The sequence below is a fragment of the Tachypleus tridentatus genome, chromosome 9, assembly GCF_004210375.1.
Source record: "Tachypleus tridentatus isolate NWPU-2018 chromosome 9, ASM421037v1, whole genome shotgun sequence".
In the NCBI taxonomy this organism is placed as follows: domain Eukaryota; kingdom Metazoa; phylum Arthropoda; class Merostomata; order Xiphosura; family Limulidae; genus Tachypleus; species Tachypleus tridentatus.
Window position 1 is genome coordinate 130,954,943 of NC_134833.1, and position 1,153,433 is coordinate 132,108,375.

A 1,153,433-nucleotide genomic window follows, 5' to 3' on the forward strand; every position below is an offset into this window, starting at 1 on the left:
CACATCAGATAAGTTGTATTTTCAAAGAAGGGGCATTCTAATGTGAAGGTCAATCTCAGTATTCGCTGATAAAAGAGTAGCTGAAGAGTTGGTGATGGGTGGTGATGACTAGCTGTCTTCTCTATAGTCTTATGCTGCTAAATTAGGGACCGCAAGCGCAAGTAGTCCTCGTGTAGCTTTGCGCGAAATTCACAAAACAAACAAACAATCGACGATTCTAAAATAATTGTTAAATTTTGAAATCAGCCAATAAAACATGTTGCTTAAATTTCTAACATGACAGTTCTTAGAAACATTTATTCCATTAAAATATCAAGTGTGATAGACTTTAAACACTCCATTGAAATACAATATAATGAACTTCATATACAACATCAGAAAAAACAGGAACAGTTACTGTAACCTTTCAATAACTATACTTCTGTTTGTTTGTTTTTTGAATTTCACGCAAAGCTACTCAAGGGTTATTTGCGCTAGCTATCCCTAATTTAGCAGTGTAAGATTAGAGGGAAGGCAGCTAGTTATCACCACACACCGCCTACTCTTGGGCTACTCTTTTACCAACGAATAGTGGGATTGACCGTAACATTATAAAGCCCCCACGGCTGAAAGAGCGAGCATATTCGATGTGAGCGGGATTCGCACCCGCGACCCTCGGATTACGAGTCGAACTCATTAACCCACTTGGCCATGCCGGGCCTAACTATAATTCTCATTACAAAATAGTTTTACACATAAGTAAAGAGGAATGGATAAGTTTGAAAAATTGAAACTTAAAATGTTAATATTGTTCTTTCTAAATTGTATTATAACAACTTCGTATTAAAAAAATATATTTAAGAAAGGCAGAAAAAATTTTGAGTGATTCGATAAAATTCGTGAAGTACATCAGGATCCTAGTGACACTAAAGAGGCAAAAATATGTATTTAAATTAAGAAAATATCACGTTTTAACTGGAAAATGATATTTAAAATTTAGACTATGAATGTTTTGTGTACTTCCTAAAATTCACTAAGAACGATATCCGCTAAGACTTGTAGTTTCAAATGTAGGAACTTATAACCGTGCTTTGGTTGGTCTTTTAAATAACTTACTGAGGTTTTTTATACTTCTAATAAATGCGCCTTAAAAGATATTTTTGAAATTTTTGACGAAGTATAACAAATGAAGTTTAATAGCAAGTTTTATTTTGCTGAGTTTGATTTTGAGTCTTTTTCTGAAAATGTACCTTTAGAAGAAACCTATACAGTTAAACCTATATAGTTAAGTGCTGATTTGATTTTTAAGAATTTTTAATTTTCTAAATTTGTATTTTCGAGACGTTAATTTTGTAAGTAAAGAACAGCAAGTTTTGCTTGATGGCGATTTTTGTGATCAAGTTAAATGGATAGCTATGGGCTCTGCTTTTAACCAATCATTTTCTCTGTTATCAAGAAAAGTGATTGTTAGCAGTCTCTTTAAGCTATTTTTGGTATGTGGATGATAATACTGCCTCCGTTAGAAACTCTGATTGCTTGTAGCACTGGAATATGATAGTATAACATTTACTGCTCAACATCAACAAGATCATGATAATACTGCCTCCGTTAGAAACTCTGATTGCTTGTAGTACTGGAATATGATAGTATAACATTTACTGTTCAACATCAACAAGATCATGATAATACTGCCTCCGTTAGAAACTCTGATTGCTTGTAGTACTGGAATATGATAGTATAACATTTACTGCTCAACATCAACAAGATCATGATAATACTGCCTCCGTTAGAAACTCTGATTGCTTTTAGCACTGGAATATGATAGTATAACATTTACTGCTCAACATCAACAAGATCATGATAATACTGCCTCCGTTAGAAACTCTGATTGCTTGTAGCACTGGAATATGATAGTATAACATTTACTGCTCAACATCAACAAGATCATGATAATACTGCCTCCGTTAGAAACTCTGATTGCTTGTAGCACTGGAATATGATAGTATAACATTTACTGCTCAACATCAACAAGATCATGATAATACTGCCTCCGTTAGAAACTCTGATTGCTTTTAGCACTGGAATATGATAGTATAACATTTACTGCTCAACATCAACAAGATCATGATAATACTGCCTCCGTTAGAAACTCTGATTGCTTGTAGCACTAAAATATGATAGTATAACATTTACTGCTCAACATCAACAAGATCATGATAATACTGCCTCCGTTAGAAACTCTGATTGCTTTTAGCACTGGAATATGATAGTATAACATTTACTGCTCAACATCAACAAGATCATGATAATACTGCCTCCGTTAGAAACTCTGATTGCTTGTAGCACTGGAATATGATAGTATAACATTTACTGCTCAACATCAACAAGATCATGATAATACTGCCTCCGTTAGAAACTCTGATTGCTTTTAGCACTGGAATATGATAGTATAACATTTACTGCTCAACATCAACAAGATCATGATAATACTGCCTCCGTTAGAAACTCTGATTGCTTGTAGCACTGGAATATGATAGTATAACATTTACTGCTCAACATCAACAAGATCATGATAATACTGCCTCCGTTAGAAACTCTGATTGCTTGTAGTACTGGAATATGATAGTATAACATTTACTGCTCAACATCAACAAGATCATGATAATACTGCCTCCGTTAGAAACTCTGATTGCTTGTAGTACTGGAATATGATAGTATAACATTTACTGCTCAACATCAACAAGATCATGATAATACTGCCTCCATTAGAAACTCTGATTGCTTGTAGCACTGGAATATGATAGTATAACATTTACTGTTCAACATCAACAAGATCACAAGTTCCCATTTTTGGATTAAAAACAGTGATGGTTGCTTTTAATATTAAGTATAACAATAAAAAGGTTCAGTGACTTGTATTTTAACTTCACAGTTTAATATCAGTTGTGTACGTGCGTGGTATTTTCAGGTGAACTGCGGTTCTTTAATAAAGTAGTGTGGTACAGGATGTTTACTGAATTATCCTAATCGTAACTTGACAGATGGATAGATTGGGCAGGTTTTAAGGGCAGTGAAACGATGTTTGTTACACGTTCAACAAGAACAACAAAAAGACGAGAGTCTACCTGCGTATAAAAATGGATGATCCCGTCTAATGGATCAGTAACCAGATCTTTTTTTTTGATTTGAATTTCTACTGAACCAGCCACAACGAAAGCTAAGTAGGAATGATTTCAAAACTAAGTTCCACGCTCACACAAAACCTCTCGTTTCTCTGCCTTGCTGTCACCACATGACATATCACTATCTTTTAACAGTTTTAGAAATTCTAATGTCGTTTTCTCGGCTAACGGAAGGATATATCTACATTTTTACAGCAGACAATACGAAAACTGTAGAAAGAAGCAAAGAGCAGAAGATCACACTCGAATGAAACTATTTAAATAGTTTTCTGGACCACTGTTTACATGTCAAAATCACATAGAAATAAACTGAAAGAAAATACGTATACCACTAAAGTTTATGTAAAAGTACATGATTTACTTGTATATCGTGTTTAAAAAAATGTTTAAAACCATGATAAAATTTTAAGTATGTGTGAACTTTTGCATAAATATTTAAATAACATTAAAGAATTTTTCATACAAAAATGTTTTTCCTATACATGTTGTTTATCCAATATTTAGTAACTACCGGATAAGGGAAAATATTATCAAATCACCTGTGTGTTGGGAAGTACTTAAACACCCCTTAGCTCTGATTTGGGTCCGGCATGGCCAGGTGGGTTAAGGCGTTTGACTCGTAATCTGAGTGTCGCATGTTCGAACCTCCGTCGCACCAAACATGCTCGCCCTTTTAGCCGTGTGGGCGTTATAATGTTACGGTCAATCCCACTATTCGTTGGTAAAACAGTAGCCCAAGTAGTTAAATTAGGGACGGCTAGCGCAGATAGCCCTTGTGTAGCTTTGCGCAAAATTTATAACAAACAAACAAACACGCCCTGATCTGTTACTAACCATACTGCATGATGTACTTCTTTAACTACAGATGAGATGTATGTTCAAATCTCACTGTTACTTACAGTATTGTTCTCCTGGAGTGTATCTCCCTTCACTGAATCGTCAGATGTTTATAACTGCATCTGTCCTTTTGGTAAGCAAGGTTATATTGGTTCTACTATAAATAAAAAGTTAATTTGTGTGAAGGAACGTGTAAATGTAAGGCCTTCGAATAGATCAAATGGAACATGCCATAGGTTAACGTGACGTAGTCGTTCACTCACATTACTTTAAGATCTTAACAAGGGCCAATTATGAAGAGGCTGTAAATAAAAGAGAGGTTACTCACACACAAACAGAGGCCAAAGATTAAACAAGTAACTCTGTCTTTAAGGTACTTTATGTACACAGAGCATGCACAAGGGTGGGGTCAGGCAAGGGCCCAGAGCCTAGTGACTATACATATGGTCTCGGTCATGTTGATGAGTGTAGTGCGATTTATATATATATGGTGAATATACATGTGTTGATATGGTATATATACGTGTGTGTATTTAACTTGCCTTCTCCCAGTAGTGGCCAAATTAAAATTATTTGTATTACATTTCTACTTCACTCTTACTCCGGTTGTATTCAACCAACACAACGACTTACACTCAACAGGTATAAAGCAGTGAAAAGATTCGAAAAGCTTACAGGCTTTCCTCTCTTTAATCAGCAGAAGTTAGTAAACATTAGGTATAAGATATATTTGTTCGCAGGCCTAGGATCTTGCTATTCTGTCGACCTGGAATAAAGTTTCTGTCTGGTAACTACCTCCCCCTCCAAGGTTTACTTTAAGCTGAGCAACACAGCCATAAAGATCGGCCCGACATAGCTAGGTGGTAAAAGCGCCCGACTTGTAATCTGAGGTTTGTTTTGTTTTTGTTTTTTGAATTTCGCGCAAAGCTGCACAAGGACTATTTGCGCTAGCCGTCTCTAATTTAGCAGTGTAAGACTAGAGAGAAGACAGTTGGTCATCACCACCCACCGCCAACTCTTGGGCTACTCTTTTACCAACGAATAGTGGGATTGACCGTCACATAATAATGCCCCCACGGCTGAAAGGGCAAGCATGTTTGATGCGATGGGGGATTCGAACCCGGGACCCTCAGATTACGAGTCGAATGCCTTAACCCACCTAGCCATGCCGGTCCTATAATCTGAGGCTCGCGGGTTCGAATCCCCGTCACACCAAACGTTCTTGCTCTTTCAGCTATCTGTAAAATAATCTCAAAACAATTTACATAAAAACTGTCGTTTGAAAACACCTTAAATTTCAAGGTTCCTGTGTCTCAGTTGTATTATTCTAGACAATACAATAAGATTCCTGTGTCTCAATTGTTCTATTCCAGACAATACAATAAGGTTCGGCCTGACATGGACAGTAGTTCGGATGCTCTATTCGTAATCTGACGGTCTGGGATTCGAATCCCAATCACACCATACAAGTCGCCCTTTCATCCGGGGAGGTATTATACTGCGATGGTATATCTTGCTATTCGTTGGTAAAAGAGTAGCCCAAGAGATGGCGGTGGGTGGTAGCTAAATTGGGGACGGCTAGCGCAGATAGCCCTCGTGTAGCTTTGCACGAAATTCAAAACTAAAGAACCATAAAGATATATAAATAATTTTTTTTTTAAATTGGAGAATGAAGCAAATATACAGTAACAGTTAGCACGTAATTACCACAACAGCTCAAAATTTGTATAGGTACAAAAATTCACTTTTCTTCTTTTAATGGAAAAACCTCTTTTTTCCATTATGAAAGGTAAGAAGCAAAGTCTGAAGAATTCTTGCTCTCCAGGACAAACGTACTTGGAAACAACAATGCTAATCTGTTGTTGCTCATTTAGTTCCATACTCGTACACTTCTTTTGGAGTCATTTTAGTCGCACATATCTGTAACTCTGAAATCACTTACCTTGCCACCTGATAATCCGAATTTTAGATCCATGTATGTTATCATTAGTCTCTTGTGCAACGTGAAATAGGAAACTGAAGAAATGAGCTGTGTCGACGTCATGAAAAAATTGACTTCAAATATATTTTGTGTGGATCGGGTATAGGATCAATGCATTTTTGAATGAAAATTATATCTTTTATTTTAATTTGAAAAGTGAGCTGTTCTTGGGAAAATATTCCAGTAAAGTGCGTTTTTTTTACAAATTCCCTTGAGTCCATTACTTCAATGGTGAAGCCTCCATTACTACACTAATGACAAAGGAACCATTTTGTTTTGTTTTTTTTGCAGCTATGGTATAGTCGAGAAGAGCCGAGGTTACCCACTATCCTACAGTGCTTGTTGGCTTAGAATGATCTCGCACAGGCTATAGAAACTCGTGCTGTGCTACAAGACAAGTCAAGCTTGAAATTCTACATTTTAACAGCGATTGCTTTCACTTCAGAAAGAATTTGCTCGAATGGCTTCTGTGAGGGCGTTATATTTTGTATTGTAGACCAGAGCTTCTTAAGCCTTTTTTCAGCTGGCATAGAAGTCCACGAACAACATCAATTGTACCTTTCTATCACGTGTGCCATTAAATAATTCTACAGTTATCTAGAAAATATGTCGTAGTAAAACTTCCAGACGATCGGTCGAAGTGTAACAGTAGTCCCATATGTTTTGAATACAGTCAGAGAATATAACTTCTTGGCCTAAACATTTAGTTACATCGTTCAGCACACAATTAAGAGAGAATACATTACATGGTATAAATATTCTCTTGTATTTTTGTCTCTTTTCTTTTTAAGGGTCATTGTTCTTGCATTTCATGTTGGCTTCATTTTTCGTTACCCTTATCTCGTAAGACTTCAATGAACAACACCATTTATTCGAACTTCGTCAGAAGTACTTTGGCCATACGTGAGTCTTTCACCACCAAAAATTCTATATAAAACTTATTGATACTGACCTAAACTTTATCAGTCTCCAAATATTTACCCCAGTGACTGTGACATAACCAAATTATCATTGTCGTCTGTTCTGCGTGTCCTGTGTCTGGAGTGCAATCGAATAATATTTGGCAACTTTGTAGGGAGAGAAAACACATGTTCTCTGTAGCGGGTGTACTCAACTTGTGGAAACACAACAAAATAAACAGTTTTTAAGCGTACAAACGAATTCATTTATAAATTATTTTCATATAGCATACTCTTCACTGTGCTGTTATAGGCAACTGCCTGCTAAGCCTATTCCATAACTCCTGTCTATTGTGTTTAAAATGCTTACACTCTCCTAAAATTACACTTCAAAGGCGGGTGTTTTTGGATTTTACTGTTTATAATATGCACTAGGTTGATAATTATATGTCATGTTACAACATTTTTGTTTTTGCTGTGCAATAAATAGTTTTATATTTGTAAAGAACTGCTGTCGTTTCAAGAGTTTTATTTATTCGTTATCTGCGCAGAACTACATTTGTGCAATAATGGCTCTTACGAAATGGTATACACAGTTATTGATCGCCTTCTACTTCTTCAAAGTTTTTTCCATACTCCGTAATAAGAATGTTTAAAGGTGATGTTTTTGGGTTGTTTTCCTTTCGCTATGACGGGATTTATTAAAACTAGACGTTTCGACCTAACCAGTGCCTTCTGCGCATGTGAGTTAAAGGCCTCTAGAACTCGGACTTGGCACTTCCTAATTTTGAATTACTGACGAGAGGAAGGGAAGCTATCCAGCAACACTTTCCGTCACAAGGGCTATGACCAATTCTTCAAACTGAATAACGGGATTAATTAACTCCTATATTATGCGCCCACAGTAAAAAAATTTGAGAATGTTTGTCGAAACCACACATTGAACCTTGGATCTTTAAACAGTAGCCCGAGACGTAACTACCAAGTCACGCCCGATTCTGGAATACAGTTGAAAAAGTGACCTATTAATCGCTTCATGTGATTTATATAACCGTTTACCGTTCGAATTTAATAACGTCGATCGATCTGGTTTGCAATTTGTAGACGAATGTAAGTAAATTAACAACTGTACATTCAACATTATTTTGAAAAGACGAAGATTGCTGTTCAAATTCCTCCTGTACACTAATTCTTGTTGGCTGATGTGAGATATTTTATTATTAAGTTGCACACAAAATATCTGAACTTAGAAAACTAAATTCGTGCACATCATGATTTTTTATATATATACCCTTGAAGCTAACAAGTAAACATCTACAGAGACGCACAATCGTAAACGTGGTACTATCACAGATTCCTATCAGAAACTGTATACGCTCTGCTGTCCAAAGTCCAGAGGACTGGACTGCGCTGACGATGAGACATTAAGTTCATCTGTAAATATGACACATGAGCCAGTGCTGACACTTTTTGTTATATATCACTAGTTAGAACAACTGAAACGTTTACAATGTTTGACTTAAGTTTTTATGTTAAAATATTTTATGTTTATGAAGAATATTCTTTCATGTAAGCTGTGCATTTAGCGTCGTAAAACACAGGTATCCGTGTTTTTAAACGTTGTCGCCAAAATCCTAAGAATGTCTGAAATGACACTGTGAGAAAGTCAGCCAATTTTGTGGTAGTTGTGTATCTAAAGTAACACTTTGAGAAAGTGAACCAGTTTCATAGAAGCTAAGGCAACCGATTTATAAAAATAGAGCTGTAAGAGATAATCTATGATACTAAACGTTGTTATGTAGATAAAGGCTTTCCCCACTTGTATACGTTGTTTTTATTGTACTCATAGAATGATTTTATTTATCATTATTAACAAGAAAATGACGCGGATTCGAATCTCCGTCGTATCAAACATGCTCGCCCTTTCAACCTTGGGGGTATTATAATGTTACGGTTAATCCCACTATTCGTTCGTAAAAGAGTAGCCCAAGAGTTGGTGGTGGGTGGTGATGGCTAGCTGCCTTTCCTCTAGTCTTACACTACTAAATTAGGGACGGCTAGCGCAGATAGCCCTCGTGTAGCTTTGCGCGAAATTCAAAATAAACCAAACCAAGAAAATGAGTTGTGCCATTTTTGAGAACATAAATGCTTTCGTTTGGGGCCCCCTCTCAGCCGTGGGGGCGTTATTATGTGACGGCCAGTTCCACTATTCGTTGGTAACATAGTAGCCCAAGAGTTAGCGGTGGGTGGTGACGACTAGCTGCCTTCCCTCTAGTCTTACACTGCTACATTAGGGACGGCTAGCGCAGATAGCCTTCGTGTAGCTTTGCGCGAAATTCAAAAACATGCAAACACACCAGTATTATATATACAGAATATTCAAGATTTTCGTTTTTTTTAGAATAGAAGTCTATGAATTCTAATCGTGGACATGAAATATTATTCTATTTTTAGTTAATTATGTACCAATATGGTGTCGGCACTAATATGTTATTCAAAGAATGTTCAAACGTCGTTATTATGTGACTAAAGAGCACAAATATAACGAAACTTTCCACTGATATGCTAGAATAATGCACTTTTGTTCAGTGTTCTGTTTCTTGCAAAGATTTACAACTGGTTACATGCTCTGTGTACACCATGGATCTAGGTTTTAAGTTTCAGTATTAAAATCTAACACCTATCGCTGAACCACTGGGGAAAAAAATTATGCATAAGAGCAATACGATCTGTTTCATGCTTTTGAATGGTATACCTGAAAATTTGACTTTTAAATAATGAAATCATAATAAGCTAATTATAAGAAACAACAAACTTATCGTGTTTGTAATTTTTTGCTGGTAAATATTAGTGTAAAAAAAGTTTGATATGTCGGAAAAATATATAGAGTACTAAGTTTTTATCCATCAATAACTGAATGTTATTGTTTGTTTTGAATTTCGCGCAAAACTACACGAGGACAATCTGAGCATCCTCTGCTGGTACAGCGGTAAATTTACGGATTTACAACGCTAAAATCAGGGGTTCGATTCCCCTCAGTGGGCTCAGCAGATAGCTTGATGTGGCTTTGCTATAAGAAAACACACACACGCGCTATCTGCGCTATCCCTCCCCTAATTCAGCAGTGTAAGACTAGAGGGAAGGCAGCTAGTCATCACCACCCACCGCCAATCTTGGGCTACTCTTTTACTAACGAATAGTGGGATTGAGTATTATAACGCTCCCATAGCTGAAAGGGCGAGCATGTTTTGTGTGACAGGGATTCGAACCCGCGCATTACGAGGCGAGCGCCTTAACCACTTAGCCATACCGGCCCTTACTGAATGTAAGGTTAGAAACTATGCCTTTATAATTTTCTGTGTGTATTGCATGTCAGTTTACTGATCTGTTTTATTTGTCTTTATTAAACTTGATGTACAGTAAACTAGAATATAAGCGCAAAGAAAAATAATCCAAATGTTTAAATTCAATATGTGCGGAAGTTGTATAGAATTTTTTACTGAATATTGTTGTTGTCGTTACTAAACCTGATGCACGATAAACATTGATATGAGTGTTATCTTCATCAAAGAAAACAAAGAAAAAATGCTGTTTACCTTGAATGACTTTTGAAAGACGACTTCTCGTCTCTGACACTGTTTAAATGACGTGTTCGTGAACGTCATGGATTCCATCCGCGTCACATGATACAAAAGCAAATCAGAATATCATTTATAATTTCCTTTCTCTACGTTCAAATTACTGAATCCATTAGGTGTATTTATGTGTATATTAGTAAACCAATGTATAGAATGTAATACCTGGCTACACATGAAAGCTTTACTGCTCCAACTATTTCCAGGTTCATAAAGTCACATTGCATGTGAAATAGACCATACATGAGTGAACTGTTCGAATATATTTAAAAACGGAGGTATGTTGTAGAGACATAAAGATGAGGTATTTTATACAGATGCAGAATGGTGAAGAATTAGTTTATAATTTTAAAAATGTACATTTTAAATTAACGGTCAAGTAAATCTTGTTCTTCCTTCGCATCCTGTGGTTCGATAGAAATAAAATCTAATGAGGGGGGGGAGTCTTTCGTCGAAGGTCTTAAACACATTTGAACTTTAGAATCAGAATTTTATGGTAACTGTATACCAAAAAATAACTTGCTAGTAAACCACGTGTCAGTATTCAAATTATACGCCTCCACGTGGTCGTTATAGGTGTTGGATTTTAAATGCCAGTGTCTTGAGTAACATTTTTGCCAGCAACGTTTTTTTTGTTTGTTTTTTAAAGAGAAAGGTGGTATTCAGTCTGGGAATTTATATGGCACTATGGTAGCATCGCTTCTTATTTCATAAGCAGATAATAATTTAATGCCCATGGTAATGGTTTCGTGCACGTTTCGTTTCTTGATAGCAGTTGAACAGTTTATGAAGAAGTACAATTTGTGTGCAGGTATCACGATACGACTCGAGATTGCTGTAGAATACCGTGGCATTTTATGGTACGTTTTAATTCCTTTCTAAAGACATTTCTTAAATATTTTCAATAAAGTTTGCCAAACATGTTTTGTCACGCGATGCGCCACCAGTATTTTGTTTACAAATCTTTCGTTTGGTTACTTAATGCATTAAGTCTAATGTGCTGGCTGCTTTTGCAAGTTTTCCAAACAAACAACCCACATATAGTCTGATAACAAATGATTGTAGTGGTGTTAGAAACGGCACGTTTGACACTAAGAAAATTTCTAACGATTTAAGAACGAAGTACTATTCGAGTATTGTTGTATTTGAATTGTATTTTGTTATGAGCACCACACTGTATCAGCACTTTTACACCTGATATTTGTAATCCTACGACTACAGACGAGGTCCTTTTTCTGTACAAGATTGCGTATGGGTCCACGACTTTGTTAATTACGAATTGCATTATAATATGTGAATCACATATAAACATGTAATTAAAAATGCCATCATTATCACACGTATTTCGAGTAGTTACTGCTGGGGACCGTTGTTTAATTAGCATGTTGTAAGATACTGATATAAAAACGGACTCCAGCAGCATATTATAACAGGCAGAAATATAGTATTATTCAATATTTGTTGCGATATCTATACCTCACTAGTAGTGACTGATGTAGCAACAAATCTGTAAATTGAAGGTTAAAGTATCTTTGTGATAAGGTTAATGATCCTCCACGATCGAAATGCAGTGTCAGGCGGTGATAGTAGAAGGAAGTAGAATTTGTTACAATACGTAGCTCTGTGTGAGCTACAGCACGAGACTGACAATACAGACGTAAAGTGACATTGTGAAGTTTTCCATTAATTCCGGTGAAACTACTAAATCTTAATAAAAGCTACGTTTTAGCAGTACAGTCTGGCGTAGTCTAGAGGTTGAGTTTGAAAGCTGTTCATTATTTGATTCAGAAAGGTAAGAAAATTGTGATTCTAAGTTACGACAGATACTTGACGAGCAGGAGTGCCTTCAGAGTATAGTTTAAAAAGTGGGTTACAACAAATCCCTCGGTAAAAATACCTAGAACACAGATTTTATTCTGATTTGTGGTGGAGATATTTACGTGGTAGGGTATTGTCTACTGACATCGTTGGTGAAGACTTTGAACGTTTTTAATAATACGTTCTTTGAATAATCATGCAAATATTCCTCCATGACGAAAAAGATATGTCGTTTCGTTCTATTACCCTGAAGGTTTTTATGCCTCGCCCTATTTGCTGATAGTTGGCCTCTGCACGTGTCTTAAGTACAAAGTTATTTATGTAAATAAACATCCGCGATTTTGATGTTTGTTTTTTGAATTTCGCGCAAAGCTACTTAAGGGCTATCTGCGCTAGCCGTCCCTAATTTAGCAGTGTAAGACTAGAGGGAAGGCAGCTAGTCATCACCACCCATCGCTAACACTTGGGCTACTCTTTTACCAACTAATAGTGGGATTGACTGTCACATTATAACGCCCCCAAGGCTGAAAGGACGAGCATGTTTGGTACGACCGGGATTCGATCTTCGGAGTACCAGTCGAACGCCTTAACACGCTTGGCCATGCCGGGCCCCGCAATTTTGATGTCCATACAAGTACTTTATGTGGGAATAATAACTGCTTCATAAAAATAAACTATATGACTAAATTAAACTCACTTGTGTTCTCACGAGGGAAAGTCTTGTATACCGTTACGAGTAAATTTTACGTTTATATGTATTACAACGAAAACAGATAATATATTGATATATAGTAACGTTCGTTGCATGTTCTTGCGTTCATTTTTTATTTACAAAATATCAACGTTTTATACTTTGTAACAATATCAGTTTAATTAATAGTTAATCGCTGTCACTACCCTTGTACGGAAGCAAAATAAATATATATCAGTGAATACTCAAGGCATGTGTTACTGTAGGTCGTCTTCCACACATTTAACCCGCTGTGTCCATGTGGCTCAGCGACAAGTCCAACGACTTGTAACACTAAATATCAGGTTCCAATATTTACAGTCGGCAGAGCATAAATAGTAGCCAATGGATAACTTTGTGCTTGAAAACAAACAAGGCCAGGTGGTTAGGGCGCTCGACTTGTAATCTGAGGGTCACGGGTTCGAATCCTCGTAACATCAAACATGTTTGCCCTCTCAGCCGTGGTGGCTTTATAATGTGACGGTCAATCTCACTGTTCACTGGTAAAAGAGTAGCCGAAGAGCTGGCGGTGGGTGGTGATGACTAGCTGCCTTCCTTCTATTCTTACACTGTTTAATTAGGGACGGCTAGCGCAGAAAGCCCTTGAGTAGCTTTGCGCGAAATTCAAAACAAACCAAACCAATCTTATGTCTACATTCACCGCACCAATGACATGTTTAATATACTTGAATCTTTGTTCTTGCGACATATGTAATCAGTTGCAACAGTCACATTTGAAAACTGAAATGTAAAGGATTCATCCTTAACTTATGTTTAAAGCTAGCCACGCACATGAAACAGAATGAATATTAACTGGCCCCAATGGTATAGCATATATCTGTGGTGAGCAAAGCACAACTAGCCCATTTTGTAGCTTTGTGCTTAACAATTTTTTTTTTTTTTTGGAATTTCGCACAAAGCTATTCGAGGGCTATCTGTGCTAGCCGTCCCTAATTTAGCAGTGTAAGACTAGAGGGAAGGCAGCTAGTCATCACCACCCACCGCCAACTCTTGGGCTACTCTTTTACCAACGAAAAGTGGGATTGAGCGTCACATTATAACGCCCCCACGGCTAGGAGGGCGAGCATGTTTAGCGCGACGCGGGCGCGAACCCGGTGCTTAACAACAAACAAAGAAACAAACTATTAACTGAATACACAATATAACAAATTTATTACACTGATCTACTGCAGAGCTGAGTACTTTATATCAAAGCGATTTTCAGTGTGCAAAATAAAGTTACGGTGAAACGGAATGTATCCGAACTACATTATGATATTGTTTGGTGGTTTTTGGAAGGGTACGTAATATCAGCATCACTCTGATCATAAAGATGAGTTCAGATCGGGGATAAAAAACTTCCAAACCAGGGATATCCTCGTACTTAAGGGTAGTAAAAAGAAAGGATTGTGTGTCAGGACAATAAAAAAAAAACATGCAAAAGTTGTGCCCCAGACGTCTCAAGAAAAGCGTTGTGCTTCTTGGTGAGAATCAAATGGCAAATATTTTTTATGTGCCCCAAGCAATATAATAAAAAGAAAGATTTGCGTCTGGAAAAGCGACACAAGTCACTCTTATGATAAACTTACTCAACCCTCACATATTTCAAGAAGCTGGAGAATAAAACAAGTAATCCTGCTGTTCCACAAGATTGAATACCAGACAAGTCCCCGACCCAGCGTCTATGTATTCTGTGTGATCGGACTGTTGAAACGGTGCTGGGTAAATGTCATCCTTGTAGTCATAACGAATTATGGAAAACAATGAAGGAGTGATATTGTACTTTGGACAGCATCTAGTTACAAAAGATCCTTTTGCAATGAAAATTACACTGTAAGGCTATTTTAAGATCCAAGGTCATCAACTGGAACTTTACAAAATGTGGCGACATGGACTTTAGTAACGTAATGAGGCCCCTAAATAGTTTTACTCTAACGTATTCAAACTTCTGTAAGAGTATTTGTATGATGTCATAAAATAACAACTTCTAACGATTAGAATATTGATTGATCATTTGGATGCCCTTGCTGTTATTGGCATTTCCGTCCATAATTTTAAAAATATTTCACGAAGTTTAATATGCTTAGAAGTCTTAAGTTAGTACTAACTCCATCTACTGAGCAGTTATGCAAAATAATCCTTGTACATCGAAAATTATAAAATATATTTGCTTGTTTCATGATATTCACTCAAAGCTACTCTTAGGATAGCTGCACTAACTATCTCTAATTTTTGATCTCATAGATCACAGATAAGGAAGTTGATCAACAACATCCTCCGCCAATTCTTGGGCTACTCATTTCTGATCCTTATAAGTATGGAGGATGATTATATTTGGCAAAAATGTGAAGCAAACACTGTACCCTCTGATTTGTGGTCTTATATAATAGCCACTTGACCACGTTCGGCCAATTAATACAATAAATAATATAATAAATAAATAAATAAATAAAATGTTCTGAGATGTGAAGGCTCTTGTTTTGTTTTATAAGGGTGACTGTGTTTAGAAGCGGTGGTCCGATTGGGTGAAACAACATAATCTTTGACATCAGTTTGTGTTAGAGCGAACCATTTATATCTTTACATTTAAAATTGTATTTAAATTGATGCATTTACTTCTTTACTGTAGTAAAAAAACTTTGTGACAGAAAAATCCAAATATTTTAATGAAACTGTTTCGCGATTGGAGAAGACCACATCGTTTTAAAAATTTCGAATAAAACAGCCAAATTGGTCAAAAATACCACGTGCGTATGTTACAACAAACTTGAATAACTAGGTGATTCTTCAATACTTAAAACATTGTCCGTTCAGGTAGGGACTAGAAAGTTAGGTTAGATGTTGCATTTTTAAAATTTTCAATCGAAGTCACATTAGGCTATCTATTAAGTCCACTGCAGGGAAGTGGATCTCCGAATTTGTTTTGCCTTGTAATTCCGCTGTCCTACCAGGATACGATAAGATAACGTGGCGATTATAGACTTTTATAATCGTTACTTAATGATTCCGGATTCCAAACTCTTGTATTCTCAGCACGATGTGACTGACAAGCTGTAACCTAACAGGTAGAATAGTGAACTTTGTATTGTCGCTTCACAGTTCCTTTAATTAATATAATCTATGGTTAGAAAAAAATGTAGTGTAACTCTCTTGTATTGAATGTAGAGAGGATTTTAATCCAAATTAATGTTTATGAAGGAATGTGCTCCGAGTAGAAATATTTTGCGGTATAACCTTCAAACTTGGTATTCATGTTTTATTTTTGTTCAGGCATTTCCTCCAATCCATGACACCGGAACTCTGCATGGATGTCTGTTGTTGGCGTCTCATTGTGAGAGCTTCAGTACAGGAAAAACCATAAACATGAATAAACGATATACGTTTCATTAGGATGCCAACTAAGTAAGGTGGGTAGGTCTACGAGTTGTTTAATAAGGTTCCTGAACTAAAGCAGTGTTCCAGGTGTTTTACCTGTAAATACCACATACGTAACTCTTACACGTGATAAAGAGTTTATGATGATCAGTAAAGAAACTAAGAGAAAATGAATGACTTTTCAGGCCTAAGAGGTTTATGTTATTAGTTGTTTGTTTCTCCTAAACCATCTATTCACTAATCAGTCTGGATCACTGACTTCATTGGTTACAATACCCCTAATAATGTATGAATTAGGCTTGTTGGTTTGTTTGTAGTGGGGTACAAAGCTGCACGTGAGCTTTTTGTGCTCTGCCCATCATGGGTATCTAAACCCAGTTTTTAGCGTTGTAAATCTAAAAACATAGAGCAGTGTCACAGGAAGGGGGCGCAAAACATTTGAATAAAAAAGCTATTAATCTTAATAATTACTGCTAGCGTTCTCTTTGTGTTTTGTACAGAAAATGAAAGGTTTCATCCAGTTTTAATTTCTTTACACCGTAATGGAAAAAAAACACCTTATAAAATATGATACAATATATGTACTCCACTGACAGGAAACGATGCAAAAAAATACCCTCCGTATTTGCTGCTACTATTCATGTAAAATACGTAACGTCGTCGCACGAGGTGCCTAGTAAATAACAAAAACAACAAAACCACTATTTAAGTGAACCGAAAGAACTGAATGAACACAAAAGTTTTTAACAAAGGCAAAACAAAAGGAATTAAATCCTGTAAAATTTTACAAACAAAATGAGAAATAACAAGCTGTGTTTTATTTGTTTCTGAATTTCGCATAACGCTACTCGAGGGCAATCTGTGCTAACCGTTCCTAATGTAGCAGTGTAAGACTAGATGGAAGGTAGCTAGTCATCACCTCCCACTGCCAACTCTTGAACTACTCTTTTACCAACGAATAGTGGGATTGACCGTCACATTATAACGCCCCCCACGGCTGAAAGAGAGAGCATGTTTGGTGCGATGGGAATACGAACCCGCGACCCTCAGATTACGAGTCGCCCGCCTCAACTCGCTTAGCCATGCCAGGGCCCACAAGCTGTGTGTTTGAGAAAACGTAGTTGAATGTTTCTTTCATTTGTTAAATGGTGAATAATTGCTAATATACATGAGATTTTCAAAACACTTTGTAAAATAGCTCATAAGATCTGGAATGTCGTTGTGAGGTCTACATCCGTTCACTAACCTATTACACCTACATAGCAGCACGGCTTAGATTAGATGTTCTTGTCTGGACCTTCAATCTTTATGTTTTTCGTTTCGACGTTAATATCGATCGAAAGCCTCAGAAACTTAAGTAAATGAGAGAAAAGTCTCGAATCGGATTGTACATGTGAGAACACAAAGACAGGACACACCTTGCGCGTGTTAGGGAATCACGTGATTGATACTAAAATATTAATCTTAAATAGCTCGTAAAGTTTTGGAATTCTGTTTTCATTTAATTACACGATCGTTATAAAGCTGATGTGTACGTCGAAAAGTGTTGATGTTTCTCAAGTTTACACATCTGGTTTCATCCTTCCTCTCCACACAAAATGTGAAAAAAAACACGTTATTCTTTTTTTTCATGTAAAATGGACACTTTATTCAATTTTAGTGTCTCTTCATTAGTAAGAAATATGGTTGCAAAAAAATAAATTATTTGTTTGTTTTTGAATCTCGCGTAAAGCTACACGAGGGCGAGCCGTCCCTAATTTAGCAGTGTAAGGCTAGAGGGAAGGCAGGTAGTTATCACCACCCACCGCCAACTCTTGGGCTACTCTTTTACCAAAGAATAATAGGATTGACCGTCACTTTATAACGCCCACACAGCTGAAAGGGCGAGCATGTTCGGTGTGACGGGGATTCAAACCAGCGACACTCGGATTACGAGTCGAGTGCCTTAACCACCTAGCCATGCTGGGCCTCGTGTGTAAGAAAAAATCTTTATATAAAAAGCTTGACCGTAAAATAGAAGTCAACTTAATCTTCAAACACGATTCCCAAGTATGAATAACATTACGATAAAAATCTGAACAAACTAGTCCTCTAAAACGATACAATCCACATTATCCTTTTACAAAAAAAAAACCAAAACCTATCATTATAGTACATTAATTCAGTTCGGAACGAGTGCAATGAAGTGTTAATTACAGAATCTATTATTAGAAATCTAGTGAAATTAATAAGTTTTGAAACATAATATATAGCGATTTTATTCATGGTATAGGACATAAAGTCAAGTTGTTTGTTCGTTTTTGTACTTTGAAGCTAATAACACATACGATATTGTTTTACAGATATTGTTTTTAAAGCTATGAAATAAACATCTGATGTTGTTACTTTGCATACGTAAACATATTATTCGTAAAGCTATCTCAATTAAATTATATAGAAATTCGTCAGAATAAAATTATCGTAAGTAGTGATAGCGAAAAAAATAGAATGTAGAACGAAACTTCCAAAGGTTAAGTCACGCTCGTCACGATTAATGGGTGTGTCGAAATCATTATTTTGTATTTAATGCTGATTTCTCCTAAGCCTTTTCATAAATATTCGAATTTTGAGTGGAAAGGATCACAGTAATAATTCGGTTACTCCGTATTATATTAAATGATATAAAAGTTGTCAGAATTTGTCCTTCAATCCAAATGTTTGAAACAAATTATTTTTAATCGTAATAAAGAATTCAATGCAAATGTTGAGTGGCTGGTTATTTTTAAATTATTAAATTATCGTATACTGTACTCTGCAGATAACACACAATAAGGATTTTCATTCTATTTGCAATGATTTTTCTGTACACTGCACATAGCAGACAATGAGGATTTTCATTATTTTTCAATTATTTTTTGTACACTGCATATAGCAGACGATGAGGAGTTACGTTCTTTTTTCTATGATTATCCTATATGCTGGAGAACAGCAAACAGTTAAAGTTTTTAAAACGAAAGAAAAATGAAAACTTTCTTAAAACATTCAGTTCTTGTAAGTAAATACATTGATGATCAAATAAAGCCGTTTGGAAAGAGGTTGTAGATGACAGTTGTGTTTTTTTTAAGTGAAAAAGTGCAAAGTGCACACTACTGGGATCAAATCCCTAATTTTAGTTTTGTAAAACCCCAGAATTGCTATTGAATCATTGAAATTTCAAAATTTTGCACGTGTTACATAAGAAATATCAGTGTACGTACAATGAAAATAAGACAACCGATATCAGTAGCACTGGTTTAGCTTGTTTTGAATTTCGCGCAAAGCTACATGAGAGCTATCTGCACTAGTTGTCACTAATTTAGCAGTATAAGACTAGAGGGGGGGGGTAGCTAGTCATCACCAACTCTTGGGCTACTCTTTTACCAACGAATAGTGTGACTGACCGTACCATTATAACGCCCCCACGGCTGAAAGAGTAAGCATGCTTGGTGTGATGGAGATTGGAACCCGCGACCCTCGGATTACGAGTCGAGCGCCTTAGCCACCTGGCCATGCTGGGACCTACAGTCCACCGCTCGTCATATATGAAAAAAAAATGAAGCCATGAAAACATCTTTAACAATTAAACTCTTGTACAATTAAAATGTATCCCAGTTCATTTTGTTTCATTAGGTATTTTCTTTATTAGAATGAATGAAACGGAAAATTATAACAAGCCCTTAGAAAACTGATATAATAGTTATAAAACATGCAACTAAATACCCAATATTTCTTTCTTCCTGCGTTTCACCGCATACGTTTGAGAGATCTCTACACGGCGTTTGAGACGGCGCAATAAGCGAATAGTTATAAATCTTTGGCCTGGCATGGCCAAGCGCGTAAGGCGTGCGACTCGTAATCCGAGGGTCGCGGGTTTGGCCCGCGTCTCACCGAACATGCTCGCCCTCCCAGCCGTGGGGGCGTTATAATGTGACGGTCAATCCCACTATTCGTTGGTAAAAGAGTAGCCCAAAAGTTGGGGATGGGTGGTGATGACTAGCTGCCTTCCCTCTAGTCTTACACTACTAAATTAGGGACGGCTCTGTGCAGTGGGCTAGCATCCTACTCAGTTAAATACCTGTTGAAGAATCCGCAAGTGATTGCGGCCCTATGTTCCTTCATGGAATCTAATGGTGATAACTAACTAACTATAAATCTTTAGATTAATTTGAGAAATATATCTTGAGACATAACTTTAAATGTGAAGTTTAGCATCTGGTTATGTGTCCTGTGTAACAAATGATTTATGTGAAAGCTTGCAGAGCAGAAAATGTTTAAATCACGTAGAACTAGAATAATAGTAGTGTAAAATAAAGTTTCACAAACTTGAAGTTCCAAGGAAAGCTAATTTCGACGATAAGGACTTTTGTTTCAATTTCGTGCAAAGCTACACGAGGGCTATCTGCGCTAGCGATCCCTAATTTAGCAGTGAAAAACTAGAGGAAAAGCAGCTAGTCATCACCACCCACCGCCAACTCTTTGGCTACTCTTTTACCAACGAATAGAGGGGTTGACCGTAACATATACACTGTTGGCCAAAATCTTAGGGCCAATGAACATAAAAAATATGCATTTTGTTAGACTCAACCACTTATTTGAGTAGAGCTTCGAAAGATGAAAATAAGAAAAGGGAAAATAAAAATAACAAACGTTTTTAGCATTTAATAGGTAAAATGTGACCACTATGAAATTATTCTAAATACTAGTTGGTAGATAGTTTAAGACCATACCAATAGGAAGTCCTAAACAGGGTATGAAATGCTCAACAACAGGTCTTAGAAGTGAGTTGCACGGCCGTCATTGCGAATAACTTCAAACATTCGCTTTGGCATGGTCGATATAAGCGTTTGCAAAAGGCTGAATGCAATGTTATTCCAAGTGGTGAAGATGGCTTCACGAAGACCATGCACTGTTTAGAATTGACGTCCATTTCTATAGACTTCCTTTGCCATCCACTCCCAAACATTTGTAATGGGGTTCAGTTCGAGCGAACTCGCTGGATGGTCCAAAATAATCACGTTATTCGCCATGAAAAAGTCCTTTGTCCGGCGGGCATTGTGGATTGCAGCGTTATCATGCTGAAAGATTCAGTCATTTCCACACAAGCGAGGGCCTTCATTCAATAAGGATGCTCTCTCCAACAAGCCAATGTAGCCAGCTACTGTTTGACGCCCCTGTATAAGCTCCAATGTTCCATGGAAGGAGAAAGCACCCAAGATCATGATGGAACCTCCTCCACTGTGTCGTGTAGAAAATGTCTCTGATAGGTTATCCTTATCGTGCCAGTAACGTTGGAAGCCATCTGGACCATCCAGGTTAAATTTTTCTCATCAGAGAACAAACCTTCTTCCAATTTTCTACGTCCCATGCTTAGAGCTTCTCGGCAAAGTTTAACCGACCTGTTTCTTGGTGTGGAAGGAGGCGTGGTCTTTGAAGACGTTTACTGCTTTTAAAGCCTTTCTTTCGTAGATGCCGTCTAATTGTTCTTGGGTTGCATTCTGCGTCCGTAAGGGCCTTAATCTGGTTCGACGATCGACTGGTGTCTTGCCGGACAACCCGTCAAATCCTCCTGCTCAACGCCGGCGGAATTTTCTTGGGCGGAACACTTGAAATTCTCGTTCCGTATATCTCAGGGTCTTTTAATAAATTTGCAATTGCAGTTTTACTACGCCTAATCTCACCAGCGATGGCTCGTTGAGAGAGACCTTGCCACGTTCAAACTCTGTCAACGTTTTAGCCTTTGCCATGTTTTTACCCAATGTAACACAGGAAATGTCAGTGGCATGAGTTGACAACGCTAATTCTTGAACACTAATGACTAAATTTTGTTACAAATTCACCGATTAAGCTTCGTTTCAGTATGGTCTTAAACCTTTGGTCAACTAGTATTTAGGCAAATTTCACAGTTTTCATATTTTCCCTATTAAATGCTAAAAAAAGTTTTTTATTTGTATTTTCCCTTTTCATCTTTCGAAGCTCTACTCAAATAAGTGGTTGATTCCAACAACGCAAAATGCATATTTTTTCTTTATGTTCATTGACCTTAAGATTTTGGACAGCAGAGTATATATGTAGCTATATTTCTTCGGACTAAAGATGCTATGAAATTGGTTTCTTTCTATACCAGTGATTAGAAGATCACAGACAGTCCATTGTGTAGCTTTGTGCTTAACTTCAAACAAGGAAAGAAACAAAGCAACATAATAAATTTACGTTTTTATGAAACCTTCAAAAGTATTTTTTGTTTCGTAAAATTATCATGAAGTTCCAGGCGTGGCATGACGGCTTATAAAACGGCTCCGAGTTGTTGTTTTGCTTTTTTCTTTCAAGTACAAATTTTTGGGTCCCTCGCTGGTACAGTGGTAAGTTTACTGATTTACAATGCTGAAATCAAAGGTTCGATTCTCCTCGGTGGACTCAGCAGATAGCCTAATGTGGTTTTGTAAAAAGGAAAAACACACACACCGTTCTGGCTCATTGCTTCATCATCTCTTCACTGATTTTAGATCTGGTTACAGTTTTAGATTCAAAGGGTCACACTGTTTCCATTAATGTATTTAACCATGTCCAAGGTCTCGCAGATTAAGTTACTCTAATCTTGTCTAAAAAACAATTTGGAATTTAGGATAAGCTAGTAAAGGTTCTAATGAGTAATGAAATTGAATCGGATATACGAGGTCCACAAGCTTAGTATTTGTTTGTTTTGAATTTCGCGCAAAGCTACTCGAGGGCTATCCGCGCTAGCCGTCCCTAATTTAGCAGTGAGGGACTAGAGGAAAGGCAGCTAGTCATCACCACCCACCGCCAACTCTTGGGCTACTCTTTTACCAACGAATAGTGGAATTGGCCGTCATATTATAGCGCCCCACGACTGAAAGGGCAGTATGTTTGGTGTGACAGAGATTAGAACCCGCGACTCTCGGATTACGAGTCAAGTGGCTTAACCACCTGGCCATGCCGAGCCTAGCTTGGTATTACTGTGCACAAAAGCACAGCTGATGGAGAGGATTTATAAAAGGTATCACATATTAACTCACTCTAATCCTACCTAAACGAATTTCAATTGCCATAGTTATTAAGGCCCCCCGCTAGTCCAGCGGTATGTCTCCGGATCTACACCGCTAAAATCAGGGGTTCGATTACTCTCGGTGGGCAGAGAAAAGGTCCTCCTATTTGGGGGTTATGTAGTAGACTAACAACCTACCCACTTAAAAAACCAGTCTGTTACTGAAACCACAAGTGATTGCGGCCCTATGTTCCTTTATATATAGGAATATAGTGGCACATTATTATAGTTATTAAGGATTCCCTGTTGTTTTCTCCTAAAATATTGAAAAGGAAGAATATCGTAGTTTTTTATCATTATTTCATAGGCTGTGTGCACAATGTTTATATTATAGGACGTAAGTTTATTTGGTATTCCTTTTACCACACACGTTTGTTTTTAATTAATTCGATAAAAGAGGAACTGACACCATTTCCCCGGCATGGCTAGATGATTAAGGCGCTCGATTCATAAGCTGAGGGTCGAGGGTTCGATTCCGCATCACACCAAATATGCTCACCCTTTCAGCCGTGGGTACGTTATTAGGTGACGGTCAATATCACTATTCGTCGGTAAAAGAGTAGCTTAAGAGTTGGCGGTGGGTGATGATGACTTGCTGCTTTTCCTCTAGTCTTACATTGCTAAATTAGGGATAGCTAACGCAGATAAACCTCGTGTATCTTTGCGCGAAATTCATAATAAATAAACATGAATCTGTTATAGCACTATTTTCTTTAAATAACTTTAAGTTGTTTTACATATATGAAGAGCTCGAGCCTCATATGTCTGAAAGATATAAATCTCGTTTTCATATAAGAAAATAAGACTTTTCTATCTCCTTGGTTACTTTCGCAATACGAAAGAATAAAGTAATGAATCACTGTAAAAGTCCCAGTTTCCGTTCGTCAAGTAGATATATAAAGTTATATAAAAAAGAAAGTATTAAACTTATGGCCTATTGTGATTGTGGACTCAAGCCAACTTCCATTTCGTTTTCTTTTGTTTGTTTTTCAGTGCAAAGAATATAAATAAGGTTTACATTTCCAAAAACTCTTTTCAGTCATATCAGACACGGCCAAACACCTTCAACTTTATTTATAATATTTGTGCTTTTAATTTAGGTACCCCTAAACCTTTTCGCCTCCCAGTGGCTTTTTACATAACTAGAGTCAACAATTCAAACATTTTCAGTAACAAATACTCTCACACCCCCTTCTTTTAAACCACTTGTAACTTTGATTAGGGACTTGAAAACCTTTATTTTCAAGGTAAGCGATAGGTGTTTTAAGACTTCTTTAATTTCTGTGTGAACAGCTTTAGATAAACTAGATGATATATCTCGCCACGTTGTATTGATACACACACTAACTGTTTGTTTGTTTTGGAATTTCGCACAAAGCTACTCGAGGGCTATCTGTGCTAGACGTCCCTAATTTAGCAGTGTAAGACTATAGGGAAGGCAGCTAGTCATCACCACCCACCGCCAACTCTTGGGCTACTCTTTTACCAACGAATAGTGGGATTGACTGTCACATTATAACGCCCCCACGGCTGGGAGGGCGAGCATGTTTGGCGCGTTGCGGATGCGAACCCGCGACCCTCAGATTACGAGTCGCACGCCTTAACGCGCTTGGCCATGCTGGGCCCACACTAACTGTGAGAAGGTCTGTGCGTGGTTACGAAAACCCCTTATATTCATGTTATGTGCAAAATAATAGCAAAAATAAATCTTTGATTATATATATGCAAATAAAACAGGTTATTTTTATTTATTCTAGTTGTTTTTGCTTTGTTTTTAAATATAATATCCAAGTTTTTAGTTACTTATTTACCATGTTTCTTAATGAAATCATGGGTTTTTTGGCAACTTATTATCAAAAGTAATTATTTTAAGGTGAACCATATCTTGAAAAACAACCAAAATGGTTTGGAGAAAAGATGAAACGTTTCTTTTCAAATGGAACTTTTTAATTTCGCACAAAGCTACTCGAGGGCTATCTGTGCTGGCCGTCCCTAATTTAGCAGTGTAAGACAAAAGGGAAGGCAGCTAGTCATCACCACCCACCGCCAACTCTTGGGGTACTCTTTTACCAACGAATAGTGGGATTGACCGTAACATTATAACGCCCCCACGGCTGAAAAGGCGAACATGTTTGATGGGGGATTCGAACCCGCGACCCTCAGATTACGAGTCGAACGCCTTAATCCACCTGGCCATGCCGAGCCGTTTCACAAGTGATTAACCAATGATAGTATATGAACCATTTGTTTCACAAATAACTAACCAATGATATTGTATGAATTATTTGTTTCACAAATGACTAACAAATCTTCCTTATTTTAAAGCTCTAATCCCGTTGCTTGGAATTAAACAACAGAAGTTACAGTAGTGATAGAACTTGACACATTGTTTACATATAAACAAGTATTATTGTTATTTAGTCTAGAAATATTCCACAAGTTAGTTTGAGCTTCAATAATTTGAGATTAATTGATTTTTCTTTTAGCATTTTGTTGTTGCTTTGTGCAATTATTTAAAATTCTACTATATGTGTGGAATATTTAAAGTTGTTTGCAAGCTTCAACTGGGCCATCGTTGGTATCAGATGATTTACTAAAGAGTTGAGATTCCCTTGAATTATGAAGGTCTGTAACAAGACGAGGTGAAGTACCTCGGCCATACCACCTACATCAATTAAGTCATTCAATGATGGCACTACTTCACATGTTCCAGAATGTTCTGTATGGTGCATGTGCGAGTTGAATTCCATAACTTGCACCGCAAGAAGGTTGTCATTGGTTAGATTAGCCTCCAACGGCACCCTCAGATTTACTAAACTAATTAAATCATCTTATAAGATTGTGTGCCATGTCCAAATCATATGAATAATTCTATAGATGGATGTTAGTTCAACATGACCATTTATCAAACTGTTGAGGTGTTTTCTTTCTGTTAAGAAAATAAAAACCTTTCAAACGTAATGTATTTAAAACCACATGTGCTTTGAAAGATATGAGCTTTTTTTACGTAGGGATTGAAATTTGGCCTAGGGTCGATATTTTGATTTTGGTAACATTAAATAAAAATATGACGAAACAAACAACGCGAATGTTCAGGATATAGTGATTTTGTTTCTCACATTAACCTAAGCTTCAGAATTCAATGACAAACGGTTCAAAGCTACTCTCGCACTAAGTTCTATTCTTTTATGTTTTATGAATATGAGAGATATACATTATAATAAAATAACAGTCTTTTTAATTATGTTGCTGTCCTTATATCTGGTTTGCTAGTCTTATTGTTAAGTTTTTACATTAAAACTATACGGCAAGTATGAGCTTTAATTAACTTTTTTACATATCTTGTTTCACACCGATATCTTATTTTAAAAATTTAATTAAGATTTAAATATACCGAAATTATAAGTTAAATGGGATATAATTTGAAGGGTTTTGTTTTGGGGGAAGAACGGATAGCCTAATCAACTGAATAGTTAAAGGAATAAGCTTTTCTTTAACTGCAGCTTTCGTAATGTATTTGACCGATTTGTTCGATCTTCTCTCTAACTTGGGCGAGTAAGTGAAGTCCTCTAACGACTGAAAACTAAGCACTGTTTCTAATGAATAAGATGGGCTAATGGTTAGACTGCGAATCGAAGAGTCCAGGATTAGAGACACAATGCCACCAAATATGCTCCGCTCTTTTAGCTGTGAGGGCATTATAAAAGTGGCAGTTAATTTCATTATTCGAGTCAAATAGTTTGACAAAGTCCTTATTGTGGTAGAAACTGCTGGCTAGCTGTCTTTCGATCAAGAGCTAAAAATTAGGGCTAATCTTGTAGGGCTTCTGAAGTGCTCGTTTATCCAATATTGAGATTTCCAGTTCTACAGTTTTCGATAGAACAGGGTTTTCTATATGTTATAAAGAAGATTATGAAATTATTACTCTAACTATCACAATAACTAAACTGATGTAGATAAAACTATCCAATTGTTAAACAATAAAGTGCTAAAGTTGGTGAAACGAAAAGGCGCTTTCACCTTAAAATTACAAATAGACTTCATGGAACCTGTCGCCTTTTTTAAAAAACACATTTTTATATATTTGTTTTTGAACATCAAGTATTCACTCGAGATGTATAAACGTATTTATCATGCATTATAGAATTAAATCACAGAAATAACTAAAACAATGGACTATTTACATGAAAGTGAATGATTACCTGTTCAATTATCTCGTGAAATACAAAAAAACAACTTTGCAAAATGAATTCTGTCTGTCGGTATGGCTAGGTGGCTAAGACATTACACTCGCAATCTGAGATTCGGGGATTCAAATCCCCGTCACACCAAATGTGTTCGCCCTTTCAGCCGTGGGGAGCGTTATGTTGTGATGACTAATCCTACTATTCGTTGGTAAAAGAGTATCCCAAGGGTTGGCAGTGGGTGGCAATAACATGTTTTCTTTATTCTAGTTTTATATTGCTAAATTACGAACGGTTGGCGCAGACAGTCCTCGTACAGCTTTGCGCGAAATTCAAACAAACTGCTCCATATACTCATCTAATAGTAACAAATCTGACATTGACTTCTTATCGCGAATTTATGGGGATCATAAAAATGTTTAATTACAGTTGCAACATTGAAACTAAAGGTGATTTTCTCACATATTCATATACTAAACTGGTCAATGTTTTGATATAGAGTGGTTACTTACAACATTTTCAATAGAAAGGACTTTAATGTTTATATAACGAAACCAGATAATTTATGCCAAACTATACTTAAACAAGACGTCGCAGGTATTTGAATTACAACCATAGTTTTTAAAGATGAGTTTCCTTTAATAAAAGTCTAATTTATATATATACATATATATACATATAGCTCGTTTGTCTTTTTTTGACTTATGCGCAACCCTACACGCCGCAACCTTAATTTTGAAATGAAAGCAAATACATTGTTTTTTGAAACTTACTGTCGTTTTTGATAATTCTACTTTTTACGCATTGTTTTTTACGTAATGTGGTGTCTTAAGATTTTCGTTTTTTCTCTCTGTTACTTTTAGTTTTACGTGTTATTTGCATTTTTTGTGTTTGTATCAAATTACGCGTTTTCGGGTTTTTTTGGAAACGTACTATATTTTACGTTTTTGGTGTTTATTACGCATTGTTTTGCCATATTTTACGTGATTTGGCGTCTTTGTTGTTGTTTTTACGATGTATTTGCATCTTCTTTGTGTTTATATCGAATTAAATTGAAAGCAAATATCCAACAGTACATATCACCAACTCTTTTTGACCGAATATTGGAATTTAACCATTACTTATAAGGCGCACCCTCGAACCCATAGCACAGATCGAGCCATGAATTCATAATCCTGACTCTCCAGTGGCACAGTGGTGTGTTTGAGGACTCACGCTGCTAGAAACCTCAAAATTAATTCTTCAGAAAACTATTTTAACAGGCCCTCTATTGGCAGTTTTAATATTTGTTATATATATATATATACGTCCCTTTGTCTCTACACAGCAGTGTAACTAGTTTTGACGCCGACCGCACAGAATCGACTTTAAAATATTTGCAGGTAAGAAAATATAGAAACAAAGATTTTTTATCCTGGTCTTTAAAAATAAATTCATGGTTGAGCCTATATCGCTCCGTCAGAAAAGTGTAAACTGAGTAACCGCAGCGCTCCAAACAGCATATTTAATAGCAGGCAATTATGTGCTAGTGCTCAAGTAGCCTGCTCTGTACACTTTCTGTTTATGTGTACAAAAGCTTGAATAGTAAGTAGTGTCATTGATAGTCTTATGTTTAATACATAAAATTTGTGTTACATAGTGTAATAATTATGTAACAAAAATTTTTTTCCTGGATAGTATATGTTGTTTCTCAATTTGCTTATGTTGTAAAAGTGCAGAAAATGGCCATTATTCCCTTCAAACTTTGATTTTATGACCTAGATAATAATATTTAGAAAGTAACCTATTTTCTATGTAAAAATGGACAAATTTGCACATTTTCATTTATGTAAGGTCTGAATAAAACAACATATGAATCAAGGTTTACATGTATTGACATGTAAGTTATACAAAAATGTTTAGAAGTGAGTAGTTTTTCGAGATTTGCGGCAGTAATGGAAATCACTTTCACGTACCAGCCTCATATATAGTCTCCCATTATATTTTCATTATACGCTCCTTGGTAGCGACGTTCAAAGTCCAGTATATCTTGGTGCAAGCGCTCGCCTTCTTCTTTGAGGGGCACCAAATGAGCCAGGGGAAGAGACGAATACTTATTCCCTTTATGGAGCAGCACAGCTTTAAGACTTCTGGATGAGCTATCAATGAAGAGGCGCCACTCGTTCGGGTTACAGGCGATTCCATTTGCCTCCCACAGACCGGATGCATTGTGGCAGAAGCAGAGCCCATATTGACGAGTGAAGAAGCTTGAAAAATGTCAATGCCGCTTCCTCTGACTTGCGACTTGCACACTTTCATCTAACAAATCCCACTTCTTGAGCCTAGATGTCAAAAGCTCGGCATTCGACTTTGTTAGACCAAGATCTCTGATCAGGTCTTTGATGTCTCTTTGGTTGGGGTAGTATGAGTTTCTCTCACCAACTGCACCTGTGAAATTGTAATCTGGAACTTCAACGTCTACGTCCTCTTCTGATTTGCTGCTCTCTTCTGAGGATGGCTGCTATCTCTCTGGCGGAGTGGGTACAGGGAGCTCAGGGCAGTGTGGTACTGGGGCGACGGATGATTTAAGGTTTGAATACCTGATGCATTTTTGCCGGCGCGACGTTTCGAAGGGTCCACCCTACTGAAGTACCAATTGCTTGAATGGTCAGTGGGCTCACGTCACGTTCTTGGAATAGCAAACTTCATGGCTTTCTTTTCCTCTCTGTACCATCCTGTAAAAGAGCAATTTTTATTTCAGCCACAACTACTGTGTAAGAGGTTCATGCAAATAGTTTATATGTGATATATTTTCTATACTATTGAAAATTTAATAATAATAATAATAAATTAAAAGTTATTTAAATTTTAAAAGGTCTAAAATTTGTATAATATAAAATCTTATTAATCAAGCAAGCAAAAATTGTCCGTCTTACCTTCTAGAGTTTTTATGTAGTGCTCGCAGGTAAAATGAGGGACCCAGAGTTTGTTTTGATCCCTGACAGGCATGTTGAAATATACCTTGTAGGCTTCACACATTTTAGTAGATGCTGTCACAGAGTACTTTCTAGCTCTTGTCTTGATAAATTGGCCACATACATAGCATAATGCATCTGGAGCGTACTTGCAGCTTCTTGATGCCATCTATGATAAAATCAGATTGGTCTATGTGTTCACTTCGGCAGCTAAAACTAAACCGAAGTGATGAGTAGTGAACCCCTGTATATATATTAATATGGAAAGTTCTCAAAATTTTCTCTGAGCTACTTGTCATTGAATCTTCCTGGAATGTTCTGGAAAATGGGTAAATTTGAAAATTTCATTACTTTAAGCATAAGAAATTGAGTGATAACACTTTCTGCCCAGGAACAAGAAAAAGTAAACATTTGGTTACATAGTGTTATTTATTGGAGCATGTTTCCTCATTTCAAACAATTAATATTCATTTCTTATTTCCTTATATTTGTTACGCCTCTTAATTTCCCTTTTACTTCACTTTGTCACGATAAAAAAAAAGATAATTTAATTTTAAAGTCGGAAAATATACGTTTTTAATAGACACAGAAATGTGATTTTTACAGTATTCTTCCTTATTGTTGTTGTTTTGTATTAAGCACAGAATAGGCTACCTATGCTCTGCCCACTACGAACCCCGGTTTTTAGCGTTGTAAGTCTGCAGACATACCGCTGAGCCACTGGTGGGGTGAAGCATATTCTTCCTTATTGTTGCATGTACTTAAACAGTGCTTTAGTGTTATGGGTGTTTCAGGATTGTTAGAGGTGTAAAATCTATTCAAACGTACGCCAGGAAAATAAATATACATGAAGGTTAGATTGTGCCATGCCACGAAAACATCATTTTTATTTTACTAGTTCTGAGATATGTTCTGGTTCGAAACGTAATCGTAAGGTTTTTAAGTTAAAACATTTGTAAAATGTACTATACATGTGAAATATCAACGCAGTTCAAAGGCGCCTTGTAATTTGCGTAGAGAAAGAGAGGCTCCATTGTACTGATGAAGCTTTTTCATTATCCTTCGAGATCTAAACACGTTAGGTCGCGCTAGCTTCGACTAGATGCATGAAGACAGTTTCATAAATGGCGTCCTTCCAATTCTTAGGGGTACCAAGAACTCATAGTTTGATGCTAGATCCAAACTCGGCAACCCTGAAAATCCAATCCTTAACCCATGTCTTCTGGGCGACCGACCATGCGTTTTATCCAGTGGTAGAAGCCTACACCATACAGAAAAGAACACAATCCTGGATGCCATAAGTCTCCCTGTCAAGTCCAGTCCTGCTGACTCCAAACTGTACAAGCAAATACACAAAGTGAATTAATATATAATTAAATGCTTTGTTTCGCTGTTAATGTTTTGTATCAAGAGCTTCTCTCTCAAACTAGTTTTTGGTGATAGTAAGTTTTAATGGTGACTTTTATGTTTGACAAACCAACAATAAAAGTATTAAATAATATTTTACTTGTTTCTCAAATAATGTATTGTGTCTTAGCATGTCTTCCTCTACTGTGTTCAGTTTTTCTAATATCTCAACGATTCATTCTTCCGTTTCCGGTTAATCTTGTTGTTTTTATGTTTCAATTGTTTTGTTTTTGAATTTCGCATAAAGCTATTCGAGGGCTATTTGCGCTAGCCGTCCCTAATTTAGCAGTGTAAAACTAGAGGGAAGGCAGCAAGATATCACCACCCACCGCCAACTCTTGGGCTACTCTTTTACCAACGAATAGTAGGATTGACCGTCACATTATAACGCCCCCACGGCTGAAAGGGCGAGCATGTTTGGTGCGATGGGGATGCGAACCCGCGACCCTCAGATTATGAGTCGCACGCCTTAACACGCTTGGCCATGACGGGCCTAGAACTTTCATTCCCATGCCGGGAATTGAACCCAGGCCTCCTGGGTGAGTTATGTTCTTCAAGACAACTAATAGCTAGTTCATTCCCCCGGAAAAGTTATTGACTTGAATAAATTGCATTTGTTTGAACACAACTGGAAGTTAACATCTTGCTTTCACACCTCATAAACTTTTTAGCCCGGCATGGCCAGGTGGGTTAAGACGTTCGACTCGTAATCTTAGGGTCGCGGATTCGAATCCCTGTCGCACCAAACATGCCGTGGGGGCGTAATAATGTGACGGTCAATCCCACTATTCGTTGGTAAAAGAGTAGCCCACGAGTTGGTGGTGGGTGGTAATGACTAGCTGCCTTCCCTCTAGTCTTACACTGCTAAATTAGGGACAGCTAGCGCAGATAGCCCTCGTGTAGCTTTGTGCGAAAGTGAAAAAAAAAGAAACTTCTTCATATGTTTAAGTGTAATCACTTATTTGAATGAACCTTCGCGAACAGTACACAAACACCAGACTATTTCAGATGTCACTACTATACAATATCACAAAGAAGAAACATCTTGATTGCAAGCTATAAGCTCCCAAACATTTATTAAAGTGTTCATTTAAATCTGTGTCTTGGTAACTATTATCAAACCAGTCGCCAGATGGCGGAGTTCAGATTTCATTACGTAACAATGTAGGGTGTTTGTTTCATCTTCTTTTCATATTATTGAATAAGCAAAAACAAATTAAAATCTTTATTTGCTTAACATTTTCTTCTATACGTACTGAAATAATTATATGTGCATCAGCGTAACAATATGTTTAACAGTTAAACACGTCCTGACTGTAATACAGTTTTTGAAAACTAAAGACAATTGAAGACTTCCCTTTATTACGCTTCTCCTTACGTATGTATTAAACTGCACCAAATTAAATACAATTTTCCACGTGACAATACGGAGGTTGCCAGTTAACACAACTTGACGATGACATATACGTTAGCACTTCTTATCAGTTAACTATATTTGTGAACTTATTATGTTTTTAAATATAGACAGCTGTTATGCAGCACGACTGAATCATATCTCCAATGGTATTACGACTCTTAATAGTCAACTAATTTACTTCAATGTTAAAAACAGTCGGCTGTTGTTAGTGGCTGATATTCAGAGGATCATTTTCATTTTTCTTACACTTGTTTTTCACTTATTTTTAACTGTATTGTCAAACTGGGATCGAATATATTTAAGTAAGTACTTAAAAAGGTCTGTGCTATCGCAAGTCCCGCATTCTCTTCTACAATTGTGGAGCTCTCTGACGTCATTTGTATGTTGCAGATTAAACTTATTGTTTCTGTTTTTCAAACCAATGACTAGTTAGTTTTATTCTAAAAAATACTAGCATGGATCAATCGCATTTAAATATTGCTGCTAGACCCAAATTTTAGCACTTTGTACTGATACTTTCTCTGATAAAATGTTTAATTTTGATGAAAATTAGTCGTCTGAAAGTTACAAAATTACTCACCTCAATCAATATGAAGTAAAATAATAACTCTGTGAAATATATTGTAAACTAAAACTTTCGTGCGCCTAGAAAATGGTTTATTCGAGTCGTAACACATCTAGAAACTAAATTCGTTCTCTAAGTGTATTTTATTTATCAATGATTAACAAACTGAAGACGTTATTATGAGTTTAAATTCTGGCAACATTGATTTTTTAAACATGTACGTTTACGTACTTCAGTAAAAAAAAACAATATTTTTGATAACAATAGAAAGTTTGTTTGTTTGTTTGTTTTGGAATTTCGCACAAAGCTACTCGAGGGCTATCTGTGATAGCCGTTCCTAATTTAGTAGTGTAAGACTAGAGGGAAGGCAGCTAGTCATCACCACCCACCGCCAACGCTTGGGCTACTCTTTTACCAACGAATAGTGGTATTGACCGTAACATTATAACGCCCCCACGGCTGGGAGGGCGAGCATGTTTGGTGCGAACCCGCGACCCTCAGATTACGAAGCGCACGCCTTAACGCGCTAGGCCATGCCAGGCCCAACAATAGAAAGTGTTAAGTGGGTATCTTCTACCTTCTTCGTTTCTAAAGTGAACTCTTAAAGTTTATATAATTTCTTTTCAAAAGTGCATAAAGAGTTAAAGTAGAACATTGGTCAAAGACGTTTCTAATTTCCTTTTTCAGTATTTACTTATTGTTCTGGGCAATTCCGATATGATATCACGCGAGTTTTCTAGTGAAAACGATAGCTGTTAAGTATAACACACTATGTAAAGGCAAACAGCAATTTTTTCAAATGATTGGTCAAGTGATCCCTTGATATTACATCATTTTTTTATTGCTGACGTAGGTAGCATGCACACACCCTTAGATTGATAATAATATAGAAGTATGTTTATAATGCTGTGTTTTCTCAGTATGGAATAGATCTTTCATCAATTTTAACACATTTGCAAAGATCTGTAGCTTTTGAAAGTTACAAAGTTATTTCTATTTCTTGTCACCCAACAACAGTATAAAGTTATTACTTTATGACTGACTTTATCAAAACCTTTTAAATAAGTGAGATAAGGCGTAACATTTCTAAATACCAGTTTGCCTGATAGCCTTCAAAGAGATACTAAAGAAATTAAAACTTATAGAAGTATTTACTGGCAGATATTCATTCTATCAGACTACACCTGACCTTTATTTTTGTCATGCATGAATTAGTATGTTTTCACACTTTATCACCTCAGTAGTACCATCTTGATGAGCCCAGCATAGTCAGGTGGGTTAAGGCGTTCGACTCGCAATCTGAGGGTCGCGGGTTCGAATTCCTGTCGCACCAAATATGCTCGCCCTTTCAGCCGTGAGGGCGTTATAATATTATGGTCAATCCCACGATTCGTTTGGTAAAAGAGTAGCCCAAGAGTTGGCGGTGGGTGGTGATGACTAGCTGCCTTCCCTCTAGTCTTACAATGCTTAATTAGGGACGGCTAGCGCAGATAGCCCTCGTACAGCTTGGCGCGAAATTCAAAAACAAACAAATAAACCATATTGATTAACTTAAGTGATTATAGTGAATTACTAATCGATCAAAGGTCCGTCAGATTTCATAAATAGCTAAAATAAGGTCAGTTCCATAAAAATATATAGTTAGATAAGGACTAATACTGACTTAGCAGTCAAGTTTTAAACAACTGTCAAGAAAGTGGACTGAGTCAGTTTAATAGCCATATACGCATAGTGATTCACTTGGAGTGTTGTGTAGGTAACTTATTCATTCATTAATCAGTGTAAATGTTCAATTTGGTTAGATATTTATCCTCTTGGAAATTATTGTATTTCAATTGATATTCAATAAAGATATCCTCAACCATAGTGATAGGTCAGTTTGGCTCGGCCTTTATATAATAATAAAAGGATAAAATGTGAATGAAAAGTGGACGTTCATGAAACATTTCTGATAAGGGTTGACCTGAGCTAATAAAATGTCACTGAAAGCAGCTCAGTTCGACCAACATTCTGAAACCGTTATCCATTGTAAGGGTCTAGATATCCAATAACTGCGGTGTGGAACTACCGAGTTTGGCCAATAATAAAGCTAGAGATTGGCATTAACCCATTGTATTTTCACTCCGTTCCAATGAATCTCTTTGCTTGTTCATGTGTTAAGATATTTCAAACCACAAACGAACTCTTTCGACCACATTTTGGTAGAATGCATTTGTGAGATAGAGTTTAATTAGTTGCAGTTGTAGTGGGAATATATAAAGACGATCTTTCTTGTTTTCATGTACAGGAACTTTAGAGATACACGCCTGAGATGACAGTTAATACTTTTGTTCGTATGACGACACGCCTCCAGTAATACTTGATTGGAACAATGACCGCAGTAGCTCCACTTTCACCTGTATCTGTGGGTACAGGCCTCAACAACGACAGGGCGGACATCTTTATCACTTCTGCGAAAACGCACGTGACCCGAAGCTTGGAAAGAACGAGGAGTCTCCGCAGTTGGCAAAAGCCAAGTGAAGAAGAGGGAAGCGAAAGTACGTTATGAAAAATAACTTGACAGTTAAAGTAGAATGGCGACTTCCTAACATATTTATGGTTGTTCAACTATTCTTCAGTTTTATTTCGTGTGTTCTATCATTAGGTAAGAAATAAGCTAAATTGAAACAAAAGAAACATCATACGACCAGTTAAATTCATGGATGATAGGGTCATTTGTTACTTACGCGTCACTTATCAATAAAATGTCTTTTACATGTCTCATTCTATAGCACGTAGAGTGTTATGTGTTAAGTGAGGTCTGTGATAGCACGTAGTGTTATGTGTTAAGTAAGGCCTGTGATAGCACGTAGAGTGTTATGTGTTAAGTAAGGTCTGTGATAGCGCGTAGAGTGTTGTGTGTTAAGTAAGGCCTGTGAAAGCACGTAGAGTGTTATGTGTTAAGTAAGCCCTGTACCGTTTTATGCTCAACAGATACTTACACTATATCTATCTCCCAATAAATATTAACATGTTGTCTGTTTTATTGTTATTTTATTGAACACATGTGGAAACAGCGGTACTTTTACTGGTGATGTTTCCTTACACAATTCTGAACTGTGTGTTATTTAAACACCATTTTCTGTTTAAATATAAAAAAATCTGTGATACGATTCTCTTCTGAGAATACAGAGCACTGAATACAAGGGGAATAGTTTTGTTACTAATGCCTTCCTGAACTTTCGCGCTATTGTACAAAAATAAATATCTACCCTATCATACATTTTCTTATTCCTTTCCTTGATTTAATTTGGTTTGTTTCTATTGGCTAGTTTAATTTGAGATTATGTTTCTTTTTTTTTTTTTTGTTAAGCGGAAGGGTAATGTTCATGTTATTGGATAAATTTGGATTTTCCAATAATGTCTTCAAAAATGAAAGCAAAATACTCACTGATGAGCGATTTCAGAACAACTATAGAAGCTCTTTTCAGGATTATATATTTAAGATGATGATTATTCAGGGTTGTGTTCATATAGTGGTTGTTCTTTAGGACGGTGTTCTAATGGTGATGATTCTTAGCAGTTTGATTTGTTGCGATCCTTTTTGTAACTGCTTCCAGTTCAAGTGAAATGGCGTTTCTATGGCATCGTCTATTACATCAGAATAACCTTGTCAATTCCTTTTTGAACAATAGGTTGTCTTGTGTCATTTTTCTCCCTGAATTTCGCGCTGAATTATTTCAATTCCAATGATCTGATCACGCAGTTGGAACAACAAATACTTTACATTTATACCTCACTTGTTTGTGAAATGAAACATATAAAAGCTTCTGCTATCCATTTCTAAATCAGTGGTATTTTTTCTATTTTGTTAAATGAATCCATACAACCGAAGTAACTTTAATTTGCTGTTTTGAATTGAGCATATAGCTACACAATGAGCTATCTATGCTCTGTCCACCACGGGTATCGAAATTTTAATTTGACACTAGCTTTGTTTCCAATTTCAGTTTCAATTTTTACTGTTACAGTTCTAATTTCCTAAATTCTAAAGCCCCGCTAGTCCTTATTACACTCTCACATCACACCATTTGTAACCTTTTTATTTACTCTAACTGTGATACTGACAGTTTTACCTATAACGCATCTGCTTACAGTTGCAATATTTATCGATTTCACTTTTTTTTTACCAAAATATATTTATTGTCTTTTTAGCGGACCTCTAGATTAACAATTATAGTTATTCTTATATTTTTCTAGTTTCGCCAAATAATGTACGTCACTCCGACATTTTAAATGGAACGTCTGAAATGGCAGGGCCTAGTGGTTAGGGCCCTCGACTTGCAATCTGCGGATTGCGGTTTCAAATCCGCATCATCGAACATATTCGCCGTGGGAGCGTTAGAAAGTGACGGCCAATTCCACTATTCGTTGTTTAAGAAAAAAGAGGCAAGAGTTGGCGGTGGGTGGTATTAACTAGCTGCCATCCCTCAGGGCTACCACTACTAAAGTCCCTTAGTGTGACAGCGCTAAGTCTTCGAGTTTACAACGCTACAATCAGTGGCTCGATTTCTCTCGATGGGCACAGCACATGGCCCCATGTGGCTTGGTTATAATAAAACACACACATATTAATGCTAAATCAGAAACTGTCTTAAGCGAAATTCAAAACAAAAACCGAGATATTTCTGGTTCTTTATCCTGTGGTTTTATCACACATTCTAATTAACTAACCAGTTGCACTGCCTAAAAGGAAACTCGCCGAAATACCATCCTGAACTGAAATTTCCTTAATTAATATATCTTCTAGAGAACAAACATCTTACAACGCTAAAATTCGTGGTTCGATACCCTGCGGTAGACACAACATATGGCCCAATGTGGCTTTGCTTAAACAATAACAACGTAGACAGACGGTAAAATCAAATAACATAAACCTTGATATACCATGGTGATAAAAAAAATGGTGCCATCTCCACAGTGGCATGAAATTCTGTAATAATGTGTCATATTAACCTTGAAATGGTTTTATTTGTTTCAGAATATTTTCCCTGTATATTTTAATTGTCTTTTGTTAGTAATTTCTTACCAACTCATTTCCGGCGTATGCAGACATAACAATAGCTATATTGTACCTTCCAAGACATTTTATGTTAACATTTGAATTTCTTAAACTTGTTTACAGTCTTACAGTTCGTGTATTTAATAACGTGCTAAATTTGCGAGTATTTTAGTTGTCTAAAACTAGTGCGTTTTAAAGGTGTCAGGCGCCTTTATATTTAAGAACTTTTTTTAAGGGCCCGGCATGGACAGGTGGTCAAGGCACTTGACTCGTAATTCGAGGGTCGCGGGTTCGAATCCCCGACCAACCAAACATACTTGCCCTTTCAGTCGTGGGGGCATTATAATGTGACAGTCAATCCCACTATTCGTTGGTAAAAGAGTAGTCCAAAAGCTGGCGGTGGGTGGTGATGACTAGCTGCCTTCCCTCTAATCTTACACTGTTCAATTAGGGACGGCTATCACGGATAGCCCTCGTACAGCTTTGCGCGAAATTAAAAAACAAACTTTCTTAAGTTTTGTTGTTGAAACTTATGTCTCGTAAATGAGAAAATGTTTTGTTTCTCTGAAAATAACAAGTATTCTGGCATGTGAAAACCTGAGAAACATTAAAATTTTAATCTAGTGTATCGTGAGAGTTTTTACGACTTTAATTTTCATATGTCTGAGGGTGTTCAAGTCTTAAAGCTTATGTGTTTGAGAGAATCTAAGTATAGTGTGCTTAGAATATTTATGTTTGATACGTTTAAGAACATTGTAACCAGATGATTTGGATAGTTAAAAAGTGCCTCATTAAGAGTAGCTAGGAGGTAACCATTTATCTTGGGTGGTAGAACACTCGCTGAGAAGTGTTCGGCTCTATCCTGGGACACACATATGTACGAAGTTAATTACCACAGAAAACTTAGCTTTTAGCTAGTGGTAATCTGACAACCCTGAAAGTGGGCTCTGAAAAGAAAGGGTCTTGTTAGTTGAAGAAGGAAATGATGGGTTGTTTGCAATCTCAACACCTAGAATGTGACTTATTAGAAGTGACAAAGGGGTTAACCCTTTAGCTCAGGCGGTGGTATCCTCTCTAAGTGTTTTAGAGGTTTTGTATATTGGAGAACATTTTATATTGTAGGTTTGAAAATACTGAGTGTTTAAATTTCGGGTAGTTAAAAACTTTGACTTTCATATACATGAGAGAGTTTTTTTTAAGTAAATCTTGCTGTTGATTATTAATTTTAGCAAAAATCAAATAGGTCTTATAACCTTGCATGCAAAAAAACTTTCAAATGAATTTATATTGTTTCTAGAAGTGGTGACATGACCAGTGACATGTAGCATAGTTTCTATTGCAAATTGTTCTGTTATAAGGCTTTCATATCTAAAACACACCTTTCCTTCCGACATGATTTCCATACCATACTCGATCAAATCTATGGGAGCAGTTTTGTCTCCACATTTCAACTGTAAAAAATCTATAGGCGCTTCATCCTGCCACATGACGAGCACGTCTTCGTAAGGAATAGCATGATTACTAGTTTCATTCTCAAGCTTTTTCAGGTAAGCAACAGTTGAGCGGACATTTACTGAAAACAATGTCACGTTTTCAGAAGGAGTTCTCTCGTCATTATGTTGCAAATCGAGACACATGAACAGTTTTTGTCACTGATCTTTGTATTCGAGAAATTTCATTTGTTACAAGAGGGCGCATTTTATTTATCACGGCTGGAATACGACTTATTGCCAGTCCCTTTCTGAAAGATCCTTCAACCAAGTTGATACATATTCCTTTTTTTCATCAATACAATTAAGTCTAAGGAATGTCTCTATTTTGGAAATTATAATTCCCCGATTATGTACACCTTTATGATCTGATGAATAAATATTTTGATTCGAAAAGGACTATTACATATCCTTTCTAAGAGGGATCAATTTTCGATTGCATCACACTACCTAATAAACTCCAAATAATGTCAAAATGTAGTTCTGATACATCCCGTTCCTCTACGACTTTATATCAGTAATACTTGTTACGTGACTCGTTGATTTGTTTATATGAAATCGTTTTAATATAAGGTACTTCTGTAAGCTATAATTTTAATATTTTACTTTAGATATTTGCTAGATGGTTAACAACACAATATCTAGAAATTTCATGAAAATTAAAAATTTGGAAATTTCGCGTAGTATCAAGAACCAATGGTGCAATATGAATTAATTAGTGAAAAGTCAATGAGTAATCAGAGATTCAGTTCAATGTCAGTAGTGAGAGTTATCGCGTCCATACAGTTACTTCAACGATTAGCTAAGGAATTCTGCAAGTAAGTTTATAAGTTACGTTATTACCAATTAGTTTTAGAAGTTCTGTTGAAACGTCGTTTGTGAACTTACTCCTATAATTTGTGTCAAATTCAGTGTAGCTTGTACCAAACATTATTGAAGAATAAATTTATTCGTTACCATTACGTGGACTTGATCTGACATTACGCTTACAACAATCCAAAAGAACCCGCCTAACGATAGAACACGTTACAATAGAACTCAGCAGTGTAGTTTAGACATTTTAGAAGTGTAATGATATGCTTCTGTTTATTGATATATGACAAACTACTACACAGTGTTAAAAATAACTCCAAAACAAAGAGTACTACAATATTTCGTGGTAATTGAAGATCGAATGGAGTTTGAATGGTCTTATATTCACAACTTTCAAATAATTTAACATGTAGACACAAACCTGTGGAACAACCTTGTTGTTGTTTGTCATCAGAGAAACAGGTAGAAACAGAAAAAGCTTCTGTTTAATGCTAATTAAATGATGTAAACGTTTTGGCTGAATCCACATAGGTCATATATCACATTATCGTGTAATCTTACCTGAACTCTTACCAAGCGTAACGTACATGTATTGTTTTATTATTACAGTTCAGGAAGCTGCTCAAATTGTCGAGATCTTGAAGAGAAGAGTCGCTTTCCTCTCTGGTAAGTTCCATGCTTTGATTGGTTGAAAGGTAAGATATATATATCACTAACTATTTATGTTTGTGCGTCTTTCAGATGAGTCACGGGCCATTGTTTCACCGATGTTAGGAGAGTGGTTAAATAATTAGAGTAAAATACGTCAATCTATTTAGGCTGTGTTTGTATACAATCAAGGTGCTACACACTAGTTCAAGGACAGGAGGTAATAGTTTGTCAGTATTGTGTTCTTCAATTCTTATCTTGTTTATTTATTATCTACCTTTCAGTTTTATAGTCATTAATTAAAAATGAACTGAAAATACTTACACTGATAAAGTAAGTTCCACCTTAGAAGAATTGACATTAAAGAATCAAGTACGGTCGATGTAACAAGTTTTCTTCGAATTTCTTTAAGGCCTCTCAGTCTATGGACTTACAGCGCTAGAAACCGGGTTTTGATACCTATTGTGGGCAGAACACAGATAATCCACTGTGTAGCTTTAATCCAAAACAAACTTATTTCAGTGGCGGATCAAGAGAGGAGGCAAAGGGTCTGCCCCTTCTCCCTTTTTGGGGACAATAAAACATTTTTGTACAAGGATTCATTTTATGTATTTGCAACCTCGTCACGACCTTTTTTGGTTTGCATTAATTTGGTAACTGAATTCCTTCAGCTGAAACAAACGTATGCTGAACAAAGATGGCGGAAGGGTAGAAAGAAGCCAATATAATCCCAGACCCTCCCATCAGCACACCCGAGTCTCTGTTGTTGTCCCTCTTTCTCTCGAACAACTGTGGATCCGCCACTGTTTCTCGTTGTTCTTGGTTTCCACAAACCTTCATCAGGTCAGCATGGAGTCCGAAGCAAAGAAAAACAGCAGAGGAAGTCCACAATATTGTCATTTATCTGAGGGTTCCTTACCGTACTAATTATATATAATAATGAGTGTCTTATTTATGAAGTGTTTCTAGATTTATGAAAACAGAAAAGAATAAATATTCTTCACATTTATGAGAACCGAATAGTTCTATTCTTTCTTTTAGTTCGTCATGTTATTTCTAAGATAGATCAATTTTGATTAAACTTATACAAGAAATATTTGGCGGGAAAATTTATATTCTATTAACGCGGACGTTCAAAGTCATGCTGGGGCTGATATAGCCTGATTGTTGGGACGTTCAAAGTCATATTGGGGCTGATATAACCTGATTGTTAGGACGTTCGACTCGTCACCGAACATACTCGCTCTTTCAAACTTGAGGGCGTTATAATGATGTAACGCTCAATACCAATATTTTTGGGAAAAGAATAGCCCAAGAGCTGGTGGTGGATGGTGTTGAGTAGCTGCATACCTTCTAGTCTATCATTGCTAAATTAGGAATGGCTAGAGCAAATAGCCATCGATTAGCTTCGCACGAAATTTAAAATAGACCATACATGTCGAAGACACTGCGTTTGTAAACTTACAGGCTAATACATTTTAACACGTAAGCCAGACTGGCAGATTTTTGTATAAGTTTTCAATACGATTTTTGAGGAATTACTTATGCCAGTCGAAGACGTAATGAATTTCACACATTTTCAAACTAATCGATAAAAGCATTTAAAAGAAGTTACTTAAACTTACATGCTACCTTCCTACAGCGTAGTGACGTTTGGTTTTAATACTGTAGTCTAACACTAACAAACGTAGCCTCATTACCAGTATGTTTTAGTGTAAATATAAATACAATTTGTATATATGTGTGTGTATACAAAGAATCTGAGTTGTAAATACACAAATCTGGGAAACCTGCAGGTGGTGTAGACAAGAAAGGTCGACCTATATTATCCATCCCAGTGTGCCCAAGAGTTACACTTGAAGATCTAGCGGCTGTATTGAAATACCTAGGTTCCTTGCTTAGGTAAGTTTAAGTAGCTTGGAATCATCACAAAAATATGTCCTTATAATGTTTTAAGAATCGATCATTGACATTAAAACTTCAGTGGTACATTACGGAGGAAGAGGGCGTTCTTTCCATACTTTACATACAAATTATTTCTCGTGTTGCTTTTTGTTTTACAGTGTTCCATCTTTGGGCGATTTCTATCGTATTATTTGGAGAAACGAACAACGGATTAAACTGTTTATTCTATAATGTTTGTCACAGGTTGTGTTCTCACTTTTGCACAAATTATAGGTCTAAGTTTTCAAGCAACATTTTCATTGTTAACGGTTACTGTGAAAGTAATGTTAGCTACACCAAACTGAAAACTAAGAACTTTCTAGCATAATTTCCTTAAGCAACGTACAAGGAAGATTAAAAGTGCAGGGGCAAATTGATATAAAGGGTACTTTTTAAACGTTGTAGGGCAAGCCCCTTATTTTGGGAAAGGGTGAAGTGTTATGGGTTGCTGTTTTATTCTTAATCAATTGATCCTATAAACACATTTAAAATCTAAAATTAAAGAGTAAATTATTACATCTTAACGCTGAATAGCATATAACAAGTATGTTTTTTTTTCTATAGAGACCAACAAATCCCAGTGTTCCATTCATTTTACAGCTGAATTTTTTTATTATTTTTTTACCTAATAACTCGTATTAAGGAAAATGTGAAACCAGGTATATCTTTCAGTAGTCGTGAGTTAATTTTATGACTGACGTTTTCGCTAATCGATCGACAGATCCATCAGTTATCATAATCTAACACTGAACTGAAATACTCGATGATCATTTAATCTTAACACACTGACTACTCGTGTTTATAATGTACTATTGTTTCTCCAGATTCTACGAAATTTCTAGATTATTACATCAATATGAAGGTTTTAGGCTTTTAGGCCTACTTTCATGAACTTTTTTAGATCAAACGTCTTTGTCAAGATTAGCAATACCATCTAGCGAAAAACTAACTTATAACAATGAAATATTACTTTAAACACTTTATTATACAGAGTGTTCGAAAAGTCACTGTGCACTTATATATGTATATGATTACAAAACTGCACAGTGACTTTCCGAACACCCTGTACACTCAAAGTGCAGATCGACGCATTGTAACCACATCTATAATATGAAACACTGTATAAAGAATGAAGCATTTAACACTAGCTGAATTTCGCTGACTTTGCATATACTGATACTTTAGAATAAGAGACCTCAAACATTTTTTTTTTTTTTTAGAATTTCTAGTTAAGCAGAAAACACGGATAGCCATATTAAATAATGGATATATCCTGATAGTCCTGAACTATCCTATTAATATTAATAGAAGAGAAACTTGTTCCTCGTTTTCAAAATGATGTAGGTTTTGGAAGTTGACTCAGGTTTACTTAATGTTTTTTTAAGCCTAAATTTGAATAATGTGACAAAAGACGAATAAGAATTATCACGTACTGAGCAAAGAATTTTTCTTTCGTAAAATATTTTGTCGTTGTTCTTATTGTTGAAATTCATAGAATGAACTATGCTGGAATCTGAATTATACTAATAATGTTTTAATCTCGTTTGCTTGTTTTCAGAAAAGTATACAATAATACAAATTTATTAAAAACGTAAATAAAACTACATGTACGAAGTGACCATCATCAGCAAATAAGTTTAGGTTTTGTTTCTAGAAATTTTTTCTCTTTTTTTTCTATGTGACGTCAGCACCAAATTGTTAATTTGATGGTTGACTGTAAGGGAAAAAGCAAAATAATCAACCATCAGGTTTAGTCTCAGTCGCTGAATCACCGATCTAAAAATTAAAAAATATCCAAATTTCGAAGGAAAATTAATGTGTTCATGATAAAAATTAATCCATATCAATGTCTGATCAAAGCATTACCCAATGTTCTTGTCATTCAAATTATTTTAACGTCATTTATAATGTTTGTTGTAACATATACGCATCAGATTTGTAAATGAAACGATTCATAGCGAGAGGGACCTGTTAACTGTGTAATTAGTGGTGTATCTTATTACTTTCTTCTCGGAGATATTTTTCAACGATTGTATTAAAGTTAAAACTCATATTGAGCAGTTTCACAAGTTTTGGTGAATTAACGCAAATTAAATCAGTCTAAGATTTGACTCTAGTCGTTTTTATAATGTTTTTACTCACGTTATAAGAGGAGAAAAGGGCTAATAAACTTAGTTTGATTTAAACGTACTATCTGCTTAACACGTTTCCGTACAGAAATAACACTCGTGACAGGAAAACATTCGTGTTTCATATTCACAATCTTGCTGTAAAAAAGTAATTAGTAAACATCATACTATATAATTATCTGGAGAAAACAAAATGTAATCTTGTAAAAAAAAAATGTTCTCTTCACTGAAGATGATGAACTACAAAGAATTTAGAGATAGAAAGTTAGGTCATTATTTTATCTTGTGAAATATATACATTTCATTAGATAAAATTCTTAGACCTCCCTGAAGCTGATAAATGAAATAGAACAGAGATAACGTGTGCACTGACAGAAACAGAAACACACACACGAATGAGCTTTTAATGTATTTAATTGTTTTTCCGTACTCTGGAATGACCTGGAAGTTCTGAGTCTTAAAACTTTTGCGATGACACTTTTGAAGGTGCTAGCTCAGATACACTGAAAATGTATAACTTTATTTATCCTGATGGAGTGTGTATTCTGATTATTTTGGAAAAAAAGTAAGCTGAGGTAAGAGTAATTTGAAAAATTGGGCAAATTGTTAAGTGGGCCCAGCGTGTTAAGGCGTGCGACTCGTAATCGGAAGGTCGCAGGTTCGCATCCCTGTCGAGCCAAACATGCTCGTGCTTTCATATACTATGGAAAGTACACATTTTTCAACATTGTAATATTTTTAATTATTTGATTCTGTAAAGTTACTGGCCATTAGGCGTAACTAAGTCACAAAATAACGAATAGCTATCGAGAGAGCGCTTTCGTAAAATCGCACTACAAGTTAAGTCATTAAATTGTATTGTTTAAATGCATTTGCCACACCGTTTGACTTATATTTCATTAAAGTGTTTTGACTTCTTACGCCTATAGAAAGTTTTAGAAATTAATGTAGCACTCTGTCAAAATGTTTGCGAATTGCAAATTTTTCTAATGAATTATCAGACCAAACTTTGAGAACCTTGGGTCTCCTGGTGAGTCACCGTTTAATGTGTGATTTTCAAACGCTTACATCTGAAATTCCATTTCTCGATTGTTTTGTGGAATTTCGCACAAAGCTACTCGAGGGCTATCTGTGCTAGCCGTCCCTAATTTAGCAGTGTAAGACTAGAGGGAAGGCAGCTAGTCATCACCACCCACCGCCAACTCTTGGGCTACTCTTTTACCAACGAATAGTGGGATTGACCGTCACATTATACGCTCCCACGGCTGGGAGGGCGAGCATGTTTGATGGGGGATTCGAACCCGCGACCCTCAGATTACGAGTCGAACGCCTTAATCCACCTGGCCATGCCGAGCCGTTTCACAAGTGACTAACCAATGATAGTATATGAACCATTTGTTTCACAAATAACTAACCAACGATATTGTATGAATTATTTATTCTTGGTAATGTTTCTCTGAAAAAGTGATTAATAAAAAAAAAAAAACACAAATGTGGAAAAATAAACCAACGAAAAAATTGACATTAGCTGAAATGGAATGAGATAATGATGTTGTAGTTTATTTTACTGGTAGTGAAGACTCCAGGGATCTGGGATTCATAGTCATCATAGACGGACACGGTGAAGGTTGGAAGCAACTTAAAACATCGTTCATAGCAGTACACGTAAGTGTTTGGATCTTAAACTGTAACCTTTAATCCAGTAAGAAACAAAACAACCGAGCATGAACTTTCATAGTTAGCTAATCACAAACTAAAAACCAGATTATCGTTATAATATTTTTGTAAATACATAAAAAGGTAAGGAAGTATTAGTTCTTATTATTTTATCAAATGCCACCTGTTCTTAATAATCAAAATATATTTTATTCAATACTTCATATAGAAAACACAAGTATACCAAAAACTAAACGCTTATATTAAATATTAAGAAAAAATTATATATTTATAGCATATTTAAAGAAAATGAACCACAACTAGATTAGCATTTGATCTGACAACACAACAATTAGCTAGTTGATCTGACAAATCAATAGTTATTTATATTTAATGACAGTTTGTTTGTTTAGAATTTCGCGCAAAGCTACACCAGGGCTATCGGCGCCAACCGTCCCTAATTTAGTAGTGTAAGACCAGAGAGAAGGCGGCTAGTCATCACTACCCACCGCCAACTCTTGGGCTACCCTTTTACCAATAAATAGTGGGATTTACCGTCACATTATAACGCCCCACAGCTGAGAGGGCGAGCAAATTTTGTGTGACGGGGACTCGAACACGCGGGCCTCGGATTACTAGTCGAGTGCCTTAACCGCCTGGCCATGCCGGACCGTTTAATGACAGTGAAATAAATATCAAAATGTTTCATTTAAAATTTTGAATTCATCTTCGCTTATTATTAACAATTGCATAATTAGGGGTAAAATGTGTGTAGATCTAATAACTGTTTACTGTATTCTTCTCTTGAATGGGACGATTGTTTATATTAGAAATGCTGATAATGATTTCTTTGTTTAAGAATTAAAATAAAAACTGTCACTTGGATTTATCAGTTTTCAACATTTTATTACTTAAGTTAGTCATACTGCTATCGAAATCAACTTGTTGATATTTGTAGTATACTGTTACAAGTTTGATACGCGTTCACTCATTATATTTGTTAATGTTTGTACCTTCCCTCGTTATAGGTCCGGCATGGCCAGGTGGGTTAAGGCGTTCGACTCGTCATTTGAAGGTCACGGGTTCGAATCCCCGTCGCACCAAACATACTCGCCTTTTCAGCTGAGGGGGCGTTATAATGTAACGGTCCATTCCACTATTCGTTAGTAAAAGAGTAACCCAAGAGTTGGCGGTGGATGGTGCTGACTAGCTAAACTTCCCTCTAGTCTTACACTGCTAAATTAGGGACGGCTAGCGCAGATAGCCTTCATGTAGCTTTGCGCGAAATTCCAAAAAGAGTTGTCTGTTTTTTATCCTGTAGTATTTTTATATTGCAGTTGTTTCTATACTATTTTTAGCATTCGGGTAATTACAGAGTTATTTAATGTAAGAATGGTATTATCGAAAATTCGTATTTCTTTCTTTTTGTTCTCCGCTGGGACAGCAGTAAGTCTATGGATTTATAACGCTAAAATTAGGGGTTCGATTCCCCTCGGTAGATACAACAGATTGCCCAATATGGCTTTGCTATAAGAAACACTCACATTTATTTTTATCAGTCTCCTGGTAGCACAGTGATAAGTTTGAGTGCTTAAAACGCAAAATCGTGTATTTATACCATTTTGGGCAGATTACAGATAGCCCATTATGTAGCTTTAACCTTAAATACAAGCATTCTATCATTAATAAGAAAGTATTATTAGTAAAAAAAGTTAAAATAATTGTAATTATTCACAGATACGTTTACTAACCCTCGTCTTTTTGTTCCAGACATCATTGGAAGATTTTGTGAGCGCTGTTTATGTCATTAAACCCGACGGTTTGCTGGACAGACAAAAACCTGTGGACCTAAAAAAAGAGAAACTGTTTTTAGACTTTCAGGTATGATAGTTGGAAGAAGTTTTAAATATGTTAGTTTCCAACATGTGATGTAAAATGGTAAAACAAATATCCAAACTCACAGAGATCATACCTCAGGAACTAGCTTGTTATTTTAATGCGTTGGTTCCTAAGCCTATTTTGCCAATACTTTCCAGGGTTTCACCAGTCATTTTACAGTTCCTTTTTTCTAGAAAGAGTGTATATATAGCCATTGTGTCCCAGCCAATATGTGGCCCTTTAAAAAGAAAATAGAGCACGAGTCACCGGTGGGTCGTGTGGGAACCAACGTGTCAACATAAAAAGAACAAAAAATTACCACTCTGAGAGTTGCGGGTTCGAATCCCAGTCCTAACAAAGATGCTTGCTCTTTGGGACGTTCATATGTCATGATCAATCCCACTATTCATTGGTAAAAGAGTAACCCAAAAGTTGGTAGTTAGTGATGACTAGCTGCCTTCCCTCTTGTTTTACACTACTAAATTAGGGACGGATAGCTCAACGAGCCCTTGTAGAGCGTTGCGCGAAATTCATAACAAATCAAACACAAAGGACATATTGACAAATCCCCCCCCTAATACAGCGGTAATTCTATGGATTTACAACGCTAAAATCATGGGTTCGATTCCCCTCCGTGTACTCAGCAAATATCCTAATGTGGCTTTGCTATATGAAAACACACACACACATATTGACAAAGCCCAAAAATCAAACAATGGTATTATTTCTTTCTTTATTATTATGTAATGAAATGAAAAGGAATTTTTTCTTTAAAAAATAATAGTTCCAAAATTTATTTTAAAAAAGTGAAATCTAACGGTTAAAATAAAATTAATCCATATGGCTCAGAACTTTCAAAAACATATCTAAGACACAAGTAGAAAATTTTTATGAAGATCTGATACGCAGAAGCTCAGATGAGTACCTTGTATTAAAATCATTTTGAATATGTAAACTAACGGCTCGTGTCACAACCACAGCTGATATAAAGTCATGGTAGAACGGATTGTATTAGAACTACATTTTAATATTGGTAGGCATTTAGTAGCTAGTGTTATGCCTCTGAAAACTGATCGCTTTGAAGAAGATTACGTAACAGCCCTTTCCGACTCAAAATACTCATAGACTCAGATCATAAAGATGTGTTCAGATCAGAGATTTAGAATTTCCAAGACTTGGATATCCTATGTACTTAATTGAACTGGAAACAAAGAAATATATAATAAATCGAAGCAAAGGGAGAATCCAGAAAGAGACGTGCAACAAGGCGTACTCCAGCTATTGTAAGTAACACGCGGTGTTTTGTAACAAGCGAGAATAGAGGTCAGTGGCAAAAACTATTCAAAAGCCTCAAGTAACAATATGCAAGATAATCAAGAAGGATCTTTACCTGAAAACGTAACACAGAGCACGTGTGCACAAGTTGCTTCCACGACATATCTGTCTGAACGTCGTATACCTCAAGCATCTGGAGAATAAAACAGTTTTCATGCTATACCATGCTTAAAACATACCGGATATATCGTTAAATGTGGTGTCTGCGGATTTCTTCATGATCTAACTGTTTAAAGTCCTCATCGTGCAACATAAAGTACTATGAATATAACACAGGGTGGAGTGGTGTGCTTTGGACATGATAACATTACAAAGGAGTCTTTTATAATGGAATTTTCTCTGGAAGACCATTGCTATTGTTGTCAGATACAGAATGACTGGACGTAGCGAAATGGGTTTTAATAATGTGGTTAGGCTCCAAAATAACTCTCACATATTAATTTCCATCTCTGTATCTTGTATTTCCCTTAGTTGTCATGGTGACACATATTCCTTCTGTGGTAAGTTTATCACTAGTTATGCATTCCACACTCCTCTTCATCTTTACCCACTTACAAAGACAATGAAGAAATTGTACATTCTAACTCAAAGAGAGAAGGTCAGTGTGAAATTGGTAGTATTTGTTAGTATTACTAAAAGCATAGTAAAAAAAAACTAGTTTCCTGCTTTAACATTGATTAATTTACTTTTTAAATATATGTATATATTACTTGTGTGTGTTCATCGTAAAGTGAGCAGCATTCCTCCAAGTTTCTTTAATTAGCAATCGCTTTGTCCTTTATAACAGAAACTGATAAACGTTAAGATGTAAACAATGGTCAGTACAAGCAACTGGTGGACTGAAAAAAAGAATAAACACGCCTTTTATATCTAAGATTTTCTCTTGCAGCCCCAGTACATCACCTTGAAAAATCTCCACAAATTGATTTCTCCGAGTCAACTGACTTCAGATTTTGGTGGCACCTACTCATATGATCATGAACAGTGGCTGCATAAAAGACTGGTAAGATTTTAAACTTTGAGATGAGGATCGTAATGAAATATCATAGTGATGATATTAAAATTGTAGTACTTATGATAAGAATTGATCAGTTGTGCAATTTTTGCAATACAAATTCAAATCTCCAACAGACTGCAAACAGCATGTGAACAAAAGTTTATAAGCACTTTATACACACACTGTTGAGTGGCAAATAGAATAACTGCAGAGTAACAAGACACTAAAGTGTGTGAAAAAGTCAGTAGAGTAAAAACAAAATTTTCACATAACCACAAGTCTGACTACACGACTGACTGTCTAAATGCGTTTTTCTTTTAACCTTGAAAATAACAATAGCTATGATGCAACACTGTTAATAAGCTAACAATATACTGGTAATCATATTCTGTAATTACGAGCACTCTCTGTGACTTACCAAGTAACAACCTGCCCTCACATCACATGAAGGTGCAGGATTGTTTGTGATCATCCTGTAGCTGTATCAGCTAGATAAAAAAAACAAAAAAACATGAAATATATAGATTCTTTAGGTCTAGGTTCTAACTGTGAATCCACCTTTGAAATTTGATTTTTAGTTCTGTAGATCTGATTCGAGGGTTCTGTGTTGGATAAAGCAATTTTATCATAGCAGTAGGTACCTACAAAATGAGTCTCCTACGTGAGGATTAACGCTACCAGTACCTAAGTCTGACAAGACTGTGTTCGAGTGCTCTGAACTGAAAACAAGATTGATAAGTAGCATAATCTACTCTTGCATTGTTTTCAAACTAAGTGTGACCTATTGATATCTAAAGTTGTTGTTTTTAAAACATACTTTTCGAGGAAATAAATCGAGAAAAAAGGAGAAAAATCTTATGTTGGCAACCCTGAAAAGTCTTTGTCCTAGCAAAAAGGGCATTAGTACAAAAATAGACATGAGGCTAGAACAGTAATGCTGAATATGCGAAACAAGCCTTAGGCACTAATACAACCAAACAAAAGGCTGCTACTCTGACTAAAGGAAAAACCAAAAACTATAGTCAAGCTCTTAGAAAAACTGGGAAATGTTAAGAGATAGCTCTAAGAAAAGCTACGAAAACAATAGGCCTATATCTCAGTCACTCTCGAAACATAGCACTAGGAAAAGATACAACAAATATAAGCCTACAGTCCAGTCACTTTTGAGACTTCGTACCAAAAATTAGCTATGGTGCAAGAATAAAAATTTAAATAAAACAATTAGAAAGTAGGTATGGGAGCACCAAAAAGTAAGGAAACAAGGTAGGAATGGGTGAGTAAACATTAGAAAATAATGATTTTTGTAACTTGTGCAATATAAGAATATGTAGTTTCATATCTATTTCCTTAACTTTTATGTTGAAATTTTCTTTTTGTTTAAATTGACCAACAATTGACAGTGTGTTTTTATTTTACATGGTGCCACCTTAAAGTGGGTGTGGCCATCGTTCCGCCTATTCCTAGTTCGTATTTTACTTTGATCCAATTATCGACTTGAATTGAGCTTTATTAGTGGTTAATCTTTCCTAAATACTCAACAAATTTAAATATTTCGAAAATCACTGGTTTAGGTCCTTTTCCTTTGGTCCATTGGTCACCAGTCAGACAACTATAATGTCCCCTTACGTAATTTGACTAAATACACGTATCTGTTTTTGGTTGCTGAAACAAAGTGTACAACAGAGAAATTTACCTCTACGCATTCTTCATTTAGTTTAAACAATTACCAAGTTATAAAATAACACAAAGTAGAACTGGGTGGAATGATGGCCACAGCCACTTAGAGGCTGCACCGTGTGAAGAACCATCAAATGTTGTAATATTATCACTCCCATTTGTTTCCTTACCTTATGGTGTTCCCATTCCTACTTCTTAAATTGTTCTACATAAAATTCTTACCCTTGTTTTTAACCAGTACAGCATGAGTTTTAAGAAACAGGGTTGTCTCAATCTGTACTTTCAACTATGCTTGTTAATTGTCACTAGTTGTTTTAGCTTGTCAGAAATACAGCTAGAAATTACTTACTATGTTAGCGTCATCTGTTGGTCATTTTAAACAAAGGGAAATTTTCAACGTAAGAATAAGGAGATAGACATGAATTACATATTCTTATATTGTAAAGTTTATGTTATGCTGAACTTAGAACTTGGAAAAAGTTATATTAATATCAGCAAAATATTTTACACATTTTACCGAAAAACGAGTATATTGTTTTAATGTATAAACTTCGATTTAAAGAGACCCAATTTTCAATTGTTTCTATTTCAACCTTCAAGTCTTTGACCTCTGTGTTTACAAGTTTTAAATTATTCACAGTACATAGTCCTTCGTGATAAATATAAATACGTTGTCGTGATGAAATGTCTTAAAATGTTATATTAGCACTGAAACGTAAAACCTGTCATTTTAGTAAGTTCTATTCCATATAGATTATTTACCAAAGTAAAATAATTTAAATATGTATTGAACCGTTAATAGTTTCAAGTAAATTTATTCATTACCGTTTGTTTTATCGTAAGATTTTATCCGTTTTAAAAACTTCAACCCCTGATGTGAAATTTCAGTTCTAGGTTAGTTTTACATTTCCATATTAAATGATGAAATAAGAACGTCATAATTTTGATATGTTGCAAGGCTTTAGAAAGATATTTGAAGGCGTCCACTGCGGTTCTTAGGCACTTGGATACTTCCTGTGTTCTTTTAAACACTCACACAAGGAATCTCACTCAAGACAACATGGCTGACGCACTCCAACATCTTCGAAAATTCTACGACAATGTAATGACCGCTCCTAACACTGCTTTGAAGAACGGTAAGCCTTCCTGCAAAGGCCTTCAAGATTTAAGTTTTTATTTTAGAAGATAAATATTTTAATATCAGTGATATTTTAAATTGTGATTTACTGTGGGAAAGGTAAGTGATTTATAGTTCTTTATAACTGATTTTTATACGAGTTTCCCTTTTAAATTTAAAACTATCGAGAAGAAAAACAGATGCTAAATTCGAGGTTGGTCATGATGAAAAGATAAAGGAAAAATAATAAGGTGTTAACCCTTCCAACCTGCGCCGTACCTTTCACCAAACATGAACTTCAACTGCATATCGCAGCTTAAATTATGATTCTTTCAGCACAACAGCTATCATGGGTCACACCTGGTCTCACAATGTATAAGAAACAGTACACTATACATATACGAATAATAAAGTCTGCTCTTTAATGATTTTATTTATTTCATACATTATGATAAAGTATTATCTTATATATTTTTTTTATCTTCAAATGCTATACAGAATTACTAATTATTCTATAAAAGTGTAAAAAACATTTTTCCCTAAAAATAATGTTGCTCTGTGTCATTCAAACCCGATAACTTTGCTGGCCTAATATTCTTTGTCTTTTAAGATAATATGTAATTAATGTCACTTATATTGAATTGTTACTGACAAAAGTACAAGTTATGATATACTGTTTATTATCAGAGAGCGAGGACACTTCACTCGTCACTGAAGGACGTTAAACGTATTTCTCTTTATTTTAACCTTCGTGACTTCAATTTATGTGTTCACTGTCTTTGAATTAATCATGTTATTTGGCGTTTGTCTCACGGTGGGACAGCAGTAAGTTTAAGAATTTAACACTAAAGTACGGGGTTCGATTCTCCCCCAGTAAACTAGGAAATAACCCAAGGTGGCTTTGCTCTGAAACAAACACCAAATACCTGGTTTTGTAGGATTCTGTTTACAATTATAACACTTAAGTCTACAGCTTTAATAATGATAAAATTTAAGATATTTGTTTTAGGACAATGCTAGTGGTATTTAAACTAGGGGATATTTATATCACTCTTCCGGGTATTATTCAGAGCCTTGTTTTAGGAATAGCTTACTCCACTTGTGTTGGTTTATTTGTCTCATTTAAATTACACTTTCAAGTCAGAAAGAATAACAAATACATAAGTAAAGATACCTTTACATAATCGTATAACAGAGGTTCTTTCTTATATTATTTCTTATCGTTTCTTTTTCATGTTTATGAGCGAATGCATGTAAAGAAATATTATAGTGAGGCCCGGCATGGCCAAGCTTGTTAAGGCGTGCGACTTGTAATCTGAGGGTCGTGGGTTCATAGGGGTGTTATAATGTTACGGTCAATCACACTATTAGTTAGTAAAAGAGTAGCCCAAAGGTTGGCGGTGGGTGGTGATGACTAGCTGCCTTCCCTCTAGTCTTACACTGCTAAATTAGGGACGGCTAGCACAGATAGCCCTCGAGTAGCTTTGTGCGAAATTCAAAAACAAACAAACAAACAACAAACAAATATCATGGTGACATCTATCTTCAATTCCACTAAGATTTAAAAAAAAAAATTCAATTACCAATTTACGACTAGTGTATATATTTATATATATTTAACTCTGAAACTATGGGTCCAAATATTCCTTTATTCATAAATATTTTAAAGTTATTAAAAATTGTACATAACTTATATACACATATACATTGCTGACCAAAATCTTAAGGCCAATTTACATAAAGGAAAAATATGTATTTTGCGTTGTTAGACTCAACCGCTTATTTGAGTAGAGCTTCAAAAGATGAAAATAAGAAAAGGGAAAATAAAAATTAAAAACGTTTTTAGCATTTAATAGGTAAAATGTGACCACTATGAAATTAGTCTAAATACTAGTTGGTAGATAGTTTAAGACCATACCAATAGGAAGTCCTAAACAGGGTATGAAATGCCCAACAAGAGGTCTTAGAAGTGAATTGCACGGCCGTCATTGCGAATAACTTCAAACATTCGCTTTGGCATGGTCGATATAAGCGTTTATAGAAGGCTGGCTGGAATGCTATTCCAAGTAGTGAAGATGGCTTCACGAAGATCATGCACTGTTTGGAATTGACGTCCATTTCTATAGACTTCCCTTGCCATCCACCCCCAAACATTTGCAATGGAGTTCAGTTCGGACGAACACGTTGGATGGCCCAAAAGAATCATGTTATTCGCCATGAAAAAGTCCTTTGTCCGGCGGGCATTGTGGATTGCAGCGTTATCATGCTGAAAGATTCAGTCATTTCCACACAAGCGAGGGCCTTCATTCAATAAGGATGCTCTCTCCAACAAGCCAATGTAGCCAGCTACTGTTTGACGCCCCTGTATAACCTGAAGCTCCAATGTTCCATGGAAGGAGAAAGCACCCAAGATCATGATGGAACCTCCTCCACTGTGTCGTGTAGAAAATGTCTCTGATAGGTTATCCTTATCGTGCCAGTAACGTTGGAAGCCATCTGGACCATCCAGGTTAAATTTTTCTTATCAGAGAACAAAACCTTCTTCCACTTTTCTACGTCCCATGCTTAGAGCTTCTCAGCAAAGTTTAACCGACCTGTTTCGTGGTATGGAAGGAGGCGTGGCCTTTGAAGACGTTTACGGATATAAAGGCATTTCTCTCGTAGATGCCGTCTTAATGTTCTGGGGTTGCATTCTGCGTCCGTAAGGGCCTTAATCTGGTTCGACGATCGGCTGGTGTCTTGCCGGACAGCACATAGAATCCTCTTGCTCAACGCCGGCGAAATTTTCTTTGACCGACCACTTGAAATTATCGTTCCGTATCCCTCAGAGTCTTTTAAGAAATTTGCAACAGCAGTTTTACTACGTCCAATTTCACCAGCGATGGCTCGTTGAGAGAGACCTTGCTTTTGCAGCTCGACAATTCTGCCACGTTCAAACTCTGTCAACGTTTTAGCCTTTGCCATGTTTTTACCCAATGTAACACAAGAGATGTCAGTGGGAGATGTTGACAACGCTAATGCTTGAAAACAAATGACTAAATTTCGTTAAGTGCTTATCAATTGACGCTTCGTTTTAGTATAGTCTTAAACTTTTGACCAGTTAGTATTTAGGCTAATTTCATAGTGTTCACATTTTCCCTATTAAATGCTAAAAAAGTTTATTTTCCCTTTTCTTATTTTCATTTTTCGAAGCTCTACTCAAATAAGTGATTGAGTCTAACAACGCAAAATGAATATTTTTTTCTTTATATTTATTGGCCTTAAGATTTTGGCCAGCAGTATATATATATATATGTATATATGGAGAGGGCACATATCTACAAAGACCCACAAAAGATGTTCTTCAGAACTTTTTCAAGAGCTGAAAACTTGTATTATTTTTAATATTTTTATCGTGTTTTTATTTGTTGTTTTTCTTTTGTGATCGATATATTCCACACTCGTGTTTTTTGTGCCCTGTCTGTGGTAGGTTTCAACCATTATTACCTACGTTCTAGAAACACCTTTGTAAATTTCTTTAATTTGCTACAGCTTCTTCTGATAATAATAATAATAGACTTGAGTGAGCATCTAAACTTAATCGCTTTATGCTTACATCAGTAATTCTACAAGAGGGCGTGTTGTGTTTATTTCAGGACAGGATCTTCTTGAGCAGCTGGAAATGGACCTGAATAGTGGGTTCAAAACTTTGTCAGGAAATGAACCACCAGAAGAAATTCTGATAGCTCAAAACCAGGTCAGACATTGTTGAAGCACCTTTCTGTAACCATTAGTGTCTTCTTATTTCCTTGATCGGTCATTAGATGTTAAACACAGTAAAATATTTAGATATGAATGTCTTAGTACATGGATTCACGTCAAAGTTTTAAAAACTGTCTTCTCCGACTTATTTATAAAAGTATAAATTGATATATGCGTGCTGTTACAGTGATAATAGATGTGGTGTAATAGTAACTACCGGATATCATATCGTAACATTAATATAGGTTAGGAATAAAATCAAGGAAATTCAAAGTCAAGAAGAAAAGTTCACACTGTTATGGAGAGACTGTCAGCACCATATTCGACATGTGGCCGACTTCATGGAGTTCGAGACAGGAGTTAAAGAGGTAAAGTCTATAAGCTATATCAATTTTATAAATCTACTAAGATCTCTTCATGTTTATATATTAAATTATTCAAAAGTAACAAAATCTTGTGTCAAAGAAACACAATATATCTGAACGTGTTTCTTTAGCTATTTCTTCCTTCCTCTTGGTGGGCTCAGCAGATAGCCCGAGGTGGATTTACTTTAAGAAAAACACACGCTTGATATGATAGTATAATGTAGCCCTCTAGTGATGTATATGGGCCCCCTTTTCAAACGTTTTTAAATGGACGAGCTTCAAAAATACTAAATGCACTATTTTACACTTTGTGTCAAACTAACAGATTTACGTTTGTGTCAAAATAATTTTGACAATGTCTGAATGAAGATATTTAATACGTAAAACATACCTACGTTTAAACTGTAAAATACATTAACTGTCTTACAGTTATACAAACCTACGTTTAAACTGCAAAAAAACATTAACTCTCTTGCAGTTATACAAACCTACGTTTAAACTGTAAAATACATTAACTGTCTTACAGTTATACAAACCTACGTTTAAACTGCAAAAAAACATTAACTGTCTTGCAGTTATACAAACCTACGATTAAACTATAAAATACGTTAACTGTCTTGCAGTTATACAAACCTACGTTTAAACTGTAAAATACATTAACTGTCTTGCAGTTATACAAACCTACGTTTAAACTATAAAATACGTTAACTGTCTTGCAGTTATACAAACCTACGTTTAAACTGTAAAATGCATTCACTGTCTTGCAGTTATACAAACCTACGTTTAAACTATAAAATACGTTAACTGTCTTGCAGTTATACAAACCTACGTTTAAACTGTAAAATACATTAACTGTCTTGCAGTTATACAAACCTACGATTAAACTATAAAATACGTTAACTGTCTTGAAGTTATACAAACCTACGTTTAGACTGTAAAATACGTTAACTGTCTTACAGTTATACAAACCTACGTTTAAACTGTAAAATACATTAACTATCTTGCAGTTATACAAACCTACGATTAAACTGTAAAATACATTAACTGTCTTGCAGTTATACAAACCTACGTTTAAACTATAAAATACGTTAACTGTCTTGAAGTTATACAAACCTACGTTTAGACTGTAAAATACATTAACTGTCTTACAGTTATACAAACCTACGTTTAAACTGTAAAATACATTCACTGTCTTACAGTTATACAAACCTACGTTTAAACTGTAAAATACATTAACTATCTTGCAGTTATACAAACCTACGATTAAACTGTAAAATGCATTCACTGTCTTGCAGTTATACAAACCTACGTTTAAACTATAAAATACGTTAACTGTCTTGAAGTTATACAAACCTACGTTTAGACTGTAAAATACATTAACTGTCTTACAGTTATACAAACCTACGTTTAAACTGTAAAATACATTAACTATCTTGCAGTTATACAAACCTACGATTAAACTGTAAAATGCATTCACTGTCTTGCAGTTATACAAACCTACGTTTAAACTATAAAATACATTAACTGTTTTGCAGTTATACAAACCTACGTTTAGACTGTAAAATACATTAACTGTCTTACAGTTATACAAACCTACGTTGAAACTGTAAAATACATTCACTGTCTTACAGTTATACAAACCTACGTTTAAACTGTAAAATACATTAACTATCTTGCAGTTATACAAACCTACGATTAAACTGTAAAATACATTAACTGTTTTGCAGTTATACAAACCTACGTTTAGACTGTAAGATACATTAACTGTCTTGCAGTTATACAAACCTACGTTTAAACTGTAAAATACATTAACTGTCTTGCAGTTATACAAACCTACGATTAAACTGTAAAATGCATTCACTGTCTTGCAGTTATACAAACCTACGTTTAAACTATAAAATACGTTAACTGTCTTGAAGTTATACAAACCTACGTTTAGACTGTAAAATACATTAACTGTCTTACAGTTATACAAACCTACGTTTAAACTGTAAAATACATTAACTATCTTGCAGTTATACAAACCTACGATTAAACTGTAAAATGCATTCACTGTCTTGCAGTTATACAAACCTACGTTTAAACTATAAAATACATTAACTGTTTTGCAGTTATACAAACCTACGTTTAGACTGTAAAATACATTAACTGTCTTACAGTTATACAAACCTACGTTGAAACTGTAAAATACATTCACTGTCTTACAGTTATACAAACCTACGTTTAAACTGTAAAATACATTAACTATCTTGCAGTTATACAAACCTACGATTAAACTGTAAAATACATTAACTGTTTTGCAGTTATACAAACCTACGTTTAGACTGTAAGATACATTAACTGTCTTGCAGTTATACAAACCTACGTTTAAACTGTAAAATACATTAACTGTTTTGCAGTTATACAAACCTACGTTTAGACTGTAAGATACATTAACTGTCTTGCAGTTATACAAACCTACGTTTAAACTATAAAATACATTAACTGTTTTGCAGTTATACAAACCTACGTTTAGACTGTAAAATACATTAACTGTCTTACAGTTATACAAACCTACGTTGAAACTGTAAAATACATTAACTGTCTTACAGTTATACAAACCTACGTTTAAACTGTAAAATACATTAACTATCTTGCAGTTATACAAACCTACGATTAAACTGTAAAATACATTAACTGTTTTGCAGTTATACAAACCTACGTTTAGACTGTAAGATACATTAACTGTCTTGCAGTTATACAAACCTACGTTTAAACTGTAAAATACATTAACTGTCTTGCAGTTATACAAACCTACGATTAAACTGTAAAATGCATTCACTGTCTTGCAGTTATACAAACCTACGTTTAAACTATAAAATACGTTAACTGTCTTGAAGTTATACAAACCTACGTTTAGACTGTAAAATACATTAACTGTCTTACAGTTATACAAACCTACGTTTAGACTGTAAGATACATTAACTGTCTTGCAGTTATACAAACCTACGTTTAAACTGTAAAATACATTAACTGTCTTGCAGTTATACAAACCTACGATTAAACTGTAAAATGCATTCACTGTCTTGCAGTTATACAAACCTACGTTTAAACTATAAAATACGTTAACTGTCTTGAAGTTATACAAACCTACGTTTAGACTGTAAAATACATTAACTGTCTTACAGTTATACAAACCTACGTTTAAACTGTAAAATACATTAACTATCTTGCAGTTAAAATCGTTTCTTTTTATTTTACGATTTTCCTGTCTCCTGTAAGTTAAACAAATATATTAAAACCAATAAAATAAATACCAATTTATCGGATATGCCTTTTTCAGTTTCTTATGAAGAGAAAAAAAACTCTTCCGAATGAATACAACTACTTCCAGTTTTTAATTCTTAAGGCAATAATTAAATTTGTATCACAACTAACGTACGATTGAAATAAGACATTGGAACAACCTCTTAACAAAAAACAAGCACATTATCTATACTATATCATATATATCCCATAAATCTGTTCAACAGTTTGGCAGATAAATTGGCATACTTGAAAAATATGTAATGTTACAACGACTTCAAGTTAAGAAATATTTAACGAAAAAAAATATATATACTTTTACTGCTTTTCCAGTATACGCTTCAACCATAGTGAAACTGTAAAAGAACGTAAGAGCAAATAAATTTTCATACGAGGTTTGTTTATCTTTTGTTAAACATAGAGCTACATAATAACCTATTTTGTGCTCTACCTACTGTAGGTATCGAAACCCGATTTCTAGCAGTACACACTCTCAGGCTTATCTAGGCTTATCTTTGAGCTACAGAGGAGCTCATAAAAGATGCAGTGTCTCTTACTGTGGGGATGAACTTTAGAACAAACAAAACTATCATGAACAAAATCAGAATTTTTCGTCTGGAGTTTTAGTACATTTTTTCATTACAGGGAAGCTGGGCGTGACTTAATAGTTACTCTGCTCAGACTTTCAACACGAACAATCAAGCTTTACATCCCATTTCTGCAAAAACGCCATCCGCACATTGGGGCCTTGAGTAAGCTCTAAGAATGATGTTTAAATACCAGTATTTTGTCAGAAAAGTGTAGCTCAATAACTGAAGATGGATGCGAAGTTAGCTATTTTCCCTCTAGTATATCAATTCGAAGTTAGGGGCAACTACCCGCAGACAGCTCTTGCACAGATTATACGAAAATTCTAAATTAACAATCTTTCCACAACGTTTGAAAATGGTGAACATTATTTGCCAAAGGCTCGGAGGTTACTGTCTCCCACTCCAACACGGACATATGTTTTTGCACTCCATTCCACTGTTATTACAGTAGGAGTGCAGACAGATCTTGCTGTACCTCTGACAGAGTCGTTCTCCAACCACTTGGAGAGTCTTTTATCTTCCATGGGTAAAAGAGTTGACGAGTCAATGTCTGCTCTCATCTTTGTTCCTACCACACCATCCAGTGGCTCCCTGGATCCACTTCCTTTGGCTCTGGCCTCTGGCATTTTTGCAGGTCCATCTTCTTCTTAGGCCCCGAAATGCAGAACCATTATTCATTCACGCTCTCACTCGCTGGAACCTATGCCAACCGACAGAAAACTAATAATCCGTGATGACGAGAAAACCCATTTGTAAAGAATTATATATTTACAAACGGCTGGTATGGGCAGAAAAAGCACTAGTAGAGGAGCCAACAACGTTTCGACCTTTTTCGGTCATCGTCAGGTTCATAAAGAGAGAAAGGGTTACTTTCAAAGAATGTCGAAACGTTGTTTGCTTCTCTACTAGTGCTTTCTTTACCCATACCAGCCGACAGAGAACTGCTCACACAACCTAGGACAGGATCCATGGAGGTCCACAGACCTCCTACCACCAAAGAAATGTGACGTGGTCGAAAACAGAAGTGCTCTCTTCCCAATTCTCCTCCACCTAAGTGAAAATGGCCACTTTGATACAATGGAACTGTCGAAGTTTCCATTCAAATATGGATGACATTAAGGCTTTGATTGATTCTTATTATCCTGTGTGTGCTTTCCTTATAGGAAACGTTTTTGAACCTTTCCAACACAATCACCTTTCAGCAGTTTTCTTTGTACCATAATGACAGGTTGTATGATAAACCAGTGTATGGAGAGGTGGAGCTACTGGTTGTCCAGCACGTGACCACTCTGTTCTTGTCACTTGATACACTCTTGAAAGCCGTAATCATCCGTATTTCTTTGGATCATACCATCACTGGTCCTCTCTCTACCTGTTTCCTGGAGAGATCAATCAGACTTTGATGCTCTCTTTGAAGAGTTGCTTTCTCCTTTTTTTAACTATGGGGGACTTTAAAGGGCATAATCCCTTCTTGGGTGGTGCCAGTATTGATAGGAACGGTCATTCTGTACAGCATATGCTCTCGAATCACAACCTTTCTCTTCTTAATACTGGTTCTTATACTTATTTTCATGCATATAGTCAGTCTTTTACTGCTATTAATATCTCTATCTGCTCACTTTCACTCTTCTCTCATACTTCTTGGAGGGCTGACAGAAACTCATGGGGCGGTGATAATTTTCCTATCATTTTGAGAGAAACTGACCGTTGTCGATGCTGAACCAGATCAACAGGCCCTCTTTTACTGCTCTCTCACAACTTGATTCTGCCATCATCTGTAAGCAATTGATAGGCGACTGCCTAGCTGTATTGTCCAAGCAGCTGCTCAATTTATTCCTAAAACCCCGACGTGTTTTTTACGGTATTCTCGTCCGTTGTGAAGTACTGCATGTCAAATGACACAGAAGGCTCGAAATGGGCCTGGGACCTTTTCAGCAGACCCGTGCACATTCTCGGCAAGTAAGACGTCAAAGCCAGAAGGAATCTTGGATTAAGTTCATAACTGGTATCTCTTCTACCACCAGTTCCAAAATCATATGGGACAAGATTCGGAAGGTCAGTGAGCAGTGTACTTCCATCTTTCTAAATGGTGGCCTGGAAACTGCTAATGCCCAGAGCATGACCAGTAATCTCGGTGAAAACTTCTCTCATGCATCTAGCACTTCTGTTTCGTCCCCCATCTTTATGGCCAACAAATCTCGAGGAAGATGATTGTCTCTTTCCTTTCGGGCCAGTTTTCTTATTGACTATAATCATTTATACTGGTGAAAATTGAACTTGCTTTTCATTTGTCTGGCGTTACATCAGTCAGACCTGATGATTTTCACTAAGAGATGCTGCTCCATTTCTCTCTCCTGTATCTCTTGCTATTCTTCTGGCTGTTTTCAACCTAATCTGGCAGGAGAATATTGTCCTTATGCTTAGCACTGAGCTATTGTCCTCCCTTTCTCTAAGCCTTAGAAGGATGCCAATATTCCTTCAAACTATTGTCTCATTGCTTTGACCAGCTGTTTTTGTAAAATTTTAGAGAGGATGGTTAATACCCGTCTTATTTGATTCAAGAAACCAAGTGTGGATTGAAAGGAAGAAGTTGTGCTGACAAAGCTACGCATTGGTCACAGTTTTTAACACATTGTTTTATTTTATCTAGAACTGATCCATCAATATGTGGCCTTTGTTTTACTCTCGTTTGTCATTACGACTCTGAACGACGGAACTATTTTAGACATGTTTTTACCATGGGTTTACCCTTCACGTTAGATATCGTCATTGCGATGGTGACACTGTCCACCTTACTTGTGTTTTTTAACTTTTTAAAGGCCATTGATCTTTTTAAAGTTTTTATTCGAATTTGGCCATTGATTTGTTTTAACTTAACTTTCTCTGGCACGTTATAATAATTTTACTTTTATTTTATGTATTACCGGTTGTTTGGCGCAGATAGCATAGTTGCGTAGTTGTTTTGCGCGCCAAAACGCCGACCTAGCAACCATGCTCAGTTTATTTATATTATGATAGTGCACTAAATAGTTTTGTAAATCTGTTATCAGACTGGTTAAAACCTTTTTATTACATATGTAAGATTAAATGGTCTGTATTTTTGAGGAAAACAACACAACAACAATTGACTTGGCAGGCATTTTGGTTCTGAGATCTAACAAGCCTTGAAAAGGGCTTGAGAGGCAACAAGTGATGCATAGAAACAGCTGTTTTTTCTTCCCAGAAAAAACCTTATCACACCCTTTAGAAATGGGGAATAACATTAATAGTTCTCGAGTCTCAAAGAATATTTCCATTATTTACTGATCGATAAAAGATTTGTAGGGGATAGGAGAAAATAGAAAAACAGATTTAGTCTTTGATAATCCATTTTGCAACTAAATTGGAATTAGGACAGTAAACAAAGTTAAATCATATGGCTTATGACGCACTGGAATACCTGTACTTTAAATATTATCATTTTCATTTTGATTGCTGTTAACAATTCCATTAACTAGTACTTTAACGTTACAGGTGACAGAATGGATTCTTGGATCTGGAGACAAAATGCTGAGTTTTCAAGATGATATTGGCGAATCTCTGTTGAGATCAGAGGAGTTACTTCAAGAACACAGTGATTTAGAAATCAGCTGCACTGTAAGTTTCTACTGGTATTCTAATGTAAGTTCAGAGTGTTTAGCTGAGATTATTCATCCTAATTTTTAAAAAAGAGTAAAGTATCTTTTAATAGTTTGCACATTTACAAACTTATGAACAGAAAGAAAGGATGAGTTTATTTTATTGTTGTCATGTTTACAAACTTGATCTTTCCTTTCTTATTTAATATAAGAAATGAATGGATTAACGAGATTCCCACTGTCCCTATCTACTATCTAGCGAAACCACAGCCAAAGGAACGGGCTTGAAGAAATCAGGACCATTTTTGGCTTATTTATTAGACACAACTTCAACTATGGTGAATGGAGAGTGGCTTTCCATGTTTACAAGGAAAATTATAAAAAATATGAAACAATCAGGGCTCGACACCCATGAAAAGCATAACACAAATAGCCTATTGTGGATCCTTGCGCTTAAATACAAACAAGTTAAGCAATAATTATTAACATCTTTGTAATGTACTATTGTAAGAATACATAAAGCAAGTTTCTGGAGGTCGTTTTGCAACAAAATAGGACACGTGTTGACTCTATGGTGGAAGTCTGGATTTTGGATTTGACGAACCTGGTTTGAATTCATGCAATACCACAATATTTTGCTACCACTTTAAGCTGTGAAAGTGTTATTTGAGTGAGAGTGATATTTTAGAGTGAATGGTGGGCGATAGAGTACTACAAACTGGTTACCTTTTTTCTAGTCAGTAGTTCAAAATTAGAGACAGCGGGAAATAGCCTCAATACCACAAATTGACATTTAAACTGACTGGTATTATAGGAGATCTAGAAGATCACAGAATGTCAAGAAAATTAGTCAAATAGTAACTCTGGGCATCCAAAAGGTTGTATAAAAAACATTTGGCTGAAAGCATAATATTAACAGTAAGGATTTTTTAAAGTACATTACGGGTAAGTAACATATTAGAATGGAGATAGAACCCTTGGGGTATGACAAAGGAAGGCTTTATTATCTTTGTTTATATATCTTTGTTTTTTACTTTAGAAAACATACGGACAATATGCCGAGCTACGTCACAAGGCTGAAAACATGCTAAAACGTGAGCATCCTCTTTCAAAAGAAATTGAGGCTCAAAGAAATTACATGGACAACGTCTGCAGGGCTTTTGCAAGTCGATTGGAACGCCGCCGCAGTCTGCTAACAGCATCAATGAAGTTTCATCGCTTATTGGATGAGGTAATATAACTTTGTTTAGAAATGGGGGAAGTCTTGTAATTTCTGCATGATTAAGTGGCACACTCTAGGATTTCATGCGACTAATTTTGAAAGGGTGAAAGAAAACATCTGCCCTCGTATATTACGTTTATGGACAACATTGACTTGTTATAGATGTATGCTAGTTTAGGCCTTCAGCATATTTGGGCTCTGGCATGGCCAGGTGGTTAGAGCGATCGACTCGAAATCTGAGGGCCACAGGTTTGAATCTCCGTCACATCAAACACGCCCTTTCCAGCTGTGAGGACGTTATAATGTTACGGTCAATCCCACTATTCATTGGTAAAAGAGTAGCCCAAAAGTTTGCAGTGGGTGGTAATGACTAGCTGCCTTCCCTCTAGTCTTACATTGCTAAATTATGGACGGCTAACGCGGATAGCCCTCGTGTAGCCGAAGTTCAAAACAAACAACCAAATCAAAATATCTGAATTTCTAGTAATAAGAATAAGACTAAATGGCCACTTACATATAATCACATTTCGTAATATATTAGAATTTCACTATTAACTAGTGAGAGAAGAAGTAAGTATTCAGTTATTGTTGTTTCCAATTAAACTTTCACTCACGTTCTACAAGGGAACAGACAACGCTTATCGTAGAATTACTCAATTTAAGCTTTCTACGTTTAGATTACACATTAAAGAAAGCGAAACGTCACACGTGAACTCACTGGTAAACGATCTAGTTATGTGGTAAATGTGTGTTCTTGGTTTGAACGTTACTGTTCTTTATTTCATTACCGTGAAACATTATCACATATAAACAAAAAGAACAAAGAAGTGAGTTCTGCTGCGACATGATGGCGACTTCTGCTTACACTTTTATTGTGCACATGACAATTTGAAAAGCAGTTACGCTTAACAGTGACACGTGTTTCATAAGTTTATTTCATTTGGTTACCCTCATCTATGTAAATGGTATTTCATTTTCTCAAAACATGTCACCTTTGACCCCTGTGTTAATTTTTTTAGGTACTTATCTTCTGTAAGTCACTATATTACATTTTAAACAACTTTCTTTACAATATTTGAAGCTAACGTCTCATCGTAGAAGAACGTTTTTTAATTGTCCATAATTTCTTATCAACCCTTAAGTGTAGTTTATTGTTTATAAATTTAAAAAACAAACGATTCTCATGCTTAAATATTATACAATAAACGTTTACCGATACGAATTACAAGTGTCTCTGAGTTTTAACTTCTTTGTTTGTTTTTCGAATTTAGCGCAAAGCTATATGCCCTTCCTAATTTATTAGTTTACGTAAGACTAAAGGGAAGGCAGCTAGTCATCACTACCCATCGCTAACTCTTGGACTACTCTTTTACCAACGAATCGTAGAATTAACCGTTACTTTATAATGCTCCCACAGCTGACAGGGCGAGCATCTTTGGTGTGACAGGGACTCGAACTCACGACCCTTGGATTATGAGTCGAGAACCCTAGCCACCTGGCCATGTCGGGCCTTTAACTTTTTAAATAATTGTAGCAATTGTGTTAAAATATATAATGTGAAATATAGTAAAAATAGATATGCGTATTGGAAACTGTTATTATATTAATAGATATTGAAAATTTGTGGCTAGCATGCCGGGATGTGGATCGGAGGGTCTGCGGTTTCTTCTCCGTTGCCAACAAAAAATAAATGACACTCAGAAATATTTGGGCCGTCCGGGCTTTTTAAATAAAACATTTAAATTGCGCTATTTGATTAGAGCAACCCAAGAGTTGATGGTGTTTGTGTGTGTGAAAGGGAGTTGGATAATTGCCTTCCTTCTAGTTTATGACGTCAAAATTATGAACGTCTAGCAGAGAGACTTTTTCTGAAATCTGATTTGTATTTCCGTCAGCAAGGTGGTTATGCTTAGTTTTCTGTTCTTTGTTGTGTAATTGGAATCAAGCTTCAGAAAAATCAATATGAATTTTAAAAAAACAACAACATCTGTAGTTTTTAAGTTTTCTAATTCTCCCCTACTGAATCAACTTGAACAAGTAGTTTGAAGGATTTATAAGGACTATCTGAGTGAAAACTGAAGAAATACACCAAGTGTAAGTTCATGGATTGGCCGCATGAACAATAACAGTAAAAATATTAAATACGTTTAATTTTTATTTGCTAATATACATATTATAAGGGTGTCAGTGATGACGTTCCTCAGAACCTTCAGATATAAACTGTAAATGAAACTTGACTCAGACAAAATAAATACTTTCAGTAGGAAGTAAATGATTTTTTTTATATTTGAATCTGGAATAATGGTAAAGAAAAACAATAGTGCAGATATATATATATACCTTTAACCTTTTGACCAGCTAGGCTAATTTCATAGTGTTCACATTTTCCCTATTAAATGCTAAAAAAATTTTTATTTTTATTTTTCCTTTTCTTATTTTAATCTTTCAAAGCTCTACTCAAATGAATGGTTGAGTTTAACAACGCAAAATGCATATTTTTTCTTCATGTTCATTGGCTTTAAGATTTTGGCCAGCAGTGTATGTATTAAAAGTTGTAATTCGCCCTCTAGTGCACAGTTAGAGTTATTTTTTAATGGGGTTTGTAAAATTTTTAGATAGGTTAGAGCTAGAAAATAAAACCAACGCTTTATATAAGTGAATCTTAAATTTAGGTTTTGGAATATGATCCTGGTATTAGTACCTCAACTTTACTTGATCCATGTGGGGTAAGACCATTGGCTCCACTCCCAATAATTACTGCGAGTTATGTATTTTTACTTTGATGAGATATTTAAAAAAAAAACTGATTCTGTCAGGAATTTTATGCAAAAATATTTGTATAAATGTTTCAGTTCATTCTCCAAGATGTTAATACCCCTTCCCCCTTCAGTAGCACCGGCCAGGGAGATGCTTTGTCTGTCTGACACCGTAGGCTGACATCCACAACTTGCTTTTACTAGTCGGAGATGACAGTTATCATAAATAGCGACAAGACCACATACTCTTGCATAACATCGACGTTTACAGCATTTGGTGGTGAGATAAACAACTTATTGCAAGAAATTCGATGAGAATACAATTCAAAACATGCGACTCCCGCCAAAAGCAAAAAAAAAAAAAAAGGCGTCTATAAGATTAGTAATTAGCTCTTTCTTCACTGATATTGACTCTCTTATTTATCTTTAAAACCTTGTAAGTCTTTCACCATGAAGTAAGTCCACACAATTACAACCATCTTCTCGGACCTCTAGTGACACAGCGGTATGTCTGAAGATTCACACCGCTAGAAACTGGGTTTCGATTACTATGGTGGGCAAGGAACAGAGAGCCCATTGTGTAGCTTTCTGCTTTATTCCAACCACTAAACAACAAAAAAAACAATATGTTAATAACTCATATTCCATTAATTTAGTTCAGCATGAGTAGGGCCCACCATGGCCGCGTGAGTTAAGGCGGTTGACTCGTAATCTGAGGGCCGCGGGTTCGAATTCCCGTCGCACCAAACATATTCGCCCTTTAAACCGTGGGGGCGTTATAATGTGACGGTCAACCCCACTATTTGTTGGTAAAAGAGTAGCTCAACAGCTGGCGGTAGGTGGTGATGACTGGCTGCCTTCCTTCTTGTCGTACACTAGTAAATTAGGGACGGATAGCGCAGATATATATATGCAAAACGGCTCGTTTGGGTTGAGAAAATATTTTACATAGAAGACCGAACAACGTTTCGACCTTCTATGTAAAATATTTTCTCAACCCAAACGAGCCGTTTTTGCATATATATTTCTCTACAAGTGGGTTTTCTCGACATCACTGGATAGCGCAGATAGCCCTCGTGTAGCTTTGCGCGAAGTTCGAAAACAAACAAAAAACAATCAGCATGAATAACCTTGGTGATGGTAAAAACTGAATAGTTTAGAACAGTTTTCTTAAAACCTAATTAAAACAAGGGTAACTTACTGACAAGTGAAAAGAAGGAATTTAATATATTTTCTGTCAAAGTACTGGATAGTTTATAATACTTTTTAGTCGCGGTAGAGCTGCTCATACAATGGTTCCAAGTTTCTTTGTTATTCATGAACGAACGTTTAGCTCATAGCTCCGTCATCTCTTGACCAATTTGAGATACAATTACAGTTTTGGACTCAGGAGGTCAAACCTTTTTCATTGATGTATTTGACCAGGAACATTGTCTCAGTGATTAATTTACTCAAATTCTGTCTAAAAGAATTTCAATTTAAAGGTAGGCAAGTGGAGATTCTGATGAGTAATAAAATCGAATCTGGTATACGTGCGTTGCACACTTGCTATTTCTGGCGCTCAAAAATATAATTAATGAAAAAGGTGTGTGTGTTTTCTTATAGTAAACCCACATCGGGCTACCTGCTGAGCCCACCGAAGGGAATTGAACCGCTGATTTTAGCGTTGTAAATCCGAAGACGTACCGCTGTACTAGCGGGGGGCAGGAAAAAGGTCTCATAGATTAATTTACTCTAATTTTGCTTGATATCATTTTACGTACCGCAGCTACTGAAGATTCCTTCTTGTTTCTATTAGCCAATATATAAAAAACACCGTTATCTTAAAGCCTGAATCTTGGTTTCTTACTTTATTTGGTTATATTAGCCTGTGAAAAATATTTCTATATTGATTGTGTAATTAACTGAAATCCTCAAAATAAGATATTGAATGAAAAACAGAAAAGTACCAGGAGACATGTAAACAAATATCAGAGAATAAAAGGATCATAGGCCCGACATGGCCTAGCGTGTTAGGCGTGCGATTCGTAATCCGAGGGTCGCAGGTTCGCATCCCCGTCGCGCCAAACATGCTGGCCCTTTCAGTCATGGGGGCGTTATAATGTTACAGTCAATCCCACTATTTGTTGGTAAAGGAGTAGCCCAAAGGTTGGCGGTGGGTGGTGATGACTAGCTGCCTTCCCTCTAGTCTTACACTGCTAAATTAGGGACGGCTAGCACAGATAGCCCTCGAGTAGCTGTGTGTGAAATTCAAAAAAAAAAAAACAAAACATGGAATGGTCATATGTCAAAGAGAATAATATAAAAGAAAATTATGATTGACGAGAACTATGAAACGAACTAGAGAGCGTACCTCTGATACGCAGCGTTGATCATATTTGGTTCTCAAAAAATACGAAAGTGTGTCCATATGTCCGTCGTCATCGGCAGATACGGACCATTTGTGGCAGGACAATGATAAATAATATACTGCATTTGTCTACCAAGTTTCACCAAAATCCGATAATTATAGAGTAAAAATAATATGAAAAATCGGTGCTCATGTTAACAGGTAGGAATTTTTGGATGTTTGTGACCTCAATCTTCGTTTCTCCAAAAAGTAATCGACACCCGCTAGCACTGCAGTCAGTCTATGGATTTACAACACTAAAATCAGGGGTCAGATTCCTCTCGGTGTACTCAGCAAATAGTCCGATGTGGGTTTGCTATAATAAAAACACACAAACCCACACACCAAAAACTAATCACTTCTAAGTTGAGTTATAGCTTCAATGTATACCAAGTTTTGTCAAAATCCATTCAGCAGTTTTTTGAGGAATCTTGCTGAGAGACAAACACACACACAAAGGGGTAAAAACATAACCTCTGTCCACTTTCGGTGGTGGAGGTTATTATTTTTCTATAGCAGTGAAGTTATCAGGCAAAATAACGACTAGTTACAGGAAAAAACATGATAACAGATGCTTTACTTAATGAGTATTTTACAAAAATGGAACAAATGTTTGCTCACTTAATCCTAGTAATTGGCACTTCCCTTTCAGAGTTTGGTCTAATGGAGTGTATTTTCCTAAAGTGAGGATTGTGAAGCCTTTTCTGGGACGCCTCCAAAGAGTGGGCAGAAAACAAAGATACTGAATCAATTTTAAATAAACAATAAGCCTATCAAAATTATACTAAATTAATTAAATATTACAGTATATCGAAAGGAGATGTTGTCCTTTTTATTAGGACACTACGTTTAAATCACCATACTGAAATAATAGGTTAGGGAGGCCTCAGACTTTTTTGATTATTTACACTAAAAATAAAATGCTCATTAACAACAACCTTAACATGTATGCTGTCATTCATCCATTCAGTTGTTAGTTCACACTTGGAAGGGCACAAGTTACTCATTCTTATACTTGACTACGTGCTGTTAGGATAGAGATGATTCGCGAATAGGATATCCTAGTGAATTATGTTTGTCAATCACCTCACGACTTCACCTCTTGTCATGAACGTAAAAATACTTGTTTGTTTTTCAATTTCGCGCAAACCTACACAAGATCTATCTGCCGCTCGCTGTACTTAAGTTAGCAGTGTAAGACTAGAGGGAAGGCAGCTAGTCACTACCATCCAACGCCAACTCTTGGACTACTCTTTTATCAACGAATAGTGGGACTGATCGTCACATTATAACGCCCCCACGGCTGAAATGGCAAGCACGTTTGGTGCGACTAGGATTCGAACCCGCGACCCTCAGATTACGAATCGAACGCCTTAACCCACCTGACCATGCTGGGCCGCGTAAAAATACTTAAAATGATGCAATTGTAAATCTAACTATATTCAAATATTATACTAACAAATTAATCAAATTAAGACCGTGTATTATCAAATTAAGTACCTGACGTCAGACAATGTTCAAAAGTCTTACTTTATGAAACTTTAAAGTGTTATATTTTAATTCATTTTAATGGAATTTTATAATTAAAAATACAAAATGTTTCTGCTTTGCATTATCAATCTATGTAGCCTATTACAATAGCAATTGTGGCCTACTTGACTGCAGAAGAGACAGTTTGAGAAGAGAAGGAACCTTGCTTTAATTTTTAACATTTAGTGTTCTATTCTTAAGAATAAATATATTTATCTCAAACCTGTCGTAACACTATTATGCAATTTAAATCGTTCATATGGTATGCTTAAACCCATTGCTATTATCATAGTAATCCATGAAATAGGGGACACGTTTCGGGGTGTTTTAAGTAAAACATCCAGTGCTTCCTATGATAAATTCTTTACACACCAAAGCAGAACCATAACTAGCTGTACACAATATTATTTTATCACACTTTGATTTGTTACAGCCGCTATCAGAAAACGTTTTCTCCCTCCAAAATAAAGGAGCGCCATTTGATACTGACGAATTCTTTACTGGGAACCCAGGTTCACGTCCTATTGTAGTAAAATCGTGCTACATACTTTGAATTCGTGGGTATATCATAAAAGTGACAGTCAGGTTCCATTATTAGTAATAAGTAACGTTGATTAGCTGTCTTTCCTTTAGCCTATGAGTTCATACATAGTGACGGCCAACGCAGAAAGTCCCTCGATAACATTGTCCCAATATCCGTAAACAAGCAAGTTTTTCTCAGGATTTCTCAAGGCATTCAATCATTAGAATTTATTTTGATTTTCAACTGATCGGGCGGAAATTGTAACTATTGTAAGCGTGTCCGAACAATATGAAGATTCTGAGGTTATACGTGTTTGAATAAATTGTTTGTTTGTTTGTTGAATTTCGCACAAAGCTACTCGAGGGCTATCTGTGCTAGCCGTCCCTAATTTAGCAGTGTAAGACTAGAGGGAAGGCAGCTAGTCATCACCACCCACCGCCAACTCTTGGGCTACTCTTTTACCAACGAATAGTGGTATTGACCGTCACATTATAACACCCACACGGCTGAAAGGGCGAGCATGTTTGGCGCGACGGGGATGCGAACCCTCGACCCTCGGATTACGAGTCGCACGCCTAAACACGCTTGGCCATGTCAGGCCGTTTGAATAAACAGTGACGTAGAAAATCCAGGAAATTACCAACTGATTTGAGCTTTAAGTATATTTAATAAAACTAAAAAAAAAAAAAAAAAATACTGTGCCTTGTAATCCCTTTACTTCCTTAATAGCGGCTTCTGTTTGTTTTTAAGCACAAAGCTACCCAATGAACTAATTGTGCTGTGCTCACCAAAGGGATCGGAACCTGAATTTTAGCGTTGTAATCTGTAATACTTAACGTCGAGCCATCTGGAGACTAACCGGTCATATATAAAAATAGCTAAAAAAACGCTTTACAAAAAAAAATTGAAGTTGCACTTACAAATTCCCAAAACGTTTTATACAGTAAATCACGATAAGCATATGGCGCTAAAAATTGTGGTTCGAATCCCCTCGGTAAATACAAGCATAGCCCAGTGTGACTTTTCTATTAGAAGAAGAACACAAACGAAGCACAGATAATTAATTTGAAATAAAAATCAGTGTTTTTGTACTTTAGGCATAAATTGTGGTACTTCACAATGCCTGTTGTAAGCAAACTTTTAGTTAGCTTACAAGTTATTAACATTTATATTTTTAAGGGATATATATGTATTGTTTACTTACTTACTGTACACACTGATTTGCTTGAAATACTTAAAAATAATATAAACTGTCTAAATGAATTATTACTTTGGCTAGCTGCATATAAGCTTTCTCTAAATATAAATCTAAATAGCTCCCCAGTGGCTCAGCGGTATGTCTGCGAACTTACAACACTAAAATCCGGGTTTCGATACCCGTGGTAGGTAGAGCACAGATAACCCCTTGGGTAGCTTTGTGTTTAATTCAAAACAACAACAACAAAAAATATAAATAAAAAAAATATATTAATTTCGGCAAAAACATTAAAGTTTCTAGCAAACGTATTGATTGGCACTGAAATTATCGAGCCACTGAATGTGATCATCCGTTCAGGTTTTATTAATGAGAATTTAACTTTGCATGTAATGAGATAAAAAGGTAATTAAATAAAAAACACTCAGATATTTCGATACATTATTAAGTGTAATACATGTTGTATTATAAACGATAATTCTTCGTTACTAGCTCTTGACCACTACTAACCTTTTCATGGCTAGGTGGTTAAGGCATTCGACTCGTAATCCGAGGGTCGTGGGTTCGTATGCCGGTCGCACCAAACATGCTCGCCCTTTCAGCCTTGGGGCATTATAATGTAACGGTCAATCCCACTATTCGTTGGTATAAGAGTAGTCCAAGAGTTGGCGGTGGGTGGTGATGACGAGCTGCCTTCCCTCTAGTCTTACGCTGCTAAATTAGGGACGGCTAGCGCAGATAACCCTCGTGTAGTTTTGCGTGAAATTAAAAACAAACCAAATAAACTAACGAACCTTTCACACTCTAACGGACTTATAGAATATTCCTGAAAAATATTTCGGAGCATATAGACCTATAATACAATATATAATATATAGGTATGAATGATTCTTCTGTATGATATCTGTCCTCGCACTAATGATTCGGGACCAGTGGACTCTTGTGGTATGGAAAACATTCACATAAATTTATGTTATATCATCCTCATTGCCTTTAGAGCATAGTATAGAATGAAAATATTACTGTTTGTGTACAAGGGTACGAATGATATATTACCCAAGCTAATTTTTTATTACAAAGAATTATATACATTATAATTATACACGTAGTTTTCAATGACTTCATATTCCATATGATAGTAGATATACGTTAGGCATTGTAATTTCATGACCGAGAAACCGTTTGAAATCACTTGACGAATTAAAACATGATTCTAATATGTTTATCTACCGAAATAAAAGTCGCCCGCTGGTACAGAGGTAAGTCTAGGGATTTACAACCCTAAACTCAGGGGATTCACTTCCCTTCGGTTGACTCAGTACATAGCCCAATGTGGGTTTGCTATAAGAAAACACACACACCAAAAGTAAATAAATTAATTTTAAAATAAATATATCTAAGGACCATAAATGTTGTGTAATTTTGTTAACTATTCGCTGATGTGAATTATTTAACATTTATTATTGTTGGCGCTATAACACGGTTAATTGCTTGTAAAAAACTAACGTAGATATAATGACATATTAATACTCATTACGTTGTTCTTTAGGGTGTAAATGTCACAATGGTCTGTTTCTGTTAATAGTGTTTATAAAAATGTATTCAATTAAACAAATTTGATTTTGATTTGTAGCTATTGGTAACGGGAAGTAATTACATTTGATTCTATGAGTTTAATGGGTGAGAACACAAGAGGTTTTTGAGGTTAGCTCAATGTGGATGATTTTTTATGTAGGACTTCAAGAAGACAGAAGACGTGAGGAAAATGCTTCTAACGGACAAAGAAATAACAGACACTCACGAAGTGCAGCTTATTGACACCCAACTTCATCACGCTTTTAACCGTCTTGGTGAGTCAGATAACCTAATTTTCTCTCGAAAATCTGGGGATCGCGGGTTCACATCCCCGTATTATGTTTGTTTGTTTGTTTTTGAATTTCGCACAAAGCTACTCGAGGGCTATCTGTGCTAGCCGTCCCTAATATAGCAGTGTAAGACTAGAGGGAAGGCAGCTAGTCATCCCCACCCACCGCCAACTCTTTTACCAACGAATAGTGGTATTGACCGTCACATTATCTTTATCACAGTGATCTCTAACTCTCTTCAACTAACTCTACAGTGTGAAGAGAAAATGCAACGATGTCTTAGAAACTAGGAAAAACAAAGCAATTTATTCCACAATCTTTGGCTACTCTATTTTTCTGCAGAAAACTGGGCCTGGCATGGCCTAGCGCGTTAAGGCGTGCGCTTCGTAATCTGAGGGTCGCGGGTTCGCGCCCGAGTCGCGCCAGACATGCTCGCCCTCCCAGCCGTGGGGGCGTTATAATGTGACGGTCAATCCCACTTTTCGTTGGTAAAAGAGTAGCCCAAGCGTTGGCGGTGGGTTGTGATGACTAGCTGCCTTCCCTCTAGTCTTACACTGCTAAATTAGGGACGGCTAGCACAGATAGCCCTCGAGTAGCTTTGTGCGAAATTCAAAAACAAACAAAACAAACATTAAGGGTATGACTGATACAATACCAAAATCAAACCACCCACTGGTTTCAAATGTCCCGACAATATCTATATTCCGTATCTTAGAAAACAGAGCTTGTAACTAAAGCAAATTGAACTAAGGTACTACACTCACTCTATCCTCTACTTTAACTAAGAGTACTTTTCAAGCCTAATTTTCACGTTAAACGGCTTATCATTCACTGTATTAGCGCTTATTGGTCATGAACAGAAACGCGTGCGGTGATTATATAGCAATGTACGTTGGTAGCACTAAACGTCACCTCTGTGCAAGTCTGTGAACATGACCAGGTCTCTGTGTAAACTGGATAACCACAGTTCATCCATGTGCATCTCCGCCATTCGTGCATACAAAGACAACAGCAACCACTTTTAACTTTGAATAACTTTAAAAATCTCCATTTAAACAAATCTGACATGGATTATCAATCGAAAAAACTTATTTGATGAATACATATCGATATACTTTTAATTACATTGCCAGATTCTGTGAACTAAAATTCCTCTGTTTCATTTTCTGTTGTTGTATTTTTCTCTTTTCTCTCTCTTTCTCTGTTTATATATATGCGTGTGTGTGTATGTATATATATTATAACCATAAATTTTTAAGCCATAAAAATACATTGAAATTAAACAAAATACGCTGCATGCTTTTAAAAGAGATCCTAGAGTACAAGCTACAACATGGGATTATAAAATGTATCCTAGGTTTTGGAGGTGACTGAATACGTAGGACCCACACTGCGGTGGGTATACACCGTCTATCAGTCTTAACCTACAATTCGCTAGTCTCACATAAGAAGATTAGAAATTTAGAAATTAGGAGAGCGAGATGTGGGACGTCATCATCATACTTCATGAACTAGTAAAATATTGTTAGTCATCAAAACTGAAGAGAAAAGGCAGCATTTCTGTATGAAAACAAATTTAAAACAACTAAACTAATGTTCGTTTTCACGGAAACTTAAAATAAATGTTAATAATAATGTTTTACCTGTTTCTAAATAGTTTCCGAGAAAGCTAAAGTTCCCAAAGAGAGTCATCGACTGCTTGATTTGATTTTAACCTCATTCAAACATACCTCAGGAAAAGACACCTCTCCGAAGACCGAGTGGATTAAGTTTCATGTTCAGTACAATCTGGAGAAGGTAGAACAGCAAAAACAGGAACTGTTGGATGTCATTAAACTGAAACGTCTCAAGTTAGAACAAGTGACCCAACTACTCCGATGTGAGGAAGATGCTGAACAGGTACATTTAACGTGATTCAGTTTCTTCAAGTAAAACAAGTGGGGTTAAATTAGCAGCAGGATTTTGTTTTCGTGTTTTACTTGTATTCAACTTATTTGGTGTGAAGACATTGTTCAAATATAATATTTCTAAACTATAATAAAAACTCTTAAATTAACAGTCACATACTTGTTGAATTCCTTCTCAAATTACTGTTCTTCATATAATACACGTACACTCAGTTACAACGTGCTGACGTATTGTTGTTATGAAGATACAACTGTTTCACTGATTTTGTTAATACGGTGAATCAAGGGAACTAAACATAAACATTCATGTGTACAATAATAACGTGCTGCTGCATTGTCTCTTTGGTGAAATATACTCTTCAAAAAAAGAAACGCAAAAGGCAAAATTTGAGACATATTGTTAACAAGTTTATTCCCGGTAGTTCTTTATGACATGTGTGAAACTTTGCACATTCACTGCTGAACATCCAAAGTCTGCAAAGGCAAAGTCCACGCTCACTAGGTGAAGTTTAACGTCACTCAACGTCAATAACGAGTATGCCCCCAGTGAGCATCAATAACTGCTTGGCATCTCCTGCCCATGGAAGCGATGATATGACGAATCACATCCTGTGGAATGGTTGTCCACTCAGCCTGCAAAGCTGCTGCAAGCTGAGGTAGAGTCTGCGGTTGAGGTTGTCGCTGTCGCAGACGTCGGTCCAACTCGTCCCAAAGATGTTCGATGGAGTTTAAATCTGGTGATCTGGAGGGCCAGGGAAGAACGTTGATGTTGTGGTGTCTCAAGAAGAAAGTGGTGAGTCGGGCTGTGTGAGGACGGACGTTGTCATGTTGAAAAACGTCGTTGACGTTCACCACGATGGGTTGCACATGGGGCCTAAGAATCTCGTCGACGGTTGCGTACGGTCTGATCGGAAATCCTACGCAGCCCTGGTATGGTTGAGGCAGTAGACGTCGCAGTGGTGGTCCTAAAGGTGACGTAACCGGATGTTGCGATCTTGTGCGGGCGTGGTCACACGAGGTCTGCCAGATCGTGGACGGTCACGAGTTGATCCATGTTGTTGGTGACGATTCCATAGCCTTGTGATGGTGCTTGGGTGGACATTCACAGCTCTGGCAACATCTGATCGAGATTCGCCTGCTCCCAATGGACCAATGGCGTTGTTGCGTTGTGCTTCAGTCAGTCTTGGCGTAACTGTATTGCGTGTCGGTGGCTTAACACTGAGCTATGGAAATCGAGAACCCGTCACTTTTATAGGGATTTTGCACATGTTGCACTTGCAGAACATGCAGATCTCTCAAACAAATTTATTGGACACGAATGCGTTTTGGCGAAAAATCCGATGTTTTCCTCCGTTTTCAAAGTGCACAACTTTTATTGTCATTTTGGTCTGACAATCAGTGCCTTAACACGTATAACATCACATACTCTGAGCTCGTAACGTGATTACATATATTTCTCTTTAAAATAACAAAAATATTCCTTTTGCGTTTCTTTTTTTTTGAAGAGTATATATTGTTTCATCATTTTTGTTAATTAATAGAGTGTTAATCGCAGTTCTTGTGAAACTCAAAGTGAACAATCAGTGTTAATAGTTTATGAAATCTAGTCAGAGTAGAGTTTTGGTTTCAATGACAGCTCCTGTCTGATTTTAGAGGGGGTTAGGGAGATTACAGAACTGTCCTACTCCATGTCTGTAGCATTTATCAATTTTAGTTGATTCAAATTAAGGATTTATAGATTGATAACATAATGCAGACACTATTTCCAGGCTTTTTAGTGTCTCTAGTTGTAGGCTTGGAAATATAATCTTTGCATTTTGGTTCAATTTGTTCCTGTAATTTTTGACTATCTCTATGCTAACATTTCATTAGATTTACAGTTTTCACTTCTATAATTAATATATTGTATATCATAATCTACATCTATTCGCCCTGAAAACAGCATTGATTGAATTTTCTGTATAATCTATACAAAACACTAAATGTGTATTCATGGAATTATATTTTTCAATAGTTGCAGGCTACATACATAAATTCAGTATACTATATTATAACTTTACTCTATAATGAATAAAATACTCATAAACATCACAAATTTTACATTTTCAAGTCAGTTGTACTTTTAATTATATAAAGCCCCAATATTGTTCGATACAGAATATTGTTTAGTGTAAGCGTTGTTTAATTTATTTTGTGATTTAATATTTAATAGTTATTTGCTCTTCATAAAAGAGAATCGAAAGTAATTATTTTAAGGGCGATAATTACGACAAGTTTGGTTGTGTGCTTTAGTAGGAGTCGTATGTTGTGTGTGTGGTTCAATTGTTGCAGTATTGTTGACCCCACGTTATTTTTATCGTCTTATCCGCCCAGTGGCTCAGCGGTATGTCTTCGGACGTATAACGATAAAATCCGGGTTTCGATACCTGTGGTGGGCAGAGCACAGATAGCCCATCGTGTAGCTTTGTGCTTAATTCAAAACAGCAACAACAACATCGTTACTTTAATGAGCATTGTCACGTTGTACGTCGCTCGCATACTTTGTAGAAAGTTCGAGGCCTCAGTGAACACTGTATATATATATATATATACACAGGCGAACGAGTGAACGCAGGTCACGTAAAATTTAATCACAAAAAAGTTAGAAAACGTAAAGTTGGCAGGTGTGGTTAGTGATTAGCCTTAAGGGACGATATTTTAAAGTGAGTTTTACAGTTTAACAGAGATAAGGAAAATAAACTGTCTTGTCAAAAGTGTTCTAAAATAATTGAACCCGTCTGTGTGGACTTTGACGGAAAGATAATTATTTAAAGTTCGAGATACAACTGTGGTAAGCCACGATGTACCGTAAGTGAATTTATTGCAAATTGTATGGTAAGAAACAGAATAGAGAAAAATAATTCGTCATGTCAGTTGAGTTCTACAGTAAATGAGCTATCCTCTGTGGACTTTTAGCAGGAAAAGAGAATTATGTGGAGTTTTGTAATCAACTGTGATATCCTAGAGAGTAAATACGTTTTTGTACATACATTAGACTCGTTTTGAATGTTGTTTTTTAAATGGATTGTTTGCTGTCCATTGATTGTTTGAATTTATCACCAACAAGTCTACTGTAGAAAAATCTCAGCCTACCCATATAAATAAAAACTAATATAATTAATATATATTAGCTAAATTAAGACTTATTGAGACTGAAACAAATATTAGCAATGCACGTTTTACAAAATTGTATGGTGTTTCTACTGACAGACAGCATTACGACACATCTGTAGGACTGCATACAGTTTTCAACTTGCCTCGGTTTATGTTTGTATAGTTTTATTTATACATCTAATTATATTAGATGTATTTTACAAAGGTGGATGGTGTTTCTATAGGTAAATAGTGTTACTAGCAAAGTTAATGTTTAGTGGTATGTGATTATAGTTTTCATTTCTATATTGAATTTGCATAATATACCTTTTGCATTTTTTACTTTCCATATAAAATATATCGCTAATTCGTTAGTTTTTATTTCTTTAAGTAATACATATATAACATGCTTTTGCATCTACTCATCCTGAAGAGGACGCTTATTTAAATGCCTAAATAATATACAATAACTTAATTTTCATGTTTATCTTTATCAGTTGATTTGCTAAACGAAGGTTTAGCTTTAAATGATCTATGTAAATAACTATGTTTAACTATTACTATTGTAGAAAATTATATTCTTACCTTTCACAAAGCTTTGTCTAGAACTTCTTTCTCGCTGGTTGAAACTTTACGCATAGTACTGACTAAAACTAATTGTATATAAGCATTCTATCTGTCTCTATCTAATGTTAATGGCGTACTCCTCACCTATCCTTCACTTCATCCTAACTAGTTACAGGTCTTATGGAATAGATAGTAAAAACAGTGATACGCAATTAAAATATTTTGCCGTGTTATTATGGTACAAGTTTACCTGCTTTACTGATTTAGTCAATACAGTGGCTCCAGGACCTTACAGAATTGATGGTAAACACTCATATACAGCTTGGACGCTCAGTTCAGGAGGTGGAATCAATCAGACTTGAGCACCAGAAATTTGAAGAAACTGCAAAGGTAATGGACAACATGTTCATCTTTGTATCTTAAGAGCTTCTATTGTTGTACTCAAAGCTACACAGCTACAGCTTGAAATATACATAAAAAGTCTAGATTTATCTGCCTTTAATTTAGTTGTATTGTCAGTGCCATCAGTTTTACAAAGTTGTCATTACAAAGTTGTCCAGTTATTTTAAAGGTGGGATACATATTAAACATTCTCCATATTTATAAAATATCTGTTATCATGAAGAAAACACGACTTATGTTTTTCAGTTTCCTTTTTCTGATATGTTTTAAACATGCTATACATTCTTACCAATGATTAGCCATCATTAAAATTAACCTGAAGTCAAAAACCACCAGAACAACAATTCAAACTAAAAGTATCTTCAAATGTTATTAGGCATTTATTATATACAGGAGACAGGATGTGGCTTTTAATAATATTTTCTACAAAAGTACAGTTCATCACAGAATTAAACACAACTATGAATACGCAAGCCTACCTATAAGGTGGGCAAAAAGCAGAGTTTACCTCAAATATTCTATTCGCTAATCAAGCTATGCAGGGAAGCGATAACTGAAAGTATCGTTCGAAAGAAGTAAAAGCTATTTTTAAATTGTGCTTTGATTAACTTTCGCATCATAATCGTTTAAGAATAAACTTGTCGACAGCTTAAGGTAAGAAACTACATCCTATTAAATGCATTATAAATTACACTCTTTAAAAAAGTAAAGTTTTAAGAAAAGAATAATTATTGAAATATGTTGAAGTACAAGAATTAATGAAGGTTTGTTTTCATAGGTTGGTAGTTGACAAACCTATACTGCTTACGAACAAAGAGTTATTATGACGTCAAAGTCCATTTTTGTTATTACATGCTCGACCACATATGTTTTAGCCAAATAAATAATCTCACTGCACTTACATCACTAATTAGTCGAATTATCTTGTTTTGAAATTGAAAATTGATTATATTGTCACTAAACAACGATTATTTGAAGACTTAATTGAATATCAAAATTTATATCATAACTATAAAATCAAATCGATATTACAGTCAAAATACATGCTTATCCATTACAATTGGTACGATAGACCTAACGTATTATATATTACACCTGTGGGCTTCAAACCATCGAACACATTTCTGGTGAAATCACTATTACTCCTCTAATAACACAATATAATTTACTTCTTTTACGCGCTTTCATGTTACAAGTTACACGATGTCTTTCCTCTGAGGACCACCTACTAGGAGGCATTCTATGGATGTAATTTATAGGTTAGTTACTTAGTATTTATGTGTATTTTGATAAATTATCGCAGGATTCTTTGTATTATCCTTGTTCAGTAAAGCAGTTTCTTCAAGAACTTTGAAGAAAGTATATTCATCAGTATAAAGTATAATAACTGTTTAAAATTGGCCATAAATAATTTTATAACACAGATAGAAATTTGTTTCAGTTTCTATGTATGGACTGCAAAACTACTGTTCGAAAACACTGTTTCGGGAATTAGTTCAATAATTTTATATGATGAACAAGAAAGTTAGCAAGGTGTACACACTAAAGGACAGGTCAAGTGTTACACATGTTTCAAATAAAAGGACAGGTCAAGTGTTATACATGATTCAAATGAAAGGATAGGTCAGGTGTTACATATGTTTCAAATGTCTTTTTATGTCTGTATATAAAACCTATTCAATTTTGTTTTGGTCCTTATGAGTCCAGCAAAGCTGCATACTTTAGGGTTTTCCAAAAAATAGAAAAGTGGGAAAAAATTACAACGAGTTATTACAGATAAAACTTGTCAATAAAGAAGGGCAAAGTGTGTTAAGGCGTGCGACTCGTAATCTGAGGGTCGCGAGTTTCGCATCCCCATCGCGCCAAACATGCTCGCCTTTTCAGCTGTGGGGCGTTATAATGTGACAGTCAATGCCACTATTCGTTGGTAAAAGAGTAGCCCAAGAGTTGGCGGAGGGTGGTGATGACTAGCTGCCTTCCCTCTAGTTTTACACTGCTAAATTAGGGACGGCTAGCACAGATAGCCATTTTGTTGATTTGTGCGAAATTCAAAAACAAACAGATAGCTTTGTGCTTAAATGCAAACAAACATCTCTTGCTCTAACAAAGCCTGTATTGTTCTGTAAGTCATGCATTTAAAAGATGATGAGTGTTACCTACAGATTTGGTTTGTATCGTTTTAATATATGAATTAGCTTTGCGCGAAATTCAAAAACAAACTTTATTTTGTTTTTTGCAGCCCTTTATTTTGGCTGCAGTATTTTTACTGTTGTCAAACAAAGTAAAGGAATGTATTTGTAAGCATCTTTAACCCTAATATTACCGATTGGGTTTCTTAGCTTTTTATACATATTTTATAAGCTATTTATGCACCTGCTTACTTATGAGTCCATGAATAAGTTGGTTTTAGGGTTCTTAATAATATATGAGTCACATAAAATTTACAACAGAGAATACTAATTAATCCCAAAAGTTACTACTGAGATTCCCTAATTATTGTGTTTAGGAAGTGAATGATTTCATTCATTTATTAAGTTATTTTTTATTTCTTTGCACTGAGTGTTATAACAGGCAAATATAACAAAATTACTCAATATCATGGTATATGTCAATCCCCCTGATGACAACAACAAATCAGCAACACATTAAGGGTTATTTCAACTGTGGCAAGAGTTAACTGAGCATGAGTCAACCAATTTTTACCGAAAGACTGTATCCGATTAATCAGAAGAAGGCAAGCTTTACTTGAAAGACCCATTGCCTTGATAGAGTTCCATAAAAGTGTATGTCTGTTTCTTTTTAATTTTGCGCAAAGCTACACAATGGTTATCTGCGGTAGCCGTCCCTAATTTAGCAGTTTAAGACTAGAAGAAAGGCAGATAGTCATCACCACCCACCGCCAACTCTTGGGCTACTCTTTTACCAACGAATAGTAGGTTTGACGTAACTTTATAATGCCCTTACGGCTGAAAGGGCAAGCATGTTTGGTGCGACGGGGATTCGAACTCGCGACCCTCATATTACGAGTCAGACGCCGTAGGTTTGACCATAACTTTATAACGCCCTCACGGCTGAAAGGGCAAGCATGTTTGGTGAGACGGGGATTCGAACTCGCGACCCTCAGATTACGAGTCAGACGCCGTAACCCATCTGGCTATGCCGGACCGTAAAAGTTTATGAAATTCGAAATAATGCTTTTCACTGTTTTTATTTGTTTACAGTAAAGCTACACAACAGACTATCTGTGTTATGCCCCTGCTAGGGGTATCGAAAAAAGATTTTTACCATCGTAATTCTGCAGCCACTGGGAGGAGGACTCTTCATGAAAATCATGGGAATCTTATCATGCCATGAAACAGATATTTTCTGGCATTTGTTGAGTATTTGACGAGGTTTGAACATATAATGAAAGATCAACTCAGAGGAACTTACTCGTAAGAAATTCATAAACACCAGAATGAACTGACTCATTGCTGTTCACAGCAGACAAATTGACTTCCGCTAAAAATACCACATCTTAGTCCATTGTACTAAAGATACACAGATAAAACGACAATGATTAGTCATAGCTACAGAGGCAGTTGGTACTGAAGAAGTTGATGTCAGTATAAACGAATTGTGCCTTGGATTTTTACAGCTGAAAATCTCAAGTAATTTCGATATGACCGAAATTTTTCTGAACAAACTTAAACTAACGCTGCAAGTGGAAAACTTGCGAGACTAAATGTTATGGTAATGGAATGAATATAAAAGAAAGAAAACAACAAAAAATGAAATACTTAAAAGTACTTTTTTGGATTATTAAATGAACATTTTTGAGTTTGGAGATTAAACGATATATCACTGAAGTAATGTCGTTCTTGAGTTTAACTCACGCTCGGCATGGCCAGGCGGATAAGGCGCTCGTCTCCTAATCTGAGGGTCGCGAGTTCGATTTCCTTTAGGGGTGTTATAATACTACGGTCAATCCCACCATTTGTTGATAAAAGAGTAGCCCAAGAGTTGGCGAAGGGTGGTGATGACTATCTGTCTTCTTTCTATTCTTATATTACTAAATAAGGGACGGCTAGCGCACATAGCCCTCGTGTAGGTTTGGGCGAAAGTCAAACAGTTTGACTCACGTTGTATACGTCGGCTTGTTTGCTTCCTCATCCTTGGGAAGTATTCAAGTTAAGGTTCAAGGTACAACTTATGCTGTTCGTGCACTTCGATACCACGTGGAAGAAGTAAACCAAGCTGCTGAAGATACCTTCCTCACAGAAGCAAGTAGAGAAAAATCAATCGACGATAAAATACTAAATTTCAAATTTATATCTCGCCCTGTGGTTGGGTGAGGCATTTCTAATATATTGAACTTAAATAAGAAATTGTATGATTTCACTTTAATAAAAGCAAGAAAAGTGACAATTTTCTCAGTCTTTAATAATACATAACTTTCATGTGATTTGTTGTCTACAATGTTTTTTGCACACTAAAACTAAAACTGGAGAGAAGAGAAAGAGACGACATATTGAAAACTTGCGTAGAGTGGCAAAATAGTTATAGCTCCGAGGCCATATGTACAAATATGTATAATTTAAAATGTTCAATCAAGAAGTGTGAAACCTGATAAGCTTAGGAGGAATGAGACTGGCATGTCTGGTTTTATATTTCAGGTTAAAGATACTTGTGTGATTTAAATTATCATATAATGGATTTTTCTTATACCTCTTGTTACGTCAGCTTTAAAACGCGTGAGCTGTTCACTAATCGGCGAATAAAGAAATAAAGCCTTCTATTAATTTCCATGTAACATCATGGGTGTACGATAAAAATTTAAAACATAATCATGTCTCTCCATGTTCTACAGGGTACTTATGATTATGGAAGACAGTTGCTTGAGACAGCCCTTCAGATTCGACGCTCCTGCCAATACAGCTTACAGCCAAACAGCCAACTAGCGAATCGACTCTTTACAACCTGGAGAGTGTTTCTCCAAGGTAGTCAAGAGAGGGCGACACGACTGAGTGTCTGCTGGAGATTTCATAAAAATTTCCTAAATGTAAGTTGTTGTTTTTGTGTGTGTGCACGAAATTATACAAACAATAATTCTTCAAATGTTACAGGTAACAGCTTGTTTTTGTATTCTGATAATAAAGTGTAAATAAAACGACTTAATTACTGGCCGTTATATAAAATATTTCGTTACTGATAAGAAGTTCTATACTTTGAATTTTTCTACGTACTGGATTTGACTTTTAATATTCTACAATTTATAAAACTAAAATAACAATTCTATCACAAGTTTTTCTGGCATTAAGACACTTTTCTTTTCTCTTGTAATATACACGATACTCTTTGTCTTACTTCAGGTAAATTCCTTGAATTCGTTCCATTCGAAAATACAATCTTTCTTGATAATTAAGAAAGGCCTGTGTTTTTATTATGGGCTTCAACTGATTTGGAAGAAAAATGATTCAGGTCGAATTTTTTATGGTTTATTGATATTAAAGAAAAACAATCAAGGACCTTAGAAACTTAGTCCATAATTTTGCTTTTGTTCAAAAAAGATAACAAGTTTATAGTTTGATAATTATGTGTGCTTTTTTATTAGTTGCTACAAAAGAAAATACGCGTGTTTGTTTTCTGTTTTCATCAATATTTCAATGGCGGGAAAAAGACGTAGCTGTAACAGAGAATTATATCAAACGGTAAAAGGCATCTTTAAGAGACACCAGAATATGTTTATATATTGTGGTGTTAATTGTTAAACTTCAGATATATTATTGGAATACGCCCTCGCCTCCAGTTGCTCAGCAGTAACTCTGAGAGCTTATAACACTAAATACGAGATTTCTATATCGGGAGTAAGAAGAACGCAGATAGTTCATTGTATATGACAGCTTATAACGCTAAATATCAAGTTTCGAAACATGCGACGGGCAGGACGCAGATTATTCATTGTATATCTTTGCACTGAACAAAAAACAAATACTGAAATACATCTATTTGTTACTATGGAGAAGTAAAGTTCTTGTTCAATGAAAAAATCTTAAAGAGAGAGGCTTCAATTTTGCAACAGAGAAAATATTAACGTATTAAAACTTATTATCAAGTGAAATCATATACAATTACTTCTTTGTACGTCGCTTGACCAAAGCTTTTGTTGGGATTTACATTTACTAAAACATAAAGTGAATGGCGGAATGAATGTAATATGTTTAAATGATAATATGGACGATTTAGTGCAAAGATCCTGTAAGACTAATTTGGCTCATAAACGTAAAGTTAACATTATAAAGCCCAATCTTTGATAAAATTCAAACTGAAACGGCATGGTCGTAAAGACGTTACGTTGAACGTACAGTTTGTTTACGATTCTATTTGGTTAATGGGTTCGATTGAATGCAACGTTTGTCCACTAGGAGAGAAAAGTAAAATACGATGAAAATAAGAGTACACTGTTCTGGTAAAGATAGGATAAACAGTTTGTTACACTCGAGTTTCTAGCTACAAACTAATGTTTACCACATTAGGTTATGGAGAAGCTTGTCCAGTTAGAAGATGGCTTACAGGAAGAATTTAAAAGCTTTGGTTGGATTCGAAAAAACTGGATCGTTCGTAGGTACAAGGAAAGGTGGATCAAGGTGGTAACCATGTTGACGAACACTATTTGTATGGCACGTGCTTTGCTCACTCGCATGGTTAAACCAGTGGTAAACAGTGGAGTGAGGTATGTATAAGTGTCAAGTCAATTACATTAAAAATAAAATCCGATAAAACCTTTCGTTTCGAAAGGATAAATTATTAGTCGAGATATTCACATAGGTGTTGGTTAGAAACACAAAGAAAGACACTTTGTTTTTTATTTAAACAACTGATTTCTTATTATTTTTAATCTAGCATACCAAATACGTTAGTCTGCTTGTCTAATTTTTATAACATGAATAATGTTAGAGAGTTTTAGTCTACTGTGCGCTAATTCATATGACATTTAGAAGAAAAGAAAGCGAATAAACTAGAGCTGACAATAGAACTAAATATGCTTATAATAAAAGAGTTTATATGTTTGGAATTTCGCACACAGCTACAAGAGGGCTATCTGCGCTAACCGTCCCTAGTTTAGCTGTGTAAGACTAGAGGGAAGGAAGCTAGTCATGAACACCCACCGCCAACTCTTGGGCTTCTCTTTTACCAACGAGTAGTGGGATTAACCGTCACATTATAACGCCCCTATGGCTGAAAGGGCGAACATGTTGGGTGTGACGGGGATTCGAACCCCCAACCCTCAGATTGCGAGTTAAGCGCGCTAATCATCTGGCCATGTCGGGCTCAAAATAGAGATTAGATGCACAAAGAAGTAACAAGAATAAAACATACAAATAACATCTTATGACTGACAGAAATAAAAGTCGTCCATGCAGGATTAAATGCAACTCATAACTAAAATTATAAAAATACATATAAAATAAATGCAAGCTTTTTAACTTCTACTCTTAAAATTATTTTAACTCTTAGCCTCAATATTATTACTTATTATTTGTTATATTTCTATCTCTCCTCTCCCAAGTGGCACAATGGTATGTCTGCGGACTTACAACGCTAAAAACCGGGCCTCGATACCCATGGTGAGCAGAGCACAGATAGCATTGGGCCCGGCATGGCCAGGCGGGTTAAGGCGTTCGCCTCGTAATCCGAGGGTTGCCGGTTCGAATCTTCGTCACACCAAATATGCTCGCCCTTTCAACCGTGGGGGCGTTATAATGTGACGGTCAATCCCACTATTCGTTGGTAAAAGAGTAGCCCAAGAGTTGGCGGTGGGTGGTGATGACTAGCTGCCTTCCCTTTAGTCTTACACTGCTAAATTAGAGTCGGCTAGCACAGATAGCCCTCGAGTAACTTTGTGCGAAATTCAAAACAAACAAACAGATAGCTTTGTGTTGCTTTGTGCTTAACTGTGCAAATAAACAAACCTCTCTCTCTCTCTCTTACAAAGACTATAATGTTCTGTAAGTCATGCATTTAAAAGAAGATGAGTGTTACCTAATGCTTCGGTTTATAACGTTTTAATATACGAATTACCTTGAGTTGTATATTAAAAAATTAGTTCATAGCAACAATTTTAGACCAATTCATCAGTGGATTTGAACTACAGTTTAAAATTAGTTAATACAGTATTCTTTGTTTAATAAAAAGAAATAAAGTGAGAGAGGCTATGTTCACAACAAGAGAAATATATCCTCAATAAGGATACTGTTATCTTTGCTTCCTTACGCTTTGTGATCGCTATTTGCAAGTTTATAAATTCCAAACTTTTTATTTATCTTGTTTGCTGGCTTTTTCCCATGCTCAACTATGGGTAAAATATTACTTGATATGGTAGCTAACTTCATATATTGTAATAATAATAAATATAACAAGTGGCTAGCTGAAACAGTTCATGAGGATTTACTGTAGCTACTGACTATGTTATCACATTAGTTTGAGATGTAAAATGTTGTCATGGAGATTTGTTTGAGAACATTGTGAGCGTTTATAATTTCTTTGTAACTATATTCTCTCCATATACTACACAACAATGGACGAAAACATGCCTAGACTGAGACAAAAACCCCTCTGAGCAAGCATACATTTTTTACCAGTAGACTTTTAAAATAAGATATATTCGTCTAAGACATCGCTATAATTAAACTTTAGTGTATTTTAAAGTAATTATTCTGTGAATGTGTATAATAAAGTTAACGTTAAGCGCATTGCCTTTGTTTTACTTTTTATTTACTCACTTCGTATATCAAACATGGACACATCGATTGCATAGTGTACAAAACATTGTGTATCTATATCTTACAATCATTTAATGTTCATCTGTTATTGACTGGTGATTGCTGTTTCACTCTGTACTTAGATTTTTTAAAGAAACAACACATATTAGTAACGAAGCTAATTTTAAGGGTTAATGATAACCGCATTTTCACTAGAAATATGATGCTTTTAGTTTTTGTAAAATACAGAAAAAATAAATCAGTTTTTCAATGTCCCCAAACCTGTCAAACCGCTGGAACAATTGTTGCCAAATCTAGCATATACATTTAGCTCTTCCCCCCCCCCGAGAGAATGCTATTTTGTTAATCTTACGCACCCCTCCCCCACCTGCCGAGAGTGTCATAAAGGGGTTGGTGTTCAGAAGCTTTACTGTTTACTTGGTCTACTGCCCCCCAGTGGCTCAGCGGTATGTCTGCGGACTTACAACGCTAAAAACCGGGTTTCGATACACCTGGTGGGCAGAGCACAGATAGCCCATTGTGTAGCTTTGTGCTTAATTCAAAACAACAACAACAACTTGGTCTACTAGTGAGAGTTCTCGCAAATGTTTCCTTCTACCCAAAAATCAAAACAAAAGCTTAATGCAGATATTAATCTTATTATTGCCTGAATATGATTAAAGGTTTTAGAATATTCCGACAAGGTTATCATGACGAATTTTCATCTTTATAGTAAAGTTTTTTTCCTCTCCAACCAGAAAACAAATAGTATCACGGATGGTAGTGAACTTAGCAACAAACTTAGGACATCTATACAACATGGCTGCTCATAGTGATCTGACAGATAACCCTTAATTTGTTATTGTCAACGTAACTGACCAAAAATTGCTATTTAGTGTTAATTTACAATTACATAGTAAAAACAAATCAATTTTGACTCTATTATTCCATTAGGATTTATTTTTATTTAAACTTGAGTGGTGTTAAAAACTCAAGATTTTATGAAATAAGACATGTATTATTAATTAATTGTTTTGTTGTTGTTTTTTGCCTTGAACTATAAATACTTAAGTAATAGGTCTTAACCACTCTTGTGAAGGAGAGACTAAAATGCAAAAAAACTTCTAACTCTAGACTTTATAAAAGACTTGAAATAAAGTATGTTTTACGAAATAAATACTAAACGTGATGTATGGATAATGATAGGAAAGCTTCGGTTTAATAAATTAGCTCTTAGAAAAAGAGAGTTAAATAGAAACTGTCAGAAAATTTTTAAGAACGTTTTGTAGAACACCCACCAATCAGAGCAAGAATAAAAATCCATGATGAGGTTATGTCTCCAGTTAACTTTAAAACCGATTTGGTTAACGTAATTCTAAGCTCTTTACGAAGCTTCTGTCATTGACCTTGTAAGCACTGAAATTTACGAGTAACTACTGGTCTCCCCATTAGCATGTCTTCTAACTGTGGCAGAAACAAATATGTTTTCTCATAGTGCCACAAACAACAAATTGGCGGGCTTATATAACATTTGGAATAAAACAGAGTTCACAATGTCATTGACTTCTGGTTTGCCAAGGTTAGGGAACTGGATAGCGTCTACTTACCAGACAAGGGCAAGAGTACAGTTGCCAGAATTCTTTCTTTCGTTTAGAAAAATTTGGACATAACCCAGAAAAAAGTTGTTGTTTTTCAAAATAAATGCAAAAGTTAGGATAAAAACTTGCTCACTGAGTTCGTTCATTCATCCCATACAAATTTTCATGTTCTCCAGAATTACGTTTTTGTAATTTTTAGAATATTCAAAAACCTTTATTGAAACCCAAATCTGATACTCAGAGAATAACTGAAAAGCTTGGTACATGTAAATTTTGAATGAGTCTGTTGTTCAAAAAATGAGGGCAGTCTAGTCGTTAGTTCGGCGGACTGTGGATCCGAGTGTTCGTGGTTCGCCTCCCGTTACCGTAAAATCGAGTTTCGCACTTTAAATCTGTGGACGCGTTAAGAGAATAATAGTCATATCCTACCATTCGATTAAAGTAGCTCAAGAATTGGTGATGGGTGCTATTGACAAGTAGTCTTTCCTTTAGTCTGTCACTTCAAAATTAGGAAAGGCTAGCAAAGATAGCTCTTGTGTAACTTTGCACTAATATGTGAAACAAATAAAGATAAATGAAGAGTACAGAGTTTACAAAACTGACGTTTGGGGATAATTAACGTGAAATTGAACTAAGATGGGGCAGAAGGTTTGAGTAACAATCTGCATTCTTTTATAGTGTTCATGTTTCTTGGCCACTAAAAGTTTATTTATTGCCATGAGTTTTCTTGTTGTCGGTTTCTTGTTCGTGTTTCTGATATCGAATCTTATGTGTAATATAAGTACGTGTTTTTTGTCATTTCATATAATACGTGCTGATAAAAAATCATCTTTGGAAAACTGAACTGTGATTAAGTTATTATTTACATAAAGACATCTGCTTTCAATATACCTTCTGCATATTTAAAATAAATATCTGTAAAAACAACAAATCCAAACTTCTGACTAATTATATTAGTTTGTTATAGCTTAAAAACACAAGCCGAAACAAGAATAAATTAAACAAAAAACGCTGCACTAATTGAAAAGATCCCAGGATACAAGCTATAATGTAAGATTATAAAATGTACCCAGGTTTGGGAGGTGACTACTGAAGTAGGACTAACATTTCGATCGGGATACACCGTCTATCAGTCTTATACATATATTTATATATATACCAACAATATCGAAAACTCCAGTTTATACACAATAGCAAATAATCTTTCAACCAATGGCCGAAAGGATAAACAAATAATTTAACAGAAACATATACCTGTTTAATTAAAGCTAAAATCTGATATTTTGAGTTATCTTATAGATCTCTGTTTTCATGATTCTATAAACTTTAAAAGTTGTTATCGTGTTGTATATTTGCTAAATGTATCTTCAGAAAATTTGTTTTTTTAAATTAAGGAATCGCCTTTATTCGTAATTTTTACTTTATTTGGTGTCTAACATATGTTAGAGAAAAAGAAATCACATAAAAATTATTTGTCATTGATTGCTCGAAAGTAATTTTTTCAGAATCAAAAAGGCCGCTAAAGTTTTGAATTGCTCTTAAACACTTATAACAGTAGTCCGTAAATAAATAACTCATTTGTGTTTGCATACAGGTATTAGCTTGCTTGGGTCTTGCAATCAATTAAGGTGTGAAATTATTATGTTTTTATAGAATATGCTATATGACATCTCTCAGACGTAATAAATCAATTTTTATATTAAAAGATTCTTAATTAAGGACTATAGGTTGTACATCTTCTTTACGAGAAAAGCAAGTCGAGAAATCAGTGCTAACAGAAAAGGGCGCAGGAAATCATGCTGAAAAAGATGTAACAAACATATGTAGGATACCAGGGGGCGCTTGAAATAGACTGATCCTCTAGAACAGATGCTAGGCCTGAAATATTCAGCACCTCTACTCTGAAAAATACTAATTAATACAAAGTAAGTGGGACCTGACATGATCAAGTGGTTAGAGTGCTTCACTCGCAGTCTGAGGGTCGCGGGCTCGAATCCCTGATCCCCCAGTCATGCTCGCCCTTTGAGCCGTGGATGCGTTATAAGTGAAGGCAGTCTCTCTATTGATTGACAAAAGAGTAGCTCAAGATTTAGCATTGAGCTGTGATAACTAATCTTTTATTGCTAAATTATGGACGGCTAGGGCAGTTAGCCCTCGTATAGCTTTGCGTGAAATTCAAACTAAACAAATTAAGGCCCCTTGAGCACCATTCGAGAGATGGAGCCAGCTGCGGTAGCAGACTAACAGTGTACTGCATGTAATTACTTTGGCTGCTCACCTTTTTTATTATATATATATATCTGACCTCTCTGTCGATTATGAAGACGGGTAAATAAACAGCTGAATTACAGAGTTCGTTTTTACATCGGGTTGCATCATTGAAAGTTGGACGTCATCTGACTTCTGTGACTGACGTGGAGTAATAATCAACTTACAGAAGTCTCTAATACAGGGTGTTCGGAATGTCACTGTGCAGTTTTGTCTGTTAATAAATATATAAGTGACATTCCGAACACCCTGTGGTTTCTTAATACCCTCCACGGCCCGGCATGGCCAAGTGTGTTAAGGCGTTCGACTCGTAATCCGAGGGTCGCAGATTCGAATCCCCGACCCCCCAATCATGCTCGCCCTTTCAGCCGTGGAGGCGTCATAATATGACAGTCATTCTCACTATTAGTTGGTAAAAGAATAGCCCAAGAGTTGGCGGTGAGTGGTGATGACTAGCTGTCTTCCCTCTAGTTTTACACTGCTAAATTAGGGACGGCTAGCGCAGATAGTCCTCAAGTAGCTTTGCGCGAAATTCAAAAACAAACAAACAAATACCCTCCACTTCCGTTATAATATTTAAAGAGTACCTATGAGCACATAGACTACATGAACAATACTGTATTTAATCCATAAACTATTTACATGCCGGAAACTTCTATGATAAGGCATGAAACATTAATGAGGTTGTGTGAGCACCGACTGTAGAATAAAGCTTCTTTTATGAATGTAGAGTATCAGAAACCAATGATATGACTTCAAGACTAAAAATTTCTCATTGACCTAAACTGTGTTGAAATGGTTTAGAATTAATTGTTTTGTTTTTGTTTTTTTTTGGAATTTCGCACAAAGCTGCTCGAGGGCTATCTGTGCTAGCCGTCCCTAATTTAGCAGTGTAAGACTAGAGGGAAGGCAGCTAGTCATCACCACCCACCGCCAACTCTTGGGCTACTCTTTTACCAACGAATAGTGGGATTGACCGTCACATTATGCGCCCCCACGGCTGGGAGGGCGAGCATGTTCAGCGCGACTCGGGCGCGAACCCGCGACCCTCGGATTACGAGTCGCACGCCTTACGCACTTGGCCATGCCAGGCCGGTTTAGAATGAAAGTGACATACATCGTAGTAATTTTAAGCAACAAATGACTTTTAAAATGGTATTAGTTTTGTTATTTATTTTTAAGTTCAATATCAAAAAGTGGTTTAAAATGATATTTCTCAGTAAGGTTCATGATGTTCATTTTATTATTCTAAACGTCACCTGTTGAGGTTCAAAATATGAACCAAAATAATATTTATAGATTTTTGCATTTGGTTCTTGTTTTGTTTTACCATGGAAACGTATTGTGACAACAGAAAAGACAAACTGTTTAAAGAAACCGAGTTTTCGTGGTACCAGTTTTAATTTGTCTTGGGACTGTTATTCTTCAGAGGTCAAAAAATATGCCAAATTGCTCTATGTACTGCAGTCAATACTAAATATTTATATTTATAATTCCAGTGTAACTTTTATGTAGTTTTTAACCTAAAGCGCACAGCAAAGACTTTTACATACGAAGCCCAAACACTGTTAGGTTACAGTATTACAGTTCCAGCAGTTTTTGGAACAACTGTTGGAATACCGTTACAGTTCCAGCATTCGTTATAATAACTATTGGAACACTGCCACAGTTACAGCAATTGTTATCACAATGATAGGATGTTAAGTTATATTAGTACGATTTTGGTGAGATTGTAATTGGTGATGATACTCATTAGGGTTTCAATTACAACTTTATTTTGACGACTTTTTGTAGGTTTATTATTTTGTCATTGGTAAGGAGAGTTCGTACTGACAATATACAAATAATTGTGTCGTACACCACATTTTAATATAATCATTATTCTCCTAGGTAGTAATTTAGAACGAATCTTATCGCATATAATTATAATCAGACATCCCTTAATGCATGTCAGTGTTTAAATGTCACCATAATATGGTAAATTTGCGATATCTCGTTCCATATTTTACCACAGGATTGTTCTAATGGGTTTGATTTCAGTTGCCATTGTCTTCCAAAACCTTGTAGATACGGGTCACTGCAGGTAAAAAAAAAAAATGATAATTTTGTAAAGTCACTCCCCCTTCATCTTAAACATCTTTAAAACCCTTCGTTTTACCATTTAATCTCTTATATCCCATCAGATCTTCTTTGCCCCTTGTTGCGTGTTTTGGAATTGTTGATCACCGAATGTTTGAACTATTAGTTTTTAATTAAATTTCCTGTGGGAATGAACTTTGAAAGTCTTCTAAATCCTATAATGTCCATAATAAACAATTCGGTGTGTCTATAGCTAATTGGAGCTTGTCACGTATCTTACAAATAGTTCACTTGTAAAACAAGGCAGAATACACGAAATAAGTGATACTAGGGAATAAATGTAAATAATTCTTTACTCTACAAAGAGCGATATGTTGGACTATGAATTACACTTGAGCACAGTGGACAAAGATAATAATTATTACAATTCAAAGTCAAAATGTTTCACAAGCTTTCAAAGTTTGATTAGACTTCCAAATCGAAATATTTCACGAATCTTTGCCCTGTGAAACTCTCGTGGTTTTGTTATTGTTCCAAATCCATTTTCTTTCATTCTAATAATTTTCCGCTATACACAAACATAACCAATTAATTATTTTATTCAGCTATCTTTTAGTTGTTTGCTTGTTTCTTTTTAAGAGAAGTGGTGTTTTGTTTTATTATTTTCTTTCTAAATGGAACAACGAGTTTGATTTTTGGTACACAATTTAGCCCAATTTAAAAAACATTATTACGTTTTAAGTTTCAAGATCGAAGACAGCAAAAGCGAAGATTTAAAATGTGTGCACGGCTGTATGGAATATCTGTGTGTCAAGGTTATCTGGAAAGCGAACGTTTTAGCAGAATAATTTTTGTCCAGTTACGTGGCACACTTGCTCGCTATTGTTTACCAGTGTTTTTGTACTTATGCAAAATATCTGTAAAACTTGAAACACAAATTAAAATTTTAATGTGGAGACCACAGTTTGAAATAGTTCTATTATGTATCACCAGTCACGCGTCTGAAGACATAGCCGAGTCTTCAGTTTTGTTTTGTTTTATTTGTTTTGAATTTCGCGCAAGGCTAGCTACACAAGGGCTATCTGCGCTAGCCGTCCCTAATTTAGCAGTGTAAGAGTAGAGGGAAGGCAGCTAATCATCACTACCCACCGCCAACTTTTGGGCTGCTCTTTTACCAACGAATCGTGGGATTGGCTGTCACATTATAACTCCCCCACGGCTGAAAGGGCGAGCATGTTTGGTGTAACGGGGATGGTCTTTGGTCGGTAACACATTTGAAATCCAGGAGAGGAAGAAGGACACAAACATACGACAAGTGAAAAATTACAGAATGAAGCATAAAAGTTTAAATAAGATATTTTACCTAAATTGCAATTAAAAGTTCAATGGTGCTTTGCCGATTGTTTATGTTTGGCTTCTTTTGAAGGGTTAGAAGAGTCTTCTTCGCCACTAACATGTCTTGTTTTTGACTTTACGGATTACTTTCAACGAACTGGGGACTACATCACATTCACTTAGTACATGCTGAACAACATGATTGTGTTCTCTGCTGTGACATACTACACTGCTTTTCTTTTAAAATAATATAATAACGTAAACTCAGATATCTTCGTTAGATGGCGTCGACGTCACAAATAGCTTTATTGTGTGGTATAAAGCTAGCAAATGTCACGGCCTGTTCTTGTAGCCCAATATAGCTACAAAGTTTGGCAAACTCTAGGCTAGAGGCTAAGACCCTTGCACGCTTGTAATTCCTTCTCCACCCATCGCCAGTTTATCTCAGCACTTCACGAATATATCCGACGTTCTGTTGGGTCTATCTGTATTTAGCGTGTTTCAAACCACAACCTAGCCGTCTAGAGAGCAACTGGCAATGAAAGCGAGCTGAAGAGTCCTCGACAAACCGAACAGTTTTTCTACTAGGCCTTTCTCAGTTTTAATTTATCCACGTGGGGCGGTTTCTTCTCGAGCATTTATCGTCGCAAAAGTAAGTACTTTGTAATGTGTTTATTTTGGTTTGTTTTTGTTCTACAGGACATAACTAAGAAGCAGTGTGAAAGTGGAAGATTCTGAACATTAAGTACACAAAGATTAGGAGATGAAATGTTACGCCTAAATGATTAAAATAAGAATTTTAGCTTCATTAAATAACTCAAGCATCAATTGTAAATGTACTTTTCATTGTTCAACAATATACACTTTTACATTTTATGACAACTTTCGCGTTGACTAACTGCAGCATTGCGCTGTTACAAACGCTGCGTTGTGAGTTATTTTTATTTTCTCTGGCGCGGTTTCTGTTTATTTTGAATCTGTAAAAAAATACCTTACTTAAGCATCTAACCCTATGATTTTCTGCTAACCATTTACATTTCTTTTGTCTTGACTTTCGCTCAAAGCTACACAAGGGATATCTGCGATAGCCGTCCCTAATTTACCAGTAAAATAATAGAGGGAAGGAACTAGTCATTACTACACACCGCTAACTCTTGGGCTATTATTTTATCAACGAATATTGGGTCTGAGCATTATGACGCTCCCATGTCTGAAATAGTGAGCAGAAATGATGGGATAGGGATTCGAACCCGCGACCCCAGATTGCGAGTTGAGCGCTCTAACTATCTGGCCATATTTAGGGTCATGCTAATATTACATACTAGAAATTCTACAGGGGACACAGTAACTTACAGCTGAGCTAAAAACATCCTCATTAGTACAACTAATACTCAAAATCATTATTGCCGTTAACGGTAATGATTAGTTTGTAATTTCTGTCTGATCTCTCCAGATCTGATATCCGAAGTCTGGCGTGAACTGCTTTCTTTTGATCTAAAGGCGAGATACGCTACAATTTGTAAACTGATCCTCGGTTACATTACGTTTTTTTATATTTGTCTGACGTAGTCAGCTGCATTGCCCAACTCCATCCCCATCCCGAACAGAAGTCTCAATTACGTTTAAATTATCTTCCGAATCCCCTTACTCGAGGGATCCAGTAGCTGTTGTTGTTGTTTTTCTTCTTTTAGACGTTAATCACTGGTAACAATATCCCACGTGCTTTTTGTTCAGTCACGAGCTATTTTGAGCTGTTATAAATATTATTACAATGTTATTGAAATGTTTATTATGTATCAAAACATCTCATTTTGACATTAAAATATGGTGAGCAAAGAAGTCGAAATATTTTTTTAATAAACTGAAATTAAAGTCTATTGTGTAAATCGTTAATAAAAACACTAAAATATATATTTTAAGAAAACCACTAGCAAAAAATATATTTTTTATGCTGATTGAGTGAAGTTCCATCACTCGACGACACACACATTACCATACTTGTTAAACTTTAGGAAAAGTGTTTGATTACCACATTATCTTTATCACTTCGAGAATCTTTTCGAAACACCTTGTCAAATAATAATGTAACACAAAGGAACTAGCATTAAGGTCATAATCACGTACAGAAATCTAAGTTTAGCTACATTTTGATGTGAGGAAAGTGACAGGAAAGCTGACAGGAAAAAAAAGATTTTTTTTTTCCGTGTTAAAAATCAAAGTACATTTAGGCTGATTCATTTACTTCAGAATCCAATTAATAATAGAAACTTTTTTTCTCTACTTGTATCACAATATTATCAGGAAGGATGGAACCAGGACGTGTTCTCAAATGTCCAAATAGTTCGTTATTCCAGGCCTAGCGTCACTCTCATCTCGTTCTTTTTTGACACATCGGTAAAATTGTTTATACATTGTTGTTGTTGTTGTTGAAAATTACCAAGGTTTATTATTTCTCCAAATAGATGTGAGTTTTGTTCCAAAATAAATCCTCAGTATAAACATATCAGCCTTCTAAAATGAAACTAAACTGGAAATAAAGAGATTACTTTCCCTCTTTAACCTATTAGCTCAAAATTAGGGAAGGTTTGGTTTATTTGTATCGGAATTTCGCGCAAAGCTACACCAAGGGTATCTGCGCTAACTGTCCCTAATTTAGCAGTGTAAGACTACAGGGAAGGCAGCTAGTCATCACCACCCACCTCCAACTCTTGGGCTACTCTTGTACCACCGCATAGTGGGATTGACTGTCACATTATAATGCTTCTACGGTTGAAAGGGCGAGCATGTTTGGTGAGACGAGGTTCGAACCCGCAACCCTCAGATTACGAGTCGAACGCTTTAACCCACTTGACCATGCCGGGCATTAGAGAAGGATACGCATAGATATCCTGTGTATGTGTAGCCTTATGTGGACATTTTAAAACAAACAAACTCTCCTCGCCACACATATTTGACTTCCCACGTCTATGCTAAATCAGAAACAATATGTTTTTACTGCAATGTATATTCCATAATCAAAGCGAAGTGAATAATTCAAGAGGCTGCACATGGGCAGTCTCGAGTTTTACTGTTTCGCTCAATACAATATTATTCAAAAGTGTTTTTTATTAAACTCAACTATCAAGTGTAGTCCATAACCACGGTATTGCCCTATCTAACTGTTATCTGGTTATCGAAATTCAATGCAAAAGAACTTTTTAAAACAATAATGAAGTAGAACAAAATGTGTGGTTGCAACAGTCAAAGTCTCAAAAAAGTGGTAGGCATAAAATAATAAAAAAATATTTGATGATCTGCTACAATCATTTTGATTGGTAATTATCACAAACATATAAAATGATTTCAGTAAAAACGTATTGGAGTTTAGCACTTATGTAGCAAATAAAGATGTTTACTTTTATATGACACCCAAGACAGGACCTCGGCAATTAAAACCATTACGAATAATTGTGTTTTTATCGTCGTCTTGTAAATTGGTTCGTTTGTTTTCAGCACAAGGTTACACAAGCAACTATCTTCTGTCTGTCCATTAATCGAACCTTGAAGGTTAGCGTTGCAATTCAGTAAAGTTATCGTTGACTCATCAGGGGAACGTCTTGTAAAGTCTTCTAAAGTAACCAAATACAATAGTTCCCAGCATATTTTGTTTTAACCCAAAGCCATATTGAGCTGTCTGATGTGTCCACTAGAAGGAATCGAACCTTGAATTTTAATATTGTAAGTCTGTAAACTTACCGCTGATCCACCGGGAGGAAAATATTTTGTTAATTGTAAGAAGAGACATAAAGTGTTTTAGTTTAAATAATATGTTTAAAGGTTGTTTTTCTTGTTGTTGTCATTTTTTTCTTCTACACAGAATGTGTTGAGAATTTGGGTGTTAGCAGGATATTCATGCATGAGGATTTGTAGGAAATTAGGTCAAAAATTACACCTGAAGGCTAACGAAGTTCACTGTAACAATATTCAAGGTTTGTTAGTTGTGTAAGGCTAACGTCATTACGTTGGTGAGGAGACCCTATCCTCTGCTCTAATGTGCAAGATATGTTTCGTTGTGGGCCATCCTATTGGCATAGTGTGCGGACTTATACTGCTAAAACCGGGTTTCGATACCTGTTGTGGGCAGAGCACAGATAGATAGGCTTTGGTGTAGAGTTGCGCTTAATAGCAAACAACAACTATTTCGTTGTACCACAATGTAATACTGATCTTTAATTATGTGTGCTAAGCTTATGATTCAGACGTGTCGCTGTGAGATAATGACCTATACTCAGTTTTGCTAATTTTACCTTATTAATTTACCCCTGTTAACCTGCTAAGGAGTAACAAGTTTTTATTCAACTGTACTTTGATTACCCCATGACGCTTCGAAGGATTGTTTGTTTGTTTTGAATTTCGCGCAAAGCTACTCGAGGGCTATCTGTGCTAGCCGTCCCTAATTTAGCAGTGTAAGACTAGAGGGAAGGCAGCTAGTCATCATCACCCACCGCCAACTCTTGGGCTGCTCTTTTACCAACGAATAATGGGATTGACCGTCACATTATAACGCCCCCACGGCTGAAAGGGGTGAGCATGTTTCGAACCCGCGACCCTCGGATTACGAGTCGAACGCCTTAACACGCTTGGCCATGCCAGGCCTCCTTTCGAGGAGAAACTGATATCTACTTAACTGTCTTCACTTTCTGTGAAATGAATCTATTCATACATTTGGTACTGTCAACACACGTCTACAATAGTGATAAGTTTGATAAAAAACAACAACAATGTAATGACTTAGTTTCTAGAGGGAGAAAATGCCATCTTGTAAATATTTTGAAAATGTCAATTTTTCCTTCTCGCTTTTTACTTTAGAAAATATGGGTATGAACCATTATCAGCTTTGTTAAGATGTAAAAATGAAATCATAGTATGTATATATATATACATATAAGTGATATTAATATTTCGATGATCATAAAGTTTACATTCATTTCATTTGGCGGGCTTTATAAATTTCCCATAATTTCTTTATGCATTGCTATTGGTGTTTCGCTGCAAAGCTACCGATATAAATTAACAGTAGTAAATTACTGTTTAAATGTGTTGTCTTAACTTAGAAACAGCTGATCACGTTTTAATCTATCTTTGAAAGCACAATATTTTCGACAGTAAGACTTATTATAATTTTTTGATATCTTTCCACTCAGTTTCATGTAGTTAAATGTTAACTGAAAATAATTGTAGTTCATACTGTAATCATTTGATATTTTAAGCTTAACTGTTCATTGGAGTACTTAACTGCTATTGTTCACCAGTTGTCATTTCAATAAAGGCTTGTATAATTGACTGGAAGATAAAACGCTGCCATCTTTGATCATTTGACTTTCCAATAAAGGTTTGGATTATTGACTGAACTACTGAACGTTGTCATCTTTGATCTTTTGATACTTCAATTAAAGACTTGAATTATTAATTGGGCTACTGAACTCTGCCGTATTTAATATTTTAACACTCGAATAGAAGGCCTGACCTATTGATATAACTGTTTAGTGCTGTTATTTATGTGTAATATTTAAATCTAACGTAGTTTGTACTCGGCAAAAGTTTCTCATCACGAAGTGAGATATAGAAAAACTGCAGAGCTAAATGCTATTTCAAGAACTGATAAAGAAAAGCTTTGTCCAAAATTTCCCTGTGTGGCATTTTTAGCAAGTTCCAAGTTCAACGTGCTTTACTCATTCTTTAAAAACTGCCACCAGAGTTCGTCTAAAATGAATGACTTGGAAAGAAGCCAGAAAACAAAAGATACCGAAAGATAACTCAAGCCTCGAAATGGTTGACAGTCCGAAAGTGAAACTGATCACTTACTTTCATAGACAATTAAGTCTAACATATCAGTAGCTAACTAGTGCAGAACTATAGGTAATTTCAGTTAAAATATGAAATGCTACGTTTTCTACAATAAAAAAACGGTTGTTGGACAATAGTGATGTTTCATTTTAAAGGTTTGTGATTTTCTCAAATTTCATACTGATGTTCATGATGTGGCACAACGTTTGTATGGTGTTCAAGTTTGTTTTTTTTTAAGAAATAAAATAAACTATTTTATAAAATCCTTAACATGGCACATGAAGGTTTCTAAAGCTCATTCAAACGTACGTGAAGTTCAAATATTTGTTTTAACGACCAAAACACTGGTGGTAATATTTCATTCGTGTGCAAAGACAGACAACCCCAACCTAAATAAAACACATGAGCTTAGTTTGAAATCTAATTATCCTAAAATGATTTTTACATGAATTTCTTAGTACCTGCCCTACAATTTCAAACAATTATAGACAATTATCTTCAAATATCGGATTAGGAATATTTCGTACTTAGCAACTGTCAAGTTTGTTTTACAGTCTTCGTGTGCGCTTCAGTTATGTTTTGAATCGTGTAGCTGGGGGATGACCTGCTTTGGTAGAAGAGTTAGACATGTTTTGGTGAACTAAAGGGCCCGGCATGGCCAAGTGTGTTAAGGCGTGCGACTCGTAATTCGAGGGTTGCGGGTTCGAATCTCGGTCGCACCAAACATGCTTGCCCTTTCAGCCGTGGGGGCGTTATAATGTGACGGTCAATCCCACTATTCGTTGGAAAAGAGTAGCCCAAGATTTGGCGGTGGGTGGTGATGACTAGTTGCCTTCCCTCTAGTCTTACACTGCTAAATTAGGGACGGCTAGCGCAGATAGCCCTCGAGTAGCTTTGCGCGAAATTCACAAAACAAACAAACAAACAAACAATCTTGAACTAAATTTTAATCTACTTGTCGCATTAGATTCTGTTTGGTAATATATGTTTAATGGTTATCTATTTAATCCATAACACAAGACGTTACTTAATGGTTGGCTATTCGGTCTACAACACAAGGGATTACTTAATTGGTCATTATTCGGTATTACTTAATGGGTGACGATCTGGTCCATAATACAAGGCAGTAATTAATGGGTGACAATTCGGTCTACAATACAAAGCATTACTTTATGTGTGACGATATGGTCTATAACACAAGGTACTACTTAATAGGTAGCGATTTGGTCTGTAACACAAGATATTGCTTAATAGATGACGATTCCGTCCAAAGCACAAGGCATTACTTAATGAGTAACAACTTGGCCTGTACATAAGCCATTACTTAATGGGTGACGATTCGGTATGTAACACAAATCTGTACTTACTGGATGAAAACATCTTTGCTTACAACACAAGATATTACTGAAATGCATTACGGTTCAGCCTAAAGTATAAGGCACAACTTAATGGGTAAAGATCTGTCCTATAATAAAAAACATAACTTAATAACTGACGATTTAATTTACAACACAAGCTATTACTTAATGGGTGATAATTCAGTCCATAACAAAACATTACATAATAGATGACAAAAATTTTGCTTACAACACAAGGCATTTTTAACACATGACAAAAATTTTGTTTACAGCACAAGGCGTTTTAATAGATGACAAGATTTTTGGAACATTTTGATAAGGTGTACAAAGTGTCCTAAAAATGTAGAAGAAATATTCTGAGTGTTTTTAACAAAATTAACCTGTTATCAAAACCGTCTTATATTATCTAGTGGATACATCATTTATTTATGAAGATGCGGCCCGGCATGGCCAAGAGTGTTAAGGCGTTCGACTCGTAATCCGAGGGTCGAGGGTTTGAATCCCGGTAGCACCAAACATGCTCGCCCTCCTAGCCGTTGGAGCGTTATAATGTGACGATCAATCCCACTATTCTTTGTTAAAAGAGTAGCCCAAGTGTTGGCAGTGGGTGGTGATGACTAGCTGCCTTCCCTCTAGTCTTAAACTGCTAAATTAGAGACGGCTAGCACAGATAGCCCTCGAGTAGCTTTGTGTGAAATTCAAAACAAACAAACAAACAAAAAATTTATGAAGATTGCTCAGTTCTCGGGCGTATAGAAATCAGCACACCCGTGTTTTTGTTGGCATAGGAAGCTCAATTCTGAAACTTGTATGCAACAAATTATGTTTCTATTAAATATTTTACTTGGTTACTTAGGAAACTCGATTTTAAGGCATCTAAAAAATCTTTATACTGACGTACTTGGGAAACGCTGTTATGCTGATTAGAAAATCAAATGTGCAGATATTCACATTTTTAAAAAAAATAGATAAGAAAGAGTATTTGCCTCTGGATTATATTATTCAAAATTCCTTTTTATCCAATGCAGCAGACAATGAGTAATTACGTTCAAAAATGCAGTCACTGTCAAAATGCCAAGCAGGCAAGGCATAGCATGGTGTAAAGTTACTCTGTAGCAGGTCTATCATGGAACTCAAGTTAAATGTGTGTAACCCACGAACAAGATCATCAAAGAAAATCTATTTTATGTTTTAAAACACACGCTTAACAATTGTGTAGTAGAAACAAACCATTACCTCCTTTTTGTAGTTATCTCTTCTTAAACATTTAATCTAGAAATTTAAAAACACTATATTTAAATTCCAAAAATGCCACGCGTGATTAATCACTTATGAAAAATTAAATTAAGTCCGTAATCCTGATTGAAATAGAGCAGGTTTACTGTAAATGGACTTATTCCAAAAAAGTGAAACATGTTGCAGTAAAAAAAAATTAATTATTTTGGAAAAATAAAGCACGGCTTTATTTTATACTAATGAGTATAGCGATGGAATATTATTTAAGTCTACATAAACACAGTTGTTCCAGAAAAAATTAAACATACTGAACCTATAAGATTGTCCAGTTTGATATTGTTGTAAAACTACCCAGTTTGATAATAAATCTATAAGATTATCCGGTTTTATATTGAATCCATAGTATTACCTTCCTTGATGCTGAGTCCAGGCTGATCACGTAGCGCATGCGCACAGTCGTGCACCTGCAGGTGATATGAGAGCGGTTTGTTACGTGGCAACTAACAGAGGATGTTCGTAATCATAGAGTATCGCTACTAGTGTATTGTTAGCTAGTTTGTAGTGTTGCAAAATGGTTATTGCTACTACTTGTTATCACCAAAGTTATAAGTTAAACTAATAAAATCGCTTTTAGTCAAGGTAGCGTAATTCAATCATGTGCTTTTGGATTTGCCTAAGGTGAAGGCAGGAGAGAGTTATGTTTTTCTAACAACATCAGTTAGTCAGTCATATGGTCAGACTAACAAATTTGTAGTTTTGTAAAACTTTTATTTTTACCTTACCGACTTTTTCAAGTGATTTGGTGTCTTGTTACTCTACAATTGTTGTTTTTTTACTACCCAACATTGTGTGCACAAAGTGCTTATAAAGTTTTGTTTACATACTAGTTGCAGTGTGTTTGAGATTTTAGTTTGCATTGTAGAAATTGCACATCTGACCCATGCCCACTATAAATATTGCTGTACAATAAAATGCTTGCAGACTATTACAGTATATCAACGTAGGTATACGAAATACATAAAATGTATATATATAGTTATATATAAGATTCTTTGTAATAAAAATCACAGACTGTTAGGAGTAAATATGACTATACATGTGAAATACACACGCAGTAAAAGGGAGTTTCTAGAATGCAACAAAAGTTTTATTTCCTAATTTAGCTTTCTCAAGAAACTTTAAAGTTAACTTTAGGGTACAATGAAATAAGAAGTAAATAACACTTCAATTTTCACGTATTCCTAACACGTGTAAAAATTATAAAGTTCACGAAAATCGAATATTTCTCTTGTTGTTTCTGTTAAAGTATTGGTACTCACTATACGTCTATGAATTGACGCAAGTCTGATTAAGCTCTGCGAGAGGACCACAGAATTGGGCGAAACCTTAATATCGTTTTAATTGGCCAGGAATAGGTATATGAAATATACCTATATATGAAATAACCAGAAAGGGAAGCACTACCTTATTGAACGATTAAAAAAATATTTTAATTGAGACACGATATGGGGTTCCACTTCAACTACCATCCGTGGGATTATGACTGAATTGCCCGGCAAAGCCAAGCGTGTTAAGGCGTGCGCCTCGTAATCTGAGGGTGGCGGGTTCGCATCCCCATCGCGCCAAACATGCTCGCCCTCCCAGCCGTGGGGGCGTTATAATGTGACGGTCAATCCCACTATTCGTTGGTAAAAGAGTAGCCAAGAGTTGGCGGTGGGTGGTGCTGACTAGCTGCCTTCCCTCTAGTCTTACACTGCTAAATTACGGACGGCTACCACAGATAGCCCTCGAGTAGCTTTGTGCGAAATTCAAAAACAAACAAATAAACATCCACTTCAACTGGATATTTTAAGTAAATTTATTTGTTTGTGTTTGTTGTTGTTGTTTTTTTGCGCAAAACCTTATAATTAGCTCTCTGTGCTCTGTCTGGTGCGAGAAACCGAAACCCGTATTTTTGTAAATCTTGAAACTTATCGCTAACCCACCAGAGGAATTTAATCAAAACAATCTTGATTCTTTTGTAAGTATTTGAGCCTAAAGACAATTGTACAATTTACTATGAAAAGAGTTAAATGAACATTAACAATGGATAATTTCACAACAAACATCCAAACTTATGTAAACTAAAACTTATTTAATTGTTACAAAGATATAAAACCCAAGTTAGTTCTTTTGTTTATAGCAAAGTAAATGGCATGCGGTTTTACTTCAAATGTATTTGGTGATACAAAATCACATTTTTTTACGACTAGTTGTTACGTGGACCTTTGAAGAGTGGTGCACGTTAGAAACGAATCGCTTTTCACCTGTTGTTATGTAGTGTTTGACTTTCATTTTATGAGATGTATTCACTTATTAATATTGTTGCCGGCATACAAATTATATAAAATTCAACCCATAAGACTATGTATATACCAACACTTATTTTTTCCCGTTAGCCCACATTAATCTTATTGTTTTGAATTTATGTTGTGGCTATTCAAAAACCAAGCTTGTGTTAAAAGAAAAACGTTTTTAACACAACTATTTAACAGTGAATTTATAAAAATTCATGCCTTAGATCATTAGTTCCTCCGTACTTTCTACGATTAAACGTTCAGATATCCTTAAAGCGGGATTTCACAGAAATTGTAATAACCATTTTAACTAATCTAGGAAACAACACTATAAATGACGGACATTATTCACTATAGGTGTACATTACGGTTTCGCTGACTTTCCAGTCTATTATAGTAATTATATTAATTCATCTTTGTCCAATAAAAACATAAGATGTGAATCTTTAGTAGCCCATGATACTGAGATACTCAGTTCTCAACGACTCGATACTGGTTGATTTTACTTCGCGATTAAGGACTCAGTATAATTATATATTATAAAAAAAAAAGACAAATTTGTTGGTTCAAATGATTTCTATACTGAGAGTTGTAATTTTAGGAAGTTGGGAGTGATGGTAAAGAGGAATATGTTGTAATATGTCAATCACTCTAAATCTGCCTTATTGAGAGCCGATGAGGCTTTTCCGTCGACTCATCAGACCGGTTGAGATACGACAGACATAGTGGTGGTCTAAGCGCTAATTATACCAACAACTTTCGAAAACAACGACTGTTCTGATGTGAAATGGATTAAGTGAGCAAGTTTTAATTATTATCAATTTCATTTTAAATATTTTACAAACTAGGTTTTATGTATAAGGATTAATTAATTGCACTAAGTGTAGATATACGAGCAAAAGCCCCCCATTGGCTTAGCGGTATGTCTGTGGATTTACAACGCTAAAAACCGGGTTTCGATACCCGTGTTGGGCAGAGCACACATAGCCCATTGTGTAGCTTTGTGCTTAATTCAAAACAACAACAACTACGAGCAAAAAATATAATTATTTTTCAGTTCAGTTTGACAGTGAATACTTTACAAATATTTATAAGACAACGTGTGATAATGAAGTTATTTTTGTTTCTTAACAGGGCTGACAAATACCTGGGGGATGAAGCAGCTGCAGAAGTTATAAGGAGAAAAATGGAGGAAGGAGAAAAAAAAGCCACAGACGTAGAAAGAAAATTCTTCGACGAAAATGCATCATTAATTCGATCAGAACTGGCCAAGTCTGGTTCCTTGTCTCAGGATGAAGATTCTTGGGCCCATACGTCTTCTTGCACGGAAGACTGGTGGTCTTGTGCATCAAATGGCACTTCCGGCGAAGACTGGAAGTCGGCTGACGAAAGTCAATCAGATGGCACAAGATTTAGGGCAAAGACGAGATACCCTTCACTGACGATTCAGGCTCCCCTAAATTCCCAGTGTGGGAAGTTATCGGAGGAAGAGAAGAAATGGACACAAACCAAAGAAACGCAAGAAATGTCACAAATTCAGTACACGAAAGAAATGTCTGAAGCTTGCACAACGACCAAGTTCAGTTTTCAACACGTGTACGAAACACGACAACCACAAAGCTTGAATGCTGCGGCTCAAACCACAGCTCCTAAGCTACCAGAAAGGTCAAAGTTCTGGCCTAGTATAGATAAAAAGAAAGGTCCATCTCCACAAACTGATGATACTAAAAGAGGACAAGAAGTAGTTCGACTAATAGAAAAAACGAATAAAACCGATGTAGATTACACCGACCCACTTCTAAAGAAAATGACAGAGGTGAGTAATGTTATTAACTCAATTCATTTTTCTTTTTTTCTTAAAGGAAGGGTGAGTTTTTAAATATATTGTTTACTCGTTCGCATAAGCGAAATGCTTCGTGTAGCTAGCGTGGAAAAGAATCAGTTATCTAAATGTTAAACAGAGATATAATCACACCAAACTATATTTTAGAAAGAGATAAGCGATAATTGTCTCTCTTTTTTGTTATTTTGGTAAAATATGCAAACTGTTCATTACATAAGCTGTAAATTACATAACAAAAAGGTCTATTCGTGTAACCTTTGGATAAAAACTCATGCTTTAAGGATAAATTGGGCTGTTTATGTGATTACTTGACACGTATTAAACACTTTATAGAATGGACGATCTATTTGAATAGGTGTTACTGCTTTAAGAGGAAGGGGGGGTTTATTTGACTACTCATTTGATAGAAATACATGCTTCAGGTAAGCTTATTTGTTTGATGTTTAATTATTAAGGTGAGAATGGTGAATCTGTGTGAACTTTATACAGAAATTGATCATTTTACTGAATTTTGATATGATATACAGATCGACTTTATTTAAATTAAGCGACGTACCAGGAGATTGCTTGAATGATACAAATTTACAAATGTCAAGACAATGGATAAGAGCAATGATTTTTCTGACTTTCAAAGGAGTATGATAGTGTAATCTTTTCTTTTTTTTCAAGATGTTTTAGTGACCAAAGGGCTTTTTGTTTTTGGCTGGTTTGAGACGTCTGCTTCTAAGAAACATTGCAGCTGCCAATTGTTAATAGCTGCCAACTGTTAATATTTGTTATCTGACATAGAAAGGAAATAAATGAAAAAGCTTGTAAATTGAATCAGACGTCAGTCATTCAATATTCACTAGTATTCAACTATATTTAACAATATTATGCAAGAACGATACGAAACAATATATGGCAGTCAACAAACAATATTAAAAAAAAAAAAACTATTACCTCACATGGACTCAGGAAAGCAAGGATTCAGTGGTGTTTAGAAAACAAACCTTAGGCTGAAAGCTGTGATGCGGTACGATGAATCTAATTTTATCTCTATCTGTGTAGCATGTTGAGTTAAAGTTTGAAACACACGACATTGTCTGTGTTATTTTGACAGTGCAAGCTATTGCAGTGGTATGATGGTGAGGGGTGATGTTATCGTGACAAGAGTTCGTCCTTTGATTTATTCAGGCGACCAGATAAGATCTACAGTTTTCTTGGATGTTGTTACATCCGCAATAATGTATTTCCACTTTGATGAAGAAGGACGATTTTGTCAAAAATAGTGCAATAATCTACTGTACCTGTGTCATCCAAAGTCACTTAGAAGAACATGATGGAGCCAGTGGTTAGTGGGTACATACATTTTGATGAATCCTGGATTGAGTTTCGCTCTCGCAAAAACGTGTTCCACACATTGGCACCATGGGTTCTGTGTAAAATTGACTGTCAAATCTCGCTATTCTGTCAGACAAGAGTAGCCCAAGAGTTAGTGGTAGGTGATGTTGACTAGTAGCCCTTCGTCTAATATGCCAGTTCAAAATTAGAGATGGCTGTCAGGGTTTTAGTATATGGACTGGGGTTCTTCTACAGTAGGCGTCTGTGACTTATTAGAGATAAAATCGAACGATAGAGGGACAACACATAAACGACTCATTTTAAAATAATACATTCAAAACAAGTCAAATTTATGTATAAAAATTACTTACACTACAGGAAATCGCAGTTTTATCTAAAACTGTAAATAATTATCTTTTCCTATCAAAAGTCGGATTCAGTTTAGAACAACCTTTGAGAATACAAACTATTCTTATTATCTCTGTTAAACTGTGAAACTCACTTTAAAATGTCGCTCGTTAGGGCTAAAGTAACATCAAGCGGTCCAACTTCACTTTCACTAACTCAACTTATATATATATATATATATATATACACTGTTAAATGTAACCCTAAAACTTTATAGACTCTAAGTGACGGTATGGTATAACAATACTCACTTAAGCTGTGTGTGTGTTTTTCTTATAGCAAAGCCACATCGGGTTATCTACTGAGCCCAGCGCGGGGAATCGAACCGCTGATTTTAGTGTTGCAAGTCCCAAGACTAACCGCTGTACTATCGAGCGTTCTCACAGTAACAACACAAATGCATCATTTAAACCACACACACAACATACCACTCCCACCAAGTTACCTAACGAGATTTGTCATAACTATCGCCTTTAAAATAATCAACTTTTTAACACTCTTGTTATAAAAAATGAATAATCGTTAAATATTAATTCACTAAACGAAGCAAGTATACACTTGTATACACTAAACAGTCTTGTATATCCAACAGTAGCTGTGAGTAAACATTTTAAAACACAGCACAACAAATTTTCGCTAACAACCGCGAGCTCTCAGTCTGATTTAGCACCTTTTGAAATAATTGGAACATCACATTTCCCACCATAATCCTCTGTCGATGTTTATGAACCATTTGTAGCTCGGACAAATAGTGTTATAACCATGAGCTCGTATGAATCTATACCAAAGATCCCAAAGTGTGGGTCAGGACCCTAGTAAGGTCACGTTACGTTGAACTGGACTTTAAGCGCTCCGGAAAATATTTTTCTTCATAGTTTACAAAACAAGCAGTAATTTCTATTTTATTACATTGAACACAATATGAATGAAGTAAAGTTATAACAGCTCATTATACAGCATCACCTGTTAAAGTCTCTGTAATTCGGGATTTTCCTTACTAGTGTCACGTGAGATATAGGACTATAGTCGAGTGAGAGTCGCAGAAACAGAACTACAGCTTACAACTATATAGGCTCGGCATGGCCAGGTGGATTAAGTCGTGCGACTCGTAATCCAAGGGGCGCGGGTTCGTATCCCCATTGCACTAAACATGTTCGCCTTTTCAGCCGTGGGAGCGCCATAATGTTACAGTGAATTCCACTACTTGCTGGTAAAAGAGTACCCCAAGAGTTGGCGGTGGGTGGTGATGACTAGGTGCCTTCCCTCGTGTAACTATAAATTTAAATAAACCAATACTTTATGGCTCCCTTATAAAGTAGCTAGTCAATGTACAAATGATTCCTTTAAGAGAGCTTTAATTTAATTAACTTTATATGGTTGGTAAGCATAAATTATTTTATATTAATTTGTTTGTCTTTTTATTTTGTATTTGTAGAGAAATAGTTGGTTTACTTACGTCGTTGTTATGTTTTTGTTTGTTTTGAATTTCGCGCAAAGCTACATGAGGGTTATCTGCGCTAACCGTCCCTAATTTAGTAGTGTAAGACTAGAAGGAAGGCAGCTAGCTAGTCACCACCACCCACCGCCAACTCTTGGGCTACTCTTTTACCATCTTAACCACCTGGCCATACCGGGCCTTCACTTTTCAGTAGAACTGTTATATATATTACATACACCAGAATAATTGACTCAATACGTATATTCACAGTATTTACCTAAGTTAAAACATGAGCAGGCGCTAAATAATGCGTTAAGGGGAAGAAAACATATTCATGAAGGAACTGTCAACAGCCGCAGCACTTGAAATTCTTTTAAGCAGAATTAGAGTAAATTAATGTATGTGTGTGTGTGGTTTTCTTACAGCAAAGTTACATCAGACTATCTGCCGCGTCCACCAAGGGGAATCGAACCTCTGGTGTTAGCGTTGTAAATCTAAAGACTTACCGCTGTACCAGCGAGGGGAGGGGCGAATTAATGTATGATACCATCCACTTTTCATTAGCTATATTTTTGTGCGCTAGTAAATACCAAGCGCGTGGCGCGCGTGCACCCGCTTGCATTCTATTGCTCATCACAATCTTTACCAGCCTACCCTCAAATTGAAATTCTTTTAAGCAGGAATAGAGTAAATTAGTCTTGAGATATTGGCCTTAGTCAAATACATCAATAGAAAGAATTTTACCTCCTGAGTCCAAAGTTATAATTAGATCTCAAATCGGTCAAGAGGAGATGGAGATACGTATGAGCTGAAAGTTTGCACTTTAAAACTTGCATCCATTCTATGAGCTACAATACCGCGACTGAAATAAACAAAAGTCCGTTTTCTATACTGTGTTCTAGTAGCCCAAAACGGAAACGTTAGCAGTGGGACAAAATATATTTCGAGCTAGACTTTTGTGTAACGTCGAATTGTAGATATTTTTTCCTTCATTATTTTTTAGTATATCTACTACATACACAAACGAAAGTCTGCCATAATATATTTAAGAACTGTTTAATTTAAGCAACTAATTTTCATCCTTATTTGTTATACAAGTTCATCCAAGTTACATAAAACAATGGACGAAAATTATTATGATTAACTTTTTAAAGTAGAGAGTCTCTACAAATTTGTGTAATATGGATTTCTCTCTTTTTTTTAAAAGGCTTAATGTTCGGTTTATAGGTATGTTTACTTCTGTTAATAAACTATAAAAAGATTCATACAAATCATTATGCTAAGAACCAAACACTACGTTTATTTTTTAATTTCGCGCAAAGCAACACGAGGACTGTTCTGCACTAGCCGTCCCTAATTCAGCAGTGTAAGACTAGAGGGAAGGCAGCTAGTCATTACCACCCACCGCCAACTATTGGGCTACTCTTTTACCAACGAATAGTGGGATTGACCATCACATTATAACGCCCCCACGGCTGGGAGGGGGAGCATGTTTGGTGCGACCGAGATTCGAACCCGCGACCCTCATTTTACGAGTCGAACACCTTAACCCACCTGGCCATGTCGGGCCTAAACACTACGTTCCTCAATAAAAACAAAAGACCTTCAACTATAATTGATATCATGAAGTTCGTCAATTGAAAAAAGTTAAAATTGGCTAAGAAAATACATTTATCTTTCATTTTTTTATTTATGCGTTTCCCAACATGGTATGGTATTTTGAGTGTAATTTTAACAATGTTATAGTTGTTTCTACCCAAAAATAGATCACTGTCCGTTCGGAAACAGCGAATAAGAATATCTTTGTAGATAAGTATTTTCATTGAGATTACAATTCGGTATTATTTCAAATATTTGAAGTTCACCAAGAGCTCTGTAATCCCAATATAGAAAATCTAACATACAAATAATGTTAAATTTACCCATTGGAACAGCTGAGATTCAATTAGTAAAACCAGTATTGGAGTTATTTAGCGATTAAAACTGTCACATTTAGTAAAAAATAAAACTGTATGACACTATAAAAACTATTTTGTACTTTATCCTATTGCCACGGCATATTTAGTTTCATAACTGCACACTAGATGACAGGCTAATCATTCGAAACTGAAACTGGACTCCAACATATGGAGTAAATATCTTCGTACCTTATAAAATGTAAAATGTATATTTTATGTCGAGTTAAGAGTAAACTGTAATACGATGATAAAAAACACCAAATTATTATGATATTACAAACATCAAAAATATAGTATCATATTAAAATACACTTAAGTATAATTATAAGTTTTCCCCTTAATTACAGTCCTGTATTTCTTCCACGAATGAAATAGTTCGTGGTAAATCATTTTTCATATTTGTACTTCCTTATATAAAACCTCAGTTGATTTGTTGTGACAGCCTGTCTTGTTGTGTGTAGTGTGGTGTGCGACTACTTTGTGTGACTGTTTTATTATGTATAGTGTGGTGTGAGGAAATCTTGTGTGACTTTTGTTGCTACATATAGTAATAGTGTGAGGTTACTAAAACTTTTATTAAAGTAAAAGTCCCCCACTGCTACAGCGGTAAGTCTACGGATTTACAAATCTAAAATCAGGGGTTCGATTGCCCTCGGTGGACTGAGCAAGTAGACCAATGTGGCTTTGCTTTAAGAAAAACACACACACACATATTAAACTAGATAACAAAGTTTTGCCTTTGTTAGGTCATCTTCAGGTTAACAAATGAATGAACTATTGATCAATAGTTAAGGCACTCGACACCAAACATGCTCGCCCTTTCAGCCGTGGAGGTGTTATAATGTGCGGTCAATCCCACTATTCGTTGGTAAAAGAGTAGCCCAGGAGTTGGTGGTAGATGGTGATGACCCTCTAGTCTTACACTGCTGAATAAGGGACGGCTAGCGCAGATTGCCATCCTGTAGCTTTGCGCGAATTTCAAAAACAAACAGTAATTGACCAACAGAAAGTCCACGTTTTGTTGTATCTTAATTATATATAAGTAATATTTCCATATACTCAATCTTACTAGAAATGAGTACTAATAACTTTGAAAAACTTATAAACTAAACAGTAAACTAACTTTGTGAACCTGACGATGACCGAAGAAGGTCGAAACGTTGTTCGCTCTTCTATGTAAAATATTTTCTCAACCCAAACGAGCCGTTTTTGCATATAGATAACAGCTTTTTGCTAGTAACCTTCCGACGTAAAAAATAAATTAAAAGTTTTTAATTATTTTTGTTCTAATGACTTGTTATAGTCAATATAGAATGCTTATGAAACTAAACTTAAAAACCTTGAACCTTTGACCTTAACATATTCTATCACATGTAAAGAATAATCCAGACGTTGCGTTGTACGATACTACGTGTAGATTTCTGTAGTAATAAAGAGAACGAACTGATAAGCACTTCTTACTGTTCTATTCACAAGCGTGATCTGTAACGTGAATAAGTAAACATGCGTGCAGATACAAGTACTTGACGAAAGCGCTAAAATGTTTTACGCGTGTCAACGTTTTTTGTTTTTTCTTTTGTCTTGCATGTAAATATTAGTCACTTTCGCCAGTCGAAGGCTTAGCAGGTAGTTTGAGGGCTTCATACAACGTTTAATTTTGGGGTTTTATACCTGTAGTTGGCACAGCGCAAACAGTCCATTGTGTAGCTTTATGTTTAACAAAAACCATAACACTGTATTTAATATTGCAGTTGTCATATGAATAATTCATTACGGCTGAATAAGTGTGTTCATGCTTGGACATATTTTTCATGCTAAATTATGATGTCCACAATATTTGTACTGATTATTTCAGAGCAAATTATATTACAAGTTATTAATAATTAGATAATTCTGATAAAAGGTCATTGTACATTAATTAAACATAAAAATTAACTTTGTGAGTTGCGTATTTGTTTGAGCACAACCCCCAGTAATAATTTAGCCACCATATTTGTTTAGTTATTAATATTAGGTACGAGAAGGTGACGTTAGAGCTTTAACTGACACCTCTTTCTATTACATACATGAAAATAAGTCTATGTTGCCATATTGACGGCCATACCTGGCAAGTTTCCCAACATGACAAATGTGAACGGATAATAATAGGACACTGAATTAAAACATTTTTATTTTTGCATAATTACGAGTGCTTCCTGAATCAAAAGATAGTGAGAACGAATGCAGATCGGGTATAGCTGAAAGATAATGCCTTGTGCTTTCTCTGATTGTGTGCGTGTTTTTCTTACAGCAGAGCCACAGCGAGCTATCTGCTGAGCCCACCGAGGGGAAACGAACCCCTGATTTTAACGTTGTAAGTCCGTAGACTTACCGCTGTACTGGTGGGAAGCCTCTGGTTGTGTAGGATTTTATTAGATTATGTTAATTAAAACTGACGACGTACACAGATAAGAGTCACGTTGCCGAAGACACAATTATATATTTTTAAAGCTTATTTTCTTAAAACTTACATTAAGTGCATATTTTCAGCAGGGTTACATGAAAATAATTTTGAATAAAATATTTGAAAAATACCAAGTAATTCTGATGAGAAAATACGTTTTCTTGAGTAATTATGTATTTTAATGCCAAACAAAATCTGTTTCTAGCTATGTTGCAGAATCTGACTGTACGATAATTAGTAGAGAAAGTAAAGCTTACGTTCACGCCCCCTACAGGTTTATATATATAAATTGCCAATAAATTAAAACTTAGATATTTTTGAGATAAGCTGATGATACATTCTCTTTAAAGTGATGGTGGAGGTAATAAATAAAACTGCACAACGAAAATGTTTCTTGTTCCAGTTTTATAGTTTATTTAAAAACATAAACACAAAATTTAGTTTTTAGAAAGTTATTTAGGTAAATAACTGAGCGCATGTTTCATAAAAAATCTTCACTTTTATTTTTTCTGTATAAAACTTGTGCATTTCTTTCACATACAAGTTTTACTCCTTTACAAGTTCGAAAAAGTTATTTTTAATTACTTAACTATTATAGAATTGTATTTAATTATAATAAATAATTTTATTGATTCGTAAATCGTTGTTTTGAAGTTGGATATGTTTGTGTTGTTACTGTTACCAAACTAACTTTTCTTTGAAATATTGCTTCCTTGAGTTGAAATGTGAATCTGATTCGAGTGTAGTTCATAAATATCTGAATTTTCTCTACAAATTACGAGTAAACGTGTATTTTTAACTATAGTAAAGCCTTGTTTTATACATATAAAATTAATATAATATAATGTGACAATTGGAAACAGCCGTTTGTTGAGAGTTACAAATTAGTCTTGTATGATCGTACTATAAACTATTTCTGCAAACATATGTACGTTAGTTTAATGTGATATTTTAAGTTTACGAAAGGTTTGGTTGTTTCAATCAGTAACGTGTATTGAACGTCTATGAAATATTTTGCTTTTATATTGTAATACATAATCTTTGCGGTTTTCTGCTGCCATCTAGTGAGAAAAGTTTTCGTTTGTATCAAAATAGAAGAATTTAAATGTCCTGTTAAAAATTACAGAACTTAAATTTCGTTTTATATGATTTTTTAATTTTTCTTATTAAAGTCAATGAAAGATTGTATCCTTGCACACACACCATTGTTTTTCTAAAGCGCAAAATAAACGCAATATATAAATTTTTTATATCAAAATCCCGAAACTTTTGTGATAGAAATTCTGACTCCAATAATTCCATTTTTGTTGGTTTATTCGAGCCTGTCGCCGGCATGGTGTACGATAGTATTTCGAAAAGCTATGGACGTTTTTTTTTTTTTCTAGTAAGCTTTATTTTGTATTCTCGAAACTGAATTAAACACTCAGGCTGTCGTTAACTTTGTGAAAAGAAAGTAATTGAAATAAGTTATAAGTGTTCATCGATAACAAAAAATTTAGTATGCATGTGTTGTTTAAAACTGTGTTCACCTTATCTAACAGGAAGAGTAGTCTTTATTGCACTGCTTCACTTCACGAAGACATAAGGGCCCGGCATGGTCAGGTGAGTTAAGGCGTTCGACTCGTAATCTGAGGGTCGCGGGTTCGAATCACCGTCACACCAAACATGCTCGCCCTTTCAGCCGTGGGGCGTTATAATGTGATAGTCAATCCCACTATTCGTTGGTAAAAGAGTAACCCAAAAGTTGGCAGTGGGTGGTGATGACTATCTGCCTTCCCTCTAGTCTTCCACTGCTAAATTAGGGACGACTAGCGCAGATAGCTCTCGTGTAGTTTTGCGCGAAATTTAAAAACAAACAAAACAAATGAAGACATAAAAATCTCTTATTTTATATTGGTTTTCAATAATGGTGATAACTCTAAATTGTTTGAAGACGAGATAGATGATGGTTTTTTTTTTTTGGAATTAAGCACAAAGCTACAAAATGGGCTGTCTGTTCTCTGCCCACCACAGGTATCGAAACGCGGTTTCTAGCGGTGTGACTCATCAGACATACCGCTGTGCCACTGGGATGCGAGAGGACGGCTATAATTGTGTGGATTTATTTCATGCTTGAAGACTTACGAGGTATCAAAGATAAATAAAAGGGGTCGATATCAATGGGGTAAGAGCTAATTACTAATATTATAGAAACGTTTCTTTTTGGCGGGAGTCGCTTGTTTAGAGCTTTATTCTCGCCGAATCTTTTGTAACAAGTTGCTTATCTCACCACCCCACGCTGCAAACGTTGATGTTGCGCAAAGAGTATGTGGTCTTGTCACTATTTATGATAACTGTCATCTCCGACTAGTAAAAGCAAATTGTAGGTGGTATTTCTCAGCCTACGGCGTCAGACAGATAAAGCACCGCTCTGATCTGAAGGTGGAGTGGGTGCTAGTGAAACTGGTCACTTTGGTTTATATTCCATACGAACATCACTTCATTAATACTAACTAGTTTGTTGCTTGGCGTAAGATGTAATTTTAAGTTAAATACGCATTTCGAAAACTAAGCTTATGGCAAAATTTCGTCTGGGAAATTCCATTGTTTCTTTCTTTATATATATATATATATATAACGCAAACCTCTCAAAAAAGTACTAGCGTTCTATCCGTAGCGGAGAATGAGCCCTGGATTTTAGCGTTTTGAATCCGTAAACTTACCGCTAATCCACCAGACGACTTTATTGTATTCGTAAAATAACGAATTTGTCTGATGGTATTATGAATATACTTGGATCGTTATTTTCCACGTTTGCATTATCACGTAAATACAGAGGTTTATTATGTCATATCTGGTTTAACTTTTACCAATTGTTGTAAAACCTAGTAGTTATCTCACCCGGCCTGTGAATCTAGTGATTTCAGATTTGTCTCCTATTGCTGACAAAACTCGTTCTGTACTTTGGGACTGTTGGTGCTGTAAGAGAGTGACAGTGAAATCACACTATTTAGTCAGATTAGAATAACCCAAGGTGGGCGCTGTTCACAAACTGTCTATCCTTTAGCCTATCTATACAAAAACCATTTGTGTAACTTTGCGCGAAAATTCAACACACACACAAACAAACCACTTACAGAATATGAGAATATAACGCCACATTATTTTTGATATATGGGCTTGAAAGTATATAGACAACCTATTAATACGACTGTGAACATTCACTTCCTTGTCCAGAAATAATGATAGTTATTAGGTACATACAATCAAGTTAATCGTTAATTTACTGTTTAAAAAAATATATCAATGGATATAACTTATGAAATATTATATCTTATATATGTGTAAAGAAAAGATGAATTTAACGCTGTAAGTTAGTGATTTGTGAAAACTGTTTCTGATAAAATTTAAATAGAAACACCTCCATGTTTTAAAATGTTCTACTTAGCCCAGGAATAAGACGACAGTTCCCTGATGGGTTAGACTCCCAGCAGTGGCTTGGACGCATATAAATCATTCTATAGCTGAATATAAAATAAAGACATAAATTTTGTATTAGTTTGTCAGTTAAGCTGGCTTAGGAGATTTTTCGAAAAATTTTGTCATTGGTTTTCCGATAAGAATCGAGCTCGGCATGGCCAAGTGTGTTAGGTAGGTCCGAGGGTTCGATGCTCGCCCTCCCAGTCTCGTTATAATGTGACGGTCAATCCCATTATTCGTTGGTAATCCAAGAGAGGGTCGCGGGTTCGAATCCCTTGAGTAGCTTTGTGCGAAATTCAAAAACAAACAAACAAACACACAAACCGATAACAAGCTCAATTGGATATACAAGGCGAAGCTGTTAATATAAGCAGATTCTCGTTTTGTCCACCAGTGGCTCACACCACTAAAAATTGAGTTACGACATTCGTGGTGGGATCTTCACATTGTGTAGCTTTGTTTTTAACAAAAAGCAAACTATTCGCGTTTGCACAAATGTAATAAAAAAGATGGTGGACTTTTATTTAGCAGTGCGCTTTTTTGCTAATAGTAAAACTAATATAATTTCAAAGTATGTTTGTAGACATATCGATTTTGTTTGTTTGGAAATTTCCCACAAAGCTACTCGAGGGCTATCTGTGCTAGCCGTCCCTAATTTAGCAGTGTAAGACTAGAGGGAAGGCAGCTAGTCATCACCACCCACCGCCAACTCTTGGGCTATTCTTTACCAACGAATAGTGGGATTGACCGTAACATTATACACCCCCACGGCTGGGAGTGCGAGCATGTTTAGCGCGACGCGGGCGCGAACCCGCGGATTACGAGTCGCACGCCTTACGCGCTAGGCCATGCCGGGCCAAGACATATCGATTACAAGTCAAAAGTAATAATTACGTCTCTGTCAGGTTACTATTTACGCCCTTACTTGGCATAACATGTTCATTTTTGGTCAGTTTTTTTTTTTTTTTTTTTAAAGATGTTGATTTGTTATAAAAGGTTCAAAGGAGGGATGCTGAGATGATTTTGCAGATGGAAAGATTAACTGATAGGAACAAGTTAAGATTTCTGAAGTTATTTTTCCTGGAATAAGTAAGGGTCTTATTGAAGTTTACAAGGTTTCCTGAGGATCGATAAGTTAAAGACCTCTGATTTCTTTATACTATGATGCAAATAAAATGAAACAAACAAAATGACATAAGATTAAAACTTGGAAGAAAAAAAAACAAGCTGAGCTCCATCAAGATAGTTTTACTTTTCTAACATGATCATAGGCTTACGAAACTAGTTGCCACCAGCAATCATCGAAGCCAGCTCTTTAATAGATATTAAGAGCGGAATTTATGATTTATGGATAAAGGGTGGACTTAAATTGTTAACTTCCCAAAGGTTTGCTGTGCGACAACAGCCTTCAAAGACCTAATGGTACCTTGATTCCAGGGTGTTATGTTTTAATCGCCTCTGTTGTATTCAGTTAACCATCATAGAACAGAAATACTAACTTTGCGTCGTTCATAAATCTATATCAAAGGCTTATATGGAAGTCATGTGAGTTTAATACCTAAAAATAAAACAGTAGAGAGACGTATAAGTCATGTAACTTTAACGTCTAAAAATAAAACAGAAGAGAAACGGGTAAGTCATGTGATTTTATTACGTAAGAGTAAAACGGTGTGTGTTTTTCTTATAGCAAAGCCACAAAGGGCTATCCGCTCAGCCCACCGAGTGGAATCGAACCCCTGCTTTCAGCGTTGTAAATCCGGAGACATACCGCTGTACTAGCGAGGGGCTAAAAGTAAAACGGAGAAACGAGGAGGTCATGTGATTTTATTACTTAAAAGTAAAACGGATAGATTATGTGACTTTATTACTTAAAAGTGAAACAGAGAAACGGATAGGTTATGTGACTTTATTACTTATAAGTGAAACAGAGAAACGGGTACGTTATGTGACTTTATTACTTATAAGTGAAACAGAGATAGGGGTAGGTTATGTGATTTAATTATTTAATATGAAACAGAGAAACTTGTAGTTTATGTGACTTTACTACTTAAAAGCGAAACAGAAAGACGAGTAGGTTATGTGATTTTATTATTTAAAAGTAAAACAGAGAAACGGATAGTTTATGTAACTTTATTACTTACGAGTGAAACAGAGAGATGGGTAGGTTATGTGATTTTATTATTTAAAACTGAAACAGAGAAACAGGTAGGTTATGTGACTTTATTAATTAAAAGTAAAACACAAAAACGAGTAGTTTATGTGACTTTAATACTTAAAAGAAAAACAGTGAAAAGGGTAGTTTATATAACTTTATTACTTAAAAGTGAAACAGAGAGACGGGTAGATTATGTGATTTTATTACTTAAAAGTGAAACAGAGAAAGAAGTGGGTTATGTGACTTTATTACTTAATATTGAAACAGAGATACGGGTAGATTATGTGATTTTTTTTACTGAAAAGTAAAACGGAGAAACGTGTAGTTTATGTGATTTTATTACTGAAGAGTAAAACAGAGAAACAGGTTTATGTGACTTTATTTCTTAAAAGTGAAACAGAAAAACGGGTAGTTTATGTAACTTTATTACTTAAAAGTGAAACAGAAAGATGGGTAGATTATGTGATTTAATTATTTAAAAATGAAACAGAGAAACGGGTAGGTTATGTGATTTTATTACCTAAAAGTTAAACGGAGGAAGAAGTACATTATGTAATTTTATTACTTAAAAGTGAACCACAGAAAATAGTAGGTCATATGAATTTATTTATTACTTAGAAGTGAAACAGAGAAACGAGTAGGTTATGGGACTTTATTACTTAAAAAAGAAACAGAGAAACTGGTAGTTTATGTCACTTCATTACTTAAAAGTAAAACAGAGAGACAGGGAGGTTATGCGACTTTATTATTTAAAAATAAAACAGTGAAACGGGTAGTTTATGTGACTTTATTACTTAAAAGTAAAACAGAGAAACGGGTAGTTTATGTGATTTTATTACTTAAAAGTAAAACAGAGAAACGGGTAGTTTATGTGATTTTATTACTTAAAAGTAAAACAAAACAGTAAAACAAGTAGGTCACGTGATGTTATAACTTTAAAGTAAAACAGCAGAGAAAAGATAATTTAAAAAAGAAACTGATCATAATGTACTATCTTCTTAACAACTATATTTCTATTCACGATGAGAAAAAGAGAAAATTACAGTATTAAAGCAATAATCAATAATGTTTAGTTTTATTTGGAAGAAAACGTACGACTTGATTTTGAGGTTACTTTGAAAATTTTCTGTATCAAAATGTCATAGAAAGAGATTAGCTCTTTCCAGTAGTTCAGTGGTAAGTTTGAAGGCTTATAATAATAACAATTGGGTTTCGATACTCGTGATAGGCACAGTAGAGATAAACTATTCTGTAACTTAGCGCTTAACCACAAGCAAACAAAAGAAAATGCGGATATGCTAACATAAGATTGGCTTATACTCCTGTAAACTCCACCGCGCGAAACTGAACCCCGTATTTTAGCATTGCAAGTCTGTTAACTTACCGCTGATTCTTCAAGGTGACGTCAACTGTTATTACATTTTAAAACCCACAACCAAATTCAAGGTGGATTAATCAAAACACTATTGCAATTTATGGTTGAAACACTATATTCTGAAGTTCGAAGTTTTAATAATAAAGAACTAAAGTACAGGATGTTTGGCGCAGATAGCCTAGCTGCTTTGTGCCATAAAACACTAAATCAACCAACCAACTAAATTCTTAAATCAAATTAGAATAAGAATAATAAATTGTTTCCAAAGCTTCCAGTTTGTCCTCTTAAATGTCGTCTACTCGTAAATTTAGGGTTTAAAATAAATGATAAAACAACAACAACAAAAAGGTTTAACATTATGTGAAACATGTGCTTGGTCTACAGAAAACAAGGTCAAAGTAGAAACGTTGCAGTGATTTTACTTGATATTGGAGACAACATGGTTCCGCATGTAAACGAGCAATATAAAACACACCTGCTTGCAATCCAGAGTTGCCGGGAGGGATTTCCACGAGATTTGCAATGAGGGGAGTTTTAATCTTCTTCATTATGTGTTCCACATACCCCTAAAAACCTGTTCTGAACAGCATTTGGGAAACTGGTTAGAAATATCACGTCTAAAGGGGCTGTCTCTAAGTTTCAATTCTTTTAATGAGTTTATCCACCCCAAACTGCATTGGGCGCTTTTCATTACAAACTTATGTTAGGCTTAGAAGACGCAATAAAACCTAGTTAGGTTCCAAGAAACTGAATAGTCTTAAAATACGTGGAAATGATGTGTCCACTCGGAAACAAAGGGGCAGCTGTTAGCGTTTGAAAGAACGAGCTTTTACGTTACTCGTTTCAGGATTATTTCGAATGATGTTGACTGTATAAGAAACACCAAAGAAGTAAAATCATTAGTGCTATTACTTTGGACAGAAATTTTTGTGAGAAAGTTATAATGTAGGTTACATTATAGCCTTAACTACGAGTCAGCATATCTTACGGGTTTTACGCCTAACTTGCACATACGGGATGTTATCCGTCCTTTTTTGATTTTACGAATGGCAAATTGATTTTGGTAAGGAAGATGTCGCTACAAAAATATATTGGTAATCCCAATGAAATGTTTTATTCTTACTAAACATTAAACCATTTATCTAAAGGGCTAATAATGGAAAATTGCTCTATCTGTTAGCAGATACAGAAATGTAAATAATTCCATATATAAACCACTAATATGGTCGACAAACCTATGTCAGCATAAGAAAGAAAAGAAAAACATCTAAAGAAATGTTTTGTAAAACGCTTTCATGAGTAATATATATATAATGCTACTAAGAGCTATGCGATTCTTTATTTTATTTAGTGGATTTGGAACCATAACTACAGTAAAAAAACAACAACAACAACATGAAAACACTTATTCAAAACCCGAGACCTCTCACCCATCAACTGAGAGGTCTACTACCTGAGCTCAAGAGTTAACCCACAAGCACGTTTTTTAGTAAGACGTTCTTTAAGAATTCCAAACTACCACCTTGTTTCAGTTCTTGCAACCACAGCTTGTACTCTAGCCTTATCTCAGGATCGTCGGATGACAACTATTTGGACATCAGTTTCTTCTTCCGCTAATTTGTTTTTATATTATTTTTTTCGAACTTGGGACCTATCGCATGCTAGATGCTCTAGCAACTGATCTTGCTAATAAGGCTCTTTTTTAACAACTCAAATTACCATAAATCTATGAAGTCCTACTTACTCAGTGCCTTTAAAAATAATTTGTTTCTTTCACCGAAGATAATACCCAAATAAACTATTTCTGCTGATTTTTTAAAGAGAAACTAAGGGCGAGTAACACAGCTGTTAAAAATCAAGCCTTACATTCACGATATTTCTCGAACACTAGGTGGTGCTCTATCAACTGCTAACGGAATAACATACTAGCGCTTGCTAGTAAGGTACTTCAAACAATTCAAACTAACACAGATATGTGAAGCCATACTTCCTTGGGATCCTTAAAAATCCCTTCATTTCTCTCTAAAATATTAATAAAATAAAGTACTCCTACTGGAATATTGCTTCTTTTCAGATAAAACTAAGAGCGAGCAACACAACTATTAAAAGCTAAGCTTAATTTTTATAACATTAGCTGTTTTTTTTTTGTTTAAATTTCAATGTGGAATATGATTTTGTTAAAGTTATATGCTCTATACTTTATTCTACGAGCTTAGGTTTCAAAATTGCATATTCTAAATTAATAAATTCTGCATATTACACCTGCCGAATAATGTTTATTTTTGTCTTATGTATTAATAACAAAAAGGTACAAAGTTTCGGTGTTGTTGTTTATTTTAATGGCTGCTTCCAGGATGTTAACTTAAATAGACGGTACGTTTGTGCAGTATTACGTACTATAATAGGTCGTGTTAGCATTATCTCTTGGTCTGATTGAAGACGATAACAAGAACAAAATGTCACAAGTTTCCTATCTTTATTCTTTTCTCGATTTCCAATTTAATAATCCCAGTCAAGCCTTAATGTTGTTTCCTTATTAAATATTGTGCATTACTCTTATTAACTGTGTATAAATGGAATTATTCAAAGAAACAAATAAGTTTGTTTAGTCTCTAACTTTCGAACTGGTAAATAACCCCTAACGAAGAACTGTCCATGAGCCCTAAAGCTGGGAAACTAAATTAACCGTTTTTGTTTGAAGGCCTTTCACTGTAACGTTATTTTCTTTCTTTGTGATATGCCTAAAGAATATCAGCTTTCTGGTCATGACCTGTGCAAGAAATTGCGCTCCATGTTACTTGATAACTGATGTGCTGGTCTTTTAGAATATCAGCTTTCTGGTCATGACCTGTGCAAGAAATTGCGCTCCATGTTACTTGATAACTGATGTGCTGGTCTTATAGAATATCAGCTTTCTGATCATGACCTGTGCAAGAAATTGCGCTCCATTTTGCTGGATAACTGATGTGCTGGTATTGTAGAACATCAGCTTTCTGGTCATGACCTGTGGAAGAATTTGTAAAAAAATAAACCATTTTTATGGATATATTTGTAATTTTTCAAAATTAGGTCAAAGGTTTCAGATCTGTGTATATAGTTGGGTGGTAAAGGGTGCGCTGTATCAAAGAAATGAGCTAGTAACATAAAAACATTTTCTCACGCCCATCATGTTAAACGCTCCTACGTAAAAACAGTTACACTTAATCCCCTAGTGACAATAAGTGACATCGTTATTTTCGTTTTAGGGCATTGTTAACTAGGCAGTCCAGAAAAAAATGTCTGTCAATTTAATGGTGTTTTTTACTGAAGCCTAACAAACCCATCCGATATTAAAAACTGTAATAATACAATTGGTAATTCTGATCTGTTTTGAAGAAAATGACCTTGAATATGTTCACCAGAATTAAAATACTGATGTTTTTAAAAAGTAAGAATATAATTTCTTAAAGATTTAAAATAACGTTTTATAGCTCTCGTTCAACTTTCGTCTTGTTTGAGCAAAGTTATTATCCAAAGTTAAATATTTTGTATAATAGTTTTGCCGTTTCTTGTACAGATTGTTGTGTATGTAGAGAGGCAAGCTTGTTTCCTTCTATAAAACCTTAATGGTCACTAGTATTAAAACAATTAGACTAATACGTTTTGTTTTGTTTTTAATATTAAAACAAATGTGTGGATATTGGACAATAAATTCAATATGAACCACCAGCTGAGAGTTGAAGCACAAGGCTAGTGACAGCGCCATCTAACCCAGATCAATATTTCTTGGTGTGAAAACTTAGTACGCTTATATTTAAACCAAACCTAAACCTTTTGTTATATATACTATAGTTTTGGTTTTATAACAACGCGAACAGTAGCAAAGTATTAAAAAGGTTGTCAAAAACATTTTATAAATATGTGCAAGATTATGAGATAATAATTGTTAAGTAGCAACTTATTTCTGTTTCGAAAAATCTTTGGTTGGTTGGTTAAGGGATAATATATTAAGTGATAAAGTATTTTATTTAGGGAACTTTCGATACCATATAACTGAGTGATAATAATAACTAATATATATATATACACTCATACATGTGTTTGTGTTTGTGTTCAAATGCATGTATAAAGACTGCGTGTATATGATTATTTATAACTAAACGTGACAATATATATATTTGTAACTTTCCATGTAAATCTAACCCACATAAAAGGCAGCGTATTTCAGGTCACGATTGATTTCTCGAAATATGAGGACTCGTAAAAGTTTGGTGTTTTACGGCGCAAAGTAACTGGGCTATCTGCGCGAGTCGTAAAAGCCAAAGTGCATCCATCCAGATAGAACAGCTCGATGTCTGCCAGTTACGTTTTCGACAGGGGTGCAAGGAGGCCGTGAGGGTCTCTATGTGTGACGTGAATCTTTATAAGTGTAGCTAGTGTTGGTATCATAGGCCTTAAACAAAGACGTAGTGTGGGATGACGTAGCCTAGAGCTAAGTGTATTAAACTTATGATGAAAGTAAAAATGCTGATTCAATTTTAAGATTAAAATGTTACTGAAATAACTATATTCTGTTATATCATCAGTGTTTTTCTTAAAAACAAATCTCTTTAATCAGCAGAGACTCTAAATTAAGAAATGAACAAATATTTTTCCAGTTTTGTTGTTTATCTATTTAATTTCATATTTTCGGTACATAGACTAATAACAATATCAGGTTATATATTTGTTGCTAAGCAACACGGCGTAAAAGGCATTGTTGGAACGTAGCGTTACCAAAATGTACTGGCTTTTCTGTAAATTAGAGTTGTTAATCTAACTGAGTTTTATCAATAATTATGCTTTGGATATACCACGAATTAATTTCATAAATGATCTTAAATTTGATTGCGTCACATAGGATTTTCCGAAGTTTGGTTAACTTTTCTGTCTCTTTGTTGGTCAAGAATGATTTCGCAAAATATCTTAGTTAGCTATGGGGTGGGGGTGGTACTACTTGCCCCATGATTTTAATGGGTTGCTATAAAGAAGTTTATTTCTCTTATGTATTACTAAACATGATAACGTATATCTGTGTTTATGTGTAAATACATCTATAAAGAAGACGTTTATTGGACTTTATATATTATTAAACGTGATATATTTGTCACATAAAAACGTATTCATGCTGGAAATATGATAGTATTTCAATGTGAGATGTATTTGAAAACAAATTATATAAGTGACGGCCTTTATTTTACAATTATCCCGTTCGCTTCCAATTGTAACCAAACATAAATATGTTAAAACGCAACCTTATACGTTACACTTTCTAGTATACGCCTACTTTTTAGTATGATTAATAATGTTTTTATATTTTTGAGCTGACTATAAACCAGATATTAAAAAGGAGTTTACCCTAGAAAACTTAAAAAAAACACACCCTGTTTTTATCCATTAATTTAGTTCCTGCATGACGCAGGGTTCCCTTGGTTTTACTATTTCTGTTTTATAAATATCGGACTTTAATCTTAATTCACTTTCGGTGTGTATGATACATGACTAGACGAATATTCAATCCAGTCGTGCCAAATATGGTAATCATATGAGTAAGTCTTCCTTCTCAGCATTGTCCTATAAACCTCAAATCGCCTATGAACTGAAAAGACTAGCCCTAAGATTTTGTGTCAGCGTTATCAACTGTCTCGTGATGGGACAGCACCACAGCGAATGCATACACACACATAAACAGCAATACAGCAGAAAGGTGGGCCGAGGAGGCGCGGGAGCATGCACGTGAACGGGCTGTTGTGCCACAGCATTATGACGTAGCTTTTCCTCTGGTTGGAACAACTAAGGAAGAGAACATAAGTTTAAAGAAGAAGGAAACCGCGGCAGGGTACAGGCTGAAAATGAATCCGTAAAATTCTGTTTGACAGTGTGGGGGCGCAAGTTGAGCTCGTGCGGGCCGCCTAAAGCAGGCATCCAGCCAGAAGTTATAAAGAGAAAGTGAACTCAGAATAAACGCAGAATTTAGAGCCGTTTGGAAATTTGCGAACAGGAAACTAGGTTGCCCGTCTCCCCTTCTTGCTACCATCGTGACGGCTTCGGGAGTGTGTGTTGACCGACTAGGGCCTTTCAAACTACTGTACCTGGAAGAATAGGGCGTGGCCGGCTTGTTTTGTGAAATGATATGAAGTTTTATAATTTTTGTCACTGTCGGAATGAAGTCAACATATAAGTGATAGGAGTAAAGAAAAAGAAACAGTACTGTTTAAACAGTTATTTAGGATTCCTTTTTTTTATTTATTCAAGTTATGGATACGTTAAACTTTTAAGGATTCAGATGTCAACTTCACCCGAAGCTGGGAGCCTAGCACTGGCCAGCGAGGGCGTGGGCCAGGTGAACACAACTGAAGAGGCCCCTGTGACCACAACAGTTAGCACTATTGCGGTCCAGTCGGGCAACACTCGAATTGTGATTGCGTTGTTACAAGTAAGTAAAAAAAACCTATAAACGTGTAGTATCAAGACGTAGATAAATACGTCATGCGAAGTGCCTAAACGTACATGACTTTATTTCATTTAGCAACCATAACAATTAAAACACACTTAAAATAATGAATTCTGTACTTGCCCACTTCTCCAGTTGCTCAGCTGTAAGTCTGAAGGCTTATAACGCTAGAAAGTGTTTTTCAATACTGTGGTGGGCACACCACAGATAGCTTGAGGTGTAAGTTCGCACTTAGCAACAAACATTCTGTATATGTTTTCCTAACTGAATGTGGATCACACCAGTCTGTTAGTAGTTACGAATGCTAACTAAATGTTTGTTTCTGTCTAAAATTATACAAAATACTGAAATAATATGTTTTATGTATTTCAAAATGTTAATAATTCAAACTATGCACCATAAAGTTAAAGATTCCGCTTTAATTAATTAAAGAAGAATAAGAGAACCTCGAGCGGTGGCGCTTTTCACGTTTCTTAATGTATCTATAAAGGGTAAACAAGACTAAATCTGTTTGTTTTAGAGTACACTACTGTTTTAAATAACCGTGATGTATTTAAGGCTTAGGCCCAGACATATCCTGGAGGTAATTAAAACATTTCGTTAACGTGATATTTTATTTCCAATATTATACCAAGTTCAAGCTTTTTTCTTGTTCTATAAAATATAATAAATTCATTAGTGCTAGGATGTTTTAGGAATGCAGTTTCATTTTCAGCAATCTTGAAGCTTTCCCTCCATTTTAACGTAAAGTTTCGTAGTTGTGGCTCCAAATAAGTTTTCTAAACTTGTTCTTTGGTTGTATGTGCAAAAGAACGACATAGTTAATTAAGAATTCGTACCCTTGAGGATTATATATATTTTTTATTTTATGAAGCAGTTTTTGTTTTGCTTTTCAAACAGCAGGTAAACATGTTTTTGAAAAAAAAAATTTCGTCCACTAAATACCTCGCTTTTTCGAAATCGTCATTAATGAAATTATTGTTTGTGTCAGTTTGTCTGTATATCTTTCGTTTACCTTCTTAGATTATTTTATGTGTATCTATCAGTAATAATCTTTTATCATAACTTCTATTTATACATTTACACCTTTCTTCCTATTGTTAAGTCTAACTATTGTATAATAAAACGTACTTTTTAGAAGCTTCTGTGTAACAGTTTTATTGGATTACATTGTTTTATGTTTTCATTCCACACGATGGCTTAGCCTTTAAAATATTATGTAAAGTGTTTGTTTGTTGGATTTATGCGCTAACTGTCCCTAATTTACAAGAGATAGGAAGACAGTCAACCTCGCCAATTTTTGGGTTACTCTTGTCAGGCCAGATAGTGGGATTTGACTGTAACCCTTATAACACACCTCTGATCTCAAAATATGGAGTGTTTTATTTTCTCACGGCAACAGAACACGAACCATAGAGTTTCGGCTCCACAATCCGGTGTTCTAACCACTGATCGGACTACCCTCGGCCCATTTAAAATATTGAAAATTTATAACTCAGAAACATTATTTGGTATTTAAACTTTATCAGCTTATGATATTTTAACAATTTAATTCCAAAATTGTTATTGAAAGAGTACATACGTCTATCTGTAAGGCGAGATTTTTTTTTTTTACAGAATTCCTTTACCTTCTCATAACAGAAATGTGGAGGACCAGAAGACGTAAGAGGGAAGGGGAGGGGTCTTGTGGATCGACGACATTTATGTAACAGCACTCAGGGTGGCTTTTATCGGCCTCTCCATACCCACAACAGAAATTACTTTAAACTTAACTGCTCAGTTACTTATTGATATTTCCGTTTAAAGAGGAACGAGGAGAGGTAGGATATGTGTAAAACGCTTTATTATCCAAAGGGACCAGTAGGAATAAGTACCCTAAAAAATGTATTAATACATTTACATTTGGCTTTCAGACCAGCTCATAAATACAGGAATGCAATTGATGCATGGTCCATTTTTAACGCCTTTTCCTTTTGTAACTCCTATAGTGTTTATTTTACCTTTTCCAAAATCATAAGTTTCGGTTTATCAATGAATAGTCATGATATTAGTCCAACAGGAGTGGTAGCGAATAATAGTCTTACAACAGTCTACACGTGATAGCGAATAATGGTGTAACAGCAGTTTACGCATATTAACCAAAATTGATCGAACAGCAGTTTACACAAGGTAGCGAATAATGGTGTAACGTCAGTCTGCTTGTGTTAACCAAAAATAATCTAACAGCAGTTTACACGTGTTAGCGAAAAATTATATAACAGCAGGCTACAAAAGTTTGCGAATAATGGTGTAACAACAGTCTACGCGACATGTGTTAGCACTGTGTTTGAGATTTTTTTTTAGTGTTTAACCACAGAGCTTCTCGATCTTAAAATCACGAATATCAAAATTTGGTGTTTATGTATAAACCTTTAAGTTTACTGTTGAACATTAGAGTAGGTCGGAATCTGGTAAATACAAAACCGCCAACCGTAATTCTAATCTCTTAGGATGCATAAATACAAATAGAAGAACAGAGTCTATTAGCCATCTTACTATGGCTACCGTTTAAAGCTGGATTATGATGAGGCATCAGAAGGTCTCATATTCGTAAAGACTGAACGATGCCAGTCGAGTAACTCATTACTGAATGGAACACGTGTGGATTTTGACTGTGATTAGTAGCCACGCTGTGTTGTATATACTATTTTCACACTTCTCCCTGATTTGCTTACAGTTTTTTCTTTGCGTTAGAGCACGCGACTCCAAATATACGAGTTCGAATCACTTCACTAAACACGCTCACCCTTTCAGCCATGAGGGTTTTGTAATGTGACAGTCAATCCAATTATTCGTTGGTAAAAGAGTATCCCGAGAGATGGCAATGAGTGATGTTGGCTAGTTGCTTTCCTTCTACACTATCATTTCAGAATTAAGGACGGTAAGTGCAAATAGTCCTCAAGTAGTTTTTCGCGAAATTGAGACAAACGAACCTTATCTGTGGATATATTACTGGTAGTATTTTGACATTATGAGCAGATTTCGTCAGTTGGAGCTTTATTTTTTCATGTTTAGAACCAATCTCATAATCTCCACGTTTTATCACGTGAATTAGTGTTTGAAGTGACTGTTTACCAATTGGTTAAAAGAGTATTTGTAGCAACGAATATACTCTGCGAACTTACAATTCTGGGTTTTGATAACCGTGATGGGCAGAGCATAGATAGTCCATTATATAGCTTTGTGATTAAGTACAAACACACAATAAACTCTGTGCTTTATCCGAGAAAGCGAAATTTTTTTATCTAGTTCAGTTTATTTCTAGATGCAGATTTTTGTTTATGATTCAGTTGTGGCTTAATTGTTTACGTGACATCCTTCTGTGAAGACATTTGCGGTAAAAATGACTCAGTATTGGTACTTTCAATCTGAACAGAAATTTACGCAGCACAAAGACTAAACAAACAGCCAGGAGAGAGATAACTTTTAGTCGTAACCATCCCCAAAACGGAACTACTGACTAGAGGGAGAGCAACCATTATACAACACCCATCGCATATATAACTACGATTTTAACCAAATAGCAGGGTTAACTTTCCACAGTTATAACTTCTGCACAGTTGGAATTTCGAAGCGTGTTCAGCGATATATCATTGCTCGAGCTTTAAACTTTTGTTTAGCCAACCCAGCACGTTAACCACTGGGGCCAAGTCTAACATTCCCCTATTGGAGTCATGGTAAAAAAAAAAAAAATTAAGCCCATCAAATTCAAATATCTTTACATAAACGTCCGGTCTTTCCTTTCTAGTTTGGTGAAGTTCACAATATAAATGGGTACTGTTGATTTTGTTGATCGTAGAATATTTAATGGAATTTCTCACTTGTAGGGAATGAATATCTATGCAAGTATGAACTTTTCCTGCTTTCTAACTTGGTATTATGCAGTAATAATTAAAATATTCAACAAAAATATGACGACAACAAATGTCTCACTTAAGATCAACGTAACTGTATACGTCATTAGCGAGTCTACCAAATAAGAGCTTCCTTTCGAAAGGTCACATCCGTGGTCAAGTCTATATCTAGGAGAGAAACCGCGCGAACAATTTTCGTAGGTACAATAATGCTAGCTTATCATGGCTCAGCAGTAGGACACCAAAAGTAAACGGCGAATAAGTGATATTTCTTTTCGTAAATCAACTCCATTGAAATTATATACGAGTGTGTGTTATACTCAAAACGATTCACGAATCAAACTTTTTCTGTTATGTATGTTTGTCTTTACATTACAGTAAATGAGCATTTATTAACTGGTGCATTTTGTTTATGATTAAAACAACAACAAATTAAAACAGAGAATTTAAGAGTAACCATTATAGCTAATACTGTAATATCAAAGTGTTGATACCGACAACACACTTTTATAAAGTCATAAGTATAACTTTAAGTATTTACTGTCTGACTAAGAAATAATAAGGATATAAAGCTGTAGTCATTTATTTCTTTCGTATGACTTACTTATGACCTGTCCTGGGCATGCCAAATATTGGAGGTCAAAGATAAAAGGTGTTAGTGCGGAAATATGACGCAGGTCAACTCTGTTGGTCTTCAATTTTCGACAGGAACCACATTTAAAAATATATGGTTATTAAATCATACTATCAACTCATACAAAATATATGGTTATCAGATCATACTATCAACTCATACAAAATATATGGTTATCAGATCATACCATCAACTCATACAAAATATATGGTTATCAGATCATACTATCAGCTCATACAAAATATATGGTTATCAGATCATACCATCAACTCATACAAAATATATGGTTATCAGATCATACCATCAACTCATACAAAATATATAGTTATCAGATCATACTATCAACTCATACAAAATATATGGTTATCAGATCATACGATCAACTCATGCAAAACCCAAACAGGATAACATGGGGACAGTTCATAAATACTTTTATATAAAATGTAGACAGTCGGATTGTATAGATTTACTCCGTGCGGTTATTTAACATATTGAATATTTCAGAACAAAATTCTTGCATGCGTGTTGTTGAGTTCTTTCTTTTGTAGGTCAGGATATATATATAATATATTTGGAGCATGCTCAGTTTTCAAGTAACCTACCATTATTCAATAGTTCTTGAACGCCTACGCTATTTGGGCCGTTGAAATGAAAGATATAACTGGCCGGCCTTTCGTACATGCTTACGTATATCTATTGTGTTACTAAGTGGGCGGACATGTAACGACATGGCTTCTTTCTTATTGTTCTGTTCGTGTAAAGTAAAGAAAGGAAAAACTCAGTGTAGCTGATACCGTACAACAAATTACGTAGAGAGAGGCCAGCTCTGGAATGCAAACAAACTGCATTCAAATATGCTGACGTTCAACAGTACAGTTTTAATTGAATAAAACAAATAAAATAGTTATCTTAGTGTATGAAACAACTGTTATATTTAGTAATTACAAATCCCACAGGTTCAGCTATTTCAATTAAACATATAAACTAACGAGTTTATTTAATGAAGCAAAATGTTTTACCTCCTCATTTGAGTTTTGTCACAAATAGTTTTTCCTGGGTTTAATATATGACTTCCATCCGTGTCATTTATATCAATAAAATTGTTTGTTTTTTTTATTTTGTGATGAACCGCGAACATGATGACGAATGAAAAGGGCATAAGAAAACGAGTTACACATTTATTTCAGCCATTTAGACACCAGTCTCATTATGTTCCATGCTATTCCCATCTTAATACGTTCTACCTTCATCCTTATAGCTTTCTGTTCTCATTGTAGTACTTGTTATTTCCAGAGTAGCCCAAGAGTTAGGCGGTGGGTGGTGATGACTAGCTGCTTTCCCTCTAGTCTTACACTGCTAAATTAGGGACGGCTAGCACAGATAGCCCTCGAATAGCTTTTTGCGAAATTCAAAAACAAAAACAAACAAACTTGTTATTTCCATCCTTACAGATTTACTTTAACCATTATATTAGAGCAGATAGCTCTCGTGTAGCTTTGCGCGAAAATTCAAAACAATTCACCCAATTGTAGTGCCTGTTGTTTACACAGTAATTAATACATTTTACGTTTATCCTAATATGCGTTATGTCATCGTGCAACGTACTACTTTTGTTACTAATTGTGTTAACATACAAACTGAGAAAACATTTATCTTCTTATCTTTACAATGAGAGATTCTGTGGTTTATTGTTGAAGTACGAAAGAAAAATAACAAAAATCATTAAGACAATGCTCTTATTGGGTTAAATATAATCAAGATATATATTTACTCAAAGTTTTAGACAGATGTAAAACAATCAGGGTTTTTTTTTATATTTCAAATTTCATGAGTTATTCAAACTCGACACCAAATATGCAAGCAGCTTTTTTTTTTCTTTCTTCCACGATTCGTTGGCTACCGAGTTCATCAGCGCTCAGTTACTATAAATGGCTATTAGCCCATAAATGCGCTCTTTCCCTCTTCCAATAGGCTTCCAACTTCAGTACTCTGTTGTGGTTCAGTGGCGCCTCGTATCAAATTTCATCTGACACAGCTGCCTTTTATTTCTGTTGAACTATCATTACATCACATGAGCTTATTTAGTATAAAGGTTGTCCTAGTTTGTAAGCTTCAGGTTTCTCTCCAGCATCCTAAGTGTTGTCAAGTGTTATAAATGTGTTTAAATGCGGTGTATAGATATCGAACCCATGAACCGTCAAAGGTAGGAATGGTGTGACACGTCCTGAAAAAACAAACAAAAACCAAAGAACTTTGCACTGTTTCAATAACCTCTACTTCTCTCCTCAAAAGCAGGGTGGGTGGGGATACCAAGTCATATATTTCTGTATACATGTGTGTATGATATTTATACTAGTCAGTGGTAGAAAGAAAGCAAAACAATGATACTTATAACAATGGTCAGAGATAATAATAATACACAAAACAGTAATATCTATGAATAACACTAGACTGCGATACATATATAATATCAATATTAGGGTGTAATATTAACACTGAAAAACAATTTAGGTTAGGTTTACGAAAGAAAATGTAACAAGAGAACAACTTCCAACGTGATTATGTAATAATGAAATATAATAAAAAATAGTATAGTGTTAAAATAAATAAATAATTATCCTCGTTTGAATTTCTTGCGAGTGCCGTGAATATAATTGAATAAAATTTCACTTGATTAAAAAAATACATTTTACATCTTTACACTTGTGCTGAAACGACATGCTGATATAAGTAGCGTCTTGGATACTTCTTGTACTCCAATTGGCTTGAAAACACTCGTATTGGGCGAAAGGCCTCGCCGGCTCTGGAAATGGTCGTGTAGTTGACGTATTATTATACCTTTTTCTTCACGTTTATTTAAAACTTCTAATTTATTATATCATCAGGCTTTGTCGATTTTGTGTCAATGAGCTTTTATGTATCTTACATCATAGAAACTAGCGTTCACAAATGCAAACTGTAATGCTGGAAATTAATTAGTGTCTGAAAGTAACTTACATTTACATTATTTAAAATGTGATCTTTTATTGTATTATATCTATGTTTTTCAACAACTTGTGTGTTGTTCGAAGAAAATGCCATCCTTAATTCAGCAGTGTAAGACTAGAGGGAAGACAGCTAGTCATCACCACCCACCGCCAACTCTTGGGCTACTCTTTTACCAACGAGTAGTGGGATTGACCGTCACAGTATAACGCCCCCACAGCTGAAAGGGTGAGCATGTTTGGTGCGACGGGAATTCGAACCCGCGACCCTCAGATTACGAGTCGAATGCCTTAGTCCACCTGGCCATGCCGGCCCATTGTACATCATACCGAATTAAAATTATTGAAAACATAATCAAACTAAACTACAGTCATGATAACGTCAAGATTATATAGGTTTTTGGCATCTTTAGGAGCTGTAATAAAACGTTTTAGCTTGTTTGGAATTAAGCACAAAACCATACAATGGGCTTTCTGTACTTTTTCCATCACTGGTATCGAAACCCAGTTTCTAGCGTTATACGTCCGCTGTGCCACTGAGGGGCAACTCATTCTAGATTTGCTAATATGTCACATTTATTTGCAGACACACTAAAATAATGGTTAAAGTGCTTGATGGCATTACGGATCTGGTTTGTACTAATATCTTATATACTTGAGTAAAATCATTTGTGGCCACATTTCGTTAACAAGCAGGAACTTTCTCAAGCAAAGACCTTATTTACTAAATCGAATGTTTTGCTTCTGTCTACGTACGGGTCATGGAGTTTCCACTGGTCTCCAGCGTAAACATTACTTTATTTTAATGCGCATAAGCAATCATCACTCAGTCGTTATGAAGACATAACCATGAGTGGTAGCTTCCAAATTGAAATTTGTGAACCGAAAGCCCAATTAGAAATTAGAAATATTTCATGACATCAGATGAAGCAATACTTTAATCAATCATTTGATTATCTCAATAAGCATGGACACAGAACGTCTTTTTATGCTTGAGATTTGCTTAAAGAAGAAATTGCTATGGGAATAAGGAACCGAAGAACGGCCGTTGTTTATTAGTTTCTGTTAAATCTTTAAGCGAGGGCCTTCAGCCAGAGTACCTATGATCTTGCGAGGCCCCAGGCTAAAAGATTTGGTAGCTGCTAGTTTTAAAAAGCAGAGATCAAATTCATGATAGCTTTCTAAATATAAGGCTCATGATTACTTTCTAATTTCAAAAACTATCTGTAGGGTGTTCCAAACATTTCTCAAATGTTCGACAGCTGTATGCTTATATATAGTACATGTTCTTACCCCCTTCCCCTAATCCAAGCTACACATGTCGCGGGAATATAAGTTTATAGTGATCTAGGTATCCTAAACTGGTGTTTTGATCAACTATTAGCTGGCTATATAGATCTGAACCAGAATATTCCATATTAAATATAATCTATATAATAAACTGACTAAAGCCTAAAAATCAATCAATACAGCAGAAAACTAAAATAAATACGTAAGTACATCAACTGTTTGCCATTTACACCATAAATCTTATTAATACACGATGCACCAACATACTTGTAAAGTTCGTTTGTTTGCAGTAAGTGTATATTTTAACACTGAAAGCTAATAGATGCTCCAAAAATGTTCGAAACAAATGTTTGCTATAGCTGCCTATTTACAAAAAAAACATCGAAGTACTGTCATCGACTCCTTCCATAAACCTAGCAATTGTATAATCAAATTTCTATATAATAATTCTCCCGACTTTCGGCTGTGTGACTTTTAAGTTGAAAAGCAAATGTAAACAGCCTCTTACATGCTTCTGTTTAACGACAGAACCAACAACAGGGAGTTGTAGAACTTTCCAAAAATCTTGAATGAAGTAAAACCTATTATTCCTATGATAACAATAGAATATTGGTTCAATAAATTGCAAAATACAATATATTTTGCTAAGTTAAAGTAATACAGAAAGTAACAGAACGGACTAAATTTAGCGTAAATAGAACGACAAAACGGTTTAAAACAATTAATTAATATTGTTACATAAATTAATTATTATCCCTTCTTGTCTTCCACTACGTGACCAGGGTGAAAAATATGTTTGGCCTAATTCAATTCTTAATTGGATCAGGCGTAACTGTGTTACTTAATTTAAGTAGGTATTTAAATTAGTCGTTCAACGTCTGGTTAATATTTTCTAAAAGCTTAAATAAGCTATTTCTAAATGTACAGGAATAAACAAATATAAAGGAGTTTTGTTATCTACAAAATAAAAATAGGGCAAGATAATTATGTAGCAATCACGTGACATAATTCTGCTAACTTCCTTCGTTTTACATTTAAAAATATCAAAAATGTTTAACATGTTTATTCACATTGTTGTTCTTTATAAACAACGCGAGTTTTATTACCTTCACATTCACTAACAATTCATATTACGATAAGTCGTTTAATGATAATAAAACTTTCTTGTAACATCACTTTTAGTCCAAAACGAACATGTTTGTACTTTCTGCTTTTACATTTATTCTTTGTAACAGGTCTGTATTCCACGTTTCCAACCATTAATAATTAGAAGAAGAAAAAAAGATTTGGCTACTTAGTTTAATCTTAAGAGGATATATCACAATTTATGGAGTGTAATAAATATTATATATATATAATTTTGATGTGCTGTACGAAACTATATACAGTCAACAGAAAAGGTTAAGGAGGGTTGTTCCTCCTGGTAACATAACAAGCTGCACCTACAACCATAATTAATTCCGTTCAGTTTATCTGTCATCCACCTAGCTAAGGTTATGGAACCTTATATTGATCAAAATTATAATTCTCAAATTATCCTTGTAGTTGTCATAGAATGTGCATTGGTATTTGTTATCTCAGTTGCAAAGTTTAGCTTTAGCCATTCGTGGTAATTCATTAAAGATGGTTGAATGTTTACAGAAACGTATTATGAACGTTTTGACTTGAACATGAATATGACCTTTTAATATTTTGGCAAAAAAAATGTATTTAATTCTGCAGATTCTATGTGGAAAATCAGAATTACTGTAAACTTTGTAAAGAGTAAATTGATTCCTACTCTTAAGAAGTTGTTACGTTTCTCTCCCCGCTAACAGACGTCAGCAAATGACGTGACAAATTTATACTGAAATAATATGTGAAGTTATTAACAAATTATTATGTCCAAATACAAGCACTGTAACCAAAACACTGGATCTGAGAAAAGAATGTATTCTACTAAGAATCTTCGTCAACGTTTTCCGATTGAACATTCCTAATTTAAAGAGTTTCTGCAAGTTAATTATAAGCTTTCTTTGCTGATTAAATAGCATTACCTCTAACAGGATCGTTCAGTCTTTTGCTAGACTGTAGAATGTGCAAATACTGAAAGGGCATAATTTGTTAGTTAAATGACCTACTGGAAAGGAAATTTCCTATTAAAGACTTACTTATGAATAACATGTTAAAGTTGAACTTTATCTTATGATTCATAAGGAGTATGCGAAACCAAATAAACTTCTTAAGGTCAGTTGTAACCATCCAGAAAAATCTACGAGTTTAACGTTATTCTACGCAAAATATACTATTTGTCGAAATTCGGAGAAATATTATATGAATGTACTTCAATAAATATATTCTGTATTAGGTATTGAATGGTGACTGTTTTAGACATTACAATTCCCCTTCATTATATCAGATGTGTCCTAGCCCTGTACTTTAAAATTCACTGGTTGCAAAATGTGGTAATCATTTTCCTCTAGTAACTTGAATGAGAAAAACAAGAATTATTAACATATTAAACTCCAGCACCCGGTTAATCAAATCTTAAACAAAACACAGCTCAAAATAATAACCATAACTGAAAAATCAAAATGTGGATCACAATCATAATACAACAAAATAAACCACAACAAAAACAGAAACGGCCGGTTACTACAAAATAAAATAAATTGCGAATATGCAAAATAAATTTTATTAAGACAAATATTAACATCTAAAATACTAAATAAACTTGAACAGAAAGCTTATAAATAATTCAGTGTAATATGAAATAATCAGAACACAGTTTATAACGAATTCAACAACTAAGAATGTATACAATGATCCACAATTGGTTAAGCCTCTGGAACTTTTCAAACGTTTCCTCGTTGGTGGGATCATTTCTTGAGGTCTCTGGAAGGGAATTCTCAACATCTACCACTGATTCATAACACAGCATTAATTCATAAGGTATATGCTTAACAGATGTGCCATTCATGTTGTTACATCGCGCTGGGCTGTGGTCTTTGACCTGATGAGTGGTTCATCATAGTCCTCTCCTGTGTGAATTAAATTGTCAAAACACATAACTCCATTAACATGCCAGTATTATTTTCTGAATCAAAACTACTCAAAACTATATCCACACTATGTTGTCATAGTTGGTGAAAGTTTTAGGTCCAGAATATTGCCTTTTCTTGACCATTGTATTTTCCTTGTTTTAGCCGTTAGTACTAACTACGTGGCCTCAGAAAATTACATTCTACAATAGCACGATTTGCAAACTTTACTGTACCAGAGAAATAACAAAAAATAAATACGTATTAAATAACCTCTGCAGTAACAATCATACTGAAATGGTACTAGTTGTTATTTAAGGTACATTGTTGTCCAACAGACAAACCGAAAATTTCCGAAAAAAGGCACGATTGTTAAAGAAAGAACAAACTAAACATAAGGAAAACAGTTTTACACAAACGTAAATCAAACATAAAACTATTTACTAAACAAATACAGTGTCATGTCACTTAAACTGACCAGTTTTCTTCTTGTTTCTCGTCTGTCTACTTAGAATGGATTCAAGAACAAAATGGAGATTCATAACTATGAAAATATTCACTTAAATAATCTAGCGAGACGAGAAAATCAGCTACATAAGAAAATTATGTACTAGAACCAGTAGTCAACACCAAGCCAAAAGTACAGGTTTTTGTATTGCATTTAACATAGAATATATATTCCAAGCCACACGGAAACACTAGCTTGAAACATAAGAACAAAGGTAACAAACAGCATGTAGCCTTTACCTGTATAAGATAATTAGCATATGGTTAACAACCTTGAAACATCCGGTCAACAAGAATGATTAACAACATGCAGAAAATGCGTGAACCTCTAGATACACATTACATGAATGTACCTGAATAAAGATAAATTATACACTAGTTATAGGAGGGTGAAAATCGTGACTATTTCAGCCGCAACACCTATACAAAAAACTATGTGCGCTATAATACTTATTTTGATTGAAATGTAATTGCATAATACACAAGATCAAAATTCCGAGGTTCTTTTTAAATGTTAAAAAGTAAAAGAGAGAAAAAAGTAAAGTAACATTTACGAACGCCGTGTTTAAGACAAAGTAAGTTTAATAATTATGGTAACAGCGTGTCGCTCACGTCTGCCCATCTTTATGGATACGAGTATTTAAATAGGAGTAAAAGATGTAACTTCCTTAATTTAATGAAGTTTAGATGAAGAAAAAAAAGATGAATTGTCTTTCACGCAATTCTGTCATTTGTGGTCACCGATCTTTGTCACATACCACTGTAATATTCGAGTGCCACCCACGTGGTTAGAAGTATTGTCTGCTTGTGGTCATTTGAGTTGGAACTCGAAGATATAATAAAAGACCCACATAATTTGAGGTTGTTGCTTGAACATAATTTAATCTAGGGGAAGAGTTGTAAAAAGAAAATAAAACTAGATAATGTTACTGACTGTTACTTTGTCGACTATATCTCTAATTTAACATTTATTAGTCTACTGTTTCTGTATTTATTCCACGTTCATTTGTTTGTAGGCCTAATACTTTTAAGTAGGTCTCGTATTTTGAAAACAGTTTTAATTTCATTGAAAGTCACAGCTGTTGTTTCCCAAACCTTCAAACAACTGTAATCATTGAATTTTGATTCCTTTGTGAAGAATCGTTTTACTACCTAAAGGCAAATAGGTCTTGGATGAACTGGGGACCACCCTCGAAAACCTATCGAGTTTCAAGGTTGTTTTCTTTTTTATCTTTAGTGCTTCAGTTTGTTATCTAAGCTTTTCACACGAGCTGACGCCTGAAAGTTAAATATCCTCATTTAATAACCTCACTCGAAAATAACATAATGTTTATCGGTCATTCACATTTTGTAATACTTATAAATTTTCCAACATTCTGACGCCTTAAAGTTGAATATCCTTATATACTAGCGTTCACTCGAAACTAGCGTAAAGTTTACTGGTTATTTCCATTCTTCACACACATTTTCACTCGTAGTTGGTCCTGAATATGTAATGTAAGATAACATTCTTTCCTTTCACACAGTTATATATTATCACACATTTTAACGCTTGAAAGTTGAATATCCGTATTTACTGACGTTCACCTTAAAGTAACGTTTATATGTATTGACGATTTCCTTTTCTAGTTTTCCATATGTAATATTTGACAGTGATGATACGCTACTGATAAAGAAAGCTGCTGTGTCCCCGCATGACTCAAAACCGCCCACATCTTGTTTTGCTAAAATTCCTTGAACTTAAAAAAGTGTTTATTGAAACATAGAAGTACGTTGCTTGGTAACTATTCTAGTTTTCCGCAGACTACGAAAACGATTAAAAAAAGTATTTGTATCAGTTGATATTACTTTAGAGATAACAACTGAATCAATTTTCTTAATAACTAAAATTGCACATAAAGACTACAGGCATAAGAATCTAAAATTTGGACTTTTGATGCACATCTGTATTAGCGGTTTATTTATTCCATCACCACAAATACAAACGTGTGTTACAGCTCTCCTAGTATCCGGTGTGTATGGTGAAAATAGCTCTTAATAAAATAACAAAACCAGAATCCAAAAATTCTCATGTTCGTCCATCCTTAAGACTATTTATTGAGCCCTGCATAAAAACAGACAGAATAATACTTTGACCACTAAGCCAGATACCGAGATGTCTTTCTTTTATCGGCTTATAACTATTGTACTTTAATGATATATCTGGCATTGTTTCTTCGCAAAACAGTACTGGAGATTCTTCTTTAATCAAGGGTACATTTTATGTACACACATATATTGTTGTAATGTGTTTTATCATTATACAACTTCTTTTGAATTATTTGGTGTAATTAATACGAAGTTTAGTCCATGTAACGCTAACGAATTAATTCGTTTCTTCTATTTTGACACAAATTATAGGCTTAAATTCACAAACAACGTTTGAACAAAAATTCTTCGCTAGTGGTATCGATGTAGCTTAACTTTGATCGATAAACAAAGATGTAACTCATGAAGGAACTGAATAGAAGGATAGACATAACTCTCACTATCTAACATTAAAATGAAACTCTCCCTGAATGCTTATAAACTTCGTATTACTCATTACTCGTATTTATAATGCACCCTTCATCTCGGATACATAACTTTCTTAAACCTTAACATTCGCGAACATTTTACTGTTGAATATGAGTCGTCATGATTAGTAGCTTCCTCTGGTATAAAAGCAAAACATTTAAAATACAGCTTAAAATAACATAATATAAACAGTTTTATCTTTTCATCAAAGAAAATTTAAGTCCTATTATAATAACTCTTATTACTAAATTACTTGCACGTGCACTGGATGAACACGTTTTTTTAGAATTAGTTTGGAATAAATATGCTTTGAATTGAGCATTGATTGTAATAATGGCCAAAAAAAAATCGGCCGGTTTTGATTTTTTCTGTTTTATTATTACAGCCAGTAATTAGTATTAAAATGACTAAGTGAAATTACCTTTGAAAATTTATATTTATCGTGATCTGTTAGTATCTAATTACCTGTATAAAAATGACACAATTAATTACGTGTTGGAAGTAAGTAAGGTAACTATGATAGAGATATAATAAAACACTAACAGAATTGAGACCTAAGGAGGGGAGACCGAGAGACAGTTTAGAGGGCGCAGGGCAACCACATATCGCGAATGGTATAATCATAGTGAACAAGGACTATCTTCTTAACTTGATCACAAAACTAAGACCAACTAGATATTGTTCAAATTCCACAAAATTTCTAATATGAGACATTTGTTTCTACTAGTGGCTGCAAGTTGCTTGCGAGGCCAAACTGTTTGATTGGCTGCCCTAAAGAGCCTTTCCCAACTGCTTAAGAAGTCCTCTGAGTGTTAATATTACAGCACGTGTTTCAGCGCTAGAGATAAAGGGGTCATGCGCACATCATCAATAATGTTAAAGGAATTACTTAATGCCTCGCTGTCAAGGTAAAGATTTGAAAACAAGTGGCACAGTGTATAATTAATGATAACCAGTTTACGCTGGAAGTGGAATCCAAACGTTAATTTATTGAACTTGTTTGTTGTGTTGCCCCTGCTTGTTATTTTCTTATCAGTATACCTGTAGCCGCAATGCATATGTAGCTTTCAAAACACTATAATAACTTATTTGATTGTTATGGTCACGTGAATTTATAAAATATTGTTTAAGTCAACGTATTTTTCGTATACATAGAAAGAAGTCACAGATCGCGTAATCTTCATAGTATGATATATTGATATTAGTGAAGTGTGTATTAAATAACTTTTCCAATAACCAAGCTTTTAATAGTTTCAAAAAATCACTAGTTGTTTCTTCTTTATAAGTAGCACGTGCCATAATTTATTTTTAACTCATCAACTCTCGGAATACAGCATTCACGGCATTTTGTTGGAAACAATAGCTATATGTATGTGCGCGTGTGTTCATTTTTTTAATTTTTTAAAGTACGAGAACTGTTTATGCTTATTTCGTATATTAGAGTGACGCAGTGTGGACGTAAAACACGTGTGTGTAGCTAGACTATCCTGCAGACAAATTACGTCCTTTGAATGGGCGTGCCAGTCTGTGACGTCACTTCCAGGATCAAAACATTACCTTTGATGGACAAAGGGAGAGTTTAGTGTTTTCTTCAACGTGTGGGGTTTGTTTGTGTTGGGCGGGTATGTTTTCTACATTGTTGTACATAAACAGGTTTCTTTCATTTTGTTAAAAGTTTACCACTTCCAAATCCGGCTGTCACTGTCAGCTTTGGGATACAGTATAGAATGGATGTTTACAAAACATATGTACATGTACCACTGGGAAATATATATTACACAGAGAGTGAACAACAAAATTAAATGCGACTGTATCATGAAAACACAAGGATTACTTCAGATGCAAACCGATCTGGAGGAAATTCAAAATTCCAAAACCAGGTTTCGACGTTTAATAAAATTTGTTTGTTGGCTTGTTTGCAGTTAAGTACAAAACTACACAAGGAACTATGCATGTTCTGCTCATCACGGATATCTAAACCCTGTTTCTTGCTTTATAAGTCCTCAAATACACCGTTGTGAAATTGAGGTGTTTTTTTAGGGGGGGGCTTTAATCTCAATAATAATAGCTCACGAGGTTTAGTCAGTTTACGAGAGCTGAGTTGTTCCTAAACCCATAAAATAAATTAACAGTGAAAAATAATTATAATGATAAAAATATAACATAAATATATTGAATGTGTTAAATATTTTTGCTTATTATATTAATGAAACTAATATAAAATATATAACTTTCAAAACTCACAAAAAACTAGTTGTTTGTTTCATGTATTACAACCACCTATTCACTGTTCCTTGAAAAGCTGCGAAATATGTTCGCGTTACTCGTCGTAAAGACTATCGCGTCACACATGATTTGGCTGAGTCAGCGATCAAGTTTGTTGTGCTACTTGCGGTTTTGTTTTCTTATATTAATGGATTTATCATAGTGTATTATGTTTACAGTATGAGATTGAGTTATTTAAACACTACCGCAAATATGCTTTAAAACCGCTGAAAGATATTTTCAATCACTGACCGCAACTCCCGCACTTACTGTTCTTGTCATTATCCTTCTGACGTAAAATCTTGACCGTTCTGACATTGAGTCAGATTTGGTTTTGACTTGTTTGGAATTAAGCACAAAGTTACACAATGGGCCATCTGTGCTTTGACCACCACAGGTATCGAAATTCGGTTTCTATCGGTGTGACTGCGCAGACATGCCGCTGTGCCACTGGGGTGCACGTTGAGTTGGATTCCCCTCGGTTTTGCTATTGTTCAATGTTGCTTATGTCTTTGACCACTTGTGGCACCAAAAAACGTGTATTTGTTACTCTAAAATTCTGTCCAACAATTCCCTAAAACTCTCTTTGAAGTACGGTTCAACTACCTTTTAAAGTTAAAACACCAAGATAGACATTTTAAAATACCTTACATATACAACTACCGCTTCACTTTATCCCGTGGTTTGATTTGTGGAGCTAGTTGACACGATAGATGTCGCTTGCTACTCATAAGAGGCAGTCTAACTAGTACTGTAACTGTCGTAATTTGAGTGATAGCTAGTTAAAGTAGGTTGTATTGTGTTATATTTTGAGATTTGAAAGAGACAGTCTTCTGTGGTGAGCTTCACATTCTGAAAATGGTAATATATCATTGTGACTTAAGTAATACACTCACCTTACCTCCAGTGCCTATAGCCAAAAAGAAAAAGAAAAAAGGGAAGACCTGTAGTTGAAACAGTAAACATGCCAGCGTATATGTAAATGTATATATATGTGTGTGTGACTGTGGATTATGTACTTCGAAATATATATAAAACGTGTTTACAGTTTATAATTCAACCTGTAAATAAACGCCAGATCTTAGGCTTCAGATTCTGAGATTAGAATACTGGTTTGTTTTGAATTTCGCGCAAAGCTACTCGAGGGTTATCTGCGCTAGCCGTCCCTAATTCAGCAGTGTAAGACTAGAGGGAAGGCAGCTAGTCATCACCACCCACTGCCAACTCTTTTACCAACGAATAGTGGAATTGACCGTCACATTACATCGCCCCCACAGCTGAAAGGGCGAGCATGTTTGGTGCGACCGGGATCAGAATATTTATTCTGTGGATCAGTGATTCTTAATGTTTCAGACAAAATCCCTTTTTTTGTCTGTGGTATATATACACACATGTTCATTTAACCGTGAGAAATATACCACTGCCACTAAATATTGAAATACTGTAGTGCACCGTAGATTCAAGCAGAAAAAAGATATGCGTGTAAGTATATAGTAATTTAAATTTTATGTGAAATACTGCTTATCTGTTAGTAAAGATGTCTGATTTATTCCTTTCGTATACATTTCGCGCCACCCCTTACGGAAAGGACGGGCAGTTTGAGGACCACCACTGCACATCACGTTCCAGTTTGTACCTGCCTCATACTGTTACTTCCTAGACAACTAACATTACTGTAATGGTATATGATGTTGTTATATTCAAGTAACAAAATAAATGTAGTATTACTAAATTATCATTGAAGAACTTTATAACTTGTAACCAATAAATTTGTCGTATCTTTTACGCGCTTTGGTTTTGACGTATTTGTTATGTTTCTAGTCATATCGATTTTACTCTTATGATAAATATTAGAAGTTATTGTAAGTTGTCATAATAATAAACTTAAGAGGTATATTTAATTTCATTAGAACATTACGGAAATCAATAACGGGTCAAATAGACCCGACGTATGATATGAGAGCTACTATTGTTTTTTTCTATCAAAAATCAACTATGATAAAAATCTGAACTGACTTTTATAAGAAGGTACGAAACTAGTCCATTTTTGTACACGTAGGGTACAGAAAACGATTTGACTAAACTAGAATTTTCTCTCAGAATGACACAAACGTCCCTAATTTGAAACTAATGGGTTAAAGGGAAGACAAGTAGTTTGTTTGTTTGTTTCTGAATTTCACGCAAAGCTACTCGAGGGCTATCTGCGCTAGCCTGTCCCTAATTTAGCAGTGTAAGACTAGAGGGAGGGCAGTTAGTCATCACCACCCATTGCCAACTCTTGGGCTACTTTTTTACCAACGATTAGTGGGATTGACTGATACGTAATAACATCTTTACGGCTGAAAGGGTGAGCATGTTTTGTGTGGCGGGGATTCGAACCAACGATCCTTAGATTACGAGGCGAGTGCCCTAATCACCTGGCCATGCCGGTGCCGGCCTGGGCAAGTAGTCAACGCCATTCACTGCAAACCGCGGAGACACTACTTTTACCTGACAAGACAGAGAAATTTCGCCTTCACTCGTAGAACACACGGTGTCAGTATACGAAGAGTATTCTCGTGGAAACGGAACGCGAGTCATTTACTTACGGATTGTCTGCTTATGCACGCTAACCTCCAGGCTACGAACGGCCTAAAAAACAAATAAATACAACTAAAGCCTATCTTAAAATACAGAGAAATGGTTAAAGTTGCAATGATATAAAAATAATAATTTGCTCATTATTTTGGTTAAACGACATTAATCTGGAACCCGTGAAGTTCATTTAACCGAAATATTAACCACTTTTTCTCTCTTTGATAAATTTTATTGTGTGTCGTCACTTCATTCTATCTCCAGTACAAACAACTGGCGGGCCAGTAGAGGGCGTGCCCTCTCTTTGGATAGAAGAAGCAAAACAAATGTGGGAAACTGTTGAGGAATTTGAATTATTTATTTGTATTTATTGAATGTAATACGTTTTATGAGTTAAGCAGTTCCGTTTCAAGAGAGCTTACGTTTTTCATTAATCCTTAATATACTTTAGTGTGAAAACCATGTTTTTACAGTTGCGTAAGCGATATTTTAACTAGACGTTGGTAGATAAGGTGTTAGAAAACTAGGTGGCATCTCCCTGACTTCCCTCTTTACACTTCTTTTAGGTAGTCATGAAGACAAACCCTTGTAACCTACCGACAATAGTGGATTACGTAGTAATTATATTTCCCTACATTAATCAGTTCAGCTTCGTTCAGTTACACGAGTTTATATAACCAGCGTATCTGATGAATGGGTAACACTTTAAAATAACATTTCTTTTCTAATTGCCACTTAATATTTGCGAATATAAGCACTGAAATGTAGTGCAGTATTGTCACCACTCATGCTAGATTATTTGTCTACCGATCAACTCTTGAGTTAACTGGAAATGGCAAAAATATACCATAAATACTTATAAGGGTATTATTTTATATAAAAAAATATATAGATAAAAAGGAAGATTTTTAATCAACTGACGTTATTTATAGTTAATTAAAAGTTATATAAAATTAGTACTTCAATATTATGTATTTTGCTCTCGAAACATATTGTTAGGCCTAACTAAAAGGATGGATCTAATTACGACGAAATTAAATTGTGTTTTCACTAAAACACCATTAAGTCCAAAATTACGAAAATTATGCTAGTTATCAGAGGACATGGAAATACAATATCAAGAAAATACAAATCTCATTGCAAAGCAATCAATATCAAACGAAGAACAAACAAGTGAAGAAACATTTCTTTATATGGTGTCTAAAAGTAAATAACTTTGTAACTTTTTACTGTCTTCAATAATGAGTATCTATTTTTCAGACTGAAATATTAAATAACTGTGTGGAAATATATATAAAAATATAGAGTTGTTTAATACTGCATCATATAAAATTATATACTTTTTTCGGCGGGGGTTGAAAGAATAATGTGACCATACATTTTCGGTTTCCGAGGGCAGTACCTGAATAAGGAACGTTGTCCTAGTGAGAAAGAGACCTGTAAAGTGTCCCCGTTTCGACATACCCTTACATCCTATTTTTTATATCTGTATTGTTGGAGACTGTATAAGAAATACACTAGAGATAAACATTTAGCCAATTATTATAATCAACATTGGTTCCATAGTTACAAACATGAATATATCATAGAACGCTTTCTTGTTTTGTGTGTTAGCATAATAAAATCCAAAATCAGGTATACTCGTCAGAGAAATACAAACGTCATTGATGCAGGAAACTTCTACAGTACCACTTACTGCAGGAACAAGTTTGTAAACAAATGTTTTCGGTTTTAGTTTATAAAATATAATCGCCTTATGCTACAGCCTGTTACAGTAAGGTGCAGGTTGAAACACCACTTTCTACTCCTACAAAACTCGGGACCCTTTTTTATATTCCATATCATAATCTGTGTTCTGTGGGTATTTTTAAATTATGCAACATCTTTAATATAGTTTTTGTTGTTTGGTTCTGTTTTATTCATTCAAATGTTGTTCATCACTGACTTAGATTTGTTGGTTTTTATGCAGTCCTTCCTTTTGATGTCAATTTTTGCTTAAGTATATAGAGGGCGTGGGTATCAGCCTGTTTATCTTAGTCCTCCATTAAGGTATATCGCTGTATGATATATGTGAGCTTTACTTAGCACTTTGAAACCTAGTTGTCATAATATTAAGAAATATAAACATTATTAGGGCATAAATACAGAATGTATTTCAATGGAAAGCTTCGGAAATCATTTTTTTCTTGAAAGTTATAAAAACTGGAGATACAGGAATGTCATACCTGAAGAACATTCCTCTAGAACACAAAACGTATGCATTATCTTTGATTTATGTTTCACACCTTAGTAATAATAATTACTTTCATAGTTTTGATAAACAAGGTGACTATAGACAAGCGTTTTGACAAACTCAATTGAATGTTATAAAATAAGGCGAGGTATTTGGTTCACTAGCATATAAAATATATTTAGGAATATTTTATGCAATTTCTAAGAAAATACCTTGTTAAGCGTATTATTTGTTTACGCATAATATATGCCGTTAAGTTATAGTTATGTATGGTACAAGTTAAGAGCGTCTCATCAGAATTTTGCTATTTATCATTATCACATCTACACAGTAAAATGTTTATATTTAACAGAGAATTATCATATTCATAGTTGTTCCACTGTTTTTACTTTATGGATAAAAATGTTCACGTGTTTCAAAAAAATGCTTCCTTTTGTTTGGAATAAAATGAACTAAAAACTGATACATTTTGAAAGCTATGTGTATTTATTTTTATTTTAACCATCTGCTTTTTATGAGATATTATTAAATTTAAAACATATCTGAATAAGAATAAATAATATTTAGTTAATGAATATTCGAACCAAAATTTATTTTCGAGTATTCAGTTGTTTTTGTTTGTTTGTTAATATGTCATATTTTTGAGGACTTTCCTTGTGTTTTAAACAACCCGGATGTCATTTAGAATTTTGAACACAAAGCGTAAACAAATTCTCACCAAAATACAAATTACGAATACGTATTATTATGTCTGTTTATTAACCATCAAAATGTTAAATGGCGCTTTAATTAACATACCTACATGCAGTTCAATATTCACTGCAGTATATTATGTTTACAACACGAACGTTGCGGTCATGATGTATTTGCACAGTGATTGAAATTGAATTATTCCCTCAGAGTTTAACCTCCCCTTCTCCACACATGACATAGTACGCACGTGAAACAATAAATCTGAGATACTTGAAAGAGATGGAAAACGTTTTAGGTTAAATAACTCGGATTATATGACGTTATAGATATTTACATGTAGTAATATATGTCTTCATTGTGCCTCGAAACTCTAAGTGAAAAAGCTAAGAATGCTAAATATAGATAAATACAAATGTAAGGCTGACTTGAGATAAATTTTTCGACAGCACCAACAAAGAACAGAAATGGCAAATTAAAAAAATGAAAATTAGAGCCGAGTTTGGCACAGCCAAGTTAAATCTAGGTCGATCTCAAGTATATATAGAGTAGAGAGGGTGATGGTAGCTTTAGTGATATGTGTATAATCTTGAACGCAGGTAATTTTGAAGTTGGAGCCAATACTGGATGTTAGTTCATAACTCTAAACACTGTCTTGTGTACAGTCTGTTCATTTTATTACGATACTGTGAGTAATTTATTTCAATTTATGGTAAACAATGCTCTGGCCCGGCATGGCCTAGCGCGTAAGGCGTTCGACTCGTAATCCGAGGGTCGCGGGTTCGCGCCCGCGTCGCGCTAAACATGCTCGCCCTCCCAGCCGTGGGGGTGTATAATGTTACGGTCAATCCCACTATTCGTTGGTAAAGAGTAGCCCAAGAGTTGGCGGTGGGTGGTGATGACTAGCTGCCTTCCCTCTAGTCTTACACTGCTAAATTAGGGACGGCTAGCACAGATAGCCCTCGAGTAGCTTTGTGCGAAATTTCCAAACAAACAAACAAACAAAGTAAACAATGCTCAACAAACGTAGAAAAAAATATTGTATTTTAATTTTTTTATTGTTGAATAGTTTAATATTATTCGAATAGTACCCCAGTGACCTGTACTGCTAGAAATCGGGTTTTGATACCCATGGTGGGCAGAGCACAGTCTCTTGTGTAGCTTTGTTCATAATAACAAAACAAACAAATTATTCGAATACGGGTAACAAATTCTATTACTCTAGGTATTACGTAAGATAAAAATGACGATAGTCCAGAAGTTATCCAGTGCAATCCGATGAGGTGAAATGATATTTTATATTTAATAAAAAAATTTGAAAGAGGAATGAGTGAATGTTTGATTTCTTTCTTTTGGATTATCAAATGCTTATATACACGTACAAACACACACACACGCGCACACACATACTACTACAAATTTTCATAACTTTTCAGACTACAGTTCACCAATTATTTTCTAGGTTTTTTGTTTTGTTTTGTTTTTTCTTCTGTGACCTGTTTCTTTCTCTGACAGCAATATTTGAAGAACTGGTTTGTACTTTTGATTAATAGGCCGCTAGAGGGCAGACAAAAGGATATGAAATTACGACTGGACCCTTATGTCAATTTTTGCGACTGTTCTTTTGAAGGTGCACACGTGTGGTGTAATATCGTTAGTCATAGGCTAAGGAACCATTACATGCTTAATCGATTATAATTGGATTCGAGATTCGACATTGCCAAAAAGGCTTCGCTTTAAACTATTACTCATTGTATTGAATTCAGGTTCTAATAATAACGTTACTAGCGCATTAAGTTTTATAAGTGATATTGATTTCTTATTGTGTATAATTCATTTTACTTCATTATCCCCACATTTTATTGTTTACTTCTGTCCCAGTGAACTCTGAACAGGAAATTTGACATCTTCTAATTCGAGCGTTTAATTACATCTACATAAAGAAAAAGAATCTTACGTTGGGACAAACTTAAAGCAGTATGTTTATTACAATCCATATAGTGTTTATATTTAATATTTCTTATGAGTCATGAAGGCGTTGGTTTAGTTGTACTGTTACCTTAATTAATTCGTTAAAATAAAAGACCTATAGCTGTTATTGGTCATGTAACACATAGACCCCGCATAATCGGGTGATTAGGACACGCGACTTTCAATCTGCGGATCGTGGCTTCGAATCCCCGTCACACCAACATGCTCGTCCATTCAGCTGTAGGAGCATGATGCTGTGACGGTCAATTCCGCTATTCGTTGCTAAAAGAGTAACCCAAGAGTTTGCGGTGGGTGGTGATGATTAGCTGCCTTCCGTCTAGTCTTACATTGCTAAATTAGGGACGGCTAGCGCAGATAGCTCTCGTGTAGCATTGCACGAAATTCAAAACAAACACAAATCCGTTGTTCCGGATTGACTTTGAATATTATTGTAAGGTGTTACCGCTTAAAATACTTTGCTTGTTTGTTTTTTTTAATTTCGCGCAAAACTACACGAGGGCTATCTACGCTAGCCGTCCCTAATTTAGCAGTGTAAGACTAGAGGGAGGGCAGTTAGTCATCACCACCCACCGCCAATTCCTGGGCTACTCTTTTACCAACGAATAGTGGGATTGACCGTCATATCCTAACGCCCCCACGGCTGAAAGGGCGAGCATGTTTGGTGCGACTGGTATTCGAACCCGCGACCATCGGATTACGAGTAGAGCGCCGTAACACGCTTAGCCATGCAGGGCCTGCTTAGCTTTGCGACTTTTTTCTCATTTCTAGAACATACTCTGTGTTTATTCGGTACTGTTGATAGCATGACGCTGTTAAAGGTAGAAAAACGTAACTACGTTAGCATATGCACGATTAACCGTCTGCACTCTTTGATAGATTTATAATTTTAATTATTACTGTTGGGTGTTAAACAAACTACTAGGTTATAGTTAACGTGCATTAGACGTTATTTAGAAAGGCTCTCAGTGAACTAGACTTAGCTCCCATCACAAAATCTAATAGTAATATAAAAGTAAAAGAGGTGATGGCTGTAGTATGTATTCCTTACATATTTTTCACATACAAAGAGATTCTCATTGTGACCATTTACAAGTGCTTTTACAATTTAATTTTTGTTAAATACTTAATTTATATACATTTACTACGAACTAGTGTATCTGTGTTTGACCTATGGCCTTGTTTGTATTTACGAAGGACGCTGGCTATTTATTGCTTGGCGTCGTTTGTAGTAACCTCGATACTGTGCATTTAATATAACAACTGACCACCACAGAACAAGACCAGAAGTTTAACATGTTAATTAGTAAAATGCTTTTCATACACTACAACGTTTACCTGGTCACATTTTGTTATTGGACAACAAGTATGTTTATTTTGCCGTGCGCATGGCTACACTTTTAAGTGATTTGGTTTGGTTTTTCATATTCTTTCTGTCTTTATCGTTTTTTTTCTCGTATCACTTCTCCAAAATTTTGAATAACTATAACAAAATTGGCAAATAGCTTTTGAAAATGAATTCCCGATTCAGCTCATGACACTGCCAACATAAATAGTTTGCACACTTTTTTATCCCCCCATATTTTTAGAAACTCGTGTTGCTCTTCATCAGAAATAAAAATATAAGCAAATATTTTTATTATTCAAAAATTCACCACAGATGCTAAAAGGTCGGACATTTTTTTTGCAACCTAAGTATTAGATGAATTATAACTAATAATTTTTCCCTGAAGGGTTGTAGTTCCAGAACAGGCTTAATGTGAAAGAAGACGTATGCTATTTGCCAAGGGTTTGGTTAAAAATACCCCCCATTACTCGTATCCGCCTGGAACCGAAACTCTTTTATCCCATAGACTGGTGAGCCAGTTTCGCTGAATAAGCTTCCTTCTTTACGAAGCTTTTATCGTAAGACATGTGTTTTGAAAGTTACTGAAAATAACAATGTTTGATTTCTAAAGAGAGACCATTGGCGCTGTTACTAAAAGCATTCTATGTGGAGTACATTCCTGGCTTTCAAGTGCAGTTTAATTTAATCCAAATATCCACCGATGTTGCGTTTCTGTTCATGTTCACATAATGCGAATGATACACAACATTTATACGAATTGGGTGCATACAGATATCTTATTCAAAAGTCGTCTTTTTTTATTATTATTATATAAAGTAATAGATATGTATCTGTCCGTTTTATGTTGGCATGGCGAGGTAATTAAAGTAGTTGACTCGTAATCTGAGGGTCGCTGGTTCGAATCACCGTCACACCAAACATGTTTGCCCTTTCAACCGTGGGGGCGTTATAAAGTGACGGTCAATCCCACTATTCGTTGGTAAAAGAGTAGCCCAAGAGTTGAAGGTGAATGATGATAACTAGCTTCCTTCTAGTCTTATACCGCAAAATTAGGGACCGCTAGCGCAGATAGCCCTCGTGTAGCTTCACGTGAAATTCAAATCAAACTTTTTTATGTCTTTCAGAAGAATCAAAAGACGCATAATAGTGTTTTTGTTCAGTCAGTTATTCCTTTTTTTCTAAATAAAGCTAGCGGGTACAAAAAAGAAAAGCATGTTTTCCAACAACTGTTCTTGGAAAGAAAGACCAACTAATAAACCATGGAGTTTCCATACTGCAATAGGAAGTACATCAGTCAGTCTGCACTTACTACATTCGATATAACATCTTCGCAGTTTATGGATATTTCTCTCAATGTTTTTTTTTCTCTTTTTCACGTATTTATGAAACAGAAAATTAACTTAGATTATTTTTATAATACCATGCGAAATAAGAGAAAATCTTCAGACTAATTTAGAGACCTTATCAACCGACTATGTGAAACTACGCATCATGACAGTATGTGACATGCTTCACAACTGTAGAATACTATGGTTTGTTTGTTTTTTGAATTTCGCACAAAGCTACTCTAGGGCTATCTGTGCTAGCCATCCCTAATTTAGCAGTGTAAGACTAGAGGGAAGGCAGCTAGTCATTACCACCCACCGCCAACTCTTGGGCTACTCTTTTACCAACGAATAGTGGGATTGACCGTCACATTATAACGCCCCCACGGCTGAAAGGGCGAGCATGTTTGGCGCGACCGGGAAGAATACTATGGACAAATCCGCTGAGGAAGTCAAATTCTGGCTCAATCTATTCTTAATTTGTTTTTATTCATTACAAGACTACTTTACGACTATCTGCGCCAGCCGTCCCTAATTTTGAAGCGACAGACAAGAGGGAAGACAGATAGTCGATATCAGCCAATATTAACTTTTAGCACATTGTATAGTCACATTATAATATTTCTGTGCCTAAAAGGACAAACTTTCGGTTACGGGAATAGTACCTCAGATTCCTAGACTGCAAGTCGAGTGTTTTGAACACTTGAGCACACCAGGCCTCAAATTTCTTGAAAGTTGGATGAATTGTGTTGAGCTTGATATTACAGAAACCAAGATGATAGCGCTACTGACGTTGTTTGTGTGTAACTAACGCTGTCCCAATCTATTTAACGCGCTGTTATAACTTATTGTTTCTGTAAAAACAGACTGTAAGGCATAGTTTAAAATGGACGTTTTTATTCAAACCCTAATATTCACGAACATTTTATTTATCCACTGCAGTGTTTACGTCTGCCAAATCGCTTTGCACATGAAATGATGACGTATTTATTTTTGTAACTTTTAACATAAAGGATGATCCAAACTTTTAAACAAAAACAACATATATGTGTGTGCGTAATCTACATAAGTTTGGTGGGTTTGAATTTTGCTCAAAGCTACACAGGGCTATCTGCACTAGTCGTCCCTAATTTAGCGGTGTGAGACTAGAGGGAAGGCAGCTAATCATCACCACCCACCACCAACGAATAGTGGGACTGACCGTAACATTATTACGCCCCCAGAGCTGAAAGAGCGAGCACGTGTGGTGTCACATGGATTCTAACCCGCGACTCTCGGATTACGAGTCGAGTGCCTTAACCACCTGGCAATGCCAGACCATTTACGTAAGAAATTATATTATCGGAAAATCCTGCAATAGATTCTTTAACCAACTGTAGACATAAACGTCATCGATTACATAAGTCCTCTCGCTGACAACGTTCCGGACTCTTTTGCTGTGGCAAAAGGACGTTGCCCTCCTGTTACAGTTTTTTTTATAAGGTTTTGTAAAATATATCTTTTGCGTGATCTATTATATTTTTTGAAATTCCTGTATTAATTTTACAGTCCCCTGTTATTTCTAGGCAGTTGGATGCTAATGTTTATTCTGTAAGAATGATTAATATATCTACACCTTGCTTATTTCGTAAACATAAATCGAGATACGCCTGCCCCTAAGTGTCTTAACAGTTTCGTTTGATAGCATTTTATGGTTTCGAATTTATCATTCATGACCGAGAGAAATCGAACTCCTGATTTTAGCGTTGTAAATCCGTAGTTCGATTTCTCTCGGTGGACTCAGCAGATGGCCCGATGTAGCTTTGCTATAAGAAAACACACATCCAACACACACACACCTAAAACACTGTGACTTGAAAAAAACATAATTTTCTTATACTGAACTTATCAAACAGTTCATTTATTATTTTGCAAAAATTTCTCAGAATATAATTTTAAGTAATTTCTTAACATATCTTTGTGGCTGGTGCCGAAACTTTGAGAAATTTCAGGAATAAATGTATCTTTACATGTTCTTTTACTAGTCTTGGGAAAAAGAGAATAAATTCATTCCTAATGTTGATAACAATGCTCACATTCACATAATTTATGTAATTATGATAGACTTGAAGGACTGAAACTAAGAATTAATTATTGACAAACACTACACGACTTTTAATTTAAAGTTCCATTTTTTGTTTAAAGCTAAGCCACGTTAGACTATCTGCTGGGACTTCCGCGGAGTATCAAACCCCGGATTTTAGCGTTGTAAATCCGTAAATTTACCACCGTCCCACTGGAGGACTAATTATAAGTAAAAATAAATTATGTACTAATGTTCGATTTAGCAGAACTCTACCCAACTAATCTCGTGGAACAAGTGGGCGTGTCCTCAAATGCGTGTATTTTTTCTGTGTCCACTGTTTGCAAATACTGTGTTTTAATGGCGCAGCTGTAGTATAACACCCTAGTTGTAATGCACGTGCTAGTTAACTGCTCTCGCTCCAGCAACGCTCGTCAAGTTATTTTGTTTGCTGACATACATTAAGGATAAAAAAACAACAACAAAAACATCAAGCTAAGGGGAGCTCTATGTCTTACGCATGTGCATCTATTTTCATGTATTTTTTTCTTTTTTCTTGTGCTCTGTGCACAACGTGAATATTTTGTGTGACAGTCAGTTAATTTCACGAATTAATAATTAGTTTCTTCTCAATCGAAATGATCCGTATATAGTGTTGCTTTTCATCTATTAATTGTAAAGTTAACAACAACAACAAAAGGCAATATACCTGCCATTACTTCCTTAAAAAAATGGTTCATATTGATATTATTTTTTTCTGTTTGTTTCCAAGACTTGCGTTTGTCATATGTGCTAATTACCAGAGAAGTGAAAACAATTACAATGGCACAATTGCAACTGATTAAGTAAAGCGAATAATGTGAAAAGATAATACAGTATTTTCCTGAAAGGGGAGTATATAGTAAAATCGTATGCTTGTTTTTTAAATTTCGCGCAAAGCTACACGAGGGCTATATGCGCTAACATATAGCAGCTATTCATCACCACTCACCGCCAACTCTTGGGCTACTCTTTTACCAACGAATAGTGGGATTGACCGTCACAGTATAATGCCCCCACGGCTGAAAGGGCGAGCATGTTTGGTGCGACAGGGACTCGAACCCGCGACCCTCAGATTACGAGTCGAACGTCTTAGCCCACCCGGCCATCCCGAGCCATACTGTATGCTCATGACATTTGAGTGATCAAATGTGTTTTTACTTTGCAGTATTAATAAAGATACTTTCATTAGTACCATTCACTCCCATTTTTTACTTTTATTGATAACAATATTACGATATACCGAGAGTGCAAATGGTTAATACGAAAGTCGAGTTTTCTCGCCCAATTAGAATCTCTTGTTAGAATTAAGGATTGAATAAGTGAAATAAAGTGTCCTTAAAATTAGAAAATGAGTCACTTGAAAACGTTTGGTTTGGAAGGGTTTGGTAAACTATTAATAATTTTTAAATCTGACATATTTAGCTTTTGTCAGTAATATCAAGTTAATATAACTGTGACAAGAAACTGAACGTACAAGCATTCTTAGATTACATTTATTGGAAGCGTGATCGACTTACAGTATAATTATTTCTCTCCCTGTTAAGGACCTTCAAGGAAGATACATTGGAAAATTAAACAATATAATTATTATCCTAATAAGAAAAATTATCCTCTTCAGTGGCATTGGGAATATTCTAACACCGCAGAGAAAGAACTAAACTTAGGTTAAACTGCACGAGGAAGTCTGCTTAAATAATATATTACTTTAAATTGCAATTCCAAACATCAAAAAAGGTTCAGTTGAAGAATCGGTTCATCCTTGGACTCAGCTAATAATAATATTTACTCGTTTAAACGCCAATTGTAAACGTAATGAAAATTGTCCGCGTCTAAATATTTACATTATGTTAAATAAGATACAAAAACTTGCTTAAAATATTCATCTAAAATTGCAAAAATTATATTCACTTCACTTTTTATCGGTCACTATAAAATGGGCATGTTTCTAATAGAAATGCTAATTTGTTTTCATGACGCAGGTATATATATAAGTTATGTCATGGAAAGATGTCATTCGTGTCATTATACATATATATATTAAACATGTATATTAATTTTAACTGAGTCCTTCCAGGCACACTTCACCCAAAAGAGTTTGAACCCTACTCGACATCGTTTTTTTTTTTTTTTATGTAAAGTTGTTGTTGTTTTGAATTAAGCACAAATGGGCTATATATGCTTTGCCCACCACTATATGAAAAGTAATGACTGATTTTTACACTGCTTATGGACCTCCTTTAGAAATATTCCAACTGAATGTTCAGTTCTTGTCGAAGGTAATTGGAATCTTAAAATATTGTAAAAGGCTGAACATATAAATAAATTATATAATGAAATTTATAAACGTAAGTACTAGAAGAAAATTAGTGGCTTTTTTTGTTAGAGAACAACATATTTATGCATGCAAGTTATCTAGTTTATAGTTTTTGGTCAGTCGAGTTACTGAGGTTATACGTCTCCTGACTGACGTTTCTGAATGATGTCGGCTTTTTTTTCTTTGTTTGTTTTACTCACACATCTTATTGTATTGGAGTTATATTTGGAATTCGCAATTTCGTTCAATTTTTGGTTTAATTAACTACCAACTGAAGTACTCGTTCCCTGGAGGGAAGTTTTGTAAATTCATGATTAATGAAAGTTTATATTAGGACGTGGAAGGTTGCTTACCTTATATATAATTCTACAAAACGCAAAAATGTTCATAAGAACGGAAAAACATAAAATGTGAAACCGCAAAAGTCCATGTATTTTTACATGGACCCAACAAACTGTATTGCCAAATTTGATTAATAGACCTCAACAAGGGGCGAAGTATTAGTAAAACAGATACAAAAACGCCCATAAAACTGAAATTTTGTTTGTATCTCCCCATGGACCCAATGAACTTTCATACCAAATTTGGTGAAGATCCATTGACACCCCGCGAAGTAGTTACACGAACAGATAGTAATATTACATTTCTGTAGATATGTATACATTACATTCAGAGAGATTTGTCAAGTTTGAAATTCTCCTTTCTTCGTTTTACGTTAGTGTGTTTTATAGGTTTTTCACTAAACGAACATACAACTGAAACGATTGGTGTGTGCTTATTTGGGAAAGGTATGCGTTAGGGTTAAGCACGTTGCCACTCACCGACCAGTTGAATTAACAATCCAGCAGTTTATGTATAAACATCATCACCTTCCGGTTCCCATTTTAGCAACATCTTTCATCCTTACAACTCCCAGCGTCTGCATTCATACGCGTGTATGATTCTACTCGTACATATGTTTCATTTCTCGAGACTAATGGCAGATGAGGAGTATAATACATCTATATTTTACTGATCGCAATTTCTATTTATTTAATACGAAAATATAAATATTAAAAAAAATACTATGCTGTAAATATTGACCGAATGAAGACAATTTCAAAATAACAAACAAATGTTTTAAAATAATATCCTTCTGTAAAGATTAACCAGTTCCTCAGCTCCTCCTGATGGAAAATTAGGATTTCAATGTTAAGAATGATCTTATAACCCTTTGTTAACTTAATGTTGGGCGAACAATAAAAAATATATATTTTTTGATATTATAGAGTGACATGTGTAATGATGACGTCGATTATACTAAATGGTACATGAGGTTATAAAAACCGTTGTTTGAATTATGTAAACAGTTGTCTTACGCGTGATCAAATTGATCTACATATCGAGTTTCCCAGCGTTGTATCCATCGTTTTCCAGAACGATGGTAACCACCGTTCGAACAGTGAAATAACTTTTGAGACTCTTGGTATCTATCTATCTATGCGTGTGTGCGTGCCTAACTAACTAAAAAGTAATTTCGTTTACTAATGGTGTCTGTGCATATTTATTTGATGCAATAAACATAATTACCTCCTGATGCCCGCGGTAGCTTAATGGTATATCTACGGGCTTATAAAGCTAAAATCGGGTTTCGATACTTGTGGTGAGCACTACACACGTAACCCATTATGTAGCTTTGTATTTATTCTTTGTTTGGTTTGAATTTTGCTCAAAGCTTCACGAGGGCTATCTGCGCTAGACGTCCCTAATTTAGCAGTGTAAGACTACAGGGTAGGCAGCTAGTCGTCACCACCTACAACCAACTCTTGGGCTACTCTTTTACCAAAGAATAGTGGAATTGACCGTCACATTATAACTCCCCTACGGCTGAAAGGGCGAGCGTGTTTGGTGTGACAAGGATTCGATCCCGCGACCCTCAGATTACGAGTCGAGTGCCTTAACCACCTGGCCATGCCTGACCAGCTTTGTACTTAACTGCCACCAAATACCACCTACTTCTACTTGTTATTTTAATGCCATATTAAATCTTCGTTTAGTTATTATCAACATAGTTACCTTAGAGTTTCGTTGTTATTTAACTACTTGGTGTATTTTTGTATTATAATTTAATCTTAATGTTGTTTTTCAAAATTATTATCTTGTCAGCTATCTTACGATATTGCGACTTGTGTTTCCACTTGAATAAACTTTTATAAATTTTAATACAAGTTTATAATAACATTACTTTAGCCATCGATACTTGTACTAAAGTACTAAAATTACTCGTTTTTGTTGCTGTAAGAAATTAATATAGAATGTATTTATTTAAAGTTATAAATCTTTACTTTTAGCGACTAGCTGCCTTCCCTCTAGTTTTACACTGCTAAATTAGGGACGGCTAGCACAGATAGCCCTCGAGTAGCTTTGTGCGAAATTCAAAAACAAACAAAAATAAATAAATGATACAAAAACCTTTTTTTATTTAAATTTCACACAATTTTTTCCACATATGTATTTCTAATTTTATCATACCCTAATTTTGGAAATTTTTGAACAATATTCATGCTCTCTAAATGCTTTAAGAATGATTTTTGACAGAGATGAGTCTTTAATCTCCTTGACATTAATAAAGGAATTTAAATTCCCAAGCAATTAGCCCCATTTCTTGGATATTCGTCATTCTTAAAACCACCAACCGCTTTTCTTGATGACATATGTCAGTGGTAAAATCCATCCTCTTGGAATAGATTTTCACAAGTTTAATTTTTAGAACAACTGCACAAACTGTTTCTTATGGAAGCATCCATATTAGTTCATTCTGGGCTTCATGGCTCAAATAATAACGACTTGTTTCTTTATTTATGATTCTATGAATCATGAAACTTTGTCATCAGTTCTACTTGATCAAAAAAAATCCAATTCCAGAGTAATTTGACTTATCAACAGTTTCTCGAAACATTTTGTTTCTTTCTAGTAAATGCATAACTACTGACATTATTCTATTAAATATGCTTGTTGTAAGTTCTCACTCCATTTTGATTAATGTTTAACCGGTACCACCTACTAAAAATTCGTTTACAACCTTTGTCAGTTAGCTGCAATTTCTTGTCATTAACAGCATATCAACCGAGGACACGGTATGTCTTGCATATGTCTAATTTTCCAAAAATAGTCATCCTATGAAAGTCCAGACTAATATTTGTTAAGTGGAATAATAATGTATTTAACTTTGTACATGGTCCGTGTTTTACTAATGTAATCTTCGTTCAGTGGTCTGCATTTTGTGGTCACGAAAAAATATCCTTTGAGGTTCAGGTTCCAGTATCTTGTTCTTATTTTTATTAATTGTTTTTGCAAAATGTGAAAAATATTTTTTATTACTTTAATGTTCTTTGCTCGATACTTATCTACTTTCTTTTGGTTAGTGTAAAATACCCACACTTTACTTTAATGAATGCATATCATGTTTGGTCCTGCTAGTTTTGAATGGGACTATGAAAGTTTCAAACCAAGGATCTCTAAGAATGCTGTGGACACAACATCTGATGCTAGATTCAAGTTCAGCGTCCCTGAAAACCTCCCCCTACATCCCATTATACCTTGGTGCCCTTATAGATACATTTTGGCTCCATTTGCAAACCCTGTGCACAGGTGCTACAGCTATCGCAAATGGGAGTTTGTATTTAAAAAACCTCCAAAAGGATACCAGTCTGTGGCACCTGAACACGTCTGCCCAATTTTGGCCTCGCTAGTTTGTGAATGTACGACAGTGATGTAAATATTTCATATTAAAATAAACCGCATGTTTTAACTGAAACAAACTGATAAAGTTGAAATCTTGGATATGCATATATGGTTAAACTCTAAAAGTTCATATTATTTCGAGATGACTTGAGATAAATTTGGTTGCACGATTATTGAAGAAGGCCTACATGAAGAGAAAGTTGTTTTAAAATACTTTTTACGTTAAGTTTACCGCGTTATTGCTTACATTATCTTTCTCGTTTATATAATGTAATTTTTCACACTTGTCCTAATTGCAGTTATTGGTTTCTGTTTATATAAACTTAAGTGGTAACTAGGCCTATTTTTTATTATTTCAAAATTTGAAAGAAATTTCGAGGAATTTGTTGATTCATTATTCATAACATTGCATATTTTACACTTTTTTAAAGATAATACAGTTACGAAACATACAATTTATATGTGTCTAACATTTTCATTTTAAATATACGAAGTTTTAATTAAGCAATGGTTGCGAATAAGTTTATTCAAAGCTCAGGAAACCGACTGTTTTGGGAAATAGAAATTTTAATATCAATCAAAAATTAGTGTTTTGTGCTTGATATCGGTATTGTATGCATAGTGACAGTTAAATGACGTGTCTAACTGTGGGTTTAAGAGGGACGTCAATGAATTTCTAAAAAATAAAGGATAGGTTTGATTTTTAAATTTCTTAATGGTGAGTTTGCCATACAACTGTGTTGGATTAATTGCCTATTGTGGTTCATACGTTATGTAAATCAGGGTAAAATTATTCTAGTTCTTTAACTTTATATCTCTAGTTAATTACTTCTTGTTATTTTATGAAAACATCAAACACGTAGCTTTAAACCTGATTGTATTGACATGAAAAGTATGTTAATTTTCAGAGCAAGGAATGGATGCAATTAAAGATTCAAGAAATATACCCATCTATGACAGAGGTAGGTTCTACTCTGGAGGAAGCCATGGAGCTACAACAGCAACATGAGCAAGTTCTAGAAAAGTTACAGGTAAGGAGAAAAGAACGTAAACTTTTACAGTTTTAAAGCCTGTCATACGGCATTAAACTATTAATGAGTTTGGGGTGATACAGACTGCATTTTTTATTAGTAGCAAAAATCTAAAAAATAAATAAAAGCAGTATTTTAAACCAGTTATATATGTAACTGTGTGTGTTTATGTGTGTGTACACATGCACAACTTTATAGATAATAAATGGAAAATGATAGTTTTTGTATTTGCTGCCAATAAGATAGTTTGTAATGTAGTTGATCCTTCCTGTAGTGTTTTGGCAAAAATGTGGTTTTGAACTCGGACAGAAACTCAGAAGTTATACTCATGAAATTCTGGAAGTTAAATTAATCAACTTATTGAAGTAACTAAACAACTTCCTAAAAATCTTTTCTTACCAAGTTTGCCACTTCTTCAGAATTGATGAAACTACTTTTATGTAAAAATTGGTTCAAAAAACTCTGGATGCATGCCAGTTTATCAGGAAAAAATTATTCCAAACTCCAAAGAGGAATAATCTTGCCTAGGAATAAATCCTCATAAAATATTCAAGTTTCCATTTTAATAATTATTTATCCACAATTCAGAGACTTCTAGTATTTAACCTGGCCAAACTCTTAACCATTTTGAATATCTGAATCATATTTTTTGTGCGTATCTTTGTTTAGTGGGAATTCATATAAGTGCTCAGTGTGTCTTCATTAGTTCAAATAACTTAAAAATCGGTGCTATTTCAGGGTCTAGTTTTACATGTACTGAATATTGGTAGCATTATCTATTTTATTGACAATATCCAGTCATATTTCATTATAGTATTAAACCACATTATGGAAATACATTGCTTACCACATTATTTGTCTTGCAGTAACTGTTGGAGTGGTTTTAACCAAATTATGAATGATACAGTAAAAATTAAATAAAGGTATTGAAACCAAAAAAAGTACTGTTTATGTTCTGTCTTCGTGTAAGTGTGTTTATTACTGTGTTGGGATTCTTTTTAGCTAAATCTTCTGTTGATGGTTGAATCGACAATTTTTTTTTCTATAATCCCTTTCTTCCAACACTGTCTTCACGTGACTATTCAAAACCAACTTTTTCATTGTTAATTTGTATCTCTACACTCTCGATTGGAATATTTGAGTAATGGCCACAAGTATTCAGAAGCTCTCCAATAAACAGATTTTAAACTGGTTGATAAAAAAATCCTTTGTAATCTGTATGTCATGTGTTTCAATGTGATGAGAATAATAAAAACATTTTGTGATTGAAATATTCTGTGGTAGTAAGACTCTAATTTCGTGAGTGGTCTTAATGGCTGGAACACATCTATGTGCTATTAATAGCCTTATTGTATTTATGTTAGTAGACACTACAGGGGATTAATCTCTTGTCATGCTTATTTGAATACCCTTTTGAACTTCTCATGTAGTGTAGCCTTGTGTTATAATGATTTTAAAAATTAGTGGGTTAGTGATATTATTCAGATAATTCTATTTTAAAAAAATCAACAAATATTTCAGTTTATAGCATAACAAATAGTGTTTTTGTCCATTTTTATGTTGCTCTCATTAATTATAATGTGTAGAATGTTCACTGATTATTTTGTTTTATTAATGTGATTATTTTTCATTGTTAGCTTGGTATATGCATTTAGAGGTAACATAAAGTTCCTAAGCTGACTATATCCCATGAGGTATTATAGAGCTTAAAGCCAAAGGTATTGCTTACAAGGAGAATACCCAACTGTTAAAACAATGCACTGTAATCCTTGTAAGTAAGAACATAAAAAAACATAATATTTAATTTGCTACATCTATTATCGACTTGATTTTAAGTTTTGATCTAAGTAGGTAACTTGCTTTGATTGGAAGTTTATAGTAATTTCTTGAGCAAATCATTCCAGTCGTGTTATCTTATTCATTGAACTAATTGTGTTCATCATGAAGAAAAGTTTGAAATTAAAATCTGCTAAGTGAACTAGTATTTTGTTGATTATAAATTTTTTTATAAGTGTCACAAATAGAAGGTTTATATAGGTAATTTTTAAAAATATATTTTCAATTTTAAAATGAGTTTTATTGATTTAAATTGATATTTATTTAGTGAACACATTTTACTGACTACAGTTTCCTTGTATGTAATGCTTTTAAACCACCATTTTATAGCTTAAGTAGCCATCTAGAAATTATATAATGTAAAAACACTTCATAGGCATATATAATAATTAAATAAAGTTAATGGAAGAAAAAAATACTGTTCTAGTTATGTGTGTATATATGTATATTTGCTATATTGTGAGGCTTTTTTAAGTTGCAGTAAAACTTCAGTTGATGATTTAGTCAGCAGTTTTAGGACGCATTCCAAATCCTTGCAGCTGATGCATATACTAATCTAATTATATAAAATTATTAGTAATAGTTGTATAAAAGTATAATAGTAGTAAAAGATCTGTGCTGAAATAAGTTTCACTTGTTATTAATAAATTGTTGTTTTTTTTAATACTGCTCCAAATGGTTTGAATTTATGATTCATTTTTAATTTTTATTGTTTCTTCTCTACAACAGTTGAATCATCAGACATTGCTGTTGTCTATTTTTGTCAGTGGTGTGATAAATGTTTAACATACTAGCTCACTGGTCTGTGGACTTTGAGTTAATGCACACATTGTTAACCTATGTGCTAACCTCCTGACTGAGATAGTTATAGTTCCTACTACTTCAAACCCTTCCATAATATTGCTTCCAAATTTAGCCCTGGAGAAGCTTGTCTCAGGACCTTATAGGGATGTCTGCAGTGTTTTTACATTCACGTATACTTGAGATAATGTTACACATTTACTTGAAGATAAAGTTGTGATATTTTAAATTATTATTATAACAAGATGATGTACTCAGCTGTTTATCAAGTAAATTATAAAATAGGTAAACTGTATGTGTTGTTAGGTATTGGCTTTCATTGACACCTGTTTTTTTTATTTCTTATTTCTTAGGTCTGCTTTCAACTGATCAATATTATAAACAAGCTCAGGACTTGTATCTGTATGTTAATATACAGGTTTATTAGTGTGTTTCGTAGCACTGATTGGAATATATCTAGTTTTATTTTCCCTATTTGATACTAAATGGGAATATTGCTTTGCAATGATTTTTCATCTTCATTTGTAATTATTGTTGTGGGACTCTTTTTCTAGTCTAAAATTGACATTGTTTTAAAAATTTGGATTTCTTACAAGGTGGTTAGGGTGTTTCTTTAGGTTCTTATAAACACATTTTTTGAACATTCATGTTGCATGCTTAAAGAAAGATTTTTTTAGTTTTAAAATTGCTGAATTTGAATTCTTGCAGCTCATTTACTTCACAATCTAGAATATTTTGTTAACTACATTATATATACTTCCTAAAGTTACTTCTTTACCAAGCAGTATAGCTTATATCTCATTCATCATATCTTTAAAATGTACTGTAAATTGTAGCTTCAATACAAGCACTTGTAAAAAATGATTAAATGGGCTAAGTAAATATATTTTTTAAGTAGGATTGTTTTTGCTAATTATTCATTAAACATTCACTGTTTAGCTTATATTAACAAAGGTTGTCAAGGTTGTTCCTTCAAAAATCAAAGAGTCCATATTTTTATTCATGAATAAAATTGTCTCTCTATCTTCCTCTTCATAATGATTAACATACAGATTTGATATTATGATGAACATAGAGAGACAATTTTATTCATGAATAAAATTGTCTCTCTATCTTCCTCTTCATAATGATTAACATACAGATTTGATATTATGATGAACATATTTTCAATAAATGTTTTGCTAGAAGCAAATAAGTAGCACTGCCAATAGGAGAATGAATACTAAGAAATCACTGTGAGTCCTCAATACTTGGTGAATGTTACTTTTTATAACTTAGTCACTTGTAGAATATTTCTTGTGCAATCTACAGATACAAATACACATGCAATTGTTAATTCTTTACTTGTATCTACAGATAGAAGTACACGTGCAGTTGTTAATTCTTTGCTTGTATCTACAGATACAAGTTCACGTGCAGTTGTTAATTCTTTGCTTGCATCTACAGATACAAGTTCACGTGCAGTTGTTAATTCTTTGCTTGTATCTACAGATACAAGTTCACGTGCAGTTGTTAATTCTTTGCTTGCATCTACAGATACAAGTTCATGTGCAGTTGTTAATTCTTTGCTTGCATCTACAGATACAAGTTCACGTGTAGTTGTTAATTCTTTGCTTGCATCTACAGATACAAGATTACGTGCAGTAGTTAATTCTTTGCTTGCATCTACAGATACAAGTTCACGTGCAGTTGTTAATTCTTTGCTTGCATCTACAGATACAAGATCACGTGCAGTAGTTAATTCTTTGCTTGCATCTACAGATACAAGTTCACGTGCAGTTGTTAATTCTTTGCTTGCATCTACAGATACAAGTTCACGTGCAGTTGTTAATTCTTTGCTTGCATCTACAGATACAAGTTCACGTGCAGTTGTTAATTCTTTGCTTGCATCTACAGATACAAGATCACGTGCAGTAGTTAATTCTTTGCTTGCATCTACAGATACAAGTTCACGTGCAGTTGTTAATTCTTTGCTTGCATCTACAGATACAAGTTCACGTGCAGTTGTTAATTCTTTGCTTGCATCTACAGATACAAGCTCACGTGCAGTTGTTAATTCTTTGCTTGCATCTACAGATACAAGTTCACGTGCAGTTGTTAATTCTTTGCGTGTATCTACACATAAAAGTGCGTGTGTAATTGTTAATTTTCTACCTGTACTTCATAATTAAGGTAATCTATTTTTTAGACAAAACAAAGCCCAGTTGAAGAATTGCTCAATCAGGCAGATGAACTGATCTCAAACCAGAAGCCCAAAGCTGAGGTTTATGCAGCAATGGCTGACAACTTAGGCCTGGCCTGGAAAGACTTAAATGCTCAACTGGAACAAAGACGTCAAATCTTAGAACAAGCTGTTAATTTTTATTCAAGAGCAAGTGAAGTAAGAACAGTTTTTCTTCAGAACTAGAAATTCAGTTTTTATTTTTTTACATTAAATTTTTCCAGAAATTCTCTAAATATTTACATATAACTATAAACAAACAGAATTTAGTGTTGAACTATAATGATATGACTTATAACATCACAATGTTGTTCTTATATTATCAATAATAACAACATTATGGTGTTATAATGCAGAGATGCCAACCATTACGATTTGAGCGTATTATTTTAGTGTATACATTATGACTATACGCTCATACAGACAAATATAACAACTTGTCGTAACTCCCAAATTATTATATATTATATAGGCCTATACAATAAAGTGATAAATTGTTCCCCCAGGGCTTGAAAGGGGTGAAAAGGAAATTTCTAGTGAGATACAAATAAATTTTGATAATAAATAAAAGACATAGTCCAAATGGCTACTTGCAATAATCATGCTTGTGCTTGAAATAATAAAAAAATATTTGTATCTCCGACGTCTACCAGTAGTTTGAGTGAGGTGCTTCTCCATACTGGGTACATGGGGGAATCCTTAGTTACGTCATCATTGCTTGTCAGCCAATCAACACTTGTGAAGATGGGTATTTTTCGTTTTCTAAGGCATAGAAACACCAATTCGATCGTACACAAGATGGAAAAAAAGAGGCCTCGTTCACCAGATTGTCTTGTTTCTGGCAAAACTAAAAGGACTAAAACTGTGCATCAAAAATTTAGGAAAGAGTATAGTGCAAAATATCTGGTAATTGCATCAAAAGTTAGTGACAGTCATGCATTTTTTACAGTTTGTCACATCGATTTTTCTGTGGCGCATGGTGGGATAAACGATTGTTCCAGCCATACAAAATTGGCATCTCACCAACAAAAGGTTGATGCTAAGAAAAAACGATGCAGATAACGACATTTATGAGTAAGAATTCAGAACATGAAACCATAAATGCAGACGTGATGTTCATGCAATTTGTCATTGCTCATAATTTACCTCCAGCTGTAGCCGATCATGCAGGACATCTATTCAGAAAAATGTTCCCAGACTCTGATATAGCAAAAAACATATGGCTGTGCTAGAACCAAAACTACAGCTTAGAGACATTGGTCAAGCCTAGTAGCTGCAAATGATAAAGGGCTCTGTTTACAGTCATTACGCTCAGTCATTTGAAATAGTTGGCATCTCTGATAATGTTGTTTATTTCTAGTAATAAAGTCAAAATATGTTTTATATCTTATGTGCAGATCCATAGATAAAGAAAAGTCTTTATTAAGTCATCATAAATATAAGTTATGTGATAAATAAAAATTATTTATAGCAAACATAAAGTGTAAGCATTCAAAACAATGATAAATGTGAGATACAATTTTAAAATAAAATATTAAGCTGAAAAATAGTACTGTTCTATAAAAGAAGTGTTAAACAACTAATCACCATGACTTTAAAAAACAATCAATATTAACAATGAGTCAGGATGATGAGAAATCTATTCTGATTGGCTTAAAATCAGGATATTAAACCTCACATTATTTTCCATTTAAACAAAGTGCATTCTTAGATTGTGAACACACAATACAGTTAATACATCTCCAGGATGTAAATACATTTCACCTATCCTCCAGTCAAAATGCTAAGTCTTGCACTTTTATGGAAAAAACCCATAAGTAATTGTAGTTTTTAGGAAATATATTCATATAGTAGTTAAACTATTAATGCATTAAAGATTCAAAAGTGCAGCAATTTCATTTACCTTTGTTAACTGTTTAAGTGTTGCATATCAGTTGTCTGTCTGTTGTATATATTAATCTAAAGATATGTATACTGTTTATAAATATAGAACTGGGTAATTAGTGGAATTTATTAATAAGCTAATTCTCAGACTTGTGATCAGTTATGTTTAACCAATCAGTTAATTCATAATAGTTGAATAATTGGAATCATTGAAAGTACTGTTAACCAGCAACACTAATTTTTGATTCATTATTTATTTTCTTGAGTTGTGACACTAGGTGATTTAGCCAAACAACCTTAATTTAATCTTTGATACATCTATATATATATATAAAGCACAAATACCTGTCTGCCCATCTAACTACAACTCAACCAAACTTTGTGGGATGATAGTTTGGAACAAGGGGCATGTTAATGGTGGGTTAACAACCATATCCATGACTCCATTATTGCTTTTATTGAGCACTTATTATACTTGATGTAATTTAATGTGAACTACATTCGTACATGATACCAGGTATACAACAAAATATTTTTATTAAATTTTGTATAAAACAACATGCACATAGTGTGAGGGGAGGACACACAAATGTCTTATATCTGGATCTAAGAGCATGTTTGCTAGCACCCTCTATGGGGGGAATGCAATGAAACAAATGGCTATCACTATTGCAGTAATACATAAATTCAGCCAAAGTTTCTACTCCAACAGTCACCATAATGGTGATATGAAGAACCATTTCTTGAGTTATACCCATTATGTACTTTGATTCATGACATTTCAATTTTAACCTGTAAAACACTTCTGCAACAGAAGAATGTAATTAATTAATCATGTGAAACACTGTGCAAGGACATTAAGAGCTGGGTGTTGGAAGTGGGTAACAGAAAACACCCCCTCCCATCTTGACCATCACACAATGTATATCATCTAAGTATACACATATTAAATTCTTAAAACTTACCTAAAACTTTTAGTGATGTAATAATGAACAGTTTAATAATATGTTAGAAATAAATTGTGGAAAGTTAAGATTTTTGTTTTATTTATTATAGCATCCACCCCCACATTTTACCAAGTTCATATCCTGGAAAAGGGAGGGTTACTTTAAGTTGTGTAAAAAGAATAATAATGGAAAATCATAATAAAAATATTTTGGTTGCTTGGGTATTTGGAATATTGGGAAAAAACTCTTACCAGCAGATGTCGTTTAGTTGTTTATTTTTGTGACGATAATGAATTTAATCATAGTTTTGCTGAATTGATTATTTTACATGACACAAAGCAATGTAATCGATGTTTGTAAGTACATTATTAATCAAGTTAATCATCTGACTCTATGCCCCCCATGTATATATAATGAAATAATTCATAGTCTGCCATTTGTATAAACCTATAAAATAAAATATGTGACACTAGTGACAAGATGCATGTACCCGTGTGACATTTGACATTTGTGTAGGTTAAATGCTTAAAGAAAGACATTCTTAATACTAGAAGATGATTCTCATCCTCAGTTTAGTTCATGCTAAGGTTTAAGTTATTGAATAACATTTTGAACAATTCTTTTAGTGAGTGTTGTTATTTTAATAAGAAAATTTGAAACAATTTAACATTTTCTTTCCTCTGATATATCTTGCTTAGTCATTGGTTACTGACCTTTATTTTTAAAGTTAAAAAAACTAAAAACTTCAACTTAGTTTCATATATGCATATTGTAGTTTCTTACTACATTACTCAAGAATCTTACTGATGAACACCAATGTAATCCTTCAAAATATTTTGAATTACTTTTTAACAGTTTGTGGAGAGAATGGACGTAACTCAGAAAGAAACTTTCGATTCGTATTTACCATCTGATACTGAAACTTGTAAATTGCTTTTACAGCAACATCATGATGCCAAGAAAGGTAAGTTCTGTGAATTTGGTCAAATTAAATATTTTATTAGGAATTCAAGTTCCTGTGAAATTTCAAGGATGTGGTACTATAAACATACACAATGTGAATTTGAAGTAAATTGTCAAATGATACTTGGTGCATGTAGTAATAGGAAAAGTGATAATCAGGAAAGCTATTCAGAATGGTAGAATTAAGCAACAATTTTTACAGGAGTTTAATAAAAGGTTGATGAATATTTGGAAATCCAGGAGTGGATTCAGTGATGGCTGAGAGTCAGGATATTTGTTATAAACCAAAAGCCCTCTTGGCATCCTACATTTATGTATTTATAAGATAGTGGGAATGTAATTTTGCTAGGAATTTGTTGTATCTGCCTAAGAGCTATTAATAGTGTTGTTTTTTATATCAGTTTATGGTATATAAATACTGTGTTATTGTCTCTAAGTATCTAATAGAAAATTGATGGGTGCACTCCATTTTTTTATGTAAATACTACACACAACTGTTTTTTATATAAAAAATTAAGAGATTAAACTTGTGAAGATTAGTAAAGGCTTAAAAAATATGTAGCATAGGCACTTCTAAAATTGTCAAAAATAGTAAGTGGTAAAATATTAAAGGATAAATGTTTCCAGTTTTTAAGCCTAATAGAACATTCTCAGAAGAGTGTTTTACAATTTTTTTTACTGTAAAGATTAAAGAAATGTAACTGTCATATTTTAGGCATGTTGGAAGCCTCCATGCATACACTAAATGAAGGCCAGTCTCTGCTAGAGTGCCTAAGAGAAGTTGGCATTCACAGCATGGGAGATTCCAGACCTGAACACATGAGACATGCTGCTCAACAAGCCTGTATTAGAATAGAATGTTACATGGAATCTCTGCATGACAAAAGACGAAGTCTCGAAGCACAATGGCTGAAGCGAAAAACACAACTTGAACAATGCCTGCAGTTGTGTCTGTTGTACAGTGACATGGATCAGGTTGGTTTCAGTTTTTTTTAAGGAGTTTTAATTTTTGTTCAAATTGAAATTATAAAGATTTTAAAAGCCTAACCTGTAACTCATAACAAGATTTTCACTCTTCTACTTATCATAATTAGATCTTGCTTACAGCAAAATTATCAGAATTTGTTATCATATCTTAGATACATCTAGTAGAATTCCACAGAAATAAAATACAAATATCTTAATTTCTTTAATTTTTCAATTACCATACTAATCAAGACCTGTTTTTTAAAGGAATTTAGCAAATGTTTCTATAGTTGTTGTTTTTTTTAATTTATCAATAGATCTGCCTATGTATTTGTAAAACAAATGTAAGATGTAAGCCTTATCAAAAAGTTAAAGAATTTGTTAAGCACTAATAAAATTCATTAATGAAATCTTGAAAATTCAACTTTGGCTTAATGGTATTATGATTTTAATGATTAGCTAATTGTTGCTCCTGGCTAATAAATACATACATAATAAATAAATACATACATGTTTTGTTTTTACAGCTCTAACATGCATTACACACACACACACACACACACACACACACACACACAAGTTGCTTTTGTTACTGTTGAGAAACCACCAATAATTTGTCAAAGAAAAATATTTGATAAAATAGTACTTTCTGTTCCTGTGTGGAAACCTGTAGGTTGATCATCTTGTATGGTTATTTCATAACCACATTAGCATTTGTTTGCTTGTGAACTCTAATTTTTTGATGGCAGCTCATTGTAATCATCATGTAACAACTTTTTTTTTCCCTTGATAAAGTGTTTGATGAGTTAATAAGGTAGTTTTTTACAGTGTGCAAAAATATGTTTGTAAAATTTATCTTTCTTCTCATATCTATTGTCATTAAAACCAGCTGACTGGTTTGCATGTTATTATAAAATCATGACCCTAATGATTTTTTCTTTTGACCAGGTGGAGAACTGGGTTAAAACAAAAGGTAAAGAATACCTGAAACAGAATAATCTCGGGGACTCTGCAGCTGGAGCAGAAATATTACTTCATGAGCATCAAAAGGCTCTTACTGAAGCAAAAGTGAGTGTTTAAAGAAAACAAAGGATGTATACCTTTTACTAAAATTTCTGGACAAATTTCAGAGCAACTCTCACTAATGACAAGTACACTTAACAGAAACTTCCATCCTGGTATGTGACTTTTATCTGTAATGTACTTATTTAATAATCACTGCTGAATGTACATATTGTTTAAGTTTAAAGCAAATGTTATGATTCAGATAGTTTTAAGTGTAGTTTAGTGTTAAATTTATTTATTTTTACAAGTGCTAGTTTATCGCATATTAGTTTAAATAACTGTTTGAATCATACATTGTCTGGTTCAGATTTTATGAGTTGGTGTTTGTGTTATTGCATCATAATATCTCGTGGTGTGTGGAATGTTGTATGTCTTAATCAGGGTAAAAATATGTGTTCAAAATGTAATTTGAGTTAAATAGTTAGTGAAATAGTTAGACCTAGACTGCCTAATTGTGAGTTTAGCTATAAAGAACATACAGTAGCAATTTATAAAGTAAAATTATCACAGATTATATTGTAATAATAGAGTTTAGAAGAAATAATTTGTCTTGTGAATTCTGTTCTAAATGTAATTGAACCAGACTGTGTGGACTTTGGTGGAAAAGAGAGAGTTATTTATAGCTCTGGATACAACTATGATAAACAACAGTTACAGTAGTGTTTTTAAAGTTAAATTATCACAGACTGTAGAGTAATAGCAGAGCAGGAAGAATAATTTGTCTTGTCAAATTGCATTCTAAAGTAATTGAATTAGCTCATATATGGAATTGGATAAAAAAAAAGTTATTTAAAGCTCTGGATACAACTGTGCTAATTAACGATGTTATGAATAATTGTATGTATATTTAACTTGTTTTGTTAAACCATCATCCTTCAGCGGATTGGAAGACAAATAACTAATGCTGCCTGTTTCTGGATCGTAGTTGACCAACCAGTTATGTTATGATGCGTTGTAGAGTGCTACACCATTTAGCACATCTAATTGCTTGCATATTTGCTTTTTTACCATCTGATGTAGTGACACATATTCTCACAATTGGCAGAATGTATACATGATTACTTTTTCAAAGGTGTATTCCCCTACAAATAGATGCCACACTCCATGGGCTCTCTTTGGATGCTTTCTGAAGGGTATTTACCTATGTAAATGTTGTACTTTTCCCTCCACTAGATCAATGTGGGATTCTAGCTGTTATGTGAGAAAATATAAGATCTTGTGTTGACAGCTCTAATTTTCATAAACTGAAAATTTATTTCCAATCTGTACTTACCTCTTCTAACAGTTCCCAACCTGCCTACCCACTTCTGGTCTTTTTTTTGTCTATTTCAAAGTGAAGATTGAGCTATATAGTATAGAAGGAGCCAGCTGCACCAGTAGAGTGTGTTGCACTGATGAAGGGTTGTTGCATGCTACATTGCAACTATACTGTATTAAATACCTTTGGAATGTGGAAGTACCAGTGCTAGTGGCAAGCAAAACATTTTGATTTTCCTTTTAAATGAATGATGTTGAAAGAAGTATTATAACTGTTGAGGTTTTTATGGTGTTAAATGGGCTCAGAAGAATATAAATCATTTATAAAGTTTTTTAAACACAACAAAGATTAGCACAAAATGAAGTTTTATGTGCTTTTGTATGATTAAAATACATTCCCAACTTCTAACATGTTTACAAATAGATGATAATTGTAAACAATATACAGTAGGTAATTAATGAAAATTAGTAATGTAGATATATTAATTTTAATAACAAAATATTAATTATTTTTACATCTGTTCAAATACCTCCATGTAGATGTGATTGAACAGGACATTTAGATTTAACATTGAAAAATGTTTTGTCTGTTTAATATATTAGAAACTTGAAGGCTTTAATATTGTGATTTAGATACAGATGTGTTGACAAAATTAATAGAAAAAATACCCAAAGGAGCTGAATATATATATAGATGTGTGTGTAGGCTTGTAAGCATATTTAATGTTACATTCCAATTGTTTTTGTTTCAGGAAGCACAAGATCGTGCTGTTCGGTTATTAAAAACTGCAGAACAGCTTGCTAATTCAGGACATTATGCAAGTGAAGAAATAAAAACTAGAGGCTATACCTTGCTTTCTGACACTTCTGATATTTTAGCATCTCTAGACCAGAGAAAAGAACATCTATCCATGTCACTGTCCTTCTTTAACATGGCTCAAACGGTCAGTATACTGAAGTAGACACATTGTGTATATGCCAGAAACAATCCTTTACATATTTTACAAGCACCATTTCTCACATATTTTGTAAGAATTTATTAAATTAGTTTATAAAAGAACTGTGTGTAAATACTGAAATGATGTAATCAACTGATTGAACAATCTGGTTATATTTACAGGCTAATAAATGGCTTAACTTGGAATGAATTTTTGTGTCATTTTTGAAAATTAATGCTGTGATCTTTATGAAACATTAAGATAACTAAAAACTGGAAGAAAAAGTGTTTCTTTAAGTAACTGAAAAAATGCAAAATCTTCTGTAGCTTATGAAAATGAAAAAACATAGGATAAGCATGCATATCTTCTAATATTAAGTTATCAAAAGTTTTCAGTTCCTTGATTCTTTATGTCTTCAATGTGGCACAAAACTGTTGTTTACTTAAATACCATTTCTAGTATTAATCGATGATTTGCTGTTTATTACCTGTGTTAATAGGCTCTAAATAAACTGGACCAAATCGAAGTTCAATTAACGACTATCGATCTTCCGAGGAGCAGTGCTGCACTAGTGCAGCAGCATGCTCAACTAGCACATGCTATTGAGGATATTACCAGTCCTGCTCTCCATGAGGGTCACGTCCTGCTTCAGAGGGTCGGCAGGAATGATTCTGGTGCCACTGGAGTAGCCAGAAAGGTAAAGATATTTATAATTTGTTTATACTTCCAAATAATTGATTAATATGTTTTTTCTACCAAGAAGCAATTTGTTTAAAAATTACTCTTAGCTAAACATTTCACTGCTGTAATTAGTAAATGATAATTTTCATTATAAGTACAGTTTTGGGGCAGAGATGTTTCATTACCATTCATAACCTTGTGTTACAGATATTGATTATTTTATTTCTTGCACATAGTTCACACTACTTTTAATTTTGCTACAATAGATGTATATTCTGACTAATATTGGAAGTTTATAAACATTTAGGAACCAAAAAAAAAATTTCCATTAACACTCAAAACTGGTCACAACTGTAAATTCCACACACATTGAATGAAATTAGAAATGTTTTTATCTTAAATTCTAGATGCCTGTGTTATTTCAATTTGAAATAGTAGATATGAACAATCTTATCTGTTTTAGGTCAGTAGTATTTGAAATAAAGATAATTTTGTTTTAAATAGAAAAATCAGTTTAAACTGTTTTAATATTTTATGCTTATAGATTGCTGAACTGGAGGACCGGCGACATCACCTCAGTAGCCTGTGCACAGCACATCGAGCTGAAAACCTGGAGAGGAGTGCTGCCTTTACAAACTTTTGTGAAAAGTATGAAATTGTAAGTTGATGAGTTCCACAGATTTTTTTTGCTGTACTTTATTTATTTTCATAACTTATTTGACAGCTATTAAAACTGCATTAGTTAGGATGGAAACTGAAGAGTTTTATTTCTAATAAAAATAAGTTTTAATGATCTTTAATAAAGTGTTTTATGTAAAAGGAGAATCATTTATTAGACAGTTTCTGTTACGGTTTGTTTTGTATGCAATTTTTACTTAAAAGAGATGAAGTGAATTATCACTTGACAGAGTAAAAAATCAATAACAGAATCTAAAACATTAGCTATTTTTATGTGATATACATGCTAAGGTTCTTCACTGAATTAAATACCAGATTCATACATAATGTTTTCACACCATTCAGCAAAATAAGGCTGAAAATGTATTTTTGGTGATGTGTGAAGTAAGACACCATATCTTGTGTGAAATGTAAATAGTTAAGACTAATGAGTTGATGGTGTTTTAAAAGGAAAAAACTTAGTTTATTAGAAAACAAAGTTATCGGACTATTATTAAAATTACTTTTGTAATAATAGAAAACAAAGTTATCGGACTATTATTAAAATTACTTTTGTAATAATAGAAAACAAAGTTATTGGACTATTATTAAAATTACTTTTGTAATAATAGAAAACAAAGTTATTGGACTATTATTAAAATTACTTTTGTAATAATAGAAAACAAAGTTAATAGACTATTACCAAGAATACTTTCATAATATGACTGTATGCAGGTTTATATTGCATATCATTCTGTGTACATTTCTTTCAAAATATTATTTGGTTTAAGTTCTGGGAAAAAAAAGATTTCATGGACTGTTTCAGTGATTAAAGAAATGTTGCTGTTTAGTAGAGAAATATCCTTTAGTAGAATTGCAGGAGTGTTTTTCTTTCTATTAATGCCCTTTGAAACTAAAGGAAATGTATCAGCTATTCAGTCAATAGGTTGTTGTTGAATGTAACCTTGTGTGAAAGTTATACCCTCTGTTTTTTTCGTTTATTTTCATAAAGTTGTATAACTGGATTCTGAGTGCAGGCCTAGCTTTTCTCCAAGGTCACCAGGATATGGGCAGTGTTCTCTCCATGGCTAAACACTTTTTACAAGAGCATGAACGACTCCAGAATGAAGCTCAGGTGACCTTTATTATTTGACTCTTATATGTTTTTTTAGATTCTTTTTATACTCTTTGTGTTTTATAATATTTCTTATTAAATTCTGAAAAGTTGTACTGTGGACACTTTTATATTGTTGTTTTTTTATAGTTTATATAATTTAAGTAAGAATTTGAAAATATATTTCATTTAATATTCTATACAAATTGTGAACATGTTGCTTCGAAAATGGAAAAATTTTAAATCATGCTGTGTTGCTACGTAAACAGTTTACTTGAAAAAGTCAGTCATTTTTAGTGCTTTATAAATTTAGTAACAGAAAATATTTTTATCAATTTACTTAACTTTGAAAAGAGTTTACAAAAATAAGTATTATTTTTGAAGTTTTATACCTCAGTTGTGACTGCATGAAGTTCTGTTTTAACTGAAGGAAAGATGAAAGAAATTCAGACCTGCTTTTAATAAAACTTACAGTATGAAAGGTTAATTACTTAGGGTGATACACATGACTCAGTAGAAAAGCAAGAGAGTTTTTTGGGTTTCTTCCTTAATAATGCTAACATTTCAGCTTACACTATTCTTACTTTTCTTGTGTACATTTATATTAATTTTTGTATGAAGGTGTATGGATTAGTAGTTGAGTAAAGCATCTGTTTAAGAGTTAGTACAGTTTATTTGATTGTAATAGATTGAATGATCGTATTTATTGTGTACTTTAAGAATGATTCAGTTTGCCTTTTGTATGAAATGAATTGTTACTCCACCTTGTTGACTGTTATTTAGTTGTAATTATTTGTAAATACTGTATGTTATAGATGAAAGGAATCGAAGTTCAAGCTCTGTTAAGTATAATCCCCCCACTCTTGAGTGCTGGGGATGAAGAAGCTGAAGCAGTTCAGCAAAAAGCGAAAAACCTGAGATATCAGTGGAGTGAAATGAAATCACTTCTAGAAAACAGAATAAAACTATCTCAACATTATGTCTCATTTCACAAACTTGCTGTTCAGGTATTCTGTAATATTATAATATTATACAATTGAATGGTATTTAAGAATTAGCCTAAATTTAGGTTTACAGAATTTGTATGATATTTAATTTATGTGTTCTATTCAGTTAGATTGTAAAACATATGTGATATCCTTCTGAGCATTAAGTATAACAAATTAAAATAGTTATTTGAAAGTACTTTTCATACTGTTTATATTAGAACCATGTGGTTGCTATCAAGTTCTGTATAAATAGTAATGTTCTCAGATTTCAGGTGATCTAAACAACTAAGTATCAATACATGTCTTTCATTTTACAGGTTATTTCATATATTTTGACAATTATAAGAACTATAGTTTGACAAAACTAAGAATTTGTAAATATGAACCCTTATAATTGTTGCAAATGTATTTCAGCACATTAATAAAAAAAATAATCGTTACATTTTTATTTTGTATATTTTTAGTTAGCCAATGAAATGGATGTTGTTGAAGAAATGATTAGAGAAAAAGAACCTCAAAATGAAAGCATAATGAAACAAATGGAAGAGAAGTGGATGGCCTGTCAGCAGATTTTCTTACAGCTAAATAATACAGGGAAAAATTTTATAGAGAATGCTACACAGGTATACAAGTATATTATGACGATTTTTTTATGTATGTCAATAATATTCTCACCAGATGATAAGGAAGTTTGTTTGAAACACTTTTTAAGTTATAAAAAATGTAGGCATGAAACACCTTTATTTGAAGACGTTATTGTATGTCATTGTATAATTATTCTTGTGTAATGTTAATCTTTAGCTACTTGAAAGAGATATTTGGGAAGTAGCCAGTGTAGTGTTATAGGCAATGCATGCACTCTGAAAAAAATCTCTATGTGGTAAATGTTTTATAGTAATGTTTTTTTATGTGTACATCTTTGCTATTAATACTTTTAAAGTTTATTAAGGCATTCAGACAACTTATGTTGGTAACTGTGCATATACTTTGCACTTTGATGTCATTCTTACATTATAGATATTGTAGAAAGTATGAAAGAGTTTGTGTTTTACACACACAAACTTGTTCATATAAACACTGTTGTCTCTCTGCAACTGCTTTGAGTATTAAACTTGTAATTTTCTGTATTATAGTAACTTGAGTTTAAGATCTTTCTATTTAAATCAAGCCTGTATAATGTTGTTGATTTTTATTATACAACTAGTGTATAGCTCATTAAAAATTATGGGTAAAGTACCACCACTCTCACTCCATTATATACTCTAACCTTACATTTCACACCTAACTAAAATAAATAAATTTTGCAAAATCAATCATGACTAACAAAGAAGCAGAAAAGTGCAGTTGAGTTAATCGTAAGTTGGAAATTCCTTTGTGAGCCAATCAAATTAAGATCATTCATGAAATTAATTTGTAGCATATTTATAGCATAATTATTGTTAAAAATCAGTTAGATTAACAGCTTTTAATATATAGGAAAACCAGTATGTTTTGCTAACTGCATTCCAATGATGGCTTTTATGTCATGTCACTTACCAAAGAAAGTACAACCTGATATTGTTGTTAGTCTATGTATTGAAAGGTTAAAATTGAATGTACAGACAACAAAATTGGAAAATATTTGGTTTTTTAATTTTAGTATATCTATTGTTTAAAAGAGACTTTTTTTAAAAAATGTTGTCATATTACAGAAAATAGCTTAATTCAGAAATAATTCAAATTATAAATAATCATCATTTTTACTTCCATGATAAATTTTGTGCACTTGGCTCTAGGCTAGGTGATTCCACGCTATGCCTTTGATTTAAGATTATTATACCAACACTGACTACACTTATAAGGTCGCATGGCATGCATATACACTCCATCATGGCTCCATTGCACCTCTTCACTAAAATTATAATGGGCAGACATTGAGCTATTTTATTTGGATATATGCATTTTGACTTTTATTACTCCTCCTATCTCAAGAAATCAAGTGTGACATGAAGTGACACACGCACTGGCTTTTATATAAGTTGTTTAATTTTACAATAAATTGGTAGAATATAGTTTATTTCTTAAATTTCTATTGTGATTACTTGTTTTTGAAACATTTGAGAAATTTCTTCAAAAAATGGGTAGTGTTCTGTTTTTGTATGTTATTGGTAGCAATTTAATCTTATGGTGCATTCCTGAAATATTTTACACTGTTCCAGTGGTCTGATCTAGAAGAGCTATAAAAGCATTCTTTTACATTTGCTAAAAAAAACAGATGACTGCTACATAATATTTGTTACCAAATTATTGTCCATTAAAAGTTGTGTCAGGTTTCTTGGACCTAGGTCTAAATACTAGGTTTAAGGGCTTTGGTTTGTTTTCATGAAGGTGGATGATAAGCATTTGGACACCAAAAGGGCAATTCTATGTGTGGAAACAATCTTGGAAGACTTCAAAACACGAAAGGAGAAACTTAGTAATTTGTGGATGTCTTGGCAGACACAAGTCAGTGCTGGAAAAGAACAGAAAATACATTGGGAACAGTTTCTTAAAGATGCTCAAAAGGTATTGTTTTTTTTTTGTGTGTAAACATTGTATTATACACATAGAAGAATTATTAGTACATTAAAATAAATGTATATCTTTGTATAATGTATGCATTTATAAAATTTGGTTAAATGTTCTTGTTATCTTTATGTTAGTAGTATGCATATTTAAAATTAGTCCAAAAAAAGATATACTACTAGGCCAACAAATTAATTATCTTTAATTATCAAATATCTGGAAACCAGGCCAATGTTTCATGAAGTATCCAATTAAGAAAAGTGTATTGAATTTCTGTTAAAATTTTAGTTAAAATATTAAAAATATTTCTTGTGGAATAAGAATTTCAAAAAGTTTGTGTCTTAAAATCAGGATTTGAAAATGTGAAAGAATATGGAATATGCAACAATATTCCTTGTATTTTGATGTTTTTTAGTGATAAGTTTACAAAGATTAAGTTTGATTGGAAAATCTCTAGTAAACCTGTGTTAGTTGTACCAGAAGATATAATATCCAGTTGTTATGTGTACTTTGGTAAAATGTTTTTCAATATTTAATTGTACATTTTTATTCAAAGACAATTGAGTCAGCAAAGGATATGCAAGAAAAGCTGTATCCCATTATTCCTCGAGAATTGAACAATGCTGAAACGATAGCTGAATATCTGGAGAAATATCAGACAATATCTGTTCCGACAGCAAAGGTCAGAATTATGATATAACCTTCCAGTAAACAAAGTTTTATTCATTGGAAATTCTCCTGTTTTTGTTTTTTTTTTCTTTTATTCTTTTAGCTTAGTGTTATTTTACAAGCAAGATGCTGTTTGTAATGCTAGTTTGAGAATTTCTCAGCACACACAACTAATATGTTTCTATATGTGCAAAATAGAACAGTCAAAAACATATTTAAAAGTATATGAGAGAGAGAGAGTGTGTGTGTGTGTGTATAAACACACACTCATGTATGGGTATGTTGGGCAAAGAATCCTTCTACAGTAGATTTCTGTGACTTATTGACAATAAATTTGATGATAAATGAACAGTATTTAAGATACAACTATGATATACAAAGTGTAAATAATTTGTGTAAGTACTCAAAACAATTTAACTGTATGATTTTAAACAAGCAGTATGTATTCAAAACAACTTATATGTATGTACAAAAATTATTTGCACTTTGTATATCATAGTTGTATCTTAATTACTGTACAATTCTCTTCTTGTCAAAAATCCACTTGAATTAATTCAATTGTGTCAGAATTCAGTTCACAAGCTCAACTATTTTTCTCTGTTTTCATTTATTAGTATCAGTGTATAATTCATTTACTCTTGCTTATGGGTTACCTCAGTTGTATGCTGAACATCCAATACTTGCCTACTTTTACATATTTAGGCCTAATTCCAAAGAATCGTCTGGTTTTTGTCACAGTCCATGCAGGCAGGTTCAACTGCTTTAGAACAACACCCTTTGACAATGTAAATTATTCTTTAAAATCTTGGAAAATGTTTAGTCTCACTTTAACATATTATGCCTTAAGTTATTTGCTCCTTTGATGGTTAACTTAGTTTTGGTCAGGAAAATGGTAGAAAACACTTTCACTTAGCTTTACTTTTGACTTTTTACCACTCTCTAATCTCTCTTGTGGCCATTACTATTTATATTTTTTACTGAAATATTCTAGAAATCTCTGTAGACTTGATAACAATAACTTACAACTTCCAATAATTGTCTGCTTTCAAATTTCTTGTTATGAAAAAAACTACACAGTCATGAAATATTAACTCGGAAAATAAATTAATAATGCTTACACTAAACAGTCTTTTATATTTAACAAAAATTTGGACTGAGTTGTGGGTAATTGTTAATATGAAGAATATTAACTGAATAATATTTAAAGCAGCACAATGATATTTTTTAAATTTTTAATTGGAAATTATTATCTAACTTTAGTCTTTTGGTCTTTTTAGGTATTAGTGTTATGAGCATTATATTTGATTTTAGTATTAAAAAGAGCATTTACTAGAATTATCAATTTTAAACTTTTTCTGCTCTTAAACTGTCTAATAATATACTTGTTAAACTTGCATGTGCTGTGTGTGTTACTTTTATATTTAAAACATTCTATAGTAGTAATTTTATTTTGATTAATAGAGAGTTCTTATGGAAGTAGAGATGAGATTAAAGACAGCAGAAACAATCCAAGTCTCACCAAGTTTTCAGAACCAGAAAGATAGTCTTGTGAATCAGTTCACTAAGTTACATCAGGAACTTAATAATAAGATTGCAGAGTTTCATGTCTTGCTAACAATGATGGTCACACTTTTTCACAATTTTGTAGAGGTAAGCGTTACAGTAATTACTCATTTCAGATTATGATGGTACAAAGTTTATATTGGCCGTGCTTCTGAAAAACTTTATTATGATACATGGAACATTGTATGTTTAAAGTTTGTTGATATGTATAAAATGTCTCTTGCTGTTTATATATGCAATATGTATTAAATTTCTGTTTATATTTGATAGATATAATTTTGGAAATTTCTAAGGTTGAGTTCCCTTAACCATTTTGTAATGGATACCCCTTTATAGGCTTTTCTTTGGATGTCACTGTATCACATTCAAAATTCAATTAAACACCTACACTATCTATGTATGTGAATAAAATTAATATTATAATGTTTGTTTTAAATCAAGTTCTGTTTCTTCTAAGTTTGATTCTTTTATTTCTGTTATTTCTTAAAAGATATTCTACAAAAGGTTAAAATGTATTTTTTCTGTTTCTCAATTTTAATTATTTCATTGCATTATGTATTGATTATAATAGCTAAAGTTAGTGATACAATAGAGAAAATGAAAAAATAAAATATAAACATTTACCTTAAAAAACATTTGATAATTTTTAGGAGGTTCTAGACATTATGCAAATAAAATATGAAAACTTTGAATAAAAGTGTTTTTATACTTAAAAAATACCTTGCACTCAACTTGTTAATAGTTTGAGTGCAAGTGATTATAATAGAAAACATATTTTTTAGTAAAAACCCTTAATTATAATAATATCAATTTGTTTACAAAATACTTATAAAATTTAACAAAATCTTGCCAACTTTTGAGAGGATATTTTAAAAAATCTCTGAGTTATTTCTGCTTGATTTCTGCAAATTGCTTGAGCCCAAGGTAAAAGGGTTAATTTTATTATAATTAATATTGTATCATGTATTATGTATATATGTATTTTAAAGATATTTAATAAAACTTGTACTTTCTGTGAATTTGCAATTAGACAACATACAGTTTTATGTGAGAGTTATTTCTGCTTGATTTCTGCAAATTGCTTGAGCCCAAGGTAAAAGGGTTAATTTTATTATAATTAATATTGTATCATGTATTATGTATATATGTATTTTAAAGATATTTAATAAAACTTGTACTTTCTGTGAATTTGCAATTAGACAACATACAGTTTTATGTGAGAATAGTAAAAAATACATGTAAGAGAAAGTTTATAGTTGTTAATACATTCATAAGCTAGTTTTATATAAATACTCCTGGATAAAATCACTGCTGTTTGAAGAATTTTTTTCTTATAAATTAAAAACAAGCAGTGATTTGGGAAAGAACATAAATGTCTAACATTTGTGAAACAAATGCCATTAATATAACCTCCTTTATTTTTACTAACTAGCTGGAGAAGTTGGTGGAGAAGCAAGAAGTGCAGTATGTTACTGCAGTTTTGCCTAGTGGTCTGGATGAAATGGAGAGAATGATGAGAGAACATGATGCCAGTAAACCAACAATTCTTGAACTTTTCAAGTTTACTGCCAATGAAGCTCAGCAAGTAATCAATAAGATCTCTCAAGTGGTGGGTTTTCAGTAACTTTTGATTATTTACTAACTGATTGAAGTGTTTAACTTTCTTCATAGCTGCAGTACTTGAAACTGTTATTTACTGGTTTTAAAAAGTAAGTTCAACATTGAAATAAGTTGTAAACGACAATTTTGAATTAAGACTAAATTTTTATATTAAAAAAAAAAGAAGAGTTAAAATATTTATTTATAAGTAACTTCTTTTAGTGCTTATATTTTAAACTTTTTTCAAGTAAATGAGCTTAAGATGTAATGAAATATAATTCTGTAATATAATCATGAAGTAACTGTTGTATAATATCTACTAATAAATTTTGCACAATGCTGTAATATTGCTCACATACCTAAATTAATTTATGTCACTAAATGGTTAGTTAAAAGGACTTAATAATTCCATAAATATTATATACCATTATAAGAGACCTTTTGAATTTCTTTGATTTGCTGACTCAGGCTGTGCTAATGAACCTTGAATGGGCAAAACTGCAATCTACAGCAGAAAGTATGGCAAGAAAAAGAATATATTAGGCCTAGATGTCACAGATTACATATTCATTTAACTTTGGTGAAAATAAATGTTTTGTCATCATTAAGCAGTTGGTATGTTGCACAATGCCAAATAAAAAATGTACAATGGTTCAGTATTTTTTACTTACTACAATATTTTTCACTTACCGAAATTAATTTGGTTTCTAACTTGTGGGTTAAAATTAATTAAAAACTGTCATCTTCAAATATATTTTTGTAACAACTCTTTGTCCTGACATGGCCAGGTGGTTAAGGAACTCAACTTGCAATGTGGATGTTGTGGGATCAAATTCATGTCACACCTAACATATCACCCTTTCATCTGTAGGGGTGCTATAATGTTATAGCCAATCCCACTAATCATTGGTAAAAGAGTAGTCCAAGAGTTGGCAGTAGGTGGTGATGACTAGCTGCCTTCCCTCTAGTCTTACACTGCAAAATTACGGACAGCTAGTGCAGATAGCCCTCAAGTAGCTTTGTATAAAATTCAAAACAAAACAAATCAATCCAAAATGAAAAAACAAATAAATTTACTACAATTTTTAAACCTTTAAACAATGCCAAAACATCTTCATGATTAATGTTTTCTTTTTGCAAAATTTTGAATTTTCTGCTTAATGTTTGTTATCATTTGAAGTTATATTGTTGATTTCTTTAAAACTACATAATTGTTCTCTTTACAAAGTTACATGTCATTGCCAAATATTTGCTCTTAAAAGAATAATTTTTTGGGAGTATTTTTATTAACTTGTAACTTATTTGTTATCATGTTGGGTCCCAAGCCTATTTTGCTGATACACTTCAGGGTCCCACGAGTCATTTTGCAATTACTTTTTTAGAAAGAGTGTATATATAGTTATTGTGTCCCAGCCAATAAGTGGCCTTTTAAAAAAAGAAAATATACCACAACTCACTGGTGGGTTATGTGGGTCTTACTGGAAGACTATCATGACCCACCAGTGGGAGCCAACGTTTTAAAAAGGGAAATACAGGGGGGGGAACAAATTATGCTTTGGATTAATATAAAATTTTGTACTTTTTTTTTTTTGTAGGAACCATTACATGTTGCACCAAAAGACACAGAAAAAATAAAGATGGTAGATGGACGTAAAAAACATTTTGAAACGGCTTGGGAAGAGCATAAAAGGAAACTTGAGCAGCAGTATCAGTTTTGTTTATTTAATAGAGATCTACAACAGGTAAGATTAGGAAGCACTTGTTTCATCAAATTTGTAAATTATGTGTAGTAATGAAACATCTTGTAGCACCTATTAATTTCTCTAAAACCATGTGAATTAGAAATAAAGATAACAATGAGGTTAAAATTTTTGATAAAAGTTATTACTTTTATTTTAATATTATTTTTTGTTTATTAAAGTAATATTTTTAGTGAATAATTTGTATTTTATACAGTTATAAATGTGTAAAATATTTTTAGTATTTTTACTACAATTTTTCTCCATAACAAAAGTATTTGATTACATGTATGCATTTATAAGAAACTGAGTTAGTAGAATGTGTTGTGCTTGCCATCACAAATATTTGAAATTTTTTTGGATAATTATTAGTTTATGTACCTTAGTAACACTGAAATTATATTAACCTCTAAACAAACAGTTTGTTTTTTTAACCTTAGATTAACTACCAGTTATCTGAACTAAGCAAGCACTTGGAAGACATGCGTGGAAACTATGGGGAGTCATTACCTGGAGCTAATGCAACTTCCCAGGCATTTGTACAATTTGAAAAGACAATTGAGGTAACATAACATGTTTTCTCTCTCCCTTTCCAAAGATAACATAAATACCATGCACTTTAAGCCTTGATTTTTGATCCTTGGTTTAATATAATGATTGTGACATTTTCCCTGGGATTCACATTTTTATTAAACAGAGGTAGTAGTGTACTTTCCAATTTAAAGTACTAATAAAGTAATTTTTATTAGCTGACAAACAGAAAGCTTTTCAGTTTTTCTATGATGTTTAATTACTATGTTTGTCTTAAAGATTAAGCTGTTTTTAATTTTGTTAATATTACCAAGCAGTTATAAGATATAGTATTTTATTAACAATTAATTATTAAAAATTAAATATTGTATCATTTGGAAATATGTTAAAAATATAATTTGTTTTATAAGCTTTAAATATACTGACAACATAACTTATTATCATGGGTTGTATATTTTAAGAAATGGACTAGTTCTCCTGGAATGATGAAATAATGCTACTAAATATTGGCAAAACAAAGAAAATCATGATGTTTGTTTTTTATGATTCTCATGAACAATTTGAATAAAACATAAATTTAAAAGTGAATTTTGTGCTGAATTTGTTTTAAATGAAGTTTTAATTTTTATGTTGCTAATTTTTAAAACTTAACTATTTCAGCAAAGTTGCTCTAGATGTACTTTCTACATTTTTAGATGAACAAAAATGTTTAGATATCATGATTAATGGAGTGGATAAATAAAAAAACATATTTTCTAGTTTAAGAGAGATATAACCTATTTTTTATGTTTCAAATTTTTGAAGTTGTTAATTTTGGTAACACTGAACAGCTTCTGGAGAAGCGAATACAAACTTTCATCAGTACAGCTGAGAAAATGCTTATTGATCAGCATGCTGAGTCAAGTCACATTAAAACAGAAATTCATTCACTTCAAAACAAGTGGTCAACATTTCATATGAATATTGGCGAAAATCGTCGTCTCATTGATCTATCCATAGAGTACTTCAGTTTGATAGAAGAGGTGAGCTGTTACTTCCACTCATTTAAACATCTGGAGATTTTGTTTTTTAAAATGCAAATAATTGAAATGAACTTATTCTGTTAATTTTTAAACTTCAAATTAATTTCATGTAGAAAGACAAGTAAAAACTTAGGCATAGATTATTTCAGGAGTGATCTTTTCTATAAAGAGGTTAAAAAATCATATAATGTAAAACTAAAAATCAAAATATCTTTGTGAACATTTTGAAAGTGGAAGTTTGCTTTATATTTACTTATATCAGTTTACTTTATGAATGACTTACTCTAATCCTATACTGCTAAGCTAAGTCTTATTTTGGAATTTTTCTGTAATAGACAATTTAAAAGATTTTGTAGTAAGTATAAGAAATTTTTCCCAGCTGATCTGATGAATATTTCTGATCACTGCCATAAAGTAAATGTTTTTAAAAACTAAATGATTAGAAAGTTTCATTAATTTCATATCAGAAAAAAAAAATCGAAATGTATATGTAGTTCAGTGCTTTTACTATGTTAACACCAGTTATGCAAACGTGTTTGACTGTAGGCCGATGAATGGTTCAAAGAGGGAAGCACAATTTTAGTCTCTATTGCTCGTAAGTCTACAAGCTGTAAGTCACCGAATGATGCTAACAACCTTCTTGATGAAGTAAGAAATTTCCTTAAACCTGGAGAAGTCAAGCAAGATGAAAGACTACGTAAAATATCAACATTAGCCACACAGCTTTATGGTTAGAACTCTATAGATAAATGTGTTATATTTACATCAAGTTGATTTCTGTGTTATTAAACTAAGAATATTCATTAAACCTGAAGAAGTAATATTAGCAGAAATTTATGAGCACAAATTACATCAATGAAAAATCTGCATAATAAAGATAACAGATGAAGATGTTACCAAACACACACACACACACATATTTTGATATGGTACTGATCTTCCTCACAAAATTCTCTATTTTCGTTTAGTGCTGCCCTCTATATCCGAATTTTTTAGTTACACGTGCCACAAGTTTTTTTTGCTCCTTTATTGGAATTGAAACATTTCAGCTTATCTCTCATGCAAATCATCGTGTATTACTTCTCCATATAATTCCCTCTATACTCCTTTATTAAACTATTAATTCTCATTTGGCAACACTTGTATTTGGACATGCTTCTGGTTTTCTCAGGATTCATCTTTTTAAGATTCCCCATGAAGTTATTTTCTTTAATATATTTAATTTTTATTGAGACAGTTTCTTAACTTAAAAATTATCAATTAGTTCTAGTTGCATTACACTTTTTCATTGCTTGATATTAGTGGACTCTTCACTATGAATTATGAAATTCATGTTACCAAATCTGGGGGTTGCAGTGACAACTAGTGTTTTCTTTCAGCCCTCAGGTGTGGTCAGTCCAATGGTGCATTTATCCATGTTTATCCATCAGGAGATCAAATGTTTTGTGGGCCAACCTTTTTCTTTGGATCTCACCCCAGTTCCTCCCAAACAGGCTGAGCCTGTTCAGACTGATGGTGACTTGGATTGTCTGTTTCTGCCTCCTGATTTTGTTGTACCTTCGTATCCTCCAATTTGAGAAATCAGTTAGACTTAACAAAGTCTTCTTGGATTTTGTTTCTCAAGTATGTGATGGTTTACCTCTTTCTCCTTTTTCTTATAAGTCACATCTTTCTTTATTACATAACCAATCTTCCCACCCCTTTTTGTTTTTTTCTTTTCTAATATACAGGTTCAAGCTGATCAATTTGCATCAAATTGTTATCTCAGCAGGCCATCAAGCAGGTTTTTATTCCTGATACTTGTTGTTCCCAAGAAAACTGGGGACTTGAGGCTGATCATAGATTTATTTCATCTCAATCACTTCAGTTAGCTGCCCAGGTTTATCAGAAGTCTTTCCTCACCCTGAGATGAGCATTTCTTCTGAGTTTATAGATGACCAAAATGGATGTTGCCAATGCTTATCTCCATATACATATATCACTTTGGTCTAGTCTTTATCTTCCGTTTATCCATCTCAGGGGTGGGGGTATCATTTTAAAGGTCCTTCAGGCTTGCTTCAGTCCCTTATATTTATCTGTTGGGTAGTATAAGCATTTACTCGACAACTCTGTGTTCTACGGTTGAATTTTTACTATTACATGGACTACTGGCTTTTTTCTCATTCCAAATTGAAGTTGGCCAGCCATACTCAGCAGCTCCTTTCATTTGGCTGCTTAAGTGGGCTGGTAATTCAAACTGAAGAAGTCTTTTTTTTTCAGCCATGTTCAATATTTAATCCTTTTGGAGGCCCTTTCTGACACTTGTATCAGTTAGATCCAGCTTCCTCCTTTAAGACATTCTATGGAACTGTTGGTTTGTTACACTCTCTCAGTTTCATCATTTACTGCTTACTAGGTTATTTCTTTTTTGTGGATCTAGTCTGCACTGACATCACTGGTTCCTCTTAGTTGTGCCCATTCAAAATCCCTTTGTTCAGCTCTTCACAATCAGTTGAATCTTACGTGAGATACTCTTTTTAATTCCATTACCCTTCCTCTTACTCTGCATGATGATCTACTTTGGTGGTTGGATGAGACACGTACACCAGTCCAGATCTGCATGCTGTGGTGCATGGGTCAATCACCAGGATGCTTCAGGCTATTAGTTTGTAGATGAAAGTACTTTGTACATTAATGTTCTTGAACTTCTATCTGTACGTCAAACATTGAATTACTTCCTTCTTCTTATCCAAACTTCTCTGGTAATAGTTCATTCAGACAGTTTTACAGTGGTGGCACATTTCAACCACTAGGGGGACACCCAGTTGAGGGGTCTGTTTTTTTGGACATTGGATCTCTTATACTGTGCCCACATGCAATACATTCATCTTGTGGAGTATTATTTGTTGGGTTCTTTCAATCTTGTTGCTGATAATCTTTCCCACCCAAACTGGACATAGACAGTGGAGTGGTCCTTAGATCCCCTTGTTTTCAGGGAACTTTCCAATTGATTGATACATTTGCTACAAACCTCAATCAGAAGTTACATCTATTTTGGTTGCCAGTCCCTCATCCTCAGGCTCTGGTAGTTTGTGCCTCCAACCAAGATTTGTCCCACATGTTTATCCACTTATACAATAGACTCATTGAGTTATCTCTCTCATCCACACCACTCCCTATCAAGTCCTTCTGATTGCTCCTTATTGGCCAGCTCAGCCATGCATGATTTCTGCAGTTACAGCACCTGCTATGTGCTCCTCCTACATCTTTTCTGTTGTCTCCCTTCCTCCTTTGTTAACCTCAGTTGCTATGTGCATCTTCATACGTGGTTTTTATTGGGTCCTTAATGAGGAGATCTGTCTTCTCCCATCAAGTCACTTTCTTTTTAGCTGATTCCATACATCCTTCTTCCATGAGGTGTATCAGCAAACAGAGAAGATATTCCATAGTTGGTCTACAACTCTGGGACTTCCTGCTGACCAACTTACTGTTGCTTGGATGGTAGAATTTCTTACTTCTAGGGGTTATTGGGCAGCCTTACCCCATATCTTTCATTTTTTCCAATACTCTGGAGTTTTCAGTTTACCTATCCTTACTATGCTTGTGCATTTCTTCTGGATGCTTCACCTTCCCAGTTGACCTACCCTTCCAGATTGGGATGTTATTGTGGTACTCTGTTTCCTCAATTTACCTCCATTTGAACCTCTTTCTTTGTGTTCCATGTTTCAATTTTCCCTTTCCTCTTAGCCTATAGATGTGGAAAGCCAAATTAGTTTGCTATTGACATTTCACATACAATTTACCACTCTACTTACCTTCTTCTTTATTCAGATTATTTTTTACTCCCAAAGACCTCTGTGGATTGGGAGGGTAGCTGCTTCTTTTTATCTATTTCTTTTCATTCCATTTCTCATCTTTACCCTTTTGACCAGATCTTAATCGGCTTCTGTGTCTGGTTAGGGCTGTTTGTTGTTATATTACCCATATGGCTACTTACTGTGGTACCTATTTCTGACTCTATTTCCTGGCAATATTATTCCCTTTGTGATCTTTCACCTTCAACTCTTATTAATTGGGGCCAAATTTTTATCAGATTGGCTTGTTCCTCCTTTTTTTTCTTTCTCCTGGAATTTATTCTGGTTGTCTTCCCCTCAGACATCTCACCTTTGCTTCTTGTTTTTATTGTTTATTGGAAGAAATTCTATGATCAAGTGTGTGGCCTATGCCCAGTATATTTGTCTTTCATTTTCTCCTTGATATTGTGATTTCTTTTTCATTGTATTTTCATCTTCCACTTGTTGCTGTTCTTCAGGATTTGGTGTGACTCTGACTGGTAAGTTTCTATTCAACTTCTTTTCTTCTCAAGGGCCTTTTCTTCATTCATCATTATATGGATCTTGTTCTATCACAAAGTGGTGCCTGACCAAGTTTTCTTTAATTTGAAATCCTCATTGTACAGTCATGTTGACTTATGTCTCATATTCTAGGGCTTCATAGTGCTTACCATAGAAATAGGGTGTTCCACAAACTTGCTTGTAGGTAAATAACCTTGCAATATCTTGCTTCATAAGCATGCATGTCCTGGACCATACCACCCACGGACTGCATGGGTAAAGCAGAAGAGGACTGCTGCCCATTTTTGCCATGCTTCTAATGAATAGTTCAGTATTATCTGCTTACCAAAATAGGGTTTCATGGTTACCTATTGCACTGTCACAGGTGATGACATTTCTTCTAACTCTCCACTACCTTTTCACCTTTCTTTCTTTTAGTGGAGTGTGGGAATCTTACCACTTTTCAGTTCTAAGCTACTGGGGTGGTCGATCATGGAAATACCTTTTTGGATGGGTTTCACACAAAAATGTCTATAACCAATCAGTGCAAAGTAGGGAAGTAGTGTTCTGTAGGTGTAGATGACATAAGGTCCTTGTCTTTGTGATATAAAATTACAAAAAAGTGATGCATCTTAAAAAAAAAATGCAGTTTACCCTTTTAATTGGTAGCCTTCATCCTACCTCTACATATCTGCTTGCACTCTGCAGGTGTATTTTGGATTTAGAGTAGAACCAATCAACATAAGTTCTTACACACATATCAGGTTGTCTGTCTTCTTTCCTTCATTTTCTGCATGTTGTTGGTCACAGACAATGTACATGCAGCTGTTATGGTTTTGTCCTTTGGCTCTCTGTTGCTGTATTTTAATATGGGGATGTTATTACCTTTTGGACAGTTCCAGTAAGTTCTGGTTGGGGGAATTGATTGCATGTGATAGTCATATTTTTGATACTAGATTTTGGGTCCCTGGATTGATAGCTCAGTAACAGTACTTGTTATATACCTGGAAGATAACATGCTTTTCAGTCCTCTGGTCTCTTAGGTTTGTTTTGAAGGTGGCATGATCCTTATCCTACCCCTTGCAGATGTCAATTCCCAGCAGCATGGATTTTGGATATAGTGGACTCACCAAGTATGATCTTTTTCACCCTATCCACTCTACACTTGAGGACACATTCATTGTTTTACCCACTTTTCTATTCATGGGATTAAGTTATATTTATTTGATATGGTTTGGAACAATGGTACAGCTCTCTCCCACTTAGATGTGCTCCTCTCCTTTACTGCCCTTATCTTATTCACATTTCACAATGGGCCAAAGAGTATACCTGTTTCAAAAGTGTGGTTTTCCTCATTAGGTCTTTGGATCTGATCCTCTATTCCCTCACACCTGTTCCTCCTCCTGTTCAATGTAGGATTCTAACTGATTTTGTGAGTGAAGTTACGTACAGTATTGATAGTTGTAATTTTCCTGTATTGAAAATGCACTGTTCATTGGTACTTATCACCTCTCATATTTCCCACTTTATTCCAGTACCCACGTCTTTTGCCAAACTTAAAAGTGAGAGTTCAACAGAGGAGTATAGAGGGAGTCACATGTGTGTCATGTGAGCATGTCATGCTTCTATTGGTGGAGAAGTGATGCATGATGATTTGCATGCGAGCCATGTTGGAATCTTGGAATTCCAATGGGGAAAGCAGAATGTTTATTGTATATGTATAGAACAAATTGCATATATAGGGCAGTACTCAATGAGAATAGCTAATTTTGTGAGAGAGTATACCAAGAAAGATGCTATTCTGAAACAAAAATTATTTAATTCTTTGAAAAATTAATTTAACTGTTAAAAAGCTTCATGAAAAGAAAATTACATATTTTATAGTAACACATTTATTTATCATAATTTTGAGTGAAACACTACATCCATCCAGTAGGTTCAATGAAGATGATCTGCACCTCTTCAAAAATAGGATTTAATAAATCTTAGTATACAATGATATAAATTTTTGGACTTAGTTCATGAGGTATTTATTGAACACAAATATTGCATTGTTTAGTTTTCAAGATTATGGTGCAGAGCTCATAAATGAACTTGTAAATTTTGTATTCAGTAAATATATAACGGAGCTATTTCAAAAATTTCTTTAACTTTTCCTGGTTAAAAATGATTTAAACTTAATGTATAATAGTTTAGATAACACAATTAATCAAAATGTTGATTCACGTGTATCATATACATTTGGCACATCGGTCTGTGATCGTGTATCTCAGAAGAGCTGGTATGGATATCAACACTTTTATTGTTCTCTTCTTATCAATAAAAGTGTTAATACCCGTACCAGCCGTTCTGAGAAACATTTTTATTTCAAGTGGGTTTCTCATCATCAAGAATTACTTCATCAGTGTGTGATCAATTTTTTTGATACCTTCAGCCAGAAGAGTAAAATATTGTACTGCTAATGGTTTAAATGTATTTTGGTAGGACTGGATCATACACCAATGAGTATGCAGCAGGTTTCAGGGAAAAACAAGGAAATGTTAGAATCATTCTCAGTCATCAATGATGAATTGTCAAGCTTGGCAGAGAGCTTGAAGGAAGCAGAACAGGAAAGGGAGAGACAAAAGAAAGAAAAGGTTAGAAATGATAGATACATTTAAAACTATAAAAATCAAAAGATTTATGTAAGTGGCATTCATATATATGATTTTGGTATACAAAAATCAAGAAGGAATTATAATTTTAATTTTTCAAGACTGTTTATTAATAGCAAGTTTTGGTTTTCAGTAATTGATGTTTAATTTCCAACTTCATGCTGTTTTGTTGTCAGCACTATATTGGTTTGCACTACACAATCTCTTGTGTGTGTTTTTTTTTTAATACCTAGCATCAAACTATAGTTTTTTTACAGACATTTCTTTTCATATCTATAATAATAGTGAATTATTGGTTATACAGTATCTCCGTGAGTGTTATCTTTATGTATGAACAATGGTCGTAAAAAATGCACAAAAACATTGAAAAGGAGAAAGGATTGAATTTGTTCTTCAAAAAAGTTTAAAGGAGAGACAGGAACAAACAAAATTTTATTGAATCACCTTTGACCTACTCAGTATCAGTTCAAAAAAAAAGTGTAAATTAATGAGAAACAGTGATGATTTTATAATTAATAATCATCAAATATTATATAATAGAAAATATTTTACTTGTAAATTGCTGAAATAAAGATACTGTGTTGTTCATTATCATGAATTAGGACCTGAAATGAAAGAAATTGTTTAAATTATGGAAAAAAGTATAAACATAGTAAGAATTCAGTGAAACAGATTTTTATCCACGTTTTTGAAGTTTATGTGTAAAAGATCTCATGTCTTTCATTCATTTGTATTTCTGCTGACTAACATTTTATGTAGATCTATACTTAAACAGTATTTCAACCTGATACAAAAATTAGTATTTGTTTTTTTCCATCCTCATTTAGTTAGTCAGGCATTGTGCAAACCCAGTCCATTACACAAACATCCTGAACCTCCATTAGATAAAGTGGTAGTACATTTATAATTTTCACATATACACCTGGTATGCTGATCTTGACGTTCTGCTATCCCTTCTGTCAGTTAACTTAAACATGTTTCATAATTTACTATCAAAAAGATGATGTGTTACAAACACAATGTTGTTACAGGAGGAAGCTGATGCTGCAGTGAAAGCTGCACAGGCTGAAGCAGCAGCTGCCAAAGCTGCAGCAGCTGCTGCCCAAGAAGCTGTTAAAGCTGCCCAAGCTGCAGCTAAGGCTGTTCCCGTGAAGCCAGTACCATTAGCAAAAGTGACCATTGACCAACAAGAGGCAGTTCCCATACCCATAGAAACTCAGAATGCCCACATTGAAATAACTAAACCATTGCAATTTGATGTTCCAAAACCTAAAGCACCAGTATTTGTTGTTCCTCTCATAGATGCTGAGGTCATGGAAGGATCAAAATATACATTTATTTGCCAAGTTGATGGATTCCCACAACCTGAGGTATCACAATTGTTTAATATTTTGTTGTTTTTTAGAGAGTGAGTTGTTATGTAGTAAATAGTGTGGAAAGTTTGTTCTTGTTTGCATGTTTCTTTGTGATAGTAAAAATGTCAAAACAACTTTTACAAAAATAAATGTATGAGGTAACCAAGGTAAACAAATAGAAGTAAAACCCAGATATAAAACTTAATTGTTGATAAAATCAAAAATGAAACAGTTTCAAATAATTTCTCAAAAATCAGATATATATCTTATTTTCTATAGTATTGTTTTAGGAGAGTATTTCTGAACTACAATGAAATGAAAATTCTTTTACTGATATAAATATTTCAAACTGAACGCTGCTGTACAAGTTAAAACACCTCAGCAGATTAAAGTCAAACAATAAGCTTGTGTTTTTGTTAATTTATTTATATGAGCAAATGCAATTTGTATTTAAAGTTGTTTTAAATTAAACAATCTATTATTTGTTCAATATGTGGTTACATATCATTATGTTGCTTTCCATATGTTGATACCTTTTGTATCATATTTTGATTGATTTATTTAGTAAATGATAGGAGTATCTCTCTGTGAATGTGGTTTTCATTTGAAGACTAAATTTTATTTGCCATTCAAATATAAAACACACATTTTTATTGAGGTAATATGATGTGAGACATCCTGTGCTGTGTTATTGTTTTATCAATTTTGTGCTAACAAAAATATATACATTTGGTAATGGTTATTTATTTATTTATGGAATACTTATAATATGCAAACTGAATATTTACAAGATTCTCGATAAATAATGTTTTCTTTTGTAATTAGAGGTAAAGGTTAACTGACATTATACTGTTTTCTATAGTATTGAAATATACAGTTTTGTCATAGTGTTTTAATGAGACTCAGATGCTTGTAAACCTTAAAACAGTCTTGTAGGTTATTGTTAATGATTTTGGTCTGTCAAAACTGATTGAAATTTGAAGCATTGAAGCAAAATGTAATTGAAATATTAGTGGGATGGTAAATGGGAAAAGGAGGTTTTAACATCCTTATAACCTTCATGTTTTAGTTCCTTAAAGTACATTATTTTAACTTGGAAAAAAATAGTGAATTTTATCACTATGACTTGTTACATAATTAGAATATTAAACTATCATTTAATGTTATAAATTTTACTTTTTTAACATAATATATTTGGCCCAACATGGCCAGGTGGTTAGGGCACTTGATGCATAATTTGAGGGTTGCAGTTTCGAAACCCCATCACATCAAATATGCTTGCTCTTTCAGCCATAAGAGCATTATAAAGTCATGGTCAATCCCACTTTTTGTTGGTAAAAGAGTAACCCAAGAGTTGGTGGTGGGTGGTGATGACTAGCTGCCTTCCCTCTTGCCTGACACTGCTAAATTAGGGATGGTTAGTGCAGATAGACCTTGTGTAGCTTTACATGAAATTCAAAAATACCAAATCATAATATACCAATTAGTTATTGAGCAGTATTTTGAAATCTATCATTGTTTCAATAGGAACCATCATTCTGCTTTTTTTTTAAATGTTTTTGTGTCTCAGAGTTGCACATGTTGTACTTTACATACAGATTACTATTTTATGCTAATTTATTGTGAATAATACATTTTGTGTTTTAGGTCCAGTGGTTTAAGGACAGTATATTAATTCAAAACAACCCAGACTATCAGACAACTTACGTTGATGGAATGTGTACCCTGACAATTGAGGAGACATTCACAGAAGATTCTGCACGTTTCTCCTGTAAAGCAGTGAATCCTGCAGGGACAGCAGAAACCCAGGGATTATTGACAGTCAATGGTAAGTCACATATTTCTTATCTTATTACTTTGGCAAAAAACCTGATTACCACTAATTTTTTTTAGGTTTGTGTAATCTAACAGTCTCTACATTGTTAAAATATTAAGTGAAATCTCATAGTACATTTATTCATGTTGCAAAGTGGTATCATAAAGTTTCATTATACAGAATTAAAATATTATAAGTTTATAAACTCTGAATAAAGTCTTATAAATAGCTGCACTGTGTAAGCCTTCTTTACTTGATGTTTTTCATGTGTACTTACATGAAATTTTCTAACAACTAAGAAGTCAACTTTTTATTTCAGTGAATTTAATACAGTTTAGAAACATACATATAACTCTCAGATATACTTTAACTATTGTAAGTTGTAAAGTAAGTTATTAAAAAGTCATGAGATGAGAAATTTAAATCTTTATTTGGTCATACAATTACATAAAAACTACTGTTAGGAAGCCACATAACTCTTCTTTTACCATGCAGAGGTTCACAGTAGTACATCTATGATTCATTTAAGAATGTTTCACTTCATTGGAAAATTTACCTTTCAGTAATGCTAGATATTGTGGTATCTTCTGTGATTTTCAGCAGTTACATTTAATAGAGCTACCTTAATATATACTATTTAATTTGTAAATTACTTTCAAATAATGACAGTAGTATCAGATTAGGTTTGTAACAGACTTGGTCAAAGTGCTACCAAGGTCCAACAGAAAAGCAATTTATTAAACTGTGAAAACAATAGAAGCCCAAAATAAAAATTTCAAATGATTGGAATACAAGTTTTAACACTTGCAAAAGTAAAGCAGTTATTAAATATATGTCTGCCTTGGACTTGATGCAAACGTTAATAAATACTACTACATAAATAACAATGTTATTAGATTCAATAAATAAAGGTTTGTTTTGAATTTTGAGCAAAGCTACATGAGGACTATCTGTGATTTCCAATTCTAATTTAGCAGTGTAATACTAAAGGGGGGGGGCAGCTAGTCATCATCATCCACTGCCAACTTTTGGCTACTCTTTTACCAACAAATAGTGGGTTTGACTGTCACTTTATAATGCCCCCACAGTTGAAAGGGTGAGCATGTTTGATATGACTGGGATTTGAACCCATGATCCTCAGATTATGAGTCAAGCACCATAACCACCTGGCCAGGCTGGGCTTTTAAATAAAGGAATTAGGAAAAAGAACTAAAAGAAGAAAATCCTAATTCCGAACAAAAAATCCAAAATTAAATCACCATTCAAGATCAGTAACAATATCCAGCAACACTCCAGCAATAATTCATTCTAACTATATCTCTTGCTGATATGTGATCAAGGAATGGTTTTTATTTAGTGGTTAGATCACAAGCTTACATCTCATGTGACTAGCTAATTTATATAATCTTTCACAATGTTAATATCTGTACATCATTGCTAGGAGAAGCTCGTGTCAGTTTCATAATACAAACCTACTCAAATTACTCTAACTAGAAGGTAAGTTAACATTTAAAAAAAATAACAGGTCATAATTGAAATAAGCAAAATAACGAATTCTAAATGACTTGTAAAAAAATTAACAAATTAAAAGTAGTAGACCTTGCTGTCTAATGGGATGTCACTTGTTTTGCTTCCCATTCATTCCACCTTTTAATGTATTTTTCACTGCAGAATCATTAATAATCCTTCCCTCTATGACATTTTCCAATGTCTTTTCCAGAGTCGAGGCCACACGAAGAATTGATTCCTCCACACTTTACCCAAGAATTGCAGGATGGAGTTGTTCAAGAAGGGAAATCCTTCCAGTTTGAATGTGTAGTTGTTGGTAACCCTCTCCCTCTTGTTTCCTGGTTTAAAAATGACATCTGCATTGACAATTCTCCTGATTATGCCATCACAAACAACAATGGGCAATGCACTTTGAAAATAGAAGAGGCTTATTTAGAAGATGAGTCAAGATATACCTGCCGTGCTGCTAATCAGGCTGGACAGGTCGCTTGCAGTGCAAAATTGACTGTGAAACGTAAGCAGGAAAGCATTTATGAAGTTTATAAGAATATAGTGTTTTTTATAGCTCGGAAGTAATTTGCTAAACGTTACAAGAAATTTCCCATCCACGTTCTTATTGTACCTACAATATTTCAGGTTACTGTAAAATGACTGCAATTTATGTTCATTATTTCACACCTCTGCAGATAAATAGCTTAACAAATTTAAAATGTTTTTTAAGAAAGAGCACAAAATGTTCATACCTGAAATAATAATATTTAGGGAAAAAATACATCTTTTGTTGTCAGAGTGTGATGAAATTACTATTGTAAACATGAAAGTGTATCGTGAACATAATTTTTGTTTCGTTAGGGAATCTGTATGTGAAATTGAAGGACATTGAAGTAATGAGATTTGTAACTTTTGGAGTCAGTTGTTAAGAATACTTTTGACCTATGTTTATTAATTATTAATATTCTTAATTTTAAGTTGATTTTTTTCTATTTGTAATATTAACTTTCTTTTTAAATATGTTAGAATTTGGTGATTATTTTGTATATATTTAACTCTTAATTGTTTTGTTTCTTTTAATGTTTGTTAGCATTAGAAGCAGTTGAACTTCCTAAGTTTCTTACGCCTTTATCAAATGTGATGGCTCGTGCTGGACAGAAGCTCAGACTAGAATGTAGAGTACAAGGTCAACCAGAACCTGTGCTATCTTGGTTCCATAATGGAAAACCTATTACTAATAGAGAGGTAAAGGCTAAGAACTAAATTCAAAAGCTTGAGCAAAGAATATTTCTGTATCTATCTTAGATAATTGAACATCAATAGATTAATTATTAGATATATTTGATTTATAAATCAAATAAGATATGTGTTCTAGAATTGAAAGTTTATTTTTGCAAAAAGAAAGGTTAATTTATTTCTTTTTCTAGGAATTTGTTAATTTTGTGCTTAAAAGTGATTGTTAACTGAAGCTTATATTTTCTAGAAACTCTGGAATGATAAGAAAATGTTTGGTTATGTGTGTATGTGTACAATTATTTTAAAATATTTAATACAAATCTGTTTATATGTATTATTTGATGTTAAAAACCAATGCTTATACACCTGATATATTAAAAAGCAAATGTTAACTGATATTATCAAAAATATATACTAATATATCATAAAACAATTTGTGTGAGTATTCTATGTCAAAATCAAGGCCTAATGTTAAGGTATGTTTGTGTATGTTAAAAACCATTTCAATAGTAAACTTTTAATATATACAAATGATGTAATGCTTAAGAAATGTTAACATTCTTATACAGAATGACTTGGGTTGAATGTTTCTACAACAATGTTATTTCTGGTGCTTTATATAATAAATCATAATTTTTAACTTTTACTTTAGCTAAATCTTAATTGTTAATATTTCTTGATGTTGGAGATATGTAGTTTTAGAGTAAAAAAAAGACTTGAATAATTGTAATTGTGATGTGTATGAATTTACTCATGATATTCAACAATCTATTGCAAACAGATGCATTACGATGGCAACAAAGCAACATTATTCATCATAGAAGCCTTTCCCAAAGATGCTGGAACTTATATGGCAGTTGCTAAAAACCAGGCTGGAGAAGCCACATCATCATGTAATGTGTTAGTGAAAGGACGACTTCCTATGGAAACTTCGTAAGTAGAACTTGTTTGGGTTTTATGCAATGAAAGGTTTTCTTGAAACTGTTTGCAGAATTAGGGTTTCTGGACTTAGGAGCTTATCAAACTTAGAGTGTTATTTTCTTATCTGTTCTGTTGTATGTCTCTGAAATTGCTTATGTTACTGTAGTAACATGCTATATGCTTTGATGAAGTGGTTTAAGTTTACTGATAAGTTTTCAATCAATTTGATGTGAGATTGGTGAGAAATAAATGAATGGCTGCATCAGTGCAAGTATTGTGAAGTTACTATTATGAAGATTTCATTTATAGCCAGTTATAACCAGATCAGCTTCAGGAGAGTATCCTTAATTTTTATTATACATTAATTAAAGATCATAGAGTTATTTTAAATGTATAAATATGCCCATGTATGAGAACATGAGCATATTTCATATGAGCATATATATCTTATACTTCCTATAAGATTCTCTTGTTTGTTATTGCAGATGCTTTGTTTTGTGGAAAAATGACAAAATAAAATCCTCCAAGATTGTTTTAAGGTTCACAAGCATTAAGGTCTCATTAAACACTGTGACAGAATTGTGTATTTAAATGCCATAGAAAACAGTATAATATCAGTTGACCTCAACATCCAGTTACATAAAACAAATACTGGTCACACGACTTTATTCACTTTACATTGACAAAAAAGTCTTTAGAATCTGCTCTATCCAATGGTATTAAAACATTTCCTTTGTTGTTTTCAAAGCTGAGCTTTATTGGTAGCTCTTCAAATCACATGATGTGCCATAAAAGGATGTGAATTATTATGTTTAAAAAAATTTCCTTTGCAAATTATGCTAATTGTTAGAAAATTATAATGTATCATTATTAACACATCTTTTAAGTTAATAAATAGAATTAGATTCATTATTTGTACTTAAAATTTGATATGTAGGTGTGCACTTAACCCCTGAAAGGTGGCTACCAGTTTTATATGAGTATTATTTTCAGTCTGTTTTACAATCTAACATTTTGAATACACTTTCACTTCAGTGATTCAGAATTGGCTTCAGACATGGAACCTGTGAAGCCCAAAGTTATGCAGCCATTGAAGAATCTCACTGTTGGAGAAGGAAGTACAGTTAGGATGGATTGTATCATTGTTGGACAACCAGAACCAGAGGTGAGTTTTAATGTGAGGATTATTTTACTTCTTGATTATCTTATCACCAGATCCAGAGGTGAGTTTTAATGTGAGGCTTATTTTAGTTCTTGATTATCTTAGTACTGTATCATGAAATAGTTAATAGTTTGTAAATCCATTTAGGTTTTGTTTTCATATATATTTGTAAACTGAAATGTTTTAGATTTTGACAGCATGTAAGTGTTGTTGTTTTTTTATCTCAATTTTGAATACATGTTGAAAGTTGTACATGTCTAAATTTGCTTAAATAGTATTTTTTATTCAGTACTGATAAAGTAACATAAATTGTGTCTCCATTTTGATAGTAATCATAGAAAAACTAATAAATCAAGCATTTGAATAGTTTTATTTCAACCTTGCTGTTAACAGAATCTTTGTATGCTTCATTTACTGTGAGAAAATATATTTATTCATGTTTCAAGTTAACTATTTCATATAGACTAATATGATGTTATTTTATACTGTTTTTATGCTCCTTTCTCATAGGAAAAAAGTTTGTTACCGAATCTGAGAATTCTATATGCAAAATTGTTAAACATATTAAGAAAATTTTATTAAATTTGTATCTTTGGGACATTGAATTAAAAGAATTGATTTAGAGAGTTGTTTTTATAAAATACACAGATGCACTATTTTTTGTACAAATTAAAATATGTACTTCGGCTAGTTATCATGCACTGTTTGTTCAATGAAATAATTTTTATTTTGTGATTTATTTTTTATTTTTAAATTGTGTGTACCATTTTTATTAGCAAGGATATTAAGTGAACATTAAATGTACCAGCTAATTTCTACATATTTTAGTCTTAAAATAGCTGTTGATAACTAGTTATTATTCCTTTAATTGATGTTTTTCAGGTGTACATAATTTACATTGTTAATGTATGATATAAAGTTTGAGAGTGGGTTTTGTGGTCGCCAGGTTTGTTTTCAAGAATCAAATGTTTTTCTACATTTATAGGTGATTTGGTATCACAATGAGAAACCAGTGAAAGAGTCCAATGACATACAGTTACTGTTTGAAGGTGATAAATGCTCTCTTATTATACACGAAGCCTACCTGGAAGATGCTGGTACTTATAAGTGTGTAGCTATAAACTCTGGTGGAGAAGCCTCAAGTACAGGCGTTTTGACTGTTGAATGTATGTATGTTTGTGTAATTGTCCATTTGATTTTTGTTTTCTCATTTGTCATTAGATTTTATAGGTTACAAGAATTATTTGATTTATTGTAAGATTTATGTTGACTGACATCTATTGTAAAATTAGATTTTCTTATTTGTGTAAACCGCATTTTAATTTCTAACCAGTATTTAAAAACTGTATGATCTCTTAAATGCTTGTACAATTCTAGAAAAAGAATATTTTGACACTGGTTATGTAACTTATTGCTTTTAAAATGTTTACTGCTATACAAATTTTTTGCTATGTGATGGTCGACTTTAACATTTTGACAATGAAAAAAAATTTTTTTTCTACATTATTTTTTTATATTATATTAGTGGATAATGTAATTTTCAGTTTTATATTATTTTATTTTTATATTATTTTACTGGATAATGTAATTTTTAGTTTCTTTCCTTCTCACTTTTTCTAAAAAATATTGTATTCATATTAATTATATTCTGTAATATTATGTAAAGTACACATAAGGTAAAAACATATGGTACAAATTTCACATTTAGTTTTTAATATGTTTCTTTTATGTTTAAGAAACTGAATGGCTTCTGATATGGTACATTATATTACACACATTCTTTTTCACTGCTGCTCTGTATGTGCAAAAAATATTCATTTTCATTAATTTTTTGTTATATTGAAAATGCTCATTACTTTAACTTGATTTCCCACTTTTTCATTTTTTCATGTTGCATTTGCATTTGTCTATAAAACATTTTTGTTTGATTCATGTTTCTTAAATGAATTCTAAGGTTCATGTTATCAGTCCATGTATCATACCTCCAACAAGCATTCTTTCACATCGTTGGATTTATCTGTCTTTTTTTCACCAAAACTTTTATCATTATATGGATCAGTCATTTTTTCTGGACTTATCCAACTTCTTCCTGAACATGTGTAACCTGTTCAAGTTGATACAATTTGGATAGCCTTTTTTCACTATCAGATTTTGCCATGTATTCCTAAGCTCAGACTTCAGAATCATCTAATACTATTTAATATGGTATTTTTTGACGATTTCTCAGGTATGTGATGTTTTAGCCATTTCCACATTTTTGTGAACAGTTATTGTTGTGTGATAGTTTTCCTCTCCATATTTAGTTTTCTCATCCTCTTCAAATATTAGGGTTCTTGCTGAGCATTCTGCTTCACAACTGGTTGAGGGTATCAGCATGCCTTGCCTTCTGTGAGTTACAGGTCAGATTTCTTTGGCCAACCATCAAGCTTACTGCCATGTTTTTGACTGTCAGTAGTTGTGGTCTATTTTACCTTTGTGGAGAGTGATCTGTGATTTTCTTGTGCATTTAACCCATATCCAATTTTCATCCCTTCATTGTATCTTTGCTTCTTCGGTGTTTATCTACCATCCAGCTCCTTTCTGAGGCAATACACCAAGATCCTGAAGGTGTTTCGAGGGACATCCTCTCTCTTATTATCTCCACATTGGCTCATTCTTTATACAGGTGATTTCTTGGTTTTTGGAATTTTCTGAGTTGTGATGTGTCCCAGGTTTACTTGCCAGCCATTTATCTAAGGAATTTACATGTGCCCCTTTTTCTTTGGCTTATGTTTTTGACTATGTACTTGAGACTTTGGAATCACCTGTGAAGTTTGTACATCAACATTACCCTATCCTCTTTGGAAGCTTCTTTGTCACATTTAGAACCACAACAAAACCCTGTTCCTGTTTCCCATCTCAGCTCTTCTCAACTCTCAGCTGTTCCTCATCTCCTCATTTTATTTTATGTAGATGGACACATCGTCAACAGTATCAGTGACCATGTAGTGTGTTTCAGTCTGGTACCTGTTTCTTTTACTACACCTCATAGCATTCGTAAAACGTTTTTTTTGCATATAGAGGGCAGCACTGAATAATATTAGGTATTTATGTGAAAGGGCGGGCATAAGAACCTGTTGGAAATACATTTTGATGTAGGAAAATTATAACTTTTCAATTTTGTTTGGAATTTTTGTGATATATTCATATTAAAAACACACACACACACATATACGTGTATATATATTTAGGTTATTTATATGTGTACCAGTTTTTACAATCAGAAAATTAGCAACAATGTGATATTTCTTTTAAATTTTCATTTATAAATTTCTACAAAGCTCTGTTAAATTGTGAAGAGAACTTGGCGTTAAGTCGTAGTATGTGTTTCAGTAACTTGGGTTTGATTTCTCATTGAATATTTTTATATTGCAGCTCTAAGTGAAGTGAGTGACATTGAAAGAAGGTAAGTTTTTCAATCATTGCAATGTGTACTGTGTTTCAAGTTTAAATTCTATTTGTTTTGTCTTGCATTAAATTGGCTAATTTTCTTCCTAAACTACGTTAAATGTTTTAATCAAAGTATTTCAATCATTAATTTAATGCAATTTATTTGACTTAATGTTAATGGTTACTAAACTTCAACACTTATTTAGATGTTTTTGTCATTTGTTAAAGTTTAAAAGTTGTAAGAGTGTTACATTTTTTCTACCAATTTATAAAATTATTTTAAATGATATTCTGTTTTAAGTATGAAAAATAATTTGTAGCATTTTCATGTTTTCTCTTATTTTGCAATAAAGTGCAGCTTTATTACCCTTTTAGCCACAAAGATATAATATTAAGCATTGAGAAGGCCACTGCTCCGAAGTTTTCCAAATTGCTCATGGATACGTCTGTGATTGAGGGACAACGGGTAAAGCTGGAATGTCAAGTGACTGGTGAACCTCAACCTTTTGTTTCATGGTATAAAGATGGCAAGCAGATTGATGCCTCTAATGATTATCAGGTGTGTTGTGTATGCACAAAAAGTAAATTCATATTAGTCAATATAATGTTAAAACAAAAAAAAAAGGATCAAAATATGTCACATATTTAGTACCACACTAGTTCATACTTAAGGTAGGTGTGAGGATTTGGGCTGTAACTTCCACAAGCTAACTTATGGCTAAATTGTTAACTATGAGGTTAGCTGACTAGCTTGGTTTAGCTACAACTTTTAAAATATTTATTTATATTACAAGCATTACTGGTCATTATATAATAACTTTGTTTTATGGTATTAAATTTGTTCCTTCTGGAATGAGATGATGCATAATGTAGCTAGCACATTGTCTATGGAGTTGTTCACAAGAGCTTATTGTAGTTGATATAGTATTATTAGTAGAAGTAGTAATATCTATGATCACTGACTGTTTGTCTACAACCCAATTGACCAAATGTCATCTTTGCAATTGGTATTTCAGTTTCTTTTCATAATAGGTTTTCTCAATGTTTTGTTTAACAACATGTCCTTTATATGATCTCATTTAAGATTCTGAAGATTTTTCAACTCACTGGTGTGCTCTAGCATACCATCAGCTGTCCTAGAATAATAAATATTCTTACATTAATTTTACAGCTAGTAGAAAAATAACTTACTGTCACTGTATATGTGCTCTTCCAAACCAAGCTATTTTATATGTGAATGTTTCATCATTTTGTTTAATGCTGAGTTCCAGTGTATTTTTAATGGTAAAATCTTAATATTTAAAGTTTCAATAATAAGTAAAAAAAAGTCCTTAAAGAAAAAATAATTTTCACATTCATTTTTTATTTCTGTATTTTTTCCCTAATTAGTTGCATCACATCATATTTTATTGTATTTTTTTATTCAAAATAATTTCATTTTGAATTAAGGAAACATACTTTTTTATATCGGGAACTGGTGGTGTTTCATTTGCTACTTTAATAATATATTTTTATTTATAAATCCACTTTTCTTTTATCAAAAATTATTTAAAAGTTTTTAAAATTATGTTTCATGATCTATTTTTGTAGTTTTTCTTTTATTCATTCACCTCTTGTTTTCATTTAAGAGACAAGATTATAATTTAGTAATTTCATGTATTGTATCTGACCAAGATATATCGTCATTCTCAGTTACACAACATACATCTCTCTTTCTTTGTTTTTTTGGTATTTGAGATGTTTCTAGTCTGTCTGAATTAATATAAATTCATTATAATTATATAGGGCTGGACTGTTTGAACATAACATATACTGAAGCTCAGATTTTCCCTGGGCTTGTATTCTAATATGTGTTATCAAACTTATTTCAGATCACCCATGATAACTCTGGTTTAATCTCCCTCACTATTCCTGAAGTATTCCCAGAAGATGGAGGAAGCTACACAGTTAAAGCAACAAACAAGGCTGGGGAAGCCAAATGTTTCTGCACATTGAGTGTTAGTCCTAAAAAAGCAGAGCCAAAAGTGCAGTATAAGCCATCTGTTCTTCAATTTCCTCCAAAGTTCACTCAGCACTTGATGGATACACATGTTGGTAAAGGAAAAGAAGCAAAATTTGAATGTAATGTCACTGGAACTCCAAAACCAAAAGTAAAAAGAAAGATTTTATTTATTTATATTAATTGCACATATCAAAAAAATGAAATAAATTTACATTACTTAGGTAAAGATTCAGTTCTGTTTAAACATTGCTAATGAAGTAAAAATATTATCATTACTATGTTTTTTTTTATTGTGAATTAAATAGTTTGTTTTACAGAAATATATAAATTACTTTTAGAGTAAATAATTTGAATTTATGATTTATTGCAAATGTGTAAAATTTCCCAACTTTAAAAAATAAAAAATGATTATTAAATGTAAAATCATATGCAGTGTTGCTTGATACTGAGGTTTTTAAGGTTAAACCATGTGTAGTGTTGTTTCATTTAAAGTTATGTTAAACCATCTAAAGTGTTAATTATCATTAAGTCACCTAGTGTTACAACCAGTGTTGTGTTGCTTTACCATGTGTTGTGTAAGGTAAACATATAGTGTTAAATTAAATGTAGTAGTGCCTTTAACTATGTTGTGAATTAAACCATAGGTATAGTGTTGCTGCAGATCTAAGTTGTAAAATGGTAACCAAACTGTTGTTTCATATGTAAAGATTTAGTGTTTAACCAGATTTGACAGAAGAATAAGAATAACTAAATCGCTGTTCTCAATCCCTTGGCTTTATAACAGAAATTTAAAAAAAAGTGATGATCATGGCCTTATGTTAAAAAATGCATTTAAAGAATTGAGTCGACACTGTAATAAAACATGTTCATGTTTGAATTGTACAAGTTTTCAATGAATAACCCAGCTTATTGATTTATAGCTTTTCAAATAAACTAGTAGGATTAGACAATGAACCTTAAAACTTTTTTTTTCAGATACAGTGGTGCTATAAGGGTTGGCCAATCACTGCTGACAAGGACCACAAGATCACAGCTGATGGAGATAAACACTGTTTAGTTATTCCAACTATCTCCTCCTTTCACAGTGGAAGATATTCAATTACAGCTGAAAATCCTATTGGTAAAGCTACCTCCTCAGCTCTCTTAGTTGTTGAAGGTGAGAAGTTATCTTGTTTAATGAAAACCACACAAAACTATCAGTTACTGTCATTTTGACTGTGGAAATAGTGCTAAAGATAGCAAAGCACAGTAGCACCTGTTTAGGCTATAGGATATGATAGACATGTTGAAATTACATACTATTATGTTGTCAACTGCCATACTCTAGATGTTTGAAGATAGAACTATGCATTAGTATAAATATGATTTTAATGGCTATTTCTTTGCTGTAATACAATTGGTGAGAAGGCCAATCAGTTTTAAATCTGCAGTATAGTTAAGGTCAGTGACTATAATTTTATCAGCAAAACCTTTTAGGACAAAATACAATATTAACCATACAGTATTGGTAGGAAGCTGCTTTTCAATGTTTTTTTAACTTACCCATGATTATCTAAAAAAATAATACACTTGCGTTTGTCTGTCTGGAACTGTTCTCACAAATTTCTCAATCAAACACTATAAATCTCATATCATTAAAAAGACATTTGTCAAGGAGTCTATTCAAAATCAGCTGTTTTTCGCTGAATCAAACTTTTTAATGAAACAAGTATGTTACACAATGGCACAATGTGACAACTGGTCTCAATTTCAACTTTGATTTTTTTTATTTTCAAAGTATTTCACACATGCAACACTTCATGTGCATGTAATTTTCTTTAAAAAAACTGAAACAAACATTACCATCATTTCAGCTAAGTTTGTCTTTATTACAGCCTTATATTTACTTTATGTTGCAATAACTTAACTTTCATTCATTTCATAGACTGCTATAAACACCTTTTTAGCTATATTTTTATTAGTGCTAGTTTTATTCTTCATTTTTGTAAGTTTGTTTCAATTTCTAAAATTGTTCCAACAGTTCATGCCCATAATTGTTTCATGCTATATACACTATTATAAATACAATTATTATACTTTAAGTGCAGTTTTATTAAATTATATTTGTGTGAGTTTGTTTCTCTGACCACGTAAAATTCTTTCAAATAAACCAGGATTTATTGACCTAACACATAATGCTTGCAAGAAAGCATAGCTTAAATGCTGTGTGTGAAAATTAAAGAATAAGTGAAAGAAAATTCAACTGAAGTGCCCAAAAAAATTACAACAAATGTTTTGACTGTCATGGCTATTATTAACTAATTGTTTTGCTCACTATTTCTCTTCTAATTTTTCTGTTAGTAATATATCTCAGGACGACTGGTATTGGTATTAACACTTTTACTAATAAAAACAGAGAACAACATTCTGACCTTCTTAGATTCTCTTCACGTTAACAAATACCCATACCAGCTATTCTGAGATATATTTTTACTTCAAGTGGGTTTCTCATCATCACAAATTTTTCTGTTACTGTTCTTATGCAAAATAAGTTAACTCTGTAGATTAAAACCAAATGACCTATAAACAAATGAAGCCAATTCCCGTATGGTACTTCCCTCCTCTCACGAGATTAGTTTTTCCATTTTGTGCTGCCTTCTGTGTGAGAACATTTTATAATGCATGCCACAAGCCTTCTGCACCCCACTCTTGGAATCAACAAATGCGACATCTGTCATGCCAATTAACATGTCATCTCTCCACCAGTAGGAGAGCACCACTATCACAAAATGCATCTGATCCCTCTATTCATCACTAGTAAGCAATCACGTCTTTTTTGGCAGTGCTTACGTTCAGATGTCTTTTCATTTTTCCACTTGTTCTGTGAAGTGCTTTACCTTAGTTTAACTTAATTTTTATTTCATTTTATTTTCAAGAAATTTTCACTTTCACTTTAAAAACATTTATTTACCTGTGTTTGCCACCATGTCTTTCATTTTTTGTTTTATTTCAAGCATGAATTCCAAAGTTAATGTTACCACTTCAGGTCCATATCTTTTGTCTGATGCCATACTTCATTCCTGTTGAGGAATTTATCGGCATTTGTTTGCAAGGAGATTGAATATTATGTGAGACAACCTTTCTCTCCTTTTGCTGCTCCTCTTCCTTCTGAGCCTTTCAATCCAAGTTATGCTGACAAAGACTTTACTGTGTCTTCCCACACCCCTCCTGAGGATTCTATTTGTCTCTTGTCAACTTCTTCAGATTTGATTTCTCAGATAGCTGATGTTTTGTCTATTGCTACAATTACTTATGAACCAAGTATTTTGGTTTTACATGATTCTGTCTCCCAACCTATTTTGTTTCCCCATATCCTAATATTTGGGCTCATGCTGAGATTTTTGGTTTCCAACTGGGTGGCAGCATTAATATACCTGGTATCCCATGACCTTTGCATCAGTTTGCTTTCTATTATCACAGGATGTAATGTCATTATTTGAACTAACAGTTTTTGGATTCAGTTCTGCCTGTCTGGTGTTCAGGTCCCAAATCTTCCTTTCATCTAACAGCTGCCAGGTATTCCTGTCTTTGTCTTACCATGATGACTCTATTCTGGTATCTTTCTTTAATCCTTCTCCTGTTTAAGGCTCTTCATAGGAACCCTGATGGGTTTACTGGGGGCATCCTTTCCCTCCTCACCTCCATGTTAGCCAACCTATCATTTTCGGCTCTTGGACTGCATTTGTGGTTTCTTTGTTTTTGGGACATTTTGGGTCGTCATGCCATGCTTTCATGGTCCTGTCTCCTCGCTCCTTCATATGGTCCTGTTTTTGAGAAGTTACATGTTTGACATGCTTCAGGTGTCTTTGGAGTTAAATGTATTTTCAGTTCAACAACAATCCACCCTTTCTCATCTGGTGGTGCATTTGTCCCAATCAAATCTGAGTGTGGCACTGATTTCTGTCTTCCAGCTCAGCCCTTGCCTGTTTCTTCTTCCTGTAAGCTAACAACAGTTCTAGGAGCTTATCTGGTGGCCTTTGTGCATAGGCTTAGCCCTTTCATATCTTACATTTGAGTTCACAGAGTGTCCTCAGAAGATTTTGTCATCCCATTTCTCACTCCTCCCTTATCCAGTGTGCCTATTTCCTTTCCTCATCCTCAGGATTCCTTGTCGTGCCAGCATCTTTCTGAGGTGGTACAAGACCTCCTTACACAACAAACCTGCCTTCTGTGGTTTAGGGAGGTTTATTCCTACATTTTTGTGGTTCTCAAAACAAATGGGGAACTGAAGGCTGGTCATTGTTCTATCCCATTTCAATCAATATGTTGACCCCCATGATTCATCATAGAATCCTGTCTTACTCTTCAATAGACTTTTTCTCTGGGTCTTTGGATGCCCAAGATAGATGCCTCAAATGTTTGTCTGCATATTTCCATCTCAGAGTGTTCTTGTCCTCATGTTTGGTTTGCCCATTGTGGGTTTGTGTGCCAGTTTTGCACCTTACTCTTTGAGCTGACATTGACACTGAACATTTCTTTTTGGGTGTTATGAATCTTTGCTCTACATTTTAATGCCCTGGAGTTGTGCTTTCGTTTCTGTATAGACGACTGGCTACTTCTCACTCGTTCTGAACAGGGGTTGGCCTGTTATGCTTATCAGTTCATTTTTGAAGCTGCTCAAGTGGGCTGGGTGATCAGATTAAAAAATCCTTCCTTCATTTTACCAAGTACGTTGTTTATTTGGGTGTTTTCTTTAATACCCATTTCAGTCAGGTGCAACTTTCTCCTTTCCAGCTTAGTTCTGTGAAACTAGACATTTGGAATATCCTGTCTGCTCATGGGTTTCTATTGCTTTAGTGGATGTGGTTTTTAATGATTCCTCTCATACTCCTTGGCAAGGCTCATATGCAGTCCCTTTAGTGGGTCCTCCATGATCAATGGAATCTTGCTCTGGATCCTATGGATCTTCCCAGCAACCTTCCTTCCTCTTATCTCCAGTGGTGATTAGACAAGGCTCATAATGAAGGGGGCATTATTCTTCCTCCTCTGTGAACACATTTATATTTGTTCAAGGATGCATCACTTCAGAACTGGGTTGTGTAGATCAACCACTGAGAGGCTTTGGGTTGTTGTCTGTGAAGGAACATTCTCTTCATATCAATGCCCCCAAAGTCCTTACTGTTCATTGGAATTTGAATCATTTTCTTCCTATCTCTAAGGTGCAGTTGGTCATTATCCTCTCCAACAATTCAACAGTGATGGCTCATATCAGTCACTAAGGAGGTATTTGGTCAAGATACCTGTGTTTTCTCACCTTGGAGCTTTATTTTGAACCCATGGTCATCACAGTTGTTTAATAGATTATCACATACCAGGCACTTTCTATCTGGTGGTGAATTATCTTTCCTGACCTACTGGATTTACCTGACAGTAGTTTTGTGATCAGTGGAGTATCTCTCATATTGATGTATTTGTCACCTCGTTCAATGACCAGGTACTTTTGTTTTAGTCCCCTGTTCACCATCCTTGAGATTTGGCTGAAGATGCCTTCAGCCAGGATTGGTCGAACAAGTTCCTTTATTTTTATTCTTCTATCCAATTACTTCATTGACTAGACTCCATCGTTCATACAACTCCATGAATAGTCCTACTAGTTGCTTTTTGCTGGCCTACTCAACTATGATTTCCTCACTTACTCCTGTTACAGTTGTTGCCTTATGTCCCTCTCCTGTTATTTCCCAACCTCCTTTATCAACCTTGCTCCTTAGTTGTGCATTCCACACTTCACATCCTCCATTTTCATATGTGATACTTTTGTTCAGACCATAGCAAGGAACTATGGTTTCTCACATTGAATGCTGTTTTATTTAGCTCAACCCATTAGTCTTTCATCCGTGGCTGTGTTTCAGGAAAAATTGAATGTTTTTTGGACCACAGTGCAGCTTAGGGGATTCCAGTTTCTCATCCAGTAGTTGCTTGTGTCTCTCGAGTTTCTTTCATGGCTTTTTGAGGAGTCTTCAATCTCCTCAATATCTGTGTATTGGACAATCCTATCACATACCTTCTATTTTCCTTTTAACTGCATTGTCTTTTTTTCCCCTGCCCTTACCTTTTTGATTTTTTCTTTCCTAATATGTTGGCCACCTAGGCTTCTGGTACTTCCAGATTGGGTCATTAAGTTGTACTCCATTCCCTTACCTTACCTCTATTTGAGCCCTTTGTCTCATATTCATTGTTTCACCTATCCTTTAAGGCATATTTTCTTCTTCTCTTAGCCTGCAGGTGGCATTAATTAGATACATTTACTATCAACTGTATCACCCAACATTTTTCTTCTTTATCCTTCGTTCCTTCTTTTCCTCCTAAAAGCTTAATGACGTGTGAGGTAACTCTTCCTTTTCTATTTCTTGTCTCTTCCCTTGTCCTGTTTTGGATAAACTGCTATGCCCAATGCTTACCTTTCATTGTTATATTGCTTGCACAGCCTCTTTCAGAGGCTTCTCTTCCCATATATTTATCACCTGACAACCCTCTTTCTCTTAGGATCATTCTACCTTTATCCTTACAATTGGGTTTAATGTTTAATCTGGTTGGCTTTTTCCTCTTTGTCCTCTTCCCAAGAAAAATAATTCCATATTATATACTATTCAGTTTTCTTCTCCACCTTTTTTCCTTTCTTCTTGTCTTGGTTAGTCTTTGAGGAGATTCTATAGTTAGGTATGTGGGGACCCCCTTCAGACATTCATTTCTTACTATCTTCATCATATCATAGTTTCTGCATTTTTAGGGTATCACCTACTACCTGTGGATATACTGCAGTCTTTGGTGTAGTTATGATACTAGGTAGGTCTTTATTAATGCTTTCTTTTCTTTCATAAGCCCTTGCTTCAATTTTCATCTATTGGATCCTGCTCTATGGCAAGTGGTGCCTGACTAGGTATTCTTTCAACAGAGATCTGCACTGTTAGCTTGTGCACTCTTTTTATGGCTCCACATGCTTACCATTTGTTTCACAGTATCTCTAGAGAGTCAATAACCTCATGGTTATACACTTCATAACACCTTTGGATGGTATTGGTAAAGCAGAAGGAGATATTTGCTGCCATGCCTTGATTAATCCTTAAACAGCAGGAGTGTTGTAGGTAGCATCATCAGTTGATGATGGCTGCCATGTTAGGGTTAAGTACATTGGTGTGGTCTGCTTTTCAAAATAGGGGTTTTTTGATCACCCATTACACTCTCTTGGATGTACCAGTCCCTTGAGACTCTTCAACACTCTTCCTCCTCCCTTTCTTCCAGTGGAGTATGGGAGTCTTTACTGCTAATCAGTTCCAAGCTACTAAGGTGGTTGATCAGGGAAGCATCCTGCTGGATGGGTTCTACACAGATGGCTGTAACCATTCAGTTCAAATTAGAGAGTATTGTTCTGCCCATGTAGAAGGCATACCATCTTCTGAACTTAATGTCACATACAACAGAAATAGACATCTCAATGGAGTTCAGACTTTCATTTGAGTGCCCTCATCCTGTCTTTGCATGAATGTTATTACCTTACAAGCTAGTTTTGGATATTGAGTGAACAAGCGAACATAAAAGTCCTTACAGATGTTTGAGGTTGAACATCTCCCTTCCTCAGTTCTTCCCTCTTATGTTGTGAGCCACAGAGGGTATACATGGGTTGTTTCATTCTATGTTCTGTGCATTCTCTCGTTTTCTCTTGTGATAGTAATATGATTGACCTATTGACATTTTATACCAAGCTCACAGCTGTGGGAATTTATTGCATACAATGAAATTTCCTCGGATACTGGATGCCACATTTTCAAATTCCTGGGTCAATGAATAATTTGTTATGCTCTGGAGTTGGTCATTTTCTAACATCGACAACTTATTGATCTTCACTTTACCCTCACAGGGATGTTGGTACCAGGGATGTTTTGAATGTAATTGACTTTCTGAGTATGGTATGCTGCATCTTAGCCATTCTATGCCATGGGATGCATCTTCCTTCAGGCACTTTCTTTCTGTTGGATTGAATTACTCATTAAATTAATTGAGATCACTTTCTTGACTTATCCTCTCCAACTTAAATGTGCTTCCTCCCTTTTCTGTCACATTTTTTTTAACTGTACATGGTGAGAAGATACCTGGTTCAGAAGTGGTGCAGTGCTCCTCCTCAGATAATCTGATTTGTTTCTCTCTTATACGGAAGTATCATTCAGATGCTTTTGGGAGGTACATTTATTCTTCTCTTGTACCAGTCCCTCCTCCTTTTCAATATGGGCTTTCTGCTCATCTTGTGATGGAGGGAAGTACTGAATTGGAAGTTATAATTTTCCTAAACTGAAAATGTATTTCTAATAGATACTTCCCTCTTCTCACACTTCCCACCCTTCTTGCCACAATTTTCTGGTCCTTATGTATTCTTCCATACTTCAAAATGATGGTTCAGTAGTGGCACATAGAGGGTGTTGTATGTGTCATGTAATGGTGGTGCTTTCCTATTGGAGTAGTGATGGCACATGTTGAGTTGCGTAAGAGACATGTTAGAACCTGTGATTGCAATGTGGAGTTGCAGAATGCTTGTGGCATGCATTATAAAAAAAAATTTGCTTATAAAGGGCAGCACAAAATGAGGAAGTACCTATGAGAAATATATTTTCAATTTAGGAAAATTATAACTTTTATAAAGCAAACTGACAAGTACATAATGTAGTAGATCATTGCATAACCAAACTAAAACCCATAATGATCAGAATGCATTGAATCAACATTTGAGTGTCTTTGCTATTAACATAATTTTTATCCATAACATTTTTTGTGAATCTTTGAAATTTACTTGATTTAATCAGAGGAAAACATGTGACATCTATATTTATAAATAAACAACTATTCCAGTACTGTGTGTATTTTTAGATTCACAATAGAGAACAAAAAGCCCCATTTTCTTTTATGTTTCATTTCTTACATAAAACTTGAATTAGCAAACTTTGTGAAGTTAAAAATGAAAAACATCTTCTTATGGTGATAAAAATTTCAAACTCGTTTAGCAGGAGTGAACATGCATAGATACATAGCAGTGATAAAGTTAGAGAGAGAGAGAGACATGTTACATATTATATGAAATAGTTTTGAAGTAATTTGAATTTAGAAGTGAATTAAGTGTTCAGATGTCTCAAATTTATGATATTTGCCAACAAGTGTGATATGCACACAGTTTTCTTTCTTAATACAAATATGCAATTTATATCAATGATTATTACAAGTAATGATTTATATACAAAAGTTTTACAAATGTACAAACTGTATTAAGTCTTCTATCTGATCTGGAACTTTCTTGAAATCTTACTGAGTGTTCACCATTAGTTAATTTTAAGTTGATACAGGCACAATTCATTTAGTGAGGAGCTACCTAGCTCTTCAGTGATCACATGCAAGTTTTTCACAATTAAAGTTATACAATGTGTTTTTTAAAGGTATTAACATCTGATGTTAATATGCTGAAGTCAAATTATTTGTAATGTTCAAAATCTATAAACGTTCCTGGTTGAATGTCTGCAGTTTCCTGATTAATAAGTACTAATCACAGTTATAGTTCCTGAAGTGTATAGTTTACTGACTAGAACAAATCTACAATATATACTGTCTCTTCATATAACATTAGTTACCTTTTATTAGCTTGAGAGGAAATTTTCTAGAAATTGCAGCTAAGGCAACAATACTGGCAATCACTAATATTTACATAAACAATCAATTGTTGATTCTCACACACAAGAATCTTCTAAAAATTTAACAGGAATTTGGCAGTTCACATTTAACAGTCTAAGTTACACACATTTCTAAATATATATTTAACTGAAACTTCAATATTAAAATAAATATATAATAGTAAATTCACCACAGGCAATACAAGTTAATTTCACATTCAAGTACAAGTTTTACCTACAAAATATTATTGTAATATGCCAAAATAGAATTTGAAATAATTCTACATAAACTAAAAATGCCTTCCATTAATATTACTTGATATTGGTTTTGATTTCTATTATGAGTGAGGTACTCTAACTAAATTTTTTTATGAATGTCAGTTGTGTGAATTTTCACACATCATTTTATTTACTGTATTTGAATAAATTTCTATTTATAGTTTAAGTCAATGTAATTATGTATCTTATGTGTATTTTACAGAACCATTTGATGACAAAGTAATGTGGGATGGATTTGGAGAACCAAAGTGAGTAGCTTGTGCTAATGAAATTTATTGACTTACATATTTGTTTTTATGAGTTAGAAGATAACATATCAAACATATTGCTACTGTTCTGGCATTTTAAATTGGTCCTGCCATTTTGATTTCCCTTTTCTTTTTTAGTTGTCTTTGTGATAAAGTAGTGTTATTTAGAGATTAAAATATAGTGCATTACATAGTTCTACCAATTGTGATCACTAATTAACCTTGAAATCGTAAGAGAAGGATGGAACATAAATATTTTTAAGTTTATCTTCTAATTATTTCCCTTTTGACTTTTATGAAATTTTTGTCTGGTACAACTTAATGATTTCTCTAAGTTTAAAGATATAATTTTAATAATAATAGTAATTTGTGACCAATCAGAACAAAATGTACTTTTTCATCTTTTTAAGCAATAATAAATAAAAGCAGAGTGTTAAACATCGTAAAGTTTCATCAAAACTCATATTAAAAGAGATAGAAAACAGAACATGACAATATTTTGACCATAGGTGCACACTGAAACACAGTCAGCTGCTGCTTAGTAGGTTTGGTTACCATTTGTTCAATGACAGTTGGCTGATAAACATTGAACTTATTAATTATAAAAACAAACCTCTAGCATTACAGCTCCCAACCCACCCCTCCTGGTAGCTCTGTGTGAAGTTTGAGGACTCATGAGATAAAAACTGTTTTTTTCAATACTTGTGGTGGGCACAGCACCAAACCATATCCAGTATTATTCACAAGTAGATCTGTTGACATATTCCATAGTAGAGTAAAACTGAATAAGTAATTTCTTATAATACAGAATTTTATTCTCAGAAATAAATTAATATAACTAAAGTATAACTTATTATTTCATGTCTGTTTTCTTGGATTATTAATGTATTACTTCCTCTCCATTGTTTTTTTTACTTAAAATGTATTTACATTTTTTTCTGTCTTCATTCAGAATTCAGTCAATGGTAATGATGAAGAAGACTACAATGATGCAAACTAGTACTTTATCTAAGTCTGGAGGTCCTCAAGAAAATGGTGGATACAGCATCAGTCAAAGCTCAGCAGTTGAGGAGCATGGCTATAGGAGAGTAGGAGAGGCATTACCTGAAGAGTATCACAGCTCTGAGAAGTCTGTTGTTCATGAGGTAAGTTTTATCCACATTTAGTGACATCACATTTCATTACATATCTAGAACTTGAAACTGGTAAACATTTACTTTTTTATTGTAATAAAAAAATTCCAAACTTGCACATCACTACTCTAGAGGTAGGAACATAGAAATAGCTACAGTAATGAAAGAGTTAAAGAGGGAAACAATGCAAATTTAATTTTCATCTTAATATAAAATTCTTAGATAAACTAGTACACACACATAACATGCTTATAAGATGTCAAACTAGAAATTGAAATAATGCTGCATGAAAAATGAAAAACAATTCATATTTGATATACTCATCATGTAATGTGCAAAAACAAATTGATAATTCAATCGTCAGTCAGATTTTCAAATAACATGAAGTACTGATATTTATAACTTTTCACGTAAGCTTTATCTTAATGGACAATGTGAAGACTGAATGTGTCCAAAGCTGAAGGATAAGGTATTAAGTCAAGAAAGAGATCTTGACATATATACTATAATTTCTAAAAAATGTAAAGTCCCAGAGTATGGAACTTAACATTGGTGTTGTGTTGGTATAATAAATTCTATATTAATGTACTTTATTTCCTGTTATGTTACATTTTAATTAAAAATTACCATTTTACCTTTGTTAGTGAAATGTATCTTTTGGCATGCAGGTGGACCGTATTACACCAACAAAGACAGTTGTTACCACTGCAGTTTTAAATATGGATACACCAGCAGTCACAACTGGACCTGCAGCAGTTTGGGGTAAAACCTCTACTAGCACACCTAAATACATAGCACCTCGATTTCTGAAGCCAGTTTCAAGTACTCTAGTTGAAGTTGGAGAAAAAGTATATTTAGAAGGGCAAATTGAAGGTAATTCTTTCCATCTTATTAATAGATAACTTCACAAAAATGTCTCCATTTTTTATACTACACTCACAATTACAATTGTCTGGATAACTTGACAGTTTCATCATTTTATATTGTTCTACCAACAATCCAGTATGTAGTAATGTGTTAGGAATGTTAGCATTGAAGACTTTGTGTAAGGTAGCTGTGTTATTTCTGAATACTTTCATAATAATACAAAACTCTGTAATAAGCAGTTTATGTTTTTTACCTTGTTGTGTAATTCTTGTTTACTACTGTACTTAATTGTAAAATTGTAAAATTTTTAAAATAGCATTTTAATATATAACTTATTTTTCGTTTTAGGAAATCCAGAACCAACTGTCAAATGGTTTAAAAATAATTTGGAACTACGCTCTAAACCAGAAGTTTTGATATCTTTGACTAAAGGAAAAGCATCTCTGCTTATACCAAAGGCAACTGAAAGTGATTCTGGCAGATATTCCTGTTCTGCCACCAATGAAGCTGGACAAGCAACTAGCACGGCAGAAGTTGTTGTTAAGCGTAAGTTAAACAGATATATAATTAGCAAAGATTTCAGTTTTGTATGATGTTAACTTTGTACGTACCTGACTGTTTGAAAAGACATTATGTTTTTGTTGTTCTTTCCCAAAGAATAAAATCCTAAAATATATACAAAAAGAACAGATTTAAATATTTAATATCAAAATTGTAAATGTTATATTTACTTCATGATATAGCATAGCATTTATGGTTTAGAAAAATGATAAGGTAACTTTGTGGTTATAACAAATAAAACATTAAATTTGTGGCACAACATATGTTGCAGTAATAAGAAAATTTGTTCAAATGAAATAAACTAATGTTGTTGAGTTTTTGTAAGGTTTTCAGACTTTTTGTGAAATAAACTGCTAAAAAAGTACTATGATACCTAGTCTCCAGTTATTGACTTTTCAAATATTTAAGAAATATAACTTTTATTTTATTTATTAGTAAAAGGTAACCTAGTATTACCATTCCAATGTTTTCTTTACACAAAGATTATCTGTTTTGGATAAAGATTCTGGTTAACTTCACAGAGTTTGTTATACTGAAGGTTACTGAATTACAATTTATGCTTTATGTATACATTTATAATGTTTTTATAACCTTATGCTAACATTCACATTAATGAAAAATAGTACTAATAGTATTAAGTAAACTCATATTAGTTCCTGTTGCTTCACAGTGTTAATAATTGCCACTCTGACTATTTCAGCTCACAGAGTACCACCAAAGTTCATTAAACGGCTCCAGGCTTGTGTTGTAAAAGCAGGGGAAAAAATCGAACTTGATATTGAAGTAGCAGGTGATCCTCTCCCAGAAGTAACGTGGTACAGAAACAATGAGCTTGTTAAAAATTCGCCAGATTTTAGACTCAAGTCGGAAGGAAGTAAACATTCATTAGTTATTCCAGAGGCTTTCCCTGATGATGCTTGTATCTTAACTGTGAAGGCTACTAATTGTGTTGGGGAAGCACAGAGCACAGCAAATTTAATTGTGGAAGAAGATCTCTGTGAAGTGGATCAGAAAGTGACGTATAAGGAGTTCTCCGTAGTAGAACAAAAGAAAGAGGTGAGGCTGCCTGCAACCTATCACTGGACTTATTTCAAATAGTTTATTATGGATTCTAGGCTTCTTTAATATGATATTGCTTGTGTCTTCAAAGAAAAAAATATTGTGTTATTATCATCTTTTAACTGTTCTATCTGTGACATATAGTTGGAACTGTAGTGCATGCATCAGGTGTATGTTGTATGTTGGGTTTGTACAATAAAAAAAGCACTGCACATGGGTTTCTTTTTGTCCTTTGTTTTTCTTGGGAATGTGCTGCATGGATCCTAATTTCATACCACTGTGGTGGATGTAACAAACTGTAACGTTTGCACGAGGAATGTTTTTTTGTTTGTTTTTTTCCTTCGTAGCTGTAGGTGTTGAAGTTATGTACAAATTTTATTTTTCAGCTCACACTGTAAAAAAGTTTAATTGTAGTCTGTCCAAATACTTTTTACTGTGACTTTGAAGCCTAGGATGTTGTCATTAAACAAAAATGTAAAAATTGATTCTGCAGTTTTGTGCTAAACCTGATAAAAACTATACAACTAAAAAATAACAGTATGATTTATCATCTCTTGCATAAAGAACTTGAGTGAACACTGTTAATACAGCTAGGATTTAGTTACTAGTTAATACCTTTCCATATTATGAGAATGACTACAATATTATAGTTTTGTGCTTTTCTGTACTCCAGTGAAAATACTTATCTTTAAAATTATCATGAAATTTAAATTATTAAATAGACACAGATAATGGCAACATCTGACAACTAAAAAACAAAACTAGTTGACAAGTATTTAATGCTGTGTTTGGGAGTGAAAAACATTCATATTAATTCACTTTTAACTGTGTTACTAAAATTTAGGATCATACAAATTCTACCCCATTTAGGGACAAAAACTGAGGGAAAAAGATGTTACGAAATAATTTAGTATGGCTAAAAATATTTGCTCTTCTAAAAGTATTATACTAAAAAAACAAGAAAAAAGAATATACCATTAACATCATTTACACAATCTATGCAAACTAGCATATATGAGTTGGCATTAGCTGCAATGAAGAAAAAGGATGTTAATATACAAATGACACGTTCATCATCATGCGACAGCGCGTGTAGGTTAACCATGTGCCAGTTTCTAATAATACCTTTAGAGGATTGGTTACATATTTAAAGAATAAAGCTTATTTGTTACAAAGATGTATGGTTTTTGTAAATAAAAATACTTAGCTGATGAATAGGTGTAGCTTCACATTTATGCCTAACAAGATAAGTTCTAAAGCTATTAAGTGTCTATGTTATAAGTTCTAGATAGTTACCGTCATTGCTGCAAAATTACTTTGGAACTTCTTAATCTTCTGCATAATTATTAGGGTTTTTTTTACAGAAGAAACTGGAAACACATCCTATATTAGCTTAATATAAAGATTCTGAATTAGAATTTTTTCAAATCATTCATCTGAAAAATAAGAAAAACATTGCATTTTACTACAAATCATGGCAAAATGCTACTTGGATGTATTAGATAGAGTAAGTCTAAGGTTATGTTTAAAAAATTTCTTCTTAAGTTGTACTAATTGTTATGTTTGGGGTTATTAAAATATGCATTTTCTATAAACAAAATCAGTTTTGTTTTTTTTGGTAGTAATTGAAAAATAATTCTTTTTTTCCATTGACACTTTCACAAAAGATTGTCATAATATGAGGCAAAAGCAAGATATATTTTAAAAGTATGCTTTTTAAACAGTGTTACTGATTATTCTGGAAGGGAGATTTATTGAAACTTGCTCAAGCAATCATTAACTTATTTAACATGTGTACTAATGTAGTGAACAATGAATGAGTTTTGCATGTATGAATGGCATGCCATTTCTTCTGCTTTTTATCTTGCTATTCTTTAACCTCTAGCATTATAATAACACTTTTCCACTTCATGATTTCTTTTATATTGCATATTTCCATTCTCAAAATCAAACATGCACAAATGCACACAGACATACCAATAATGCACCAGGATATACCACAGAATAAATACTTTAGACATTTCAATTTTATTTACTAGTTAATATCTTCTTTTAATAGAAGATAAATTGATGTCTACATGTCATTAATTAATATATGTATTTTTATATTTGGCAGGTTACTTTTTTCACTTTAAATTTAAAATTTTTATAAGACTCTCATTATCTAAACAAAGAACACTGGTCAAATCAAGTTTCTTTTGAGCTCTTAACAGCTTTCTTACATCCTACTCTCTCTAATCTGTCCTCACTCTGTTTTCAGCTAGTCACTAAGGTCTCTGTGGCACAGTCTGCTGGCCCTGAGCCTCTACAGCTGCCATCTGTGACTGCACCCCCATCTCTTCCTGTTTCTGTACTTTCTGCACCCCCTCATACTGCTGGGATTCACACTAAAACAGTACCACCTACTTCATCCCCAAAACCTGTTGCTTCTAATGAGAAGTTTTGGCCTGAAGGCATGCTTGAAAAAGTTGCTTCTCAAGAAACTGTGAAAGTCGTACATGCACTCCCACAAAAACTTGCAATGGTTGAGAAACCAAGGCATGTTGATGAGTGTAAGAAACCATTCTACATGAAACCTCTACCAACAACACCAGAAAAAGTGTTTACTTCCCAACCAAAATTTGTTCCAGTAAAAACTGAAGAGGATGAGCAAGAGAAGTTACCAATACAGAAACCTTTACACCGGGTAAGAGAACCCAAACCACTTCCCAAGGAAACAATATTTGGGCCAAAGGTTGAAAGTAAGGTTTCAGGACCACCTACACCTGCAAAACCTCAACCAGTTGAGAAAGTAGCAGATAGTTTGGTCCCATCTCCTGAAGTTGAAGCTGTTGGAGCACCTAAAGCTCAAGAATTTGAAGAACAGAAACATAAGCCAGCAGTCATTGTTCCTGTAGTTGAAGAACCAAAAATACCACAACCCTCACTTCCTTTAACACAAAAATTTCCAGCTCACTTAAAACCTCAGCCTGAAGTAATACCTTCCAAAGTTGTAAAAACTGAGCATCCACTTAAATCACAGGCTCATGTTATTCCTCAAGCAGAATTTCCACCTCCTATAACTCCACAAACCTCAAAATATATTGGCCCACCTCCCCCTAAGCCTTCTAAATTTTTCCCAAAAGTAGGTACCACAGAAGAAAAGGAAGACCAACCACTGAGGCTTATTCCTATTTGGAGCCCAGGTAAACAACCAGAAAAGACACCAACATGGAAGTCTGTACAACCTCCAACATGTAACCAGAGGAGACACTCTGCTCCAATACACTCTGAACCACCAGCACCTTCTACCTTTTCTTCTTCTCCTCACTTACCTACTCAGCTTAGTAAGGCTGAACACACACCAAATATCCCAGCTACTATACCTCGCCAAAAACCTAAATCTGCTTCCATATGTGTTGCTGTTTCTCAAACAGAACCTGTTCTGAAACCAGGTCCTTCTCCCAAATTTGGTTTTGTTGCTCCCCAAGAATCTCAGAAATCCTCCCTCCCCTTACAGAAAGGAATCTCTCATTCATTACCTAAACCAATAATCAAGAAGGAACCACCACCTGAACACATAGCTCTCTCTGACACAGAAGCTGAACCCAGTGTCTCTCCCATACCTCCAAAGCCGAAGAAAGAAATCTGTTTTGAAGAAGCTCCAGTGACTGCAACTGAAGTGAAACCTCCTGTATTTATTCAAGTAAGCCCTAAGTATTCATCTTAGAATAAAACTTGGGTAATTATATCTTTCACAAACCATCGCAAAAGAGAACTTTTAATGAAGACAAACGTTTAAATTAGTATTCATTAGAAACGTAAGAATACATTAAATAATACGACCTACTTAATTACACCGCTCTATTTAATAGCTAGAAATCTTGGAGTTCAATGCAATTACAACGTTTTAATTGAAGTAGTGCTTATAATTCGCAAGTAAAATTATTTAATTGCATCTCTAATTAAAGAACTTGGTTTGGTTTTGAACTTTGTGCAAAGATAAACGAGGGCTGTCTTTGCTAGCGATCCCTAATTTAGCAGTATAAGACTAGAGGGAAGGCAACTAGCCATCACCACCCATCGCCAACTCTTGGGCTGCCCTTTTACCAACGAATAGTGGGATTGATCGTCATATTATAACGCTCCCACGGCTGAAAGGGTGAGCATGTTGGTGCGACAGGGATTCGAACGCATGACCCTCGGATTACGAGTCGAAAATTACGGAATTAAAAACGCAAAGAAAAATATCATATTACCATATGTATCAAGTATTTTTTCTTGAAGAAACTTTGAAATTGTATACAGTTGTTTTTGTGAAATTCAGTCCCAAATATTCAGCACAATATCGCAATAAGACGCTACTAAGCCTGAGTAAAGAAATTACTTTAAAATATTTTCTTTCGTTTACTTCCAGCTATGATATCTAATTCTCCGAGAAATATCAAAACTTTTTATTCTATACAGAACACGTGCTTTTAATTACACGTGGCCTGCAGTAATGCTATTAAAGTAGTTCATATAGAACTACTAATTTAACGTCCAAAGCCATGAATCGCATGACTGTTAAACTATTTCTAAGAGCTAGTGTGTACTTCCAGATAAATTTAATAAATTTGTTTTTTTAACTGAGTAGAAAGCGACTTAATGGCTATTTAAGCTCTTGCCCCTAATTTTGAAGTGATATCTCACACCTCCGAGAGATGGGCTACTCTAAGCGGATAGTGGGATTTGATTGCCATTCTTATAACGCACTGAAGAGTAAATGATTCGCATCCTTTCAAGCAAATAAAAAAAACATCACATTCCGCACTTTGGTCCTGTGGGTGCATTATAAAAGTAACGGTTAGGTCCGACAATAGGTGCTGTTCAGTGAAGTGTTCCTGACGTCCGTCACTTCAAAATTAGGGGCTGCTAGCTCAGATAACTAAGCCTTGTGCAGCTTTACGCTAATATACGGAACAAACTTAACCCTAACTGTCATTGTTGGTAAGCAGTTTAACACACACTTCCTGGTCTGCAGGTAACTTTAATATTTATTGTACGCTAACAAGGAGTACTTAATTATTACAAATATTTATTTCAATTTTATATACAGGCTTAGAATCGAGATTCATTTTCAGTTTGCTTGGAATGCGAATTACTCTTGTCTTTTTTTCAGTGCTGTTGTGAAGTCAAACATTTCTATATGACAATGATTACACGAGAACATGCCCCATTGTTCTCCAGAGTTAAGTAAATTAAACTAAAATAAGATAATATCGCATTATCTCAGGATCTGACAGATTGAACACGTTCGCTTATTCCGAAACATTTTTTGTTAAACCTCTAAACGGCCCGGCATGGCCAGGTGGGTTAAGGCGTTCGACTCGTAATCTGAGGGTCGCGGGTTCGAATCCCCGTCACACCATGCTCGTCCTTTGAACCGTGGGGGCATTATAATGTAACGGTCAATCCCACTATTCGTTGGTATAAGTGTAGTCCAAGAGTTGGCGGTGGGTGGTGATGACTAGCTGCCTTCCCTCTAGTCTTACGCTGCTAAATTAGGGACGGCTAGATTAAAAAAAAAAAAAGCCCTCGTGTAGCTTTGCGCGAAACTAAATAAAACAAACAAACAAAACCTCTAAATGAATAAAAACAATCAGTTTCACCATCAGGAGCAAACTTGTTATATAAATTTGGACAACTTTGTGAGCCAACTTTACGTTTACTGACGCGTGAATCTACCATTTAGAAAGCCTCGAAATGACTGTATTTGATACGAGTACAAATGGCAGTGTTAAAATGCAAGACGTGAGCACGAAAGCCACTTAAGTTACATTACTTGACCTCGACTTATTCATATTCAGGGCATGAGAGTTCTGTCATCTTCATCGTGTTTGTAGTCGAGTCTAAATTCAACTAATTTTTTTTTTCTTTCTACATATAAAGATCATTCTTAAATAAGATTTATTATAGTCCAGTCAGGATGTAAGAATTAATGTCTAGAATGACCCACAAAATAGATCAAAGTAGTTTTTATGGGTGCCACTCACTCGACTTTGGATTGGAAAGCACTACTCTCATTTCGCAATCAAACGCGGCACCCCAGGCTACAAAATGTCGTTGATTGGGCAAAGGACTCGAACTACGTGTTGTCCTAGTTAGATCTGGTCTCACGACAGCTACTCGGAATAAAACAAGAAGTGAAAAGATTACATAACGCTCTAACAGTGCGGAATTTTCAGTTTGTGTGTGTATAGTGACTGATATAATCATTTGCTAAGTAAAGCCTGAATTTCATGTGATTTATAGGTTCGATATTCCTGTTTTGTTACAGAGAAGCCTTTAAGTATTTCCTTAAAACTCCTGCTTTAGCACTGAACATAGTGGCGTATTTACGTATGGGCTAGAGGGGTCTCAGCCCCAGGGCCCACACAACCTCAAATCCGCCACTGACTGAATATGTTTAGTGAAGTAAAATATAACAATCAACCTTCAGACTTACATTGATGCTATTGTTTAATAGGCATAATGATACGAGGCGAATTAACCAAAAGAAACCAATGACCCGAGAGCTTTCAGAAACCAGAGTCACCCTAAGCAAAATTGTGGCCTCTACAAACTTTATATTAGGCGGTTCTGCCCCTGTAAAACTGATAAGAACCGCTAACTGCAATTTATTTTGGTGCCCCTTCGGCTGAGGGCACACGCCACCCATCGTAAACCGGCCCTGTCGGAAAATCTATTTATCTTCTTAAACCCTAAAAGGAGGAAGGCTTGTTTTGTGTATGCTTGATGTATCTACTTTTATTGTTCAATGTGTGAACTATACCCACGCGATATTGTTCCTGATTAATAATTTTAAGTTAATTCGTGTTAATTTTGAAAATCGTTCTTTCTTATTGTTGTTTATTATTAAGCACAAAGCTACACAAATGGCTATCTGTGTTATGCCCACCACGGGTATCGAAACCTAGATTTTAGCAGTATAAGTCCGGAGACGTACCACTGGGGTGTGTCGTCCTTTCTTCAATAACAGCTATATAATTAAGTGAAATCCAAGCCACAAGTATTTAGAAAATGTCAGTGAAGACATTCTTGCATAAATTATTTCACATTTGAGAAAGTGAAAATGCTACCAGAAATACTATAAGCAGAAAATCAATTTTGAATTATAAATATTTTGTAAATAACATATTGTGCGTTCTATAGATAAAACGTAGAGAAAAAATATTCAGTCATTACAAACTTTTTACGAAAACGAACTTTAGAAACAGACGTTTCAAATACAGAGAAAAAGTAGATAAGCATTCTTACTTTTATATCCTAAGTGGCATAGCGGTATGTCTGCAGACTTTTAACAGTAGAAACCGGTTTTCGTTATCCGTGGTGGGTAGAACACAGTCCATAATGTAGTTTTGTGCTTAACTTCGAACAAACAAACAAACAATATTCTCTGTTTCAACATTTCGACGAGTGTTAGGTTTGACATGATAGATCCAAATAAGATCTAGTTATGACATTTTTTTATTCGTTAAAAGCTACACATGGGCCATGTATAGTATCCCTAATTTGAATTAATAGACAAGAAAGAAGGTAGTTTTTTAACAGCATCTACCGCGAACTTTTGGGTTATCCTAATCGAATATAGATATTTGATTGTCATCTTTATAACGTATCCATGGCACTAGTTTAAACAATAAACAAACACAAATCATAGACCATCGGATTCAAAGTTAGGTCACGCTAACCTCTATACTAGGCCTAACCTATTCAAACAATGGAGGACTAGAAATAATAAAAAGAGCATGTGCTTTTAAGCAAAATGTGTTCAATACGCATAGCATGAATGTGATTCTGTGAACATTGTAATACAGTCAGTACGACCAAGAAGAAAAGATTTAAAAACTAAACAACAGAAAATAAGTTGTATTTTTCCCTATATTTAAATACGTTTCATTTCTTTGTTTCAGTTATTTATGACTGGGTTTGGTGTGAACTTCGCGCAAAACTACACGAGGGATATCTGCGCTAGCCGTCCTTATTTAGCAGTGATATAGACTAGAGGGAAGGAAGCTCATAAAACACCACCCACCGACAATTCTTGGGAAATACTTTTGAAAATAAATAGTGGGATTGACCATTACATTATAAGATACCCATTGTTGAAAGGGTGAGCAAGTTTGATGACGGGAATTTGAACCCGCGACTCTCTTACTGCGAGTCTAACGCCTTGACCACCAGACTATGCCAAACCTCATTTACGATTAGACCAATACTGCAGTTGATATTAGCAAGGAAATACCGGACGATTGGATTTTTATTAACCATAAATCCTTGAAACAACACCAGGGTCGTTCACAGATATTAATAAGGATTTTTCGTAGTAATCTATATCTTTCATTATGAAATGTCTACAACTCTGTGTAAATATATATAATGCAACAATGGCACATAAAATTGGTACATGTGTATATATATAACCTTCAAATTCATGTTGAAAAAGTAACATTGAACTTACAAAAGAAAACGAACTTTGAAAAGTTTATTCTGTGCATGTTTTGTGTAGTTTTTCCACATATGATTCAGGCATTTGAACCAATTCGCAACTGTTTTGAAAACAAATTATTTCATTGTTAACTTTCTGCAGAAAGTACACAAATACTGTCCATATACAAAATAAACGTCAATACATTGATAAAATTATAACATATAAAGAATATACACACAAAACAAGACGTTATTTTTATTTTTTCGAAGTATTTTCTTTTGAAGGAGGATAAACCTTATTAGCTACCTAATGCACTCGACCTGCTAATCAGTACATGCAAGTCTTTCATGTTTCAGTGAGTAGCAGGGAGACATCTTTTATTTATAATTATTTATGAGAGCAAAAGTTTAATAAAACTTGTATAACAGAAGCAGTGGAATAAAAATAGTAAATATATAGTACAAATGCAATTTGTAACTGTGAATATGAAATAGAACTTGGTTGTTATTTTATATGTGAGGCTTAAATCGTGTCTTGTACATTACAGCCTCTGGTTGATGTCACTGTGAAAGAAAAAGGTCGTGCTGTGCTCCAGTGTGAAACTACGGGTACTCCGAATCCTGTAATTAAATGGTTCAGAAATAATGTCCAGATTACATCGTCCTCTGATTACCATCTAACCTACAAAGACGGATTCTGTACCCTGGTCATCCCAGAAGTATATCCAGAGGACAGCGGAAAGTTCACATGTACTGCCACTAATATTGCTGGCACGAAAACAACGTCCGCCCATCTCAATGTGGAAATAGATGTCACAAGTAAGGGATTATTTCTGCTTTATTGACGTATTTAGTTCACAGAACGACTGTTCCGCTTCTCTTTTGATTATTTAACGGGTTACCTAATCGAATGAGAGTCCCATACATACGTGAAATTAATTACATGCCCCTTATCAACACAGGTTAAACCACATCTGGAATACCAATATCATTATTAAGTAAGTTTAATTCCAATTTCAGTTAAAAGTGACACGGGATTTAAAAAAAGAAAAGAAAGCCTATTTCATGGCACCGTTTATGGGTCGGGCACTAGCCTAGGAAAAATGATTGAAAACTCGATATATTTCTTCGCCCCATATTTTCCAGCGCTTGAAGCTAACCCATGTCACGATTATTGACCACAAAAGGACGCACGAATTACAAGGAATCATCAACCAAAGCTCAGCTCATCAACTCTATAAATGCAATAATTAGCTGGAGTTAGAATTTTCAACCTCAGCGGCACTTATGTGAACATTGACTAAACAATCAGGTCACAGAGAAACTCCTAGGGCTTAGAGAGTCGGTCTTCACTCAGTTTTTCCAGTTGGTGGCGCTGATAACCAACTGGGTTATCTTTCTCTCTCTTTTTAACGTGTTTCCTTTGCTCTTCTATCTCTAGTAATTGGACTGTATAACAAAATCTCACAACTTAAGGTTATAAGTAGTTTCAGTGCTGTGTTAGTTTTAGTTTCTAAATGCAGACTACCGGGTATTGTGTGCAAGGCTGTAATAATCCCGGGGGGAATGTTTTTCCAAGATCAAAGAATAAAAAAAGACTGAAACTTTGTATTAAAATTTCAAGCACTCCGACGACGGGATGTGAATTGTCTCAATGAATATAAACCGAAACTTGCCACTGAAATAAGAACAGTATGCTTAATATTATGTAATTTCAGAGTGTGTTGTACCAAAAAGTACATAAAATATGACTAATAAACAGCTTTGTGAAACAGAATTACTGGGTGTAGTTTTTATGTTCTTTTCTGAACTGTGTAATATTATTAAAACTAACTTGTCTCTTTTCAACATAGTACATTTAAGCGAAATTATACTCATGTGGCTTGTAAAATTTATCATCTGGACCAGCTGACCTAAAACAGTTTTATGAAAATGGGTCCAGTTTTTTTTTGTTGTTGTTGTTTAAATACTGAATAAATAAATTCGTTATTTATTTCAATACATGTTCCAAGTAGTACAACTGTATCTCCTGCGGATTTACAACACTAGAAACCGGATTTCGATACCCGTGGTGGGCGGAGCACAGATCGCCCTTTTTTTAGCTTTGCGCTTAAGTACAAACAAACAAAATTGGCCCGGCATGACCAAGCGTGTTAAGGCGTGCGATTCGTAATCTGAGGGTCGCGGGTTTGCATCCCCGTCGCGCCAAACATGCTCGCCCTTTCAGCCATGGGGGCGCTATAATGTGCGGTCAATCCCACTATTCGTTGGTAAAAGAGTAGCCCAAGAGTTGGCGGTGGGTGGTGATGATTAGCTGCCTTCCCTCTAGTCTTACACTACTATATTAGGAACGGCTAGCACAGATAGCCCTCGAGTAGCTTTGTGCGAAATTCGAAAACAAACAAACAAAATTAAATAGATATATAAATCTTATCAGGTATATTACACAATTAGTTACGAAACATAAAGTTGGACTCAAACTTGAAAGAAATAGTAATGGTTCTGATCTAGCTGTAACATGATCTACACGTGTAATTTAAGATAATTACATAATATGGAGTGATATCTTCGTGCACTGTAAGGACATTTCACCTCTAACAGAGTGCTACAATCAATGATTCGGGAAGGAATGGTAATGACATACGGGTATATTAGACAAACAACAACTCCACATTCCTCTGTTTGTTTGTTTTTCTCTAGTGCCTTTTTCATATTTTCCTACTGCCGCACTCCCGTACCTTCAGGAACACTGTAAGTCCGGCATCTACTGGACTTCAATTAGCTTCCTTGCAGGGTCGATGTGACGTATTGTGTCGCCCTGTGCAGTCGTTAATTGTGCTGTTCTGCACCTACCCCCCCATCCCCCACAGCCGTGCTGGTCCTGCTTCTTTGTTAGCTAAGGTATATTTTTGTGTGGGAGGATAACCTCAATATTTGACCAAAGTAGTTTGTAGCCAGTCTGCAGGACCTGATCACTAGCCATAATTTGGTGCGATTTCTTTTGAAACTCTCGCAGAGCTACACGAGGGCGATCTGCACTAATCGCCCCAAATTCAGCAATGAAAGAGTAGAGGGAAAGCAGACCACCCAATGATAACTCTTGGGCTGCTATTTTACCAACTAATAGTGGGATTGACCGTAACATTTTAATGTTCCCACGGTTGAAAGGGCGAGCATGTTTGGTGGGACGGGAGTTTGAACCAGCGACCCTCAAATTGCAAGTCAAGCGTCCCAACCATTCCCATACCAAGTCCCAGAGTTGGGAAGTTGCTTTTTCACGTATCAGTTCTTGACTACATTATATAGTTTGGCGTTTAAAAAGAAACGGTTAAATGTTTTAATACATCGTTATACAAAGTTCACACAGTCAAAGCTTTCTGATCTATAACGAACTATGTTTGTGAGTTGTAGATGAAGACAAATTAATTTTACTGAAAGGTTTGTTTGTTCACATCATTTTCTTCCTTTTTTTTTTTTTTAGTTCTCTCAGTTAGGGTTGATTTTACTTCTTGCCATTTTCTTGTTTTAAAGGCCCGGCATGGCCAAGCGTGTTAAGGCGTGCGACTCGTAATCTGAGGGTCGCGGGTTCGCATCCCCATCGCGCCAAACATGCTCGCCATTTCAGCCATGGAGCGTTATAATGTGACGGTCAATCCCACTATTCGTTGGTAAAAGAGTAGCCCAAGAGTTGGCGGTGGGTGGTGATGACTAGCTGCCTTCCCTCTAGTCTTACACTGCTAAATTAGGGACGGCTAGCACAGATAGCCCTCGAGTAGCTTTGTGCGAAATTCAAAAACAAACAAACAATTCTTGTTTTAAAGCTCTACAAACGTGATGTTCGTAATATCACTGTAGCAAAATATAAGCTTGGAATAACCCAGTTTAGTATCGCAGTCAACAGTCGTACCTCATTCTGAAGTAAAGACCTGAGAGAATTGTACCCGACAAAAATAGTTTTGTCCAGCCATTTGAATAACGAAATTCATTGTCACTTTTATAACGCGCTCACAGCTGAAGATGCAAATCGTAATCACCGATATCGCGTCTCGAGCCTTGTATCTTTAGGATTTATAAGATACTTGTTGCAACGGTCGGAAATGACCTAGTGATTAGTACGTTAGTCTACAAAAGTCCAAAGTTCGAGACGCGATTCCGCTGAACACGTTCCGCCATTTTAACTAACCTTATTGGTCGTCGCCAGTAGTCCAGTAACTGTAACTCATGTTGAGTTTTACTGATACATTAGAAGCTCTGAAGATTTTTATTTTGTTCTTAACCATAAAAAACATCACAATGGTCTATTGTGGTGTGCCTATCGTAGGAAGTGAACTCTGAATTTTAATATTATAAAATCCAAAACGTACCACTGAACCATCAAGGAGCAACATTTTATTGAAAAACGCATAATTAACAATAAAAAAAACAACTGATTTTAACTCGAAACCATAAAGATGGAGCACAAACAAAATAAAATAAAAGGTGTTGGTAAATATTTGTCTACCTATTGCACTCTGTTCCTTTCAAAGACTGGACATGTTCAAACAAAGAGACAAGTTTTTCCAATTTTAATTTTTATGTATTGACTTACGGAGGGTCTTCTCTATCATTCTTCTGTTTGTCCAACCTGTATACTCATGTGAATTTATTTCTTTGGTTTCTATTATGTTCTGTGAGACATTTATGTTAATTATTTTGTTAGAACAGAAAGTCGTTCATATTTAATGAACAATAGTTACAATGGAATTTGATCACTCCTTCCTTTTTCCCTTTACGACGTTTTTTCTGTAGTATAAATACAATTTTATACCAAGATATATATGTATACACATACATACATCCGTTCCTTGCCTATAGTTCACACACACACACACATACAACCGTTCTTTGCCTATAGTTCACACACACACATGTATACACATACAACCGTTTTTTGCATATAGTTCACACACACACACATATACAACAGTTCTTTGCCTATAGTTCACATACGAAAAGGTCGATCACCTTTAACGCAGGTGTGTCGTATCTTATACAATACAAATCAAAACTAGAAAATTAGCTACATTAACGAGGTTCTGGAACTGTTGTAAACATTACTACTGTTCAGTGTGATTATTAAAGATATATCAGATGTTAAAATTAATATTGGTGTAATACACAAGCGGTTATTTGAGAATAATTCTGATTTTCCGAATGTTGCTCAACTTTATGGGAACTTTTAAAAAATATGACATATAAAAAATATACTGAATGGTCGTTTTCAAGGAGGCTAAAACAGAAATGGTAAATACTATTTTAGGGCAAATGGTTTACATTTTGGACCCTTTTCAGGTACCAAACTCCTATCAGAATGGTGACGTTCAAATATAAAACAACAGCATTGTGTGGACTTACTTTCATTGATATAAAAATCGTTATTCATAAAATACAACAAAATATTAAATACACTAATCACTATAGAGATCGATTTTAATTATTTCACATATATGACAGATGTTATACAGTATTGTATGCGTACTGTGTACTCCAAGGTCGTCAGAAGATTGTACGGTCGATTTCGGGCTACATGTAGTTGATACTAGATGGCGCTGAAACAAACATTACAATTCAAGAAAGCGAAAGAATCTCATTGAAAAGCCTCTAGTGGCGCAGCAGTGAGTCTGAAGACTTTATAACGTTATAAATTGGGTAGGCACAGGTTGTTTATTATGTAGATTTATGTTTAACAACGAACTCTCTGTCTTATCTTTATCAGATAAACCAAATTAGTTGTGAAAACTTATGCTTATCAAAGGAAAGCACACATTGCTAAATAATAAAGATTTTAAAATAATGAGGTAAGAGGACCGGCATGGCCACGTGGTCAAGGCGTTCGACTCGTATTCTAAGGGTCGCGGGCTCGAATCCCAGTCGCACCAAACATGCTGTGGGGGGCGTTATAATGTGACCATCAATCCCACTATTCGTTGGTAAAAGAGTAGCCCAAGAGTTGACGGTGGGTGGTGGTGACTAGCTGCCTTCCCTCTAGTCTTACACTGCTAAATTAGGTACAGCTAGCGCAGATAGCCCTCGTGTAGCTTTGCGCGAAATTCACAAAACAAAAAAACAACAACAAACAGTTAAAAGAAAAGTGGTAGTATTTATTTACTAATTTATTTCACACTATATTCTAACTTACTAGCACAGACGTTGTCCACTACATTGAAAGTCTGACCTAGTTACGTTAACAGATGTCAAATATATCCATATCTTAGATTTTTAAGTTTATGTCGGCAATTCTTGTCGACCCAGCCTAGTAGAACCTGTTCTAACAAGGAGTACTATTTCAACAGGTTGCCCCTCCTTTCTTACCGTCTATCCGTCAGTGATATAGGTCTGTCCATACACCAACGCACCTGTAGATTGAACTTAGTGTTAGGAAAGTAGCGTATCGTTGAGCTTGTTTTCGCACGCGCTAACCCCAGCGGTATTCCCTAATATCTTAGTTTAAACCAAGTTTATTTATCTTATTAGTGCTGTGTTACCACTTATTGTTTTCGTTAATTACTCCATTCTACGCTTTCGCTCTATTTTAACGAAGACATAAGCAACTTTACTGAGCTAGTGTGTTTTCGGTGGGATTTTAATATATTCTTCTTGGAACACACACTGCTAAGAAGTTCCAGTACCTAGAGATATATTTTGCTTTTCTTATCTGAACTACTTTTTAGAAGGAATATATCGACGTTTTACAACAAACAGCACTACAGCTGGAGTCCATTCATCACATCAATGTGACCAACAAGCTAAAGCGGTCATCGCTACGTTATATAAGTGACTAAAATTTTCATCATCATAGTGACTAAAGGCTACTACAGTAGCTAACAGTATAAAGTGGTCATCACCACAGTGATTAAGAAGCTAAAGTGGAAGGAAACATGATGCTCTAAGGTTTGATGTCCTTTAATTTTAATTAATAAGAATACCATTTTCTAAAAGTTTTCTTCGGTTTTCTGAGTCTTAAAACTGAACGCCCTTTTATCCAATGCTAGATATTTGACATTTTGTTGTAAATAAACAAATATGAATATTCATATCAACAATGTAATAAGAAACTGGTTAATTTTTTAGAATCTTTGGAAAGTCCTGTTCTCATCCTACTTCGTAAGACAGGTACAGAAAGATTTTCGACAAAAATTGTTTAAACTTCCCTGGAAAATGATAAATTCCACGAACCTTTTTATATTCAGTGTATAATCACATAAATGTCAGGGAAGGATATATGCATTTTTTTGTACTGTACTTTTATGCCAATTTATCGTAATATGTTTTCGAAAAAAAATGTAAGTTTCCAAAATCAGTGTTAATTTATCATTTGCTAACGCTGTAATCCAATATTTTACACTTTCTAGTCATAATTCCATCATAGCTCAATACAGACAGTTAGTTATTTCAAAATATTTCAATTTCGTAGTCATTCTAAGAAAATTAATATCATCTTTAAATGCTATTCACTTTTTAATTTTTACAATTCCTGCTAAAAAAAGGACGTTGTATGAATCAGTTTAAAATTTACATCACAATCTCTTTAGCTCTGTGTAATTAGCAAAATAGTTTTATAAGCAATATAAAATCTTTGTGGCTTCTCAACATCCACAGTCTTAAATCTTAAATAAGTAATTCTGGTAAAAGCGTTTCATTTGATCGTTGTTTTGGTCACGTGATCTGGAAGGATCAGGTACATCCTGAACCTCTACTTCCCTCATTGATTCGTGGTGTCGTAGATAAGTATAATATTCAAAGTTAAATCATATATCCTGCCTAAACATTTGTACCGTAAAATGTTACACTTTACGCAGTATATTGTAATTTAAATCCTGTAATCGACGCTGAAAACGAATCTGTTAGCAACGTTTCGAGAAAACAAAAATATTAATTTAGCATTTTTGTTTGTATTTAAGCACAAAGCTATAAAAGGGGCTGTGTGTGCTGTTCCCACAATTGGTATCGAAATTGGTTTACACACTTGCAGCACTAGACTCCAAGGTTCGACTCCCTACTGCCGACACAGTAGATACACCAATCTGGCGTTGCTTTAAAACAATCAAACCAAATAAAAGCATTTTCTGCAATTATAAATAACTTCTGAATCTAATCAAGCTCAACGGTTAGGTGAAATAAACACTGAAATATATTTAAAGAAACTTACTTTCGAAGTGTTGATTTATCAGTAATGCACTAATAATGAACACCAAAATACAAACATGTTGGTCAAACTTAATAACAAATACTGAGCTTATAAGATTTCCCAGTAAGTTTAAAATAAAGGTTAATTTAGACGGTAATGCGATTAATAACGTGAAATAGTAATACTAATAGGCCTGCATAACGAGGCCAGTACCACTATAATACCTGAATTAATAAATTAAACATCAATGTAAAATAACGTAAAATAGTAATACTAATAGGCCTACATAACGAGGCTAGGGCAACTATAATACCTGAATTAATAAATTAAACATAAATGTTAAATGATAATTTTAAATCATTTATAGTTGATAAAATTATCGAAGTGGTTTCAATACGAAAAACGTTACCATCTACCTAATTAAAAAAGAGAGAGAAGAGAAAATCCGAAACTGTAATTGTTGCATCGCAAGAGTCCATTTTTCTCCAAGTCCTCTTTTTTGTTTACTCAACGTATTGAAACGTTAACCACAGATATATACGAGTCGAAAAATTAACGAATTTTCATTATGACAATACAGAAACAAATAAAATTTATTAGCTTTTCACTTTAATGGGAAAACATGCAACGTGACTTATCTTGTAACGTGCCTAGATGTCGGAAAAAAATGTTACCAATATAAATCATGGAAAATATTATTAAACTTTTTTTTTCTCTCTCGAAGGGAAAAAATGTACAGAAAAATTATATTTTATAACCCTAATAATTCTGTCGTTATTTTGCACTTAGCTCTGATCGCTAAAATTTGATCGTTGTGGGATAGAGGGCGCTAAATTATTTAAGTTAATATATGCATTGATTTTACTTATGTTTAAGAATGTTCCCCAAGTTTGCATTATTAATAGTACTTTTTTTTTTATAAGTGTCATTTTTACATGATTATTTAATAGTGGTTTCATATTATTTTGTCACTTTTCATTTTTAATTGTATCATTTTTACAGTAGCTAGTATTATCGGTTGTCTCTAAAGAAATGACATAGAATGGTTCGAGAAGCGAACATACATCGCATTTTTTGTTTACGTATAAAAATCGCAAAGTTATTTACAAATTGTTTCTCAACATACGTCAATAATTTAATATAAAAACGACCAACCCCTTTTCATGTTATTTAAATTTTTAAAAGTTGAAATAATTATTTTCTTATAAGTAAATTAAACACTTTTGGATTATTTAAAATAGTTCAAATGTATATAATGGTAAGGCTAGAATTATTCGAATTTTGAAAAGAGCAGCCACTATGTTTTATTTATTCTTGGTTCTTTGGTGAGTAAAAATCAGCTGATGATGAAAAAGGAAATAAAATTATGAAGAATAATTCATCTACGGCACGAGGTGATTGCAAAGACTTGTAAATTGCGGTGGTCAAATCGTAATCAAGATTAAATGAGATTTTTTGGTGAATTTTCGCCAAAGATAGAATACTAAATGCTATTTATTTGTTTTCTCTAAAATAATTCAAATTTCAGGAAAGCCTGATGCTACAAATTTAATCAATTTTTCGAAAATTAAAGTATACTTAGAACTAAAATATTCAATAAATATATCATGAAGGCACTGAATTGTATAGAAGTACCGGTTGAATATGAAACTATATAAAGACGGTCGAGTACGTTATATGAATATGATTTTGGAGCTTCACGCTGTTACAGTTCGTTTTTGGCAATAGCAAACCAGCGCAATTTCCACTGTAAAAGGCTCGTTATTAGGTTGTCATACTAAAAGACTACCAATCTTCTTTAAGGGTTTTCTATAATTCATCTTGTGTAAGAAGACGGCAGTTTCCCAGCACACATTTAAACAGTTCAAAGGGCGACTTGACTTGTATATCTTCCCATGGAATAACATGAATACTCGTTTCATTCTCCAACTACTTGAGGTATGCGACAGTTAGACGAAAGGTATGACTGGAAGTCTTATCTTGGCGAATACATACCCTGTTGGTCTTGTTTCCAAAAGGAAGTCATTTTGCCATTGATCTTTAAGTCCCAAGGTTCTCACCCGTTACAATATGTCGCACGTTGCTTACCACGGCGAGGGTACGACTTGTTGCAAGTCTCTTTCTGAATGGTTTCTGTTTCCTCAACTTGATTCACATTTCCTTGTTTTGCAGATGCCATTAAGTAAAAGTAATGCACCCATTTTGGAAATTATAAATTGCAAATCTTAGAATATCTTTATTATCTGAGTTTATTGATTGTTTAGCATCGAAAATGATTGGTAATTATACTTCCCATAAGCGATTTATTTTGGATGATATCACATTGTTTACTGAAAGTCGAAACATTTCTAAATATAGTTCTGATATACACCATTACACCGCTATTTCGTATCGACTGTTTATTCGTACCTTGCGGATTTGCATATTCAGTAGCATTTTAATATCCTGTGCAGCCAATAAAGTCTTGTCTGTTTTAGATCAAAGCTACATTGGACTATTTTTTGTCTCCACAGCAGGAATTGAATCCCGGGTTTTTTAGCATTTCAAGCCTGTAGATTTAAAACTGTTCAACCGATGCACCCATTATAATCACTTAACTCGTATTGTTATGTGTATATGATTCTTTGTGACAAAACACATTGTTTCTTCATAATAGGAAGACGAAGAAATAAAAGCCCGGCATGGCCAGGTGGTTAAGGCACTCGACTCGTAATGTGAGGATCGCAGGTTCGAATCCCCATCACACCAACATACTCGCCCTTTCAGCCGTGTGGGCGGTATAATGTTACGGTCAATCCCACTAATCGTTTGTAAAAGAGTAGCCCAAGAGTTGGCTTTCCCTTTAGTCTTTGCTAAATTAGGAACGGCTAGCGCAGATATCCCTCGTGCAACTTTGGGCGAAATATTAAAAAACAAACAAACGAAGGAATAATCAATAAAACTTATAAAACCTACTAACTAATGTTACTTATAAGCAATCGGACACTATGATTGTTTTTGAGACTTTGAACTAATTATGTAAGTAATAATACAATACTGTCTTCAGAAAGTCCAACTTAAAACATTTTTAGCAACATGACTTGCATCGCTATGTGCGCTCATAAGGCATCGCTTTTAAATTTGGATAGTGACTAAATATTCAAACCAACCAGGCATCCAAAATTAACTGTCTGTTGCGCACTTTTTGAAAGGCGTGAGAGATGGCCGTTTTCTAATTTTATCTTATAGACTAACTGTTGACCCACCAGGGGACGAGCTCATGGGAATAATCAGGCTCGAGTCTTGCAGTCTTCGAAAATCTACCATGATTTTTCAAAACCTTTCAAAGATACTTTGTTGCAAAAAAATCTTGTTTGATTTCTATTTTGCTTACTTTGTGTTTGAGTGTGTGTGTGAAAACTGTTTTTCATTTATTGTACAATTCACACGGAAAACATGTTTGGCAGTCCAATCGGATATCTCTGCTTAACTTACCATGAACGTCGTCAGTTCAGAATGTTTATTTTGCGGGCTAAATTAAGAAAGTCAACCGAAGTAGTTGCGAAATAGACACACCTGTTTAAGTGCTGCAGTGCAGAGAATTTCAGTATTTTTGGAAATAATCCAAACATATGTATGTTTAACGTTTATTAATTAAACAAATGTAAAAAAAAATTACCTTATGCATTTTATAGATTTACTGAAAGTCTATGATCTTCGAGATCGTCGAAACGGTCAGATTAATTTTATATTACTGTTTAACCTTCCTTTTTTGTCTGTTTATGTACTTCTCCCATTAACTTCGTTAGTTTAAACAGTAACACAAAAGCGAAGATACACTGATTTTCAACACCATTTTGCAGAGGTTGCACATTTTAGTTTCCGGCGAAGAATCACCAAATTTAGACTCTGAGCCACACGTGCATAAAAAAAAACACGCATCATCACGTCGAAAGTCGTTAATGTTAGTGTACACGAGTGCTAAGTGAAGAAACATCTGAAAACTGTAGAAAAAAAATTCTGCTTCTTAAAATCGATATTATCATGGCCTCAACTGGTTTCCATGTTTCTGGACATATATTAGTAGCAAATGCATTTGTCGCAGGTAAAACATAGGGTTACATGATGTGACGAAGAAGGAGTGTGGCGTGTGTTATGGCACTCACTTTATGTCATGACTAGAGTCTTTGGTGTTTTAAGATGATTGGTCTGTAGGGTGTTCTCTTCTTATTCCAGCCAGCTGAATTCAGCCAGTGCTGTAAGAGAGTTGAGATTCAAAGCAAGGGGACCTGCTCCAAAAATGGGAGCTTGAAAGTCGATCCATAGCAGAGGTCTGACTGACTGTCTAAAATTAGTTTCCTTTGCGTTGCGCATTTTCTCGAAATTTAAAGTTCTTTGCTAACTCCTCTAGTATGGAACCGTCTTCCTTAGGGTGAGTTTAATCGCATTTCGACGACTCTCCAGGCCTATGTACAATAAACGGTAGGTAGTCTCAGATTATTTGTGACTTAAAAATGACTTTATTATTATAACTAAAACTGTCATTTCATATTTCTTAGGAATAAATCTATTTTAACTTTTCCTATCTCTATATCAACTGATATAGAGAAATGTATTCGAAAATTAATTATATAATTTTTATTTACCCCACATCTTTAGCATGTGCGAGTTTCAAAGCCCCTGAATTTAATTTCTATTTATGATTTAGTTAAATATTTTTTCAACAATAATTCTTAGTGATAGATTGTCATCCTCTAAGAGGTTCGTGCTGAATTGTCATGATTTATAGGATGTTTTCAAACCAAATTTCAACGATGTACGAGACATTTCACTTGATGAACTATTTAATTTATTTTTAGAGCTAATTCATTACGCCACGTTTCTACTTATACTTTTTCATTAATACTTTCTGTTTCAGTTGTGTTTGGTTGCAAGGGATTATATGAACAGAGAAGTTTGTTTTACGTAAAATATTGGTTTTCTCATCTCTGTACTCCCCCAGGCCTCTAACGTCCTGGAACGTTTACTATAAATAAACATTTAAAGTATAACCTGTACCATATTTCTCTATGGGTGAACTTGTGCTATCTGTGTGCTGAAAGTCAGTTTTTAAAAATAAAGAAAAATATAGTTACTGACCCATTGAAGCTATCTTTCTGTCGAGTTTGTCTCTTCCTTGTTATGTGTATATGATTTACTAAATATATGTTTAAGTTTATTTTTGGCTAATTTTTTTTAAATAGAGGATCACAACTGACGCTTTCTGTTTGTGTTTTCTTCTTTTAGTATTATTCATAAGTTCTACCTTTAGTGTTTTGTACGGTTCTATCGTGATAATATGTCTTTTTTTATGAAGTAGGAATACGCTGAGGTACCGAAAAGAAAAAATAATTCTAATTAATCATTAAGTAGGCTTATTAATGACGCATGTTTCTCTCGTACGATATTTAACATGTAGGAATATACAGTTGTGCGATAATAAAATAACTTTCTATCGACTATCAGTTATAAAGTCTTAACGTATTACAATGTTAATCAACACGAGTTAGTGTTGAGTTTGACAAAAAATGTCATTTTGCTCATATACGTCTATGTATGTAAATGAATAATCAGATATTGTAACTTCTTTGAAAGAATCGTATCTATGGTGATTATTATAAGTCCTGGTTAACCGTTTCTAGTGAAGTCATTGTAAGTAGTTTGAGTCTTTTTTTTTTTCATACGGTGTTATTTTCAAAAATGTATTTACAGTTGATAATAACGATGTATCTGCCTTTTATGGTGTCTTGTTTGCTTCATTACGCACTATTCTTTATCTTACGACAGTTAAGATTAAAAAAAAAATTCTATGTTAAAGTCCGTTGCACACACCCTGGTATTTCCTTTCAAGACTTGTATTAGGGTTTTTTATTAAGAAATGGATAAAATCACTATTATATTTCAGAATAACTTTAAAACTCGCTATTTTATTCCTCTTAGTTCCTCCAATAAGTTGTAAAAACCGATCCATAGTAAATGTCATTTTGCTCATATACGTCTATGTATGTAAATGAATAATCAGATATTGTAACTTCTTTGAAAGAATCGTATCTATGGTGATTATTATAAGTCCTGGTTAACCGTTTCTAGTGAAGTCATTGTAAGTAGTTTGAGTCTTTTTTTTTTTCATACGGTGTTATTTTCAAAAATGTATTTACAGTTGATAATAACGATGTATCTGCCTTTTATGGTGTCTTGTTTGCTTCATTACGCACTATTCTTTATCTTACGACAGTTAAGATTAAAAAAAAAATTCTATGTTAAAGTCCGTTGCACACACCCTGGTATTTCCTTTCAAGACTTGTATTAGGGTTTTTTATTAAGAAATGGATAAAATCACTATTATATTTCAGAATAACTTTAAAACTCGCTATTTTATTCCTCTTAGTTCCTCCAATAAGTTGTAAAAACCGATCCATAGTAAAAATGAAAACATTTAAAAATATAAGAAATATTAGATTCGCTGTTTGGGCCTGACATGGCTTAGTGTGTAGCGTGCATAGCTGTGGGCCATAAAGTTCAAGGTTCGAACTGCAATGCCGATACACTTTCAGGTGTAGGCACATTATAAAAACTGATAGTTAATCCTATTATTCGGTTTAAAGAGTCGAACAAAAGCTTTATGATGTCGCGTGCTTTTTACTCTGGTCAATATTAGAGACAGCTATAAATGAATCCTGGATGACCTGGCTGTTAAGACCATGTTTACATAAGACGTCGTTCTGGTTGAAAATATCAGCGTCAAATGAAACCGTTATAAGGGGAAAATAATTAAGTCAGCCTGTGTCTACTGTTTATTAAAAGTCATATTAAACTGCCAATATTTGTCATAAATATTATGCCTATTACGTGTGTGTGTGTATATATAGATATATACACAAATGTTATGCCTACTGATTCCAATGATTCATGAAGTTTCACTTTCAACAACATATATTTAACGTTCAAACTCTGAACTACTTTTTTTTCCTGCTGTAAGGATATCCGCAATTTTTTTTTAAATTTTCAGATTTTTCTATAACCATGTTTGTTTGTTACAAAACGAGCAAGACTTTGGATTTAATAATAAGTAGGAAACTTTTAATAAAACAATACCAGGAAACTTTTAATAAAACAATACCAGCATGATAAATGGACTAAATATTTTTACTCAACAATCAGAAGGTCGTGCAACTATTTCATATTAAATTTTAAGTGTAAATGTTGCATCCAATTATCAACAAACGTCAACATTCCAGCAACTGGCTGTTCAGCCTATGAGTTATAACATTCAAGTCCTATAAGAACAATTCGCAAACTGTATGAAGTTATTAAAATGGATTATATTTCTTTATTTTCCTGAATGACCGTCCTCCGCTAGTACAGCGGTAAGTCTACGGATTTGCAACGTTAAAATCAGGGGTTCGATTCTCCTCGGTGGGTTCAGCAGATAGTCCTGTGTGGCTTTGCTATAAGAAAAACACACCCTTCCCGAATGACCGCCATTAGGTCAGCGGTAACTTTACAAACTTACAAGGAGAGAAAGCAGGTTTAGCTTGTATCACTTTCATTTTTTCCTAAGAGTTCATATTATACTTATAAAATTGTTTACGAAGCTGAAACTAATTCCCAGAATAGTAAAAGAAAATGCTACAGTCAATGTGATTTCGCTGAGAGGTGTACTAGTTTAAATTTACTAATAATTAGACTATTTCACTTCTTATAACTAATATAACGTTTAAAATTTTCAGTGCATATATCTACTTATTAAATTTTGTCTTGATATGGTATTTTGTTTTCTCGAGCCATAGCATGTCATATACAACGACACTAGTTAAAACAGAATATGTAATTTAGCGAAGAAATTATGAGAAATACATATTCGCCAGTTTAAAGCTACAATAGACAATAAAAATTTTGACCTAAATATGTTATTCTATCTATATCTCTTCATCTCCTACTCTCAGTTACGTTTCAACTGCTTCATTCTTTTTTCTTCGACATTTCCAGTCTCAGTTTCTTGTTTTAAATTTTTACCTTTTGACATGGTTTTTTTATTATGTTCTGTTTTTAATAATTTCTTTTTGTTTTTCACTTGTACTCTCAAGTCTTTCATTCTCTCAAACACTTCACTTATGTTTTATTTGTCAAATATTTTCTTTCTATCTATCTATCCCTTTTCTTTCTTCTGTCTCAAATTTTCAAAGCTCTTTTATTTTTATTGCCTTTTAAATATTTCATAACTTTCCTCATTTAGCAGCGCACTCGTAATTTTCATTTTTCATTATTTCTCTCAGTTATTGTACAATTTATCTTTGTTTTATTCTATCAAATAATTCTTTCTCGTTTTTTTTTCTTATCTTCTCAAATCTGCACTCCTTTATAATCATTTGCTATTTCCAACATTTCTTGTCCTGTCATACACCTAACTTTTTCAGCATGATTTATTGTCCTCACTTTTTTCAGGATTTTTTTTCATTAATAGTTTCGTGTGTGTCTGTCCTCCTCTCGCTCGCATAATTTCTATGTTATGCTTTATTTGTACAAACCAGCTTGGAAAATTAAACATAATAACATAGAAAATAAATAAATAAATAAAGTAGACACTTGACAAGACTTCTAAACAATCACCAATCAAAATTTATGATTATCCTGAGTTGGCAATAGGTTAATATTTTTATGGTAGTTTTTAGGATTTTTTAAAGAAGTGAGTCACTAAATAATTTCCTGTCGTGAAGATCAAATAGCCCTTTTTATTAGTTGACCTTTCTAGAAGACAAGATACATAAATGTTTCATGTGTAAATATTTAGTATATATATCAAAATGCTATTATTTTCTTTTTCAGATCAGGGAATGGTGATCCAACCACACCCAACGTAAGTTTATAAATAATTTATTCAGTACATAATTATTTTTGAAGGGACGCGGCCATCCACATTTATGTAACGTAAACTTAACACTTGATTGTGTTTGTTGTTGAATGTTAACTTTATTTGACTTAAATTTAGGAGTTAATTGCTTTTGTTAGCAAATAGATGTTTGAACCGATTGATAAATGGTTAATTAGTCTCCCTTTATTATATCTATTTTTATAGATTTCTTATTACATGTGATTGAAACACCTCGAGCGTTTGGCTGTTCAAATTCTCACGATGTTTCATTCAAAGATGAATTCCTTATTTTTATTAATTATGTTTCAGTTCAGTTTTGTCACAGAAGCGCACTCTAATTAAAATGAACTAAGAACAGAATTTTGCATCTTAACAAAAATAAATAGAAATTTAAGTTATTTTATTGTAATACAACTAATAAATTTATCTGTATAAGAATTTATTAAAAATTCACGCTAGAGGAACTAGAGAGAAGGCAGCTAATCATCACCACCCACCATTAACTCTTGGGCTACTCTTTTAACAACGAATAGTCGCATTATAGCGCCCCCACGGCTGAAAGGACGAGTATGTTTGGTGCGACGGGATTCGAACCCGCGACCCTCAGATTACGAGTCGCACACCTTAACCCACCTGATCATGCCGGGCCTGGGTAATGTGTACAGACAGTCTACATGCAATTCTTAAATGTATACATAAAACATTTTTTTTTCTCGGAAGATGCAAACAACTCTTTAGTATTTGAAATTGTGTGCCTTATTTTAACAAATGCAGTGCAACGCTTTTAGCAAAATTTTGTTGTGATTTTCTCTTTTAACATATTGAGATTCTTAGCTTTTTATCAAGTTTAATAGCTCTTTCAATATTATTTTGCTGTGATTTCAACCAAAGCTAGCTGAGTTTAAACAGAATAGTTGCTGATGCGATCTCAAGCATTAACTGCGACAACCATTATTTTTAAAGCAAATTATGGTTTAATTGCTATAACATAAGGTATGGTTGCTGACAAACACTCACTCAAGTTTGGTGTTATTTCACAAAAGGAAAGGAACACAAAAAGCAGATACGTTAATTTTGCAAGGGCCCAATGTAACATGTCGATCTTGTTACGCGTGGACATTAAATAACACTCTTATTTAAAAAAAAAATAATCAAAGATTGCCTGGTAGTATCATTTACGGTGGCCTGTATACATTTTACTAAACTGTGGTTGACAATCTTGTATATTGTTGCAAACACTTATTCCTAATGACATCCAAAAAGTGTTGATTGGCAATGTAGTAAGGAAACTAATTAGTTAGCATAGTGATATATTTACATGATTATATATATATTTTTACACACGTAACTAAACCCAAAGACTTTCATAACAAATAAACAGAAATGTGAGTAACAAATAATTAATTATTATTGTCTCACAAGTGAGCATGTTAAATTATAAAAGTATTGAAATGCTAAGACAAAATATACTACAGATGCACAGGTATATAGTGTACAGACTGAAAATATCTTTTTAAAATTTGAGATTACTATGCGCGTATATCCTCTGTATAGTTTCGCGCAAAAGTTCTCAAAAAACAAATGATTTGTTTGTTTGGGAATTTCGCACAAAGCTACTCGAGGGCTATCTGTGCTAGCCGTCCCTAATTTAGCAGTGTAAGACTAGAGGGAAGGCAGCTAGTCATCACCACCCACCGCCAACTCTTGGGCTACTCTTTTACCAACGAATAGTGGGATTGACCGTCACATTATACACCCCCACGACTGGGAGGGCGAGCATGTTTAGCGCGACGCGGGCGCGAACCCGCGACCCTCGGATTACGAGTCGCACGCCAAACTATCTATTGATTAGTGATGACATTTTGAATAAGTTTTGCACGTGGTATTTCCGTTTTTTTTTAACACTCTTAGCAGTTTCGTGTTGATGTAACCTTCAAAGAAATTTAACGTTTGCAATCGTGTTTGTTCATTTTCTTATATATATATATATATATTGGAAATTTGTGACAAATAACACAAACTGTTTGATTTAAAGAATAAATAAAAACAGCAAAAACGTACATATAAACTCAGGCATAGTTTACACCAGCAACCTCACCAAGTATCGTTAATATGTTGCACACGATATTTTTTTCTTGTTTTAAAAAAATAATGACAGAATAAAACAAAATCTGCCATCGAGTTGGCGTAGTTTACAAAATGCGAGCCAGCCAAGAAACAGTCTTTTCCGGGTTGCTAGATGTAGCTACTGTTTACACTCCATGGTTTCTTCATCTTGTGTCTCCTACTGTTTCTAATTATAGCAAGAACGTCTTCTTGTTGATTACAAAGCAAGCTGTATAAGAGTTCTATAAATGACTCTGAAGGAGAGCGTTGACACTAATGAAAAAAGAACAATGTTTTTGTAATATTTATTATGTGATTATTAAAATGTTCACGAACCGTTATATAATAATCACTTTCGTAAGTGTGTGTCTTTGAAGAAATGATGAGACATGTTCTATGTCATTGCGTCTTGGATAATCAGATTAATTCTGATTAAGATAGCTGGTTGATATTCTACTGTTCTGAAGGTTATTCTGGGTGTATAACAGCTTGATGATAATAATTTTATATGTGACTAAACTTCATTTTATTGTTTGTTTGTTTGTTTCTGAAATTCGCACGAAGCCACTCGAGGGCTATTTGTGCTAGCCGTGCCTAATTTAGCAGTGTAAGACTAGAGGGAAGGCAGCTAGTCATCACCACCCACCGCCAACTCTTGGGTTACTCTTTGACCAACGAATAGTGGGATTGACCGTCACTTATAACGCCCCCCACGGCTGAAAAGGCGAGCATGTTTGGCGCGACGGGGGATGTGAACCCGCGACCCTCAGATTACGAGTCGCACGTCTTAACACGCTTGACTATGCCGGGCACCTTTATTTTATCACTTAGATATAAATTGCGTTAGAAGTCTGCAGACATACTATTCTGCCACTGAGGGGCGTTACTAATGCATCACTTTCTTATATATATATAAATATATTTATCTATGGCTGTCTATTAAAATCAAACTCATTAGAAATATCGTTTTATGTGCTTCATGTGTATATACTACAAATCTGTTCAGATAGGTTCAGTGGCATTATGCATAACGCCAGTATCGACGTCACTATACACAATACACTGATATATTAAATAGAGAAAAGGAAAAAAGTCTTAACGTGCGACTCTAATGATTTCTTGTCGTTTACTGCTAGTATGCACCAAAATTTTATTCTTACATTGTTATAACAACTAATATGAAATTAAAGTTAATAATGACTGTTCCTTAAAAATTAACTAACAAACAAAATTTACCGCAGCTGCTTTTACAACAATCTTCACAACACACGTTTTTAGTTTCCAACTTCACAACCAACTTTCACGAAAATGGCTTTTAGTACGAAACTTCGCAAGCATACATTAAAATAAACCTGTCAGTATCTAAATTTACGGCCCGGCATGGCCAAGCGTGTTAAGGCGTGCGGCTCGTAATCTGAGGGTCGCGGTGTTCGCATTCCCGTCGCGCCAAACATGCTCGCCCTTTCAGCCGTGGGGGCGTTATAAAGTTACGGTCAATCGCACTATTCGCTGGTAAAAGAGTCGCCCAAGAGTTAGCGGTGGGTGGTGATGACTAGCTACCTTCCTTCTAGTCTTACACTACTAAATTAGGGACGGCTAACACAGATAGCCCTCGAGTAGCTTTGTGCGAAATTAAAAAAAAACAACAAAACAATCTAAATTTACAGCCTGCTGCAACGAAAACTGCTTTTAATACCTAAATTCACCACTAGACGTTACGAAAACTCCTTTTGGTACGTTACAACACAATGTTAAACAACTTTTGGTACGTTACAACACAATGTTAAACAACTTTTGGTACGTTACAGCACAATGTTAAACAACTTTTGGTACGTTACAACACAATGTTAAACAACTTTTGGTACGTTACAATGCAATGCTAAACAACTTTTGGTACGTCACAACACAATGTTAAACAACTTTTGGTACGTTATAACACAATGTTAAACAACTTTTGGTACTTTACAACACAATGTTAAACAACTTTTAGTACGTTATAACACAATGTTAAACAACTTTTGGTACGTTACAACACAATGTTAAACAACTTTTGGTACGTTACAACACAATGTTAAACAACTTTTGGTACGTTACAACACAATGTTAAACAACTTTTGGTACGTTTCAACACAATGTTAAACAACTTTTCGTTTCAGATATTTTCTTTTAGTAGCATTGTTATTTGTCAAAATCCACAAAGTTTCACAAAGGGCTAGTTATGCTCTGCCCACCACGGGTATCGAAACCCAGTTTATAGCAGTATAAGTTCCCGGACAAACCATTGTACCACTGGGGAGGAGGGGGGAGCTTTTAATAAGGAGGTACAAATATTGAATACCCCATCGAAATGTTACAATTTTATCCGTTGATATATTCCAGATGGTCGAATTATTGACTTCCTTTTATTTAAATTGATTCAAACAGAAGCATGTAACGACTGTAAAATATCACTACAGTATTTACAATTAATTTTACAGTTGAGTAGGAATGGCTTATGCGTTACCCAATACGATTAATGAGATATTTTTATTAAATAAATTTGGTTATAACAAACACATTACAGGATCATTATCTTAATATTTTTTGTGCAGAAGGACAAACCCAAATATATACACGTGCCTATATATCAACAAATCTTCATTTCATTAAAAAAAATTGCTATATGACAACCTTTTTATATAGGTTTAAGGACGTCTTTTGGAGGCAAAAATCACAGATAAACAAGCACATAGATGTTTTACTTGGAGTTTAAAATCCATTACATTTATCGTGAACGAGAGTAGCTTGGAGATACTATTTTGATAGGATTTTTTGAAGCACACTGGTTACATTCTTGCAATATCAGGTTAAGGTTACTCACGAGTGATGTCATTAATTAAGGCGCGTAGGAGCAATAGAGTCCTATTCTTCGCTCCTACAGAACAGCTGCAACATTCTATTTTAGAAACACTGATTTTCAGGGTATTTAAAGTTTATATTACTTCAGAGCTGAATCAGCTTCGATCCTTGCTCTGTTCAGCTGTGTGATGCCATCGCATATTCAAGACGTTTCTTAAATCGTTTCTTCTCATTGTTAACAACAGTCGTTACGAATTGTTTTTTGTTCTTCATTGCTATGACAACACTTTTCGGTCGTGATGAATATGCTATATTTCTATTTTTGAAAACGACCTATGTAAAGCATTTGTTTTCGCGCTAATTTAAAAACTGATATTGTTGAGTTAGCTTTTTCTTTATCTGTGATTGTGTGCTATTATTTGATTCTGTTCTTAACTTTTAAAGTTAACAGCCCTTCTTATTCTTTTACTCCCTTTTTTTTTGTAGTTTTATTCCATAACACTTTAATTTTTTTTCCACAAATTACAATTTACCCAGGCCCGAACTTTCGAGTTTTTTTCTATTATTTTTATGGGCCCGGCATGGCCAGGTAGGTTAAGGCGTTCGACTCGTAATCCGAGGGTCACGAGTTCGAATCCCCGTCGCACCAAAACATGCTCGCCCTTTCAGCCGTGTAGGCGTTATAATGTTATGGTAAATCCCACTAAGCGTTGTTAAAAGAGTAGCCCAAGAGTTGGAGGTGGGTGGTAATGACTAGCTGCCCTCCCTCTAGTCTTACACTGCAAATTAGGGACGGCTAGCGCAGACAGCTCTTGAGTTGCTTTGCGCGGAATTGAAAACAAACAAACAAACAAACAATATTTATATTTATACTCTATTAAAAAAGCAAAAATAAAACAAATTATGAACATAATTCTGAAGTTCCTTTTATGTTACAAATCTTTTGGAAGAATACAATAATTGCTCGTTTGGAAGTGCAGTTGAAAAAATTACGGAAACGTTAAAAATACACTTCTGCCAGATAAATATATGAAAGTAGATAATTTCCTGACCCCAGTAACAGAAGTATTGACGAATTAAGAGTCTAACTGTAGTTTGGAATCCTTGACTCCTTTAGACGGCTAATTCCTGTGAATTTGTAACAACTTAAGTCATAATAAGCAAGAAGTTCAAAGTCAGAGCTCGAATTATAGAATAATTTATTTGTTTCATATTTAATGTCCAACCGGTGTAATTGAATTGTCACTTGTATTTCAATGAAAACTTATCAAGTGTAACATAATGAAATATTGCGATGTACAGTTTTATTCTTCATGGCTGTAGAATTCTTATCTCACATTTATATAGACTAGAAGTTTAATTTCTGCCTTTATAAGTTTTGAAAATTCTATTCCTCATTTTATTATACGGTTACGAGATTTTGTTTTTGGTTTGTTTTGAATTTTGCACAAAGCTACACGAGGGCTATCTGCGCTAGCCGTCCCTAATTTAACAGCGTAAGACTAGAGGGAAGGCAGCTAGTCACCACCACCCAACTCCAACTCTTGGGCTACTCTTTTACCAACGAATAGTGGGATTGATCATCACATTATAACGCCCACACGGCTAAAACGGCGAGCATGTTTGGTGTGAGGGGGATTCGAATTCGCTACCCTCGGATTGAGAGTTGAGTGCCTCAACCTCCTGGCCATGCCGGACAGGTTACAAAAATAACTACGCAATTCCAGGTTTGCGAGGAAAATCTGTGACAGTCAGACTCTTATGATGATTAAAAGTTTTATCTCCCAGCTACCGAAAACTATGGATATTTTTGTAATTTGCTGTTGACAAACATAATGCTATTGTTTTTACTTTTCCTGTATTATATCAAACCTTTTCTTAATGCCCGGCATGGCCAGGTGGCTAAGGCACTCTACTCGTAACCTGAGAGTCGTGGGTTCGAATCCCCGTCACATCAAATATGCTCGCCCTCTCAGCCGGGGGGTTGGGGGCATTATAAGGTGACGGTCAATCTCACTATTCGTTGGGAAAAGAGTAGCCCAAGAGTTGGCGGTGGGTGGTGATGAGTAGCTGTCTTCCCTCTGGTCTTACACTGCTAAATTAGAGATGGCTAGTGCAGATAGCTCTCATCTAGCTTTGCGCAAAATTCGAAACAAACCAAAACCTTTTCTGAACTGTTAATCAGAATTTCCTTATGGTTATTTCTGTGAAAATGATAATTTTGTATTTTCTATCATTATTTTACTCTTTGGTACTAGTGAAAATGGTTTTGTTTAGTTAAATATTTTCATATCTTTTAATGCCTATATATTTTTTGGATCACTAGTCAGGTTTCAGCTTTAATCTAAAGGGTTAGTTTCTATTTTGTAGTTATGATTTTATTGGCTGCCATTGAAAATTAATTTTTTCGTGGCTAAAAATATGTATTAGTTTCTGTGTTGTTGTTTTTTTTCAACTGGTTGTGTCTCACTAGTTTTAAATTGTGTTTTAAAGAATTCGTATTACTGTTTGCCTGGTTTTTCAGTCAGAACTGGCCTGGCATGGCCAGATGGTTAAGGCACTCGACTCGTAATCCGAGGGTCTGGGGCTCAAATCTCTATTGCACCAAATATGCTCGCCCATTCAGCCGTGGGGGCATTATAATGTGACGATCAATCCCATTAATCGCTGGTAAAAGAGTAGCCTAAGAGTTGGCGGTGGGTGGTGATGACTAGCTGCTCTCCCTCTAATCTTACACTGCTAAATTAAGGACGACTCGTGCAGATAGCCCTCGAGTAGCTTTGCGCCAAATTCAAAACAAACAAATATTCAGAATTTTTTAATTTAACGTCGAAACGCTACACTGTATTAATTAATTGTAAATTCAGAAATACCACGATGTGTGAACATCAGGTGATTAAAAACGCGTAAATAAATAACACATTAATATTTGCGCAGAAACATTCTTAAAGTTAAAGTTACAATAATTTGGTTGCTTACCTTTTGTCGTGTAAACATATATCCATAGTTAATATATATCAATGTTTGTTTCAGTAATTATTTGAAAATATTTAACGTTTGTTGTTTTTTTTGTGTGTATTTGTTGTTTGCAATTGTTCTTGAAGTGTGGTGAAGTGATAATCATTTAATTGTTGAATCTTTAGTATTTGTACGTGTTTGTATTTTAAGTGATCTAACCTTTCCAGTGGCCCCTTTGCCCGGCATGGCCAGGTGGGTTAAGGCGTTCGACCCGTAATCTGAGGGTCGCGGGTTCGAATCCCGGTCGCACCAAACATGCTCGCCCTTTCAGCCGTGGGGGCGTTATAAAGTGATGGTCAATTCCACTATTCGTTGTTAAAAGAGCAGCCCGAGAGTTGGCGGTGTGTGGTGATGATTAGTTGCCTTCCCTCTAGTCTTACACTGCTAAATAAAGGACGGCTATCACAGGTAGCCCTCGAGTAGCTTTTTGCGAAATTCAAAAACAAACAAACCAGTAGTCCCCACAGTGGCATATGTGCGGTCTCTCACCGCTATAAGTCGGGTTTTGATACCCATGGTTGGCAGAGCACAGACAGCCCATTGTGTAGCTTTGTGCTTAGTTCTAAACAAACAAACACCATTTCCAGTAAATTTACAGCACATATTTATCACTAGAGGGCATACAATTATACTATTTCTGAATACTAAGCACAGAACTGAATCCCACTTTAATGTTTCTTTCTCTATATATGTATATATATTAAATACGTTACATATATTTGCCAGTTTAGAATTAGATTCGTGTAGAATAAAATATATTTTTAAGAATAGCGAACTTCAAAAATCGTCTTATTCAGAGTATCGAAATATTGGTAAAAAAATATGAAATTGAGAACGTGTTAGTTACGTTGACATACTCTTTAAGAAAGTCTTACTTTTATCAGTTTATGTTTGTGGAAACTATTAGTAGCTCTTAAGACACGTTTCATACAGTGAATGTTATGTCGGAGAAACGGGCCCGGCATGGCCTAGCGCGTAAGGCGTGCGACTCGTAATCCGAGGGTCGCGGGTTCGTGCCCGCGTCACGCTAAACATGCTCGCTCTCCCAGCCGTGGGGGTGTATAACGTGACGGTCAATCCCACTATTCGTTGGTAAAGAGTAGCCCAAGAGTTGGCGGCGGGTAGTGATGACTAGCTGCCTTCCCTCTAGTTTTACACTGCTAAAGTAGAGACGGCTAGCACAGATAGCCCTCGAGTAGCTTTGTGCGAAATTCCCAAACAAACAAACAAACAGTCGGAGAAACGAGACATTTGTTTACTTGATAGTGTATGGTTTATTGTGTCACCAGAGGTAGGCATATTTGAATAAGTTGTCAGCTACTCACATATTTTGTTTTCTTTTTTGTAATGAACTTGGCACATTTGGCTGCTTTGATTTTAATGATAAATGAAACGAATTCCATGAAAAGCATAGCCAAAATTTAAAGTGTGTTATGCTGTTTTTTTAAACTAATGAATGGTTGGTGCCTTTTATGATATGTAGTTATTGCGTTTATATGTCAGATCACTTTAATACAGAGGACGTTATTTCGATATTACAGGCAAAGATATGGCATGTTGCCAAACACAATAGTTTATAAAAGTTAACCGACTTGGTATTTTTGTTAGCATGAGTGATACAACAGAGCGAATGTTTGTGACATAAATAAAACCATAAACTTGCATATTCACGTTTTCATACACGTAATAAATTGCAAGAAAAATGCGTACTAGTATTACATCTCGATATACAATGTACATATATATTACAAGAGTTAATACAGTGCAGTTTCATATAAAGTAGTGCATGAGGAGTAAAACGAAGGAAAGTTTTAGCGAAACACTGTGACCAATTATTTTTTTTTATATTTATATTTGTATCTATAAGCAGTCAGTTAGTAAAACCGTTTTATTTGTAGTCTAAGCTACGTAGGCCCGGCATGGCCAAGCGTGTTAAGGCATGCGACTCGTAATCTGAGGGTCTCGGGTTTGCATCCCGGTCGCGCCAAACATGCTCGTTCTTTCAGCCGTGGGGACGTTATAATGTGACGGTCAATCCCACTATTCGTTGGTAAAAGAGTAGCCCAAGAGTTGGCGGTGGGTGGTGATGACTAGTTGCCTTCCCTCTAGTCTTACACTTCTAAATTAGGGACGGCTAGCACAGATAGCCCTCGAGTAGTTTTGTGCGAAATTCAAAACAAACAAACAAACAAACTGACTAAGCTACGTAGATATTTTTTTAGCAGTCAGTTTGTAAAACTGCTTTATTTGTAGTTTAAGCTACGTAGATATTGTTTAGCAGTCAGTTAGTATGATTGATTTATTTGTAGTCTAGGCTACGTAGATATATTTTAGCAGTCAGTTTGTAAAACCGCTTCATTTGTAGTCTAGGCTTCGTAGGTATATTTTAGCAGTAGTGAGAAAAATACTTTATTTCTAATCTAGGCTACGTAGATATTGTTTAGCAGTCAGGTAGTAAAACTGCTTGATTTGTAGTATAGGCTACGTAGATATTTTTAACTGGAATTTTTTGTTCCACTATATTTCGAGTTAGATGAAATCTTAAATTATTTTAGATCATTTTTATTTGTAACATATATGTATGGCAAACTTACTAAGATTACCCTAGTGGACCAAAGGTAAGTTTATAGATTTTAAACACTAAAATCCAAGGTTCGATTTCCTCTTGTAGGCAGAGCGAAATAGCCTATTATGTAGCTTTGCATTATAACAAACGAACAAGCTACTAAGGTTATCTGTCATTGTCCCTAATTTTGCACTACTGACTAAACGAAGAAAATCGTTCAACATCACCCTACCACTCACTATCCACTCTAAGGAATTGACTGTCACTTAAAAAAGCACTTACTGTTTGTTTAAAGTACGGGAAATAATTTGTGGTATCATACAGATTCGAACCTGGACCGTTAGTTCTGAAATCCTGAGGAAAGCAAATCACAAGGTCCAAGGTCTATGCTCCTCCCTCCACATTACATACACACCTACTCATCAAAACTAAAGTTAATCATACTTGGTACTATTTAGTGCTGATTCTATGATACTTTGTGCCGCAAATTTGTGTTATATTACAACTAGACTTATGGAGCAATTTTTATGAAGTAGCTAACTTCGCAACATTCCTACCCCACTGACTTTAGTCCATATAACACTTTTCACACTAAACATGTAGCCCATTGTGTAGTTGTAGTTTAATATAATAACAACAACTTTTTCTAATTAATCACCACCAATAGACTGATTTATTGTCATTCTACACCAGTTAGAATTTGCACAACGTCTACAGTATGATTCAAAATATTTTCCTGTAACTCAAACATGCTCGCCCTTTCAGCCGTGGGGCATTATAATGTGACGGTCAGTCCTACTATTCGTTGGTAAAAGAGTAGCCCAAGAGTTGGCGGTGGGTGGTGATGACTAACTGTCTTTCCTCTAGTTTTACAGTGCTAAAATAGGGACGGCTAGCGCCGATAGTCTTCGTGTAGCTTAGCGCGAAATTAAAAAACAAACAAGAAACAAAATACTTTCATAACTGTAAAATAGTACTAATAATAGAAAAAGAACTAGATGCATAGGTTCCCGTACTTTTCCATTTTTATTATTAAGTTCATGAGTTCTTCAACGGAGAAAAAAATCATAATAGGTGAAGGGGAAGTTAATCTTTAATTTAAAAAAAAAAAGGTTTCTGAACATGACTTTACAAAATTGGATGTTGTCGTAATCATTTACAAGTATATTTGTGTTATATATACGCAACTAAAAACTATGACATCGACATTTTTAATATGTTACACTACGTCCTGTAGGTAACCGAATGATTTGCATGTTGTACATCATGATGTTCACCCAACAAAATCAGTTTTGTTTATAGTTTTGATGGCGAATCAAGCACTCAAACCACGCTGTCATGACGTGTCGTTTTAGAATATGGTACAACCAGTAATTGAAATGTATAACAAAATGCTTAAGGAGTTTCTCTCAAACAAACAATAATTTACTGAAGGAAATCGTTTGGCAGAAACAAAGTAATTTTCAAGTATTATATTATCGCTACATATGTTTGTTTTACATAATCGCCAGCAAGAAACTGTCACAAAAACTAACTTACATGAATTTTACGGAAAGAGACGTGTATTACAAAATTATAGAACAGTAATTTCAGATATTATAAAATATCAGAGGTATCTTTAAGTTTTATAACAAAGCTTCTGTGACTATTAAACAATCTTATTGTCATTTCTTCATCAAAGATCAAATCTATATTTTTCATTGAATGCAAAACCCTATAACATCATTTCATAGTAAATCTGAACTGATCTTCTAGGTCACGAACATTGTGCCGTAAAATGTATTTAAAAACAAGCTAAAAGGTTTTGTCGCAAACTACCTTTTAGTAGTGTATTTTATAATGGGTGTGTTGGGTTAAGCATTCTTTTACCGTAGGTGTCTGTGATTTGTTGGCAATAAATATGACAATAAACAAACAGTATACACTCCATTTGTTTTAAAAATAATGTATATGTTCGAAACAAGTTAAATGTATGTGTTTAACTATTCACATTATAGTGGTCATAATTGTATCTTAAATACGATACAGTTCTCTTCTTTTTATCAAAAGTTCACTTAGACCAGCTCAGGTGTTTAAGAATTCAGTTAAGAAACCGAACTATTTTTATCTATTTTTATCGCAGTAGTATCCTGAACTTCCAATAATCGTCTGCCTTTTGTCAAAGTCCACACAGGTGGGTCCGATTAGTTAAAAACAATTATTTGATGAGGCAAATTATTTTATTTATCTCTGTCAAACTGTTAATCTCACTGTTACATATAAACTGTTAGGCCATTGATTCTCATGACGGTTAACATTACCTTTGCTAAGATTTATCTGATCTTATTTCTCGTGACTTTACTTTTACTCTGTTTCCGTTCGTTTGGCCACAGCTATTTATCTATCACTTAAGCTTTCTAAAGATATGTATAGCCTCGACGTTAATGGGTTACAAACATAACCTTTAATCGCCTCACTATCATTGAATTACAAACACAAAATAAATTAATTAATGACACTCCTTGCACTAAACAGTCTTATATATCTGATAAGTTTTAATTAAATCATATAACGGCCCGGCATGGCTAGGTAGGTTAAGGCGTTCGACTTATAATCTGAGGATCATGGGTTCAAATCCCAGTCATATCAAACATGCTCGCCCTTTCAGCCGTGAGGGCGTTATAATGTGACGCTCAATCCCACTATTCATTGGTAAAAGAGTAGCCTAAGAGTTGGCGGTAGGTGGTGATGACTAGCTGCCTTCCCTCTAGTCTTACACTCCTAAATTAAGAACGGATAGCGTAGATAGCGCTCGTGTAGCTTTGCATGAAATTCGAAAAACAAACAAACAGATCATATAAAATAGTGCAATTTATATATATAAAAAGACAGAAACACAAAAATATAAAAGTCAACAAAACTAGTATAACCTATACTAAAAATATTTGAAACCTTCTATTGCTGTGTTCACCATGGGGAATCTAACTCCGAATTTTATCTTTTTAAGTCCGTAAGCTTGCCGTCTTCCCACTGGGGGATCAAAGAAACAAAGTTGTAAAAAAAGTATTTTCATATTAAGTAATTTATATGCGTATTTTTGTACTTTTTATCATACTTTTAGCGTTTTACTGTGTTTGAGAATAACACTTACGGGGACATTAGTCATTTCAAGAGTATAATATTCGAAGTTTTTGGTTTTTTGTCAAATTTTAATCAAAAAACGTTCTACTTGGGTGCTTTGTTCATTTTAGAAACGAGAGAAGATAGGGCAAAGACTAAAAATTTCGAGTTTAAAATATCTATACATGAGAGTCACAGTCACTATAACGTTGCAGTGAAACAGCATGTATCAGAACTACATTTTGACATTTTTTGACGCTATTACATGGGTAGTATATTGCAAAAACAAAGTTATCACTTTTGGGAAGAATATGTTACAGCCCTTTTCGACGCAAAATATTCATTCACTTAGATCATAAATATGTGCTAAGGTCGGAGATTTAGAAATTTTAAGATGTAGACACCCTTTGTACTTAGTGACAATATAAAACAACCAAGGAATGTAGATCAAGGTGTTTCAGGACTATTCAGAAGGGAACTTGCAACAAGTCATACCCCATCGTCTTAAGCAAAGTGCGACATCTTATAAGAAACGACAACCCAATAGCACAAAAGCCACAGTCAAATAGACACTAGTGTCTTGTACGCTTTGTTTATCAGCTGCTTTCTATCTAGTGATTTTGTAATCCATCTAGGTTAGAGAAGGCTATGCGCAGGTAGAACTCGTATTGCTTTGTGCAAAATTCTGAAACAAAACAAAATTTCTTGTTATTATTTTACTGTGGCTAGAATACTAATAATTTCGGACTCATTCCACAGTAAAAAAAATTCTATTGTAACTTTCTATTTTTGTGTTGAAACAATGAGTAAACGAAAGTGAATAAACAGTAAGCATGTTACATTTTACGAAATAATACGCATGATAAGCAGTGGCGTATTTAGGTAAGGGCTCAGCCCCAGAGCTGATGGTCTTAATGGGGCCCTATTGATAATTTCATTTTATGTAAAATTATACGGGATATAGGGCCGACAAAAATTATTAATTTCTGGGCCAACAACATTTAATTAAATCCGCTACTAAAATGAAAAGTGGGTCTTTCTAGTTCTTATTCTATTTTTTTCCACGATAACGTGAAAACAATGCGCTCTCCATTGATAAGTTTAAGGGCTTATAACATTAAAAGTCGGGATCAATACCTGTGGAGGGCACAGAGTATGTAGCCCATTATGTGGCTTTGCGCTTAAAAAATACACGCTAAAACACATACAGTTGTTAGCGATTGTTTTGTAAGTGTGTTAGATTAGTTAATGTCCTTTACCTTTCACCTAAGATTTGTCGTTCTTACTGCAACTATTTACACAGTAAATCTCGTGACATTTTGGATTACTCAATTATTTTTTAATAACTTTACGTGTATTCATTTCTCTGAATGTTGGCGTTATTACATGGTGTAAGTTAATTTATCCGGAGGCATTGGTATTTGCAAAAACACAAGGAAATACTTCTGTGTGGTAAATGGTTCATTAAAGGTGGAAAACAACTGGTGCAACTCGGATGTAAGTTTTATATGATGTAAAAATAATATTAGAACTGCTTGCAATAATTAATCAAAATTTCACTTTATGCAGTTGAGAAGAAAGCCGATAACGCTGCGTTATATTTTGCCTTACTTTTTAAGCCTAATCTCAATTAATATTGTATTCATAATCAAGACAGCTGACAGATATAATGAAAATTGTTTTTACGCCTTCTTGTCACTATGCAAAAATAAACAAATTTTTGAAATACAACATTTTTGTGAATATAAATAATTATGCAGATCTCAGTATATATTTTGATTTACACTTTTAACTTCGTGTTGAAATTTTTTAGGTACTGTGAACATATACGCTCGCGCACACACTTACGTTGCATTCTGACTGTAGTACCGTGTGTAAGACTCGTAATCTCACGTGAAAATTACCAAGTATGGAAATAATAGTAGGATCTATCAATTATTAGCAGAGCTCGCCTATATACATAATAAATAGATTCAGATAATTCACTGAAATAATTCAAACGTCAGAAAACGTGACTCTTTTCATTTGGTATATGAGTCAGAGAACATCTGCCCACAATCTGCATGTTTGGCTTAACAATATTTCCACCTACCGAACTTAGAACCAGATAAATAAGTTTGAACTGGCCAAGTCTGTTACTGGCCTTGAAGATTCAATACAGTGTTATTGTCCGCTTTGCTGGTTGGGAAGGATTATTTATTTGTGTCCATCTGTATATTTGTGTGTGTTTATATTATAAAATGGCATATTTTCAACAAATAGGAATGAGGGATTCGCAACTTGGTTAATCAAAACCGTAAAGAGCTTAGGTTTCCGGTCAAACATTTAGGCGTAATATGCCAGAAGTTTTGTATGTTTTGCTATACTTTTATTAGGATATGATTCACTTAATATTAGTGTGTCATGTCCAAGGCTGCTGATAATAAATATTTAAGGAACAGAACTATTCGATTCCACCCGAAAAAAACTGCGAAGAAGCTGGGAAAATATCAGGGTACGGTTAACAAGAAAAAAAAACAATGATTTAAAGTTTACAAAGGCTTACAAACCATAAATTCACAAACTTCTAACAACACCTCGAAATCAGCAACTATTTCCATGGCAAAATGTTTGAACAAACTATAATCACAACAATTGTATTTCACCCCATACAGGCCAGGTGGGTTAAGGCGTTCGACTCGTAATCTGAGGGTCGCGGGTTCGAATCGCGATTGCACCAAAACATGCTCGCCCTCCTAGCCGTTGTAGCGTTATAATGTCACGATCAATCCCACTATTCGTTGGTAAAAGAGTAGCCCAAGAGTTGGCGGTGGGTGGTAATGACTAGCCGCCGTCCCTAATTTTCCTGTGTAAGTCTAGAGGGAAGCTATTCGAAATTCAAAACAAACAAACAAACATCCCATACATGTTAAACTCCATTGGAGGATCTATGGAAAGAGGTTTCACAAAACCTTATGCAGAAGCTTGTAATAATGAAAATTAGATGTCAATCAATAGTTTACAATAAAGATCACCAGGATGAAACCGTCGAAATTCCACAGAAATTAATATATTAAGTTCAAGACTACTTATATGTTAGCCAATTATGAGGGTCAAGTTCATTTGAAATTTTAAATCTTCATTTTATAACATAGGTTTATAGCACAAGTTGGCATGGGTCTTCCAAATTTGATACTTTTTAGCAAAATATTTGTATTTTAAGAAAATAGTCTAAGATTTAAAAATAATCGATATATGTTGGCAAAGATACTTGTACCATTGACTAGAAGTCAGATAATTTGTAGAAATCCATTTTATTATTTTGTACTTGACACATGGCCTGGACAAGTACTATAAGATTTAGGCATATTCACTCCTGATTTAGAATATAGAGTCGTTTTAAGACATATATTAATGACAATGTTTATGAGAGAGAGAAAACAAAATGAGAAAAGACGTCTATTTACATATCTGTATTTTTACGCATGTATTGATTTTATGCAATGTTTAGCCACAAAAAAATAACGCTCATTACTTTCTAGAAAGCTTGAGGAGAATTTGTTTTTAGAAACACGGCAATGAAGTATGTGGAACTGGAACTCATACTTTCTCGTACATGCGCCATCACTATCAATTATTTTTAGTCTTCAAGGACATAGGAAACATAAAGAGCACTTTTAAGATCACCAGGCTTAGTTTTCGTTTCTAACTGCACAATTCATGGTTAGAAAAAAATGCTCTTTGTTGTTTGAAATAATTTAGTTTTTACGTAATCATTCCAAAACTACGAAGACTCTTTATTGATCTAGGTAATAAATTTGGCCATGCCTAAAAAAATTCCAAAAATAAAACAAGAGAAGCTCTGTTTTAGAAAAGCCATAGAGAATAAATAAAATGGCGGAACATACTCAACGCTTAAAATAAACGTGTACTTAATTGCGCATACTTCCAGGCTGAACGTCCACTGTTATATGTACAAAATTGACAAGAAACAGAATGATCAAGAGATTAGGTCCGGTCATGGCCTTGTTGGTAAATCGGCGGACCTATACCTTAGCAATAATGGTTCCATTCACGTTGTCGCAAAGTCGCATTCTACACTTTAGTGCTGTGGGTGCGTTTAAAAAGTTTTGATCAAATCTCATTATTCGATTCAAGTAGCTCAAGAGACGGCGGTGGGTGCTATTGACTATAACAGAAAGTTCTTGTCCAGCCTTTCATGAATAATGGAAACATGTTAAAATGTTTTATTGCGTCTGTATTATCTTGCCTGACGTTTCGAATAGAACTTACTCGTCATTTAGGGAAAAAAAATTGCAATAAATGTCTCGCTTTTGGACTCAAGATTTTTAATATTTCTGTTTATTATTACATTTTGCACGTAAAAAAGGGGTCATTTTGTTTGAAACGTTCATGCAAATGAATAATGTTTCAAGCAGTAAAGATATTCAATCATTACAATGTTATATAGCAAAATTATCACTGTACTCTGTAAGAGAATAGTATTTTCACATAAAAAAATACTATTTAATGCGACTTTTTATGCTCTGTGCTTAGTGTGATATATAACAAAGCTGAAAAGTACTTTCCATTCCCCGGTGGGTCAACGAAATGTTGATGGACTTACAACTATGATATCCGGGGCTCGATTCCCCTTGGTGGAAAGAGCTGGAGCACATAGCCTTTTGTGTAGCCTGGCGCTGAGACAGAGTAACACAAATAAAACACTGTACAACAACAACAAGAATGGGTAACTGGTAGTAGCACTGAGCAATAATTCGTGAAAAAATCATAAATCAATATGAATTTCTGGCGATACTGTATTGTTTTCAAGCTTCTTCAAATTTGGTGAAAGTACAACAGAAACAAACAGAAATTTGCTACAATGTTACTCATTTACGATGTTGTGTTCTGATCTACGAAGTTTTTCGTGTTTTCTTTGTCACTTAAACTTTTTTTTTGTAATTTTGTCATTTGATTATACTAAATAATTTTAGAAGTACAACTTTTGGTAAATTAAACTGTAGGACTGACCTAGTATTTTTTTTTTTATTTTCAGGCTTATTTCGAAGAGACGACCACCTAACGCAACCCCACCCATATTTGAAAAGCCCCCAATAGGCGGACGATTTATTGAGGGTGGTGATGCTAGCTTTGAATGCCGTGTGCGGGGAAACCCGCCCCCTGAGGTCACATGGTCCAGAAGGGGTATGCCAATAAAGAATGACCAGAGGTTGGCTCGTTTCCATGCTATTAAAATTATGTCAAATTCTGTTTTAAAGGGTTTTTAAGCTCACACATTGTTTCATATTTTCTACGTTGTATGTTGAAGAACTATTTGAGTCTGTCAGGGTGAACCACAGCGAAATTATGATTTGCATTCATTCAATATTTTAGATCAAATTGGTAAATCAAGGTCGCCAACTTTACAACAAATCTTTTCCATAACTAGAAAATTTCATTTACACATCATGAACACAACTTAAACTATTCTAATTTATATATGCCATAGAATAAACTACTATAATCGTATTTTTTACACAATTGTAAATGTAAAAAGGTCACACTATAAACTTATTCAATGGTATTTTAGGTTTAACTTTTACAAAAGTATAAATAAGAAGTTGTTTTTCCTTACACCTACAATATTTTTTATTCGTCTGGTTGTGTCTTTCAATTCCCTCCTTTGTCAGGCACTGCCTACTCTACCTGAGTTACAAGTATTAGATGCCTCTTTTACTCTTATCCATTCCTTTCAGACTGACTTTGACTGGTGGTTGAATTGGAAAAATACTACTGTGAATGTACCACTTACTCTTCATCTGGTATTCCACATTTTATAGATGTTTCCTTTTCTGGTTGGAAGATGTATCTCAACATCTAGGAAGTTTTGGGCTATTAGTTCTCTCTCAGTATAAATCTTTTGAAACTTCATGCTGTTAATGTGTCTTTTCTTTATTTTTTGTTGATTGTTAGGTTGGTAATAATTTACTTCGATGTTTTTATAGTAGTCTCGTACATCGCTGGTAAGGGGCACTCAATCAGACCTCTGATTTCAAACATTAGTTATAATGTGTTGAGATCACAACTATCCCATTATTTTGTTGGCAGGTCATAATCTGAGTACCCTGAATTTGGTTACAAATTGGTTATTATGCCATCACATGATTTTGTCTTTACAGAGTGCTCTTTGGATCTACCCATTTGGATACTTTTGTGACTCATCCCAATACACCACTTTCCTAATTTTAGTATCTTGTTCCTTATCTTCTGATGGAAGTAGTCAGTGCTCTTAGTTAGAATTGCATGAATTGCCACCTGTATGCATATCCTATTATTCCTTTCTCTCCACATGTCCTTGCCATACTTCAGACTACTCCATATAGTGCCATGCTGGTTGTTATATATTAGCCATATCATATGCAATTTTAATTGCTGCACTGTTTTTTGGTGTCACATTTCTTTCTCTAACTTTATCTCTGTCAGCCACACTCCAGCATGTATCATACATACATACCTGCAGTCCATTTTCATGGGTGGCTTTGTCTGATCCTTTGTCTGTTGGGCCCAGATAGTCACGTGAAGCATACATTGTTTTTCGTTCTGTTCATTTTTCTCGACAGTGACTTATGTATGTGGCACATGTACAACCTTTAGTAAATTCTAAGGGGTATTCATCCTTATCATCCTACTATTTGAAAAGGGAGTTTAAATTTCCTCTGTTGTGAGCTGTAGGATGACATTATCTGCTATTTTTCAGTTTTATGATTTTGGTTTTGTTTTCCAGTTGCCAGTCTCGTCCATGTTGGTTTCCTTCCTTATTTTCCCATTCTACCTGCTCTGCTTCTCTTCCTGATTAGTATCTCTCTGTGGGTTTCCATGCTTTTCCCAGTCCTTCAGTGGATATTTTATCTTTGTGCTCTTTAAATCACTTTTTCTTGAAGTTCCTTTTTCTGTTGTTATTGGTGTGTGAAAATTACCATCTGATGTGTTTGCAATTGATGTTAGTTGTATTTTGTGAATATAGGAATATTCTCCTCTTTCCTGATCATTCATTTATGTCCTAGAATTGGTTGCTCAAAAGGGTATTTTTCATCACACCTTTTTCCTTTCTCTCATTTTGCCATCTTTATTACTGTTCTAATACCACTTTCCAGTTCTTTGCCTGGTCAGAGTTCTCTGTTGGTATATGATATGATTGGTTCCCAAGTCCATTTGTTTCTTTTATGAAATCCCCACTTCTTCTGTGACCTTTTTTCATTATCATTCTGGGTTGAATTCACTAGTTAATTCACTTGGTGCTTTTCTTCTCTTTCTTTGGATGATTGTTGCCTTTTCATGTTTTCTTCCAATCAGATCCGTCACCTTACCATGCTCCTGGCTGCATATTTTTACATTTCTTTTGGAGACATCATTTGAATTCTGCTCTGTAGGAAGTGTTGCCAGACCAGGTATATGTAGTCTTAAATTCACACTGTATAATCTATGATCATATACCATGCTAGATGACTGTAACATTGAGGCTATTCATATCAAAGACCTCATGTACAATTCCAAGTGCTGCCAAGTGTTGATTGATCAACTCTATGAATGCCTTCCTCTAGTCTTACACTGCTAAATTAGGGATGGTTAGTGCAGACAGCCCTCGTGTAGCTTTGTGTAAAATTCAGAAACAAGGAAGCCAAGCCTCTGTGCATCAAAATAAAACATCATAATATGTCCTAAGGTTATTTTACGCAGGCCATGAAAATCAAGTGTTTTATAGGAATATTCGTAGGTATATCTTGTGGTCTGTTGCTTTGTAAATATGCTCCTCCAAGACAGTACACTCATTGACTAACATGAGTAAAGCAGATAGGGATTACTGTCCATCTCTGATGTTCCTTGGAGTTGAGGCTTTTTCTAGTGCAGAACTGATGTTTAATTCCAGATATTGCCAGGTGTTGGTTAATTGACTTTGTTGACATGATTGCTGTGCATTTTAAAAAGATTATTATGGTAACTTGTTGCACTGCCTCCAATGCTGTGGTTCTCTGGAATCTCTAAAGCATTTTTTTTTCTCCTTCTAGTGGAGTATGGTAGTCTTTACCACTTAACAGTTCCTACCCATTGGAGTAGTGGACTATGGAGGTCCATTCTCTTCAGGGTACACAATACCACAAAGTTGAAAGTAAAATGGTGGCATTCTACTGGTGTGGTGCTCTTCTTACTGCAGACCTGTTGTTTAATTCCAGATGCCACAAGGTGTTATATGTAATACTTCACCACATGTTGCAGTTTGCCCCTCTGGCTGAGACACCTTCCTTCAAACCATTTGCCATACTTCATTACCCAGGGATCAGGTGTTAGTTGGGGCTGGATTAGCCACATAAGTTCTAATACTTGGTTAGATTATACCTTTCTCCTAATGTGAACAAGACAATAAATTTCCAATGATGCCAGGTTTTAGACTGGAAAACCAACCCCAAATAGTGTTCTCTCTTTCCATAGTCCACAGGATACTGGTTCCCAGTGGATCTGGTGTTGGTTGTAGCTGGATGAGACATATGAATCCCACATGTGTAAGGCTGAGTACCCTCCTCCTGCTGCAGACTGGATGAAACATTCTCAATGCCACCAGGTTCTGGACTGTAGAGAAACACCTACCTGGTCTCTCCACCTTTGTAGCATCTGTCAGTTGTTGGTTCCCAGTGAATCTCATGTTGTTTGTGTTGGAAGTGCATACATGCAGAGGCAAGTTTTTGGTACAGAAGCTCCTGTTTCCTACCAGTATCCATTTTTGAGGTTAAAAGTGAAGGACCTTCTTCCTCCCACAGACCTAATGTACAGCTCCAAATGCCACCAGGTGATGGTTTAAGTCAAACTTCCATGTATTTCAAGTACGATCAGTCACACTCTATCTACTCTACATCATTTTTTCTTGGGGTTCCTTCATGTTTTCTCCCATTTTGGTGACACATTACTAAATGGTGAACAGTATAACTGGCTCAAAAGTAGTGTAGTCTCCCATGGGCTTGTTGTTTATCATTTCTTCTCACACCCTACAGTTTTCTTTTGGGAACTTCCTAAATAAAGATCATATTTCCACCAGCCCTCCACTGGTTTAATGTGAGATTCTGTTTTTTTTGTGAGAAGAGATGAGATATTGTATCTGAAATTAATATTTTCCAAAATTGAAAATGTATTTATGATAAATACTTATTGACTCTTACATCTTCCACCCATCCTCCTCAGTTCCTGTGTGGTTTGGTGTGATCTGAATAACCTTGAAGTGGTTAACAGCTGCAAGATCAGAGAACACTTGTTATGGCAGGAATAGTGTTAGACTCTTGTTGGTGGAGGATTGGTGCATAATCATTTTCATGCTAGTATGCAGAGATAATTATGAGTGTCAAGGTTAGTGGAGAATGGGAACTTATAGTGATAGATGACAGTATACGTTTAGAAAGCTTTTTATGAGAGAGGTAAGAATCTATTGGAAACACATTTTCAGTTGAAGAAAATGTTAACTGTCTGTGTAATCAAATCCCATATTTAGGTTCAAATATGTTTTACAAATAAGAGTAGTCACACAGACTGAGCTTATTATTATTCCAAGACCTAACTATTAATTGGTCTAAAACACCAGCAACCAGTGTTTTGTCATGCAGAGAAACTGGTCAGTCATGACACGAAGCTTTGTAAACATCATAGTATCACTGTAGTTTGATATACATTTGGTATCTTATACATTATAGTATCTAATTAAACTATTGCATTTTTTTCTCTAGCATTCACATTATTTCTTGTTGAACACAATATACTTCTTGTGCCGAGTGCCATGTCTCATTTGATTGACAGTTTCATGTTCTGATGTTTTGCCGTGATACCTAAGTTAAAGTATCATGAATTGCACCTCTTCTTATTTTAGAAACTTCTTCGTTTAAACATATAACTAACTGTATGAAAATACAGCCTTTTTCTTATGTTTGAATTAATTATGAATATGTTTTATTATTTCTGCCTTCTAGACGCCAAGTTTCATACAACCCTGACACTGGCGTATGTAGTCTGCACATCAGAGGGCTCACTGCCGAGGATGATGGTGACTATACCTGTACAGCAGTCAACTGTGCAGGCGAAGCCTCCCTTACTGTCAGTATTCAGAGAGAAGTTCAAGGTACAGTAGGCATTGTTTTAAGTTCTTGAATCTTATAGGGTTTTAATGCTCTTCTTATTTTATCGGTTTAATTTATTCAGTTTAAACCTTATTGTTCTATTTGAATGCTACTGATTTTACTTATTTTTATTCTTTCTTGAATGCTTTGATAACTTTTTGTGTAATAATTCATAAACAATCCATGTTTGTTGCAGATTTAGAAATCCTGTTATGCAATGATATGTAATGAACTTATTTTGCAACATTAGCCTTATTATGAGTCTTCAAAGATATTGTGTTATGAAGATTATTTCGATTGCTCTTTGTAATTGTCTGTAAAAGTTTAGCTGTTATACATCTATAGTGTATGGTGGAATGTTTTACACAATAATAATACTAGTTTGTTGGAAAAATATTATCAAAATGCTAAATAGAAAAATTTGACTGTATTATTAAAGAATTAAGAATTATAATTGAACTGAGTTTCTCAGTATATTATTGGTTAAGTATTATATCTGGTTTAATGAATATATTGGCTTTGTTAACTTTTAAGATATTCAGTTTTTATGATATCAAATCAATAACAGAACTTTAGATCAGTTACTTCTGTGTCAACAAATTGTGTAACAGAATGAGATTGGATGTGATTGGGATTATAGTTATTATGAGATTGGTTACCTGTTTCAGTTTGTCAAATGTTGTTCTTAATGGAGAAATTCTCTTAAACTGTGAAGGTTACAACAATTCCATTTTTATCTTCAATTAATCCCCATGTTATTATAACTAAAATTCTGTGAAACCTTAAAATAATTTAGTGGACAATTTTTTTTTTGAGAATGTGTAAAGAAAGGTTGATGCTGCAGGGTATTCTTGCACAGTGAAAGCTAAAATAAACTAAAAAGTAATTTTATTTTTATCTTTATAGGTCAGGTGTACAGGCAAACACAAGAAATGTTTAAGACACATCAATTCACACAACAAACAACTTTTCAGCGTGCTTACCAAACATTTGGTCAAGAAAGGGTTCAACAACCTTCTGATCAACAAGTAATTCAGCCAGAGCAAGAAGTAGAACCAGGCAGTCCATTTTATTATGGTGTCCCTGAGGTTAGTAACTAGTGTGCTTTACTTGAAATACTGTATTGTACTGGTTTTGTGACTCATTAGCTTCTTCTTTAATTGTTCCTTTTTATTTTTATTTTTTGTTAGACAATATTTTACTAATTTTTTTAAAATGATTATGTAAAGCTATCAAATACTTTCTTTCCTTACAATCTTCCTAGGTTAAACCAAACTTATAAATTTGTATCCATCATTCCTCAGCTCCACTCCCTAAACACTGGGTTTTCAATACTTGTAGGGGACTCGGAACATATAGCTCTTTGTGTAGCTTTGCACTTAACAAAAACAAATGAATTATAGTTTCTCAAAACCAGTATAATAATTTACTTTTAAAAATAATGGTAATGTTGTAGATAGTGTCTTTCAGATTTGTTTTCTTGGGGATACTTACATGACCAAGTGTATAAAATGAAGTCACTCAATACAACAACAGCTTATCATGATGAAAGGTTTGCTGTGTTAATAATTTAATGTTTTTTCCTCGAGGGTTTGCTGTGGCCTACATTATATTTTACTGAATCTTTGATTAATTATGTGATACCTGTAGGTTCCAAAGGGTTTTCACGTTTGAGAGCTTACCATTTACTTAATATTATGGTGGTTTACAAATTCATGTTACAAAAGATTATACTTTTTAATTTGACTTCTAGAGCAGAATTTTATGAAAATTATCATGAAATGAGCAAAAACTCAATTAATACTGTCAATATATTGTTTTTAAATAATGCCACAAGAAGGAAGATTACTGGGTTATTCCTTGTTATAGTAATATAAAGTAGATAACAATAGTGTAAAATTTTTATGAAGTGATTATAAAGATTATTTTGAAGTATTCTTATGTGCACTGTTATTTTGTGTGTAGAGCTTGTCTTAGCTACATTTGGTGTGTTTGCTTATAAAGTTTATATTTCTTTTTTAATTATAATTTAAATATAAATAAATTTTGATACATTTCCATTTATACAATTTAAGACCTGTATTTAATTGATATTAATTATGAGGTATTTGCATGAAACTGTTTTCATTATTGCTGTTCTTGGTAATCCAGGGCTTTAGAGTGGACACATTTGAATACCGTCTTCTACGAGAAATTGAATTTCGAGAATCTTCCATAAAGCGTCAACAGGGTGAGCTGGAACCTCCACCATCAGTAGTTTCAGATAAATCCAGACCACCTTCTGCACCTGAAATATTTCAGCATCCTCGCAATAGTAAATTGCTAGAGGGAGCTGATGCCACATTCCAAGCAAAGATCTCAGGCAACCCCAGACCCACTGTATGTATCAATTTTTATCCTTACAGTCAAAACAAACATTAAGTTATATGAACTTAGGGAATATAATATAAATTCCTTTTTCATGAATTATGAGAAATATCAAAGGCTTTTGAAGTTTCATTTGAAAATATTAATATTAGGAATATAAATATAATTTTAAGTTAGGAAAATGTGTGAAACTAGAAGTGCTTTTTAGCCAGTGCAGAAATCTCAGTTATAGCTTAAATATTATTCTGTAATAATTTAGATTTTGACTCTTAATTTAAGGTGACTGATTTTTTTATGTATTTTAATGTTTTCAGTATTGTTCAATTGATGTGGTACTCTGTTAAGGTTCACTGATTTAGCACATGCTTATTGCTTTCTGAAGAAACTGTATAATTTAATCACTCTATACATGTGACATTTTGCACTGAACCTATTTTTGGATAATAGAAAACTGAGGATTTTTTCTCTTTATTTCATTTCCATATTAATTTTTAAATGCATGAAAAACGTGTGAAAATATTGTAATTGTACAATAAAAATAAAGTAATTTAAGTTAATTTAAAACAAAGAAAGATAATTGAATTTGTGAACTTATTTTGTTTTATTTTGTATAGATCACTTGGTTCAAGAATGGTCAGAAGATTGTTCAGTCCCAGAGATATACCATTCATATACAGGATAATACAGTCACTTTGCATATTCATATGGTTCTCCCAGAAGATGCTGGATATTACACATTGTTGGCAGAAAACCCCTCAGGTCGAGTGGCATGCTCATGCCACCTAGTCATTGAAGCCATGGGAACTGTCAGTGAAACCAGATATACCAGCAGCCAGCGGCTGGAAAGTTTTGATGGACAGCAGAAAGGGTAATATATTTTTTATCTTAAAAGTATAAGTTATTCATAATTTTACTTAAAAATAATTCTATAAATGAAATTTTTGAACTAACTCAAAACAATGTTTCTCTGTTATATGCTGATTTATCAGTAAAGTTAGTAAATAATGTTTGTCAGTTTGCTGACTTCTTCCAAAAGACATGTAAAATGTTGGTAGTTTTTCCATATGATAGGTAAGCATAACATTTTGAATTTATGAGTAATGTGTTTGTCTGTTTTTAAATTTTTATTATCAATAAATTACAGTTCTTGGAGGAAAAAATATTGTAAAGTTACTTTTAATTGGTTCATGCATATTTTTACTGGAATAATTAAATATTAATTTTTTCCCTGTAACTTTGAGGTTATAGAGAATGTATCTGTGACATCTAATCAGAGCAAACTACCTACATTGATCACAAATAAAAATTAACTTGTTAAATATTGTAAATAATTAATGTGATATACTGGTTTAACTAAGAGTATGCAATATCATAAAACAAAAACTTGTAATGGTTAATATGCATTGTTCATGAATTTGATTCTCTTGGTACTATTGATATTTTTGGCCAAAATCCAGTTTTTCTCATCATAATCTTGCATGCAATTTTATTTTGTGCAAACACAATTCTGATATATTGTAAAAATATTTAGACACTGTTTTTCTAACATTTTATCATCACATGATTACAGAGAACCAAGACCAATGAGACCTATTCGTACAAGCATGGTAGAAAATGATGTTGAAATAACTGCTCCCAGAACACTTAAACCTAATTTTATCAAAATTCCAACACAAAAAGAAGTAACAGAAGGTAAAATGGTCAGGTTTGATTGCCGAGTCTCAGGCCGACCTTTTCCTGAAGTGTTATGGTTTCACAATGGGAAACAAATTATGGATGATGCCACACACAAGCTTCTGGTCAATGAGGGTGGCATGCATGCCTTGATGATCACTGTAACTAATAGAAATGACTCTGGAACATATACTTGCATTGCAAGAAATAAAAGTGGAGAATCTCGCTTTGAAGTGAACTTGACTGTGATAGGTAAGCAAATATTTGTATATTTGATGAAGTATTAGTTTTTAGTATGAATTCAATAGTTCTGTATATCATACTGTTCTTCTGTAATGCAGCATATAACTTTATTGCTGATTTATGTGTTGGTTAGAATTCATTGAATGTGTGAAACAGAGTTGATGTTTGTTTTATATTTTTATGACAGTATCTGACAGGTACTGGTCAAATTTATCTTGAGACAGAAGACAGGTGTTATCCAGTTTTACCAAATGTAATTTGAGAGTTTTAGCATGAGTGGAAATTTACATGTATTAAAAATTTACTGAAATTTGGTAATTAAATTTTTCAAAATTGTTAATGATTATATCATGGTACATTTATACTAAAATGGTGTGGTTCACTACTCAGGTGATTAAATATAAAGATTTTTATTCTTGTGTCTTACATATGGCCAGAAGTTTTTGTTTGAATGGTTTAAATTTATAATGATAAAATCTGCTATATTTATTGGTATCTTCAGGTTCTAATAGCCACTGTAATAATAACTAAAGATCAAATTATACTGTTAACATTTATTTGGTTATTGCCATTTTCATAAACATTTTCTTGATTAACTATGAAACACAACACTTTGGTTTCCTTATAGAAAAAGAACAAGTTGTTCCTCCGAAATTTGTTGAAAGATTTCAGTCTACACATGTTAAAGAAGGGGAACCTGTGACTTTGCACTGTCGTGCTGTTGGGATTCCAGTACCTCGCATCACATGGCAGAAAGATGGTGTTCAAATCTATTCTAATCCACCAGAAATGGTCATTGGTAAGTATCGAAATATTTCTTTTTAAAACCTTATTTTTCATTGTTATTAAATTGTAATCAAAATTAAAAAAAAAAAGATATATCTGTGTGTAATATGTGTGTATGTGTGTAATACATATATGTATTATAATCAAGTTTGGTAAGTACAGCTGTGTAGTCTTTAATCATGTCTAGCAGTGTGTTCTCTAATATTCTAAATCACAAAATTACATTAGCCAAGTTGTTTAAAGGTTATGAACAAAATTTTAATTTAAAATGCTCAACTAGTAGATGGATTAATGAAATGATATTGGTAATAATACTTAGTATTGGTGATACTGAATATGTAGTGGTTTGGACATTGTAATAGTATTTCACTTCAATGAAGATATGGTTAGATGTAATTATTTCCATAATGAAGTCACTTGTAACTTTTTATAAACTAAGGCTACTAATTTATACACACATCTTAACTTTTTGTTGAACAGAAACCCAAGAAGGAAGCTCCAGCTTATACTTTAGTAATGTCACAGTCAATGAATCAGCATGGTATCAGTGTACAGCACAGAATCAAGCTGGAAGTACTGCTACTCGTGCACGCCTCTATGTTTCTAGTGAGTACTAGATTAGATTGAGTGTAATTTAAATCCTTCCGTAAACTTGGTTTACCCAACCGAAATAATCAATTCTAAAAGTTTGTAGGTGAATATCTTTTCGGTATTTATTGTAATAGGATATTGCTTTAGTGTATTTTTAGCTCTTACTGTTCGTCTATTATCTATCTAATCTATATATATATGTAGCTGTCTGTTAGATTGGGAAAATAAATTAGATGAGAGAAAGTGAGAATTAAACCTAATTACATTATAATTAAAGCATGTATCATTTTTCCAGGAGACTGAAGTAATACATGTTTGGATACACGTTCATACTTGTTAGTTTGTGTAATAGCTTTTTAACAGAATTTTGTTGAAAATTAATTTTTTTGTTTTAATTAGGTGAGCCTCAAATAACTGGCGAACCTTGGAAGTTAAGTTTACCTAGACCAACAAAAGTTATACGACCAGAGTAAGTTATTCTGTTATTGGATATCTTTGTGTGTTGAATGACTCTCAATTTCAAATAATTTTTGACTCACTTTAAATCGTAGTATTTACATAACAGAAAAGGTTCTCTTGAATATTTTTTTGAATCACTGAAATTACATGAGTGAAATATAATAAGATTGGTTGTAATTTTTAATTATTAAATTGTGAGTTACATTAAAGTAATAGGTAACACACAATATTAAAATAGGCACACAATTGAAAACATTTCAATTAAAATCAAACTGTAACTACTAAAAAGTTAACTCTGTTAACATCAACAATTGCAACATCAACTTCAGAAGTGAGTTGCAGGACATACATGTGTCTTATTTGTAGTTTGTTTTTTTGTAAAAGGTCATTTGACCAAATTGCAGGTTTACATTTCTCACGTGAATTTTTCAGAGAAGGTCATTCCACATTTTTGCATAAATATTCACTGGGCATTTATCTCTACTTTGTAATGAAAAAAATGTTTGACATTAAGCTTGGAAATACAAAAACTATTTCTTTGCATTGTATTTTGTTTATGAAAAGTATGAAAATCTATGTATACCAATTGATATGTATTCATTATTTCTTTTTGACTCAGAAGGTTTTGCTCAATGAAATGGTACAAAAAAAAGAGTATCTCAATTTTTACTGGTTTATTTTTGAAATTATGTATGCTGTGAAATGTATGTATACCAATATATTAGTGTGGATGTGGCCGTGAACCTCTTTGATTACCATACATTTTTTAATGAAGTGATTATGGATTATTTTACCCAAAATATGTTTCTAAACTGATAAAGATTTTTTTATGGTATCTACATACTTAGGCCCCACATGACCAGGTGATTAAGGCATTCAACTCATAATCTGAAGGTTGTGGGCTCAAATCCTCATCACATCAAACATGCTTGCTCTTTCAGCCATGGGGACATTATAATGTGATGGTCAATCCTGCTATTCATTGGTAAAAGAGTAGCCCAAGAGTTGGCAATGGGTAGTGATAACTAGCTGCCTTCCCTCTAGTCTTACACTGCTAAGTTAGGAATGGCTAGTGCAGATAGTCCTAGAGTAGCTTTGTGCAAAATTCAAAACAGACCAATAAACAATATACTTACTTTCTGAAGCTTATTCCAGTGATCAATCTTGATTCTGTTGTAGGGGTTCCCCACCTCGTGAGACCATTTGGTTACGTCATGTTGAACGTTCCCATCCTCATGTTTCTCATGAAGAAGAATCTAGACCACCTCAGAAACCAGCATTTACCACTCATCTCAGAGATTTGCATCTGCAAGAAGGAGATCGAGCTAGTTTTGATGCTCGTCTCATTCCTATTGGTGATCCTTCTATGGAGATTGAGTGGTTTGTGAATGGACAATTTTTGGAAGCCAGTAAGTTTTAAAAAACATTAGTAAGGACATAATTCCTCTACCTGTCATAAACATGATTTTAGAGGATAACATAAATTAATATGAAGTTAACGTAAGTTAAATATAACATTTTATGCATTACGAAGATAAATAGTTATATTAAATGCTTCTTTTTACCATTAAAAAGATGTGTAGTTACATTTTTATTAATTAAAAACTTCTTTTTGGCTCTCACAAATATAACTAGTTACTTTTAGAGTAAATGGGCAAATTGGAGCTAACTATAATGATTGTATAATGTAAGAGCTTTTTAAATACTACATTCTCCCATATTTGATGCTTAATAATACCACTAGAAAGTCATCTGAAAAGGATGCATGCAAAAACTAGAAGAATATCCTAAGATATTTCTCATAAATTCCTTATATGTACTAATTTTCTTAACCTTGTGCTCATCCCTTTAAATGCCCATTGGCTATTAAAAGGTTATAAGTTCCTTTTAACCCAAATTCCACTTTTTCTTTTTCTGTTACGAAAGTAAACATTTACTTTTAAGTTAAAATTAAGTAAGCCTTGTGATAAGTACCAGAAAAAACACACGAAAAAACAGTTTGTTAAATTCCAACTACAACCTTTCTATCTCATCTACCCTAAAACCTTTTTGTTCGTGTTATCACCAGTGCTTAAAGAGATTGAAACAAGGTTCATAAATATATATTCCATTTGAGGCATAATTGGAAATGTGTTGAAGCTTCTTGTGGTCTGTTGGGATCACAGACCATTACACGTGTGTTGGAGAGTGGGTTTAATTACTCTCATCAGAAAATGCTGGATTCAAATAATTTGAGTATTAGAAATTCATAGCAATTTCATCCAAACAGTTATAATTCAAATACCATTAATTGTTTTAGTAGAGCTATGTACTAGAAACAAATACTGTAAAAGGTAACAAGTCACTGCTTCACTTTGTAATAGTTCATCAAAATTCTGAACTTTTGTTCATATCTCTATTCTTTGTTGATAATACTAACTCTTATTTAATTCACATGAAATTACACTAAATTATGGAAATCATTGAAACGGTTTGGAACTGTGATTATATAAAAAATAGCATTAACTCTTCAACATTGTATGAGTAGTTTTATTATTATTGTTCATCTAAAGTATTCCCTAGTGTTTGACTTTAAACAAATTTATTTCCCTTTTACGACAATAATATACTAAAAACTTTCTAAAGTTCTTTGTAAATGTAATTCACATATATATATATATATATATATATATATTATTTAAAGTAATGCTAGAAGTTCTGAAAACAAAAATTTGTAAATTATAGTAATATATTGTGTTACCGAATATGCTGATTCATTAAATCATTAAAAAGTTTTTTTAGGCAGGATAAATCCAAATGATATAATTATTTTTGGGCAATATTTTCGAATTATTTTAATATTAATCATTATAATTAAATTTTATTTTGTTTAAATATCTATAATCACAATTCAGTTTGATAAAAAATTAAACAATGAGAAATATTTTGGTTCAGGTTTTTTATTTTGAATTGTACAAGGAAGGAAAGCAAAATAATATGATTATTTCATAAAAGTGAGTGAAAAGGATGCCAAAATATTTTAGTTTTCTTGAATGCTTTATTGTGTCTTTTATACTCAAAACAAATATTAGAACAAATGCATACTCATAAATAAATTCATGTAATATATATTTAAATTTAGAATGAAGCATTAGCACTTGATTGAAAACTCACTTTCAAACAAATTTATATCTGTAATGCTTGTATATATATGTTGGGAAAGCTAGTATGGCTTTGGCTTGTTTTTCAAGACTTGTAAAAATGAACATATTAGTAAAAGGCTTAAATTTACTGTAAATTATTTTGCTTTGTTTCTTGATTGTGGTGAAATTTTGGTTTTTATACTGAGATCTGGCATAAATACAGTAAAATATCATTCTATTCAAAAAATAAGACATGTGTTGTCCTTTAGAACTCAAAGCTATCCAGTATCTATGTAACCTAAAATATCAACGAAAAAAAGTAAAAGATATATTGGTGGACTTCCCGAGTTAAATGTGAAAATATATTATTATGTTATCTCTTTTAATGCCTTCCATATTGAAAAACTAGAAACTTAAATTTGTATGGAATTGTGAGATGGAGGAATTACAATAGCTTCATAGTTAATGTTTTCAGATTTCAGAATTGATTAATTTTTAATATTAACATCATTATACATAAAATCAAAATAAAGTCAATAATAAATTGTTTAATCTCAAACTCTCAGGTTCCAGAGTGATGACCATTGAGAGGTTTGGCTATGTGGCACTGACATTACTACATGTTAATGTTGAAGATGCAGGTGTTTATCAGTGCCGAGCAAGCAATGAAGCAGGAGAAGCTATTACTACAGCAACTCTTCATGTGAGCCGTAAGTATTGTCTCTGTTTTTTTCCTCTTCACTTGCTTTTTTAAGTAGCTTATATATGTATAAAGAAAACACTCGAGTATTTAACAAGTACATACAAAGTGCATCACAAATAATACTTTGTAATAATCACTATTACTTCACCAGAAAATGCAAATATTGACTTGGAACTATTATATTTTATTAAACAATGTTTTTCTACTATATTTTTTGTAAATTATTTATCATATCATGACATGTCATGATTATCATATCCATCATCATTCACCTAAATAAACAAGAGGGGCATATATATATGTAAAAACGGCTCGTTTCACATGACGATGACTGAAGAAGGTCGAAACGTTGTATAAGTAAAATATTTTCTCAACCCAAATGGGCCGTTTTTACATATATATTTCTCTACAAGTGGGTTTTCTCGACATCACTGAAGAAGGGCATATGTTAGTGGACTCTGTTTGTGGACCTTCATGTCATACCTATAACATCATTGACTCACACTAGCTTTTGTTATGCCTATGGCTATGACTTTAAATGCTATACATTTCTCTATATTTTCAAATTTTAAATCTATTTTTAATTTTAAACTTAAAAAAATATTAATTTTATTTACAAAGCAAAAAGCATATGGATAAAAGCTCAGAATTATAGTGATATGTTCTGCTTATATTACTAAATTAAGATATAATGTGTGTGTTTTTTATACACTTTACTAATATCTTTTATTTTCTACATTTTTCATGAAAACTTTGTGCTATCAAGCAGACATGTAATTTCATTCATATTTATACTATTTCAGTTAGAAATAATACAAACCTAAAAAATATGTGAGAATCATCCAAAATTAGTGGTGTGTGCATTACGAAATAACAGTGGTTAACATAATTTATTGTCAATATGATGGAGTAGAAAGGTATTTAACTCAAATTGAAACATTGATTTGGATTATTAGAACCTGCCTGAGTATTTTATAGCTGTTAGAAGCAGACATATCTGTTCTATGCTTTTGAGAATTTAGATAATTATATGTATTGTATTGATTGGCTATTATGCAATTTTTGTAAACACATTCATTCATCAGTTATCATGAGTTAGGTTTTTTTTTAATCGTGTGATAGTAATATGTTGCATGTTGTTCCATGTTTCATTATGCTTCTGTACAGGAAAAATCAGTAGTATCTGCTTATGTTTTGGTTGTTGCAAAACTCAGGTTCTAAAACTGGCTTATAAAGTTAATTATGAAAGAAATATTCTTATTAGAAATAGAATAAGAAAATATTTAATGATTGTTTTGCAGGTCATAAGAAATGTAAGCCATTTATAGTTGCTTTAAGGAAAAGGAGTGAAACGTTTTCATAACGTCATTCAAACTGACTAAATGCTAGGGAATAAATATTTTTTTAAGTTGAGTATTTCACTTTCATAATTGCATCAGGGGCAAAACTATAGAAATGAAACACTTGGACATGAACAACATTTGGTTATTTTTAATAAAGATATAACAGTATACATTATATTATACCAATGTCATTCCAAAATCCATTCACCCTAATAAACTAAAATAAGCTTCATATATTATTTGTTCATGAGAATCAGATTTAAGTTTATTTTAAATATCAGTAAAGTTCTTGTTTAATCCATATTTATAGTCAAATGTAGTGAGTACCATACATTTCAACAAAAGGAAATGTATGAGACATGGCATTGTTTAGTGAGGTATATTGTATATTGCTCTGCCGTATTATTATCCAGAAAATTATTTTAAAAACAAATGGTTAACTTTTTATCATTTCCATGAAAGAGAAAGAAATACAATATGTCATTAACATTTGCTTTTTCTGCAAGGCAATATAATGTGAATGTTTGAAATTTAAGTGACCTATATTAATATCTGAGCATTTTGAGCTCATGTTACTTACTTTAATGCATTATAGAGTAAATATATAATTACATTCACATACACTCACCTATATATAAATTTTTCTTCACAGCTCGTGCAATGATCGAAAGTAAGGTCCAACACCCAGAAAGCTGGGAAGCCATCCAGCAGTTAGAAGACTGGGAACGTTATAAGCGTTATGAATCAGTTGAGGAATCTTTATGTGCAAATAAGCCAGTTTTCATCAAACCGTTGAATAATTTAGAAAACCTACAGGAGGGAGGCTTTGCACACTTTGAAGCTCAAATAACACCTGTGAATGATCCCACCATGAGTGTTGAGTGGTATTTCAATGGACAACCACTGACAGCTGGTAAATTGAAATCTTCACTAAGATTCGTATTTGTATAAATTGCTTCGAGTATTTATTTTGTTTGCATTTAGAGACAGTTCAATAATTTTTATTCTTTAATGTAAAAGATGAAGTGTATTTTTTTCTTATTTTTACTAATTTGGTGCATTTGTTGGATTTCAAACTTGAGAAACTGTACAAATGAGTTATGATGGTAGTAGCATCTTTTATTTATATTTCTTGTATACAAAGTACGAAGTTTCTTTATCAAAGATATAATTGGTAGTTATAAATAAAGAAATCTAATTTTGTAAGAGGAGAGTAGTAGCATAATCAGCTAGAACTTTCATAACCCCATTTTTCTAGTAACATACATAAATCTGTTTTCCTATCATTATAGGAACTCGTGTAAGCACAACTTTTAGCTTTGGGTATGTAGCTTTAAACATCAAGTACCTTCGAGCTGAGGACTCAGGGATTTATATGTGTAAAGCAATCAACCAGAAAGGAGAAGCCTTATCAACAGCCACATTGAAAGTGACTAGTGAGTATATTGTTTTTGTTTTAATCTAGTTTCATTGGAATTAGTAAAGTAGGAAAAATAATTCTTTGATAGGTTGTTTAGGCAGAGTGTTCATGATGAAACTTCGTAGAATGGACGGCAACTTCTGTTGTGGAGACACAAGTGTAGAGGATGACATTTCAAAAGTCTTCCGTCTTTTGTCTTGAAGATGAAAAGCGGAAGACTTTTGAAACGTCGTCTTCTACACTTGTGTCTCCACAACAGAAGTTGCCGTCCACATATGAAGTTTCAGAAGAAATGATGATTTTTTTTATAAACTGATTTTCACTGACATATATTTAAGTTAGCTTAGTAAATAATTTAGTAATTAATAGGAATTTATATTTTTATAAGCTGAGAAAAACGCCTATTTATGTCTAACACTGACGTCTTTTTGTCCATTTATTTGCAGTAAAACTTTCATCTTTCACTTAGAAATGAAGTTGTTGAGAACTCTTACAGTTTTGCTAAAATCATAAATAGAACTCTTAAGTTGGTAATTTGATAAATAAAATAAACCCTAAAAATTACTGTAATGATAATGTTTGTTTTAACTTGTGTTTGGATATTCCAGTATCTGTATAATTCAGTAGAAGCTGTGTTCATGTATATTTTCGTTTTTATTTGCAATTCATACAAAATTCTGTATTTTTTTTAATGGTTGAAATGAATGAAATTATTAGATACGAAGATAATTTGTCTTTTCCTTTTCAGCTATGGGACAAGTCGTTGGTGATCTTGGCTTCCCAGAGCAGCAGAGATATCAAGAGAAGATTCAAGAGTTAGAGTCCTGGCAACAGCAACAACGCCAGCAAATAGTGGTAGAGGAAGCTGTACCGCAGACAGCACCTGTATTCCGTTCTCCTCTAAGAGACATAATAGATATTCAAGAAGGTAAAATTGCTCGATTTGAAGCACGTGTTGAACCAACTGGAGACTCTAACATGCGAGTTGAATGGCTGAAAGATGGGAAGCCCCTAGAAGCTAGTAAGTATTTTTTATCCTCTTGTAAATGTTGCAAGAAAAAAAGTGGTGTAAAAATGACTGTTCTATCTTTGGAAAATCTTTGCATATTCTCAGTTACAGTTTTAACACAATCTATTTGTTAGATTATTTTTTTGTGTTGAATTAAATTAAAAGCTAATATAAGAATCCAAATGTAGCATTCAGCATTAAATTGTTATTCTTAAAATATTAATATCTTAATTGGTTTGTGTATGCTATGCTTGTATATATTTTTCCATTTGAAAATAATCATTTTTAAAAAGAAAATTATAGTTTGTAATGAGAAATTTTTTGAATGATATTTAACAGGTTCCAGAACAACAATGTTCTTTAATTTTGGCTATGTTTCTCTGACTATTCGTGGAGTTGATACTCGAGATGCAGGCTCATATACGTGCATGGCAATCAATAATATTGGAACAGCAAAATCATCAGCAACATTAACTTGTAAAAGTAAGTTTATCATATGATCTATTACTGTGATATTAAAAAGTAAAAGATTTCCTTAGTTATGCATATTAATATAAAACCTCACTGACATTGGCTCAAATTAAATATTTTAATATTCTATTAATAAATATTCTAAAACTTCAAACCAATACCAGATTTAAAACACATTCAGAGGTTTAGTACATTATATTAAAATGATTGTGGAACCTCACCATGTCCATAAAATTTATGCCATTATGTCTGATGACTCTGCATCGTGCCAATAGTTCTGCATTGTAGTTCCATAGGTGAAGGTTCTATTGCATAGCAGGCATGTAAGAAGCACAGCATTACTTTCTTCTTGCTTTCAGTAGTTTATCTAGTGTACGAGAACAATGGTTTCTGAGTATTTGTTTCAACAGTCTTGTTGCTCAAACAGCTGAAGGCAATTTCACAAGTTTATCTTGGAATGGAATAGTATGAATTCCTATTTCATTCTCCAGATGCTTGAAGTATGTGACAGTTGAACAAATATATTGTGAAGCAACTGGTATATATATAACTTGTTTCACATTTTCAGGTGGAAATTCTTCTTGATTGTGTTGTGTTGTCTAAGGAACCAATGATTGTTTCCAATGACCTTTGCATACATGGATTTTAACATCACATGTTTTGTTTTGAATGTTTCTAATGCCCTAAGTTGATCTATAATTCTTTGTTTTCCAGTACTTTTAAGTAGAAGTAATATCCTTGTCTTTTTAATTCTAATCCTTTGATCTAAACATATCTTTATGATCTGGATTTAATTCAGTGCATATGAAATGCCAAAGATTATTAGTATTTAGTAGTCACACTACTTACAATAAAGCATATAATCTCAAAATGTAGATATAAGTCATCTACTGTGATTTTATGTTGACTGTGGTTGTCACCTGATGGGCTGATTTGCAAATCAAAATTGTTTTAGTATAACATACTCAATTTTGTGTAGTACTTCTTCAGACTGCATATTTTTCTACAAAATTCATTCATGAAGTCAGACAAAAAGTAATAATTAGACAGAGGTACTTTTGGAAACAATTCTTTTACAGTTTAACTATGCATTATAAAATTAATGTATGTGTTTTTTCAAAAACTTTTTAATTTTTTTGGTAAGTATTTTTTGTTGTAATTGTAACAGTTGTTATTGAAACTGTGTGTATAAATTAAATTTTAATTTATGTTACTTATAAAGTAACAAATTGTTTACTCTAAACTTTAGACCCCCAGTGACTCAGTAGTAAGTCTGAGGGTTATAACACTGTAAACTGGGTCCTGATGTCCTTGGTGGGCACAGCATGGATAGCTCATTGTGTAGCTTTGTACTTTACAACAAACAAACTGAACTTCAGAATTTTAAGAAAATATTATCAGATAAGATAGGGAAAATAAGACTATTGTTGTTTTGAATCTAAAGAATCAAATGAGTGTACAACATATATAAAAATGATATTATTATTGTCTTTAGTCACTTACCTAATAAATCATTATAGAGTTTCACACATGCAACAAAAACATACAGTTCTAGTACTAGTAGTAAGCAGATTAGGCAGTTAAGGTCCCAAGCAGCTGAAGGAGCCACTCATTTGCAGGAATTGTTCTTCATCATAACTTCGATTTTTGCCTTTCTTAGTGTTGTACTCATTAAAAAAAAAGTGTTTACAATGAAAGCAATCCAAAAACACATATCTCAGTAATGGATGGATGCTTCAAAATTGTATCAGTGAGGTATTTCTCTGCCAGATACTTATGCAGTGCATGAGTGCTGGGTGGTTTCTAAGTGTAGTATGCACATAGTGTTAATGATTTGAGAAAGATACCAGCATTGTGTTTTTATGTGAGTGAAATGACTTTTCAGCATATTTATAGATATTTTTATTGGTATATTTTTAGTTTGTTGGAATATTACAATTAGTATTTTTTAGGAAATGTGTGAATAATCCAAATATATTTGTGCCTAGAGTCTCCAGTGGGCTAGTACTACCCATGAGAGACCATTGTTGTTTTCAACCAACTGTCTAATAATACAGAGTAGTTTTTCAACATATGAAAATGAGAGAAATCTTGGTGTAATGATGATTTCTTGGACGTTTTTGCATTTAATTGTCTTGTTTTAAAGAAATGCTTTACAAAAATTAGCTGCAAAGCAGTGAATATTCTTTATAGCATATTTGAAGTAAATGTGTAATACATCTTTCACTTTCTAACATTTTAGCTAAACAAAGTGTGGTCCTGGAGACCCACTACCCTGAAGGCCTGGAGAAAATTCAGCATTTCGAAGATAGTTCTCACTACCAGCGGGCAACTTATGAGGAGACTATTGTCACTCAGCGACCACAATTTATCGAGCCTCTAGTAGGTAAAGAGATCCTGGTGGAGGGGCAAAGTGCCCACTTTGAAACCCGACTAGAACCTGTTGGTGACCCAAACATGATTGTTGAATGGTACTTTAATGGATACCCTCTTACAACTGGTGAGCCAAATATAAAATTTAGTTTTTAACTAATGAAATAAAGAAATTTTGAGGCTTCATGAATAGATTTTCTGGAAGTGGAAATTATGGTTTTACTTTCAATAGAATATTTTATAACAGTTCTAATTATGTATATTGATAAATTCAAATTATTCTTGTCCAATGCAGCATACCTATAAAATGCCATACTGATTCATGCCGTTCTCATAATTTATTTACTAACTTGTATTTTTTATGACAAAAGGATGTTCTGAGATGATACTTCACCTCTGTAAACAGCTTGATTTTTTTGCATATCTCCCTGTGAGACATTGTGGGACCAATAGAACATTTCGTGGATCTGTTGTTCTTGGTTATGTATATTTTTTATCCTCTTTTTGAGGACTTGTTGTGACAGCTCAACCATGCCAATATCAAAATAGAAGTCCTCTTATCTTTCCTCCAACAGAATCTCAGTCCCTTCACAGATGCTTCTGTGTTGGGCTGGAGTGCATCTCTGAAAAATGGCATGGCTTTGGACATTTGGATTTGAAGATTGTTTATTCCATATCAGCATACTCAAACTTTTCACTGTCAATTGGATATGTTGTACCATATGTTAGGGGATATCTGCTCCAAGAATTTTGCTTCTGCACATTGGACCAGCTGTTTTGGGCTCTTTTCCATCAGGTTTATCTCATGGTATATCATGTAATAGGGGTTCTAAACTTGTTGGTGGGTTGCCTCTTATGCTAAGACAGGATTTTACATATGAAGTAGTCTCTCCAACTTCAGGCGTTTCATTGAGTTTGCTCTTAGTTGGGCACATCCCTTATTAATACCTTTCCACTTCTGTAAATCCCAAATTTCCCATGTTCTGGACTCACATTCCTCATCCTTTGATTATGGCAGTCAATATTCTAAGCCACAACTTGTCTCAGCTTTTCCTATATGCCAATCTTCCTCTTCATCCTGTAACTTGCATCCAAGATTTGATACCTGATACTCCTTGTTGGATTTTGTTGTTGATCCTTCTTTGATTGACTTAGACCTAGTTTTTCTGTTTTGTCAATTGGCATCCAGGCTTCCATCTTTTTCTGTCCCATTACTATTCTTTCTTGCTCAATCACACACATCTCTCTTTCACCCAGTGTGAGATTTATCCAGTTCATTTTGTATATGACCATGCAGGTTTTCTTAACTCATTTCTGTCATTCTCTAACTCTGTTTATCAACAGAAGTAGTAGGTTTCTGATGTTTGTCTGTCTACCACTCCCCTCATCTGAGCCATATTACTGTGGCCTGTGTTTTAGCCTTTTTTGCTTGGTTGTTTGATCATAGATTGCTAGTTTCCATTGTTGCTAATTATTGGGCAGCTTTATCAACTACATTTCACCTTTCCTGTTATTGGCAGTTTTTCTTCCCCTGTCCTCTTTGTGTTGTTCATCTCCTTCTTTCTTTACTGACCCTTCTCATTCTATTCCTAATTTGGACCCTAATATGATTTTACATGATCTTACATGTGCTCTCCTTGAGCTGTTAGTTTCATGTCCTTTATCCTATATTTCTGTAAAGATATATTTCCAATGGTGGTGCCAGGATATATTTCCTTGGATGTTGTCACTCTCATACTTATTCACATTTTGTTATATCAGATTCATCACCTGTTTCAATGTTTTTTTTATCTCACTTTTTCTGGCTCTTGAAGAAGATTCTTCAAGTTGGCATGTGGATAACTTTGCACACATTTTTCTTCTGTTATCTTTATAATTTGGTTGCTTCATTTCTTGTGGAATTTCAGTTCCCTCTAGTTATTGTTCTTCAGTCTACACACTATCTTTGAGAAAGATAAGTACATGTTCTTCTTTGTAATCCCTTTTCCTTTTATATGATTCCACCAGGTGACTGTTGCTTCCCAGGATATGCTTCTTTCCCAAAATTTACATTGGAGTAAAGGTAATGGAAAGCACTCAAACTATCCACCTACTGTTGATATAAATGTTCTACAAAACCATAAAGTTATTGTTGTGGCATTAATTTTACTCAATTATTCAATCCAGATTATACTTCCAAGTATAACCCTGGAAAAAGCTAGCACCAGGAAAGTGACTGCCCATTTCTTTGGCTCATACTTGTTGGCAGGCATCCATTGGGAATATGGGTGTTTTTCTGAGTCACCTGAATGCAAATTTTTCCTTTTCTTCAAGTAGGGCACAAGAAACTCTTGTTACTTACCAGTTCGTAATCATTTGGGTTTAGCCCTTGGAGAGTTCCTCACTGAATGTGTACAGCAAAATACAGTGAGAAGTAGAATGATGGTAGTACTGGCTGTTTAGTGCAGGCCACCCCTCAAACAGCTTGTGTGCCCTTCTCCTTTAGAAGGATGGGTTCTTCATCTCCATCCCAGTCTGTCCAGTTGAGTTTAAGTAAAACATATTGTATAGTCTAAATGAACCCTAGCCACCCTCTTCCTGGCTAATTCCTCTTCTTCCTTATGAGCTCTTACCTCAAGTATACCCCGATAGAGGCAAGATATAGTCTTCTACAGGTATGTCCCTATAGAGCCTCTGCCATTGAGTGTCACATTTTCTGGGCTTTCTCAAAGCATATGTCTAAGTTTAATGTTTGTACCATGCTCTTCTCCACTTCACTATGGATTCTAACTGTTCTGTGTGAAAAGGTGAGGAAACATCTGAGAGGTTAACATTTTCCTTACTTGAAAATGTGTTTTTGATAGATTCTCATCTTCACATATTTTCCCACTTGTCCTTCACACTTCTGGTGTGTTTTCTTCTTATCTCATTTAAGAATAAGGTTAATTTGAGCACAGGTGCTCAAATTTCATTATTTTTATTATTATTTCATTTCTTTTTGTATTTACTTATTTAAAACATGAGATGAAGAATTCCTAAAATTTTTCTAAAGTAACTACTGTTTTAAAAGTTACAGTTTACATGCCAAACTTATCAAAATATTAGAAATCAATATCCTTAAAACTTATGTTTAAAATCAGGTAAATTATAGATGTTGTTTTGCACACCCATCTTAATCTGTTCATTTTGGACCAAAAAAACGGATCAGAGGCAGGTAAAAATAGCATTTGAGATATATTTTTTGTTTTCTATAAGTTACTGCAAAAGAGGTTTTTCATTCAATAACAGAATTTGTCAGTTGGGCTGGATAATGAAAGACAAAATTTCATTGGAACTATTTCTATATATACGATCTAATACTTTAGAAATTATGGTTTGCAGTGTAAATGAACCTATCTTCAGGTGATTTTTATCACAACTTACAGGCTTATTGGTTTCTAATGCTTTGCCAGCTTTTTGCATGTAAACTGTAACATTAAAGTATTATTCTGCTTGTATAACTTTCCAGAGAAACGTTTTTCTTACCATCCAGTCTAACTGTTGAGTCCTGGTAATTATTCTTTTGTTTAACCTGTATGAATTAAAGTTATATGAAGTTTTTTAGTTTAACATTTATTGTGTCATATACAGGTCACCGATTCAAGACGTACTTTGATTTTGGGTATGTGGCCCTGGACATATTGTATGTATTCCCAGAAGACAGTGGAAATTTTACAGTCAAAGCCAAAAATGCTCTAGGAGAAATCACCCAATCAAAAACAATAAGAGTTCAAAGTAAGGCGACCTTAAAATATTCTGATTAATTTGAAAAAATGATAATGCATTATTAAGGTGCATTCTTTGGCTAGAAAGTATTTTTTAAAAGTAGTTTTGCAGTTTTTGGAACCTTAAGTTGTATTTCAACCTGTGTTTTGTTGTTGTTTTTTTACCAAATAAAGCAATATTTATTTTTTAGTTTACAAGGAAACTACAAAGTACATTAATAAATATTCTATATTAAAGGGATTTAATAATAATATTTTGTTAGTAAAAACATATTTTTCGTTGGCAAATGAAACTGCTAAATACCCTTCTAAATGTAAGTGGAATTTATATGCACTTTGGATATTTATTCACTAGAGTTAATAACTCATGACAACATACAAATAAAATTTTAAAAATATCTGCATAGCAGCAGAAATTTAAAATCCTTATACAATGTTACTATTAACTCTGTATGATATTATCAATGAAACTACATCTAATGGGATATACTTGATATATTCCTGATAGCTTCTTTTATAGATACACATTTTATCATATATTTAGGATGGTTTAAGGTCTTTTTCCATATTTGATTTAGCAGTATTTCATACCGAATTGTTAACATTTTTTGTTTACTTTTCCTCCAAGTCCTAAAGATTGATTTATTAGTAGATTCAGTTTATTTATATAATCATAATTCTGATAAAGACATGCTATTATAATATTTGTTTTCCTTAGGTAAAACTGCTGTTGACACAACAACAATGCATGAAGTTGGGTTAGAACAGATTGGGTACTTGGAGCGACCCCACTACCAGGAACCTCAGCACATGATCGAAGAAAAATCCAAGTCAAAACCCATTTTCACTCATCCACTTCACAATCCTAAACCCTTACGAGAAGGAGAACGAGTTCATTTAGAATGTCGATTAGAACCTGCTAATGACCCAACAATGAAAGTAGAATGGTTCTTTAATGGAAAGCCTCTAAAATCAGGTACAGCTGTGTTTTATAAAACTGTGATTGTAATATTTGCGTGTGTTCAATAGATCGTATTTTTTATAGGCAACCTGGATGACTTATGCTATTTACTTTATTTTTTGGAATCATTGAGAATGTTTCAAGTGAGAAATATTTCAATCCACGACATATGTTTAAGTTCTATCATTTCATATCGAACATATTTACATTCTGAAGCATATGATAAGTACGTGTATGTAGTTTATTGATTTAACCAATTTAAGTAAGCTCATCTTGTACAGTTTTTGTCTCTGAAGAAACGTCAGTCACACAACTATCAATGAAATGAGTAAGTGCTATTAATCTGGTTTGCATGTACAGGGGTGAGCTGTCATGTAAGTGACCTGTTAATTGGTCCTATCTTATTTATCTTACCTTCATATATACACAGTTTACAATCAAAATAAACACAACCACAGCTTTAATTGTATTAACAAGATGGTTGATAACTGGTCATCAGCTGTTGCTTGTTGCAATTTTGAAAATGAACAGTAATCAGCAATCAACTTGAATATTAGTACTAAAATACAGTGGAGTGCCATTAAGCTGCGGACCAGTAAACCGCGAAATCGCTTAAGCCGCTGTAGCAAGTCTTGTCCCAAAATTTTTGATGTATTAAATCTACTACCTGGCTTTTTAAAGTTTCTCACACTCTCCTTGTCGTTGACACTGACATGACAAATGTGAGTGAGGGTTATCGGGGCTCACCACTAATTTAAGAACGTGTAAAAATGCGGCTTACGAATTTAATCCTGGCTTTATAACTTCAAGGGGATATTTAAAAAGGATTTGCTTTAATTTGGGAAATAAATAAAATTTGGTCGTTTGTGTTAAAACGACACTTGTCAATTGTATCTGAATAGTCTATACATTAATATTATAATGATCACGCAATGGCCCGGATGAGGCTCCTCGGCGGAGCTGACAGCAACTTTGGCTTTTCAGTCACAAAGGTTTAAGCTGCGGACCACTTAAGCCGCAGTTAAGCAGGTTGACCCCCCCCAAATACCGTGGCTTAACGGCGCTCCACTTCACATCACATTCACACTTGTTCTAAATATTTCAAATTTTCACTTTCAGAATTTGACACTCAGAGGTATTTGAACTCTATTTCTGAAATACTATGGATAATTTTATAGTTTGTATTAAAACATATATAATTTCCTAGAAAGTGTATTTATTTTAATTAAAATAACATTTTTTATTTATGGAAACACTTGTAGATATTTGATTATTTTCTTATATTTTAACAGGTAGTAGATTCCAAACACGATATGACTTTGGATTTGTGGCCTTAGATATCTTAACAGCCTATCCTGAAGATGCTGGAGAGTATACTGTAAGAGCCACCAATCAACTAGGGTCCTCCCACACTAGTGCTATTGTAAAAATTTATGGTCAGTGAATTTTTACTGAAATAATAAAATATCTAAAACAATTTATTGATTTTAAGAATGTTGAAGAAGATAAAATTCATTGTAAATATGGCAAACGTGTTAACCTCATCTATAATATAACCATTTAATTGTATTATTAATGAAAAATATACTATTTTTCTTAACTATGCATGTAGTTTCGGTAATATCTTTTCTTGATATTTAACTTTAAAGTGATAGATAATGTTGATACTGGAGAGGCTTATATATATTAACATCACTCATCTGTTACTAACCTTAAGAGATGAGTGCAGCCCAGTGGTTAATATGCCGGACCATGGGTCTGAAGTTCTGCAGTTTGTGCCTTGTTACAGCCAAAATAAAAAAAATTGTGCTTCTCATTTTGGGGCTGTGGATTTTTGCAAGAGAAACAGTCAAATTTCACTATTCAGTCTGATAGAAGTAAAATAAGAGCTAGGGATGAGTGATGATGACTAGTTGCCTTCTCTTTAGTTTATCACTTTAACAGCTAAGAGAGAAAACCTTTGTGTAGCTTTGAAGGAAGGGGGTTATGTATATTTCACTCATTTGTTACCGACCCTAAGATGATGGTTACACTTTATACTGAAGAACTTATACCTTATCCATTAAGGACACCTAGTTATTATTTATAAGAGAAAGATATTTTTAATATTACAACTGTGGATGTGAAATTGAACAAATTCAACACATTAAGTATTGTTTTTTTTATGAAATAAGAAAGAGGAGTATTTTTAGAATGATAATTAAAATAATTAATATAAGAAGAATAAACATTTAAATTTTTTTCTTTTTTTAAAGAAACCTATGGATATGTAAATATTAACTATATGCTTCTGAAGAATTTGAGATGTACAAAATAACCTTTTTAGCTCAGTTATTGGGATTCTTTGGGATTTAATGAAAATTTCCAAATTTTTTATAACTCAAAATATTCTTAATTCTGATAGGAAAATCTGCAATAATTTTGGAATCTCAGCATCCAGAAGGATTAGAAAAGATTCAGCAGTTAGAACATGCCAGTCGCTATCATCGTGCCATACAAGAAGAAACCATCATCACCCAAATGCCAACTTTTACTAAGCCATTACATAATATTGAAGTAATTGAAGGCACTAACATTCATTTGGAGTGCCGTTTAGTTCCTGTTGGGGATCCTACAATGAAAGTGGAATGGCTGATCAACAATGTTCCTATTAGGATAGGTAAATAAAACCTGTATAAGTTTGCTTTTAAATTGAAAACTCAAAGAATTTTCCAAATTTATCTTAGCACCTGAGAAAATTATGACTAGTGCAAGCATGTTGATGCACCAGTCACAATGTAGAGAAGCTTTGCTTTAAATGATATACTGTTGAGAGTCATTAATAGTTAAAGATTAAAGTCATTGCACCTGGTAAACTATGGTAAAAAATCAAAAGTGAAAGGATGTGTAAAACTCTTAATAAAAGCATCAGGTGTGAAAACATTTCAGTAGCAATAATAAAAAAAACATTTAATTGATTCTTATTTATTTTGGAATAAAAATATACTGAAAAATTTATTTTTGGCCTCAATTTAAATTGATTTGAATGTTGAACTGGATTATTTGACTTTGGAGCTGTCATGAGAAAAATTAACTTTATGAAATTATTTTATGAGTGTACCATAAACAGAGATTGATATATTTTATTATCAGGTTATTAGAATTAAAATGCATTGCTTAAATTTCTTTGCTGTATCATTTTATGTCTCAATGTGTATATATACTTTTTATGCTAATATTGTGGTTTCTCAAATTGAAAAAGCTAAGATGGAATCTTTAAATGAAAGTAATGTAAAAAGCAACACAGTTTTTTCAGGTGTCTTTGTATCCTATGTGTTGTATGCATTGTACCTCTACACATAGATTAGTGTAGAATTTTGCTGATTCTTTCTAGTTACGTTTTATGTTTAACCACTAAATAAATTGTTTTATTCTTGTTTTAGGACATCGATTCCGACCAGCAACTGAATTTGATTATGTTGCATTAGATATTTTAAGTATTTATCCAGAAGACAGTGGAGTCTATACCTGTAGAGCCACAAGCAGTTTGGGACAAGCTGTCACATCCTGTTCTGTCAAATGTATAGGTAAGTAACCAGACTATAAATAAACAGGAACTGTGCCAGTAGCATAACATAAAATTCTGCCCTTCTCGTACGATATATGGTAGTGTGTAGCTTAAGTTAATCAGTGCAGGTAGAGTCTTTTCTCATGTAGCACTTTTTAAAAATAAGACTCCAAACAATATTTAGGCATCTACTACTCATCACAGAACATATTTCATTTTTAATTTATATCAAAAATAAATAACAGTTACTTTAACAAGATCATTTCAATTGTTTTTACTCATTTTCTCCCAAGTAATGAAAATATGTAAATTCATTATCTGATCTTTAGCATGGAACTGTTTTCCATAAAGTAGTTCTCGTCTGTCTGACCAATGAAGACCCAAAAAACTAGTTCCTGCTTAGTGTTTTAAGACTGAAGAATAGCACACCTTTTTACATAATAATTTTTTTTTTATTAAAGATAAGGTTGGCTTCTTATAATTGTTTGGGGTGTAAATACCTTTTTTAAGGTTTTTCATCCAACTCATGCTTGTTCCTACTCTGTATGTAATGTTAACAGTTTTGTTAGTCTTTCCTGGGTCATAGAACTCCTAATGTGGTACGTTATCAATTTCAGTTTTGAAAAGGACCTTTTTGTATGCACCATCTAATCTACTAGAGAACAAAGGGCGAGGCTACTAGTGTAAAATAATATTAAAAACTCTGGACAATGTTTTGCTACCATGACAGTAGAAAAACTGAATAATCAATAATTTCAAATAATTTTATATTATTCTAGAAGGTAGAAAACTCATGATAGGCTCACAAATCACATTAATTTGTGATATTTGCAAAGTTCATCAAAATATTTTTTTGGATGTTGTAAGTGCTTTTTAATAAACTTGCACTCAATGTCTTGTCTAGTTGCAAGTGAAAGTGTGATAGCTTTAATTTGTCTATACTGCTTTCTAAAGCTTGTAAAGATTTTGTTGCAACATTTATCATAATAGCAAGTAGAAAAAGGTCCATGTCCTTAGATTGAAAACATTTTGATATAGTGTTTACAGATGTGATATTTTCAAGTGAACTAATTTCCCTATAACTCCCAGATAGTCCACTTAATAACAGCAGATTTGACCAGAAATCTCTGTTTGATAACTTGAAGGTTATAAATTGTGTGAGAAATGAACAAATTGGAAAGTTTCAGGCAGGATAGACATTATGTGTTTTGGAAAAGAAAGCAATAAGAACAAGGTAATCTGGATAACTTTCTGGACCAGGTGTTTATGCTGAAACTGGACACAAACTAAATAAACAAAACATTCTATATCACTAAAGCTTGTAGAAATTGTATGATATGCTTACAAACAACATAACCTCTATCACTTTGTATTACACCACAACCATGAGCAGAATTCAAAGGTCTCCATGCATTTTGCAGTGAAATTGTTTCTGAATATCTATCTTTTTAGGCTTAAACATGAACTTATTTGGTTCTTTCATTACACCAGTAAAATGGAAGCATGAAATTGGAAGAACATCACGTTTGTACATCCAATATGTTGAATCCCGTTTTTCAGTGTATGGTGGAGAGCACATTGCTTTTTATAATTGTATAATAAATAAAAATAAAGAATTCTCAGACACAAAATTTAAATCAATCATGATTGATTTCTAGTCAGAGTTTTTCTAGAGACCTAGGGAATGAAGACCCATTGTACAAGTCGTCTTTGTATAATATATTATGATTTCTGTTGATTATTGCTTGTAAATGCAATAAGACCTTTCCTGAACATTGCAAAACATAGTGTAATTAAAAAAGAAATTAAAGTGGCATTTCTGTATGCATTATAGATAAAAAAACAAAAAACATGGTTGCCCTTTCAGCCATTGAGGCATTATATGTGATAGTCAATCACATACTATTCGTTGATAAAAGAGTAGCCCAAGAGTTGGCAGTGGATGATGATGACTAGATACCTTCCCTGTAGTCTTACACTGCTACATTAGGAATGGCTAGTGTAGATGGCCCTCATGTAGCTTTGTACAAAATTCGAAAACAAACAAAAGAATTAGATAATAAAGTGTGTGTTCCTTTTTTTTGGAAACATTGTTTATTAATGCAAAGAAAGAAAATAATAATTTTTTTAACAAATTAAGTTTAAATATCGTTTAAAACATACTTTTATTGTAATATTCAATTACATAATTAATACAGTTATGAACTGGTTAATAATTTTATTTTTGTTTAGCCAAAAGTCAAATTATATTTGAATCACAACAACCTGAAAGCTTAGAAAAGATACAGTACCTGGAGGATACAAGCCGGTACAAGCGAGAAACCATGGTTGAAGAAGCCATAAAAGTTATTCCAAAGTTTACTAGCCGTATGCATGATCTTTCTCTGCGAGAGGGCCAAGAGGCTCATCTTGAATGTCGTCTTGAGCCAGTTAACGATCCATCTTTAAAAGTTGAATGGTTCCGGAATGGAGTTTCTCTTCCAACAGGTAGATGCATCTCAGTTATTCCTTACATGAGTTATTAGTTTGGAAATTAAATTTAAAATAGACTGTTATGTTTTAATAATTTCTATTTCAATTTTGTATGCTTTTCATTTGTTTATGCAGGTCACAGATACCGTCCTTTCCATGACTTTGGATATGTAGCACTGAATATCTTGTCTTTAGTACCTGAAGATTCAGGAACGTATACTTGTAGAGCTACAAACAGCATGGGAACAACAGACATATCTTCCACCATTAGATGTCAGAGTAAGTTTTAGTGTTGAAGTGTTTGAAAAATTGCTGTAAAAAGTACATACAAAATCGATATAAAGTTTTACAAAATATAAGAGAAATAAAGATTATTCTCTGACAGTTTTATTGAAATAGTTAATTTTGTATTGGATAACTGTTATTTAATAGGAACATTAAAGTATTTCTTCAAGTAATATTGGATCACATTAAAAAAATAACTTTGTTACCTGTCAACTTCATTATATTTATGAAAGGATCATGACAAGGTATTAGTTGTTAAACATGAAATATAAACTTTATTTAAAAAATGACAGTTGAACTGAAAACAAGTTACCATTCTGTTTGAAGTGGGGAGAAAGTGTATGTAATATATCTTACCACATAAAGAGAATATTTAAATGCTTTTAAGGTGAAACAATCATATCTATATATATTTTACCAAATAAGAGAACATTGCTTTCAAGATTAAACAATAGTTTTGCTCTATAATGTAAAAAAAAAAATTAAAACATCAGAAATGAAACTTCGTTCAAGATAATTTGCAAGTATTGTATTAAAAGCCTGGAACTTACTATAGAAATGTGTAGAGGTCGTTTTTTATAGGGTTAAAGAAGAGAGAAGAATGAACATAACTCTGTATTTTTTAACTTCAGGTAAAACATCAATAATCTCAGAAACTCAACATCCTGAAGGCTTACAGAAAATTCAGAAATTGGAATCGTATGCAAAGTGAGCTCTGTTTTGTACATAAAATGTTTATCTTTTTAAACATGAAAACAATATAACAGGAAGAACATTGATCTTGGAAAATAAGTTGTAAGACATAATATTGAATGTTGCTCTTATTTTTAGTGTCTTCCCAGTGGGACAGCAGTACTTTTACAAACTTACAGTGCTATAATCCAGGGCTATTTTTCATACAGTGTACACAACAGATACCTCAGTGTGACTTTGTTTGAAAACAACCAACTTTGGTTTTAGTTAATGAGTGACACATAACTGCACGCTTGTGCCTTGTACTTATTATAGTCTATAACAGAATACTTATCTATTTTATAGTGCTAAAAAAACCAATACAAATTTGTGTTTTGACCTATAGTCAACATAAAACTACTTTACTAAAAGGATGATAAAGTTTTAAATTAAAAAAGTTTTAATTTTTCTTTGTAAAGAAAGTTTAAAACTGACATATCAGTCCTCATTAAGAAAGTGTAATATGCTTTCTTTTTTCTTACTTATTACAAAACACATAAAGCTATGCAAATGGATGATGTTTTAATATGTATACTTTGTTTAGTTCTACATAATTTTGATTAAGTGAATTTATTATAAAATAGCTGGAAAATATTACTAGGAATTCCCACTGAAGAGTTTGTGTTTTGTTTATGTTAAAGGTTTACAAGACAGGAAGAAGAAGAAGCCACTACTCAGGCTCCTGTGTTTACCAGTCCACCTCGTAGTGTGGAAATAGAGGAGGGTCAACGAGTTCACTTTGAGTGTCGTTTGATTCCTGTTGGTGACCCAAAACTGAAAGTTGAATGGTTTCAAAATGGAAAACCTGTTAAAATGGGTAAAACAACTTCTTAGTTATATATATGCAAATTTTTTGGACAAATTTGTTTAAATTACATATTATATAATTACAAATCTAACTTTAGAAATGTAAACTGTTTGATACAATGACTGTAGAAGAAATACATTAATAAAAGGTTATAGATTTAAATCATATGATAATATCCAAATTACTTGTATTTATTTATTTGTTATATGTGAGATATTTTTTCCAGTAAAATATGCAGTACTTATTTTATATGATATATCATATAAATGTTATTCTTCTCTGTGGCTGTAGTGTTCATTGTTTATAATAATAACTTACATCCATCCTTATATCATGAAAAAAAATTAAGTGCATTTTCAGCTTTAAATTGATGTATATGAGCATGCTTTTCTATATGTGTTTATCTGCTTGAACTCCTTCCATCAGTTATCATAGTGAACTATTTAAACACAATTTCCAATGTCTTTTGTAAGAATATGATAGTATGTACTTAAAAAGGAGTGAAAATAAATTTAATGTAATTTGGGGCTGGACGTAGCCTAGTGGTTAGCATGCAGGACTCTGAATCTGAAGGCCCTTGTTTATTAAGATTAATCACATAAAACACAATGTTTATCTGTACACATCTTAAAAACTTTTGTCAAAAGCTATACGTGTTTTGATATGGAGAACTTGTCGAAACATGTAGAGCGTTCTCAATATGTTTTTAAACTTTGTACAGATAATCATTGTTTTGTTTAATTGATTTTAACAGAAATATATAAGTCTGATTATCAATGAATAAAGGTGGTGATACTTAATTTTAATGAATTTGTTTGAATCTTGTTTTTGAATTATAAATTACTTAAATATTTAAATTCAAAATATTTTTTGTCTTCAAGAAAATTGTAAAACAAAGATGCTTATGAATTATAATTTTGTTCCAGGCTCACGTTTTATTGAGACCCATAGTTTTGGTTTTGTGGCACTTGATATCATGTACGCTTATCCTGAAGATGCGGGAACTTACACATGTAAAGCAACAAATGCTCTTGGAGAAGCTGTCACATCTGCTCAATTACGATGCTATGGTAAGTCAGTAACTAAAACATGTAGTAAGAACAAGGACATTTTTTTTTTATATTTGTTATAATAGAAATGAATGTTAGGCATAATCAGAAAATGTCATTATTTTTCAGAATAAATTAATTATTATTTGCTGTTGAAATTTGTTTTTCAAAGTACTTTTTGAGGTCTATTTGTAATTCTAAGATAAATGTTTTTGTGAAATGAAATATCACCAAATAAATACTTCCTGATTTTAATCTCCAAATAAATAAATATTTTTTTTTATTGTGCTTTAATGTATTTTGCTTAAGAATATGATTTTTATAAATCTAAGCCTAATCTATGCATGGTAGACAATTAGCTGTAGATTAGGCTTTCTTAAAGGATATACCCATTCACACAATCTTATAAAAGACTTAAAGTATAAAATGCTATGTTTAGGTTACTCATATCAACTTTTCATTTTACCAAATATACACATTAATTGAATGGAGTGACCTCTATTGGAGAAGTAATATTAGCTGTAATCTGAATTAATAAAGTGTGCTTTCATGAAATGTATCAGTTTTAGATGTGTCAATAAAATTTTTGCTCAAAAAGTTATCGGTGAAGTGGCAAAATTAATTAGATTCAGACCCTTACAAATTTGAATGTGAGGTATCAGACATTTTCTCTGCTTTAACATGAACTGTTGTGAAATCAGTAATGTAGGGTAACATGAAAAGTTGATAACTGTGACATCAAATTCATAATACCACGTTAAATGACTCTCAGTACAAGGTTGGGGAATGCACACTTTAACTCTCATCTATGCACATAGGGTTAAGCAAATTATTTATTATATACTTTGAGTTAGAAGTATTATTGCTTTTAGGAGAAGTACTTACTTGAATGGGGAAGTTGTTAAAATGATTTGTTTCTGTCTGAATTTTTAAGTAATTCAAATTTTTTTCAGAAAAAGGGAAACTGGTCCTTGAATCTCAACAGCCAGATAGTTTGCAGAAGATTCAAAAACTAGAAGACAGTGGTCACTACCAGAGGACTGTTTCAGTGGAAGAAGTTACTACTCAGGCTCCAGTGTTCACACAACCCATGAGAAACTTGCAGTTACTAGATAACCAAAGTGCTCATTTTGAATGTCGTCTTATCCCAGTTGGAGATCCCAAATTGAGGGTGGAATGGCTTTTTAATGGCATGCCTCTTATGCATGGTTAGTGTCTTATTTATTTATGAAAGGATATACAAAATATTTTTGTTTTATATTTGTTAAAACAATATTCAGTTTTCAAGTACATTAAAAAGCATAATTAAATATTTGCTATAAAACTGTTGAGTTGTAGTGTGAATGTGATTGTTTTTATACTTATAAATATATATGTAAACAAATTTTAAGAAAAGGAATAATTTAAAACATGACTGGATACGTAGTAGTTCTATGTTTTCTCTGAAAAACCTATTTAATTTTTTCAGCTTCTCGTGTTACCACTATGCACGACTTTGGATTTGCTGCATTAGACCTATCTTATGTGAAACCTGAAGACAGTGGTACATACACATGTAAGGCAACAAATGATCTAGGACAAGCCGTATGTTCTGCTACTTTAACTGTGAAAAGTAAGTTACCATATTTTTGAAAAAAACCAACAAAAACTGTTATTATAAATGTAAAATGGACTGCTCCAAATTGCATGTATCATTAAATTTTAGGGTGGTATACTTATGTAAGAACAGGTTTAATTTTAACTGTTAATTCTGTGGTAGCAGTTTACTTAAGAATCGAAGTGACTGAAGTGTTTATTGCTGTATAACTTTCAATAATATGAGAGTCTTTATGTCTATTGACATAATCTATGGATTAGGTAAAATCACATCAAGGTTAAATACTAAACAATATAATTTTAAAGCCAGATGACACATGAACGTAAAGATAAGACTGAAAGCTAAAGTAAAAAAAGATAAAACGAAGAAAATTGAAAACATAGATCATTTATATTCCAATTAAATTGCCAAGTGAAAAACTGATTGACAGAAATTCTACAATATACATTATAAGAAAAGAGTTTACATAAATATTTTAAAGTTTAAAGATATTTCAGTTTTGACTCTTTCGTTTTTTATGTCCAGGTAAATTTTATGTCCAGGTAAATGAGACTTTATGTCACCCTAGTAGGAGGATTGCTGTTTTTGAGTAAAAGGTTTCAATGAAAGTGAAATATAGCAGACAAAAAATATTCAGCTATTATTTGTATACGATTCTAATTGAAAATTTAAATGTGCTATCTAGAGATTTATGATCAAAAGATAGCAACAACAGTCTCTTATAATATTTCTTCACTGACTGTGATTATGAGTCATTTTACTTTATGAGGCTGCTTAAAGTAAACCCTATCATTAGATATTCCTTTCTGGCCAAAACAGTTTTGTTTTAGTTTAGTTGAGAAACATTATATTCCATACAAATGCAGAGCTGATGTTTACTTTTGCTGTTCATTATTCAGGATCAAGTAGCTTGCTGCTAGAACCACAGCAGCCTGACAGCCTACAGAAGATTCAGTATCTGGAAGATTCAACCAGACGTCAAAGGGCAGTTACAGAAGAAATAATGGTCTCCAGTAAACCAGTATTTGTTACACCACTACGGGGACCTACTAAGCTTGCAGAAGGCCAGAGTAGTCACCTAGAGTGCCGAATTGAACCATATCCTGACCCGACCATGAAAATTGAATGGTTTTACAATGGTCAGATCCTGAAAACCGGTAATTTAAAAACATTTAATAATTTTATATTTTGAATCACATCTAGCAAAGTGTAAAACAGTTTAAACAGTTACAACTAATAGCGAAATTCAAATGAATTACTCTAATTGTAAGTTGTATTTCACTGCATGTTTTGCTTGTCAGACACAATCTATCTGTGCAGAAGATTCTTATAAACTCATCAAATTGATGTTTATGTGTAACTAAACAACAGTGAAATATTAAGTGGTTTTAAAGTTTGTTAATAATCTCCTAGGCCATCGCTTCCGTACAATGTATGATTTTGGATTTGCGGCTTTAGACATTCTTTCAGTTAATGCTGAAGATTCAGGTGAATACATGATCAAAGCAACTAACAGCTTGGGCACCTCTACTTCAACTGCAGTTATACAAGTAACAGGTAATGAGTTTTTTTTTTATGGAAAAATTTTTACTGTTATTATAATTGTTAAATTAAAAACAGCAAATGTTTCATCACTTATCTAGCTTGATAGTTAAAAATAATTAACGTTTTTCATATCAAAAATAATAGTTTCATTATTGTACTTGATTAAACATGATAAGATAATGTCAAAAAGTCTTATGTTTCTTTTTAATTAAAGAATTTAGCTTCATATATTTTGAGTTTTTAGGCACTTTTTTCTTCGTTATTTTAATTTTAAGGATATCAGTCAATTTATCTTTTATAAGCATGCACATAACGTTTATTTGTAGGCAAGAGTGGATTAATTTTAGAACCACAACAACCTGACAGCTTGCAAAAGATTCAGTATCTGGAAGATGCTAGTCGCTTCCAAAGAGCTACAGTTCAAGAAGTCGTACATGATGAACGTCCAGCTTTTGGTAGACCACTTTACAATTTAGAAAATTTAAATGAAGGACAGAAAGCACATCTCGAAGCTACACTGACTCCAGTTACTGATCCTAATCTAAAGGTTGAATGGTACTTCAACGGTCGTCCAATTCAACAAGGTGAATAGTGGTCATTGTGTATGCAGTATTTAAACATTTAATTTTGCATTAAATTTTTCATCTTCTTTACATTCTCTAGGATGAAATAATTATTGATAAATTTGTTTTTATTGGAAAATCAAGATTTCAGCATCCATGTAAGAATAAATTAATGCTTGATCAAATCAGATCTAATTGTACTTTATGAAAAAGTGAATTAACTTATTTAAATAATACAAAAGACATTTTAAATTAGCTTAAGAAAGAAAAGTGCTTACTATTCTTTTTTTTCAGGTCATCGCTTCAAAACAACTTGTGACTTTGGATATGTAGCCCTTGATATTTTGTATGTCTTACCAGAAGACAGTGGTACCTATATGTGTAAAGCCAGAAATAATGTTGGTGAAGCTGTAACGACATGCTCTTTAAGAGTCAAAGGTAAGGGCTGCAGTAATTATCAGATTTAAATATTCTATTACTTTTCCTTGACCCAGCCATAGCGAGGTGATTAGGACACTCAACTTGTAATTAATGAGGGTCGCAGGTCTGAATCCCCATTACTCCAAACATGCTCGCCCTTTCAGCCATGCAGGCATTATAATACGATGGGCAGTCCCACTATTCATTGGTAAAAGAGTAGCCCAAGAATTGGCAGTAGGCAGTGACAACTAGCTATCTTTTCTGTAATCTTTCATTGCTAAATTAGATATGGGTAGTGTAGATAGCTCTCGTGTAACTTTGTGCACATTTCTAAAAACAAAGAAACAAACAATACTTTTCCTGCTTATGTTTTGGGTGAGTAAAAATTAGTGAATGGTTTGATATGAAGCAAAAGCTGCTGCTTAGAGACTCAGAACACAGCATTCTACTCAAAACATAAACTTTTTCTGTTTAGTCATTGCAGATTCTTATGTATGTATGCAAAGAAAAATAATTTATAACCATTATTTACTTTTATATGTTTTGTTGTATTCAATGTACGATATTGCATTTCTCCTTGAAGTTAGAAAATAAGTCTTTTGCATGTAATATGAATATCTCTTGCTAAATATAACAATATGGTGTGCACTGTTTTGTTACATCCAATATTATATTTATAGTTCTTGAGTGCTTTACAAGGGGATAATAGATTCATTACAATAAATTGTTAAATTAGTCTGTGAATTACATCGATGAATTATACTTAAAAAATGAAATTACCTTGGCATTCTCTGATGTTTTAGGCATTTTACCCTCACTTTGCAAGTCACGTGTTCAAAGCCTCATTGCAAAGATGCTTGTCCTATATGGTTGCCAAATGAGCCAGCCACCTGGGTGTAAATATTGTTGCCTCACAAAATTACTGACTGATTTGAAATTATTGGGACTAGAGTCATAATGAAATAAAAAAGAAAATAACACGTTTGAATTCAGATATTGATTTAATGTTTTGAAAATATTTGGTTTTGTGTTCAACTAACTGATTTTCAATAACACATGTATATCTATTAATCATTTATGATATTTTAGACATAATTCTGAATTACTGAAAGTGTTATTACTATGCTGGCAGTTTATATATTTGTTTATATGTTTTTACATTATTGTTATCTATTGTATGACCAGTGCTACAGTTTCTTATATTTTCTTTGTTTCTTAGGTAAAAGTGGAATAATTATGGACACTTTGCATGAAGAAGGTTGGGAGAAAATCAGAGAGCTTGAAACTTCCTACATAAAAAAGGCAGAGGAACCAGTCACACAAATTAGCCGTCCCGTGTTTTTAACTCCACTCACTAGCCAAGAGAATATTAAGGAAGGCCAACCTATTCACATGGAATGTCGTCTTGAGCCTATCAATGATCCCAAGCTGCAGGTTATGTGGTACATCAATGGCATGGAGATTAAAGCAGGTTGATAGTTTTTTAGTTTATGTATTAGCATCATTGACTTTTCAATGCAGTGTTTTATGTTACATATATGTAATTTATAAAATTAAACTTTGGAAGTAATTGTTTTTATTATTACCCACCTAATACGTCTGTATAGAGAGTGTGTAATATATATGCTTTAATAAAACATATTTAGTTTAAATGTGTGTTGTTAGAAGTTTTATGTAATCTACAATAATCAATTTATCAAGACACTTTTATTTTCAGTAGACTTCCCAGAAATATAAGCAATTATTCTTGAATGTATTTGTATTAGCCATATTATTTTCAAATAATAAAATGAAAAGATAAATAGTTACTGTTTTTTTGTCCTGTTTTTCTTTAAGGTCATCGATTGAGAACAACACACGATTTTGGATATGTTGCACTAGATATTCTTTATGCTTATCCAGAAGACACAGGAACTTACATGTGTAAAGCTGTAAATGAGTTAGGTGAGGCTGTTGTGACATGCTTCATCAAAATTCAAGGTAAATATCTGTGTACATTTTTTCTAGTTCCCAAGAGTTTATTTTTGAAAAAATAAAAAAAATTTTAATGGTATTAATAATAACAATAATAATAATAATAATAACAGTAGAAAATTTCATTTTTCTAGCTACCTATTAAAGAATGTGACTTCTCCAATACATTGTATGTTATCTCCTATGAATGTTTCATTTAAACATCACAGACACATAGAAAGTGAAGACTTGGAAACATCACAATTACATCTCATGTTAACCATTCAAAGACTTAATTGAAACTTAACTAGATTTGAAAAAATGCGGTTGGTTTCTATCTATTTCTCAATAAAAACATACACATCACATATCATTGAGTAAAAAAAATTGTCATTCATCTGTAATAGTACATTGATAGGTAAAAAATACTGAAAGATTAATGCTCAGATATATTATAAAAGCACAGTATTCAACATATACACAAAATTCTAAACTAGTGACAGTAGGTCAGTACAAACATGCAAAATAAAAATAATATATATTGTAAATACACGTGCTCTTGAAAGGGGAAAAATATCTGTGAATTATTGCATTGTGTCAGCATAAAAATGGTTTACACATTTGTTCCCTTTACATTAGGCCTTATAAAGGAAGATAATCGATGTGATTTCAATTTGTACAAGTATATTATAGGTATTTACTAACTAGAGAAATCGCAGAGTGCAATTTATTCATTTTTTTTCTATGTATAAGAAGTTTCAAAATTATTACATCTGTGTATTTCTGTAAATCTATGACATTACAAAAAAGTATTTCTTACACCAAAATTAGTTTACAAAATTTGAATGTTGGAAGAAGACAAATTTTAATTCTTATACTTTATAGTAGGGCTGTTTTGTTTAATTAAGATGACTTCTTTTATTTTGCATTTGTTGATGTTTTGTTTTTGCTTAAAATTACAGTGCTTTGAACAGACATACTGTTATTTTTTTGAGTTGGAATGATGATAAACATGGCAGGTTGCTTTTATTTTGTTCAGTGCCTCTGCTTTCTAAGCTTCTTCTAGTTTCTCTAGAGTTTTTGGACAGTCACAGCTGTCATCTTTATTGTATATATAGTATGTTCTGCTAACTAGCAAGTATTTGTTATATATACATGTATATAATGTCTCACTTACATCTTCAAAAAATGCTCAAGATAATGTGGTACCTGTGACCATTCAGAAATATATACGACATATTATAAAAATGACATAACACAAGCACCAAATTGTGATCATAAAGTGATGTTACAGATATGTGTCGTTTTTGTTGGGAAGTTCTAGAAATATGATTTTAGTTTCCATAAAAAGGGATTCAATTAAACAATGCTCCAAAGTAAAATTAGTTTGAGATACAAATTAAATTCCATATTTATATACTTTTTTGTATCGACTGTAGGTCGAAGAAGTGTGTATTATGACACCCAACATCCAGAAGGATTGGAAAAAATCAAGGAACTAGAATGTCAGCCTAAGTATCAACCAGTAGAAGTGGAGGAACAACCAATTTCATGCCCATACTTTACACTTGAACTAAAAGGGACCACAGAGCTTGTGGAAGGACAGAATGGGCACTTAGAATGTCGGGTAGAGCCAGCTCATGATTCAAACCTTCAGGTGGAAGTGCTACATAATGGCAGACCTCTAGATGCTGGTGAATACCTTATATTATTAGACGCTTCAGTTTTGTACATATTACATTGTAAAATGAGATGTTATTTAAAAATTTCATATTTAACTACCATGAACTAACTTCTTATAAAATTAATTTTTTCAGCACAGCTAATTAAAATTAAATGAGAGAAATTCTAGTCATAGTTTCAATAATGCAAGTGCTAAATTTAGATCTCTGTTTAGTATCACGTTATCATAATGCTGTTTCAGGCAGATAAATTATGCTATGAAATTATCAGTAGATTATGTGTTCATTTTATTGGTGTGTGTGTAATATGAGATTCTTGTATTTGTTTTGTTGTTTAGTCTTGTTTGTAAAAACCTGTTTTTTTTTATGCAAAGTAACAGTACGTGTACCCTTGTGCATTATTGTAATAACTTTCTACCTATTTATTGTATAACAGTACTTGATATTTATTTATTAGTCTACATGTAACGTTTAAAAATATGCTTTTGTTATGAAATTTAATTGCTTATTTTTACTTGTCCTTAGGCTCTCGTTTTCATGTGACCTTTGATTTTGGATATGTTGCCCTGGATATTAAACATGTGCTGCCTGAAGACACAGGAATATTTACTGTAAAGGCTAAGAATAATTTTGGAGAAGCTACCAGCTCCATTAACATCAACGTTCAAGGTGGGGTGTTAAGTAATGTTTTTGTATTTGAATCTCAATGAATAGCATTTAAACTGTGTAAGTTTAAAAGTTACTTGCTTTACTTGTTATGATGAAATGTTAATTAATTGGTCAATTTTCATGTTTGCCTTACCAGCCTTACTCAGGACACAAACTGTTGATATAGAATGCAAGGTGTATAACAATTTTTATGTTTTGTGCTAAATTTCTAAAGAGAAAAGAGTAGAAAAACACATGTAAATGCATACAAATAAGGTTATGAAACATTTTAGGTAAAATATACAAATCTCCATAAATTTGTGATTGTTAAGAAAACTAATGCTTGATACTTTATATTATTTTACAATATCTTAAGTCTTTATTTTTCTATGTCATTAAAGACATTCTAATATTTTCTTTGTATCTATAAATATATGATAGAACTTAAAATACAATTTGCAGCCTTCTTCAAACTCGTGGTTTAACCATGGACAGTCCTTTTTCATGTGTTCTCACCAACACATTTATGACCCATATCAAAATGCAAGCAGTGAAAAACACATTTCATCCTGGTACTGATATAACAATGACGCTTTTGTTGGTTTCATTTCTATTAAATACATGCACAATTTCTTTGAACACTTAAACTCCATTCACCCTAACATTATGTTCATCATTTAGTACAAAAATAATAATCAGTTATGATTTTTTTAACATCAACATTTTTATATCTTACACACAATTCAACACAAATATTCAACAAATATCCATTCACAGGCCTTTAATTTCCCTGGAATTCTACCCACGAACCCAAACAAAAAATTGATACCTTTTAAACACAGCTTCAAGACGTTATTCAACTGACTACATAGATGAAGGAATCAACCTTATAAACCATTCATTTATTCACACCAATTAATTTCCATCAAGTATTGTTGAAAAAAGTTTCACATAACCACCAGTACAAAAACCTCAAAATGCAACTCACAAACAAAATTTACCCTAATAAACCAAACAACGATACATTTACTCTGCACATTTTAATTCATCATGAAATCAGCTCAAAAAGAATTCAAACTTGGTAAAAAACTTATGATTAAATATAAAATTCTTATTGACTTCAAATTCACAGAGAAACCTAAACTAAGACCATCACTAAATAAAAATTGTGTAGAATCACACAGTACTAACATGATTTATAAAACGGCATACAATAACTGTCCAGAAACTCAACAGAAACCAGAAGAAACTTGGAAAGCAGATCCACTGAACATAATAAAAAAACCCTGTCATGTTTACCATTATTGCAACTCAAAAAATTAACAGTATGTCTGTTCAAAGCACTCTAATTTCAAGCAAAAACAAAACATCAACAAATGCAAAATAAAGGAAGTGATCTTTAAACAAAACAGCCCTACTCTAAACTGACATTCCATGGTACCAAGATACATTTACTAAGCTGGTCATCTGACCTCTCTTTATCTTTCTGTGTCTATGTAAACGACTTTTACCTAATAATAACAAAGCTTGTCAAAATATTGTATGTTTGTAATACTTTCTTTCTACCTATTCAAGCTGACCCTAAACTTTATTAATTTACAGCTTATTATTAAATCCTGTAAGCTACCTGTTTTCACAAATAAATGGTGGGATTTTGTGTCAGTATTTCTTTTTATATCAAGGAAGTTAGCCTATTTAAAAATGATAGGTTTATTATAAACTATATTAATTGCTGTGAAATATAGTTTATGTTTCTTATTTTTAGTTATTGATAGTAACATAAATAAAAAAACTGGTACAGTTACAACAATGATAAAATCTGAAAATACAAATTTGTTTGAAATATGGTGTAATGGAACAAAAGAATCACGTGTTCAGAGTTTCAGTCAAGCCTTTTTCATAAGATCAAGCTGGAAATCTTAAAATTCTCTGCAAAAGTTATGAGATGAAACTTTGACACAATTTTACTGATTTTTGTATTGTTAGTTTTAGTCACAGAATGTATATATTTTTTCTATTTGAAAAATCATGTGTTATTGTCTTACATACATCAAAGAAATGTTTGGATTTTTTCTATGTATTAACAGTATGTAAAACATTGTGATATTTGTGTATGTTTTAACCCTGATAGAAGTGATATTGCCATTGACGTTTTGTTTAATCATGTTTTATTAAATTGTATTCCCTAGGACTTTGTTGGTTATAGGGTCCTTAGTAAGGTATGAGTGTTATACAAAAAATATAAACAAGCATAACACTAGTATTCTCATTAATTGCACTAGGGGCACTTTTTAATTTTAACATAGAGAATAAATTTATTTCACCAGACATTTTAACCAAGTTCATTATACTAAGTATTTTAACAAGTGTAAACATAAACTTACTCAATAAGATGCAATATCTAAAACCCACTATTAAAGAATGATATAAAAACAAGTCGCAATTATCTTATATCATGGTTATTTAGGAAAGACCAGTATCATTATGGAAACCCAACATCCCGAAGGTTTAGTGAAGATCCAGGAACTGGAAGATGAATCTCGTCAACGTCGTGATGTGTATGTTGAGCCACGAACATTTCAACGACCAGTGTTTACAGCTCCCTTGCAAAATTTGGATAACCTTGTGGAAGGACAAGAAGCACATTTAGAGTGCCGCTTAATCCCTGTTGGTGACCCCACACTAAAGGTGGAATGGTTTTGTAATGAGAAACCTTTACAACCAAGTAAGTAAACAATCTATTATAGATATATCAAATAACAGAAGTTTAGTTTACATTTGAAGGTGAAGAGAGTGAACTAAATACAAATTCCTGTGACTACTGAAATTCTTAAAACCTGCTTCTAGAAATCTTTTTGAAGATTTTGCACATAGTGAATAGGAACCATCAGCTTGGTTATTGTGTTAACTTATGTTATCTTCTGTTGTGTAGTATTATTTGAACTATTATTTTACATTTGATACTTCTCTATTTATGCACAGAGTATCTCTAAACATGGAAAATATTTGATATAGTTAAATACAAACAAAGAACATTGTATTTAGATAAGATGTAATATATTGGTAAAAGTCCACTTTATAGAAACGTAATGCATTCATTAAGAAACAAACACTGGACTTTCTTATGTGTAATTCGTTCTGTTATTTTCACAGAAATTAAAGGATATACTTTTCCTATAGTGATAAACATTACATTCATGTATTTTCACATATTGTAATCAAGCGTCAAGATGCTGCAAAGTATTTTTGTTTTCATGTTTAGGGTCTTTTTTGTTTCTGTAAACTAAAAGATATAAACAGTGATAAAGAATTCGTTTAAACTTGACATATGGATGATTAATAATAAAATGATAACTATCAGTATAAGTTTGTACAAATAGATATTTGTTGTTTCTATATTATGCTTGTAATTCCCCAGGTTCTCGAGCTAAGACAGCTCATGACTTTGGCTATGTAGCTCTTTATATCCAATATGTACGGCCTGATGATACAGGTGTTTATATGTGTCGTGCATCGAATGAACTGGGTGAAGCTGTCACGACTGCATCAGTCAAAGTCAAATGTAGGTACAGTTTTTAACTCTTTGGTTTGGTTTTCATTTTGAACTAGATATTTATGCTTATAAATGGGCCCTGAAATATTGGTATTATTTAAAAGCATAAACAAGTGTATTTAATGTCTAACCTTGATAGAGAGTTGGCTCAGTTCAGCCAAAGGTTTATGTAGTGGTGTAAAACAACTACAACTAAACTAATGGTAGATGTGTCTGGTCAAATCTATCTACTTCAAAAGTGTAAAACTAAATATACTTTTTGTGAAACGTTGATTTGCAAAAGAAAATTTAAAATTTGTTTTTTTATCTTTAATTTTTTCAGCTAAAACCTCAATATTGTTAGAAACACAACATCCCGAAGGTCTTGAGAAGATCCAGGAACTAGAAACTGCCAAAATTCGAACTGGCCCAGAGGAACCAGAAAGAGTTTTTGAGAAGCCTGTGTTTACCATGCCTCTCACTGGTCCTCAAGAGCTTGTTGAGGGACAACCTGCTCACTTTGAATGCCGAGTTGTACCTGTTGGTGATCCTAATCTGAAATTTGAGTGGTATGTGAATGGAATGGAACTCAAGACAGGTTAGTTACCTGCATTTGAAAATGTATCTTTAGTTTTAAATAAATTTGACTTGCTCATACCTTTTTAATTTTGTGTAGCAGATATTTTGTTAATTATCAACAGTGTTTCAATTTGCCCCTTGTTTTATGCAGTTAAGATACAAGGAAAAATCACTGACAAAACAAAAGGAACAAAATTATAAAAATAGTTTTCACTTTACTAGGTATACAGTGGCTGATATCTAAACTATTAACACTTATCAAGGATCTTTTCTTGGAAAAATCTCATGATCATGTCAGTTTGTGTTTCCTAAAAATATTATTAAAACTATTGTTTTATGTCATATTTTAATAAGCAGTATTCTTTTCAATGTGAAGAAATTAAGAGATTAGGAAATGTTCATATGTGTGGATGTGTGTATATATATATTCATCATATTAGTTTAATACATAGAATAAATCAACTGAGCTGTTACTTAGATGTATGTATATTTGGCTTTCACATTATACCATATGTAGTGGTCTTCATGAGAAGGACTGAAATTTACTAGTAGTAAACTGTATTATATTGGAAAGATGATAATCAGTTTTTTTTACATGCAGTCAAGAAAAATTTACAATGTTTCAGACTGATTGTCTGTCAATACAGTTATCATAGTTTACATTTTCGGTAGACTTCACATCTTCCGAGATTTATGTCAGAAACAGTTACTTCAGTACTAAAAGAATTTTTCATTAAAAGTTCAACAAAGGTTATTTGTATTGATTTGAATAGGTACCAGGATTCAAGAGACTCATGATTTTGGGTTAGTGAGCCTTAATGTTATGTCTACAATCCCTGAAGATTCAGGAGTGTACATGTGTAAAGCAATCAACTTAGCAGGTGAAGCTGTCACCACGTCTTCCATCAAAGTGAAAAGTAAGCCACACATATCATGCTTTATGTTGGTAAAACAATATAAGGTTTTAAACATTTTTTTTATACTTTTGATATTTATTTTATCTCCTGCAGAGAACTGTGAAAACTAATTTCAAAAACTTCCTTTTTCCAAGGTCATTAGTTGTGTTTGAAAAGTTTAATTGAGACAGGTATGAGCTTTAAGACTAATTCATCTGTTCTTCAGATCATTATGTGTTAAGTCAATTTGTCAGATGTATAATGTGTGTGGAATACAATAAATATTTATTCTATCCTTTTTTTATATAACATACATTATGATTAAGATTCACATTTTCAACTTTTATGTATTTTTGAAGCATTATTTGTTTCAACACAGTTCTACTTTTGATTTCTAGGTCGTCAGAGAGTTCTTGAAGAAAGCCAGCATCCCGAAGCTCATAGAAAAACTCAAAAGTTTGAGCTTGATTCATCTCGTATTCCTGAAGTTTGGTGGGATGCTGGACCTGCTACAAGACCTGTTTTTACAAAACACTTGATTAACCAAGAAAAACTTATAGAAGGGCAAAATGTCCATCTTGAAGCCAGGGTAGAGCCTGCAAATGATGAGAAACTGAAGGTGGAATGGTACAAGAACAGTAAAGCCATAATATCAGGTGAGTTGTTTTTTCTTAATTGATAATTCTTTTAATGTTAAAATTTTCTTTGGCATAGATATGTGGTAACAATCTGCAATATGTTAAATCACACTAACACAGAAACTAGGTGTAAATTGAATAAAGAAAATATAGTTTTCAAGTTTTGTATAAGTAAATTAAGCTTGCATATTCTAACCAGGAAATATAAGCATGCTTTACCAATCCTAAACATTTTCATTAAAATGACATAGAGGCATTGATACCTGTTGAAGTTACATGTGTAACATCTAAGGAACAAAACGTTAAGATTATTTATAAGCTATCAGGGTTTTATCAGTAATATTAAAAGGCAGAAGTTATATCTACTTCATTTGAAATATTTTTAGGCACAAGAATAAAAACAACATTTGATTTTGGTTTTGTATCATTGGACATCATTGGAATAAGGCCTGATGATTCTGGTATTTATACTTGCCGAGCAGTGAATGAAGCTGGAGAAACTATTTCAACTTGCACTATCAAGGTTGAAGGTACTTGTTTTAAAGGTTCTTTACTGAACTCAAATCTCTTTGTGGTTTTTAATCATTATTGTATAATATTATACACATCAGCTCAAATTAGGTAGTAAAACTCATGCCTTAGCCAGTTGAATATCTAGTTTTTGAGCTATGTTAGCTCTCATCAACCCAGTTAAGTTGATGGTGAAGAATATCACCAAAGTGAGGAAGCAACATATTCATAAGTGGCTTATTAGATTCATATTAACATGAGAAATAGTGAATTGTATGAATTTTAAACTATTCCAGGATTTTCAGTAATTTTTTTTGTAAATTAAAAATTGCACTGGATGTGCTATGTATAGTGTATTACATATTTCAAAAGCATATGAAGCATAATTGTCTTCTACTTAATTACATTATGGAAATGTTTGTAAATTTTCTGACTAGCTTTCTCTATTATTATTAACATTAACATCTTCTGCCATTATTTCAAGGTCGTGAAGGAGTTTTACTTGGAAGCCAACATCCAGAGAGTCTCCAGAAAATCCAACAGCTGGAAACTAGTGTCATGCTTGAACCTGAGTTTGTGGAGCCATTGTTTGAAGTCCCCGTATTTACAACACACTTAAATAATCTGGAGCATAGAGAAGGAGAATCAGCACATTTCCATTGTCGGGTGGAACCGGCCAAAGATCCAACTCTCACGGTTGATTTTCTAGTCAATGGAAAACCTCTTCCAGCAGGTAATAAAACTTACCAACAAATATATGATTTAATGAATTATCCCTTTTTATTTTATTGTGTAGCTATAGTCAATAATCATATAATTTTTTTAGAAACACTTCTGTATGAATAAGATGCAAATATATTTTTTCATGTGTCAAAGTATCTTTTTTTTGAAAGTGGTAATAACCATTCATTAAAGACCAGTTGTTATAAGGATGATATGACTTCATGTGACAATGACACCGTGATAGGGTTGTGAAATAGTAGTATACTGTAAAAAATGTAGTCTTTCAATCAGTAAAATAATTAATATCGAAGTAAAGTTTTCTGTAAATTTGCTAAGTTGTTGAAAGCAATGTTTTAAATTAGTGATATCAGATGTAATCATAATCTTCACTCTGGAATTCAAAAACAACAGCAGAGGGTTTCAGGGATACGTTTTCTATCACAAAGTGGATAAAAGAAGATATGTTATTTGTGAACATTTAAAGAGAGTCAATTAAAGATTTAAGTTTTGCATAACTTCAATCACTGTAAAGTTTATGCACTGAAACAGTAAATCATGTTTTTCTTAGAAAATGAGTTTTAGGTACTGAGTATGAACATTCTTCCTCATAAAGAATTTGATAACATTGCAAAATTTCTGTATTTCTCATACATGTGTTAAGTTAATGTTTCAGAAACACTTTCTAGAGGCAAAAAACAACAGTTGCTATTCCATTTTTTTAAGTAATGATGTTTTCAGATATCTCAGAAATGTACTGTCCATTTAAACTAGAAGTAACAGTACAGTTTAAAAATGTTTTCTTGTATTTTGTTTATAAATTAGTATACACTGTTTCTTGTAGCTGCAAAATTCATGGTTAAAAGGACTTTGGCTTCATTACACTGGATATTTCTTGTGTCTACACCAGAGATGCTGGCATTTACACATGCCGAGCTACCAACAGCAAAGGCCAAGCTGTCACTACAGGCTCACTAAAAGTTCACGGTTAGTAACAGTTTATTTTGAGGAATTACTTTAATTATTTATGTATAAAGTAACTAATTATATTATGTTCTTTTAAATATTAAGAAGTACAAAACAGAAAAGTTTCTTTCAGTAATCCAGTTAAACCTAGTGTAACATTAATGGTTAATGCACATTAATTATCATAATTATTGTTTGTTGAAGCTGCAAGTCTGGCTGTTTAAGAACAAGCTTTCTCTATTCCATACACAATAAATTGTTTAAAGTATTTAAGCTTCTTCATTGAAACCGTTTCATATAGTATGTATATATACATTTGTGCAAAATAGTTTTAGAAGTAAACGTTTATATTGGTAACGTGTTTTCTAAATGTTGTTTTTATAAATACTCCCTGACAAAAGTTTAGTCTAAATCAGTGAAGTTATAGATTCACTGTCATATAGCATGCAGTAACAACTTGTAAAAAGATGAAATAATTATTTCTTAATATATAGGATGTTGAAGTAGTAGTAGACTAAAACTTAGTATTTTAATCAGTTCTGTTCTGTGTTAAATGTTCCATTTACATGAGTAAAATTGTTTGAACATTTATGGAAAAAAGACTAAGGGGTCGAGCAGTGGTTGAAATTAAAATTTAAATGCAGCTTGACCAAGAATTTGTAAAGCGTATATACAGAATTATCATTTGTTCCTATGAAAACGTTTTTTAAGAACAATATTATTCATCTTTCAGATATATGTGTAATGTAATCCACTGATTTCTATTGTTTTATTGTTTTTAAATAACCACAGTTACAGTACAATAAGTCCATTTATACCCCTATATACAGGTAAAGAAGATATTATCTATGGAACTCAACATCCTATGGGTGAAGTTGGGTTATCCCGAGTGCAGCAAGTGGAAGAAGCTTACCTCAGTAGATACCAGGTATATAATAAATAAAACATGGTTTTATATAGAACTATTGCTAATTCATTTGTTTTTCATATTAACTGTTATCATTATTCTATGTAAAAAAGTATTTTCTCATTTGGGTGGAATATTAATGACATGTTGATATAACTTAATTGAGAAAAAATACTGAAATCTACAATGTTTTATATCTTTGTGTGTGAAGTAAATTTACAGTTTTAATACCTCTCCAAAGGTACATGTTTTTAAAAGCTGAATAAAGGGTGTAGTTTAATGAAAAATACAGCCTGTGGAACTGTTTTTGCTACCATAGAAAAAGTCTCACGATGCAAAAACATCTTAAACTTTTATACAGAGAATTAATGCAGTTTAACAGTAGTACCCATTTAGAAGTAAAAGTTTATTGTAAGGAAAGTAAATATTATATTTTTATTGGTTGTTCAAAGTAAATGTTTTTGTAAAATAGAATTTATTTTCTTCATCGTTTATGTGGTTAGTTTTTCCCTTTTTCTTTACTAACACTTTGGAAGTAAGGGAGGAATATAGGCATAGTATGTATCTTTTATCCTGTATTTTTACTTTCACAATATTACAAAATTATTACTTGATATTTGTTAGATAAAAATAATAATTACTTTTACTAAATAAAACATTACAATTTGAAAACTCTAAACTATATTGAGAATTGGTCAAGCTTGGTCTAAATCTGATTGCTTGCAATACTTATAAATAGCAATTTTTTAATAAAAAGTTTTAATGGTATTAAATGTATTTGTAACACAGACAGACAGATAGGAGAATTGAGTATGTAATTTTGAGGTCATTTTTATTTGACTAGAAGTAAACATTAATACAGAAACATAAAAACTAGTGTGAAGTACAATTCATTTTGCTTGAGTATATTTTGGCTTTGCCTTGTCTGAAACTGTATGAACGTACTATAAAATATGCTTATTTAAATCTTTATAATTTATTTTATAGGGAGAACTAGTGTGTATCAGTATGTGATAAGTACCAAAATTTGGCTTTAAAACAGTTGTTAACTTTGATACAGGCACGTATATATTTACTTGCACATTTGAAAGCTAGTCTTCATTTATATTTTCATCTTTCATTTTCTTTTTTTCGTCAGTTTCAAATTGTACACATTCCATGTTATTGATTATTTCCACCTCTTACTTGTGTATAATGTTGGTATTAACTGGTCAGAAGGTTAAGTGAAATCTGGTTGCTTTCTTATCAAAAAAAAACTTTGTCATTTCATTCACTCAATATCATTTTTTATGGAAATTAGGTTCCAATGGAAGAGGTAGAGCAAGTGTTTCCAAAGCCTGTGTTTGTTGAGCCGTTACAAGCTAACTTCAATGTGAATGAAGGGGAAGGGCTTCGACTTCAGTGTCGTTATGAGCCCTCTGCTGACCCCAAACTTGTAATCGAATGGTTCTTTAATGGAAAGTCTTTAGAACTAGGTCAGTTATCATAAATATAAACATACAAAAATAATGTAGATTTTCTTGCTTGTATTTGTTGTATGCTGTGTAATAGAAAAGTACTACAAAGCAATGGTAGGTTTAAAGTAGCTAATCAGATTCTGTTAACAATATTCTAAAATCTTCTAATGTTTCAACTGTTAGTCTTAGGGATATTATAAAATTGGGTTTGATACTTAACAGACAGATTCTCTACATGTAAACTTATTTGGAAGATAATAATAAAATGAAGTACCTAGAACTGAGTCTGTTTTGATAAGAGTTAGTGTGAATGAAATTTTATATAGTTCTTATTTATGGATTTTATTGTATTGAGCTATAGCATTTAGCATTTAAAAAGTAGTTCTATCCTATAATATACTAGAAGATGATGGAAGTGTTACTTATTGTCTGTCATCACTTCAATAATTTCATGAAGATAACGTTCAAAAACTTTTCCTTGTTATTTTAGTTTTTCTCATTCCTTCTATATATAGTACAAAAATAATTAGAAATATTAATTTTAATTTGGAGTACTTAATATTTTTAAGGAACTGTTAGTCAAATAGCCTTTAGTAAACATCATATTGTATGAAAACTTTGCTTTGAATAATTTGTGATATTAAAAATTTGAACTTTAATATTACATCTCAATATTATATTCCTAGTCTAAGAATGCAACTGTTGTTTTGATCAAGAGGGAATTTACTTTAGGTTTAGATAAAGGTTTAATAGTATTATATTTTTGTGATAAAACATAGAGGCACTGCTCAGCTCTACTTTGTTTATGAAAAAATAGTGATCAAAATTTTTCTACATGCAAAGTTTGAAAAAATTAACACTTCTTTTTTTCTCTTAAACATTAAAATTTTCAACAATCATTGAATTAAGTGACTTAAATGAACATGAAAACATTAGCTCTTCACAATTAAGAGAAAAAACTATGGAGGTTAAATAAAAGGAAAGTTATGCATTAATAAATGTTACAAAAAACATTACCTAAATTAACAAGCTATTTTAGTTGGTAATAGGTAACACTATCTTATTTAGGAATAATGAAATTTGTATAAAGAGAAGTTTTTGAAAATGATGCTATTTTTATTGACTATTTCAAATTGTTTATTGTTTTAATTTTATTTTTATCTTTAAGATGAATGAATTGACCAATGCCCACATGTAATAATTTACAAAAATGCTGATGTTGGAGAAAAGGGTCTATGTTGAATTTTCAGCTTAACCTTTTGTTTTTCTAAGTGAATTATTAATTGTTAATGAAGACTGTAATGATGTAATCTTAATCCATAAATGAATGACATTGTATATTTACCACCTTGCATGTAGCATCTCGTTTCACAAGTACCAGTGATTTTGGACAAGTCACTCTAGCAATATCGGACCTCTGGCCAAGAGACTCAGGTGTTTATACATGCCGTGCACATAACAATGCAGGTGAAGCCTTCACATCGACAACCATTCAGTGTATTGGTAAGTTTTCATTTATTATGTAACAGCATTCTGTTCAGCTATATTTCCAAAGGTTTTGATTTATTTTGTGGTCATTTCAGATTCATCATTCTTTGAAAAAATATTTGTGGAAGTAACATATCACCTTAAAATATTACTCAGTTGAAGTATTAGAAGCAATATATTAAGATGATTTTATATCTTCAGGTGTATCTGAATAATTTTTTGTTACATTGTTTTTGTTAAATTCTTGTTGCTTCGTAACATACAAGGTTAATGTTACTGATAGTAACTGACCTGGTCAATTTTACCATTCTTTAAATATGCAGTTGTATTAAATAAGTTGTTTCTGCAGCTAATAAGAAAATACATTTCAATAATATTTTTTATCTTACTCTTTGTCTTTATATCTGTCTGAATTGATTAGTAACATAGTGTTTTGGCAGTGCTAGCACTGAAGGTATATATTGTAGCCAGAATGTTTTAAATGTTGGAAGTCATCATACTTTACTGCTGGAATTACTTAATGAAATTTTAGACACAAGCAAATGTGCTGAACATTTTATACTATTTATGAACTGGTTACTGAGTAGTATAATGTCCTTTGTTGATTTATGACATTTTACCAGTTTCCTGTTTGTTTAATTTCTTGTTAAGCACAAAGCAGCATAATGGGTTATCTGTTCTGTACCCATTGCAGGTATCAAAACACAATTTTTTAGCATATTGAATGATAAGTGTTACTGCTGAGCCATTGTAAATATAAATTTCCTATCATTTCATTTTCAATTATTTTCTTGTGAATGGAAATTATATATTATGCTTATATATTTTAATTGACAACATATGCAAATCTAGCTTATATAATGTTTGGTAGAAAGGAATTTGAATTTCTAAATTTCTACAAACATTCCTTGTAGTAAACTGTTACATGAAAATTCTAGTTAACTTTTCAAACAGATAAGAAATAAATGAATAAACACATTATTTCTTTATATTTTTTGGTAGAATTTTTACTTAATGAACATATTATATTTTGTAGAGGTAGAACATTACTAAACAAACACATTTTATATTTTTAAGAGATACAAGTGAGAAACCTTGCACAACAAACAGAATCTATTTTGTGATGACAAGAAATCCACTTGAAGTAAAAATGTATTCTCAAGATAGCTGGTACGGGTATTAAACTTTAATTAAAATAAAGTACAGAATAATGTTTCAACCTTCTTAGGTCATCTTCAGATTAACCAGCCATCTTGAGAAAACAGAATATATCTTTATGCTATGTGTAGGTGGAACTTTTAAAGAACAACTCTATATTATATTTTCAGTTTTGTACAAATAAAAATTTGATGAAGTGATCACATTATGTTTTGTGCAGGTAGAACTTTTACTGAGCAAGCATGCTATATGTAGTTTTTTTATTAGTTTAATGTTTTGTATTAGCTCATAAACCAGTCATTTTATGAAATTCTTTTATTAATCCAATGTTTTAATAGAAAAGCAAAGTATATCATTTACCATGAATTAAATGCTTCACTGAATGGAAGCTACTATGTAGCTGCCAGCAGTTTTTTTTTCCCTTCTTTTGAATAAACATTTTTCACTCTTCAAATAGGAAAAAGCTTTATCTATGAAGGAACACTCCATCCTGAAGGAGAACGAGGACTTGAGAAGATCCAGGATCTGGAGGAGTCTCTGGCTAGACTACCTGAAAGAGCACTTTCTGTGGAGGAGGGACACTCTCCTGTCTTTACATCTCAGTTCCAAAACTTAACAAATCTCAGTGAGGGAGACATTGCTCACTTTGAGGCAACACTAACACCAGCAAGTGATCAAACTATGGTTGTGGAATGGTTTTTCAATGAAGAGCCCCTTAAAGCTGGTAAGTTTTGTATAAATTTCTTATATTTGACATAAAATCAGTTTTTTAAAATTTAATCGTAAGAGTGTATGGGTGTTTTAAATAAAATATTATTGATTATAACACATTCTAAGTACTTATTACTTCTGAATTTTGATGCAGGTTTATTTCTTTATGTTTAAGTCTCTCTTTTTAATAATGATAATTGTTTGGTTTGCATGGAAAAGATAATTTACAAAGAAAAATTAATTTTTTTGTGTGGATATTTATAGTCAATTTTATAAATAAACTTGGTTCCTCACACATTTTACCTATCTGAGACAACACCAGGTGAAATGAATAAAGAAGGAACCACTGTATCTTCTGTTATTTTTTAGTATTTTTTAAAAAATTAAGTGTAGAATTAAAGTAAATTCTGTTCATACAGAATACATGTTGCTAAAATGTATTAGTATGTTTAGAGTTGATAGAGCCAACAATATTTAGATCAGGTTTTAGTAATTACATCATACATTTCTGTACATATTCGTGATATAACATGTTTTACTTAAAACACAATATATTTCATGGCATGGAAATATATTTAATTTTAACAGAAATGTTTTTATTAAATATATATAATTGATTTTTCCACATTAATTGTGTCTTTCTCTTTTATATTTATGAGATTTTTCAATTCTCTAGTTTCATTGAACTGTTAATTTGACTTTTGGATATTTATGCATTTTGAATTAAATATTGAAATAGGAAAAAGGTAATTTTAAAACGTTTTTCCATAATATTTTTCTGTATTTTACATCCTCTTATCAGGCCATCGTATCCGCACAGTCCATACTTTTGGTATGGTAGTTTTAGAAATACTAGGTGTTATTGCTGAAGATACAGGAAGGTATACTTGTCGAGCAACCAACAAGTGGGGAAAAGCTGAAATCACTGTTGTCTTGGAGACTGTTGATCGTTCTCGAGGACAGAAACCTCATTTTACCACCCCATTACGGAACATTATAGGATTGAAAGAAGGTGACAGTGCACACTTTGAATGTACTCTTGTGCCAGTTGGTGATTCTGCCATGAAAATAGAATGGTTTCAAAATGGGCAACCCCTCAGAGAGAGTAAGTGTTAGTTTTTGGTAATCTCATTTCTGTTCAATGTTGTATAAGCATTGATCTAGTTTAGTGAATTTTCCTTTAATCTTGTGATTAATAGGCCACACCTACCAAACAACTTAGCTTATGAGGAAAAAAACAATTTTGTACTAAGTTTAAAATTTTGTTTTAGAATATACTACATAAAGTTGGCTAGAAATCATTAAGTAAAGTTTTGTATCCCATTAAAAAAAAGGTTAATAGATACTGAAATAAAAATACCTTCTATATTTTTTTATTTCCAGAAGTTATCATTTACAAAGGTAAAAACTAATTTTTTTTTTCCATGTAACATAAACCAACTCTGTTAACTGTCATTGTTACTAATTGTATGATATTGGATTTTTTTTTGCATTTGCTATTCTGTTTTGTATGTTACCACCTTATTCGTGTTTTTTTTTTTAATTTTGTGAAAACAGTTCTCTTTCAGTTTGCTTAATTCGTTCTTATTTGTAAAATAATGTAACATAATCAAGTTTATTTTATCATCAGGTTCCCGTATCAAGACTGTTAGTGATTTTGGTTATGTGGTGATGGATATTTCATTTGTCCATGTTGAAGATGCAGGGGAGTACATCTGTGTTGCCACCAATAAGTATGGCTCTGACACCACTCGATGCTTTCTCGAATGTGCTGGTAAGAATGGTTGAAATTAAGGTTATAAAGGAGTGTTGATTGTATTGAACAGCTCAAAGTTTTACTATTACAAATAAATTAGCACACTGCTCTCACTCTTTCTAGAGTTCATAACTGAAAGAAAATTATTTCTACTTTGTCAAAGGTTATTTCTCTGTTATAACTATCATATTATTTTGCATTTATATTTCGTGAAATTAAAATTTTCATTTTTCAGGAAGATTACTTTGACTGTTTTAAATAAATAACTGAATGTAATTTTTTTCTTTCAGTTGAAAAGAGAAATGTTTAATGAATATGTGTTAATATTCTTCAGGTCATGGCAAAATTTTCAGAGATTCATTACAACCACAGAGCTTAGAGAAGATTGCAGCACTGGAAGGTTACTCTCATTATCAGACAACTGTGCTAAAGGAGCCATTGATTAATGAACCTCCTAAGTTCCATAGTCAGATTCAACCTTTAGTGAATTTAGTTGAAGGACAGAGTGCTCACTTTGAAGCACAGCTGACTCCATTAAATGACCCTAACTTAAGGGTTGAGTGGTTCTTTAATGGTCAGCCTCTTAGGCATGGTAAGTTTTTTTTTTTAATCATGATAAAAAATAGAATTTTAAATTCTGTGTTAATTGTTAATTTATAATATATACAGGGCATAGACAAAAACAAAGTAGCTACTTTTAAAAATGTTATTAATTTATTATATCTTTTATTAGTTAACAGAAAAATTTGTAAAACGATATTTTCTTAGACAACATTGAATGAGTTCTGTTCAGATATGAACACTAGCCTTCATAGATACCTGAACTTTTTAAGATTTTAGTTATGTATTCTCATCAGTTTCTTAGATCTTCTTATTTGTATTAGGCTACTTGTCGTGTGCATTTTAAAAACATATAGTTTTACATATTTTTCTGTTATCTAATAAAAGATACAGCATATTAACAACATTTTCAAGGGGGCGACACTTTTTGTCCACTCCCTGTATAATTCTCTCTTTCAGAAACCAAAACATACTTAAAATTAAGAAAAATCAAGGAAAGAAAAAACTGACAATCAATACCAATTTATAATTATATGAAAAACTTACTCTTCAGTAGAAAACACTGTCAATCAAGTTCAATAATTATATATATATATATATACACACACATCCAATATTGTTGTTTTTTTCAGGCCACCGCTTCAGAACTTTCCATGATTTTGGAATTGTCATTTTGGATATTCTTTACTGCTATGGTGAAGACAGTGGAGAGTATATGTGCAGAGCAACAAACCGTATAGGCACCGATGTCACTAAAACAGTGCTCAAGTGTAGATGTGAGTCCTTATGCATGCTTTATAATTAGACAGAAGTGGTGTCATATTTATATGGTACAGGTATTGAACAGTTGAGGTATTTTAATGTAGGAACTTTTGTAGGTTTATTTCATAAAAAGTGTACATAGAATTTTAATGTTATATTAAAATTATTTTGGAGCCTCACCACCTTATAGTTCATGCTGCCACATCCATTTATTCTGTGTCTGATGACCTTGCATCTCGACAATGCCTTGAGTGCATAAAGCTGTCATGACCAGAAAACACCACTTCTCACTGCAGACTTACCATAATCGATCTAGTGCATGAACAATTTAATTGCACAAAAGTCTATAGGTGCTGCTTCCATTTACTTGATTGGTTTCTGTGCCAAATAGGATGAACACCTGTTTTATTCTTTATCTGCTTGAGATATGTGATGGTTGAACAAGAGGTATGGCTTGAAGACTCACCTTGGTGAAACCATACCCTATTAGATTCATTTCCACATGGAAATCTTGATTATGTTGTGTATTATTGTTTGGGATACATGTATGGCATTTTCTACTGACCTTTGTATTTGTGGATTCTCAACTGTTACAGAATGCTACACTTTGTTGGCTATGACTTGTTGCAGGACTCCTTTTGGATGATCCTGAGTTCCCTAGCTGATACATTTTTCTTTGTTTTTTTAATGATATTTAATATGAAACGAATCTCCTTCTTAGAAGTTCTGAACCTTTGATCTGAAAACAACTGAGAAATTGAATATTTTGCATTGGAAATAGCTGTTACATACACTTGTGATGAATATTTGATGGCTTTATACTGTATACAAAATGCCAAAGAGTATCATAATATAATTCTGATACATGCCATTCCACTGTAACTTTATACAGTCTGCATTTGTCAAGTAACTTTTTAATTTGAATATACAAAATTGTTTTAGGATAACATACTCAGCCATTTGTGTTTAATAATAATTTAAGCAGAATATTGTTTTGAAAATACAGCAATTTATCTTGTTGTGTGAAAACTTCCTGTTATTTCCACATTTTTATTACAGCTAAAAGTTCTTTGATCCTGGAACCACAGCTGCCTCCAGAAATGTCTGGTGGTACTGAAAGAATTATTGAACTGGAAGAAGCTTTGCATCGTTCTCGAATGGAAGTATCAGAAGAAGTTGTTGGGGAAGCTCCTCGGTTTACAAAACCATTAGATAACCTAACAAACATACGAGAAGGCGAGAATGCTCATTTTGAAGCTCGGCTTACACCAACTGATGATCCTGATCTTACCCTGGATTGGTTTAAAGATGGAAAACCACTTCGTGCAGGTAAATTACATGGAGTGATTATATACGCCTCTGAACCTGCCACAGTTTCTTTTGTGTTTATTAATAAAATGTATTTTTTATTGAAGAGTATTTTTTGATCAAAAGAACTGTTGTATTTGTGTTAACGTTTTCAATGGAATATCAGCAGTGTTTTAAATAAGAAAGTAATAATTAATCCCATAGCTTTACATATCTTTCATTGATTAGCTGATAATGATGAAAACTTGTATCTTTAATTTATAAATTGAAAATTAATCAATGATAATCTTTTGTTTTTCAAAAAGGGACTCGGATACGTACCATTCATGATTTTGGCTTTGTAGTTCTTGAAATTAGCCCAGTTTATCCAGAAGACAGTGGTGTTTACTCCTGTCGTGCTATCAACAGGCTTGGTGAAGCAGTTACCACTTGTACTATGACATGTGAAGGTAATGTATGTTTATATGTGTTGTATTTTTCGACATACACCCTCAGTTTTAGGATATTGTTTGTATCATACATTTATCTATCTTCAGATATTTAAAATGAGTTGTAATTAATATTCCATACCCTGTACATATAGTTTCAAAATAATATGTTGTTGTTTTCTTGATGCAAAGCTACATAATGGGCAGTTTGCACTCTGTCAACTGTGGATAATTAAATCCCAGATTTTAACATTATGCGTCTTTTAAATTATTGCTGAACTATTTAGGGGTGGAGGGGAATGCAAAAATTATATACTGTTTTTATTGTTGTTGCAAATTAAAGAGTAATTCTATTTTACCATATGGCTATAACAGAATTTACTGAAATTTTTGATAACCTCAAAGTAATATTGGCTGTATTTCACTGTGTGATTTTTATATTGCATTCATTTTCAAAGTTCACTAGACACCATTTAAGTGAAAAGTATAAAATGTACAAACTTTCACTCAATGTCTCAAAAATATATTTTGCTGTTGTATAATTTTGCAATTTTCTGAAATTAATATTTAAATAGGATCTTTACTGTTTTCCTTTTGCTAATTTTGTTGTGAAAATACTGCCAACCTGAGGGGTTTCAAAACAGTGAACATTTTCTGTCTTTTTTTTTTTATAGGGAAACGAGGTATAATATTGGAAACTCAGTTGCCAGAGAGTATGGAAACAAGTATGGAAAAAATTGCTAGGTTTGAAGATATATCAAGTAGTCGTGTAACAGAAACTTGGATGGATATTGATGTTGCACAAGCTCCTAAGTTCACTACAAAACCACAGGACATTTCTCTCCCTGAGAACTCTCTGGCTCACTTTGAATGTCGTCTAATGCCAGTTGGAGATCCAACTATGAGAGTTGAATGGTTCCACAATGGAAAACCACTTATCACAGGTATTGTGACATTGGATTTGAAGCTGACAAATTCTAGTATATCTTTTAGTGAAAGAAAAAACAAAATACTTCCATCTAACTTATGAATTTCACTGAATTATTTTTTCGTTTAGAAATTACTATTTCATTTTGAAACCATTACTAGCATTAGTAACTAGTAGAACATTTATGATTAATCAGCAGACTTCCATAAATATATTTATTTTGCAATTACAAAAGTAGGATGTTTAATGATGTTTAAAATGTGCTTGTAAATTAAATAGAAAATTTTCTATCATTTAATAATTATTTATTAATCAAGTGGCATGAATTAATGTGTGTTCTTTCAGTGATAGTATAATGTGATGTTTTTTAACTTTCCAGGAACAAGAATCAGAACAATCAGTGACTTTGGCTTTGTGATCTTGGAAATTGCTGGTGTCTATCAGCGAGATATTGGTGTATATACATGTAAAGCTATGAACAGAGTTGGAGAGGCTACTGTTTCAGCATCCTTAAATGTAAAAAGTACGTATTCAGCCTGTTTATAAACAAAGCAAAAGGTAGAAGATTTAATGCATCATTAAAATTTTTAGTAAATAAGACTGAGATTTTGTTATGTATTGTAAGTGGTGTTGCAGTGTATTATTTTGTTATGTATTGTAAGTGGTATTGTGTTATTTTTCATCTTTATCATAATGTAAATTATAAATTTGTTTACGTTTCCTTTATGTCATTCTTCTACTGTATCCTCTCTTTTCATTTGATGTATAGCTAAGGCATATGAGAGTTAAATAAAAATAAATTTAATCAAGAACCAGTAAAATGATGAAATTTTTGTTGTATTTGTTTCAAACTTCAGGCAAAGCCTCTATTATTCTGGAACCGCAACTTCCTGAAGACTTCCGATCTGGAACAGAAACTTTACAGCGTCTGGAAGAATCTCTTTACCAAACAAGAGAGGCTTTCATACCTGAAGAAAAGCTACAACCTCCTCGATTCATTACACACATCAGAGACGTACCCAACAAGGTTGAAGGAGACTCAGCTCACTTTGAGTGCAGACTAGAGCCACAGGGAGACCCAACACTCACAGTTGAATGGTATCACAATGGAAAGCCACTGATAACTGGTATACCCCATATTTAGATTCTATTGTATATTTGTTGGTCAAACATAACTCACACTTAAGTATTTATAGTTTTCTATCCTAATACTAAGGTTAATTTCAATAAAGTAATAATTTTATTTAGTGTCTAACAAAATTAAGTCTTGTATAGGCTTGTAAACATTTATTATTAAGTTGACCATAGTTGTGCTCATTTCTAAACATTGCCATTAGTGATCAATATCAACATTTGATACAGGTAACATGAAAAATGAACCAGTGGTTATAAAGTTGCCACAGTGTGATATAATGAAATACAGGCTATAATATTAGTAGGTCTACATATAGTAGGTCGATTAAAACATCTTAAAGGTTCCTGTCATACTGTATTTTTAAATGTAAATGTATTGAAACATGATAATAATCAAGTCAAAAAGAAAAATGTAACTTAAATAGAATATTACTTATTTAAGATATAATTTTATTACTTGTAAGATGGTTAATTAGACAATCCAGAAATATCATGTGATATTCATTTTCATCGATCAAAACAAATTCCTTGTTTTGTTTAATTTGTATTTTGCCCAAATGCTTTATTTTTTCTTGTTCAGTATAATGTTAAATAGGACCTTATACGTTTTTAAATGCATAAACTATTTAAGGGATATAAAGATAATATTAAAGTACTAACTGCATTTGATATACAGAACTAAAATTAAGTGTGAAAGTTAGAACTATATAAAGGTTTAAAGAATTAGTGCATATTTGGCATAAAACCATGTTTTTTTTAGGTTCTCGAGTTCACACCATAAATGACTTTGGCTTTGTTGTGTTGGAGATTGATTGGTTGTTTCCACGAGATGCTGGTGAATATGTTTGCCAAGCCATCAATAAGTGTGGAACGGACTCTACAAAAGCAGTGCTGAAAGTTAAGAGTAAGCATCTGAAATCCTGGTTGAATGTTAATGTTTAAAGTCTAAACTGAAATATACTAAATATAATACTTTAGAAATTGAGTGGCTCTTTTTCCTCCTGCAAGCATCTTATTTTATATATTGAATTAATAAAAAAGAATTTGTATTTTATCTGAATTTAAAAAAATATATATATTAAATACTGTAAGATTCTTCAATGTTTCTATTTTTGTACCCTCTCTATTTATTTCATAAGTTTATGCATGTATAAAAAGAACAGATAATGCCTAGTTAATGTTTTAATTCATTGTATTATAAATATTGGAGTGGTTAAATGTGGTTTTAATTTTAGGCTTTTATGTTGATTAATGAGGTAGTGAAATGTTGTCAGGTAAACGAGATATCATCATAGAAAGCCAGCTCCCTGAGGGTATGTCTGCTGACAAACTACGGGAACTAGAATATCCATCCATGCTGGAGGAACCTGTGGAAGAGATTACTCTTCAACCTCCCCACTTTATCACACATATACAACCTCAGGAAAATCTGAATGAAGGAGACAGTGCTCACTTTGAATGTCGCCTTGAACCCATCAATGACCCCAAGCTTCGGGTAGAATGGTACCATAATGGCCAGCCTTTACGATCTGGTATGTTTTCACAAATAACCCATAGTAATAAGAAAATTTTAATGACTGCAAGATTAGCTCATAATGGTTATAATCTGTGAAGTCAACACTTTTTAAAGTCTAAATATTGCATTGAGTTATGCTACGTTTGTTTATCTGAGTATAATAAATGAGAATATATATGTTCATAATGACAAGTGCTTCGTCAGAGTAACATAATCTCTTAATTAGAATTTATGACATTAATAGGCAATTGCTAGATCATAGCATAAAGTATACTGTTTGCTGAAAGCCTGATTAACTTAACTAAGATGGAAATGCTCTTAGCAAAGAAAATGTGGCAAGTGATAGAAATATGATTTATTGGTAGTAAGGTTCTATATTAGTTTAGATAGCTGTATGCCTTAAGTAACACATTTCATTTTTTCACAACAAGTTGATGTGTTTGGTAAAATACATCAAGAATAAACAAAATTGATATAATTGACATATTCTTTTTTGTATTTGAACAGGTCATAAGTTTAAGACAACCCACGACTTTGGCTTTGTAGCACTGGATGTACTTTACGTTTACCCTGAGGACTGTGGGGAGTATATGGCAAGAGCCTTTAATGATTTAGGAGAAGATGTAACAAAATCTACTTTGAAGTGTAAAGGTAAAGAAACCAAATGGAACAACATACTAACAGGAACTTGTGGTCTATTATTATTAATTAATTATTGTCTATGGGAGAAGAGCTTTTTATGTTATCTGTAGTTATGATAAAATGGAATGAATAAATGTAATATTTTCTATGATTTTTTTTAACTTAGCTTATAAAGTTTTGTGCATAGAAACAACTGTTCATTCAGGTTGATATTAGATAATTTTAACACACAGAAAATAGATGAAATGTACTGAAAAATATGGACAGTATGTAGAATACAAATTTTCACTTGAATAATTCATTTAGAAAAATGTTTCATTCCTAATTTGTAAGGTTTGTTTTATTTCCGTTGTTTTGAAACAACAAGTACTGAAAATCTTTTTCACTTTAGGCAAGCCATCTCTTATCTATCGAACCCAGCTGCCTAAAAAGATGGAAGGTGGCGTCCAAAAAATAGCAGAAATGGAAGCTGCATGGCAGAGGTAAGGTTATGTTGTTATCAATGTTTTTATAATGGATAATAAATTCTGCCAAAGTTTGAAACAAAACAGTGCTTATTTGTGTATATAATCTTTGGAATACATATGTATTCAATCTTGGAGATTCTCAAACTTTTTTAACACAAGGGTCCCCAGATCCTTCTGTATTCTGACTGAGTCCTCCATCCAGTAAATATGTAGGTATCGATTACCTTAACAAAACTGAGTATATGCTGAACCTTTCATATAGTATCTAACAGGCATATGCTAAGTCACTGAAGATTACTTTGAAATGTGCTAAAAGCCAAAACAAGCATGACTTAATTGCTATGTTAATAAAACTTACTATTTTGCTCTGTTAGCTTTTGACATTTGGTAAAAAATTTCTTTAAAATTATTGCATTTGAACTTTTAACAATATTATATAATAGTTACTGTGAAACATTTCAAGTATGTTTTATAAATTATGGTGTGGAGAACCATAATGCTTAAGTCGTCTAACTACATGGTCTATGTTAGAAAGGAAGTACTCCAGCTTCTGTAACATGCAAGTAACTTAGAAATTAATAAACTTTTTGTAAAGATTAGAGAATATTAGTATTAGATGATGGAGGTCCATATATGTGGGAGGAAAATTCTAAACATTCATCAGAAATATTCTGTGAATAAAAATATTGGATATTTTTAAGTCTATTTAATGATTGAAGTATTAGATATTGTTGTGTTTTATGATTCTAGTTTAGTATTATGGTAGCAGTATAATTATTGATACTGTGATTATTAAAAATAATTATATCATCACCAGTATTTCTGTATGTTAAAGACAATGAATCTGAATATGAAGCTATTTTTTTCATAAAGACTTTTTTAAGGTATGTATGCAATATTAGAAGAATAGTTAACACTCAAAATGATACAAGCAATTTGGTATTAGACTTTATATTTAACAGAATAGAAGTCAATTAAAATTCAGAAATTCTAACAAATCACTCAAGATAAGGATAATGCTATGTCTTTTTTCAATCAGATGTTAAAATTAAAACGGTTGCTTTATCTATTTATCACTATCTGTTTTTATATAGCAACTACAAATCTTTTAAGAAGTAACACATTTCATTATGCAAAGATATTTACCATTAAACTAAATAAAACCATATAAAGTAATGCCACATGCACAACAATATCCTAGGGTCGATGATATTGAAGAAATGCCTCAAGAGAAAACAGCACCAATGTTTGTAATGAAACCAGAACCACAAGTGGTGCTGGAAGGTGACTGGGCCAAATTTCAGTGCAGAGTAACAGGAAATCCTCGTCCTCGATTGATGTGGATCCTGAATGGACAGACTGTAGTCAATGTAAGTCATTCATTTCAAAACTTTCCTACTTATATCAGTGTTGTAGTTTTGGCTGACGTACTACTGTTTATACTATAAGTTTCATTTATAAAACATTCTCATATAGCATTGATAACTTATATTATTTAGTTCTAAAATATTTAATTACATATTAGTAATGTAATGTTTTTAGTTTATAATGTATGTGAAACAACATTTTGTTTCATCATTAAAGATTTTTGACGTAAGTAAAAGAATAAATTTACCAATATCTAAATCTATAAACTTTAAAAATCCAGACTAATATCAAATTGAAGGATTTCAAAATATTTATTGAAACCTATCAAAAAATTATTTTAAAATGAACAAAGTACTCATTATTTGTTAATATGCTTTAAAGGGATCCCGATATAGGTTAACATACGATGGTATCTTCCATCTTGACATTCCTAAGAGCAGACAGTATGATCAAGGAAAGGTTGAGGTCATTGCACGTAATGCTTTAGGTCAGGCCTACTGTTGGACTACCCTGGAAGTCAAACCACGGTTTGATGATTATCGTGCTGTTTTGAAACATTCTCCTAAACGTAAGTGGTTTTAACTAACCTCTTTGGGTATTTGTGCGAAAGTACTTGTGATTGCTACTAGTAGATGACACTTACATCAAAGTCTTAATTGTAAACTAACTCTTTTGTAATAGTCTATATTTTGTAAATGCTCCACTGCAAACATAAATGGCATTGCATTATTTTTAATAAATATGAAAATAAATAGTTGTTATAAAAATAAAATAAGTAAGTATTGTAAGGCTAAAACAAAGAATGATAAATAATTGATGAAATGGCTTTTTCTAAGAGCTCTAGCTCTTAGTTGTGTAATTTTTTATTCTATTTATTTCATCATTGTTTCTAACAGAAGACATTAATTTCTATGCTGAAATATTTAGGTACAGTATGATATTATTTTATTAATAAAAATGACAAGTATTAGTTAACTTTTAATTGGTCTAAAATTTTCTTCACATTTTTTGCTTTGATGAGATTCCACATGTTCATATTACAAGTGAGAGTAATGTCTCACGAGGTATCAAATACACAAAGACACCATAAGCAATTGGCAGTCATATTTCTGTAATTAAATATATTTTACAGAAGATATGTTACATTCAGATTTTTCAGAGTTGTTAGTTTATAAGAACTTGTAAAACTCTATAAGTAATTGTGTAATTAGACATAACCTATTAATATTTATTCGTATAGCTTGGTACGATTCAGAAGTAAAACGTTATCAGAAAGATCGAAAAGAAACTGAACTTCATAAAGTTTTTGAAGAAAAACTAACACCTGGTGGAACTAAAGTTGATGTCTGGAAGACACATGAGACTGAAGGTGGGTCTAATTACTTTTGTGCATAATCATTTCTTATGAAAAATGTACATTGTTTACCAAACGACAGTTTGGTACGTGATGTCATTAGTATAGTTGTGTTACTTGTGGAGTATACAAGTGTAGTTTGGAAACTCCAGTTTGTGATTTCTACTGAGTGGTGGTGTGTTTGTGAAGAACAAATATTCAAGTTTTATTAAAGTCTAGGCTTTGGTTACAGCTGAGAGTGGGATGATGGACTTTTATGAAGATTCTTCTTTTAGTTTTTATAGTTTCTAATGGTATGCAGTGCTGTAGGTATGTTGTTGATTCCAGTTGATGGTATGGTCAATGTTATAGTAACATTTGGATAAAAGTGGCATTGGTTTATTATTAATTCTAGCTGATGGTATGGCTAACATTATAGTAATACTTAAATAACAGTGGTATGGACTTATGGTTGGTTTCAATGGAAGATATGATTACTGTTAATGTGTCAAAAGTAGGGTTGGGGATTTGCTGTTGATTCCAAATGATGTTATAGACAGTATTATAGTAATATGTGGATAACAGTGATATGGATTTGTTGTTAATACTGATTGATGGTATGGTGAGTTTTATAGTGATGCTTAGATAACAGTAGTGTGCAGCTGTTGGTGGTTCTGGCTAATGGTATAGGCAGTGTTATAATAATGTTAACATAACAATAGTGTGGATTTTTATAGAGTCCACTTGATGGTATAGACAGTGTTATAATAATGTTAACAATATCGTTTATTTGTTTTTGATTCCAGCTGGTGGTATAAACAGTGTTATAATAATATTAACATAACAATATTGTTGATTTGTTGTTTATTCCAGCTAGTGGTATAAACAGTGTTATAATAATGTTAACATAATAATAGTTTGAATTTTTTTGTTGCTTCCAACTAATTATACAGTCAGCATTATAGTAATGATTAGATGGGGTAGATTTTAAAGATTTAATATTCTGGTGGCATATTAATATTGTGGTAGTAAATAGAACCTTAGCTTCAAACTTCACATTAGTGACAGATAAACCAACAGCATAGCTTTTTTAAAATAATCAACAGAAAACTCAATTTATTGTCCACTTCCATAAAATGAAGTCCTTTAAATTTTAAAACCAATACAGTTTACCTTGAAAAGCTTCATCCAACTAAAACTAAACATTGAGAAAGTAGTCTAGGTGAATTTCTTTGAATAACAAGCTTTTGCTTTTAACTTATGTGCTGCATATGTTCATAACAGTTTTCTTATCAAGTGATAATATTTGAATTTTATAACAGGGAAGTTTTCAACCATTCATAACTTATGAGTAAAATATTTGTGATATATTTTGATTTAACATAACATAATGTCCTGAGAAAACATGGGATCTATTGGTTCATCTTGGCTGTTCCATACTCTAAACTAAATTAACTTAAAAAACAACAACTTTAAAGTCAGCCCTTATTATTCATATACTTAGCAAGCTTTCTTTCTTAAATTGATTTAAATTTACTGGCTCTACAATATCTGAAGGCAACCCTTTACAAGGGCCATCCACCCTGTTAGAAAAATAAAACTGTCTCAGCTGAAGATGACTCCTACATTGCCAGAATTTATACTTGTGTCCACTAGACCTACTATTCTAACTGTTAAATATGAAAAAGATGTATCAACACTATCAGTCCTCGTTACTCTCTTAAACATCTCAGAATCATCCTAACTCTTCTCTTTTCAAGAGAAAACAGTTTGAAAAAGTTTAGCCTCTTTTTATAAGACATCCTCTCCATTCCAGTCACCATTATATTAACCATTCTCTGAATCCTTTCCAACAATACAATGCATTTCCTAACGTAAGGAGCCCAAGGCTGAATGAAATACTTCAAATGTGGCCTAACCAGTGACCTGTACAGTGAAATTATAACCTCTTTAGACTTGTATTGAATATTTCTGTAGATACAACCGAAAATCCTATTTGGCCTACCACTAGTAACATCACACTGTTTTGGATGGCTTTAGATACTGATGGACTATTACACCAAAATTTCTTTCTTTTGTAACATTGTTAATGCTATTCCCATCCAATTTATACTTATAATTCAAGTTATGATAACCCACGTTCACTCTTTTATTTATTATAATTAATACTCTTCTGTCATTTATTTGCCTAACTCACTAAATGATCTCAATCCTTTTGTAAATCAGCAGCATATCCTTCACATTTATCAACTACATCTGTATATTATATCAGAAAGATTAAATAAGTTTTAATACTTGTGTGTATATTTTTAGCAATTAATTAAAACAGTATTGTTCAATGTCAAAATGAATTTTGTAAGTAATTTATGTCTGAACCCAGTAATGCTTAAAATAATTTTCAAATATTTGTTTCTGTTTCTATTGTAGGAGAACGAGTAAAAGTGAAACAGAGATTAGAAGAAGATACAAAGAAAGTCCAGCCTGAAGTTAAGAAATACAAAACTGATGCATTTCCTGTAAGTGATTAACTTTATTAATTACCAGAGTTGTGTGAATATAAGAAAAAAACTAGTAAAATGATTTGTGGTAATACATCTATTACAAAATGCCATAACATTGTTATTTAATTAATCATTTAAAGTTATGAGACTGATATTGTGCATGTAATTTTCAAACATCTCTTATAAAAAAAAAATATGTGTTTTGAATATCTTGGAAAACTTACAGAGTGTAATGAATGTATAGTAATGTAACAAGTAATTTTATTTTTTGCAAGCTAATTTTTTGTCAGTTATCATTATATATTGTTCTTTTGTAATTTATGCACTACAATACTAATATTGTTCCCTGATGGGACAGCAGTAAGTCTATAAACTCATAACACTGAAATCTGGGATTCAGTTCCCTACATAGTCACTGCAGATTGCCCAATGTGGCTTTGCTCTAAAACCAGTGGCATAGCTAGGGCGGGCAAGGGGGTACATCTGTCCCCGGGTGGGGGGCACCAAATTGATGTTACATATGAGGGCTGTTCAAAAAATACGCGGACTGTTTGAATTGCGCGGCTCCAGTTGGTTCCAGGGGAATCCGCTTGGTGTTGCTAGGTTCGCACAGATCAGCTGATTACTATGCCATTTCCCGATTGCAGATATCTTCATTTGTGTATTAGCTACGCGGTTTTAAGTGATTTGTGCGTTTGGCGGATTTCAGAATGAATGACCTGAAGGAACAACGACTTGCTGTGAAATTTTGTGTTAAACTTGGAAAATCTGCGACTGAAACTTTTGCTATGCTTAACACGGCTTACGGTGATGTTGCTATGAAGCGTACGGCATGTTTAAAGTGGCATGAACGTTTTAAGGATGGTCGATAGTCCATTGAAGATGATGAGCGTCCTGGACGTCCTTCCACGTCAACTGACGACCCACACGTCGACAAAATCAACACCCTGGTGCGGGCAAATCGACGTCTGACTGTCAAGGAGCTTGCTGAAGAGTGTGGGATATCAGTTGGATCTTGTTACGAGATTTTGACCGAAAAATTGAAGATGCACCGCGTTGCTGCGAAATTCAGCCCTCAGAACTCATGAGTTTTTGGCCAAACACTTGATCACTGTTCTTCCCCACCCCCCTACTCACCTGACCTTGCTCCTTGCGATTTTGTCTTGTTCTCCAAACGCAAAAGACCCTTGAAATGAAGAAGATTTGAGACGATTCCCGAGATTAAGGAAAATGCGACGAAGGAGCTGGAGGACATTACAAAAGAAGCGTACCAGGACTGTTTCAACAAGTGGAAACACCGTTGGGATAAGTGTGTGCGTTGGGGAGGTGAGTACTTTGAAGGGGTCCCAGACTTGGAACTTCTAAATAAAGTACATTTTGTTTTATGACGTCAGTCCGCGTATTTTTTGAACAGACCTCGTAATTAGGATTTATGGCTTACATTTTGTCACGAGGGGGTGGAAAAACTGACTTTGTTCCCGGACGCTGAAAACCCTAGCTGCGCAGCTGTCTAAAACAGGCCAACAGAGTGCTTATGACATGGACCATCAGTGGTGAAGACCAAGCTGTATACATACTTTAATTGTTAGAATTGTACTTAATTTTTTATTAATAACCTCTCATCACAAATAAGTTAACTGTGCAGAACAGAACTAAAAATAACTTATAAATTAATAAATCCAGTTCAATATAACAAATGACAAGAAACACTGTTATTAACTAGTATGTAAGAATGCTAAAACTGTAATCATTAAATAATCAACCTTTGATGTGACTTGGACTTTTTAACTTTTCTCTTTCATTTGCACCAAATCTATTTAATGATTTTGAATCATACTTTTATATATGCCCACAAAAATTTGTATAATATATTCCTGCCAACAAAAGTGGCATAAATATGCATATGATAGAGCTTTAAGTTCTTTATGCAGTTTTGAATTGTTGAATATGTATATATAACTTATTAAAGTGAATTTTAACTATAAAGTTAAAAGAGAACTTCTCATGGAAATCTTAATCTATTCTATAAGGTGTCTTTTTTAAATATTGTTTTTGAAAGTCAAAACATTTTTTAATTATTTTTTGTCTTGTGAAAGTAGTTGGATGGTCTTGCTTGTAAAGTTTAAGTGTACATGTCATCAGTAACTATTCTGTTTGTAGGTCACTATTTGTTTTGAATTACATTAGATTGACAGTACCACAAGTGAAAAGAAAATAGAGGAACAACCACCTCTGGTACCCTGGATTACCAGAACATATAAAGACAAAGTGTAAGTATTACTTGTGCATGACTTGTAAGTGTTACTCGTGCATGACTTGTTTGTAAGTCCCATTTGGACATCTTTATTGAAGAAATGTTTCTTAGTTTAATGGCAGTGCTAAAGTTTCAAATTATTTTAAAGAAACCATGTTTTCTTCTCATTCAAGCAAGTATCTGGTTGTTAACAATATATTTTGCTGCTGTAATAACAATGATTCAGATACTAATGGCTTAGAGAAATAACGAGAAATAACCATCTTTTTTCTATATATCAGAAGCTCATATGCTTGACCAGATGGAGTGTTTATGTAATAACAAGTACAAAAGAGGGAAAATAAACAATTTTGATGAACATAATTATTTAATGTTTATTCTATAGTGAACAGTTACTTCATTTGTCTTGCATGTTTAAAATGATAAAATTGAAATGAATTTGAAAACTGAAATTAAAATATAGCAAATACAATAAATAATCTATAGAAAAACACAGCACTTTACAGTATTTCTTGGCCCTTTCAAAGCAAAAGTTAACGTCTCTCATGATCCACATTTTCTATCCATAGCTTACTAATCGCAAATAGGAATCCATAGGTATCTTTGATATAGGACACAATAAAACTATCCTATGAAACAGGAGATAGCTTCTGTGATGGATTTTTATTACAGCAAACAAAAGCTAAGGCTGAATTGAGTGTGTGATATTGACCATGTTTAGTGTGTTCTAAATTAGAACTCTAGAATATTTTAATTAACTGGCTACAAATGAATTACCACAAGGCTATGCAAATATTGTCAATATAACTCACTAGTGGTGTGTAGTTCACAAAGTGTTTAAAGTTTGTAATTTTTTTTCAGAAAATTGTACAATCAAGTATTTTTATTTTGCTAATTACATACTCAAGAAACATGAAAACTTATTTATCTAGTTTTTTAGAATACTTTATAGCTTATTAAGAACAATGCCAAGTAAAACACACTAATATCCTATATTTTCCAAATGACATATATATATATATATATATTTACCCATATGTTAAAGCAGTTTGTTGTTTGCTAGTGTAAACACTAGCAACTTTATTATTTAATTCTTTATCAAAGATAGTAGGTTTGATACAAAAGATGTTTTTATTTTTAGAAAGTTAGTATGTTAGAATATTCTGAATAAATAAATTTAATAAGAGACAACAGATGCAGCATAGATATTAAGGAATGCAGTCGTTATTGTTCATTAAAATCTATTTTCTTTGCTATTTTTGAAAGAATGCAATTACTAGAATATGTGGATAAATTACTATTAGTGTGTATGATTGTGGTGATCAAAATTGTTATATCTGTTGTAACAAAATCCATGATACTAAACTTTATTGTTACCTTTCTTTTGTAACATGTAACTAAAACTTTGAGTTTTATCTTACAGAGATCATGCAGTCCAACCTCCTACCTTTCCTGAAACAATTGTTCATGGCAAGGAGGTACATGTATCTAAGCAAAAACAGATTCAAAAGGAAGTGAAGGGACAATGGGAGGTCACTCGTCACAAAACTCTGACTGAAACTATGGAACAAGAACACAAGGGTGTCACTCAGGAGAGGAAGGTCATAGGCTTAGTGGTATGTTCTTCATATACCATGAAACAAGATTGGTTCACATGCAGACAGGTTCTTGTCCAGAAATAATTGGATATAGATAGAAATTAGTTAAATGAAAATATGATTTCTTATGAATTAAGGAAGCCATCAAAATAGAAATTATGTAATGAAATTTATTTCTAAGGTCTCTTTTTATATTAAGAAAGCTATTGAAATAGAAGCTATGTGTATTATGACATTTAATTGTTAGCTATTGATTATCAGGAAGAAATTTTGGAGAAGAGTGATATGAGATCTATCTAGGTAATATACAAGCAAACAGTAATTTTCTTGTTATGAGTTCTCTCTGTATAATGCAAGATAGGTGTGAAAATATTTAAACCTGTTGTATTCTATTTACTTAGAAATGCATTCCTTCAACTAACTGAATTTCAAGTCATATATAACATGTTTTTAGTTGAGAAGTGAAAATTGAATTTCTATGAAGTTCTTTAGTCAAGAGAGTTATCCAATTTCTATTCATTCAATCGCCTGTTAAATTGGTAGGAATGTTGACTTGAGTTCCACTTTGCAAGTTTTTTCACACTAGACTTCATCCAAATTTGAGGATAAATCCCATGAAGACTCAGTCTTTCATCAATTCTGTTTATGCTTAGTACAGAATAAGAAGTAATTTCAAGTCATTATTACTCTCATATGTATTAGTGTGTGTTTGAAGTATTCCATGTATAAAGTAGAGGTATCATCAAGGACAGAACAGTTTGCAGAAGATGAACATTATGAGTGGATAAAATTAAATGGTCTCAAGACAAATTTCTTTCCACTAAAACAAAGATTTGATTAATATTTATTTTCACAACTTTTCTTTCTTCACAGCCTGAAACAAAACCTCCAGTTTTTACCAAGAAGATTCAACCCTGCCGAGCATTTGAGGGAGAATCTGCCCAGTTTGAATGTATTTTTACCGGTACACCAATCCCAACCATCACATGGTACAGGGAGAACTTCCCCATCACCTCTTCTCAGGACTTCATGGTATGCTTAAATTTGGACACTGACTTGTGTACGAGTATTTAATTATTTTGCATATAATTTAAGGACCTGAAATCTTTCAACACTTAATTCAGTGTTTATATAGATAAAATTATGTAGAAAAATTTTAAAATCTTACTTCTTCTATATTTCCCCTCAGTCACATGGTGGTATGTGTGTGTGAACTTACAATGCTAGAAACTGGCTTTCAGTACCCAGCATGGACAGAACACAGATAGCCTATTCTGTAGTTTTATGTTTAACTACAAACAATAAATAAACAACAATCTTCTATATCATTAGTCAAAAAAGAAACTATTCATTAAGAGACAGTTAAACCTTCACTTTAGTATATTATAATGATTATGGAATTGTCCCCTGTAAGTTTAAACTGTAATACCTTTGATAAAATACACATTGACGACAATGAGTATATGGTATTATGCACATAACTGAACCATAATATATATCTATATAATCTTTCTGGTATGAATATAAACTAGCTTAATCATAGTTAGTATCTTTGTAGAAAATGGACTAATGTATCATAGATTTTAATTTTAATTTGTTTTTTGTTCTTAAATTATGTCTTCTTTTAGCTACTTATATTTATTGATTTGTATATACCATTATTTTCTTGTAGGTCAGTACAACTGATAATACTTCCACACTTACAATTCGGGAAGTTTACTTAGAAGACAGTGGCATATTCAGTGTCAAGGCAGAAAACAGAGGAGGCACTGCTAAATCATCCAGCAATTTAGTTGTTGAAGGTATGATGAAGGAACTAAACTGAATTATAGTTTTATTTTTATTGACAATTATCATCAAAGCTATTGTGGTAACTCTTCAACATGTAATATCAATCTAGTGTTTCATACTTGAGTTCTACTTATAATTAGATATCAAAATTAAACAAATTTCCAAAAATTGAATATTGGAAAAGTAGTTCTTTATTCTGTTTTTTAATAGGAAGACAAGAAGAGTGATAAGTTATTACAAAAATGTTAAAGTTCATTATTAAATGTAAAGTAGAATTGATGTGATTGGAGGTTATATACACTGTTGTGGTGTGCTTTTTTTTTTATGGAATACTATATGAAAAGTCTCCTCATCAGTAGCTGTTGAATGGTATTTGAAAGTGATTGTGAATATTCTTCATCTTGGTATTTTTTGTTTATTGCAATTTTGGTTCAAATACTACCTCTGAAAAAACTTACAGCACACATTCATGACACTTATAGAAAATCTAAGAACCTGGAAGATAGCAAGTTACATAACCAGTAATATCAAGTGTTTGAATTATTGGTTATAATAAGGAAGACATGCATGACATTTAAGAAAAAAATAGAATCATAAAATTAGTTAAATGAATAAAGGATTCTTCTAAGTGAAAGTTTTGGAAGATGTTTCAGCCTTCACTTATCCTGTACAAAGAAATGTATTTCACCAGCAGTGACAGAAAACGTTAATGTGTTTCTTGTTTTTACTATGATTTTATAGCTTTCTGAATTTTGAACATGACTTTTTTTCCAGAGAGGAAAGAGGAAATAAGGGGTCTTGTGCCTCCAAGTTTCACTAAAACACTTCAGGAAACCTCTGCCAAGTCTGGTCAGTTGGTACGGCTAGATGCTCGTGTTTCTGGATCCAAACCATTAGATATATACTGGTTAAAGGTGATTTTATAGTTCACTGAGTATTTAAGAAAATATGCCATTTAATAGTGATAAAAATATGTAGAAAGATTGCCTTTATCTTAATAATGTTTACTTCTAGTAAAAAATATTGAAATTAAATTACTCCTTTCTTCACGTAATGTTCAACATAGTTTAGAATGAAGAAACAAAACAGCAAGTGACTGTAATTTGAAAACATGATTTTGTCTAATCTAGTAAACAAGTTTACACAAAGTTTAAAGACTTACGGTTTAGTAATCTTTACTAGAAAACAAACAGTTTGTTTATAAAAAAGGCTCTTCAAGAAGTACCTTAAATACACTTTACTGGAAAACAAATAGTTTGTTTATAAAAAAGGCTGTTGAACAAGTACCTTAAGTACATACAAAAGTGTCTGCTTCAGGTCTCGTGCTGTTCCACACAAATGAAAAAATTGTTTTTTGGTTTTTTTACATTTGCTATTACAGTTGTTTAATATAAGTTATAAACTAATCACTTAGTTTGAGCCTTAATAAAAATATATTTTTATGACAGTTTTTCGAACTTTGCATAATGGAATTGCACATTTATTAAAACTGGCTCTGGACCTATCACAGTTAGCTCTAAATAACCCACCTGGATCAATGATATAAACTAGAAGTGGATTATTTTCATGACTTTAAAAAAAAAAGGCCTAGAATAGTTTTTGTTAACATACACAAACACTTTATACTTTCTCATTCTCAATTCTTTTAAGACTGATTGGACATGAATAATATTTTTGCAGAATGGAAAGAAAGTACTTCCTGACATAACCCACAAGATGCTAGAAGAAGATGATTTGTGCACACTTTTAATTCTTGAAGCTGCCCCTGAAGATACTGGTACTTATGAATGTGTGGCTCTCAATAAAGTAGGAGAAGGTCGCTGTCAAGCCCAAGTAAATGTTGAAGGTATCTGTCCACATCTTTTAAAACTACTTTAAACATGGATATTGTGTTAGTTAAGAATACTTTACTTTTGTTTACAGGTTAAACTTAATGACGAATTTTTAAAACCCGATCACTAGATCAGGACAAAGGTCCAAAGTCAGGAAACTTCCACCTTATTGTGAGAGCTAACAAGTGTGTTTTGGTTCAAAGTTTCCTGACTTTGGACCTTTGACCTGATCTAGTGATCGGGTTTTAAAAATTCGTCATTTCTACCAACCATAGACATGTACATTGTACACAAGTTGTTGTTTTTTTCTGGAAACCAACCAATTTGCATAAATGTAATTAACTTTTTTGTCCATTAAAAATTTCCTGGTAAACTTCAGTCAGTTGATTGCTCTCTGTAGCAAAACCAGTAGTTAATTAAAAATGAATTATAGTTATACAAACTTATGGAAATTACCAATTTTTAAAAACCAATCTAATCTACTGGTCAGGTCAAAGACCCAAATTCCAGAAACTCCTGCCCAAATCATGAGAGTTGGCAAGTATGGCAAAAAAAAAAGTTTTAATACAAGTTACTTTTACATGTATTAGTGTTTTTATGACTTTCAAAGTTTGGCAGTGTAGGAATTATCTTCAGCTAAGACAGTTTTATTTTTTTAATGGGGTGTTTAGCCTATGAAATGGGTCAGTTTTAGGTGTGGTGAATGTAGTTAATTTCAATGAGAAAGGGTCTCGCTGAGTGTTTTATTTTAAATTTAAAATGTATTTTGGTGATGGGATGGTCTAAGTGGACCAACATGTTTTTTGTAATCCTTAAGTTATAATAAAATATTTAAAATTATGATTAAATGATAAATGTTAGAGTAGGCATTACATGAAATTACGAAGTTATTTCTAAGTCATACATACTTTGTTGCCTTTGATGTTACGTAAGTATGTTTGGGGAATATTTGGGTTTAAGATTTCAGATCATTGTCATGTTTATGGTACTTAAAAATGTAAATTAACTGTGCAGCTTGCATTTATGACTTTTGAAAGAGCTAAAATTACCTAAACTTTTATCTTTTCAATACAAAGTTTTCATTATTCTTTAATGGGAATTAAAAAAAAGGTTTGAGTTGGTTGTTTTTTAATGCAAAGCTACGTAACAGCTGTTATTTGTGCTGTGCATACCACAGGCATTAAAACTTAGTTTTTTTAGCTGGCCACTGGGGGTATTAAAAAAAAGAATTATCTCATGATTTTCACTTTTCTTGAATCAAGAGTCTTAATTACTGACATTTCAATGTATAAATATTATATCTATTATAAGTAATTGTGTTTCAAGAAAAGTATTGGTTATATTCACATTCTGTATTTTTTTCTCATAAACTTTATTGTAGGGCAATAATGTTAAGGCAGTTATTTTCATTGTTACATACATAATCTAAAATTAGTATATTTTGATCAAACTGTGAAGCAGTAAGATTTTAACATAGTGATTTTTTTATTTTAAGCAAATGAGATTTAGGATAAAAATACTAAAAGCTAAAATAACCTTTTATTTTAGCTACTGTTCCTAAAGATAAACCCATTTCACCAAAAGAGGCACCAAAAGAAGTCAAAGCACCTGAACTCTTGGAGCCATTAAAACCTGTAACAGTGAATGAAGGACAGCCAGCAGTTTTCAAATGTCGAATCTCAGGGTCGCCAGGTTAGTTGCTAACTAAGAAATCAAAGTATAAAAATATAATAATGGGGCTTCTGCTAAAAAGGATAAAATATGAAAATAAAAGTTACAGAAAAGGGAATTATTTGGTCAATGTTTTGGAGAAATTATGCTTACAATACTTTTTTTATGAAGTTTTGATGGATTTCTTGTAATTAAGAGAGTGATAAAATTTCCTTTTTTATTCTTATTTAAAAAGAAATATAAAAACCTTTCTACTACACTATCTTAACAAACTTAATAAATCACAAATAGTTGAGAAATGTTGTGATGCAGGCCATTCATTTTAAATATAAATACTTTATGGTAACTACATCGAGGGAGTTGTCAGTTTGGTGGCCTATGTCATACTTAAGTGTAATTACAAGTTAATTTCATTTTTTAATAACTAAATGTTAATTACTAATTAGTTTCTCACTTACATTTAGACAGCAAATCTTCTGACATTTTCTGTATTGGCAGTGGCTGGGAACTGATCCTAAATATAGGATTTAAGTAGAATGCAAACTATTATATACTGTGCATAAAAAAATTTTGTAAGTGTTTCACAAAAGTTTTTTTTCTTTAATTCTTTAAAGCACCACGAGGAAAGTGGTTCCGAGGAGATACCTTGATCAAACAGTCTCGCTACTTTTGCATGTCTGTTGAGAAAGAAGTCTACTCTCTGCGAATCTCTGAAGCTTTTCCAGAAGACAAGGGCATCTACAAATGTGTAGCTGCTAATTCTACTGGGACAGTTTCCACAAGTGCTAACTTAAATGTTATTGGTAAGCATATTATTATTTTTCTTTATTTTGTATTTCAGACCTTATAAATTACATATAGATATATTTAAGTTTGTGGATTGATAGATTTTCTAAGTGATTAGTGCTGAGAAAATTTATATTTGTACAAATATACTAAATGATGTTTCTTAATATATTACAAATATCGTTTCTACTAAGATGAGAGTACATAAAAATGGGCTAAGTTTTTATTGTGGATGAAAGCCTACATGTTTAGTAAACATATATCTTTAAGAATGAATACTGTCAACACCACTCCAATCATTATATCCAACTTGCAGTAATATTATGTGATTGTTTCTCTGAGTTCTAAGTGTTTAAACGATGTAGCGTCCCTAAACCTTAAATGGCTTTCTATATCATCATGTTTGGCATTATTTTAATAATTTTTATATGTATTCATGATAAGAGTTGTTACTAATCTATTTATCTGATAGATGATATGATAATAGCTTTTACAAAAACAACCCAAAAAAACAGCCAAAGCCTACGAAAATCAACATTTATAATTTCATGATATTAGTGATATTTCACCATTATGTTTCATAAGGTCATTGAAACAGAAATGAAATGAAAAATTGAAATGAAAAAGTCATTGAGTTTACTAGTTACTATCTGCCATTAACTTTCTTACCTACTGCTCATATTTTTAACTGAGCAGTTATCTCAGGAATGTCATTAATTTATGGTGATTTTTTTTCATAATTTCCTTTATATATAGCTCCAGAAGTGACAGAAGTTCCTCCGTCCTTAAGTCCACTAGCTGACCTCACAATACCCGAAGGATCCCCAGCAAGGTTTGTTACCAGTGTTACTGGGGTTCCAACCCCTCAGATTGTTTGGTATAAAGAAGGGACCATGATCAAGCCATCAAGAGATTTTCAGGTAATTGTATAACTTTAAGTTTATCATTTTTGTCAGCTAGATAATATTTATTGTGCTTTGAAACACCTCGAAAATTACAGAATGTTTTTTGATAAACTTACAGCTATAGTATTATGAACTAAAATGAAAATAATACGTTTCATGAAATAACATTTTAATTCGTAATAAACTTTTGCTTCATAATTTGCTCTTATTTTAATTATAAATTTTAAACTGCCGAGACTCCTGCTTTGGCTTCTACAATACTTCTGGATGGCACATGATGACTGGAGATCTCACAACTACATGTCTGCTAGCACAAGGTCATCAAAATCATATATTCAATACATTTCGAAATTGGTAAAATAGAAATTGTGAAACAAGTAAAATGAAAAATTCATTACATGACTTGAACGAGGGACATGCGTATTGTTTAAGACAATTAATTGTGATACGTTTTGTTTTAAACTGACCCACGTATTTTTTATTATTTCAGTTTCTATACAGAGCACAGCAATCGTATGTATTTTTTAACACTGTATGTGACACATTGTATATGTTCCTTTTTATATTCAGATGGCTCAAGACACTGGTTCATGTTCACTGGTAATTCGACAAACTTATCCAGAAGACGAGGGCATCTATACCTGCAAAGCCACCAATACCAGTGGACAAACAGAAACCTCTGCTCGTTTGACAGTTGAAAGTAAGCACTAGAGTGCTCGTGTTCCCGATTCCAGATTCTTATTTTAGTGCTTCATAACATGCACGTCACAAATAACATAATATTGCCTGACATTTGTAATGGAAGCTGAATAATGTTCACTGAATTCGTAGCTATGAAATAACTTCCAAAATAGAGATGGACTATTAGTAGTCAAATGTGAAAGTTTCATTTTGTTATTGGACTGTTTGTTTGTGTCTATGAAACACTAAATCAATTTTGTTTACTGTTTGCATGTATTTGTTTTGTGTGGCTTAATGTTTCTGTTATTTTTATTATAGTGTTTTGAAAGTTATTAGTGTTGTTGCTCATTTGTGCTTTAGTGATTAAAAGATTACTTCGTGAATTGCAATACTAAACATGCTCACCAAATTACGTCCCCTCGTTACATTAAAAACATCGTATATTCAACGCGTGTTTTAATATAATCTGATAGTATAACGTAACGAGTTTTTTTGGTGCATGTTTTCTTGTAGTGTTTGTTAAAATGATCTGCGTTTTATATGTTTTAAATACATGAAATCAACTCGGAACACTGAACGTCCAAAACAACGAATTTAACAAGTGCGTTTATTTAAATTTATAGCTCTTAAGCCTTGTTGCTGTGGTTAATGTAATCTGTTTAATAAATTCATTTTTTGTATATCTGAAAACATGCAACAATATCGAAAACTGAAGGAATTCATGAAATAACTTAACAATTTTTGAAGTATTATTAAAAATGTTTTTAAAATGAACGATTTTGCCCATCGATTTACTGTTGCATGCCTGATGACGAGAAACCCACGTGAAATAAAAACGTATTCTAAAGATGGCTGGTGTGAGTATTGAAACTTTAATTAAAATAAAGTGCAAAACAATTTTTCTTAGTTCATCTTCAGGTTAACAACAACAAAAAATCTTGTTTTTGTTAACCTGAAGTTGACATAAGAAAGTCGAAACGTTGTTCTTTATTTTAAAGTTTATTGTATTTTAAAGTTTTAATATCTATGCTAGCCGTGTTGAGAATACATTTTTGTTGCATGCCTTGTTCAACAGAAATTCCTTTTTTTATTCACTATGTTCAGATCCCATGCATGTTTTGTAATACCAGCGAAGATGACAGTAAATTTTCTGTGGAATTTTGCTGCATATTAATGATGTAGATAGAATGAAATTAATTTCATCTAAATGATGGGCATTTAAACCCAAATAATTTTTTAGTTCACAAAAGTTCTGTTTTTATATTATTTTAAGCATCATATTGTTCCTTTTATTTATTGCACGTAGATAATATTTATTTCGTGTAGTTGTTGAACTTAAATATTAACTTGGGTCTGCCTGTAACACGTAAATAAAACACTATTACCATAACTTGTTTAATATATTAATGTTATTTACCTGTATATATATAACTGAAAGCGGGTTTTCCTGTTTGTTTGTTTTTTTTAATTCTTAGATTCAGAATACTTTACAAATGTGTTTGTTATTATAGGAAATTGGATATTTTGGGCGTAATGGGGCCCTATTTCCTAATTTAGAAAACTTGCCGGAACCCGAAATACTTTTCTTTCAAAGGACAAAAATAGCTCAAGTGTTTTCCTGATTTGGTCTTGCGAATGGGGACTGGGTATGTAGTTCATTCCCAGAATTATCCGCGAAAGCATATCGGCTTGCAAGCTCTTCCACGTTAACGCCTAACTTTAGGTTTCTTCACCAATGAAGACAGGTTCATATGTTTATTGTTACAGAACAGACCCCAGTTTGAAAATTTTTACAATTCCCTTTGTCTCTCGTATCAGTTTAATTCATTCATTCGTCAAATTTATGGGCGAAAATCCATTAGAAACTTTTTTTTCGTTATACTTGAGACACTGTGGAAGGTAACCTGTATCGATTTTATACCATTATTGTTGTCACAAAATTTGTATTGTTATAGAAATGTCAATAAAGCTTTCGCTGTTGTTGAAATCATTTTTCATTAAAATGTGTGTCCTCGATAAAAGTATTTTGTCAATTATAAATTGAAGGTTTGAAGATTTTAAGTTTAAAATGCTCGTAACAAACTGTAAAGTCTAATCTTAGTTGATTTTTGATGTATAACAAATAAATTGTGAACCATCAAATACAACATTTGTCCTTCCGAAAAACGTATTAAGTATTTTAATCCCATATACAATAGTTACTCGAAATAGAATAGCTTTAAAAATAAAAGGATTGTGCGAAAAATCACCAGATTATTGAAATGATGCGAAAGTGTTTGATATGTCTTTTCTTTTTTTCCACTTATTTCAGGTTGCACAGACCTCCTAAAGTTAAGATCACGATATATAGCAAAGCGATTACCATTGTAGAAGTTCCACCTATACAATAGTATTTAGGCTATTTAAATAAGAAGCGAGAAAACCAGTAAATTGTGTGTGTGTGTTTTCTTATAGCAAAACCACATCTGGCTATCTGCTGAGCCTGCCGAGGGGAATCGAACTCCTGGTTTTAGCCTTGTAAATCCATGGGGGGGCATTAAATTGACTGGTTTATCTGAGACTCGAGTTAAAAACCACGTTAGGCTAGATAATTTTTACAATGTTTTATCAACATTGGAAAACTTTAATTTTTATCCAGTAGATTATTTAAATATGTTGTATACTTGTCATGTATAGGTCTTTGTTTTGCTGTTGAAAATATTTTTCTAAGTACTAAGTTTTGTATTTTGTTTTTTTCGCTGTTACATTTACTTCTATCAATTAATTCATTTAATATTATTAAACAAGCATTATACAGTAATATCGCCAAAAGATAAAAAGTTTCGTACGCTCTTATGATGAGTCCCATTAACGATCTGAAATGAAGAACTCGCACAGAATGAAATTTATATCTATTTGTAAGGTAAAAGTGTAAACGTTGTTAGATTATTATTATCCATGCAATATGATAACTGTGCGGTCAGTAATACAAAATGTTAACATCAGTCGCAAAAACACTATGAATGAGAAGGATGCATATTAACTTGACGCGTTTTTGAACTATTATAGTAAAAATAATCAGATGTTCGAAGAAACCAAAAAGAGGTTTAATGGGGAAAAAAAAGTACATTTTTTCAGTTTTGAATAAAATCAGAAACGGGGAAATGACTGACATAAATTTTGTTGCGAATATTTATTATTAATAATATTACTATTTATTATCTATAATATTAATATTTATTGTCAACAAAATTAATATTACTGATAATAATAAATATTAATGTTATTATTATTAATAATATTTATATTTATTATTAACAATATTAATACTTATTATTAATAATATTAATATTTATTATCAATAATATTAATATTTATTATAAGGCAAAATAGTTTCAAATGCTTCGCAGTTTTTCGTTATTTAAATTCGTAAAATGAAATGAAAAAAAGTAATATCAATCGGTTTACATAGTATATCAGTGTTAATAATTTACATAGTACATCAGTGTTAATAATTTAAATATAGAAAAAATAAAATAAAATAAGTTGCTATGTATATATATATACATTCTTTAAAACACAAAAATTACATTTCATGAAAAAATAACACATTTTGAGCCAATCAGTTAACTCAATGAAAGATTGTTTTAAAACAGAGAAACTGCATTTCACTCTAAAAACAAATTCTTGTCAGTCCTATCAGGGTTTGGAATGTTTTAAATAAGTTTTCGTCTGGAAATAAACAATATTAAAAAAAAAACAACGAAATTAAGGCATTTCATTATAAAAATTGCGCTCCGCATTTGACCGTAAGTATCAAATGATTTTTAGTTTCAAAACGATGTTACAAAGAAATATTGGACGAAACATCGAAATAATTGGTGAAATATTATATTATTGACAGCACATAACTTGTCAGTACACACGTTGCTTATAAACTTTCATTTTGTGTACCTATAGTATAGTCTACCTGTTTAATCAATCAATCTTTTGCATCATTTATTGAGCTTTTATGGATAAATTGACGTAACGTATGATATTTTTAGGGTTTTTTTTCCAAACTTTTTGGAAACATAACATATTTGTTACGTTTGTATAAAAGTATAAATTACCCCATATAAGGAATGTACGAAAGTCTGATAAGAAATTAAAGAATTTGAAAATTACCCAGTCAGTTCGAACATAATGATTAAATGTCTCAAATGCGTAAACATTATGAATTGAAAACACTCGCAACGTCAAATACTGACAAGGAATGTACTGTTAAGTTATTTTTACAACATTACCCAATAGATAAGCTAAAAGTACGGCTGTAATGAGTTACAAATGTGGCCTAACATCACAAAATTCGTCATTTTAAACTAGTTATAATAGAAACATAAAAATAACAGGACAGACTTTAAGGTTTAATGGCTTATCCAAGAACGTTTTATAGAAGAGTGATTCGTACAATAAAAACATTTCAAAGCCACAAAATTCATTCTTTCACTCTAAACTACAAACTATTTGTATGGTCTGTGGGTTTAACTGATCCAAAGTATTAAGTCATCAGTCAGAATATTAGAAACTCTATGACGAACAGAAAGCAAATTAGTTGTTTGTTTTGAATTTCGCGCAAAGCTAACTTAAGGGCTATCTGCGCTAGCCGTCACTAATTTAGCAGTGTAAGACTAGAGGGAAGGCAGCTAGTCATCACTACCCACCGCCAACTCTTGGGCTACTCTTTTACCAGAGAATAGTGGGATTGACCGTCATATTATAACGCTCACATGGTTGAAAGGGAGAGCATGTTTGATGTAATCGGGATTCGAACCCGCGATCCTCAGATTACAAGTCTAACCCCTTAACCCACCTGGCCATGCCGGGCCTAGAAAACAATTTAACATGCTTCATCATATCCATGCGAAGATTTAAAAATATGTACATTAAACTTCAAAATCCAGTTTACATAATTTAGAATTACAATATTGTGAACCTTAAACAGCACAGTCTTAACTTTGATGTTAAGTTACCTTCATGTGACCGTCACGAACTCTTAGTAACTGTAACTATAATCCCCTATTCTTTAATAAAAGAGTTACAATAATGATAAATTAATCTACCAATGCATCTTGAATATAGAGATATAATGATATAAAAAACGTGGCTCCATCTACAACATTCAAAATCAAGGATAACAACTTCAGTTGTATGAAATATACATTTACTATTATGTTTTCCAAAAGAAAAAATATATTAATCAATCACATCCTTCTTAAAATCAAAATAGTTGAATTTGTTTGCTATTTATAATGCAAATATCAACCTTCTAGAAATAGATTGAAATTCGATGTGATTTGTTTTTATAATTTCAAACATTTACATACCTATACACATGTATATACATTTTTCTAGAAAAACCTTCTCAACCTGAAGAAATGAAAGCTCCAGGTGTGACAAAAGCCCCCCCTGCTCCTAAAGAACCTTTCTGGAGACAAAAGGAAAAGAAGAAGCTCCCCGAAGAAGAACATGTCATCCCACCTAAGTTTATCAAGAAACTAAAGCCACTAACGGTTAACGAAGGTAAAAAGGTTCTATTTGAATGTAAGGTTGAAGGATACCCTCCCCAGAACTCACCTGGTATTTTAACGAACGTCCATTGCAGCCGTCAAAAGACCTCAAAATAACCCACAGGAAAGATGGCACAGCGATGATGGAAGTTAAACAAGTGAGTCCCAGTGACTCCGGAACGTACACCTGTAAGGCAATCAATAGAGCAGGGGAAGACACGACTACTTCTGAACTTACTGTCAAAGGTAATTAAACATTAAATATATCTTAATATCTCAGTACTTTTTCCCTTCTGATTCTATTCGTTGATGTTTCTAAATAACTTTCAGATACGAACACCTAAATTTTAAGAACTGATAACAATTAAAATTATTCTGTAGACACTAGAAATACGTTTTCGAGTATTTCAAGTTCTATTTTGTAGAAATATATCTCCTCAAAAAAACAAAATTATATACGACGTAAACACTGTGTTTCTTGGCATTATTAGTTATTGTTCATCACAAATATAGATATTATAGCCTCTTCTAGCACTTCATGGGATATTTCTCTGCTAATCTTTCAATGCGATAACGTTTCAAATTCGAATTTGTGGTAGCACTTAACGTTGTTGTCACTTCAGTGCATCATGCTTTTCCCTAACACACGTCTTTTCATTTTTTAAGCAGAACAGCCAGTTCTTCTGAATTGTCATTCATACAAATAATACAAAATAATTTACTAAAGATTCTATTTAACTGTCAAAGTAAAACTTTCCACTTGTCATATAATTGCATTATATTTCTGTTATGCACGAAGATAAATGCATTTTCACCTATTAATTAGTTCTTCAAGCAAATGAAACATGCAAAAACAATAACTGTTCTACAGGCTTAGACTATTACCTCGTCGTAGACTCGTTTCATAACCATCACAATCTATAATAGTAAACATCCTGACGAAGTGATGAAAACCGATACCGAATGAAGATTCTAACATACATTCTTGTCTCTCGAGTTGTTACATCAGTGAACCAAATTATTAGTCCCAAAAATTCAGAATTCCATAGGTTAACGACAATATTACTTACCCAATAAGTATGGCTGCGAGTTTTAGTTCTTCAAGGTTTCATTTTTTGGTTTCTCTAAGGCTTTCACAGTTGTTCAAAACGTTCACAGCGGGTCATTTTTCACGTACAACTCAAGAAGGACTAGTGTGCCACCTACACTTTTGCCTAACCGAAAGACGTTGCATAGAATGTTGTCGCTAGTAAGAATGTTAGCAAAGGGCATCGACTTACATTTTTCCTGATAATCCAAACCTCCCATTCGCTTTGCTGATGATAAAACACTAGGTGCAGCGAGTTACCCTACTAAAAATAACGTCAACCTCATCTTGCCCGACTCTAAACATAGTTGTCTAGGTTAGAAAATTTTCTTCAAGAAGGGTTCAACATTGTTGTGACGTTAATAACCGTACAGTGCACAGGGTTAATGGGAATGAGATATTTTACGTTATATGTAAATTTTTAACATTCGTGCATTGGGAATTTGAAGCAGCAAGGAAAGATAAATATTTACGTTATTCAGATACTTGTTTATTTTAAACACAATAAACACAAGTTTAGTGAATTCCGTTTAATTAATGTATGATCTGTTTTCTTATGATGATTTGCTTCAACCCAAATAGATTCTTTTAGTATTTACCAAGCTTTTAATGGTTTTAGCCTGGTTGATATCTTATTTTTAGGCTATCGCCTCTTTCTAATTATGTTTTATAATCACTGCATGTAAATGTTTACAAGAGCAAAGCTAGGATGTGTTTTAAACAAATCATACATGTCACGATATGCTGATCATTAGTTAAGATGTACGTATTTTTTATAATTTTAAAGTCTGAGACAGACGATTCAGTCTTTATTTTAGATGGTTTTCTTTCTGTTTCCATCTGTCATTCAGTTCTACAGTGTCCCGTTTGTTTATTTTACTTAATTATTTCTAAACGCCTGAAAGGAAAAGAAAAAATGCCCGTTAGGCTAAAATAGACTTTCATTATTTGGATTGTTTTGAATTTCGTGTAGCTTTAAATGAGGGACGGCTAGCGCAAAGGCTAGTCATCGCCAACCACTGCCAACTCTTGGGCTACTCTTTTACCAACGAATAGTGGGATTGGCCGTCATATTTATAACATTCCCACGGTTGAAAGAGTGAGCATGTTTGGTGCGATGAGGATTCGAACCCGCGACCCTCAAATTACGAGTCAAACGCCTGGGCCATAACAAAAACAGCATTCTATAGTTCACGTCTTAACTTAGCTTGTAAAATATAACAAAAGCTTATTTGAGCTTTAGTAAATATACATTTTATGTTGATCTATGTAGGTAAACATGTTTTTATGCATACAAAACAAACAAACATAAAACAAGAAACATTGCCTCAATGAAGGACCAACCACAAGGAACATTACCACAATGAAAACTCAACTGTAAAAAACATTGCCTCAGTGAATAATCAACAGTAAGAGACATCAGCACTCTGAACATCAACCTTAAGTGACATTACCGCAATTAAAGATCAACTGCAAAAAATATCACCGCATTTCAAAATCAACCATGAGAGATATCACCAGAATGATAGATCAACCACAAGGATTCGTAACACAGTTATTTCTAAAAACCAATTACTGAGAATGTTAAACCGAGTAAGAACAAATGAACGAAAACAAAGACGTTTCGTTATTAACTGTAAGCACTCTTAATGATGAGAAATTAACATTTATTCTGAAATGGTTTTACCCTGATTCCTATATTGGATGTCGCTTTTCTGAGGAAGACTCAAGTTGGAATCTGAAATGCCTTCCATTATAAGAACATAATAATTAGTATTCCACAGTAACTTCTTGGCAAACAAGGAACAAAGTAACCATTTAATGTTTTTAAACGGTTTTCATCTTGATCTATCGTTATTTCGTAGATTAAACTCGTAAGTTTACGAAGAATAGGTAAATACGAATGATGTTAGTTGCATAGAATTGTTTGTCTTGCAACAAGTTTGGTGCTAATTACAGTGCTTCGGATTCACATAGGGAGTACTTGTATTTTTTGCTCTGTTGTCTGTCTTACTTTCTTACAGTATTACAAGTCACTAAGATTATTATATAATTCGTTATGTTTTAGCATATCGCCTCATTTTAACTGATCAAACTGTGCTCACGACAAAACGGTCGTTTCTCAAAAGCATTTAACTTTTCAATTTAAGGCACTCTGTTTCATTGTTTGATATAGAAAGATTCTTCTAGGGTATAAATTCACTAATGGCTACATATGGTTTAATATATATATATATATCGTGAGCTTCTCTCAGATACAATTACCTGTTGTAGTCTTTCTCCACTTTAAAATGGCTGGAAAAGTCATCATAAGAATTGACAACTGGACAACAGGTTCTTGAGAAATGTCTGCTTGTATTCAAGAGCTTCGTTGTGTTATTGATCTGAGTCGTTATAATGTGACCGTTAATCCCATTATTCGTTGGTAAAAGAGTAACCCAAGAGTTGACGGGTGGATGGTGATGACTTAGTGTGATTCCTTTGGTTTTTTTTTTTTGTTTGTAATTAATCACAAAGATACACAATATGCAATCTGTGCTCTGCCCACCATGGGTATCGAAATCCGGATTCTTGCGTGATGAGTCCTCAGACATACCGCTATGCCACTGGTGGACCCCTCTAGTCTTACACTATTAAATTATTGACGCCTAGCGCAGGTAACCTTCTTGTCGCTCTGCGCGAAATTCAAAACAAAGAAACAAACAAAGTGTTATTAGAAACATTTGACTAGAATCAAGTGTTATAAAAACCCATATCATTACAAACTGGTGTTATAGCAATGAATCGTATAGATTACTGTGATAATGTTTAGCATGATTTATAATTCGCTGAGGAAATGTTTCTTACAGTTGAGTTTTCATTGTGGAAATGTTTCTCATGGTTGATCATTTATTCTTTAAAAAAGGTTCAGGAATGTTTGTTTGCTTTGAATTTCACACAAAGCTACACGAGGGCTATCTGCGCTAGCCGTCCCTAATTTTACAGTGTAAGACTAGAAGGAAGGCATATAGTCATTGCCACCCGCCGCCAACTCTTGGGCTACTCTTTTACCAACAAAGAGTGGGATCGACCGTCACATTATAACGCATCCACGGATGAAAAGGTGAGCATGTTTGGTGCAACGGGTATTTGAACCCGCGACCCTCAGATTACGAGCCGAACGTCTTAACCCACCTGGCCATGCCGAGCCTTGAACATGGGAAATATCTCTTAGAAATTTTCAACTCGTCCTGACAGAAAGCGTTTACATGTATTTCTTACACCGTGCTTAGTAGCTGAACAAACAACACAATACTAATTATCTCAGCTTTAAATAGTTGGAATCTTAACACCACCTTCATTAATTCAATATTTAAATATATTATTCTGGTACATTTCTTAATGATATAAAGCATTTTGAGTACAAAACAAAATTTAGAGAATTGTTACCACACATCGAAATTAATTTCTAAATACCAATACTTTGGCATACTTTTAATTGGTTGGTTTTCTTTCTTTCTTGGCCCAGCATAGCCAGGTGGTTAAGGCACTCGACTCGTATCTGAGGGTCGCGGGTGCGAATCCCCGTCATACCAAACATTCTCGCCCTTTTAGCCGTGGGGCGTTATAATAATACGATCAATCCTACTATTCGTTGGTAAAAGAGTAGCCTAAAGAGTTGGCGGTGGATGATGATGAGTAGCTGCCTTCCTCTAATCTTACACTGCTGAATTAGGGACGACTGGCGCAGATAGCCCTCGAGTAGCTTTGGGCGAAAATCCAAACTGAAACCTTTCTTTCTTTTTTGTTATTAATAGATCTCTTGCACTTCCATTATTTTATTTGAAGATATTGTCTTATGTCACTCAACTACGTCTAACAGAACTACTATTTATTTATTTTTTGTGCAGAAAAAGGTGCTCCACCTAAGGTTCTTCAACCTTTAAAGCCAACATCTGCAACGGAAGGCAAGCAAACAACCATACAATGCGTAGTGAAAGGAACTCCGCCTCTGGACATTAAATGGTTTCACGAACAGCGCGAAATCCAGCCATCACGGGACTTTCAACCAGAGTATAACCCACAAACAGGAGTGGCCACTTTGACGATCCAAGAAGTATTTCCAGATGATCAAGGAAACTACACCTGCAAAGCCACTAATCCGTTTGGAACGGACCAGACAGTGGCGCCACTAATTGTCTCAGGTCAGTGGGAATGGAATGGTAGTATTCAAAGGTCTTTGTTTATCAGGTCACAATGTTCTAAAATATCCTTGTAAAAAGAAAGTAACAAAACCATTTATATTATCTTAAGTACTATACTGTTTTTTTTAATATGATTTTATTTCTAAATAGTGATTGTTTTTGTTTTTACTTTATGTTCAATATTATCTATTGAAGCATATTGTCTTTGAATAAAGTCAGTGATTTATTACTGAGCTACTGATGCGTCAGAGGGCTTGGTCATTGAGTTTGTTTTCGCCTAACTATTTATATTAATCATTGTGAAAAAATAATATTACTACTTCGTGGTTTCCTAGTGGAATTAAAAAAAAATGTAAGTGGTTAAACATGTACGATATTACTAGACTACAACAACATAATCCAGTATGGTGATCATAATCGTTGTCCTATAAGTGAACATTATTAACAGTAAAGGCTTGTCTCTTAATAACCTAAATTTCGAAAAGATGATTTTTAAGTCATAGGTGGCAGCACTGGGTAAACGGCGTCCCAAATTAAGAACCAGTAACAAAGGGTCTATTTGAACGTGAAATAGAGAATTATGTATAATTATCAAGGAAATTTGCTTCGAATTAAATTGCCTCAGTTAACATAGCAAATAAAATGTTGTGAATCTCCTCTCCCAAATTCAAATTTGTTCCACACATAGGTGTTCAGGTAATTTGAACAGATAAAGGAAGAAACATGTACAATTGTATTCTTATAATATATATATGTATATGTATATATATATTAGTTAAAACCTTTTCTGTACGAATTTTAAATATAATGTTTTTTTTTTTAACAGAAGATATAGAATTTATAGAGAAACCCGAACCCTTGATTCCTCCTCAGTTCACGAAACCCCTTCAGCCACTAACGGCACCTGGAGGAGAACCAGTAGAAATGAGTGTTGAGGTTACTGGGACTCCTGAACCTACAATTACATGGTATAATTCATCATTTAAAATTTTGAGTATTAACTTGTATCAGTAATTATGATCTAAGTAGTATTAAACTTGATGTAGTGTATTTAATCACGGTTCATGATGTAACAGTACTTATTCCAAGAAAGCATGCTATTTTGAAACTGTGTCTGGAAAGTAAAACATCTGTAACATAAGGAATAGCGCTGTGACGGTTGTTTCTTAAGTTGAAGAGTAACAGAACAAATGTTTCTTTTGGGTTGCTTGGTTTTTCCTGCAAGAGCTAATAAACAATGTATGGGAACTTCGTACGTACATAATATTAACTGAGCATACTTCCACAATTTCCCCAAATTTTCTTTTTTTTTTTTTCAAGAGCAAATAAAATCAAAATTGATAAACATTTTCATTTCCTATTTTTGAAGTTCATGTCTTATGAGCTGTTGTCGCCTACAGAGTGCAAAATACTTTTCCTGGTTCATGGCATGCACACATTTTACTGACCTCATGACAGTATAAAGTGCAACGTTAAGTGTTCCTTTTGTGACATCATTTTAGTGTCTAATGACTGACTGACAGTTTGTTCGTTTTGGATTTTGAGCTGAGCTATACGACGACTATCTGTGCTACCCTTTCCTAGTTTAGCAGTGAAAGACTAAAGGAAAAGCAACTAGTCATCACCATATACCGCCAACTCGTAGGCCACTATTTCTTACCAACGAATAGTTGTATTGACCGTAACATTACAAGGCCTCCAGGCCACATCTGACTGACAGACAACACACTAGTATATAGTGCTACAAGTGGTTAAAACAGATGACCTCACTAGGAGGCCTTCGGTAAAGAAAGCATTAACAAGAAGAAACAAACAAACTTCAGAAATCTAAAAATATTGGTTTGAAATTTTACATCTAATATCTGTTTGAAACTTGCTTGTCATTTTCTCCTAAGTTAATTACTTGAAATACCGATACCAGGTATTCTAACAAGACTTTAGAGAGTAATGAGATGATTGTCATAAGAGACTTATATATCAAACATCAACCAGGAATATGTGCCATACGATAATTTTTAAAAAATGAAACTAGGAATGGCATGTTTCGTTAATGGTATTACATATAGGTATATATATATATTTCAATGTAGTTTCCTGGTATGAACAGTTCCCAAACATTTGTATTTTTATGTCACACTATTTAAAAATAGTTTAACACTGTGTGCCTATCTAACGAACTCACTTGTAAGTTTTCTCTAAGTAACAACAAAAACAAAGTTGGTCGAAAGAGGCAGTCTTCAAGAAAAGTTACACCTATACCCTGACATAATTTCGGGACAACAAACAAATTTGTACTTCACAAAAAATATCGTTATCGCAAAAATAGTACGATACGGTCTTTTTAATACCGTACGAGCGGGTACTTTTTTTATATAAGTACCAAATATGTGTTTCCAAAGAGACAATAAACAATCATCGTATGTTAAGTAAACTGAGTTATCCTTGCGAGTATCTGCACAGTTTACTGTATTGTAAAAACATTGGCTTAAATATGTCATTGCTTTTTGTTTATGTTTAACAAGACACTAAAATGAATATTTTATATAATTAATGTAACTCAAAAAATGTTAAACGTATGTAGTGAGAAAATTGGTTTTCATTAAGAGTAATTTTCAACATGTTTATTATAGCTTGAGTTTCTGAATTTTCTAGGCTTTGTTTGTTTGTAGGATGATACTCAGAGTGATAATTTTGTAAAAGTTTTGTTTCTCACATGATTAAATTACGAAGCGCTTTTTTTTTTTCACGTTGGTAAGTTTTAATTATAATAATGAAATGTTCCGTAGGTTCTACAATGGGAAGGAGCTCAAACCTACCCGTGATTTTCAATTAAAGACAGAGGGCAAAAAATCCACTTTACTAATTATCGAGGTGTTTCCAGAGGATGCTGGGACGTACGAAGTTCGAGCTAAAAACACAGCAGGTCAAGCCACAACTATCTCCAATCTTACAGTAGTTAGTAAGTATCCTGTAACTGTCTTTCACTTATGTTGCTAAATATGAATATTTATAATATGAATAAATGATCTTATAATATTATGTATTAACGACAAACACCTGACATGTCTTTAAGATTTAGTTTTAAAAATTCAAACTGAAAGAGATAGCTTACCTTGTTAGACTGCGATTTAATCATTTCTAAAGTAGATTAAAATTTAAATTACCAATTTGCTGCCATTTTTTAAAATAACTTTCAACCAATCAGTGTGATAGCTTTGTATGAAGAAAAGAATGCTCACTATAATGTATTGAAAAAATAATTAATAATAATAGTCGGTTTTGAAATTATTTTTGATGACCCAAAACTCCCCTACTACGTACCACAAATGACTGACGAAGGAGAAAGTGAGCTAAAGTTAACTTTCAAATGTAGATATGTTTGTTTTGGAATTTCGCGCAAAGCTACGAGGGCTATCTGCGCTAGCCGCTCCTAGTTTAGCAAGGTAAGACTAGAGGGAAGGAAGCTAGTCATCACCACCCACCGCCAACTCTTTTTTACCAACGAATAGTGGGATTGACCAGCACATTATAACGCCCCCACGGCTGAAAGGGGGAGCATCTTCCAACCCGCGACCCTCAAATTACAAGTCGAACGCCTTAACCGACCTGGCCATGCCTGCCCCATGTAGGTATGACTAATTAAAAATGGATATAACAATACAAGAGTTTAACAAAATTGTTAGTTATTTTTTTACGTATGTGTGTGCCCCCACTTTCAATGGTACAGCAGTATGCCTGTGGACTTGCAGCACCAGAAACTGGATTTCAATACCCGTGATAGCAGAGACAGATAGCCCATTGTATAGATTTGTGCTAAAATACAAACGAACAAACGTATGTTTGGGCAGAATTCTTTATACGTAATAAGTGTCTCTGACTTGCTGGTGATTAATTTCAACAATAAATGGACAGCACACACTCTGTATGTTTTAAAATAATACACTCGAAGCAAACTAAATATATATACAAAACATTCATTACACTATTAGTTGTCACCGTTGTATCTAAGCTTTTCTTTTCTTGTCAAAAGTCTTCACATGCCAATTCAGTTACTTCAGAACCCAATTAGCAAGATAAATTATTTTTTCTTTCCTCTTTTATTTCAATATGACCACAATAAATTATCTTACGTTACCCCTTGGGTTACCACAGTTGAAATAAGAACTTTAAATAATTGCATCTTTTTCGTTAAAATCCACACGGGCGGGCTCAATTAGTTTAAAACACCCTTTGATAAGACAAATTGTTCTTCTCTATCTCTGTTAGTACAATACAAGCTATGAAACTCACTTTATAAATCACTCGTTGTAATTAAAATAACAAGCAGTATAACTTCACTTTCACTAATTTTCTTTTTCTAAGCACAAACTTAGTTGCCCATATATATATATATTCTGCCCGACTGAGGCCTAGGAGTTTCAACAAATTGCAATGTGTTATGATGTAACAATACTTATTTAAAAGAACGAAAATATTCAGAAGTTTTGCGTACCATCAAGCCAATTCACAAAAATTGAACTACACTCACGTAAACAAAAAAATTGCGACAAGTTATTGCTTCTAAAAATATTAAATTTAACACTTGTGCTTTATAGCTATTAAAATCATAACTGTTTTATTAAATCTAAATGCAACAGTCGTGTATATTTAACGAAAAATCTCCCTTATCAGGTTATAAGTGTGAACACTTGAAAGTTAACTAGAAAATCAGTATATGACTGTTTAAAGTTACACATGTTTAAAAAACATCTTACTTACACCACACTTAAGATTTAGGTGTGAGTTCATTTCAGATCATGGATAAGAACAGCTTGACCCCACATACTTAATATTTTTAGCCAAATTCAGAACGAGTTTGACTCTGAAGTTTCAAACAAAAATTCTTCAGCTTATTATAGCCACTCGTCTCAGTGGCTATAATGAATTACCCTACATGAAATTGTTTTTCTGGATCTGATACGTTAAACATGAAATAATTTAACGTGTTTTTGTCACATAACTGAGTGCCAGCCATTACACGAACTAACTTTTTCAAAGTTGAATTTTAAGCGGCAGTTATGAAATAAAAATTTATCATTTTAGTATATTTTTATATTAATTTAAAAAAAATCTATTTTTTGGGGTTTAATAAATATACACTTCTATTAACAATAGCCGAGGAAGAAGTCCCGAAAAAGCCACCCAAACCACCAACGTTCATAAAACCTCTCCAGTCTCAGCTTGTTCCGGAAGGAGAACCTGTGGTGATGGAAGCAGAAGTTACAGCTGAACCGGAAGCAACGTTCAGTTGGTTCTCAAATAAGCGACCAGTCAAACCGTCCAGAGACTTTCAGATCACAAGCGAACACAACCGCACTACTCTCGTCATTAACGAGGTATTCCATGATGATGGAGGAGAATACACTTGTAAAGCAGAGAACGAGGCTGGAACATCTACCTCCACAGCCACATTGACAATAGAGAGTAAGTGGTATAACTCAACTCAGTACATGTGTTCTATACATTTCCCTAGTAAACTAGAGTCGTTCCTTCCTATCCTGTACACAAAGCTTGTTATTAGTTTTTTATATATTTTAGGGTATTGGCTTACCATTACTTACTACCAGTTACCTGAATATTAGCACATCATTAAAATTATTGTAGCACTAAATCGTATAGAATACACCGAACTTATAAAACATGATGCTTGGAACTCAATGATCTAAGTATATTTAATAATTCACAAACTTTAAATACGCTTATATGTATAATTTTAATGTTTGTGAAATATTTCACATTATTGTTGGTTTTTCTTATACATAATAAAAATAAACATTTTTTGGGTGTAATAATATTGTTAAACATGAATTACACAGAAAAAAGCCTTCCTGTCATAAAGACGATGTGAGAGCAACATTCTCAAAGTTTTTCATGTTATATGTGAACACAACAAGAAGAGTAAAGTATCTGATATCCAATGAAAAACGAGTGACACGTAGTTTTTTTTCTCCTGTGTTTGAAAATGTATATTGTTTTTATCTTACATTCCTCTTGCTATAGATTTCAATATTAGTTTTATACAATAACATGTACGAATTATTACATTCCAGAACTTTCTGAGTGCAAATATTTCTTTTCAGGAACTGCAGAGGGCCAGTTTGATTTTAATGAAAGATATATTTTTTATAATATTATTAGCTCAGGGAGTATGTTTCGGTACCTCTTGGTTTTCATCAAGCTGCAGATGCAAGTTCATCGAAACGTTTTTTGTTATTTGTTTCTCAGTTAAATGTATCAAGACAGTATTCTTGTTTAAAGTAAACCCTAAGCCAATTAGTGTTAAATAATATATTGAATAATGAATTATCTAAAGCTTCACCAAAGGTATTCAAGGAAATGTAACGGATGACTTTTGTATAAAATAGGTGAACCAGAAGAAGACATCGAGGCACCACAGATTGTTGTTGACCTTACGCCTCAGACCGTGATGGATGGAGAGGAGGCTAAACTATTTTGCTATGTTAGTATCCATCTTCATATGTCTTCACTCTTCAAGTATTTATCAGTTTATTTAGTTGCCATTGTTAAAATCTTATTAGACATATTCGTAATCTTGCAGAAGGATTTGTAACATTTCACTTATTTTTCCATTTCAGAGAATAGAAAGTCATTGATTCTAAAATACTAGAAACAAGTATTATATATTCCAGACTGACATATTAACCAGACTGAATCGTATAATATAACTGTGCTAGATTCGTTATGAAGCATATCTAATACACTTAAAAAAAACTAGGTTGTTTACATTGAAAGAACTGGAGAGTGTATTTTTGTGAGTGGGAAAAAGTCTTTGATTAGTACTAACATGATTGGCGAAATTAACTACTTTTCAAATAATATATTTTCTAGAAAAATCTATGTCGTATCAAGTTTACATAATTAATGGAAAATATTTAACATGTTGTATAGGTGACTGGAAAACCAACCCCAAAAATTACATGGTACCACGGGGATAGAGAAGTAACGGAGAACAAGGACGTCTGGACCACTGTCCGTAAGGATGGCTACTGTGAACTATTTATTTCAGAGGTGTTCCCGGAAGACATGGGAGAATATATTTGTAAAGCTGTGAATAAAGCAGGCGAAGCAATTACTAGGTCGACTCTAAATGTCGACTGTAAGTAGAATAAATATCTTTTTGTAACTTCATAAGGGGTTAAAGAAATTTCATTTTGATGAAGAATATTAATGATTAGGTTGTAAACGACATAATGATGTTATATTTATGTTTACTCAATATAAATTACTATTATTAATTACATGATGATTATGTGTCCGAGCAACAGAAATGATTAGCTTGTAATTCATCGGTGGTTATATTTAGCAACTAAACGATGATAGAAAATCGTTTGCCGCTTATTTTTATCCAATATTTCTTAACTTTTATCACTGTGTTTTATATAAGTACACCCAAGTTTTTATGCTGTTTCGTTTTTGAAAGGCGTTATTAATGGACTGTATCCATATAAAAAGTCTTTATAGACGACGTTTCAGATCGCTAGCACAGCACTTTAATCATGTTACTAGCAGCTCAAAACGTCAAGCCCAGAACTTCCTAGAAAAATGCGGTTCATTATTAATGCTTTCAAGTATGCTCTTCTCTGTTTAGACCTTCTTTTTACAAGTTTAACTTGTTTGCTACTTCCATTTTCTCAACTGTGATTCTCATGGACTCTTACAATGGACCTCACAATTCTTTTAGCATTTGATGTAAGTCTTATGTAATTGTGTTGTAACGTATGCTAGCAAAACATAACGATTTGAGAAACGAAGAAGTAAAAGGATAACAAATGGAATCAAACATAGTAGGGTGATTTAGGTACTCGACTCATAATTTGAGGGTCGCGGGATCGAATCCCCGTCCCATCAAACATACTCGCCCTCTCAGCCGTGGGGGCGTTATAATGTGATGATCAATCCCACTATTCATTGGTAAAAGAGTAGCCCAAGAGTTGGTGGTGGGTGTGATGACTAGCTGCCTTCCCTCTAGTCTTACACTGCTAAATTACGGACGGGTAGCGCAGATAGCCCTCGTGTAGCTTTGCGCGAAATTCCACAACAAAACAAACTAAAATATAATTTGTTGGTCAAAGTTTCTGATTTTCTGATAAAGGGGCACATTTTATCTTTTCTGCTTTTTCAGCTTTTGAATACATCCCAGACTCTGAGATTGCTTCTATCAGCTTGGACAAGGCTTCTGATGTCACCATTCCGAGTGAAGAGGAACATCCAGAAGAGATAGTAGAGCCTCCGGTCGAAAAGATTTCTCCACCCCCGCCTACTTTAGTGACGAAGAAGGACGTTCCCTTCAAGAAACAGGAACCTAAAACTGAACCAGGGACTGCGCCCAAGTTTGTTACTAAACTAACTGAAACAGAATCTCGACCCGGCTATCCAGTCAGGTATAATACAAATAGTAAATCTTTTTATAAAGTGTTAGTAAAAAAACAATTAATGTTCAAATCAAACAGTATTAAACGTGTTCAAATTAGAGCAAGCGAGTATCAAAATATCTGTCTTAGCGACTATCGGCATTCCAAGCAAGATTTTCCTTTATTCGTAGACAGAAGTATTTTGATCATTTTTATATGTCATTGTGTTTGTAAAGCAGAGGTATCGCTAGGTGTTTAAAATATTCAGGGATCAGTCCCAGAAGCGCGTGAATGTTCAGCGTTTTAGTATGAAATTGATCATGGTTTTCTGATCCTATTTTTTAAGACATCAACTTGGAATTCGGGATAATGTCAAATAAAATAAGGGGACAGGCCATGTGTACCAGTAACTAGCGATGTCTCTGTTGTAATGAAATAGTAATATTTATTTTGTTGAATTCCTAACACGCTGCCCCAGGTGGTGTTACGAAAGAAACAATTAAAAACCGAATTAATTTCGATTACAAATTTTTCATTAGACTGTTTAAGTATAAAAAAAAATAATAATTTATTTCAATATTTTCCCAAATTATCATCAGACAACTGTATGATACTAACAGTTAGAACGATCTATGATTGTTTAATATTGTAACACTACATATATATATTGTTTTTGTGAACGACGTTCATACTGTGACCTACAAAGCCTGATTTTTAAACAATACAATTCTATAATGTTGGTTTAGAGACTTTATTAGAGCTCTGCTAATTAAGTAATTGCTTCTGATGACTTTATGGCAACTATTAAGCTAGAAACATATGCATAACATAAAAGTGTGTTCTTCATAATATCTTGTAATCTATTTGAGTATTGTTTGGTAAACGGAAGGCGTCGGTAAGTAATTAGTTGAAAAACTATTTAGTACGTGTGTCCTTCGCACAGCTGGAAAATTGAAAAACTAGTTAACGAGTTATATTTTATAAATTATTCAAATGAAATTAAGCAGTTTTGTAGATTTTCTCCAAACTCAAAAGAGTTCGTAAAATAATTATTTTTATTACTGAGGTAGTCTAGTATCTAACTTGTTATTGTGTTATGAAAAATCAGTCATTTAACCTGTGACCTCACGCAAGATTTCTCGAAATAGGACAAGTCATAAAAGCCCAAAAGCATTTGTCTAGATAGAATAATTGGATGAATGTTTGCCCATTACGATTTTAGTGATGTGGGTGCAAAGGGAGCCGCGAGAGGGGAAGATGCCTTGGAACCTTATAAGTGTAGTGACTGTTGGTAAAATAATTATAAAGACGTAGTGTGGAATCACCTAATCTAGAGCTAAGTGCATAAACTTGACAATGAAAGTAAAAACATCGATTCAGTTTTAAATTTAAATCGTTTCTGAATTAAACTATTTTCTATTGTATAACCAACGTTTTTAATAGTAAAAACCAAACAAACTTCTTTAATCAACAGACTCTAAATTAATAAATCAATAAATATTTTTTCCTGTATTGTTGTCTATACATTTAATTTTATACTTTCAGTACATTGAATAACAACAATATTAAGTAGTATTTTTGTTGCTAAGCAACATGATAATAATAAAAAAAAAGTTTTGGAACATAATATTACCAAAACGCAGTGACTTTTCTATATATTAGAGATTGTAAATCTAACCGATTCTTACCAATAATTATATTATGAATACGTCACGAATTCATTTCATGAATGATATTACTTTTGATTGGCTTTACTAACGTTCAACTGCCTCGACTGCACTTTTCTGCTTCTGTGTTGGCCAAGCTTGATTTCGTAAAAATTATTTATTTCAGTTAGCTATGAAATGTTAGGTTAAAGTACACTATAGTGTGGGGGTGGTAGTACTTGTCCCATTATTTTTGACGGACTATATGCTAGTAAATGTAATAAGTAGAATTTGGAACATAATTTTTTGTTATTGTCAAGGTTGGAATGCAAAGCTACGGGGACTCCACGACCGAAAATTACCTGGTATCGGCATGGTAAGATATTAAAACATTCACCACAGTACCAACTGGACTACCAACCGAACGGCACTTGTACTCTCGTAATTTCACGTTGTGTGATAGAAGACACGGGCGAATATCTTTGTGAAGCTATGAATCGAAACGGTGTTGATGTTACTACATCTAAGGTTACAGTTCAAGGTAAATATTAGCCAATTTGGTTATATCTTTATGAGAAAATTATCATATTCAATACAGCGAAACATTTTGCAATTATATAATTACATTTATTATATATTACAGTTTATATGTGACTAAAATTATTTACTTCTTATGTAGGTTAAATAACAATTTGTATATTATCGTAATAGTACAGGCATCCAGCAAATACTGTAGGAGGCCCGGCATGGGCAGGTGGGTTAAGGCGTTTGATTCGTACTCTGAGGGTCCCGGGTTCGAATTCCGGTTGTACCAACCATGCTTGCCCTTTCAGCCGTGGGGGCGTTATAATGTGACGGTCAATCCCACAAGAATTGTTCAACACGAATGAATCACTAAAATAATGCTGTTTTTCAGTTTGTAACTCAATACTTTTTGACGACCGGTAGATGTGATTACGTCATATAATTACAGTCTTTACGCTTTCCCATTTGTCCAGCAAATAAGATTGTCCAGTTGTTTAAGTCATGTCGTGCCCAGAAATAAATATAGTTTCTAAAAAAAGACCGAGTGATGAACAAATTTTTATTCCTATTCAATTTTTTTAATTCATAGAGGACTCTGTCTATTTCGTTTTTATTTGGTGCACGATGTTTTATAGTATTTATATAAAAGATTCTATACTATTTCGTTATTACTTCATTCTGGTATTCTGCTTTACAGAAGTGAAACTTTTACTTAACTTAGATTTGTTGTCCACAAGTAAAATTATCTGAATACAAGCGGATAAGAATGGCTCAGTTCGAAAAAAAGCTTTTAATATTATGAATAATCTCATGACTTCGTCATATTTCACATGTAATCAAACACAATGCTTCTCTTCTGTAATATAGTTCCAATATTTCCATATGCGAAAACGTCACTAATGTTTGTTTTATATATATATATAAAGATAGTGACCAGAACTAAACATCAGAACCTGAAAGATGTTACTTTTTTGTGGTTTTCCAAGGGCGATGAACATTCGTAACAGAATAGAGAAAGCGAGGATCTTTATCAAAACCACCTATAAAGAAATATTTCATTTTACGTTGCATCACATAACTTCTTGTATTCCACGTTATGCAAAAGCGTAGCAAAAAAGAATAAATTAATAATATTACAATTTACTTGTCTTATTATTGTGCCACGTGCCTGTTAGGTTTGTTTCAATAGTAAATTAAACTTGTTTATACTTTTCAGAATACAAACCTAAGCCTCCTGTTCGAGTTGAAATCAAGAAGATAGAAGGTAAACACATTTTTAATACAGCATCAAATAAGTTTATTAATTGTAACTTTTGACTGGACAATAAGTGAAAGTTGACTACTAAATCAGCATGAATTATGTGAACTTACAATAACAAATGGTGAAGTTAAAAATGGAACCCTTTCAGAAAGTTTTGTTTTTGTTTATGTACTAGTGTTGTGCAATAACCATGCATGTAATAAAGATTGTACATAACAGAGAGACTTGAATTCTGGAGTTATAGTTTATAAGGCCTAGGGACTGCTAGTGATATGCTAAATATGTGTATCCTTAATTAATTAATCATGATATAAACTGTAACGATCCTGAAAATGATTTGGTTTGTCCTGTGCTAAGAGTATAATAATTAAAAACTCTAAACTAATATTCCCAAAAGCTCGTGAAACTAATGATTTGATTTGATATTTTAACCGTTGTTTTGCTTTCTCAGTGTATATATAGCTTATTTTGAAAAGGAAACAAACAAGAAGCCAGAGAAAGGTAAGCTTTTGAAATACAGTTTTTTTGGTATCGTGTGAAAGAACGAAGAGCACCCAAAAGAAAGACGGTTACTGATATTTAGTCAATACACATAATATCTGACCTGTCACAAAATGTGTATGTAAATAAATATCACACGAACGCTTGTACACACCCATACTGCAACACTCGCACATAACATACCACCACTGTAAATGAGGGGAAGTTTATGTAAACTTGTTGGGTCAGAAATTTCGAATGAAGTACTTATATGTCTTTTCATGTCATTATTAAATTGAAGTGCAAAGTGTTTGGATAATTAATTTAAATATACCTGGTAGTAAGTAATACATCTATGAGATTATTACACGAGTCTTTATAATAATATCATTTTCAAGTATAATTAATCAATTTATATATTTTTTTTATCTATACACACTTTGTATTTGCTATGAATATAGGTTAGCAGTTTTGTATTTAATTAAGTATCATTTTACAGGTAGATTTGCAAATACTTTTCTGTAATGCATTCTAATAATAAAGGCGTATAATGTTTTGTTGATTGGTAAGTAAAATATGCTAAGAATACACTTCAAACGTACTTTAAAATGACGAGTAAGATCTTACGGTTCTCCGGTAAGACAGCGGTAAGTCTTCGGATTTACAACGCTAAAACCGTAGGTTCGATTCTTTTCGGTGGGCATAGCAGGGAGGCCTCTGTGGCTTTACTATTAAAAACATATGTCATGGCGATAAGCAAGTTAAATCGTCTGGTTCTATACAAGGACCTTTGACGGGAAGTAAAAAGTATCTGATAATTGTCAAGTAAAAATACGTGAAAACAACTGAGTAAACTTATCTGGTAACTGAGAACTAAAATATTTTACAATGAGCAAGTGAAAAATAATGTGACAACAAGTTAACACAAATCGTATACTGGTAAGCCAGAATTTTGTAAAATCAAATCTCAGAAAAATGCCCGTAAATAGTAAGGAAATGCAAGTTTACAGGTTTTTCATCTAGTAATTTCGAGTTGTTGTCTTTTGACATCTAACATGATTGTAGTAATGTTTTGTGAGTTGTAACAACTAATATTTGAAACTGCATTGTCGACTAACGCTACCGTATGATTTTGCGTGAACTACTTCAAGTTAGGGAAAATCCTTAAAGGTTGACACCTATTTCACATTTTATTTAAATCTATGTCATAAAATAAAATAACTGTTTGTTAGTTTTCTAATATTGATATTAAAGAAATGAATAGAATAAATTAGTAATGTCTATTTCTGTTAAAGTTTCTTGTTTATTTATGATGTACTTGCAATTAAAACAAAATGGACGTATATTAATCGTTATTATACACGTTGCATCAAGAGTTGTAGCTCTGTTTTAAATAAGATAACAACGCTTTTTTCAGAAGAAAAACCACAACCACCATCTTTTGAAACAACTCTCCATGACGTATTTGTAAAAACCCCTGGAGGAAAAGCCACGTTTGAATGCTTTGTTCGAGGGAAGCCTAAACCGGAAGTTACTTGGTATCATAATGAAAAGAAGATTGATTCTACTTGCAAGAAATACACAATTATAAACCAGGAAGATCGAAGTACCCTACACGTTACCAAAGTCACTAATGAAGTCGGTGGGCGATATACGTGCCATCTGGTGAACGTACTTGGCGAACAGACTTCTACGGCTTATCTCTACATTGGAGGTATGACAGAAATAAACTGTCATTATTTATAAATTGCGATTTATAATTTTATCACAAAAGGATAACAAGCTTGTAATAGGCCCCGCCTTATATTCGAATATGCTTTACTTTAAAATAAATAGAAGGCGTTAAGTTGCTCGTGATATGTTGGCGCGTTATATTCCCATATATTTTTTAATACGAAAATACACAATCCCTAAAACTATTTGAGTAAAATGCATATCATTTTGAAAATGACAATAAAGTAAATGATCAAAGTTAATGAAAACTTTGAAAAACACATTGGCATTTTAGTTTTAAAATGTCGTCAGCGAGAGATGTTGTTAGTAACATATGAACCTCGTTCCCTCGTGACAAATGTGGTTTCAGGCAAAATTGCAGCGCCCCCTCCTTTCCATTGTAAAATAGCTTATTAGCCTCTCTATGTATTGAAATGTTTTATACTTTGTACCAGGGGTAGGCAAACTACAACCCATACGAAGGTTTTATTCTGCTCTCGATGTACTCGAACATTTCCAGTATATTACACTTTGCGCCTCATACACTCTGAAAGATAGCAAATACTTGTTGCGTAGCCTACCTAACTATTACGTTATTCTGCTTTTCGGTAAGTACAGCGCCATGTATAATGTTATATCTTGTTCTGATCTGGTTTTAATATTTGGTCAACCTTTGTGATAACGAGAAATCTACTTAAAGTAAAAATGTATTCTCAAGATGGCGGGTATGGAAATTAAAACTTTAATAAAAATAATGTACATAACAACGTTTTGACCTTCTTAGGTCATTTCCAGGTTAACAAAGAGAGTTTGCAAATACCTCTGGTGGGAGGAAATCTCTTTGTGTAGCTTTGTGCTTATTACAAACAATCGATTAAAATTGAATATTATAGTTTTTAAATCATTTTAAAATTAAACTATGCTGCATAGCCTTGATTTATGAACAAAAAAGATGTTTCAAATATAGGGAAAATTTATTCAACTATTTTTATAGCGAACTATACAATACAGTAGTGGCTTTTGAATTCCAGTGTTATCGCTCAGCATTTTTAACCATAGAGTTACTAAAAAGACTTGAATAACGTTATTGAAATTTGCTAATAATATCATAAACGCAAAACCCCTTCACCCATTTCTGTTCGTAATAAGTAACACCTGTGATCTGGTATACTATAAATTTTCCAGATAAAGTCTTGATAACGATCTAAAATCCGTGATGAATTGTTCGATCTTTGGAATTTTGTTTCTAAGAATTTAGGTTGGATCTTTCTTTTTCTCGTAGACTCTAAGATAAATGCTCTGAATTTTTTAAAACTTTGGTAAAGAATTGATGTCAGGTATGTTGTAAGTCAACACAAATAAATTATATTAGATGGCAACACCATTAGAGGCCTGTTGTTCTTACCTAGGTCGATAAAAAGGAATAGAATAGGCGGAGCTTAGTCTTATTATGACACACACTCATCTCTTATTGCGATATATTTGCTGAGGCTGACCTTCTAGTCCTATCACTTATATTATTGTATCTCAGAACGGCTGGTATGGTTTTTGATAAAATTAAACACGATAACGTTACAGTAGGTATTGTAATTAGCTAGGTAATGCACTTTCTAGTAGTATGAACTCTTCAATAATAAAGCCAGGACGAGGGTTAAATATATAAACATACAGTAGATCTTATCTAAGATTTACTTTATGTTAAATGATTATATTGAACTTATGTTTGTTAGTTGTTTTTTTCAGATTTAGTGACATTTATTTTTAATAAGTTATTAAAGTATGTTGACTATATCCTTTCATTTTGAGAACCACTGTTGCTAAGCAGAATATTATAAATTTTCTAGTTACAAAAGAAGAACATGAAGCAAAAATCCGAGAAGAAAAACCAAAGGAAGAGACAACGAAAGGGCTCGAAAAAGTGAAACCAGTCACAAAGAAGCTTGATGTTTCCTTTGCAACAACAGAATCTGTCTCTGTGATGGAAACTCGCACAGAAAGTATGACACGGACTTTAAGAATGGGGAAAGATGTAATGGAACGCCTTCCTGGAGTAATATTTTCGACACAAGATCATATTGGAGTAGAACAAATTGAGACTGAAGAACATCCGAAAGATATTAAGCCATTAAAGCACGAGGAGCTTAAAGCCGAAGAGAAAAAAATGGAAAAACCTACCTTGAAAAAAATAATAATAACACCTAAATCCGAAATAGGTAAACCTAAAAAGCCAGAAGAAGAAAAACCAAGAGAACTGATACCGAGGTTTGCACCGCATAGAGTACGTGAAGAAAAGCCGGATGATGTAGTGGAAAGTAAATCATTAATATCACTTAAGAAACCAGATGTTGTTTTTAAACTGAAACCAAAGGAGGAATTTGTAGACGTAACAGATTCAACTGTAGAGGAATCAAGAAAAATAACAGTAACAACTGGAATGAGGAAAATAACCGAACAAACGACAGAAATATCAAAGACACCGCCTGGTTTGAAAGAAATCATTATTGAAAAAAGACCCGTAGAAGAAAGAAAAATCACTTTAGAAAGTATTGAAATACCGAAACTTGAAGTAGAGACCAAACAGAAAAGAGAAATTACTTTGGAGAGTAGAGAAACAGTTAAGCCAAAAGAAGAGAAAGAGAAGCCAGTGAAACAAAAATTTATCCCTGAAGAAAAACCAAAAGAAGAAAAACCTGAAACAGTTGAAACGAAGTTAACCATAAAGAAGAAAGAAAGAGAAAAACCGAAAAAGAAACCAGAAAAAGATATTCCAAAGGAGAGAAAGGAGGCTGAAACTATATTAGAAGAACAAAGAGTTATGACGGTTGAGAGCAAGAAAAAACTTACAAAGGAAGAAGTAGAAAAAAAAGATGTAATCAAGAAACCAGAATACATTACAAAAGCGCCAGAACTTAAAGAAATAATGATTGAAAGAAAACCTGTTGAGAAAGACAGAGAAATTAAGTTAGAGAGTCGTGAAATACCAGACATAGAGGTAAAGGAAGATAAGAAACGAGTAATAACTATAGATAGCAAAGAACTTTATAAGCCTAAGGAAGAAGTTAAGCCAAAAAAGGTAACGAAAGAAGAACCAAAAGAACAAAAACCTGAAAAAGTTGACACGAAGTTAATAACAAAAAAGAAAAAGGAAGCAAAACCAGAAAAGGCTATTCCAAAGGAAATAAAGGAGGTTAAACCTATATTAGAGGAACAAAAAGTTGTGAGGGTTGAGAGTAAGAAAACGCTTACAAAAGAAGAAACAGAAATGAAGGAGGTTGCCAAGAAACCAGAATACATTGAAAAAGCACCAGAACTTAAAGAAATAGTGATTGAAAGAAAACCTACTGAAAAGGACCGAGAAATTACGTTAAAGAGTCGTGAAATACCAGACATAGAAGTAAAGGAAGATAAGAAACAAGTAATAACTATAGATAGCAAAGAACTTCCTAAGCCTAAGGAAGAAGTTAAACCAAAAAGGATAACAGAAAAAGAACCAAGAGAAGAAAAGCCTAAAATAGTTGAAACAAAGTTGTTTCCAAAGAAAAAAGAGGAAGTGAAACCAGAAAAGGCTATTCCAAAGGAAATAAAGGAGGTTAAACCAATATTAGAGGAACAAAAAGTTGTGACGGTTGAGAGTAAGAAAACGCTTACAAAAGAAGAAACAGAAATGAAGGAGGTTGCCAAGAAACCAGAATACATTGAAAAAGCACCAGAACTTAAAGAAATAGTGATTGAAAGAAAACCTACTGAAAAGGACCGAGAAATTACGTTAAAGAGTCGTGAAATACCTGACATAGAAGTAAAGGAAGATAAGAAACGAGTAATAACTATAGATACCAAAGAACTTCCTAAGCCAAAAGAAGAAGTTAAGCCAAAAACAGTAACAGAAGAAAAACCAAAAGAAGATAAAACTGACATTTCTGAAACTAAAATGAAAATTCCTACAAAAGAAATAGCAAAACCAGACGAAAAACCCAAACTAAAATTCATTAAAAAACCAAAATCAATAACAGCAGAGGAGAAAAAGATAGAAATAGAAAGTAAAGTAACAATGAAGAAAGTAGACGAAATTGAAAAAACTACAAAAGAATCAGTGTTTAAGGAAATTAAACCTGAAGAACAACATGAAGTTACTACAGCAGCTCGTCAAATTCCAGAAATAGAAGTGAAGCCACAAAAGAAGACACATGTTACAGTGGAGAGTAAAGGGATACCTAAGAAAAAAGAAGAGAAAGTGGAATTAAAACCAACGAAAGTATCGAAAGAAACATTACAGGAGGTACAACTGCTAGAAGCAACAAAGGTAACATTAAAAGGGATAAAGAAACAAGAAGATATGAAGCCAGAAGAAAAGCCTAAACTATTGGAGAAAAAACTAGACGAAACAGCAGAAATTACCATAGAAACCAAAAGTCGTGCAAAACCAGAAACTAAAAAGCCTGAAGAAAAACCTGAAATCAAAATAGAAACTAAAGATCTACCAAAACCAAAAGAAGAAAAACTAAAGATTACAGTAGAAACTCGAGAATATCCAGAAGTCGAAGTTACATCTCGGGAAAAACGAGAGATTTCCATAGACACTAAAGAAATGAAGCCACGAAAAGTAGGTGAGATACAAGAAGAAACTAAGAAGAGCTTACAAGAAAGTATTGCTGGTATTTCTATTATTAGGAAAACTGAAAGTAAACCCAAACCTACACCAACCCAAAAACAAGAAGAAAAAACTGAGGCAATTGAAAAAACAGAAACACTAGAAAGAAAACCTGAAATATTTTTAGAAAGCAAAAAAGTACCAAAGCCTAAGCCTGAACAGGTTCCCAAACCTAAAGAAACACGACAAGAACTTGAAATGACGATCAAGAAGAGAAAAGATATCGAACAGAAACCAAAAGAAAGGGTAGAAACTGGTTTAATTATAACTGAAGAAGCCAAAGTGGAGGAAAGACCTGACGAACAAGTGGAACAGATGCCACCATTTGCAAGAGAATCTTTCAGGGCTAAGCAAGATATTTTAACTAAAGAAAGTGTTTCAGTAATGGAAGTAACTTCAGAATCAAGAGTGACAATGATGACTACAGAAGAGAGACATTATCAAACAGCAAGTTTCAAAACTAGGTTTGCTCCAAGGCAAACAGTTATCATTTCGGAAATTGGCACTGAGCAAATTCCAGCAGAACTGAAACCACAAAAGCCTGATGATGTACATGCAATAGTCGAGTTTCCAGAGAGTGAGTATGTTAGTGTGTATGAAACAAAACCCGAAGAAAAGCCTGAGACGTTTGCTCCAGGTGTTACTCCAGGCCAGGTTTCAGCCCAGAAGAAGTTCACACCACAAGAATCTGTAACAATAGAAGAAGTTACAGCAGAAATTAAAACTGAGGAACTAAAGCCTGAAAAGAAAATGCCAGAAAAGCATGCTGTAATAGATCTCACTTCACAGGAATCATTCGAAATTTCGCAAGTTACATCTGAAGAAAAGCCAGGAGAATTTGCACAAGGAAGTCTTCCTGGAGAGGTAAAGGCTGGAGTTCGCTGGACACCAAAAGAATCTTATGCTGTTTCTGAAATTATAACAGAAGGAAAGTCAAAGGAATTCACAACTGGTGAAACACCATTCAGTTTCAAAGCTACACAGCAAATTACATCAAAAGAATCCCTCTCTGTTTCTCACGTAGTTACAGAAACAAGAACAGAGGAATTTCAATCAACACCAATGCCAGAAAGTAGAAATATTGGCTTTGAAGTAACTCCTCAAGAGACATTTACAGTTTCTGAAGTAACGTTGGAAAGTAAACCTTCAGAATTTGCTCCAGGACAAGCACCATTCACCCAAAAAGCAAAAACAGAATTTACTTCCAAAGAAACTATCTCTGTGTCTGAAGTCACAACCGAACAAATTACAAAAGAATTATCACCAGACAAGAAGCCAAAGGTTCAATCTCTTCAACCAGAAATTCTAACACAGGAATCTATGGCTGTATCTGAAACAACAACACAAATGAAAGCTTCCGAATTTGCTGCAGGAGAACTTCCTAATCAGGTAACAGCAAAAATTGATTACTCTCCAAGAGAATCACTGTCAGTACAAGAAGTTCAACACGAAGAAAAGTCAAAGGAACTTACTGTTGAGAAGCCTGAAGAAAAGAAAGCTCAACTGGATATCACTCCAAAAACCTCTTTTACAGTATCAGAAATTAGTAGTGAAATGAAACCAAAGGAGTTTGTTCCAGGTGAGTCTCCACTTCAAAAGAAAGCTGAAATGACTGTAGCACCTGAAGAATCTGTAGCTGTGTCTGAAGTGACTTCAGAAATTAAACCAGAGGAGTTTATAACACCTCAAGCACCTAAAAAAGGAACTGCGGAAGTAAGTTTTGCACCTCGAGAATCAGTAACTGTTTCTGAAATCACCGCAGAATCAAAACCAAAAGAATTTGCTCCAGGGCAAGCACCTTTTACCCAAAAAGCAAAAGCAGAATTCACTTCAAAGGAAACTGTTTCGGTGTCTGAAGTTACAACTGAACAACTTACTAAAGAGTTAGTACCAGAGATAAAACCTATAGAACAGTCACTTCAGCCAGAACTTTTAACTCAAGAATCTATGGCTGTGTCTGAAACAACAACGCAAATGAAAGCTTCCGAATTTGCCCCAGGTGAACTTCCTAATCAGGTGACAGCAAAAATCGGTTATTCACCAAGAGAATCTCTGTTTGTTCAAGAAGTCCAACATGAGGAAAAGTCAAAGGAACTTACTGTTGAGAAACCTGATGAAAAGAAAGCCCAATTTGATATCACTCCAAAAACCTCTTTTACAGTATCAGAAATTAGTACTGAAATGAAACCAAAGGAGTTTGTTCCAGGTGAGTCTCCACATCAGAAGAAAGCAGAAATGACTGTAGCGCCTGAAGAATCTGTAGCTGTGTCTGAAGTGACTTCCGAGATTAAACCAGAGGAGTTTATAACACCTCAAGCACCTAAAAAAGGAACTGCGGAAGTAAGTTTTGCACCCCAAGAATCAGTAAGTGTTTCTGAAATAACAACTGAAACAAAGCCAAAAGAATTTGCCCCAGGGCAAGCACCTTTTACCCAAAAAGCAAAAACAGAATTTACTTCAAAGGAAACCGTTTCGGTGTCCGAAGTTACAACTGAACAAGTTACTAAAGAGCTAGTACCAGAGATAAAACCTACAGAACAGTCACTTCAGCCAGAACTTCTAACTCAAGAATCTATGGCTGTGTCTGAAACAACAACGCAAATGAAAGCTTCCGAATTTGCCCCAGGTGAACTTCCTAATCAGGTGACAGCAATGATTGGTTATTCACCAAGAGAATCTCTGTTTGTTCAAGAAGTTCAACATGAGGAAAAGTCAAAGGAACTTACTCTTGAGAAACCTGATGAAAAGAAAGCCCAGTTGGATATCACTCCAAAAACCTCTTTTACAGTATCAGAAATTAGTACTGAAATGAAACCAAAGGAGTTTGTTCCAGGTGAGTCTCCACATCAGAAGAAAGCAGAAATGACTGTAGCACCTGAAGAATCTGTAGCTGTGTCTGAAGTAACTTCCGAGATTAAGCCAGAGGAGTTTATAACACCTCAAGCACCTAAAAAAGGAACTGCGGAAGTAAGTTTTGCACCCCAAGAATCAATAAGTGTTTCTGAAATAACAACAGAAACAAAGCCAAAAGAATTTGCCCCAGGGCAAGCACCTTTTACACAAAAAGCAAAAACAGAATTTACTTCAAAGGAAACCGTTTCGGTGTCCGAAGTTACAACTGAACAAGTTACTAAAGAGCTAGTACCAGAGATAAAACCTACAGAACAGTCACTTCAGCCAGAACTTCTAACTCAAGAATCCATGGCTGTGTCTGAAACAACAACGCAAATGAAAGCTTCCGAATTTGCCCCAGGTGAACTTCCTAATCAGGTGACAGCAAAGATCGGTTATTCACCCAGAGAATCTCTGTTTGTTCAAGAAGTCCAACATGAGGAAAAGTCAAAGGAACTTACTGTTGAGAAACCTGATGAAAAGAAAGCCCAATTGGATATCACTCCAAAAACCTCTCTTACAGTATCAGAAATTAGTACTGAAATGAAACCAAAGGAGTTTGTTCCAGGTGAGTCTCCACATCAGAAGAAAGCAGAAATGACTGTAGCACCTGAAGAATCTGTAGCTGTGTCTGAAGTAACTTCAGAAATTAAACCAGAGGAGTTTATAACACCTCAAGCACCTAAAAAAGGAACTGCTGAAGTAAGTTTTGCACCTCGAGAATCAGTAACTGTTTCTGAAATAACAGCAGAGTTAAAGCCAAAAGAATTTGCTCCAGGGCAAGCACCTTTTACCCAAAAAGCAAAAACAGAATTTACTTCAAAGGAAACCGTTTCGGTATCCGAAGTTACAACTGAACAAGTTACTAAAGAGTTAGTACCAGAGATAAAACCTACAGAACAGTCACTTCAGCCAGAACTTCTAACTCAAGAATCTATGGCTGTGTCTGAAACAACAACGCAAATGAAAGCTTCCGAATTTGCTCCAGGTGAACTTCCGAATCAGGTGACAGCAAAGATTGGTTATTCACCAAGAGAATCTCTGTTTGTTCAAGAAGTCCAACATGAGGAAAAGTCAAAGGAACTTACTCTTGAGAAACCTGATGAAAAGAAAGCCCAATTGGATATCACTCCAAAAACTTCTCTTACAGTATCAGAAATTAGTACTGAAATGAAACCAAAGGAGTTTGTTCCAGGTGAGTCTCCACATCAGAAGAAAGCAGAAATGACTGTAGCACCTGAAGAATCTGTAGCTGTGTCTGAAGTGACTTCGGAAATTAAACCAGAGGAGTTTATAACACCTCAAGCACCTAAAAAAGGAACTGCTGAAGTAAGTTTTGCACCCCAAGAATCAATAAGTGTTTCTGAAATAACAACTGAAACAAAGCCAAAAGAATTTGCCCCAGGGCAAGCACCTTTTACCCAAAAAGCAAAAACAGAATTTACTTCAAAGGAAACCGTTTCGGTGTCCGAAGTTACAACTGAACAAGTTACTAAAGAGCTAGTACCAGAGATAAAACCTACAGAACAGTCACTTCAGCCAGAACTTCTAACTCAAGAATCTATGGCTGTGTCTGAAACAACAACGCAAATGAAAGCTTCCGAATTTGCTCCAGGTGAACTTCCGAATCAGGTGACAGCAAAGATTGGTTATTCACCAAGAGAATCTCTGTTTGTTCAAGAAGTCCAACATGAGGAAAAGTCAAAGGAACTTACTGTTGAGAAACCTGATGAAAAGAAAGCCCAATTGGATATCACTCCAAAAACCTCTCTTACAGTATCAGAAATTAGTACTGAAATGAAACCAAAGGAGTTTGTTCCAGGTGAGTCTCCACATCAGAAGAAAGCAGAAATGACTGTAGCACCTGAAGAATCTGTAGCTGTGTCTGAAGTGACTTCGGAAATTAAACCAGAGGAGTTTATAACACCTCAAGCACCTAAAAAAGGAACTGCTGAAGTAAGTTTTGCACCTCGAGAATCTGTAACTGTTTCTGAAATCACTACCGAATTAAAGCCAAAGGAATTTGCTCCAGGGCAAGCACCTTTTACACAAAAAGCTAAAACCGAATTTACTTCAAAAGAAACTGTTTCAGTATCAGAAATTACAACTGAACAAATCACAAAAGAATTAGCACCAGGTATAAAACCCAAAGAGCAATCACTTGTACCACAGATGTTAACACAAGAATCTATGGCTGTGTCTGAAACTACAACACAGATGAAAGCATCTGAATTTGCTCCAGGTCAACTCCCTAATCAAGTAACAGCAAAAATTGATTACTCACCAAAAGAATCTCTATCCGTGCAAGAAGTGCAGCATGAGGAAAAGCCAAAGGAACTTACTCTGGAAAAACCGGAAGAGAAAAAGGCTCAGTTTGACATTACTTCAAGGAGGTCTTTCATCGTATCTGAAGTTAGCAGTGAAATGACACCTGAAGAGTTTGTTCCAGGTGAGTCCCCACATCAGAAGAAAGCAGAAATGACTGTAGCGCCTGAAGAATCTGTAGCTGTGTCTGAAGTGACTTCGGAAATTAAACCAGAGGAGTTTATAACACCTCAAGCACCTAAAAAAGGAACTGCTGAAGTAAGTTTTGCACCTCGAGAATCAGTAACTGTTTCTGAAATCACTGCAGAATTAAAGCCAAAAGAATTTGCTCCAGGACAGGCGCCATTTACACAGAAAGCAAAAACAGAATTCACTTCAAAAGAAACTATTTCTGTGTCTGAAGTTAGAACTGAACAACTTACTAAAGAGTTAGTACCAGAGATAAAACCCAAAGAGCAATCACTTAAATCAGAAATTCTAACCCAAGAATCCATGGCTGTGTCTGAAACCACAACAGAAATGAAAGCTTCTGAATTCTCAGCAGGTGAACTTCCTCGTCAGGTTACAGCAAAGATTGGCTACTCTCCAAAAGAATCTCTCTCTGTAGAACAAGTTCAACATGAAGAGAAATCGAAGGAATTAATTGTTGAGAAACCTAAAGAGAAAAAAGCTCAATTTGATATCACCCCAAAGACATCTTTTTCTGTGTCTGAAGTTAGCAGTGAAATGAAACCAAAGGAGTTTATCCCAGGAGAATCTCCTCACCAGAAGAAAGCTGAAATTATCATGGCTCCAGAAGAATCATTAGCCGTGTCTGAAGTGACATCTGAAATAAAACCAGAGGAATTAGTGACGCCGCAAGCACCTAAGGAAGGAATTGCTGAAGTCAGTTTTGCACCTAGAGAATCTGTGGCTGTTTCTGAAGTAACACCAGAAACGAAACCAAAAGAATTTGCTCCAGGGAAGACTCCCTTTGGTGTAACAGCTCAGATGGAAATTTTGACAGAAGAGCATGTGGCAGTGTCTCATGTTACTGTACAGTCAACCACTCAAGAAATAGTTGAGACAGAACGACGTGACACACGTCAGGTACTTTTGTACCTATTTAAACTACATATCTATTATAAAAAGTTGCATATATTTTTCTATTTTAGAGTTTTTAAGCTTGTCGACATTTTAGTGAAGTTTTGTTACAAATATGGCATATTTAATGTAGTACATCTTTCTCTTTAACAGGCGGATTTAACTTTGGCACCGCAGCATACAGTCAGTGTGTCTGAAGTGCAACCACAGGAAAAACCTAGGGAGCTGAAAACTCACGAATTACCTGACAGTCGCACCGTGAATATCAGTCTTCTGTCTGAACAGGTAGCTCAAGTTTTCCAAGTTCAGGCTGAAGGTGGTGTAGAAACATTGGAACTAGGTAAACTACCTTGGGCTCGAACCGCTGCTCCAGGAGTCACAGAAATGCCCTCCGTTCAGGCAAGTAATCTGGTGTTATTTTATGTAAGGTAATGACTCTTTTTAAAAATAGTTTCCTTTTGTTAGTCATGGTCAGATCTAAGTCCTCATAACATGTCTCCAAACTATATATGAATCACTGAAAGTACAACAATTGTCTTCAGTCGCAAGTACAGTAGGTCTGTTTTAGCAGTTAAAAAGAGCAAAAGTCTATTTTAAATATCACACAAAAGTTTTTAGCATTGGTTTAACATTTAATTCTGCCTGCTTTTCTATTCAAAATACTAAATAGCTTGACTTAAGGTACATGGGAATCATTTGCTCAGTTTTAAATTAATTATATTAAACTAATCAGTAAATGTTGTGTTAAGATAACATATTCAGTTTTATGTTCGAAGATGTACCAGCTGAAACATTTCTCTTTCTTCTTTAAATAGAGAATCGTAATTTTTACTATTGTACATAAAGATACAAATTGGTTGAAATAACTTTCCAGTCTGAGATCTATAACTACAATATGAAACTATGCACAACGCTTAGCTTGAAAACAGTAACAATGCACGAATTTCCCTGCTTGAATTAAAGTGATGTAATTTTGCAGGCAGTTGAAACAATAGCATATCTAAGTATGTACAAATAAGATGATTTATTGGAAGTAATCTGCTTTTTAATTGAATATGTTTAGGTTTCGGAAGTGACACCTGAGCACGGATTGGGTGAGATGACAGAGACTAAGCCATTAGAAATAAGATTGAAAGAAATTCCTGTGGAAGAGCTTCCTAGGGCTTATCAAGAAGAAGCGGCCGAAGTACTTGGTAAGTTTTATGACCAATGGTATACATTTTTAAACCATTTCTCTTGTTTAACAATTTCATAAACATTTTATATCCAGAATATTATTATATTTATGTTATATTATTAGATTTCTCATAATACTGATACAACTATGTGGATCTTCTGCTATTAAAAATAAATAAAAAGAGTAAATCAACTGTTGTCAATGGCCAATCTGGTCAATCAGTCTCTTGTTTGTTTTCAACTATTAACCAGTGAAATGGCAGTTGTCAGGGGGTAACTAATGTCATATGAAACTGGATAAATATATTTCGTTTTGTAAGTTATTCTATTTAAAAATTATCCAATAGAATCAATATACTTCATACGTCAAGCTGATCGACATTTTTGTTATTAAATTTATGCCAAAATAAGCCTGACACACAGGATTAACTTTTTACTTTGTAAAACAGCTGAATTTTGAACCTTACTGATGTTGTTCAGTTTTTATGCGATTTGAAAAGATAAAGTAAATGAAATTTGAATTACACATTGATCTCTCTTTCTTCAAAATGGCTGGCGTATTGCATATTTTATAATACACTGCTGGCCAAAATCTTAAGGCCAATGAACATAAAGAAAAAATATACATTTTGCGTTGTTAGACTCAACCACTTATTTGACTAGAGCTTCGAAACATGAAAATAAGAAAAGGGAAAATATTTTATTTTTAGCATTTAATAGGGAAAATGTGAACACTATGAAATTAGCCTAAATACTAGGTGGTGAAAAGTTTAAGACCATACCAAAAAGAAATCCTAAACAGGGTAGGAAATACCCAACAATAGGTCTCAGTAGTGAGTTGCACGGCCGTCATTGCGAATAACTTGAAACATTCGCTTTGACATGGTCGATATAAGTGTTTGAAGAAGGCTGGCTGGAATGTTATTCCAAGTGGTGAAGATGGCTTCACGAAGATCATGGAATGTTTGGAATTGACGTCCGCTTCTATAGACTTCCCTTGCCATCCACTCCCAAACATTTTCAATGGGGTTCATTCAGTTCAGATGAACTCGCTGGATGGTCCAAAATAATCACGTTATTCGCCATGAAAAAGTCCTTTCTCCTGTGGGCATTGTGGATTGCAGCGTTGTCCTGCTGAAAAACATTTACAGTCATTTCCACACAAGCGAGGGCCTTCAGTCAATAAGGATGCTCTCTCCAACAAGCCAATGTAGCGAGCTGCTGTTTGACGCCCCTGTATAACCTGAAGCTCCATTGTTCCATGGAAGGAGAAAGCACTCCAGATCATGATGGAACCTCCTCCACTGTGCCGTGTAGAAAATGTCTCTGATGGGATATCCTTATCATGCCAGTAACGTTGGAAGCCATCTGGACCATCCAGGTTAAATTTTTCTCATCATTCTTCCACTTTTCTACGTCCCATGTTTGGTGCTTCTCAGCAAAGTTTAACCGAGCTGTTTCTCTCGTAGATGCCGTCTTATTGTTTTTGAGCTGCATTCTGCGTCCGTAAGGGCCTTAATTTGGTTCGACGATCGGCTGGTGTCTTGCCGGTTAACTCGTCGAATTCTCCTGCTCAACGCCGGCGAAATTTTTTTGGGCCGACCACTTGAAATTCTCATTTCATATTCCTCAGGGTCTTTTAAGAAATTTGCAACAGCAGTCTTACTACGCTCAATCTCACCAGCGATGGCACGTTGAAAGAGACCTTGCTTTTGCAGCTCGACAATTCTGTCACGTTCAAACTCTGTCAGCTTTTTAGCCTTTGCCATGTTTTAACCCAATGTAACGCAGGAGATGTTGACAACGCTAATGCTTGAACACAAATGACTAAATTTCGTTACGTGTTTACCGATTAACGCTTCGTTTCAGTATGGTCTTAACATTTTGACCAGTTGGTATTTAGGCTAATTTTATCGTGTTCACATTTTCCCTATTAAATGCTAAAAAAAAAGATTTTTATTTTTATTTTCCCTTTTCTTATTTTCATCTTTCGAAGCTCAACTCAAATAAGTGGTTGAGTTTAACAACGCAAAATGCATATTTTTTCTTTATGTTCATTGGCCTTAAGATTTTGGCCAGCAGTGTATGTATGTAGATATTCTATGGACGTTAGAAATATCTGACTTCGTAATGGAAGAGCAGAAGTTAAGAGAGATGTTATGATTTTACTTTTTTTTTGTACCATTTTCATATAAAGTTGAATTTCTTAGGGTCATGAAGTTGTCATACGGGAACAATAATTTTCAGGAAAATTCTTTTTTACCTATTTCCACGACATCTTTGTTCACACCGTACGGAGTAATTGTAATTTCATTCAAATTAATCGATAATATAAACACTCCTTCCTGAAATGAATAAAAATTTTCGTTTTAAATATTTGAAGATGAAAATAAGAGAGCTTAAAAAAGAAAAAAGAACTAAAATAGGGTTAGGTTATTTTTCTGAATTTCTAAATGTCTTTAAATCATAAAAAATGCGTTGTATTCACTCCCCACCCCGAAAAAAAAAACAATAACAAGAAAGTCAATTTTTCATAACCCATTTCTTGGGAACAATTGTTTTGTTACGCCATGTTTTAAACGGGGCCGTTAAACAAAGCTTAAAATCTGAATAATTAAAATTACTGTGTTGAAATGTTAAATAATTCAATTAATGATAAAGATTGGCTGAATTTCATAAACCGTTTTAGTAAAATCTAACACAAATGTCCATAGAGGTTCAAACTGATCCATGCGCTCAGAAATTCTATTTCAAATATATATTTAATTTATTTATTGTATACTGTATTGTTTTTTCGAGTATAATTTATTGACCTATTTTATAAGTAAACAGTTTTCTGAGGACCGAAGTATTGACACGACCAGGGTTAAAATGTTGAAGAGAGGTAAGGTGTAATGAAAGTCTCGCCAGTCTGCTTATATACTAAAATAATATCTGATATACTTTCTAATTTTATTATTAATTCGCGTGTGATAACATCGGGAAAATATCGCTTTATTAACTTAAGTTATAATTTCTTTTTATTTCTCTATAACATTGCATATTAAAAATTGCAGCTCTTTCTAATAGCCTAAAATATACTAATTTATAAAATATAAAATATACTAATTTCGAATTTGTACTGCTTTTTTTACTCCTTTTATCACTCTAATTCTTCTCTGCTTAAACTGAGAATTGCATCTTGCGAATATTAAAAATAGTATACGAGACCTGAAATGAGATTTTTTGTGGTCTAATAAAACAACAAGTTGATGTACTGACCCGTACTGTTGAATATTAACCGTGCTATAATAAAACAATAAATATTACGTAAACAACATATTAATACTTAAATCGAATAGTCTAAAACAGTGCTAAGTACGTGGATGCGTACCCTGTTGCTTTTTCTAATTTGTTGAACGCGACCTCATGTGAAGATCCAGACTTACGTGTTAGAAATTAAACATCGATGAATCGTGTGGTTGAAAGATTGCATAGAAATTACTACTCCGTTCTATACTTCACCACATAAAAATCACTTATTATGTCTTCTGCTTAAACTCTTTTTACTGTTTGATGGAATTATATTTAAAATCATTTCTGAAATATATTTTAAAATTTAAGATATTTAAGTTATTGCCTGTAATATTGAATAACAAAAATACGCTTTTTTGTGGTCTTAATGGTTTTGAAATTGCAAGAGCCTTCAGAAGGACTGAAATAAACGTAAATCGTTGTCTTTTGACCGGAAATTTGGAGCTTGTTCTTCTTAAGGCCTTCTTGTGGGAGGGAATAACCCAGTGGACTATGAACTAATAATTTCTGGTTTTCGACCCATTATCACGAGACACTCGTCCAGCACTTTGGGGCTGTTAATGCTCTAAAAGCGTTGCTGGCCAAATTCTATTATTGGAACAGACAGAAGTAGCCAAAATGTTTGCAACGGGTGATGTTAATTATATGATACATCCTTCTTCTGGTTTATAATTGCAAAGTTGGGGACGAATGTGTATTTATAACCTATGTGTAGCTTTGCGTGAAGTAGTGAAGCAAACAAGCAAATAAGATGCCAGTTAACAAATACCCTCCTCCCATTTCAACAGTAATAAAATTAATAACTTTGAAAATCAGGGATTGTGTATTTCATAGAAAAATTCTTTGTAATCACATTTTGTATTTTCACTGTTTTGAAAAGTTATTAAATATGCGGAATTAAACTTATTACGGCAATCTAATGAGAAAAATAAAATTTATGATTTGCACTCAATAGTATTGTAAAACTTATTTGTTGAAAAGAACAGTCACAGATTTCACGACTGACAGATCTTTGTTAATTTGATACATCTCTAACCTGAAGACTCATCAAGCAGTTTCATCATATTAAATACAGAGGTTAGTATAAAAGACTCTAAAGTCATGTTACAGACAGTGCAAATTCGATTTGGTGTGGTTTAGTGCTTTTTTTTTCCAAATTGTAAATCAGAAGGGCCAACGTCCCGTTGCCGCAATATCTCCCTTCACGCTCATAATGTAAACACGGCCCCAGAGTGAAGGTCAAACCTTACTGTTTGATACTCCATTCAAGTCTGTCACTATCAGTTAGGGACGGCTAGCGCAGATGGCGCTCGAGTAGCTTTGCACAAATAGAAAAAAAACGATCTGGTCTTTCACTTCAAACTTAGACACGGCTAACGCAGATATCCCTTGTATAGTTTTGCGCGAATGCTTGAAAGAAACAAACAGTGATGATACTATGAATTTGGATTTCAGTTTTGACATGTTTAATATGGAATTAGCCTTGCAATACAAAAGAAAGAAACATTTACTTCTGGCTGTATTGTCACTAACAATTAAAGTACTATACCGGTGGTTTCTTTTTTATTCGAATTTTCAGTTTTTACTAAATTCAGTTGACCTGTTTAATACTGCAAAGCTCAACGCCATATATTACCACGGAAATGTGTTCGCGCAGTTCTCTCTCTCTTGTATAGGTATTTAGGTATTGATGTTTATCTACCCAGGAGGATCAGGTTTCGTTAACCTCTTCCTCCTTCCTAGAAATTTTGGTTTTACAACTGTCAAGTGTATTTATGTATGGTACATGAGGACCAGAGTAACCCACACTTACTCAGGCCCCTTTCAGGGCAATATCTAGGCACAATCTACACATACAGTTGGTGCAAATAAAACATTTCTCTTATAGTTCCAAAAATTATTTGCACTTTCATTATTTAGGTATTAACTATAAAACGTTTACATAAAAGAAAACCTTTCAGTGTTTAGTAATTAATCCCTACTCTAATGTGGAGTCTAGTTTATAGGTGGCCTTTTATTTATTTAGAAAACGCATATTCACTGGAGAAAGGTGCTTAGGTCTATCCTCATCATGTTTACAGTACCTGTCAAGTTCGCTTACTAGTTCATTTTTGTCTCCAATTTTTGTCAAAATAGTTTATTGTATTATGTAGGAGTCTATCTGCTATTGTTTCCATGTGTGCGTATTTATGCATGGATTCAGATGATGTTGTTCTAGGTACTTTATAAGCTGTTGTGAGTCGTGTATTTTGTATTGTTTGTAGTTTTGTTTGAAGTAGTTTTTTGCTTATATTTATTTATGCAGGAGCTGCGTAGTCAATGACGGGTCTAATGTATGTTTTATATATTTTTTTGATGTTGTCTACCGTAGCTCCACTGTTTTTGCCAGTTAGACTCCTAGCATAGTTTGTTCTTCGCCAATTTTTTGTTCTAATATATATTGTTTATGTGGTTTACCCACGTAAGTTTTGAATCGAACGTAAGTCCTAGGAATTTTGCTGATGTAGCAATCTGGAGTTGTTCACCATTCATATAGATCTCTGGTTGTGCTTTTTATGTTTAGTTAATTTTGTGAATACTACTAGTTGTGTTTTAATTGTGTTTATTCTGATTCTGTTTTTGGCAATATTCACTTATTCTATTTAATTGTGGTTGTATGTTTGTGGCTGCTATTGCTGGTGTTGGTGCACTTTTCCAGATTGCTACATCGTCTGCGAACTGTGATGAGTATCCATTATTTGGATCTTTTAGAGGCATATTGTTCACGTACATGATGAATAGGATAGGGCTAACTACCCATCCTTGAGGGACATCAGCTTGTGGAGTGAAACTCTCAGAAAATGTCACTTCAATATTTATTCTACACGATCTGTTTTCCAGAAAGTTTGACAGCCAGCGAAGACTTCCCCACAGTAGTCCCATTTCTTGCATTCGGAACCGGAGATCGTTATGCCATACAGTGTCGACTACCTTCTCAATATCGAGAAAGCAAGCGACAGTACATTCTCTGTTATTAAAACTATCAACAGTTGCTTCGGTTAACCCGACTAAGTGGTCTGTTGTTTGTCTGAACTTTCTGAAACCATTTTGTTCTTCTGGTAATTTTGATGTTGTCTCCAGGAATGTGGAGAGTCTGTTACAAATTATTCTCTCTAGAATTTTGCCAACACAGCTGGTCAGGCTGATTGGTCGGTAGCTGTTTGCGTTATTGGCTGGCTTTCATTCTTTATGGAACGTTAATACATTTGCATGCTTTCAAGAAACCGGAATATAACCAGAATATATTGATAAATTAAAAATTGCTGTGAGATGTTCAAATAATTTCGGAATGCCTTTTTTTAAAGAATTGTATACCATCTTTCCTGGTGATTTATTTTTGGTGTTTGTTATTGCTTCTATGAGTTTTTTGTGCTTAAATTGTGTTTGTAAGCATTGTGTTTGTGCAGTCGTTTATGTTGTTGATTTGATAGTTATTTAAGTCTACTAGGAAGAGTGATTTGAATGGTTCACTCTTATTCATTGTAAAGTTATTTGCTTTGTTATAGAAGTTTGTGTTCATCTGGGTCGTTATGTGTTTTAAACGTGTTTTGAAGTTGTTTGAATATTTCGGCTTTTTCTTTATATGTATATGCTGTGGTATTATTGTGTTCTAGTGGTGGGTATTTTCTTGTTGTTGTATCTCCATTTGTGAGTCTTTCAGGTGTGTACACAATTGTTTCGGATCTGTTTATTCATTAAGTTTGGTGCAGAAATCGTCCCATTTTTCTTGTTTTAATAATTTAACTTCTGCTGTGATTTGGTTTCTTATTTTATTTATTTGTGTTTTTAATTCGCTGTCTCTTGTTTCCATGTATTGTCTTCTTAATTGTCGTCTGTGCTTGATTAGTGTTAACAGCTGTTTATGTGGTTTCCATGTATTATTTATAGTTTTATGTTGTTGTTGTTTTGGTATTGTCTGATTTGCTGTGGTTTGTAGGCATACCGTGATTATTTGACAGTAGTTATCAATACCTACCGTGATTATTTGACAGTAGTTATCAATACCTACCGTGATTATTTGACAGTAGTTATCAATACATACCGTGATTATTTGACAGTAGTTATCAATACCTACCGTGATTATTTGACAGTAGTTATCAATACCTATTTTATTTTTAGCTGTTGTTATAATTTTGTTTGGCAGTCGATGGTCTAATTGTTTTTGGTATTCTTTCTAAGTTGCTTTTTTGTAATGAAATTTTTCTTTTCTACGTATACTATTTCTATGGGAGGGTGAGATCGAAGACACACCATATAGGTAAATGGTCGCTGTGTACATCGCAGTAAAGGAACATAAGGTTTGGTTTGAATTTCGCGGATAGCTATATGAGAGATATCTGCGCTAAACGTCCCTAATTTAGCAGTGATTGTTTGTGTTTTGAATTTCGCGCAAAGCTACTCGAGGGCTCTCTGCGCTAGCCGTCCATAATTTAGCAGTGTAAGACTAGAGGGAAGGCAGCTAGTCATCACCACCCACCGCCAACTCTTGGGCTACTCTTTTACCAACAAATATTGGGATAGACCGTCGCATCATACTCCCCCACAGGTGAAAGAACGAGCGTGTTTGGTGTAAGGGGACCCGCGATATCCTAATAATCTGGTCATGCAGAGCCAAAAGAAAAACGTAAGAACTTGCCAAACCACGTTTGGAAATATTTTATTTATTTATAAATATTAATATTATTGTTGATAAAGTGTATATTATATTTTCCGTGAGGTTTTAATGCGTAGATTTATTATAAGAAACAGCAAGTTTTGTAACTAAATATTGAAAATGTTTAATAATTTTTAGAAACCGAAAATATTTTCAAGTATAATAGCCGTGGAAACGTCAATACGCATTACTGAATACGAGCAGGCTTAACTGATGCTAAAATTCTTCACATTATACTTGTTACATGTTTATTTAGCTTTACGTTGAATAGTCTTTCCCAAGAACGCATTGGAAAAATGTAACTAGACTGAATTCATAAAAATTATATACATTTGTCGTTTCTTTCTCGTAACATACTAGAATTAACCGTTTAGTTTTGTAATCATAAAGTCGAACAGAAGTCTGTACTAGCAGGTATCATCTGGTTCAACAAAATTTTAAAGATTCGTTCAGTTGTTGGGTAAAACATTACCTGATTAGAACTTACGATGATTAAAAACAATCTAATAACTAATAATCTAACCAACTAGTGAACAGGAGGACCACACGTCTATGAACGCTATGCAGATTTCTGTTCTAAGCAATTTTCCGTTGAACCTGCTATTTTTACGTGCGTAACTTTTTGGTCGTCATTAAAACAGTGAATCAGCCTGCAACTGAAGCCACTGAGCAGATATCTGCTGATGAAACCTCTGCTGTTGCTGAGGACGAAATTAATGAAGGACGAGCACTATGTAAGACAGGTTGGACTAACTGTATATATATATATATAAAGGCATGAACTTACCAAGAATTATACATTTCTCTTATTGAGTGCTTTTAATTGTATATAAATTATACAAATAATATTTGTCTGTTTGTATTCGCTATTAGACAACTGCATATTTTAAGTTTAATATTAAAAATGATGTTTGCCATTAGGCCTACGTTTTATATTTTTATTATTTGATAGCAACCTTTAATTTCATCAAAGGTTTATGAAAATTAATGTTTACTTAATTTTTCTTTACTTGCCAAATTATTCAATGATTGCGTTTAACTTATGAACTAATGTAAATGGACCAGCTTTCTAAATAAACTGTTTTTCTTTCATCTTTAAGATTAAAAAAAATCAAAAACGATTTTCCAACACACAATTATTCTTGACAATTTTGTTGTTGTTTTATTTTTTGCATGAAAATAACTTGAAAGCATGATGCATGAAACTGCTTATGCAATTTGCAGTTTAAACATAATATTAAATGATAAAGAAAGTCAAATTTGTCTTCTCTACCAACAAAGGTAAGTGCACAAACGGGTAAGTGAATGTTCACATACTTCTTTGATTGTTTTGTATACCTTTTCCTTGGAAAATCCATGTCTATCTTTCTTTTTTGTGTGTCCTTTCCACCACTGGTTATGGTTTAGTTTCTTTCCCTCAAAAGCTGAAAGAATAATTTATCATGTTTTGTATTTTATTTATACAGAATGGCCCCGAGAGGACTCCAAGAAAATTCTCACAGGAGAAGAAGGTTTGATTACATAATTGTCTTTACAGCAGATGTATTGTTTCATTAACTTCTATTTTACAGCAGTTTTCATATTGCGCGCTGCAAGCTTAGCTTTTGTTTCATCAACATTTTGCTCTTACGTTTTTGTTCGTTTTTTTTAATTATGTGCTCTTAACACAATTTACAATATCTGGCTTCAACTCTTAACTCAGCAGGACATCAGATAATCAAAGGACCTGAACTACTGTTTGATGATATCATCAGTTAATATCGCCTAACGAGAGATAATGCTCTTTTGGTAACCACATAACCACGCCATCGCCATCTGGTGACCGTCGACTGAAAAAAACACACAATCTTACATCGATCAGTGACTTGGGAGTTGCTTCTGTGAACATTACCTTCATGCAAAAATATAATTCGATTTCGAATTGGGAGAAAAACAATGCCGATGATTTCGAATAAAACAACAACAACGATAACGAAACGCTTAAATAATTGCATTCGAACGTGAAGAAATTAAACAATTAAATTATAAGCCTAAAACGAAAAAAAAATCCTAAACTTTTACTGGCATTTTCTTAGTAGTGATGTCTGAAAACGGAAATACAGTATTACGTTCTATTTTTTCTAATTTCCTTTCAATTATCTTTAAAAAACGAAAATATCTTGTAGATGCAAAAATGTATGACAAGGAGTAAGGATAAAAATGGCGATCGGTAATAGATACGAAGATACACATCACGATTTTAAAAGGTACTTAAACTGGTAACTAAAATAAATGAATAAAACCAATAATCGCTTGTTTCAAAATGATAAATGTTTTCTTACATATTTTTCTTGTGGGTACCACTCTAATTTACTTTACCTAATAAATATTATGTCAACGTGGGCTTCCTAAAATTGAAAGTCTAATTCTGGTGACGTGCAATTTAATATCAATTGCTTCAGAAGACACGAATTAATTCACGACAGATGGACGTATTCTAATTAGCTTATTAAAAATCAACTAAAATATAATCTAACTAGCTGTCTTGTTTTTTTTTAACGTTTTCTAAACGACGCTTCTTAAATTATACACTTAATATTTTTCTTTTGCCTAACTTCCGCTTTGACAGCTTCCGGTTTAACCAGCACTGAAAGCTATGGAAAAAAACAAAAACTTCGCTGTAAATGGTATTAATATTTGTCTTTATTTTTCTAAAAAAATGACTTAACTAAATGTTAATTTTGCACTAACGCTTGATAAATAACATATTTAAAAATTGTCAACTGTAATTTTTAAAAAAATGTTTAAAATGGTAATGGAAAATACGCTTAATTATAATGTAAACATATTTGTTCGTATGTTTAAAATATTATACCACGTGGCTGTTTCCTCTTGATCTTACAATCTCACAAATAATATATTAGATGAGTAGGTAATTAATACCTGACACATAGTTTAAGCATTTAGTTTTTCCTGTTTTTAGTTTAATTAAAAATTATTATCAGTATTAAATATTTAAATAATTGACAAATAGAGACTTGGAAGTTATGTTGTTTAAATTTTTTTCAGTAACGCAACGTTTTTATATGATTATACACTATGTTATTTATATTCACCTCAATTCCAAATTTTGTGCCATCGTGTCAATTAACAACAAAAGTATTACCACCATTGTCTGAGTGATGATGAAATTATATGTATTATTCACGTGTAGATTGTGTGAAACATTAGCTACTATTAGTTGCAAAATATATAATGCACACTAATTAACAATGCTAGGTACAAGATATGCAAATATCACACGCGGCTTGTCTGTATAAGATACTGTTAAACATAACCTGAATGTCTGAAATTTGCAGTATCATATATAACGTATCAGATAAGATATATACTATTATACATAATTTGTACGTCTAAAATTTACAATAACTGTATAAGATACAAACTACTATATATAGGTTGCACGCCTAAAACTTCCTATACCACATGTGGTCTGTTTGTATAAGTTACACGATATCATACAGAACTTGATGTTGCAAATTAATGATATTATAATTAGATAAGTAGAAACATACAAAGGTGATAAAGTAAAAAAAAAAAAAAAAAAAGACATTTAGCCTGTCGATTAATGGCATTTACTGAAACGTTGTAATTACCATTAACCATTTGTTTCTGGTTTGAAAAAGAACGTTTGCTCGGAATGTCGCCAAGTAAATAAATTAATACCATACATTTTTAAAGAGGACTTTTCTCTAAATGTTTATTTTATAATGTTGTAGGTTACCTGTATGTGTACGGTATATATATATATATATATATATATATATGTTATTATACATAACATAAATGCCTGAAACTTACAATATCATAAGTTACTTATTGTATAAGATATTTGACATTATACATAAGTTGTATGTAGATTTGCCGTTATACGTGATTTGTTTATTCAAGACATAAAAGTCAATATTTTATTAATATTTTACTTTTTAGTGTGAGATATATCATGTAATATACTGCTTTTTATTGTAAGATTTATAGTGTATTACTGTTCAATGTAAGATGTATAATAATATCATATTTTACCTGTTAGTATTAGGTATTGTTGTTTGTTTGTCGGTAAATATTACATTACTGATGTATGATAAATTACTTAAAGGAAATACATCAAGTTAAAAGTAGTATTATGCATTGGGCAGGAATACGTTGTGAATATTAAACACGTTTATTCCTACCTGGCAGAAGTACATTATTAGGATCAGATATGCTTATATGTTGGTTGAAGGACATTTTGAAGATCAAATGTGTTTTGTTTATTCATTGCTCGGGAATGCATAACAAGTATCAAATTTGCTTACTGATTGGTCAGTGGTATATTTTTAAAATAAACAACACTTATTTTTATGGCAGTAGCGTATTTTTATGATCAGAAATGCTTGATCGTTGATGAGATGGACATTTTTAGGATCAGATCTGTTTACTAATTTTTCTCTCAGGTGTACGTTGTGAGGAATGTGCTTACTCATTAGTAATTTAGTGTATTGTTAGGATGGCAGTGTTTTTTTTTTTCATTTGTAAGAAGGACATCATGGGGAAGGAACAGGCTTATTGATTGCTCAGTTACTACGTTGTGAAGATGAAATTCCTTGTTCATTTGTCAAAATATTACGGGGATCAAATCGGCTTGTCGATTGTTCAGTTGTCAGGTGTTCGTTGCAAGGATAAAATACATCCTTATTCGCTAGTTAAGAGTACGTTGTGAAATTAAAATAAGTTTATTCGTGGATCAGAAGCTTTTTTAAAAAAAGATAAAATTGCTTATCCATGTTTCAGGCTCTAGCTTGCTACACGATTCATATGTTATGAAATATACCCAGTCTACAACAGAAATATCGTTGAACGGTATTACGAACATGTACTACTGCTATCTTTTGTTAGCGGACAAAAACTCTTAAACTTACATAAATCACACCCATTTTAAAAGTGGAGGTATATCACAAGGTTACTACTTGACGTACTCATTCATCGCACAGAGATGACATAAGTGGGTCCAAACGGCTCTTTTACCTTTATAAGCGGGCACAGACACAGAGGTACATATTTCCATGTTTGTTATTATATGTACTAAATTAACATTACCATTTTATAATCAAACGCCAAATAATTCATTGCACACTTTTATTTTGTCTTTAACACGTTAAACGTTTTTCCATTTATTATATGTGTATGTGAATTAGATTCATACATTTTTATCGGGACCAACTTTAATATACGAAGTGGTTATAAAATGAATGTTTTTTTTTTAGAAAACTTTTTAATACGAATTAATGAGAGAATTTGTGATCGTGATATATAATAATAAGTGATTGTAGTAACTGTATTACAATGATTTCTGTAAATTACACTAGGGGAAGCCACTAGCAACCGTTCTCCTTGGTGGTGGTATTAGACATTACAGCGCATAACATCTTCCAATATTTCTGTTGCGATTACACCCTTGAAGGTAAAACAATAGAGTTGAATATTGGAATAGCTCCATAATCCGTGATAAATAGGGATGAAGCCGGGCTGGACAGAGCATTATGGGTCAATTATAGGTTCTCTACAAATTAAATGGGTTATAACTAGGCTTACTAGAGACAAGATCAAGTGTCTCTAGCTAAACTAGACAGCAGGATAAATTCAGTGTGTAACTAGGCTTATCAAAATGTGTAAACCTAATGTATAACTGAGTTCGTTATACAGGGTAAATTAAGTGTGTCTTTGCTCTTGTTAAGCGTTTGTCAATAGCTTCTGATAAAAAGTAAGCTAATTCTATGGATCGCAACTAAAATGTAACTTTGCATTAGTAAAGCCATTTCTAGTTGACTAGAAATAGATAGTATCATAAATCAAAACGTAAGAAAAAGAAAACAGAATAATTAGACTTATTTATTCAGCAAATAAGTGGCCTCGTTTGTTAACCATATTTTCAGCGTTGGATATTGATGTAGTTAAATATAGCCAAAAGTAAATATTTTAAGTACTAGTCCCTTAATGGCACAGTGGTATGTCTGCGAACATAGCCTTTTGTGTAGCTGTGTGCAGAATAATAATAATAAACAAACATAAAGTTTTGTACTGTTTTGGTTTTACAATAAAATAACTTAGACATCTATCGAGCCGGGGATTATTTAGACATAATGTACATAAGGATTTGAGATTAAATTAAACCAAACGGTCATTCTGTTTGTGTGGAGTTTTGTGTCGATATTTCATTACACACGAAAATGTTTGTTTGAGCACATAACGTTTCTTGCCGATTTTAGCTTCAACTTTTAAAACTTTCAAGTTTTGGAATTTTATATTTAGTGCGAGAAAGCATTTAACTTCCGTTTAATGGCCTGGCATGGCTAAGCGTGTTAAGGCGTGCGACTCGTAATTCGAGGGTCGCGGGTTCGCATCCCCGTCGCACCCAACATGCTTGCCTTTTCAGCCGTGGGGGCGTTATAATGTTACGGTTAATCCAACTATTCGTTCGTAAAAGAGTAGCCCAAGAGTTGGCGATGGGTGGTGATGACTAGCTGCCTTCCCTCTAGTCTTACACCCCTAAATTAGGGACGGCTAGCGCAGATAGCCCTCGAGTAGGTTTGTGCGAAATTCAAAAACAAAACAAACAAACCGTTTAAAGTAGATAAGATAAAATATTTTATTTTATTACTTGGAGAGAATAATTATGTATTCCTGTGCGCATCAATGTATGTCAGACATATGCTACTGATAATATTGGTTGATTGTTCATGCTGCTGTTATTAAAATTTTCGCTAAACGTTTAAAAAAAAAACGTTTTTGAAATTTTAAAACATTTATGATTCCTACCTCTTTTACAAACAAATTTGGATCAAATGGAAACAGCTATTTGGTAATTACTAAAACGTGAGTGCTTGATGGACCGTAAAATACTAGTTCCTTCTATTTCAGAAGAAGAATCTCAGGTGGAAGTTACGGTCAAGAAAGCCCAGGAAAAGTCTCTTCCTAAAACGCGTAAAAAAGTCACTAAAATAGTTAAACAAGTAATAGATGAGGATGAAACTCCTGACAGAACAGACATTACAACACTTACATTACAGAAAAAACAAAAAGGCATATTAGACATTGAAAAGAGACCAGACGTAACAGAAGACACAGAATTAACACAAACAGAGATGACCATTAAAACTGGAATTAAGAAAGCTGACAAACTGACAACCATTAGCACAACTACACAAGAAGAAGAAAAGCCGCTTCTGCAAGAAATGATTATAACCAAACCACAAAAGAAGGACGAAGTTACAATTACAGTAGAATCAAGTGAGCAACCAGAAGTAGAAATGCTGATATCTCAGAAGAAACCACAAGAAATCGAAATATTTTCCAAGGGAACTCCGGAGGAGAAGGAATCTACCAAAATAATCATGACAAAAACTTCTGAACAAAAGCCAGGAAAACAAGAAATTGTAACGACAGAAATTATTCCAAAACGTCCGGAGAAGATAGATGTAAGTGAAACGTCTTTGGATCTCTTATCTAGACAAGAAAAATATATTGAATTAACTCAGCAAAAAGATGTAATAAAGGTTGCTCCAATGAAAGATGAAAGAGAAGAAGAAATTGTTGAGCGAACAATTGACGAATTGGAGTTAGAAAAAGATATTTTGAAACAAAAACGAAAAACAGAAATTGAGTTTATTAAGCCAGAAGAAGTTACGATAGAAATAGATTCACGTAAAAAACCACGTAAGAAAACTAGTATTGATATTACTCGAAAAGCCGTAAAAGAGATTAAAATTGAAGAAGAAGAAAAACACAACCCGAATTAATTTCTAAACCGAAAGAGGAAGAAACGATTGAAAGTGATAAATTATCAAAGGAAACGTTACAAATAAAACCAAAACCGGAAGAAGAAGACAAGGAACAAATAGTCATAGAAAAACGTGTAACTGAAGAAGAGATAGATATAACGACAAGAGCGAAAAAGAAAACACGTAAAGATATTGTGCCAAAACATAAAGAGGAAATATCACTGGAAATTACCCGTGAGGAAAAGAAAGTTGGTGAACGCAAAATGCCAATGTTTATCGAAGAACTCGCTCCAGAAATCATACCTGAAAGCCACCCTCAGAAAAGCAAGGCTAACATGTCTATGGTTCCCCGGAAATCTTTGAATGTCGAAATCATAAAGCCCGAAGAGAGTGAAAAACTTTATACAGTAGCTAAAATAGATACTAAAGAGGCCACCCCTGCCTATCTTACTCAAGAAGCAATGGTTATATCTGAAATATATTCAGATTTAAAAGAAGATGCTTTGAAGAAGTATGTGCAACCGGAAAGCCGCCATGCTAAGTTAACTCTTTCTACACAAGACAGTGTAAGTGTAAGTGAAGTTAAGACAGGTGTACTTGAAGAAAAGCTCGTCAGTACTTCGGAACCGTCACGAAAGGCAAAACAAATTTTACTGCCAACAGAATCTTTGACTGTAGAACAGGCTGACGTTTCTGCAATAACAGCTGACATTCAACCAACAAAACCGATGTCAAAAGATGTCAATGTTTCATTTACTCCTCAAGAATCAGTTTCAGTGGGAGAAGTTCAGCTAAGCTCCAAAGAATCAGAACTTATATCAGAGTCTAAGCCGGAAGGACAAAAACTTACTCCAATTCTGACAACACAAGAAACGTTGCAGGTAACAGAAATTAGTTCAGAAAGTACACCCCAGGAATTAAAACCGCAAGAACGCATAGAAAAAATAGCAAAGGTAGAAGTAGTTCCCCAAGAAGCTATGACAATTGGAGAAACTGAAGAAAAATACAAAGAAGAGGAGCTGAAAATATCCGAATTGAGAACAAAGAAAGCAAAGCCTACTGTAGAATCTACTGAAAGTTTAGAAATATTTGAAGTAGCACCGGAAATGAAAGAGGGTTCTTTTGAATCAACTTTGATGCCAACTCCTAAAACAGCGGAAAAAGTTTACAACGAAGAAATTCCTGTTCAAATACTCGAATTAGCTACTTTTGGTAAAACAAAGCAGTTTATTGAAGAAAAACCACAAACAGAGACAGCAGTTGCAGAAATAACAACAATGAAACATGTGATCGTAGGTGAAATAAAAGCAGCGTTATTAGAAGGTGAGATTAAACCGTTTTCTAAACCACGTGGTATTAAACCTCATGAGAAGATTACTCCTGAAGAGGCTATAATTATTGAAGTTGTAAAGGCTGAAGATAGTGAAAAAGACTTTCGTGCCTTTCCTGTTCCAAGCTCCTTTAAAGCCACATCAGAATTTTCCAAAGAAGAGGCCATTACTGTAACAGAGATTTTAGAAGGTCATACAGAAATAGAGCTTCCATCTTTCATTGGAGCTACAGAGAAAAATGCGCAGACGGTGCTTTCAACGGAAGATGCGCTTATCATCGAGGAACCTCATAGTGAGCTTACAGAAAAAGAAATTGTGGAAGCTGCTAAACCAGAGGAAGTTCAAGCTGCTGCTGTCTATCCTTCAAATATAGCTGTTTCAGTGCTAGAGACTGAATCTAACATTCGAGAAGGAAGTCTTTTACATGAAAAACTAATAGAGGTCTATGCTACAAGAGAATTTGAAAAGGAGGGTAGTTTGGTGGTGTCAGAAGTGACCCCCGAAGACAAAGAGGAAACCTTTGTTGAAAAAGTTCTTCCACTAGGCAGAAAAGCAAGACCAATATGTCAAGAGGAAACACCTGTTGAAGTCTTTGAAACAAAGACCCTTGGAGAAACAAAAGAGATTGTTGTGCAAGAGAAAGATGAGGTATTTGCTAGAATAGGCATGATCACACAAGACTCACTTTCTATTTATGAGACTGATTTTAATGTTGGGGAAGAAAAGTTGAAACCATTTGTTAAGCCAGAAGGAATAAAATCTACTCCAGAGTTGACATCTGAAGAAGCAATAGAAGTATATGAAGTTAAGCCTGCAGACACAGAGAAAGAACTAAAACCGTTAAAATTACCAACTTGTGTGACAGCAAACACCGATTTTACTTCTGAATCAGCTGTTACTGTCACTGAAATAGAAGGTGGTCAGGTCGAGGAAGAGTTTATTCCACAAGCTCTTCCCTCAGGCAGAAAAGCTAACTCTATTTGTTTAACTGAAGAAGCAATTACCATTGAAGAAAGTAGGAGTGAATTTAAAGAAAATGAGTTGAAACTCCCAGAGAAACCAAAAGAAACTCAAGCATCTTTTGTTCATCCAGCCAATTTAGCCATTTCTATTTTAGAGACTGAGACAAACTTAAAAGAAGAAGATATTAAGGAAACCAAACCAAGTCTGCATTCAGCAACACCTAATATTCAGGCAGGTGAAAGCAAGATAATTATAGAAGTATTACCAGAATTAAAGGAAATCAGCTTAGATACTAAGCCTCTTCCATGTTCGAGAACAGCCATAGAAACAGTGAATGAAGAAACATCTATTAATGTACACGAATCACTAATTCTTGGAGAAACAAAGGACATTCTTGAACGATGGCCGAGTAAACAAGAAGCGGGTATTGAATTTACAACTCAGGATCATCTAGATGTGAGTGAAATTACCATTGCTAGCAGAGAAGAAGGTTTGAAACCTTTCCTAACACCATCAGGTGAAACACCAAAAACTGAACTTACTCTTAAAGATGCTCTAGTAATAGAAGAAATAAGCACAGGTGATACAGAAGGTGTCTTTAAACCAACAGAGACTACAAATAAGTTAGAAGCCAATGCTGATTTCATAAGAAAAGAAGCTGTTAGTATTGTGGAGGTACTAGACAATTACAAAGAGGATAATTTTCTGTCTCAGCCTTTGCCTTTAGGAAGAAAAGCAAGACCAGGTTTTCCTATAGAAGAAGCCATTATAATTGAAGAAACAGGTAGCGAAATAAAAGAAAATGATATGAAAGTACCAGATAAGCCTAAAGATGCTCAAGCTCTTCAAGTTCAACCCATCAACTTAGCATTGTCAGTTTTGGAAACTGGAAGTATTGTGACTGAAATAGAATTGGTAGAAACAAAACCTAAACCCAAATCTGCTGTGCCAAAAGTCACTACTGGAGAAAGTGTTGTGATATCTCAAGTAACAACTGAAGATAAAGAAGACGTTTTCCATTCCATTGCTCTTCCACATGCACGACATGCGCAGAAAACAATTAGTGAAAAGGAATCCGTTGAAGTTACTGTTTCTCAACTGATGGGAAAAGAAGAAGATATATTTATGGAAATTCCACAAAAAGATACTGCCAATTTTGAGCTTGTTTCTCAAGAAGTTTTCTCAATCGGAGAAATGACAGCAGCAATAGGAGAGGGTGAGTTGAAACCCTTTATCACACCAAAAGGATTAAAACCTAAAGCTCATGTGACACCTGAAGAAGCTGTGCAGATTGAAGAAGTTGAGGTAGCAGAAAATGAAGACAATTTATTACCTAAAGAGAAGCCTAATGCAATAATTGTAAGGCCTGATTTCTTAAAAGAGGAAGCACTTGCTATTACAGATATTTATTCCGTAGATAAAGAAGAAAAATTTGTTCCTATACCATTACCCGATGAAAAGACAGCCAGTTCTAGTTTATATATTGAAGAAGCTATTATGGTTGAAGAGCATTCAAGTAAAATAAAGGAGATGGATCTTGAGATTCCAGAAATACCACAGAGTCGCTCTGCTGTAACAAGCTATTCACCTCAGCTTGCAAAAACTATAACAGAAACAGAGACCTCAATAAAAGAAGGTATATTAACAACTGAGAAACAAGAACCTGTGTCAGCGAAATCTGATTTTATCTCAGTTGAAGCATTACTTATAGAAGAAACAGAAACTGGTTCTAAAGAAAATGTCATGAAACAGAGAAAAGCGCCAGAAGGTATTAAGCTAGAAGCAGACTTTGTGAAAGGAGAAGCTTTGCAGATAGAAATGAACGAAGCCTCTGTCAAAGAAGATAATTTCGTTGCAGATAAAGTACCTTTAATTTCTGCAAATATTGATTACGAAACTGGACAAGCTGCTGTTCTCGTTAGTGAAGCTAGAAGTGAAACACAAGTTTCTAATCTAGATCTTCCAGAAACACCTTATGAAAAAAGGGCAACAATTGCTGTGTCTCCGCAGATGGCAATTTCAGTAGAAAAAGCTGTTTTAAACATAAAAGAAGGTACTTTTTATGATGAAAAACTAGTTTTACACTCAGCCAAGAAAATTTTTCCAGAAGAAGATGCTTTGAATGTTTATTTAACTAATGTTTTTGGAGGTGAAACTAAGCTTGCACCTGATATACGACCAGATGCTAAATCTGCAGTAGTTGCATATCCAACTAAAGAAGCTATTAGAGTTGAAGAGGTTAACACTGCAGTTACTGAAACAACTTTAGGTCCTGACAAAAAGCCAAGTAAAAATAAAGCAGTTGTTGGTCTGTCAACTCAAGAAGCTTTGGAAATTTGTGAAACCACCTTACGTGATCAAGAAGAGAAATTAAGTACTGAAACAGTACCAAAATCTAAATTAGCAGACACATCTTTGATAGAAGAGCAAGCATTTGAAGTCAATGAAACAAATACAAGTTTGAAAGAAGGTACATTTCTGCCAAAACAAACACCGGAAGGAATTGTACTGCCACAGAATACTGTTTTCAAAGTAGAAGGAGCTGTAGAGGTTTCAGAAGTACAATCCTCGTTGAAGGAAGACACGTTAACACTAACTAGTCTCCCTCGTGGGCGAAATGCCATCTTAAATATCTCTAGTCAAGAGGCTATGGAAGTTACAGAATATGATACAAACCAAAAAGAAGATATTCTTAAAGAACATAAAATGCCCGAAATTACAGTTGCAGAAACAAGTATAGAATCAGAACAAGCTATGATTATATCTGCCACTGAAAGTGAAATGAGAGAAGCATATCTTTCAACAGAGAAGATTCCAAAAGTCAGACATGCAGAAGCATCTTATATGACTAAAGAAGCTTTGGACATTATAGAAATGGAGTTAGCTATCAAAGAAAGTGAAGTAAAGCCCGAAAAACTACCAGTTACTTATCAAGCCTCCTTCTCTGTTCCAGTAGATGAAGCACTTGAAATCATACAAACTGAAACAGCTTCAAAAGAAAAATCGCTCAAAGTTAGCAAGCCAACAAGTATTACTGCTAAAACCACACTTTCTACAGAGAAAGCTATAGAAATTTCTGAAATTGAAGCAGGAGAAACTGGACATCACTTTACACAAGAGGTAAAGCCATTCCAACAAACTGCATTGGAATCATTTTTACCGGGAGAATCACTTACAATACAGGAAGTAATGTTATCTGGAAAAGCAAAGGAAGGTGTAAAACAAGACGAAAGTGTTCAAGTGAAAGCATCTTTAGGTTTTGAAGAACATAAATCTGTTTCCATAAATCAGATGGATTCAGGAGAACTAGAAAGTAAATTACCAGAGTTTGTATCTCCGGTAATGAAAAAAGCAAAACACTCTGTTCCAGAATATGATGCTGTAGAGGTGATACATACGGAGACGCAAGAGCTCGAGAAAATACTTTGTCCAAGTACTATGCCTGAAATGCATACTGCTAACACATATTTCAAAGAAACTGAAGCATTTTTAGTTGAAGAATCTGCACTACACTATCAAACAGCTGACATGAAGCCTTCTGAGCAACCTAAAAGTGAACATCCAGGTTTCTCCCTGGTTTTACAACAGCCATTGGCCATTTCTGAAATTACTCTAGGGAACACTGAAGATGATTTATTTGTAGAAAGCTTGAAAACACCTCACACTGCTGAACAAACTGTTACTGAAATGCAAACAGTTGTAATTAGTGAAACAGAAACAGAAATGCAACCTGAGACATTTAAACCTACAAAACATGACATCCACACTGCTGTACCTTCTGTTTCATCACTTGGAGAAATTGCAACAGTTTCTGAAATCACTACAGCTGAAGAGTTAGACATATTTGTTAAAAAAACAAAACCAGACGAAAAAGACGTAGGTATATCATTTGTGCCGACACAGACAGTTAGCATTTCAGAATTGCATATACATGACAAAGAAGACATGTTGACACCAACAGTTTACCCTGACTCTAAAACAGCACAAAAATATATTGTACCACAAGATGTTCTTGAAGTAACAGAAATCACAAAGACATTTAAAGAGACTGAGTTTCATCCTAAAATTAAACCAGAACTAAAGAAAATACAACCTACGTTGAGAGAAGAAGATTCTATTATAGTGTGTGAGATTGTTGCAGGAGACCAGACTTTTTCATTCGATGAGGTTCCAATTCCTTTGGGTGTAGAAGCTGAAGTGAAGATGCCAGAAAGGCAACCTGTCGTTGTTTGTGAAATATCCTCAAGTACTCAAGAAGAAGAATTAAAACCCGAGCAAATACCAACTCCAAAACATCTATCAACAGTCATTTCAACAGAACAGCCAGTAGAAATCTATGTAATTCAGCCAGAACAAAAAGAGGAAAACTTTCTTCCAGAGATTATTCCTCTTAGTAGAACTGCCAAACAATCACTTCTTTCCTCCGAAGCTGCAGTTTCAGAAATTGTGGTAGCTGAGTCGTCTTTTAAAGAGCTGTCTGAAGAAAAACTTGTTTTTGGAAAAGCTGCTTCTATTATTGGTGAATACCAGCATGCAGCAGTTTTAGAGATTAATCCTGCCCACCAGGAGGGCAAATTTGTCCCTGAAACTCTGCCAGAAGTACACAACACTGATATATCACTTCAAGAAGAGCAAACTGTGGTTATTTCTCAAGTACAGACAGATGACTCTGAGATGGAGCTGAAGCCAGATATTAAACCAATATGTAAAAAAGCTCGAACAATGTTACCATCTGCACAACAGGCTTTAGAGGTAGAAGAAGTAACTATTTCCTCTAAAGAAGGTACTTTAAAAGATGAGAAGGTAGATTTGGAGCACATGGTTAATGTTGAACTTCTTACACATCAAGCTACCTCTATTACTCAGCCAGTAGCAGAACATAAAGAAGGAGAAATAATCCCACAAATAACTCCTATACAACACACAGCACAAGCAAAATTTCCTAGAGAGGAAGGCTTAGTTGTATCAGAAATTGTGCATTCTGAAAAAGAATGCGACTTAGAACATTTCCATAGGCCAGATAGTAGGCTGGCAATGTCTCTTTTTTCAGCAGCAGAAGCACTTTGTGTAGGAGAAGTTACAGCAGAGGCTGTTCCTGAACAGATATCTCCAACAGATGTGAGTAAGTTAGAACAACAAGTTAATTTTCAATTGTTTACTAATCAATCAGTATCTGTTTCAGAAACGGCTGTGGCAATGAAAGAAGAAGATCTTCTCACAAAGGCCAAACCAGTAGAAAAGCAAGCCAAGGTAATTATACCAGAAAGTCAATCGATAATGGTTGAAGAGCTATCGACTGGTGGTATCCCAGCAAATATGAAACCTGATGTCAAACCTGATGAACACAGAGCAGAAACTGAAGTTGTACTACAGCAGTCTGTTGTAGTAGCAGAAACAGAACTGAGTTACAGAGAAACTGAGCTTTCTATAGACACTCCAAAGTTACAAGAGGCAAGCAAAATATTACCTCAAGAGCAAGCTGTATGGGTTGCAGAAGTAGAAGTTGCAACTAAGGAAGAGAATTTGAAATCAGATATCTTACCAAAATGGCATCAAGCAGATATGACACTATCGCCTGAGGAAGCTCTCACAGTATCGGAAGTTACAAGCATAGACAAATCTTCAGAGTTAGCAATAGGTAAGGCACCAATAACAGATGAAGCCAGTATGTCGGTTTCTGTTCAAGAAACATTTGAAGTAACAGAAATTCATATCCCTGAAAGTGAAAGTATTATGCAGCCAGATGATAAACCACATGGAAAGACAGCAAAAACGATTTTACCTCTTGAAAAATACCTTGAAATTTCTGAAGTCACTCCAGCTGCTCATCATGAAGAGCTCAAACCAGATGTAACGCCAGCAAGTAAGACAGCCTTTGTAGATTTTACTTTCCGAGAAAGTCTTTTGGTTTCACAAGTAACATCAGGCTCTTCTGAAGAGTCATTGATTCCTAAGGAGACACCAAAAGAACACTTTGTTTCGACTGATATTTCACAGCAAGAGGCATTGAATGTTTATCTCACAGAAACAGAAGTTAGAGAAGGAATATTCACTCCTGAGCAGTTACCGAAAGAAAGTTCAGCATTAGTTGGAATCGATGCTGAAGAGCATGTCATTATATCACAAGTTACTGCTCCACAAAAAGAAGGTGTATATATACCAACGACAAAGCCACAAAGTATAACAGCGCCATTCACAATGCCAACACAAGAACACATTCTCATATCTGAGATTGATGCAGCTATAACTGAAGGTGAATTCGTTGCACCAATACTTCCAAATGAGAAAAAAGCTGATTTTACTGTCCCTGTGGATGAGCACGTTATAATTTTGTCAACACAAATTGAACAAAAAGAAGAAGAGTTACCAGCTGAAATAAAACCAAAGAAAGGAAGTGCTAATGTATCTGTCCCAACGGAAGACCACGTTGTCATATCAGAAGTATCAGTAGAAGATAAAGAGAGTATTTTCGTCTCGCGTAAACTACCTAAAGGTGCTACTGTAGGAGTTTCAATACCCACAGATGAACATATTTTGGTATCAGAAGTAATATCGGATGTACAAGAAAGTGAGTTTCTTCCAGAAAAACTACCACCTGAAATTCAACCCTTATTTTCTGTGCCAACAAAAGAACATGTTTTCATTGCAGAGATAGAGTCTTCTGACAGAGAGCTCGATCTCAAACCATATGATAAACCAAAGGAGAGGACAGCAGGTCTGTCATTACCTGTAGAAGAACATCTAACAGTATCAGCCGTGGAATATGGAATGAAAGAAGATCAGTGTAAAGCTTCTAAACTACCTGAAGGAGTAGTAGCAGGGTTTTCAGTACCTACAGAAGAACATGTTGTTGTTGCTGAAACTGGATTAAATGAAATGGAAGAAATATTTGAATCTGAAAAGGTTCCAAAAGGGTTAACACCTAAATTTAATGTCCCTTCTCTTGAACATGTGATCATATCATCAGTAGAGGTATCTCAAGAAGAGGGTGAATTAGCGCCAGATAAGAAACCAAAGTTAGCTTCAGTTACTCCTTCATTAGGAACAACAGAACATATTATTGTGTCAGAAGTTAAGCTTGAAACTAAAGAAGAAGATTTCACTGCTACAGTATTACCTAAACAAAGGACAGCTGGAGTAAACCTACCTGTAGAGGAGCATATTGTAGTGGGACAGACAGAAACAGAAGTAAAAGAAGGTGAATTCAAGGAAGAAAAGAGACCAGAAGGGATAACAGTAGGGTTTAGCATTCCTACAGAGGAACATGTGTTGGTTTCAGAAGTAACTACCGATCATAAAGAAGGAAAGCTTGTTTCTGGTAAGCTACCTCACTCTGAAGTAATTGATTACACTTTACCTACTGAAAAACATCTTTTTGTGTCAGAAACTCCATTCCAGTTGAAAGAGGGAGAATTTAAACCCGAACGAGCACCAATCTTAGTGGAAGCCAATATTTCTGTACCCTTAGAAACATCTTTAATAGTATCTCACGAGGAAGCTTCTTTGAAAGAAGGCGAACTCTCACCGTATAAAATGCCACCAGAAATGACTGCAGGCATTTCTTTGTCATCAGTGGAACATGTTCTTATATCTGAACCCTATACAGAGGCTAAAGAGGGAGAATTTGTTCCTGGTAAACTTCCAAACCTTTTTACTGCAGATACATCTGTACCTAGTGAAGACTATGTTGTTGTGTCAGAAATTCAAACAGAACAACGAGAAAGTGAACTTCCTGTTGATAAAAAACCTGTTGAGGTCACAGCTGGTATTTCTGTGCCCACAGAGGAACATGTACTAGTGTCACAAATTGATACCATAACTAAAGAGCAAACTTTCACTCCAGGAAAGCTACCTATTGAGATGAAAGCTGGTGTTACAATCCCATTAGAAGAACATCTTTTGGTTTTTCATACCGAGAGCAGCGTCAAAGAAGAATACATTGGACCTCAAAAATTACCAGCTGAACGTACAGCCCATTATTCTGTTCCAACAGAAGAACATGTTATTGTTTCTAAGGTAGAAACAGAAAGTAAAGAAGGAGAATTTATTCCTGGTCGATTGCCTCTTGAAGTGACAGCCTCATTTAGTGTTCCAACAGAAGAACATGTTGTGGTTTCACAGACAGAAACTGATTTAAAGGAAACAGAATTAATCACAGAAAAAACGCCAAGGCTTGTTAGTGCTGAAATGAGTATACCAACTGAGGAACATGTTGTTGTGTCAGTAACTGAATTAAAGACCAAAGAAGGAGAATTTGTACCAGAAAAACTACCACTTTCATTCACTGCTGGATACTCAATACCTGTAAATGAACATGTAATAGTAGCTCACACTGAAACAGAAACAAAAGAAGACAAACTTATGCCAGAAAAGAAACCTGTTCAAATGTCTTTAGATTACACAATACCTGTTGAACATCATGTTCTTGTGTCTGAAACAGAAACAGGGAGCAAAGAGGACTCATTTGTGCCAGGTAGATTACCTGCAGCAGTAAGTGCTGAATTTTCTGTTCCTGTTGAGGAACATGTTGTTGTGTCACATACTGAAACAGAAAGTAAAGAGGAAGAATTCATTTCTAAGAAATTGCCTCAAGAAGTAACTGCAGGACTAACTATCCCGTGTGAAGAGCATATTCTTATCTTCCAAACAGAAACAGAAACAAAAGAGGGAGAATTTAAACCTGGTAAGTTACCACCTACAGTGGCTGTTGATTATAGTGTACCTGTAGAAGAACATGTTGTTATTTCCCAAACTGATACTGAAACCAAAGAAGAAGAATTTGTCCCAGAAAAATTACCCAGTGATGTGGTTGCTAGGTTTTCAGTACCTACTGAAGAACATGTGCTTATCACTCATACTGAAGCTGAAATAAAAGAGGGAGATTTTGTACCTGGTAAATTACCTCTTGAAATTACAGCTGCTTATTCAGTGCCTACAGAACAACATGTTGTTGTATCACAGACAGAGACAGAAACAAAGGAGGGAGAATTTATTCCAGAAAAACGTGCACACGAAGTTACTGCAGGATTCACTGTGCCTTTTGAAGAACACATTGTTGTTCACCAAACTGAGACAGAAACAAAGGAAGGTGAGTATGTAGCAGGGAGATTACCACCAGAAGCTCGAGCAGGATATACTGTTCCAGTTGAAGAACATGTTGTAGTCTTACAAGCAGAAACAGCATTGAAAGAGAGTGAATTTTTCCCAGAGAAATTTCCAAAAGAAGTATCTGTTGATTATTCTGTGCCTTTGGCAGAACATGTTGTGATTAGTCAAACAGAAACAGAAACTAAGGAAGGAGAATTTGTTCCTGGTAGGCTTCCACCTCAAGTTACTGCTGGTCTTACAGTGCCAGTAGAAGAACATGTAGTAGTGTCAGAGACCAAGACTGAAACAAAAGAGGGAGATCTTCAGCCTATAAAAATACCTCCTCAAGTTACTGCAGATGTTGGAGTTTCGTTTGACGAACATATTGTTATCTCTGAAACTGAAACTGAAAGCAAAGAAGGTGTTTTTGTTCCTGGAAAACTTCCACCAGAAGTCACTGCTGGTTTTAGCATGCCTCTTGAAGAACACTTGATTGTCTTAGCAACTGAATCTGAAGTCAGGGAGGACGAACTTCTTCCTCAGAAACTTCCTCCTGAAGTATCTCCAAACTTTTCTGTTCCAGTTGCCGAGAGTGTGGTTGTTTCTGAAACAGAAACCGAAACGAAAGAAGACGTTTTTGTTCCCGGAAAACTACCCCAAACAGTAACTGCCTCATATTCAGTTCCTCTTGAAGAACATATTGTTATATCTGAAACAAAAACTGAGACAAAAGAAAGTGAGTATAAACCAGAAAGATTTCCTCCACACGCTACCGCTGGATATACAGTACCTGTTGAAGAACATGTAGTTGTATCACATACTGAAACTGAGACTAGAGAAGGAGATTTTGTGCCTTCTAGACTTCCACCACAAGTTACTGCTGGCTATAGTGTACCGGCACAGGATTATGTTGTCATTTCTCAAACAGAAGCAGTAACTAAAGAGGGCGAATTTATTCCAGAAAAAGCTCCACCAGAATATGTACCAAATGTGTCAGTACCTGTGGAAGAGCACCTTGTAATTTCGTTGACTGAATCTGAAACAAAGGAGGGTAAATTTATCCCAGGCAAACTTCCCCCAGAAATTACTGCAGATATGTCAGTACCCTCGGAACAACATGTTATTGTTTCTGAAATAAAATCCATTACAAAAGAAGATGAATTAATTACAGAAAAAATGCCTTCAGAGGTTAAACCGTCATTTACAATGCCTGTTGAAGAGCATATTTTGATATCTCAGACAGAAGTAGAAACTAAAGAAGGAGAGTTTGTACCTGGCAAACTACTGCCAGGAGTGAATGCTAAATTTACTGTTCCTGTTGAAGAACATGTAATCGTGTCTCAAATAGATACTGAGATGAAAGAAGGCGAATTCGTCCAGAAGAAACGTCCAACTGAACTGACAGCTGACATATCTGTTCCACTGGAAGAATATGTTGTCGTTTCACAAACTGAAACAGAAACAAAGGAAGGAGAATTTCATCCAGGAAAACTTCCTACAGAGGCTAATGCAGGAATATCTGTGCCTGTTGAAGAGCATCTTCTTGTGCTACAAACAGAAACTGAGTCTAAGGAAGAGGAGTTTGTTCCTCAGAAATTGCCATCAAAGGCCAGTGCCTCGTACAGTGTACCTGTAGAAGAGCATGTTGTTATTAGTCAGACTGAAACTGAAAGTAAAGAAGGGATATATATACCAGGTAGGTTACCACCGGAAGTAACTGCTGGTGTTAGTGTACCAGTCGAAGAACACGTGATTGTGTATGAAACAAAGGCAGAAACAAAAGAAGGTGAGTTAATTCCTGAAACGATGCCCCAGAAGGTTTCTCCTGGTTATTCTGTACCAGTTGCTGAACATATTGTTATTTCGCAAACAGAACCAGAAGCCAAGGAAGGGGAATTTGTTCCTGGAAGACATCCTACTGGAATTCAAATAGGATTTACTTTCCCTGTAGAACAGCATGTAGTAGTTTCTCAAACTGAAACTGAAACAAAAGAAGGGGAGTTTCGTCCAAAGAAACTACCTATGGAAGTGAGAGCTGATTTTAACGTTCCAGTGGAAGAGCACTTAACAATCTACGAAACAGAAACAGGAAATAAAGAAGACATATTTATTGCTGGGAAAGAGCCCTTGACTTTTAGTGCTGACTTTACTGTTCCCACAGAAGAGCACCTTGTTATTTCAGAAATTGAAACAACCTTTAAGGAAAAGGATATGAAACCTCAGGTTAAACCTCTGGAAGAAACTGCAGGTTATAGTGTGCCTACTGTTAGCCATGTTACTATATCTCAAGTAGAAAGTGAAACCAGAGAAGAAGAATTTGCTTCAGGTAAATCACCAGGAGAGATAAATATTGGATTTACTATACCAACTGAACAACATGTTATTGTGTCTGAAACACTCAGCCAACAGAAAGAAGGAGAGTTTGTTCCTGATAAAAAACTTCCAGAGTTGTGTGCTGAGTTTACAATCCCAACAGAGAAACATCTTGTTGTTTCAGCAGTTGAGTCTCAAAGTAAAGAGGAGAAACTAAGTGTCAAAACTCTACCTTTTCAGGTGAGAGCTGGGTTTGATGTTCTCGTGGAAGAACATGTTGTTGTTTCAGAAACACAAACAGAGGTGAAAGAAACGTTTTTTGATACTGAACAAAAGCCGAAAGAACGATCAATTGCTTTCAGTGTACCTGTTGAAGAGCATATTGTTTTGTCTTCTGTAGAAGCAGGAATAAAAGAAGGTGAATTCATTCCAGAAAAACTACCAGAAGAAATAACAGCTGGTTTTACAGTTCCCACTGAGGAACATGTTCTTGTATCAGAAGTTGAAATAGATACAAAAGAAGGAACATTTACATCTAGACTCTTACCAGATGAAAAAACAGCGTTGTTCACTGTGCCAACTGCAGAACACGTACTTGTATCACAAGTTGAAGTTGATACAAAGGAAGGTACTTTTGTAGCAGGAGAATTACCAAATGAGAGAAAAGTAGATTTTTCAGTTTCTACTGAAGAGCATGTTCTTGTATCAGAAATTGAAATTGATACAAAGGAGGGCATCTTTGCACCAGGAAAATTGCCAGATGAAAAAACAGCAGACTTTTCAGTTCCTACCAAAGACCATGTAGTTGTTTCACAAGTTCAATCAGATCTGAAGGCAGAAGATTTCAAAACTGAAAGAAAACCCTTACAAGTTACTGCTGACTTCTCACTTTCGTCAGAACAACACATTATTATTGAACAGGTAGAAACAGATACCAAAGAAGGGGAATTTGCTCCAAGAACTTTACCTCAGACAGTTACTGCTCCATTCAGTGTCCCTGTTGAAGAGCATCTCGTAGTTTCAGAAATTTCTGGTGAATTAAAAGAAGGAGAATTTGCTCCAGAAACTAAGCCTTCTGGAGTAACAGCAAAGTATCTTATTCCAGGGAAAGATCATGTTTTAATATCAGAAGTTGAAGCAAATATCAAAGAAGACATATTTTTACCAGGGGCTCTTCCTGGAGAAAAAACAGCTAGGTTTTCTTTCGATACTGAAGAGCATGTAACTATATCACAAGTGGATTATGAATACAAGGAAGGGGAGTTTGCACCAGACAAATTGCCAGGTGTTATGCAAGCTCCATTTACACTTCCAACGGAAGAACATGTTATTGTGTCTGAAATAGATGTGCAGCAACAGGAAAGACAACTTGAAACAGAAAAACCTAAAGAGAGATCTGCTGGGTTCAGTATACCAACAGAAGATCACGTAGTTATATCTGAGGTGGAAACTGATGTTAAAGAAGGTGAATTCGTATCAGGACGTCTACCAATGGAGGTAACAGCTGGATTTTCAGTGCCCACTGAAACACATATTGTTATTTCAGAAGTAGAAACAGATATAAAGGAAGGAGATTTTGGTCCTGGACGATTACCTGACGAGCAACATGCTCCTTATACTATACCAACAGAAGAACATGTTATAATCTTTGAAACGAAGTCGGAAATTAAAGAGGGTGAATTTGTTTATGAGAAAAAAGTTACAGAATCTAAAGCTTCATTAAATGTTTTAGCTACAGAACCTGTTCAGGTATTAGAGATTACAAGCGAATTTGAGTCAGCAAAACTACCAGAGACTGTGAAACCAAAGGAAGGTAAAGCAACTACTGTATTAACGGTTGAAGAACCCATTTCCATAGAGGAGGTAACTTCAGAAAATAAGGTAGAAGATTTCACAAGCAAAAGACCACTTGAAAGCAAAGCACATAAAATTTTACCTAAGCAAACATCGTTAGAAATAATAGCTGTTGAACCTGAAGTTAAGACTGAAGAATTGCAGTTTAAAATGCCAGAAGTTACCAAAGCAGGTATGACAATCACAGAAAAAGAACCCATTACTGTTTCAGAAGTAAGTGCTGATTTCAAAGTCAAGAAATTAGAGGAAGTTACTAAACCTATTGAAGAACACGTGGGCTTTGCTTGGGATGAAGAATATTCGGTTGTAATATCAGAAATTCAAGAAGACAATGTAGCTAAGGAATTTACTGTAGAAAGTTGGCCAGAAAATTTTGCTCATGTGATCATTAGTGAGGAGTTTCCAAGTTCATTTACTGAAAAACCAATAGAAGTTTTACTGGAAGAACAAAGACCAGAAGACGAAGGTGTAAGCCTTTTAGACACTGAGGTAAGTCAGAAGGTTACTGAGGCATCAACAAGTATGATTATTAAACAAAAGACTGTTAGGTCTCACACAGAAGTCAGAGATGGTTCCAAAGTCATACAATACACTGAAGTCCACGAAGTTTTCAGTACTGGTGACTTTCCTGAAGAGGAATTTTCTCGTCCTATTATCCAGGAAATTACTGATGAAGAAATGATCCCTGAGGAAGTTCCGAAAACACCAATAATAGAAGAATATGAAGAGGTACCAAAGAAGCCACAGGAAGAAATCCCCACTACTCTAGAGGTTAAAGAAATCACAGAGGAACCAGTAAAGGAGGAAGAACATGCAGAAATTAAAGTCAGTTTAAAACCAAAAAAGAAATTAAAAAAAGAAGAACCTATAGAATTTGTAGAAAAAGTACAGCCTGAAGAAGAGACAAAGATATCTATAAAGCAACGCAAAAAACCCGAAGAGAAACCCGAGGAAGTAATTTTGGTTTTAGATAAGATAGAAAAAGAAAAGGATAAGGAAGTCATTTCAGAGGAAGAAATAACCCTCAAGCTAGATGAAGAAAAACCACTGGAAAAAGAAGAAGTTAAAGTGACTTTGAAGCCGAAGAAAAAGTCAAAGGACGAGAAACCAAAGAAAGAACTTCCAGAAGAAGTTCAGCTACAAGAAGAGACAGAAATAACAGTTAAGCCGCTTAAAAAATCGAAACCAGATAAGACGCTTGAAGATATTGAACAAATTTCTATTGTTTTGGAGAAACCAGAAAAACCAAAAGATGACGTTTCACAAGTAGAAGTATCTTTCAAAATGCCCGAGGAAGAAGTTTCAAAAAAGCCTGAAAAAGTAGAAGAAAAGCCAGTTGAAAAGGAAGAAGAGGTTCAATTAATTCTGAAACCTAAGAAAAAACCAAAAGAAGAAAAAGAACAACAATTGCTTCCGCAAGAGATTCAACAAGATGAAGAAACAGAAATAAGTGTAAAAGCGTTTGAAAAGCCTAAGCCAAAAAAGAAACCCGAAGAAACTCAAAAAATCGATGTTGTTTTCGAGAAACCAGAAAAACCAAAGGATGTAGAAGATATCTCACAAATAGACGTCACATTTAAAGTGCCTGATAAAGAAATTCCAAAAGAAAAGCCTGAAGAAGAAGTAGTTGAAAAAGAAGAAGAGATTAAAGTAATTTTAAAGCCCAAGAAAAAGCCAGAGGATGAAAAAGAAAAAGAGAAAGTTCCGGAAGAAATTCACATGGAAGAAGAAACAAAATTTATCTTAAAGACGTTAAAAGAAGTAAAACCTAAAGAAATTGAGAAACTTGATATTGTTCTGGCAAAGCCAGAAAAACCAAAAGATGAGAAAGACACTTCGCAGGCAGAAATAACTCTTAAATTTCCTGAAAAAGAAATTTCAAAAGATAAACCTGAAGATATTGAAGAAATAACAACTGTTGAAGACGCTGAACAAGATTTTAAAGTAACCATAAAGCCGAAAAAGAAACCAAGAGAGGTGAAAGAGGATTTGGAGAAAACTGAGGTTTCTTTAACTTTTCCTGAAAAATTACCAGAGAAAGCTCCAGAAGAAATTTCTGTTACCAAGGGTGAGTTACTTTACAAATTATATAACTGTTTATATAACCAACTAAAATATATATTGTGAGAGTAAAGTTGAATCATAAATTAAAAAATAATATAATCAAAGTAGTCATAAAAACCCGTTTCAATCAGCCTATTTGAAATTATGTAACATAACAAAGTGAATCTTCGAACATTGCTTACTCTTTAGACATAATTTTAGTATACTTTGCTCCGTTAGAGTTATTATACAGATTTTTATTTATGGGTAAAACGTTATACAACTGTGTGATTTTTATCGATGTTTATTAACTATTTCTTTTACCTTTTTTTGCAGTGGGTAAATCTAACAACAGTAATCTGTTACAAGTTACTGTTCATCAATCAGCTATCACTGACACCTCAACGCTTTTTTCTGGAAGATTTTTTGTTTGTTTGTTTGTAAATGGTATGGCTTTGCTAATTTTCCTATTAAACCAATCACTACTAAAATTTTCCCTATATCCTCATGCTCTTTCTAATGTAGAACTTTTAGATCCTTGTATTTGGTATAAAAAGGTATTTTATTTTGCGTGGTCTGTGCATAAAGAAAGGTAAGATAAAACTTTTTTTATGCAGTTTGCATGATATATTTTTCTTTACGTACATTATTTTATTATTTATAAAAATAATTAATTTTTATGTACGAATAAATGAGACCATTTATTTTTCATAATCCTGATAGACACAGCTATTACCTTAAAGAAACCTGAGAAACCAGAAAAAGATGATGAAATAAAGCCTGTTGAATTAACAATTGTAGAAGAAAAACCTAAACAGTTAGTAGAAGACGATGTTACAAAACCTAAAGAAGCAGAAAAAGAAGAAGAGAAGAAACCAAAAAAGAAAAAAGTTCCAAAAGTTAAGGAAGAGGTACCAGAAGAAGTTGTTGAAACAAAAATGAAGCTGCCCAAAAAGAAAGAACTTGAGGAAGTAGAGGAAGTTACCAAGATCATATTACAGGAAAAACCAGAGGAAAAAGCTGATAAAATAGAACCTGTTGAATTAACAATTGTAGAAGAGAAACCCAAACAGCTTGTAGAGGACGAAGTTACAAAACCTAAAGAAACAGAAAAAGAACCTGAAAGAGTAGAAAAACAAGAAGAAAAGAAACCAAAAAAGAAGAAAGTTCCAAAAGTTAAAGAAGAGGCACCAGAAGAAGTTGTTGAAACAAAAATGAAGCTGCCCAAAAAGAAAGAACTTGAGGAAGTAGAGGAAGTTACCAAAATCATATTACCGGAAAAGCCAGAAGAAAAAGCTGATAAAATAGAACCTGTTGAATTTACAATTGTAGAAGAGAAACCCAAACAGCTTGTAGAGGACGAAGTTACAAAACCTAAAGAAGCAGAAAAAGAACCTGAAAGTGTAGAAAAACAAGAAGAAAAGAAACCAAAAAAGAAGAAAGTTCCAAAAGTTAAAGAAGAGGCACCAGAAGAAGTTGTTGAAACAAAAATGAAGCTGCCCAAAAAGAAAGAACTTGAGGAAGTAGAGGAAGTTACCAAGATCATATTACCGGAAAAACCAGAGGAAAAAGCTGATAAAATAGAACCTGTTGAATTAACAATTGTAGAAGAGAAACCCAAACAGCTTGTAGAGGACGAAGTTACAAAACCTAAAGAAGCAGAAAAAGAACCTGAAAGAGTAGAAAAACAAGAAGAAAAGAAACCAAAAAAGAAGAAAGTTTCAAAAGTTAAAGAAGAGGCACCAGAAGAAGTTGTTGAAACAAAAATTAAGCTGCCCAAAAAGAAAGAACTTGAGGAAGTAGAGGAAGTTACCAAGATCATATTACCGGAAAAACCAGAGGAAAAAGCTGATAAAATAGAACCTGTTGAATTAACAATAGTAGAAGAGAAACCCAAACAGCTTGTAGAGGACGAAGTTACAAAACCTAAAGAAGCAGAAAAAGAACCTGAAAGAGTAGAAAAACAAGAAGAAAAGAAACCAAAAAAGAAGAAAGTTCCAAAAGTTAAAGAAGAGGCACCAGAAGAAGTTGTTGAAACACAAATAAAGCTGCCCAAAAAGAAAGAACTTGAGGAAGTAGAGGAAGTTACCAAGATCATATTACCGGAAAAACCAAAAGAAGAAAAGGATGAAAAAGTTGAGGACGTTGTCCAGTTAAAAATCCCAGAAAAAGAAAAAGATGAGAAACCAGAGGTAGCCCAGTTGGTTTTACCACAAAGAAAAGAGGAAAAACCTGAAGAAATTGTTGAAGTTACTACAATAGCAGTTCGAAAGAAAAAAGAAGAGAAAATTGAACCATCTGAAGAATTATTTGAAGTTCCTTTGGAGAAACCAAAACCTGAAGAGACAACCGTAGATGAAACTTTTGTAATCAAAGCTCCGGAGGAGAAAAAAGAGCCATTAGTTACATCTCCTGTAGAAGAAACATTTGAAGTTACTCTAAAAGAAAAGCCTACTTCAGAAGAAATAACAGATATCAAATTGCCGAAGAAAGAAGAAAAATATGTTGAAGAAGAAGCTGAAGTCACAGTTAAGAAATTCATAGATATTGAAGCTCCAGAAGAGAAACCAGTAGAAAAACCAGAAGAAATCACGGAGACAAAAGTGATAAAAAAGAAAAAGAAACCGAAAAAGCCTATTGAATTGCCTGAAGAAATCAAGATACCCAAAAAGCCAGAAGAGGAAAAGCCGGAGATAGAAGAATCATTCAAAGTTCCGTTAAAAGTTAAGAAACCTGAAGAAGAAATAATTGAAGCTGCTGAAGTTGAATTATCAAAGAAACAGGAAAAAATAGAAGACACCATTGTGGCCCAAGAAACATTTAAACTTTCATTACAAGAAAGACCAAAACCAACTGCACCTGTCACTGAAGAAGCAGCTGAAACAATACTTCTGGAAGAAATGAAGCCTTTAGAAACAAAGGAAAAAGTGAGAGAGACAGTTATAGAGGTAAAGAAAGAAGAGCCAGAAGAAGAAATTGAAGAAGTGGTAAGACTAAGAAAGAAGCCTGTCAAGGATATACAAGAAGTATCAGAAGAATTAAAAATTCACAAAGACGAACCTAAGGAAGCTGAGTATCAGATAACAGAGGAATCCGCTGAATTTGCAGTTAAAAAACCTAAAAAGAAACCTAAACCAAAACCTGGAAGAGTAGTAGAAGAAACTGCTGAAATCAAACTTCCTGAAGAAGAAACTCCCACAGTTCCAGCTGAGGAAAAGTTTGATGTTACTCTTCCGACTAAACCCACTCCAGAGAAACCTGTTATAGAGGAAGTTGCTGAAGATGTCATCAAATTACCAGAAGAGAAAGAAGAAGAATACAAAGTCACTGAAGAAGAAGCAGAAGTAACAGTAAAAAAAGTGGTTAAGATTGAAGGCCCAGAAGAAATTGAAGAAAAACCAAAAGAGGAAGAAACTGAAGAAATAGTGAAAATTAAACGAAAGAAGGATATTAAAAAGGAAGTTACTGAGGAAGCTAAAGTCGTGCTAAAGAAAGAAGAAGAGAAGAAGTACGAGGTAACAGAGGAATCCGCTGAATTTGCAGTTAAGAAACCTAAAAGAAACCTAAACAAAACCTGAAAAAGTAGTAGAAGAAACTGCTGAAATCAAACTTCCTGAAGAAGAAACTCCCACAGTTCCAGCTGAGGAAAAGTTTGATGTTACTCTTCCGACTAAACCCACTCCAGAGAAACCTGTTATAGAGGAAGTTGCTGAAGATGTCATCAAATTACCAGAAGAGAAAGAAGAAGAATACAAAGTCACTGAAGAAGAAGCAGAAGTAACTGTGAAAAAAGTGGTTGAGATTGAAGGCCCAGAAGAAATTGAAGAAAAACCAAAAGAGGAAGAAACTGAAGAAATAGTGAAAATTAAACGAAAGAAGGATATTAAAAAGGAAGTTACTGAGGAAGCTAAAGTCGTGCTAAAGAAAGAAGAAGAGAAGAAGTACGAGGTAACAGAGGAATCCGCTGAATTTGCAGTTAAGAAACCTAAAAAGAAACCTAAACCAAAACCTGAAAAAGTAGTAGAAGAAACTGCTGAAATCAAACTTCCTGAAGAAGAAACTCCCACAGTTCCAGCTGAGGAAAAGTTTGATGTTACTCTTCCGACTAAACCCACTCCAGAGAAACCTGTTATAGAGGAAGTTGCTGAAGATGTCATCAAATTACCAGAAGAGAAAGAAGAAGAATACAAAGTTACTGAAGAAGAAGCAGAAGTAACAGTAAAAAAAGTGGTTGAGATTGAAGGCCCAGAAGAAATTGTAGAAAAACCAAAAGAGGAAGAAACTGAAGAAATTGTGAAGATTAAACGAAAGAAGGATATTAAAAAGGAAGTTACTGAAGAAGCTAAGGTCGTGCTAAAGAAAGAAGAAGAGAAGAAGTACGAGGTAACAGAGGAATCCGCTGAATTTGCAATTAAGAAACCTAAAAAGAAACCTAAACCAAAACCTGAAAAAGTAGTAGAAGAAACTGCTGAAATCAAACTTCCTGAAGAAGAAACTCCCACAGTTCCAGTTGAGGAAAAGTTTGATGTTACTCTTCCTTCTAAGCCTACGCCAGAGAAACCTGTTATAGAGGAAGTTGCTGAAGATGTCATCAAATTACCAAAAGAGAAAGAAGAAGAATACAAAGTTACTGAAGAAGAAGCAGAAGTAACAGTAAAAAAAGTGGTTGAGATTGAAGGCCCTGAAGAAATTGTAGAAAAACCAAAAGAGGAAGAAACCGAAGAAGTTGTGAAGATTAAACGAAAGAAGGATATTAAAAAGGAAGTTACTGAAGAAGCTAAGGTCGTGCTAAAGAAAGAAGAAGAGAAGAAGTACGAGGTAACAGAGGAATCCGCTGAATTTGCAATTAAGAAACCTAAAAAGAAACCTAAACCAAAACCTGAAAAAGTAGTAGAAGAAACTGCTGAAATCAAACTTCCTGAAGAAGAAACTCCCACAGTTCCAGCTGAGGAAAAGTTTGATGTTACTCTTCCTTCTAAGCCTACTCCAGAGAAACCTGTTATAGAGGAAGTTGCTGAAGATGTCATCAAATTACCAGAAGAGAAAGAAGAAGAATACAAAGTCACTGAAGAAGAAGCAGAAGTAACAGTAAAAAAAGTGGTTGAGATTGAAGGCCCTGAAGAAATTGTAGAAAAACCAAAAGAGGAAGAAACCGAAGAAGTTGTGAAGATTAAACGAAAGAAGGATATTAAAAAGGAAGTTACTGAAGAAGCTAAGGTCGTGCTAAAGAAAGAAGAAGAGAAGAAGTACGAGGTAACAGAGGAATCCGCTGAATTTGCAATTAAGAAACCTAAAAGAAACCTAAACCAAAACCTGAAAAGTAGTAGAAGAAACTGCTGAAATCAAACTTCCTGAAGAAGAAACTCCCACAGTTCCAGTTGAGGAAAAGTTTGATGTTACTCTTCCTTCTAAGCCTACGCCAGAGAAACCTGTTATAGAGGAAGTTGCTGAAGATGTGATCAAATTACCAAAAGAGAAAGAAGAAGAATACAAAGTTACTGAAGAAGAAGCAGAAGTAACAGTAAAAAAAGTGGTTGAGATTGAAGGCCCTGAAGAAATTGTAGAAAAACCAAAAGAGGAAGAAACCGAAGAAGTTGTGAAGATTAAACGAAAGAAGGATATTAAAAAGGAAGTTACTGAAGAAGCTAAGGTCGTGCTAAAGAAAGAAGAAGAGAAGAAGTACGAGGTAACAGAGGAATCCGCTGAATTTGCAATTAAGAAACCTAAAAAGAAACCTAAACCAAAACCTGAAAAAGTAGTAGAAGAAACTGCTGAAATCAAACTTCCTGAAGAAGAAACTCCCACAGTTCCAGTTGAGGAAAAGTTTGATGTTACTCTTCCTTCTAAGCCTACGCCAGAGAAGCCAGTTGTAGAAGAAACTGCTGAAGATGTGATCAAATTACCAGAAGAAGAAGAAGAAAAATACAAAGTCACTGAAGAAGCAGCAGAAGTAACAGTAAAAAAAGTGATTGAAATTGAAGGCCCAGAAGAAATTGAAGAAAAACCAAAAGAGGAAGAAACTGAAGAAATAGTGAAAATTAAACGAAAGAAAGATATTAAAAAGGAAGTTACTGAGGAAGCTAAAGTCGTGTTGAAGAAAAAGGAAGAAAAGAAACAAGAAATCACAGAAGAATCGACTGAATTTGCTGTTAAAGCTCCTAAGAAGAAACCAACAACTAAAGATATTCCCTCGGACACCGAAGAGTCTTTCACGTTGAAGGTAAAACTAGAAAAAGAGAAACCTTTGCTAGAAGAGGTTGAAGAAGCATTTGAAGTTAAAACGCCAAAGAGGAAGAAGAAGAAACCTAGAGTAACTGAAGATGAAGAAGAATCTCTTAGCTTGAAAATTCCAAGTAAAGAACCAGAAAAGAAGACAGAAGTTGAAGGTAAGTGCAGTATTCAGTGAGGTATATTTATAAATATATATTCTGCAATATTTTAAAGTGCATAATATTATAACTTTCACTTTAGTGTCAAAATAGGAAATTAGAAGATAAAATCAGAGCTTTTTTACAGATAATTTTAATGTTTTTTTTATATGTGTGTTATTAAAATCCTTGAAATTGTTTTCTTTTGTTACTATGTTAACTATCTAATATTTACTGTTATAAATGTGTGTACATAAAACACGAGAAAATACATTTTATGCTTTTTGTGCTTTTCAGAAGAAGTTAAAATAATAATTCCACGGGAAGAAGCCCCAGAAGGTGAGTAGCTTGTTTTTACTTGCTGAATTATAATTCGTTGTGATAAAACTGTAGGGTGTAGTGTTAACTCAGATGTGACGATTATCTTAACGAGAAAGGTTAGAGGTAAATTGTTTACACAGATTATTTTAGTGGAAGGGGTTGCAGTTAGTTCACGTGCACAGATTATCTGAGCAGAACGGTTTGCAGCTAGTTCTTTTGAGTGCGTAGGTTACCTTAAACGAAATATCGGTACGTTAAGAAGTACAGGTTGATACAGGATACTATACAGGGTGTTCGGAAAGTCACTGTGCACTTATATATTTATTAACAGACATGTTTCAATATAGAATTTAGTAGGTAAATATGAATGACAATTATAAAAAATGTTGAAAGTGACCCCCGTTGGCATCAATACAGGCTTGTTTCCTTCTTATTTTGTTTCTAAACACTGCTATCAGTTGCTGGCTTGAAATAGACTGAATAAAATATGATTACAAAACTGCAGAGTGACTTTCTGAACACCCTGTATAAGACTGAAACTCGAATTTCTATTCTAAGTTAGTCATTAACCATAATCAGTAGAAAGAAAAGATCAAACATATTAAAAATCGTTGAGGAATTAGTTGATGCTAACTGATCTGCTGCAGTAGAAATATTAATATAATAAACTCAGATATTTTTATTCAAGTTATGATATTATATTACATTTACTCATTATGTCCTAAAGCAATTGTCGTGGCTAATGTTTTCTGTTTTTGTTTTAGTATTTCTCAGGCATTTGAATAATTTTCTGCTTATTTTGTATTATAAATAATAATGGATGTTCCCTAAATAATACTCCTAAAAAAAAAAAAAGACCAAAACATTTTACTCATTACTTTCGAAAAACAATAGATTTTATTGATAATGGCAAAGCAAGTGATTACAATATAAAAAAATGCAAAACATACACACGATAGCGGATATATTTTTGGAATAGAGACTTCTTTGACTAGAAATTTACGAAGTCGAAAATCACGTGAAAACTAATCCTTTAATTCCACTGATACAATTGAAACAAAACAGTTATTGATTAATGAAGACACTTTCTAAAACAAAGCAAAAACACCATAGAAATTATATCCAGTTAACGAGGTAATGAAAATTTAAGTGAAGTACAATCAAAACTGCAGCTGCATCATTGTGTGTGTCACTACAAATTGACGAAGTTTTTCATTTGTGTAAAATTAATATCAAAACCCAATAGACTACATGATGTTTTAGCTTCATACAGTATATTTTAAATGCATTCAGAATAAGGTTATATATAATTGCAATGCTAGTTATTTATATCTATAATAATAAAATAGCCTGTTTGTGTGAGAGACCATCATAGCTTCAATAGGAAAAAAAAACACACCTAGAAACCTGACACTTTGTACAATACTAAAGGAATTCTGAAGGGGTACATCTGGGTATTATTTTGTGATTTGACCAAAATATTTTAGTCACTACTTCCTTTATAGTTTTACCTTCCTGCTGGTTTATTAGAGGAGTGTCATTTTGTTTTTCTAATTATCATTTATTGAATGTTAGTCACTACTTCCTTTATAGTTTTACCTTCCTGCTGGTTTATTAGAGGAGTGTCATTTTGTTTTTCTAATTATCATTTATTGAATGTTAGTCACTACTTCCTTTATAGTTTTACCTTCCTGCTGGTTTATTAGAGGAGTGTCATTTTGTTTTTCTAATTATCATTTATTGAATGTTAGTCACTACTTCCTTTATAGTTTTACCTTTCTGCTGGTTTATTAGAGGAGTGTCATTTTGTTTTTCTAATTATCATTTATTGAACGAACAATATATGTAGGTTTTCTGTCAAATATTCTTTGTCAACTCAAAGATAGAAAGAAAAATACAAATATGAGAATTAAAAAAAAATTGAACTAAGTTTGAGGAATGAAACAAAGAGTACTGAAGAATTTGTAGAAGGAAAAGAATCTCAAATAAAAACACAGGAAGGAAAAACGAATCTAAGAAGCCAAAGTAAAACTATCTGGTTTTTAACAAAAGAGTTGAATTAAGTTCAGACAATGGAAACTGACAAATCAGTTAAAGAGTTTGCGTATTAAGGTAGATAATTATAGAAGTAATTGGCCCCCAGTGGCACAACGGTATATCTTCTGACTTACAATGCTAAAACCCGGGTTTTGATACCCGTGGTGACCAGAACACAAGTAACCCATTGTGTAGCTTGGTGCTTAATTCTAAACAACAACAGAAGCAATTGAAGTACTGGAGACGCTTGACTGGTACATTGAGCCCTCTATGAATCACGAGAGGGATCTTAAAATCCTGCAACGGAGGGTAGATATGTTATGTAGTGGTTAATACCCATTGCCACATCAATCTTTATGTAATAATATCCTCATCTATACTTAATATTTATGTAGTGATATTCTCATCTATACTTAATATTTTGTAGTGATATCCTCATCTATAATTAATAATTATGTTGTGAATCCTCATCTGTAATTAATATTTATGTTGTGAATCCTCATCTGTAATTAATATTTATGTAGTGATATTCTCATCTATACTTAATATTTTGTAGTGATATCCTCATCTATAATTAATAATTATGTAGATATCCTCATATATAATTAATATTTTTGTAGCGATATCCTCATCTATACTTAATATTTATGTTGTGAATCCTCATCTGTAATTAATATTTTTGTTGTGATATTCTCATCTATACTTAATATTTATGTTGTGAATCCTCATCTGTAATTAATATTTATGTTGTGAATCCTCATCTGTAATTAATATTTTTGTAGTGATATCCTCATCTCTACGTAATATTTATGTTGTGATATCCTCATCTATAATTAATATTTATGTTGTGATATCCTCATCTATAATTAATATTTATGTTGTGATATCTTCATCTATAATTAATATTTATGTTGTGATATCCTCATCTATAATTAATATTTATGTTGTGATATCTTCATCTATAATTAATATTTATGTTGTGATATCTTCATCTATAATTAATATTTATGTTGTGATATCCTTATCTATAATTAATATTTATGTTGTGATATCTTCATCTATAATTAATATTTATGTTGTGATATCTTCATCTATAATTAATATTTATGTTGTGATATCCTTATCTGTAATTAATATTTATGTTGTGATATCTTCATCTATAATTAATATTTATGTTGTGATATCCTCATCTATACTTAATATTTATGTTGTGAATCCTCATCTGTAATTAATATTTTTGTTGTGATATTCTCATCTATACTTAATATTTATGTTATGAATCCTCATCTGTAATTAATATTTATGTTGTGAATCCTCATCTGTAATTAATATTTTTGTAGTGATATCCTCATCTCTACGTAATATTTATGTTGTGATATCCTCATCTATAATTAATATTTATGTTGTGATATCCTCATCTATAATTAATATTTATGTTGTGATATCTTCATCTATAATTAATATTTATGTTGTGATATCCTCATCTATAATTAATATTTATGTTGTGATATCTTCATCTATAATTAATATTTATGTTGTGATATCTTCATCTATAATTAATATTTATGTTGTGATATCCTTATCTATAATTAATATTTATGTTGTGATATCTTCATCTATAATTAATATTTATGTTGTGATATCTTCATCTATAATTAATATTTATGTTGTGATATCCTTATCTGTAATTAATATTTATGTTGTGATATCTTCATCTATAATTAATATTTATGTTGTGATATCTTCATCTGTAATTAATATTTATGTTGTGATATCTTCATCTATAATTAATATTTATGTTGTGATATCCTTATCTGTAATTAATATTTATGTTGTGATATCTTCATCTATAATTAATATTTATGTTGTGATATCTTCATCTGTAATTAATAGTTATGTTGTGATATCTTCATCTATAATTAATATTTATGTTGTGATATCTTCATCTATAATTAATATTTATGTTGTGATATCCTCATCTGTAATTAATATTTATGTTGTGATATCTTCATCTGTAATTAATATTTATGTTGTGATATCTTCATCTATAATTAATATTTATGTTGTGATATCTTCATCTGTAATTAATATTTATGTTGTGATATCTTCATCTATAATTAATATTTATGTTGTGATATCTTCATCTGTAATTAATATTTATGTTGTGATATCTTCATCTATAATTAATATTTATGTTGTGATATCCTTATCTGTAATTAATATTTATGTTGTGATATCTTCATCTGTAATTAATATTTATGTTGTGATATCTTCATCTATAATTAATATTTATGTTGTGATATCTTCATCTATAATTAATATTTATGTTGTGATATCCTCATCTGTAATTAATATTTATGTTGTGATATCTTCATCTATAATTAATATTTATGTTGTGATATCTTCATCTATAATTAATATTTATGTTGTGATATCTTCATCTATAATTAATATTTATGTTGTGATATCTTCATCTGTAATTAATATTTATGTTGTGATATCTTCATCTATAATTAATATTTATGTTGTGATATCCTTATCTGTAATTAATATTTATGTTGTGATATCTTCATCTATAATTAATATTTATGTTGTGATATCTTCATCTATAATTAATATTTATGTTGTGATATCTTCATCTGTAATTAATATTTATGTTGTGATATCTTCATCTATAATTAATATTTATGTTGTGATATCTTCATCTATAATTAATATTTATGTTGTGATATCCTCATCTATAATTAATATTTATGTTGTGATATCTTCATCTATAATTAATATTTATGTTGTGATATCTTCATCTATAAATAATATTTATGTTGTGATATCCTCATCTGTAATTAATATTTATGTTGTGATATCTTCATCTGTAATTAATATTTATGTTGTGATATCTTCATCTGTAATTAATATTTATGTTGTGATATCTTCATCTATAATTAATATTTATGTTGTGATATCTTCATCTGTAATTAATATTTATGTTGTGATATCTTCATCTATAATTAATATTTATGTTGTGATATCTTCATCTGTAATTAATATTTATGTTGTGATATCTTCATATATAATTAATATTTATGTTGTGATATCTTCATCTGTAATTAATATTTATGTTGTGATATCTTCATATATAATTAATATTTATGTTGTGATATCTTCATCTGTAATTAATATTTCGCTCTAAACAACTGTGGACTCCTTACTGTTAAGCCCATCGCTAGTACAGCAGTAAGTCTATGGATTTACAACCCTACAAGCAGGGTTTTGATTCCCCTCGATGGGCAGATAGCCCGATGTGGCTTTGCTATAAGAAAACACACACACCTTATCGTTAATACTTTCGTTAAGTATCGTATGAGTAATTGAATTCAAGATTAATGTTTGTTAATCCTCCTACTAGTACAAAATACGTGTTACAAATAACTTTACAAAATGTGTTTCTTTGTCAGTATCAGTTAACATTTATTTCACATTAACTTCTCATGTTATATGATAATGTGCAATGTTTTAAAACTTATCTTCCTTTTATAACAAAACAATATTCATTTAAGTTCAGTTGTCAATATTTTTGACTGAAGGAAATTGTCTACAAAACGTTTGTTTGAAAATTTCACGGTCTCATCTTTTCTTTATTGTTATTATTTTTTTAGAACCAGAAGTTCAAGAAGAGATAACGGTAAGACGAACATGTTATGTAAAAACTACGCTCATGCTAGTGTGTATAATAAATACGTGTTAGTGTTCTTTTATCAGAATCACTTTGATGTGTAAAATAATCATGTTTTATACATTTGATTAACCACTGTGCTTTAGAAAATGTATCGACACACAGACACATATTTATATAGACATACTGGTAGAGATATGAAAATAAAAGTCTTTCAGTAGAAATATTTAAGCAAAACCATATAAACATAAATATTTAGAAAGATATATATAAATAGAAATACTTAAGTAAAGATATACAACTATAGATATTTAATTAACTTGTGGTGTCCAGGTATGAATACTTAATAAAGTAGAGGTATATAAGTAGAGACATTTAAATAGAAATATTTAATTAAATATAGACACACGATTAGAGACATACAAATAAAATTATATAAATATTAATGTATAAGTAGAAGTAAAGAATTTGGAGTATTTAGAGAAGATGTAAGACCTTTGTGCTCCGTTAGTAATGAAAACTGTTCTAATTGTAGAAGAAATATTGAAGCTATATTTGTTTTTATTTTAGCACCTTGTCCTAAGAAAGTACTGCTCTGTAACTTAAGGAATTCCAAGGGTTTAATTTCAATAATCTGACGCTTTCTATCTACTCGTAATTATATAGTGTTACAGACATCAAATACTGAGTCGTAAGGGGTAAATAACTAACTATATATACTGAGGATGCATTGTCTTACCAACTTTACAGGAAGAAATTGAATATGTTGTTGTGAGAACGTATGTCTCTGAGAAAACAGATGTAATGTCTGTGGTTGAAGGAGAAAGGGTTTACGTTGTTGAGAGGACGAGCAGTGATTGGTGGTTTGTAAAGAAACACCTGACGCAGGAGAAAGGACTCGTTCCTGTGGATATCCTGAAGGATGTACTGACGTATACTCACTTCCTCAAGGAGAAGATTGACGAGAAGGTTAAAAAGCTACCTGTTTTTGGAAGTAAGTGTTTATCAATATGAGTTAATTTAACATAAGTGAAGTCTCGCTCTTGTTGTATTTCTTCTCTGTAATGTCATGTTTGTTCATAAAGAAATTACTGCTCAAATTACTATATAAAAGATTTAACTTCAGGCGTGCTTATGCCACGAAGCTTCAGTTTTAGTTACTAGAATAATTTAAACTTTAATGGACTGTGAATCCGAGAATTTCAGCTCGCGTCCCATTGCCTCAAAACCACCATCCGTACTTTGGGACTTTGTGTGTGTATATACTATGAGAGTGATTTATTGGTAAAATCCAAACTGTTTGATATGAGTCGCCCCAGATTTGTCAGTGGTTGCTGTTGACTACCCACCTTTTTTCTAGTATATAAATTTAAAATTAGAGACGGCAATACCTAAGTACCTTTCGCATTGCTTTACGCTACATTCTGATACAAGCAAACAAAGCTGGAGATCATGAAACTCGGTACCAATCATTTGTGGTTCGAAAGACACAGAAAGAATCATAGTAATGGTATTATTTTTGAGAAATCGTAGTAACTACTTATTAACTGTATCTGCCCCCTACCTCCTCCCAGTTGCATAACGGTATGTCTGCAGACTTACAAAGTTATAAACTGGATTTCAATGTATTCTAATGATTGCTGGTATGAGTATTAAAACTATAATTAAAATAAAGTAAAGAACAAAGTTTTGACCTTTTCAGGTCGTCTTCAGGTTAACAAAGACAGACCTTGTTAACGTTGTTTCTATACTTTATTTTAATTAAAGTATTAGTACCCATATCAGGCGTCTTTAGAATACATTTTTCCTTCAAGTGGGTTTTTCGTCATCATGAAACCAGGTTTCAGTACCCGAAGTGGGCAGAGCACAGATAGCCATTCCATTGTGTATTTTTATGCCTAACTTCAAACAAACACTGTATTTGCTTGTCTGAGAGTTGTGGACTTGTTACTGGTAAGAATGAAGTAGGAATACGAGGGTTTTCACTTGTCCTTTCAGAACCCAGACCAGGAGAGAAAATGGCGCCACCAAAGTTCGTTAAGAAGCTTCAACCTCTTTGTATTCCTGATGGTCAACCTGCCACTTTTGAATGTCAAGTAAGTGGCCGTCCACGTCCGACCATCACATGGTTCCGACAAACACAGATTATCAAACCTTCTTCTGAATTCCAAGTAAGTCAGCTACCTTTACGTTTATTTTGTGGCAGTTCATCTTTAAACATATAATATAATCATACAAACAATTCAGCGATATTTAGATAACAAATATGTGTCCGGCATGGCTAGGTGGGTTAAGGCGTTCGACTCATAATCTGAGGGTCGCGGGTTCGAATCCCGGTCGCACCGAACATGCTCGCCCTTTCAGCCGTGGGGGCTTTATAATGTGACGATCAATCCCACTATTCGTTGGTAAAAGAGTAGCCCAAGAGTTGGCGGTGGGTGGTGATGACTAGCTGCCTTCCTCCAGTCTTACACTGCAAAATTATAAAAAAAAAAAGCAAAGATAATAAATATGAAAAACGAAAGACGTATTTAAAGTTTGTACAGCCTGACCATCTGGACTTTAAAAACGAGTTAAAAGTTTGGTATATAGAACGGAAAACTATGGCCTTTTATCTTTTCTTTTTACAAAATAGAACTAAAATCTATACAAGAGCTCGTAAAAGCAAAACATCGTTGATTGAGATATTAAACAGAGAAAACCTAATAAGTGTTTACACTTAGAATATTCTAAAATTTTTTCACTAATTTTCACGTTTTATTCACGATATCAAATTAAAAAGTATATAAATCAGCTGTGTAAAAACAGATAAGTTAAAATTAACGGAATAACGGTTATCCACGAACTAAAGAATCAGAGTCATCGTAAATTTAAATCAAACACTTTCCCAGTTTCTAGGCATTCAAACAAACTCCGTACGTTTTCAGATATTCTACAATGAAGAAAACGTAACAACGCTCGTGATTAGGGAAGTGTTTCCAGAAGACGCGGGCACGTTCACAGTCGTTGCTAAGAACCCCGCTGGATTTTCAACCTGTTCTGCAGAACTTCTGGTTGTCGGTATGTAAAGTACTTCCTCTTTTCATTTGTTTTTTTTTCTCTTTCGCTTATGGATAATACATTTTTGGCATATGTCTAGAATATGCTTTAAAGTTAGATAAATGATGTTTTAAGAGAATGCGAAATATACATAATCCTAAAGCAATAACATTGTTTGAATAATCATTCTTTACTTCAATATTCTGGCCTCTTTCTCGCTGGCCCGGTATGGCCAGGTGGTAAAGGCACTGGACTCGTAATCCGAGGGTTGCGGGTTCGAGTCTCAGTCATACCAAACATGCTCGCCCCTTCAGCCGTGGGGGCGTTATAAAGTGTTGGTTAATCCCACTCTTCGTTTGTAAAAGAGTAGCCCAAGAGTTGGAGGCGGGTGGTGATGACTAGCTGCCTTCCCTCTAGTCTTACACTGCTAAATTAGGGACGGCTAGCGCAGATAGCCTTCGTGTATCTTTGCGCGAAATTAAAAGAACAACAGGTAAACTCCTTTTCCTAAGCCTGTGTTGAAGATATGTTTGTTTACATAACAATTCTTGGGGTAAGATTTTTATTGAACAACTTAAGTTTTGTTTAATCGGGAAGATAAAACGTTATTTACAGGGAAATTGGATTAACGTCTTTTTGTTCAACAATAATGTGTTCGTGGGCGAAGGAATGTGTGAAAAGTGGAAAGATAGCTAAAATATAATATATATATATCAAAGTTAAGAGATTTATTTTCAATCTATTCCTATCGTAGTTAAACATAACTTATTTTTATTTTTCGGTAGAATTTACAGGCAGAGTATTCATGATGAAACTTAGTTGAATGGACGGCAACTGCCAAGACGAAAGGTGGAAGACTTTTAAAATGTCTTACACTACACGTGTGTTTCTACAACAGGCAGTTGTCGTCCGTTCAACTTGATATTTTTTTCAGTTCTTATTTTTATGAAATCTTATATATATATATGTAGTGAAATGATCATTTCTGAGAAACAGTTATTTGCAAGTAATTCGTACGTCCAAAATATACTTTTTACACAAACACATATAAGTAAAGCATTATTTATTTTCATAGCTCCACTCTCGGATCACGGAACGGAAACGACTCCAACTTCCCGTCGTAGTCTCTCTCGTGAATCCTCGCTGACAGATCTTATAGAGGGCGTTTTACCAGTGTTTTCACAACCGCCAGAAGAAAAGACAGTGGAAGAGAATGACACTGTCGACCTTACATGTAGTGTCACTGGAGTACCAGAACCTACGGTAAAAATGCGACTTTATTATTATTACTGAGTGAATAAATTATTGAAGTACATAATATTCAAATTAGTATCTCTTGTGACTCCTAACGAGAATTTTTTAAAAGCTGATTTGTGTCCTACTTCTCCACCCCAACTAAGTGCTTATGAAGGTATTGGTTTCTATGTTCAAAATTTGAGTTATAACTATTTTTAGTATAACTCACTGAATAATTGTTTGATACTATCTGTGGGAGGAGGGGGTAATGTGAAACATTTTTGAACTATCCATTCTCAGTTTTTCCTATAATAGTTCATACTAATATCTTCAATGCATTTGTTGTATTACAAAAAAAAATTATAGGTTTTTACTTAATAAGCAACTTTACTGGCTAGTATTACGTGTTTTAAGTGTTGTTTGTATTCTCGCTGATGGCTTATATATGTTTACTTAATAAGCAACTTTACTGGCTAGTATTACGTGTTTTTAAGTGTTGTTTGTATTCTCGCTGATGGCTTATATATGTTTACTTAATAAGCAACTTTACTGGCTAGTATTACGTGTTTTTAAGTGTTGTTTGTATTCTCGCTGATGGCTTATATATGTTTACTCTTTGAATAATTATTTTGTTTTTAACAATTAAGAAAATTCTGATTTATTTCAAATGCTATTGTTTGTTATAAAAACGAAGGTTTTAAAGAAAGTATACATTTAGAATTACAAAAATTCCACGTGTCTCGGAAAGTGTTAATACAGTTATCTTCTACTAGTAGGTGTTATTTGGTTAAATGTGCATTTCTATATATAGAAGTAATATTTAAATAATCGACTCCACTGACTAGGTTACATGGTATCACAAAGACACCGTGGTTAAAGAAACTGAACACACAATCATAAAGACTGTATCAGATGTTGATATGGTACACGTGAAAGTCACCATTAAAAACGTTACAAAGGAAGATTCTGGAACCTACAAAGTAATAGCAAAGAACACTGAAGGAAAGACAATTACCACCACAGCCCTAAACGTTAAAGGTTAGTTCCATGTTTTACTAAAAATAAGAAACTTTATTTATTTAGTAAATTCTAACATCTGAGTTACTATATTACGTCTACACAAACTTTAGTCTCGGCTGGGATTGTTTGTTTGTTTTTTAGTTTAGTGACAAATTACTGAATTCGAACAACAGCCAAAAATGTTTTGGTATGACGTATTCAACCACTAAACATCATCTTAATATTACAGAAAAGCCTCAGCCACCGAAGATAAAGAAGAAACCAAAATCCAAGAGGGTAAAGCCGTCAGAAAAGGTAGAATTCCACGCAACAGTAATTGGAAAACCAAAGCCAACTGGTATGTTTTACATATATTTCCTGGCCATGATATTTCACCTTAGAAATAAGTTTACCGAAAATATGTTTACAGAAAACAAAAAGTGCTTCAGATTCAGGACTTACGTTATTTCTAAGTTCTAAGTGTTATAACTGAAATGTAAATTGTTGTTCATCATTCATAATACTAGTTCAAAGACTGAATCCAACAATGAGATCACTTCATGCCCATAGGTAATAGTTGTCACAACACAAGTGATATTCGTTACTACATATAGAGTCTCTTTAAAAAACAGCACCATAAGCTAGTCGTTACTTTAAATGTTTATTATTAAACCTTAAGTTAAGTAAACTTTCTCAGCACTTTCTTCCTCGATAACATGTTATTTTTTTCTTGATAAAGAATGTAGTATAGCTTGGCTTGCTTTGTTTGGCCTTTCAATTTGTTTTTATCCTATTTTAATCACACGTAAAATATATATATATTTCAGCAGGTTTAAAAATCTGTGCTGTGTATAAAAACTAGAACTACGGCTGTTTGTCATTTGTCGTTACTATATAACAACGTTTCTATTGTAGAAACTAGAGATTTACACTTTTATTATCGATACATCCTTTCATTCAAAAAAGAAAACGTTGTTATAATTTGATATAAATGACTTTCATTTCTAACTAAAAACACATTTCACTTCAGACCGTTCACTTGTACAAAAATTAGTTTGCAATCAATTCTGTTTTACAAAGATTATAGTTTCCTAACGATTCTGTTTTATCAAGATTATAGTTTTCAGAAGGTTCAATTTTTGTATAGGTTATAGTTTCCAGAGAGTTTAATTTAAAAAAAGAAAATTATTTCTGGGCAGTTCAGTTAACCAATATTATAGCTTTCAGACGACTCAGCTCTAAAAGGTTATATCTTTCAGATCAATTTTACAAAGGTTATCACTTCTGGAAAGTTCAGGTTTATAAAGGCTATAGCTTTAGGCTATAATAAGTTTTTCAGATTTCACTGCTTTAGTAGGATTAAGTGTAGAAACTTTCAAAAAGTTTCTTCTCTATAAGACTGACTCAATGAATCCACAAAATTATACGTGAGCCAAACACACTACTTTGAAATATCCCAGCAGGACATGCTAGAATTCTTTTCTTATGTTTCAAACCAGCAAATTTTCATTGACACTGTGCTGTATTACTGTATCGTTTAATTCTAGTCAAATGGTACGTCAACGAGACAGAGGTCAAGCCTGATGATAGACGCCAGATAACTGTTGAAAACAACACTCATACCTTAACAATAGACCCTGTGGAACCTTCTGATGCAGGTCCGATAATAGTTAAAGCTACAAATCTTGCTGGAGACGATACAGCTACTACAGAACTCACAGTTGAAGGTAAGTTTAGATCGAATTCAGATGATCTAATTTACCCTAAAAATTAAACAATAAAACATTCAAAACTTAATTACATTATATTGGTTTGATTAAATAATTTAAATTAAACAGTGAACAGTATATTTGTATCACGACTGTATGAACAATTGAAATATAGAAATCTGAAAACATGACTTAAGGTTAGAAGGGGGAAAATGTTGATTGCGAACTTTTTTCTTCGTGTTTAGAACCTCCTAAAGATGAACCTCCTATGTTCACGCAGACTTTCAGTGACGTGGTAAGTCTCGAAACTTCTCTACTTTTTTTTATATCATAATATTTTGACATCTTAATATTTTCATGAAACGTGACAAAACTAACATTGGAGTTAATATTAACTTTTATTTTATTTTGGTATGTAAGATGTACAGAATAAGTAGGCTATCGTGACAAAACTAACATTGGAGTTAATATTAACTTTTATTTTATTTTGGTATGTAAGATGTACAGAATAAGTAGGCTATCGTGACAAAACTAACATTGGAGTTAATATTAACTTTTATTTTATTTTGGTATGTAAGATGTACAGAATAAGTAGGCTATCGTGACAAAACTAACATTGGAGTTAATATTAACTTTTATTTTATTTTGGTATGTAAGATGTACAGAATAAGTAGGCTATCGTGACAAAACTAACATTGGAGTTAATATTAACTTTTATTTTATTTTGGTATGTAAGATGTACAGAATAAGTAGGCTATCGTGACAAAACTAACATTGGAGTTAATATTAACTGTTATTTTATTTTGGTATGTAAGATGTACAGAATAAGTAGGCTATCGTGGTACCAGTGAAGCGACACTTGTCAGTAACCCCTTGTTTGATCAGTTGTTCAATCTTCACTATTACAGTCCTTCAGTTAATTAACTGGTAATTTTAGACATGAAGAACTAGACGAACTTACAGCGGTTTCCTCTGTGCATCCTTCTAGTAAAGTTAGGATTACAAATAACGAAAACGTTCTGGAATGTTGTCTGTACTCTGCTGGTAATTCTTAGAACTAAAAATTCTCATTGTTTTAACACACTATCGTGTCATTCTTCATTCATTACAGATAATTTTGATATTTGAAAATCATAAAGACAGTTGTTAGTTGTGTTAAATTCGCAGTGCTCTGTTGATAATACTACTTTAACGTCGTGGAAAGTGACAGAATTTCCTGATGTGTTACGATTAACGTGATGTACTGATATCTTACGTGTGGCTCAATGATAAAAGACAGTTGTTAGTTGTGCTAAATTCGCAGTGCTCTGTTTATAATGCTACGTTAACGTTATGGAGATCAGCATGGCGGTCTGATATTTTACCTACATTTGTTATAATTGATTAAACTAAAGCTTATAAATGGGTTTCTTGATCTTGGCAGTCAAAGATTCTTAAACAATTTTATTCAACGCTTTCGAAGTAGATCTATTCCAAAACTCATTGCAAAGAAATTGGTTTTATAATTTCATTTTCAGGTTCAATCGTTTTACCAAAATTATAAATACTCTTTTTGTGAAGCAATTTCATGAAGACTTTCATCATTTCGTCTAAGTTGTGTAATATATTTTATGAAATGCACGTGCATTTTACAAATATATGTGCTATTTCATATCATGTTGAAAACGAAAGCGTAACTAAATACTATCCACGTAAACATTTACATTAAACTCTCGTAGGATTACCATGCTGAAATGCTTAATTTTCTTACGTTGTTTTTGTACAGATTGTTACTGAAAAAGATACTGTTAAACTGACAGCAAAAGTGACAGGAAAACCACCACCGGAAGTGACGTGGTACAAGTAAGGAAATGTTTCAGTTATTTGTTTTAATGCTGTGAAAAAAATTATAATGACTTATTTTAAAATCTAAAATGAAAAATAAATTTAAAATATTTGTTATAAACTGCATTGGGAAAAATTTAAAAGCTAGAAGAAAATAATATTTGTCCCTTAAAGATTTAGAAACGAACGTTTATGTTAAAAAAATGGTTAGTTGGTATAGTTTGCCTTCAGCATAACTGTCCATTCTACGTGAAATATTTTCTTAAGACTTGAAATTTGCTTATTATGAATAAATGTTAGGTGTTTTTCAATGAAACGATTATGTTAATTTTATATGATCTATAGGGATCATTTATATGTATATTTCAATTGGCAGAAATGGGAAGAAACTGAAACCTACCAAGCACGTCAAACAAACTTACGAGAATGACGTGTGCACTTTGGAGATTCCAGAGAGTTCTCCCCAGAAGGACACTGGTGAATATAAATGTGTCGCGACCAATCCAGTGGGTGAAACTGAGCACCTAGCAAAGGTCATTGTTCAAAGTAAGTAATTTGTAAGCTTTGTTGGCAGATGTTTGATAAAATATTTCCCTTTTTTATATATGAAAATAAATCATATAAACGCACAACTTGGATATATTGTGAATATAAAGTTTTCGTGTATTGTCTGTTGTGTTTCTCAGAAAACAATAACCATGATAAACGGCGAATAACTCTATCGTGTTTACTTTTCAAAATATATAAATAGAGATTTACCTCAGAAAATCTCAGTTCAAACGTCTATGATAAATTCATATAGATGTATTTTATTTGGCTCGTTTTATCACTGGATGTGTGAGTCCAACTTAGACATTTTATCTTTTTCTCCTTCAGAAGCCGACGTTGAATTTTTGGAACCAATACAGGATGTCGAGGTGAAAGAAAGAGATGTGGCATTATTTGTTACTAAAGTTTCTCAAGAAGATGCAGAAGTCACATGGCACAAAGATGGCGAACAGATCATCGAGGGAGATAAATACACGTTCATAAAGGAGGACAAGTTCCGAAAACTGGTAATTAATGATGCCCAAGTGAAAGATGAGGGAGAATACACATGTTTACTGGGAGACAAAGAATGCACAGCGGATCTTGTTGTTGTCGGTGAGTAAAGTGTGTTGATCCTCAGACCTGGATTGTTGTTGATGGTTAATGGTGTATGTTGATCCTTGGACCTGGATTGTTGTTGGTGGTAATTGTGTGTGCTGATTTTCAGACCTGGATTGTTGGTGGTGGTGAATAGTGTATGTTGATCCTTGGACCTGGATTGTTGTTGATGGTGAATGGTGTATGTTGATCCTTGGACCTGGATTGTTGTTGGTGGTAATTGTGTGTGCTGATTTTCAGACCTGGATTGTTGGTGGTGGTAATTGTGTATGCTGATCCTCAGACCTGGATTAGTTGCCTTTTAATTTTAAATTTTACTCTTTAATTACAAACACTTGGTATAACGTCCAGTGTTATAAAAGTATAATTATTATACTACATTTGAACCATATCCTTTATAAATAACCCAACTCTATCTGTTTTCATTTCTGTGAATGTACAAAATTATAACTGAAACAGCTGATAAAGAACCCAGCTCCATTTCTTTAAGTACACAATATTATAAATAAAACAGCTGATAAAGAATTTAGCTCCATTTCTTTGAATACACAATATTATAAATAAAACAGCTGATAAAGAATCTAGCTCCATTTCTTTGAATACACAATATTGTAAATAAAACAGCTGATAAAGAATTTAGCTCCACTTCCATGAATACACAATATTATAAATAAAACAGCTGATAAAGAATTTAGCTCCACTTCCATGAATACACAATATTATAAATAAAACAGCTGATAAAGAATCTAGCTCCATTTCTTTGAATACACAATATTATAAATAAAACAGCTGATAAAGAATCGGTCCATTTCCTTGAATGCACAGTATTATAAATAAAACAACTGATAAAGCGATTACAACGTTGGTAATAATTCCAGAATTTCAGCTGTTATAATCCAAACGGGTTGATTAGAAACCTTTACAAATTGCTATAGTGTCATTATTTTTAGCTTTAGCCTTACATTTGATAAACATTCTTCTTTGTTTTTATCTTATTCACACAGATAACTTTCCCAAGGCACAACACATTCGTCACTGAGATTCTTTAGATATTAAACAAGTTAAAAGTTAAACCACTATAGCTTCATTTACAAAATCATATAGTTTATTTTTAAACACCATATAATTGAAAAAGATACTGTTCAAAGAAATTTACTTTCCGAATTCGTTACTATAGACTAATTACTTGCAAGCAGTACAGCATGTCCAATCACAGCGACAACAAATAATAATTCTGATAATTTTAACTATTGGTTAAATGTTGAAATATGTTCTGTACTCTCTGATGAAACACCCCTGAATAAAATATATAAAGATTATTACAATATAGAAGATGATTGGTGGAAACGTTTTTACCAGTAAATTTCAAAATTACTCTTAGTTTACTTTACGCTTTTGTTTCAGAGCTTCCTCCAGAGATTAAAACAGAAATGGTAGATGTAACAGTGACCAAAAGCGAAGCTGCTACTTTCCAGGTGGAGCTGACTAAAGGCGACGCGTTAGTCAAGTGGTACAAGGATGGTACGTGTTTTAACTTATTGTGTATACCAAATTATTGTATACTAGTTAAAACATTTTAAACACCAAACTGTCGGATAAAGAATTCTCTTTTTATGCAATAAGTTTTAGTTTATTTCAAAGGAAATTACCCATAACTGATTAAGAATTGGTTTTTAAGAGGAACTTGTCTACAAGTATATTCCACGGAATGTTATTTTATCTTTTAACTACATAACATATATCAGCGTAATGCTTTAGCTACACCAGTTACATGTTCGGCTGCAATACGTATTGATTATAATATAATATTACATTGTATCCACTAGCGTCTAGACTCTAGAGCAGTGATAGCGAATCTTTTAGAGATTGCGTGCCTCAATTGTGACCCAAAATTATTTTGTCTATCCGAACGTGCCAGGATTTTCATAAAAATGACAGTTACTTTCCAATAAAAAACCGACTTTTTGATGAGTATCTTTATTTTTAAAAAAGTCGAATTACAAAAGTTTCAATGAAACTAATAAATAGCCTTGACTTAAAATTTGTATATTTTGTCTTGAATTTTATTAAATCAATGCAAAGTTTTTCTATCTTTCGAAACTGCATAAATCTGTTACTAAAATTCTCCTTCGCTACCGCGATAATGCTTGAAAATTCTTTGGAGATTTCCTGTTTGCTTAAGGAACAGTCCGCAAATGTTGTCGAGTTTTCTAAATGCATTTTCAGATTTGGAAAATATTTGAGTTCCCCACCTTCGATGTCTTTTTCAAAAACTTGCAATTTTCTCTCAAATGCCTTTATATCCCAGAACATTCTTTCTGCTGTTTTTCCTACTCCTTGTAGTTTTGTGTTCAGTGCATTGAAGTGTGATATAAAGTCTGTAAAGAACATGAGGTTATTAAGCCAAGCCACATCAGTGAGCTGTGGAAAGTCTTGTCCTTTTTCATGCATAAAAAATCTAATTTCGTTCAAGCAAGCAATAACTCTTTCCAGAAAACGTCCTCTGCTCAACCATCGGACATTGTTATACATAATTAAAGTACTATATTGTGCTTGAACCTCATCAAGAAGTGTTTGAAACTGACGAAAATGAAGCGCATGAGTCATAATGTAATTCACCATTTTGTAACATCTTTGAGTATATCATCTAATTTTTGCTACTTTCTTTTGCACAAAGAGCTTCTTGATGTATAATACAATGAAACTGGATGACTTGATGCTTTATTTTGTTCTCAAACAACTTTATGAAACCAGATGTTGACCCAACCATACATGGTGCTCCATCACTAGTGATCGAAACTGTCTTTTCGGGCTTAATACTTTGTGTCAAAAAACATTCCATCACAGCATTGTAAATATCTACTCCTTGTGTTCTTCCGGGTAAAGAAATCAGTTTCACCAATTCTTCCCTCATGGAGTCACCAACAGCATAACGCAAAATTACTGCTAACCTTGCATGATTATTTATATCCGTACTCTCATCCAAACACATGGAGTAACAAGAAGCCTTTTGTAAATCAGTACTGAGTTGTTGATTGACATCATTTGCCATACGTAAGATACGATCTTTCACGGTATTTCTGCTAAGTGGTACCTCACAGATTCGTTGTAAAATTTCACGTTTATTTGAAAAATCACTAAAAAGGGAATCACTTCCAGCTAACATAGTCGTTTTTATGAAATCTCCATCAGATAGAGACTTACCATGTTTAGCGATACATAACGAAATTTGAAAGCTGGCCTTCGTCAAATGATTAGGTTTAGAAAGAAAGTTTCCAAGATTAAGACATTGAGAATGATATTTCCTCAGTTCGTTTGCAAGAAATTCCTCCTTTTCTGTTTCATCAAGTTCAGCAACATTTTTGTGGTTGGTTTCAAAATGCCGTTTGACACTTGAAGTGCGACACACAACACTTTCACCACATAAAATACATAACGCTTTTCCGTTGCGTTCAATGGTTCCAAATAATATTGTCCAATTTTCTTGAAATAATCGTCCACTATCCATTAACTTTGCCTTCTTTCCATTCATTTTTGGTATAACTTAAACACACAAAAGTAAAGTTTAATGAAACAAACTTTTAAAAATTTACTTAAACAAAGAACAGTTAAATATTTAAACAAATTAAATTGGCCCGTTTCGTTAATGTAGCTTTTTTAATGCCATGATAATGTGGAGTGCAAAATTTAAAACTAAACACGATTGGTTGAAAAATATTCTCAAGTTAATCAATAGTTTATAATGTTTTGCATTTTTAGCTGCATTTAGCTTGTATTATATTCAAATTTTCAATAAAATTACAAAGAATGATTTATGACAAGTTTTCTGTTTTTTGTATAATTTTTCATGACTGCAGAATAATAAGTAACCGATATAATTATTTATTCATATTGGTTGAAGACCAATACGAATAGATGTAATGACTTACGATGCCACCCCCGTCGTTCAAAAGATTCGACATACAACCTGTAGGGATAATATCCCTAATATATTCCTGGGATATATTATAGTATTAATCTAACCCGAAGTAGAGACAAGGGCTGATGTTAAGGGGCATTAAACTGGGAACAACGATATCCAATCCTTCTCATCGATCCTACCGGGAATATCCCTAGTTCTAGTATTAGCTACACTTACGCGCATTGCCTCCTCTGCACCACGAGGAGGCCCTGAAAATCGAAGTACTTGAACCCTAGTGCTCTCAGGTCATGCCACCTCTCATAATTACCTAGCTCGCTACATACTTCTTAGCAAAGATGCAGGAATCCTATCACGTGCCAGCAATCGTGGCCTTGCGTGCCACCTCTGGCACGCGTGCCATAGGCTCGCCATCACTGCTCTAGAGGATGACTGCTTTAATCTTTGACTATTTCTTAATCAAAATCGTCTTCAAACCAAATAGAACTGAGAATAATGGACTTCCAATAGCTTGTTCTAAAATGTCCTGTAGATTCATGACGTGATTGACATGAGGGGACTGTGTAGACCAGGATAGATGTTGGAAGTTTGTATCAAGTCCTGTGGACCAATCACAAGAGATTTTATTTCTTTTACTGATGACATTTATGTTCCCGAAGCAACTATCCCTTTTTGAGTAGAGGTAGAACCACGGTGCACCTGGTCAGCTAGGTAGTCAAATATCCACGAGATATGGGCATGCAGAAGCACCAGGGGACCTAGATCACCATGCCATGTAATGTAATCTTATAATATTACATAGTTTACAGAAGCTTGTACAGTGGAGGCCATGCATGATAAGGCCACAACTCTAGACTTACCACCACTGAAGAACACTATGAAAGGTCATTGGTATGACCACACCACACATTTGAATAAGACAAAGGCCTGATTTTAATAATGTAGACACCACTGAAGACCTTTTTTTCTTCTATTATTGACAGAGATGAGTGATTTGCATGATGGGCACGATTACCAAAGTAAATTTCACGCAGATACATTCGCGCTCTTCTGATGGAAATGGATGTTTTAACACCATTTTCAAAGTTATCCATTAATTCACGAAAAATTATACCACTGCTAGCTCGAATAATCTTTGATATTTCCTTCCTATTCTATCCGATCAAAGTTTTCCTGTTAAATGGAGTTTTAGTTATAATTACTATGCAATGCAGATTCGGAACCCAATGGGATTTTGTTTTCCAGAGAACTCGACTGTCATCGTAATTGAAGCATCCTTCAATCGAGCCCCAAGAATAACACGTCGTTGAAAATTCGATAAATATCCCTTCCTCCCCCACCCCATTGTAGCGATATATGACGTCATTTTACAATGTTTTGTATGTACTTTGAGACCCCTGATGGTTTAACATCTTTAGCGCTTTATACACAAACTGAGGATCAATTTATTTTAGAGGTTTCTAATATTTTACTGTGTGGGATACGTAACAGTTATCAGCGAATTACATTTTTGCATTAACAGTATAATATTTATTAACAATGCTCTTGACTATGTTTAAATATTTGTCACTTTACTTTTCAGGGAAAGAAATTCAGTTCAGTGAGCACTTGCAACTGAAGATTGATGGCAAAAAACAAAAGTTGATGATTTATAACACTACATTCGAGGATGCTGGCACTTACACCTGTGTTGTGGGTGACAAGAAATGTTCAGCGACGTTGAATGTGGAAGGTAAACCATTGAACAAGGATAAACAAAACATAGTTTGTTATAAAAAATAGAATAATGGTATTTATGTCTAGTATGTTTGTGGAGTATGCGATACACTCATTATCTGATTCTTGTAAGGCATGTTGGGGTCCAGAAGAAATATTAATAATTGAAATATACGTCCTTATAACACTAAAATGTTGTCTTATTTGATTAAGCACTCAAAGCTTGAACATTTGTACTGTAAATTTCGATTCGTGTGTTTCAGTGAACGCTCGTGAAGAAACTTTAAAGTGAAACGTTCACTGTATAATTAAATAAAAACAACTTTTTTGTTATAAGTTCGTTTATTTCTACTATTAATGTGTGATATAGATAGTTTTTCAGTAAATTTTTGAATAATATATTTTTTCAATGCTTTCGATTTCTTTCTTTTTTCTATGCTCCTAATATAAGGCAAACCAGAAAGAAAGTAAACCCTTCTGGTGAAGTCAGCTCTTTGCCACTATATTAAGAACACGTAATACTGTTTTAGAAACGATTATCTCAGTTATCTCACTTGTTTGTCTGAGAGGTGATTCTCCTGAAAACTAAATTATATTACTTTGTTCATTTATTGTTATTTACCGGTTTCTTTCTGGTTTAGAAAACGGCTTTTAATTTATTTATTTATGAACTTATTTTTTCTGTTTGTACTGGTTATTCTGGTTGTAAAATTTCATGTTAGTTTTTCTCTAAGTTCGTTAAATGACTCAACAAAAATGTTATTTTTCTCTCTCAGAGGTTAAAGTATAAAACAAGAGCTGGGTTGCGGGCCCTGTTCCTAACCAATATTCTTGGAACTTTTAAAACATTACCTATCCAGTACTTCACTGTATTAAGTATATATTGTATATCAGAGAACATAAGCTCACCATCATTTGTAACAACAATGAGATGATTTGAGAGAAAAGATAAAATATTCGCCACGCCTACTGCTTCCGGATCAACCGAATTTAAAGTTCAATCTCAACCGGAAAAATACACTTTCACCTGTAATCATATGCTTCACATTGTTTTTGTCTCCGGAAACTCCCAGTTATCCTATAATATTGTTTAAGTTCCTCTTGAGCCCTTGTTTTGTATAATAATGGGTTCTTCTTAGCGAGTGTCTTAGCTGGAGTGTATAGACTGGGTCACTCTGGACCCACTCTCACTCTAACCATTGCCTTCTCTCATTTTGAAAATAACAGATTTTTTTATATCAGTGTATAAATTACAATTAAATAAGTCGGATGTTTAATTAAACAACAAACTCAAACATTTATCACAAACGTGTTTGTTTCATGGTGCAATATTGAAAAACCTCATTCAACGTTTTACACTTTCTTTGTAGCTCCTTATGTGGAATTCACTGCTAAACTGCCAGAAAAGACTTCTGTTCCTCAGGACACCGACGCTACATTTACGGTGCAGCTGTCACAACCCGATGCTGAAGTTCAGTGGCTAAAGAACGGAAAACCGGTCCAGGCGGACGCGAAGTTCCAACTTATCAAGGATCAGAACGTTCGAAAACTTGTTGTGAGGGGGGTATCAAAGGATGATTCTGCTGAGTATACCTGTGTAGCTGGCAACGTCAAGACGTCCACGAAATTACAAGTGGAAGGTATGGATAAAGTACACTGTAAGGCTCTTTGTTATGAATATAGAACAATAAAACAACACAAAACACACAAAAAAGAATGAATCCCAAGGCGTCAACTAGACAATTAACAAATTCTGTATTTGTGTGATTTATAGGGTATACTTTAGCTAAAACAACTAGACAATTAACAAATTCTGTACTTGTGTGATTAATAGGGTAGACTCTAGCTACAACATCTAGACCTTTAACACGTTTCGTACTTGTGTGATTTATAGGGTATATTCCAGCTACAACAACTAGACCTTTGACACATTCCGTACTTGTGTGATTTATAGGGTAGACACTAGTTACAACATCTAGACTTTTAACACATTCCGTACTTGTGTGATTTATAGGGTAGACTCGAGCTACAACATCTAGACCTTTAACACATTCCGTACTTGTGTGATTTATAGGGTAGACTCGAGCTACAACATCTAGAGTTTTAACACATTCCGTTCTCCTAAGATGTATAGGGTAGACTCGAGCTACAATATCTAGACTTTTAACACATTCCGTTTTCCTGAGTTGTATAAGGTAGACTCTAGCTAAAACATCTGAAATTTCTGAAAACATTAGAAAACTAGAAGTTATACAAATTTTATGAATCTTTAGCTAACGCTGCAGTCAACAATTTTGGAATTTCTTATTGTAATATGTTTCTCGCTAGCTAGTTTTGAATGTTTCTGATAACCACTTCATTAAAGTAACTGTGATTTTATTTCGTATCTGTATCTATACCTCCTTAGTTAACTAATTTTTATCTAGAATTCGACAGCGTACACTTTCAACAAACCATTTATTATTAGCTTGTTATTGAAACTTCTAACATTATTAATACTATTTACATAATCTATGCTATGTTTTTCATTGGTGTTTCTTATTTACCTGTAGTACAAAAATGGCTAGTTTTGATTTTATTTTCTGCTAATCTGATAACGACGGCCCGGCATAACCATGTAGTTAGGGCGCTGGGTTCGTAATCTGAGGGTCGCGGGTTCTAATCACCGTCGCACCAAACATGCCCACCCTTTCAGCCGTGGGGGTGTTATAATGTGACGGTCAATCCCACTGTTCGTTGGTAAAAGAGTAGCCCAAGAATTGGCGGTGGGTGGTGATGACTAGTTGCCTTCCCTCTAGTCTTACACTGCTAAATTAGGGACGGGTAGCGCAGATAGCCCTCGAGTAGTTTTGCGCAAAATTCAAAAGAAACAAACAAACTTATAACGACACCTTCGAATTTAATGAGAAGTCACTTTTCAGCCTCAAATCACGTACGCTGTTGAATTATAACTTTAGTTTTGTCAAAACAACGTATTTCCATTCACTTGTTCCTGAGTTTTTCTTTCTCGACAGTAATTACTTGGAAATGAAGAATTTGAATTCTAAACTGATAGTTATAATAGAGTTTTTTTTATAATTTATATTTATCTTTTAGAAGTGTCAGCTGAATTTACTTTGAAACTGCGTGACGTCATCGTACGTGAGAGCGACACTGCAACTTTATTGGTGGAAGTGACAAAAGACACTTTAGAAGTTCGGTGGTTTAAGGATGGTGAAAAACTGACGCCATCAGAGCGTATCGTGATCGAAACCGAAGGTAAAACCCGGAAGTTGGTTATCAGAGAAACGTCAGTGGAGGACAGAGGCGTGTATACCTGCACATTACTGGACCAAGAATGTTCGTCGACTGTGACCGTAGAAGGTTGGTACCAGACGAGAGAAGACCGTCCAACATTAGAGTAAAACTGTAGTCCGTATAAGTAACGTCAAAGCTAAAATATTTTTACCAGACCTGTCGAAAAACGTCTAAATCACAACAACGTCTTTCAATGAATTCGCAAAGAAACACATAGAAACATTTGTTTAAAATAACGGTTTTTTGTTCATAGGTTTATAACATAGGAAACAAGGGTAAAGCAACACAGCTGCTTATATTATTGGTATAAAAGGAAGAAGAATTATTTAACCTGTTTCAGTTTCTTAATGTTTTTAACTAATAAACTAAATGATAATGCTAACACCATATGGTTGATATGAAAATACAAATATATTATAACAGTGTGTATTTTATTTTCCGTTTAAGATTAATAATATTGTATTATATCACTATCTGTACAGCGCCACCTCGTGTAACGACGGATCAACGAAAGTTTAGCGTCAAAAGAGGAGGCTCTCTTACTTTAGAGATTCCGTATAGCGGGCTGCCAGTTCCTAAAGTAGAATGGCATTTCAATGGAAAGCCGCTTAAACCAACAAAGAAAGTTACAACGGATACCATGAAGACCAAGACGACGGTTTCCATAAAGAAAATGGATGATCCAGAGGTCGGGACGTATACTTTGAAAATGAAAAATAAAGTCGGAGAATCCACGACAGACTTCATCGTTTCTATTATAGGTAAATATTAGTCACTGAGTTATTTACAAAATTGCCCAGGTGGTTAAGGCACGCGATTCGCAATCTGAGGGTCCCGGTTTCTATTCCCCACCATATCAAACATGCTCATCCTAACAGCCGTGGGGGCATTATAAAGTTACAGTCAATCCCACTATTCGTTGGTAAAAGAGTAGCGCGAATGTTGGCGGTGGGTGATGGAGATTAACTATCTTCCCTCTAGTATTTCATGCTAAATTAGGGACGGCTAGCACAGGTGACTGTTATCATATAACTTAAGTTGATACAGGGCGGTAGACCAATCTTCTAGGTGACTGTTATCATATAACTCTAGGCTGATACAAGGCGGTAAACCAACCTCCTAGGTGACTGTTATCATATAACTCTAGGCTGATACAGGGCGGTAGACCAATTTTCCGGGTAATTGTTATAATTTAACACCAGACTCATACAGGGCGGTATATCCAAACTTCGAACCCAAACCAGTGAACATGTTCTGCGCTTTCAGTGTGATTGAGCCCTAAAAGTGACAGTCAGTCACTTAAAACCCATACCAGCTGTCCTTAGAATACATTTTTATTTCCAAGTGGGTTTCTCGTCATCATGATAGTCAATCGAACTATTCTGTTTGAAAAGTGGTATAAAGCCTTTGTGAGGGCAAGTGCTAGTTCTTGTGGTCAGTAGTCCAAAATTAAGAATGGCTATTCGTGAACCTTGTAGGTGTCTTTGAACAGGAAACTTGTTCCATGAACGCATAAGGTGCCAATCAGGTTGAAAATACCAGTAGCGATTAAGGCTAGGGCCTGGGGGTATCATCTGTGGGAGAGAAAGGGGAGGCATAAGGATGGACGTTTGCAACCCTCTCCAAAAATATTAGACGGACATAACAATAAAATATCAGTTTTACACTTTTGCTCTATGTGTTGTAAAGCTAACTTACAATTTCATTACCCAGACGATGTATTATTATATTTTCACTTTATAAACATTTAGGAGCTCTCAGTGGTACTGAATGTCCACTCGAATTTGCTCTTTTTCCCTCCATTTAAATCTCAAATAACTGTGCTGCTAGACTGAATAAATCTCAAAAGATGGACTTGATTGTCATTCTATAAAAACGTCAAGTGTACTAAAGTACTACATAAATTATCAAAACGAAAGCAATTAGCGGTAAAATATAGTGCTCAGAAAAATTTTTTTTTATTAGAATGATAATTATATATATATTTGTAAACCTTCCAGATAAGCCTAAACCACCTGGTACACCTGAAGCTTCAGAGATTACCAACGAATCATTAATACTCAGTTGGAAGGCACCTGAGAGCGATGGTGGCGCCCCCATCACTAACTATATTATTGAGTATCACGACAGAGACACCTTACGATGGTCGACATACAACGAGGATTTTACAGTGCCAGAAAGGCATCACAAAGGTTTGGTTAAATGAAAATTTATCAACTTTCACATCTTTGATTTTTTTTAAAAAATATTCCATCTATTGAATCGTTTCTATCTTAACACCATCACGTCAATACTAGCTCTTTTGCTTTGTAATAGAGTTAACCAATCTCACAGATAGCACTAACTGTTCTTCATAGAACGAGAATGTTGTTGATAATTATTGGAATTATAATTTACTTTAATGAAACGGGTACAAGTATTAACGGCTGATAATGAATAATACACGAAACATAGTTGATATAATAAGTGTCTTTGAAAACGGATCAAATATTTGGATTCTATACACAGAATAACGTGTAGAAACAACCTCAGTGCCATTTGAAATATGGTGTAAGTCACAGTGTTCGAGGCACAGTTTATCAGCTTAAACCTTTTGTTTCTGCCTGGTATCATGAAAAAGATTGTATTTTATATTCTTTTCTTCAATTTCAGTGACTAACGTGAAGGAAGGTATGGATTATATGTTCCGTGTGATCGCTGTGAATGACGCAGGAAAAAGTGACCCGTCTCCAGGGACCAAATACATCACTGTAAAAGAAGCTAAAGGTAAATCACGTAAACCCTACTTGTTGTAATAGAAGCGTGGATTATGCGTCGATAACGTTTATCCTTACTTAGTTATATTCTTTAAAATAGGGAACATATATGAACCAATGCAAACTGAACCAGAACTGGATAAGAAATCTAAACTTTCTGTGCCAGGTAGCTTAACCAACTAAACTAAGAGTTTTCAGTTTTCTGAAACTCAAAGCTCACTTGGCCCCGGCATGGTCAGGTGGTTAGGGCGCTCGACTCGTAATCTGAGGGTCGCGGGTTCCACTCTCCGTCACACCAAACATGCTAGTCATTTCAGCCATGGGTGATTATTATGTGATGGTCAATCCCACTATTTATTGGTCAAAAAGTAGCCCAAGAATTGGCGGTGGGTGGTAACGACTAGCTGCCTTCCCTCTAGTCTTACACTGCTAAATTAGGGACGGCTAGCATAGATAGTCTCTGTGTAGCTTTGCGCGAAATTCAAAAACAAACAAAGCTCACTCAGTTTTTTGGCCCAATATTAAAGACCCCATATGCAGTTGATGACTCGATAGTTTAGAACAACCAAAGTTATATCAGTCCGACGCGGCCCATAATTGTCTGAGAATCACTATAAATCAGTGATTCTAAATATTTTTTGTCTGCGGACCATTCGGCGAGACAATAGACTCGGTGGACTGCTTGGAAGATCTTCATGAACCAAACTTTGAGAACCACTGACGTAATTAAACTATCTATCATACCACGTCTCACAAAATTTTAATTCTGATCAAACGTGGTATAGTGGTTAGCCTACTCGTTTTGATCTGGTTTCGAATTTCGCGCAAAACTACACGAGAATTATCTGCGTTAGCCGTCCCTAACTTAGCAGCGTAACACTAGAGGGAAGGCAGCTAGTCATCACCATCCACCGCCAACTCTTGGGCTACTTACTCTTTTACCAACAAATAATGGGATTGACCGTCACGTTATAACACCTCAACGGCTGAAAGGGCGAGCATATTTGGTGGGAAGGGGATTTGAACCATAGACGCCCTTATTTCGAGACAAGTGATCTCTTGGTCATGGCGGACCTACTATATTCGGACTCTGAATCCTAGGTATCATGGTTTGTAGCCTGTTACTAGAGAAACGTGCTACGCATATTCGAACCATGGATACTGTAAGATCAAATCCCATTATTCGATGAGATGAGAGTAGTCCCAGAACTAACTGTTGGATAGCTAATTACCTTCCCTATGACTGTCAGTTCAAAATTAGGGACAGCTAAGGGCACATAGCACTTCGTATAGGTTTACGTGATTTTTTTTTTTTGTAAAATAACAACTTTCAGTTTATTAGTTATTAAATAACTTCCAAGTCCTCTGAGCTGATTCAATCGAATGTTGTCCCGTATTTATTTTTTTATTTTTTCACGTTTCTAACTTTACGTAGTGATGTGCTACTGCTAAATATTTGTAAAATTAATGATTACTTTATTTCAAACTATTAATACTTTTGTTTTGTCTGATTAACGTACAAAATGTCGTTTATATGATGGTAACAAAAATACAGTAACTATTCTAAGATGTCATACTTTTACACAGCAATAGTCAATGTGATCTGTAGAGTTTATCAGTATGACGTATTTGATGTAAGATTATACCCGATATAATGTCATTGCTGTTCTCAAGATGTTCAGTGATCATGTTTTTCCAAGATCAAAGTAAAAGTAACATAAGGTGCTACACTTTTCTTGTGCAGCCGGTGAACCTCCTGTGGTAGTCGAACACCTTCAGGATCTTGCTGTGGGACTCAAAACTAAGGCCGTTTTACAAGCAAGAATCACAGGCCAACCTCCGCCTACCATCAAATGGCATGTTGTTTTTATACCATTTATTGTAGAATATTAATAATACATTTACAGTTTTAGAATGTGGTTTCTCGGGAACTTTCCTTTTATTTTTCCCACGCTGAAGTGGAGTGAGTTTGATTCTCCATTTAAACGTTTGGAGCTAATACTGTAACTCTTTTAATTATATGGGTTTAAAGGTTACAATTTATATGTTTTGATGTGGTTATAGTTAAACAGAAGTGTTCAATATAATAACATTGTCTTCAACTCTTTTTACTGACACGTTTATGTATAGAACTTTCTCAGTGCCAGACTTGTTTTTAAATACACAAGTTTTGATGTTTCATTACACATCTGAAATTGGTAAACTTTAGGAAATTTGAAGAGTAATACCCATTTTCGATAGTAATTCAAAATTAAAAATTCACATGTGGTTAATATCACAGTTTCAAAAAGTAAAACAAATTGTATGTAGAATGTGCTATAGAGAGGCACATGTGTACTAATGGTAGTGTTCTGAAGGGGAACCTGTATGTACCCTTGACAGTGTTATAGGGGAACCTGTATGTACCCTTGACAGTGTTCTGAAGGGGAACCTGTATGTACCCTTGACAGTGTTCTGAAGGAGAACCTATATGTACCCTTAACAGTGTTATAGGGGGGAACATATGACTAACGGTGGTAGTGCTCTAGGTGGGAACCTATGTGTGCTCGTGACAGTGAAATAGTGTAACAATTTATACCATATGATAGGCAATTTTTTAACTCCATATTTTGTTTTGAAGTGCAAAAGGATGTTTTACTGGTGGATATATAATAATTGTTGAATAGTATAAAACTCAAAGAAACGTATCCCATAATTTAAAAATAAGATAATTTAACTTCAGAGTTCAGCAATTAATCCCCATCTCTCTATGTTAGTCGTTCTGGGAATCGAAGTATCAGAAAACCGTAATCTTATATGGAGTAAACTTTCGTGTTTGTTATCTAGATTCCATACAATGGTTCTTTTGCTTCTATTTCTATTAGGCTTAAAAACGGAAAGGATCTCCTGGTGTTAAGGAACATTACTACAACTTATGAGAACCAAATAGCATCATTAACCATTGGTGAAACAACTCATAAATCTGCCGCAAAATACACGTGCAAGGCAACCAATTCCATGGGAACAACGGAGACGTCGTGCACATTAAAGGTTCAAGGTATCTATCTCATACCATCAACTTTGTCATTAAATATTTATTTGCCCTCTGACGTATTTTGAATTTTTGTGAAGTCTAAATGTCATTTATGTGAACCTGTGAGACGTTCTCATCCATCTTGCGATGGAACAGCGGTAATTTTACACATTTTTACCGTTAAAATTCTGGGATCACTTCCTTGCGGTGAGAAAAGTGGCTAACATAGTGTAGTTTTTTTATATCAAACAAGCAAATAATTAATATATAACAATATATGGGTCTATATAAAGAAATATTGCAGTTACCAAATTGCATAGAGAAAAATCTTTGTACCAATGAGAAAAGAAATAGGAACATGGTTACGTATGATAGATAGAAGACTTTAAATATATTAAAGTTGTTTAAATTATACTAACATTCCATTATAATAAAGCATTTGTTATGACTTTTTTAAAGTTAAGGTAGACAATGACAAAAATACGAGACGAAAAAGTTAGGTGATTATAAATTAACTGAAGTACAGAATAATTAAATAAAAAATAGATTATCCAGTACTAAGGTTATATAATTCAATTCCAAGAAATGTAATGGACATTTGAATATTCACCAATGTTAAAAGACCGACGAAAGGTTGTTTAATAACGAAACATTAGTTAATATTATTAATTAAGATATATGTAGTTAGAAACATTTTGATTTATGTGTTGCATTACATCATATTTATAATACTATCGTATTCTACCATTATTGTGTCGCTAGATCTAATTAATTTTAAAGAGCACATTTTGTTTAGTGAGCTGTTAAGTTTCGCCGGGTTATATGTAAATATATCATTTTGTTTGGTTTAAAAAATGTCTTACGTATAGGAGAAACCCCACGCTGAAATTTCCAGCTAGAATAGAATAAAAAAGTACTTTTGCTCTAAAGTTCAAAAGCTGTAATTTTTTAATATGCCGCCCCTTTCTGATTGTGCGTATTCTACTTTTCAGAACCGCCATCTGCTACATTTGATGAGAATATGAAGAAGGTTCGTTTACGCACATCTTCAGAGTACGTTTTGAACGTGACAACCCATGGATATCCAGTTCCAGAAGTCGTATGGGAGCAAAACGGAAAGCTTCTAGAATCCACTAAACATACACTCGTCCAAACAAGGGATAATACTACGTCTATAATCATCAGAAGTGTGGAAAATAGTGACACAGCGACTTACACGCTTAAACTTTCCAATGACGCTGGAACTCAGTCGTATGATTTTAGGCTCCGAGTGTTAGGTAAGATAAGGACAAAGAGAAGTTAAAATCAAATTATTTTAATTACATTGTCAGCCTCGATCTCCTCGATTGAAATGGCTTAATTTGTGACATGTTAAACAAATAACATGGTGTGAAAGTGAGTGTACTCATTGCATGTTTAGTTTGAGTCAAGAATTATATGAACGAAATATCAGAGACAAATATTACTAATTTATGAAACAAAATCATGTTAATGTCATAGACCACAGACGATGTACATAAGATAATTCATGTTAAAAAATGTAAGATAATAAATCATAGTAAAATAGTTTAAAATAAAATATATTAAAAGGTTTTAAGACAAACCATACTAAACATGTTTAGTATTTGGATCCGTCTAGTGCCAGGATAATGAACTAATATGTTATTTAGCCAGAGCGAGTGTTTTGTTGCAAAAGTGACTGTCAGTTCGACTGAATTATGAAAACGAGACTACACAGGTTAACCATTCAGAGGACATTTTCGATTAAATATCATCATACGATTACAAAACGTGAGATTTTGAAAGATAATTATATGTATTTTTTAATTGTAAAAATCACTTTATTTAATCTTGTATTTTCACATTGTGTCAAGCGTTATATCTTTTGTTTATTTCTGTTATTGTCGAAAGGTCTCGTCGGCACTGGATATGACATATATAGTGTAATTGACATATTATTATATGTCCTTCTTTGCTTTCACTCGTATATTCTTAGATTACTTAATAGTTAGATAGGATGTTTATAGAAACGTATGTGTGGTTAGAAAAAATAAGTGGAAGCACGTGCTAATTATGGACTTATATAATTGGCTGTTACGTTTCTTCAGACATTCCATAGCGGTTTTTATTGGTTATTTCTATTTTTTTTATAACCAATTATCTCCCTTTGAACAGATAAACCTGGACCTCCGCAAGGCCCAATCACATTCCCCAAAACTGATAAAGATCAAATTACCGTGACTTGGCAACACCCCTCTGATGATGGTGGTTCTGACATTACGAATTATTTCATTGAACGATGCGATGCTAGAAGAAAAGTATGGTTAGAGGTGTGTACTGTATTTGTAATATCTAAAGACAACAACAACCCCTATAGTAAATTATAATAGGTATTAGATATTTCTTACTATTAACAAATGTTACATCCTTGTGTATCGCTATTAACCAGTGATGATCATGTATCGATATCAGTGCTTCGTTAAATTGAAAAAAAAAAACAAGACAGACAATACCTTTGCTATAAAGGTTTTAGGTTTTAGTTTCCTTTACGAAGTATGTTTTTGCACGAAAAAGAATAATTGATTTTACTCTAATTCTCCGAGTGCACTGTTTGATGTTGCTCGAAAACTCATGGTTTTAACTAGTACTGTGGTATCACAGTTGTTTTTTTAACCCCAAACATCGCGAAATAAATGTAAGAGGAACTATTCTGTGGCGACTATGTCATCTCAATGTTTACTATTTTACACGTTACATTTTTCTTAATAAAATCGAAAACCTCACTTCCAAATATCACTTATACCTCAAACATTTTGGTTAAAAAAAACAAACTTATTTAAGCCACAAAGTTTAGTTATTTATACTATTTAAAACTACACGTTTTTCCTTTTAAGGCTCAAAATTTGTTGGAAATTAAAGTAATCTGCCATAATCTGGAATTCCATTACATTTGTAGCCATATTTTGACACCATACGCTCTATGGAAACAAATAAAATAGTCTTATTGTTATCTGTGAATTCCACAATACTTGTAGTCTTCGATTATCACTTCCACACAGTTATAACACTCGTTATAGTTGTTATCTGTTAATTCCATAAAATATATCCATAAAGCTATTAGGTTTGGAGAAATATTAACTTGAAGTATGATCGTATTTTATTTCCACTGTGGTAGGTGACAAGTGTCCCACCTGACACCACGTCCTACACAGTAACAGACTTAGAGGAAGGTAGCGAATATATGTTCCGTGTGTCAGCGTCTAACGAGTACGGACGTGGAGAACCATTACAGTCCGAACCAGTCACAGCGAAGAGTCCATTTGGTAAGTTGGATTTTGTTGTTAGCAAATAAATCCATGCCTACATGAGTATAATTGACTTCTGCATCTAAAACGAAGAGTATGCGCGGTTTGTTTTTAATTGATTAATTTAGTAAAGTTATAGGCTGTATCGAATTTGACATTTTTATGGACTGCACACGCTTGGAGTGTAGAAATGGAAAACATCTTGGTTTCTGTTCACTCCTACACATGAGGCATTTTCAATTCATAAACACCTCATAACCAGTACAACCTGATATAGAAATGGACAACATCTTTGTCTCTGTTCACTCTAACACTTTAGGCATTTGAAGTTCACGAATACTTCAAATCCAGTGCAATCTAATATCTTTGGTAGTCCTCTAAAACGAGAAATGAGCTATGATGAATATTGAATATGCCTTATTGCACACAAATTACCAATCAAGTAATCTCATTTGTATACTTCTAGATGTTTTCCAAAAGCAACTGATTGTTTATTATTTCAATAAATCCTTGAATGTACTTATTTTCCAAAATAAAAATATTTAATGGTATTGTAAGAACAATATAAAAAATAGTTATTGAACTACAGATTTGGAGTTATAGTGAAACATTGTGTGTTTTTTCCTCATCTCCCAAAGACAAACCATCAGCTCCTAAGGGACCGCTTCAGACTTCCAATATGACCAGCACTTCCTTCACACTCTCGTGGCAGGCTCCAGAGAGTGATGGCGGTTCCTCAATTATAGAGTACGTTGTGGAAAAACGAGAAGTTGGCAGGAAGGCTTGGCAGAAAGTTGGCACTACGGATGGAAAATCTTTGACTATGGAAATCACGAATTTGAAAAAAGAAACTGCCTACAACTTCCGTATCGTCTGTCGTAATGAAGTAGGCACCAGTCCACCATTGGCACCAGAAGAACCTATTACTCCTGGGGCCCAAATTGGTAAGTGTGGAGTAACAATATTGTCTTTTAAAACAAAAATTCCCCATTATATATATTACCAATAATCCATTACAGCTGAAATATGGATTGCTATCTAAAATTTTATTTACTGTTTTTTAGTTGTAATTTGGTAGCAAAACTTTATTACCGATTTTCATATATATACATTATTATTAAGTTTTCATATTCAACTTCCGTTTTGTACTTAGTTCCACCCTCAGCGCCCTCTGGACCCCTATCTATTATTAGCATGACCAACAAGACGCTAACTTTGTCATGGAAACCACCAGTTTCGAAAGGAGGGACTGAGCTGTCGTCGTACATCATTGAAAAAAGAGAAACCCACGTGGAAAAATGGGTTAGGGTTGAGACCATACTACCAACCACGACGTGCCACACTGTCCAGAATTTGTCGGACAAATACGAGTACTTCTTCAGGGTGTTAGCTGAAAACTCAGCTGGTCTTAGCCCACCGTTGGAAATGGAAGAACCCGTGCGTCTCTCAACGACAGCAGGTGGGTTGTATTTCTGTTTCACAAAGAACAGTTATGAATAGTTAGTGAGTAAGCCTTCTACTCTTTCTGTCTTATATAGAACAGTTTACTGATTATTACGAAAGAAAAGATAGTGGACACAACTGTTACTTCTGTAAAAAACTGATACATTTTAAAGGAACAGCGAATATATGTGACAAAGAGCTTAGTTTTCTTAGAATGAGCCTATCAGATATTTATATTGTACCACACTTTTGATTTATGTGTTATTTACATATAACAAGTTATTACAATAGTCAACTGATGAAGACAAATTAAATGAAGACTCTGATAATGGATTATTTGTATTATTTATTTATATTTCAATGTCGTTTCTATTAAACTTTACTCTTCAGAACGACCAACACCACCAACTGCACCTCTGGAGATGAGAGCTACTGGTCCCAGTTCAATCATGATCGAATGGGGCAAACCGGAGTCCGATGGTGGTTCTCCCTTGTTAGGGTATAACATTGTCATTCGAGATATCAAAAGAAAAATGTGGATGGAGGTAATAATTTATTCTCTCTTTTAAATTTTTTGTTTAACTTAAGTCGTTAACGTTAAATATAGGCTTAAAAAAAGGTTATTCTTAATATGTATCTCTTACCAGAAAACTGCAACTGTGGGTTATTTTAATCACGAAAAAAATCAGAGTTAAAGTTAAGTAGAAGGAAGCATATCTTTTGTCGATAAAATAATTATAATATTTTTAACTGCTCTAAGATACAACTGCTAGGTTTTAATATCTACTGTTGCTGTTTAACGAAAATTAATAAAACATATTGTAAAATTAATTAGTTACAAGGTGAAATGATTCGTTTAGAGATGTTCTGTTCTGTTGAGGAGTGTACTTTGAAATATGTTGGTGTCGGTTATTTCTGTAAGTGTGCGTTTTCGTTACATATCGTGTTTTCTGTGAATGGTAAAATGCATTTTTGAGAAAACATCGATAGGCCATTGAAATTTTTGAAATATATTCAAGTGAGTTTAGTGAGGATTAACAGACCTAAGCCTCACTAAAAATGTCGCATTCTGACGAAAGTGAACAAACCTTGACCTCACTCAAAATAAATGTTAGACCCTGATGAAAGTAAACAATCTTGACGTAACAAAAACAAATTGTTGTGTCGCACTAACCGAATTAGGATGACCAAACTTTGGTCTTACAGTTTTTATCGGTAGTAAATTTTGTCTTGAATTGCATACTGCAAATAATATAAAGATAAAAACAATTTACCAAATGTTTATAGAAGTACAGAGGAATATTATAATGTTGTTTGTTTTTGGTTTCATATACTTTATTCAAACTAACTGTTTATACTCATAGTTACATCTTCTGGAATGGCATTAAGTTGCTTTGATGGTAGCTGCAAACAGAGACAAGAAAAATAAGAGCTACAAAACTACCAATTGCGAGCCTCTAGCTACATGGCTACCTTTATATAATTTGTTCTGGCTATTTCATCCGAAGTGTTGCGTTTATATAACAGACGAATATGAAACATTACTAATCTAGGAATGAAAATGTTCCCCAAATTAAGATTTTTTTCTAGAGATGAAAATTGGACGCGACGCATAACACCTAATGTTATTTAAACTTTCTTCTGAGGATACATATAATGCTAATATTTTACTCACTTCTTATGTATGTGCTTGAGAGGAAACATTGGAAAACATTAAAACATTTGACCAAACACCATCCACGTGTTCAAGTAACCTAATGTGAAAAGCTAGTTTGACGTCTCGTGGTGATACGTTAGGCCTACTGTTTCCCTGATGGATTAACTTCGAACTTTTTTTATTTCTTCAGGTGGGCCAGGTAGATGCAGAAACACAAAGGCTTCAAATTCGGGACCTTCAGGAAGGCCACGAGTATTTGGTGCGGATTATGGCTCGTAATGAAATAGGAATGAGTGACGCATTAGAATCCGAAGAACCTATTAAAGTCGTCTGTCCTCCTGGTAAGTAACGAATCAATATAGAATCAAAGCAATCGGTTAAACCATTCTCTCTCGTAGTTAGTATAGACATTTGGGTTTGGAAAACACTTTTTAAATTGGATACCCCCTCCCAGTAAGCATTCAATTGCGAGAGGAAATAATTTATTCAGAGATTTAAATAAAAACGTAAGTCATTTGCACTGCTCTTTCAGGTAGAAAAGATACAGTAATAGACATATCTGAATTTCCTAATCAAACCCATGGAAGGGGTGTTTCCTATTTCTGTGTTTTACATTTTCGAGATCAAAATTTTGTCCTTAAAATGGGAAGTACTCATAAGTTAGAACCACATTTTATTTGTAGCTAGTATAACGGGTGTTTAATTGTTTACCTTAATACGATTCAACGGCCCAACATGGCCAGGTGGGTAAGGCACTCGACTCATAATCAGAGGGTCGCGGGTTCAAATCTCCGTCACACCAAACTATGTCCGCCCTCTCAATTGTTATAGTCCCACTATTTGTTGGTAAAAGAGTAGCCCAAGCGTTGGCGGTGGGTGGTGATGACTAGCTACTTTTTCTGTAGTCTTACACTGCTAAATTAGGGACGGCTAGCGCAGATAACCCTCGTGTAATTCAAAAACAAACAAACATACGATTCAACAGCAACTGATACTAATGCTTATTTATTATTATCCTTCAGGCTTCCTGGAGGTTCCTCCAATGGAAATGGAAGAACACACTGCTTCATTGAGCTTCAGCACAGAAACCTCGTCGTCATGGATACGAGAAGCCAACGTGGAGCCGTTGCTACGTAGTTACACAAAACACGATTTGATTGGTCGAAACGAATACTTCTTCAGAGTTTGGCACTACGCCGAGAGTTTGTTTAAGTGAATTTAACGTAAGCATTCAATATAAAAAAGAAAGAAAGAGACTGTTTGCGGTAGAAGTTACTGAACCTAAAATGTGATATAAAATTGAAATTCATGATAAATTTTATCAACGTGTAAATTATTTACAGTAAACTTTTATAGGGAAAAAAAGGGAGTTAGCATACGAAGAGCTAACTTTAAAATTTATCATGAATTTTAATCGCACTTGAAAAATCTTAATCAAGTGTTTCTGTATCTCCTGGATTGTACAATACTTGTAAAGGAACCTTTATGTAACTATGAAAAACAGGGCAGGAGGTCGGACCAGTTCTGACCACTCCCAAATGTTGAATGACATATTCTCATTATATTGACTTATGGACTTGGAGAGACCCTCGTTTCCTTATTTTATTGTGTGTCGCTTGGTAGGCTTTGTGATTATTTGTTGTGTTTTTTGGCTACCCTCAGGCACAAGCGAATATATAAACGAATTTCGTCCGTGCTAATCGGCCCTTACATGCCTTTGTGCAGCCAAAAGCTGTCCAAAAGATTTTTTGATGTGAATTTTTGCTGTTTTCTTGTTTTATTACTTATGTAACAATTAACTTTATGCTCAGCTGTAGAACAATATGTAACTGACAGATTTGTACTATGTTGTTTAAACTCGTATAATTCAAATACAGTTTAGGTTTAACAATAAAATATTTTTAGTTCATCACGTGAGACTATTGAAGTTTTTGTTCGAGTTACATTCATACACGAGTTGATTATCTCGTAGTTTCTGATGTTTTTCGTGCTAGTCCTCTCGTGACTTTACAACACTCACACGTCGAAATGAAAACAAGTGACACAACGATAGTATCAATTGGAGTAACACGTTACAGTAGCTATTATTCCAGTTATTTGTTGCTACAATGAATAATAGAAATTTTAATGGTTTGAAATTCAGCTGTTGAGGTGACGTATATTTAAGTTGTCAAACATATTGTTGGTGTATGAGTGTTCTTTGTATCATAGTTCATTTATCATTTTATTTAAATTGCTTATGAGAAACTATCAATCAAACATAAGTGCATAACTGAAAAATAAGTTAATTTTTTAACAAACTGATTAGAAATACTTAACAGACAACTGAAACCTAGTGTTAGATACCTTCGCCCTTGACAATATTTTCGGCCATAGTCCCAAAAATACCTAAAAATTTTCGGCCAGTTTTGGATGTACAGGTTAGTCCTCAATCCTCATACTAAAATAAAAAAAAAGCGGTATAATGGAAGCTTTGCTTCTCAAATAGCGTGATTATAACACTGAATATTCTACTTTGTCAAATAAAACATTTCTGAACATGCAAAGCTTCAGAGTTTAGTGTTTCCATCATAGTCATATTTGTGATCGAAACGGTCACTTCGTTGTAACGAGACTACATAGCTATCTCTACAAGAGATGATAAAATTAATTTTGCTAAAGTATAAAAAAACCGAGACTTAGGCCCGGCATGGTCAGGTGGGCTAAGGCGTTCGACTCGTAATCCGAGGGTCGCGGGTTCGAATCCCCGTCTCACCAAATATGCTCGCCCTTTCAGCCATGGGGCGTAATAATGTGATAGTCAGCCACACTATTCGTTGATAAAAGAGTAGCCCACAAGAGCTAGTGATTAGTCGCCTTACGTTTTTTGCTACTAAATGAGGGACGGCTAGCCCATGTGAAGCTGTGCGCAGAATTCCAAACACACCAGACCTTTTACTTTAACTGGCTCAGTGTGTTGCTTCTGTAGTGTTCATTTTTCGAAGTAGCCACATTATTATGGTTTGTAGTGTTGTTGTTGGTTTGTTTTTGTTTGTTTTTTCTGCCTCTTATTTATCTGAACTAATAGCGTTAGTCGTTCAGTCCGTTTTTAAACATTAAATACCAACCGAACCACATCCATTTCCTTGTGCTGTTTAGTCTGCTTTTAGAGATTAAATATTAACCAAACCACGCCCATATTCTTGTGTTGTTCAGACTGTTTTAGAAGTTAAATACTGACCAAACCACATCTAGCTCCTTGTGCAGTTTATTCTTATGTATAGAGGTTAAATATTAACCAATCATTACCCATCTCCTTACGCTGTTTGGCCTGTTTTAGAAGTTAGATATTACCAAAACCAAATATTGTCTAAAAGATTCATAATTAAAACACGCCAAATGAGATTCTGATTTAATAATTTTATGTAAGACAAAGTTTTAGTGTTACAATACAAGATATATATATGATACAAGAGAATTCGTAAAGTACACTGTACCGAAACTTGCAATAGTTAGGAATAGTTACCGGTTAAATTAAATCTTTTCACATATTCCATAAACGACAGTTTTTATTTGTTCTTTCTATAACGTTCGTAGAATGCAAATATTGATTATCTTACTAGATTTTAAATATAAAACTATATCTCTTGATAGCTTGTTATCCACGATATAAAAATATATTCTTGAATAATATTTCTCTTGATTTATCCCAGATACAGAGCGTATTTATACATACTTGCATTGAACTTTTAAATAAATAAGCAAAGCAAGTGAGTGTTCAGGAAAATACTCAGATATTATCCACTTTCATCAAAGGCCTTATATTAAAACAGGAAAAAAAAATGTAATATTTCTCATAACGTTACGCATAAAGCCAAAAACCAGATATGAACTTATGACACCTTTTATATCTTTAACAGTGAATGGATCACCGGTTTGGGCCATAAAACTGGAATCCTTACTGAAAATTATCGAATATTTATTTTCTAATCTGTTTCATCTTCTATACAGTTATTATTTTTGTCTACCTTTTTCCTTTTGGCACATGTAAAAGACATACATTTTCTTCAAAGGGAGATAAAGGAAAATATTATAGTTTCAACCATAATAATTTAATGGCTTTAAAATATGTGGTCTTAAACTGGCTTTATTTGGACTTCTTTTTTGTTCCATACTGGATTCAAAACATTATATGAATACTGGCATCATGTGGTACTGCATTGACTGATCTATTTAATGATCATTCAGTTATTCTATACACGCAATTATTCATTTTGAAACATTCTTTCATGATACTGATAATCCAAAGAGGAATATATCCAAGAGGTATTCTAAACACTGATATTTCCATAATGATACATAACAGATAGCTGATATAAATATCTGCTTTTGTTTCTATCAGTAAGCCCTGTTTATTCACTTCGAAACCGTATAAAACACCAAGGAAATGTATACTCACCGTGTTGATACCTCAATATAAAATGAATAACAAAAACCAAAACAGCAAAATTGGGATGTGGTTAAAAATTAGCACAGAGCTGCACAAGGTTCGTGTTGACAGTTCGTAAACGAAACAATAAGCCTTCTGTTCGTGCTTATTTTTAACCATGTCTCATTTTAGCTGTTTTGGTTTTTATTAACCTCATCTTGCATTCCATAACTGACACTGTCGTATAGAAAGCTGCTACACTGGCAAAGGCTGAATTGTAAGCTATTACCTCTGATTAGGTAAGGTAATCCACTCCATTATACACTTCTATTCATTATCGTCAGTACGAAAATATCACTGTGAAAAGACGCTTTATATAGATTAGCATTGAGAGATTTGATAATAATATTAAACCCTTTATATAAATAAAACATGTACAATACAATGTTCATTAAAAACAAACAACGTTGGCGAATCCTATGCTTCAATGGTCGATACACCACATATATCGTATCATCTTTTCAGGATTGTTAAAGATCCACGACACTTCTGTTCGCCCATGTTGTTTTTTATAACGCAAATATACTCGCCACGATCGGTCTGACAGCAATTATCAATCTCTAAAGCATACACGCCGTTTGACAGGCGGTGTTCTCTGTGTCTTGAGTCCGTATTAATACGTTTGTCACCAATGAACCATGCGACGCTGGGTTCCGGATTCCCGTCCACCTGTACTTCAAGACGAACGCGCCCACCTTCACGAACCTGCAATTCATTTTTCATCTTTTTAATAAAATAAGGAGCTTCGAAAGACGATGAATCCTTTCCGTCAGTTTTAGGCCTAACTTTTCGAAGTGTTTGGTCTAAAGTCTTTTTCATTCGCACCGAGGTTTTTTCACCATTAACAGATTTGCTTCCACGTTGTGAGTCCATGAAATCATCATTTTTCGTGCAATTGTCTCCACTAAAGTAAGCTTCCTCTTCCACCTGTTCTTTTATGATCCACGGAGCAACATTTTCCTTAATAGTTTTAGAAGGATAGAAGACCGAAGATAAAGAACTGTCGCTGTCACTAAGGCTTCCATAGCTGCTCTGATAACCAGAGCTACTTCCCACGGATGATCGGGACGCACTAACTCCGCTCAGTGTTACCATTCGACCCAAGGCTCGAATTGCATTACCCGTTTTCTAAAAATTGAATTCATAAAAAGAAAACACATATCAGTAAAGGTAAATATCCAGATTATGAAAATAAGATTTAAAAAAAAAAGATAATGAAAAGCTATTAAAACACCTATCAGAATTCGGAAGCGGTCTGAAATATATCTTACCACATAAAGTAATATCCTAACATGGCGTCCACTTAACTAAAACTATGTAACACAATTTTTACTTTTTCTTCTTTCTGGGCAGAAAGTGTTATTTCCCAATTGCTTATGCCTAAAGTAAATGGAAAAGACTTATTTTTCTCTTCAAACTTTGCTTTTGTGACCTGGATAACGAAATTTTCAAATTTACCCATTTTCCAGAACATTCCAGGTAGATTCAGTGCTGAGTAATTGATAGAGAATTTTTTCGAACTTTCTAGAATGTTGTAGAACTTACGAGAATTTTCAAGAACTTTCCATAGTAATTTACACTGCTGGCCAAAATCTTAAGGCCAATGAATATAAAAAAAAAAAATATATGCATTTTGCGTTGTTAGACTCAACCACTTATTTGAGTAGAGCTTCGAAAGATGAAAATAAGAAAACCGAAAAAAACCTAAGCTGTCTGAGGCAAAGGTCAAAGCTGGTGTTTTCGTTGGACCACAAATAAAGAAGTTCCTGCAGTGCACAGAATTCTCCAAGAAGCTCAGTAGGAAGGGAAAAAAGCTTGGGGCAGCTTTGTCTCAGTGGTTCGGGGCTTCTTGGGCATAATTCGAAAATTATGTGAAACTAATTGAAGCTCTGGTGAAGAACTAGGGCAAAATGGGCTGCAGGATGTCCCTGAAAGTCCATATCCTTGACGCTCACCTTGATAAATTCAAGGAGAACATGGGAGCGCTTCCACCAAAATATACTGGACTTTGAACACCGCTACTAAAGAGCGTGTAACGAAAATTATTCACTTCTAAACATTTTTGTTCATTTTTGTATGGGTTTAGTATAAATACATGTAAATTTTGATTCATATGTTGTTTTATTCGGTCTTTATGTAAATGAAAATGTCCAAATTTGCCCGTTTTTACATAGAAAACAGGTTAATTTCTAAATTTCATTATCCATGTCACAAAAGCAAAGTTTGAAGGGAATAATGGCCATTTTCTGTAGTTTTACAACATAAGCAATTAAGAAATGACACGTACTATCCAAGAACAAAATTTGCATTACATAGTGTAATTAGGTGAATAATGGAATTTGGTTGTGCATGAATACCATAAAAAGTAACATTTTAATTTTCTTCAATACAAGAAATAGGGTTAGTGTTAATTAATCTTATCAAACCCACCTGCCATTTTCGTCGGATTATAAACTTTTTCAGTTTATCTGTAGGCAGCTGCACACTTTTCGTCTTTCGGTCTTCCAGTTTGAGCCACTTGTGGGACAAGCACTGTTCGGCAGTTAATCGCCTACTGTACATACATCAAAGAAAAAAATATACACTTAAATAAAGTTTTCACATAAAAACATTCTGTTACTTTCACACAGAAACTAACTTGTCAGATATATTATGCATGGTATATTTGGTATTTTCAATTTAAACGGCACTTTATGTGATACTTGGACTAACTGGTCATGTTACAGGTTCTCCGGGGTCATGGCTCATGTATAATCGTACCTAACTTTGAAATGCTGATCAGAGGAAAGTTAGCCAATCAGATGATCCTCCATCACAGGCTTCATCTGGCTTCAAATCGAATAAAGTACTAATTGTCACTCTTGTAGCATTGTGTGTTACACGTTTAGCAGCATTACTGCCAATAAACAGCGCATTAAACCACGCCCGTCCGAATACGTAATATATTAGCATATTGTACCGAGTTAGGTAAAAATTAAGTTTATAGTAATAAATCGGTATTATTTATTGTCCGTTTTTATCAATGCTTTGTATAACTTGTAGAAGTCACTTCTTTCAACCATTTTCTCACACTTGTTACGCCTCAAGAATTTTGTTTATATGATGTCTCAAACCTTTTTAACGTTATTTAAACAAAGAAATTTTATCTTTATACCCTTCCATATGTTATACGAACTGACGAATAAATAACCAAGATTTCCCCATTATTATTATTATTTTTATTATTATTTAACAAGAAAACTTAGCTACTGTGTTACCTCTTTAATACTCTGGTTTATTTCAAAATACTAACCTTATTATAACTTAACCATGTAATAGATTTTTTCATCATAAATTTCTCTATTATTTTCTAAGCAGCTTTTTTTAACAGTAAATAACAATTACAATTTAACAGCTTACATTGAATCGGTGTAAAAACTGTACGTACTTTGGTCGTTTGACCAACAGTTGAGAAATGAAATCCTTGGCATCTTGGGTTATGGCATCGAACGCTTCGTCTTCAAAATCAAACTCTGCCTTAGTGATGTTTGTAAAAGTCTCAGCGTCATTTTCTCCCATGAATGGTGAAAGACCCGATAAGCTAGGGTTAAAATAGGGAGAAATGTGACAATTGTATTTTGCCTTTTAGCGATATTTCTTCTTATCGAAACTTACCCAACAAAAAACATGCAGCACTAGAATGATTCGACAAACTAAAAGTTTGAGAAGAATTTGATAAATTAAGGTCTGAATTTGTTCCCATAAGTTATAAAGAGATTTATGATTTACAGAAATTTATCATCAAAATAGAAATGACAAAAGTGTTTCATGTGTTGAGTACAGAGAATTCATAATGCTCTTCAGGTCTGTTTACTTAACTAAATCTAATTGCAAACATTTATGTGCATTTGTGTTTAACATTATACCCTAATATATATATAAACATATTGTAACGAGACTGTATTCTTCCTGACCTCCTTTGTAGCCCAGTTAGTTATAAGGCGATGTTCTTTGATTAATAATTACGATATACAATTCATGGTCGCCTTATAATCGAGTCGACCACAGTCTCCTTCGCCCTACTCAAGTCTGTTGCATTCCTCAATGTACAGAGCACCCGCCTACGCATGTGGACCAGATGTTGGCTCAACATCATTGCTAATTCTTGCAACTAATCCAACTGCAGACTGTTGAGATATAACATTGATTTTGGGAACCTTATTTTCTTTTCAAATAGTTTCTGCAAATGGAGGTCGCCTTATACACGAGATCGCCCTATAATTGCGCCAATACGGTATTTTATATTAAAGTATCTTAAAATAAATATACTCATAATAACAGAGCTCAAGTTTTATAATAAGTAATGAGAAATGAATCGGAAGTTCAAGCATCGTACATACACTGCTGACCAAAATCTTAAGGCCAATAAACATAAAGAAAAAATATGCATTTTGCGTTGTTGGACTCAACCAATTCTTTGAGTAAAGCTTCGAAAGATGAAAATAAGAAAAGGCAAAACAAAAGTAAAGAACGTTTTTAGCATTTAATAGGAAAAATGTGAACATTATGAAATTAGCCTAAATACCAGCTGGTGAAAAGTTTAAGACCGTACCAAAAAGAAATCCTAAACAGGGTAGGAAATACCCAACAAAAGGTCTCAGTAGTGAGTTGCAAGGCCGTCATTGCGAATAACTGCAAACATTCGCTTTGACATGGTCGATATAAGTGTTTGAAGAAGGCTGGCTGGAATGTTATTCCAAGTGGTGAATATGGCTTCACGAAGATCATGGAATGTTTGGAATTGACGTCCGCTTCTATAGACTTCCCTTGCCATCCACTCCCAAACATTTTCAATGGGGTTCATTCAGTTCAGGTGAACTCGCTGGATGGTCCAAAATAATCACGTTATTCGCCATGAAAAAGTCCTTTCTCCTGTGGGCATTGTGGATTACAGCGTTGTCCTGCTGAAAAACATTTACAGTCATTTCCACACAAGCGAGAGCCTTCATTGAATAAGGATGCTCTCTCCAACAAGCCAATGTAGCCAGCTGCTGTTTGACGCCCCTGTATAACCTGAAGCTCCATTGTTCCATGGAAGGAGAAAGCATCCCATATCATGATGGAACCTCCTCCACTCTGTCGTGTAGAAAATGTCTCCGGTGGGATATTCTTATCGTGCCAGTAACGTTGGAAGCCATCTGGACCATACAGGTTAAATTGTTTCTCATCAGAGAACAAAACCTTCGTCCACTTTTCTACGTCCCATGTTTGGTGCTTCTCAGCAAAGTTTAACCGAGCTGTTTCTCTCGTAGACGCCGTCTTATTGTTTTTGAGTTGCATTCTGCATCCGTAAGGGCCTTAATCTGATTCAACGATCGGCTGGTGAGTTGCCGGACAACCTGTCGAATCCTCCTGCTCAACGCCGACGAAATTTTCTTGAGCCAACCACTTAAAATTCTCGTTCCTTGTCCCTCAGGGTCTTTTAATCAGTTTGCAACAGCAGTTTTACTTCGCCCAATCTCACCAGCGATGGCACGTTGAAAGAGACCTTGCTTTTGCAGCTCGACAATTCTGCCACGTTCAAACTTTGTCAACGTTTTAGCCTTTGCCATGTTTTTTCCCAGTGTAACACAGGAGATGTCAGTGGGAGATGTTAACAACGCTAATGCTTGAACACAAATGACTTAATTTCGTTACGTGTTTACCGATTAACACTTCGTTTCAGTATGGTCTTAAACTTTTGACCAGCTAGTATTGAGGCTAATTTCACAGTGTTTACATTTTCCCTATTAAACGCTAAAAAAGTTTTTAATTTTATTTTCCCTTTTCTTATTTTCATCTTTTGAAATTCTACTCAAATAAGTGGTTGAGTCTAACAATGCAAAATGCATATTTTCTCTTTATGTTCATTGGCCTTAAGATTTTGGCCAGCAGTGTATAAAAAAAAGAACGTAAATGTTTTTATTTGATTATTTCTAACAGATTGATATCACCATTTTCAAAGGTTAATAAATATTATACAATGATCCGTTTAGTTTGAAAGTTGGTGTTTCACTGTTTGTAAATAAGCACCAGAGTCATGAATAAAACGTTACTTGTGTTTAGTTCTAAGGGGTGCTCCTAAAGTCTTTTTTCAGTATCAAAAATAAGTGAGAAATTAAATTTACTGGGATTTATTTGGTCTAAAAAACATCATAATAAAAGTAAATCGCACAATGCGATAAAATAGAATAAGAAAAACAGAATACTCCGATATCTAGATGATACTTACAGTACATAACATATTACTCCTACACTCCACATATCACTTAATGGACTAACAGGTTCGTAGCTTATGATTTCCGGAGCTACGAATTCTGGAGTTCCAAATAAAACTCGAAGGTCTCCATTAGGTGAATACTCCCTAGCCAGTCCAAAATCAATCAGTTTAATCTACATAATGGAGAAATAAAAACCACAATGGAAAGTCATCTTTTATTGCAAGTTTTTACACAGTACCATATCTGAAGTGAAACTTTGGTGATAATTGTTGAAATAAATGTTGATTAATCATTAACACTAGTGCATGTGGGGCTTTTCTTATTCATCAAACTAAAAACAATTTCATCTGTGATAACGTATGCAGATTAATAAATGGCGCTAATACCTACAGGTTCATTAATCAGCCACGTTTCAACCCTCATGTGTTTTTCTAACTCTAGTTTCTATATACAGGTTTGGCCTGGATTATGATTGTTTCAGCATGCAGCATATTGGTGAAACATTTAATGAACTAATTCTATGAAAAATACATTTGAATATTCTAATTCCATAGTATAATTATCTATGAAAATATTAACTGGTCACAAATAGAAAAAAAAAAGGCTTTGAGGTTATTTATAAATAAATTAAACTCTAATAATACAACCTTTCGTTTATTGTAAATGCAATGACTAATAAATGCATAACTGTAATGACAAACTCAGTGTGAAGTCCAATACAAGATAATATAATTTTGTAGAAGTCGAGATAACGAAAGACAAAAAGTATTAGATCTACCTTCTATTCAATTCTCAATGAAGTGATTTCAGAAATAAAAAATGTTCAACGTTAACTTAGAAGTTGGTAAATACGTGCATGAATTAATTACATGATGCCCGAATGGAGATAATTATAAGTTCAACAGGTAGGGAAGGAATTAATAAGTTAATATTAGGATTAAATTTTGTAATACAAATGAATCGACTTTATAAGTAGTTGAAACCTTATATTCGTTAATGTTGTTAGTCATAGATGATCTATATAGAAGATCAATCATTAGTCCTTAGTTTTAGACTCTTTTGTAATAACCAGATTAGTCTTAATGCACAGAAGTTTGTACTCCATGCATTTGAAGAATGTGATCATTTATCAGATACAAAGATATTACTTGTGCAACTTTCACAAGAAATGTCAATAACAATAAAAATTATTTACTGCATAAAATAGAAAAACTAAAAACTACTTATGATGTAAACTTTAAAACTGTGTTTCATGTTTTTGTTTATATTTTCTAAGTAAGAAAATTTTCAGTTCTCATGATCAGAGCTTAATTAGAGTGAACATGTCATTATCTCAACTTAGAAATTCCAAATAATTTGTTGTGCTTATACATGGGAAATATCCTTTCCATCATCTGTACTCGAGAACAGGTGTTTTTTTATATAATATAGAAAGTTAGAGCTTATTAGTCAAAAGGTTCGAATTGAATAATAAAAGTATATTGATTTTTACCTGATGGCTCGTTTGTGTCTTGCAGAGAATATTCTCCGGTTTCAGATCTAAGTGAATCACATTGTTCTCGTGCATGTAGCGAACACCATCACAAATCTGTCGCATAAACAAAATACAATCTCTCTCCGTTAGCACAAAATCATCCGCTATTACCCTCTCAAAGAGTTCTCCACCAGAAATACTACAGAGAAAAAGAGAAGCCCCAGAAATACATTCGTTTACAACGTGGAAAACATGAACAACTTTATACTTAGAAAAATACCTACAACTTTCCTCTTTACGCATTGCTGCCATCTGTTGTTCAACGTTCTTAGCTTAAAGCTGAGAGTATTAACCTTAACAGAACTCATATCACCAGAAACACATAGGTAACCTCCTTAATATTTGTAGCCTAGTCATATAAGTTATTAAAATGATTATGATACTTCTTACTATTACGATCCAAGTTATGAAATCTATTTTATTTTAATGTAAATTCTGCCCTGTAATGGCATGATTACATTTAGTAATAAATTATAAACTACACGTTTGATGAATGAAATATGAATAATAACACATACAATAAAATAAACAAACATTATTCGACTGAAATAAACAACTAAAGTGATTAAAATCCGATGAAAAATATTTAAGTTAATACTTCTGTAAAATAGTTACTTATGTACAGAAACATTATTTTAAAAAATGCATTAATATCTGAAAATAATCCAAGTTCAGGTTCATTTTTTTTTCTACATAAAATGTTGCTGAACTTGAAGCATGCTTAAGTTTTTAAGAGTCCTGTCCACTGGTGTGGTACTAAACTGAAAATTCAGATCTTGACATTATGTAGAATCTCGTTGGTGAGCAAGAAACTAAAACACTCGAGGAAAATGATAAGAATGCAATGTAAGGAACATTACTTATCTGAGTTGAATTACATTGTATTAAATAGTTATCCTATTATTTTGTTCAGAGATAATCCAAGTTGAAAACGCACTCTCAAACTATTTATACAGTTAATTTCAGCGGTAATCCAATTTGATATACACTGTAAAGTGTAGTTGGATTCAATGACGATCCGAGTTCAAACACACTAAATGAAAGAAGGGTTCTGATAAACGAGTTTAAGCAATAATAAAAATCATTTGAACTGGGGGATATTTAATCTTTAAATCCACTAATATATACTTGTAAATGATTAGATTATAGTTTTCATCTACTCTATAATTTTCTATGCCATAGTTTAAAATCGCTCCAGAAAATTCTATTCAATGGAGATTTGTGTGTACACGGTTTTAAACGAGACAAACGTATTCTAGCTAACAAAACTTTTTCACACATATTATGTGTGACAAGATTATTCCAGTCAATGGAAATTTATGCATGTATATTTTAAATGTAAAAAACATTATTAAATTCAGTGGAATTTTGTATACATAACAGTTCAAATGAAACAGGATTATTCAAATAGAATGAACACTCGCACACATGTTTTACGTGTTAGAAGGTTATTCTATTTTAAGGAAATTCGTGTCCACACGTTTGAAAAGAGACAAAATTATACTATTTAATGAAAATTTGTGAACACGGATTTTAAATGTGAAAAGACGATTTTAAAGAAAAGTGCCACTTGATGTCTTTATACTGATTTGAAAGTTGACAAATTACTAACACACACACACTCACTCTAATTTGAGTAAATACTTATGAACAAGCGTATAAAGTTTATAATGTGAAATATTCCAAAGTACATATAGCAGCATTACTCCATGTACGTTAGATATGCAGATTTCATGGAACTTCTATCTCAGGTTCAGATATTAATTTCATGGAAAAGTATTAAAATTGGTTCATGGTTTCATGGTACAATGCTCAGAGATCATCCTTATGCGTTTCTTGGTTTATCATGTTGAGAGTAAGTATAATGTTTGATCCAAAAGTTTTGAAGCTATGAAACAATTAATGTCTTCTTTCCGACAGATAGCGCCAAAACTTCACAGGTATGTGAGCAAACAACACATATTTATGGTAATGGAGGATTTTCGTATCACACTGTAAATTAAGATATGTATCATTCTTATTGCAGTAACACGTGGTAAATATTCCTCCAAGCACACATCTCATTTGTTTGCTTGTTTGTTTTGCGCAGAGCTACACGAGGGCTAACTGAGCTGGCCGTCCGTAATTTAGCACTGTAAGACTAGAGGAAAGGCAGATAGTGATCTGCCACTAACTCTTAGGCTACTCTTTTACCAACGAATAGTGGGATTGACCGTACATTATAATGCCCCCACGATTGAAAGGGCGACGGGGATTCGAACCCGTGATCCTCGAATTACGAGTCGAGCACCTTAACCACTTGGCCATGCTGGGCTGTGTATCAATTGATTTACTATTAATCAAATGCTGTCAGCTTCACAGGTTTATATAACTTAATAGTACCACACAAGGGTTAGTAAAACATTTCATTATTATTTATATTTCATACTTACTATTCCATGACTAATACAGTTTCTTTTGTGTTTTCATACGCAGCAGTTAACTGAAGTAGCTTTGGATGACGTAACTTGTTCATGACGTTAATTTCTTCTCTAACCTTTTCCTTATCTTTTGACTTGACACAACGAACTATTTTTGCTGCTCGTTCTATTCCCGTTGATTTTTCTATGCATCGATAGACAGTTCCAAAGCGCCCTCTAGAGAAAAAGTCAGAATCATTTAAAGGACACTCATAGGTGCACTCAAAACATTTTACACATAGGGTTCCATATTGAGCTTGTGATAGAAAAAATTCAAAACATGTATCAATATATTTTATGTACTTGGAGTAATTAAAATTAAAATTACACACACACAGATATATATATATATATATATATGTGCTTCATCATCATCTGCCACTCGATTCCTTGAAGGAACATAGGACCGCAATCACTGCGGTTTCTGTAACAGGTTTTTATGTGAGTAGGTTGTTAGCCCACTGCACCTAGCCGTCCCTAATTTAGTAGTGTAAGACTAGAGGGAAGGCAGCTATTCATCACCACCCACCGCCAACTCTTGGGCTACTCTTTTACCAACGAATAGTGGGATTAACCATCAAATTATAACGCCCCCACGGCTGGGAGGGCGAGCATGTTTGGCGCGACGCGGGCGCGAACCCGCGACGCTCAGATTACGAAGCGCACGCCTTAACGCGCTTGGCCATGCCGGGCCATATATATGTGCTTACAATGCATAAAAGACCTCAACATCAATACTTTTATGTGATTGTAGTACTATAAATGGAGTTATTTTTTGTCCATTTCTTTTCAGGCATTGATATTGTGGTACAAAATTAACTTGTTACAGAACCGGTAAATCATGTAAATATTGGATTATCATCCTCCTTAATACAACTTGCGTCTTTAATGAATCTAAACTTTTTACTAGTTTTAGAAACTAAACAGTATCACGAAATGACATCAATCAAAATAAGTTGTAATACACATTATTACGCGCTTTTAATTACGAGAAGACTTAAGTTAAGTAATAGTTAAAAACCATCAGCTATAGAATATAAAATTTATAAAACAAGAACTGGTTCCGCTTATAAGAATCTTACTTTCCAACTTCTTCTTTCAGATCGAAATGTTCATAAAATCCACACCCTTCTTCAATTTGAACTTCTGGATAATTCAGAGGTTTGAAGTCTGTATGAAGAAAAAACAAAGTACCCACTTCAAAGATGTGACGATTTCATTTAAAAATCGATAATTTTGACATAACTAACCAAACAATAACTCAACTGTTTTCACTCGCATTCTGAACAAGACATCAGCATTTTCATCTGGTGGTTATAATCAAGTTATTTTTATCAATTTCTATTTATCTTCAAGGTTAAACCCCTTTATCAGATGAAACTGTGGGGCGTTTTAGAACCACAATATTAAATTGCATAAGTTATTGTTTTAATAGAAAATTTAGATGTTTTCTGCAAAAAATGCTATTTAACATTGAATAAGATTCACACTATTATTGGAGTAATTTTTTTTATTACATATGTACAATATTCACTCAAGATATATATAAGCTACACTTAATAAAACCCGTTTTATTTTAGAACACTGGAATTATGTAAATAAGGCTATTAAATTTGTCTTCCATGTGTAGTAAGCCTAAAACAGATTTTTAGGGTTAGATTTTAAACTTAATTTAAACTTTAAATTTAGATTTTGTTTTGATTTTTCTACAGATAAAATTGGGAATTCTTAATTCTATTTTCACATTGCAACAAATTAGTTTGTGCTAAAATTGTTGAAATCTGTGAAATATCAAACCTTCTTCGTCTTCCATATCTAGGTTTTCGGTAATAAATACGGGCTCCGATTCTTTGCTGGGCTCACTCACGCCGTGTACATTTTCTGCGCGAACGCGGAAAGCGTAACGACGTTCTGAAAGCAGATCCCTAACGACGTAGGAAGTGCTATGACACGCTGCTGTAATCCTACTCCACTTTTTATCCGGTAGAGTGCACATCTCTACTATGTAGCCAGTAATAATACTTCCTCCATCAAAGGTAGACCCATACCAGCTGAGAACCAACGAGTGACTAGTGACGTCAGAAACGTTGGGTTTACCTGCCGGAGGGTCAGGTGGACCTGCAATTTTATAGGGATTTATATTATTAGTATGTGAAATATTGAAATCCACATAAAAATCTATAATAACGTAATCTTATAATAAAATGCAAGCTGTAAAAAGAAATATTAGATGCTTAAAATATTTTTATGTAATCTGAAAAATTTCCAGTCTATTTCATGTCAACGATCTGTATTTTATGTTTATTTATAATGCTAGACATGTATAAGTGGATTCAGTTCTTAGTTGACAGTATCCTTTCTAATGTAAACCACCTGTCTTGTAGAACTCTTCTCGACAATTCATGTAAAAATATGTACTTAACTGTTTCTATGTTATAAGAAATTTTAGGACATATCGGTTATGGAACATGCAGAGCCATCTGATTCCAACACCATTCACCTCGAACAGTAACTGATGCAAAATAAAAATTTTCTAAACTATACACAACAACCGCATTTCTCCCTATCCATGATCTCACCTTCCACAGCAACTGATGCAAAATGGCAGTCAGATCCTCCACTGTTCTCCACAGCAACCACGTATTTTCCACTGTCATCAGCAACTAAGTCCTTGATGGTTACTACAGAAAGTCCCTCGTAGCGTTCGATTGTCTTTCTTTCGTCCGTTTTTAGAATCTTACCCTGTATGAAAATCTGGTTACTTTTATATGACCGTATAGTCACTAATTTCGTATGGCTTTCTACTTATACCTTACAGCTTTAATAAGAATAATAACCTATCTTTCCAAACACTACTTACAAACAAAACAGTTTTAATATCATGCTGTTATAATACTTACTTCTATGCACACTGTATGAAAATTAAAACCAAAACAGAAACCAATTAGAAAGAGATACATACACACAGAATACAAGTAGCCTAAAAACGCATACCTAACAATTTGCATGTGTGTTGGATGCAAACTATTACAGCATAACAAACCTACAAAATCATTTTATCTCATTTTGTTCGTTTGTTGTTTTTATTTTGTGCACAAATCTTTACAATGGGCCATCGCTGTGTCAACCGAAGAAATCAAACCCCGAATTTTACAGTGATAAGCTCCTAGCGAAATTAGCGCACGTGCCGAAACGCGGTATTAATTCTTGTCACCTGAATGTCTTTGTTTTTCATACCAATCGTTAAAAAGCTATTTTTCTTGCTCAGAAACTGAACTATATTATTTTTTCTTGGAATCAACCAAACATATCTTATTGAATAACGTTTTACGTTTCTATTTTGTTATTAGCCTGCAGTTAGTTATTTTTAATTTCATATTTAGTTAAAAAAGAAAAAAAAATTCTTAATAACGACCTGTAGGTGTGTGTTTGTGTGTTTTTCTTATAGCAATGCCACATCAGGCTATCTGCTCAGCCCACCGAGGGGAATCGAACCCCTGATTTTAGCGTTGTAAATCCTGAGAAATACCGCTGTACTAACGGGGGGCCAACCTGTAGGTGAAAAAATTACTTACATCTCCATGTTTTTGTCCTCTTACTCCCAGTTTGAAATATTGCCTATTAACACTTGATAACCTATTAAAATTACTATTTTTACTATGAAGATCCGCAAGCAAGATGTGTTATCAGGTTATCTTTTGGTATACGTTGACAATTTTTGTGAATGGGTTTATTTTTAGTATCGGACATCTGATATTTTAAGATATAAATGTGTTATATTTTAAGCATTTATTTTACAGTGATGGAAATAGAAGTACTTAATAATTGCACTTACCTTGACATTCTGTGCAAAATGTTTGTGTGATAAAAAACATCCATGTCTTTTATAAATATACAACTTTTTTGATCTGGTAAAAATTAAAGGAACTTCTTAAATGACAAAAAATGTTATTTATTATAAAAAAAATAGTTATCGTAGTAAAAAAAAACATTACCCCTTTTATCCATGTAACAGAAGGGGGTGGCGAGCCAACAAAATGAGCCCTTAATGTAATTGTGTCCCCAACAAGTACTGCTACACTTTGGGGCCCCTTTAGAATTTGTGCAGGAGTTAGTCGTGGAAAAGCAGTCATTTTTGACCTGCCGGATCTGTTCACTGTCGGAGGGAAGCATTCTGTTTCCTGTTCTGCTTCAAAGTTTCCATTTGTTTCCACTGGAGGACGTTGCCTGTAAATATTAAAATATGAAATGTTCATGGACCATTAATTATCTGATAACAATTAGAATTATTATATATTTAGAAACAGTCTCAAGAAATTTACATTTATTGACCTCTCACTGCTTAACTTGGTATTCACCGTTTTGTAAGCAAACGCCAGTTAGATCCAACTTTCCACAAACTAACAATAAGCATTACTGTAGATTACTCATGTTTAAACTATGTAATTTATTGAATTCATTTTGATTTTGAAAAAGACCATTTCAGTAACAAAATAATTTGATGCTATAATTGTATGTTAAGCTTTCACATTGTTATTTCACTCTCCAGGGGGTTTCTAGTTCTCGTTTTGTCATAAAGATAATTTATGACAATTTATATGGTATTACTTGTTTTTAGGAATCACACGTATTTCTAACGAGTCTCCGTTAACTCTGTGTCTTTTTTTAACTTAACTGTGCATGATCAGTAAGTGCTTGCGTATGTGCAAACAATGACATCACTTCAAGAACTAGTATAGTTTGTTCGCAAATAAGTTATATTTTACAGTGAATTCGATTTTAAAAAAAAAAGAAATACATCAGACTTCTGATGCCATATTTTGAAATGAATAGTTCGTTAAGACAAACATGGCGACTGGAGGAAAACAGTACAAAGTTTCTTGTGAACCGTATCGTCTGATACGTCGTCACAAGTCTTAATGATTTCCACCACCCCGAAAAGAAACAAAAAACAATGTCTTTAATTCTAATATTACATATTACAACATAAGAATAAAAACTTAAGAATCTTCCTTGATCGCGTGATAAACTGATAAATTCCAATTGATACTTCATTAGAAAACGAATGACGTCATAGTTTAAGAAGTTCCGAGCGGTTGACATTCTAGACATTTTACGATAAATTCTGTAGCTCGTTACGTAACACATTAGACACGCTAAGAGATATCAATGCATCTAGTGTAGTTTTATGAACAGCACTTTGTTAAAATATGTTTGCGTGTGTTTCTACACGAGTTAGATTTCCGAATTCCGATTATTTTTAATTTCACTCAAAGAAAAACGAGATTTCAAGACTGAAATCCTGCTTTTGAAAAAAAAAAGGTGTAGTGTTACGTATTTTTGTCATGAAACATGAATAAACAGAACCACTAGTTTTTTTTTAATACTATATCTTTAAACATTTTACGATGAGCGCTTTTATAATGTAGTGAATTATACAAATCACTTAATTGCTTATATGTGGATTTTTTTCTTATATCAAAGCCGCATATAATTGCTTATCAGTTCAGTTACGTTGAATAGTCAGTTTTGTTCTTTCTTACTGCGTATCTATTATAATTTATTAAGTTTCAGTTTATTTACATTTAATTATTTTAATTTATACTTTAAGATTAAACATTAATTCATCCAAGATTAAAACTGTAGTTAAAGATTTTTGTGACGTAATTAACTAATATTTAAATATCCCTCTTTCGTGCTACAAATATATTTATATTTACAAAAACATACATATATATATACATACACATGTGTAAGCTCAATTAAAGAAACATTTTCCAACCTGATTCGTCCACTCTCTGTCCTGTACACAGCCGTTTTTATTAAAGCTTTCGAATCATTTCGTCTTGGAGGTTCCTTACATTGAAGGGTGGTAACAGACTGTGGTCTTTCACCAGCGTCGTTAACTTCTTTCCTCTTATAAGATAAATTATTTAAAGGTTTACGAACATTATTTCTGTTCTGCATAGAACTAAAATAAATAACAATCGTACAATAATCTTAATGTTACATGATTATCTAGGCTTCAGATTTCATGGAATATTATAAAGAAAAACTATCAAAACTATTTCAGAATTTCATTGGCACTATGTGAAAGAGTAAGAATATTATTATTCTATGGGTGTGAATAGGCATGATAAACAATATACCATTGGTTATTTGGTGCTCCACATTGCCTGACTTTTTTATTTGGAACTACTTTTTGTGACACTCTTGTAGACAACCTCTTAAATTGAGGTTTCTTTATTACAGCTAACCAGAAGATACTTTAATATTTTCATAAAGCACTAACTCCTACTTTTTAAATGAACAAATAGTGTAAATTATTGTAATGTGAAATATATCAGCTCACAATGAACTAATGCCACATTCAACTGAGACCTACAGACAGACAGGTGCTGTGTTAAGTTCTCAGTTTCATTAATGGAAGACAATAAAGGACATCAACTAATGTCAGTGTTACAGACATATTATCTCATTCTAGGTGGATTAGGAACACCAATATTATGACCAACTGGAATTAGAGACTCAAGCAGCATTAGCTATAACAAGTCAAACTAGGCTGATAACATGAAATCATACCCCAGTACCTGAAAATATTCTAAAACACTCTTAAAAATTGGAACTTTTAACCTGAGTGAACAAGTCAGATATCTCTATGGTTCAGTTATTGTCGTTTCTAATTTTCAACCATTGACCAAAGGAAGGAAAGTCAAGCATTAAAACCCACAGTTACAGGGACTTTGGTCTTCTCTTTGAACTTAATAAAGGAATTAACTGTCACTTTTATAATACATCTACAGCTGAAAGTATAAAGCATGTTTAGTGGCAACATGTATCAAATCTTGGATTCTTAAATTTACAGATGTACATGCTAATCGATAAGTCATTGCCTGTCCCAATTTTTAAGAATGAATTGGCTTTTGTAGGTAGATTTATAAATAAATACCCCATTAAATAGAGCTTTGATAAATAAAGAAATATATAATATATAACAGTTTTGGTTAAATGTAGAAAAACAATAAGTATAACAGCCATTTTCCTCGAATATATATATATGTATATGGGTGTTAAAAGAAACTATAGTGACAAAATTTGTTCATGTCTAAGTTATTTTGAACTACAAATATTTAATGTACTTTTTCTCATGTAACAACGACGACCTACATTAAGAAATAAAAAACAATAACTATGTACTTCAAAATTCATACAACCATTCAAACAAAGTATGTTTAAGTGCCCCCCGTATGATTATAGATTATTTTAGGGTTGTTGAGTTACATTTGTTTTCACTATTCCTGAGAATTCTTGATTAGTTTTACTAATCCTGAGAATGCTTAATACATTTTCATAATTCCTGAGGATGTTTGATTTGTTTTCTCTACTTTTGAAAATATTTGATTTCTTTTCACTGTTTATAAAAATGTTTTATTTGTTTCCACTATATCTGAGAATGTTTGATATGTTTGTTATAAGTTAGAGAACTGTCATAATTTACAAATTTCTTACTTACAGGATCTCTGAATTATGCCTTATTTTAGCACTTTTCTAACCTTCAGAGTAATTTTTTTATTATATTTTATGAGTAACTTTTGTGCTGTAAAATAAATTTCAAAAGTTTAGTTTCATATGGTAGTTTGATGGTTAAAACACTAGTAAATTTGAAATGTGAGTTTTTAAAAATGTACACAAGTCATTAGTTATACTGTGCCTAGTGAATATTTGGTTTGATTTGTTTGGAACTAAGCACAAAACTACACAATGGACTACCTGTACTCTGCCTATCACGGGTATCTAGCAGCGTGAGTTTGCAGACATAGCCCTGTGCCATAGGGGAAGGGGAGCCTAGTGAAGAGTTAATGAACTCATTACCAATAACATTTACATGGGACATTTCGAAGATAACAACATCCTCTTTAAAACTCAGAATTTGGGTCAGATATGTTGAGGATACATTTGTAAAATGGCTAAAGGCCCAGACAAGATTCCAGAATTCATGAACCACCTGGAGATACAGCGTCCTCTGAATCAATTCACGTTAAAAACAAAATATAACAAGTGATTGTTACAAAAACAGAACACAACTTGTATATCACAGGAGCTTAGAGGAGACCCATAGATACAAGCACGTAACCAAACCACCTCGACCATGAAATGCTTGATTTTCAGATTGAACACGATTTGTAAAAGTGAAGATTCCACTAATATTTAATCATCTTTGACAATGGATACTTTGAACGTTTGTTAAACAATATAAAGAACAAGAATAAATGAAAAGTAAATTTTCTCATGTCAAAAATGTTTAACAACAAACAGATGGGATGTGAACAGCGTGAAATCACTACTGTATTCAGGAGGCATAACACAATACGATTACAGTTAGTATACACCAAATAACGTAAAGAACCGAAAACAACGTTTAAAACACACTTTTCGAATGAGGACTCCAATAACTATTTTATTTATTTTGAATTTCGCGCAAAGCTTCACGAGAGCTATCTGCGCTAGCCGTTCCTAATTTAGCAGTGTAAGATTAGAGGGAAGGCAACTAGTCATCACCACCCACCACCAACTCTTAGGTTACTCTTTTACCAATGAATAGTGGGATTGGCCATCACTCTATAACGTCTCCACGGCTGTTATGATGGGAATTCGAATCCGCGACCCGCAGGTTACGAGAGGACTCCAATAAAATGTAGAAAAATGACAAAGAAAAGCAAAATTGATATACATTATTCTGCAATATCGCTTTGTCTTTAACCATTATACCAGAAGTAAAAGACCATACAATATAATAGAATAATACAAAAATAATGAAATATACACCACACACGAGAAGAAAACAGACAAAAAAATTCTTCTTTCTACTTCTAATTGATAACATACTCAGTTAAGTTAATATCGGTGTCAGCAAAACCTCTTGAAAACATAGTTGATTAAATTCCTAATGGGCGAGAACTTCGGCAGGTGAGATAGCACACTAGCCTTACTGTCAAGAAAATCCGGAACCGAATTCCGGCACCTGCCACCAAAAGAAAAACAACACAGTCCTTCTCAGAAACTCTCCGAATACGATAGCTGAAGATCTGCAGCGTAAGGTATAAACTAGTGACTAATCAGCATCTAGTAATAATAAAAATCAGCTAAATAGTTATGTGATCAAACAAGCAGTTAAACATGACAACAATTATTAAACTATTCACACACATGTATAGTTAGTAGCATGTTATTAAGAATCTAGAAGTTGTGCTTTTAATCTGATGGACGTCTTATGGGCTAAAGGTAAAAGGTCTGAGGCCTAACGGCCAGTTATATCCTTCCCCAATTTAAAACGATCAGACGTGCAGTGGGTCGGTAACACTAAAACAACGAGTGTTTACCTGATTCTCTAACACAATAATTAGATTGGCTGTTACTGTTCTACTCCTTATGGCTATAAGTGCTGAACATTCTCAGAGTTATATTCTTGCCCGAACCAAGAACCTTTCATTTCAAAACCCAGTGACAATACAAAATTGGATAGCAAACGGGTTTGTTTGTTTTTCCGGATAGAATTTGTAGAGGCAATCTTGTTCTGGTTATTACTATTTTTAATCTTTACAAACTTCGGGCATTGAATATCTAAATCAGTGACGATTGTTATTTACAATTCACTTAGAAGAAACACACACACATACGGAATGTATTTATAAAAACTTTGTTTAAACCATTCGTCGCTTCTTTCGTGTCTCTTTCCCTTCGGACATTTCTATCACTGATGTACGATTACTAAAATGATGCAATGGATCTTAATATCTGTTGTATCATGTTAAAATTCATCTTAATATCTATTGTATCATGCTAAAAATTATCTTAATATCTGTTTTGTCATGTTAAAAGTCATTTTAATATCTATTATATCATGCTAAAATTCATCTTAATATATCTCTTGTATGATGCTAAAATTCATCTTAATATATCGCTTGTATCATGCTAAAAGTCATCTTAATATCTGTCGTGTCATGTTAAAAGTCATCTTCATATCTGTTGTATCATGTTAAAAGTCATTTATTGTTAACTTCGGTCATAAAAGATTGTAAACTCACCCATTGTTTCTATTTACACACAATAACGAGCGTACTTAATTGTAAAGTCGTATATAAAATTAAATTGATAGATCTATCTGTACGGTCTGTTATACCGTTAAATGTTTGCTCATATTCCGAGGGGTCTGGCATGGCCAAGCGCGTAAGGCGTGCGACTCGTAATCCGAGGGTCGCGCTATACATGCTCGCCCTCCCAGCCGTGGGGGCGTATAATGTTACGATCAATCCCACTATTCGTTGGTAAAAGAGTAGCCCAAGAGTTGGCGGTGGGTGGTGATGACTAGCTGCCTTCCCTCTAGTCTTACACTGCTAAATTAGGGACGGCTAGCACAGATAGCCCTCGAGTAGCTTTGTGCGAAATTCCAAAACAAACAAACAAACAAATCATATTCCGAGATAAAAACGCAGCAGAATTTTGTATATATAGAACCACAATGCCCATTCTATCAAAGATTTTCACATTAAGTAAAGAATTCGAACTCACTTATAAGTATACAAGTAATCTATACTGATTACACTCATATTGTAATGGATCATTCACGCAGTTTCCTTTTCAAGTATGAATTCTATATTCGGTTATTTGCTTATAATTAAGCACAAAGCTACACAAAGGGCTATCTGTGCTCTGTCACCACGAGTACCGCAACCCGGATTCTAACGTTGTAATTTCGCAGACATTCCGCTGTGCTACTGGTTGGGGCTTTATATTCGGAAAGGTTTGTTAAGATCCGTTGTTGTTGTTTTTTTAACACTGTGCGAGTAAGATTTTTTAATAACGAAGTATTATTGTAAAGTAGACACAATGCAAGTTAGCAGCTAATAGTTTACCAGATGGAAAAAAGAGAAAAACATCTTGTTAGTAAACATGAAACTCTACAAAAGATAATCGTAAATGTGTGTGTTTTATTATAGCAAAGCCACATCAGGCCATCTGTTGGGTCTACCGAGGCGAATCGAACCCCTCATTTTAGCGTTGTAAATCCGTAGACTTACCGCTCTACCAGCGGGGAACTTAAATAAACGGTTCAAATCAAATTCAAGGTAAGATAGAGGAAATTAAAAATGTTGACGATATAATAATAATTACGACAATAATTTGAAAGCGAAATTTTAATGTAGTTAAGTTTGTACATTTATTCATCTTAGCATAGAGTTTGGCGTTTTTTAGTAATTCTTTTTACCTTTCTCACAGGGTGATATTGGAATATGTCTAAAATGGTGTTCAGTCATTTGGTAATATGTTCTTAACAGTTCTGACAAACGAAAAGTTATTAACATTAGAAGAACTAGGTTTTAGTGCTAACAAAATGTCATGCCGTTCCAACATAATGTGTTTTTACAGTTCTGGTAACTGTCAAATTGTCATGGTTTCTTACGTCTCAGAATTTCTGGCAGAACATCTTTCTTCTGCTCGGATAACTATCACGTGTTCTTTGTTTATGGTCTTTTACGTTTCACAACTGTAACAGAACCTGTTTTTAATGCTCGGTTAACTGTTACTTATCCATGTCATAACTTAGCGTATGGTTTACTGCTCTCATGACTCGTAGGTTTCACTTGGTTGATTCGCAGGCTCTATAACAAGTTATAGATCTATTGACAGACAATATTTAACATGTTTCTGTTCCAAGTACATACCGTTTCGTGAGCTTCTAACAACAACTACAATTTGTCTGTTTCTGATCTGTTTCGTTTAAGGAGCTACGAATAGGGTCTACCTGTGATTGTAGTTCTCACATTAGAACAATCACGTTTTATCTTAGTCTTGACGTGTTTGGTTCAATGAGTTGCAACATTATGTGTGTGTTGTTTTCTTAATGCTCAATGAGTGACTAATTTTTGTGGGTTCTTGGTGTGTTTTTCTTTCGTGAGATCTAACAGCATCTGGCTTTACTGCTCGATTAACATCCGATTTTCAGGTCTAGATGTATCCGGTTTCCTGAAATCTAATAGAATGTATTTTTACTCTTTGTTAACGGCATAGCTTAATAGGTTTTTTGGTGCATTTAATTTCGTGAGGTCTAACAGCATGTGTTTTTACTGTTTGGTTAGCGGTCAAGTGTATTAGGTTTTTGGTGTGTTCGGTTTCGTAAGGCTTATCAGCATGTGTTTGTACTGTTCTTCACTCATCACTGACACGACAATTCGCTGTATTAAACCTGTGGATTTGTACGTACATGCTCCAAGAATGTAGTCGGCAAAAAAATATTGATATTTTCTACCTGAACGGACTTTACGTGCACTTCAGCTAAATAAAGAATTTAGCGACACCTAGGATGCAAGTATAGCTATTTCTAATTTTGAAATACCGGTCACAGAAGGGCAGTTAGTCAACAAAATCTGCCGCCACAAAGGCTTCATTCAGCATCGGTGCCCGAATAATGGAGCTTGCTATCACTTTTATAAGAGCACACACACATGAAATTACAAATAATGTTCAACGGAATCGCGGTTCGAACCTAGGACCTTCTGATTTGCAGACCAGAAATTTAATCACTAAACCTACTTGAAAGAAATAAAGATGAAAAAGTTGTCAACCAATATACTAACACGTTATGTATCACGAGTTTGTAAGCTTGATTTTAAGGTTTTGATATATCTGGTTTTCTGAAATCTAATACAATGCATTTTTACTGTTTATTTAACGGCCTAACTTATAGATTACACAAACTACAAAAAATATAAAGTAATGAAAGAACATTAAGATCAAATAATGTATTCGACCAGGATAAGATTTGGCTGTTTTACGTCACAGAAAGAAAAAAAAAATAGAAATGAAAAACTCATTAGCCTATATTAAAGTATTCGTATAGGCCAGGTCTAATGTAGGATGTGATCACAATAAATCTCTGTTATTTGGCATCTGGAGTTCAAATATTATGACGTAATGCTCATAACTTAGATGTTTCATACGCGAGCACAACCCACATAAGCTGTGCCACATTTACGTCAGATACGCGTATTTGAAAACTGACTCACCGGTGTGGAGATTCGAGGAGACCTGACGCCGTTAGTGGTCTTGTTATATAACTCAGTTGAAAGTTCTGGTAAACAGAAAGCACGTTCCTGATGGGAGGCGTGTCCAAAAGCACATTCCTGATGGGAGGCGTGTCCATTTTCAGTAAAACGTTCTGTAAAAAAAAAACAATAAACAAATAAAAAAGTTATCCGTTTTAGGCCATACGTGGCACATTAATCTTCCTTGGCAAGTAGGCAGTAAACTTTTGGAATGCCTTGTTTGAAGACCTACAAATGACAAAAAAACCATGTGGTAAAACAAACATAGGCGGTATAAATCAGTGTTTATTTTCTGAGTCCTGTGATAATAAAAATAAATGTGTAGTGTTGACACAGTAATGGTAAACACAGAAAATCCTATGGAATTTCAAAACTGGATCGTCAGTACACACTTCAAAAGCGTTACAGATTTGGATCGAAACTAAATAACTGTGTTCTTAAATAAAGAAATAATTTTGCTCACGTAGTAAAATGTTCATTATTGAACTCAAATGCGGCCAAAAAGTTTGACAACACTACACTTTTATCTAGTAAAAACAAACAAAACTGGCACGAATTCAACAACAGAAAGTCACTCAGAGTAATTTGAAAGTCAGTGGAGTGCTTAAATTATCCAAAATCTGTATTAATAGAAGAGTTTGTTTGTGTATATATGTTGAGAATTTGCTAACACAGAGACATGTATATAATCATTAAACAGTTGTTTGCTGTATAACACCGAATAATGAATTGGACGAAATGTCATATTATCCACACACATAAATCAATTTAGGTTATTAAACAAACTCATAGGTGTGTTTGTTTGTTTGTTTATATTTCGCAGAAAGCTAATTTTGGGATATTAGACCAGAGGGAAGAGACCTAGTAAACACTACCGATCGCCACTCCTAGGTCTATTGTTTTCCAACAAACCGTGGGTTGACCGTAACATTGTAAAGCGTCCGCTGCTGAAAGGACAAGCATGCTTGTTGACGGGAATTTGACCCCAGGAATAACGCGTTTTGAGTAGAGGGCCCTGACCACCAAGCTATGTCAGGCCTAGTAAACGGTTTGGGTTTTCTTAACTATAACACTCTCTCGTGCAATTCAATTTAAACAAAAAAACTGAAAATATTCTTATGATCGAAATAAATATTGCCTAATATACACATACTAAAAGTGGTTTCGTGGCTGGTCCTGGCTGGTTCAACGTCTTTCGTTCTGTAACATCGTATTCAATATTTGAAAAGGAAGAGTTCGTGTTAAGATTATGGCCAAATATATCGGTAACTTTCTTTCATCAGAAGTTACTACTGGCTGCTTTAACGATGCGAAATGGCTAGGAAATGCAGTTTTCGTTACTTCAGAAATGTTTCTGGTTTACATTTAAAAAAAAACAACAACTCACATTTTATGTTCATTCTGAGCAAAAACTGTTAATGAAATAAAAAGAAATTACTGTAAATATGCATGTGTAACCACATGAATGTATAGAACAAAACCTCAAAATGTGGGTGGGCATTAGATAAGTAGACGAAACCTTAACTGCACAAGCTTATGTTTAGTTCAGTAGTTATGGGAACCGACTGTTCTACGTTCTAACGTAGGTCTATCAAAACTAACTGAGAAGGTGTAAAAAGAAACAAAATATATTTAAGCTTCGTCCAAATGATGTTTATTTTGCAGCGTATAAAGCAGACTAAGCCTACAAAGTGGCTGTCGTAAGTATAGAAATATTGACTTAAAGATGTAAGTAACTTCTTTAATATACATAATTTACTACTTGTGTATGATCTAACCGTTTTAATTAATAAATCATGTGTAGGATAAAATGTGTTATTTCATTAACCATGTGTGAGCTAATATTTACCTTTATAGCTTATGTAGTGTGGTTGATAAATTATTGTTTGTTTACTGCTAAGCGCAAAGCTACACAAATAGCAACTTGTGCTGTGTTTGTTTTGAATTTCGCGCAAAGCTACACCAGGGCTATCTGCGCTAGCCGTCCCTAATTTAGCACTGTAAGACTAGGGAGAAGGCAGCTAGTCATCACCACCCACCGCCAACTCTTGGGCTACTCTTTTACCAACGAATAGTGGGATTGACCGTCATATTATAACGCCCCCACGGCTGAAAGGGCGAGTATGTTTGGTGTGACGAAGATTCGAACCCGCGACTCTCGGATTACGAGTCGAGTGCCTTAACCACCTGGCCATCCCAGGCTCTGTACTGTGTTACCTGCGAATATCAAACCCGATTTTTAGTAGTTATAAAACGAAACCTACAGCAGAGTTAAAAACTTATACTTTTCTTGACTTTTGCTTGTAAATATTTACAATTTATTAATTTATTAGTTCATCTGTAATCTGATTCTAGCTATTTAATTAACTATTTGTGGTCTGACCTTTGTTATTTAATTAAACAGGTGTGGTATAACCCCAGCTATTTAATTGACCATCTGTGGCTTGACTTGCTTATTTAATTAACTACGTGTGACCTGTGTATTTGTTACTTAACTTGATTAATCACTCAAGATCTGACCCTTGACGTATGTTATTCAAATAGCAGTTGTTAACCTCAACCTTTGTAAAGCAGGCGAAGAAAAAAAAAAGTCTTACGACCCAGGTGTGCTTTATATATAACATTCTTTAGAGAAAACTCGTACAATTCAAATCTGATGACGCAACTTCAACAAGTTATTATTTGAATAATGGTAATATTTGAATATTTTACTTTAGAGGCTTGAATAATCTAATTCCTGAATGTATCACACACACACATACAAAATGTACTTATTATTCGCATGAAGAAATTGAGCTTACACTCACATGGTTTCTTCTTTAAAAAAAACTTATAAAACAGAAAACAAAATAACAGTCTTAAGACTTCCATAAACAAAAATATAAACCAAGACTTCTAGGTTTTGAATTTCGCGCAAAGATACACGAGGGCTATCTGTGCTAGCCGTCCCTGATTTAGCAGTGTAGGAAAAGAGGGAAGGCAGCTAGTCGTCACCACCCACCGCCAACTCTTGGGCTACTCTTTTACAAACGAGTAACGGATTGACCGTCACATTATAACGCCCCCACGGCTGAAAGGACGAGTATGTTTGGTGTGACGGAGATTCGAACTCGCGACTCTCAGATTACGAGTCGAATGCCTTAACCACCTGGCCAAGACCCTTAGAAACACAGTTTATTTCAGAACAGGATCAACCTGAAGTTTCCTGGAAAAGTATGTAAGCGTGATATATCCATAGGAATCAGAACAGTAGTTTCAAAAAGCGTTAAATGTTAAAAGTGGTTTAGTGCCATGTTTTATAATTGTAAGTCACCACAACTTACCAGACCATTAACTTCAAAGTAACGATTTCTAATTTGTGTTCGTTTTCTTCCGTCTTCATGTAAATGTATAGTATATTTCGCAACTCACCTAATTGCAGCATAAATATTGGGTGCCAACGAGGGTCATACTAATCAGTTCTGGATCCAACGCAGGTACATTGTTTAGGTGAATATGAATAATCTCAACCCATGTTTCTTCCACATTGTCTGCTTTCAACGGAAAATTCAGTCACCTATCTGTACAAAGTATTGTCCGTCTGTCTAATGTCACAAGTTTTTATGAGTAACTGGCTGAACCAGTTTCGATGAAAACTGGTAGAAAACCTCAGGTGGGCCTCCCCCCCACACATGAAAGAAGTTCGCGTTGAAATCGATAAACAGGTGGACGAGTGGTTCAGACTTGGCAGCCACCTTAATTTTTACCACCTTCATATAGCGAATGAGGACTGAACTAAGCACGAAAGTCGACAGCTAAACACATAAAGCCGACGCCTTCCCTGATTTTCAACTGATAAATTAGAGGAAGTGCAGCTAGTCAACACCATCCATCATCAACTCTTCGGTAATTCTACTCGAATAGTATAATTTGATTGCTTCTCTTATAGTGCACCCACGGACTCAAATTACGGTATACGATTTTCGGCAATGGGACGCGATTCGTAGATTATAAGCTTTAGAGTCCAAGTCCAACACGTTTAATTCTGCCTGTATAATTTGTTCCTGGGGTGCCTTTATGTCGAAAGAACGATTCATGTGCTACGGCTCGAAATAATGGAAGAGTGAAGCCCTAATGCCCTTTCGCGGCGTTACTTTTTAAGAAGGCCCGGCATGGCCAAGTGGGTTAAGGCATTCGATTCGTAATCTGAGGGTCGCAGGTTTGAATCCCCGTCGCATCAAACATGCTCGCCCTTTCAGCCGTAGGGGTGTTATAATGTGACGGTCAATGCAACTATTCGCTGGTAAGAGTAGCCCAAGAGTTAGCGGTGGGTGGTGATGACCTTCCCTTTAGTCTTACACTGAAAAGTTAGGAATGGTTAGCGCAAATAGCCCTTGTGTAACTTTGCGCGAAATTTCAAGAAAAAGAATACTTTTTACGTTCAATATTTTATAATTACCATAAGATATAAACACTTCTTACATTGACTGAATAGGCCGTTTGATTCATTATTTTACATTATTTATTTTTAAAAATATATACTAATAATATGATTGCGAAAACAAACGTTATAGAAATTATAAGATGAACGCAAATTTTGCATCTAACCTTTAACTGATAGTTTACAATTTGTCTCATCTCCTCCATAAACATTATATGCTTCGCAGGTATAAAGTCCAGCGTCCTCGGGAAATATGTCAGCAATGACTAGGTTGTGTGTGATGCCATCTGGTGACGAAACATAACGGAAGTCACTGCAGTTTTTGATTTCTTGATAATTATGAACCCAGGTAATTTCGATTGGAGGCGTGCCTAGAACATAAAATAGCGCGTTTGAAGAAGAGCTTTAGTGAAAGCTTCTATATTAAGTATTTTAAATCTAGATAACAGTAAGGTATCTGAGGAGACAGGTACTCAACTTATCTTACAACCAAGTTATTTAAATTTGGGAGAAGATTATTGTAACTGGATTAAACAAAATAGATTTAAATGTTCGTATTGTACAGTTGGATAACAAAACTTCGAGTAATTGTGAATCATTTAAAATAAATTTACAAATAAATACTAACCTCCCCAAGAAAAACGAAATTAGGCCTATAATAGTGTCCCAAAAGACAAAAGTTTTATCTATAATAACAGGAATTTGCAATAGATTAAGCAAAAATTAAAAAACAAATATTAGTTCACTGGCTAAGATGCAACGCTTATGACTTACAAGTCGAGTTTGTTATTAACCAAGCAAATTTCAATGCATTAAATAGCGTATTAGTAACGCCCTTATAAAGATATTTTTAAATGGCCATATTTTTCTAGCGTAACAGTTCTTCATACTTGAGCAAATTTTAAAAGTGAAAAATACTATGAGAGCACTGCGTTTCTAAACTGTTTACAATATTTTCTTAAAAGAAAAACTTTAAAACATTTCTAACCTTTGACGCGAACAGTTAAAGTGACAGAAGCGCCATCTATTACTTCCAGATCTTCTAAGGTTTGGGTGAAAACTGGTGGTTCTCCCTCTCCAGCCACCTGCTGAAGGCCTTCGAAATTTTCTTTTTAAAAAAGAGGAACCTTTTATATTGGTTGTCAAATATATTTATCTATATTATCTTCTACATCAATGAAAACAATGCACAAGGTATATTAATAAACCCGCGACTGTTTTATTTTTAAACTAACTTAGTGCATCAATCTGTAGAACGTTTTTTAATTACTACTTTCTGTGTGTTATTCATGCACGTGACGAAATGTATAACTAGAAATGCGTATGCATCCAAAAGTAAAACATATGGTTTAGAACATATTTTAGTAAACACAACTATCACACAAGTTTTGCGTATATGTATATATGTGTGTTAATAACAGGCTACACCTGTAGATTGTTATGTACATGTAATTTTTCAGTGTATGTATGTTTAAATGCGCGATACTAAAATACATTTACATAGATAGATATAAACAGGCGAAGATTGAGAGCCACGAATATTACACTCCTATATCTTATAATAATTTCCGTAAGGAGTGAAATAAAGTCTTTTGGAACATTCCGTTACTTAACTGAAAAACACAATTTAAGTTACAGTATCTTAGATCAGTAAAAAATGCAATGCATATTAAATTTTTGAACAGTTGAAAAAAAAATAATGAAATTATTTGTTAATAATCCATTTTCCCTTAAATTATATGGGATATTTGCTCTTGTAAGCATAACGCGTAAGTAGAGGAGAAATACTCGTTGATGAAAATGTAAACATTTTAATTGCCCTGTTATTATGAACTAAGAGAAAGGTCCATGAGGTGGCGTTGCATCACTTTTTTTTGCGCTTTATGGTGAAAGTTGTTCATAGTTAGATATCTTCCATACTTTAATTTTTCACCGTGTTATGATTGCGAAATTCTTTTATTTTTTGTCAGCGCACGTTTGTTACACCTATTTCTATTTTCAGTTGTTGTAACTATAAATTTTTATTTGACGAAATCGAACAGAAATGATAATACAGTAGCGTTCTACCATATTGAATTATTAAAAAAACACTTTGGGAACTTGTTTGTGAAGTCGTGCTGTTTTTGCTCGTATCCTTCTTTATTTAGTATTTCGTGTGTGTGTGTTTGTGCTGTTTATATTTATATTTATGCTTGAACTGAAATCATGAAGTAGTTTTAAGAAGAATTCGAGCAGCTAGTATAGTTACTAGTAACATAATTATATCCCTCATATCCGGGTCATTAAAGAGAAAAATTCTGAGTTTCAGTTTCAAGTTCATAGCTGATACCAGATATGACAGGAAAAAAATAAAATGACATGAAAATATGAAGGAACGTTTTGCAACAGCTCATGTTTATTTAAGCAGTACATAACTGATATAAACGAGTCAAGTACTTTGGAACTGACAGTCAAACGAAAAATGTGACGTCACGTTTTTAAACCGTGTGAAAAAAGACAGGTCCTCGTCAGTATGTTTGAAAGAGAAAGCACGTGAAAACTTGAAGTTATCCAGAATCATTCCTGCGCTATTACCCCCTTCCTAGTCAACCAGTGGTAAAGTGTTAAAACCACATTATCTAGATTCTAGAAGGTGCCTAGAAAACCAAACCAACTGCGTTCTCTGGTTACAAGTCACACGACATTTTAACTACATACCAATGATACGAACGTGATAAAAAATGTTTAATGCCAAGTAAGGGAAGAAATTATTTAGGAAATTATCCACTACATGTTACTTTTCTTCAGTTAAAATGTCACTTACATCACAATATAAGTATTTGTTTGTAAATCTCCCAATTCTAATTAAAGCAGTTTGGACGTTATCATTGTTAATGTCGTCAGTATTTCTGTCCGAGGGTTGCGGGTTCGAATCCCCATCGCACCAAACATGCTCGCCCTTTCAGCCGTATGGGCGTTATACTGTGACGGTCAATCCCACTATTCCTTGGTAAAAGAGTAGCCCAAGAGTTTGCGGTAGGTGGTGATGACTAGCTGCCTTCCCTCTAGTCTTACACTGCTAAATTAGGGACGGCTAGCGCAGATAGCCCTTGAGTAGCTTTGCGCGAAATTCGAAATAACAAATAACAGTATTTCTATTGGAATAATACACACCATGCATACTATTAATATTCTAAATTACCCATTTATACCCTCAAATATATACCTTATATCATCCTTTACAAACAATCCTCCTCACTAAGGTCGGTTGATCCTCCGCGTACACTGTATTATCTGTTACAAATTTTGCTCCTCCGAATACGTACTCCATATCAAAACTTTCAAAATTTGCTTCTCCTCATTCTTATGCTGTATTCAGATTTACAAACTCTATTTCTACATATATTAAGGTACTCCTAAGGATGTGCATACTGTATTGTATTTCATAACCTTTCCTCCTCAATCTGGTCAGTTGCTCCTCCGAACATCTGTACTGTACCAACATTTACAAACTTTACTCTTCCATTTTCTTAGTTGCTTCTAAAGACGTACATGTTGTATTGTATCATGTTTCAAAATATTTGATCGTCAATCTGGACATTCACTTCCTATAATGTGGATACTGTGCCATCGAGTATATGTTGTGTGCACCTCAACCTTGCTATTTACTTCTAAAGACGTACATGTTGTATTGTATCATGTTTCAAAATATTTGATCGTCAATCTAGACATTCACTTCCTGTAATGCGTATACTGTGCCATCGAGCATATGTTGTGTGCACCTCAACCTTGTTATTTACTTCTAAAGACGTACATGTTGTATTGTATCATGTTTCAAAATATTTGATCGTCAATCTGGACATTCACTTCCTATAATGCGCATACTGTGCCATCGAGCATATGTTGTGTGCACCTCAACCTTGCTATTTACTTCTAAAGATTTGAACACTGTATCATTTTTCATAATCTGTATCCTTCAACTGTAAGATGTCACAGTATTTGTTCCACACCTCGGTCAGTTGTTTTTTCGTGTAAAAAACTGTTTAATTCACCAGTGAAAACATCTTGTTGAATACTGTATGCGCCAAGCACGGTTAAGTAATCTCACTTAAAGTACCACGTGCAATCAAATTTCCCAAAAAAGACTGATAATTAATAAGAAAACGTCACCATTAACTGTTTTAATTATAAATATAGTTTCAATAAAGACTATGTTTACTATAATCCTCCTCTTCTGAGAAGCCACAGTACTATGCGACTAGCAGTTGGCCTACAAGAAAAATTGGATTAGATACAGATGTGTGCCTTTTAATATCTGTTCCAGGTTATCTTTATGGTTTTTACGAACCATTCACGATGACAGCACAAAGGCCTAATAATGAAACATGAGGGAGCTAGTCATTTTTAAGCAAGAAAAAAAATTATTTTTATTTTTGTAGTATCTTTACCATTCATTTTTTTCTCAATATATTTACTCAACGCCCCCTATATTCCTAAAAGTACTAAAATAATTTTTAGAGGTGTTAGCATTTAAAAACTAAATATATGTATTTGTTCGTAATATCATTTGAACAGTGTAGTGTTGGAACATAAGTTCTTATGGGCAAAGCTTATGGAACAGAATCTCGATTATAAAACATCTCATGTTTACCGCTGTGACGTCACAATATCATATTACGTCATATCGTGGTTTCGTGAAATGTTTAGTAGAAATAAAAAGATATGAAAAAAGGGTAGTTTGCACTTATTGAGTGGTTATAATTTAAAGTCTTTAGTTAAAAACTTTCTAGGAATATTTGTTTATTTTTTTTAATTTGGCGTTAAGCTACACGAGGGTTATCTGCGTTAGCCGTCCCTAATTTAGCAGCGTAAAACTAGAGGTAAGTTTGAAAGTCTTGTTTATTTAACTTAATATTGAATGCTTATGTTCTCTATGAGTGGCCTCATTCCTAATGAAGGTATAAAACGAAACTTCGAGTAAATTCGAATACGTTTGTATCTCTTTTGAATTACGCACAAAACTACACGAGAGATATCTGTGCTAGCCGTCCCTAATTTAGCAGGTTAAGACTAACTTTTGGACTACTTTTTTACCAACGAACGCTGAGGTTGACTGGAACATTATAACGTCTCCGCGGCCAGAAAAAGGAATTCGAACCAGCGCCCTAGTTACCTGGTCATACCGGACCTTTCTAGGAACATTATTATCTATTCTAACGTTTCAATCCACTGTAAAAATGATGCATATTTGCAGGCGTTAAATGTTAAGTAAATAAATGATAGTTAATTTCATAACACAAGTATTTTTAAACATCTAATTATCATAATTCAACTGTGATGTTAAATTGTTATATTTATTTGTTCTCTCCAAACATACGATTTTGTCCAAAGAAAACAGACAAAAGAAATACTGAAAACCAAACACACTATTAACAATTAAAATAATAGACGTATATTTTTAATTCCCGTAAGTTTCTTGTTTAGATTATTTAACTGCAGGAAGGAGAGAAGTTCGACATGTAGGTAAACGAACTTTGTTTCGGAAATTCGCGCAAACCTGTGTTTAGACCACCTGCGCTCAGCAGTCTTTGATTTTAAACTGATAAATTAGGGGAAAGCAAGTGTCAACAGCATCGGGCGCCAATTTTTGGGCTTCTCTTATCAAACAGTAGGATTTCACTGTTACTTTTGTAACGCACTCACAGCTCTAAAAAAAAATGTGTGGAGTGCAATTTTTTGTCAACGGGACGCGGGCAAAGATTTATCGGATTCACAGTCCGGTAAGCTAACAGATATGTCATGTCCAAATCCAGATATTAAATAATAAATGACTTGCAGCAAGAGTGAAACGTAATAAAGAATAAATATTAATGACTGAGTTTGAAAGCAGACAATTTCACGTTAATAACATGTTTTTATAGGATTTAGTAACGTATGAATTATATTACCTAAGGCTGAACCTAATAGATGCAGTACAGTGTTTTATGGAAAGTACTTTCTTAATGTATAACGTCAAAACAGTTATGTGCAAAGTTCTCAGAATTACTCATTAGGCTATTTACTTACCTTTTACCATAAGGATACAAGAGGTTTTAACCTCGCCTTCATTATTCTTAGCAACACATTCATATTCTCCCTCGTCTTCGGGGAAAACTTCCTTGATCGCCAACGTAGCCGTCTGCCCGTCGAAGATGAGTTTGAAGTCTTGGCTCTGCTTCAGCGGTTTTCCGTCCTTGTACCAACGGACTGAAGGCGGTGGAGCACCAGTAACTTCGCAAGACAGTGTATATGGCTTCTCGTCTTCAGCGGTTCCGTCATTCAGTGGACGTATTACTTTTGGAGGTGTTGTGGTTTCCTCTAACACTACGTAGGCACAAGAGACAAATAAACAGATTCAATAAAACGTAAAGAGTTTTGCAAGTAACTACCGGAAATGACGCATGGTTACTGTGGTCCCCTTAGTAGCATACGTGCCGGGAAAAGAAGAATCATCCCCATAACGTACACAAAGTTTATAACTACAATTTCCCTGTACTAACAGTTAACAGTTCGGTTCTCCAGACCCTGACCCAGGTTTGACATTCACGAATACGTGTGGTAAGAGTTTCGAAAAACCAAAACACAAGATTTACGCTTATCCACGAGACATTCACGAGGACGACATGCAGACCTGGTACTAAAACATTTTAACAACATGGTGGGAACTTCTAAATTTCTTCCAGGGAAGAAAATTTGACTCCATTTTATTAGCCTCTTTGCCATCCAAAATCTGTTATAAGTCTGGGTAAAGTACCACTTTGTCATTTCAGTCTTATAATTTTTATCACGTAATTTATCTTATCTGCCAGAAGAAGTGCACAAGCAAGTGGAAAGCTGTCAGTTTCAATTTCTCTCAGCCTGCTTAGTCATCTAAATACCTAGGTTCACTTGGAACACTCAACTTACTAGTTTTTTTTTTCCTATAGTTAAATACAAATTCAATCTTTTTGTGTATAGCATGATTTCAAGGTACAATCTGCTTTATTTGATTAACTAAAACCTTTAAATATTTTTTTTTTTTATAAATTCAGAAACTGTTTATTCAAAACAATGCTAGATGTTTCAAAAAAGATTTATGCTAATAATTGTTATTCTAGCTAAAACTGTGGAAGAGTTGAACACACAAATATTTTAAAATGTTTCTGTATTTGTAAGAATGATATTCGGATTATTTATTGCCGTCCCTAGAGGGGAGGTAGTTGCCGTTCTGTTCACTCGGAGGAATCGACTGTTACTTTTATAACGCACCCGCAGCTTAAAGAGTGACGAATATTTTGTGGCACGTACAGATTCGACCCTACTTTCCATGACTGAAATCCATAGCTCTATGACAGGGCCAATCCGTGCCCTTTAAATTTCCCCAAATCAAAATTATAAAACAAAATTCCAAAACACTTGCAAATAAACACGAACGTTGTTGTTGTGAGTGTTAGAGGTTGCATTCTTTCACTCGTGGTTAAATATTATGTTTAGTCTTCCTTACCAAGCGCGTAATATACAAATAAAACCAATTCTTATTCTAAGGTAAAGACTTCTCAACCATTCTCGTCTAATCCCCTTTATTGTAACCCTACAATTCTAATATATGTTACTATTTGTGTAAGTCTCATTTAGTGCCAGTTTCACTTTTTAATATTTTAATCATGAGCACGTTGCCTCAATCATTGATTAAAGAGTAACTTCTATAATGTTTTAGGCGTTTTGGTAAAAGATTCAAACCTGTTTGGTTAGGTACACGTGCACTGTGCTAGGACTTATCCAGTCAATCAAGTAGCTCTTTTAACGTATGGTGGAAAAATATTCCTAAAGAACTCTCTGTATCTTTATTTTAAATATGAAAGTAAAACATTACAGTGAACTGTTAGTAACAAAAATTACTACAAAAAGTATAGCGAGAAAAGAGAACAAAATACGTGTGATGAACATCAAGAACAACAACGACAACAACAACAAAAACCGTTGAAAAGAAGGAGTGGAAATATATACTCTTTCGGAAACATCCTATACATACGTGTAAGACTAAATGATCACGTGCACACCCTTAGATAAGAAACTGCTCGCTCTTATTGCTGAGGTGCGAGTTATCTTTTTCTCCCTTGGTTACAATCTTTCTATCGTAGCACAACAGCCGCTCAACATTTATAATAAACAAACTATAAAAAGAAAACGTTTAAAAGGTTTTTATTAAAATGCGTTAATAATCACAACAAATATTAATAAAATTTGAGCTTTAGATTATTATTAAATACTATGACAACATCACAAATACCCCAAGTCTACGAAATACCACAAACCAGAATCAGTAAATGGAATACAACAATTTCATAAAGTTTTATTTGTTTGAAGAGAAACACACGGCGGTCTGATGGTACGGGGTCTGTGAAAGTTTGAAACATGCGTTTTGTGCACACAGCCAAACGTGATAAAATATATGCATTTACGAACAACCGTGTGGCAAGAACATTGAACTGTCACTGAACTTCACGTGGTGTTCTTAAGGCATTATAAAAACAAACTAACTTAAAACTTAGAAATAACATGGATGTGATAAAAGTGTAAACTGTTAATAACAAAGTAGCTTCCCGGAAACACAATGTTTTAACTACGTCTGCCCACTTACTATTTTAACTCCTAAAACTATATACTAAAACTCACCTAGCTATATCACCTAGCCTTTAGTAAACATGTTGTGGGTGGCATAAAAAAAAAGCCAACAAATTTTGTGCTTATAACTGATATAACGACTGCAACTATTTAATTTTGTTGACAGATTTTATGAAGTCAAAACGGAAACCACATTTCTCGCTTAGCTAGCAAGTCAAGTACTAGAGTGGGAAAATGGAAGCCTGCTAATATACCAATCACATGTATATAACATCAAAATTAAAACCTATTAGCGCTATTAAATAGTACAAAATTCAGCAAACCTAATGAAGAATTATTTTATAAATTCCACGAATATGTCTTGCAGATTCTACAAATATGAGTTATAATTGCCAGTTCTACGAATACATCTTGTAATTTCTTTGAATATGTTTTGTGGTTTAAACCACTCTGGTCCCCCGCTGGTACAGCAGTAAGTTTATAGGTTTACAACACTAAATTCAGGAGTTCAATTCCCCTCGGTAGACCCAACAGATAGCTTTATGTGGCTTTGCTATAAAAAAAACAACACACACACACATAAACGACTCTGTCATGTTTATTCGACGAATATGAATTGTGAATTTTACAACTCTGTCTTGTGGATATTTAAGTGAATTTGTTAATACCTTGTGAAACTTAGTGATAAGTCGTGTAGATAGATTTTACAAACAAGTCTTGCAAAGTGATCTAGCAGAAAGAATTGTAGACGTTTTTCAATTATGTTCTCTTTTTTATAGCATTTTTAATTATACTTTTGTAATAGTAAAATATCTGAAAAATCTGGGACATTATATACTAATTTAAATGACGTAGTGTTTCTTTGTATGAGAAAAAAACAAAGAAATAACATTTCCTTAAAATCATGTGCCAGCATTCTAAATATAGTGAGTTTTCTCCAAATTATCAGTTTTATGAGATTTTACAAAGTAGAGTCATTTTAATAAAATGATCTGATATGATAACAGAGATCACTTAACCCTCCTATCAGATATGAAACACATGCACATGACCAACATGATTTATGTACGCTTATCTCTTGATTGGTTAAAGTTATATATTTGTGGAAAATGCAAAAAAAAAAAAAAAAAATTTAAATGATTATATTCTAATTAATTATTACAACATTCTGAACAAACAAATATGCATCCTTGTTAGTAAAACCTATTGTGGATAATCTACCAGTATTGGTAATAAAATAGTTAAAGGAACTATTTTAAAGTTTATTATACTGATTTCATTGGAAGTTGAAAACTTTTCTGTTTTTAGTACAGTGATGTGATTGCATAGTGAAGGCCTTTAGTAGACTGATGTGTATGCATAGTGAAGGCCTTTAGTAGACTGATGTGTATGCATAGTGAAGGCCTTTAGTAGACTGATGTGTATGCATAGTGAAGACTTTTCTATTTTTAGTAAACTGATGCGACTGGATAGCAAAGACTTTGCTGTTTTTAATAGACTGATGGATTTGCAGAGAAAACTTTTTGTTTTAGTGGACTGATGTGATTGTGTAATAAAGACTTTTCTATTTTTAGTAAACTGATGTGACTGGATAGCAAAGACTTTTCTGCTTTTAATAGGACTGATACGACTGCTACAAGTCCTCTCTTCCTGCCTCTTTCCTGGTATGAGTAGTGATACAATATCTAGAAAAGCAGTAAACTGTCTCGTAAAGATACTTACAATTTTATCTTCGTAAGTAACATGTACACGTAGAAATTCTCTGGTTGGAACCTTAACTCTTTACAGAACTTGTTTAGAATAAGCAATGGTTTCGCTTTCGCCTTCTGCGTCTACAGCGAAAATTTATGACAACTCCTATATCAGATTAATGAGGCAGGCTCTGTTTGTATTAAGAAATATTACCTGCCTATGTGCGTAAGGGGGGGGGAATAGTTTGCTCATAGGCTACTTTAAATATAAAACTTATCATGCGTCGATGAGAATTATCTTTTCTTGTTTTTGATTGACAGAAGCGATTTAGAAAATAACGAAATAGTTGCAACTGTCCAACATTATTCACAGATTTCTTTAAAAATGATGGTAGTTTTAAACGTTGTGTTATATGGCCAAGAACTAACTTTTTTTTTTCATTTAAAACAGCAGATGTTATTAAGACTTGCCTGTTTGTCTGTCTGTTTTTTCTGTTGATATTCACTAATTTGTTTTTGATTTGCTTAGTTTTAACTCAAACATCTAATTATATCATATTCGTAATGATGAGAAATTCATCTGAAGTAAAAATGTATCTCAGAACGGCTGGTATGGGTATTAACATTTTTACCAAAATAAAGCAGAGAACAACGTTTCGACCTTCTGAGGTCATCTTCAGGTTAACCAGCCATCCTGAGATACATAATAAGTATATCATAGTATTTTATGTCCTTATATATCGTAATATAATTGATGTTGCCTGAATAAAGGATCAAAATATATATAACATAGAATTAAAAACCTTTACAAAAGTGTCATCTAAAAAAAAAAAAAGAGACAACCAACATAAGATTATATTTATTTGCATAGTTTTCTTACCGTTAATTTCGAAATAATTAACAGAAGTATAAAAATGTATTGTGCCAGTTTTTCTTACCCCTAACTTCCAAATATGCAAATGCTTCTGCTGTTCCCAATGAATTCTTTAATTTTACAACGTATTTTCCAGCATCTTGAGCTTTTACTGGACGGATCTCCAAGGTATGGAGACTCTCTTTTTGGGAGACAGTGATGTTGTCTCCTGAGCTAAGATCTCTTCCATTATACTGCCAGACCACTGTTGGTTCTGGACATCCTACAGCAGAACAAAGAAACCTCACACCTTCTCCCTCGTTGACGACTTTGCTCCTCGGAGGAAGAAGAAATTCGGGAGCCTTAGGACGTCTTCGAATGCTGTGTTGAGAGGAGTGTTTGGTGAGTACGCTCGGGTGTGCGACGCTAATCTCGCTGACGTCGCTTTGACCAGGAAAACTCCAATTCTCACATACAGGTGTCGCTGGAGCAGATACAGAAGAATTCTTACAATAATTAGGGATGGAGGACGTTGATTGTGAAAATGATTTTGAAGGCCCGGATATCAACCAGGAAGCTGTTGGTAATGTGGACGGGACCTTGGGCGATCCTTTAGACTTACTGATGCTACTCTTATTGGAAGATGAATCACCTGATCTTATATTTTTGACTTCCGAAGAAGAGGTCGAAACCAAGTCATTGGTCAGTGGAGAGGAAGAATTTGTCATTTTGTGGTTGGACCTAAATTCAGGATCGTGTTCGGTAGTTGTGTTTCTGTTATCATGAAGTGGCTTTGATTCTGACACCTCGAAAGAAGATTCATGCATATTTTGCTTGTCTTCTATTGTTTTAGACGATTCTTTTGAATTTGGTAATTTGGGTTTATTTTCAAAGTCAAAGGAAAATTTGCAGACGTTACGTATGTTTTCAGCTGCTTTTTTAACAGGTTCTTCTTGTACAGAATTATACGAGTCGAGTTTATTTACACTTGCATCTACAGGTTCACTTGATAAAGAGTTACGCAAGAGAGGCCTGTTGTTGTCTGTTCCCATTTTTACAGTCTCGTTTGATGAAAAGTTGGACTTATCCGTTCTTATTCTTACGGATTCATCTGACAAACAGTTCCGTAACTCACATACTGTTGTTTTCGATTTTGTAAAATCAACCGAAGTAGAGTCATTTACGTTACGTTTATTTGTTATATTTTTTGAAATTTCATCTAAAATAGATTCAAATGAATCTACCTTGTTTTTTATCCTCCCTGGACCTCCAACTGAAAAATCATATGAACTATGTGTGTTTTCTGTGTTTGTGTTCGATTCAACCGAAGATGTAGAACGAAGATTAAAACGCTTTGCTAATTCTGTCGTACCAGGAGATTCTTGGATGTTTTTTCTGTCTACCAAAGTTTTTTCGGGCATTATTGAAAAAGAAACACCCGATTTCTTTCTGTTTTCAATGTTATTGATATGGTCTACGCAAATAATTTTTCTTTCATTTAAACATTTTGAAGAATCATCTAATGGACGATTAGCTGCACTTTCCAGGAAATCTATATTTTTGAGTACTTTGACAGTAGCGAAGTCAGCTTCATCCTGCTTATTAACATGTCTGGTTTTGGAAGACTTGAGTGATGAAGCGTTACCTGATGAAACAAATTTGGTAATCTCTTGATTGCTGATCAAATGATTATCTTCAGGTTTCTGTGGCCTACAAGAACTTAAGTTAGAACTAGATGATTTTTCTCTACAGTTTGCGGGCAAAACATTTTTTGTCCTGGCTAAATGCGTGATTGGTGAAGTCGTTGTCTGTTTACTAGTAGAAGTTGCTGATTGTTGGAAGTTACCAGTAGGTTTTCTCAACTTCTGATGAATACTTAGTTGTTCTGAAGCCACAGAAGAGCATGGTTTGTTGGTACTTAAAATAGTTTTAGACTTGTTTTGTGCATCAGAATGTTTGGGGGTACTAGTTATAATGGGGGTTGGTTGTGGTTTTCTTGATGAAAGAGTAGTCGACGGTTTTGATAAAGTTCCAGTGGAAGGATGCAGTGATTTTAGTTTCACAGTTGGCTTTGTCATTTTATTAGACGGCCCCAAAGGTAAAGATCTGCTGATTGGTACAGAAATACTATCTGAATTACTAGAAGTAGACGTACTGTTTGTATATATTTTTGATGTGACAGAAACGTTTGAGGATTTATTGGACGGAACAGGACCTCTCACTGATACACTATTTAGAGAAACAGTGGAAACCTTTGAACGAGTTTGCGCAGAAAAATCGTTTGTTTTACTTACGGGTACCATTTTTGATGGAGATAACCTTACTTCAAGCACAGACGTGCACTTTGGCTTGGCAGAATCTTTATGAGATTTGACAGACTTCACTCGAGAGGTGGCGCTAGGTACTGGACCGGTACTTTCAACGGCTTTTTTTTGTTTAGCCGAGTTTATAACATTTTCTCTCCTGTGCATTGTTCGGGACGTTCGCTCTTTGTTCTCTGGTACATTATTTTGACATTTTGTTGGAGTGATATCAACTTTTTGTACCCGTGGAGATGAAACTAATGGTTTAGGAGAACTAGATGAAGACCCACAAACTAGTTTACTTCTTACTTCACATGGTGAAGGTGTCCGGGTAGGTTTAACAGGTGAAAGAGCTAAAACATATAAAAAAGAAAATATTTGTGACGCAAGTAATAAATATAAAACAATAGATGGTATTACAAAATATACTATAGTTTTAAGTTTTGTTGTATCTTTGTTTGACCATCAGTGGTTTATTTTTCTAACTTGCGATTCACGATTCAGTTATGAGGGTCCTATTAAGAACACAAACCTTAAGAATAATTACGTTTGTTTATTTCGAATTTCGCACAAAGCTACTCAAAAGCTATCTGCGCTAGCCGTCCCTAATTTAGCAATGTAAGACTAGAGGGAAGGCAGCTAGTCATCACCACCCACCCCTAACTCTTGGGCTACTCTTTTACGAACAAATAGTGAAATTGACTGTAACATTATAACGCCTCCACGGCTGAAATGGCGAGCATGTTTGGTGCGACGGAGATTCAAACCCGCACTCTCGGATTACGAGTTGAGCGCCTTAACCGGGCAGAGTTAATATGCACGATGGAGGACTGAGTGAGCTCAAGCCTTTTTTTTAATTGTAAAAAAATGTCCATAACTATTAAAATACACGCCTGATTGCCCTATATGTACCGTAGACAAACTGCATTCCTCATAGCCTCTCCCCTTCTCTCCTCCCCTGATAAAAAGTCTCGCCTTGCGATGCTTAAAAAGTAACATTTTTTGTCAATAACTAGTTTCTAATATGTCAAAAACAATATGAAAATTAAGCTTTTTCTGTTTGAAATGGTAGATGATGTCTAGAAATTATAATCGTGCTCTTTTTTTTTTAACCTGTTGACTGCCAAGCATTTCAGGTCCTATGGCAACTCCGAACCAAGTTCAAAATACAACTCTAATGCTTCTTCATTTTGTAACCTTTTCGTGACGCCATTTTGGATCGAAAGTGAAACAATTTGTAAGTAGATCAAATGCATGTATGGTGCTGACATCTAGCGTTGAAGTTAGGTATTATTGAGAACGAATTAACTCGTCCGTGGCACTATGTTACCGAATAATTAAGGTGAATAATGGGTTGACCACGCTGGTAGGAAGAAGAAATCAAATATGAACAAAGAGTACATATGTCAGAAACAAACACTTTCGGAAAGTAACATTTTCCTTCTTTATGAGTAAAGTGGAAAGTCCTGTTTTCGACAGCTCTCATGCAATTGGCTTTCCTGGTAACATTAATTCCAGCCATAGTTTGAATATTAGCTCATCCTGAACGCTAAAATTCAGAAGGATTTCCCTTAACTTTAACATACTATATTAGTAACAGTTTTTATAACTTTAGAAGTGGATTTTAAAAGAAGTGACATAAAAGACGCACTTGCAAAAAATTTTGTTAAACTTAGCAGCTAATATAAAAAACGTGGGTCGTTCATAGAAGAATACACTCACTTCGAAACTTCGAGTCAAAAATGTTGATTAGAGTTGTGTTATAAAGTAGCGGAAAGCAAAACCTAATCCTTGTTCTTTCTTATTGAAACAACTTATTTTTCTGTTGTATATATGTATTTAAGTAAATTGTAATACACACAAGACACGGATACTTATTATTATAATAACAATACATACTGTGACAAATGATTACAAGTGACATTACTAGAGCATAAATACAAAATAAACATTTTTACCTCGACGTGTTGTAGAAGAGTATTCGTTTCGACCACCTCTGGATAAAGTTGAGGATTTTTCTGTATTAATAAAAATGATTATTTCACATTAAAATATTACATTTATTTATTTTACAATGCTTATATCAATTTTAAAAGCATGTCAAAATATTTAAAGTTAAAAGTTGCTTTCTGTAACACACACTTTGCATGTGTTTTTAACGTTTATAAAATCAACCAATGTTGAAACATCGAAGGATTGGTTTGGTTTGGTTTGTTTTTTAGTTTCGCGCAAAGCTAAACGAGGGCTATCTTCGCTAGCCGTCCCTAATTTAGCAGTGTAAAACTAGAGGGAAGGCAGCTAGTCGTCACCACCCACCGCCAACTCTTGGGATACTCTTTTACCAACGAATAGTGGGATTGACCGTCACACTATAACGTCCCCTCGGCTGAAAGGGTGAGCATGTTTGGTGTGACGGGGATTCGAACCCGCGACCCACGGATTATGAGTCGAGTGCTCTTACCACCTGGCCATGCCGAACCCCAAACGTTTTAGTTCGTAGAACACTGTGTTCAGTAATATAGGTTGAATGAGCACAAATCATACAATCAGTAAGATCGACAGATGCTTTGGTGTGACGGGGATTCGAACCCCTGACCCTCAGATTACGAGTCTAATGACTTAACCACCTGGCAATGCCAAGCGGACAACGAAGGAAATTGGGATACATTATTGCACTATGACTGATATAATTTTTTTGTATCACACAAATATAATCTTACAAGAATGTTCCGAATTATTTTGAAAATAAATGACACTGAATCATTGTACTTGAGTGAGTCAAGTAATTAAAATTAACAAAGACGAAACTGTATATACGTAGGTCCAAAACTTTAAGCAAAAACACCTGAATAACCACACGCAATTTGGAGAACTGAATGACAGTCTTACCAGAATCACAATGTACAGTAAATATCGACCTCGAAGTGTTTCTCACTTTTGAAATAAAGAAAACTACAAGTTACTAAATCAAACAGTAACGAATACAATTTCTGATGATAGGAGGTTTCCAGATGCAAGGAAAGAAAAAACTGATGGTATGAACTCAACCCTAGTGTGAATAACAATATGGATTAACAACACGAATTAACAATACAAACAATTGTATTAACGAATAATAAAAAAACTTAACAGTGAAAACAGTTTGAATGAACCTATAAAACAATTTACATTAACAATGACAAACAATTTGAATTAACAATAAAACAATTTGAAGTAAGAAGTAAATAAATTATTTTTTCAGTTAAGGCTTGAGGTCATGCTATTGTAAATTATTTTATTAATTAAGGCTTTGAGTCATGCTATTATAAATTATTTTATTAATTAAGGCTTGGAGTCATGCTATTGTAAATTATTTTATTAATTAAGGCTTGGAGTCATGCTATTGTAAATTATTTTATTAATTAAGGCTTGGAGTCATGCTATTGTAAATTATTTTATTAATTAAGGCTTGGAGTCATGCTATTGTAAATTATTTTATTAATTAAAAGGGTTGGAGTCATGTTATTGTAAATTATTTTATTAATTAAGGCTTGGAGTCATGCTATTGTAAATTATTTTATTAATTAAAAGGGTTGGAGTCATGTTATTGTAAATTATTTTATTAATTAAGGCTTGGAGTCATGCTATTGTAAATTATTTTCTATGGGTAAAGACATAAATGAAATGGTAAAATAGTTACATCTGTCCTAACTTTTAGCTTTAATTCTTGTGATGGAGAAGATAATTTAAACTTCATTTGTAAAAAGCACAGTGTGTTTATGTATTGATATTTTTTTACTTGCAAATAAATGTTTACAGTGCATACAGTAGAAGTCTGTATTCAGTATGGTTAATTAAGTATTCTTAAGCTCAGTTTGAGCCCTACAAACAACCCTTAAGGACTCCACACCTTCTTCACAGCATTAGGTGTGATCACTGAGTTGTCTTTAATTCAACCTGTATCTTACAAACAGCTCTTATAAAGACTTCACATCTTATTAATAGTTTTACAATAGAGATGTGTATTGATTGTGACCTACTAAGTAGTGCTGAACTCGACCTGTATCGTACAAACAGCTTTTACAAGGACTTCACACCTTGTTTATAATTTAAACACTAGAAGCGCGTATTGAGTGTGATCCAGTAAAGAGTGTTGAGCTTAGTGTGAATCCTACCAAGTTCTTCTCAGGACTTCACACCTTGTTTATAGCTTACATATTAGGGGTGTGTATTCAATATGATTCATTAAATAGCGTTGAGTTCAGTATGACTCCTACAAACAGCTCTGGTTTATGTCTCGTATAGAAAAGGCGCATATTTAACGCGATTCACTAAATAATATGCAAGTCAGTCTTGGTCTCACCAACTTGGAAACATATTTCTATGTAGAAAGTTTGAAGCAGAACGCTCTTTCACGTTTGTATTAAAGTCCCAAAATTTAAAATAAATTATTGTTCTGCTTAATACGTTCCTCGTTATTATATCACATTCGGGACAAAGTTTGTTTTTTTCCCAAATCTTATAACTAGTACACTTTAGGTTTACATTAATGTGATAAAATAGTTGTTGTTCATAAAATATAGCTGTGAGATTTATCTGTGGCTCTTGCATAACGTAAGACTGTATAATTTTCTAGCGTTAAAAACAACACGCACACTGTTATACTGCTTAACATTAACTACAAAGCTCGTAGTTGTTTAAATGAAATAGTGAACAGAATAGGGTGCTCATAAATACTGAATTAGCACAGATGATAAAATGAGAATATTAATCTCCCTCTGCTTCTTCTTTCGCACATTTCTCACTTTAACGCTTTAACTCTCTTTAATGACTTGGCCATGGGTTATTGTTGGTCTTTTGTCTGTTGTAAATAACACATAATTGTCATATTGGATTGTTGTAGCAAAACGCGTTTAATTCGCAAGCGAGTACAACCTTTGTCCCACGGTGTGAAATAGCAAATGGAGACTACGCATCAGGCCACCTAGCGATTATAGTTAAGAAACACGAAGCGACGTCTTGAATACAGATTTAAACCAAGTAGGATATACTCAAGGACAGGGGTTACGTTCCATAATATACCTTCTACTCGTTTAGTTAATTAAACCGTTTATAATGACCTCCTAAACAAAGAATATCAACCACAGTTGAGAACGATAACAGCTATTATAGGAACAACTATAGATTCCGAGGGCCAGATTAAAATGTCATCAGTGATTTGCCTAAAGGAAAGATCACATGGTGAAACCATTATGCCACCTATAGTTCCATTGTAATAAAGGTAATTATTTATTCATTGTTGATGTTGTTTTGTTAACAAATAATAACAATGTTCTTTATTAAAGCGTCATTACACTGTGTATTATGTAAAAATGAGATGTATCGTGCTGATAACTAATAGATCATCCATGACAACACGGTCTTGTGGATGTTTTAACTATAAAAACATGGTTCTTTGTTGTATCTTGTGGATGTTCAAGCTATAAAAACATGGTTTCTTGTGATATCTTGTGGATGTTCAAACTATAAAAACGTGGTTCTTTGTAGTATCTTGTGGATGTTTTAACTATAAAAACATGGTTTCTTGTGGTATCTTGTGGATGTTTTAACTATAAAAACATGGTTCTTTGTTGTATCTTGTGGATGTTCAAACTATAAAAACATGATTTTTGTGGTATCTTGTGGATGTTTTAACTATAAAACATGATTTCTTGTTGTATCTTGTGGATGTTTTAACTATAAAAACGTGGTTCTTTGTTGTATCTTGTGGATGTTTTAACTATAAAAAGACGGTTTCCTGTGGTATCTTGTGGATGTTCAAGCTATAAAAAAAAGTGGTTCCTTGTATATACGCTGATGCTTCTCTCTAAAAGAACTATCAACTTATTTTCCATTGTTTATGTCATGTCCTTTAATGCCAGCGTATCAAAGTTAAAGCTTGTGAAAAATGCTACACATTTTTAGACTCACAACGTTACCATCATAAATAATACTGAAGCAAGAATATTCTAAGCTCCACACACAAAAAAAACGTTATAATAATGCTCAAGCAAGAATATTGTATCTAAGCTCCACACCAAAAATTCATAATACTGAAACAAGAATATTCTAAACGCCACAAAAAAGTCATAACAACACTTAAACAAGAACATTCTAAACTCCACACAAAAAACGTCATAATAATATTGAAGCGAGAATACTCTAAGCTCCACACAAAAAACATCATAAAAATACTAATGCAAGAATATTTTAAGCTCCACACACAAAAATGTCATAAGAATACTAAAATAAGAATATTCTAACTCTACATAAAAAAGTGATAATAATACTGAAGCAAGAATATTATAAGTTCTACAGAAAAAAAACACGTCATAAACAATATGGCTAATTCCTACTAAAGTAGTATATACCGGGTTTTTCAGAAGTACATTGATAGATAAATAATTTAAAATGCAGAAACACAATCATACTGAATGGTGTTTTGGACCTACCCTTTGACAGTATCACTGAGATCATTCAAGGCCATATGACGTTCGAAACGTTTTTATTAATATGTATCATACACTCACAACGTGAGTGTTTGTTTGTTTGTTTGTTTGTTTAAAATTTCGCGCAAAGCTACATGAGATGTTCCTGCGCTAGCCGTCCCTAATTTAGAAGTGTAAGACTAGAGGGAAGGCAGCTACTTATCGCCACTCACCGCCAACTCTTGGACTACTCTTTTACCAGCGAATAGTGGGATTAACCATCACATAATATATTACATTCCCACGGCTGAAAGGGCAAGCATGTTTGGTGAGACGGGGATTCGAACCCACGACCCTCGGATTATGAGTCGAATACTTTAGCTACCTGGCCATGCCGGGCTGGAAGTGAAGTGAACAGTGTTACGAAACAGAGGTAAACAATTGATTTCTGTGTTCAAAATTCTTGCTAAAATATGACAAATGCCAATGTAGCATCTTCATTGTCAATACTGTTCTTTATCTGGATCACGTTGTATATGGTTAGATGAGTCTGTAGTTCGCAACCACTGACATTGACAATCATTTGGAAATACTTCAGAAAAACAGTTGGTAGCAGCTTAGACATTCTGATGGCACTCTTCATACAGAAGGGTCATGTAACATGAATACTATGCCATTATTCAGGTGAATCCTGAGGCCTGCGAAATTAAACTTTGTGAAAGTTGTTTTGGATTTAATAATGGATTTTCCATAATTCAGCAATAAATTTCCAAATTAATATTCACTTGTTTTCTATCACCTAAGGATGGTTTTACAAACTGGGAACAAAAAAATCTCTTACTTAGATCAAATTATTTTGCTTACCATAATTAACATTTTTTTATTTTTGTGTTTGTTAAAAAATACAAACAAAATAAATAGAATGGAAGAGCATTGACACCAAATTAATAAGGATTCGTCCCCGCTAGTACAGCGGTATGTCTCCAGATATACAACGCTAAAAGCAGGGGTTCGATTCCCTCGGTGGGCTCAGCAAATAGCCCTATGCGGCTTTACTATAAGAAGACACACATAATATGCGTTCTGATTTTTTTTGTGAAATCTACGTCTTTTAGTCTCAAAACTACTTGTTTTGTTTTTTTATGTATTGTGTCCGTAATATCTTGTTTCAATGATCAGCAGTAACCAGCCATCATGCTGACGTCACACCTTTCCTGATATCTTTTAACGAAACCTTTCCCCGTTGTCTTGCTGAGGGCACAAAAATATTTAGAGAAATAGTCAACGTGCGAGTGTAAGGAATGAACGTGAAAACTCATATCACGATCCAACTCTTTGAATTTATGGAGCATGTTATTGACAATGTTTTCATAATTTGGATTGTCGTTGTTTTCGAAACAAATGTGAATAACATCTTTAACAAATCCTCGCTTCTCTTTCAACTATCCTCATTGTCCTTTCGAACTGTTCATCCGAAGTTAATTTCTTACTTTTAAGTCATGCATAGACAGATGCTACCTGGGCATTTAGGAATGCTACAGTGGGGACCGTTATTATAAGGCAACAGTAACGTTTGCAGCTTATTTGTTAATTGTAAAACATCGCGTGTGTTTGTGTGTTTTCTCTTATACCAAAGCCACATCGGGCTATCTGCTCAGCCCACCGAGGGGAATCGAACCCCTAAATTTAGCGTTGTAAATCCGGAGACATATCGCTGTACTAGCGGGGGAAATCACTATGTTCATGTCACAAAGAATATGTTGTTATTTTTGAATTAAGCACAAAGCTACACAATGGGCTATTTGTGCTCTGCCTACATAAAACATCGCCTTAAAATCGAATCTGTACGATAAAAGCATTTGTTCTCTTTGGAAGAATAATTTCCTATTTGTGTTGCACACACACAAGTACTAACACGGTCTCAAGAACATGCACTCGAAACAGACTAGAAAATTGACGGTTAAACATTGATTATGAGAACAAAACAGTTGAAGTGCAAATAACATTTTTTATTTGAAAATAAACTTCAAATTACATGGTTGAAACTGTGGACAAAAAAAAAGGAAAAACAAGAACTTTTGAATGGTAAATTTTGAATCATCATGCGTTTGACCTCTCTTAAGCTGTGTGTTAGCATTTTACAAAATATGTAGAAAAACATTTCATTTGATGAATTTTGTCTTCAATGTCCTACTTTTACTTTTTTACATTATACACAACATACGTCCATATTTGTCAATGCTTTCTTCTGATCTTGCTTTTTTTTTAATTTCGCACAAAGCTACTTGAGGGCTATCTGTGTTAACCGTCCCTAATTTAGCAATGTAAGACCAGAGGGAAGGCAGCTAGTCATCACCATCCACCGCCAACTCTTGGGCTACTCTTTTACCGTCACATTATAACGCCCCCACGGCTGAAAGGGCGAGCATGTTTGGCGCGACCGGGATGCGAACCCGCTACCCTCAGATTACGAGTCGCACACCTTGACACGCTTGGCCATACCGGGCCTGAATTTGTTAAAATCAATATTTAAATAGTTTTGGAGAAAACTTGAAAACGTGCCATATATTTGAACAAATGTTGTTAAATGGTTGTGTTTATAGGGAAATGAAAACCGTTAACTTGTTATTATTGTTAAAATAGATGAAATACTATATTTCTAAAACTAATTTACTCGGAAAGCTTGTTCTCTAAATTATAGAAAAGAAATTCCGAAACTCTTAATGTATTATTCAATTGTCATATTAATCAGTTTCTAGTTCATTTTATCGTTAACTGATAGCAGTTAACGGATAGCCCATCGTGTAGCTTTGTGCTTAATTCTAAACGAAGAAACAAAATATCTTCAATAATTAAAAAAATAAGACAGATGAAAAGATAGGTAGTTGAAATAAATGAAAATACCCTAAAGATTAATAACAATGTAATTAATCATACTGATTAGTACGGAATGTTTAACTAAAAATAATAGTTCTATTTATAACAAAGGTGATACATTAAAATAATTCAACCAATTAACATTCCAGCCCAAGTTTGAGTTCGGGGTCAGTAAACTGAAACCCTTTAACGTCGTCGGATCATTGACCCTTTGCATTAATGTTCCAGAGAAAGGAGAGCGAGTTAGGGGCTTTTAATACCTAATAAACCAATGCACGGCTGCTATTCGATATCGCATATCCATTCACCCTGTCACACTCGGAACCCCAGCTGATCTGAGATAAAGGTTTCTCTGGGAACTTGCAGTATATTTTATTAGCGCTTAGTTGTAAACTAGTTCGGGTTATTGCCTTTAGGTTGATGCCAGTTGCCGCGACATGACTCTACTTTTACTTGGTACGTTTTTTATTAGGATAATTGTTATATATCCTTTCCATAGTATATATGACATGTTAATTTGTTAACTAAAGACAGCTTTCCGACTTTCTCGTATTGACAACGTCATTAAGTATTGCACTGTTTTGCAACAGCATATATAAGCGCGGCCCGGCATGGCCTAGTGTGTTAAGGCGTTCGACTCGTAATTCGAGGGTCGCGGGTTCGAATCCCGGTCGCACCAAACATGTTCGCCCTTTCAGCCGTGGGGGCGTTATAATGTTATGGTCAATTCCACTATTCATTGGTAAAAGAGTAGCTCAAGAGTCGGCGGTGGGTGGTGATGACTAGCTGCCTTCCCTCTAGTCTTACACTGCTAAATTAGGGACGGCTAGCGCAGATAGCCCTCGAGTAGCTTTGCGCGAAATTCAAAAAACAAAGAAACGATATATATGAGCGCGAATGTCTCTCTTTCTTTCTCTGGGTCTGTTCCTTACGCACGGCTACATCTTTAAAGTTACAATCTGCAAATCCGGGTACAGATACAGTTTTGTTGGGGTAAGAACATGGGCCAGACTGACCGATACAAAATTTTGTGACAAACGCCACATCTTTAAAGCTACGTGCTCCAAAATCAGGATACACAACATAAATTTGTTTGGGAACAAGCATAGGCTAGGTGGCCACGGCCTCAGAAGCCGTTTTGAGGTCTGAAATTGATTGAGGTCAGTGACTAATATAGAAATGTTTGGCAAACACAACGACCAATAGGCCTTAACTTGAAGCGGATATTTTTCATTATGTCTGATCAAGAGGGCTATTATTTAAGTTTCTTTTCTGGTTGAGGTTTTCTAATCATGATAATCATAATGAATACAAATATTAAAATTTGGTTAAAACATTTTCTTCAATATACTTTTTTGATATCGGAAGGACCTTTAAAACCCTTTTGTTTAACGAAAACGATCATGTATTTACCATAATGTTCTTCAAAAGACTATTCTGCTGGCGAATTTTTAAACCATTTAAAAGTCCATAAAAAGTGTTTGGTAGAAGTAAACTGACAAAATTGTGTTTTTCTCTACAGATCTTTAAATATTCAAATTATTATTATTTGATTATTGCCAAATGTTTTAACAAACCTTAACGCCCCCCGCTAGTATGTCTACGAATTTACAACGTTAAAATCAGAGGTTCGATTCTCCTCGGTGGGCTCAGCTGATAGCCCAATGTGGCTTTGCTATAAGAAACACACACACAAACCTTAATGTAATATATATTAAAAAAACAATAATAATAAATGAAAGAGACCAACATTCGTGAGTGAAGGCAACATTTCTCCGCTACTCAATCCCAACATGACCGATTTTGACATAAGAAAAAAAATCGTGGAAACACTAAAAATGGAAAACTGTCTATATTACCCTTTGAAACCTGCAAGAAGATATTTTTGTGCCAATTACTATGTGAGTTGGTTGTCGTCCTACACGTGAATGGTGTACGAAAAACCACAAATTGCACTTTCCTCGGTGAAAAATTGAGCAAAAAAGAAGTATTTCAAAACTGGTGATAACTCAATTTAAGATCCATGTACTAATAATCTCCACGTGATTTAAGATCCCGCGAAGAATATCTCTGTACTAATCTCCATGTGATTTGATCGAAACGAGGCTAAGTAATAAACCAAACACCTTAAAATCAGGGGTTTATTTAATTTAAATAATTTTGGGGTTGTTTGACTTTTGATCCCATAATATCATCAAAAAGGCTTAAATAAAAAAAATGTTTGTTTCTGAATTTCTCGCAAAACTACACGAAAGCTATTTAGCAGAGTGAAACTAGAGGGAAGGCAGCTAGTCATCATCACCCTCCGCCAACTCTTGGGATACTCTTTTATCAACGATTAATGGGATTGATCGTCACATAATACTAACCCACGACTGAAATGACGAACACATTTTGTGTGACGGGTATTCGAACTCGCGACGTTCGGATTACAAGTCAAGTGTCTTAACCACTTTCCCATGCATGCCTGAATTCGTTTGGTTGTGTGTGTGCTTTTTTTTGTTTTTTCTTATAACAAAGCCAGATGTAGCTATCTGGTGTGTCCACCAAGAGGAATCTAAACCTTAATGTTGTAAATTCATTGTCTTACCGCTATCCCAACTGGGAACTAAGAAAAAGTGAAAAAAAACAATGTTTCGGTGTATTGGACTAAGTCTCAAATTCAAAGCGAGATAAAGTAATGGCGCTCTGTTGAAAAGTTTTTGGAAAAATAAAAATAAATAAAGAGGTAAATATAGAAAAACGACAGACAATGTAGAAACCATAATTACATTCTGGGTGGTTTTTAGAATATGTTACCTGATTATCGCTTGACTATTCTACCTACGCTATCAAAAATTATAAAATAATTTGTTTGCTCTCCCATTGAATGAATTATTCAAAATTTTGTTCGATAACTACCATATGATATTTCTTATTTAAATTATATATCGCAAGGATTCAAATGAGAACAATTTTGATATTTATTACAGCTCTTTGTGTTTCTAAATAACTTTATTTGAAGATTGTTAGACTTCTCCGATCCCCCAGGAGGAATTGTAAAACAAAAATAGCACTTAAAAACAAAACCTTTGTAAACGTACTGCATTGTTCGAAAATGAGTTGCTTGATAATCAATTATTGATTATTAACAATATCCCGGAAAGAAATTCAATAATAATAACAAAAGGAATAATTAATATTTAACAAATTCGGTTGTAAAGGTAGGCACTGAACATAAAATATTTACCAGGTTTATGAATGGTGGTTGGGCTCTAACAACATCAGAAGAACAATAAAAGTTTACCAGCTTTTTCTAAATTAACTAGATATTCCCGATCAGAGTTTCTTCCAGTTTCTGGTTCATGAACATTTGTTATTGTTTCAAACGAACTTATATTGCTTTGGTTTTGAATGTTTCTTAAGTGACCGATTGTAATTACCAAAACAAATAAAGAATCTCATACCACAAAGTTAATCTTATTAATTTTGTGCTAGACTACCACGTTTATTAATTTTATCCTAGACTACCAAGTTTGTTAATTCTATTAGAGTTTACAAAATTTAATAATTCTATCCTAGACTACCAGGTTTACTAATTCTATCCTAGACTATCAAGTTTGTTAATTCTGTTTGTTTGTTTTTTGAATTTCGCAAAACGCTACACGAGGGCTATCTGCGCTAGCCGTCTCTAATTTAGCAGTGTAAGACTAGAGGGAATGCAGCTAGTCATCACCACCCACCGCCAACTCTTGAGCTACTCTTTTACCAACCAATACTGGGATTGACCGAACATTATAACGCCACCACGACTGAAAGAGCGAGCATGTTTGGTGCGACAGGGATTCGAACCCGCTACCCTCAGTTTACGAGTCAAATGCCTTAACCCACCTCGCCATGCTGGACCTTTTATTAATTCCATCTAGACTACCAAGTTTATTAATTCTATCCTTGTCAACAAAGTTTATTGATTTTATTTTACACTACTAAGTTTATTAATTCTACTCTAGACTACCAAGTTTATCAATTTTATCCTAGACTACCAAGTTTATTAATTCTATTCTAGACTAACAAGTTTATCAATTCTGTCCTAGACTACCAAGTTTATTAATTCTATCCTAGATTACAAAGTTTATCAATTCTATCCTAGACTACAAAGTTTAATAATTCTATCCTAGACTACAAAGTTTATTAATTATATCCTAGACTACAAAGTTTAATAATTCTATCCTAGACTACAAAGTTTATTAATTCTATTCTAGACTACAAAGTTTATTAATTTTATTCTAGACTACAAAGTTTAATAATTCTATCCTAGATCACCAAATTTATCAATTCTATCCTAGACTACAAAGTTTGTTAATTCTATCCTAGACTACAAAGTTTATTAATTCTATTCCAGACTATAATGTTTATTAATTCTATCCTAGACTACAAAGTTTATTAATTCTATTCTAGACTACAAATTTATCAATTCTATCCTAGACTACAAAGTTTATTGATTCTATTTTAAATTACCAAGTATATTAATTCTATTCTAGACTACAAAGTTTATTAATTCTATTCTAGACTACAAAGTTTATTAATTCTATCCTAGACTACAAAGTTTATTAATTCTATTCTAGACTACAAAGTTTAATAATTCTGTCCTAGACTACAAAGTTTATTGATTCTATTTTAAATTACCCAGTTTAACAATTCTATCCTTGACTACAAAGTTTCTTTATTCTATTTTAAATTACCAAGATTATTAATTCTATTCTAGACTACAAAGTTTACTAATTCTACTAGACTACAAAGTTCTAGACTACAAAGTTTAATTCTATTCTAGATACAAATCTATCCTGTCCTAGACTACAAAGTTTATTGATTCTATTTTAAATTACCAAGTTTAATAATTCTATCCTTGACTACAAAGTTTCTTGATTCGATTTTAAATTACCAAGATTATTAATTCTATTCTAGACTACAAACTTTACTAATTCTATCCTAGACTACCAAGTTTATTAATTCTATTCCAGACTATAAAGTTTATTAATTCTATCCTAGACTACAAAGTTTATTAATTCTATTCTAGACTACCGAGTGAAACATGAATAAGGAAGAAGACTTCAAGCTTCTTAAATGGATTAATTAATTAATTAATTCAGAAATTAATCAATGTAATTTATGTTGTTTCTAAAAAAAATCCTTGTTGCCAGTGATGAATCTACGTGTTTTCAACGCTAAATTTCAAGTTTCGATAAGCATGATGATCAGAGAACGGACAGACCACTGTGTTGCTTTGTTCTAAACAGGAAATCAACCACTAAAAATTAAAATGATATACAAGACCAAGGAGCTTAATTCCACTTGGTAATGGCTATTTCTATCACACTGTGGAAGAATTTCGATGTTAATATACACATATGACGAAGTAAGACAACTCTGATGTATCAGAGGATGTGTATTTATACGTGTAATTTAGTATGAATGAAACGAAGATAAGAGTATCTCAAATGTTTGATACAACATCGCTGTTTATCGTATCTCATCTTTAAAAAATTATAAGAAATTATATGAATATTGCGACTCTTTCTTTCTGAAGACCATATCAAAGAAACGTATTGTTTCAGAACTTTTGCACAAAGGGCTGTCTCCACATAACTGTTCTTAAGACAAACTGATAGACTACAAGAAAGGCTGCAAGCAAACAGTATTCACATACAACTTCGAAACTACTATAACGTTTCCGGACTCATAAGTCTAAAGCAGGATGAGTGGTTTTTTTGCAGTACCGGGGCGCTAACCATAGATTCTCTGTCTCAAAACTTGTGCAATCTAATTTCGAAACTACATCTGGTCCAACGAAATATAAAATGAAGCAAATATGGATGATTAACAACATTGCTTACTTCCAGTTTTCTAGGACGTGTTTCCTTGTTTTATTTATTTTTGAATTCCGTGCAAAGCTACACAAGGGCTATCTGCGCTAGCTGTCCCTACTTTAGCATAGCAGTGCAAGACTATAGGAAAGACAGCTTGTTTGTCTGTGTTTGCTTATAGCAAAGCCACATTAGGCTATCTGCTGAGCCCACCGAGGAGAATCGAACCCCTGATTTTAGCGTTGCAAATCGTAGACTTACCGCTACACTAGCGGGGGGCCGGAGAGACAGCTAGTCATCACCAACCACTGCCAACTCTTGAGCTACTCTTTTACAACGATAGTGGGATAGACTGTCACATTATAATTCCCCTAAAGTTGAAAGGGCGAGCATGTTTGGTGTGACGGGGATTCGAACCCGCAACCCGTAGATTGCGAGTCGAGTTCTAGTGCGTGAAAACAATTTTCATGTCAGCTCAAATGCTCAGCAGTTTTCTATGGTGTCACAAACATTTGAAATATATCACAAAATAATAGAATTATGATAAAATGCTTTATATCACTAGTCACAAACAATTTTAAAAAGGTTTGAATTCTGTAGAATTCTGAAGAAAGATCACTTCGGACAAATAAAAAAAAAACCTCCGAGCCTGCCTAATATCACAAACAAACTCAAAAACAGCAATCTTCAAATAAATCATACCAAGTTCTGGAATAGATCAATAAGCATTCGTTATAGACTAAAAGTTTCATCTAACCGATACCAAGAGAGAATCTTCAATAGCCGCAGCACTTGAAATTATTTTAGGCAGAATTAGAGTAAATTAAAGTGTGAGACTCCCCCCTGTTTTTAGGTGTATTTTTTGTAAATGTGGGGCGCGTGTTTACCTAAATCTATTTTATTATTCATCATGATCTTTCGCCGCCTACCCTCGAACTGAAATTCTTTTAAGCAAAATTAGAGACACTTAATTTAAGAAACCGTGGGCGTGGTCAATGAAAAGAGTTTGACCTCCTGAGTCCAAAACTATAATTGGATCTCAAATCGATCAAGAGATGACGGAGCTACGAGCTAACAGTTTGTACTTGAAAAACTCAGACGTTGTTTTAACCGTTATGCCGTGGCTGAAACTTAGAATAAACGGTCATCGATCAAAGCTCTGTAATAAACTGTGTATTGCCACTTCTATTGTAAGGCGTATTCCTCACTTTGGTGACAGAGTCAAATTTCTTATTTCAACATACCAATGATGTAAATTCGTGCTTAATTAATAAAAACAAGATAAACTTATAATTTATTTACCAATATTTCCAATGAATTAAAACAACACATTATCTCCGCACTGTTTGATTTAAATAGTACTTTTAGTCATTACATATTACTTGCTGTAATAAGGATAGATCCATAACGACTCAACCGAAATAAGGTACACTTTGGTCTCACACATTTAGGCATCATTAGCTAACATTAAAATGGTTTGCGTAGTAACTTAACCATTGTATGTGTTAATGTTTTTTAGCAATGTTAGTATTATGTACTCACCGTTAAGGAAAACATTCGCCGTGGTCTGCGAAGATCCGGCTTTATTGCTAGCAAAACAACAATACTTTCCTTTCTCATTTATACTGGTGGATTTTATGTGTAATCGACACCTTAAAGTGGCAGAAGAAAAATACAAACATTAATCAGCTGCGAATTATAACTTTGTAAAGAAAAAAAACTGTCATTAACGATTTACAACTCTATTAGGCTTAACCTAAACTTTTTTTTAACATCTGGCTACAAACTGTTTCTGCGCTTTATTAACTAAAGAATATTGACTCAAAAAGCAAAAACAAAACTGTAGTTAAAGTCTATGCTAATTAGTTACCGAATACAGAGTTACTGGTTTAACTTTGCTTAATTTAATTAGATCCAGTATCAAAGCGAAACGATACTAGTTATGAATTTCACAAAAAAAACGTATTACAGCGATAACTATATTTAATGTAGTTTTAGGTGGGTAGATGAAGAAACAGAGAGCTAGAAATAAATACATAAATCATACTCACTTTTCTCCTGAGCGTTCTATGTGTAATTGCCTAGAGGAACCTATTTTACGACCTGACCGTTCCCACCAGACATGTGGAATAGGATAGCCTCGAACGCAGCACTCTAGAGTGACAGGCTCTCCTAGGGCAATGTATACATCTCTTAGTGGTCTGGTGAACGTTGGTGATGAGAATGACCCACTGCTGTCATAAAACGAACAAGTAGAGCATGTGAAATCCATAAATAAATGTATATATATATCACTGAATTCTATCTTCACTTGAACTAACTAGCCTGTAGGTAAAACTGCTAAGGTTATAAATGTCTAACGCAAATTAATCCATTATATCTTTTTTGCCATCAACAGTAACGGAATAAAAAAATACAGGCTATAAAACATTCTAGCCATCAATTTAACAACTGGAATACGAAGTATCGTGCCAATCATTAGGCAAAATTAGACACGAGATTCCAAAGGAATTGGAATGGTGAGCTGGTGTGTTGTGGGTTTTAAATATCTTTTGCGGCAAACATGGCTTAAAATATATTGCAGCGTCAAATCCAATAATCTGTAATAACTGGTTTTGACGAGTGAGCTCGTAAAATTTGGTGAAATACTAACACTAAGTAGGAGCTGTTATAAAACTTACAAAATCATGTGGTGTGTTTATGAAAAATATTTTTTCCTGTTCCGGGTTTACTAATTACAGTAAAAAGAAAAGTTAAGAAATAAAGAATACAATTTTATCATTACATAGTGAAGTTCTAACAGTTTTCACATGAACATTTTTTTTCTTCTCTATACCCAGCAAATCCGTTTGCCGTGATCCATTTCATGATTTCTGATTATGACATAACGAAACACGTTAAAGTTCCGCACGAGCGAAATAATATAACTTACAGTTGAATATGCTCCGAGCTCAAATGAACTGAAGTATGTACATAGAATCTTCTAGAAACTTGGTTTGATTTGAATTTCGCGCAAAGCTACACGAGGTCTATTTGTGGTAGACGTTCCTCATCAAGCAGTGGGAGATGGCTAGTCATCACCGCCCACTACTGTGCTACTCTTTTCCAACGAATAGAAGAATTGACCATAACTTTATAGCGCTCCCAGACCTTAAAGGACGAACATGTTTGGAGAGGGGGACCCATGTTTGGAGACGGGGAATGGGGATTCGAACCAATGTTTGGAGAGGGGGAAAGGGGAATTCGAACCCGAACTCAAGACCCTCAGATTGCGAGAATAAAGCGCCCGAGCCACTTGGCCATGACGGGCCTCATAATGTTACTATCATCACTAAATGTTTTTTAGCTGTGGCGTGTGAAACAGTCCAAAGTTGGTCTTTATTTTAAGTAGTTTTCTTTAATTTGAAATCATTCAGATTATATCTTTTATTAGTTAAAACGTGAGAGATTTCAGTAAAATAATAAAAAATTACATATTTAAAAGACTATAGTTTATAAAAGCTAGATATTTTGTAGACCTAGAACGTCGAAAAAAACGAACAAAATTCTTGTTTAATTTTGTTGAAACTTATCATATTTTATTTAAAAGCTTGCATTGACATTTTGAGACTGATTGCTATTTTGACTGTATTTGCATAATACAATCTTTCAAATACATATTTATAAAATCAAAATAATTTTTGAAAAGTAATTAAAATCTCAGGCCTGGCATGGCCAAGCGCGTAAGGCGTCCGACTTGTAATCCGAGGGTCGCGGGTTCGCGCCCGCGTCGCGCCAAACATGCTCGCCCTCCCAGCCGTGGGGTCGTTATAATGTGACGGTCAATCCCACTATTCGTTGGTAAAAGAGTAGCCCAAGAGTTGACGGTGGGTGGTGACGACTAGCTGCCTTCTCTCTGGTCTTACACTGCTAAATTAGGGACGGCTCGGTGTAGTGGGCCTACTCACTTAAATACTTGTTGAAGAATCCGCAAGCGATTGCGGCCATATGTTCCTAGATGGAATCTAATGGTGATAACTAACTAATTACAATTTCATACCATTTCCAGTATCTTTAGGCACTATTTTCGATTGAGGAAGTAAACTGTAATTAACTCTTAACTTGAATATTCATTATCTGCTCTTCAACAATAATTATGCATTACCTACGTAACTTATGTTGGAAATCATAAATTATTATTCACATGGAAGACGATTTAGATTCTGGTCAATATTTTTATTAGAAAGAAAAAATAACTTATTCATAATATGTATAAGATGTGAAACGGTATACACTAAATTAAACTAACTTTTAGTATTTTAAATGTCATACAAAACTACACGTTATCCAAAGTTAATACGTTTGAAAAGGTAGTTAATTATCTGTAGCATTTTTGACATAAAATATCAAGCTTGTTATTTAAAAACTAACTAATATATATTGTTAATTAACAAAAAATAAAGAGAGAGAGAAAGCGAGGAAGGTCACTTACCAATTTAGATTATTTCGAGAAACTGCCATCTGGTGATCACTGTATAAAAATAAATGAAATATGCAATAAACAGCTGAAAAAAATATTTGTAATTTATATTGATATTCAGAAAAGATAAAACAAAATAATCGTGGTATACGGATGATATATAGGGATGACCCCTGTTGCTCAGTTTTTTTTCAGGTATCAGATTCATGACGTGAGATGTCAAAAAAGGGTGAAGAACAGAAATGCCATCGAGGCAAATACATTTTAAACCAAACAAATCATCGACGACATAATATCTCATCAATACCTTCTATAATAGTTTAAGAAGCTGTACAGCTTTAAATCACTAGAGGGCATTTTTCACTGACGGCGCCAAGCCGGAAACGCCTTTCTGGTTGGCCTACGAATACATAAACGCATGTCAAAAGTGTGACCCGCCCAGACAATTAGAATAATTGACAATTTTTGGGAATCATTAGTGACGTGCTTGATCCAGACTAATTATTAGGGTTCTTGGCGAAATATTTATCGATAGTATCTGAAGGGAAAATCTTTCTTTGGCGGTAACGCCCTTGTTACTGTAACAGTCAGCTTCCACTGTAGTTCCTGTCAGTTATATTAATAGCTTTCAAATACCCGTATAATTTAGTTCATTATGCACTAAAGTGCTGCTTGCAGTTGACCTCGACAATAGAATACCGTCCAGCCTTAAGTTCGTTTTCTTCTAACGAAATTCACTAGCCTAAAGTCACAGTTGACCATTTAATGAATTCACCCTTTAATTATTAGAACAGTCTATGGTCATCAAAAAAGGTTTCAAATCCCGATACTGAATGAATATGTTGTAATGCATTGCATGACAAGAACTAATACGTTTTATTTTTATTGTTATTAAAAACTTATAGTCGAACATGTTGATATTAATAACTTAGTAAATTATGAACAATGTTTCTTTTAAGAGCTGAAAGAACTAATTTGTTTTATCTGTTTTTTCCTACCTATATACACTCTATATATTATATTTAATTCTTTGCATACTCCAACATTTTTACATCTACGCAACTGGTCCAATTTTATTTTAAAGCTGCATTCATATTAATATTAAGATTCTACTATACATAAATTCAAACATGTACAAACTTATTAACCTTTGAACGTTTCGCTTTTACTTTCAAAAAATTAGATGGGGCTGAGAGATATTGTGCGATTTTTTTCACATTGATATAGAAGATCAGAAAAAAACAAAAAGCATTCTTCATACTGTAAATGATAACCTGAAATATTTATCGTCTAAATACCTGAAAACACTCTAATCATCATTATTTGAAACTTGTAGAAACAGGTAAGTAGGAGGTCGATAGCCATGCATCTTTATATTGAAAATGCATAGCATGCTTCACTGTGATAGAGGCCATGCCTAGCCAGGTGGGTTAAGGCGTTCAACTCGTAAGCTAAGGGTCGCAGTTTCGAATCCCCGTCACACCAAACATGCTCGCCCTTTCAACCGTGGGGGTATTATAATGTTACTGTCAATCCCACTTTTCGTTGGTAAAAGAGTAGCACAAGAGTTGGCGGTGGGTGGTGATGACTAGCTGCCTTCCCTCTAGTCTTACACTGCTAAATTAGGGACGGCTAGCACAGATAGCCCTCGAGTAGCTTTGTGCAAAATTCCAAAAAAAACAAACCAAACTAACAAATTTTTGTGTGTTTAGAAGATCGTTCAGGCAACTAACAAACGTTGAAAACAACATTTTCATACCTGTTGAAGTTTTCTCAATCAATTCTGAATTAAAAGCGAGTTTTTATGTCGATAAATATAAAATAGATGGCATTTTTCTTTGTGCAAAAAACTAATTGCTTGTTTTTTTTAGTTTCGCGCAAAGCCATACGAGGGCTATCTGCTCTAGCCGTCCCTAATTTAGCAGTGTAAGAATTGAGGGAAGGCAACTAGTCATCACCACCCACCGCAAACTCTTGGGCTACTCTTTTACCAACGAATAGTTGGATTGACCGTCACATTATAACGTCCCCACGGCTGAAAGGGCGAGTATGTTTGGTGTGATGCGGGTTCGAACCCGCGACCCTCAAATTACGAGTTGAACGCCTTAACACACCTGACAATGCCAGGCCAAACTAATTGTTTAAAGAAAACTCGAAAACTTGCATTATATTGTTTATATTATGGGACGAACGCGTGCCACGCGTACAATGGTTGTACTAATGTCAATTGGCTATCAAACGCTTTTTTTGCCAAAAATTTAAAGAATAGATAAAGACAAAATTGAATCTCGGACATTTCGGAGACACACGAGCCAAAGCCCAAAACTGTTTTTCACATATGCCACATTATTAAGTGGAATGCTGTACATATGAGAAAGGTATACGTATTAAATAAATGAATCATTTAAATATTGCTGTTGTTGTATTATATAGTTGGATATGAATGAAGCATAAACCTGAGAAGCAGAATATCTAGTTATTGTATTTAGATTTAAAATAAAGAACTTTGAAAACATTGAATCATTATCAACGAAATATATTTTTGTACACAAAATATTTTGTATTATTAATACATTGTATTTGAGAATAATCGCCATCTTTAATAAGGTCTTAATATTTTGTTCTTGATAAGGCGGGGCTATAAAGTAGTAATTTTTTTTAATTGTGGTATCAAGATGTGTCAAAATAAGCTGTCTTCGTCTGCCGCTACTTCGTTTTTTTACTTCTATAATGCTATAAGCTTTTTTTTTTATAATATCCTCTAAAATATTAACAAAGGCATCAGATTCACTACCACCAGTAACGAAAATAGTGTAACAAGTCGTTCTTTGCGTATGAAGCGTATTTAAACCTAAGACCTATTTAAGGCGAACTGTCGATTTTCACTCGTCTGTATTGAAAAAGATAGAAACCTATCATACTTATAAACTAGTTAATTTTAAAAATTATGGTATTAATAAATGCAAAACACAACTGTCGTCATGTTTTGTTTTTTAGTGTGTGATTTTGTTTTTGTAAATTTCTTTCTGTATGCATATGTCTAAGTAACATTTGTATATCATAGGAAACCTGTAATTATTTCCCTTTGCTCAATGTGGTAGTTGTAGTGCATCGAAAAGGAATACAATTGTGGCAGTGATTATTAAGGCTAATCGCTGTTGATTATATAGCAAGTAAACTCGTGCTTCGCTTACAAAACGTATTTAAAGTTTAGGCCTAATTGTCGATTTCTAGACGCCTGTTTGAATTTATATTGGGATATCATGGTATTTTACGGAAAAGTAAATAACTAACTTAATGTGTTTCCCTGCATGTTGTTTATGTTAGTGCAGTAATTGCCTTCATGTTAATACTATAGATGATGTAGTTCTGAATTCACGTTAAACGTCGTTCACTTTTGTACTCGCATAAATGTGGAAGTACTACTGTATAATTAGCCAATGGGAATATAGGGTTTCCATATGAGCTAGCATACATACATGCATGTTCTAACTGACACACACTGTTCTTTTAATTACATTCGTTATACGTGCAATAACAGGGAAAAATGGTAATACAAGATGAATAACAGAATATTGTACATATCATATAAACAATTAATTCAACTAAATGCGTTACCTGAGAAAATGGAACTGAATCTTGCAAAATTAATTAACATTTATATTTTATGTCATACAAGTTAACACGAAGAAAAAGAGCACAAAATTCAATAGCTTATGTTGTATACCATTAACAGGAAAAATAGTTGAACATTTAGTTGTTGATGTTGAATATCATCAAAAACATACAACAGGAAGAAGGGTTGAACGAGATTTAACTGTTGATATTATATACATATATATAATCAAACCCATAGAAAAGGGAGAGTGGGTGAACAGAATTTAACTGTTTTTGTTGTGCACTATCAAAACCATGTAAAAGGTAAAAGAATTCAGCAGGTTTTAACAGTTTGTAGTGTAGCTTATCAAAAACAATCAAAACGATATAAAATTGTTCAATAAGATTTCTCTGTTTACGCTGTCTATCATCAAAACGATATAAAATTGTTCAACAAGATTTCTCTGTTTACGCTGTCTATCATCAAAACGATATAAAATTGTTCAACAAGATTTCTCTGTTTATGCTGTATATCATCAAAACGATATAAAATTGTTCAACAAGATTTCTCTGTTTACGCTGTCTATCATCAAAACGATATAAAATTGTTCAACAAGATTTCTCTGTTTATGCTGTATATCATCAAAACGATATAAAATTGTTCAATGAGATTTCTCTGTTTATGCTGTATATCATCAAAACGATATAAAATTGTTCAATAAGATTTCTCTGTTTACGCTGTCTATCATCAAAACGATATAAAATTGTTCAATGAGATTTCTCTGTTTATGCTGTATATCATCAAAACGATATAAAATTGTTCAACAAGATTTCTCTGTTTACGCTGTCTATCATCAAAACGATATAAAATTGTTCAACAAGATTTCTCTGTTTATGCTGTATATCATCAAAACGATATAAAATTGTTCAATGAGATTTCTCTGTTTATGCTGTATATCATCAAAACGATATAAAATTGTTCAATAAGATTTCTCTGTTTACGCTGTCTATCATCAAAACGATATAAAATTGTTCAATGAGATTTCTCTGTTTATGCTGTATATCATCAAAACGATATAAAATTGTTCAACAAGATTTCTCTGTTTACGCTGTCTATCATCAAAACGATATAAAATTGTTCAACAAGATTTCTCTGTTTATGCTGTATATCATCAAAACGATATAATATAGAAATGAACTGTGTGAGATTTTACTATTAATAATATATTTCATCAAACCATATAAGACCGAAAATGACTAAACAAGTTTCAACCCCTCATAACGTGCCTCAAAGTATATAAATGGGTGAAGTATTGAACAAGATCTATTTGTGTATGTTGTATACAGTAAAACCATGTAAAACCATTTGTGTATGTTGTATACAGTAAAACCATGTAAAACCATTTGTGTATGTTGTATACAATAAAACCATGTAAAACCATTTGTGTATGTTGTATACAGTAAAACCATGTAAAACCATTTGTGTATGTTGTATACAGTAAAACCATGTAAAACCATTTGTGTATGTTGTATACAGTAAAACCATGTAAAACCATTTGTGTATGTTGTATACAGTAAAACCATGTAAAACCATTTGTGTATGTTGTATACAATAAAACCATGTAAAATCATTTGTGTATGTTGTATACAGTAAAACCATATAAAACCATTTGTGTATGTTGTATACAATAAAACCATGTAAAACCATTTGTGTATGTTGTATACAATAAAACCATATAAAATTAAAAGTGGTTAAACAAGATTCAACTGTTCATGATCTGGGTATCACCAAATCCATAAAATAGGAGGAAGGGGTAAACAAGGTTCCATATGTTTATATCTTATCATAATCATAGAAAAAGTAGAAGGGTGGAAGAACAATAAGCTGTTTATGTTACATACCATTAAAATCATATAATAGGGAAACGGTTGGAGAAGGTTTAGTTACTTATATTATATCTTATCAAAACCATACAAACAGTAGAAGGGTGGAGAAACGTTCGACTGTTTATGTTCTATATCATTGAAATCACGTAATAGGGAGACGTAATATATTAATCATATAATAGGGAAACGGTTGGAGAAGGTTTAGTTACTTATATTATATCTTATCAAAATCATACAAACAGTAGAAGGGTGGAGAAACGTTCGACTGTTTATGTTCTATATCATTGAAATTACGTAATAGGGAGAAGTGTTAAACAGAATTCAGCTGTTTGTATTAGATTTTATCATAACCATATAATAGGGACAAATGTTTAACAATATTGAACTGTTTATATTATATCTTATCAAACTACAAAGAAGGTTTGAAGAAGATTCAGTAAGTTGCTCTTGTTAGATGATGTGCAAAGTGCAATTATTTCATGTTTTACTGAACTTGACCTGCAAAAGGATATTTACCTGATGTAAAAGAGAAAAAAAAAGAGACATGAAAAATATCTGTTCTTAGAGAAGTAACAAATGATGTTAGGGATGGGGTTTTACCATTTTTTCTTGATTATCAAAATACAAAATATTTAGTAGTACATGGACTGTTTAATGATTTCTCATATTTTGTTCTGGTTCTTATAAACACAAAGACTTTTATAACATAAATAAAAAACCGACTCAATTAAAATATATATATATTTATATTTGTTCCAACCTGTTATTTACATCTTTCTGTAAAGGCCATAGCTGGTGAAAAAGAGCAAAGTTTGGTGGAATGTGCCAGAAAACAAAGACAACGTGTTATTAGATGCTTTTGTGGGTGAAAATATAACCTTGGTATTTCTGCAGCTTTTGTTTTCTACGTGTTGTGCAGCTGTTCAACTTGTGTAGCATATAACGCACAATAAAGAAACTCGTTTTCTTTCAATGTTAATGGAATGAAACGTTGTATTTATACTTGAAACAAGTTTTCTTTGAATCGCTATATCAACTTGTTTCTGTAACTTTCAAGGCGTCATATTTCGTTTATTTCAACTCACTTTTTGTAGCCAGCTTTCAACTCTTGGCAGTATAACCACACGTAAACTCTTTTTTTTGTATGTGTTAGGGGGGAGATTTATCAAAAGTTATATATTTACTATTTCACAGTTCAAACTCTGAAAGTGGCTCGCATTTAAAAACTTTGCAGTAGAGTGTACGTAGCCAGGCAACTGGTAGCTGAAATGGTTTAATCATCTGTCATTTTGAATTTTGCGAAATATTACACGATGGCTATCTGTGCTAGCCGTCCCTAATTTAGCAGTGTAAGACTAGAGGGAAGGCAGCTAGTCATCACCACCCATCGCCAACTCTTGGGCTACTCTTTTCCAACGAATAGTGGGATTGACCGTAACATTATAACGCCCCCACGGCTGAAAGGGCGAGCATGTTTGGAGCAACGGGGATTTGAACCCGCAACCCTCAGGTTACGAGTCAAATGCCTTAACACACTTGGCCATGCCGGGTCTAACGTCATATGCACTTTTGCATAAATAAATCACTTTCATTGAAATTGGATCACATTTTGTTGTGCTTAAAATATTGACAACCACTGGCTATAGATTTCTCTAGACAAATCGCGACGTCACAACCTTATCGATCGTTCTAGAACCCAAGCATAACAAATATGACAATAAAAATGCTCTTTGTAATAAACAAAATAACAGTATAACTGAGTTTTTTTTCTTCCCGATTTGTAAAAAATCCTTAGGTTATAAAAAAAATATTATTTTCATAATCTACATAGCTGAATTATGGAAAATCTGTTATTAAAGCCAAACAAGCCCATTTTTAAAAGCTTAAATTCACAGGCCTTTCTAACTGAAGGCATATACAAGTTTGGATGCCTATAAACATTTTGTGGCAGGATGTGCGTCAGACTGTGGAAAGCGCACGACTCGTGAAATTAAGTAACCTACTAGAAGATAAATAGCTGTTACAATAACGACTAAACTGGACCTAGGTGTGTTCTAGTCAATCATTATTTGTTTAGCAGTATTTCACGTGTGCTGACGATTGGCATCTTTCAAAATTAAGAGGGGATGGACTTGTTTTTGAGGCTGTTTGCCAACATTGCTTTCGTTTATTACATGTTTTAGGCTTAGAATTTAGATTCACTTGTTTAACGACATAACGCATAGGTTCTAAAGTTAACATCTGCATTTGCCTTAAGTAGGCTCTGTAGTAATAGGGCTTTTGTTTATATCAACATATGTTAATTTATATGTTTAGAATGCGACAGGCCTAGGCCTTTAGGCAAATCAAAATGATAAGAGCAGAAAAGTTCCCAAAACTTTACAACTAATATTTTTTTTTAATATATGATCCGGTCTAAATAAATTCACATTTTTTCATGAAACAAGCACAGCAGTGTATCCGTTACAGACCTCCTAAATACGTTTATACAGGGTGTTCGGAAAGTCACTGTGCTCTGATATATTTATTAACAGACATGTTTCAATATAGAATACAGGAAGTAAATATGAATGACAATTATAAACAATGTTGAAAGTGACCCCCGTTGGCATCAATACAGGCCTGGATCCTTCTTATTTTGTTTCTAAACACCGCTATCAGTTGCTGGCTTGAAATTGAATGAATGCTGTTATCGCTGCTTTCAAAACCGCACAGTGACTTTCCGAACACCCTGTAATTTCTGAAATTTTATTTTTTTTAATGTATATGTAAATATATGTGTAATTAAAGTGGATGTCTAATTATTTCTTCAATCTTCATCGGCTGAAAATCTGTAGAACAACAATTACGGATTTTTTTTTTTGGTTGTTTGTACAACCAACAGCGACACACCCAATTGGTGTTATCACACGACTAAGTTCTAAGCATGCAGCTGCTAGGTTCACCCTGATCAACGAAGAAGGAAGAGCTCCTTTTTAAGTGAATTGTATCTACATCAACTCGTAATTAATTTCCTCATCGTGAACCCTCGATAAGATAATAAGGAAGTGTCCTTCCAGTGGCACAGCGGTATTTCTGCGGACATACACCACTAAAAACAGTTTCCATAACTGCTGTGGGCAGCACACGGATAGCCCATTGCACAGCTTTGTGCTTACGTCCACACAAACAAATCCAAGGAATTTACAAACCAGATAGACGACTCAGAATTGTTTATAAAATCTTATACATAAATCATTATTTGACATAACCGTTATTACAAATTGTGCTATTGTTTGTGCAAAAAATATATTTGTATTAAAAAAGAAAACTGTATGTATCATTTTTGTCGACAAATATCATAAATTTGATACATAAATATCTATTTAACTTGTAAATCTAAGTCATCATTTAACTCACTTTCAGATTATTTCAAATTGTAATACATAATACAATTAATATTATTTTTTTACAGAAACAAAGGACCCAAAGAAGGATAGAAGTTATATTGGAGTACAAAACAAACAAAGGACCCAAGGAAGGATAGAAGCTACGCCCTTGTGCAAATTAATTAAAACAAATGGTCATTTTACAATATTTTCAGCATGGCGGCCGGTGTAGGCTCGCTGGATCCGCTGATTTCCTTTAATTGTCATTTTTTCACACAGACGGCGTCATTAGCTGTGTTTTGCAGTACTGTCGATCTATTTTTGGGATATATGACGAAATTTTGAAGCGTATTACGTCATTCGAAATTGCATGAGAAGGGCAAGGAGAGCAGTCAAAAAAACAACTTCTTACCAACTCAATGAAGAAAACACGGTATCAATGGGGTTTGAAATACAAGAACTGGACGCAAGAACAATGAAGGAAGGTGTTATTCAGTGACGAGACTCATTTCTTTGTACAGGGTCAAAGAAGTCTGCATGCTCGCAGCTCTCCAGGTGAGAAACTTCGAGAATCTCACATCAATCACTTCGTAAAACATCCCTTGAAGAAGATGTTTTGGGGCTTTTTCAGCTACTCTGTCGTCGGAGGCTTACATATCGTAGAAGGTGTGATGCGAGGACCACAGTACATCGAAGTTTTGCAGAGAAGAGTCGTTCCAGAATTGAAAAAGAGATTTCCAGATGGATCTGGCATTTTTCAGCAAGATCTGGCTCTGTGCCACACATCGAAACTTGTGAAGAATTTTATGACTACAACGCGAATAAAGGTGCTGGACTGGCCTGGAAACTCTCTGGACTTAAATCCTATTGAAAATCTTTGGGCGATTTGTAAAGAAAGACTTTGGGGAAAAGACTGTACTACGAAAGATAAGGTAATTGAGACCATAATTAAGGTGTGGTACCGTGATCCAAAAATGAGTAAAAATTGCAGTCAACTCGTGGACTCGATGCCAAAGCGGATTAATGATCTTCTGAAAAATAAAGGTGGTCATACCATGTATTAATTTGTGAGTAATTTTTGGATTCTCAAAAATAAAACGCAAAAAATTGAAAAAAAATCGTAATTTTCCGTCTTGTTTCAAGTAATTTGCACAAGGGTGTATATTGGAGTACAAAACAAAGGACCCAAGGAAAGATAGAAGCTATATTGGAATACAAAACAAAGGACCCACCCAGCCAAGAAGATAAACTATACTGAGGTACAAAACAGATAAGAGTAGAAAGTATACGTATTTGAGAACAAAATAAACAAACGGCCCAGTTAAAAGTGGAAAACAAAACAATTCACACACAAATAATTATAAAATAAGAGTTTATTTTGCTTGTTGTTATGCATAAAACTACACTTTGCCAATAAAAGGTATCGTAACTATAATATTTTATGTCTTAAGTTTGCACATTTATCGCTGAGCTACTGGCGGGAAGAGGAATATAAAATAAAAAAAATTAGCGAAAATAGGTATGAACCCCAATCTTTCATTATATTCCCCATTTATCACCAAATAATACTGGTTTCGGGGAATTCCACCTCTCCTCAATAATTCTAACCAAAGGCAAATTCAAAGAACATCACCAGTCTTCTTATAGTTGCGAAATGTATTTTGAACTGTCTTCCGTTCACACAGTGAATCCATATATTTAAGCCTATAAAAATTTATATTTATTGTGGTGAACAAACGAAAACTTAAAACATCACACATCTACGTAATTAGTCACAATTATCATATTATACTGAATCTATTTAATACATCAAGGTTATTAAATACTCATTTTTAACTTCGTTCAATGTAGCATGATGTTTCTATAGGCATTTTTAAGACACCTGGGCTAAATGGCCACATTAAGGACACCAGTGAACAAGCTTAGCTGTTCCTAATTTCGAGCTATTGACCAAAGGAAAAGTGGGTAACCAATTAGTAGCTCCTGCCACGTGCACGGCTGCTCTTGATACCAAATCTGGATTGGTCGACGCTTTCGTAATGCGCCTACAGCTGAATGTGCTTAGCAACTTTGGCGAAGGGGGATAATATTTCCCTGAGCGTCCCGGTTTAGGAAGGTGTAACATCTTCCCTTTTAAAACCAAATATTTGCCAATATATATATATATATTACTTAGTAACATTCGGTGAGCTTCAACCTTGGTTCTTTGTTTCTCAGTACCGTAAGCTAACTATGAAGATACACCCAGCCTAGGAGTTCAGTTTGTCTACAATAAAAGATTAAAACTTTACAAAAATCAACTGTATGACTTCCTAAAAGTTATCACGCCACAAGAGCTACACAGTTATTGTCTTTTATGGAAAAAGATTACAGTAGCTAATCTGCTTTCTCTTCGCCACGTGTAGTCAAAAGCCTCGTTTTAGCATTGTATATATGGAAATTTTTCCTAAATAATCAAAGGACAGCTAAATAGAGTTCAAAAATAATTTTTGTAGCAGTATTAGAGGTTACAAAGAGTTCTTAGAGTCACTTATTACGACACATGGTTGAATACGCGGAGCATTAGTGAATATTTTTATACCTTTAAATAATTTCTTAATAATACTTTTGTGTACCAAATTTTGTTTTGATTATTGTAAGGCTCTATCATAAAAAAGTCTATATGTTGGCCTAACATGACATAGTGATTAGGGCACTCGGCTCAAAATCTGTGGGTTGCGGGTTCGAATTCCATCATCGAACATTCTCGCCCTTTCAACCGTGGGGTAATTATAATGTTATCAATCCCACCATTCGTTAGTAAAATAGTACAACAGTTGACGGTGGGTGGTGCTGATTAACTGCCTTCCCTCTAGTCTATCACTGCTAATTTAGAGACGGCTAGAGCAGATAGCCCTCGTGTAGCTTTGCGTGAAGTTCAAAACAAACCCAACTGTACATCTTATTTCCATTTCGGTCTAACACTTTTTCGTGGCAGATTTGCTAGATCTCCTCTAAGATGTAGCTTTGGTCTTGGCTTTAAGTGGTAGACATTAAAAACTTACTAATGAACATTCGAAGATCGTATCCTTCCTATGGTTGGAAAGGCTAGGCCTATATAATGTAGTTTTTTTTAAAATGCTTGCTAGTGAACCTTCGAAGATTATATCCTTTCTATTGTATAAAGGGCTAGGCATTAAAAATTCGCTAGTGAACATTGGAAGCTTACATCCTTCCTATGGTTGGAAGAGTTAGTCCCACATAATATAAAATTGTTAATGGAACTAAAAGTGTCGATTCATCACCGTTTCTCGAACTTAACAGTGAGAATAGTAGTAATAATGAGACACAAGTTAAGTATGAAGTAGTAATAATGAGACACAAGTTAAGTATGAAGTAGTAATAATGAGACACAAGTTAGGTATGAGGTAGTAATAATGAGACACAAGTTAAGCATGAGGTAGTAATAATGAGACACAAGTTAGGTATAAGGTAGTAATAATGAGACACAAGTTAAGCATGAAGTAGTAATAATGAGACACAAGTTAGGTATGAGGTAGTAATAATGAGACACAAGTTAAGTATGAGGTAGTAATAATGAGACACAAGTTAAGCATGAAGTAGTAATAATGAGACACAAGTTAGGTATGAGGTAGTAATAATGAGACACAAGCCAGGTATGAAGTAGTAATAATGAGACACAAGTTAGGTATGAAGTAGTAATAAACGAGATCACCGCCAGGGTATGAGTAGTAATAATGAGACAATAAGTAACGAGTAGTAATAATGAGACACAAGCCAGGTATGAGGTAGTAATAATGAGACACAAGTTAAGTATGAGGTAGTAATAATGAGACACAAGTTAAGTATAAGGTAGTAATAATGAGACACAAGTTAAGTATGAGGTAGTAATAATGAGACACAAGTTAAGTATGAGGTAGTAATAATGAGACACAAGTTAAGTATGAAGTAGTAATAACGAGACACAGTTATGTATGAAGTAGTAATAATAGAGACACAAGTTAATGAGGTAGTAATAACGAGACACAAGTTAAGTATGAGGTAGTAATAATGAGACACAAGTTAGGTATGAGGTAGTAATAATGAGACACAAGTTAAGTATGAAGTAGTAATAATGAGACACAAGTTAGGTATGAAGTAGTAATAATGAGACACAAGTTAGGTATGAGGTAGTAATAATGAGACACAAGTTAGGTATGAGGTAGTAATAATGAAACACAAGTTAGGTATGAGGTAGTAATAATGAGACAGACATGAGGTAGTAATAATGAGACACAAGTATAGTATGAAGTAGTAATAATGAGACACAAGTTAAGTATGAGGTAGTAATAATGAGACACAAGTTAAGTATGAAGTAGTAATAATGAGACACAAGTTAAGTATGAAGTAGTAATAATAAGACACAAGTTAAGCATAAGGTAGTAATAATGAAACACAAGTTAGGTATGAGGTAGTAATAATGAGACACAAGTTAGGTATGAATCATCGTTAGCTAAGACTTGCTTCTCTAACAGGTTGGCTGCGAGGTCTTTAGCATGGATTAACTTATCATATAGTGGAAACAGTAAATATAAGGTTATTTAAGGGAAAGCTTGATAAATATTTGAATGATAGGGGCTGGCTTCAAGATTATATAATGAACATATAGTTGCTTTAACTGAGTAGGACAATCTTGTTGTCTCTAAATATTACGTTATGTAAACTACACACTGCACTGCTGTACTCTAACAATAAATCTGATTATGAGAGACAGGAAACTAGATCGCTGTGTTGTCACATACCTTGACTTAACAGGTAAGATGTTATGATAACACGTTTTACTTTCTTCACTATAAGCACTTTCGCAGTTTATTTTATCAAAGTTGTTCTTAAAGTATGGTCATCCAGATTTGATCCATTAGTATTAATATTTTAAATCTTAACTGAAAGATTTTTACTTTCACTCAATGAATTATATAACTAGATATTTGAGATACCATAAAGAACTGCGTGATAAGAGTAAGAATAGACATACGAAATTCGAAGAAGATCAAGGAAGTGATGAATAAGTTGAACAACATTATATGTACATGTTAACCACAGTTAAATAGTTTATACTTTAGTATTAGTAAGGACGCACTCGTTACTGTTGTTGAACTTGTATTCGTTCGGTAGTACTATTTAAATGTGAATTATCATAAAATGATTAGCATTTTGTACAGAGTGTAACCTAGTATCTAACAGAAGTTTGTAAAATATATAAAGATAGTCAAAAGGTAAACCAAAACTGCATATGTTTAAGAATTGTTGGTTATTTTTAAGGCAAACTATATATTTGATGCGCATTATTTAAGGTTTTTATTATTATAAGTAGATGGACTAGCTAAATAAAAATATTATGCTATACAACTATAATAGTAGTTGTGTATCTGATTACATGAATACAACTAATAATACATTAGCCTTGTTGGACTTTTGCCAGTAAAATTAAAATGTTTTTATTTGACGTTCACACATTTTGTAAAACTGAACAGTACCATCTCTGCCACGTAATACTGACCTCAGCACGGATAGCCCATTGTGTAGCTTTGCGCTTAATTACAAACAAACAAAAACACTGGCCTCATACTGGCCCGTAGTGAACAGTGTTTGTTTCACTGTCTGTCTTGTCACACTTGACTCAAGTGCATGAGAGTGAGGAAACGGTAATCTCGTTTATTTCCAATGTCACGAAACAGTGTGATTCCAGTACCCTAAGGATAAAGCTAGTAGTGGCGATGCTGCCCTACGAGAATCAGCTACAGTGAATAAGCAATTAATAACGAGAATAGGTGAACACAAGAACAAATTTTGTTACACGGTTAAGGTTATGTAAACTACACGCACGCATACGCAACAACAAAGTCCGTTAAACAGTCAAAGTTAAGTAAACTGTATATGTATTCAACAGGCTCTATTACACGATCAGTTATGCAGATTATGTACAAGAGATAAACAAAAAGTGCCCCCCCCTGAAAATGTTAATTTGTTAATAGTTTCAATCTTGACTGAAAGACTTTCAGTCAATAAATAACTTGATTGGGATGAGAGAAGAACTACAGCAAGTGCACTACGCTTTTTATGAGAATATGTAACCTAAATCATGAAAAGTTCAGATGTTTACGAAATACAGTGTTAATATCAGGATTTGATATCGTATTTGAAGCGATCTCGTTAAGTTTATTCTAAGAACACATAGTTTGATATTATCTAATAAAAGAAATATAACAAATAAACAACATTTTCAAGAGAGAACACATTTTTTTGGTCCACCCCTAATATATATCATATTTTGTTACAAGAGTAAACTTATATAAACTGTATATATATGTATCTAAAATGATAAAACCACCGCAAAATTTAAGAGAGGTCACTTATTCAAGTCATTAACCAGACAAAATTGGTTTAAAAAATGGAAGCAACTATTTCACTATGAAAATTTCAGGAGGCGGAACAAGCAAAATAATTGGATAAGCTGCTTTAATGACTGAAAGACGTTAAGTTGGCGAGGTATTCCGCCTTGAAATTTGTTCTTAAATTTGTTAAATTAAAAATGATGTAACAACGTTAGTTGAGGGTTTTGGCTACTGAAGCCATCAAACTGATATGAATATTGATTTTAGTGTGTTTTTGAGCACTTTTTAGAAAACACAAACATTACTTATCAAGGTTTGTAAGAAACTTTATTAAACTGTTATTTTTGTTTTCAGACTGACCTGGCACTGAGTATAAATTTACTCGTGAAAAGAAATTGGAAGTGGTATTATTACTACAATAAAAACAGGATATATTGTTGTTGTTGTTTTGAACTAAGCACAAAGCTACACGATGGGCTATCTGTGCTCTGCCCACCACGGGTATCAAAACCCGGTTTTTAGCGTTGTAAGTCTGCAGACATACCGCTGGGCCACTGGGGGGCAAAACAATAACTTTCAAAGAATAATAAATGAAAACAGTTTTTAAACAAAACATTACTGAATACGAAGACACTACAAACGCAATAAACTATTTAATGAAGATACATTTGTGGTGTAGAACACGTTTAATACAAACGTTTTCCAAATCACCTTTGTAATAATGATTAGTACATTAAAGAATGTCCTAGAATTTACGAGCATATGACCCGTATTTCGCGAAATTCATCACGCTTTGAAAGTGTATTATTGCATTTAAGGGACCGTCTCGATTAATCTTTTAACTATGTTAGTTATTGATATATTGTCTCAAAGAGGCACATTTCAAACGAGAAGAAACTGGTTACAGAGAAAAAGTACGTATCATGCGAGTGTCAAATGCATTCTTAACCTAAGAACAGGTAAGGTATTTATGTCACCTGTTGCGATACCAGCTAAATAATTAGTTACAAATGCAACACGTGAGAATAGAGAGTAAATAGCTTAATATAAGCCTTTAATAAGGCTTATTGTATTACTGTTTCTTTCTATACTCGTTACTAGTACGGAACAATGACCGCATTAATAAGACAATGGAAATTAATTGTACATAAAAAAAACTATTGATTTACCTAACCATATCGTGACACCAAGGTATTTTTGTTACGAGCAGAAATTGTAAATGAGCTACAAACATACACAGCTTGAAACAAGTTTAATGTTCGTTATGTGAAAATCTAAACTCACGATACACGTCTTGGCTTTGTATTGATTTGTGTACTTCTCGTTAGGGAAATGAAATGTTTACTCTAATCTCCAGAGAGGTTCCTTTATCGCTTTGTTAATACTAAGAACATCAGTCATCGAACTGACGAGTAACTGATGTAATACGTATTAGGAGCGCAATAAAGATGTGAACGTAAACATTTCATATTACTGAGAAGGTGAAGAGTACACGTTTGTAATATGGATCAAAATGACGTTTCTTTGAACAAAAAATCCAACTTTGAGATATATATTAATTAATATTAATTAATCATTTATTTATCAGTCCTTGCGATAACTTGTGAATTTTGACATATACACGTAATAACTGGACGTAATGCTACAAACAATACTCTTACCTTTAAGTGTGGTTTTTAGTGTATTTGTTTTGCACTCGTATCTTTAATTTCTAGCTCGATGTGTACAAACGATATTACATAATTGTAGTTTATGCTGTTTGGTTTGTAATATTCTTTGTCAGCAATAAGTGTCCATAGATTTGTATTAACTTACTTGCTTATTAAATAAAACACTAATCTTACACTGCTAAATTAGAGGAAATGAAGCCTGTCATCACCATCCACCACTAACTCTTGAGCTACTCTTTACCAACGAATAGTGAGATTAACCGCTACATTATAACGCTCCCACGGCTGAAAGGGCGAGCATGTTTGGTGTGACGGGGATTCGAACCCGCGACCTTCAGTTTACGAGTCGAGTGGTTTCAGTCGATATATAATAACGGCAAATAATATCACAATTGGTTCTGAGTACTGGCATAAATAGTTTTTTTTTTTTACCAAATTATGTATGTCCAATACGGTACCGCAGCACAATTTCAAAATACTTACTATACTGTTAAATTATTGAAAAAGAAAGTTTTAAATTAAATTATCGAGTTTGTATTCACGTGCCTGCATCGCAGGTGTATGGTGTACCGTCATAATAATTCTTCAGAGTGTAACATCATAATGTTTTTCAACTTTTACTGATCCTGGTAACTGTAAGTAATATCCTGAATATCATGCTTTCATGTTCACTAGAATGCGTTAGCATATATGGTTTATTCCACGTTGACATATGTGTGTGTGTGTATGTATATACATATAATCAAGCTTACAGGTCTAATAAAAATTATAAGCTTATGAAACACATTAACACAAATACATGACATAAATAAATAAAGGTGTTAGGTTCTATCCTATAATCATACGAATGGCGTTTCTAATGTCTTTTTACAGAACCAGTGGTGGTCTTTCGCAAAACCGGTCAAACTTGAGGAGCGAGTCGAAACAAAAGATAACATAGCCAGACATTGGTAAGAAAAACACCTGCAAAGTTTAGATTATGCTATAAGCGATTTTATGAATATAATAATTTGATTCAGAATAATTTTATTAAGGATAATTTGTAGTAACTTCGTAAATATTAATAACAAATAAAAGAATGTGTAATAATAGGTCAGCCATACTATGTCTGCTATATCCAATGCCAATCAGGTCTTTCACCCAATAGTGGAAAGCTATTTATATTAGAAAATCGCTTGAGAACTGTTTCGGTGCTAACCGGGTTTTCTTGATGAATTGTAATACTCCACCAATTCCATTTATCTCACAAAATATATATCAGAATTGGGTTTGTCTAATATCTATATATACTAGCTTCAAAACTATTAATTGTATTAATTACATTGGTTGTAAATAGGCTGTTAAAATCAGCACTATTCAACAATAATACATTTAATATAAATTAAGCCTTAAAGTTATTGTTTTTTTAAAATTTCAATACCATTTGTCCAGTCGTAACCTTAAATTCATGACGGAAATTGTCTGTGGTGATTGCACCCGGAAACGTTGGAAATATTCCATCCATCAGACAAAATCTAAACACAGGTGAAAAACTAGTTGACCCTGCATGGCCAGGTGGGTTAAGGCGTTCAACTCGTAATCCGAGAGTCGCGAGTTCGAATCCCCGTCGCACCAAACATTCTAGACTTTTTAGCCGTGTGGGCGTTATAATGTGACGGCCAGTCCCACTCTTCGTTAGTAAAAGAGTAAACCCAAGAGTTGGCAGTGGGTGGTAAGACTAGCTGCCTTCCCTCTAGTCTTACACTGCTAAATTAGGGACGGTTAGCGCAGATAGCCCTCGAGTAGTTTTGCGCGAAATTAAAAAAACAAACAAATTAGTTAGCAGTAGGAGTTGAGACGTTGTGAGTATAAACACTCAAATCTGCATTCTTATTTGGTTTTCCACGACTGTTAACTTTTTTTTTTTTCCATGTGTGTTTTGGTTTTTTCTGATAGATGGGATACTCCCAGCACTTTTGGGTACTATCACGACAATCAATTTCCGCTATTACTTTAATGCTACGACTGGGAAATTTGCAATTGGAGTTTTAAAATAAAAATCATTGTAAGGCTTAATGTGTGTGGGTGTATAGTTTTTAAATGATAACATTAAACACGTTATTTCCTCTTTTCCCACTTTATTGAATACAACATCTATAAACAGAAAGTTTTCACAAGAGAATTAAGTAACTAAGAAGATAATTTATTTTGAATATGTCTGAAATATCTAAACAAATAATTTCAAGTTCCTAATGTTAGCATAACGTACATAGCAATAGTATAGACTGTTTCAATCACAGATTGAATCTAGCAAAACCTCAACAGTAACTTACATAATTGTCCTGGATGAGATATTCAGTTATCCGTATATAGATTTTTGAAGCAGTTGCTTTATGTAAAACAGCTGAAACTTCAAGACGTCATTTTGTACTATTTCTGTTTAGTTTTGGCTTCCACTAAAATAAGTGAGTTTAGTTTCAGGAAATCTTTACAATAGACAAACTTTTTGATCAATTAACATAAAGTTATTCAGACAGTTATTCTCGTCTTTATTATGATAGCCAAGTGGTTAGAGTGTCTCTAATCGGAATGGAAGGTTCGAATCATGGTAATTTTGGCTGTGACGCGTAGAAAATGCCCAATATAACACCTAACGACGGCTGGAAAGTTCACTAGTGAACACGTTGTCAAAATAATAATTCACATAGTAAAGACGAAAATAATTATACCATCAGTATTACTAACACTTTATGTCAATGATTCCACAATACCAATGAAAAGCATTTGCTATAAGTCACGTACTAGAGTATGAATTTTAAATATTTTTAATTTGCAATGTGTAATACATGGTTGAAATTCTGTCATTGCTCGCTGAAACTCTGAACTGAATATTTTTTGAATTTCAAATGAAATTTTGCTTCTTTTTTATTTTGATTTTATATTTCTTCGCAACTAAATTTCAAAATTGCACATAGAAGTATCGCTAGCTTGAAGAAAAAGTGACACTTTGTGGCCAGACTCTAACCACGCACAATATTAGTGGTAAAATGTTAGAAAACAAGAATTCTTAAGTTTCAGTTTAACCTGTTACAAGGCCCGGCATGGCTAGGTGGTTAAGGCATTCGACTCGTAATCTGAGGGTCGAGGGTTCGAATTTCTGTCAAAACAAACATGCTCGTCATTTCAGCCGTGAGGACGTTATATAGTGACGGTCAATCCCACTATTCGTTGGTAAAAAAGTAGCCGAAGAGTTGGCGGTGAGTAGTGATGACTAATTGCCTTCCCTCTAGTCTTACACTGCTAAATTAGAGATGGCTAGCGCAGAGTGCCCTCGTGTAGCTTTGCGCGAGATTCAAAAACATACAAACAATTAACGTGTTACACCTGGTTTTATACTGTTTGTATTACACTCTTAACAACTTTTACGATTACCTTGATGGACTTTGTTTGCAGTCAACAGAAAAAATAAAACAGAAACAGTCTTTAAAAAAAATGTTTCTTAATAACAACCTTCAGAACAGCTTTTTACAACAATCTTCTAAACACAATATTTAACAAAACTTCAGAATATAATATTTTACAAGAACTTTCAAAACACAGTCTTTCACGACGATTTTCAGATAAAAATCTTTCACAACAACATTTAGAAATAAGCCTTTTGAAACAATTAATAAAAGAGTTATTTTACTTTATGGAAACTATCAGTTCATGAATATTACATTTCTCTGCACATCTTTTTGTTACTAAACGCAAAGCTACATAATGGGCTATCTTTGCTCTGCCCGTTGCTTTTCAGCGTTATAAATCCTCAGACTTATTGCTGAGCCACAGTGGGGAAGGGAGTTTCTACGTCTCTCTGATATAATATTATGAAAATATCTTTGCTCCCAGAATGTTGTTTCACAGTTTTCAAAGCTAATATATACCAAAACTTCATTGTAAGAAAAACTGTTGGCTCGCGTTTGTAAGTGTTTAGGAAACGAACATTATCCCATATTCTAGTTAACCTAGAACTTAATGGTTAAAATACTTGTTGACTTTGTTAAAATGACTCCGTTTTCTAATTGTGAAAAAAGTGTAACAGTTTGTATGGCTTGAAAAGCCATACCTTCAAAGTGAAGGTCTCGTTATTACATAAAAACACTGGGTAAAGAAGCAAGAACACCTAATTGCAATAAAAATAAACTTACGAGATTTATAAGCGCAAGTTTAAAACATTCAAAGTAACCATTAAAGTTGCAGAACATCAAAAATGAAATTCTGAAAGACCTTAATCATATACAGATTTAGTATTAACAAATTGAATTTCAACCACATAATAAGTTCTACAGAATGAATATTTAGAGAGTTTATATATGTCTTTATTATGTTTATATTAATTGGGCATCAAATCTGAATACTGGTTTTCTGTTGAAGAGAGCTAGACATAAATGTTTTTACGTGTCGAGCTGAATATCAAAAGGTCCAAGGTTATAACCATAAAACGTTGAATCTACTTCACACTTTTAGCTATGTAATAGTTACAAAAGTGATAATCAAACCCGTTATTTGCCAAATGTTATTGAGTGGTTGCTTTGTTTCCATTCAGTAACGGCCTGACATGGCCGAGCGCGATAAGGCATGCGCTCGTAATCTGAGGGTCGCGGGTTTGCATCCGAGTCGCGCTAAACATGCTCGCCCTCCCAGCCGTGGGGACGTTATAATGTTACGGTCAATCCCATATTTCGTTGGTATAAGAGTAGCCCAAGAGTTGGCGGTGGGTGGTGATGACTAGCTGCCTTTCTCTAGTCTGACACTACTAAATTAGGGACGGCTAGCACAGATAGCCCTCAAGTAGCTTTGTGCGAATTTCAAAAACAAACAAACAAACCATTCAGTAACTCAGAACTAAAAGTACTTGATTGGAGACTTATGAGAGGCTACACATTTGCCTTAGAAATCTCTTACCAGGTACAGTTTTACCTGCATAAACTTTCTCTTAAAATTATGGAAGGCTTTACCTGAACACTTGGAAACTTTGGCCTAGCCATTTTCCCACTTTGTTACGTGAGGTATCTCTCTCAGGTTGAAAATTCAGTTCCACTAAAGGTCTCAAAAACATGTTTCTGACTTAAGTTTTGGAAAAATATTTTTAGAAAGAATAGCAAAAAAGATAGAAGTATCTCCGTAAACTTGGAATATTTTAACAGTAATTTAACTGTACGAGATACAACAGACGTTTCGCTTATAAATGTATTCTTTGTCATAGTTTATTCACGACTGTCTCAGAATTTTTCTTGATCTTCGCATATGAGTAGTGAGGCACGAGGAAACTGGTTGTAATGGATTGGTTTGGTTTTGAATTTCGCGCAAAACTATACGATGACTGTCTGCGCTAGCCGTCCCTAATTTAGCAGCTAGTCATCACCACTCACCGCCAACTCTTGGGTTACTCATTTACGAAAGAATAGTGGAACTGACCGTTACATTATAACGTCCCCACGGCTGAAAGGGCGAGCATGTTTGGTGTGACGGGAATTTGATTGAACCCGCGACCTTCGGATTACGAGTCGAGTGCCTTAACCACCTGACCATGCTGGGCCTGGTTGTAATGGAAACCCTACAATTATACACTACAGGGTGATCATGCATAACATGCAAACACGCAAGTATCATTGTTCACTGATCTATGTTTCTTGTATAGTTTTACCCGTTACAACTTCTTCGTACAACCTTCGAATAAAACGTATGGCAAACAGTTGTATTCGTTAAACTTTTAAATTCACTTGTTTATAAACGAAAACTACGCGGCTGGTTTTATGTGATTTATTATTCGCTACTATTGAAAATGGATTTCAATTCCTTTTTAAGTCCTCAGACATTGCTGAGCCATCGTGGAGTGGGATGGATGGGGGAAGAGAATTCGTACCTTCTTCCAAACCGTATTATTATATGGTCATTTCACTAATTCACTTGTACTTACATTCTGTCTTCTTTCCTGCTGATTACTGGACTACACGTAATATATCTATAGACACATGAAAGCCGATTTCCTTCTTCTACCGTGTTAAACACTTTTGAATTATTCAATTCTTCAGACTCAGTGATGTTAAGACGTTTTCGAAATATGACTTTACGAAGAATTAAAATATATTTCGTCATCTAAAACGTGGTAGAAATCTACAAAGATTTTACCAACTCGATTAACTCCTAGGTGATTTCTCATTTTTTAATAAAAAACGACGCCATTGCGAAGATTTATATTTCTCTATATTTTATCAACAAAAAATCTAAGCAGACTTAGACTCACAGATGGGAAGAATCCAGTCCTAGCCTGATACGCTCTGGGAAGCAGTCTGGCGAAAACTTGACCGAAACGACTCTCATTATCAGTATTTTTTTTCTAGCCTACTTTAGAGGTTACGTCAATATTTTCTGCAAACCCAAAACATCCCATCCCAAATTGTTGTTGCTGAATTAACATTAAGTTTTCTAGAGAAATAATTTTATTCTAAGAAGTTCCTATGATGTCAGCAATAACTGATTTTTAAATTACTGTCGGATATATATTGGTCTCTGAAACCCTATATAGTGCAGCTTTTCGATTCCTCGAAAATGTGCAATTGCTTCAACGTTTATCGAAGATGTCATCACTAGCAATACTCAAATATAGAAGCATACTGGCTCACAAAAATCTAGTTCTTAGATTATGTGTATACATAATATACATAGGTCTAGGTTAGTAAGTGAAATGAATGCAAATGAAATAGAAATGAAAAAACAAACTTTAGCGTGAAGTAGTCACGTGTATACATGTTGTACATTAATTCAACATTTAGTATAACTGTTAAACTAATATTTCCCAGGAATATTTTCACCAAAAAAAAAAAACTAATTTTGCTGCTTTCTTAATATTTTATTTGCTCAATTCATTGTTGTTCTGGGAAATAGTAATATTCAATACAAACATATTATGTATACGCTGGCCGAATGGGCACGTCAGACACCCCTACGGTTAAGTATAGCACCCACGTAGGTGTTCCTACTTTCGAATCACTGAACAGAGGGCAGATAGAAAGGGCTTTCTTCGTATCTTAAGATGGCTGGTATAAATATTAAAACTTTTATTAAAATAGAGTAAAGGACAACGTTTCAACCTCCTTAAGTCATCTTCAGGTCATCACGAAGGGATTTCTTCGACTCTTTGAACCGAATAATGGAGTTGTTGGTCAGTTTGATAACGCGTCTTCAGCTAAAAGTGTGTCTAATGACATTTCAAACCTTAACCCTTTAATTTATAACTTCGATAAATGGTAATAACGAATTAATTTATACGTATAAGTGACAACGTTTTCTAGATTGTCTTGTATGACGTTTGAAGCAGACGGTCTTCGTTTGACAATAAAAACCGCGTTACAATAGAATTAGGCTTCTTTAGGTGTGGCAGTTATTTCATTATTATAATTTATTCAAGTTTTCTTCCAAAGTTTTGTGGAATAACGTTTCATCGATCTGTATCCCGGCAAGTTTCATACTAGGCCACGACCTGATTTAAAAACAAAACATGTGCTTCGAAAATGTCTAAAAACAACTGAGAAATCTAAAGCATAAATGAAAAAATCGACCAAACTCTAGTAGTAGAACAAGCACAGAAAGTTATGTTGTTGTTTATTAATTTGGTCTGACGTCTTTGTATTATTTGTCAGGTAGTTCGTCTAAATATTATGTTGATAACTTCTGACGTAAACCGTACATTTACAATGTTTGCAATGAATCTTTCCTCCTGTTAAATTCAAATTCAACAGAAAATACGGGGCTAAAAAAACAAATAATAACAAATATTTTTAACCTTTTGAATCTTTAATAACGTCTTGATTAAAACTGGCACAAGTGACTCAGTAGTAACGTCAACATAATTTCCATGTTCTACTTTAACGTCATTCTATTAATGTTTCACCATTTAGTTAATAAGGGCAACGGCTACACAGCGCCTCTCTCAACAGTCACATCACTCACAGAAATTCACAGGAATTTATGTTCACGAATTTGTAATAAACATTTTTGGTGAATGATGCATATCAGTAAAAGTGTCTATGGGCACGAGCTTGAATATGGGCACGAGCTTGAAAATAACCTCAATGATGCCATCACTTGATAGGCCGACAACGTGGTTAAGGCACTCGACTCGTCATCCGAGGCTCGCGGGTTCGAATCCCCGTCACACCAAACATGCTCGCCCTCCTAACCGTAAGGACATTATAATGTTACGATCAATCCCACTATTCATTAGTAAAAGAGTAGCTCGAGAGTTATAGGTGGGTGGTGATGACTAGCTGCCTTTCCTCGAGTCTTACACTGCTAAATTAGAGATGGCTAGCGCAGATAAACCTCGTGTAGCTTTGCGCGAAATTCAAAACAAGCCAAATTAAATCGACAACTCATGCATACATTAATAGTTATATTCCAATCTGTTTTCACTTTTGAATTACATGTCTGTCAAGGAGATTCTGAACAGCCTTGTATAGTAGTATTTCTTTATACAGATTTTGTTTTTACTTTAATACTATTCCTCTAGTGTTTCATTAAACATTATATATTAAATATAACCTTTAAGGAGAGCTTGAAGTTTGAAGCTTTGGGGTGAAGAAGTGCAGAAGCATCTCTGAAACGTACAATGAGCATTTCAAAGTGGAGAGTCGTGGAAGATTCAGAGCAACAGATATTATAACACTCCTTCATGACTTCACGCTGACTTTTCTTATCTGTGTTCTTGGGGTGTTAGTTTTGAGCTAGTAAAAAAACACACATTATCATTCCCTAATCTCGTTCCGTTTGGTTTGTTTTGAATTTCGCGCAAAGCTACACGAGGGCTATCTGTGCTAGCCGTCGCTAATTTAGCATGGCAGCTAAACATCACCACCCACCGTTAACTCTTGGGCTGCTCTTTTACCAACGAATTGTGGGATTGACCATCACTGTATAACGCTCCCACGGCTGAAAAGGCGGGAATGTTTGGTGTGACGGGGACTCGAACACGCGGCCCTCAGATTACGAGTCGAGTGCCTTAACCACTTGGCCGTCTCGCTCCGTACAGAATATTTGTGGAAAGAGTACTTACATTTTTTTTAACAAGTTTACTTATATAATTTCCAGGTCCCTATCGTGATATTTTAATGAATCAATGCATCACATGTTGTTAGTTTGTGTGGTGCACTTTTGTTATAGTCACCCAAAAAACCAACAGACACACACAACGAATCGTCATTATTACATTACATAACTTACAAAACAAAGATGCCATATTTAGTAGCTATTTTAACTGAATGTAACTGGTTGTAGTTAAATAAGAACTCATAGACACTTATGTTGCTGTTAGATAAGGATTAAACACCACACCAAAGATACAACATCGTACGACAAGGCATATTTGTATATAATAACGCGTATACCACTTGCAACCGTCTCACAGTTCAGGACCTTAAGAAATGAACCGCGTATCGTGCGTGAGTAGAGTTAGAGGTACCAGCTGAAGGAGCATGGAAATATATTAAAGCAAAATTATTACTTAGAACTACTGTTATACAAAACAAACATTCACATGTTCCAGCGGTTGTTTTGCCAGGGTGGCAATAAATGTGTAAACCTGTGCGTGATAGCAGGTTTTTATTTGAAGGTCACACTTTGCACAGCTTGCTACAGAGCAGTCATTACTTCGAGTCACTTGTTTAAAACATAAAAGGTATCAATTGTTATTACTGCACGCGCAGGATAAAGACTTAGTCAGGAGGTCTGATATTCTACGAAGGTCGGCACGTCGTTGTCAAAACGAACCTTATAAATTCTTTAGCACAATAGAAAGATAAAAATTGGCCGCTTATCAAGGAAGCCTATCTTATCAACTATTGGTTTGCTTGGGTTACCATGTTCTACTGGCCGAATTTTAACGTGTTAAGAACAGTGTTTACAATCGTTTTCTCGACTATATAGCTGTAAATATTTTCTAACAGTTGCTTATCAGAAGTTGACAACTGATTTCCAAGGGAGTTCTTCATAAGTGTTACGTTAAATAACGAGATCCCAATAATAGCGCCACCTATATGGATAGACCTGGAAGGCTTTCTGTCTTCTACCTAAACTATAACATTTTAGACTTAAAAGTAAAAATCTCAAGGGGATAAAGAGACAACTAAAGCTTGTATTAACAGATGGTAGTGTATAAAAATGAAATTAATTGGTTTGTAGTAACAAACAATGGCATCATATTGTATGTCTATCAACTGAAACAATACATGCTGACACACAATGATATCATAATATATAGTAATCAACTGAAGCGATTTCATTGACAAAAAGTGGCTTTATAATTTATATAAACAACCGAAATGATTTGTACTTCAAGCATGAATCAGTGACGTAAAACCACCAGTTGAAACAGTTTGTAGTGCCAAAAGATAACTTTATGAAGTATATAAACAATTACAAAGGCTGATTTCTGCTTAAAAGTTGTAGTCTTGTTTGAAATATATACACAAAGTCCATTATATAGAAATAGAGAAATGCATACTTTATACCGAAAAATCGTCCGTTTATTAAAACCTGGAGAAATATGCCAGCAAAATAACCGTAAATAAATACATATAACCTAAATAATGATTTGTACAACAGTAGTAATAGTATGATTGTGAAATTATGGTTGCTATGAAAGTTAGTATTTGATTTTGGTGTTCTTGTTTGCTTGTTGCCAAATAAAAAGGTAAACAATGGGCTCTCTCTACCCTACTCACCAATATTTAGGGTTATAAGTTATCATTGAGCCATCAGGGTGTGTTGGTGTGAAATAATAGTAGAGTAAAATCGAGCTTATTTGATAATGAAATGTTTTAACGATAAAAAGTGAAAACTTATCTCGTGCTTTTAGCTTGAAATAAGTGATAACTAGTTGTGTTTGCGTTATCAGTAATTGTTCATTTCAACAGATAGAGACACAAAACTAAACAGCCTAAAGGACCTAAGCTACACGTAGTAGTTGTAGATAAGCTCGTTTACGCATTGTGTAACTCAAAAATACACATTCTTATATCTCTAAGATATCTCCCATTAGACGGCACCAGGTGGCGCCTCTTGGGTTATAAGGATGAAATAAAACACTTTCAACTAAAAAATCGAAATCTGACCCATGAGCTGATTATCTTCGAGAGCTGCTAGATTTCTAGTAATGCTGTTACCTGCTTTTGTATCTTGGTGGGACAGCAATACGTCTGCTGACTTACAGTGTTGAAATTCTGGGTTAGATTCTCCGCGGTGGTCAAATCAGATAGCTCAATGTTTGGACTGTTTCAAACTACATGTATTATGGCAGTCCTGACTTAAGTGAGCTGCATAAACGACACAAGCCACTGCTTAGAGCCTATGCATTCAAGGTTTCTCATTACTGAGTTATAGTGAACATTTAAATATTAAAGTGCATTGGTTATTTTTATTTCTCTATAAAGTACAACAGTATGTGTGGTGTTTAATCCCAGTTTGGCACATAATTTGAGTCTTAATTTCTAAAAAGATTGTGTGGCTATAAGCTAGTCTGTTGGTGGTCTATATGATCTGATTATCCAGCTAATCGAGGTCTTGCGTTTGCTGAGGTTGGAACTGCATAATGTAATCTAGTCGATAACGTTCCCAGACTGTGAATTCAAGGATCGGTGGTTCACATTTTGTTGCACTAAAATCGAGCTCTTCTCTGTGGAGTCGTTGGTGCAATATAATAGTGATGGTAAAATTCTACTATTCAGTCAGAAAAGAATAGTCCATAAGATGGCGGTGGGTGATTCTCACTATCTGCCTTCCTTCTAAGCTATCAGTTCAAAATTATGAACGACTGTACACAAATAACAATTGACTATCTTGTGTCTAGATTCTGAATGAGTGGGAATATTTTTACAAACTATTATTACTTCATACAGTAAATCGTTACTTGAGCAGAGGTCTGTAAAAACATCCATAAGTGGCTTCAACTTAAAACATCGCAAAAAACACAAATATATTGAACTATTGTCTAAAAGGTCATAACAAGTCACATATACACATGTGAAATACGATTAAATGACACTTTTCTCATGAGAAAATTAATGGCTATTAGTAATTCTGAAATCCAAATTATTTTTAATATGCACTATACGATACCAAACTTGTTAAATTCCTTTAAAAAAGGAATAACATATTTTTAACCTTGAATATCGTATCTTTTACTTGTTTTGTTTTTGGAATTTCGCGAAAAGCTACACGAGGGCTATTTGCACTAACCCTCTTTAATTTAGCAGTGTAAGACTAGAGGGAAAGTAGCTATACATCACCACCCACCGCCAACTCTTGGGCTACTCTTTTATCAACGAATAGTGGGATTGACCGTCACTTTACAACGCCCCCACGGCTGAAAGGTTTGGTGCGACGGGGATATCTCTTAGTTATCGTAGAAAATTCTACAGTATTTTGATAAAGTATTTTAAAACACCTTTTAGACGTATGGCATCAAACTCATGATCAAGTTTGTATGACTTATTGCTGCTGATGTGATATTTTAAAACACCTTTTAGACGTATGACATCAAACTCATGACCAAGTTTGTATGACGTATTTCTGGTGATGTGATATTTTAAAACACCTTTAGACGTATGGCACCAAACTCATGACGAAGTTTGTATGACGTATTGCTGCTGATATGATATTTAAAACACCTTTGGGACGTGAAGAAATAAAATCACAACCACAATGAACGCAAAAATTTGAAATGAATTGCTTTTGTGTAAATGTAACTCAAATAATAACCACTCATTGCGCATTCCAGAAGCTATTTATAGCAAATGTGTTTATTAGGGTTACGGCCCTTGATTATATGGAAGGTATGGTTGAAGGAGCTTCATACCTTCAGGGTAAGTCAGGTTACTTTGCTTCTTTTTATCTAAGTTGTTAAAGTATCATAGCTGGCTTCAGGGATTGGAAGACCAAGAGGGTGACGTCCTTTGAAACTTTGAAAACTTGTATACGTTGATACACTGAGACTCAAAAAAGTGTGTTTTTTTTTGGAATGAGACAGTGTATCACTCAAACACAATACAGATGTTATTACACCCTATTGCAATAGAATCCAAGGATAACTCACTTTTATATTTTAACGCGGTAATCTCTTGAAAGGTTAAAAAAGATTAAAACGTTTTCTCTTACTGATATACATCATCATACGTAGAATATTTTTCTTTTATGTCCCCTTGAGCTTTAGTGATAAAGTGTTTGGCTTATGATTCGGCTGTCAGTAGAAAATAAAGTAAGTAAAGGGTTTAAGCAATGGTTCCATCAGTATTCATCTGGTCGTTGCAACGTACACAAACCAGATATTTAATGAAGAAACTGAGAAAACAGGACATATTTTCACCACAGTTTGCGAAAAATATATCCCCCTAACATAAAATAGCAAGATTAACAGTTGTTCAAACAGCCAAACATTTATTTGGAGTTATTTTTTTTTTAAATCATGATAAATAAAGATTAGATGATATTTAAAAGTGGTGCCAATGGAGTTTCATATCCTCAAATGAATATAACTTAAACCTGAAGTTGACAAAAGAAGAAAATCATATCCTGCCTAATATTAGTTCACTTCATATCTAGTACTGAGAGGAAAGTGGCGACATAAGAAAACCATTTTCTAATTTTTACCCTACTTATATATATAACGATGGGCCACAGGAGGAGAATCATAACCATCCCGTGTTTAAAAGTAATGACCCATACAAATATTTTACCACTTTTGTGATTCTGAGAATTGAAAAAAAAAAATGTCATAAATCCCGCCAATGTCCAAAATTGGTGTAAATCATATCTTGCATTTATCTTTTCATACAATTTAATTATTTAGTACTGATGAGGGAAGTTAAGTGTCCTCAGCTTGTCTGAATTCAAAACACTTTACTATCCTCTCGTTTCTCTTTGTAAGTCATGTTTTCGTGTTAACCATCGATCTTAAAATCGATCTTTATGCTTTTACTAATAAACGAAACGTTAAAGTGTCCACTTTCAAGCCTTTTACGTCTTGTGTTAACATTTACTGATATCAGAGATGCTAGTTGGAAGGTGCTAACAGGTAACATAAGGGATAACTCCAGATTTTTTTTTTTTTTTTTGGGGGGTCAAACTGCAATCTCTGTGCAACATTTCGAGTAAGGCCAAATTAACATATGTGTGCAAATTATACATATCGAAAGGCTCCCAGGTGAATAAGGGGCCCATACAAGGTCAGCCTTTCTAGCCCTCTCCCTCCCAAGCCATTGATAAAATGACGCATATAAGTGACAAACGTAAACTCTGACAGTGTTAGTCTATTCAATACATTCAACAGGTGGCTTTAGTTTGTACTGATCGCGGTAGCTTGTCCTGAACTGATAATGAATTCATCAGTCTTTAGAAATAGATTGATGAATATATTTCTGGATGTTATAAAGTTTGGTATGATTTCTATATAAAGCTATAACGTTGGAGCATGACATTTGGTTTGATCTTGCTTGTTTGTTTGAAATTAAGCACATAGCTACACAATGGACTATGTGCTCTGCCCACCACAGGTTTGATTTTTAATTTAAAGATATGAAATTGTTCACCAGTTCTTTAAAGATGAACCAATCATTGAACTTAGGTGAAAGACTGGTTTGTGTTTTTAGATTTAAATTCAGTATAAGAAATCTGTTTTTTGTCTCTCTCTTTACATAACAAGTTTCCTGTTATTTCTTCGAGTGTGATGTGTTCTGTTTTGTTCAAAAATATTGAAAATACTTCTACATGACTATATATTCAAAGTAGCTGATTAAACATCACATTCCTGTTACAAATATAATTAAGTCTATCATTTCTTCGGCGTATATTTTTAGATGTTGTTTCATAAGTATATTATTCCAAATACATCTTGTATGTAGCAAATCACAATTCGTTGTCCTGTGAAAATATACTATGTTGCTTTGTATTGAGATAACAACTAAGATGTAGCAAAAAAGAAAAAACGCAACAATCTATAGAGATAGCAAAGATGATAAAACAATAATATAGAGAGATAGCAAAGATGATAAAACAATAATATAGAGAGATAGCAAATATGATAAAACAATAATATAGAGAGATAGCAAAGATGATAAAACACAACAATATACAGAGATAGCAAAGATAATAAAACAATAACATAGAGAGATAGCAAAGATGATAAAACAATAATACAGCGAGATAGCAAAGATGATAAAACAATAATACAGCGAGATAGCAAAGATGATAAAACAGTAATATAGAGAGATAGCAAAAATGATAAAACACAATAATATACAGAGATAGCAAATATAATAAACACAACAACATACAGAGATAGCAAAAATGATAAAACACAACAATATACAGAGATAGCAAAGATGATAAAACACAACAATATACACAGTAGTGCAATAATTACTGAATAGTTATTTCACTTACACTATAGTTTAAGTTATTACTATATTACTGTAACAAATAACTGGTTTGGTTTTAACTGTCATTGTAACATTTACTGTAATACCAACTGTTCCAACCGTGCAGCACAGATTGAACAGTTATTATTTGTGTCCACGTGTTGTGTGTATTTTAGGTTCATTGATCTTTCTATTTCTTTTAAAGTTCCTGTAATTTTTTCCAGTCTTCCGGAGTATCTACAGCACAACTTATTGATGGTTTTTGTAATAAGCAATAACGTTTTTTTTTTCTTCTTACCAAACAAATGCTATGACAACACTAGTTTCTCAGGTAGTTTGATAAGCTAAAAACAATATAATATATCTACTGTCTGACAGGACCTGAAAAGGGGATGAATGTGTTAATAATGTTGCTCTTGTTTGTTTTGTTCTTTTTTAAGAAAACACAATTTTCTCCTTCCCTACATTATGTCTACATACGAAGAAGAAAGAAGGTCAGAGAAAGATATAATTAGTTTGCATGTATTTTGGTTTTTATCTACACTGCATTGCGTTTTGTTAAACAAGTAATTTATCAAATATGACAGCTAAAGCTGAGAACATGTTTTCGTCGATTTATCATTGTACAATTGGATATTTTAGTAATGAATTCAACGCAGACAGTGATATTCTATCAGAGTAATGACACTGTCTCAGATCGCAATTTGTCTTAAAGATTCACAGCTTACCAAGTTTTGAGGTCAGCCTAGAAATTTTAAACTATATTTTGAAATGTATTTAGTACGTATAAAATGTAAAAAATGAACCAATCAGCATCTCCACGATATGTTTTGAAAAAAGTTATGGCTTATGCATAGGACTACGGAACAAATGCTAGTTGAATGATGTATTCATGGCGTTTATTTCCTTTGCTTTAGTGAGTCATATAGAGACGGCCTATATTCGAAGAAACCGGAAGGAAGTCAGATGATATCTAAAGATATGTAAATCTCTGTATGTTTGTAACATTCTGCAAAGAAATTTAAATATTGGAACGCGAAAAGATTGTAGCATAAAGGTTACGGTATAACAGCTCTCTTTGTAAATTATATCACTACTGAAATAAGTGAATAGTGCTATGAACTATGTACAGAGTTAATTTTTATATACGCGCTTATTTGACAAATGGCGTGGACGTAAATTTAAGTTGAATTTTAAAAGTATAATTTATTGTTCCGATTCCAGTGCTCAGACATACTATGTAGATAAAGCTCATTTGGTAATAATTATTTCCTTTGCATCATTACAGAGATTAGCAATATGTACTTATTTTCTAAACGCGTATGTTTATAAAATAAAACGTTTGGTGAGTCGAAATTTAAATCAGCGGTCTTACCTCAAAACGAAAAGAACGAGAGATGAATCCGTTCACCAATAAGGTGGGTTTGACTATGTATGTTGGAAAGTAACCTGTTTGGACGTAAAATGTTGACGTGTCGGGTTTGTTACTCCCATTTCTTAAACCCTAAAGGACTTCTTGGTAAGAGCGAACTGAATACCCTGTAAATTAGAAAAGAATCGAACTTCTATTACTGAATTGAGAATTAAAACACTTGTTTCTAGTTTTATATCTTAATAATGTTATGGGATCGCACTACAAGTTCATTCTGCGTGAAGTAATTTTGAATTAGAAAATTACAGCATTTTTATTTTTATAGTAATTTTCCTATCACGCTAAACATCGGGCGTTGTCTAATGGTTAGCGTGTTGGGCTGTGTATCAAAAGATCAAACGTTCGAAAAATGATGCCGTTGAACGCAACCCGCATTTCTAACTGTGACGGTTGTTCACAATTCACAGAGCCGGACAAATTCTTTAAAGCTGCTGACCACATTATTTATGGTCAGTAGATCAGATTTAGGCACAGCTAACCTGACCTCCAAAGAGTTTCTGACTGCATTACTTGAGGTCAGTAGATTAGATTTGGGGACAGCTGTACGTGACCATCAATAGTCTCTGACCTACTCTCTTATCTTCGGTGCACATATGTAGGTTCTTTAAGATTGAAAATTACTGTTGCTTAAAGTGTAAGAAATCTGACATTGCAACTAATTAAACTAATGATACTAAAACCTACATATATTTTTTAGTTTAGTTAGTGAGCTTTTCTATATTAAAAACTAATACATTATAATTTATTATTAGATTTTTACAGTTTTGAAACTATACATTTCCACCAGTTGCTGATCTTACGACTGACTGAAGATGGTATAACAAGACAGATTGTATAATTCAACTCGAGTTATTGATAGAACAGCTGATGAACACAGAACCAATGAAATTGTATTTCTCGAAGTAGGTCCAAAAATTTTCAAATCCATGCACAATGTTATGCTATGTCAGAAGAGGCAAAAACATTTTATTTAACATTCATATCTCATAACGAAGACAGTCGTATAAATTTTTCACCAACAATTTGTTGTTCAGATAGAAATAGACAACGAATTATAATCCCACGTTTCTCAGAAATGACTCTGTTTCGATCGTCTTGTTGTTCTCGTTATGTTATTATAAAAATATGAAACAACACGCATACAATAGATTCTTATAATTTGACAGCAAGTTATTAAATAAAATTTTTGCAGCATTTTGTTTTATTTATTGTTATCGACAAATTCTAAAGAGAGTTAGAAATACTTCTTACTAAAAGAGGGCTGGGTGTATTTGTTTTTTTAATTTCGCGCAAAGCTACTCGAGGGCTATCTGCGCTAGCCGTCCCTAATTTAGTAGTGTAAGACTAGATCATCACCACCTACTGCCAACTTTTGGGCTATTCTTTTACCAACGGAAAGCGGGATTGACCGTAACATTATAACACCCCCACGGCTGAAAGGACGAGCATGTTTGGTGCGACAGGGATTTGAACCCGCGACCTTCGGACGCCACCTAGCCATGACGGGCCCATTCAGCAGATAATTTAGTGGAACTCAAGTAAGAAAAAAATCACATTGGAACCCTAAAATCACTTCTATACATATTAATTATGTAAATTAGCTTTAGAAAATGTAACTATTATGTTTTCAAATGAATTTCTTCGCTCGAAAACAAAATTGCGTTTTATAAAAATCTCAAATGTTTTTTTGGAAAGTATGTGTATTTGGTTTTCTGTGAAGAAACGAACGATTATAATACTCACAGACGCGACATCTAGCGACATGATACAAATAACTGTCTATTAATTTTGCGTGATTCAGTTAGTACTGTAACGAAAATTTATTAATCTCAGCATTATAATTTCTAGAATGAATAGGGTTGAAGACTGCATTTGTTATATTTTGTTTACAACTATGTTATTAGGTAAAAGAGGCACACAACTAAAAATGCTTATACATATTTAATTAAAAAATAACTGTAAATGGTGTTGTGTTCTTTCTGACAGCCTCTTGCGAGACAAAACTATTTCATTTTTAAACAGTCGTAAAATACATCTCTAGTTACAACTTCAAGAGACACTTCCACTAACTAATAATAACTTAAATATAAATGCCTTCAGAGTGTTTGGTCTCAAGCTCAAATAGATCCACTGGGGTTCTCAACAAGCCTATTTAATAAAAACAGAAGTTACAGAACTGAGGCGACGTCTCTACTAATATCTACCAGTTACCATTTATCACCATAGGCGGCGCTTTAAAGAAACGTCCAATCTAATAATGTTTCCTTCTACTCGTAAAGAAAAATCATCTACGTTGCTTTGACCGTTTGCTTCTCGTTGATAGTGGTAAAGTATAGCGAGGGTTGAGGCACATAATCCAGAATTACTAATGATGCCTCTAAAGAATAACCAGAGATAATGAGCTCACCAAGATCTTGTCTTTGAAAACTTCAGTGTGTGTGTGTGTTTTTCTTATAGCAAAACTACAACGGGCTATCTGCTGAGTCTTTTTTGTTTGTTTGTTTGTTTGTTTTGGAATTTCGCACAAAGCTGCTCGAGGGCTATCTGTGCTAGCCGTCCCTAATTTAGCAGTGTAAGACTAGAGGGAAGGCAGCTAGTCATCACCACCCACCGCCAACTCTTGGGCTACTCTTTTACCAACGAAAAGTGGGATTGACCGTCACATTATAACGCCCCCACGGCTGAGAGGGCGAGCATGTTTAGCGCGACGCGGGCGCGAACCCGCGACCCTCGGATTACGAGTCGCACGCCTTACGCGCTAGGCCATGCCGGGCCATCTGCTGAGTCTACCAAGAGGAATCGAACCCCTGATTTTAGCATTGTAAATTGTAGACTTACCGCTGTACTAGCGGGGGAAAAAAGCCTTCAGTGAATAGCCTAAAAGTGTGCATTCACTTCAACTGGTATGTCTGTGGTTTACAGAAAACCAGAAATTATTATTTGTCTCCAACTTGTGTATTTGTGATTAAAAATAAATAAAAAAAATTATCCATATACCTTAATTTGTATATTTACGGCTTAGAGAATAACCAAATATTGTGTATTCATTTCGAGTAGTCCATTTGTATCCATTTTTCACTCAAGAGCCACGAAGGTAAATCTTAATCAAGCTTGGTATGCATATCAATAGTATATAAGATATATCGTCTTCATTTTCCTTTTCTGAAACTGTGTCGTATGATACGAATGTGTATTATAATTTTGAATGTACTGAAAATGCTACAATATATCATAAATATAATTAAATATAACAATATACATACCTATCATCATATCTATTCTTTTCGATTTACAGGAATCTCTCAAAATGGATAAACTGTTTGAAACGTGGAACCGGCATACATTTATTAATTTTATCAGGAAAGTGACTGTCTCTAACCGGAAAATGTATCAACATTTATCAGAGTATCGTTTCATGGTGTCCTTTTTACAAAAACAGTTTGCGATTTCCTTTGTTTAAGAGTCTGACCGTTTTTTTCTAATAGAACATCTAAAACTTACAAGTAACCTAAACATTCAGTATTTTCATTCTCTTAGTGCTTGTATTGAATTAATGAGAATAATTTCAGCACTTTTAACCTTCTCGAGTTTATTACTGTGGTTAAATTTAAAGTTTTTGAGCTTATTAAAGTTTGTCCATTAACGTTATAATTAAGTTTCTTAACCTCTCTCAAAGTTCTTCAGTACGAGTAAAAGCTTTAACACCTCAAGGTTTTTTAAATGAGGCTAATTTTCAACAATGTTTTAACGTTTCAGAGATATTGTGTATGTTTTGAATAGCGGAAGAAATCAGAAATGACACAATTTCTAAGCGACTGAAAGGAAAGAACTGGGGAGTTTACAGCAAATTGGTGTTGGTTTGTTTTGAATTTCGCGCAAAGCTACTCGACTCGTAATCCGAGGGTCGCGGGTTCGAATCCCGGTCGCACCAAACATTGTCGCCCTTTCAGCCGTGGGGCGTTATATTATAAAAGTCACCCCACTATTCGTGGGTAAAATAGTAGCCCAAGAGTTGGCGGTGGGTGGTGATGACTAGCTAGCCGCCTTCCCTCTAGTCTTACACTGCTAAATTAGGGACGGCTAGCGCAGATAGCCCTCGAGTAGCTTTGCGCGAAATTCAAAACAAACAAACGAAAACAAATAAAGCCATTATGGTGAATTATAAATAAGGTGCGATTTATTAGTATTCATTTTGGAAGTATTAACGTATGCTGTGTGGTCTTACCAAACGTCCGAAAACAAGGGTGTTAACAAAATTAACATCAAATTGTTCATTATTTCAAATATAATATAAAAACCTCGTCACCTACACAACTTTATGGCTGCCAACTGTTTTATAACAGACACATTTCCGAATAAAAAAAAAAACATATTTTAAAAATTTTGCAAAAACTAACAAAGCTCGTTCTGGGCGACGCACACTTATATAAAAAAATAATAATAATCATATAAATTACAGACAACCCCATAATAACTAGTGTGCCATTTTTTTCACAGCAACAAGTAACAAGGACAAAGCTTGTTTAAACACATACCATAGCTTATGTAATAATATTAGAACCAAAACTGGAAAACACTAAAGATAAAAAGCGGTTATCCAAGGCCTTGCCTAGAAATGGCAACGTTCGCGCCCAACCTCTGCCCTATTAACGTCACCCATCACCCGCCGATCCGGGGTTAGCAGTTAATAGGACCCGGGCAGCTCCATAAACAACACCTGAGGCGCCGGGGAGACGGCGAAAAGTGGTTTTTATCAGCTGCTTTACGGGCAGCGCAATCTTTTAGCTGTTCTCCTGTACGAACAGGACTTCCACCATGCAGGAAGGAGTCACTCGGTTAGTCCTTCTTCTCTACAGGATATACCAATAGAATTTTTGTATAGGACTACGTATAGGAATGCATTTACATGTACATACTGAGAAGAAACTATATGCCCAGGAAGTTTGTTTTTTTACAAGTAAAATGAGTCACACTGCTCAAACGCATTTGTTTTTGTTACACCGATAAAACCTAAATTATTCAACTGTAACATTACATGTACTTTAATCTGAACTGTGTGTGTGTGGTTTTCTTATAGCAAAGCCACATCGGGCTATGTGCTGAGCCCACCGAGTGAACTAGTTGTTGTTTCACAAAACATATTTTCCTATATGTTTGTATAGAAAGTATTGTCTTACAATTAAATTAAAATAGTTTTTGACCTCACGCGCAGTGTTATATATTTATCTTTTACAATCCTAATCTCTAATATTGGAAACTGTTTCATGATGTTCAACCACAAATGGTGAGATTTCAAAAATAACTCGTACCATATAATACACATTCTGTTCATGCAGTTGTATGCTTAAGACTCGCACACACACAAAAAAAGCCTTTTCATCAAAAGCGATAGTGGATAACGTACAGAAAAAAAAAACATACGGGATAACATTCTATGGCGTGAAATCGTTTCAAAGTTCTCAATTTTTATTCAATGTAATTTAATGAAGTTTCTCAAAAAAAATCCAACAACAACTGAGTATATTAAACCACGAAAACTTTCTAGTAACTCTACATATCGGGTGTTCTCAAATAACGTTAACGGTTTTTTTTTTAAAACTAATTTGACTAAAATTCTTGACATAATTTTCGGACACCTTATCTCTCTTTCTTTTCATATATTTATGCCATAATTTAAATTTCTAGGCAGACAAGTTTTTGCAAGTCGGAAACAAACAGAATCCACTGACACTAAACTATTAAGTCATGGTTTGACTTCTAGAGCCCACCATGGCCAGGTGGTTAAGGCACTCGACTTCTTATCCGAAGGTCACGGGTTCAAATCCCAGTTACACCAAACATGCTCGCCCTTTCAGCCGTGGGGGCGTTATAACATTACGGTCAATTACACAATCCGTTGGTAAAAGAGTAGCCTAATATTTGGCGGTGTGTGGTGATGATTAGCTGCCTTCCTTCTAGTCTTACAATGCCAAATTAGGGACGGCTAGCGCAGATAGCGCTTGAGTAGCTTGCGCGAAATTCAAAACAAACCAAACCAACCAAAGTTTGTCTTCTGTAAGAGACAGTTCATGTGGACTTCCTATGGCTCATGCTGCCGTGATATTAAATTAAAATTATATATCTTGTGTTATATGGAAGGGAACTAACAGAATGGCAGGTTACGCTATTTTAGACATAGCTAAGGTGCTGTCTGAGAGCAGCACCTTTGAAACAGTAGGTTTTCAACTGTTTGTTTGTAATTAAGCACAAAGCTGCACAAAGGGATATCTGTGCTCTGCTCACCACCGGTATCGAAACTCAGTTTCTAGCAATACAAGTTCGCACTATGCCACTGGAGGGGGAGCTATTTTTTTAAAGCACGTGTGATTTGCACACTGAAATGCATACTTCCAAGATAAAACAGTAAAGTGTATTTAAAAACACTAGGCTCCACGTTGAACCACTTTCTAATTCACATCAAATTTAATAGTAATAGTATGATTTTTTTCGAGAATTTCTATTTCCCGTGTTTGTTCTAAGGGCACTAAATAACTGGTTAAAACAAAACACCTTGGACAGTAGTTAGAGACCACAATAACAAATCGGTAGAAAATTAGTTTAATATACATCGAACATTAAATGCGATGATTAATTGACGGCTACACCGCCTTTACCACTGAATCTAAAATTCTCCGCAAGCAAAAAACGGACAAATTTCGGTGCACTAAATATGTATATATATATATATACGTTATAACTATAAATTTTTAAGCCATAAACAAATCAAATTTAAATTAAATAAAGTACGCCGCATATTTTTTAAAAAAGGTTCTAGGGTACAAGATACAACGTGAGATAGTGTATTCTAGGCCTTGGAGGTGACTGCGGTAGAAGGACCCACATTGCGGTGGGGATACACCGTCTATCAGTCTTAACCTCCAATTCGCTTGTCTCACATAAGAAGATTAGGAGTTTAGAAATTTGCAGCGTAATTTGTTTAATTTTACTGTTTTTTTATGGCTTAAAATATATGGTTTAATATAATTAATTAGAGGTTGGAATTTGATGTTTTTAACGCAGTACTTTATTTGGCTTTATTTGAATGTAATTATTTAATTTCACTATACACACACACACATATGCATTATGTTGGTAATATATAGCAGATACTTCGAAAAAATGTCTACCTAATTAATTTACTGTGTGATTGAGTTCTGATAATTTACTGTGTTGGGGTTCTCATAACGTAAGAATTTGAAGAATTATTTTGTCTTTAATAATGCTTCCTCAGTGCACAAGTTAATAACACCAGTCTCAGTTATCTGTTCAAAGGAACCGATCAAACTTCTTACAGAAACAGTTTGAACTAAACTTTGTTTTGTTTTTGTTTGTTTGTTTGTTGCCAAATAAACTATCCGGCGCTTTCTCTTATTATTACTCGAAGCGAAACATGGAAAAACTTTCATTCGCGTACGTGTTCATGTATCCTGAAATATAAAATATTTTTCCAGTCTTGCTCTTATATAACCGTGTTCATCCTCTTTAAGGAAGCTCATACTAGAGTAAAACTGAAATCAAAGTCTCGTCTTGAAATCACGAATAAGGTCACTCAAGGATCCCCTAAATTAGATCACATAAGAATGAAGCTTTAAACCATTACTTGGAGAAGTTCTGTTGTCGCTAAGATAATAAAAACTTGAAACGACTGAATTTCATTTCTGATTATATTATTACCTTGGAGGAAAAACTGTTTGAAAAATAGTTACCTTTGGTTTAAGTCTACACAAGCAGCCATATTTACTGTTGAAATCATTGTTTCAGTCATAATCATATGCAAACGTTTTAAATTTATAAACCAGCTTATAAAAGGCTTGATAACTAATGACAAGACCATAAGAACAAAGTCTATGTACACTCACACACACACACATCTACATATATATATAGATTATTCATTTCTGATACACTTACTGACCAAACAGGATCTCTAAAACGTCAGCCTTAGGGAACTGTAACAACTGTCGTGTTCCATGTAATCACGTGCACCAATGGAATGAATTGTTTCTTTTACAGATGCACGTTTCACTTGTTAACAATGGTGGCACGATACGGCTAGAACAAAGCCACAAGAGGTCTTCATCATGCTCCAGTGATCTTTTTTTTTCTCTCATTATAACTGTGCCTTTTGAGTGATCCTTCATTATGCAACAGTATTCAGAGATCATGAATTCTAATAAACGCATTCTTTTTCTGTCATTTTAATCTGTACTGAAGAAATCCTGTAATTGCAAGGATGATAATATGAAATGATCCTCCGCAATTCAGGACTGTGAGCGCGTTATAAGTGTGACGGTCAAATCCTACAGTTCTGAGTAGTCCAAGAGTTCGGAATGGGTAATTTGGCATGAACTTACAAAACAGTCAAGCAAACTTTACATTTAACGCAAGATATCATTACATTATGTTCACAAAAATATTTATAATAATATTTATATAAATCTAAACAAATAAAGCAATTCGCAGCTTTCTTTCAATTTGAAATTATAAAGATTCCAGCAAGTTAAAAAAATGTCTAAGTTTAGTATATTTTTACATATAATACATAAAAGCGATTTTGTAACTAATGAATAATATACAGTTATAAAAGAACAAACTTGTCCACTAATATAAAATAATACTTAGCCAGTTTTACACACGAACTTATATCGAATATCTAGTTTCGTAGAATAAGGTTAAAAATCTTAGTTTTATGATACACAAAGTCATGGTTACTAACTAACATGTCATAAGTTAAAGTTAACTTTAGGGCTAGAATATACTATAGTTAAAAATAAATAAATACTAAATTCAATAAAGGTAAGTGAGATAATTTTTCTTGACAATTTCTACAACTATACTACGGTGTAAGAAACTAATGGCAGCCATTACAATATCTCTCTCCTTTATGAAATTCAGAAATGAATGGCGTTGTTCCATTCTTTAAATAAATAGTTAATATTATGTAGTTTTATGACACTGCTAATTACTTTTCATGTCGTAACACTCCTAACATAGGTATGTAATGTTAATCACAACGTTCCAAAACAGGCCCGGCACGGCCAAGCGTGTTAAGGCGTGCGACTCCTAATCTGAGGGTCGCGGGTTCGCATCCTCGTTGCGCCAAACATGTTCGTCCTTTCAGCCGTGGGGGCGTTATAATGTAACGGTCAATCCCACTATTCGTTGGTAAAACAGTAGCCCAAGAGTTGGCAGTGGGTGGTGATGACTAACTGCCTTCCCTCTAGTCTTACACTACTAAATTAGGGACGGCTAGCACAGATAGCCCTCGAGTAGCTTTGTGCGAAATTCAAAACAAACAAACAAAACAGTTCCAAAACAATGTTAGTTTTGATTGCTTAACCCAAGACGCCCGCCCTTTCAGCCGTGAGGGCGTTATAATGTTACGGTCACTCCCACTATTCGTTGGTAAAAGAGTAGCCCAAGAGTTGGCGGTGGGTGGTGATGACTAGCTGCCTTCCCTCTAGTCTTACACTCCTAATTAGGGACGGCTAGCGCAGATAGCCCTCAAGTAGCTTTGCGCGAAATTAAAAAAAAGACAACCCAACCCAAGGCGACATCAAATTTTTTAACTTAATTATATAGTTAATTATATAGTTCCAAGACTCAATGTTAGTTCTGATCGCTTAACACAAGGTTACACCTTACTTTCGACGTAATATTAATCACATAGTTAGGAGACGCAATATTAGTTCAAATTGCTTAACGCAAAGTGACACCTAGTGCTTAATATAATTTTAGTCACAAAGTTATAATTTCTTTATAATAATAAAATATCTACTTAAAACATGACTTACATGCTTCTGTCCATTGGCATACCAGTAATGTGTCAGCTTATGAGACACAGATGGAAAATAATCCATAAAAATGTCTTTTTATTTGAGGTGTACTCTGGAGCCGAGCCAGAACAAGGTGAGGAACTTAACCTTATCGGTAGATTAATCAGTAATATTCCTGACAACGTAGCGACCTCTAGTTGTGAATTACTGTTTACACTCCGTTTATCAAGCAAAATTAGCTCTAAAGGTTGATTTTTTTCCGAATCTACAATCCCGCAGCCAGAGTTCGTGGGTGCGAGCCCCCCCCTCCTAGCACAGATACGATCGCCTATTAACATTTATTTTTTTTTTCTTTGATGATGGCTTCTTATTATATAATAGCTTTTGTAACAGTGTACATATATACAGAAATAGCATTTCCATATGTATCATAGGAAATTTACCAGAAATGTTTATTTATAATAATAATAAAGAACCATTACATATTTCGGTTGTTTTTGGATATTTTTCGTCCTTAGTCTCTTAAAGTTATACATGAAACGAATTCCACTTGAACCATAAAGACTCCCTTTTTTCCAGACCTGGTTACATTCTTGAAGTTCTCCACACTTCGATAACACAACTGAACATTCAAAACTTTCTATAAAGTATCATGGAAATAAGCTTTTTAAAACTCTCACAATTGTACTGCAAGCTCAACGACCAAAACGGCATATAAGGGTCAAAAGACGTTCCTAAAAAGAACAACTGAGTCTTTAATTTGTTTTCAGTAAAACCAATAACAAGAGACTCGAAATAAAAGAACATGAACCATGTGTTTATACCGAGCATGACAATTGCGGCTTTGTGTTTATGATTTAGAAGCATAGTTTGTAAACAAACAAAACAGATGCCAAGCACACGCACACACACAGATGGTCGTCTATATGAACCAAGCCTTGTGGTAATCTGTACGTATACGTAAATATGTGCATGACGGACCTAAGACTAATATAATCACTTGGACATGCACGTATAAAAAAAAAATCCGTATCTCTAAGATTTAATTGCTTTGTGAAAGCAAGGTTTTTGAAAATGGTTTAACATTGATACCTAGAAAAATCATTTTAGGCACGTTACCACCGTACAATCATTTACTTTGTAAAATATATAAAGCACACAGCACTTATTTTAGGATTGTATAACGAAAACGTTATAAATTGAAAACAGAAAGAAACATTGGTGGTTTTATCCCTCATGATGTGAAACAAAACTGTTCTATCAGTGTACTATACAGTACTTTAATTCAATTTTTTCTCTCTAGGTTTTTTTTTTGTGACAGTGACTTAGCATAACTGAATGAGTTTATGAAACATTATGAAGTATCATTATACAAGCTGTGAGAGTCAAACAATCAGCTCTGTCTTTATTACCTCATTAAGTTTAAAAACTAAAACAACTAATCTCGATCAACAAGTGTCTATGATACGAGTTTATGAAATGTGACTCCAACTGAAGTTACTTTTTAATGCAAATATTGAAAACAACGTACACGATGTAGCAGCTCTTAAGTAACTAGCGTGGAAAGTAAAACAATACGATGTAGCAGCTCTTAAGTAACTAGCGTGGAAAGTAAAACAATTCCAGCTAGATGCAAGCAAAGAGTCTATAGGTGTCGTTTCTATCACTTATTTCTTCTGTACTCTTTCTTTGATATGTAGATTTTAATTAGCTCGTACATAAAGCACTGTTTGTAAATGCACATGTATTTCGTAGAATTAAAAAAATATATTAACCTACAACGTGTCCTGTATATCTGGTGTATTTCTTTCACGAACTGTTTTGATAATAGGTTCATTGCTAAATATATTCGATGTTGTTAAAACTCTCTTCTAACAGAAGTTTTATTTGATCATCACCTTCAGATTAAGAAACATTTTTGACGGATAATGAGTGAATGAACTCTAGAAATAGAAGTATGATCGCCCCCCGCTAGTACAGCGGTATGTCTCCGGATTTATAACGCTAAAATCAGGGGTTCGATTCCCCTCGGGGGCTGAGCAGATAGCTCTTTGTGGCTTTGCTATTCGAAATACACACAGAGGTATGATCAAGTAGTATTGATTTTGTAACAATCGCCTGTTCTTCCTCATAAATTAAACAAATTACCTTTAATTTCACGAATAAAGAGTTGCATTGGTTTTATGGACGAAAGAATGTCCCAGTGTTTTGGGACGGAAACGGAAGCTGTTAACACATCTAAACAGCAGTTTCGCCTCTACAGTTTCGCTGTGTAACAAGACAAAAAGCGTTTTTATGTTCAATAACGTACCTCAGTTTCTGTTACGACGCATGAAATAAAAAAAATGAACATTCTAAAACTTTTCTATTAAGTGATGCATAAGAAAACTAAGGCCATAAATAAAACAATAATGGATCACACTTACCCTTAACATGCCTTCCACAACATGTAATCAAGCCTTGTTGTACTCTGTTTACTGCAGTTTGCTACTCTTGTTTAAACTCTTAGCATTTGGCGATCCAAGGTCATTTGAAGAAAACTTTTCAAGCAGTGAAATTATTGCTGACTGACAGCTAGAATTTTCGAAAAATAAGCGATCTCGTTCGATCACGATCGTCTACATACGACATACCCGTCGTGCGCGCGTGCTAAGTGCACGTGGGGCTTTTCCTCGCACAACTGGCAGTCAGAAGAACCAAGCGGTTAGAAGTGCCGATCTCAGTACGCATGCGTGGATATATGTTTCGGTGCAGCAATAAAGAACTTCAGTATCAAAGTTCTAGCATTACGATAATATTGTTTATTCTACAGATAAGTAAGTCCTAGTGGCTTACAAATTAATAGATGTTGTCTTCAGAATGACGTTAAACTTGAATCAACAAAAGTTAGTAATGTTTGGAAAACGATGAATAAAAAAAACAAGAAGAAATAAAACTCAATTTATACGAAAAATTTAGATTTTTTTACTATATTCTTTCGAAATAATGATTACTCATACACGACTCAAATTTACATGGCATAGATATAAAATATTAATGAATTGTGTAGTAAATATACGTAGGATCCAACAGCACAGAAATTTTCATGAAATGAGTGAGCACATGTTCTTCACTGGATTTAAAAAAAAACCTTTACAGTTCAGTCTTTTACCTATCTTAATGTAATGGTATTTTTAATATCCAACGTGATTCTTACATTTATTGTAAGCAAGATTGTGTACTGTGCTAAGTCATGTTGGAATTTCTTACCACGTCACATTTGTGTGTTTTTGTTATTTTTTAAGGATTTTCTCAGCCAATCATGGGTAAAATTTCCGCAAGCACATTCGAAATAAACTAATATTTGTTTTATTTAATTTAGAAAAGACGTCATTTATACTCAATAATATATTTTGTGTCCAATTTCATTTTGAACATAAAATATGTGTTGTTTTTTTGTTTAATACTAAAAAGAAAAGACATATTTTAAGTTATAATATACATATTGTGTTCAAGTTTATTTTAATGTAATTTTAAGGAAGTTTATTGGTGGTAGAGAATCAAATCTGATTTCTGTAAAGAAATTTAATAAAATAATATCAATATCTGTTACTTTTCAATAAATTATAATTATTAAAAGCTTCAGGTAAGTAAGTAATCATTATTGAAGTGAGAACTTCCAGCAGGTAGTTTGATAACACAATCTCTGAAATCACAGCAGTCAGAGAAGAAATCTGGAAGCTGCTTCTCAAAATCACCAAATGATACACTATACGCAAATGCTTTATAAATAAACTCAGTAATACAATCTTAATCATCACTTGAAATTTGTCTTCTTATTTCCAACCGGTATCTAAACGAGTTGTGAAAATGTTTTCATTTATTTTCGGAACCTTATTTTCATTTAGTTAAAGACTTTTGCATAGGGGTTTGCAAACGTATCAGATTTATTTTTTCTGTTGTGAGTAATGTTATTAGGCAAGTTAGATTTGCCTTCAAAAGTATTTTGTGTTACGGTATAAATGTATAAATATTAATACAATGTTAAAGAAATGGATTCTCATATGTACGTTTTAGGTTATATACGAGGGCTGTTCAAAAAATACGCGGACTGTTTGAATTGCGCGGCTCCAGTTGGTTCCAGGGGAATCCGCTTGATGTCACTAGGTTCGCACAGATCAGCTGATTACGACGCAATTTCCCGATTGAAGATATCTTTATTTGTGTATTAGTTACGCGGTTTTAAGTGAAGTGCGATTTTTTCGTTTGGCGGATTTCAGAATGAATGACCTGAAGGAGCAACGACTTGCTGTGAAATTTTGTGTTAAACTTGGAAAATCTGCGACTGAAACTTTTGCTATGCTTAACACGGCTTACGGTGATGCTGCCATGAAGCGTACGGCATGTTTCAAGTGGCATGAACGTTTTAAGGATGGTCGACAGTCCATTGAAGATGATGAGCGTCCTGGACGTCCTTCCACGTCAACTGACGACCCACACGTCGACAACATCAACACCCTGGTGCGGGCAAATCGACGTCTGACTGTCAGGGAGCTTGCTGAAGAGTGTGGGATATCTTGTTACGAGATTTTGACCGAAAAATTGAAGATGCAACCCGCTGCTGCAAAATTTGAGCTTCAGAACTCGTGAGTTTTTGGCCAAACACTCGATCACTGTTCTTCCCCACCCCCCCTACTCACCTGACCTTGCTCCTTGCGATTTTTCTTGTTCCCCAAACTCAAAAGACCCTTGAAATGAAGAAAATTTGAGACGATTCCCGAGATTAAGGCAAATGCGACGAAGGAGCTGGAGGTCATTACAAAAGAAGCGTACCAAAACTGTTTCAACAAGTGGAAACACCGTTGGGATATGTGTGTGCGTTGGGGAGGAGAGTACTTTGAAGGGGTCCCAGACCTGTAACTTCTAAATAAAGTACATTTTGTTTTATGACGTCAGTCCGCGTATTTTTTTAACAGACCTCGTATAGATGTTTATTTTTGTTTATTAAGATTTATTAATTATGACCATTTTGACGTATCAAAATGTCCTTAATAAACTAGAAAGATGAAGTAATAAGCAAAGTATCCTTTTACAAATTTGAAAACTATAACCTTCATTTTGTCCTAAAAGCGACACAAGATTCTGCAATTCTATCTAGAAATTTTGCTTGTTTTTGAATTTCGCGCAAAGCTACTCGAGGGCTATCTGCGCTAGTAGTCCCTAATTTAGCAGTGTAAGACTAGAGGGAAGGCAGCTAGTCATCACTACCCACTGCCAACTCTTGGGCTACTCTTTTACCAACGAATAGTGGGATTGACCGTCACATTATAACGCCCTCACGGCTGGGAGGGCAAACATGTTTGGTGCGACCCGGATTCGAACCCGCGGATTATGAGTCAAACGCCTTGACACGCTTGGCCATGCCGGACCCATCTAGAATTACGTTCATGTTGTAGTCTGATTGGTTGTAAGATATACGATGTGTGAGTAACCGAAACCACAATTAAAGAAACCCAATAGTGTGAATGTCATTGGAAGGTAGACGTATGGATTCCTGATGACAAGAAGTGTCGTAGAAGCACGGCACTCCTGACTAAGATATATGTGCATACATATAAGTTTGTTACCAGTTGAAGGATTTGATTACTGGAATTTAATATGATGGTGCTTGTGAAGAAGAAGAAAAAAATATATGTTTACTGTAACATTGAATAAGAATCATCTTTAGTTGTCATCCTGCAGACAAGCCTAAAAATAATGAAAACATAAGCAAAAGTGTCATAAAAATAGTTAAAATAAATATCCAAAGTATTCGCAGAATTGCTACATTAATTATAAAGGGTAACTAAACATGAAGACTCTGACATGGTAAGATTTACAACAGGCTTGGCATGGTCAGGTAGGTTAAGGCGTTCGACTCGTAATATGAGGGTCGCGGGTTCGAATCCCCATCGCACCAAACATGCTTCCCCTTTCAGCCGTGGGGGCGTTATAATGTGACGGTCGATCCCACTATTCGTTGATAAAAGAGTAGCCCAAGAGTTGGCGGTAGGTGGTGATGACTAGCTTCCTTCCCTCTAGTCTTACACTACTGAATTAGGTACGGCTAGTGCAGATAGCCCTTCTGTAGCTTTGCGCGAAGTTCAAAAACAAAATAGTGTTTTACCTTTACGTGCAGTATGTCCTCCATCCAGAGTTCTGTCATTGAGCGAAGCACCCTTTTAGTAGTACGAAATTCAAAACCGTCACATTATAACGCCTCCACGGCTGGGAAGGCGAGCATGTTTGGCGCGACGCGGACGCGAACCCGCGACCCTCGGATTACGAGTCGCACGCCTTACGCGCTAGGCCATGCCAGGCCCCTGCTTGGAACTAGTCACAAATGTTGAAAAATCAACAGATCTAAATAAATACCTGCATGAATCAACCTCAACAATTTCTTGTCTAAGCCAAGCACTGTCCTATGAAATACTATAACAAAGTATAGTTCGCATGCTGATCTCTGGAAGGATTGCTAGCTTCACAAGTAACTAAAGAGATGACTAATACAAGATGGTCAATAATACACTTTTCTCTCTCAAACTAAAACTAGAGAAAGTACAAAACACGCTTAAAAAAAACATAATCTGAAAGAATTTTCGAAGTTTGAAAATCAGCAGCAACCTCCACTCAGCTATTGAAATCGAATAACGAGATTACCTGTCACTCTTATAACGCATCCACAGTTGAAAGCGTGAAGAATGTCAAGTAGTGAGGGCCCTTGATATTATGTGACTATTTAGTGGTAGACATATATACGCACACAGGAAATATGAAAAAAACAACAACTTTATTTAACACTCGCGTTTAGAAAGGAATTAATAATGTATAAAACCACGTGACCAATATTTCTCCCTCGCCCCATAATACTACTAGCGAGGACATTGAGTAATGGTGGGCTTAAAACGTTCTACTATGTCTAAATGGTGTGTAAATCGCTCTTTTTACTATTTTGAGTTGTAGCACACGAAGGCTAGTACAGCTGTATGTGTTCGGATTTACAGAGCCAAAATCAGGGGTTCGATTCTTCTCGGTGGGCTCAGCAGATAGCCCGATGTGGCTTTGCTATAAGAAAACACAGCATACGAAGTGTTCCTCCAATATAAAGGTACCTATGCTACGCGTGATATCAAACGCTACTTTTATTTGACGTTGACTTCATATACATTACTACAAACCTGCTTTCTTAGTTGAACTCTCTTTCACTGAATCAAGGTCGTAGAATTGAAATGGCTGTTAAATTCGAAACGTTTGCCCGATTCCTTATCCTTTTAAATTCGACTTAAGATTTTTACCCCGAGTTTCCTCACCAAATTTCTAAGAAATTACTTCACTCAGTTTATCAAAATAACTTGTGAAACCAGACAGACAGAAGAACAGCTATTTATTATAAATATCAATTCTGTACACACATAATACATGCATTCAGTGATGTCGAGAAAACCCACTTGTAGAGAAATATATATGTAAAAACGGCTCGTTTGGGTCAGGTTTCTGACGATGACCGAAGAAGATCGAAACGTTGTTCACTCCTCTACGTGAAAAAAGTTCTCAACCCAAACGAGCCGTTTTTACATATATATAATACATGCATTATTCAACATTTCCAATTCGTATATGTATCAGTTTATAAAATAACAACATGATCATTAAAACCTTTTCAATTCAAACATCAGGAAAACGCTTCATAATTTTACGTCGTTTAAAACATACTTTTTTTCTCTCCTGATAAAAACAACAACAATACTGACATGATGAATAATTATGTAACAGGTGAGTGAAGGACATAAAACCAATTTTGAGAAATCTTCATTTCAAAAACGTCACCACCAATACTTCGAGATGGGTTCTTGATAAACGGGTTAAAGTGGTTTAAGCCAAAGAACTATTAATCAAAATCCTGGTAACCTTGAATTTTTTCTGTAAGTTCCAAATGGTCAAGTTTTTATATTTCTTATGTAGTAAAGTTGAACAATAAGTTGTTCCTGTGACGTTTTATCAGTCTTGGAAAAGGTGATTATTTCTGTATATTAAATATTTTTACGGTTTTATTTGTCTTAACAGGGTCAGTTTCGGTATCTTACTTACCATGTGTAATTCATACAGAAGAATGTTGCTTCCTAATGGACGTTTTCGAAAGTAATAAACATTTTACAGCCTGTCATTCGATATATATATATATGGATTAATTACTAAATAAATGCAGTTTGAAGTATTAAACTGGAAACGTCTAAAGATGAAATATTCTATCACATAAAAAGCAGACTTAAACTTTTCTTCATTCGTATACTGTGTAAAAGAAAAGAACATATTAAATAGTGATTGGAGATTTTAGTTAGTCCCAAAACAAACAACACGTATTCTATAAAATATAACATAGTGCCCAAAGCTTTTCTGGTTAGTCACAAAACAAACAACACAGTCTATAAAATGTGATACAGTGACTGAAGCTTCTGGTTATTCACAAAACAAGCAATACATACTATAAAATATGATATAGTGACTGAAGCTTCTGGTTAGTCACAAAACAAGTAGCACATTCTATAAAATATGATATAGTGACTGAAGCTTCTGGTTATTCACAAAACAAGCAATACATACTATAAAATATGATATAGTGACTGAAGCTTCTGGTTAGTCACAAAACAAGCAAGACATTCTATAAAATATGATATAGTGACTGAAGCTTCTGGTTAGTCACAAAACAAGCAAGACATTCTATAAAATATGATATAGTGACTGAAGCTTCTGGTTAGTCACAAAACAAGCAAGACATTCTACAAAATGTGATATAGTGACTGAAGCTTCTGGTTAGTCACAAAACAAGCAAGACATTCTATAAAATATGATATAGTGACTGAAGCTTCTGGTTATTCACAAAACAAGCAATACATACTATAAAATATGATATAGTGACTGAAGCTTCTGGTTAGTCACAAAACAAGTAGCACATTCTATAAAATATGATATAGTGACTGAAGCTTCTGGTTATTCACAAAACAAGCAATACATACTATAAAATATGATATAGTGACTGAAGCTTCTGGTTAGTCACAAAACAAGCAAGACATTCTATAAAATATGATATAGTGACTGAAGCTTCTGGTTAGTCACAAAACAAGCAAGACATTCTATAAAATATGATATAGTGACTGAAGCTTCTGGTTAGTCACAAAACAAGCAAGACATTCTACAAAATGTGATATAGTGACTGAAGCTTCTGGTTAGTCACAAAACAAGCAAGACATTCTATAAAATATGATATAGTGACTGAAGCTTCTGGTTATTCACAAAACAAGCAATACATACTATAAAATATGATATAGTGACTGAAGCTTCTGGTTAGTCACAAAACAAGCAAGACATTCTATAAAATATGATACAGTGACTGAAGCTTTTGGTTAGTCACAAAACAAGCAAGACGTTCTATAAAATATGATATAGTAACTGAAGCTTCTGGTTAGTCACAAAACAAGTAGCACATTCTACAAAATGTGATATAGTGACTGAAGCTTCTGGTTATTCACAAAACAAGTAGCACATTCTATAAAATGTGATATAATGACTGAAGCTTCTGGTTATTCACAAAACAAGTAGCACATTCTATAAAATGTGATATAATGACTGAAGCTTCTGGTTATTTACAAAACAAGTAGCACATTCTGTAAAATGTGATATAATGACTGAAGCTTCTGGTTAGTCACAAAACAAGCAATACATACTATAAAATATGATATAGTGACTGAAGCTTCTGGTTAGTCACAAAACAAGCAATACATACTATAAAATATGATATAGTGACTGAAGCTTCTGGTTAGTCACAAAATAGGCAAGACGTTCTATAAAATATGATGTAGTGACAGAAGCTTCTGGTTAGTCACAAAACAAGTAGCACATTCTATAAAATGTGATATTGTGACCGAAGCTTCTGGTTAGTCACAAAACAAGTTGCACATTCTACAAAATGTGATATAGTGACTGAAGCTTCTGGTTAGTCACAAAACAAGCAAGACATTCTATAAAATATGATATAGTGACTGAAGCTTCTGGTTAGTAGTGTTTTAAAAATTATTGATACTTATAAACTGAATAGAATCTGATGCGTGCAAGTGTTAACAGCCAGGTCATAAACTCATAAATTTCTGGTGTATCCATCCACCATTGGTTTTGAACTACTAAGCAGTGAGATAACAGGCAGTCGGCAGCACCTCCTAGTTACCTCTTAGAATCAAATAACGAGGTTGTTTGTCACTCTTATAACGCATCCTCAGAAAGCGCAAAGAATATGAAGAGATGTGAGTCTTTGGCGTTACGATACACTGTTCGGCACCTTAACCACCAAGTCACGCTTTGACATTTATAAAAACACAGTACTTGTTTATTGCAATTTGCTCAAAAATTAATAATAAGTGTAACCACACATAATTCCTTTACTTTATATATTTGTAATGGCAACATGATTTTATGAAATTGTTTTTTAAATAAAAGGAACAAAACGTAAACAAACTGACCATCTTTCTACAGTTCGTTGCCTAAGTTAATAAGCCTATAGGTGCACCAAATATAACGTGAACCATAATAATATTTTACCAACGATTTTAAACTTAAAACGTTTCTGAAAAAATCAAGATTTATCTGTGAAACAACACTATAAGTTATACAACTATTAGTGTTTGTACGTTAAAGAATTTTCATAATACTTTAGCCAGACATTCAACGTTATTGTTGACAATAGTAGTCAGATTTTTAATCTGACCAAAGCCTTGTAGGGACATGGACAAAACGATCAGGTCTGAGACCCCTGTTGTTATAGTTTGACCTTCGGTAATTTTAAACTTTTGACTAGGAAAATGGGGTACACTATTCGTTGGTAAAAGAGTAGCCCAAGAGTAGGCGGTGGGTGGTGATGACTAGCTGCCTTCCCTCTAGTCTTACACTACTAAATTAGGGATGGCTAGAACAGATAGCCCTCGAGTAGCTTTGTGCGAAATTCAAAAACAAACAAACAAAAGGGGTAACCAATCAACAGTAGCCCATTACAAAAAAAAATCTGGTTCTTTAAACCGAATAACGATTAACTGAGCCTTAGAGGGAATCTCGGCCTGAACCTTGAACTGGTTGGCTACCACACAAACTACATGGCCATATTCCTGTTAGGTAACTTGACAATTAAATAATTATTGGAAGTATTAGAGTTGACTTTAACCAAAACCTGGTAAATCTAACTTAAACCAAAAACTGGTAAATCTACTTGGAAAGTGCTGTTAAAATAATCGGCAATGAATTATAAGGTGGTTGTTGTGGTATTAACTATTCTTCTTTGTTTTATATCGCACTTACAACACGTTCAACGTCATCACTCTTTGAAGCTTCACCTCTTTGTTGTGCTCCACGCTGTCACATCCGGCCGCGCTCTATCTAATGACTGTACGCCTTTGCAATTAGGACTACAATGTTGAAAATAAACAAAACAGTTTCCCTGTAAGACTGTAGTGTCCAAAGTGCTTCGTAGGTCCCGGATTGTTTTTCGTAATCTATCTAGTGTACGAGAACGACTATTTCCAGCGCCAATTTCGACAGTCCGATCGCAAAGAAAACCATAGTTAACGTCTCTGAGGAAAGGCATAACCACCTTAGCTGCTTCGGGTACGCAACGGTTCAACGGAATGTATAACTAGAGGCCTTATTTTGGTGAACCCATACCTAGTTGGTCTTGTTTTCGTATAAAGCCGACATTTTTCTGTGATACTACGGATCCGGATCATTGAACACTAAGGCAGAGTTCACCAGGATCTTTGTATCAATTCTCTTTATCCCTGTGTACCCAGCAATGATTATTGAATCCCTTCGGCAAGGTTTTTCGAAATTTTGTTTTCATCTAATGACCGAAATAAAATGACGAGTAACTTGTTACGGTTTTTCAGGTACACATATGATTCGTCGAACATCATCACGTGCTGTCATTTTCTCCAGACCAGGTGCCATTCCTACAGTTTTCCTTTGTTTTTCTTTTCGTGGATATGGCGTGTGTATGTTTTTTTCCTATTATGATGCGTAATATTTATTGCCTAGAAAATGTGGATGTCTTTTATCACCGAATTTTGTGTTTGTACATCCTTACCTTTGCAAGACGGTTACCTTTGCTTGTTACACATGGGTATATGACTTGTTGCATATTTCTATCTGGATAGTCCTGGCGAGCTCACGTTGATACATAGTCCTAGACAGTTTTGGGAAATTCAGACTGATCCATAGTCCTGGGAAATTCAAACTGATCCATCACCCTGGTAAATTGAAGTTTATTCTAAGTCCTAACGTTACGACAAAGCGTATGTGTACATTGAAAACCGTAACAAGTTTTTTGTCATTTCATTTCGGCCAATTGACAAAACCAAAATTCCAGAAAAGGTATTACCATTCTCTGGGAGCCTCAAGTTGATCCATAGACCCGGGGAGCTCACGTTGATCCATAGTCCTGGACAGTCCTGGGAGCTCAAGCTGATCCATACATGTAGTTCTGGGGAACTCACGTTGATCCATTCTCCTGGACAGTCCTGGGAGCTCAAGCTGATCCATACATGTAGTTCTGAAAAACTCACGTTGATCCATAGTCCTGGACAGTCTTGGGGAGCTCAAGCTGATCCATACATGTAGTTCTGAGAAACTCACGTTGATCTGTAGTCCTGGACAGTCCTGGGGAGCTCAAGCTGATTCACAATAATTTATTGTTTCTCAAAGCCGTAATATACCAGAGATATAACTCTATTAAAAATTCTAAATTCTCAATGCAAACACGTCTTTATGATTTTAGTGTATGAATATTTTCCGTCAAAAACGGTTTACATACCCTTCTCATCAAATTTCGGTGGCATCACACTAAATAGAAAACGCCAACCAAAGTCAAAATGTAGTTCGGAATATATGTCGTTCCAACATCGACTGTAGTTACCCCGTGACTTACTAATTTACATGCTCAAAATCCTCTCAAAGTAACGTACTCAACTCTTTGTATATATAAATATTTTTTCGTTTGTTTTTAATTTCGCGCAAAGCTACTCAAGGGCTATCTGCAATAGCTGTCCCTAATTTAGCAGTGTAAGACTAGAGGGAAGGCAGCTAGTCATTACTACCCACCGCCAACTCTTAGGCTACTCTTTTACCAACGAATAATGGGATTGACCTTACATCACAACGCCCCACGGCTGAAAGGGCGAGCATGTTTGGTGCCGTCACCCTCAGGTTACGAGTCGAGTACCTTAATAACCTGGCCATGCCGGGTTTGTTTTGTGTTTCTTACATCAAAACCACATGGGACTACCTGCTCAGCCCACCGCGAGGAATCGAACCCCTGATTTTAGCGTTGTAAATCCGGAGGCATAACGCTGTCTAGCGGGGGGTACCATGCTGGGTCATTGCATTACAGAAATAAGACCAAGACAACGGAAGAATTACTCAAAGCCTTCTAATAACTTCAAATTCTGCCTAAATATACCACTAGGTGGATGATTAATATTTACAGCACAGAGTTCACAAAACGTCGCATCGAAAAAAGCAATTTAAAATTATTGTTCAAAAATATTTGAAACATATTAGAATCAGGTGTTGACTTTCAGTATGATAAAAATTAGTGTGATGAGATAGGTGAATAGAGAAGATATGGCCAGTCAGATTTACTGATATAGGATGACAGTAAATATATGCACTGGCAAACATATAAAGAAATTAGAATACTAAACATCGTGAGACTAATAGACAAATATATATTACTGGTTTGTTTCATTTTAGCTGTTGGTGCAAAGACACACGACAGCTACCTGTGTTAATATTCCCTAATATTAAGGTTACATATAGACTAGAAGAAAAACAGCTAGCTAACAGCACTCACCGCCCCTTCTTGAGCTACTCTCATCGAATATTAGCATTGAACCGTCCTTTTTATAACGAACCTATGACTCAAAATGTGAAGCCCAATTACTTTTCTTTGATTGTTTTTGAAACCAGGGATGCTGCGATTCCCATTTCGGCGAACCAGCAAATGGGCCACGCGCAGTTTAGATAAATAAACAATTAAATAGGAAAATATATAAAACATAGACAAATATATTCATATATAAGATAAATAGACAAGCGGACAGACAGATAGATAGAGTTAACAGGATATGCTACGTTTATGTCACTTTCTCATAATTTAAGTGTTTCATGTACTGGCCAACAAATTACCTGTAAAACCGTAAGAAGTACAGTGGTGGTATATAAATGGTTATATTAGGTGTTTATAGTCCTCTACACATGTCATGACTTTACATCACGGCCATGGCTGTAGTTAATCCAGGAATTAGATACCCCCACTGCTTCCCACACGAGATGGACTTCTTCCAAAAACAAATCTGGTAATAAACACAGCAATGAATTCATCGATATTCGTTACTGTCAGCCATAAGACCTGTGCTAAAAGTACGCCCTCTAACAAAGTCCTTAACGTCATTATCTTATAACGAATATGTCTCGAAGAACGCTGAATGTTTCCAAATATGAACTTTAATATTTTTGCCATGAGTCAACTAACAGATCAATAAAAAATGTTTAGCAAGCGCCGTTGGAAAACTCTCAACGAATGCTTAATTGTGTGAATTACGTTTATAAACATTATATTTTTACTTCTAGTTTGAACGGTATGTTTTTTTGTTTGTTTGTTTCTGTATTTCGCAAAAAAGCTACACGAGGATTATCTGCTCTAGCCGTAACTAATTTAGCAGTATAAGACTAGGGGGAAAGTAACTAGTCATCACCACCCACCGTCAACTCTTGGGCTACTCTTTTACCAACGAATAGTTGGATTGACTGTTACATTATAACGGCTGAAAGGGCGAGCATGTTTGGTGCGACCGGAATTCGAACCAGCGGCCCTCAAATTAGGAGTCGAACGCCTTAACCCACCTGGCGATGCCGGGCGTGGTTTGAACGGAGAGGTAACATTTCTAAAACCACGCTTAAATTTAGATATTTTGTACTTGTTTTTGTTTTATGTTGAATTAGCCATTCATGAATTTTGAATATGAGCATTTCATCTTTATTGTTTGTTTGACACAAGAGTTCTCATCCTTTATTACCAGAATTCATTGGCTGAGTTGGAATTACAGTGATCAAAATTATACCTAAATTGCTATTTCTATGAAGTGGAATGAAAAACAACAAATTTTATACGATTTATTTAATCATTAATATGAATATCTGAATCAAAAGTTCCCGTCACACCAAACATGCTCGCCTTTCCACTCGTGGGGGCGTTATAATGTGACAGTCAATCCGACTATTCGTTGGTAAAAGAGTAGCCCAAAAATTGGCGGTGGGTGGTGATGATTAGCTGCCTTCCCTCTAGTCTTACACTGTTAACTTAGGGGAAGGCTAGCGCAAATAGCCCTCGTGTAGCTTTGCGCGAAATTCAAAACAAACCAATCATTACGTAAAGCGAAAACAAAGCTTGGCATAAGCTGAACATTTTGAAACATATCAGTTTAATTCTCTAGAAAATCTGTTAACTTTATGCATATTTCTAATACTAAAGAGAGATTACAAGAAGTAATGTCAGACTCCAAAGCAATAAATATGAAACACAATATGTATATCAAATTAAATATTTTTCAGCTACCCCCCCCCCTCCTTCTGTAGCACAGCGGCATGTCTGCTGACTCACATTGCTAGAAACCGAATTTCAATGTCCTTGGTGGCCATAATATATATAGCCCATTGTGTAGCTTTGTTTTTAATTTCAAACAACCACTCAATTCTCAGTCATATAGAAATGCAATCAATGTAATAAAATACTGGTATAACGTTATTATTGCACTATGAAATGTCAGATACTTTGGAGGTGTGAGACATCTCTTTCAATAAAACATATTTATTAAAAGATTCCGAGTGGGCTTTGTAGAAATCAGAACAATAGAATGGAGCAATTGACCCTAAAGGTACTTACGCGCGTTGATAAGGGTTCTAACATTATTACAAGTTAGAAAAGAGAACGTATGCCATCGTAAAAAAGTAAATAAGTAATGCCCCATTTAAGCAATACATTATTACTTGTTGATATTCTTTATCGCAAACTGGGCCACATCACGTATGTCATCATAAAATATTAAGAAAAATTGCCCTAGAGTAAGCACTAAGGTGTTTATTTAAAGTTAATGAAGTCTCATGGATCTATCTCAGTAGAAGTGGATCTAACTTACCTTTGTTTATTGATTGTATTCTACAAAGTTTTAAGTTTTCTTGTCTTTAACAATATGCTAATGTTGCTTTAAGTTATCATAATGGATGTGGTTGGTAAAGTTTGAGATGTGAGGTAGTTAATTGTTGTTGTTATGAGCACGCCAATAAAGCAAGTTATTAAAGTTATAAATAAACTTAATGGTGTGCTCGTCATGGATATTCATGCAGTTCATCATTCATATGCGTCATAAAATTAAAAAACAAACAACAACAAGTCAGGTAATATTCGTGGTACTAAACATACCCTCACCTTACCAACTACAAATGTATTGATTGGGCTGTAGAAAGTTAGCCTATCTACAGGTATCACAAGACGACACGGAAAATTATGTACATATATTTTCTATTAGATGATAACTAAAAATAATTTCGAACAATGTTTAAGTTTCAAAGAAATTTTCTTCTCGTGTGAAATGAGACATAAGTTTATCTGTGGCTGTTTAACATCGTTAGTATAATCCTCTGGCCTCACTGAAAGCCCAACAGTAAGTTCTGGGGGCTTGTATCGCTAAAATCTGGGGTTCGACACAACACGAATAGTCATTTCATTGTGGAACTTTGTGCTTAACAGAAAAGAAATAAACCTAATGCTGGTGGATGTCGTAAAGAACTTTTCAATGCGATTTAGATCCGATAGTGAATGGTCATTGTTCGTGCATCAAGTTCTAACAATGACACGACAGCTGTTCGAGTATTCCATCTGGCGACTTTAAAGTGTCAATTAATATAGATGCTGAAGTATTTGATCACATTTTGAATAAGACGGTACGAAAGTTTACACCGTATGATATTTAAAGGCAGAGCAACAGAAGAAAAACTATTTACAATTCCCTTTCTTCCTGCTTCGTAATTTAAAAACCGAAGAATACGTGTACAAAATAAAGCAGCCACGCAAGGTGGGTTGAAAAATCTATTGCGAAATCTAAGTGACATCTTTAATCAAATTTTGAAGAAGGCACATACATGAAGTATTGAAAGAAGTGTACGCTTACAAGGTAATGACGTGTAGGTATACTTGTAATATACGTTTTATAAAAATTATTAGTAACATAATTTACACTTTTAAACAAGGTGAGTAGTGTCTGGAGTTACAAAACTGTAAATCTGAACAGAGAGGAACAGTTTTAAAACATGAATAGTTAAAATTCATACAAATCTCTCGTACACTGAGTAGAAATAAGAGGAAAACCTCAACAACTATATAGAAAGGCAAGCAAACGCTTCGCGGGCATATAACTTGACGTTTTTTAAGACGTATACGCTATAAGCTAAAAATTTCTGTCTAAAGAACGATGAAGTATGTGAGATAAGATACAACGCAAACTGGACTTTCTGGGCACTTAAATAGAAGTGTATGACAATCTGAATAATCTATAGACTCTTCAAAAGCACTTGACATCAAAGAGAAAAATGTTTAAAGCCGCATTATTTGAACTTAATTTAAATGCAAGATCTATCGATATTCTAAACTGATGTCTTTGAAATATCTTCATGATTTATTGTGTCCTAAAAAAAATAGGGCCTTAAGAAATAAGACCTTTAGACTTACTACAATATGTCTTTGCATTTGTTTTATAAAGTAGATGAAATGAAATATAGATAGTGCATTCTGAAATCGCGAATTGAATATTTAGCAACCTGTTTATCAAGTTTTTAGTGCTGAAGAAGTACTTTGTAAACTGGTGTATTTGTATGGACGATAAAGTCCATCAGCGGACTGCTCGTGATTAAAGGTAAAAGGGTGACTGGGTGAGTGCGATAGGTCATAAAATGCATTACGAGCAGTAGCAAGTTTCTAGATGGACACCTTATCTGATGCTGTGGAACGTGTATGGTTGTCTTACATGTGTGTGTATATTTATATATATATGTGTAAAAGAGCGTAAGGTAACGTTTTGGACTCTTTACTATACAGTACAAAAATGTCACTTTACATTTCATATCACGTACAAATATATAATTCACACCTTTTTTGTACAGTGTAGTTGCCTTGAAAGAATTATATATACTGCATTTAGATTTTCTCGAACTAAAGAAATACAAATACATATTAAAGTGTATGTGTATAGTAGCTCATAAAGCATTCCGTTGTATTGTGAATGATACCAAAAACGAATTTAAAAAACCAATCATATGCTGTGATCACACGTGAGAAGCATGTGACATTTTAAGATTTAGAATTTAACAGAATCATAGAACGTGCTGTGATTACACGTGAGAAGCGTGTGATTTAGATTTAGAATTTAACAGAATCATACAACGTGCTGTGGTGACGCGTGATAAGCGTGTGACATTTTGAGAATTAGAATTTAACAGAATCATACAAAGTACGATGATCACACGTGAGAAGCGTGTGACGTTAAGATTTAGAATTTAACAGATTCATACAACTTTCTTATGTTACATTTTTTCTAAAGTATTGGTAATAAGAACAAATTCATTCTTGATCAAATGACCTCTTCTCTAAGGCGCAAGAAGCTTTATCACAACTTTATTATAGTTGTCCTTCAAATAAATGAAACTCATTGTACTTTCACGGGACAAATCTCACAAATTTTATGGCTGGAAGTAGAGACGTACTAACATATTCATTACAGACCTTTGACCTTTTTCTTGTCAATAACTCCAGTAGAAGCAACCAATCTGATATATCATTGCTAATAATTAACTTACTAAGTGCTATGGCTAATCTAATACATCATTTTAGCTGGGAGTACATAATGTCATAAGATAAAAACTCGTAATAATTAGAATGGATTAATGCACAAATTTTACAAAAATTTCTAAAATATGTTCATTTCAATAAGATAACAGTAACAACAGCCTAACTTTCATATATCGTTTGATTTTAGCATTTCAACTTTCAGACCCACCCAAGAAATTCAACATTCTCATAATAAAAATGGCACAACATGTCCAGGTGATATTAAGGCGTTCGACTCGTAATCTGATGGTCGCGGTTCGAATCCCCGTCACACCAAACATGCTCGCCCTTTCAACCGTGGGTGCGTTATAATGTGACGGTCAATCCCACTATTCGTTGGTAAAAGAGTGGCCCAAGAGTTGACGGTGGGTGGTGATGACTAGCTGCCTTCCCTCTAGTCTTACACTTCTAAATTTGGGACGGCTAGCGCAGATAGCCCTCGAGTAGCTTTGCGTGAAATTAAAAAACAAACAAACACACACACTAAAACATGAAATAGCACATAACAGAAAGTTATTGTATGTGTTAGTCTATTTACAGGTATCACAAGACGACAGAAAAAAATAGTGTACACATATTTTCCCACAGGATAAAATAATACATAACAGAATAATTATCGTGTGTGTTAGCCTATCTACAGGTATCAGAAGACAAAAATTTTATAATCTCTCTGTTGCCGTACCTAATTTTGAACTGAGAGACTAAAAATAAGAAATTTAGTCAACTGCACCTACCAGCACCTTTGGGTTACTCTTATGTGATCGAATATTGTGATTTGACTGCGCGTTTTTACTGCAACGAGTCCCAAGTTATGAATCCCTAAATGAACAATCTAGGCAGGACAGCCGTTAGTTCATACCCGACCCAATCCGGTAGTACTTTTAAATCAAGAATGCTTCTTTAAAAACGCATATATTTTTATAACTATACGTACATATATATGGAAAGAGAATACTGTTCTAGAACACAAGCTTCCGAACTGTACAGTCAGTTATATACAAGAAGACGAACCAAACCACTTCCCAACGGTTTAAAATAACTTGCAGTTAAACCTTATCTCGTAAATGTGGATTAATAGACAGGTTTTTGTTCGTGCTTTTTTAATGAAATAAAAATCGTAGAGAGTTTTTTTGTGTTATTAGTGAATGAAGTGTCAGAAACGTAACTGTGTAAATCAGTGTTAACTTCCAATAAGAGCAAGTTAAGTACTTAGAGAGAAACTAAAAATAAACTTGGCAAACAGTATAGCTAACTAAATATCCTTTTCTTAGGTTTTCTTCTTATAAACACCAGAGGGCATTGTTTTAATAAATCAATATTTTGATCCTAAATCCAATAATATCTAAGTTTGACTAGCTTAAGAGACTAGTCTTAAGTCCATATAATAGTAGTGGCTTGAGTTCCTTGCTAACCTGTTATGTTGAAGACTCAATCAATAAACACTAGATACCACAGATGTACTTAGGTCTTAGTAGGTAAAGCGCTTCCTGGTGTACAAGAGGTTCCGGCTTCAAGCTGGAGGTTAAAAATTACATAATATCGTGAAAAAATAAACCAACATGAAGTCGTTCCACGACCCTAAAACTAAACCCGAGGACGAGCTTTGTTTGCGAGACCGGACAAATGTAGTATTTTGAAAAATTAAAAAATTCCTTACTAGTAAGTATTAAAGGACGAACCATTTATTCCAGTTGGTAGAACACTCGTTTGATTTGCAAGAGATATTAGGTTCAAATCCGAAGCGATGAAATATAGAAATATTGTGAAAAAAAACACATTACACAACAAGCTAACAATGCATAATAATTCCGATAAAACCAAAACACAAAATGTATGTGTATATGTCGTTTATTTTAACCAATAACATTAATAAAACTAATTGGAAAGAAAGAATGGAATTTAACTTTACCTAAAAGACGCACAAAACTCAATATGTCTAACACGTGTAAAGCTGATATCTAATATCTTAGTTCTTATCGGTTTGTCAAATCTTTTCATTGCAATTTTTCTAACATTTTTTAAAATATTTATTTATCCGGAAAAAATATAACCAGGGTTACTAGTGTTCATTGATTATGCCTGCGTTAGTAGCAAGCATCTTTATGACGTGATATCGTCCATTATTAAATTGTGGCTTCAAAAATGAGGTTGTATTAATTGAAACTAGATTTAAATGAATGTACTTTCAGTTGTTACTTCCTCCCCACTGCATATCATTATATACGAATATTTTCTATCAGTAACAAGAGAAAGCGAATTTAAAAACAAATTTTTAAAAGGTTACATACCAAAGACACTGGTCATATTCACTAGGTTGCTCACAGCTGGTTAAGGTAAAAGACCTGGAGTTAGTCGACCTTCTGCGCGAGGTTAACAATACCAAGTACGAACAACTGCTACAAAACGACGTTTAATCAGCTTGATGTCTGCTCTACACTTGTACGTTGACATGCAGGATTTATTTGATAAGTTTTTTATCATGTGACCCAGAGTTCAAAGCCAATAAAAAAAACCGTCCTTAAACTTTAAATCAATGATGCACTAACTTAAGAAGAAGTTCTGTGACATGCCAATTTTAAAACAGTATTTTCTGGAAAAATATTCTTGGCGGGATATTTAAAACTCAAGAACAAAACAGAAAAAACAAACAAACGTAATTTCAATTACAGCAATTCCAATATTCTTTTCATTACTAAATACAACTTTTCAACACAGATGATTTAGTTTATTTTTTTGTTCTCTATGATTATCCAATCATAAGATAATATTCTAATAATATTTGCAAACAACAGATTTGTTTTTGAATACAAAAATGGGTATAGAAACAAGCTTCGAAATATTACGATCATTAAGCTGTATTTAACCATTTGTTTATTTAGAATGTTGTATATAGCATAAACATTCTAAAGAATTAGTAGTATTTAGAAATGGTTTCAGTTTTTTATCTAAATAAGTTTGTTTTTGAATTTCGCGCAAAGCTATACTAGAGCTATCTGCTCTAGCAGATCCTTACTTTAGTAGTGTAAGAGTAAAAGGAAGGCAGCTAGTCATCACCACCCATTGCTACATCTTGAGCTACTCTTTTACTAACGAAGAGTAGGATTGACCGTCACATTATAACGCCCCCACAGCTGAAAGGGCGATCATGTTTGGTGTGACGGGGATTGGAACCAGCGATCCTCAGATTACGAGTCGAACGTCTTAACTATCTGGCCATGTCCAATCTATGTAAACAAGTAGAATTCGTGGTAACGCAAGAGTAAATTGTGTCATTGCTTCATTTATCATATGTAGAGAATATTGAATTGAATATAAATCCTTCTCACCTCAGCTCTTTTTTTTTTTTTAAATATAACATTCCAACCCAGATACAACATAAATACCAAAAGTCAGTAAATTGCAGGTTTCGAAATGCTTTGTTTTACTAATCCGGGTGCCTCCCCGCCGATAACTCATTCCTTAATCAACTGACCGACCACTCCTCTTCAGATCAGGCACGAACAAGGTGGTAATGGCAGGGCTTGAGGGAGGGAAGTCCTTGTATTTTGATACCTTGGATTCAAGGAAAGGCGGTGTTACGAAATGTATGGTTGAACCCTAATTGTGTAAATGGAGATAGCAAACATGCTCTGAATACATTTATAAGTTCGAAAATACATAAGGAATGTAATGACTTCGAAACAGAAGAGACTTAGTCTTTAATTCATATGAGGAGTTACACTATGTAATATAAATTTTGTTTCCGGATAGTATGTGTTATTTCGTAATTGCTCATGTTGTAAAAGTACAAAAAATGGCCACTTTTTCCTTCAAACTTTGGTTTTGTGACCTGGATAATGAAATTTAGAAATTAACTTATTTTTCTAAGTAAAAACGGGCAAATTTACACATTTTCATTTACATAAGGTCTGAATAAAACAACATATGAATCAAGATTTACATGTATTTATACTATACTTATACAAAAATGAACAAAAATGTTTAGAAGTGAGTAGTTTTCCGAGATTTGCGACTGTAATGTAAATCACTTTCACGTATCAGTCCCCAAATATAGTCTCCCATCATGTTTTCGTTATACGCTCCCAGGTCACAAAAGCAAAGTTTGAAGAGAAAAATAGGTCTTTTCCATTTACTTTAGTTCATAAGCAATTGAGAAATAACACTTTCTGCCCAGAAACAAGAAAAAGTAAACATTTTGTTACATAGTGTTATCGCAAGATAATTAAGACCTATTTGAAGAAACCACATGTATATAGCATGCCATTCATAATTAAAATATTTGATCTTTTATACATATACACTTTTATGCATTTGTTACATTGTACGCATGTTACATTGTTTAAAACACACAACATATAATAGCAAGAGATAAACGTCGTCGCTTACGCTTTATGGCCTTGTGGCCTAGATATAGGCGTCAAAAGTACCAAACCAAATCAAAGTATAAATATATATTAAAATGAATAAATTTTAATATATATATATATATGAAGAAATTTTATTTTGGTCTCTGGCCCGGAATAGTATCCTAAAACTACTGCGGGTTTAATGGAAATTGTGCAATAGAACCTGCAGTTTAACAAACACGTTTTTACTTCTGTGAAATGAATGTTGAGCCATCGTTACAAGAACACTTAATTAAGAAAAGCCAGATTCACTAGAACTCCAGCTGCCTTTAAGTGAAGGCGTAAATATGAAGCTTTAAAGCAGAAATATACAAGCCAGTTTCTCGATTAACTTACTCTACGAGGGCTGTTCAAAAAATACGCGGACTGACGTCATAAAACAAATTGTACTTTATTTAGAAGTTACAGGTCTGGGACCCCTTCAAAGTACTCTCCTCCCCAACGCACACACTTATCCCAACGGTGTTTCCACTTGTTGAAACAGTCCTGGTACGCTTCTTTTGTAATGTCCTCCAGCTCCTTCGTCGCATTTGCCTTAATCTCGGGAATCGTCTCAAATCTTCTTCCTTCCAAGGGTCTTTTGAGTTTGGGGAACAAGAAAAAATCGCAAGGAGCAAGGTCAGGTGAGTAGGGGGGTGGGGAAGAACAGTGATCGAGTGTTTGGCCAAAAACCCACGAGTTCTGAGGCACAAATTTCGCAGCAATGCGGTGCATCTTCAACTTTTCGGTCAAAATCTCGTAACAAGATCCAACTGATATCCCACAGTTTTCAGCAAGCTCCCTGACAGTCAGACGTCGATTTGCCCGCACCAGAGTGTTGATTTTGTTGACGTGTGGGTCGTCAGTTGACGTGGAAGGACGTCCAGGACGCTCATCATCTTAAATGGACTGTCGACCATCCTTAAAACGTTCATGCCACTTGAAACATGCCGTACGCTTCATAGCAACATCACCGTAAGCCGTGTTAAGCATAGCAAAAGTTTCAGTCGCAGATTTTCCAAGTTTAACACAAAATTTCACAGCAAGTCGTTGCTCCTTCAGGTCATTCATTCTGAAATCCGCCAAACGCAAAAATCGCACTTCACTTAAAACCGCGTAGCTAATACACAAATGAAGATATCTTCAATCGGGAAATGGCGTCGTAATCAGCTGATCTGTGTGAACATAGCGACACCAAGCGGATCCCCCTGGAACCAACTGAAGCCGCGCAATTCAAACAGTCCGCGTATTTTTTGAACAGCCCTCGTATTAACAGTGGTCGGTCGTTACGTTAAACATGTAGTGTTCTTGTCTTGTAATCGCGCATATGATCGAAACTTCATCTATTATCATAATAAAGATTCGTTTTATTATATATTTGTTAAAGTCACACGTAGATGGCTTATCTTAGATACAAATACGACAAAACACTCTCCTAAACACTTTACGACAAATGGTGGCCCGTGGCCTTGGTTTGAGAGCCAAGTTTTTATCCCTATAGTTTAGTTTTTATTTATTAATATTGTGCAATAACGTAACCAAGAAACCCCCCAACCGTGGAATTTTAAAAATTCAAAGACTTGATTCTTTGTCAAGAAAATATGTTTAAACTTGTAGTTTGTACCAGTTTTTGCTATAAGAAAAGGTACTAATTTATTTAATGGTTGTAAAAACCTGTCAACCATCAAATAAATTAATTAAGGACTGTCACGCGGCTTCCCTATATAAAAATTTGCTGCTATCACACTGAGTTTGTTAACAGTTTAACCAAAACATTTACTGAGCAAGTTTTACTTAGTATCATTTTATGACTATACTAATTCGCAAAGACTTCCAACACTTTTATTGATAAGGAGAGAACAACGTTTCGACCTTCCTAGGTCATTTTCTTAACCTGAAGATGACCTAGGAAGGTCGAAACGTTGTTCTCTCCTTATCAATAAAAGTTTTATACCCATACCAGCCGTTCTGAGACACATTTTTATTTCAACTCGGTTTCTCGTCATCAAGAAAGACTTCCAACAACTATGAAAAGCTGGCCATAAACATTCCACGAAATAAGGGATGGGTGTGTTTGAACAAAGGTTTTATAAATATATAACGACACTCCACCCTCCCCTCCTTTTCTCAGTATGTTTTCTATTACTCTTTTTCGAGATAACACGGCCAATGAACTAGAAGCTCGACAAAGTTCAAGTATAAAGTTAACACGTCTCGGTCCCTTTTAACACTTGATCATTGTTCCTCGGGCTAAACAAACTGACGTAACCTATGATAAATGCAGATTCAAACTCTTACACTGTCGATAAAAGGTGAATCGTTATGAATTTATTTTTGTGTCATAGCACCGCATAATTCGTTGAAAACATATAACTATATAAATATATATATACGTTGTTGTTGTTTTCAGAAAAGTGTTGTGTTTTATTTATAAAAACAAAGAAAATATTTTAACTCGCTCTTCGCTGTCGTTAAATATACATTAATGAACATTCTGGAGCACTTTTTACTGGTATATCATCGTAAACCGACTCTTCTAAGAACATAATGATTTTTAAATGTTATTTTAGCTTCCAAACTACCCTTCCATGGTGGCTGAGCGGTAAAGTTGAAGACTTACAAAACTAAATTTGATCTTTGGTTGATACGGCTATTTGTTCAGCCTTGCACTTGACGACAAACAAGAGAGCATGATGTCGACCGAATTGTGTTTTCCTGCACAAACGACTTTAGTAAGTGTGGAAATGTACAATGAATGGCACAGTTTGAACGTGGTAACTTAAGGTGAACAATATTTACTGAGCGAAGTATCAATATCCATAAATGCAAAACCGCTAAAAGTTTCGTTTGAAGTTTCAGAATGCTCACTAGACTCTATTGGAAATACATTTTGAGAATATAACTTTCAAATACACACCGTAACAACAGAAATACGGTGTTATTTTGTTTCTTTTTTACTCCGTTTTACCATTGTAATGTAGCAGGAAACAAATAAAAAAGGTAGCTTAATATTACCAGCAATATTAACCACAGACAGAGATATTATTATAAAGCATGTAGATTTGACTTGTTAATCAAAGATATCACAATTTAACGCACACTTCAGAACTTCTAATACTTTTAAATGAAGCCCATAACACTGAAATAGTGTTGCGTTATCCTTCTTTAATCAGTTATGTTTGGACATCTCAAGTGATTTGGCATAGAGTTAATGTCCTGTATTTCAAGATACTCTCTTTGATTTATAACTGCTGAACTTATTCCTTCAGTTCTTTTAATACCAAAGATACATCATATGATAGGCGTTCTTTCATTACAAACAATCGTAGCTTGTAAGGCTTCTTCTCATAGAATAAACAAATTGTTATTTATTTGACAAGCCCTTCATCTCTGTGGACGGAAGAAAATGAACTCGTTTAATAACGTAGCCCAATTTCAGTTACGTTAAGCCTAATTATGCCTCTGATCTCGGAGAGCGCCACAAAACACGTATAACGCAAGTGATGAAAAAATACAAATAATTCAGCTACCTATTTAACAATGTGTATGCGTCATTTCGAATGTTACTAACACTTATTTGAAGATTAGGAACTGTATAATTCTCGTGACGCTTAATTAGCTGGCTACCTGTAAATATTAAGAACAGAAGTTAAATAACCCACTGTTAAAGAAAAGTTTAACATAAATATTTGCGTGAGGGTTGAGTTTGGAATATAGCGCTAGTAATAAGTATAAATGGGTTAATTACTAGCTGATTCCAAGCGCTTGCATTTATATTTAATGTCATTTATAATTTCAGAGAAAACTACCTGAATTTTTCTAAAATAATTTATGGATAAACTTTAGTATATACATTATTATGCATAAGCTATGAAATCTACCCCATCAAAACGTTTTTTTTATATAAACATTAAACTGTTTATGTTACTGTAACTGAAAACAAAAAGTGTATAATTAATATTCTGATAATAATTTATGCAATCGCCATCTTTAAATAAATACGTGTCGAGAAATATCGTTTCATCCCACTGCTTACTATACACTTTTCTAAAACTCACTAAGTATGGCGTAATTGTAATGCAAATTCGAAATATTTAAGACTGAGTGATTACAACAATGAAAAAACGTAACGTAATGTATACTACACTCCGTTTAACACTCGAGACATAGTAATATTCCAAAGTCATTTTGGCACTTCGTGTTGTTGTTGTTTTTTTCCGCAAGAGTACACAAAGGTTATTTATCTTCTCTAATTTTAAACGATTTACCAGAGGGAAGGCAATTTGTCAAGAACACCCTATTCCAACTCCTGGGCTACTCTTGTATGATTAAATAGTGGGATTTGACCGACACTCTTATATTAGAACTACTCATAGCCATAAAGAGCGGGGAGGGCGTTTTTATACTAACGAGATGCGAACCATAAATCATTCGGAGATGCTAACCAATAAACTATGCCTGAGCTATTAACAGCTTTTAAACATGGGAAAGTGTCTGGAGATGTGATAAACGTTTTCTGATTGTGAATAATACACACATACCGTATTTTAGTTAAACAAATTTCTTTGTATTACTATTTAATAAAAATCTAAAGAATTGATTTTTAGCTCGGTATGGCCAGGTGGTCAAGGCACTCGACTCGCTAGCTTGGTATGGCCAGGTGGTCAAGGCACTCGACTCGCTAGCCCGGTATGTCCAGGTGGTCAAGGCACTCGACTCGCAATCCGAGGGTTGCTGGTTCGAATCCCTGTCACACTAAACATGCTCATCCTTTCAGCCATGGGAGCATTATAATGTGACGATCAATCCCACTATTTGTTAGCAAAAGAGTAGCCCAAGAGCTGGCGGTTGGTGGTGATGGCTAGCTGCCTTCCCTCTAGTCTTACACTGCTAAATTAGGGACGGCTAGCGCAGATAGCCCTCGAATATCTATGCGCGAAATTCAAAATAAACCAAACTGATTTTCTTTTTTGATAGCATAACAGACTTTTACTTTACATAACTTCAACAACCGCGTGCGCACACACACTGAGACAAAAACCTAATTTTGAAAGAGTCATTCGACGATTCATTGGGAATGCATTGCTTGTTTTATAAACAAATGACTGTACTTACAGTTTCGTTCATTTTATGCAAAATTTGGAACAACTATTTTACAATTGTCACACAGTTTCTACGATCTCTTTATTGGAAAAAAATGTGTCAGTAATTTCATTAATTTTAAAACTAATTTGTTGTTATCTCATTTCTTATATCAAACTGATGAATATTATATATACATAAAATGTAAAAAAACACACTCCAAACAATAAATGGATCGACAACATCAATGTGTATTTGATAGGTTTTATTAAAGTTTTTAACATATCAACAAACCAGCTTTTGACAGCAAAAGTGTAGGTATAAACCTTAGTTGGATCAGAAACAGGTTTTCTTAAGCTTGACTGTTCATCCACTTACAGGCCTGGCATGGCAAAGCGCGTAAGGCGTGCGACTCGTAATCAGAGGGTCGCGGGTTCGCGCCCGCGTCGCGCTAAACATGCTCGCCCTCCCAGCCGTGGGGGCGTATAAGGTGACGGTCAATCCCACTATTCGTTGGTAAAAGAGTAGCCCAAGAGTTTGCGGTGGGTGGTGATGACTAGCTGCCTTCCCTCTAGTCTTACATTGCTAAATTAGGGACGGCTAGCACAGATAGCCTCAAGTAGCTTTGTGCGAAATTCCAAAACAATCATCCACTCACAATCCTCGAAACATTTTAAACTTACAAATATGATGAAAATGTGCAATATATTATATTAAAAAAATCATATTTTGTTCCAGATATATAAGTCTCGCACCCTATGACTTAGGACTCTGAAAATTCCTCTGATGATTATTTCCCAGAAAGAGGCCGAATTTCTTTGGAAAGATCACCTGTTTTTACTGTACATACCACATACAGTAGTATGTTGTCTGCTAATTAGTTAGTAGACACTAAAATGACATTACGTAAAGGGCGCATAACGTTACAATTTGTACTGTCGTGACGTCAGTAAAATACGTGTATGCCATGAAGCATGAGAGAAATTATGTACAATACAGCATGGCATACGAAACCGAAATGGAAGAAGTAAAAACATTTGTTACACTTGGTTTTATTTACTGTTGAAACAGAACACTTTTGAAACCTTGCGCAAGTATTGGAAGTATTATATTTATTGGTATACGTGACAAAAATTACAAAGTTGGGTGACTGATATTCATCCACTTGTTTGTGAATGTGAACTTCATAGTGATACTTTAATAATAATTTCAAAGTACGTAATAAAGAATAAGTGCTTGAATTTTACGTAAATATTATTTATAGTTTGCTTTTGTTTTTGAATTTCGCGCAAAGCTACACGAGGGCTATCTGCATTAGCCGTCCCTAATTTAGCGGCTTAAGGCTAGAAGAAAGGTAGCTAGCCACCACCACCCACCGCCAGTTATTGGGCTACTCTTTTACCAGCGAATAGTGGGATTGAACGTCAAATTATAACATCCCCAAAGCTGAAAGGGCAAGCATGTTTGGTGTGACGGGGATTCAAACCCGTGATCCTCGGATCACGAGTTGAGCGCCTTAACCACCTGGTCATGCCGGGCCCGTTATTTATAGTAAATATTATATTCGCACTTTCAAGACGGATGGCACCTTATGCAACACGCAGACTAAACGACTTGTCCTATGATTTAGACGTAGCTATGCCTAGTTTAAAACTGCTGACTATAAGAGGAGCAAACATTCGGCAACATTCGCCGCCCAGTCGATTTCTCTTAACCACACAATAGTTGTAACACTCCCACAGATGATAGTGCGTAGCTTGTTCAGTGGTATATCGCAGTTTGAGCCTTGGACCCTCCGTAACGCAGCCTGATACATAAACCACTAGGTTGGGTATATGAAGAGTCAAATTAAATAATTATAACCATAGAAAGCTATTTTCTTAAATCTTATGAATTACGTGTTTTACTTATCTCGCTTTTATTCATTTTACTATCGGTAATAAATCAAAAAAAAAACATTTAGATTTATTTTCTTGCAACATTTTATATCCTGTCTCCGTTTTGCAAAGCTATGACAAACAGAGTATCGAATTATATCACGAGCAACAGAAAAAAAAAAGAAACAGTTTCAAAGCACAAGATTGTAACTACATATCGGCTTCTTACTAAAATCACGAGACAATATATGACGTGTCTGCGATTCAGCAGAACAGAGTAACTCGTTAATACGTACAGATGTTGAACAAAACAGTTGTAGTCTAGGAGTAGATGGGTTCTGTGGACTACACCTCAAGGTTAGAAACAGTTTTTAGATGGGTAAGGTAGAAATATTCCACGCATGAGCTAACCTTTACTGTCTTATTATATAGCAAGCAACAAAACTGTTCATCGTGTTATGGGGTTTGTTACTCCATGTCCACAGAATTAGACGCATCCTTTTCCGTTCCTTTTTTACAATTCTTGAAATGTTTTATAACCAGCCATTAACGATGACGCGCAAAACGTGTACTTTAGTATGCAAACATGCTATCCCCCAACACCCACAGTGGCATAGCAGTATATTTACAGACTTACGATGCTAGAAATTCGGTTTCGATACCCATTGTATAGGTTTGTACAAACAAGCAAAGCATGTAAAAACGTTTCCAAACTCAAGTAATAACGTTCGATACAATAACAGTGTTTTCATCTCAAAAGTTTAAAGAAAGGTTAAAATATACATCATGCATTTATGCATCATATGCTGAGTTTTACTGTGAACACAGCTAAGCACACACTGTTGTTCTATTCAGAGAAGCACGAATCTTTACCAGCTACTTAGAACAATTATGTTGCATGATATATATATATATATATATATACACATACATATAAAAGAGTGTTTCCCAAATTTCTGAGATTCTTTAGTCACTCTTTGATTGCAAAAAGATAAACATGATGTTTAAACAACTGAAAATCAAATCATAGTGACTGCTAAATCCCAATGGAATTTTTGTTTATTTCCTTGTATTTAAGCACACAGCTACACAATAGGCTATCTATATCATGCCTCACCTGTATCGTATCACGATATTTAATGTATACGAAAATCCAACGGAAACCACAAAATTAAATGATATCATACGAAGCCTGTGTACGATTAGTGTCAGACAGAAGTAAATGGATGGTATTTACATATAAAGATACAAGTACATGTTACTTGGAGGGCAAAGAAGGTAAATCATGCGTGTTAGAAGAAAACCAGTAGTCCAAATCCTTAGGCGTATTGGTGTGTTAAATCTCCACGACGCACACATCTAGAGAAAACAACCAAGTCAGAGTCAGCTAAGGTTTAGGTATGGCTTTTCGTAATTGTAATATACTTACCGGAGGGAGGCCAACCACTCAGCAACACCGTCACCATAAGAACTTACCCAGGTTTTAAAACTGAACAACTATCGTTGATTGACTACCTCTTTCAACGACATCGCGGCTTGAACCTTGGGCCTACCGATATCCAGCTCAGCATGCAAACTAATAGGCAACGCCCACCTCTTATTATTTCTATAACGAACTATTAGCTAATTCTCTGTATAATGTTTGCCCAGTTGCGTTTAACTTTCACAAATGTATAATTTGAGTACAAGTATACTTTTCTTCTGTTTACAGTAGGCTCAGCAGATAGCCCGATGTGACTTTGCTGTAAGAAAAACACACACTCTTCTATTTAATGTGTTAGTTATTTCTGTTAAATGGTTCAGATTTTCTATTAATAATTTTCAGATGTGGTCCTAAGTAATAGTATTTTCATATTTTCCACTCTAAAGCTAAAATGTGGAAAATGTATATTTGTTATCATACTTAGAGTCAGCGTAATTACCAGAAGTGAATTTTCTTGCTTATATTTAAGTTCGATAATGAGCGATTTTTGTTTCTAAATCAACGAGTAAATGACAACTGCACGTTCTCAAAAAGAAAATCAAAAGGAAAAAGTTATTTTTATGTCAGTTGGTAACATTTATACATTTATTTATGGACTGGTTTTGTCTTTAAAAGAATATATTTTCGAGGGTCATATCTGTGTGCCCCTCAGTGGCTCAGCGGTATGTCTGCAGACTTACAACGCTAAAATCCGGGTTTCGATACCCGTGGTGGGCAGAGCACAGATAGCCCATTATATAGCTTTGTGCTTAATTCAAAGCAACAAAACAACAACATATCTGTACACATTTCTATACACCCCAAGCTGTATTCTGGGACATTAAGAGTTCAGTGTTGTCCCGTTTGTTCCCAATACTTCGTCGATGCACACTTCACGAGAATGATATATGTTAAGTATACCATACAAGTTATGAAAATTAAAATCCACACTGTTAATGGAGTGATCTACGTTCGGGTGTTATTAACATGGTGTGACATCATTACGTCATTTTATTAGCTGTTGTTGTTGAAAAGTCTGAGCACGTGCTTTTCAGTAATAGAGCGAATCATATAAAATTACTCTGTTGTAATTTAGATATTACAATCGGATTTCTAATTAACTGAATAAAATAAGTACACAGTGACCGATGCGATCCCTTGCGGCACTTTTCTGAATAGTCTATTCAGCAACCACTATTGCCACACCCAGAATCATAGCGTGTCGAAATTTACTTATAGGAGAATTGAGCGGGTTTTTTTTTTTCTTCTCTGTACTATCGCCCTCCACAATGGGATTGGGTAGGAATAATGCACCCCTCCACGTGCTAGCTCGATTAGCCAGCTTGACACTATACACACAGAATATTTCATAGTTCCCTTAAGTTTATGAGTGGGATTAAGTTTATAACTGTTTTTCTAATAGACTTATTAATCATTCTATTTCAACAACATTTTATTATTATGCCTTTGTATGTGACATGTGGGATGGTTTCATGTTTTTCTCATCACGGAATTTAAACGTTCAAAAGGGAGTTATCAAACATTATATCCTTTATTTGCACTTTTCACATTATTCCATCGTATATCAAAACCTAAATCAAATGAACAGCGAGACAGTAGTTGAAAGATGGGAGATGTAACAAACAAAGTTCTATATTTTATATTGCTTTTTACAAATCGACCTTTACACTATTGCCAGTTTATTTTATACATAATTTAATATTTGTAAGTAATATTTTAATTTCAAGAACTGGCTGGCTGGTAACCAAGTTGGATGGAAAAGGTTGGGTAATATACAACAAAATTAATTTATGTTGTGCGTAAAAAATCGAACATTATAATAAAATCAAATGATGATTTATGTGTTATTGAGAGATGATAAGATAAAAATATCTTTGTTTTTCAAAAATGTTTTAGGTGTGAAAAATAGTTCCAAAGATTCAAGGCAGTGAAAATCATTCTTACAATACCTGTTACTTTCCATCATCGTAGTCACCCGATAAAGTTCAAAATGGCGGAAGTGTTTCACAAATGGTACTTTCAAACTCAACAATACCCCCATAATAATACCAGAAATGGAGCTCCTGATTAATGTTCACGCTTTTCAGATTGTTAACAATACGAAAGACAACTTGGGTCCTCTGAACTCAGGCCATGAATCGTGTGCACACTTGGAAAATAGATCTCAAGATCTCTTCCATTGTCTTTTTTTACTTCTGTCTTATCTCTACATCTCCTGCTTGGCTCACGTCGCAGATAAAGTAGGAACGTTTTGTATCGAATTATATTTCCTTTAGGCCAAACTACATTACTTTTATTTGCGTTTTATGTTTTTTTAGTATTATGTTATCCCAATTTTGTTAATTAACTGGTGAAGTATCATAAGAATTTTTTATGAATAAAAACACGTTTTTCTTTTCTCTGTAAATTTACTTGTGATTTAGTACGAAACAGTATGAAAATAACTGTGACAAAATTCACCTCACTACAATATTATCTAATACAAGTTGGACACAGCTTGATTTTGTAATTATTGCCAAAACAATTTGTTTCTTTGAAGATAAACACAAAGCTTCACAATGGGCTATTTGTGCACTGACTACCACGGTTATCGAAACACGATTTCTTGCGTTTAAATATGCAGACACTTCGCTGTGCCACTGGGTAGGAGTGGCACAGCGGATATGTGCAATAAGAAACGGAAACATTGAAACTGTTAACTTAATGAGAGGAGTTTGAAGTAAAGCTCACAATAAAAAACGGAAACATTGAAGCTGTTAACTTAATGAGAGGAGTTTGAAGTAAAGCTCACAATAAAAAACGGAAACATTGAAGCTGTTAACTTAATGAGAGGAGTTTGAAGTAAAGCTCACAATAGAAAACGGAAACATTGAAGCTGTTAACTCAATGAGAGGAGTTTGAAGTAAAGCTCACAATAAAAAACGGAAACATTGAAGCTGTTAACTTAATGAGAGGAGTTTGAAGTAAAGCTCACAATAAAAAACGGAAACATTGAAGCTGTTAACTTAATGAGAGGAGTTTGAAGTAAAGCTCACAATATTACGAAGAATAACTTTTCTCGAGTTTGAACACTTAAATACAAGGTGGAAGTGTATGTCAACCGATACATCGCCAGAGTCACTGAAACCACTACGTAATAAAACTTCCTCAGCAGAACTCCATGTTGTAAATGTCCATGACCTTGAAAGTTATGTTTCGTGTAATGCCTACCGAATAATATCTTTCTTTCAGTTTCACCTTTGAGAAAACAACAGTGACTGTCGATCAGAATAATTCATTTTTAGTGAAGACAGGAAACTTATATTACATATGACATGCGCAGTAACTTGTTTTCGCGTAATTTATCCCTTTTGTAACATTTCTATAATATTTTGTGCAAATAAATCTGGAACTAAAAACTTGCGAGTTCTCTTGGCTATGCGACTTAATGGTGCCAAATTTTTACCAGTAGAGTTGGATAGTAACAAGATACATAGTATAAAGGTAAGTATATGCGTATGAAGTATATATATAGATATATAAAGATACAGGAAAAATACCTGCGTTCGAAAAAAAGAACTTACCATATACATATTTCTTTTTTTTTTATTCCCAGGTAGAAACTTTTCCATTTATTTTCCTCTACCCTGAATTATACGTATTTCTCTTTCTTTTCGTGTATAACCAAGTAGAAAATTTTCTATTTATTTTGCTCTGCTCTCAATTATATATGTTTCTATTTATTTTACTCTCCTACCAGCGATACGTTGGCCCGGCATGGCCAGGTGGGTTAAGGCGTGCGAGACGTAATCCGAGGGTAGCGGGTTCGCATCCCCATCGCGCCAAACATGCTCGCCATTTTAGTCGTGGGAGTGTTATAATGTAACGGTCAATCCCACTATTTGTTGGTAAAAGAGTAGCCCAAGAGTTGGCGGTGGGTGGTGATGACTAGTTGCCTTCCCTCTAGTCTTACACTACTAAATTACAGACGGCTAGCGCAGATATCCCTCGAGTTGCTTTGCGCGAAATTAAAGAAAAACAAACACAAACCAACTATACATGTGTCTATTAATTTGACTCTACTCTCAATTATATATGTTTCTATTTATTTTACTCTTTTCCAAACTATAAATGTTTCTATTTATTTTGCTCTACTCCCAATTATACGTGTTTCTATTTATTTTACTGAACTCCCAATTATATATGTTATTATTAATTTTACTCTACCCACAATTATAAATATTATTATTAATTTTACTTTACTCTTAACTATACATGTTTCTATTTATTTTACTTTACTCCCAATTATATATGTTATTATTTATTTTACTCTACTCCCAACTATACACGTAAATATTTTCCTTTATTCCTACAAATGAAAATGTTACTCTCTATTTATTTATTATAATACAGGTATTCCGGTTCGTTCGCTGGTGAACTGTAAATTATAATACCTACCCATACGAGAGTCCCCCGCTGGTACAGCGGTTAGTCTACGGATTTACAACGTTAAAATCAGGTGTTCGATTCCCCTCGGTGGACTCAGCAAATAGCCCGATGTGGCTTTGCTATATGAAAAACAAAACAGATGCACACACATACGAGGTTGTTGGGGGCTGACCCGTTCATACTCTCGTACTTAAGCCATGTGCTCAGCAACGGTCAGTTGCAAACTCTCTTTGTTAACCTGAAGATGATCTAAAAAAGTCAAAACGTTGTTCTGTACTTTATTTTAATTAACATTTTGATACATATAACAGTCAAAACGTTGTTCTGTACTTTATTTTAATTAACATTTTGATACATATAACAGCCGTCTTTAGAAGACGTTTTTACTTCAGGTGGGTTTCTCCAAATATGTCACAACCCAAACTCTACGTCGAAGCTGAAACATATAGAATCTATAAGTTGAACTAAGCCTACTTAACTCTACCCAATAACTCTAAAGAAGGCCCGACATGGCCAGGTGGGTTAAGGCGTTCGACTCATAATCTGAGGGTCGCGGGTTCGAATCCTCGTTGCACCAAACATGTTCGACCTTTCAGCCGTGGGGGCGTTATAGTGTTCAGTCAATCCCACTATTCATTGGTGAAAGAGTAGCCCAAGAGTGGGCGGTGGGTGGTGATGACTAGCTGCCTTCCCTCTAGTCTTACACTGCTAAATTAGGGACGGCTAGCACAAACAGCCTTCGTGTAGCTTTATGCGAAATTCAAAAACAATTAGACAGAACAACAATTAGCTCTAAAGAAACACAAACACAAGAGCAGTATTATTTGTAAAGAAAGTGAACAGAAGCCGTTATCTCGCAACATAACTAAAATTATTATTTGTTTTCGCAAACAGGCGATCTTCAAAGACATGATTATCGTGGTTTTTCTAGGCGTACATTAACCAGAGGTTCACTGTTTGTTTCTTGCCAAAACAAAAAGGAACACCAGACTCTTAATGAGTCTGCAGTCTTTTCCACCTTCCTTCGAGTCCTGAAATTATTACCAAATAACACACAATATTCAAAAATAACTATAGTTTGTTACAATTTAAAAATTATATACAAAGTTTCCTTTATAAGACTTTGACGACTAGGGGCGTAGATTTTACACATCCGATGGAAGGGGATGATTTTGCAACCACTTATGTGAACTGTTCAATTTCCAAATTGGTAACATCTGATTACATGAACCTGAAAGCTGTCAACATGCAGTCACAGAGTAATCTTGTTGCCACGATACTTCAAGGTTTCCACGAAGGTTTGTATAAGTGAGGTGTTGTGAACAGTTTCCAAAATTTCAATAGAATAAAGACAAATGCGTCACAAATTAACTGCCACATGAATTTATTCCTGCACACTGCACAGTATAAAATATGGCCATTATACTTGACAAGGTTACCAATAACTTTCATTGCATGAATTACGTTTTCAAATATTAATAAAATTAATAATTACCCTTGATAAGTTTATATCTACTGAAAAACTGTTCATGTTGTTTGATAAAAATAATTGAAATGTCTTTGCGAACTCTTGAAAATTACACATCAACACAATGTAGCACATAATTATTCATACTTTTCATTGAAGTAAGATTCATTTAGTCCTCTAGTCTACATGTTCTCAAACGTAGACCTCCTTTGTGATGATCTGTTCAAGAATTTTCTCATAAGCTCTTCTATATTTATCTTGTCGACCTCATCTTTGTGAGTGTGACAAACTGTCACAAGGTTGAGGCGGCACTGAGACATAGTTGACCTTAACCACGTCTTCAACCGTCTTAATGCAGAAAAGCTGCGTTCACATTCGCAGCTGGATACTGGACATACAAGAAAAATTTTCGTAAGAAACACTTCACTAAACATCTGCTGGCTTGTTTCATGTATTTTACAGTAAGAATCCTTCGCACCTTTCAGAGATACTGCTTTTGTTGTTCCTTTGAACATGAAGAACTCGAGCCGTTGTACAGAGATTTCTGGATAAAAGTTTATAACCGAGTTGTGAATCTTGCCAGATGTGATCATGTTCTCAAGTTCCAGATATTGCCTCAAGTCATTGTTGTCTGCATTGAATCTAGTGGTCAGATGTTCTGTGACTGTGTCCACAAATTCAAAATATTGGCTTCTGTAGTAATCTCTAGCTGTTGCAGAATGGTGTGCTGAGCCATCACCTGTGATCCTTCTGGGAGGGTCTGCGAATGCGTGGTAGTTCAATAGGCACCAGATCTAGGGAAGTTACCTTTTCTCAGCTTCATCAAATATCTTGTTGTAATTTTCCTCTGTTCGCAATACCCGCAGTTGCTCAGCTGTCATTGCAGATGCTTCAATCATGCCAGATACTGTCGCTGATTTTGCTTGTAATGCACGGTTTAGTTCCTCTAATGCAGCTAATGGATGCTGAGCCATCAACAATCCTAAAACTATCTTTCCTTTGTTAAATCTGTCCAGCAGACCTTGTGCTTTCACTGCTACATCTGATTTTTCATTTGCTAATTCAGACAAAGAATCAACAATGTCACTGTAGTGATCATTAGCACATGTAATTGCAGATAGGCGGCACAAGCAGCGTGTTGGACACAGTGGGCGGATGTATTTAATTGAACCATTGTGGCTGTCTGACGAAACATTATTTTCAAAGATTGTCTTGTATTTGTCTGACCTCTGAAGCAAGACACCAAGTTCATGTACCCACTGGATAGAATCTCGAACACATTCACAATCTTCAACTGCATGTTACATTATTAAATTAACCTTGTGTGCTCTGCAGTGAAAAAACAAAGCTGACGGTTGCTTCTTTTTTATTTTTGCCTGACATCGACTGTACGCACCACTCATGTTAGTGGCTCCATCATAAGTTTGTGCTCTTCATCCTGACAGTGGTAAATTGAGTCTAGTCAGTACATTAAGTATAGTCGAGGATATTGTTTCACCAGTTGTATTGGAAACACTGTACAAACCAAGAAATGTCTCATGGACGTCAATGTTCTCATCTACGTATCGTACACATATTGCTTCCTGTTCGGCACCTGTAACATCTTGAGTGCCATCAACCATTAATGCAAAGATTTTACTTTGCTGCACTTCGTGTGCTATGTTCCTCAGTATTTGATGGCTGAACATCTCCATTATTTCATTCTGAGCCTGAGGTGATGTGAATGTGGTTTTCTTTGACAAGTAGGCCGTCAACTCAGAATCTTCCTCTTCCAGGAGCTTCATTAACTGCAGGAAGTTCCCCTCCGTATCAGTATGTCCACGTAATGCTAAACCTTGACGCAGTAAGAAACGTAAACTTCTGAATATTTTAGCTAGACTTCTTTTGTATTCTTCCTGCTGCTTCTTTTTCCCATCATGTAGCTGGACAGTCACTGGAGTTACATCAAGTGAACCTTCTGGAGATATAGCGAATCTGTGCAGAGAGGAGGATTGGTGTTCGTTGAATTTCTGTTTTGCCTTTTTCCAGTTGCAAAAACTGGTGGATATGAAGGTATACTCCACTAGCCTCTCCAATTCCCCTGTAAAAAGGCCTCTATTTTCCGTTTTGGCACAGTGAAAACATATGACTTTTTGAGTCTGTTTGTCGAAGTGCAGCCATGGAAACTCATCAAACCACTTGCCCAGGAAGTTGATATTTTGATATTTTGCTTTCTGTCGTGGTTTGAGTTGTACGTCTGGGTGATACAGCTTTCCATACTGTATCTGTGGAGTGTCAGATTTTTCATTACTGCACAAACGTATTTAACAACTATCTGGTGGTTCATGATGTGCAATAGTTGCACAAGTATATTCAGACTCGTCCTCTGATGAACATGGTATTTCCTCTGTATGTTAAGTTTCTATTCCTTTGCTTTAGGCTGTTGGATATCTGCACCGGCATTGTTACCTGTAGTACTAGTAACTGGCTTGCAGAACTGTCTAATATTAAAAGTTTCAGACGCTTGCTTGTCATAATTGGAATATGTTTCCCAAATGACTCAGCAGGCTAAAATACAGTTTTTATTGAAAAACTCTAACGTACAACGAACGAAGATAGAACAGAATGGAAGTCGGACTGAACTATACAATGTATTTAAGTCGAACGCGCGAACCTCACAGTGACTACCGAGCCGACTGACCGCCTGGGCATCGCTGGGACAATAATGTGTGCCAGTTACGACACAAGTAATTGCAAGTTTCTCGAAAAATACTTAAACAATCACAAATATATTATATTCCTGTTAAAGCTCATCAGAAGGCAAACACGTTGTGATATAACGTCTATAAGCACGTCTATTAAATAAAAACACCTAAACAAAAACTAGCAATAAAATTCGAGTAGAGGCTTCAGGCCGTTGAAATCGCTCCTTTTATGTTCTAATTATACAAGAAAATACAATATTTTTACTATGATAAGAGAATATATTGTTCTTTTACCATAACGCACCAGCACTTTATTAGAGGGCGGTGATAATGTGAAATTTCATGGATTAATGAGGGCCACAAACACAGATCTAATGAGCCCTGTTGTAAAATCGATGTTCAGACTAAAGGGAGCGGAGGGGGTGATGGAGGGCGCGTCTGGATCCGAGCAGCCTGAACCTGTCGTTAACTGTACACTATGGTCAGCGAATTCGGCAGCTAAGGAGAGTAAGGCGTTCGACAATAAAACCGGCTACACATGCATAAAAACAATTGACGTAGGAAAACCGCACAATATACGCATAAGATTGATGCAGCTACAAGCTACAAATGGCCTGCCAGATCTAGATCACAGGAGTTTACGCTTGGGAGTAATATTTTCGAATTTCATTCTCTGTTCAATCTGTTGTGATGAAAATTTTACTTAATGTTACACTACGTATAACACGTAGGTAGATTCTGTGATAGTGCTTGCTTGTATACTTAGGCCTACTGACCGATACTTACGAACTATCGCTTAGATCGAAAAGCTTAGAAGCACACTTATATTAAAGATGTACATTTCGGCTACTGAAAAAGCCTACATCTAGGCCTAATTATGCAATTCGATTGGTAAGAACACGAGAATCACAAGAACAAACACACAATTTGTAGACCTGTAATGAAATAAAACAATTCAACAGACCAAACTGTAAGGGGGGATGATTGTATGCACCATACCCCACCTAAAATGAAGGGGATGCATCCCCCCACTCACTCAGGATCTACGCCCCTGCTGACGACAAGCGAACTTTTACAGTAACAGATGTGTTAAATAAGTGAAATAAGTCTGATAATCATACGACGCATATAAATATTTCACACAAACGTATTTCCAGTAAGAAGAACATATAAGTACGTACTACTAAAAGGGTAGGCCCGGGATGGCCAAGCGTGTCAAGGAGTGCGACTCGTAATCTGAGGGTCGCGGGTTCGCATCCCCGTTGCGCTAAACGTGCTCGCCCTTTCAGCCGTGGGGGAGTTATTATGTGATGGTCAATCCCACTATTCGTTGGTAAAAGAGTAATCCAAGAGTTGGCGGTGGGTGGTGATGACAAACAAACAAACTAAGAGGGCGCTTCGCTCAATGACAGAACTCAAGGTGGAGGGAATACTGCATGTAAAGGTAAAATACTATTTTGTTTTTGAATTTCGCGCAAAGCTACACAAGGGCTATCTGCGCTAGCCGTCCCTAATTTAGCAGTGTAAGACTAGAGAGAAGGCAGCTAGTTATCACCAACCACATGTTTAAAATTATCGTTAACGGTTTTTTCCACACCTTTTACCCTAACGAGAATCGTGTTGTAGTTGCGACATTGTGTAACATGGTAGTATTTCGTTGAAAACCGCGGCTTTAACCAAACTCTCAAAATGTAGTTATTACTGTGTGTTAGAGGTACATTTTTGTGGTATTTCTGTATCCAAACTTTTAAGTGGATTTTTAGCTCTATTAGATTTTACTCACTTCTTGCATTATGTTCAATTTCCAACATGTCTGCAAATAATCAAGTGTGAAAGTGACCTTAGATTAGTCACTTTTCTACATGTTGTTAGACTAAACTATTTTTACACTCTTACCGGTCTATTGGACTTTGATGATCACCAATTTGATCATTTGTAGCAATTGCTGATCAGGATTGTTAGGTAGAAGGTAGAGAGAGCTATGGTTGTGAATGGTTCAAGTGATAGCAGCTCCCATGTCGGATGGATTGGTTTGGTCCAAGTTAACAGAACGCCACTATTTAACTGTAACACTTTCTCTTTGTCTCCTTTTATGCTAGTTTTAGTTATAAAATTTGTTATCTTAATTCTGTAAAACTTAATTTGTTAGTAAACACAAATCTAAATCATGGGCTATCTGTACTTTTCTCACCACGAGTATCCAAACACGCTTTCTTAACAGTATGAGTTACTCAGAGTGTACCTTAATGTCTTGCGAATTATTTCTCATGCATTCTACTATTCATTAACTTTCTGGAGACTCCTTCGAACTTTTTGTTTTTGTATCATTACCTTTGATGTTTTACAATAACTCTGTTTCATCTCCGTTTGTTTAAAATATGGCCTCGTGAACATGTAATTTAAGGAAAATGTGTTTTTTATTATTATCAAGCTTGTTCATCATGAAGCCCAGTGAACAGGCGAACACTTAACGTTTTCATGAAACACGCCTATCTGAAATACAAGTTACCACCAGGTTTTGAACATAGTACTTAAAGTAATCTTGGTTTTAGGCTTAGGAAGAAATACTTCAAGATTACAAGAGGAATGGTCGATATTAATTTTTCTGAAATATTTCTGTTTGTAATATCAAAAGTTTAATAACTTTTTAAAATAATCACTTTTAATCTCATCCCAGAGGTTTTGTCAGTATCAAAGTTAAAAATTGTAAATTTAATTATTTCGTAACGAGTCTTATCCCTACTTATCTCTTATACATAGGTGTGACATAGCCTCTGGAAAGTGTAAAATATGGCACCTTTGCTGTTGATATGATTAGATCGACCTCTTTATCCGTAGACCGTGAACGAACTATGTACGAACTATGCTGCCCCTATATGATCTTTTCTATAAAAACATTCGATTCCAATACGCCACCGAAGAAAGAAAACTGGTTGACTCAGAGGAGTCGCTTTGTATCTTGGTTAACATTTGTCAGTAACTTGACATTTCCTCTTAGCTTAGAAGATTATGACGACACTGAATTTTCAGTTCTGTCAAAACTCGTTAACGTAAAGGGTGAAATACCTTACGTGTGTGTGTTTTCATATAGCAAAGCCACATCGGGCTGTCTCCTGAGTCCGCCGAGGGGAATCAAACCCCTGAGTGTGTTAGTCTTACCTCAAGTATGACAATCGAAACGAGAGTTCGAAATAAGCAAAACGGCATTAACAACAAATGTTGTACACGAATCTTTTACTTGTAATTGAATTTATGAAGTTTATTTAAGTTAATACTGTCAAACGTACGCCTAAGTCGTGAGAGACTTAAGAAAATATCATCCATATGTTATCGCAATACCATACACATATTTTGATAAGCGGATATACAAAACATGCGAAGAGTCAACCTTGCGCTTAGAAACACATTTTCAAAATACGAAATTCGTAGCATGGTCGCCACAATAACAGAATCATTAAACTTTAATAAATAAAATCGTAAAAGGAAAATCAACTCTTTTGCCACGTGACTCTACTAGAGTCAACGTAGTTCCAGAAGTTTTGATTTAATGTTTTTGCAATTGTCTTTTTTTTTTTTTTACATTAAACATTTGCTGAGTAACAGCTGCAGGCCATCTAACTTTTAGTACACTTCTGACGTCATCCAATTACAGGCTGAATCAAGTTGGCCTTATTTTAAATAAGATTACGAAATCTATCAACAATACATCAATAATACTTAACGTCTACGAATGAAAATAGAGACAGTGTTAGCCACTTGTGTATTACGGTCTGAATAACATTCTACATGACGAGTTTTATACTTATAACACAAAAGAACCTCTCTCGATATCCTGCAAGTCGAATTATTCAAGAAATGTCAAACACCACTAAATACAACACAGTGTGAGTTAGAAAAATTTATGGCCTATTTCCAGCCCTCCACCCTTCTTTGGCCCGGCTTGCCTGGAGGTTAGGACGCTTGACTTGCAATCTGTGGGTCGCGGGTTCCAATCACCGTCACGCTTAACCTGCTCGTCCTTTTAGCCGTAGGTGCGTTATTATGTGACGGTGGCAATCCCATTATTCGATGGTAAAAGAGTAGTCCAAGTAAGGTGCTGATGACTATCTGCCTTCCTTCTAGTTTTTACTGCTAAATCAGCGCTCGCTAGCGCATATACCTCTCGTGTAGCTTTGCACAAAATTCAAAACCAACCACGCTTCTTTAGTTATTTAAAAGTACATGGTTAAGCATTTTCTGCACGATCCCAATACAGCGGTATGTTTGCAGACTTATACCGCTAGAAACCGGGTTTCGAAACCCGTGATGGGCTAAGCACAGATAATCCTTTTGTGTATGTGTGTGCTTTATAATAAAAATTAATTTCCAATACGTTCCTGTATTGAAGGAAGGAACATCGTCTATCTCGTTCTCTTTATTTTTGTATGTGACAAAAATTGTCAGAATTCAGCAGAGGACAATAATTCTATAAAGATGGGAATTGTATTCTTTTGTGAAATACTGCTGTTTCAATGACGGCGCCATTGTAAAGATATCATGGTGACGAAATGAAATATATTATTACTTTGAAAATCATAAGTATCATTTGTTATACTGCAATCAGTATATATATATATAAATTAATAATTTTCGCAGACACATTTCAGAGCTTTTTTGGGATCATGGAACTCTGGTGAGTACCGACTGTGTCCCAATCCAACCAATCACTTAATTTTGATAAACTAATTAAACAATTGCATTACAAACTTGAGAAAATTATATTTGATTACTTATATTGATAACCAGGTTGAATTGTAGTTTCACTGTAACTATATAGTTTGCTCTGATCTGAAGTGAATATTAACCTCTCAAGAACCAGATGGCCAATAATGTTAATTTTTATATACAAAGGAAAATTTAGCTTCTTACTATTAACTAGATATTAATTAATGTTTTGTCACTAATAACACAGCAGTTACATAAAATATGTAAATAAAAGTAACATTTTTATTACACTTATTAGACCCGGCATGGCCAGGTGGGTTAAGGCGTTCGACTCGTAATCTTAGGGACGCGGCTTCGAATCCCCGTCACACCAAACATGCTCGCCCTTTCAACCGTCTGGGTATTATAATGTGACGGTAAATCCCACTATTCGTTGGTAAAAGAGCAGCCGCAGAGTTGGCGGTGAGTAGTGAAAACTAGCTGCTTTCCCTCTAGTTTTACACTGCTAAATTAGAGATGGCTAGAGCAGATTGCCCTCGTGTAGCTTTGCGCGAAATTGAAAACAAACCAGTTCTTTACCTTTACATTTATAAAAGTATTGGTATCGCTATTATAATAAAAGGTGGGGTTGGGTAGGGTGTACATGATTTACCAAGTTAAATACACATTAAGAATATAATATAATATAATATAATATAATATAATATAATATAATATAATATAATATAATATAATATAATATAATATAATATAATATAATATAATATAATATAATATCGAGATTAGAGATGAAAAACATGGCATGGAGATGTTAAAAATTATCATTACTGTCAAAGATTATTTTACATAAAAACAAAATATTATCATTTTAGTGTTACACCCACAGGATACATCAAAATATCTTGATTTAGTATTACACCCACAGGATACATCAAACTATCTTGATTTAGTATTATACCCACAGATTACATCAAAATATCTTGATTTAGTATTACACCCACAGGATACATCAAAATATCTTGATTTAGTATTATACCCACAGATTACATCAAAATATCTTAATGTAGTATTACACCCACTGAATACAACAAAATAACTTAATGTAGTATTACACCCACTGAATACAACAAAATATCTTAATTTAGTGTTATATCCAAAGAATACACCAAAATATCTTAATTTAGTATTACACCCACAGAATACATCAAAATATCTTGATTTAGTATTATACCCACAGAATACATCAAAATATCTTGATTTAGTATTATACCCACAAAATACATAAAAATATCTTAATTTAGTATTATACCCACAGAATACATCAAAATATCCTAATTTAGTATTATACCCACAGAATACATCAAAATATCTTAATTTAGTATTATACCCACAGAATACATCAAAATATCCTAATTTAGTATTATACCCACAGAATACATCAAAATATCCTAATTTAGTATTATACCCACAGAATACATCAAAATATCTGGATTTAGTATTATACATACAAAATACAACAAATCTCCTTTCATTATCATACCCATAGAATCCAAAAGCTAGTAACCTTAACGTGTGTGTGTGTGTTTTTATAGCAACGCCACATTGGGCTATCAGCTGAGTCCCCCGAAGGGAATCGAACCTCTGATTGTAACGTTGTAAATCTAAAGACTTACCGCTGTACCAGTGTGGGGGGGAGGTAACCTTAATCCATCCATGTTAACGTCTTATTAGAGTTTTGAAAAAATCGTACCATATGGAGACATCAATTTCCATTATACTTCCTGGACATGTGCAAAAGAAAAATGATAGATTTATTCGGGTACTTCTTGAACAGGTTTCTCATAAAAATGATTTTTTTTTTTTTTACAAAACGTTCCTTGAGGACCCAAAACAAAAATCAGGTTAAACTCGGTCGAATGATTTATGACACAACAACAGCAGCTTGTAAAAACTAGTGTCCAAGCAGTAGGTATCGGTTTGCTTTGATAAATGAGCACGACCCAGCTAACTGTAATTCAAATTTTAATCTTGGTAATAATGATCAGTTTTCGTACGAACGTCACTTTCCAAGCTGATGAAACATTTATGAGGTTTCCGTAAGACTAATCGCAAATAGCCCTCGTGTAGCTTTGCGCGAAATCCAAAAAAACAAACAAACAAACTGTACAACTAACAACCAGTTATGTAGTGTAGTTATAAATAACAGTATTATCGTAAACTGTACACTTCCTAATAATAATATAGTGACTTAACAAAACGAAAACGTTTCTTTTTTTTAATAGGCTTATAGAAACAGAACTCGGGGAATATGAATCGTAAATCAACTGAACTGAGTCCAGTTTCAATCTCAATGAAATTCTATACGAACTATTTATCTGAAATGGACAAAACTAGGATGGGACGAAATAAACTAATTAAAGTCAATATGGTTCAAAATTCGAAGACGACACTCATGAGTTGAAAACTACTAAAACGAACCTTCTGTTACGGAAATAAAATTATCGCAAAATCTCACACAAAACCAGAACACACGAATGAGTCATTTCTTTAAGTGCTATAATTTGACACGTATTTGTCTCTCTCTTTAAACGTGTTCTTCTGTCTTCGTAGGGTTTCATTTGAACTTGTAGATAATAAATACTCTAGAATCAGGACGTCTTATACATGATGCAAGTATATTAATCCGTATTTGGTATATAACACATAAAAATTTAATATACTGAGCAGTTGTTATTATATATCTTATATGATACAAGAAAATATTCTTATCACCAGGTGTCACTTTTATATCAAAAATGGCCTGGCATGGCCAGGTGGGTTAAGACGTGCGACTCGTACTCTGAGGGTCGCGGGTTCCCATCCCCGTCGCACCAAACATGCTCGCCCTTTTAGCCGTAGGGGCGTTATAATGTGACGATCAATCCCACTATTCGTTGGTAAAATAGTAGCCCAAGAGTTGGCGGTGGGTGTGATGATTAGCCGCCTTTCCTCTAGTCTTACACTGCTAAATTAGGGACGGCTAGCGCAGATAGCCCTCGAGTAGCTTTGCGCGAAATTCAAAACAAACATAGATATATCAAAATAAATATGTGAAAACAAAAACAATTAATTTCTCATTACCAGATGATATATCAAAATTATACAAGTCATACATAGAACTAAAATCTTGTAGATTTAACATATGGATCTAAAATTTATACTAAACTATAGATTATGGCGCACTAACCTTTATTATCCATCTGTTTACAGTTAGTTTCGAAAAAATGAAATTTTATTTGATAAGTCCCAAATATAAGATTTCTAAGCTTCCATTTTCTAATAGAAAATTCTAAATGTCTAGGACAAGTCAGTTTTAGACGTTGTAGTTTTATTATAATGTATACTGATACGAATCGCTTTGAGCCACCAATGAACCCTAGGATACGTGGACATACTTCGAACGAGATTAATAGAACACAACACTCTCGCCAAGAGAGATTTCTGAAACTCATGTTGTATTCTCAACATGTTTTTATAACAATCAGCCTTTTTTGACATCTGGCAGTGAACTATACGAAGATTAACCCATCATTAGAGCTAGAATTAATGTTGTATATGACACACATATATCACCGGCATACTTCCTTCTGAAATCCTTCTTCTGTATAAGAAGAGAACCATTACCAGATTAACTGTCAGATATTCATTTATTTCAGTTTTCTACAAGCCATTTTTTTTTGTTTTTGGGTATAAAATTACGACGTACGATTTTAACTTTTTAATTCGATTTTGTTCAAATAACCGATTCTGAAAACTGAGTAATTCCTTACTAAATAATTTAACCCAGTTGTTACCCAGAAAAGGCAATCTCAGTGCTGCGAACGTTATCCACACAGGATGTTTACTACCATCCTGTTAAGAAAAGTTGCACCTGTAAAGTATCATAAATATTTTAATTTTTAAAATATTTCTGTTAGTTTCCTAAATTCACGACAGGAGGAAAATAGCGAATAATTAAAAAACAACAACTATTAATTAGTTTCTTTAGAGTTTTGGATCAAAGTTACACAAGACCTAGTTGCATATTGTGATCTCTAAACCTGAGCTGGCAGTCTGAAGACAGCTTGTCAACAGTATCTAACACCAGATCTTGGGCTATTATTTTATGAACGAAGAAGACTCCACCGTCATTCATATTGTACACACAACCATTAAAATAGATCGCATTTTTGCAGCAACGGCTGGCGAACCATGAACTTCTGATTCACAGTATAGGCAGACTAACTTGTGGGTCACGCTAAAGAGCTTATGAGACTCATTTCTAAGATTAGTATACTTGCAGATGGAGGTGTAGATATCTTGAACGTGACAGGGTTGAGTGTATCACAAGTTTAAAGGTAAAACTGTGTATTAGTATCGCTGATCGCACCTTATTTTCCTTTCGCCGTTAAGTCAAAGAAATAATTATTTCTTATAAGATTATTCAACAATATAGTTTTCAATTATTCCTTAAGCCCTGGTAACAATCTTTCTTAGAGTTCTATTTATCATTCACAAGTTTAACTTAATAGCGAGACACATTCCAAGTACCTTCTTACATGAGCACGTGCATAAGTAAGGGTGAATGAGTAAATATAGGTATATAAATACATATGGAAGGTTACATACTACCATACATAGGTTAAGTCCATAACACCGCAAGGTCGCACAATGGCCCTCACCCAGGAAAACAGCTCAACCACGATTGTAGTGTCACAGTTACGTACGTGCCTTCGGTAAATAGAACGCCTTGCACAAACCGGTTCGCTTTCACTCAGCAGCTGACAGACTAATCCATAATGATATATGATTAATCTGCTCCTACTTGGTCGAACTGGCATATCACAAACAAGCATTCGTTTCAAAATATACACGACGAAAAAAACGCTGTTGTTCAGAAATGTAGCACGTGGAAAAAAATCATATTATGGCAAATCTCATCTTTAATAGTGAAATAAATAAATTTCGTAATCACACCAAATGCGTCGAAGCATCACTATCTCAATTAATTAAAAAATAATAACAACATAAATAAAAGATTGCAATATCAATTATAATTTTATATTACCATGTTAATATTCGAAGAAAAAAAACAGTTGTAAATCCATTGCAACACTAATGTAATATATACTACCAGGCGATTACAGTATCTCAGGGGTTGGCGATGAGCGGTGTTCGCTAGCTGCTTTTCCTTCAGGCCATCATTTGTAACTTGGTTTGTTTTGAATTTCGCGCAAAGCTACACGAGGGTTATCTGCGCTAGCCGTCCCTAATTTAGTAGTGTAAGACTAGAGGGAAGGCAGCTAGTCATCACCACCCACCGCTAACTCTTGGGCTACTCTTTTACCAACGAATATTGGGATAGACCGTCACTTCATACCGCCCCACGGCTAAAATGGCCACCAGGTTTGGTGCGACTGGGATTCGAACCTGCGTCCCTCAAATGACGAGCCAAACGCCGTAACCCACTTGGCTATGCCGGGCCACGGAAGAGTTAGAACCAGAATGCAAACTCAGAGACAGTATCTGATAGACTAGCATAACGCACTAAATTATTTTAGTAAAAATCGACATAAAAATGATTTATTGTGTGATCTCGACAGATACTACGTACAAGATATACATAGTTCTAAGTACCTCTGTCATATGAATATATATAAGAAATAGACATTAAGCAGAGCACGAAGCACTATAAGATTAGATTTAGTATTATATACATATTTTATAAATATCTCTATATAAATAGATGTATATTAAAAAATAAATAAACAATTCTATACAATATTTGGACATTGACCTGAAAAGGGCCGGAGTACTGTGGGTTATTCTGGCCCCCAAGCACTACAACTACAACATAGTAGTAGCTGAAAATGAAAGTTAGAAATGGAGGAAGAGGTCTTTTGCACCTGACCATCCTGGATATTGCCCTACATGGCCAGGTTGGCAAGGCGCTAGACTCGTAATCTGAGGACGCGGGTTCGAATCCCCGTCGTACCAAACTTGCTCGCCCTTTCAGTCTTGGGGGCGTCATGAAGTGACTGTCAATCCTACTATTCATTGGTAAAAGAGTAGTCCAAGAGTTGGCGGTGGGTGGTGATGACTAGCTGCCTTCCCTCTAGTCTTACACTACTAAATTATGGACGGCTAGCGCAGATAGCCCTCGACTAGCTTTGCGCGAAATTCAAAAACAAACAATCATTCTTTCGTTACAATTTCATAATGTTTATCTGTCTTTTAACCACCTGGCTATGCCGGGCCTACACTGGGTCGAAATGCTTCAAACAGGAACCGAGGTATTTCTTTTATTTTTCCAGTGAATATGAGAGATATGGACTTCGTAAATTTTTGTGTGCGGTAATTTCAGAAAGACCACCGTATAAGGTGTCACAGTCTTTACGTTGATATGTAAAAGAACACTATAATTTAGCAGTGTGGTTTCACTGTACACACAATTCTTATGACGAAAAAAGGAAACATTTATACGTTTTTTAGTACATTAAATAAAACGTTTAAATGGTAAAGTGTGGTTTTCTTGCACACGTTTCATACTTGTAATGTCCAACACACGCATGGACAGACATAAATTACAAATAATTAGGCAATAAAAAACGGAACTTCAAAAAGAAATCATCCAAGGTAGAGGAAATACTGGGTTACATTATTTTCGATTGACACAATAGTTGCGCTATTTTTAAATATATGAATAAATAAACAACAATAAAAAAGGTAAAGTATTTGAATGGAAATGTAGAATATATGTATATACTTCAATTATCATTTATATGTGTAATTATCAGGTGTGGCATGATCTGGAGATTAGGGTGCTCAACTAATAAAATCTGTGAAAGATCAAATTCAACATAAGAAAATGTTAAATATATATATTTCTACTTTGGTTGTAAAACTGACATCCGCAGTTAATTTAATATTATATTTTCTAGTATACATTATGACCAATAACAAATAAGTAAAATTATTGTCTACTATTTACAATGTGTGTTACGATAATTAAAAAAAGAACGAAATCTTCACTATAACACCAGTGGTAGCTGTACTTATTGATTTTATACATGCATTATCCGTGTGAATTTAAAATTATCCGTATTTTAGAAATGTTCTCGGATAATAAAGCAAATGATTAAAAAAGAAAATATTGAATTTTTAAAGAAGTAGCTGATACAAATTATTATCTTTAAGAACTTCAAACTACAGAACAATCGATTAACAAACTATAAACCAACACACCAAGAATTAACTATTGTTTAAAACTAAAACCGATGTGTCATTATTTCTGTTTTAATATGAAACACACACAGTTTTCAACTCACCTTTATATGATGAGATCTCAATCAATTTTTAACAAGCTTTAAATAAAAGCATAGCAACTCCTTAACCTCTGGCGAAGCTTATGGGGGGAAGACTTCTTTACGAATTACGGAAAGTAGCTTCAAACAACCTCCAATCAAAGTTTTGCACACACGGTAATTTTTTTCGGGTGTACATAACTCAGTAGATCGATCAGACTTTGTTGTTCGCTAGCTGATAGCCAGAAAGGTGTCGAGAGCAAACCGAAATGATTAATCTTTCTTTAGATCTTGGGATGTATAAACTATTAGTCCAGAAACTGGCTGTAAAAGTAAACCAGGCAAAAGAGATGGATGTCCAAGAAACCAGGACAATGTTTATCTGCACGTGCATGTAGCGCGTTTAATTATATACCTGCCTGCAGGTATTTCATCTCACTTTAGTTAAACATTATGTATGCTAAATGGCCAGTGGTTAGATATATCAAACCAGTCCTGTATCAGTTTATTTTGTATCTGGAATGTTATTTCGCTCCACGTAACTTTCTGAGCTTCTCGCAGACTTCCAAATGTTTGTCGTTAACCATATTGCTATTACAAAGTATTTTTTGTTCTCAATCAAGGATTGTTTATTTCTTTCTTTTTGAATTTCGTGCAAGGCTACACGAGGGCTATCTGCGTTAGTCGTCCCTAATTTAGCAGTGTAAGACTAGAGGGAAGGCAGCTAGTCATCACCACCCACCGCCAACTCTTGGACTACTCTTTTACCAACGAATAGTGGGATTGACAGTCACTTCATACTGAAAGGGCGAGCAAGTTTTTTCGAACCCGCGATCCTCAGATTACGAATGCCAACCTGGACATGCCGGGGGATGGTCAGGTGCAAAGACATCTGCATTAGCCGTCCCTAATTTAGCAGTGTAAGACTAGAGGGAAGGCAGCTAGTCTTCGAATAGTGGGATTGACAGTCACTTCATGACGCCCCCATGGCTGAAAGGGCGAGCATGTTTGGTGCGACGGGGATTCGAACCCGCGACCCTCAGATTACGAGTCGAACGCATTAGTCCACCTGGCCATGCCGGGCCTCTGAATCAAGGAAATGTGGCATTAATGAAAAATTGGTTCACGAAACTCCTAAAAAGGTGTCCTTGCTTTGTTGATCACAATAAAATATCATTTCTTGTTAAAAACTACACGAAGTTGTAAAAGTGGGTGGATTTAGGTTTAGTTTGAAAGCCGATACATTATGACTACTTACGACATTTACAGCTCTCAGTAAGCTGTCATAAAAATAAACGTATCAATGCAATTATAAAAAAGAAATGTTACACATATAAACTATATTATTTACACTTCTTGAGAAATCCTTTCCTTACCGAGGCACCTCCACGTATACATTTAGGCCCGGCATGGCCAGATGGTTAAGGCGTTCGACTTTGCGAGAAATTTAAAACAAACTGAGACATAAAACATTAAAGATCAAAGCAATATTCTCCTCAGCCCAACCAAAAGAGTGATGCATCAAAATAGCAACACACAAGGAATTAAACTCTTGAGGTAATGAAGACAGACAGACTGGGAAACTGAAAGTTCATGGTTCATGTCTCGTTACATCAAAAAATCGTTTCGCTCTTTGGGGCTGTAAGTGCGGTGTCAGAGTGACAGTTAAATCACAATATTTGATTGCTGCTGTTGTTTTCTTAGTGCAAAGCTACACAATGGGTTATCTAAACTCCATTAACCGAAAATTGAAACGGGTATCAAACTCTAAATTTTAACGTTGAAAATTAGTAATCTTACTGCTCGCCCACCGGGAGACCCTACTATATGGTAAAAAAAAGAAGTCTAAGAGTTGAGAGTTAATGTTAATAGAATAAACGTCTTTCTCTAGGTTGTAAGTTTAAAATTAGCGCAGATGACCCTTTTATAGCTGTAAAAAAATTCCAAAAAATAACGTATATAAAATAATAATCAACTAGATTCTATTGCCTAGGAAATATCATTTATTAAAAACAGTTAACTTATTAATTTGTACAGGAGTTTTAAGTGTAATAATTTAGGTCTAACATCGATCTGCTGGACAAATTTTGTAATGTGTAACTACATTTATGGTTGAAAACACCGTTACGAGTAATAACACCCAGTAAACTTACGTAAATTTGGAAAGTTTAAATTTTCACTACTAGGCTGTTTATTTGAATCAGTTTCAATATATTTCTTGATTTGTACTAATATAGGCTTCGTACGCGTAACCGCGTATATGAATACAGTCATGTGAAAAAGTTAGGACACCCTATGAAAGCCTGCGTATTTTTGTAACATTTTTGGATATATAGATATTTAATCTCAATTTCAACAATACTGAGAGATTATAGGAATATAACTAAACAATTATAACTGAAGAAAAGACTTTTCAAGATCTTCTGTAAATGTAATTCTACAAAAATGCATATTCTAACTGAGTAAAAAGTTAGGACACCCTACTCCCTAATAGTTAGTGTTACCCCCTTTGGCTGAAATAACTGCAGTAAGACGCTTCTTGCAGCCATCTACCAGTCTCTGACATCGGTCTGAAGAAAGTTTGTCCCACTTCTCAATGCAGAATTCTGTCAGCTGTGAGATGTTTGAGGGGTTTCTTGCATGTACAGACGGTTTCAAGTCACCCCACAGGATCTCAATGGGATTAAGATCTGGACTTTGACTAGCCCATTCCAGGAATCTCCATTTCCTAGTTTTCAGCCAGTCCTTGGTGGATTTACTGATATTTTTTGGGTCATTGTCGTGTAGCAGGGTCTAGTTCCGCTTCAGCTTTAATTTTCTTACAGATGGTCTCACATGATCTTCAAGCACCCTCTGATACACAGTAGAATTCATGGTAGATTCTATGATTGTGAGCTGTCCAGGTCCTGCTGCAGCAAAGCAGCCCCAAACCATGACACTTCCACATCCATGCTTCACAGTTGGTATGAGGTTCTTTTCCTGGAATGCTGTATTTGGTTTACGCCAAACATGTCCTCTGTTCTGGTGTCCAAATAATTCAATTTTGGACTCATCTGTCCAAAGAACATTATTTCAGAAGTCCTGGTCTTTGTATACATTCTCTCTGGCAAACTTCAGTCCGGCCTTGATGTTTCTCTTAGAGAGCAAAGGTTCCCTCCTTGTACACCTCCCATGCAAGTTAAACTTGTGCGGTCTCTTTCTGATTGTAGAGGCATGCACTTTCACATCAACAGTAACCATCCTGCTGTATGTCCCGTGATGACACGTTAAGGTGTTTGGAGACCTCTTTTAACATCTTGCGGTCTGCTCTCGGGGTGAACTTGCTTGGACGACCAGACTTGAGCATATTGGCAGTTGTTTTGAAAGCTCTCCACTTGTTGACTATTAATATTACAAAAATACACAGGTTTTCATAGGGTGTCCTAACTTTTTCACATGACTGTATATATAGTACGAGTTCCCTTGCGAGTGTTTGTCTCCATTGTCAATGTGTTTCGGTTTATTTGAGTTCAGAGTTTATTTTTTAACAACAACAAAAGGGAGTAAGAAGAGCTTACTCTTCATAATCAAAATCCATTATTTTTAACTGGTGTTGTTTAATTTCCACATTTATTATATATTAACCATCATAAGTAATATGCTGGTGGTGTGGCTCTGTACCATGTTAGCATATTTTATATGTTTAATTTCCACATTTATCCTATATTAACCATCATAAGTAATATGCTGGTGGTGTGGCTCTGTACCATGTTAGCATATTTTACATGTTTAATTTCCACATTTATCCTATATTAACCATCATAAGTAATATACTGGTGGTGTGGCTCTGTACCAAGTTAGCATATTTTATTCAAAACTCCGTAATACGATTTACTAACATCATAATAGCAATGTTTTATTTGTAACTGTGATTATAATTGTCTAAAAAGAATCATTTTAACTTAAATTCTTAGAAACATCTGATGTTTGCTGAAATAACGTGTCTGTTTCAGTGTTCAGGTAAGACTTTATAAAGTTCTCTAACTCAATACTGAGTACAATGCTGTAAGAGGAGTTAGCCTATTAAAATCTGTAATGTCCTAATAAGGAGTTGGTTTCATGGTTACAGGATAGATTAGTTGTTTTGTTAGAACTTAAGTATAAAGCTACACAATGGGCTGGCTATTTGTGCGTTGCCCACAACGGGTATCGAAACACGGTTCCGAGCGTTAAAATTTCGCAGGCATAACGCTGTGCCACCAGGGGTCGTAATAGGCTAGATCTACCTCATTGCGGAAGTGAAACCAATTTAATATAACTGCCTTTTCCAAAAGTTTTACATCCCCCAAAAGTAATGTCTACGTTATTGCCCAAAGCTGTGACATTTTGTAAGCCATGTAGTCAGTTTTAGAAACTTTTAAAATGAAAGCAAAACAAAGTTGGATTTGTTCAATATTATTCATTTCTGTTATTTATACCAAACACATAATTCACTAAACGTAGCGCAGAAAAAGGCTCAGTCCAATAAAATAGTTCCAAAGACTTAAAGTGTTCTTTATACAACTGTGGTAATGGTAAAAAATCCTCAAAGTAGAATGAACCTTCCTTGAGTTACAATTCATAGTTAATGGCTGAAAAGATGAAAAGTTTTAAAGTAGGACAAAAAGATGAAAACACATTGTTCTTTAAAAGAGTTTTTTTTTTTGAGATTGCAGTTAAGGATAATAGATCCTCGCAACGATGTTAGGGATGCTACTTACGGACGTATAATTTTCGTAAACGGTAATATTATGGTAATCTACAGCACTTGTATAACAACCATTATGCACAGTGACAAGCTCCACGCCCACGTACATAAAGCAGGCTCTTCACCATATCATGTTGCAGTTCACACGCCTCCTGCAGTTTTCAGGTAGCAGCTTTAAGACAAACTTGCCTTAAAGCAACAAATGTATGCGGATACATCACTACAGGTATATGCTAAGTGGCTTGTAGATACGATGATCTGATACATTATGTTCGTCCTACACTGATTCCGGCACATTAATATTTAGAAAAATAAAGAAAGCCCTTATTTTATGTTCATTGCATTACTGCTGGCTATTACCTGCATAATAATTTTATTTTTAGCTTGACAATAGCGACTACTGGAAGTAAACGACCACGATATCAGAAGTATTTTTGAGACACAAACTGTAACTTCTGCTTGTGTTCTTCACCTTTGTAAGTCGCGTTATGATACGATTTAAGTAACATAACATTGTCATTGAACAAAATGTACTAACATATGAGTAACAGCAAGAAATACTAATATCCATGTAGTATATAATGTAGCGGTACTTAATCTGAGCAGTGTATAATGTAGCAGTACTTGATCTGAGCAGTGTATAATGTAGCGGTACTTAATCTGAGCAGTGTATAATGTAGCAGTACTTAATCTGAGCAGTGTATAATGTAGCAGTACTTGATCTGAGCAGTGTATAATGTAGCAGTACTTGATCTGAGCAGTGTATAATATAGTGGTACTTGATCTGAGCAGTGTATAATGTAATAATACCTGATTTTTATATTTCCTCTCATCGAACTAGATTTATGTAGTGTATAATATAATGGTATTTCACTCTTGTAGTGTAGAATATAATGGTATTTCACTCTTATAGTGTATAATATAATGGTATTTCACTCTTATAGTGTATAATATAGTGGTATTTCACTCTTGTAGTGTATAATATAATGGTATTTCACTCTTGTAGTGTATAATATAATTGTATTTCACTCTTGTAGTGTATAATATAATGGTATTTCATTCTTGTAGTGTATAATATAATGGTATTTCACTCTTGTAGTGTATAATATAATAACATTTGATCTCCATAGTGTATAACGTAAAAGTACTTAATACTTGTAGTGTATAATGCATGATAGTTGATAGATTATGATTTAGAACTAAAAGAACGGGTTGATATTCAGACATGCCATGAATATTTCATTCAACGCAATTATTCAATGAAGGGAAGCCTAATTTAAAATAGTAACTCGATTCAACATATTAAGATTATCAAATGCTTATTACCTTAATTTTCACTTTTTACTTAAATATGTAAATTGGTACTGTAATCGATGGTCTGTTTAAACTTTATAGTGTTATATGTATGGACTTTATATAGAAGATAAAGGATATTATTTTTGTTTTGTTTTGTAACGACCATCTACATCAAAACAAAAGTTTGCTGACTTCATCATAAATCTGCACAATGGGTTATTCAATGGGTTTAATATTGTAAGTCTGCACTAACCCAGCGGACTACAAATATAAAAGAAGAGCAGTTGTAACGACACAGAAACAACATTACTAATGTATAAAAATAGTTAATTTTCCTCCACATTTCACGTTATAAAATATATCAAAAATTCATATCCGTGTTTCAAACTTAAAATCTCATTATTTTGAACATTTCACTCGTATGTTTTATAAAGCTGTTTTTAAAAAAAAGAAAATTAGGGAATTTATGTAAAGAGAAAACGACCGAAAGAGGGCATTGCTTCTAGTTATTTTCACAGAAAAAAGAATTAAGTTACTCTAATGCAGACTGATTTACAAACTCCACTTAAGGAAATGTAATAGTTTGAAAACGTCCTCATTAGTAACTAGAAAAAAAAAATTAAAAGGGTTTGGAGGGCACTGAAAAGGGTTAAAGGTGACGAAAGCATCCTGTAAGAACGTATCTCGTCATCGTGCAATCGGCAGTGGAAAAAGAGCCTTAGTTTATACGTAATCCTACAGATAGGGGAAATAAAAATAAAGTTGTTTTACTTCCTGTACGGTTTTTTCTTTTCACGTATCTAACGCTTAACAACATGACTGAATGCTATTGCAGAGTCTTGGTATTTTGTAGGATTAATAAGTCAGCTGAGACTATAAGAGCAATACATACGTAATTAAAACAGTCTTATTAACATAAGCATTAAACACATAACAATCCTAATCCCATAGATATAAAAGGAGAGAAAGTTTGATATTTACCCAAAATGATTTGGTATGTGGATTTTTGATAGATATATGCAAAGAAATTGATTTTTTTTGTCTTAAAACAGACCTAGTAAGTAAGCAAAGATCAACTCATTGCAAGCTGGCAAGTGAAGGTGTTGGCGAGAGGTGTCCTTTTAGAGACGCTTTTGTAGCTATTTTTATACTAAAACTTAAATTTAAATGTTCTGTTATGTGAGCAGTAAATCGAGTTATCTTTTTCTCTCTCAAAATACCTGTGGATGCTCTCGAATTAAAACCAGTAAGATAAAACGTGTACGTGAAAATGTTATAAAACATGACACCATGTTTAAATGTTTTTGTACTTACGTTATCTTTGTTTTAACCTTAGGTTTGTCTTTCCCTTCGAGCTCAAACGTAATTATAATTATTCATAACCTCATGCAATGGCGTAAGTAAACCCCCCTCAGTTCCCACAATTGTGATAGGGAAGGCAAAGGATTTACATGGGAAATGGATTAGTGAGTCCGTTTACTCTATATGCGGAGGGATATCTTTTGTAGTTATATCACTTCTCACATGTCTTTTTGATGGACTTCCTCAATTGAAAAAAAAAAACCGATAATAAATATCTTCTAGTCTATGAGGACGTATTACAAATTACTGTTATTTATGTTTATTTTGCTTTGCTTTTATTACATTAATTCAAAGACTCGAAACTTGACCTTTTGATTACTCTTGACACGTTTATGAAACGCTGAGAACGGAGGTCACGTTGTTATATAAATGATTACTTTGTATAAATTCACAGTTCTGAATTCTCAAAACTTCAACTCGGAGATTATAGGCGGCGTCTATAGTTAGACGTAAGACACTTGCTTAATACGGGCGTGTAAAATGGAGCAGTATATTAATTAAGTTCTACATAACTCATTAATGATTTATTTCGGGAAATTAAACGTGGAACGATAAATTAAGTCTGTCAGCTTTCTTTATCACTCAGATAACATAAACGGAGGGTTAAATTGGCATGCATACTAATATGGAGAAATCCCGTAACAATAACAACACAGATTTTAAGTCTAACAATATGTCACTTGTCATAGAAAATCACAGAAGGCGTTAAAGTTAGGATGCACTACTAAAAATCATTTAATTTGTTGTTGTTTGCTTGCTTTTAGCGACGTAACAATGTCACAAAATACGGGGCCGTAAGTTAGTATTTTTCAGCTAACTTTTTCTTATTAAAATTGCTTTTTTCTCAATTCTTCTTTGTTTCTTGGAACCTGTAGGTAGTCGAACTTGCTTTGCTGACCGTTGAGATGGTTCATAGACTTACCAAACGGCGAATGATTTCTGTGCTGAAGGCGAAGTGAAGAGCAGGAAAGAGTGCTATAATGTGTAAACCAGGAAGGCAAACACTTTGTACACTCGCCTTAAGAAAAAAAGGTTCTTGTAAAATAACATAAAACTTCTTTATTCGCCTTTAAGTGGCTGAAGTAACAATATATCTTTCATTGCTCATCTGATTTAATAAACCATTGGTTTACTAATTGGATTGACTTACTTATGTCCCGCCCTAGATTGTGCCTCGATTGTTAACACACGTAGCTTTACGTCGGAATATTATACAACTTTCTATTTGTTTGCACAAAACATTATTGACCGTGTTCAACCTTAAATACAAGTCAACAAGAAAGGGACACATCAAGACCTGTCAGAGTGAAGTACGTGAGGCAACAAATATTTAATGTAGCCACCACGATATTGGTCGACTGCAAACGAACCATACGTGTGACTCAGGCTCTAACACTCGAAACGAAAACTGCTTGTGCAGAGAGGGGTAAGGGTGTGTACGAAGTCTAACTAGATCAACTGGTCCCGATGAAACGTTTGGCCGAAAAAATATCTTACGAGGCTAATGACTAGATGGTGTTATTCGACACCGTTATATCATGACTTCTGAGGAACTACAGTAATCTCAGCCTTTTTTTTTTTTTTGTAAAATATTACACTTAAAATTGACAAAGTAAATTAATTGGTTCACATAAATCTGTCAACGCCACTCATTATTGCTTTTCTATTTAATATTTCATCCATATAAGTTTTATTTCAATATTATAAACATAGCTCACTTATAACTATAAAACTTAAGATATACGTTTAATGAGACAAAGCGTAACTGACAGCCATGTCTGAGTTCAGTCATTATTTAGAGGACACGTTCACATGGGTCATATAAAGCATATGAAAACTACAATTCTAACACGATAAGATATCACAACTAATCATGTGGTGTTAAAAGTATGTTCTACTGTGTTTTTAAGCGCAAAGATGCGCAATGGACTTTAACCACTGTAGGTACCTACACCCGATTTTTAGAATTATTAACACTAAGAGTGACTTATTGCTGAATCACCCTGAGGACAAATAACCTCTCCCTAACTTTTGATTCTGGCTATGACTTCGAACAAAATATTTAATATCTTTAAATTAAACTGCAATGAGAGACTGTTGTTGTTATGTTTAGTATTTTCACACAAAGCCAAATTCGCGGGGCATCTGCGCACAAATGTCCCTAATTTTTAACTAATAGACCAGAGGGAAGTCAACTGTCAGTATCTTCCGCCAGCTCTTGGACTACTTATATCCGATTGAATAGTAGGATCAGGCCATGATTCTTATATCGCATGACCCCAAAGTGCGGAGCACATGTTTTACGGAAAAGAAACGCGAACTGATACTTTATGTTTCTTGAATACGTCATATTATTTCCCTTTTTTCAGAGTAACAAAGTAGTTGTTTGATTTGGTATAGATCCTTGGTGCTAAAATAGGCGTATTTCTGACACATTTGCTCACTGCGTTGTTTGTTGTAAAATACGTAGAAAACAACAACTGAAATCAATCAGGATATTTCAAGAAATTTGTCACGAAATATTTTCAACTGTTTAAGTTAATGCGCCCTGTTATGCTTGCCTTATTCAGGTTGTTGAAACTATTTTTTTCTAAGAGAAATCTGAGTGTAACAAAAAACTTTTATCTTTTAATAAATATCATAGGTAAAATGTTAGCTCATTGCTTGTTATCTTAGGATATAATGATTGTTCGAAGGTTTCATTCATTAATGGTTATTTTTTTTTAATATAAGTCAGAGATCACGTTTATTGGTAGTTATTTTGTGATGTAATTGTAGGTAAAAGATATTTATGGTTTTCTTTCGATACAATTAGATTAAAATCCACTTTCATTACCTAGAAGCATTTAAGAATTTGTGATAAATAGATATTTCACAGTTTACTAAAAGGGTCAATTGTAGTATGTAAGTGTTTCTTTCATTTTTCTAATTTAGGCTGGCCCGGCATGGCCAAGCGTGTTAAGGCGTGCCACTCGTAATCTGAGGGTCGCGGGTTCGCATCCCCGTCGCGCCAAGCATGCTTGCCCTTTCAACCGTGGGGGCATTATAATGTGATGGTCAATCCCATTATTCGTTTTTAAAAGAGTAGCCAAAGAGTTGGCGGTGGATGGTGATAACTAGCTGCCTTCTCTCTAGTGTTACACTGCTAAATTAGGGACAGCTAGCGCAGATAGCCCTTCGAGTAGCTTTGTGCGAAATTCAAAAACAAACAAACTAATCTAATTTAGGCAGGTGAGCACTGTTTTTCACCACGAGTTTGCTCATGATATGTGGCTAAATTACCTTTGTCCTGGTTGTGCAAAATGTGGGTCATCTCCTTTTGTGTCACATGCATTTTGTCTTGGAAACGCTTATTTGGGAATGCATATTCGAATAAAATATACTAATTTTGGCAGTAATTTTAACCATTGGCAAGTTCTGTGATACTTGGAGGTAATACCTCGCTGTTTTCTTGCTTTTATAATTATACAAAGACTAGAGGTCGTATACGCCTCTTCACATATTTCACTGGTGAAAATCTCTATGAAACCTACAGAGAAAAGCGTTGCCTATCGTTCAATGTATATACATTGTATGTACGTGTCTTACTGAATTAAGTTTGTTTGTCTTTTGTTCAATAAAGAATTATTTATTTTTCATATCAATTTGTATTCAATCTTTTCCTTCAATTTATTCAGGTAAAGGCCTCCCAGTGGCTCAGCTAGCGGACTTACAACGCTAAAAGCCGGGTTTCGATACCCGTGGTTGGCAGAGGACAGATAGCCCATTGTGTAGCTTTGTGCTTAAATTCAAAACAACAACAACAATTATTCAGGTAAAAATTCAAATCCTGCATAACTATTTCACCCGGGTTATAATTATTATGATTACTATTTTTAACTCATCAGAAATCACCACAAAAAAAAAAGTTACTCAATGGGATGTCTACGTTACCTGCTGTCCAACAGGAGCAATGGAATCCTGGAATTTAGTTTTTTTTAAAGTTCGTAAACTTTCTACTGACCCATTGGAGAACCTCGCATAAACAGACAGATAACCAATTATTCTCACAGTGTTCAGAAAATAAATGTTCCCTAAACAAAATATTGTATAAAATAAAAATAAATAAAAGTCCCAGGATGATAAGTTGATCAGAATGGAAAGTCTACTTTATTTTTAATGTTGACTTAGTAAACAGAAGAGGATTGTTAGACAGGGTTTTCAAAGTCACTTTTCATCTGGATGTACAAGTTTTGAAAGCTTAATTGGTGTATTGGTGCTTTGTGGAGGTCCACCTATTGTTAGTTTGGTCTAGCACGTGAAACGAATGATGGAGGGGTTGATACACAATTACAGAACAAACTGTTATTAATAATGTGACCTACCTGAAGCAAACAGTACCTTTGATGTTGTGTTAAGTAATGTAATTCTTGTCAGCTATTTTTCTTGACTAGTAAAACTATGGAAATTGATGGTGTAGAAAGGTTAATGAAAACATTAGATTGCTTGCTAGATGTCGCGACTTTTGTGAAATAAAAAATCTACTGTATATATTAAAAACATAGATGAAGCTAAAATTGTAGTAAAATTTTACGACTGAAAGATGTTACGTCTGGAGACACACACAGTCAGAAGCCATCAGTAGTCCCTATCACTAGTGCTTGAAACTTTAATTTGAAGTAATGAAATGTGTTTGATTAACGTTGAACCAGTTACTGTCGGAAAAACAGACCATTTAAGAATAACACCTACAAGGTGTTCAAGAATTCAAAAAGTCATATCGTAAAAACCGTTTGCCATAAAGACTCGCGGTTTGTTGCACGCGCAAAGATAGTGTTGATTTTCTTTTTACAGTATGCAATTATCACAGTTTAACAGTTGCACCACACGCTATGCGCAAAATTTCGAGTCTGTTCCAATTTTCCCACCAAGTGTTATGCAACATTGCAGGATTGATTTTTGTCAAGGCTTCTTGGACACCTTGCTGCAATTCATCTTAGTTCAAATCCTTACCAGTTCAAACCATGTCCATTACGAAGCCCCATAAATCAATACATAGCTATTATGCCCCAAGAATACGATGACTAGATAACTGGGCCCCACAGCTTAGTCCACCGAATGGGATGGACATTGTCCGCTGTGGATGGACATTGTCCTGCTGGTATAACGCTTTACAGCATCTAATGATACTGTAAAGAACTTCAAACGTTAGTAACTAAACTCAGTATTAAGAAACTTATTTAATTTCAAAGTCTAAGTTCAAGAATGATCTAGTTTAATGTATACCTTGATCAACGGGTGTTATTGATTTATGCTAGTTAGAACCTTAAACGTCACTTTTGCATCTGTTAAACAGTTTTCCCGGTATGTGTTTTTTTCAAAAGTGTTTCCAAGATTCTGATACACTCTGTACGTTCCATCAAAGCCAAACACGCTTAGTATCAATAACACAACCGACATACAAGGATATATAGCCTTTTTTGTTTCTTTCTTCGACTTATTATTGGCAAACTTACAAAATTATTTTAAACGAAACATCTTCATTACCATTTCGTGAGTGATAAACATAGTGACTTATAAAACGGTTTGAAATATTGCCTGTTAAGTATTTCTACTCCACGTTGAATACTAACTAAGATTTATCTGATTATCCTAAAGTTTCACTTAAGTAAAGCAGCTCTTATTAATCACTATTTCTTACTGTCCAGATATGAACGTTAATCATTTGCTATAGCACATGTCAAGCAGATAAAATGGCTTTACTCGAAGTGTGAGCAATAAGGAAGATCCAAAATAATATTCAAGGCCCCGGCATAGCCAGGTGGTTAAAACGCTCGAACCCCGTCACACCAAACATGTTCGTCTTTTCAGTCGTGGGGGCGTTATAATGTGACGGTCAATCACATTATTCGTTGGTAAAAAAGTAGCCCAAGAGTTATCGGTGGGTAGTGACGACTAGCTGCCTTCCTTCTAGTCTATACATTGCTAAATAGGGGACGGATAGCGCAGATAGCCCTGGAGTAGCTTTGCTCGAAATTCAAAACAAAGAAACTAAAACTATAAACTAAATTAGCACAATATATCCGAGAAGCGGAAATTACACAATTCGTTCAAGTAAAACATTTAAGTATCAATTTCTTTCAAATAAGTTAAAAAACAACCTCGTTTATCACTTATTGATGAGTGAGAATCGAGTAGGTTTGAAAAGAAATTGAATGACCCTTATAACAATACCATTATATATCTACACTCATGTAGACTGGACTGTAGACAAGCTGTTAATTCCCCAGTGATACTTACTACTGATGGAACTCCTCTGATACCACTTCCAAATCAGTTTGCTCTAACAGAATTACTTGTTCTAACTGGTGTCTTCTCAAAGAGAGTACCAGAGAGAAGATAATGAACGTTCGGATAACAATGGAGAAAATGCTGTATTCTCTCCTCTGCCCACTTTCGTTGTTACTCTACGCACGAGACAAGTCTTTCTGAACTGTACGAGCGCGCGCGCGCGCGTGTTTCCTGTTTAACATGTTGAGAATACACTCAGAAGTGTTTTACAAGTTCTCTTTACAAACTTGCGCTGTCTATATCAGATACCAAGCTGTCTTCGAGAGTGGATACGTTGTCACGTTCTTTTGACGAAGTAGTCGGGTTATTTAAAAACTATAAACAATTGCAAATGTTGAAACCAGTTTATACTTTCCAATTTCATGTTTATATTTTAAAGTTATTCGCATACGATCTCTCTTAAAAAATCCGTACTAGTGATACCGTAAATTAACCTGATGAGCTGTAGTCGGTTTTTATTATTGATATTATTTAGAAAAATAAAACGACGTTTTTAGTACAAAGTAATTTAATCGAGTATTAAACTAATCACATTATTAACACTGCAGGTCCGGCATGGCCAATTCATTAGGGCGCTCGACTTCTTACCCAAACCTACTCGCCCTTTCAGCCGTGGGGGCGTTATAATTTTACAACCAATCCCACTATTCGCTGGTAAAAGTGTAGTCCAAGAATTGGAGGTGGGTGGTAATGACTAGTTGCCTTCGTTTTAGTTTTACACTTCTAAATTAGGGACGGCTAACGCAGATAGCCCGAGTGAAGCCTTGTGCGAAAATTCAAATAACCAAGAATTAACATAGTAAACGATGGGATACGTCATTAAAAGTACATGTATATTCATAGCATTTTGTCGTAAATCTTCACGAGGGCTAATATCTGATTTTTAGACACTTATTTTTAACACATTAAACTCGGTAAAAACCAGTGGTTTCCCAACCTTTTTTATGCCCCGCACCCTTAAAAAATTTTAATATGTTCTCGCACCCCTCACAGTAATTATTTATTTAAGAATAAAGGTGAAGGGGGCCAAAACAAATGTTATCTCGCACCCCTGGTTGGGAACCACTGGTATAAACTAACACAAAACCGTGCTGTCACGGATTACTGGAGATCTCTGTTACTGAAGTTTACAATGTTTCCAGGATTGGTGTACAATGAAATGTTGATATGGTTTTAATTTTTGATTTTGATAGCAAATTAATGGTTATTTTCATTAAATGTTTGTTGACTGATATGAAGTTTTAAAACTTTCTATAAATTATCAGCGTTTTTTCTTTGGTAAACATATTTTATTAATGACGGTAGCATCAGACATAAAACAGGCTGATGTATATAATAAACTGAAACAAAAAGTAGAGATTTGAGATTGATGGCTGTACCTAATTTATTTTGATACGACTCATCTCTAACAACGGCGTTATCTTCAGTTAATTTTCTTTTTATCTAAGGTATTGTTGGTAGATTAAATTGCCCATACTTAAGAGCGGATTAATATTTAATAAAAAATAGTTCCACTAAGTCTACTTGATTTCGAAGAGCGAGAGTTTGTGTGAGATACTGCTATACCTGTTGCGCCTCCAAATAATGTGACTAGGTGTAGTCCTGCTTTGACAGGGTGTATTTGCATACACTTTGTAATGCAAATATGGTAGGTCGAATCGAGGCTACAACTTGTCACGCTAATCGGATGACAGCTCTCAACCAATTAAAATAACTTCACATTTTCATGATGATAACGGTCAGGGTTCACCATTCATATCGTATGAACAAGCAGTAGGCCTAGAATACGACTAGACCTACGATGTTATGCTAGATTGAAGATACCTATAGCTTTAAATTCTTCATTCCGAAAGGCTTCGGATTTTGTCTGATAAAATAATACAATAATCGATAAAAGATAAGTTACAATATTTTAAATTTTAGGATATATTTTATTAATTGTTTGTGTTTCTTTAATCGAATTTGCATCTTGTTATTCCACAAAAAATCCACAAGTAATTGCTGGCCTAGCTTGGCCCATTATCAGCTGTAACTAATCCGTTGACAACTTGACAAGTATCATTAATTGGAAGGTATAGAACAGAAGTGATCCAAAAACAAAATTTGAAGTTTTGTGTGTGTGTGTTTCTTTTAGCAAAGCCACATCAGGCTATCTGCTGTGTCCATCGAGGATGAGGTTTTTGAGTTAGGTACAAAAATAAAAAAAAATAATAGACGATCATTTGTTATCAAACTATTAGGTAGTTAAAATGATGTGTGATCATTTGTTACCAGCTGTTAGGTAGCTCTTTCTGACAGCTCTCTCTATCTCTCACACAAATATTTAAGCAATATGTTGCAAGTACGCTTATGCGTGCACATATATATTATTTATGAAGTGTTTATCTTATCTATTATACAGATGAGAACACTAAATATTTGGATGATGGAGACTATAAACCTCATCATATCAAAATAATTCCTTTTCTTCATTCAGGAATTGTCGGAAACGTAATCATCAACAAAGACTGTGAAAATAGTCATGTAAAGACTGCACCTCTTAATATCATCCAATCGCATCTAACTCCTATCAATAGGAGAGAAAATAATTGTTGCAAAGAGCTTTGACACTGGAACATGGGCACAAGTTTTTGACAAAATGAGAAATGTTGTTTGTGCGTTGGAGATTACCTTTTGCCAGTAAGAGGATACAAATTTCAGCGTGTCTACAAAATCGAATTCGGTGGATAAAATATAAACGCCAATGCTCAAAGACTCTTTCTTTTATTACGAGCAATAGAATGGACAAAACTTTAAAAGACATTGGCTTTCTTACTCACTGTTCAAGGGGAATATCTTCTTTGTTATATGCAAATTGTTTTCAAAAGCAATGGAAACATTTTATCTAGCAGCAACTGGTTACTCTGACTGCACACGTGTTGCAAGGAACACTTAACTGGCACGAAATATGAGCACTCTATCCAAGTGGCATCACGAAATTTGTATCCTGTATCCAAGTGGCATCACCAAATTTGTATCCATAAAACCAAAATGCAAAGAAATCGAAAAGACTTAGAACAGATGAGTCAGAAAAAAAAATACTGGAATACAATTCTGGAGCATATTCTCCAAGTCATGAAGTTTTTATCATTCAGAGGGCAGCATTCAATAAAATTGATGAAGTGGTTGATTCAGTGCATAATGACAATTACTTAGCAACACTGGGGCTATTGGCAGTATATCCTACTTTACTTGCTAATTATATTCTAAAGCACACAAATAAGGGAACAAAGGTCACGTTTCGTACTTATCCTAAACTGTGTGTGACAAATTCACAGAAATCCTACACGAAGAAACTCTGTCCACCATTATTCAGAAAATCAAAACATCCAGACACATCTCACATGGATGAAGTGATAATAATCTTTAGATAAGTTCTAGATCATGTACCTGATAAGCAATCACACTGAGCAGAATTAACTAGAGTTCTCATTAATTTCGTTGAAAATAATTATATAAGTTTCAAGATTGCTATGTGCAGTCTTACGACAATGCATTCAGTATGAGACGCAAGTACGTTATCGTGCAACCTTTTGTCAAACAGAGGAACCCCCTACCCTACCAGACTATATTTCTTAATGTGTTTGGTTGGACAATGGTTGTGGATTGCTGCACTGAAGTTTGTTTGTTTTTTGGCTTTCTTCAGAAGCTTTATATGTTCTTTCAGCTTCAACTTTTCTGTAGAAACACCAACACGATGTGCTTAAAAGACTGAGGTTTCCGACGACAAAGAGGCTACCAGACACAAAATGAAACGCCCGTTCTGACGTTCTATAAAAAGGGGGAACAAAGCCATGACACAAGTGTGCTTAGGGTCAACAAGCCTTATGCTACAATTGTAATAACCAGAAACATATACAATAACGAAATTATCAAGCGTTGTTCTGCTAAAGTTTTGCAAAGTAATTCATTCGTTGCAAAACTCTCAGATAAAGTTTGCATGTCAACATAGTTTCTGATCTACTAAAATTTCTCATAACATTCGTGTAGAAATTAAAAGATTCATTTCCCAAATACTAGAAAAAAGGTAAACAACTGTCAGAATGCGAGGTATATAAAGTTGAAAGATCAAGAAAAAGGAAGAGAAATGCGCGATGAGAAGAAGGGGTAGTGAAAAAACTACCTTTTAACCCTGTATGAAAATCAGACTTTTTTAACATTAATGGACTACATCAGACAACAGAATAGTGGCATATGCAAATGTCAGGTGCAGAATATGAGTGTCTACAAAACCTACAGAGGACCTCTGCAATGTCCAAAAAAATCTGGTTAGTACATATCTTACGCACTTGTAGAGTTGCACAGAGGAAGAAGTTGTTGAGTCTTCCCCCCTTTGGCGTCAAGGTTCATTGAAAAATAATCAGAGTCTAAGAAACGAAGTGTGCTGAAAATGGTATGTGATCAATATTTGAAATCAAGTTTCACAAATTTCCTAATAATCTTAAGAATGTACATGTGTTTCATGTTAAGCAACTGATCGGAAGAAAGGCTATTTTCGGCGCTAAAAAGATTAAAGAATACACTTAGGTCAATAGTGTCCCAAGAGAGGCTAAATACACTGATGTTTTTGTTCATAGAAAACGACTTGTTAGAGCTGCTGGGCATCAAACAGGTAACAAATCTTTTTGCTGCAAAAAGAGCTATAAAGACAGTGATTTAATAAGCATAAATGATACTACCTGCTACAACTTCTGCACATGCTACATGAGTACCAATGTGATATAAGCGTGTGTTTGATAGTGTGTGTGCTTGCGTATACGTGAGTTGTTGAGTCTATATCAGTGGTTCCCAACTAGGGTTGCTCGCACCACTTGGGGGTGCGAGATAACATTTGTTTTGGCCACCTTCACCTTAGTTCTTAAATAAATAATTACTGTGAGGGGTGCGAGAACATATTAAAAATTTTAGGGGTACGAAGCATAAAAAGGTTGGGAACCACTGGTCTATATGTATGTGGTTTCTTTCCGTCTATACGTTTTATCGTCCAAATGCAAATTTTGTCTGTGTAAGAATACCACTTTTCATATTCAAGTAACATCGTTCATTAATTTGTAGTCTTGCAAATGTGTGGGTTTTATTTTTCCCTTTGTTTCCAAAAGTAAAACATATATTGAGGTTTAGTTTGTTTTGTTGTTGTTCCTTATTTTTTTACCTCGGTGTTTAGTCGCGGTTTTAATGGGCCCTGCAGTAAAAGATAACCCTAGGCCTTAATCTGCCCCTGCTGCTCACGCTTGCATGTCATAAGTTTAGTGTCAATATTTCGAACTGAAAACTACGCAACAGTTCTCTGCTAATGTATTTTATGCGCAACATTTTTGTGATATTTCTGATTACTGCTGAGCCTTCAGTGCTCGAATATCAGTTGGTATTACTGCTACAACTTCAATGTTTGGGATTACTTCTTCACCTTCAATATTTTGGGTTATGGTTGGGCCCACTCCCGCACCTTCAGTGCCTCGAATTGGGTTTGGTATTACTACTACAACTTTGGTCTAGGATCACTGATACACCCTCAGTGCCAGGACGAAACACTTAAAACGTCATTCGGTCAGTTCCACCTCTGTATGTAGGTTTTTAGTTCAAAGTGATTCCGCCATGCTACTTTACTTCCGTAATGCAGTGCTCCCAAACTGTGTGCCGTGGAAGGGATTCAGTTGAGACAGACAATTTTTGAAATTATTAAGTAATTTTTATTTAGTAATGTAAATTTATTATCAGTTTAATAAACTTTTAATTTTTTGTATTTGTTTTATTTTCTCCTTGAAACACAATATAACAGTCATTTCTGCCTGCCATACGGACTTATTTACATGTGCCGCAAAAATTTGGATTATTAAAAGTGTGCTGGGAGTTCCAAAAGTTTAAGGAACAGTTAGAATTCGAAGTAATGGTCATTATACTGCTCATTTTATAACGATTATAAAAATATGAAAACTCCTCTTACTTTTTTGGTATTTAAAGTAAATTATTTTATAGTTGTTGTTGTTTTGAATTAAGCACAAATCAAGACAGTGGGCTACCTGTGCTCTGCCCACCACGGGTATAGAAACCCGGTTTTTAGCGTCCGCAGACATACCGCTAAGCCACTGGGGGGCATTATTTTGTAATAAACACCTGAATAACTATTAATAGATATATGAAACAAGCATATAAAAATAAGTACAGAATTTTCAAATATTTGTTCCAGATGTATACTTATGTATTTTAAGTGCCATTTTGGTTAGAAAACGCCGGAGGAAACAGAGATTCGGAACAATTGACCATTTAAACACTATCGAAATAATTGTAGAGAATTGTTTGTTTGTTTGTTTGTTTGTTTTTGAATTTCACACAAAGCTACTCGAGGGCTATCTGTGCTAGCTGTCCCTAATTTAGCAGTGTAAGACAGGGAAGGCAGCTAGTCATCACCACCCACTGCCAACTCTTGGGCTACTCTTTTACCAACGAATAATGGGACTGACCGTCACATTATAACACCCCTACGACTGAAAGGGCGAGCATGTTTGACGCGACGGGATGCGAACCCGCGACCCTCAGATTAAGAGTCGCACGCCTTAACACGCTTGGCCTTGCCGGGCCCTGTAGAGAATTAAAAACAAAATTGAGTAATAGAACTGCAAGAAAAGCTCATTACATAACTCAGACCTAATAGACAAAGCTTGTACTTATACGTTGAAAAAATTCCTTAAGCCTAATAGAATACATGACTGCAAAACAATTCGTCAGTTAAACCGGTTTCGTCAATAAGGAATCAATACATTAAACTTTGTACCTCTCGTGAACACGACTAATTTAAATAAATCCCAGAGAAACTCCACACATCCACTACATGACATTTCGACTGTATGTTATCCCTTGCTCTATTAGCATCAAACCTTTACGATTTAGAAAAGGCTATTTAAGTCACATTTCGTCTCCAACCCCCAGGTCCCGGCATGGCCAAGCGTGATAAGGTGTTCAGCTCGTAATCCGAGGGTCGCGGGTTCGAATCCCCGTCGCACCAAACATTCTCGCCCTTTCAGCCGTGGGGGCGTTTAATGCTGTGACGGTCAGTCTTTCGTTGGTAAAAGAGGAGCCCAAGAGTTGGCGGTGGGTGGTGATGACTAGCTGTAAGACCCTCTAGTCTTACACTGCGAAATTATGGACGGCTAGCGCAGATAGCCCTCTTGTAGCTTTGCGCGAAATTCCAAAACAAACCACTCCCTTCAGATTATAGTATGGCAAAGATCATATAACTCACATACTTTTCTTTCTTTCTATAAATATTAGACTTTAAGATACAACACAGTCTTGATTGGTAACTCTTTCAATCTCTTACTTGTGCTGTTGTTGTTATCCTACGTTTAATACACTGTAAACGTAATGAGAAGAATATTTGGCTATAATCAATTTGGATGGTTGAGAGAAATGTTTCTGATTATCCGTGAGATGCCTTACCTTAATGGTTTATATTTAAACTGGTCGTTTTATCCATGTATCATTACATCTGTATGTACTCTAAGATATATATGAAAAACATCTAAAACAGATTTTAGCATTAGAACTGCCCGGGCTGCACGGCATTGTAAAGGAAAGCAAAACAAAACACAAACACACGAAAGAAGCCATTCAGATATCGGTGGAAAAATTTAGATTCTTTACGGTTAATAAACAATTGTGAGGTTTTTAGAAAGTTCATTCAGTTTGGAAGTTTGTTGGAGGTAAAGAGTTCGAACTGAATTGCACGTACCATAAGTCAGTCACGAGATAGACGACATGGAAAGCTTTGCTGTTCGAACTCTAATCAGACTGAACGACTTGAACATAAAAGTTGATAGATACTGACTCTCACATAGTTTTACAGCTAGTTTGGTCAGTGCTCTTTGAATACTGTAATGAGTGAAAACTTCAGTACAGGGTGTAGCTTGTGCAGGGTGTGTTCGCGTGTATGTATATATATATACATATATTCAGAAAGGTGCTTAAAGTTCTTAGAGTCACAGTCTTTCAGGGGGAAGACAGAGAACTTTGTGTACTTCCATAGTCCTGACGGGTAGAGTAATTAATAATTTACTAACATTAAGGGGTCTTGCATAACTATAACTCTTGGAAGTGTTTTTTCTATTAAGGCGTAACCTTGTACAGAGCTATTCAACTGCTGATTTTGAATTGTGTGTTAAGGGCGGAGGTTGTAAAACCTAAGATTAGTTTGTTTTTGGTTTGTTTGTTTTTTTTGTCTTCCAACTTTTAACGTAATCTGATGACAATAAACTATGAACAAACTGAGAGACATAAATCACTAATACTAAAACTGAAGTGTTGGTAATATATATAGTTAATTAAGAGAATACATAAAGTAATTTTAAGTTTTATTTTATCAGCTGAATGCACAATTATTTCGAGTATTTTCATTTGAAACGACGTTTTGAAACTGCACAAGACGCCTATTCTCTTCACTATATATAAATTGTCTCAAAAATTATATTTTTAAGTAAACTTTTTACATGTTTCACCTCTACCATTTGTAAGCAACGATTTTTCAAAAAGTGTAAGAGATGCATTAGGATGTTAAGTAAATTAGTCTTAACAGAAGTACTTTAATAAATGACGTATAGATGGTAATTAGTTCTTGTTACGACGTTGAATACGTGTTATATATTAATGATATGTCGTAATTTCTTACTTTTTGCTATAAAACACAAGGTTTTAGATTACGTGGAAAAAATATCTTAGACGCTATCCTTCAAAATTTGTCAAGTTTTATTAGCCCTAAGTGGTAACTATATCAATAGTTCATATTTTTATATTGTAATATTTTTGTTTTGTCTTTTCAAAAATCACTGAATAAGTAAGTATGTCTGGATAAATATAACTATATTGAATTTCTTTATATATTAATATTTGTTAAATAATCAATTAGATGCTCCTCTCTTTCTTGTAATTTTTATTTTAACAGAAGTTCTTGAGATATTTGTTTACTTATTAAGGCTATGTTTCTTCACCTTATTATAGAATATGCAGTTAAACTTTAAAAAAAACAAACAAACCGGGCCCTTCACTTAGGACAGTAATATAGATAAAGTTTTGAGACCCATGTAGAAACAATAATTACTAATATAAAAAGAACAAATAGATTCGATAACAGTTCCAAGCTACGACAGCAACAACAAAAGTGTTTAAAGTGGTTATTGTTAATCAGGATAAATCACAATGATGGCAAAATGTTTAACACAATATTTAGTTTCAGGTTAAGACTTTACGCTTCGACAACTAAAGAAACACCACATTTGTATGTACTGCTACCACGTTTAGGCCTAGTGGATTTCAAATCACGCTTCTCTAATTAGATAACTATTCAAAGGCTTGATATACAGGAATTGATTTCATTCCTTTAAGAAAGTAAAGTAAGTCAATTTCAGATCTATCTTTCGAAGTATAATACCCTGTTACCAAGTGACGGATATTAAGAAGTTCACCAAATAACATTCGAGAGCAATGTATAACCATCAAAATGCAGTGAATTTGCAAGGAAACTACAAAAGTTGGTTACGCCGTCTTATTACTTTGACCGCTAGAAAGACTACAACGGATATTTTGTGGCCTTCTGGTATGGCTTTGTTTAACCAAGTCTATTCCAGATGGACTGTGAAGAAAAAAGAAGGCCCGGCATGGCCAGGTGGTTAAGATGTTCGACTCGTCATCCGAGGGTCGCAGGTTCGAATCTCCGCCGCACCAAACATACTCGCCCTTTCAGCTATGGGGGCATTATGATGTGACGGTCAATTCCACTATTCGTTGGTATAAGAGTAGCCCAAGGGTTGGTGGTGGGTGGTGATGGCTAGCTGCCTTCCCTCTAGTCTTACACTGCTAAATTAGGGACGGCTAGCGCAAATAGTTCTCGTGTAGCTTTGCGCCAAAATTCAAACTAAACATCAAACTAATATTAAATAGTGGTTTGTTTGAATAACGTTGAAATTATTTTATCACCATTACTTCAACAATATTGTGTTTTTTAATACATTATAGATATAATTTATATATTAAGGTGTGCAAATAAATGGAATGTTTGTTTTTGAATTTCGCGCAAAACTACACAAAAAATAGAACAAAAAATAATTACAACTATAATCATGCTTTCACAAAGTTTCCCGCCTTTTTTGAATAAATATATGCTGTTTTAAGTAGCCTTATGGCTAAACATTTAAACGATGCTCGAAAAACTTTAATTTTAGGTGATTGACAATGAGAGAAACTTCTTCAAAGAGAAGCGAATCTTTTGGAATAACCTGCAGATTATTTAATAATAGTGATGCTGTGTCTTTTCTCATGAATTCCAACCGGCAAGGGCCTTTACAATGGTGTACAAAAGAATATATTTTCTAAGTATATCTCAAATGAACATGACACTGAAACACCTATGAAACGGAAACAACAACAACACGTAAACAGAAGACAAAAGACTGACGTGACATTACCTAATGCAATACATGATTGAATGCTTCTACTGAGTGCTGTTTGGTGATTAACTCGTATATTATTATTTTATATTTCATTATACGATTGTCAAAGAACATGGCCGTAAATTAAATATTAGTATAATACACTGTTTATTTTTCTATTTTTCTACAGACATCTCTTAAATTATTTTACGTGCGTTAACAATGAAGTATATTTATATTTCTTTTATGATTGTTTCATTTGGTTCCTCTTAAATTGGCTTAAAGGTCAAAGATTTGTTGAAACGCATCATTGAGCCTACGGATTTTGTTATTCATTTCAATGCAATGACATGTTTCTTTGTTTCTTTTTTTTTTTACTTGCGAGTTTAAGTGAAAACAATGACACCAACAGACAATACATGCTATAATTATAACTAAGACTGCAGCGACCTCGGGCGTCTGGCAGAATATAAATTAATTCGTTATACATGCACAATGAAACAGTAATAAAAAGGACATACAACTTATCGAGAAACCCTGAGGACGGAAGGTTCTTGTTTCGATGCTTGTCTGAAATTCAAATCAAAAAGCCCACTGCGCCGTCCGCTAGCGTGTGCTCGTCACGTGCACACAACTTGGGGTGTATGTGTTTTTAAACGCGCCAGCACACGTAACCAAAAAGAAAACAAGTTTCAGGGGGTTAGTGATGCTAATCGAACACAGATAAAGTATATTTATCTAAGCAAACTTTCTCAAGTCGAAGAACATTTAAAAGAAATATTATACCTTTTATCACTTATTCAACTTTTTATTTTGAAGTGATTTAAATAACTCTTCTCTCATGCTGGTCTGATTTCACCCCTGATCGGGCCCCAAGTTAGCTAGCTTCAGCTATGGAACCCCCGTCAGATTCTCTTTCCTCTCTTGAATTAGCAAATAATACATGTAAACCTTTTCTTCTTTTTTTAAATCAGGAGAGGGTGCAACTGTTAAGATAAAAATGCTTGTTTAATACTCAATATTGTATGGAATAGAACACAATAGTTAATACGTTTTTACCTGTTCTTTTCAAATATTTTACGATGAACAAAGCATTTTAAATCATTTGATGAAACAGGTTGGTCGCAAATACGAAAATAAAATTTACAGTGAAAATTATGCTACCGAGTTGCTTCCGGTTAATGGAACCTAAACTTGGACTTTCTGTGATTTTTTGGCCCAGCATGGCCAGGTGGTTAAGGCACTCAACTCGTAATCCGAGGGTCGCGGGTAAGAATCCCAGTCACACCAAGTATGCTCGCCCTTTCAGCCGTGGGGGCGTTATACTATGACGGTGAATCCCACTATTCGTTGGTAAAAGAGTAGCCCAAGAGTTGGCGGTGGGTGGTGATGACTACCTGCCTTCCCTCTAGTCTTACACTGCTAAATCACGAATGGCTAACGCAGATAGCCCTCGTGTAGCTTTGCGCGAAATTCAAAACAAACAAACCTGCGATTTTTTTTAGCGTTAAAGCCTGATTTCACAAACAAGTTATATATATACATTTTTTTAACTCTAAAGAAAACCCGAAAGGTGCTCACGTTATTCGATTTACGCTATGTTACTTAGATGTCGTAGTAATATTACTCTTCGTGTTACTGGTAAACGGGTGTAGAATACAAAGTAACAATATTTTCGATAATTTACTGCAACTGTGTGAAAATTGTTTGTATTTATATTGAAATAATCTTTAAATTATATCTTAACCTTTGAACTCAGACACTCGCAGCCACTTATTTGGAGTTTAAGATCAAATCACAGTATTAATTCACTCAACAACGTGGCCACATTTTGCATGTATAATGTACATTGGGATATTTGCAATGCAGAAGTGCACCTCACCAAGGTTCAGAAGATTGTATCGGTTATTGAAAACGTACACAAGTTAGCAGAGGCAGCAGGCATCCGATGTAAACTCTCAAAAAAATCTAAATGACCTGACAACAAAAAACGAATGACCTGACAATTTGTAGATAAGTTCAAGTTACAAGAATATGTAACAAAGTACTACCTTCTGCTTAATGGAAAAAAAAAACAAACATAACAACTCAGTGCACCATAATTCATTTTTAGTTTATTTTTTAATGTATTGGGTATCTCTTTTAAACATAAATTTTCTTTCCTTTGTTTATTTAAGATGAAAGTTAGATATACGCGCCCACGAGTGTTATGTGTAGAACAACGAATGACTTTTAACACCCATTTTTTTTAATATAGACAAATGTATTAATATTATCAGACGACATAATGCAAATGAACAAAAGAAAGTCTTTATTCGAGCATTTTCAAGTGGGTGACGACAGAGCACACAAGCAGAGGCAAGTGCACGTGGAATTACCAAAGGTATATTTAATGTTCTGTTTACTAATTCAGTAGCTTTATGTCGATATAAGCTTTTTGTCATACTAAATCAAGCTGATCTTACTAGCCTAGCATATCAACCTCGCTTCCCACCTACTGTGATAAATAATTCATAATAGTACTAACATATCAGTGTTCTACTTTAGATGTCGTTCTTCATACAAATGAACAATGAAACAGAATAACAGGTACGAGAGAGATTGCACGCGCGAACAATTTGATGGAACAGCAAAATACACTAATTAACTAGAATAACTCACCGTAAATCTACGAATTGGGATGTACACGTATAATGAAACTTACTCAAATATTTCAGACGTTATTCATTAAGCCTGAAGATTTTTTTTTTTAAGAACGATCATATTGCTAATAAACTTATCGATATAAAGAATTACAGGTTCAGGTGTTCGGTTAAAATACTATTCACTACTATATCTCATATCTTTAACATTCCGTTCCACATTGAGAGTTATCACACATATTGAAAACTTGTGAAAGTTAAGAAATATATATATATATATATAAAGGATTCAGTTCCCATTGAGGGTGATCACACATATTGAAAACTTGTGAAAGTTAAGATATATATATATATAAAGGATTCCATTCCACATTGAGAGTTATCACACATATCGAAAACTTGTAGAAGTTAAGAAATATATCTATCTATCTATATATATAAAGGATTCCGTTCCACATTGAGAGTGATCACACACATTGAAAACTTGTAAAAGTTAAGAAATATATATATATATATATAAAGGGGTTAAAAAAAGAATTATGGTTCCCACCCTGTTTTAATATAACACCAGAACCTATAAAGATAATTAAGCCACGTTGCTTTGGTAAGCCAGTTATTGTTGTAGCTGAATTTCGTTTAGTCCCTCTATACTAATTAAATTTGGCAGTAGGATAGATCAAATATTTTTTAAAGACACAAAAAAATGAAACAATACAATGTCTGTAGTCAGGCTACCTTTCTTTAGTTGTTTTGAAACTTGCGCAAAGCTACATAAGGGTTATCTGTCACATTTAGTCAAAATTAGTTATATCTCTTTTAATTTAGCTATTGCCAGTCACGTTTGGTCAAAACTGGTCATATATCTTTTAATTTTGCTCAGAGAACGAGTCAGTTTATTTTTTTCGAAAGTCCATATTCATTGAGAGAAAGAAAAGTCCATGGAACCAATTTAACTAAAGCAGCGATAATGATTTGTTATCTTCTTAGCACAGTATTTTATTGTATGTTTCAAAGTACGTGAATGTTTGTTTGTTTAGTTAATTTCGCGCAATTTGACTTGTTTTTGTTTTGAATTTCGCGCTAAGCTACACGAGGGCTATTTATGCTAGCTGTCCCTAATTTAGTAGTGTAAGGCTAGAGGGAAGGCAACTAGTCATCACCACCCACCACCAAATCTTGGGCTACTTTTTTACCAACGAATAGTGAGATTGACTGTATCATTATAAAACCCCCACGGCTGAAAGGGCGAGCATGTTTGGAGAGGTGGGGATTCGAACCCACGACCCTCGGATTACGAGTCGAGCGCCTTAACCACCTGGCTATGCCGGCCCTCAATTTCGCGCAAAGCTACACGAGGACTACCTGCAGTTTTACACTGCTAAATAAGGAACGGCTAGCGCAGGTGATCGCCACCCACAGCGAACTCTTAGGCTGCTCTTTTACCAACTAAGAGTGGAAATCATCGTCACTTTATAACGTCCCCACAGCTGAAAGGGAGAGCATGTTTGGTGTGATGGAGATCTGAACTCGTGCCCCTCAGTTTGCTAGTCGAGAGCCTTAACCACCTGGATATGCTGGGCATTGTCCTTATTTAAAGTAATTTGTTAAATTTTTATTACCCTTTACAATTAGATTACAAGTTAAAGTGTTTTTTGTTTTTTTTTTTTGCGTTGTAAGTCCGCAGACATACCGTTGAGCCACTGGGCGGCATTATGAAGTCGAAATTTTTATCCAATCAACAGGCTCTGTCTGCCTCGGCCCTTAATTATACTGCTCATATCATAATATAATTGAAGAATTAGTTGGTGTGTTAGGAAAGAGTTTGATGTCGTATTCCATAACAGTAAACAGGGCTACGATATAGTATCCTAGATAATCAACGTAATCATAATAAATTGCTCTTAGCTACTTAAGGATGACTCATTACATACTAAGTAAAGAAGTATTTATTAACTAGTAGAGGGTTCATTTGTTATTTTGGTAAACTCCTTTTTTTTTTTTTAATTTCAGACCGGTTTATAACACTGTAAGGAAAAAGTGATTACGCCAGAAGCAAAGAGATATTTGGGCGACATAACTTACAATAAAAATGTTAGGATAGCCTAGATTTCTCTAAAATAATTCATAACGACTCAAACAATACTGAAAAATATATTTTCATAAAAATATTATGTATATTCTAATCAAGGCGCAAAATTTATTACTATCTCTCATCTGTTTCATACGTAAAACCCCTTTCGAACAAAATATTTTAGGTGAATTTTCCCTGTTTATGTCTATTCGGTTTCCTAACCTTTTAGGGAACTCCCGCGTAAAAAACACACAAAACAATCTCCTACTTAAATGGGGCGTCTTCTTCAACATCTGAGTATTTACAACTTAAAATAAAATTTGGAGAAAAACTATCTTAAAATGTAAAAAGTATTACTATTTTTAAAACAAAAAGTTTCATTGTTATTCGTCCCAATTTGTATTTTATAAGCTCCATTTACAGTATATGTTTTTCACATACTTCAGTGACGATTTTTACTTTAAAAAACAGACTGTCGTTGACAATACACCCTTTAAAAATACACGCTATACATGGGTGTGTAACTTAATGCACTCTCACACGTTATACAAGTATTATCATTCATGCAATAAAATGCGTGTAGTTTTAATTGTAGAGGTAATTAACAGTGTAGAATTTTTTCAAGAAAATGGAGTCAAATGTAAACAGCAGAGAAGTTCAGATATTTCTGCTGGCTATTGTATTGTATGTGTTTTTTTCAGTTTTGTATCAAGCAGAGAAAATTGTTAATAAATACTGAACGTTACGGCAATCCCCAATATAATAGTGTAATTCTTCGTTCATAATCTGGACATATCTTAATCATATACATTGTATTTTAGGCACCTAAGAAACTGATTTTTTTTTCCTTAAAAATAAATATACTTTTAAAACAAAAGCATTACACAAGTGCAGAACTAAGAAGTAAAATTAGTAACTGTAATGTGGTAGAAATTAAGTCTTGTTGAATGCCATATCGTATTGTACTTGTGTAAAATATGTAGTGATAAAAGAGAATAGTTTGAAACATTAGAACTAAAGTTGTGTTTTACGTATTCTCTGATGAACATGGACTTTTAAACACAGCACTTCTAATCGTTGCCGTTTCATTACCCTTAGTTTTGTACATATATTTATCAGATATATTAACACTTATAAAATTAGTTTGCATTGGTAAAGCATTTACTTACATGACGTCTAACAAAACACGCCTGTTTCTTTTGAGGTTGTGACTACGTAAGTTGTGTTGTTGAAAGAAACCATTTTTTTCTTTAAGATATTTTATATTACGTAATCAAGTATTATAGTTACTCTTATCTAATTTATTACTTGAAACCTGGTACTATAGGTCACTCAACATGTCATTTAAAAACCTTTCCTACAAGTACCCAGCTCTGATGGAGCTATTTTTGGACAGAACAATATATTGTGGTAATGAAAAGAGTAATGGGTTTCTCTAGAAGTAATGAATACTTGAAGCTCAGGATTAAAAGTACTGATGTCTTTAGCAATACTGATGATTCAGTAGACGCAGGCCTGATAAATGGTGAAAAGATTACATTCTTCGAAATTCTTTGCAACAGTCGCATGGTAAGGAAACCTCAGTTTGAGCTTCCAAAGCCACTTTTGTAACATCCAAATGGTTCTTTTGTAACACAAACGCTTAAACAATAAGTAATTTAACTATAAAAGATGGAATAATGAATCTAATAAATCACCCGTACAGGAAAAAAATTGTTTGTTTGTTTGTTTTTGAATTTCGCACAAAGCTATACGAGGGCTATCTGTGCTAGCCGTCCCTAATTTAGCAGTGTAAGACTGGAGGGAAGGCAGCTAGTCATCACCACTCACCGCCAACTCTTGGGCTACTCTTTTACAAACGAATAGTGGGATTGACCGTAAAATTATAACGCCCACACGGCTGAAAGGGCAAGCATGTTTGGCGCGACGGGGATGCAAACCCGCGACCCTCAGATTACGAGTCGCACGCCTTAACACGCTTGGCCATGCCGGGCCAGGAAAACATTATTGCATTTCTTCATAATATAAATAGCTCTTGTAAGTTTATTTGAAATCACTAAGATTTGATAAATCCAATTTAAGGCTTATTTGAATAATCACTCCAAGAATTTTAGTGAATCATATTTTGTAATTTACTAATATTTAAAGCAAGACAGCTGGCAATAAGCCAAGCTTTAACAAACATTAGTATGTTGTTTCCAATTCTAAAACAATCTACAAAATGATATGGCTCAATATGTATCATCGACTACTAATAACAAGTTCTACTAGGACATACTGTGAGTAAATTGTTTATATACGTAAAGTAGACCAAGAAGTGAACCTTGAGGAACTCCATAGTGAAGGCTATTGAGAACTGATTTTGTTCCATTAATTTTGATGTAGCATTGCCTGTTATATAAATACGTTTTTAAAATATTATATACATATTGCCTCGTAAGCCATAATGAGCACATTTACAGAACAATATTGAATTATTTTTTTTACCAAATGCCTTTTCAATATCTAGAACACAAATTAGAACAGATTTCTTTGCTTTTTATGCATTAAGTCTTTGTAATGATTGCCAATAGACATTTTTCGGTAGACTGGTGTTTGGTAAAATGTGTAGATTTCTTACTTGTTTTTAAAAAAAAAACACTTGATAATTCGATTATTCAAAATACGCTCGACAATATGAGTAAATGCAGAGAGAACAGAAATATGCCGATGATTGTCGACCCTGTCAGGATCTCCAGTTTTGTAGACGGGTACGATTTTTGCAATTTTAAGAATACACGGAAATCTACCAGTAGCACATACATTATTTACAGGTGTAGTTAACGGGTCAATCGTGGGGTTACAGGTAGATTTTACTATTGAGAGTAACACAACATACCATCCAGCTGAAGAGTCACGAGGTAGTGCCTTCATGACTGCAGGAATTTTAGTTAGAGTTACAGGGGAAATATAAAGGTACATTATTCCCCTACAAAAATTTATCAAACCTATTAACTTTTGGCAGGTAGAGTTTAATAAACAATGTTTATTGCTTATGAGTCATTTTCTAGGTAAACAGGTGGACATTTTAAGCATTTGAACTCGATAAAATTTAACACGTGATTAATTTTCAAAATGTAAAATTCCGTCATCATGTGATCATACAAATAAACGTATAAACTGCTCACCTGTCAAGAAGTTTGCCTAGAATGCTGGCAGCATTTCTAACGTTATTGGTAATTTAGGCCTAACTGAATCAAAGAATACTTTTACAGCTCCTTTTATTATTTTCATAATGTAACAGTCTTGACAATCGGACAACATTAACGCACTTTGTTGACCGCTTTCAAGGTAACATTTAAAATATTTTATAATATGGGGCACTCTCCGCCAACCACGGCAACCATAGATCGCGTTGAATTGATATATATTTCTGATAAACATTTCTTTTCTGAAAATAAATTTGCTGATCGATATGGTAGATAGAGATATTCTTACAATGAAGATGGTACTAAATTAAAACAGAAATAAGGGTACGTGTGTGTGTTTTCTTATAGCAAAACCACCTTGAGCTATCTGCTGAGCCCACCGAGGGGAATCGAACGCATGATTTTAGCGTTGTAAATCCATAGACACGGTGCTGTACTAGCGGGTAGCAATAAGGGTACGAACTGTATGTTAACGTGTTTATTTGTCTATCTAACTATTTGTGAAAACTTAAATATTATCAAATAAAGATGGGTCATATTTGGCAGAATCATTGAGGGCCACCCAGCGATTCAATTATTTTATTTTTGTAAACTCATACTTTAGATAAATTATAAACTTATTACAGCGTATTGCTGTAAACACAATTTGATAACACTGCACTTAATATGATGAAATGAAAAATTGAAACATTACATACAGAGATAAGAAGAATTTATTGGGTTCTTCAAGGCTGTATCTGTACATCCACATCTGAGTAAAATAACTTCAAGGCTGTATCTGTACACCCACCTCTGAGTAAAATAACTTCAAGGCTGTATCTGTACACCCACATATGAGTAAAATAACTTCAAGGCTGTATCTGTACACCCACCTCTGAGTAAAATAACTTCAAGGCTCTTTCTGTACACCCACATCTGAGTAAAATAAATAAATAAGTGTTTTTAAAGAACCCTTTATTTTTCAGGAACTTACAGATTCCATTCTTAAACTCCCGTAAATTACATTACTGTTGAGGTAACTCTTTCCATAATTTAATAACCCTGTTAGAAAAAGAAACCTGTCTCAATTGGTACAATGTCTGTCTTTTCCAAATTTTCAACTTATGTCCTCTCATCTTCAGGGCATCCACACGGAGAAACCAAAGGAGTTTATCCTATTAATCCCCAGATAATCTTGTAAAGTTAAATAAAAACACCCATTACTATTATTTTATCAAGGAAAAATTTGTAAAGTAACCACCTTTCCAACAACCTAATATTCTTTCTTAGGAAAGGAGACAAAAAATTGGTGATAATATTCTTGTTTGCTTGTTTGTGTTTTGAATTTCGCGCAAAGATACACTAGGGCTATCTGCGCTAATTTAGCAGTGTAAGACTAGAGCGAAGGCAGCTAGTCATCACCACCCACCGCCAACTCTTGGGCTACTCTTTTACCAACGAATAGTAGGATTGACTGTCACGTTATAACGCCCCCATGGCTAAAAGGGCGAGCATGTTTGGTGCGACGGGGATTCGAACCCGCGACCCTCAAATTACGACTCGAACGCCTTAACCCACCTGGCCATGCCGGGCCTAATATTCTTGATGACGAGAAACCCGCTTGAAATAAAAATGTATCTCAGGACGGGTGGTATGGGTATTAACACTTTTACTGATAAAAGAGAGAACAATGTTTCGATCTTCCTAGGTCGTCTTCAGGTTAACAAATAGAGAGTTTACAACTGACTGTAGCCGGGCGCATGTCTTAGGGACGCGAGTATAACGTGTACGGGATTGTAGGGGGCGTTGCAGTTAGATGTTAGGTTATTAATTAGTGTAGGTATAAAGGTGTTCCTTTGTATTGGTTTAATTTTGGTTTTAGTTGTTGTATAAGTAACGTTTCTTCGATTTTGCATTTGTTTATATTTGTTTCCCTACTTAGTTAGTTAGTTAGTTATCACCATTAGATTCCATCAAGGAACATAGGGCCGCAATCGCTTGCGGATTCTTCAACAGGTATTTAAGTGAGTAGGTTATTAGCCCACTGCACCGAGCCGTCCCTAATTTAGTAGTGTAAGACTAGAGGGAAGGCAGCTAGTCATCACCACCCACCGCCAACTCTTGGGCTACTCTTTTACCAACGAATAGTGGGATTGACCGTAACATTATAACGCCTCCACGGCTGGGAGGGCAAGCATGTTTGGCGCGACGCGTGCGCGAACCCGCAACCCTCGGATTACGAGTCGCACGCCTTACGCGCTTGGCCATGCCAGACCCCCTACTTAGTATATGAGGGTTTTCTATAGTTATGTTGTCTTTATTTGGTTTGCAATGTTCAAAATCCCGTGAAGGTGTTTGTGTGTGTGTGTTCTTTGAATCTAGTTTCCATTTTTCTGCTTGTTTCTCCAATCTAGAAATCATGAAAGTTGTTGCATTGTATTTTATAAATAATGTTGGTGTTGTGTTTCTCAATGTAGTTTTTACATAGTATGAACTTTAGTTTTGTACCTGGTTTTTGAATAAATTTGGTGTCTACTGGAATGTCATATTTTGTTACTAGTTTTTGCCAAATGTTGGTTATTTTTTCGTTGATGTCAGGAACATATGATATGCAGCAGTGTAAGGTTTTGCAGTTTGTTGTATCTTGGGATTTGTTGTTATTTGTTTGTTTGTTATTGAGCTAGGCAGGGGCGTAGATTCTGGGGGGGATGGGGTATACATCCCCCCTTCATTTTAGGTGGGGGTGTGGTGCATACAATCATACTCCCCAACAGTTTGGTCTGTTGAATTGTTTTATTGCATCACAGGCCTACAAACTGTGTGTTTGTTCTTGTGATTATCGTGTTCTTACCAATCGAATTACATAATTAGGCCTAGATGTAGGCTTTTTTTCAGTAGCCGAAATGTACATCTTTTATCTAGACGTGCTTCTAAGCTTTTCGATCTAAGCGATAGTTCGTAAGTATCAGTCAGTAGGCCTAAGTATACATGATCATGGCAACAAGATTACTCTGTGACTGTATGTTTACAGCTTTCAGGTTCACGTAATCAGAAATTACCAATTTGCAAATTAAACAGTCCACATAAGTGGTTGCAAAAATCATTCCCCCATCAGGTGTAAAAAATATATGCCCCTGGAGCTAGATGTGTGCGTATAATTTTTTCAACGATTTTTGGAGGAAATTACTTGATTTTGATTAAGAGTTCTTTTCTTTTGTTGATTCCATTGTTCATTTTATCGAGTGAGCGTAGTTTTGTGGCTGTGTTCATTTGGTTTCTTAATGTGTTGAATTTTTGTTTAGTTTTATGTGCTGAGTCCCAGGGAGTGTATAATCCACTATACCTATACTAACTAATTACCTAACATCTAACTGCAACGCTCCCTACAATCCTGTATCTGTTATATTCTCGCCCCTAAGACATACACCCAGCAACGTTCAGTTGCAAACTTTCTCTCTTTGTTAACCTAAATATGACTTAGGAAGGTCGAAACATTGTTCTCTGCTTTATTAGTAAAAGTATTAATACTCATACCAGCCGTTCTGAGATAGTGTTGATAACACTCCAATTGAGGTCCAGCCAGTGACTTGTATAGAGATAATTATCTTTTGGGTTTGTTTGTTTTTTATTTCGCGCAAAGCTACTCAAGGACTATCTGCGTTAGCAGTCCCTAAGTTAGCAGTGTAAGACTATAGGGAAGGCAGCTAATCATCACCACACACCGCCAAATCTTGGGCTATTCTTTTATCAACGAATAATGGGATTGACCGTAACATTATAACGCACCCACGGCTGAAAACAAGCGTGTTTGGTCTGACGGTGATTCGAGCTCGCGACCCTCAGATTACGAGTCGAACGCCTTAACCCACGTGGCCATGCCAGGCCTTATCTTTTTGCACTTATAATAAATATCTCTTAAAATGTTACAAACTTTACTACTAGAAACGGAGAGCTGCCTCGACATCTTGGGTAGCTTATCTACCAGCATGCCAAGATCCTTGTCTTAGTCACACTAGAAATGGTTCCCATCTTTATCTATATTATGACAATCAAATATAACACTTTGCACATATTGAAAAAGTGTTTGTCTAACTTACTAACAGACCTATACGTCAATATCATCGCTACAGTTATAAATAGTCAAAAGTAAAATTTACCCAACATTTTATTAATTTACTAATCAGGCCCTTTTGACATTTTTATATAACTTAATGGTATTAGCACTAATTCATGCCTAATCTGACTTTTTCTTTGTCACATCTAAGCAACCCATGTCTAAGTAATTAGCCTTTCCCATCTTTTATTCATGGTATTGTCGTAATTAGCCTGAAATGTAACATGTTATCAAAAGCTTTTTTGAAAATTTTTGTTCTCCAACTCCACACCTGCATGGCCAATTGGTTAAAGCACTCGACTCATAATCCGAGGGTTGGGGGTTTAAATCCCCGTCACACCAAACATACTCGCCCTTTCAGCCGTGAGGGCGTTATAACGTCATGGTCAATACCACTATTCGTTGGTAAAAGAGTAGCCCAAGAGTTAGCGGTGGGTGGTGATGACTAGCTGCTTTCCTCTAGTCTTACACTGCTAAATTAGGGACGGCTAGCGCAGATAGCCCTCGTGTAGCTTTGTGCTTAATTACAAACAAACCAAAATAAAAGTGAATATTTTTATTGTACGAAGTGCTTAATTACCAGCAACTGTGACTTCAGAAAAAAGAAAATAACTTTTTTTGATCTATAGAAGACGTGATTAATTACCTGCACTGTATTTCTTGTTTCATCGAATTGGTCTAACCTGAGAATATCACAAGTAAAGCTGGTAGATTCGTTGCACTGGATTTCATATGTAAACGGTGTTTTATGGCAGATGCCAATAAATTTATTTTGGCCTACTTTGCAAATATTGGTCTCTCTTTTCTTTTTTTTTTTACGAGCCGCAAATTATTATCCAGGATAATTTCTTACCGTGCTTTTGTACTTGTTATTTGTATTTATGGCAAAATTACTACTGCTGTCTGTTGCCTTCTCAAATATTAAGCTGATCAAAGGGAAGTAACCACTCAGCCGTGCCCTATCACCGACTAACCACTTTAAGGAAGACTCGCTTATGTACAACAACCATAACTTAAAGTACACGGATTCGCACCCAACTCGCCAGCTTCAAAATTCAGAGCTCTACCAAACACTTGTGTGACATGTCTAAATGTGTTGGATGTTAATTTGTTAAATAAAAGACGTAACGCTAATTGACTACAATGCACAATATTTCTGTTATATGCTAAATAACATTGAGATTAATATTAACTGACATAGATATTATTATTACTATTACAAATTAAATAACATACAGATTATGATTATACAAATAAGCAAATCACGTGACAACCACACTCAATATAAAATCGAGGTAGAATGTATTAGAACTATATTTTGACATTGCTTGATGTCACGTATAGATAGTATGATGCTATTGAAAACTGATCGCATTTGAAAATATTATGTACTAGTTCTTTCCGACATAAAACATTCAAACACTTAAATTATTAAGATGGATTCAGATTGAGAATTTAGAAATTAAAACTGGAGTATCCCTTATATAAATGCATGTGGATTAAGTTAGAGTCCCAGGACCATCCAGATTGGAGCCTACAACAAGTCGTACCCTAATCACAGTGAGCACTAAGGTCAGTGCTAAAAGACCTTCACGTGTTCCAAGCATCAGTGCTCAAAATAATCAAGAATAATCTCTGTTTGGAAAAATGAAATAAGTCAATTGTACACAGCTTACTTTCACGACATAACCCATAGGCTCTCCAACACTGTTCCTTCTTACACTAAATGGATTATGGTAAGCTAACAGAAATGAGTTATGTGCTTAAGACATGACAGTCTTTAAGAAGGAGCCTTTTCAAATGGAAATGTAGCCTCGAGGCCATTATCAAGATACATAGTTTTCAAGTAAAGCATGATCGGAGTTGGCAAATACAGATTGTAATAATGAGATAAAGTCTCAAAAACATTTTGTTAAAACGAATTCAACATTGTATAACAGTACAATCTAAAAACGATATTAATTGTATCTAATGATTCTTTGCAATTTGTATTGTGTTCTTCAGGAAGCAAATATTTTATATACCATCAAAAAAAGCTTGGGAAATGTTTTAATAATCTAAGTTAAATAAGCATGTCAAAAATATATATTTACTTGAGGGTGGTTGAAATCAATGATTTGCATATATTTAATATTTCTTCGTTTATTTGTTACTTACGGGTAAGAATGGATAGGAGTGTTGGTCTTCGAAACTTCTAATGATGTATTATGAGTAAAGAAGAAAAATTAGCCGAGAACTGTAAGTTTTTAATTTTTGTAAACCAAAATTTAACCCTACTTCTGTTATACCTAGACATGGAATAAGAACTATGTTCAAAGTCTGATTTGTTTCGTGCCCTTCTTCTCTGACCAAAAAGTTATTGGTGTTTACACTTTATCATTCTTTAAAGTTTCGTTGACACAGGTTTATTAGTACGCAAATACATGTGTGTGATATATTTAATTAATCAAGTATGTTTGTTTGCTTTGTTTTTGAATGTTACCCAAAGCTATACGAGGGCTATCTACTCTAGCCGTCCCTAATTTAGAAGTGTAAGACTAGAGAGGAGGCAGCTAATCATCACCACCCACCGCCAACTCTTGGGCTGCCCTTTTACCAACGAATAGTAGGATTGACCGTCACTTTATAATGCCCCCACGGCTGAAAGAGCGAGCATGTTTGGTGTGAGGAGGATTCGAACTCGCGAAAGTGGTGCAACTAGATCTATATTTCTGGCTTAGGATCTTTACATGAATATCTAATTATGTAAAAAGAAAACATGTCTGAGTCCAGTGTATATATCTTATTAGACAGAATATTAGACATCACTGACAAACAAGTGATGAGTTACTGCGGTGACTCAAGGAAAGAGGCAACAGAACTGTTGGAAAGGTCTGATTAAATACTACAGTCCTTACACTTCAGGACAACCAAGGAAAAACTTGCGTCATAATGATGTGTCAGTATGATACATAATTAACAGCGATTGACGAATGGGCACGCTGCTCATTAACTTATTATCTCCAAAGATAAGCTATGCAGGGTGGTCTTGCCACTAAGCATACAAAACACTAGAAAGACGTGAGTTTTGCATCTCGCGGCTTATATAGATGAATACCGATCTGTCATAAGTTCCTTTTTGCATCTGACATTCATCATTCGTAATCAGCTTATATGTGTATCATTCATGGCAACAGAAGAAGAAATTCTTTGTCATCAACCCTTGAAAAATGGTCATAACCATCAGTAAACAAATTATTTTAATGTATTTATATTTGTAGCTTTTTTTTACAAAAAATATCTCAGACTGTTTTCACAGACAAACTTACAAACAATAAATTAAATGTTGGACAAACGGCAAGTGATTTCAACATATGATTGTATATACATAAGTGTTAACTAAAGGAGAGATTATGATTGTATATACATAAGTGTTAACTAAAGGAGAGATTATGATTGTATATACATAAGTGTTAACTAAAGGAGAGATTATGATTGTATATACATAAGTGTTAACTAAAGGAGAGATCATGATTGTATATACATAAGTGTTAACTAAAGGAGAGATTACAATATTCTTCCCCTCTCCTTCTCTGCGTGTAATCCCTCCAATAAACTGTACAGGCTGTACTTATTATAACCTTCTCTTAATAGCTTTGTTCTGGAGAATGTCACTCTCACTTCTCGAAGATAGCCCACGCTGGGGAAGAGATTAAATCAACATATCAAATTCATTTTTGACGAAGAGAAATTCATTGTTGGTGTCCCCCCCCGTTTTTTGTGCTCGACTATTTAATGTATAAACTGAGATGGTCAACATATTTACTTACAACTTACAGATGAAACGATTTTTGACAGAGACGGCAAACTGTACTACTGAAAGCAGAAAACAGTGTCTGATTGAGTGTATTGAAAGCGTAAGACAGCACTTGCTTGAGCATATTAAAAGTGTAAAACAGCACTTGCTTGAGTATGTTGAAAGTGTAAGACAGCACTTGCTTGAGTATATTGAAAGTGGAAGACAGCACTTGCTTGAGTATGTTGAAAGTGTAAGACAGCACTTGCTTGAGTATATTGAAAGTGGAAGGAAGTACTTGCTTGAGTATATTGAAAGTGTAAGACACCACTTGCTTGAGTATATTGAAAGTGGAAGACAGCACTTGCTTGAGTATATTGGAACTAGAAGGGAGTACTCGCTTGAGTGGATATTTTTGTTGTACATATTTCAAGTTGAAAGAGACTCGAGGGTCTGAAAACATTGTATTCCAAGCTACCCTTAGTGTGAAATATCGATAAGTGTAATGTGTTGTTCCTATTCTATATAAATACAGAGGTTGACCTCATATCTTAAAGATCTGCCTGTTCTATGAGGATTACACATTTCATCAGACCTACATGAAGAATTGTAAGTTTCAATCAATAGAGTTTTGACATTTTACAGATTGCTTCAAAATTGTCATATTCTCAATCAAAGCATCAGAAATACTCCTAAACAAGATTAGCATTACTATTATGGACAGTGTCCAAAGATCTTCTTAATATCCTGCAAATAATGAAGCATTTTATTCAAATCATTAACCTCGTATTAGTGGAAAATAAGAATGAAAGAAACGCTAGTTTTCGAAAAGGGCGAACAAGATATACACTTCTATACAGTTTTAAAACACATATTTTACTGTAATCAAACGTTCTTCTATACGGTTTTGAAACACATATTTTACTGTAATCAAACTTTCTTCTATACGGTTTTGAAACACATATTTTACTGTAATCAAACTTTCTTCTATACGGTTTTGAAACACATATTTTACTGTAATCAAACTTTCTTCTATACGGTTTTGAAACACATATTTTACTGTAATCAAACTTTCTTCTATACGGTTTTGAAACACATATTTTACTGTAATCAAACTTTCTTCTATACGGTTTTGAAACACATATTTTACTGTAATCAAACTTTCTTCTATACGGTTTTGAAACACATATTTTACTGTAGTCAAACTTTCTTGAATAAAGTCTACGATTCCCAATGTGCAGCTGGTAAAATTCTCATCCCTCAGTATAAGCACTTTTTAATGTATAATTTCTTTGTAATCATTCTGTAGCGTGAAACGCAAAACTGTGGCATTCAAACCAGATATTTTAAGTTGATTCTACCCTCACGGGGATTTTAAAATTCACCATAACCTTTATATAAAATAGCTTGATTTTGTTCGATCTTTTTTTAACGATCACTAACTGAAAAATATTCTTCGCTAATAGTTTATTTGTGATCTTCTTAAGTATAAAGCTGCACAATGGTTTCCTGTGGTCTTCTCATAGCGGATAAAGAAACCCAATTTCGAACGTTATAAGCCCAAAGACTTACAGCGGAACCACCGAGAGAAATAGCTTTCATTAATAGCGAATTAATTAAAAAGTCATTTATGAGATATTACAAGTATAGATATCTTCCTTAGGAATTATAGTCTTTGTTTATCCCTTGACCTTAAACTGCTGACTACGATTATGCTTATAGATATATTCTCAGCTTATATATCTTTTGAATGCATATTTTTATTGTTTCTTTTAATAGGCGAATTGTGAAATTGTTCATAGGATAAATTCTTAAAAAACAGAATTTTTAAGCATTAGGATAAATTTTGAGATGGAGAATAGCTAAAAGAATTAAAGCCTTTAAAAAGAAAACTTTTAACTTCTCCAGTAGAAACTTTAGAAAAGTTAATCAATAAGTCTGCCACCTTATTAAAAGGCAGGAAAGTTGGTTTATGTTGCAATAGGGTTAATGTGAATGTGTGGGGAATCCTTAGTTTATCAATGACCATTTCTGTGTATACATAAATTAACAATTTCTTTGGATTTAACTGTTTCCGGAAGTTTCAAAACTAAATTATTTAACATTTATATTTACTTATTGCTTCTTTGTCGAACGTGTAATCTCGTTTGACGTTTATGGATAAAAATAAATATTACGCATTTCGCACATCTTTTAGAATCACGTAAATGTTCCACTACTATTAAAAAAAAAAATTTATTCCTAATATAATATCTATGGTCTGGTATGGTCAGGTGATTAAGGCACTCGACTCGTAATCTGAGGGTCGCGGACTCGAATCCCCGTCACACCAAACATGCTCGCCCTTTCATTCATGGAAGCGTTATACTGTGACGGTGAATCCCACTATTCGTTGGTAAAAGAGTAGCCCAAGAATTGTCGGTGGGTGGTGATGACTAGCTGCCTTTCCTCTAGTCTTACACTGCTAAATCAGGGACGGCTAGCACAGATAGCCCTTGTGTAGCTTTGCGCGAAATTCAAAACAAAGCAAACCAAATCTAATGACTATATCATTATCTTCGTCTGCTTTCTTATAACTCACCTCTTTATGAGTTTTGAATTTAAATAACGTTGATGTTGTTGTTTTTTAGATGATTAATTTTAGCCTTATATTTAAACTTTAAAATGATAAATGTACAATTTCATCGTGCAAAATATCCAGTTCTTCATTATGGCCCTATGAAAAACAAAATTTGATTTTAAAATTGCACCTTTTATTTTACCTATGAAATCTACGAGGTATTCACAGTAATAAAGTTTGCGATTTTATTTACACTAAAAGGTATAATAATACGAATACACAACTTGCTTTAGTGCCACGAGATATACATTAGCGCATACCGTGTTTCTCCGATAATTAATAAGACCTACCCATAAAATAAGACCTAGTGTGATTTTTGGGGATAGTTTTAATATAAGCCCTACCCTTAAAATAAGCCCTAGTTAAGAGTGGCAGGAAGAGGAAAGAAATAAAAAAAAAATTAATTTATTAATTAGTGTAATAGTTAGTTAATTAGTTTGTTTAAGTATTAATCAGTAGTTTAATAGTTTAATAATAGTTTATTTTAAATGGTTAGTTTAATAGTTTTACTTTGTAACTTCATTTTTTTAATATATCAAAATAAGACATCCCCGAAAATAAGCCCTAGTGTCATATTTTGGAGTGAAAATTAATATAAGCCCTGTCTTATTTTCGGAGAAACACGGTAGTGCATGTGTAAAGCCATACAGTAATACAGAAATTCATTACATTATACAACATATTAGAAAAAGAAAGACGAAACATTAACCTACCTACTGTAACATAAAGCATTACTGTTTACATAATAACGATAGTTTAAGAGCTGAATTTAATGGTTCTTTGCTCTTTAAGGAGTTATTTATTATGTATGTAGCAGAGATATAGGACGTTGACCTCAGCCCAGCCTATAAAACGTAAACAGCGTCCTCTCATCAAAGATATGATTTAATCTTAAGATTTCATGTCCTTATTTGGAATTGCAAATACGTTTGCATGGTGTTGAATGTTGAAAGTGACATATGATGAAAACAATTCGCAGAAATATCCATATGATATCGTAATCCAAGTACAACATATCTCCCATTAAAAGTGATTTTAAATATTAAAAATGAAAGAAATTAAAAATAATTACATTCACTCACGTTGTATTTTTGTCTTTAGAAAAGCTCATTTTCGGTGGCTTATTCGCATGATTTCAAGAAAATACAAACTACTATATCACATTTCATCTTAAAGTAACCCGTTTTTCATCTGTATATTAACACTTTTGTTCCTTTCTTCGCTACAACGTTCAACTTTTCAGAAGGAATCCTAGACATTTTTCAGAAACAAAAGGTGTCATGCTACTGAGATGGATTTTATTTTTTGACAATATCAATCTACACTAACGATAACACGATATTATAAAGTTGTTTGTTGTTTGTTTTTTGTCGTATTCGAACACAAATAAAATGAATGATATTCGTCATAGAGCAATAGACCTTGATGGATATTCCAATGAGACCATGGAAAATATGAATCCACGGTCACTAAAAATGGTCATCAGAAGGTTCTATTTTCTCATTGTGACTATAATTCATGTCAGCGATATTCTGCATACTTGTGATTACACAAGAAACACTGAGCAAAGTTGTCTAACATTTAACATGACTGCATGCTGTTGGATGACCCGTTTGAAGGGATTGTCAAGTCGGTTATATGTCATAGAGCGCTTGACACGTTGACGTATTTAGCAAGTGTCATCTAACAACTAATCACTAGGCCACGTTATGCATCTGATACTAAAATCACGTACAACTTTGTAGTATATATAATATTCAGAAACATACATTTTCTTTTTGCTTAATATCGCATTACTAGATCTATCTGCGTCAGCTGTCCCTAATTTTGAAGTGATAGACAAAAGGGGATGCAGCTAGTCAACAGTATCTACCGCCAACTATTGAGCTACTCTTTACCAACGAATAGTGGGAGTGATCACCACACGGTCATGAGAACAAACATGTTCGATGATGGGATTCGAACCGCCGACTCACATATTGTAACTGTTCTAACCAACAGGCCAAGACATGCTTTGAACATATCGGTTTCGAGCCTTTTTATTCATCCCAGTGCTTCACACTACAGGGTTTAAATTCGAGTTTGTTTGTTTTTCAGCAAGATCATACAGAGTATGATTTACTCCACCTGGAATGAAATTTTAGTTTTGACTTTCTTTAATTTATACAAACATCTCACTACAATACTTTTTTGAGAGTTTGTCCGGTTTCTCTAGTTATAAAGTTTATCTGGAAACGTTTTTTTTTCACATTAGAATAAAGCACATCTTAAGCTCATTCATTACCGGACAGAAGGCGATTCAAGCAACATAAGGTAATATTACTAATTAGTTCAAGGATCTTTATGATATATTTTTCAAAAAGTAGACACATGCAGTAATGACACTATAATTACACAACTATTGTACACTAGAGACTTATCATTATATATTGCCGCTGAGAAAACACAAACTCTTTTGATCAAATGAATTCAGCTAATGAGATAATGTGTAGAAAAGACAAACACGTTTACTTGAATATTCGGGTACACGAAAAAATAGCTCATTTAAGTAGGCGGAACTTATTCAGGAACGCTCCCAGTTTATATGATTGAAGCTATAGTTCTTAGATTGGCTTAAAGGATGGTTCTTCTAACAATATATACAGCAAGCAAGCACAAAATACTTGTTGACTGCGTACGACACGAGCTTTATAGTTAGAGACATAAAATACTGCATGTTGAAGTTGTAGTGCAGTGATTACAAGAGGCGCAGGTCAAAATTAATCATTATTTTGACAACTAATATGATTCTTTCACTTGGGCTCAGGCCAGAGTCACAAGGATCTATGGAGGGGGTTTATATGATTAGAAGAACCAGTCACTGAGGGGTCATCCGGCATTATAAAATTGTCACCAAGTGCACTATGAAGTTGCCTGCTCCTTCAACAAGTATTTAATATTTATAAAGTGAGCAATGTAACTGAATTTTACTGTAAGCTTTATATAGCTGGTTATAAAGAAAACAACAAATAAACTTTAGATGCGCTAACAATATACTGCTAAATAATTTCTACTTACTTGTCACTTTGGTGATTTTAGCTTTAAGGATATAACATGGTAATTACGGATAAAATATTTTATAAATTACAGTTCTTCAGTCTTACTCCTTGCACTATACACGTTGATTTGCACATGGATAACGAATTAATAACCTGCGCTATTGTAATTTATCACTCATTTCGTTTTCTTTGTTGTTTTTGGTGTTTTTTTTGTTACACCATCTGAGTTAATCACCTACCGCCAAATTGAATTACATCTATCTTGCGGAAGCCAGGTATGATCAGGTGTTTAGGGCGCTCGACTCGCAATTCGAGGGTCGAAGGTTCGAATCCCCGTCCCACCAAAACATGCTCACCCTTTCATCCGTCGGGATGTTATAATGTTACGATCGATTTCAGTATTCGTTGGGAAAAGAGTAGTCCAAAAGTTGGCGGTGGGTGGTGGTGACTAGCTGCCTTCCCTGTAACCATACACTGTTAAATTAGAGACGGCTAGCGCAGATGGAACTCGTGTAGCTTTGCGCGAATTTCAGAATAAACCAAACAAACAATTCCTCTTCGTTGTAGAGCTTTTCATTTAGTAAGAGAAATAATTTTCTACCGCATGTATTCATCATATTAATGCTTAACATCAATATACGAATACGAGGCTACACTAGTTCAGCGTGGTGGAATACATTGATTACCTACATCTGGCACTCTTTTTCTTCATTATTATTAGTTTCAGAGCAATAGAGAAAGCAGATTAGATACTGTGTAATGTATATTAATGTTATTCAATAAATGTCTAAAAGCTCTGCTAACAATGTTTCTCGCGTGTCAGTCACTTCATTTCTTTATTTTCACCCTAAATATGCAATATGTAAAATCCACAGTTGGATAAATAGATTATTTTCATTAAAATTATACATTGATTTTATAAAGATTCTTCTCTGGTTTTGCTCCCCAGTAGCACAGCAATACATATATCTGCAGACTTACAAGAAACCGTGGTGAGCGAAGCACAACTAGCCCACTATGTAGCTTTGTGCTTAATTACAAACAACAACATCCTCGAGTTGAGTAAAATCACCCAAGATATAATAATGTTATGATCTAAACATAATGCAGTTGTCTTCGATCACTGTTGTTACTTGCTTAAAAACATTGTGGCTTCAACTAGTTTCAGTTGATAAAAATAGTTGACAAACAATACTGCACAACTTGAAATATATTTGTAACAACGGCTCGTTTGGGTTGAGAAAATTTTTTGACGTAGAGGAGTGAACAACGTTTCGACCTTCTTCAGTTATCGTCAGGTTCACAAAGAAAGAGAGAGGAGGTAACTGACCGGAAGCTGACCACATGTTTGAAAGGGGTTGTGTAACTGAGTGTCGGAATGTAGAGGGCGGTGTTAGATGTTTGAATATATAATTTTATATTATTATTTTATTATTAGTATTTATTATATTATTTTTAATATAGATATAAAGGTGTTCCTTTGTATTGGTTAAGTCGTGATATAGGCGCGTTATAAAAATAACAGTGAAACTATTTCATTATTTACTTTAAAAAGCGCGACAAAGCCTTTTTCATTGGGTCAAATTCAGGGACTGTTATACACAAAGTCCAGGAAATTCTGACCTGCCCCTTTAGCCCACGCACACTTCATGTGTCAGTCAGTTTGAAATTTCAATCCTTTTATTGAAAAAATAAACATACTTTCTGGCATGTGCACTGACGTTAAGTAGTTCGGTATAGATTTCTTATTATTAGAAATTACGGTGACGTCGTTAGGTATGAATTGCTTTGAGGGTTGATGGTGTCACTGTTCCATAGCGAAAGGGCAGATTTTGATTAATGAATCTTCTACGATAAAAATTGACAGCATTAATACTATTCATCATAGCAGAACTCTTACTTTACCTTCTGCACTCATTTCTTGCTGAAAGTTGAAGAAGTTCTGTGAATTTATCAGGTTATTACGTAGATGTATGATAGACAAAAATCTAGAGGCCATAAAGAAGGAAAAAGTGGTATAATTTTCACTTTAGGCTCTATCCTAATTAAAGGTCGTTTTTGGAAAACAACATGTATCTTTCCGATGTCTGCCCCACCCAAAGTAATACCAGTAGCCTAGTCTAACCTAAGTTATGGTCTTCTTCACCACCGAGTTCCAGCTAGATGAAAAATGTATTGCACAACATTTGTGGAATAATAGACTAAATTTTGACATCTCAATAAAAATTCGTGTTAAACTAAACTGTTAGTAAAATTGTTATAATGTTTTTTTTTATTACTAAAATTTACTTCTTAATGGACTTATTATAATTAAAGGAGAACTGTTACAATCAATGACGGTAAACATAAGGTTTTCATACACAAGTAATTAATTAGATTGTATGAATCTTCTCCTTTCCAACTTTATAACATTATAAGAATTTTTCATTATTTTCCGTGACTGCATAAGTCACAATATCCATATATGAGGAAGGCTATAGTTTCAAATACACATTTCAAATAAGTACAGGTGTTAAGAGTGATAGCTGTCGGACAAGTTTTTCACAAATCACTTGCAAAAACGAACATCTTCATGACTCTAGCTGTCGTTTCGATGTAGAGCTATCTTCCTCATGGCTCTGATAAGAGGACATGTCAGAATAATCAATTGAATTTAAGTTCAAGGAAGTTAGAATTATAAGGATGAACTGTAGGGTGAAGGATTTATAACTTCCACTCTCTGACTTCGTTTTTTCATCACGAATGTTAGCGCTTGCAAGTATTGTTTGTTTTGAATTTCGCGTAAAGCTACACGAGGGCTATCTGCAGTAGTCGTCCTTAATTTAGGAGTGTAAGACTAGAGGGAAGGCAGCTAGTCATCACCACTCACCTCAACTGTTGAGTTACTCTTTTATCAACGTCACTTTATAACACCCCCCCCACTGCTGAAAGTGCGAGTATGTTTGGTACAAGGATTCGAACCCGCGACCCTAGGATTATGAGTCGAGTGCCTTAACCATCTGGCCATGCAGGTATTACGTAGATTGTATCTTTAACATGTTCGATTTTTTTTTTATTAAGGTGAAATTTGTAAGACCCTTTGTTGCATTATCGTATTATGTAAATATTTAGTACAAATAATTTTTATCTGACATTATATTATTGGACAAACATAATATCATTTTCCAATTGTTTTTTCTTTAGGTTCCACATTCAGAAGACGTTTTCATTGAATGTTTCAAACATAAGACAGCGATTTTCCTATGTTTGATGCTAGAACACTCGCAGCATCTCTGTCGTTCTTGTGTAGGATTATCTTCTACATAGTCTTGTTAAAGGGACATTCGCAGCATCTCTGTCGTTTTTGTGTACGGTTATCTTCCTCATACTCTTGTTAAAAGGACACTCGCAGCATCTTTATCGCTTTTTTTTGCAGAGTTATCTTTCTCACGGTCTTGGTAAAAGGACACGCATATCATCTCTGTCGCTTTGGCGCAGAGTTATCTTCCTCATTGTTTCGGAAAGAGGACCTTCAGAACGTCTTTGTGAATTTAATGTAAAGTAACCTTCGTGATCTTGTTGTAAGAACCTTTCATAATAAATATCTCTGTCGTGTTGAAGAAAGGTGATCTTTGTTTTCTGAACAGTTGTGGATGGCTCTTCTCTGAATCTTTTACATTACATTACGAAATAAGCTATGCTTAAGTGGGTGTTATGACTCAGGCAATCTAAAATCCATAGTATGTTTTGAGAGAAAACAATGTTGTAGTATTGATAACCTTTCCCTAAGGTATGAGAATATAAACAATATCCATACTATTATTAAATTAAAAAAGACGTGTTACGTTAAATGGTTAGAGCGAGGGGGAAAATGTCGCATGCTATCAACCTATAAAAAGATCTGGACAAGGAGCTGAAAGTTACAGTGAAACTAAATCAAAGTATGACGTAAATGTGTGAAAACCATGAAATTTAGTAGATGATACTTTTATGAGATTCACTCATAAAACATTTTCTTATTTATTTTTTGTGAAACAGCGCATTTATCTAATGTCTTACGATTTACACACGATGTTGAGTTCGTTTTATTATTACTATTTTCGAGGTTTGGTACTTCGTTGCTGTTCATATCAGAAAGTCCGGTCATGCTCTGTCTGACAAAGTAATTTCCACTGCAAAAATTTAGACATAAAGATATCATGTCATATCGCATCACTCCTTTCTGCATGGTTTCTATAATCTATCTAGTATGTGAGGACGACGGTTCCAGTTTCAATAACCTTACCGTTTAGAAATCAATAGAAGCTGTGTCTGACGCCTTGAAAAATATATCTTCCTATGGAATAACATGAATACCGGCTTCATTCTCCAGCTGCTCGAGGTATGCAATGGCTGAACGGGAGGTATGACTGGAAGCCTCATTTTGGTGAACTCATGCCATATTGCACTCGTTTTCGTACAAAGGTGGTATTTCTGTGTGATTCAAAGAAACCTGAAAATTGGACTGACAGAAGCAGTGTTCACTTTGACCTTTGTTTTCACTCTTTCGACCCCTAATTTGTTTTTTGCACAGTATCCAGCAATGAGTATCACTGGCTACGTGCCGAAAGCGCAGTTTTCTTCAATTGTTCTTCCTTTGATGAACATGTGGAAACAACTTGTACGTAAATAGTGTCACTTTCCAGACAGGTATTATTCTTAATTACATCGCGTCACATTAACGTTTTCACCTGTTATAAAACGCCACAATTTACTTACTACAAATGAGGTCTGACTTGTTGCAGGTATTTTTCTCGGCGGTCCTGCTACCCAAGTTAATACATATTCCTTTGTTTTCCATTAGCTTCAAGTACAAGGACATCGCCATCTTGGAATATCTAAATCCTACATCTAAACACACTTTTATGATCCAAGTGTATGAATATTTTGCTTCGAAAGGCACCGTTTCATGCCCTTTTCAAAAGCAATCAGTTATTGATGGTATCACACTGCTTATCAAAAGCTGAGGAATATGAAAATGTAGTTATGATACAATCCGTTCCACAATGACTTTATATCGGCTACTATTATCACACGACTTGCTGACTTATATTTTCAAAATCTGTTTAATTTAATTATGGATTTTAATTTATTTATGCTACTGTATGTTTATCTACTTTTAAAGCGTGATTAAACCCGGAAAGACTAAGTTCCATACTTCCGTAGCTAATTTTAATTAAAAAAAAAGCTGCATCTAGTTCTGAAATAAAGAAAAACTGTTTCATTTTAATGTGATAAACTTAATGAAAACTTTCAATGAAATATACAGTAATACGTAAATTAATATATTTACAGTGTAAAAGACATGTACATTACTCGCTCAGTTTACGATGCTTTTATTTTCTGAATGTTTTATATATAATTTTAATGAAAACCGTACACTGCACATATAATAATAACCAAATTAAACATGCATTTAACCTGTAAATTCATAAACTGTGAAAGAACGGGTCGATTTAACAGTGTTTTAATGATACACAATAACTGACATGTGTTATTATAAATTTCGTGTATTTTTAATCAACCGGCACCTAATGGAAAAAAAAAAAAAAAAAGACCTAGTAGGAACATTCACCTGCAAGTAGTTTAGCAATCTTTAAACAAAATAGCTCCGAAACATCCATAAATAATGTTCTGAGAAACATTTATTATGAAGGATGAAACAAGTGTTGAACCACTATAAAGAATTAATAATCCAGTTTTATCACATAACACAAAGAAAGCTGAAATGAGCTTCTATGTCGTTTTGCCGCGAGAAACCATGTTCGAAATTCAATTACGATAAACAAAGAGATCTTTCTAGAACTGCTGAAATGAGAAAACAGTTGTTCTTTTTTACAAATAAACAATAAGCGGCTTCAATGCTAATCTAACGCATATTAATGATCAGTTTATAAAACATTAATCAGAAACAACGGATTTAGTTTGATAGTTGTAGTTGAACTTGATGCTAAAATGTATAAATAAACTCAACTGGTATTACCTTTTCAGTTATCGTTGTAATGACTGCCTAAAATGTATCGTAGTAACTTTTATAACATCCATAACATAATACATAATGTAAACTAAATTAGATAAAAAGTCTCCTAATGCTGTTATATGAATGTGATTTAAATTTCATGAAATTTATAATATATTAATTTATATCTTTACTTAATTAATAAGTGAATAAAAAACAAGTGTTGTTGTTTTTTTTAACTTGTTTAACTAAAGGTAACGTGATTCTTGGCAGCAGGTTTGGCATTAGAGAAATATTTTTTTTTCTTACCACGTGACTATAGTGTGTTTTGAACAATACGCCTTTCGATTTAGTTTGGTTTTAGAATTTCGCGCAAAACTACACGAGGATTATTTGAGCTAGCCGTCCCTAATTTAGCAGTGTAAGACTAGAGAGAAGGCAGCTAGTCATCACCACCTACTTTTACCAAAGAATAGTGGTTTGACCGTCACATTATCACGCCCCCACGGCTGAAAGGGCGAGCATATTTGATGTGACAGGGATTCGAACCCGCAATCCTTGGATTACGAGTCGAGTGCCTTAACTATTTGGCCATGTCAGGCCAGGGTTCTTAGCTGAAACATAATATTTTTTTTTTCTTTGATAATTTACTGATTTCTGATTGGTCAAACTTCCCTTTCTTCTGTCTTAACTTATTGTATGATTTTATATCTTATTATAAATATTATATTACATTTTGTTATAGAGGCTTATGACATTTGAAGTATACCTCTAAACTTTATTAAACTAATATTATAGTTGTCGTTACACAAAGAGCTAGGCGTATGGCCATCTGTGCTCTGTTCACCAAGGGTATCGACACCCGGTTTCTAATAGTATAAGTCTGCAGACATACCACTGTGTCACTGGAGGTTCAAAATCACAGACTAACAATCTGACAATTTTTAAAATATTTTCATAATTCTGATATTCCTTATTAAACCTTTTTTTCAAGGTTTTTCTAAATCCCTATATTTAATCCATGCTCTTATCTGCGAATCTTGTTAGTACTTCAAAACGTATTGTAGCTCTAAAACCAAAACAGAGTAGACGTTATCTTACCTAAGAATACGATAAAACTGTCTTTATTTCTTATTATTCTATACTTTTATCTTTCGACATAATTTCTAACAATTGCGCTGTTAAATGTTTCTACACCCTGAAATATTTTTGTTACAAGTAATTTAACAACTGGTATTTGTATGACTCCTAATAAAAGTGTAATGTCTTGTGATAAACTGAGAAAACAAAAATTATTTGAAACTACTATCAGCTTCAAAGTTAGGAGAAACTCCGTTATTCACTTCTGTGAAAAGTAATCCTTTGTCTGCTTGAACTGCTCGATAAAGCTGAGTTTATTACCCGTGTTTTGACAAAAAAAGAAAAGCAGATACTCTTATAATATTTTATGTGGTTGGATAGACGACCCTACCCTTGAATTAAAGTTTCATTTAGAAAAAATATAAAATGTTTTGTTTTGGTAAAATTTTTCCGATACTTTTCATTCATCCAACTTTAAAGTTATTTTCAACAAAGAATTGCAACATAAAGTTAGTAAGCGTTCGGAAAAAGTCACTTCTTAAGAAATAAATGTATTAGCGGAAGAATGAAAGGACAACATTCTGTCATCCACGCTTCAGTACGTTGGAAGAATTTTATTTCTGACACCCATACTTGCGACCTCAGCACAACCTTCAAAGCGCAAGCACCTTCCAGGCATCGCCCAAAAACAAACTGTAAAGTAATATCCACTACTCCAGTTTTCACGGAATGACAGCCCGAGCTAGCCGCACGAGCGAGGTCAAAAACCTTGTATATACGGAGCTTAATGAGGTCATAGTATAAACGTCTACTACCATTCCGACTGCTATAATACCGTCTACTAAGCCTGGAGGATCTGGTTTTCAATTTGGACTTTTCCCCAGGGTAATAAGAAGCATTCGAGTGCAAACACGCTACCGAGTCTCTGAAGGATTCATATCAGTTTTTATTTAACTGTTTGCGAAAAATGTATACTTTACCCCTGGTAAAATGAGGAAATAAGTGATATAATGACAAATCCGACGTCGAGTGGTATCATACATTACAGCACTTTATACAAAATTCTTCCCCGAGGTTTTCACAATGTTTCGAATTTTTGTGGTAAAATAATTTATCCATTAGTTCGGTCATTATTCTGAGTAAATAACTATCCACTTAACGTTGTACTAAATTTTTGTGGAGTTTAGATAAAGCTCTTATTTATTAGATTTGTCATGATAATACCAGGTAAGTAGTTCGTAATTTAAAAGTTTGTTCCACCAGTAAGCTTTGCTTCTACAGCGAGTTTCGACGGTTGCGGTGAACCTTAAATATTAATATTTGCAGCATGTTTTATGTTTATTACATTCACTGTTTAACCCTCTTATTATGAATATTTCGTGCCCTCAGAAATAAACTACTTAAATTTTATTTTTTCTTGTAAAATATGTGTAAATATTTCAATTGTTAACATTCTATATGGCAGATATTTGTAAAGAAGACAGAATTAAGAGCAAAAAGTGACGGAAGTTTGGTTTTAACACAGAGCTAGACAATAGCTAACTACACTGTGTCCGCTGTGAGGACCGAATCTTGAAATTATTAACGTTTATGAGCTTTCAAGTTTACCGATGAGCCATTGGGAAAGGACACTAAATATGGATATAAGTCAATGACCTAGTGATCGACCTTGTGGCTCAAATCAAAAGCCATAATAAGAGTGATAATCAAATGCTACTGTTCGATTTAAAACGTTTAAGAACGGATCCCCCTCAGTGGCTCAGCGGTAAGTCTGAAGGACTATAATGCTAAAGACCGAGTATAGATACCCATGGTGGGCACAGCACGGTTAAGCTCATTACGTTGCTTTGTGCTTAACAGCAAACAAACAAAATCAATAATTATATACATATATATATATATAAATTAAATATTTTTCTTTGTTTACTAGAGGTGAAATCAAAACGAGAATTTGTGATAGAAGTCTAATGCATTCGCTGATTGCCTGCACCCTCTGCTATGGACTGCAGTTTTCCTGTTAAAAGCTCACCAGAACCGCTGGTGTCAGCAAACCAGAGATATCATTAGATAAAACCAAGAACTAGTGTTGTTGACTATATATCTTTCATCTAGTATTTCAGTTCAAAATTATTAACAGCTAGCACAAATAGTTCTTGTGAAGCTTTATGTGAATGTCCGAAACAAAATAATAATAATAATAGTCAAATCTTCACATATTTTATCAATCAGAAGTAAGATGAAAACTGATTCAGTTTCGAGAGTTAGTTTGTCCGATCTACACAATAAAGAAAACGTGATTAAATCTTTATGTAGAGGGAGCCACTTCTGTTTCATTTCCTTGTTGTTTGGTCTATAGTGCATTTCATGACCTAAATGTAAATGTGTCCGCGTTGTTAATTTAAGACTATCTAATTATAAAAGTCAAAATAATCGGACTTCTTTGCAGTTTAATGTTTAGATTAATGGTTACACGTAGCAGATCAAACAACACTGGTTCTTAACCCTAATCTGTTACGTGTAAAGATCCATGCTTATTTCTTTTACTTTTTAATTCTTGAAATCGGTTTTTGTTAGTTATGAATAAAAAATATTAAACAGCATGTTAAATAAAACACGATAATATGAAAATGTAAGAGCGTTTTACGATGTTTGTAAGGCTAGTGGAGAAAGATGTCAGAATTATTATATTCAATTAAAAGAAAAAGTACAAAATATTTTTAACAACTGGTTTTAACTTCATTTGTAAATCTAGTCGTAGGAAGGCAAGGGTAAGGTTTTTGTAGCCTGTTAAATTAATTCGTATGTGTCAGTCTTTAATGTCTATGTTTCGCTGTCTTAAGCACCCGTATGTTAGGTTAAATAGTCAATTAAGTTAAAAAAGAACATATTCACTTACAACAAGTGCAAAAAACAAACATATTCATAAACTATTTCTTACAGGAAGATTAACTATCATTTTTCCATTCGACAACACGTTAGAAAAACACATCTTTGAATAACATTGATGTTTAAAATTAACATAATATGATATTTGTATAAGCCAATAATAGCCTTTTCTCATTATCCACATTCGTGTTACTGGATGGCATTTAAAGACACGCTTCAATATAGCGGTATCGTGGTTACTCACAAGCTACGAAATACCAAAATTTCAAAACTTGCTTACACATAGAAGTATAAAAACTTGGATATCTGTTGACTCATAATCTGTATACCATGACTGCAGACAAACAGTATTTGAGGACTGACTATCAACAAATTATGAGTTTAATTATTTTTATCTCAGTCAGTTTGTTTGTTTTGAATTTCGCGCAAAGAGACTCAAGGGCTATCCGTCCCCAATTTAGCAGTGTAAGACTAGAAGGAAGGCAGCTAGTCATCACCACCCACCGCCAACTCTTGGGCTACTCTTTTATCAACGAATAGTGGGATTGACTGTAACATTATAACGCCCCAACGGCTAAAAGGGCGAGCAAGTTTGGTACGACGGGGATTCGAACCCGCGACCGCCAGATGACGAGTCGAACGCCTTAATCCACCTGGCCATGCCGGGCTCCTCTCGCTCACTGTCCAGCAAGTATAATTAGGAGAAGAAATTAGTCTAGCTGTCGGTCTTCATGGTGTTTATAAACAAAATACTTTACTGTTAAAAAACAACAACCACGTTATGTCATATAAACTAAAATAATTGCTTAACCATAAATAAATGTTCTTATATCCTTCACTACAGGGAGGGTTCACATATATTTCATCACATTAAATAATTTAATGTTTCCTTCAGACCAACCCTCAATATAAAGAACTAACGAAAAACATTCGATGGAATTATTCATTTTCTACATAAAAGACTAATTAAATCCTAACACCATAATGGAATTAACAGCAATATTGAGATATTTTGTCCATTCTTTTCTGCATAACTTCTAACTTATATCGTTGTTTTACAATCGAGAACGTTTCAAGCAACTTGTCGTATAAATTGTGTAGGAAAATGTATTTTAAAATTCGATGTGAATGCAATTAGATAAGGCATCTGAAAGTACTGATTTACTATTAACAACAACATGTTTTTGATAACAGTTTATGTTCAAATCTGTATAATAGGCTATTGAACCCTGAATTTTTGTGTTATAAGCGTTCAAGCTTATAGCTGAACCAAAGATGTGTGTTTTGGGTAGACATAATGTAAATACACATTAGTGAGAATCTCAAATATCTGCAGGTACTCATCCGAAAATATACTACTTTTTCTCGCTTACAAAATAAAAAGCATAAAACCCACAACATACGTATCAATCAAAAACTTTACGTTATTTTCTATAATTTAAATTTGTAGATACATTTGATTTAAGCATTTCATCTTCCAGACTTTCATTTAAGTAAAAATAAACATGAAATGTCAGCCTACAGTTTGCACTGTTTCAATCATTCTCATATTTGCCTTTAAGATTAAGTTCTGCATTAAACAAATTACAGTGCAGATTTCAACAATATACGTCAGACGTTTCTAATTATCTCATTACAACCACATGAAGTTCTTCAATGTGCTGTGATTATCTGCTCTGGGGCTAAATGGCCCACTTTCTGAGTCTCTGTCTAAACTGATTAAAACAGCTGTGTAAGTTTTGGTTTCTTTTTCAAAGGTCCCAGATACTGCATAGGAAGTTCAGTTTCTAATAATTCTCCGAAAATAGATTGTTTGTTGCATTTTTTATTATTATGTTAATGGTTTGTTGATACAGAGGTGTCAACAACCACGAAACCACTTCCCACTGCTTTGTAATTAAGCTGTAGTCAACCTAATCGCCCCCCAGTGGTGGAGCGGAATGCCTGCGGATTTACAACGCTAAAATCCGGATTTCGATACCTCTGGTTGACATATCACAGAGAGCCCATTCTGTTCCTTTGTACGTAACTTTAAATAAATACATTAATCAAAGCTACTCTCGCAAATGTGGCTCACTAAGCATGTTTTGTTTATTAATACTTTTTTAGGCGAAAACCTGTAGGAGCGCTTTGTTGAATTAATAATTAGATAACAAAAACGTAATCGTGTAAGTCTTGAGTATTACATAGTTAGTTTGTTTCGATTATAATTATTTAGCTATCAAACTAGAAAACTACAAAACGTGAAAACTGTTAATTGTTAGTGTAAGTAATGCTAGTCATTAGCTCACTGATAAAATGTTATATATTCTGTTTTGTTGGCGGTGTATACGTTTACAAAATATTAATTATTTCTTATTTCTTTGGCTCGTGAAGATTTCATAACAAATATGAGAATCAATGAAATTTCACTACCTTAGAAATCGTCAGATCTGTAACAATCAGTGAACAGAAGAACATGTCAAAATGTAAGAGAATATTAAACTATTTTCCTGTCTATTCAAAATGTAAATACGGTTCTGCTCTGTTCCTGTCTATTAACAATGACAGTGTAAATACGGTTCTGCTCTGTTCCTGTCTATTCACAATGACAGTGTAAATACGGTTCTGCTCTGTTCCTGTCTATTCACAATGACAGTAAATACTGTTCTGCTCTGTTTCTAAAATACATTTTGCATCGTAAAAATAAAGTACATACAAAATCGCATAAAGTTTTTCTTTTTTAAAAAAAATTAGGTATAATTTAAGCAAAGTATGTATTAATATTAATTATGACAAACACAAGCAACAGAGCACGAAGTTCATCTCAATATTACCACCCTAAAATAACCTGTTTACTGTTTTATTATTATTAATAATAGTATGCTGTTAACAAGCTAACAGACCTGATTAACAGAAAGATTGAAAATTAATAGCACGAGCTTAAGATTTAAAATATGACGTTTAATAAATATGCTGACTGTAATTATTAAAGTCAGTTGTGCTATTTTTAGCTTCTTCCGCTAGTCAACATGTTTTAGTTATATTTGAAGCCTATTCAAAATAATCGAAAATAAAGCTGGAATATTGTTAAACGTAAAGAATTATTTGATATTTCGAAAAGTTATTTTTTGTGATATAAAGAAAATAGTTCTTTTTTTTCTATTTGAAATAACCGCAAGCCTTAATACCTTCCGAATACTTTTCAAAAGTGCACATAAACGTTCGCAGGAACATGTAACAAAGTGGATTTCGTTAGAAGAACGTTTGTTTGAACGAAATTTACTTTAAACTTTTTTTCAAAATGCACAGAAACGTTCACAGCATTTTCTGAACGATTATTACACTGGACGGAAGCAAAAGAAGCAAAAAAACATTATCACAGGAGCATGCGCACATTTTTAAGCAATTAGTGAATAGTAAACTACGTCGAAATCTTCGACTGAGTAAATTTCTCTCTTAGATCGTTCATTTCACACGGGGATTACAATGAATTCTTAAACTACGATCACACTTCACATTAATATTCCAGAAAACAAAACATAATGAAATCAATTAATTTCAAATGTTTGAACACTCACCTTGGCCTCTGGAGAAGAGTCAAGATTTACAGGATCAAATCACATGTGTTTACATAAATTTTTATTAGATCTCAAATAGTACGGTGCCGATTCAAGTGAGAAATACGGAACAGTACTTCGTACTTTGTCGTTAGATTTGTCAACGGTCACACTGTGTTTTTCATGTTCACTGGATATGAAGAACTATATCTGCCTGAAGAGTTTCCGGAAGAAAAAAATCTCCCCTCAACGATATCACGAAATTCCTTCTTTCGTACTAGGATGCTTTAGAATAAACGCGAAACTTAGTCACTGCCTCTCTGTAGGAATCGAGGCCATGCTTGGAGCTCAGCCGGGGCCATTAACCAATGAGGTAATGGCACAAGTGTCTGCGTTCCAATCACTTCGTGTTTTAATTGTAGGTTTAGAGTGCAGCATACTTGTAAAGATAGTTTTATTTTGCAGTACCAGGACACCGGAGATACATATTTAATTTTCAGTTTGTATATATCTGTTATAAGACCGTTATAAAAAAAAAAGTCATATAAGTTTTTCGTTTACTTTAGTATTTTAAACTGAGTTGCTCGTTTAATTCGTAATGTATGATTTCCGGTTTTCTGTAATTTAGTAATGTATTATTTCCGTTTTTCGAGCCTACAATGCATTGCTAACAGCTTAAGCTCTTGGGATTTAAAATTTTCAGTGATAGATATTTATGTATTGATATATTATTTATATTCATTAGTTACTTGGCATATATCAGTTGTTTTATAACTTCTTAAATAGATAACTCACTGATACAAAGAGAAATGGATCCTACAAAAAGACAACGCTCCATCTTCGAGATAAAGCTACAACTGGATAATAGGCAACAGAGAGAAGGCACACGGTTGATATATTTATTATGTGGAAAGTATAAATTTGAGCCAAGTAAGTTAACTAAATGATGTGAAATAATATTTCAAAATATTCAACGAATGTTGCATGAAATGACCCCCACGAAACAAAGGTTAGCAAGACAGATCAAGAAGACTGTCTTATTACGACCCCTGAAAGTCTCCCAGTGCCCAGAAGATTATTTTATTACGACCCATGAAAGTCTCCCAGTGCCCAGACGATTATTTTATTACGACCCCTGAAAGTCTCCCAATGCCCAGGAGATTATCTTATTACGACCCCTGAAGGTCTCTCAGTGCCCAGAAGATTGTCTTATTACAACTCCTGAAAGTCTTCCAGTGCCCAGAAGATTGTCTCATTACAACTCCTGAAAGTCTCCCAGTGCCCAGAAGATTGTCTTATTACGACCCCTGAAAATCTCCCAGAATAGGCACGTTTTTATTACTTCCCGTTTCTTTTCTCGGCTAAACTGGTTTGCGCCAATATGCACAATTCTCACGCTCACCCATTCTTCGACACCCTTCCGTAACAGGGAGTTATAAAGACCTATCTGTTAATCTCATCGATCAACGACTTAGTTTTTTCTACGAGAAAATAGCTCCTAATCTAACTTCTAGAAACCTCTTTGTTAATTTCAAGTCTACTTGATCAACATCGTTTTTTTTAGAAGAAGAGCATAGCTCCTAATCCAACCAACTAGTGGTTTTCAGTTGACTTCCTTTCCCACAGGCAGTAAATGCAGTCACTGTCTGAGCCAACATAAATCAGGTGGAATAATCAATCAGTTCTTCTTTAGTCCTTTAATTTTAAATGGGGCGCTCACACACTGAAGAGCAACATTCAATTTATATTTCAGAAAGATTATTATTATCCTTGGAAATGAAATATGAAGAAATATTAATGAAAAAAAATATAATGTCATAAAAAATGAGCAAAGGAAAACCATGTGCGTTTTTTGCTGCAACGTGTTATATTTTATATATATATAATGTATATTTATTATATATTCATATTGTTATTTTACGTTAGTCATGATTTAACGTTTTGGACCTAAAGCTATAAAACAAATAACCAACATAATGTTCTGTGCCGAATTATAGTACAAGTATTTTCTTTATATAGAAATTCGTATGGATTAAAACGTACACAGAAGTGAACATTAAACAAATAAATTTGACAAGAATACTGTGAAAAGGTCTACTTTCCTACCAACAATATTACCCTTGGGCTTTGGGAGGCGTTCTGGCTCGTATTCAGTGTGAAAATAAACTGATAATTTGTAGCCATAGACTAAATATTAAAAACAGCTTTCATATTATTCACCTGTTTAATTTTTATACACAGTTACGTTCAAGCAATAATTTACTACGAACAAAGGATGATTTATGAGGAAACGTATCGCTAGAGGGCTCCCTGCTGACTGACTTGTCATGTAACAACGCCTCCTTTTGTCAATCAGATGAAGAGTTGTCAATGAGCCACAAAGTCGCTCTCAATAGAAAAACAAAAAAAAAAATCAATTTGCTAAAACTGTTCGGATTAAGTGGGCTTCTGAAACACATTTAGTGATAAAAATATGTTATTGCGCCCGAAGCTTACAAACTTATGTACCAAGTGTTATGGGGGATGTTTGTCCAAGTGAATTAACCTGTTCTTTTGTTTACAGTAACTTGTAACACATAGCACGGCATGGCCAAGTGTGTTAAGGCGTGCGACTCGTAATCTGAGGGTCTCGGGTTCGCATCCCCGTCGCGCCAAACATACTCGCCCTTTCAGCCGTGGGGGCGTTATAATGTGACGGTCAATCTCACTATTCGTTGGTAAGAGTAACCCAAAAGTTGGCGGTGGGTGGTGATGACTAGCTGCCTACCCTCTAGTCTTACACTGCTAAATTAGGGACGGCTAGCACAGATAGCCCTCGAGTAGCTTTGTGCGAAATTAAAAAAAGCAAACAGTTTATAACACGAAACAATGTTTAAAAATTATAACAGGTTGGGCTTTTTTTATCAATATATCATTAGATCAGGATTTACAGAACTTACCCTCTTATAAAGACTTATTTTACACGTAGTGAAAAATGTGTTATCAAATTCATCAGACTTTTTTCACAATTTAGTGTTTTATTCTTCAGGGTAGGTTGGAAACAGCATAGGGGTCAGTGTGCCCCAATTGTGAATCCCAAGGATATATAACTAAAGACTCGTTTTCACAGAAACGTGATCTGCACACTGGATCTGTGGGTACAAGAGTGGTAGTCAAATCCTGTTAAACAAGAGATGTTCATGAGTTGTCGGTGAATGGTGTTAACTAGCTGCTTCCTTCCAGTCTGACACCCGCGGGTACAGCGGTAACTCTACGGATTTACAACGCTAAAATCAGGGGTTCTATTACCCTCGGTGGGCTCAGCAGATAGCTCGATGTGGCTTTGCTATAAGAAAACACACACACACACATCTGGTCTATCAGCTCACAATTATAGACAGAAATGCATACATAATCACTGAGTAGGCTTTCGTGGGTTTTTTAACAAACAAAACCTCTTGATTCTTTCATATATATATATACGTGTGTCATAGTTTTCAATATTAATAGTCATAAAGTAAAACACAACTCTGAGTCCAAACATAGTTAAGTTAGCTTACCTGATACATGAAAATTCGAGAAGCGGTAAACGAAATTACTTTTACGAGGTTTTGGGGATAACTAGGGCTTTCCATGTTAGTAATTTTTTTTGAAAAAGCCTAATACATTGAAAGTTAGGATATAAACGTTATAAGTTGCTAATACGCACCCGCCATGAATACTGGTTGATCAGGTAAAGCAAGTATTGCAGGACGGTTTATGTTTATACTTGAAATGCAGATAATCAGTTGAACTCAACATCAGTTAATCCTTGAGTAAAGGTTTAGAGCTAAGATGAGTACTTGCTAGTTACATTAATATCAATTTGCATTAGTAGTGTCTCAAAACCTCCTGTTCTTTTACCCAAAATCATTCTTTTCAGGCATTTTAAGTTTAAAATGCGCTTATATTTCCAACGTCTGTGATTTTTTCTTTGGATAACAATTAATTCTAGTATTATTAATTTTTTTCTTTCACCGTGTTCAGTGTCGGTTTAAGATTATTACTAAAATGATTGGGTATGTCATTTATTTCTAATGGTGATCTTAACAAACTTACAGAAATATGTTAAGAACTGGTGGCTACTTCTCCGTTAGTAGTTGATTGTTTGTTTGTTTGTTGTTGTTTTTTTAATTTCGCGCAAAACTACACGAGGGCTATCTGCGCTAGCCGTCCCTAATTTTGCAGTGTAGGACTAGAGTGAAGGCAGCTAGTCATCCCCACCCACCGCCAACTCTTGAGCTTTTCTTTTACAATAGAATAGTGGGATTGACTGTAACATTATAACGCCCCCACGGCTGAAAGGGCGAGCATTTTTGGTGCAGTGGTGGGTGATGAATAGCTGTCTTCCCTCTATTCGTACACTGCTAAATTAGGGACGGCTAGCGCAGATAGCCCTCAAGTAGCTTTGCGCGAAATTCAAAATAAACCAAAACCACTATTATGTAACAGGAGAAAATTTAATTTTCCATTCCAAGGTATATTTGGCTCAATACAGCTCAAGAAAGCGTTGCAAATTAAAGTATGGTTACTGCCCACAATGAAGAGTTTATTACAATATCTTGATAATAACCAACGCCATTTTGAAGTAATGCTTCACAGAGTTTGTTTTACAAACATCATCATAAATTAGTGGACGATTTTGATTCATTGGACTTTTATATTTAAAATTGACGACGTAGAAATAAAATGAGATTATGCCATTATAAAAAATGTACAGGTTTTGAACCTCACTTTGTAGACCCTTCTTGCTAACAAATTATTTTGATGTTTCATGAAAAAAAAATATAACGCCTTTCTGAGTGAAATTCTATCTAAGAAAATGTGACATATTTGTGTCATTAATAAACCTTCCTATATTTTTTTATAGTTAAAGTCGAGGAAAACTTTGCATTTTCTCTATTTAAACGGGAAACAGGAAACGTATTAGTAACGATGTTAACAAGACCATAGGTGTGTAGCTTCTATAGATAGCACCAATCTAGACTGTCTCTAACTTTCTTAGTCAGCTAGGCTTCTATGGGCCACACTTGACTATGATACAGCTATAAATTGAACTTTCGTTTGCAGACTGAAGTAAATGGTTTCTGCTATCTTGACCAAAACAGCTTTAAGACGAGGTAGATAATATATCATCAGAACCTGGACAAGCACTAGTGAAACTGCAACATCTATAACGTAGAGAATAAAGACGGTAGTGCCAGGGGTTAGTTCATGTTTTTAGAAATAATAAAACAGACCGACAACCCAGTTACTCAAACATCAGAGCTGCGGTTAACGTCAGTTAGAGTTACGTCTTTGTTGTCACTATTTCCAGCCGTGTGGAACAGCTGAGAAACCAAACCTAATTGTTCTTATAATGTCTGAAATAGGTATTCACCCTTTATGATGCCAAGTGACAGCTGAGTTGATAGCTCTACTACAACATTTATGAACGAATTTCTGTTGAATATCTTTGCATTACGTAGGAGAGAAATAGTGTGTTACTACTGATTGTAGTATTTGTTTAGCTTTGAGCAAGAACTGATTATACCAGGGTAGCTTTTAACAGAAATTGTAAGCTTTTCACTCCAGTATATAACCCATCAGATTACTGAGCAGAGGGAGTGTTGGCCACCATCAGCTACTTAGCTGTAGTGTAACTACTTAGCTGACATATCATCTCAATTTGTGAGTGACATGTCGTAGATGAACAGGGGGAAAAGTTCAGCAGCCCAATGTTTAACAGGTATTGGTGGGGGAAAGTGAAGACTCATACTTTATTGTACCATCATGAGTCAAATGGTTTTGTCAAATACACTGTGCAATCCATAGAGTGTACTTTTTTTAAAGTTTTCAGGTTTCAACTAAGCTGACTGGGATCCGCAGTTCATTGGCTATTTCCCATACCCGTTGTTCATATGGAGAGCAGCGCTTTAGTGTGCATGAGACATGGCCCGTCATCCACAAAATATTCCATAATGTCTCAGAAGTACAAAAATGGCTGTTGGTAACCGTGGTTGAAGTAACAGCTAGAAACGATGGTGTACATCAGATATGAGGCTGTGAAAGAATGGCGAAGGAATAGAAGTTTGAAAGGGAGAGACTGGTGTAGCTATGATATTCACAGGACATGCTACAGCCACTCAGTTTCAAATGGATTGTCCTCCAATTCATCATTCGGCAACAGCCTTTAAAATTATGAATTTCAAAAGACTGGCAGGAAAAAACATCTACATGTTGATTTTTACATCATGGAAGAAGTTCTGCAAACCGATTCAACCAAAGATTAAAGGTTTGACAGGCTTAAAGAGATCGACAAAGACGAGCCCACTGTGTCTGTATGTTCCAAACTGGGCAGTGAAGGCGAAGAAAATGCTAGTATTTCCCTTATGATTTGAAAATACTCAGAGCAAAAGGGAAATGATAAGACTTAATCATTTTTTTGCATCAGTTTACGGCTAGGACTAAATCTCATCGGTTATATAGCGCTAAGAAAAGTCCTCATTTTCAAGTCTTGAAGTGAATCCACAAGGTGCAACGTCTGAATTCGCTTTGTCTTACGTAAGCTATATATACGTATACGGGTGTATGTCTGCAGATATCACATGTTCATACTTTTCAGCAATATCTTTTATTGTGACAGTTATCTTGAGCGGAGCGAAATAAAAACTTAAAGCATAATATGTATTGTATTCTGTACTGTTGGATTTGTTGGTTCACGAAAGGAATGACCACGTGCGAAAAGTTAATCAAGACAGAAAGTTTAAATTTATAATGTTTTTCTGCCACATTTTTCTCACTGAACACTAATCACATATTATGTAGACACACACTAGCATTTTTCTTGTCGCTAATATAATATTCACAAAGAGCAACAGCTTAGTTTATTTTTCAGTTGCTTCAGGCCCAGCATGGCCGGGTGGTTAGGGCACTCGACTCGTAATCTGAGGGTCAAGAGTTAGAATACCCGCCAAACCAAACATGCCCGCCCTTTCAGCCGTGAGAGCGTTGCAAAGTGACGATCAAGTCCACTATTTGTTGGTAACAGAGTAGCCCAAGAGTTGGCGGTGGGTGGTGATGACTAGCTGCTTTCCCTCTATTCTTACACTGTTAAATTGGGGACGGCTAGGGCAGATAGCCCTCCTATAGCTTTGCGTGAAATTGAGAAACAAACAAATAATCACGTTGTTGCAAATAATCTGTGCGTTTTGCTTACATAGTAGAGAGCAACATGTATTGCTTATCTTTACAATCTTGTTGGGGTGGCAATTAAACGATATTGCTAGACATTAGATATTCTGTATGAACGTGTTTCACCCAGTGTATGATATCAAATCAGTAAGATTATAATTCGTTCAAGTAACAGAGCTAACATCACCTTTTTAGGCCTAGATGATAAATTTGATAATTATATATTAAGGCTTGATATGGTGAAGGCTGTTATCTTCTTGTTTTATGTTTTTCCTTTGTTCTTGAACGAACTGCGTAACACTTTTTTTAATATATTTTTTCTCTGACACCCATACGTCAGCCATCATGTTCTATTTTCTTTGTTCAACCATTTGCTTTCTTCAATATATTTACTTCAACAAATGTAACTAAAATTTTTTATACCCTATCTAACACTTTTGTATTTTCTCTCTGTGTCACTTGAGATTCACACCCACTTTGACCAAGTCAGCAGCATGGTCAGAGTCAGAGCGCTAGATTTATCAACGAAAACGTAACTATATGTAAAAATAAAGGTTTATGTCTATTAATTCATCAATAATTTAAATACCATATTCTTTATGCCAATTTATTTTTAAATGGACTTGCGTTGAATTTACTGGATATGGTACTGTTTCGAAAAATGGTTCTATGCATTGAAAACTTATGGAAAACATTACGAACATTAAAGTATGTACTTTTGTGTATGGTATATTTTCACGTTGTTTGAATGTTTTAATTATATTTCAAAATGAATGTTTTAGCCTTAAAAATAATGGTTAATTGCATGTATTTATATGGGCTTTTTTTTTAGAGTAGCCAGAGTAGAGGGCGCTTAATTCTCACTATAAGAGTTGCAGGTTCGTATCCACGTCGCATCAAGCATACTCACCCTTTCAGCGGTTTTTGTTTTTTTTTTGCAAAGCACTATAAGTAATTTTAACATTAAAAAGTCATTGTCTTGTTCCCATATAAGTTCTATTCTAGCAGTCTTAACTGGGTTTGCAAACTTATTGCAAACAAGTTTCTTGCTAAATAAAAAACGGGCACGTTCAGCTCATAACAAAAATAAATTAACACAATGATGTGTTCTTCTTAACAATTAACTGTTATTAACAGATCTATTCTCTACGACAGTTAAAAATCGTGAGTACTAAACGTATGTATTTACTTCTCATAATATTGACAAATGAGGGGTATAACCAGAACCCTGTATTTTACAGACCTGAAAACTTAAAAGTCAGTACAACAAATGTTTAGATTTCAAGTTACCTTGTAGCTCTTAACGTAAAAAATTACAACTAATCATTTCAACATACAGCCAAAATATTCCCATATGTACTTCACCGTTCTATTTTCCGAGCGCGTGTTGACATCAAACCATCTACACTTGCAGTCTAAATTGCTGGACGATGCAACCCAACAAACCATGAAAAGATAAAGAGCCTTGTACGTGACTATGGACAATAGGTGTGATATTATACGTGTTGTGTTGCCAGGTAGGTAGATTAAATCTGGTAGTTTGGATTTCCGCTGGTAAGATTTATGCAGAAGAACAAAACTGAGACTTGAATGTTACCACCTATGAAGAAAGCGAGCACCGAGCTCTAGAGAACGAAGGAACCCTTTAGTTTGTCGAAATTACCTTTCTAATTGCTAGGAACGTTGACAAAAATATATTTGTTGTTTCGTTGTTGTTTTTAATGATAGTATAATGTTTACAAAGTCCAAACAAAACAGAATGCCTCGGAAAAAAAAAAGAAAAGATTATACCTGTAATATACGACTGAGGTAAACATTAATAAACATATGACAGTTATATTCAGTAAAAGAAATCATGTAACAGTCCCTATTATATCACGTGCAAAGATCTGAGTGAATGTCAAATGAATCCATAACGTGAATAAAAGTTTATATTTCAACGTCTATGGTATGTATTGTACATCTAAAGTTCTAGTAATATCATTTGAATGCATTTAGTGTACATGCGGCACTTGTTGTAGCACATGTGAAGAAAAGCCCTTTTTCAAAATATTAAAAACCAACACGAAAAATGCACAGTGAAGGAGCTCAGTATTTTTCATTTAAATTATTATGAAGCTTCACTACGTCTTTACAGCCTCTACTTCACGATCGTATGTGTTAAAACCACCATGCAGTGTAGTTTTTACTTGAAAAAGTTCCGTTGTAAAGCTTTCATGTCCAACGCACACCACCACTTCTTAAGTACTTTCCATAGACCATCTCTTTCCCAGCATCCATTTCAAAAGTTTATTCGGACAGAAATCTAATAACTTGACTGGTGTGTATTCATACGGAATGGTATGAATACCTGTTTCATTTTCCATCCGACTGAGGTATGCGACAGTTTAATGGATATATCGTGGAGATAGCTTGGGAACATGAAACTTGTGTTACTTTTCTGGATTAGTATCGTTTTTGATTTAGGTATTGAAGCCTGGGATACACGGAAAGCCTTTGACACTAACCTTTGTGTTCATGGATATTAACCTATTACAAAACACCACACTTTACTTCCATGGCTAAAGTACGACTTGTTTCAAGTCTTTTCCTGAATGATCCGAATTTACGATGTTGATTCATATTACTTTGTTTTCCAAACACATAAAGTACAGTTGTAACACCACCTTGAAAACTTTAAATTTGCAGCCTGTACTCACGTTTATGATCTGAATTTATTAATGTTTTGCGTCGGAAACGGCTGTTTGTTACCCTTTCCAAAAATTATCACTTTTTGGTGACATTACACTAACCCATGAATCGACAGAAAACAACTAAATTATTTCTGAGACACACCATTACACCGTGACTTTATATGAGCAGTTGTTAACACACGAGTTGTTTATCTGCATATTTATAATCGTTTAATGTATCGTACAAAACTCTTTCTTACCATATTACTAATAATTATTTTAAAATTAACACATAGCTGAACGATTTTTCTTCAATTAAATTATTTTGTTTGTTTATTTTAAAACACAAACTTGATTATCTTTACTGTTCCCAGCGTGAGTATAGATACTCAGTTTCTTAACGTTATAAGTTTTCATGTTTACCACTGAGCCACTAGAAGACAAGCTAGATTCTGTATAAACAGTCAAGGCTTATCGGAATCTGTAACATTCTAGCAATGACAAAATAAAACAACTGTAATAAACTCAATGTCATTGACCCTCCTTCAGTCCTTTGTTATACAAGTCAAATACCTGATTACCAGTCATGTGAACTGCGAGGAAAATGATTGGTTATTTAACTTTAGGCTATATATCTATAGTTGTCTTATTCTCAGTTGTATCTTTATTTGAAATGCGCCGAACTGGCCACAAACTGTGGTTAGATCTTCTAAAGAGCACATCACAAGCAGTCAACAACTACTTATCTGACAATTCTTTCTCGCTGCAAGCACAAGGGCCCGACATGGCCAAGCGTGTTAAGGCGTGCGACTCGTAATCTGAGGGTCGCGGGTTCGCATCCTGGTCGCGCCAAACATTATCGCCCTTTCAGCCGTGGGGGCGTTATAATGTGATGGTCAATCCCACTATTCGTTGGTAAAAGAGTAGCCGAAGAGTTGGCGGTGGGTGGTGATTACTAGCTGCCTTCCCTCTAGTCTTACACTGCTAAATTAGGGACGGCTAGCACAGATAGCCCTCGAGTAGATTTGTGCGAAATTCAAAACAAACAAACAAACAAACAAAAGCAAGCATAAGGTACTTTTTAGAAAACTGAATCACACTAATCGTCATGTTTGATGTCGCTTTCATAAGGCCAGCTGTACGCCAAGTGTCCGTCTAAATTAATTAGGCACACAACAAGACACCAAACAGGCACGGGTGCTAAAACCATATCCAGTGAATCAACCAACCACCTGTGACGTAGTATTTTTGCGTATATTCATTTTTTTTTTCCGTATGTTGGTTGTAAAAATTTGATGATGACAGCAATAACTACTGTTGGGCATACAAACTTCTTACAACCAACAGGGTTGAGCTGAGTTTTAGATGACTTTTCCACGATTCACGCTGATACGCACAGAGGTCTCACGTGAAAAAGAGAGTCTTTTATTACCATTACCAATGGCTTCTGGATGTATACTTTTCTACTGATCCCACAGAATAACATTACACGTTACATAGATCACATAATATGACATTTTTTGTAATATGTTGGAGTATTTAATTGTCTTTGATTGAAGTTAATTTAGGCAGTTAAGTCTTGACATGCATGTTGGTACCAAATGTTTTCGAACTACGATTCCAATTGCACAAGAGAATAAAGAATGGGGTACAATACCCCGTTGATGGGGTGCCAGTTCCTCGAAGGTTATAAACCTTAGTTAAAAGTTATACATCCCTAGTACAGCTGGATAGAATAGACAAGTGGAGTAAAGTGTTTGTTCAAGGACACAACTACCTCAAACTTGCAACCATTCGACCATGACTCCAAAGCGCTAGTATGTCTGCGGACTTACAACGATAAAAACCGGGTTTCGATACCCGTGGTGGGCAGAGCACAGATAGCCCATTGTGTAGCTTTGTGCTTAATTTAAAAAAACACAAAAAAAATCCAAAGCGCTAAACCACTGAGACAGTTTCCCTCCTCCTTAACGTTAGGCTAATGGATACTAACTGCTTACGCCGTATTATAAGGTCTTCACATTCATCAATGTAAAATCGCTTTGAATAACTCAAACACTAAACAGCTGTTTCAGAGAATGATCAAGGATATCTTAAGATCACACTGATTTTTAATCATACATTATAGCTGCCAGTCTGCCTTACCTGTTCGTAGAGATCATATATACTCCACATTGAAGCAGAATGTTACGAACTGTAAAGATATAAGGTAACTTACGCCAGATGTTCACTTACTTACTTAAAACTGAAGTACCAATAATGAATCATCGATGAATGACATTATCTTGTAGCAGTGAGTTTACTTTGTTATAGCTCAAATACTACAAGTTCTAATGACCTTTTCACTGCGTTTTGCTGTAACATGCATTCAGATAATCTCGAATCACCTGACGATGTCAGGCTAAACTGATAAAACGTCACGAAAAAGACAAAAGCGCTTTCTCAGTAAATTCACGAACATTGTCTTAATGTTATGTACAACAGAACTGCTATAAAAATGGCTATCTGACTTCCATCCACTAGAGAAAAATTGAACCCCAGATTTTAATGTTATAAGTCCGTAATGTTACTGCCAGCCCACTTGGGGACTGCAACAATTTTCTGTGTATTTCATTCAAGGTTTATGAACCCAGCTCAGCATACCTAGATGGTTAAGAAGCTCGACTTACAATCTGTGGGTCACGGGTTCGAATCTCCGTCCCACCAAACTTGCTCGCGCTTTCAGCGGTGGGGACGATATAATACAACGGTGATAATCACTATTCGTTGGTAAAAGAGTAGTCCAAGACTTGGCGGTGGGTGGTGATGACTAGCTGCCTTCTCTTTAATCTTTCACTACTAAATTAGGAACATCTAACGCAGATAGCCCTAGTGTAGCTTTACACAAAATTCAGAACAAACAAAACAAATTTATGAACTCCTATGTCTAAATGTGTCTATAAATCACGTATGGACTCTGTCACATTCCAGTTTTTGGAATGTAGCAACCAGAGAATCAATATATTATTGCTATAATTGAGAGTGTTAAGAGAAGATAGGGTATGGTGTGATTGATAATCTGTAAAACGAACAATAATTATATATATAATAAAAACCACATTCTTCGAGCCTCTATCGCTCTTACTGGAGCTCTGATTAGATTAAACTTTCTCTGGCTCCTTCTCTCTGTGATCTTACAGTAATGGCGAGAACATATTTTTTGGGTCAACACTTAAGATATCTGTTTGGAGCATAGAAAGTTGTTTATGTGTTACGTTTAGGTACAGACTCTTGTAAACAGAACACACTACTTTTCTGTAGCTATCGGTTTCAATTACTGGAACATACTCAAAGACAACGGAAATAAGTTGTGACCATTACTGAAATGAGATTTTAATATAACTCCTTATGGCCAAGGAAGCTCAAAATAACTCATATAGTGTGACGAAAGGGCTGTCTTCCCTTCATTTCATTCAGGTATCACTATACTATTACTTTTGTTTCATATTTTAACTTAAAATTTAAAAATCATAATTTTAGTAAGTTTAATCGATATTTTAAAAGTTATATATATATATAATGATGAGAAAAGACAGACAAATTTGGTTACTGAAACTCAATATATATTTTACTGGTTAAAATAATTCTCGAGTACTTCAGGGAGATACGGTTCATCGTTCATGGTAAGAGGCACAAGCATATGTACACCGGTTCTTAATTTACATTTTTTGATTGACATAATCGACCAATAACAAGAAATAATGTTCTTTCTTCACGTGTATCATTTTCTGCATGATTGACATAACTCCAGCTTATTTCTTGTTGTTGTTTTGAGGAAGGGTGATATTTCAAGATCTGAAACACTTGAGCAGAATTGGTGTGTTCTGCTCTATCACACCATACATCTGACAATCATTAAAATCATGTAACATACATTCGTACGTGTTGTTGTAAATATGTATATGTAATTACATCTACGTATCTTTCAACGGAATCAAAACTGTACGTCTTTCAAATGGAGAAACGATGTAAAACATGCTCTCGGAAAGTTCCTTGCTTTCTGAAACGTTAGGTAAGCCAGGTTCTCATTTACAGTTCTTCACATCACATTCTTATAATAAAAGCTAGAAGCAAAATATGTGAGTTTAATTAAATCTCTAAGGAAAATCTGAACAGCAGTGATTAGATTTCAATAGGTGGTAAAGTGTTTTTCTATTATTCGCTTCACAGTAACATGCCTATAACTTTTAAACAAAATAAAAGTACAGCAGAAAAACCTGTGTGGTAATATAAACCTTAATTGTTTCTGTTTATCATTATTTTGAAAAGCTCTCCAGTAGTACCGTATATGTAGTATTTATTTGTTTACTTTACTATTTATGTATATATAATATGTTTTTTGGGGCTTCGTAATTAATTGCTTTAAAAACTATCAATACAATAAAACTCAGTTTAATGCAAGAACACTTTGAAAAAACTTTGTCCTTATGATAGAAGAAAAACTACGTTATGTGAAAGTTTTATTTATCTGATAAACGAACATTATGTTGTGTGCAAAAATTTACCTATCTGATAAAAGAACATAATGTTGTGTGAAAAGATTTCCATATCTGATAAAAGAACAACATCATGTTGTGTGCAAAGTTTTACCTATCTGATAAAAGAACATCATGTTGTGTGAAAAGATTTTCGTATCTGATAGAACAATATCACTCTGTGTGAACAAACTTATCCATTCGTCATAAGAACACCATGTTTTATGAAAGACTTTGCTCATGTTGAATAAAAGTACCACATTAAATTGAAAGCTTTCTTCCTTCTAAAACCAACACAATAAGAACTGATAAAGTTATTTATATTTTTTCCAATGCAAATTTACATTAATTTTTTCAAACTCCGTATTAGAGCGTGTACTTAAGTTTAATTTATGTCTACTGGGTAGGTTCCTTTGATTGAAATTAATATCTTGAAATCAATACTTTAAGAAATATTAATATATAAGTGTTTTAAGCTTATAGAACAGGTTCTAACAGCGGCCACTCCAAAATAATACTTAAAATCACACAATCAATATTGTAAAAAAAAAAAATTCATTCTTTACAGAAGTCAAATAGGTGAAAGAAAAATCACTACTAAAAGAATACAAGTTCTCAGATCAAATTGTAATTTATTCACACCAGTTGTTACAAAAGTTCATTGCCCTCTTCCACTCCCACTAGTAGCTCAGCGGTAATCATAAAGACCTACGACGTTAAAAACGTGGTTCCTGGGTGCAGCACAGATATCCCATTGTGTAGCTTTGGCCTTCATAAAAATGAAAATTCATTGATTAAAAATGGTGAAAATGTACAACTGGAAGCACAGTGATGATGAATATTTAGTTTTTAATTATCATGAAAAAAAAGATTAATGAATTGTCGAACGATAAAGAAACGAATTTTGATGTGTTTTTTTTTCACAACCGGCTTTCAGAGAATTGTGTTATGTTTTCACAAAGGAGTTCTTTAACTGACTCTAGTTACCGAGGTAGTTTTGGACGGTAAAGAAAGTACGTTTTAAAACACACTCTAATGGTGTTTAGTTATAGGCGAGGAACAGAGGAAATAATACCTAATAACACCTTCCTCATACCTATTCCTGACTCTGTGTCGTGACAAAACTGTGTCAGTAGAAGCACTTTTCTACTTGGTAAAGCATGAATTTATGTCTCCTCCCACATTGTCGAGAGAAATGTAAAAGATGAGATACAAATTACATGGCATAAGCTTTTAGGTTTTCATTTCTATAATCATGAAGTTGGGGTCTAAGATGTAATGACTGATATTAAGATAATACGAAACAATTATGGCAGACAAGAATTCGTCTGGAATACGCAACACTACCAACCACTTGCTTCAGGATTTTGCTTGAGTACCTCTACCCTTTTGGAATCAGACACATAACTGAAACGCGTATAAGCAACAGGTAAAGACTGCTATCAAAGCAATTCCATTCTTTGATATTTTAGTAAGCTACAACATTATTGCTATTACGATATATGAATGGTAAGAGAGATACATATAAAGAAAAAAGCTTTCGATAATCACTGTTCATTTCTTTCTAGTTTTTCGATTCCATATTAAGGTATTTCTAAACAATATTCTAGAGCTCTGACTTAGTCGTTTTTAGTTTGTGTTAAGTCGTTATTATGAAGGAGTTTTAATTCTTAATTCATTTCATAGAACATAATAAGTGAGAAACGCTATTGGACTTGACCTCATTCTATTCAAACGACACTAAAGCACAAACCTTTTCACGTCTTTTCGTGTGCAGATTCATCAACAGAATTAAAAAAAAAAACAAGAGTTGCTCTGAACCCAGGAGAAGCCTCCACTCGATATCACATGTAGATCTCAATAAACAGAAAATCAAATAAAGATCAATTGTGATTACATTTAAAGAAAGGACGACAGTACAAAACCAGTGTCAATACTTTTCTATATTCAACCGACAGCCGTATCCCATGCATATGATAGAATATTCTTAGCACGTATAAAGTTCTGTAATTGCCGGTCCTTCACTAAACGTGGAGAGGTGGTATGCACCGTGCTTATTAAGGATCAACGTCTTAAATGATAAACAGGTATGAAGTGAAGGACTTTCTAATTATCGAAAAAATTGATTCTAAACATTGACCTTTCTCATATTCCAACCATATTGAAAAATTAAAAAAACACATAAACAGAAAAAAAATTACCTCTATTGTTAATTATTCGTGGCATGACATCAACGTAATGGCATACAAAATTATTTTCTTTTACTTGAAAGACTTGTAAGAGGCGGATTTTCGTCGAAATAATTAATGTCTGCTTATTTTAGTTTATGGTTTCACTGTTCCGCTATATACTTCTACAGGTAATTGTGTTTAAAGACATTTTTCTTTGGTATGAAATGAAATGAGAGGTAGGTTTTTCAACACGATAATTAATGCCTCTTGATATTAGTGTGTAATATACTATCCTGTAGTAAGGGTTTTCATTACCAACTAGGTGCTGCCTTCAGCGACAGTAAATCTCCGCAAATAAGAAACATGTTCGAAATATCTATACTAGTTTTTCTGTTTGTCTGTTTTCACGGCCCGGCATGGCCAGGTGGGTTAAGGCGTTCGACTCGTAATCTGAGGGTCGCGGGTTCGAATCCAGATCGCACCAAACATGCTCGCCCTTTCAGTCGTGGGGGCGTTATAATGTGACGGTCAATCCCACTATTCGTTGGTAAAAGAGTAGCCCAAGAGTTGGCGGTAGGTGGTGATGACTAGCTGCTTTCCGTCGAGTCTTACACTATTTTTTAATTTCGCGCAAAGCTATACGAGGGCTATCTGCGCTAGCCGTCCCTAATTTAGCAGTGTAAGACTAGAGGGAAAACAGCTAGTCATCACCACCCACCGCCAACTCTTGGGCTACTCTTTTATCAACGAATAGTGGGATAGACCGTAACATTATAACGCCCCACGGCTGAAAGGACGGGCATATTTGGTGCGACCGGGATTCAAACCCGCGACCCTCGGATTACGAGTCGAACGCCTTAACACACTTGTCTATGCCAGGCCACTTGTTAAAACGCGAAATGGTTGGTGTTTGTTCTAGCTTCAATCATTATCTTTTCTTTTTTTTTTCCGTTGGGATTCTTCGAACATTTTACTGTACATGAGCCTTTCTGTGACCACTCAAAATAATTTAAATCTTCATGTCAATACTGAAGGTTAATGATTTCGTCTAGAAATCCTTGAGGCGCTACCCAAATTCAAATAATCTGGCTATACCCAGTTTAGCTTTTCTAGCTAAAGCCTTAAAAAGATACACGCAACAATTAGTTTAACGTATTCACACACATAAAAATAGCATTTTATGACTACAGCTGCGAAAAATGTACAAGTAAACTTCACGTATTATACTAAACAGTGTAATGTCCTTAAATATAGACAAATATAAATACATTCTAGCTGCAGCAGTCAGTCAAATCACGGGTGATAGGTGATAGGTGAACTAACTCAAAATTCTCTGGTTAAAGCGAAATTCAAAACATTTTGGACATACAGTACACAGATATTACAGTATTTTAAAACTAGGCTTTTCTCAAATTATTATCTAAATATTTTGTTTATTTTTAGCTTTGGAAAAGAAAAAAACAATCAGATATGAAATTCAAAGTTTTAAAAATTTAACATAATGTTTAGGAATAACAAGGTGCCTATTGGTCCATCTCGGTTGTCCCATCGTCTAAGCCTAACAAAAAAACTATTAAATAAATAAATTATATAAATATTTAAAATCAGTCATTATCATTTACATATCTATTAAGCTTTTCTTTAAACTCACCCAAAATTTATTGCCTCCACAACATTCGAAGGCAGCCCATTACATAGGTCAACAACTACACTGAATGGAAAATAATGTTGCCTAAACTGAAGAGGGCTTCTGCCTTGCCTAAGCCTATATTTGTGTCCCCTAGTTCTATAATTCTCTTTATCAAGTATGAAAAACATTGATGTCTCAACATTATTAATTCTCTTTACAATCTTAAACATTTCAAACAGATCTCTTCTGACTCTTCTTTCTAATAAGATAAGACAGTTTTAAGAATCTTAATCTCTCCTCATATGAAAACTTAGTAAGTTTAACTGTGCTGTAAATGTTATCATACCATTAACGTTTAAACAAGTTTAACTGTGACCTAAATGTTAGCATTTTATTTTAAGTTCAGTAAGGTGTAATTGTGCCTTAAATGTTTTCATGCTAGCTTATGTTTAACAACGTTTAGTTATGCCTTAAATGTTATCACACCAATTTGATTTGAAAAAAAATTGAATAGTGCCTTAAACGTTATCCTGCCATTTTAACTGTAGCAAGACTTAGTTGTACCTTAAACGTTATTCCGCCAATTTAATTGTAGCAAGACTTAGCGGTACCTTAAACGTTAGCCTGCCAGTTTAACTATAGCAAGATTTAGCTGTACCTTAAACGTTATTCCGCCAATTTAATTGTAGCAAGACTTAGCGGTACCTTAAACGTTAGCCTGCCAGTTTAACTATACTATGGTTTAGTTGTGTCTTAAGCATTATCATATCAGTATGAGTTTAGTTAGGCTAATTTATTCAAAAATAGAAAAAAACAAAAAGCAACCAACATCTGATAGACTTGGTAAAATAAGCTCGTTGTTTATAGAAGATTGAAGCGTGTTATTTTTATTCATGTTTAAGATTACATTTGCATTATGCGGTAATACGACTTAACACGAACAATGAATAAATTCCACCTTCAGTTTTCTTTTTGTTCTTTACTTTATAAAAAGTATCTCAAAGCTACCAACTTCAGTGTTCGAAGAACGTTTTTCGTCAAAGTAATATGTACTCCAGGCTCAGTTCGAAATAAGATGTGCCGCTCTTAATTATCTATAATAAAAACTGATTCCGTTTGAGCGTGTCTGTGAAGTGGAATAACAACAGTGTATAGCAGTTACGTTTGCAAACTTTTGAACATTATTTTCATTAAGTGGTGGAAGTAATTTTCGTATGTTTCAGTATGTGTAATTTCTATGCAACACGGATATGTTTTAACATCAAAAATTGACCCCAAAGTGATCTAAGTATATAGGGTCGAGTCAGCACATATAGAATTATGTTAAACCGATAGTCAGGATATTCATCATGACGCATTTGTATGCTGGAGCTTCGTTAAACATCAGTGATAAATTATCCTTAAGTATTATGGATGACTGATGATTGATCTAATAATCGATCAGTTTTCACTATTTTATTGTAAAACCAAATAGCTTTCCATAACAAGAGGAAAAGGTAAAAACAAAGATGTCAGTGTGGCCGGAGCACTAGCTTGTTTCAGATTCCCAAAATCCTTGAACAAAACAAAGCCGGATAGCAGTAAACCTACCCGAAACACTTGGGTGTGCCAACGTCGAAGCGTTAGATTGCGTAGGATCACGATACGCATTGTTATATCCTGAACGGGTATACGACTCGTGTAAAATTTACCACACAGCGCGTGACCTCACTCACCTTAAAAACACTGTCTTAGCTGTCATGATTCCTCCATATAAATCAAGACTTCTTCTGCATACGCAAGAATAAAGCTATTAAAGCTTGGATTACCTACTAAGGCAGATGCTAATAACGTTATTTATATAAATAACACATATGTAACAACCAGAAAAATAATGTTAGCAGAGCTAAGTTTTAACAACCACGTGCCAATATTATTCACTTCTGTAAACACGAAGACTTATTACTATTGCATGAAGTTGGAGTTTACAAGTATTCAAAGGTGAATAGGTTGTCACGTAGTCGTAATGTACGTGCTATACGTGTTGCTCTTTTTAAAACAGAGGCTGGTTTATACCATTGCATTTCAACTTCAGTTTGTTTGAAACAGTTTACAATTATCAGCAGAAAATCTGCGATTAAAACATACAGGGTGTTCGGAAAGTCACTGTGCAGTTTTGTAATCATATGTCTATTCAGTCTATTTCAAGTCAGCAACTGATAGCGGTGTTTAGAAATAAAATAAGAAGGATCCAAACCTGTATTGATGCCAACGGTGGTCACTTTCAACATTGTTTATAATTGTCATTCATATTTACCTCCTGTATTCTATATTGAAACATGTCTGTTAATAAATATATAAGTGGACAGTGACTTTCCGAACACCCTGTATAAGGTGGTGATAATCTTTTTGGTTCTTTACGTCATCTAACTTTTAAAACAAATCATTAGCTGTTATTCAAGCGATTGATAGTACATATATATATATATATATATATGTCGTTTCAACTACCACTATGTCTATCGTATCTCATCAGCCTTATGAACACTGGTATTGAACGAAATGCTTCGTTGGTACTGGTTGGCATATCCTGCCTTACTTTTACTCATGGGCTTATGGGAATCTTTACTTTCAGTTATAAATTCTTATAATGTATGTAAAATACATTAATAAAGCAACATATTTTGAATTTAATACATATTTTATTATTAAACTTTTCCGAAAATATAGCTTAAAAAGTTTTTATTGGCGTGTCTTCATTATTTGTGACATAACAGTATTGCGGGTTTAAAAGTCTAATTCATGTTATGTATAAACGTGATAAGCACCCGTTATTGAAGCTGCCATACTTAACAGAAACATATACTTTTCTAATCAGCAATCATCTTTCAACACTTAAAGTTTGTTAAATTATTAGCTCTCATGTTGGAAATAAGTCAATTTATTTTACCCTGAAGAATAAAGGCATGTTTTCTTAATACGTTGTTGTAATTCTGCGATTATTGTTGACCAGTTCTCTCACATTCAATTATTGTAAATTATAAGTTTGAACTTTCGCTAAGTTACAATAATCTATCAAAATTTTATCGTAACTACAACGTTTCGAATTTCATTCCATATCTGGTAATATACTGTCTTGTCCAAAATGCTTGCATACTTTCTAACAAATAAGATCGTTATAATTAAGATGGAATACAATTACACTTTACACTGTCAAACTGAGAAATGAATGTTATGTTAAAAAGCTACGTATGTAATTTGTCTAATGAGACAGGTTCTATGGATACTATAAACGATTTATTGTAACAGAAAACATTTTTTTAAAGACACACTTGTCGAAAGATAAATAATTCACCATTTCACCTATCACAACAAAACCTTACCGAAACATGTAGAATGAAAAATATAACATCAACATATTAAAAAATAGCGTCTGTAACCTTATACATTTCATATTAAACATTAAGTACTGGATTGGTTTTTCTCGTGCTCTAGTAACCTCCTCAAGGCAACGTGGCATGCTGTCGATGAGTTTATTCATGTAATCTAACATGATTGCATTCCAATTTGTCATTAGCAGGCGCTAAAACTCAACTACAATGTATGTTTTAGGGTCGTGGTTAGCAGTTTTCTGGCTCAGTTCTTCCCAACAGGTCTGAATGGAATTACAATCTGGAGACTTTACTAGCCATGTCAACCTTGTAACGTCCTTCTGTTCGAGATAATTATGTAAAATATGTATACTATGGGCAGTGTCATTGTCATCCTGGGTCACAGAGTTCCTGTTAAACCTTTCTGTAGTATATGACAGAAATATTGCCTCCATGTGATGCTTGTAAGAGGCGCCATTGACGTTTCTCTGGAGGATGTGAAGATCAATTTCCACTGTATTGAATAGCTGCCCAAATATTCACCGCACCACCTTCTGTGGAAAAACAGTCTTTTCTCATCTGTTCACCGCGCGAGCGACAAATAAGCCGGAAACAGGGTTCATCTGAAAATATGACATGTCACAATTGTTCTAACTGTAAGCTGACATGCTCTCTTGCCCAAGTAACGTGGTAGCGTTGGTAAATTCCGGTTTGCAAATAGACCTTCTTGTAAAACAACCTTGTTCGGTCAGTCTCTTATTCATTGTTCTTCTGGATACCCTGTAATAAATGTGTTCATGCTATTTCTGTTGTTAAGTGTTGCAAGACTTTCCTAGAACCAGTGGCGTAGATCCTGGGGGTGGGGATGGAGGGTATACATCCCCCTTCATTTTAGGTTGGGGTATGGTGCATACAACCATTCCCCCTACTGTTTGGTCTGTTGAATTGTTTTATTGCATCACAGGCCTACAAATTGTGTGTTTGTTCTTGTGATTCTCGTGTTCTTACCAATCGAATTACATAATTAGGCCTAGATGTAGGCTTTTTCAGTAGCCGAAATGTACATCTTTAATATAGGCGTGCTTCTAAGCTTTTCGATCTAAGCGATAGTTCGTAAGTATCAGTCAGTAGGCCTAAGTATACATGTAAGTATCGTGGCAACAAGATTACTCTGTGACTGCATGTTTACAGCTTTCAGGTTCATGTAATCAGAGATTACCAATTTGCAAATTGAACAGTCCACATAAGTGGTTGCAAAAATCATCCCCCCCATCGGGTGTAAAAATCTACGCCCCTGCCTGATTCAACGTCTCCTGTAGTCCAACGACATTTCGTTTTTCTAGATAAAGTACACTGTGGTTACCCTCCTGTTCTGACAACGTTCATTTGCTTTATACCATTTCTGGACTGTCGAATAATTTGATGTCCTATAAATTCTGGCGCGTGACAAGGAATGACGCTACACCAAGTATAGAGAAACTGTCTGAACAAAACGTGGATCTGTTTGAAAAAAAAAATTATATCAACAACACACCCTTTGTATAAAACAGGTTCGTATGCATGTTTTGATGAACAACTGATTAAAACAACTTATACAGAAGAGAATAACAACTAGCACATACTCTACTTTCTCTGTTACAACTCGGGCATTCAATCAGTAACAGAAATTTTAGATACGTTTAATGTGCATATTTATTTGCTGAGTCAAATAACTAGTTATTATTTGCCCGATACTTTCACAATTATTGTTGATCTGAACTGAAAAAGTCTGCTCACTCTATTTAAAATCTTATGATATCATAAACAACATATGCTCACGATTTCTCGAAGATGTTTCATACTTTATGAATTTCTAAAAATCAAACAACCAGGCAATTAAAGCACTGTCGTTGTATAACATAGCATTCAAAACATACTGTGAAATACATCGTCTGATTAAAAGGTAAAACGCCTGCTATTAGTATTAATGTTATATTCCACAATTATCTAAATAACATCTCAAGAGGATTAGTCAACTAAGGATATTTATATTTCTAAATTCGTAGAACAAGTTAACAATGCAAAATAATCATTACAAATGTAAAGATAAAAAATACAAATAAAACTGTTATAAATATTATAACCAGTAATATTAATGTAGCTAACCAGAGAGAAATCTTATAAAAGTGTTAAAATTGGATTCAGACCTATAATAATAAATATTGCAAAAAAACAACAACAATGAAATCAATACCACACAAACAACGTTCCACGTCATCACTTTACATAGCTTGTTTGTTTTGAATTTCGCGCAAAGCTACTCGATGGCTATCTGCGCTAGCCGTCCCTAATTTAGCAGTCTAAAACTAGAGGGAAGGCAGCTAGTCATCACCACCCACCGCCAACTCTTGGGTTACTCTTTCACCAACGAATAGTGGGATTGACCGTCACATTATTTCGCCCCAACGGCTGAAAGGACGAGCATGTTTGATGCGACTGGGATTCGAACCCGCGACCCTCACATTACGAGTCGAACGCTTAACCCACCTGGCCATGCCGGGCCCTTTACAAAGCATGTGAAAAATATCGTCAGTTGCTAGTAAGTTCAACCCTCAAATATTCTGTAAATATTTTGTCTGAGGTTTTATGAAAAATTACCGATTTAAAACAAAAGAGATTGCAAATCTCAAATGAAATTGAAGAAAATATTCCTATTTTAACAGATCAAAGTAAAGTATATTAAAAGCCTGAGGAAAAAAAAACGTGTTCTGTCTAAAATCAAAACATTTGACAGAGTAAAACAGGTAAATATTTGTCATGCTTTTTTAATAAAAGAAGTTTGAAGAGTTTTAGATATTTTAATTTATGATACAAACCCCCCCTCCCCCAGTAGTACAGCGATATGTCTTCAGACTTACAACCCTAGAAACAGTTTCGATACCTGTGAGGCAGGGGCAGAGTACAAATAGCCCATTGTGTAGTTTTGTGCTTAATTACAAACAAACAAACAGATACGATATAAAATGATTCGTTTCTCAAATTATAACATATTAGATAGACAATATACGTAACGTAAATAAATATTGATTCTTGAGAAAAATACGACTACAAATATTAAAGTTAATATAAACAAAAAGTTGCTTTAGGCTAACGACCCACTGACCTTACTGTGCTGGGAAGGGGGACTAAGCCAATTAATACAGAATTAATGTATATCTAACATGAGTTGACACCAGGGGGCTTTAAAGGCTCCACGTGGTCGCAAAACGTGCGTGATACTCTTGTTCGTCGTACATTTTGTTCCTTAGATATAAAAGTACGTGAATGTAAGCCTTGCGTACTCGATGTTATGTTGTTCGGCGCACAATTAAATAAGCTACGGATGTGACGAACCTTGCGTTTTTATTTAATGTGTTTATTTTTTATAATATTGTGTTAACATTTTTCAAACAAATGTAAAATAAACTTAAGACTATAAGGCTAATATAAGAATGCATACAAAATGTTATAACTAGTTGCAGTAATTATTAACGAAGTACAAAGGTCAACATATACCTTTAATAATACAAGGTTCTAAAGTTACATTGGCTATTTGTGTTGCTATTCTCATGTTAGTCTTAGCTGACTCCTTTGCTTTATTTGTGAGAGATTGCTTTGCTACCCTGCTTAAAAAAATCAAACGTAAAATTAGCGATCGTGTGAATTACGATAAAACAGTGATGTAGCTGGAATTTTTTTTGCGCTGTTAGTATTATTAATACTGTCCTCGTAATAAGAGCATATGGACAAGGCAGCTTTTAATGTATTTCAGTAAATTTAAACCTCACAAGTTTAATTTTTCTTTCTTATACTTGTGTATGTTGAACTTAGTAAATATTTTCATATGGCAGAGGAGACATATCTGTTTGTCAGCTTCTAGCTCAAAGCCACCTAATAGACTATCTACGCTTTGTCCACCGAGGAGAATCGAATCCAGATTTTAGCGCTGTAAGTTCGTAAAATTACCGCTGACTAAGAGGTGATAGAATAGAATTCACTGTGCAAATAAATGCAAATAAATATTTAAGAAAGACGACAAACATAATTTGTCTGTTTTAGCAATTATGAAAGCTGTAAAGACAGTGAAGTGAAATATATTGATTTAATTCAAACAACTATAGAAGGATAATGATCGTTTTGTCGTCAACATGTCTTCTCGTCTTAGATGCCATCTTAAAGAAACTTTTCGGAGAATAGGCCTCCCCCCCAAAAAAAAAACAAATACTGTCTAAAAACACCATTACGGGAAAAGAAAGTATACATGTAAACATTAAAATAAGTATAGATGGCCAAAACTAGAAACTCCTACATCTAAAACTACTGTTAACGCAATATGTTGTCGGTGTGGATTTTGCTGTTAGTCTGCTATATTGAATTATAAAACACATAAAACAGTTATACTGAATGACACAGTCATACGAACGAGACTGCATCCTTTAGCTTGCTATATAATATCACACTATATATAATATTAAATTCTCTGGGTTAATGATATCACACATAAAAGTTCTCATATTTCAACTTATACAAATACACTATACTAATAATGAAAACAAATCGCGATTTCCTAAGTACGAGTTGCACATGTTATTGTAAATACAAACTGCGGATCCGCGGACGACATAATCACCACCAAAACATTTCGTTGACGGTGAATTTCTGTCATTCAACAAAATTACCACAGGTGGATTTGTGGCTTAAGACTATGTCGCAACCCTTTTGAAGAAATGTTATTCCTATACTGATATTGTTAAAAGATGCACAGCAAGAGAGAAAAAAAAAATTTTGAAGAAGGAAGTATTTTATGCTCTCCATGGGAGGCGTTAGGACAGCATCATACATCTTAACTTCCCGATGGATCTTCAATGGGCTATTCTGTCTTTGAGCTAAAGGGCCTGTGATTTGCCAATATGTATGGAAATTTCGGTGTCGGGAAGTTGTGTGTAAGAACAGTCAACAATGGAGGACATAGTTCGAAAAGAAGCGCATGATTAACTCTCATTATCACGCACGTAGAGATTCTCTTACGGATATATATTTCATGTTATGAAACACATTGATTAATGTTTTATACATTGAAGTTATTTTAAAAAGAAATATATAAGTTATAGCGAAACACTGAATTAATCACGCGGGAAAGTTATCATTTTCTAGACGGTTTCTTTGTGCATAGTTAGGCTTAGCCAGAAAGGCTTATTGAGAAGAAAAATTAAATGATATATTGTATCGTTTTTGTGACTGTTTTTTGTTGAAAACACAAACAACTTCTATGCTTAGATTGTAATTAAGAATTAGAGGCATCTACGTGACAACGATGATAAATCTAGAAAAGAGCAATTATTCTCTTGTAAAAATATTACGCACGAGAAAAAAAAATCAAACTTTGTAAAAATTTAACAGGAATTTTTGCATGCCAATCACATGCATCCGAGGCTACCACGTGACAAGGGCCCTCGATTCGCAACATGAAGGTTGAGGTAAAAACGTTCTTTAGCAATATCATGGTTATACCAACGATATTAGTCATACTCAGGAGTCCTACAAACACACGCTACAACCCAGATGACACAAACCTTGTGCTGCTTGCAACGCAGGATTTACAACTTTTTCCATGTGGCGCCTAATAAATTCGGTCACAGAAATCGGGAAAGTATGCCAGTCGTTACAAATGACAAGCTCGTTTCGAAAAAAAAAAAAAAAAAAAAAAAACACGTATTTCTGAAAACTGTGATTCGTCAGGACCGACAAATGTGAGAGGAAATACAAACACAAAATGGAAAGTGATATAAGCCACAATCAACCTAAATCTGACAGCTTTAAAGATTTTAGCGCCATTGTAAGATTGGTTTGTTTTGAATTTCGTACAAAGCTACACGAGGGCTATCTGCGCTAGCCGTCCATAATTTAGCAGTGTAAGACTAGAGGGAAGGCAGCTCGTCATCACCAATCACCGCCAACTCTTGGGCTACTCTGTTACCAACGAATGGTAGGATTGACCACCACATTATAACACCCCTAACAGCTGAAAGGACGAGCATGTTTGGTGTAACGGGAATTTGAACCCGCGACCCTCAGATTACGAGTCGAGTGCCTTAACGAAGAAGATTAAGAAAAGCACGATTTATTTAGATTTGACTAAAACCAGACTGAAAGTTAGCAAAGAATAAATCACTAAAAACCATCTCGCCAATATAGCAATTTAAACAACAAAAAACTGATAATATTGGTTTGTTAAGAAATAATATGCCCTCACCTGTACATAAATTTTCTTCCTTGTTTTATTAGACTGGCTGCTATTTTATGTTACTGTGATAAGGAAGCCAACAGCCAGGCAGTACGCGTAGTTTATAGTAACCTTTTTTCTCAATAAATCCAGGCTACTATAACGGAGATCACATACCAACTAAATTGGCCCTGGCACGGCCAGGTGGTTAGGGTACTCGATTCGTAATCTGAGGGTCGCGGGTTGGAATCCCCGTCACATCAAACATGCTCACCCTTTCAGCCTTGGGGCGTTATAATGTGACGGTCAATCCCACTATTCGTTGGTAAAAGAGTAGCCCAAGAGTTGGCGGTGGGTGGTGATGACTAGCTGCCTTCCCTCTAGTCTTACACTGCTAAAGTAAGGACGGCTAGTGCAGATATCCCTTCAGTAGCTTTGCGCGAAATCCAAAAAACAAACAAACAAAACCAAATAAACTGGGGTGATTCGTGCCTAATCCGCTAGGTAACCAAGATTAGTTTTACACCAGGTGGTATTATGTTATTTATTATCATTATGAAGGGATTTGTTATGATATCCATGTGTTCTTTCAACCACAGAGCTGTGAAATTCGAAAAAAAAAAAACTTTCGTTATTGAATGACACACAATTATTACCATGTTTTTCTGGAATCATAAAATATTCCATTTGGAAAACGTTCGTTATTGAATGGCATGCTGTGTTACTACCCCACCTTTTTGTAATAATATAAATATTACGTTAGAAACCCCTCGTGTTCGTATCATTCTATTTTCTTGCCAGCATAAAAATGATCACTTTGAAAACTTTCTTTTTTAGAACAATATTAAAATAAATACTTTCATATGATGTAACAGATTAATAATCATGATGCATTAGCTGTTTTACTCTTTCATTGTGTCGGCTTTACAAAATATACGCTCTCCCAAAGGCACATCAGTATGTCCGCGGACTTATAACTCTAGAATCCAGGTTTTGAATCCCGTTGTGAGCACAGCACAAACAGGCCATTGTGTAGTTTTGTGCTTAACTACAAAATAACAACAAAATATTTATGAATTTATATTTCACTAGCATTGAAAATCAGTAGGTTAGGGATTCTCAAACTGTGGCACGTGGAGCTAATGTCAGTAGTACACGACACAATTAACGCAGCAAATCATAAAAGTTGTAATAAGCGCTATCTGAGCTATCCATTACTACTATTCTACTCGCTGATAGAGTCGCCCTTTACCTGAATAGACACGCCAGTATTTGATTCCCTTGAAATTTACAATAATAACACTACGTATTGTTCTATCCTGCCAGTAAAACCATTCGCATCCTTTGTATTGAGGGATAAGTGTTTAAAATATTAATTTTTATTGGAAGGTAGTTTTATCTTTTTTTTTAATGAGGCTTGGATTTATATATATTTTTTTAAATGCAACAAAAAGTAGGAGGTGAGCCTGAAAGGTTTGGGAACCACGGCAGTAGCTCATACCTTTATGTAGGAAATATTCATTTAACGTATAGGAAATGTATATTAGATGATAAACAATCAGCTAACACTTTTGATATTTTAAACCTGAACGACACCTTATGCACCACATTAGCTAACCATCCAGCTCAGGAAACCAAAGGTAGAGATATAGAACTTCTTAGCAATTAATTCATGACAGGGAAACCGAAGTCTAGTAATGGATACGGAAACGGTTTATAAAATACAGTAAAATTTTAGTTACAAGATTTGAACGTTTCGGAATACACTCATTTCATCTTACAAAGCTATAATGACTTCCTTCTCATCAATACGTTATGGTTCGTATTACTACTTTAAACGTTTGCGTTGGTAAAGGTAAATATACCATCAGTAGGCTTAAACATTTGTTTAAATCTATGCGCTGTGATACATTGTGATACTGATTATATTCAAATACATGAAATATAAATGTATACCATAATTTTGGTGCAGATGGTCGTAGTTGGGTTTCTATATTAACATGAAAAAAATGTATGTTATGTTTAATAATATAAGTTATTAACGAGGGCTTTATGTTAGGCACATATTTCATAATGCAGGACTACTAGTATTCATATGTAATATTTGCAATCCAAATGTTTCTCAAGTGCGTTACAAATTATTTCAGGTGTTACAAACTAAGTTAACTGAGAACAAGCTATTAGTTTTGATGAGGGATGTCAGCTGTGTATTGGAAACACAGAAGATAAAGAACCGCCGAATTATTATTTTGATAGATCCCTTACTAAAGTCCAATTGATTGCAAGAGTCAACGTAATTTAGTGGATGTTTGGAGAAAACTTCGCCCCCTGGAGAACCAATATACCTGGAAGTGGATTTGTTATGATAAGATTATTCAATCGCGGACTGGTAAAATTTTGCTTTCTTATCCTCACTTATAATTACTTAAAATCTTGTAATACGTTGTGTACATTCTCCGGCCATGATGCGGTTACATGCAACATTGATTTCAACCAGTTACCCCGAGATCCTGGGGTCTGAATTATAGATAATTTCCATGTTAAGCGATGACGCGTATTGAACGACTGTAAATTGGATTATTTACAGAGAAGTGAAGATGGTAAATAAATAAACCCAATTCTGTGATAGAGTGATATGAACAACTAAAACATAAATTTATCGTATGTTCCAAACATTCTTCTGTCGTGAACACATTCGTTAAAAAAGGAACCTGAAAACACTATATTGGTGTCGTAAGAAAAAGGCCAAACAAGACGTTAAATGTATTATGGATTTGGAAGAATGAATAGAAGGAATTGAAAATGAGATGACAGCAGGTGTGGGCCCGGCATGGCCAAGCGTGTTAAGGCGTGCGACTCGTAATCTAAGGGTCGCGGGTTCGCATCCCCATCGCGCCAAACATGCTCGCCCTTTCAACCGTGGGGGCGTTATTATGTATGGTCAATCCCACTATTCGTTGGTACTCTTTTGTAGCCCAAGAGTTGGCGGTGGGTGGTGATGATTAGCTGCCTTCCCTCTAGTCTTACACTACTAAATTAGGGACGGCTAACATAGATAGCCCTCGAGTAGCTTTGTGCGAAATTCAAAAAACATAAAGCAAACAGACAGCAGGTGTAAAGATCAAATGGGTGGAAGAAGGTGAAATAGCTCTATATATTTCTTTTTTAGAATGGAACATCAAATACAGAAAAAAAAATATATAAATAAGTGAATAGATGAGGATTCTCATGTTTTCAAAGACCAACAGGTATGTTACTCATTACTATACTGATCTAAACAAGACGGAATCATTGTCAGATATACTAATCCATACAAGATGGAATCATTGTCAGATATACTGATCTATAAAAGATGGAATCATTGTCAGATATACTGATCTATACAAGATGAAATCATTGTCAGAAGATGAAGTGGATAATCTTATTTCATGTTTATCTACTAGGTTCATTGACCTACAAAGGTTACAGCGTGATTGTCCTTTTAATATTGTAGAGATGCGGAGAACACTATCTACCTTCAATACAGGTACGAAACCTGGAAGGGATGGTTTAACTGTTGAGTTCTACCAAACATTTTTGACGAGGTTTATCCAAGAATTTCACCCACTCATATCTGAAATTCATGAAGTTAATGTTTTAACAAAAAGTATGAAACAATGGTTAATTATTCTGTGTCCTAAAAATTAAGATTGTAAATTTAAAAAAACAAACCCAATAATATGTTGAACATTGATTACAAGATCGTTAGCAGAATATTGGCTGTTATCAAGCATCATGGATCAGGTAGTCTCATTTCATTGATCTGGTTAAGTAAAGAAGAGTGAAATATCAGATACCAATATGAATATCAGAAACGTAATTCCTTGTGCTCAGGACCAGAAAGCTCAAGGGATTCTGTTGCAAAGTGACCAGTCTAATGCTTTTACTCAGGTTAGCCATAAATATTTATCCAAGGTGTTACATATATATGGATTTAGTGACTATTTTATATATTGGATTATAATATGCTACTTTCAGAAAATTATTTGTGCCAAATGCAATGGATTTCTCATGCTCCAAATATCAGTTGATAGAGGTATAAGACAGGGACAGTTGTATCCCTGTTGTACATTTTCTCAGCGGAATAGTTACCTGCCAACCTACTGGATCGTATCTACATGTTTCAACACAGAAAAATCACTAAATTGGTTACGTTTTATGTCATTTCATTAGGTCATATATGCGATATTCGCGTCCAGGAAATTATTAGAAATGGTAAAGCTAAACCTATCCTGCTTGCCTATTAAAGAACTAAATTTAACAATACAATTTATTTTGATTGGTTGATCTCTAAGTTTAAGGACCTATTACAGACGTTTATTTAATGATACGTTGAATTGGTGTGACTGAACAGCAAGGAGATAAACTACGCATTAAATTACCAGAATGACATATATATATATATACATGTGTGTGTGTGTTTTTCGTTTACCCCTCATTTTGGGTGAGTATAACAAAATAAAGTTAAGCTTTTAAATTAATGGTCCGAGGTTCGAGCCGCTATTCGGACGAGTAGAATGTATTGTAATATTTATTTATTTGGCACACGTTCATTGCTGGTGTATATATGTTAGTGTAGCGACTGTAAGGTTATGTGCATTGGCAAAACGAAACACCACTTGAAAGCTAGTCTATAAACACTTGGGAATATCTAATAGAACCGACCGTTCACCTCTTAGACACAGCCAATCATCTATTCACACATGTATAGACATTTTATCGGATCTAAAACATGTCTCAAATGTTCAAAAGATTAAGTTTAATGAATTGAGTTCTTGTTTGAATTTTTCAGATTGGTCCTGTGTTATGAATTGTTCTGATGTTAATGTTGCTTATGATAATTTTGCTGAAGTGTTAACTGATTGTATTCAAAGTTGTACTACTACTGTTTCTGTGTCACGAAAGTTTAGAAAAATTAAGCCATGGATTACCAGTGAATTGGTTTTGTTAATGATTAAAAGAGATAAGTTAAAAGAAAGTACATCAATTTCCTGATGATATTTATCTAAAGATTAGATTTAAGTGTTTAAGGAATTATATTGTTAGCTTGACCCGTAAGACTAAATGGACTTATTTCATAACCTGTTTAAGAATGCTAAAACTATTAAACAGAATTGGAATGTTAACTCTATTATTGATGTTAAAAAAAAAATAAAAATTTTGGTACTACTGATTTATCTGATTTGAATTATTTTTGTTAATGTTGCTAAATCTACTTGCTTCAACGTAGGCGATTATTATATTATACTGCGATGTTTAAGTAATACGAATACGACATTGTTTGTGCAATAATGAAACCATGGGGCACAATATTTCACTTAACGATTTCATTGTCATTACCACAGGATCTTCAGACCTTGAACTCTACAATATAGAACTTTTACTCATAGCTGAAGACCTCCATATTCTTAACGACTTACAAAGATCTTTAGATCTAAAATTAATCTAAATTAACACACTTAAAGCTAAACTAGGGAGGGCCCGGCATGGCCTGGTGGTTAAGGCACTCGACTCGTAATCCGAGGGTCGCAGGTTCGAATCTTCGTCACATCAAACATGCTCGCCCTTCACTCGCAGTGGTGTTATAATGGGACGGTTAGTCCCCCTATTCGTTGGTAAAAGAGTAGCCCAAGAGTTGACGGCGGGTAATGATAAGTAGCTACCTTCCCTCTGGTTCAGGAGTGGCCAAATTTGCTTAACGTGAGAGCCACATACAATAAACTTCGGATGTTTGAGAGCTGCAAGACATGAACAAATATTACACACACGTTTTTATTGCTAAATGTATATTTTGTTATATAAATTTTATATAAATATTAAGAAATATATGTGCTTAATAATATTTATTCATGTATGCAGTTTTTTAAACTGTTAATTTGTATTAGTTTCAATAATCACAAAGTACGCATATATGTATACCAAATGTTTTCAAAATCTTGGCTGATTATTGTTTTAACTGTATTGAGCGTATTTAATATGATAATGAATTACGGAAACATCTAAGAAAAATATGCAAATATGCATTTCATTAACATTAACTGAGATTGCCAAAAATAAAAATAAAAGGGGTTAAAACAGATATTTTTTGTTTTGTTTGTTTTTGAATTTCGCACAAAGCTACTCAAGGGCTATCTGTGCTAGCCGTCCCTAATTTAGCAGTGTAAGATTAGAGGGAAGGCAGCTAGTCATCACCACCCACCGCCAACTCTTGGGCTACTCTTTTACCAACGAATAGTGGGATTGACCGTAACATTATAACGTCCCCACGGCTGGGAAAGCGAGCATGTTCGGCGCGACGGAGATGCGAACCCGCGACCCTCAGATTACGAGCCGCACGCCTTAACACGCTTGGCCATGCGGAGCCTTCAGATATTCTTAATGATATTCATTTGTCTTAGTAAATACCTGGTCATAACATGGAGGAAAATATGTAAAACAACAAAATTAGAGATATTTTAATCAGATACCATCTTACAAAATTTTAGACTCATCATAATAGTTTTTTAACACAAATAGACATTGATATAATTATCAAGCTATTTACTGTTAGTTTCGTGAGTTTCCATCTTGGTTGTGAGTCGTTGAAACTCCGACTGATATGTTGTCAAGGCTGTACGAATTAGCTCCATTAGATGTTGATTTGTAAGGATTGCACGGTGCTTCGACTTCACAAACTTCATTACAGAGCACAAGTAATTCACAGCAGTTGTTGTGCTGAAAATTGAGATGAGTCGCACACTGATTTTCTTCAGTTCAGAATATTTTATTTCTGGAACTTTCTTCCAGAACTCAATTGTAGAATGGGATTTATGGATCATCTTTAGATCCAGGTTCTCCTGCAGTTCTATTAGTTCCATTTCCACAGCAGATGATTCTGCTGACCAGAAGTTCGAGAACTGGACAACCATCATTGATCACATAAACCATGGAAGGTGAAGCAGAGCTTCAGCTTCTGCAAGTCCTCAAACATGTCTAGGAAATTATCAAGCAGTCTTTATAATTTATCTTTGTATTCTATCAGTTTGTGGTCTTTTATCTCAGTATCAGGGAATGTATTTACTCTGATTTTGAGATGGGGAAGTAACTGAAGTTTCTTGACATTATGTCCCTTAGAAGAAGTCTTATTTTATTCTGAAAGCTGAAAACTGTCTGAGTAAGATCAGAAACAATCTTATCCTTCCCCTGGAGTGTAAATTTAAGAGTTAGTAGATGATTCATTATATCAGTAAGGAACATTAGGTCTTGCATCCATTCATCATTTCCCAGTTGAAGATAGAATCTTTTTCTTTTTAAAAAAACGTAAGAATAGGTTACAACAGATCCACAGATCCATATGAGACATTGCTGGTTGACAGCCACCTCACAATGCAGTAGAAAGAAACATCACTGGTTTAATCTTCAAGCTCCAGTTCTTCAATAAAATTTTTGAACTGCCGGTGGGTCTCCCCATTTAAGCGTATGAAATTGACAGTTCCAAGAATAAATTTTCATACTTGAAGTATCTGGCTGGCAAGTTTTCATGAAGAACAATGCAATGAACAGGGAGAAACTCTGGAAAGCTGGAATCACTTTTCATAAGTGCGATTAATCCTGCATTTTTCCCCAACATTGCAGGTGCTCCATCTGTTGCAACACTGATGAATTTATCCAGTGGAATATCAGCATTCATTTGTTAAGGCTCTGTCAAGCGCATTTTTAATGTCAGCACCACGAGTTGTTTCTTTCAGTGCCGCTAAATCTTTTCTTTCACAGTTACATCAGAGGAAACATAGCGAACAAATACCACCAGTTGTGGGTTCTCTTGTTTGTCTGTAGAGTCGTCAAGGGCTAACCTGAATGTAAGGGAATTCTTTAAATCATTTTGCATTTTGACTGCAACATCTGCACTGATCTGGGAGATACGTCTTATTTTTTGTTTTGTTTGTTTTGAATTTCGCACAAAGCTACTCAAGGGCTATCTGTGCTAGCCGTCCCTAATTTAGCAGTGTAAGCTTAGAGGGAAGGCAACTAGTCATCACCACCCACCGCCAACTCTTGGGCTACTCTTTTACCAACGAATAGTGGGATTGACCGTAACATTATAACGTCCCCACGGCTGGGAAAGCGAGCATGTTCGGCGCGACGGAGATGCGAACCCGGGACCCTCAGATTACGAGTCGCACGCCTTAACACGCTTGGCCGTGCGGGGCCTTCAGATATTCTTAATGATATTCATTTGTCTTAGTAAATACCTGGTCATAACATGGAGGAAAATATGTAAAACAACAAAATTAGAGATATTTTAAACAGATACCATCTTACAAAATTTTAGACTTATCATAATAGTTTTTTAACACAAATAGACATTGATATAATTATCAAGCTATTTACTGTTAGTTTCGTGAGTTTCCATCTTGGTTGTGAGTCGTTGATATTCCAGCTGATATGTTGTCGTACAGCCTTGTACGAATTAGTTCCATGAGATGTTGATTTGTAAGGATTGCACGGTGCTTCGACTTCACAAACTTCATTACAGAGCACAAGTAATTCACAGCAGTATGTTGTGCTGAAAATTGAGATGAGTTGCACACTGATTTTCTTCAGTTCAGAATATTTTATTTCTGGAACTTTCTTCCAGAAATTCTACTCAATTGTAGAATGGGATTTATGGATCATATTTAGATCCAGGTTCTCCTGCAGTTCTATTAGTTCCATTTCCACAGCAGATGATTCTGTAACCAGAAGTTCGAGAACTGGACAACCATCATTGATCACATAAACCATGGAAGGTGAAGCAGAGCTTCAGCTTCTGCAAGTCCTCAAACATGTCTAAGAAATTATCAAACAGTCTTTATAATTTATCTTTGTATTCTATCAGTTTGTGGTCTTTTATCTCAGTATCAGGGAATGTATTTACTCTGATTTTGAGATGGGGAAGTAACTGAAGTTTCTTGACATTATGTCCCTTAGAAGAAGTCTTATTTTATTCTGAAAGCTGAAAACTGTCTGAGTAAGATCAGAAACAATCTTATCCTTCCCCTGGAGTGTAAATTTAAGAGTTAGTAGATGATTCATTATATCAGTAAGGAACATTAGGTCTTGCATCCATTCATCATTTCCCAGTTGAAGATAGAATCTTTTTCCTTTTTTTAAAAAAACGTAAGAATAGGTTACAACAGATCCACAGATCCATATGAGACATTGCTGGTTGACAGCCACCTCACAATGCAGTAGAAAGAAACATCACTGGTTTAATCTTCAAGCTCCAGTTCTTCAATAAAATTTTTGAACTGCCGGTGGGTCTCCCCATTTAAGCGTATGAAATTGACAGTTCCAAGAATAAATTTTCATACTTGAAGTATCTGGCTGCCAAGTTTTCATGAAGAACAATGCAATGAACAGGGAGAAACTCTGGAAAGCTGGAATCACTTTTCATAAGTGCGATTAATCCTGCATTTTTCCCCAACATTGCAGGTGCTCCATCTGTTGCAACACTGATGAATGTATCCAGTGGAATATCAGCATTCATTTGTTAAGGCTCTGTCAAGCGCATTTTTAATGTCAGCACCACGAGTTGTTTCTTTCAGTGCCGCTAAATCTTTTCTTTCACAGTTACATCAGAGAAAACATAGCGAACAAATACCACCAGTTGTGGGTTCTCTTGTTTGTCTGTAGAGTCGTCAAGGGCTAACCTGAATGTAAGGGAATTCTTTAAATCATTTTGCATTTTGACTGCAACATCTGCACTGATCTGGGAGATACGTCTCTCTGTAGTGTGGCGTGAAACTAGTGTTTATGCTATTAGTCACCGAAGTTTTGTGTTATTTAAATCTAACACTGCAAGTATTTCAGCTAAATTCTTGTTAACAAATTCACCATCAGAATATGAGCATTTAGCACAAACAATATTCCATGATATAACAAAACTAGATTCAGTCATTGTATAAACTTCCTTATTGAACGTTGTCAACAGTGTCTTCTCGCTATTTAGTGATATATTTAACACAGTTAACATGTTTTTCCGTATTTCTGATTTAAGTTAATAATCAGACGATATGTTTTTGTGATTTGTTTTATAATGGCGTTTCACGTTACTAGCTTTGTAGTGACTGAGTAACACATTGCAGCTAAGACACAAAGGTTTACCTCCTATAACAGTGAATGCAAAATCTTCCTCCCACTCTGGTTTAAAACTTCTGTTTTCATCTTCATACTTTCGCTTCTTGCAATTTGATGGCGCCATCTTCCTTCACAAAAATGTTCACAGCCACTTCTAAAAATTAAATTGAAAAGAAACAGTAAGCTCCAACACGCGCAACGCAACCAAACTATATAACACCCACTATCACACCAACTCTCCGCATATTCACTGTCCGCAACACAGCTGCACACGCCACAATCAAACGATCGCAAGCCACGTCCACTAAAACTAACATTGACAGCACCGGCTTGTACGATTACTGATTCTCTAGCACAATTCCTCTGTAATCCTTGTGATCCATTTTTTTTTAATTCTTGACTGAAATCTAGCAATAAATTAGAATTTAAATTCTTAAATATATTTACCCACCATGAACATTAAACTTACGTTTTAACCCAGTGAACTCTCAGTTTATCCCCCGGTAAATAATTATAAAACTTGGAAATTTTTTATTTACTTTTTATATTAATTGTGATGCAGAAAGGAGCTCAGCCAACATATTTCCGCGAGCCGCACTTTATATGTCAACGAGACGCGGTTGGCCATCCCTGCTCTAGTCTTACACTGCCAAATTAGGGACGGCTAGCGCAGATAAGCCTCGCGTAACTTTGCGCGAAATTCAAAACAAACCAAACCAAAACTCAACTATTTCACAATATATCTATAATCCTTTGTTTATACCCTTCTGTTTACCACTTTTTTTAATAACTAAGTTAAACCAGTGGTTATGGTATTATAGTTTTTGTTAACAAGTATTTTTATAACATGATTATCAGATTTCGATAAAGATGGAATGAGTTATTCCGAACGTTCGAACCTTTTAAATAAAATGTTTATCAACCGTCTTTATCTTCGCTATCAGATCTCCTTAATTTAGGGCTGCTGACCTGGGTGAAGATAAGCAGTCAGCAGGCTAAACGGCTACTTTTCACCAACTAGAGGATTGATTGTCACTTTTATAACACGCCCACTGCTAAACGTTATATAACATGTTTCGAACCTTAGGTCTTGAGATCCGTAACCAACCATGTTAATCACTAAACCACGCCCAGCCCATCAGTCACTGCCACCCACTTAGTATCACCACATCTAAATGATTACAATCGCCATTTGAATGGATACTTTCTGGAGAATAATTAATTAATAAGACGTGTGCAGGAATTAAAAGCTTACAAATACGTAAGACTGTAAATGTTTCTGAAGTATAGATTCGCCGAAATTAAATTGTGTCACATCAATTCTAAAATATCTTTTGAATGACGTGAGCAATTAATTAAAATAAATGAAAATAAGCAAATCGTATGAAAGATGAAATAGTTCGTTGGGAAATGCGGCAACATTACGTCTGTCACCATAAAAGTATCAGTTGTAAAATGAATATCGTGTATTTAGGGTCAATTTATTTCGAATTTCGCGCAAAGCTACTCGAGGGCTATATGCGCTAGCCTCACTAATTTAGTAGTGTAAGACTAGAGGGAAGGCAGCTAGTCATCACCACCCACCGTCAACTCTTGGGCTGCTCTTTTACCAACGAATAGTCGAATTGACCGTCACATTATAACGCCCCCACAGCTGAAAAGGCGAGCATGTTTGGTGTAACGGGAATTCAAACCCGCAATCCTCAGATTACGAGTCGAGTGCCTTATCCATCTGGCCATGCCGAGCTTGTATTTAGAGTAATGAGAAAACTTGTTCTGAAGATATTATGGAATGCTTAGTAATCTGCCAAGTTTTTAAGTAGATTTACATTCAATTGGATGCCGTCCCATTCCTAAGTGACAAAAAGGAACGAGGTGGTCTGGTTCACTGATATATTCTGATTGCAATCAAGTACTACCTACTCATGTAGTACTAGATTTATCTGATGTTAAGGTGGATGAAACTCCTGGCTTCTGTTAGACGAGTGAGTTAAACAGTGACCTTTAAGATGCACGTGGGTGTGGATGGACAACCTGCTGGAACGAAAAATATTTCCACTTTAAAACTGGACGGCACGTTTCTCTCCAGGAGGCCGATACTTATACTATGTCTCCTGCTGGAAAGTTAGCAAAACTTCCGTCTTTTAACAATGATGGTGAGGAGGTTTCCAATGTGTTTTCTTTCACTTGTGGCAAATGTTTTTTGTTGATTGTTTTTGGGCCTTCTTGAGCATGACAGGCGAGTTGTACTAACAGTTCCAGCATGTATTAAAAGTCAATAACCTTTACTGAGGAGTGGTTCTGGTTGTTCTAGTCAAAAGGCCGACTTATTAGAAAAACTTGTTTAATAGTTTTATAGAAATAAAAATCCTTTCGCGAATGTGTGGTGGTTGGTGGTATTAATATTCTAATTATACACAAAAATTGTTTTCATATTTTACGAAATTATATTACAATTCGGCAGCTTTAAAAATATATTATATTAAACTCCAAATAATTTTTCTTTACTTTTAAAACATTTTTTTTTAGAGTTACTCTCTTCAACCTCTTATAAATATATATTTATATATATTTGAGCCCGGCAGGGAAAGGTGGTTAGGGCGCTCGACTTGTAATCTGAGAGTTGCAGGTTCGAATCCCCGTCACACCAAACATGCTAGTTCTTCCAGCTGTGGGGGCATTATAATGTGACAGTCAATCCTACCATTCGTTCATGAAAGAGTAGCTCAAGAGTTGGCGATGGGTGGTGACAACTGACTGCCTTCCCTCTAATCGTTCACTGCTAAATTAGAGTATTGATGGCTAACGCAAATAGCTTTGGTGTAGCTTTGCTCGAAATTTAAAAAACAACAATAACAAGAAACAATACATATATTCCACAGCTGAACAAAGGTGAAGGTGTGGGTACCTAATTCAGTGACTTTATGTTAGTTTTAAAAAGTCTGTCTTAAAACAGCTTTACTGATTATTAATATAGCTTCAACTTTCTTCCTTTTAATCACGTCGAACTAGCACTCGTTGTGATTCAACTTGTTAATGTCCTTTGCCCTCGAGATCTGTAAAACTTCAGGTATATTTTTATAGATTCCTCGTTAATAGTGGATCTGTACGATACAGTATTGAGAATATATTACAAATGAGCATTTTAATACTAGGCTCTAGAGAATCAACACTAGTCTGTATATCCACTAGAAGATGGCACAACAATGGCTGTTGCGTTTAATAAAATATACATATAGTTTAAACATAAAGGGGAAAAAAGGGAAAACTTGAAAATTCCAATTATTTAAAAATATATATACATAACATATCTTTTCATGTATACAGTCATGTGAAAAAGTTAGGACACCCTATGAAAGCCTGCGTATTTTTGTAACATTTTTGTATATATAGATATTTAATTTCAATTTTAACAATACGAGAGATCATAGGAATATAACTAAACAATTAAAACTGAAGAAAAGACTTTTCAAGATCTTCTGTAAATGTAATTCTACAAAAATGCATATTCTAACTGAGGAAAAAGTTATGACACCCCCACATTTATTCCCACTTAAAATGGCTCAACTTACACACAGGTATATCACACCAGGTGCACATGATTAGAAGATCGTTACTCAGCATTCTGAATGAGGCTTGCCATATTTAAACCTCAGACATTTAGTTCTGTGTGCTTCTGACTGTTGAAGTGAGAGTGAGCACCATAGTGAGAGCAAAAGAGCTGTCTGAGGCCTTCAGAAAGAAAACTGTAGCAGCTTATGAGTCTGGTAAGGGATTTAAAAAGATCCCAAAAGATTTTGAAACCAGCCATTCCACTGTCCGGAAAATAGTCAAAAAGTGGAGGGATTTCAAAATAACTGCTAACATGCCCAGATCTGGTCGTCCAAGCAAGCTCGTCCCGAGAGCAGACCACAAAATGCTAAAAGAGGTCTCCAAACACCCTAACGTGTCATCACGGGACCCACAGCAGGCTCTGGCTACTGTTGATGTGAAAGTGCATGTCTCTACAATCAGAAAGAGACCGCACAAGTTTAACTTGCATGTTTCTCTAAGAGAAACATCAAGGTTAGACTGAAGTTTGTCAGAGAGAATGTAGACAAAGACCAGGACGTCTGGAATAATGTTCTTTGAACAGATGAGTCCAAAATTGAATTATTTGGACACCAGAACAGAGGACATGTGTGGCGTAAACCAAATACAGCATTCCAGGAAAATAACCTCATACCAACTGTGAAGCATGGAGGTGGAAGTGTCATAGTTTGGGGCTGCTTTGCTGTAGCAGAACCTGGACACCTCACAATCATAGAATCCACCGTGAATTTTACTGTGTATCAGAGGGTGCTTGAGGATCATGTGAGACCATCTGTACGAAAATTAAAGTTGAAGCGGAACTGGACACAGCAACACGACAATGACCCAAAACATACCAGTAAATCCACCAAGGACTGGCTGAAAACTAAGAAATGGAGAGTCCTGGAATGGCCGAGTCAAAGCCAAGATCTTAATTCCATTGAGATGCTGTGGAGTGACTTGAAACGTGCTGTACATGCAAGAAACCCCTCAAACATCTCACAGCTGAAAGAATTCTGCATTGAGAAGTGAGGCAAACTTTCTTCAGATCGATGTCAGAGACTGGAAGATGGCTACAAAAAGCGTCTCACTGCAGTTATTTCAGCCAAAGGGGGTAATACTAACTATTAAGGGGAAGGGTGTCCTAACTTTTTCATCAGTTAGAATAAACATTTTTGTAGAATTACATTTATAGAAGATCTTGAAACGTCTTTTCTTCAGTTTTAATTGTTTAGTTATATTCCTATAATCTCTAGTATTGTTGAAATTGAGATTAAATATCTATATATCCAAAAATGTTACAAAAATACACAGGCTTTCATAGGGTGTCCTAACTTTTTAATGTGACTATACATATATATATTTGTATAGTAATATCTAAGTACAAGTTTATAAATAATGTATAATTTTCATAATTACCTTAAGAAAACTGTATGCGATAACATAAGACTGGGGTCACAACAAGCTAAACTATAAACGTAGATGTAAGTGTTCTGAAGCGAGTTTATTGCTCACGTTTTAACCAGTCGTTCACTTGTCTCATTTTAGAAAAGTAAACCAAAACATAATCTTCTAAGATGACCATACCATAACGGGTACTACATATGTGTTGATTATGAAGCCTGCAACTAAGTGGGTAAGCGCGTTCGTTATGAAACAGGTATACAGAATGTTTTCTAAACATTTTCAAGCATAACAACAATAAAAAAGAATTAAAGCGACATTAGCATATAATTTCAATATTTATGTATTCTAACTATAGGAAAATTAACATTACTTACTTCGATAATAGACACCATTAGGGAGTTTAGCGTATATACTGCAAGAAGAGAGATATTAAAACAGATAAACTTGTTAATTAACGTAGCCGAATATTTGTTTACTAATACATTGAAAGTTATACATGGTAATCAGTGAAAGAATAAGTTTTCACAAACGTTTATCTTCTCAGTGGGATATTTCAGGTTAAATCATCCGTCTATGTAAATGTGAGCGTTAGAGATAAAAACTTTTATATTTTTAGTTAATGGATGTGTACATGTGTTCTGTATCTCTAGTTGTCTTCTCATTACACATGTTATCTACACTTTCTAGATTTGTTTGTTTTATGATGTTTGTCTGCTCATAGCCGCCCCTAATTTTAAACTGGTAGACTAGAAGGACCAACCATTATCTCTTGGACTACTCTAATCAAAACATGACCGTGACTTTTCCAAAGTACAAAGCGCTTTTGTTTTCGACAATAAGACGCGAACCTTAAATCTTTTGGATCATAATCCGGTACAGTACAAGGGCTATATGATCGCAATCTGTCCTAATTTTGAGGTATAGATTAGAGGAAAGGTAATTAGTCAACAATATTGTGACTGAAGTAGTTATAAACTTCACCCTTCCATAACTGCTGTAAAATGTTACCGACTAAAAACTCATTTCTTCTTGGTACTGTGTCTGTACCCCTTGGAGATTAGAAGATCCATCTTAACGAGTGACATAGGTACTTGTACAAATACGTATGTGTTAAAAGTTTTTCTCCCCTATAAATGTTATTTGGAATAGTCAGTGACACACTGTTGGATTATGGTATACCATTTTTTAACGTTATATCTACAGGTTGTCACGTTAGGTCCTTATTTTGACTTTCCCCTCGCCCCAACAAGTAGTATGATCAACCTGGGAATTACTGTCTGCCATATTTGGTAAATTTCCAGGCCTTAATAGAAATTAATATTGTTCACATGTGTTTTTTATTTTCTTGACTTCATGTTCATTTTATTATTTGCATAAAATCCCGGGAAATTTTGTTTTGCGGTTCCTTTAAAGGCGGGATATTTGTGTACCTAAATATCACACAAGCACCCAACACCAGTTCATGGGTTACTCTTATCTGGCTGAATACTGTGATGGTCAAAATTTTGGAGAAAACATTTAAGAGGCAACTAAATACGAACAATGAACTCTCGGCTTCACAGTTGGCGCACTCTAAATACTGGGCCACATCCGGTTCCATATTCAATACGAAGGTATATACTAGTGCATTTCACCGATACCGCAGTTGTATATAAGTTGTGACGCCAGACAATGTGTTTAGTACTTATATGCTTCGTTCACGAAAAATTCCCCAACATTGTCAGCGTAAAACTACTTCGTTTAGATTTATGACTTGGGGAATATGTCACAGATCCATCCTGGAAGGATATGCGTGTAACATGTTGTTAAATCGTGTGGAACCAAAGGACAAAATTATTCGGAAAAAAAGAAAAGAAAGACAGAGAGATTTCAGTGTTCTGCGCAGAAGCGATATAATAGAAGAACATTTATTTAATGTAGAACAATCAAGGTCTTCGTCTGTAAAGTGAAGATTATAGTTACAAAAAAAACCTTCAAACCAAAAAAACATTTTGTTGAAGCCAGGAATATTTCCTGGTACTATTGTATCATTGGTATAATAAATAATAATTTAAAATTGATCAAAGTTCACAAGTTCTAGTCACATCTGAAAAGACCTGGCATGGCCAAGCGCGTAAGGCGTGCGACTTGTAATCCGAGGGTCGCGAGTTCGCGCCCGCGTCGCGCTAAACATGCTCGTCCTCCCAGCCGTGGGGGCGTATAATGTCACGGTCAATCCCACTATTCGTTGGTAAAAGAGTAGCCCAAGAGTTGGCGGTGGGTGGTGATGACTAGCTGCCTTCCCTCTAGTCTTACACTGCTAAATTAGGGACGGCTAGCACAGATAGCCCTCGAGTAGCTTTGTGCGAAATTCCAAAACAAACAAACAAACACATCTGAAACACTGCTTCCGTGAGAATGACGGTCAAAGAAACTTGATTCTCGGCGTTCTACCACATACCTGTCAAGCCAGTGGATGCAGCTCCAATGGACTTTTGTGCCTTAGACGTCCTTCAACGTTAATCTCGGATGCGGCCGTTCTCGCGAGACGTGTGATCTAACATTCATATCGCTTGATTTCGCAAAGGAATTTACGATGTCGGGCATTAATCCATAATCATCAAACTGAGAAAGACCTGACGACAGAAGAAATAGTGCCAAGAGGAGCACGAGATCACTGTGCTAGTTTTTTAGGTCCTAACCACGAGATTAGTCTTCACGGGTGACTGATCCAAATTTCCTTATATAGAAAAAAAAATAAGTGTTATGCAACCACAATATTCTGGCTGGTGCTACTATGGCCGGTGTGACACCTGTATTGGTGTAATATGGTGTACTGCCTGTCACCTGTATTTGTGTAATGGGGTGTGCTGCCTGTCACCTGTATTGGTGTAATGGGGTGTGCTGCCTGTCACCTGTATTGGTGTAATAGGATGTACTGCTTGTCACCTGTATTGGTGTAATGGGGTGTGCTGCCTGTCACCTGTATTGGTGTAATATGGTGTGCTGCCTGTCACCTGTATTGGTGTAATAGGATGTACTGCCTTTCACCTGTATTCCTGATCTCTTATTTATTCCAACCTTTGAGTGTAATAATAGCAAAACAGACATGTTCATTTGATACACACTAACTCGAACTGTTTATGGAACATTTTTTTATATCTTTATTAATAGGCATAGAGTTAAAACAAAACGTGTAATTTATTTGCATATCTATGCGTTTTTCTTGTAACAAAGCCACATCAGGCTTTCTGCTGTGTCCGCCGAGGGGTATCGAACTTCTGATTTTAGCTTTGTAAATCTGTAGACTTACCGCTGTTCCAGAAGAGGACTTGTGTTTGAATACATACTTAGATTTTATTGTGAGAGAGATTATGAGACAACAGAACAAAATGCATACATGAATAAATTTATATATACTTATTGTTTGCAAATTATATTAATAACTTTATTAACGATTCTATCTGAATGCAGGGCAGGTGTCGTACTGCTTTGCTACCTTATACCTCTGTTAATGTAAGGAAGTTTAAGTAGCCCCTAAAACACAAATGAACAGTTTTGTTAAAATAAATTCATAAATCTTGGTACTTTAATATTTCATTTTATCAACTTTAGTTCTACTTATCAAGCCACTTAGCTTTAAACATAAGATCTATTACCGAAGTAAGTTTGTTAATATTAAAGTAGGCCTAAGTAAGTAACATATGGTGCAATCATTTAGTGAGAAACGCCTTTCTTTGTATTGAACGAAATTTAAAATATACAAGGTTTTCCCTTCGTTATAACCGTTCTAAGTATACATTTATTGCTTAGAAGATATTTTTGATGGTGTGTAATTATTCGTTTTGAATAGTGTAACGAGAGTCATCCACTTCCTAGTTTGGAGACGCTGATTCGAACATAGGACATTTAAAAAGTCTGTACAAGTTGGTTAAAATTTCCAAATACGAAGCTCCTTACATTGTTCAGAATGCTTCCCTCACATGTGGTAATTTATAGGTTCCGTATGTTCTTTCTCGCAAATAAATAATCGCCTGTTTCTGAACGTAAGTAGAAAAAAAACCCACTGAATTCAGTCTTAGCTTAAATTCTCACCTATCGGTCCAGTTTGAAAAAGCGCTTGTTGTTCCTTACCCAGTTAGATAATGGATCGAACTCTTGTATGTGTTACACCAGACAAGTGCTGGTGACGATAATACGAGCAAATAGCAGCTTCTAAACCAGAAAACAATATAGAAAAATAGTAAGTGCTGCTATTGGTTTATCGAAACGTTATCATATTTTACTGCGTGAATACAACAAGTAACTTTCTAAACCCATAAGATTTTTCTCGAGTCAAAAGCAACGTCAGAAGAAGTAAGTGGTAGCTATAAAATCATGCGTGCACTAATTAACTTCAAATGTTTCAAAAAATATATATATACATTATGTTCAAATTACAAGTTATCCAAACGCAAGCTTGACAGTTTGCCACAACAAATCAACTAAACAAAGAAATCTATAACTAAGAGTGACCTCTCCCTTTTTTGTTTCACTATATCTAGCTAAATAAACTAGAAGAAAACCTTTTACTAATCCTTGATTTCAAGGATAAAGAAGTAAAAACGTGATTGTCCTGGAGCAGCATAGCTACTTTTTTCCTGTTTTAGTAGTACATACAAGCAAAAAATAAAAGTTGATAACGCTGCACCAATTTGTTTTACTGTTGTAACTTAACTTTTATCCACGCAAAAGAGATTTAAAGGTGTGGCAAATGGCTTTTGAGCCACCCTGTATATCATATAATCGTAAAGGGTTGTATTCACTAGAAAAAACAACAATAACTATCTTCTATAGGCTTATGAAAATATGTAAAATTATCTTCATTAAAATATCATGATATATTTAGTACATTATTCCTAACTTTTGTTGGAATATAATAAATTAAAAATTAGTTTTAAAAACCAGCAATGCAAAAAAAAACTGTTTTTAATTTGACTATAAATTCAAATGGATTTAAAGGATATAAACGTTAATGTAACCTCGTAATAAATTCCGAAACAATCAATATAAGCGTGATAATTTATGTCATCATTTTGTTTATTTTTCACGGGTCTATCAGTTTTAAACATGCGTTTTGCAGAACAAATAATTTTGCCTTTTTACCCGGTGGGACAACGGTAAGCCTACTGACACTAAAATCGGGGATTACATTTCCCACAGTGGTAAGAGCTGATAGTCTAATGTGGCTAAGAAAACAAATAAAACAATTCGCTATGCATAAAATATTAAATTATATTTACTAGTGCAACGGACTGGAGGACTCATCCAGCATTTTCGAGTTCAACGGCATAATTATTTTCAGTAAGAGAGGAGAAACCAATTAAAGTGTATAACATAACTCACTTATTAAAATTTTGCTTATAGTTTATCTCAAGGTTTTTCATCCTTTTTCTGACGTGTAATTTGTACTAGACTAAGTAAACAAAAAAATTACATAATTCATTCGGCATATTACATCCATGTCTCTTGTGTTTTCTGACTGAGATGTTTGTTTGTTTGTTTGTTTGTTTGTTTGTTTTTAATTTCGCGCAAAGCTACACGAGGGCTATCTGCGCCAGCCGTCCCTAATTTAGCAGTGTAAGACTAGAGGAAAGGCAACTAGTCATCACCGCCAACTCTTGGGATACTCTTTTACCAACGAATAGTGGGACTGACCGTGACTTATAACGCCCCCACGGCTGAAAGGGCGAGCATGTTTGGAGAGATTGGGATTCGAACCCACGACCCTCGGATTACGAGTCGAGCGCCTTAACCACCTGGCCATGCCGACCCTCAATTTCGTGCAAAGCTACACGAGGCCTACCTACGCTAGCTGTTCCTTATTTTGCAGTGTAAGACTACAGATGAGGCAGCTAGTGATCGCCACCCACCGCCAACTCTTGGGATACTCTTTTACCAGCTAAAAGTGGGACTCACCGTCACTTTATAACGCCCCCACGGCTGAAAGGGCGAGCATGTTTGGTGAGACGGGGATTCGAACCCGCGACCCTCAGACTACGAGTCGAACGCTTAAGCCCACCTGGCCATGCCGGGCCCTAACAGAGATGAAGAATCTATAACAAGGGTAAAAAAAGTTGACTTTACTCTCTGTTAGCAAAATTAAATAAGAAAAAAATAAAAGCTGAGCCGAAACAATATATTTTTCGTAATTTAATAAACAGTTTTTGCGCATATATTCTCTCATTAATTAATTTCTATTGGTACAATAATATATTTTTTTATTGCTAAAGTTTTAGTTAAAACATGCAAAGAGCAAAAATAACACAGACGTGTCTTCTCTTAACATATTTTACGAGCTCTCGTAAAATACCCGTATAACCGAAATTGTAGTTAGCAGTGCTTTAATGATAACTTAGGTCTAGTCGGTGTTGAGGCAATGCCTGGAGGTTGGATGTGTGTGTGTGTGATGATTAAATATAGTCATTCTACAGTGCCGCGTGGCCCTGTTTGGGTTCCTGGTCACGCTAGGCCTGAAGGTGATATTCTTAACTAAGGATCAACTGAAATCTAACATCTCAAAACTTTGGGGCCTTCTTTTGTATTGGTTTATTTTGGGTTTAAGTTGTTGTATAAGTGAGGCTTCTTTAATTTTGCGTTTGTTTATGTTTGTTTCTTTATTTAGTATTTGAGTGTTTTCTATGGTTATGTTGTGTTTATTTGACTTGCAGTGTTCGAAAACGTGTGAAGGTGACTTTTTATGGGCCTTCTCTCTAACGTTAATTGTGGCCCTGAATAATTTAAGTTTTTTTTTTGTTGTTGTTGTCTTGCGAAACTTATTGTTCTATCGACGGAATACCTTAGATCGTATTTCGATTTTAAAGCTTGAGTAAACAATGCTATTGTTTCTTCGAAAAGAAAGAAAATTATTCTATGCTCTAGATGGAAGAAAGTATTTGTTTTTTTTAATTTCGCGCAAAGCTACTCGAGGGCTATCTGCGCTAGCCGTCCCTAATTTGGCAGTGTAAGACTAGAGGAAAGGCAACTAGTCATCACTGCCCACCGCCAACTCTTGGGATACTATTTTACCAACAAATAGTGGGATTGACCGTACACTTATAACGCCCCCACGGCTGAAAGGGCGAGCGCTTTTGGTGCGACCTGGATTCAAACCCGCGACCCTCAGATTATGAGTCGAACACCTTAACCCACCTGGCCATGCCGGGCTCTGTAGATGGAAAGTGTGAAGACTTTCTAGTGCACTTTCTGTAGCTCACAGAGTAATACTGCATTACTTGTTTTTGTTACAAATAATTGTTTTATACGGCATTTCTCGTTTGAACGTTAAACTAATTATCTTTAAGGTTTATTTAACTTAAAAATTAGAAAAAAACAAAATTTGAAACGACGAAAATACTTTCTCTCGCTGTTCACTAAAGTCACTATTCTCGTTTTCTTTTCAAGAGACAATTAAAGATTCAAAAATACAACAGACATTGGGTTGCAGTTTAAAGTTAACGATGATAGGTTTCTAACTGGATTTTCTCTTATTGTAAGATTTATGTTTAAAGTAAGTAATTGCATCGTAACTATAAAAAAAAAACATTTGGGTTTTTTTTGTTTAAATTTAGCAGTGTAAGACTACAGGGGAGGCAGCTAGTCATCACCGCCCACCGCCAACTCTTGGGCTAATCTTTTACTGACGAATAGTAAGATTAACCATCACATTATAACTCCCCCACAGCTGAAATGAAAAGCATGTTTGGTGCGACCTGGATTCAAACCCGTGACCCTCAGATTACGAGTGAAACGCCTTATCCACCTGGCCATGCCGGGCTCTGTCTCTTGCGACACTTCAATAAAGCGAAATTATAGTTACTGATATAACTGAAACGAGAAAATACTGAAAACCGTTATTAGATTGTAAGGGCTATGAATTATTTAGAATAGGTAAACTGTTGTGCTCTATATGCTTAGGGCAGACTCAGTTTCTACTAATTTATAAGCTGCTTGAAACGTTGTACATTTAAAATAAAGTTCGTTTTATCCTTACCCGTTCAAGTTGTCTCCAAGCTTTAATAATTGAAACAAAACATGCTTTCCTAAGACTGTAAGAATTCGTCAAAATATAATGCATATCATTCAGCTCTAGAAAAACAGCGGGATGGATTACGTGAAGGTAAAGTTTTGTCTTTTTTTTTTTAATTCTTACTTCCATCAATTCATTTCTTTCTAATGGTCGTGGATGTCTTTGTTATACCAAAGTATTTGAAATCACGAAGTACATTTAGTAATTCTGCAACATCCAATGATATCATAAATGTTGTTGTTACTTTAAAAGTGGCATTAATACTGTGCCTTATATCTCCATACAAGCAATCTGTCGCATCTAAAACTGGTTCTATAAACACAATACAGTTTTCTACATATATGAAAACTAAGACAAACTACGTAAGTTTTCACAGTGTATTATGATGTTTCGCATGTTCAAGGACACTGATCACAAAAATATGATTCATATTTGTTTGTTGTTGTTGTTTTGTTAACTTCATTGTATCTGTCACAAATAAAATACTTCCGTTAATTTTATATAGTGTAGAAAACATTATGAAGCCTGTTAAATGTCTAATTAAACACGAAAGTATTTGTTTTCGTTCGTATTTATAATTACAAAACAAGGCTCACATTCTTAAATATCACAGTTGTGTTCAACCTAATACACCTGATACAGTATTTGATGGGAAATGGTTAGTGTTATGTACAATGATAAAATTTATTAGTCATTTATCAATGAGATGTTTTTTTTACGTCTTCAAAATGCCTAATTGTGTTGTGTACTGATGCAAACGTAATTCCGCAAAAACGTCTTAAGATTTAGTTTTCAAAAATATTAGTTAAGATGTAAATATTCACACCGTTATAGGATATATTCGTAATATGCAAAAATATTTTAATAGCGTAATTTGAGTCATTACACTATAATTTATCCGGCAATAATTTAGCTATCCTTTGTAAATTGTTAATGACCTCGTGCCATACTTGTCTTGTCTATAATAATAAAAACAAACATGAACATAAACACACTAATTTAACATTTTGTTGTGATTAAAGGGGCCATCTCTACTTACGAATCACTTATGATCTGTGAAGTACTATAAATCTGCAACACCCATTTTTAACACCTATGAAGCAGCGATAAGTCCAAGGACCTACAATCCTGACACCTGTGGTTCGATTTCCCACAGTAAACACAACAGATAACCCAAAGTGGCTTTGCTCTGAAAGAACCCAAATCAATCTTGACAACACGTGCACTCAGCTTGAGTCAGCATTATGGTACAGTTTTCGCAGTCGCACCTAGTAAGTGAAATATTCACTTACGTGAATTTTCTTACGTCTATTTTCAAGCTAGCAAATATGTGTACGTAACACTGCGTACCAGTCACAACATCTCGATTCACAATTTACAAAGTTTTAAACTATTTCATGTAACCTTGTGCTTCAAAAAGTTTGAAACTATTCTCTGTAACTGTTAACTTTATGAGTCATACAGAAAAATGACTAATATTACTTGTTGCTAATAAAACACGAAATGTTAAACGGAATAAGCATAGCAGGGAAGCAAAACTTAATATTTCACCGATTCCAATCACCCTTTCAATGAATAAGTTTATATACCGTAATTTAAAAAATAAACAAACAAAGAGTTTTATGTCGATAACAAATACGTTAGCAGGTTAAATTATGAATTCGCACGTCTTGGTTGTGAGCTTGAGTCTGCTAAGCATCTTTCCTCTGATTCGTCCACGGAGAGATCAGAGATTTCTTCAGCGTCAGGCTCATTGTTCACATTTTTTTGACAATTGTTTTAAACTAATAAAGTTAAACGTTGTTTCTTGGTGTATATAACTTGTCGTCATTGGTGTATTCCGAATCCATGATATGATATTAACTGTCCATAAATGAATCCTTTGTTTCATCTCAGAGCTCAGGCACTGCCTTATACAATCGCAGCAATTGCGTCATTTTTCATAAATTAAAAACTATGTTTCGTAAAAAGCATCTTTATTCTAACCGTATTGTAACAACAGTGAGTGTACAAGTACTATCCTCTAACTGTATTGTAACAACAGCGAGTGTACAAGTACTATCGTCTAACCGTATTGTAACAACAGTGAATGTACAAGTACTATCCTCTAACCGTATTGTAACAACAGTGAGTGTACAAGTACTATCATCTAACCGTATTGTAACAACAGTGAGTGTACAAGTACTATCATCTAACCGTATTGTAACAACAGTGAATGTACAAGTACTATCCTCTAACCGTATTGTAACAACAGTGAGTGTACAAGTACTATCATCTAACCGTATTGTAACAACAGTGAGTGTACAAGTACTATCCTCTAACCGTATTGTAACAACAGTGAGTGTACAAGTACTATCATCTAACCGTATTGTAACAACAGTGAGTGTACAAGTACTATCATCTAACTGTATTGTAACAACAGTGAGTGTACAAGTACTATCATCTAACTATTGTAACAACAGCGAGTGTACAAGTACTATCGTCTAACCGTATTGTAACAACAGTGAGTGTACAAGTACTATCATCTAACCGTATTGTAACAACAGTGAATGTACAAGTACTATCATCTAACCGTATTGTAACAACAGTGAGTGTACAAGTACTATCCTCTAACCGTATTGTAACAACAGTGAGTGTACAAGTACTATCATCTAACCGTATTGTAACAACAGTGAGTGTACAAGTACTATCATCTAACCGAATTGTAACAACAGTGAATGTACAAGTACTATCCTCTAACCGTATTGTAACAACAGTGAGTGTACAAGTACTATCATCTAACCGTATTGTAACAACAGTGAGTGTACAAGTACTATCCTCTAACCGTATTGTAACAACAGTGAGTGTACAAGTACTATCATCTAACCGTATTGTAACAACAGTGAGTGTACAAGTACTATCATCTAACTGTATTGTAACAACAGTGAGTGTACAAGTACTATCATCTAACTATTGTAACAACAGTGAGTGTACAAGTACTATCGTCTAACCGTATTGTAACAACAGTGAGTGTACAAGTACTATCATTCTTTTTCACGGCAATAAATTAACAGAAAAAATATTTTTTGGGGCAGATCTCCTTTTCAAGCAAGAAAAAAATGGATGTATAGGCCTACCGCCCTGAGGCAAGAATGTTTTGTCTTTCCTTACCCTATACACACTCTTTTACACACATACACAGCCAAACCCTATAAATATGACGTAAGTAAACACTAAAGTGTAATAAAGTGAAGCCATGCTACCAATTGTTTGTTTAATTTACTATTAGGGTGAAAGGGTATAGCGAACCACTAAGGGGACCACATAGTTTGCCGCAGCAGGCCTATTCACATGTAAGAATTTCATGATTTGAAACTGTGTATCAGGCGAGTTCCTGGGTTCTAGTGTTAGTTTTTCGTACCTTAAAAATAGGCCTATGTCAGTTAGAATTAAGTGTCACGAGGTTTCTAGGACATATTTAACCATAAATGATAAACATTTGTTCTCTAATGACGTGTGAAAATTAATAAATGAAATATAATGATTAATATAATGATTAATGATTCAAAAATGTAAAGCGAAAAATTAACAAAAACAATCCTGCTACTCTACCGAATTTGTGTTAAACTCAACCTGAAAACAGACCAACATTCTGTCGAAACATGTGGTCAATTCTGTACGTAACATAGTTTTCATAATGTTGATAAATAGTTTTTTGTCAGGTTTCTCTTGCTTTAGAATAATGATCTTCTGTACACAAATAAACATATCTCGATAAACTATATTATGAATGCTACTTTTGATAAAGATATAAAGCGAAATGAGAGTTGATAAAAAAGTGTGTGGATTTAAAATCGCAGTTTTTTATGTGCAAATTAATTAATTAAATTGCTCAAGCGAATACGTTTTTAACGAACATGTTTGTTTTTGAAATTCGCACAAAGCTACTCGAGGGCTATCCGTGCTAGCTGTCCCTAATTTAGCATTGTAAGACTAGAGGGAAGGCAACTAGTCATTACCACCCACCGCCAACTCTTGGGCTACTCTTTTACCAACGAATAGTGGGAAACGAACATGTAAAACAACGAAATGTATAGCACAAAACCATAGTTTTTATGTGCAAATTAATTAATTAAATTGCTCAAGCGAATACCTTCTTAACGAACATGTAAAACAACGAAAAGTACGGCACGTTTCATGTGGTCACAAAACATACCATATGACTTACGGTTGGTTTAAACTCAGATAGTTGAGGTTTATGGACGAAATTGTCTTAACAGAGATATGGAACAAAACGCCAGACAACCCCATGAGTTATAGATCTTACTGCTTGTAGTTCAGCTCAGTGACTTATGTTTTCTCAGTGACGTAATTCATAATAAAAATGTTTGTTTGTTTTGGAATTTCGCACAAAGCTACTCGAGGGCTATCTGTGCTAGCCATCCCTAATTTAGCAGTGTAAGACTAGAGGGAAGGCAGCTAGTCATCACCACCCACCGCCAACTCTTGGGCTACTCTTTTACCAACGAATAGTGGGATTGACCGTCACATTATACACCCCCACGGCTGGGAGGGCGAGCATGTTTAGCGCGACGCGGGCGCGAACCCGCGACCCTCGGATTACGAGTCGCACGCCTTACGCGCTTGGCCATGCCAGGCCAATAAAAATGTTAAACGTGAAATTAGGTAAGTAATAACACTTGTTCTCTGTTGAAGGTCATGTTTCTTTGTGTATAAATCATTCACTTACGCTTCCTAAATGACTTAATATTTGAAAATGACGCCTAATGAACACATACAACAAAAACAAATTCTGTGAAAGTCTTGCTTATCTTACTTAACATTGAATGCTTATATTTTCTATGAAAGGCCTCATTTACAATGAAAGCATAAAACGAAATTTCAAGTAAATTCGAATATGCTTGTATCTTATTTGTTTTTGAATTTTGCGCACAAAGCTACACGAGGGTTTGTTTGTTTTGTTTTTTGAATTTCGCACAAAGCTACTCGAGGGCTAGCACAGATAGCCAACGAATAGTGGGATTGACCGTAACATTATAACGTCCCCACGGCTGAAAGGACGACCAAGATTGGTGTGAATGGGATTCGAACCCGCGACTCTAAAATTACGAGTCGAACTCCCTAACCGCCTGTTCATGCCGGGCCCGCTTGTATTTGAATGCGATAACTATTTTTATTATGATCAAAAAATTAAATTGTTCATTATTACGATATAAAACGAAACTTTAAATAAACTAAATTTATATTTCATGAGCGAAGGATGTTTATATTTGAAATATTAATTGTCTGCGCTTAATCCACCGCAGGGATCGAATCTCAAGATTTAGAACTATAAGCTCTCAAACTTACCACTGAAGTTTTTTTAAAGTAGAACAATATTCAACTCGTTTCGTTATAGACTTATAGTTAGGGTTTTAGCTATTATGTTTTCTACCATTTATCCTAGCATTTTTACGAAACACCAAATAAAAGCGCATAAGTAAATGAAAAAAAAAATTCTATTTCTGTAAGACATGATGAAATTGAAATGAATCATACCAAGTTCAATGCTTAGATTAATTCGTATTTTCAACGTTTAGATTAAGCGAAATGCTACAAGAGAATAACAACAATTCTTTTGTGTAAATCCTAACGAAACTACCAAATCAAATTAATTCCATCAATGAGAGTAGTTTGTGTTAATCGACCTTAGACATGGTTACTTGGTATTTGGAAACATAAATTTTAGCATGCAAGACCATCATCATCACACATCTTTCATGTCGTTAATTATTTCCATCATCGATCGACCGACTGTACCGGATTCTCTAGCCACAGGAGACAATAATATGTGAGGGTCAGGACTTGGACAGGAATATGTTAAAATTGACGTAAACAAAGTGCAAAAATAAAGATCAAACTGAACAAAGATGAATGAGTAAGACAAAAATTGAACAAGTATATATATATTAGAAAAACTTTTAATAATCTTAGTACGGGAAATAAAGACATGTGACGTATTTGGACGTGCGTGTATTACGAACGAAATTTAAACAAAGAAAAATACATAAATTCTTCCATAAAAAATAATTCACGAGGAATTATTTATAGTTATTATTAAAATAAATGAAAAGGGATAATTGATTCAAAGTGCATTTTAGATCCACATTTCCTCACTAAATATGTTAATGAATCAGTTTTATTTTGTAAGGCTAATGTAAGGCTAAATCAACTTGTCAAAGTTAATAATACTCAATAACAAATATGCTCCTTTTGACGGTTATACAGTATTAAGGGGGCATACTTCTGATCAGTAAGCAGATAATATTATGACAGATGCTGTCCCATTCCTCAGCCAATAAAGCGCTAAACTCTCTGACACCGTGTGGTTCGTTCAGGTATTAACATATGTGGCAGATAATGAGGTTCCAGAAATGTTCTATAGACTTTAGATAAAGACTTATACCATAACCACAACCTTCTTAATGTATCAGTCGGCAGATAATCACGTGAAATCGTGTTTATTTGCTTTCCTTCGTATGAATAGCTCTGACAAACTGTATTTCTATTAAATACTGTTGCCCATCAGCAGTAAATAACTATTACGAAAACGTAAGTTGTAAAATTAGTATATCAGGATCTTACACTCCGGGTCACTATAATCATTTATTTCCTTACATTTTTCTCTTTTTATTGCTTTTATGGCTTTAGTTCCATATAAAAAAATGTTTACCTCGTGATTACTTTAAAAAACGGCGACAGATGCTCTTCAAAAGATAGCAAAATAAAATATCCTTATATAGATATCAAATGTCATCCAACTTGCTTCGGCCCAGCATGGCCAGGTGGTTAAGGCACTCACCCATAATCCAAGGTTGCGGGTTCGAATCTTAGTCATACCAAACATGCTCGCTCCTCCAGCCGTGGGGGCGTTATAAAGTTACGCTCAATCCCACAATTCGTTGGTAAAAGAGTAGCCCAAGAGATAGCTGTGGGTGGTGATGACTAGCTGCCTTCCCTCTAGTGTTACACTGCTAAATTAGGACGACTAGCGCAAATAGCCCTCGAATAACTTTGCGCGAAATTAAAACAAAACAAACAAACCAACTTGCTTTATAAATTCTTAGAATCACTGAGATACGAGTAAAGTACAGGGTAACCAAAACGTTTCCATACCGTTTTAAGGATAACACATCACTTTTTTCTTCTTATTGTGTCAGCAGAAGAAAGTTGACGAAAGCTTGTACCTGTGAAGCATGTAATTTGGGATCAAAGATATTTCAGAATATAACTAGTAATTATACACAAAAATGCTCATAGATTTTAAATTTAACTTGACATGTGATGCGTTATTTACAATTTTTCTTATGCGTATAGATAATAAATAACCGTATGTGTTCTTTTATGTACACACTGTAACAAAAAAAAGCAATACGTCTTTAATCAGGGTGCAATACCTCTTTTATTACAAGCATGATTTACAAATACTTGTTGCTTCTAGGCCTAACGTGAGCCCTACCATTTCAGGTCAAGCATGATGGAATTCAAGGTTGAATAGATAATGAAATGGGATTGAACACATTGTCAGAGAATCAAGTATTATAACATTTTGGTATGGCCAATAACATATCAAGGACAGGTCTAAGAAAGTTCTGAGTCTTTGCGAGTGTGTGTGTGGAATTTAGATGCAAGTGATGGAACTTTGATTTATTTTCAAAAAATTGTTTTTCACTTCAGTTTATCCATCACTTACGTATGCAATGAAAACTTAATAGTTGAGAAAATTTACGAGAATCGAATAAATGACGCACTATTTCATTGAACAATCAATTAAATTATCAGAAATTGGAGCAATGCCTTCTGAAACTCAGAATTCCCTTCAGGTGCGAATTTTGTATATCATACAACATAAAACAATTAAATTAACGTCTTCCAAATACAGTATCAGCACTAAGTGACATCTTGTGAGTGATACAAACTATTCGCAGTGTAACTAAGCGAACAACACGAAGTATTGTTATGTTAACGTATAAAACACATTTAAATAATTAAATAAAAATATTAAAAACAGAAAATAAACAGGAAGAGAAATTGTTTGTTTGTTTTTGGAATTTCGCACAAAGTTACTCGAGGGCTATCTGTGCTAGCCGTCCCTAATTTAGTAGTGTAAGACTAGAGAGAAGGCAGCTAGTCATCACCACCCACCTACTCTTGGGCTACTCTTTTACCAACGAAAAGTGGGATTGACCGTCACATTATAACGCCCCCACGGCTGGGAGGGCGAGAATGTTTGGCGCGACTCGGGCGCGAACCCGCGACCCTCAGATTACGCCTTAACGCGCTAGGCCATGCCAGGTCCCAAGAGAAATTGATATTTTGGTTTGTTTGTTTTGAATTTCGCACGAGGACTCTCTGCGAGCCGTTTGTAATTTAGCAGTGTGAGACTAGAGAGAAGGCAGATAGTCATCACAACCCACCGCCAACTCTTGAGCTGCTCTTTTACCAACATATAGTGAAATTGATAGTCACATTATAACGACCCCACGTTTACTCCTCAGATACTGTGAGTTCGAATATTATCTGTTTGAAAGATATAATTCCTTCCAGAATATGGCCAAGCGTGTTAAGGCGTGCGACTCGTAATCTGAGGGTCGCGGGTTCGCATTCCGTCGCACCAAACATGCTCGCCCTTTCAGCCGTGGTGGCGTTATAATGGTACGGTCAATCCCACTATTCGTTGATAAAAGAGTAGCCCAAGAGTTGGCGGTGGATGGTGATGACTAGCTGCCTTCCCTTTAGTCTTACACTGCTAAATTAGGGACGGCTAGCACAGATAGTCCTCGAGTAGCTTTGTGCGAAATTCAAAAAACAAACCTTCCAGAATATTGTTAGTTGTAAAAATCTGGTAATTCTGAATTGTATGTAGAACAGAGATGACTTTGTAGTTACTGGCATCTTTTTGTCTGTTGATACAGATCGCTGAAGGTTTAACTGCATTTCATTTCATCATTGTTCAGAGGGCAAAAGTCACACAGCATTTAACTTTTTAGAAATCCAAACAAAAATAGGAAATGCCCTCTTTTATCTTCAGTATAATTACTGATGCTGGCCAAGACTTGTTTGTAAGCTATATGATCCACGCCTTGTGAGCATTTTATACGCTTTTTGATCTGAAGTAAAAGAGCATAACATAAAATCAGAACTAAAATTCATATTCATTGCAAAGCGCTCTCACCATTTGAGTTCATTCTGTGTTTAAAGCGAATATATCATTGACAACTGTATGAGAACAAAGTGTTTCTTTAGACAGTTTTTTTTTAAAGAGCTTGTGCGCCAGAGTGACCAGCTCTAAGGTGAAAAATTAATTTTGCAGGTAATTTCCGCTATGATGCAACAAAAGTGCACCTGTGTAAGGTACCAAACTATTTTCTAGTCTCTTGTAGGCTTTGACCTTTTTGGAAGATGGCACAGTTCTTGTTTAGATTAAACCACTGTTGACAGTCGCACACTATTTTCCAGTCTGTTGTAGCCTTTGACCTTTTTGGAAGATGGCGCAGTTCTTATTTGAATTAAACCACAGTTGACAGTCGCATTCTTGAACATATTATAGTAACAATTAGTATTTAGTTTGGTTTGAATAAATTATAATTGGCATGGTTTAGGGTTAGCAAATATCTAATGGAATTCAGAAACAAAATTCAACATCGAAAGATTAAAGCTAATGTTTTAGTCCCCTGAAGAGAAATAATGCCTCAAATTAATTTATGAAACTAAGTATTTATCACCGTAAAATATATGCATGTTATACCAGTCTCATAATGTACTGTTCTGGATTGTTACCAAGGAGGTCTTAATATCTGCAATACAAATCAAATATATTGTTAAAGGTAGAGTTTTATAACACACTGGTTGAGTATTGTTTTTAAAGCATAATGTATGTTACGTTGTACAATATATAACATTTTCTTATAAAAAATTTAGTTTAAAAGATCAGACACCTTCCAGACATACAAAGGGATCAATAGACTTTGCAACAACGAAACAAGAAAAGTTTAAGTTCGTTGAATGATGAAGGTGCTATGAGGGAAAGAAGTTTTCCAGAGTATTGTTAAATTGCACCTTATTGTTCTAGGCTTCTATTATCTAGTTTCGTTTTTAAACTTACGTATTTTTTCCCTTAAATTGCGGATATAAAACACTAAAATTCAGCAATCTATGTATTGACATCCATACTAATTATTTCGTATTTTTACGTGTAAAACTATTGAACGTATTTTTATATATAATGATTTTCTGAAACAGGTGGCTATCGGGACTAAATGTTGAACATCAGCCTGTATCAAGAAAGCCTACTGACCTGATTACTACACGTTTTTTTCTTTGTTAGTGATAAATGAGTGATAAGCTAACTACATAAAGCGTGAGAAATGCACTGTAATGTATATCTCACCGCTACATAGTCAAACTAAAAACATGATGTCAACGGGAAATTCCCTTGTCGTAATAGCTGTTAGTTATGTTAGAGCTGTATACATGTAATCTACAACAGTACTCCCGACAGTTTTGCCGTATAATGCCATTGCAAAGATATGAAAAAATCAAACTGTATTGCTGGTTCACTCATGCATCAATACAATCACACTTTGATAAGGAAAATATATTATATGATCAAGGAGTTATGGAGTGATTATTCTCGAATCGAATGAATCAAATAATTACAGATAATATACCTCGTATACTGATATTAAAATTATATTGTTTTGTTTTTATTTTGAAACCCCAGTGGAATACAAAGAGTATCACAGTTTTACTTCCAGAACTGGTTTCAAATTTCAACTAGATACTGATGAAGTGTTTAATTTTGTCACATTGGGCTATTTTACATAATTTAAAAGTAGCTCTACTTCCAAAGTGGAATAAGCGCTTGTCTTACAAAACACTTTCTTAAATTAGTACTTTGTCCAAACAATTATCTCACGATGACGTAATAATAAGGTATATTCACCCCTTTTTTTTCATTGGATGCAATGAAATATTGAATACTCACAAAAACGCACATAATGGAGATTTATGGTGTTAATAAATAGCAGTTAGGTCACGGCCCGGAATGGCCAGGTGGGTTAAGGCGTTCGAATCGTAATCTGAGGGTCGCTGGTTCGAATCCCCGTCGCACCAAACATGCTCGCTCTTTCAGCGCGGTACGGTTAATCCTACTATTCGTTTGTAAAAGAGTAGCCCAAGAGTTGGCGGTGGGTGGTAATGACTAGCTACATTCCCTCTAGTCTTACACTGCTAAATTAGGGACGGTTAGCGCAGATATCCCTCGTGTAGCTTTGCGCGAAATAAAAAAAAACGTCTGTTCCAAAGATTTTATAATCCACTCGTTTTTAAGTGTTACGTTTTTGACATCAATGCTCAACACTCGTGCTTTCTTGTTACGTTTTACTGTAAATAAATATTTTTATTATCTTGACATCAATTCTAGACATATTATTCATGCTATACATGCCATCTTTAGACATTTTACTCAGGACGTTTCAGGTTTGGTTTGTTTTGAATTTCGCGAGGGCTATCTGTGCTAGTGGTCCCGAATTTTGCAGCGTAAGACTAGAGGGAAGGCAGTTAGTCATCGCCATCCACCGCCAACTCTCTTGGGCTACTCTTTTACCAACGAATAGTGGGATTGACTATCACATTATAATGTCTCAACGGCTGAAAGGACGAGCATGTTTGGCGCGACGGGGGAATTTTTTAGGCTCATAAGATAAACTTATTATATTACTTATGCTGTCTGATACATTTTACTTGGTTAATTTTGGAGTTTTAGTCCGAATTCTAAACATAATACTTGTACTGTCTTGCTAAATTTACTTGGGTTAGTTTCTTGCCGTGAATTATAAATATGTTTATACATGTTACAGAAGTATTTTTAATTTATTGTGCTGTCTTCATACATTTCACACGTGTATTTTCAATATCCTGCCATGAATTCTAAATATGTTAGTCATGTTGTTTTGATTATTTTACATGGGTTTTTTTTAGTCTTTTGACATGAATTTTAAATGTTTTGTCTTAAAAATGATTACACGTGTATTCATAATCCCTTGACATGAATCACATAGACAAATATTACAGAGTGCTTGTGCTCGTTTTTTAAATGTTAATAGTGAATGATATTCATTCCCCAAATATCTAACTGGAAGTTGAAAATAATTTGAATTCCCTCGGGGTGTGTGACTTCACATTCTAGCACAGTTTAACAACCTACTTGGCTTGTACCAGAAATTTAATTAATTAAGAATATTTCAATATATGACTAATGATTCTTATTGGAGTGCTAGGGTGTCATGTAAGGATCAGTAAGTAGTTTGGTTGTTTTTGGGCTACTCTTTTACCAACGAATAGTAGGATTGACCATCACATTATAACGTCCCCACCGCTGGGAAGGCGAGCATATTTGGTGTGACGGGGATTCGAACCCATAACCTTCGGAGTAGGAGTCGAGTGCATTAACCATCTGGCTATACCAGGCCAACTAAATAGCTCTTAAGATTATAGTATATTGCTTCACGAACTTCTATATCAATCTAATTTATATCGGTAGTTAATCCAAACCATGAATAACAATTATATCCCAAATAATAATATGTATATATAATCGAATCAAAATTACTGCCCAGAGATATTCGATTAGATGCACCAAAACCCTTTGGCTATATCAAGTCTTGTTTAATTTACGGATAAATTGTCTTGCGTGTTAGTAATTTCATCTTTATATTCAGATGATAAATTAGATTTCATAAAATGAACATATAATAATATATTCCTGTTGACAACATCTCTCACTACCTTACACAGCTTAATTACTTTACATTTTTCACGTTTCTATCTAAAATTATCAGATGGCTGGTTCGCTTAGTGGATGTCATTAATTTATATTGCTAAAATTACAAAACAAATATTTATACATTTTAATTTCAGTTAATTTAATGAATACGAAAGGTACGACTATTTTGAACTGCCGACTCGCACTGAATGCTGGGAATATTTATCGTTCTCTAAGAAGTGACACAGTGTCATCCCTGAATATAAACAATATCTGACTGTATAGAAATATGAGTAAGAACTTCTAGAATATTCTAAACCTTTAGATAATTATATTCTAATCATTTTACGAATTCATTACGACAAGTAATAAATGCTTACACCGTCTCTAATTTTTAGTTCCTGATAACAGCAAGGCAGCCAGTCAGCAGCACCCGCCGCCACAAAGATTTTGTCTGGCTTTAAACTGAGCAACTGGCCGTGTTTAGCATTATCAGGACGTAATCTCTGGTCTCTTTCGGCTCTATTCGTAAGACTAATCATTAGATCGAACCCAGACTCACACTTACACATTTATGATGTGTTACTGTTTACGAGCATTGCTGTTATTTTATATGTAAATACCTTTTTCTTGTGTTAAGGTGAATTAAAGTAGTTCTTATATGTTTCCGACACATCAGATGTCTACACAGGTTTGATTAAACATCTAAGAACCATTACACATCTGCGTAGTTGTAGTCAGAGACTGGACAACTTTCTGAATTTAAGATTTTTTGTCAGAACGTATTAAAATACACTAACAATATTTATGTGTATTTAAACGTTAAACAAACGTCTTGTAACGGATTTATTGTTACACTCTTTTTTTAAAATATCTGCGTTTGTTTCAGTTTGATAACATGACATCTATTTATTTTTAAATGTGTTTTGTGCAAGTCCCACCTGTTCTCTAAATTTGTGGAAGATTCTCGAGTGTAAGAATCAATAATATATATTTTACGAAAACACTAGCGTATCTTCGAATATTGTTGAACATTCGAGAATATCGCCTTAAAATAAACTGACGCGCCGAGAAACAGTAATAGAATATAATTTGGTCGCTACAGTTAGAACATATAATTGTGATTAACGCTTATTAATTGAAAAGCGATAGAATATGACCAGGAATGTTTATCGATTTCGAACATAAAAACTTCAGGGAATTAGCTTCGTGTGTTAGTATTTAGGACATTAGATAAGTCGTCGGGAAAAACTCACGTATGAAGAGTAGAGCTAGCTAACATTCCGGTCCGGCATGGCCAAACGTGTTAAGGCGTGCGACTCGTAATCTGAGGGTCGCAGGTTATCATCCCCATCGCGCTAAATATACTCGCCCTTTCAGCCGTGGGGGCGTTATAATGTTACGGTCAATCCCACTATTCGTTGGTAAAAGAGTAGCCCAAGAGTTGGCGGTGGGTGATGATGACTAGATCCCTTTCCTCTAGTCTTACACTGCTGAATTAGGGACGGCTAGCACAGATAGCCCTCGAGTAGCTTTGTGCGAAATTCCAAAACAAACAATAAAATTAAAATTTCCGGCTATTTGAAATCTTAATACCTGCTGTACATAACATAATGAATCCGAGACTCGTCCAAGATAAATTATAATACGTAACAACTAGTAAATATTTATGAATTTAAAAGTATACGTTTCCTCTCTAAAATTATGGTTGGGCGTATTGCTATAAGTGTCCCTCGCTAGGACAACGGCCATTCTCGGATTTACACTGCTAACATCCGGGGTTCAATTCCTCTCGGTGGACACAGCAGATAATCCGAGATAGATTTGTAAAAATAAAATGTATGCACGTACACACTGTTTCAAGTAACGACAGAGTCATTTTTAAAGTAAGATTCCTCTATAAATTAAATTTTAATCAGACTGCATTAATTCCGAGCTGGTTAAGAAAAAAATTAGGTACTTTAAAGAATTATCAGGTTCCTGGGTCAAATATTATTTTTCCAATGGTTTTGAAGAAAGTTAAACATTGGGTATGTGAGCCAGTTACTGCTATATTTGCCCGGCATGGCCAGGTGGGTTAAGGCGTTCGACTCCTAATCTGAGGGTCGCGGGTTTGAATTCCGGTCGCACCAAACATGCTAGCCCTTTCAACCGTGAGGGCGTTATAATGTAACGGTCAATCCCACTATTTGTTGGTAAAATAGTAGCTCAAGAGTTGGCGGTGGGCGGTGATGACTAGCTGCCTTCCCTCTTGTTTTACACTTCTAAATTAGAGATGGCTAGTACAGATAGCCCTCGAGTACCTTTGCGCGAAATTCAAAATCAAACAAACAAACTGCTATATTTTGTCAGTCCTTGAATAGTGGACAGGATTAGAAGTTAGCTAATATAACTCCTCTTTTTAAGAAAGGTGATAAAGATTGTCCCCTTAATTATAGACCCATTAGCCTTTGGTCAGTTTTAAAAAGTCTGATACAAGATGTTTTGCAAAGTCATTTAAAAATGTTCAAAAATTTATTGGATAGTTAACATGGTTTACCTAAGGGAAAAATCTTGCCTTACAAATCTCTTTACATTTGTTTAGAATGTCACTGCTTATGTAGATGAAGGTAAGAGTGTAGATTTGGTGTATCTAAATCTTCACAAAGCATCTGACAAGGTGCCACATAAAAGGCTTGTAAAATAATATCTCTGATGCTGCGGGGAATAAGTTAACAAATTGGATAAAAGAATGGCTGGATGGAAGAAGCGGAGGGTTGTTACGAATGTAATTCATTCAAACTGGATTAGTGTCACAAATGGGGCACCTCAGGACTAAGTCTTAGGACCTTTGCTCTTCTTTATTTACATCAGTGATAGAGGTGAAGGAATGGTCAGTAAGTTAATTAAAACTTCAGATGATATTAAGGTCTTGGATGCTGGTAGCTATGAAGACGATGCTGCTGATGTACAAAATAGATTTACATAAATTAGTAAGTTAGGCATATAGGTAAATTATAATAAGTGCAAGTTGGATTGGAATTATCTTGGAATCCAAATGGGATTTTGTTTTTAAATGGTGGTATAAAGAAGTTATAACTAAATTGTATAGGTCACTGGTTATACAGCATCTGGAATATAGTGTTCAGTATTGAGCTCTTTATCGTAGGAAAGACATTGAATTGTTGGAAAGGGCTCATAGAAAGGTTACCAGAGTGGTGCCTGGGGTGGAGGAATTGTCATGCGAGAAGAGGTTGAAATCTCAGAAATTGTTTTCTCTTGAAGAAATAGAGGGATCTGAGTGAGGTGTTTGAGATTATAAATGATAGTGTTAATGCATCATCATTTTTCATATTTAACCATTAAAATAGTTTCAATTTGGAACATATATATACAATTTTGGCATGGTAGGGTCATCTCCAGTTAAAACTGTTTCACTTTTCTAACTAGATGGTTGTCTTTTGGAATGAGTTACCTACTGATGTTGTAGAAGCAGTAAATTTAAGTGAGTTTAAGAGAAAATTTGACAAACAAATAAATGATAAGAACTGGTTTGATATATTTTTTAATTATTTATTAACAGTTTTAGTTAATTTAAAAGATGGTTTGGTTTGTTTTGAATTTCGCGCAAAGCTACATGGAGGCAATCTGCGCTAGCTGTCCCTAGTTTAGCAGTATAAGACTGGAGAGAAGGCAGCTAGTCATCACCACCCACAGCCAACTCTCGGGCTACTCTTTTACCAACGAATAGTGGGATTAACCGTCACACTATAACACCCCCACGGCTGAAAGGGCGAGCAAGTTTGGTGTGACAGAGATTCGAACCCACAATCCTCAGATTACGAATCGAGTGCCTTAACCAATCGGCCATGAGGGTGCCCTTTAGAAGAGCCGAAATGGACCAAGAGATCCCATGTTGTTCCAAAACGTTATTTCATGTTAGAATGAGATCAACTTAAAATTAACCCCAGTTTAAACGAGCCGTAGATGACAATGAAAGAATTAGTGTCATATTTTCAAAGTTGTTAGTACAAAACTGTAACCGTCACAATCTTTAGAACAATCAACCAAAATCCACGTTAAGCTATTTGTTTGAAAAAATAACTTTTTAAATATATCTCAGATCCAAGGGTTACCATAAAGTATGAAATTTGTTAAATGACGTCGTTTGGACAGAAAATCCTATAAAATACTTCCCGACTACAGAAGAAAAACACGTTAAGTTTAAATGACTCTATAACAACCAGATATGTAGTTTTTCAACTCTTAAAACTATTATGGTATGAAATATTTCTGCTGTAACTTTGTTTTAGCCAATTAATCAGCCAAAGAAAAAAACGTTGTCAGGCTTTCTATACCTCATGGATGGTTTAGTAAATAGATTTTCCTTTAATCGCAAATCTTTTAATAGCTACCGCCTTTTGATGAAATATCTACATGTCAAAATTCCTCCTTTAAGTACTAGTAAGTTTAAAGAAAATCGATGTATGTTGAACGTTACGATAAGAATGGAGGCTTTTCAAATCCTGCTTAGAGGCTAGCACTTGTGTCTCACATAAATTTACTACAGTCAAAGCTCAAAGGGAGTGAGTGAGCCTGATTTATAACGATTCTTTTCCAAAAATGTTACGTGCCCTCTATTGCCACCAAAACAGAGGTTGAAACATGTCTTCTTGTGTCATTGCTTCACCTGTTGATAAGAAAATTTGTTTTTGTTGTTCACGCATCTTCCTCCTGTCTTTGTGTTTTCCGGGTTAATTTCATTGAAGGTTAATTAAAAGACGAGTCGTGCAAATATTTTACGAGATGCTACACAAACAACTAACTGTCTGAACTTAATGCTGACTAAACACGTGTAGAGATACAATACAGTATAATGAGTTAATATTAAAATGGAAAACAACGTCTTATAAGCACAATGATATGTTCTGAGAAAACATGCAGTGTGTTACCCCTAAGTTACCCACTCCATTATGCTTATAAATCATTGTTTGCCATTGTATTCCTATATAGCATAACATGCTTCCGTACTCAGTAACAATAACCAAAATCATAGTTAAGCTTTGAAGATTATAGAGTTTTCTACGGCTATTGATTCAGTTTTGTTTCGTTTTCATATTTTACAGTAGTTAAAATTGTATAACACTCGCAGTTAAACCTATTATCATAAATACATTATAGTGAATGCTTCTAACACCCAACATGTTAACAAACTAATAACTATTGGTCACGAGATTAATAATCAACTCGTGAGATAATGTAAATATTTATAGGAATTATTTGATAAATGAACATTGATAAAAGGTTTTACGTATTGAATGTTCATTAATGCTAACAACCACACCTGATCCAACTCTTTTCAGTCATATTCTAGTGATAAGCTCATTATGAGAATTCGTGCTGCTTAGATGAGTAATGCATAACAAATAAGTTTGTTTTTTTCTAAGCAATAACAACTAAAGTTTTTCTTTACATTAGTTATATGTCCAGCAACAGTTAAAATAATCATAGCTGATAAGATAGACATGAATGTCATATATATGTACATATTAAAAGTCTGATATACTTACAGGGCATAATTAGGCTAATATGTAATGTGAATACGAATATAAAATTCGTCAACGATTCGCTTTCACTCGGCTGTATCAAGCCAACACTAAATTATAACATCAAACGTGCACCTACGCCTCTCATTTCTTTGTGCGATTGGTATTAATGTAAGATCATGCCACATGCTAGAACTGAAAAGCTATCTCATTAACAAGCACATATTCAAAGCAGTTACTATTATATACATATAGAAAATAAAAGAAACTCACTGAACTTTACTTTGCGCCCGATAGAAGACAGTTATACTTAGACAAACAGGGGCATACAACATAGTTCAGGCCTGGCATGGCCAAGCGCGTAAGGCGTGCGACTCGTAATCCGAGGGTCGCGGGTTCGCGCCCGCGCCGCGCTAAACATGCTCGCCCTCCCAGCCGTGGGGGTGTATAATGTGACGGTCAATCCCACTATTCGTTGGTAAAAGAGTAGCCCAAGAGTTTGCGGTGGGTGGTGATGACTAGCTTCCTTCCCTCTAGTCTTACACTGCTAAATTAGGGACGACTAGCACAGATAGCCCTCGAGTAGCTTTGTGCGAAATTCCAAAACAAACAAACAACATAGTTCGTTAAAGAGATATTACTAGATGCACCCATGACGGAAAATTCATTAAACCAAGTAAATATATCGATGGTTGTTTATAGCGTCTTTTGTTCAGTCCTCCTGCAACCATTCTTCCAAAACTGGATGACAAAAACATCCAGTATTCTGATGAGCTCACATTGGATCTTAATAACTTATGACAGTATGTATTTGAAGTACTCGCTGAAAAAAAAATGTATATGATTTTCTTCGCGATAACTTTTACTTATTAGAGCTGCCTTAGTAAAGGCGATTCATTAAATTCTCAAAAGTTATCTGCTAGAATGTTTAACAAAAAATGCAGCTTTTTAAAATTAATTCGATGTAGCTTTTAATTCACAAAGAATAAAGTTAAAGCGAGCATATATCTGTTTTCTATTATTTTAAGGCCTTGCATAGCCAAATGATTAAGGCACTCGACTCGTAAACTGAGGTTCGCGGGTTCGAATCTCCGTCACACTAGACACGCTCGCCCTTTCAGCCATGAGGACGTTATAAAGTGACGCTCAATCCTACTGTTCGTTGGTAAAAGAGTAGCCCAAGAGTTTGCAGTGGGTGACGATAACTAGCTATCTTCCCACTAGTCTTACACTGCAAAATTAGGGACGGCTAGCGCAGATAGCCCTCTTGTAGCTTTGCGCGAAATGTAAAAAAAACAAAAAAAACTGTTACTCTGAGCATGGTTTTCGTCAACACTGTTGTACTTATTACTTTATTAATATTATCTTTTGCATCACTTGTTTTAAGATTTATATTCTGTGAAGTCATTTTCAAGGCTTCTTTTAGGTTCCTTATAATATTCATAATGTGAGAATGAGGCTACTGCTGTTACGCAAATTGTCTTTCTAGTGGAGTACATTCTGTAGAAACAATCTCAAAAGCCAAAGTCAAACAGCAATGGAAGAGTGTGAGAAGATGACAATATTTTCAGGCTTTATTAACTGACGACTTGACCTATCTTAAATAAATTTCAAATATTTGTATTCCCACTTCGTTATATAAATGTTACACTAGGTACGGTTGGAACAACCTTTCAAAACTTTTCAGTTCGTAGAACCAAAAAGAGATTTTAGTTTGTATGCGAAATTTAGCAAAACTAAACAGAATTAAATGATGCTGGTACCTAATTGTACCTCACAGAATCTCAAAACATATCGGGTTTATTTGTGATCAGAAAGGACGATATGAACATGAGAACACAGCAACACACTCGGTATTACTTTTCCATTATTTTACAAAAGTTATGCTCGTACGTTTGAACATGAGAACATAGCAACACACTCTGCATTACCTTTCCATTGTTTTACAAAAGTTATGCTTTTGTACGTTTGATTAATAAATGATATCATAAATATGTGAACAGATAATATTTACTAACGACATAGAAATATTTAACGTCAATAAAAGTAGTGATATATCATAGTTGTCACATGTATATCATATTTTTACATAGATTGATATCACTGTTAATTCATTAGATCAATGTAAGCTTCATAAAAAGTAAACAGAACTACTGTATTATAGGATTTTAACTTAATGAGGGTAAATAAAGCTGTTAACTGAGAAGTTCCAAATGCTTGAAGGTAAAACTGGTCAGAAATACACGAAAGTGTACGCAATAACGTGTGTGAAAAACATAAGATTTACATCAGCAAAGAATATATATATATGTGTGTGTGTGTGTTTAAAGGAATGACAGGCAGGTGGCGGTATTCTGTTTACTTTGTGAACAATCCGGATTTTCTGAATCGCTAATCACAGGCTTATGACAAAACATTTCTATTAAATAAAAAGTAAATCCTATGTACAGAATTTATTTTGATAAGACTAAATGAAATATTTGCTGTGCTAAAATCTAAAAATTATCCTATGCTGACTACTACTAGATTACAAAAATAATAAAGAAAGGGTCATTAACCTCACCACACACAGCGAAAAATACAACAGCACAAAATTCATTATATTTGTGAGCTAGAGGTTTTCTAATTTTAGGATATGACTTGTATTAAAATCAAACATGGCAACTTGTATTTGGGTACTGGACAATTTCATTGTTATTAGTGTTCATCTTTCAAATCATAGTAACTAATAAAAGATAGTAGACACTGTCATTTTTCTAAGGACCATCCCATCAAGAGTTTAGGTCACCATAGTGTATTATATCACGTGGTTACAAGGTAGAATATTATGTTAGGCTACAATAGTCACTATTTGTACACCTGTTTAAACTGAGGAGACAAGATAGAATAATATTTGTTGAAAAAGGCCTGTAGCCAAGAAGCCACAAAGATCTTTTAAAATTCCAACCCATCTAACTTCTTGCCAGGTGGTTGCTAAACGTTTTACTTGTTTCACCATGACCTTGTGAAATATAATATTATTTTTATTGTAGAAAATGGAAAAAAAAAAAATCAGAATACTCAAAAGTATTAAAGTGCAAGCGATAACAGAAACCTGGAGTTTCAGATTAAATAAATAATAGGCCATCATTTGGGGTTATTAAACTTATCCTACAAAAACGTGTAACGAAATATTCTTATTAAAATTTAATAAGAATGGAGTTAGGTGCACAGTTATAGCAGTGGTAAATCAATAAAACCCCATAACGACTTGTTTTGTTTTTTTTAAATACGTTCTTACAAACGACGAAAAAGATTATTCATTGTTTTAACATAACAGTAATTATCCTGTCGAGCTAATGATCACTATATTTAAAAACAAATTTACGGTTTTGTAAGCAGCATACCACTCATTACCTGCCTTTCATTTTTGTACTCACAAATACACGTATTATTATCCATTTATTTTTAAGGGAAATTATCCGTGAAATTGGTTCAACGAAGAGCAAGAAGAAAGATGAACTATTCTGCTACTTTGTTCAATAACAAGATCATTCTTATTGCTTTAAAAATTGTTATTAATCTTTATATATATATATTATTTATAAATGTTCAGTGATAGGGGAGTTGCTCTGTGATTATTTAAATATTATTGCTCATCAGTTGAATAAGAAAACAAAAGAAGACAGAAAATTAAAATCATTTATTATACATATTTTTATACGTCAAACATTTACACCAGAAGTAAACATATTTTTTATAACTGTTTATCAATAAATATTTTGGAACCGATTATTAAGCGAAAAAATATATCTTGGAAGGTTGAAACTCTTCACTAATCACATTAATTCATTGTGCATTATATTATGAATTCGAATATGCAAATTAGTAGGTCACGTGACAACCACAGTAGAAGTATAATATCACAGTGAAACGACATGTATTCGAGCTACATTTTGAGGTTACTCGGGAGGTCCGGCATAGCCAGGTGATTAAGGTACTCGACTTCTAATTCAAGCGTTGCGGCTTCGAATCACCGTCACATCCAAAACGCTCGCCCTTTTAGCCTCAGGGACGTTACAATGTAACGGTCAATCAAAAAAAAACAAACCAAAAGCATGTCGCTCGGTATTTCATAGGTAGTGTATATGCTATTGAAAGTTGATCACTTTTCGTACACAAAATTTCCACACACTCAGATCATAAAGATGTGTTCAGGTTAGGTATTTGTAATTAGAAACGGGAATATCCCTTGTGCTTAAAAGCATTAGAAGACATAGAAATATAAACTAACTAATGCATCAAGATGATTCAGAAATAAACTTGCAATAAATCGTATACCAGTCGTGGTAAGCAAAATGTGACTTTTGGTAGCAGGTGGGAATTCTCAAACACAAAGGTCAATAGCAGAAGTGAACCATGTGACCTAGGCAACAGCAGGTAACTTAACAAATGTCTTCGTCTACAAAAGCTGGATTATTATCATATAAAACGACAATCTCTGACCATTATACTACCTCCAGTTATTTACCAACTATTATGTAATGGATGAATAATAACATGTATGATACTACAAGCTGTGTTTGAATCTAGCAAAAAATAATACAGAAAAAATCCTATGTTCATGTACTGAACGTATGTAGTTGTGTTATGGGGAGATGTATTTATAGTGAATATATTTTAAACGAAAAATCTAGCAACTTAATACCAAATTGAAAGCAGGGCATTATTCTACCCATAACAATAGTTTATGGTATTAACTTGACAGTTGTTTCAGGTGGTGTTCCTGCTAGCTGTCCCAAGTTCAAATTGCTGATATGGACCACTATATATCATGCCTTTTAAATGCCATAAGAAACAAACAGTGAAAACACAGTTATTATGTTTCTTAAGGTTAAATCAAAAGTGACCATACTTGAACGGTCAAGCTCATTACAAAGCAAAACTAAAGAGTTGTCGATTTTTTTTGAGAATTTCAAAATATGCAGTTTAGCTATTAAATATTAAAATATATTTCCACATGAATTTGTGTTTCTGTATGGCTCTATTAAAATGTAAAACTACGAATAGTGTCAACAAATAGTATGTCAAACTACAGCCTAGCTAAAAAATGATCTCACAAGTAATTTGATGCCCGATTTTAATGAGCTAAGAAAACCTGATTCGTTCTCCCAAATTAAACCTTTTTACTTTCTGTAATGTTTACGAGAAAATTCAATATCACTCGAACTTAACTTACAGATATTTACTTTTTTTATTATGATATTACGAAGTATTTTCTTCAAAATGCGAGTAACTTAATCTCGTAAACAGTGGTTTAAAGAGCACAGGACGAAAAAAAAATCATACGGAAAGCAAACAAAGTACAAGTTTCAATTTTTTTTTAGAATATTTTTGCTCAATGCTACGTGAGGACTAAATACTTAAAGCTGTCCCGTAATTTTAAAGTCTTTGTTTGTTTGTTTTGAAATTCGCGCAATGTTACAAGAGGGCTATCTGCGCTAGCCGTGCCTAATTTAGCAGTGTAAGATTAGAGAGAAGGCAGCTAGTCATCACCACCCACCGCCAACTCTTGGGCTACTTTTCACCAACAAATAGTGGAATTTACCGTCACGTTATAACGCCCGCGAACCTTAGATTATGAGTCGAATGCCTGAGTGCAAGAGGTTGCAAACTACATGGTTGTATTTCTTTAGTTATATAATTATTATACTTTAACAAGGAAAAATAGTTTGGGGCCATCATGACTATAAATATCCTAAAAACTCAATCAAACATTTTTTGTTGTTAAGTATAGACATAAATAGACACGAAGCAGTTACTCATATTCTTATTAACAATTCTTCAGTTCTTCTTAAAGAACTGTGCAGCCAGCAGCAGTGGAACTGGGAGAGTCAATGTCCTGGATACATAAACAAGCTTTAAAACACTATACGTTTGCTGGCTTATCCTGTAGTTTCGTTCCTCTCCTGAAGAGAGTCAAAGTTCATCACCTTTAGATTGATATTACTACCAGTCACACTCATAATCTGTAGAAACGCTCTCCGACCCACCACCTTCACGAGGAGAAAATATTAGACGTGCCTAGTAATAAAGAATAACTTCCCACGGTACCTGCTACAGGCTGGTGTGGGCCCAATATCCGCCCACGCAATGTCAAGCTGCAAGAGACGATTTAATTCTTTGAAACACTGTGTGAATAATGTACATGATTTGTCATATTCAGGTTGTTTCTCAGCATCAACTTTGTTACTTTTATTAAAAGAAAAACGTTGTTTGTGATTAATGCCACTAGGTGCTGCAAAATAGAGAAGGGAAGACTATTCGCCACAAATTCTTTCAACCCAAACATACATTTATACTAGAAATAATCATAAATTTTCAACTTAGCATCTAGGCAACGATATTTAAATGCATAAAATCGGTGAAATCTCCATGATCATACATGTATATCATAAAATATGCACGGTTGATTTTCTTAGCAAAAGCTTAAGTTTTGATGCGTTTTTCTTCCATAAATATTTCTAAAAAAATTAGTGGGAGTTGATTTTGAAATATAAAATATGTACTGTTAAATTATTCAGTGGCAAACGATTTTATAGCAACGACTTACGTCTCCAATAAGACAGTGGTGAGATTATAAACTTACAGCGCTAAAATTCGAGATTCGTTTTCATGTGGTGGAAACACAGCAGATAGCCTGTGTCACTTTACTCTCAAACAAACAAACTGGCGATTTAACTCGTATGACTTTGTTAAAATTTTCAATCCTGCCATAAAAAAGATTTAAAGTGAAGTGGAACATATGGGTAGGGACTAGTTCTTGTGTTACGCATTAAGAGTTCTAATAGCGTAAAACTGAGTTAAATTGTAATTCAAATTTAGAAGTTAATAAAATGTATAGAAGTATTAAATTTATGATGTTTGCCAGCAAGATTGATACACATAGTGTTCCTTTATAGCACAAATATATTTTAATATACAAACAATAATACAACTTACAGTAATTGTTACAAATAATAATTTATGCACAAAAGTTTTAAATACTTACAAACAATATTGAGTCTTTATCTCATCCAGAATTTCCTTGAGGGTTCACAATGGGCGAATGAATTTCGAGTTATGTAGGCATAATTCACTTAATGGGGAGCTAGCTGGCTCTTCGCTGATCACATACGAGTTTTTCACCACTGAAGTTACTTAACGTCCTATGAAAATTCGCTGAAGTTAAACTGTTTCTAATGATCAAAATCTATAAACGTTTCTGGTCAAATATTTGTAATTTTCGATTAATAAGCGTTAATCAGTTATAGCTTCAGAGGTTTATAGTGTATCAACTGCAGTAATCCAACAATATATACTGTCTCTTGGCGCGTTGCTTTGGTCTATAAACATCAGGCGAGCAAGATTTTAGAAATTTCAGTTCACCCAACAATACTGACAATACGCTAATGCTTTCATAAAACATATATTGTTGATTCTTACACTCGAGAATGTTCTACAAATTTAGTGTATAGGCGGGAATTTCACAATACACATTTAACAGTGTAAGTTATATGCATTTTTAAATACGTATTTAACTGAAACACACATCGATGTTAAAATAAACATTTAAAGTTCATCCATCAAATTTGATGCTTAAGTATGTATAATTACTAATTCAATGTTTTTTCTACTTTTTTTCTGGTAATTATAGATTTAAAAAATGATCAAAAGTCCTATAGGGTTAGTTTGTTTGTTTTGTTTGTTTTTGAATTTTTCACAAAGCTACTCGAGGGCTATCTGTGCTAGCCATCCCTAATTTAGCAGTGTAAGACTAGAGGGAAGAGGGAAGGCGGCTAGTCATCACCACCCACCGCTAACTCTTGGGCTACTCTTTTACCAACGAATAGTGGGATTGACAGTCACAGTATAACGCCCCCTCGGCTGAAAGGGCAAGCATGTTTGGTGCGACGAGATTCAAATCCGCGGATTACGAATCTAGTGCTTTAACCCCCTGGCCATGCCGGGCCTATCAACAAGGATCTTTGAGACCATGGTAAAAGTTATTTTCAAAACCATTCCGGGTTTATAGACAACATGTGACTAGAGTTAAGCCTTTAGTATCAGTTCATGTACTCTGTTCATGGTTTGTGTTTGTGTACATTCCCACCACAGAGATAAAACTCCAAATTTTAGCGTTATCAACCCTCAAGCTTACCCGCTCTGTTAGCAGGAACACATTTCCCCATTCCACACTACACTCTCTTTAATTTGCAATAATCTTACGCATTTTATCACTTTTGATCAAGACAGAAAGAACTATTTTGTTCTTCAATTCATAACTCGACAACTGGCTCTGTGTTCTGTAATCGAACCCCGCAATAGCAAGAAGAGGTGTTGTATTATAACTTCACTACTATTATTTATTATGTTTCAAATTATTCCAAGATTTATGAACGTTATTCTTTGTACAGTTTATAGTAATATTTTCTGAGTATTTCAGTTATTTACTTTAATACTCAACATAAGCCTTTCACCTCCAATGAATAAGGCACTATTTTGTTTGATGCTGATGAGCTTACATGTACGTGTATTTTATTTTTTTTATAGAGATTGATGGTTTCGTGACTAAAGCTAACAAAGTAACTTTTTGTTACGTTACATTTACAAGAGCAGTAGATTTTACTTCAATCATTCTTGTAAGATTTCTGCAGCTACATAATTACAAGTATGCTTTGAAGTATATTTTCTTAGAAGGAAACCTACGCTAATACAATTATTAAGCTCCATAATAGATGAATACGTTCTTCTTACAGCTTTAGTGAACTTGAGCTTCACGATAAGTTAGTATTACACTAGGGACGATACCTGGCCAATAACTATCAGTTTCGAGTGTGCAGGAACCTTAGCTGTGTAGCGAGTGATAATTACAACTGATAGTTGCTTTCATGTGTGATCTTCTAATTATTTCAGTGGTCGGCTGCAATTACGGAGTAAAGGAGTCGAAGGAAGTAATAACAGAGCAGGGGCTTCCCTTGTCTCGCCTATGAGGTATAGACAGATACTTATTTCGTGAAGCCTTGAGCATACTCCGAAAGAGCGTTCCATGAAACCCACTTCGGCCTAAATCGTTATGAAAATTTATCATTCAGTGCTTTAATAACGGCTGCTGATCCGTAACAGAAAAAAATACTGTAATTTAGCCGAGAAGTACGACTTTCACCTCGCGTCCTTTAACAAGTCTTCGGAACAAAATCACACTATCATACGATAAATTGAATAAAAAATGATAAGGTTTGGACTAAGTGTTTGATTAAACGGTGTTTTGAAAATAAAATGAAAAAGAAGGAGGATTGTTGTTTTGAATTAAGCACAAAGCTACACAATGGGCTATCTGTGCTCTGGTATCGAAACCGGGTTTTAGCGTTGTAAGTCCGTAGACATACCGCTGAGCCACTGGGGGGCAAGAAGGAGGGAAAATTCATTTCGTTATTTTACGAATACCCATTTTCTACGAAAGTCCATTTTCTTACTAATCAATCACTCCCTAAATCATTTTCAAAGTTTCAATAAAACAAACAGAAAAAGGTCAAAGTTTTCGTCTTTCGTTGTCCAAAATATATTTGACCTTATATCACCAAATGTGTAACACCCTCAGTAGGTTTATCATCGCCCGTCCCGCTACTGCAGTAGTAAGTCTGCGGATGTACCAACGCTCAAACCAGGGGTTCGAGTCTCCTCGGTGGGTTCAGCAGATAGCTCCATGTGGCTTTGCTATAAGAGAAACACAAACATGTTTATCGTCTTTATTCACTGATGCCTGATATTAAAGTTATAAGTATGGAACTCCTCAGGAGCGTTATTTATATTAAGATCGTCTCCAACCTCAAAGAATAGCACTCTTTAAGAAAAATGATAGTAATTATCCACGTTGTAGTAACATTTTTCATTATTTTGATAATTATGACTACCCCCGAAACTCAAGTAACGCAGATCGTTTACCATACGTGCCAGTTTTGGTTTAAGACAGCAACGTAATATAAAGATAACTGATTATTGTACATTTCAGATCATTGTTATAACAACACATTACTTTTTAAATAAAAGTTTGAAAATATTCGTTTGAAAGACAAATAAATAATGCCAGAAAATTTGTTCAAAAGCTGTAGCACGATTTTCATAAAATTTGTATTTCTCTCATCACGAAAACCACGCTTAAATAGTTTGTAAAACACTGTAAAACCACATCAATGAGGGTGTCTAGTTGAAAGTACTCAAACACAAAAATTGGCACACTGTATTAAAACAATTATTTTGAGCACCAATAAGGTATTGATGTTTATAAGGGCCACATATTAAGAGGCAGGTGCTGCTCTTTGTTTTCCCTATAATAAACAATTTGTTTGTTTGTACTTAAGAACAAAGCTACAAAATGAGCTATGCCTACCACGGGTATCGAAAGCCGGATCTTAACGATGTTAGTCCACAGACACACCACTATGCCAGTGAGGGTGTGTCTATAACAAATACTTCCAAATTAGTTCCTAATTTGGACTAAATTCTATGTCCTTGCTCTTTAGTTTGTATGTCAAATAAAGGTCATGTTGAGGTTGAAAATGTCAGTATAAACTAGACGTTTACAAACATTGTTGTCGTTATCCCAAACACAAATGTTCAGTATGCTAATTCTGTGTAATTTTGGATATCATTAAAAATCGGTTAATAAAACTATGAAAACATCCTTCAGATAGGTTCCAAGTTTTCTTAAGTGACACTTTCTTCTCAGAAACATACAATGATCCGTGCACTGTTTTCTCTTCGAAACGGTTACGAATATATCAGGTCATCTTATAAGTAATGTCTGAAAATTTAATACAAAAAGTGCATTTCATCATTTCTGTCTTTGTAGAAGGCTTTAATGACTAAAATATGTAGTAAGCCGTGTATAAAAAATGTTCAGACAAACAGAAGAAACTAACCTAACTCCACTTTTTATGAATATGGATGTATCTGAGAAGCACATAAGGCATATAATGCTTTATGAGTTTTTAAAAAAAGGCAATAGTGCAGCGGAAACTGCACAAAACATTCAAGATGTTTATAGTGCGGAATCTCTCTATGAAAAAAATGTTGAAGGTGGTTTCAGAAGTTCAGATCAGGTGACTACAGCTTAAGTGATGCGCTACGTTCAGATTGTTCTGTTGAGTTTAATTATGACTTGCTGCTGTCTGCACTTGATGAAGTTTGTGCTGTAACAGTTGAAGAACTAGCACAGAAGCTTAATTCAACCCATTCAATAGTTCACCGTCATCTGCAACAGCTTGGAAAGGTTTCAAAACTTGGAAAATTGGTCACCTGTGATATAACAGAAGTCAAGCTTAGCGCAAGAGAGGACATTTGCACTTTTTTTCACTCTCGTGAACGTAACTCACCTTTCTGGGACAGGTTAGTGACTGGAGATGAAAAATGGATATTTTATAAAAATGTTAAGCGCCGCAGACAATGACTCACTGCAGGTAAACTTGCTAAAGCACAGCTCAAAATGGACCTCCACCCTAGGAAAGTTTTGTTAATCGTTTGGTGTGATCCATTTTGAGTTGCTGTCACTCAATGTAACGATTACATCAGACTTCTGTTGTCAACAGTTAGAGCGCTTGAATGTTGCACTGAAAGAAAAGGGGCCTGCTTTGATTAATAGTAAAGGTGCTGTGTTACACCAGAATAATGCATGACCCCGTACAGCAAGGATCACATGTGCAAAGATTGAAGAGCTAGACTGGGAAAAACTTCCACATCCTCCTTATTCTCCAGATCTTGCCCCATCTGATTATCATCTATTCCAAAGTTTGCAGAACTATCTTAATAGAAAAGAGCTTGAAACACATGAAGATGTCAAAACTACCCTCTCTATATTCTTTCCCTCCAAACCCCAAGAATTTTATTGAAGTGGAATTCAGAAGCTTGCGAATCGTTGGCAGGAAGTAATTAATAATAATGTAACTTACATTATTGATCAAGTAACATTAAGAGTGTTTAAATCCTTTCTCTTTTTCTGAACCTAAAATCGGGCATTATTTAAGGGATGATCTGATAATTACTAAATTATGATTTGCTGTTTGACGATTTAAGGGACTTTCTTTTGTTTACTCTTCATTTCTTAACCATTAGGGGACACAAGACCAAATCTTCAATAAGTGCTCAGCTCAATGAACTTTTATGTATCTTACATCATAGAAACTAGCGTTCACAAATGCAAACTGAAATGCTGGAAATTAATTAGTGTCTGAAAGTAACTTACATTTACATTATTTATAATTTGATCTTTTATTGTATTATATTTATATTTTTCAACAACTTGTGTGTTGTTCGAATAAAATGCCATCCTTAATTTAGCAGTGTAAGACTATTGGGCTACTCTTTTACCAAAGAAAAATGGGATTGATCGTCACATTATAACGCCCCCACGGCTGAAAGGGCGAGCATGTTTGGTGCGACGGGGATTCAAACCCGCAACCCTCAGATTACGAGTCGAACGCCTTAACCCACCTGGCCACGCCGGGCCAACTTCATTCGGAAAGTCTTACATATAAATATGCTTGTTGCGAAACATATATAACTTATAATCCATAATGCAATTTTTTCTTCAAATCTGTATAAATATCTAAGTTTTTGAAACCCTTGAAATTACTTCTTTTGCCTGTCTTGCGCGTTGCGTAATTGGTCCAAAGTGAATGAAATTTAAAATCTAATAACTCATTAGGTTTTCGTTTATAATCTTCATAAGGCATATATACATTATGCAATACAAATCCCTCGTGATTTACTAAATGTTTTATTTGATTAATTTACCTTGATAAAATAGAAAATATTGTTGCTTTGAATTAAGCACAAAGCTACACAATGGGCTATCTGTGCTCTGCCCACCACAGGTATCGAAATCCGGATTTTAGCGTTGTAAGTGTGCAGACATACCGCTGAGCCACTGAGGGGCCTCCCAGACGAACTTTATTTATAGTATGTAAAGTCAGTTCGATTTCTTCAATCCACAAGGTCGTACAAATTAACAAAATACATATATATCAAGCTTACTTTGTCAACTAACACCACAGGAACTATTGATAACTTACCCACCAATAAATAATTGAAATGCAAAGTAAGTTAAAATTAAAAAAATAAAAACTTTTTTTTTCTCACAGTGAAAGATAAACTGTTTATTAGCTCTTTCAATCGACCAGTTTCAGCAACACAATTACAATCATCAGAGCTTGTGAATATTCACCGAAACGTTGACTAAAACAACTGATAAAGAGTTTATTTTCCGTTGAGCTAAAAAAAAAAATGTTGCTTTTTTGTTGTTGTTGTTTTTGTGGGGATTTTTTTTTAATTTTAATATACAGCAACACAATGTACCTGCAAAGAAATTACTAGGTGTAACACTGTAATTTTGCAAAATATCAGTAATGCATCTAAACCACGAACCGTTTTTCTCATCAGTCCATTACCGGGGTCTTTTCTTTGATACACCATTTGGCTTCGATTATTTCTCACCTATTTATTAGCGTACAAGTTTGCCCGTTATATGCTAAGTAGTTCGCCATATACATTACGAAGATATCTCAGATGTCAGATAAGATGCGATGGAATAGATATTAAAGAAAAATTATTTATACCAGGTATTAACACTGATAAGAGCTGGGCGTGGTCCGATAGTTAGTATGTCCTGACTGGAAGTGGTACGAAAAGCGCTCTGAAGTTTGGGACCGTAGGTGTTCTATAAGAGTGACTATCACAACCCTATATTCGGCCATGTAAGAATAGCCTAAGTGTAAGCGAGGACTCGTGTTGACTACACCTTTCTTCTAACCTATGAAGTCAAAAGTAGGGAAGGCTAATTGCAAATAGCTCTTGTGCGGCTTTCGCGAAAATTCGATAAACAAAATGTATGTTGTAAAAGTCTAACATCTGACATAAGAAAAACAAGAAAACAAACTCGTGTAAAGCTTTGAACAAGACTGCGAAAACGCTAACATTATAGAAAAAGTAAATACAATAAAGGTTTGTTATCAATATTTATTTTAAGATTTCTTTGAGAAACACTATAATCGACCTGCTCCACGACGCTTCAGCACGAAAATGCCTGGATTAAGCCTGTGCCAGAAAATATATTGTTTTCGTGCAGTTTTTGAGCTCAAGTGTGTGTTTTCTTACAGCAAAGCCACATTATACTATCTGCTGTATCCACATAGGAGAATCGAGCCCCTGATTTTAGCGTTGTAAATCCAAAGACTTACCGCTGTTCGAGCGGAAAACATTTTGACCTAAGTTAGATTTTAAAAAATTCTGTGACATACAGATAAAAAAGTTTAATCGTCTTTTTCTTGTAACAGTTAGAAGCACTTGATAGCCACAACTTTTCGAAGTAGTGAGAATGTAGATGGTGTAACACTGATGTGACTTATGTACACGTCTAAACGCTTTTCTAAATCTGAGTTATTGCTACACTAAATGCTAGAATGCCACTATTTTTTATGTTTCTAAACGCGTGTGGACACTCTTACGTCACATTCAAAACGGCAGCTTCGGATATGTTTTAGTTTAAAATAAGAAGAAAAACGGTCAAAACAATGTTGTTTTTTTTCATTTTCTTTGTCAAGAGCAAGTAAACAAAGGACTGGCATGAAACAATATTTAATTGTTAGATATTAGCCTGAAATAGAGTGTGTGTGTGTTTTCCTATGGCAAATCCACATCGGGCTATCTGCTCAGTCCACCGAGGGGAATCGAACCGCTGATTTTAACGTTGTAAATCCGTAGACTTACCGCTGTACAAGCGAAGGACACATTTCTACCACTTTGGCATATTCCTATTTCTTTGTAAGCATTGATAAATTTACTGAAGAAAAAAAAAAAGAGTTTTCATGACTCGTTCAAAGGAATGGTCTTGCAAGTCTTTATCGACCTAAATAACATTTTGAACATTTTAATAATTAAAGTGTGCAAAAAAAGATTAATTAATGTTTAATATTTTTTTATACTTGACTTCTGATTGTTCCTTCAATACTTTTGACCGAGGCCCCGCATGACCAGGTGGTTAAGGCACTCGACTCTTAATTCGAGGGTCGTAGGTTCAAATCTCCGTCACACCAAACATGCTCGCCCTTTCAAACGTGGGGACGTTATAATGTGACGGTCAATCCCACTATTCGTTGATAAAAGAGTAGCCCAAAAGTTGGCGGTGGGTGGTGATGACTAGCTGACTTCCCTCTAGTCTTACACTGCTAAATTAGGGACGGCTAGCGCAGATAGCCCTCGATTAGCTTTGCGCGAAATTTAAAATAAACCAAACTGATTTTCTTTTGACCTTATGGCTTTTTATCCTCAAACATTTCACGTGTTACACGATGTTTCGAATTTTGTGTAAAAGATAAAGAAAAGATAAAAGTTAAAACCTTACATAAACTGTCAAACAACCGTCATTTATCAAGTTCCAACTAATGTTGGCCTAATGATGAGTTATAGGGATTCCCCAGGTTGCTGTCCAGAAACCATGGCCGGCTAGATAAAGTTTCGGTATGCGAAAAATCTATTTTTTCGTCAAGGGAAGTTTCGTTCGTCTCTTCTTTTTTGTAATTCTAAGGAACACATTTGTTTTAATAGCTGAGCACGTAGTCAAAGATAAATCATGCTTTTCAGTGTTTTTCTGTATAAATAATAAATTTCATTACAGATAATCAATCAAAAACTCTGATCTTCTCTTAACGGCGTCTATGTTTATTCATAATTGCGTATGGAAGTATATTATGCTAATAGCATAGTAAACTGGCAAACAACTATTTATAAGCTTAACGAAGTGGTTTTATTTTTAGCAAGGATGCAATATGTTTGAACAGAACACTGGTCTGTCTTTTTCACTAGTATGCTTCCCTCAAAAGTAAACCAGTTTATTATGCACATAAATCGTTGTTTGCCAATTTAATATCACATTTATTTAAATATGTCCAAATTACGTATTCAGAATGAATTATTTTTTGATATTCATCAAAATTAATTAACGTCCATAAATGTAGCCTATTATTTAGTTATGTTCACAACAAAGCAGAGCACAGTCATGGGGATCTGAAGCTCAGTGGTTCATGTCCCGCTATAGACAAAAAAGAAAGTTAAGTTACAAAACTGAAGGTACAATCTCACTATTCTGTCTTCCAATAGTTAGTTAGTGGTGCGTGATGTTGACAGATACCTTCTCACTTGTCTAGCGCTTTAAATCAGGGGATCCCAGTGGCTCAGCGATATGTCTGGAAGTTTAAACTGGATTTCGATATCCATGGTGGGCACAGCACAAATAGCCAATTATGTAACTTTGAGCTCAACAACAAAAGAAAAGTAGAAAAACAATTAAAAAGATATAATAAGCACAATTCTAGTATATTCAGTTTGTGACTTTGTATGTATAGGGTTTGGATCCCCGTCCCACCAAACATTCTCGTCCTTTTAGTTGTAACGGCATTATAAGTGAAGGTCCAAGAATTAGCAGTTGGTGGTAATGATTAGCTGCCTTCCCTCCAGTCTTTGCTAAATTAGGGATGGATACGAAGATAGCCTTTGTGTAGCTTTGCGCAAAATTCTAGTAAAACAAAGTACATCTTCATGTATATCTAACTCGTCTGATAGTTTTCGAGCTAGTAGGACTAATTCTGGCAAGCAGCATCAATATGGCCCGGAGATTTCCTTACCAGCCCCCCCCTTATCAAGAATGTGTCAAAAGTGGGCTGAAACCTCCCTGAAATGTCACCGAGCAACATGTTTGAAATTATGTTCATACATCTCTCACAAACTGTCTTGATACTACGAGCAGGTGTCCTAGTGTAATTTTTTCAGTACAAATATTTTCCCTCTTGGGGTAGCTATAAAATAAAGATAATGGAAACCTTATATCAGTATATTGTGGCACCTTTGAATCACGATGAACACTTTAAACAAACCGGCTGTTTAAATTAAACTTTAATAAAATGTTTTTTATTTTGTTTTTAACTGCAACACGTACCCCCCTGGTGCAGCGGTAAGTATACGGATTTACAACGCTAAAATCAAGGGTTTGATTCCCCTCGGTGGACTCAGTAGACAACCCGATGTGGCTTTGCTGTAAGGAAATACACACACAAACTGCAAAACGTTACGTCCGGAGAATTAAAGGTTTCAAATAATCAAGAGATCCAATTTTGATACAACTATCTAGAGGATACTTCAACCAAGTGTTCTAGTAACCTGATATAATTATATTAAATTGAATGTGTGTAGACTAAATTATTCTTAATTGTAGAAGATAGGCTAAGTTATTAGTGCTTACAACTTTGTGATATGTATCGTTACATCTTGATCGAAATTATACCTTTCTATTTGTTGTTTCTCTTGATTTACATATAATATGAAAGCGTGTATGTAAGCATATCAAACATCGAGTTAGAAGTTAACTTGAGTATAGTACAAAGCTACAATCTGGCTTGTCAACTATAACAAGCTTTTTAACAGATCCAGTCACCAATTATTTTCAGTAGCAGTTCTGTTGGTATTGTGCGAATATAATATTACTATATCACAGTTAGTTAACAATTACTCGTGCATAGAACACGCAATATACAATTGTATATGTTCAAGAAATAATAATCGAAGATAAACTTTTGTCCCTTAAATCTTTTTTCGCCTCTTATTTGTATTATTTTTATTATTATTTTAAGACCAACCAGTCTGGTGAACAGATGTTAAAACTTAATTTTTTTAACCCAGATAGTAGCCAACCACAAATGTTTCCGTCTTTCTCGTCGATAATAATAGTCGGCCGTGGCCTAAATGTTAGTGCGAATGGTTTGTGAGTTCGAAGAATCATGGATTACGGCGTGTTGCCGTGAAAACGCTCTCACACTATATGTGCCGATAACCCTTCATATAGCTTTACGTAGATACTTTGAAACAAACAAATAAATGTATTAATTACACATTTATCTCAAATGTTTCTTATGTGAGTACATCTAATTTAACACTAAATATTTAATTACCAGATTTTTTTATACATTCGAATTCTGCGGTACAAACTGTAATAGTGTTTTGCATATAATGTTCAAGTACATTTCTTTATCAAAATTCACTATTATTAACCTCATTATCTTTACATGTTCTAACGACAAAATTATTATATTATTTCGATAAATACTTCGAATGAATCCAGAATTTAACACTCCTACGAAAAGATGTTTCTAGTCCTGATTTCTCCAAGCCCGTTCCCCTGGCTGTGGTTTCGCTAGATAATAGATAGGGACAGTGGGAATCTCGTTAATCCATTCATTAATGGATTTAAATAGCAATTTCATTTAAATACAAAATTATTAGCCTAATATTAATAACCTTTCAAGTTGCTCTGGGGCCTATTAGGCCCCACTTTTCGTAGGAGTGTTAAATTCATCGATATCACTCAAAGTATTTATTTTCTTTCTCTCTGTTTGTTATTAAAAATTAACTAGTATGTGCAATTTTGCGTTAGCTTTCCACAACACAACGTTTTCCTGAAGAGTGCTACTGTTGTACGTGCAAACAATTAATTAGTTTTACTTTTGGATGCTTTAAATATAAGGTCACTTATCCTATTACACTACATGATATAATTAATTAGAAGTTGCACCCTCGCCATTTATTTAACTTCCAATATGACGTAAACTCTGAAACTGACTCTCATAGGCGTTAGGCATTTCATGGTCATGAGTAATTATCAGTTATTTTTTAATTATAGTGTTAAATCAAATATTTTTGTGGTAGATACTCATAACACCTTAGGGCTGTTGTTTTTTCTTGCTATGAAAGTGAGCTTTTCACGGATAATTATAAGTTGAAATTTGTAAGTGAAAACATATTTATTTTATATATAGATCTTGCAAAAATAATCAAAATCACGCTTGAAAGCTTAACTGCGTATGTTTTTTTCACATTCATCTGTAGTTCTTCGTAGGTGTGTCTAATCAAAAGGTGTGTTTGTGTATTTGTTTCAGAATTTTCTCACAAAACTAAACAAGATACAGGCCCGGTATGGGCAGGTGGATAAGGCACTCGATTCGTAATCTGAGGGTCAGGGGTTTAAATCCCCGTCACACCAAACATCCTCGCCCTTTCAGCGGTGGGGTGTTATAATGTGATATCAATCACACTATTTGTTGATAAGAGTAACCCAGGTGTTGGCGGTAGGTGGTGATGATTAACTGCCTTCCCTCTAGTCTTACACTGCTGAATTAGAGATGGCTAGCGCAAATAGCCCTCGTGTATCTTTGCGCGAAATTCCAAAACAAACAGAACATGACTATGATCCTTAAGTGTCAATCATGTCGAGTAACTTTTACGTCACATCCTTTCCTTTGTGTTTTATCAATAAAAAGCAAAACATCAACAAAAATATGTGTAAATCTCCAACTTTTTTTTTAAGAGTGATTGTACATTTTAAAAATGTGTTAGCAACAAAACAAAGCACGTTCAACTAATATTGAACAAAGATGTTATTAACAAAAAACTCTATAAATCTTTGACTCAGCAATTTATCATAATTTGATAAGGTAAGTAAGACAGTACACTAATCCAGTAGACCAGAGAATCTATTAATAATAGGTATTGGCTTTTTTAGAAAAAAAATATTTAATCTGATGATAAATGGTTACAAAAGACATGGCAAAAACAATATCTTTATCTTCATTCAGTTTCTATTGACATGTCTGATATTTCAGACCACACCCTTATGCCAAGGTTCTGATCGGTTTTCTTCTTTCACAACCATAAATAAATAAATTGCAATAACTAATTTCAAAGGTAGATCTAATATTTAAATGGAGAAATATATTCAACATTATCATTTTAAGTGACCCAAACAAGCTTCGTAAGTTTTAAACATTTATCGTGTTTAACTTCAACAGTTATTTATGGTGTTTTTTCTGTCACTTCACTCGAGAAAAACAAAACAAAATCCTTTCTACTTCTTACATTAGATATATTTACTATTGCTTTAAATTCTTTTAGAAATGGTACAATAACTAGAACATGATTATAACAGGTGTCACAAAGGAAGGTTAAATTCAGTCGTAATATGTTTTGTGTTCCAGAGAAATGTCCTTTTTTAAAACTGAAACAATATTCTAAACGCAAATAGTGATTTACGTGTTTATGACATGATTTATTTTTATTTTTTTTGCGATTGTGTAGTTTTGCATTCTGCTTACATCACTATATAACTCTGATCTATATAAATACACTCCTTAATGGCGCATCGGTATGTTTGCGGACTTGCAATACAAGAAACCGGGTTTCGATCTCTGCTGTGGGCGGAGCACAAACAGCTTATTGTATAATTTAAAACTGAATAAACGTATTTTCTCTTTTCAGGTGTGTTTATATTTGTGTGTGTTTTCTTATAGCAAAGCCACATCATCTTTTCATTAAGAGTTTTAAGAAAACTGAACTGAGACGGGTAATATTTTTCTCTTTATTAAACGTAATGAATGTCACAACTTAGAGAAGTGGTCAAACATTTAACATATTTCGAAAACTGCTTATGATTATTGAAAATAATACTAGAGAAAAAACACCAAAAAAACACAAATACTTCTGATAAATTACTCAACCTTATTCACTATGAATGGTATTAACTCTCTCTCTGTTCGATAATCACCAGGAATTATTTGTTTTAGTCAGATCCAAAGTCATTATTCACTGTTGTCAGCATTTAATTTAAAGATTCTGATCGTTCTCTGGTTACAATAGAACTGTAAACTTCTCTGGTTTCATATCTTAATCGTAACTTCAATACATCGTAATAGGCACTTGTCAGATGTATCTGCGTACGGATATGAAAGGCATTCGCTGCTTTGATACTGATACAATATATAAATAATACATAAAATAGCGGTAAAGGAAATAGTGAGACGTGATGAAAAGTTAACCGTACATTATTTTTTTTCCTTAGACGTCAGATGTTTCCACTTCTTGGTATCTTCAGATATTATTACGTTTCTTTTTTTAATTATTTGTTATCGTGTCGCAGAACAGACACCTTTGAGGCTAACTAGTAACTAAATTAGGCATGTCATGAGGCAGCAGGTAATTTCTAATTCTAACGTTTTGGAATTCACCCTTCAAATGCATGTTTACACACCGATCAAAATTGTTTTCCAAATTAAAAAAAAATAAATTTTATTTCTGAAAAAAAGAACAACTTAAATAATACCAATCAAAATGTATTCGTACGAAAAACCCTTGGAGAAGAATTATTCAAGCGAGTTTACTTTGTAACAAACTTTAACTATTTTTCGAGCATGAGCGAACAAACAATTTAATTTGCAACCGATCGTTAGGGTTCGAGATGTCGTCTTATGAGAGAACTCTTACAAATCATTTTTCAAAAAATCAAATTAGAACGAAAAAAAAACATTTTAATAGACAGTATAGTTGAGGTCCTTTCTCTGCTGACAAAAATAATTTCTGTAAATATAACAGTTTAGATGTAATGTAGATATTTTGAAATATCAGCCATTAAAGGCACAATAGAAAAATTTAAGGGGTATTTGTATTTAGCCCACCAGGAGTATCAAAACTAGGTGGGCACTGGCTCACTGGAAAGTAAATGTGGTTTAAAAGTATGGGATACCTACGAAAGATATCCCAGGTCCATTTTTGAGCTTTCCGTGCCTTTTGACAGGCACAATTCCACCTCGAACGAGGATACCATGGAAACGTGTTTTTACAACGTACAATACAGTCAGTCACTGGTGCCACACAGTCGTATATCGATGGCTTACAGACGACGACACGATCAAGTTTCGAAAAAGCAGTAAAAGAGGGCTAGTTGACCTTGTCCAATTTCCACAGACGCGCTTGGATCGGACGGCATCAACCACGGCCAGTATCCTTCAAAATTATAGGAAAATGATCACTGCCCCGTGGGTCGCTGTCAACTCTCCAAGAAAAGTGAAAAGGAGCAGATGGAGATATCAATATCAGTAAAAGAGTGACGAGATGCATGAAAAATAAAAACTGTTATCAGAGAGAAAAAGGTTGTGATTCGAGAGCATATGCTCTACAGAATGGCATTTCTCATGAATATCAGCACCACCGCAGAAGAGATTATGTCGATTAAAGTACCCAGGATTAAAAAGAGAGATGACAACCGTTCAGTGAGAACATCAAGGTCTGATTGATCACAGATCTCTCCATGAGACAAGTAGATAGAACAAGCAGTGATGGTATGACCCATAGAAACATCGATGCCTACGATCTCCAAATGTATATCGAGTGGAAAAGATAGGGAGGGCACGTGCTGGTGAACCACCTCTTCATGTAGTCCATCACACAACCTGTCATTCTGCTATATCGGCAGCTTTCAGGAATGTTTTCTGTAAGGAAAAACACACAGGATGAATCAAAGTCACAATGTCATTCAAATTATAATGAAAACCTGGACAGTTACACTGTATTAAAGTGGACATTTTTACTCAGGTGGGCGAAAACTGGGCAGAAAACTTTTCTGTTTTCGACCACTTAGTAGAAGGAGGTGTTGACTTCGATGGATTCTGTCCTGGGTCGAGTAGACATGTTTCTATCGATGGACGTTGATTCCAGGAACTTAGAGCACAAACAAATAATCGCTCTGCACCTCGGAGCTGAAGAAGATTGATTCCAGAAGACGCCAGAAGCAAGGACTGAAGGAAATGAATCTGGGGTGCCACTGGAAGTAATGGTGGAGACAGATAGGAGTAGATGCTGACTCGTTAACTCTTTTAATCATGGAGAGCAAAAGATTCTTCACTTGTTTGGAAAACGACTCTGTCATGGAAAAATCTCTGCACTCTCACTGTATTAATGGAATATAGCGCAGCAGCATATGTCTGAGATGGAGTGAGATACAATAACTTGTGAGCCTCAAGGTAGGAAATATTGTTCATAGATTTTAAATTTTGTACCTCCACCCATTTAAGACAAAACAAAAATAAGTGAGGTGGGAACCACTACTGTTAACACAGTGAGATTCTAGTTTGCACTCATAAGCGTCATGATCTTTGTCATCACAATAAGCACACATTAAAGAATTACGACAAGATACCTTCAAATGACCAAAGCGCTGACACTGGAAACATCAGTAACGGTTGGGAATATAAAGCCATACCTTACAATTTAAGTATCTTCCCTTGCTAGTGATGGATTGACGTAGCGATAAAAAGCCAAAATAAGTACAAGTGCAGTTAGAATTATTCCAGCTTTCCAAGTGGACATACGGCCCACCACAGAAACGCTTTGGTTGAAGAAATCAGCGAGGATCTCCGACTCGGGAATGATCTTTAAATCCCTCTCAACAATACCTCCTCTTGAGGAATTATAAGTAGCATGGTGAGTACCCTCGATGGGTATATCACAAATGGCCTCCAAAAGCAGGAAGAGCTATTTATATCGTGGTGTAGATGTTTCCACTAAAATGTGGCTAGATTGTACCTTCCTGACTGATTTGGGTGAGCCAACAAGCCCCTCTAATCATTTTTGAATAAAAAAAGGGAAACATCTGCCCCAAATATTTCTCAAATAAAGAATTAAGAATGAGAATCGAGGTACGAAATTCGACTGTAATGGTGACTGTACAACAGAGTCGTCCATGAGTGGTCGTTTTCCAATTAGCCGTTTTTTACAAGTTTATTCTCTTTTAAGGATCAGAGAATCCATAATAAATACAGAAAGATTCAGTACTCACTGATCCCACATACCAGAGAGCCCTACGAGGGTACTGCAGCAACGCCAAGGTTTAGTAAGCACTATATCCATACATCAGTTTTTGGTTTTTTTTAAATTTCGCACAAAGCTACTCGAGGGCTATCTGCGCTAACCGTCCCTAATTTAGCAGCGTAAGACTCGAGGGAAGGCAGCTAGTCATCACCACCCACCGCCAACTCTTAGACTACTCTTTTACCAACAAATAGTGGGATTGACCATCACATTATAACGCCCCCACAGCTGAAAGGGCGGGCATGTTTTGGTGCGACCGGGATTCGAACCCGCGACCCTCGGATTACGAGTCGAACGCCTTAACACGTTTGGCCATGCCGGGCCTACCCATACATCAGCATCAGACATACTATTCACAAGACCCGTTGAGAATGCTCAACACTGGTGCTCGGTGTTGACTAACCCAACAGGACCAGTTGATTGACCCTAAGGATCACTCCAAGGTCTACAGGAATTCAAAGCCAAAGTGGTGTGTAGGGTTAAACTTTTCAATAAACGGGATCCTATCCTCCCCTTCTTGGGTCGCCATGCACAGCAAACACGTGGATGGATATTCAGGTCTCAGAGGAGGTAAACTGAAATTATAGAACCTTCCCTGGGAGATCACCACCTCGGAGCACCTAGAGGGAAAACGTGTAGAGAAAATATATATTTAGCATAAATACATGTATGTGTAAATTACTTGGAAATGGAACTTGTGTTTGGAAGACGACCTCGCCATTTCATGAACACTAGAGATAAGTGATCATTATATTTAAAAAGTTGTTTCATTCAATTCGAACATATTCGAAGCATATTTGTTAAAGAATAAAAGACAAACATTTGGTTTTGTCTTAATCATTCTGTTTTATTGTTTTCTTTAACTGGTAATCAGATAATTTTTTGGTTTCTTTTTAACTGAAATTATCAATTTCTGGAACATCATTGACCAGACATGCATGACGTAATGCTTTGATTTTTAGTTCGTTTTACAATGATATGTACTGAAACTTAAACTTTGAAAAAATAGTTTGGAAACGTATATTTTTTTTTAATAACGAAGAAAATAAAAAGTAAGTTCTGTGTTTGAAGTATGATTAAGTTTAACAATAAAGAAAACGTCCCAGACTTTAAAGTTTTTAAGGTTCTCCGTTATTACCCATTGTTTGTAATGTTGTCTTAACCTGTCCGTAAGTGATAATCGTGATTAAACAAAGTTGTCTGAACTTCAGACTGATCAGAGCAGCCGGTTTTAGTTGTTGTTTAGATTAAGGTATAGTTTCAGTGAGTCGTAAGCTTGTGAGACCAATGTTCTAATCCGATACCCACGCATTATACGCCATATGACAGTATATAAAAAGAACTCCGGTGTAATGTTACCGACCTCTTGCTTTTGAATTGCTAATAATGTAATCCTTCCCACAAGATCCGGGTTTCCGACATTTTAATTATTGTGTTTGCTTATTACTTACACAGGTAAAATACCTGTTAACGGTTCAATCTACATTTAATTTGCTATTAATGTACTTTATAGGTTAGCTTAAACACCACTATGGTACGTCGTCTAGCAGCAAGGGTTAGAATTCGAACCAGTTCCTTTTCAAATCTCTAACCTAAGCCTAACCTTGACCAACGTAACAGGAAACGACGACTTATCTGTTTGTTTATCTTGTAGACATACAGACGAAGTCTTCAAGATAAAATCTCATTGGTACAGAACTCCAAAGTAATGATTGGTGGTAAATAGAATGAACCACTATTTGAGAGATGGGAACATATCATCTTTATGTTTAACAAGTGTTCCACGCCTGGGGTCTATCTGACAGTTTTCCATTTCTAGTTCTGAGCTTTAATACACTAGGCAGTTTGCTTTTGTTATTATTATATGTACGTGTGTGAACGAAAATATCTTTATCTTTTATCTTTCACAAAAATTCTGTTTAAAGGAAGAAAAATTAAAGATTATTCAAGACAAAGTTTGCAAAGAATTTTTCAAAACTAATGTCCGTAGCTTGTGGAATTTGTGTATGGTAGTATAGTATTAAAATCAACATGGTCCGGCATGACCAGGCAGGTTAAGGCGTTCGACTGATAATATGAGGGTCGCGGGTTCGAACCCCGGTCGCACAAAACATGCTCGCCCTTTCAGCTGTGGGGGCGTTATAATGTGACAATCAATCGCACTATTCGTTGACGGTGGGTGGCGATGACTAATTGCCTTCACTCTAGTCTTCCACCGCTAAATTAGGGACGGCTAGCGCAGATAGCCCTTGAATAGCTTTGCGCGAATTTCAAAAACAAACATGTTCGTTAAAAACATATTCGCTTGAGGAATTTAATTAATTAATTTGCACATAAAAAACTGCGATTTTAAATCCACACACTTTTTTTTATCAACTCACATTTCGCTTTATATCTTTATCAAAAGTAGCATTCATATTATAGTTTATCGAGATATGTTTATTTGTGTACAGAAGATCATTATTTTAAAGCAAGAGAAACCTGACAAAAAACTATTTATCAACATTATGAAAACTGTGTTACGTACAGAATTGACCACGTTTCGACAGAATGTTGGTTGTTTTCAGGTTGAGTTTAACACAAATTCGGTAGAGTAGCAGGATTGTTTTTGTTAATTTTTCGCTTTACATTTTTGAATCATTAATCATTATATTAATCATTATATTTCATTTATTAATTTTCACACGTCATTAGAGAACAAATGTTTATCATTTATGGTTAAATATGTCCTAGAAACCTCGTGACACTTAATTCTAACTGACATAGGCCTATTTTTAAGGTACGAAAAACTAACACTAGAACCCAGGAACTCGCCTGATACACAGTTTCAAATCATGAAATTCTTACATGTGAATAGGCCTGCTGCGGCAAACAATGTGGTCCCCTTAGTGGTTCGCTATACCCTTTCACCCTAATAGTAAATTAAACAAACAATTGGTAGCATGGCTTCACTATATTACACTTTAGTGTTTACTTACGTCATATTTATAGGGTTTGGCTGGTGTGTAAAAGAGTGTGTATAGGGGAAGGGAGGACAAAACATTCTTGCCTCAGGGCGGTAGGCCTATACATCCATTTTTGTCTTGCTTGAAAAGGAGATCTGCCCCAAAATATATTTTTTCTGTTGATTTATTGCCGTGAAAAACAAACAAACAAACAAAATCAACATTAAAATACAAATAATCGTTCAATTAGGTTTTGATTTTACGTTGTTGGTAGTAAGATAACTTACTTCTGAACATGGGCTTTTAAAAGTAAAAAATTTTAAACTGAAAAATTAAAACTTGTATATTTTATTATATTTATTAGAGCTACAAACTTCAAAGTTCGGTTATAATACCTTCCCCAAAAATGTTTTTATAGTTCTTATAGTGAAGAGTAAGTAGTCTGTGATTCTAAGAGAGGGGTAAAATAAAGAATAACACAAATTATGTTCCTGGATAGTATGTGTTATTTGTTAATTGCTTATGTTGTCAAAGTACAGAAAATGGCCATTATTCCCTTCAAACTGTGCTTTTATGACTTGGATAATGAGATTTAGATATTAACCTGTTTTTGTGTAAAAACGGGCAAATTTGCACATTTTTATTTGCATAAGGTCTGAATAAAACAATATATGAATCAAGATTTACATGTATTTATATTAAAGTTATACAAAAATGTTTAGAAGTCAGTAGTTGTTTTTTTTTAGATTTGCGACTGTAATGTAAATCACTTTCACGTATCAGCCCCGAAATATAGTCTCCCATCATGTTTTCGTTATAGGCTTCCAGGTCACAAAAGCAAAGTTTGAAGAGAAAAATAGGTCTTTTTCATTTACTTTAGGCATAAACAATTGAGAAATAACACTTTCTGTCCAGGAACAAGAAAAAGTAAAAAATTTGTTACATAATGTAATCAAAAAAGAAAGGATTCGTATTTTCTAAACATATTCGTATTGACTTGAAGTTCTGATTTATAGTTTATACAGTTCTTCTGGTTTATAGTTCATATAGGGAAAGAAAAATGAATTAGTAAGTAAAAAAAAAAACGACACTTGATAAAATTAAAACCTTTCCACAAAACAAGTATCCAAAACCGGGGCATAAATCATAAGGGAGGCATTATGTAATGTGGCCCGATTTTTTGAAATACTGGAGGAAGTAAGACCCAAATTGCGTCGAGGGAGGACCCTTTATCTGGTTTAATCTCTATTTGGCTGGCCTCATATTCTTATAAAAAGAATTGATTTCGGTGCTCAAGCCCACAGCGTCTTGTGTCTTTACCACCTTTCATTGCCTGCAGCCAGAAGTGGGAAGTTAATTGCTCACAAAAATAATAATAATAATAATAATAAGTAAGAAAGGCAATAATTTAAAGTTCTATACATCAATGGAGGGGGGGGGGAGTAAAACTGTCATTCTATCCCCCAGTATGGTGTTTGGACATAAATACCCCCAGTATGGTGTTTGGACATAAATACCACGATGTTAAGATACATCTATACCAAGTCCATGGTGTTCGGACATAAATACCACGATGTTAAGATACATCTATACTAAGTCCATGGTGTTTGGACATAAATACCACGATGTTAAGATACATCTATACAAAGTCCATGGTGTTTGGACATAAATACCCCGATGTTAAGATACATCTATACTAAGTCCATGGTGTTTGGACATAAATACCACGATGTTAAGATACATCTATACGAAGTCCATGGTGTTTGGACATAAATACCCCGATGTTAAGATACATCTATACTAAGTCCATGGTGTTTGGACATAAATACCACGATGTTAAGATACATCTATACTAAGTCCATGGTGTTTGGACATAAATACCACGATGTTAAGATACATCTATACGAAGTCCATGGTGTTTGGACATAAATACCACGATGTTAAGATACATCTATACGAAGTCCATGGTGTTTAGACATAAATACCACGATGTTAAGATACATCTATACTACGTCCATGGTGTTTGGACATAAATACCACGATGTTAAGATACATCTATACTACGTCCATGGTGTTTGGACATAAATACCACGATGTTAAGATACATCTATACTGCGTCCATGGTGTTTGGACATAAATACCACGATGTTAAGATACATCTATACTAAGTCCAGCCTAAGCTATTAGTGTAGCTCTCAAGCTCCAACGCATTTTGGTTCTTACTTCCATCGGTGCCTCTAAAAACTGAAAATAAGTTTTACTCAGTATAAAAAGCCTACCCACCCACCCCCTCGTGACACAGCGTTATGTCTACGGATTCACATAACTAGAATCTGGATTTCGATACTCGTGGTGGGCAGAACACAGAGAGCCCATTGTGCTTACTTACAGATAAAGAGAAAAGCAAAAGCTTGTTCTTCCAAAGTTCTAGTGTGTTGTGGATAACGAAAGAGACTCTGATAACATCCCAAATAGTTTGTTTTGGAATTTCGCGCAAAGCTACACGAGGGCTATTTGCGCTAGCCGTTCCTAATTTAGCAGTGTAAGATTAATGGGAAAGCAGCTAGTCATCACCAACCAACGCCAATTCTTGGGCTACTCTTTTACCAACGAATAGCGGGATTGACTGTCACATTATAACACCCCCACGGCTGAAAGGGCGAACATGTTTAGTGCGACGGGAATTCAAACCCGCAACCCTCCGATTACGAGTCGAACGCCTTAACCAACCTGGCCATGCCGGGGCCTGATCTTCATGTAACGTAAACACTTGAGCGTAGCCTTAGCTGTTTTTTTAATATATATTATTAATTAGTTTGTTTATTTATTGTGCGTTTGTTTCTCTCAATCTTCTTACATAAAATAAAAATAGATAATATAGTAGAATTGTAATAAAGTATCGTAGCTATAAAGTATTAGCTACAACCTTAGAAAAACACAATTACTTTAACTCGTCTGAGTTTTCTTCAGCTTGGCACACGTTCAACCTATTTTTAAATTTCTGTCATCTTACGTTTTTCCATCATAATTTTCTTCGCTAAATACGGATCAAACCAGTAGGAGACTATTGCAAAAATCAAACAACAAGAGTTGACTATAGTCTTCTAAATATTGATTTTATTACTAGAATAAGTTAAAGAGTTGTTTTGGAAACAAAACAGATCACGTTCAGGGTTAAGTTGGTTACGTTTGTCTCCCTCGTCTAGGCAAGCAAAATGTTACGTTTCACAGGATTTGGTGAATGTCGGTTTCCAATTCTGCTTAATTTTTGGTGGATATCTTAAGATCTGAGATGTGAAATATGTTTAGATTTTTTTAAATCTATATTAACTTTCACTACCGCCTCGGTTGTACTGTTATTTGATATTGATCTGATATAGTCAACGACACTACTTTTCACCAGTACCAACCCAAATAATAGCCTCAATAATGTTTAAATTTTCATTTTCCTTAATTCAAAATTCTACACACGAGCACGCTCCTTCTCATGTCACGAGGCTCCAGCACGTTTTTTTGTTTTTTGGTTTTTTTTTATAGAAATAAGCACTGGTTATTTATATGAAAAAAAAACAACAAACTGTAATATCTAGGCAGGTATTCTAAATCATGTTGAATGTTTTTACTATAAGCTGTTAACCGTTAAAAACGTTCTCTTACGTTTTACTTCATTGACGCTATTCTTCCAGCTATAGTGAAAACGAAATTCAGTGCAAGATTATCCACTATTCGAAATTTCATTAGTACAGTTTCAAGTTGCTATAGTCTGGTTAAGAGAGACGCGTCCTCTGGAAATTACTGTCGTTATTGTTACACACGAAAGTAATAGTCCCTGATAGAGTGCAGTGTACAATCTTGCTCCACAGTGGCACAGCGGGATGCCTGTAAACTTATAATATTATAATACAGGTTTTGATACCCGTGGTGGACTGAGCACAGATAGACTTTTTGTGTAATTTTTGTGCTTGATAACAAACAACACAGTGGCGTATTTAGGTAGGGATTAGATGTGGCTCAGCCTGAGGGTCCTTGGTCTTAAATGGGTTCTATTGATAATTTTATTCTATGTAATATTACGTGGGATGTAGGGCCACGAACATTAGTAGCCCCTGGGCCCATACAACGCTAATTCCTTCACTACTACAACATCCAATAGTTTGTGCTATGTTTACAACTTACAGCGAGTTACCGATACATTTGAATGTTTGAGGCCCGGCATGGCCAAGCGTGTTAAGGCGTTCGACTCATAATCCGAGGGTTGCGGGTTCGAATTCCGGTCGCACCAAACATGCTCGCTCTTTCAGCCGTGGGGGCGTTATAATGTACGATCAATCCCACTATTCGTTGGTAAAAGAGTAGCCCAAGAGTTGGCGGCCGGTGGTGATCACTAGCTGCCTTCCCTCTAATCTTACACTGCTAAATTAGGGACACAACACTCATCAATCTCATGGAAAAATAACTAGGTAAGACCTGAAGACAAAAGACGGAAGACTTTCAAAACGTCGTCCTCTACACTTGTGTCTCCACAACAGGCAGTTGCCGTCCATTTCATAAAGTTTCATCAACTAGGTAAGAAACTAGAAATCTCACAGGTAAGCTCAAAATCTTTGAATTATTTCTATTGAATTGCTTTATTCGAATGCTCGAAGCGAATAAAACCGTATAGAGAACTTCGTGATGAAAAGAAATCCACTTGAACTAAAAATGTATCTCAGAACGACTGGTATAGATATTAACACTTTTACCAAAATAAAGCAGAGAACAACGTTTCGACATTCTTAGGTTATCTTCAGGTTATCCTGAAGCTCAGATGACATCAAAAAGCACTGATGGATCTTGATATTGCTCTATAGATTAATGATGTCAGTCGGGAGATGTTAATGCACTAGAGCCGTGTAACGAACTCAAAGTGTTTTCACAAATCATTCTACCAGGAACGAACACAGTTCATGTATTAGAATATGTGTGTAATGAAGTATAGAATCATGTTATGTTCCCAAATGTGATGTCATAATCAATTTCATTATTCAGTTCAAAAGTCTTGATAAGCCCTTGTGGTGGCAGATGATGCTACCTATCGGCATTACCTCTGGCTAGTAACAAATAAAACCCATAACTTAGTTGTGTCAGGGTTACTGCTGAGAATCAGTTTGCAGAATGAAACAACGAGTAGGTTGTTAGGGTTAAACACTAGATTCAGATTAATATGTAAGGATGAGCAAATTGGCTGGTTGGATGTGAGGGGTCAGTTTAGTGGGAGAAGAAGGCTTTACTTGTTAACTTCTAATATAGAAATTGTTGAGAGGGTGAAAATTAGGAAACAACCAGGTGCAAGTGACCATTGCTCTATCAGGTTCGATATTTTGCTGCATATGGAGATGAGGAATAATAATATTTTAGTTACAAATTTAAAAAAAAATCAAATTTTGAAAGGATGCAACAAAAATGATCTGTTTTGAATTGACCAGTTGAGTTATTTCGAAACACTAATCAAATGTGGAAAACTTTTAAATATTCAAGATACGCATATTCTTTGTAGAAAGTTTGTTTGTTTTTTAGTTTAGCACAAAGCTACTCGAGGGCTATCTGTGCTAGCTGTCCCTAATTTAGTAGTGTAAGACTAGAGGGAAGGCAGCTAGTCATCACCACCCACCGCCAACTCTTGGGCTACTCTTTTACCAACGAATAGTGGGACTGACCGTCACATTATAACGCCTCCACGGCTGAAAGGGCGAGCATGTTTGGCGCGACTGGGATGCGAACCCGCAACCCTCAGATTACGAGTCATTTGTAGAAAGAAAAGGAGGGACGCAAGTAAACAAAACAGATTGACTCACAAAAGAAAAAAAGTGTTTCAAAAAGCAAAAGCATCACAAATTTAAGAAATTTGGATTGACTGGTATGGTGGGAGATTATAGAGGATCAAATAGGCTGGTTAAAAAGGAAATTGAAACATCAAAAAGGATGTATGAAAAAAGCTGGCTGAAAACATAAAAATTAACAACAATGATTTTTAAAGTATATTAATGGTAAACAAAATGTTATGATAACGATAAGATCTTTGGGTGATGATGACAAGAGAAGTCTTATATCTGATTATTATGAAAAGGCTGGATTATTAATTTCTCCTTTTTCTTCAGTTTTTATTAATGAATATTTAATCAGTATTCTTTATCTTGAACAGTTGATTGATGAAAATAAGGTTAGATAAAATGATTACCCTAATGCTGAACTCATTAAAAAAAAAAATTGTGGAAGTTTAAAGAGTGATAAGGTTCTTGGGCCAGATAATATTTCCTCGATGGTTTGTAAAGTTGTTCAAAATTGGATGTGTGTACTACTTGTTACCATTTTTTGTTAATCCCTGAATAGTGGGTAGATACTAAAGGATTGCAAGTTAACTAATGTAACTCCTCTTTTACATCAATTGTGGGAAAAGTTTTAGAAAGTCTTATAAAAAATGCTTTGGAATTTTTAAACAAAGTTCAAAGTTGTAATGAATAATTTATTGTTTCATTGAAGGGAAATCCTGCTTTACAAATCTTTTTACATTATTTGAAAAAGTTACTGCTCATATAGATGAATTCCAGAGTGTAAATATGGTGTGCATAGATTTTCAGAAAGCATCTGACAAAGTGCCACATAAAAGGCTTGTAAAATAATTATCTCTATTGGTGTGGGGGTTAAGTTAACAAATTGGATAGAAGAGTGGTATGGTGGAAGAAATCAGAAGGTTGTTACTAATGGAGGTCAATCAAACTGGATTAATGTCAATAGTGGGACAACTCTGGGCTCAATCTTAGGACCTTTGCTTTTTTTACATCATTGATACATATAAAGGAATGATATTAAGGTCTTGGATGTTGATAGCTGTGAAAAGGATGCTGCTGATTTACAAAATGATTTAGATCATGTGATGAGAGATTAAGATCTCTCAAATTGTTTTCTCTTGTGTTCCCTAGTTTTGTAATTCTTGCTGTTAAGTATGAAAGATATTGATGAATCAACATTATCAATTTATTTTACAACCTTAAACATTTTAATCAGATCCCCTCTAACTCTTCTTTTTTTCAAAATCTTATTTTTCAATTTCATATATCTTAATCTTCCCTCATATGACAACCCCTCCATCCCAGGCATCATTCTAGCAAGCCTCCTCCAAACCCTTTCCAACAATTCAATGTCATTCCTGTGGTAAAGAGCCCAAAACTGAACACAGTACTCCAAATGTGTCCTAACTGATCTATACAGTGACATTATATTCTCTTTAGACTTGTATCTAATATTTCTATAAATACAACTTAAAATATGTTTGTCCTACCAATAGCAACAGCATATTGTTTGAATAGATTTAGAGAACAATCAACCATCACACCAATATCCTTTTCTTTAGTGACACTATTAAGGTTATTTCCAACCAAAGTATTCTTATAATTCAAATTGTGATAATCTACATGCAATGTTTGCATTTATTATAAATAAACCTACATTTACCATTTATATACCCAACTCACTAAATGATCCAAACCCCTTTGTAAAGCAGCAACATTCTCTTCACAACCGACAACACCCAAGGCCTTAATATCATCAACACATTTAAGCAATTTATTTACCTTTCCTTCATCTATGTCATTAATGTAAATCAAAAAAGAGCAATGGCCCTAAGCCTGAGCCCTGAGGTACACCATTTACAACATTAATTCAGTTTGACTGAACTCCATTTATAACAACCATCTGCTTTCTTCCATCAAGCCACTCTTCTATCCAATTAGTTAACTTATCCCACATACTTAGAGAGTTTCTTTAAGTTATTGAAGAATTATTACAGTTTCTTTATGAGCCTTTTATGTAGCACTTTGTTAAAGGCTTTTTGAAAATCCAAATACACCAAATCCACACTCTTATCCTCACCTACATATAAATTAACATTTTAAAAGTATGCCACAAAAAATTGTAAGCAAGAGTTTCTCTTAGTAAAACTATGTTGATTATCCAATAAACTTCTATACTTTGTTAAATGACTTTGCAAAGCATGTTTTACTGGACTTTCTAAAACTTCTTCCACAATTAATATAAAACTAATAGGCCTATAATTATTAGGACAACTTATGTTACATGCCATGAAGATAGAAGTGACATTAGTTAATTTATAATTTGTTGGTACTTGTCCACTATTCAAAGACCTACAAAAAAACTGTGGCAAGTGGTCTCCTTGACCTCCTTTAAAATTATCTAACCCAAAAAAACTTTTTAGACTTTCCAATTTCAATATAACAAGCTCACAATTCATGCAATTTTCTTGTTCAACTTTGTTTACATCCATTAATTGCTCAAGATGAGAAAAACTGCTTACATTTTCATTAATAAAAACTGAAGAAAAAAGCAGAATTTAATAATTGTTGCAAATCCTTTCTATTATATCTCTTGTTCTGTCAGTTGTGTCTTCTACCTGTGACCCAGTGGAACATAATCTGACTCTTTTCCCTTATTTACCCCACAGAATGACCTGTAACTACAGCCTGTTTAAGTTCATAATCCATATTTTTCTCTATATATTTTGCTTGTTCTCCCTTTAATAGTTCGTCGTCTGTGTAAATCAAGTGCTGAAATATTTTGCGCAACAGAACAGGATTTTTACAACTAAGCTTGTCACTTTTAACCCTAGTACTACCCTTTTCTAACTTCCTGAATGTTAATGTTAATCTTAGCTGATGCCTTCCTTGCATTTAAAAGCTTAAGCTTCTCTTGAAGTCCTGCTGTCATTTCACACAGTTTATATTTCTCTTTACATATTTCCTCAACTTTAGTTTGGATAGCCTCTAACTTCCCCTCCAACCAGCAAACTCTGCCTATAAATTCAATATCCTCGCTTCTAGCTTCCTTAAAAATGCATAGTAGTCCAGATTTCCCAAGTAAACCCTATTAATTGCACCTGTCGAATTTAACAAACTGGAAATGAGTAACACATGAAGTAGTTTTAACTATTGTGTTGTTTGTAGAATTAAAATGAACACTCGATACTATGATTAAATACCAGTAGCCTGTTATCAACGCCGTTAAGTCCAAATTTGACAATCAACTAGTTTATAGACTGTATCTGTCAATAAAACAATGTATTTGTCTTACACTCTCACTGAAATGTGAATTCTAACCAAGCCTAAAGAACCGTTAAATGTACTAAGTCTAATCTAAAGTTACTACTAAAATCTAAATTAAAAGCTTATAGTCCCCAATCTTAGTAAATCTAATTAGTTTTTGTTATTAAACTCTAGTTTCTTAAGATAAAAATAATAAAACAAAATAACATTCAAAAATTTACAATATTATTAGAACTTAGCTAGCATCTCTTTTTCATATAATATAATATAATGGTCACAGGACCTATTGGTTCATCTCTGCTGTTCCATTCTTCAAATTAAACAGAAACTGTTAAGTAAATAAATTTTAAAAAATGTTAAAGCCAGTCCTTATCATTAATGTGGTTATTAAGCCTTCTCTTAAACTCACTTAAATTTATTGCCTCCACAACATCCGAGAACAATCTGTTCCAAAAGCCACCCACACTGTTAGAAAAATAAAACTATCTTAGCTGAAAATTACGTCTACCTTGCTAAATTTATATTTGTGTCCCATATCCTATCGTCGTTATGTGTTAAAAAAGATAATGCACCCACACTATTAAGGTAAACGCCATTTTCAACTAAGATTTTTTTCGAATTATTTTTCGAATAGGGTGGTTGGCCTATGGAATGGGCTGCCTTCGAATGTTGTGGAGGCAATAAATTTGAGTACGTTTAAAATAGTTTGATAGATATATGAATTATAAAAGTTAGCTTTAAGAAGTTTTATACTTTATTTATTTAATAGTTTTAGTTTGGTGTAGTTTTGTCCTTTTCGGCTGTCCCAACAGATCCCTTGTTGCCCCTAAATATTTTGTTACGTTATTTTCCCTAACACTGATAAGTGTACAGAAGTATGATAAAAACCTTGATACCGGGACTTCATGGTGACAGATTTACTGTACAGTCGAGTCCAAATAAACAAAACAATAACTACTAAACTTCAAATGCTTGATAAATTTAAAAACATGACGAAATATATACAAAAGGAAATTACTACCAATCTTTAGTTTCATGGGAAATTTTGTTAATTGTTTTATTTATGAATGTTTCTGGTCTTTAGAAATTAAATTTGCTTCTTTCATATGTAACATATAGTAATAAACACGTATATTTTTATGTGGCTATATTATGCTTTTACAAGTAAAACTAATTCAAACAGGCCCGGCATGGCCAAGCGTATTAAGACGTGCGACTCGTAATCTGAGGATCGCGGGTTCGCATCTCCGTCACACCAAACATGCTCGCCCTTTCAGCCTTGTGGGCGTTATAAAGTGACAGTCAATCCCACTATTCGTTGGTAAAAGAGAAGCCCAAGAGTTGGTGGTGGGTGGTGATGACTAGCTACCTTCCCTCTAGTCTTACACTACTAAATTAGGGACGGCTAGCACAGGTAGCCCTCGAGTAGCTCTGTACGAAATTCAAACAAACTAATTCAAACACTGAAGAATTAACGATAGTCACGAAAATATTACCTAACAACTTATTATAACATTAACTTTAAGAGGACGTCTTTCTTATGTTTCGCTTTTACTTTTTGTGTGAGCTTTACACATCTAATCTCTTTCTTAACAAGAAATAAAAAATGCAGGAGTCGCGAAACCAATGCAGATCTTAGATAACAATCACAACGCATTAAATGTTTTAGTTTAATAGTAATTCATGAGTGAGTGACGTATTTGGAGACATTTATTATGTTCTCTAGTATTTTAGTTCGAAATTGGTTGTTATATGGTTACGTAGAAAGAAAAAAGTTCTACAAACTGCTTTTCGGTATTCAGATCGCATTAACGGAATATATCTCAGTCACAAAATATATTATTTATTAAAACTGTTATAATCATAACGTCCTGTAAAGTAAAAATACAACTAAAACAAGATGTTTCTCCTTATTACACAAGTCACGAACTTGTGTTTTCTTAGAGCAAAGCCACATCACGGTATCTGCTGAGCTTACTGAGGTGAATCGAATCCCTGATTTTCGCGTTGTAAATCCGGAGACGTACCGCTGTACTAGCGGGGAGCAACACAAGTCATCATTAAAAGTATATAAAGACGTTTTTTGCTGAAGTTTATTTATCACAGATTGAATAAAAAGTCTATACAAACGGGAACAAACTCGGAGGTTAAGCTAAGCTGAGATCTGGGTTACGTTTGAAGATCTTGAAGTATTTTTGTAATATAGAAAATTGCATCCCAGAATCACGAAAGTTTTATATTTAGTAATTTATTTAATAAAATTATATAATATAACTTCAGAATGTCCGAATTAAAAATAAAACCGTGAATTGTAAAATTCATGTACAGAGTGACCCGTAAGTCCCTACCCATCCATATGTTATTATAAACAACGTTATAATACTAATGATGAGTTGAAGGCAGCTGTTACCGCGGCATTTGGAACAATAACCCTGATATGTTGAGGAAAATGTCTCACAGAACATGGCGTCGCATAACATTATGCAGTGAGAATGAGGGACAGCACACAGATACACTGGATACATAAGATATATACGGGCCACCCTGTATATACGTTGAAAGTAATAAAGGTTTGTGTGGTCCCACATGTAAGACGATTAGATAAGCTTGTTCCATGTTCCGAAGTTTATGGAATAATCTTAAGGTTGTTATAAAATTTATATTTATCTTTACAATCAAACAAGATACCATGTATACAGGCTAAACCCGTTTGTTGCGTCTTAAAATAATTTTTATTTTACTTGTATTAGACTCTTTATTTAGGCCTAAGACAGAGCCCACGGGTATTATTATACGATACGTTGAAACGGATTGTTGTGTTCGAAAAGCATTTAACGCACACAGAAGGGGCGAATATACACATTTTGTTTCTTTGTTCCAGAATTTCGTGCAATGCTACACAAGCTCTCTCTCCTAATATTGAATTGATAGACTAAAGAGAACACGTCTAATCAACAGTACCCGCCGCCAACTCTTGGGCTACTCTTATCTGATAAAATAGTTGGATTTCTCTGACGCGCTTACTAATCACGTGAACCACCCTGCTCAAACCTACACATTTGTTCTGATCAGTGATTAACTTTGGGAATACTCAGAAAGCTACAATAACTATGGAATATAAAATTACAGAGTTCAGGGCTGTATCTACAACTGTAAAGTGTACTACCTATTTTAAGTTAATTCGTTAATAAGATATTTAAATTATTTAGAAAGCATTTGTGTTTATATTTGTTTCTTACTTTTGTGATCGTTCTTTCCTTTTAATTCTGTGGGCTTATAACTCTAACACCCAGAGATCGATGCGATATGGTGGACAAAAAAATAGCCTAATGTGGCTTTGCTCTTAATAGATAACAGATACCAATGAAACTATAATTTAGTTAGGAGAAGTAAACTAAGGCAATAAAATAAGGAGACCAAAGAGCTCTAAAACAAACAAAAATATTTTAATAGAGCTTTTATAATAACAACGTTCCATACTAGGACAGCGATAAGTCTTCGGATTTATAGCGCTAAAATCAGGGTTTTGATTCCCCTAGGTAGACACAGCGGATAGCCCGATATAGCTTTGCTACAAGAAAAACACACAGAGAGACATTAATAACCACCAGTCATCTTTACATGTTCAAGGAAGAGTCCCAGATAAGAAAAAATAAACTGAAACAAGATTAAATTAGGCTTCACGTATTTCACTAGAGCTTTAAAATGTTTTACTACTTTATCCACTGGTAATTTCACTTGTCAACCAACAAATCTCTGTAAACTAAACCTGATTTAGCTTTCAAGAAACAGTTAAGTCATTAGTGTGATTTATTCATTAACAGCTGAACGAGCTTTATTCGTTTTAAGACTAAACATTATCAAAGTAAAATGAACTTGGTAAATCAGGATAAACTTACTATATGTAACTTATTTATATGCGGTTTTAAAGGTAAAAAAAGTTATATTATATTATATAAGAGCGAAAATTATAAAATGCTAGCATTATTTATTCCCTTGTTATATTTTACGAGGGACTGATTGTTGTTGTCGTATTTAAATCAGTTCACCTTTGGAATTGTTTAAAAAAAACAATGGAAAAAATGAATTTTCAATTACTTCACAAAATTGATATAAACTAACAATCTAAGAAACGTGGCCTTTTTTATTTGTTTTTAAACAGTTATTGAATGAATATATCGTTCCAATTAATATCATTTCAAACTCTTACATAAGCAAACTGTGTTCCATTTCTTAGATTGAGTCAAGATAAAGGTTTCATTTTTGTTATTAGATTATCACTGTTCGTCAAGACTGTTAAATCGTCACGTGCTCTTGCTAACGAAGAGTTAAGCTCTGACTAATCGCTCTCTATCGTTATTCCTCACAAACATGTTCTTGTGAGAAATGTTTTTGAGAATTTCATTAGGTGCTTAGTAGAGGTATGAGTTATAGAGTAACAACATGTGAAAAACGTGAGCAATAAGTTAGTGAAACACAAATAACCGACACTCTTATATGCTAATATAATTATTTACATGCTGTCAACAGAGGGCTCCACTGAATATTTTCCTCTCACTTAACTTCGTATTGTCTCTTCTGGGTATTTCTAACCGCATTGCTGTTTCTGTTATGGAATAGTTTATCTTGTTTATTTATTTAAAGAAAATCCTAAACTATAAAAATAAAAAGTGAATATTGTTTTAGAATTTCACGCAAAGCTACAGGAGGGCTATCTGCGCTAGCCGTCCCTAATTTAGCAGTGTAAGACTAGAGGGAAGGCAGCTAGTCATCACCAGCCACCGCCAACTCTTGAGCTGATCTTTTACCAACGAATAATGGGATTGACCATGACATTATAATGGTTGAAAAGGCAAGCATGTTTGGTGTGACGGGGATTCGAAACATCGACTCTCAGAGTGTGAGTCGAGCGCCCTAACAACCTGGCCATGCCGAGCCTGAAATTATTAGCTTCCATAAGCTTGGATAAGGATAGTTTACATCTGATATTGTAATTGCAATTATAGGTAAAAACAAATTGAAACATGCGATGCTACAGACATGAAAAATACATGTTATGATACTAGCTGAGCCGTGGCTACTTAGTGATCAGTCATGATAAGAAATAGCTAATATACAAAACAGGAAAATGCTGTATCTAACTGTAACATTTTGTTCACATACGATCAAAATTTACTTGATTGTTTTAGTGTTACTTTCAGTACATAATGACCAATGAACGATCGCTAATTTTACAATTAAACATTATTTATATGTTTTACGTATTTAAAAGTAGGTTATTAATTAAGTCAGAAATCAAAGCTTGATATTTTGTCGTTCTAGAACTCGTTAACAGAAAAGCTTAAAATTACTGTAGAAATCCTTTATGTATGAAAAAAATAAATTATTAACAGTTGGAGGCGTTGATGGGTGCTTAAAAGATTCATGGATCGGATCCACAGGTTTGGTAACTTTCAGTGTTTCAGTATTATATTAACCATGGGTTTCCTCTTCTGATTTTTCAATGCACCGGGCACTGTAAAATAAAATCGAGACAACGGCCCTGTATGCCAGTGTCTAATGATGTCACTGTTTATAGCTAAAAAAATGTTCATTAAAACTTTAAAAGTAGAAATCACGGACGTTTCTCTGAAATAAGGCGCGTATCAACAACTTCATCATGCCCTATCTACTTAAAACAATCTAAAAAAAATGATTAATATTCATAAGTGATATTGATTGTAAAGTGCTACTTCATCGGTCTTTTTTATAAGAATGAAAACAAAGAATCATTTAAACTCATTTCTTGATTATGTTGTATTTTAAAGCAATTCACAGAAAGCACAAGGGTGATAAATTACTTACAAGCATAATCGTTTCCGTGTTTCAATTCTAATAACACTATATTATAATCGCACCACTAGATGGCGACATATATCTACTTTGTTTTGTAATTAAACACAAAGTCGTATAACTAACTAACTGTGCTGTACCCACCATGGGTATCGTTTGTTTGTTTGTTTGTTTGGAAATTTCGCACAAAGCTACTCAAGGGCTATCTGTGCTAGCCGTCCCTAATTTAGCAGTGTAAGACTAGAGGGAAGGCAGCTAGTCATCACCACCCACCGCCAACTCTTGGGCTACTCTTTACCAACGAATAGTGGGATTGACCGTCACATTATACACCCCCACGGCTGGGAGGGCGAGCATGTTTAGCGCGACGCGGGCGCGAACCAGCGACCCTCGGATAACGAGTCGCACGCCTTACGCGCTAGGCCATGCCGGGCCTCCATGGGTATCGGAAGCTGGATTTAAACACATAAATGCACAGACTTCTGCTGAGTCGAGATGGGGCAGTGTGTCACTGACACACAAAAATTTCGAACCAATGGGAAAACTTTGTTAAAAAATTATATTTAATGATATGACAAGCATTATAAGACATTAGCCAGTTTAAGATATTGACGGTTATAAACAACACAATAATACATGTTCAACTTACAAACTGAATATCGTTTCTGTTGGCACAGAACAAGAAATAATCAAATGGCGTAGTCATATTATTGTTATGTGCCAACAGAAACGATATTCAGTTTGTAAGTTGAACAAGTATTATTGTGTTGTTTATAACCGTCAATATGTCAAACTGGCTAATGTTTTATAATGCTTGTCCTTGAAAAATTCGATTAAAAATTTGTAATAGAAAGCTGAGAGAGTGACATTGGTTCCATGATAAAAGGACGAAATATTATTGCAGAACAATTAGCAATAATTGTTCTTTAATTAAGTATGCTCCGTGACTTAACTAATTACGTATTTAAGACAATTTCCTCTGTGTCTGGTCTGATCGGGAAAAATAGTTAGCCCATAATAAAATACATACTGCGGCTGTTGAAATACATGTAAAGCGGAAAATACCCCCCTGTTCTTAATGCAAACTATCTTTAGGCGGAAAAATATATCACGACATTTTGTCGAGAACGTATTCTATTGATCTTTGAAAAAGCGACTCCACGGTCTTATGCAAAGAGGATGGTCAGCTTCTGAAAATAAGATTAAATTGGTGCAAAGGTTACTGTAAAAATAAAAAAATAGTATTATCTGATGTTTCCTAAATGCGAAACAACTACAACCTTTATATTAGATGGTGTCGGGCGTGACACAGCAGTTGGTGTTCCCGGACTTTCAATCCCAGGGTTTCTAGTTCGCATTCCATTGTCATAAAAACGTTTTCTGCACTTTTGATGTTGTAAGTATTCTATAAAAGAGATGGCTAAATACCCAACTATTCGGCCAGACAATTGTAACCAGAATTGGCCTTTGACTTTAAAACACACACTTAGAAAAAGTTTTAACTACTCTACATTTGACCTTAAATGAAATAATTATAGTCTAATAACTGTTAATAATAACACTACTCACAGCGTTATAATGTGACGGTCAATCCCACTATTAGTTGGTAAAAGAGTAGCCCAAGAATTGGCGGTGAGTGGAGATGACTAGCTGCCTTCCCTCTAGTTTTACACCGCTAAATTAGGGACGGCTAGCACAGATCGCCCTCGAGTAGCTTTGCGTGCAATTAAAAAAAAAAAATTCCGTTGTAGAGTTATACTAACTTTTCAATTCTAATAACACTATATTATAATCGCACCACTAGATGGCGAAATATTTTTGTTTGTTTTGTTTTGGAATTTCGCACAAAGCTACTCGAGGGCTATCTGTGCTAGCCGTCCCTAATTTAGCAGTGTAAGACTAGAGGGAAGGCAGCTAGTCATCACCACCCACCGCCAACTCTTGGACTACTCTTTTACCAACGAAAAGTGGGATTGACCGTCACATTATAACGCCCCCACGGCTGGGAGGGCGAGCATGTTTGGCGCGACTCGGGCGCGAACCCGCGAATTACGAGTCGCACGCCTTACGCGCTTGGCCATGCCGGGCCATGACGAAATATATATGCTTTGTACGTAAACACAAAGCCTTATAAATGTGTTGTTCCAATAATGTCTGCCATAGTTACCACTAAATGACTTCCTTGTCTATAATTTCAAAATTATAAACGACTAGCAGAGACGATGCTTCTGTAGCTTTGATCAAAATGTCTAAAACAAGCTACACAGTTCACGGCTCTTACAAATCTAACTTTGTTTTTTTATTCGATTTGCTTGTGTCCGGGATTACTAATGACAGGTGTAATTCAACGAAACAAGTAGAACTCAATGGCAAGTGTTGGTTTGAATATTAGATTAGATTTAATAAAACAAACTATACCTGAGTGAACAGTGAGATTTAACCGTCTCTCTCTGAGAGCACCCACGCTCCACACACAAAAAGAAGCGAACCATGAACCCTCAGATTCATAGTTCGGGCAAGCTTTGTTAGATAATTACCGTTAATTTTAGATTCTTTTGCATTATTTATACAGTATTATAATATAGGAGAAACTAGCATTTTATATTTACCTTATTTATGTTAATTGTTACAATTTCGAATGTGACTCATATTAATATGTACATTAAATGGGAATAATAAAGTTAGGCCTGGTATAGCCAGACGGTTAAAGCACTCGACTTGTCATTTGAGAATTGCGGGTTCCAATTTCCGTCCCACACAACATGTTCACTCTTTCAGCCATCAGAGCATTATAATGTAACGGTCAATCCCATTATTCGTTGGTGAAAGAGTAGCCCAAAAGTTGGCGGTGAATGGTGATGACTAGCTACCTTCCCTCTAGTCTTACACTGCTAAATTAGGGTTGTTTTGAATTAAGCACAAAGCTACACAATGGGGTATCTGTGCTCTGCCCACCACGAGTATCGAAACCTGGTTTTTAGCGTTGTAAGTCCACAGACATGCCGCTGAGCCACTGGGAGGCAACTAAAATAGGGATAGCTAGCGCAAATAACCCTCATGTACCTTTTTGCGAAATTATAAAACGTAAAATTAGTTTGTTGGATCAAAAGATATCGATGACTTGCTCTGCTAGAAAATTCATTGTAATACTCTTCTAACATTAAAATTGCTTGCATGAATACGTAATAACATTTGTACTAATTAGTAATGTTATATATTGATATTAACGAATACTTCTAGCAATGTTCTATTCAAACATACGAGTTAAAAAAAATTAAACAAATGCCTTTAAATATTTATCACCAAAAACGTAGTGTCTTTTTTGCCCATTTTATATGCAACGTTTCCTCTTCAGACTAAATTTAGAGTGTGCTAGTTAACAGTCATGAAAGTTTAAAATTGTAAAATATAAACTTTATATAAAAAAATCATCTTGTTTGCTGTAATTAAGAAAAACACTTTGTGTTCCTTCGTTTTGCCTGGTTCACTGCCTTTTCCTGACTACAGTTTCAAACGCTGCGTGCTAAACCCGGTGTAAATTATTTGCTGTCAAATCAAGGTATTTACTGCTTGATGGATGAATACACACGTGTTTGGCAATTCTACTCACCATCATAGATCACGGAACTAACTGGATAACAGTTGATTAGAATGCTAGTGTACGTTTACTCTGGAAAAAAAAAAAAAAGATTAGTACAAAGGATAAAAGTAGTTTTTACTTCGAATGTAAAACAGCATCACAATTCGAACAGGGTAGTGTAGTTCCAACGTTACATAATGCAACACAATTTTCTTATTTTATCTCAAATGTTTGCACTGTACAGTATTAGCAGTAACATTATAGAACCGTTGTATTTTATTTTCATCACGTAGTGGGTTGTACTCTTCTTGACTGAAGTTCACTGGCTTATTTTACATAATGTGAAACATTACCTTTCTTAATATTAAATCTATCTTTCTGTATCTCTGCTTATAAAGTATCATAATTCATGTTTATTTATAAACTTTAGTTGCCATCTCGAAATTCACCACTGATATCTTGAACCCAGTGTTTTAGGTACGACGCAGCTATGTGTTTCCCGCCTGTTTTAACTCTCTAATAAGAAGATTGACCTTCTCTGGTCGTTGGCACTACATTCTCATGAAAATTTATTAATCTCTAAGTGTAGTTATTTTGTGAGGGTGGAACTGGAAAGAATGGCTTTGTAATCTGTATTTGGTGTTTGCGTGTGAAATTTCAGTAAAACAGAAGACTGGTTGATTGTTTTGAATTTCGCACAAAGCTACTCTAGGGTTATCTGCACTAGCCGTCCCTAATTTAGCAGGGTAAGACTAGAGGGAAGGTAGCTAGTCATCACCACCCACCGCCAACTCTTGGGCTACTCTTTTACCAACGAATAGTGGGATTGACCGTAACATTATAACGCCCCCACGACTGAAAGGGGGAGCATGTTTGGTGTGACCGGAATTGGAACCCGCGACGCTCGGATTACGAATCGAACGCCTTAACACGCTTGGCCATGCCGGGCCCCTCAAGACTGTCTTAGCTCAGTAGTCAAATAATGGGAAAATCTTCTGAAGAATTATGATAGAGAGTATTTTTGTAGTGCATCTGCAGACATAAAGTCATAGACTTGGCTGAACCGTCCTGCTAAATGTATGTAAATAAAGTTCGTTTATTTTTGTAAACCTAGACCGTGTCCTTATTTATTTCTTATAATTATCTAATTTTTCCATTTTGTTTTCACCACTTGTTCTTTCTTTCATGGCCATATGAAATCCTTCCCCAACCTGTACCTTGTCTACCAACCAAATCCTTAACTTCCTGATTATTTCGACTGTATCTGCCTGCCGGCCAAGTCCGCGTGCTTGCACATATTACGATTGTAACTTACTTGTCAGCCAAGTCCACAAGATCCCAGCCAATGTGACTCAAACTTGCCTGCAAGTCACTCTTCGACATCCTGAAAACTATAACTCTTATCTTGTTTACAATTAAATCCTAAACATTTTAGCCATAGTTGCGCCATCAATAAGCCCCATACATCTTCGTATTTAAAAAGTATAACGGTCACTCTTCCTCCAAGTGTGAGAGATTAGAAGTAATGCTTCACGTGTTTGTCCAAACTGTATTTAAAAAATCGCACCTTTTCTGGCTGAAGTTACATTTTGAAACAAAAGTTAAAAAGTTATCGACATACATACGCATGTTCAAAAGGATATTTCATAACGATATTAATTGTAAAAAAATGTTTGCCTGTTTATATTTTGATAAGGCTTAGGCTAGGCATGGCAGAGTGGTTAGGCCTATTCTAAGGGATTAAAAGTTTATGGTCCATGTCCTGTTACCCCAAAAATGCATTTTGGAACCATTGGTGCGCTATTAAAGTGACTGTCAAGTCCACCTGTTTGATAAAATATATATATATATCATCAATTAATCATATCAACCTTGATTATATATCCTATATTAATTCACGTTGTGTGTGAATTTCTCTGTTTTTTGTAAACCCTCCCTATAGTTTTGGAACTAACAGAATCAAACTTGGTGCACTCCCAACGACCGGGGGGTCTTTTTTTTTATGACGAAGTTCTCCAGCACGGAGGGGAAGGGGCTGAAAACTCACCTAGTATTAACTGTGGCCTAGGAATGGGTCTGTATGGCTGAAAGGGCGAGTATGTTTGGTGTGACGAAAATTCGAACCCGCGACCCTCAAATTAGGAGTCGAACGCCTTAACCCACCTGGCCATGCCGGGCCTTTAACTAAAATAAAAGTACGAAACATTAAATACATATTAACATATACAAATGAAACTTTTCTAAAATCTTCAAATTTGTTAACTTCTGATTGACCTAGCTGTTAGTTCCTGACACGCAAATATCAGCATATTAATGCATACAAGTTTGTTATCTATAGATAAAATAAAACGACCAATAGAAAAATCAAAGCAAAATGTATCGCAATATATTACAAATTTAATTCTGTCTTACATGAATTTATGATAACTTAGTAATATTTCAAAGTTCAATGTTTAAGATTTGTTGTCTATAAAAACAAAAACCAAAGATCTCACGGAATATCACAATATTACAATTTTTAAATTATTCTACGTAAATTTATGATTTGTTAAAGTAATCTTTGAAAGTTTTGTTTACGTGAATTTATGATAATTTTAATAATCTTTGAATTTTCTGTGTTTTAAGATATTTTTCTTTTGCAATTTCCTTTGTCAAAGCGTCAGAAGTCCGCCACATGCAGAAAGTTAGACAAAACAAAAAATGTAGTAACACCATTCACGAAGTTAAACACACAGCGGTAAGTCAGAAAACAGCCCAATGTGGCTTTGCTATAAGAAAAACACATACACATTCTCAATCATAATACATAAACAAATTATCACTTATTAAACGCAAAATGATGAAGCTATTGTGTCCTCTTCTTCTTTATACAGAGGGGGATAAAAGAAAAAATGCAAATTATCATGTTCCTATGAGAAGGCGTCATCTCTTTATGAAAACATATAATAAAATACACTACATGGCCACAAGTATGTGGACACCCCTTCTAATTCGCGGGTTCGGCTATTTCAGCAACACCCACTGTTAACAGGTCCATAAAATCAAGCATACAGCCATGCAATATCCATAGACAAACACTGACAGTAGGATGGGTCGTGTTGAAGAGTTCATTGACTTTCAGTGTGGCACAGTCATAGGATGCCATATTTCCAACAAGTCAGTTCGTCAAACTTCTGCTCTGCTAGAGTTGCCCCGGTCAACTGTAAGCGCTATTATTGTGAAGTGGAAACGTCTAGGAACAACAACAGCTCATCCACGAAGCGGTAGGCCGCACAAGCTCAAAGAAAGGGACCACCGAGTGCTGAAGCGGGTAAAAATCGTCTGTCCATAGTTGCAACACTCACGACCAAGTTCCAAACAGCCTCTGCACAAGAACTGTTCATCAGGAGCTTCATGAAATGAGTTTTCATGGGCGAGCAGCCGCACAAAAGCCTAAGATTACCATACACAATGCCAAGCGTTGGCTAAAGTTGTGTAAAGCACACCGCCATTGAACTCTGGAGCAGAGGAAACGCATTCTCTGCAGTGATGAATCACGCTTTACTATATGGCAGTCTGACAGACAAATCTGGATTTAGCGGATGCTAGGAGAATGCTACCTGTATGAATGAGCAGTGCCAACTGTAAAGTTTTGTGGAGGAGGAATAATGGTCTGGGGTTGTTTTTTTATGGTTTGGGCTAGATTCTTTAGTTCCAGTGAAGGAAAATTTTAATGCTACGACATACTATGATATTCTAGAGAATTGTGTGCTTCCAACTTTGTGGCAGCAGTTTGGGAAACACCCTTTTTTTTCAGCATGACAGCACAAAGCGAGGTTCGTGAAGATATGGTTTGTCGAGGTTGGTGTGGAAGAACTTTACTGGCCTGCACAGAGTCGTGACCTCAACCCCATGGAACACTTTTGGGATGAATTGAAACGCCGATTGCAAGCCAGGTCTTCTCGCCCGACATCAGTTCTTGACCTCACTAATGCTCTTGTTGTTAAATAGGCGCGAATCCCCGCAGCCATGTTCCAAAATCTAGTGAAAAGTCTTCCTAGAAGAGTGAAGGCTGTTGTAGCAGCAAAGGGGGAACCAACTCCATATTAATGTCCATGATTTTGGAATAAGGTGTTCAACAAACACATATGGGTGTGATGGTCGGGTGTCCACATATTTATGGCCATGTAGTGTATATACAACACAAAGCTATAAAGTCCAGTAATTTTAAAATACTAAAAAAACAGTTGTAAACTAATATATAATGACGAGAACTTACAGAAACACTAAATATATAATGACGAGAACTTACAGAAACACTAAATATATAATGACGAGAACTTACAGAAACACTAAATTGTTCGTTCCTATCACCGCGTTAAAATATTTATGCAAGTATTCCAATAAGTGGTTCCTTTTTTTCGGGAAAAATGAAGTTCACTTACGAACACTTTGATTCCCTGATATAGGAATATAATCTTTTGTGAAACATGAAGCTACACAATGACCTATCTTGCTCTGTTTATCGCTGGTAACGAAACCCAATTTTTAGCATAATGAATGTTCTCGGAGTTACTGCTGAGCCACTAGAGGGCTGGAAGTATAGCAATTGTTTAATTATTGTTATTAACGTGTTTAGATAACGTAGGTCCGGCATGGCCAGGTGGGTATGGCGTGCGACTCGTAATCTGAGGGTCGCGAGTTCGCATCCCCGTCGCGCCAAACATGTTCGCCTTTTCAGCCGTGGGGCGTTATAATGTGACGGTCAGTCCCACTATTCATTGGTAAAAGAGTAGCCCAAGAGTTGGCGGTGGGTGGTGATGACTAGCTGCCTTTCCTCTAGTCTTACACTGCAAAATTAGGGACAGCTAGCGCAGATAGCACTCGAGTAGATCGAGTTTAGATCAAATTTATGGTAATTTCATAGTATAATACAGCGGTAAACATCAATTCAATAATTTCTTGCGAATTCCACACGTACCGCCCCTCGCTAATACAGCGGTATGTCTACGGATTTACAACGCTAAAATCAGGGTTCGATTCCCGTCGGTGGACTCAGCAGACAGCCCCATGTGGCTTTGCTATAAAAAAAACACACAAACTCCACATGTACTACAACTAAGCATATATGGACACATGCGTATAGTCAATATTTCCATCACTCACTAATTTTATACTGAAGTTTTTGTTTGTTTGTTTTTGAAATTCGCACAAAGCTACTCGAGGGCTATCTGTGCTAGCCGTCCCTAATTTAGCAGTGTAAGACTAGAGGGAAGGCAGCTAGTCATCACCACCCGCCGCCAACTCTTGGGCTACTCTTTTACCAACGAATAGTGGGATTGACTGTCACATTATAACGCCCCCACGGCTGAAAGGGCGAGCATGTTTGGCGCGACAGGGATGCGAACCCGCGATCCTCGGACTACGAGTCGAACGCCTTAACACACTTGGCCGTGCCGGGCCCAATATACTGACGCTAACTTACTCATTAAGTAATCATTTCTAATGTTCATCTAAGAACTGGTTCGAATTTCTTGCAATGCTTCTCGAGGGCTATCTGCTCTATCTGTTTCAATGTAACATTGATAGAAGGAGAGAAGACCTCCCACCACCAACTCCTGAGGTGCTTTTTTATCACAACGTTATAACATTTCCCACGGCTGAAATAGCGAGAATGTTCGATGACGACGATTCAAACCCACGAGAAACACATTGCCAGTCGAATGTCCTGTACCACAGTCTATACCAGACCCTAGTACCACAGTCTATACCAGATCCTTGTAGTTTTGAGAAAATAAGCTTTATATTAAATTGTAATAAGCCAAAGATAATCCATTGTTTTCAAAGGTTAAAACAGTTGCTTTCTGTACTTTTCAAACTGTCTCTTCTTCAAAAAATATTTCGCTAAAAACAGAATAAAAAGTAAAATAAGCGATAGTTATTTTATAATTTTACTTTCACTTTTACTATCTGATCCCAAAATTCTAAATATAATTTTCAATTTTACCTAGTATTTTCAGTTCACGAACTCACACAGTACTGTGCAAAAGTGTTAGAACAATGTCAAAATTAGATGTCAGGCTACTTTCAACGATCAACAGAAGGTAAATCACATGTGAAACATCAACATGTTATTAATCTTCATATTCAGTACAACAGAGATTCAGTGGAAATGATTGAGTTCGGTAACCAGTTAATATTTTGTGTCCCCTTTTTGTTTTAATAACTGTAAACAGTCTTTCAGGCTTTGTTGAAACATATTTAATCAAAGTGTTCTTTGGGACTTTTCTCCTAATGTCTCTCTACTCTATCAGAAAGTTTCTTTGGATGCAATTTTTGATTTGTCAAGTTTATAATTTATCAAATTTGGCTTGCGTTAGTGGCTCTTTGGGTGCTACTGCATCATATATATGACGTCAGCAGTTTTTTCTTAGCTAAGTAGTTTCTTCATATGTTGGAGGAGTGTTTGAAGTCATTATATTCCTGGTAATAGAACCCTTTACCAATAAAATGCAAACCACTGAGTATACCAGGACGGATCAGTATCTGATAGTACTTGCGCCGGTCCATTATTCTATTCATTTTGCTAATATTTCCTGTCATCTCAACAGAAAAGCACCCCAAATCATTACACTACCTCATCCATGATTCATGATAGATGCTATGTATTGAGGTACCTTTCAACTTTATTCTGCCGGACTAACAACCTATGCTCTGAATCAGATATTTTAAGCTCAGACTCATTAATCTACGTCACCTTTTTCAATCATCAAGAGTCCAGTTCTTGCACTTTTTAGCCGATTTCAGTCTCTTTACAATATTTGGAGATCGAAGTAAAAATTGTCTAAATGCTACACGACATTTTTGTTGAGTCTTTTTAATACTGTACATTTGGACATTTTTCTGTCATTTGGTACATGATCGTTTATTTCAGGCTTAAGATCAGTGGCAGTCTTTCTTCTGTCCCAAAGGCTGCATAAACAAAGATTCTTAACTTCAGTGTCATTGAGTTTAGGTGTTTTTGCTTCTTTCTTTCCCATTTCCAAATTTACCTGTCTCTCAATCACAATCTTGGATGTGCCTGACAGTGTTTGTTTCTAGTCTGCAGCAATTTGTCGGAGAATCCAACCAGAATCACTGAAACTTTTATGCGAACTTTCTGCCCTTCTGACAATTCTCTGCGCGTTTTGAAGATGTGGCATAACAATAAAACTTAATGTATAATGTGTTAAACACTGTTTTTATCAAGGTTTATTTGTAGAGTGCTATTAACTTGATATCTTTTTCCATATACCGGTACCATATGCTAGCTCCATGCTAACTTCTTTCTATATAGTTCAGCTGTTACATTGGGTACCATGACAGTTATTTCAAACCCTAAATATGATTAGTATGTTCATTCAAGCAGAACCCTTATGACATGTCCTTAATATGGAATTTATTTCTAAAGAATGATAAGTATTCTCACGGTCCGGTATAGCCAAGTGTGTTAAGGTGTTCGACTTGTAATCCAAGGGTCGCGGGTTCGAATCCCGGTCGCACAAAAGATGGCTAGCTGCCTTCCCTCTACTCTTACTCTACCAAATTAGGGACGGCTAGCGCAGATAGTCCTCGTGTAGCGTTGGGCAAAATTTAAAAATAACCAAACTGATGTTCTAGAACAAAATTTCAGAAGACGATAACCACATGGCAGGTACCGATAATGATTTCCATTACATCATTTCCAAGAAAGCTTGTAACTTGTGAAGACAGCTTCTTTGTATAAGTAAGGTGTCACAGTGTGCTGAAGACAAGAAAAAGTACAAGTTTCAGACAAATTATAAGAAATAATAGTCTAGAAATTGAGACTAGCCGGAACACGTGTGTTCTGAGGTTTCATTCCTTAATTAACTATGATGTTATGTAGCTGCACATGACCCGGCATGGCCACGTGGGTTAAAAAATTCGACCCGTAATCTGAGGGTCGAGTGTTCGAATCCCGGTTGCACCAAACATGCTCGCCCATTCAGCCGTGGGGGCGTAATAATATGACGGTCAATCTTACTTTCGTTGGTAAAAGAGTGGCCCAAGAGTTGGCGGTGGGTGGTGATGACTAGCTGCCTTCACTCTAGTCTTACACTGCTAAATTAGGGACGGCTAGCGCATATAGCCCTCGAGTAGCTTTGCGCGAAATTCAAAAAACAAAGTATTCTCACCCAGGCTCACTCACTTCTCGACAAGAGTCAATGAAGCATTACCATAATGTTGAAATTTATATTCTATAATGGTATAGAATAATTAGCCTCATAAAATGGAAGGAATGACAAGATATTCTCTTGCCCTAACATTTATGCACATTACTCTAATATCGAAGTAAATTTACTTTGATCAATTGTTTGTACAGGGGAAGAAAGCAAGCGGGACCCAGTAGCTAATGTGTTAGATTAAGAAACTGTGATTTCCACGTTCGTGTCTCGTTCTCTGGCGGGACAGTAGTAATTACACAGATTTGCAATGTCAAAATGCAGGTCTCCATATCCTGCTGATGAACACAACAGATAGCACTATATGGCTTTGCTTATAAAACAAACATACGCGTCTCGTTATTAAAAAAGAAAAAGCGCTGTATCGCTCTTTCGGGTCATGCGTGCATTATAAGGATGACAGGCAAATACCACTATCCGATTAGAGCAGAGTAGCCCAAATGTTGACAGCGAGTGCTGTTGACTAGCTGCTTTCATTTTAATCTAGCAGCTCAAAACTAGGGATAGCTAACTTGACATAAAATCGTTTTTTTTCTTTTGACTTCAGTATGACAAGAACGGGGGCATTTTGAAGTTTCTTATTCGCAAGAAAATGTTCTACCTAGGTGTTTAAATAGGTATTTCACAATATAATTATTTGTTATATCTATTGAAAATATATTTGTAATAATTTTATGTATATTAATTGAACTGTCAAAACATTTAACTACATGAAACTAATGTTAACTTTCAGCTTTTTACCAAATATTTGCGGCTCAGAAAGTACTTCCTCCTTAATTGGTTCACATTGTAATGATTGTTTTGCTCGTCACTATTAACTTTTAATTGGATATTATCTAAATATTAACATTTCGAAATACTTATTATGGTTTAAGATTTTTTTTCTTCTTCCTCACTTGATATTTTCAAAAAATTATAACCGTTAATTTACTAACGCCATCTTTCGGGTTAGAGAGTTCTGTTTGAGCTACGTAACAAAAATTAAAAGTTCAGCGGGAAATAACCGTTGGTTCAGGCTGTGAAAATTTTGAAATAGTGTTTTTGTGTTACTGACATGTAATAAGTAATGGTAACGTTTGACTGGCAAGTTAAAGAGGTTTGAATGTGTTATTTATGAGTTAAAGGCCTTTTGGTTTAGCTACAAATTGTCGTGAAAATGAAATATTTAACAATTTAAATTTTACGTGAGAAAAATTAATAATACAGCTATGAAATGTAAATTTAACTATTTTTATCACTAACTGTAACTTTGAAAATTAAAGGTATAAACTAAAGTTTATATTTAATAAAGTACGTTTTTTCATTGTAATCAAAATAAGTTTTTAAGCTTTAAAGTTAATAATAATGTTTTTATTTATAGTTCGATTTAGTGTACAGTTGCATCTGTCAACAACCATAGTCTAGATAAAATTAAAAGTTGAATCGCGGAAACAGTAGGTAAGCAATTTCATATACTTTTTCTGTTGAAATAACTGTTGGCAAGTATTGTTAAGCTAGTGACATTATTTACCTTATAATTGTATTCTAACGCAGGTCCAGGCAGTTTTTTTTTTTATTACACCAAATTTAAATCTCAAAGATAAACATAAACAGTCGGTATATACTTTGATCAAAGCAAGCTAACTGTATAAAAATAGAATTAAACATCAAAGTAATGGATATACACAAGTTAAAAGCAAACATTATTTAAATTTAAACCATAATTAGTTATTTTTAATTAGGCCTACATAAGTTAAACATTAAAGTTTTGCGTATTGTTAGCACAGTTTAAAAATTGGAATTTATGGGTTTATTTATTATTTTTTTTTACTGTAAACGGCAGCTTGCATCAACCTTTATGACTTGTAGCCTGTGTTGAGATAATCTTAACTGTTTGAAAGTACAGGTAAGCCTCTGTTCTAAAAATATCATTAAATTATTTACTTAATGTTGAAATGGGGCTCATCATTGGCTGAAAATTAAAAATGAAGTTAAAGTTTTTTTAATATTTCAAACTAATTAAATATTTTCTCACTATTATTTTTAAATAATCAAACATTTGCTTTCGTTTTTGTATTATGTGAATTTTTAAAGAAAGCTAGACATCAGTAAAGAGTAGTTAAACTTTATTTATAACATCCCTGATAATTTAGTAAAATGAGAAATAAACATTTTCAGCTAGTAAATAAATAAAAACAAATATATTTTACTTCAGCATGGGAGAGAAAATAACTTGCATTGCTTTTAATTAGTACATTTTAGAATGTTATGCCAAGAAACATTTATTTAGCTTTTTTTTTCTCTATTAATGCTGGGGGTTTTTGTGTTTTTTTTACTCCTTTAAGTTTTGAAGTGAAAATTAAAAATCGTGCTTTAAAGAAATGTTAAACAATTTGCTGCTGAATATTAAAATCTTAGGTTTATGACCTGTTTTCTTACAAATTTGAGACTAATTAGATATACCTGTGTGTTTTAACCCTTCAGATATCAATGTATGAATAGAGTCCACATATTAAGTATACTAAGAGATTTTTGTTTTTAGTCTGTTAGATAGGACTCCTAAGTAAATGATTTATTTCACTTTTTTTTGAAAAATTGTATGTTACTAATGGCCCTGTAACCCATAAAAATCCATTAACCTACAAGCAATTGATATATAATGGTTCAGAAAAATGTGTCTTAGAAGCTTGTGATGTCTGACAAGTAATTCTATGATCAACAAAATAATTTTCAGATTTTAATTAAATATAGGATCAAAATGAGTAATTTTTTTTAATGCTATAGTGTTGTGTCAAAGTGAAATGTACAACTGGTTGTCAGTGGCTGTTCTTTGTTGACTGTCACTATGCCACGAACACAGCAGAGGAAGAAGAAGACTCCACAAAAAAGAAAAACATCTGTACCCACTGAAACACCAAGTTCAAGGTTGGTACACATGTTCAACTAACTAAATCCTTAACAAAAGTTATTTGTTAGAATATCTCACAAAAGTACTGATTGTACTGAAGAATATATTAAGGTTGTGTAGAGAGGGTGTGATGGTTGATAAAAGACTGAATATTTGAAAGTGATCATAAGCAAATAGAGTTCTGAGTTCTATTTACAGATGGTATAAATTGAGGAATAAAACACTTTGGTAAGGCCTCTTATGGAATAGTGTGTTCTATAGCTGAGTGATTAGTGGTACATTCTAATTGATTAATCAATAGACTATCTAATCAACTAGCACACTACTTCTGATAATGTGATACTCATTTCCATAAACAACCAAAGGAAATGTTGCTGCACTAGTTTGTTTGTTTTTTTAACTACTGTGTTATTCTAATATGGTATCAGTCTTGCTTTTTTCACTAACTGTTTGTTTTTCTTTAAGTAATTTTTGAAACATCCTTTGTTTCATATGGTAGATGCTCTCTGGAGGTCACCATTTGCACAACATCTTATTCACATACCAGATGAATAATAATATAGGCCTTTAAATGGCTCGAAAGTAAGACCTGAAAAATTGTAATCCTAAACACTGGTTTTCAATACTTATGAGGGACACAGCACAGAAATACCAATTGGGTAGCTATGTGCTTAACAACAAACAAAACTATAATATAGCATTCTGGATTAAGCAGTGTTGACTAACTCTAAAATAATCTAGCTCAGTCAAAATTAAAACATTTTTGATATATTATGTAAATGATTAGGTCACTTGGGCCACAATTCAGTGATTTCAAAATTATTATCTGTATTTTTAGTAATGTGGCTAATATGAAAATTTAAGGAGTCAAAAATAAGCATTTAATTTTTGTAATTAATTTATTAATTATAAACATTTAGAAAAAAAATTATAACATTGGTAAACAGGACACCTGTTTTCAGAAGATTTAGAAAGTATATACTTGTACAGTCATACCATTTGCAATTTCACTTATTTTGAACATTAAAAATGAGGAAAACGTTTAACATTATATTTTTTCTCAGTCTGAATGGGGTTATACAGGATCAACCATGCATCATTTTGAACAGTGAATAAAAGAACATCAGAAGGCTAGATCTGATAATTTTTCAAACATCTACAGACGTTGGGATCATAAATTTTATATAGTGGCTGATGAAATTAACTTTTCCATAGTATGCAGTTTCAACAGTGAAGAGATGTGAGAAGATTATAGTTAAATTTGATAGTTTTGTTTGTTGAGTAATCTTGCTGGACTGAATGGCCTTTTCTCACTTTGTTTCTAATATTCTAAAGCAGACGTATCTTTAAATTTTGACTAACTTGTTTCAGCTAGGTCTGCTTTGGGAAATATGCTTCTCATTGTAACCCCAACTTAGGCCAAGGAAAATACAGTGTTGTTAATCTAATTAGTGTGAGATTTTTCCTAATAAATACTTTTATGAATGTAGGCAAAAATTATACATAGTGAAACATATCATAAAAGAAATTTAGAAGTTAATAAGCTGTAAGTTATCTAAATAGTTGTTGATTAATTTTGTTTTGTTTTAATTTGTGAGAATTGTGATAAACGTGTTTTGTTTTGGTATTTTTTCCTTGTTAGATTTTTCTAGGAATGGTATTCTATTCACCTAAAATGAGCTACCAGTTTTATAAGTGTATGAGAGAACCATAAACAGTTGCCTCTTTTACAGTAGCATTTCTGAATTATTTGATGATACTAAAATCTTTGGAATTATTTGTTTTATTAGTCATATGGAAGAGGATATTGGCAGTCTTGGAAATGGGCAAGAACATAAAATATGTTAACACTTAAACAAAATGGATGTGGTAGGTAGCAGCATCAGTTGATGATGGCCACTGTTTAAGGGTTAATGTTGATTGTAAAGTCATATGTGAGGATGATAAACATTTAGAAAAGACTTCCTCATTATGTAAGAGGAGCACTAGTGGTATAACAAGTAAAAAAATAGTGTTTTTTATAAAACATAGATGTGTGCTGGATTATTATGCTTAGTGAAAAAGGAGCAGTTAGTTCTTGGTTCTCTTCATAAGAATTTGAGATCTGATTGCACATGCTCATTTCCTGTTATAATTTTGGAAATGATGCACTCTTTAGCATGGCATTATTTTGTACACTGACATGGATAAATTTACATTTGAGTCATGTGAAACATCAATAGACAAGTGGAATATTGATAAAATTCTTGATATGAGTTTGTTTTTTATGCATAATGGCTATGCAAAGCTGTGTATGCTTTCCTAGAATGGACAAAACAAATGGCCTGTTTCGAAGTTTTTGATGTTTCTGGCATGGTTGAATTTGTGTTCTTTAGTGATACGAAAAGTGAAAAACATCAAGATCTCAGTGTGCCAAATATATGAGCGTTAAGAATTTTTAAACACCAGTAAAGTGTTTTCAGATGGCTACTGTTTGTCAAAAGTTCTTGGTTCAAGAATACAGAATACACAATATTAAAATGATTTTGGATATGCAGATCAGCAAGTTGCATAATAACTATAGCCAATAAAAAGCTGCAGTAAAATGACATGCATCAGAACCATGTTTTGAACGTGTTTGGCATTTCTTGGGTATGGTGATGCAACTGAAAACTGATCATTTTTGGGAAAGGTTTGTAATATCTCTTTATAACACGAAATATTCATACACTCAGATGATAAAAATGTGTTCAGATTAGAAATTTAAAATTTTTTTCCATGAAGATATCCATTGTACCTAATGGCATTGGAAAACAAAGGTATATAGACTAACTTGAGGCATCAGAACCACCCAAAAAGAGACCTACAACTAACCATACCCTAGCTGTGATATTCAAAGTGTGGCATCTCGTAGGAGGCGAGAATCCATGGTCACACAGATCGGTTATAAAAGACATCCATGTGCCAATTAACAATGCCCAACATAACCAAAAAGGATTTCCAAATGTAAAAAGAATCAAACTTCTTCCTCAATGTACTTAAGAAAGGAAGACCAACTTTAAAAGACTGTGAATGGTACCTAGCCAGAGAGAATGGCAGTTATAATAACTCAGTGATGTATATATTTAATCTGATAATTGTACTAAGTCTTGTGCTATTTTTTACTGTTAAATGGAGAATAAAAATTTCCTAAAGCATGATTATTACTAAATACTGTACCAGAGAAAGTAACACAGTGAATTATCAGACTGTGTCAACTGAGTATCTGTGTTGGACATTTTAGTGTGTATTTTGAACATTGTATCTGATGCTGGTGCATGTGTATAGTGCTCAAGAAACCCTGGTGTTGCTGCAGTGACCTTGTTTGGCTCTTAGGGCTCCATGGTTGGTGATGTCAGTAGTGAGCACTGAATGTTTGTCCTTCTATTATGAATCCCCTACCAAATGAAATTAAAATAATAAAAAAAGCTCCTTGGTAAACGACCATGTCTGAAAGATTCTGAACAGCAGTCTTCAACCTCTTCAACACCTGTACCTCATTTTCTCCTACTGTATTCTTTATCAGACAAATTCAGGATTTCTTTAAATATTGCTCACATTAAGAACTTAAAAAACTTGTATTCTATTAAAATATGGGTTATTAGCTAAGATTTTATACTATACTAAATGATATAAACAAAAAAGTGGTTTATTCAAATTTTAAATAAAAGACACTAAAACATTGTGTTTTGTGCAGTAAAGAATATGTGGAGTGAAAGGGTTAATTAGGCAAATGTATTATTCCCTTTTGCCTCTAGAGTGTTACAAATTTAGAGGATCTTTTCATCAAATTCATCACCTCACCATATCCCTGGCTTCTAATTTCAATCTTCCTTTGAAGGTTATCATTGGAGCCAGTATGTGGACTGCATCTCATACCTTTGTTTCACATTATTTACATCACATGGCCATTTCTTGCCCAGTGGTTTTTCGTTTACCTCCAGTCACCATCTTGTACACCATAGTGGTGTTATGACTGAGTGCTATGTTTTTGTTATTTCTTTACTTACAGGGGCCATTTTGGTAGTGTATTATAGATTTCACCCTGTGGCAAGTGGTACCTGAGCAGGTGCACTTTTTTCCCTCAAAATCTGTATTGTCCATCCTACAACCATGTTGTAGCTCTTCCTACTATGAATCTGATATAAACTATCATGTGTTTTGTGGTGTTGGTTGTGTTTCTTCACTCAGTTATTATCTATACTGCAAAAGTATGTCACAGCATTAGTATTATGCATATCTTAAAGATGGGGTCTTCTGTAGGATTGCTAGTAGTTCTCTCTAGTGCTCTCTTGCTACATAAACATGTTCATCCCAAACCTGTACAATCATGGATGCACATGAGTAAAACGGGCAGGGATTGCTGCTCATCTCTGTTTCATGGCATTGAGCCTCTTCCTAGTAGACATGAGGTACAATTTCAGATGTCGCTTTGTACTAGTTGATCGACTCCATCTATGTGGTGACTCTGCTTTACAAAACAGGATGTCATGATCACCCATTGCACTGTCTATGCTGATGCAGTCTTCCAAATTCTCCAATACATTTTTCCCTTTTTTCTTCTAGTGGAGTATGAGGATATGTAAGAAGCCTTACCATTTCCTAGCTGTTTGGGCAATGGACCATAGAGGCCTGTCCTCGTAAGTAATACATGATACCACTCAGTTGAGAGTAGGGTGGTGGCATTCTGTGGGTGTCAATGGTGTATACCACTTCCTACTGCAGAGTTGTTGTACAATTCTTGATGTTGTGTTGTTTTGGTTGTAGCACTATGTCATATTTATACACACACACATCTGGCAGATTGCTTTTGCCCACCACAGTATTTCTCCTTCCTACAATCTTCCAAATGTACTTTGTTGGTTGGAGATGGTCCAGTTAAGTAAATCTTCACATATTCTGGCCAGTATCCCTTCTCCTAATGCAATCTAGATGAAAAATACCTGATGCTGCCTGGTTTCAGACTGGAAACTCACTCCAGGTTTGTGGTCTCTATCTACTGTCTGGCAGATATCAGTTCTTACTGGATCTGGTATTAGTTATAACTGGATGAAGCACATGTATTCGAACTTGTATGTGGTTGGGTATCCTTCTCCTACTATAGACTGGAAGAACCACACCCATTACCATCAGGTTTTAACCAGAATTGTCATCCCACTGGGGGCTTTCCACCTTCTTACCATCTGCTGCATTTTGGTTTATGGTGTATCAAATTTGGTTAGAGATGTATTTTGGTAAGGAAACTTGTCTTCACTACTGATTCCTTTGTTTAGAGATAAAGAGGTAAGTGATTCTCTGCCCATCGAGGAACTGATGGACAATTCCAGATACTGCTAGGTTTTGAAATGTTATCAAACTACCACTATAATCTGTCTTTCACTAGCCACTTGATACCCAAGGGTCCTCTTAATTGGTAATACGTATTATGGGATTCCTTCATGTTTATCCACCTTTTATGTTCATAACACAGTCTTAAAGGAGTGAAGAGTAAACCTGGATCAGATGTTTTATTTTTTCATCCCACATCTGGTCTCTCTGGGTGCTTCCTAAAGGAGGGATAAATTTTTTTCACCAGTCCTCCAGCAGTTCAGTGTTGGAATCTAGCTATGTTTGTGAGTGGTGGTAAGATGTTGTATTGGAAGTTAAAGTTTACCTAAACTGAAAATATATTTCTGAGAGATACTTTTTTACCCAGCCTGCCCACTTAGTGATATGTGGTGTAAGTCATCTGACCAGTCTCAAAGTGATTAATGAATGCAAGTGTGGAGAGGTTGTGTTGTGCTTCTATTGATGGAGAGCTGCTACATAATCATTTACATGTAAATAATGATAATGAAAAGTTAGTGGTGAGCATTGAAACTTTGTGCTGATAAAGGGTAGTACTTATCAAAAAAAGCTATTTTGAGTGAAAGTAAATTTCTATCAGAAATACATTTTTAGTTTAGGAAAATACTAATATTTTTGTGCTAATATAAATACCTCATCTTCCAGTTTTCTTATTTCATTTGTGTAACCTCTATAACTTGCTAAATAAGTATAGTTTTGTTCTTTGTAAAACTTTTTATATAACTTATTTTCTCTACCCTAACAGTAACTAGCAGAATCAACAGTGTACAGTGAAATGAAAAATTGAAATATATGTAAAATGAAATTAGTAATGTATTTTTCTTTTATGCTTTATATGTCACAAGATGTTTAGTTTAACTATTTTCACAGTTTCAACTGTTAACATTTCCATTAATTGTATTGATGTATTGCCAGTCTTTTTACCCACTGCACATAAGAAAAGCAATCCTTTTACATAATATCTCATTTTTTAACATGAGCTGCTTTCACATTTCATATGTGCCAATGTAGTTTTAGATATTTTACTTGTACAAGCCAAAAGGTTTATAATATTTATACTTAACTTTTGTTAAACTCCTCCAGGTGAATTCCTGTACATGGTGAGGGGACCTCCCAGAGAAAGTTCTGTACTTTCAGTTTACCTCCTCTGGGATCTAAACATCCACCCATGTGTTTGCTGTGCGTGGTAACCTGTGAAGGTGAGGAGATGATCCTGGTGGTTGAGGGGTCCAACCCCAACACACCACTTTTGTCTTGAATTCCTGTAGATGGGTGGCCTTGGGGTGACCCCCCAGGATCAGTTGGCTGGTCCCTTTGGGCTAAGTTTAGCTGAGTACCAGTGTTGGATGTTCTCAGTGGGTGTTGTGGTCATTGTGTCTGATACTGGTATTTGGATATAGTGCTCATGAAATCCTGGCATTGCTGAAGTGTCCTTGTTTGGTATCGTATTGCATCTCCTTGTAGGGCTCTATTGTGGGTGGGGTCAGTGGGCACTGAAATGTAGCATCTTTAAGACAGATACTTCCGTTTATGAAAAAATAAATAAAACTGAAAAAAAAAAACAGATTATAGGAAAATGACCACGCATGGACGATTCTGTATAGTCAGTATCGTAGTTGGATTCTGTACCTCAATTTCTAATTATCCATTCCTTATCCAAGAAATCCTTAGGGCAAATGTCCCCATTTTTATTCATAAAGGAATAGAGGAACTTGCTGGTTCCCCTACATCAGTAAAGAAGTTGTGCTCTGGAGAAGTTTTGGTGGAAACATTTTCATCACAACATACCAAACCCCTCTTGAAATCAAAAGCCATTGGAGATATATCCATCGAGGTTACTCCCAGTGTAACTTTGAAATCTTCCAAAGGAGTTATAGTTGATAGAGATTTAAAGAACATTCCTGAGTTGGAGATCCTCACTGGTTTCTGAAACCAAGATGTTTCTGCGGTGCACCAATTCTCCACTCGCAAAGACGGAATTATGGTGCTTACTAATGTTCTGATATTGATGTTTACATCACTACATCCTCCCGCCATAGTCATAGGAGGTTATCTGAACTGTAAGGTATGGCCATATATTCCCAACCCTCTCACATGTTTTAAGTATCACTGGTTTGGTCACTCAAAAACATCATGTCATGATTCTTTAACACATGCTTGTTGTGGTGACAAAGACCACATTGCATACGAGTGCAAACTAGAATGACACTGCATTAACTGTAGTGGTCCACACCCCTCTTACTCTATTTCTTGCCCTAAATGGGTGGAGGAGAAAGAGGTGCAATGCTTCAAGACTATAAATAATATCTCCTACCCAGAGGCTTGGAAATTATTGTCTCCAATTTCATCTTGGACATATGCTGCTGCACTCCATTCCACTGCCACAGTGGGAGTGCAGACAGATCTATCTATGCCTCCAGCAGAGTTGTTTACAAAACATCTGAAGAATCTTTTGCCTTCCATGGTTAAAAGAGTTGTTGAATCCATGTCTACTCCCATCTCTGTCCCTGCCACTCCTTCCAGTGACTGCCTGGTTCCACTTCCTTTGCTTTGGGTGTTTCCTCAGATCCATCCTCTTCTGCAGCCCCAAGAAGCAAAATGACCATTCATTCATGCTCTCAGTCACTGGAATCTTTGTCTACAGATAGAAGCCTGCCTACTCAATCCAGGGCAGGATCCCATGGAGGTCAATAGACCTTTGTGCAATAAAGAAAAAAAACATGGTCAAAAACAGAAGGGATCCCTGTCATGTTCTCCTCCATGTAAATAAAAATGGCTACTCTGATCCAGTGGACTGTCGGGGTGTTCGTTCAAGTATAAATGATATTGAAGATTGGATTGATTCTGACCATCCCATGTGTCTCTTTACAGGAAACGTTTTGAAACCTGTCCATGCAGGCACCCTTTGGCAGCTTTCTTTGTCCAGAAATAACAGGTTGTGTGATGGTGGGGTAGCACTGCTGGTTGAACAGCATGTGCCCTACCCTGTCTTTGCCATTTGATACACCCTTGGAAGCTGTATCTATCCATGCTTCCTTGAGTTGTACCATCACTATTTGTTCTCTCTACCTGGCTCCTTAAGAGACCTATGATCAGTCAGACGTTGATGCCCTCATTGAGCAGTTACCATCTCCCTTTTTAATCCTGGGGGATTTTAATGGACATAATCCCCTCTGGGGTGGTGCTGATATTGATGGGAAGGGTCATTCCATGGAACATATGCTCTTGGATCACAACCTATCTCTCTTCAATACTGGTTCTTATATTTATTTTTGGCACCTAGTCAGTCACCACTGCCACACAGTCATCTATTGATGGTTTACAGATGATGGTAGGATCAAGCTCTGAGAAAGCAGTGAAAGAGGGCCAGTTTGCCTCATCCAACTTCCATCGAAGCATATGGGTCTGTGGCTTTAACCATGGCCAGTCTCTCAAAATGATAGGAAAATGATCATTGCCTCCAACAAAAGTAAGAGAAAAGTGAAGGGGAGCAGATAGAAAGATAAATGGCAATAGAAGTTGTTGATGCCCATAGTATTGCTAGTTACTCTCAGAGGAAGCTTTTCTTGTGTGACTAGTACTTCTGCTTCATCCCCCACCTTCTTAACCATCAAGGCATGGGCAGAGTAATCACCTCTTTCCTTTTAGGCTGATTATCTCTATCACTATAATTGCCCCTTTACATTGGTGGAACTCAAGCTTGCTCTTCATTAGTCTGGAAGTACATCTGTTGGGCCCAATGACATTCATTATGAGATGCTTTACCACCTCTCTTGTGCCTCTCTTGCTATTCTTCTGGTTTTATTTAACTGGATCTGACAGGAGAATGTTTTTCTTGAGGCTTGGTGTCATGTTATTGTTCTTCCTTTTCCTAAGCCTTGGAAGGATCCCAGGGTTCCAATTGCTTTGACGAGCTGTCTGTGTAAGATCTTAGAGATGGTTAATGCTCATCTTGTTTGGTTTCTCAAATGAAACAACCTCCTCTCACCCACTCAATGTGGGTCCCGACTTTCTAAAGCAACAACATCTTGTTTCTGTAATTTTTACCTTAAAAAGCTTATGATAAAATGTGGAAGTATGGCAATTCCAAGTCTGTGTAGGTTTGACACTTTCCTGTTCTCTCCCACAGGGACTTGGAGCCCCTCAGGGCTGTGTCTTGAATATTACACTTTTCATTATAAAGATTAATGCCATCAGTGGAGAATTCTTCCCCCACATACACACGGACTCTGTGTCAACAACTTCAACACTTCATGTCAGTTGTCAAGCATGAGGTTTATTGAACATCAGATATAGACTGTCCTCAATCATTTACTGAAGTGGACTGCAGCAAACGGTTTTACCACCCTTCCTCACTCCAAAACCGTTTGCATGCACTTCTGCTGCCAATGGAGTATTCACCCAGATCCTGAGTTTCATCTTGGAAAAGTAGTGCTACCCGTGTTCTCCGAGATAAAGTTCTTGGGGCTTATCTTTGACCGTAAGCTGACATTTATTCAACACATCAAGCAGCTATGTGTCAAGGGCATTGAACATCTTCTCTGCCCTCTCTTCCACCTCTTGGGGAGCAGATCAATGTTCTATGCCAAAATTCTATTGTGCCATTAATTGATTAAAACGGGACTATTGTATGATATTTCTCTTGCCCTGATCACATAGAAGCTATACAGTAAATGAACTGTACTCTTTATACTGACTCTCTTAGCTCTCTATTGGCCCCGTAATTGGTTCACGTTAGTTTTCACCCTGTTCTTGTCGATATTCAAAACCTACTGGCCAACATTTCTCTCTCTCATTTGCTTCTATCCAGTTTTTCTGGATACCAGGCCCTGTTGGTATTCGAGGGAATGAGCTTGTTGACATCACAGGTAATTCTCTCTGTTATGGTACTATCACCACCATGCAGTACATGGACTACTGTCCTATACTCAAGTCTCTGCTCTGTGCCAATTTGCAGTTGACTTGGAGTGAGCAACGTGATAACAAGCTTTTCCAGATCAAACCTTCTATTTGACCATCTTGTTTCCAAAAAGATTGGAAGGAGGAAGTTGTTCTGGTGAGGCCTATGCATTGGTCACAGTTTTCTAACTCATCGCTTTCTTTTATCTGGTACTGATGCACCAATGTGTGGTCTGTGTAACACTCAGATCACAATAGCCCACATTCTACTGTCATGTCATCGATACAATCAAGAGTAACAATACCATTTTAAATACATTTTTACCATGGGTTCATACCCATGATGTTGGTCACTTTGTCATTGCAGTGGTGACACTGTCCACCTCTGTTGTGTTTTTAAATTTTTAAGGGTCATGGTCTTTTTAACTGTTTAAGATTTTAATTTGAAAATTTGACTATGTTTCATTTTAGCATGATTCTTTTTTTACATATTTTAATGGTTTTACTTTTTTACCTTTTTACCAGTTGTTTGGTGCACATAGTCAAGTTGCTTTGTGCCAATAAATGCTTAACAACCAACTTTTGTTTAAAAAATACATAATAATAGATAAAATATCAAGAAATTTAGCACTTATGTCTGAGTTCAGGCATTTTTACTCTTGGATGCCAAAGGTTCAGTAACCCTGATTTTTTCTCACCATGTTGATTGTCATAAAAATAATTCATGTAGCTTTATTAATGGTTCTGACAAATGTTTTTATCTCAGCAAATCACGAAGGTAGGAGGTTCATGAGGAAGTTAATGTTTTTGATATTAGAAAATTCTGAAATACAGAAATTAAAGCACAGATGCATATCAGAACACAGAAAAGTGAAATTAAAGTGTTTTTAATAGTTATTTTTACCCTTAAACAGTGGAAATGTAGGTAGTAGCATTGTTTGGTGATGGCTGCCATTTAAAGGCTACAATTTAAAAAACAGAACTTCAATAATATTAAAATTTGAATTATAAAATACATTTTCTGGTTTCTTGATAAACATTGATAAAGTGTACAGTCTTAATGAGTGTAAAAAATAGCATGTGAGGGCTTGATAGGTGTGTAATATTTATCTGTAAGGTAATACACTTAAGGTATAGAAATGTGGAGAATCTAATTCTAATGAATATTTTTGAAGAAAGAAAATTCATGTATTATCATTAATAATTGAAGGTTTTAAATGAGAGTATGTCTATGAAAAGGACAGATCTGTTTGTGAAAACTAATTGTAAGAATGTTATTGTATAAACATAGCGAAGCTTCATTTAGGATATTTGTGTAATCAGATTCCTCTGCAGCAAAGACATGAACATGTTGAAAAAAGCACAGATTGGCTACTAAACTAATACTTTGCTGTTTTTGTCTAATAAAGAGAGAACTTAGAGTTGTTTTCTTTGGAGTGCAGACTTAGAGGCAACTTTCAATATTTTAAATATTTAGAAACTTGAATGATGTATCTTTTAGTGAACTGTTTGAGAGTTGTAGAAATGGAAATGTAAATTTGGATAATGGGAGTAATAAATGTGGACTCAGCCTCATTCTTTGGCAAAATTGTTTGAGTTCTGAACTTGTAAAATGGTCTTCCTAGTGATGCAATATGTGCTCTTTATTTCAGTTTACATATTTATTTTTTAAGAATAGGTGTTGATGTGGTATCTTTTCTTCATGTTGGTAAACTTCTCTTGTTTCAAAAAGATGTCTTATGTGAGAAATAATACTGAACCAAAATTTTTACCTGGGCAAGAACTTGATGTGTTAAAATATTTTTAATGTACATATATAATTCATTGATTTATCTACAGGAGTAGTAACTTTTCTGCCATTTTCTTCAGTCTTTGTGTTAACAGTAACTGAAAATATTAAGATAATATACAGCTGTCATAAAATAAGTGATAGAAGAACCATACAACCAACATTTTTGTCAGGTGGCACAAGTGTTTAAGAAAATCGTAGAACACATCTGTAGGATAAAAGGCCATAGGTGGTGCCAGTGACACAAGATCTCACAGCTTAGGATTAATAAAATTACATATTGACCTTAAAATTAAGTTTTTCAAAGTTGTTGTAGATGCACTTATGTTTTTTTATACATATATAAATGTGTATCACGTATTTTTATGCACATGTACTAACTGTCAAAGTTTTAGGTTTTATTGTTCTATAACCATCTCTTCATTTGTATCCAACCTTATTTTATATTGTCCCTGTATAGAGAGTGCATTGTAAATTGTTTTTTAATAAATCTTTAGCTATAGAAGTACACCAACCCAAACTCCCCTCACAAGAAGCAGACATTTGTCTGAACAATCTGGGCCTGTTTCAAATGGTTCTTCACAAGATGAACAAACTCCAACCCCCAGAAAACGTCGTTATCGACCTGGAACTCGAGCCTTACTTGAAATCCGTAAATATCAAAAATCTACAGTATGTTACTTTATGAGTATTTCTGGTAATTTCTACAAGTCTGAAGTTAGTGCAAAAATTACTTAGGTTATGACACTTATAAAAGTTTTTAACAGAAAGTATAACCAGATATTTTTCACCTCATAATGGGAACAAAAGTAACTTGTAATTGTTAAATTATAAACGATCATTTCTCTTTCTAGCTATTCATAGGGACTTTCACTAGAAATAAAATAATACGTGGATTACCATAACAACCAATTTAATTCGAGACATTTAATTTTTACTGATTGAGAAAACCATTAAAGATGATTTCTTCAACATTTAGCTTATAAGGGACTAATTTATTCTGTAACTTACATTAGCATGAGTAGAATGAAGCTTTTTAAGGATAACATATAACAAAATATTTAGGAACAACAAGCAACCTATTGGTTCTAAGCCAAATGAAAAACTATTAAAAATGAATTATAAAACAAAAATTAAAATCAGCTTTTATCATTCACATATCTATTTACCATTCGTATAAACTCATTAAACTTTATTGCTTCCATCAGAAGGCAACCCATTCCATAACCCAACTGCCCCATTTGAAAAATTAAAATTGTCTCAATGGAAGATGGCTTCTACTTACCTGCATCAATATTTGTGTCCCTTTGTTCTATAATTCTTGCTGTTAAGTATGACAAATGTTGATGCATCAACATGATTAATTCCTTTTAGAATCTTAAACACTTCAATCATATCCCTTCTAACTCTTCCTTTTTTCAAGATCTTTTTTTCTCAGTTTCAGAAATTGTATTCTCCCCTCATATGACAATCCTTCCATCTCAGACTTCATTCTAGTAAATCTCCTCTGAACCGTTTCCAACAGTTCAATGTCACTCTTAAGGTAGTGAGCTCAAAACTGAACAAAGTACTCCAAATGTGGCCTTACTGATCTATGCAATGACATTAGATACAAATCTAAAGAGAACATAATATTTCTGTAGATACAACTTAAAATCCTGTTTGACCAACTAATAGCACCACCAGTTCCAAGGTCATATGGGACAGGGTTCAAAAGGTCACTGGGCACTACAATTCTGTCCCCCTCTTGATCTTACTCTCTGATGGCCAAGAAGTAGCTGAATCTGGAGCATTGCCAATACTCTAGGTGAAAGCTTTTGCTGGGTATCTAGCACTTCTGCTTGTTCCTCCCCCTTCTTGGCCATCAAGATTCGGGCAGAGCGTTCACCTCTTTCCTGTCGAACTGACTGTCTCTATGACTATAATCGTCCCTTTACACTGGTGGAACTGAAAGTGGCCCTTCATTGGTCTGGCAGTACATCTGTTGGACCTGATGATGTACACTATGACATGCTGTACCATCTATCTCCTGCTTCTCTTGATATTCTTCTAATTGTTTTTAACTGGATCTGGCAGGAGAATGTTTTTCCTAATGCCTGGTGCAAGGCTATTATTTTACCTTTCTCTAAGCCTGGGAAAGATCCCAAGATTCCTTCAAACTACAGTCCAATTGCTTTGACAAACTGTTTCTTTAAGACCTTAGAGAGGATGGTTAATGCTCGTCTTGTTTGGTTCCTCGAATCAAACAACCTCCTCTCGCCCACCCAGCGTGGGTTCCGATGACAACGCTCCACCATGGACCACCTGATTCAACTTGAAACGTCAATCAGAGAAGCCTTTCTCAAACAACATCATCTTGTGTCAATATTCTTTGACATTGAGAAGGCTTACAACACAACATGGAGGTATGGCATTTTGCGAGACCTCCATATATATTGGTTACATTGCCATTTACCCATTTTGTTAAAATAGACAGGAAATTTCAAGTTCATATCAGTTCTACACTTTCACTACTTTTTTACAGGAACTTGGAATCCCTCAGGGCTGTGTTTTGAGTGTCACACTTTTCAGTATAAAGATTAATGCCATCACTGAACAACTCCTTCTCACTGTTGCAATCGGGCTGTATGTCGATGACTTTCATATCTCATGTCAGTCTTCTAGCATGAGATATATTGAGCGGTAACTACAAACTGTCCTCAATTCTGTACTGAAGTGGACCATGGTAAACAGCTTTAATTTCTCTCTCTCTAAAACCGTTTGCATGCACTTTTGCCACCAACAGGGTATTCACCCTGATTCTGAACTCCGTATCGGTGAAGTTTCGCTGCCTGTGGTCCCTGAGACCAAGTTCTTGGGGCTTATCTTTGACCGTAAGCTGACCTTTATACCACACATTAAGCAGTTACGGGTCAAATGCACAAGAGAACTGAACATTATCCGTGTCCTCTCTACCACCAGTTGGAGAGCAGATCGATATTCTATGTTAAAGATATATTGTGCTCTTATTCGATCAAAACTTTACTATGGATCACTGGTCTATGGTTCTGCCAGACCCTCGGCCTTAAAGATGCTGGACCCCATTCATCATCAAGGACTTCGACTCTGCACTGGGGCTTTCCACATCTTCCCAGTTCAGAGCTTATACATAGAATCTCATGAACCTTCTTTGCACCTTTGCCATTTGCAACTGCCTTTACTATATTCTTCAAAACTTCGTTCCTTACCAAAGCATCCCACCTGGGGTTGTGTTTTCCTTCCTCGGTGGGCCATACTTTTTCAGAACAGACAATGTGCCATTGCTCCTTTTGGCCTTCACGTCCAGGCTCAATTGGATGAATGGGTCTGTCCTTAGATAACATTGCAGTATCCACTGGTCAGCCCATCCCACCATAGCTTATTACAGTCCCCAAATGTGACCTTTCTTTAAGTCATCTGAGAAAAGCAGGTACTCCCGATTGGAGTACCATCTTTTATTTACTGAACATCTTTCGAACAATCTTTCAATTTCAATTTATACAAATGGTTCCAAATCAGGTGGCTTTGTGGGCTCTGCCATGGTTTGTTGCAGTACGGTGGTTGCTCACAGAATCCCCTCTACAGCTTCTGTGATCACTGCTGAACTATACAAAATGCATTTCTCTTGCCCTGGATCATATTGAAGCTAAACAGTACTCTAACTGCACTATTTATACTGACTCTCTTAGTTCTCTACTGGCCCTGGAATCGCTACATGTTGGCTCACACCCTGTTCTCGCTGATATTCAAAACCGACTGGCCCATTTCTCATTAACATCTACATCTATCCAGTTTTTCTGGATACCAGGCCACGTTGGTATTTGCGGGAACGAGCTTGCAGACACGGCAGCTAAATCTATCTGCTCTGGCACTATCACCACTGTGCCTATTCCATACATGGATTATGGTCCTGTATCCAAGGCTCGGCTCCGTGCCAGCTGGAAGTCGATTGGAGTGAGCAACGCGAAAACAAGCTTTTCCAAGTAAAACCCTATATTGGACTTTGGGCGTCTTGCTTCCATAAGGATTGGAAGGAGGAAGTTGTTCTAACTAGACTACTCATTGGTCACAGTTTTTTAACTCATCATTTTCTTTTATCTGGAACTGATGCACCAGTATGTAGTTTGTGTAACACTCAGATCACTGTGAGCCACATTTTACTTTTTTGCCATTGTAACAACTCTCAACAACGGCACCATTTTAACACTGTTCAGTCCCAAGATTTGTCCATAACATTACACAGTGTCATTGGTGATGGTGACACTGTCCACTTTGATAAAGTTTTTAGTTTTTTAAAGGCCATTATTCTTTTTAATGTCATTTAAGTGTTTTAAATGTATACTTTAAACCATTTTAATGTGGTTCCCTTTTAAGAATTACAATCTTTCTAGTTCGATTTGAAAAGAAGAAAATGGCAGTAACATTAAATAACTTGACACCAGGACTGGAAAGTTCAACTTCAGGTGACTGATGGTGGTTCTTGTACTTACCTGTTAGTCTTCCTGGCAGGTTGTGATAATTACCATTATGCTACAGAAAGTCCTTTACAATTTCTCTTACTGTAGTTTCTCTCTTAACATTGTAGACTGGATATCAACATTGGTTTTATGCTATTTATGTTGTTAAATGCTGTTTTGTTTCACCTTCATTTCCTCTTATGAATTTTACTACATTTACTTTATTTTTACCAGACATTTGGCTCAGATAGCTTGCTGCTTTGTGCCATAAAACACTAAATCAACCAACCTAATAGCAACAACACATTGGATGGATTTAGAGATTAATCAACCAACACACCAAGATCTTTTTTTTTAGTGATACCTTTATGGTTTTTTCCAATTAAATTAATTTATAATTCAAATTATGATAGCCCCAATAACATATCTTGCATTTATCATAATTAAAAGCTATCAGCCATTTATTTGCCCAATGCACTAAATTATCCAAATCCTTTTGTAAAGCAGCAGCATCCTTTTCATAGTCATCAATACTCGAGACCTTGATATCATTAGCCTATTTAAGTGATTATGAACCATTCCTTCATCCATGACATTAATGTAAATCAAAAAGAGCAATGGTCTTAAGACTTCGACCTGAGGTACACCACTTGCAACACAAATCCAGTTTGACTGACCATTTATAACAACCCTCTGCTTTCTTCATTAGTTAATTTATCCCACACACCTCTAGAGATAAGTTTCTTTAAAAGCCTTTCATACGGCACTTTGTCAAATGCTTTTTGAAAATTCAGATATGCCAAATTTACACCCTTACCCTCCCACACATATACAGTAACTTTGTTAAAGCATGTCAAAAGAAAGATTTGTGAAGTAAGATTTTCTCTCAGTGAAACCACGTTGACTATCCAATAAAATGCTAAACTTTGTTGAATGATTTTTGCAAAATGGCTTTTATCAGACTTTCCCAAAAAATGTTTCCACAACCCATAAGAATAATAGGACTATAATTACTGGGACAACTTCTATTACCTTCCTTAAAGATAGGAGTAACATTAATTTATAATCTGTTGTCCACTTTTTTTGGACTTGCAAGAAATTGTGGCAAGTAGCTCACATATCCAATGCTTGACCTCCTTTAAAACCCTCAGGGAAATATTATGTGGCCCAGGAGACTTATCATTCTTTAAACTTCCAAGTTTTATTTTAACAAACTCAGAATTTATACAACTGTCTTTTTCAATTTATCAAGTGCTTAATATGAGGAATAGTGCTTAAGTCTTCATCAGTGAGAGCTTAAGAAAATGCAGAATCCAATAACCTAGCCATTTCATTAACATCAGATACAAGCCTTCCTTTGTCATCTCCCATGTATCCTATCCCCATCCTAACATTTTTTACCCCTAATGTACTTTAAAATAATGTTACTGTCAATTTTTGTTTTCTATAAGTTTTTTTTCATACGTCATCTTGGATGTCCTTGTTTCACCAGTTTTCTTGATCTTCTATAATCTTTTAAATGTTCTGTAAATACCAGTCAATTTAAATTTGTGATGTCTTTAATTTTATATCTTCTACCCTTTGTGAGCCAATCTGTTTTAATTACTTTCATCCATCCTTTTCTTTCTATAAGGAATATGCTTATCTTGAATATTTAAAAATATTCCACATTTACTCTGTGTCTCCAAGTAACTCAGCAGCCCCATTAGCAACAGATAATTATTGTTGCATCCCTTCGACATTTGCTTTTTTTAAATTTGTAGTCAAAATATCATTATTTTTTATTTCTGTATGCAACAAAACATCAAACCTAATACAACAACAATCACTTGTATTTAGGTGTTTCCCAATTTCTACCCTTTCAACCACTTATATATTAGAAGTTAACAATAAATCTAAACTAGCATTATTTTTAGTAGGTTTCTAGACCAATTGGTGAAGAAATCCATCTTAAATAGTTTTCAGAAACTTTCTTCCTCAGTGGTTTGACTCCAGCATTTTCCAGTAAATATATCTGAAATTAAAATGGCCCATAAGTATGACTTCATTAACAGTTGAAATTTTTAATTCACTATAAAGTTTCTCACTAATTTCATCAGTGTCATCTGAGGTCTGTAACATACCTACAAAGAGATTTTACCCTTGATATCCACTAACAGAAACCCAAATAGGTTCACTCTCCTCGCTATTATGATTAATATCCTGAACTTCAACAGGATGTAACTCACTATTTACATATAGAGCCACTTCCCCTCTTATTACTTTGTTCTTATTAAGTAACCTATAACCATGTTTTTGAGATATTTCAGTTATTTCTATTATCTTAAAATCTTGTATTCCTACCAGTGTCCTAAAGTAATTTATTTTTATACTTCTGTCATTACAATAGTAACTCTAATCCTATAACAACTTTTATACTTATTTCCTATGCTGAATTTATTTTGGTTTCATTTTATTTATCTTTACCCTCACCACTATCTATTCTTACTTTAAAACTTTCCTTACAGCTGAGTTAATACCTCTTGGAAACATGCCAGACCCTTTCCTGCTTAAGTGTAAACCATCCATTCCAAAAAATTCCCTCCTCTCACTGAACTGATTCCAGCTAACCTGCTCATCCTTACATACTAATTTCAGCCTAGCATTTAGTTCTAGTAACCTACTCAAAATTTCATCTCTGCAGTTAATACCAGGCAATAACCATGACACAATTAATTTATGGTCTTTATCTTTAAATATTTTTATCAGTCCCTTGTACTTATTAAATAGCTCCTCTGACTTACTCTTCCTTACACTGTTAGCTCCTATGCACACAATAAAAACTGCATCGTTGCTGGTCCCCTTCATTATATCTTGCTCTGTTAGTTATATCTTCCACCTGTGCTGCAGGGTACATAATTTAACTATTTTCTCCCTGTTTACTACTGTATCCACATGTCAAGTCAAGGAATTACCCATAACTATAACCTAAGTTCATAATTCATGTCCTTCTCTACTCCTTTTGCTTTCCTTGCCTCCAACAGTTCCTTGTCTACCAAATCAAGGCCTGAAATATGTTTCTCAGTAGAATAGGGCCCGACATGGCCAGGTGGGTTAAAGCATTCAATTCGTAATGAGAGGGTTGTGGGTTCAAATCCCTGTTGCACCAAACATGCTCACCCTTTCAACCATGGAGGCATTATAAGGTGATGGTCAATCCCACTTCATTGGTAAAAGAGTAGCCCAAAAGTTGGTGGTGGATGGTGATAACCAGCTGCCTTCCCTCTAGTCTTACACTGCTAAATTAGGGACGGCTAGCACAGATAGCCCTTGAGTAGCTTTGTGAGAAATTTGAAACAAAACAAACCAGTAGAATAGGATTTTTACAACTAAGTTAACCCTAGTACTACCCTTTCTAACTTCCTGAATGTTAATCTTAGCTGATGCATTTAAAAGCTTAACCTCCTCTTGAAGTCCTGCTGTCATTTCACACAGTTTATATTTCTCTTTATATATTTTCTCAACTTTAGTTTGGATAGCCTCTAACTTCCCCTTCAACCAGCAAACTCTACATATAAATTGAACATCCTCACTACTACCTGCTTGTTACATAGAGAGATAAATTTGATAATTTGTTCTTGATTTTTAACAGTTTTTAGCATTTTTATACAACAGCACCATTCTCAAAACTCTTTCAAGATTAGAGATTTCTAGAATTTGTTCTAAGCCAAGCATTAATTAAAACATCTGGTAGTCCAACCCAAGTCATGAGGATGGTTAGAATAATTCAGAAAGAAAAGATAATTATTTGAAAAAAATATCTACAATAATTATGAACATTTCTCTCAATATAGGAGTTTAAGAGTCAACCTGTTAAAAAACAACTGACATTTAAATAGTTATCAAGTAAATCTGTTATTCAAGAAATGGTTAATGTTGAAGAACTTATGAATGTACATTTTTAATAAAGCTTGTGTCATGCATATAACAAAGCATGTGACAAATATTAAATGTCCATAAGGCATATGTGGACCTTAAAAGCATCATGTCACTCTGACTGTTGCAACAGGTGAGTGATGACTATATTCCAGTTTTGCTTTCATCCTATCAACAAGTAGTCTGTGTTGAAATCCAGAATAAAGAAATCAAAGCTTTGAGAAAACAAGTAATGTGAGTTGTGAAAGGGGTCCATGTAGGTAGCTGAGAATATCTATATTAATTGTGGAGCAGGAAAACTCTATGTTTGTCACCCCATACTTTTCTAACATGGAAGACATCTAAAACTTCTATAACAGTATGAAGCTTTTCATCTGCTACATCTGCTTAAAAATGCAAATGTTTGAAAGTGTTTGGTGACACAGAAGTGAAACGATCTCACAGTGTACTGAAGAGTTAAATGTTCCGAATTTACTTCTTTGAAATATGAACCTAAATAGTGGCATGGATTAAGAAGGAAGTGTAAAGTGTTAACTACAAGCACTAGTGAAAACGGATGCATAAAAAATGATGAAAAAATTAAAATGAAATTATTGAAACAATAACCCAGAGTAACATTATGCAAGTAATTTATAAATAGTGACTGATTTCAAATATTTGTCTTTAATAATTCCTCAAAGTCTAAACCAAGCAAACAAAAAAAAAAAATGTAAACTATCACTTTACTGATGTCAGGTTAATTAGTGCCTCTACTGTATTTGAGGCGGGAACGCTAACTTCAAGAGCTAAGTTTTATCTAACTTACCCCCAAATGGTAGTACCTTATTTTCTATTTTATATTATTTATTTTTCATCTTTTTATGTTTATCTTTTTCTTATTTTAACTTGCATGCGTGCCATTTTTCCGCTGAAACGCGGATTTCCGTGGTTTTCAAACAGACAACGATCACCCACGAGATTCGTGTAAATTCGAGGAGAAAATATGAGCGATCTGGGGGCCGGGTAGGTGGTTTTTGAGGAGAAATCGTATTTTTTCAATGTTTATTGCAGAAAAAAAAATCTGACCGCCATCTTGGAGGCAGTCTCGTTGCAGGTCTCGTGGTCTGGTATTGTGTGCATACCAGACAATAAAATATTCTCTACGCTCCAAAGAAACAACAGCGATTGAAATGTTTAAAAGGAAAGATGTTCATTTTGATCCTGTAGACAAGAGAATGTGTAAGGACATTAGATCAGCAGCTTCAAAGTATACCTCAAAGCTGAGGGAGAATCAGAAGAAAAGGGCAGAAAGGCTTGAGGCCTATGGTTCTGTGAAATCTGGCCCAGCCACCTTGGCTAAAGAAAAAGTCCAGAAAGCTGCAGAGGCACAGAGAGCTGCCCATTCAGAGAAGGAGAGAAAAAAAGCTTGGAAGAGAGCACTGAAAACCCTTGTCTCAAAAAAGAGGAAAGTAGCCAAGATTGATTAAAGGAAATTAAGTGATTTGAAATTTGACTGTAATTTATGCAGCAGAGCAGAAGTTGATATCAGTGACTGAAAAACATTTTATTATTATCTGCAGCATACAGTGCCAGTGGTTTATTTTAAAGCATATCATTAATTTTATTTTGAAGCAATGTCAAAGCTTTCCTTGATTTGCTGTTTCAGTTTGTATTGTGAAAGAATGAAAAATATACTGATATTGAGGTACCAGTAATTTACTGACAAGATTGTATAGATGAACAAGTTTTACTGTAGGTAGTCATGTAGAGTAATTTTAAGTAATTTGAAATTTTAATGGAATACATGCAGCAGAGCAGTAGTTGTTGATGTCAGTGACTGTACAAAATTTAATTTCTGAGGCATATCACTGATATCAGTAGTTTAATATTGAACCATATCAGTAGTTGAATTTTTAAGCAATGTCATAGCTTTCCTTCATATGCTGTTTTAGTTTGTATTGTCAATTTGTGAAAGAATGGAAAATTCACTGACATTAAGGTACCAGTAGTATAATGACAAGATTGCATAGATGAACAATTTGAACTGTAGGTAGTCATGATTAGTCAAAAGAGTAATTTTATGTGATTTGAAAATTGTATGGAATATATGCAGCAGAGAAGTAGTTATTGGCAATGACTGTAAAACATTTAATTGGCAGCATACCAGTAGTTGATGATGTTATTGATGACAAAAAGGATAATAATGAAATGATTTGTATTTGAAATATTTACTGAGTTATTTTGGCTTTATTAACTCATATTACTAATATATTTTGATTTAGAAAAAATTAAACTGAATAAATAGCAAATAAACAATCTTAAATTTCATTTATTAACTTTTTATTTTATTTGTTAATTTTAGGTATTTTGATATATCTTCTAAAAAATGAATGCAAATTAAAAGAATAAATCAATCTGCTAAAAACTGTAAATGAAAGTTAGTTTTTATTAGTTTGATTTATATGATATATATTGTGTACTTTTCCAACATTGCAATGTCAAAAAACATAAAGAAATTATGTCCCAGATTGCACCAAATAGCATCCATTTTTTTTTAATTTCCCGTAAATTGTCACAATACAAACTAAACTCTTCAGTTTGGCTTTTCTGTATTAAACCAGATAATTACTTTTTCCAGAATCTTTTACTAAGGAAGTTACCCTTTTCCCGAGTAGTAAGAGAAATCTGCCAACAACTGAGTAGTCTTCAATATCGATGGGAGGCTACTGCCATACTTTGTTTACAGGAAGCTGCAGAGGCTTATTTAGTTCATCTTTTTGAAGATGCTTACCTTTGTTCAATTCATGCACGAAGGGTTACTCTTCAACCCAAAGATCTTCATCTTGCACGTCGTATTAGAGGAAGTGTAAACAGCTTTGAAATCTTTTAAACTTAATAATAGACTTTTAACCTTTTTTTTTTTCTACATAACTTGCATTTTCATTTTTATCTTGTGGTCACCTGTGTCCTATTGCATCAGTTTGTCACACAAGTGCCTTAAGTGAATATTGTTATTGTTCATCTCAATTTTTTAAATAAATATGAATTTAAAAATTAGAGGTATACTGTTTTAATATTTTCTAAAATAACATTTGTAGACAGGTTACAAATCAGTAACTTCATTACTTAGAAAAGTGGTGGTATTTCTTAAATTTCATCAACTCGTAAAGCTACTATGTCTTGTAAAACTCTCATAAACATTGTTAACTGTTAGTGTAAGTTTAAATTTTGAAATTCAGAAAATTATTTGCTTCCTTAACTTAGAATGGTGCTACGGTCAATCATCATCAATTTAAAAACTTAAACTTATTTGGTGAAAGTATTGAGTTTTGAGGACATGTATGTTTATCACTAGTGTGCAGACTGTTAGTCTAATTTAATATCTGTTAGTTTTATGTGTAGTCAGTGCAACATGCTATTCTCAATTTTTTAGCTGTCAATAATATGTATTGTTTTTCTGGTTCATTTAGTAGCTAGTAGAACTGTGTGTTATGTTATAACAGAGTGATTGGACTTCTCTGTGTTCATTTAATTAATGATGTAATATCTGACAATTTTGATTTGCACGAGTTCCCTAATATGCAGAGAACACAGCAGACTACTTGTACAGAAATGTGACTGCTGGAAATGTGACTACCATTTTAAACCAGCTCTGAGGTCAAAACAACTTGTCTCCTCAAATGTAACTTCCACACCAAAGATAAGACAGAATCAATTCATCATTCACTTTATTCTACAGAAATTGCAAAATTCATGAAATATGCAAAAGGATCTAAGTCTGGGTTCCTCCCTGCAGCAGTAAACACAAAGAAACCAAGAGTGAAACAACCCATTGACAAGTATCTTTATGTACATGAAGTTTACCCAGTTCTCTGCACTTGTAAAAATGCATAACTTCTGCCATCACTTGTCTTAACAGCGAACTGGCTGGATGAACTTATAAACCGGTCTGGAGGGAAAAACAAAACAAAACTGAAGTATAAGGAAGAACATGGCAATGAAGTCTGAAACTCCTATTAACAACTTTATGAAAAATTTTACCTTATTAATTAAGCAGGCCTGGTGAAAACTATTATATAGCAATTTTATTGGGTAATTGTAACTGAATAATTTTTTATTTATGTGTGTGTATGTGTTTGTGAGAGAGAGAAGGTAAGGAATATATACAAACACAACAAAAGGAAACTTAAGACTAATGTAACACTAAAATACTTTACTGTATGCAAATAGATTGTGTAGCTAAACAGTTTGTCCCATTAAGTACATTTCACTTGCAGGCATGGTCATTTTTTATGTATATTTGTAAATCATTTAACTTTTGTATTGTGATTTAATGGAATCATTTTAAAATGTGTGTATAAACAATGTTGATAACATTGTGAAGACAATCTTTTATATTGTGCAGCCTCCATTTAGTGTTTTAAATAATTACTTGGTTGGATTAAAAATATTAATATACTTAAATTTTGTTCCTTTGTTGTTTGTTTATGTAAGTAAATACATGTGCTTGCAATGTTGTAATGTCTAATTACACAAGTAAAGTTGTATATAAAATTTTACTGAATAGAATGAGGCCACTTTGTTAATTTTCTCACATACGAGTTATTTTTCATAAATAAATGACTTGAAACTTTAGTATAATAATTTTACTTTGTTAAAGATTGGTGTATAAAAAAAAGATTTTTGTGATAGAATAAGCGTTCTGTGTAATTTAAAACATCTTGTGTTATTGTAAAGAGACGGCCACATTAAATAAATTCTCATGTTTGTTTTTTGCAGTAGAGTTTGTAAATATTTAATGTGATCAACAGGTGACAGTTATGATTTACATTTTAAAGTATAGTTGTTTCACTGTTCTACTGCTGTACAGTAACATAAAGATAACTTTAAATAATTTAATAGTTCTTGAATGAATAATGCAATGCTCATCACAGATGACCTTACTCTGCAATTGATCAATGTAGCTTATTTAATAAACCTACTTAACCAGGTTCCCGCGATGTCATGAAAGAAAATTTACAATTATAAGAATACATTGAACCATTTATTTACGATAATCACAATTCACTTATCTTAGAATTCTTACTCGATATTAAGTTAACAAACCGTAAAGGAAATTATCTCCTAGTGTCTTCAGCAGTGATGCAGTGTGTGAAACTAGTAACATGTGACTTCTATGTGATTTCATGCAGGCTTAACATTTTATTATCATTTGATAAAAGTGAAACAACAGTATGAATAAGAAAGTAGATGGCTTTATAAACTTGATACTTACGGACTTAGTTTGAAGGTATCGTGATGTCTTACTGAACAAAAGGTTGCATAGTTTTCACTGTAGAGCTTCCAAATGTAAACATGTTATGGAAGCATTGCTAGAAGTCTAGCTGCAATACAAGCTCAAACTTATTAAACAATGTTCACCAAGTTAGCAGCTTTTAAACAAGCAGTATTGATAACAGCTTTAGTTAGAGGATGTCTCCACAAGTAAATCAATAGAAGCTTAATTAGCATCATTCTTTAGATACATTTGAAACTTTCATTCCTTAAGTGCTCTAAAATATATTTGGAATTATCAGTTAGATAACAGATGTATAGAGATGATGTTTTTGGTGTTGCTTTTTTAGTTCGTGCTTAAGTAAAAATAAGTCGTATTGACTGAAAAATATTATCTCTAATTTAAATATTAGTCAATATTGAACTACAGGACACATTGGACATTTAGATTTAGAAGAAAAAAAAAGGAATTATATGAATTAAATAACACCATGAATTACACTAGGATATTAAAGATGGCATTCCTCTTTATATTACAATATTGTCTTGGTCAGTTTAAGGAGGTACACACAAAACATGTTTCTTACAACAATAAATTAAATTTAGCATGTTTTTTTTCAGGATCTTCAAAATTCTATTTTGTACTTGGGATTATTTACTGCCTTTTACAGAATATCTCCACCACACCTGACAAAGTGGACTGCCAATGGATTTTGATGTTTTTACTTTGGTTCAACTTTAGATCATTTTGAAGTAAAATACCAAAATCTATCAGTTATGTGGAAAGAGGGGTTGTTTCACAAAAACTTTATTGGGAGGACGAGAGGATAAAGAATGGTTATTTCACAAAACTTTATGAGGAGGAAGAGAGGATAAAGAAAGGTTATTTCACAAAAACTTTATGGGGAGGAAGAGAGAATAAAGAAAAGTTATTTCACAAAAACTTTATGGGGAGGAAGAGAGAATAAAGAAAGTGGAATCTGTATGATATGGTATAATATATGTTAGCTTTACTTCAAGTGACTCCCCTGATAGGTGTGTTATCCTGTGCAAGATTAGTAATGTTACACATATGGTTGATGCTTCTTGTCTGTTTGTTTGATCAGTGACTTTAGTGCAGAATGTTTCAATAACTGGTAGATTAACTTTTGGAGCTTACATATAGATGTATCAATTGTTACAACTATCTATAAAGATTCAACTTGAATCACTATGAACTCCATTCAGAGTTCAGTCTTGACTTTGGTGTCTATGTTTAATCAGGAGATTTGGGATTCTTTTTGCTGCAACAAGTAACAGCTCCAAAAACAAACTACTCTCCCACTATGTCACTTTCAACTTATTTTTTTAGTGTTAAATCCACAGTGCACCTGGACAACAGTAGGTTCAAACTAACAGTCCTGTATTATTACTCATATCTTCAGACTAGTTCTTCCCATACTCCACTTTTAAAACATGCACATTAACTTCCACATCATGAGCACTCTCTTGAGCATAATTCAGAAAAGGTATTACTTTTGAGTATCCTGTTGTTTTTATACCCAATATGCTGTTGCCCTCAAGTAACACTTCTCACATTTAACTTTTAAGAAGATATCTCCTAGGAGACAAAAAAGGTTTCAGCTAAACTGAACTTGATTGGTTTTTGGTACATAATATTAAGAAATAGTAGAATGAAAGAAGAAGCAGTGTCTGTAGGAAAGGATGCTTGATGTCTGTGATAAGCTAATGATTTTTCATATTTTTAGGAACAAGTTTATTTGACACCTTCTAAGAGTAGGATTTGACTTTTTACAGTGAAATAAACATAAGTTAACTTTAGATTCTTAATTTTTCACTTTAAGTTGCAGAAATAGAACATAGAATGATAGAACATTTGGAATGTCAACTCCCTATAGAGCAAAAACATTACTTTTTTGACTGCTGCACCAGTGCCATTGAAAACCCCTTGCCATAACCAGCTTCAGAAAAATTCCGAAGTATTGTGTCAAACCACTTTAATAATGGTCGTGTTGGCATTAAATATGTATTTGTTTTGTTGCAGTATTATGTCATTGGTCTATTATTTTGAACATGCATTGTGTCAATGTTAGATTGTCTTTTGTTGAACAGTCACTGCTGCTAACAGTTCCTAGAAAATTTCACTTATTTTCCTGGCTTGATGGTTAGGGAGCTCGAATCATAATCTAAGGGTCATGGTTTTGAATCCCCATCACACCATTATCAACTTTTCAACCATGGGAACATTATGATGTGACAATCGATCCCACTATGTATTGTTAAAAGAGTAGCCCAAGAATTGGCATGGACGATGATGACTAGCTGCCTTCCCTCTTGTCTTGCACTGCTAAATTAGGGATAGCCCTAATGTAGCTTTGAGCAAATTTCAAAATAAAGAAACAACTTTTCCTTTCACAGAACAATGAACAGTCTGCATACTGTCACTTTTTTTTTCCTGTGTTTATTTTCATTTTGCCATCCATTTCCACCAAAATGTTTACTGTTTTAGATCAACTGTGTTCACATAACCAGATATTGCCTTATCCTTGAAACTTCACATTCTGTGCACTTGTCATCACAATAAAGCTTATTTGTGAGAACACTTAATTGCTTTGTGTCAATTGTTTTAGATGAATCACCTTCTAAAGTAACAAGTTTCCATTTTCACATGTTTTACTATCAGCAACTGAATGTACTCAGTTTATGAAAAATTGGAAATATATCTTGACATTCATTTCTGCCAAGAATTTCTTGTGAATATTCTTTATAGAATTAGTCAACAGTCTTTTTTTGTTTTTGTACCATTTACGAAGTGCTGTATTTTTCTGGTCTGCCATGATCCTACTGTTTCAATCATGTTCAAAGAACTTCTGCACTTGAAGTTTTAGAGTATTTACCAACTTGTTTTTCTATTGAAATGAATCAAATGTCTTTAATACACAACACTTTTACTTTGTGAATAGCCAAAGGGAACATTGGCCTTGCTTGTGCATCTTAAGAAAATGTCCATTTGTGGTTATTGAAATGATCTGTTGATTTACGTAACTTCAAATACTTTTAATTCTTGTGAACATCCCTGTCACACCAAAAAGCAAGTTAATGATATTCATCAAGACAGAAGTAAAAAAGACATTGATTTACTTTTTGTTGTTGCAGGGAGATTCAAGTTTTTACTACACATCATTGCCAACATTATTGTAGTTTTAGAGTTTTCAATTGTGTGCCCTGTTGCTTATTGTACCTCATTTTAACCACTGGAATGTTGGATCAACATTTTCTGCTACTGAAGTTGGAAGGAGCATGGCATGTGCTTGCTCTTTATGCCTTCTTACGTTTTGTCTTTCTGCGCATCTAAAAGAAATTAGCCTGAATTGAACATGTAACTGCCGAACTAAATACAGTTGAAATCAAAAGGTTTAAGGGGAGTATTTTTGTCTTAAAATTAAAATCAAGATTACAATATGAAACAAAATATAATTATGGCATTAATAATAAGGCTAAATGTTTAAGTATGGTTATTTCGATGGAGTATGATCTAGATTTTGAAAGCCTGAAGTTTATGTTTTAACACTGGTAAAACTATTTCTTCCAAAATATACACCACGCTATCTGCCTCATCATTTATCTCTGAAATGGTTCGAATTTACTTTTTGTGCTACTTCTTGTAATCACAGTTATATATTTATTTTAAACTGCAAGGTATAGTTCCTTCAATTTGTTGTAACACTTAGGTCAATTACCATCATTTCAACGACAAAGTTGAGATATTTTTTAACAAAATTACTGATTAGGTTATTGGTTTGAAATTTGATCGTTCGTTTTATTTTGTTCTTTACCAAGTAAACTTATCTCCTGCAGCAATTGGATTCGAATAATCCAAGTCTGTTCTATCAATCACGGTAACGGAATTGGACAAGAATATTTAGTTTCATTTAACACAGCATTGTTACTCAAATTAAAGGAAAATTGGTGAATACTTACTGTTTTCGAGTCCTCTCGCATTTACGTCACAACCGTCTGGAGCCTGAGAGACAGACTTGTGGCTTATAGTTTGATTGATGATCAACAGATGGCAGCATATATAAAGTGGGAACGTAGTTGATGTGGATACCAAGTATGCCACTTAGATCCATAACTCTCGGTTGTAAAAGCAAATGGAAAGCCATGGTGATATATTGAGTTTGGTCGCATATGTATTAGCGTTAAAGAAATAATACTGTCTTATCTATAATAAGTAATCCACTGTTCTTTTGAGAAGAATAAATTCGAGTTGGGAACAAGCTGAGACAGCATACTTTTACTTGATCACGTGTTCATATTCCCAAGAGGGGAAAGAAAAAAAATAGTTAATGATGACGTCTGTCTTCTTCACGTACACTAAAACACCTGCTTTGTTGAGCATTGAAAGTGAAACACGAAAAATCATGACCCTGTAATGGGTTAGATATTCACCAAGAGTTTACCCCATCCCATGAAAACGTATATGTATAATTAATATATATATACAAGTTACAGATTCCGGAATTTAGACAACTTTCAAAAATTTGATATACAACCTGAACTTAATTAAAACTGTAAAAAAAGTTACAAATAATTAAAAGATTTAACACTGTGCTTTACACTTAGATTTATTAACGGTGTAGGCATCTATCTTAGTCAAACAGGTAGAAAATAAAACCGTCTTACCAAGTGTTCCAATTAATGATACAACTCTAAGGTCGACACGTTGTTCGCTCTTCTACGCAAAATATTTTCTCAACCCAAACGAGCCGTTTTTTCATATATATTTCTCTACAAGTGGGTTTTCTCGACGTCACTGAAAATACAACTCGGATATTACACAGGAAGAACCTTACAATGGTTAGCCTAATAATGAAAATTTGATCAGTAAAGACTCCACTTCCTCTGGTGGTCGAGTCGTAAGGCAAGCAAAGACAAAAAGTAGATAAAGTGACTTAATATCCTTTTTATTTCCAAATTAACTAAACATTAAACATGTTTGAAAACACATGTTAAATCCGTTAAGACAACATTCGTTATTATAGCTTGAAAATGAAATAAAGAGTGCATATATTGGCATATTTATTAATATTGTTATCATTACTTGAAAATATTGAAACATTTCAATGCCACCTAGTTTTCGGACCCTCTTCTCCAAGTTTGTATTTTTAACATTATACACGACACAGTAGTGTGTTTTTAAACTTACCTGGTACTAAAAGTTATATGAAAAATAGTGTGCGCGTTTATTTTTATGAAGTTGACTTCTTTAAGACACAGAAGTTAATAATGTAGGTAAAAAAGAAAGGCACTTTTCATCTCAAAAAGAAGGAATAGGTCGATAATACAATTTTTTTAAAACACAACAGTTATCTAAACCATAAACTGTACAGATATTTTGTTATTTTATTTTCATTTTAATAAGTTAAGTTACATTAACCGGTTAGCATATGTTAGTTTTAGCATGTTTTAACAGCATACTAAAGTAAAAGTGATATCAGATATTGAATATTTAAACACATTAGCTGATATTACTAAAAAGGATTTAGTCAAACCTAAACTTTAAGATGTGTTTTTCTTTTTTTTAAGATGCGCCGATTTCCCTTAAGATTACTTAGATAGAGGGTTTAGCATGAAATATTTTATGAAGAAAATATTGTTTGTTTGTTTTGGAATTTCGCTCAAAGCTACACGAAACCACCTGCGCTAGCCGTCCCTAATTTAGCAGTGTAAGACTAAAGGAAAGGCAGCTAGTTATCACCAGCCAACGCAAACTCTTGGGCTACTCTTTTACCGACGAATAGTGAGATTGACCGTCACATTATAACGCCCCCACGGCTGAAAGGGCGAGCATGTTTGGTGCGACGTGGATTCGAACCCGCAACCCTCAGATCACGAGTCGAATGCCTTAATCCACCTGGCCAGAAAAAAAGCTAAAATATCTTCAGTTGTTAGAACGAAAGATGCTGTAGACAGTGTGTAGTAATGTGAACAGTATGTCAACAAAACTTCAATATATCATCAGATCTGCCTCAAAACACATGAAAGACAAACGTACAGATTTTGTTTTTTCATGAGACACAATATGTGACTTCACCTTCAAGCCGTGCATTGGTTGAGAGACCATATTAACATGCCTTCTCCCCTGTAAAATACTTACACAACATAACAAGTAAGTAAAGCGGGAACATTTAACTTTAAAACAGAATATTACAAACCACAGTTGATTGAGAAAACATTCGACACTGTATGACACAATGGTCTACGGTTCCGTATGCATGAAATGGGACTACCGCGTGGAATTATTCGTTGGTTATCAAACTTTCTGGAAAACAGAAAATGTAGAATCGATGTAGAGGAAACCTTTTCTGAGTACTTTACTCCAGAAGCTGGCGTGCGTCAAGGAGGGATGGTTAACCCTATACTCTTCATCATGTATGTAAACAATATGCCTCTGAAGGGTACTAATCATGGATTCTCCTCACAGTTCGGTGATGATGTGGCAGTCTGAAATAGTGCTCCATCACCAGCAATGGCATCTACAAACATACAAAAACAATTAAGTAGAATAAGTGAATACTGCCAAAAATATAGAATCAAAATAAATACAGCAAAAACAAAACTAGTCTATTTACCAAGTTAACAAAGCACAAAAAGTATAGCCGGAAATATATATGAATGGAACACTACTCCAGATTGTCACATCGGCAAAATTTCTCGGTCTAACCTATGACTCAAAATTAACATGGATTAACCATTTAAACTAAAAGTAAAGTTTGGCGAAGAACCAACTATGCTAGGAGTCTGACTGGCAAGAACAGTGAAGCATCAACAGACAATATACTAAACATTTACAAAACATATATTAGACCAGTAATTGAGTATGCAGCTCCAGCTTGGATTAATGAAAGTGACAAGACAATAAAAACCAAGCTGCAAACAATACAAAACACATTACTCACAACATCATACAGAGTTTCCAGAACTACATCATCTTACCTCGTACACAAATATTCAAACATACCAATCATACCAGATAGACTCCTACATAGTACAATAACGTATTTGGATAAAAATTGGATGAAAAGTGAATTATTATGCGAACTAGATAGGTACCACATACATGATGAAAATAGTCTTAAACACCTCTCCCCGAGCAACATACATTTTAAACACAAAAATAAATAAAATAATAATAATAAATTAAATATATATATATATAAAAGGAAGGGGAAAAAAGGCCACTATCAAACAAGACTACATACTGATAGGGCAAATAATATCGATAAATGTACGAAACTAGTATATGGACATTGACCTGAAAAGGGTCGGAGTAAACTCAGACCACTCTGACCCTAAAGCAGTAGCTATATTAACCTACACTGCATGATCATGAAAGTGAAGAAAAGAGGAAGAGGTCAAAGCGTACTTGACCCTCCAGGATACATAATATCACCAAAATTTCAAGAGAGAGAGAGAGACCACAATTGAATATAATATAATGCATATATCTTTCCATAAAATACAAATAAAAGAGGGATACAAAATAACCCTTATAGCGTAGATGATTGTTTCTTTTTTCTTAATTTTCCGCAAAGCTACAAGAGGACTATCTGCGCTAGCCGTCCTTAAATTAGCAGTGTAAGACTAGAGGGAAGGCAGCTAGTCATCACCACCCACCGCCAACTCTCGAGCTACTCTTTTACCAACAAATAGTGGGATTGACCGTAACATTATAACGCCCATATGGCTGAAAGGACGAGCATGTTTGGTGTGACGAGGATTCGAACCCGCAACCCTCAGGTTACAAGTTCAGCGCCTTAACCACCTAGCCATGCCGGCCCTAGCGTAAAGAAAAACTGGATGGCATACAAAGCAAATAATTTCACACTGAATCCAAACAAAATACACTCACATTTAAAAACACAAATAAACTCGTTTAGTATGATGTACAACAATATGGAATTTTCAAAAGCCACTAAAAATACAAACAAAAGCTAACTCTTTAATAATAACTCCGAAGAAAATGGACCACTTAGCATTACTAACATGTAACATAAAATAAAATTTTCGATGATAAACGCCAAAGAATGAAATTTCTCAGTAAAGTTAATCAGAATGACCAGTTAAATATAGTGCACTGAGATATAAATTTTATCAGTCATAAAAATGTTGACATACACACATTTGGACACTATGGAAATGAAAATGAATTTTTATAAAGAAAGGTAAATTTCTTTGCGTATTACAAGTGAAGGGTTATATTACCTGTATAAGTTTGAGAAAATATATGACTGCAGGTGAGGTTGATTATCAGAATGAAGATGGGTAAGATCTCTTATACATTCTGTACGTGAAACATTAGAGTTCATTGTGAAGAAGTTCTGTATAACAGAATATATGCTAATTAAAACGAAAAGACATTCACATTTAAGTGCATCACTCACACGAAATTTGACATTTGGACCACCGAAAACAGTATCTTTAAGGTGTATATGGTGGTTGTTTTCCATATTGTATCCTTGGTCCTCGCCAAGGTCTTTCAGATCTGGATCTAGCTGACTAAATATCACTGAAACTTTTCCTTCATCTGAGATGTGGTTTGTTGCATTTCAGCACTCAGTCTTATTGTATAGTGCCTGATTCACATTTCGAGCTAAGAAAGAACACAACACCCTCTTTGTACATGGAAGAGCCATGTGTACATATTTAAGAGTACTGAAGAAATTTGTGGAGTATAGTAAAGCTGGATGAGTTTTGAACTCCTAGTGGTTTTCTTCAGTCGTATACTGTTGGAGTTCTACACACTACACCTAATAAGTTCAACTATCCTAACTGCAAAAATCAAGTGAGAACCACAACATGTATAACATACATTTCATGGTGAAACATGATCAGATAGCTCTGAAGTCAAGTAAATGCTTCATTTCAATCATTGATCTTACAATTCTATTCCATCTGCTAGTTTGACAGTTCATCTCAGTCATATTGACCAGAATATGTTACTCGATCAACAAAACTAACCCAATTCTCCTTTTGAGGTGTTTCTTCATCTAACTCTTCATACAGTTAGATAAATTATTTTCGTAGTCCTCTGTTGGATCAACAGAAAACATATGGAGTGACAATATTAAAATCTAGGATTAGGTTTCCCATAGTGGAAAGAGCACATAGAACTAATTTTGTAGCTTTGCACTAAAACAAAAGAACAAAAGAACATTGCATCTTTCTCTTCATCAACTGAGTCAAAATGATACAAAACAACACTCTCTTTATCCCCTAACTTATCAGTTTCAACCTTTGATTCCTGGTCTAGCCAGGGCAAGGGAATTGTTTGTTTATTTTTGAATTTCGCGCAAAGCTGCACGAAGGCTATCTCCTCTAGCCGTCTCTGACTTAGCAATGAAAGACTAGAAGGAAAGCAGCTAGTCATCATTACCCACCATCAATTCTTAGGCTACTCTTTTATCAACTAATTGTAACATCATTATGTCCTCATGACTGAAAGGGTATGTTTGGTGGGACAGGGGTTCGAACCCGAGACCCTCAGATTGCGAGTCGAGCATTCTAACCACCTGACCATGCCGAGCCTATGCACGAGAAGCTTATTATCAGTGGAGTACAGTCTTAGCTTGTCAGTGTATTTCACACTAAACCATCGTCACTCATATATGTTAACAAAGCTGTTGGAAAACGAAACAAAGATCAGTCAAGTTAGAGCCAAAGTGCTTACATGCCGCTGGCGCAAAACCAAACCTATACCCTATATGCTAGCATGCTCTTTCCTTCACTGTTTTATAATGACATTTTTTTGACATAAGATGACTTTTCCTAGCTACTGAAACACAAATTTATAAAAATGAACTGATGCTGGACTTTATTCGTTCCACATTCTTACAGAAACTGGAGAATATTTGCTAGAGGGAGAAGGCAGACAATCCATAACATGAACAGTGAGTTACATTTCACAACCAAAAATAAATATATTTACACAACTCGGATAATAGCTCCATGATTTATGTGAATTTCTTCAGGTATTCTAATTCAGGCTATCCAGCAATCCACCAACGCATCAGTGACAGACTTTACTGATGTGTTGGCTTTGGCCCACTTGGTGAAGTAATTGATAACAACCAGCGCATGCTAATCACCATTTTCCAGTTTGAGGAGAAAACCTACAATATCCAGAGTTGTTTTCCATAAAAAAGAACCAATTATTATCTGCTAAAGTTTACTTACACCAGTGTTTATAACAATTCCTCCACAACATACTCTCATATGATCTGCTATTCCAAGTCCTGTTTTGGTTGTCACTAGATGATTTTCCAACAGAGATGCAGTTCACTTGCTGAACAGGTAAACCTGACCAACACTTACTATAGTATGTTCACCCTATGATAATAATGACAGATATAATTACCTTCCTTATATGATTGACATAACCTAAACATAGCCAAAGTATCCTTATCCAGCTTATCATCAGAATAATGTCAGTGTTAATTGATCAAAGTGGTAGTTTCAGTTAGATTGTCTGATACGCAGCACATTGATTTCGCTTAAGAGTATTTAGATAGGATCCACAGAATAATGGGAAGTTTGACAGGAAATGTTATGCAGGGATAAACGTTATTCTCTAACTTTAAAATCAGTTGTGAAGAATAAAAAAGAATGGACAGTATATGACAACATGAAACATTCATTATTTATTTCCACAAAATGCGATCGAAGATGAAGAACAGTGTCTTAACTGGAGCTCTTAGACATCTGAATAAAGAAGAACAAATATCTGTCAGTCTCGAGAGAAGAAGTCGTTCCATACTAGCATTATATAAATAACACTATTTATTTCTAGGATGCGTGAGCTACCCTTATCACTGTTGACCATTCCCTACGAAAAATAAGAGAAATTGTATTTTTAAAATATCACTTGGCCTGTCAGTAGAAAATATTTCTGTCTACTTCTGGTTGATATTCAACTTTACACAAATTTCTCCCATAAGGAAGTGTATGTGATTTCATGAATGAAGGACCCGGAACAATAAATAATCAAATTAAACTAAAATGAACTACTTCCTTGACCAACGTTCTATGTTAAACTACATAAACTGTACCTATGAAAATGTTTTTGTGTTAAATTTTGGGGGTGTAGAGTGAATACTATGGCTGCATAATACAACAGCGAATAAAATTGCACAGTAAATAATTACTTTATTTTTTTTTCATTTATGACGAGTAAATATAGGAGCACAGGATAAATATTTCACTTAGTCGAAAACAAGTACGCACTTAAAGTCATAAATGTAACTTTATTTCAGTACTGTTATAAGTTATAATCACGCATGAAATAATTGAAATTATTCTTGTAACTTTGTCATTTCAGTTCTTCCTTTACTGTTGATGTCAAATTTTCAAACATTCGTGTTTGCTAAATCTTATAATTTCGGAAAGTAAATATTTCTTTCTGAAAAACTTAGTGTTTTATTTCGGATAAACAATGTAACCACACAATACATTTATGACATATTTAAATTATCTGTTAAGACTTTAGTATGAAGCTTTGTGTAGCGCTGGATTCTACAAAGTGTATGTTTGAGATTGTGTTTTGTGTTTTACGTGAAGTGTTAAAACTTTCAAGTCTTATAACATTTGAATAATAATTGCTTCGGATATTATTCTGTTATACGCAAAACATTATAAATTACTTTTAATAGATGGCGCCACACCTAATCTGGAACTAAAGCATTTCATGGTGTTTCCGAATGATGAACAACGGGAGCTAATCTTCAGAAGCATCAATCTATCCGGCCCTCAAATTTTACACCGCAAAATAGGTAAGGCTAGCGCAGATAGCCCTCGAGTAGTTTTACGCGAAATTCAAAAACAAACAAACATAAATCTATACTTTTCGATATGAATGCATACAAATATGATTGAAACCAATTATTTTCATTAAAGCAGCTTAACTTTTATCTTGTGTGATGTAAAACGGAATATATATACATTTGTAAAGCGTGTGACATACCCAAACTTCGTTTTTCTTTAAATGATGATGATAAACACTGTAACCGAGTTAATTTTTTGAATAAGATTATATCTTAAATCGTTTCTCATATGGCACATAATGTTCAAGATTAGAATGAGTTAAGCACTCTGTGCTCAGTCAAACATGAATATCGAAACATCGAGAGCTTTTAAAATTAAAACTTATAGTTATTAAAATGTCCCTTTTTTGAAATTTCTTAAATATATTTTAAAACGCAGAAATTAAGGACATACCAAATTTAAATGCATATTATGAACATTATTTCTGTGTTTATTGTGCGTGTGTTTTCTTACAGCAAGGCCCGGCATGGCCAAGCGTGTTAAGGCGCGCAACTCGTAATCTGAGGGTCGCGGGTTCGCATCCCCGTCGCGCCAAACATGCTCGCTCTTTCAGCCGTGGGGGTGTATAATGTGACGGTCAATTCCACTATTCGTTGGTAAAAGAGTAGCCCAAGAGTTGGCGGTGGGTGGTGATGACTAGCTGCCTTCCCTCTAGTCTTACACTGCTAAATTAGGGACGGCTAGCACAGGTAGCCCTCGAGTAGCTTTGTGCGAAATTCAAAAAATAAACAAACTAAACAAACAATCTTACAGCAAAGCCACATCGAGCTATCTGCTGAGTCCACCACGGGGAATCGAACCGCTGATTTCAACGTTGTAAATCCGTAGACTTACCGCTGTACCAGGAAAGGAGGAACATGGTTATAGTGAAATTATAGTGAAACATCAATTTCATTGAAATTCAAAGAGGTCTTGATCACTTAGATTCAAGGCTATTCCTCAATGTTTCAGAGGGTTTCTTCTCTGACGCATTCCTCGGCAAGAATGTTTTCAAAATACGTAAAAATATGCTATAAAGTTTTTATTTAGAATTCATCCCCACCGATTTTTTGTTTAAGCAAGTTTGTAACTTGTCGGGTACTCTATTTTATGTCTTGAAACTGGTTTCACGAGAAAATCTCATGCAATTCAATGAGTTCAGAAAAAAATTCACGTCTTCTCATTTTTATTAGGTCATTTAAACTTTATGTGAGCACAAGAGATTCTGTTTTTCATACGCAGTATGTTCTGAGTGCTTATCGCCCGAATCTTTGTCGCGATTTATGTAATTTATGCTTTCACACGAACTGCATCGCTTTGGACTTTTCCTGATAATCCATTGATAGGTGTAACAAAAACTAAAGAAAAACATTAACCACAGTTTGTGGTCACTATTAATTAAACTAATATATGCGCTAGCCGTCTCTAACTGAGCAGTATAAGACTAGAGGGAAGGCAACTAGTCATCACCACCCACCGCCAACTCTTGGGTTACTCTTTTACCAACGAATAGTTGGATTAACCGTCATATGATAACACTACCACAGCTGAAAGGACAAGCGTGTTTGGTGCGACAAGGATTCGAGCCTGCGATCCTCAGATTACGAGTCGAGTGTCTTAACCCCCTGGCCATGCCGGGGCCTTTAGATAAATATAACAACGTGATTGAAAAGTTTATACTGCATTCTGATAAATATAATCAATCGAGATATTTTGTGGTGATTTTTGAAATTGTTAATATTACCTATATACATATATAATAGCAATAATAAAGTACAGTAAACGTGGTTACGAGGTCGTTTTTACGAATAAAAAGTGTTGGCTTCTTGTCTAATTCTGCTAATACAATAACAGTATTTTAAGATGGAAGTGGTTTTGAACCTGGCGTGGCCTAGAGGGCTAGCATACTCGTACTCTGAATCCGAGTATTCATAGTTGGCGACCTATCGCCGCAAAAGCACAATCCGCATTTTAAGGACGTGAGATCGGTACCATTGTTTGGTTAGATACAAGATAGTAAAGGGTGCTATTGTCTATCATTTCAAAATTAGGGACGACTATGCACAGTTATCCCTGTGCGTAGCCTAGTGCAAAATTTTTAAAACAAATCTAGAGGCGAAGTAGTGAGAATGTAGATGGAGTAACACTGATGTGAGTTATATACACGTCTAAACAAAGGACTGGCATGAAACAATATTTAATTGGTAGATATTAATCTGAAATAGGAGTGTGTGTGTTTTCTTACAGCAAAGCCACATCGGGCTATCTGCTAACTCCATCGAGCGTCGTAAATCCGTAAACTTAATGCTTTCTGTACCAGAGGGGGACCCTGGAATAGGAGCTGATAACAGTAGCACTATAGTAATATTTCTAGGAGTATTTGTTTGATTCTTTTAATGGCGAATTGTTCTCTCTGTAACCATTTCGCTAAAACCGACAACATGATGGAATGACTTAATGTTCTAAGACTCTGTTTCTATGGTAAAAGCAGTCATCGAAATCTGGGTTTAAGCGTCACTGAGATGGAACATTGTTTTAGATTAGTTTTAAAATAAAATATCTGTAATTCGTTAAAAATAAATAAATAAATCTCTTTTACTTTTGTGGTTTTTTTAGGATAGATAGTTTATTAGATAAACAACATATGTAATACAAAAAGCAAACAATTTTGTAAAATATCGTTAACCATAGAATAAACGATTGCAGTTTGGCTAATAAGACGTATAGATGGACAAAAACTATTACATTCTATAAATAAAATTTGCAGCACTATTTTATTTGGTTCTTTTTTTGGATATCACATATTTATATGTCTGATCCCTTAACTGTTACTTCTACGTGTTGAATATTGTGGACCACACGCTTGCGTGACCTCAACTACAGCAAGTTAAATATTTTCTTCGTTCAAAAACGATCACTTGACACCGTGAAAGATATCCGTGTATAGTTTTGTAAAACGAAGGTTATTTACTTATTAAAATACTAAAGGCTAAAACAAAAGAGAAAAGAAATACTGTTAGTTATGATGAACACATCTATTGAAAACGTTACTGCCATACGTTTACACAAAAATGTTTATAGTTATTTATCCAGCTGAACCAGAAAATATATGACCGGAAAGTGGATCTACTCGTCTTGCTCTCCTGTGTATAATTTTAAATATTGTCCGCATTAAGAGATGTCCTATATATATCTACAGAAAGGTAAAACTTCTATTCTGATTGTAATATTTTTGAGATTTATCCAAAAATGAAAAATACTCCATTTTATGTTCTATGTGCATTCACCAAATATCGTCTGCATTAAAAAAGGTCTTCTATACACTGAACGATGTAACGTCATAGAATTTTCAAGCTTGCGTTTAAAATTGTCTTGGTGTAATTGCTTTTATACCACAAAACCTGGTACATTAAAGCCTGGTATATTTAATTTTTCTACATTTGTCAAATTCTTCCCATTAAATAAACGCCCTCATTTTACTCTAAAGAAAGACTTCCACCAACGCACACATTTTGCGTATATCAGTTTTGAGATTTTCGACCTCAAAACGTATTGGTTTGTTTTTGAATTTTGCATAAAGCTACAGGAGGACTATCTGCGCTAGCTGTCCGTAATTTAGCAGCGTAGGACTAGAGGGAAAGCAGCTAGTCATCACAACCCACTTGCTAACTCTCGGGCTACTCTTTTACCAACAAATAGTGGGATTGACGGATCACATTATAACGCCACCATGGCTGAAAGAGCGAGCATGTTTGGTGCGAAGGGATTCGAACCCGCGACTCTAAGATTACGATTCGAGTGCCTTAACCACCTGGTCATGCCAGGCCAAAACGTGTTAACAGTTGCAAAAAAAAATATTCGATTTATTCTGAGCATTTCTGTGTAACAAGTGTTGCATATAATTAAAATGCCTTATTTACCTTTAAAAAATGGAATTAAACACATTATCAGGGATTTCTATTACACTAATTTATAAGTGACTCAAAAGACGTTTTAGTAAATTTTCCCTTGTGAAGCGGAGAAGCAAATCTGTTGTAAAATCAGATGGTTTATAAATTTTATAAATAATCTTAATAATCGAACTTAATATGCGAAAAATGCAGTTCTGTGGAACTCAACGTCTTTATTAAAACGGAAGTATGTATCATGTATCCCATAGCAACGTACTGAATGCACTGAAACTCATGCGTTGTGTTGCCGCTCCCTGTGTAATGCCATTCTATCTTGAGCTTTGTCAAAGATTAGACAACCACGTTGATTTCAAGTTACAACAGATCATCAGGGATTTTACTTGATAAACCAAAGGTTTCACAGGTATTTACCCATTAATTTCATTTATCTTTTATTGAAAAGTAAAACATAGCATGCATGTATAAGTGTATTGTGTATAGGTCAAAACTATGAAGCATTTAGCTGGTGTTGTGTCATCTGTGATATCATTTTGCATTGTGTATCAGCCATCCAAAATTGTACTGATGATTGTGGCATACACTTAAAATTGTGTCTTACAATTAATGTTATACTTATGATGAGATAATAACCTTACATGTTAACTGACCAAATAATATTTCTAAACAGTTCTAGAATGAATTTTGAAATTGTCATTGGGCTATTGAAAAGTGCCTTATTTAATGTAATGTAGTAGTTACATTATTGTAACAGGTGCTTGTCACACTTATGATAATAAGAACAATATCACAATCACAGTTTGGCCTGTATGAATAATGTGAACTTATGAAGAAACCAGCCTTTCTGTGAAGGTCAACTGCAATTTACCAAACCATGGTGTGGCAGAGGATGACCTCGCAGTGGAGGTCCACCAGTTGAACCGGCTAATTGCCAGGAAGAAAGACAAGGGGCAAGAAGTATCCACACCACTGGAGCTTGCACCCATGCTGCAGCCATACAAGGATGCCTTCATGGATCTCCACAAAATTGTATGCATCGCTGTGACCCTGCCTGTCACTTCAGCTGCCTGTGAGAGAAGTTTCTCATGTCTGAAGCTTCTCAAGACATACTTGCACAACACCAGTGGTAATAACCACACCAGCAACCTTACTGTCATATCAGTAAACTCCAGGAGAGCAAAACAACTCGATATTGATACTGTTATAAACACATTTGCTACCAATTACCAAAACAGGCGCATTGTTACAAGTAATATTGACTATAAACACAACACGATGAATGATAGTTAACCTGATAGTGACCTTACTTTTCCTCAGAGTGTATTAACTTCACATGGGATAATTCGTTACTTCTATGTAAACTATGTCTTTATGTTATATTTCTTTTGATTTGTAACTTTACTCTTAATGGTATATTAAATGTTCAATCTAAGCTAATCTTGATTTTCTTTGTTATTATGTATTACCTTGGGTGGAATTTAGGTGAGCTTCCTCTTTTACCTATATGCATATTTTCATAAACAGATATAATGGCCAAGCGCGTAAGGCGTGCGACTCGTAATCCGAGGGTCGCGGGTTCGCGCCCGCGTCGCGCTAAATATGCTCGCCCTCTCAGCCGTGGTGTGTATAATGTGACTGTCAATTCCACTATTCGTTGGTGAAAGAGTAGCCCAAGAGTTGGCGGTGGGTGGTGATAACTAGCTGCCTTCCCTCTAGTCTTACACTGCTAAATTAGGGACGGCTAGCACAGATAGCCCTCGAGTAGCTTTGTGCGAAATTCCAAAACAAACAAACAAACATAAACAGATTATTTCTAACTTGTGATAATGAATTATTAATCAGAGTATGAGTTTCCAATGAAAACTGCATTGAAAACGCAGTTCAAAATAGCACACCTTTCTGAAATGTACCTTTGTATTTACATTATTATAATTTACCATCTATACTTCATATTGATGGCATTTTGGGAAGCCCCCTCCCCTCCCCCCCCAATGAAAATATCCTGGCGCCGCCACTGGAAAAATGTGTAATCTTCAAACACGTACGAAACTGCAATAATACAAGTGTGACAAATTTTCATGTGGAAAACTTCTTAACGCTTGTTTATCATACCTTGATTTCTTCTTTTAATTGTGCGAGTAAGATTTGTCTCAGTAAAATAATGTCAAGGCTGCATACAGCTTTGTTTCCACGTGTTTTCGTTTAAAAATTAGTACGTCACTTTATTCAACATAATACGCCAAGCGCAAATTTCAAAACTTTCACGTATTTGTCTAGAATTTGTCACGACCTACCGCTACGTACCGTGTCACGTTATCGAGGGCAAAAATACTCTGACGTGGGCAGACTGGTTCCATTGTTTCTGAAAGAACGTGAAACTGTTAGATATAAAATATCCACTTGTGTTACTATAATAGAATGCAAAGATTATGACCTATAACTGTGTTCAGTTCACCATATATTCGCATAATAATGTAGAATTATTGAATGTGCAGAAATATACTTGTGTTTCTTGTATTTGCTTTATCTCGTACGAGTTTTGTTTGTCCTGGTGCGCTACAGTTTGTTATACACGATGTGACGTCCTAGATACAGTACACAAAAACCCCCGCAACAAAATGAAACGTTCCTTGATTGATAACAAAGTATATCTTTAACAAGAACCTTTCATGAAATGCCTATATTTATATACACAAAACGTTCCAAAGCACCGTTAGCACGTGACTCACCTGATGCATGTTGAGTTAAATGTTTATCTTTAAATTACAAAAGCTAAAATGGAAGCGACAAGCATTATACAGTAACACGGCGTCTCACAAGTGTTAGCCAGCACCACTGCATGCTTTGCACATCAAAACACACTGTTTGAATACGTCAACGTCAAGTGCATAACCTTGACCGTTGTTGCATAAGTATAAACCTACTCGTTGCATTTTGTTCATGATAGGTTTGTGTTGTTTGAAAATATCTATTTTATTTTTAAGTCTATTGACATTAGGCTTACGGCAAATAATGTTTACAGTTTAATCATTACTGTGACGTTGTATCTTTAAAATGTTAACAAACATGTCATGGAACATCTCCTTGTTCAGTTATTCTCCTATTTAACTTCCGCTCCTGTATAAAGTGTATTGCAGTTCGTTTATTTTACGTTCTCGCTCATTTGCCCCTCCCTCAGTGACACTGCGGGATGTCTGCGGACTCATAACGCTAGAATCCGGGTTTCGATACCCGTAGTGGGCAGATCATAGATAGGCCATTCCGTATCTTTGTGCTCAATTACAAACAAAAAGAAATCTTGCTCATTTACAAGTTACTTGATTCTGTTTTGTTTGTTTTTTTAAATTGCACTCAACCCCAATCTGGTAACTAAAATTTTCGGACCCGATGCGTTAAAAAAAAAGCACAGAACACTTCATTATGGACCGGGCCTGGTTGTTAAGGTGCTCAACTAGCAATCGGAGGATCGCAGGTTTGAATCTCTATCACCGAAGATACTTGCCCTTTCAGGCATGGGAACGTTATAATGTGACGATCAATCCTTCTTATCGTTGATGAAAGAGTAGTCCAAGATGGTTGATAGCTGCTTTACCTGTAGTATTACTAAATCGCAAACGACTAGCGCCAAATTTCGTACTTCATTGTGTTACTGAGTGCATGTAATCCTTAAAGTTGTTTCATTAATTTTTATGTTGTGTTATTATTCACACAAGTACAAATCAATGGTTTCATTAATTGTACTTTTTCCTGCTTAATGAAAGATAAATGTCCAAGAATCCTAATTCCTCTAAAATATCAAAACAAATATTAATACTTGCAACGGTTATTTGTTATTTTGAATTTCGCGCAAAGCTACTCGAGGGCTATCTGCGCTTGCCGTCCCTAATTTAGCAGTGTAAGACTAGAGGGAAGGCAGCTAGTCATCACCACCCACCGCCAACTCTTGGGTTACTCTTTTACCAACGAATAGTGGGATTGATCGGCACATTATAACGCCCCCACGGCTGAAAGGGCAAGCATGTTTGACGCGACGGGGATTCGAACCCGCGACCCTCAGATTACGAGTCGCAAGCCTTAACACGCTTGGCCATGCCGGGCCTACTTGCAACGGAATTCCAATATTTGTTTTATATATTTTTAGAAGAATTATGGTCCTTGGATATTTATCTTCAAAATACTTAGTATCTAGGATTGAGCTCCGAAAGTTAGAACAGAAATAAACGTGAAGATCCTGGTTTGATGTTTTTCAGGTATTCTGTTACTTTACAAAAAACAAAATCAAGATAGGGACAGTTTCTAAACAAATAATAATCTAAACTTACAGTGTCATTGAAAATGAAAATATAAATTGTAGGAAAATATATAACAATGAATTTCCCGAGAACAAATATCGTCATAATCATAAAAATCAAAATGGCGGTCGGTCAAGCTAGCTTTCTCCGAACTTCGTGACTTGCAAGAGTCCAGTTGCACTTTTTCTATAACACTTCTTGTTCCCACTTTAACACTTCCTATTCCCATTTTAGTTAAATTCGATCATTAACTTAGGCGTTAATAGTTTCTAAGTTTTGGTAGTTTTTTTTCTGCATGAAAATTCTGTCAGGTAAGGAGTTTTTATATCAAGGATTCATTTAGCAGCGAGTGAAATTAGTTTCCTGCTAGTTATAAAAAGAAGCTTTTGAACTATGTGTCGAGTGTTTAGAAGAAATATAGTTTTAAGAGAACTAATACAATAATGCAACTGATGTGATAACAAACTACCTGTGATCAGTGGATGCTGGTGAGAAACACACTTTAGGTAAAGAAGATGTCGCTCATGTTAAACTTTGGTTTCTTGAAACTAGAAAAACCTTTATTTTTTTATGTCTCTTTACGGACCGCAAAGTTACAATGTGAAATGTAGCAAAATATTGCTTAGTTTTGGTGAGTTCACGTGCTGTCAAAATCAATAAAATAGGTTCTTGGATATTACAGTTTAATACTAGAAAAGGCCCTGGAATTTTCTCCATTATCTTGTTGTAATCATGCGTGATGTTTTGCTATTTATTTATAAAGTATTTCTTAGTGATCGCAAGGTTACTTGGTCAGGTCTGTGTGTATATATATATATAGAACCAGGAAAGTTATTTCTTCATCCATGCTTAGCCTAGAGTGATTAGAATAATTACTTTTTATAACAGTCTTGGGGTTGTTTACCTACTATTATGTGTGCAAATTTTAAGAACTGGGCCTTCACTCTAGTAACAAGTGTAAATTTGTATTAGACGGCGAATTATTTGCACCACGTAAGCTTCATTGTACTTCACTACGCACTAATACAGTGCTATTTACCATATGCAAAACACAGGAGGGGATTAACATAGAGAGGTAAAAGGCTAAAGTGCATTCAATACCTGAAAATGGTAATTCTATGGCGATCAGGGGTATCATCCCCCAAAAAGAGGAATCTATAAACATGAAATAGACCAGTTTCTATAGTGTACATGGTAAACGCTAGTGTAGTTTACAACAGTTCTTAGAGTTATGAACAAGTCTTAATCTACCCCCAACGAGTAGTAAGAGGGCTTGCTGGGGCTAAAGCTACCCCATACCCGTGTCCTTAGCATCCAACAAAAAATGCCTGCTGTTAAAGTTGGTTCGCTTTCGAAATACTATAGTATGAATGTACACAAGTTGTAAAGCAGCTTTTGTCGAGCCTACCTCAGCTCCTAACCGGGAAGAGGCTTCGATTGCCTCTTCTCACCCCCGGTTTCCCGGTAGGGTGACCTTCCCTACGAAAAGATCCAATATACACACATTTAATCTTGTAATTTTTATATTTAATACGTTTTGGTTTAATATTACTTACATCACTATCTGCGATTCAAGAGCCAAAATGTTATTGTTGAAATGCCTTACTTGCTGTCATGAGAATACCAGGAACAGTAACCCACACATTTTGCTTTGGAATCAGCAAATATTAGTTACTCAAGAACCTCACATTATGTAAAAAGGAACCACAATCTCAGATTGGATAATTATCAATAGCTACTGACGAAAAGTAAAAATCATGCACATCAAAAATACTTCATAAATTAATAAAGTCAATTTTATATAACAAGCTGACGGGAAGCGAATAGCATCGTTAATGTATTACATTAGTAAAAATTAAATTTTAATCATTAAGTGAACGTACATCCTCAATAAATAGATTAACAATTGTTAGAAGTTTATTTTGTATGTAACTCAAAAATATATTAAAGAGAGTTACTTTAAGCTACCAATTCTCTGTTGACATAACAGACGTAGGAAGATACAATGTAAGCTCATATGGTAGAGGCAGTAGTGTGACACGTCAGTTCTCAATGACGTCGCATTAGTTCTGTATAAAGTCATTACTTGTGGTCCTTGGGTGTGAGGGTGGGGGAGCTGATTTAAAGATTGTATAATAGTGGCGCAATATTGTGGTAAGTGTGTTTTTAAGAACTTATGGGATTATTTAAGTTGACTCAGTTGTAAGAATAGAAAAAAGAAACGTGCCATTTAATTCTTTTGTGTTGATGAGTGAGGACTGGTTTGTTGCGTATGTCTTGCCCTTGAGTTTCGTGGGTAAAATGTTGAAACCTTCCATAATGCGTATACAAATGTCTTAATGAGCTGACAAATAAACATCTTAATGAAGGTTATCCAAAAGAAGGAACCTATAAAAGATTAGTGTTTCAATAAAACTTAGTATAGTATGAGTTTAGTAGATGGCGCCACAATCATATTTTAAATACGATAATCAAAGGTGTTAAAAGGGCTTTTTGATACGCATACTTAGATATAAATATTTCCAGGTTCTGAGATTCAACACAGCGTAATTATATTTAACGTTTTCTTTTCATAGAATGATTAATTATTTTTAGAAAAGCGGTTACTTCGAGCTAATATATTTTCTAAACACATGTAATTTAAAATCGTTTTGTAAATACAACTTAACTAATAATATTAAATTATAACGGCCTAAGGAAACCGTGAATTCCAAGATTCGTGGTTTGTGCACTGTTTGCTAAAAAAAAGTTGCTAAAGTAACTACTTTAGTGAACTACAGTGTTCACTACTTGTCTGTCCAATGATCTGTCAATTAAAGACTGCTATGCGCACATAACATTTGTTCAGATTCACGCAAATAGAAATATATATATATATATATTGTTGTTTAGCGCAAAGCAAAATAATTGGATATCCATACTATGCCTAAGATGAGTATGAAAACCTTCTTTTAGCGGTGTGAGCCCTCAGACTTGCCACTGAAATATTAAAGAGAGAGCAAAATAAATGAAACTCACGATTGAAATGAGCATTAATGAATCATTTGATTATAATTTGTGTGTAGGTTTATCATTCTCGCTATAGCTTGTTTTGTTTTTGTTCTTTGAATTTCGCGCAAAGCTACTTGAGAGCTATCTGCGTTAGCTGTCCCTAATTTAGCAGTGTAAGACTAGAGGGAAGGCAGCTAGTCATCACCACTCACCGCCAACTGTTGGGCTACATTTTTACCAACGAATAGTGTGACTGACCGTCACATCATAACACCCCCACGGCTGAAAGGGCGAGCATGTTTGGTGTTACGGGGATTCGAACCCGTGACCCTAAGATTACGCGTCGAGTACCTTAACCACCCATTACAATTAGTGGTCAATAAAATGAATTTGATTGTATCATAATTTTTCGCACAAAAGACACAGAAACAAGTTTCCCGCTAAAATATTTTTATATCTATAATAATAGAATATGACCAATAGCAGATCATTAGAAATATACTGAATAATCAACCATGAGATACTGGACTGGATAAAACCCTGAACCCAAGGTGTTTTTTTTTCCTTGTGTTTTCGTTTAATTTCGGGAAAATCTACAGGAGGGATATCTGCTTTAGCTGTTCCTAAGTTAAAAGCGATAGACTAGAGGGAAAGCAGCCAGTCAACACCACCCACCGCCAACTCTTGGGCAACTGTAATCAAATAGTGGGATTTATGACGCCCTAACGGCTGAAAAGATGACCATATGTGGTGAAGGTATTCTAACTGCGACTCGGAAATTGAGAATCAAACCTTCTATCCTCCATATTATGCCAGTAACTGAATACAGTTTGTTTGTTTTAATTTCACGCAAAGCTACACGAGAGCTATCTGCGCTATCGTCCCTAATTTAGCAGTGTAAGACTAGAAGGAAGGCAGCTAGTCATCACCACCCATCGCCAACTCTTTGGCTACTCTTTTACCAACGAAAATGGGATTGACCGTCACATTATAATGCCCCCACGGCTGAAAGGGCGAGCATGTTTGGTGCGACGAGGATTCGAATCCGTGACCCTCAGATTACAAGTCGAACTCCTTAACCACCTGGCCATGCTGAGCCCTGAATACCGACAGTCTGACTTTTTAGTATGCTTAAGTTCTTAATGAACCAGGTTCTCACGGAAGAATAACGTTCCTGCCTGACACAGGTTCTAGTGCCACAATCTCCCTCCGAATTGTTAATACGTTTTCTGTTACGGAATATGATAATAACAGAAGCACTGACTGCGAGTGTTTTTCTGTGATGAAACATACAAATAACACTCAGTTTTTTGGCACTAACTGAACTGAAATCACATAAATTCGATTTTGATGTTTATTTTCATAAATCATTGTTTAATCGAAATTTTGACTAATAAGAAGAAATTAAAAAAGAGCATGCAACGTTTTTTCTACTATCATTATTCCTTGCCATACTTTCACTAAACCTCTCTTGAATTACGAGAAAACATGATCACGACAAAGGTTTACAATTAGAATAACAACAAAACCAAACTTAGGAAATGTTTACTGAATAGAGTCGTGCATATTTATCAGAGTTTACAAATAAAACCAAATATGGATTAGTGCAATATTATTTTTATAGACTTGTTTGTTTTTGTCGCAAAACTATACATGGGCTGTTTGCTCTTTGTGCACTGCGGGGGATTGAATCCCGAATTCTACCAACGCAAGTCCATAAACTATCGCTTACCTACCGAGAGAGTATAGGCAGAATGGTACTCGCATTACAGCAACAGCTCTCTTTCAGACAACCAAGGACATACATATTTCGCTGGCATCAGAAAGTGTTGTATAAAAAAAAGGATATTTTTCACACGTGGCCGGAAGTCTATGGATTCTTTATAACCACGAGGATTCTGCAATGTTATTTCCGGTTTGTCGTTATATATTTTTACTTGATAGAAACACGTGTCTGTTAGTCTTTATACACAACAATTTGAATAAATAATCCAGAAATTTTTCATTTACTATTGCGCAATTGTACAACGGCGGTTATGTTCACCTTGTGGTAAACTGGTACGTTTTACGAGTCTGCTTAGGTCAACATGTATTAGTTGAATCAGCTTTGTACCTACTTCTCAGACGTTAGCCAATAACATATATCACATTTATGTGGTTTGAGTAACAGAAGGCGAAACAAAAGAGCAACTAACCCTCAGATTTTTCATAACGTTTCTTTGGACATTAAGATATGTTGTTATATTTGCTTCTCTTTCGGTCAGTCTAAATTTATTCATTTATATTTGATTTTGGTAATCTTTGTAAATGAGTGCACGACGATTAGATAGCTTGATGTGGGTTGGAAATCCTGTGCAAGATAACCAACTATTTATTTTTGAATTAATAATAAATAACAACGTTTACTACAGCAACAACAGATTAACTCTGATTCCTTCTCACAATATAACATCAAGTCAACTTAGCTTTAGCCCTATTTGAAGTTACAAAGTTTTCAACACACGGGGCAAGGGATGGGGGGGTTAGCACACACAGGCCAGATCCGAAAACTGATTACCCAGTGTCACTCCCCAGAGTGCCCTAAGAGTGTCTTCTATGTTTAGAAGAGATCAGTAGTATAGAACGTGAAAGACATATGGGGGGAGTGAGATCTGTAAATAAACTTCTGTCTCACCAGTTGCCCTAAGAGTGTTTGCTAAGTTTGGACATGATTGATCAAACACTGAAATATTAGCGGGGATACACACAGACAGAGAAGGAGTGTTATGGGGTCATATTCCAAGACCAAACCCTCATTATATCACTCAGCGATGTGCCCTTTGAAGTTTAATAGAGTCCAACAGAAATGTACTGAGAACACACGATATTCTTAAATAAGGAGTCAAGAAAGTTACCTCCACAATAATTAGAAGATCTAAGTGACAGAGAGTCGGTCAATAATATTTGAGAAATTAAGACCTAGTTGTTGTGTAGAATTTGTTGTGTGTTGGAAATAAATTTTAATATATAAAAATTATACAAGGAATCGAGAAAGTTACAAAGGAAAAAAACCTAATTACACCAACATCTTGGAACGGGAAATAATAACAGTATATTTAATTGATTATTTTGTCAACATAAAGGAACTGGGCTTTATTTCATGAAGGCGAATTGTGTATTGGCCAGATAAAGACCGACCCAAATATAATGGTTCAAATACACACACACACATGTAATCAGAGAGCATAAAACTGGCACTTTTATAACTTTAACCAATGAAATACAAAACTGGTATCCTCACAGGATAGAATGGTCAGCAAGATGTGAGTTTAACCTTCCACTAATTTACAGTCACACATTATCGTAAGAACATACATATAAACCAAAGTAGGATGTCCTCCGGAAAAGCGTTGCAATCTCAAGGTTCAGTTTTACAGGGGTTAAGAATCAACTGTTAGACAGCTAAACTCTGGAAGTATTACAAACCTTTCAATATTATGCAAATACATTTATAAAAAGGCTAGCAATTATGAAAGTCATGACTATCACAGGGTTAGATACGAAAGCCATTTCCCCTTTTTCACTGCCTAAGAAGTTCTAACGGTACCTTTGAAGTTTGGTAAATAACAATAGAAATAATATAATAGGAAACACATAGGGCTCCTGAAGGGATGACATGGGAAGTAAGAGCTAAATAGCAACTCCGACGTCACCCACCCCCACCTAGAGCACACTAGATAATGGTACTAAACATTATGACAAAAAATAAAAATACGAAAATCGAATATGGTACAATATACTAGTTTTCTGTATACGAATCATTTTTTTTATACTGAGCATTGTAGCTTTTCATGCTGCCTTACAGCTTACCAAAGCATGATATGAAATAATGTTATATAATGTCTTGTGTTAGTCTCCACGATTTAGGTAAGTTATTCGCTCGCTTTTGGATACTCTCAGTCCACATGTCCTCACGAATATTTATGCCTTTACGAAGGCTAAGCCATGTTTTTGAGTGTTCCATCAACCTCTTATCTTCAGGATGTGGAAGATGAAGTTCCATCAGAGGAATCATATTTCCGAAGGAACGGCTTGTCGAACTAAAATCAGTATATAGCGGTTGTCAACAATAAGTGTGACATTAATTTTATGTAAATCACTAACACTGTAAGCTTAGACGTAACCCTAGATTTGTACCGATGCCTCACCGTGCTTCACTGGGCGTGTTGTACACTGACTAAAATACCATTCGTCTTTCCACTATTGGACAAACTGTTATTGATAATTACCAAACAATTCGAAATTATATTCGTCTGTAGACAGTACAACGTCACCAGCTTTGGTTATTCTGCTGTTTGTGTTACAAAGTTTATTTTAACCTCTGTTTCAGTAGCGGTTTTTGAGCAGCTATACATAGGTTTTCTGGGACCACTTATAGCTGATACATATTTTACATTTTTGAAATAATATTCACACCTGCAGGTACAGCAAGGTTGTTGGCAAGATGTTTACTTGGACTGTCACCTATCTCACAAATAAAACACTCTGAAATACTTAACATCTTTTAATGTTTTGGTTTCCAACCTCCACTGCTTCTATTATTAATAAGATAGTGCTAGTTTCAGGTACCTCTTCAGAGATTTGCATAAAGCTCTGTTAAATAATGTCTTGCTCAAATTTTTCGCAGGGAAAATCCTTGACCAGGCAAAACTTTGACTTCTACATAATGTGTCGGTCCTGAGAGCTACGACTGGATTCACTAGAACCGCGCTTTGACGAAATAAATTATTCATCTTATTTCCTTTTTTACTGTTAGTCTTACTGTAACATATTAAACATTAGGCCAAGTTCAGTTGTTAAGCCTATCACTTCTACCACAGTTATCGTCGCGTTGAACTTTTCCTTGGCTATGACTTTACTCTCTACTTCCATTGTCTTTTTTTGTCTACAGTTTCCCGCTCATCTCATACTATTTATATGCTTATTACTGAACCGTATACACGCTATACTCTCGAAATCAATGAGTTAAAAACACAACTTCCATTAATCGTCTGCTTTTAACTATATTATAATAAAAAGGTAAACAATCATGAAATATTAATTTGGAAAATAAACTAATTAATAATATCTACAATAAAAAGTCTTTTATATCATAACATAAACTTCTTTTCAAGAGAAATGCTTACAATATTTTTTCAGAGTATACAAGACTGTTCTTAGTTCACATATTGCGTTTTCCACGAAGTCTACACTAACATTTACAGTTTCTTTATAGTGTCTCTCGTAGGGTATGATCTATAGTAGGGCTTCTTCTTAACGGAATTCCTTGTCTTCATTTTGATCATGTGTTGTCTGAGTTCCGCATTTCCTGATTTATCTGTATATTGACACAGTAGGTTTTGTTCCTCTTTCTTCGTATCAGTTAGTTTCATACTTATGTTGAGGCCTTTGTCCGTCACATGTTCACTCAGTGCTTTTAGGCTTAGTAGGTCTTTATCTTCTGTAATGAAGTCACTGTCTTCAGATTCTGGTTTTATGACAGCCATAGCTGCCATGTCAATTTGTACATTAATAGCTACAGTTACAAAGTTTTTTTTCCCCTCTTGAAGTACTTCTTCAATAGATTGACATTCACCTTGTAGTTCATTCTGTTGAGTACTTCCCGTACTCCAAAAGGCCCTTTCCATTGTGAAGTGAGTTTGTTGTTGTTTGTGAGCAACGTGAAAAATTCCTGTACTTGTGTGTGGGATTTCTCGACAAGCAAATAATACTGCCTGCATGTACCTGCTTCAGTCACATGGTCTCTCTTGGCTGATCTTCTTTAGCATGCTCTTCAAAATTCCATTGACTCTCTCACAAAGTCAGTTACATTTAGAATTGTACGGAGTGGTAAAGAGTTGTCAAGTACTGATGAGTCTATAAACTTCCTGCACTAGTTCTGAAGTAAACTGGATTCCTCTGTCATTCAGGATTTATTTCGGAAAACATAATCTGTAAATATCTCTAGAAAGGATCCTCCTATTCTTTCTGTCTTTAGCTTTGCCAGTGTTATTAATTCCAGATAGCATGCCACATAGTCGACTACTGTCAGCATATACCAGTTGCCCTTGTCATACACAGATGCTGATGGCTCAGTCAACTCCTCAGCTACTCTGCTAAATGGCTCTTCTACGAGAGGCATGCCACCCAATGGCACTCTGACTATATTTTCTCTAGGTATTGTTCTTTGGCAGATGTTATATGGCCTGCAGAATCTGCTCCAATGACTCTCGGCCAATGAAAGTTACTGGTGATTCTCTCTGCAGTTTTCTTTGTTCCTAAGTGCCCTCCCACCATCGATTCACGAGCCAAGTTTATCACTTGAGTCTGATATTCTATTGGCTCTATGATCTGCTCATCTTCTCCTGTATTCCGATCTTCTGTTATATAAGTATTTTCACTTTGTCTTGTACTCGACTTACTCCCGGGCAATGTTTCAAATTTTTTACTGCAAAGGGTCTTTCTTCTGTGCTTCCTTAAGTTCCTGCAGACTTACATTCCAGATGTCGTCTTTTGACACTTGCAGGGAGCTTAATGTCTTGTTTGCTCTTCTTCTCTTGGGCTCTGATTGTGACAGCAGATGTTTCACCAATCTTCTTTCTGTCTAGCTCCTCCAAATTTCTATTACCTAGTATGTTTCCTATTACCAAGTTTTATACTGATTTCTTCATACATATAGCTTCAAGGTCTCCTACGCAATATGGAATATCCATCTTTATTTTTGCTACGAGAAACTTTCACGCTGTCCCACAGATCAATACACATGGGTGTACTTATTCTGTCATCTGATCATCAGATACTAGACTGATTCTCATTGCTGCATTATGACACCTAGTGTCTCGTAGAACCTTCAGTTTCTTATCCTCAGCATATCCTTACATGTTAGCATATTATGATGTGTTAGCAACTCTTGTCACATGCTCTCATTACTAGTGTACTGTTGATCCACTTGCTAACTTGAGCCAGTCAGTAGTGGTTTATTTATATATTGAATCTGACAAGTTGTCTTGATTCTGTTCCTTCTGATAGCAGTATCCAAAATGCCAGTCACTTTTTTATTTCATATTAACACTGTCTTATACGTAGCTCCAGCTGCTTTATGATGATATTTCTGTTGTTGTTTGCTGGTAATAGACTTGCACTCTTTTGAAATGTGTCCCATTTTATAACAAACATTGCAACTCGTTTTCCTTCCTATCACCTTACGGTAAACTTCTACTTCTGATCAGTTATCAGTTGTTTCAAAGTTAACTGGATATTTTTATACTTGCCACTTATACCACCTTCATGGGATCCCATACATTGTTCTACCAGCTTGATCATCTTGTCTACATTATCTGGTGCTCTCTCCGTTAAGAACAATGACGTGTCGATTGAACATGTCACCACGAACTGTTCATGCACTAATAGGTCAGTCCATCTCATGAAATTTTGCCCCAGATGTGCCACAAACTGAGGTACAGTTTCTCCAGTGTCAGGCTTGACTTCTCTGAACTTCTGAGGAAAACCTCCTTCAGTCAGTTCATATTGTTTCAGTAAAGCCGCTTTTAAGTTGTCATAGTCCATGACATCTTCTGACATCGTGTATGCATATGCATGTAGGTCTTTTCCTGTGAGAAGCAGGCTGAGACAAACTGCTCCGTAACCTTTGACCAAGTTCTGACTGAGTGAATCTTTCATATCTCTCCAGGAAAGCATCCACGTCATCTGTCTGTTCATCAAGTGTTGGCATCCTGTGTCGGTTGGCTATGATTCCCTTATTATTCTTGGGTTCGTCTTCCTTCTGTTGAGTGAGCTTTGCAATCTCAATTTGTACTCTTATTCTTTCTATTTCTAGTCTCTCTCTCTCTATCTTTATTCTTTCTCAATTCGTATTCTCATTTTCCTTTTCTACTGTTAGTTTTATTCTAATATAATAAACGTTAGGCCTATCACTTCTACCGCAGTTAACTTCATTACAAACTTTTTCTTGGCCGTGACTTTACTCTCTTCTGCTGTTGTCTTCGTCTGTTGCTGTTTCCCGCTTATTTCATACTATTTATTTTTTATTATTGAATCGTCTGCTTTTAACCCCCTTATATAAAAAATTCCTTCTAAACAAGTACAAAATAAACTAATAAATAATATCTACATTAAAACAGCCTTTTATATCATGACAATATTGGTGTGGCACCATTTTATTGGTTGAATAGCAACCAGTTATAGTATAAGTTATCATCATGTGACTATATTCTTTATCATATATTTTTCACACGACAAAAGGGTTGGGGGATAATATTTGTCTCATACACGCCTGTTACCTGGTGAGACTTGCAGACACTAAAGTTGGAAGTTGGATTTTCTGTGGTGAGTACAGCATATAATCCAATGTGGCTTTGTTCTAAAACAAACAAACACATTTCCATGACTGTATGTAAATAACAGCTTTTATGACAGTAAAATATTGTTGATTTTTGTTGTCGATTATCGATTACTCTGAACTAAGCCTTTCCCGCGTGCTTTTATTCTTATACAACAAAAATATGTAATTCAAAGTCGCGTCAAACGTTATTTGTAATGTAAAAAAAAAAAAAAAAAAAAAAAAAGATAATGAAAAAATTGCAATAGTTTAAATTTATTTATCGTTTGGTTGTTTAGGCCGTTTCCCGAGTTATCCGTAAGGTGCCGCTTAGATTGAAAATTCAGTTCTCTGTGATTGTCCAAACATTTTTTTGCATATAGCGCTTATTTGTGATAGTTTACAAGATCTAAATTATTATCGTTTCGACCACAACTTATACCACTAACAGGTTGGAACCACTGTTTATTTAAGTGCAAAATTATAGGTGTTCTTGGTACAAGTTGCAGCCTTTATGTGAAATGTTCAGTTTTCACAACCAGACAAGATGTCGATATATATATATACACGATTTCTTAAAAACGTATGGGACCTACTGATAAAACCATGGGACTTGAACAGTACAATTTCTGTTAATGTTATCCTTTTTTTTTTCTCAAGTAAAAAGGAAAAACGTAACGTTTCTACACTTAAGTTTATTTAGGTTGATATCGTGATAAATTTATGATTTGCAAGCACAACCGTTAAACCTGAGAGTCGCTCTTATTTTCTTTCTCTATGAGATCCCCGAAACGATATACACATTATTATTGTTCTCAAAATCATTAATGTGCAAATTGAGAATTTTTTTCAAGTTTTTTATTCTAGGACTCCACCAGCTCAGCCATAAATCTGCAGGCTTACAACACCAAAAATCAGTGATGGGCAGAGCACAGAGAGCCCAAAGTGAAGCTTTGTGCTTTACAACAGCAAAACTTTCATTCCAGACAGGCCAGGTGGTTAAGGCACTCGACTCGTAACCCGAGGGTCGCGGGTTCGAATTCCCGTTACACCAAACGTGCTCGCCCTTTCAGCCATGGGGGCGTTATAATGATTCAATCAATCCTACTGTTCGTCGGTAAAAGAGTTGGCGGTGGGTGGTGATGACTAGCTGCCTTCTCTCTAGTCTTACACTGCTAAAATAGGGACGGCTAGCGTAGATAGCCCTCAAGTAGCTTTGCGCGTAATTCAAAGAATTATTCCAGACAAAATTCATATGCTTTTTTTTTAAATACTTATATATCAAAAATAAAAATAATAATTCTTAACTTGGGTATATCTTGTACATTATCGCGCTTGAATTTAAGAAACTAAAGAAAAATCGCGATATTTAAAAGGTTATTTTAGCTTTTATGTTCACTTGTTAAATTTTTATGCTTCTTGAAGAATCAGTGATAAAAGATGTAAACGCTAAAGTCGTCCAGAAATTATTTAATTTCGCCTCATGCTTTTCAGCTTACTTATGTTTTTGAATTTTTCCGCACAGCTATACGAGGGCCGTCTGCGCTAGCCGTCCCTGATCTTAAAGTGATATAGAAAAGGCAGTTAGTCAACATTACCCACCGCCAACTTCTGCCTGTCTGCCCGACTAATGAGATTTGACTTTCCTTCTATAACGCTCCCAGTTCTAAAGTACGGAGCGAGTGTTTATAAAAAGGGGACTCGAATCCATAATTTTTGACTTCACAGACGAGCATGGTTAGGCTTATTTCTTCACCACCTTCCAGTATTCAGATTTGTAACGTCAATGTTGTGAAATTATTCTTATATTTAATCACTTGTCTGGCTTACTTTAAATTATAATAAAATTGTGTAATAATATAGTGATTTGTTTACGCCCAATGCACGAATCGAATTCCGATTTGTAGTATTATAAGCCATCAAGTTTATTGCTGAATCAGCGGAGGGATATCAATGTATTATTTTAAAACGCAGAAAGCTGTTGAAGTTAAGCACAAAGCTACACAATGGGCTTTCTGTGCTTTGCCCACCACGAGTACCGAAACCCGGTTTCAAACGGTGTAAGCCTGTTGTTCCTCTGTGTGATGTCCTGTCATGTTCCGCTTACCAATATACTTACTATACTCGCAGGTCTCGTGTATTTATATTGTTACAAGGTTTCACAGAAAAGCAAAATTATGTCTTCCGAAAATATTACTTGTGCTAACGTTTCAGTGCGTATCTTTACTTTCTAAAATTATAATCTGAATTACACTCACTACAAATGTCTATTACTGACGTATCGAGCATACTTACCAGGAAATTCTGATAAAACCACAAATATTTTAATACTGAGAACCTGTTCCCGAACTGAAACGAAATATAAACAGCTCTTGTTTTTGTTCGAACGTTTCAAACTGTAAATTAATGAAACTAAGTAGAGCGCACAGGCGCCTGTGGATTGACCACACATTTTTAGCTACGTTTCCACGTGACGGCGCGAATGAGACAAAATTGTTAAAAGTTTAGTTTGTTAACAGGCGAGTTGGCCACAAGTCCTATGTTAAGCTATGATTAAGATAAATAGGGCGCATTTGAAAACTTTGTTATTTTACAAACAGAATTACTAACATAAATCCAACCCCCCCCCTTCCTTAAAACTAAGCACACGCGTCCTTTTATTCGTAATATAAAGTTTTGTTTTTCTATTTTAGATTCCGGGTCAAGGAAACAACTATATGAGATTCGTCGTTTTTTTAACAATGAATCATTAAACATTGAAAACAATTTATTTTGGATAAACGCCTTATTATATTGACAAAATACAAGCACGTTAATTGTTTGAAGGTTAACGTTACCCATGCAAGGGTAAATTGGTGTTAATATCCTCCTCAATAATGATGCAGTATTCCATAATACCATAAGAACTACGGCTCCCTTAGGAACTTCAAGGCGACTCGATGTTCACTGGTTTCTCAACAATGGATTTCCCTGTTTGAGATACGGCTTCATTGTGCGTTCTGGATTTCCCACTTTTAGTTACGGGTAAAAGACGCGTTTGCTTTATTGCATTGTGCTTTTGCAAGACAAATGTGGCCAATGTCAAAAATAACACGAATGTCACGAGCATCATAATTTAAAGCGTAATTGAATATTGCGTACATGCAATATTTGCGTCCTCTAGTCGCACAGCGGCATGTCTGTGGACTCACCGCTTAAAACCGGGTTTCGAAACCCATAGTGGACAGAGCACAGATAACCCAGTCTTTAACTTTGTGCTTAATTCCAAACGAACAATATTTGTATTAAAGTCACGAGTTAATTGGTTTAAATTAATACTTACTTCACTAAGATGGTATTAATTGTAAGATAAGTATACCACCGTTGATAAAACCTCTGTGTCATTGACAAAACGATATAGGTTGTCTATACCACAATCTTTTTTTACCTTTCTTTGCTTTGAAGTTAAAAGGGAAGGGGAAGTTTTTTTTTTTTTACGCTTACGTTTAGATTAATAACGTCACAATTAGTGGACATTTTAAAAAAATAATTTTCATAATAATCAAACGGAATCAGGATCGTTTGTTTTACCACTTACCAAACTGGCGGATCCAAAATAAAATATAGTTTCTGCCCCCTTGCGTTTTAGTTTTATTCTAATATTAAAAGGTTTTGCACAGCTCATTTATGGAAAGAAAAAAAAAAACTTTTCAGTTTCCTAACTAATAACCGAAATTTAACACTTTCTATATTTTGTACACATTCCAAAAACGAAAGTTGTTTGTAAAGTCGCTTTAAAATATTTAAAGTTGTACCTAGCTTCGTTTATTCAAACGCTGTGTGCCGTTAGATACCAAGGTGTGCGTCTTTCAATTTGAAATAAGTCACCGTGACCTACTTTTTTCCAAAGTCTCTTCGAATAAGTACAGTAACGCCGTTAATTTTTTTGTAAAGACCTTGTTATCTGCGTGCGTGTGTAGAAGGGATACATTATCAGTTAACAAGTGCCTGCAGAATAAGTCTTACTTTTCTAAAGATTAACACGTAATTAGTTCATACATACAAACATTATCAGTTAACAAGTGCCTGAATTATATGCAGAATAAGTCTTACTTTTCTAAAGATTAACACGTAATTAGTTCATACATACAAACACGTATGTAAATACGACTTTAGAAACCGAAATGAAAGTTGTTTAACACACAGTTAAGGAGAAATGTTTTTCATCATGACGGTTGCCAGTGAAACTTGTCCTTGAAGTTAATTAATCGAAAAAGAAACTGCTTTTCGACCACCGCGCTTTAAACACAGTTAAAGGTTAAACAACCTTACTCCGGCTCAGTTGTCATTTTACATTATTTTTTGACGAGGCATTGAAATAGTTCAAATGATATTTATTTTTACTTTGAATAAAAGTTACGTTAAAAAGCGCGAAGTAAAAGACAGGAGAGACATCAGTTTCCTCAGAAAAACAAACTTTATTTCAATGTCGAGTGAAGTGACTTACAAAGGTATATGACATCCGAGATGACACGAAAGACAAAATTCTAAACTAACTTGTTTAAAGACAAGAGAATGCGGAATTTTAAAACAGGGACACAGCAATAATACTGACATACTTTTGGAGTCCATCTCCTCGCACAAACAATATAAGCTTACACTCAAACAATTTACAATCCTTAAGTTAATAAAGCTTACGAAGCCAGACAATAACTCTTAAATATTTACACACATTTCAATATTGAGAACATACGATTATAACTCGCGCGATCCCTTTATCTTAACTTTGATGGCATGAACGGCACGTCACGTGGTTTGAGAAGCACAAATATATATCTTAATAAGGGCTTTGGAATTAACTAATACATAAAACTTGTCCGTTCAGTTCGTTACTTGTTCCCATCTCAAGTCACTTGTCTAGCTTCATTTCATTAAATAATTTATATAATATTTATGTACAACCAAAATCATCATTTATTTACACTTTACTCTATACAACATTTGCACACATAACACGGTGCTCAAAGCGCTGCAAAACAAACCCTGTGGAAAGTTTCCATTGAGATACTATGTAACCCCTAGAGTTACGGAACAGTCTTTTGGTCTGAACACAGCCTATCGTTCACATATACACACACACTGGCCATCACGATTCAAGTTGAAAGCTGGTTGATGATTTTTTGGACAAATTCAAAGGAGCGTCTGAAACATCAGCCTGGATGTCTGGCTTCTGACTGGGCGCTGGGGTAATCACAGCTGTGGAGAAACCAAGAGGAGAAGGCCTGGAGTTGACTAGGGGTGCAGACACGCTGGTCAAAGGATTATAAGTATCATAGAGCACTCTTGTAGTAGAGTGAAATTTCGAAGAGCCAGGGCTTGAAACAACTGAACGAACTGCTTGTGAAAAACTATTGGAGACAAAAGGAGCCTTCATCTGGCATGAAGGACTAGCTACAGTGGCTGTTGCTGCACTACTATGTGGAACCAGGAAAGGCCAAGAGACTGGGGTGCCTGATGTATAACCTGCAACTGTCATGGTGTTTGGTGGAATGTAATAACTTGATGGATAAACCATGATTTTATGGGCAGGCTGACCAGGACCACCAGATAGGTAAGTTTGGGAGATACCAGCTGATTCAATATCATCAGCACTGTAGAAAAACTTTCCATTGGTTGTTTTTATATTTGAATGAGCTGTCGTGCTCATGGCTGCACTGGGAGTTGCACTTACAGGCATAGAACTGGTAGCAGAAGCTGGAGCCATGGCTGCCAGAGTCGGTGGAATGCTCTCAGTTCTCATAATGATGTTATGGATCAAATCCGTTCGCTTGATCTGTTGCTCATTCAGAAAGCGAGGTGGCCTCTCTAATGTCTTGATCAGTGTACTATGAGCATTTGCATGTGAGACGTTAGTCTGGGTACACCCTCCAACTAAAGACACTTGACTGGTGGTTGGACTTTCAGATTCTCGACGCGCAGCACGAAACTTTTTATGATGTTTATATACATCTTCCATCATCAAGTTCGTGTTTACCAAAGGTGGAGCCTGAAGAGCTCTTTTTAAAACAGGCATATCCTGTCGTGAATCGTGTTTATCCTCGCACTCTGATACTTCTTTCACCTTCTCCTCAAGAGATCGTGGACTAGAGCAAACAGATGTGTTTGGAGTGGCCACGTGGCCATGTTCCTTGCCACTTTCTATCCCAGAATCTATAGGAGAGTCTGCTCTTCTAACTTGTAGGTAGGGTATTTTGACTGGACTGTCAGGTACATAGCTTTCGTCTCCAGAACTTGCACCATGATCAAAAGTATGGTCTCTTGGCTTCTTTAATGGTGGAAACTCTGCAATATGTCCATGTTCCACTGATCCAATGCTTTCCAAATCATAACTCCGAGTACTAGAAAACGATGAAGACCTCACTGGGCTCTTACCATCATCAAGGAACATTGCACCACTACCGTCTGAGCAAGGGCTTCCAAAAGGATCTTTATTGTAGTCAGAATTTCCCCATTCACTTCCAGGATTGCCTCCAGTGTTCTGAGATGGTGAAATGTTTCCGTGTTCTGTTTCTCCAGGAAACTGGCTGCCTGGTGTTAAAAGGGCAGCATACTGAGGCCAATGGTTAGACACTGAATGGGAAACTGAAGACTCACTTATTGTAGGCTGTGAAGATCCAGAGTCCGTCTGATTGTTAGGCTCCATTTTATATGCTAGAAGCTTCTCTGAATGAAGAGTGTTCAGAGTACGTAGATCAGGAATTTTTTTCATCACTTCATTAAAGATAGATGGATTTTCGGGGTGTCGAGCAGCTAAAGCTTTTTGAAGAACCTCCGTCAACTTCTTATGAACCTTTTGCACCAATTCAGTATTTCGAAGACCTGGTCTATCTGTAAAAAACAATGAAAGAATTCACTTCAAGTGGGTGAAACAAAAAAGCAAGCAGATTGATCAAACATACAACAGCTAAAAAACAATGCCAAGGTCATGTACTAGCTAGCTCTTAGCGAGGACTAAGCCACATATTGATCCTCAGACTTATGTTACACCACTTCTCTCTGCCCATGATGGGGAGAGGTTCAAGGTCAGATATGCTACAGCGACACCTGGATCTAAAAAACTAAACAAGCTTTCTAATGTTGTCACCCACTAACTAAACGTTAAGTAGGTCATATGAAAGAATGACCTTCACTAGCTTGAGCAGAAAATAGGTCAGATTATTTACAATAGTAAACTATTTTCATTGAATTACCTCCAGTCTTCTGATAATGATCTTGAGTTTTATTACCGTATAAAAGGTAAAACCGTTTCAAAACTACATTTATCAAAATAACTTCACAAGTATAAAGTTAGTTTAAGAGTCGTAAAAACCTAAAAACACTAACTGTTTAGTCACTCATAATTTACATTATGAAAAACTGTACGTGAAGAATACAAATGAAGCAGCTTCCACGTTCAATTAATTTAACAACGACATAAGAAATGGGTATATTAGCTCACCTGCTGCAATAAGCACGACAGCACTGAAAACTCCTAATTCGCTGTCTGCCAGCTGAAGTGAGTTTAGTCTTTCGGCGAAATCAAACATGGAGTCTAGCAAAAAGAGGGCGTTGCTAGCGGAATGAATTGCATCTCTCCGAAGACACTGACCATTAAGACAAATCATGGAGTTGTTTTGGGCGTCGAACATGCAAGCCAAGCGAACAAGTAAAACTTCAAATACACCAGCCTGCAAAGAAATAAATCAAACATTGCATCACCCTTTGGCTATATTCACACAAATAATTACAACTAACAGTATGTAATTACTCTGATTTGTAAGAGGTTAGGTTGCGAAACTAACTTTTAGTGCATTTGAAAAACTAGTGAAATATGTGGACAAAACATTAATAGCGTTCTAATCCATTATAAAACAAACATTTAGTCATTCATGCCATACTAGAGACAGAATCACCCACTTGAAGGGAGAGCCGTAAAGACTCCAAATGTCGCCGGGTCAACTTACCTTAAGTAAGGTTACTTGGTCATCTTGAGCTAGGAGATTAAATCCAGGAATTCTCTTGGCAAATTCCACAACACCCCTGATTGCGGGGGAAAAACGTTCAGAAAAATCTTCCATAATACGGGAATTACCTCCATTGTCCAGGGGGGTTGGTCCAGGATTAAGTGGACAAGCCTGGAAAAAAAAAATTCAATTCGCTGGTATCATAGCCTAAATCACTGAAGATAAACTACCAACCAGACCCATACTCATACGTTGTACATATCTAAAAAAATTAAATTCATCTTCACGGTAAAATATTATTGGCTTCCATATGAACAATCTCATATGTAGCCATATAGTTTTTTTTTTCCATTGTCTGTAACTTGACTACAGCCACCATACGACACGATCGCGAATATTATAATGTACAGAAATAAAACACTTAGGAGAAAACAATAGAAAATGTACAAATTTCGTGGCAAACAAGCGTCTTATTCAGGCTTTAAAGTGCTTTCGAAATTGCAAACTTTATATAGATCAGCATTGTGTAATACCATTGTATCTTGATAACAGCTGCGGAAAAATGACGCAGCTGTTAACCTAAGCACTGCGTGTAGTTTCCGTTTTCATCTCCCTTTCCACGATCAATAGCCCGACCTTGACCGACGGTACGCGTATTTCGAACCCGCAGAATAGTATATACAAATATATATATATAAAATTTATTCTTATTGTGTGCGTTCTCTTACTTTCAGACACAATTCATTCATTTCCTTTCTACCCGGTTTTTTATTCAAGAAGTGTATTGCTGAAAAGTAATATGTAGACATACGTGTGTAGTAATACTAATTTTTTTTTAATGTATTTTTCTTTTTGTACATTTCAAAGGAAACGTGAGTAACAATTTCAAAACTAAGCCTACAGATAAAACGAATGAATTCGTGGATTTTAGAATATTAATGTTCTTTTACGTTTCCAAGAATCCAGATGGATCGTGATAATGGCTCGTATCGCCATAAGTCCTTACATAAATAAGATCGGTTCCATTCTCAAGGCTAACTAAGCCACAAAAGGGGCGATCTGCCAATATCAAGTATGACGCAATGTTTAAAATAAAACTCTTTGTGCGCCACAAATCATCAAGGTTAACAGTCAAGGCTGGATTTTCCAATTATTGGAAAATCTTAAACAGTGATCGAAAAGGTTGCTGCTATTAAACAGTCAGTAAAACATGACCGACTGCTACAAGATAAATGAATAAAAATAATTTAATAGCTGCAAGTTGGGTTGTGTAGTAAGTGTAAAACATGCGTCACTGCACATGCGCAACCATGATCAGACGTCTGTTACGTAGTAAACAGTTTGACCTTCATCATTTTTTTCACTACTTGTATTTACTGGTAATTCATATAAAGCGTAAAGCCGTAATTTTAATATTAAAAATTAAAAACGTTGTGTTTATAATTTAACTATCAACTCTTTCTTGTCTGTAATTTTATATTTTATATTACAACTAATCAAATCACCCACGTTCAGTACTATCCATTTGTTAGTGTTCATGAGTATTTCAAAATGCTAACGTCGCATTTTATTACGAAAGCGTACGTAACGCTTGTTGTTTTTTTTTTTATTGCTTCCTAGCGTTAACTAAAATTACCCAAGAATAATTTTAACGCAAACAACATAGAACTTAATACCAAACGCGAAAGGCAACTGACATTCTTAAAAAAAAAAAAAAAAACAACTAACTAAACTCGAGCAGCTTATGTTATAACTCTAATCCCACTGTTACGTACAAGAACCTTACCAGCTGTGGGGGACATTGGCCGAAGGCTGGTTGCTGGCTTGCCCGCTCTGCAAGTACACCTACTTTCTCTCGAGTAAACTCGCATGTATCTTCATGGGCCGATACAATAGTGTTCAGTAACCAAATCTCGTCCTCTAGCTCCAGACTCAAACGAGTCAAGGCCTTATCCTGGGAACTAGCATTAACTTTTTGCATGGCAGCCAGAATCTTGGCTTTCTCTCTTTTAGGAACACGACCGAAACGAACAGCTGGAAAATAAAAACAATAAACGAGATACTTAAAACACAGAACTTTCAAAAGGTTTTTTTATTATTTTTAATAGAAAAACAATAAAATGTAGCTTCCCAAAGTCTTAAAAACACAACTAGTAGAACTTTATTTCTTTGGCTATTTTCTGTGAAACATACGCTAACCTAACGATATATAATTTTTAATTAACGACGAATAAAACATTGACATCATAAAGCAAGTTATCTTTAGATGTACATAACAACAAATATAACGAATAAAATGTCCCTTACAGGAATCTTGGTTTTCAATTGTAGCCCTTCCTCTTTTTACTTTAGCCTTACTTGTACTCGACTGTCCATAATTTGACTGTAAATAGTAATTTGGAGTCCATTTTTGTTCACCAGTCAAAAGCGCACTTAACATACTACGTTGCATTCTCACTTTAAATATAATAAACCAACTTCTTCCTACTCGTTGCGACACTAAATAGTAACCATGAAGATGGACGACAACAGAAAAACTAAAAGGTGTTCCTTGTCGAGCGCGAATTTTTACGTAGTGTCCTTCTTAGACACTGTCTGAAACGGAAGTGAAGTCGCTCTCCTCCGTGTGGGTGGAAGTTTTAAAATACGGATATCGAATTAGGCACAGAAAACGTTATGAAAGAGTGCGTCATAGCTACTTCTACGAACGTCCATCACATGATGCCTAACCGTTGGCGCGTGGAATGAATCTGATCAGAGAGAGCCTGTAAAACCGAAGAAGGGTGCTAGCGCATGCTCAGCACAAACCTACACTTCACACTGCCCTTGAACTTGTTTCCTGTGAGCGACCCACTTTCTAACCTGATATGCAAGGCGCACCTTCCTCTCTGTTTACTGCTGCCATCTGGTGGTCAGGAGAAGAGAAAAGGAACTTCACTTCGTTTTAAATTCTACTTAAGTTTTCGTGAAACTTCTATATATCGTGATACTGAGAACTTATATCTCTTATAAATGAAATATAGTCATTTATTGTTGTTTTTCTTTTGATGAGTTGCATCACAGTTCTATTCTGAGGATTTGGGTACAAACAACTTCGTGGATCGATATAACACCACGTGAAGCACCGCCCTTGTCTATGACGCACTCCTTCAATCTGCAAAACAACGTACCACGTGCACGTGAAGTTATCGATTGAATGCGGCACAAGTTTCATCAGGTGACTCGTTTTCCTGGAAAAACAGTCTAATTCCGAATAAACGCTTACGAGCTAAGTTTAGATTGTTGATGGTTAAAATTCCTGTTACGATATAACGTTTTGGGTTTAATGACTCACCAGTAGCACACTATTTTTATTTTAGTTTTATAACTTGTCTCGGGTAGATGTATGATGTAATCTGATTTCAATAATAAAGTAGGTAAAAATGCAATAACGTATTGCACAATACGCGTCACATCGAGGCCTACGTGACCGTGTGATACACAATCTTATTATGAAAGTAAGCAAATAGTTTTATCCTTTATGTATTTCCCGAATAACGGCTCTCTAGACCCACTTCCTCCTACACAAGATTCTTTGAACAAGTGTACGGGTGCACGTTCGCACGACCTTGGAATCTGCACGCGTGGCACTTTGTCAAGGTTTTCAATCCCAATTATTCAGCGTCTGCATTTGGTGCCATCTCGTGTTGGTTTCGCCAACTAAATATTAAATGGAACAGTCTTTCTCTGCGAACTCAAATTGTGTTCATTGTTAAAACTATACATCTCATTTCAACCTATCAAAAGTTATCCTGTTTCTGACATCTCAGTTGTTAATCTCTCTATCACATCAAACAAATAAAGTGCGTACGCGCCTTAACTTTTTAAGTTATGGATTATTGTCAGAATTTCCGACTAACTTCCTTAAAACACAATGCTAGGTCTTTCTTTCCCTACCAATCTGGTGTGGATATTACATGATGAAATCCAATATATCTCTACAGTAATCAAAATTAGTGGTTTATTTGTACAATGTATAACTAAGGAAGCCTAAAAATTTATCTCAGAATGGCTGCTATAGGTATTAACACTTTTATCGATAAGCAGAGAACAACGTTACGACCTTCCTAAGTCATCTTGAGGTTGGCAAAGGAAGCCTTATTTAATAAATACTTATGTTCATCTGTGAACAACTTGTATTTGTAGGCACCGTAATCCCTGATGGAGCGAAACTGTACCACATATAGGGTTCTATTAATTACTATATAGAGATTTATTTACAATATCTTATTGTAAGTAAAGATAAAACTCATACGCAAAGTGTTAACAATTAAGCTCCAAAACCGATACAGTTCGTACATTAACGAAGAAACCACGTTGTTTTATTTTACTTTCCAATTCTTCTGGCAAAAACTAGCAAGATATCGACACGTTGTACCTTGGCTGCTAATGCCGGTTCTATATACGTTAATTGAAAACAAAGAGCTACCTACCATCACGGGACATGCCGACAGCGATACACTTCTTTAGCCGACAGTACTGGCACCGATTTCGATTGATCCGAAGGATAGAGCACTGCTGGTTTTTACTGCAGGGTCTGTACTGGATCTTCTGCTGTATACTTCTCCGAAAAAATCCCTGTTTGTAAGAACGACGACGAACTAGTTTTAGTTTTCTGCCCGTTCTGATGAGTGAGTAGACGACAGCCATTACACATTCACTTTAAACAAGTAGCCAGAAACTTAAAAAGGGTGACAACTGTTATCACAGTCAAAGACGTAAGGACTCTTACAGAAATTCTATAAATATGTATACACTATATACTACGCAGTCAAGACTATACTAATCACCAACTCATTTATGCAGTCAAAATGCGAAATGTAAACCAGAAACATTTGAAGCCGGTTCTTAATTTTGCGAAGAGTCGCAAAAGCGTGTGTTCCCTCTACCGGGTTAAACAAGAAATGAGGACTTTCTCGTTTAAACAAGTGCCGAATAACCCTACGATATTCAGGTGACCTCAATAAGGTTGTTTATCATAGTCTACACAGCTAATGGTGTTATTTTACGTCAGGAGGCATACATTTAAGCCTATGCTCTCCCTCCCACTTCAGTGCACGAGAGCACGCGGTCATTGACCGCTATCGTTGACATAGTTTTAAAGAAAGTAAAAGTAGTTCATGACGTCACTCACGGGTCTACAAAAATGCTTCAAGTTCAGAGTATGCGCACATTGGTAGAACGATTCCGATCATACACGTGTATGCCATTTTGTAATGTGGCCTAGAATGAGCGAGCTTGTGTCGTTCGGTCATTCACCCCAACGAGAGAGAGCTAGGTTACTAGAGGCCGTTGAACCTAGGGAACAGGATGCTCTGCTAAACATAACAGGTCAACAGGTAACACTGTCACTTTAGGCAAGTAACAAACCAATTCAGGTATTGTTAAAACCATATAAACCAAGTTAAATTGTGATACTTACAAGATTTTGCGTCACATTTCAGGACAATTGTAATTCAACCATGATGAATGTTTAAAATCTCATATACAGACAACATTATTAAAGCAACTCCCTGTATACACAGTAATTGATGTAATATTAATGTAACACTTGTTCCTAATTAGCACCTGACTGGCAATTTGTTCGCAGATTGCTTTAACCTCACATAACTATTAAGAAAACCTCACAAGAAATGGTCCAAAGGTTTAGGGGAAAAGAAATATGTTTACTTAATAAAATGTGTTTTGAAGCATAACCTATAAGATTACTAAATGTTATAGTTAGCTTTCTGAAATACAAGTCGAAAAAGTAAAAAAGAGGTGGAAAGAGAACTGGCAGAAATAACCCATTTCTGAGCAAAATCTCTTATTTCTAGATGATACATGGGACCACATTTTATCATGATTTATTTGAGAACTACATTCTTTTACATTCAAAAAAATGCCAGCAACGTTTATGAATCTTTTATTGACTTGCATTTTTATATAAAATAAATAAAAGTACACGATCTTAATAAGCTTTTAGATAAAAAGTTTCAGTTTTTAGTTCTTGTTTTGCTTGTTTGAAGCTAAGCCTAAATTTACACAAAAGGGTTATATGTGCTTTTCCCACGACAGGTATCGAAACCCGGTTTCTAGCATTGTAAGTTCACAGACATACCGCTGTGCCACTGGGGGGGGGGAGCATTTTGTTCTTGTAACATTTGATGATTGCAACTTTAATACAATGTAAGTTTCGGTATGAATTTGATAAAAGCTAAATTGGGAAATCGGACAAAGATTTTATCTAACACCTTAAAAGGATCTTGAAATTTAAATCACACCATGCCCAATTGAGTTTCCCAATCAATTTTGAATTTCAGCCTTTGAGGAAAGAAAAAATTAGATTTTACGTTTACAATAAATAATTCTTCTACATTACATGTACGTACGATTTTTTTTTTTTTTTTGTTAGTTAAGCCTAAACACTTGACCCTACAACAAACTATTATCTCGGAACCAATCCGTTAATACAAGTCACATGTCTGATCATTTAAACGTCAAGATATATATTTTCTGAGTGCGCATAAATGGTTCGAAGACGTGCCTAGACAATTTGAAGTTTTAAATATGTTAACAAACGTTCATAACGTTGGGTTTTTCTGTGTAAGATTTCATTATTTTGTTAAAAGATGTTTAGATCTTTCAAGGAAAAAAAACAATTGCAGTCCTTACACCGGTCACCGCGTGTCTGCTGAAAGTGTACAAGTGTATGTTATTAGATACGAAAATTAAATTTTACTGTTCAATAAAAATAAAAATGTATTTGATAAGATTTCAGGTTGGAGGTACTATCACGAAAGGAAACTCTAATGTATTCCATTTTGGACTGGAATGAACCTCGTAGTGTGGTATGTTGACTCGCCAGAAATCCGTCTTTGATATTCATACCAATGAGTGTGTTAGTTGGGTACTTCCTCCCTAACCCTAACTGCATAAACACGTGTTAACTGTATCTTCTCATTTCTTCCGTTCACACCTATCACATGCCGATATTGTGAAGAAGATTCTAAGCGCCATGCCCATGACCTATAAAAATTCTGCGTAAAACACTGCGATCATGAGAGCGTAAACGGAAGTAAACGACCGGTTATTCAACCCGTATAAAGCAACCCTGAACTTGAAATTCCTGGCCGTTTACTTTCAACGTCTTCGGGCATTGACCAATGAGAATGATCTTGTTAATGGTGTTATTCACCCGAGTTAAGACTTGTATACTGGCTAGATTGGTTAAGGTATCGAGGGAAATGTGGTTTTAGGTATGTAAGTGTATTTAGTCCAAGGTTAGGTTGTTACGAAGATGCGACACTCAGGTTGTTAACCCGAATATAAAAACAACAACGACAGAAACATCTAAATATGTAGCAGTTTGGCAGCATGCCACACACTGTTCAGAAACCTGTCATGGTCACTGACCCCATGCAATAACGAAAGCGAGTTTCAAAACCAAGGGACACATCTTCAACAGTGTAACCTGGGTCAGAAGATGTTACTATGGTTACGAAAACAAAGACGTACCTTTTCAAAGTAGCTGGTAGGCTTGCGTTATAACCATAAATAAAAGTTGATCTGATAACAGCAAGTTAAGCTACATTCGTACTTTATATAAGCGCTAGATGTTGATAAAAGTAAAAAAGCTTACAAAACAAACCACTGTCATCTCCTTATGTTTCTTTGAACCAGAGGAAATATATATACCCTCGAACGAAATTAAGACTGTCAAAAAATTGCACAAACTCCAACTAAGTGCACAAACGTTTACAGATCTTTAAAGAAAACAATAGTCCAAAAGAGAAGTTTGTTGCTTAGATATTTATACACACTAGCTTTTACAGTTTATTGGTACTACAAATACAACTAAGTTATAATTTCTAAGCTGATTCTGTATTATTAAAAACAAAAGCTGACAAATTACAAAAAAAAAATATTTTATATCCCCAAATTTTCTTAAGTGTTAGAAACTGTGTACAGCATAAATTTTTCAAGCATTAGAAGTTACGAGTTACGATTACGGCACAAACATTTTAAGGATAACAATATTATACAACTGTATGTGGTGAGAAACAGGACACAGCCAGATTTGTCAAATGGAGTAAATCTATGTAACTGTTAAGAGTTTTAACCCGCTGTTTAAATTTCTCTTTGTCCATTAATTGCTCACTAGGACTATAAGTTCAAACTCGTTCTTTTAACGAGAAACAATAACAACAAGCTCTTAAACAGAACATCCTGATAGGTTATTAATAATATAACTCACCTTACACCCTTCACAGGAGTGAACGCCATAATGGAAACCGCTTGCCTTATCTCCACATACACGACATAGTACAGTAGTTCCATCAAAATCTAAAGCAAAGAATCATAATTATACATTATTGTTATTTAACGTTTTTTCAGCTCCTAAAACGTATACTATTAAAAACATTAAATCTTTTTACATAGTGTAAACCATAACTAAAGTAACATAGATATTTATACCCAGATTAAATAAAAATGTTATACGACACAACATCAATAACGTAAAACACTTTTTTCACAAACACATAAAATAACATAAACCAATAATTGGATGAAATTTGACGTCAAGAAATAATGTCTTACGTCAATAAAAAAAAAAACTTCCATTAAAATATATTTTAAAAGATTTAAAAACCTTTAGCGTGAACATTAGTGCAATTTAAAATGATTATCTAAGTATGACACTTAAGAAAGTAAATAACCGATTTAATCCGTGGAATCTTTATGTAGAAACATATCTTGTTTTTTTTTGTACTGGTTCTTCGAGTCTTTTGATTAGGTTTTAGGTATTCCTAAAGCGAAAACTAATATTGTTAAGGAGAATATACAATCAGTGAAGCTAACTGGGAAGCATAATACCTGTTCACTTATGGTTTATGGTATTCATTTACCATAACTAAATTTTTATATTATTTTTTTTAGAAAAAAAATATTGCGTTCACTGGTATAAAACGAAAGTCCAAACCAAATGCATTTAGAAATTATTTTTCACCAAAGTTTCAACATAAAAACAAAGTATGATAAATATCGAATTATACATTTCGCTTCATTTACGTTTCGGTTGTTATTTTGTTCTGAATGTATAGGGATTCGTGTATTCGTTATCCAACCTTACATTACAAAAATTTTCGTAGCTTCACTGATACGCAAATTTTATGCATTTTTCTTTGTTTATAAATTGCATTTAAAGTTTTATTCAAATTTAACAGTAGGTAAGCAGCTGTACTGAAGTAAACCCAAATATGTAACTTTTAATAGAATATTAATAATTGTACTACCTTATTTCTATCACTGACAAAGTATGCATTAAATGTAAACTGTGATAACCGTTTAAAAGGTTAGATAAAATTAATACTTGGGTAAAACGCTGGTAGAGAGAAGTGAAAATATTTTCTAACAAAATAAATAATATTTTTTCCATCGTGAACGGCACACCACTGAAATATCCTCAAGCGCAAGCAAACGCTCTTCTGGTTACTGACCTTGACTGCTTCGAACAGATATGTATGAGTGTACTATAACTGCGCGTGCCTATCCTATTCACGTTGCTCGTGCTCTGGAGCGACATCAGGCGTTTTAAGGTTTATCTTACAGTAAGTTCCATGAGATTACACGTCTACTAAATGTACAAGTTTAGCATTGTTTATGCACCTTCATTTCTCAGAGTAAAATCTAACCTTTTGCTATTCATTTATATTCATACATAAATACATGCATATATATAAGGGGGGAATAGAAAGATGGTGATAAATAGAATAGCCAGTCTAACATGTAGTGAGAAACATCTTTTTTTACTACTACCTTACAAGATTAAATTATTTTAGTAAATAATAAAAAGAACCACTACAAGTATCATGCAATGACAGTTATTTGTTATTGACAACATAATCGTGGAATTTTACATTTAAGAGGGAATTTACAGCAAAAATATCAGAGATTTTACGTAGGTTTTATAAAACAGTAAACAAGCACTTTTTTCAGTTTCTTCTCAAATTATTTTATCGAATATGTAACACAAATATTGAAACATTTTTAATACAAAAACGGATTTGGATTTAAATCTCATTACGTGTGCATGCCAAACTACTTGTAATAAAATGTAAAATATTAATTTAAGACTCCTTTACCGAGTGGAAAGCTAATAATAAAATTCACCTATTTTCAATTCGTTTCCTTCCTTCTTTCCCGAATCCGACTCTAATGCTGGGAGAGAGTTGAGCATCTGAAGATCTTTCTCTGTGATTATCATGACGAAGTAACTATGGTGATTTCTTCTTCACTAAACCAAGATGCAAGTGAACGCCTGCTACAGTCCCATAGTTTCTAATCAATTTGTTAAGAAAAATGTTTTGGCTACTTTACTATTCAAGTTCACGAACAAATTTCTAAACTACCTGACCGAAGAGATGATGCGTCTTTCCGGACACTAACTACACTAGTAAAACGCGTCCTAGGTAAGCTAAGGTAGAGCGCTGGTCCAAGTTACCGGTTTGGTTTCAAGGTTCCGAATGACAGTGAAAGTGATCCAACAGCTTGTTTAAAGTGCAGGGGTGTTAATGAGGTAGAGCGCTCGCCAAGCTCCACGGTCGACTGCGAAGAGAAGCGGTAGAGCCAGCTGCAATGCACGATCGCTCGTGAATGACAGACAGTCTGTGGAGAAAACAGGGCACTCACGCTGCTGCAGACGTACGACGTCACACAAGTTCAACAGTACAACTTTGAGATTTTTGTTGGTCTTTTTTTTTTTAATCCTTATTTTTCTCGGTGCTCAAATCGACGATGAGCGACAGGCGAACAGTAACTCAGCCAGCTCGAGACAATACAATACATATTGTAACGCGCGCGCTTATTGGCTAACCTCTTATGACTCCGCCCAGAATTTCGACCTGAAGGTTCAGTGACCGATACTCGCAACGTTTGAAGGCTGAGTCAGTTTTGTTGGTTATTGCGTTGTGGATGTCGGCAGCCGTTCACCCCGCCATCTTTCTCTAGGCTTTGCTCGAAATGATCTTTTCAGTTAGTGTTGATAAACTGGAAGGCGTTGATCGATACCTGATTCGTGTTTCTCTCCTACTAGCCAGTGTCAACGAACGACACAAGGATGTATGAACTCCGCAAAAGTTTTATTAGGTTTTAATTGCGTCAGCAACATTTACTTTCACTGTCTTTTTTTGTACACAAAAAGCTTGATGAAGATATTTTAGTATTTGTAGAGAGCACGTTGGAAAGAGCAACTCTAAGTTCTATTTTTATTTTAAAGTCAGTGACCAGAACCTAATAATCATAGAAACATTTGAAACTTAGGTAATTATTAATTTATTAGCTAACATGCAAATCTTCACTGTCTTAAAACAAAGAAGAGAAGGAAAGCTAAAATCTTTGAACTTTAATACTACAAGCCTTATAAGTGCTTTAGAATTTTTAATTTATTTATTTTTTTGCATGTGAATATATATCATCGCGCCAAATGAGGTCGAACGTGTGTTTCAGACAGAGAACTCATATTTTACTTAAGTCACAATGCTACACGTTATGAAATAGTTTTATTGTATATAATCTAGTGATAGTTTTACAAGTACCATACATACAACCTGTTTGTCTCCAACTCCACATTTTTATTCGTTTATTTATAAACAAATAGTTCAAATAATTAACAGTTTAAATATATACTTGAAATGTTCATTTTGATTCTATATGCTTATTGTATATAACATTTGTTTTGATTTCAAATCAACTTTCTTTTATTAGCTATTTTTCGACGAACGATATGTTTTCCACGGAATGAAACACTGTTTACATGAAGTAGGGAAGCGAAGCCAAACTGATGGACAAGACGTCTTAGGGTTTTTATGCCACTTCCATTTTATGATATTTGTTGTTTGCTTTTTTTTATAGCAAAGATAAAGTCGTTCAACAAAGCCCGTCACACCGTAAAAACGTAGTTTAATCTCTATAACTATATTATCTGAATATCAAGAGACATTAAAAGTGAGCTGTTAAAAACACTTTCACATAAAAACCGACCTTGGAAAACTCTGCAGTATGCTTCGCGCGCTGGGAATAGTATAAGAAACAATTCGGGCCAAGACGGGCCCGAGATTTACAACCAAGGCCAGCCGCGAGAGGTCGTTGCTCTGCGCCCTTCAATCGACAAAATACCCTTTCCTTTTCAAAACGCAGAGGAGGTAAATAAAAAAAAAAAATCCACCAAAAAGGGGAGGGCTCGAATTCTGGCGATGGCCTTGGATTAGTTTAAACAAGGCTGGTATGAAAAAGGCCTATTTATTTTTTAACACACTAAGAATGTCTGGTTTTTACATAAAGTTTACAAAGTAGAATAAAAACTAATTACGACTAACAGCACACAAATTATTCTAATGTATTCTCGTACATTATTTCACGGCTGAGAAACTCAAAATAATTATGATGTGTAAAACCCAAAACAAGAACAACTAATTAATTTCAGTTTAATTTTTATACTAGTAAATCACTATCGAATTTATGGTGTACGACATAATAAAATGGATGTATTAGCACATGGCTTCATAATAAAAATGCATAATGTATATCAGAGAGGTGTACAGAATACTTATCTTAAACATATTACAAAGGTATACAGAGGTTGGGCAAAGAAATAGAAAACCCCTGTTTAAAACTGCCTTTTCTTCCCCAGATGTTAAACGGTTCAGAGAGCTGTTCGTCTGATTACTTCTTTTCCAAGGAGTTTTCAGATAGACGTTCTGTGTTGTTTAAGTTATACAAGCTCTATTTCACTTCAACTGTTAAATAACATGCGACAGAAGCGTGACTTAATTGACTTTCAAAGTCATCAGATTGTAGCAGCGATTAATAGGTGCTTTAATAACCTAAATTCTACAATTCCACGAATCTCAAGTCACAGTTCCGAACAGAAAAACGATTATCCACCAAGTTTTATGTGGTAAATGTATTAGTGGCAGGAAGATCAACACGAGTGAACGAGACTACCTCGTATTTTGTTAAATTGTGTCCTTTGGTATGAAACTAATCGCATCTGCATACCTTTCAGGAACTTGTATATGTTCTACCGTAAAGAACCCGAGGCAGTTCTAACACCTAAACATGGGACCACACGTTATTACATTGCTTACACTAGGTGTTTCTATACAGTTTTTGTCCAAACACTGTAAATGTTAATAAAGAACTGTGGTATTGTTCGATTTAGCATAAAGGTCCGATTCTGGAGCAATTATAACGTTGCTAATCTTTATATATCAAAATTTAGCATTACTCTCATATATTACACGTAAAACATGTTTTACTTATCCTACGCCAGTGTAATCTTCCCTTACACTAACTTCAAGTTTGTGACAAAAATTCCCCATCTCTCTACACATTCGGTTTAGAGATTAGAGAAACATACCAACAAAACTGAAACAGCTCACGGTGTAAGCACATAAGGCCTATTTCACTTTCAACGATAAGACTGATGGCTTATAATGATAAAATTCGAGATTTGATCACTGTCGCGTGTACACGTAGAGAACCTTATTTTGCTGCGACAATGAAAAAAATAATGTTCACATGTTATTGGATAATTTTCACATGGATATACACTGACTGCAAAACCTTTAAGCTCCTGTTTTTTTTAAACAAATGTCTAGATTTTACATCTGAAATGGAAACCTGGTGTTAAAAGTATCAATTGCACCCGCAGGTATTCGAATACTTACTCTGTGTGCCCTAATTTAAAACCCATGAGGGTTAAAAGACCCAAAACAGTGCCCGTTAGTTGTTTATACAGGGTGTTCGGAAAGTCACTGTGCACTTGTATATTTATTAACAGACATGTTTCAATACAGAATACAAGAGGTAAATATGAATGACAATTATAAACAATGTTGAAAGTGACCCCCGTTGGCATCAATACAGGTCTGAATCCTTCTTATTTTGTTTCCAAACACCGCTATCAGTTGCTGGCTTTAAATAGACTGAATAAAATATGATTACAAAACTGCACAGTGACTTTCCGAACACCCTGTAATAACACTCAAAATAAATCTTCTATTTGAATTCGTAGAACGATAACACAGAGATTGTTTTATTTTCAAGCCTCTGCAGTAAAGAAATGCTCTAATTTTTTAAAGATACAACACAAGTATTGTTGAAACAGATAAACTTAAAGAATAACTTTCACTCAGGTTGATGAGATTAAGGGCACGTGCGGTCGAGTGTGATGGCCTCGAGCTTCACTGCAGCATTTGCTTCGTGCCTCATTCCCATCACAGATGCTTCGAAAATCCACTAGGCGAAACTCAAAATTTTTATCTTACTCAAAAAACAGATTTGTTTGGCTGCTAAATGATGTAATCAGAATCGTATCCAAAACAATTTGTTAAACGTGTCCTTACAATTAAATTGCGTGAATGGACATTTATTTAATAGACTAGATGTTTCAAAAGAAAGTATGGTAGCGATATTAATAATAATGCTAATTACATTTCTAGTTTTGTTCATGTAAGAACTGAAATGTGCAGTATTAACTTCCAGTTGAGTCCCATCATTGAAGTTCAGTTATAATAGGGCGAACAGGATGAATGTGACATATAGAAGTTAATGTGCTGATTTGTGGATTTGAAGGCTATTGCCGAATCAGTTCAAAATTAGGTGCAGTTAGTACAAATAGTACTAGCTTAGTTTTATGCAAACTCACTGCAACACACAAACGAATATTGTTGGTGTTCGTTTGTTTTTTTTAACCTGTTTTTGTTCCTCTTGTCCACTTTCATGTCTAATCGGTCTCATCTTACTGTAGACAACCATCTAAAACGTATATCTATCGAGCCATGTTGAAAAACGAAGGACTAATAAAAACAGAAGAAAACAATTCCGATGATAGAAGTTTCTTTTTCATTTACAGGTATAATCAAATAAAAAAAAAATCAGTTTCGGTTATCTATACAGAACGTTCTCTTATTGTACAATACATAGTTCCTCTGTTCGGATTTTATATTTGTTAGTTATACAGGTACCAATTTCCATAGATGTTTGTATATTTAGTGAAATATAAGTAGGCTTAACTGGTTTTAAAATAAAGAAGTGAACCAAAAGAAATGAATTGTGGTCTCCACTGTTGGGAAACTGTAATTTTATAGGTTTACAATATTAAAATCCAAGGTTCGATTTCTTGAAGTAAAGCAGATAGCCCATTGTGTAGACTAAAACAAACAATGCGTGTGTGTATGTATTAAGCGTGTTCACGCAAATTCATAAAAGATAAATGAGTTCATTTTGTAGTATGATCTTTAAAAGACGTTCTTAATTTTTAATGTGTTTTCATGTCCCTTGTTTTATTTTAAATTAAACTAAGAACTGAAAGAATTCTTACATATGAAAATAAATGTGACAGCTAAGTTTTACGATCTCTCCCAAACATATTTTATTATTAATGTTTATAACTGTAAACAAATCAAAACAGTTTAAAATATAGGACGTGCAAATTTTCTATATTTTCTGCGCGAAGTGATACATTTACTGCTAGCACTTAATATCCTCACTTTTTGTTTAGTTTTCAGTTGTCAGATTACATGGGTAGTTAAGTTTTAAATAACTCGTAAAGCACCAAAAATCAGAATCAGTCGTATTATCAAATTTTTTCTTAATAATTTGAATATGATTTTGCAAATTCAGGGAGTTTCACGTCAAGAGTTCAAATAACCATTCGATTATGTAATTATAATTACTGAGCATCTAAACTATTAGCAAGATAATATATACTTAGATATGAAATACAAGACATAACAATATAAACAGTAGCCAAAAAATCAGCATTTTTAAGACAGCGAGCAAAAACCTCTTTACACAAATGGAAAGTCTTCGGATTCACAGCGCTAAAATCAGGGGTTCGATTCCCGTTGGTGGGCTCCACAGATATCTCACTGTGGCATTGCTATAAGAAAACACACACACACACTCTCTCTCTACTTAAACAGCCTACATTTAGAAAGGTAAATGTCAGAAGTTGGACGTTTTTATATCTTTGGTAATAACCGCCCGAAAAGTGTAGGCACTGTAAGAAATACATGTTATAAGTTTGAAGCCAAGATAAACAGTTACACACTTGACTTTGAGGGGGCCCGGCATGGCCAAGCGTGTTAAGGCGTGCGACTCGTAATCTGAGGATCGCGGGTTCGCATCCCCGTCGCGCCAAACATGCTCGCCTTTTCAGTCGTTGGGACGTTATAATGTTACGGTCAATCCCACTATTCGTTGGTAAAAGAGTAGCCCAAGAGTTGGCGGTGGGTGGTGATGACTAGCTGCCTTTCCTCTAGTCTTACACTACTAAATTAGGGACGGCTAGCACAGATAGCCCTCGAGTAGCTTTGTGCGAAATTAAAAAACAAACAAAAGACTTTGAGCGATTCAATACAAGTTCATATTTATAAAGAGAATACCCCGAAATTCCGACAAGATAAATCTGAAACCAGCGTATTACCATTTCTAATGTATGGATAAGAAAAATGTATATGAAACCAAATTTTCTTTTATCTCCAAGATCTTTGAAACAAAATACATGAAAAACATATCTTGTTGTTACATTCCACTCTTATCTGAACTTCATAAGTAGAACGTATTTCTCTGTAGTTACATGACTTTTGATAACTTAAAGTACTTAATGGATAAAATTGTAAATATCACTTTCAATATACAGTCACCTGGCGGTTAATATATTTCGTATAATCAAAGCAAACTGCTGTGGAACGTGGTAACTAAATCAACTGAATTAAATCACTCTTAATTTTAAACTACCTACAGTTCGATACATTTATATGATTTCATTTCTAACAACATTTCTAAAACAGACGACAAGCAAGAAACAGGCAGAAATTGTTTACAGTAGTATACCTTAGCAGCGAATGTGTAAAATCCAAACACTTTCCTCCCAAGTACTGTTGGTCTTAAGTTATATTAAACTTTGTGTCGAATTTACGAAAAATGTAACAACAACAAAAGAAAACTATGGATTGAGCCTGTAGTGAGATGAATATAAATATTGACAAGATGTTTTTAAGTGGAGTAGCAATGTGATGAATAGTTAGACCAAATTTAATATTATGTTAATGAATGGCATTAGCTTGGGTGGCCAACGGCTATTTACATCTGGGACTCATCAAAAACAAATTCTGAAAACTGTTTTTTTTTTGTTTCCTTTTCTGAAAGGCCTAGCATGGCCAGGTGGGTTAAGGCGTTCGACTCGTAATCCAAGGGTCGCGGGTTCGAATCCCGGTCGCACCAAACATGCTCGCTCTTTCAGCTGTAGGAGCGTTATAATGTGACGGTCAATCTCACTATTCGTTGGTAAAAGAGTAACCCAAAAATTGACGGTGGGTGGTGATGACTAGCTGCTTTCCCTCTAGTCTTACACTGCTAAATTAGGGACGACTAGCGCAGATAGCCCTCGTGTAGCTTTGCGCGAAACTCCAAAACAAATCTTTTCTGAAAAGCTTGAGAAATGGAAAAAAAGTAAAGAAAAAAATTCCAGAAGGAAATAACATAAAAAGCACCGAAAAAACAACTCACTTTGAACAAATGTTTCACACATTCATTTAATATAAAGTTCCGAAGCTCTGAATTTTATCAGTCATATACATAAGTGCAAAAAATAATAAAAGACACCCACGTCAGAGAGTGTAAGGAAGCTATTTTTAGATCTTTTAGAAAAATTCTGTCGTTCGTTAAATTGTGCTCCCTCTTGTTACCATGGGAACAACGAGCAACCAACATAGAAAACACCTCATCTCAGTAACTGGTAGCCCTTCTCCGGCTAATCAAATAAGTACTGTTTATACAGTGTAAAACGAGCTAGCATACTAGCTAATCTCTTGTGCTCATGGTTAGAGTATGATTTAGAATTCAAGCACTGATAACCTCTGGAAGTAGTTTCAGTTTTGATTAAATAAAAATCTTAAACATCTTCAATTATAAATGACTTCAAATGAACCAATATTACTATAAAATCAACACATCTGCGTGTATACCTAATTCAATCGATCGCACCTTTCTTCTTGTAAATGTGCAAAAGTTCAGTGTGAGTGACACCTAGTGGTGGATGAAAAATGGGTAGTAATATGATAATAAGTAGCACTTTTCGAAGTTTTAAAAGTTCGAATTTTTGCCATAACAAAAGAGTAATCGCATTAAAATTCCTAATAATTTATTACATAATAACCTTTTTACGAGTTTTATCATTAAACATGTAGCAGACGAACTCGCAAAGTAGACGTCGCACATTTACGGAATTCCAATTTACTCCTTATCATGATAGGCCTGGCATGGCCTAACGCGTTAAGGCGTGCGCTTCGTAATCTGAGGATCGCGGGTTCGCGCCCGAGTCGCGCCAAACATGCTCGCCCTTCCACCCGTGGGGGCGTTATAATGTGACGGTCAATCCCACTATTCGTTGGTAAAAGAGTAGCCCAAGAGTTGGCGGTGGGTGGTGATGACTAGCTGCCTTCCCTCTAGTCTTACACTACTAAATTAGGGACGGCTAGCGCAGATAGCCCTCGAGTAGCTTTGTGCGAAATTCCAAAACAAAACAACATCCTTATCATGACAATTAATTCTTTATGAAAACAAGTTCCTACTGTTTTTAACCTTATAACAATTACCTTTGAGTGATCATCTCAAAATACGTTATAAACAAGGATATGGTACATCTATTCATTAGAACAGCACAACAAACTGCGCCTTTCCAAGCTTATTGACATATGAAACAAAATTAACTTTAAAATAGTTAAGTTGAAAATGTGCCGATTTTTATGCCTTTTATTTGAATCTCAAGAGCTAAAGTACATTTTCTAAATCCAAGCAGAGACTGCAATCTTACAATTTAGGGTAAAATACAATACTTATGCAAAATTCCATTAATAATAACGTTTAAAAAATCGTTAGAGAAAGAACACAATTAGACAACTACTTTATTGTTGTTTTCAAAAATTTCCCACGGTTTGTTTATTTGTTTCTCTTTGAATTTTGCACAAAGCTACACGACGGTCATCTGCACTAACCGTCCATAATTTAGCAGTGGAAGGCAGCTAGTCATCACCAACCACCGCCAACTCTTGGGCTACACTTTTTACCAACAAATAGTGGGATTGACCGTATTATTATAATGTTCCCACGATTAAAAGGACGAAAATGTTTAGTGTCGAGGATTGGAGCCTACAATGGATTTCCCAAAGAGAACGAAATATGAAGAATGTTAAAGATAGCCTATTTCCATTTTAAACTCTATTACGAAACCCACATTTCAAAATCTGCTTGTATTTGTAAAGTAACCTTTCTTTTGTAGACTTTGAAGCCACGGACAATGAAAAAGTGGAGTACTTCTTTTGGAAAACAAGGCTCTGTAATACAAAACCCTGTAACATGAAAACGTTTGATTATTGGTTGGTTGTTTAACATTTATTGGCACATAAAAAAAACGTTTGAATTTAAAACCATTACAAGGAGCAGGCTGGGTAAGTTATTGTGGTATAAGATAAGAAGAAAGTTATTTTTTCAGTAATGTTAGTGAATAATGTGAAAGGCTAAAAATATTGAAAATTTTTTGTAATAATAAACCTAATAAAATCTTTCCTCAATGTGGTGTTTAACTTCATAAAAAGACACAAACCATAAAAAACGTTTAATAATTCACTGAAAATAGTAAGTTTTCGTCTCTTTGCTCCTGGTTTCAGACAAATATCTTAGTGTAGTTTTATAGCCAAATACCGAAAGTCTATTTTTGTTTTAAATAGTTACACGTAGAACCTCTAAACATATTTATTCCATGGATCTACACGATTTAGTTCGATTACAGCGCAAGCATGTACGACAGGCGCAAAAGTGTGTACCTAATTCAATCGATCGCACCTTTCTTCATGTAAATATGTTCAGTTTGAGTGACACCTAGTGGTGGATGAAAAATGGGTAGCAATACGGTAATATATACAAGTAACATTTTTCGAAGTTTTAAAAGTTCGCATTTCTGCTATAACAAAAGAGTAATCGCATTAAAATTGTTAAGGATTCATTACGCTGTACCTTTTTACGAATTTTACCATTAAACATGTAGCACAGGAGAAACCCTCAGTAAAAAAAAAAGTTATCCATAGCAATGGTTACTGGAGACTTCCCTTCATCTAAGCATCTGCCTCCTCTTAATACACACGTAATATCCATGTTTGCCACTTTGTAGATAAGTGATTGGTCAGGTAGAAGCTTACTGAGGTCACTCTAAATTAAAGCTAGGCTTTACATTTACCTTACATTTATTTAAATCTTACATTGTAACGTATAGGATATAATACGAGAAGATTAACACAAACCCATTCTGAAGACGTAGTATCCGTACGACGAAAAAGATCTGGGGTAAAGGAGTGAAATACACATTAGAATGATTCGAATCGAAAACAATCGACAGAGTACATGCAATCCATTGTGTAGCTTCGAGGTAAAGCAACAACAACATTTGATGTGACAGTGGCAGTGAGACAGGATTTTGTAAGGAGGACCCGAGATGTGGTTTTTTCTTACAACATCCTGCCTCACTGCCGCTCTCACATTAAATGTTGTTGTTGCTTTAGCTCAAAGCTACATAATGGGCTACATGTACTCTGTTCACGATGGGAAATCAAACCCCGAATTTTAGCGTTGCAAGTCTGTTCCCACTGACGCAGCGAGTAACCACATAAAGCGAGTTTCCTCACAGGAAACATAAAACGGACTCAGACAGCAAAACAAAATAATTACATAGTTCACATGCAGCAAAAATGGTTCTAATAAAATCCATAATTAACCGTTGCGAATCTAGTTTAATTTTCACTGGGCACAATGTATAATAAAATGGCTATTAAAGTGTTTCACCAAGACAGGGTTTGAAGATAACTCTAGTTGACGTTTTCCCACTTGTACAGGTTGGTCCTGCAGTAAAAGCTCAAGCGACCTTCTCCGTATAAACGTTTACACCGTAACTTCTAGCAGTCTTTTTTTTTTTTTTTTACTTTCTAATGAATTGTTTCTTTTGTAGGCATTGTTAAAGTAACAGACATTTGTTGTCTTAGAACTATAATCTGGCTTTATAGCATCGTGTACAAGTAACTAAATTATTTGATAAAATGTATACGCAAAATAGTTGAAGCGTGCTTATATTTACTATTGTGTTGTTTAATAATTTTACATATTATTAGCAATCTAATGATCAACTGATTTTCCTTCCTAAAGCATAGTCCATATCTAAAACAATACGTTAAATTAAAAAAAAAAACTGAAATAAATATGCTCTATGCCAGACTTGATTTAAAGAAAACATTTAAAGGAGAGTTATATATATAAAATAGCTTTCTTTTCGAACAAGCTTTCCCGCCCTTACGTGATGATAAATATTTAATTCCCAGGGTCTACTAAGTTAAACTAATAAGGTTAACTCACTAGCTCTTACTCGTAAAACACTTAACGATTCAAACTACCACATTTTTGCCCACCGCGCGAATTCTTTGTTGAACTGTACACAAACACACTCAAAGTTCGAAAACTGAAATTTGTTTTTGACATAATTACTGCGACCACTTTGAAGTTTAATTATAGAAGGGCACTTAGTATGAACTTTTTATCCTATTTATGTTGTCAGTTTGCAATGTAACGCCATTACTTTCCCTGGCGTTTTGACGAATACGTAATAACATTTCCTTAATACGAGTTATATGACTTAATATCATTATTAATACGTACGGTTAAGAAAATACATGGTTTAAGGTTGCTCAATGATTAAACACGAAATTTAAGGCCCATAGTTGAGTAGTAGAATAGAACTTACACCCAATCACACAACTTTAAGCTTTGTACGTTTTCTCTAATCTGCCTATTTTCACGAATTCTAATACGATTTCAATTTTATCTCACAACGATATCTACACACACACACACACACACACACGGACCACTTTAGCAAAAACTTTCAGAGGTAAAGGTAAACGAACTCTAACGTTCGAAGACGATCACGATACGGTATTACACAGTAATGTAATCCAGACTGTATCACTAACGAAACATAATATAAGCACGCATCATGTGGCAAAAACCTTGGAAAGTAACATACAACGAGGGTCATAGACCTGAAAGTCATTCACAATAAAATGGCAAACACGACATTGACCTGCGGAAGAGAAAGAGAATTCTTATAGCCAATAACCGCACAGTAAACTAAAGCAAAAAAAAAGTGAAACCCGAGTGACTCATTGACTATCATCGATTTCAAATATATGCTACATGACTAAACAATAATTTGACTAGTCTAAAATACATACTGCGGACACATACACACAAATAAACACACATTAATATATGTATAAAAAATTGTAAACATATTTTGATGCAAAGATGCTACGTTTATTTGTTCAATTGTGGCGAATTTATCATCACCGGTATGGTGGAATTTTTAAATTTTATTTTATTTGAAGAGTAAGGTTTTTTGTTGTTTTATTACGTACAAGCACAAAGAAAGTTTTGTGTGGAAATAAACAAAAATAATTACTATTAGTATTTTCATATATGTAATTAATATATGTGCATTTGTTATTTTAGATCAAAAGGTTATTTATAATTCAACACTTATTAATATTATTTCAAAATATATTCTGAAGATTTAGAAACTGATTTCAGATATAAAATGTGTAACTTATATTTTAAATTAAATTTATCTCAGTTACGCCCTTAAGGCGTTTACACTATAGTCTCATAAATATTGATAACCCAAACTTACCGAACAAAACAACAATGCTATTGTGTATCACTCACGCTGAATGTTGGGTTGATTCTATGGTACGTTTTGGCAGTATTATTAATATGTCACAATATTAAATACCTACCGTTCTATATATTCTTGTCAACTACAGAGTAATATTGTTATGTGAAGTCATTTTTTTTAATTAATTAAAAATATTGTAGTGACATTCTGATACGGCCTTGTGTTGCATACAAGAAAAATTAGTTTTTACAATGTGCATTATACTTGAAAAATCAACTTGTCTATAAAAATCCTTTAGTCAACCTTTTAAGTACGTGATTGTTCGCTAACAAACGATATATTCTTTCATATATTCCATTATCTGAGAGTTTACTGATATAAACAAGTTATCGCATAACTTATTTTAAATATGTCCTCACAATATGAACATAGAGTTGAATATGTTATATTAAAATAATTTTGAAAATGCAACTCATCAAGCTACTCTATACACACAGCTGATATATAGTTACGATGGAAATATATGTGTGAGAACTACATTTTACAATTCTTGGAGCTCGTAAATAGTGTGATAACAGTGATAATTTAATGCTTTTAGGACAAGTGTGTAAAAGGCCTTTCCTACCTAGAATATGCACAAATTTAGATAATAAAGATGTGTTCAGCTCGTGAGTATAAAATCTGTAAAACTAGGAATATCCTTTGTACTAAATCGCATTGGGAAACAAAGGAATATGGATCAACTTGGGACACGAGGACCAATGAAAAAAGAACCAACAATAAGTCTTCTGCCAAAGTAACCAAATTTCAGGGTCCTGTAACAGTTGACAATCTATGAACGTAAAAATTCAGTGTAGAAAGTTGTTCACGTGCCCCAGGTACTAAGAGTAAACAACATAATAAAAAATAATCTCCGTCTGAAAACGCGACACAAGTTAGTTAGAAGACATATCGACAAGCTGCCGGATACTGTCCTTCTGGATGTCTGCGCAATCAGAGCGTTGTAAAAGATGTTAAAAGACCAATGTTCTCGTACACAAACTACATGGAATGTGAAAAGCTATTGAGGTGAAATAGGTGCTTTGGACATGATAGCCTTTCGATAGAGTCTTTTAGAATTGAAACTACTCTGCACAGTTACCGCATAAATCATGACTAGATATGGCGACTGAACTGTAACGACGTGGTGAAGCTCCAAAATCGTTTTAATATAACGTACTTAAACTCTGTACAGCATAAACTTTGGAGAAGTAGCGTAATTAAAGTTGGAAGTTTCAAATAACGACTTTACAATCTATTAAATTGTAAAAAATAGAAGGCTGGTAAAGGGCCTTGTAAAAATCAGATTTAAAGGTTTTTTTAAAAATATTCTTAACACACAGAGAGATGAGCAAGTAAATATAGTACTATCTACCCCATCTGACGGCCGAAATAATAAATTTGTACCAAAACTGTTCCCTTGCAAAACAGTTTTACAAGACAAGCTATATATATGATCAAATAATATTCAGAATAAAATAAGTGTGTGTTTATGATCTACAGTTGGAATTTACGATCAATATTCACACGTGCCGTTAACTCTGGCGTCACAAACTGTGCCACAAATAATTATATTTACGTCATCAAGTTGAAAAAGAGGATACAACCATAGTCTCTCACGCATAGCAGCAGCAGCACTCCACAGAAATATTAAGGTTACGTCTGCAATGAAACTGTGTAAAAATAACAAAGTTCATTGACCTCGTCTATGTTATAACGTTAGGTATCACATCTGTAGAAACGTGGTGCGTGTTTTCTGATTGAACACATAAATTACAGACTTTTTCAAGTTGACAAGGAAACTTGTTTTTTCTGACCCCAGAACACTTGGAATTGTTCCAATATTTAATACAGTGATTACGATATATTTTGTTCAACATAATAATGATTGTCCACAAACAATACAAATACTTAAATGACATTTTGCACTACGCTTTTCATTTTTAACATATGACAGTACAAACTTATTGTATCAAAACTCTTGTTTTATTCCCCATAGGTGGTGACGTTGTTGCTTACTCATTACAATTAATCTATACTAAAACAAGGTTTTATGAATATAAATTCATTGTGGAGAACGAAATACAACTCAAAACTTCATACTTACAAACATATAGTCTAGTCTTCGTTTTGAACTTCGCTCAAAGTTATACGATGGCTATCTGCGCTAAACTTCCTTAATTTAGGTGTGTTTTTCTTATAGCAAAGCCACATCGGGCTATCTGCTCAGCCCACCGAGGGGAATCGAACCCCTGATTTTAGCGTTGTAATCCGGAGACATACCGCTGTACTAGCGGGGGGCCCTTAATTTAGGAGAGAAACACTAGATTGGTTTGGTTTGTATTTCGCGCAAAGCTACACAAGGGCTATCTGCGCTAGCCGTCCCTACTTTACCAGTGTAAGACTGGAGGGAAGGCAACTAGTCATCACCACCCATCGCCAACTCTTGGGCTACTATTTTACCAACGAATAATGGGATTGACCGTCATATTATAACGCCTCCACGGCTGAAAGGGCGGGCATCTTTGGTGGCACGAACAGTTTTGTTCTTTCGATTTGCCTGTGTTTAGGGTTAGTTGATGAAAAGTGGAATTTTCCGAAACTAGTACAACTCAATTAAAAGGTTGTAAATCGAATGATTCACTAAACTTCGATTTTATTTTACCGTTTCATTCTTTAATTTAAAAAGGACGTCTTAAAATTACAATGTATTCAATTGATTTAATGTATATGTTAATGTTACTGCCAGACACAGTCTTGCAAATACTGAAACATCCAAAACTCATAGTTAATTGGTTATGTTTCTGTCTGTCTCTCTCTCTCTCTCTCTCTGTCTGTGTGTGAATATTATTAACATTAGAATTCTCCAATAAATGCCTGGTCTCACTTTTTCTTTTTATTCTAATTCTATTTTTGAAACATCCGGGTTATGTTCTTAGAACTGGAGATCCAAACAAAGCCAAGTAAGCTCTTATCTCAGAATGCCAGCTCTCCGAATGTTAGTCCTAACGGGTTAACGTAAAGGTTAACGGCTGCTCTCGTTCGCTACTTTCACCTCGGGTTATTGTCACACTTTCCCTCGACGTACTCTCGGTTATTGCACCGGAAACCTGGCGCGCTTCATTACGACTTTGCGTGGCACTGGGTATAGCTTAGATTTCATCGTGAAGCCGGTTTTTGCCCATGACGTCGTGAGCTCGATCTCAAGGTAGAGGTCATTACAAGAAAGTGATTTTTTTTAATCTGTCATTATGGTAACATCAGTTATTTAAGGAAGTTAGTCACAAATCAAACCTATATATGAAAAAATAAACAAACGGTGTTAAAATTATATACAAGAAAATACAGCTGAATTAAATTCCTATAAATACATCATTCTTTGACACCATTTTTTTTTCTTAATCGAACTTTTCGAAAATAGTTACCCAGGAAACAACCTAAAATACACTTTAAAAGGTGTAAAATATTATCTTCCAATGAGCCTGAAATTATGTTTTTTTTTTTTATAGCAAAACAACATCGGACTATCTGCTGAGTGTACCGACAGGAATCGAACCTCTGATTTTAGTGTTGTCAATCCGTAGATTTATCGCTGTACTAGCGGGGACGCGAAATTGTGACATCACTTTACACACGAGAGGTATTGCGAAATTGCGACTTACTAGTTTCCACACGAAACTTGTTATTGAATAGCTAATGACAAACTTATGACACTGTTCGCGTTTCTTTCTCATTTTGATGAACTAAAGTTTAGAATGTATAAACTGAAATTCCATTGTTACTTTGGTCCCCATACAAATATACGAAGGTGTCTGTTTGTGTTTACTCCCGTTATACAAATCTAGGAGTCGCTGAGCGTCTGCTCTTGAATCAAGGCTTAGAAGTGAAATTACATATGTATCTGTGTAGATACTTTTGGATTAAAACTTCTGGCCTGATATCATTTTAAATGACCAGATATGTATTATTCTACACGTGTGATGAATCACCAAGATAGTTTGTAATTTTATTTCACTGAAATCAACCGTGTAATCTATGAAAGATCAAACGTTTCCTACATACATATTAATGGGGAAGGTCATTAAAATCACTTGAATGTACAAGAAATTTAAAACTTTAAATACAATATTAAATGTATACGGTTTATCTAGATTAAGTTATATATTTTTTTCTTTTCACAACAACAAACACTTAGTAAGAAAGCATTAGACTCGTACATGCTACACAGTTTCTGGTACGTTAAATTTAAAATCATATTACATTTATATTAAATCTGATAAAAAAAATAAAGAAATTAATGGCCCTCCGTTAATACGCAAGTACCAAAAAACATAAATTAATCTAAATAAACTGCATGCATTTAATATTGTATTAATGTTTTAAATGTCTCATACATTCAAGTTATTTTAATGGTCCCCCGATAATACGAAGTACCAGTTTCCTATATACGTAAAACTCACTATTACAATTATAAACAAGATAAAAGTATTATCTATTGTAAAGTAAAATGTTTAAGAATAGCAAATACGTATATCTTGAAATTGTTGATTAAGTGAAGCAAGATTAGCTTGTATATACCGTGTTTCTCCGATAATAAGACCTACCCATAAAATAAGACCTAGTGTGATTTTTGGGGATAGTTTTAATATAAGCCCTACCCTTAAAATAAGCCCTAGTTAAGAGTGTCAGGAAGAGGAAAGAAATAAAAAAAAATAATTTATTGATTAGTTTAATAGTTTAATAATAGTTTATTTTAAATGGTTAGTTTAATAGTTTTACTTTATAACTTCATTTTTTAATATATCAAAATAAGACATCCCCGAAAATAAGCCCTAGTGTCATATTTTGGAGTGAAAATTAATATAAACCCTGTCTTATTTTCGGAGAAACACGGTAATAAGACGGTTTAACCCAGTACTTGTACCGACACGCATCTAAGTCAACTCATGGTTTCAACAAATTCAATAGAGACATACGAATAAGCTCGATTCGTTTCGTAAAGTCTGTCCTACTTTTTTTTTTTTAATTTTCTGGTAGTTCCACGCTCCAAAATCACGATATATGAGCAAGCAGGCAAGAACATAACCACCTTCATGGCGATTTTTAAGGGAGAGGGCGTAGCCTGGTAGTTAAGGTGTCGGATTGTGAATTTGAAGATCTATGTTTCGTGTCCCATTGTCACAAAATTGTTGTCCGCAGATCGTGGGCGTTGGTGCATTGCAAGTATCGGTGAAGTGTCACTAGTTGATTAGTACAGCTGAAGAGTAGATGGTGTTGAACAGCTTCTGTCTTTCAGTTCAGACCTGGCATAACCAGGTAGTTAAGGCACTCGACTCGTACTCTGAGGGTCACATGTTCGGATCCCCGTCACACCAAACATGCTCGCCCTTTCAGCCGTGGGGGTATTATAATGTTACGTTTAATCCCACTGTTCGTTGGTAAAAGAGTAACCCAAAAGTTAGCAGTGGATGGTGATGACTAATTGCCTTCCCTCCAATCTCGCATTGCTAAATTAGAAACGGCTAGCGCAGATAACCCTAGAGTAGCTTTTCGCGATTATTCGAAACAAATAAGTTGAAAAGCATATCGGTAATCATGACAAATATTATTATAAAACTATATGTGGCTGTATCTAGAAAAACAATTAGAGTTAAATACTAAGCTATGTATCATGATCTTTCTCGTTAAAAAACAAAACAAAAATACGTTTTATCAGTTAGTCGAAGAACACACAAACCTAGTCTATTGGAAAACGAATCTGGTGGGCCGTTTTAGTTATATGTGAAATTAATGTCTACATTTTCCTGTTTACAAATAGATTTTTACATGATTGTGGCTTACGGTGTATTTCACTTTGCATTCAGAGTAAAAAAAAAAAAAAAGCCTAACTGAATCGAGTTCGATTTCTAAAACATCCGCTAAAGAACCTCTCTTGTCGCATAATGTTTCACAACACGCCACCTTTCACCCGGAAGCAGATGGAGTTCTCCCTGGGAAAGTGTTGTTGCATATGACATACAATAAACAGTGACAGATGATCGAGGGCTAATTCCACAAACAAGATTAGGTTGGTATTCACATCATCAGTTAACCCGTCTCCCCCTCACGAGTGCATCATCATCCTCTCCCGCAACAGTTGTTTCCAACAATGACCAGTCTTGCTCTAACGGGTTCAAGGGCCTGGCCACATGGAAGTAACCACGAGACACACACGAGCGCCCAATACAGCTGGATAAAACACGAGACGTGTAAACAGTTGACCAACTACACCTGGCACGCGCTGCTAAAAGGAACTTATCTACTGTGTGATTATTTGTGCTGAGTGGACGTGGATTTTGTTATTTGTAGAACTATTTGAAATGAAACACGGAAACTAAGCTCTTCCGGGATCCTCCAAAATAATTTCACTGACAAATCAATCAACCACAAGATTTTTAATATAACCACATACGTACACTACACACACATGTAAAAACAACAACAACAAATAAAACTTTGAACATGATATTTATCGCAAAATACAAATTTTATTATTTCTCCTCAGAGAAATCTTCATTGCCAACGAATTACAAAACACAGAAACCACTACCTAGTATTGTTTGTACAATACCAATGTTCGAACCGTGGTTCCCGAGTAATGGAAATTGTAATGCTTCTGATACAAGTTCCCCTTCTATGCCTAACAAAATCAAGTTGTGTACCCTTGGCCATGAAACAACTGGAGGTAAGTGAAGCCAAGCGAGACTTGTAAATCAGCTTTTAGCAAGTCGGCTTCACCTTACAACACGACTTATTTTTTTTAGGTATACATAAATTTTCTGTGCTATCCTGTGAAGAAAGAGCAATTTGGGATAGACTTTATGAGAAGGATAAGAACATAAATGCTAAACTTTTCTCCATCTTTCACCTTTCGCGTATCTAATTACTGTTGATAAACCCAAAAAATAATTTATTGTAAACCACATTATTTAGAAAATATGAAAACTGATACACTAGCCTGTTATCGGTTAATCCCTTCTCATATATTCTGATACTTTAACTTCCACAATTTACTCCGTTTCTTAAGTTTCATAATACTAGAACTACTTCGTTAAGTTCAAACCAAACTTTAAGGAACATCTGTTATCCAAACTGTTTAGTGTGAATACACGAGGTTTGCGAATGACTCGATAATATTTCTAGTAATATTAATGAAATACTAAAATAGCTTCTTTATTAAAATCTCCACTACTTTTGACACAAAGGTGCTGATGAAGAGATATGCACCTTTATTTCACTATCTTCTTGCGTAAGTACAATTCAATGAATTCCTCTCGGAAGTTACGGGGCCATTGACCTCGCTTGGCGGGGAAGCTGATATTTTCGTGCCCATATACTACAAAACTGTAATACATCTTTTAATCCCTCCCTTCACCAGATGGTGCTCTAGATTCTCAAGTGCTCGATTTCCAAAGAAACAGGTATTGTTTTTCCTGTGGAGTGATAAACAAAGTGCCATGTTTTGTTTGTTTTGTTTTCATGGCACGAGGTTTAATGTTCATGTAACGGTAACACATCAAAATTATAGGTCGAATAAGTTTGGAGGATTTGAAACAAAATATTTTGCATAATTAAGTAGTCTATTACAATAATAAAATTTATTGTATAGCTACAAGTTTCAAAAACTTCGGGCCACTTCGAATTACATTGGGTATAACCATTTTAATAATATATTAAAGTATATTCTCATTGGAATTTTTCATTTCCTAAACACATTTCCATACTTACATTTTCGGGTATACATAAGGCTACAATCACTGTACATTACTACAAGTTAATTTAAAGGGGAACAAACCTTATGTTAATAATATATCTTGCAATTGTGTTTTTAGAATTTCCTCTGACGAAACGAAACAAAAGCAGGCGTTAATGATTTATCTCTGCAAGATTTATTAACGTAGTTGTATATTGTTTTCTTTTATGAGTTTTAAATGAAAAGAATCAAGTAAGCCTAACCAAAAAGTACCTCTGTTCTACTAGCTATGTTGATAAGTACCTCTGTTCTACCAGCTATGTTGATAAGTACCTCTGTTCTACGAGCTATGTTGATAAGTACCTCTGTTCTACGAGCTATGTTGATAAGTACCTCTGTTCTACGAGCTATGTTGATAAGTACCTCTGTTCTACGAGCTATGTTGATAAGTACCTCTGTTCTACGAGCTATGTTGATAAGTACCTCTGTTCTACCAGCTATGTTGATAAGTACCTCTGTTCTACCAGCTATGTTGATAAGTACCTCTGTTCTACCAGCTATGTTGATAAGTACCTCTGTTCTACCAGCTATGTTGATAAGTACCTCTGTTCTACCAGCTATGTTGATAAGTACCGCTGTTCCCAGCTATGTTGATAAGTACCGCTGTTCTACCAGCTATGTTGATAAGTACCGTTGTTCTACCAGCTATGTTGATAAGTACCTCTGTTCTACCAGCTATGTTGATAAGTACCTCTGTTCTACCAGCTATGTTGATAAGTACCTCTGTTCTACGAGCTATGTTGATAAGTACCTCTGTTCTACTATCAAATTACTTTAACAAGTCTTCCAAGACAAATCCAAGTACTAATTAGGAACCAACTAGCAGTACTAATATAATAAACACTGAGAAGAAAAAAATAGCAAAACACGTTTTGTTTTCAAGTTAGCTGATAAAGGTTGTTCGTTTCAACGGGAACTTTTCTTTGAAAACTATACAAAGTACACACACACACATTTCATGCACGATTACGAACTATGAAATGAAATTTCAGTACAAAGAATAGCACATTCTTCTCATGAGTGAGTAATACAAAAAACCTGACAGTATGCTAAATTAGTGTGGTCACTTTAACAAAGGCCAAAGTGTGAGCATATGCCAAGTTTGTGACACAATATCACCTGTCACGTGAGTGGCATAATTAAATGCATGGGTTTACAACTCGTGTTCTCCCGTACTCAGTTACGTACGAATAATTAAAATTTCTTTCACTAGAGCTTCGTAAAACGAAATAAACAAACAGCTCAGACAAATATCATAATTAACTTCCTTCCAGAACGTGTAAATCCGCGTATAAATTTTTATTTACGGCAAGATCTTTAAGTGTCCGAAAATTAAGTTAACAAGACTGTCTTCTCGTATTTCAGATAAAGAGTGTTTTCCTTATAGCAAAGCCACATCGGGCTCTCTGCTGAGACCACAGAGGGAAATCGAACCCCTGATTTTAGCGTTGTAAGTCCGTCGACTTACCGCTGTACTAGCGGGGGGCTTCAGATAGAGAACACTTGAACCTGTGTTACACTGAATTCCATTACACCACCAGGGGTGTTTTACACCAAGTAGAAATTACCACAACAGTGTGACAAATTCAAACGTACGTTAAATACATTCAAAATGAATCTTAATAAATTTGTTACATATTGCTATTCTTAAAGAACACCATACGACGGTATATCAAAACATATTTACTACCAGATGGAGCATCCGTCCCCTAAACGAAAGTTATGCAAGATCATAAGAAATGAAAGGTTATTTTCGGACATGAAATTTGCTTCCCTTATACATAATTGTGTATATCATTAAAAAAAAGTTTAACCGTAAATGTGCATTTATCTTCGCATGGGCCCAAGAAACCTTCATTCCAAATTTGATGAAGATCCATCAACAGGGAAGTAAGTAGTAGTAAAACAGTTATAAACAAAACAAAAAACGCCATAAAAATAATTTAAACGCAAAATGTGAAACTGAAAATTTTGTGTGTACCCTCACACGGACTACATGAACCTCCATATCAATTTTAGTGAAGATCCATCCACACCCTGCAAAGTAGAAAGCAGTTACATGTGCATACAACAGACAGTACTATTATATTTATGATGCCCTCTTATGGCATAGCGGCGTAACTGCGTACTGATGACTACAAAAAGGCAAAAGTGTGAACATATACAAAGTTTGTTACAAACAAACAAGAATATGATAGACAAACACACATAACTGATTAATTACAATGGTAAACAGCATTATTTTGCAAATAACAGCTTCGACGTTAAAATATGATGGTTAAATGTGATTCAGGACAACAAGGAGAATTATATTGTTGTAAAAAAAATTGAAAATAATAAGGAGCAAGCCTTTAGTCTATCATACATAAACAGCATTATTTTGCAAATAACAGCTTCGACGTTAAAATATGATGGTTAAATGTGATTCAGGACAACAAGGAGAATTATATTGTTGTAAAAAAATTGAAAATAATAAGGAGCAAGCCTTTAGTCTATCATACACAAACTATAATACAATAAATTGCAATAATGATTAATTATTTTGATTAGTAACAGCTTATTGGAGCCTAAGTCCCAAACCCTCGAAGGAGGCTTCGATAAACAATACATATTACATCACTGATGTTACGAAACAGAGCGCATCAATATGGCGGTTCAAATGACACATCTTTTCTTCGTATCTGAGAAAACAATGGGACACTTTCTCTGGGATAATCTCCTGAACTGATGTATCATAAACAAACGTGCTTTTCTAGAGTTCCTTGTACCCAGACAAGTGCAGTCTCAAGCCTAACTTGTTCTGCTTTAATCAAATTAGAATTATTTAAATAAAAAACAACAACTTAACTTTCAAAAACAGGAAGTAGTTGTAGGAAGTTAGTGACCCTATCCAATAATATTTCATAATATGTTGGTGCCCCTTATAGCTGTTTACGTTACAACACTCCTTTTACGTCATCAGTTCAAATGAGGTCACAGAACCCGTGGCTCACAGCTCGCGTGCATCCTATTCTACTACGTTCACCTACTTTCTCGAAGTGGTGCGGTCATTCACCTTAAACAGCTTTCCCTCCTTCCTGCTAGAGTGACAACAGCGCCCTCCTCAGTGTTGGCGTTGAAATATGACGATTCAATGCGATTCAAAAAAGGAGAAAGAATTAAAAGTAAATGGTGATTTCAACTACACAATTTCGTTGCTGCGACAGGCAAAAAAAAACAAACAAAAACAAAACCTAACTCTACTGGGAGACATTGGCCAAAATTACCGCTGAGCCTCAGCAGCTAGAAAAAGTAATTTGATGAAACTAATACTTATATCTCTTTCAATATTCTTACTAAATCAATAGTAAAACCCGAAAAATGCTTTGTACTTCAATAATTCTACATATAAAACGAGATAACTAATTTATATATTGAAAATGCTGGTAAGTATATAGTCATCTGGTGGGCTTTTAATAATTACTTTAAATGTTGTTCTTTTATTAGATATACAGATTATAATCAACGAGGGTAAAATATTACGATGTTTACTCCATGTACGACTTCAGTAAGATACAGATTGCTTTAGGAACATATTCATAAAATGAATAGATTGAAATCCTTTTAAAACTGTGAAACTGGATTAACTGCACCGCTACTATACCGCTCGCATTTCAGTCAGCCTAATGAAACTTAGTATTGTACGAAAGGCCTCTAGATTTTTTGTTTGTTTGTTTTTTGGAATTTCGCGGAAAGCTACACGATGGCTATCTGCGCTAGCCGTTCCTAATTTAGCTGTCTAAAACTACAGAGAAGGGAGCTAGTCATCACCACCCACCGCCAATTCTTGGGCTACTTTTTTTAACCAACGAATAATGGGATTGACAGTCATATTAGAACGCCTCCACGGCTGAGAAGGCGAGCACGTTTTGTGCGACGGGGATTCGAACCCGCGACCCTCGGAATTAGGAGTCGAACGCCTTAACCCACACGGCCATGCCGGGACCCGCCTCTAGATGCGGTTGTGTAGTTATAAACATTGTAACATTCTCATCTACTCCAGCTCGTGGGCTCTTAGAATTAGTCAGGTGGGATTAGCTGTATTTAAGTTTTAAATTAAATTCTTAAAATCAATGTGATGGTTCAATTAATTTTCAAAACTTACAAACAGGTTGAAATATTTATTTATCGCGTAAAATGTACGGTATGAAAAAGTTCGTACCATTTATCCGTTATGAATGTATTGAATTGTTTGTCCTTTTACCAACACAAGCATATAAAAAGGTTAAATGCACGTGTAACTTAAAGCAGCGTGTGTTTTTCTCCAATCTTGAGTAACCACGGAAGTGTGACGTCACTGTTTTCAGAGAAAAGAAAAGAAAACAAACAAAGCCAACCGAGTAACAATTTGACCCGTTATTTGTTTTACTGTAAACACCTTACACAACATCGTAGTAGTGTGACCCAGAAGAGAAGTACCCTCGGAAGAACCTGCCTTCCTCCGTTACCCACTAGCCTCTAGTTTTAAACTAAAGGGTCAGCAATCTTATTCACCGGTAACCACTTGACGGTGTGCTCGGTTGATTTCTCGAAAACTACGACTCTTGGAAGCCACAAACTTGACACACACGGATACCGTCGTAACAACAGAACATTTCTGCAGTCAGTAATAACATTATTGTCAGATAAAAACGACGTGTTTTTTTTTTTGGTTTTAATATATTGGTCGTAATAACGTACTGTCTCCCAATTGCTCAGTGGAAGTGCGATGACTTATAACGCTAACATTTGGAATTCGATTCCTGCAGTGCAAACAGTTCATCGTGCAACTCTATGCTTTCAAGAATAGCGTGTTTTTAGAGGCGGGGGCCGCGAGTTAAACAGATACATTTCATTTACCTTTATGAATAATTACATTCACGTTTTCCACACATACACATCTTGTAATAATTTTTTAAATGCAATATTACATTTTTAATCTCTATAAAATTAAAGCAAGCACGATGTAGTGCTGAGCCAAAAATACTCACATTAATATACAAATTTCCAGCGTGTGATGATTTCATTTACTTCAAGAAGTCTGGAACACAAGTAATCAATTTTAAACTGTTCTATTTTTTTGTAACATATTGCGATAAAGTAGTGATCTAATTTTACAACACAGATTTTTCTATTACACTAGGTCGCTTGTCCGCGATTCTTACAGGACAGGCCAAGCTCGTTCTTGAGGTTAGGGGTACTCGACTCGCGATCCACAAGTCGCAGGATCGAATCTCGCCACCGAACATGTTCGTCCTTTCAACCGTAAGGGCGTTATAAGTGACGGTCACTCTCACTTTTCTTTGGTAAAAACAGGTAGGTAGCTGTCTTTTCTCTAGTTTATTACTTCAAACTAGTACAGATAGCCCTCGAACAGCGTTGGTTTTGTTTGGTTTGTTTTGAATTTCGTGCAAAGCTAAACGAAGGCTATCTGCGCTAGCCGTCCCTAATTTAGCAGTGTAAGACTAGAGGAAAGGCAGCTAGTCATCACCACCCACCGCCAACTCTTGGGCTACTCTTTTACCCACGAATAGTGGGATTGATCGTAACATTATAACGCCCCCACGGCTGGGAGGGCGAGAATGTTTGATGTGATGGGGGATTTGAACCCGCGACCCTCGGATTACGAGTCGAGTGCCTTAACCACCTGGCCATGCCAGGCCGGCTCCAATATATTTGAGTGAAATTAAACAAAAATACATAACATTTATTCCATCATATTTTACAAAAGCAACTATGTATTTAAAACACTATTTAATAGGCTTCTTACTTTTACTGAAGGTTAGTAATGCGTGTTTCCGCGAAATTTGAGCGTTGTCTTACAAAATAAAATGCTACGAACCTACAATTTCATGTGAAAAAATTTCTGTGCAATGTTTGGAACATCGAGCTGCAAACAAAGTTTTTTTAATCCCAAAATTCTAAGTATTTTATTATTATTTTTACTTAATTAAACTACCTGCTATCCCTATCTAATTAAAAATATTACGAGTTTGCTAAGATTTCAATTATATGTTAAAATTTTATCTTACGTTATGAATTGTTTATTGGATCTCTTTTTGTACGTGCGTCTCACAATTTCATCTTCATCGAGCAAAAGCGTCTTAATTAAGAATGTAAGCAATTAAACTTGAGTATTGGAAGCTTTTTATTCGTGTTTAATAAAAGATTAATCAGGAAAACGCATTGGTGAAAAATCTGTTTAGATGCTAGCAGATCTACAAAAATTACAGAAAATGATTCTGTACAGTTTACATCAAATAGAAAACAAACAAATCCGACGAACTACTTGATAGAACTGCCTAAATTTGAAGGCATAAACTATGGTGTGCTGACTGTGTATCATAACAAAACTTTTGAATTTCACAAATGAAAAACAACAACAATAAAAAAACGATAAAATTATTTGATCAAATTATACGTATCTTTAAGTCAAACTTACATGTTATTTAGCAAGTATGTCCGAAGTATCGTGCAATTTGATTACGTATAGCCACTGAAGGTGTGGGTGGGTGTTTTTATAGTAAAGTCACATATCGAGGGGGATCGTATCACTGATTTGTGTAAATCTATTATAAACTTGCTTATGGCCCACTAGGAGACGTAGTCATTAAGAAATAACGCACACAAAATCATGAAATATCTACGATACCCACATCCGGCCCAGAATGCTTTTTAATACAATAATGAGAACCCCGGAATTCTCTTCCATAAATTCCGGAAATTTGGAGATCCAACAAACAACTGCGATTCTAGGATTATCACTCTAAATGAGTTTTATTTGTTTGTTTATAAGTAAGCAAGCATTAAGTTACAGTATGGGTTATCTATGCTCTGCCCACCACGGATATCGAAACCCGAATTACAACGCTGTAATTCCGCAGACACAAGGCCGTGCCACTTTGACGTACTTCTAAATGGGACTTCTGGTTATTCACGACAAGCTTTAATAAGTAATAAAATTATTAACAGAACGACTGTAACATACGTAAAGTGTTTGTTTGTTTGGTTTAGAATTTCGCGCAAAGCTACTCGAGGGCTATCTGCGCTAGCCGTCCCTAATTTAGCAGCGTTAAGACTAGAGGGAAGGCAGCTAGTCATCACCATCCACCCCCCAAAATCTAGGGCTACTTTTTTACCAACGAACAGTGCGATTGACCCCCCCCACATTATAATGCCCCCACGGCTGAAAGAGCGACTATGTTTGGTGCGACCGGGATTGGAACCCGCGACCCTCAGATTACGAGTCGAACGACTTAACCCATCTGGCCATGCCGGGCCTACGTAATGTGTAGAATGATGGTAATACGTTGCGTCTTTTTTCTTATATTCTTCTATTTTTACCGTTAGAACTACCTATTTGTTTGTTATTCTACTAACAAATAACTTCTGACCAAAGCAAGCTTCCTCCATAGATCAGAACTAAATAACAGGCTACAGGAATACGTAATTTCTTAAGGATGAATCCTATAACGTTGTTAGCGAGTGAGAAATATGGAAAGGTATGAAGTTGGAATTTGATCCCATTTTCTATTTCAATGAACCTGTTTGCTTATCAGTTTATCATTATCTGTTAATTAGCTGCAGTATTTATCGTACTTAAGTACTTTGAGTCAATCATGGATACACTCAGGTTGGATAAATAACCATACTGATATACTGACGTCTATCGAATTGACAATATGGCTTCGAAGGAAGAAGTACCACGAAAACCAACAATAGACGAACATTTAATTATGTTTTGATTCCACACACGTACATTTACGTACAATATCACTAACATGTACTGAACATGTTGATCAGAGTCAAAACTACTTCAGATACAGCAGGCATCAGTACCATGTTCCACGAGATCTTGAGTTAGAGAATCTTGTTAGTTGGTATTTTAACTCCTAATTTTGAAATGATATACTAGATGGAAGGCAGCTAGCTAACAACTATCCATCGCCAACTCGTGAGGTTACTCTTAAGAAACGGATAATAGAATTGAACGTACCATTATAAAGTCTCCGCGGTTGAAAGGACGAACGTCTTCTTGGGCACGATTCGAACGCACGACCTTCTGGTTATGAGTCGAATGCTCTAACTACCAGGCCGAGATGGAGTACCAACAATGTTACTCGAGTATTTTGCATGACAAAAGGAACCGTAAACAACATGCAGCATATGTACAACATGTCTCCACCCTTTCTGCATTCTTTCACTGACAGAACCAACCTGTCACAGGCTGAAATCCTTGTCTACACTCAATCCAAAAGTTATAACGTTTAAGCGTTGTGTATCTAGACTGGATCTTAGTCCTAAGAATGTTTAGTTACTCCTTATGAGCGAAAATTTAACAATATCTATATTAATCCACATGTTCCACGAGGTACGGCTTGGTTTGTTTCAGCTAGTATACACCGATACAAGGGTTGCGATGATTATTGATCATTTATCATGTCTATCCTAAACCATCTACTGTAGCTTGTTTGGGAGAGTCCAGCAAATTGCCCATTTCTGCCCTCAACCATCTACTGTGATTTGTTTGGGAGAAAAGCGAGTTTCATTATCTTGTCTGTAAGAATAAATACAATCACTTGTCACACCCTGAATCTAAATGGGCCTAAAAGTATTACAGAACGAACATACAATTCATGCGTAATCTCCTACATATTTGGACCGAATACGAGAGCCACAAGTCACATTTTATTTAGTACACACCTGTAAAACGTAATTCTCCATTATAATCACTATCTCAAAAATAAGAAACAATAAACTTTTATATTTTACTTAAAGCACAAACGTATAACAATTCTTTTTCCCTTTGTTTGTTTTCGCAGAAAGACAAACGTAGGTATTGTTTCTGGCTGTGATAATGGTTGATTTTCATATTTTCTTTTCATCTCGAACAGACAAAAATGAAACAAACGTTGCATTTTCTATGAAACAGTCCAAACCTTCGGTCAGATAAACAGTTAACAATATGCATATACAACTTACGCTGTTATATTACAGAACACATTAGCACTCCTAGCCCCCCCTAGTGGCTCAGCGGTAGATCTGAGGACTTACAACGCTAAAAACCGAGTTTCAATACCCGTGGTGGGCAGAGCACAGATAGCCCATTGTGTAGCTATGTGCTTAATAAAAAACAACAACAACAGTACTCCTATTTCAAAACTCTTTTTAATTGTTTTTCAAGGCAATTTGAGTCTCTCAAAATTCTATAGTGTCAAATTCTAACCCTATTCAATCAGATTTTTCCACTTTACGAGGTTCAGACATTCTGTTCTTGGTAGTTCTTCAGAGACATCTCAAATGATCTGTTAATAACAGAATATATCAATAAAAGTCCTGCAAGAGCATCGAAGGTGTGGATAGCATTGTTACTGGTTCCAGTTTTCGCGCTATGGTCCAACGTCATTAAACTTATCTGCTTTTCTGTACGTAGAAATACAAGCTATTTTCCCATTCATGCTTGAATCGATACCCATTGCGTGTAACCATGTGGTGTGGTTTGAAGTTCATTTTTATCACTTTAAGATTTAAAGATTGTACTTAATGCTTTAAAATATATAAAATTAAATTAAAAAGCAAAGTTTATACTGTCTGATTTTATATTTTTTATTTCACGCTTTGAGAGATTTTAACGTTCGTTTTTGAACTTATTTTGTTATCAATTTTTTTCAAGTCCCGTTGATTTTTATTTCCATCATACTTTAAGGTTTTAGCTGTTTTACCTCTTCTTACTTTATATATGCATTTTACATGAATCACTCGTTAAATAGTGCTTTTGTATAATGGAAGAAGTGCTACTTTGCAATTTTTTTTGTGTCAGTAATTGCTGTTCGTATAAAATTTGTTTGCAGTAAAAAAAAAAAAAATTGTTTTACGAACGTTCCCCAGCGGTAAGACTGCAGAACTGTGATACAAGAAATCAGGATTCGATCTCTGTGGTGAGTATAACACAGATAAGCACAAAGGTTGACAAAGCTAAGCAACTGGCTGACTATAAACAACCAAATTTCTTACTTGTATGAAATGTTCACACGAAAAAACATACAAAAAATTGTGTTACTTTACTTTCGTTGTTTTTTTACAGTGAGTGTTGTAATACACCAAAACATAAAATTACTCAACATGATGCAACATAGTGACACTACCGGTAGTAAATGGTATACAAACAATCTCTGACTTGAGGGTTAAACGAGCCCACGTGGCGAAAAAATCATGAATAATGTAGGTGACGTATGCATAATATATTATGAAATAAATTATAGCCTACAGTTTTTTTTTTGCTCTATATCTGTTACTAGCTAACAAGATTCATTGAATTAGGGTTAGCAGTAAAAAGATAGCATTGTCAATACGTGTATATGTAATAAATAAGCTGCTTCCTTCCCTCTTCAAGCGTTGTTTTTACTTGGATAAATTTCTTGCAAGTGTTGTCCATGACCTACTTAACATCGAAGTAATTTAAATTTAAATACACAAGCACAGGGTAAATTTAGAATAATGCCAGTGCTAGGTTTAGCCAAAAACAATATCGAACATCACATGACTACTGTATATGCTTTCAGAAACTTCAATAGAAAATAATGATTACCACATCGGAATATACTAATTCATTATCCTTCTCCATGTTGTGGCCGAATATTAATGTTGCAAAGTCGGAATCAGACGGGACATTTTTTTTTTAACAGGAACTTGCATATTCTTGTAATTTAAGTTGTATATACGTTTAAATCTCACCCCGAGAACACAAAATGACCCTATACATTGTTAGTTTTGGCTCGTAACCAAAGTGACGAACCTACATACTTAGTACAATAACACTTCGTGAACACCAAATAAATTACTTAACCCTAACAATAGCACTTCAAAATAAATTAGTTTCCGTTTGGCTAAAATACTTCACTAATATTATTATTAAACATAAGAGTTAGCAAAGTTAGGATGAAAGGAAAGAAAAGAAGAAAACGTGTGTTTCCTTATAGCAAAGCCACATCGGGCTAAGTGTTGTGTCCACCGGGGTGAAATCGAACACCTGATTTTAGCGTTGTAAATCCGAAGGTGAGCCCGGCATGGCCAGGTGGGTTAAGGCGTTCGACTCGTAATCTGAGGGTCGCGGGTTAAAATCCCCGTCGCACCAAACATGCTCGCCCTTTCAGCCGTGGGGGCGTTATAATGTTTCGGTCAATCCCACTATTCGTTGGTAAAAGAGTAGCCTTGTTCAGAAACTCTTTGGATGTGGGTCTTCCATACCCGTGAAAAGATTATAACGATCATAGAAATAAGAAGATACGTAAAAAATGCCATAGAATGCAGAATATAAGTAATAACTAAGTACTTAAACACGCAATAAACTAAACAGAGTGACTTCGTAATTTAATATTATAAGCAATCGGTTTATCGTAAACTGGTTAAACAAACACACAAGAATAAAATATTACAACGCTTAATAAGGCCTCACATACAAGTCGAACAAAACAAATTATATTTTTGTAATATGTACCGACTACGTACAAATACTAAATAAATGAATTGGAAGTTAAAACAAATAAAAGTCTTGGGTGATTTGGAAAATGCCGTTTTTCACATCTCTTCTCCACCAGGAGGGTTTTATTATTTCTTTGAAGCGGCTAGAGTAGGGATAGCTTCGTTTTAAATTTTGTAATCACCCCGTAGTGACGCGCAGAGTCATAGCTTCAACACGGCTATTTCTTTCTTAATGAAGCATAGATCATTTAAAGTTCTAGACTAGGCCCGGCATGGCCAATCGATTAAGGCGCTCGACCCGCTACCTGAAGGTCACGGGTTCGAATATCAGTCACACCACACATGTTCGCCCTTTCAGCCGTGGAGGCGTTATAATATGACGGCCAATCCCACTATTTGTTGGTAAAAGAGTAGCCCACGAGTTGGCAGTGGGTAGTGATGACTGGCTGCCATCCCTCTAGTCTTACACTCCCTAAGTTAGCGACGACTAGCGCAGATAGCCCTCGTGTAGTTTTGCGCGAAATTCAAAAAAACAAACAAACAAACTTCCAGACTAACAGTTGAACATTTCCAATACTTCTAAGCAAGAAATATTACTATTATTCAAGTCGAAGTAACCAGTGATATAAATTTTAATTTTTAAGACGCAAAGAGACTATTTGTATTAACATTCTATATTACATAAGTCCATATTTTAAACGGTCTAGATAATACGTTTGTACACTTAAATAGTGTTATTCGTAATAAAGACTATTGTGGTTTTAAACAAAATCGGGTATGTTAAACTATAATAGTCGTGTACTTTCAAAGAACGTTCGTGCAATTTGGTTTTACTTATAATAGTCGAAGACGAAACCCTTTAATACAGTTTTGAAATGTACGTGTTGTTGAAACTTATTGATCTGTATGAGGAAACTTTATCACAGTAAAGACGGCTTATCAGGTGTAGATAAAAAATGACCTGCTTTCGACTGTCTTACACTGTCTCATGATCTGTTGCTTTGTTTCATTGTAAGTTACATGAGAGTTTTCAGTTTTACACTTTCTTTAGTTAAAAACGAATTAAATAACTTACACTTTTAGTTGAGAAGTGCTCTTTATTGGCCTGATTCTCTATTTGTTTCAGAACTTTTACGCAAAGCTATACAAAGAGCTAATTGCATACAATAATCTCTAATTTTAAATTAGAAGGGAGGAAAATCGTCAAAATCTCTCGTGACCGATAGAGGGACTTCGCCATGACGTCATTCTTACACAGCATCAACGTGCAAAACAACGGAATTCGAGCAACGAATCCCCGGGTTCACAGTACGAGCAGGATAAAACTGACACACCCAAGCTCAATTGGTAATACTAGAATACAAGATTCTATAGCAGTAAAACTCTTGCGTTTATCAATCGTTGTTGGAGGCACAGATTAAGTTTCAAGAGTTCAAGATTTTAAATGGAAAAATAAAAAGTAACATATCGGTTCACAAATATAACGCTATACAACATAGCCACGACACTCTAAATTAAGTTTAAGGAACTACTTGGTCACGTTTTAAAAATTCATTGTTTACAACACAGGACGTTTCTTTTATATAAAACTAGCGACATAATCACGATACTTGAAGTATTTCATCACTTTTTAGCTGCTTATGTCATGTCTTCGTAAGCTACAACCATTTCACTATTTGCTTGTTTGTTCTAAAGCATAGCCTCGTAGCATCCCGAATTTCAGCGATGTAGATCCGTACACTAATTACTGCCCCATTGTGGAAACGCTTTATTGTTCACTTATTAATAAATAACAGTCACTTTTTTGTGTCACCTCCATAAACGGGTGATGTTTTTTGGTTTTGTTGTTGTTAAGCGCAAAGTTACACAATGGACTATTTATGTTCTGCTTACAAGGAGTATCGAAACCCAATTTTTGGGTCATCAGCCTCTCGACTTACCGCTGAACCACATGATCGGATGAAAACAAATGACGCAAAGCCGCCTGGTGGTGTATAATGGCCAATCAAATGCCTTGAGATGTCATTCTTCATTTATTCGCATATCGTAACAAGGAAATCAAACACTATTATCGACCACTCGCAACAAAACAAACATCAAGACTCAGTAAAGTTCCCTCCAAGAAAAATTCCCGTTTTCCCGTGAGATCATAGAAGCTGAAAACAAGATGAGTAATAAACCCATCCTGTAATGATTTGAAGTTTTATCTCATTAGCTAACTGAAGGAACAACAAAACAATCATACATACAATATCTGATATTAACGTATTATATAAACACTTGGAAAACCCAGCCAGTCACAAGCCTGCCCTGTTTGTGGCTGTGGTACTAACCCACGCTATTTCATAATCACTCGAGATGTTTGGTCTCAAAGATGTTTGTCGTTTACATAAAACTATTGTTAAAAACCTTATAAATGACTTTGGTTAAGAAACCTAAGCATAATTTCTTTCTTGTTTTCAATCACACAGTATGTTTAAATTTTTTATAAACATATCATAGTTAGTTAACTGATTGCGTTTAATAAAATGAACTTCAGTTAAACCTCTAGAAGTTGATACCATTTCTTAATGAAGTTTACTCGAGTGTCCCCAGCTTTATGCATAAATACACAAACACAGACAAGCACACGTATGTATATATCTGTATAACTGCGATATATACAAATTGAATAGTACCATTTGATATGATTGACTCGATTTATCAAATGTAAACAAACTGGGCTCACAATACAGACCTTTATTATGTGTCTTTAATTACGATATCACACGTTTCACAGACTTCTGCGTCTTTAAATTAATTTGATGTATTTACATGAAAATGAAAGTTCTCAGTATGCAACATTATTGTACGTTTCGTATATGGACAGTTCAATATTCTAACATAATTAATACACGTTCCGGGTTGCATGAAAACGTGTTTGGCGCGAGACATTTAAGGTAAACTTTACTATCTTCGAAGAACATGAAAACACGACAAAACCATTAATACAAAGTTTATGGAATAAATTATGAGGAAATATTTAGGAGCATCCATACATATCTCCGAAATTAATCGAATTTAAATGTTGTTGCTCGAAATCGCATGACAAAGTTTACCATTTACTATCTGTAATTCGTCAATTTGATGAGCAAGTTTATCTTATCAAAAAAAAAAAGTAATTTCTTATTTTAAACAAAATGTCTAAGTTATAAGTTAGGCAACTAGCTTATTTCTGTCGCGTAGTTGGATGTCTTATTGCTGTGACCAAGAAATGAATTGCTTTAAACATAGGTAAGTTACACAAGATGATAATAAAAGAACATTCTACTTCATGTTCTACAGGAATTTGTATTATAAGTGTAAGACTAGAGGGAAGGAAGCTAGTCATCACCACCCACTGCCAAATCTTGGACTACTCTTTTACCAACAAATAGTGGGATTGACCATCACTTTATGACGCCCTTACAACTGAAAGGGCGAGCATGTTTGGTGTGACGGGGATTCGAACCCGCGACTATCAGATTACGAGTTGGGTGCCCTGACTACCTAGCCACGCCAGGTCTTACAACCATTGAAGAACGTTAACAAAATTTAAAATGAAATATGCGTTAGTAGTTTTGGCAAATTTAAAACTGTACAACTGACAATTAAATCTGAGTTTCGTTTTCATGGCGAATCATCCTTTGTTTCATAAAGCTATTCTAGCTCATTACTTTTATATAGTTTACTTCATATATTGCAACTATAAGTTATCATAAAGTTTAAATAATTTAATTATTGTTGCTTTCCATTGTTTCAAACGATATGGTTCATATGGAACTTAAATATACTGCAATACTATTTGTAAAAATATACCACTTGGGATTTCTAAAAACTGAAGCAACCAGTTCATATCATTATTCATCGTTATTTTGTTGGTTTTATTGGTTTAACAACGAAAGAAAGAATTCAAGGCTAAAATAATCAACAAAAAACACGACAACAATTACATACTATCATTGTTTGCGCAGAATATCATTCATGCAAATCAGTTTCAACGAGAACATACGAACATTTACAGTTGTTCCAAGTTTACCTTTATTATCCACAAACACATCAAAAGATAAAGTACACATCACATCGATAGGATGAAGAATTCCATTATTTAAATTTTTTTATAATTCTATTCGCTGTCAACGAAAAGAAAAATTATTTTCCAAAAAATAAACTTTGCCAAACAAAGAATATTGGAACAAAAAAAGATAACAGATATCAGCTGTATTAATGAAGCAAAAAACTTGAAGCTGTTTTGAGGACATTTAGTTGACTGGACGAAAGGCTTTCATAAAGTCGTCCTCTGTACTTATGTTTCTTCAACAGGCAGTTGCCGTCCAGTCAACTAAATTTCATTATGAATACTTTGCCTAAAGAATATGTAAAAGAACTGGAAGTCGTTTCATATAAAAACAGCATATTCATGGGGGATGCTGGGCATTACGTTTTCGCTGTAATTGAAACCTCAATGAATACAAGATTCAATACAGGCAGTTTCGATGCAGACAGACAAATAACGAGCACATTACTCATAACTATTTCAGAAGAATAAACGGTGACTGACACCTACTGGACATTTACAAATTCAACAATACAACAAGAGAGAAAATCTAAATATAGAAAGTGAGAGTAGGGTTCACAATACTTCTCCGTCAAACACAGATACGCCTTTCCCCTCTCTTTCACCTCCACCCCAGCCTTTAAAAAAAGTCCGGAAACGGAACAAAACAAACAAGGGAGTTTCCCCATTTTGTTGAAAAAATCAAAACAAGCCTAACAATAAATGTAGAAAAACTGGTTTACGAAATTTCTGATAGGGACCAGATGTGAATTTTGATGAGGTGCAGAAGCAAAGTTTTGTTTTCGATGCTATTGAGTTTTCCAAAATTGGAATCGCGAACCAAGTAACCTTCCCGTCAACAAATTGTATTGTAGAATGGCTGGATTACCACCAATTCTCTCCCCTTTCTCGATATGTAACTAAAGGACCATGGTGTCCAAGATGAAAGTGAAGCAGTTGTTTGTTGCGACGGGGTATGTGGGAGCGTGCCAGAGTACATATGACGTTGTAAACAAACAACATTTGTGGAAAATATGGGTGGACGCTAAAACTTTCTCTGCATCCAGCATTTGCTAAATAATTACGTTAAAGAACACGTTCTTCCACGAATGTTTAAACACATTACATAATAACCTTGAGATCACATCTGACATAAAAACCAAATGAATCCATAAAATGAGAATAAACGCAGAAGGATGTATACCACACTTATTATTTAAATTTAAAAGTATACCACACTTATATCATTTACAAAAAGAAAAGTTTATTCTACGAAAGGCTACAAAAGAACAACATGTATTAAATAAAAGAGAGCAATTACCTTTCACCTTTGAACCACTTTTACGACGTTTTGTTTCTAATCGATAGAATAACTAACTGAACTTCCTTAAGTGTCTTCACAAAACAAAGCAAAAATCAGAGATACGGGAACTGAAATGTATCTTTGAATGACACAAATACTAAAATTTAGTGTTAAAACAACACCAGATAAGCTCATTGGATGAGATCTTAAATAAGTTCTCCCTTTTCCAAGACTCAGCGGTACTTCTGAAGGTTTATAATGCTACAAACTAGGTTTCGATACCTATGGTGGGCACAACACAGAAAGTCCATTGTGTAGCTTTGTACTTAACAACAAATTAAAATGTTAAACAGGTTTACATTTTTTTTCATTATTTCATCTAAAGCTTTAAAAGGTTTTAGTGTTACAGTTTTTGGTTTTTTAGGTTGCAAACTAAGTTCCTACTCCTATCCAACAATTATCAATGGTTAACGTAAAGAAACAAGTACAATAACAAACATAAATTCCTCAATCGTTTTTTCTTAAGTAGCATGTATAGTTTATACAGGGAGGGACAAAAGTAACCTTACAGTTTAAATTTGTTTGTTTTTTAATTTCGCACAAAGCTACTCGAGGGTTATCTGTGCTAGCCGTCCCTAATTTAGCAGTGTAAGACTAGAGGGAAGGCAGCTAGTCATCACCACCCGCCGCCAACTCTTGAGCTACTCTTTTACCAACGAATAGTGAGATTGACCGTCACATTATAACGCCCTAACGGCTAAAAAGGCGAGCATATTTGGTGCGATCGGGATTCGAATCCGCGACCCTCAGATTTTGAGTCGAACGCCTTAACCCACCTGGCCATGCCTGGGCCGAGGCAGAACTTTAAAGAAACTTTTCAAAAATCTTCATTTAATGAAAGTTGAGTGAATTAGCAATTTATAAACTAATCGGCGTCGCTCGTGTAGTATATTTAGGCACTACAAGTAATAAAATATTCATGGGTACTTTTGTGAAGTGTGTGTGTGTAAATTTCCCTTCATCCGTTATTTCGAGTCATTTGTTTGCTTTCTCTTCCAGCCAAGCCGTTTTTAGCTAGAAAAGATCTTACCTAATTGGTCGTTTTCTGGTGTACTTTATTTTGCTGTCCCTTCAAACATTAATTCCAATTAATAAGTTGCAAACTTATCCATGTTATTTACCATGCAAGCTACACATATTTTATTGATGGATAAAAAATCAAGGTAGAAAATTAAAAAGAAAAAGAAAATAAAAGAAAAACAGAAAGTTCACCCGTAAGCAAATTTCAAGAGCTAAATACGTGTGCGTGTTCTTCTAGCAAAGCCACATCGGGCCATCTGCCGAGTCAGTCCACCGAGAGGAATCGAACCCCTGATTTTAGTGTTGTAACTCCGTAGACTCAACGCGGGAACTTTTTCAAACCCGCTGATGCTCTGTTTACCAGAGTTATTAATTTCACACTGAACCATTCAACAAACGTCAGATCCCATTTTGTTTTCAAAAGGTACAGATTTATGTTAAGATGACACATCTTACTGTGGTTATCGTATCTGCCAAAAGTTTTGCTGAATCATCCAACTACATTTTAAAAAAAAATCTCTCAACAAATAATCCAAGTTTCCATCATTCGTGCGAATTATTATTTTTACATATATCCCGCTTCTAAAGTATCTGTTTAGGTTACCCATGTTTTTAGCAATGCTAAGATGTTTATGGTTGTTACAAAAACTAGTATTTGTACACTTTAGATCTCCATAGATCACCTCTAAGTTCTATGTTCTTGTAATTTCATTCCTTTTATTTAGAGTACAGTATAATTAAATTAAATAAATCTCACATAAAGAGACACGTGGCTTCACACTGTCTTGACTGAACTTAAAATAACAGTTATAGTATTATTTTAAATACAGTCATTTTATTATATTTAGAGCAAAATAACAATTGCAGAAAGTTCATTTTAACAAGAAGTCTTATTTGAAGTTATGTTTTTTAGTTAAACAGAAAATAGCAGCTGGGGTATATATTTGATCATGGAAAAATTTGTGTAACATAGGAAAATTACATTGGATTTAAAAAAACAACAACCCATAAGTATGGCATCATTTAAAAACCTATGTTTATCTTAGTGTGATTAACCTAGTGATGTCAATGACCGAAAAACCCCAAAAATGAAACACAAGGTTACCTGACCAAAACAGACAAGAAATTTCTCAACCTCGTATTTACCAAACTTTTACTGTCACGTGATTCTTTCTGTACTTCCTGGTTTCCCACAGGTTACAAAATACAACTGCTCCAGTCAGCCTTTACACGCATGCGCATGTTACCGGTCCTTATGATCTCTAGTGCTCACTTCCTCATGTTTCCAATGCAGTAACTATCCTATTCCCCAAACCTCTTTCAGCAACGTATGAAAGGTAAAAAGGAACACAACTTCAAGGCCACGGTCACTGAACCCCAGGTTCTTGAACCTAAACAAACCTTTGCAGTAAGTAAACAAGATATTCACACAACAGAAATGGTAGCTAGTATCTTGGAAAACATTCGTATCAGTGGTTTCACTTGTAACAGTTCTGATATTCTGAAAAAGCTCAAAAAAGTTCAAACAATAGGTAAAAAATCCAAATTTTACTAACATCTCCAAGAAAATAGAAAAAAAATCAAGTTGAAGAGACTATTTACGCAATAGTTTGACGAGAGCTAAACATTTGTTTTAGTTTCCTTTAGGTGACAATTTCAATACAATAGTTTATGCATGAATTATCCTATCATTTACCCCTTTTGAATTCACAAATAGGCGCTTACAAGGGTCTACACTATGTAACACAAATTTAGTTCCTGGATAGTATGTGTTATTTCTTAATTTCTTATGTTGTAAAAGTACAGAAAATGGACATTATTCCCTTCAAACTTTGCTTTTGTGACCTGGAAAATAAGATTTAGAAATTAATCTATTTTCTATGTAAAAACGGACAAATTTGCACATTTTCATTTACATAAAGTCTGAATAAAACAATATATGAATCAAGATTTACATGTTTTTATACTGAAGTTATACAAAAATGTTTAGAAGTGAGTATTTTTTTTTAGATTTGCGACTGTAATGTAAATCACTTTCACGTATCAGTCTCCAAATATAGTCTCCCATCATGTTTTCGTTATACGCTCCCAGGTCACAAAAGCAAAGTTTGAAGAGAAAAATAGGTCTTTTCCATTTACTTTAGGCATAAGCAATTGAGAAATAACACTTTCTGGTCAGGAACAAGTAAAAATTTTGTTACATAGCGTTATTTAATGTTAAATATAATAAGTTACAAAGAAAAAACGGCATTGTGTCCTCCTCCGTTGAACAAATAGGCAGGCTGAGAAAGCATTTTGGTCATTATAAATCAATTTTTGAATGTTGTTTACGTGCATTGTTAATTCAATCCAGTTTTCATTGTCATAAGCTATTCCTGAAACCTCGTTGAGGTACATTTTTCTGAGCTGCGCACCCTTTACAAGGGCATCGAGTACACATTTGTTACTTACTGCCTATGAAACTTCAAATTTATAAAGAGTAAACAACAACGTACGAATACTACATTACACTAACGCGACTTTCAGTATTTCTCTCAAATATAAAGGCAGTATCCAATGACATCTACAGATATATATCTCTTAATGCTTTATTTATTATCAAAGCGCTACCTAGTGGTATCTCTCAGTGACTTAACTGCAGTATTTCAAAAAAAAACAGTGAGATTATTTACGTAAACTATGGTGAATTATATGTCTATATTACTTAATGAAATAGTTTCAATATGTCTTTCTCACAAAAGTTCATATTATTTTCAGTAATTGTAAAATAAAATTCGTCGCACAATTTGTTATTGTTTACATATTTCGTATAACAAAAGGTATAAAAGCGAGCGATTCACAAAAACCTTTAATGCATTCACTGGCTTATGCGTTCAATCTTTGTTCACTATTTATTTTCTATGCTATCGTCAAATTACTATAATCGTTTGCAGTTGAGAAAATCTGAAACTCGTCGAAACGTATAGTTCCCAAAATTTCTTTCATCTTTCAACAATAAATAATCGACATGCAGTTTTATCGACATTTCAATCACATTTTTTGACAACTTGCTTACTTTGAAATAATACACATCTAAAAACCCAGCGGAAAAAGATACTCTACAACTGTTACTAAAACTTCCAAAGAGATGCTTTGTCTTAAATTTAACAAGGATTTATTAGCATATAAAGAGAATTACAATATTTAATTTGAGAAACAGAATTATATATGTATACATATAAAACGTTCAAAATATTGGAAAACAGAAGTTTCGAAAAATTGCACAGATCGTAAGAAACATTATTTTTAGGAGTTATACAAGTATATATTACTGAATTACAACCTGAAGTGCTAACAACATTCAGAGTACCGAAGCAAAGGCTGAACGCAATTTAATGAACATAACATTTAACTCTCTAATGTATTGCTTTTAAAAGTCTTCATTTTTTGTACATAATACTTCAGAATTTAGATTATTTAAGTCACGATTTATACGAAGTTTTCATTTGCACTAATTTTGATCCGTAAATTCTTACTCCAAGTCGCTTTTGATCAGAAGTTTGCACTAAATTCATTCTTAACATTATTTTAATGAATTTGATAGTTAAAGTAGATATACATAGAACAATACATATACCATCTATTTGTAGGTGTTACATGTGTGACCATCTATTTGTAGGTGTTACATGTGTAAAGAAGACTTTAAAGACTTTTCAGATTTAAAGAAAAAATATCCACTCGAGCAAAAGTCAGAACACGATGCAAGTCATAGCAAGGTGTTCAAAAAGCACTTATAAATATTGTAACCGAAAGGCAGTAAGTAGTAAACTTACTTCACAATTATGTTTGTTCACCTGAAAACTGTAAAAATGCATTTCTTTTAAGGGTATGAAATTGTATATTTTATCACTAGATATACTTTCACAGCTCTCAAAAAGTGTTCTGTTCCAAAAGTAAATAAAACCAAAATTAGAGGTTACAAATACTTTTATTTCTTGAAGTTCATATGTCATGCTATGTTGCATCCTATAGAGGACATAATTCTTCTCGTGATTCTTGGCATGTGCACGTTTTACTGACGTCACAACAGTTGAAATTGCAACGCTAAGCGTCCCTTATGTGAAGTCATTTTAGTGTCTACTGATTAACTGACAGACAATAACCGTACAATGGTGCGAGTGGTTAAAACAGGTGACCCTTCCAGGAGACCTCTGGCCCCTTTAGGAAAAATAACTTATGGTGTTTGAAGCAGGAGACCCCCCTCCCCAAATCAATCTTGAGCTTTGAGTATATTTACATTTTTCATTTCGTTAGATATAGTAACTAAGATGATACGCACTTTTATTTCATTAATTCAGAGAACAGTTTCTCATTTTGAGGTATTCACGTTCACAGACCTTCCATTACGGACTCTTAAATCTTTTAACCGTGGACTCTTAGACTTTTTTAACCGTTGAAATTCACCGAATTATATGCCTTGTCTGGTTTCTGCTTCTGACCGTGGCATAAATCTTAAACCTCAGTCGTTTATTGACAGGCCTGATTGAACAAGTTCAAATAAAGAGCTTTGCATATGTGTGCAATGTATTTTGTCTTATTTTTACCACCAGTTTATATTCTTGGAAAACAAAAGTAATAAACCAATCACTAACTGTCAACGTTAAATTATCAGTTTGCACCTATTTCTATACTACATAGACACAAATATGAAATAACACTGATAACAGCATCTGTAGTTTCTCCTTAGAATTGTTTCATTGTAGATGATACAAGGATACACCTTGCATGAAGAGATTAAACTTCCTTAAGTAACTTTTAGCTTCCAACACCCCTGTTTATACTGTCTCTAAAAACTGTAAGCTATACTGTAATATACACAATAGTCTATTCTAGGCTACTAAATCCATACAGTTAGTTATTCACAGTAATAAAACAAAACTACATATTTAAGTGTATTTTAATTATAAATGAACTTTCAGTTTTTCTTTGTTGTTGTTGTTTTTGGACGACAGTAGATATTTGTTGAAATTTCATCTATATGCCTAGAATGCACTGCACAGGGCATTTAAAAAGATAAATTTGAAATTGCAAAGTGTTTGATACAACAAGGCAAAAACCACTGTTATAAATGAATGTCCACCATACTTCCTCATTTGATCTGATGATGCATTACGTAATCTAAATTACACGGTCATTAAACTTGCACTCGTAAGTATCATTTGGTGGAGGTGACTTTATATTTTTACAGTTCATAGCGTTCGAATTCAGTATAGAGCATGATTGCCACGAGCAGCAAGAACACATTAGAAACAAAGTTGCATGATCAAAATCAGAGTATCAATAAGATACTAAAGTATCCTTCACTAGCCCCTTTGAAGGAGTTGTTTTCAAACAAATTTAGTGGGCCCAGGATGGCCAGGTGATTAAGGCACTCCCTTGTAATCTTAGAGTCGCGGGCTCGAATCCCCGTCACACCAAACACGCTCGCCCTTTCAGCCGTGAGGTCGTTATAATGCAACGGTCAATCCCACTATTCGTTGGTATAAGAGTAGCCCAAGAGTTGGCGGTGAGTGGTGATGATTAGTTGCCTTCCTTCTAGTCTTACACTGCTAAATTAGGGACAACTAGCGCAGATAGCCTTCGTGTATCTTTGCGCGAAATTCAAGAACAAAAACTCTTCCACGTACGTGTGCCGAGAACCGAATTATTTTTGTTTCTCACTTTAAGAACAGTTCTGTTCTTTTTCATTCTAAGCACGTGAAGAAGAATTTATATGAAAGTGAAAGAAAAATCACATTAAGTTTTACTTATTTCTAATCAAAATATGTATCATGTCTTTCAGCATAATAAGTACTCAAAAACAAACAAAAAACCTAAGTAACAAACTTTAACTTACTGAGTAGTAAGTTATTTAAAATGATACTACAGTGAACTCAGAAATAGAAATAACGATAATATTTATGGGCAAGTCCTGACGTTAATTATAGAAACTATTCGACCCACAGTATAAGACCAGGCAAGTTGTTCGTTTGTTTGTTCCGAATTTCGCGCAAAGTTACACAAGGACTATCTATGCTATCAGTCCCTAACTTAACAGTGCAAGATTAGAGGAAAGGCACCTAGACATTACCACCCACCGCCAACATTTGGGTAACTTTTTACCAAAGAAGAATGGGATTGACTGTAACTATATAATGCCCCCACAGAATGTGACCCTCATCAGATTATGAGTCGAGCGCCCTAACCATCTGGCCCTGCCGGGCCTAATCAGGTTAGAATTACATTCAAAAAAGTTTTGAATATGAATTCGTTGATAATGACAACTATTATGGGTTGAAACGTTACTAACGTTAACATTACAACTTGTCATGTAAAAAATAAAAAGTCTCCATTATATTTTTATCCAGTATTTCATTTCATTCCTTACTTAACAGTAATTCGATATTAGAAGTAATTCAAATATAATAATAATGAAAATTTATTAGAAATAAAATAATAATACTGTGTTATTAATCTTTACCCTAAAAATATGATTTGTAAATGACTAAAATAAGATTCACAGTAAAATAATCATAAGTCACTTATTTGATCTAGTTCACACCATAACAATCGTTGTTGGTGAAAGTTCACGATATAAATAACGACTATTACCACTAACTCTGTCACATTCAAGCCGGCCAGATGAGTCCTGGTATTGTGCGAAAGGCATCATAGTATTATTGACATAATTATATACTATACTCTCCCTTATATAGTTATTAGATTAATAATACTTCTGACAATATGAACATATTCGTAACATGTAGTTGTGGATTGCATCCACTAACTGTTAACTTGATAAATATTTAATTTGTTATGAATTTATTTCCTAAATTATGGTAATTTATCCTTAAAACATGATATTAAAACAAGGATGATATAAATATATTTATGATCAGAAGAAATGGCAAAAAAAAAACAGACTGAGCTTCACTTGTTTCAGAACAAAAATGTGAAACGTTGTCATAGAACAATATAGCAGTTTGAACTGCTCCATTATTTAGGGTTACTTAAAGGATGTATATTGTGAGGTTGAATTTACAGTTACTTCTCGAGTGCTATCATCACGTCTTTAACAAGGAAGTGGCTTTTCCGGCACTTTTTTCACTGTCGGTTTCTTGTTTTTAACTGGTGTGTCATTGAAGTGTTACTTGGTATTGTTTGCCACAAGAGAAACAAGCTTTACCCCACATATCTGGCTTTGAACTTTAACTACTACAAATTTATTATTCTAACATCAGATTCCTAACGTGGGTCAGGGCGTCTGGTGTCCCACAGATTGCGTCACCCTGGAATGATGCGTCTGACACGATTCTTTTTTTAAAATCTGGGTGACTAAAGACTATATCAGTAAGCCTTTTACTCTAGAGATCTGTGTGACCCTTACCTTATAGATTCTACTACAAGGTGGCGCTACATGAAAGCCAGAAAGAAGCAACCTCGAAGGGGTCAATGCCCGCGCAAGGCACAGCCTTTTCTAGGTAATCAATATCTCGAAAATTCTACGAGACCTTAAGTGTAAGGTGTATTGAAATAAAAGAACTATAAAAGTTCACTGGCCTAATCGGGAAGTTACTTCAAAAATTTTAAAATATTATCACACATAAACCTTTAAAACTTTTGTGTCGGGTCTATTAGTATTTCCGTCAAAATTATATTCTCATCCTCACGTTTTAAGCTAAGACACAGTTGGAACTCTAATTAACATCTGTCACGAGACTGGGAACCAAGAAAAGTAGAATTAGTTTAGTTACGAATATCATTACCATAACATTCAAAGTGTTCCCTAAAACTTGAGTGCAGAGTGACTTTTTATTACGTCACACAAAAACAAGTTTAGAGTTTCCTTTCATTGGAAACAAGTATGTTAGTTTAGCAAACTGTTCTTGAATCCTTTTAAAACACTTAATGTCACGTGAGTACTAGTTCAACCTTAGGTTACGCTAACCTTCCACTCAGCTGAACATGAAAATTATATTACAATATATTTTTACCATAATGGTAATGAAAACACTGGTGTCTGAAACATCTCCTTCGCATATTTTAGACTTAATTTTCCACCATGATAAAAAATACCATAAATTATTTCCTCACTCAGATATTGTTTTAGCGTACAGTACGCATGTTAAGGAACTAAACATTGATCAGTTTTGATTTTGCGTCAATGTAAACTAAAATAAAATGGCGAATTTATTAAGTTTAATTTAAGGGTTACACAATAGTAAAACAGGGTCAAGTTGTTTCAGTCTTTTAAATATTTTTAAAGTTAGTTTAAAATTACGTAATGCGAGCCAAGTTTATCTTTTCTCGAACGTTGCACAACAAAGCTGAATTTGCACCCGAACCTAACGTTATTATGTTTACAATGCGCAATCGATTTCGTGACTCATCGTTTGTTTTCCAGTATGAAGCGTTATCACTTTATCTTAACCAACTTGTATGAGGCATTAATTTAGAAGTCCGGTCCAGAAGTTAAAATCATTCAATAAATGTTTTAAAAAAATCAATATATCGATTTTTATCCTTTACACTAAAGGCGAAACAATAATTGTAACACTAACGGTTAATACTGTAGCTATCAAATCATGGAAAAGCTTACATGCCTTTCAAAGTTAACGACTGTCACCATAGCAACAGACATAAGAATGTAGGTCAAGTCCACGCACCGGATGGAATGAGCTTCCGAACTTTACCCCTCTCACTTGCGGACATTGCCTGTAGAGGGTGCAACTTTACTGCGTGATGTTTCGTACTTGATGTCTAATGTACAAGTTATCTATACTTAAAATTATTATGAAATGAAATTACGTAAATCATAATTTTGGATAAAAACAACTAATAAGAATCGGGTATCTATTTTGTTAAAATAGCAAACGCGACGAACGTTAGAAATATATATAGTTCGTGTAATTACTAAACAAATATGGTAGGCCTTGTTTCAACTCAGTTTAATGTTTCAATGATCGTTCGAAAGATCCAAACCGTTAATAAAGTATGTTAATTAAACGAAAATCAAGCTACATATTTCATAGCGTTAATAGTTCATGTGTTCTACAGTCTGAAATGCGAGAAACATTTGTTTCAAAGTCGGAGGTTTGCATGATGACAAATTGTTAAGAAACTCACTGAATGCCATTCAGAATTAAAACTTTTATAAATTCAGTCTCATTTGAAAATTCCGATTTCGTTCCTTTATTTTGACTCACACAAGAAAAACCAGTAAATGGATGTATTTTTAAAATTAGAAACTTCACAGAGACTGAACTGTATCTATCAAATTCAGACATTCTATCTCAGTCATGCCCCGCACGCAGTCAAAACATGTATACGGCCGGGACCATTAAACCAACAATTTGAAGCTAAGTTTAACACATTTTAAACTTAGGGCAGACATAAAGAGAGGGTGCGGCATGGTCAGGTGGTTAAGGCACTCAACTCGTAGTCTGAGGATTGCAGGTTCGAGTCCCCGTCCACCAAACATGCTCACCATTTCAGCCGTGTGGGCGATATAAGTGACGGTCAGTCCTACTATTCGTTGGTAAAAGAGTAGCCCAAGAGTTGGCAGTGGGTGGCGATGACTAGCTGCCTTCTCTCTAGTCTTACACTGCTTAATTAGGGACGGCTAGCGCAGATAACCCTCGTGCAGCTTTGCACGGCAGACCAAACCATAAAGAGGAGCTGAACCCTTCTTTCCTGCTAAGGGAACTGAAACATTATTACAGGATAACTGAAAGTTTATAAAGGATCTATATTTTATAATAAGGATCATATGAATATATGTGAAAACTGATCCTCACAAAGCAAAATTGAAATTGCAGCTAACTATTGACGATTATGTGAATATGTTATCAATGGGCGTGACAAATATATTAGTTCACAGAATTAAAGGAATCCTCTACCATAAGTCAAGTCTTGGATGACATAAGCAATAATAGTAGACTTGTAACAGTAAACGCTTTCTTGTCCAGGAAGAACAAAGGAGAGCCATACATCATCACTAGCTTCTATGTGGATGTTTTAAAGATACCCGACGTGTCTGAGTATGTATATCTCTCATTACAAGGTATATTGTTCTTCTTATTTTGATCGGTTTTTATTTTACTTCTTTAGTGTACAGTATATACTTAATAGATGTTGTACTGGATAGGTAAGTTTCAAAGTTTCCCAAGTAGAATGACTTAAAGAGTTACGTACTAGGTCCTCCATAATTCCATATTTCTATCCTGACTATGGGTTAAGCACACACGTAATTATATGGGTATTCTGACTTCTGAGAGGCAAAAGTGTTAACAAGGATGGTTATTCACTTTTTAAATAAATGTATATTTCCATATAATACTAATAATGTATATCAAATTACATTAATTGTGTAATAAATCCTAGCAGGATGTGACGTGCTGCCTTTTAAACCACATAACCACATGATTTATATCCCTCGGAGATACGAACCATAGAAAAATGCGTTGTCTTTTAATCACATAAACCACATAACCACATGATGTCTCTTCCTTGAAAAATATGTTATTTGTATTCCTAGTATTAGCAACGGGATCCGTATACCCACTAGCTTTATAAACCAATTTTCGTAAATTATTAATATATTACATTGCTATTGGGCTCTAACAAAATATCCATCATACAAAAAATTATCATCATTATTACAGCTCGTCCCAATAATTATTGTTTTAGTCTCTTATAAATTTTACACACATACAATGTTTTTGTCTTTTCTTCAGATTAAGTGTGATAACTAGCAAAAACATAAAAATCACTTATATTTAATATGACGCAACGTGTGAGCCCACTTGTAGCAAGCGATCTCAATACAAGTCAGCTGCTTGAGAATTAAAGAAAAAGAAGGCCTTATACAGGATAAAGATAAACCCATTAATTCCACACTGATCAGTTGTATTCAATTAAATCGCTTGTAATTAACTATAATCGACTTGTCCAATCTACTAAATAAGTTGGATCCTCGGTTATACTCAACTTCTTTAGTTACAAAGTTTTGTTTTTTACTTGAATAATTATGTCTAAGTTCACCGATAACTACGAGCCTTTCTCAGCCTCATTAAAATGTAACTTTCAAGTGCTTTTTAGGTATTTCTACCAGGAATAACAAAAACACATACCTTATATAGGTAGAACGAAAGCTGCACTCACATATGAAGAGTGAAATTAAAAAAATAAAACAACATATGACAGAGGCAGCACAAGAAGTACAAATTACACGTGAATAGTTCTAAATCTGTATAGTAGAAAAATACCCATTTAATACCAATATATAAAATAAAACGTTATTAACGAATAGAATGAGAACAAAGACCGAGCGTAGACCAGTGTTAATGTTACCGTTGAAGTTACCGTCATATTACACTATTCTACTGGACAAGATGGTGGCTCAATATTAGAGGGGGTATTGTTGACTAACTTTCCTCATGTGTATCAGTTCGAAATTAGAGATAATTACACACAAATAGTCCTCGTATAACACTGCGTGGAGTTCTGAAACACACATTAGAATTACATAAATAGTCCTCGTGTAACACTGCGTGGAGTTCTGAAACACACATTAGAATTACAAATTATACATGGACGATATACAATTTATAAGTCACAAATGGTTAATAGATAGCTTCACATTATATACAGATAGTACAAAAACTATACGTCATATGAAAACAAAAACACGGTCTTTGTTAATTTGGCCAGTAATTACGAATTTTTGTATTTGTTGTCGTTTTTTCACACTAATTCCGCTCATGAAGGCGATTGTTTGTTTTGATAAGGTGTCTTAAACTATGCAACTAAACAAACCCTCTGAACTTTTCAGTGCATTTCACACCTTATAGAAACACTGACTAGTTAAAGAAAATGGAAATTATCAGGAAGTTTCTGTGTAAGAATTTATCCAATATAAAATATAAAACAAAATGTGTGTCCAAGAAAAAAATACACGGTCATATATCTATCATCTTTCTTTTACACGTTTCCACATTTCTCGTTCAATCAGCATCAAACTTGACGATGATACAAATGATGTGAAAATCATAAGGGGGATTGGTCCCCATCTAATTTCATGTTGATAGAATTCTTGTAAACAGCGTTATTGTTGTTTCAGTATTGGTAACTTTACATATTTTATTGCACTTTTAATGTTTATTACGTTCAGTTGTTGTTGTTTTGAATTAAGCACAAAGCTACACAATGGGCTATCCGTGCTCTGCCCACCACGGGTTCGAAACCCGGTTTTTAGCGTTGTAAGTCCGCAGACATACCGCTGAGCCACTGGGGGCATTACGTTAAGAAATAAAATGTAAGCACAATTTCTTATCCTTTATTACAAACGTACTCCAGTCAGTATCTGACACCAGCCCTAGTTTTCAACTATTGCCTAAAAGCAGTAGCATTCTACCACTCACCATTCACGTTAAGGGATTAACTGTTACTCTTATATCGCACTCACGACGTACAAATGCTAAAAGTTCGCTTCTTCTGTGTGGGTATTTGGGTATGTTAATTTTTGAATACCCAGGAGGGTCAGGTGCACGAGACCTCTTTCTCCAATGCTGAAAGTGTGTTGTGGCATCACACGAATTCGAATCTGGTTCGCCAGCTTTAAAATCTAGAATTTAACCACAGGGTTAACCCATACCCTTGTGTGTTTGAGCCCACCAAGCTTTTCCATTGAATCATCGAAACAAAGACTATATCTAAATAATAACTCTACTAAACCGTTAAAAAAGAAAAAAAAGAAGATGGAAACAGCAAGAAGAAAGTTTACTTACCAATTTCAACCAGAATTTTGAATCGTTTTGTACAGCAATGCTATTTTATGCAAGCTGAAAAAACGCTTTAATTAGTTATTTAAATGACGAAATTGTTGACCTACCATTAATCCAGGTCCATTTTCGACTTATTCGAAAGTGACATCCTCTTTAATTGTTTAGAAACGGACTAACACGTGATTAATACCACGAATAACCTTAAGTTTTTAACATGTCAGTAGCAGTACTAAAATATCCATTTTGTCTGTTGTTACGCACAAAGCCAAACAATGGACTTTATGTGCTGTGCTTACCACGGGAATCGAATCCTGGATTTTTAGCGTTATAAAGCTTTCTCTCTTCTCTCCGAGCCACTGGGAGCTTCAAATATTTAAATAAATCAAATTAACAAGGGCTTGTCAGAGCATAATTTTTACTTTGTTCCAGCTTTTTGTTTAATGTACTCTGACATGAGTAGGTTTCATCTTCTTTTATGCCCTAGCTTTATTATTCAGCAGAGACGAACCCAAAGCAAGCTTCTACGACAGGCTTTTACGTGACAGCAGTCATTAAAAAACAATGTAAATAGTCAAAAAATGAAATATGTACGTTTCTTCTATTAAATAAATTATTTTAAAAAAACCCTTTAAACTGAGTGGCAAATTAAATAATTAAAACAGATTTCATATGACGATTTTGCTTAGATATGAATAATATTAAATATAAGATTCATTTGTAAGGTATTTCATATTTTTCAATCCACAAGTTTCCTAATTTTATTTTTATTAAAATAACAAGTGTGACTGCAATGTATAAGTGGTCGAATGAAGAAAAGTTACCAAGTTTTGATAACAGAATTATTGTAACAAGAGAAATCTTACAAAACATACGAACCGATTACAAAATTTAATATTATAAGCTCGCGATCTTATAAAACATTATACCAATGATAAAAACTCACCTTGAACACTGCACGGCCTTGAGAAAGTGAAAACAGCTTTGAACCTGCCCTTGAATAAGATACAATAGGGCAATTTTTTTGTGTGTGTCTGTGTGTGTACGATTCTTAACAAATCAAAGTGCTTCAAGTCTATTAAATATCTAAATAAACTGTGGCCATGACCAGCGTTGGCGATTCGGTCAAGGCCAAAAAATTTAAGTTGATGTAGTGGCGCCACCTAGTATATGAAAGATACAAAACTGAGGGAATGTATTTCAGTCTAGAGACACTTTTTTGAGCTTTGGTAAGCACAGTTACATTCACAAGTGATTATTACTATATAAAAAGTGATTACGAAATAAAATATTAAAAAAAGACAAAACATGCCTTTGAAAATAGAAATGTGTAGTTTTCCTTCATTAACCTCTACTTTAACCGTAAATATAAAATATAAGCCATTTTCAATTCCAACAGTATTTTACGAGAGTCTGAAAACAGAATTCGCAATTAGCTTTTCAGGTATAAATTTATGTCAGTTATAAACAGTTTAATGCAATCAGGATACGCGAATCAATAAATGTATTATTTATTAGTTATACTGTTCATTTACTTTAAATTTATTCAACCATCCCTTTAAAGTGGAATACAATATTATTGCGTTAGTGACTACGTCATCACAACTGACCTTGGCCTTCACAAACAGAAAAACAGGAGTTGTTGAGAAATCTCACTCGCAAGTATTACAATAGTGTTATTTTAGCTTGGCTTTATGCCAAACGTACCGTTACTTGTTTAAATAGGGTGAAACAAAATATCTGTGTTTTTGTAGTAAAATATCACGCTATTCATAACATAAGAACTACTAAATATTTAATTTTACCTTTCATTATCACACGTGCAACAGTGACGTTTTATTATATGGTTAAACTTTACAATTATACAAAGGCAGAAGTAACTCGCTTTAGATTCCTCAAGATTTTTTGGAGTTTTGCCAGACATTGTACTAAAAGTAGGTCAAATGAGTGAGCGGATAATCAAGCCAGTAATTAATTTAGGCTAGAAAAAAAATTGCTAGATGTAATAAACCTTTACTTACAATTACAAAATCTGCCATAATAACTACTTGGGAGTTTTTAAACATATATTAATATAGTATTTCTAAAACAAGTAAACAAATCAAACATATGGGAAAAAAGGATACATAAATTCCAATGGGATTAGACGCTAGTCCTCTAATTTTGACGAGTATCAGAAATCTGCCCAGGAAGGTTAATTTAAAATCTGATTTAAAGTTAAACAAAGATCACTTTTGAATACAATTTATTACGCAATATTGACGTAGTTTACTCCGATTGTTGTCTAATCACAGTAGAATAAACGACGACAAACAGTTTAACTTCAAGTTATATGTTGTTCAAAGGTTATGATTTTATCTGAAACTTTCAGACATTTCTGTACACAATCTTCCAGTTCGTGAACGGCAATACCTCCTTTTATGTTCCTTATCATATACAAAATATGTATGGCATTTTACCAACTGTTTACAAGCTAGTTGTGAAACGGCCACAATTTCAAGGTTACCTTTGATAACAAATACCTACAAAGCCCAGTTAACTACGTTCTGTCTTTGTTGCTCATAACACTGTAGAAGCTCGCAGAAAGTAGGTTTGCTAATCTTTATCTTTGTAGACACCACATACACAAGAAGAGCTACGGAGAGTATCCCAAATTGGAGCAATTTGTGATGCTTTTCTACGAAGTGAGGCTAAAACGTCATGATCATGCGTAGAGGTCCGCACGTGATAACTGGCCTTGAACATCAACTACGTAGAGGTGAAGACCAAAAGAGACTACACGTTTGTCACAAGTCAAGCGTATTAACGTTATTGAACCTATAATTGATAATACAGTTCTAAATTTATTTACGCTTTTTACCTTTAGTGTAATTCTACACTGAAGTTTACTTAAAGGTTTATTTATAAGTGTGATTTTCTTTCATTAGTGTCGTTTAGACCGCATCCGAAACTCCAAAATTCGCATCATCGTCTTTCCTTGTGTACACAATTAGAGGATTAAGTTGTGAGCTTTAGTTACAAACATGACGTTTCTACTCGTTCCAAATAACTGCTATGTTTTGTAACGATTAACATGGGTCATACGAAACCGAGTAAAACTTTTTTATTGTTTGTTTGTTCTTAATTAACCCAAACTAGTTATTAGATTTCGCCTAGAGCTCAAAGAAATTTTGGCTTTGTCTTTGCAAAAATGAAGTTTTTACAACATTTTATCACTATCTTCGTACAAACCGGCGTTTCGCACGTTGTGTCAGAAGACAACTGCTGTATTTTTATAAAGTCGTCGACTCCAAAGTTAAGCTAAATAACTTATACAAACAATTAATATACAAGTTTAATTAACAGCAGAAAAAAAATTAAGAAACGAGTTTCCCGCTGGTACAGCGGTAGGTCTAGTGATTTACAACACTAAAATCAGGGGTTCGATTCCTCTCGGTAGACTCAGCAGATAGCCCGATGTGGCTTCGCTATAACAAAACACACACATGAAGAAACGTTATAGTAATGAGAACAAAACACTTTAAATACACAGTTTCCTGTTTTATATGTATCTTCGAGTATGAATTTGAAAATAAGTAATTCACGAGATAATCATAGCTGTTATGAAGTCGCGATGGAACTAAGTTTATTATTCGGACAGTGTTTAATTTTTCGCAGGTAAACAACAGTTTCATTGTCATAACTTACTTCGTTTTAATGATGATGACGCTAGAAAGTTAATAAAACTAGTGGTAGAATAGAGAAACTTTCCGAAGTTTGAAGAAATGAAAATTAAGTAGAAATACTAGAATGGATGGTGTAATGTTTGTTTGTTAAATTTTTTGCAAAGTTACTCGAGGCCTATCTCAGCTATCCGTATTGAATTTTAAAGTGGTAGACTTGAGAGACTGCGAGTCAACATCACTCACCGCCAAATCCTGGGTTACTTTAAACGAATAGCGAAACTGACTATCTTATTCATTATAACGCTCCAACTGCTGAAAGAGTGAGCAATTTCGATAATAAGATTTTATCCACAGATTATGAGTCAGTCGCCCTAAACACCAGGCCCAGATGATTCAGGAAGGATTCATTAAGATGTTGACCAAGTAAGGTTATTGATATCATTCAGAGTTAGAGTTTCTGTGAGCTAATAAGCAAGTTAGTCAGATTTTTTATCAATCAATGAGATTCATGTTAAACTTTATTGGCGTATTAGGCTTGCAGTAGTTTTACGGCTTATGTTGAAAAGTTTTGTATTCGAAGTTAGGCCTACAGCTGAACTTGGCAATAGCAAACGTTAAGGAAGAAATAAATAATTTTCTTTATTATTATATTGACTGAATTTCATTTTATTTTTGTCAAATAATAAAAAAAAATCTGACAAATGATCACAGGTGGTCTTATCTATTGGACAAATTGGGCAATTGGTCGGGACCCTACACATGGAAAACCCCATTGTTACACTTTTTAATCTACTTCTGAGTTTTCTTATCATTATGGGGCCCCATTTGTTGAATTCTGCCCGGGGCTCCAGAATAACTAAAACCGCTCCTACACAAATGATAAATCAACATTACATCACTATGTAACAACGCAACAGTCTTTCCGATGTAAAATGTTAACACCTTAAAATCGTAAGGATTTGTTTAAACAGAAATTTTAGAACTTCCGAGACAAGGAAGTTCTTTCTATTTAATGTATTAGAAAGCAAACGAATATGGATCAGTTTGGAACACCAAAACCATCCAAAAAGAGACCTGTAACTAAAGTCTAACTGTGATAAGCAAAGTGCGGGGTCTCGTAATAAATGAGAATCTAAGAGCACAAATATCAGTGGAAAGGCAATCAAATAAAATTCCAGACAAGGAAGTTCTTTCTATTTAATGTATTAGAAAGCAAACGAATATGGATCAGTTTGGAACACCAAAACCATCCAAAAAGAGACCTGTAACTAAAGTCTAACTGTGATAAGCAAAGTGCGGGGTCTCGTAATAAATGAGAATCTAAGAGCACAAATATCAGTGGAAAGGCAATCAAATAAAATTCCAGACAACAGTATGAAATATAGTCAAGAAGGATCTTTGTCTGGAAACTATACCAACAGGTTATGGATTCAACAAAATAAAGTTTCACGTTAAAGGTCTCGTTAAACTGTCATATACTTCAAATGACTGGAGTATTTTCCAATGAATCGGGTATTCGCGCTATTCTATACGAAGACACACAAGGACTGGAATTCGACCATCTTCGTACACCAGATGGATTATGAAAGTAAGAAGAAAGAAGTATATGATTTGGAGTTAACAGGCTCGTGACGAAGTCTTTTGCAATGAAAAATACTCTGTAGAGATGTTGTCAAGATACAGGGTCGTCAGGTAAAGAAAGATCAGACGTAGTGATATGAATTGCAACGACGAGGTGAGACACCATAATCGTTTTAATATAATACACTCAACCTCTGTATGTTATCTGTGGATACATATATGAGCAAATACACACAGTTTTTGTCTTTAATATCAACAACTATTTACATTTATTACAAATAAATCTGCAAAAATAACATGAATCCGATTTCGTTTAAAAAAAAACTGTTATTACATTTTACTTCAATAACATTATTGTATCAAAATGTTTACAGAACAGACAGTGTCACTGCCAGCAGGCCCGGCATGGCCAGGTGGGTTAAGGTGTTCGACTCGTAATCCGAGGGTTGCGGGTTCGAATCCTGGTCGCCCAAACATGCTCGCCTTTTCAGCCGTGGTGGTGTTATAATGTTACGGTCAATCCCACTATTCATTGGCAAAAGAGTAGCCCGAGAGTTGGCGATGATGACTAGCTGCCTTCATTCTATTCTTACATGGCTAGCACAGATAGGCCTCGAGTAGCTTTAGGCGAAATTTAAAAAAACAAACAAACACTTCCAGCAATTAATAGTTAAGAGCTTTTATTATGATATTCCTATCTGCATCTGATGGTATTTCTTTCACCGTTCTCTTCTGAAAAGCCTAACATATTTAACCCGATTTTATTTCAGGACATTGACTAATACTTTTAAACTTATATAAGCTTTCTAGTGTATCAAAACAGTTAAGCTTATTTTAGCCCAAAATAGAGGGCATTAATTCTCTTTTAACCAATCAATGGGTTTGTTTAAGAATGTATTTGGTTATTTCTTAAAGTGGTTAGAAAATCTCTTCAAATATTTCGCATGCAGTTGGCAATTAAAGTGAATTTTTAAGAGAATGAAACAAGTGATGCAGTGTTTTAATCCTCAGAAAGTATATGGTATTCTAAGGTGCACTTAAAACAAACAAGTATTATAACCACGAAAGAGAAGGTTCAGTTTGATACGATATGCAAAGTGTAAATAATTCTGACTCAACCAGAAATAAAATATTAGACTGAAATAACGTGTTTTATAAATAAAAATTAACATTCTGTTTCAACACAAGAAAAATAAAACTTGGAATAAGTGAGCAGACGACTTCATTAAACACATTTTTTGTGAATGTTATATAAATTCTGTTCAATGTTCTAGAAATTTCCAAATGCCGTGTTACCGGGCATACTCCAGTAAAGGAAAAAAAGAAACTAGAGTATTCATCTTTGTTCCCCACGTACGACCAGTAGTCAATGGCACGTGGGCATATCATAGACGTTCCATCCTATGTAGTGATGTATAACTATTTCAAAGTTTTGATTATGTACTTCTGTACTGTCATGGCGGCTATACATGGTCCAGAAAATTTCATTAACTTTATGTTGTTCTAGGTTACTTTGAGACCTTGTTCTAAGAGTAGAGAAACGCATTCTTGACTTGCAAGAATATTCCAGCACAGGATCACATGTCTGGATTAAACCATGGTATGTAAGGTTGGGGAACAGCTGATTAAAGCAACCTAAGAACAAGGAGTCATGAGGTAACACTGTCTCCTGAACAAATAATGGTTTGTTTTAAATTTCGCATAAAGCTACACGAGGGTTTTCTGTTTCTAATTTAGCAGTGAAAGAATATCTGCCTTTCCTCTAGTGGGAACGTTATTATGTGACGGTCAGTCCCATTATTTGTTGATAAAAGAGTAGCCCAAGAGTGAAAGGGTGAATATGTTTGGTGAGACGGGGATTCCAACCCGTCACCCTCAGGTTGCTATTCGAACACCCTAACCGCCTAACATTGCCTGGTTCCTTGCAGTCAGATAAAAAGGAGCTTGCTGTGTTTCCTATTATTGCACGACAGGATTTGAATAGTTTTTCTTTACTGCGCAATCAACCCACTATTAAAAAATATGCTTTATCCTTCTAATACATAGAGTCATTCACCAGTACCTAACTTCGGCGACTGCATTTCCATTATGGTACCAAGACCTAGGTATCAGTGATTAACAGCTGGTAAACAATATGGCTGCACTACAACACCTGGCAGAATTTGTAGCAGGAGAGCTAAAGTCAGTGGTTGACAGATTATAAATATGCTTTTATATCAGAAGAATGTTTTGGGAAGAGGGTGAGTCACTGTACCTACATCCGTGTGCTTCTTATTTTCTGGAAAATTACTCAGTATGACAACTCGAATTGTATTACCACTGAAACATCTCCTATCAGACATAGAATTTCTTTAACATCGCTTCGATGGTATATTCCTTCAAGAAACTTCTCAATGAAGATCTACTCATGATCTGATAATATAACATTAGATTACGCCTTTCCATGTAGAAATTACAGATAATCTGCTTAAAGGTTGAAGTTCTCATGGGCTTCTCGTTTTTGAGCATCAAATTCATGATTTGTTGTTTATTAAAACACCCAAAGGAACATTCATGGTATTCTCTTATATCACCTCTGAAAGTTAGTGGGCTGTTCTGCTCTATACTTCCAAGATTAGACTGTAGTAGTTTATGAATAAACATTTGGTTTCTTAGGGCCTGGCATGGCCAAGCGCGTAAGGCGTGCGACTCGTAATCCGAGGGTCGCGGGTTCGCGCCCGCCTCGCGCTAAACATGCTCGCCCTCCCAGCCGTGGGGGTGTATAATGTGACGGTCAATCCCACTCTTCGTTGGTAAAAGAGTAGCCCAAGAGTTGGCGGTGGGTTGTGATGGATAGCTGCTTTCCCTCTAGTCTTACACTGCTAAATTAGGGACGGCTAGCACAGATAGCCCTCGAGTAGCTTTGTGCGAAATTCCAAAACAAACAAACAATTGGTTTCTTAGTTGCAAGCAGTTAAGTTACCATAGGCATTGATAGCAATGATGCCTCTTGTGAATATAACACTTTGAAAAAACAACACCAAAAACGTTCATCTTATTTCATCACATAAGACAATTGAAATTATACTTTTTCAAATGCGACCAGTGGCATAAGTCTGTGGACTTACAATGCTAGAAACCAGTTTTCGATACCCGTAGTGGCCAGAGAATAGGTAGCCTACTTTGTAGCTTTGTGCTTAATTGCAAAAAAAAACAAACCTTCCAAAAGTTTTAGTGAAGTTGGTTATCTAATAGACTGTTTTTATCATAATCATAAAGTCTAAAAACAGTAAGTTATTTCTTCACAGAAATGAGTTACTGTTGTACTTTCCCAAGAAGGTTTATGTTTGTTTGTTTAGAATTAAGCTCAAAGCTACACAATTGGCAATCTGTGCTCTGCCCACCACAGGTATTGAAATTCGATTTTTAGCGATTTGAGTGTACAGACATACAAAAACTAATGTACACTTCTTCATATGTATTTATAAAGTACACTCGTTCTAATTATAGGCATCTCCTGGGTTTTCAAAAATTCTAAATGGCGCTATATGTCTGACTGGAAGGCCTCTTCCAGTCGTTGTTGTAAAACAGTTGTTAAGGTCTGGAAAGTGCTAGTCTTCAGTAAACAGGCGCACTCTTCTCACAAATAGGTACACTGTATCTTGCAAAAACGTTACATTATTGTATACTTAAATTTAAATACATGTATGTTTGAACATGTAGTGCACCACAATATCTAAATTGTAGCATGTTGTACTTTTTATCTGGCTTAGGCACATGTGTATATAGAAGGGGACGTCAAGTTTGGTTTGGTTTCTTTTGAATTTTTTGCCAAGCTACACGAGGGCTATTTGCCCTAGCAGTCCCTAATTTAGCAGTTTAAGACTAGAGGGACGGCAGCTAGTCATCACCACCCACCACAAACTCTTGGACTACTCTCTTACCAACGAATAGTGAGATTGATTGTAACATTATAACGTCCCAACGGCTGAAAAGGCGAGCATGTTTGGTGTGACGGGCATTCGCACCCGCGACCCTCAGATTTGTTGGTAAAAGAGCAGCCCAAGAGTTGGCGGTGGGTGATGATAACTAGCTGCCTTCCCACTAGTCTTACACTGCTAAATTAAGGACAGCTAGCACAGATAGCCTTAGTGTAACTTTGCCCGAAATTCAAAAACAAACAAAAAAACAGGTTCCGTAGCAGCAAAAGTCGCTTATCCTATAAAAGGCATAAGTACACATTTATAAATAATATATAATAATATATATGTTTGATTTCTATGCTGTTACAACTTAATAATGTTCATTGTTTTAAATATCACACAACAAAACATTACGGTGAAGACTGAACTAATTGTAAGTAGTGGGAATCCCTTGCTTTGCGGGATTTATTTTAGTTACATCCACTGGTTACAGCTGTGTAAATAATAATGTTTTGGGTCATTCCAGTTCTTGAAATAATTTACTTACGCTAATGTGATTATGCTTATTTTTAGAGTTTACCGAAACAGGACTCTACAAAGATAATAATGCTTCTCAGTGTTCTATTTCTTTGTTTCATAATTTGCATATATATATATATATATATTTAGTTTTATGAGTTGTATGCATGAGTTATTCCTATTTTAGGAAGATTTTAGCATGAAAGATTGCATGCATGTTTGTTTTTGAATTTCGCGCAAAGCTACATAAGGACTATCTGCGCTAGCCGTTCTTAATTCAGCAGTGTAAGACTAGAGGGAATGCAGTTAGTCATCACCACTCACCGTGAACTCTTGAGCTACTCTTTTACCAACGAATTGTGGGATTGACCGTTGCATTATAACGCCCCCACGGCTGAAAGGGCGAGTATGTTTGGTGGGATTCGAATCCGCGACTCTCAGATTACGAGTCGCATGCCTTAACCACGTGGCCATAGAAATATTTAAGCCATTTCTAAATAAGCATCTCTTAAATTAAACGTACGTGGTTTGCTTGATGTTAAACGCAAAGCTACACAATGGGTTAACCTTAATCTCCTCACCACGGGTATCGAAACACGATTTTTAGCGTCTTAAAATTGCAGTTTTATTGTTGAGTCACTTGGGGTATACATATCTGTAACAATAATTTATCATAACCTTGAGTACACTGGCGTTTTATATTTTAACTTGTATTGTTTATTATACGATCAGCTTAAATACCGTTTCTCTCAAACTTTATATTCTAAAATAGGACTAATAAATTCTGGAATTTATTGAAATTTAAGTGTTGAAATTCCTTTATAAATAAATAAAGAGAGCGAGAGGGAACGAATATGAACATATTGCTTTTACGAAGGATATAATAACGTTGTTTGACTGATCTCTCGGCACTAGCGTCCTCTAGTGATAGGGATATAAGTGCAACAGGATATTATTCGTTGACATAATCAAGAAATTTGTAATTGCATGATGTATAATTTCTTTCACGATGATAATATACCTTTTTTTTAAAAATCAACTTAAAACAAGTTAGACTTTAAAACATTCATGAAATATTCATTCGCACAACAACATGTTGTTTTTAGAATTCAAGACAATAGCGAGACTCGAAATGTTGGATAATTCTCAGTCTAATAAATTGAGTTGAAGAGATACATTTTATTATAGGCTATTTTCAAATCAATTTACAATGTGAAGACACGTACAGCTTAGTTAACACACAACACACACGTACATGAATTAAAGGCTATTTTAGTGTCAAATCGTATAGGTTTTCTAGGGCAGTTCATAGCAATATATTTGTATAGTATATTACTAAAGGATATAATTAATTACCAAAAGTCGAATGTTCTGTTGAAGTGCGTAGCTTGTGTTTAATTAATTAAGTTAACATTAGATTCAAATTCTCCCTCATACTTACTCATGATGCTCATAGAGGAAATCGGTAACTAATAATAAGTTTGTTGATGTAAACATTTATTACAGTATGATATGATATACTCTCTAAAATAAGGAGTATTTCTCACTTTTACAGATGTGAAATGCTGGTACACGGTAAAATATGAATTGAGAAACTGATTTCACTCGGACAATTGTTCAATACTGGATGATAGTGTTTTAAGAAGTCACATTTTACGTTAAGGTAATAACAGTTAGAAATCTTAGAGTTCCTGTCTTCTTAAAAAAACAAAAAAGTTGCATTATTTCATAATTATTTTCATGTGAGTTAGTCCTCAATGACTTAGTGATTGTTTGTTTGTTTTTGAATTTCGCGCAAAGCTACTCAAGGGCTATCTACGCTAGCCGTCCCTAATTTAGCAGTGTAAGACTAGAGGAAAGGCAGCTAGTCATCACCACCCACAGCCAACTCTTGGGCTACTCTTTTATCAACGAATAGTGGGATTGGCCGTCACATTATAACGCCCCCACAGCTGAAAGGGCGAGCATGTTTGGCGCGACGGGGATGCGAACCCGCGACCCTCAGATTACGAGTCGCACGCCTTAACACTCTTGGCCATGCCGGGCCCATTACAGAAAGAGTAACCCAAGCAAAGAATAAAACTAAAACATATTAAACATTTTTCCACAAATAAAAGTGAAGAAAATTAAAAAAGAAAAACTTCCAGAAAGAGGGGTCCAAGTAAGAAAAAAATTCTATAAAGGTTAAGTACATTAAAGAACTCTCAGGAGAGAGAAACCAAAGGAAGAATGAAAACTAACATAAACGTTTATCTCAAAAAGAAAAAGAAACGTTCTCGAAAAGACTCCCAAGATCCAATCTAGAATATGAAAAATAAGACAAACCTAGCTATCAATATTCAAACAATTCAAACAAGAAATGGAACTTTTAATATAGTAAATAAAATACAAAATATACCAGTTTTCGTGGACATCATAATGTGAAAAAAAAAAAGAAATTCTTATTATCCCGAACTCTACTGAAATAAATGAAAAACCAATCGATGTTTGCGGATACTACCAACTTAAAACTTTAACATTTATAAATAGGACTCAAAATTGGATGTCCCGGTATGGCCAGTTGATTCAGGTGCTCAACTCGTAATCCGAGAGTCACCGAATCCCAGTCCCACCAAACATACTCGCCTTTTCAGCTGTGAGGGCGTTATAATGTGACTAGTCATCACCATTTACCATTCGTTGGTAAAAGAGTAGCTCAAGAGTTGGCGGTGGATGGTGATGAGTAGCTGCTTTCGCTCTAGTCTTACACTGCTAAATTAGGGACGGCTAGCGCAGATAGCCCTCGAGTAGCTTTTCGCGAAATTTCAAAAAAACAAACAAATAAATTTGAATAAGGATGAAATGTTTAAAAAAATTCTCAATATATATTTTTCTTCTATGTGGGCCTGGCATGGCCAAATGTGTTAAGGTGTGCGACTCGTAATCCGAGGGTCGCGGGTTCGAATCCCCGTCGCACCAAACATGCTCGCCTTTTCAACTGTGGGGGCGTTATATTATCAATATTGAGTTAATCAACTGAGTCTAAGTTACATCTCTGGTACAGAGGCTAGTGCGCGTGGTGTTGCTGACATATTATAGCATATTCTCCTTTTATTTCACTCGTGGGTTTTTAGAATAACTCATGAAGACTCAGAGATAATAAAACATTAATTATTATATATGGAGGGAGGTGTATGTGTGAAAAAGACGTAGTTGCGTGGGAGTCACCAATAGATGGACCTATCAATGAAAGAAAACAATACTTTAAGCCTCAGTATAGAACTTTGGATGGAGCTCCAAGTTGCCCAACACTACCCTAGGACATTTGTGGTGGAACTGTTTGTTTGTTTTTGAATTTCGCGCAAAGCTACACGAGGGCTATCTGCGCTAGCCGTCCCTAATTTAGCAGTGTAATACTAGAGGGAATGCAGCTAGTCATCACCACCCACCGTCAACTCTTAGCCTACTCTTTTACCAACGAATAGTGGAATTGACTGTTACATTATAACGCTCCCACGGCTGAAAGGGCGAGCGTGTTTGGTGCGACCGAGATTCGAACCCGCTAATCTCATATTATGAGTCGAGCGCCTTAACCCACCTGGCCATATCGGGCCGTTGTAAATGTTACCACAACAAATTATGCATTTGATGACTGATAAGCTGAAAGGCAATGACTGATAACATAACAGTGATAACGTAATTTTATTTTGAGAAACACACTACATGTTTCGCCTGAAAAAAACAGACCAGTGTTTTGTCGACTCATGTTGTATGTTTCACCAACTAAAATAGGTCAGTAGATTGAAAAATAACAATTTTATAATTCTGTTATCACGGTTATCAATAGTTGTCTTTCAACTTATTATTTATTATTCATCAAATGCGTAATTTGTTGTCGTAACATTTGCAATTGAAATTCCTTAACTTCACAATAGTTTAGCTCCCCGCTAGAACAGCGGTATGTATACGGAGTTAGAACACTAAAATCAGGGGTTCGATTTCCCTCGGTGGGCTCTCAGCAGATAGCCCACTGTGGTTTTGCAATGAAAAAACTCATACGCACACAAAGGTTAACCTTTAAAGAAAAAAAATATAAACTTCTGTTAGCAGAATAAGTATTACGTAGTTGAATTCTAATTCAGCTTTATAATTTTATCCAATTAGTATAACCTAAGAGATAACGTGTAAACTTTATTAGGTTCTCAATTATCAGTCGTTATTTAGAACACAGTCCAGCCTTACTTAGTTTATAAAACTATAACAACTTTTAGGTCAGAGACCTCATGGGTTAACTGATTTAATGTACTTATTTTCACAGGTATTTTTTTATTCTGTTTGTAATGGACAAGTTGTGATAAAACTAAACCACTAGAGGTCGCTGGTGTACAACTGTCACACTGACACACTTCAAGTTTTGGCGTGCAGGTGAATGAACAGGTGTCCTGGTAATGATCTACTTTTAACTAGAACACTTTCACTATATTACCTGTGTGCACCCAGACCGAGGAAAGTGGGTAAATTTCCCGAAGGTATAACGATTCACGTTTTCATGTTTACAAGTCCGTTTCGTTACGTAATACACACTTTCAGTCAACAACTTTATTAACATACGATGATAAAAGTTCGAAAATATTGAAATAAAATAAAATATTATTATTTGTTTCACCTAGTGTTTGAAAAGTTATTGTGCATGTCTCTTAAACTATATATGGAATGGCAAGTACAGATGGTTCAAACAACATTTCAAATTTGCGTTACCAAAGCCATGCAATAAATTGTAAGAGTATGAAATTATTTTCCAATACCATATTAGTCAAACATATGTTATCTGCTTGGAATTATACTAAATTAGTATAGAGTTCGTTAGCCTAAAATGATCATATAATTAGGCCAATCAAATACTGACGTATATATAACAAATAAATAAACGACATTGGTGTTGGTGTTAATTAGTGATTAACAGAAGACGTGGTATGAAAGTTCTCTGACAAAAATCTATCAGAGAATTACTTATAGCGGAAGAATACAATCAAATGCGTGCAGTGTCAGCTAGTGGAGTTTCCTTTGACTCCAGACTTTGAACGCTTATTTGCATCAGAGCTTCGGCACATTGAGATCTAATCATGTTAACGTGGTAGTTTAAAAATAGCTCTCGTAATTCTATCAGACAATGTCTCAGTATTTTGACATTTGTAAATAAAAAAGTGTCTTTGTAATTACAAAGTCCTTCTCTTTAATGTTCAGTTGCATTTTTTTGTCTTTGTATATTATATTTAGCGTTACTCTTGCATAATGTAGAGATCGTAGTCCGGAATTATCAGTTTATTCTTTAAATTTTTGTGTCCTTTAATTTCTTATGATAAGGCGAAACTTGTATTAATAAACTATATACCAAAGTAAACGGCCCGGCATGGCCAAGCGTGTGAAGGCGTGCGACTCGTAATCTGAGGGTCGCGGGTTCGTATCCCCATCGTGCCAAACATGCTCGCTCTTTCAGCCGTGGGGGCGTTATAAAGTTACGGTCAATCCCACTACTTGTTGGTAAAAGAGTAGCCCAAGAATTAGTTGTGGGTGGTGATGATTAGCTGCCTTCTCTCTAGTCTTACACTGCTAAATTAGGGACGGCTAGCACAGATATCCCTCGAGTAGCTTTGTGCGAAATTCAAAAAACAAACAACCAAAATAAATCATTACAGCTCAGCTGTTAATATTTACTTCTGCCAATATTTTCTCATTATTTAACACTTTTGTGTTAGATTTCTAGACATTATATATATATATATATACATATTAATTAGTAATCTTACAACAATTATAGATATAATCATTAGAATTTCTTTCTTCCAGATTACAATGTATTTAACCCCCCCCCCCTTGAAGGTTTACGCTGCTAAAATTCGGATTTCGATTCTAGTAGTAGGACCAACACATATATCCCATCGTGCAGCTTTGGCTTAAAAACAAAGTCTTTAAATAAAAATAATAAGCACACACACACATTTCTGGAGCTGTGAAGAAACACGTGCTTCGTTTTCATGGTGATCTATTTGTAACACAGCAATTTTTCACTCAAAGAGTTTTGAATAATATGCAACTATGATTTTAAGATAAAAGCGCAAAAATTATCCTCACAACCACAAATAATACAGGTACGATACTCACAGAAAATAATAACAGTATTAACCTCACTTTGACGTTAAGATAGTTACTGCTTAATATAAGATAGTGAAACCTCATGAAAGTCTGCTAGATGTTTTTTTTATAATTCAAGTCTATTTTTCAAATGAAAACCACTTTATATGATTCAGACTATTAATTGTTATAAGGTTGTGTGTGAAATTGTACGTTTTTCAGTTAATTTTCTTACGCTCAGAAACCGCCTTTATCTGGAAGTTTGTATGCTCTAATCTATAACCTACAATGTTATTTAAATACCGTTATTAATTCTGAATTTTTAAAGCTCAGTTTTGCTGTGGAAGTTTAAACCAATTTATATGACCCGAACTATAGATTGTTATTTTCCTACGTATAGTTATAAGGGTGAGCGGTCGTTTACCTCCGGCCTAGAAAACTACAGAACAAGCCAAATCTAGGGCGCAAATCTGTGAAAAGGATATTAGTAATTGTGTCAGAAAAGTTGGCTTCCCAGTACGTAGTTCCTGTGGGAAGAAACAGTGGTACTTATTAGTGGTAAGCTATAAAAAGTGGAAGTGGCCAAACTATATATATATATATATATATATATATAACAAGAGTCACTGAATATATGAGACAAAGACCCAGAATAGTTAATCGCATGCTTAAAGTGTAGATGGTAAATAACACAGAACATCTGTGGCATGTGGTTTTATTTATAAGTAATACAAAAGGTTGAGTAACATGTAATAAGCTTAGGAAGATAAACAAGAGAACATATATGTAGCCTATAAACACACACACATATACAGTAAGAGAGAGGGAAAGTTATCCGCATATTTATATGTTCAGGTGTAGGGGCAAACAGGGAAAACCTACTCGGGTCTCGTTTTTCATAATTAGTTTGTTTTTTGGATACGATGGATTTCGTTACACAGTCAAAAACTTGTAATTCTCTTACAAGCTCCAAAAGGGCAGACACATACACCCAAATAGATTATATGATAAATTATTTTAGGTTCCCGTTTATGTTTGTGCTGTGACTAAACTTTGACTTGTTAATAAAATGGCAAACACACATATACATAATGTACCTATAGTACATAAATATGTGTGTGTGTGTGTGCATGTACGTAATATTAGGTAGAACAAAGACAGTATCAAGAACTAAGCCTAAACTGTACCAGTATTAAATGTTCAATTACGCTTCTTCAAACTCTGTTGTAGGCGGACCGTAAAAAAATTGATATAAGCTAAAAAAATAAACGGATGTTTGGTGCTCTGGATACCTCCTACTTGCTGTTTCTATGGAAACGTTAAGAGGGAAAACGAGGACAGGTGGGGAGAGGTCCATGCCCGCAGGGCTGATATTTGATTTCAACTTTAGTAATCTGGGCAAGTAGGTTCAGTAGTTCGTTGACATAATACTCCTTGTTGACTGTACTATTCTTAACGAATGAAACCACATCTTAAATATAACTTATTGTTCTACAAACTGATTTGGCTATACTTCATAGATCTGAGGTGATGTAGACTTGTTAGCTTTTCAACCATGCTGTGTGTATCTGATATGCTCTACGAAGTTTTAATTTAGGTAATTACACTGTGTCAGATCTTATATGATCAACAATTTTGGTTTTATTTAAGTAGTATGTGTGGGTCTGATATAATGTGAAGCAATTTACAGTTTATCTACCAGATGCCATATTAACTAATATAAATATTCTTTGTAGACTTTTACTCGAAAATACAACAACACAAAAAACATCGTGACCGTGATGAGAATTTTGAAGTTCAAGCAACATTGAAAGATATTGATATCACTTGCAAAATATACTAAACTGCAACTGTTTAATTTTAGGCACTGCAGAACTGATTAATGAATTAATTTATTGTCCCATGTCCTCTGAACATGAAGCCTTAACCCTTAGAATTAATTAACATAGGCAGTTATTGATGAGTTTTGTTGTCCCACAGCATGCGCATCTGAGGTCGTAACTCCTATAACTGATTAATAAAGGCAGTTTTTTTTTATGGGTTTTCCGTCCCATAGCCTGCGAATCTGAGGTCTTAACCCATAGAACTGATTAATGTGGGCAGTTCTTGTTGGCTTTGCTGTCTCACATCCTATGAACCAGAAATGACCCATATGTCTTAAACACTTTAGGAGGACTTCTTGACGGAAAAAAATGTAAAAATGAAAAAAAAATATATTCTTGAGTGATTGACAATTCCATATTCTTATATTGAATTTTAATATTTAGTTTTGGAAAACATGAATTTCCCGGTATCTTACAATTGAATTAAATGTTGTCCTGACTTAACCTAAGCGATCAGCAGATAACACCAATGAGCTTCCTCCGTACGTCAGTAGACATGCGCAAACGAATAGGTTACCAGTAATTAAAAAAACTTTTATAATACACATTTTCACACCAGTGAATATAGGCCGGTTTTCATTATTTGTGGTTCAGTATTATACACATATAACTTTCCTCAGTCTAGTTGTTATTTTTCTAATATTTATATCCACGTCACACCAAGCATGCTCGCCCTTTCAGCCGTGGGGACGTAAGAATGTGAGAGCCAATCCCACTATTCGTTGGTAAAAGAGTAGCTCAAGAGTTGGCGGTGGGTGGTGATGACTAGCAGCCTTTCCTGTAGTCTTACTCTGCTAAATCAGGGACGGCTAGCCCAGATAGCCCTCGTGTAGTTTTGCGCGAAAATCAAAACAAACAGACAAACAATATTTATAATATGTAGCATGTACTACCGTTCAACATTTTATCTTTCGTCACAAAGGAAGAGGAAACTGTCCATGGTTCCCGTCCCGCTTCTCCAAAATGGCACTCTGATTTTCGAGGCTGAGACTGAGATAAAAGATATATGTATATATATATATATCTGTTCTCGCTCTGGTTTGTTTTTGAATTTCGCGCAAAGCTACACAAGAGCTATCTGGGCTAGCCGTCCCTATTTTAGCAGTGTAGGACTACAGGGAAGGCAGCTAGTCAACTCTACCCACAGCCACCTCTCGGGCTACTTTTTTACCAACGAATAGTGGGAGTAACCGTCACATTATAATGCTCCCACGACTGAAAAGGCGATCTTGTTTGATGCGACGGGGATTCGAACCCGCGACCCTCAGATTACGAGTCGAACGCCTTAACCCACCTGGCCATGCCGGGCCATCTCTCGCTCTGCTATATCAGTGCAAAACTAAGGAAGACTAATGCAGATAGTCCTTGTGTAGCTCTGTGCTAATATTCGAAACAAACAAACTAGCTTCGTGCTTTGTCACTGTAGGTCTTAATTAACCCGTTAATATATATATATTCATTTTATTATTCTCTTAATGATCTTTGTTTCTAAATCATCAACATCACCCACCATAATCTACAAAAATCAGAAATAGGACAACAATAGTCCTGCACAATGTTTACCGTATTTCATTATTATTTGTTTATTGCGCCAATGTAACGTTTTACTGTGTTTTAACTAGAAAAGTGAAAGCTAACCATTTTCTGGAAGATTCACTGAATTCGAAGATAACTGATGTATTCAGAACTTTTCAGGATTGTCCCAGTTTTTGCTGGAATGTTAAAAATAAATGACATAATTTACCAACTGTAAACTGGTTGCTCACCAGAACCATGAAGCTTTAATATCTATTGTGCGCTCGTTGTATTTGTCTTGCGTTTTATATACCTACATTGTATATGCTTGAACGCTCGTTGTATATGTCTTGCGTTTTATATACCTACATTGTATATGCTTGAACCTTAAAATGTCGTAACTACAGAATACTTCTATTATTGCCTGTGTGTAGGTTAACGTCAGGCGAACTGAGAAGATGGTTAGGGTTACACAATATATAAAATCCTTCTCAAATATATATTTCCTTGCATTCACAACGCTTAAGGTAACGTTTTCTCTGGACAAACAATACAAGTTTCAGATTCTAAAGACACATAAAAACAGTTTGAAACGAGTGCTAGAAGTACACTCGCCCTTCAACAAAGATTTTGATGATTTTGTTCCGTTTCCAATGAGATAAAATAACAAGCGCAGTGCAGAACTATAGGACAATCAACAGTGAAGGAATACATGTTATTTTAATGGGGTACATAGTATTACACTATAACTTTTCGTGTCTATCAAATAAGCGTTATATTGTCCTAAAGTGACGTAAGGAGGCTATCATCACGCGCATATGTATGCTCTTATTTAGCTAAGGTTTGACCTATTTGTCTGTCACTGGCCTCTCCTTTCCCTGTTGCTGTCGACATACATAACAGCGGAGCGAAAGTATACAGTAAACAGGTACATTGCTTAAATTCAAGCACGCGCGTGTGTGTGTGTATATATATATATGTGTGTATGCTTTTTTTCTCTCTCTCTATAGTAAGTCGCAAACAAGTCCAACCCCGTTTAACCTAGAAATGAGTAGCCCTAAATCTTGCACATACGGGCCACATTAATTGTAAATTGGGTAATGGACATATATCGTGGCACTAACTGTTGATCCACTTATACGATGAGGTCAATAACCGGAATTTTGATGAATAATTTTAATATTTATTTTATTTGTAAACATATTTTATTTTACAGACAGACAGATAAATAGCACAGTGTTATATTTTGTGACTATTCTTTGTACATGACTTTTGGTTTTCCGTTTTTCTCAACGTCTTGATGCCACTTTTTGAATTTTCATATTTCTTTCGTTAATTTTTTTTATTGATTCAATATTCTCAAAATTATTCAGGTGCATTTTCTTTACATTGTGCTAGAAATTAACAACATGGCAAAACCATGCTTGTTTCATTTCAACTGATATAACACTTACATGGTTCGTGAACATGCAGTGTTAGTAAATTAATCATTCACATTTGGAAATAGATTATTTGAGTTGAACAGTAACTTAGTTTCTCTTACTGGGCCCCGCCATGGCCAGGTGGTTAGGGCGCTCGACTGGTAATATGAGGGTCATGAGTTCGAATCTCCGTCGCACTAAACATGCTCTTCTCTTCAGTCATGGGGACGATATAATGCGACGCTCAATCCCACTAATCGTTGGTAAAAGAGTAGCCCAAGAGTTGGCGGTGGGTGGTGATGACTAGTTGCCTTCCCTCTAGTCTTACACTGCTAAATTAGGGACGGCTAGCGCAGATATCCCTCGTGTAGTTTTGCGAGAAATTCAAAACAAATCCATTACTGGATCATTAATTTTGTTAGAACGAAACCTGTCCTCTCTTATCACGAATTGTAGCCAAACTTTTGTGTGTTTATTACCATTCCCTGAAGTATTCAAGATTTAACATAAGATTCTACATTTTCTGTCGTGTTTGTCACTTTAAGGTTACTCAATTACTATACTATGCGATATCAGCGCCACCAATTCTTTTTTTTCTGTTTTTAAGCCCGAGTTAGATCCAACAAGAAAAACTAGATCGTATCGTTTTACTGGGTAATGGGTTCATCAGGAACAAAACTGGAAAACCACTCAACTAGTCGACGTCACTTACCTTTCTGTAAACCTCAACGTCAAAAATAATAAAAATAAAATGCGTGGTGCAAAACAGACTTTCAAAGATGACAAAAGTCGGTTCAAAATATTCATAAAAGTTATAGGTTTACAAAACTTAGTTGTGTTCAATGTATAAAGAGAAATTTCGTTTCGCTTGTTATTTGTGATAAGATGTATGTTATTAAATCTTGTAATTATATATCTAATTGAGAAAAAAAGTACTTAGAGCTTTTATATAGATTTCATTCTAAAATACCCAAAAATCATACTCAATAGAAACATAAGTTTATATACAAATTAATGCATCATATACTTATATATACTCAAAACTTGCTTAGAATACAACTAATTTGGTATCAAAGATACGAAACGTTTAAAACAAAAAAATTGTCAAGCTCTTATTAAATATAATTATGTTTTGCCAGAAGAGTTATATCAAATTATTTTACTCGATTGTCAGTCATGTATTTTCAGGTTTTCTCTCTTTCATTTTGTTACATTGATTTTGTGTAAACTTTTATTCACTAGTTTTTAAAATGTATCGGTTTTTAATGATTGGAAAACAAACCATAGATGATGTTTATCAGACGTTTCTCCCCCATTTTGTAAGTACATTGACCACCTTTTAGAGTTGGAAATTAATTATATAACATTGATGAGCACGTGGTAACTAATAACCAATGAGGAGTAAAACTGAGATTTACTTTGGATATAATTACAGAAAATATATTAATCTTGAATGACGTAAAATTAAAAAAATATATAAAAGAAACAAATAATGTAACGTACCTATCTATTTTAAGAGATAGGTGTTAAACTTTTCTGCTCTGCACAGAGGTTCTAGTTTTCATATTTCATTCTAAGGCTTGTGTGAAAATCCACATATGCAGTGTTTTGATATGGTTTCAGTTGCATGAGGTAGTGAAATTATACTGTGTGTTGAACTGTGAAAAACCTGAGATATTGTCTGACCTAGAAACATACTTTCATGAACTATCAGCTTTCTAATGTTTGCACGAACACAATAACAGCAGGGGCTCATATTGATGGAAGAAAGGTGGGTAATTCGAAGCACAATTCGAGTCAAGTGGTCTTACGTAACTATTGCAAACACGCTTAAATAAAGGATTCCGGATAAGGAAAGATGATCGGAAATACAAACATTTTGCTCAGAAATTTAGGAAATCTAAATTCTTATACATGTTTTTCCATAAATGTGTAGAAGTTGAAGCAGTACCACCGGAAACATTTGCAATCCTTTCAATATCCGTCAGAATATTATCAACTTTAATTTACAACTCAGTACTCTTTATGAAAATAAAATGTTGCAAATGAAGATATTCAAAATTAAAAGCGAATAAACATACACCCACACTCATTAGTATCTGTAAACCTAAAGCGTTCCTTTTTATGAATGTAGGAGTGTTTCGGAGTTTGCCACATCAAAATAGTTACATTTTCAGCGTCATAAAATCAATAGACAGACCTTGTTTTTCTGTTCAACTGGCCTTCAAAGCAGCCTGCTTTGCTATATCGTGGCATCACACACGCTCATCAGCAAGACAAGGTTTCCATGGCAACATATAGCAGGTACGTGTTACTTTATATATGCATAAAGAACCATCAAAACACATTCGGGTAGTTGCCTTTTTGTTTCAAATTATACAATATGAATATTTTACCATAACGTTACTGTGAAAAACATTAGCTTTGGGAAAAGAAACAGCTTGCTTTTGGTTTTCGTTTGTTGTCTGTTTGCAAGGATATATTTTTTAGATATTTTTATGCACTTAACAAGTTCGCAGGTTTCGAGAACTTCTAGACATCGTCATTAACAGTTATTAAATATCAGTCAAACTCTCTTGGAAAAATAAAGTTAAGCCTCATTTAAGTTGTATTGAACATATCAAATCCCATTTTCAAAAATACTTCGTGAAAACGTTTGACAGGCGTTAACAGATAAAACGTTTCTAAACATAATTTTGAGATATATATATTCATATATATCCATATATGCGAGATAAATATTATAATACCACTTGTAGTCATCAAACTATTCTTTTCATATGTTGAAGGTTGTGTAGCACTTGTTTAAAATTATATTTGTAGAATGACTATGCATAGCTTTAAACTGCAAACAAAGACCAATGTTCTTTACTTTTGTCCTAGTTAGATAAAGCGATTACATATTTACGTATTTTCTGGTTTTCTGCATTGTGCCAGATTTGCCAACAAAAAGCGAAGCATAGACCATTCCTAATAACGAGCTTGGCCTAAAGCAACAATGATTGGCTGTTCTAATAATTGTGGTGGCATTTTACTTTTTTTTATAAATGTGTTAACGAGCAGTTGAAGTACATGAGATGTAGTAACCGTTACAGCCTGTTTCTTTGTTTAGCAGTATGCGATCGTGTAATAATCATTACATGTCTAACTCCTTGGAAAGTTAATCAAATTTGAGGAACTGCTTTAGTTCAAAAGAAAGGAAAATGTCACATGTTGGAAAGAGTCAATTTTCGATTATTGAAACTCAGACTTTTTGTTTCGACATAATTTCCATAACATTAAACCCTTAAATTTTTTTTTTTTTAATTTTGTGAAAACCTACCGGGGGCTATTTGCGCTAAACATTCCTTATTTAGCAGTGTAAGACAAGAGGGAAGACAGCTTGTCATCACCACCTACCGCGAACCTTTGGGCTACTGTTTTACCAACGAATACTGGGATTTACCGTTACATTATGATACCCTCAAGGCTGAAAGGGGGAGCATGTTTGGTGTGATGGGGATTCGAACTCACGACCTTCAGATTACTAGTCGAGTGCTGTAACTACTTGGTCATGTAACCACCTGGTCATGCTGGGCCAAATCCTAAAATAACTTTAATTTATAATCAATACATACTGTATGTTGTACGATAATTAATTATTTTACCAAAGATTTTAGACACAAAATAGAAAATCAACAGTTTTCATAGCCAGGTTTAGTTTACTTCAAATACATGCAGTCGCTCTGGAATTAACGGTTTCAACTTTTATTTCATAAAATGAACAGTGACAAAAAAATATCCAAGTTTACTTAGTGGAAAATAAGAAGAGTTTCCACGAAAACCTGAAATTATCGCATTTGATCTCCTTAAACGAAAAACGGAACACTAGGTCAAAACCTGATTACGTACAACGGTTTTGAGAACATAATAATTTTACTTTTTCAGGAAGTTTAATTTGGAATGCTATCAATTTGTTCATCTTTTGTTATTTTGCGCACATGAAATATTTATATGTTTGTTTGGTGGAATTTCGCTCAAAGCTATCTGCGCTTGTCGTTCCAAATTTAGAAGTAAAAAAGTAGAAAGAAGGAACCTAGTCAACACCACCCACTGCCAACTCTTGGGTTACTCTTTTACCAATGAAAAGTGGAATTGATCGTTATATTATAACGCCTCCATGGTTGAAATGGCAAGTAATGTTCGGCGTTGGAATTCGAACTACTTGGACAATAGTTCTGTTCCTTCAGAGATTTGAATGTTTTGGGAGAATGGATGTTGTAAAATTAAATACTAGACACACAGAAGAATACAGTAAACCATATTGAGTATTATATCATATATCACGTCAATGATATATGATATAATGCCCAAATTGTTAACTGACCTTTAAATCATTAAAATGAAAATTCTCGTCTTACCGACATGCGAGGTTTACCTTCTAATGCAATATTGTGTAATCTGTTATCGGTAACTAATATTTTTTATATGATGAATACAGAGTAAAACAATAATAACAAAATTTTTTTAATTTTTTATGGATGTATTTCCCGAACTACGCGTTTCTTTTAGCAAATTAAAATAGGGCATTTGATTATATATTCATTTACTGATTGTCTTTGTGACAAATGAAAAATCCTTTATAATTTATCAAGTGATCTAAGAAGAGACACACTGAGTGGTAACCTCAGAGTTACTCCAAACTAACACCACATTGGTAGAAGAAGTCACGTGCTCAAACAAGTAGAAGTTCGGACTCAAATTGAAAGTATCACTCACCAAGGTTTGCAGGAACTATGTCCTCGTGACCCGACATTGTCTCGACCTTTTGTCGGGCGAAGTCTTTCAATAATTCAGTAGTTTCCATGCAACTGTGAGACACTGTCTATAGTGCCAATTCTGGTTTGACTGTTCCACAAAGGTGACGACTTTGAGATTGTAGTATGTATACTTTGCAAACGATATAACTAAGATAACCTTTTCTATGCTACGAGGCCAAAGGTCATTAAAAGCTTTTACGCGTAAAATACTGTTTTCTTTGTCTACTTTCAACAACAAGTCTTGAAAATGTCGTTATTCATAAGACAGGCATGCTGGCGCTTCGCTCGGTTCAAGAACATGTCCAGTCATCTAACTAACTTTCGCTCTCCTCAGTCCCTCAGATCCCCGTAATAATCGGTCAATGAACCAGGTACACGGGCGGTTGTTTCTAATGACGTCACGACCTCGTAACATAAATTAACCGGCCTGTTGCTGTGTCCGGTACAAGGGAGTAATCAATTTGAATTACTGTAAAGTTTGTTATGTAAAGTTATTGAATTCTTTACAGAAAAAAAAAGCCTTTACATAAGCCTTTAATGAGTTATTATATTGAAAAGAAACATTCCATAAATACCTTTTAGAACAATTGAAATATGCGGAATCTTATTTGCATTGGCTGTTGAGACATAAGCCTTTATTATATATAACAAACAAAAAACGAACTTTATAAGTATTATATTAATATATTTAAGGGGAAGTTGAGTTTTTATTCTAAATTCGAGCCTAGATTTTATTTTTATTTTACATTTTGTGAATTTCGAGATGATAGTGAAAACGAACCTAACTGTAACAGCTCTCTCTACTTTCATTGAGGAAAATAGTTTCCATTACGTTGGTAGACCCCCAGTGGCTCAGGGGTATGTCTGCAGATTTACAACGATAAAAACCGGGTTTCGATACCCGTGTTGGGCAAAGCACAGATAGCCCTCGAGTAGCTTTGTGCGAAATTCAAAAAAACAAACAAACAAATAAACTGGTGGAGTTGATACTGTACAACTTTTACAGAGGAGTGAGTTGTTAGAGTATAGCGGAAGCTTGTTGTTAATTGAACTCGAAAAATGGATAAACAGGGGTAACGACTGATTTATGTCTCGTGTACAATAAATAATGTTGTTCACTTCATCAAACCACAGAGAAGTAGTTATTATATAGTTTGTGTATTAACTTATTTATGCTCTGATCATGTATTGTGTTACACGATGTAATTAGACGTTCTTCGAAGTGCCTGAAATAGTCTGAAGTAACATTTGATTAATTATTTGAAACCCCCTTCCCCAAGAAAACAACAACTAACAATAAGGAAATGTGTTCAACAAGGAAATTGAAAGAGAGTTTAAATTTAACTAACACACAGAGGTTGTTTGCTTTGAATTTTCGTGCAAAACGATACACAAAAGCTTTCCACTCTATATCGAATAGCATGAGGTATTTCTTGATCGCATTAAAGTCTTCCATACCATAACTAACTGAAGTAGATAAGTAGACAATAAAGGGCTTGTTTTGTTTTGGAATTTCGCGCAAAGCTACACGAGGGCAATCTGCGTTAGCCATCCCTAATTTAGTAGTGTAAGACTAGAGAGAAGGCAGCTAGTCATCACCACCCACCGCCAACTCTTGGGCTACTCTGTTACCAACAAAAAGTGGGATTGGCCGTCACATTATATCGTTCCCACGGCTGAAAGGTCGAGCATGTTTGGTGCGACGGAGATTCGAACCCGTGACCCTCAGATTACGAATCGAACGCCTTAACCCACGTAGCCATGCCGGGCCAACAATAAAAGAAGATCTAAGTGATAATAAAATAGTTTTAAAGAGTTAAATATGCAAACTGAGAAAATAAAGTATAGTCTATAAGGCTACTGAGTAATCTTACATTTAGTAAACTTAATTAAACTGATACATTTACTGCGGTGAAAAGGAATCGGATTCCGTTGCGGCAAAAACGCGTTCCCTGCGTCGTTGCAGTGGGTGTGTTGTATGAGTTACGAGCAAATCTCACTTTTCGAATACATGAGAGTAGCACGAGAGATGGCGGTGAGAACTAGTTCTTTTCCTTCTAGTTTGCCAGCTCTAAAATAGGGATTTCTGTGCGCAGATAAGCCTTTCTGGTATAACTCTCTGTGTAAGTTGGTTTCAAAATCGAACATCTTAGTTTGGTATGTTTTCATATGACCACTGAACGTAGTGACTGTCATAAAGGATTTGTTTGTTTGTTTGTTTTTTTAAATTTAGCACAAAGTTACTCGAGGGCTATCTGTGCTAGCCGTCCCTAATTTAGCAGTGTAAGACTAGAGGGAAGGCAGCTAGTCATCACCACCCACCGCCAACTCTTGGGCTACTCTTTTACCAACGAATAGTGGGATTAACCGCACATTATAACGCCCCCACGGCTAAAAGGTCGAGCATGTTTGGTGTGACGGAGATTCGAACCGGCGACCCTCAGATTACGAGTCGCACGTCTTAACACGCTTGGCCATGTCATAAAGGAAGTCTGTACACACTATCAACTGCTAGTCATTCAACTGAGATGAATGCCGAGTACTCAGTTACATTTTTAGCTTCTCACTTAAGCAATGGCTACGTGGTTAGGGAGCTCGACTCGTAATCTGGGGATCGCGAGTTCGAATTTCCGTCACGCCAAACGTGTTTTCCCTTTCAGCCGTGAGGGCGATAAAATGTGACGGTCAATCCCACTATTCATTGGTAAAAGAGTAGCCCAAGAGTTGGCGATGGTTGGTGATTACTAGGTGCCTTCCCTCTAGTCTTACACTGCTAAATTAGGGATGGCTAGCGCAGATAGCCCTCGTGTAGCTTCGAGCAAAATTCATAAAATAAACAAACTTACTTGAGCGAGTCCTCTGTAATTAGTTATCATCTCTAGCTAATTACTTGGATTATATTCCACGTACATGATTAGAGTTTAGTTTCTTTCCATACTTGAATTCACTGTAAGGGATAGTACCACTTTTCTAGCTGATGCTCTTGAAAGGTAGTTAAATTTGTATCGACAGTCATGTGGTTGAATTTCTCTTTATTAATTTGGGATGCACCCAATTTGATGAGCTGTATCCACTATATACACTGCTAGCCAAAATCGTAAACCAATGAACATAAAGAAAAAATATGCATTTTGCCTTCTTAGACTCAACCCTTTATTTGAGTAGAGCTTCGAAAGATGAAAATAACAAAAGGGAAAATAAAGAAAAACATTTTTTAGCATTTAATAGGGAAAATGTGAACACTATGAAATTAGCCTAAATACTAGCTAGTAAAAAAAAAAGTTTAAGACTATACCAAAAAGAAATTCTAAACATGGGTAGGAAATGGCCAACAAGTGGTCTCAGTAGTGAGTTGCACGGCCGTCATTGGGAATAACTTCAAACATTCGCTTTGGCATGGTCGATATAAGCGTTTGCAGAAGGCTAGCTGGAATGTTATTCCAGGTGCTAAAGATGCCTTCACGAAGATCATGCACTGTTTGAAATTGACGTTCATTTCTGCAGACTTCCCTTGCCATCCACCCCGAAACATTTTCAATGGGGTTCAGTTCGGGCGAACATGCTGGATGGTCCAAAAGAATCACGTTATTCGCCATGAAAATGTCCTTTGTCCTGCGGGCATTGTGGATTGGAGCATTGTCCTGCTGAAAGATCCAGTCATTTCCACACGAGCAAGGGCCTTCAGTCAATAAGGATGCTCTTTCCAACATGCCAATGTAGCCAGTTGCTGTTTGACGCCTCTGTGTAACCTGAAGCTCCATTGTTCCATGGAAGGAGAAAGCACCCCAGATCATGATGGGACCTCCTCCATAGTGTCGTGTAGAAAATGTTTCCAGTGGGATAACCTTGTCGTGCCAGTAACGTTGGAAGCCATCTGGACCATCCAGGTTAAATGTTTTATCATCAGAGAACAAAACCTTCCTCCACTTTTCTACGTCTCATGTTTGGTGCTTCTCAGCAAAGTTTAACCGAGCTATTTCGTGGTGTGGAAGGAGGCGTGTCCTTTGAGGACATTTACGGTTTTTAAAGCCTTTCTCTCGTAGATGCCGTCTTATTATTCTTGAACTGTATTCTGCGTCCGTAAGAGCCTTAATCTGGTTTGACGATCGGCTGGTGTCTTGTCGGAAAACCCGTCGAATCCTCCTGCTCAACGCCGGCAAAATTTTCATGGGCCGACCACTTGAAATTCTCGTTCCGTACAGCTCATGGTTTTTTAAGGAATTTGCAACAGCAGTTTTACTACGCCCAATCTCACCAGCAACTCGACAATTCTGCCACATTCAAACTCTGTCAACTTTTTAGCCTTTGCCATGTTTTTACCCAATGTAATACAGGAGATGTCAGTGAGAGATGTTGACAACGCTAATGCTTGAACACAAATGACTAAATTTCGTTACGTGTTTACCGATTAACACTTCGTTTCAGTATGGTCTTAATCTTTTTGACCAGCTAATATTTAGGCTAATTTCATAGTGCTCACATTTTCCCTATTAACTGCTAAAAAGTGTTTTTATTTTTATTTTCCCTTTTCATCTTTCGAAGCTCTACTCAAATAAGTGGCTGAGTCTAACAACGCAAAATGCGTATTTTTTTGTTTATGTTCATTGGCCTTAAGATTTTGGCCAGCAGTGTATATATAAATGGTTACATTTCAAGTCCATTACTTGAGCTGTATCCACTGTATATATAAACGGTTAAATTTCTAGTCAATTACTTGAGCTGTATCCACTATATATATAAACGGTGGCATTTCTGAACCTTCAGTTGAGATGTACCCTCTGTACGTACATATAATCGGTTACATTTCTAGTCCACCAAATGAGTTGAATCCATTATATATATATATATATGTATATACGATTAGATTTCCATTCATTCACATGAGCTGTATTCATATATATGATATATATATAAAAGGTTATTTTTTTAGTCCTTCATTTGACCGATATTCGCTAAACGTATACAGTCCTACACAAAAGTATTTGGACAAAGACAAAAGTTCAGTTTGAAGGAACAGTGGGACGTAATATACAAGTGAAACATCATTTTTTTATATTTTGATACTTAGTACAACAAAAATTAATGGACGTGTTTGAGTTTGACAAAGAACTAGTAACTGTTAACAGTCTTTCAGTAACTTTTTCAACATATTTAATCAAAATGTCCTTTGGGAATTTATTCCAAATACCTTTAATACGCTTCAGTAACGTTTCTTTAGAAGTAACTTCTGATTTGTTAAGATTTCGATCTATCAAATTCCAGATGTGCTCAGTTAGGTTAAAACTGGGGCTCTGTGGGGTACCATTGCATCATTTAAATGACTTCTTTCTTAGCTAAGTAATTTTTGCATAGGTTTGACGAACGTTTGGAGTCATTATCTTCTTAGTAGTAGAATCATTTACCAATAATACGCAAACCACTGGATGCACCATGACGGACCAGTATAGGAAGGTCCTTGCGCTTGTCCATTATTACACTTATTTTCCAGATATTTCTCGACACCTCACCAGAATAACATCCTCAAACCATCACACTGGCTCCCCATGCTTCATGGTTGGTGCCATGTATTGAGGTATCTTTTATCTCTCTTCCGCTTTGATCGAAATAGTTCAAACTTTAACTCCACTGGCTCCTCATGCTTCATGGTAGGTGCTATGTATTGAGGTATCTTTTATCTCTCTTCCGCTTTGATCGAAATAGTTCAAACTTGAACTCATTACCTAAAACACTATTTTACAATCATCAACACTCCAGTTGTACTTTTTGTACCAAATATCTGCCTCTTTGGAGATCGAAGTAAAGTTTTTTTTTTAATTACTACACAACCAAATATTTCATTCTCACTGAGTCTTGATAATGTAGATCTGGACACTTTTCTGTCATTTGATACATAGCCGTTTATCTAATGCTTAAGATCAGTGACAGTCTTTCTTTTGTCCCGAATGGTGCATAAATGAAGCTACTTAACATCAGTGTCATTGAGTTTAGATGTTCTGCCTCTTCTTATTCTGTTTTCAAATTTACTTGTCTCGGTCTCACGATCTGTGGTGTACCTTATACGAACTTTTTGCTCTACTGACAATTCTCTAAGCTTTTTAAAGCATGACAACAAAACTTAACATATAGTGTTAAACACTGTTTTTATCAAGGATTTTGTGGGGTGCTATTAATTTGATTTCTTCTACTTTAGACACTGTATGGGGTACCGTGACCGTTATTTCAGACCCTAAGTTTGATCAATGTGTTTATTCAAGCATAACTCTTACGTTTGTTTTTTGTTTATTTTTGAATTTCGCACAAAGCTACAAGAGGGCTGTGTGCGCTAGCCATCCCTAACTTAGCAGTGTAAGACCAGAGGGATGGCAGCCAGTCATCACCACCCACCGCCAACTCTTGGGTTACACTTTTACCAACAAATAGTGGGATTGACCGTAACATTATAACGCCCCCACGGCTGAAAGGACGAGCATGTTTGGTGTGACGGGATTTGAACCCGCGACCCTCAGAAGAATGATAAGTATTTTCATCCAGACTCGTTCACTTGTCAATGAGGGTCAATGAAACATTATCAAAGTGTTGAAATTTATATTCTGTAATGGCACGGAAGAATTATCCCTTAAAATAGAAAGAATGACAAAACATTCTTTTATTCTCTTGCCCTAACACTTATGCACATTATTGTAATATCGAAATAAGCTTACCCCAATAAATTGTTCGTATGGAAGAAGAAAGCGAGCAAGACTTAGTAGTTAATGTGTTAAGACTAAGAAACTTCGATTTTCGTGTTCGTGTCTCGTTGTTCCATGTTGGGACAGTAGTAATTATACAGACTTGCAACGTTAAAATCCAGGTTTCCACATCCAGCTAACGAACTACAACAGATAGCACAATATGGCTTTGCTTATAAAACAAATATATGCGTCTCGCTATGGACAAAAAAGAAATCACTCTTTTTGGTCATGCGTGCGTTATAAGGATGGCGGGAAAATGCTACTATTCGATCAGATAAGAGTAGCCCAAAAATTGGCAGTGAGCACTGTTGACTAACTGCTTTGTTTTTAATCTATCAGTTCAAAATCAGGGATAGCTAATGCCGACAGCCCTTGAGTAACTTGGCGTAAGTACTTGAAAACAAATATTTTTTTAGCTTCAGTGTGATAAAAACAGGGACATTTTAAAGTTTCTTATTGGCAAGGAAATGTTCTACCTTAGTGTTTAAATAAGCATTTCACAATATAATTATTCGTTATATCTATTGAAAATATGCTTGTAATAATTTTAAGTACATTAATGAAACTGTCAAAGCATTGGACTACATGAAATTAATGTTAACTTCCAGCTTTTTACCAAATATTTGCGGCTCAGAAAGTACTTTTTCCTTAACCGGTTTACGTTGTAACGATTGTTTTGCTTCGTCACTATTAACTCTTAATTGGATATAATTTAAATATTTAGTTTTCGAAATATTCATCAGAATATATGGTGTGATATTTTTTTTCTTCTTCCTCACTTAATGGTCCTTAATGTTAAAAAAAAAGCCCCCGAGTGGCTCAGCGGTATGTCTGCGGACTTACAATGCTAAAAACCGGCTTTCGATACCCGTGGTGGGCAGAGCACAGATAACCCATTGTGTAGCTTTGTGCTTTATTATATATATAACCGTTAATTTACTTGCGCCATCTTTCGGGTTAGAGAGTATTGTTTGAGATACGTAACGTATTTTTGCGCTGTATTGTAGATGTACAAACAGTTACATTTCATACATATATATATGTATATGAGCGGTTAGATTTTTAGTCCTTTACTTGAATTGTATCCACAATATATATATATAGACTGCTACGTGTTTAGTCCATCAGTTGAGCTCTATCCATTATATATATGAGCGGTTAGATTTTTAGTCCTTTACTTGAATTGTATCCACAATATATATATATAGACTGCTACGTGTTTAGTCCATCAGTTGAGCTCTATCCATTATATATATGAGCGGTTAGATTTTTAGTCCTTTACTTGAATTGTATCCACAATATATATACATAGACTGCTACGTGTTTAGTCCATCAGTTGATCTCTATCCATTATATATATGAGCGGTTAGATTTTTAGTCCTTTACTTGAATTGTATCCACAATATATATACATAGACTGCTACGTGTTTAGTCCATCAGTTGATCTCTATCCATTATATATATATGTTTAAACTTTAAATGGTTACGTTTCTGGATCTCGTTTGAGTTGTATCCGCCGTATAAACGGTTACATCTCCAGCCCTGCACTTGAGGTGTATCTGCTATATTCAGACGGTTACGTTTGTGCTCCATCACTTTGATCTGTATAAATGATATATTTATAGAAACGGTGAAACTTGTAGCTCATCACTTGAGCTGAATCTATTAAGTATATAACTGATTACATTTCTATCCCTACACGTGAGCTGTATTCACTGAATGTATATATATTTATAAACGGTTACATCTCTAATCCTTCTCTTCGTATATGTAAGTATAACTCTGCACAAATGTTAGGACAAAGTCAAAGATTACATTTCAAGTCACTTTCGTAACAGCCCCAGACTATCACACTGCTTCTCCCACGCTCCAGGGTAGGTGCTATGCATTGACACACGTATCTTTCACTTTTCTTCAACCGGACGTACAACCTACGACACTGTACTTATCAGGGTTTTATTTGTGGGCTGGTATCAGATTGATTTCTTACTTGAACTCTAGATGTTGTATAAGTTTGAAATTCTAGTCACTTATACGCAATGAATCCTCTGCATTGTATGACATTTATAGCTGATTTAATATAATGTTCTTACTTATAATGTTTAGAACGTCTTTAGTTTGTCAGTTAAGTATTCTGAACATTTTCAGACGCTATATAGTAAAAATAAACTTTGAATTCCATGGTTTCTTACGTGAGCAGAAATACAACACAATGTTTAAATGACCATGTGGTTAGAGCAATAATGTGCTTTGAAACAATACTATCTATATATTATGTAAATAGTGTAATTATTACGCAGCTCAACTAGGTGAAGTTCAATAACACATCAGTTGCGGTTTAGACGTATTACGATCAAAAACTCCAGCTTGAGCTGACTACTAAGTCTGTTAATATTATGTGATACAAAACACAGGCGGAGAAAACTTCAAGACAAAATTTTACTGGACAATTCGACACCTCCAGGTACTGATTGCTATATAAAAAAAAAAAAAAGTTACTAGCTCCCATGTTTCACAAAAATTACTTATATTTATAAAAGAACTTTTTTTCTTTGTCAGAATTTCATAATTGTGTGTGGTGTATGTCACTGAAGGTTCTTTAGTTTTTTTTTTTTTCGTAGTGGTAGAGAATAAATTAATTAGAAAAGTATGTGGCTACATGCTTATAAGAGTATAGCACAACAACTGTAGTATCGTTGTCATGGTAACGACACTAGTGTCAAGGTCATTCTATGTGTTTTCATTACCAAGAACAGTGTTTCCACAACTACAACAACGAATAAGAGCACAAGCCAAATTCATACATTATTACATTCTGAAATACCCGAAATTGTTTCATATAATGCTGCGTTTCTATGACAGCTGTCGAAACTCTTTGCGGGTGTATGAAGTTTATTTACCAAAAACCAGTAATAGGGTTGCTACTAAAATACTTTGAGTACTAAATAATTCAAGAATTTTCCTACTGTACGTTCGAGTTACACGTTCATAGAATAAAAACAAGCATTTTGATAATATAACGAGAAAGACGAATCTCATGTTTTAAGTAATACGTTTTTTTTTGTAGATTTGAGCTGTTGAAATATTTTGTCATAAGTTTTTGATGGATTTATAACGGAAATAACCGTTCACAGAAAATTAAACTTGTGAACGAGGTTATTTTTGATCAACTTTGTTCGATACACGTTTTTGGTTTTGCTGTATTTTTTTGCTGTGAATATTGTATTCCAAGATTTTAGTTAAACTCTCGAAACCAAAAATTCTTTTTATCATCTATTGTGCTTTTTTCCTCTTTCAATGTATGAGTGTATTGCCATTGTTATCATTATATCTTCATAAATTATTGATCGCCAAAAGATGTAGAATTGACACTAAATATTTCTCTGTAAGTGATAACACTCGGCAAATAATCTCAAATGAAAAACAATGCCGAACATCGTGAACATTATAATACAAATCTAATATTTTTAAGATTTTCAGTTATTTTCAATTTCATCGTTTGTCACTACTCGCGCCATCTGCTGGTAATAATTATTACATACACACAAAAAAGTAATAATTCAAAAAAATAATTACAGACTTAATGAACTATTTATAGTAATAAATATTCCAGTTCTTAGTAAATTTCCATCTATTTGTAATAATGTTGAAATACACAATGGTATGCTTGCGGACTTACACAATAAAAACCGGATTTCGATACCCGTGGTGGGCAGAGCACAGATAACTCATTGTGTAGCTTTGCGCTTAATTCTAAACAAACAAACAAACAAACTCTTACACCATATGTATTAACGTAGATCGGGCTAACAAGGATACATATCATTTTCAAATATATATCCATTACTACGCATGTACACCACATAATCAACCGGTTATTCTCTCAAGTAACACATGTTAATAGTACTTGCTTATATAGGTAACATAAACACCTGAACCAAATTTCATATGAACCTTTTTTCTTTCTTCATTCACCTTAGAATACATGTTTGCAAACACCACAGAATAGAAAGACTAACAAAAATACATTCAGCTCTTGCGATTTTCTATATACTTAGTTTTCGCTAATATCAAATGTTTTGCACCTGTGACTTGTGTGTTACTGTTACTACAAACTCGGATAATATAAGGTCTAAAATATGAAGCTTTCTATACGAAAATAAGATATCACTGAATTATGTAATATTTGTTTCCAGCTGTATTACCATACCAGTTTTCTCTACAAATCGATAATTTAGTAAACTCATTCATCACAGATACGACCCAGTTGTCAATTCTAACAATATCACATCTTTATTTGTTAGGTATGGTTTTCACCCTTCACTGTAATTTTTTATTTGGTTTCATAACGTGAGTGAGTGTTTCGGAATTTTCATAAATGAGTAGTATATCTCCAAATCTGTCTTTTAAGTTTGAAGATAAAATAAGTTATTAATAACCTTAAATAAAATGAAAAATATTAAAATGAATAAAAATTACAGTAAATCAAATTTGTACGTTCTTATTGTTTTCACATTTATATGTACGATCTAATGTCGTTTATGCTCATAAATGAAAGAAGAGTTACTTTTATAGCAGTTTCCTTACAGTATGTAAAATCTTTCAGTCTAATTCACTGGGCTAAGAATAATGTACAGTTGACTACTTCATGAAAAAATGGCGAGTATCGAGGTGGTTGGGTGTAAGATATTGATTTTTATTGGTGCACTGATAAATCTTGCATTTCTATGCACATAGTGAGTTCACATTGTAGAGCGTGTGGGATTGAGAAGTCCCGTCATTTAAAAGTCTTATAGCTGTAAGTTCTAGACGTTTTGAAGAAAATTCCTTTTTACATTTTTTCCTAAATGGAATGTTTGTTTAAGACTTTCAAGAACTAATTATAATTACGTAATCTATTTTAAGATTTCTTCTTAAATGTCTAAAAGTTATTTAGTTACAACTTTATTTCGAAACTCGTGGTGGGTAGAGCACAGATAGCCCATTGTGTAGCTTTGTGCTCAACTTTAAACAACATACAACATCAAATTTATTTCTATTTTCCTTGTATGTCTAGAGAAATAGTAAGTTTTATTTAAATCCATAAATATTTACGTCAGTACCTTTCAAGTGAACATATTCTAGGTTTTAGTTTGTTTTAAACAGTTTAAATTAATATTCCACCGACAGTGAATTAAAATTAAAACATAGCTTTCAAGCAAAACAATAATTATTTATAAAATCTGTGCTACAACTTTCACTTTTGTCGGAAGAGGTATATTTATTTGTTCAGAATCACATTATTTTAACTTTAATATTCCTTAAGAACGATTTACTGGACTATTTTGTTTGCATGGGAAATAACCTGTAAATATGTAAAACAGATTAGGCGAAGTATCAAGATATTCCTTAACTCTCTTTCAGTTGTACACGCAGAATAATTATAACCACCTATAGGTTTAAATCGTAACGTTCAGTTTCAAGTAAACTGAATTAAATCGAATTATTATTATGATTTTTGCGGTGTTTTTTTATAGTTTGAAGGGGAACCGAATCTCTGATTTTAGCTTTAAGTCTGTCAATCTTTCGCTGACTCGATGTGGAACTTTCTACTAAAGTTCCTCAATAGTTGCACTCATCTGTTGTTTTTGAAAGTAAACGATTTAGAGTAAACTAATGGCTGTAAGTTTTGTTTTATGGAACAATAATAATTATTTTATGCTGAATATCTTTTATCTTTATTATTCATAATGGTCCACTTGTGGTACAACACTACGTGTAAAGACGTATACAGATAGAAACCGGATTTCGATTTCTGTGATGGGAGGAGCATAGATGGCACTACGTGTAGTTTTGAGATTAATAACAAACAATAGTATTATTCATAATATAGAAGTTATCTCAACGTTTAGGATTTTATCAATTTTGCGTGATTTTATTCGTAATAAACGATATTAAAAAAACAAGAAACTTTGCTACTGTTTTTTTTTTTCTATTTTAGATTAAACTTTAAATTTTAGCAATTATTTTGACACATACCTTTACCAGGTTATGCTGTGCCTAACGAGAAGGAACGAGAACAGCGATTGTGATTTTTAAGAGTCATGAAAACAGGCCTCATTGGCTTGGTAATCGCTAAAATAATCAAAAGAAAATATTCAGAAATAAAAGTAGAGTATCCAAAGGTTATGTTAGTATTTAGCAAACAAATTAATGTAAACATTTCTAAAGACGGTTATATAAGTAATTAGCTAGTAGAGTTATTCTAATCGTTTAAAGTAAGTTATTTTAGCGATTACGAGGTAAGGTTATGTAAATTCGTTCAACGTCTGTTATTTGAACAATTTGAAGGTAGAATTGTAATTTTAAAGGTTATTACGAGTAAACTTATGTAAAATAATTTCAACAAATACCTGGCTTTTAATTTTTAAGGATAATTATTCTTGGAACAGTAATTTATTATTCAAACATACTGTTCGTGTGAATGTGCTTTGTATTCACTTTCTTGTCATAGCGACAACAAAGAACGTTAACACTAATAGCATGTTTGATACTTTTTACCATGTTTGTTAAGTTAAGCACAAGGCTACATCAAAATATTTCACTAACAGCAAAATTAGTTTTTTAAAATTAAGTTTGTTTAATCACAGAAACCGTAATGACTGTGAACAAACTCCTTAATTTTAGGAAAATCTTTAAGTAAATTTTACAATCAGATAGGCAGTGACTCGGATTTTTCATCGAAATTATATTTTAAATATATATTCAAAAGGGCATCAGAAAAAATAATATTTGTTTATTTTGAATTTCGCCCTAAGCTAGCCGTCCCTAATGTAGTAGCGTAAGACTAGAGGAAAGGCAACTAGTCAGAATCACCCACAGCTAACTCTTAGGCTACTTTTTAACAACGAATCACTTTAAAGTCTGTGCTATCTTGTTTGTATTATCTTTGAGGGATTGGTATTTGCCAGCCCTATATTCCTATTTTTGAGAAATTTGTTCTTTATAATAAGTAACGAGGAAAAAACAACAGTAAATTCGTGGAATTTTAGGGGACTTAACCAGATATTTTTATAAAAATTTTATATTGTTATGGGAATTAGAGAATTGTACATTCTTATCACTGAATGAAAATGAACGGTAAAAGAAGCGGTATTATGCCCTCTACTGTCAACTGAATATTAAGAAATTTTAATTTGCTAGTCACTAAATGAAAATGAACGGTAAAAGAAACAATAGTATGACCTCTACTATTAACTGAATCTTAAGCAGTTTTCAACTTAATGCTGGACAAACTAAGATAATGTTTTACTCGGTAAGCATAAAATAATAAATAAACTTAATCTTACTCATTATTTAAACTCGAAGTCTAAGTACAATGAATATCCGGTTATTGGGTGATACCAGTTTAGGAGAATTTCATTCCTTATCAGTAACCCTGAACATAAGTTAACCAAAAAGAGATAAGCTGGACATATATTACAGTGAAACGTTCTCTCCAGTGACATAGCGGAATGTCTTCAGACTTATAACACTAGAAACCAAGGTTTCAATATTTGGTAATAAGTTAAATCGTATGAAGAAGCACCTGGTACCTGAATGGCTCGTTTTTGAGTCATTTGTTTTTCTCTAATATGTTTTATTTTATTTCTGTTTCAATAATGAGCCCGTAATTAAAAGGTTTTATCAATTCTGACTTTTTGCTTGTGAAATTTACTATTAAGTAAAATATTTTAAAATCCTACCTGTTTTGTACGACAGGGGTCATCCTTAGTTCAATACCACTTCGTGTCAAAATTTCAAAAATACTTCATGTCGTAGAAAGTACAGTAAAGTAATATCGTGAACCTTTGCTTTTCAATAGTGCATTGAAAATGAATGTTAAGGTAAATTAATGTTTGTAATAATTAAGTAAAGCGTAGTATAGTTATGAACTGTGCTTTTAAATTTTATATTGTTTGCTAGAGTGAATTTTAATATGACGTTGTGTAAAGTCTGGAAATTTCCTGAGTTCTAGAATTGACATGATGAATACCTAATATCTTGAATTTTTCAAAACTATGGGAAAAATAGACAGCAGTATTAAAAATATCAGTAAATCATTGAATAGCTAGTTACAAATAATCGGTGAGTGAGTTAGTACGTTATTCAGCCAATGAGCCCTATAACCTATAAGTTAATCATTTCAGTGCTATAGAATTTTGTTAAGTAGATACGAGTAGTAGTTTATCATTAAATTTCATTTGTGAGATAGGTTATTCATAAAAGTAGCACGTTCCGATTGAAGAAATAAATATCTTACTGTCGTTAAGAGGACTAGGACTTTGCATTATTTTTAGCGAATAATAAAAAAAGAACCTATGCAACGATATAATCCGTTACATCATCGATGTCAAAACTGGGACTATTTTGATGGAATAAATGTAATATAAACTAACCTTAAGGATGGCGACATCTGCTTGAAATGAGATCAGAAATTTATTGGAGATAATGAAACATTGGGAAAAAAGAACAGTCAGAAAAAGACAGAGCATTAAAAATTAATAAGAAATATATGAAAAATCTGAAGAAACAAAAAATTAATTTAAGATCAAGAGACAGGAATTTTAAAGAGGATTTGAAAGAAAGAAACAAGATTTCTGGGCCCAGCATGGCTAAGCGTGTTAAGGCGTTCGACTCGTAATCCGAGGGTCGCGGGTTCGAATCCCGATCGCACCAAACATGCTCGCCCTCCCAGACGTGGGGGTCGTTATAATGTGACGGTCAATCCCACTATTCGTTGGTAAAAGAGTAGCCCAAGAGTTGGCGGTGGGTGGTGATGACTAGCTGCCTTCCCTAGTCTTACACTGCTAAATTAGGGACGGCTAGCACAGATAGCCCTCGAGTAGCTTTGTGCGAAATTCCAAAATAAACAAACAAACAGACCAGATTTCTAGTAGATCTAAAACCGATAATAAATTTACTTGAAAACAATATCGAAGAAATAGAAAAAGATATCAGTGAAGTACACAAGGATATTTACGTAGTATTTACAAGGATATTTACAATAAGACGAACAATGTTTAAAAATTCAAAAAGGGAAGTACAAAATAACATTGACTCCAGAACGAACCATTGGAAAATGAACTGGATAATTCAAGAATCAAATCAGCCACATTTTCCTCTACATCCGCCTAAGAATTTCATCTTAAACACTTTTTACGCAGAATAAGAGAAATCATTAGGTATACATCTGTTACCACTACTGCTATGCTGTTACCTCGACTACTACAGCTGTCCCCCGCTAGTACAGCGGTATGTCTCCGGATTTACAACGCTAAAATCAGGGGTTCAATCCCCTCGGTGGGCTGAGCAGATAGCCTTTGTGGCTTTGCTCAAAGAAAAACACACAAACACACTACTAGAGCTACATCATTTCCTCATCAAGTTCTATAGCAAGTTGGTTTAGCAACATTACCCAATCGAGAAGCCAATAGCTTATTATGGAAAAGTACCATAAAGACATCTTAGGGTCAGTTTGAAATAACTTCTAAACTGAATGTATTGGGTAGGGAACAACAAAATATTCATTTGGTTCTGATTTAAGCAGTTGTCCACTGGAAAGCCATAACAACTATCAATCACAAGTAACTAAGTTTCCAAAGCAAAGTTTATAATCACAATGAAAAGGAAGGATAAGACCTTAAGTGAACTTTCGGAAAATATGGAAAGCTTTACTCAACTATCTCTGATGGATGATTCGCGTGAGGTAATGGATTCATTGGCAAGTGATCAGTTTATAGCTGCTGTAATGAAAAGAAGTGAACGAATTAAGTTTAATCAAAATATAAGTAAATCTTTCAATGAAGCTTTCCAGTGGTAGCAGAAGTTGAATCCATTTAAGTAACAGAAAACAACTGAAGACATCATGCAAAAGTTGCATTAGATAAAGTAGTATTGAAACACCAGTTCTCTTTGATGATAAGTTAGAAGAGCTGTAAGGATTAATTAGACCACCGTTTACTAAAACTGGGAGAGCACATCATACAAGAAAAGGTATTTCAATTGCAACTTAAAATAACATATTTCCGGGAACTGAAGACCAAACCTCTAATTAAAGAGCTTTTTACTTAGAACGGAGGAAGTAAACCACAGAACAGAAGGTGTTTTAACTGTAACTTAAAAAGGACGTATTTCTAGAAAATACTTAGGAAGGATTATGAGGAACCATTACAAATGTAAAAAACAGACATTACATCCGAAAATGTGATTAAACGGATGTTGATATAAAGTGGAGGAGACAAAGCTTTGAGGATGAGAATATTCCATCTGCTACAAGAGAAATAAGGTATATTATTTATAGAAACTTGTTCATGATTTGCTGTAGATTAATTGACGGAAAGCTTTGCCGAATATTGATCGACTCTGGTTCTCCAGATACAGCTGTTTGACCCTTCTTGATAATAGGAGGTGGAAAGTTGCCTCTAGAAATGAGGAACGAAGACAACGGATCGAACCAAACAGCAAATGGACTTACAATTCCAGAAAGAGGATATTTGAAAGTCGCCTTCTACATCACATGATGTGTGGATAATTGACATGGAAAGAAAAAGGACGATAATAGGAACTGACACTATGTTGTGGAGATATGGATGAGATCATGAAATTAATAGATCCAAGATGAAAGTCGTATGTTGTGACTAACTGAAAGAATGCCGACTGGAGTCAACCAATTGTTTATTTTTCAGTCGATCTCATGGAGATCTTGAGCTTCCTTTCAAGACTACCTGTTAGGATCAGTAAGGATACAGCCATCAGTGGGTTTATTTGATCATCTACTAAGAGATAATTTCCACAGAGACAAGACAGCAAAAGACAAGGTAGAGGAGGTCATCACATCTTTATATCATAAAACACCAAAATGATAAAAACAAAGATAAGGAATGTTTGCTTTGTTAATCAGAACTTTTATTGTACTTGTTTAACAGATTACTTAATCATGTAATAATTGTATTGTTTACTAATGACTGCTCCCAGTGGCTCAGCGGTATGTCTGCGGACTTACAACGCTAAAAAGCGGTTTTCGATACCTGTGGTGGGCAGAGCAGGGGTAGCCTATTGTGTAGCTTTGTGCTTTATTCAAAACAACAACAACTAACGACTATTTGTTTTTTTTCTTGTTTTGAGTAAAAACATGAAGTTTTCTGTCCAGCAAAATGAATTGAACTTCAGATTATAGAATTGTAAGTCCATAAATTTACCTCTGTTCCATGGTGGAACTAATTTCTTTGATTGTAAAATAATAACTTTATTGCTAATTATGGAATTTTAAACCTAGAGTACTTTTTATTTATGCAATAAGGTTGTTCAATTGACCTCACAATTCAGGGAAGGGCAGGTTTGTAGTGTTTTTAATATTTTACTTTAGAAGTTTGATAGCGGGAGTTTTAGCATGACGTTTGTTTGTTTTGAATTTCGCGCAAAGCTACACAAGAGCTATCTGCGCTATTCGTCCCTAATGTAGCAGTGTAAGACTAGAGGGAAGGCAACTAGTCATCACCACTCACTGCCAACTCTTAGGCTACTCTTTTACCAACGAATAGTGGGATTGACCGTCACATTATAACGGCCCCATGGCTGAAAGGGCAAACATGTTTGGTATGACAGGGATACTCACCCGCGACCCTCAGATTACAAGTCGAGTGTTCTAACCATTTGGCCATGCCGGACCTTAACATGACGTAATGTTGACATGTGCTGTATACAAATTTCCTGAAATTTAGAACTAACGTAACACAACGAGCACGCAGCATCTCTAATATATTTAAGGAAAAAATAAGCAACATTAAAATACTAGAAAATTGTTGGCTAACTCATCAATAAGTGAGTTATTCAGATAGTCACCTGGTAAGTCACTTCAGTGCTGTACATTTTGTTGAGCTTGTACTACAGGTACGAGAGGAAACTTAACAAGTATATGATTAGGTTTTAATTGTCAGCTAGGCCTGTCAATGAACTTAGCACTTAGAACTTGTATGTTCCAATAAAAGGAATAAGTAATTTGTTATCGTTAAGTGGCCTCAACTTTTCAGTATTTTTACCCTAAAATAAAAAAAAGAATGTATCCAATGAAATAATTCGTCACAACAATATGTTACTAAGTTTTATCTGTTCCTTCAATACAATAAGATATCTGGACAGACTGATAAGCCCTTATACGGAAATGGAGATCACTTAAAACGGACCCCTTCTCGGAGACTTAGCGGAGAGTCTGAGGGTTAAAATCGAGTTTCGATATCTGTGGTCAGTAGAACAAAACTAGCTCATTGTCTTTTATTTATTTGAGATTGATAATAAGTAAACAAACACTTCACATGAAAGTTTCTAAGTTCGTAACCATAGGTCATTTCTCTTGTTAGCTGTTCAAATGGAATTCAACCCAAATTAGTGGGTATTTTTTGTGTTACAATAACAAAGCAATAGAAGCTGATGACTTTCCTAGTGATTACACTATTAAGCATATATCGAACAGAAAGACATTACCCACGTTCTACATAATTATACTTTCACCTGTGATTAAAATCTCCAAGTGTTCCAGTTCTGTTTATACATTTACTTCAAATACACATTTGATTGGTAAATGTTTTTTGTTTTGTTTTAATGTTATCAAGCATTTCTCAGAACAGTTGCTGTAACCTGGTGGGCCAAAAAAAAAAAAAAAGTGCACATGTGTTTAGCTTTACGACTTCCGTTTAAAATAAGTAGGACGAGCTATTCTGAGGCATATTAATTCTTCATGGTAGTCTAAAATGCGAAACTTGAGCGGTAGAATTAAACATATGCTATTGAATGAAACTTATGTATTGTTTATGTATTGAAAACATACATGAAGACAACAAAAGCTGATATTAGAACAATATTTAATGTATTAAGGGCAGATAATTTTAAGCAGATTTCAGCCAAAGCAGATATTTCCTTTCATATTATACAGACACAGTTTATATGTTTTTTGTGTAAAAGAACGTTGTTATATTGAAGCAGTTACCGAAGAAGGATTGTATATATGAAATCAACAGTTTGTACATTTGAACCATATAACAAATCATACAAACGATGACTGAGTAATTCTGATCATTTGTAGCTCAGTAATGTCTTGAATCTATGGTTCCAGATTAGTGAATCACTAAATAAAATATTTTAATTTCTTCTGCTGAAAGAGGAAAATGCAACAAAAACTACATCATAAAAGTTGCCAAAGTATACAGCATAAATTGTTTCTTAGTTTGAGCGTTTAATATTTCGTCAACTGATTTGTGCGCATATGAAGCAAGAAATATACACTAAAGCTCTTGATTCTTTGAATTTCGCTTAAAGCTACACGAGGGCTATCTGCGCTAGCTGCCCCTAATTTAGCAGTCTGAGACTAGAGGGAAGGCAGTTAGTGATCACCACTCACCGCCAACTCTTGGGGATACTCTTTCACCAGCAAATAGTAGGATTGACCGTTACATTATAACGTACCACGGCTGAAAGGGCAAGCGTGTTTGGTGGGACGGGGATTCGAACCTGCGACCCTCAGATTACGAGTCGAGTGTCTCAACCACCGGGTCATGCCGAGCCACGAAAATCTAAAGTAAAGAAAGAGAGAAAAATAACAAACTCGTTAACATATGTCAAACTACTTGATTTTGTTTTAAATATTTACTATATGTCTAAACAGTTCGCTGTAAATATAGCTCGACTAGGGCCATATGTCTCTATTAACCATTGCCTTTAACATATCGAAATGTTTATTTAAGTATACAGTTCTGAAACTTATCCACTCACGTATTTTCATTGGTATCACCATAAAAACTGTAAATTAGTTAATGAAGGCTATATAAAAATAATAAAAGGCCTTGGTCAGATACATTGAATCAGGTGTCATCTGATCTAATGGGGGAATGGCCATCTTCAAGGTCACCTTGAGGAGAGGAAGAGTGTAGCGAAAACAACACAGAGGGCAGCCACCTCTGCAACACTGTATTCACACTTGCACAAGTACTGTTCCATTCAAACAGATAAGTAAATCTTACAGGGGTAAGGCTGAAACATATCCATCAAGTTTTCATACATATCCAAAAAAACGTTAGTTATACTGACAAAAACGATATAATTGAATAATGTATATAAATTTATAGAAGTTGTTTTTAAGTGTCCAGATACCCCCCCCCCTTTTCTTTAGTGGCACAGCGACATGTCTGCAGACTTATAACGCTAGGTTTTGGGTTTCGTTGCCCCTGGTGGCCACAGCCCCTCGTGTTGCTTTGTATTAACTTTAAACAAATTAAAGGTACAGAATAGAATTAGAATATTTTCTGAAGAAAAATAAATATGCAAGATTTTTTAAGCATTAAGAAACACGATAAAATTTGGTTATGGTTAATAATTTACCTAACATTATTTAAAACAAAAAACAACAACATTTGTTTAATGTACATATACCATGTGCATTAATTACCATATTAATTTTGTTGAAACAACAGTGAATAAACAGGTACATGTATTAATAAAACCAAATTGAAAAAAAAACACCTTACTTGGGAATATATTTTATACCAAATACGAAACAGTGATAATCAGTACCTAAATATAAGATTTTAAGGATGAAATAATAACCGTTTACAGCAAGACTTATCGAAGCGCGCGAAACTTTTAACCAAAATTTTCCACTGATTATGGCTAACGTAGACAGTATTGGAAAAAAAAATCTTACTTCCTTATGTTTGTTAAATACAATTTCGTAGCACTGAAACATTACTTATGAAATAGTAATTTTACTTGAACTGGGTCTATCTGATATTGAGGCACGGCAAGGCCAAGTGGTTAGTGCACTCGACTCGTAATCTGAGGGTCGCAGGTTCGAATCCCCGTCACACCACATATTCTCGCCCTTTCAGCCGTGGGGATGTTATAATGTTACCACTATTCGTTGGTAAAATAGAAACCCAAGAGTTGGAGGTGGGTGGTGATGACTAGCTGAACTAAGAACGGCTAGCGCAGATAGCCCTTATGTAGCTTTGCGCGAAATGTAAAAGAAATAGATAAACTTCGTGTAAAAACTCCCGCTATCAAACATCTAAATTAGAATATTAAAAACACTACCAACCTGCCTCTCCCTGGAATGCGAGGTCAGTTGAACAATCTTAATGCATAAATAAAAAGTACTCCAAATTTTAAAATTCCACAATTAGCAACAAAGTTATTATTGTACAATCAAAGAAATTAGTTCCACGATGGGACAGAGGTAAATTTATGGACTTGCAATTCTATAACCCTCGTGTAGCTTTGCGCGCGAAATTCTAAACAAACCAAAGCCATTACTACATATACACCATGCTGCAGTTATTAAAAATTATATCATTTAAATCTAAACAAAAAACTTTGTTGTTTTTTATGTTGTAATAACATTACAAAGGTTTTGATAATGGGATATCTATGCTCTGTTTACTACGGGTATCAAAACACTGGAGAGCACATTACAAAGGACTGCAACCTTTCTGCATTAAGATTTAAAAGAAACAAAAGTAAGAGAAAGGCAGAGTGGGTATTGCTGGTAACTATAGAAACCTAGATAGGCCAGAAAATTTGTCATATACGCAAATTTATGCCTCAAATGAACTTAGTGTGCTAAGCCTATTTGTTACTGATCAGGAATGGCCAAAATAACAAAAAATAAATAACCTTTTCAAATTATGACTCTGTTGCAAGTTAAAAAATATCAGATGGTATTATGGTTTCATATAAGATAAGTCACTTATTTCTGACGGACTCAACCTCGTTTTGACAAGCGATCCTTGAAACTTTATATTTACGAGCGTGTTTCAAAATCACATATCATGTACGTAGTTATTTTTGCTGCGTATTAATATTGCTTCGGATAAATGCTGTAGTTAACAATGCTGGTTGTTGAATAGTTTAGAAGGATTAAAATATTCTTGTTCCTAGGAAAAAAACAACACCTGTTATTAAAAACAAGTATATTATAATTATACCTTTTCTATTGTTAGAAACAACGGAATCACATTGTTTCAAGTTAGAATTTTCTGTCACTCGAGGAATAATAATTGTGAGCGTAACAAACGCCATCGTTTGTGGTTTTTTAAAATAATTTTCTAATTCCCATTTATAGAAAATTCAAAACAAAGAGTAAGTTTTGTTTGGGAAAATCTCAATCCGAAAACGTGAGTTTGATTTCATTTTCTGAATACAACAAGGCTAGAAGAGAATTCGTTGCTAAAATGATATTTAAAATACTTAAAGGATGTTGTCTTATAAATCTGTAAATATTTTAGAAGGATAAAAAATACTAGTATTCGAAAAACTTGAAATGGTATAAATTAAGTTAAAGCTTTTTAACTTAATGTTCTTTAAAGTTGAAATGAAGTTTATATTTGTATCTCAGAACGGCTGGGAGGGCCTGGCATGGCCTAGCGCGTTAAGGCGTGCGCTTCGTAATCTGAGGGTCGCGGTTTCGCGCCCGAGTCGCGCCAAAACATGCTCTCCCTCCCAGCCGTGGGGGCGTTATAATGTGACAGTCAATCCCACTATTCGTTGGTAAAAGAGTAGCTCAAGAGTTGGCGGTGGGTGGTGATGACTAGCTGCCTTCCCTCTAGTCTTACACTGCTAAATTAGGGACGGCTAGCACAGATAGCCCTCGAGTAGCTTTGTGCGAAATTCCAAAAACCTAAACCTAAACCAGAACGGCTGGTATGTGTATTAACACTTTTACTAAAATAAAGCAGAGAACAACGTTTCGACCTTTTTACTTTAAGTGGGTTGCTCGTCATCACGAAAGTTTATATTTAGTGCATTAGTTTCTCTATTCATTGCAGGGGCAAGTAAGTTTTAATATTTCAATTCTTTAACTTTGAAATTCAAGTAAGTAAGTTTTAAGATTTCTATTTTCTAACTTTGAAATTCAAGTAAGTAAGTTTTAAGATTTCTTTTTTCTAACTTTGAAATTCAAGTAAGTAAGTTTTAAGATTTCTATTTTCTAACTTTGAAATTCAAGTAAGTAAGTTTTAATATTTCTATTTTCTAACTTTGAAATTCAAGTAAGTTTTAAGATTTCTATTCTCTAACTTTGAAATCCAAGTAAGTAAGTTTTAAGATTTCTATTTTCTAACTTTGAAATTCAAGTAAGTAAGTTTTAAGATTTCTATTCTCTAACTTTGAAATTCAAGTAAGTAAATTTTAAGATTTCTATCCTCTAACTTTGAAATTCAAGTAGGTAAGTTTTAAGATTTCTATTTTCTAACTTTGAATTTCGTCATCGATCCAAAGGTAAGTTTGAAGACTAAAGACCAAAAAAAAATCACGAATTAAGATATACTTGCAGTGGGCATAGTAGGTAGCCCAACATATAGCTATGGACTTAACAATAACTTTTCTTTGTTTTGAACGCAGAGTTACACAATGGACTATATATACTCTTCCCATCACGTTTATTCAAAACCCAGTTTTTAACATCATAATACCACAGATTTACCAACAAACAAATTCTGCATTTTGTTTGAAGTTAAGCAGAAAAAGCTCTCTGTGCTGTCCACCGTGGGTCTCGTAAAACAGTTTCTGAGTCCGAAAACACACTGCTGTGTCACTGGGGGGTCTAAATCTAAAGCTAAGACCGTTTTACCTTTACCCTGAATTTGATATTTTGCTGTTTTCTCTCTCTCTCTAGGGTGATGAAATCCGTTTGCACACCTTGTTTATATTTTTTTATTATTATTATTAGTTGTATGTTGGAAACTTTTCTACTTTAATAACTAATAATAAAACAAACCATATCAAATATTGTGTGTTTTACATTTTTAAACATTCGGTTTCAAACGAACAAAAGACGAGCTTAGGATTTGCAATGTGCAACGCTGTAAAATATTTTTCATTGCACTTCCAAAAATAACTACACTAACACAATACTTAGATGCTATAGGAAATTGACCTTGCAGAGGAATGAACATTGTTGTTCTTTGAAAGCTGAGGATACCAAGCGTAAAACAATATATAAATACATTGAAGTCTATAGAAATGTATGTTAATATCATTTTATTTATCCATATTATATGAGAACTACAGACACTATTATGTCTAATATGTACACTATTTGTACAAAAATGAAATTGAAATAATATATTTTCATAAAGATGTTACATCTTGAAGCTTCAGTTACCAAAACACATGAAAAGTTCACTACAAGAAGGAAAGCTGAAAATAATGAAAGGTAGAAAGTGAAGTATCCTCAGCTATTCATTAATTCTTTGTACTCCCAAGAATTATAGTTATAATCTTCCCTGTTAATCAATGCAAACTTAATTGTTTTAGAACAAATATTATTGTGATAAAACACTAAGGAAAATAAAGACTTTCTTAAAGTATAACACCTTGAAAGAACATAAATTTGTATCTTTTATGTTTTTATGTTTCTTCTAATCTTTTTCTTCGTATGCTGTTGGTAAATAAGAAATCTAGTTCCATTAGATTTCACATTTCACAGTTAATGGAATATATATACTTCTCAAATAACATTCTTTAGTATATGCATACAGAAGGAAAATTTTAAAGTAAAAGTTTGCTGGTCTACCATTTTAAATGTTATTTTCCTCTTAAATAGTACTTTCCAAAGTATTGTTAAAGAAATGCTAAGTGCATTTTTTTCGATGCTTATACTGGTAGTTTCTCATCGATGAATAAACAATGTAACATTAACAACAAAGTCTTATCGGCAAACTTTGAACACTGTTTAAAAATAAAGAATGCCATACGCCAGCAAGTTTTATTTGTGGTTATTAGTTGGAACTTAGTCTGTCTCGAACTAGAAAACTGAATTCATTAAATGGGATGGAATATTCAATATTATGCTAAATATGCGGAGAAGAGCGCCACATGGTGTTTAAATATCTTAGTTATTCTGCTAGATAATTCTACTTACCAGCGTGTAAACATTTTTTAATGGCTTTGAAAGTGCTACTATAAGCCACAGTTTTAGCTCTAAACTCCATGTTGTTAATATTACGGTACTGCTGTCAAAATTAGTAAAATCTGTACGTCGACCTCTTTGGAGTTTCTGACAACATACATATCTCATTTTTACAAAGACAGTTATCTCGCTCTGAAAGTAGAGAAAAAACAATAATTTCATTTTAATCCGAAACACTATTCTGGCCGACTGACCTACAGTCAGAGGTCATCTACCCATTAGAACGACCCCTACGGAACATAAGCTGGATAACCTTGATGTTCAAAGTGCGAAGGAATGTGAGTGAATGGTCCGTTGACCTTGGCCTTGACTGTTACTGCTAAAACATCTTTGCTGTATAGTTTCAAGGTTCTCGCCCACCCCTTGGTACATTTTCTAAACTAGTTAGTGTTGTTTTCTCTTTTGTCGCTTCTTCTCTCTCCACCTTCATTTATGAAGATATTTTAGGTTTTTATATTGAATAATCACAAATCTGACAATTAGAAAATCAACGCTAGTGGGCTATATAAACTTGTGAACATTTTAAATAAGTTTACATGTGATATTGTTATGAAATATTTACTATTTAAATCAATATTGTAACTTTTTTTTCTTTACGGCCCGGGATTGACATGTAGTTAGAGTTCGAATACCTGAACACCAAACATATTCGCTCTTTTAGTCGTGGGAGCGTTATAAGTGATAGTCAATCCCAGTATTTGTTGGTAAAAGCCCAAGATTTAGCAGCAGATGGTGATGGCTAGTTGTTTTCTCGTCTTATGCTACTAAATTAGAGGCGGATAGCGCAGATAGCCTTCGTGTACAAATGCGTGAAATTCAAAAAAAAAAAAGAACAACTAGCCATAGGAATAGTAATTGTCAGTAATACCCACCAACAAGGCTTTGGCTACTCGTTATGAGTAAAGATTTTGGTTAACTGGACATTATAACTTCTCGAGAGATGAAAGAGAGAGCTTGTTTAGTAACGGTTTTCGATACCACGACTCACATATTTCAAGTCAAGTGTTCTAGCCACTAGTCAGACGCATAAGTAGTTTGTTGTTTGCAAAAAATATTTTTATCTTCATTTATTTAAAATTTATGTACATGAATACTGTGTCTTATAGGTTTTACAAATGCTTTATCCATATTGTTAATTTTTACATAAATAAACTGTTTGTTATTCACAACTCCGTGCAACGTAAAAGAAATATGTTTATATATTTATATGTACCATACAAATAACAATGACATAAAATTACTTGCTTCATTTGTTATAAATTACGTGTTAAAATTCTCGCTTTAAATACAAGTTCTTACTCAAAACCCTAAAACGGAGATTTATAATAAAAGCCCCATCTAGTGAGTATTTGTTAAATAAACAATTTATACAAAAAAAAAAAAATCATATTAACCATTCTTATACTCTTTGTGCACTGGTCAATGGTTTCCGTTGCTATTATAGCAGTAGCTAATCACACTTTAGGGCAAAATCAGTTGTTTCTTTTTAAATATTTAGATGAATTACAACAGTATTTACTTCTGCCTTATTGCTGTGTCTATCAAAGGGAACCGATACTATCTGGTTTTACTATCTGGGCTTTTAACGTAGCGTTAATTACATATTAAACACAAAACAAGATAGAATCTTTCAATAGGTGGACGTGTTTTTTCTGGTTTAACAACATTGTTGATCCTACACCCTTCTTTCTGTTGTAAGCTGCATATATTTTAAGCATATGAAATAAACAATTATTTTATTTATGTCAAATCTATAACTTCAAATATCTAAATTAAAAACAGTTAACTGATTTATATCGAGCCACTGATATAAGACGTACAATTTAAAGCTATTTATTTTAGAGAATCAAAAAGAAAAAAGACAACGACTTAAAACGTATCATTAAATATTTGTAGAGTGAGACGAAACCGAATTCGAACAATGAGGTTCTAATGTAAATATTTTAACCAATTTTTAAAGGACTAACGTATTGTATTAAAAAAAAATTATAACCTTCCAGTAATTGCAAAGTGTTAAAAAGTTATTTAGTGTACCGAGAGTTGTTTATACTTGACTGTTGTTAAACGGATAACTTAAAGGTGAATTTTACAGAAAAAAGAAAACTTTGCAGTCAAAAGAACTACTCATACTGATTAATTTTGCAGGTTCACATTTTTTATAAAAAATATGTGCTAATAAATGAAACATAGAATTTGGTGCAGAAAGAGCCCTTTCCGAGCGGCAATCCGAACGTTTTAGTTTTAGTTTGCCGCTAGGAAAAGTACTGTGACGTAATAGTTGCCAAACAAACCGCCAACGCCAGCACGTTGAATGTAAATAAACATGGCCAGTGTATACGTAGAAACAGAGGCAGAGTCTGTTTTGACTTTGTGTTCTGAACAGTGTCGAGTAGCACCATATCAATTCAAACCTAGTCTGAACGAACCTAGAACAGTTACTTTTGATACAGATCTGACAAGTTATAGTCAGAATCAGCACCTTCATCATCACTCATAGGAACATCATCAGTATCATCAGCATCTGTCACTTGTGATACAGAGGACTTCTTAGCAGCAGGTGATGATTCTGCAAAAATCAGTGAAAGAATTACATGTATATAAACAATGTACTGTTTACCAGCAATAGTTTATAACAAATAGTCAAAATAATATTAACAAGACTAATCTGACTATTGTTAAATCATGAATGAAAATTTCATATTCATATTCAAACTAACCTACCAGTACCACAAGCAAAATCTATTGTTGGAAGATTTTCTGTCTGGGTAGCAACAGTCTTCAAGCCAGATGGGAATACCTGTATACCTCTGGAAACAGAATACCAGCCAATCTATGTCCCTCTTGGAATACTTGAGATAGGCTAAAACAATAGGTTTTTATTTAGGTATTGAAGTAATAACAATCTTTCACGGTTAGATTCCAATTAATGTAAATACAATTATACATCAATTATTGCAACTTATGAATGTTTAATCTAACAATCATGATCTACTTACAAGAGTCTGAATAGACACACTCTGAAATGAGTCAGCTCTAGAGTCTTGGCAGTCATCATCAGGGATGGGCTGAATCACAACTTCCTCTACAGAAGTAGGAACTGTGTCATTAGCAGTACTTTCCTCTAAAAGCTGAAGCTATAAGATTATATATTAAAACAACATGCTTTATGAGGTTTATATTTAATATGACAATGTCAAAGTACTGTGTTAAGATTAATTTTATTATGATGAGTTATGGAAATATGTTGTGGAGTTTATATTTGATTTTTTACAAGTTCACAATTTTTTTTTTAAATACATAACATGTACTTGATTACTTTAACATGTTCAAGACATAGTCTTATTTCAATTTATTTTGAAATGTTAAATTTGAAAAATGGAATTCTTCAAACTTTTCCATATTTAAAAACGATACAAAAACATCTACAGAATGATCTACCAGCTTTCAAACTTGGAATATACTCTATTTAGGATAGATTTGTCCACTGTCTAGACTAGGAAATCAATATTTCACTGACTTTTAGGAGCCACAAATGCAAAACACGCTCATGAATGTGAAATGTGTATGTCGAATTACATTCTTCAAAAAATTGTACTTTTTAAATTATTATATTATACTAGTTATTGTTTATCGCTTTATACTGCACACATACCTTTAAGTTTGTTCTTTTCGTGATGGCAAGGGATGGCTTCAGAGGGGTGGAACCTGTACGCAAAAGGCTGAGATCAGTTCTCAGCTCTACACGAGGAAAGATGGTGGGGGCGATTCTGTCTAATGGTTATTTCAGTCTCAACCTGCCTGGTTTGAAACCCACGGAATTCAAAACAGTGGAATCCGACACAAAGCATGAGCGTTCAAAGTGATCTTGACAAAGCTTTGCATGGTGTGAAGGTGTCCAGTTCTTCTTATTGACCATCCGCACCCACTGTCGCCACCTTGCCGGTTCCTTCTCCTTGCACGGAAATGAAAAGAAGCTTTTGCCCGATATCAAACCGTTTTTACAACCATAAGCAACGCAGTAAACCATGTTATCATAAAACAAACATAAAGTAGCAATATCAAGACATAAAATAGTCTTACAAAGTATGTAATCCGAAAATAGCACCGATAGATTTACATGAAACACCAGCACTGAAAGGAACAAAATGGTCGGCGCGCAACGAAACGTATTTGGCAACTAATACGTCATAGTTGTAAAACGTCACGGGAATAGCCGAATGACCGAGAGAAACATGAGTTCGAGGACCCGCATATTTTGTTTCATTTTTTACCCATTAACTAAAGTGTTTAAAAATATGGCAATTACACAGGAATTATACCTAACCAAAGTACAGTTTCTAAGGCAATTATTAAATTTGTTGAAAATTCACCTTTAACGACGTTAGCTGATATAGCACTTAAACTGCTTAAGCTGAATCTTGTTCAGGCCTAATCCTTCATGGTTCTGATAAGTGAACGTTATCCATTTATTAAGCAAAAGATGCAGTCTTTACTTTGTAAGTTCATTCGTAACCAAAAATAAACTATTTCCTGTTTGTTTTACTTATAGCAAAACTACACTGGACTGTCTGCTGTGTGTTCACCACAAGAAATCGAATCTCGGATTTTAGCGTTGTAAATCCATAAACTTACCGCTTTCCCACCGGTGGACTGACAAATTAGTTGTGGGATTCACAGCTCTTAAGATATTACTTATAAAGCTTGGGATATAGCAACAATAGTAGAAAATGATTTTGTAACACTGTAGACGTTAGAAAAGTGGGAGAGGACGTAGGGTGTCCCCATTTTTCAATTTTGAGCGATAACAGGTGTGTCTGAGGTTAAATAAATATTGGCTCCTTCACCTATCTTTAATTTGCCCCTCCACTTTTGTAAAATATCTTATAATGCTGGTGACGTGTTCAGAGTGCTTTAATATTAAAGATGCTAGACCAGAAAGGGAAATATTCCAATAAGGCTTCAAAGGGAGAAGTATGCACACAGCTCGTAATTTAAGCTCAAAGACATGTTTTAAGGTTTTCGATTAACGCAGTAGTGTAATAAACAATTACGATACAATGGTTCAAACGGCTGTAACGAAAAAAACTATTGTGATTCCATCGTTTGACAAAAATGTTGGCTAAATAGTTATTATTCTTTGCAATGGTTTTAAACACATTCCCATGTATTTTCAGATATTATGAAGTTATAACTACACTCGTTTTTCACAACATACGTCAGTGTATTCAAGCTTACGAACTACTTATTGCAGCGGAAGATAACAATGGAAATTAACATCATTTTTGAGCAAGCAAAAGTTTACTTTTTTAACTCTTATATTATCGGCTCCTTTATTATAGCACTTACTACCTACTGAGTAATTTTATGGTTTTGCTCTTTACAGAACTGACAAAAAATAGTGAAATCACTTATTTTCTGTGTAAACTACACAAAGGGCCCAACAATTACTGCAATTAATTTCAACATTGATGGTATTTTTGTTTACATTTGCGCATGTGTGTGTGCGACTCCCATGATATTAGTGACAGTGTAACCAATAAAATCGTGAACTATCAAGCAGTTTCGTGCATAAACAGTATTATGATATTATTATCGTTGGGGTTGGGGGGAAGAGTTCATTTGGATTAATTGGCTAAAAAAGGTTAATTCCAGTTCACGTAACAATAACATATTATTCTGTCTTCCTCAACGTTCACTTTTATTCAGTTCACAAATTTTTATTTGAAATAAAATTTACTTGTTACTCGACTGATTAACACCAATATACTCGCTCGCCCATCATTTCTTTGAACACTCATTCACTATTCCAATGTATACTTCACTAAACTCTAAATCATTGAATAGAACTAACTGGTTACTCATATTTGTACTGATATAGCAACGTAGAGATATTAGCCAAAGTTACTAGATTCTTTATATCATAGTCATCGTGAACTTTCACGGTATTCTAGGGCAATATTTTCATCTTAACATAATGTAGCTTTTAGCTTACAACACAGATCCCTTCCTGGATTTTGAAGTCCTTTGAACAGTACTAACACAGAAACAAAAACACTACATTAATCTGCCGTTTCATCAAGTCATTCTGATCGTTTCCTCCTCTGAAACCCATACTTTATAGATGGGATGGTCTCTTGTCCATTCTAGTCACTTGGATAATTCTCCCAGGGCAGATGATCGAGAAAATCCAATGGTGGCTCTACCGTTGTTGATCTTCTGAAAGTGGTCACGACAGGAACTCTGGGATTATCAGCAGGTTGACTTTTTGCTGATATTAAACATATCTTTCCGAAATGTACGAGACCTCTCTTTTGTAGCCTTCACTGTTTTTCTGTAGTTGTTTTTCATATAGTACTTGCGATAACACTGCTTTCACTACAAAATCACTACAATCTAATTAAAATGACTACATTTTAAGTTTTGGGTATGCTAATATAGGACTAGTAGGTAATTCTTTCTTGAACTTGTCAGATGCTTATTTACAATCAGCAGTGCAACAAAACTTATTTGGTTTTGCAAATAATTTGTAAGGGGGACAACATTGTTACTTCATGATTTATATATCCTTGAAAGCCTCGTTTTGCAAACGGGAATGGTCTGGCTGACTGATGTATATTGGGACAGCATCTCTTGTACCAATCTTATGAAATATTTTATTTGCCAAGCCTAAGTCATGAAGTACACTGGAGAAGGTGTGTACCTTCTGATATTCTGTGAACAATTTATATGATCTGAAGGAATGATTACCAGCAAAATCAATACAGTTCCAGTTGTACATCTTTTACAAATGAGGTGGTAAACTGACATCTTGTGAGGATTTAATATCATGCTTCCTACATCTTGCTTTGAAGGTGACTACTTCTTATATTCTCTGGTATGGAAGTAATATCTGTAGAACTACGCATTTCACAGTGCCTCATTACGACTTTGCCCAATGCGTCCAATGTCCTATTGACGACATGTATATTTTTCGGATCTACGAGATTACTTACAACCATTATTATATCGGGACAGACTGAACTGTTTGGTTCTATTACAGATCAATCACTAGATGTATATTTAATTCTAATAAGTGTTAGTACTAGTATTTGATTTCTTGGTGGTGCAATGACTGTCTTTCTTGTTTTCATTAAAAGTTCAATCTCTGGTACAATAACTGTTATGTAGTGCACAAGGATTTCATTGCTAAAGACTCTGAAGCGTTTTGAGGCCAACCTAAAACTCGCGTTCATGTATCCATATTAACTCAGCTCTCAAAATGCACTTTTCTTCGATGTTAATCACCCTTATGTGGGAAACAGCTTCTTACAACAAGTGCAACTCCAACTAGTGAAGCTTTATGCCCACTCGCTGTTTGCATTTTCACATCTTCTTTATTCACTGCGACAGGCAATTTACTACCTTATGTTATCAAAGTGGATTAAACTATCATAAATGTATACCCAATATCAATCGGCATACTACAGACTTCCCATTAATAAATACGTGGACTGTTTTTTCATTCAAACATGAAATTGTTATCTCATTTGAGGCAGGTGGGATAATCTAACCTAGTTTTTACATTATTGTCATTTATGGCATCCACAGATTGGGCAGGTGCTAAGAATCCACCTTTCACGTGGAACATTTGGGTAAGACAATTTGGCAAACTTTTTCAAACCTTCTGCAAAATCAGCTAAAGCCTCAGCTTCCTCAATTTCATGTCCCAGACTTTTGCTCTGGATACTTCCTGTTGGATAAGACAGATACCAATGTTTGATAGTTGTTATCGTTCTTAGCTGGAAATGTTACTAGTGTTGTCAAAGCTATTCCTTTCAAATGGGTAGTAAGATTTATAGCTTGTTGTCCGCTACTCCACCCATTAACCCTGGAAATAAGCCTGATATATTTCAATCATAGTCTGTTGGCTTCTCGATTGGCCAATGTTGTTGGACTGACCAGCTAAATTTGGGTACTTATTTGGTAGTGACATGGTAGGAGCAGCATTGGAAAACTCTGTAATAGCAGATAGCGTAACAGTAGTGGTAACAGGTATAAACTAAATAGATCCTCATATTTTATATTTTGTAACTAATGGTATTCTTGATTGGAATTTTTGGGTAGATGCAGGAAGAGGTGTGATAGGTTTAATCTTTCTATTTACAATTTGCTTTACAAATGTTTTATTTTGTCACCTGATATTCTTTATTACATCGTTTATCTTGCTGTTATAATATTTTCATAAATGTTTTTCTGCACTTTGCTTTGTTGATTCCTTTGCATTTCTACAAACTTATTATTGTAATACTTTTGTACATTTTAATTAATGGATTCATCGATCTTGTCTTTGATCAGATATATATCTTTTATTTTAATTACCCTTTAAAGAACCCACTCTTTTTCTTTAATTTCCTTTCTAAATTCCTATTTTTCCCTTTTGATTTTCTTTTGACTTTCTATTCTTTTGTTCTTCTTTTAATTTGAACCCAGCATGGCCAGATGGATTAAGGCGTTCGACTCGTAATTTGAGGGTCGCGGGTTCGAATTCCCGTCGCACCAAACATGCTTCCCCTTTCAGCCGTGGGGGCATTATAATACGACGGTCAACCCCATTATTTGTTGGTAAAAGAGTAGCCCAAGAGTTGGCGATGGTTGGTGAGGACTAGGTGCCTTCCCTCTAGTCTTACACTGCTAAATTAGGGACGGCTAGCGCAGATAGCTCTCGTGTAGCTTTGCGCGATATTCAAAAACAAATATTTTAATTTTCTATACAATTTTTCTTGATCTTCTCTTAACTTTCCATACAAACTTTTGACTCTGTTTTATAGATTTCATTAATTCCAATAAATCTCCAAATCCCAACGTGAGGTTATTTCTAAGGTCAATCAGGGGCGTAGCCAGAGGGGTTTGGGGTTAGTTCAGTTGCCACCTGTGAAGTTTCATAAAGATCCGTGATTGCAAGGCAGATAATTTCACACACGACAAATGGTCAAATGCAAATTTCTGATTGAACACTCTTTTAATACAGCAAGTTTTGTCAGAACTAGAGAAATACAATCGAACATCTATGAAAGGCTCAAATGCCTGTTCGCTCTTGCCAGGACATTCATAACACAGTTTGGTTCAACTTTAATATCACGGTGAATGTATAATGAGGCCAGGCCATTCAATCGATCTTCAGTGGTGGTATTTCTCAAATACGTTTTGAGTCTTCTTAGAGTTGAAAACGAACGCTCCACTGATCTCGTTGACATAGGTAGCGTAGCAAATACTTTCAACAGTCTAGAAATGACTCGGAACATTTCTACATTGCACATTGCATATGCATCTATGACATTGTTTGGTCTGTTGTTTACAACAGATACGTACTAAACCCTAACTTCACCTACTGCAGCTAGTGAAGGGCTGTCAATGTCAGCCTTGTATATATTGACCAACTCTTTAATTTGGTCACATTGTTGTGCTGTAGGTTCTGTGGTAGATCCTGATGGTAGTAGACACATGAAGTATGTAAGGAGAGTTTTGTGACTGGACAGACGGTCACACATTTGTGAAAGAAAGTGATCAACAAATGGTACAAATACAACAATACGAAAGTACTCCTCAGGGCTAGTGGTTTGTGGATTAGCATGGTACATCTGTCTTTTAGCCTGCCTTAGTATTATGATGTCAATTTGAAGCTCACTATACAGAGTTTGAGCCTCACAGAAAATGTTGTTAAATTCATTCACAGTATTATTTCTGAGTGAGTGGATTCAATCTTCCAATATTTCTGCGTGATGCATCGCAACACCTAAATCAATGTTCTGTTGCTGCAGTAAGTTGCTCAGAGGTAAACTAAAGGAAAACAATTTAGCAATGGTAAGTAGAGTGATGATGAATTCTGGCTGTGTTATAGAACACAACAATTGATTGGCTTGGGTGGCAGAATCTCTGTCTTGCCAACCTGATATGGTCTCAAGGGCATCTGCAACTGCATGGATTAATTCCAGAAAGACAATGACAGAGTCATGTCTCTCAACCCACCGGGTGGGGCAGAGACCTTTCAAGCTTTTTTCTTTCGATTCAGGTGCTTTATTCTCCACCGAAATAGCCAAAACGTGCTTTCGTTTGGGTGTATTGAGAAAGTTTTCAATGCTAGAAATTACTCCCATGCAATTTCGTACAGGAACTTCTTTACAAGCATCAGAAATTGCCAAGTTTAGGGAATGGGCACTGCAGTGTACATAGGGTGCAAGTGGGAATTTATCAGTTATGTGTCTCTGGACACCATTGAATTTCACACTCATAGAGGTAGCACCGTCGTACCCTTGTCCTCGCAGGTAAGCTATGTCAATACCATATTTTGTCAGATTGGTTATGATAATATCAGCCAAGTTTCTGCCTGTCACATCATAAACAGGTACAAATTGCAAAAAATCTTCTCTCATTGCAACAGAGTTGTCACTGGCATGCAAGTATCTAATACACAGTGAAAACTGTTCAATGCCTGAAATATCTGTTATTTCATCAGCTAATATTGAGAAACACTTTGCACTTAACCCTGTTGACCAAAGCATCAAGAACATGAGTATTACAGGCATTGATGATTTTATTTTGAAATTGAGGACACAGATACGTAGCATTCCTCTTTGTACTCTCAAGGCTTGCTGAAAGCTTGACATCATCCTTTGCCATGTAGCGCAAAAATTGCCTGAAAGTGCTCACCAACAAACATTGGACCAGAATCATATTTTCCCCTCAAAGTTAAACCCTGTCTCCCAAACAGCAATACAGTATCAATAATAGACAGTGAATATTGCCGATTCTGTTCAATTTCTTGCTTGTAAGTTTCATCAAGCTGCAAATGCACAGATGAACTTGTGTTTACGACCTGTAGAAAATTGTTAGCTTTTTCTTTGCTGTCTTGGTGGTACTGTTTCAATCCATGTACCTTAAAGTATTCAACAGCTTTCTTTCAGTTTGTGTATGGAAATTTCACTAGTTGTCCCAATTTCTGGCTTCCAACACCAGCACCATCAGGAGCAAAAAAGACAGCAGTACTTGCAGAAAGCACCCTTTGCATGTTGACTGTAGATTAGTCATCTCCACTGTGAAAGCCAACGATGTTGAAAACCCAGCTTTCTTGGACCACACTGGGGGAAAACATAATTACTCCCTGGCTTCCATATTTTGCACTCTCCTGAGTGACTCTATATTTTATATGTTGATGACAGGAATGTAGACCTACTTTGCTGGGCCTAATAACTTTAAGTTATATATTATATATATAGGCCTATATATTTATTTATGATTAAAAAAATAAGACACACTTCAGTGTGCCATTCTGAAGTTTGCCGAAAAGATGGTCTCAGAATGCAAAATTTAGGCTTTTCTTTTATGTTTTTATTAAAAAAATTTCCAGGGGGGCATGCCCCCGGACCCCCATAGCTAGGCTTCGCGCCTGCGCGCTTGCATCAAGCACTCAAACTAACACACTTTCCCCAAATGGCCATTTCTGGCTGCGCCCTCTGAAGTCAATGTTTACTCAACGTTTTATTTAATTTTCACCAAAAAAATCCCATTCCTGGCTAGTGTTCTAACAAAATCTTTTACTAGGCGATACTTTGGGATTATTTAGTTTAAAAAGTCCAAACCTAGTTGGCATAACGATAGTGAATTATTTCTTCCTCAATATTTGATACCGACTACTTTAACTTCTATCCAACTGTATGCCTAAATTCAAAAAATAACATTTTCACTTTCAAAACGTGTCTTTGCTAATCGACTGATTAACTCAATATGTTAAAAATAATGTAAATACTAAATATATCCGATCACGCACTAACTTCTCCGAATTCTCATTCACTTCTCAAGTGAATACTTTACAGAATTCTTAATTACGGATCTGTTTGTTTGTTTTGAATTTCGCACAAAGCTACTCGAGGGCTATCTGCGCTAGCCGTCCCTAAGTTAGCAGTGTAAGACTAGAGGGAAGACAGCTAGTCATCATCACCCACCGCCAACTCTTGGGCTACTCTTTTACCAACGAATAATGGGATTGACTGTCACATTATAATGCCCTCACGGCTGAAAGGGCGAGCATGTTTGGTGCGACCGGGATTCAAACCCGCGTCCCTCGTATTACGAGTCGAACGCTTTAACACACTTGGCCATGCCGGGCCTATTACGGAACTGAATTAACTAACTGCTTACTCGTATTTTTACTAATGCACCGATGCCTAAATATTATTTTATATAATTGTCGTGAACGTTCTAGGTATTCTAGGACTATTTTTAAGAAATATTTAATCTTAACATCATTAACCCTCCAACTAAATCCAAATTAAAACAAATAAAAATATAATTTCCAACTGTAATTTAGAAAAATATATTTGAAAGTTTGTGAATCTATGGGGATTTTAGGGTTAAGCAAATAGTTTCGTCATTAATGTTATAAAGCATGGTTAAATGTATCGAAACGAAACATTAAAATTAAAAAAAAAGTGTAATCATTGCTATCTTATAATTTCGAAATTTATAAATAGAAAAATAATCTTAAAAGCTGAACATTTCTTCAAAATACCGAAATGCTACTTGTATTAAATTTTGAACGTTTCTATTACATCTCGTCTGCCTGAGTAATGTACAGGGTGGCCCGTAAGTCCCTACCCATCCATATATCTTATGTATCCAATGTATCTGTGTGCTGTCCCTCATTCTCGCTGCATAATATTATGCGACGCCAAGTTCTGTGAGACATTTTCAAGTGTAAATGAAAAAAAAGAAACAAATTTATAATGCATGTGTAATTGAATATAACATAATAACATATGGATGGGTATGAACTTACGGGCCACCCTGTATTTTCTGGTTTAAATAGCATATTTGCTTGTTCTCGACACGCAATGTTTATTTTTGAAGACAAAAAATTATTATGCCAGACCACACAGCATGATTTACAGACACAGTGTAAAAGAATTATGTGTGATTGTTCTTTGTTTGCTCTAAAACCCTTTTATTTTTTGCAACAGCAGACGAAAAAAAACAAATACGAAGGTCAAGGCTTGATTGATGGGATGCTTTCGTTAAATTCTACACTTCACAAACGAACTTCAAGTGAGGCTTGAATACTGTATTGTTTCATGTTCCAAAAATACCCCATTCCCTCTTCCACATATGCATAGTAACCTAAAATATCTTTATAAATACATTCAGTTTTTTGTTTTGTTTTTTATGAGGCTGCATATCTTTTTTATAAAAAAAATTAGTTTTATTTTTGTTTATCTGTGCGAAGAAATAATAAATCGGAACTATGTTCAGTTGGAAAAGAATCATCAAATAAGTGAGCCTAAAACTTTTATATTGTAAAATATCTTGTTTCGAAACATTAGTGGCTCGTACAGGGTTTTTAATTTATAATTTTTTTAAAGAAGTTTTGCACTGGCTGAGCGCAAAGTAACATAACTGGTTTTTTGCGTTGTGTTTGCTGATAAGAACTGGGCTGCAGATTTCAGGGTTATAAACTTCAAGTTTAATGATGAGCTGTAGAGGAATAAATAACTTAGATGATGAAATACAGATTAAATAATAATTTAGCGAAAATAAATATAAAACTTTATATTTACAAACAGTATTTTGGTGGGATATTAAGACCTGAAAATAAATTTATAATATAAATCTTTCACCAACCTGTCCCCAACTGTAACAGTGGTAAGTCTATGGATTTACAACCCTAAAATCAACTGTTCGTTTGCCTTCGGCAGACTCAGCAGATAGCCCGATGTGGCTTTGTTATAAGAAAACACACGCTTTCACCAACCTTAACAAAATAAATATCAGATTCACAGGTACTTGATGTAGATAAATATAACAATTGTTAACGTAGCCAGACTGTAAGTCGGTGGCTCGTATTTCGTCAGTGTACAAAAATACCGCTGAGATTATTTTTGTTGAATTATAAAATCATACAAAATTGATTCAAGGTAACATTATTATTTTAAAATTAAATATAGATTGAGAAAAGAACCAAATAATTGATGTTATTAACCTGAATAGGTTTAGTGTGAGGGCTTATAATATTAAAATTTTGGTTTCGATACTCGCAGTGAGCACAGCAAAGACAGCATATTACGTAGTCTTGCGCTTAACAACAAACACAAATTTAGATGCACTTAAATTGGCAGCAAGTATTTTATTGTACCTATGGAACTGCTCCAGTGGGCCAGCAGTAAGCTAGTGAGGTCATAACACTAAAAATCAGGTTTTGGTATCATTGGCATAGAAATAAACAAACTTATGAAGTAGGGTTTTCTGACTTACAGATGGTGACACAATAGTGGATGACATAGCTACAGAAAACAGTAGCTTTCCATGATGGTGAATGTCTCTTGCTGTTGCTTACCGTATTAGTAATTTGTCGACTTGTCATATATTGTATCTATACACCATAATTGAATTCATGGTGTTGCATATACACAGCTTAGCAATAAGTAAGTAGTCAATCGTAAAGAATACAAACTAATAGTTTCCCTGATATCATATGCAAAGAACCATGATACAAAAATGCAAGACCAATGAAAATCAGACATTTAAAACAGACACAGATTAAAGGGTTCCAGATATTAATTATATTTCATGACAATGAATAGTTGTGTGATAGATGGCAAAAAAGTGGTCAGTGAGGAATCCCAGGGTAACTTGAAATTCTTCTCTCTATAGTAATAACAGTTGCAATACAGTTTTAATTAATATCAGGAAACAATAGTGTGAGACTCTTATTGCTGTGAGGAGAAGCGTGGAGAATGACCATTGTCAAACGGTCAGTATTGTTGCAAGATATGTGCAGTTGTACTCCAGCATCACCAATCGTCATCTTCACAGCATGGGATACAATAGAAAAATAGCCAGATGAAAGTTACTTTTCACCCCAATCAGTATTCCACATCAACAGCAGTGGGAATCAGAGATACTATAACGCACTGTTTCTTGTTGGGATACTATAATATGTATATATTTCTCATTGCGTAGATATTTTCACAATTTTCGAATGGTGTATATGACTGACATTGGTGAATGTACTCCCCAAAATTTTCACTGGATTAGTTGTAATCTATAAAAATACAGAAAATAATTTCTGTTAGGATGAAGGTTGTTATTTCGACAACTGATGATCCCTGTTGATGGTACATGAAGGGACAGTCACTATTGCTTGACACGTTAAAATTCTCGAGTAAAGCCTTCGATCTGTCTGTGCTGATGACAAGCAAAGCAATATTTCTGTGTAAGATGAGGCTCCTCCACAAAATGATGGCTTATGCACAATTAAGTCTGATATGTTGCTTATATAGAGGTTAAGTATGTATATTAAAACGATTTTCGAGTCTTACCACATCATTACAGTCAATACCGCAACTTCCATTCATGATGACCGTGCATCTTGACAGTAGCCCTGAAGCACAGTTTCCATTGAAAAAGGCTCCATCGTAAGGCCATCATTTTTAAAGAACACCCTTCTTCTCAGCATGTTTTCTAGTGCACGAAGACGACAATTCACTAGTGCCTTATTGGAGGATTTGACCGAAGTGAAATCCATAAATGCTATATATATGGCAAGTTGACTAGTATGTCTTCATGTGTAACATCATGCAAGTTACGTTTCATTCTTCGGCTGGTTGAACGCGTCTGTCATGCAAGTAACTTGTTATCATGTGACTTGTTTTGATTTTTCAGATGGAAATCATTCTTGATTATGTTGCGTACTGTTCCCTGTGTCTCTTCTGTTACAAAATGCCATAATTTTTACCACAGTTTGGGTACGCCTTGTTGCAGGACTTTTTCTGTATGGTTCTCGTGTCCCAAATTCATCCATAATCCTTTGCTTTTGAATACCATTAAATAGAGGAGATATCCGCATCTTGTAAATTCTAAGTCTCCCATCTGAACAAAAATTAACGACAAAGACCTTTACGAAACAAGGAAGATGCTTTCGCCATTTTATGTAGTGACAAAAAGAATCAAGTTTCTGTCTTTCCGAAATATCTTGAATAAATTTTCATGCAAACCTATATAAAGGGCTATTAACGCTAAAAGTTCCTAATTTTGAACTGATCAACTAGAGAAAGGAATTTGGTTAACAGCAACGTCGCCAAAGCTACTTTTGTGTTACCAAAATGTGGGATCTGACTGTCACTTTTACAACATATCAATGGCCCCAAAATTCGGGCAGCGAACATTGAGACCTCGAATTCACAGTTTAAGCACACAGTCTAATTAGCTGAACAAGTGTGAAACATTTTACATCTTTATGTAGTTTTATACTAGTGATTTAGTTAAAGCAATTATTTGTATTAATATTCTATTTCAATTGTATTAATGAAACTAAATGAAATGGCGAACGTGAAAAACTATTTTGATTTCGAAAAAAAAACATTCTGATGATAAGTTCTTGTTTTGCAAAAAATTAATACGTTGCTTTTATATATGGATGAAATATAATTCCAACAAGAAGATAGAAACAAAAGCTAATTATTGAAACATGAAGCTAGGCTTAAGTGGGAGGTTCTGTTATGGACGCTGCGTATGTTGTTTTATTTCTGATTGCCTAAGAATTTTTTTGACAGTCGCAAGAAAAGAGCTGTCCGTGATGGGTGTTTAAGGACTGAGTTGTTGAAGGTCAAACTGTTTCCGTGTACAATGACCCTGATTTGGTAAGAGAGTGCGTGACCGAGCCAAAATTCGTAACGACACATGTGCACGTTGGATAAAAATAAAGAGGCAGGCAAGCTTATCAGTTTTCATTATGTCTTCAGACTTTTTAAAGTACTTTTTGACCTAGCAACCCTAATTTTTCAAATGTTTCAGATTAAACATAAGAAAAAAAAGTGATTTGTTTCTTTAGATCAAATCATAATGGCGCTTTTGTTATAGAGTTTTAAAATACAAGCACTTCTGGGGTCTGCTTTTAATCACCAAAATGCTGACTTATTTATGAACCGTTTACTGTTGTTGGAAGTAATACAATGCATCATATTATACAATTTTATAGTTTTGTCTGTTACGAGATTCAGTCTAAAACAAAATGGCTCGACATGGCCAGGTAGTTAAGGCACTCGACTGGTAATCCGAGGGTCGGGGGTTTGAATCCCCGTCACACCCCACATGCTCGCCTTTTCAGCTGTGGGGGCTTTATAAAGTTTCGAGCAATCCCACTATTCTTTGGTAAAATAGTAGTCCAAGAGTTGGCGGTGGGTGGTGATGACTAGCTCCCTTCCCTCTAGTTTACATTACTAAATTAGGGACGATTAGCGCAAATAGCCCTCGTGTAGCTTTTCGCGAAATTCAAACCAAACAAAAGTCACCAAAATAAAACCTCACTGCACAATTTAGGGCATCGGATGTTTTATAAAAGTGACGGTCATATCCCACTATTCGGTACAAGTAGCCCAAGATTTGGCAGTAAATAATGTTTATTAGTTATTTTCCCTTTAGTCTATCGCATCAAAATTAGGAAAGCTTAGGGCAGATATTCCTAATGTATTTGTGCACGAAAGTCAACAAAACTAACGTATTTTATAAGAAACTCTGTAACCGAAAAAAACCATGGACCCGGAATTATTTTTATTCATACATAGTCTAGAAAAACGTCTGTAAAGAAAGAGATGGTGTTGAAAAACTACAGCTGTGTAGAGGGTTAATTGTTAATTGTTTTCATACCAGAAAGTGAGCTAGTGACTGCACAACACACAACTTTACTTGCTTTAGCGCCCTCCGCTAGTACAGCAGTATGTCTTTGGATTTACAACGCTAAAATCAGGGGTCCAATTCCTCTCGGTGGGCTCAGCAGATAGTGCAATGTGGCTTTGCTATAAGAAAAACACACACACTTGGTTTAGTGTGGGTACATTTAGAGTAAATATCAAATAGGGTTAGAAGAGCAATGTCACTAAACTGTGCCAATTTGTCAAAGCTTCGTTCCATACATTTAAACGATCATTTCTGATGATCTATATATATATATATATATATTGCTTAGATTTTATTATATCTTCCACAAAGTAATGGAAATGGCCATAATATATCGGATCACCCTTTCATAAACTCAAAAAATAATAACTTCAACCGTTCTTCCAGCAGTTAAATTTAAACAGATTATATTTCAATAGTTTGCTCATTGTGCTAGGAGCATGCTGCATTTACACTTGTTATACCACATCGTTAGGGCCCGGCATGGCCAAGCGTGTTAAGGCGTGCGATTCGTAATCCGAGGGTCGCGGGTTCGTATCCCCGTCGCGCCAACCATGCTCGCCTTCACAGCCGTGGGGGTGTTATAATGTAACGGTCAATCCCACTATTCGTTGGTAAAAGAGTAACCCAAGAGCTGGCGGTGGGTGGTGATGACTAGCTGCATTCCCTCTAGTCTTATTTTACGCATTGTCACCTTGTAATACTCGGGTACATTGATATCCATCATTTAGTTACAATTATCCGAAGAATTGTAGGTTCCTAAAATGTTATGCAGTATAATGTTGCAAACATGGACCACGAAGGAAAACAAAGAACGTAAGTGCATAAATAGACAAAATATTTGTACGTACACACAGCTGTTTAATGCTGGCTTTTGTATTCACAGCAATAATTTCTGCAGGAAGTTGAAATAGAGAAATTACTGAAATGAGAGAGCAAAAATCATGAAGATATATCCCATATTTATGGCAGACTGAAGTCCTAGTATGCTATCCCATAATTCTTACATTGGCTTCGTCAACGATTATTCCAAACAAGTACATACAAGGAAGATGTTTGTTTTTGAATTTCGTGCAAATCTACACGAGGGTTATCTGCGCTAGCTATCCGTAATTTAGCAATGTAAGACTAGAGGGAAGGCAGCTAGTCATCACCACCCACCGCCAACTCTTAGACTTTTACCAACGAATAGTGGGATTGACCATCACATTATAACGCTTCAACGGCTGAAAGGGCGAGCATGTTTGGTGCAACGGAGATTCAAACCCGCGATTCTAGGATTATGAGTCGAGTGCCTTAACCACCTGGCCATGCCGGGCCAAGTACAAGGAAGATATATCCCAACTCATACTAACTTGAACAAGTATCTTTATCACCTCTAGGAAAGGGAGTAGACACATAAACAGGCTCAGGTTCTTATAACCTTTTGTGTGATAGTTATTATAGTTAAATTTTGCAACATTTGTACTTATTTAACTAGTAGACGCTAATTATATGTAAAACACCCACCTGATTTTTTTACAAAATACCTAAATATATCTGAATAGAAATATAATCTACACAGACAGTTATAAAATTAATATAATTACACTTCGTTACCTTGTACATTGTACATTGTTTCCAATCGAATTTGGGCCAAGAATGCACTTTTAAAATACAAAATATCACGAGTCGGATCAGTCTATATATCAAAGGAAAATTTATTTTTCAATAGATGGCACCACCAACGCAGCGTTGAACATCAGAGGCCAATCTATCAGAATCACCTAATCAGTTCAATGCCAGTTAAACAATAAAAGCTATTGCACCTGTGAATCAGTTAGAGTTAAAGCGTGAAGATTAGTGCATCTATTTGTCAGTATGTTAACCAGTCAGTGTGTTCGTGATCCATTTATTAACGTGAGGAAATTAAAAAACGGGTTTATTTTAGTGACAATTAACTGGAACTTTAACTAAACTTCAAGATGGTAATCCAATTATGACGAGAGATCAATTCTTTGTTAAAGATGATGAAGCAGTTAAAGGAAGGCAAAGAAAAACAACGAGTCAAGATAAAAATAAGACAATCAAGAGAGAACATTTGAAACAAATCAAGAAGAAATTTGTAGAAAATCAAAGGAATAGCAAAGAGAAAGAGATTGGGATTTGAGAGAGGACGTTAAAAGAAAGAGACATAGTTTTTAAAGAAGAATTGAGAACCAAAATTAATGCGATTGGAGACAATATTAATAAAGCTATTGACAGATGAATCACAACATCAAAGTTGAAGAACTGCAGAACACCAATAAAATACAGAAAAACTGAAATGTAAAAAGTTAAAGAAGTGCAAAATGTAGAAAGGCTATAAAAACAAGATCATTTAGTAGAAAAAAACATCAAAGATCGAACCAACCACGGATCCTTCTGCATTTGTCTAGGAACTCCAAGCTAAAAGACCATTGATTATTTAATATGAAATAGGAGAACTTATTTGATTTACGCTTGTTACCACTATTACTATGCCATTCGTGATTGCAAAATATATCTGGATTAATCCATCTTTAAAATTCTTAAATAAAATTCCAAATTCAATTGGACAATTTAACATATTTGCCCAATCGAGAAACGAATTAGCTGTGATTGAAAGGTACCATGAGAGGCATATCAGGCTCAATTCCAGAGCGGATAGTCGGAATAATGAGCAGAAAACTATTCATCTACCTCTCTGTTTATCTTTAGTGAACAACCTGTCAAGTGGAGCTTTCTTACTCAATAACAGAATGATAACCAGAAAGAAGTATTCAAACCAATTACAAAGGGAAGAAGGATACACTAGTAGAATTTGTGGAAGATTTGAAAATGATTGTTTAGTTATCTCACTCGGATGCTCCAAATGAAATTATGACCAACTTATACATGCCATAATAGAAGCCATAACAGAAACAAAGTAGCTGTAATTTTTTTTTAGGAAAGTTTGTAGTTGCCAGTTGAGCATGAATTTATTAAGGCTGCAGCATTGTGGAACTATCAGATTAAGTAATACTGAAATATCAGTTCTCTTGGTAATAGTCTAGAAGAACGTAAAGTAGTTAGAAAACTAGTCACACCGGTAATAGAAATAAACCACAAGACAATAAGAAATGCTCTAAACTACAGAGAAGAGAGTGTGGTGAATGAAAATTTCTCCAAAAAGATGTTGGAGAAAGTGAAATGCGAGACCATGAAGAACTAACAATTGTCAATAAGCAAAGGAGACAATGCACAAAGGACCAAATGATCAACAAAGAATTAAAAAGACACTAGAAAACAGGAATTATCTTGAATTATATATTTCAGCTGAGAACACTCCATCTACTCTAAATTAGCTAAGAAATCCATTGTTTAAAATATCACTCCACGAGTCGAAGGGCTTACTGACAGTAAATCTTGGTATGTCAACCAACACTGGTTTTACAGTTATAATAGTTCAACTCATTTTATTAGAAATGGAAATAATCTCAGAATTGAGTATCTTATGATAATAATAGTGTCAAAACAATATAATTAATTCGTTTTTCTTCCTAATTGTGGTTTCAATGTGTGAACATGCCAAACGTGCTTTTGCACATCATATTACCACTGCAGCTTGTAGTCAAACAGATTAAGCTGTCCAGCCAAATATAATTTGTTTTTGTACTACAATGATATATCAAAAGTTTTACTCACTCTCAAACCCAAAACTTTCACTTTTTTAATAACTTCCTTTTTGATGCATGACTACTTTATCTACATGCTAAATCACACCAGTTAATGTAGATCTTACGAATTTGACATATTCGTATTAACACTTTGACACATTTGCTCTGGGAAGTAGAGCGTACATCACATTCATTTGGAGTTTTATGTCATGTTTGAGCATTAGAATCCTTCATGAATAACCATTGACCCATTAAGTATTAAAAACGTCTAATTTAAATCAAGTTAATTTATTTATCAATAACTGTTGCTCTATACTATCACAATGAAGTGTAGATATTCATTCAGTCAGTCTGGTCAGAATTCATAAACTTTGCGACATGCTCTTAACAATCTATATAACCTTTTCAGACAAAGAATGATGGTACAGTTAAGTGTCCCTCTTCACTACACTTAACACTTGGCACAACTCTGCAAATAACCAGCTACTAAAATTTTCTTCTCGATATGCTGTTCAGTTAACAGTTTAGTTGGGTAATGCACTAAAATTTCATGCAATATATAAGATGGTGTATACTCTGATAAAATAATCCATAAGGACCAGCACATGTTGATTATCGTTAGTCTCTGGGAAAAGAACAGCTATATTCTCTCAAAAAGAAATCTAAAAACTCTCTGATGGAAAGTTACCTACTGTAACCAACTTTTTCTTTTTGTAGGACACATAGTATAATGGTTATATAGTGTTTCAATACCTTGACACATATGAAACCAGAAGAACAGTATGTGTGCACTTTGACTGCTATGCATCACTCTAACTGGTGTCATCCAAATCTCACATCAGACAAAGACCGAAATATCCCCTGTATCAGGTCCCTGACTGGGTTGGTTACTTGTGGTTTGGCACATTGTTTTATATTTTAACTTCCTGTATAAATAATATTTATTTTATATATTTGTGTTACGTTTACTGTTTTGCATATTTTATGCTTCATTTCTGTATATGTAAATCTGCATCCAAGCACTCTGCCACTCAAGTTTAAAATATATTTGATTGAACTAAGGTCTCCTGTCAAAATTCTTACTGCTTCATTTTTAAGAGGCATTTCAAGCAATTCGTGACTCCAATGATAGAACTTGACTGTACTGGTTGATGACCACTTCAGTGTCTTACATAGACCCTTCCAATTCTACGACATATTAATAATAGAGAAGTACATATTCCCTTCGACGGCAAAAACTTTAATCTATGAATGCACTTCTGCTAGTCCATGCCATAATCTGAGACCTCAGTCTCACGTCAGTTGCTCTTCCCTTTTTTCCAGTCTTAATCATTTATAATCCTAGAAAGGCTCTTCTGTTTAGTGGCATATCTAGGCAGGGGCTAGAGGGAGCTTAGCCCCAGGGCCCTTTAATAATTTTAGTTCTGTGTAAAATTACATGGGATTTAGGGCCGATAAAAATTATTAGCCCATGAACCCACACAACCTTAAATTCACCACTTCTTCTCTTTCAATAAAAGTCAAATGTAAGTAGTTCTAAAAAGTACAAGAAAATATGAAGAAACATGTTTCACAGAAACTTCATGGAAACAAATCTTCTGTCAGAATACCAGCATTGAAACTTATTCGCTTAAAGCTAAAAACAAAAGATAAATATAAAAATATAAAGAATTATAATTTGAGTGCAGAGAAAGTATGAATAAAAATTCAATCGCAAAGAAACTGATGCAATTGCTTTGCATTAAACAAATAAAATTATTTATATATAAAGACAACTGTTCTAAATGACTAACGTTTATTTAAAAATCATTGGCTTTCCTGCATATAGGTGACAAAACAAATGAATCCTAGATTTAGAATTGTATTTAGAACTAGGAACCATCAGACCTTCTCAACTCCCAGTGGCTCAGGGGTATATCTGCAGACTTATACAGCTTAAAAATCAGATTTCGATACCCGTGATGGGCGAAACACACATATCCCTTTGTGTAGCTTTTTGCATAGCAAAAACAACAACAGAACTTTTCAGAATGCCAGGTAAAGTAAATCATTGCGTTTGGGAAATCAAAGGAAGCAAGAATTATCTGACATGATTATAGTCTCACAAGATCAAAGGTATAGCCGAGATATTCAAGGCCATCTCGATAATTCGGTTAGTATACTTGTTGTGACAGAAGATACGCTTGTCTGTGAACTGCTATAGTGTTTTGTGAGATTGTATTAAGCAATAACGTTACTGCTAAGATGAGTAAGGGGCAGTTACATCCTATTTACACAAAACGTCTATATAAGAACATATTTTTTAAAATTTACATGACTATACTCGAATCAAGATGGATTAATTTCAAACTTGTGAGAATGTTGCTATAGTAATAATTTCATACCACTTAACAAATTCAAAATTTAATAGCACTGAGGTCCACTTGAATACCTCCTGTTTTGAAGATGAGGGGTATGAAGACAACAGAAGAAAGTTTAATTAATGGAAAAGAAAAAATAAGAGAAAGGCTCTTCAGTAAAGTTTAATTTTATTATTCCATCCAAACTTACGTCATAATGCCACGTCATAACCTGTAATAACACACAAAAACTTATTCTATATTTATGAAGACTTCAGAAAAACGTAAAAAAATGCTATTTATTAACAAGACACACATTATCTACATACTGTCATCTAGTGGTTTAAGTTGATTTTACAGTTAGCTTAAAATATATTTACATTTAATGCTAATATTAATATATCACAAAAAAATTGAAAATTCTCTCTCATTTTAGAGTTTAGATATTTTTTAAATGTTATTATATATGTGTTACACACTACATTTTGAAAAGTTCGGAATTTAAAGATTACTTAAGGTTAAAAATATCATTTTATTAATAAAAAATGAGAGTATGGTTATATTTTAAATAATCAAATAAGGCATTTCAATCCTCATAACATCGGAACATCCACCTCAAGAATAAGTCACAATGTAATTCAAGATCAAGGAACTAATGTTAAAGTGTAATGCAGAAGATGAGCTCATAAGGTTGATATACACAGAGCAAAAAGTCGCAGTAATGAGTTTACTATGTATATATATAACATCAGCCAAGATCATTATGAAAATCAATATATATATTTGGTTGTCGATGTCAATTTTAACTAAGTATTGTTTCTATATTTTTTCGGATATCCATTTAATTTTATTTTTGTATTGGGATTGTTTAAGAGACTTCATTATTCAGGAACGGGGCAGTGTTATTTTGAAATTTAAATTATTTATTTTCTTACGTTGATAATTATCACTGTTACTGCTAGAGGGCTATAGATGCTCTGTCGAAGTGTTGTAATCTATGCTAAGTAGGTTACTTCTTGCCATTAGTGGGAGTTTTGCTTGTGAGTTATAATTTTTATTTTTATTTAATAGTGATACAAGGTCGTCGTATTTCTTACAATTCATAACAGTTTCTAAGACTTATGTTTGATAAATAAATACTTGGTCTTTAGTGGTTTAATTTCATTGGTATGTTTATATTAATTTTGAAATTGTGTAAACTTGTATTCTGTTAAATGAGTTATTGACAGTGTTGTAGTCGCATGATAAATATCACAATATGATTGTTATTGTTAATATTAATAAGTCTTGTCTATTAATATTATGTATTATTATCCGTAAAGTTATAATAACTAATAATTTATTACCATGCGTTTGTAAGTTCAATATCATTGTTTTCATAACTTTCTGCAGAAGAAAATATAGTTCATTAGGTGCTATTTACAAATTACATCTCTTCCCCAAGTCTTTAATAATTAATATCAATAAATTAATACTTATACTTTTAACCCTAAATATCAACTATGAAATTATTAGTTAATATATTAAGGCCTCTATAGATTTTGAATTTAAAAGTACTATACTATGTCGTATGATACACAGCCTACAGACATTGAACTGTAATCTATGTAAATTAGGATCTGCTTTTTTGAAAATGAAATTATGAAAGAGAAATTAAAGGAGTTAAAAGTATATTATTTTTCTGAATAATAAAGGTTATCAAAAATAAATATGGTTAGGAGGCTAAATATTTCATTTTGTTATTCACTTGTCAATAAATTGTACTTATTTTATGGAATTCAACAGTAACCTTAGTCAAAGGCAACTTTAGTTAAAAGAACAAGAGTACACTTCAGACAAAACATGCATACATGTATGATTATAGTAAAGACAAATTTCAACTAGAGAGAAACAACACTTTGCTTCTTTTGGTTATGTTGTTTTTAAGACATTTGTAATAAGCACAACAATAAGGTTACTTAAGTTGTATAATATATTTTTGGTCAGTGCCGTTTATTTAAATAATTTGGTAACTTTTTTATTAAGATTTAATTGCATAATAAAACCATATGTATCTATTTCATAATTAATGATAGGTTTAAAACTTATGGTTTCATAATTTTTCTGGCTCTTGAGAATTAATTATACTCTCGTATTTTTAGCAAAATAATAATTGTTATAATATTTCAGTATGTATTACACCCTTAAATAGATAATGTGTATGTTACCATTTTTTTTTGTTTTACAAATTGGACCGTGAATGTAGCTATAAGTGTAAAATCAAACTTTTTTTAAGAGGTGTTTAATTTTAAGGCATGACATTTCTGTTGCAAACAAGGTGCCCTGAAATATTCAGAATAAATGAGCATTAGAAGAGAAAAGTTAACTTTGAACAGTTGTAGAGAATTCTCATTTTTAGTATGGACTAAGAAGGACATTAATTGGAGAACATATGTAACTTTTGTGTTTTTTCTTTTGTGAATTAATAGAGATTTATACCAAACTTTTGGAAATTTGTAATATTTTATGTTTGTGTTCCTTATTGGAAATGAGTGTTTTATACATACATATATATCACACACATCAGTGTCAGAATACCTGATTTGATTTTGGTTTTTTTAAACAGTTTTTCTTTGGAGGATGTAAGTTGAATTAGATCAATGTCACAGGCACATCTTTGGACATGCTGTCTTCCTGATTTTTTGGTTACCATTAGTAATCACAATGTTTCCCACCTGGCTTTTGGCACGGACCACTGTTTATTCTTAACAACAAATGGTAATGTGTGCAGCTTTGGTAAAGGAAGGAAGGGACAGTTAGGTGTGGGATCACTGAAAGATCAACTGAAAGAACCTCAGATTGTACAGGGAATTCCTGAAAAGGTTATTAGTATAGCCTGTGGACCGGAAACAAGTGCTGCTGTTTGTGAAAATGGAGAATTGTATATGTGGGGTGATAACAGTTATGGTCAGTGTGGGGTTGATAGCAATGAAAGTGTAGTACTTGTTCCAACACTTGTTCAAATATTAGAATCTCCAGCCAACTGTAATAAATGTGATATTGTACTTTGTAAAAAAACTCTAATTGTAGAAGTTTCATGTGGATTGCACCATACAATTGCTCGGTCTAAAGACTATGAGATATGGACGTGGGGTGAAGGCCCTCAATTAGGCTTAACTAATGTAAATAGAACTGGTCCTGCTAAGTTAGAGTTTCTAAAAGGAAAACATGTTTTGTCAGTTGCTTCTGGAGCCTTTCACAGCATTGCTGTATTGGAGGTTCCAAAAGTTGGTGACTCTTCTGACATTCCAGAAAAACAACACACTCCCATTTCTCTTTGTTCCAAATGTAAATGTGACCAGTTTACTATAACGGATAGTAGTGATGCTGTCATAGTGACTCGTGATCATGTCTGTCCACTTGGCCTTCTTGTAGCAGATGAAGATGTAGCAATAACTAGTGCTTTGCAAGAAGATAAATTAGAATTGAAAATTGGTGATGCAGCAGATCAAAAAAGTGAGGAAGATAATAAAGAAAGGCCTAATGAACTTGTTAAAGAAATGTCACCATTGTCTCCATGCAATTCAAACAAAAATAAGGGGGAATTTTATTTTCCTGATAATGTGAGAGAGAATTATGACAAACCAGAGAAAATAACTGAACAGATACTTGATTCAGCAGAATCTGCTGGAGATTTAGCTGAAGAATCTGTAAATGACCAGACAAATGACAACTATCAACAGGTAACATCAACTGATGATGATAAGAAAGTTATACTTCATAATCATGATACACTGGACCAGTCATCTCGAGAATTCAATACAGCTGTTAATGAAGAGGAAATTATGAGTGAATATCATCCAGATGCTGTGGAAGTAAAGGGTACTGAAGTGAAAGCAAACATTTTAACCTTAGAAAATGGAGAACAGGTGGAATTAAGAAACAAGACTGTACAGTTTCAAAAGTTTACAGATGCGTCAACTGAAACATCAACTTCAGAGGAAAAATGTTTACAGGCATGTCATCAAAGTAAAAGGCATTCATCTCTTATAGATCATGTTCAGGCAAGACAGTTTTTAGAAAAGCAAATTTCTAATGTATCTACAAGAAGTAAAGCAAGAAGTGTTTCTGTGAAAAGTGAAGATTCTATGTCTATCCCACCAGATGACAGTATAGGTTCTGATAAATATCCATTAATGAAGGGCCTCATGACTAAAGTCAAGACCACTGTAGACAAATTTCATTATGTGGCATTTGGAAGTAGAAATAGTCAATCATCACATTCTGATTCAGTAAGTAGCCAAGAATCATTTGAAGTGATTGAGGTAGAGCATCCAGGCCCAGATGAGATTCAACACATCAAACGAACTGGATCCTTGAAGTCTCTTTTGGAAATCAAGCAGGCTTACAAACTCAAATCAATTAACAGAAAAGGAAGTATAGAAGTTTTAGTAAATAAGTCAAGAATAAAAGGCTCTGTCCAAGAAAGATCACAACACAGCATTCGTAAAAAGGAACTTGGTCGAGCAGCTGTTCAGACAGAAGTGTGGTCCTGGGGAGTTGGAGAATTTGGGCAGCTGGGGCATGGAGACGAATTGGTGAGGTAATGTTTAATAAAGTATATAATCTACAAATCACCAGGTTTTATTTTATTAGTATTGGTTAATATTAAAAACTGTCAATATCATTAGATACAAGATATACAAACTAGAAAACAATAAATCTTCTAAGATAGAGGTTTGTTAGAAAGGTTGCATCTCAAAATATAGAAATCAACTAGTGAGAAATGAGACATCAGATGAATTTATAAAGATGGTTAGCATTTCAAAATTTATAGGTGTTAATAACAATTGTTTTCTTTATATTAAACTGCTTGTACACCTAAATTGAAAAACATGCTTCATTGGTTGCATTGATACCAGGGTTGCATGATTATAGACATTTGTTATTCTTTGATTTAATAAGAGTGACATAGAATATTGAATTTCTGCTTTGCACTCATGTCATAATTTTTAAAGGTTTGAGTGTTTTTTTCATTTTCTGTAGTAAAAGTAAAAAATATACAAATTAAACTTTTAAACTTTAAACGTATGTTTGAACAGATGCCCTTAAGTTCTGTGCCACCTTTTACAATGAGCACTGATTAATACAAAGCTGAGATGAGAACATTGTATCACTGTATGTGCATTTTGCTATACTGAAATAACCATGAATTTTGTATGAATAATGCATATAATGATATATGTGGGCTCAATATTTAGCCTCAAGAGAGATTTTTTAGCATTATTCTTAATGGAATATAGCAGTTAGTATGTTTCTTTAGAGTAAACATAGGTGGGACAATGTTTGTATCTGTCATTTATTGTGCAGGTCTAGTGAATATGGCTGAACAGCAAAGGTTCTCATGCCATGCACAACATTAAACGTTACTTTCTTTTGTCATTGGATTCACTCAGTAAAAAGTGAAATGGTGGCAAAATTTGAAGTTTGCCCAGTTGTCAAAATTGGTTCATCCAGTCTCGTATAAAAGTTTGTGATGTCAAGAGAGTAATTGGAATACCAAATTTGTTTTATATTTTATAGGATATTGGGGGATCATTTGGCCTTCAAGGATACCCTGATTCTTAGTCTTCCTCAATCAACAAAACTAATCAGTAAATCCATTCCTGATATTCTAAGTATCTGTTTACCCCTTTCTTTAACCACCTATAAAGTTTTAACTTCTTCCACTCTAGATGGCAGTTTGTTTCACAGATTTATCAGAGTTTGAAAAAATAAAACCATTTTAGCTAGAGATGTTTTCTGTTTTCCTAAGTCAAAAAACTATGACCTTTCAGAATTTGATATAATTTGTTTACCTTACTTTGTGTTTTCTACTCCTCTTGCATATCAAAAATTGTCTTTATTTGACTTGTCAGGCAAACAGGTCCAAAATTTGAATGTAATTTTCTTGAGCCCTTCTTGAACAAAGATAAAATATTAGCATTTTTCAATCTGGCAGGACTTGATGAGTCTATACTTGCTCTAAAAATTTCACTAAGAGGATAAAAGATTTCATGTGCCACTTTAAAAACTGAAGAGAGCATAATTCATTAACACCAGGTTTCAAATTGCATGATTTTTTGTTATCAGTTTCAGCTGATAAATCAACATATTTCAACTCTTGGTCCAGAGAACCAATAAAAGTATGTAGAGGATGTGGTATATTATCAATAATTTATTCAGTTAAGACAGTGTTAAAGTATTCATTTAAAATATTAGCTGTTTTAGTGTCATCTGTCACATTACCATCATCATCAACGATTAGGCCTACCTGTTTTTTGGGTTTAAGCTTAGTTAACATATCTGTAAAAGGACTTGGGTTCTTTCTTGCATGTGTTTAACTTATTTCTTGGTTCATTGTAACTATTTTGTGGCATGATTAAGTTAGCTTTTGAAATGAACATGATCCATGTACCCCTTGCATTTATCATACCTCTTCCTTTTGACAGACTCAGAAGTTTAGAGGAGTGCGTAACTTAACACATTGGCTGCTGTGTGGTCCGCTGGCAGGTCACACCTAATTTGTATTGATGTGCTGTGTGACCTGCTCACAGACCACATGACCTGTTAATTTCAGTTGTAAATTTCTTCTTGGCATGTAGTGTAAAGTCATTTCCAATACCATGTAAGCACATCAGGAATGTCTCATCTTTTACCACATGTAACTTTTCCATCATATCTTTTGAATGAAGGAAACTAAAGAATGATTAATGTCAGTGTATTTTTCCTGTGAAAAAAAGACAGAAATGCACTAAAATAAAAAGTATATGGTATGATAAAGAAAAATGAATTTTTCCATGAAAAAGGCAAAAATTAGAGAAAAAATGAGGATTTCTATATGAAAAATGTGAAAAAGTTAAATTTTATGTGAAAGATATCTTTTATGCAAACCAAAAAAATGCAAATTTCAATCAGAAAATATTTCTAATCTTTTTTTACAAAGCATTTTAAGCAAAAAGCAGGATTCTCTTTGCACATCACAATAAATATTCACGTTCTTAAAGTTTTTTTATTGCTTGATCTTACCAATGCTCTTCAATTCTGCATAGCATTCCCCACATTTGTGTATTCTTATATTTCTGTTGTTCTTACTTTCATATTTTTTTAGTGTGTGTTCTGTGGAAGAATCCTTGTGTTGAGGAATTTGTTCTTGACATGATACATTGTCTGAATTTAGCAATTTGCTCAATCTTTTTTTGAATATCTTTGTAGATTATAAGTGCATTTATAACAGAAGTGTTTAGGAGAAACCCAAATGCAACTTTATGGAACCATTGAATGGTTTTTCTCAGAGGTGAGAAGTAACTTGCTATTTAATCTGAAATAAATATATATATAGCCTGCTTTGCAGAATTATAAGCGATAATCATTTGTGGCTTCACTATTTCTTTTTGTTTTGATGTGATTTTTCTTTCCAGTACCTGTTATTTTCAACTCGTTTCATTGAAAGCATAAGGATTTCCCGTTTGTCTTTCCCTTTTGCTACAACTGTTCCATCTTTGTCTTCACAGTCTATGATATCACCTTTTTGTTAACTTTGTTGTTATAACTTTTGGATTACCCTTTTGATTTTTTGCAAAGCATTCCAAGAAGATGTGTTTGCTGTTCAAGTAACACCTTTGTCAGAGAGACAGAAGTGTAATAATTATCTGTAGTGATAGTTCTTCCTTTCTTCAAGTACTGTTCTGCAAGATCTAATACTACTAGAACAGTATGTACTAGTTCCCCATTTGGTATACCTCATCCAGAATCTCCTTTCTCAGTGTACACATAACTGGTATACATGTAGCCACTTGACTCATGTAACTTTTATATCTTCACACCATACTTATTTACTTTACCTGGATTATACTGATTGAATATAAGGTAATCATGCCAGGTAACACTAGATTAATCAGCTGACAATATTTCACCTGGAATCTAAACTTTGGTGAAATTTGTTTCAAGCAATGCAACCAAATCTCTGACTTTGACCAGTTGATCACTTCTAGCAGCCAATTCAGTACTGAAGTGTATGAATCTCAGTAATAGCTGAAATCAATTTTGTCCCATAATCTTGAGAACAAAACTGTTTCTGTAAATTTGTTATTACTTCAATAAAGTGAAATTTTTGGATATTGTACAAGTCCCATAAACATCACTATCCCCAGAAATTTCGTGATTTCTGCAACACCAGTCTTTTTCCACTCTTGCACATGAGATCTTTGTGCTTGGTTATTCAAAAGCCATTTTTCAGCATTGGCATTTGTCTGATAAACAAGTAAATCATGTATGTCTTCTGTAACCATCAGATTGAATGCATCTGTTGGCCTGAGGAATTGTTGTCAAAAGGCATTTATTTCTGGTATGCTTGGGCTGCCAGTGAAAGGAAAGCTTTTGCGATGTGTTCCATTTACTTTGTGCCAAGCATTATCTCTTTTGTTGTCAGTATTGTTGCTTTGACTAGGAGATTTCAGTTGGCTATAGGCATCTGACAGCAGATTTATTAGAGTCAAGGTTAGATGACACATAACTCTGTATCAGAAAAAGAACTAAATGGTTCATCATTATCTGAATCTTGTTGAGATGATAACTCATAAAATAAATTAGATGTAAATTAGGTTTTTCACGTATTCATTTAGAATTCAGTTTTTGTGTATTCAGTTAGACAGTGGAATCTAAAAGAAAAGAGCTAGTTAGTGAAACTGCTGTAGAAAGTATATGATGAATGTCAATGTAAAATACTGGCAGGTCATGGTATAAATATATATATTAACAGTCTAAGGTAGTCAAGTATTATCAAATAAGACCACAAAATAAAATTACGTAAGGCTAATTGCTTTATAATGCTACGGCACAGCTGTAATAACAAATTATAACGTTGTGGTAGCCAACGTGTTAAAAACAGTTTCATCCATAATGTCTTAACTCAAGAGAAAGGTTCCATAAGGCATTCCATCCAATATCTCACTCAAAAATATACTCATTCTTGCATATTCACCATTATTGTGGTCATAGAATGTAGTTTTCTACTCTAATTTCCACCATACAAGCAATGTCAAATAATATAATATTGTGATTGCTGAAAGGCTTACTAACAGCAATTATCAATGAAATTGGGACTACTAGTTAAAATAAGTTCCATAATAATTTCTCTAGAGGATTCATTAGTATTTGAGAAAAATATCCTGAGTTAGATTCAGATCAAAGGAGGTCTCAGTTAATAATTTGTGGTTGAAATCACTGTCAGTAACTGCTGGTCCACAATCTTTACGTGCTTTAGATGTTACAACATGGAGGATTTGTTCATTTTCAATTAATGTTAAAGTACTATGGTAGAAGACACCTAATAACAACAATCTTTTGGTAGTAATAATGTTTCCATGTATAGTTTTAGTGCCTTCTACAAATTTAACTGTCCAAATAACTGTATTTGAATTAGGTTTTTATATAACTTAAAACAGTCACCACCTTTGGATTTGGTATGATTATTCCTCAAAACTTAATACCCATTTAATACTAATTCAGCATTAGTTTAATAACATTCAACTGAGCTCTTGACTTTGATGCAAATGTCAGGAACCAGCTGATAAGCATCAAATTGCATCTTGTCCTTTTTATTTACTTATTGATACAAAAACAAATCAGTTACTTAAATACTGTTTTAGTAGTAGTATCAGAATTTGTAAATAAACTTGTGCAAGAATTAATTTCTTTTTTTCCACATATCCTCTGAATGCTCCCAATTAGAGGGGTGGTGGTTCAAAGGACCTCTTATGACAATCTCCCCATACTTCAGTACTAAGTTGTTTTTTTTCACCATTTCTTCTGTCTTTTTAATTTAGCATAAGACTTTTGTTTGGTAAGATCTGGTGAAATAAACACATTTTTTATAAGCTGCTATATCCTTCAGAGATTTGGCTATATTCACCACTTTATATACTCTTCAAAACAAGAAATGCAAAAGGGATATTTTGGTTATATTAAAGAGAAATATATGTAATAACGTTACAAGCTCAGAGTATGTGATGTTACGTGTTAAGGCACTGATTGTCAGACCAAAATGACAATAAAAGTTGTGCACTTCAAAAACGGAGGAAAACATCGGATTTTTTGCCAAAACGCATGCGTGTCCAATAAATTTGTTTGAGAGATCTGCATGTTCTGCAAGTGCAACATGTGCAAAATCCCTATAAAAGTGACGGGTTCTCGGTTTCCATAGCTCAGTGTTAAGCCACCGACACGCAATACAGTTATGCCAAGACTGACTGAAGCACAACGCAACAACGCCATTGGTCGCTTGGAAGCAGGCGAATCTCGATCAGATGTTGCCAGAGCTGTGAATGTCCACCCAAACACCATCACAAGGCTATGGAATCGCACCAACAACATGGATCAACTCGTGACCACGCCTGCACAAGACAAGATCGCAACATCCGGTTACATTACCTTCGAGATAGGACCACTACTGCGATGTCTACTGCCTAAACCATACCAGGGCTGCATAGGATTTCTGATCAGACCGTACGCAACCGTCTACGAGATGCAGGAATCCGACCTCGACATCCAGTCAGAGGCGTCATCCTTACCCAGCAACATTGTCAAGCACGGCTGCAGTGGACTCGGGCACATCGGGTATGGCCTCATCGACGATGGAGGCATGTTTGGTTCAGCGATGAATCACGTTTTATGCTTCGTAGGCAGGATGGAAGGACCCGTGTTTACTATTGCAGAGGTGAACGTTTTGCAGCAAACTGTGTGCAGGATGTTGACAGATTTGGTGGTGGCAGCATCATGATGTGGCCTGCCATTGCCTACAATGCCAGAACAGACCTTTTGCACATTCGAGGGAATCTTACGGCTCAACGATACGTCGACGAGATTCTTAGGCCCCATGTGCAACCCATCATGGTGAACGTCAACGACGTTTTTCAACATGACAACACCCATCCTCACACAGCCCGACTCACCACTGTCTTCTTGAGACACCACAACATCAACGTTCTTCCCTCGCCCTCCAGATCACCAGATTTAAACCCCATCGAATATCTTTGGGACGAGTTGGACCGACGTCTGCGACTGCGACAACCTCAACTGCAGACTCTACCTCAGCTTGCAGCAGCTTTGCAGGCTGTGTGGACCGCCATTCCACAGGATGTGATTCTTCATCTCATCGCTTCCGTGGGCAGGAGATGCCAAGCAGTTATTGATGCTCACAGGGGGCATACTTGTTATTGACGTTGAGTGACATTAAACTTCACCTAGTGAGCGTAGACTTCACCTTTGCAGACTTTGGATGTTCAGCAGTGAATGTGCAAAGTTTCACACATGTCATACACAACTACCCGGAATAAACTTGTTAACAATTAGTCTCATATTTTGCCTTTTGCGTTTCTTTTTTTGAAGAGTATACTTTGGGACTTAGTGGCTAGCTTGACTCTCAATGGGTGTTTTCAAATTTAGAATCACTGATGTGTTCACCATAGTTGTTTTTTGCATCACACATGTATAGCACATTAACGTAACATTTCAGAACAACAATGAACCTATTGGTCCATCTGGGCTATTCCTTCCTTTAAATTAAACTGTTATGCTGCATGTGTTTACTAACTTTGATTTCCATTGAACAACCAGTAATTCCTTGACTATCTACATCCACTGCATCAGCCTAGGGGCTTTGAGAAATAATTACATTATTTATTGCACTAGTAGAAATGTTAGCATTTTGACCTGATGCATCAGTCACAAAAGAATCAAGTACAAACATTTGTTATAATAATGTCAGTTTTTTTCATGTCATTTTCTCTAAAATAATTTTTCTTTGATAAGAGGTTTAACTTTCTTGTCAAATGAATCTTTATAAATTTCTTCTACTTTATTGAACAAATCATTTTACTAGTTATTTGGTTAAACTGATTCTTCACTTTCTGCATTAGCTAAGAGACCTCCATGGCTTTACCATTACATCCAGTACAGAACTAGTGGTATTGCTCATCATCAGGGTTATTGAAAGAAGCATACTGAGGTATTGACACACCACACTCATTGTGGAACTAATTTGAACAGTATTCATAGGGCAGGTGCTTGACATTTGTTTTTACCACATTTGTTAAGAGCTAACATTTTTACCAGATTTAGATACATTATGGATGGATTTTCTGCAACCTTAAGCCAAAATTAATATATTTCTAAAAGCACATGTCAGTGACAAGAAACTTCCCACCAGTTGAATTTAGTTTTCAGTTGTAATTAAGATGCTATACAGTATTTTGTCTTATTTGTTAAGCCTATTGTTAGTCATGCTTTTCTGTGTTCCAACTACCACATTCATTTCTAGTATTAGTAGTAGTAATGTTTATACTGACATCTACATCCAATTTAACACCAATGTTCCACTGATTATTCAAGCTTCCTTGATCTGAAGATTCTTAATTTAATTAATGTTTTTATTTAACCATTATAAAACAGTCATTCTCTTGCATTTAAAAATAAATTGATATCACCTTGGTTGGGGTCAACTAAATTCTGAATATTTAACCATATATAAACACCCAAAAGGTTTGATGGTTCAGTCTTGTATGTTTCTTTAATAATTTTGAATATTTCAAATAAATCATCCTTAAACTTTTCACTTTCAAGATGAATCAAATTATTAGATCTCACCCTATTTTCAAATGACATCCAATCCATTTCTCATCTTAGTAACCCTCCTTGCATAGTATTCTGGCATAATTATCTGTTTCTTTAATAATTTTTAATATTTCAAATAAATAAACCTTGAACTTTCCACTTTCAAGAAGGATCAAATGATTAGATTACATCCAATCTATTTCTCACCTTAGTAACTTTCCTTGCTTAATATTCTAAATGAAGCCTAATTAGTGATTTTTGTACAGGGAAAACTGTGGTCTTTTTGACACTTGTAGTTAATATGGATGGTTATATTTGAATTGGTTTAACTTTTGATTAATCAATCTAATCAATCACCTACAAATGATAGATCTTGTTTTTATTGCCTCAGAACTGGCTTTCTGAAAATTAGAAATGATGATAATTGAAGCAGTAATAGTAGAAACACTAACTTAGTTTATTTTCATGACATTAATTTATTTAATCATAATTATAATTAATCAGTTTTGTAAAACTAATTGATGTATTTGTTCCTTAGGTAATTGATTAAGCATATAATTTTCATAGATTTAATGGTTAACCAAATAGAACTTTGATTTGTGCCTGGGTTTTACAATTTTTACAATATCAGCAATGAAATAAGCACAGCAAGCTTTTGAGTAGGATGAATGTATTTTAACATCAAGCTTGTATTTATTGTATTATTTTCATGTAGAGACTGATGGAAATTAATACTTCTAATCATACATAGTATTAACACGTAGTTGAATATAACTGAAATAAAATGTGTGTTAAACCTATGTTGAGGAGACCTAATTTGAGCAAGTACAAGAATAACAAGTAAAAAACAATTGTCTTTTGATAGCCGTGTATCTACAATTACCAAGTGATGATATGTATATCATGTATGTGCACATATGACATATTTTTCTTTGGAAACTGACAAATCTTTTATTTTTTCTAGACCACAACCTTGTTGTGTAAAACAGCTTTCTGGTCAAGGAGTTGTTCGAGTATTGGCTGGAGATTTCCATTCCATAGCATTAACAGCTGATTGCAGGATATTTACCTGGGGCTTGAATGATGTCTGTCAGTTAGGCCATAACCTTAGCAATGAGAAAGTTTTGTCTCCCAAACAACTTCAGGTACAAAAGCTACTAGGCTTAAAAAAAAGTAGGAAAACAGACCAAAAACAGATATTTTGTGAAACAGTTTATTGTAAATGTAGAATTTTTGTTTCGAGTTGCATGATGTGAATATGAGTGTTGATTAATCAGTTTACATTGGATAGGTCAAAGTGCATGTTACAAGCATTTAATTAAACTATTTTATTGTTCATGTATAGAATAAATTTGGCATCAAAACATAGTTAATAAAGCAAACTTTAACATTATATAAATTTCTAGTTCATAATTTGAAAAGAAAATATTTTAAAATCTAACATCTCTTGTAGTATGAAAATTGTGACATTTGCTCACTTTATCTTCTAATTTATTTACCACCCATTCAAGCAGTATGGAATTTAATGTCAGTTGCTCATTATAATATAATTATTACTCAAAATTTCTATAACCTTCAATGTTATCTGGTTATATGGCGATGAGGTAAAAATTCAGACCTCTCTTGCTATGCCAACCTGTCGCATCTTGTTTTTCACAACTTGCCAGTTCTGTAATGGAAAGCCAAGTGTTTAATCAAGTGATGCATTATATTACATTGTTTATTTCACTTCTAGTTCGGATAGTTCCATAGGAAATACAGGGTGGCCCATAAGTCCCTACCCATCCATATGCTATTATGTTATATTCAATTATGCATGTATTATAAATTTGTTTCTATTTTTTCAGAGACATATGGCTGATATAAGCCTATTTACACTTGAAGAGCATATTGTGACATAATATTGTGCAGCAAGAATGAGGGACAGCACACAGATACACTGGATGCTTAAGATATATGGATGGGTAGAGGCTTATGGGCCACCCTGTACATCAAGGAGCTTAGCTGAATTTTTAAGGCTTTTATTGCATTGTTAGAAAGACATAAAAATTATGGTAGCTATAGAATGCTGCCTGGTTTTTACATGTTGATATTCTTTGCTTTTAGGCACAGTATTTGATTTAAAAGTTATTGTATAGTAGTACTACCATTGATATAAATCAGTAGGCTTAAGTTTCATTGAGAGCTGACAGAAAAGAAAAGCTAGACATGTATTAATTTCTTATTTTTCATCTACGTTATATATTTACTATTCTAAAAAGTAATAAAATGTATTAATTAGAAACTTGAGGATAAATTGGGTTAGATTAAAACTAAAACAATAAAAATTCTTTTCAAATCATGCTTGTGAACAACTCTCGCATTTCATATTCAGTAATATAACTCAAGATATACATTCACTGAGTGATTTACAATGTGTGGTAGGGTTAGTGGCTAGCAATGGCTCAAACTCAGGTTCTCTCTCCTGTATGTAGACATTTGTTTCCAAGTCTACACTTAAATAAACCAAAGGTATAAAATTCCAGTGGATTTCCAGCACAGAACCTTACAGGTATATGATCAAATGGGGTTGCTGTCATTATTTTTTCCAACTATCTTTTTCATGAAAACGAGAGGCTAGAAGCTTGTGAACTTTTATTATCTGAGCCTTTGATTTTAAACCTTTGTATCTGAGTCAGTTATTGTACTTAATTTTATGCTTTTTTGCTTTTCTTTATCTCTCCAACTGAGTTTAACTGTGGAACATTGTACTATCAAATACTTTGGAGTTTGCTGTGAATCCAGTATATAGATCTAAATATTTAGCTTTGCTTACTAGTTGAACTGAAGAGAATAAGCCAGAACTGTTGTGTACAGATTAAAGTTTAGTCCTAGTTCCTTAAATGATTTTTCAGAAAATAGGTACTTAAAATAGGTTAACAACATATGCAGGTCTTTTAAAACAAAGTGCAAACACAAAGTTAATTATACAAATTAAGGGTGTAAAATATAAATTTAGTTTACTCACTTCAGTGTAATTGTTTGTAGAGATGTACATTTAGTCTATGTTTAGTAAAGACCCACACAATCTCATGATACAGCATATTAGATATCATGGGAAAATATTCCATGTGCTGCAGAACATTTAAACCTACAAATTCTGGCATTGAAGCTTAAAAGAGCATTTTAATTACAGATGATAGACAACTGGATCACTTTTAGAAGAGGTGAAGATAGAAAATCTCTTCTGAAAATGGATGAATTTTCAAGTTTTCATACTGTGTTTTAACCTGTTTGTTTTTTTAAATGGGTGTTTTACTGTGAAAATAGTAGTAATTATTATATTAGGAACCTACATTTTTCTTGATTATTAGATAAGGATAACCTGTTTTTTTAATATACATGTAGCTTCCTCATCATGAACTAGTATGGGATGTAGCCACTGGGAGTAAACACACACTTGTACTTGCTGATGTACGTGTTCCTAACGTTGCTCTCTATTTCTGTGGAGCACATGAAAGGTATGATGTTTTGTGTTTAAAAAGACTAATGTAGCATAATTGTGTTCGTAACATATCTAATTATTAATATATGGTGTACTGGCAAACTTTTAAACAATTTCTTCTTATCTAATTCTTAAGCTATTTTTGTTTTTTGGTTCATTTATTTTATTGACTTTTTATAACTCAAGTAATTCATTTTCTTTTGTCAAATTGTGTAAAAATTATGAAATGCTATATATTTTCAGAGATTATTACAGTGTTTTAAATTGTGTAATTTCTCATTTTTGTAATCATCTTTATGTTCTGACATTAAAATAGAAGAATCTTTTTTCAACCTAAAGTTACAGCATATTCTACAGCATACAACTATGAGTAAAACAATGGAAAATCTATCCAAGAACATTAATATTCTGTAACATACTTTACGATGTAACAAAAGTACCATCTGTGAGGGTTTGTCTGTATTGTACTTATTTACATTATAATAGTGCATAATAAGCACATGTTTATTAATTTTCTGAAGAAACTACTTTACAATGTAACAAAGCAGAGATCTGCCCAAGCTTATTGATACTGTGTAGAATACTTCATTACAGTGTAAAAAGTAGAAATGTACCCAAACCCTATCGAACATTTTGTAGAATACTACTTTACAATTTAACAGTTTAGCATCTCTGCAGTCTGCTATATGTATTAAAGTAATGTAGAATATACCCAATCATGTCACTCAAGTATGGTTTTATAGTAAAGGATTTGTATGGGAATATTAATATTATTTTGAAATAAACAAAATTTTTCCTTACTGGTAGGTAGAATATCAGTAGGTGTGTTTTTGTTTTTTGGTTTTGTTTAGTTGCAAGTGGAAACTATTTAAAATACCCAGTTGTATAAATTACAAGAGAATTGCAAAAGTATCTTAATTTAAAAAACAATTGTATTCATAAATTGCAAGTTAATTACAAATAAACCTTGTTATCAATGCACTGCATTTGATGAGAATTCAGTTTCAACTTTCACATGTTATTTCCCAGACCTTTCCCACTTCTTAGTTTATGATGATTATTTTTTGGCACATTTCATTAACTTTTGTCACTGGATAAGTCTCTTGTATTGAATAAAAGTTAGTTTAAATTTTAGTTTGCTAAGCCTAGTGGTACACTCAGCAATAGTTCTCTAAAGTAAAAATGCCAAAAAGGTATTTTCTATTGTCATTTGAGATTAAGTTTCAATGTTACATTACAAATGTGCAATGATCATGTAAGTCCACTTCTAGTGTTTCACTGGAGTTACTGTAATTGGCCCCTCGGTGTGGATTCCTGTTCGTGGTGAGGGGACCTCCCAGGGAAGGTTCTGTTCTTTCAGTTTACCTCCTCTGGGATCTAAACATCCACCCACGTGTTTGCCGTGCGTGGCGACCCGTGAAGGGGAGGAGAGGATCCTGGTGGTTGGGGGGTCCAACCCTAACACACCACTTTGGCCTTGAATTCCTGTAGACGGGCAGCCTTTGGGTGGCTCCCCTTGGGCTAGAGTCAACCAAGTACTAGTGTTGGAAGTTTTCAACGGGTGTTGTGGACATTGTGTTTGATGCTGGTGTTTGGGTATAGTGATCATGAAACCCTGGCATTGCTACAGTGTCCTTGCATGACATTGTAGTGCATCCCCTCATAGGGCTCCATGGTGGGTGGGGTCAGTGGGTACTGAAAATTTTCTATGGATCCTCCAACAAAAAATTTAAATAAAATAGTGAAAAAACAGTCAATATGTAAACGACCACATCTTGAAGACTCTGAGCAGCAATCTTCAACATCTGTAACACCTGTACCCCATTTTCTTATATTACTCTCTCTTTCAGAAAAACCTTTGGGGCAAATGTCCCCCTTTTTATTCAGAAGGGACTAGAGGGACTTGCTGGCTCTCCAAAGTCAGTAAAGAAGCTTCGATCTGGAGATATATTGGTTGAAACATCCACATCCCAACACAGTGAACTCCTCTTGAATTCAAAGGCAATTGGGGATGTAACCTATTGAGGTTACGCCTCATGCTACCTTGAATTCATCACGAGAAGTTATTGTTGAGAGGGACTTGAAGAACGTTCCCGAGTCAGAGATTCTCACTGGTCTCTCCACTCAAGGAGTTTCTGCAGTCTCAAAGATGGAATTACACTGTCGACAGATATCCTCGTTTTGACATTTACATCACCATGTGCACCTGTCACCATCAAGGCAGGTTATCTAATTTGCAGGGTATGGCTGTACATTCCAAACCCTCTTCAATGTTTCCAATGTCAGAGGTTGGCCACTCAAAGACGTCCTGTCGTGGTTCCCTGACATGTGCTCGTTGTGGGGGCAAGTACCACGATGCCTATGAGTGTCACATGGACCCACATTGTGCCAACTGCAATGGTTCCCACCCTTCCTACTTTCGTTCTTGCCCAAAATGGTTGGAGGAAAAAGAGGTGCAGCGTTTGAAAACGACCCATAACATTAGTTATCCTGAGGCTCGGAAATTGCTGTCCGCCACTCCATCTTGGACATATGCTGCTGCACTTCGTTCCACAACTACAGTGGGAGTGCAGACAGATCTCTCTGTACCTCCAAGAGAATCATTTTCAAAACAAATGAAAAGCCTTTTGACCTCCATGGTTAAAAAGGTTGATGAATCGACTTCTACACCCATCTCTGTTCCTCCCATACAGTCCAACAAACCTCAAGATCCACATTCTTCAGTTTCAAATACAGGCATTTCTTCTTATACATCCTTTTCTCCAACCCCACAATGCAAAACAATCATTCGTTCATGTCCTCAGTCACTGGAATCCCCTTCCAACAAAGACCTGCCCAATCGACCCAGGGCAGGATCCATGGAGGTCGATAGACCTCCACCGAATAAGGACAGTAAAAAAAAAAAAGACGTGGTTGTAAACAGAAGGGTTCTCCAGCCACTTTGCCTAACCGTCATTAAAAATGGTCACCTTGATACAATGGAACTGTCGAGGTTTACGCTCTAATCTGGATGATATCAAAACACTGATTGCTTCCTACCATCCTGTTTGTCTTTCCTTACAAGAAACATTTCTAAATCCTGTTGATACAGTCACAATTCGGCAGTTTTCTCTGTACAGAAATGACAGGCTGTGTGATGGACGAGTACATGGAGGGGTGGCACTATTGGTTGATCAGCATGTGCCCACCCTGTCTTTGTGACTCAACACACCCTTGGAGGCCATAGCCATCCATGTCTCCTTGGGTCATACCATTACTTTTTGTTCTTTCTACCTGTCCCCTGGAGAGACATATGATCAATCAGACCTTGATGCTCTCGTTGAACAGTTGCCGTCTCCATTTCTAATCCTGGGGGACTTTAATGGACATCATCCCCTCTGGGGAAGTGCTGTTATTGATAGGAGGGGTCATTCTGTAGAGCATATGCTCTCTGATCACAATCTTTTTTTTTTCAATACTGGTTCTTTCACTAATTTTCACGCACCTAGTCAGTCCTTTACTGCTATTGATCTCTCGGTTTGCTCCCTTCATTATTTTTCCATTTTTCGTGGAGGGTTGACAATAATCCACTAGGCAGTAATCATTTTCCGATACTTTTGAGAGAGACTGGCCATGGTTGATGCCACCCTACCCGCATGCCCTGGTGGAAGCTGGACCAGGCAGACTAGTCCACTTTCACTGCTCTCACAGAACTTGATCCTGCCATCGTGAATCAGCCATCAGTAGACGACTGTGTGGCAGCAGTAACTGGCTGTATTATACAAGCAGCTGCTTGGTGTATTCCTAAAACCTCAACCAGTTTTCCACGATATCCTCGTCCGTGGTGGAATCCTGCTTGCCACTTAGCACGGAAGGCTCAAAAACGGGCCTGGGATACTTTCCGTATATATCCCACACTTTCGAACTGCATCGCTTTCCAACGGGCCCGTGCACATGCTAGTTGGGTAAGACGTCAAAGCCAGAAGGAATCTTGGATTAAGTTCACAACTAGCATATCTTCTACCACCAGTTCCAAGGTCATATGGGACAGGATTCGAAAGGTCAGTGGACACTACACTTCTGTCCCCCTCTCCATCTTGCTCTCTGATGGCCAAGAGGTAGCTGATGTCCAGAGCATCGCCGATACTCTCGGTGAAAGCGTTTTGGCCATCAAGACTCAGGCAGAGCATTCACCTCTTTCCTTTCGAACTGACTGTCTTTTTGACTATAATTGTCCCTTTACACTGGTGAAACTGAAAATGGCTCTTCATCGGTCTGCCAGTACATCTGTTGGACCTGATGATGTACACTATGACATGCTGCGCTATCTATCTACTGCTTCTCTTGATATTCTTCTAATTGTTTTTAACCGGATCTGGCAGGAGAATGTTTTTCCTGATGCCTGGCCCCAGGCTATTATTTTACCTTTCTCTAAACCTGGGAAAGATCCCAAGATTCCTTCACACTACCGTCCAATTGCTTTGACGAGCTGTCTCTGTAAGACCTTAGAGAGGATGGTTAATGCTCGTCTTGTTTGGTTCCTTGAATCAAACAATCTCCTCTTGCCCACCCAGTGTGGGTTCCAATGACAGCATTCCACCACGGACCACCTAATTTGACTTGAAACATCAATCAGAGAAGCCTTTCTCAAACGCCAACATCTTGTTTCAATATTCTTTGACATTGAGAAGGCTTATGACACAACATGTAGGTATGGCATTTTGTGAGACCTCCATATATATGGGTTACATGGCCATTTATCTGTGTTTATTAAAAATTTTTTAATGGACAGGAGATTCCAAGTTCGTGTGGGTTTGACACTTTCCCATTCTTTTATACAGAAACTTGGGGTCCATCAGGGCTGTGTTTTGAGTGTCACACTTTTCAGTATAAAGATAAATGCCATCACTGAAGAACTCCCTCTCACTGTTGCAAACGGGCTCTATGTTGATGACTTTCACATCTTATGTCAGTTGTCGAACATGAGATATATTGAGCGGCAACTACAAACTGCCCTCAATCGTGTTATGAAGTGGACTATGGCAAATGGCTTTAATTTTTCTCTCTCTAAAACTGTTTGCATGCACTTTTGCTGCCAACGGGGTATCCACCCTGATCCTGAACTCCGTATCGGTGAAGTTTTGCTGCCAGTGGTCCCTGAGACCACATTCTTGAGGCTTATCTCTGACCGTAAGCTTGAAGCAGCTACGGGTCAAATGCACAAGAGCGCTCAATTAGTCTCAATCTCTCTAGTTCAATTTGACATTGTAAAATGGCCAGAACATTAAATAACTCGACACCAGGTCTGGAAAGGCCAACTTCAGGTGACTAACGCTGCTGTTTGAACTATCCGTTTGAACTACCTGTTAGTCGTCCTGGTGAGTTGTTATTACACTTTTGCTGCATGTCATTTAACACTTTTATTACTTTACATTTTAGTACTGGCCATTATGACATATAACCTGGAACCAGGACTGGAAAGACCAACTTCAGGTGACTGATGGTTGTTCTTGTACTTACCTATTAGTCTTCCTGGTGGGTTATGATCATTACCATTCTGTTACAGGAAGTCCTTTATAACTCTGTAGATTGGATGTCGCCATTGGTTTTACGCCATTTTATGTTTTGTTTATACCTTTGTTTCCTTTTACGAATTTTACTACATTTACTTTATTTTTACCTTTTTACAGGACATTTGGCTAATTTTTATTACGATTTTGCTTTATGTCTTTTAACACTTTTCTTATTTTACCTTTTAATAATGGCTGTTATGACAACATAACCCGGAACCAGGACTGGAAAGGCCAACTTCAGGTGACTGACGGTGGTTCTTGTACTTACCTGTTAGTCTTCCTGGTGGGTTATGATCATTACCATTTTGCTAGAGAAAGTCCTTTACAACTTCTCTTACTCTGCTTTCTCTCTTAACATTGTAGACTAGGTGTCAACATTGGTTTTATACTTTTTCTGTTTTTCAATGATGTTTTGTTTTACCTTCATTTCCTTTTATGTATTTTACATTTAATTTATTTTTACCTTTCTACTGGACGTTTGGCACAGATAGCCTAGCTGCTTTGTGCCATAAAACACTAAATCAATCAATCAATCAATCAATACTGTAATTAGTCTGTATTTGTAACAGGCTTACTCTCACTTTACATATTTAACTTGTCAATAAAGAAGACTACTTTGATGTCATTTCATGATCCCACTAAAATATAAGCAAGAGAGCAGTTCATCCCTTTTTGTTTTAGTTTACTGTCAGATGTACATGTCTTTTGCTGCATTTATTTACTATATTTATTAACATTGCTGAAATTTGAGATTTAACTATATTTATTCATTTGTAAAATTCTGTCAACTTAAATTATAGCATTATAGGCCTTACTAAAGCACATTAATGTGCTATATTCTGTTGAAATGCACTATGGCCACTTTGTTGTACTGACATATTGTATTGATACAAAACATTATGCTGTGTATGTTGTAATATGTTACATTACTAGTGTGTAGGAGCAGTGAATTCTGTAGTTTCATTTCGTCTTATATCACTGTATTTTTGATAGCTCATTAACCTGTTGACTGCCAAATATTTCAGCTGCTACAATACAACTCTAATGCTTCTTCATTTTGTAACTTTTTTGTGATGCCATTTTGGATCGAAAGTGAAACAATTTGTAAGTAGGTCAAATGCATGTATGGTGCTGACATCTCGCTTTGAAGTTAGGTATTATTGAGAACGAATTAACTTGTCCGTGGCACTGTGTTACCGATCGGCTTGGACGAGTTATCTCGTCTACGGCACTGAACAGGTTAAAGCCACCTCTATCCATTTTCTTTATCTTTTAGCAGTTCGTAAAATTTTTTCTGACATTAGGAGTTACACACATTGCTTTATCAAGCTCTGTGCTACAATGTACCACATCATGTGAAGAAGAAATTTTGTTTTTTATCTTCAAAAGATTTAACTTTTTTGGCTTTAAATATAGTAGGTAACGTCAGTGCTTGCAGTTGTCACTAACAGTTCTGTTGTTACGTTCAGAAGAGAAGACGGTGAAGATTGCTCTTGTTCAAAAGGGAAACCGAGTCATATATCAGTCCTGAGAAAGGTTGGTGTTCTTTAAAATATCTTATTGCAATTAATGAAAATTTTTTTACATTTCCCTGGTATGTTAAACAGACTGTATACAGAAATATTGATAATTTTTGTTCACGTGCATTAACGTAAAGCTGTTGTTGTTTTGTTCATTAATATACTCTTAGAAATAGCACAAATAGTGATAAATCAGCAATGTTTGTATTTCTGTGAAGAGTGGTGTTTTAATGATTTTCAGTATACTCTGTATTTTTCTTGAGTATTGGCATATATAACACTGAAAATAGTTATATGTTCATTTCTTTCATATTCTTTCAGCGAGTGGCAGTTGGAGAGTTACCAATCAATTTTTAACCTGTCTTTTTCCTTATAACAAATTTTAACTTGTATTATGAAGATCTTATTTATTTATATCTAGTGTATATCTTACTTAAGTATTAAATTATTATTTTTTTTAAATTAAATATCATACATATTTTATATTTGTTTGGTTCTGATTATTAAATTATTCACACCCACACACATACACGCTGAAAATAATCGGATAAAAACACACAGTCCACTTGGTTTTTGGTGAGACCAATGTTCAAGTGTTTAGTCAATAGACATATGAAATACCCTAAGTATAAGGTACTTAAGTTAAACAGATACAAGTGAATATCAAGTACCATTTGTTATCTATGAGATTATAATACTTTTGCTTCAACTTATTTTGTTTGCTTTTGTGTGTGTGTGGTGTGTGCACATTTTTTTTTTAAAACATGCTTTAAGCTTAAACTTGAATGCTGCACATAAATGTACTAAAATGTGTGGCGTTAAGGAAAGTTTATATGTTACTTTAAGTTTCTAGTAATAATTTATTAGACATATTTATGAAATTTGTTTCCGGTGAATAAGTACTTTTTGCTCACATTTTTCAAAAATAAACCTTTACAGTGAAAGTTAAGCTGTACATCTAATGATATAAATTTCAAATTTTGTTCATACACAAATCAAGAATAAAGGAAAAGAAATTTACAATGATGATATGGTTTACTCAGATAGAGAGAAGTTGTTTTATTGGTTGTGCTAAGTTAATCATGATAGTAACAGAGAAATGAAATTAAAACAAACCTAAATGAATAGTTGAATAACAAGCTAAAACCAAAAATGGAAATAGGTACATATATAAGTGTGAGATAAAAAACGTGCCCCGGTGTGGATGCCTATATATGGTGAAGGGACCTTCCAGAGAAGGTTCTGTCTTTTCTACTTATTTGATATTGTTGTACATCCTCTGGTAGGACTTTATAGTAGGTGTGGTCAGTGGGCACTGAATCTCTCTTCCTTTCATTATGGATCTTTCAAATCCTAATAAAAATAATATAAAAATGGATCATAGGTGAATGACCACATCTCCAATATTCTGGATAGTAGTCTTCAACTTCTACACCTGTACCTCATTTTCTCATACCATTTTCTTTGTCAGAGAAACTATTAGCACAAATGTCTCCCTTTTTATTCAGAAGGGATTAGAGAGTCTTGGCTCTCCTATGTCAGTCAGAAGCTATGTTCTTGGGACACAGAGAACTCCTCTGGAATCTAAAGTTTATTGGGGATATACCCATTGAGTTGCTCCCCATGCTACTTTCAGTGTGAAGAACATTCCCGAGTCAGAGATCCTCATTGGTTTCTTCACTAAAGAGTTTCTGCAGTGAGGCATGTCTCCACTCACAAAGATGGAATGTGCCGCATATCAGTGTTTTAATTTTAATGTTTACATCACCACATCAACCAGCTGCTGTCATGGCTGGTTATTTAAACTGTTAAGTAAGGCTGTATATTCCCAACCTTCTCACATGTTTTCAGTGTAAGCAGTTTGTCATTCCAAGGCATCATGTTGTCATTCTTTGACATGTGCTCATTGTGATGGCAAAAGCAATGACACCTTCAAGTGTGAACTGGACTCTCACTGTGTTAATTGTAGTGGCTCTTGCCATTCTTACTTTCATTCCTGCTCTTGGTGGGTGGAGGAGGAAGAGGTACAGCATTTGAAAATGGTTAAAAAGATTTTGTACTCTGAGGCTTGGAAGTTATTATCCCCAATACCATCGTGGACATATACTGATTGCTGTACTATGTTCCACTGCTACTGTGCAAATGTAAACAGATCTTTTTGTGCTTTCAACAGAGTCCTTCTCAAGTAATATGAGGAGTCTTTTGTCTTCTGTGGATAAGTCTCTGTCTATATCATTCCTTCCAGTGACTGCTTAGGTCCACTTGTTTTGGCCCAGTCTTCTGGCATCTGCTGAAGTCCACCTTCTGTAGTACCGAGATGTAGAACAATTATTCATTCATGCCCTTTGTTGCTGGAATCTCTGTCTACTGATGGAGACCTGCCCACTTGACCTAGGGCAGAATCTATGGAGGTTCACGGACCTTTAATGAAGACAAATGGCATGGTCATAAACAAAAGGGTTCTCCATCCAGTTCTCTTCCACCTAAATAAAAACGACCACTTTCACACAGTGGAACTATTAAGGTTTCCATTCTAATCTGGATGATATTAGGGCCTTGATTGTTTCCTATCATCCTATTTGTCATCCCTTACATGAAACATTTCTTAAACCTGCTGATACAATCATCTTTTGGCAGTTTTATTTATACCAGAATGATAGGCTATGTGATGGATGAGTGAATTGAGGGGTGGCACTGCTGGTTGATCAGCATGTGCACATGCTGTCTTTGCAGCTTGATACAACCTTGGATGCTATTACAATCTGTGTTTCCTGGGGTTGCAATATCATTGCTTTCTCATCCTGTATCCTGGAGAGACTTATGATCAGTCAAACTTGATAATGTCTTTATTAATTACTATCATCCTTTGTAATTCTGGGAGACTTTAATGGACACAGTCCTCTGGGGTGGTGCTAATATTGTTGGGGAAGGGTCATTTTGTAGGGTGTATGATCTCAGATCACAACCTTTCTTTCTTCAGTGCTAGTTCTTATACTTATTTTCATGCACCTAGTCAATCTTTTACTGTCATTGAACTCTCTATCTGCTCCCCTCCACATTTGTGTAGCTTTTCTAGGTGTGTAGGACTGGAAAGGCCAACTTCAGGTGACTAACACTACTGTTTGAACTACCCGTTAGTCATCCTGATGAATTATAATAATTAAAATTTTGTTAGAAGTCTTTTAAAACTTGTATTACTTTACTTTCTGAAAATGGTCATGATGTCAAATAACTTGAAACCAGGATTGGAATGGCCAACTTGAGATGACTAAAGCTGATTTTTGAACTTCCCTGTTAGTCATCCTGGTGAGTTATGATAATTACAATTATGCTACCAAAAGTCCTTTACAACATGTATTACATTAGTTTTTCTCTTACTTCTGTAAACTAGATGTAAAAATTGAATTTATGCTAGTTATGTTTTTAATTCAAAAATTAAACTTTGTTTTGTTTTACCTTAATTTCTGTTTGAATTTTAACTTTTTACTGGATGTTTTGGTGCAGATAGCCTAGTTGCTTTGCACCATAAAACACCAAACCAACCAACCATTTTAGGAGGGTTGACAGTGGCCCAGGGGATAGCAGTCATTTTCCTGTCATTTCAATTTGTTGTGGTCAATGCCATCTGCCGTGCATTCTTCTGTAGAAGTTAGGCCAAGACCACTGGCAAGTTTTCACCACTGTCTCAGAACTTCATCCTGCTATCAATAGATGACTGTGATAGCAGTGACTGTATTGTCCAGGCAGCTGATCATTCTAGTCCTAAAATTGCAACACATCTTCCATGGTATCTTTGTTCCTGGTAAAGTTCTGCCTGCCAATAGGCATTGGGAGTTTCAAAAATAAGCCTAGGGTACCTCTTGTAGGTATTTCACTCTTTTGAACCACATTGTTTTTCAGCATCAAAGACAAAAGTAATCTTGGATTAAGTTTACAACTAGCATTTCTTTCACTACCAGTTCCAAAATCTTATGGATCAAATTTAGAAGGTCAATGGGAAAGAATACTTCCCATCCCCTTTTATCTTGCTCTTCAATAGCTGGGAAGTTGCTGATGTCCAGAGTATTGCAGATACTCTTGATGAGAACATTTCTTGTACATCTAGTACTTCTGTTTCTTCCCCACCTTTTTACCATAAAATGTCAAAGAAAGTGATTGCCTTTTTTCTTTTGGACAAATTATCTCTGTGACTATAATTGCCCCTTTACACTGTTGGAATTCAAATTTACTCTTCATTGGTCTGGCAGTACATCAGTTGGACCTGATAATGTTCACTATGACATGCTGCACCATCTTTCTACTGCCTCTCTTGCTATTCTTCTGGCTGCGTTTAACTGGATCTGGCAGGAGAATGTTTTTCCTGATACTTTGTGCCAAGCTATTGTCTTCCCTTTCTATAAGCTTGGGAAAGGTTCTACAATTCCTTCCAACTATTATCCATTTGCTTTAACTGGTTGTCTCTTTACAGTTTTTGAGAGAGTGTTTAATGCTTGTCTTGTTTAGTTTCTAGAATCACATAACCTCCTCTTGTCCACCCATTGTGGGTGTTATCAATAGCACTCTACCATGGACCACCCAATTTGACTTGAAACACTGATCAGGGAAGCCTTCCTCAAGAGGGAACATCTTATTTCCATGTTCTTTGACCTTGAGAAGACTTACAATAGTACGTGAAGGTACAGCATTTTGCCTGTGGGGTATGTGACCATTTACCCATTTTCATCCAAAACTTTTTACTAGACAGGCAAATTCCACACTCTTGAGTATCAAGATCAATACTATCACCACACAACTTTCTCCCACTTTTGCAAACTGGTTCTTTGACATCTTGTGATGGTTGTTAAACATGATGTTTCTTGAGCTGCTGCTTCAGACTACCTTCAGTTGCTTCTTGAATTAAACCATGAGAAATTATTTTACATTTTCTTTTTCCAAAACTGTTTGCATGCACATCTGCTACCAACAGGGTATGCATCCTAATCCTGAGCTCTGTCTTGGTGATGCTCTTCCCCTGGCCCCTGAGGCAAAGTTCTTGGGGCTTATCTTTGACCATAAGCTAACTTTCATTCATCACATCAAGCAGCTATGTGTCAAGTGTATGAGGGCATTGAACATTTCTCCAGTACAGAGTTTATACACTGAATTCCAGTGGAATTCTTCTGTTCCACTTTATATGGATGGTTCAAAATCAGGTGACTGTGGGATCTGCCATGGTTTGTTGCGACTCGGTGGTTGCTCACAAGATCCCCTCTACAGTTTGTGTTCACTACTGAGTTGTATGCCATTTTTATTGCCCTGGATTAAGTAGAATCTATGCAGTACACTGATTATCTTATTTATACTAGCTCTCTTAGCTTGCTACTGGCCCTGGAATTGCTTAGCATTAGTTCTTACCTTGTTCTTAACGATATTCAAAAACAGCTGGTACATTTTTCTTTAACTTCTATTCTATCCAGTTTTTCTGGATACCTAGCCATGTCATCATCTGTGGGAATGTTTTTGCAGACACCACAGTTAAATGTGTCTACTCTGGTGCCATCAAAGCCTTGCCTATCCTGTATATGGACTATGTTTTTGTGCTGAAGGCTTAGCTTTGTGCAAGTTGGCAGCTGATTAGGAATGAGCAACACTGTAACAAGCTTTTCCAGATCAAACTTTCTGTTGTTCTGTTGTCTTGTTTCTATAAAGATCAAAGGCAGTAAGTTGTCCTAACAAGGCTAAGCATTGGTCACAGATTTTTAATTCATCATTTACTTTTATATGGGACTGATCCACCAATGTGTGGCCTTTGTGACATTGAAGTCACAGTTGCCCACATTTTAATTTTGTGCCATCATTATGACCACAAGTGCCGGCACTGTTTTAGACATTTTTTCTACTGGTTGACCCCTGATGTTGGACAGTGTCATTGGTGATGGTGACACTTGTCCACATTGCTTGTGTTTTTAACTTTTTATGAGGCATTGGGCTTTTTAATTTCATTTAACTCTTTTTTTCTGAATTTTGGATATTGTTTCATTTTAACTCTAATTATTTATACAATTGTCCAGCATGGTCAGGTGGGTTAAGGCATTTGACTTGTAATCTGAGGGTTGTGGGTTCGAATCCCATTGCACCAAACATGCTCACCCTTTCAGCTGTAGGGGCATTATAAGGTGACAGTCATTCCCATGTAGAATATACCCAATCATGTCACTCAAATATGGTTTTATATTAAAGGATTTGTTGATAAAAGAGTACTTTTACATTTTTACTGGTTGTTTGGTGCATATAGTCTGATTACTTTACACTAATAAATGTCAAACAACAGAATTATAAAAACAGGAATTTATGTAAATATTGTAAAAAATGTTAAGAGTTTATTATAAAATGTGTATTTCAACCTTTCTATGCAACACAAAATGTTATATAACAATTTCTGCTTGAAATACTATGCAGTAGCTCGGCAGTAAGTCATTGAGCTTGTAATGCTGGAAGTTAAGTTTTTGGTACTTGTTGTGTACAGAGTACAGACAGCCCATTGTGTAACTTTATGCTTTACAGCAAACAAACAAACTGAAAAACTGCTAAAGTTCTACAGTTAATAAGTAGTCTTAATTATGAATAACAGCCAAACCACAAAAAGTTTCTATGATTGTCCTGCCCTATATTATAGGTAACTGTTGAGGAACCAGGTTCACCTGTTTACTACTATTTATACAGACTTTTAATGATGTGAAAAAGCACAGATTAAGGTTGTGTGTAGTTATTCTCTGAAGTTAGATTTATTAAAACTAGTGTAATATTTTTAGCAAATTCTTTTCATATCTGATTGAAATATTAAACAGCACAAAAATGCAATATTTAATAATAAAAATGTTTATAGTGGATAAAGTTAAATGAATGAAAATGAGAAATCATACAAGCATCCTAGAGCTGCTCTCATTTCTTTTTAATATATTTAAATTATAGCTAATATTTTTCTTTGTTACTTTTGTTTCCATGTTTTTTTATATTTGGTATGCCATTTTATGTTCTGATGAAGCTAGGAAAACAGTGATGAAGCACAGTGATTTTTATTGTAACACATTTTTATTTTATTTTATTTCAAAAACTTTTAATATTTTTTAATGCTTTTTATGACCAAATTCTTGGTAACATTTGCAGTGGTAACTTACAGAGCATTACAGCTATAACCTTGACAAACTTTATGGTGATATTATAAAAATCAAAGTAAAATTTTAACTCTCATATGAAATTGCAGTTAGGCCAAAGAAATTTACTATTAAAAAAGTATGACTAATGTTACACTCTGGTAATGTGGAGATTTGTTTAATATCTAGAATATTTTCCAAGTTTAATGTTTTTGAAAGTTTCAGCATTATTAAGTTGTGAAACTTAATATATTTAACAAAACACATCTACTTTTTAGTGGTGGCTTTTGTCAGCTGCCTTATGTATTTAATGTGTTGTGCAAATGTAATTAGAATACTTTACTAAAGTTAAAAGTTAAACTGCATAGCTTCTGTAAGGTGGGATATTAGTAAAATTTCCTTAAATTTTAAATTTATACTTATCTCATTGTTTCTTTTTTTCATTAGTGAATTAAATGTCTTGCTGAAGACACTTAGAACTTTCAGTTAATTAAAGCTGATGCTTTGTAATGGGAATTGCCTGAGTATTCAACAGCTAAATAATTTCTTGTTTAATAATGGGTGAATCAAATATATGAATTGAATTGTACAGTAAGAAAACATCAAGACATATGGAACCAAGCAAACAAAATGGGGTGCTAAACTAATAAGAAAAACAAAAAAATCAAACCCACCAAAAAAAAAAGCCTTTTTTTGAAGCAAATGCATATTTTGTCTTTTTCTTTTGTGTATATTTTAGTTAATGATTCATTTGATGGGGTCAGTGGTTTGGTTTTGATGTTTGTTAATTATTTTTTATGAAACTAATAGTTCTTTCATGTTTGTTCTCATGTGATAGATATCTACTTGCATGACATATTGTGTTATGTTTATTGTTTGTCATTGAGTTTTACCAGTTTCAAATGATACATTGAGATTCACATTTTATTTTTAGTATCTTAAACAGCTTATTGACTCTAATTCATAAGCAATAATGAGTAACATGAGTATTGTAAATGTTTTGAAGTTCCTGCTTTAAATATAAGATCACTTTGTGAATAAAAGACTTCTCAAAATACTGTATGTATTCTCATGTTTTCCAGACTGGTCTGGTGACTAGCGTATTTGCTGGGGGACCATATTCTGGTTGTATAGTAGACGAACAAGGAGTTGGTGAAATTACTGTTTTACATGAGTTTGCTGCATCTGAGAGGAAGTATCTTCATCAATTACAGAAAATTATTCATAATGTCCTTATACCCATCATAAAAAATGGTAATTCTAGCACTAACTTAAATAAAAGAAAGATTGTTATATAAAACTGGTAAGATAATATGGGTTTCTTTGTGGCATTTTATCCAGATTAGGGAAGTTTTTAAAAGACTTGATGGTAACTTTTGACACGTGTTTTTGAAACCAGACCAGGTATATACAATGAACGTATGAAAAATATTGGTATATATGGATGTTATATTTTTAAGATAATTTAGAGAAGGGAAATGGATTTTAATCCATTATGTTAATTTAAAACAAAATGTCAGTTTTTTTGCTCTAGCCTCCATCAGGCAAGACTAAATAGAAATTCAGAATTTACTTAGAATATGACTTTTTGATTAGACATTTTTAGTGAGATTCTGGGTCTGATTAACATATTAATAATGTATAGTTTTTAGTACAATATTTTACCTTCACTCACAGAATAGTGTTTTTGCAACATGTACTGCCCTCTATATGAGTGAATGTTCTCTCATCACTAGCCTTAATACTCCCACTTACCCTTGCATGTTTTCACAAGAGGCAGCTGTGTCATAGCATGCAACTGAGTTTGTAACAATTTTCCACCAATAGGAATGCAACATAACTCAACCTAACTGACTTCCTCTGTACAGCATAACCCATCTTCTCAACTGACATTCATGGTGTTACAATTTGTTTTTTGCTTTATAGGATTTTCAATCAGTTCCTTGTTTGTTACACATGTTCTGAAATTCTAGTTGGTGCCTGTTAGCATTGTGTCTTTTACTGCAGTACATAATTCTTTGGAGTTTCTTGTTTGAACTTTTTTTTCTTCCATCCTCAGTTAAAATGATTTCTGAGTTTTCCATTACAACTACTACTAGTTAATTGTGCTTTGACTACAGTGGCTTTTGGTCCACAAATCTTGGCTGAGATGTTAATCTTAATTTTCCAGGAGTTTGTCAATCTTGGCTGAGATGTTAATCTTAATTTTCCAGGAGTTTGTCACCTTTATGCAAGTTTTTGATTTGCCTGAGAATTATCTTCTCATACCTTGTTCAGTAATACCTAAACAAGAGTATGAAGATTTTGACAGACTGTTTCCTCCTCTTTCCTATCCTGCATAGTCATGTTTAGCTCCTGTAGAAGTACCTAGGCTTCCTCTTCCTTTCCTGTAATTACTGAACTAAGCATGCTATGTTTTGCTTTTGTCCTTCATTTCCTTTTATGTGCAACACCTTCAAATCAGTATCTTGCGGATATTGGTGTTCGTTCCAATTGTTTTTTGGACCAATTCTTTCAGGGATCATTGTCTTGACCTCCCCATAACATGGAAGTCAATGCTATGGCTTATCAAAGGAAATGCAGACCTATGTGAGATTTGGATCCTAGTACTTTGTTACTGTTTTCCCAACATCACTTTTTCCTCACCCAAATTGTTATGCTAACCTTACTTTGTCCTCAACCTCTTCCTAAAAACAACCTGTTCTTGTGTCTTGTCCTCCTCCTTCCTCTCCTTTACCAGTACCTGCTATATGGGTCTCCTAGGTTAGCTGCTTGTTCATTCACTGACAGCTTTGGTATCCCCTTTCTTTTCTTAATCTGCTCTTATTGACACCACCTTTTCCCCTCTTTGTCCACCCTCCTCAGATAACCTCTCCAAGATGTGCTATATCCTTCCATTCCAGTGCTCTGACTCTTGTCCAGCCTCTTGCAGTATGGCCCATACTTTACCGATGGTTGCTTTCTTGATTTTCCATACTGTTCATCTTTTCTCCAGCCACTTTACCGGCATTAGTAGTATGTTACTGCCATTGTTATTCTCATCATGAGTTTCCTGTATCTTGTCTTGCTCTCCTGCATGTGCCTTCTTTACTTGACTATTTGACAAGGGCCTTTGGCTTCTAGTATCCACCATTACTGGTCAGGCATTTTTCATTTCACAAGAGTTGGCAGTGTCTTCATTTTTCAACTTACTGTGTGCTTCTTCTGCTTTTGCCTTCTGTCATGACCTACTGTTTTCCCTAGTTGTTGACCTCCTTATACTTCTGCCATTAGCTCTTTATATCACTTCTTTACATGTAATCTATCCTTTAATACTTTTTTCTTCCCCCTTGGCACATGGATGTTGATGTTCAGATTTATTCTCTCTTGATGCCATCCTTTACTGGATTGGTCTTTTCTGCCCCAAACATTGGTTGCACATGAGGGTAATTATGCCTTCACTACCATTTCCCACTCTTCCATTTATTGCTTTTATCATCATTCTGATCTGTTTTTCCTCATGTCCCATCTGGGCTTCCTGCTGTAATGTGGTTTGTACTGACTTTTTCCACGGTTCCTATTTATTTATTTGTTGGAATTCTTTTTACTATGATATTTATCCTATTATTCATATGGGTTGGATTTGTCTGTTACAAATCTCCTCTTGTCAAAATTGTTACTTTACTATGTCCCTTGCTGCCAATTTTTATCATTCTTTTGAAGGATATGGTTATTCTGGCATGTAGACCATTTCTCAGACCTGTATTTCAAGTTCATTTCATCATCTAGTTGTTTTCTGCTTAACATACCACAGTCTACTTTCTGTTGCCACCTTGAGCTCTGTGGATTGTTTAAGAGTAGGAAGATGCTTTTTTCCTGCTTTTCTAACTTATAGGGACTTTTCTTGCACATACAGATGTTGCTCAGTGGCAAACATTGCCTGACTGGCTAGGTATACTTGTGCTTAAACCCACACTGCACAACCATTCAGGTCAATAATAAGTCCAAAGAACATGTTAACACGTTGTCTCCCAAGCCTGTTTTGCTGATACTTTCCAGGGTCCCAATGGTCATTTTACTATTACGTTTTTCAGAAAGAGTGTATATGTAGCCATTGTGTTCCAGCCAATAAGTGGCCCTTTAAAAAGAAAATAAATAGTGATCCACCAGTGGGTTGTTTGGGAGCCACCATGTTAAATCGTAATGTATTTTGCCAATAAATATAATGTTTTGATTTGAAGGCAAATAAAAGCAATAATTTCGTCAAAGCATTAGAAATAATATTGCAAGGAATAAAATGAAAAGAATGATTTAGAAACTTTAGTGGTGATTATGTGTAAGTTTAAGAAAAAGAACCATTATGAAACATTTTCAGTGATTTTATCTATGTTTAATGTTTGAGAAAAAGAATGAAAGGAAAGTAAACATTATGAAACATAAATATTGATTTCAGGAAAACTAAGACACTGTCTTTCAGTCGCTTTGTATTTTTCTGTTTATGAGTTTTATGTCTATTTAAAGGATTGTGATCTGTTCATACATAAAGTAATGGAACCAACAATATTTAAACAATTTTTCTTAGATACATTCAAACAAGAGTTGGCAGCAGTCTATATGAAACCTGTTCAGAACGTAGTTGCTCGAATTGCAGATCTAGTAGACATTGTTGCCATGAATTCTTATGATCTGACTCTAATTGCTCAAGGCCGTAATGATCTTGACAGTCTTTACATGCTAGACAGTGAAGAGGAATGGCTAGACCTCCACTGGGCATTCTTTCAAGTTTTGTGTGATGTTGTAGCCGTAAAGGCTATACCATCTAGTGCTAAATGCATCAGGTAATGCAATTGTTTTTAATATATAGCAAATCGCAAAGTGTAAGTGTGACATTACAGTTTGTTTTTAAATTTTTCATATTTTCCTGTTACAGAACATTGAAGTTTCAGTATGGCAATATGCTTACTATGTTAAGAAGGAAATGGTAAAAAAATGTAGTTTCGAACACAGTAATACTTTTTACTTTTCTAAACTGAACTTGTTTTCTCCAATTAACATTTCTTAATTTATTTCTTCCATAAAAATCCAGCTACATTTTTTTACTGTAAAATGTTTGATATTATAAGTGAATTAGTTATGGAATACTTAAAACCTAACCCTCCTTGCACAGCAAGATATTTTTATTCGGTAAATGATTTTTGTCTAAAATGTGAAATTGTGTAGAAGCTTCATTTAATTGTACTAGAAAACTATTTGGAAATGTTTAGTGTCTTAAAAAGTATGAGTTATACTTTAAAACATGTGAAATGTCTCCTTTTTCGAATTGGACTATTAGTTTATTTTGCAGGATGGGGAGCTGTTCCCAATCTAAAAGAAGACAAAATTAGCCAAAAAAGTATAGATAAACTTAACAGTAGTCCTTTCTCATTCATAAATTACTTAATTTATGATAAAACAACAATAAATGTCTATATAATGAACACAAAAATAAGTATGTTGTATTACTCAGTGAGTCTAAAATAAGGGAGAGGTGAATGTTAATGCTGCTAATAGTAAAGGTTTTTGAGAGTGCATTCTATTGTGCAAATAGTTCGGATTTAAGATTTTTAAAGGGGTCTACTTGGTTGTGAAATCTTATAGAAATTCGGATTGCATGTGTGTGTGTGTGTGTGTGTGTTCTCAGTTTTGCCCCTAAGAGAAGACATTCACCTTTGGAGAGCACTTGTGTTATAGGGTTTTCATTCATTTAATCAAGACTTCTTAAACCTATGTATTTTTCTAACATCATGTATATATGTGTATATTAATGTTTTTTTTTAGTTAATAATAAATAAGTCTAAAAAAGTCTTGTATGTGTAAAATGAAGTTTAGGTTTTGGTTTCTGCTAGGCATCAGAAAAAACTTGTTACAGTACATCATAAGTCTTGGATTAAGTTGAATCATAATTTACAGGGCATACAGGGAATTCTCTCAAGCAATGAATGTATTAAAAATTTAGCTACTTGCTATTCTATACCAAAATTGTCAACTTTAAGACAAAATTTAATGCTAGTTTGATTAAGACAAGCAAAGTCAGTTTGGTCAGCATTTACAGAAACTGGTTATTCATGATACAGGTCAGACTGAAAATTGCACTGTTAGTATATAGCTTAGAACTCTGTTCACGTTTTATGGTTTTCTGGACCTTCATATTATCTGTTGTTGAACACCATGTACCACTTCTTGTTTTGTAGGCCATGCTATCTTTGACAGTGTATTTTTACTCTCTAACAACTTGGAAACACTGTGATAGCTATGTTGCTATAAAGTACCATGATTTGTATCTCCATTTATTTTATATTCCATAACATTAATCATATGATTTTTAAGTTCTTTTAAAATACTTGCAAGCCTTAGTTGATGTAATGGTGCAGAACCCATTTGTATCTAGGCTTAAGTAAATTTGAAAAGGAGCATTTTGGGCAGTTTAATTTGTTTGTTCATGCTAAACTCATTTGAGAGTTTAAGAATTAGTTTATATCTTCAAAACAGGTTAAATATATGTAAAAAAAATTCTTATCACTATATATATATCACATGTGTCTTAACTACTGTAAGGTTTGATTCTTGTCAAGTCCACTTTGGTCAGTTCAGTTGCTTTAAAATTCAGTTGAAAAGTCAAATTATTTTTTTGTTAAACACTATCAGTGTATAATTCACTTATTTTCTCTCTCTCTCTCTTTTTTTTTCTATTACAACAGTGTTGGTGTATAATTCACTACAATGTTGTTGAATATCCTGAACTTCTAATACTCATTTGCTTTTTCATATTTAGGCCTACTTCAAAATAATTTTCTGCTTTTTGTCAAAGTCTATACAAGCATGTGCAATTGCTTTAGAACACCTTGTGATGAGATAAATTCTCCTAAAATGTCAGAAAACTTAATACCAACTTTAGGCTGTTCAATTGTGTGATAGTTTATATTTTTTAACCTTTCTCTGACTAAAACACTCGCTCAGCTTTACTTTTGACTGTCTTCTTGCACTCTGGTCTTTCATCTGGTTGCTGCTTTCTTTATCTCATTGAAGCATTCTACAAATCTCTGTAGCGTCGACATCAATAACTTACAAACATAACTTTCAACAATTATCTGCTATTAATGTTCTTATATAAAAAAAACAACTAAACAGTCACGAAATATTAACTTGCAAAATAAAATAATTAATACTGCTTTCTCTAAACAGTTTTTATAATTACTGTGGTGTAAATTAAATTATCTAATGGTTGTGGGAGATGAGCATCTAGAAAATCATAGGAATTTGTAAATGAATTTCAGCAATAATATTTTTTAAAATAACTTGTACTTGCCAATTTCACTATATGAAGAAAAATTAGTATTCTCAAATGATTAGTTAAACTTTAGTAACTTTAAAATACTTTTCAGACAGCTGTTCAGTTTTTTATTTCAGCTTCTCACCAAACCTTTTGAAAACATCTGCTAAAGACATAATAGGAGAAATGACATGGGATGAAAGGTCAACAATAGACATAGTATTTCAACTCATATCTTTACCACTACGAAGAGTGAAAGATTACATTCGACTTTTCACCAGACTGACAGCCATATCTCCCAAAGTGAGCCATCATTTGGAATTATTTCAGTGTAAATAGTACACATTAACATTGTATTCTTTTTTATGTTTATGCACTTTGGTATATCTGTTAGAAAAAATAAGGTTTTAACTGTAAATATTGGACTTTTCTTTTAATAAAGTCTGCATAAAAGATAACTTTTTCAAACTTTAAGACAGACAAATGTAGAGGATACAGTGGTACTGTGTATTAATTGTTCAGTATTAATCATCTAATGAAAACAAAATTGAAGCATAATGCATAGGAAAAAAAAAAAGATTACTTATATCTAAAGTGCTGATTACAGTTTTGTGATAATCTATTATGAAAATAGTAATTTTTTTTATGAGTTAAGAGTCTATAGTATCAAATTCCCATCTGATGTACACAAAAGTATATCTCAAATACCATATATATCAGGTAAAACCTTAGATAATTTATTTCTAAAAATGTAATTTGAAAATATTTTATGATCATCTGTGAAAGTTTAAAAGAATTGACTGTATTAGGCTGTCTCTTGTTGTGTCAGTACATCTATTTTAAGGCTTACAAGAATATATTTCTGTCAAATATTTTTTGGAACATGTGTTTCTTTTTGCAGTCTTAATCAGTTGATAAATTATGTTATATATCCAAGAATATATTTCTGTCAAATATGTTTGGAACATGTGTTTCTTTTTTGCAGTCTTAATCAGTTGATAAATTATGTTATATACTCATACACAGTTCAAAATTGTTTAGATTTGGTTAAGTTTTTGTAATGTGTTTTTAGAGTGATACAGAAAGTCAGCTGGGGTTTAAATGTAGTGAGTTGCACACCAGAAATACAATTAAATGAGTATTATAGACAGGCATGAATAGGCTAAAAGCAACCTCACATAAAAATAATTTAAAACATTAGTTTGTGTGCATTAGTGCTATTTTGATTAAGATTTTACATTACATATCCAGTTATCTATACATTAACTTGTATTTTAATAGTACTTGTACGGAAAAGATATTCAGCACACAGTTCAAAAATGGAAACAGCTGTCAGAATATGTGGATCGAAACATGAAACAAGCAGAAGAGACCAAGACATTTTGGGATAATGCTCCTCAGAAACTTGTGGTGAGCTATACATTTATCCTTGTTAGTGTAAAGCACTAGTAACTGAACACACACGAGTTATATATTCTAAGATTGGCCAATTTATATTATAAGTTGGTTAAGATGTATTGGTGATTGCGAGATAGATGACATTCACAATCTGTGGCATTTGGTTCGTAAAGCAACGTCAACACACACTTTCTGATATCTTGTAATGTGAGAATACAATGATTTTGCTGTAGTTATCAGCATGAACTGTTGTGTATGCTTATAGCAGTTGAATCTGTAAGATAGTTAACAGGTACAGTGAGTATTAAAAGCTAGTTTTATAACATTACTGTTGAAGCAAATGGTTTCTGAGTGTTATTTGTTTTTATTTTCTCAAATTGTCTGTTTGGTGCTTTATCTAAAAGACAGCCCAACAGCGTGAGAGCATTCACAAAGAAATGTTGTGCTTTTATTATTAAAATTAGAAAAAGTTAAACATTATAAGAAAATAAATAATGGTAATTGCATTTTTTCTAGTTTCTGTACAAGCAGATAAGCATTTTTATTTTAAGTGCATAGAAAACTAGTAACAACAAATATTTTAAACAGTGACAATACAGTAATTCACATTGCTACAACGTAATTTATTTATTAAAGATGTAATTAAATCATTAGCCCACTATTTAGGAAGGGATATATGCAATATTAATCATTCATTTGGTGATGGCACAGCTAATGAGCACACAGCACGGCATTTGTTTAGGGGACTTTGCTCTGATGACACAAGCCTTGTAAATGAACCTTGAGGCCATTCTCAGACAACCATTAATGAAGAAGAATTGAAGGCCTTAGTTGAATCAGACACCCACTAAACCATGAGAGAAGTTGCCATCAAACTTGTTCATAATTCAACAGCTTCCCATTATGTTGAAGAAATTAGCAAGGTGAAAAAGCTTGATAAATGGATACCTCACAAATTGATTGGAAACCATTCAACAAGACAAGTTTGAAATTTGTTCTTCACTCCTTACTTGCAATAAAAATGATCCTTGTCTCCATAGAATTGTCCCTGTGATGAAAAATGGATTCTTTACAACAGTCAACAATGATGAGGAAATTGACTGTGAATAAGCACCAGAACCAGCTCTTCAACCTAAGAAGCTTATGGTCAGTGTTTTGTGTGGTAATCAGCAGGTGTGTCCATTATTTGTTCTTAAACCCAGAAGAAACAATTGTAGCAGAGAAATATTGGTGTAAATTTGGAATTATACTTCAAAAGTTGTCACAAAGACATCCTCCAATTGTCAATCACAGTGGACTTGCACTGCTTCATGGCAATGCTTGACTTTGTCTTGTGTTACTGCCCAAGAACTAAAAGAACATCAATATGAAATTTCATATACCATATTCATCAGATCTTTCTCCTACAGATTATCATTTTATAAACATTTAGACATTTTTTAAAGGACAAATAATGTTTGCAGACCAAAGGTCAATTAAGTGTCTTCAAAGATTCCATTTCGTTTAGGGATGACCAGTTTTTTAAAAGTGGCATTTATAAAATTGCAACTTGTCAGAAGTGTATTGAATTTAAAGGGTCTTATTTTGATTAACTAAATTAAACAACAGAAAAGATGTACTTGTTTCACATTTTACTTTAAAAAATCTGACTTTTCATATACAACAGCCTGATATTTCTGATAATATACTCTTCAAAAAAAAGAAATGCAAAAGGCAAAATTTGAGACAAATTGTTAACAAGTTTATTCCGGGTAGTTCTGTATGATGTGTGAAACTTTGCACATTCACTGCTGAACATCCAAAGTCTGCAAAGGCGAAGTCCACGCTCGCTAGTTGACGTTTAACATCATTCAACGTCAATAATGAGTATGCCCCCCGTGAGCATCAATAACTGCTTGGCATCTCCTGCCCATGGAAGCGATGAGATGACAAATCACATCCTCTGGAATGGCTGTCCACTCAGCCTGCAAAGCTGCTGCAAGCTGAGGTAGAGTCTGCAGTTGAGGTTGTCGCCGTTGCAGACGTCGGTCCAACTCGTCCCAAAGATGTTTGATGGGGTTTAAATCTGGTGATCTGGAGGGCCAGGGAAGAACATTGATGTTGTGGTGTCTCAAGAAGACAGTTGTGAGTCGGGCTGTGTGAGGACGGGCATTGTCATGTTGAAAAATGTCGTTGACGTTCACCATGATGGGTTGCACATGGGGCCTAAGAATCTCATCAACGGTTGTGTACAGTCTGATCAGAAATCCTACGCAGCCCTGGTATGGTTGAGGCAGTAGACGTCACAGTGGTGGTTATATCCGAAGGTGATGTAACCGGATGTAGCGATCTTGTGTGGGCATGGTCAAACGAGGTCTGCCAGATCGTGGACGGTCACGAGTTGATCCATGTTGTTGGTGACGATTCCATAGCCTTGTGATGGTGCTTGGGTGGACATTCACAGCTCTGACAACATCTGATCGAGATTCGCCTGCTTCCAAGCGACCAATGGTGTTGTTGCGTTGTGCTTCAGTCAGTCTTGGCGTAACTGTGTTGCATGTCGGTGGCTTAACACTGAGCTATGGAAACCGAGAACCTGTCACTTTTATAGGGATTTTGCACATGTTGCACTTGCAGAACATGCAGATCTCTCAAACAAAGTTATTAGACACGAATGTGTTTTGGCGAAAAATCCGTTGTTTTCCTCCGTTTTCAAAGTGCACAACTTTTATTGTCATTTTGGTCTGACAATCAGTGCCTTAACACGTGTAACATTACATACTCTGAGCTTGTAACGTTATTACATATATGTCTCTTTAAAATAAAAAAAATATCCCTTTTGCATTTCTTTTTTTAAAGAGTATACTTCTGCTGAAACTTTCCTTCCCTGCTGCTCAGTAAAGGCTGGTTTATGTGATTACATTATTGAGATGAGGTGCTTTTGTATGTAGTTCCTAGATGGAGGGCTCGTAGAAGTTGGTGGAGAAATTTGCAAATTAGAATTTGCTTAAGGCATTTAAGTGGAAGTATAAAAGACTGGAGCAAGCATTCTCAATGCTTAGGTGGGCAAAGAATGGTAACTCTGGAGTTCAAGAAATAGCTATAGTGTCAGCAGAGACAAGTGTTATTGGAAACACATTTTTAGTTCAGGAAAATGTTTACTTGTGAGACAGACAGAATACTTAAGATGCAATATGACTGAAGTTTTAGTTTAAGTGCATTTTTATTTTGTTAACAGGTTGCACTGTTTCATGACTTTCACTGTTAGAAAACTTGCATTGTTTGCTTTCCTGGACTGGTAGAAAATGTTGGTGGTAACTGTTGACATTGGAATGATTTTCAATTGAGCTAGTGCATATGTTTTTCATAAAAATTTTGGCATTATTGCTTCGTCTTCATCACAAATTCCATTTTTTTAGGAGGATAAAAATCCCATAACTCAGTGTTTGATTTTTTAAGTTTTAAAGCTTTGTTAAAGACTTATTAATTGAAGTAGAGCAATATCAGTGGATACAGGACAATCACATGTCCCACATGTAGATTAATGTTTGCGATGAAACTAAAACATGTTGGTGAATGTTACTACCTTTCAAGTCTAGTAATTTCGCTGCTTCTTATGGTAACAGTATAGAATTTTCAAAAGAGAAAGAAATGTATTTTTGAAGTTTTTAAAGCAAGAATATCATTCATTAATTGTCAGAAATCAATGTTTTTATATTTATGGTTTACGTAAAAAGCAAATATTTACATACACACTGCTTCAAATTTGCTTCATTGTAATAGTTGGATGTCATATATTAAAAAAATTTTCACCACTTATAACACATCATGAAACATAAATATATAGCAATTTGACCAGAATTTTTATTTTAAAGATTAAGAAATTTTGAGCGCATTTTAATGACATTATTTTCTTACAATGTTAGGATACTTTTCGTATTGCATCTCGTAGACTTGTGCGAGAAAGCAAATCTCATCCCTTATCTCTTGTGTCATCTGGAAGGTTTTCTACACATTCATTCATCTTGTTTAGTGATGTTTTAGTTCATAGCTATGTGAGTACTTTGTTATTTTTTTTACTCTTTTGAGCCTTTAATGATTTGTTTAAAAAGTTAATAGATTCTATTTTAAAACTTTCAGATTTTCTTGTTTTTACACAATTAAAATTGTAACAAATAAAAAATACTTTTATTATAAACACTGAATTGTTATAAACTATTTAACATCTGAAGAAAAGAAATTCCATAAAGTCTGTAAATAAAAAGCCCTATGTGTTATAATATAAAAGCTGGAAACATAAGTTCTGCAATTTAAATATGGAAAACATATAAGTTATGTTAATTAAAAGCTCAAAATCCACAAATTCTATAAATAGAAAACTGAAATTCTAACAAGCTCTAAACATCTAAAACTGAAAATCAACTGAAAGCCCAGAATTATAGCTTAAAGCCCAAAACATAAAAATTGAAGGTAGAAGGCTTGTAAGTTCTAAAAACTAGGACAACATCCACAAGTTATTTTAATTGAAAGCTGAAATCCTGCATGTTCTGGAAATTGAAAGGTGAAACACACTAATAATTTGTCTCTATTTTCTTTCAATGTATTTTTTAACTTAATAATTTCACCTCTTTCGTATATAAATGATCTTCAAGGTAGTTGTTTTATTTTTGTTTAGTTTGGAGGTTTCCATAGTCATGCATTAGAGACTGTTTGGGTAGAGCCACTACAGGATACAGAAGTTTCCCAGTAGGCATTATTATATTAAACAATTATTTATGCAAGAAAGTAAGGCTTTTTAGCCCCGTTTACTGTAATTGTGAATTACTTCTCTGGTATAAGTGGTGTTCTATTCTTTAAAATAATGTTTAATATAAAATTATACTTTAGTGTAACATTAAGAAACTTCATTAAAAGTTATAAATTTATTAGTCAATTTCCCCCAACAGGAAGTTTTTTTGTGTAGTTCCTTTTATTGATGGTATTTTAATCATTTTGTATTTTTTTTACATATGATTTTTGGATTCATTCTTCTTTTATTTCACCCTCTTTTGTATTTAGAAACAAACTTAGACAATATTGTAAAATTAAATTTTAGTTTCCATACATACTGTTAAAGAATTATGTTATACCTATTTACTTTAGTTAATAACTGTTTCATAGAAGAAAACTTGTTTTTAAAATTGAAGCACAATTTGTGTCAGTAAAATATTTATACTTCTTGCTTTCTGTATGGTGATTTTTTTGTTTTACTTGGAATACAGTACATTAAGATTTATTAAAGTAAATTTTAAAATGTTGTTTCCAATTTATTTCTTAGAAATGCTTTTGTGTTGACAATGCCAGAGGACACACTGAATCTAACCTGCTGTACCTCTAGTGAAAAGGTTGGTACTTAGATAGTGTTGTGTAAATGTTATGTGAACTTTTGCTGTTTTAAAATATTTATATTGATGAAAAAAAGTTTGTTATTCAGAAGATATATTCCAGATATTCTGGTTATGAGAAAATTGAGTTCATTATACATTCAACATGCGCATCAGAATATATAATTATTAATACGTATAAAAATAAACTCTATATATGTTATACTTGTTTCTACTACATGGGAAAAAAAATTGAAAAAAAAGCATTTGGAGTGATTCAATTTATATTTTCAATGTTTCAATGTATATTTCGTAGTGTACTTAAAGGAATGAAAATATTGTTTGTGTAGGTCAAAGCTCTTTATATGAGTTGATTTCATTGTCACAGCTGTTATTTATATTGAGAGGTTAGATTTGTGAAAATAATTACTTTAAAAACTAAATTTGTATTTTATTTACTTGGTGATGTTTTGAGCGAATGCACTTTATCAAACGAGAAACAGTCTGTTAGTTAATCCCTCAGCATGGGCTCAGTCCAAGGGACTGACCTCATAACCATTATGTGCTAGTTATAGTTTTGTGCTATAACTTTGAAATTAATAACTGTTTTCAAAAACGTTGCAATTTACAGATGTGTGATGATTTTATTGCCTTGATATTTTAAGATATCCTACAGTAATTCCTGTAAACTGTATCTGAAAACATAATTTTCTCCATAATTTACAGATTTTTCATAAAACATCATAATACAATATATAAAAGACTACAACACGTAGATTTGGCAAAAATATTGGGACAAATAAGGATGCATCTTCATTTGACATCAGTGTTTTTCACTTTTCTTCAGTTTGTATTTTTGTTAGCAAATGTAATAATACAAATGTTTCTTGTGGTAAACAAAATAATTTGATCAAAGTACATTTTTTCCCCTTCCTCATTTGTAATACATCTTTGTGACAGAAAAAAATATTTTCAAATTCTTTGCAGCTGAATTATGGAAAATCCATTGTTGAAACCAAAACAAATTTTATGAAGTTTAAATTTGCAGGGCTGTGCTATCATTAAATGTTACAAGACTTTTGTAAGCAAAACATATTTCTTTATTACGTTTTAGGAATTTTAAAATAATATATTTTTAATCCTTTTTTCTTTTTGAATGTTGACTATCTGAATTGCAAAGTAATTTTTATTTTGAGATCAAAAGCACTTTTATGCATCAGAAAAGTTTCAAACTTCACATGCAAACTCTTTATAGCCTTCATATAATTATCAAAAGTGATTTAAGAAAAAAATTGCATATTTTATTTGTTATTTTTCTATATCTAACTTCTATATGTGTTTGGTCAATTTGACCAATCTTGTAATCACCATAGAAAAGTAGGAAGTAAATACAAATTATATTTTTTTATTCTATAATGATTGAAAATTATAACACAAAAGGTGTTTAGTTTAAGTGGGTTAAATCTCGTGATACAGTACATTTATTATTTGTATAAGATTAATCTTTCAGCCATACTTGGATAAAATTACAGAAGTTGCAATAACACTTGCATTAATGTTACTGTATCCAAGAATATAAAACTAAAATATAATAGTGACCTGTCTTGGCTGTATTCTAGTAGTTCAGTATTTTGTAAAATAATCACATATCAGTTATTTTTCTTAAAACATGGAACATTAAATAAAGAAGTACAGCAAAACAGTTACCTCTTCTAGTTACAAACTTTGTACTTGTTTCCTGCTTGCTGTAGGTTGCTAAGCTTTATCAGATTTTGCACATGGAGGATGTGAAACAAAATTATTTTTTTAAGGTTTTATATATACAATTTGGAGTAACCAAAAATCATAAATTACTATATCAATACACAGAATTTCACCTATAATTTATCATATTCAGTAACTAAGCTATGTTTGTGTCTAAAACAAACTCATAAAGTTTGATTCCATTAATGTCTTACCATTTGGGCCTGGCATGGCTGGGTGGTTAAGGCACTCGACTTGTAATCTGAGGGTCACGGTTCAAATCCCCATCACATCAAACATGCTCACCCTTTCAACTGTGGGGGTGTTATAAGGTGATGGTCAATCCCACAATTCATTGGTAGGTGAGTAGTCCAAAAGTTGGCAGTGGGTGGTGATGACTAGCTGCCTTCCCACTAGTCTTGCACTGCTAAATTAGGGATGGCTAGTGCAGATAGCCCTCAAGTAGCTTTGAGTGAAATTCAAAAAACAAACAAAACACAATCATTACCATTTGAAATCTAGTATTAAAAGAATGAGTTTGCTGTCCATGTACTTCAAAATGACTGAGAAAGCCACTATGGAGATATTCTGAGCTGTTGCTTGGTTATGTACATCATTGGGCAATGTAGGTTTATGTAACCAATTATTTTCAAAAATTGAAAGGGTGGGCACATGGTCATCTTGATTTATTCAATAAGTATATTAATATATCGGAAAATAGAAAAACATCGGAGGTTCTTATTTGAGATTCTGCCTTATTAGTATGTGTAATTTATGTATATAATTTTGTAAGATACCGTAGACTTCATATTTTGACATCATAAACATCTAATTTGAACCAATGCTGCATTCGATGTACCATATGACACACAAAAGTCAATATTTATGTGGGTTTTTTTTCAGATTTAATTTTAAATGAAGAAATTAACTAATGTATCGTACTAAAATTAGAATATGAATCTAAATTTGATACCAAACGTAATGATGTTCACTCATAAAATAATAGTTCAGTGAAACTTTGAATGCAAGTCAAGAAATGCAATGACATTTTTTTTTTTTTACCCACAAACCTTTTCAACAGAGTTAATTGGCAGGCTTGTTTCTGCCTTGAAAAAAAAAGTATTTGCTTGAAATGTTGGTAAAAAGAAATAAAATGATGTATCTCTAAAAATATAATGTTTGTTTTATGATGTTTACACTTTTCTACTTTGTTATTTGTATCAGGTGTATTTTGTACACAACCTCATACACAGATTTAACTATGATAAATATATTGGAGATAATATAAAATAATGTCATTAGAGAAAGTGATATTTTAATACTATGTCATTTATACTGTTAAGTTTCTTATGTCTTCATCTTGTTTCGTTTTTTTTTTTTTTAGACGGGCTGGATCTGTGCCTTGAACAATGCTATAAAGAAAACACTTGATGGTCACATAGGCTTAGCAACAAGAGGTAATATTATAAGCATGCAACGTTTAACACCTCCTTTGGCAAGACAAGCAACTTACACTTTTGTGAAACACCCTACCTACAAGGATGCCACTTATACTGGGATGTGGTTTTGTGGCAAGATTCATGGACCGTGAGTACCTTTTCAGTGATAGAGCAAGACAAAATACGCGAGAGATTTCAGTATCGTGTCAGAAGTGTTTTTAAACTTTATATTTACAAGATCTGTTTCAGGTTTTCATTAAGTTAGGATTACCACTTGGGCTTTTACATATATGATAAAGTAATGAACTTAAGGAAATTAAGTTTTTACTTCATTTTGAAATAATTCAATAGCATTATGTATGAGAAGTTTCAAGTGCATGTGTAATATACTGATGAAGAATATTCAGAATTTGTCTCTTTGATGGATTGGAACATCATAACAATGAGTCTGAAGATTTAACTTTTGTGGGTGTGGAATTCAGAAATACTAGTGAGAAATGAAAAATTATAAATAGTAAGATTAGTAACTGAAAAGTGTTTAATTTGTGAAATATGTCTGTCCTGGTGTGGTGGGTTAGTGTGCTAATACTATGAATCTGAAGTTTCATTGTTCACATTCCATTGCTTTACAAAATATGCCTTAGATTTTGGTGGCAGTAGGTGCTCTGTAAGATGACAGTCCACTCCTACTGGTTTAACTCAAGAGTTGATAGTGGACTATTTTTTATTATTTACTTTTCCTCTAGTCAATTAGTTCAAATTTAGTGTTTTGTGAATCTTTATACAAATATTCTAAAAAAACAACAACTAAGAAATTGTAGAATTTGTTTCATTCGGTCTTTTTCCACTTGAGTTTTTAGAGTATGATGCTAAGCAATCAAATAAAGAACTAAATTCATTCTAGAGAAGGAAAAGCTAAAATGTCTAGAGATAAAAGATTTGACTTTATGTTTCTTTAGAGGCAAATTGATTTTTGCTGATGGAAAAACCTATGTTGGAAAATTCAAGCACAGTATTCAAGATGGTGAAGGAACTTATACAATACCTTCAGATGATGGTAGAGAGACAGTTTATGAAGGCATGTGGAAAGAAGGCAAGCTGAATGGACTTGGTTGTGTTAAGTATGTGAGAAAAAACAACTTTTAACTATGATCTTTTTCTTGAGTATCATTGAGGAGAAGGTTATGGAAAATTTCCAATAACAAAAGTTGTAATTTAATGTTTTTTTAAGAGTTGGTTACAAAAGACTGAAAGAGAGAAATGTAATGATTGGTTTGAAATAAGAGTAGGGTACATATGCTGACCTAGTGATATTCATGCTGATGATGTGCTAACAAGTCCAGTTAAGTATTTTTGACTAAAATGTTTATATACTCTAAAATTTAGTTTTTGCAGCATTTCCTTATATTTCGTTTATCTACAATGTTAGATTGCATTGAAAGAAATATGCAATAGATCCTTTGGATAAAAGTTGCTTAAGTTGAAAGAGCTAAAATCAGGTGTCCTAAATTAAAAATTTTTATATTTTGAGATAGAACTGCATGGTTATTGTATTTCCTCTTCTTAATATCAAATAACCTTGGCTACAGGAACAAAAAGTGTGACTGATTTTTCAGTAAAACAGCTTTATTTGTTCTTGAAGCTGGTAAACAGAAGCATTGTGAAAATTAAGTAAATCAGCTTGTGAAGGTATACCATATTTTGTTCTCATTTTTTTTATAACTCCATTGTGTATTACATTCACTCTAGTTTAAGAAATAACATTACTTTTAGAATTGTTATTCTTTAAACTCTTTTTTGTAGCAGTTGTACTATATTAATATTTATGTAATTTCCACTTGCACCACTGTACGGTTGTAGGTTGTCTGTCATCAGTCTGTGGACATTAAAATTATATCATGTAAGGGATGCTTAACATTACAGTGCAATTTGTACCATCATGATCTTAGTAAAACAAGCACATACCATGAATCACATGAAGAATTACACAGTCTGTAGGCTGTGGCACAGCATAATATTTAAACTTCAAGAGCAAGAAATAAAAATATTTGTTACACTTAATTTTGGTTTTATTTATTCTTGAAACAGGACACTTTCAGAGACCCTGTGGATGCACATCTAGTTTTTTTTTTTTTTTAATATTAAAGTAATAAATTTGAGGCTTGTTTTATATACCCATTTTTTATACAATCATGGTGAAATTGAACAGTTAATGAAAATTTATTGTTAGTGTACATATAATAATTTTAAACATAAACACTTTTGTTAACTTAGTCATGGTATAAGTTCAATTAAAAAATATTAAAATCAGAAATGTATACAGGCAGTAAGCTAGTTTAGAGTTTCAAATGTTTAAGGTTTTTCACATGTATTGAAACTACTTTGGTAGCCAGGAGTGTCTTTTAAAGCACTGAATGTTAATTTAACCATATTTGGACTAGTGTGAAACATTCAGATGTGAATGCACATCTTGACACCAAATTTTGAGATTTAAGTATTAAATCTAATTCTAACCTCACATAAATATATTTTAAAATAGATACTTTGTTGTCATGAAATTCACAAAGAAAAGGAAAAAAACAAACTTATATTTGTGAACAGTTCCAAAGAATCTAGCCTATCAACTGAATTTATCAATTTCTTTTTAATTTTGGTCATTCCTAAGTATATATTTATATTTGTTAAGAAACCATCATCCCTTAAAAATTCATTTCTTGTTTCTCGTGGTTTTCTTTCTCTGTAGCCTCCAGGTGCTCTGCAATAAAAGTGAGAGCTTATAATGATAAATATTGGGTTTTGATACTTGTGGTGGGCAGAGCACAGATAGCTTATTTTAACCTGTTGACTGCCAAGTATTTCAGCTGCTACGACAACTCCGAACCAAGTTCAAAATACAACTCTAATGCTTCTTCATTTTGTAACTTTTTCGTGACACCATTTTGGATCGAAAGTGAAACAATTTGTAAGTAGGTCAAATGCATGTCTTTAAAAACACATTGAGAACACAGTATTGAGAACGAATTAACTTGTCCATGGCACTGTGTTACAGAACGAATTGGACGAGTTATCTCGTCTACAGCACTGAACAGGTTAAAGCTAAGTAAAAGACAAAAGAACAAACCTATCTACATCAGTATTCAGTAAATAAGTATTTGTAGCAGTTGAAATATTGGCTACTTGAAGCTGTGTTTGTGTGAACAAAGTATTTTTGTGTGAGGTTTACAACAGTTGGTGACAAATGATTGATTTGGAATTTGTTTTATAATTTTTTTAAATTAATTTCACTCCTTGAAAATGTTTGTATTAAACTAAAAGGTAAAAGTGGTGTCACAATGAAACATGAGGTCCTTGGTCCCTGATGGATCTTTGTCAATTTTTGCTATTTTGTTTGACTTACATTGTTTAACACTTAGAATGTGGTGATTGTGTCATTTGGGAAAAGAAAGTATCAAAATAATCATGTTACTGAATTCCAAGCAAATTGAAACTGATTGGAGGTATAACTGCAGCCTTCTGATTAGTAATAAACAAATTGTAATTCCAAGATAGGTGGAAATGTTTGGAATGTTTTTATGTGTTTTTAATAGTGTCTCACTAGATACTGTTTAGAAAGTTTGCTAAGTTTCATGTAACTTGATTAAGTAATTCCACTGTTAAGAGGAATAAAATTAGGGGTTATTGTTCTGTTTTCTAGTAAATAAAGGCTTAAAGGTTTGCACTTCAGAATAAGAAAGCTACTCCATTGAATATGATGATTGTTGCTTTAAAAAATGAAGAATTAGCTTATCTTTTACTCTTCTGTAAAATTCTAAGTTGAGACTTAGAACCATTAACTACTTGGATGAAGTCATATAGACGTGTCTGATGAAAACTTCAGAGAAACCTCTGCTCTTGAAAGATGAAACTGACAGGTTCTTGAAGGAGTATGAAGTTATTGCAAGGGTAAATGCAAAGGAGGAAATTTGATCTTGAAAATATATGTTAACCTATATTATGCTTTAACTTTTGCTGAGGAGCAAACGTGGCTGAGCGTTTGTAAATTTATTATAGTAAAAGTTTGATCTGATAAATTCAAGCGATGTTTATAGTTAGACAAAACATTTCTTGAATAATATAGCATATAGAAATATTTTCCAAACATGTCTGGAGAACTTCCAATGTACTTGAAAGAAAAGGCCTAGTGATAACATAGAATTCAAATAGAAGTGCTAAACAGTTGTTTGTATAAGATATTTCACAAAATCAAGGTTTACTGTTTAATTTTGCTTTGATACACTTACTTTTTTGTAACTATGTGATGGGGAGAAAGTAAAGATGTCTGAACTCAAACTGGAAATAAATCAGCTGTGTGTTTTGATGAACTTTTTTTTCCTCACAACTGAACATTTAATTCTTCAACTGTATTTGTTATTCAGGTATCCTAATGGAGATTCTTATGAAGGGTACTTCAAAGACGGCATGCGCCATGGACACGGCATTTTAAAACAAGGAAAGTTTTTGTCTTCTCCATCCTCCATCTATATTGGTCAGTGGTCTTGGAATCGACGAGAAGGTTATGGAGTGTTGGATAACATTCGTGGAGGTAATAACATTAAATAACCCTATGTCAATGATGATGTTAAGATGTAAATGTTTTACAATTTATTTTAAAATTTAATTAAAGGACTTTATTGTCAATGTATGTGATTAAGGTTGGTATTAAAGCATAGTTTATTAGTCAAATGTTTATTACCCAGGTTTTAATTTAAAAAGGAAATATTTAAATATATTATCAGTTTGTATCTCTAAAAGGCTAGTAGGGGTATTAGAACTTTTATGAAAATAAAGTAGAGAACAACACCTCAATTTTTCTGTGTCATATGATGTATTTGTGTTCCAAATTAATTATTTTCAATTTTTCTTTCTACCCTTGTGTGATTTTCTGAATGATCAACTAATGAGAAACAAATAATATACATATTTACAAGCCAGAATGTAAATTTAGAAACCACAATTTTGCTTTACTGAGATATAATAATAAATATCAAACCCACATGACATACACACCCTTCCCATATTGTTTTATTTGAAAAAATATCATTCATTCTCTGTTATATTTCTGTTAGTTTATTCATAACCAGTAAAAAGGGCAGCTTTTTCTTCAGATATACTGTATAGTACTTGTAAGAAGATTGTTTATAATCACTGTGCTCAGCTTTTAGCAGTTAACAGAATTATTTCAGTTTTTGATATATTTTTTATCTCTAAAATTGTGTATTTGAAAGGAACCTTAATGATTTTTGTGGAGAATCAATATAGTATGGAAAAAACTTGTGCTAAAATACACTTTTTATTACAAATTGCTGATGAAGTGTCATCTCTAATGCATATTCAAAATTTCATGTTTTTAGGTATATTTTGTATTTTTTGGGAAAACTAACTAAAATTTAAAAATTGAATATTTTTAGGCTATATCACAAAAGTACAAAAAATGAAACAATAACAGCATCAGCTAAATGCATCACATGATTTTTTAACCTTGTTGGTTTATAGATCTAAAGGGTATTATAAAGTAACACTATTTAAAGCAAACTTGTGTAAAAAGACTAGAATGCTGAGGCTATTTTAGTAAGTAATTGTCTGGTGTAACCTTTAGTCATTCTAGAAAGAAGGAAAGGTGGTATTAATTTTAATAATGTATTAATATTATGTTTTTATTTTCTTTCTCCTTTTTGTATGGACAATTGGAGACAATATGAATAGATATAATATAAATGTTTAAGAAGTTATGAAATATATAAAAACTGTAAGTGTAAAGAAACATTTTCGTTCTTGGTATGAAGATTACCTTTTATTCAAACTGATTTAGTGGTCAATCAGAATACTTTATTAAAACAAAATCTGTTATTTTGTACACAAACTTATAATGATTAACAAAAGCTTGTCAAATTATGTGGTGTTACATTTAGTACATTCAGTTATGTATTTTATAACAGGTTTAAATGAAAACAAAGTTCCTGAACAGTTTACCATTTACTTTTTTATTAATGTTAGTTTATTCTCAGGACACATATCTGTGTTCTTATGTATACAACAGTCTGTTTTGTGTACTGAAGTGTTTGTGTATATTTAGATTCATTGTACAATAAGCATGTGTGTGTGTGTGCCTGTGCATATGTACAGTAAGTCTGATGTTAGTAGCTGTTGAAAGTGACTTGTTAGTGTATCCTAAATATAATTCAAGAAGCATTACATGCACTGCATATTTGAAATTGTTTGTGTCATCTTTGGGTAATTTGTGATGAAATATTAGATGGTGAGTTATGCCTCTGTGTGAGTGTATGTATTTTAATGTTCAAAGCATTACATTCCATAGCTAAATTTTTCAGTTTAATTTTCTTAAAAAAAAAAAAAAAAAAGGCAAGGCAGAAGAAACCTAATTCTTGGGAACTTGTACATCATATTTGAAATGCATTATTTTGTTAACTCTGATTTCTCATGAAGTTCATTTAATTCAAGTATAAACTGCAAATTGATAGGTGAAAAGTACATGGGTATGTGGCATGAAGATTTTCGTCACGGCAAGGGTTTGGTTGTCACGATTGATGGCATTTATTATGAAGGAACATTCATCTCAGACAAACTTTCTGTAAGTTAACAGTTTGATCTTGTTTGTTTCTGCAATGACTAGACAACATGTATATGATTGATATTTTCTTTTTACTGCTAAAGTATTTTTGTTTCATAAAAAAAAGTTTTAATTTTATATTAGGACGAATTTTTATATAAATACATTATCATTAAGTTAAGTTTATTGATTACTACAAAGCATGAAAATCTTATAAATAACATTTTTAAACTTTTGCAAATATGAATCTTTATGAAGATTTCCAATCAGTATTCTCTTTCTGCACAGTGTCTAGTTTGATAATAGGACTTAATCCAGATGAATTTTATGTTAAATATATATAGATATGAAAATGTAGTAGATTTTGCATTAGAATAAAGCAAATAAACATTGACAAAAGAGTGTTATATCTATAGTTTTCTTAACAATTTCTTTATTTTTGTCAATATATTTTTAGCTTAGTAAAATATAAAGGGAAATATTTTTGTTGTATTGTTTCCTTATGTTGCAGCATTGTTATTAAATGCAGTAAGAGAACAAAAACTTTGTTTCTAGATTGTTTTGTACAATTGTTTTGAACTACAATTGTACAATTGCCTTTAAAATTTTTCTTAGTCTTTGTATTTATATATATATATATTATATAAATGTTGTGGTGAGTAAAAATGTAATACTTTTCAATTTTGTACTCCAATGAAAATAATTTTTATTTATAGTACATTCAGTTTTTGAATATTTTTTGGAAATTTCAAAGTTATAAGAAGAGAAAAAGGATTAATATGGGTTAGCTGATTGTTATATATATATATATATATATGTGTGTGTGTGTGTGTGTAATTTTGATTTATAAGCAAAATATTAATCTTTGCTCAATTTGGAAGATACCATAACGTTTTCACAGCCCTGTATTAACTGTATATATAAACAGTAGGTATAAATTGGTTACAAAGTAATGTAATAAGTTTCTTGTTAAATAACAGCATATATAGTTTCTGGTTTTTTTTACCTGGTAGCATATATGTATATGAATGTATATTTCACTCTTGTGAATCAAGTCAACAGGTAACATGTTTATATATATTTTGATTGTATTATATTAAGACTCAACTACTTGTATCAAAAAATGTAACAAGTTCCATCACTTGTGTTACTGATTTCAGGGATTTGGAAAGATGATTTTTGAGGACAATACTTGTTATGAAGGTGAACTGGGACCAGGTGGGATATTTAATGGGAAGGTAAGAAACTAAGATATGGTAATAATGTGTAATTGTTGTTACTAAAGAATAGTATCTAATGTAGAAAAGATGGTAAGGTGTAATTAATTTTGTCAGAATATTTGCTAATTAATAATAGTTTAATTTGTTATTTAATACTGAATAAGCTTATAAAATATGCTCTAATATATATATATATATATATAAGTGCACTTCACTCTATTGTTAAAATATGTAAAATTAAGAAATAAAAAAATAAAATACTCAATTTCTCATTTTTCTCAGATAATTAGAAGTTAAATGGAGGCTTATTTTTGTTTTTGTAGACTTTAATAAAATATTATTTAGATGCTAAACTAAATCATTTGTTATGACAGTTTTATTTTTTCTTTGTTTTAAGTGAAATTAAGTTGCTTAACTGAGTAAAATATCATATTTGAGTTTACTTTGTTATTAAAACAAAAAACGTTTGAGCTGCTATTATCACCATAATTATCATAATAATTTGGCACATTTTGTCATTTAAAGTTAAGTTGATTGCTATATAAATGTAACTGCTAAGGTGTAAATGTGATTATTTTATCTTGTGTTTAACATTGATTTAGGTGGCAGGTTGTATTAATTGACTGTATTAGTTGACTATATAAAAGTTGTATTTTTGTGTATATTTATGTCATCAGAATTTGGTAGGTCCAATCATTTTACCTTTGAATGCTTAAAATTTAATTTTTTAAAAATTATTACTCTTGCAGAATTGTTAAGAACTGTAGTTAAAACTGATTTTGGACTCATTTTTATTTGAAGCTGTTTGTGATGGATAATTTAAAGAATGCATTTTTTTACATTTCTTACACATTCAGAGAAAATTGTACTTCTAAGATAATTCATATCACTTACGTATCTTGCTAATTCTTACAAGGATTTTTACAGTTATCAACCAGAATAGAGATTAGTTACCTTGGTTCTTAAAATATATTCATCATTATTCTTATGCACAGGGAACCCTTTACATGTCTAATGGAGACAAGATAGAAGGAACATTCAATGGGTCTTGGAGTGAAGCTATCAAGCTAAGTGGTTTATATCATAAATCTCCAGGTACACCTTCATTCTCTCCAGAGATTGATCAAAGGAGACACTTTGGGTAAGATCTTTAAAAGTGAAAAATTAAATAATTATTGTTACATTAAAGTATGATACAGATCTTAGAAGAAAAGTTAATATTCTCAAGTTTTTTTTAGCCTAAATGCAGTAACAAAATAAGTGCTTTAGTAATTTTGCATTTCAAGTATCATCAGACCTGTTGGGTTAGTGAGAAGAAATTAGAAGTTTTGTATTCCTGCTCTGTAAACAAAGTTTATTATAATGTTTGTGTTTGTATGTACACATACTTCCTTATGTAGAAAGTTCCAGCTAGACCATCTTTCTTATTTTTATTAAACATTTTCTTTAGTTAGTATATCATAATGAATATTAAATGCACATTAGCTGTAACAGAACCATTCCATAAAATTAAAGACTGCAAAACCTGGAAACAGAAATTCATGTAGGCCAAGCAAAGCATTAGTATTTAGTGCTGGTTTTTTTTATATTAAAAAAAAACTAACATACGTTGTGCATAACAGATTATTATACTAGTCAACTAAGACTACACAGGTTTTTAAAAATATATTACTGACTGTATTTGCATTTTTATTTCATTTATAGAACAAAGTATTTATATACTTTTGTCAAAACTAAAACTGTTTGTTTTAAAGAGTTCTACTAAATGCAGAATTTTGAAGATAATTTTTAGGAGTTAGCCAATATATTTGCATTACATTAAGAAATGCTTCTTTAAAGTTGTAAAAACAGATAAAGAAAATATAAGTTTTTGTGGATAGAAATAATTGATTTTTATAATTCAGAGCATCATTTTATCTACAATAAACGAAGCAAAGAGCACAAATTCATAAATAAAATAAATTTTTTTTTGATATTTGAAACCAGTAAAATAATGATTGATAGAAAAACATTAAAAGATTAACATCTTTTTCAGTAATTTTTGTTTCTTTATCTGTTTTTTTGATGAGGCTGTGTTTTGGTTTTATTTTTCATAGACAGCCAGTATTATTAAGTTGTCTCTACCTGCTGGAAAATATTTTCTTTATCTGTTAGATTATGATTTTGTATTAATAAACATGCAGACCAATAGAAGGTTATTTGATGTGACCCTAGAAATTAGTTTACTCATTGTTATAATTTTTCAGTTAAAACTTTTACTGTAAATATAAAAAATAGCTTAGATGTATCTAAAGTAACTTGCTGACTTTTAGCCTTTTGACAGCTGTGATGTATAAAAAAACATAAAATTTACAAAGAGTATAATGATTCTGTTGAAGCTAATAAGATGTCATGTGTACAAGGTAATGCACAAGAATATTGAGCATTGGGTATATTAACTCCAAACAAAATTCAGAATGTATGTTAAAATTCATGCCCATTTCTGTAAAGGTAATTGTGGTAGATAACAAATATCTAAAATATAAACTAAGTCATGCTGCAGTTTGGAAAGCTTTTGATGGTAGTCATCATTTTGTTTGCAATTAACATTCATGTTTTCTCTCCAGCAAACTGCCACTCTGTGTGATGGCCGAACAGAAGTGGGAAGATATATTTGACCAGTGTAAAGAAATATTGTGCATTCAAGGAGCTAGTGCTGCTATTGACAACAAACGAGCTTGGGAAGCTGTGGCTGTTGCTGTCAACAAAAGGAAGAAAGAAGTCCAGTCAAAGAAAAAGTATACTAATGCTATTTTATTTGATTAAAAATAATTACAATATTTTATAACTTTAACAAATGAAAATCTGAAAACATACCATTGGTCAGTTTGTACTTTCCAAGGCATGTAGTAGTTGTTTTGTCCAAAGCAACTTGCAAGACACTGTTATAAACTATCTCACTATGGGCTCAATCCCAGAAACCAATCTTGCAATCATTTAGTGATTGTTATAGTTTTCATTCTGTGACTTTTATTGCACCTTGTGCATCTTTGCAAAATTTCGCATTTTTATCAGTAAACGTTACAAGGCTTTCATATGCAAAATATCAGATTTCTTATTACATTTTCAGATTTTGTATTCATTTATTCAAACATTTCTTATTTTGAATGTTGATTATACAACATGTAAAGTAATTTTTATTTAAGGAGTAAAAATACTTTTATGGAGAAAATTGTCAAATTTCACATGCAACGTCTTTATAATCTCAAGGTAATTATCAAACTTTTTTTAAAGAAAAACATATTTCATCTTTTATTTCATTGTTGTTTCTCTGTAGGTGTTTGGTTAAATTGACCAACCTTGTAAACGTAAAAATTAAGGAGTCAATATAAATTATGCTTTGTTCACTAAACATTTGTGGTTTCACATTACAGTCTGTAGTCTAAATAGTTTAAGTCTAATAACATTATACATCTATATTATTATGGATTATTAATTTTCTTTTATTGACCTTTCAGCTGTGGCTAACTAACGTTTTAGAAGTTACAATGATGTAGTGCATGGGCACTCATTACTGCATCCAATAATATAAAACTGACCTTTAGTCCTTACGGAGTTACTTATCCTGGCAGTGTCTTAGTGGACTGGTATTTAGTAAAATAGAGCTATATTTCAATTACCATTAATTAAATATGTATATAGGCTATTACTAGTTACAAACAAGTCCTTAAACTTATCTTTCTTAAAACATAGAACAGTAAATATAGAAATAAAGCAAACAGTTATCTCTTCTAGCAACAACCTTTGTACTGAATTGCTGCTTGTCATATGTTGCTAAGTCTTAAGAAATTTGTGTATGAAGTATGTCAAACAAAAATAACTTTTTTTAGGCTTTATATGTACATTTTGAAATAACAAAAAATCAATGTACTATATCTTTACCACAGAATTCCCATGTGTTATCAGTTTAAAGAGCTATTTTGAACTCAGTTATCCTTTTCCTCTCTACTTGAGTTCTACCATGAAAAGGAAGGGTTTCTCACATAAACAATTTACAAAGTTTGAGAAAATCATATGGGGATCATTCTAAGTCTTTGATTTATTACACAGGTTATAGAGCAAAATAGATGCATGTGAGCAAGTATTTTCAAAAATGGAAAAGGTGGGTGGGTCCACTTTGGTTGATTCGCTAAACATAATACTATTTCGGAAAATAGAAAAAAAGAGATTTTTATTTTATATTTTGGCTTGTCAACATTGCTAATTTGAGTTTCTTCATAAAAGACTAAAGACATTTGAACATCACAAACATCTACTCTGAACCAAAGATACATTTAACATACAATATGACACACAAAAATTGATGTTCAGGAATTTCTTTTGAACATTTGTTGTTAAATTAAGATATTAACTGATACATAATACTAAATTTAGTATTATAATCTACAATTTGTTACCAAACTTATTCCCCTTGGTGTGGATTCCTGTACGTGGTGAGGGGACCTCCCAGGGTTCTGTTCTGTCTGGTTACCTTCTCTGGGATCTAAACATCCACCCATGATATTGCCATGCGTGGCGACCCATGAAGGGGAGGAGAGGATCCTGGTGGTTGAGGGGTCCAACCCTAACATATCACTTTGGCCTTGAATTCCTGTTGACGGGGGCGGCCTTTGGGTGGCCCTCCTTGGGTCAGTCGGCTGGTCCACTTGGGCTAGAGTCAACCAAGTACCAGTGTTGGAAGTTCTCAATGGGTGTTGTGAACATTGTGCCTGATGCTGGTGTTTGGGTATAGTGCTCATGAAACCCTGGCGTTGCTGCTTTGTCCTTGCATGACTTTGTAGTGCGTCCCCTTGTAGGGCTCCATGGTGGTTGGGGTCAGTGGGTACTGAAATTTTTCTTTTTTCTTATGGATCCTCCTTCAAAAGATTTAAATAAAATAGTGAAAAAACAGTCAATGGGTAAGTGACCACGTCTTGAAGACTCTGAACAGCAATCTTCAACATCTGTAACACACGTACCTCATTTTCTTATATTACATTCTCTTTCGGAAAAACCTTTAGGGCAATTGTCCCCCTTTTTTATTCAGAAGGGACTAGAGGGACTTGCTGGCTCTCCAAAGTCAGTAAAGAAGCTTCGATCTGGAGACATATTGGTTGAAACATTCACATCCCAACACAGTGAACTCCTCTTGAATTCAAAGACAATTGGGGATATACTTATTGAGGTTATACCTCATGCTACTTTGAATTCATCATGAGGAGTTATTGTTGAGAGGGCTTTGAAGAATGTCCCCGAGTCAGAGATTCTCGCTGGTCTCTCCACTCAAGGAGTTTCTGCAGTCTCAAAGATGGAGTTACACTGCCAACAAATACCCTCGTTTTGACAGTTACTTCATCATGTGCACATGCCACCATCAAGGCAGGTTATCTCATTTGCAGGGTACGGCCATACATTCCAAACCCTCTTTGATGTTTCCTATGTTAGAGATTCGGCCACTCAAAGACATCATGTCGTGGTTCCCTGACACGTGCTCGTTGTGGGGGCAAGGACCACGATGCCTATGAATGTGACATGGACCCACATTGCGTCAACTGCAATGGTTCTTGCCCCTCCTACTTTCGTTCTTGCCCAAAATGGTTGGAGGAAAAAGAGGTGCAGTGTTTGAAAACGATACGTAACATTAGTTATCCTGAGGCTCGGAAATTGCTGCCCACTACTCCATCTCGGGCATATGCTGCTGCATTTCATTCCACAACTACAGTGGGAGTGCAGACAGATCTCTCTGTGACTCCAAGAGAATCGTTTTCAAAATAAATGAAAAGCCTTTTGACCTCCATGATTAAAAAGGTTGATGAATCCACACATCCCTGTTCCTCCACACCCATCCCTGTTCCTCATCCTTCAGTTTCAAAACAAACCTCAAGATACATCTTTTTCTCCCACCCCAAGAGGCAAAACAATCATTCATTCGTGTCCTCAGTCACTGGAATCCCCTTCCAATAACAAAGACCTGCCCACTCGACCCAGGGCAGGATCCATGGAGGTTGATAGACCTCCTCCGACTAAGGACAGTAAGGAAAAAAGACGTGGTTGTAAACAGAAGGGTTCTCCAGCCACTTCACCTACCCGTCATTAAAAATGGCCACTTTGATACAATGGAACTGTCGAGGTTTATGTTCTAATCTGGATGATATCAAAACACTGATTGCTTCCTACCATCCTGTTTGTCTCTCCTTACAAGAAACATTTCTCAAACCTCCTGATACAGTCACCATTTGGCAGTTTTCTCTGTACAGAAATGACATGCTGTGTGATGGACGAGTACATGGAGGGGTGGCACTATTGGTTGATCAGCATGTGCCCACCCTGTCTTTGTCACTCAACACACCCTTGGAGGCCGTAGCCATCCGTGTTTCCTTGGGTCATACCATCACTGTTTGTTCTCTCTACCTGTCCCCTGGAGAGACATGATCAATTGGACCTTGATGCTCTCATTGAACAGTTGCCGTCTCCATTTCTAATCCTGGGGGACTTTAATGGACATCATCCCCTCTGGGGAAGTGCTGTTATTGATGGGAGGGGTTGCTCTGTAGAACGTATGCTCTCTGATTACAATCTTTCTCTTTTCAATACTGGTTCTTCCACTTATTTTCATGCACCTAGTCAGTCCTTTACTGCTATTGATCTCTCGGTTTGCTCCCCTTCGTTATTCTCCCATTTTTCATGGAGGGTTGACAGTAATCCACTAGGCAGTGATCATTTTCCTATCCTTTTGAGAGAGACTGGCCATGGTCAATGCCACCCTACCCACGTGCCCCGGTGGAAGCTGGATCAGGCAGACTGGTCCACTTTCACTGCTCTCGCAGAACTTGATCCTGCCATCATAAATCAGCCATCAATAGACGACTGTGTGGCAGCGGTAACTGGCTGTATTATTCAAGCAGCTGCTTGGTGTATTCCTAAAACCTCGACACGTTTTCCATGATATCCTCGTCCGTGTTGGAATCCTGCTTGCCACTTAGCACGGAAGGCTCAAAAACGGGCCTGGGATACTTTTCGTAGATATCCCACACTTTCAAACAACGTTGCTTTCCAATGGGCCTGTGCACATGCTAGGTGGGTAAGACGCCACAGCCAGAAGGAATCTTTGATTAAGTTCACAACTAGCATATACTCTACCACCAGTTCCATATGGGACAGGATTCGAAAGGTTAATGGGCACTACAATTCTGTCCCCCTCTCGATCTTACTCTCTGACGGTCAGGAGGTGGCTGATACTCTAGGTGAAAGCTTTTGCCGGGTATCTAGCACTTCTGCTTGTTCCTCTACCTTCTTGATCATCAAGACTCGGGCAGAGCATTCACCTCTTTCCTTTTGAACTGACTGTTTCTTTTACTATAATTGTCCCTTTATGCTGGTGGAACTGAAAATGGCCCTTCATCGGTCTGCCAGTACATCTGTTGGACCTGATGATGTTCATTATGACATGCTGCACCATCTATCTCCTGCTTCTCTTGATGTCCTTCTGATTGTCTTTAATCAGATCTGGCAGGAGAATATTTTTCCTGATGCCTGGCGCCAGGCTATTATTTTACCTTTCTCTAAATCAGGGAAAGATCCCAAGATTCCTTCACACTACTGTCCAATTGCTTTGACGAGCTGTCTTAGGGAGAATGGTTAATGCTCGTCTTGTTTGGTTCCTCGAATCAAACAACCTTCTCTCGCCCACCCAGGGTGGGTTCCGACGACAGCACTCCACCACAGACCACCTAATTCGTCTTGAAACATCAATCAGAGAAGCCTTTCTCAAACTCCAACATCTTGTATCAATATTCTTTGACATTGAGAAGGCTTACGACACAACATGGAGGTATGGCTTTGTGCGAGACCTCCATACATATGGGTTACGTGGCCATTTACCCATGTTTAGTAAAATTTTTTTAATGGATAGGAGATTCCAAGTTCGTGTGGGTTTGACACTTTCCCGTTCTTTTGTACAGGAACTTGGAGTCCCTCAAGGCTGTGTTTTGAGTGTCACACTTTTCAGTGTAAAGAAAATGCCATCACTGAACAACTCCCTCTCACTATTGCGAATGGGCTATATGTCGACGACTTTCACATCTCATGTCAGTCGTCGAACATGAGATATATTGAGCGGTAATTACAAACTGCCCTCAATCGGTACTGAAGTGGACTATGGTGAACGGCTTTAATTTCTCTCTCTCTAAAATCGTATGCATGCACTTTTGCTGCCAACGGGTATTCACCCTGATCCTGAACTTCTATAGGTGAAGTTTCACTTCCAGTGGTCCCTGAGACCAAGTTCTTGGGACTTATCTTTGACCGTAAGCTGACCTTTATACCACACTTGAAGCAGCTTCGGGTCAAATGCACAAGAGCACTGAACATCCTCCGTGTCCTCTCTTCTACCAGTTGGGGAGCAGATCGATGTTCAATGTTAAAGATATATTGTGCTCTTATTCGATCAAAACTCAACTATGGATCAATGATCTATGGCTCTGCCAGACCCTCGGCCTTAAAGATGCTGGACCCCATTCATCACCAAGGACTTCTCCAGTTCTGAGCTTATACGTTGAATCTCATGAACCTTCTCTGCACCTTCGCTGTTTGCAACTATCTTTACAGTATTCTTTGAAACTTCGTTCCTTAACAAAGCATCCCACCTGGGGATGTGTTTTCCTTCCTCGGTGAGCTGTACTTTTTCAGAACAGACGATCTGCCATTGCTCCGTTTGGCCTTCGCATCCGGGTGCAATTGGATGAATTGGGTCTGTCCTTGGATAACATTGCAGATTCCACAAGTCAGCCCATCCCATCATGGCTTATTACAGCCCCCAAATGTGACCTTTCTTTCAGTAATCTGAAAAAGGCAGATACTCCAGATTGGAAGTACCGTCTTTTATTTAATGAACATCTTTCAAACAATCATTCCATTCCCATTTATACAGATGGTTCCAAATCAGGTAATTCAGTGGGCTCTGCTATGGTTTGCTGCAGTTCGGTAGTTGCGCACAGAATCCTCTCTACAGCTTCTGTGTTCACTGCTGAACTGTATGCCATATCTCTTGCCCTGGATCATATTGCAGCTGAGCAGTACTCCAACTCCACTATTTATACTGACTCCCTTAGTTCTATACAGGTCTTGGAATCGCTACACGTTGGCTCGCACCCTGTTCTCGCTGATATTCAAAACCGACTGGCCCATTTCTCATTAACTGCTACTTCTATCCAGTTTTTCTGGATACCAGGCCATGTTGGTATTCGCGGGTACGAGCTTGCAGACAGGGCAGCTTAATCTATCTGCTCCGGCACTATCACCACTGTGCCTATTCCGTACATGGACTATGGTCTTGTATTCAAGGCTCAGCTCTGTGCCAGCTGGCAGTCCACTTGGAGTGAGCAATGTGACAACAAGTTTTTTCAAATAAAACCCTATATTGGGCTTTAGCCATCTTGCTTCTGTAAAGTTCGGAAGGAAGAAGTGGCTCTAACTAGACTACGCATTAGTCACAGTTTTTTAACTCATCATTTTCTTTTATCTGGAACTGATGCACCAATGTGTAGTTTGTGTAACACTCAAATCACTATCAGGCACATTTTACTTTCTTGCCATCGTTACAATTCTCAACGACGGCAATATTTTAAACATGTTTTTTCCCAAGGTTTATCTGTAACATTGGACAATGTTATTGGTGATGGTGACACTGTCCACCTTGATAAAGTTTTTAGTTTTTTAATGGCCATTAATATTTTTAATCTCATTTAAGTGTTGCATATTTATTCATTACACCTTTTTAATTGTGGTTCTTTTTTTACAGTTTCATTCTCTCTAGTTCAATTTGACATTGGAAAATGGCCAGATTATTAAATAACTCGACACCAGGTCTGGAAAGGCCAACTTCAGGTGACTAACGCTGCGCTGCTGTTTGAACTACTATCATGTCATTTGACTTTACTACTGACGGTGGTTAGTCATTCCTACAGGAAGTCCTTTACAACTTTGTATTATGCCAACACTATTTGCTGCATGTCATTTAACACATTTACTTTTATTACTTTACCTTTTACCTTTTACTGGACATTTGGCCATTATTACGATTTTGCTATAATGATACATAACCTGTGAACCAGGACTGGAAAGACCAACTTCAGGTGACTGACGGTAGTTCTTGTACTTACCTGTTAGTCTTTCTGGTGGGTTATGATCATTACCATTTTGCTAGAGTGAGTACTTTACAACTTCTTTTACTCTGCTTTCTCTCTTAACATCGTAGACTAGGTGTCAACATTGATTTTATACTTTTTCTGTTTTTCAATGATGTTTTGTTTTACCTTCATTTCCTTTTGTGTATTTTACTACATTTACTTTATTTTTACCTTTTTACTGGACATTTGGCACAGATAGCCTAGCTGCTTTGTGCCATAAAACACTAAATCAATCAATCAAACCAAACTTATTTGCATAAATTCATAAAATAGTAGTTCAATAAAATTTTGAATGTTAATCTACCAATATGATAACATGTCTTTCTGAACCCTGACTATAGGAAAACTTGTAGTGAAAGGATTAATAGAAGTGATAGTGTAATAACTTTCCTTTTTCAATTGCTGCAACTGTAGTAATCCAAACTGTGACATATTTTCAGTTGATGTGCTCTACTGTACTATTACTCCACATACCAAATTTCTAAGCAATCTGGGAAGAAATAATCAAAATATAAAATAATTCAGTTTTGATTGAATTTTTTTTTCTTTGCTCTTAAAGTACGAAAACTCTATTTGATAGAAAAACATACTGAACTTTTATGGATTTTTTTTTTTAATTTAGCAAATTGGTAGATATTTTATAACTTACAATTGAGTGTCAAATTTAGTCTAAATATAACCAAAGTTATGCAACAAAAACTACCCCATTTTGACCAGAGTTTTTGCACATGCCTACCCAAGTTTTTACAACAGCTTCATCTAAGAGTAAAGTTGGACATTTTTAGTTTTTGGTCATTTAGATTAAAAATGACTGAGTTTGGTAGATCTAATAATTTTATTTTTAGAAGTTTAAAATCTAATTTTTGTTTAAATTACTTAGATAGTTATTATTCATTGCCATCTTTTAAGCTCATATATTCTAAGTTTAATGAAACTCTCCTAATTAAAGAATTAAAAAGTATTTTGTGTCATGGGATATTAGCTTAAGCAAGTGGCATAAATAATGATGTTTGTTACATTTGTACCAAGTGCATGCAGGTGATGATAAGAAACTGTTAATTTAGTTTCCATGATGTTGCTATAAAGAAAATTAAAACTGTTTAAGAAAGGAAAAATTACCACCATAGATTTAAAAAAAACAAAACTGGTTGGTTCTGTAAATATGAGTCTGTTCCAAACAATAGGGTTGTCACTTTCATTCTTGGTGTTGTTTTTTTGTTGTGTATTGACAAAAATAATCTTACTGATCAAAAACGCCTTCAGTATGAAAAATGTGTCCATAAAAGTATTGATCATGCAACTGAAAGTAATGTAGTCAATACTGGTCAAACTGGTAGTAATGCTTATAATACCAGTAATAATTTTACTGTTAAAGTTCAGTTGTTAGTTAGCTGGGCTGCATATTTTGTTTTACCCACTATCATGCCTCAAGTTGAACAAACAAGTGTGGTCTGGATAAATAATGAATGAATATTTACAGTAAAGTTATCAATGCTATAAATGTAGCTTTAAGTTTGGCAGCTTATTTTAGTTTCATTCCTTTAAGTTACACACTCCATCCTTTTTGGCCTGTACTTTTTAATCACACTTAAGGTGTTTTTGATTATGTTGTATTATGTAATATTTATGGGGTCTGTAATAAGTACTAACATGTTTCAATATATGTATAATGTATTAAAATTATTTTTCAGTGGTTTACTTAAATAAATATTTGTATTAATTTAGAGATGAATACAGACTGTAAGTGTTTTGGCTTAATCTTGGCCATTCTTATAAAATTGTTTCATCAACAAAATTTGTATTATAAAACAAAATTAAATTTTCCAGAAATTGGCTCCTTCGTCAACCTAACACTAAATGTAATTTAGTCTTTTACATTTGGAATATTTTGAATTGCATTCATCATTTACATGTTAGAAAACTGTTCTTCAATTTAGCAGCAAGATAAATGTTAAATTCACAGAGTTTAAAACTGTTGTTTTAAATCATGCAAACACTTTTTTGTTATCTTTGTGTACATAAAGCTGTTTTACTGAATTAAAAATAAATGTGACCAGCACATAATTTGCACATGTTATAGAAGAGTACTAAATTACTGTGCTTTTTGTATATTTTTTGGTGGTTTATCATGTGAAAACTGATATTAAAACATTGAAAGTTTTGTTTTGGATGTATATGGAGGGTGAAGTACACTATGGATGGGTGAAAGTGTGCATGTCATGACGTTTTTAGAATTACATTTAACGTTAAATAAACTTTATTATTATTGTATATGAATAAACTTGGCATCAAAATATAGTTAATAAATCAAAAATTCATATTATATAGCCTTTAAATTCATACTTTTATATGGAAATATTTAAAAAAAAATCCTCAAGTGCTCTTACTATTGAGAATTGTGACATTTGTTCTCTAGGTCTTTTCCCTTCCATAATTTATCTACAACAATTCTGAAAAGTATGGAAAACAATGTAAATTATTCTCTGATATAAATGTTAGTTAGGCAAAAGATTATTTTTATAGCCTTCAATGTTATCTTTTTATGGAATCACAAACTGTAAAAATCAGACCTACTTGCCATGCCCACTTGTCACATTCACTCTCATAAATTTGCAGTAGTTCTCTCTGATATTTTATACTGTATTATTTACTATAAGTAGAAAACCTGTTTTAATCTGTAAAATGCAGTGTTATATCAAATTGTTTTCATACAGAATACTCTCTATTTTGTTTTCATTTCAAATGTTTCTGTTGGAAAGGCTACTGCTTATGTTGATGAGGGTAAGGGCATTGATTTGATGTATCCAGGTTTTCAGAAAGCATTTGACAAGGTGCCACATAAAATGCTTGTAAGAAAAACAAACTTCTCTAGAGTGTGTGTGGAGGGGATAAGTTGGATAGAAGAGTGTGGATGGAAGAAAGAGGTTTGTCACAATTGGAGTTTGTCAAAATGGAATCACGGGGTACCTCAGGGCTCAGTCTTAGAACCTTTGCTCATTTTTGGTTTACATCAATGACATAGATGGAGTGGTCAATATGTTACTAAAATGTGCAGATGATTTTAAGGTTATGGGTATTGCTAATTGTGAAGAGAATGGTGGTGCTTTACAAAAGGATTTAGATTGAGTTGAGCAAATAAGTAGCAGATGGATTTTAATTATAATAAATGAAAGATGATGCATATGAGTTAACAATTTGAATTATAAGTTTAATTTCATGGGAGGAACCTTAATAGTGTCATGAAAGAAATGGATATTGGTGTAATAGTTGATCAGTCTCTAAAGCCATCCAAGCATTGTGCTGTTGCTAGTGGTAGAGCAAATAGTATTTTAGTTTGTATGTACAGAAATATTGAATATAAGTTTAAAGAACTTGTTTCTTTGTACAGGTCATAGATTTGACCAAATTTCAAATATTGTGTTCAGTCTTGGGCTTCTTACCTTAGAAAATACATCAAATTGTTGGAAATGGTTCAGAGAAGGTTACTAAAGTGAAGGATTGTTATAACAAGAGAAGATGAAATCTCAAATGGTTTTCAAGTGAAAAAAGAATAGTTGGGCGAGATTCTAATTGAGGAGTTTAAAATTGTAAAAAGAATTGATTATGTTGATGCATCATCCTTGTGCATATTTAACAACAAGAACAGTAGGACTAGGGTACACAAATATAAATTTTGACAGGGTAGGAGTTTTATTTTTCTGAAAGGGAGGTTGGTCTTTGGAATGGGTTGCCTTCAGATGTTATATAAGCAGTAAATTTAAACGAGTCTAAGAAATAGCTTGGTAAGTATATGAATTATGAGAGCTAGCTTAATTTAAAAGTTTGTTTTTTTATAAGTTGATTTAGTTTAGAGTGTGGACAGTTAAAATGAACCACTAAGTACCATGTTGTTATTGTGGTGGTTGTATAAACAAGGTTAAGGTAAGGTTTTAAAGCCACTTATCATATAATTAAAAAGCTTATGACAGTTGTAGGACATTATTTGTTTTGTATGTTATTATTCTGTATTTTTAGGTGTGTTATTGAAGTAAATAAAACATTTGATGTACTTTTGTACCATTAGTATCAAAAAATAGGTTTAAGCTTTGCCAGCAAAAAATAATCACTGGTATGTGATATATTTTTTTCCTATAAATTAATTAGAATGGAAAACCTTGTTATATGAGATGAGGTTAGATCAGCTAAGTTAATGAAAAATCATAATAATAAAAATTCTTCGCATGGTATGTCGAAGACTAGGTTGTACTTTATTTCATTTGTTACAGTTATGTAAGCTACACGATCTCTTGAGGGATTTAGAACTTGTCTGCTGGGATTATTAGTTATTCTTGGATCAAAAGGCAATAAAGTTAAGTGTAAACAAATGTATACTGTTATGAGCTTTAAGCTGTTTAGGATAAACAACTGTAGTATCCTGTTACAATGTGCAGTCAAGAAAGGTAATGTAGTTTTATTTTTTCTGTAGTGGTTATGAGCCCATAAAATTAACTGAATCCATATAGAGTTAGGGTAGAGAAAATAACAAATGAAATATAAAGTTAAAAAAAAGACATTTATTTAGGAGGTTGTAAAGATTATGTAGATGAAATTTGATAACTTTCAGATGAAATTGTGTTAAATTCTAGATTGTCAAAACTATGATTACACATATTCAAGGACAAATTTTTAGTAAAAATACTTAATGAAAAAAAATCTTTATGTACAAAAGACTTGCAGTGTTTACTGAAAGATACATGAAACATATTAAAAGTATGGAAATTGATGGTCACTTTGGTGTTAAAAGGTCAAATACATCATCCAAATTTGTACAAAATATTCATGTACTCAGTATCATAAATGTGTGTTTAGATTAGGGACTTTATACTTTCAAGATTGTGAATTCTTGTATTTAGTGGGCATTGGAAAGCAAGGAAATATGGATCAACTTGAAACATAAAGATCATCCAAAAAGAGACTTACAACAAGTTTTATCCAAGTTGTGGTAAGCAAAGTGTGACATCTGTAACAACTCTCAATGTGTCAAACAGTTACTAGCAAAAATCTGCTTAAGTAACAGTATGTAACATATTCAAGAAGGATCTTTTTTTCTAGAAAAGGAACACGAGTTGTGTACATACACTGCTTCCATTACTTATTCGTTCAACCATGGCATACCTCAATCAGATGAAAAATGAAAGGGATATTCATACTACTATATGAAGACATACACCAATTGAAACATCAGACACAACACCTATGGATTTATTTTACAATTAGACTATTCAAGCAGGCACTTGGAAACCATTACCCTTGTACTGTACACTAGATGGATTATAGAAAGTATCTTCTGTCATAAGGATGTCATGGTCAAAGCATACCAAAAATATTCTTCAGGGTAAATATCCAACATGAGCTATGACAAAGTGATGAAGTGGCAAAACTGTTTTAATATAACACACTCCACCAATCTTTGTATCTACAATAATGGAATACTTTTTGTAGAAGGCTTTCTAACTTTTGTGTCTGATTCTGATCCGTATTAGTATGTGAGATGCAAGGATAATGTGATTATGTTTTGACTTTACACTGTGCATATTAATGTCAATATTTTTTTTTAGATGGCATAATCAGTTTGAAGATAGCCTCGATTTTCTTGAAAGAATTCCTTACAACAGTTCGGAGCAGGGGCAGCTTACTTTAGAAAACTACAGAGATATACAGAACTATCTTCAACGGTCATGCGACTGTCCATTTCATCCTCTCGGTCACCTTTTAGAGGGTCTAGTGGACGTATATAGGTAAGTAATAATAATTAGTATAAATTGGAACTTACACTTCAGATTGCTCGAGGTTATCCTTTAAAATTATGCAACAATATCTTATTTTCTTTAACATTTAGCAGTAATTCTTGAAAGACCAAACAAAGATATCCTGATTTCAGTATCTGTTATTCTCATTATCTTCAGAAGATAATATTAAAATTAAAAAATGAAAAATTTGTAGTGTTTTTATTGCCTTATGCAAATAAGTCTTATTTTATGTTGTGTAATCCAGAGCATATCCAGTAAAATCACAACTCTGAATCTCACTTTCTTATCAGTTTGTAAGTTGTTTAAAGAAATGAAATAAAACCCTATAACCTTATTTAAGAAACAAAAAGGGTTATAGAATTTTTATTTCATTTCTATAGAGACTTTTTGAACCTACGTGTTTTACTAACATCATGAACAAACTGTTTTAAGTATGCTAGGTGATACTGAGATGTGTTTGGCATTTCTAAAAATTCTTAATTTTCTCTAACTGTATTGAACAAGATGTAATAATTGCATATTTATTCAACAAAATAGATGTAATTTGACACTTTCAAGTTTTGTTTTTGCTCTAGGGAGTCTTATTTAAATATTAAAAGAGTTAATTTCTCAAATTTTCTTGAGCATTATACTGTAAATTAGTATTTGAACATATGTTTCAAATCTTATGTTTAGTCATTTCTACCAATTTCTTATACATATTTATTATCATTTATTGTTTCATTGAACTTGTACATGTTATTTTTCCAACATCTCAAAGAATGTGTTTCAATTTAAAGTTTAAAGAACATTTTCCTTTTAGAAATTTGCTTTTGCCTTTTAAACTGTTAGTATCAATGGTTAATTTTTTGTTATCAGAGCTTCTTATCTCGGAGTAGGAGCACATCCTCGTCTTTTGGTTCACGCTGTTGCTGAAATCCATTCTTTTGTTGCGAGGATTTATAACATTGTGAGGTAATTTAGAGGTTTTAGTCTTTATATTTGTGTAATACCAGTATCCTTTTTTCTGTTTTATAAAGACTTATTATTATCATGTTATTACCAGAATTAAATGGGTTTGTGTATATATACACACACAGAAACACACACGCATTAATGATGTCATGCAAGTCATGCATCACATGACCAATCGGGAAACTAAAAATGTTGCAGTAAAAATGTTATCAAATGTCATCTTATATTTAAGGTTTTTCTTTATTTTTTTCATGACTACATTGTGTATACTTTGTGTTTGTGCAACAGTCATGGCTGTATTCTCATCTCGTGCTATGTTTAGCGTGGCTAACATGACACATCTAACAGTGTCCTGTTTTTTGGAATGGAGTCACAGCCTCTCACAAGTTAACAGCTCAAGGTATCCTGTGTTCAAATTGTATGACAGTTAATGCATATGCATATTTCAAGATCAATCATGTTTGAGATACACATCTTGCTGTATTCTATGATTTATGCAAAAAATGCAAAACTTGGGTCTTGTCTGTCAGGAGTGGCTGTTACATTGATTTAATTTTTTTTTTATAGTTGTGCTCTGTTTAACCCTCTCACTCAAAAATTATATTAAACTATTTTTAGTTTATGTTATACCAATTAGTAAAGCATAATATCTTAGTTAATAACCAATATTTTAATAGTATATAAGTTTTAAGTTCTTAATTTGATAAGGCTATATTTTTAAAATATCCTGAATTTTCCCTGGTGTGACTCACATGACATTTTTTTTCCAGGTATTTTTTCATCTCTATTTTATCTGCACATCCTCACTCCCCTCTAGAACCTAAGAAATTAAATGTAAATTACTCACCATAAAATAGTCATTGCTCAGACAAACCATAATGTTTACAGCATTCAGTTTTTGTTTGGGTACAAAACTATCGAATCAAAAACCAGACCCTTTAGGCCCCACCGACAGGTCACATCCTGTCATTTAGGAGTTGTTAATATAAAAAAATGTATGCTATGTTTGAATCATATTCCAGTGTCATATTGTACAAATTGGAAGAGCTTTTAATATTAAAATTATTTTTTCTTAGTGTAATTGACATCTTTCATGTTAAATCTCAAAATTACTGTAAACTTCCATTATGATAAAGTCGGATATATTTTATTGTAGCACAAAGTTATGGAAACCATTGTTGTTCAACTAAATGTGAAACATAGCAGGAAAGTTAATACCATTTTGTTAAGAATTAAATTTAAAAACATTTAATTTAGGGAGGTGGTTCAGAATGTATATTATTTAGGATAACTCCACAGAAGCAATTAAACATTTATTACCATATCAATAATTTGTAAAAGTTATGACATTAAAAACATTTATTGTTAGAAAAACAACACTATTTAATGTACAGTTTCGGGCAAGTGTAACTACGAGAAGTGACTTCTTAGTATTGTAGTTTGCAGAATTAATGTGTTAAACATTTACTGTATTGGTGTTTAAAAATTCTTAGAAGTAATGCTATTTTGTTGATTGTTTTGTCATTTACATTTGCTATTTACTTGTTTTATCACCTTTTATCTTAAAACTGATACTAATATCAAGGAAGTTCAAATATAAAACATGAGTTAGAAATGAAAGATGAAGTTGTTGATATTTTGATCAGCAGATCTTGTGTGAAAGTATGGTTTACTTTTCTCTTCGTGCAACACTAAAATTCAAGCAATTTGCCTCTGTAGTTGAATAATCTTGTCATTATTGAGTGTTATAAACCTTGTTTTTTTACACTGGTGTTTGATATGATTTGCTGGAACTGAAAGAAACCCATCTGATTTGAACTGAACAACTTTCTAACACACACTTGTTGTTTCTCTGAAACAACAAGTCCCAAATTACAGCATTTCTTGAAAATATTTTCTTATTATCTGAAAATAATCTATTTTTTGGTTATAAATTCATTTCTCTGAAGGTTTTTATTATTAGTAATTTTTGTTGCTTCATTAGGCTGAGAAACGTATATATTAACATCAAAGATTAAGAATTCTGGAAAACCAGAACAGGATTAAAAATTCAGGATATTTGGTTTTTATTTGTTACTTGAAATGGTACTAAATAATTATTTTGGGGAATTAAAGCACATCTATTTTTACCAAATAATACAAATAAACAACTCATTAATAAAATATCACAAGCTATTTTCGTATGTATTAAAATTAATTTTAATGAATAATTTATCATTATCATGAGTAGTTTCTCATTATGAGAATATTGCAGAGTTTTGATGTATAAAAGATTTGTATAATGGTAGTAAAATTATTTAATTTTTGATTTAAAATAATTTTATCTTTTAGGATTCTTTTTCCTGATCTTCCATGTGAGGTGAAACCTCTTACTTTAAGAAGTTCAAGATATTTTGCTGAAGAATTTAGCAGCTCTCATTCTGAAAGTGATGATGACGATGAAGATGACATATCAAGGTTGGTTTTTCACTGAATTTTTTGGGCCAAGAACAACACATTAATCAGAAAACCTGAACTGTGGGTCCAACATTCATGCCCCTCTGCTGCCATGAAAAGTAATAAGGTGCTTCATTGAGACTGTGAATGTATTTTTGTAAGAGTGTTGAAGATATCCAATTATTTAATTAGAGTGACCTATGAATTGCCAGTGGGTGATGTTGACCAGCTGGTATCCCACTAGTTAATCACTACGTCATTTGGGATGGCTAATGCAGATAGCCCTAAAGTTGCTTTTCATTCAATACAACTACAACAACAACTGAATTTGTGTATCTTGTTCTACTTTATTTTACAATTTTTTTTGTTTTTTAGACCACTTTTTAAATTATATTTCTTGTTTATAATTTTTATACATTTTTATATTATCTGAATTTGTTACTTCATTGTTTTTCACACTTCATCAATTGTCATGCAGTTTTGTGTGTTTAATGTGATAACTTTTAAAAACGTCATGTTTAAGCTATTACATTTTTCATTTTCTGCACCTAATAAAGATCTGAAATTATCCTGAAGTTCAAGTTTAAGAATAGATTTTATTCCAAATTTTTTTTGACACAGAAAAGTTGTTATTTTGAAGATTAATTTAGGTTGTTTTACTGGCTTTTACTGTATCAGTACATTGCAAGACATGTAAAGTCTCCAAATAGATTTGGAAAAATTGTGGAAAAGTTTATTGAGATGTAAAATGTTAGATTTATGCAAATATGAAGATTTTTAATACCTTTTTAATGGAAGAAGAGATCTTATGAAAACAAGCAATTTATAGAAATTCGTTTAATTGTAACAATATTGTTCACAGTCTTTTGAAATATGTGCTAGTGATGTCATAACTAACTCTACATCTATATTGTCTACCATGAGTGTTCAGAAGCTAATTAGTAAATACCTGACACAGATAAATTGATAAATATTTAATTCCAATGCTGTATTCAGTTTTCACTTCATAAAGTCAAGTTCTGCGGGTTAACATTTTGTTATTTTTCATGTAGTAAAAGAGCCATTACTTTAATTAGTTACACAAAGAATTTGCAACTAATTTCAGTGTTAAGGTAGCAGAGTATTTCTCAACTGGTTTGCTGTTGGTTATGAATAGGTGTGCCATGGAATTTTAGAAAGGTGAAAAAAATGAAATGCATTCTTTTATGTGAATTTAGTTTTATAAACAGAACCAAAGTATATTTTGGTTTGTTATTTTTTATTTAAAACTCATAACAAAGGTAAATTAATGTGTAATTATGTTAAAATGTTTGTGTGTTTTTGGCCCTCTTACAAGAGCCTGCATCAGGTAACAATATAATGAGCAATGTAAATTTATTAATCTGTGGAATACTGTTTTACAAGTGTAACAATAGCTGACATCTGGTATTAAAATTATTAATTATATAGAAATTGAGAAATATAATATTAACTCTTAAAGATATAAACTTTTCCATAAATTTAATAATCAAGAACCTTAGTCATTGTTGCTTAAAAATATTTAAGGTAAATCAAATATTTGAATATAATCAGCATAAGAATACTACAGCTATAGGTGGGTATTATGTACATGAATCTAAGTTTTCATGTTTAAAATAATAAATTGAAGAATTAAAGGTTTAATTTTAAGTTTAAAGGTTGTAAGTAAAAGCATTTTAACTTAGAGAACAGTCTATTCATAATTCTATTTAATTCTGTTCTTGTGGTTTAAGGCTTCAAATGCTATATCACACTATGTTCTAACTTGCTGTAACTCATGTAGCAATAAGTCATTGTTGGGTTGAGTTTTTATTGGGGTGTATGGGGAGAGGATTGGCACGTTACAATGTTTGTATTAAATGTTAGGCTAGAGAATGTTGGGAAATACTGATGTACCGTATACAAGTTATTCAAGTTATAACCACTTTTTTCGTATAGGTAATTTGTAATATTTTGTTCTGTTTTTTATTCACTTAGGCTTTTTTAGGGCATTTTCATCTCAAGTCTTTGCTCTTCTAGATTTTCCATATATATCTTCACATGGCTTACAGTATGTGAGAAAAAGAATACAAATAAACTATCAAACTAAGCAAGAATTATTTTTAATGATATTGAACAAAAACATAAGGTCACAAAATGGAATTACACTTTTGAAAAACTAAATGGTTCTGGTTGGCTGGTTAATTACTTCCAAAAGTGTCTCTGATGGGCCAGCTTTAATTTTACATACTTAGAGTTCTAAAAACCTGAGGTTTGAATTGCCATTATGGATAGAACACAAATAGTCCATTGTGTAGTTTTGTGCTAAAACAAATTACTGGAAGCTTCTTTTCAGCTAAGTCATACTGCAAAGACAGAAGTATCCATTAGGTGATTATATATATATATATACTTTAAGTTCTGTGAAATTTTGATGACTAATATAGCTGAAAATTATTATGAATTGACAATAAAACTAAAAAGGAATTTTTTATTATTTAAGATAGTGTGAAATTACTGCTCAATTTGATTAAATGCTAAGAAAAGTACAAAGATATATAACTTATTTTTAATTGTATAAATTTTAAACAGGTATATCTTGTTTTAAGAAATATGGAACCAGTAGCACCAAAGTATTTACAGTTTTATTAAAACCAAATTAACAGGTTTAGATCATTAGCCAACATGTACATTTATCTTACTTTTATCAATCATATTTTGTATTATTAACTCAAAAACGAATGACAACAAAGATGAAAATAGTGTTTTTTTAAAGCATTTATTACACTCTGCCAGGGTATGGGAAGAATAGCATGTTATACTTAGTTATTAAATAAGATGTGAATGGAATAATTTCCTTACACATTGGACTAAATACATTTCCAGAGACGTTGTTACACCAAGCAGTCTTCTTCATCCAGTCCTTCTTCCTCGTCTTTATCCCACACTTTTCACCCTGTATGCACTAGAGTGTGAAAATGAAGATGAACATTACTGGGAACGTCTCTTAAAGTGGAATAAACAGTCTGACATAGCTCTGATGACCTTTCTTGGAGTAGATCGGTGAGAAAACATGTTTTTCCTTTTCAACATCCTGATGAGCTATTTAAAGTATTTCTTGTTTTATTTAAAGTATTTTGTAAATTAATCAACAGACTCTCCAAGACTGAAGAAAATATTGAAGGTAATAAAGTGGTTTTTCTTTAAATTGTATTCACTGTTTAAATGTGCATATCATAAACTATAGTTGAAATGAATATTTTTGTTTTAGTTGTCAGTTACTTTGTGTTATAACTTTATTTCTTGTTCTGAAACATGTAAATCAACCTTAGTAGCAGATAGTTGATAAAAGTAAAGAAAAAAAATTCTTATTTTGTGTTTAATAATCATTGATAAGTTTTACTGAAATCTTTTTACCATGTTAACTGATAAATATTCAAGTAATTTTATGAAACTAACTATGAATTATCATACATTTTTCCAAGTTAAACCTCATGGATGATTACAATACTTTCAAGTGTTTTACTCTATAATTGTGTTTAATGATACATTTTGTTCTGTTTTAAAGAAAACTTCTAGGTATATGTGATGGTGACTTTTTGAAGTACCCTAAAAAGGTATGAAAATATATATCAAAATTTGATTTTTTTGCTAAAGAGAGACAAACATGATTTTCTAGAATTGTTTCAAATTAAGAAGGTGAGGGAAACATGGATTTCCCAGTAAATGTCCATTTATTTGAAATTGTTGAGTGAATGTGGTGTACTTTCATATGCATTACACACCCTTGTTCACATGGTGAATCATATCCAGTGTTTTGATTACCAACACTCTGCTTGATATTGTTGAATGATTGTAGTGTACAGGGGTTCTTGTTATACATTGTGATGTATTCCTGTGAGTGGGATGTGTGTTTGAAATGATGTTAAGCAACATAATTTTTAAATGTTTTGTGTAGGGGATGCATTCCTGAAAAATTTTAGTCAACTCTTAAGTAAATTTGTTAAAGTTGTAGTATGGTTTTTTAACTAACTGTACTATACAAAACATATGTAAGAACATTAAATGACCAAACATTGATTAGTTTTAATACTTACAAATACTGTATTGGTAGTAATTGACCAGCACTACACCTAGTAAACTAAACTAGTCCAACAATGTCTTAATTACTTTCTATAAGTGGACTCGGTGAAATTGATCGATCATCTGATAACTTCCTGTGGGAATGAAGCTTTTAACCAAACATGATTGAATGCTTATAAAAAATATCCTTTATCAGATTTGTCAGTAATTTATGTTAAATTTTATATTTATTAAAGAGATGGTGAATAGAAAAAAGGTGATGCTGAGAGTAAAAAACGTCACGTTTCTCACACTAGGGGAAATTCACAATTTTTAACAAAATATTTCATTATAAAATTAAAAACTTAAAATTTGTATATCATTAGAATATGGACTATTAACTTTGGAATGCTCGAGTAATAAAAACAAGGCAATGTCATTTTATGATGGGTAGTAATTGGGGAATGTTCTAATGAAATGATGCAGAGCAATACAATATATAACAGGGATCACCTTTATTTTCGTACATAATACATTCTTGTTGTCATGGTGAATGACATTTGATGTTATGATGACTAACGGCTTAAAATTGCTGAGTAAGTACACAGCAGGAATGAAATACGTTTACAAAATGTGAAGTTTGTTGAATTTTAAACCAGAAAAAAACACCCTTGTTTGTTCATACAATAATTCTTTCAGAAAGCATTAACCTTTCAGTGCCGTAGACAAGATAACTCGTCCAAGCCAATCGCTAACACAGTGCCACGGACGAGTTAATTCGTTCTCAATAATACCTAACTTCATCGCTAGATGTCAGCACCTTACATGCATTTGACCTACTTACAAATTATTTCACTTTCGATCCAAAATGGCCTCAGGAAAAAGTTACAAAATAAATAAGTATTAAAGTTATATTGTAGCAGCTGAAATACTTGGGAGTCAACAGGTTAAATCACAAACTACTGGAAATCAATAGCATTGGAAGTAACATCTGTTGAAAATAAGTATTTCTTGTACTAACATCTCATAAAAGTCAAGGGTATTTAAGTAAAATTAATTTTAAGTTATTAAAAGTAGACTTGTTTTTGTTTTACATAAATAATATTTATTAAAATGCATAATATTTCTATCTTCATAGATTTACATAAATTTAGGCATTGTTATTAAAAATCTGCATATTGCTTGTTAGGTGGAGCTTGTTTACATATTGACTAGAATTTTGAAGTGAGTACTAAATAATGCATTTTATATATTCCAATGTACAGTTCCAACAAAGATATTTTATTTGTTTTAACGATTTTTGCAAGCAGTTATTTTATTATAGTACATGTTAATAGCAGGTACATGCAAGTATTTGATAAAAATTAATTTAAATAAGTATTAAAATGAGGTTTTACAATGTAGATCTTTCTGTAGTTACTCTCCTGTTTGAAATATTAATAAAATACAATGGCTAATAATCATATATCAAACAGCATTTTAATATTCGCAACTAGTGTAAAACATCAGAACTAAGCCATCAGTATAAAGCTTATTTTAAACTTTTTTTTTTTTTTTGAGTCTGAAAGTAGGATTTGACTATTGTTTTACAATCTTAGAGTCCTTGTCCAGGAAAACGACTGTTGGCCAAAGCAATAGAAACTCTGCAGCATATAAGGTAGATAGTACTTTTGTTCAGTTGACAGTTACTAGTGATGAAGGTTTTAAAACTATTCATTGAATATGACCTCAAGCAATTTTAAAATAAACAGGTTTCAATAAATATTTTACAAATTACATTTGCAAATTTTGTGATGCATGTAAATCATATTACTTCATGATGTGCACAAATCTATAAGCTGTGGTATCCTTTGAAAATTACAAATTTTAACAATTTTTGGTGTCCTGGAATTTGATTTGAGTGTATTAGTTTTACCTTCATTCAGATTTCAATAATCCAAGTATGATTAACGTACACATTTGTAGTGTGGCTCTGAAAATATTTTATTCATCTGTTGTTATCCAGCAGTAGCTTTATATAAGATTTCATTAACTTATATTTACAGCACAGCCTTCACACCCCTGATGAAGCTAAGGATAATTCATGAAGCATTTGAAGAAATAAATAAGGTATTTTTGGATTCACTTGATAAGTATTTATAATAATCTTTCAAATTGTCAGTATCTCTTCATTAAATAAAACAACATTTGAAATGACAAATGATGATTCTTGTCTTACTAAAGGGAGCTGTATATGTTAACCCACTGAATACAGTGTGGGTTAAAGTGTGCATGTCTTAACCTTTTTACAGTTACATTTAAAATTTAATCATATAACTTTATCAATGTATGTCAATACACTTGGCATCAGAATGTATATTATAATTTGAATATTAATACTTGGAGTATAGTATTTTAATTTCAAAAGGAAACACTAAAATAAATTATCAGTTTTCATGTTTCTGTATTTGATATTTCTTTGCATCAAAGTGCCCATTTTCAACCCCTGTATGATTTATATCTTGTGTACATTACTTTATATACATCAATTATTTCATAGAATGATTATTCTATGTACATTTAAAGCTACCTTTGATGTCCTGTGTACATCAAAGTACAGCTTTGTCTATATCAAGGTGTTATAATTTGAGTGTCAGAGCTAAGCTGCGACTAATTTCAAAATTATCCTTTGTATAACAGAGCTACACCATCTCCACAATAAGGTTATGCTATATACATGAAGAACTACTGTATGTCTTTATCAGGATTATATTGTATATAACGGAGATGCATGTCAAGGTTACCCTGTATGCATCAAGATCTTGGAATTGTATTATGCCACACTTTAAATTTTTTTTTTAAACATTTCAAAAGTAAACATTTTCTTGGATAATTTAATTATTAGATATCTTTATGACATTATAGAGTATTAGATTGCATAGTGTTTTAAATAATCTGTGTAGATTATTTTTATGCTGCGTGTTATAAATTCAAAATAATTTGTGGGAAAAAGCTGTAACTATGAAAAATATTTAACTAAGATTCATAATATTTCAGTTTCATAATAATAAACAACTGTTTACCAGGAATTTCTTAAAAAGCTTAAAACCCAATTCCTATGGACGATGGACGACCTCTTCCCAGTTTTCCAGTTTGTAGTTGTCCGTGCAGCAATTCGCCATCTTGGTTCTGAAATCCACTTTATAGAAGATATGATGGAGCCTCACCTGCAAAATGGAGAACTTGGGATCATGTTCACTACTTTAAAGGTATCATTCACCCAACAGCTAAGATTATGTTGCTTAAGTTACAAGAGTGGATCAACTTCCAACTAACTGTTTGACTAACAGTTCACAACAGTTTAAGTACAAAGTACTTCTTAACCCTTACTTTCCTATATAACTGTCTGTTCTCTTGATTTCACTCTTTGCTACTTCATAGAAAACTAACTCATGGTTGTAGATACTGGAGTGGAAAAGGTTGCTTTAATGCAAATAAATTACCAGTAGTGTAACTTGTTTTCATATTCTTTTATTCTGTACTACTTTATCCAATCTGTATATTTCTAATACAAATAGCATGCTTTTCTTTCCTCATGTGTAAAGTCATGTTAAGAGCAGTTTAACAATAACATACAATAAACCTATTTAAGTTACGTCACATTATGACATGTGACTGACAGTGTTTTTAATTCTTAACAATTTAGTGTAGAATAACCTGGTTGAGGAATGAAATTTGACATCAACATTATTCATGTCTGTTCTATCATTCCAAAAGTGAATGTTGAGCTTTGCCTGCATGTGTAGCTTTACAAATGAGAGACAAACACTCAGACTGACCCTCCCTATATTTTGAGATGGGGGCTATAAAGCTAGCCACCATACATGAAAAGAATCAGAGGTGTGCACTTAAAGAAAACCCATCAGCTTATACCTGAGTAAGTCACTTGTTTATATAGTGATTGATGTAAGCTGGGATATTTTGTCATATTGATTTCTATTAATAAATACTGTGGAAACAATCTTCTACTTTTAAGAAACATTTGTTGGCAGTGTAACTATGGTTTCATGATGTTTGTTGTTATAACAGTATGTTCTTTGAAGCCTAAAATGAATACAATTTTTAAGAAAATGGTTCATGATTGTAGCTTGTGATAATTGAGAAATATGGCCACTTTGTACAATAAATGAAGTTATTTCAGAACAATTATTCTTTAATTGTGTGATACAAGAATACTTCTATAAATAATTCATTTAGCATTTTCTCTAATGGATTGTTTAATAGATTTTGTTCCTTTTATTTCATTAAATTTCCATTTTTGATGTCTGAGGTGTTAGCATTGCTTCTAAAACATTCTGTACAGCTGTTGCTGCATTTTTCATGAAATATAATAAAACATTAGCTCTTTAATTTTTTTGGAGTTAAAATGAGTTAATGAGGGCTTTCAAAATGACAGTTTGGTCCTTGAAAGTCCTGGCATTTTTTAAATTATTGAGCCAGCCATGTGCCACATTACCTGTATGTCTGGTGATACTGAATTGGGCCACAAGACTGTTAGCTTGAGTAGCTTGATTTTTCTTGAAGTTTCTCAAGATTTCTGCTGTGCTTAAGACCACCAGGCCCGGCATGGCCAGATGGTTAAGGCACTCGTCTCGTATTCTGAGGGTTGCAGGTTTGAATCCCCATCACATTAAGCATGCTCACCTTTTCAGCCATGGGAGCATTATAATGTGACAGTCAATCCCACTATTTGTTGGTAAAAGAGTAGCCCAAGAAATGGTGGTGGATGGTGATGACTAGCTGCCTTTCCTCTAGTCTTACACTACTAAATTAGGGACAACTAGCGCAGATAGCCCTCGTGTAGCTTTGCATGAAATAAAAAAACAACAAAGAAATTTGCCACCAAAATCACTCATAATCATTCAAAGTAGTATTAAATAATGTGTTTCATATTTGTCAGAATTTCAGTGTTTTCTCTTCTGAAACTGGACTTATAAAGTTTATACTGTTCTGTGACTAGAATATTTGTTACCATAAAAGTTTACAGTTTTATATTTATTAATAAATCATGAACTTGATCAGTAAATTGCACACTTATTGAAAAAAAAAAAAACTTTTAGATTTACAACAGTTTTTCAACATAAGTAATTTTTTATAGTGTGTAATGCCAAAGCTAGAGAATTGTTTCATTTTAGCATAACTAGTACAATAGAATTAATACCTAAGTAGCTAATAATTGTAAACATCTCATTCTGAACTGACCCTGGATAATATATTGCATTTTACCTGTGTGTATTTTTGGGCTTAATCATATACTCTGCTAACTGACTCTCTCTCTTTAAATTTTTGGAATAAATTCTTATAATATGTAGAAAGTGGTAAACAAAGTGTTTATATTACTCATTCCATTTCATTCAGAAGTTCAGTTTTACTTTTAAAAATTGATTTATATATTCTCTTCTAATTACTGCAAGAGTAATTAGTTTAAAGCATTTTAATTTTAATGTCAAGCATTTCCCAACAAACATATAAAAGAAAGTCAACAAGGAATGTATTAGTTATATAATCTGTATTTCTATGTGAATAAAAACTTTGCTGCTTTTCAACTATAGTAAGAAGGAATGCTAGCACCACCTTGTGTGTATTAATAACACATTAACTACATGATCAAAGTTGCCTCATTTATAAAATGGTGTTCTGCCGTTAGGCATCTGTAGTTTCAACAGTGTTATTTGATCATAGCTTTTTGGTGTTTCAATGACCCTTTTTTCTTTGCTATATATGAACTATTAAGTAACTTCATTGTACTACAATGTTAATTTCTTTTAACAATACATCTTGCTATTAAGTATGTTTTTAATTGTCCTGTGTTAAGTTTTTGGCTGTATTTTTTTTAATTCAAGTGTCATTTATTTGCACAGTAAAAAAATACTTTTGTTTATTTCGTTTAGGCTTGCTACTTTCAGATAAAAACAGAAAAATTATCCCAGACTTAAGGATTGGTGGCCAGTCAATAGAGAAAATTGGAAACAGTCATATCTATGATTACCTTTACTGCTGTTACACTAATTACTGTTTAATTAAGTAAGCCTACTTAAAAGACCATAAGTTTTTCTATGAAATTATTAAGTTTTTACTGCTTATAAGTTCTTCAACAATTAACTTATTACTGTTTGTATTCACAGAATAATGAATAGGTGGATTTGTTAATAGTTTTTACTAAATATAAGATTGCAAGTTGTGACAAATAATATATGGTATATTTTTTATATTTTCTTTTAAAAGTTTTTTTTTCAACACATTAAGATGTTTTCTAAATTCTTTATTCAAATGAATAGTTTGTAAATAACCTATATTTTTTTTAGATGCTATAGCTCAACTGGTCATGAAAACAAAAAGTTTAGAACTACTAATCTGTTACAAATATATCTTCAGCATTTAAGGAGTAGTTACAGACTTTATAAGAAAAATTGATTTAAAGGATTGTAAAATGTATTTGTAGAATTTCCCAATTTTGTGTTGTAGGTTCTCCAGGTACTGCAGAGAAATATTTCTTGTATTTAACATGTTATTCTGCCCATGTTATTACAAAAATATGCTTGTTTAAAACAATTAATAATACAGATTATTCTTTATACAGAAGAGGCTGAAAATGAACAAGTTTTATGTTGAAATATAATACTGTCAGTAATTTTTTGTGTACATATTTCACAATATTTACTAAAATAATGTCATTCAGTCCATAAATATTTACTGACAAATGAAATATGATTAAGATCACTTAATGGTTATGATGGTGAACACTTTTATCCGAGAGGGTATGAGATAAACTGTGGACAGCTTGATATGTGAAACCTGATAATTTCTGATATAATCATCGTGCACTTCTGAAATCGTTAAAACCCTTAAAAATGGATTTATTTTACACTGTTACTATATATTTTATTTACACACTTGAGATATTTGTACACTCATTTAGGGTATTGTGTGTTTATATTTCTATTTTTTGGTGTTTTGTTTATTATCAACACTGTACCTGATAATTAAAAATGTAAAAATTTGATAATTTTCCTCAGATGTTTATTGTATTTACAGTAGTTTTTGTTTTTTGACAATTTTCAGAACCAGGTACTTGTGTATATAAAATATTAGGAGGGAGATTGGTAATGCATCATCATGTGGAGAGTTGTGTAAAATTATTTGCCATTATGGAAGGTGAATTATTCTAAGTGTTAACAAGAAAGAGAAGGTTAAATTTGACTTGCATTCCAATAGAAACAGTTATAGTTGTTTTGTTACAATCAGTATACATAAAGGTTTCTGTACACTTGCCTGGATTTAAAGGTTAAACATTTCCCCTAGGCCATATTACTGTAATGTTTGTGCATGGCAATTTGGAAAATATTTGTTACTTTATTGTTTCTAAATTAACAAAACATTATTAAAAAAAGTTAAATATAATTAAGTTGCACTTGAGAAATATTACAGTTGTTTTTATTATCTTTTTCCTTTTCCACAAGTTTTTTTATGGCGCTGTAAGGGGGGTTATGATGAAGCAAACTTGAAGTTTGTATTTTTTTGGGAGAATTTTGAAGACAAAATATAGAACACTTGGGCAGCCTTGTGTGTGTGTGTGTGTGGATATTAGTAAAAAACTTTAAAGTTGTCATGAAAATGGAATGACTTTGGTAACTTAGTGGTGACAACAGCTGAAAAATGTTTTTAACTTGAGCTGCATTTATAGAGTTCTTGATTAAGTGTTAAAACTATTAATTTTGTACGGTTTAATTTTAGTTTATAATATGTTCAAAATTACCTATGTCGTGTAATTCAGTAGGTTTTGTTTAGTTTCAGTTTATTAGTTTGTAATTATGTTGTTAGAGCAGCTTTGAAACTGTCAGACAAACAAAGATTAAAAAGCTTGATTTATTATGTTGTATTTTTGTTAATTACAACCATTTATTGTTTGAAATGTTTAAAGATAATATATATATATACATTTTATCATTTTTGTGTTCGTGGGATGTTTGTTTCTCCATAGTAACAATTAAAAGAATAGTTAACAGTTTTGTAATTGTTTATAACATCACTTTTGTGTACTGGAGTGTTTTCCATGCAAAAAATTTAAATGATTCAAGTTTTCTATTTTTCCCTGTTTGCTCGTTTTTAAAATAAATGATAATTTGGTATATTTATACATAAAAAAAATGTATAAAGCAGTTGTTAGTAATAATTGTCTAATAATTTTGATTTATAAAAAAGTTTCATGTAATGGGGTGATGCAAAAATACATTATTCTGTTGTTGAAGTTGTATCATTTAGTAAAGCATGTTCCAGTTGTCAGTTAAGCTAGCAAATTGTTTTTGTGTAATAATAATTAATAAATGAAAAGTGCACATAGCAGCAAAAAGGTTTTAACAGTTGCTGAATGCAGAAGTAAACGTAAATATTTGTTTTCAACATTTCTGTGTGGCTTATTTTATTCTATAACGAAACATTATGTAAATTGTAAGTATAAAACTTAACTGCTGTATAGTTGCGGCAGAAATTATAAATGTACTTTTTCAATGTAAATCGCTTTGTACCACGTGATTTTACAGAGCTCTTATTTTTGTCATTAACTTGTATGGAAAATATGCTGTATTCTTAATGCTGTTATAACATACCTGCTCTCCACTGCGGGGTTCAAAGCCCCCATCCCTCAGTGTATCGAATAAACGTGACCTACATTATGGCTTATTATTTCATCAATTTGGTACATTACTGTTTACGATATTTTCGGGCCTACATCGAATAACGTGGGACGATCTCCGGCCACCATATTAAATTTAGGCTACTGTTTTTGTCCAGGAAGTATTTGATATTCAAATATTTTATCCAAAAATTTGTAAATACTTGAAATTTGATAAGCACAGTGAAATAAAGACTTTACTTAAATTTTCTTTAAACATTGTTCGTATAAAACTTGGTAAATCAATTTACAAACCACTGAATGTTTTTTATGTATCTAATATTTCAAGTCACTGTTACTTTAGTAAATCAAACATGAGTGTTTATCATTCTGTTCGTATTAAACACAGTGTTTTACTGTTATATAATGAGCGACTTAGTTACAGAGATTACCTTTTAACGTAGTGGTCTGCCATCGACTCCGTGGTTAAGCCTACAGTGCTACGATGTTAAAAGTCAAGTTTTGATACTCGTGGACACAGACTACAGGTAGCCTATTGTGTAGGTTTGAAATGAGATTTCGTAATTGCGGAATTCATCGATTTAAAAATACACATTCAGAAATAATTTTAGATATATTTTTTTAAAAATCAAATCACCATTTAAATGTCTAATTACGCGAAAAGAATGTTCGTAAATAAATATCAAAACTCGCGCAATAAACATTACTATCAATCTAACATTTTGTATTTCGTCCGTAAACTTAAAACAGTTTTTCATAGTATATTCATTGATAACGAATGTATGCGAATGAACTCCTATATTGATATCATGATATTATTAGAACAATATTATTGGTGAACTTGTACTGATTTGAAAGTGATAAAATTGCTGTTGGTTTTCATTAATGTTTGTATTTATGCTATAGAGAATTTAGCGTTTTTTTTGTAATTAAATTATATTTCAATAATATATGAACTTTAAGCTTGAAAGTTGAGCCCATTTGTTTTAAACGTTACCGAAGTAAAGTAATTAACCCTTAAAATGAGCTGCTTGATTTGCATTATACTGATTAAGTAAATTACTTAAAAAAAATCGTACCATCAGTTTATTGTGTGTGTGTGTGTGTGTGTGTGTGTGTGTGTGTAGAGAAGAGTCCAGCATTCATTGCTTGTCTGAACCACATGTGAAAAAGAGACGATAACACAGAACAGACAATAATCAGAACAAGTATGAGGTTATACAATTCTTACCTCAACTATTTTAGCGAAAGATAATTTTGGATTCTAAAACTCCAATGCGATGGAACACGGACAGGGCTTCACATGGGTGTATTTTATTCTTCAAGAACTCGATGTAAATTTTGTACTGAATAATACTTGATTTTATAAACAGTTACACGTAGACAGGAGCAACTCTAGAAACAATCATTAAACTCTTGGCCTTAATTTGCTCGTACAAAGAAAAGCAACTTTTTCCTTTATAGCATTTATCTCTGAAGTCACTGTCATGATTGATATGTAATATAAATAAACTGTTGATGAAGTTGACTGTGTTCTTTATTCTTTGTTCTGATAAGTATTTAATGGGAATAAATAAGCTGATAAATTATTTATGTAATCCGCGCTTTAGGGTTAAAAACAAAATCAAACTTGTATGTTGATAAATTTTATGCTATTCAAGAGGTCTCCATATGTTTACTACGTTTTATGTTGATGTATAATAAATTCACCAACGCAGTACTCGTTGGTTTTCCTATTTTGCATATTAACTACGATTTCAGAAAAACCTTGGACTTTCAAAACAGTGTTAAGGTCGGAGAAAATTTTAAAAAAGATATAAAAATGTTTGCGAAGTAAGAAGAGAAAAAATATTGAGTTAGAAATGTTTGCTTTTTAATAAACAACTCGTAATCTGAGGGTCGCGGGTTCGAATCTCCGTCGTACCAAACCTGCTCGCCCTTTCCGCCGTGGGGCCGTTATAATGTTACGTTCAATCCCACTATTCATTGGTAACAGAGTAGCCTAATAATAATACACTTATACGACAACAAAGATTATTCAATTGACTGATTTTGTATATTCGTGTATACCAAATAATTTTTTTTTTTTTAAGTTCGCGCAAACCAACACGAGGGCTATCTGCACTAGCCATCTTTAATTTAGTGTAAGACAAAAGGGAAGGTAGCTAGTCTTCACCACCCACCGCCAACTCCTGGGCTACTTTTTTTTACCAACCGTTACATTATTACGCCCCCACGGTTGAAAGGGCGAGCGTGTTTGGTGCGATGGGGATTCGAACCCGTTACCCTCAGATTACGAGTCGAGCGCCCTAACGCACCTGGTCATGTAGGGCCATGAGAATTATTAAAATGTTTATTATATTATTATTGCAGATACGATAGTGATCACCATTTTGCTTTTCTTGTCTATTGCTTTCCTTCACCCCGGTGACGCCTTTCGATTTTCGAGACGGTTTCAACTCTGTACGATACCACAAATATTCCTTACCCTGAAAGTTGTGGGTAACATATACGAGGGAAATCCTGTCCCTCAGCGTTGGTGGTAGGGATCTATTGCTTGACTGTCCTCACGTTTGTGGTTTAAAATTAGCCTTAGTAAGTAATTTTACCATAAATACAAATATACCACAATTAACTCAGTTGTTAACGTGAAGGCTTTTAACGCTAAAAATCTACATATTGTAGAACTCTGAAATTGTTTTATTTGTTTGTTTTGAATTTCGTGCAAAGCTACTCAAGGGCTATCTACGCTAGCCGCTCCTAATTTAGCAGTGTAAGACTAGATGGAAGGCAGTTAGTCATCACCATCCATCGCCAACTATTGGGCTACTCTTTTACCAACGAACAGTGGCATTGACCATAACATTAAAACGCCTCCACAGCTGGAAAGGCGAGCATGTTTGGGGTGACGAGTCGAGTGTCTTCACCACCTAGCCACGCCGGGTCTTTGAATTATATATTAAGTGCTATAGTCTTTTCTTCTGAGTCTTTGGATTATAGCACACCGAATGTTGTAGAATTCTTTTTTAAACCCCTGCAGTGTTGTATTTATAACAATACTAAAGAACTGCTTTATGTAGAATACGTTACGAGCGATAAAACATATTTATTGAACGAAACAGTTCTCCTGAAGGATTGTTTTTTCTTTTGGTTTTCCATACCCGTTGGTTGCTGACAAATGGATCGATTTCCTCAAATTGAAACAATGGTGGTAAAGCTAACAATAGATTATGTAACTGAACAACTTCTCTTCGGTGAAAAAAAAAACTCGGCAGAAACTGTCATCTCGAAAGTTTCCAGATGTATTTTGTGTAAAAGCTGCCGATCCGTTTTGAAAGAAACTTGTTCGCCAAATAATAACGTGTTTCTACAGAAAATAATAAATCATTTTAATGTAAAATCGATAAATGGGCGCTGCACTTAGCTGAAGAATATTTGACACAAAGTTTTCATCTTGTTTTCCAAACTTGTAACTACTTTTAGTTTTCTTAAAAACAGAACGCGATTTATAAAAGGCATTATAGATTGCGAATTATTTAAACTTGGCTACAAGGAAGGTATCTGTGTCATATTGTTCTAAAACAACTGCAAAATAAGGTATCAACTGACTGTGATGTCAATTAAAGTAAATGGCTACAATTTAGTCGCTAAAGAAATTCATGAGATCAAGCGAATATTGCTATTGAAGTTAACATAACTAATCTGGATTTAAATCAGCAACTTTGGTTTTGTATAAACAATCCAACCAAGTTGTGAGGTTGTTAGCAATGTACAGCAAGTGAGCATTTTCTTTACTAAATAAATTCGAAACAGGACATTTGCATATTTGTTTATCCGCTTTAAGGTTTAACGATGTGTAAAATAAAAGGAGGACTTAGTTCTACAACTTGGATAAATTTCGTGTTTTTGAGCAATCACCATTTTAGAAATACAGTTACTGACGTATCTTCCTACTGTTTGTTTGTTTGTTTTTGAATTTCGCGCAAAGCTACATGAGGACTATCGTCGCTAGCTTTTGTTTGTTTGTTTGGAAATTTCGCACAAAGCTACTCGAGGGCTATCTGTGCTAGCCGTCCCTAATTTAGCAGTGTAAGACTAGAGGGAAGGCAACTAGTCATCACCACCCACCGCCAACTCTTGGGCTACTCTTTACCAACGAATAGTGGGATTGACCGTCACATTGTACACCCCCACGGCTGGGAGGGCGAGCATGTTTAGCGCGACGCGGGCGCGAACCCGCGACCCTCGGATTACGAGTCGCACGCCTTACGCGCTAGGCCATGCCGGGCCACTAACAGACTATACATGGATCAAAATCAAGGAATGACTGAGGTCTTTTATTTAGAAATGATGAGGGAAATCATTTCTTTGATTAATGATAATTAAAAGGAATTATTTTTACTGTATATTTGTTTTCACTCTGAGTTAACAAATTCACACTTTGATGTTAACAAAAATGAAAAATTTACTCAAAACCCTTTTATTCAAAAAATTCTCACTTTGATGTTAACAGTTCTTACTTTGAACTTAAAACCCTGTAAGCAAATTATTTACTTATACCTTGATATTTATTTAAATTTTAAACAGTTTTCTCCTAGATTTTTTAATTGCAAGGTTTTTGATCAAGTCCTCAAAACAAATCTGCTTCTATATTTAGCAGAGACAAGGAATCCAGCCTGTCCTGTCGCATTGTTGTTCTGTTGGGACTTTTAATATGCTTGAGTTGAGAAAATAAACGTTCAACTGTGCAATTTGTGACCATTAATGTCAAAAATACACGCAATGCAATGTCTGCTTTTGGAAACGCACACTCAATTTTGTCTTCTGAAATTATTTTATAAAGTTCAGCATGACTGAACCTGGTTTTTACAGTTTTTGTTGCACTGAACTTTTGGTGCGCATGTGAGTGCAAGGGCGTAGCTCCTGGGGGTATGGGTGGGATACATCTCCCCTTCATTTTAGGTGAGGGGTATGGTGCATACAATCATCCCCCCTACAGTTTGGTCTGTTGAATTGTTTTATTGCATCACAGGCTTACAAATTGTGTGTTTGTTCTTGTGATTCTCGTGTTCTTACCAATCGGATCACATAATTAGACCTAGATGTAGGCTTTTTCAGTAGCCGAAATGTACATCATTAATATAGGCGTGCTTCTAAGCTTTTCGATCTAAGCGATAGTTCTTAAGTATCAGTCAGTAGGCCAAAGTACACATGCAAGGCTTGTAGGCACTATAACAGAATCTACCTACCTCTTGTACGTAGTGTAAGATTAAGTAAAATTTTTATCACAACAGATTGAACAGAGCATGAAATTTGAAAATATTACTCCCAAGCGTAAACTCCTGTGATCTAGATCTGGTAAGCCATTTGTAGCTTGTAGCTGCATCAACCTTATGTGTATATTATGCGGTTTTCTTACGTCAATTGTTCTTATGCATGTCTAGCCGGTTTTATTGTCGAACGCCTTACTCTCCTTAGCTGCCGAATCGCTGACCGTAGTGTACGTTTAGTGTACAGTTAACGACAGGTTCGGACCGCTCGGATCCAGACGCGCCCTACATCACCCTCTCCGCTCCCTTTAGTCTGAACATCGATTTTACAACAGGGCTCATTAGATCTGTGTTTGTGGCCCTCATTAATCCATGAAATTTCACATTATCACCGCCCTCTAATAAAGTGCTGGTGCTTTATGGTAAAAGAACAATATATTCTCTTATCATAGATAGTAAAAATATTGTATTTTCTTGCATAATTAGAACACAAAAGGAGCGATTTTAACAGCCTGAAGCCTCTACTCGAATTGTATTGCTAGTTTTTGTTTAGGTGTTTTTATTTAATAGACGTGCTTATAGACATTATATCACAACGTGTTTACCTTTTGATGAGTTTTAATAGGAATATAATATATTTGTGATTGTTTAAGTATTTTTTGAGAAACTTGCAATTACTTGTGTTGTAACTAGCACACATTATTGTCCCAGCGATGCCCAGGCGGTCAGTCGGCTCGGTAGTTTCTGTGAGGTTCGCGCGTTCGACTTAAATACATTGTATAGTTCAGTCCGACTTCCATACTGTTCTATCTTCGTTCGTTGTACGTTAGAGTTTTTCAATAAAGACTGTATTTTAACTTGTTGAGTCATCTGGGAAACATATTCCAATTATGACTAGTAAGCGTCTGATACTTTCCGATATTAGACAGTTCTACAAGCCAGTTACTAGTACTACAAGTAACAATGCAGGTGCAGATAATCTAACAACCTCAAGCAAATGAATAGAAACTTGCCATACAGAGGAAATACCGTGTTCATCAGAGGACGAGTCTGAAAATGCTTGTGCAACTATTGCACATCATGAACCACCAGATAGTTGTGAAACAAGTATTGTGCAGTAATGAAAAATCTGACACTTCACAGATACAGTGTGGAAAGCTGTATCACTCAGACGCACAACTAATACCATGACAGAAAGCAAAATCTCAAAATGTCAACTTCCAGGGCAAGTGGTTTGATGAGTTCCCATGGCTGCATTTCGACAACCAGACTCAAAAAGTCATATGTTTTCACTGTGCCAAGGTGGAAAATAGAGGACTTTTTACAGGGAAATTGGAGAGGCTAGTGGAGTATAACTTCATATCCACCGGTTTTTACAACTAGAAAAAGGCAAACCAGAAATTCAACGAACACCAATCCTCCTCTCAGCACAGATTCGCTATATCTAAAGAAGCTTCACTTGATGTAACTCCAGTGACTGTCCAGCTACATGATGGAAAAAAGAAGCAGCAGGAAAAATACAAAAGAAGTCTAGCCAAAATATTCAGAAGTTTACGTTTCTTACTGCGTCAAGGTTTAGCATTATGTGGACATACTGATACGGAGGGGAACTTCCTGCAGTTAATGAAGCTCCTGGAAGAGGAAGATCCTGAGCTGACGGCCTACTTGTCAAAGAAAACCACATTCACATCACCTCAGGCTCAAAATGAAATAATGGAGATGTTCAGCCATCAAATACTGAGGAACATAGCACACAAAGTGCAGCAAAGTAAAATCTTTGCATTAATGGTTGATGGCACTCAAGATGTTACAGGTGCCGAACAGGAAGCAATATGTGTACGATACGTAGATGAAAACCTTGACGTCCATGAGACATTTCTTAGTTTGTACAGTGTTTCCAATACAACTGGTGAAACAATATCCTCGACTATACTTGATGTACTGACTAGACTCAATTTACCACTGTCAGGATGAAGAGCACAAACTTATGATGGAGCCGCTAACATGAGTGGTGCGTACAGTGGATGCCAGGCAAAAATAAAATAGAAGCAACCGTCAGCTTTGTTTTCTCACTGCGGAGCACACAAGGCTAATTTAATAATGCAACATGCAGTTGAAGCTTGTGAATGTGTTCGAGCTTCTATCCAGTGGGTACATGAACTTGATGTCTTGCTTCAGAGGTCAAGCAAATACAAGACAGTCTTTGAAAATATTGTATCGTCAGACAGCCACAATGGTCCAGTTAAATACATCCACTCACTGTGTCCAACACGCTGGTTGTGTCGCCTATCTGCAATTACATGTGCTAATGATCACTACAGTGACATTGTTGATTCTTTGTCTGAATTAGCAAATGAAAAATCAGATGTATTAGTAAAAGCACGAAATCTGCTGGACAGATTTGACAAAGAAAAGACAGTTTTAGGATTGTTGATGGCTCAGAATCCATTAGCTGCATTAGAGGAACTAAATCGTGCGTTCCAAGCAAAATTAGCGATAGTATCTGGCATGATTGAAGCATCTGCAATGACAGTTGAGCAATTGCGGTTATTGCGAACAGAGGAAAATTACAACAAGATATTTGAAGAAGCTGAGAAGAAGGTAACTTCCCTAGATCTGGTGCCTATTGAACTACCACGCATTCGCAGACCCTCTAGAAGTATCACAGGTGATGGCTCAGCACACCATTCTGCAACAGCTAGAGATTACTACAGAAGCCAATATTTTGAATTTGTGGACACAGTCACAGAACATCTGACCACTAAATTCAATGCAGACAACAATGACTTGAGGCAATATCTGGCACTTGAGAACATGATCACATCTGGCAAGATTGACAACTCGGTTATAAACTTCTATCCAGAAATCTCTGTACAACGGCTCGAGTTTCAGTTGCCCATGTTCAAAGGAACAACAAAAGCAGTATTTCTGAAAGGTGCGAAGGATACTTACTTTAAAATGCATGAAACAAGCCAGCAGATGTTTAGTGAAATGTTTCTTCTCACGACAATTTTGCTTGTATGTCCAGTATCCAGGTGCAAATGTGAACGCAGCTTTTCTGCATTAAGACGGTTGAAGACTTGGTTAAGGTCAACTACGTCTCAATGCCGCCTCAACCATGTGACAGTTTGTCACACTTACAAAAATGAGGTCGACAAGATAAATATAGAAGAGCTTATGAAAGAATTCATCAATAGATCATCACAAAGGAAGTTTACGTTTGAGAACATGTAGACTAGAGGACTAAATGAATATTACTTCAATGAAAAGTATGAATAATTATTTGCTTCATTGTATTGATATGTAATTTTAAAGAGTTTGCAAAGACATTTTGATTATTTTTATCAAACAACATGAACAGTTTTTCAGTAGATATAAACTTATCAAGGGTAATTACTAATTTTATTAATATTTGAAAACGTAATTCATGCAATGAAAGTTATTGGTAACCTTGTCAAGTATAATGGCCATCTTTTATACTGTGCAGTGTGCAGGAATAAATTCATGTGACAGTTAATTTGTGACATATTTGTCTTTATTCTATTGAAATTTTGAAAACTGTTCACAACACCTCACTCATACAAACCTACATGGAAACCTTGAAGTATCGTGGCAACAAAATTACTCTGTGACTGCATTTTTGCAGCCTTCAGGTTCACATAATCAGAGATTACCAATTTGCAAATTGAACAGTTCACATAAGTGGTTGCAAAAATCATCCCCCCCCCATCGGTTGTAAAAAATCTACGCCCCTGCATGTGAGTGAAACTGCTGAAGCTTGGCAGAGAGATTAATGTCCAAGTCCTCTGGATAAGCATCAGTTCGCTTTTGGGAACACCGAGAGTACCTCTCAGTTTCAGCAAGTGAAGTGACATCATTCGGTACATCATTGAGGAAAAAAATCTGTTTGCTAGTTTTCTGTACACCTCTCTTTTTATTCTCATCTGAGTTTCTAGATTGTCAACAATCGTGCTGAAGGTGGTGATACGAAATTTATCTCTGGCATTCATATCTACTTCTTGTGCATCTCCGTCATTGAGCTTTTTCTTTCTGACCCGTTTGTAAGTTTGAGCTACATTGTAATCAACATCTAGTAGTATTTCCTTTGCAACTGCTTCAAATTTTTGTCATCCATTAAAGTGCGTAGTTGGTCAGCCAATGACCCGTACAGATCTGCACATGTTTTTAAGTTTACATCCTCATTTTGTAGAACTTGACTTGCTTTATGAAACTTTTGCAAAATCTCATCCCACATGATCAACATGAAAACAAATTCTAGATCTTGCATCTTATTTGTAATATTGTCTGTTTCTCTTCTAGTGTCTCCCTTTTGTGACTTGTCTTCAACTAGACACTCTAAAACTTCCAAAATCTTAAAGACTTCAAAATTACTGTTGTTGCCATAGCATGTGCCTCCCATCTGGTATCAGAGAAGGATTTTAACACACTTTCATTTCCAAGACGAGCTTTAAGAGTTTTCCACCGGCTGGTTGAGGCTGACAAAAAGGTATAGAGCAAATGCATTGTAGAGAAAAATTTAGCTGCCACTTGACAGCAGTCAACAGCATTTCGACCTACCAGATTTATTGAATGGACTGCACAGGGTACATATATGGCAAAGTTATTTTCTTCTTTCAAGTTTAATTTTAATCGTAAGACTGACCCCTACATTTTGAAAAATTAAGTTTGCAAACTTTACATAAGTAATGCAATACCTGGTTTCCTATTTCTACACCGCTTGGCTTTTCAGTTCCAGAGAGGTTAAAAAGCGTTCAATAGGCTGCCCATCTTTTAAGTATCGAAGTACAACACTTAACTGATCTATATGTGATAGATCTGGTGTCGAGTCAACTGATGAGCTAAAATAACCAGATGAATTTACTTCATCAACAATGAACGCGTGGACTTTCTGAGCCATTGATTCAATGAGTTCTTCACCGGTGGTTTTGGAAAAGTAAGAAGGATTTCCTTTTTTAGAATTCCCATATTTCATAATGTACCCTGCTAAAAATGGGTCAAACTGACTTATGAACTCAAGCAGCCCTAAAACTTCCCATTCTGCAGTGAACCAAATTTTTCATCTGTTCCTCGTAAAGGCATGCCACGTTCAGCTAACGTAGGAATAACAGCTATTACACGCTCCGAGACATGCGCCCAGTAATTGAACTCTTTTTTTTAACTTGTTTTTCTAACGTTTGTCGCAAGCCTAAACCTTGTGCGTGAGTTTAGTATGTTAGCATGAAATCTCGGTGAGTAGTGTTTCTTTCATGATGATCAATTACAATAGTATTTCGTCAGTCACTGAACCCTTCTCTTTCAATAAAACGCGAGGAAAATTTAGAAGCAAAAGTTTACACACAAAGCAGTAAACTAACCTTGTTGATGGCGAACATAATAGCTACTCTCTCTTGTATCGATCGCCATTGGCTTTTACCCCAAAGAAAAGTTTTTGCGAACAATATCTCGTTGATTTGCTACGATTGAAAGTCCGGCAAGATTTGTCAAATGGCCCATTGTGGTGTTGACAGACAGTGGGTCCACAAGCAATTCAATAAGCCACATCATCAGCAGAGAAATCGAGCCACAACCTTGAATGTTTTGCTTTAGTTTCTTCATCTTTTGTAGACTGAAGCCCAGTAGATTTTCATTTTCAGGAATTATTTCAACTCACGGTTGTGTTTTCGTCAACAGAAAATATATTTGGACATTCATTTTATTTATTGCAACTGCTTAAAGACTGAAAAGTAGTGTTATTTGAAATTTTGTGAAAATATCAGTTAATAAACGTTTGAACTTCATTAAGAATTAGTTTCACTGAAAAGTTGTCCGTGATACATCTTAAGATGTACCTTCTATTAATAAAGTATTTCATTGTTTTAAACCAACATATCGCTACATGTTGTTTTTTTCACTCTGGTATTATATTCGCATATAAAGTTATTGGAATTAGGAAGAACCGTTTCAGGTTTGTTTCTTTCAATCGTAGCGCATACTAACTAAAATACCTTAGATTTATTCTATTAATTTAGGTGTATTCAGATCTTCACGTGGACTGCACTTTCTTTAAAAAAGGGTTAACTTGTTATCACCAATATTATTTTATTTTTTACTAATCCGTTTATTTTTTAGTTCATCGTTTTTTTTTCTTTGACTGAAATCCATTATTTTCTTACAACTGACAGAAAGCGATTAGTGTCTGTTTTTCATTTTATATGTGGATCACAATGGCTTAATCATTCGTTTGAGTTTGTCGTATCTGATTTCAAGTTTAATTTTACATACGAGGTTAAATTAAATATTTCATTGATGTACAGATGGTATATCTCATCTGCTGGCCAAGTATTTCCGCAACTATCTCTCTTATAACCATAGATTTCACAATTTCGAAATCGTAATTGTATTTCAGTTTTATGTTTATCTCCTACCTCTGTAACGCTTTGGTTTTAACCTATTATTTTAGATAAAAAAATCAGTAAAGTTTGGGACACATTGTTGGTCACGCTTGAAGTTTCAAATTTTATCTGTATAAAGAAATTACAGCTTAGAATAATTAGTTTATTATAAAAATATATATTAGAGTTTATATTATTAATATATATATATATATATATATATTTATATACATGGAATTGGAAAGTTGACAGACGTTTTGTGTTGATATGTTCTACACGAAAGGCTGTAAATGTATGTGTTTCTATTCCAACTTTCACTCCTCAAACTTCAGATTAGAGCTTACAAAGGTCTTATATTCTCAGAAAACTAACACTAAAGACGATTTTTGAAAATTAAGCACAAAGCTACACAATGGGCTATCTGTGTTCTGCCCACCACGGGTATCGAAGCCCGAATTTTAGCGTTGTAAGTCCGTAAAGATACCGCTGAGCCACTGGGGGGCACACAAGGTTTCGATAGACTCGTGAAGGCTTAACAGATTATATCGGAAACGTGTTTCATGCAATTCTTAATTGAGTTTACGAATTTTTTCACTCAGGCAGTGAAGTTATAATTTCACGTACATTGTGACAATCAAACGTTTCGCCCCTCCCAGTACGACTTTGACAAGTTTCACAACTCTAGTTTCCAGAGCAGCTAAAACTAGCTATAAAGATATAGCAGATGCAGAGGAGTGGAAAATATATCGGCCATCCACAAAGCATTGTGCTTATCAGTGGAACACAGAGAGAGAAGGAGGATAAGGTCATGTTAACTACGATGATATATTTCACAAACAGATACCTATCACTTAGAGACATCCAGATATCATGGCATTAAATTCTTGCAAGTTCAACGATGTTGTGAGCTTAAAATATTTCACTGTTCTTAAGAGACTGATTATACATAGAGTATTTTGAACCTTCACGTAACGAGATTGTATGACCACATGGTGGTAGGTCTAAAGAAGAACACACTCCCATTTATATTACGCGATTTAAATTGTAGTCTGAACCCTCGGGGAAATTAAAAATACTTGCGTGTATCTATTGAGACAATTACATTGTGTGCATTTTTGAATTGGAGAAAAAAGGAAAATCGGTAAACCTGTTTAAAAATCTTACGCATATACGTATACCAAACTTAACACATTAAGAACAAAATAATATTATCATATCTACAAAAAATAAACATAGAACCTGCGTTTATATGCTTGACCGCTTTAAGTCAGGCATGCGTTGAACCCTTAGGGATTTTGATATGACCAGTTAGCCAAGGGCGCGAAAAAAATGAAGTGGGGTGGGGGTAAAGATGTGAATTGAAGCTAGAAACTACAACTATTATGATAATTATAAACAGTTTAGACTTATAAGAAATATTGTCGTATCTCTTTTTATATGTGATTCTCTTCCTCTCCTGGGGGGCGTTATTATGTGATGGTCAATCCCACTAATCGTTGGTAAAAGAGTAGCCCAAGAGTTGGTGGTAGGTGGTGATGACTAGCTAGCTGCCTTCCCTCTAGTCTTACACTGCTAAATTAGTGACGGCTAGCGCAGATAACTCTCGAGTAGCTTTGCGCGAAAATTCAAAACAAACAAACAAACAAAGAATCCTCTACTGGTGTAACTACAGCGTTTTAACCCATTGAAAGAATAATTTGTATAACACAAACTTTAGCCAACCAATTTATATTCGCTCAAAATATATATGAACATATTGATATGTGGAGAAATAGTAAAAAATTCTGATTAAATAATGTTTAAAATAATGATTTACTGTTTTTATCAAGTATGGTTTTAGCCTAAACTTTAAAGGAAACAACATTTTTTAAAATTGCTACGTCAACAAAAATAACCAATGACGTCTACCAGATGTCGTCGCGGTAGGGAGTAATTATATTTCATCAAACACAGCTCACGCAAATACGTGGTATTATATATGTGTTACTTTTCAACTTTGTTTAGCAAGTTTGGTAATACACGACCTTAAATAACTCCATAAAATATTTAGTAAATTAAATTACAAATTTACAATACAAACTTAACTGAACTTTTATTAGTCATTTAACGTTGTTAGGGAGACTACATGAAGATCATATAATGTATTTTATATACCTGTGTCATGCTTTCGAAGATGGTATGAAAATAATTGCTTTATAAGTTATGCTCAACTCTTTTCTTTTTTTAGTATTTCTTTAACTATATTAATTAAGATATTCAGCAAATGATATCTTTATTTTATTTATTTGTCACCGTATATTTATATATATGTATTGTTACGTATTATAATTTATCTCGGACGAGTCTTCAATTTATTATGTTAACGTATTACGATTTCAAATAACCTAAAATTTGAATTTAGAAGCTAATTGAATGTGGATATGTATCAGCCTTATAATATTTGCCAATAAAGTTGATACACACAGTTTTCTTTCTTAACACAAATATGTTTTAATGTACAAACAACAATACAATTTATAATAGCAGTTTTTACAAATATTGGTTTATATAGAAGAGTTGTACAAACTTACGAACTATAATAAGTCTTGTATCTGGTCTGGAACTGAATATTTTATTGACAGTTCACAAGAAGCGAATTCTTTGTTGATATTATTACACTTCGCTTAAGCTACCTAGCTGTCTATTCGTAGCTGGTCTCACGCTGCTCACAAGCTGACTTTTTACCAACGAATATATTTAATGTCCTCGTAGAAATAATAACATCCGAGGTTATTTCACTGGAATTAAACGGCTTATGATGTTCGCAATCTATAAACGATCCAAGTCAAATATCAGTAGTTTTCCAATTAATAAGCGTTTATCATAATTATAACTCCCGAGGCTTATAACATATTGACCGTAGCGACCCAACAATATTAAACTGTCTCTTCGCGTCTTACGATTTATAAACTTTAATACGATGTTTTAGAAAGTTCAATTGGCTCAAAAGTACTGGTTTTCATGACTTCAAACTGATGTAGATGTCTAGATTCGACTATTACTTGTTGACACCAACCATAACAATTACTCAATCAGATGTGATTTCTATATTTAAAAGAATGCATACTAAATATAATAAAACATATATTAAATCATCTCTATAATAAAGAAATGCAGGTGGTTTAAAGTGATGCACAGCTATTATTACAAAAATGGTCGGCTCCAAAACACACACACAGAAAATATGTTCAAAAGAATTATAGCAAAGATCCTAAAAACAAAATGTCTTATTTTATTGAAAGGTTGCGCAATTTTATGTCGGCTCTTTCACTTGGCCTCAAATTTGCAGCTAAACCAATGATGAACTTCTTACAAATTGAACAACAACAACGAAACTTCAGCCAGATATTTAAGCAAAACATAAGTGAAATAACATAATTTATATTACATTCAATTGCTATTATTCTTTCACTAAACTGGGGCAGAAAACCCGGTCTTTTAGGATAAGTCACATTGTAATAAAACCCTTATTAAAACAATGTAGCCCATCATTGCTATTTTGAGGTCATACTGATAGCACAAAATTGGAAAGTTTACGAAGAAGTAAAGGGCTGAGTGTCAGTTGGGGTTTATTGGATTTATTTAAATACCTAAGTAGTAAGCTTGAAATACGTTATATACAAGAAACCGTATAATAAATATATGTGCTAACTAATATGATGTAAAAGTAAATTACTTCTGCTACAGTAACTGAAAATAACTGCACTGTTACCACCCCTTACAGCAAGTTCGTGACGTAACGTTAAAGTGATTGATTGATAATTATTCTGTAAGCGTGATCATATTTGCAATTAACTCTCAATGTACGATTGGTAGCTAAAATATAACTCCAACTTTTGTTTAAATATCTCAGATCAAGTTATTTAAATGAAAAAAGAAAACATTTAGTGCATCATTTACTGTTGATAAAAAAGATTTGATTGCTTGAATTTCGCGCAAAGCTACACGATGGCTATCTGCGCTAGCTGTCCCTAATTTATGAGCGTGAGACTAGAGCAGGGGTTCTTAACCAGGGGTGCCCGCACCCCTAGGGGGTGCGAGGATGCCCATGAATAATTAAAGCAAATCTATATTTTTACATAAGAGTATGCTTTATATTTCTCCTAAGAAGAAGTTTCCTAAGTTTCCAGGGGGTGCGAGAAATGATTACTGATTTGAAAGGGGTGCAAACACTGAAAAAGGTTAAGAACCACTGGACTAGAGGGAAGGCAGCTAGTCATCACCACTCACTGCCAACTCTTGGGCTACTCTTTGATTGGCGGGTCACATTATAACGCCCCTACGGCTGAAAGGGCTAGCATATTTGGTGTGACGGGGACTCGAACCCGCGACCCATAGAGTACGAATTGAGTGTTTTAGCCACCGGCCATGCCGGGCCACTGACAAAAAAAAAAAGGTATTCGAATTTATTGGTAAAGCTACTGCTGTCTCTAATTTTGAATTATTTGACAGAGGGAAGGCAGACAGACAACAACAACTAATTACATTAAGAAGTTAACTTCCACATCTTAAACCGCGAGAAAATATGTTAAGGCATTTCATGGATTCTAACCCATCAGCTTCTAAGTCCAAAACTGAACCAGCGTTGTAAATCCGGAGACTTACCGCTGTACTAGCGGGGGGAAAACTGAACCAGAGGGCCAACCCGCTCCTGAAATAAAATTAGGTAAAAGTAACATAAAACATTTTAACAATTTCTTTACCGAATATGTGAACCGTGTGCTAGCCATATTTGTGTTAATTAACACTGCAAGACCTTTATTACCGTCCACACTACGTCAACATTGTAACAACCAATGGATGAACTCGAGTGTCAAATGTTCTTAAAAGGACATTACCAAAAAAGTCACAAATAGAGGGCGCAGTATATTTCTCACTAACAGAAAACTAAAATCTAAGTACAAAATATTACTCACCTTTTCACGAAAGGTTACGAAATATATTATTGTGTATTACAAACCGATTTTACAATATTAGACAAACAATTCGTTTTGATGTTTCAGAAATCGAATAATCGATATTTAGTAGATTATTCTCGAACCTTACCTATAATCAAGTATGGATGATTTGTTTGTGTCAGTTTTTATTTTTCATTCTCCTATATTTTTTTACATAATTGTTACTTTAGTATAGATTAAGGAATAATATATTTCTTCTTTTACAAAAGTCGTAGGCTGTGTGTTGACGTGAATGTTTCTGTACCGAGTTTGTCAAGTCCCACAAAGTCCGAAACGTCGTCTCCAAAACCAAACAGAAGACAAGAGCACTGAGGTAAGTACCTAAATCTAATTTTAACTAAGCTGGTAGAACATTACAAAAATTTATTGTGTTAAAATTATGGCTGATAAAAATGTTCAAAAGCCAAGACATCCAAGTGATGGATTAATGTATTCATTTATGATTTTATGCAAGTCTAGATAGTTTGTTATGCAGAATTAGTTCAACTTATTTATAAGCCGATGTTTAGTTCTAATCTAAAGACTTGGCTTATTACTGATAATAAACTAACTAGTTGTGTTCCATTACTCCTTCAAACTATACCCCTTGCCCTTTCAGCCGTGGGGTCGTTATAAAGTAACGATCAATCCTACTATTCGTTGGTAAAAGAGTAGCCCAAGAGTTGGCGGTGGATGATGATGACTAACTGCTTTCCTTCCAGTCTTACACTACTAAATTGGGGACGGCTAGCGCAGATAGCCCTCGTGTAGCTTTGCGCAAAATTAAAAAAAAGACAACTACACCCTGACAAATGGTTTGAAAAATAGACCGCGAATTTTATTTTTATCGTGAAAAACATAAATATGTGCTTTTTCCTTCAATTCTTCGCCCCCCCCCCCCATTTTAGCCGCTTTGACTGTTAAAAGCTGAAATACTTTTGAATAATTTTGGCGTTTTTTTGATGATTCACTGGATATCATTAAGTCAACAGAAAAGTGTGCTGTTAATTTCACAAATATCAAATAAATGTATGTATATATCATTACGAAAACACACGTCAAATTACAGCAATAGAGATACAGACATTGTTTTTTCATCTGTCGTTCTCGTTCTCATACAAACAGAATGTGGCCGTCCTTGAATAGTACTAAATTTCAGACAAACAGGTTGTAACCACCATGAGCTGTGTTAAGTTTCAGATAAACAAGGTGTAGGCAAAAAATGATCTGTGTTAAGTTCCAGACAAACATGATAGGACCAACCTTGAAGAGTGTTAGGTTTCAGACAAACATGATCTGTGTTAAGTTCCAGACAAACATGATAGGACCAACCTTGAAGAGTGTTAGGTTTCAGACAAACATGATCTGTGTTAAGTTCCAGACAAACATGATAGGACCAACCTTGAAGAGTGTTAGGTTTCAGACAAACATGATCTGTGTTAAGTTCCAGACAAACATGATCTGTGTTAACTTCCAGACAAACATGATAGGACCAACCTTGAAGAGTGTTAGGTTTCAGACAAACATGATCTGTGTTAAGTTCCTGTGGAAGTTTCTTCAGAATATCAGAAAGGTATCTATGAAAAACACGACTTTTAATCCTCAGAATTTCATTTGTTAACGAGATTAGTTTAGAAAATCATAGTCAAAAAAGCTACAGTTTCTGCTCTTTCTAGTCACGTAACTCATTGCTCCAACCAAATGAAGGGTATATTATCATATCACATTATGTGTATTACCCAGTGAAGTAAAACTACCAACTTATCTTGTTGGAGATACATTAATGTGTATCGGTTTTCTACATGCGTTTTACAGCTCCACCTACAGCAGAATCTATACAAAAATTTCCATACAACTTACTGCTTGTATTTTATTCATAATCTACATTTTAACACTACTAAGAAATCAGCTCAGTGTTTAATTCACGAAAAACGTAAATGTTTATACTTTATAGGAAAGATAACACATTTTTATACTAAATAAATACTTCATCACAATCTACACTATAACAAAACTAAGAAATCAGCTCAGTGTTTAATTCACGAAAAACGTAAATGTTTATACTTTATAGGAAAGATAACGTCTTTTTATACTAAATAAATACTTCATCACAATCTACACTTTAACAAAACTAAGAAATCAGCACAGTACTTATTTCGCGAAAAACGTATGTATCGTCACTTATACAACGTGAACATTGTCCAAAAACTAACACTGTTAAAAACAATTGTTGTAAACATGTTTGAAAAGACATATATTAAACGAAGTATATCAAGGGATTTGACACTGTATTATACATACGGAAAAAAACAAAAACAACTTCGTAGTTTCCCGCGTGTTTTTATTTGACTTTTATAAATGTTTACGCAGCATAACTAAGTAGAATTCACTTCAGCTAGCGCTACCAAGTTTTGTCAACTTTAAACACTAGCATTAACTTTAATCTATATATATATATTTTTACATTAACTGTCACTTATTAAGAATAGATTAATTTCTGGTAAATCTCCTCGAGTTAATTAGCAACTTTTCTGCCGAGAAATAATTTATTAATTTAAATTTCGTGCACATGACGTTTATTATCAATGTGTATGGATTGCACACCAAAACAAGGACAGTGTCTTAAGAGATGAAAGAAACTCTTAGCATGTTTCTAACTTCTTGAGAATGATCTAATACCGGTTTAATATTGTACCCTGAACGCGATTCCCTTTGTATTAAATACTGTAATTGCAAGTTTTAAATTTGGTTTTGCTCTCCTTTTAAACAATAATTTTGAGCTGGATGTTGTCAGATATCTTTGCTAATGTATGTATAACGGATATATATAAAAAAAAGGTTCTAGAATGAATTCAATATTATTAGGAGTGTCTCACTAAAATATTCTATGGTCCGGCATGGCCAGGTGGTTAAAACACTCGACTCGTAATCCGAGGGTCGCGGTTTCGAATCCCCGTCGCACTAAACATGCTCACCCTTTCAGCCGTGGGGGCGTTATAATGTCGCGGTCAATACCACTATTCGTTGGTAAAAGAGTAGCCCAAGAGTTGGCGGTGGGTGGTGATGACTAGCGCAGATAGCCCTCGTGTAGCTTTGCGCGAAATTCAAAAAATAAAACAATCACGTGTTATTCACCCAAATATTGTCTTAAAAATCCTCAAAGGCTTAGCGGTTAATATGAAGGCTTATAACGCTAAAAACTTGATTTCGATACCCTTGCTGAGTGCAACACAGATAACCCATTGGGTGTATTTTTGCTCGACTCCACTTTTTAAACGCTAAATTTCCATGCAACCTTAAATGTGTGTACACTTTTTTAAATTGCGAAAAAAAAAAAAAAAACAGAAAACGAAAACATTGTGTGTTTGTTGAAATTCTACTGAAATTTCGTAAGGCACGTTCGAAATATAAAATATTTAAACCTCTATAGTTTAATGAATTAATATGATTAGTGCAATATTCATGTAAACGTTATAAGTTTAATTCTAGTTAAATCGCTACTGAAACGGCTCAATAAAATAAGTGTTGAGTTTGTGTTTCAGCTCTTATCTTTAAACCTGAAAGCAGTGTTTCCTGTTCTCCAGAACATGCTTTTATACGTTATATTTATTAAACAAAGTATTTATTTAAATTTTTACTGCATCGCACCAGACATTTATGGTTTACGCCATTTTCAGTCATGCAATTTGTTGTTGTTAACGGAAACAACTTTTTTAAACATTATTTATTTTTTTCTAAACTTACGCCCTTTCTAGTTACTTCAATTAATTAGTAAATTTAACCGGTATTTGCTGTAAAAATTCTTGATCAAAGAAACCAATTCTCCTTTGTTTGGTAATAAATAGGAAGGACACCGGTCTTTGATGCTTTAACCTGGAAACTGAATACCACTTTATAGATTACATGAGCTAAAGAACAAGGTCAGTGGTCCAAGGTTCAGGTACGTTTATCTCTAATTTGGATGTACTGACCAGGGACCCGGAGAAACAGTCAGCCGCATCCATCGCTTTTGTGGATACTGTTAACCGAATGGAGAAATTGACTATCATATCACTTTTGTAACCTGCTTAATAACATCGTGGATACGGGATTTTCTAATTAGGAGCCTGAAATGCTAACTGTTATGTCGTGTCCTGCCCAGGGTAGAAGAAATTAAGAAAGTCGTGTGAATCAGTAAGCTGTATTTAAACATTTGAGCCTACACTTACGGCTACACTTGCGTGGCTATTTCCGAAATTGACTTTATCAGTTAGGCTAAACAAAACATACTTTGAACACTCTTAAGTATCTGACTATTTCCGAAATTGACTTTATCAGTTAGGCTAAACAAAACACACTTTGAACACTCTTAAGTATCTGACTATTTCCGAAATTGACTTTATCAGTTAGGCTAAACAAAACACACTTTGAACACTCTTAAGTATCTGACTATTTCCGAAATTGGCTTTATCAGTTAGGCTAAACACAACACACTCTGAACACTCTTAAGTATCTGACTATTTCCAAAATTGACTTTATCAGTTAGGCTAAACAAAACACTCTTTGAACATTCTTAAGCATCATTATTGTCCCAGTAGTTGTGTGATTACTTCTGTGTGATTTATATGAAACTTAATGAAGAAATATACATATATATATAGGTTTTTTGTCTGAAATTCAAGTAACTTCACCTTTAAACAGATAAACTCTGGTCATGGTGAAACGCCGAGTGACTTCCTTGTTGGATAAACACCACTCTCACGAATCTTTTTTAATGAGAGGAAATATCTAACTTTGCGCTGTTATTAAAAGCTACGGCTTAAGTATCGAAAGCTGGCGTGGCATTAAAAAACATTTGGCTCAAAATGTGTGGTAAAAACAAAGTAAATGACAGATATTTTCGGTCAGTACACAATGGAGGAAAGGAATTAAAATATTTAATGAATAATTCTACTGAATGAAACAACAACAACAACCGTAGAATACATCCTTAGTGATATACCACATGTCTTTATATGTGATTCTTTGCTTAACGAACAAACAACGTTTCCATGAAAATAATTAGTACAAACAAAACAGAGAGAAGGCACAAAACATCGTCATAAAAAAATGAAAGACATTTACCTTAACTAACTACCTAACAGCGATAAAAAACTGACTACTTTTAAAAATATGTTGCCAGTTATGATAAAGAGAAGCAATATTCAAATATTTAATTGCTTTTAAAGACTCCCTACTGTGAAAAATACACATGAGGGGGGCCCTTTGCTGTTGTTTGGCCAGAGGGAGATTTGACGTCACGTGGTGAGCTTACAACCTAGATATGCAACTTTTCTAGAGTTTTATAATTATTGGTGTCAGATATATATAGCACTATCTCGGGTATCCGTCCACTGGATGGAAGTTACGTAAATTCATGATTAAATAAAGGTTATCTTAGGACAGGAATATTTTTTCCCTTTATTGTAACTGGAAAAACTGTATAAACGCCCATAAGACTGCGAAACACGAAATGTAAAACCTCAAGTTTTCATGTACCTACGCATAACCCTAACAAACCTTCATGCCAAACTTGGTGAAATTTCATCCATCGGAGATGAGATACGATAAAAACGTAAAGAAAAGAACCCATAAAAATCTCAAAGTGCAAAACTGAACTCTGAGCCCAATAAAATATCCATATAAAATATAAAATTCGGTGAAGATCGGTCTACAGGGGTTGAAGTAGTCACATGGACATACAACAGACATATTTATATAGATTACAACAATTGTACAATAATAAATTCAAACTTTATGGACTAAAACATTATTTGTTTGTCTCAATTAAAAATTAAGTTATTTTATATTTTATTCTTGGAACAGTTCACGTTCTTCCGTTAGAGAACGAACGTCTCTCGGTTTAAAGAAATCTTTGTTACTAATTAGCTTTTACTTGTTGTTGTTTTTTAACCGAAACTTCTCAGTTTTTAAGTGAGTGCAGGTGTTATCAGTTATTGTATTCTTAAATACATCATTTCCATTTTCATCTATAAATAAAAAAAAAAACTTAATTAAAATTATGCAACATATAATATGTTCGTCCCAAGCTTTATTTTCTCCGAATTAGGTTTAAGTGATTAAGTTCTCTTTTGATTCTAAGAGTAATTATCGTCAGGGAGATGAAATACTAACAGAAAGTTATTGCTTTGTTCCTAGAAGTAATTAAGATTAGTTCCATTTATATATAAAACCACTGATGTAGCCATCGAAATAATGGCTGTGTACAATTCTGTAGTCTGTTTACAAATGATTAAAATTTACTTACTGTTATATTTTCAAAGGACTTCCACGGATTCTATTTCAATATCAAGTATAGGATGTATTAGAATGACCTTAGGAATTCTGTAGCTTCCAGCTCCACCAACTTCAATCAGACCCATTGGATCGAACATGAGTAATACAGCCTTATTGAATTTTATGTTATTGTAGATGGGTAAGGGTGTAAACTTCTTATACTTTTCTATTGATCACGTTTGGAAAAAGCGTCCTCAGCTGACATGGAATGGATGTATAAAAACCTTACACATTTCATATTGTATTTATGAAGTCCAAAGTTAAAGAAAAGAAAAACAAATGAGCGCCAGACCTTCCAAGATAGAAGAACAGCTTCAAACAATTTCTAGATAAGAACAAACATAAAGGTTGTGTGTATTAAAAACATCACCTTTATGCATAAAAAACAGCAGAAAGTTACAAAACACACCACAATATAAAAAAGTTATACAATTCGAATAAATAACATTTCGGGATTAAACATCAATTATGACAGTGAAATAATCACGACATCAGAATACTACAAACTATTTAAGTACAAGCAAATATTACACCGCTCTACAAACTGCGACAAAATAAACATATTACATCAGCATAAGTAAAACAATACGGAAACAAATAACATTACATCCATATAAAATTACAAAAGTACAACGATTTCAAACAAAATTGAATTAATATGAACAAAATCTTCAAAATTTACTCTCAATCTTTGAAATTTAGTGTAATATGTGTCACAAAAATTCCACTTTTATCATAATTTATATTCAAATGTTTAATTATAATTCTTGAGACCAGATGTCCTGATCTCGAAATTTCATCTTAGAATTTCTATTATTCAACTTTTAATAGTCATAGGATGTGAAGCGAGCGAAATAAATAAAATACATTTAAAGATGTCAGAAAAACACACAAAACACATATTTAAATAAAACATTATAAAATGTTCGAAACGTTAACCAAATTCCTTATTAAACAAACGTAGAAATATCTTGGAGGTTTCTAAAACAAACTACATACATCACCAGTCCAGAAACCCTCGAGATACTCACAACCAACACACACATCACCAATCTATAAACCCTGAATATTGACTCAACCAGCTGCACTTATTACCAAAAATAGACACTCTGAATGTTGTCACGATCAACTGCACACATAATTAATATATAAACCCTGGAGGGTGTCACGACCAATTGGACACATAATTAATATATAAACCCTGGAGGTTGTCACGACCAATTCGACACACCAACAATATATATAAACCTGGGAGGGTGTCACCACCAACTGAACACACCAACAACATATAACCACTGGAGGGTGTTGCGATAAAATGCATACACCACCAATCTATAACCCCTGGAAGTTGTCGCGACCAGCAGAGTACCAATCTATAAACCCTTGTCATGATAAACAGCATACGTTATCAATCTAGAAACACTAAAGAGTTTCACGACCAACTGTATATATCACTAATCTGGAAACCCTATAACTTGTTACAACCAGTTATAAACTAAACAAGCAACAGCATTTTAAATTGTTTTAATATTCGTCAAGTTCATTTGGTGACACGTTTTGTAAACTTTTAGCTATAAAACGTTTTTATTTGAAAGCAGACAACTTAGATAGAGATTTATAAAAACGAATTAGCGTTAAAAAAACGAATCCGCATAAACACTGCCTCAGGTCAAATTATGCCTTACTTGTATTCTAACGCTTGTAACGTAAATTGCGACACGTTTACTATTAATATCTGAGAATATAATAAGCTCCTGTCTATAGTACTATGAACAAATTTTTACGTTTTCTTGTTCCTGGGCAGAAAGTGTTATTTCTCAATTGCTTACGCCTAAAGTAAATGGAAAATACCTATTTGTTTCTTCAAACTTTGCTTTTGTGACCTAGGTAATGAAATTTTCAAGTTTACTCATTTTCCAGAACATTCCAGGTAGATTCAGTGATGAATAGCTGATAGACAATTTTCTCGAACTTACAAGAATTTTCTAGAATGTTGTAGAACTTACGAGAGTTTTCAATAACCTTTTAGACTTTTCTAGAACTTTCCACAGTAATATATATATATAGGGGCTCACCACTTCATTTTAGTTCCAGCTGCCTAAGTGAACACATAGACCTATCTGATTTTATCAGAGATGGCATCAAGAAGCTACAAGCATTCTCCAGACGCATTATACTATGTATGTGGCCAATTTATCAAGACAAGAGCTAAAAAGTACTCTGTGACAGCATCTACTAAAATGTGTGAAGCCTACAAGGCATATTTCGGCATGCCTGCTTATGCCACAATTTATCCGGTCTGTGCGAGGCAGTTGGAATTGCCTGTAATCCGAACGAATGATGGAAGTCTGGTGTGTTTTTCATTCCAATGTTGGTTCCAAAAACAGTCTCTTAACGGACTACTCTGGATCTGGCAGCAGATTATCCACCTAAAGTACAAAACTAGTCATCTGTATCCAGTTACTACAGTTACTAATAATAACTAGATTTAGGTGACACATACAGCCTGTCAAACATGATAACGTCACAACACTTCAGAAGTACGTGTAGTTGTGATGTATGGACTGAAGATAAAGATTTGCCCATTCAGTTTCGAGTTGCAGCTTCTGAGTTAATCTTATAACTTCCCCACCAGATAACACTATGTAAAAAAAAAATAAATTACTTTTTCTTGTTCCTGGGCAGAAAGTGTTACTTCCCAATTACTTATGCCTAAAGGAAAATGAAAAGACCTATTTTTCTCTTCAAACTTTGCTTTTGTGACCTGGGAGCATATAACGAAAACATGATGGGAGACTATATTTGGGGGCTGATACGTGAAAGTGATTTACATTACAGTCGCAAATCTCGATAAACTACTGACTTCTAAACATTTTTGTATAACTTTAGTATAAATACATGTAAATCTTGATTCATCTGTTGTTTTATTCAGACCTTTTATAAATGAAAATGTGCCAGTTTGCCCGTTTTTACACAGAAAATAGATTAATTTCTAAATTTCATTATCCAGGTCACAAAGGCAAAGTTTGAAGGGAATAATGGCCATTTTCTGTACTTTTACAATATAAGCAATTAAGAAATAACACATACTATCCAGGAACAAAATTTGTGTTAAATATTATAATACACAACTACGTCACTGAATATGGCTCTTGGGCAATGTGCATTTCCTGGTCTAAGTATGATACAAATAGTAAAGTTATTAAAACTACGGGAGTGTTCCAAACTAATAAATATGATAAAACGCAGATAAAAGTCTGTTTAAGTTACGTTCTTTGAACAACCAGAATATTGAAATATATTCTGCCTACTAAACTGCCCCCTTTCATCAGTTGCTTTTATCAAAAACTATTGAAGAGAGGGCAAGTTTATTTATCAAATCAAACGAAAAACACAATTACGAAAGTCTTTTAAATTTCAGTTACTCAGAGTGACACTTAACACTGCACGGACAAATGTGACATTGTGAAGGTACCACTATACTCTAGAAGTGTGTTAATTTCGTATTGAGTGTCAGCTTAAAAACTGAAAATAAAATGAGTTTTTTAATTATATCTAGCTTTAGATGTACAACCTGTAATGGTAATACTAAACTGAGCTTATATATTATTGGAGAACGCAAATGTACAACCTTTTAATGGTAATACTAAACTAAGTCTATATATCACTGGGTAAAGTAATTCTGTTTTATTTTAGTTATACCAAACTCCCACAAAGACCACCAAAAACTCAAGATGGCAGACTAAAAGGTGAAAGTATCCCACTATTTAGGTAAGAGTGCTGATGAGTGGTACTTTAGTGGTACTATTTTTTGTAATATATCGCTAAACAGTCCACACTTTCAGTTTTGGGCGTGTTATAAAAGTGACAGTATCCCATTATTTAGGTGAGAGTGCTAATGGTATTTTAGTGGTACTATTTTTTGTAATATACCGCTAAACAGTCCAGACTTTCAGTTTTGGGCGTATTATAAAAGTGACAGTATCCCACTATTTAGATAAGAGTGCTAATGAGTGGGTTTATTTTGTGAATTATGAATTAAAGATAATTGCACGTAAACTTTGCAAGTCTCTGACCTGACGTTTTAACCTTTATGTCGTCAAAGTTCTGGTTATGTTGATAATACCAATACAGTACTCTATAATCCTCGCGAAGACTTAAAAAAGCGTAGTAAATAATAGATTGTACTGATTTTATAAGCGTGTGTCAGGCAAGATAGTCATTTTCTAAAAGCGTTGATTTACATATATTAAAATAACGATTTAAAATATGTTATTTTTAAGTTTTAGTGAAAGAAAAGAAAGAAACGAATGAAAAAAATTCATATAATAGATATATAAAATAACTTAAAATACATGGAGAATATATAGGTGATAGATTCACCACTATATAAAAATGACGAAAACGTATAGAAAACAAAAACAAAACATCATTCGTCGTCCTAGCAACACCCACTAATCAAGAAAACCTAAAATTATAACAGTTGTCTAGAAAGTACAAAAACTTTAATTTTTTTAAAGGAAAATGCTTGCTATAACATCTTTTACAAGTTTTGTGGATATCTCGTCCATCAAATACAATCCAGAAAACCAGAACAACAACTAACAAACAAAAAACGCCGATGAACGATGAGTCAGCTAGAATTAAAGTTTTGTTTGTTTGTTTGTTTGGAATTGAGCACAAAGCTACAGAGTGGGCTATATGTATTCTGCCCACCACGGATATAAGAATCCGGTTTATAACGCTATAAATCCGCAGACATACTGCTATGCCACTGGTAGGTAAAAACGAAAGATAAAAAAAACATAGGTATTGAGTACTTTAGCTTACAAGTCTCTCCCAGAATATATTAAAGAAAAGTCTTATTACAATCCCTGTTAACTTCTACACTTATAGAACACCTAAAACCACACCCTTAAACAGTTAAATAATTATAAAAATCTAATACTACAATTACCCATAATTCCTACATCGTAAAATTCCCATCTTTTTCCGTAAACAATTATAACAAAATGTCAGGAACTACAATATTATTACTGAGTTAGTTCAGCAACATTTGAGTACCATCCGTCTCTTTTAAACAACATTATGAAAGTCAGTTGACTCCAGTTGTAAGTATGGCCAATATACTCAATAGGCATAACACAAATATGCACGTTAAAAGTCAACAATAACACAAAGTCTACCTTTAAAACAGGGTTACTACTCACTTTCATTTGTTTCTCTACCCAACGAGCTGTTATTGTTAATTTTTAACTGCTCAATAGATATTATGGTTTTAATTTGTCGTACAGATACGTAACTCAAACATAAATTTGATTGGTTTACGTCTCTAACGGCGTCATTTATGTGTGGTTCATTAATTATCAAATACAACCAATAATAATAAATTACGTTATTTGTTTCATGCAACAAATGAATGCTTGTATTATCATCACAAATTGCATTTTTTAATTCTTTGTCTCTTAATGCAATTTATAATTTGCTTAAAAATTGGTATATTGTTAAACTAAGTAACATAGAAACTATTATACGTATATCAAAACTTTTCATGTTAATATTTATTTTTTTCTGTTTGTTTAACTTTTACTTTAGCCCTAACTCTTCACTCTACTATTCCTACCTATTACATTGTCTACAGATATAAAACTATTTAGATTTATCCAAATGATATCAACTCTATTTTTTTAAAGCAATATATCTAGTTTATTTTATAACTTATATACAAGTAATCCAGTCTACTAAAATTTATTACTAATGCTCATGTTTATGTCTAATGGTGGCCAAGTGTGTTAAGGCGTTCAACCCGTAATCTGAGGATCGTGGGCTTGAATCCTCGTTACACCAAAACATGCTCGCCCTTTCAGCCGTGGAGGCGTTATAATGTTACGGTCAATCCCACTATTCGTTGATAAAAGAGTAGCCCAAGAGTTGGCGGTGGGTGGTAATGACTAGCTGCCTTCCCTCTAGTCTTACACTGCTAAATTAGGGACGGCTAGCGTAGATAGCCCTCGTGTAGTTTTGCGTAAAATTCAAAACAAACATAAAAATATTCGAACCCGCAACTCTCCGATTACGAGTCGATCGCCTTAACCACCTCACCATGCTGGGCCTGGTAAAAATAGTTACGTATATAGAAAGTATGAACTAGTTGAATGATATCCATATAATAAATATTCATAACGAAAAGTAGGTGAAATCTAATAAAACGTTCGGTGTTAAAATCCACCGAAACAGTTTCATGTTGTTATTTTATAAGTTACTATATTCGTTATTGTGACTATGCCCATATATAGAAGTACGAGCTAATATTGTTTATATTGTAGGAGTTGTTTTCACACATTTCAATGCACTGAATTATATTTAACAATACTTATTATTTGAAAGTTATTTTATTTTAAAGAAAGCGAATCAATGTTTTTTACTGTTGATACGATACTGTGTGACGAATGACAACATCTAAATAAACTGTTACAAGCTGGTGGTAGGCGTTGTTATGGTGAAAAATATATAATACATTAGTATCTATAATGCTATTGCCCAATAAAAATTTGCTTGTAAGAAGAAACCATTCAATTTTAATATTTTCAGAAATTTTAAAGATTTAGACAGCCGTACAGTCTTAATATGTTTAAACTATAAAAGCTCAGAATTGCCATTACTTCTAAGTTTTCAGTTGGTGTATATCCGTACTCTAATTACGTTGACAGGGACTACCTTTGTGAAATTTATTAAATTTGCAGAACACTGATAGCCCATTTTGTAGCTTTGTGCCTAACACAAAACGAATTATTATTTACTGTCTTGCTGCAATCAATACGCAAAGATAAATAATAATTTCTGAAATGTGTTGTGCGAAGTGCAACGTCTTTTTAACCACACATTTAGCAATTATTTATGTGTCATAATAATCAGCGACGTCTCGTGTAAAGAAGCTTTAAGATTATTTATCATTGGCTTCCAAAATCACTGGATGGTATGTAGGGCTACACCTCTGTATGCAGGTATGTGGAGTGGATACTGAATAAAATCCTCCATTTTTATGTATTTAAATAATGTATCAAATATACTAACTTGCTTTGATTAAACTATTTGGAGGAGGGTGGTTATCAGTAGAGTATCTTCCATTAAAAAAGTGATGGGGAACATAGTTAGTTGTTGGAGGCACCTATGGGTGTTGCTCTGTACTCTAAACTAGCAGTTATTTTGGTGAAAACTAATTATTTCGGAAGAAATAATTCGTCATCAGGGACGTTCGAAGATTAAGTGATGTTCCTTCACTCAGCTCGAGACTTATGATCAGAAATTAGCACGGGGTTAAGGCTTTAATTTAACAAGTTGATTGAGCTAATTCTTACATGGCTGTATTCTCAAGACAGTTGGTGTGGGTATTAAAACTTTAATTAAAATAAAGTGTAGAACAACGTTTAGATCTTCTTAAGTCATCTTCAGGTTAACTTAATACCTGATATCCATACCAACTGTCTTTATAATATATTTTCACTTCAAGTGGGTTTCTCGTCATCATGAAGTCTTGTTATATGGCTGTTAAACCATGTTAATTGATTCTGGTAGGCACAAGTGAAGGTGAAGGCAAGTTGAGGTGCTGGTGAAGAAAAGTCGACAATTAGCAAAAGACAAAACCTTCCTACAAACGAGCCTTATTAGGGTCTTGTTAGAACCGATAAATCCAACTGTTAAGGCTGAGATATACAGATCCTACAAACGGGCCTTATCAGGATCTCGTAAAGATCGATAAATTCAAGTACTGAGGCTGGAATACAGAGATCTTACAAACGAGCCTTATCAGAGTCTCGTAAGGATCGATAAATCCAAGTGCTGAGGGTGGGATACAGAGATCCAATGTCAAAATAATTTTGGTGTAGGGAAAAACGGGGCGCTCGTTTAGCCACCTTTACGTCTACCCCGACCTTTACATATGTTACCGAATTTAAAAACAAATTCCTGTTCACCTATTGCTTACATACTACAGCCACTTACGTTAGATCAGACACGTTCTAATTTAGTTGAAGTATTCTGTTCTATGGCATTTCAGGACAGAATAAAATAAGGTTAAACAGAAGCTGACGGCAGAATCTGAATACAATTCTTTTCTACGTAAAATCGCAGTACTTTATTAAGCAGCATTGTAAGATCTTTTGATATGTACAATAGTAAATTGTAACTATAACTTACAAAAAAATAATTACTCAAAACACCTTCTACTTCTCTCTGTGGCCAAACTTTGTGTGTTCTTGTTATGATTTGAAGTAAATTTGCACAAAATATATTTTTATTATTCTTAGTTTCACATATTTAGCCCCCCCATTTTAGAATTTTGATATGAAGTTGTAAAGGCACACTGCACAAACAACATCCTTTGTAAATTAAACTTTTTTGTGTAAAAATAAATGGTTAGTTAAACCAAAGCAAAATAATTTAAAATATATATATATAATCATGAGCTTATGATGAATTTTAAGCCTTCAAATGTCGTACCATTTAATAAAATATTTATATTGTACTTTGATTAGAACATCTGATACTGTTTAAGTCACTTTACGTTTGCCGAATGTTCGGGCCCGGCATGGCCAGGTGGTTAAGGCACTCGACTCCTAATCCGAGGGTCGCAGGTTCAAATCCCCGTCACATCAAACATGCTCGCTTTTACAGCCGTGAGGCGTAATAATGTGATGGTCAATCCCACTATTCGTTGGTAAAAGAGTAGCCCAATAGTTGGCGGCGGGTGGTGATAACTATCTGACTTCCCTCCAGTTTTATATTGTAAAATTAGGGACAGCTAGCGCAGATAACCCTTGTTTAGTTTTGCGCGAAATTCAAAACAAACAAACAAACAAACAAACCGGAGTGTTTGTTAACAATATTAAACAAGAACAACAGATGCGTTTCGGTTTGTTTATCAGGGCATATTTGCTCAGTTTAATCAACTGCAAAAGCAATATTTTAAGTTAAAGAAATTGGTTTCGCACAGTAACCATAAACAGAAAACTAACTAACACAACACGTATTATTTGTAATAGAATTGCTGTTGAACTGCAGGACGTTTCAGGCAGAATATTAAAAAGTCACGAAACTGAAGTACACATTTACTTTTTTTAAATTTTAATCATTTTTAGCTAAAAAAATTGAAGGCCAAATTATTGTCTTTTTTTGAGATATAGTTTTATTGTTACTCGTAATCATTGTTCAGATGTTAAGTAAAGAACAACGTCTAAAGACGTTTTTATGCCCCGTGATAAGGAAGTTTCATTGTTGAATTCCTGTTAAAAACACCCAGCTTGAACATGTAACAAATTTGTTGACATATTTGGATATAAAGGTTCTATTTGTGGCTGTTTCTTTTTGAGAAACTGAATCCGACTTGTGTTTTTGCTGCTTATTGTAGTCTGTTAACATGAGGGAACCGTTGTTAGTTTACAATGTTTGTGTTTGAACTTTATGTGTCGAAGTGCATATCCGTTAATGATGGTTTATCAGAATTTATTTCTATAAACGTACCTACAATAACATCTCAAGAAATATCGTTCTTCGACTAAAAATATGTTTTATGAAGCTGTCTAACAGGCTCTACTGATTCTACATGTCTAAATCGAGAAATGTCTGAAAAAAATCTCTTTTAAGCTAAGGCCTCAATAATATTTATTGTTCTGTTGTTTGGCACAAAATTACTTTCCTTCTGACGGACACGTTACTAAATATATGCTTTCTTTGCAACCAAGGAAACAGTTCATTTTGCCAATAACAAATCAATAGCAACAAGAAAACACGTAAATGTTATCTGTTGGGTATGTCTGCGATATAAAGAAGCAAACTGCTCGCAAAAACTAATTCTATCTCGTGTCTTTCTCCTTCATATCTAATAAACTAAAAAAACAGCAGCTAGAACGTTTACCTTTTCACCGAACTTTCCTATCGCACGAATCACAATCCTCAGAAAATTCAACAACAACATGAATACCAATAAGTGCTGTCATACGTTATTTTGAAAATCGCAGTATATCTTTAGTTATGACGTATGACTTTGTTATTTAAACATAGATAACTTGTTACTAAATATTTATAAATAGATGAGTAAAATACAAATAAAATAAGCCCGATATAGCCAGGTGGGTCAAAGCGTTCGACTCGTAATCCGAGGGGCGCGGGTTCGAATCCCCGTCGCACCAAACATGCTCACCCTTTCGGCTGTGGGGGCGCTATAATGTAACGGTCAATCCCACTATTCGTTGGTAAAAGAGTAGCTCAACAGTTGGCGGTGGGTGGTGATGACTAGCTGCCTTCCCTCTAGTCTGCTAAATTAGGGACGGTCAGCGCAGATAGCGCGAAGTTCAAAAATAAACAAATAAAATAAAACTGGGCAAGCACGAAAATTAGTCGTTATACTACGAAAAACACATATTTATTAGCTTTAGCAAACAAACATATAGATTAGATATGAAATAAAACAACTAGAAGACAGAAACAGATCAAAGCCGATACTGAAGATTTCCTTTGAATATTTTAACAGAAGGTATAGAAAATGTTTTCCTTCTAAACCTTCTCACGTACAAAATGTGTATATGTGTGCGCTTACGCAAAAAAAAATAATTATATACGTCTGTGTGCTTGGAATATGCGCGCAATAACGAATGGTTAAAACTGCGGATCTCATAATTGCATGCATGTATTTTCACAACCAGAAACGAGAAATAATGTTTCGATGTTATTCTATTTTTATTCTGCGCACGCATATTGAGTAAATGAGCATCAGAGGGCACTGTGTAGAGTTGTTTATTCTCAACAGAGTGCACAGCTTAAGTGTTTTGTATGATACAAAACGTTGTTTACTCATAACAGATCGCACATCCTAGAGTTTTCTATGTCGCTGAATGGTGTTTTCCCACAACAGAGCGCACAGCTAAGATTTGTATAATACAGAAACAATGTTTACTCAGTCCCTATCATACGAAAGGAATACCAATACGTAGATGAGAACAAAGAGAAAAATAAATACAGTTTGAGGCCTCATAACATAATGAGTTATTTAACTATTAATTACATAATAATAAATCTTATGTAATCATGTACATTATATAGATTTTTATGTAACTTACGAAATACTTAATTATATATAATGAAACTTGTATCTCTTATTAACCGTTTTTGTGAATTACAGAATAAGTACACAAAAGTGAAATTCCGGTTATTGCATCATTTATTCAGCCTTTGTAAGAATTGTAAGATAATTAATTATAGAATAGTGACACTCATGTCATTGCATAACTTGTCATGAAGCTGAATTAGAACAATGAAGTCTGAATCATGTCCACTGCGGGAAATCGAACCTCAGAGCTTGGTATTGTAAATGCGTAAACCTACCACCAACCGAGTATTTGCTTGTTTCTGAATTTTGCTACATAAGGGCTATCTGCGCCAGCCATCTCTAATTAAGCAACGTAAGACTAGAGGAAAGGCGACTAGTTATTACTACTAACCGCCACCTCTTGGGCTAAATTTTTACCAACGAATAGTGGAATTGACACTCACTTTATAACGTCCCCATGAATGAATGAGCGAGCATGTTTGGTATGACATGGATTCGAACCCACATCCCTCGGATTACAAGTTGAGTGCTTTAACCACCTGGCCATGCTGGGCCCCGATTTAGAAGGATAGTGTGTGTGTTTTCTTATTGCAAAGCCACATTGGACTTTCTGTTGAGTCTATTAAGGGAAAAAGGATGGGCCATAAATTAGATCTTTATTAAACTCATAAGTTTTATTTTGTATAAGCATAAAACACTGATACATTTCAGTTAATAAATATCCAACATACTAAATATTGTTATTCATTTACAACATGATATCACTGATACATTTCAGTTAAAAAACATCCAACACATTAAATATTGTTATTCATTTACAACATTATGTCACTAATACATTTCAGTTAATAAATTTTCAACACACTAAATATTGTTATTAATTTACAATATTATATCACTAATACATTTCAGTTAATAAATATTCGGTACAGTAAACAATACTCTCCAACTAAAACCGATCTTTATATTTAATGTATTTCAAAAGTAGCATATTTACAATCTACATGGAACAACTTGTTTTTTGTTTGCTTGTAGTTAAGCACAAAGCTACACAAACGGCTATCTGTGCTCTGTCAATCATGGGTATCGAAACCCTGGTTTCAGCAGTATAAATCCCCAGATATCCCACTGTGCTACTGCCGTTGTACAATATGTCGGTGCTTCGAACGACCTAGGTCTGGAACTAAATCAACTAGAAGTTTCGATAACTGGAATTTATCTTTTCATACAGTTATATTACAACAAATACTTCTGTGATACATTGTATAGCCCCCCGCTAGTGCAGCGGTATGTATTCGGATTTACAACGCTAAAATCAGGGGTTCGATTCCCTTCCATGGGCTCAGTAGATTGCTCGATGTGGCTTTGCTATAAGCAGCCTCGACAACAATGTGTTACAAATTCATAGTACCTGCAGACTTGTATATCCAACAAAATTGATTATCAAATGGTGGATAAAGTAGTTTTGTACTTGCCTTCAAACAAGAACACAAGTAATGATGGAAGATTATATATATTTGCCAAGTAGTCAATTCTGTAGTAAATGAATGGGTAATACAAATGTTCCAAGAAATGTTCCTTCTGATAACTTGGACAGGAAGAGGTATAACTCTATTTGCATGTTTCGATGATGCATCTAAGTTAATTGCTGAATTATTATAAACATTCTGACTGTTCAAACAGTGAATCTCAAGAGATTTGCACCACACGAATACTAAATAACTCCATCGAGTAGCTCATAATTTAAGTGTTATGAGCCACTTTTGAATCTTATACCTGCTGTTTGTGCTTCAGTATCAACCATATCTACTGGTAAGTTGATGTGAAAGAGACAACTAATCTTTCTATTAGCTGAATCGTTCTTCTATCGATTGTGAAAAATGTATGACGTGTTCCTTACCACTAGCCAATCTAAGACAATACAACAACCTCAAGTTTCTCTGACTGCTTCCTGGTGAGCCAGTGCACAAAAGATGCGTCAGCGGCACAACATGACTACTTAATTTCACACTTTAATGGCTTCATCTGCTAAATTATAAAGAAATACAAATCAGACAAGTCACAACTGCATTTTTATCATACTGTAGGTGCATACCAAAGTTACACCTACCTTCAAAGCTTCAACATTTGTTCTTTAATAATAGTTTCATAACATTTCTTTTGAAATATAGCAATATTACATATCCCACTATTAAAGTACAGAATTATTTGCATTACAAATACAGTTATAACTACTTCGTATGCTACTGCAAAAACTGTTGCACTTCTGCACTGAAACGTGTAGAATATATTACACCCATTGAGTGCTATACTCCTTTTCTACACATAAGTAATTTTAGTGAGCTACTTCTAAACTGTTGCTCTATTACTCTATATACATACATATAGGGATCTATATCTATTACAATTATGGATCTATATGAGACGACCATTGTGACTTATTCATTGGAGGAGGAGTGATGTAAGACATATGAACACAATATAAAGTAGTTTTGATATTATTTTCTTCAACAACGTAATCCAATTTTATGTGAAGTTACAAGTAATTACATTCGTAATATAACACTGTCAACATACATGAATATTTTCTTTCGTCAAGCGTTTACCCTGAATTCGTTATCATAAATTCGATAGTTTCCAGGTTTCTCATAAATTTTGCACGCTGAAAAAAATGTTCTTCGTCAAAAACAGAAGCTTGACAACATAACATTAATCATATATATTTTGAAAATGCATTATCTATTAGTTCATGAGATGCATAGAAATTAAAACAATTGCTAAAAAAAGTTCATTTTCCATGCGTTACTATCACAGACGAATGGCGTGACATCGCGCGAAAAACGCACTATTTCTCAAAGCAAACGCTGACCTCATATTTGATAAATATCCAACACACGTTGAGGAAACAATGCCGTAGAAAAAAAGCAACTTAGCGGTAGGACTTTAAAAAAGCAAAATATCGTTCATATGAGCGGTATTTTACAGCTAAGGAAGGTTTCTTCAGTAACAACTGCAGTTTTAACCAATCAGAAGCATGGACATTTTATAAGGTGATAGAGCTCATTGAACTGTTTCTTGGAGAGTCCAAAATACCTTTCGACTCATTCATTATCAAATTCAAGTTTTTCGTCTGTCTAGCCCCCCAGTGGCTCAGCGGTATGTCTGCGGACTTACAACGCTAAAATCCGGGTTTCGATACTCGTGGTGGGCAGAGCACAGACAGCCCATTGTGTACCTTTGTGCTTAATTCAAAACACACAAAACAAATCGTCTGTCTGTGACGTTTCTCTAGCCTCCTTTATTTAGATTAATGACTCATGAACTCATAACCTGAATGTTTCCTACTACAAAGGAAGAGAAAAACGACCTTGAAACGCTTCTTCCGTCTCATTATCCAGTTCATCATTTGTGGCCAGTTTGGCTGAATTGTTAGGACGATGATTTATTGTGAAAACTGTTGCCACACGAGAAACTCATATATGTTTACAAGTTCTGTGATATCTCACCGTTCCGCTCGTGTTTCTCTCGGGATTTAAGAATAATAAACTGTTTAGTTCGTCAAAATATGATCGAGAGATTTGAAAGAAAGTTTGAGGTAACGCGTGTTTTAGAAGTACTAATATGTTGTGTAGCAGTTCTTTTTTTGCACTTAACAATCGTTATTCATTGAAATTACGTGATTATTTTAACATTTTTAAATTAAAGATATCATTTTATATGGAACTTACGCTTAATGTATCCAACATTTATGCTAACGGTGACTTATGTATTTGAAATGGCTGAGACACATCTGAACGAATCTGTCCAACATTCAACATGGTATGTGATGACATGCTTATTCCTGATGGCAGAAATACCTAATCACTTGCATTCGGCGGAGTTCCTACCACTTTGGTTGGCTTAACACATTCCATTAGATAGTATGTCGCCATTTTGATTACTGGACAGTTTCTTTCATCTATGCATCACGCCATCTCAAGAATGGTACTCTTTAGTGACATGAATACCAACCATAATGAGCAAATAACACCCCATGATCGTACTGATATATATCCACAAAAAATATTATTTTATGATAACCAGTTTTTATTTTACTGAGGATATGGAAGGAAGTTGAAGGTAGCGTGTGTTTTTAGAAGTTGTGCAGCAGTTACTTTTTTGTTATTTTCAGAAAGCAACATTTTTGAACAAATCTGAAACACCGAAAGGATGATTAAACTAGTTCAGCGAAGACGTTCGCCAAAAATAAGGTAACCCGAGGGTCGCAGGTTCGAATTCTCGTCACACCAAACATGCTCGCCCTTTCAACCATGGGGGCGTTATAATGTTACGGTCAATCCCACCATTCGTTGGAAAAAGAGTAACCTAAGAGTTGGCGGTGGGTTGTGATGACCAGATGCCTTCCCTCTAGTCTTACATTGCTAAATTAGGGACGGCTAGCGCAAACAGCCTTCATATAGCTTTGCGCGAAATTTCAAAAACAAACAAATAAATTAAAAATAAGAATAAAAAGATATATCTTTATCTTTATTCTATGGTGACTATGTCACATTATGAAGCTAGTTGCCTATAACTCCATATAAAATTGGATTTCGTGTTTGAAAGAAAAGTAATGATCCTTTACGAGACTTTTTTCATGAGTGCCAAACCTCGAAAAGATTTTGTCGAGCACTGACATTATGAAACTTGCAGTTGTGGATGTCAAAATATTTACAACAGGATATCGAAACTATTCACATATCAAAACAAAAATATACTTTGACAGAGAAATTTGTTCAGGTAGTTATGCATAATTCGTACATGAGACAGTGAGTGTTGCCGGGTCGGTATTTCGACATCAAGTGCTATTAGTGATAATTTGTTCCATTTCATGATCAATTTTGTTGTGTATATAAGACGTGCAAATATTATTAATTAAGTTATTTTGCGAGTTAATATTTAATGACTGTTCAGTTTTTCGTGACAGAAAAGTTAAAAAATAATCATTTTTAAGGCGATATTTGTACGTTGTATTTGTAATACATTGTTGTCGAGACTTAACTAATAATACTGTGAACGTCACATTACTCGAACTTTCAGCAGCTTTCTCGTAAAGAATTTTTTTTTTAATTTCGCGCAAAGCTACACGAGGGCTATCTGCGCTAGCCGTCCCTAATTTAGCAGTGTAAAACGAGAGGGAAGGCATCTGGTCATCACAACCCACCGCCAACTCTTAGGTTACTCTTTTTCCAACGAATGGTGGGATTGACCGTAACATTATAACGCCCCCATGGTTGAAAGGGCGAGCATGTTTGGTGTGACGGGAATTCGAACCTGCGACCCTCAGATTACGAGTTGAGTGCCTTAACCACCTGGCCATGCCGGTCCTACGTTAACAAAGTATCGTTAAATCATCGCGTCGTGTAGCTAACAGGCTTTAGCGATAAATAGCAGCTTCCAAACGAGTATAATTCATTGAATTAAAGTAGAAATAGAGAAAAATGTGAGTGTGTGTATTCTTATAGCAAATCCACATCGAGATTTCTGCTTTGTTTACCCAGGGGAATCGACCCCATAATGTTATCATCGTAAATCTGAAGACAAAGACTTACATCTGTCCCACAGGGGAAAAAGAGAAAAGTTAGAAAACTTGGAGGCAGGATGTGCGTGATTAGCCTTAATGGTTAATATTTTAAAATAAGTTTCACAATTTGATAAAAAGAATTTTTCTTGTCAAAGTTTGTTCTAAAGGAATTAAACCCACATTTTGACAAAAAGGGGTCAATTATTTATGGTCAAGGATAAAACTGTGATAACCCAGAGGATAACGTGAGTTATCCAGTAATAATGTTGTGATAAAAACAGATAAAAACTTTTACTTGTCAGATGGATTCTAAAGTAATCGAATCAGTTCAATTAGACTTTTGACAAGAAAAAGAGAATTGTTTAGAGTTTAAGATACAACTGTGATTTCCATACTGTAAGGAATTGTGTCCATATCATACGTTTGACTCGTTTTAAATATATTATTTTAAAACCAGTGGAGTGTGTGCTGCTCGTTTATTATCAAATTTATCGTCAACAAATCACAGACAACTATTATACAAGAATTATCATCCCACATGTACATAAAACCCTGACAGACTTCGTGGTACTAAACTTTCTCTTCTAATAGCTAGTTAATCTTTATCATTTCTAAGAGATCTTCCTGTGAAATTCTTACTGTTTGTTGTTGCTGAGATTTAGAGTTATCCGTGGTAGTACCTCTTATTATCATGAAAAAATACAGTTCTCGCTGCATGTTTGTCTCCAGAATAGTAAGCGGGCTGTGAAATTGCATGTCCAAAAGTGCTATGTTGTCGGTTCCATCTTGGTGGTTAAGAGGTTCGTCATTTTATCGCAGTTTAAATTCTATATGGACTCCAATGGTTATAATTTGTGACGATACAAATATTTTGAACCATACAAACAAAGAAAATGTTCACAGGTCATGTAAGCAGGATAATTTCCTCTTTTCGTTCACGAATAGATCTATTGTATTTGGGCTCGACATGGGCAGGTGGGTTAAGGCGTTTGACATGTAATGTGAGGGTCGTGGGTTCGAGTCCCCGCCGCACCAAACATGTTCGCCATTTTAGCCATGTGGGCGTTATAACTTTACGGTCAATCCCACTATTCGTTGGTAAAAGAGTAGCCCAAGAGTTGGCGGCGGGTGGTGATGACTAGTTGCCTTCTCTCTAGTCTTACACTGCTAAATTAGGGACGGCTAGCGCAGATGGTCCTTGAGTAGATTTGCGCGAAATTAAAAACAAACAAACAATCTATGTATTTTGGATAGTGTTCTGTCTCCATATGCGCCTACGCGACTTTTAGTATTTGTGTCTCTCTTGGCGTCAGAACTACACCTAATACAGCTTATGAAGCATCCATGATGAGCTGTTCTAACACGTTGGTAGAAATGTTTCAGCACTGTAGAATTACTCAAGTTAACTACATCAATTACAGTTGTTCAAATGTCTACTCTTACGTAACTCATCTTTGGTCAGCCATTGTAATGCGTGCAACGTTTGGAATTAACCTGAGAAAATAGTTTGGAATGAAACCGGAACAATAGTTTTCTACTTCAAACAATGATTAATCTACCTAAGATCTGACTTCACTCTAGATATTCAGATTATTTATTCGTAAAATTCAAATAACCTTAAGCTGAGCTCAGACATGAGGGTTCGAAGTGAGGCTGTTTTACTCTAGTGTTTAAGGTACGTTTTCTTCTTTACCATTTTGGTACTTATAACAGAATTATAAGATAAGCAAAATAGGCGCGCTAGCTATCAGTTATGGTACGTTTTCTCGTCAGCCGAAAAATATGTCACACTGGTAAGGAAATGCAACTTCACAGCTATAAAATATGTCTTGACTCTCTTTCATTTGTTTGTGGTGTGCTTTCTACGGTACGCCTGTCTTTGATATTAGTTTTGAGCTTGTTTCTTGAATATTGAATAATAGTTTCACATCATATATTTACATACGCCCTCAGTGGCATCTTTTGGTAATTGAGACATCCTTAAAGCTCCTACAAAACCTGGTTAGTTTGAAAAATTACATTTTTTTTTTCAAACAGAGTGAAATTTAACCCTGTGTGATGAATTTTGCTTTGTGATCTTTTTTCGTTTCATTGTTTGTGTCTGTTAGGCTGCAAAGTCAAATGACTTAAGAATTGATGACTTCGTCGTTGCAATGTTTACATATACGAGATTTGTTCAAAAAATACGCGGACTGTTTGAATTGCGCGGCTCCAGTTGGTTCCAATGGAATCCGCTTGGTTTCGCTAGGTTTGCACAGATCAGCCGATTACGACGCCATTTCCCGATTGCAGATATCTTCATTTGTGTATTAGCTACGCGGTTTTAAGTGAAGTGCGATTTTTTCGTTTGGCGGATTTCAAAATGAATGACCTGAAGGAGCAACGACTTGCTGTGAAATTTTGTGTTAAACTTGGAAAATCTGCGACTGAAACTTTTGCTATGCTTAACACGGCTTACGGTGATGTTGCTATGAAGCGTACGGCATGTTTCAAGTGGCATGAGCGTTTTAAGGATGGTTGACAGTCCATTGAAGATGATGAGCGTCCTGGACGTCCTTCCACGTCAACTGACGACCCACACGTCGACAAAATCAACACCCTGGTGCGGGCAAATCGACGTCTGACTGTCAGGGAGCTTGCTGAAGAGTGTGGGATATCAGTTGGATCTTGTTACGAGATTTTGACCGAAAAATTGAAGATGCACCTCGTTGCTGCGAAATTCAGCCCTCAGAACTCGTGAGTTTTTGGCCAAACACTCGATCACTGTTCTTCCCCACCCCCCGACTCACCTGACCTTGCTCCTTGCGATTTTGTCTTGTTCCCCAAACGCAAAAGACCCTTGAAATGAAGAAGATTTGAGACGATTCACGAGATTAAGGCAAATGCGACGAAAGAGCTGGAGGACATTACAAATGAAGCGTACCAGGACTGTTTCAACAAGTGGAAACACCGTTGGGATAAGTGTGTGCGTTGGGGAGGAGAGTACCTTGAAGGGGTCCCAGACCTGTAACTTCTAAATAAAGTACATTTTGTTTTATGACGTCAGTCCGCGTATTGTTTGAACAGCCCTCGTATATATCTTTGATATTCAACGTTAAATCTCGATGGAAAGTAGCCTGTTTGCCTTTTGACTACTTTGTCAACTTCACCAGTGTTATGAAGTGAGTAAAATATGTCATAAACTTTGTGATCAATACAATATAAAAACACGGGTCTCTTATGGCTGTCGTATCTTAAATTTCAACTATGAAATCGTTTAATATATTTCTTTCACCTTGTTCGTAATGAGTAATTTTTAGTTTTTGTCGATTTCTGGAAGTCGCGTCAGTAATACTGGTATTAGGACGATATTTTCTGAGGGTTTTTCGCCGGAAGGTGATTCATGGTCTACTCCTTTTCACCATTTATCGTGATTATGTTGTTTATTTTAATGACTTAAGCCTTTTTTGGTTCTATATATTGTTTGCTGAATGCTTGCCCACAGCTACACGAGAACTAATTGTGTTAGATAAACTGGAAGGAAAGCATTTTGTTTGGTTGGTTTTTGAATTTCGCACAAAGCTACTCTAGGGTTATTTGCGCTAGCCGTCCCTAATTTAGCAGTGTAACACTAGAGGGAAGACAGCTAGTCAGCACCACCCACCGCCAACTCTTGGGCTACTCTTTTACTAACGAATAGTGACATGGACCGTTACATTATAACGCCTCCACGGCTGAAAGGGTGAGCATGTTTCGTGCGACCGGGATTCGAACCCACGACCCTCAGATTACGAGTCGAACGTCTTAACTCACCTGGCCATGCCAGGCCTGGAAGGAAAGCAACTTATAACATCATTCACCGACCACCAACTTTTGGGCTAATCTTCTCACACCAACTCATTAAATTTGGTAGTTATTATTACAACATAACCATGGCCTTAAAGTGCGGATTGAAAATTTATTTTTGGTAAAAACGGACGCAAACCACAGAACCTCAACTCCACATTCCAGCACACCAACTTCTATTTTATTTTTGTCTAGTTGATGGTGTAGTTCTCACTCCCTGATACTGAGGTTTGTACCCCTTTCTCTGACTTTCTTACAGAAAATCCTCCAACTAGAATCGACAGCCAGTGTGTTTATTTGAGTTTTTTTCTTTTGTGTATAAACCAGGAATTACAGGTTTGAACATTATGGATGTTAAAGCTACTGTCCACAACTACTACCAATCTTTCAACCTTTTTTTTTTTTTATCGAACCGGTGTGTCGATGCTTGATTTAAGAACTATCTTTTATACAATTTTCAATTTGGCAAATCTTCCTCAGGCTTATATCTTAAATCTCTTACTACATCCTCTTGATTAAAGACAATCCTTTTTTTTAGCAACATCAAAGTTTGCTCCAAATCCTAACCTGTAACAAATATGCTGAAATAACTCTATGAAAATTGTAGGTAGTGTTTCAAGTGGCACATACTGTTCGATAACTTCAGTCCATAGGAAATTTAACTGATGGATTGTGGTTGCATAGTGTTCTGTAAAAAATTTTCACCTCTGTTTGTAAACGTCATACCTAATAAAAGCGCGCCTTATGTGTTGTATTTCATCTCTTCATTCATACCATAACCTTTGATCCTTACTGTTCCGTAAAAATCTCCATTTTCCATTTTTGAAACCCGTCTAGCAACTAGAGCCAAACCAGTTTCTCTAGCATTTAACCAATATGTTACGACTGCAGATTTCCAGAATTTATCTGTGCTTGTATTTCATAGGAAAAATAAAAATCCCCAAACAACACCTCGCTCCTCTAATTGAGATCCCTTCCTTTATATTATTATTATATCTCTAAGTAGACAGTTATTTGCATCGTTACACTTGAAATAGTGTATTTATTACCAGAAGTCGATTTTGAACAGAAATGTATATTCACTAATTGTTGTAATTGCATACTTGGAAATAGAAACTTGATAAAAACAACTTGAAGCTATTATTTGTACATAATATATTTTTTTTACATGTAAACGTGTTACGTCAAAAATCACATTCAAATATTCTCGTCGTCCGTTAGGATAGCGGTAACTCTACGGAGTTACAACACTAAAATCAGGGGTTCGATTCCCCTCGGTGGACTCAGCAGATAGCCCGCTCTGGCTTTGCTATAAGAAAACACACACACACGCACACAAATATTCTTAATAATTAAGCTCAGTATACATGTTTAATAAACCTTTTCTTATGATTTCAACGTTTCACTTCATAAATCTTACTACTTTATTGAGAGTGCTAAATAAAATTAACTTTCAGGTTAAGTAAGCGCTTCTTTTGTATTTCATTGCCAGTGTTAGCAGCGTGTTGTTTTTTTTCGTAAGATGATATTACGTGCGTAAGGCCATGCAGTGGGGGTTTGTTATATTAGACTATTAAAGAGTTCATAATTTATACTTTACTGTTCGAACTCTACGTGTGCGCCACTGATTACAAACACCGTCTATCAAATTAATATCATCTATATCAGGGAATCTACTAAGTGCTCTTTCAGGAAACTTTAAAAACAGAATCCATTTACTAAACATAACGTTCATTTGGTAACCCCTTTTTCCTTAAAGCCGGGCTACCGTAGATAATGGAAATAAATTAATTTATAGGTTATATACACCTTCTACCAGCAGCTATTTCGAGGAAAGTAAAATAGAAGGTTAAATTAAAAAGAAATCGACAGATCTTTCTTACACTTAAAGATCATCGTAAGTTCATTTGACCTACTACCACATTTATGTTTGGTTTGTTTTAAATTTCGCGCAAAGCTACACGAGGATTATCTGTGCTAGCCGTCCCTAACTTAGCAGTGTAAGATTAGAGGGAAAGCAGCTAATCTTCACCACCCACCGCCAACTCTTAAGCTACTCTTTTACCAGCGAATAGTGGGATTGACTGTAAAATTATAACGCCACCTGGCTGAACGGGCGAACATCTTTGGTGCAACGGGTATTCGAACCCGCAACCCTCAGATTACGAGTTGAACGCCTTAACTTACCTGGGTATGTCGGGCCTCACATTCATGCTCCCCCATGTGTCCTCAGTTGAGTTATTGCTTTAAAAAAAACAACATTGTGTAATCTCTTTCCAAACAGATTTCAAAATTTTCACAAAGGATGATTTTGTATGTATAAAGGGAACAGTTATTGTAATATCGGTTGAACAACATATTGTAAAGAAACATAAAATACAAAACTCTTCAAACCCTGGTCGGTTTAATTATCCTATGTTAAAACGTAGTTTGGATGTGTAACAAAAACTTCAAAAATAATAAACGTTCAAAGCAGCTAAACTAAAACGCTGATATTGATTAATTAACAAAATAGCCTCTAGTGGCATAGCGGGATGTTTACAGACTTATATTGCTAAAAATCTAGTTTCGAAACCCGTGATGGACAAAGCACAGATAGCCCTTTGTGTAGCTTTGTGCTTGATAGACAACAACATACAAAAAGTTCGATTTTGATTCTTTGACTGAACTATCAAATACAAAACTTAAAAGGACAAGAGCCACTCATTTTGATTGGTTCAGCTATTTGACGAGCCTCAAGTTGAAAATACCAAATTTTTTGAAGTAAAACATGCATCACATCTATTACAGTTAATTACCTTAGTATGCTACCAGAAGGAATTTTAGAAACTAGCAACTAATCGTCTCTTTTTTCTATGACTTATTCCGACGATAGAATCCGCAAAGGTATATTTCTGGTTGATAGGGATGGGTCTGTTTGAAAAATGTTAACTTAATGTTACCAGTTCATCAAACTTGTTGAATAAATGTATACGGAAATGTAAATCCTAAAAACAATACATTAAATAGTAACAAACTATTCGTTTTTGTAGCATAAAACTTTTAAAATGCACAACCTGATATTCATTTACCATTTTACACTTTTGGTTGTTGTTGTTGTTGAATTAAGCACAAAGCTACACAACGGGCTATCTGTGCTCTGCCCACCACGGGTATCGAAACCCCGTTTTTAACGTTGTAAGTCCGCAGACCTACCGCTGAGCCACTGAGGGCTATACTTTTGGTAATCTTCAAGCAGTTAAACTGTGCATTAATGGTATGGGATCAAATTTTGTTAAACTGGCGCCACGATGGACATTAACATTTCAATAAGATATTCTATATGCATGTGTTGGTTTATCACTGGTTATTTTGTTTATTTACAGAGTGGAATTAATGTATTTATAGACATATGTCTAACGAGCGAATGTAATTGAATTTTTTGTACATAACAGCAACACACGCAAATACACGTATAATTTGTCTGGTTGTTTTAACTTTTCGCGCCGTTTTCACATAATGGCTTTCTTCACAAAACAGATCTTAATTTTGAATGTATAAACCAGAGGGAAGGCAGCTAGTCAACAGTATCCACAGATAAGTTTCGACAGTTAATTTGCCTGAATGAACAGTGGTATTTTACCACCATACTTGTAGGACACCCATGGACCCAAAGTGGATTTAC

At 34.4% G+C, this 1,153,433-nt stretch overlaps 5 protein-coding genes and 1 long non-coding RNA gene across 24 annotated transcripts; 3 read left to right on the forward strand and 3 right to left on the reverse strand.

The window, feature by feature from the left end:
• The first annotated feature begins 16,447 nt into the window (after positions 1-16,447).
• LOC143227488 (uncharacterized) lies at positions 16,448-473,517 on the forward strand. Its single transcript, XM_076458930.1, is given in 184 exon segments — positions 16,448-16,468; positions 36,332-36,581; positions 41,998-42,054; positions 43,833-43,938; positions 47,684-47,774; positions 49,536-49,646; positions 51,868-51,981; positions 54,611-54,788; positions 58,405-58,505; positions 58,756-58,878; positions 66,264-66,386; positions 67,407-67,598; positions 77,718-77,832; positions 79,505-79,746; positions 83,721-83,843; positions 88,705-88,896; positions 90,371-90,567; positions 111,767-112,448; positions 169,864-169,986; positions 174,812-175,003; positions 178,531-178,639; positions 179,354-179,613; positions 180,553-180,672; positions 182,679-182,870; positions 183,364-183,561; positions 184,090-184,203; positions 185,215-185,337; positions 186,132-186,323; positions 186,770-186,928; positions 188,673-188,849; positions 189,406-189,531; positions 190,980-191,168; positions 192,514-192,690; positions 194,276-194,422; positions 194,860-194,982; positions 195,781-195,972; positions 196,519-196,702; positions 202,770-202,921; positions 203,971-204,309; positions 205,942-206,122; positions 207,831-208,133; positions 208,701-208,855; positions 209,628-209,779; positions 210,803-210,932; positions 211,915-212,095; positions 214,344-214,374; positions 214,734-214,917; positions 216,230-216,508; positions 217,336-217,516; positions 226,528-226,573; positions 227,526-227,718; positions 228,375-228,579; positions 228,922-229,119; positions 229,835-230,190; positions 232,454-233,878; positions 239,193-239,486; positions 251,239-251,272; positions 255,656-255,686; positions 274,367-274,540; positions 279,318-279,466; positions 280,371-280,552; positions 281,616-281,843; positions 282,446-282,699; positions 283,402-283,757; positions 284,377-284,547; positions 285,015-285,140; positions 285,525-285,594; positions 286,764-286,993; positions 289,273-289,416; positions 291,405-291,665; positions 292,045-292,188; positions 292,921-293,193; positions 293,521-293,664; positions 295,895-296,152; positions 299,635-299,778; positions 300,487-300,744; positions 302,022-302,165; positions 303,134-303,388; positions 304,152-304,295; positions 306,509-306,763; positions 306,884-307,027; positions 307,666-307,741; positions 308,407-308,582; positions 309,500-309,643; positions 310,576-310,830; positions 311,091-311,234; positions 312,119-312,376; positions 312,633-312,776; positions 313,091-313,348; positions 313,622-313,765; positions 314,967-315,218; positions 315,584-315,727; positions 317,140-317,394; positions 317,908-318,051; positions 320,498-320,755; positions 321,449-321,592; positions 321,906-322,160; positions 322,915-323,058; positions 323,436-323,693; positions 324,062-324,205; positions 324,670-324,944; positions 325,772-325,892; positions 326,702-326,799; positions 328,079-328,253; positions 329,595-329,738; positions 331,339-331,605; positions 332,395-332,697; positions 333,223-333,366; positions 333,683-333,940; positions 334,542-334,685; positions 335,731-336,000; positions 336,285-336,428; positions 337,082-337,351; positions 337,715-337,858; positions 338,193-338,462; positions 339,230-339,373; positions 339,744-340,001; positions 340,493-340,636; positions 341,019-341,109; positions 342,296-342,464; positions 342,844-343,030; positions 343,703-343,831; positions 346,223-346,311; positions 348,484-348,566; positions 349,974-350,166; positions 351,022-351,180; positions 351,821-351,950; positions 352,714-352,853; positions 353,620-353,785; positions 355,320-355,463; positions 356,057-356,245; positions 356,985-357,148; positions 357,704-357,833; positions 363,188-363,452; positions 363,455-363,588; positions 368,320-368,613; positions 369,440-369,581; positions 371,400-371,572; positions 373,768-374,076; positions 375,018-375,112; positions 375,562-375,769; positions 376,796-377,054; positions 378,991-379,211; positions 380,412-380,459; positions 382,354-382,650; positions 384,494-393,603; positions 393,751-393,996; positions 394,661-394,790; positions 404,227-404,271; positions 409,697-410,573; positions 410,576-428,172; positions 428,871-431,716; positions 431,718-433,460; positions 433,462-434,533; positions 434,813-434,854; positions 440,530-440,555; positions 441,297-441,540; positions 442,545-442,717; positions 443,474-443,606; positions 444,661-444,848; positions 445,667-445,859; positions 446,071-446,178; positions 447,368-447,547; positions 447,775-447,824; positions 449,295-449,371; positions 449,730-449,899; positions 450,230-450,496; positions 451,904-452,020; positions 456,001-456,150; positions 457,505-457,774; positions 459,231-459,497; positions 459,914-460,192; positions 461,432-461,623; positions 462,084-462,197; positions 463,932-464,043; positions 465,052-465,224; positions 466,193-466,477; positions 467,376-467,530; positions 468,376-468,523; positions 469,144-469,449; positions 469,659-469,964; positions 470,339-470,493; positions 471,796-471,946; positions 472,628-473,517. Coding segments are annotated over 183 exon segments (66,237 nt in total). The 5' UTR covers positions 16,448-16,468; positions 36,332-36,415; the 3' UTR covers positions 472,822-473,517.
• Positions 473,518-474,989: 1,472 nt separating this feature from the next.
• LOC143226396 (twitchin-like) lies at positions 474,990-692,112 on the reverse strand. Of its 8 annotated transcripts, none has more exons than XM_076457312.1 (21): positions 692,022-692,112; positions 536,935-536,973; positions 534,515-534,697; positions 534,006-534,115; positions 519,256-519,315; positions 515,080-517,650; positions 509,874-510,170; positions 504,817-504,936; positions 503,996-504,199; positions 499,370-499,521; positions 492,088-492,221; positions 490,301-490,532; positions 488,885-489,047; positions 488,103-488,423; positions 487,388-487,475; positions 486,279-486,482; positions 483,805-483,985; positions 482,324-482,484; positions 479,501-479,653; positions 478,504-478,627; positions 474,990-477,201 (listed from the first exon to the last, which is right to left on the reverse strand). In XM_076457312.1, exons 2-21 carry the CDS (start codon positions 536,961-536,963, stop codon positions 476,527-476,529), a joined length of 6,162 nt encoding a protein of 2,053 aa, XP_076313427.1. In that variant the 5' UTR covers positions 536,964-536,973; positions 692,022-692,112; the 3' UTR covers positions 474,990-476,526. The 8 variants fall into 8 exon arrangements, with proteins under 8 accessions (XP_076313427.1, XP_076313428.1, XP_076313426.1 ...); XM_076457313.1 differs by lacking the exon at positions 692,022-692,112 and adding an exon at positions 646,584-646,750; XM_076457311.1 differs by lacking the exon at positions 692,022-692,112 and adding an exon at positions 582,923-583,062.
• Positions 692,113-815,632: 123,520 nt separating this feature from the next.
• Positions 815,633-842,777, forward strand: LOC143226397 (uncharacterized). Of its 9 annotated transcripts, none has more exons than XM_076457315.1 (6): positions 815,633-815,787; positions 816,052-816,128; positions 816,514-816,576; positions 817,455-817,595; positions 830,128-830,302; positions 840,638-842,777. In XM_076457315.1, the coding sequence occupies exons 4-6, from the start codon at positions 817,516-817,518 to the stop codon at positions 840,887-840,889; spliced, it is 507 nt and encodes a 168-aa protein (XP_076313430.1). In that variant the 5' UTR covers positions 815,633-815,787; positions 816,052-816,128; positions 816,514-816,576; positions 817,455-817,515; the 3' UTR covers positions 840,890-842,777. The 9 variants fall into 9 exon arrangements, with proteins under 9 accessions (XP_076313430.1, XP_076313437.1, XP_076313431.1 ...); XM_076457322.1 differs by having other exon boundaries at positions 830,128-830,282; XM_076457316.1 differs by lacking the exon at positions 816,514-816,576.
• Positions 841,711-848,143, reverse strand: LOC143226399 (uncharacterized). Its single transcript, XR_013014593.1, has 3 exons — positions 847,255-848,143; positions 843,275-843,383; positions 841,711-841,948 (listed from the first exon to the last, which is right to left on the reverse strand). It is a non-coding gene; the product is annotated as an uncharacterized LOC143226399 (long non-coding RNA).
• A 30,976-nt stretch (positions 848,144-879,119) lies between these two features.
• Positions 879,120-969,460, reverse strand: LOC143226400 (nuclear hormone receptor E75-like). 3 transcript variants are annotated; one of them, XM_076457324.1, is made up of 8 exons: positions 946,180-946,750; positions 892,856-893,023; positions 890,940-891,028; positions 887,137-887,281; positions 884,451-884,698; positions 882,665-882,835; positions 882,160-882,388; positions 879,120-881,549 (listed from the first exon to the last, which is right to left on the reverse strand). In XM_076457324.1, the coding sequence occupies exons 2-8, from the start codon at positions 892,947-892,949 to the stop codon at positions 879,808-879,810; spliced, it is 2,718 nt and encodes a 905-aa protein (XP_076313439.1). In that variant the 5' UTR covers positions 892,950-893,023; positions 946,180-946,750; the 3' UTR covers positions 879,120-879,807. The 3 variants fall into 3 exon arrangements, with proteins under 3 accessions (XP_076313439.1, XP_076313440.1, XP_076313441.1); XM_076457325.1 differs by lacking the exons at positions 892,856-893,023; positions 946,180-946,750 and adding an exon at positions 969,409-969,460; XM_076457326.1 differs by lacking the exons at positions 887,137-887,281; positions 890,940-891,028; positions 892,856-893,023; positions 946,180-946,750 and adding an exon at positions 884,972-885,459.
• A 50,357-nt stretch (positions 969,461-1,019,817) lies between these two features.
• Positions 1,019,818-1,106,091, forward strand: Als2 (Amyotrophic lateral sclerosis 2). 2 transcript variants are annotated; one of them, XM_076457327.1, is made up of 28 exons: positions 1,019,818-1,019,894; positions 1,021,460-1,023,436; positions 1,032,449-1,032,629; positions 1,034,872-1,034,984; positions 1,041,990-1,042,056; positions 1,050,256-1,050,427; positions 1,053,735-1,053,990; positions 1,056,599-1,056,764; positions 1,057,743-1,057,871; positions 1,061,765-1,061,893; positions 1,062,514-1,062,584; positions 1,063,156-1,063,222; positions 1,066,329-1,066,531; positions 1,067,343-1,067,504; positions 1,070,799-1,070,965; positions 1,072,902-1,073,011; positions 1,074,151-1,074,228; positions 1,075,206-1,075,351; positions 1,076,817-1,076,987; positions 1,090,013-1,090,192; positions 1,091,063-1,091,158; positions 1,093,490-1,093,615; positions 1,096,478-1,096,654; positions 1,097,160-1,097,208; positions 1,099,252-1,099,310; positions 1,099,699-1,099,762; positions 1,100,719-1,100,901; positions 1,103,584-1,106,091. In XM_076457327.1, the coding sequence occupies exons 2-28, from the start codon at positions 1,021,494-1,021,496 to the stop codon at positions 1,103,626-1,103,628; spliced, it is 5,310 nt and encodes a 1,769-aa protein (XP_076313442.1). In that variant the 5' UTR covers positions 1,019,818-1,019,894; positions 1,021,460-1,021,493; the 3' UTR covers positions 1,103,629-1,106,091. The 2 variants fall into 2 exon arrangements, with proteins under 2 accessions (XP_076313442.1, XP_076313443.1); XM_076457328.1 differs by lacking the exon at positions 1,019,818-1,019,894 and adding an exon at positions 1,020,003-1,020,021.
• Positions 1,106,092-1,153,433: the final 47,342 nt, after the last annotated feature.

What these genes read in the sequence shown, in the direction of transcription:
- LOC143226396 (XM_076457307.1), bottom strand. Translation starts at nt 559,938, where the DNA reads ATGACGAAATATATTTTAATTCTTCGTAAAGTCATATTTCGAAAACGT. An exon ending in ATAGAACGCTCAGGAGAAAA is followed by an intron (nt 534,116 to 534,514) that starts GTGAGTATGATT and finishes TGCCACTTTAAG; the next exon opens with GTGTCGATTACACATAAAAT. An exon ending in ACAGAGAGTGGACGAATCAG is followed by an intron (nt 490,533 to 492,087) that starts GTTGGAAAATGT and finishes TAATATTTACAG; the next exon opens with GCAACGTCCTCCAGTGGAAA.
- LOC143226397 (XM_076457315.1), top strand. Translation starts at nt 817,516, where the DNA reads ATGCCACGAACACAGCAGAGGAAGAAGAAGACTCCACAAAAAAGAAAA. An exon ending in ACTGAAACACCAAGTTCAAG is followed by an intron (nt 817,596 to 830,127) that starts GTTGGTACACAT and finishes ATAAATCTTTAG; the next exon opens with CTATAGAAGTACACCAACCC. An exon ending in GTAAATATCAAAAATCTACA is followed by an intron (nt 830,303 to 840,637) that starts GTATGTTACTTT and finishes TACTTTTTCCAG; the next exon opens with AATCTTTTACTAAGGAAGTT.
- LOC143226400 (XM_076457324.1), bottom strand. Translation starts at nt 892,949, where the DNA reads ATGATAATCACAGAGAAAGATCTTCAGATGCTCAACTCTCTCCCAGCA. An exon ending in AGGAAACGAATTGAAAATAG is followed by an intron (nt 891,029 to 892,855) that starts GTGAATTTTATT and finishes TCTTTGCTTTAG; the next exon opens with ATTTTGATGGAACTACTGTA. An exon ending in TGTCGGCATGTCCCGTGATG is followed by an intron (nt 884,699 to 887,136) that starts GTAGGTAGCTCT and finishes TTTATTTTCCAG; the next exon opens with CTGTTCGTTTCGGTCGTGTT.
- Als2 (XM_076457327.1), top strand. Translation starts at nt 1,021,494, where the DNA reads ATGTCACAGGCACATCTTTGGACATGCTGTCTTCCTGATTTTTTGGTT. An exon ending in TCATCTCAGACAAACTTTCT is followed by an intron (nt 1,073,012 to 1,074,150) that starts GTAAGTTAACAG and finishes TACTGATTTCAG; the next exon opens with GGATTTGGAAAGATGATTTT. An exon ending in GATGAAGATGACATATCAAG is followed by an intron (nt 1,093,616 to 1,096,477) that starts GTTGGTTTTTCA and finishes ATACATTTCCAG; the next exon opens with AGACGTTGTTACACCAAGCA.